General features: G+C 40.1%; 6 protein-coding genes across 15 annotated transcripts; 2 read left to right on the forward strand and 4 right to left on the reverse strand.

The window, feature by feature from the left end:
• Window positions 1-1425: 1425 nt before the first annotated feature.
• Window positions 1426-17160, reverse strand: LOC132399184 (carbonic anhydrase 13-like). Its single transcript, XM_059979292.1, has 7 exons — window positions 17028-17160; window positions 16251-16451; window positions 11541-11659; window positions 9843-9938; window positions 7227-7289; window positions 4018-4173; window positions 1426-2475 (listed from the first exon to the last, which is right to left on the reverse strand). The coding sequence occupies exons 1-7, from the start codon at window positions 17059-17061 to the stop codon at window positions 2365-2367; spliced, it is 780 nt and encodes a 259-aa protein (XP_059835275.1). The 5' UTR covers window positions 17062-17160; the 3' UTR covers window positions 1426-2364.
• Window positions 17056-89578, forward strand: LOC132399187 (ribosomal biogenesis factor-like). Of its 4 annotated transcripts, XM_059979317.1 has the most exons (5): window positions 31754-31798; window positions 68309-68386; window positions 75995-76124; window positions 86891-87001; window positions 88016-89578. In XM_059979317.1, the coding sequence occupies exons 3-5, from the start codon at window positions 76011-76013 to the stop codon at window positions 88082-88084; spliced, it is 294 nt and encodes a 97-aa protein (XP_059835300.1). In that variant the 5' UTR covers window positions 31754-31798; window positions 68309-68386; window positions 75995-76010; the 3' UTR covers window positions 88085-89578. The 4 variants fall into 4 exon arrangements, with proteins under 4 accessions (XP_059835310.1, XP_059835300.1, XP_059835315.1 ...); XM_059979327.1 differs by lacking the exons at window positions 31754-31798; window positions 68309-68386 and adding an exon at window positions 17056-17194; XM_059979332.1 differs by lacking the exon at window positions 68309-68386 and having other exon boundaries at window positions 31778-31798.
• Window positions 89579-101235: 11657 nt separating this feature from the next.
• Window positions 101236-118998, reverse strand: LOC132399177 (transcription factor E2F5-like). Of its 2 annotated transcripts, none has more exons than XM_059979280.1 (9): window positions 118801-118998; window positions 114759-114868; window positions 110158-110321; window positions 109332-109373; window positions 108158-108222; window positions 105675-105936; window positions 105286-105483; window positions 103760-103804; window positions 101236-102343 (listed from the first exon to the last, which is right to left on the reverse strand). In XM_059979280.1, the coding sequence occupies exons 1-9, from the start codon at window positions 118954-118956 to the stop codon at window positions 102261-102263; spliced, it is 1125 nt and encodes a 374-aa protein (XP_059835263.1). In that variant the 5' UTR covers window positions 118957-118998; the 3' UTR covers window positions 101236-102260. The 2 variants fall into 2 exon arrangements, with proteins under 2 accessions (XP_059835263.1, XP_059835255.1); XM_059979272.1 differs by having other exon boundaries at window positions 101236-102376; window positions 118801-118997.
• A 1453-nt stretch (window positions 118999-120451) lies between these two features.
• lrrcc1 (leucine rich repeat and coiled-coil centrosomal protein 1) lies at window positions 120452-258315 on the reverse strand. Of its 5 annotated transcripts, none has more exons than XM_059979248.1 (21): window positions 258240-258315; window positions 247667-247764; window positions 245630-245835; window positions 244165-244230; window positions 242253-242420; window positions 240799-240968; window positions 236942-237160; window positions 230290-230477; window positions 219914-220112; window positions 219071-219219; window positions 205068-205272; window positions 191330-191469; window positions 175563-175764; window positions 165968-166153; window positions 149042-149216; window positions 140915-141078; window positions 139083-139291; window positions 128757-128894; window positions 125522-125657; window positions 122196-122344; window positions 120452-121247 (listed from the first exon to the last, which is right to left on the reverse strand). In XM_059979248.1, the coding sequence occupies exons 2-20, from the start codon at window positions 247723-247725 to the stop codon at window positions 122222-122224; spliced, it is 3102 nt and encodes a 1033-aa protein (XP_059835231.1). In that variant the 5' UTR covers window positions 247726-247764; window positions 258240-258315; the 3' UTR covers window positions 120452-121247; window positions 122196-122221. The 5 variants fall into 5 exon arrangements, with proteins under 5 accessions (XP_059835231.1, XP_059835222.1, XP_059835206.1 ...); XM_059979239.1 differs by having other exon boundaries at window positions 257962-258298; XM_059979223.1 differs by having other exon boundaries at window positions 257957-258298.
• A 95904-nt stretch (window positions 258316-354219) lies between these two features.
• On the reverse strand, window positions 354220-843804 carry LOC132399201 (RNA-binding Raly-like protein). 2 transcript variants are annotated; one of them, XM_059979344.1, is made up of 7 exons: window positions 843549-843804; window positions 560932-561007; window positions 470127-470177; window positions 419091-419254; window positions 387331-387444; window positions 355827-356005; window positions 354220-355099 (listed from the first exon to the last, which is right to left on the reverse strand). In XM_059979344.1, exons 1-7 carry the CDS (start codon window positions 843802-843804, stop codon window positions 355064-355066), a joined length of 876 nt encoding a protein of 291 aa, XP_059835327.1. In that variant the 3' UTR covers window positions 354220-355063. The 2 variants fall into 2 exon arrangements, with proteins under 2 accessions (XP_059835327.1, XP_059835336.1); XM_059979353.1 differs by lacking the exon at window positions 843549-843804 and adding an exon at window positions 628275-628401.
• An 18576-nt stretch (window positions 843805-862380) lies between these two features.
• LOC132381006 (general transcription factor II-I repeat domain-containing protein 2-like) lies at window positions 862381-863377 on the forward strand. The gene is made up of 2 exons (XM_059950118.1): window positions 862381-863014; window positions 863100-863377. Exon 1 carries the CDS (start codon window positions 862408-862410, stop codon window positions 863008-863010), a length of 603 nt encoding a protein of 200 aa, XP_059806101.1. The 5' UTR covers window positions 862381-862407; the 3' UTR covers window positions 863011-863014; window positions 863100-863377.
• Window positions 863378-1153433: the final 290056 nt, after the last annotated feature.

The following is a 1153433-nucleotide window of genomic DNA, read 5'->3' on the forward strand; positions in this document are numbered from 1 at the left end:
CAAATCGACATAGGAACTTAGAGACAGAATACATCATCACAGGTTAAAATCCGTGACAGAATTTCTGACAATGTGTCAAGCTTCCCAAGGATTCAGTTTGCACTTTTGACTTATGCTTTGTAGATAGTGGTAAGTAAGGAGCAGTCACCGGAAAGCACTCAAATGGCTCATTTTCATGTTGTAAAACTCTTGAGTTGCCTCAGGAAACCCAGCCACTAGCTGTTCTTGCAGCTGCTGTTTTTATGTGACTGCTCATTGTTGACCCTCCCCAGACAGTGGGGCAACTCTGTGAAGGAAATGGCATTGACTGTCCAGCCTGGACATTGGGGTAACTCCATGAAGGAAATGGCATTGAATGTCTAGCCTGGACAGTGGGGTAACTCTGTGAAGGAGATGGCGTTGAATGTCCAGCCTGGATGGTGGGGTGACTGTCAAGGAAATGGCATTGAATATCTAGCCTGGGCAGTGGGAGTAACTCTGAAGGAAATAATGTTGAATGTCCAGCCTGGACATTGGGGTAACTCTGTGAAGGAGATGGCGTTGAATGTCCAGCCTGGATGGTGGGGTGACTCCGTGAAGGAGATGGCATTGAATGTCTAGCCCTGGACAGTCATTGCCTGGTGCTTATTATCTGAATATTGCTCATGCATGAAAAAGTCCAAGTTACTTTGAACGCAGCAAAAGGCTGCTAAACGTATTGAGGAGCACCAAATGGAAGTGCATTTCATGCAAAGACCAGTGAATATACCGACACTCAATGGTCACTTGCACCTAATAAAGTGCTCAATGAGTGTGCTCATGCTCTTCTGCTGCTGTAGCCCATTCACACTTTATGTATTCACAGATGCTCTTCTGCACACCCCCGTTGCAACATGCAGTTCTTTGAATTACCGTTGCCATCCTGTCACCTTGAACTTCTGACCCCTCTCATTAACAAGACACTTTCACCCCCAGAACTGCCATTCACTGGATGCTTTTCACACTATACTCTATACACTCTACAGACTGTTTTGCATGAAAATCCCAGATATCATCTGACCACCCTGTTCAGCACCAATAATTATTTCATAGTCAAAGTCACTTAGATCACATTTCTTCCCCTTCTAATGTTTGGTCTGCACACACCCAAACCTCATGTATTGAGTTGCTGCCACGTGATTTGCTGATTAGATATTTGCATTAACAGGTAGCTGTACTGGTGTAGCTAATAAGGTAGCCACTGAGAGTAGTTTTGACTTTACAATGAAAGGAAGGTTACTGATAAAGCAGTCACGCACTTGGCCCTCAGTTTTATCCTCAGAGATTGTTTGCACAAAACTTTGTCATGTGAATGTTAATAAATGTATGAGGATTCTTTACTGACAGCTCAAAATATATTACTCTAATGATTTGTGACATCCCATTAACAAAACAAAGAGCAGAACAGTTTCTCAAATTAATTTACTCTGTATACACCAAACTTACAATGACTCCACGACTGTTATGGATCAACTAATCAAAGACTTTGTTGATGGTATATGATAAGCAGAAGCTTGACTAAAAACTTATTCCACCAAATGTACAGAAACAGAGGGGAAGGATAGCAGAATCAAGTTTTTTTTAAATCACTTGGGAAGGTTAGAGGTCCTATTATTAACTAACTAAACATTTAAATGTTTTAAAGTTAAAGTCAGAAGTAAGAATAATAAGATATGAGTAATTAGTGAAAGCAGTAGCAGGGCAAATTTAAAACATCAAGAGGCTTGTTTTGGGAGTTGTTTTATGCAAAGATAGGCTTTGTCAAAATACTACTAAAGAGTCATTCACTGCCCCACCACAATCCCCATTGGTTGAAAAATATAAATAAAACTGCTTGGTATCAACAAGAGTCAAAAGTGGGAACTAAAGAATTAAGCACCAGTAATCTACTTTTACCACATGGTGATAATTTTGTTCAAAGATAACAGCACAATGAGATAGTGAAACATTAATTTACTTATTACAATGGCCTATAAGTTATTGCATTGGTCAAAATAATTCTATGAATAAGCTCTTCAAAAACATTCAATATAATTAGCATTGTAAATTATCTTGGAGTCAACTCAAAAATACCTTCATATAATCTTGAATATATTCAGTGCTATAGCTTAATCCTCCAATAGATTACTTTCAAGTCTTATTTGAGTACAACTGATTGCTTTACATATTGCTAGGTGGCAAGGTTACAGGAACTTTGTCATGGCAGCCAGTCTATGATGATCAAATTTATTCATTTGTGCTTGAGGAAGGCTGCCGATTCCATCTATAGTGCAAGGGAATAATCACTAGCTATTGCTTAGATTTGTACAGGAAAGCAAGCTGCTGACTGTCTGCAAATCCCAAATCTTATTGGAAATTTCTTTGGACCACCCTGTTGTTCAGAGGCTGGGGAGGTCTGAAGTTGTCCTGCATGAGATTATCTGGTCCCGTGAACTGCAGGGTGCGGAACTTTGCCATCTGGAAAATACGAAGATCAGATCAAGTTAAAGTCTGCCTCAGCCCAAACCTTTTCCATCAACATTCTTTCAATACAAAGCAACCAAAAGTTGCCACTATTACTTAACAATGTCAAAGTATATGCTCAGATTTACTTTCTGCCGTAATTAAACTTAAAAGCCACAGATTTAAGATGAATGCACGAGAAGTCAATACTGGAAGCCTGTGACTAGTGGTATGCCACAGCGATGAGCACCGAGTCCATTGTTATCATCTGTATCAATTATCTGGATGATAATGTGGTGAACTGGATCTGTAGATTTGTGGATGACATCAAAATTGGGGGCATTGTGAACAGTAAGCAAGGCCATCAAAACTTACTGCTTGATGTGGACCAGCAGAGAAAAAGGGCTGAGAAATGGCAGACTGAACTTAATGTAGACAAATGAGATATGTATGGTAGGACACTGAGGCGTACAGTAAACAAAGGGAACTGGGAATACAGATCTATAATTCCAAAAGTGGCATCATAAGTAGATAGAATTGTAAAGAGCTTTTGGCACTTTGGCCCTCAAATCAGGGCATTTAGCATTGTTCAAGCTGTTGGTGAGGCTAGACGTGCAGCTCAGCTCATCCATCTACAGGAAAGATACAAGTTGAAAGAATTCAGAGAAAATCTACCAGGGTGTCAATGGTTAAATGGCTTAGGACCTCCTTCCCTGGAGCACAGGTGAATATGGGGAGATCTTATTGACATACACAAAATTGTGTGGGGTACAGACAAGGTGAATGCGCGAGGGCTTTTTAATCCCCTGAAGGTGAGTGTGGACAGAACTAGAGGTTTTAGGGGAAAAGTGAAATATTTAAGATGAATATGAGGGGAAGCTTCTTCACTCAGAGGGTGGTGAGAATATGGAACAAGCTGCAATGCAGAAGTGGCAGATGGAGGTTCAACTGAAGCATTTAGAGAAGTTTGGATAAGTACATGGATGAAAGGTTTATGGTGGGCCATGGCCTGTGTGCAGGTGGATAGGACTAGGCCAAAAGGCCCACTTTTCAATAAATCTGAAATAAAAACATTAAATGCTGGAAATACAGGTAGCTTCTTAAATTTCTTTCCACGATGCAGTCCAACCAGCTGAGCTTTTCTGGCACTATGTTTAGTAGTTGAAACAAATCTCTTAAATGACAGTTAAATTACTGTGGCACTCTGGGGGCATGGCTGACAGCTCACCCCAGCATTCCTAGTGGCTAGCGCTACTTATTGTTCTTGTTTTAAAACTTTCTGGTGTGCGTGTTCAGTAGAATTATAGTGAGATGTTCAAGTTCATTTATTGTAGCTCGGGTTATACAGTTGTTTGTGTGCCACCCTGAATGTAAGCAGGGTGTGTAATCATCTCCTCCCTTGCCTGTATGGTTCTCACTGAGCGATGGCCCTCTGTTATTGAGATAAACAAGCTTTACTCGTCAGACATCATGGGCCAAATACTCACCACATTAGCTTGATTTTATTGTGTCCCCGAGTGGTAAGTTTTGCAGACATCATGTGTCTTTTATATTTACCTGTTCTTTGCTAATAGGAATAGGGTTCTTAAGTACAATCCAGATGACACTCTCATATAGAGGAGGAGTTGTCAAGGATCCCAGATAAGTCCAATAACTGAGACTTGATGGCAGCAGAGTACTAGGGTTGAAGTCTTTGAACTCAATTCTTGAACCCTAAAAATGGAAGTATATATAGCTGGAATAAATACCAAAGCAGCAATTTAGACAAATTAATAATGCAGTCATCAACAATGCCTTGTGCTTTTCAGGTATCATTTTTTCAAGGGTTACAAATAATCTCTGCATGAAGCCAGATGCTGAACGTGTAGTGACTGATCAGTTTTCCCCCCAAATGCCTCAGTACACGACTACATCTTCGACAGGAATGCTTGTCAGTAGCAGATATGGAAAGGCATGGCAATCCTGTTCAAAACAGTTCCTGCTCCTTCATTTGACTATTTGTACCACCCTCAATAGCAATTTTAATCAAAAAACTTAGAAAATTGAAGCTCTCTCTCTCTCCACCCCCCCCCCCCCCAACCACAGGCTCATTTTGCTTTGTTACATGCATCAAAGCTTGCAGAAAGGAAACCAGCAAGTTCAACTTGAATGATAAAGACAGGAAAGAATAGTCGAACAAACTCTGTAAAACGCAGAATAAATACAATCACTCTTGTTAATGTCTCATTAAGCAAAAATCTGTGATGTAAAAACTTCTCAATGGTGCCATTAATTAACTCTTGCTCGTCAATAAACTGTTCATGCTGCCGCCTTTCCATCTGGTCAGAACCATACCCCGTAACTGCATTGTTCCAAACCCATGGGGAAAAATGATTCAAATTCCAGAGAGAAGGTAAATGCAATTGCCTTTCCATTATGGTTATATTTGCATGAGCATCACATCAAGGAGCTCGTAGGACTGAATGCCACAGAAAGCAGATCACCTTCAAAGTAAAAATAAGGGATTTAGGAGGTCACCCTTCTCAAATTATGAATAGCACTGCATAAATTCCTTAGGATGGTGCCTTAAGCCCAACAGAAAAATAAGTAACCACTAAATAGAGAACGTGAAATGAAGAGTCCTCAAAAGGGAGTCCATAGGTTGTGGGAGGAGTTCAGTGATGGAGTGAGTAAAGTTATCTCCTCTGGTTCAAGAGCCAGGTGGTTGAGGGGTAATAACTGTTCCAGAACCTGGTGGTGTGATCCCAGGGCTCTTGCACCTTCCTGATGGTAATGAGAGGAGAACATGGGCTGTGTGGTGGGGGTTCCTTGATAATGGATGCTGCTTTGTGTTGATATGCCCAATGGTGAGGAATGCTTTACCTATAATGGATAGACCGTATCCACTCCTCTATGTAGAATTTTCTGTTCAAGGGGATTGGTATTTTCATACTGGACCATGATACAACCAATGAAAATACTCACAGACATCTATAGAAGTTTGTCAAAGTTTTAGATGTTATACTGAATCTTTGCAAGCTCCTAAAGTAGAGGCTCCACCAGGTTTTCTTTGCAAATGCACTTGCGTGTTGGGCCCAGGACAGACACTCCGAAATAATAACACCAAGGAACTGTACCTCTGGTTTCCTCCTGAAAGTCAATAATCAGGTCCTTGGACTTGCTTTCATTGAATGAGAGGTTGCTGTTGTGGCACCACTCAGCCAGATTTTCAATCTCCCTCCTATATGCTGAATATTCACCACATTTTATTTACCCTACAACAATGGAGTCATCAGCAAACTGAACTATGGAGTTGGAGCTGTGTTTAGCCTTACAATCGTAAGTATAAGCAATTAGAGCAGGGGGCTAAGCACTCAGACCTGTGCTGGTGATTGGAGGAGATATTGTTGCTAATCTGAACTGACTGGGGTCTGCAAGTGAGGAAGATGAGGATCCAATTGCACAAGAAGATTGAGGCGAAGGGTGTTAAAGATCTAATGAACATGGATGAAATGTATGTACACCACTGTCTACAAGTTCTGCTCACCCAACAATCGACCTTGGATAAAAGTCGGCATTCTTTTGCTGTGTTAAAATGCTCTCAAGAACCACTATCAAAATTGCACTTTGAAAATGTAGAACACCATCACTTCAGAAAAGTGAAAGAAGGATGGGAATAAATATCAGCTGTGGCATGATAGTAAAATTGGAGAATTTTTAAAATGCAAATGTTAAATCATTAGTTTCTACTCAATGTGGACACTAACTTAATGCAAATTTAAAGTCAAAATGCATGTAATTGCAATGAGGGAACTGTGGGCACTGGTTCACTTATTCCAGTCATTCTTAATTGGAGAGGGTTAAAAAGCAGGAAATGTTGAGTGGCAGCACAGTATGAAGCTCAGACATCAAACTATCATAAAGAGAAAGGAGAGATCTACGCAAAGTAACTTCCACACCCCCATATGCTATGTTAATAGTTATACAAGTGCAAGATATCCAAGACAAGGCTATTTTCTTTACAGAAAGACAGCTGGGTACCAAATGTCCCCAACATACAAACTAGCTCCAGACTTCAATTAAAGATTGTTGAAGATAATAAAAATTGGAAAATAACATTCAAAATTAGCAAATAACTGAAATAGAACTAATTTGAATGTGTTCCAATGGAGACCTCTGGTTCTTGGGGATATACTAAAAATGCTACACATGCTAGATTCAAAGTGCTATTATGTGATATGCAAATGTAGTGCATTTCCCCACTGATTTAACAAGGGTTGTTGTCCAAATATCTTAAAACTCATAAATACAAGGACATGTGGACAATCTGACAAATGTTAATTTTTTTTAATCTGAAGATAAAGCACAATAGGCTTTTCCGGCCCAATAAGCCTGTGGTGCCCAATTACACCCATGTGACCAATTAACCTACTGTTACATGGGAGGAAACCAGAGCATCTGGAAGAAACCCATGTGGTCACAAGTAGAACATGCAAACTCCTTATAGACAGTGGTGGCAATTAAACCCAATCGCAGTCACTGTAATAGTGTTACACTAACCACTATGCTCCTATGCTGCACAGTTAATTAGTTAATACACAAAGCATGATTTCAATTCTTAACCAACATTATGCCAGATTTCACCTTTGCATAGAATAAAGGCTTACCACAAAGGCAAGTCTTCACTTGGTCTGGAACAATTGCATTGTAATAACAGAATTAAGCAGGTACCAATTCACATTTCCATTAGTACATCTGAAAGTTGTACAAAATGGGATTCAATTTACCTTTACTTTGACACTCTCCAGCGAACTAATAATTCTTTGCAGGGCTGGATTTTCATCTGATACCTGAAATTCACAAAAGATATTTGATCAGGCAACTACCCATCATGATTCCTGCGGTGATTCAGTTCATACCCAGGAGAAGCTGCATCACCAAGAAAGGAACACCACTATCATTATGGCCATGTTTCATTACTCAGCTAGTTTAATTTACCCTCGCTTACAGCAGGTACTATATGCCTTTTTAAAAAAAGCTTTTAAGGTTATTCTTGGTACATAACCACTCTAAACAATTGTGTTGTTATGTCTGGTATTTCTGAGCTCAGATGGTTACTCACATGACAATGTACTAAGGAATGCTCACAAGTTGAATAAAAGTTTAATAAACTCCATGAAAGAAACAATTATGCTATGTAACTGAGGATACGGTAAATTTCAGGCAACTTTACTTACAATCAGTATAATATAATTACAAACAGGCCACTGAAAATCTACAAGTTTCAATATTTAGATTCAAAGCATTAATTAAAAAAAAATTGCAAGTGAAAAGAGTCACAAAGCCAGCATTCAGAGTGTCTGGTTATAGATTCCCATAAGCTGAATGTGGGTCTTCCCAAGTTTCTGTGGTGGTGATGGGGAACCAGGGAACACCAAGTTAGATGTAATTGCAATGAAAAATGACAATAGATGTGTTGTTCAGGCTGGTGGGTGTCCACAGCATCAAGGAGGTCAATTGTTTTTTTTAAAGCATTGAGCTTCCTAGCATCAAGAGAAACTGATTTATTAGAGTTACTGTAAAATAGTTCCTATACAGCATCCTAGCAATATACTACCATATATGTACAAATGATATATATAGCTGTATGATACAAGTGAACAAAATTCCTAAAGCATTATTACAAAACCGTCTTGTATCCTTGCTGAATCATTTTTTGGTAGAGTGGGCCAGATTCCAATGCCTCCAAGTAAAATAATGAAGTAGTTTTCAAGGTAAAAATCAAGGAACCACAGGGGAAGGAATATTTAAGTAAACGAAAGTTAGTCTGAAACATTCAAGTTCAGTAAGTGGATTCAAAAGCAGCATTTGTAACAACTAGGTAATCACAGCAGGAAAACATTGGGTTTTGAGGAAAGCAGGGCTAGTGGTGGTTTGTATTGCTCTACCAACTAACAGGTGCAAGCAATATTCTAAATGGCTGCCTGTGCTTGGGCATTCAATAAATTGAACCAATTACTGAAGTTGAAACTAATTAATCACCTCAGTTTATCTGAGAATGATTCACATTTGCTTTAATATTATAGGATAATGAGATGTATAAATGTTCTTTATTTCTGAGTGTTCAGTTTGGTCGGGCATTTATGAAGAAAGCATGGCAGCAGCTCTACTTCCTTTGAAATTGGCAAAGATTTGGCATGACATCTAAAACTTTGACAAACTTCTATAGATGTGTGGTGGAGCATGAATTGATTGGTTGCATCATGGCCTAGTATGGAAACACCAAAGCCCTTGAATGGGAAATCCTACAATAAATAGTAGAAATGGCCCAGTGTATCATGGATAAAGCCCTCCCCACCAATGAGCACATCTACAAGGAGCACCATCACAGGAGGCATTCGTCGTCAGCAAACCCCACCACCCAGGTCATGCACTTTTCCCCAATGCTGCTATCAAGGAAGTGGTACAGAAGCCTCAGGGCTTATACCACCAGGTTCAGGAACAGATATTACATCTCAGTCATCAGGCTCTTGAAGCATCAGGACAGCTTCACATGCCCCATCACTGAACTGTTCCCACTACTAATTGATTCACTTTCAAGGACCGATATTTATTGCTTACTTATTTATTTTCTTCAGTATTTGCAGTTTATCTTTTGCACATTGTCTTCCCTGTTGGGTACAGTCTTTCATTAATTCTATTATGGTTCTTGGATTTACTGAGTATGCCCAGAAGAAAACTAATCTGAGAGTTGTATACAGGGACATGCTGTACATTGAACTTTGAACCTGCGATGGTAAACTACTTCAATTGTCGGTGAGTACAAGGCAGGGTCAACTGGTACTGCACAACTCCACTTCAAAAATAAAATCAGAAAAATATCATGTGCTTTGTTAAATTCATAACATTTTCCAAGTTATTGGAATGGTTTTCCAATATGCAGTGGATGAATGTGATGACAATCTTGTTATGAAACACACGCTTATTGTCCGAGAACAATTTGCCTACTGTCTTTGCAAAACATCTAGTTTCTGTATCTGTATCCATTTCCTGTTTGTGGTCTTTTGTGGATCTGTCACAACTTCATACTACAGACTTAACCTTCGATGACCTTTGTTACTTCTGCATTGGTAGTTGATTATAGCAAAGCTAAGGCAGTATGTAGATAACAAGTGTGGAAAACTTGCAAATGAATGCAGCAGTCATCAAAACAACCACAATATTCAAACTATAGAAATACTGTATATTGAGCAGTTGTAACAAGTGACCGACAAACTTAACTTCCATAAAACCGATTTCACCCCATGTAGAATTCTACACAGTACAGAAATTCCTTGTAATTGGAAAAAAGTGTTGGCTTTTTTTATTTAATATAAATTAACATATTGAATATTCACTTTTACCTTTAGGAAGATACCAACTACAGCCAAGCCATCGGGTTCTTTAGCAGCCACTTCAAAACTGGGATATTTTTCTGCATTCCAGTGTACCAGGTGAAGCTGCAAATAGAACAGACTTAGTTGAAACTTGCTTCTGGCAAAGAAAGAATTCACACTTTTCAAACACAATCTAGCTCGAGCATGTTTCATGATGATACCTCAGCCAGGGCCGAGCTGTTGGCTGGTTGAGTGACTAAACCTTACTCAGATGTAATGACGCTGAAAATTCATCATCAGGGCCAATTTATGAAGACCCATGTTAAATCACATAATCACACTGTTCATTTATACTTTCATTTTGGTGGCTTATCAAATATAGCATTGCTGCAGAAATAAACATTTCAGATCTATGTCTTTTCATCACAAGTGGACTTTTGAGATGAAGACCAAAATAAATAGAAGCAAGGGAAAGAAAAAAAATAAGTGTGGTGAAAGGTCAAGATTAATTGGTTCAAGATAAAAAGACTAATGTGGCTCCATATGAAATGGTTACTGGGAGATAGCAGAAGGGAAAGGAAGCAACTCACCTTTCTTCTGCTATTTCCCTAGGCCATAAAGACAATTTCTTTGCTAGAGTTACTACATTTACTCATTCTCAACAATTAAATGCGACTTGTACACTCATCCCACCACTTTCTATTAACAAAATTGCCTGATCTGATTAGTGTTTCCAGCATGTTTTTTTAATATTAATCCAGACTTCCAATACCCAAAGCCTTTTGCCTTGACCTCCTCTTAGATTTGACGTGTTTGCAGTTCAAGTTAATCAAAATCTGGCACAAACTAGTCCCTTAGGTTACAGTATATCCTTAGTTGTTTTTTTTTCTTCTTGAGTACTGACTGTTATGGAGGAAATATAGATACACTGAGGATTATTTACTCAAAGAATGATTTAGTTGCTGTGAAATTCCAGGCTGAGCTTTTAATATATATGTTAGCAGCAAACACAAGAGGGATTTACTCAATTCATACAGTAACTGCACATTTTGTCAGTCACTATTAAGAGGGGAATTACACTGGATGCCTGTTTTTTTTGGAAAGATACCCTGATCCTGTAGAAAATCATTTTATGTTTCCAAAATTATCTTCCAAAAGGTTAATCCAAATATGAACAGCCAAGGTATGGCAGAAATATTCAATGTATACCTCAAAATATATTTATGTTGTCAAAAGGTTGTTTCTTAATCTCAGACACTGAACAGATAAAAACAAAAACATGAAAACTGAGCAGAAAGAAAATAGAAATTACAATAAACACGTTCCTTCTCTCTGATGTCTTCTTAACTACCATTTTTTATAAAATTTATCCATATTACATCTTCAATTTAATCAGCTTGTGTTGAACTATTATTATAAAGGTCAGAATATGGTTTTGCTTCCCCTAGAGTCAGTGTTCTAACGTAGTCCACCAGCAAAATTACCCCAAATACAACTAGGAACAAATATGATTTTGTCATATTAAAATATTCATGAAGGACTCCTGTAATTCTCAGCCACACAAAGATACCCTTTTTTTTTTTAAATTGATTAGTTTGGCAAATACTGTCTCACTTTAATATTTGTATTTTTAGCTAGCATTTTAGCAAAGCTCAACTTTTTCATTTCTTATACAAATCAGCGGCCCCATTTTACCTACAAGCACAAGCATTTAGGCATACTTACCTCTGCAGAATAAGATTTTCCATCTACTACATGTTCACTGCCGTGCTCATCACGGGCTCCCCAGTGCAAGTGGAACTGGCGTAGCCGATATTTACCGCTAATGGGGCCTCCCGACAGTACTGAAGTAACAGAGGAATAAGTATTAACAAGATAACCAAAAAACATTACAATATATCTGTAATTAATCATATTGAAGAACTTATCTTCTGAATAAAAGTATGATATATCCAAATTTAGTTTTTTTGAAAAAAAACATGAATCAATGGCTCCAGGTGCTTCATGGGAAACTTATCAAATAAAATTTGACACCAAGGACAACAATTTCAGTGGAGACTCAAACAAGAGAAGGAGGTCTGCAAAGAAGTTTTGATGAGGAACTCCAGAAGTGATGCATTTGGCATCCAATGACAACCTCCAATGGAGATAGGTTAGATTAAGGAATGTTTACAAGGCCAAGTGGAGGTGAATGGCTCACTCCGATATCTTAAAGATAAGAGGCATGATAACAGAAGGATATGAAAGCAAGGACAATTTAAATTACACTTGGTTGGTAGCCAAGTCACATGGAGCACAGAGGGGAAGATACATGGAACATGTAAAAAGTTAAAGCCGAAGCAGCAGTTTTGGATAACCTAGCGTCAGGGGCACAAAGTACAGAAAAAGGTAATTAGGACCATGTCAACCATCAAATACCCATCTGTACAATCCTGTTTATAGCCACTTAGTCCACTGACAGTTATGCCTTAGGAATTCAGGTACTTGCACAGATACTACTTAAATGTAGCAACTACCTGCCTCTACCGCCTTCTCAGGAGGATAGAATAGTACAGCACACAAACAGGCCCTTCAGCCAACAATATTGTGTTGATCAAATTAAAATCACTAATCAAATGGACAACCTAACTAATCTCCTCTGCCTGTACAATATTCATATGGTTCAGTTTTCCCTCATTCATGTACCTACCTAAATGTCTCCGAGAAACTTCTACCATCACTCCAGGCACCCACCCCTGAATTAAAAAACTTGTCCTTCACACCTCCTTTGAAATAACCCCCTCTCATCTTAAATACATGCCCTTTGGTATTAGGCATTTCAACCCTGATAAAAGGATGCTGTCTGTCTGGGGAACACAAAATTCTGGAGGAGCTCAGCAGCTCAGGCAGCACCTAGGAAAAGGAATAAACAGTTGATATTTCAGGCTGAGGCCCTGCCTGTCTACTGTCTATGCCTCTCAATCTTATAAGCCTCTATCAGATCTTTCCTCAAAATCTGCCACTCAGGACTAAACAACCGAAGTTTGTCCTACTTCTCGTTGTAGCACATGCCCTCTAATCCCAGTACCATGCTGGTAAAACTCTTCCACACACTCTCCAAAGCAGGGCAACCAGAACTGTATGCAATACTTCAGATACAGCGTAACTAGAGTTTTATAAAGATGCAATGTAACTTACCGACTTTCCAATTCAATGCTCCAACTAATAAAAGCAAACATGCCATATGCCTTCTTAACCACCCTATCAACCTGTGTAGCCACGTTCAGGGAACTATGAACTTGGACCCTATGATCCCACTCCTCATCCTCACCCTTAATAGTGTACTCTTTACATTTGACCTACCAAGGCGCATCACTTTACATTTGTCTGGGTTAAAATCCATTTGCAATTTCTCAGCCATATCTGCAACTGTGATCTATATTCTACAGTATATGACAGTCCTCTACTCCATCCACACCATCACCAATTTTCATATCATCTGCAAACTTACTAACCCAACCACCTACATTTTCATCGAGATCATGTATGTATGCAGAAGTCCTAGTACAGATTCTTGCAGACCACCACTAAACACAGATCTCCAGCTACAACAAGTTCCTTCCATAACTACCCTGTCTTCTACAGGCAAGCCAGTTCTGAATCCAAACAGCCAATCCACCATGGATCCCACACATCTTAATCTTCTGAATGAGTCTACCATGAGGGAGCTTATCAAACACCTTAGGGCAACATCCATGCAGAAAACATCCACAGCTCTGTCATCATCAATCACCCTGCCCAGCACAAAGCCATGCTGGCTCTTCTTAATTAGGCCATGATTCTCCAAAGGTTCACAAATCCCTTCCCTCCAGTAGCATCGACTAATGAGACTCAGTCTATAATTTCCATGATTATCCCTGGTTCCTTTCGTGAATAATGGAACAGCACAAGATACTCGCCAGTCCTCTGGGACCTCACCTGTGGCTGGAGAGGACACAGAGATATTGGGCAAGACCCCAGTATTCTCTCATGTCAGACATGGACTCTCCCCCCCCCCAAAGAACAGCTGTTCTCAATTAACTCTCCCTAGTTCCTGCCTGGTGTTTACATAATTTGTCCTGCCGTAGTTCAATACTCTCACATTGGTCCATACTTGCCCTCATCTATAACTATCTTAGAACTTAAGGAGTTGTGTTCAATGCTCCCCAACTCTTCATCCACTGAAGGGTTGGTCACCTGGCGAGGCTCATTACCCAACACCAGACCCAGTAGAGCCCCCTCCTGTTGGACTATCCACATATTGATTTAAGAAACCCTCCTGGATGCCCCTAACAAATTCTGTCCCATCTCAACCCCTTGTACTTACAATCAGAAGGTCCCAATTTACACAAGGAAAGTTGAAGTTCCCCATGACAATAGCCCTATTGTCTTTACACTTTTCCTTAATCTGCCTACATATCTGTTCTTCAACGTTGTGTGGCTATTAGATGGTCTGTAGCACAATACCATCTGAGTGATTACATCTTTCCCATTTGGGATCTACCCATACAGACTGAGTGGATAAGCCCTCCATTACGTCCCCTCTGAGTGCAGCTGATATTGTCCCCGATTAGTTATGCAACTCCCTCACCACCTTTTCTAGGAGATCGAAACCCTGGGACATTAAGGACCCATTCCTGTCCCCCTAACCTCCCAGGCTGACACTACTGCGTAATGGTTAGCACAATGATTAGCAACCCAGCAAGGCCCAAAGGGCCTGCTCCGTGCTGTACAGCAATTAATAACAACTGTTTTGTCTCCTATCACAATCACTCTACCTGACATTACCCTTTTCTGCTGAGTCTCAAAGTTGACCACAGCTCCACTGGCCTGGCTGCTGCATCAATAGGTCATCCCCCAGCAGTATCCAAAGGGCCATACTGGATGCAGAGGGGAACCCTGCACTAACTGCTTACTCCGCTTACCTCTCCTAGTGGTAGCCCATCAGTTATCTGAAGCCTACACGCTGGGTGTGACCAATTCAGTAGAAGTTTCATCTGTAAGTTTTCAGTCACTTGGGTACTTTCAGCTCCAGTTCCTTGACCTTGACAGTCAGGTGCACCTTTCGCAGATGTAGTCGTCATCCTGAAGTCTCACTCCTTACGGGAAGGGAATTCCGCTGCCCTAACTGCCTACACTGAATTGGGGACCAGGGACTACAGACTACAAAGATGCTCACCTGGTCTTAACTATGCCTGCCCCCCCCCCAAACCTGTCAGTTTCAACTCACCTAGGTCACTTACGCAGCCTCTTCCTGCTGAGCTTCTTATACCTTTAGCTCTAGCTTCTCAACCCTAAGTGCTACAATCAAAAATAAATGACAAGTTACTCAGAAGCACCTGTAGCCTCTGCCTGTTGCCAGCTCCAACAATAGCCCATTCTGCTTACACCTCCCTGCCATTTAGTGGCTCAAAGTAAAAAAAAGGTATTCCAGACTTTACCCACCATTTAGGCGAAAATAGCAGTTTGTCCGATCTCCTGCAAATCTCATTTTAAAATCGATGGCCTCTGGTCTTGGATACCTCTGCCATGGGATCATTTTACTTACTACCTACATTATCGATGCATTTTGTTTTGTATATTTTCAATTGGGTTCCCTAACCTCCCACCCCACCTTCAGCCTTGTCAATTCCAAAGGAACAAACACCCTTGCAATTACTCCTCAGAACGGAACCGGATGAAATTCTTCTCTACCAGTGTAACCACATCCTTCCACACTCTTGTTTTGCTGAAGTCCTCTATTCAAATCTCCCTCAGCATTAGTAGTGGTTGGGTTGGGAACGCAGACAGACTGGAACTCTTGTGACCAAGCAGCAGAGGGGGAGCAACGGGGAACTCTAAAGCAGGTGTTAAAATTTTGCAGGGCAGGCAAACTTTGTTTATAATGAGTGTATTTTTTTTATTGGTTGCAAACTGTTGAATTATGACTGGGACAAATCAATTACACACTCAACTTCAAACTCAATTATTTTTCCTCTTGGCAACTGCTACGATGATCCGAGTCGTTTTCTTTGTTCACCCAAAGCAACTCTGCAACCCCTCTAGGATTCTTTGCAGTCCAACAGAATTGCAGGTACACCCTATCAAAATCGGGCTTCATAATCACTATTCACGCCGTCTACCGCTCGCTACATTCCCGCCCTCAATCATTATGAATGAAGCAAAGATTGGTTTAGTGCTTCCACTGCCCGACTTTAAATACCGCAGCAGTTAGAAACTATCCGCCAACGTGCTCTTTATTGTGAAATGTACAGGAGCCGGGTTAGAGTTCCTGATGATTCAAACCCGTCCTGAAGGAGCGTTTCACGTCTTTCCTGAATCTAAGACGGCAACATGCAATCTGTCGCATTCTCGACAACAGTCATTTATAACAAGGTTCGGGAAGCATTCTTATCCAAGCACAACATCTTTACTAACCGGATTGTTCTTTGCTGTCGTCGAAATCCACCTGGACCGACATGCCGCTGTTAACGAGGCTCTTTGCGTTGGAGGGGTCATAGCTGGGGCTCAGCTGCTTCAGGCTCGGGTCGTACTTGGTTTCCGCATTCTTAATCTCGATGGGTGACTGCCGGCTGCCTTCCTTCGCCACGGGGAAATTCTCAGCCCAACGGGACGGACCTGCATCGTGAGATGAGAACCAAGGTCACCCACTGCTCCTTGATAGCTACAGCCCGAGTGAAGGAAGAGGGGGCGGAGAGTTTCGATTTTGTAACCGGAAAGCAGTTACGTTTTTTCTCGTGACTGTGAATCTGCCACCAAGTAGTTAATATAGTTAATTTATAGAGCGGAAGGCAAATTGCCTCAATGATTAATTCTGATCAGGCATTTGAATTTGACAACAAATATCAAAGTGCACTTTCCTATAATGTTAGTTAATCTTAAATCATTGAACCTTTTACCCCTGATAACAAGATTTCCTTGCAATAAATATATTCATGTTCTTTCTTGTTTAAACGGACATTAACTGTGGAAATTGGGATTTAAAGGCAGGGAGGAAAATCTCAAGAACAGCAGCTCGCCACTGGAAAGAGATCACAATTCGGCAGACAGAGCGTTTCTTAAAACCTTCCCGGAGCCGGGCCGCTTGGAGGACAGAGGCAGCGGACCGTGACAATCACTGGCCAGATTCGGGCAGCTGCCACCGCAGCCTTGTCCCCGCCGAGGCTGTGCGCTGTGGCGGTGAGCAATGCTAACCGTTGTCTGCTCCGTAGCCCCAGGTTGCCGACATGGTTGTAGCCGCCGAGTGCGCTGCTTAGCTTGCTCCCTCTGATCACACGGGCTGATATCTGGCGCGCGCCTTGGCTACGGACCAGCTTTTATAGGCTGCACGGTTGCTCGCCATTGGATCAGCGACGTCTGAGGTGCGTTATGTCACGGATGTAATTGGGGAAAAAGGAATCCAGTTGCGATCTTGACGGCTTTGGTGGGTGCGGGATGAGGCTGGGAAACGCGCACTTTTGCTTTGCATTAGGCTTTATCTCTGATCTGCGGCGGAGTGGAATTGTAAGAGTACTGGGTCTCCAAGTTAATCCTTGGCTTTCACTGTAGTTACGAGGGTTTGCCTGGCGCATGGTCAGGGACGGTGAAATGTGTGCCTGACCGACACGTATTAAGTTCATTTCCTTTTACAAACTCTCCCGACTCTGGTCCGATCCGGACTTTTACAGCAAATCTCTGCTGCAGGGACCTACTTGAAATGGTTGACAACAATTAGTAAAGGTGCGCTTCGCTAGAAATTGTCAATGCCAAATATAAATCCTAAGGTTCACATTTTCACGTTCAATCGCCAAATGCATCTTCTATCTTTCGAGTTACGTGTTCTGTGGGAAATAGCATTACTATATCTTGACCTAATATCGATTCGGCTATAGCGGGTACACAAGAGATGCTGGAATCTGGAGCAAAAAAAACGCTGGAAGAACTCACTGGGCCATTTTTGCGCTGGTTATATCGGAGGTAGGGTGGTTGTTTCGCGTCAGGTAACAGGTCACTGTCAACCCAAGTGTTCGTGATATAATCTTGTTCCCAGCTGTACTCTTGATTACCTTCAACTGATCTGAATGCCCAGTGTCAGACCTGTGTTCCAGTACATTTTGCATTTGAGCATTTTGGGGTCCGCTGGGCGAAAACGCAGTGAACTGCTCTGACTACGTGGCCGAGCTGACTTATGGCAGTGTTGCAACTATCGTTCCGGCAGCTTCGTCAAAATAATAATAGTGTCAGGCAGCACTGGCCAAAGTTGTGGGTTCTTAGTATTTCAAACGTTAAACTTCAAATAGAACAGTTTTTAAACTGGCTTTCTGACATGGAGCTTCTTAGTTTTGCTGGTAAGCCATCCATTGATCGTGACTGTTGTAATGTTTAAACTTATATATTCCATGTTTTCTCTATCAGGGCTGTTCATATTAGAAATTTATTGGATAGGATTGAGCAATATAGTATTGTTAGAGACTGAACGTTCTGCGGCTTAAACCCTTAGCATAACACGAAGAAGTTTCGGTGTTTAGCAAATACTGATCAGCTGGTTGGATACACCACGTCTCAAGAGCAATCACTCAAAAGTCTATAATGTGCAAAAATTGTTGAATTTGCAATCCATAAACAGCCATTACTTTACTGCCACCTAGAGGGAGATGACAATGCAAAAAAAAAAATCATAGGGCGCGAATGAGCAACTTGGCAACATATCTCGAGGGGGCTGCCCTGGAGCATTATCGAGGCATACCCCATGAAAAAAAGGCTTTTCAATTACCAAGCACCAATTTACACCAATCCCAGTTTTCACTCTCAGCATCTCCCTCCTCACCCTCAGTTCTACTTCACACCTTCACACTGGGGACAATGTACAATGCATGATTAACCAACAAATTGCGTGTTTTTTTGGATGCGAGAGGAAAACTAAGCACCCTGGAAAATTCATACGGTCACGGGGCATGCGTGCACACTCCGCATAGAGATCACTCAAGGCCAGGCCAGGGTGGACTTCGCTATGAGGCAGGAGCTCAGCCAGCAGTGCCACTGTGCTGACTTGATGTTGTCCATTCTATTCAACCTCAACTCGTATAAAAACATCCTAATAATTAAAATGATGAGTCTTTGATTAAATCTCTCTCAGGCATAGGAACTGGAATTAATACTTACTAATACAGATTTGGTCTCAGCAGATCTACTGTCAAGATGAAGCCACACTCAGGTTGGAGGAACATAATTTTATATTCTGTCTGGGTAGCCTCCAACCTGATGGCATGAACATTGATTTCTCTAACTTCTGTTAATACCCCTCCTCCCCTTCTTACCCCATCACTTATTTATTTATTTATCTCCCCCCCCTCTCTCTCTCTCTCTCTCTCTCTCCCTCCCCCCCCCTTTTTTCTCTCTCTGCCCCTCTCACAATCACTCCTTGCCTGCTCTCCATCTCCCTCTGGTGCTCCCCTCTCCCTTTCTTTCTTCTCAGGCCTCACGTCCCTTGATCCTTTCCCTTCTCCAGCTCTGTATCCCTTTTGCCAATCAACTTTCCAGCTCTTAGCTTCATCCCTCTCCTTCCTGTCATCTCCTATCATTTTGGATTTCCCTCTCCCCCTCCCACTTTAAAATCTCTTACTATCTCTTCTTTCAGTTAGTCCTGACGAAGGGTCTCGGCCTGAAATGTCGACTGTGCTTCTTCCTATAGATGCTGCCTGGCCTGCTGTGTTCCACCAGCATTTTGTGTATGTTGTTCATCAGATTTAGATTATTTATCATATGTACATTGGTAAGTACAGTGAAATGTGTTGTTTGCATTAACAACCAATAAACGGGGCCAGCACATAAGTGCAGTTCACAATCTAGTGCTAATATAGCATGCCAATAATGTTTATCAAAGAATTGAATTGACTTTATTTCTTACATCCTTCACATACACGAGGAGTAAAAATCTTTACGTTATGTCTCCGTCTGAATGTGCAATGTGCAATCATAGTAATTTATAATAAATAGAACAGTCAGTGTAATATAGAGTACACTCAAATCAGCAAGAGTTAATCAGTCTGATGGCCTGGTGGAAGAAGCTGTCCAAGAGCCTGTTGGTCCTGGCTTCTATGCTGCAGTACCATTTCCCGGATGGTAGCAGCTGGAATAGATTGTGGTTGGGATGGTTTGGGTTCCCAATGATCCTATGGGCCCTTTTTACACACCTGTCCTTGTAAATGTCCTGAATCATGGGAAGTTCACAACTACAGATGCACTGGGCTGTCTGCACCACTGTCTGCAGAGTCCTGCAATTAAGGGGGATACAGTTTCCATACCTGGCAGTGATGCAGCTAGTCAGGATGCTCTCAATTGTGCCCCTGTAGAAAATTTTTAGGATTTGGGGGCCCATACCAAATTTCCTCAACTTTCTGAGGTGAAAGAGGCACCACGTGAGGTCCTTGGTGATGTGGATGCTGAAGAACTTGACACTGTTTACCCTCTCATCTCCAGATCCATTGATGCCAGTAGGGGTTAGCACGTCTCCATTCCTCCTGTAATCCACAACCAGCTCCTTTGCTTTTGTGACATTGAGGGAGAGGTTGTTTTCCTGACATCACTGTGTCAGAGAGATGACTTCTTCCCTGTAGGCTACCTTGTTATTGTTTGAGATAAGGCCAATCAATGTAGTGTTGCCAGCAAATTTATTAGCAGATTGGAGCTGTGGGTACCGATACAATCATGGGTATACAGAGAGTAAAAGAGGAGACTCAGTACGCAGCCCTGAGGGACTCCTGTATTGAGAGTCAGAGGGTTGGATGTGAGGGAGCCCACTTTTACAACCAGCTGGCAATCTGACAGAAAGTCCAGGATCCAGCTACACAAGGCAGGTTGAAGGCCGGGGTCTCTGAGCTTCTTGTCAAGCCCGGATGGAACTATGGTGTTGAATGCTGAACTGTAGTCCAAGAACAGCATTCTCACATAAGCATCCTTCTTCTCCAGATGTGTAAGGACGGTTTGTAGAGCAGTGGTTATTGTATCATTATAATTGCTACAAATTTTCATCCTCTGTCGCTTGCATTGGATGTGCATGTTAACATCCTTCTCAAATGTTCTGAAAGCTAACACTATAAATGTATGTTTAGCACAAAATGATGGAGACAATTTGACACTGAACTGCACATGGAGATATTGAAGAAGATAGCCAAAAACCTGAGATAAAGAGGAAAGCTTTGAGGAATGTCACAAAGGAGCAGAGACTGCATCAAAGAATGCGGGTGATTGCCAGCTAAAGATACACTCACTAATGGTGAAGCAATTACCTCAGTCGCCAGAATGAAGGTGTACTAATGTATGAAAAGAAAGCTTTGTAAATAAATATTAAAATTGACAATGTTAAATAATTATCCAGATAAATATAGATACCAACATTCAGTGTTTTCCCAAGGCAGAATCAAAGAATAGGCTTGAAAGGCTGCAGGATTTTTCTTGTAAAAGTGTGTGTTGACTTAAAGCTCGACGTATGTAATCGACATGGAGTGGTAAAGTCAGTCATATGCTCAATGAAATGTGTATGTCATGCAGCCACAAAGCAACAAGTTTTAGTACCATCTGACAGTGATATTAAACCTAATTCTGATTCTGTTACAAAAGTAAAATAGCAAAGATGCAGGAAACTTGAAATAAACACAGAAAATCTGGAGATAAAAATCATTTTACTGCAGTCTATTTCCAATATTTTTGGTACAAATGAGTAAACGAGGAAGATTGTGCCCATGGATTTCAGCTTCTTATGGATTTATTTATCTTTACTTTGCGTTCTGGCAAAACTAGAATTGTACTGCAAAAATGAAAATGACAGATTGGTGCTTGTTCTGAGCATGGATTTGTCATAACATATGTAAAATATTTGCAATACTTCAAACAGAATGATAATTAATTAATTTGAAAGTTTTAAACAAAACAATCAACTTATATATCAGTTGTCTTATCAATAAGATTAGAAGAGTACAGAGACAATTTACAAACAATTTTGAGTATTGGGTACAGTTCTGGTCACGTACCTACAGGAAATATATCAATAAGATTGAGAGTGCACAGAAAATTTACAAGATGTTGCTGTGTCTTGAGGACTTAAGTTATAGGGAAAGGTGGAGTAGGTTAGTATATTATTCCCTGCAGTGTATGAGAAAAAGGGACAATTTGATAATGGTATAGAAAATTATGAGGGCTATTAACAGATTAAATGCAAAAGGGCTTTTTCCACAGAGGTTGGCTGAGACCAGAACCAGAGGTCATGGCTAAGGGTGAAAGGTAAAATGTTTAAGGGGAACATGAGGGGAGCTTCTTCACTCCGTGGATGTTGAGAATTTGGAATGAGCTGCTAGCAAAAGTGGTGGATGCAGATTCGATTTCAACATTTAAGAGAAGTTTGGATAAGCGCATGGATGTGAGGTGTGTGGAGAGCTGTGGTCCAGCTGCAAATTGATGCGAGTAGGCAGAGTAATAGTTTGGCATGGACTAGATGGAATGATGGGCCTGACTCTTTGCTGTAGTGCTTATGTTTAAAGCAGTAGAAATATGATAATTGATTCTGTTGTCGCTATTACAAGATTAGATTGCTTTCAAACTCTGGTAACACTTGGGCTGAATAATGGTACTGTCCTATTTTCATAGTGCTATTGTCAAACTAAATAAATGAAGCAAGAGACTTTGCATGGCAGAAGGGTATTTCCCAGTACATTATTCCTCAGCAGGCAATCCCTTAGGATCAAGACTGACTTTCTTTCACACTGAAGTGACTAATGGGATCAGTAAGGAAAACAGCAGATCCTTCAAAGGAGGGAGGATGAGGCGCCTGACAGGACGAGCAGTAAACCTATAAGCTAATGAATTCCTTTCTCTGCTCTTATATGGCTCTATGTACCCTTGAGGTTCTCAACACCATTACAAATGAACCTTCTCCACTTTAAGTGATCATGAGACAGAGGTTCCCAGTAGGCAGCAGGACGTTAAACTTCCTCAGGAATAACTTGCGTCTTTCTCTGCCTATGTGATAATCTTGATTATCATAATGTGTCTGCTTCTGAACAAGAAACAGAATGCTAGTGGAACTCCATAGGTCAATTATCTGTGGAGGTGTACAGTGATATTTTGTGTTTTGGGTCAAGACCCTGCATCAGTGCTGAGAGGGAAGAGGAAAGATTCCTCATATATAGCCATGGAGGGGGTTGGGGAAGGGGATTTGAGGCTAGTAGATGGGGGGGATGATGAGCAGGTGAAATCTGGTGGAGGGAGGGTGTACAAGAACAAATTAAGAAGAACAGGTGAGTGTACATTGGAGTAAAGCAGTGTGAATGTGAGTCATCTGAAATTGGAAAGTTCAATGTTCATATCATTGGGCTGTAAGCTACTCAAATGGAGTATGAAATGTTGTTCTTCCAATTTGTGTTTGTCTTCTGAGGCAAAAGGGAAGGCTAAGTATAGATAGGTCAGTGTGGGATTGGAAAGGAGAGTTTGAATGTAAGCTCAAGATGGCCAATGTGAAAGAAAAACCTCCAATAGATATTTCAGCATTTGGTGGGATTGGTGACCCATTGATGATCTGGTAAGTGAGGTTGCAAGAGTAAGGAATAGCATGTACTATGTCTAACATCTTTTTGATTCATTTGATAGATGGTCCCTGGTCTTGCAGGGAAGACAGCCTCTTATTATCATCTTATTTGTTCTGTTCTATATTGTCAAATCAGTTGATAAAAAGCAGAACAATTTTTCTTTTTTTTAGAAAGAGTAGCTTTGATTTGCAAGAGATGTAGGTTGCTTTTATTTGCAGTAAGTGGATGTAAGTGGATGATACGGGGCTGGCCTACCTCATGCAACCCAAGCTAAAAATAATTCATGAATGATATGAAGATTGCAAGATAATTGGAAAATTGAATAGCCTGGTAAGTATGTCATCACAATAGACAATTTTTGAAAATTTTGCAGGACCATATCGTCCAGTGAGTTCACAGGGCAGTCGTGGTAATGACACTAGTAAAGGAGAGTGCTTAACAAGTAACAGACTGCGCCAGCAGCAACAGGTGAGGTAACACACATACAATGCCGGAGAACTCAGCAAGCCAGGCAGCACCTATGAATGGCAGCACCAGTCATTAGTCCTGGTGAAGGGCCATGGCCCAAAATGTTGACTGTTTATTCATAGATACTATCTGAACTGCTTTGCTCCTCCAGCTTTTTGTGTGTGTTGCTCTAGATTTCCAGCATCAATTTGTAACAAGTAAGGATAGAAAGAGCGGATCTGAGGGCTTGTTTAGCATGTACCTTTCAGATATCAGTGATAAGGACAAAGGAGCAGGTAATGATTAACTGCAAACCTTTGAGGAGCAAGTACTTTAGCCTTTTTTATTGTGACTTTAATATATTTGCATGAAAACCCTTAAGTTCTCATATGGTAAAATAAGCACTCACTCACATCCCTTTCCATAAATGCCAGAAGGCCATGGGGCATTCCTAAAGATCAGATCTTTCCAAGGGATTCCCAGTGTCCGCTAGCAGTTAATCTTCCAAATATATTTTTGATTTTAATTTGTGAACTCTCTAAACTACCTCAGCCTCACCTTAAAATCTTACAGACCTACTTGAACATTTATGTCCCAAACCAAAGGAGGCCACACACTGCAAGCTAGGGGATTGAAGAAAAAGTGAGTGGTGATTGTGCAGCATCCTATCATTTGTAGAATTACTATTCAAAGTGAGGTTTTAAAGGAGTGAAGAATTTAAATTGACAGGTCAGAAATTGAGAGTAAAGGCCTGTCAGGGTGGAGACATCCATCCAGATAAGAGGCTGCACACAAATGCAAGTACTTAACAGATAAAGCATGAGTTTGAGGTGCAGACATACTGTAGTTTAAAGGCTATGATGAAGTCTGGTCAAAACTGATTGCCAGTTAAATTTTTCATGTTGTAGGATCTTTAAAAAGGACCATTTAGAAAGGGAGTGCAAAAGCAATATTGGTAAAAGGAAGTTACACCACATTGGAGAGAAGGGATTTCAATTAGGGTGATCAGGCTGTGATCAGAGCTAGTGACAACATTCCATTTTGTAGTAGTGATCGAATGAGGAATGTTCAGCTATATTGATTATAATTAGGGAGTTGGAGGGACAGAGGGGAAAGCACTGAATGCTAGAAATGTGAGTGAGATGATTCGAATGACTGATTGTTTAAGATAATTGAATTCATTGTAGATCTGGAAGAACTTGTTGAAAGATGAGGGTCTGTTCCAGAAATTTAATGGCCCTTCAACTTTCAAGAAAAGCACATTATGAACACAATAGACACTACTGGCATGGTCAGCCCTCAATCTGAGATAAATCCACCTCAATAAAGTAAGAACAACTAATAATAGCCTGACTTTGAATAAATCCTGAGTTTGAGGTGTATAATAATTGCATGATGCATTGAGGGCTCTGGTGGTCATGATCAACCTTTGATGTTGTGTCCTAGCTGTCTAGCTACAGAAGGCTGATCAGTATGATATGGAGAGCAAGCTGTTGCCCATGTAGCAAGCTCCCCCTCTCCATGCATCTGATGAACCTCATACAAACCGATACAGTTTGGTAGCAGCAGCGTCGCAGGAGTCGCCAGTCGGCATTGAACCGAATGTAGCACTGCCTTAGGGACTCCAGCTCTGGATTTTTCCCTTTGGAGTTTACTCCCAAAGCCTTCCCCGTGACTGGGTATAGCCACAAGGCAGCTGAGGTATGAGATCAGAATTTTCCTTCTCCTAGATGAGCTGCCAACCACGGCTGTCAAGACCCACCTGCCCGAAGCATCTGTTTTTAAGGAGTCATTAAACCCGCCTTTGCCCCTTCTCCTGTCAGTAGAAACAGTTTAATCAGGCTTAGTAGCTAAGCCACATGTGAAGGCCAGGAGCTGGACTTGGTTGTCAGAGGCTATTTGAGGCACACATAATTGGGAGCATTTAATAGGTAGTGGGAGCTTGTCCCATTGTGTAAGGGATCAGCATTATCCATGCAACTAGAAGACCATAGTTTCAGAATTTTGGTTGCTTCCTGTCCGGTTTGTGGACTTAGCAAGTTCTTTACGTGATTGTGTCAGTTTCCTCTGGGTACTCCAATTTCCTCCCACATCCCAAGGACGTGTGGGTTGATGGATTAATTGGTCACTGTAAATTGTCCCTAGTGTACAGGTAAGTTGTAGAATCTGAGTTGAGTGAAGTGAAATGGAATTGGATTTATGTAAATTGGTGCATGGTGTTTGTCACAGACTTGGTGGGCTTTTTTCATGCTCTGAGATATTCTGATCATGAAGAACTTGATGAACAATGCCATCTATAGGCTGGATGTAGTTGGAAAATAAGCTGTTCGCTATGTGAAATTCACATCCAAATGTAAAAAATAATGATAAAGAGTCAACTGACATCCAAGACTATAAAGAATCCTAACATATGCATAATATATTAACATTTAGTCAATATTTCTAAGTGAGTTTAGTTTGGATGTTTAATTAGCTGTGAAACTCATTATACATCCTGACATTGATTTGTTTACATCGATCCTCTGACATCAAACGTTAGCTAAGGTAACTCCTGCAGAATACTTCCTTCGCTAAGCTTTAGATTATCTTGTATCTGTTTGAAATGCTCTTTCCCTTTGAAGCACATACAACAAAATGTGAAGCCAGCATCTTCTCGTTGGTATTATCATTGAAGTGGGTTGGGAAAAGATCATTTTAGGGAGTTGGGGGGGAAATATGAAATCCGAAAGAGTGAGAAAATTTGAAGAAATATTTACAAACATGAATTGATAATATAGAACATCTTAAATAGAAGGTTGTTCCTCTGTAATATTCAGCTCTTTTAACCAGTCCATTTCTTTGAACAATAGTGTAGCATTGTCTTGCTCTACTTCTGCTGTTCAGCTCACAGTTGTACTTCAGTATTGGCACAACTGGCAACGTTTACACAGTCTTTGTACATCTCCCAAACCTTTCATGTTAAATCTTTTAATTATTACGTTTAAATTTATAATGCAAAGAAACTTATGTATGTTGTAGCTTCATAAATTTGTTCTAATTTTACCCAAATCTTTTTTCATAAACGTCTCAGGCTTCTGCCTTTACTCCATCGAATCTTATCAAAAATCATTGCACTCACTGTCTGTGATTGTGACAAAGACAATCCAAGTCTTACCATTTTTTAAACCTTTTTGATTCAATTGACCTAATCATTATCAACCAAGAGCCCCCAGCTGTTGCCACTAAAGGTGGGATCCGACTTGCCTAATTAATTCTTATCTCTCTCTTAATGACTTGCAAAACACCAGAGGCTTGTCTTTCTAAATCTGCCTTGTATCCCAAGAAATGGATCCTTAGCCCATCTTATTTCCTATCTGCATGTTATCACAGGTCAGTATTATCTCAACAAACAGCCTCAGTTCCCACATTTTTGCTGATAACTGCCTCCCTTCTAAATTTTGTGATTGCTTATTTGACACCAGTACTGGACGTGCAAAAGTTTCCTCCAACTAAATCTGAGAAAGGCAATGTCTGGAAGCATTGCCTGGTTCCATTGCACAGTCCAGACCCCAGCTGCTGACTCAACCCATTCTGTTCACAGTACAAATGTGAGCCACAGTCCTTAATCTTTGTCCAAGGTGAATGGTGACCTCTTGTATCAGCAATAAGCAATGTAATGCTATATAAGTGATAGAAAAAGGAGTAGGCCATTCTTTCCCTTGTGTAGACACAAGAGTCTGTAGATGCTGGAAGGGAGCAATACATAAAACAATTCAGAAACTCAACAGGTCAGACACCATCTATGGAGGGAAATGGACAGTCAATCTTTGGGTTTGAGATCCAGGATGTCAGCTATCACCTCCTCCACCATTCAACAGTTCAGGCTGACATTTTATTTCAAAACCACTTTCTTGCACTAACCACATATTCTTAAAACTTGATCAGCCTCAGTTTGAATATACCCAGCAACTGAAGCTTCAACAGAATGCCCATGTTGGAGAATCACAAATGTCACAAGCTTCTGGGATCAAGAAACTTAGACCATAAGTCATAGGATTAGGCCATGCACCCCATTATGTCTGCTCTGTCATTTAATCATGGTTGACATGGTTATCCCTGTCAACCCATTCTCCTGCCTTCTTTCCATAGCCATTGAAACACTTACTAATTAAGTACCTATCAGACTCCAATTTAAATATACTAATGACGTGGGTCTCCACAGCCATCTGTAGCAATGAATTCCATAAATTCACAACCCTCTGGCTAAACAACTCCCTCCTCATCTCTGTTCTAAAGGGACATTCTTCTATTCTCAGGCTGTGTCCTCTGGTCCTAAATTCTCTCATTATTGGAAATATCTTCTGCACATCCAGTCGATCTAGGTGTTTAAATATTCAATGAAATCTCCCCACATTCCTCCAAATTCCAATGAGCTCAGGCTCAGAGCCATCAAAGCTGCCCATGTGTTAATCTAATCACAAACAAGAGAAGTTCTGCAGATGCTAGATATCCGAGCAACACACACAAAATGCTGGAGGAACTCAGCAGGCCAGGCAGCATCTATAGAAAAGAGTACAGTCAACATTTCGGAGCAGGACTGGAGAAAAAACGCTGAGGAGTAGATTTTAAAAGTTGGGGGAGGGAAGAGGGAAACACAAGGTGATAGGTAAAACCGGGAGGGGGAGGGATGAAGTAAAGAGCTGAGAAGTTGATCAGTGAAAGGGATTCAGGACTGGAGAAGGGGGAGTTTGATAGGAGAGGACAGAAGGCCATGGAAGAAAGAAAAAGTGGGGGAGGACCACCAGAGAGAGGTGATGGGTGAGCAAGGACATAAGGTGAGAGAGGGAAAAGGGGGTGGGGAATGGTGAAAGGAGGTGGAGGGGCATTACCGGAAGTTTGAAAAATCAATGTTCATGCCATCAGGTTGGCTATCAAGACAGAATATAAGGTGTTGTTCCTCCAACCTGAGTGTGGCCTCATCATGACAGTGGAGGAAGCCGTGGATAGACATATAAGAATGGGAATGGGAAGTGGAATTAAACTGGCTGGTCACTGGGAAAACCCACTTTTTCTGGCAGATGGAGTGTGGATGCTCAGTGAAGCTGTCTCCCAATCTCATGTCGGTGAGACCCAGAAGAGATCCCAATGACCCAGAAATCTGAAACAACACAAAAAAATGCTGGTGGAATGCAGCAAGCCAGGCAGCATCTATAGGAGGAAGTACAGTCGACTTTTCGGGCTGAGACCCTTTGTCAGAAATCTGAAACCCTGCCCCCTGCACCAGCTCCTCAGTTACACATTAATCTGCTAAAACGCCCTATTCTTGCCCTCGCTGGCACGTGGAATAGGCAGCAGTCGAAAGGTTACTACCCTAGAGGTCCTGCTTTTCACCTAACTCCCTATATTATCTCTGGTTTCTCCTCCCACATGGTTGGTACCAATATGTACCATGACTTCAGGCTGCTCGCCTTCCCCTTTTACAATACTGTGGACACAATTCTGACATCTGGGAAGCAACATTCTATCCGGGCATCTCTTTCACATCCACAGAATTTCCTGTCTGGTCTTCTGACTATGGAATACCCTATCACTACTGGGCTCCTCTTCTTCCCCAACTCCCCTCCTTTCTGAGCCACAGAACCAGACTCAATGCAGAGACCCAATCGCTGTGGTCCCCCCCGCCCTGGTAGGTCTTCTCCCCAATGGTATCCAATTGTACTTATCCACACTGACTTCCTATAGTCTTTCCCTTTCCTTTATGCAGATACCTGCCTCCTTGTAGCTAATCTATCACCTCCTCATTCTCCTACATGAGCTGAAGGTCATCCAGCACAAAGTTCAAAGTAAATTTTATTATCAAAGTCACCATATACAATCCTGAGTTCATTTTCTTGTGGGGATACTGAGCAAATCTATAGAATAGTAACTATAGCAGGATCAATGAAAGATCAGCCAGAATGCAGGAGACCACAAACTGTGTAAATGCAAAAATAAATAAGTAGCAATAAGTAACAAGAATGTGAGATAAAGAGTCAAAGTGGGATCACAAAGAACATACCACTAACTCTGGACCCTTATTAAGCACACTAACTATGTACTAATAGACAACGAAGGGGAACCTGCCCTTCCACCTTTCTTTGTATCATCTGCAAACTTGGCCACAAAACAATCATTCAATCATCCAGTTCATTAATATATAACACGTAAGGAGCAACCACACACTGAGCCCTGTGAAACATCACTAGTCACCAGCAGCCAATCAGAAAAGGCCCTCTTTATTCCAGCTTTGTTGAGGAAGAGACGAAACAAACTGGTGAAGCTACAGCTGTGGATGTGATGTATATGAATTTTAGAAAGGCACGTGACAAGGTTCCCCTTGGTTGGCTCATTCGGAAATACCCACAGAATATCCAGCAGGCCACAGGATAACCACAATAAAAACTGACACAAAAATATTTAGTTTGTCCACCATTTCTTTGTCCCCCATTACTACTTTTTCAGCATCATTTTCCAGTGGTCTGATATTCAGTCCTTCCTCTGTTTGACTCTATATATCTACAAAATTTTTAGTATGCCCTTTTATATTATTGGCTGGCTTATCTTCATATTTTGTCCTTTCTCTCCTTAGCACTTTTTAGTAGCCTTCTGTTAATGTTTGAAAGCTTCCCAGCCCTCTAGCTTCCCACTGGTTTTTGCTATGCTGTATGCACTCTCTTTTGCCTTGATGTTGTCTTTGACATCCCTTGTCACCCATAGTTTCCTCATCTTCCCTTTAAGATACTTCTTCCTCTTCAGGATGATCCAATCCTGTGACTTCTGAATTGCTCCTAGAAACTCAAACTATTGCTGTTCCGCTGTTAACCCTGCTAATGTTCCCTTCCAATTAATTTTGACCAGTTCTTCTCTGCAGTCAATGTTACTCAACTGTAATAACAATTCATCTGATACTAGCTTTTTCTTCTCTAAATGCAGTGTGAATTTTATCATATTATGATCAATGCCTCCTAAAGGTTCCATGATGTCAGTCTAAACTAATATCATCTGCCTATACATGATCTATATTTCCCCCCCCCCCCAACCATTTCCTGCTGTTCATATACCTGTCTCATTTGGCCTAATATAGGGTCTCAATCTGGCGAAGTACTTAGGGCCATTTTCTCTTTTCAAGCAGATTTCCCTCACAGTCTTGCACAAACAGGCTCAGTGTTTTTTCTCTCTCCTCTTATTTAATGCTTGTACATTTAGTTAGTATTCCATAAAATACAACTTATTTCTTCCCTTCATGCAATACTATTCCAGGTGCTCGGAAACATTCCCAACAATATGACATTTTAATTTAAAATTCTCCCCCCCTATCCTGCAGTTTATCAAACAGAAGACAACTCCCAAACATCAGCCAGCATTGGGCTTGGCATGAGACATGGGAGAGGGTTGAGAGGAGACGTGAGCAAATAGCTGCTGGATGGTGAAGATACCGTTGCTTGTGTTTGCGTTGGAGGAAGCAGGGACACCAATATCACCCGCTTTCTTTATGCTACTCTCCGCTGATAACTGTGCTCGCCTGGGAATGGGGTGGAGGAACAGTTACACATAACAACCATCAGAATGTATGCACTTGCTTTATTCCTACCAATCACTGAATTTAATTACATTATTAAATTGAATGACATACTTAATACATAACTTAAATCATAAGAAATAAGAGCCTTTTAGTCCCTCATGATAGGTCTGCCATTCAGCAAAAATGTGGCTGATCTGATTTTGAACCTCATTCCACTTTCCTTCCTGTTCAACCTAACTCTTAATTACCACAGAAATTTCAGCCTTTTGTTAATGATTAATGTTAATGATTTCTGTTTAGTCACAAGACTCTTCTGTCTATAGTCAGTGGTTTGTTTACTTCTAAGTGTTTTCACCAACGTCTCTAATTGCTGGGGCAGAAAGCTCATCATTCATCGAGAATTCACCATTGTTGCTGATGTGAGTGACTTTTCTGGCACACATTCTTAAAATGAGATAGGAGAATTTTTAATGTTAATGATGATCTTTTTGATTGTTTTTCTTACATGAACTGACCCTGGAATACCACAAAGTCAATTACTTTATTCTCCAACATGAGACTGAGGCTGTAGCTGTCAATGATATTTAACTGATGCTTATTTAAATGTTACCTGGAGTCCTGTCAAAGAGAGAGTGGGTGAATGAGAAGTACTGGGCTGAGAAAGAGGAAGAAGCTTGAAAATTATAGTGCAGCCTTATCTAATTATTGTTCATTTGGAAGATAACATGACATTCTTCAAGACAAGTTCCTTCGGAAGAAAGCATTAAGTTTTACAGAAAAATACAACCCACCCATCCATCATAAAAAATAATGACTAATGGGTAGGTTGTGAAAGGATTAAAAAAATTCCTAAAGGGGTACACCAGGAGAAAAGTAAGGAGAACAGAATTGTAATCAAGATTTTAAAAGTTTTTTGAATCATATTTAGAAGAAAATGTGTGTGTGTGTGTGTGTGTGTGTGTGTGTGTGCGAGAGAGACAGACAGACAGAAGGGGAGAGAGAGAGAGAGAGAGAGAGAAAGAGAGAGAGGCTGGGGTTGTACCTGTAATAAAACAAAATTAAACATGAACTTATAAATGATATTGTGTCAACTTCAACATCCTCAGAAATATAGAGTTGTAACAGAAAAAGATTTCAGTAACCACTAAAGCTAAGATGACGCACTGGCCTTAGACCCATTTCTTTCTTGGATACTGCACGTCATCTAAACTTCTATTTGTACAAGATAGGTTATATACTACTTTTTTTTTAGAGTGATAATTACTTTGGACCCTAGAGTGTGTTTGTGATGTTTCCTAACAGAAGTTATTTGAAAACTACACTTCATAGTCATTCATGCCACTTTTGTAGGTGTCTTACTTTAATTGCTTCTTGGCAGTGTTACGTATCCCATAACTGGGTGTATTACCAGCACAGATAGAAGTGTCCATTGGAGTCTGGTACTATTTTCAACAGTGTTTATTAGTAAAATATACAAATCAATATCAATGCAAATATACAGATAATACACGTTAGCAATACTAAACCTAAAAGTGTGGGTATAATAATAACCGATAATAAACAAGCTCTATCGTTGTCTAGGGGATAATGAATTGTCATATGTGAGTATAAAGTTCAGTTCAGTTCATGCAGGCTGAGGTAGTTGTTGGCCGATGTGTTGTAATTGTTGGAGAGAGAGAGAGAGAGAGAGAGCGAGGGGGTGATCAAACAGTGACAGCTATTGTCTTGCAAACCTTCCTTTACGATCTTGATCCGTCGATGTGTTTTTGTGGCCATTCAGGTATGACCCCTCTGTCCTTTAGCTAGACCGTTCTTCTATGGTGGACTCATCACCCAGGCAAGGGTGGACACACACACAAGCCCCCACTGGCCTCACTATAAACACTGTGAGTTAAAATTGACCAATCCTTCGTTCCCCGATGCCCCACCCTTTCTCGTGGGTTTCTGATGCTCACTAGTGTGTCTCCTGGTGCGTCTGAGGGGTGTCACCCCAGACCTCACTTTTACCCCCACTCACGGGGTCTCCAGTGTCAATCAGGTTTGAATGACTTAACCCATCAAACCAGCCCACTCTGGCTGTCCACTGAGGAATTTTAATGAGCAGGATGGTACCACGTAAACAGCCCTCTCCGTAGTCATAAGTCTTTTGGGAGTCATAACATGGTGGATAAACATAACTCTCTCTTGGGCTGTTATCAGTAACAGATGTCCTTGCATGTTCTCTTTTGTCTCTCTTGCTCTCTTGTTAGCAGCATCGAAATAGTACCTGTTTGCGATTCTCCAAAAAGGGGGGGGGGCATGGGCAACTCTGCACCCTTCTGCCCATCAGAGTTGTTCATCCTTCGTAACACCCCCTCCTTCAAGGAATTTTCACCAAAGGGGAAAATTAACTAATACAGAGTCTTACAGAATTACAGAATCTAACAAAATACAGAAGGGTTTTTTTTTACTACAGAGCAATACAGATATACATTCAACTTAGCATCTAGATAAACAGTCAGCGATTACATTGTCACTTCCTTTAATATGTTGTATCTGAATATCAAACTCTTGTAGCATCAGACTCCAATTTAATAACTGCCTATCTTTTTTTCTTTTCGTCAGCAAAAAAAATCTAAAGCGTTGTGATTTTAGCTTATGTGTATATTACAAAATGTGAACCAATACATGTGTGATTATACTGTGGTACATTACAAAAGTTTGTGCAAATACTAATCTCTATTTTACTTTTAAACTTAACAGACAATCTTCCATGGTGTTGTCTTTATTATTTTACATGCTGTGTCAAATTCCCACAAAACCAGATCCTGTGGCATTTGTCAACCTTTGCCCCTTTTCCACTTAACTCTCACGTGGCTAACTTGGTCACCAGGGTGGAATAGGCGTTCACATACTCCTTTCATAGGAGTTATCTTATCACCAATGTTTTCCAAACTCAGCCTGTCTTCTGAACACTATTCTTTATTTTTAAGCAAGTCAGTAATTTTATCTTCAGGACCCTTCACTCTATTAGTTTTCAGTTTAACATCTGCAAGTGATCCCTCTTTGTCCAAACAACATTTTTGTTTCTGTCCCTCCAAATCACATCCTTGAATAACATCAGCAAATGGGGTACCTTTACATTCCAAATCAAACTGTAATTGATTCACAGGCACCTTGTTAACAAGCCATTGTTCCTTCAGCTTGGTTATTGCTTCTGAAACCAATCCAGACTTAAAATTTTCTTAACTCAATTTAGGAACTACACGTTTCCCTTCCCCTTCAATAATAATATTCACGTGACCAGCTTCCATCTCCTTACTAACTTTTAACACATCTTCTAACACAAACAACTGGGAATTCTCACTTCCCACTAGTACCAAGGTTAACTCTTTCTTCACAGAACCGAGTCCATCTGACCTAAAAGGACTGCATTCCTTTTCCACTAAATCAGATACCTCAGACCTGATACCTGAGTTTCATTACTAGGTTTAGTACCATGTGCAACCACATCTTGAACACACTCAGACGGGACATCTGCCTCTTCCAGGCTTTCAATACCCGTCCCCTTTTCAAATTCTAAGTTCCCCTGATCCTCCCTGTTACTTTCTGGGCAACTCCCTTCTGGAGTAAACTCAACCCTGAGGGTTAAAGCAATTTCATCTGCTAACCCAACAGACTCCTTCAAGGTAACGGCATCCTTTTCATCTAGGACTGCCCTTACATCATTATTGGGAACACATTTAAAATTTTCAACTTCTTCAAACTGCTCTGTCAAGCAAGACAGATCATTCATGTCCAACCCTGGACCTTCTAACAGCCTTATCTGTTTCTCATCTTTACTCTGTGCCTCTATAAAGTCCCTCCTGGCTAAGGGTATGTCTACCTCCTCTCCTTTACTCTCTTTCACCTCCCTATTCTCCATTTTACCATCCCCTAACCCCTCTTGGTACAGGGTCGGTAAAAATGTCTCAGCCAAGTCAACACTGGACTCATTTAAACTGTCCTCTTTCTCAGCTGCCTTTCTCGACATGCTGCGAGTGATCGCACATGCGGGATAGATCTTAGAATCCAGGGCGGGTCCTCAGCACTCACAGGCTGGCTCGTCAGCTTCATTGCTGACCACACCTCACCACCTGCTAAATTGTTACCAAGAAGGACGTTCTCGCCATCTCTCGGTAATTCTGACCGCACCCCTATTTCAACTGGTCCAGATACCAGGTCACAATTTATAATGATCCCATGCAAAGGTACAGCTTCTGTTCCTTTTCCTATACCTCTTAAAACTACCTCTCCAGTCTCAGGACCAAAATCTAGCACCTTACTTAGGATTAATGACTGATCAGCCCCAGTATCTCTCCAGATTCTCACTTGGAACTGGGGTCTCTCCCTCTTTTACAGACGCTGTCCCTTCTGAAATAAACTTCTCACGCCCCTCTCATATTTTATCTACCTTGGCCTTTCTCGTCGATTTGCTGATCGACTCAATACACCCTGTAGGGACTGCTGCTTTCCCTTTTCCTGTCTCCTTCTTCAGAGCAAAGCACTTAGATGCAATATGACCAACATTTCCACAATTATAACAGGTCAAGCCAGGAACCTTCCTGCCAGCCTGTTTGTCCTCCTCTTTACCTTTACCACTAGCTCCCAGCTTATTCTCTACCCCAGCCGGTGGATTTTCTTTACCATCCCTACTACCTTTCTGGTAACTCTTATTTGAGGAAAACTTTGTCTTGTGGGTTAGGGCATATTCATCTGCAAACCTGGCAAATTCCGGTATAGACTTATTCGGTTTCTCATTCAGATACATCGAGATATTATCCGAAACACAACCTTTAAATTCCTCAATCATAATTAACTCTCTGAAATGATGGAAATCCTCCTCCACCTTTTCTGCAGCACACCAACGATCCAAGAGCACACCCTTTTCATAGGCAAAATCTGCATACATCTGATTCCACACTTTCTTTAAATCTCTGAACTTTTCTCTATATGCCTCAGGTACCAACTCGTAGGCCCAAAGGATAGCCTCTTTTATTTCCTCATAATCCACAGACACGTCCACGGACAATGCCGCATATGCCCGTTGAGCCTTCCCTCCTAATGCACTTTGTAACAACGCCACCCACTGATCACTGGGCCACTTCTGATTCACTGCCACCTTTACAAAATGCAAGAAGTAACTGTCAACATCTGTCTCCTCGAATGGAGGTACTAACTTAAACTCCCTACTAACATTAAACTTCTCCTCTCGGTCTGTCCCTTGGACTCTTCCCTGTTGCTTTAACTTCTCCATGTCCAGCTCATGCTGCCTCTGTTTCTCCTTTTCCTCCCTGTTAGCCTGTTCCTTCTCCCTTTTCACCTCTAACTCCTTTAGCTGGAGTTCATACTCCCTTTTCTTCTGTTCCGCATCCAACCTTAACCTTTCCAACTCTAACTGAACCATCCCAACAACTGGTTTCTTTTCCGGGAACAGATCCAATACCCCAGCCGAAAACATATCCTTATCCATATAATACTGAGCTATGGCCCTTTGTATCTCCCACTTTTTCATTGACGACTTCACCTCTGTGAGATTTAATCCTTTCGCAATATTCACCAAGTCCATCTTTTTGGCATCCTCTAACGCCTTCAAAGTCGGATTTGCTAAAAATTTGTCTATATCCATCTTTTCTGGTTTCCCATCTGGTTACCCATGCAACCAGACCAAAGTCTGGACGTATAGCCCAATTCACTGGCCCCCTCCAATTTGGTATCAAATCCCTAACGAGCCCCCAATTTGTTACGTACCCTGTAACTGGGTGTCTTACCAGCAAACATAGAAGTATCCATTGGACCCTGGTGGTACTATTTTCAACAGTGTTTATTAGTAAAATATATAAATCAATATCAATGCAAATATACAGATAATACACGTTAGCAATACTAAACCTAAAAGTGTGGGTATAATAATAACCAATAATAAACAAGCTCTATCGTTGTCTAGGGGATAATGAATTGTCATATGTGAGTATAAAGTTCAGTTCAGTTCATGCAGGCTGAGTTAGTTGTTGGTCGATGTGTTGTAATTGTTGGAGAGAGAGAGAGAGAGAGAGAGAGAGAGCAAGAGAGAGAGGGGGTGATCAAACAGTGACAGCTATTGTCTTGTAAACCTTCCTTTACGATCTTGATCTGTCAATGCATTTTTGTGGCCATTCAAGTATGACCCCTCTGTCCTTTAGCTAGACCATTCTTCCGTGGTGGACTCATCACCCAGGCAAGGGTGGACACACACACAAGCCCCCAACGGCCTCACTATAAACACTGTGAGTTAAAATTGACTGATCCTTCATTCCCCGATGCCCCACCCTTCCTCGTGGGTTTCTGATGCTCACTAGTGTGTCTCCTGGTGCGTCTGAGGGGTGTCACCCCAGACCTCCCTTTTATCCCCACTCACGGGGTCTCCAGTGTCAATCAGGTTTGAATGACTTAACCCATCAAACCAGCCAACTCTGGCTGTCCACTGAGGAATTTTAATGAGCAGGATGGTACCACGTAAACAGCCCTCTCCGTAGTCATAAGTCTTTTGGGAGTCATAACATGGTGGATAAACATAACTCTCTCTCAGGCTGTTATCAGTAATAGATGTCCTTGCATGTTCTCTTTTGTCTCTCTTGCTCTCTTGTTAGCAGCATCGAAATAGTACCTGTTTGCGATTCTCCAAAAAGGGGGGTCATGGGCAACTCTGCACCCTTCTGCCCATCAGAGTTGTTCATCCTTCGTAACAGCAGATATTACAAAATTAAGTTTTCATCAGATTTTCTTGGTGTGAATCCCAGCTTCATGTAGATATGGTTTTCAAGCTTCACCTAATTGAATGAATCTGGGATTTAGTACATGAGCCTCAATGAAGTAATATTCTGTCTTTGTTTATGTGTAGGCAGCATCATGTTCATGTGTAGGCAGTATGAGTGACCTTAGGCAATAGAATTGGACACTGACAAGTCAATGCATTATTGTAATACATTTCATCAAAAACCACTGGAGAAACCAAAATTGACAGGAATGAATAGTGTCTGGCAGTTTTCAGTAAAAGAAGATTATTTGAAGCTTGTCACATTCAATTTGACATTGGGGCCTCCAGTTTAATGAAAGCGGAGGATGTTGACTAGTGAACAAGCAAATGGCTCTACTCATAGTAATCAAATGACTCATAAGAAGTTTGAGATGGAATCAATGTGTAAATCACCACATCAAGCCAGTAAAAATGAAAATTTTTAGGTCAATTAAGTGGCAAAAGTACAGATGTTTGGAGTTGATCTTGTTAACAAGTCATTAGCAAATCATATTACAGATTGTTAACAAGTTGGGTAATTAACAAGTTGTATTAAGGTTTGTGGAAACATTCATTTGCTTTGCTTAAGAACATAGCAGAGATTGAAAGCAATTTTTGTTTGGAAATGACAGGATATAGCAATTCTGAAATCAATATTAAACATATTTAATTTCTAGCTATTGGGCTATGGAATAACTAAACAATTTTTTTCTAAATCAAAGAAAGTTAGAAAGTGTAATTGATCAGAAGATTAGGTGGTAAATATCAAACACTATACTCACGATGTTTAGTTTGGCTTTGGTTAGAGCAATGCAATGTATCATAGTTTTCCTTCAATTTTGGAGACAAAAATGTACATTGCTAAGATCTAGAGTTCTTCTTTTCAAACTAGTACCTCATCATCGCTGGATTCATTTTCCAGAACTCCCTGCTTAAAATTACTGTGGGAGTGCTTTCAATTCACAGCACAACTCTACTCTTGAAGGCAGTTCAATGTTCAGAGTAAATTTATTATCAAAATATAAATACAACACCATATACAACCCTGAGATTTATTGAGGGCATACTCAGTAAATCCATGAAAATATGCATACATCAGGCAGGTGAATAATCAATGTGCAAAAGACAACATACTGGGTGAATACAAAAGAAAAAAGAATTTAAAATAGTAAATAAATAAGCAATACATATCGAGATCATGAGATGAGAGTCCTTGAAAGTGAGTCCATAGATTGTGGGTATAGTCCAGGGATGGGGCGAGTGAAGTTGAGTGAAATTATCCCCTCTGGTTCAAGAGACAAGAGGTCTTGAACCATTTCTGCACTGGTTCAAGAGTTAATAGACATGCAGTTATACTAAATGAGTAACAAAATTCTGGCTTTGCCTGTGGTGTCCACATCGGACTGAAAAAAATCAGTAAAAGCAATGTGTATTATCAAGCAGCTGTCCTAACTATAGAGCTTGTGTTGACAGCACATGAAAATACATTAGTAAGTAAGAGTTATATAGGACAGTCCATCATCATAAGAGATAACTGTAAGCTGCTTACAGCTGACTGGCATTTTTTAGAGGTTGTAGTCTCATATGACTTCACAGTCAGCCATTTGTCTTCTTGCTTGAAGCTTTGAGATTTAAATTTACTGTGCACTTGAACAATCTTCAAGATTGTCCTTAAAATGTTATCATTATTGGAGAACAATGTAATTAATAACTTATATCCAATCTTAAAATTATTACTGGCAAATGAACGCTGAGGAGCACATCAGTGATTTTGCTGTTTTATATAAGGAATATCAGCATTATTTTGCCTTCTCCAAATGAATCAATTGATAATATTTGTAAATAACTGCTTTAGTAATGCACATATAAGCCTCATCTTAAAGTATATTAAACATTATCACTTTTTTATTGAACTTTAGTGATTTAATTCACAAAATATTGATATTGAATTCTGAAGGTACCATTTGCTAATGGTAAATCAGATTTTTACATAGCCTTTTATAACATTGAATCCTTGAATCATTTGTTTCCAAATACCTGGGCAAAACTAATATCAATTTACATTAACAAGATCCTCATATATTTCTCTCTTGACCAAAAATTGTAAAGCCTTGCAGATTTTGGAAAGAGTACAGAGGGATTTACCAGGATGCTGTTTGGATTAGAGGGCCTGAACTTGTAAGGAGAGGTTGGGCAAACTTGGAATGTTTTCTCTGGAACATCAGAGGCTGAAGGAAGACTTTATAAAAGATTATTAAATTATAAGTGATATGGGTAGGGTAGACAGTCAGTGTCTTTTTCCCAGAGTAGAAATGTTAAATATTAAAGGGCCTGCATTTAAGGTGAGTGGGGAAAAGTTTAAAGGAGATGTGAAGGAAAGATTTTTACACAGAGAGCAGTCTGAAATGGATTGTCAGGGGTAGTGGTAGATGTAAATAATGATCTGGGATCAGCCATGATGAAAAGGCAGAGTGGACTTGATGGGCTGAATGGCTTGATTCTGCTCCGATGTCTTATGGTCTTTATGATAGTGACGTTTAAGAGGTTTTTAGATAGGCACATAAATATGCAGGAAATGGAGGGGAAAGGATCATGTGCTTGCAGAAGAGATTTAGTTTAATTTGGCATTGTACTCAGCACAAACATTGAGAACCAAAGGGCTTTTTCTTTTGCTGTACTGTTCTATGTCCTAAGCGATCCTGAAATGCTGGAACTACTCAGCAGGTGAGGCAGTAGCTGTAGAGCGAGAAACAGAGTTAACTTTTTAGATTAAAAACATTTCAGAGTACCATCAACCTGAAACATAGGCCTTATTGAAACATAGGCTACATCCACAATAGACCGGATAATTTTGAAAATGCCGGTTTCGTGTAAAAACAATAAGCGTCAACACTATGCATTTTTTAAAATATCTCTGTCCACATTGAAATGGATATTTTGGCGAATCTCCTCCTACTGAGCATGTGCTGGACACATCTACCAAAAACAAGCAACATATTTGGTGTCGAATCTTGCTGTGAAAGACGGTGCATGTTTGCTCAGTTACAGTCTAGAAAACCTTAAACAACGGACAGCTGTTGGCTCTCGCACAGGAGGATTTAAAAGTAAAAAAAATCAAATACTGAAGCGTATGGAGGCAACAGACAGGGAGTGGCAATGAACATTGAAAAACTGACTAACTCTGTTGCATTAATAAAGCACCATGTTATAAGAGTAAAACATGTCTGCATCAGTGTTATCTTGTATTTCCATACAATGTTACATTAGGCTGTTACACATCTATTGTCAGAGAAATACTTGCATAAATAGGTAAACCACCTTATACGAGCAAGGACAGAAAACGGCAAAGTGAGTACAGTATACTTATTTATTCAGTAAGTTATGGGTCTAAGTATTTGGTGAGTACATTTCTAACTTCTCTGGCTTCACTTTCGTTGCCGTCTGTTCTGAAATTGTTAGGTTGCGTTCAAGAAAACAATGAAATGGCGCGCTGCCGTCTGATAGCATTTTCAGATTTCTCCGGTTACCCCGTCCACACTGATCTGCCCAAGCAACGTTCTCAAAAATACACACCCTGGAAAGCGATTCTGAAAAGCTACGGTTTCGGCGGTCAAAAATGCCATTTTAGTGTGGATGGAGGGTAAAAACGAAGAGAAAAAGCTTTGGTTATGGATTTATCTAGTGTAGTGTGGACGTAGCCATAGTCAATACTTTTCAGACAAAGATTATCTCTCTTTAAATGGGTTTAGGAAACTGCTAATGTCACACACTGAGCTCACTGTGATGCAGGATCTGGATTTTAATCTTCTTTAAATAACATGGTAATTTTGAACTGGCAAAGAATGCTAAGAGTGACCAGGAATGATGTGCTCATGTGCTATGTATACAAAATCAAAACTAAATCTGATTTAATTAATTATCCTTTAACATTGGCAGATCATCTTTTCATGCAGCCGCATCTGAATCTGTGATTTTGACAAGCTACTTTGCTGGTCAAACTGCAATGTGCTATGGCAGTTACTGCAAGACAATTATTAGATAGCTGTGCAGTTTCATAGGGCAAAATACAACAGCAGTGAATACAGATTCATTCCTCCCCAGCAGTGAATCAACCGTTTCTGTGTGAAGAAGTGTCAGGCAGAGCCGCATTAAGCATGAGTCAGTTTTGTGGATTCTTTTAGCAGCTAATTCGGAGCCTGAGTGAAGCAGAGACACTGTGAACTCTCTTGCCTGTGATTGATGCATTACCTTCAGGAGAGAGTGAGTTCATCAGAAATTGCAATTTGCTTTGTTAATGATGTGGACAATGCTTCCACCTGACTTTCAAAACTCCCTTATTTAACTGTCTATCACCTAATTAATTAATTGGTCTAATTTTTCACAGCTATGGACTTCAAAATGTAGAACAAAAGATTACAATTAATGTTAACCTTTTATTTTACAATAGTACAATCTTCCAGAATTTTTAATTTTCAGATCAGAGGAATTGGATTTAATATCACTGGCTATTTTTGTGAAATCTGATGTTATGTGGCAGCATCACATTGCAATACATAATAATAACTGTAAATTACAGTAAATATATATATATTTTAAAAGGTCAATAAATAGTGCAATAAGAGAGAAAATAAAGTAGTGAGGTAGTGTTTGCGGGTTCAGTGTTCACTCAAATTGGATGGCAGATGGGAAGAAGTTGAGTATGTGTCATCAGGCTTCTTCCTGATTGTAACAATGAAAACAAGGCATGACCTGTGGATGGGGGTCCTTAATGGAGGATGCCGCCTTTTTGAGGTATTGCTTCGTGAAGATGACCTGGATATTGTGGAGCTGACCAGATTTACAACTCTCTGCAGCTTACTTCAATCCTGTGCGGTAGCCCCCCCCCCCCCCACCAATCAGTGATGTAGCCAGTTAGAATGGTCTTTTTTTGATATTAGTTTTTTTTATACATTTTACAGATTAAAAAACCCCAAATCACAATGAGGAACATTAATACAGTGCAAAATTAAGCATACAATGACAATATGATACAGAGAAAGAGAATTTAAAAAAAAAGCACCTAAATTGAAGACAGGTAAACTTAGTGTCCTCCCCCAACCCCACAACACAATAAAAAAACTCCAGACCAACCACAACACAATATAGAGAATATAAATCAGGACAATCAAACTCCCAGACTGTGAATACACTTAGTAACAGAGGATAATAATGCCTACTACCAGAAAAAAAAAGGAGCTGAAAGCAAGGGACCGAAAAGAAAAAAAAACCCTAGTCAAGAGGAAGGTTATGAAAGTACTCGATAAAAGGTCCCCAGACCTTATGGAACTTTAGTTCCGAATTAAGAACTGAATAATGAATTTTTTCGAGGTCCAAGCAGGCCATAATATCATTAAGCCATTGAGCATGAGTGGGCGGGGCAACATCTCTCCATCTAAGGAGGATCAAGCGTCTAGCCAGGAGAGAGGCAAAGGATAATATTCGGCATTTGGTTGGACTCAGACGTAAATCTGTCTTGCCCCAGAAACCGAACAAAGCAATTAAGGGGTTTGGTTCCAGGTGCTGATTCAGAATATACGATAACGTAGTGAAGACATCTTTCCAAAATTTCTCCAAACTAGGACAGAATCAGTACTTATGAATGAGAGAGGCCTCGTCCCTCTTGCATTTATCACAGAGTGGACTAATGTCAGGGTAGAATCGAGATAGTTTAGATTTAGACATATGGGCTCTATGAACAATCTTAAACTGTAAAAGGCAATGGCGAGCACAAAGAGAGGTTGAGTTAACCGATTTGAGAATCGTCCCAGCTCTCATCGGATAAGGAGGTATTTAAATCCTGCTCCCATGCCATTTTAATTTTATCCACAGGGGCCCGTCGTAAGGCTGCTAATTTATCTTGGATAATTGATATTAAACCTTTACCTAGTGGATTAATGGAAAGAAATAAGTCCATAGCATTTTTCGTAGGCATTTCAGGAAGGTTAGGAATTAAAGGAGCAATAAAGTGTCTAATTTGGAGATATCTAAAAAAATGAGCATTGGGCAGATTGAACTTAACAGAGAGCTGCTGAAAAGAAGCGAAGCGATTATCAATGAAGAGATCTTCAAAACGTCTAATGCCCTTCCTATACCAAACCTGGAATGCTGAATCATACGTGGTAGGTTAAAAAAGGTGATTATGTACGACAGGGCTGGAAACGGAAAAACCATGGAAACCATAGCATTTCCTAAACTGAGCCCATATACGCAAAGTGTGTCTAACAAGAGGATTTGCTATTAATCTGGACAGATTGCTAGGGAGTGCAGAGCCAAGAAGTGCAGAGATAGATAATTCTTTAGTGGAGCTCAACTCCATTGCCACCCAATTAGGGCACTTGGGTTGGCCATGGAAGAAAGACCAAAAGGTCGCACAACGTATATTGGCTGCCCAATAATATAAACAAAAGTTAGGTAAAGCCATGCCACCCTCTTTTTTAGATTTTTGGAGATGGATTTTATTAATTCTAGAGCGCTTATTCTTCCACAGATATGACAAAATAATAGAGTCTAAGGAATCAAAAAAAGATTTAGGAATAAAAATTGGGATAGATTGAAATAAGTATAAAAATTTGGGGAGAACATACATTTTAACAACATTAATATGACCTACCAAAGACATAGATAGAGGTGACCATTGTACCAGACTCTGTTTTATAGTATATGAAAGATTGGCAAAGTTTTCACGAAAGAGATCTTTAAACTTCCTTGTGACTGTAATTCCAAGATAAGTAAATTGATTATGGACTTCTTTAAAAGGGAGATCACGAAATGTTAATTCTTGTGCTTCTTTATTAATTGGGAAAAGTTCACTCTTATGTAAATTAAGTTTATAGCCAGAGATCTGGCTAAACTGGTCAAGAAGTGAAAACATTGGAGGTAATGATGTAGACGGATTTAAGAGAAAGAGTAATAAGTCATCAGCATAAAGAGAAACTTTATGCTCAACACCCCCTCTCCAAATCCTGGTCAATTCAGGACAATTTCGAAATGCTATCGCCAAAGGTTCTATAGCCAAATCAAAGAGAAAGGGACTTAAGGGGCATCCCTGATGGGTGCCACGTTTGAGATTAAATACCTGGGATTTCTGAAAATTAGTTAAAACAGAAGCAGTAGGACACAGGTACAGCAATTTGATCCAAGAGATGAAACTTTGACCGAGGTCAAATTTTTCTAAGACTGCAAAAAGGTAGTTCCACTCTATACGATCAAATGCTTTCTCCGCATCGAGGGAAATAACACATTCAGGAATCCCAGTTTGAGGTGAGAATAAGATATTAAATAAATGCCGAATGTTAAAAAAAGGGAGACGGTTTTTAATAAAACCTGATTGAGATAATGGAGGGTACAATGGTTTCTAATCTATGAGCCAAAACTTTAGCTAAGATCTTTACATCAACATTGAGCAAAGAAATCGGCCTATACGAGGAACACTCTGTTGGGTCTTTGCCCTTTTTTAATAGAAGAATAATAGATGCCTCATTGAAAGAGGGTGGCAATTTACCGTAATTAAACGAATCAGATAATACTGAAAGTAACCGAGGAGAAAGAAGTGAAGAGAATGATTTATAAAATTCTACAGGGAACCCATCAGGTCCAGGAGATTTCCCTGAGGACAGTGCAGAAATTGCAAAAGATATTTCTTCTGATGATATAGGCGCTTTAAGTTTGGCTTTAGAATCAGATGAAAGTGAAGGAATATTCAGATTCTTTAAAAATTGATCAGCAGAGATATTGTCATTTGAAGATTCAGAGGAATAAAGCCGAGAATAAATAGAATGGTCTTAATGGTACATCTGTAGAAATTTGTGCGTGCCTTTGGTAACATACATAATCTCCTCCATCTCCTAATGAACTGCTGTGTCTTCTTTATAATTGCATTGATATATTGGGCCCAGGATAGATCTTCAGAGATGTTGATACCCAGGAACTTGAAATTGCTCACCCTTTACACTTCTGTTCCCTCTATGAAGATTGGTGAATGGTCCTTCGTCTTATCTTTTCTGATGTACACAATCAATTCTTTGGTCTTACTGATGTAGAGTGCAAGGTTGTTGCTGCAACTGCACTCAACCAGTTCATCTATCTTGCTCCTGTCCGTCTTCTCATTACCATATGAAATTTTGCCACCAACAGTTGCGCTGTCAGTAAATGTATAGATGGCATTTGAATTGTGCCTGGCCGTATGGTCATGGGTGTAGAGAGAGTAGAGCATCATCCTTGAAGTGCTGATTATCAGTGAGGTGACGATGCTATTTCCAGTCTGCACAGACTGTGCTCTTCACCAAATGTCATAGATTTAGTTTAAAACTCAAAGAAAATTTATTATCAAAGTACATATACGTTTTCATGTACAACCCTGAGATAAATTTTTGCTTTGCTGATATTGTAAAAATAATACAGGAGCATTTAGAACCAAAACATTTGCTGATTGAAGAAAGCATTACATTTCATAAGTTGAGTCAAAAGGAAGGGGAGTTTCAGCTTATAAGGCTGAATTTAAGGAGTTGTCTGAGCATTGTCAGTTCAGAAATTTATTGATGCACTGAAAGATCGTTTAGTTTGTGGAATCTTACAAGAAAGCATTCTAACACTGCTCCACTGAGGGATGACTGACATTTAAAAGAGCAGTTGAAATAGCTGTATCAATGGAAACAGCAGGCACTAATGCAATTAATTTGCAGTCAGGAATGAAAGTGAGCATGGACAAAATTGCAACATCTAAACTGAAACCTGCCTGGCAGAACAAATTGTGTTACTGTTGTGGCAGGGATTCACATACACCACTCAGTGCAGGTTTAACATAAGAACATAAATAGGAGCAGGAGTAGGCCATCTGGCCTGCCAAGCCTGCTCCACCATTCAATAAAATCATGCTGATCTGACCATGGACCCATCTCCACCTACCTGCTCTTTCCCCGTAACCCTTAATTCCTCTCCTCTGCAAAAATCTACCCAATCTTACCTTGAATATATTTACTGAGGTAGCCTCCGCTGCTTCAAAGGTGAAACTCGTAGAAAATGCAACAAAGTAGGATATATACAAAGAGCATGCCAGGCAGACAAAAATAAATGGACTGCACAGAGAAGAGCAAAAGATAAAAGATCAAGTTGCAGTTTCGAAAAACGCATTAATCTGCATTCTGTTGATACAAAATCTTATAATGATGAGAGTGACACAGGGCTTACAATGGAAAAACTAACAATAGACAAGCAATATGGCTTACACCAGCAGTGAGTGGAAAATTAATTAATTGGACACTAGCTCGGCTGTTTCAGTCATTCCACAAAATGAATTTGAATGACATTTCAAAGATATTAAGCTGAAGCCTACAGGTATCCAATGAAGAACTTACACTGGAGACACGAAAACTCCTCTGGGAAGGGCATTCAAAGTGAAATACAACTAGCAAACTACACTAGGCTTGAATGTGGTAAATTAGGAGGAGCATCGTTGTGGGTTGTGATTACCTGAGACAAATACAACTAGATTAGAGATCCATCCACCATTTGCGTGCCACAGGCCCTGCAATACAGTCAAATGATTGAGAAAGGCACTGGATGAGACCACAAGGACAGCAATGGAAAGCTCAAACATATCGAGGGGACAATAGTGTTAAATGAAAATGCTGCATCCGTTTTACAAAGCCTCTATGGTCCCCTATTAAAAGCACAATTGGCTACCAAATTGGCAGATAATTAATACTGAGGAAGATAGCAACAATAATGTATATTTTCCTTTAATAAATATACAGAATGGACAGATAATCACAAGTGAAATTGAACACAGATAAATGAAGTAAGTTTGGTGGAGAGAATAAAGAGATTCCATCTCTTGCAAGCTGTGAGTTTAGTCGGGGTAGAAGCTCAAAGGGATCCTGTAGTATATACACAATCACCGAAATTTGCACTATAGCTTAGCAAGTCCATAACAAACCAACATAAATTTTGCTTTTTAATGTAATAAAGATGTAGAGGCACTGAAGACTTTCCAGAGATGAATTACAAGTATGATACTAGAAGTATCCACATATCAAGAAAGGATCAACAAACTCTTCCTACTTTAAAATAAAATGCCGAGTGATGAAAAGGTCTTTAATGAGAGACTTTGATGCAGTAAGAATTTTCACCTTTTGTGGGAAGTAAATGACAAGAGGTCCTGAATGTAAAATAGAGATAGAGAGTTCAAAATAGACTTCTTTACCCAAAGAGTGGAAAATGTGGAATTTAGAATATTGAATGAAAATGTGGAATTACCTATGACAGGAAGTGGTTGGATTGAATTGTACAGATGTAGTTAAGAAGAGGCTAGGGAGGTACGTGAAGGAAGCAGGTTGGAGGATTTCTCTTATAGATTTAATTGGTGAAATTTATGAGGAGGTTCAGGTGAAACATAATGTCAGGTTTAGTAGAGTTGAATGGTCTTCTGCTGTACCATAGGTCCTCCTGTATATGTCAGCCTGACAATCTTAAAATGTGAAATTATAAGAAAATACTGGAAGGATAGATTCTAAAGTTCCATTAAAAACTGAGGTCAATGAAATTCATTAAAAACATCAAGAACATAGTTTGATCACAGGTTTTTAAAACGGTTCTGTGCCTAAAGTGTCACTCACAGTTAATGTCATATTGCAGTTATATTAAAAGGAAACCAGATAATATCAATGAATGACTGAGCAACGGATACTACTTGGTTATATCAATCAGCAATTGTGGGAAATTGCTTCGATCATTTATGCAGTACTGAGCACAGAGCAAAATATCAATGTTTCATTTTTCCAATTCTAATGGCTTGAGTGTTGTTTGTTGGTTTGAAAATTTGCACAGGCACAAAACTAATGACTTGGTCGTGATTGATCACGTGATTTTAATATATTTGCAGATACATTTAAAAAATGTCACAATGAAACTATACAATGGCACATAGTGTGATTTGAAGCGGCTGGTGGTGTAGTGGCATCTGCACTGGACTTAGAAGTGAGTGGTTCCGGGTTTGAATCCAGCTGGCTTCCTGTAGTACGCTTTCCATCTGTGCTGGGTTGAGCACTGAGCTAGCAACTCAGCCTCGTAAAAAACAGAAACTTGCTAAAGAAACAGCAAGGTTGCTGCCCGATGCACCACAAGGCATGGAGACAAACAACAACACAACACAGTGTGAATAGTTTATTTGGTAATCTGAGGTTCTTCTCTGCTTCACAGCAAAGCTAACTCTTCTACATTAGCAATGAGAAAAATTTCAAAGTAGTAAATTAAACCTTTTTATTGCCTTATTTTGTGGGTTGTGTTATAAAATCAGGACAAATAACAGATCAGGAATGGAGGAGAGATGTATAATTTTATTAAGAGGAAATAGTTATATTTTATGGTTAGATATTTGGCAAATCATAAAAGAAGCCCACTTAGTAGCATTAAGAGAGTTGATTCACTTATGAATGAAACTTCTTCCATTTTTCACTTTGTTGCTATAGATGCATACAATGTGGCACCATAATGTTTAGCCTCAAACTTAAGGATAACTAGAGATATAGAGAAATTAATAAGCAGATCTCAATGATTTAAATATGTCTCAAACAACGTGGAATGAATCATCTAAATAAACAGGTATCTCCAGTGGCTATTTTTTTGGAAAGTGTAAATACTGACAGTGGACACTAAGCTGGAAATTGCCTGATAAGAGGCTTGTATATGGGTGAGGCTATGCTTTTGCCATCTATGTGAAGCACAGCCACGTTCAGTCACAACCAAAATGAAAAGGAAGATATCGCAGAAAACATGCTTTATATATCTCAGACCAGCAGATCTTCGAATATTTGGGGCCAATCCAATGGTTACTTGTTTTCATGTAGTCCCTTTGACACCAGAGAGCGTCGCCAGGTATCGTTGAGAGGAGAAATTAGTCTTGTTTTGAGGAGGCTTTTAAAATTAGATTGAAATCAAATAGAAAGGCTGATAGATATCGAGAAGTTCTAATAAGAAGAATTTAGGTGGCTGGAAGTTTTCTGATCGATGTTGGAACACAGTAAACATCTACAAGATGCAAGAGTCAGATAAATATGTAGCATTAGAGACAACATAAGGTTGGAGTAGATTATCATTTAAAAAAAACACGGTGGAAATCTTTGAAAGGTTCACAAATAAAACAAAAACTTAAAGCTTTAAACAGTCTGTTGAGGACTAGGGCATAAGAGTAATTCAAATTTAAATGACAATTGGGCATGTGGATGTTATTGTAGCTTAATGTTAAGTGATTGGATATTTTGGAACTTCAGCAGGTTACAATTGCTAAGAATATCATGAATAATTGGAACCTGGAAGTCCCAAAAGTGGAAATAAACATTCTGAGTAATGTAGGGATCGAGGGGAACCATTTTGTAGAAATGGAATTAAATAGAATTTATGTTCGACTTGAAATCGATCTGGTTCGGAAACTTTCTTTTCTAATCTCTTCACAAAGCTTGCAAAGTGATCTGGACTACCAGGGAAAATAGGCTGAAAAAATGGCAGATGGAATCTATTTATTTATTTATTTATTTATTTATTTATTTATTTAGAGATACAATGTGGAACAGGCCCTAATGGCCCAATGAACTGCTTGACCCAGCATCCCATCTATTTAACCCTAGCCTAATCACTGCATAATTTACAATGACCAATTAACCTATTAACTGGTACTTCTTTGGACTGTGGAAGGAAACCAGAGCGCCTGGAGGAAACCCATGCATTCATGGGTAGAACGTACATCCTTCTGGATGGTGCCAGAATTGAACTTGCACTCTTTCACCCCAAGCTGTAATAGTATGCTAACTGCTATGCTACCATGGTGCTCACAAGTGTGAAGTTTTGCACTTTGAGATGACAAACCAAGGTAAGAATTACTCAATGAATGAATGGATGGTAGGGCATGTCCAGGTAGGGCTTGGAGTCTGTGAATAAACAATGAGAATTAAATATACAGGTCCATAATTTATTGAAAGGGCATCACAGGTAGATGGGGTTAGAAAGAGAGCTTTTTGCACAATGACCTACATATATTAGGACTTTAAGTACAGGAGTTGGCATGTTATGTGGAAGTTGTTTAACACTTTGTTGAGGCCAAATATGGAATACTGTATGCAGTTCTGGTCACCTACCTACAGGAAAGATATCAATAAGCTTGAAAGAGTGCAGAGAAAATCTACAAGTATGTTGCCAGTCCTTGAGGACCCAAGATATAGGGTAAAATAGAATAGGTTAGGACTTTATTCACTGGAGCACAGGAGAATAAGGGGAAACCTTACAGAGGTATATGTAATCAGGAGGGTATAGAGAAGATGAATCATCCAGGTTTTTCTCCCCTCAGGCTGGGTGAGTCCAAGACCAGAGGTATAGATTTAGGGTGAAAGGCGAAATACTTAAGGTGAACTTGAAGGGGAACTTCTTCACACAAAGGGTGTTGCATGTGTGGAATGAGCTGCCCGAAGAAACGGTAGATGCAAGTTCAATTCTTACATTTAAGAGAAGTTGTTTTGGACAGGTACCGTACATGGATAGGTGAGGTATAGAGGGCTATGGTCCAGGTCAGGAGATGGGACCAGGCTGGCAGTGCTGTCTGACTGTATGACTCTAGGGTAGCAGGGGACATCTTGGTATCGTCAGGCCATTTTGATTCAGAACATTATATACTTTCCCATTGTTAGCGAGCTCTTGATTTCTTTCAAAAAGTAACAGATCAGTGGTCAAATACCCAGCGTAATTAGAAAGACAGATCAACAAAACCAGGTATGTTCTCACTAGCATTTCCATGAAGACCAGAGTAAAGTGCTTATCATGAACAGCAGTACATTTTACTGTACATAGCATCTGCCACATCTTAACTTACATCATCCACCCTTCAGAGACTGAAAGATGCGAACGAGCTTCTCCCTGGTTTGTCACACTCAGCACATTGTGCTGTCATATTTGAACAAGTTGCAACTGCCTATCCAGCTGGAGGAGATTCTCCTCCATAATATTGCTCTTCTTAATTTTTAAACCTCCCTAACTCATACTCGACATTCAGTACAATTAAATACAATGTACATAGCTTTCTCATTAATTATGAGACATGCAGTCCATTCAGTCTACACATCCTCTTTGTACGGCAATCCAATCAGTCCCTTACCCTGCTCTTTCTCTAGAGTTCTGCAAACATTTTCTCAAGAATCCGTTCAAATTCCTTTTGAAAGTCTTTATTGACACTATATCCATTAGCTATTCTCTCAGTAAATTCCAGATCCAACTTTATGCATGGAGATGGAATTTCTTTAACTTTCCATTATATTTTTTTGTCTGATAATTTAAGGCAGTACACACTAATCCTTATACCAACGGAAGCAACTTCTCTCTCCCTCGGTCCTGACACACTTCAATAAAGTCTAACAAGGTACTCCCTTTTGTACCACAGGCGGCACAGTAGCGTGGTGGGTTAGCGTAATGCTTTCCAACATTACAGACTTGGGTTCAATTCCCACCGCCACCTCTAAGAAGTTAGTACATTCTCCCCATGAATGTGTGGGTTTCCTCTGTGTGTTCCAGTTTCCTCCCACAGTCCAAAGACATATGGGCTAGTAGGTTAATTGGTCACATGGGTGGCGCAGGCTCATTGGCCAAGAAAGGCCTTTCTGTGCTGTATCTCCGGACAAAATAAACAAAAATACCTTAACTCTTGGAGTCCAGTTATCATTCTGATAAAGTTAACATTGCACTTACCATCCATCCTTCACACATAGATTCCTATTATCCTTGCTAAGGTATGGCATCCACAACTACTGATTGTACTCATTGATCACCTAGGCAATGTCACCTTTGCATAACCTTTACATCCTTGTATTCCAGTTCAGATACAAAAGCCTTTTTCTTTGTTCTCCATACCTGATTATTAATCCAACTGATGCACGTGGACCTCTCTGTTTGCCTGAACCTAAGCTGCTTTTAAATTTTCACCATTTATAATCTGCTCTTTGCTACAGCTCTAAAGTAGGTAGTCTCACATATCAAAGTTCAAAGCGAATTTATTATCAAAGTATGCATATGTCACCATATAGCACCTTGAAATTCATTTTCTATTGGGCATTCACAGTAGATACAAAGAACCACAATAGAATCAATGAAAAGCTACACCCAAAGGCCGACGAACAACCAATGTGCAAAAGAGGACAAACTGCGTAAAAACAAATAATAAACAAATAAATAAATAATAAAAAAAACATTGAGAACCTAAGTTGTAGGCTACTTGAAAGAGGTTCTGGCTGATTCTGTGTCTGATTAACCCAGGTACATTTTAAGTTTGTTTACCATAGTTTTGCCTCATTGTAAGTTCTACTCATGCTGCTTATTATGTCATGGCCTTTGTATCATAGCCAGTATGAACTCATTAGTCTTCAATGCCATTACTCATGTTTGTTTTAAATGTTGTGGCCCATTACCCATCATTGGTTCTGTGGGAGATTAATCACTCCCTGCCATTTTGAGTGCTGGTACCTTATTACTTTCCTGTCTCCTGTCATAAAGACAATTTCCTGGCCAGATCTCTACATTGCTTACATTTCCTTGAACTTTATTCCTGATGATAAATCTCTTATGTAATATTTTACCATCTGGAAATCGTGTTCTGGAATTACATATGAATAACAGCCATAAAATATCCCTTAATGACTAACTTATCCAAAAATAATTCATTTAGGCTTGTTGTGCAAGCCCTTTCTTTAAATCATATGGGTTTAAGAATTTAAGGAAACAGGGAATGGGGCTGAATAGATTACAATGCTGCGGGCTGGCATGGACTGGATGAAGTGTATAACTTGCTTTTGTGCCTTTGTGACTCCTAATGGCCCTTGTGGCTAAAGGGATCAGGGGTATGGAGAGAAAGCAGGTACAGGGTTCTGAGTTGGATGGTCAGCCATGATCATACTGAATGGCGGTGCAGGCTCGAAGGGTCAAATGGCCTACTCCTGCACCTATTTTCTATGTTTCTATGTTTCTAATGGCTTGTTATGTGAGGATTATTACTGAAGTCCTGTTCACTGCTGAACCATCCCTGTAGGTCTGCAGTTGGGTCAAGACTCTTCTACATTTCCTGCCGGAACGAGTAAGCCAATGATTGACCCAGTAGAATGTGCTTGCCTAAAGGAAGTTGCCTGTTGACAGGAGCACATGATCTGAAATTAGCAGGAAACTATTGACCGTCTGCGTGTCACTCTCAATACATCAATTCAGCAACAGTCAGCCTCCTCCCTCTGAGCTCTGGATTCGGGTGCTCAAACACTTCGACGGATCCCTCTCCCAGTGTCACAACTGCCTGTTCCAGTGCATCTTACATTTCGAGTTCCAGCCATCAATCTGTTATGGGCTGAGCCAACATTGCCTTCATCATCTTTCTCTTAACTAGGCGAGCTCTGACCTGGACCACCACTAACTGGGACAATAATGCCATCATTTGCAATAAACGCAAAGAATTCACCACTGAGATGTGCTGGGTTTTTGACCATTGGAAGTGGACATGGGGCAGCAGAGTGGATATGTTGGCTGGATGCTTGGTGTTGAATTTCACCATGGAATTCAGGACCCTCGTGGTGCAGTATGGCTGGGACTTAGAGATGCTCTTGGCCTGTTGCCATTGTGGCCTCTAGGAGCATTTGAAGGATGAGCTGTCTACCCAGGAGTTGTCCACTGACCTTGAAAGCCTCATCACTCTGGCCCTCTGATTGACATGTGTCTAATGGAATAATCCCCCCCCCCCCCCGCATCCCCAGATTATCAGCCAGAACAACAGTTCTGTTCCCAGAACCATTTCAGGCTGCAGGACCATTATCATCAATGTCTCCAGAACTCATGCAGTTGGGGAGAGCTGGATTAAACCCCCAAGAATGTGAGTGTCAGTGGTGATCACCCACACAGCAAATGCCCACTGTGTCTGAGAGAAAGGGACCACCAGATAGAGACGAATGGCCTTCTATCTCATAAGCTACTGTTCCTCTACCATGGCCTCTTGTTCCAGCACCATGGCCCGACTCTCTCTCTGTCCTCCTCTGCCCCCTGATGAGTCTATGCACACGGGAGGCCCTGCTGGATTTTGACATGGGTCTTTTTCTGGAACAGACTGTGTGTGCCTATCAAGCTTATCTCTCGCTCTTTCTGCATCACAGCCACTGACAGTTGTCCCTGGGGGTCTCTGATGGTTAGAGCGCTTGCCCGAGTATCAGAGCACCGCTAGTCCATCCAATTCTTCCCTATCGATTCACCCAACACTCCTCTCATCTTCGGTTAACTATGACTCTTCACTCACAACTCTCACTTTGCCTGGTTGTTTGATCCATAGCTGAGTTGGGGAACTACCTGACGGACCATCTGCCTGCAACCTCAGTTGTCTTCACCCCATAAATCTGTGGAGAATGAGGAAGCTCTCGACCTCACCAAACTGCCGTGGGACTATCATGACTTGGTCATCACCACCTTCAGTAAAATGGAAGCCAGCACTCTGCTGCCTCACAGACCCCATGACTACGTGGTTAACCTCTTCCTGGACATCGGCCCTCCCTGAGGTCATCTGTTCTCTCTCACTCCTCCTGTGACCCAAGCCATTAATGTTTCCATTGAAGCGTTACAGCAGTTTCATTCACCCATACCAGTCCCCAGCATGCAGGATTCCTCTTTGCCAAAGAAAAAAATGGGGTCTTTGTTCCTATAATGGACTCAACAAAATCACCATAAAGAATCGCCACCCTGTCTCCTTGATGGACAGCACATTTGAAATCCTCATTAGGGGCCATATCTTCACTACAGATCCACATCCTCCAGGGGGATGACTGGAAGATGCCGTTCATACCACCCACTGTCAATGAGTTGGCCCTAACCACGTTACCTCAAACTGCTTCTCTCACCTCCCTCACCAATCACCTACCTCATGGTAACTTGCTCTGCTGCCTTGGAACATGCTTTCAAGGAGCTTAAAAGATGCTTCACCACCACTTCCATCCTAACACCTCTGGACCTTTTGTGGTAGAGGTGGATACATCTGACATGGGCACCAAGGCCATCTTCTCCCAGTGAGGATTGGACAGGAAGACAGACCCTTGTCCTGCCTTCTCAACTCTACACAGTGTCTTTATGGAGTAGGTGACAGGGAACTACGTGCCATCAAATGGGTTTTTGAGGAATGAAGGCATTGGCAATTGGTAAACAACGAGTTCTTCCTGAACTGGACTGATGACCAGAACCTCATTCATACAACAGACCTGCCAACTCAACCCACATCAGGCTCCCTGCACCCTCTTCTTTGGAGCAATTCAACTTAATCTCCTACTGACCCATTTCCAAAAGCACTAAGCCAGTCACCCGATCACGTAGGACCTTGGAACCCAGATCCACCAGGCCCTCCAGCACGAGCCTGCTCTGGCCAACGCACCTGATAACAGCATGTATGTGCCGGCAGTTGTGTGCTCTGAGGCATTCCAGTAGGCTCACTGCTCTCCCTCTCTGGCCATCCAGGCACACGGTTAAATCGGGATTTTCTGCAATGCCATGATTGCAGATGTAAGTCAGTTTGTCGCTGCCTGCTGTCAATGTCACCAGTCCAATTCCTCTAACCAGCAGCCCTGCTGGACCCTCAAAGCTGTGGTCTCACATTGTCATGGATTTCATCATGGGGGCCATGGTAATCGTGACAGTAATGGATGGCTCTCCAAGGTGGGCCCACTTCATTGCTGTCCCAAACTTCTGTCTGCTATTAAGATGGTGGACCTGTTCTCCAACAGGTGGCTCACCTCCCTGGCTTCCACAGGACATTGTCTTGGACCAGGATCCACAACTGATACCTGCTTCTGGCGAGCCTTCTTTTCCCTACTCTGCACCTCAGTGTTAGAAACATACTCCTTCTATGGCAAGAATGTCTTTCCTCAGATTAGGGGACCAAAACTGCACACAATACTCTAGGTGTGGTCTCACCAAGGCCTTGTACAACTGCAGTAGAACCTCCCTGCTCCTGTACTCAAATCCTTTTGCTATGAGTGCCAACATACCATTTGCTTTTTTCACCGCCTGCTGTACCTGCATGCCCACCTTCAATGACTGGTGTACAATGACACCCAGGTCTCGTTGCATCTCCCCTTTTCCTAATCGGCCACCATTCAGATAATAATCTGTTTTCCTGTTCTTACAACCAAGTGGATAACCTCACATTTATCCACATTAAATTGCATCTGCCATGAATTTGCCCACTCACCTAACCTATCCCAGTCACCCTGCATCCTCTTAGCATCCTCCTCACAGCTAACACCGCCGCCCAGCTTCGTGTCATCCACAAACTTGAAGATGCTGCATTTAATTCCCTCGTCTAAATCATTAATATATATTGTAAACAACTGTGGTCCCAACACTGAGCCTTGCGGTACCCCACTAGTCACTGCCTGCCATTCTGAAAAGGTCCCGTTTACTCCCACTCTTTGCTTCCTGTCTGCCGACCAATTCTCTATCCACATCAATACCATACCCCCAATACCGTGTGTTTTACGTTTGCACAGTAATCTCCTGTGTGGGACCTTGTCAAAAGCCTTTTGAAAATCTAAATATACCACATCCACTGGCTCTCCTCTATCCACTCTAATAGTTACATCTTCAAAAAATTCTATAAGATTCATCAGACATGATTTTCCTTTCACAAATCCATGCTGACTTTGTCCGATGATTTCACCTCTTTCCAAATGCGCTATTACCACATCTTTGATAACCGACTTTAGCATTTTCCCCACCACAGATGTCAGACTAACCGGTCTATAATTCCCCGGTTTTTCTCTTCCTCCTTTCTTTAAAAAGTGGGGTTACATTAGCCACCCTCCAAACCTCAGGAACTAATCCAGAATCTAAGGAGTTTTGAAAAATTATCACTAATGCATCCACTATTTCTTGGGCTACTTCCTTAAGCACTCTGGGATGCAGACCAGCTGGCCCTGGGGATTTATCTGTCTTTAATCCCTTCAATTTACCTAACACCACTTCCCCACTAACATGTATTTCCCTCAGTTCCTCCATCTCACTAGACCCTCAGTCCCTTACTATTTCAGGCAGATTATTTATGTCCTCCTTAGTGAAGACAGAACCAAAGTAGTTATTCAATTGGTCTGCCATGTCTTTGTTCCCTATGATCAATTCACCTATTTCTGACTGTAAAGGACCTACATTTGTCTTGACCAATCTTTTTCTTTTCACGTATCTATAAAAGCTTTTACAGTCAGTTTTTATGTTCCCTGCCAGCTTTCTCTCATAATCTTTTTTCCCTTTCCTAATTAAGTCCTTTGTCCTCCTCTGCTGGACTCTGAATTTCTCCCAGTCCTCAGGTGTGCCGCTTTTTTTTGCTAATTTATATATTTCTTCTTTGGACTTGATACTATCCCTAATTTCCCTTGTCAGCCATGGGTGCACTACCTTCCCTGGTTTATTCTTTTGCCAAACTGGGATGAACAATTGTTGTAGTTCATCCATGTGGTCTTTAAATGCTTGCCATTGCATATCCATTGTCAACCCTTTAAGTATCATTTGCCAGTCTATCTTAGCTAGTTCACGTCTCATACCTTCAAAGTTACCCTTCTTTAAGTTCAGAACCTTTGTTTCTGAATTAACTATGTCACTTTCCATCTTAATGAAGAATTCCACCATATTATGGTCACTCTTACCTAATGGGCCTCGCATGACAAGATTGCTAACTAACCCTTTCTCATTGCTCAAAACCCAATCTAGAATGACCTGCTCTCTAGTTGGTTCCTCGACATGTTGGTTCAGAAAACCATCCCGCATACATTCCAAGAAATCCTCTTCCTCAGCACCCTTACCAATTTGGTTCACCCAATCTATATGTAGATTGAAGTCAACCATTATAACTACGTTCCTTTATTGCACACATTTCTATTTTCCTGTTTAATGCCATCCCCAACCTCACTATTACTGTTAGGTGGCCTGTACACAACTCCCACCTGTGTTTTTTGCCCCTTAGTGTTATGCAGCTCTACCCATATCGATTCCTCAACCTCCAGGCTGATGTCCTTCCTTTCTATTGCGTTAATCTCCTCTCTAACCAGCAATGCTACCCCACCTCCTTTTTTTTCCTGTCTATCCCTCCTGAATATTGAATATCCCTGGATGTTGAGCTCCCATCCTTGGTCACCCTGGAGCCATGTCTCTGTGATCCCAACTATATCATATTCATTAATAACTATTTGTACATTCAATTCATCCACCTTGTTACAAATGCTCCTCCCATTGACACACAAAGCCTTCAGGCTTGTTTTTACAACACTCTTAGCCATTATACAATTATTTTGAAAAGTGGCCCTTTTTGCTTTTTGCCCTGGATTTGCCTACCTGCCACTTTTACTTTTAAAGGCCTATTTAATTAATTTTGCATCTGCAAAGTTTGCATCTCGAGTTAAAAAATCATTTAGCCCAGTTGAAGTTGCCCTCACATCTGAGAAGTTCATTTCTTAAAATGTTGCAAATAGCCCTCTATGTGTCCTGTGAGTCTGATATCTTCATAGAAGCATTTGTTTTTACTTTGTCTGTAAACTTCTCATTGGAGAAGACTGAAGATTGATCAGACATAAGTTTTGTCTATGGTTTCAGAATTAGAGGCACCTGGCTTTACAGAAGAAAGTATTAACTTTTATCTTGAGAAATGTAATTCTAAATTACTAATGAAAAACCTGCATTTTGCACATTTGTCTAGGAGACTGGTATTTCTCAATCAACTTACTTTCTTGTGGTAAGGCTGATTTTAGCTCTTAACTTTTGGTGAACAGTTTCCTGTGATGTCAAAACATGTATAACAAAAGTATTATAATTTACTTTGAAAACATAAACTTGATTTCTCACCAAGAGTTCTATCTGTGTCACTGACTAACTGTTCAATTGAAATATTAAAGTGCCACATGCTACAAGGGAGCTATTTTTGCATGTGTCACCATTTTTCCATACAATGCGATCGGGAATAGAAACTGGCACCCAGGCATTGCCTTCAGTTCTGCTCAAAGACACCCTAGACGCCAGCTTTTACAATGGCCAATGGGGAAAAAGCTCATTGTCCATCTCTTGATAGCACTAGTGTATGTTGTCAGAGAAAACTATGCTGAAATTGAGTAAATACAGTGGATTTTGCTTAATTGGAGCAGCCGTTTAATTGGGACATTGTGCCTGTGAATTGGGACAGGAGACATGTTGAACAGTTTCTAACTAGTGTCAGTTGCATACATATCATGTGGCGATTAAACAGTACACTTTTTTAGAGCGAATAATTTTAAATAGCATGTCTTTGTGTGTACTTGTGTTCAAAAAGTGGTGAATTTTGTCACTGATGGTTGGCAAGTATTAAGCAGTAAGACAACACAGAACTGTTTTGCTCACTGGTTTCAAGCATTCAGGCTTGGTGGTGTCAGGAACAGCTGGGAGCGAAAATGAAATTATTTTGCTATATCACCAAATTAGGAACCATATATAACCATTTAACAATTACAGCACGGAAACAGGCCATCTCGACCCTTCTAGTCCGTGCAGAACGCTTACTCTCACCTAGTCCCACTGACCCACACTCAGCCCATAACCCTCCATTCCTTTCCTGTCCATATACCTATCCAATTTTACTTTAAATGACAATATCGAACCTGCCTCTACCACTTCTGCTGGAAGCTCATTCTACACAGCTACCACTCTCTGAGTAAAGAAATTCCCCCTCGTGTTACCCTTAAACTTTTGCCCCCTAACTCTCAACTCGTGTCCTCGTTTGAATCTCCCCTACTCTCAATGGAAAAAGCTTATCCACGTCAACTCTATCTATCCCCCTCATAATTTTAAATACCTCTATCATGTCCCCCGTTAACCTTCTACGCTCCAAAGAATAAATGTAGTATGTATTCTGGAATAAGTATTGGGAACTAATACATAGTTTTATGTATTAGAACTATTAGAAAAGTATTACAGTACTTTTGTAATGTTTAATGGCCATATGATGTGTATGCAACTGACACTAGTTAGGAACTGTTCGACATGTCTCCTGTCCCAATTAAGAGGCATAATGCAGAGTAGTACTTTTGGTAGTGTTCTAATTTATTTTTTATTTCATTTAAATACAGTGTATCATTTGTTACTCAGTTAAATGGTAGTTTGTTATACATTTTAACCATAATCCAGTGTATATGAATATTTTTTATCAATAATTTCCTCACAAATAAAAACATTCATTACAATCAATTCACATTTTTATACTAAGCTCACCGAGCAACCAGTTGAACGACCAACTCATACACTGAATAGGTACATATATATTTAAAACAAACAAATATACATTTTTATTAATTTTAACTAAAATATTGTGTGCTGGGGCAGTAGGCTGAGGGTAGCAGACACCAACAGAATCAACAAACTCATTCGTAAGGTCATTGATGTTGTGGGGGTGGAACTGGACTCTCTGACGGTGGTGTCTGAAAAGAGGATGCTGTCCAAGTTGCATGCCATCTTGGACAATGTCTCCCATCCACTCCATAATGTACTGGTTAGGCCAGAGACTCATTCCACCGAGATGTAACACTGAGCGTCATAGGAAGTCATTCCTACCTGTGGCCATCAAACTTTACAACTCCTCCCTTGGAGTGTCAGACACCCTGTGCCAATAGGTTGGTCCTGGACTTATTTCCACTTGGCATGATTAACTTATTATTTAATTATTTATGGTTTTATAGTGCTATATTTCTTCGCTATTCTTGGTTGGTGTGGCTGTAACGAAACCCAGTTTCCCTTGGGATCAATAAAGTATGTCTGTCTGTTTGTCTGTCTAAAATGGGAGGTTGGCTGCTGATTTGATTAGACAAAAAAAATCCCAATAAAGTTGTTACTAACAAAGTCCTACTCTAGATATTCTAGCACAGAATGTATGTTGACAACGTTTCCATTTTATTTTGGTTATTTCAAGTCAAGTCAACTTTTATTGTCATTTCAACCATAATTGCTGGTACAATGCATAGTAAAAATGAGACAACGTTTTTCAGGACCATTGTTTACAGGACACAGTACAAAAAACTAGACTGAACCACGTAATAAAAAAAAACAGAGAAAGCTACACTAGACTGCAGACCTACACTGGACTGCAATATTTGTAACAACAATGAGTTATAAGCAATAAATGCGTAAAATAATCAACAATTCCACTGCCTTAAATGTTGGCAGAATAAAATGAAGATAATTATGGAAATAAATCTTTGAGCTTTGCTATTTTAAGTTTGCCAAAGATGACTATCAGATTTTATTGCACCTAATCTAGAATCTTATTTCGTTCTATTCAATGTTTTGCATGTTTGCATGCTATACGATTATAAAATCTTTTAAGTTCCATAGTAAAATGTTGCACAATGCATCATTTTGATTTGTATGTTTCTATGGCACTCTGTTTTTCTGACCATTGTTGCTGCCTTATCTGATGAATATTTCTAGCATAGTGTTTATTATATTTTCAGTTTCCAAGCTCTGCACTATTTTATTTTTTGAAGGTTGCATCTCTTGTTCACAAGGAGAAATCATAAAATGGAAACAGTAACACATTTGAAAAGTTTTTTTAAAATTGGATTGAATTTATTTAAATCTTACATCAGTCTCACAATGTGAGGGAGTAAAAATCTTTGCATTATGACTGTCACAAAGTACAGACATGTGCTTTTATAAGTCTAATAGCTCATAGAAAGAAACTGTCCCATAGCCTGTTGGTTCTGGCTTTAATGTTGCAGTACTGTTTGCCAGACAGAAGCAGATGAAACAGTTTATGGTTGGGGTGACTGGTGTCCTCAGTGATCTTCCAAGCCTTTTCTACTCACCTGCTGCAAATGTCCTCAATGGAGGGAAGTTCACATCCATAAAGCGCTGGGCTGTCCATACCACTCTCAAGGTTGGTGCAGTTCCCATACCAGGCGGGGATACTGCCAGTCAGGATAGTCTCAGTGGTGCCCTGGTAGAAGATCTTGAGGATTGGGGGTTCATGCTAAATTTCTTCAGTACCCTGAGGTGGAAGAGGCGCTGTTTTGCTTTCTTTTTTGCTACATACCTGGTGTGTCAAGGTATTTTGATGACAAGAAGAATTTGGAGTTTTACAATACTGTATTTGCTGCAGAGCACTGAAAGTGGGTGCTAACAGCAAGAATTAACAATTTTTCATTCAGTGGATATTTCAAAATACTGCATAATGTGTGGCTCTGCATTGAAAAGATAAGGAATCGGTTGATTAATTAGACTATTAGACATCTACTTTAAGGGGATGTAATGATTTCAGCCATAGAATAGCAGAAGATTTTCCAAATATAGGTTTGGATAATAAAGACAGTCAGGAAGAAGAAGATTTACGCATATGCTGCCTTCTGCTACTTAGCCTGAACACTTATCCGCATCATATATTAGTTTTGCTAAATGCGTGATTGGAATTGACACAATATTTGAGTAATCTGGTCCTGAGGCTTTCTCTTTGCTGGTTTATGCAATAAATCATTGTGAAATTAAACAAACAAATTTGTTTATTAACTTATCTCAGTTGCAATATTGAAAGATAGGACAACCTACATCCAAAAGCCAATTCCATTTTATTCTTCCCTTCACCTGCTCCTTGACATCAAGAAGGGGGGCAATGTACAGGCTCCTGTTTATATCAATGGCGCTGAGGTCGAGAGGATTGAGAACTTAAAGTTCCCAGGAGCGAACATCACTAATAGACTGTTCTGGTTCGACCATGTAGATGCCTTGGCTAAGAAAGCTCACCAGCATCTCTACTTCCTCAGGAGGCTTAAGAAATTTGGTACATCTTCTATGACCCTTCCATAGAAAGCATCCTATCTGGATGCATCACAGCTTGGTATGACAGCTTCTCTGCTCATAACTGCAAGAGACTGTGAAGAGTTGTAAACACAGTTTAGCACATCACAGAAACCAGCCTCCCCTCAATGGACTCTCTCTATAATTCTCACTGCCTTGATAAAACAGCCAACATAATCAAAGACACCTGCCACACAGGATGGGCTTGGAGATACAAAAGCCTTAAAACATGCATCAACAGGCTCAAAGACAGCTTCTATCCTGCTGTACAATAAATATTGATGAGTCTACTATTATGAGCTGGACTCTTAACATAACAATCTACCTTGTTATTGACTTTGCACATTATAGTTTATCTGCACTGCACTTCCTCTGGACTTGTAACACTTTTTTTTACCTTGAACTACCTTAATGTACTATAGTAATGAAATGATCTGTATAGATGGTATACACATTTTCACTATACCTCAGTATCTGTGACAACAGTGCACCAATTTATGAAAAAACTATATTTACTGAACATGTTCTTTCCAGTCTGTGCAGTTACATTTCTACAAAGTGGACAATGTTACAAATGAAGTACTTTCTTGATTTAATTATTAGAACCAACACAAAATCCTTTACCTGAAAGTACCCTTGAATTTCAATGAAAAACACATGCGTTTACATACAAAATAATGTGGGAAGTCAGTAGCTGACTTGTTTTATTGTTAATATATATAATGGAAATAATATTGAAATTCTCTTAATCTATATCTGATAGATAGTAAAAATCTGGGAGATTATTAAAATCAGGCTGAAAAGTATTAATTAATTTCAAGAAATGGGACAATCAGTTACAAAAATAAACTATGAAGGTATTATTTATTACAGACTACACAGCTGCTATTAAAGTATCAGGATTTCCAATTAATTACAAATCAAGATCAGGGAAGTATGAAAATAGAATCATGCACTAACGTTAACAGTTCTAATTTAAATCCCAGTATTTAAAATGAATTCTTTGTGAGTAATCATGATATTAGAACTAAATAGCTCACATAAAACCACATGAATATTAAAATGGAATTGGCCTATTGTTACATATCAGAATCAGATTTAAAATCACTGGCCTATATTGTGAAATTTTTTAACTTAGCAGCAGTAGTACAATGCAATAGATGATAAAGAATATAAATAAGTCAATTACATTATGTATATATGTATATTAAATAGTTAGATTAAAAATAGTGCAAAACAGAGATAATATGAATAAAAAGTGAGGTAGTGTTCATGGGTTCAATGTCCATTTAGGAATTGGATGGCAGAGGGAAGGAAGCTGTTCCTGAATTGCTGAGTGTGGTAACAATGAGAAAAGGGCATGCCCTGCTTGATAGACATCTTTAATAATGGATGTTGCCTTACTGAGGCACTGCTCCTTGATGATGTCTTGGATACTATGGAGGCCAGTACCCAAGGTGGAGCGGACTAATTGAATGACTTTCTGTAACTTCTTTCGATCCGTGCAGTAGCACCTCCTCCCCTTTCTTCTTTCAATGATACACAGGCCATACCTGCCAATCTCTATTTGCACTAAAAGACCATCTACCTTATTCTGTATACTGTGTACATTCAAATATAAAACCCTCACTCCTTTATTCATCACCCTTTTAGATTTTCTCCCCATGTCACTCTTCAACTCATCCTACTGACTGCAATTTTGCCCAGTGAAGTGCCTGTCTTTCCCCATGGTCTCACTATATGCTTTATGTACTTGTATACCAACTGACCCATCATAGCCCTATATTCTTGTTCCCATCAACCTGCCAAATTAGTTTAAAGACTTCCCAACAGCTCTAACAAACCAGCTGGCAAGGATATTTGGTCTCCCTTGGCTTCAACTGTAATTTGTCCTTTTTGTACAGGTCAGACCTTCCCTAGAAGAGATTCCAATGATCCAGAAATCTGAAGCTCTGCCCCCTGCATCAGTTCCTCAGCCACACATTCACCTGCCAAATCATCTTATTCTTATCCTCACAGCAATCCAGAGATTACTGCCCTGGAGGAGGTCCTGCTTTTTAGCTTTCTATTCAACTCTCTACATGATCCAATAGGATGATTCTTTTCACCCTCCTGCTGAAGTTCCAACCATAATGGAGAGCATAGTTTGATTCATTTTCTCTGTAAATGCTATTTGCTGTAATGTCATGCTGGATTTGGAGCTAAATATTTCTGACCCAGAGACAGATGCCAAGCAGTTCCAGTACAGCTACAATACTGGCATCTATCCTGTATTGTAATTGCTTTGGCTACAAAATGCAAAGCAAATCTCAGATTAATTACCATCCCAGCAGCCAACTTTCCAGGGGTGACGAAAGGTGTTGTCAGTCAATTGCAACTTGCACAACTGATGCTCTGTTGGCCTGCTAAAATAATATAGTTCCACGCCTCATTAGGTTGTTAATCCAAATGGATAAGTGAGTTGAATTCTAAAGGTGGCGAAGCGAAACATAACGTCCCAATATACACCTTATTACATACCTCATACACCTAATAAAGTGACCACTGAGGGTACATTCATGGTCAGCTGCTGCTGTAGCTCATTCAAGGTTCTGATGTGTTATGCATTCAGAGACGCTCCTCTGCACACCACTGTTGTAATGTGTGGTTACTGTCACCTTACCATCAGCTTGAAATAGTCTAGTCATTCTACTCTGACCTCCCTCAATAACAGGGCACTTTTCCTCACAGAACTGCCACTCACTGGATTTTTTTTTTTGTTTTTGCAAATTCTAGAGACCGTTGTGCATGAAAATCCCAAGAGATTAGCAGTTTCTGAGATACTTAAACCACCTGGTCTGCACCAAGTTCAAGTTCAATTACCATTCAACCATACCAAAATACCCATAAATACAGCCAAACAGTGTTCCTCTAGAGCCAAGGTGCAAAACACCAATTAAAGTCTCTCAGATCTTGCTTCTACCCCATTCTGATGCTTGGTCTGAACAACTGAACCTCTTGACCACGTTTTATGCATTGAGTAGCTGTCACGATTGCCTGATAATATATTTGCATTAATGAGCAGGTGTACAGGTGGGTTGTACAGGAGGGATAATAAATCAGTTATGATGGAATGGCAGAGCAGACTCAATGGGCCAAAAGGCCTAATTCTACTATGTCACATGGTCTTATGGAACCTAATAGTGGCTACTGAATGTAAAGACAGATTTCAACTGATTATGAACCATGGTTAACTTGTAAAAGGAAAGAGGACAACAAACTTCTCAGAGATGAATCACTGTGGAGGAAGATACTTCTGCATGTTAGAAAGCAACAAGTGATTTATTAGTATAATATTCTAGCCCACTCCATATCTGTAGACATTTGTAAGAACTTTTGGTGACATACCAAATCTCCTCAAATGAAGTAGAGCTGTTGACATGCCTTCTTCATAAGTGCATCAGTTTGTGGGGCCCAAGATAGATCCTCTGAGATGAAACATAACATAAAGCTGCTCACCCAATCCACTGTGGACCCTTCAATGAGTGGTGCACATCTCCTGATCTCCACTCCCTAGGGCCCACAATCAATTCCTTGGTCTCGCTGACATAAGTGTGAGATTGTTAATGTGACACCACTCAACCAGCCGATCCATAGCACTTTTCTATTCCTCCTTTTCACCATCTGAGATTTACCAACAACAGCTCCTGCCACAGACTCAGTCTGGCAGCGATGTTCCGAAGGATTCAGTCAGTTGTGGTACGAATGAACCATTCTTGGTGAGGTAGACTGAAATTCTGTATCTAGAGTACACCTTTCAGCAGGAGTTAATGTTTGTCTCCAGGGAAGACCCAGAGCACACGGCTGTTTGTGATGAACTCTGATATGACATTGCCTCCTGCCGTCTGGGAAAAGGCTCCGAAGCACTTGGGTCCTCATGACCAGACTATGTAATGGTTTCTTCCCCCAAGCTATCAGACTCCTCAATACCTGAAGCCTGGACTGACACCTTGCCCTACTGTCCTGTTTATTATTTATTGTAATGCCTGCACTGTTTGTGTGCACTTTATGCAGTCCAATGTAGGTCTGTAGTCTAGTATAGCTTTCTCTGTGTTTTTTTTTTTATTACGTAGTTCAGCCTAGTTTTTTGTACTGTGTCATGTAACACCATGGTCCTGAAAAACATTGTCTCATTCTTACTATGCACTGTACCAGCAGTTATGGTCGAAATGACAATAAAAGTTGACTTGACTTGACTTGATCTCTGTGTTGACAGATGTAATTCCAGAAGATGCATAATGTGGTATTGTGACTCCAACTGTGCTTGAAGGATCCAATAAGATTTTATAGACTGGTAAGCATGGTGTTGTTCGTTTTAAAATTATGGTGATGAAGAGTTTTGCCATATTCAGGAGTCACCCAATAGGATTGGTATGTCCTTTTCTTACAAAACCCCAGGGACATCAAGTGTAGAACATTACCTGATTGATTTGTCTTTTTTTTGCAGAAACTTTTACTTATTTATTTTATAGCCTTGGGACAGTGATAGGAACAGATGGTATGGGAAAGTATTTAATTAGGGGAGGGTGAATCATGATGCTATAAAGCAGGAACTTGGGAGCGTAAATTGGAAGCTTATATACTCAGGGAGGTGCAGGATAAATATGTGGAGGTTGTTCAGGGAGCACTTGCATGGGATTCTGGATAGGTTTGTCCCACTGAGTCAGGAAAAGGTGAAGGTACCCTGGTTGACCATAGATGTGGAACATCACATCAAAAGGAAGAAAGAAACATTTAGGATGCAAGGATCAGAAAGGGCTCTAGAGAGTTAAAAGGCAGCCATAAAGGAGGTTTAAGAATAGACTTAGGAGAGCTAGAAGGGTAGATGAGAAGGCCTTGGCGAGTATGATAAAGGTAAACTCCAAGGCTTTCTGCATGGATGTGAAGGAGGATGATTAGAATGAGGATCAGGGTAAATAATGAAACATGTGCCTGGAGTCAGGGGTGATAGGGACAGTCCTTAATGAATACTTTACTTCAGTATTCACTGGCGAGTGGGACCTTGACAAATGTAAGGACAGTGTCAAATAGGTTGATACGCTGGAAAATGTCAACGTTAAGAAAGAGGATGTGCTGGAACCTTTGAAAAACATTAGGATTGATAAAAGTCCCCAGGGCTGGTGGGTTACCATGGGAGGTGAGGGAAGAGATTGCTACACCTTTGGCAATGATCTTTGCATCCTCACCGGCCACAGGAGTAATACCAGATGATTGTAGGGTGGCAAATGTTATTCTCCTGTACAAGAAAGGTGATAGGGATAATCCTGGGAATTATAGACCAATGGGTTATGAATTACCAATGAATTATACCTAATTGAAGAAGATTCTTAGAGACAGGATTTATGAGCATAAGTGTAGTCTGATTTGAAACAATCAGCATGATTTGTGAGGTCATGCTTCATGAACCTGACTGAATTCTGTGAGAAAGTGACAAAACAAGTTTGTGAAGGTAAAGGAGTGTATTTGGATTTTAGCAAAGTATTTGACAAAGATCCCTATGGTTGGTTCATTCAGGAAATCAGGAGGCATGGACTCCAGGGTAACTTGGCCGTGTGGATTCATAATTAGCTTGCCCACAGAAGGCAGTGGCTGGTAGTACATGGAGCATATTTTAACTGGAGATTGGTGACTACTTGAGTTCAGCAGGCATCTGTTCTGGGACCCTCACTCTTTGCGATTGCTACATATGACTTGGCTGAGGAAATGGAAAAGTGGATTAGTACATTGGTGATGTTGTGGATGGTGTAGAAGATTGCTGTAGGTTATAACAGGATGCAGAGATGGGCTGAGGAGTGGCAGATGCAGTTCAATCCAGAAAAGTGCTAAGTGAAAAACTTTAGAAGGTCAAACTTGGAGGCTGAATACAGGGTTAATAGCAGGATCCTTAGCAGTGTGGAGGAATAGCGGGGTCTTGGGGTCCATGTCCATAGATCCCTCAAAGTTGCTAGGGTACTTAAGGCGGCTTATGGTGTGTTGAGTTTAAGAGCTGTGAGATAATGTTGCAGCTCCATAAAGCTCTGGTTATACTATTGCAATATTGTGTTCAGTTCTGGTCACATCATAATAGGAAGGATTTAGAAACCTTAGAGAGGGTGCAAAGGTTATTTACCAGGATGCTGACTGAATTAGAGAAATTATCTTATGAAGATAGGTTGAGCGAGCTAGGGCTTTTCTACTTGGAGCAAAGGAGGATGAGAAATGACTTGACAGAGGTGTATAAGATAATAAGAGACAGAGTCATAGGGAAGTACAGCACAGAAACAGGCCCTTTGGCCCTTCCAGTCTGTGCTTAGCCATTTAAACTGCCTACTCCCATTGACCCATACCAGGACCACAGCCCTCCATACCCTTACCATCCATGTACCTATCCAAGCTTCTCTTAAATGTTGAAATCGAGCTCGCATGCAGCATTTGCGCTGACAGCTCATTCCACACTCTCACGACCATCAGAGTGAAGATGTTTCCCCTCTTCACCTTTCACCCTCAACCCATGACTTCTAGTTCCAGTCCCATCCAACAATGGAAAAAATCTGCTTACATTTACCATGTCTATACCACTCATAATTTTGTATACCTCTATTAAATCTCCCCTCAATCTTCTATGCTCCAAGAAATAAAATCCTAACCTGTCAATCTTTCTTTATAATTCAAGTTCTCCAGAACCGATGAAATCCTTGCAGATTTTCTCTGTACTCTTTCAACCTTAATCACATCTTTCCTGTAGGCAGGTGAACAAAACTGCACACAATGCTCCAAATTTGGTCTCACCATTGTCTTATACAACTTCCATATAACATCCCCTCTCCTGTACTCAATACTTTGATTTATGAAGGTCAATGTGCCAAAGCTTTCTGGACAGCCAGAGACTATTTCCCAGGGCAGAAATGGTTAATACAATCAGGCAAAATTTTAAGGTGACTGTTAGAAAATATAGGGGTATGTCAGAGATAGGTCAGTGTTAGGTGCATGGAATTGCCAGGGGTGGTGGCTGAGGCAGATACATTAGGGGCATTTAAGAAACTCTTAGATACTGTAAACACTTGAATGAAAGAAAACTGAAGGGCTATGTGGGAGGGAAGGGTTAGATTGATCTTAGATGAGGTTAAAAGGTCAGCATAACATCATTGGCTGAAGGGCCTGTATAGTACTGTTGTACGTTCTATTTACAAGACAAATATTATATGCTAAATGAATGAAATCTGAAATAAACCAGATAATACTCAAGAGGTCAAACAGTATCTGTGGAGAAAGAAACTTAATATTTCAATGAATGTTTCATGAGCTGATGTTGAGAAGTGCTTGCATTTTTACATTGTCTGCCATTTCATTCTCCGGAAAAGTTAATTCTGCTTCTCTCTCTGCACAGATGTTGCCTATCCTCATGATTATCAGGGTATTTTCTGTTTTTTTTTAACAGATTTACAGCATCACCACTTTATGCGTTTTGATCATCACTCGTTGCCCCGAAGAGCTAGCTGCTTATCTTGCTGCCTGACTTCTTGAGAATTTACAACAAATTTTATCACACATTGACTAGAGTGGTTAAAAATGGCAGATTTCCTGACATCAGTGGAGAGAGAAAAAATAGTGAACATATCTGGTCAAAGATTCTTCATCAGAACTCAACATGGAAATAGACCCACTGGGCCAAGTATTTACCCAAACACATTTTATTCTTCCCACAAACCCATCACCTCATCCCAAGTCCTTGCTTTCACCTACACTAGGGGCATTTTACAATGATCAGTTAACACCCCTACACATTTTTGATGTGAGAGGAAACTGTAGTATCTAGAGAAAATGTACCTGGCCATGGTTAGTGTCTGAACTCCACCCACAGTGATGGAGGTCACAACTGAATACAAATCAAACAAAACAAACAAACAAAAGAGATGGTTGTTGACTTCAGGAGGGCACAGAGCGACCACTCCCTGCTGAACAGCGACAGCTCCTCGGTAGAGGTCGTAAAGATCACCAAATTTCTTGGTGTTCACATGGCAGAGAATCTCACCTGGTCCGTCAACTCCAGCTCCATAGCAAAGAAAGCCCAGCGCGTCTCTACTTTCTGTGATGGCTGAGGAAAGTCCATCTCCCACCCCACCCCCCCACCCTCATCACATTCTACAGAGGTTGTATTGAGAGTATCCTGAGCAGCTGCATCACTGCCTGGTTCGGAAATTGCATCATCTTGAAACGCAAGACCCTGCAGCGGATAGTGAGGTCAACTGAGAAGATCATGGGGTCTCTCTTCCCGCCATCACTGACATTTACACTACATGCTGCATCCGCAAAGGAAACAGCATTATGAAGGACCCCATGCACCCCTCATACAATCTCTTCTCCCTCCTGTCATCTGGGAAAAGGCTCCGAAGCATTCGGGCTCTCACGACCAGACTATGTAACAGTTTCTTTCCCCAAGCTATCAGATTCCTCAATACCCAGAGCCTGGACCGACACCTTGCCCTACTGTCCTGTTTATTATCTATTGTAATGCCTGCACTGTTTTTGTGCACTTTATGCAGTCCTGTACAGGTCTGTTGTCTAGTGTAGCTTTCTCTGTGTTTTTTTAAAATGTAGTTCAGTCTAGTTTTTGTACTGTGTCGTGTAACACCATGGTCCTGAAAAACATTGTCTCATTTTTACTATGTACTGTACCAGCAGTTATGGTCGAAATGACAATAAAAGTGACGACTTGAGATCTCTGGAGATGTAAGATCACAAGCATGAACTGCAAGCCAGTACAACCTACACCTCACCTCACCGATCACCTTAGAACCCTTTCTCACCATCTCCCTTTTCCTCGTCCTTTTGCACCTTATTGTTCACCTGCACTGCACTTTCTCTGTACCAGTTACTTTATTCTGTGCTTTACCTCAACGCACTGTGGAATGATCTGATCTGTGTGAACAGCAAGCAAGACACACTTTTCACTGATCTGGATAATAAATCAAGTCCAATTCTATCTCGCCTCTCCACTCTCAGTCCTTTCCTTCCCACAGAGCCTGCTCGACCTGCCGAGTTCTTCCAGCAAGCTGTTTATTGCAAGTCAGTATTATCTGGTAGGGCTGAATGGCCCGTTTTCACACAATTACAAATAAGATGATACAATTTTTAAACTTAAAAGTATTATATCTTGTCACATTGTGTACAATTAACCGCCCTGGCTCCAGCTGTTGTGGCTCGTTTCCTGCCAATTGTTCTCCTCGGTGCTGGCAGTATTGCGGGCAGACCGAGGCTGGGGGCTTTTCTTTGGTGAGCGGCGCAGGTTGTGACGCGAGGAGTCGGCGGCCGGGTCTGGGACCAGGCGGTGCACCGGTCGGTCCGGTTCATCCTGCGAGGAGGAGTTGCGGTTGTAATCGTCCCGTCACGGTTTCACTCAGCGACTGGTAGGAGCCAGAGTCAGTAAACGTCGGGAAACCACAGGGACGTGGTGGCGTTACCCACAGAATCTACCAAGGGAAGCGGGGGTCTGTGCTGAAAGTGTTCCTTCAAGCCCGTTTAGATTGGGGTGCGATAGAAAATTGCTTTATATAAATGTGATTATCTGACCCCTTCCATCAACTCTTTTGCATTCTAACCATGTCCATTTTGTGTAACTTTAACTCTTGGATACGACTTTTTTTCGCATACTGCCAGGGTTGTGAACCTCAAACAGTTAAGTACGGAAGCAGACCCCCTCTGCCCAACTGGTCCGTGCCCATCAATCTAGCCCCATTTATCTGTGTTTAATAACGTTTCTGTATTAAATACCTATCCGATTGTCTTACAAAAATGGTTAATGCACACAAAATGCCGGAGGAACTGAGCATGCCAGACAGTATCTATGATGCCAGGCTTGCTGAATTCCTCTGGCGTTTTGTGTGTGTTACTTTCATTTACAGCAACTGCAGATTTTCTCTTGTGCGTGTTACAAAAATTGTTATTGAGCATACTTCACTCATTTCTTCTGACAGCTGATTCATTTCAGAATCCTTTCATAAATTAGAATTTAGCAAATCTTGATGCAGTTTGGAATCGTACATAAAAGCTTTAGCTTAATGGAAGTGCATGTTGAAAGATATCTTATTCTCATTTCATCTCATTGTATCAGGTTAACATTCCTTATGCAAAATGAGTGTCAAATTGAAGGGACTGTCTCTGAACACTTTAAAGAATACTTTCACCCCGCAGCCCATAAGAGAGCAGAATCTGGCCATTTAGCCCATCAAGGCTGTTGGACTACTCAGTCATGGCTGATTTATTTTTCAGTGTCAGTCTGATTCTCCTGTGTTCTCTCTGTAATCTTTGAGACCCTTACTAATCAAGAACCTATAAACAGCAGAAAGGAAATTATAGACCAGTTAGCCTGATCTCAGTGGTTGAGGGGATATTGAAGTCAATTGTTAAGTATGAAGTTATGGAATAGTTGGTGACACAGTACAAGATAGGACAAAGTCAGCATAGTTTCCTTAAGGGAAAACATTGCCTGACGAACCTGTTGGATTTCTTTGAGGAGATGACGTGTATGGTAGATAAAGCGGATGCAGTGGATATTGTATATTTGGATTTTCAGAAGGGCTTTGACAAAGTGCCACATCTGATGGGCTGCTTACCAGGTTAAGAGCCCATGGTATTACAGGAAAGTTACTAGCATGATTACAGCATGGTAGTAGGCAGTGAGTGGGAATAAAAGGATCCTTTTCTGGTTGGCTGCCAGTGACTAGTGGTGTTCCGCAGAGGTTGATGTTGGGACCACTTCTTTTTATGCTGTAAATAAATTATTTAGATGATGGCTTTGTTGCCAAGTTTGCAAATGATACGAAGATTGGCGGAGGGGCAGGTGGTGTTCAGGAAATGGGTTGGATGCAGAAAGACTTAGATTAGGAGAATGGACAAGAAAGTGGCAAATGAAATGAAAGTGGAAAAGGTATGGTTATGCACTTTGGTAGAAGAAATAAATGTGTGGACTATTTTCTAAATGGGGAGAAAATCCAAAAATCTGGATGGAAAGGGACTTGGAAGTCCTTGTGCAGAACACTTGCAGGTTGAGTTGGTGGTAAGGAAGGCAACTGTAACGTTAGCATTCATTTCAAGTGGTTTGTAATATAAATGCAGGTATGTGATGCTAAGATTTTATAAAACACTGGTGAGGTCTCACCTTGAGTATTGTGAACAGTTTTGGGCTCCTTACCTAAGAAAAGGTGTGCTGGCATTGGAGAGGGTTCTGGCGAGGTTCACAACGATGATTCCATGAATGAAAGGGTATGATATGAGGAATGTTTGATGGCCCTGAGCCCATACTTGCATGAGTAAGGGTGAATCTCATGGAAATCTTTCAAATGTCAAAAGGCCTAGACAGAGTAGATTTGAAAAGAATGTTTCCCATGGTGGGGGAGACTAGGATGTGAGGGCACAGCCTCAGGATAGAGGGGAGTCCCATTTAAAACATAGATGTGGTTAATTTGTTTAGCCAGACGGTGGTGAATTTGTGGAAATTGGTACCACATGCAGCTGTGGAGGCCAGGATGTTGGGTGTACTTAAGGTGTTGATTGATAGGTTCTTGATTGGCCATGACATCAAAAGTTGCGGGGAGAAGGCCAGGCAGTGGGGCTGGGAAATGATGAATAAGGAATGAATGGCGGAGCAGACTTGATGGGCCAAATAATCTAATTCTGCTCTTATGTCTTATGGTCTGTGATCTATTTAGACAAGTAGAATTTCTGTATGCTTTATATTTTGCAGTGGAGTATCGGAAAACTATTTCTGTCAGGCAACTAGCTAATGAAAAGAACAAATAAACTTAGCTGTTATTAACGAGGATTCTCTCATTTTCTCCATGGAGGCTGGGAAATTGTGTTTTTTTGTTTATTATTTATGGGTGAATATAAACAGCGATTGATTCTGTTAATGGTTATTTTCCAGAAAGTATTTGAAGAGGATGGCAAAGAACAAGTCAAAGGCACAGAAACACAAAGATGTTTTCAAAGTTGCCAACAGCAAAAATATAAAAGCCAAAAGCAAAACTAGACCTGTAACTACAAGTCTGAAGAAGGTCAGTCTGTACTTCAATGTATTGTCAAAGAAATAACTTGTAGCTCTTGCATTAGTAAATTGGTGCAGCAGAACAAATTGAAATGTTTCAGTTTTTCTGATTGATTTGCACGTTTTTGTCGCTGTCTGGATACTATTTAGGCTAGATTGTATTCTGTCCAATCCACTGCTGGAACGTTATCTAACCTTCTGTGACCACACAGCTGGCAACTTCAGGGGCTTTATTCTGTGACTATTGTGTGTTGCAGAGTGGGAGTTGGTGACGAGATTCTAGGTGTCACATGCTGAGATCTTGTCCCATTGAACATTGTCCTGACATCCGTTAAATGTTCCATGCTGTCAAAGATCTTCTTTCCAGTTTTTAAGTGTTTCTGATAGTTGGAGGGTTCCTGAAGTTTGTTATAGCCAGGAGTGGTAGTGAGGATAAGCTCTCACTACCTATTAAATGCTCTCTATTGTGTGCATCTCAACTATCCTCTGACAACCAAGTCCAGTTCCTGGCTTTCACTTGTGACTTAGCCACCAAGTCTGGTAGAACCATTTCTACTCACATCAGTCTCTACTCGTCAGCCATGGTTGGCAGCTCATCTGGGAGAAGGAAACTGTGATCTCAAACCTCCACTGCCTTGCGGTTATACCTACTCATGGGGAAGGTTTTGGGAAGAAATCCTGAGGAAAATCCAGAGCTGGAGTCCGTAAGGCATTCCTATATTGAGTTTTATGCTGACGGTCACTTCCTGATGGTCTCTGCCATTCCTTTGTATCTTATCAGCTGGGGGCTTGGTTGCTAAGCCACAGCTGAAGGCCAGGAGTTGGATTTGGTTGTCAGAGGCTATTTGAGGTGCTGCTATTGGGAGCAATTACTAGGTTGTGGGAGCTTGTCCCCACCACCACTCCCAGCTATAACAATTTTAAAGAACCAATTCACAATGAAGAGCATACGTTATCCCTGAAATCATAAGGATTGGCAGTGGAGATGATGCATTCTAAATGGTGTGGAGAATCGTAAGTCCATGTGTTTGGAAAATATAGAAGCTCTGTGTAAATGGGAGGAGCTCCTGTGCTCCTCCTCGTCACCATTTGAAATTCTGCCACCAGTAGTTGTGTTATCAGCAAATTTATAGATGGTATTGAAGCTGTGAGTAGAGCAGCAGGCCAAGCACGCATCATTGAGGTGATATTAACCAGCTTACTCGACACAATTATCCTTGCTACCCTGGATGTTCTAGCCTCTAGAAATGGAATTCATTTTGTATGAACATCACTTCCTGTACGTAAGCTTTTTTAAAAATATAATTTCCTGTACAGGTTAATTTGGATTTTAACTTGAGCATGTGGTGTTGAAAGACATCCATCTTCATCCCCTCCTTACTTGCCCTTGAACTAGCAATGTCTTTTTACAAGTAATTCTCATTGAAAACCCTGAAGAAAGCTTCCGACGGATAATTTGGTGAGGTGGTGTTTTGATGTCAATCAGATGGAGGATTGGGGTGCAAGGAAACAGCAAACACTATCTGCATCATGCATAAATAAGATATGTGGAATAGTCATCTGCAATTTTTAGGAGCAGTTCAGCAAGAATCTCTAGAATTTCAGTAAACAGGAAGAATCCCTTAAATCTTGGTGAACTTCGAATAGTCTAATACAAATTTTGTTTAAATAATATGAAATATTAGCTGCAATTTGCCTATTGCTACAGTAGGTGAACAGCAGATGAAATGACACTGGCTTTCCATTTGACCCTGGATCATCGAGACAATAGCGATACTACATCAGGCTGCTGTTTATTCATTATAGCTTTGCCTTCAATATTATCATTCCCTCTGTACTAGTTAACAACATCCAAAACCTGGACATCTGTACCTCCCATCTGCAGCTGGTCCTTGACTTCCTCAATGGGAGATTGGTCAGTGCAGATGGGAAATAGCATCTCCTCACCTCAATGATGCGTGCTTGGCCTGCTGCTCTACTCACAGCTTCAATACTATCTATAAATTTGCTGATAACACAACTACTGGTGGCAGAATTTCAGATGGTGACGAGGAGGTGCACAGGAGCAAGATCGATCAACTGGTTGAGTGGTGTTACAACAACAGCCTTGCACTCAGCATCAATAAGACCAATGAACTGATTGTGGACTTCAGGAAGAAGTCGTTAAGGGATAAGCAATGGAAAAGGTGCACAGTTTCAGGTCCCTGAGTGTCAACATCTCTGAAGACCTATCCTGGCCTCAACATATTGATACAATGACAAAGAAGGCAGGCCAACAGCTATATTTCATAGTTCATATATAGTTCACCCATAGTTCAGTCCCTCCTTAGCTACATCTGGGATACATCCTATGCCCTCCACTTCTTCAATAACTTTCAGTTCCCCAGTCCTGACCGCTTCATTTTCACTATGGATGTCCAATCCTTATACACTTCCATTCCCCATGAAGAAGGGCTCAAAGCCCTCCGCTACTTTCTGGACAATAGACCTCACCACTTAATAACTTTTCTTTTGGCTCTTCCTACTTTCTTCAGACCAAGGGTGTAGCTATGGGCACTCGCATGGGCCCTAGCTGTGCCTGCCTCTTTGTGGGTTATGTGGAACAGTCTATGCTCCAAGTCTCTATTGGTTCTGTTCCTCAACTTTTCCTTCGATACATTGCATCCATGCTGAGCTCGTCAATCTCATCGACTTGCCTCTAACTTTTACCCAGACCTCAAATTCACTTGGTCCATCTCAGACATTTCTCTCCCCTTTCTCGATCTCTCGGTCTCATAGAAACATAGAAAATAGGTGCAGGAGTAGGCCATTCAGCCCTTTGAGCCTGCACCGCCATTCAATATGATCATGGCTGATCATCCAACTCAGAACCCTGTACCTGCTTTCTCTCCATACCCCCGATCCCTTTAGCCACAAGGGCCATATCTAACTTCCTCTTAAATATAGCCAATGAACCGGCCTCAACTGTTTTCTGTGGCAGAGAATTCCACAGATTCACCACTCTCTGTGTGAAGAAGTTTTTCCTCACCTCGGTCCTAAAAGGCTTGCCCTTTATCCTTAAACTGTGAACCCTCGTTCTGGACCTCCCCAACATCGGAAACAATCTTCCTGCATCTAGTCTGTCCAATCCCTTTAGAATTTATACGTTTCAATAAGATCCCCCCTCAATCTTGTAAATTCCAGTGAGTATAAGCCTCGTCGATCCAGTCTTTCTTCATATGAAAGTTCTGCCATCCTGGAAATCAATCTGGTGAACCTTCTTTGTACTCCTTCTATGGCAAGAATGTCTTTCCTCAGATTAGGGGACCAAAACTGCACACAGTACTCTAGGTGTGATCTCACCAAGGCCTTGTACAACTGCAGTAGAACCTCCCTGCTCCTGTACTCAAATCCTTTTGCTATGAATGCCAACATACCATTTGCCTTTTTCACCGCCTGCTGTACCTGCAAGCCCACCTTTAATGACTGGTGTACAATGACACCTAGGTCTTGTTGCACCTCCCCTTTTCCTAATCGGCCACCGTTCAGATAATAATCTGTTTTCCTGTTCTTGCAACCAAAGTGGATAACCTCACATTTATCCACATTAAATTGCATCTGCCATGAATTTGCCCACTCACCTAACCTATCCAAGTTACCCTGCATCCTCCTCACAGCTAACATCGCCGCCCAGCTTCGTGTCATCCACATCTCTGGAGATAGACTGTCCACTGACATCTTCTATAAACCCACTGACTCCCATAACTACCTTGATTATACCTGTTCCCACCCTGCCAAATGCAAAAATTCTATTCCCTATTCCCAGTTCCTCCGTTTCCTCTGCATCTGCTCCAAGGATGAGGCTTTCTGTTCCAGGACATCCCAAATGACCTCTTTCTTTAAGAATCGTGGTTTCCCTTCTGTCATCATCAATGATGCCTTCACCCGCATCTCCTCCATTTCCCGCACTTCGGCCCTCACCCCATCCTCCCGTTACCACAACAGGGACCGTGACCCCTTGTCCTCACCTATCACCCCACCAGCCTCCGGGTCCAGTATATTATCCTCCGCAACATCAGCCACCTTCAACAGGACCCCACTGCTAAAGACATCTTTCCCTCTCTACCTCTCTGCTTTTCGCAGGGGTCGTTCCTTCCATGACTGCCTGGTCTATACATCCCTCCCCAGAGATCTCCCACCTGGCACTTATCCCTGCAAGCGTAAGTGCTACACCTGTCCCTACACCTCCTTTCTTACCATCATTCAGGGCCCCAAACAGTCCTTCCAGGTGAGGCAACACTTCATTTGTGAGTCTGTTGGGGTCATCTATTGCATCCAGTGCTCCCGGTGCGGCCTCCTCTACATCAGCGAGACCCGATGCAGATTGGGGGACCGCTTCGTCGAGCACTTACGCTTCGTCCGCCACGACAGACAGGATCTCCTGGTTGCCACCCACTTCAACTCTCCTTCACATTCCCATTCGGATATGTCCATACATGGCCTCCTCTACTGCCATGATGAGGCCAAACTTCGGTTGGAGGAACATCATCTCATATACCGTCTGGGTAGTCTCCAGCCCCTTGGTATGAATATTGAATTCTCCAACTTCCAGTAATTCCCTCCCTCTCCCTTCCCCCATCCCACCTTCACTCTGTCTCCTCTTTTAGCTGCCTATCACCTCTCATGACTTTGCCTTCTACTACCCATAGTGCTTTCCCCTTAGATTCCTTCTTCACCTCTCCTGCCTATCCCCTTCCCCACCCCTTGATCTTTCCTCTGATTGGTTTTGCACCCTCCCCCACCTTCTTTATTGGGCTCTTGCCCCCGCCTTCTTTAGTCCTGACGAAGGGTCTCGAACCGAAACGTTCACTGCTGCCCGACCTGCTGAGTTCATCCAGCTTTTTTGTACGTCTTGATTTGACCACGGCATCTGCAGTGTATTTTGTGTTAGCTATATTTCATTAGGAGTTTATGGGGACTTGGTATGACAGCAAAGACTCAAATTTCTACAGCTGTACCATGGAGAGCATTCTAACTGGTTGTGTCACCACCTGGTATGGAAGAGCCATTGCACAGGATCGGAAGAAGCTGCAGAAGTTTACAAACTCAGCCAGCTCCATCATGGGTACTAGCCTCCCTAGCATCAAGGACATCTTCAAAAGATGATGGCACAAAAAGGTGGTATCTGTCATTAAGGACCCTTTTTCACCCAGGACATGGTCTCTTCTGGTTGCCAGCAATGAGGAGGTGCAAGAGCTTGAAGAAATATAATGGCATGTTGGCCTTCATAACATGGGGAGTTGAGTATAGGAGCAAAGAGGTCCTTCTGCAGCTGTACAGGGCCCTGGTTAGACCATATCTGGGGTATTGAGCAGTTTTGGTCTTCAAATTTGAGGAAGGACATTCTTGCTATTGATGGAGTGCAACATAGGTTCACAAGGTTAATTCCTGGGATGGCGGAACTGTCATATGTTGAAAGATTGGAATGACTGGGCTTGTATACACTGGAATTTAGAAGGATGAGAGGGGATCGGATTTAAACATATAAGATTATTAAGGGATTGGACACGCTAGAGGCAGGAAGAATGTTCCTGATGTTGGGGAAGTCCAGAACCAGAGGCCACAGTTTAAGAATAAAGGGTAGGCCATTTAGAACGGAGTTGAGGAAAAACTTTCTCACCCAGAGAGTTGTGTACCTGTGGATTGCTCTGCCTCATAAGGCAGTGGAGGCCAATTCTCTGGATGCTTTCAAGAAATAGATAGAGCTCTTAAAGATAGCGGAGTCAAGGCATATGAGGAGAAGGCAGTAACGGGGTACTGATTGTGGATGATCAGCCACGATCACAGTGAATGGCGGTGCTGGCTTGAAGGGCCGAATGGCCTACTCCTGCTCCGATTGTCTATAAGACACGCTTAATGTTTTAGGAACATCATCTTCCGCACTGCCGTCAGATTTCTGAATGGATAATAAACCCAAGGACATTACCTATTTTTTAAATGTGTTTTCTTTTATTTCTTTTACATCTTATTGTAATTTATAGTTTTTTTTATTATAATGTATTGCAATATACTGTTGCAAAACAACATATTTCACAGCATGCACCAGTGATACTAAACCTGAATCTGATGATGAGGGGAGAATTAGATTTATGTTGTTTTAGCAAATTTAAAAAATAAATTGCCATTGCTTAGATGAAAGCTCTTAAGATAAGCTAGGGAGAAATAACTGGATTTCTAACTATTGTGCTTTAAATTTCAAAGCAAAAGAAAAATGTTGGCTTTACTCAGTAGGTCTGGTAACACTTCTTGGAAGTGAAAAAGTTTACATTTCAGAAAGTGAGAGATGTGTAGAGAATAAAGTTGTTGGAAAAATGAAATTAAAGAATGCTGGAAATATTTTGCTGATCAGGTAGCATAAATGGCAGGAAAAAAAATCTGACAATGCTCTGCATGGATGACTTTGATTCGGACCTTGTGCATTTTGACATGAACGTTGTTAAAGTTAGTTTTTGGAAATAGTTGAGTTTCAGGGGCTGAAATGTAAGGTCAGAAGATAAGTTGCTGTTCTTTTAGCTTGTTTTAAAATAGCAGAAAAGACCAAAGTCACAGAGAATAAATTAGGAGTAGGATCTGCATTGATTAATTTTCTGGTTACAAGGCATGAGTTAGGAGGATAGCTGGCTAGTGTTTAAAGCAAGAATAAAGGAGAGGGGAGTGTAGATACAGAGCAGTCAGCCTAGTATTCATAGAATTGTAGAGCATAGAAACAGGCCCTTTGATTCTCTGATGTTTAATGCTTGTACTAATCTTACTTGCCTGTATGTAGCCTAACCAGTTTTTATTCATCTGCAAAGCTTTGACTAATCTGTTAATTACTGTGAAAATGCTGGAATCCATAATAAAAGTTGTGACAGTAAGGTACCTTTTTTAAAAAAAAGGTGTATGTTTAATTAATTGTTTAAGGCCAGAATTAATTCAGTAAATTTTGACCAAACTATGAGAAATCATTGAAGAGGTATTTCATTCTTTAATTTTTGTTGCGGTATGGGCATTGCCGATAAGAAATATTTATTGCCCAAACCTAAATTCCCTCAGAAAGTTAGATGAGTTGCCATCTTGAAATTAATGCAGTCTTTCTGATGCAGGTTTACCTACATTGCCATGTGGTCCTACTAGTTAGACCAAGAAGCAAGATTGTCAATTATATTTCCAAATCAGTATGGCATGTAACTTGGTGGAAACCTGCAGATGGCAGTGATCATGCAAACCTTGTCCTTCATGGTGGTGGACATGCTGTCATAGCCAGAGTAAATAAGAGGGAACCAGTGAATGTAGTGCATTTGGATCTTCAGTGGGCTGGTTAACACACAGGAAACAGAGCAGGAATAAATCAGTCTTATTTGGCTTAATACTTGAGTCACATTTGTTCAAGACCTAAATCAAAAATTTGGCTGAGAGGTCTGACCAATTGTAATATTTCTTGTTTGACAGTATAAAACTAAATGGGAAGGTGCAAGGTTGGGGGTTTACAAGGAAGTTTCCAGAGGATATATCACAGGAGTTGAATGGACAACAACAACGTGGAAAGATGATAAGTACTGATGTTCAAAAGACCTGCCTGTCCTTATATAAATGCCCTTGAAAGCTAACAAGCAGTTGGAGTGTGTGTTTAGAAAGGCAGATGGTATATTGGTAATATTGATATAAGGTTTGAATATAAGTAAAGATATCTTACTGCATTTAAGAAGGGCCTTGTTAATATCACATCTGGAGTATTATGTACAATTTTGCTCTCCTTACTTAAAGTTATACTCGTTAATAAGTGTGAGTACCATGAAGATTTACCATACTGGTTCCTGGATTAACAGGTCTATGTAGCTTTGTGTTCTCTAGAGTTCAGAAGAATGAAAAGCAATCTCATTAACATGCAATTAATCATGAAGGGGCTTGACAGGTTTACTGCACAGAGGATATTTCCCCTGGTTGAGAGGTCACAGTGTTAAAATAGAAAGTACCCCATTTAGGATGATGAACCAAAGGTTGATGAATCTTTGGAATTCTCAATGCTGAAAAAACTGCAAAGATTGAAAGATTTCTGAATTTAAGGAGGAGTGTGAGCAGTGCACGAAAATAGTGCTAAGAGTAGAATATCAGATATTTCCAGTTGAATGGTGGAACAGGCTTGAGGGTCAAATGACCTTTTCTTATCTTTTATGTTCATGTGGCCAATTTAAATTTCACTCTTGCATGGTTTGCTCTGATCAATGAGCCTATTTAAGTTTTAGAGAGAGGGGGGCATTACTTTTCTTGCATTTCAGATTTGTCATTTTTTACACTGAAGTTAGTGCAGTGCTTGCTGTAAGATTGGAGATCGATTTCTGCTGCTGTCTGAAAGGAATTTGCACATTCTCCCCGAGGCTGTGTGGCTTTCCTCCAGGTGTTCCAGTTTCCTCCCATATTCCAAAGACATTAGGGTTAGTGAATTGTGGGCATGTTATGTTGGTGCTGGAAATATGGCAACATTTGTGGGTTGCTCAACACAATCCTCACTAATTTGATCTGACACAACACACTTCATTGTATGTTTCAATATACAGGTGACAAATAAAGCTAATCTTTCATCTTAATTGTGAACCGTTCCTTCCAATATAAAGTTTACTCCTTAACTATAAGAGAGAATATCAGGAGTGGCAGTATGGTATATTTAGTACAGCTGAACCTCACAAATTGAATGAGTTTTGTGTTTCTCAGCTTTTTCTGTAATTTCAAAGATTGTGGTTTGTGATATTATTCTGGTGGCTAGCTGACTAGTCCATTAAGAAATTACAGTTGTAGCAAGCAGTTTCCATTTAGTTTTGTCTTCTTGAAAGTGCTCTGAGTGAGCCTAGATGAAATTTGCCAATGATAAGTAACACTTATTTTTAATCAGAGTGTTGAAGAGTTGATGCTAATGGAATGGAACAATGAGTGGTGTTGTTTCAGTTACTGCCTGATTAAGCTATAAAGAAATGTCTTTCACTGCATGTGAAAGAATAGCAGGATGTATTTTCAAGATATTTTATGTTAATTATTTGGATGAACCCACTTCATGAGTCCTGATAAAGGGAATCGGCCCAAAACATCAACTGTGCTGTTTTCCATAGATGCTGCCTCCAGCATTTTGTGTGTGTTGTTTGGATTTCCAGCATCTGTAGATTTTCTCGTTTGTGACTAGTCCAGTTCATGAGTAGTTCTTTAGCAGGTTCTGATCTACTTCAGGAAGAAGAGATCATATCTGTCTAGTCTTTGAATATATTTTTCTTTGGTTGTATTATTGAATGATTTACTTAAGGATTTTTTTTTGGTATTATAGCAGAGAGTTTGAGATGGTAAAGTGTTAATATTTGACGTAGAGTAAGCATGCTAGGTACTAAAATACAAACCAAGCTTCATAACCTGGAAAATTTTTGGAATTTTATAATTTTTAAGGAGATTTTCTTTCAGTAGGTTGACATCTGTAATTAATTTCTTGCTTGTGTTTGAGTACAGTCTATACTGTTCAGATAAATACCTCTGGACTTGCCAAGTTGGTTTGATCTAATTTTGGAGGGTTTAGACATATGGCATTTACGCAGTCTACACAGTTACTCTCTTAACTTAATAGCTTTGTAACCCGTTTCTTAAAATTATAGTTATAGAGCACTGTAGCACAGAAACAGGCACATCAGACAATCTAGTCCATAGTGAACAATTATTTTGCCCAGTCCCACCAATCCCCTCCCATTCATACACTTACATGTTGAAATCAAACCACACATCCCCCCCCCCCCCCCCCACCTCTACTGGCAGCTCATTTCACACAGTGAGTGAAGAGATTCCCCCGTTCCCTTAAGCATTTCACCGTTAACCTATGACCTGTTGTTTCAGTCTCACCCAACCTCAATGGAAGAAGCCTGCTAGCATTTACCCTATCTATATTCTATATCATTCTGCACTCCCGGAAGTAAAGTCCTAACCTATATTCAACCTTTCCCTATAACTCAGGTACTTTGGTCCAAGCAACATTTTTGTAATTGACACCATTAATTGTAGCAAATAGTGTACAGGTGATTAGTGCCTATCTTTGAAAAGCTGAGCACTGTCATTGTAACAATATTTAAAATGCAATGGTTGGTATCTACTGTGAAATTCTATAAATTCATAATGAACACACCGTGACTGGCATAGTAATTTTGCAGGCTACATGTTGGCTGAGATTGGTACCAAAATCAAGGAAAGTATTGTTTTTTTTTCAGGCTGTATGTCAAAACATGTCTTAGAAGCCAGAGCTATGTTAGTAATTAGTTGCCATTACAAAGAAGATCTGGAACCCACAAGATATTAAAACCAGAATTTCAAAGGGCAAATGAGGTACAACAGGCAAGCATTGTGGGGTAATTAGGAGTTTGCTCTAGCTGAACTTTGAAGGTATGGTCACATGAAACTGTAGTGATATATTACACCTGGCTTCAGTTCATTTCATTGGAGATGTACAGGAGTGAACTGAAAAGAATACTCATCTTCCACATTGCCAGCTGGAGTTTCTCAGGCATTTCAGAAATCTTGCCAGCTTTAGCTAGATATAATGCTCCTATGGATTTTTTTTATGTTGGTGTTTGAATTAACAGAGGAGTTAATTGCCTTTTGTTCACACCTGAGTATCTCCACTGTAATATTTTCTGAATCTAGTACATGCATCTCCTTGTAAAAATGTTAGTAGTGTAAAATTAATGCTGCACTGTTTAACCAGAATTTTAAATGCTTATCTTTTCTGAACAGATCAACATTATGAATAGTGAAAGAGTTTCTAAAGTCAATAAAGCATTTACTGAAGTACAAAAAGAGATCAAGAACTTATCCAAAGACACAACTTTAAAGAAACCACTGCAGGTAATAATTTGTAAATGGCTTGGCAGTTTAAAAAAAAAACCCTGCTTTTCTGATCTTCACTACTAATATTTTTTATTAGTTTAACTTTCCTGATATGAAATTTTAATCCCTGCACAGTAAGCAAAGTACATTTATTTGAAATTTCCATTTCTACTTTCTTATACACCTACAATTCTGGTAAAGTACCATAACAACTTGCGATTTAAAAGTGTAAAAATACACACTATTAGTGGCTTCTTTACCCTCCACATCTTCTGAAAACATTGACTTATAGCTAGGATATAGTTCAGTGGGTGTTGGTATTGGAGTATAAAAGTTGCAACTTGCTATTTGCTATGCATGTACCCAATTTAGTAGGAGAATGAAATCTTAAGAATGTAGAAGTCAATGGGTAGAAACAATGGTGGCAGATGTACTTGTGATACGCAACTATAGACCGATTGGATATGTTAATGCAACTAAACCAGGAGATTGCTATAAAAAATGCTATGTCCAAGGATCGGTGGGCAATCAGCGACTAGCTCAATGACTGTCTCAGCTTTGATTTGCAAATTAAAGTTTAACCCTTCTTGAAGAATCTTCTGTGTCTCCTGGTTGTTTGTGGGGCATGAGAAACCACGACATTGGCTGCTCACTTTAACATATTTGGCCATGATCTTACTTTGTGTTGGAACAGGCTCAATATGTTAAATAGCCTACCATGAAATTCCTGAAGGGTTCACTGGAGAGCAAAAATCTTCCTTGAGCCATGGTTCGTGAGACTGTTGGGCCTCTGATATTAAGGTTGTCTAATTACAGGCTACTTTGGGCTTTGATTTTCCATATACTTATCTATTCATTTCATACATGTTTGGTAGACAAAGCAACAGAAGGGAATATTGTATCTATCCTATCAAGATCAACTTGAATTGATCTTTTATAGTTTTAAACTTCAAACAAATCAGGGATTGTAACAAAGTCCTACATACAAAATTGAACATTGAAAATTACTCTTAATTTTTGTTCTTGCTGCAGATTTCCAGACCTCCTGCGGCTGAGCTGCTGAACGTGGACGCTACAACTCAGTTGTTTTCTCAGTTATGAAATTCAAAAGTTGCTTTCAGTGGACATTAACCTAAGCAGTGTACAGTACACACAAGTACAAAATAATTTTAATGTTTTAGATTTTAAGCATCTATAGTTAGTTTTCTTTGGTATACAAATCAACTGGAAAACCTAATCAGCTGTACCCAAGGAAATGAACCAAATGCACTTGCCTTCAGAAAGTTCAAATTCAAGATTTGATCAAAATTTGTCATTAGATTACATTTGATAAATTCCACATGTTGTATATTTTTGTATTGTGTTGGAGAAAATAAGGTAAATTTGGAATGGTATTTAGAGCAATAAATATGAAAAAATAAATGTATTTGTTTTTATGCTTTCTATAGTGTCAGTCAGACATGTATGCTGCAGTCCTCTTGTTTTCAGCACCTATTTTATATTAATAAGATAGCAAGCTGAATGTGTTTAGTAAATTCCTTTAGTCAATCTCAAAGTTTGAACAATAAGGACGGTTTAAAGAAAGTGCAGTTCATCAGTAGCAATAGATGTAATCAGAAGCAAAAGGAATTTTTGTTTGGAAATGGCAGTGGGAAGAGAATTTTTCCCCATATTTCTTGAATGAGATAACTCAAAGGAGGAGTTTATTATGACTACTACTACCACCACATTTGTAGAGCAAATACTAATTGCTGGATGTAAGTAGCTCCAAGACTCTTTTTGGGTTTGATTGCAAGTAGTTTTGAAAGAAGCTGTCAGAGGTCTTTGTGATTTGTTGGTACTGCTGGAATTATCAATAGCTGCTAAAGATCATATACACAGTGGCAATTTTATGAGTTGCTGCTACACAATTGGCCAATTAGATATTGCTTAATGAGCAGGTGTACCTAATAAAGGAGCCACTGAATATAAATATACACTGATTAACATTTGATGTTTAATATCTCCAGAAATGCAAATTGTTACTTTAGCTCAATCAATCATCAGTTAAATAAAAACAAGCATCCGTGGAGGGAGGTGGACAGTCATTACTTTGGGCTGAGGCCCATTATTTGGACTGGATGAGAGAACCATTTACTGTCACCCATTCTATCATTTTTTTAAAACAATTGTCAGGAATTAGCGATTCCAAGGCATTGCTAACTTGACGTACAAAATTTTGTTCAGACTGATGGAAAATACCAACTTTATTTTTAAAGCATCAGTCCAAATTCTGGAACTATTTAGCCAATAGCACAATCCCTGATGTACCAAATGTACTGCAAAGTTTCAAGGTCTACAACCAAGTAGTATAGGTTGATAAATTCAGACCTTGCTCCTGTGGCCCCCATCGTGAAAATTGTTTTAAAATAAGTACATCCAAGTATTTCACATAATCAAGAAACGTGAATACAGCTGATTTCTGTTAATCTTTGAATGTAGATTTATTAAAATATTTTGCAATATTTAATTGATGTCAACAGCAAATTTTTCTATTTTCTAGCTTTTGACACATTGTAAAATAGGTTTATGAATAAAGTGAGAAAAATTTAGTGATTTGTGATGTTCCGATTGTTATTTTTCAAGAAGTTCTTATTTTGACTTGTTATTTATTGTAGAATAATGAGTTAAAGTACAACAACTGAAGAGGGAAATATTAATTCAGAAAGGAAAAATTTAAAAAATTACATCTTGTATGTATAATTTGATTCAAAAGCAGACAATTAAATTAGGAATTCATAAATCAAGACAAAAATGGGAATCTGATCTGAATGTTAAAATTGATGGAAAAAACTGGTCAAGATTATGTTCTGATAGTATGAGAAATACAATAAATGTTCGACTTAGATTAATACAATATAATTTTTTTCATCAATTATATATAATACCACAGAAAATAAATAGATTAAATTCAAATATGTCTGACCAATGTTTTCGATGTAATCAAGAAATTGGTACTTTTTTACATTCTACTTGGTCTTGTTTTAAAATTCAACCATTTTGGATAAATTTAAGACTTTTACTGGAACAAATTATTGGAGAACAACTCCCACATAGTCCACTATTATTTTTATTAGGAGATATTGAAGGGACAATAACGAAATTTAAATTGAATAAGTATCAGAAAAAATTTATAAAAACTGCATTGGCAGTAGCCAAAAAAGTTATCGCAGTTACTTGGAAATTTGATTTATATTTAACTATGGATCATTGGAATAATGAAATACATAGTTGTATTCCACTTGAAAAAATTACGTATAATCTAAGAAATGAATATGATATATTTTTGAAAATTTGGTTCCCATACTTATAAAAAATAGGATCAAATACATAGGTCCTTTGAAGATAAAATTATAGTAATTGGGGAAAGTAAAAATAAATATCAAAATTATTTTGAACTCCATGGAGCATGTGGGGATCCTCCGATATCCAGGTAATCTTTCTCTCCTTTTTTTTTCTTTCTTTGGATAAGGGTTAAGGGGAGGGGGAGGGTTAATATTTTTCTTACTATTTTATTACCACATTTAGTCTTTGTAATTTCGAAAATTTAATAAATAAATAATACTTTTTTAAAAAACAACCGAAGAGGAATTTCTTTAGTCAGAATGTGATGAATCTGGAATTGTGGACTGTGGAAGCCAAGACCTTGGGTGTTTAAGACAGAATTTGATTGGTAAGGGGGTTAATGGTTATGGAGAGAAGGTGGAATAATGGGGCTAAAAAAAAATCAACCATGAGCAGACTTGATGGGCCAAATGACCAAAGTTTGTTCCTATCTTTTATAGTACTTATGATTTAATTGGCTGTTGGATAGTTTTTGCAAGATGTTAAATATTACCCATGCAGCACTGCAGTGCTCTTGAATTAGGAAAAATTGTTTGAAGCTGCTTCTGTTTTGGTCGTGGTGATGACATATCTGATAAAAGTTAAAACATCAACAGTATCTGAAAAAAAGTTTACCAGATGCAGGTTAGTAATACTTGGGTAGAGGTCGTGATTTCATGTTTACCTCTAGTATTTGCTAATAAATCAAATCTGACGTGGTGGCGTAGACAGCAGAGCTGCTGCTTACAGTGTAGAGACCAGGGTTCAATCCTGACTCTGGGTGCTGTTTGTGTGGCGTTTATATCCTCCCTGTGATTGCATTAATCTCCTTTGGGTGTTCACACATTGCAAAGGTATCGGGGATGGTAGGGTAATTGACCAGTGTAATCACTGCTAGTGCATAGATGTGAGTTGTAGAATCTTGGCGACAGTTGTTGAGAATGTGTAGAGTAAAATAACACTAGAGAGGTGAAATTCACAGTGCATCCATGACTGTCAGGGTTATTTAATAACAAAGTAGGGAAGAAGCACAAATACATCTTGACTAACTTGTGTAACACACACAAAATTGGTAGGACCCATTAAAGATGGTGGAGGTTGCAGAGAATGATGGGCAAAGACCAGAAGAACTCTTCCTTTTAGGTGGGGACAAAGATGGGGTGAGGGTGAATGTCTGAAATGGAAGGGAAACTCTTTGAAGGAGCAGGACATCACTGATGTTCTGGAATGGAAAACTTCAGTCTGAGAACAGATGTAGTGGTAGACAGGAACTGAGAAAAGGGAAAGGCATTTTTACAAGCGACAAGGTGTGAAGTAAGTATAGTTAAGATAGCTGAGAGTCAGTACATTTATAGAGTCGTAGAACATTACAGCACAGAAACAGGCCTTTCGGTCTATGCTAAATTATTAATCTGCCTAGTCCCGTCAATTTACACCCAGCCGACAACTTTCCATACCCTTCCTATTCATGTACCTAATCCAAATTTCTCTTAAATGTTGAAATTGAACCTGCATCCACCACTTAAGCTAGCAGCTTATTCCACACTCTCCTCATGTTCCCTTAAACATTTCACCTTTCATCCTTAACTCATGACTTTTAGTTCTAGTCTCACCAAACCTCAGTAGAAAAAGCCTGCTTACATTTATCATCTTTACCCCTCATAATTTTGTATACCTCTATAAAATCTCTCCTCATGTTAGGGAATGAAGTCCTAACCTATTCAACCTTTCCCTATAACTCAGGTTCTCAAGTCCTGGCAACATCCTTGTAAATTTTATCTGTGCTCTTTCAATCTTATTTACAATCTTCCTGTAGGTATGTGACCAAAAACTTCACACAATACTCTAAATTAGGTCTCGCCAATGTCTTATACAACCTCAGTATAACAATCCAACTCCTGTATGGAGTGGTTTGATCTGATTTACCTATGATACCACTTTCAAGGAATTGTAGATCTCTATTTCCAGATCCCTCTGTTCTACCACACTCCTCGGTGCCCTACTGTTCACTGTAAAACCTACCCTGGTTTGTCAGAAACATAGAAAACCAACAGCACGATACAGGCCCTTCGGGCCACAACGTTGTGCCAAACATGTCCCTACCTTACAAATTACTAGGCTTACACATAGCCCTCTATTTTTCTAAGCTCCATGTATGTATCCAAAAGTCTCTTAAAAGACCCTACCGCATCCACTTCCACCACTGTTGCTGGCAGCCCATTCTACGCACTCACCACTCTCGGAGTAAAAAACTTACTGCTGACATCTCCTTTGTACCTACTCCCCAGCACCTTAAACCTGTGTCCTGTTGTGGTAACCATTTTAGACCTGGGAAAAAGCCTATGCCTATCCACACAATCAATGCCTCACATCATCTTATACATCTCTATCAGGTAACCTCTTATCCTCCTTTGCTCCAAGGAGAAAAGGCCGAGTTCACTCTATTCTCATAAGGCATACTCCCAATCCAGGCAACATCCTTGCAAATCTCTGCACCCTTTCTATGGCTTCCACATTCTTCCTGTAGTGAGATGACCAGAAATGAGCACAGTACTTCAAGTGGGGTCTGACCAGAGTCCTATATAGCTGCAACATTACCTCTCGGCTCCTAAATTCAATTCCACAATTGATGAAGGCCAATACACTGTATACTTTCTTAACCACAGAGTCAACCTGCGCAGCTGCTTTGAGTGTCCTACGAACTCGGACCCCAAGATCCCTCTGTTCCTCCACAATGCCAAGAGTCTTACCATTAATACTATATTCTGCCATCATATTTGATCTACCAAAATGAACCACTTCACTTATCTGGATTGAACTCCATCTGCCACTTATCAGCCCATTTTGCATCCTATTGATGTCCCGCTGTAACCTCTGACAACCCTCCACACTGTCCACAACACCTTCAACCTTTGTGTCATCAGCAAACTTATTAACACATCCCTCCACTTCCTCACCCAGGTCACTTATAAAAATCATGAAGAGAAGGGTCCCAGAATAGATCCCTGAGGTACACCAATGTTCACCAACCTCCGTGCAGAATATGACCCATCCACAATCACTCTTTGCCTTCTGTGGACAAGCCAGTTCTGGATCCACAAAGCAATGTCCCCTTGGATCCCATGCCCCCTTACTTCCTCAATAAGCCTTGCATGGGGTACCTTATCAAATGCCTTGCTGAAATCCATATACACTACATCTACTGCACTTCCTTCATTAATGTGTTTAGTCACATCCTCAAAAAATTCAATCAGGCTTGTAAGGCACGACCCACCCTTGACAAAGTCATGCCGACTATTCCTAATCATATTACACCTCTCCAAATGTTCATAACTCCTGCCTCTCAGGATCTTCTCCATCAACTTACCAACCACTGAAGTAAGACTCACTGGTCTATAATTTCCTGGGCTATCCCTACTCCCTTTCTTGAATATAGGAACAACATCTATAACCCTCCAATCCTCCGGAACCGCTCCCGTTCCTATTAGTGATGCAAAAATCATCGCCAGTGGCTCAGAAATCTCCTACCTCATCTCCCACAGTAGCCTGGGGTGTATCTCATCTGGTCCTGGCGACTTATCCAACTTGATGATTTCCAAAAGTTCCAGCACATCCTCTTTCTTAATATCTACATGCTCAAACTTTTCATTCTGCTACAAGTCAGCACTACAATCACCAAGATCCTTTTCCATAGTAAATACTGAAGTAAAGTATTCATTAAGTACCTCTGCTATTTCCTCTGGTTCCATACACACTTTCCCACTGTCACACTTGATAGGTCCTATTCTTTCACATCTTATCCTCTTGCTTTTCATGTACTTGTAGAATGCCTTGGGGTTTTCCTTAATCCTGCCCACCAAGGCCTTCTCATGGCCCCTTCTGGCTCTCCTAATTTCCTTCTTAAGCTCCTTCCTATTAGGCTTATAATCTTCTAGATCTCTAACATTACCTAGCTCTCTTAAGCTTTTCTCTTCTTGGCTAGATTTATTACAACCTCTGTATACCACAGTTCCAGTACCCTACCATAACTTCCGTCTCATTAGAAGATACCTATACAGAACTCCACACAAATATCCCCTAAACATTTGCCACATTTCTTCCATACTTTTCCCTGAGAACATCTGTTTCCAATTTAAGCTTCCAATTTCCTACATGATAGCCTCATAATTCCCCTTACTCCAATTAAATGCTTTTCTAACTTGTCTGTTCCTATCTTTCTCCAATGCTATTGTAAAGGATATAGAATTATGATCACCATCTCCAAAATGCTCTCACACTGAGAGATCGTGACACCTGACCAGGTTCATTTCCCAATACCAAATCAAGTACAGCCTCGCCTCTTGCAGGCTTATCTACATACTGAGTCAAGAAACCTTCCTGAATACACCTAACAAACTCCACCCCAGAATTTGGGAAATTAAAATCTCCCTCATGACAACTCTGTTATTATTATACCTTTGCATGATCTGTTTCCCTCTCTGCTCCTCGATATCCCTGTTACTATTGGGCAGCCTACAAAAAACACCCAGTAAAGTTGACCCCTTCGTATTCCTAACCTCCACCCACAGAGACTCCGTAGGTAATCCCACCATGACGTCCACCTTTTCTGCAGCCGTGACACTATCTCTGATCAACAGTGTCATGCCCCCACCTCTTTTGGCTCCCTCCCTGTCCTTTCTGAAACATCTAAAACCCAGTACTTTAAGTAACCAGTCCTGTCCCTGAACCATCCAAGTCTGTGTAATGGCCACCACATCATAGCTTCAAGTACTGATTCACGCTCTGAGCTCATCCGCTTTGTTCACAACACTCGACACATCTCAAACTGTCCGTCTGAGTGCGTCCCTTCTCTATCACCTGCCTATCCTCCCTCACACAATCTCCAAGCTTTCTCTATTTGTGAGCCAAATGCCTCTTCTCCAGTCTCTTCAGTTCGGTACCCACCCTCCAACAATTCCAGTTTAAACTCTCCCCTGTAGCCTTAGCAAACCTCCCCGCCAGGATATTGTTCCCCCTGGGATTCAAGTGCAACTGGTCCTTATTGTACAGGTCACACCTGCCCCAAAAGAGGTTCCAATGATCCAGAAACCCGAATCCCTGCCCTCGCTCCAATCCCTCAGCCACGTATTTGTCCTCCACCTCATTCTATTCCTATACTCACTGTCACGTGGCACAGGCAGTAATCCCGAGATTACTACCTTTGCGGTCCTGCTTCTCAACTTCCTTCCCAACTCCCTGTAGTTTTTTTTTCCCAGGACCTCTTTTCTTTTCCTACCTATGTCATTGATACCAATATGTACCACGACCTCTGGCTGTTCTCCCTCCCATTGCAGGATATCTTGGATGCGACCTGAAACATCCTGGACCCTGGCACCTGGGAGGCAAACTACCATCCGAGTTTCTTTCCTGCGTCCACAGAATCACCTGTCTGACCCCCTAACTATACAGTCCCCTATCACTACTGCCTTCCTTTTCCTTTCCCTTCCCTTCCCTTCTGTGCCAGAGGCACGGCCACTGTTGCTTCCCCAAGGTAGGCAGTACACCCCAACAATAATCAAACAGGAGTACTTATTGTTAAGGGGTACAGCCACAGGGGTACTCTCTGATACCTGACTCTTCCCCTTCCCTCTCCTGACTGTTACCCACTTGTCCTCTAAACGTGCCACATTAAATTCCATCTGCCATTTCTCAGCCCATTTTTCCAGCTGGTCCAGATCCTGCTCGAATTTTGATAGTCTTCTACATCCTGGTATAATCAGCAAATTTACTGTTCCACTTATCACATTATCATCCTGATCATTAATTTAGATGACAAACAACAATAGGTCCAGCACTGATCTCAGTGCCACAGCCCTCCAGTCAGAGAAAGAACCATCTACTACAACTACCACTGAAACCCCTTCCTCTTACTTTAAACCAATGCCCTCTTGATTTTGATGTCTCTACCATGGAAATAGTTCTTACTACCCTATTCTTTACCTCAGTGTTAATATACAGTACCTCTAGACCCAGAAAAGTAGAGTGGAAATGAGTCACATTTCACAGGCAACCTCAAGTTTGACTTGTCACAGACTGAGGTACACATAACTCGACATTGCTATTTCACAATTGATAGATTTCAAAAATATTAAGCAGTCAGCTGTATGAAAAAAATATCTATTGAGGGGTTATTTGCATATTTAGTACTCTTAAAAGTACAAATTAGATAATGCTATCATTTCTTTACACAGTTCACTGGAAGTGATATTAAAACCACACCCTTATAATGCAAGGTCAAATATTGTGCTTATTTATTCAATATTGATGTTATTAATTGTCTTTAACTTGTTTTAACACAATATGAAAAGAAATATCCTTAAGGGAAACTTCCACTACTTTAAAGTTAGGTGGTAATTTTTACAATATTCGTCAAATATTGATTTTATCAATCTACATTAAGTAGTGCTACTTAATGGTAGGGCTCAGAACAACACATCCTAATTGTTAATGTTTATTTAGCATTTCATAAATCAACTTCAAAGTAATATTTGTATAAACTAAATTGAAAACCAATTTTAAAAATCAGTTTAATGTAATATCTAATCCACAGAAGTAGCTTTTCATGGAACCTTTTACCATTTCTTACTGCAATTTATAATAAATTTCACAACATATGTCAGAGATAATAAACCGGATTCTGAACTTTACCCTGAGATAAATCCCCATTTTGCTACTTTGACTTATGATATTTATTACAATTTACTGTGCAGCTCACCTAGGTTTACTTTTTATAACATCTTTTTACATTGAGAGCAGTAGAGAAAGTTTAATGGGTGTTCTGCCTGTAATGGTTTTGAGTACTATGACTAAGATTATAGCGTGGTTATAAAATTTGTTTTATTGGCATTGTATAGTTGCTGAATTCTTCTGAAATTGACCGATGGAGCCTTGGAAGTTGCCTTGCAGTCTGAAGGTTAAACTGCATCCTTTTCGCTTCCTGATGGGAGGATTTTAAAAATGCCATAACTTGTGCTAGATATAGGTTTAGCATTTAAACAGTAATGTTGAACATGTATAAGATTATTGATATTAAATAGAGAGATTGATCTTGCCCCCACTTACATTGTACCATTTAGCTGACAGCTAGCTGGTTAAAATTCGGAGCTATTCCAAGAGAAGAACCAATGTTTCCAACTTCAGTTGCAGCAAAAAGGCAGGGAAGAGCAAAGTAGTGTTCGATGTCAAGGTTGAATGGTCAGAGAAAAGTACTTACCTGACCGAAGCAAATCTGCTCATTCAGAATTGACATCAATGAAGAAAATATTTTCTGCGCCATCAATGATAGAGATGAGGTAGCATGCACTATGTATGAAGCATTTTCTCAGGTTAAATATCGGAAGAAGTAAGGGAATATTTGCATCTGTCCAATGTGTGTAATTGAAAGTTCACATAAAATAGTGCTATCATTACACATTTTGTATGTTTTACATTTCAAGGGTGTGGTTTTTAAGTATTAAACCATGTAATTTGCTTACTTATCTGGCATGTTTGCATTTAGTTTTTTTTCCCAAAACAATTTAAGGAAATAAACGTTTAACTTGAGCCAATAATTTTTTGTTCTGTTTTACTTTTATACCGGTAAATATTTGTTGACTAATAAAACACCATTTTAACTGATATAATGGAATGCTTTACATTAATAAGTCCACCTAAAACTTGTAACAATGTTCTAAATTACCAATGAATTAAATCTTCCTTGTTCAAATTACTTGATGAATCTCAGTGCCAGGTAGCAGTTTATTTAGATATTTGCACCATCATAATTAGTCAACAAGTATTTAAAAATCTCCCTTTTAAATAGTTATATTAAAAATATTGACAAAATGCCAGTGGTGTTCATGTCACGTGAGTGAATAAAAGTAGATTCCCTTCAGAAACGTAATTTTTAAAGTCTATAGTGCCACCCAGTGGTTAAACACTGTACAATTCAATTTGAATTTTAAAATTAATCTTCCTAAAATAATTTCTACATCATGATATCAATTACATTTCAGTGGAAAATTATTCCAGTTTAGATACTCATCATCATTATACATTATTCTCAGCACTGTGGGTGACTCAAGCAGACAATTAACTCAAGCATACAAGCCCCTCTGAAAATGTTAGTGTGCTTTCTTACCTCTGGACTCAGTTATTCCAATACTCTCCTGTCCAGTTTGTCATCCTTGGAGCAGAATTGTGCAGACGAAATCTGAAACAAAAATGCTGGAAATACTCTGCACGTCAGACAGCATCTGTTATGAGAGAAATAAATTGTTTCAGTCATCACTTTTTAATGTTTCAGAAGTCACCTCTTGTTCCTATCTCCAAAGATGTCATCTGACCTGCTATTTCTGGTATCTTCTGTTATTTTTCATGCTGTAACTCCACTTAGTCTGGAACCCTTACGCCCATATGCTCATGAATATAATCTATAATACTGAATTGACATCTAATCTTTGTTCCTGACCTGAAACTCTTACATAACTTCTCTTCATCCCTCCCCTTCCCTGTGGCATCTATGGCTTCAGTCACCATAATTCTAATTTTGGTTCAACACATATTTATAAGTCTTAATTTAATGGGACACATTCCTGTCCCAATCTTACTATTCAGTTGCAAGTTGCTGATATTGCTGTACACCAGCTTCTGAATTTACAATTCAGTCTCCAGAATCAATGTGATGTTATTGTGCCTTGGTTCACGTAATTTCAAGATCAATTACTCTTTTGTGTAATATATCAAAGTCTATTCAAGGTTCTCCTTGGGAGTCTCTGTAAATTATTCTAAAATCTGAATCATACAGGGAGATATTACCTTTATAAATTGAGATGTTACAGAATGGCAAGTTTAAATACTACTACTTTTTACTAATAGCTGTAGATTTAGCAATAGGCCACAGATGACATTAGTTTCTCGTTTCCAATTGTCCAGGTTTTAAACTTCATGGTTCAGTGCCTCCATAATCATTCGCTTCCTCATACTGTTTTTAGATCCTTACAATTTTATGCCCAAATATTTTAGAACTTAAACCAAAGGTTTTGACTAATCAGATTATATAGAGGAGCTGTTTGCTGTCTTGAGGCAAAATAGATGATTAAATCACCAGGGCCTGACAAGATGTTTCTCTCAGACCCTGTGAGAGGCTAGTGTAGAAACTGCAGGCGTCCTAGCAGAGATATTTACAACATCCTTAGCAATGGGTGAGGTGCTGAAGGATTGAAGGATAGCTAATGTTGTTCTGTTGTTTATGGAAGGCTCTAAAAATAAGCTGGGAAATTATAGACTGGTAAGCCTGACACCAGTAGTGGGTAAGTTATTGGGAAGTATTCTAAGGAAGCAGATATATAAGTATTTGGATACACAGGGATCAATTAGTGATAGCATGACAGGTCGTGTCTAATCAAATCTTAAAGAGTTTTTTTCAGGAAATTACGAGGAAAGTTGATGAAGGCAGGGCAGAAGATGTTGCCTGCATGGATTTTAGCAAGGCTTTTGACACGGTCCTGCATGGGAGGTTGGTGAAGGTTCAGTCACTTAGCATTCAGGATGAGGTAGTAAATTAGATTAGATGTTGGCTTTGAGGTAAAAGCCAGAGTGGTAGGAGATGGCTGGCTCTCTGACTGGTGACCTGTGACAAGTGGAATACTGCAGGGTTTGTCCCTATCAACAACCTGGATGATAATGTATCATGAAGTTTGTGGATGGCACCAGGATTCGGGGGCATAACGGACAGCGAGAAAGGCTATCAAAGCTTGCAGTGAGGTCTGGACCAGTTGGAAAAATGGGCTGAAAAATGGCAAATGGAACTTAATGTAGATAAGTGTGAGGTGTTGGACTTTGGGAGAACAACCCAAGGTAGTACACATAGTGAGCAGTAAGACACTGGAAGAATATGGTAGAACAGTGGGATCTTGAAATACAGATCCATAATTCCTTGAAAGTGGTGTCAGAAGTAGATAACGTTGTTAAGAGAGCGTTTGGTACATTGTCCTTCATTGATCAAAGTACTGAGGAGTTGGAATGTTATGCTGAAGTTATACAAGGTGAGGCATAATTTGGAGTATTGTGTCCATTTCTGCTCACCTACCTAAAGGAAATGTATCAACAAAATTGAGAATGCACAGAAAATTTACAAGGATGTTGCCAGGACACGAGAATCTGAATTAAAGGAAGAGATTGAATAGGTTAGGACTTTGTTCCAGGGAGTTTAGAAGAGTAAGGGGAGATTTGATAAAGCTATACACAATTATGAGGAGTACAGATAGGGTAAATGTATGCAGACTTTTTCCACTGAGGTTGCCTGAGACTAGCACTAGAGGTCATGGTTTAAGGGTGAAAAGTTAAAGGGGAACTTCTTTACTCAGAGGGTAGCGAGAGTGTGGAAAAAGCTGCCAACAGAAGTGTTGGATTTGGCTTCGAGTTCAACGTTTTAAGAGAAACTCAACTAGGTACATGGATGGGAGTGGTATACAGGGCTATGGGACTAGGCAGACTAAATGATTAACACAGACTAGATAAATGGGCCCAATTCTGTGCTGTAGTGTACTATGACTAATATAGAAAACTGCAAGCAGAATATCACTGGACTATATTTGAGAGCTATTTTGATTTGACAGAGAATGAGACAGATGAACTATCCATCATTTTAAAAGGAACTTATGTGCATTATTATTGGACATTAGAAGCAAAATGAAAGTTATAACACTGTAAATATATCAGCTATGACAAATGATTTTAACTTATCTGGACCATAACATAGAACTGAAATACTAAACTTCTTGTCCACTGTGTGATACCAGTGACAATGGTAATCCTGTGCACCACTGTGATTCTTTCTAAAAATGGACTACGATTCCAAAAGCAGAGAATGAAAGTTTTATCTTTTATTTGAAAAAAGAACACAACTTTGGTCAATAAAATACTGAGTAATACAAAGAACTTCCCTGCTTGTAATTCTATGTTATAGGCACTGCAATGGACAACTTTATCCATGTACAAAATGCAAATGTAAACATTTTGCAAGATGTAGTTAAGCCCAAACAATCACTTTAGATCAACTAGTTATCAAAGTTATTTCACAAATCCAACCGAAAACTGGAGGAGATAGGCCAAATTTGAAGTTATGTGCATAATTAGCAATAAGCTACTAAAACACAAATCTATTTATTCCATATTTGTTATAATCCAATCACTGATTAATCATATTGACATGAATCCTACTCACCAGTAGAGTTTAGTGTAAGTTGTGGGAATGAAAAACATTCCAGATGGTTAGTGTTAGATCTCGTGGGCACATTCAGTTTTCAAATATCTTGCCCTAAAACATACTCCTCCTCTGATCTAAAAATGCGCTGGATTAATAAAAGTATAGTGAAATTGGTCTAAGGTCTTGAAGAGAAAACACAGCTTGTGGTCAACTAACAGCATATTAGGAGACTACCTATTTCAATTCTAAGATAACGCAGGTTTCCCTGTCCATTATTACAAAACAAAAATTGCTCCTAAAGTGCAAGAATCAAAAGGCACTTAAAGTGTGCAGTGTATGAAAAAAAATCACTTCTTTCTGCCACCCTATTTAAAAGGGTAGTAGAAAAGTCATTCGTGAAGCAAATACTTTTGTAATAACATAAAGGACACTATTCCTTGGCAGTATTACATTCAATTGTAAGAGATTCTATTGTGCGCCACCTGGCAGTGTTATAAGACAAACTGAACCACTGTATAAAAATGTCCACGTAAGACTTAAACATATAAAAGGACACAATTTCCGGAACCTTAAACTTTTTGTCTTGAAAATGCTATACAGAACTTCACAAGTTGGATAATGTAGTTTCTGAAGGATGACTGGTGGTCTAGAGGTAGATTTGACATCTTAGACTGTGTGTGACGTTGGTTAAAATCGACAATTCAAAATCTGCACATCAAAAAGATCACAGACACCTTCATTTTCATCCAGGTTGAAACTGTATTCATCAGCTGGTGGAGGAGAAAGTCGAAGGAGAGGAAACACTGTCAGAAAAACAGAGCTCATTATTGGGGGAAAACCAATGTTTAAAAGTCAATTCCAAACGTTAGTCACCTGTTGTAAATAACTCCAAAATATTAAGATTTTTTTTGCTTTATTTCTTTCAATCTGGGGCATTTCTGTTGCAGAATCCTAAAAGTTATTTGCCTGCATGGCCAATATTAATTTTTGAGTCTCATGGATATACACAGATTGGGCATTTCTGATGTATTTGAACTGGACCTCATAATTCCCAAATTCCATTACACTCACCTGGCTTAATTTGCTTAGATGCTACTACTCTCCCTTTGAAAGGAATGCAGGTTGTAAATACTAAATAGTGAAAAAAATTATTGAAGGTTGATTAGAGTATGGATTATACTGTGACTCCAATGCTATCTCTGCTCAGCATTGTTGTTTGCAGCCACTTAAGTAGGAGGATAATCCATGTCCCTGAGGATCTATCCCTAACAGTGATGGCTACTAAAAACGTATAGCATTTCCTAAGGGTGAAGGTCACAGTGATCCACTCATACAAGTCCATGAGCCTTGTCCATGAGCCTGTTTCACTATTAAATAAGATTACACCTGATCTACTTACACATTCTTGCGTCCCTACTTTTCATTCCTTTTACTAAGAACCAATCTACCATTCCCTTAAAAATTCTTCCAAAGATTCTGCTCCCACTACCCTTTCAGAAAGAGCCTTTGAAAAAAAAAATCCCATTTAATCTATGGTTTAAATGATTAAGCTCTTATTTTCTGAAAAGTGATCACTGGTTCTAGATTCTCCCACAAGAAAAACCATTATCTTCGCATTGCATCAAGACCCCTCAGAATGTTATACATTTCAAATGTATGGCGGCATAACTGGTACAACCTTTTCTCACAAGGCAAGTCAGTCAGCTCCAGCTCTTCTGAATACCAAACTAGTTAGTCACATTCCCCAGTTCTTTCCCTGTATTTGAGAATTGTTTGTATATCATGATCTGGACTATTTTGGTATGTAGAGGTTGAACAAATGAGGTCTTCACCGTAAGTTTGGATTTGAAAGGGAACAGAATAATTGTATACATCTGATAAATCCTCATGGTTTCCTTGAATGTAACAACTTGAAGTTGTCCCATGATTTGTGTTCTCATGCTTTTGTTCAATGAGTCTCATTCTGACTTCCCCTTGCCAAGTACACTGATTAAAAAATTACATCTTACTAACAACAGGGTGGAGTTCATTTAACTGTTACTATTAAAAATTACAGTTCTTTTTGGTGTATTATCTTGCTGAGTAATCAAAAATTGAATTGGGAGAATATTATTTGCTAAAGTTTATGATGACCTTTAAAACAGGAAAGCCAAGTTTCATGGCAGTAATCAATAAAATAAACTTACCATCTGATGATATAAATTCATCCATTATATCTCCATCAAGAGTAGCTAAAATAAAAATATAGCTTTTCAGGTATTGTGAAAAACGAAGTATAACAGCAGAGTAACTGTAAGTTTCCAATGGCAAAGAACTCTCACCACATTGTATTTTTACACCAAAGGATTCTTTCCCTCAACACTTAGCTCTCAGGGTTAGGACAAGTTTTGTCAAGAATGATTCTCTATCACAACAGTCAGCTGAAGTTGACAATGAAGCTGGCAAGATAGGCCAAAGTAATCTCTTACATTCATACTCTAAATCTCTTAAAGTAATTTGGCACTTGACAAATTTAAAAACTAAGAGGCAGAAAATAGAATAAAATTGAAAAAAAACTTTCACTTGGATGCCATGAGTTGCACACATTTCAATACTTTGAAAGAAAAAGGCTACCAAGAGTTGTAAAATTAGTCATCATTGGTACTAGCCTCTGTAGTATGCGATACATCTTCACGGAGTGGTGCCTCAGAAAGGAGGCGTCCATCACTAAGGACCTCAACCACCCATTACATGCCTTCTTCTCATTCTTACAATCAGGAAGGAGGTACAGAAGCCTGAAGGCACACACACAGTGAATCAGGAACAGCCCCCTGAAATCCAATTTCTAAATGGACGTTGAACCCATAAACACTACCTCACTACTTTTTTCATTACTGTTTTTGCTCTACATATTTTAATTACTTGACATAAACATACTTTAATTCTTTTTCACTATATTTATCATGGATTGCATTTTACTGCTGCCGCAAGGTTAACAAATTTCAAGACATACGTCAGTAATAGTAAATCTGATTCTGGTTCTGATTAAAAAAAAGATATTGTCCTGAATTTAAATGCACTTATCTGCAATATCACAGACCTTCACACTTACCTACAGGTAACAAATTAGAAAAATCTAATTTGCAATTTGTACAGTTTGCACTATGGAAGCTAATGTTAACTTTGACAATAGCACCCAGCTATCGCCATCAAGCCTGACTAGCATTGGGAGCAGCACTGTCATAAAAAGCCAATTTAATACTAATAATCAATACAATTTTTCTAGTATATTTACTGAACAATCTTGAGGATTGCAACTCCTACTGGGTATTTCACAGGTGCTGCCTATTCATCAATATTTTGCAGTTACTTCTAGTCAGAGCCAGTGAACAGCAGAAGATTCTGTGCCAGCTGACACATCCTCAGCCAGCAATCTCTATAAAGGCATTAAATAATTACCATCAGTGGTAATTCTTTCATTGTGGAGGAAAGTACATTTGTTCCTATTCTGTTTAGATTAATGCATGAAGTTCTTATGTTTTTTGCAGTCTAAGAACATGAACTGGTTACAACTTTTGCTAAACCTCTGAAGTGGAGCAAAGATGATGTTGAGACATTCCTGACAGTGAAAAATAAAAGCAGAAACAATCAAACAGCAGTAAGTTATAGGCACGATTTGTGCTTCACATATCTCATACTGTGAATGCCACAACACCTTATGTGTTTTTCTTACCATTTGACTCTATCTTTATTTGCTCACATGATGTTGAAGGATATTTGAGAACATCTATTGGAAGAAGTGACTGCAATCCATTTTGCTCCCGAATATTCTGTAGTGATTCAGTTGTCATCCCTCTGTAAACCTCTGGTGTACCTGGCAGGTTCAAGTATGGGGCTTCCGGTGCAATACTAGGTAACTGGATGCCACAATCTGATTTTAAAAGTTATAACATTTAAATCAACAAACAGAAAAAATACATAATTTTTCCTTAACACAATGAGGCAACTAATTCAGTTTTATACTGAAATACACAAGACATATCCAAATGAAAATTTTTATTTTTGAAGGTTTTTATTTTTGTACATACAACTAAAACATGGCACTAACAATCTACCACTTACCAGAAGAAGGCCGAGATAATGGAACCTGAGCAACGTTTGATTCCTTTAATGAGGCAACTTGGTTTGGAAGTGGGGTCCAAGGGAATTTTTGTGAGGTTGAGGGCATTCCAGGACCTTGCTGTTGCTGCATTAGATCATCTGGTGGAGGAACTGGAAACACAACAGGCTTCGAGCACTTAGACTCTTTATTAATGAGAACAACATGAATGGGTCCCGATTGACTCTTCAAATTAATCTGGTACTTCTTTTCTCCGTTTGGTCCCTTTTATTAGGAAAAGAACATAAATTTTTAAATTAAATTTAAAAATACATACCTTTTTCAATTTTATACACCAAGCACAAAAAAGAAGTGCTGGTTAAATCTTTTGTGCATCTGAAGACACCAAAGCAAGTTTGATGCTTACATCATCTTTGAATAAGCCCATCACTCTAATAATCTTAGATGATATATTTATCACATATCCAGTGAAAATGGGTCATGCATTAATCTAATCTGCAGAAGCAGAACAGTATTAAAAAATATTTGCACTGCTCTCCTATAAACAGACTGTTAGTTGAAGGACTCAAAGATACCAAAAGGCATTTTTGAAGCAAATGATAAAGGACTCTGTTGCATCTATTAAAAAAAATCTATATCAAACAAATTCGGGTATCATTTAACTTTGATATTGACATTAATTTCTTTTTAAGGTTGGACCTTAAATGATGGTGGCATCCGTCGGTCTTGAGAGACCATGGATCTGCACCCGGAGTTTCCAAGGAGCAAGCCTAGGCAGGGTTGTATGGGAGACCGACAGTTGCCCAAGCTGCAGGCCTTCCCCTCTCCACGCCACCGATGTTGTCCAAGGGAAGGGCACTAGGACCCATGCAGCTTGGTACCGGTGACATCGCAGAGCAATGTGTTGTTAAGTGCCTTACTCAAGGACACAAACTCGCTGCCTAAGCTGAGGCTTGAACCAGTGACCTTCAGGTTACTAGTCTGATGCCTTGCGCACTAGGCCACGCACCAACTTTAAATGATAATGCCCAACATATAAACACAAAATACTTTCTCCATGCTAATAATCTATCTTTATGAAGTTTCATGCTTCACCATCTATTACTCAGCATCCACATCACTGAGGACCTCACATCCTGTACACACCAGCTATGTGGTGAAAAAGGCACAACAGTGCCTCTTCCACCTCAGGCGGTTGAGGAAGTTTGGTATGGACCCCCGAATCCTAAGAACTTCCTACACGGGCACAACTGAGAGCATCCTGACTGGCTGCATCACTGCCTGGTATGGGAATTGTACCTCCCTTAATCGCAGGATTCCTGCAGAGAGTGGAGCGGACAGCCCAACACACCTGTAGTTATGAACTTCCATTAATTCAGGATATTTACAAGGACAGGTGTGTAAAAAGGGCCCGTAGGATCATTGAGGACCCAAGCCATCCTAACCACAATCTATTCCAGCTGCTACCGTCCAGGAAGTGGTACTGCAGCATAAAAGCCAGGACCAACAGCCTCTGGGACAGCTTCTTCCACCAGTCTGATGAACTCATGCTGATTTAAGTGTACTCTGTATTACATTGACCATTCTGTTTTATAAATTACTATGATTGTGCATTGCACATTTAGAAAGACGTAACGTAAAGGTTTTTACTCATGTATGTGAAGGATATAAGAAATAAAGTCAATTCAATTTGAAGCACTTTAAGAAACAATGTACATTTAAAAATATATTTATCAGCATTTGACTTCATTTCCAGAGTCTGACTACAACCAATACAGGAGTTGTGCTGATGCAATGTCAAAATGAAACTTAAAAACCAATATTCATTTTGTTCCTAATGTGCTTCTACATACACTTCCTTATTCATAAACTGAGCCAAACTGTGGTTCCCTCTTTAATAGTAAAACTGTCCCCACAAACTCATAATGCAGAACTTAGAGCAAGAGTTATGTCTCAGCATGCAAAAGGAATGGTGTGAAGGCCAGCAAATCATGCAAACAGTAATATGACAAACAGCAAGATAATGAGTTTAATGAGGCTGGACTAAGAAAACTCCTTCAAATAATCTCGTGGGAACTTAACATTCACTTGATCAGTTACAAAAACAAGAGATCAATAGCTCATTGGAAGAATAGTACATTTGAATTTATGATTTTCTGCCCCATAGACAAACAGGTTATTCAGGTTTATACAAATTAAATCTGTAACAGTATTTCACAAGGAAGCAGATGTTATAATTTGAGTTATATTAAAGAAAACATTGTGACTTATTAAAGTAGCCTGGTAATAATGAAGAGACAAATAAATCAGGAATAAACAAACAGGAAATTTAACTTCACATTGCCTATTATGAAGTGTGTCTTAAAATACTCCTCATAACATAAAAATGTAAAAACCAGAGTACATATTGTTGCCACACCACCTTAAAACTTTAATGCAAATGCCTACAATTAAAAGAGAAGCACTTGACTATGATGAAACATACCACTTCAGGAGTTGGAACTTCTAGTTGTGTACCAGAAGGGGCCTGGATGGCAAGAAGTGTATCACCTGTTATGAAACCATGAACGGATTAGTACTTTGTTTCTTATGAATTCAGTGTCTGAATCAAGCTTCTACTATACCTATATAAATACTGTAGATTAAAAAGTTATATTAAACATGGTAATTTAAAACTACTCTACAAAGGTTTGAGAACGTCCACTTAGACAACAAAAACTTTGTGAATGTCAACAGAAATTTTTAAATATTTAAAGGAATAAAATAAAATTGGAAGGAATACAGACTTCATCTATCAATTCTAAATTAATTAATTCTTAAATTTCCCAAAAGCAAAGTCACTCCTGTGAACTACAGGAGGATTCAAGCATTTCTCTGCAATATCTTTTCCTTTTTTTTTTACTTCAGATTCTTATGTGCCATCCAAAAAAAAACTTCTGCCTGTGTTTCAAGGAAACATAAAAATAATGAATGTTTCGATTCCTCCATTACCTCAAACTACTTAAATATGCACAGAAATTACATTTTAAATGCACTTCTGTATTTCATTGTACATTATTGTATTAGTACTATTAGACTTTTTAAACTGAAGATCTTGAAAATAAAGATCTAAAAGCCACAGAACTTGTTCTATTTGCCAGTGAACTTCATTGCTAACATAATTAAATTCTGTGGGATTGAAGAGTTTGGAAAAGATCTCTAAGTGCTTAATTATTGCCAAAACCTTAAACTTCAAGTATTGACAAGATTTAGACAAATTAGAGAAATAATCTATTTTTTGTTCCCATAGTTAAAACCTTTTTAGCCCACAAAGGTAAAACTCTTGAAGATCACTTGCTAATATAGTAAAAAACTGTAGCTGAAGGGATAAAAATTACCAATACAGATGGCAAAGTACGATAGCCATTCATTCTGTTAATATTCACATTGGTTTTGCAAAAGCACTGCTCACATAAAAATCCAACAGTACAGGGGTGATGCTCAGGGGAATACGTATCTCCTAAAAAGGCATGGAGGAAATGGGAAGTGGTCCCTGGATTATTACCACCATGGCACTGCTTGGGAACATGCTGACCAAATACAAGCAATGCTCAGCAGGAAATGGAGCAGGTGGATGGGGAAGAGATTGGGATTCTCAGGATAGCAGAAAATTAACGAACCTTGAAAGCAATTGCAGACATCTTCATGAGTTGTATATGCCAATGTAAAACAGATAAGGAAAAAGATAAATGATAATCACAGTCATAGAGCCATAGAGCATGGAAATAGTCCTTATGGCCTACCAAATCTGTTCCATCCAGTTATACTAATCCTACTTTATTATTTTATTTTACTTATTTTTATTTAGAGATACAGCATGGAATAGGCCCTACTGGCCTTTTGAGTCATGCCATCCAACACCTGACAACCCCCGTTTAACCCTTACCTAATCACAGGACAATTTACAATGACCAATTCACCTACCTGATATGTCTTTGGTCTGTGGGAAGAAACCAGAGCACCCAGAGAAAACCCAGCGCTCCACGGGGAAGGTGTACAGAGACTCCAGGGATTGAACTCCCAACAACCTAAACTGTAATAGTGTTGTACCAACGACTATGCCACTGTGGTGCTCATAGTATTCTCCCTACATTAACATCAACTGTCCCCAGATTCTACCACCAATCTACATTAGGCCAATTTACAGTGACTAAATAACCTACTAACCAGTTTGATTTTGAGATGTGCGATTACAGGAAGAACATGCAAACTCCACACAGGCAGCACTGGAGGTCAGGAATAACCCTGCGTTATGTCACTAAGACAGCAGCTTTACCCGCTGTGCCATCCTATCTTTAAGTAAGATACAGGTAGAAGTATCTTCCTGCTATACTACTAGTTTCCTAATCTGTTTCAGATCTCAGATTATCTGTATAATACATAATTTAAGATCTAATATTAGTCTCTATCATTACTAATTTAGAACTTATCTCAGAAAGAAAGGATATCTATTATTCTGTGTACTGTCAGTTATGTTCTCAATACTCTGCTGTAGCCACATTTTCTGTTGATCTAGTTCTTTCTCCTTTGATTCCAGTTCTTCAATTTCTGCCTTTAGGTATCTCAATCGATCAATGACTTCCTTAGTATTGCAACCAGGACCAACACCCCTATTAAAAGAGAAATAAAATATTTACCCGGACTGTAGCTGATCATTGATTTTATCACATCTGTGAAAGGTGTACTTTCATTCAACACAAAAATTTATAATTTCACTGTACTTGTATTAGAAAATGAACTTTTCAAATTAATGTCATCATTGACAATCTAAAAGACAAACAAATGTTAATTACACATATTTGTGTATTTAATCCTGCAACACATAATAGAAAATTTATAACAATTGTGCTCACTTATAAATATTGTTCAATAAATCAAATGAAAGATCATTAATCTGAATAAATAAGCAGTATACACGTTTCCAAAGTTACCAATTATACATGTTTTGAAACCAGTTTGCATTGGCAAGCTGGAGGAAATGGAGTAAATATATATTTGTTACATTTTAGGGTTTTCTGACTCAATAAAACTTCCGAGTTACATTCCATAATAACAAACTAAATTCACAGAACAGTTTGGTTGATGTTTATATGCTCAGGTGGAACATGTAAATGTCTGAATCAACATCCTAGATTGGTAGATTCTACTCCAAGGGACAGTCAGATTTGACTAAAAGTTAACACTGTAATCAGGTTTAAAAAAATAAAAGAATAGCTAGATGGCAGCCAGTCAGCAAGTGCCACAAGAAGGATTAAAGGCAGAATTGATAGGTGAGATGTTCTGCTTTAAGTGGCAGATGGAGTTCAACTCAAATAAGCATGAACTGGTTCATTTTGCTAGGTCAAATTTGAAGACAGAATATAATATTAATGGCTAGACTCTTGGCAGAGTGGAGGATCAGAGAGATCTTGGGATCCCTGTTCATATGACACTCAAACCTGCTGCACAAGTTGACAGTGCTGTTAGTGTGTGGCCTTCATCAACCATGGGGTTGATTTCAAGAGCCGTGAGGTAATGTTAAAGCTATACAATACCTTACTTAGACCCCACTTGGAGTACTGTATTCAGTTTTGATCACCTCACTACAGGAAGAGTGTGAATACTACACAAAAATGGCAGAGGGGATTTACAAGGATGTTGCCTGGATTGGACAGCGTGCCTTATAAGAGTAGGTTAAGTGAACTTGGCCTTTTCTCTTTGGAGCAACGGAGGATGAGAAGTGACCTGATTGAGATGTATAACATGAAGAGAGGCATTGATCATGTGGATAGTTAGAGCCTGTTTCCCAGTGCTGAAATGCTAACACGAGGGGGAATAGTTTTAAGGTGCTTGTTAGTAGGTACAAGGGGGTCGTCAGGGGGAAATTTTTCACATAGTGGTGGGTGCATTGAATGCACTACCAGTGATAAGAGGTGTGGGCGGATAAAACGGTGTTTTAAGAGATTCTTAGATAGGTACATGGAACTTAGAAAAAAGAGGGCTAAGCGGTAGGGAAATTCTAGGTAGGTTATATAGTTGGCACAACATTGTAGGCTGAAGTGCCTGTAGTGTGCTGTATATCTCTATATTCTGTTACTGTTGAAAATAATGTACACGTTACTCTGTTTAAATCTGAGATGCAAAGGGACTTGAGAGTCCTTGTGCAAACCTAAAGATTAACTTGCAGGTTGAGTCGGCAGTGAGGAAGGCAACTGCAACGTTAACATTCATTTCAAGAGGTATAGAATATAAAAGCAGGGATGTGATGCTGAGGCTTTATAAGGCACTGGTGAGGCCTTACCTCGAGTATTGTGCACAGTTTTGGGCTCCTTATCCAAGAAAAGATGTGTTGGCATTGGAAAGGGTTCAGAGGAGGTTCACAAGGTTGATTCTGGGAATGAAAGGATTTTCATATGAGGAATGTTTGACGGCTCTGGGTCTGTGCTCATTGTAACTTAGGATGATGGGGGAATCTCACTGAAACCTTTCAAATGTTAAAGGCCTAAACAGGGAACAGTGATTATTGTAATTCATTCATGCACTCTTCAAATATTGCCACTGGCTATCCACTGTATAAACTGTAACATTGCCAAATCTATCACAGCCAATTTGTAATCAAAAGCAAAATACTACAGATGCTGGATCTCCAAAATGAAGAGAAAATAGAGGCAAACCTCAGTAATTCTAGCAGCATCATTTCTTATTTGTCCAAGTCCTTGAAATTCTTGCTAAGCTGATAAACCACCTAATATCCTTGCTTTTTTACCACTACATTCCTTTCCCTTTTAAAGCCTTAACTTGTCTTATTATTCATACATTGGTTTAATTTTATCAGTTCACATTTTCAAGATCTGCACAAACTACAAACGATGCCCTCTGAATCCAAATCTAAACTATAGGGGTAACTCAATGGCATAATTAGTAAAGCTACTGACTCACAGGATCAGAGATCCAGCTTCAACCTTAGTTTTGGGCATTGGTTGTGTGGAGATTAAATGCTTCTGTTTCCTCCTATAGTTGCGTACGCTAATAGGTTTATAGGTCATTGGAAATTGCACCTGGTATGTCAGTGAGTGGTAGAATCTGGGAGACCATAACATATAGGAGCAGTATTAGGTCATTTGGCCCATCCTGTTTGCTGCACCATTTGATTATGCCTGGTTATTTTTCCCTCTCAATCTGAGACTCTCCCACTAATAGAAACATCCTTTCCACATCTCCACCACCTTGGACTTTAAATATCCAGTAAGTTTCAATGAGATCCTCCCTCATTCTTCTAAACTCCAAAGAGTACAGGCCAAGAGCCATCAAATGCTCCTCAGATATTAGCCCTATCAACCCAGAATCATTCTCATAAACCTTCTGTGAACTGTCTCCAATGCCAGCACATCTTTTCTTAGGTAAGGGGTCCAAAACTGCTCATAATACTCCAAATATGGTCTGACCAATGCCTTATAAAACTTCACCATTATTCTTTTATATTCTAGTCTCCTCGAAATGAGTGCTAAAATTGGGTTTGACTTCCTTATCACTGACTTAACCTGCACTAGAACTTCAAAGTCCCTTTGCACTTCCAATTTCTGAATTTGCCTTTGGTTTAGAAACTAGTCTATGCATTTATTCCTTCTATTGGAAGTGCACGCCATACATTTCCCTGCACTATGTTCCTTCTGCCATTTTGTTGCCCACTCTCCTAATCTGTTCAAGTACTTCTGCGGACTTTCTGATCCCTCAGCACTACTTGCCCCTCTACCTACCTTTGTATCATTTACAAACTCGACCATAAAGCTATCCATTCTAATGTACATATAAAGTGAAAAATTGTGGCCCCAATACTGACCCCTGCTAAACACCACTAGTCACTGGCTGTTTGATCATGTGCCTCAAAATACCCTGAACCTCAACCTTAATAATGCACTCCAACATATTACTGACCACCGAAGTCAGTCTGACTGGCTGATAATTTCCCTTTATTTTTGCCTCCTTCTTAAAAGAGTGACATATTTGCAACTTTTCAGTCTTCCAAAATCTTATGATTCTTGAAAAGATCATTACTAATGCATCCACAATTTCTTTACATACCTCATTCAAAACTTAAGAGTGCAGTATATCTGGTCCAGAAGACTTGCCCACTTTCAGCCCTTTTAGCTTCCCAAGGACCTTCTCTTTAGTAATAGTGACTACTCTCACTTCTATCCTGATACTTGAATTTTTGGCGAGCTGTTGCTATCTTCAACAGTGAAGACTGATGCAAAATACTTATTGAGTGATCCACCATTCTTCTGTTCCCCATTACTACCTCCCCAGCATAATTTTCCAGTGGTCTGTAGTTCACTTTTACCTCTCGACTCCCTATTTATCTGAAGGAAGAAAAAACTTTTGATATCCTCTTTTACATTAATGGTTAGCTTACTTTCATATTTTATCTTTTTTCTCCTTATTGCTTTTTAGGTTGCCTTCTGTTGGTTTTTAAAAGTGTCCTAATCCTCTCGCTTCCTACTAACTATTGCTATAACGTATGCCCTCTCTTTTGCTTTTATGCTGTCTTTGACTTCCCTCCTTAGTCACAGCCACCTTATTCTTTGGGTAAATCAATCCTGCATCTTCTGAATTATTCCCAGAAATTTAAGCTATTGCTGCTGTATCATCATCTCTGTTAGTGTTGCCTTCCAACTAAATTTGGCCACCTCCTCTCTCATGCCTCAGTAGTTTCCTTTACTCAACTGTAATATGAATACATCCAACTTTAGCTCCTTCCTCTCAAGCAACAGGGTGAATTCTATCCATTTTATGATCACTGCCTCCTAAGGGTACCTTTACCTTAAGCTTATTAATTACACTCCACTCAGTCCAGAATTGCCTGTCTCCTAGTGTATTCACAAGCTGCTCTAAAAAAGCCAGTTAAAGGGAACATGGGGATAATTTTAAAAATGGCTGTAATGTAGGATTCGTGTAGATGCATGGTTGATGATTGGAGTGGATTTGGTAGATTGAAGGGTTTGCTTCCATGCAATGTCTCGCTATGACATTACTTAAAATATAGAATATATTTTGTTACTTTAACCCACTTCCACTGGATGCTGTTTTTTGATTTCTTCTCAATTAAGCCAATTCCTTCTAATACATTGGTGATGTCATAGATTCTTCTTTTCTGCCTTACTGCAAGTATATCAGCAGCCTGTAAATAAATATTAAAAACATGGTTATCAAAAATACTTGGTGGTTCACTTTGCATCAAAATAAATTCAACAGGGAAATATTTATCAGTAAACAACATAATACACACTGAAACTTTAGAAACCCAAATATAAATCAAAGTGGAAAATAAATATATCAAAGATAAGCAAAAGGTAAGCACTGGGCTTATGAACTGGACTTTATTAGACTTAAAATTAAGATCCATACACACCTAAATTCCTACTTGAATTGCAAAATGATTTGGTATGAATTGTAGGTTAGTCAAATAATAAAAATATTAATAGAAAATCTGGAAATAGCTAGCCAATCAGGCAGCATATGTAAAGTATGTATATTATTTTCAAATCAGTAACAGTAAACTGTGTGAACTATATCAAAACATCCTTCATGCTAAGAGTTAATGCTTCAAGTTGTTAATACTTCACCCGTGGCAAAGATTAGTGATGCTAAAGTCTTTATGCAAGTAAAGAAGCAAGGGAGAGCAGTGGATGGGTGAAGAGGGGAGAACAAAATGCAAGATCTGTGATCATGTAGGAGTTGTATCTCAGAACTGTCCAGAGTAAAAGAGAATAAACTATCTGGAAAAGAATGCAAACAATGGTTGTGATCTGCAAAAAAATGAGTGGGTGGAATTATGTTTAACCTAGTCCATGTCTTGTGTTCGCCTCCTACAGGATTCCACAGCACCTAATCTCCTGGACGCGTTGCTGCTGCAGCCATTCTACAGAATGTCTGTGAATGGCACATAGGCTTCAGGCAGTCAAACAAAAATACATCCTAGGGCTGTCCTGATGACCTTTTGGCAGCTGATGCTAATGAAAGACTTTTTTCATCAAATAACTCTGTTACAGAATGTCAAGTGTCATGTGTCACCCATGTTCCTGCTGGCCATCAACTAACCATCTCGAGTAATCCCTTACTTGGTCAGCTGCCTTCTCTGTTCTGGCAATTCAAATACTCCTCAATATACTTAAAGGTTTTGAGTCTCTTCCTCCACCTGCCCCTCAGACAATGTGATCTAGATTCCAATCATCTTCTGGGTGAAAAAGTTCCTCCTCGGTATTTCTACCAAAACTCCTAATCCTTACCCTAAACCCATGCTTTGTAGATGGAGAAAAACCTCAGACTGGTTCAAGAACTTGATTGGCAGTGGGGAAGTAGTTACAGTTGAATCTTTGAGTATGGATCTTCAGGTCTCTGTGCCTTCTGCCTTGATGGTAGTATTGAAAGGAAGGCATGGCCTGGATGGTGTGTGTATGTTTGATGATGGATTTACCTACCTGAGACTTTGCCTCTTGTTGGTGGGGAGAGCTGTGTCCATGATGGAAACCAGCTGATTCCTGAATTATGAGTGAATGCTCTCAAGAACCATAAGACATAGGAGCAGAATTAGGCCATTTGGCCTATCAAGTCTCCTCTGCTATTCCATAATGGCTGATTTATTATCCCTCTCAACCCCATTCTCCTATCTTCCCCCCATAGCCTTTGATGCCGATTAATTAAGAACCTATCAACATTTGCCTTAAATACACCCAATGACATAGTCTGCACAGTCTGTGGCAATGAATTCTACAGATTCACCACCCTCTGGCTAAGGAAATTTTTCCTCATCTGTTCTAAATCAATGCCCCTATATTCTGAGGCTGTGCCCTTTGGAGTCTCCCACTACAGGAAACATCCACATTCACTCCATCTAAGCCTTTCAATAGTAGAGTTCTATTAGCGTAGAATATACCAAGTCTTGCTAACCAGATGCTCAGGAGATTTGCAGTGTGCTGAGGGCCAGAATGCAGTATAGAGACTGGTGATCCAGAATCCTACAAGAAGTCCAAGTATGGCCTATGGGAGGTCATCGTGAAAGTGAAAAAGGAATTTAAAGTGAAGCTTGAGACACAATCAGATGTACAGCAGGGCTTACATGCTTTCACTTTCGAGAAGGCAAAATCTAATTGTATAACTGTTAGTGATGCTTCAGTCCTTGACGAGCTCAATGTATTTTATGCATGCTTTGAAAGAGAGAATATTGGAAATCTGCACAGTACCCAGTGACCCTGTGATCTCCGTTTCAGAGACCAGAGCCACAACATCTTTTAAAAGATGAACTGTCACAAAGCATCGGACCTTGTTGGAGTACCTGGTCAGGTACTGATGCCATCACAAAGAAGGCACACCAGTGGCTCTACTTCACTAGGACGTTGAGGAGATTTGGTAGGTCACCAAGAGTGTAAAGAAGGGGTTCTAGCATACAGCCCTGAGTTGCAGCTGTGTTGAAGGTCAGAGAAGAAACGATGAGGTCTCCGATCTGCTCTAAACGTGGTTTCTGAGTAAGAAGTCAAATATTCAATTGCAGAGGGCCATATAGATAATACGTTCTGTATCTTGATCCCCAAGATCAGGATGATCTGAAAACACTGTTGAGTTTGGTGTGGTTCAGCCACACAGCACAAACGCAGGTAAGTCAACGCTAAGCACATTCTATGCTTCTGCCATTGCAGTGCATCAATGGAGATGTGAAGAATGTGCAGTTTTGGTATTGCAACCAGCTGGCACGGCAGCTTTATTTGAAGAGAATAAAGAAATGGAAGAACAACTGAAATTCTAGCTGACATAGCCTGTGTACAATGTGACCATCTGAAAGGGACTTATATTTCTTAGTAAGGAACAGATTGCTTTGTGTTGGAAAATACACAAAACCAATGCTCTTCAAAAGCGAGTCAGTCCTTTTAGTGTCACACATTGTAGATTCATAATAAACTTGATAGTTACAGTGGAGCATCTGGAGCATTTGGAACCCTGGACAGGGGAGGTAATGAAAGAGCCCATTTTGCAAATTCCATACTGGCTTGGGAAAAGTGTTGGGAGTAACTGGAGATGATGTGATAGAGTGAATAATTTTGAAAAGCAGAACATGTGTTCAGTGGTGTAATTGCACCGAAGGAGTAAGATTCAGCAGCCGCAGGAAGAGTGGGTTTTTATTGGTTTGCTCAACATCAACAATTATCTCTCCTGGAAGGGCACACTATTGACTGCATTCAAAACTGAGATCAACAGTGGAACCAAATGAATCAAAGGGTTTGAGGTAGAAGATCAACCAAGATCATAATAAATGACAGCACAAGTTTGACAGGACAAATGAAATATTGATTTTGTTATGTTTTGTGTCATCAATAGTTCTATCAAACTGCACTTACTCCAAAACTTGTTCAGCAAAAGTTTGTGTTTTGCCAGGTCCACTCACTCCAGACATCATTACAACGTGTACAGATTAACAAACTGAATTGAAGAGGTGAAAGTGTTGGGGAAATAAAACACTCCATCTCCTATCTACCTTCAATCCGTAACCAGCTATGGAGATTCTGCAATCTTAGAATTCCATTCTAGATTCTCCCAATTAAAGCACTACTCGTGCCCAAACTTTTTGGTCACCCATAATATCTAAGCTCTGTCATCCAGTGTGTTTAATCACACACTTTTCAAATGTTTTCTTTTATAATACTAAGTACTTTGCTACACAGATGTACAAGGTATAATGACGTACTTCAATGAATCTGGTTTTAAGAGGTCGCAATTTCTGGAAGCCGGAAAACAAAGGCTTACAACTCTTCACCATCTTCCATATTATGTATGCTTGCAATTCAATAATGCTGACCCTTCCCTGTTTACTTCTCACGAAGTGGCGTGACTCTCACTGTAACTATCACGTTTATTTCGAACCTACAACGTGTGACACTAAAAGGACTGACTCGCTTTTGAAGAGCCCTACAGTTAGCATCCCGTGCGCAGGTATGAAGCAACTGACGAATTTAACCCCTCAAGTGGCACAGGTGCGGCGAGCTTCTGGCCCAGGCCCCGCCCCCGCCCTGCCCAGGGGCCGGGCCGGGCCGGGCCGGACCTGACCTGACCTGACCTGACCTGCTTGAGGTCCAGCACCCCGTCCTTCGCCTCTTGCAGCAGCGACACGAAGCGCGTGGTGAGCAGCCCCAGGCTCTTCTCGTGCCGGCTCGAGCCCGAGCCCCTGCCGCCGCTGACGCCGTTCCAGAGTCTCGCGTCGCCGCCAGGCTCGGCCATCGTCGCGGACGGCTGTGACGTTGCAGCAGCTGCACGAGCAACCAATCAACGGCCCCTGGGCCCGCCGGGCTCAATTTAAAATGCAGGAAGTGACGTACATGGCAGTCCACGAGGGCGGGGTGTAGAGCAGCAGGTGGCTGAAATAACTGCAGAAGTTATCAAAAACTCGCAGGGACTCAGCCGGTCACTCCGCAAACTCCAGTAGTTTGTTAATTCCTCCAGAACACCGATATCTGATTCAATTCAGTGTAGATATTTTTGCTGAAATACCTTTCTGAAGTGACTCAGGCTATTTTACAATGTGCTTTAGGGATGTCTTAAACCTGTCCATCTGATATAAAATATTTGACACATAATAAAAATGTGTGTGGAATTTATGAAACCTTGCGTGGTAGTGTCATCTTTTCAAAGCAGTCCCTTGGGGTGAGGATGACTTGCTTCCATTCAGGCTTTGAGGGTTTTGGGACTCCCACTGAAACCAATATGGGCTAGTCTTCCACACAACAGATGAGTGGTGTACTGCGTTGTCTGAAATACCCAAAACCCGAAAACATTTTCTGTATGTAATTGTGACACAATGACAAAAGGGAGAGGGGTGGTGGGTGGGAGTCAGAATCAGATTTATCACTAATGTGATGTGAAATTTGTTGTGTTATGGCAGGAGTACAGAGCAAAGAGATAACATTTCCATACTGTTCATGGACCACTCAGAAATCTGATGTGGAAGGAGGAAAAGCTGTTAGAGAATCATTGAGTGTAATGACAGCTCTGGCTAAATGGGTCGGGCATATTGTGGGGGAGACATAGTTCTCCCACATTTGGGTGAATAGTCAGGGTAAATATGAATGCAAATGATATAGCGGATGCTTAAATGGAGAAGTGGAACTTAATTTCTTTTTTATGGATTCAAATAGTCTAGGAACAATGTGGTAGTTAATAACAAATGCAGCATAGAAAATGGTATAAACCAGGATTTTTTGTGTGAATAAGAGGATAATGTTATGTAGTTGTATACAAATTATATACAATATAGTTATGTCAGCTTTTCTTATCAAAACACAACAGAAGAAACAATTCAGAGATCTAGAGTGGTGTGAAACTTTGAGGAAATAAATTCTGGTGATAACTACATTGTTGGAGAGGCTATTATAGGATAGTATCAAGTAAAAAGTTGAATAAAATGTTCAAAATTGTTATGTAATTATTTTCGTGACTGATTTTGTAAAGTTAAGATTGTATACCTAAAGATGATCAGTCATTGAAGAAATACAAAAGTGAAAAACACTTCTCACTTCATGTAGCTTGAAACACATCTGTTTTGGGAATACAAGTTAAAAGTAATTGTTATCTGGAATTGCATTAAGAAAAACATAATTTAACAGCAGTTGCCTCACTAAGATGGCAAAATGTAATTTTGCAATAAAATGCTTAATCTGAAAAGCAGTCTAGTTCTCTAGCATTTCAAAATTACTTGTAAGGAAAGTAACTAAATTTCTTGAATGTAACTTTATTATAACTTACATTTAATTGAAAATTGTAAAAAATATTCTTGAACTCAATTTATATGTACAAATACATTTATGAACATTAAACCACCCCAGTGAAAATAAATTACGAGTACATTATTCCCCCAAACAACTTTACTAGAAATAGCAACTTAGCCTAATGTATTGAATTACACTTGATTTTTGTCCCTCCCTCAACTGAATACTTTTCTTCTTTGCAAGTGAAAACAAATCAATTATCTTTATCTTGGCCAGGAGTTCAAAATCTTTCATTTCTTTATAGCCTTGCATCTTATTGTAGGATAACATTGTCTTACAAGTAATCAAGTGGATGATTTAATCTCATTACACCAAAATTGAACAATATGTTGTTTAAATGGACATGTTTAAACAAGATTCCTTCCCACTGATCTCCATTCAAGCACTTATCCTTGCAAATGTGCTAAGCGTTACATCTTCTTCTGCACTTCCTCCCTCACCACCATTAAAGGCTCCAGCAGACCTTCCAGTTGAGGCAGCACTTCAAGGTGAATCTATCAAGTTATATATTGTATCTGGTATGGCCAATGCTATGTTAGTATGACCTGAAGCATATTGAGAATTGTTTCAATGAGCATCTTCGGTACATCCTTCAAAAGAGACAGGATCTTACGGTGGTCAGCTATTTTAATTCCACTTCAGCTTGCCACACTGACATGTCTGTCCACAGCCTCCTCTAATACCACATTGAGGCCAGAGGTAGCTTGGAGGAGCAACATCTCATATTCTGTTTTGGCAATCTCCAACCTGAGAATCAGAATCAGAATCAGATTTATTATCACTGGCATATTACGTGAAATTTGTTAACTGAGCAGCAGCAGTTCAATGCAATACAAAATCTAGAAGAGAAAAAAATAATAAATAAAATAATAATAATAAATAAACAAGTAAATCAATTATAGTATATGTATATTGAATAGGTTTTAAAAAGTGCAAAAACCAGAAATACTGTATATTAAAAAAAAGTGAGGGAGGCATCAACATCAATTTCTCTAACTTCTGGTAACCACCACCCTCCGTTTCCCACCCCTCTTTGTTTTCGTTTATCTTTCTGACCCCTTTACCTCTTTCTTCTTCTCCTCCCCCTACCCCCACAAGCTGCAGATCACCCACACCTTCCTCCCCTTTATTCCATTGTCTACTGTCCTTTCCTATCAGATTCTTCCTTCAAACCTTTGCCTTTTCCACCTATCAAATTCCCATCTTCTCATATCACTCCCTTTCCCCTCTCCCCCACCTTCCCATTTCACCTGGATTCACCTACCACTTGCCAGCTACTGCTCCTCCTCCTCTACAACCTTCAGCCTTTTTAATTCTAGTTTCTGTCCTCTCCTCATCTACTCCCAATGTCAGCAAAAAACAGTCAATTTTTCATTTCCCTCCATAGATCCTGCCTGAGCTGCTGAGTTCCTCCAGTGTTCTGAGTGGATGCTAATTCTCTGCCTGCTCTTGAAGTAGCGCAGAGATTTTGAAAGCAATATTTGTTTCCAAACTCCCTGATCAAAAATAACTAACTGAGAGCAAGTCAAGATTGTTTCCACTAACTTGGACCCACAGTAGGGTATAATCAGAATAAGAGTCACCCCATTTATTAAAGGGGTGTTTTCCAAACAGTAGGATTTAATAATTTTGATGCATTACTTAAAGAAATCAATTCAGTTTTCAGTCACTTAATAACTAGTGTAAATTACATACATATTGGGAAGTTGTCTGTGACAATCTCACAGTTCTTGCTTGATATCATTAAGAGCACTAGTGAGCTTGCGTATCTTTTCTTCCATGTTTTTCTTGCCATATGCTGTCTCTCGAAGAAGATGACGCATTTCTTCCTCTACTTGATAGACCTGAATTAATTAAAATACTACATATAATAGTGCAAAACAAAGCTATAAAAGATTTGAATGTATTGGTTATGTGCATGAAAAAAGACCACCTAAAATGAAAATAAAACACATCTTAAATTCAATTTATATTTAGGACAAATTTTGCAATGTGAATTAGTTCAATTGGCAAGTAAAATTATAGCTTATATTTTTATTAGTTTACAATATGAAAACAACTTGCATTTCAAAGATCTGGATTCATTTTAAAGTGCCCTGGATATTCATATTTTGTAACTAAACTTATCTTTTACACTCACTTGAGAAAATCTGCAGATGCTGGAAATTCAAGCAACATATACAAAATACTGGAAGGACTCAGCAGGCCAGGCAGCATCATTGGAATAGAGTAAACGTCAGCTGGAGTAACTCCAGCATTTTGTGTGTGTTGCTCGATCTTTACATTGGTATTTTAACATTCACAATCTAGACCTTTGTTGTTGTTTCACTCCTCATAACTGCAATATGATGCAACTTCACAACTCCAAATTCCAAAGTTTGAGCTTGATCTCAGTTTATAACAGAGTTGAGTATGTATGTCCTCTCCATAAAAAACATGGAATTCCTACAAGTATTCCAGATATTACCATTGATTCGTCAGAGGATCAAAGGTTACAGAGAGAATGTTGAGAGGAATAATAAATCAGCCATGGAATGGCAGAGCAGACTCGACATGTCAAATAGCCTATTTATTCCTAGGTCTTAATTTCTTATTAATTATGTCTGCTTCAATGGAAACTTATTAATAATGTTTTCTTGGCTTCAAAATTGGTAGATTTAATTCTAAGCCTTGAAGTGATATGAATAGGATCTATTATACTCAGCGATAACAGATGTTGGGTATAATTGAGAATTGTGAATCAAATATCTTTGAACCGTCAAGTTTTCTACCAATTAACCCAAATGAGCAAATGTCAAATTAACCAACGTTTACCAGGACGAGATTTTTACCAACTGGGCTTACTTCACTTCAAGGATGTAATATGGCTGTTAAGGAAAAAAAATGGGACAAACTCATCTGTTTTCAGTTCTAGGGAGCACGTGTCTGTATGTATGTGTATATATCACACACACACACACACACATAAAAATAAGTACTGTACTGTGACCTGGTGATGGGAGTCCTTAATGATGGATGCTGCCTTTATGAGGCATCACTCCTTGAGACGTCCTGGATGCTGGGGAGGTTAGTGCCCATGATGGAGCTGACAGAGTTTACACTTTTCTGCAGCTCATTTCAATCATGTGAAGTGCCCCCCACTTCATACCAGACGACGATGCAGCCATTTAGAATGCTCTCCATTGAAAATATAGAAATTTGCGAGTGTTTGTCATGACAAAGCAAATCTCCTAATGAAATGTAGCCTCTATCATGCCCTCTTTGAAACAGCATCAATATGTCGGACCTCTCAAAACACTTCATCGCCGTAGATTTGAGTGCAATTGGACAAAACTCATTAAGGCAGCTCTGCCAGCACTTCTTGGGCACTGATATGATTGTTGCCCTTTTAAAACAGGTAGGAAATTCCAAATGTAGCGATGAAAAATTGAAAATGTCTTTGAACACACCCTCCAACTGGTTGGCACAGGCTTTCAGAACTCAACCAGGTCACCAGAAGAAGCAGGTATCCTCATAGCTATAGTTTTATTCACCATTTCAAAGCGGCCTTAAAAGGCCTTGAGCTCATCTGGGAATGAAGCATCCCTGCCATTCATAATGTTAGGTTTCGGTTTGTAGGAAGTAATGACCTGTAAACTCTGTTAGAGTTCATGCGCATCTGATTTCACCTAAAACCACAATCAAAATTGTTCTTTTTGAGATAGCCCTCCGTAAGTTATACCTGGGTTTCCTGAATCCTAGATCACTGGACTTGAATGCCAGATCTAGTCCTCAGTAGACTATGAATCTCCTGGCTCATCCACAGATTTTGATTTGGGTTTGTATAGTACGTTCTTGTAGGTACACACTCATCCACACAGATTTTAATGAAGTCTGTGACAACTTGGCACAGCTATTCAGACTTGAAGATGAACCCCTGATTACTGTCCAGTCCACTGATTCAAAGCGCTCTTTTGCTTCCTTTGACAATACCTTCTTTGTCCTCTCTACTGGTGCTGTGGTCTTCAGTCTCTGCCTACATTCAGGGAGAAGTACAGCCAGGTGATCAGTCTTTCCAAAGTATGGGTGCGGGATGGGATGGGAAACGTTCCTGATGATAGAGTAACAGTGGTCCAGAGCTCCTCTAGTTTCACAAGTGATATGTTGGTGATAATTACTTAGAGACCTTTTCAAGCTGGCCTGGTTAAAATCCCTCAAAATGATGGGGAAGGCTGTTTCTGACAGTTGATTATGTTGCTGAGTTTGATAGAGGCCTAAAGTGGAATGCACACTGCCACCGAGGTGATGGCTAAAAGCTCCAAATGGATGACCCTCAACGTTCCAGGTAGGGTGAGCAGGACTGAGACAGAACTGCTGTATTTGTGCACCGAGGAGCTAATCATAAAGCATACTCCACCTCCTCTGCCTTTGAAAGACTCTGCAGACCTATCTTGGCCAGCGAGCTACATCGCAGACTCTGGAATGGTGGAGGAGACAAAGACTCTGTGAAACAAAAAACACAACAGTCTCCCATATCCCTCAGCCTTGCTCTGAGGTCTTTGATTTTATTTCCCAGTGATTGTATGTGTGCCAGCAGAATAGATGGCAGTGGAAGTCAGAACCCTCTTCTCCTTAAAAGAACTTTTAATCCAGCGCAGCATCCTCTCTTCCACCATCTTAAGGGAGAACTGCACTTGCACCCGGAGACTATTGTCCAAGATTCCTCAACTTTGAGTCGTGATAGCTTTTTTTAAAAAAATGCCTTAAAATGATGTTGCTTACTGTACTGTCCATGACTGTAGCTGTGGATTTCAGCTGCAGTAGTCTAAAATGGGAATATTTGAAGATTTCCATTGAAGCTGCTCGCATAAGTCGCTTTCTTAAAGGCACTACCGGTTATATTTGTAAGAGAGTGCTATGCATAAACAGATTGCCACATTTGCTTAAATAAGAACAGCACCAATGCTTAAATTGCATTGTTTGCAAGATATTTTGTGATGAAGTATTATGTAGATTATTGTGTACAAGGAAGAAAATGTTACCTTTTGTTTTGCTGTTTCAATTTCCTTTTCTTTTTCATTGGCTAACTGCAGAAGTTGGGTCTGGTGAGATACCTGTACAGCCTCAAGCTGGTGCCTGAACGCATCATCCATGGAATGAAGTTTTTCTGCTGCAGCCCTTGGCAATATTGGACAAACACACAGTAAAATATTTTAAATATATTTAACATTGCAAAAAATCTATTATTTGTACATGAAAAATAAAACTCGAGTAAACTTTAGTCATTTTCTGCAGATGAAAGTAATAAGAAACTATGAATTTATGCACAACTGGACGATTTATTAAAAAATGACAAAGCAGAAGTTATTCTGAGAATTAGCACATTAAAAAAGGAATTGTGATCATTTTAGATAGCTCCTCCTAGCCCCTCAGGATAAAGGATGACTTGCTTCCAGACCATTTCTATAGCTTTGAGATAAATGTGGGATTCACAAATCCTGCTACAGGTGGGGCAGGAGTGCTTGAAAGAGCAGACTATAAGATAGTTTAGAAGGTATCTTTCTTCTGTGGCTTATATTGGGATTCTGTGTGGTACTTCCAAATAGATTCAAAGTATTCAATGCCAAACTCCATTTTGAGTGGGATTGTTACTCTTATTCCAAGTGAAAACAAAATGTTATTTTACAATATGTTCTGTATAAATAATGGTGGAGATTAGATAAAGAGTACAGGATTTCAAAGAGAAAGCAATTTAATCAAGCTGCAAAATCAATGAGATTTGCGTAATTTGGCCAAGAAATTTGTAATTAAGAAAAAGAATAAACCTTAATTCTTGATATTTTTGAGCATAGTTTGCTTAAGAGGAATGTCATTTTCTTTAAATCATAGTAAAATATTGAACAGCATCTTACTTTCTTACAAATGTCTGAGAGGAATTCCTAATGGTAAAATTTTTACATTTCACTGTTAGTCTTTTTTGAGTCAACTTTTCAATTATAAATGACCATACCCATATTCAAAATTAAAACTAAAACTAATTAACTTGCCAGTGTCTAAATGCACATTAGGCCAGGTGGTGGCATTGTAATACTTTTTATCCCAATACAAGCAATTGTATTGAAATTGGATCTATTTGGACATGCTTTTTCTGGCATTTCCTGATTCAGTTTTAATAGAAAGTGAAATGTAATTGAAAATTGGGAATCGTGTACAAAGTCTGCAAGATTAACGTTGGGGTCCATTAGGCATTTGATGCATAGAAATGTTGACATTTTCATTTACACACGAGTAGCATGTGCCAGTTACACATCACTCAGGCCGAGGACTTTGAAATTTGCTGCCCTAGTGCCCTGACCTAAAGAACCAATCATACCTTCCGACTCAGTTATGAACTCCCTTTAACCCACCCCACCCTACTCCATTTACTATCCTTCACAGCCAACTTTCGTTCCAAGTCCTCTACATACCAATTCTGATCCAAACTATTTTATTTCCTTTGTTTAGAGATACTGTGTGAAACAAGCCGTTCCAGCTCAATGAGCTGCAAGCCCAGCAAACCACCTTTTAAATACTAGCCAAATCACAGGACCATTACAATGGCCAATTAACCTACTAACTAGTAGGTCTTCAGTCTGCAGGAGGAAACCTCAGCTCCTGGAGGAAACCTCTGCGTTTCATGGGGACAATGTGCAAAGTCTTTACAGATGGCACTAAAATTGAACACTTAACTCCAGAACATTCAGACCATTGCTCTGAAACTCTACTCTCCAGTCCCCCTGTTGGGCCTTGCTTCCTGTAATCCATCTCCACAACCAACAGGGTTTAAATAATTTCTTTATGGATGCAGAAGGCCTGTTCAGTAGAATAAGCTACCCTGGGCCTCACACACTAATGAATTTGAGTGGTGGATCCATAAGATGTTTGCCTAGCTAAGACAGACTGTTTAAATCACAAGACTTTTTTTTCAAGATTTGTGGCAATACAGGAATCACATTTTCCATGTTTTGACTAAGATTAAGCAAAATTTAAAAATAACATTGCATTTATCCATTGCATTTTATCTTACGTTTTTAATAAAAGTCATTTTCCTCAGATTGTGAAATGTTTCTCCAGGGATGATTTAATTTCTCGACTCTAATTCTGCGAAGCATGCCCAATTTCTCAATATAAAATGTAAATCAGTTAGACTGACAAATCATTTTAAGGTTCTTGCAGTTGAAATTGAAAAAAATCTAGAATCAAATTTTCAGCAGAGTTCATACTTAAGTTCAGTTGTTAATTTGGGCAAATATGAAAAAAATACATCCATTAGAACATGTTAAACAAATACTGATAAAGTGTATGGGATTGGGATAGCAATTGTGAAAGCAAACATAACATTGAGACAAACAAGAGAAAATCTGCAGATGCTGAAAATCCGAGCAACACACACAAAATTCTGTAGGAACTCAGCAGGCCAGGCAGCATCTATGGAAAAAAAAAAGTTGATGTTTCAGGCTGAAACTCTTTGCCGAGGACTGGAGAGAAAAAAAAGGTGAGGAGTAGATTTAAAACCTTGAGTGGGAGTGATGAAGTAAAGAGCTGGTGTATTGATTGGTGAAAGAGACAGAAGGCCATGGAAGAAAGAAAAAGTGAGAAGGAGTACCAGGGGGTGGTGATGGGTGGGAAGGGAGATGAGGTGAGAGAAGGAAAAAGGGGATGGGAAGTGGAGAAGGGGAGGGTTGGGGGAGCATTACCTGATGTTTGTGCCATCAGGTTGGAGATTACCCAAACAGAATAAAAGATGTTGTTCCTCCAACTTAAGTGTGGCCTCATCATGACAGTGGGGGAGACCATTGTTGGACATATTGGAATTAAAATGGGTGACCACGGGGAGATCCTGCTTGTTCTAGTGGTTGGAACATAGATACTTGGCAAAGCAATCTTCCGATCTACACCGGGTCTCACCGTTGTACAGGAGGCCACACTGGGAGCATTGAACACAGTGAATCAACCCAAAAGACTCACAGGTGAAGTATTGTCTCACCTGAAAGGACTGTTCAGGGCCCCAGATGGTGGTGAGGGATGAGATGTAGGGGCAGGTGTAGCACTTGCAAGGGTAAGTGCCAGGAGGGAAATCAATGGCGAGGGAAGAATGGACAAGGGAGTCGCGTAGCAGAAAGTTGGGGGGGAGTCGGGGGAAGAAAGGAAAAGATATGCTTGGTTGTGGGATATTATATTATTAGAACAAGTAGAGTAGCTAAAGTGACAATACTTTTTATTGCTGCCAAAACTTACTTTTGGGCTTCTAAAGCTTTGTCTCTTTCTTCAACAAGTTTTCTTTCTCTGGCATCAAAGGATTCTTTCATGTGTTTGACCTGTGTTTCCAATACAGTTAATATCTCTGCCTTATCCTGCCACTTCTTGTTTACAGCACTACAAATACAAAAGACAAAAACAAAACATAACAGATATTACAAAGGCAAAAATTGCTATAAATACTCAGCTTTGAAATGTGATTATCCTAAAACCCTATTTTTCTCTCTCTGCGTTTACAACCTGAACTGTCTAAGTATTTCTTACTATATTGCAAATTACTATATATTGCAAAAACAATTGCAAATGTTGTTCCACTCTTTAAGAAGGGAGGGAGGCAGACGAAAGGAAATTATAGACCAACTAGCCTGACTTCAGTGGTTAGAACGATAAAGTAAAATATTAAGGATGAGGTCTCAGGTAATTGGAGATGCTTGATTTCGTAGGTCAAAGTCAGTACAGTTTCCTTAAGAGGAAACCTTGCTTGACAAATCTGTTGTAATTCTTTGAAGAAATAACAGGCAGGATAGACAAAGGAGTGTCAGTGGATGCTGTTTACAGGTGTCCCCCATACGACACCTCACTGTGACGAAAGACCTACATTAGTTACCTGTTTTTGCTAACAGACAGTGTTTTCACTGTTATGAAAAAAGGCAGCATGTGCCCTGAGCAGCCAAGCTCTTTCCCCCAGAACTGCATTCTAGCCGCCATTGTTTAAACATGTGCCTGTGAGCATCTGTGCTTTATGTCTATTTATTTTGTGCATCCGTTAGCAAGATGAGTTCTAAGGTATCTGAAAAGCCTAAGAGTGCGTAAGGGTGTTACACTTAGCATAAAACTAGACACGATTAAGCATTTCGATCCTGGTGAACAAATTAAGGATATAGTGAGTTTGGCTATAAGGATATAGTAAATAAGGGTTTGTGAAAGTTGACGAAGATGATGTTGAAGAGGTTTTGTCATCCCATGACCAAGAATTGACAGATGAAGAGGAAAGGATAACAATTGAAAACTAACACAGAAGCAAATGGCCCGAAAGTGAAGTCGTCCAGGAACTGAACGTGAAGCAATTGCGTGCGATTTTCGCTGGGATTGACAATGCTGTAATGATTGCAGGAAAGTATGACTTTAATTTTGAAAGGGTCTGTAGGTTTAGGGCTTATTTGCAGGATGGTATGAGTGCTTGCAAAGAACTGTATGATAGAAAAATGCGCGAGGCTAAGCAGTCAAGTCTATTGTCATTTTTCAAGCCTTCCACATCAGCCACAGCAGGCGACGAAACTCGATCTTCAACATTGAGGCAGGCAGACATAGAAGGTGACCTGCCTGCCCTGATGGAGACAGATGATGGGATGACACCCCAACCTCCAACGACCTCAACCTCCAACTCGACCTGTCAGCCTAACATCAGTAGTGGGGAAGATGCTAGAGTCCATTATTAAAGATGAAATAGTGGCATATCTAGATAGCAGTGATAGGATTGGGCCGAGCCAGCATGGATTTACCAAGGGTAAGTCATGCTTGACTAATCTATTGGAGTTTTTCGAGGATGTAACCAGGAAGTTAGACAAGGGAGATCCAGTAGATTTAGTGTACCTTGATTTTCAGAAGGCATTTGATAAGGTCCCACATAGGAGGTTGGTGAGTAAAATTAAAGCTCATGGCATTGGGGAGAAGACAATGACATGGATAGAAAACTGGTTGGCAGATAGAAAGCAAAGGGTAGCGGTGAATGGGTGTTTCTCGGAATGGCAGGTGGTGTCTAGTGGGGTGCCACAGGGCTCGGTATTGGGACCACAGCTGTTTACAATTTACGTCAATGATTTAGATGAAGGCATTGAGAATAACATCAGCAAGTTTGCTGATGATACTAAGCTGGGTGGCAGTGTGACATGTGATGAGGATGTTAGGAGAATTCAGGGTGACTTGGATAGGCTGGGTGAGTGGGCAGATACTTGGCAGATGACGTTTAATGTGAATAAGTGTGAGGTTATCCACTTTAGGAGTAAGAACAGGAAGGCAGATTATTATCTGAACAGTGTAAAGTTAGGTAAGAGAGAAATACAAAGAGATTTAGGAGTCCTTGTTCATTAGTCACTGAAGGTGAATGAGCAAGTGCAGCAGGCAGTGAAGAAGGCTAATGGAATGTTGGCCTTTATTACAAAGGGAATTGAGTACAAGAGCAAGGAAATCCTCTTGCATTTGTACAGGGCCCTGGTGAGACCACACCTGGAGTATTGTGTACAGTTTTGGTCTCCAGGGTTAAGGAAGGACATCCTGGCTGTAGAGGAAGTGCAGTGTAGATTCACAAGGTTAATTCCTGGGATGTCAGGACTGTCTTACGCAGACAGGTTAGAGAGACTGGGCTTGTACACGCTGGAATTAAGGAGATTGAGAGGGGATTTGATTGCAACATATAAGATTATTAAGGGATTGGACAAGATAGAGGCAGGAAATATGTTCCAGATGCTGGGAGAGTCCAGTACCAGAGGGCATGGTTTGAGAATAAGGGGTAGGTCATTTAGGACAGAGTTAAGGAAAAACTTCTTCTCCCAGAGAGTTGTGGGGGTCTAGAATGCACTGCCTCGGAAGGCAGTGGAGGCCAATTCTCTGGATGCTTTCAAGAAGGAGCTGGATAGGTATCTTATAGATATGGGGAATCAAAGGATATGGGGACAAGGCAGGAACCGGGTATTTTTAGTAGATGATCAGCTATGATCTCAAAATGGTGGTGCAGGCTCGAAGGGCCGAATGGTCTACTTCTGCACCTATTGTCTATTGACTCAGCCTAACACACCATCATCAGTGTGCTCACTGTCTTCCTGATTCTGGTAAGTGAAACTCTACTGGACGTACATTATTTCTACTTTATATAGGCTATGTATTTTTATGAATTACTTGGTAGCTTCATAGCTTAAAGGTTACTAGGAAGAGTGTTTCTGCTGGGAACGCTCGTGCCGTGTGTTTCTGCCGCATGTGCTACCGAGAGCGCTTGCGTGAGATTTTCACTGCGGTGGACAGTGCTGCAATAATTGCAGAAAAGTATTCCTACATTATATAAGCTGTGTATTTATCAGATCATTCCTGCTTTTACTATGTGTTACTGTTATTTTAGGTTTTATGTGTTATTTGGCATGATTTGGTAGTTTTTTTTTGAGTGTTCTGCAAACACTCACAAATCTTTCCCATATAAATAAATGGTAATTGCTTCTTCACTTTACGACATTCCGGCTTACAAACCATTTCATAGGAATGCTCTACCTTCTAATAGCGGGGGGAGCCTGTATTTTCTAAATAGTGAGAAAATTCAAAAATCAAATATGCAAAGGGACTTAGAGGTCCTAGTTCAAAGTTCAAAGTAAATTTATTATCAAAATACACATGCTACCATATACAACCCTGAGATTCGTTTTCTTGCAGCATACTCAATAAATCTAAGAACCATAACAGACTCAATGACAGACCACACTCAACAGTACGGACAAACAACAAATGTGCAAAAGAAAACAAACTGTGCAAATATAAAAGAGAAAAAAAAACAATAAATATCGAGAACATGAGATGAAGGGTCTTTCAAAGTGAGTCCATAATTGGAGAACAGCTCGATGATGGGGCGAGTGAAGTTGAGTAAACTTATCCTCTTTGGTTCGAATGCCCGATGGTTGAGGGGTAATAACTATCCTGAACCTGGCAGTGCAAGTCCTCAGGCTCCTGTACCTACCTTCTTCCTGAGGAAGTAGAGGCATTGGTGTGCTTGCTTCATAATTGCAGTTGCGTGCTAGGCTCAGGACAGTTCCTCTGAAATGATAACTCAGAGGACTTTAAGACTGCTGAACCTCTCCACTGTTGATCCCAAGATGAGGAGCATCCTCTGTTGTCCTCCTCCTGAAGACAACAATCAACTCCTTGGTCTTGCAAGTATTGAGGAGAGGTTGTTGTTATGCACCATTCAGCCAGATTTTCAATCTCCCTGCGATAAGCAGATTCATCACTTGCTTTGATTCTGCTAACAGTGGTGTCACCAGGAAACTTTCCTATGGCATTGGAAATCTGCAGATGCTGGAAATCTGAGCAACACACTCAAAATGCTGAAGAACTCAGCAGACCAAGCAGCATCAGTGGAAAAGAGTACAGTCGACGTTTCAGCAGAAAATGTTGATTATGGCATTGGAGCTGTGCTTAGCCTCACAGTCATAAGTGTAAGGTGAGTAGATCAGGGGGCTAAGCACACAGCCTTGTGATGCACCTGTGCTGATGAAGTTTGTGGAGGAGATGCTGTTGCCAATCCAAACTGACTGACGAAGTCTAGGATCCAATTGTAGAAGCAGGTATTGAGGCTAAGGTCTTGAAGCTTTATGATTAGTTTTGAATGAATGATAGTATTGAATGTTGCGTGTCGTCAATAAAGAGCATCCTTATAAATTTCTCTGTTGTCCAGATGTTCTAAGGTTGAATGAAGAGCCAATGAAATGGCTTCTGCTGTGGATGTGTCGTGCCAGTAGGCAAACTGGAGTGGATCTAAGTCGATTCTCAAGCAGAAGTTGATGTGTTTCATCAACTCCTCTCAAAACAATTCATCACAATGGATGTAAATGTTACTGGACTATAGTCATGGAGGCAGATTACCATATTCTTCTTAGGCACTGATATGACTGAGGTCTAATTGAAGCAGGTGGGTATGTCAGACTGTTAAGGCATAAGGTTAAAGATATTAGTGAACAGTCCACCAACTGATCACCGCATTTGGGCTGGATGCTTTCCGTGGGTTCACCCTCAAGAAGGATGTTGTTGCAAAGACTGAAATCACAAAGTCATCAAGATCTGTGGTAGTTCATAAACGTTCCTCCATGTTTCGACAGTCAAAGCGAGCATAGAAGGCATTGAGCTCATCTGGAAGTGAAGCCCTTTTGTCGCATGTCTCTTGCTTTCATTTTATAAAGAGGTAATAGCATTCAAGCCCTGCCACAGTTGTCGAGCATTTTTCATTGATTCAAGTTTAGTCTGGAACCCTTGTTAAGGATTCCCTAAAATTAACTTTGAGGTTGAGTTGGTGGTAAGGAAGGCAAATGCAGTGTTAGTATTAATTTAGAGAGGACTAAAATATAACAGCAAGGATGTGATGCTGAGGCTTTATAAGGCATTGGTCACAGCACATTTGTAGTATTGTGAGCAGTTTTAAGAACCTTACCTAAGAAAGATGTGTGGGCATTGGAAAGAGTCCAAAGGATGATCATGAGAATGATTCAGGGAACAAAAGGGTTAACGTATGACAAGCATTTGCCGACTCTGTGCCTGTACTCGCTGGAAATTAGAAGAATTGGGGGTGGAGGGATCTCATTAAAACCTATCAAATATTGAAAGGCTTAAATAGAGTGGATGTGGAGAGGATGTTTCCTATAGTGGGTGACTCTAGCACCAGAATACACAGTCTCAGAATAGACAGATGTCCATTTAGAACAGAGCTGAGAAGGAATTTCTTCAGCCAGAGGGTGACAAATCTGTAGAATTCAGACAGCAGTTGAGGCAAAGTCTTTCGGTGTATTTAAAACAAAGGTTAGTCAAAGGTTATGGGGAGAAAACAGCAGAATGGTGTTGAGGGGGATAATAAATCAGCCATGATGGAAATATGGAGCAGACTCGATGGGCCAAGTCTTATTCTGCTCTTATGTCTTATGGTCTAATTTGAAGGAAGCTGAATAACTTCACTTGACATGATGCATCTGCTAGTTCATTAATAACCCTAATCAAATATGTATAGAGTAGCTTTGTAATTCTTGGATTTTAATTAATGTATTTCCCTATGGATTCACAGCAATTTTGTTAAACAGGCTGGATTACTTCTGATCAAGAGACTATACCTCCCAATAAGTAGAAGTGTGTATCTTGAGAATTAACGATTACGCTATTTTTAGTAATATGCTCATTGAATTAATGTTTTTTCCAACAAAGTTATTATAGTCACTTAAGCAGCCTGATTAAACAGACTAAAATTTATTGATTACAAAGGTAATTTTTTTTATAAAACTGTGATAGAAAGCTCAATTGACAAAGATTACAATTACAATATAGTATAAACTGAAATACAATGTTTAAACTAGAGTTCATTTCCTAGAAAAATACTTGCAAATTAAAAGAATTGTGTGAAAAGAATATTTAGTCTGTTCTTAACATTTAAACATATCTTGACCACCAGAGACAGTGCATTCCAGATACCCACCACTCTCTGCAAAACTTTGTTTTACATGTCATCCGTATGAAAGTAGAAGTACATCAAGGTAGTGCAAAGGAGAAGGCAAGGTCCTTTTATTCCCTCAGATGGACTTAAATTCTCCTATGACACTATTTGAGACAGAGTATGTTGTGCCCAATATACTTAAAACTTGCCCCTCACATCTCCTTTGAAATTAATCCCTCTCAGCTTAATTGCATGCCCTCTGGTATAAGACATTTCAACCCTGGGGAAAATAGTATTGTCTATCTACACTATTTATGCCTCTTATAATTCAAGATTCAGGATTGTTTAATGTCATTTCTTCTACACAAGTGTAAAGCAGAACAAAATAATTATTATTTCAGGATGTGATGTAGTACAAAAAACAAGATAAAGAATACAATAATAATAAAAATCCACAATAAACATTATAAGGTTGTTTATATACATAGGTTGATTGCATGTCCATAGAGTGATGATAGGCTGTACGCAATGACAGGAAATAATAAAGCAGTGGTGGAGTTAAAGGTGTTGATCAGCCTTCCTACTTGGAGAAAGTAACTGTTTTATAGTCTTGTAGTTCTGGCATGGATGCAATGCAGCCTTCTCCCTGATGAGAGTGGGTCAAACAGTCCTTGAGCAGGGTGGGAAGGCTTTCCCTCACCAACCCCCGATTCAATCATAACCTATTCACAGGACACCTTACAATGACCAATTCACCTATCTGGTACATCCTTGGACTATGGGAGAAAACTTAAGGACCCAGAGAAAACCCACACATGCACAGGGAGGATGTAAAGAAACTCCTTAAAGAGGACACCAAGTTTAACTCTGAACTCCGATGCCCAAGCTGTAAAAGAGTCATGCTGAACGCTAAACTACTGCCCATACTACATCCTCTCCAAATCCTCAACATCCTTCCTATAATGGGGCAATCAGTATTCTGTGCAATTCCCCAGATGTGGCCTAACCAGAGTTTTGTAATGCACAACATCACTTCTTGACTTTTGAACTCAATGCCTCGACTAACAAAGGCAAGTATTCCAATTGCCTTTTTAACTACCCCATGGTTAAGAAACAAACTTCCAGAGAGCTATGAATTTGGACCCCAAAATCCCACTGCTCAGCAAAATTATTAGGGGTCTTGCTCTTAACAGTGTGCTGTCTCATTACATTTACTTACCAAGGTGTAACAAGACACACTTGGCTGGCTTAAACTCCATTTACCATTTCTCTGCCCTGATATGTAACGGATCTATATCCTGCTGTGTTCTTTGTCAGTCTTCAAAATTATCCACACCAGCACCATTGGAAAATCGTGGCCTAATTATGAAAGCCAGCATGGCTTTCTGCGAGTTGTCATAATTTACTAATAGAACATAAAATAGTATAGCACAGGAATGGCACAAAATATTGTGCTGAACTAAATAAATTAAAATCAAGTGGCCAACTAGTCCCTCGCCCTACTTATACTCTTGCTCATGATCAATGTACAGAATGCCTTGGGATTCTCTTTAATCCTACTTGTCCAGGTCTTTTCATGGTCCCTCCTGGCTTTTCTAATTCCCTTCTTGAGTTCATTTCTGGCTTCTTTATAATCCTCAAGAGCTGTTTGATTCTTGCATCCTAAGCTTCACATGCTTCTTGCAAACATTTATTTAACAACCTGTATTTGTTACCTTCACATTATTATTATGTAATTTTCTGTGATTTCTTATAGTCAATACTGATTTCAGATGGAATCTTGGATATCAAAATGGAAAAGCTTCAATAGAAGTTGTTAATTTGGAAGCATTGCACATTGACCACAAAAAATAAGTAAAATAATATAATATTGTGTATTATATAAAATTATATAGAAACATAGAAAACCCACAGCACAATAAAGGCCCTTTGGCCCACAAAGTTGTGCCAAACATGTCCCTACCTTAGAAATTACTAGGCTTCCCCATAGCCCTCTATTTTCCTAAGCTCCATGTACCTATCCAAAAGTCTCTTAAAGGACCCTATTGTATCCGCCTCCGCCACCGTTGCTGGCAGCCCATTCCACACACTCACTACTCTGAGTAAAACACTTAGCCCTGACATCTTCTCTGTACCTACTCCCCAGCACTTTAAACCTGTGTCCTCTTGTGGCAACCATTTCAGCCTTGGGAAAAAGCCTCTGACTATCCACACTATTAATGCCTCTCATCATCTTATACACCTCTATCAGGTCACCTCTCATCCTCCGTCGCTCCAAGGAGAAAAGGCTGAGTTCACTCAACCTGTTTTCATAAGTTATCTCCCCAATCCAGGCATCATCCTTGTAAATCTCCTCTGCACCCTTTTTATGGCTTCATATCCTTCCTGTAGTGAGGTGACCACCTCCAAGCGGGGTCTGACTAAGGTCCAATATAGCTGCAACATTACCTCTTGGCTCCTAAATTCAATTCCACAATTGATGAAGGCCAATACACCGTACGTCTTCTTAATCATAGAGCTGCTTTGAGCGTTCTATGGACTTGGACGCCAAGATCTCTCTGATCCTCCACACTGCCAAGAGTCTTAACATTAATACTATATTCTGCCGTCATATTTGACCTACCAAAATGAACCACTTCACACTTACCTGGGTTGAACTCCATCTGCCACTTCTCATCCCAGTTTTGCATCCATTCAATGTCCCGCTCTAACTTATGACAGCCCTCCACACTATCCACAACACCTCCAACCTTTGTGTCATCAGCAAACTTACTAACCCATCCCTCCACTTCCTCATCCAGGTCATTTATAAAAATCACAAAAAGTAAGGGTCCCAGAACAGATCCCTGAGGCACACCACTGGTCACCAACTTCCATGCAGAATATGACCCATCTATAACAACTCTTTGCCTTCTGTGGGCAAGCCATTTCTGGATCCACAAAGCAATGTCCCCTTGGATCTCATGCCTCTTTACTTTTTCAATAAGCCTTGCATGGGGTACCTTATCAAATGCCTTGCTGAAATCCATATACACTACATCTACTGCTCTTCCTTCATCAATGTGTTTAGTCACATCCTCAAAAAATTCAATTAGGCTTGTAAGGCACGACCTGCCCTTGACAAAGCTATGCTAACTATTCCTAATCATATTATACTTCTCCAAATGTTCATAAATGTTGCCTCTCAGGATCTTCTCCGTCAACTTATCAACCACTGAGATAAGACTTACTGGTCTATAATTTCCTGGGCTATCTCTACTCTCTTTCTTGAATAAAGGAACAACATCTGCAACTTTCCAGTCCTCCGGAACCTCTTCTATCGCCCATTGATGATGCAAAGATCATCACCAGAGGCTCAGCAATCTCCTCCCTCACCTCCCACAGTAGCCATCTCATCTGGTCCCGGCGACTTATCCAACTTGATGCTTCCCAAAAGCTCCAGCACATCCTCTTTCTTGATATCTACATGCTCAAGCTTTTCAGTCTGCTGCAAAATATATTATAAAATAATATATAATAATGTTATAAAATAATATAACAGGCAGTATGTCAGGACGCAGGGAACAACACTATTCTTTTTTTAAAAGGCTAAATACTCCACTGGGCAAGTAGTGCAGCCTAGGTTATATACTGGTGTCTTTGCAATGGTACTACGAGCAAACTTCCAACTCAGCATTGACAGCTAGCCAGAGTCAACATACGAGGCAACAAAAAGGTACAGGTAAAGAACTAATTAGCTGGCTATGGAAAAGCTGCTAGAAAGGATTAAAGGAATCCATTCAAGTAAAACAAAACTTAATGACTGGAGCCAGAAGAACTTGGGAAAGATTAATGGGTGGAATTTTTCCAGCTTTTACATAGCCATTCAGATACGGCTCAAGCACATCACAATAATTTAATGCAAGAAATTAATGACAGCTAATATGAAAAGACAAATGGAAGTATAGTATAGTAGTATATTTTATAATAAATCAATTGCCAGCTGTCATGTAGGTGATTTGAAATTAAATGTAATTGGTCTATTGTTAATAAACCACTAAGAATAATTACTTTTCAAATCTAAAATGGACCAGTGCAGCCTCATGCAATTAAAAACATAATTTTTAATGTCAAAATAGTATATTGACATTTACCTGAATGCATTGTTTCTTTCCTCCAGCTCAGCTTTTTTTTCTTCAAGCTGCTGCTTTAGTTCACTTTTCCGATCTGAAAGCTTCTCAATTTTATCTTTCAGATCTTGTGATATTGCAACTTCATTCTCTAACTGATCCTGGAAGTTTCTTTGATCTTGTAGGTTTTTCTCCCGAATTTTCCTAATCTGTTCATCTCTTTCTTGTAAACCCTGTAAGGACAAACATTTTCAGTGTGGAATTATCAATTTTAATCCAGAGTGCATGTCATTTCTCATGTAAAAACTCTTAGAAATCATGCTTGGACACTCTAGGGAACAAATAAATTGTCTCAATTTCATCATCGTCATCGTCAGCATCCAAAGACAAAGGTGTGACACTTTCCTGATGGTTCTTGGGGTTATAAACTTGGGGCTATTTGCACTTTCTAGAGTGGCTATACAGTTCCATTCTAGAGTGACAGTCTCGTTCACAAAAGCAGCAGGTGAAGGAGGAAGGTGCTCTGGGAGATGCAGCTCTGGCTTTTCTTCTGGCTCACTTGATAAGCACGTTGGTCCTTGCTGTCTCAGCATGTTGTGCACTGCTTTTGACTGCGGCTCTCCACACTGTCTGGTCTTCAACTGTTTTCTCCCATGTGTTGAGGTCGATGCCTGCCAGCTTCATGTCACGCTTTCAGACATCCTTGCCGCAGAGATGTGGTCTTCCTTGTGGGCAGTAACCTTCACTCAGCTCACCAACGAGCATGTCTTAGGGTTTGCATCCATTTGACATGGCCTAACCCTCTGTGGCATCTGTGACTTTGTTGAACGTGGTTGTTGATGGTGTCAGCCCACTGCAGAACCTCTGTGTTGGTGATTTTGTCCTGTCAGGAGATGCGTAAGATGAGCAAGTAGGTGGAACGAGCTTAGCCTCTTCTCTTGGCTGATGTATGGCATCCAAGCCTCGCTTGTGTAGAGGAGTGTGCCGAGCACACACACACAGGTGTCAGCTGTCTGTTGTTCTACACTCTCATGTTCAGTCTGGCCATGACTGCTGAGGCTTTGGCAATCCTGCTGTTTACCTTTGCTTCAAGGGACAGACTGCTGGTGATAGCCAACCCAAGACAGGTGAAGGAGTTGACTACATCAAGTCAGCAACCAATTTAAACCTGAACTGTTAGGTTAGCTCATTTAGTTAGCTTTCATTGCTCTAATTCCACTGCACCATCCCCACTAACATCTTCTTTCATGTCATCCTCAATCCCTTCCTTGATGCTTATGTTTCTAACACTAATCTACCAAACGCAACATTCTTCAATCCGATCACCTGAAAATTCACCTCCTCACCAGATCAAAAATCAAAATTTAGACCAGGGTATTAGTTAATATTGCACATATTTTTGTGTGAATGTGCCCTTTAAACTGCCTGTATTAGAACATCCCCATTCAATGGAATGTTCAAAGAAAATCTGTACTCTTCTCGCTTTCTGTTGTTCTGTTGTCTTGAGCAATTCCAAACCAGTGGATACATTTTAGAAGTCAATGTCATAATGTTTAAAATTCTATCTCTATACTTCTCTGTCTGTCTTTTCCAAATGTGTCATAAAACCTACTCCTAAACAACTTTCAATCACTCAGTATAATAGCTACTGACGTTTTATTTGATAATTTTCTTGTCAATCACTAACTTAATTATTTTTGTTAAAATGACTATACTAAGCACTAAAGTTCAAATTTATTCATGCTTTCAAGTTAACTACTTTATTAAAGTATTACTTTTTCCTGAGAAAGTTGTATAACAGCAATAATTTGCTTCTTAATATGCAGATTGTATTTTTTAAACAATGAGAAACTCACTTCTTTAAGTTTTCTAATAGTATCAGTTTGATCATCCAAAATCTTTGTTTTGATCTTCAAGGCATTTATGTCTTGCTCATTTTGTCTTTTAAGGGATTCCAGCTCTGAAGTCAACATTTCAATCCTTGCCTCCAGTCTTCCTCTGTCTTGTGCCAAAGAAGACCCTGTGTAGTAGAAGCAGTATACTCATAACAGACACTCAGAGATGCAAAGTTATACAAGGTTAACAGTTATTTGAATTACAGTAAGTATGGAAGCCAATTTTGCACCACCAAGCCTAATTTATAGAACTCAAGACCAGTTTTAAATTTGTGGATATACATCATGTTTACCAATACATTTTGTGCATCCTTAAACTGAGCCTGTATTGATCTTTATGGTCATTACATGAATAAAATTTTAATATTCAAAACAGCTAGCGAAAATAATTTATTTTATTCGTTAGCATATAAATGCACTAATCCTTTAATACTGCCACTGATTTTCACCATCTTTAGTGTTCTTACCTTTCATTAAAATATTCTGAATCTCAATTTTAGTTCAGCTTATCTAGATTTTGAAAGCTAAATTCATATCCAAATTTTACTGAAAAATCCAGTGCTTTATACTTAATGTTTATAAAAAGTTCAAAATACATTCATTCTGATCAATTTATGAAGAATAATGCTCGTAATTATGAAGTTATAATGAAAAAAAGAATGAGGATGAAATATCACCTACAGAAAAATGAAAACCTTAAATGCAGTTTAAGAGGAAAAAATATCAAAGTACAAAGCAGCAGTTGTAATAAGTATGCGCCTGACCTGCAGAGTACTTCCAATATTTTCTCTATTTCTGGCAACTGCAATATTTTATTTTGGCAAGTTAATGTTTAGTGAGGTGTGCTCACAGGAGAGGCATATCTATCTGTGGGCAAACCATAAGGTGTATTTCTTTTTTAGGTAAGTATCTGTAAAAAGTACAGGTATTTATTGAGAAGGATAGCAAAAAAGGTCATTGTAAAAAAGTGAGCAGTACTACCATAGAAGTGGAAAATTGGCTAAGCCAATTTGATTTAAAAAATTGTAGGATTCAGAGGAGGAAGAATTTCAAAATGCTAGAAGTTATGTCTCGGAGCCCAGAGATGGCTGATTGTGTAAAAGGATTGGAGAATGGTGTAGTACCCCTTTTTGAAATGCAAGGCAGATATATTTTAATTATCACATAGCAAACTAAAAGTAACACAGTTTACTGTAACAAGCATAGGTTACAAAAATGGTATTCATGTGCACAACTCTCAGAATTATTTGAAGACAGGATGGGGAAGAATCACATAATGCAAGTACGATATTGTGGGAATAACTGAGACATGGCTTCAAGTGGACAGGACCTGGGAAATGAATATTTAAGGATATACATCTTATCAAAAGGACAGACTGACTGGCAGAGGGGGTGGGGTGGCTCTGTTGGTGAGGAATGATATTCAGTCCCTTGCAAGTGGTGGGGGCGGGGGGGGACATAGAATCTGGGGATATAGAGTCAGTATGGATAGAACTGAGAAATTCTAAGGATAGAAAGACCCTAATGGGAGTTATCTACAGGCCCCCAAACAGCAGTCTGGATGTAGGATGTAAGTTGAATGAAGAGTTAAAATTGGCATGTCGCAAAGGTAATGATACAGTTGTCATGGGGGATTTCAACATGCAGATAGACTGGAAGAATCAGAATGGTACTGGACCCCAAGAAAGGGAGTTTGTAGAGTGTCTCTGAGAGGGATTCTTAGAACAGCTTGTACTGGAGCCTGCCAGGGAGAAGGCAATTCTAGATTTAGTGTTGTGCAATGAACCGGATTTGATCAGAGACCTCAAGGTAAAGGAACCATTAAAAGGTAGTGACCATAATATAATGTTTTAACCTACAATTTGAGAAGGAGAAGGGAAAATCGGATGTGTCAGTACTACAGTTGAACAAAGGGAACTATGGAGCTATGAAGGAGGAGCTGGCCAAAGTTCAATGGAACAATACCCTAGCAGGGAAGACAGTGGAACAAAAATGGCAGGTATTTCTGGGAATAATGCAGAAGGTGCAGGATCGGTTCATTCCAAAGAGGAAGAAAGACCCTAAGGGGAGTAAGGGGCGGCCGTGGCTGACAAGGGAAGTAAAGGGCAGTATAAAAATAAAAGAGAATAACTTAGCAAAGATGAGCGGGAAACCAGAGGACTGGGAAGTTTTTAAAGAGCAACAGAAGATAACAAAAAATGAGGTACAGAGGTAAACTAGCCAAGAATATAAAGGAGGATAGTAAAAGCTTCTTTAGGTATGTGAATAGCAAGAAAATAGTTAAGACCAAAATTGGGCCATTGAAGACAGAAACTGGTGAATTTATTATGGGGAGCAAGGAAATGGCAGGTGAGTTGAACAGGTACTTTGGATCTGTCTTCACTAGGGAAGACACAATCAATCTCCCAGATGTAATAGTGGCCAAAGGAACTAGGGTAAAGGATGAACTGAAGGAAATTTATATTAGGCAAGAAACGGTGTTGGATAGACTGTTGAGTCTGAAGGCTGATAAGTCCCCAGGACCTGATTGTCTGCATCCCAGGGTACTTAAAGAGGTGGCTCTAGAAATCGTGGACGCATTGGTAATCATTTTCCAATGTTCTATAGATTCAGGAACAGTTCCTGCTGATTGGAGAGTGGCTAATGTTGTCCCACTTTTCAAGAAAGGAGGGAGAAAGAAAACAGGGAATTATAGACCGGTTAGCCTGATGTCAGTGGTGGGAAAGATACTGGAGTCAATTATAAAAGAGGAAATTACGACACATTTGGATAGCAGTAGGATCAGTCTGAGTCAGCATGAATTTATGAAGGAAAAATCATACTTGACTAATCTTCTGGAGTTTTTTGAGGATGTAACTATGAAAATGGACAAGGGAGAGCCAGTGGATGTAGTGTACCTGGACTTCCAGAAAGCTTTTGATAAAGTCCCACATAGGAGATTAGTGGGCAAAATTAGGGCACATGGTATTGGGGGCAGAGTACTGACATGGATTGAAAATTGGCTGGCTGACAGGAAACAAAGTAGTGATTAATGGGTCCCTTTCGGAATGGCGGGCTGTGACCAGTGGGGTACCGCAAGGTTCAGTGCTGGGACCGTAGCTGTTTACAATATACATTAATGATTTAGATGAAGGGATTAAAAGTAACATTAGCAAATTTGCTGATGACACAAAGCTGGGTGGCAATGTGAAATGTCAGGAAGATGTTATGAGAATGCAGGGTGACTTGGACAGGTTGGGTGAGTGGGAAAATGTATGGCAGATGCAATTTAATGTGGATAAATGTGAGGTTATCCACTTTGGTGGCAAGAACAGGAAGGCAGATTACTATCTAAATGGAGCCAAATTAGGAAAAGGGGAAGTACAACAAGATCTAGGTGTTCTTGTTCATCAGTCAATGAAAGTAAGCATGCAGGTACAGCAGGCAATGAAGAAAGCTAATGGCATGCTGGCTTTTATAACAAGAGGAATTGAGTATAGGAGTAAAGAGGTCCTTCTGCAGCTGTACAGGGCCCTGGTGAGACCCCACCTGGAGTATTGTGTGCAGTTTTGGTCTCCAAATTTGAGGAAGGACATTCTTGCTATTGAGGGAGTGCAGCGTAGGTTCACAAGGTTAATTCTTGGAATGGAGGGACTGTCATATGTTGAAAGATTGGAGCGACTGGGCTTGTATACACTGGAATTTAGAAGGATGAGAGGGGATCTGATTGAAACATATAAGATTATTAAGGGATTGGACATGCTGGAGGCAGGAAGCATGTTCCCGCTGATGGGTGAGTCCAGAACTAGAGGCCACAGTTTAAGAATAAGGGGTAGGCCATTTAGAACAGAAATGCGGAAAAACTTTTTCACCCAGAGAGTGGTGGATATGTGGAATGCTCTGCCCCAGAAGGCAGTGGAGGCCAAGTCTCTGGATGCATTCAGGAGAGAGTTAGATATAGCTCTTATAGATAGCGGGGTCAAGGAATATGGGGAGAGGGCAGGAACGGGGTACTATGTATGATCAGCCATGATCACAGTGAATGGTGGTGCTGGCTAGAAGGGCCGAATGGCTTACTCTTACACCTACTGTCTATTGTCTATAATGTTATATCATACAAGAATGAAGGAATCCACTAAGATGCAGAACTTCACAGGGGTAGATAATTGTGCAGGGGAAAAAGAGGTTGCAAATTGCTGGAGAAAAAAAATGAATTCAAGTTGAGGACAGTTTTGCAGAATGCTTCAAAGTGTCCTGCTAGGTTAATTCCACAATGGTGTACCCAATCATAATAATTCTAAAGTGCACACTGTGTACATTATTTATTTTGATAGAGTCTTAAAGAAGGTGGATTTGAAGTCCTATGTAAAATCAAACTTCCTACAAAAAATGAAGTTGACTACAGACTTCACTAAAATGAGGATATGGATTAAATGGCTGGTGAAATTACAAGTCAGTACGTTAAGTGGAAAACATAACAGCAGCAAGTTTTCCTTGACCAGATGTGCAAAGGTTCATTTTCTGTAAAGCCTCTAAAAATTAAAGTTGTTTATAAAACCACAAGATGGCAATACAATGTTAAACACACACACAAGCTTACTAACTGCAGAATAATCAAAAAGGCTCTTAAAATACATTGCAGTACATCAAATAGATTAACCATAGATATATAGCATATTCTACATTAAACTCAACTTGATTCTGCATAAATCTAATTACTTTTATTAATTATTTTATCACTGTTTTTCCTGCTTTCCTCATTGATACCCCTAGAAAATCAAAGTATTATTGAGTAACTAACAAGTTACTCTATTTTATGGTAAGTGATGCTCTATGTATTACAAATGTGTTAATAATGTCATTCAAACAACAGTGAGGAATTTGATGCAACCTTACTGATTATAATAGAAATGACAATAGTAAAATGTCCTTGATGCAAAATTCAATGGATGATGATTAAAAAAAACACATCAAGTACCACTGCCTTCAAGTTTCAAAATGGTACGCTAGATTTTTTTCTTAAATGACTTACTTTACTTAAATTCCTAGAGAATTAATTTTAGGTAGCTTGAATTAGATTAAAGAAAGCATTGATTATATTGATAAAAATAAGAGTACCACCATTATAGTTGTTTAACACCTTAAATTATTAAGACAATAAAGCACACATAGGATGGGTTGTCTAGCTTCAGTCAGTCTGAAATTGCCCACCTTATCCTCTTGGACAATCTGGTGAAATGGCACTGACAGGATTTCATTTTGCAAATCTGTTGGATAATTAGATTGCCCTTTCAGTGACAGGCAGAATGGAGCAGAAGGTGGAGCAAAGTTACAGGGTGGCCTGTTAATTCCAAGTGAGAACATTAGCAGAGCTGAATGTAGCTGCTTCTTCAACAGAATGACCTTCATTCTTTATAATGGATAATTATAAATAAATAGTATTAGCAGTATTTCAAGAGTCTTGGCATTATTTCAGTATAATGAGTTTAGCAGTATTAATGACCAATATTGCAATTCTGAAAGTGTTTATTCTAAATAATTGCATTGCAGCTGCAAAATCAAACCCTGTCATTTTTTTACTTCACAAGAAATGTTATTGTCTAATACAGGGTGAACTTATCTAGGTTTAAAGAATCCATTAGTAGAAGTTTCTCAATTTCATTTCAATCTTTCTAATGAATAATCCATTTATATGCAAATTATTGCAAATGACAAGTAAAGTAATTCTATTTACAGTGTAGTGGTTAGAATTACACATGTGAAGTTCACAGAAGAGCAGAAACTTCTTACATTATACAAAGTGTCTCACCTTGCATTGCTCAAACTACCCATTTCAGTGACCCCAATCATCCTTGAGAAATAAATCTATTTGCTCTAAAGTGAAGCAGCAAATTGCAAAAGACATACAGCCTCTTGATCATAGTTTATCAATGAGAAGCTGGTCCATCAGAACCAACAAAACTATTGGCAAATTGCATCCTTGACATCCAAATCATTGAGTTAACAACTGTCCGTGGGACATAGAACAGTATCAGGAACACTGTATATTAGAATATGCCTTAGCTATATAGGAGTAAGTGCTTTGTATGCTGCTAATAAAGATCACCAATTAAAAGTTTCTTTATCCATTGCTACCAGGGCAAGATGTAGTTTGATAATGGATCAAATGAACACAAACTAAACTTGATAATTCAAAGGCTGTTGGGGCCTTTGTTAAAATTACTCAGTTCTGGGAGGCTCTTCAAGAAATTTGAAAACAAATTAAACAACAAGTGCTGGAATATGAAAAACAAACAGACATGAAGGAAGAATTCAGTGGGTCAAGCAGCATCTGTGAGGGATCCTTTTGTTTTAGGGCAGGGATCCTTCCTCAAAACTGGGGAGTGCAGGTTCTACAGCTTTTAAGAGACAAGGTGGGAAAAGGTATAAGCACAATACAAAAGATTATATACGGACATTGGTTAAAACAAATCAGGTCGTCAGTGCCTTGTCTACTGATTGTTCATGAGGAGATACAGGGTGAAGCAGGGACATACGCATAACAGAAAATGATGACAAAGGAGTTCACCTAGTCAGAAAATTAATTGTGTTACTCCTGGGGTTGCAACTGCATTAAAATAAGATGACATTCTCCTACTTTATGTTGGCCTTACAATAGCAGGCTACAAACAGATAGGTCAGAAATGGAGTGGAATTGACAATTAACATGTAAGCTCAGGATCAGCCCAATCTGCATTTGGTTTCTCCAATTTTGGGGGACCACACTGTGAATCGTCAATGCCATGGACCAGATTATAAGTTCAAGTGCTTCACTGTTTCACCTGAAATGATTGACTATTTCCACCATCTTCGATTCTCTGCATTGTACATGGACCATTCAGTTCATGACTGCTTGAGCTATAGGTTTGCATCCATTTGTGGCTCTGTTGCAAGTATCAAAATACCTTCCACTCCCCATCTCACAGCACATTGCCATGCAACCAAGTCCAGCACATGTTCATTTACATCTTCCTTTCCCACCACCTCGGGACCTAGACCAATGTCTGCAGGGGAACTAGTAATTCACTCACTTCTTCCAGTCTAGTGCACTGCATTTAGCACAGGTTCAGTAAAGAGCCCAGTTCCATTCTGTAGAACCAGTGCACTCTGGTTGGATAAGAAGCAATCATCTATCTGTTTTTGCTTTAATTTGTGTTCCACATTTAAATCTTAGTTTGCTTATAAGAACAGGGTAAGAGTGAATTAAAATAATGATAGTTCAAATTTAGGTCTACATCCAACTGATGAATGAGGTCTATACTTTGCCAATTCCAAAGGTCCATCATAAAGTGGACCTTGACTACCACAGTAAAGCCACAAATGGCCACAAACACAATGGAAACCCTTAACGCCCTTTGTTCTTATATCTGATTAAATAACTAGTTATATAGTCAAGTATCAGAACAAAACCAATCATGTTCCTTAGACAAGGATAAAAAAGAAAGTTCATTAAGGGGTCAAGCTGCCTATAAAATGCCATGTGTAGGAGGTACAGTTTCATTAATATGACTCAATAAAACAAATATGAACAAGACAGTTCAGCAACACAACGGCTATCTGCCTGCCTAATGGTTGACTGATGAATTGGTTGAAAGCCTGAATAAAAAATCCTAGTATCCTAGTCAATCTCAGTTCCTGATAAACTTGTAAATCAATACACTACCAATGGTTCAAACTGGTCTAGCAGTGGGAACTCAATATTTTCTGCAACAACCTTGCCTTACCCTTACATAATCAAGTGATTCCAAATGCGTCAAAGACAACAAATTAAATTTGAATGTTCATTTTGGTTGATACAAACCCAAGTACTGTACATTCCACCAAATAATGTACAACTTATTTGCACAATTGTTTAATGCCTTTTACTTTTGGGAATTTTTATAATAAAAAACAGAGCTGTAAAAACTATTTTGTTTCTTGACAGCAATTAAAATAATGCTGCTCTCTTGCATTTTGCCTTCACAGTTATTTTAAATTGTTAGGTTAACAATTGAATTTAAAGTTAACATAAATGAGTGAATATTTATATACACATTTTTTCCAATTGATCTAGTTAAGTAAAACGTTCACCTTGTTGAGCTAACTCTTGTCCCCAGATCCTCTTTTCAGCTCGAAGTCCATCAATCACAGACTCCTGTGCAGTTAGTTGTGAAATCAGTCTAGATTTTTCTTGCTTAAGTAGCTCAATCTGAACTGTTTTTCTCTTATCTTCTTCAGCTGTATGTTCAAGTGCTCGGAACCGGCTCTAAACCAATATTAAAGAGAATTTCAATTATTAAACTGTTTACAGTAATCCTAATAAGACAATTTCTGCAGTTTTCTCATTCTATGTAACCTCAGCGGTAGGATCACAAATACTTTTCTTCTGCAGTTATTCTACTGAAATTACAGAAGTTGAAGTAGTTAGATCACCCTATGTGGAAGGTCACATCCCATGCCACTTCCTTTCTTTCATTCTTTTTCAATCTTTTTATTAATTTTTATAAAAAAAAACATAACATAGTATTAAATAGATTACGAATACATTAGACTTAGAATTAAATTAGTAACAAGATAACAATATCTTATTAAGTTATCAGCAAAAAAAAGATCGTGCAATAATCAATCTAATCTATATTGATTATATATGAAAAAGATTAAAAATAATCATCAAAAGAAAAATATATATAAAATACAAGAAAAAATGTATATTTAAAGAAATAAAAAAATAAACCTAAACTAACATGGGCAATAATAATAGTTTATATGTATATGATAGTGTCAAAAACTCCGGAACTCCATACCAGAACAAGAATAAAAAGAGTAAAGGTCTGGAAGAGGCCAAATTAATTCATATGAAAGTGTCGAATGAACGGTCCCCAAGTTTCTTCAAATTTAATTGATGAATCAAAAACAGTACTTCTAATTTTTTCTAAACTTAAACAAGAAATAGTTTGAGAGAACCACTGAATTGTGGTAGGAGGATTTACTTCTTTCCAATTTTGTAATATAGATCTCCTGGCCATTAATGTTACAAAGACGATCATTCGTCTAATTGAAGGGGAGAATCGACTATCATCTTCATTTGGTATACCAAAAATTGCAGTGATAAAATGAGGTTGTAAATCAATATTCCAAATTGAGGAAATGGTAGCAAATATGTCCTTCCAATAATTATGTAAGGTAGGACATGACCAAAACATGTGGGTCAATGAAGCCACATCTAAATGACATCTGTCACATTGAGGATTAACATGAGAATAAAACCGAGCAAGCTTATCTTTAGACATATGAGCTCTATGTACGACCTTCAATTGTATTAAAGCATGTTTAGCACATATAGAAGAAGAATTAACCATTTGTAGAATTTTTTCCCATTTTTCCATTGAAATATTGTATTGGAGTTCTTTTTCCCATTCCTGTTTAATTCTGCCCGATATCTCTGGTTGTATCTTCATAATCATATTATAAATAAGAGCCACTAATCCCTTCTGACAGGGATTTAAAGTAAAAATCATATCTGAAAAATCTATCAAAGTTGAATTAGGAAAGGATGGTAAAACTTTATACAAAAAATTTCTAATTTGTAAATATCTAAAAAAATTAGATTTAGGTAACTTAAATTTGTTAGAAAGTTGATCAAAAGACATCAAACTACCTTCAAAGAAAAGATCACGAAAACATATTATACCTTTCCTTTTCCATATGCTAAAAGCTTGATCTGTTAAAGGTTTAAAGAAAAAATTAAGCAAGATAGGGCTATCAAGAACGAAGTTTTTCAGAGTAAAAAACTTACAAAATTGAAACCAAATTTGTAATGTATGTTTGACAATAGGGTTAGATATCTGTTTATTGAGTTTAACTAAATCAACAGGGAGAGAGGAACCAAGAACAGAAAATAAAGAATATCCTTGTGCATCATTACATTCTAAATTTACCCACTGTGGGCACAATGGTAAATCTAAATCTAGTTTCCAATATATTAAATTTCGAATATTATTCGCCCAATAGTAAAATCTAAAATTAGGTAAAGCTAAACCACCATCTTTTTAAGATTTCTGTAACTGTCTTTTACTTAATCTGGGGTTTTTATTTTGCCACACAAATGAGGAAATTTTTGAATCAATGTTATCAAAAAAAGATTTAGGAATAAAAATTGGTAAGGCTTGAAATAAATATAAAAATTTCGGTAAAATCATCATTTTAACAGCATTTATCCAACCAACCAATGATAAGGATAAAGGAGACCATCTAGTAGTAAGTTGTTGAATTTGATGAAGCATAGGTAAAAAATTCAATCTGAATAAATCTTTATATTTCTTGGTAATTTTTATACCTAAATAAATAAAATTGTCAGTAACAACTTTAAATGGTATCCTATCATTCAGTAAAGTTTGTGCATTTAAAGGGAATAGTTCACTCTTATCCAAATTTAGTTTGTAACCAGAAAAACTACCAAATTGAACCAACAAGGATAGAATAGCGGGAATAGACCTATCAGGATCAGAAATATATAACAACAAGTCATCAGCATAGAGTGATAACTTGTATAATTTCTCATTACGGGTAATACCAAAAATATTAGGAGATTCACGAATAGCAATGGCTAAAGGTTCTAATGCAATATTAAATAATAAAGGACTTAAGGGACAACCTTGTCTCGTACCACGAGATAATTGGAAAAAAGAGGATCTATAATTATTCGTAAGAACAGAAGCTACAGGTTTATAATATATTAATTTAATCCATGATATAAAATTAGAACTAAAATTAAAATTTTTCAAGGCATTAAATAAGTATGCCCATTCAACTCTATCAAAAGCTTTTTCAGCATCTAATGAAATAACACATTCTGGGATTGTGGGTGAGGAAGTGTAAATTATATTAATCAATTTTCTAACATTAAAAAAGGAATACCGGTTCCTAATAAAACCAGTTTGGTCTTCTGAAATAATCTGCGATAGTACCTTTTCTAACCTAATAGCTAAAATTTTTGTAAGAATCTTAGAGTCTACATTTAATAGCTATAAAGGGCGATAAGATGCACATAAAGTAGGATCCTTATCTTTTTTAAGAATTAGAGAGATAGTAGCTTCATAAAAAGGCTGGGGTAATCTCTTCTTAGTAAATGCATCATTAAAGATTTCACATAACCAAGGGGAAAGCAAAGAAGAAAAAGTTTTAAAAAATTCTATAATATAACCATCAGGACCAGGAGCTTTCCCTGAGTTCATTGATGAGATAGCCTCCCCTACTTCGGCCATAGAAATAGGAGCATCGAACAAACTTCGATCTTCATCTGTCAGTTTGGGAATATTCAAATTGTTAAAAAATTATCCATCATAGACAGATCACCATCAAATTCTGATTGATATAAAGATTTATAAAAATCTTGGAAAGTATTATTGATTTCTTTATGATCAGTAGTCAGATTACCGTCTTGTTTACGAATTTTAATAATTTGGCGTTTAGTTGAAATAGCTTTTAATTGATTAGCTAACAATTTACCAGTTCAATCACTATGAATATAAAATTGAGCCCTGGTCTTAATTAATTGATTCTCAATTGAAGAAGATAATAATAAGCTATGTTCCATTTGAAGCTCAACTCTCTTCTTATAAAGTTCCTTGGTAGGAGTCACGGAATAAATCTTATCAATTTCTTTAATTTTATCCACCAATAAAGCTATATCTAAATATCTTTGTTTTCTTTTACCAGCAGAATATGAGATAATTTGTCCACGAATAAAAGCCTTAAAAGAGTCCCGAAGTATTCCTCTGTCAATCTCTTCGGTATAGTTTGTTGAAAAAAGTAAGTCAATTTGCTGTTTTATGAAGGTAATAAATTCTGGATCTTGAAGCAAAGTAGCGTTGAGTCTTCAAGATCTAGTATTAATGGAAGAGTCCGAAATCTTGATAGATAACTTCAAAGAGTCCGAAATAGCAATAGAATCATATTTACAATCAGTAACATCTGTTAATAAACGATGATCAAATGCCACTTCCAAGGAAACTATGAAAAGAATTCCACATTATTTTGCTAATGCACAATAGAACTTCTAAGAAAGTGAGCAGAAACTGAAATGCAAGATGATTACTATATACTTATCACCTTATACAAGTGATGACCACTGAATTACAAGAGCATGTGGTTCAGATATTACAAGACTAGATAATATCCACATGTGCACAGTGCTTAACACTAAGTTCTATTTTCCTATTTTCTTCACACACTTTGCATGAATTGACAGGCAGATAAACCCCATCCCCAATTACTACACTGAGAAAGATGTTCCAAGTTGACTTTCTTTAATGTAGCAACTGGCAGCAGGGTAAAAACTGACAGAAAGGGGAAAAAAAACAGTCAAAAAAATGTCCATATGGTAAGTACAAGTATTAAGTACACCATAATTGATACAAAATAATACAAAAGATACTGGATACAAATAAGTTCCAAATATATAAATAGATAGGCTACTGGTAAGCATGAATGTATCTTATGCACATTTTCTCCCTACAAGCTAGCCAGGTTTACACATTATCAGGATTCAACTTAATGGCTTGTTTTTCTGTAAAGTGATTTCATTCTCAAATGCAATACAGGTGCATGTTGTTACTGAAGCAGTCAAAACTTTGCAGGTTTTTATACAAGAATAGTACCTTTGCAGAATTTATGCTGTCATTCACCTTTTGAAAACATCCCTTTTTTCCCCACAACTGCTCACTTTATTTCAAGTTCAAGCCAAAATGGGGTATCCAGACCAACAATTGCCATAACATCCTGGAATCAAGGAAATGTAAGCCATGGCTGCCCAAAGCATATTGGGAAATCTGTTTTATATGTAGCTAAATATCTTAAACATTTAGTTTAAGCTCTTGGAACTTTCTACATTTGTGAATGATTAAATTTAATTTGTTCTCAGCTCTAATTAGCAGCTAATTAACAAAGTCCACATGCAAATATCTCACCATGAACCTTTATTTCTTAAAGCACCAATGCATTTTATGCCATTAGGATACTCATAATCAATTTACCCCCTAGCAAACATAATTACCTACTCTTACTGGAAGTGGTCAAAAAAGTTTCACAACAATACTTACATTGAAAACACCTATGAGATTTATTATTTAAAAAGGGGAATTTAACCCTTACAAATATCATCCCTTTCAACCTTGAATAATTAAATCAACTGCTGATTAGTGATGCCCATTACCTATATGGGTATCTTCAATCTCCTTGCTTACCCAGCATTCCATAAAACTTTAAAAGGCATTCCTAAAAACATAAAATATCAAACAATGGCAATGATACTGCCAAGAAAATAATGCCATTACCAAAGAGGCCTACAAAAATAATACTATTTAGAATTAAATGGCTCCTTGTCAGGTTATATTAAATCCCTTTTTTGTCTGTAGGAGCATATGGCCCACATGAAAACTCTATCTGTATTTTTATCTGCACACAAACTGTTCAAGTATCTCTGATTTGTGAAAATATGCATATACATCAATAAATGATAAACCCAAAGGTTACTTTTACATATTGACAATGACCTGAACATCAAGATAATGTCGGATGAAAAGGTATGAGTTTCCTTTAACATGGAGAACTGCTTAAATACCTACTGATGATGTCATCAACGAGAGACACAGATCACATAACCTAAATGACTGCTCTACAAAACCACCAGCAGAGGGTGCTAAATAACAAATAAAAAATAACTGACTACTGAGGCAGCACATCGATTATATCCATCTGTATTTCAATATAATAACCAGTTTTAATTGCTTAAAATAGAATACTTTATCAAACATGTTTGCTTTACAATTGTGATAAGACAGCACAGTGCACATTAGTTACACAGATCAAGCTTAAGACTCATGAACAACAGTGACTGAATATATGTCGTGAACTACAGAAGTTCATGACTTTTTATGTTACGCATTTGTATCCTTCACCCTTACTCAGAAACTAATAGGATTCTTGCTCACTAAAAGGGCAACCTAATGATAAGAAAAATGAAATTATTGTCAGATAGAGCCATTCATAATCAAACAATAAATGGTCTAAATTGTTGCAGATAACTTGCTTTCAAAATAAAACAAAATTAAAAACTGCAGACACTGAAAACCTGAAATAAAAACGGAAAATAAGTGTTGACACTCTCCGGAGCTAGCAGCATCTGAAGGAAAAAATGGAAATGTTAATTCTGTTTTTCTGTCCAGACGTGCATTTGGTTCAAAGTAATGTATTTGCATCTGTTCAATACACCGTCTTTACAATATGCTACCTATTACTCTGGGCTACTCATTTTTCATCATCTGTTCCTCCTCAGACCTATTTTATATATAAACCCCATTTCCAGAAAAGTTGGGATATTTTCCAAAATGCAATAAAAACAAAAATATGTGATATGTTAATTCACGTGAACCTTTGTTTTTAACTGACAAAAGTACAAAGAAAAGATTTTCAATAGTTTTATTGACTAACTAAATTGTATTTTGTAAATATACACAAAATTAGAATTTGATGGCTGCAACACACTCAACAAAAGTTGGGACAGAGAGATTGAAAAGTGCACAGAATATTCAAGTAACACCAGTTTGGAAGACTCCACATTAAGCAGGCTAATTGGTAGCAGGTGAGGTATCATGACTGGGTATAAAAGTAGCGTTCAGTCTTTGCAAGCAAGGATGGGTCGTGGCTCACCCCTTTGACAATAACCAACAGACAGTAGGTGCAGGAGTAGGCCATTCAGCCCTTCTAGTCAGCACCGCCATTCACTGTGATCATGGCTGATCATACACAATCAGTATCCTGTTCCTGCCCTCTCCTCATATCCCTTGACCCTGCTATCTATAAGAGCTCTATCTGACTCTCTCTTGAATGCATCCAGAGACTTGGCCTCCACTGTCTTCTGGGGCAGAGCATTCCACATATCCACCACTCTCTGGGTGAAAAAGTTTTTCCGCATCTCTGTTCTACCCCTTATTCTTAAACTGTGGCCTCTAGTTCTGGACTCACCCATCAGCGGGAACATGCTTCCTGCCTCCAGTGTGTCCAATCCCTTAATAATCTTATATGTTTCAATCAGATGTGCCAAAATTCGTGAGAGAATTGTTAGTCGGTTCAAAAGGAACATTTCCCAACGCAAGATAGCAGAGAATTTAGGTCTTTCAACATCTACAGTACATAATATTATGAAAAGATTCAGGGAATTCAGAGACATCTCAGTGCGTAAAGGGCAAGGTTTGAAACCACTGTTGAATGTGTGTGATCTTCGAGCCCTCAGTCGGCACTGCCTAAGAAACCGTCATGCTACTGTGACAATTATAGCCACCTGGGCTCGGAAGTACTTCGGAAAATCATTGTCACTTAACACAGTCTGTCGCTGCATCCAGAAATGCAACTTGAAACTGTATTACGCAAGGAGGCAGCCATACATCAACTCTATGCAGAAACACCAGTGAGTTCTCTGGGCCCGAGCTCATCTCAGATGGACCGTGGAACCGTGTGCTGTGGTCAGATGAGTCCACATTTCAGCTAGTTTTCGGAAAAAACAGGCGTTGAGTTCTCTGTGCCAAAGATGAAAACAACCATCCTGATTGTTGTCAGCGAAAGGTGCAAAAGTCAGCATCTGTGATGGTATGGGGGTGCATCAGTGCCCACGGCACGGGTGAGTTGCATGTATGTGAAGGCACCATTGACTCTTAAGGCATATATTAGGATTTTAGAGAGACATGTTGCCATCAAGGCGACATCTCTTCCTGGGACGTCCATGCTTATTTCAGCAGGACAATGCCAGAACACATTCTGCACGGGCTACAATAGCATGGCTTTGTAGACACAGAGTGCATGTGCTTGACTGGCCTGCTGCCAGTCCAGATCTATCTCCTGTTGAAAATGTACGGCGCATCATGAAGAGGAGAATCAGACAACGGAGACCACAGACTGTTGAACAGCTAAAGTCTTATATCAAACAAGAATGGACAAAATTTCCAATTGCAAATCTACTACAATTAGTATCCTCAGTTCCAAAATGACTAAAAAGAGTTATTAAAAGGAAAGGTGATATAACACAATGGTAAACATGCCTCTGTCCCAACTTTTGTTGAGTGTGTTGCAGCCATCAAATTCTAAATTTGTGTATATTTACAAAATACAATTTAGTCAGTAGAACTATTGAAAATCTTTTCTTTGTACTTTTGTTAGTTAAATAAAGGTTCACGTGAATTAACATATCACAGATTTTTGTTTTTATTGCATTTTGGAAAATATCCCACCTTTTCTGGAAATGGGGTTTGTAGAACTGTCTGTTGAAGGCAATTAATATTATGGATGTTCAGTTACAACCTGATACTTTAAACTACATTAGAAATTAGGATAGTGATTTTCACAATTTTAGGAAAGTTGGTTTAATCTCTTACTATCTTTCCATTCAGTTAGTCCTGACGAAGGGTCTCGGCCTGAAACGTCGACAGTGCTTCTCCCTATAGATTCTGCCTGGCCTGCTGTGTTCCACCAGTATTTTGTGTGTGTTGCTTGAATTTTCAGCATCTGCAGATTTCCTCATGTTTGTTTAACCAATACTTACTTCTAAAAGCTTAACTTTCTGACACATACAGTACAGGTCATTCTCATGGAATGAATGGGTTCCATTTTCAGACATTAATATATTGATCTTGTCCACAAGTCAGAACACAAAAAATTCTCAGTATAACAACCACATTTCCACAGAATTAGCATCAAAAGCACATACAGTAAGACTGCAAATATAAACATTTGCTAAAAAGGGACCTTTGAAATTAATTATATCATGGGAGCTCATTCATATGGAGGTAGTATCCATCAGTTGGACTTCATATCTGGTGACATCTTGAAAATACAGTCAGGACATGCCATTTTCCTTATTAAATCTGCCAAACATTTTAATTACATTATATTGTAAGGGAATGTATTAATGTTTCATCCTTAAACTTTGTACCAGAAGAATGGGGAGCTGTTACTCTCTCATAAACCAGTGATGGCAGGATCCTAAACTATGGTCCTTCCTCACAATGCCTTTCTGCTGGCTGCACAGCTCAACAGGTACTCCTGTACCTTGGAAACTGTTCATCATCAGCATTTAGCTGCAGATATCACCTGGTGTGCAAGGCCAACAAGTTTTGGGCAAACCAAAACACATCTTTCACTGACTTGACCTTCCCACAAAAGTAAATGTTTATCCCTGCATGAACCCCTCAGAAAAACCCATAGAGCATAGAGTCCAGTGTTATTTGCATTGAAGTTTGGCAAATACATTTGCAGATCTTCTTGGCAAGCAAAGACCATCTGTGCCATATTTCGTATAGCAAGATAGTTTGCCCATACAACCCAAAACTTAAAAGGAGCACAGGTAACAATACTTCCGTTTCACACCTACAACCTACCAAAGGGTAATAACCATTAGTGAATTAGCAGAACAGTGTGCCAAGCTACCTGTATATGCTACTGACTAAGGTTACATTTTACTGTAGTTGCTTAAAATGACAGCTTAGGTTTTTACAAAAACTATTACAGAGTATGGTGTGAAATTATGACAATTGCAATCCATACAGCTTGTAGGTTATGCTTAATTCACACAATGCTTATTTCATAGAATTTTGTCTTCTTGGAATTTTAAGATATTCTATGAAAAAAATGTGATCCATAATAACAAAAACACTATTTGTATCTTTCACATTAAAATGCCATAGGCGCTCATGTTTCTCATAAATTAATTTTTACTTTCCTGAAACAATTTTTGTATAATATAAGCAGAACATACTGGAAATACTCAGTAGGTTAGCTACAAAGTTCACATGCTTATCTACAGCGGTACCCTAATTTTTTCCCCATTTTTCCAGCATATTTTGTTTTTAGATTTCTAGCATCAGTAGATTTCTAAACAATATATAAATGTACATATATTCATCAAATTTTTTGAACTTTTGAACTCTGCAATTAAACAGGGCCTGGTGAGATGGAACATGGAATTGTGTACAGATCTCGTCTCCCACCCAGGAAAGTATATACTTGCAATGGAAGTTTCACTAGATTGATTACTGGAATGGAATGATTATTCCATGAATGTAGATTAAGCTGACTAAGTCCTTACCCTTGAGAGCTCAGAAGAATGAGAGATGATCTCATTAAACATTCCTTTCTGCAGAGGGGAGTGAATCATTGGAATACCTTCTCTAAGAGTGGTATGGAAGATCAGTGACTGAGCACAGAAAAATCAGTACATTTTCAGACATTAATGAAACTACACTAGATGGAAATAGAAGATAAGAGTGGCAGAGATCAAAGGTATCAATTTTTCCAAATGGCAAAGCAAATACTAGGAGTTGAAATGCCTACTTGTATGCCTTTACATTTTCCACATGCATTGTTGTGATATAGGTCCTAATTTTTTTTGTACTAAATTCTCAATTTGCTCTTTGAAATTTACAAATGACCCCTGCATTATGGCTATTTGGCTAATGGAATTCACAAACCACTTCTCAGAAATTTGAGATACAGAATAAAATTGTCTTGAGTGGAATTAAAAAGTAGATTAACATAGGCAGTTGATGAGTTGTAAGTATTTTTGCACTTTGATTTTACAGAACCTTGAATTGAACCATATAGAAATACAGGTGAACTTTGCAGGCACCATGGTAGCAAAGCAGTTAGTGTAACGCTCTTAGCGCTGGGCATTCTGGAGTTTGGAGTTCAATTCCGGTGCCATCTTCAAGGAGTTTGTACATTCCCCTCTTGAAAAGCATGGGCTTCCTTCCACAATCCAAAGATGTGCCAGTCAGTAGGTTAATTTGTCATTGTAGATTGTCCTGCGATTAAGCTTTTGTTAAATAGGTGGGTTGCTGGGCAGCGTGGTTCGTTGGGCTTTTTCCTAGCTATATATCTAATAAAATTTACTCCGGAGACACAAAAGGCTGCAGATACTGGAAACTTAACTGCCTGTCTGCCATCTAACACCCCTTCTCAGCTCACCAATCGCTGCAGAATCTTTTCATGCTACCCCTCTTCTCCTCTTCACACTGACCACCTTGCCTCTTGATTTCCAGCTCCTATGCAAGGTTCCAATCTGAAACGCTGAGAATTCCTTTCTGTCCACAGCTGCTGTATAACCCCTTAGTTGTTTCAGCAGACTGTTGCACAAAATTTATTTCATTCAACTTGTGTTTTCCAGGAATGCAATGACAGCCACCCCCCCACCCCCTACCACTTCGTGAAACAGAAGGTTCATCTGCATTTCTCTATGGCTCAATTTAAGTCACTGTATCATTAAAGTGCAAAAATATTTCTAACTCATCAACTGCCCATGTTAAGATTTTAGATATCTGACTCAACCTTGCATCAAAGCAAATACACGTAAAGCTATTTTTGCTCATTTTCACTGGATGATAGGGTCTTTGATGTACAGTTAAACATTGAACTGCAGTGTTATCATCAATGATTCCCTGTTCCTCCATATTCAACACTGTTTAACAATCACCCCCAGTGTAATCAATCTGTCAGTGAATTGACAACAATTTGAGGCAGTTCTCATTGTGAAATCCTGCAATATTGTAATGCTCGGTTGTGTGAACTAGGAACTTCCAAATTATACATTAGGTCATAAATACTAGTGTACCAAGAATAACTGAAGTTTATATAAACACAAGAGATTCTGCAGATGCTGGAAATCCACAGCAAGAAACACAAAATGCTGGAGGAACTCAGTGAGCCAGGAAGAATCTATGGAAATGAATCAACAGTCAGCGTTTCAGCTGAGACCCTCCATTGTGACTGGAAAGGAAGGGGAAAGATGCCAGAATAACGTGGGGGGAAGGGAGGGAGGACAAGCTACAAGGTGGTAGGTGAAGCCAGGTGGGTGGGTGGAGGAAGAAGTAAGAAACTGGGAAGTGTTTACTGTAAAAGGCAAATGAGCTGTAGAAGAAACAATCCGATTAGAGAGCAGAGTGAACCATGGGAGGAAGGGAAGGAGGAGGGGCACCGGGGGAAGGTACTTGGCAGGTGAGAGAAAAGGCAAGAGGCCAGAGTGGGGAATAAAAAGGAAAGGGGTTAAAAATTACCAGAAGGAGAAATCGATGTTTGTGTCATCAGGTTAGAGGCTACCCAGAGTGGCCTTATTGTGACAGAAGAGGTGGCTATGGACCGACATGTCAGAATGGGAAGGGGGTTAGGAATTAAAATGATTGGCTAGCAGAAAATTACACTTTTAGCAGATGGAATGGAGGTGCCCAACAAAGCAGTCCTTCAATTTAAATTGGGTCTCACCAATGTAGAGGAGGCCGGATACTGTGGATGACCCCAACAGATTTGCAGGTGAAGTGTTGCCTCACCTGGAAGGACTGCTTGGAGCCCTGAATGAGGTGAGGGAGGAGGTGAATGGTAGGTGTATTCGCTTGTACAATTGTGGAGAGAACGAACCCAGTGAAAAGTGTAGAATAGGGTGGGAAGGTGGTAGAGAGAAGTAAAGATGTGTTTGACAGCAGGGTCCCGTTGAAGATGCCGGAAGTTGCAGAGAATGATGTATTGGATGCTGAGGCTCATAGGGTGGTTTATATACCTGAATTACAAGCCCGTCAGAATTCAGCTTCTACCTTAGTCACATATATATTATAATCTTTATTTCACACAATATTTATATGATAGTGCAAGAATTTTTCAACTGCGACAGCTATCTTACAATGTTTTATGCTGAATGTCTGAGATCCACTTGAACTGATGCCTGGAAACAACCAATAAAAGTCAGCTTTCCCCAAGATCAGTACTGAATGACAGAACTTTGTTACCTACTACACAATCCAGACAATGGATATCTGTTCTAAAACTCAAGAGATTGTGATTAATAAAATACATGCACAGTGTATAGTTTAATCCAGACTTGTTGATCAATTTAAAATGCATGTAATTCAAATACAACAGATTGAGAAAGTCCGTATGTTTCCAAATATGCTTCAATTAAACAAAACTACAATCTTCAGAATTTTAGTAGAAGATGGGAAATATTTATAAATGTTTTATATATCCAATTTAGTGAAAAAACAATATTAGCTAATAGGTGAATCAGATAACAGAGAGAGATGTTGTCTTAAACTTCTGGTTTAAGATGGTGCCTGAAAATGTGCGACAGCTTACTGGTAGAACGTAAGGCAAGAGATTGGACTAAAACATTACCTGTGGTATCTTTTCTGAGGCTTTTCCAGCCGGGGTCGCAGATGGAGTTTGCACTGCTGCCGGATATGGAGTGAACGATTTGAAGAGTTTTGATGCCAGTCCACCTAACCTGGGTGTGAAGATGGATTGCTCCAAGCCAACTTGGTGAAATTGAGAATCACTTCGGGCTTGGCAGCTCATGCATATCATGGCACTGGGGTCAGGGTCCTAGAGTGAGGCACTACCCAGTGCTTGGACAACTTAAACAAACACCAGCGTGTGGGTCAGGAATGGAGGCGAGGGTTGGGCTGATATCGCTCACTCTCCCATGAATATTCATTTTCTCTCTGTGGCGCCAAGTCTGTGAACTGACGCCGCTGGTGTGATGAACTGGGATCAAGGTTTGGGGCTGCTCTGGGGACTCAGTCTGGTTTGGAATGCGTCTTTCTCTGCGCAGTGCTTTTTGGTCTTTTTTTTATAATTGGGTTATTCACATTTCTTGCTTTGTGGCTGCCTGTAAGCAGACAAATCTCAAGGTGTATAATTTATACATTCTTTGACAATAAATGTGCTTTGAATTTTTGTTAAAACAAAGTCAGGAACCAATAGGTAGAGCATGGTGCGACTGAGCAGCACATACTTCAATGCAAGAAGTATTGTAGAAAAGGCAGGTGAGCTCAGGGGATGGATCAACACATGGAATTATGTTATTCTAGCAATTAGATAGATACTTTATTGATCCCAAAGGAAATTACAGTGCCACGGTAGCATTAAAAATGCACAGATATATAAATATTAGAAGAGAAACAGGAAGAATAAAAAATAAGTTACCTCAAACAGTCTAACAGGAGGGAGTCATCACTTCCCCAGCTATAGGTTGAGTCATTATAGAGCCTAATGGCCGAGGGTAAGAATGACCTCACATACTGCTCTTTGGAGCAGCACAGTTATCTTAGTGAGATTTGATTGCAGGAGGGGCAGGAATGGCAGCTCAATAGTCAGGGGTTCCATTGTTTTGGACGCAGTGGAGCGGGAGGGATTAGAGGAGGAGGGGTGGCATTACCAGTCAGGGAAAATGTCACTGCAGTACTCAGTCAAGACAGACAGGAGAACTCGTCCAGTGAGGTTTTTACGGGTTGAACCAAGGAAGAAGCAAGATATGAGCAAGTTAATGGGGCTATAATTACAGATCACCCAACAGTCCGAGGGATCTAGAGGAACAACTTTGCAGAGAGATCGTAGACTGTTGCAAGAAACAAAAGGTTGTTATTATAGGTGATATTAACTTTCCATATATTGACTGGAACTCCAGTACTGTAAAAGGTCTAGATGGGATAGAGTCTGTCAAATGGGTTCAAGAAAATTTCCTTAATCAGTACACAGAAGTCCCAGTTAGAGAGTGTGCAATATTTGATCTGCTATTAGGGATTGAGACAGGGCAGGTGACAGAAGTTTGCGTAGGGGAACACTTTGCACTTAGTAATCAAAATGCCATTACTTTCAAAGTAAATATGCAAAAAGTTAGGTCTGGTCTGCAGGATAAGATTCTATATAGAAGAAAGACCAATTTTGATGGTATCAGAAAGGATCTGGAAAATGTGGATGGGACAGGCTGTTTTCTGGCAAAAGTGTACTTGGTGAGGCCTTCAAAAGTGAAACTTTGAGAGTGCAAAATTTATATGTGCCCATCAGAATAAAAGGTAAAGATAACAGGTTTAGAGAACCGTGGTTTTCAAGAGATATTGAGGCCCTGATTAAAAAAAAAGGTGTATAGCAGGTACAGGAAGATAGGAATAAAAGGGGTGCCTATGGAGTACAAGAAATGAAAGAGAACACGAAAGATACCAGGAAGGCCTAAAAGAAGGCATGAGGTTGCCTAGCAGACAAGGTGAAGAAGAATCCTGAGGGATTCTACAGATATGTTAAGAGCAAAAGTTTTGTAAGGGACAAAATTAGTCATCTGGAATATCAGAATGATAATCCATCTGTGGAGCCAAAAAAGATGGGGAAATGTGAAATGAACTACTTTCATCTGTATTCACTCACGAGCGGACAGAGTCTACAGAAGTGATGTAAGGTGGCATCAACTTCATGGACCCTAAACAGATTTCAGAGGTGTTTGCTGTCTTGAGGCAAATTAAGGTGGATAAATTTCCAGGGCCTGACAAGGTGTTTCTGTGTGAGACAAATACAGAAACTGCCAGGGCCCTAGCAAAGATATTAAAGTCATCCTGATGAATGGAGGACATCCAATATTGTTCTGCTGTTTTGAGAAAGGCTCTAAAAATAAATCAGGAAATTATAGGCCAGTGAGCCTGACATCAGGTTATTGGAAGGTATTCTAAGGAACCAGATGTACAAGTATTTGGATAGGCATGGACTGATTAAGGATAGTTAGCATGGCTTCGTGTGTGGTAGGTCATGTCTAACCAATCAGAGTTTTGAGGAAGTTACTAGAAAAGCTGATGAAGGAAAGGCAGTGGATTTTGTCCACATGGACTTTAGCAAGACACTTGACAAGGTTCCACCTGGCAGGTTGGTCAGGAAAGTTCAGTCACTTGGGATTCAAGATGAGATAGTAAATTGGGTTAGACATTGACTTTGTGGGAGAAGTCAGAGAGTGGTAGTAGAGGGTTGCCTCTCTGATTGGAGGTCTGTGACTGGTGGTGTGCTATGCGGACTGGTGTTGAATCTGTGCTGTTTTCATCCATATCAATGATCTGGATGATAATGTGGTTAATTGGATCTGCAAATTTGCAGTTGACACCAAGACTGGGGATGCAGTGGATAGCAAAGGTGGCTAATGTGGCTTACAGTGGGATCTAGATCAACTAGAAAAATGGGCTGAAAAATGGCAGATGGATTTTATTGCAGACTATTAGCAGGTGTTGCACTTTGGTAAGACCAACCAGGGTAGGTACAGTGAACAGTGGGGCACTGAGGAGTGTGGTAGAACAAAGGGATCTGCGAATAAATGTCCATACTTCATTGAAAATGGCAGTATAGGTAGATAGGGTCATAAAAAAAGCTTTTGGCACATTGCCCTTCATAAATCAAAGTACTGAGTACAGGAGATGGGATGTTATGTTGAGGTTGTACAAGACATTGGTGAAGCACAGTTTGAAGTATTGTATGCAGTTATGGTCACCTACCTACAGGAAAGATGTAAATGAGGTTGAAAGAGTACAGAGAAAATTTACAAAGAGATTGCTGTATCTGGAGAACCTGAATTATAAGAAAAGGTTGAGTAGGTTAGGACTGTATCCTTTACAACAAAGAAAATTGAGAGGGGATTTGATAAAGATATACAAAAATTATGAGGGATATAGATAGAGTAAATGCAAGCAAGCTTTTTCCACTGTTGGGTTCTACTTCAACAAGAGGTCATGGGTTAATGACGACAGGTGAAAAATTTAAGGGGAATATGGGGGAAACAACTTCACTCAGAGGGCTGTGAGAATGTGGAAAAAGCTACCAGCACAAGTGGTGCACATGAGATCAGTTTCAATGTTTAAGTGAAGTTTGGATAGGAACATGGATGGTAGAGGTACAGAGGGGTGTGGTCCCAGTGCTGGTCAATAGACGTAGGTAATTTAAATGGTTCAGTAAGGACTAGATGGTCTGAAAGGCCTGCTTCTGTGCTATTTCAAGAGCAATTGACCTATTCTGCAATATATTACAGAGGGTACATGAACGAAATTATTAAAAGCATTTTCGTTCACCATAGAAAAATGGAAGGGTGAGTACAAGATGCTAGCAATGCAAACACATCTCCATTCCATTATTTTCAATATCTGCTGACTACCTCAAACTATTCATAGTCTACTTTACCTTTAGTTCCAAAATTGCTTCATGTTTGGATTTTGCCAACTCTGCTATCTTTGCTTTCTGCTCTTTCACCATGGTGGTCAATTCCTGAACCAAAGTCCCCAGTTGTTTTTCCTTTTGCTGTGATTGAGCAAGTAATTGGTTATTGTTTGCTAGCTCTGCAGTCACATGATCAAATCCACTTTTTACCTGTATTTAAGAAAAGATTATACAGAAAAAGGTATTGTTAATTCCTCTTGCAGGTACCTCAAAGTTTTTGTTCAAAATAATTTACCCTTGAAGTCAAGGCAGAAATACTGACTATTTTTGCATTGCATACCATCATATTTTTCCAAGCAATCTGAAGCTCTGAGAACAGAATGTAGCTTGAATATTGAGATTTAAACTTCTATTGGTTGATATTAGCTGATATATTTTGGTACAATTTTACAATTATTATGTAACAGCCTCTTAAAATATAGATTCTTTAGATTAATATTAATTTTTTTTACATATTAACACAAAATTCTGGAATAGCATGGTTCTTTAGTGACAATTTGCTAAGCAAGCAGAGAGAATTAGGTTCAGTTGTATTAATAGTAGACATTTTTGATCCTAACTTTAAAAAAATGAATTACTATCCCTTTAGCCAGCACTGAATTTAATCTTGAGCAACAAAAAGGGATATAATATGCAAAAGATATGTGAAAAACTTTTAAGGAGGCTTTACCATGTAGATGCCAAGAACGTGCCTCCAATTGTAGAGTAGACAAGCAATTTATAAATTCAGCATTTAGAGAATTTCTTATTTCAGAAGATCTCTAACACAAACAATTGCAGAGGATAAGTCAAAGAATGTATTCAAAGCTGAGGTAAAGGTTTTTAAAATATAGGAAGTCAAAGATTAGAGGAAACTGGCAGGAGAGTGAAGTTAAGGAGTAGATGAGGTCAGCCGTCCTTACTGAATGGCAGAGAGCAGGCCTGAGGCACCACATAGCCAACGCCTGCTCCACCTACTAGTGTTTTTATTTTATAAAAATCAAAGTAAACAAAAGAATACAATTTTAAGTTACTAAAAGTAAAAGTTAAGAGTAATACCAGTAAGTTATCCATACAGAGGGATAGACACATAGTATGGTATCAAGACAAAACCCACAATAATTTAACAAAGAACAATTAAATCTTGGATGAGGGGACTGCAGGAAAATGGATCACAAAGCCTCCCTTTCATGACCCTGCAATATAAAAACATTCATGCATTTTAAATATCAGAATGTTTTGAATGCTTTGTTTACTTTGCTTAAATATTCAAGATGTTCACTTTCTAGAAGCATAGGAGCTTCATTAGCAAAGAGGTTCTATTCATCTTTTTTTAAACTTATAATTAGAAAAATACAACTCAAGCATGGCAAAAGAGGATGAGTGTTAAGAATTTAATCTAATACACAAGGTAATTCTTTTCTCAGGCAAAACTTTAATTAGCTCAGAAGTTCCAATTAGTGTCATATGCCTTTCCTTCTCCTTTAACCTCCAAATGGGCTTCTGTTTGAATTATTTATCCACTACCTTTTAATTGAGGTTATTATTAACTTTGCTTCTCTTTTATGTCTAATATCTGCATAAAATAACCCCCAACTTTTTCCTCTGACTTTAAAGTTCTCTCCTTAATTTACTAAATCCTCAAGAACAAAACTAACTGTTAAGGAGGCTTTACCATGTAGATGCCGAGAACGTGCCTCCAATTTTAGAGTAGACAAGCAATTTATAAATTCAGCAATTAGAGAATTTCTTATTTCAGAAGATCTCTAACACAAACAAAACTAACTGAACTCTTCTCAGACTTCAAACCAGGTACAGGTATCGATTATAACTGATGGTTTGATGACAAACTGCCATCTTCAGGGATGATGCCTGGGCCTGACTGACTTTGACGGCATATGGCTTTTGGGACACCTGGTAAAGGAAGCCATTGAAATAAAACTAGAAGAAAAGAATTTTAACAATAGTGAAGGTCTCACTCTAAGTAAGATCTGGAATTCAATTGTAAATAAGGTGGGAGAGGGGGAACCTGATGGAATGAGGACTAACAAACCAGGATGGACAGAATACAGGGGTACAAATACCACTAGACTAAACATGACCAGGCATTATCCTTGAAGGTGGTGGTAGAGTTCATCATTGAAACGTCAGTTATAATTGATACCTGTACCCGGCTTGAAGTACCAGAAGAGTTTATTCATCATATACACCAGGAAAGCACTAGATCCTTTTTCAGAAATAACTGTTCCTAATGAATCATTTCACAAAATTTTGGGTGGCTGAACTGCCACTGTCCCAGCATTACTGATCTTTTGTGCTGGACCATACCATTTCTTACAATGTGTTCCAGAGAACAGTTTCAATAGGACAATCAGAACATGGTACAGCTTTAATGGCAGATTTTCTACACAACTGGTCAGCTCACTTGAAAGGCTGACTGGTCATGAATGCAGTCACTACTATTGAACACTCTGGAATGCCTTTAATATTTCAAAAGCATGAAGACCTCTTAAAAATATAAGTTCTAAAACAAAACGGCCATAAGCACAAAAACATTTAAAGGAAATTAACTAAATGAAATCTGACTTTTAGCAGTTGATTTCTCCCGTTTGTTATGATGGGCATGGAGCAGTTTCACCTGTACTAGGAAACTGATACTGTGCTGTGTATAGCACAAGTGTCCCACAGCAAGTGTAAGATTATGCTGCAGCATCCCCTCTGGAATAGCTCGATATGAACTTATCCACCGGTGGATTCACATGGATATCAGCAGAGCAATGACGCCAGCAATTTTGAACATCTCACTGGCTTTTGCTTTAATCTTTTATAGAAGCCAGATGTGCTCAAATTGGCTGCTGCTTTCTGCATTACAAGTAAGTAAACTTTATTTGTAAAGGACCTTGAGAAAGTCTACAAAAATTTTAAATTGTGTTTTGATCACTTGGTTCTTCCCTCCTCGAACTAGTTTTAATGCTTCTGTACTTTAATACTTGTTCATACTCTAATTTTTGACAGTTCTCATCAGAGGTCATGAAGTTCAAACATTGCTTTTCTCTCTCTGTGTTTTACCTGAAAAGAGTACTAACAGGAGGATATGAGAATTTTCTGCTTCTGCATTACATCTATCACAAATAGGGCATATATTAGGAAAAATATGCGCCAATTTATCTTTGGACAGATGGACCCTATGTACTATCTTAAACTGAATTAAAATATGGCATGCGGAGATATATGAATTATTAACTAAATAATAAATTTTACTCCATTGGTTATCTGAGAGTGAATGTTGAAGTTCTACTTCCCCGGAGCATTGAACCCTAACATTAGGCGATGTGCGAGCATTCATTAACTGTTTATAAATGATAGGTATTAATCGTTTTTGAAAAGGTTTAAATTGAAAAATAACATAAGCCAAATTTGAAGAGCAGATCAAGGGGTAATTTGGTAAAAAATCACGTTAGAAATTCCTAACCTGTAAATACCTGAAAAAATGTGTATTGGAGATATCATATTTATCCATTAACTGTGAAAAAGTCATTAAACAGTCTTGTAAAAACAAATCTAAAAAAGTTTTTATTCCCTTAATTTTCCATGTTAGAAAAGCCTTATCCAAAGTTGATGGTTTAAAAAAATTAGAATAAATATTACTAGAAAGTAATATTTATATAAAACATATTTTTCCAAATATAAGCCCTATTTGTGATAGATGTAATGCAGAAGTGGCTACTCTAACCCATATGTTTTGGTCATGTGTAAGTTTAAATAATTTTTGGAGGGATGTGTTTGGAATATTATCTAAAGTTATAGATATGGATGTTCAACCTAATCCACTTACAACAATTTTTGGGATTTTCCCAGAGGAAGCAAGCAAAGTGTCTACCTCCACCCAACATGTGATAGCTTTTTCAACTTTACTGGCTAGGAGAGCTATTTTGCTACACTGGAAAGAATCTAACTCGCCCACTGTTTTCTACTGGCTCTCCTCCATCATGTCATGTCTAAGCCTGGAGAAAATTAGAAACCGGACATTTGATACATCTTTTGATTTTGAACAAGTCTGGCGACCCTTTATTCAATATTTTCACATGATTTAATTTATCTTTATTTATTTATTTTTCTTTATTCTCTTTGGAGAATATCCTTGTCCATGAAGGTTCGAAGATGACTGGAAGGATGTGTTTTTCTTCCTATCTCTTTCTTTTTTAAGTTTATCCTCATTTGGACTGCCCAATCTTTCTTTTTTTTTCTTTCTCTCTTTTTTGTTTTAGTTTAGTAAGTGGGATTTTTCTTTCTCTATCAATAAAATTTCCAATTTTTTTTTTTACGATTGCTATGAGGAGTTGTAATTTCTCTCTGACCATTGTATATATAACAGCATAATATATTACCTATTTGAGTTTGATATTATATGCTTTTTGTCTTTAATATTGCTGTTTATATGTCTTTTATATTATCTACTTGTTAAACTCCTCCTTCGATTTGTATTTGTATATTCTTTATTTGAAAATCAATAAAAAAAAGATTGAAAGGAGAATTTTCTGCTTTCATACCAGAAATTGCATAAAGTTCTGCATCATTTGTTCATTTTGCTAAAATCTAAATTTTAAAAAATGTTTTTAGAAGGCTCTTGTCCCACCAGTAATTCCCACCAACCCTGGTCTCTCAGGCTCCGCTCTACTCTTTGTTCTCCCTTCATTCCTGTGAGACCCCATCTTCCTCCCACCACACTTTCCCTGAATACTCCAATCCTCCCCTCTCCTCCGACCTCCTCTTACCCCAGCTCAAATCCCTGCTGTGTTTTCACCGCCCTCTTCTGGCCTTCCCCTCGAAGCAGAATGTTTTCTACTCAGCAAGGGCCTTAGGCTTTGCCCACCCGCACTCGCTATGATGTTGAGCTCTCCTTTCCTCTCCAAGCACACTTCGACTTGCCCACTCTGCACCAATGATGCCTTCTCCCATCTTCAATCTTTCTCTTTTATTTGGACACTCCACTCTGGCCTGCAGTCCGTTCCAGATATTTTCATCTCTTAATGTTTTGGCTTCAGTAGTCCCCGCTCCAATTTGAATCCCATGCTCTCTGAACGCACTGCCTTCTGCTCTCTCCACAGAAATCTGACCTCTATCTTGCTGAAGCCAGGTGGCAACTCTCCAACACCTCTTCTTATCGAGAAAAGGACTCTATAAGTAGCATCAGAATACTGTCTCCTGCACCACCACAAACCTCCATCACTCTGGAGATCTCTCATTCACTGCCACTAAACTCATTTCCAATACCCCGCACTGCTCATTTCCAGCTCCTTCCCGAGATACACAAACCTGACTGGCTGGGTAGAACTATTATTTCTGCCTGGTCCTGCTCCATTGTTTGCATACATCGACTCCATTTTGTTTTCCTTCCAATTCCACCTACATCCATGACACTTCTCGATCTCTTGAACTACTAAGTTCTCTTGCCCCAATGGTTTCATTTTTACTACAGGTGTCCAATTCCTATGCACTTCCATCCCCTATCAGGAATGCTATACCTATGTTGTCTGGTGGAAATTGCCCTCACCCTCAACAACTTGTACCAGTGGCATCAACAGAGCTTTACCAAGAGGGATTTCTCACAGATCAGCAACGGTTATTTAAAAAGGGAGCTTCGAGAGCATTTGTCCATTGTACGTGGCCTATCAGCGATGATAACCAGAGCACCAATCGTGAGTTAGGTACGCAGGGGATGTTCAGGCACAAAAGGGAGACGCTGCCTAGTAGAGTGGTCATCGACGGAGTGATCTGAGGCAGAGTGGTAGGGATTTGGCTCATTTGGGCTTCGGAGAGGTAAGTGGGTAAGTGGACTTCGTTTTTTTTTTCTTTCCTTTTTTTCCCCCAGAGGAATAAAGAGCACGTCTGTAGTGTTAGTATTTTGCTCTGGGTGTCAGATGTGGGAATCCTGTGAATCTTCTAGTCTCCCAGATGGCCACATCTGTGCCAGCTGCAGCTCCTGACAGACGGTGTTAGGGATCTGGAGCTGCCGCTTGGTGACCTAGAGCTTATTAGGGAGTGTGAGCAGGAGATAGATAAGAGCTACAAGGAGTTAGTCACTCCAAGGCTGCAAGAGTTAGAAAGGTGAGTGACTGTCAGGGAAGGGAAGGGAAGAGCTCAGATTGTAGAGGGCACCCCTGTGGCCATCTCCCTCAGTAATCATTATCTCGTTTTGGATGCTGTTGAGGCAGGTGACCTGACAGAGGACGACCACGGTGATCGGGTCTCTGGCACTGAACCTGGTTCCGTGGTGCAGGAGGGAGAGAAGAAGATGAGTAATGTGGTAGTCATAGGGGACTCCATAGCAGGTGGAACAGACAAGAGGCTCTGTCAGCCTGATAGAGACTCCCACATGGTGTGTTGCCTCCCAGGTGCCAGGGTACATGTTGTCTCAGATCGGGTGCACAGTATTCTGAAGGGAGAGGGTGAACAGCCAGAAGTCTTGGTACATGTTGGTACCAATGACATAGGTAGAAAAAGGAAGGAGGTCCTGAAGAGAGAATTTAGGGAGTTGTGTAGGAAGCTGAAAAGCAGGACCTCCAGGTAGTAATCTCAGAATTTCTGCCTGTGCCATGTGCTAACGTGAGCAAGAATAGCATGATCAGGCATATTAACGCGTGGCTGAGAGACTGGAGTAGGGGGCTGGGCTTCATGTTCCTGGATCATTGGGACATTTTCTGGGGGGGTACGACCTGTACAAAAAGGACGGGTTACACCTGAACCCAAAGGGGTGCAATATCCTCGCAGATATAGTGCTGTTACGGAGGGTTTAAATTAATTTGGCAGGGAGATGGGAACCGGAGTGATAGAGCTGGAGAAGGGGAAAACAGAGATAAATCAAAGATAGCGTGCAACAGAGATGAAAGAAAGGACAGGCAGGAGATGAGACATAATCACACCCAGTGGGATGAGTTACAGAGTTACAGGGCAATAGAGGTGTGGTGCAGTTAAAATAGAAAGCAACAAATACTGGACTGAAAGTGCTATATTTGAATGCATGCAGCATAGGAAATAAAATGGACGATTTTGAAATTCAGCTACAGATTGGCAGTACGACGTTGTGGCCATCTCTAAAACTTAGCTAAAGGATGGTTGTCATTGGGAGCTGAACGTCCAGGGATACATGGTGTATCAGAAAGATAGGTTAGTAGGCAGAGGGGGTGGTGTGGCTCTGTGTATAAGATATAATATTAAATCATTAGAAAGGGATGACATAGGGTTGAAAGGTGTAGAGTTTCTATGGATTGAGTTAAGAAATGGCAAGTGTAAAAGGACCCTAATGGCAATTGTATACAGGCCTCCAAACAGCAGCCGAATGTGGATTACAAATTACAGCAGAAAATAGAAAAGACGTGTCAGAACGGCAATGTCATGATAATCGTTGAGGATTTTAGCATGAAAGTAGATTGGGAAAACCAGGCCAGTACTGGACTTCAAGAGAAAGAATTTGTAGAATGTCTAAGGGTTGGCTTTTTAGAACAGCTTGTTGTTGAGCCCACAGGGGATCAGCTGTGATGGACTGGGTGTTGTGCAATGATCCAGAGGTGATAAGGGAGCTTAAGGTTATGGAACACTTAGGGAACAGTGATCACAATATGATCAAGTTCACTTTGAAATTTGAGAAGGAGACACCAAATTCCAATGTGTCGGTATTTCAGTGGAATAAAGACTGACAAGTGAAGTCAGAGCCAAAGTAAAAGCAAAACAGAGGGCATACAAGGAAGCCAAAGTCAATGGGAAGATAGATTGGGAAGCTTTTAAAAACTTGCTGAAGGAAACTAAGGTCATTAGGAAGGAAAAGATGAATTATGAAAGGAAGCTGACGACTAATATCAAATAAGATACTAAAAACTTTTTTTAAGTCTATAAAAGGTAAAAGAGAGTTGAGGGTAGATATAGCATCAATAGAAAATGACACTGGAGATATTGTAATGAGAGACACAGAGATGGCAGAGGTACTGAATGTGTATTTTGCATCAGTCTTCACAGTGGAAGACATCTGCAGTATACCGGACATTCAAAAGTGTCAAGGAAGTGAAGTTTGTTCAGTGAAATTTACAACTGAGAATATGCTCAGGAAGCTTAATGGTCTGAGGGTAGATAAATCTCCTGACCTGATGGAATGCACCCTTGGCTTCTGAAGGATCTAGTTGGAGAGATTGCGGAGGCATTATTAATGATCTTTCAAGACTCAATAGATGCTGGCATTGTACCGGATGAATGGAAAATTGCAAATGTTACTCTGCTATTTAAGAAGTGTGGGAGGTAGCAGAAAGGAAACTAAAGACCCGTTAGCCTGACATCAGTGGTTGGGAAGCTGTTGGAATCGATTGTTAGGGATGAGATTACGGAATACCTGGAGGCACATTACAAGATAGGACAAAGCCAGCATGGTTTCCTTAAAGGAAAATTCTGCCGGACAAACCTACTGCATTTTTTTTTGAGGAAATTACAAGCAGGGTAGACAAAGCAGATGCAGTAGATATGGTGTACTTGGATTTTCAGAAGGCCTTTGTCAAGGTGCCACACATGAGGCTGCTTAGCAAGATAAGAGCCCATGGAATTACAGGGGATTTACTAGCATGGGTGGAACATTAGCTGATCAGCAGAAAACAGAGTGGGAATAAAGCTATCCTATTCTGGCTGGCTGATGATTACCAGTGGACCAGTTCCACAGGGGTTGGTATTAGGACAACTGATTTTTACAACGTATGTCAATGATTTGGACTATGGGATTAATATGTGACTGAATTTGCCGATGATTAAAATATAGGTGGAGGAGCGGGTAGTGTTGAGGAAACAGAGATCCTGCAAAGAGACTTAGATAGGGGAATGGGCAAAGAAGTGGCAAATGAAGTATAATGTTACCCTCACCCCACCACCTTATTCCCGCATCTTTCCCCTTCCCTTCCAGTCCTGACAAAGGGGTCTTGGCCTAGGACACCGATTGTTTATTCCTCTCCATAGATGCTGCCTGATCTGCTGAGTTTCTCTGGCATTCCGCGTGTGTTGCTCTGGATTTCCAGCATCTGTATAACCTCTTATGTTTATGTTTTTAAGTAGTTGCTTTGTTTTCTCAAATTTGTTAATATTTGAATCCTTCAGTCTATTGTCTAACCATTTTAATATTTACTAAAATATACCTGCATTCAGGGGTTAAATCAGTTTTTGATTATTTAAAGGGAAATTGAATTTATGTATCCAGCAGTTATAAAAAGGCAAGCTATCAGTCCTTACCTCTCTATTTAGATTTGTTGGCTGAAATATGCTCTAACAACATTATTAACTGCCCTCAGTATGTGGACGACTGAAGGAATCTGGGAGAGGGGTGGAGGGAAGTTAATGACAAATTGAGGATACTGCAAATGAGTGGTTGATGTTTGGTGTAGACTTGATGGATCAAAGGACTGCTTTTCATGCTGTTATCTCTCTATAACTCTCTATGTTTTAACAATCTTTAAACGTGATGGTGGTGGGTGTCAGTGATTTAAATTGAACAAATTCTTATAAGCTCAAGATAAGTTTATGTAAAAATATAATCATGCTCGTTAGTTACCTCTTTAAATCGATTTGCTTCAATAGCTAGAGCCATCCGAAATTCATCCTCCAAAGAATTATACTGTTGCTTAGATAGATCAATTTTTTCTTGATATCCTTTCAAGTCCTGAGCATGCCTTTCTTCTACTTTTGCTACTTCTCGAGACACAGCATCTTGGAACTCCGGCCCATTTAAAGTAACTCTGGACTTTACTTCTTTTCTGTGGAATAAACGCATTGTCAATGCTAATAAAAACAGTATATTTTGAAACTACAAACAAGAGAAAATGTGCAGATGCTGGAAATGAAGGACTTGGCCCAAAACATCGATGGTACTCTTTTCTATAGATGCTGCCTGGCCTGAGTTCCTTCAGCATTTTGTGTGTGTTGTTTCGTTAATCTAAAATAAAACAAAATATGCTTACTTAAAATAAGATTGCAAGACAACTTAGGAGCAAGAAATGAATTTTATGGCCTAAGATTATCTTCAGAAAGGACAATAATAACGTTTCATGACATCAGCAAAGAAAAGAGCATCAACTGTAACTGATTTTTGTGTTGCTTCCCATGTCATGGGTCCATAAAGAAAACAATTGTATCCTCTATGGAAGCTGCAAAGTTATTGCACACAAAGCTTGCTTGTTTTAAACTAATTGTGTTTGAAGAAACCAGTGACATTCTCAAGAGTAGCAGAAAATCCAGGGAAACAATTGTAGGATATAGATATGGCCAAGTGAGAACTGGAACAACTGGCCAACTACCGTAACTTCTCAAACTTACTATCTTTCCTTATTCATGTTTCTTTGCCTTTTCATTTTGCTTCCTTCTTTATACCAGCTTATGGAGATCCCAATAAGGCTTGCTAAAGACAAAAGGTCCCTGGTATGATAAACAGGAAGAAAGGTTCATGGTGCCAGCTGTTACCATCTGTCTCAATATTGTTTGTTCCTGTTGTGTTAAAGTATAGTGCCATAGTCAGAGGGTATTTAGTTAATATAGGAATCATTGATATAAAATATAACTGCATAGTTGATGTGTTCTAGTCAGGCATGGATACCTAGTAAAAGCAATCCTTCTCATTAATACAATAAAGTTCTGAACTCTCCAACGCTTTTAAATCTAACATTGTGTTCAAACTGCCTTCTGTTTTCTCTACATTACAGAAGTTTCTTCCTAATTAAACACATTTGGAGTGTATATTATTTGATGCTATCCTGAGAAGGACATAAAATATTCTTTTAACTAGGACTCTTCCCTTTCAACATTGATAGTGTTCAGCAATGCATCAGTTTGTTTAAGGAGGTCACATTTTCACCTTGTTTTTTCAGTCACAATGTAGCTGTTTATATTACCATTGGGGATATTGGTACCAAGCAGCATGCAGACTAATCAGCTGAAATTTCAAATATCACTTAATGAATGGCAATGATCTTACTGAAGTTAAGCTAGCGGTAGTAATTGTTCATTTATTAGTTAGATAGTAAGGTAAGCTTCAACAACTCCTTGAAGGTTTAGAGAATTGGTTATACGTTGTGAATATCAAACAAGAAGCATATCTTAAATCCTTCCAATCATAAACATGTGAGAATTAGAAGTATTTAATTCCTTTGTGAATCAAAGTTGGAAAGAACCTGAATCAAAATCAGATATAATTAAGAACATACAGTAGGGCAATTAGCATTTCTAAGATGATAATGCAGGTCAGTATTGAAAGCTGGAAGATAAGCAAAGCAATAAAATTAGAATAAAATGTTCATTAAATGAAATAGTCTACTAGTTTCTAAAACAAAAATAATACATTGACTGGAGACCAGCCTACACATGCCCATTCTCTTCGATATAAAAGTGTTTGCATGTATGATCCTTGTTAAAAATGTTAAATCACAAATGACTAGATAGCATACAAAACAGAGCTTCTGAAAGTACCCAGCTAAAATAATCAATATTCAGCAATGTGCCTGCTTTTTGTCCAAATGTTCTCTCAACGGATGTTTCCCAATGAAGAGCACAAAGTCTATAGTGCCTCTTATTATTCTTTATTCTCTGAACAGCACCCAATTTTAGGTGGAGATAACACTGAAAAAATAGAATACACAAAGATCACGGGGACCACAAACATGAACTGGCCATTCAATCCTTTGATCCAGTTTTGGTAATACTAATTGAGAAATGAATTTTGGGCAGAATACTAAGGGAAGTTTATTAAGTGTCAGGAATAGCACCATGATTTTTTTTAAATAATCATTTTAACAAACAGTTTTTTAACTATTCACTCAAAGCAATGCGGCAGACCTTCACTATTGCACTCTCAATCTGAAATTTAACACATGTATCCTTGAGACTGAACCAGTTAACTTCTTTCTTTCTTTTTTTCTTTTTATTAAATTTCATATATAAAGAAAAACATAACATAATATTAAATAGGTTATAAATGCACTAGACTTGAGGTTAAATTAGTAATAAGATAACAGTATCTTATTAAAATATCAGCAAAAAAAATCATACAATAATCAATCAAACCTATATTGATTATACATGAAAAGAAGAAGAATAGTCACCAAAAGAAAAAAATATATAAAAATGCAAGAAAAAATGTATATGAAAAAAAAATAAACCTAAACTAACATGGGCAATAATAATAGTTTATATGTATATGATAGTGTCAAAAACTCCGGAACTCCATGCCAGAACAAGAATAAAAAGAGAAAAGGTCTGGAAGAGGCCAAATTAATTCATATGAAAGTGTCGAATGAACGGTCCCCAAGTTTCTTCAAATTTAATTGATGAATCAAAAATAGTACTTCTAATTTTTTCTAAGCTCAGACAAGAAATAGTTTGAGAGAACCACTGAAACGTGGTAGGAGGATTTACTTCTTTCCAATTTTGTAATATAGACCTTTTGGCCATTAATGTTGCAAAGGCGATCATTCGTCTAATTGAAGGGGAAAGTCGACTACCATCCTCATTTGGTATACCAAAAATTGCAGTGATAAAATGAGGTTGTAAATCAATATTCCAAATCGAGGAAATGGTAGCAAATATGTCCTTCCAATAGTTATGTAAGGTGGGACATGACCAAAACATGTGGGTCAATGAAGCCACATCTAAATGACATCTGTCACATTGAGGGTTAATATGAGAATAGAATCGAGCAAGCTTATCTTTAGACATATGAGCTCTATGTACGACCTTAAATTGTATTAAAGCATGTTTAGCACATATAGAAGAAGAATTAACCATTTGTAGAATTTTTTCCCATTTTTCTGTTGATATATTATATTGAAGTTCTTTTTCCCACTCTTGTTTAATTCTACCTGATATTTCTGGTTGTATCTTCATAATCATATTATAAATAAGAGCCACTAATCCCTTCTGACAATGATTCAAGGTAAAAATCATATCTGAAAAATCTATCAAAGTTGAATTGGGAAAGGATGGTAGAACTTTATATAAAAAATTTCTGATTTGTAAATATCTAAAAAAATTAGATTTAGGTAACTTAATTTTTTTGGAAAGTTGGTCAAAAGACATCAAACTACCTTCAGAAAAAAGATCAGGAAAACATATTATACCTTTTCTTTTCCATATGCTAAAAGCTTGATCTGTTAAAGAAGGTTTAAAAAAAAAGTTAAGTAAGATAGGGCTATCAAGAACAAAGTTTCTCCAGAGTAAAAAACTTATGAAATTGAAACCAAATTCGTAATGCGTGTTTGACAATAGGATTGGATATCTGTTTATTGAGTTTAACTAAATCAGCAGGAAGAGAAGAACCAAGAACGGAGAATAAAGAATATCCTTGTGCATCATTACATTCTAAATTTACCCACTGTGGGCACAATGGTGAATCCAAATCTAGTTTCCAATATATTAAGTTTCGAATATTATTCACCCAATAGTGAAATATAAGGTTAGGTAAAGCTAAACCACCATCTTTTTTAGATTTCTGTAACTGTCTTTTACTTAACCTAGGGTTTTTATTTTGCCACACAAATGAGGAAATTTTTGAATCAATGTTATCAAAAAAAGATTTAGGAATAAAAATTGGTAAGGCTTGAAATAAATATAAGAATTTCGGTAAAATCATCATTTTAATAGCATTAATCCGACCAACTAATGATAAGGATAAGGGAGACCATCTAGTAGTAAGTTGTTGAATTTGATGAAGCATGGGCAAAAAATTCAATCTGAATAAATCTTTATACTTCTTGGTAATTTTTATACCTAAATAAATAAAGTTATCAGTAACAACTTTAAATGGTGTCCTGTCATTCAATAAAGTTTGCGCATTTAAAGGGAATAATTCACTCTTATCTAAGTTTAGTTTATAACCAGAAAAACTACCAAATTGAACCAACAAGGATAGAATAGCGGGAATAGACCTGTCAGGATCAGAAATATATAACAACAAGACATCAGCATAAAGTGATAACTTGTATAACTTCTCATTACGGGTAATACCAAAAATATTAGGAGATTCACGAATAGCAATGGCTAAAGGTTCTAATGCGATATTAAATAATAAAGGACATAAGGGACAACCTTGTCTCGTACCACGAGATAATTGAAAAAAAGAGGATCTGTAATTATTTGTAAGAACAGAAGCAACAGGTTTATAATACATTAATTTAATCCATGATATAAAATTAGAACTAAAATTAAAATTTTTCAAGGCATTAAATAAGTATGTCCATTCAACTCTATCAAAAGCTTTTTCAGCATCTAATGAAATAACGCATTCTGAGGTCGTGGGTGAAGAAGTATAAATTATATTAATCAATTTTCTAACATTAAAAAAGGAATACCGGTTCCTAATAAAACCAGTTTGGTCTTCTGAAATAATCTGTGATAGTACCTTTTCTAACCTAATAGCTAAAATTTTTGTAAGAATCTTAGAGTCTACATTTAATAGCAATATAGGGCGATAAGATGCACATAAAGTAGGATCCTTATCTTTTTTAAGAATTAGAGAGATAGTAGCTTCATAAAAAGACTGGGGTAATCCCTTCTTAGTAAATGTATCATTAAAGATTTCACATAACCAAGGGGAAAGCAAAGAAGAAAAAAATTTTAAAAATTCTATAATATAACCATCAGGACCAGGAGCTTTCCCTGAGTTCATTGATGAGATAGCCTCCCCTACTTCGGCCATAGAAATAGGAGCATCGAACAAACTTCGATCTTCATCTGTCAGTTTGGGAATATTCAAATTGTTAAAAAAATTATCCATTATGGACAGATCGCCATCAAATTCTGATTGATATAAAGATTTATAAAAATCTTGAAAAGTGTTATTGATTTCTTTATGATCAGTAGTCAGATTACCGTCTTGTTTACGAATTTTAATAATTTGTCGCTTAGTCGAGATAGCTTTTAATTGGTTAGCTAACAATTTACCAGTTCGATCACTATGGATATAAAATTGAGCCCTAATCCTAATTAATTGATTCTCAATTGAAGAAGATAATAATAAGCTATGCTCCATTTGAAGCTCAACTCTCTTCTTATAAAGTTCTTTGGTAGGAGTCACGGAATAAATCTTATCAATTTCTTTAATTTTATCCACTAATAGAGCAATATCTAAATATCTTTGTTTTCTTTTACCAATGGAATATGAGATAATTTGTCCACGGATAAAAGCCTTAAAAGAGTCCCAAAGTATTCCTTTGTCAATCTCTTCAGTATAGTTTGTTGAGAAAAATAAGTCAATTTGCTGTTTTATGTAGGTGATGAATTCTGGATCTTGAAGCAAAGTAGTGTTGAGTCTCCAAGATCTAGTCTTATTGGAAAAGTCCGAAATCTTGATAGATAACTTCAAAGGTGCATGATCCGAAATAGCAATAGAATCATATTTACAATCAATAACATCTGTTAATAAACAATGATCAATAAGGAAATAATCAATTCTAGAATAACTGTGATATACATGTGAAAAAAACGAAAATTCTTTATCTTTAGGGTTCAAAAACCGCCATATTTCAGTAATTCCCGAATCAACCATAAAGGAATTAATAAGTAAGGCTGATCTATTCGGAAGAATTCGAATAGGTTTAGATCTATCCATCAAAGGATTCAAACAACAATTGAAATCTCCACCCATTATCAACATATATTCATTTAGATTAGGAAGGGAAGTAAATAAACATTTAAAAAATTCAGGGCAGTCAAAATTTGGAGCATAAATATTAACTAGAACCACTTTTCGATTAAAAAGTGAACCAGTTATCAACAAAAATCTGCCCTGTGGATCAGAAATAATTTCATGATGTGTAAACGAAATTGAGGGGTCTATAAAAATAGACACACCCCTAATTTTGGTGGTACAATTCGAGTGAAATTGTTGACCTTTCCAGAACCAAAAAAAGCGTTGATTATCCTCCCTCCTAATATGGGTCTCCTGTGCAAAAATAATATTAGCATTAAGTCTATGGAATACTTTAAATATTTTTTTACATTTAATCGGATGATTTAAACCATTAGTATTCCAGGAGATAAAGTTAATAGACTTATCCATCATGCCAATACTAGTTGTGCATATCATAAAAGGTTAAAAAGACACATAACCCATAATTCAGGAAGAAGGAAAAATGATTCAGGAGCAACCGGAGAACATGACACCTCAACAATATTAATAATTTAAAGTCGGCCCATAAACTAAAAGCAAAAAAATAAAAAGCAAAAGCGTGAAAAAAGATCCCTACCCCCTCCCCCAACCCCACGAAAAAAAGCCAAGCGGCAGGCGCACAAACTAACACTAATATTACCCCCATTTTCAAGATGGCGACTTCATGAAAAGAAAGAAATGAGAAACTATATAACCCCCACATATAAATACAGGGTTATAAACAGAAAAAATATATATCAATCAAAATGAAAAAATAATATAAAAAAGCAAAAAAATCATTAATAAAAAAAGGATAACCATTGAAATTTAAAATAGTGTAATATGCCTTTAAAAAAAATTCCATATTCAAATATAAGGAAATGACGTTTCAAAAACAGAGACTTATGGGAAGAAGAAACGACATTTTGAAAGGACCATATTACAAAATATAAATGTAAATTTACCAATCTTTTTTTTAAAAAAAAGGTTATCAAAATAAAATTTAAAAAGGGTTCAATAACCACTACAATATATATATATAAATAAAAGGTTCAAAAATTCAAATCCTTCGTCCCATTCTCAAATACAGGCAAATAAGCGCTTACGGAAAGCAAAGTCTTATGGGAAGAAGAAACAACATCTTAAAAAACAAATCATTTTTACAAGGTCTTAACATGTATATCTAATCCAGAGGAAAACAAATTAATTAAGAAAAAAGACATTATAGTAAAGTTAAAAGAGCATCTGTAAATCATGATATTAAAAAAAAACCAGGCCTACAGACCAAAATAAAAAGCTATACCGCAGCTTCATAAGTTAAAGCCTAAAATGGAATGGCGTCTTTCTCCAAAAGTTCATCCACATAACACATAGTTCAAGTTGTACTAGAAGAACGATATTCTTCAACGAATTTCTTCGCTTCTTCCAGAGTATTAAAGAAACGCTGACTGTTGTCGCTCAACGTAATTCTGAGATTCGCTGGGCATCTTAAAGCTTGTTTAAGTCCAATCGAATGAACCTCCGCCATCACCGGTTTAAAAGCGATTCTCGCCCTCATTACCTCGAATGAATAATCCTCAACAATACGAAACTTGTTGTTTCTGTGAGAAATCATACCTTTCTGACAAGCTAATCGAATTAAAAGCTCTTTCTCCCGAGGATAATGGAGACGGACAATCACAGCTCGTGGCTTGTCTTTCGCAGCCGAAAATCTCGAAACTCTGTGGGCACGATCAATAGTAGGTTTAACCCGCAAAGTGTCCTCGCCAAAAATTTCCCTAATAAATTAGAGAAGTATTCAGTTAAGTCACCAGACTCAACGTTTTCGGGAAATCCAATAATACGCAAATTCTGTCTGCGAGACCAGTTTTCATGATCGGTGATTTTAAACTTATACTGCTCCACTGTTCTAGCGGTCGACCATACCTTCTCCTCCAAAGTTTCGATTGTACGTATTTTTTCACAAATTATCTTGTCAACAGCCGCAAACTTTTCTTCATGCCGTTCAATATCTGCTGCCTGCGATTGAAGCTTGATATCAAATGATTTAACGACTTCTTCAAGCTCCGACATTTTCACAGTAAGTTTGTTTTCCAGACTTGCAAGTTTAGTATCCAGAAGACTGGAGATTGCATTGAGAGTTATAGGGTCTTTAGATGATTTCTTAGGTACAGACATTTTAAGTTTGAAAAAATTAAATCCAGTATTATTTTTAAAGAGAGAAATAAATCGTAAATATCAACCCATGTAATTAAGTACGGAAAGATTTGATTAAAGGGCGATTATAGCTTAAGAAATGAAGAGCGCCTAAAAGGCAGATGTCTACGTCGCCATCTTGAAACTCCACCCCCACCCCCATTTCAAGATGGCAACTCCATGAAAAGGTAAAAAAAGATTATAAAACACCGAGATTTAAATACAGGGTTGCAAAAAAAAGAATATATATCAATCAAAATGAAAAAAAGTAATATAATAAAACAAAAGATCATTAATAAAAAAGGATAAACATTAAAGTTTGAAATAGTGTAATATGCCTTTAAGAAAAAGATTCCATATTCAAATACAAAAAAAATGACGTTTCAAAAACAAAGACTTATGGGAAGAAGAAACGACATTTTGAAAAAACCATATTACAAAATATAAATGTAAATTCACCAATCTATTAAAAAAAATTTTAAAAAAAGGTAATCAAAATAGGATTAAAAAAAGGATTCAATAATCACTACAATATATAAAAAAAAGGTCCAAAAATCCAAAACATTCGTCCCATTTTCAAGTACAAGCAAACAAATGAATGCTTACGGAAAGCAAAGTCTTATGGGAAGAAGAAACGACATCTTAAAAAATAAATCATTATTACAAAATATAAACGTATATATCCAATTCCGAGAAAAAAAATTAAGAAAAAAGACATTATAGTAAAATTAAAAGAGCACCTATAAACCATGATAATAAAAAAAAACAGGTCTACAGACCAAAGTAAGAAGCTATAACGCAGCTTCATAAGTTAAAGCCCAAAACGAAATGGCATCTTCTCTCCAAAAATTCTTCAACATAACACATAGTTCAACTTATGCTAGAAGATCGATATTCTTCGACGAATTTCTTCGCATCTTCCGGAGTATTAAAGAAGCGCTGACTGTCGTCACTCAACGTAACTCTGAGATTCGCTGGGTATCTTAAAGCTTGTTTAAATCCAATCGAATGAATCTCTGCCATCACTGGTTTAAAAGCGATTCTTGCTTTCATCACTCCAAATGAATAATCTTCAACAATACGAAATTTATTGTTTCTGTGAGAAATCATACCTTTCTGACGAGCTAATCGGATTAAAAGTTCTTTCTCCCGAGGATAATGGAGGTGAACAATCACAGCTCGTGGCTTGTCTCTCGAGACCGAAAATCTCGAAACTCTGTGGGCACGATCAATAGTAGGTTTAGCCTGCAAAGCTTCAGCGCCAAAAACCTCCCATAATAAGTTAGAGAAAAATTCAGTTAAGTCACCAGACTCAACATTTTCGGGAAGCCCGATGATTCGCAAATTCTGTCTGCGAGATTGGTTTTCAAGATCGGTGATTTTAAACTTATAATGCTCTACTGTTTTAGCAGTCAACAGTACCTTCTTCTCCAATGTTTCAATTGTACGTATTTTTTCACAAATTAACTTATCAAGAGCTGCGAACTTTTCTTCATGCCATTCAATATCTGCTGCCTGCGATTGAAGCTTGGTATCAAGCGATCTAACGACTTCTTCAAGCACAGACATTTTCGCAGTAAGCTTATTTTCCAGACTTGTCATTTTACTTTCCAAAGTTGCAAGTTTAGTATCCAGTTTAGTATCCAGAAGATTAGAAATTGCCTCAAGAGATAGAGGCTCTTTAGACGATTTCTTAGGTGCAGACATTTTAAGTTTGAAAAGATTAAATCAAGTATTATTTTAGAAAAGAAATAAATCGTAAGTATCAACCCATGTAATTAAGTACAAAAAGATTTGATTAAGGGGTGATTATAGTTTAAAAAATGAAGAGCGCCTAAAAGGCAGATGTCTACGTCGCCATCTTGAAACTCCGCCCCCCCTAACTTCTGACAACATAAATAGATTGCTATCAATTAACCAAATAAAGCAGCATAATCCCAGATAATTTTGGGTATCAAATAGAATGTGATAGATACAGTATTTATGATTAATACATTACTAGAAATGGGCAACAGTAGAACATTAGTGACAAAAGACAGTGGTAAGGAAGCAGTAGAGATGAAGATGAGGTTTGTGTACAATGGATGGAGAGTTAGTTGCTGAGATCAGTGAGAATATGAAGTAGCATCTGGAGTCATCAATGATAATGGCAAAAGTTAGGAGTAGAAATTACTACGAGTGGAAATACCAAAAATGTGTCTGCATCCAGAACAGAAATTAAAATAAATTATTTTCATATAAACATTTACTGAAAATATTCTAAGCATTAAATAATGAATAAAATTCAAAGCAAAATTAAAAGAGGCAAAAATATAATTGTTTCAATATACAGTACTTCAATAATAGAACAAAAATCTTAGTGACTATTCTTTCCTTCTAAAATAAAGTTAATAAATAACATTAATCATTTATTTTGTGCGCAAAATGATGGATATATAGAAGTAATTATTTAAACTGCTATTCCTACTTACTCGAATAGTATTCATTTTCATGCATTGTAAAGTAAGCAGCTAAATGTAATCAGCTACTTGGCAACAAATATTCAGTGACCCATTTAAATCATTCTATCCAACTAAGAAACTGCAGCTGTTGATTAAAGATGCACTAAAATACCTCATACATGATGCAACCAAATTATAACTATGTTATTTAATATATTTGTCTAACTTTGAGTATAATGCAAGAATAAAATATGCAAGAGAAATAAATTAATGTTGCACAAATTATGTGCTACCTATTTAATTAGAAGCAAGTTGAATTACAAACAAAACATCAACGTTTGATCAACTCTGATTGTGATGAACTTGTGTCTTAGTGAAGCCAATTCCACTCAATGAAATGGCACGGGACATACTGACCCTAGGATTACTTACTCAGTAGCACCGTGAACCTTGTGGAACAATCTCATTTGCCACATCTGGGAGTGCTCTTACGAGATACTGTATTCGTGACCATTTTCAAGGAGGGCATCAAGTCTGATTATGGCAACTAGCAGATGGATCACCATGCTATCTGCCACAGGGCAAGTCAGTTTTAGGATACTCTTCAACCTCAACCTTCTGGTGACCAAATAGCAGCTCCCTGAATGGTAGTGCATATTCAGTCCAACTGGAAACACAGGGATATGATCTTCAACTCTGAGCAAGAGGTACTACACATGGTCTATTGACCTCACCAAAAGCCTTGACTGTAAGGAACTATGGAACACACAGAAATTTGTTACATTATGTTTGCTTCATAATGATATACAAACAATGATCTGGTCCAATGAGTTTAAACAGAGACAAGCTCAATGAAAACTGGTGTAAAATAAGCTTATTCAGAGGCCAGGAAACTTCTGTCTTTCTTGTCGCAATATTGTACCTTGTATCCAACAAACTGCTCATGGGAATGAAGCTGATCTTTTGAACTAATTAGAAATTAACCAACCTATGGTGACTACACTCCAAAACTAAAATTACCCACCTATCAGGAACTGAACTATGGTATGCAAACAGTACTTGTGTTTGTGTGCTCACAGGTTAAGCTCTAAGACAATTGATTTTTTCACTAAACCATACAAGGGTGGGGGGAAGCGGGAGTTGGCCCTTACTCTCAACCTTCACACAGAAGTCTTCTACCAACTTACTTACACTTGTGCAACACTGTACTCTAAGAATTAAAGTTAATGGAAAGACCTTGGAAAACATGGAAATGGTATTGGTGCCCTTAGGATGCCTGCTGCATGTAATCTGTGTACCTAAAGCACATTGGGGGTGAGGGCAGCAATCACTGATAAGTGGTGGAACAAGTTTTGTGCCACATCTGAGGTGCTGATTTTGAAACACCATTTTTATCAGATCTAATAAAGGTTAAGTTGCTTCTTTGAAAACAACAATGAAGTTTGTCATTGATATTTGATTTCACCAAAGGTATGGCAAATGGTCCATATTTCCAAGCTCTCACCATGGACTTTTATTATTGGAGGCAGTTTTATTCACAAGTTTTGCCTTGTGAATATTAAGTGCAAGGCCCATTCCCTAATACAGTTTAGTGAAGAAATAATGATATCTTGGAGCTCACACCCCACTCCGAGCAGATAAATAGAAGCAGTGTAACTATTGAGATTGGGGAAACTTTGGGTTAGGAGTATAACTGGAGCTCAGCTCCACTCCCTAAAGGTTGAGATAACAGGGAGTGTTAGACCTACAAGTTGTGAGAGAAAACTTTGAGCAAAACATTGTTTTCACACTAGTCTTTACTGAATTTGTCTCTGTTGTGGACCTATCAATTAGAAGCACGGCTTAAGAATTTCCTATGCACAGTTAAGATTGAGGCAGGCACCTCAATGATCAATGGGTCAAAGACTTCAGTGAGATTCAAAAAGGCCACATGTAGTATTACTCCCTGCACATTTTTAACAATAACATTCATGTAGTTAACATCGTGTTTTAACTTCACTGAAAGAATTAAAAAAACTAACATCAGCAGACTCTCCCAAGCTAACATCCCCACTACTGAGGTCCTAACCACAATGTTGACAATGTTCGTCAGGTCACATCATTTGCTTGACAGACATCAGACTTCTGAAAATGGGGTTATACTCCAACCTCTGTCAGAGGAAGAAAATTCTGTTATCAGAGAACAAGATTCAAGGAGCAAAGCATCCTTTAAAAAAATGTGCAATATTCCCACAGACTCTTGGGAATTCGTGGAGAAAGGGTAATTAGAATCCATGCATCTTGAGTAAATGACAGGAGTGCACTACTTTACAAAGTACTGACTTGTCTGCTCCTGCCCCATATGCTGCAGTTACCACAATGACATCACTCAGAAGCCACAGAAATGGAGTGGAAGTCACCACCTATCTCAAGAGACTGTCTAAGGAAGAAACAACCTTCACAACACAGACCACATTGGTTCAAGGCCATGGTCTTCTCAAGGGCAAATCAGGATATACAATAACAGATGGGTATGGTAACAAACAGTCATCGCCTATAAATGAAATATTCCTGCTATGCTTCCAGCTAAATACAACAATGAACCTTTCCAAAATTAATTCTAATGTAAAACTTATTTTTGTCATTAACAGGCAGATCATTCCAAGGAAGGAAATATTTGCAACCATAGTATTTTGCATAGCATGTTCAACTAAAGGAAAAGTTTGCTCTTTCCTTGCATTTTTATAGGCATCCTTCTGAAACTTAGATATGCATATCACTTTTCGTGAGCACAAAATAAATTATGACAAAAATCATTGTACAAGGTAAACAGAGGATGCATTGAAAACTAAATCAGATATCCAACTTTTATGCAAAGAGAACCACTAGTTTCCAATATGCTTTACCCGCACCGTGCATACACATGGTACGAAGAGCTGCAGGTATTAGGTGTCATGTTGAAAATATGCAGAACAAGCAGATTATAATAAGTGATTGTGGTGGAAGGAGTAAATGTTTAAGGTTGACAGGTGAGGTTAACAATCAAGTGGATTAACTGTTACTTGAATATTATCAGGCTTCTCCATTATTGTTGCAGTATCATCTATCTAGGTAAGTGGAGAATATTCCATCACACTGCTGACTTTTGCTTTATGGATAGTGAAAATACTTTGGAGAATTAGGTGATTCCCTTGCCATAGGAAATCTAAACTGATAGCCACACTAGCTTGTCTAGCTTACTTTCTATCGGACGGTGATTAGTGGCAGTGCTGCTGTGGTGAAGTGTGGTGGTGGCGGAGGAAGAGGCTTGAAGGGAATGTGATTAAACGGCAACAGGTGGTGACTAAGATCTTTCACGTGGGAGATCATGAGTCCATGCTCAAATGTTGCCCAGGTATTGCTACATGTAGTTGCTTCATTATATGATTTTCAAATTGAATTAGTAGTGAGCAAACACTAACAAACATCCCCTTTTTTGACTTTACGACTTATGTTTCGAGAGGTTTGTCATGAGGCACATCAAGACCCTGTTGCCCCCCTCACTGGACCCCCTGCAGTTTGCCTACCATCCCAAATACTCAACAGAGTATTTGGATGCCATTGCCATCACCCTCCACCTGGCCCTTACCCACCTGGACAAAAAAGACACTTACGTTCGAATGCTGTTCATAGACTTCAGTTCAGCATTCAACACAATCATTCCTCAGAAACTGATTGGAAATCTGAGCCTACTGGGCCTGAACACCTCCCTCTGCAAATGGATCCTAGACTTCCTGACTGGGAGACATCAGCCATGGGGGCCCCAGGGCTGTGTGCTCAGTCCACTGCTGTTCACTCTGCTGACCCATGACTGTGCTGCAACACACAGCTCGAACCACATCATCAAGTTCGCCGATGACATGATCATGGTGGGTCTCATCAGCAAGAACGATGAGTCAGCATACAGAGAGGAGGTGCAGTGGCTAACAGACTGGTGCAAAGCCAACAACCTGTCTCAGAACGCGAACAAAACAAAAGAGATGGTTGTTGACTTCAGGAGGGCATGGAGCGACCACTCCCTGCTGAACATCGCTGGCTCCTCGGTAGAGATCGTTAAGAGCACCAAATTTCTTGGTGTTCACCAGGCAGAGAATCTCACCTGGTCCCTCAACACCAGCTCCATAGCAAAGAAAGCCCAGCAGCATCTCTACTTTCTGCAAAGGCTGAGGAAAGTCCATCTCTCACCCCCCCCCCCCCCCCCAATCCTCATTACATTCTACAAGGGTTGTATTGAGAGCATCCTGAGCAGGTGCATCACTGCCTGGTTTGGAAATTGCACCATCTCGGATCGCAAGACTCTGCAGCAGATAATGAGGTCAGCTGAGAAGATCACCGGGGTCTCTCTTCCTGCCATTATGGACATTTACACTACATGCTGCATCCGCAAAGCAAACAGCATTATGAAGGACCCCACACACCCCTCATACAAACTCTTCTCCCTCCTGCCATCTGGGAAAAGGCACTGAAGCATTCGGGCTCTCACAACCAGACTATGTATCAGTTTCTTCGCCCAAGCTGTCAGTCTCCTCAATGCCCAGAGCCTGCACTGACACCAACTTACAGCCCTCTATTGTGCCTATTTTCTGCCTTATTATTTATTGTAATGCCTGCTCTGTTTTGTGCACATTATGCAGTCCTGGTAGGTCTGTAGTCTAGTGTAGGTTTTTCTGTGTAGTTTTCATGTGGTTCAGTGTAGTTTTTGTACTGTTTCGTGTAACACCGTGGCCCTGAAAAATTTTGTCTCATTTTTACTGTGTACTGTACCAGCAGTTATGGTCAAAATGACAATAAAAAGTGACTTGACTTGAAAGGCGAGTCAATGTTATAAACTATTTAACTGAAAGCACAAAGTTTAAAAATTCTTTAATTGGTGTTTCAGTTCTAAGTTCAATTTAAAATTAGATATAACTGACTGAATTACCAGTATCCATTTATTAGTATATGATAGCTTCAGGCATGGGCAGTTACCAAGAACAGTTTTATTCAATTATGTAAATGAGAATCAACCTTGTAGTCATAATTTCTCCATACCTGTGCTCTTGCTCTCTGCAAGTGAGAAGCTCCTGCAGTTGCTGCACTTTTTCTTTTTGTTGACGGAGGGAGACGTGTAGTAAGTCTACTTCTTTTTGGGCTGCTGAAGCTTTCAGCTCTGCTTCTTGAAGTCGTTTCATCTGCACACAATAATCATTATGTCCATTAAGGCTGAACAATGAATCAAAGTCAAATTGCATCAAATCCTAAAGGTTTATTAATAATTTCATTAGCCATCCACTACTGGCATCAGTAAAAATTAAGTGCCCTGCATATCATGCAGAGGTGGCAATGGCACCAGATACATTTCTCAGCTTGAGAACTATAGGACAAAATGGCTAAGGGCCTTTCTTTATAAAACATAACTAGAAGAACATTTGGTCTTTCAATAAGATCAGACAGCACCACCTCCCCGAACCAACTCAGTATCAGTTAATTCTCCAAATATCCAAAAATCTAATCTAATCTAATCTTGCTGATATACTCAGCAAGTGAGTTTCCACAACCTTATTGAGTGGAGAATTCCAAAGAATTCATCCTTTGGATGGAGAAATATTTATCTCAGAGCTGAAAGGCAAATCTCTTATTTTAAGCTGTAACCCATGGATTGGAACACTTCAACCAGGGAAATACAATTCCTGCCATTTACCCTGCATAATAATTCTTCAGAACTTGACTATAGATCCAATCTGCTTAATCATCCCTCATATATTAAACTTGCCATCCTTGTAATCCATCTCTTGCAAGAATGATGGAGATCAGATCAAGACATAATATTTTAGATCCATCCTCAGAGACCTACATAATTGCAGTGAGATATTTTAAAGTTCAAAGTAAATTTATTATCAAAGTATGTATTCTCACCATACCTTGAGATTCAATTTTGCGCAAGTATTCACAGTAGAACAAAAGTATACAAAGAGTCAATGGAAAACTACACACAAATAGGAATGAGAAACAACCAATGTGCAAAATAAAGCAAATTTAGCAAAGATAATAATTAATTAATCAAGTAAAATTGAAAACACAAGTTGTAAAATCCTTGAAAGTCAGTTCACCGGTGTGGATTCAGTTCAGAGTTGGGGAGAATGAAGTTATCCACACTGATTCAGTAGCCCGATGGTTGAAAGGTTAAATAACTGTTCCTGAACCTGGAGGCGAGAGACCCAAGGCTCCTGTACCTCTTTCTTGATAGCAGTCGCAAGAGGGAGCATGGCCTAGATGGTGGGGGCTCCTGATGATGGATGTTGCTCTCTTGTGGCAGCACTCCTTGTACATGTACTCAATGGTGGGGAGGGCTTTTCCTGTGTGGGACTGAGCTGTATCCACCACTTTCCATTCTTAGGTATTGATGTTTCCATACCAGGGTGTGATACAACCTGTTAGGATACTTTCCACTGTACAACTATTGAAATTTGTCAACATTTTAGTTGACAAGCCAAATCTGCACAAACTTCTAAGAAAGCAGAGGTGCTATTGTGCCTCCTTTGTGATAGCACTTACATGATGGTCCCAGGACAGATCCTCAGGTATTATAATACTTATAATAATACCTGAGGATCTATATATTATATATTATAATACCGATCTTCTCCACCTTTGATCCCCTAATGAGTATTCTTCCTCCTGGTTTTGATGACATTGAGTAAAAGGCTCTTGTTTTGTCACCACACAACCAGATTTTAAATCTCAGTCCTACATGATGATTTGCTACCACCTTTGATTCAGCAGCAACAGTGATATTGTCAGGCAAACATGAAGAAATCTGCAGATGCTGAAAATTCAAGCAACACACACAGCATTGTACTTAGCCACCAAGTTATAGATATAAAGGAAGTAGAGCAAGGGACTAAGCACATATCTTTGTGGTGCACCTGTGCTGATGATGAGTGTGGAGGAGATGTTATTGCCAATCTGTACTGACTGGGGTCTGCAAAGGAAACTAAGGATCCAGTTGCATGGGGAGGTATCGTGCCTTAGGTCTTGGAGCTTAGTGATTAGTCTCGAAGGGATGATAATCTTGAATGCTGAGCTGTAGTCAATGAAGAGTGTCCTAATATTTGCATTTTCATTGTCCAGACATTCCAGAGCTGAGTGCAGAACCAGTCAAATGGCATGTACTGTTGACTTGTTGTGACAGTTGACAAACTGGAGTAGATCCAAATCACTCCACAGGCAGGAGGTGATCAGCTTCATGGCCAACCTCTCAAAGCACTTCATCTAAGTGGATGCAAGTGCTACTGGACAATACTCATTGAGACAGGCTACCTCGTTCTTCTTGGACACTGGTTTGATTGAAGCCTGTTTGAAGCAGGTGAGTACCGCAGACTGCCAAAGTGAGAAGTTGAAGATGTCCTTGATACTAGCACTCAAGTCCTCTTCTATTAAGTCAACACACCGTGCAATTTCCTAATTGCTTGCAGTTTGTGCACGTAAACTTTCATTGATTTATGTACAAGGATATCAAGGTCCCTCTGAAAACCTGTCAGCCTCAACAGTTTAAAAACAGTCATGCTTTTCAATCCAAGGATGACCTCATATTTTTTTCCCCATATTACATTCTATCAGCCACACATCCAATTATTTGGACTGTAGGTCTCCTTGAACTTCCTCTGTTTCATCCTCTCAACTCATACTACATCTAGCTTTGTATCACTAGCAAGTCTGGTACAGCAGATAAAATGTGGCTGCTGTCAACAATACTTTAAAAATTGCTTCTGCATGCATGTAGGATGAGTGGACAGAGAGCCAACAACGGAAGGGAGTATCAGTTGGAGGATCACTGGCAGGGAGAATGGGGACCACAAGGTTGTGCTGGAGGGACTCACTCAGGAACCTTTTAAGTCTCACTGAAATCAGCCTAACATCTGTTGTGAAAGCCTGCTTCCAGATAAATGACTGATCTAGCCGACAAAATCCACAAATGTAACTGAATCTTGCAGGAAAAGCATCCAACTACATTTCACATCCAGTGGCACTAATATTTCTAGGAACCTCTGTGTAAAGGCACATCATTAATCGATATCCTGAGCAAATTGGTGTGGTTTACCCAAGGTGCAGAAAGCACTGCAAGAAGCTTTGTGATTGAATTCTACTATGTACTGACAAAACTGATGATCTATTGTTCAGCATTTCTAGCTCATTATTTTTTAAACAAGGCAATAAAGAGAGTAGTCAAAAATATTTCACAGCACTGGAGAAAAACCCAAAGTCTTTGCAGCATCCTGGTCAGTTTTTAATCTCTCGAGTAACTCCAATTAAACTCAGATGTCAATACCTTATTGTTCTTTCAATGAAGATTAATACATGTGCATCAGGTGTTGCATTAATTAACTTCCTACAGCACAGAAGGTCTACACTTGTCAGTTCCCATCAGTCCCACTTGCCTTCTCATTTTCAGCTCCCATGGTGAAAAGAACATGCAAACTCCACACAGGCAGCATCTGATAAAAACCAAACCCTTGTAGCTATGAGAAGAGGCAGTAGCTCTAACTGCCTCAAATGACCTACATTTAATTGGATAAGGTTTGGGACTTTTCCATAACCTCGAAAATACTGTTTAAAAGCATTCATTTCCTTCTTTCCAGGCTGCCAGTCAGCACCTTCACCCACACATCAACCTTCATCCCTTCTATTGGATTTCTGAAAAGTCAATGAACTGCTTTGTTAATCCTTTCTGTTTGTACTACTTTGTAATTTATAATAATTTTGGCTTTGCACTAAACTGCTGCAACAAATTTCATATAATCCAAGTAAGTGATAATAAATCTGATTTTAATTCTCCACGGAATACTGGAGGAACCTGAAGCTGAAATGCAAGCCCTGTCTTTCATGTTGGATCTATCCGAGCTACACAAGACATGCAAAATAGTACGGCTGAAGAGAACTTTCGATTGAAGCAGATCACAGCTGCCCAAGCATAAGGTGGATGTTATTGGCCACATCTGTTCCAAGGCAATAAATGAAATAGTTTATTCTTTGAACAACAGCTTGACAAAAATATTAAATACAGTGGACCGACTTAGGGTTAAAAAACATCACTTAGTAAAACAATACCTTGGTTAAGCAATTCTGTCCGCAAGCTTAAGAGATCATGCAGAGTAGCTGCAAGAAAATGGGGGAGAAAATGGACTAGAAGTCCTCCGTAAAATTTTCACGGAAAATCTAGCTTTCTTTAATACTACGATAGCTCTGCAAGAAGAGCCTATTTTTCCAATATTACATAGAATAGTAACTGAAAAATATTGTTCTCAACTATAAACCAGCTGTTGAACCCTGCCCCAACCTATTATGTCCACAGTCAAGCGTCTGCCACAAAATGTGAGGAATCTGCAATATTTTTTATTCAACAAGACTACTTCCATTAGGGAGAGTATAGCTACAGATACTGGTAATGTCTGCAGCCAGTCTCATAAAAAGATCTCACACCCATGTTAAAATTCACAAGTACAGTATTTCCAATTCAGAATTCTGCAAGATTGCAACGAAGAGTAAACTGTCTACTTGTCTCAACCTTGTCCCTACCATACTTCCAAGGACTCCTTTAATAGTGTTTTCAATTCTGTTAGAAAAATTATTAACACATTCTTTGAAACTGCAATTTTTCCCAGATGCCTTCAAAATTGTAGCTGTCAGACTCTACTTTAAAACCCAAACCTTGACAGAGGTATCACCTAATTTTATGCCTATATCATATCTTCCCTTCCTGGGTAAGAATCTTACCCAGGAAGGGAAGTCATTTTCAACCAACTTAACAACTTTCTGAATGACACCAATGTTCTAGAAAAGTTTCAGTTACACTTTAAAGCAAACCACAGTACAGCGATGACCCTTACCAAAGTTGACAGCTACCTTAGGCTCAACACTGATGCCAGCAGGGTCTCAGTTCTAACTCTCGTAGATTTAAGTGCTGACAATAAACCTCAAGTTTGGGTGTTATCCTCGAGCAAGATTTGAATTTTAATTCCCACATAAAAAAGTGACCAGAGCAGTATTTCCACACTTAAGAAACCCATAATTTCTTGAAAGTTGTGTCACAGGTAGATAGGAACATAAAGAGAGCTTTTGGCACATTGGCCTTCATTAATTAAAGTACAGGAGTTGGGATCTTATGTTGAAGCTGTATAAGACGTTGATAAAGCCTAATTTGGATTATTGCGTGCAGTTCTGAACTCCTACCTACTGGAAAGATGTCAATAAGATTGAAAGAGAGCAGATACAATTTATAAAGTTATTGTCAAGTCTTGAGGACCTGAGTTGTAGGTCAGGATTTAATTCCCTAGAGCATAGGAAAATGAGGGGAGATTTGATAGAGGTATACAAAATTATGACGGGTATAGACAGGGTAAAAGTAAGGAGTTTTTTTCCACTGAGGTTGGGTGAGACTTGAACTAGAGGTCATGGGTTAATGGCAATAGGTGAAATGTTTACGGGGAATATGAGGGGGAACTACTTCCCTCAGAGGGTGGTGAAAGTGTGGAAAGTGCTCTATAAATGTAATTAAGAAGTTTTACATAACCAGCTGCTCAATCATAGATCCCCAAGCACAATCAACAAATGTGAACAACTGAGACAGTCATTGCTGAAGGTGAGCAGGAAATCAGAAGTGGGCTCTCTCACTGCCCAAGCTCAATTATCACATACTTTTGGTCATCCTAAGCTGTTTCTCAAACAATGTGTGCAATTTTGGTCTCCTAATTGCAGGAAGCATATTAATAAGGTTGAAAGAGTGCAGAGAAGGTTTACAAGGATGTTGCCAGGACTTGAGAAACTGAGTTACAGAGAAAGGTTGAATGGGTTAGAACTTTATTCCCTGGAGCGTAGAAGAATGAGGAGAGACTTGATAGGGGTATATAAAATTATGGTGGGTATAGATAGTGAATGCAAGCAGGCTTTATTCATTGAGGCTAAGGGAGAAAAAAACCAGAGGACATGGGTTAAGGGTGAAGGGGGAAAAGTTTAAAGGGAACATTTGGGGGGGGGGGGGGCTTCTTCACACAAGAGAGTGGTGGGAGATGCCAGATGAAGTGGTAAATGCGGGGACACTTTTAACATTTAAGAAAAACTTGGACAGGTACATGGATGAGAGGTGTATGGAGGGATATGGGTCATGTGCAGGTCAGTGGGATTAGGCAGAAAAATGGTTCGGCACAGCCAAGAAGAGCCAAAAGGCCTGTTTCTGTGCTTTAATGTTCTATGGTTCTATGGTTCAATCACATGCTGATTTTTTTAATATTTGAAATTGCTTTTAAATGTGGAAATTGTAATGCTGATGGATTTTTGAGAATTGAACAATACTATTGAAGACATTTTCAGTTAAAGTGGGGCATTTACAGTTTAGGGAAAAAATAAATTGCATAAAAAGTTGTACCATTGAGAACTTTATAAATGACTCACATTTAGTTCCTAACCAACTTCATAGTTACATCTGTGAAGAGGAAAAAACAGAATACATTTCCAACATCCACAGATCTTTTACTGAAATTGCATCATGTTGTTACAACTGGAGCACTGCCATCCAGAATGGCTTCATTTGCTACAATTGAACCAGTTTATTTTTTGTTGCATCCTATTGACTAAAGGGTTTTTGAGTGGTTTGCTACTGAGAAGTTTATGCACCTATACTCTCATTGTTCCTTACGAAATGTGTTATCTTTCACTATCTTATTAAAAGAGATTTGTTTATTGCAATCAGGCCTGCAGTTTTTGGTGCTTGTAAAGAAAGCAAACCAGCATACTTGTTTGAAACTTTCTAAAGTAGTTCATTCAAATAGGAGATGATGGTGGGATGCTTCTGAAAATGAATTGGAGGCCAGTGATCCCAGTAACCAAACCGACAGTGATTCTCTATCACTCCATTCCAAATGGTCACCTCATTTTGGCCCAGGTACTGTATGAAAGAATCCCACCTCACTGTATCACTAAATACCAGATTGGTACTTGTTACAAAAATGTTCTATTTGTTAAAATACCTCATTTTAATTTGCACTAAAATGTGTTACTCATATATGCAAACTCACCTACCCACACAATTTTACATTTACAAGTCCAATCAATGTTCTCCTTTGGTGAGAGATGAGAGCCCATGGTATTACAGGAAAGATACTAACATGGATTGGAAGTTGACTGACTGGCAGGAAGCAAAGAGTGGGAAGAAAGGAGGCCTTTTCTGGTTGGCTGCCAGTAACTAAATGGTGAACCATAGAGGTTGGTGTTGCTATCAGTTCTTTTCAGACTATATGTCAACAATATGGATTTCCAAATTTGCAGATGATTGGTGGAGTGGCAAGGTGTTGAGAAAGCAGGGAGTCCGTGAAAGGACTTAAACAGGTTAAGAGAATGGGCATAGAAGTGGCAGATGGAATTTAGTGTAAGGAGGTGTACAGTCGTGCATTTTCAAAGAAGGAATAAGGACTATTTTCAAAATGGGGAGAAAATTCAGAAATCAAAGGTTCAAAGGGACATGGAAGTCCTTGTACAGGAGTCCCTAAAGGTTAACTTCCACGTTGAGTCATTGGTAAGAAAGACAAATGCAATGCTAGCATGCATTTCAAGAGGACAAGAATATAAAGTAAGGATGCGATGATGAAGTTTTATGAGGAATTGGTCAGACCACACTGGAGTATAGAAAGCAGTTTTGAGTCCCTTATCTAAGAAATGATATGCTGGCATTGGACAGAGTTCACAGAGATTTACGAGAATGATTCTGTGTTGATAGAGTTAACGGCTAAGAAGTGTTTGATGCTCTGAGCTTGTACTCTGTGGAATTTAGAAGAATGAAAGGGGGAATCTCGATGAAACTTATTGAATATTGAAAGGGCTAGACAATGTGGAGGAGGAAAGGACATTGCTATTAGTGGGAAAGTCTAGGACCAGATTGCATGACCTGAGAATTAAATACGTCCCTTTAGAACAACGATGAGGAGGAATTTCTTTAGCCAGAGGTTAATGAATTCAGCCATGATGGAATGTTGCAGATATGATGGGTTAAATACATAATTCTGCTCCTATGTCTTATGGTCTCCGACTTATCTCAAGTCTGATTAAAGGCCATGACTTGAAACAGTAACTCTTCCCTCTCTGCTGCCCCGACTGGTTGCATCTTGGTTTGGTATGGCTATTCAAAAGCGCAGCAACAGAAGAAGCTGCAAACAGTAGTAGACTCAGCCCAATACTTCATGGGTCTGCCTCTGCCCACTATCACTTGCATCAATAGTAGGAATGTTACAATAATGTAATATCTGTTATCAAAAATCCTCTCCATATTGTGTACGCCATCTTCTCACATCTACTGTTAGACAGAAGCCTGAAATTTCACAGCACCAGATTCAAAAACAGATACTTCCCTTCAACCATTTGGTTCCCCAACCAGCCAGCACAACCCTTATCACTACCTCAGCATAGCAAGACAAATGACCATTTTATACTACAGTGGATTTTATCTATTTTAGAGCTAAATAGGTTTTAATTTATATGCTGGTTAATTTATATTGTGAATAAAGCTGTTGAAAAAGATTCTTAGAGATTCTATGGGCATTTAGAGAATCATGGTCTGATCAGGGACAGTCAGCATGGCTTTGTGACAGGCAGATCATGTCTAACACGCCTGAAAGAGTTCTTTGAGGAGGTGACCAGGCATGTAGATGAGGGTAGTGCAGTGGATGTGATCTACATGGATTTTAGTAAGGCTTTTAACAAGGTTCCACACAGTAGGCTTATTCAGAAAGTCAGAAGGCATGGGATCCAGGGAAGTTTGGCCAGGTGGATTCAGAATTGGCTTTCCTGCAGAAAGCAGAGGGTCGTGGTTGAGGGAGTACATTCAGATTGGAGGGTTGTGACTAGTGGTGTCCCACAAGGATTGGTTCTGGGACCTCTACTTTTTGCGATTTTTATTAACTGCCTGGACGTAGGGGTATAAGGGTGGGTTGGCAAGTTTGAAGATGACACAAAGGTTGATGATGTTGTGGATAATTTAGAGGATTGTCGAAGATTGCAGAGAGACATTGACAGGATGCAGGAGTGGGCTGAGAAGTGGCAGGTGGAGTTCAACCCGGAGAAGTGTGAAGTGGTACACTTGGGAAGGACGAACTCCAAGGCAGACTACAAAGTAAATGGCAGGATACTTGGTAGTGTGGAGAAGCAGAGGGATCTGGGGGTACATGTCCACAGATCCCCGAAAATTGCCTCAAAGGTAGATAGGGTAGTTAAGAAAGCTTATGGGGTGTTAGCTTTCATAAGTCAAGGAATAGAGTTTAAGAGTCACGAGGTAATGATGCAGCTCTATAAAACCCTGGTTAGGCCACACTTGGAGTACTATGTCCAGTTCTGGTCGCCTCACTATTGGAAGCATGTAGAAACATTGGAAAGGGTACAGAGGAGATTTACCAGGATGCTGCCTGGTTTAGAGAGTATGCATTATGATCAGAGATTAAGGGAGCTAGGGCTTTACTCTTTGGAGAGAAGGAGGATTGAGAGGAGACATGATAGAGGTATAGGTACAGCGCCTCTTCCCCAGGGCACTACAGCTCAGTACAAGAAGACATGGCTTTAAGGTAAGGGGTGGGAAGTTCAAGGGAGATATTAGAGGAAGGTTTTTTACTCAGAGAGTGGTTGGTGCGTGGAACACACTGCCTGAGTCAGTGGTGGAGGCAGATACACTAGTGAAATTTAAGAGACTACTAGACAGGTATATGGAGGAATTTAAGGTGTGGGGGGGGGGGGGTTATATGGGAGGCAGGGTTTAAGGGTCGGCACAACATTGTGGGCTGAAGGGCCTGTATTGTGCTGTACTACTCTATGCTCTAATATTGTTCTAATATTGTGTATCTGATGCTGTATCCCAAGACACTTGGCAATATGTCACATTGGCTGAAACAAGGTAGAACGGAATCTACCTCCAAATATGAATCAGTGGCTGACGGTTTAATGAATGGGATGCTATAGAATAGGATTTCACTTTGTTTTGTCCTATTTCTGATATATAGGAATAACTCGGACTTAAATGTCAAAGCAACAATGAAAATAACCAATATTACAAAAATTGCACATGTGCTCCAGCGTAAGAAAGTAAGTTTTAATGTGAACTAAGATAATAGCAGACTGGCTGGGGGAGGAGGGGTGGGCAGAAAAGCAGCAAAATTGAATTGAAACACAAAAAGTGACATGCATTTGTGCAAAGCAAAAGGGCCAAGCTCCTTACATGTTAGGAGTTTGGGATGTCTAAAGCAGAAGGACTTTCAATTACATGTCCAAAGATCCTAGAAGGCAGGACAGATAGTTGAGATCAGTGGTCCCCAACCACCGGGCTGTAAAGCATGTGCTACCGAGCCGCGAGGAAACAATATGATTTGTTGATATGAAATGATATGAGTCAGCTGCAGCTTTCCTCATTCCCTGTTACGCCCACTGTTGAACTTGAACGCACGCGAGGTCATCAGTCGCTTAAATGCAGTGACACCCTCGCACCAGGGATCACTGGTTGGCGGCCGGCAAGAAATGTGATTGCTACTGGCCTGCAGCGCAGACAGATGGGCACCATCTCTAAACCTGTTTAGCACACTGAATGTTCGTGGGTAACTCAGAGCTAAAATATTCGCAGACGACCTAATTCGGGCTCAGGGTTTCATTAAGTAGCAGAGCAGCTACCTCGCTGCGATCTACTCAAGTCATCTCTCGAGCCAAACAATTGTCAGCCAATAGATCCTACCTACATACAAGGTGGGCAGGCAGGCAGGCACACGCCCTGTTGCACTCCTCCGGACTGCGACCGCTGCAGCGCCAGCGCAGGGACCTCCGACCCTTACCTTGTCCTCTCACTGGTGTGTTGCAAAGGTTTTATATGTTCATACGAGGGAAATATGCGCTGTGTGTTTAATATCCAAACATTACTTAAAATGTGATGATGCTATTGACTTATAAGTGTTATAACTGACTTATCACTATTTCATGTGTGGAAAATATGCGCTGTGTGTTTAATATTAAATTCATTAGATAAACCCTTTTAGAAACGAAATTGAGTGTATTAGCCATTTATAAGTGACTTATAGTTGACTTGTCACCTATATTCCGGTCATGATTAACACCTCCCCCCACTACATCCCCCCATCCCACCCACCCCCTGTTGGTCGGTCTGCAAGAGTATTGTCAATATTAAACCGGTCCATGGTGCAAAAAAGGTTGGTGACCCCTGGTTAAGATAGTTCAGAAGGAATCTGGGATATATTTCTTTATTTACTGGAACACAAAATATAAGAGCACTGAGTCACACAAGAAACACATTGTGACCCACATCTAATATATGACAACAGAGAGGGTTTGAAGAAGTGAAGATAGGGTCAAATTAGTTCCTGAGGATTGGAGGGTGGCTAATGTAACCCCACTTTTTAAAAAAGGAGGGAGAGAGAAACCGGGGAATTATAGACCGGTTAGCCTGACATCAATGGTGGGGAAAATGCTAGAGTCGGTTATCAAAGATGTGATAACAGCACATTTGGAAAAAGGTGAAATCATTGGACAAAGTCAGCAAGGATATGTGAAAGGAAAATCATGTCTGACAAATCTTATAGAATTGTTTGAGGATGTAACTAGTAGAGTAGATAGGGGAGAACCAGTGGATGTGGTATATTTGGATTTTCAAAAGGCTTTTGACAAGGTTCCACACAGGAGATTAGTGTGCAAACTTAAAGCACACGGTACTGGGGGTATGGTATTGATGTGGATAGAGAATTGGTTGGCAAACAGGAAGCAAAGACTGGGAATAAATGGGACCTTTTCAGAATGGCAGGCAGTGACTAGTGGGGTACCGCAAGGCTCAGTGCTGGGACCTCAGTTGTTTACAATGTATATTAATGATTTAGACGAGGGAATTAAATGCAGCATCTCCAAGTTTGCAGATGACACGAAGCTGGGCGGCGGTGTTAGCTGTGAGGAGGATGCTAAGAGGATGCAGAGTGACTTGAATAGGTTAGGTGAGTGGGCAAATTCATGGCAGCTGCAATTTAATGTGGATAAATGTGAGGTTATCCACTTTGGTTGCAAGAACAGGAAAACAGATTATTATCTGAATGGTGGCCAATTAGGAAAAGGGGAGGTGCTTCGAGACCTGGGTGTCATTGTACACCAGTCATTGAAAGTGGGCATGCAGGTACAGCAGGTGGTGAAAAAGGCAAATGGTATGTTGGCATTCATAGCAAGAGGATTCGAGTACAGCAGCAGGGAGGTTCTACTGAAGTTGTACAAGGCCTTGGTGAGACCACAGCTGGAGTATTGTGTGCAGTTTTAGTCCCCTAATCTGAGGAAAGACATTCTTGCCATAGAGGGAGTACAGAGAAGGTTCACCAGATTGATTCCTGGGATGGCAGGACTTTCATATGAAGAAAGACTGGATTGACTAGGCATATACTCGTTGGAATTTAGAAGATTGAGGGGGGGATCTTATGGAAACGTATAAAATTCTAAAGGGATTGGACAGGCTAGGTGCAGGAAGATTGTTTCCGATGTTGGGGGAATCCAGAATGAGGGGTCACAGTTTAAGGATAAAGGGGAAGCCTTTTAGGACCGAGATGAGGAAAAACTTCCTCACACAGAGAGTGGTGAATCTGTGGAATTCTCTGCCACAGGATACAGTTGAGGCTGGTTCATTGGCTATATTTAAGAGGGAGTTAGATATGGCCCTTGTGGCTAAAGGGATCAGGGGGTATGGAGAGAAAGCAAGTACAGGGTTTTGAGCTGGATGATCAGCCATGATCATACTCAATGGCGGTGCAGGCTCGAAGGGCCGAATGGCCTACTTCTGCACCTATTTTCTATGTTTCGATGTTTCTATGAATCTTAGTCGTGAAGATCGTTTAGATAGGGTTTGATATCTCTGCAACATAACAGAGGGACATAAAACAAAGAGAGACTGAATAGACTAATTAGGAAGAACCTATTTTCTTCATTTGAGGTCAAAAGGAATGTTAAAAGACTAAAAGTATCTGTTACATGGATTTCAGGGAAAGAGGATTTTTCCACTGCAACAGTAGGGGGAATGTGGAATTCACTACTAGAGGAGTGGTGGAAGAAAAAACCCTCATAACATTAGCACTTGAGGAAATGTTGTGATGTAATGCATAAAGTTGTGGGCAGTGAGCAGGAAAGCAAAAAGTTCTTTTTTCCAGCTATCAAAGACACACTATACAGCAGTTCCTTTCTGTGCCATACATTTTTCCAGGGCTTAGTGCTAGGACAGTATGTTTAAGTGCATTAATAATAAAGGATATGATTTCATAATGTATTGACAAAACATAATTAGGAAGCATATTAAACAATGAAAGATTTCTGGACACAAGATAGACTTTACAAGAGCTTCTATAATGAAAAAGTAGATGAAATTCCAGATTAAAATGTGTGAAATGATGCACTTTGCTACAAAGAATGACAAAAAGCACATTAAGCAAATTGGACAATTTAAAGAAAAGTTCACAACAGAGAGACCTTTGCACTATTGGAAAAAAAGCCACCAAGGAGGCACATTATTTCAGGATAAATGGTCAGTCATATAAAACGGAGATGCAGAGAAATTTGTTTTTGCAGGTGGTGGTGCATCTCTGGAGTTTTCCATGTCAATGGGTTGTGGAGGCTGGATCATTAGCAATAGTATAATTTTGTGATTCATTACATCATTGATGTTTCATGCAATTCTACAATGGTCACATAAATGAGACATTATTTTTAAAAAATAACATTATATAATCAATACCTCCATAGTCTGTTGTTGAAGCCTTTGTGTCTCAGTCTTCAAAAGCGTTTCTTCAAGAGATTTCAGGACTTTACGTTGATCCTCCTCAGTACACTTCATCTTCCTCAACTCCTCTGTAAGAGCTCCTACTTTCTTTTTTAACTCAGAAACATAAGCTTGTAAATGGCTTTTGGCTTCTTTCTCTTTCACAAGTAACTCTTTTAGTCTGGAATTGTAATTAAAATAGAACAGAAAATCAAAATGAATAACAGGTTTTCAACAACTCTGAACTAATTTTAGAACCACATTGTAAGCTATAATGCACCCAAAAATCAAAATATCAAAATATTATATTGAAGGAAATATACTTGTTAAATAAAATTCACCTCATTGACATGCAGTTAATGCATCACTTGAGTAATCAGTTCCAATACATTAAAAAGATGCAGCTTTCTCATTTTATAATACAATGTTTGAAAAAATAGAATTATCAATGTTATTTTCAAAAACAAAAATGGAACATAAAAAATGTTATAGGCATTTTCTTATATTGTATCCAAAACAAAAACCCCAACTGTATATTTTAATATGTGTGATTCAGCGATTGTGAATTATTTTTGTGAAACATTTATTATTATTCCGTATAGAATGTGTTCAAAATATTTTCTTTCAGTGCTCATTTGGTGAATAATTTTCAACAATGTCCTATTAGTGTAATGAGGTATATTCAAATAGCATCAATAATTAAACAATACTGTATTCTGTAGGCAGAATACTAGACAATATTAATGATTTTATCTCTGTAGAATTTTGGATATAAATATATGTGACTAAAGTAACAAAAGTTTTTTAAATTAACAAAAATGTGCAGAATTCTATTCTTTGGGGTATTTCAAAATATCATAATTTTTCCCAATTTATATATGCTTGCAACCATTTATTAGTACAAACAAAAAATATAAACCATAGTAAGTAGTTAAAATAAAATAAACATTTAACTGCTCATAATAACCCTGCTCCCAAATGCATTATACAACAGATTAACTCATTTATCAAGGCTCTGATGACAAGGCACTGTGCTATTACAAAAACACTGAAAGAAAATATTTTGAACACGTTCCATACTGAGCCACAACAAAACTCTATTAATAAAGTAATTGAAACACTGAATCATCTGTTTAAAAATATTTGGTTTTCAATGATACAAGGTCATAAAATATATTTTCTCCACTGATTGTATCTCCTTCAAACTGCACTTTCATGATAATCAAATATGTTACTGTTCTTAGTCATTACAGAAAAAAGGCAAAGTCAGATGTTAAAAATCAGCTACAGAAATGCAAAGGAAAATGTATCCAATAAACTGTTTCTCCAATTCAAAGCTAAGTGGATTAACAAAATAACATGCACTAAATCACAGTTAAGAACTGTTGTTTGTCCTGTGCCGATACGTAGGATACTACCAATATATCACATTATGCTGGTTTGCTTATCACACATTTAAAAGAAAATCCAAACACCTATTTGCCTTGACAGAAACAAAAACATATCATACTATCAGGAATTTGTTTTCTTCCGTTTGATTGTATATTATCCTGCAGTAAATTGTTGACTTAAAAAAAATGAAGATGCTGATGGGTGTGAACGATGTTTATTATTTAAGAGTATTAAAATGCATCTACCTTAGTATAACAATTGTAGATAATAGTTAATGAATCTTCTTAGTTTACTGAATTGATTAATAATATGCAAAGTACAAGATTTCAAAATTTAACAGCTACTTATTTTCTGTTCTTCCAGAAAATCACAGCAGAGTAAGAAATTGCCTACATATTGCTGGGTCAGCAAAAACAGGGGAAATCCAATCCAATGATGTCCATCTTTTCCCAAAAAGTCACAATATGATAAAAGATGTTGTTCACTATGCTGCCATGCAGTGTTTGTTCATTCATGCTATCTAATGCAAAGTCTGATTTATAGCAGAAGCACCTACTCAAATCTAACTGCAACTTTGGTCAATTGTGGACAACAGAAACAAATTTCAGATGATAGGTAGCAATGGCAGCTCTTTAACACCAACATTAACAGATGGTAATTGACATAATATTTTTCAGATAATGTTAACTGCTAAATCTAGTCAACATTCAGGTAATATCCACACCACAAAAATGGCAGCCAACAACCATCTCCAAACCTTCCTTTAACATTCAACCACTTTGTTGAATATTTTAACACCAATATCTTGGACAGACGCCACTGTCATATGGTCAAAGAGAGATACAGCACAGAAATTGGCCCTTCAGCCCACAGTTGCCACCAACTACCCATTTGTAATAATCCCACATTAAATCTATTCACCCCCTCCCCACATTACATCGAATCTACTACTCTCCTGCACACTAGAGATAATGTAGAGCGGCCAATTAACCTACCAAACAACACCGTTTTGGGCTATGGGAAGAAATTTGAGTACTTGGCAAAAAGTCATGTGGTTAACAGGAAGAACATGCAAACTCCACTCAGACAGCAACAGATTTTACCCAGGAGTTGGGTGGCAGTTCCTCTACCAGCTGCGTTACAGTACCACCCAAAGACTTAAATGGACTAGAAATGTAAACATGGCACCTAGCAGAGCAGATCACATCATATTTCCACATCTGTATGGATGGGATGTAAAACAAAGCTTCACATTGTACCTTGGCAGATGTGCAGTAATAAATTTCATGACATCAGTACACTCAAGTTAGGAAAATATAAAACAATAACAATGCAGAATAAATTGTCTTACAGAGAAAGAACAGTACAGGCAGACAATACAGTTCAAGGTCATGATGAGGTGGATTGAGGTCAAGAGTCCATCTTATCATATTTGGAAACTACTCAATAGATTTATAACAGCAGGATAGGCATTGTCCTTGAGCCTGCTGTTACATGCTTTCAGGCTTTTGCATCCAGGGCCTTTGCTTTATCAATGCAGCAAGAATGACACAACAGTCAAGAACAATGACGAGATGGGGTATAGAGAGGAAGTGGAGCGGCTGGTGGATTGGTGTGAAAGGAACAACCTAAGCCCGAACATGGAGAAGACAAAGGAAATCGTTGTGAATTCCAGGAAGGTGCAGACGAACTATCCCCCTGTGAATACATGGTACCTCCATAGACAGAGAGAGTTAAGTGCACAAAGTTCCTGAAAGTTCACGTCATGGATGACCTCACCTGGTCCCTTGATATCACCTCCCTGAACAAGAAGGCACAGCAGCACCTCCACTTCCTAAGATTGAGAAAAGCAAGGCTCCCCCACCACCCCCCTACCATCTTAGCAGCATTTTAAAGGAGCACCGTTGAGAGCATCCTGACAAGTTGCATCTCCATCTGGTGTGGGAGCAGTCAAGCAATGGACCAGAAGTCCCAACAAAGGACTGTGAGAACAGCTGAAGTGATCATAGGGACCTCCCTATCATCCACTGGGGACATCTTAAAATTGTAAAGTTTTTGTCAATAGGCCATTTAGCCTAACAAAACTTACCAAATTCCTATTCACGTAGATGGATTAATTTTGAAGTAACAGATGGCATCCACTTACTTATACACTTAATTATTTTGAACACTTCTATCACACCCTTCTTATTCTACTTAGGTTAAAAAAATTAATTCTTTCAATCTTTCTTCATAGCTCATACCCTGCAGACCTAGAATGAGTCTTGTTGCCCTTCTCTGAACGTCCTCCAGTGCTTTCACATCCCTCAGAAAAGATGGAGATCAAAATTATACACAGTATTCAAGGTGTGGTCTCACATGGGCATTATACAGCTTACAGAGAATGTCTGTAGACTTGAACTCCACTGAGTGCATTATATAACTCAACATTCTATTAGCCTTCCTAATTGCTTTTGCGCATTGTCTAGTTGTGGATAGGCAGTCTCCCTTATTATTGACCACCAGCACCCATGGCATGCTCTTTTCTCACTGTTACCATCACGTAGGAGGTACAGAAGTCCTAAGGCACACACTCAGTGATTCAGGAACAGCTTCTTCCCCTCTGCCATCCGAATCCTAAATGGACATTGAAGCTTTAGAACCTACCTCACTTTTTTTTAATATCCAGTTTTTGCACATTGTTAAAAATATATTTAATATATGTAGTTGATATACATGTTTATTTATTATGTTTTATTTAATTTATTTATTTTTTCTCTCTGCTAGATTATGTACTGCATTGAACTGCTGCTGCTAAGTTAACAAGTTTCATGTCACATGCCGGTGTTAATAAACCTGATTCTGATGAGTCTACCAACACCCAAGTCCTTCTCATACAGTACACTGTCTAACTCAAGGCTCTAATCTGCTTGTATCTAATATTTCTACTTCCTATTTGTAATATTTTACATTTACCAACAATGCCACATGCCAAAAGAATTGAATGCATTCATTTGAAATATTTAGTTTTTAACATATCATTATGTGAGCTTTGGGGTACAAAATGCCTGTGGCTTTTCCTATTGCAGTCATTAACTTAGAAATGATTAATTGGTTATTAAGTTTTTTTAAACCATCTGAAGATATGAAAAATACTTTGGATTTGCATGTCATTCTGCATAAATATTCTTATACTGAGTGAGCTCAGAGTATCAAGAGCCTACAAAAATTTTTTATTCTAAGAGAGTAAAGGAAGAAACTGTTCTTCACACAACTTCCATTTATACCGCAACGTGGTAACAAATTTACCTGGGTGCTTCATGTGAGCTTCATCACCACAATTTGAGACTAAATTATTTATTGGTAATAGGGCAAATAACCAAAAGCTGTGAAAAAAATTGACTTGCTATAAAGATGAATGGTAGACAAGAACTTTTGTATCTAGGCAAATGAACCAGGACCAGAGGTCCACAGCAGCTGCCATCTCATTGGCTCGTCACTCAAATCTGGACATCTGGACAGTAAAGAAGATCACATTTAATACCATCACACCTTCAGAACTAATCAATAAGCTTCAAGACCTTGGCCTCAATACCTCCATGTGCAATTGGATCCTCAATTTCTCACTTGCAAACCCCAGTCAGTTTGGATTGGCAACATCTCCTCCACAATCTCTGTCTGCACAGGTGCATCACGAGGCTGTGTGCTTAGCCCCCGATCTACTCACTTTACACTTAAGGCTTTGTGGCAAAGCACAGCCCTAATGCCATATTCATATTTACTGATGACACCATTGTTGCAAGCCAAATCAAAGGTGGTGGTGAATCAGCATATTGGAGGAGAGTGAAAATCTGGCTGACTGGTGCCACAACAACAATCAGAGGCTTCATGTGCCATTCCTAATCGGAGGATCAGAGGTGGAGACGGTCAGCAAATTTCAATTACTCGAATTTATCATTTCGGAGGACCTGTCGTGGGTCCGGCACATCAGTACAATCATGAAGAAAACACAGCAGTGCATCTACTTCTTTAGGAGTTTGCAAAAATTCAACATGACATCTTAACCCTTGAGAAATTTCTATAGATGTGTGATGGAGAGTATACTGAATGGTTCTACCACAGCCTGGTAGAGAAACACCAATGCCCTTGAACTAAAAAAACAGTGGATACCATCACTGGTAAAGCACTCCACACCACTGAGTACATCTGCACGAGTGTTGTTGCAGGAAAGCAGCATCAGGAACCCCATCACCCAGATCATGCTCTCTTCTTGTTGCTGCCACCAGGAAGAAAGTACAGGTGCCTCAGGACCCATACCACCAGGGTTAGTAACAGTTATTACCCCTCAACCATCAGGCTCTTGAACCAAAGGGGATAACTTCACTCAGTTTCACTTGCCCCATCATGGAAATGTTCCAACTTACTTTCACGAAATCTTCATTTCATGAAGAGTTTTTGATATATACTGCTTATTTATTTATTTAGTATTTATTTCTTTTTGTATTTGCACAGTTTGTCGTCTTTTGCACATTGGCTGAATGCCCAAGTTGGTGTGGTCTTTCATTACAACTATTATGGTCAATCTTTGATAATGGCTTGAGTATGCCTGCAAGAAAATGAATTTCAGGGTTGTATACGGTGACATATATGTATTTTGATAACAAATTTACATTGAACGTTGAGGCAATGAATTAATGTTGGAGAGTACAAACCCTTGGTTGTCTCCAACTCAACAGGAAAACTTCCATTTTTCTAACTTTTAGTAACTTCTATTCTCTGTCCCATTCCTTTGCTTTTCCTTATCCTTCTGGTCTCTTTATCCCTTCTCTTTCTCCTCCCCTGCTTTCATGATCTGCCCATCACCTACGCCTTCCTCTTTCTGATTCCCCATCTTCCTCCTTTTATGCTATGGTTGACTGTCCTTTATTATCAGATTCCATCTTCTTTACATCTTTGGCCTGCCGTCTGGTGGCATGATAATATCAGCACCGGACTCTGGAGCGAAGGCTCCCGAGTTCGAATCCAAGTCGGGCCACCCCTGAGCACACTTTCCATCAGTGCCGGGTTGAGTGTCGAGCTAGCCACTCGGCCTCATAAAAAAAAACAAGGGTCGAGACAGGAACATTCATATCGTGACCCGGTAAATCCAAAAGGAGACCAATCCTGACACCACGTGCCAGACAAGAATGGCTGACTGTCTGGTGCGACACCCTAAAAAAAAATCTTTGGCCTTTCATCATCTAGCTTCTCACATCATTCCCACTTCCTCCCTACCCACCTTCTCCCTCTCACTGAATTCACCTATCATCTGTCAGCTTGTCTTGCTTCGAAACCTCCCAAACCTCACAAACTTTTCTTCTGTCTTCTGCCCTCTATCTTTCCAGGACTGCTGAAAATTTCCAACCCAAGTTATCAACTGTTCATTTCCCTCTATTGATGCAGCCTGACCTGTTGAGTTGCTCCAGCATTTTGTGTGTGGAGGCCAAATTGTATTAAAGTTTATTCCTTTACCTGCAGATCAGTCAGGTCACACTCAGGGATGAGACCATGCCTTCCTGAGACCTAAATAAGCTCTCCAAGAATAACAAGCATCAATTTCTCCTGAGATGCTCCAAAGAGTGCTGAGGAATAACATCACCCATGTGGCTCTGATGTGGAAATAAACAATAATGTGTGACCCAAAGTGCCCAGTGAATTTACATAGTTGATGGGATTTGACTCAGAAATTGTAAATGCAATTTACTTTAGGTCCGTTCAGTTTTGAAATACATAACACTGAAACAGTACTGCAACTGAACTTCCAGTATTGCTGTTATAAAACATTAGTTAAAAAAAAATCCCAGTTCAATACTTTCTCAACTGACACGTTCAAATATACTGAATTAATGTTTGAAAGGGTGCAAAATTTTCATAGAAAATTTCCTTTGAGAGAAGAACACAGGCAGTTAGAGGAGCCATTCAAACACAACCGTTGCAATACCAATATCTCTAAAATGTGATCTAAATTAAAGAGAACGGTAGTTGATAATAAGACCATACGATATTGGAGCAAAATTAGGCCACAGCCCATCAACTTTGCTCCGCCATTTCATTATGGCTTATCCATTTTTCCTCTCAGCCCGTCTCCTGCTTTCTCCCTGCATCCCTTCATGCCCTGACCAATCAAGAATCTATCAAACTCTACCTTAAATATACATAAAGATTTTGCCTCCACAGCTTCCTGTGGCAATGAATTCCACAGATTCATCACTCTCTAGCTAATAGCTCTAACCAGTCTTGTGTTGTGATGGGCAGTGAAGAATAAAGTGCTGACCTTAAAAGTAAACACAAGTGATAGATAATTCTCATCTGTCAATTAGAAACATTACTGACATTCAAATAGAAGATGGGGATAAGAGTATGGAAGGAACACAGAGAGAGAGAGAGAGGGAAAGAAACACTGGGAGATGATGAAACAAAGTCAAAGGGACAAAGAAATTATTCTAGGACCATTGGACAATCATTAACCAGCTGCTCTCAAATTGTGGCTTCTGTGAAAGTCTGTCAAAAATTCATGATGTCTGCTGCAGCCGCAGTGGCAGTCTCGCACAGGGCAGCTGTACATCACAGCACCAAGTTATCAGTTTTGGCACTCTACCATGGAATGCAACTATCCAGATGAACTTAAGAGCTGAGCCAGAGCTTAATAGACCTGGTAGCCTGATTCCAACCAAACAGGCAGGAATGGGACAATTTATTCACCAGCTTTTGGGGAAGGTAGGGGCAAGAAGGCTGATATCCTTAACCAGTAGTCAAAACTTGTAGCTGTCCAGAGTTCCAAGGACCTTGCCTCCAGGCTCAAATAAATCTACCGAATAGCCAATTGTCATTTCAACCATAGGAAAGGTGACCGAATACCCAATTCTAATGAAAGGTCATCAACCCAAAATAAACCCTCTTTGCCCACAGATACTGCCTGACTTACTGTATTTTTCAGGAGGTTCTGATTTTAGTTATGATTTCTAGCTTCTGCAGAATTTTTCTTTCTGAGATTCACAATAATTTTAATAAATATTAAAATATTTTAGTATAATAAGTATTTTTCTCCAGTTCTATTTCAAAAAAATGTAATTCTAAAACGCAACAAGCTACCTACTTGTTTTAGTAGGGATTAATCCAGAATGATAATTTGAATATTATGTAGAATGATTATAGATATAGATAGTCAGATAAACATACACTAATACACATATACTTCCTACTTTTCATATCAATACCTGTGTTTATAGCAATTAAGCAGCATCAGCAGGTAATGGATATATAGCATAAAAACATTGAAAAGCTACAGATTAATTCAGGCCCTTCAGCCCACAATGCTGAAACAAACATGTACTTACTTTGATATAACCTAAGGTTACCCATAGCCTTCTATTTTTCTAAGCTCCACGTACCTATCTGGGAATCTCTTAAAAGATCCTATCATATCCGTCTCCATCACCGTCACTGGCAGTCCATTCCATGCACTCACCACTTTCTGCATAAAAAACTTACCCCTGACATCTCCTCTGTACTTACTTCCAAGCACCTTAAAACTGTGCCCTCTCGTGTTAGCCATTTCAGTCCTGGGAAAAAGCCTCTGACTATCCACATGATCAATGCCTCTCAGCATCTTCTACACCTCTATCAGGTCACCTCTCGTCCTGCACCACTCACAGGAGAAAAGGCCGAGTTCACTCAACCTATTCTCATAATGCATGCTCCCCAATCCAGGCAACATCATTGTAAATGTCCTCTTCACCCGTTCTATGGTTTCCACATCTTCCTGTAGTAAGGTGACCAGAAATGAGCACAGTACTCCAAGTGGGGCTTGATCAAGGTCCTATATAGCTGTAACATTACTTCTCAGTTCTTAAACTCAATCTCATGGTTGATGAAGGCCAATGCACCTGCACAGCAGCTTTGAGTGTCCAATGCACTCAGACCCCAATATCCCTCTGATCCTCCACACTGCCAAGAGTCTTACCATTAATACTACATTCCGCCATCATATTTGACCTACCAAAATGAACCATCTCATACTTATCTGGGGTGAACTCCATCTGTCACTTCTCAGCCCAGTTTTGCATGCTATCGATGTTCCGCTATAACCTCTGACAGCCCTTCACACAATCCATAGCACCCCCAACCTTTGTGTCATCAGCAAATTTACTAACCCATCCCTCCATTTCCTCATCCAGGTCATTTATAAAAATCATGAAGAGAAGGGGTTGCACAACAGAACCCTGAGGCACACCACTGGTTACTGACCTCCATGCAGAATATGAAACGTCTACAACCACTGTTTGCTTTCTGTGAGCAAGCCAATTCTGGATCCACAAAGCAAGGTCCCCTTGGATCCTATGCCTCCTTACTTTCTCACTAAGCCTTGCATGGGGTACCTTATAAAACTCCTTGCTGAAATCCACATACACTACATCTAATGCTCTTCCTCAATCAATGTGTTTAATCACACTCTCAAAAAATTCAATCAGGCTCGGAAGGCATGTCCTGCCTTCCATAAAGCCATGCTGACTATTCCTAATCATATTATGCCTCTCCAAATGTTCATAAAACCTGCCTCTCAGGATCTTCTCCATCAACTTACCAACCACTGAAGTAAGACTCACTGGTCTATAATTTCTTGGGCTATCTCTACTCCCTTTCTTAAATAAGGGACCCTGCAACCCTCCAATCCTCCAGAACCTCTTGCGTCCCCATTGATGATGCAAAGATCATTGCCAGAGGCTCAGCAATCTCCTCCTTCAACTCCCACAGTAGCCTGGGGTACATCTCATCCGGTCCTGGAGACTTATCCAACTTTATGCTTTCCAAAAGCTCCAGCACATTCTCTTCCTTAATGTCAATGCTCAAGCTTTTCAATCCGTTGCAGGTCATCCCTACAATCGCCAAGATCCTTTTCCATAGTGAATACTAAAGCAAAGTATTAAGTCTCCCTGCTATTTCCTCTGGATCCATACACACTGTTCCACTGTCACACTTGATTGGTCCTATTCTCTCACATCTTATCCTCTTGCTCTTCGCATACTTGTAGAATGACTTGGGGTTTTCCTTAATCCTGCTTGCCAAGGCTTTCTCATGGCCACTTCTGTCTCTCCAAATTTCACTCTGAAGCTCCTTGCTGCTAGCCTTATAATCTTCTAGATCTAATCCTATTAATCTTCGTTACCTAGTTTTTTGAACCTTTTGTAAGCTTTTCTTTTATTCTTGACTAGATTTTCAACAGCCTTTGTACACCATGGTTCTACCATCCTTTCCGTCTCATTGGAACGTACCTATGCAGAATGCCACGCAAATATCCCCTGAACATTTGCCACATTTCTCCGTACATTTCCCTGAGAATATCTGTTCCCAATTTATGCTTCCAAGTTCCTGCCTGATAGCTTCATTTCTCCTTACTCCAGTTAAATGCTTTCCTAACTTAACTGATCACCATCTCCAAAACGCTCTCCCACTGAGAGATCTGACGCCTGACCAGGTTCATTTCCCAATACCAGATCAAGTATAGCCTCTCCTCTTGAAAGCTTATCTACATATTGTGTTAGGAAACTTTCCTGGACACACCTAACAAACTCCACCCCATCTAAACCCCTTGTTCTAGGGAGATGCCAATCAATATTTGGGAAATTAAAATATCCTACCATGACAACCCTGTTATTATTACACCTTTCCAGAATCAGTCTCCCTATCTGCTCCTTGATGTCCATTACTATTGAGTGATGTATAAAAAGCACCCTGTCAAGTTATTGACACCTTTCCTGCTTCTAACTTCCACCCACAAAGACTCAGTAGACAATCCCTCCATGACTTCCTCCTTTTCTGCAGCCGTGACACTATCGCTGATCAGCAGTGCCACGCCCCCACCTCTTTTGCCTCCCTCCCTGCCCTTTCTGAAACATCTAAAGTTTGGCACTCTAAATAACCATTCCTGCCTCTGAGTTATCCAAGACTCTGTAATGGCCACAACATCATAGCTCTAAGTACTGATCCACGCTTTAAGCTCATCCGCTTTGTTCATAATGCTTCTTGCATTAAAATGGACACATCTCAAACATCTCGATCTAAATGCATCCCTTCTCTATCACGTGCCTATCCTCCCTCTCACACTGCCTCCAAGCTTTCTCAACTTGTGAGCCAACAGCCCCTTCCTCCATCTCTTCAGTCCGGTTGCCACCGCCCAGCAATTCTAGTTTAAACTCTCCCCAATAGCCCTCGCAAACCTTCCTGCCAGGTTATTGGTCCCCCTCAGATTCAAGTGCAACCCATCCTTTTTGTATAGGTCACGCCTGCCCCAAAAGAGGTCCCAATGATCCAGAAACCTCAATCCCTGCCCCTGCTCCAATCCCTTAACCACACATTTATCCTCCACCTCACTCTATTCTCGTACTCACTTTCGCACGGCACAGGCAGTAATCCTGAGATTACTACCTTTGAGGTCCTGCTTCTCAACTTCCTTCTTAACTCGCTGTAGTCTGTTTTCAGTTCCTCTTCCTTTTTCCTACCTATATCGTTGGTACCATGACCTTCCCACTTCAGGATATTGTGGACGCGATCAGAAACATCCCAGATCCTGGCACCTGCGAGGCAAACTATCACCTGCATTTCTTCCTGTGCCCACAGAATCGCCTGTCTGACCTCTAACTATAGAGTCCCCTATTACTCCTGCCCTCTTCCTTTCCCTACCGTTCTGAGCCACAGGGCTAGACTGTGCCAGAGGCGCGGCCACTGCTGCTTCCCCCAGCTAGGTCATCCCCCCACCACCCCCAACAGTACTCAAACAGGAGTACTGATTGTTAAGGGGAACAGCCACTGGGGTACTCTCTGGTATCTGCCTCTTTCTCTTCCCTCTCCTGATTGTTACTCACTCAACTGTTTCCTGAGGCCCTGGTGTGACTACTTGCCTATAGCTCCTCTCTATCACCTCCTCACTTTCCCTGAGCAGATGAAGGTCATTGAACTGCAGCTGCAGTTCCCTAACCCGGTCCCTAAAGAGCTGCAACTCTACATATTGAGCACAGATGTGGCCTTCCAGGAGGCTGGGAGTCTCCCGGACTTCCCACTTCTGACACCCAGATAAGAACACCTGCCTCACAGACTTACTTCCTGTTTCTATTCTTAACAAATAACCTACCTGGCTTCGACTCATTATCACTGACGCCCTGTTGAGCCAAAGCCTTCCTACTCTGTCCCCAAGCATCCATAGACTGATACTCAAGTGAACTATACTGGTTTCCTCTGTGTCTCTAAGATGTGTTGGTAGCTTAACTGTTATTGCTAACCTTAGTATAGGTAAGTGGCAAAAACAATCAAAGAGAAGAATTGAAATAGAAATAAAAAAGAGTTGATGGAATTCAATCAAAAGATTGTTGAAATTGCTATGCTGGGAGTCAGCATGGAACACGTCTCCTTCTGCAATACATAAAACAAATTTTACTGATTACTCATTACCCATTACTCAATTGATTTTAAATTCCATTTCTTCTTTCATATCCTTTATTTTCTATCCTTGTATTCTTTCATATAGTTCTACAACTTCCTCCAGTCTTTTTTACCTTCCAAAATATCTGTATTCCACTAATTCTGATTTCTTTCCTCTAATGGCTTCATCCCTTCACTGTCAGGACCCCAAGTTCTTGAATTCTCCTCTTAAACTTCCTTCTTAAAGTTATTCCATACAACTTCTGACCAGGAATTAAAGCAATTATTCTTTAAACTTCTTGCAGGGTTTGGTTGCAAATTTTATGTGATAATGTTCTTGTTAAGTGCCTTAGTTGCTTCATGTTAAAGGTACGATTTAAATACAAATTGATGGAACAGTGAAGGCTTGGAATTTGGATTTGTTATGCTTTATTACCAAAAAGCCATGCAAAACTGACTACACGGAATAATTTACTCAAGGATTTGAGCTGTAGTTTATTAATTGTATTTTCAGTCAGACAGTAAGAAACTAGCCCTTCAGTGCACCAAGTATTAATCAAATATTAAGCATCCATTTAAACACTAATCCGATTTTATTCTCCTCACACTCTCATCAATTCCCACACAGACATTAGGGGGTAACTTATAGTTGTTTGTTAACCAAGCAACCTGTGTATCTTTGTGATAGGGTAGGAAGGTCAAACACTTGAAACAGTTAAAGGGAGAACAAGAATTCCACGCAAACAGAAGATATGCGGTCATTGGAGATACGCAATGAGTATTTTTAAGAATTATAACAACTATAAGTTATGTAAACTGATCTATTTCAAAAGCAGTCATAAAACATTTATTATCTGACCATCTTGAACAGGAACCACTGTATTACAAAATCATTCCAATTGAAGGTGCCATCAGAACATCCTGAAAATGTTTTTCGGCTGAGCTGAAGTTAAACTATGTTCTGTAAGAAAGCAAGCTATATGCTAGAACATGTCAAACATCACTTCTTACCCAACTCTTTGTTCTCATCTGCTATTGTATCAGGTCATTGATTTGGTCATAAGTTACACACATAGCTACCTTTTATATTAATACGAAGTGTTTCAGCATACATTGCAAATTTGAGAGCAAGTATTTAATGATGATTCAGTTACCTGTCTGAAGTATGCACAGCCATGTCTTGAAAATTCTTTTTCTCATTAGCCTGGCTTTGTAAAGTTTTCATATGGTCCATTAGTCGTTTCACAGTTTGCTCTGCCTTCCATCTTGTCTCACGCTCTTGGTCCAACTCTTGAATAAGCACCTAAAAATAATTACACTGGATTTATATTGGAAAGGGTTAAATTTACATGATTTGGTTCTATAGAATAAATTTGCACTGATATTGCATTTTTCACATCTAAAAGCACCCAGAAAGTTATAAATTATTTTTATACAGTGTATTACTAGATCTTACAACTTCTTAGGATGACATATGGACAGTTAATGAATCTGTTTTGGTGGCATTTTGAAGATGTGGCATGGATATAATCTCAGGGAAACTACTTTTTTCTTTAAATAACAGCATTTCTTCTCTAATCAACTTCTGTGTGAGTGTTTTGTTGTGCAAGGAGAATGACCCTGATTTAATTTGTCACTTGAAAAGCATGTTTACAGAAATTGTGTAAAGTCCTTTAATTATGCCACAACCAAGATTACATTCCTGTACAGTGTAGCTTGAATCTACACTTTGAAACCAGAGATCCAAGTCCTACCATAGAGATATTTTAGAAGTATTGTATGGTTATCAGAGAGCATTTCTGTATAAATGTGGAATATAATTTTCACATAAATATTTAAAATTGATAACTCAAGGAATCTGAAAGAACCTACAATGAGATACTTTAATAGTACTGAATGTTGATATATTAACTATTGACTTAACATCAGTCAAGCTATTCAAGATAATGTACATTGAGAACATCTTGATTTAAAAACAAAATTAATATTTCTATTACCCTGTATGTGGACTCCTCGGTTCTATTTGGTTCCTCATTGTCTTGCAACTTGTGTTGAGATTTTTGCACTGAAGCATTCCTGAGTGTGTTTCCTACTATTTGAAGTTCACCAGATTCCACGGGTGAATTGCTGGAAAAATCTTCACTATTTGGTTGTTTGACAGAGGATTTTAATTTTTGCTTACAAAATTGTCCAACCCTGGGTCAAAAAGCAATTATTTGCATTACAATGTTGTAAAATGTTATAACAGTAGAACATAGAGCACATTATTTGCAATAGTTCATAGAAGCCCTTTGCATCCATATGACCTTTCACCAGATACTGTTAAAATATTCTTTATAAAACTGTAGGATTGCCTTTCCATCAGTCTGATGCTTTTATATCGATGTTAACTAATTTCTTATCATTAATGTTTTATCTGCAAATAAAAGTGTGAAGATAATTAAAAGAATACATAAAATATAACATCAGAAATTTTCATACCAGTGTTAACAAATTCATGAATAATTGGCTTACACATTAACCACAAGACTGACAATGTAAGTGATGGGAACCACTTCCCCTGTTCACCCATTTTCACCTCATACAATCCCTTACAATCAAGGAATTCTTCAAGATTCAAGATTATTTAATGTCATTTCCAGTACACGAGTATAAAGGAGAATGAAATAATTGTTACTCCGGACCCAATAAAACACAACAATAATAATAAAAAAAACACAAGATACATAAATACATAGATAGCTGAGATACGCAGATTGATTTTAGGTCCATAAAGAGATACTAGACACAGGACCATCTGTACAGACAAGGTAACTGACAGAAAATTATAAAGTAATGGTGGTTGGGAATGTGGAGGGGTAGGTTAGTGGGTGAAGGTGCTGATCAGCCTTGGTGCTGAGGGAAAGTAACTGTTTTTGAGTCTGGCAGTCCTGGTGTGGATGCTACGTACCTTCTCCCTGAGAGGGTGGGTGACATGATTCAGGATGTCATTGGCCCTTTTCTGGCACCTTTCTGTATATGTCCCTGCTGGCAGGTAGGCCAGTGCCGGGGATGCATTGGGCAGTTTTGACTAACCATTGTACGGCCTTCCTATTCGCTGCAGTCTGGTTTCTTTACCATGCAGTGATGCAGCTAACTAGGACGCTCTCTACTGCGCACCTGAAATATGGCTTTTGTGTTTTATATTTTCAGGTTTTGATTTTTTTTGTTTTTGTTGCTTTTTGTACTTTTTTTGTACATGGGGGGAGTGGAGGTGCACGATGTTTCTCTTTGAACAGGTTGCTTCCATGGTTTTTCTTTGTTTCATGGCTGTCTACTTGTGGGGAGGATGAGTTTCAGTGTTGTATACTGCATATGTACTTTGATAATAAATGTACTTTGAACTTCTGTTGGTATAGATGTGTATAGTCCAATTTCTTTCAGCCTCTTCAAAGTAGAGGCGTTGGTGAGCTTTTCTGATTGTGTGGAATGTGTTCGGGACTATGATTGTGCAATATATGCACTCCCAGGAGTTTGAAACTGTTCATGGTTTCCACTGCTGTGCCACCGATGTAAAGAGGGGTGTGAGTTGTACAAGTTTTCCTGAAGTCAATAACCATCTTCTTAATTGGGGAACTTTCTGCTGGCCAAACATTTTAATTCCCGTTCTGACATATTGGTCCATCTTCAGGGTGGAGGAACACCTTATGTTCTGTCCGGGTAGCCTCCAACCTGATGCATGAATGTTGATTTCTCCTTCCAGTAAATAAAAAATTCCCTTCCTCATCCCCTCTTCTTCTATTCTGCACACTGGCCTCTACCTCTTCTCATCTGCATATCACTTCCTCCTGGGTCCCCTTCTCCTTCCCTTTTTCCTATGGTCCATTCTCCTCTTCTATTAGATTCCTTCTTCTCCAGCCTTTTATCTTTCCTACCCACTTGGCTTCACCCATCACCTTTTAGCTATCCTCCTTCCCCTCCCTCAACCCTCCCCCATTATTCTGGCAGCTTCCCTCTTCCTTTCCAGTCCTGAAAGGCCTTCTGATTTCCTTCAGCATTTTGGATTTCCTACATCTGCAGGCCTTCTCGTGTTTAACCATCTCCTTTGTCTTGTTAACATTGAGGAAGAGGTTATTTATCTAGGACCAAACTTCAAGCTCTTCCACCTGCTCCCTGTAAGTCATCGCATCGCTGTTGGTGATGAGCCTCACTGCTGTCGTGTCATCAGCGAACTTGACAATGTGATTATTCAGGTGGTTGGCCATGCAGTCATATGAGCAGACTGTACAGCAATGGTCTCAGCACACAACCCGGGGAACACCTGTGTTGAGGATGACGGGGAGGGAGGAGCAGTTGTGCATCTGGACTAACTGAGGTCTATTGGTTAGGAAGTCCAACACCCAACTGCACACCAAGGAGTAGGAGTTTGTTCAAAGTCTGCGGAACAACAGTGCTGAATGCCGAACTGAAATCCAGAAACAGCATTCTGGCACAAGTATTCTTGTTTTCTAGATGCGTCAAGGTCAGGTATATGACAGTTTTGGTAGCAATTTTTTTTTTTAAAGATGTGGCATGGATATGATCTCAGGGAAACTTTTTTAATTAACAGCATTTATTTTCTAATCACCTGATGTGTGTTTTTTTTGTGCAGGGGACAGTGACTTTGATTTAATTTGTCCTTGATGCTGTGAGCCCTTGTCCTTGAGTGACCTTGATGCTGTGGCATCTGTCATGGAGTATTTTGTTGGTAAGCATATTGGTGAGTGTCCAATGTGGCAGGAATGGAGTTCTTAATATGTCCCGTTATCAGCTGTTCAAAGCACTTCATGATGATTGGTGCCAGTTTTGTTCTGAAGGTGTAGAGTTCTTTGGTACAGGGATGATAGTGCCTGATTTGAAGCCTGTGGGGACATCAGTTTGGCTGTTTGAAGTGTTAAAGGTGTCCGTGAAGATGTCAGTGAGCTAGTGTGCACACTCTGAGTACGTGGCCTGAGTTGTCTAGCCTAACTGCCTGACGGGGTTGAGACTCTGCAGAGTCTTATTTACATTTGCTGCTGTTTCAGACAGTGGCTGCTCACTTGGAAGGAGGGTAGCTTTTGTGGCCAGCATTGTGTTGCATGCCTCGAAGTGTACATAAAAGTTGTTTAAAGGCTAATATCTTAATGAAATTAAAAATACGTTTGCTTATTCAATCATATATGGGGTTCAAAATCAAACAGTGGAGGCAGTGAAATGAGAAAAAATGGAAATTAATGCAGTGGAACCAAAATGTTAATTCAAGCCTTTGGAATACAAACACTGGGAAAGTCAACTAACCATGCATCAGGTCATGTAGAAGTACTTAAAACAAAAGGCAATTATACCTCACCTTGGCACACAACTGTAATCACTACATTAGAGAAATGGAACAAAACAGGAGCACAATCATGTATTTAAATATTCAACCAGATTTGTTTAAAATAAAACTGAAGTACTACATTTTTGATCCTTTATGTACACATCCTTCACGTGTATTATCAGTAGAGAAACTACTATACTATCTTATAAAGTGTAACTGTTTTGCACATATTCAAAATGAAACTTCAAATGCAATAAATGCATACCAAAATAACATCGTCTAGTTCATTTTTCATCAAGGTGCTTTTTTTTAAAGTAAGTTCATAACTTTGCAGTTTAATAACATACATAATTAACTTTCAACATGCACAGGAATGAACAGAACAGGCTAAAGATGAAAGATTCTCTTACAATTCACATCCCATTCTCTAAATATTTCTTATGGGATTCATAAATTACACATTCAAAAGATATGCTGAAACTGCATATATTAAGAAATGGAAATGAGTATTAATTCTGAGATACAATCTTCCTTCAAAACCAGTACTGTATTGCATTAACTAATCCATTTGTAGCAATCTCAATGGAATGGCCTCTGATTAATAGGCAAGATTTATAGCTTCACCCAGGCATAAATCAATTGCAATTAATGTTCTAAAAAAATTAAATAATACCCAAAACCTTTTCCTCGGAAAGGATATCAGGATAGCAGTGTCAGTTGCAATCTATTAGAATTTCAGAAATTATTAAAGTTAATATCAGCATAATCAAATCTCTTCATGTTATTCTACAAGTAGGAATTTTCTGTCAGTAATACAAAAGCATAACTGGAAATAACTAGTTAACCTTTTGAAACGAGTCATACAGCCACAGAGCATTACAGCCCAGAAACAGACCCTTTGACCTATCTAATGTTCAGAAATACACAGTGAATACTTTTTCACCCCTTATGGGTGGTGGGTGGTGTTTATGTGAATTTTTCCTCTCAACCTCCGGTCCTCTACCAGAGGCCTGCGAGTTTGAGGGTTTGGTGCAGTATCCTTCTGTTCCTAGTACCGCACTCTTCTGGAACAAGATCTCAGATGTTGTTCTAGGGATGTGTTGGAGCCATTCTCCCAGTCTACGTTCACAGCTCCAAGTGCTCCTATCACTGGGATTATTCTGGTTTTAACCCTCCACATCCTTTCTAATTGGCCTTTCAAGCCCTGGTATTTCTTCAGGTTCTTTGTTCCTGGTGCTACTGTCATTTGGGATTACCGCATCTAATACTATTGCCTTCTTCTGTTCCTTGTCCAGTCTTGCTCTGTCTGGTTGATTGGTCAGCACCTGCTTATCAGTCAGCATTTGTAAGTTCCACAGGATCTTACTCTGTCATTCTCCACTACCTTCTCGGGTGCTTCCCTTAGACTTGGAGTGTCCAATCCATACTCAGTGCAGATGTTCCTGTACACAATTCATGCAACTTGGATGTGCCGTTCAGTGTATGCTGTCACTGCCTGCATCTTGCACCCTGCTAATATGTGCTGGATGGTTTCAGTGGATTCCTTGTGCAGTCTGCATCTTGGGGCTTGTCTGGTGTGACAGACCCCGCTTCTATTACTCTTGTGTTCAGTGTCTGTTCTTATGCAGCCATGAGCAGTGCCTCTGTGCTCTCCCTCAGCCCTGCCATTTCAATTGATTCTGCATTTGTACTGGATAAAATGTGTGCAATATCTCAAACAAATTCAAAGTTCTAACTGTCCTACATTACTGGAAATAGAACAAACCCAAGTCAGTGTCAGCTCTTTCAAAAACATTCCAAGTAGCGTTTTACTATGCAGCTGCAATTATTTTGTTTCTTCAAAGATAAACTAAAATAATCCAAGCACCATGAAGCAAGATATACTTTTCTAATATTCAGTCACATCTATGCAATTAGCTGACTTTGCAATTTACATGCATTCCCAATTAAGCTGCTTCCAGTCTTCTAAGAAAGCTAACTATTTAACACAACAATACAAAGTTATTAGCCTTCATCTACTGCACTTTGATTCATTTCATTCTGAAATGTGGTAAACCTGACAATGGATTTTTCTGGAGAAAATTTTTTTGTAGCCTGATTGTTTCCAATATTTCATTGGCAGATATTTTAGCAAAAATTGGATTCAATCCTGTTTCCTTTAATTTATGCCAAGGACTCCATCCTGGTTTACAGAGATGACCAAGATGAGGACAGAAAGAAACAGGCATACGGGTGAGAGAATACGCTATCCATAGAGTAAAAGTAAAAACCAAACAGGGCCAATGATTTTTTTCTGAATAATTCTTTTTGGTTGGTTAGTGTAAGATGAGCTAAATGGTCTGTCATAAACTTCCACGATTATTCAAGCAAACTTACGAAGGGAAAGAACACTTGCAAAGCAGAAGTTTAAAACTAGTTTTAATAGTTGTCATTATAATTTTCAGACAAACTAAATGGGTATTCAAAATTGAATTATAAAATCAATCACAGTGATTGTAACCTTAAAAGTAAGTTCATGACAATATCTGCAAGACTATATGTCATCAGATATTGCCCACCCTCAGTCTCAGAATATGCTATGAAGCAATGGCAAACCAATGATTATCTGACACATTGCAATTTATATCACAGAAATACTTCTGGGAATCAATATGCAATTTTGTCAAAGAAAGCTGAAAAGAAGAGGAAAGGGAAAAATCAAAGCTTTTCACGTGAAGAGTGAGCATTAAGATTTTGTGCAAAGGCATGATGCCAAGACCATTAAGTGTATTAAAACTGCACAAGCAGATGGAGTCATTTTATTTTCTGTCTATTAGTAAATATTACATTTGGAGTAATAAAAAAAATCCCATGGCACTTTTCTGGAAATAGTCAAACTAAAACTGACACTGACTCACAAAGTGGGGATATTGAGATAGAAGTTAAAAACTCAGAAAACACAAATATGAGAATTTTAAAGCAAATCAAAAACAGAACTGCTGCAATAACTCAGTTCAGCAACATCTGTGAAAAGAAATCAGTAAGTGACCTTCCTTGGAACTGAGGGAAGAGTAGAAGCTCTAGTTTTCAAAGCAAAGCCAAGGGAAGGGAATGAGGTGCAAACAAAATAAAATGGAGATAGGTTAAGGCAATCAGATGATAAGCAGCATTAACTACCGACAGATAGTTAACAAGGTACTTAAAAAGAAACAAGTTGGAAAGAAAGACAAATATGCCGATGGGAAACAATGAAAGAACAGTTCCCTTGAATAATAAAACTCAATGTTAATTTCAAAAGATAGAAATAGATAGGATGTTATTCTAGTTTGCAATACGCCTCACTCTCACTATAGAAGTGGAGGAGGCCAAAGATAGGATGGAATAGGAGTGAGAATGAGTATAACAGTGCTAAACAACAGGAAGGCCAGGATTGTAGAAAAACATAGAACATAGAAAACCTACAACACAATACAGTTCCTTTGGCCCACAATGCCGTGCTGAACATGTACTTACTTAAGAAATTACCTAGGGTTACCCACAGCTCTCTACTTTTCTAAGCTCCATGTACCTATCCAGGACTCTCTTAAAAGGCACTATTGTATCTGCCTCCACCACCGTTGTCGGCAGTCCATTCCATGCACTCACCACTCTCTGTGTAAAAAACTTACTCCAGACATCTCCTCTATACTTACTTCCAAGCACCTTAAAACTATGCTCTCTCATGCTAGCCATTTCAGCTCTGAGAAAAAAGCTTCAGACTATCCACATAATCAATGTCTCTTATCAACTTATACACCTCTAACAGGTCACCTCTCATCCTCTGTCGCTCCAAGGAGAAAAGGCCAAGCTCACTCAACCTATTCTCATAAGGCATGCTCCCCAGACCAGGCAACATCCTTGTAAGTTTCCTCTGCACCCTTTCTATAGTTTCCACATCCTTCCTGTAGTGAGGTGACCAAAACTGAGCACAGTACTCCAAGTGGGGTCTGACCAAGGTCCTATTACTTTCTCAATAAGCCTTGTGTGGGGTACCTTATCAAATACTTTGCTGAAATCCATATACTTCTCTACCTTGATCTACGTGTTTAGTCACATCCTCAAAAAATTCAATTAGGCTTATAAGGCATAACCTACCTTTGACAAAGCCATGCTGACTATTCCTAATCATATTATACCTCTCCAAATGTTCATAAATCCTGCCTCCCAGGATCTTTTCCATCAACTTACCAACCACTGAAGTAAGACTCACTGGTCTATAATTTCCTGGGCTAGCTCTACTCCCTTTCTTGAATAAGGGACAACATCTGTAAACCTCCAATCCTCTGGAACCTCTCCCATTCCCATTGATGATGCAAAGATCATTGCCAGTGGCTCAGCAATCTCCTCCCTTGCCTCCCACAGTAGCCTGGGGTACATCTCATCTGGTCCTGGAGACTTATCCAACTTTATGCTTTCCAAAAGCACCAGCACACTCTCTTTTGTAATGTCTATGCTCAAGCTTTTCAATCCGCTGTAAGTGATCCCTACAATTGCCAAGATCCTTTTCTGTAGTGAATACTGAAACAAAGTATTCATTAAGTCTCTCTGCTTTCTCCTATGGTTCTATACACACTTTTCCACTGTCACACTTGATTGGTGTATTCTCTCACGCCTTATCCTCTTTCTCTTCACATACTTGTAGAATGCTTTGGAGTTTTCTTTAATCCTGTTCGCCAAGGCTTTCTCATGGCTCCTTCTGGCTCTCCTAATTTCCTTCTTAAGCTCCTTCCTGCTAGCCTTATAATCTTCTACATCTCTATCATTACCTAGTTTTTTGAACCTTTCGTAAGCTTTTCTTTTCTTCTTGACTAGATTTTCAACAGCCTTTGTACACCATGGTTCCTGTACCCTACCATCCTTTCCCTGCCTCATTGGAACATACCAATGCAGAATATCCCCTGAACAGTTGCCACATTTCTTTCGTACATTTCCCTGAGAACATCTGTTCCCAATTAATGCTTCCAAGTTCCTGCCTGTTAGCTTCATATTTCTCATTACTCCAATTAAATGCTTTCCTATCTTATCTGTTCCTATTCCTCTCCAATGCTGTGGTAAAGGAGATAGAACTGTGATCACCATCTCCAAAATGCTCTCCCACTGAGAGACCTGACACCTTACCAGGTTCATTTCCCAATACCAGATCAAGTACAACCTCTCCTCTTGTAGGCTATCTACATATTGTGTCAGGAAACCTTCCTGAACACGCCTAACAAACTCCACCCCATCTAAGCCCCTTGCTCTAGAGTCTAGGTAGATGCCAAATCAATATTTGGGGAATTAAAAATATTACCATGAAAACCCTGTTATTACTACACCGTTCCAGAATCTGTCTCCCTATCTGTTCCTCAATATCCCTCTTACTATTGTGTCTATAAAAAACACCCAGTCATGTTATTGACCCCTTCCTGTTTCTAACTTCCACCCACAGAGACTCAGTAGAAATCCCTCCATGACTTCCTCCTTTTCTGCAGTCGTGACACTATCGCTGATCAGCAGTGCCAGGCCCCCACCTCTTTTGCCTCCCTCCCGTCCTTTCTGAAACATCTAAAGCCTGGCACTCTAAATAACCATTCCTGCCTCTGAGCCATCGAAGACTCTGTAATGGCCACAACATCATAGCTCCAAGTATTGATCCACGCTCTAAGCTCATCCGCTTTGTTCATGATGCTTCTTGCATTAAAATGGATGCATCTCAAACCATCGGTCTAAGCATATCCCTTCTCTATCACGTGCCTATCCTCCCTCTCACACTGCCTCCAAGCTTTCTCAACTTGTGAGCCAACAGCCCCTTCCTCCATCTCTTCAGTCCGGTTGCCACCGCCCAGCAATTTTAGTTTAAACTATCCCCAAAAGTCTTACCTCCCTGCCAGGATATTGGTCCCCCTCAGATTCAAGTGCAACCTGCCCCAAAAGAAGTCCCAGTGGTCTCGGTTATCATTGCAGATTGAGTGCAGGTGCTGAAGAAAGCAATCACCCTACTTGCATTTGATTTTTCCAATGTAGAGAATGCCTGGTGCAAATACAGAATGTAGCTGGCTAGATTGGAAGAGATGCATACAAATCACCTAGAATGATTGTTTGGGTCACTGATGGCTGCACAGATCTGGAGTGGTGATGCCATTAACAAATATGATACAAGAATACACTAAAATCCAATACCAGTTAAAAAGCATAACAGTGATGAATGCAGACTAGTAAACTAATAATAGGATTTTAGTTGAGTTGAACTAAAAAGAATGGACAATTTGAAAACAGACTCTGAAGAGTAATTGGTAATATTACGCATAGAGAAAAAAAATGAGGGTCCCAACAGCAGCTGAAGTCATTAGATATTATTATCGGGTACAATACAATTATACCAATGTTTCAATCCCCTTAATCCAATGATTAACTGTCACTTTCCTTGTGTGTTCCTCCAAGACAGTCAGACCAGCATTTTCTATTGCACATTAGACACAAAATTAACAGCTAACCAATTTATACCTAAACCACCTATCTTTCTCCCACTGGCCTCTGCCTTTCGTCCTTCACCCGTCATCTACCAGCTCCTGTCTCACCACTCCCCACTGCTCCTTATACTGCCTGTCGTCCCTTTTTACTCTCAATCCTGAAGCAGTACTTCGACCTGAAATTTTGACACTTTCTCTCCCCAAACATTTCCACTCCACAGACAACAAGCTGGAGGACCCTCCGTCAGGTCTCAGCCCAAAATGGATGCTGCCTGACCTGCTGAGTTCCTCCAGCTTGTTGTACGTGTTGATTTGACCACAGCATCTGCAGTGTACTTTGCGTTTCCCACTCCACAGGTACGGACTGCTCAACTTATTAAGTTCCTTTATGCTTTGCTTAAAACTATTATGCTGTTTAATTGGTGTATAAAATGCATCTGAATATTTTTCACACCTGATTAACTACAGAAGACCCTTCAAAACAAGGTGAAATTGGAAAATCCTCTATAAGTTGCACTTAAAATTTTAAGGAAATGAGTTCTCTGTTAAGAAGTCAATAAGTGAAATTCTCACACAAATAAAGAAATACCTCTCAGATTTTTTATTTTTCAACTGCTTGGCACTTCGCTGCTTAGAAGATTCAGTTACTTGTCGGTGGCTTGGAAGCTTTGTTCGTCTAGCACCCTTCCTGTGATTCTCTTTACAGCTCTCACTTTCACTCTCAGATGTATGATCAATATCTCGTTTTGCTTTTACTGTCGTTGAAGCAGTTGGAACCTTAAAAATTAAGAAATCCAGCATGAAATGCATTTCCTCTGTTCCACAAGTATTGATTGCAAAAAGCCAATTTAAGTGGAATTAGCCTTAATAACTATGCAACTCTTTACTGTAAAATATATTTAGGTCACAGCAAAATCAATAGGAACTCAATGATTTATAAGAGAGTTAAATCTGCAACCAGAATGTTAATTTTGGCAGAATCAACTTTTGTCCTGCACTCATCCTTATAAAATAGCGGTTTAGTCTGTTTTCCCGCAAACCTGTTTCAAAAATGCAAAATAATACTTGTGACTTCCACATGCAACAGCCAATATATATTTGCAATTCAGCATTAGGTTTAAAAATCCTCTCAGATAACTGTTATCAAAGTTAAATCAGGTAACTTCTCTACTTTTTTTTAAAAACTAGTAGAGTTCACCAGCCTGACTGTTTAAGCATAGAGTCAAAGAATTGCTATGAGACAGGGAGCAGGGAACTATTTTACAGGTGCTTAATAACTTCATTTTTTCTCAAAATTAAGTGAACAAGTCAATAGTGACTTTGAGCAGAGCCTCTAAATGTGTATGAATGTAAGCACTGGCTACACTGGATCAATGAGAAAGTTGCAGATAACTTTATTCTGGAGTGAAAATAACTGTTTTTCAACCACTTGCAACTTAATTTATGCTTTTTCAATGCAAGGTGCAATGCTGCTTTGAGAAAGATGGTGGGAAGATTGGTGTAATGACGAGGACATCTGATCCCAGCCTGCACTGGGATTAACCTATACTTATTAATATTGTATGAAATATTCAGTCTTTATTCTCTGTACTCAAAAAATAAATCCATTACTGCTGCAGGTGAGGGTAGCATCAATGGTGGAGAAAGGAAAACCCTGTTTTTTTGGAAGAGGGGAAGGCATCTTTGATGCCCTGGAAGGGAAAGCCTCATTCTGGGAGCAAATGTGGCAGAGACAAAGGAACTGAGGAAAGCAAATAACTGTTTTACAGGAGACAGGGTGGGAAGAGTATAGTCAAGATAACCATGGGAACTGCTATATCTATGAAAAATCTTGTTAGACAGTTTGTCTTCAGAGATGGAAACAGAGAGATCAGGAAAGTGTATGTAGGTCCCTTGGAGGACCAGAAGGAGGAATTGATATTGGGTAATGAGCAAATGGCAGAGGCTTTGAATTACTATTTTGTGTTAGTCTTCAGGGTGGAGGACACGATGGGAAGTGAGGACCTCGATACAATAGCTATCACTAAAGAGGCAGTGCTGAGCAAACTTGTGGACCTGAAGATAGACAAGTCCCTGGTCCTGATGAAATGCATCCCACGGTGATGAAAGAAGCAGCAGAAGTAATAGTAGAGGCTTTGGTAATAATTTACCAAAGTGCTCTGAACTCTGGGCAGGTCCCAGTGGATTGGAAGATTACGAATGTCACACCGCTGTTCAAAAGGATGTAGGCAAAAGGCAGTTAATTATAAGCCAGTTAGTTTAACATCTATAGTTGGGAAGATGCTTGAGGCTATCATTAAAAAATAAATAGCAGGGAATCTGGAAAGAAATAGATCCAGCAGGCAAATACAGCATAGATTCAGCAAAGGCAGGTTCTGTTTGACAAACTTACTGGAGTTCTTTGAGAATATAACGAGCGCAGTGAATAGAGGGGAACAGATGGATGTTATTTACTTGGATTTCTAGATGGTTATTTCATAAGGTGCTGCATAAAAGATTTATTCATAAGATAAGGATGCATAGAGTTGGGGGTGATATATTAGTATGGATAAAGAATTGGTTAACTAACAGAAAGCAGAGAGTTGTTACTCTGGTTGGCAATCAGTGGTGAGTGGTGTGCCACAGGGGTTGGTGCTGGGCCCGCAACTGTTCACGATATACATTAACAATCTAGAAGAGGGGACTGAGTGTAGTGTACTTTAAGTTTGCTGATGATACTAAATTCAGTGGAAAAGCAAATTGTGCAGAAGATACAGAGAGTCTGCAGAGAGATATAGATAGGTTTAGTGAGTGGGCAAGCATCTGGCAGATGGGAGTACAATGTTGGCAAATGTGGAGATCATCCACTTTGGAAGGAAAAATGAAAGAGTAGATTTAAATGATAAAAATTGCAGCATGCTGCTGTACTGAGCGACTTGGGAGTGTTTGTACATGAATTACAAAAGGTTGGTTTGCAGGTGCAGCAGGCTATCAAGAAGGCAAATGGAATGTTGGCCTTCATTGCTCGAGCAATTGATTTTTAGAACAGAGAAATTATGCTGTAACTGTACAGGGTACTGGTGAGGCCGCACCTGGAGTACTGCGTACAGTTTTGGTCTCCTTACTTGAGGAAGGATATACTGGCTTTGGAGGCATTGCAGAGGAAGTTCACCAGGTTGATTCCAGGGATGAAGGGGTTAGTCTATGAAGAGAGATTGAGTCACCTGGGACTGTACTCACTGGAATTCAGAAGAATGATAGGAGATCTTATAGAAACATATTAAATTATGAAAGGGATAGATAAGGTAGAAGAAGAAAAGTTGTTTCCACTGTTAGGTGAGACTAGAACTAGGGGACATAGCTTCAAGATTCAGGGGCGTAGATTTCGGATGGAAATGAAGAGAGTGGTGAATCTGGAAAATTCTCTGCCCAATAAAGCAGTGGAAGCTACCTCAGTAAATATATTTAAGACAAGGTTGGATAGATTTCTGTATAGTAGGGGAATTAAAGGTTATGGGGGAAATGGCAGGTAGGTGGAGATGAATTCATGGCCAGATCAGCCATGATCTTATTGAAAGGTGAAGCAGGTTTGACAAGCCAGATGGCCTACTCCTCATCCTATTTCTTATGTTCTTATAGAGGGAGGTTGTCAGAAATGGACCAAGTGAACTTGAGTGGAGGGTGGAAGTTGGAGGCAAGGTTGATGAAATTGACAAGCTCAATGCAGTCATCAATGAGCACAGGAAGAGTTGGAGAACATTACTGGTGAAGGCTTGGAACATAGACTGCTCTATATAGCCAACGAAAAAGCAAGCATAACTGGGGCTCATGTGGGTGTCCATTGCTACCCTTGAATCTGAAGAAAGTAGGAGGAGCTAAAAGAGAAATTGTTGAACTGTTTTGTTAGCAAAACCAATTACTTGAAGAAGGGGGTGGAGGCAGCGCACACTCTCCCGCCGACATCAACAGTACTGAGGTCAAGAGGGTTGAGGTTCTTAGGAATGAATGTCACCAATAGCCTGTCCTGGTCCAACCACATTGTGCACAGCCAAGAAGACTCGCCAGCATCTCTACTTCCTCAGGAGGCTAAAGAAACTTAGCCCATCCCCTTTGACCCTTACCAATTTTTATGGATGCAACATATGCATTACAGCTTGGTATGACAACTGCCCAGCCTGTAACCACAAGAAACACCACAGAACTGTGGACACAATTCAGTGGTTCATGGAAACTAGCCTCCCCTCCATGAAGTCAGTAAAGTAGCCAGCATAATGAAAGACTCCAGCCAAGATGGACATTCTCTTCTCCCCCTCCTATGGGCAGAAGATAGAAAAGCCTAAAAACATTGACCACTAGGCTCAAGAAGAGCCTCTATCTCATTGTTACAAGACTATTGAATGGTTCCCTAGTACAGGGGTCAGCAACCTTTACCACTGAAAGAGCCACTTGGACCCGTTTCCCACAGAAAAGAAAACACTGGGAGCCGCAAAACCCGTTTGACATTTAAAATGAAATAACACTGCATACAACGTTTTTTTTGCCTTTATACTATGTATAAACAAACTATAATGTGTTGCATTTATGAAATTGATGAACTCCTGCAGAGAAAACGAAATTACATTTCTGCATGCAACAAAAACATTTTGAACTCCGAAAAAAAGACGTTGGGTTGAAAGTTACTTTTAAGTAAAATATTCAATGTCTATTTGAGACCTTCTTGTATTTATGAAAAACGCCGAACTTAAATTTTCCACCAGCAGCAAACCAAAAATAACGTCAGCCAGCTGTCATCCTGAAAAATGAAAGGACTATTTCACTGAACAATGAAAAAATATGAATATAAGTAAAATAATAGGCAATTAAAATATTTATCATACTTGGTTAATGGGATTTCTGCTCCTGGACCTCAGCGCACAGCGTCTGCACATCAGGGCTGTATGATGTCACCTTCATCTTTACACAGGATCGCAAGCTGTCATCTGTGAGGTTTTCAATATCACTCCATTTGTGTTTCTGAGCAAGAACGGCCTTCTGACGGGCAACATCTTCAAGGTCTGCTGTCAAGCGTCTAAACTTGGACACCCATATGTCTTTGTCGGCTATGTCGGCCAGTTCCATCTCAAGATCAGGTTGACTCACACCTGCCAATGCAGTCGTATTCAGTAGGGAAGGATCGATGCTTAAGGGAGTGACCGGGAAGGATAATGTGTTTTTTTCCTCTCTGAACTCACAGAAGCGTTTCCCAAACGATGTTTGCATTGCGATGATTGCAGAATGTAAATACTCCGAAATTATCATGTCGTGACCTTGTTTGAACTCTCTCAAATTGGGGAAGTGAGACAAAGTGCCTTTCTGTAAATCTCTGGCAAGCACTGTCAACTTGCGCTCGAATGCCAAAACATCCTCCAACATGTGCAGGGCTGTACGTCCTTTCCCCTGAAGAGCTGTGTTCAGCGTGTTCAGGTGCGCTGTCATGTCTACCATGAAGTGTAGCTTTTCCAGCCACTCTGGCTGTTCCAGCTCAGGAAAGGTGAGCCCTTTGCTGCCCAGGAAAGTTTTCACTTCTTCCAGACACGCGACAAAGCATTTCAGCACCTTCCGTCTGGACAGCCAGCGATAAAAACACGTTGTAGCGGTGTCAGTAAACTGCAGTCAAAGATAGCTTTATTCGAACTAAACAGCCTTGCTTTTCAGCTTCCCTCAACCCAGCCCCCATGGACGCAGATGCTGCAAAAGACGCGTACTCACAAACCCCCGTAGGCTATCTCCCTTAGCCGGAATGCTGGCTAATTGTGAGCCGTTTTATGATGTGGCAGGAAATGTGTCGCTACACTTAGGTTGTACAAGATCACCACAATTACATTTCAAAAGCTAACAAACTAACATAAAATACATTTTAATTAAATACTGACCAATTATTTCCCAAAGCCACAGGGAGCCGCAGCACAGAGGTGAAAGAGCCACAAATGGCTCGGGAGCCGCAGGTTGCCGACCCCCGCCCTAGTACAATAACATGTAAACTTGACCTCACAATCTACCATGTTATGACCTTGTTATGATCTTGCACCTTATTACCTACCTGCACTATACTTTCTCTGTTACTGTAACACTATATTCTGCACTTTATTGGTTTACTTTGTACCAGCTCAATGCATTTTTGTAATGAACTGATCTGTATGAACAGCATGTAAAATTGCTTTTTCACTGTAGCTTGGTACACGCAACAGTAATAAACTGATTTACCAATTCTGTGTTCCCTCCTAGCCACTAAACTGTCTCCAGCAACCTCCTTCCCTCCACACTACCTAGCTCCATTTTCCTTTCACTGTCTGCCTTCACCTCTCCCAACTCCAGCTCCTCGCCCTCATTCTTTTAAATTCTATCAAGCATAGGCCCAAAGCCATCAAATGCTCCTCCTGTTCATTCCAGGAATCATTTTCATTAACCTCCTTTGAACCCTCTCCGAAGTCAGCACATCCTTTCTTAGATAAGGGCCTAAAACTGCTCACAGTACTCCAAGTGACACCTCACCATTACATACTTGTTTTTTTTTTTCTTCCAGTCCTTTTGAAACGACTTCCTCACCACTGACTCAACCTGCAAGTTAATCTTTTGAGAATCCTGCATGAGGACTCCTAAGTGCCTTTGCTCCTCGGATTTTTGAATTTTCTTCCCATTTAGGGAATAGTCAATGGTCTTATTCCTTCTACCAAAGTGCATGACAATATACTATCTGACACTATATTCCATCTGCCACCTCTTTGTCCATTCTCCCAATCTATCCAAGTCCTTCTGTTTCCTCAACACTACCTGCCCCTTCACCCATCTCATATTGTCTGCAAATATGGCCACAAAGCCATAAATTCCATCATCCAAATCATTGACATACAATGTGTTGCTTGAGATTCTATTATGTGCAGTCTTTTGTGTATGCACAAACAGGAGAATTTAACCCAAAAAAAGGCAAACCTTGTCTGTGTGCTATAGATGCAAATTGCAATACTTTGAGCAGTTACTTTTAACCAATAAGAATTTTGCCTAAAAAGTTCTGGTTTATACAGACTCGGAAGTCTCATAAGATACTGTTTAAATTACATGTTATACACATTACTATAAAAAGTTCAGCTTACAACACTATAATTGGTGCCTAAAATGTTAATTATGCGAGCTTTCAGGAATAAAAAACAAGTCAAGCCACATATTCAACATAAAAACCATGGCATTTTCTTTATTCCTTCATGTCAACCTATTTCAACCATCACCTGCTGTAGCAGCTGAGAAATCTGTCTTTCCAGGTTCTTTATTCTCATGTCATTGAGTATTTCAACAGTGCTTTGAGTCATCCTCTGCTGCGTTTCTGGTGAAGAACTACCTTCTGTGGCAGATGCGAGAGTAGCAGGATCAGAAACTGTAATACGACGGCGATAATTTGCAAGCACCTTGTCAATCTGTGGAGTGACCACAGGGAATCCATGCGAGGCCTATATTTATGACAGGGGTTGGAATGAACACAAAAATAAAACATAAAGCGTTGCCATCTAATGAATTAGCACCTCAAGTTAAAGATAAGCTTTTGCATGAAGTTAAAACAACTGGCTATGTTATATCATCCACAGTACACTCTATTTCATTTAAATTCAAGGATTTTTGCTAGACCTTTCAGCAGCAACCTTCCACATTAAATGTTTCATAAGATTTTCAAAAATTGGATTATATACATTAAACTTAAAGCATTTGTAAAATATAATTAAATAGCATCCAACCACACATTTTGTTAGTCACTCAGATAAATACATAAAGTGTTAAAAATGAAAATACACTATCCAGTTTCATCCAACATCTTAGAACTTTAAGGGTATTTAGCACTACTTCCATTCCAAGTGGTAGTACTTTATTGATGTGCTCAAGAGCATAGGATGGTGTAGCGCTTGACTGGCCATTTAGCCAACAATGTTATGCCAGCCTCGATACCAATTTATAATAAATGTCCTCTGCTGTGTATCAACCATATCCTTCCACTCCCGTGTCTTAAAAGCATGTTCTCAGGTGTTTGACATTTCTATGCTGAGAAAGAGATTTTAACTGTTTACCCTGTTTAGCTTTTCATAGCTTAAAAATAAACCTATATCACATCTCTCCTCAGCTTCTGGAGCTCTAGGGAGAACAATTCAAGTTTGTCCAGCTTTTCATTTCAGCTCACACTCGGGCAGAATACTGGTAAACCTCTTCTGCACCTTTCCAGATCTTTCGTTTGATGGTGCAATCAGAACTGCACCAAATACTCCTAAGGTATTCTTTGGGGTAAAGTTTTAAACTGCCTGCCTTCAAAAACAACAATGATACCTCATTACTCAAAGCAATCTGCACAGCAATTGTCAAAAATCCTATAATAACAGATGGCAGCTTTCTACATTGCAAATAGCAGATTTACAATTAGTCTTCATACACGATTTAGCTAGTAAATTGAAATACAAGGGTTAAACAAAAAATCATGACTTAAAGCAAATGTTTTCTCATGCTTATGTAAAAAAATCTGTTCACTCTTGATCTAAAATTTCAAATCACCAAGTCCTTGTCCATTCCCTGAAAAATGTGTAATCAAAGGATAAATTGGCGACACATTGACAATGATTTTTTGATAGTATACAAACTTTTCTTTCTCACCAAATGAGCATTTTTGGAGGAATTTAAGGTGGGGCGTTATATGGGAGGCAGGGTTTGAGGGTCAGCACAACATTGTGGGCTGACGGGCCTGTAATGTGCTGTACTGTTTTATGTTCTATTTCATAACGTTTAATAATGTTACTTCATTGTCTGTGTTACCTAATCTAGTTCGCATCCAAGCAAACATAATTAGCATTTAATATTCTCCTCACATTGTGGCACATGATACCAAACTGCCTTCTACTTTACCCCCCTCCCAAATTTTACTGCACTTTAAAAATACATTGTTATATACTAAATGTCAGAATTATTGAGGTCCATTGATCTGTTCTCATCTTGATTTTTTTTTAATAAGATACTCAAATGATCTGGGATGGCATTGAACATTGACATCAATTCACCAAATCTTCAACAGGTATGTCATTGTTCAAAAATAAATACAAGCTATTTGCTGAATTTCCCTCGAACTACAGTAAACAGGGAAAGTGGAAATGCAAATAGAAATGGTCATCTGAAGTACTGGACAAATTAAATTATTCTCTTATAACATCTTCCCATCCAGGACAAGACATGCAGTAACTACCCGCTTACACTATTGTCTCACAATCCAGGAACAAGATTGGTCTTCCAGGTAAGAAATTAATTGTACTATTTTCAATTTAGAGTATTGCACCTGACAATCATAATGTAGCCTTCCCTACAATCATAATGTAAGCCTTCCCTACAGCAGATAAACCAAATGCAAACTGAGTGACCATTTTGCAGAACACTTCCACTTCAAGGAAAATGTTAAGCTTCAAGTTGCCCGTCTCCTTAATTCCCTAAATAACTGTCATTCATTTTGTTGTCAGCTCCTATATTGCTCCAATGATGGTCAATGCAAACTGACCATTTGGCACCTCATTTTCTATCAAAATGTTTCAGCCCTCAGGACTCAATAAATTTGACAGTATCAAGTACCATTCTTTTCTGCTCCTCTCCAGTAATATGTCTGTGCTTTTCTGATTCAATTTATTTCTTTCTCTTCCATCTCCAACTGCTTTTAAAGAATAGAACAGTCAACATTTTGGAATGAGACCTATCATCAAGACTGGCTGTAGGATTAATATGGAGAGAGTGAATGGCACTCTACGTTCTGGGGCCGGTTGTGTGAAAGGGTTGAAACATGAGGGGAGTGGTAAAGTCAAGACGGTAATATCACATTGGCAGTTAGAGATGAAAGATCCAATGCAGGCAGGTGGCCAGAACGGGATGTCCAATGTGAGATGGTGGGGGTGTTGTTGGTGGGGTTTGGGAAATCTTTGGGGTTCGGGAAGGCCCAAAGGTGGAAACGACAGAAAAAGAGTTCAATGCCATTGCAAACACGCAACTCACTGAGGCTAGGGTGCAGGGGAACAAAGATAAAGGATAAAGTTCCTGCTGGGAATAGAACATTATAACACAGGGGGATGGTGAAGATATGGAAGGGGCTTGGAATTCAGGCAGGAGAGAAGCTGGTAGGAGGAGTCAGCATTAATGACATGGGGGAAGGATTAGAGCTCAGAAGGGGGTGATGAGGGGCAGAAGAGAACTTGAAAGACCAAGGGTGGGTAGGGAGTAGTGGTGGAATAAGAGCATTAGGTCCCAGCAGCAGTGGGAAAGGTATTGGCCTAGAGGTAGCAAGGCCAAAATTGGAGCTGGAAGTGGTGAGGACCGCAGCCTAGAGGCAGTCAGGGTCAAGGTCAGAACCAGTCCTGATGAAGAGTCTTGGGCCGAAACACTGACTAATCATTTGCCTCCTTTGATACTTACCTGCTGAGCTCCTTCAGCATTTTGTGTGTGTTCCTCAAAATTTCCACCATCTGCAAAATCTCATGTCTCCATTATTGGCATTAGGTCTATTCTTTCTAGCTTCCCATTCTCTGCAACTTAAAAGGAACCTTTGCGCATTTTTACAGTTTTGATGAAGGAACTTCGTTCCTATATGTTGACTGTTCTTTTTTTCCCTGTGATGTTTCTTTCATCCTTCTAGTGTTTCTAGCAATTTCTATTTTTGTTTCAGATTTCCAGCATTTGCACTTGATCAGATATGTCAATTTCCAGATCTTTCTCATACTGGTTGTTCAACCATAAGGAACGGAGCCATACCACACAATTATTTGGTCTTCACAGCATATGAAAACAAATATGAAATTAAAAAACATTTATATTTATGTGCATTTTTCACAAGCTGAAGAAATAGAGTTAAGGAGTTCTGCTTTAGGATTTTTCAAATAACATGACAGTACTAAAGGTAGATTATTTTTAAATTTGTTGATAGGCAAGTTCAGAATAAACAGACAAGCTAAAAGTTAAATACAATTATACAATAAAGTTACTTGGGTTTTATCATTTGGACTTTTACTACCCAAAAGAAAAAGCTGAGGTGATCCAGTTTGCAAGCTCCTGAACAAGAGTGGAAAAAGAAAGAACAAACCTTTTCTGCATTTAGACTTGAATCTGATGATACCAAATACTCCATGTAGTCTTCTAAACCAGGTATATCCAAGGGGGCTCCTTGACTTTCGTGAATAAACTCACCAGATCGCCTTATTCCATCTAATACGGTCAGCTGATTTAGAGACTGAAGTATTACTTCTCTGTATCCTGAAAATAGTTTCAAAACCATTTTCAAACATATTAACTCATGTTTTCAGTCAAGCCAGCTTATAATAAACTAAAAATTGAGACAAGTTGCTAAAAAGGTCTTTTTGTGTTTCTTTTTCAAATGTCAGATTTCTTCTAAATATATTTATCTATAGTAAACAGCTCATTTTAAAATGCTTGGAACCCACTCAGCATATGGCTTTATTTAAAAACAGGTCTGAAAATATCTTTGCTTTCTCTCTTAAAAGATCTCAAGTTGTTACATAGATTAAAGTATTGTTTTATTTGGCATTCAAGGAGAAAGTCCCTATATCACTGCTGGTAAAAATATCAGACGATTATTGCAATCTTCAACGCTACAGGATCTCAATGCAAAATTGGTTTTAAATACAGATATGAAAGCTGAGAAAATTATATACAACCAAAAATATTGCACAGTATGTATTTGGATGAGAAGATATGAACAATTTTCACCTCAGCCCTTACACTCCTTTAAGTGAAAGGCTTTGATTTTGAACATGTAGTTTGGAAATAATAATAATTACTAACTAATCAATATTGTTGATAATAAAAAGACAAGAACATTTTAACATTAAACCATTTGACATTATACATTTTAAACATTTAATACAAATGCCTTTCAAATTTACTTCAAAAATCTTAAGATCTTTAGAATATCACAATATTTGCTGAAGGAAGTTTGCCATAATACCAAATTAGCTTTTTATAAATCTGATTGCATACATAGCAAATCCTTTATTAGATTAGTAAAGGGTTATGTAATCTATTTTATACAACAGAATAGTTAGCTATTAAAATCATACCATTAAAACACCTTTAAATGCCAACAGGCCACATCCATATAATGTCAACAAGTTGTAACTGTCATCACATAAAGCAGTCTTGTATTGTTCTAACTGCTTCATCTATTTGCTTAGTCTTTCTATATAAACAAGTAGGTATGCCCTGAAATTTTGCTCAGATGTCTTTGAGTCCTTGTCACATTGAGTTATGATTTGACAGTCTGTTACACATTACATAAAATTGAGAACAAAGGTCATACAGGACATGCATTATTTTAATGCAGCCTCATGGCAAGACAGCATGAAATCAAAAGAGTAAGACTCAGGTGGAAAAGTTAGTTTAACTGATTAAGATATTTTCAGCAGTGAAGCATCCTCTGTGTTAATTATGATTATTAAAAATTAAAACCAAAATACATGTTTGATTCCATCTTCAAGAATGTATCTCTTGTATATTAGCAACATTATATGGATAAAGTACCTGCTGTTTGACATACTGGGTTGTCTCTTCCATCTTTTGTTAGAGTCAGATCCGTTAAGAAGCAGAGCCCCACCATACATTGCAGCAAATGTTTTAAGTTGCTGATACAATTACTATGAAGATCTACAAGACTTAATTTATGACCAATACCATGAAGGTGTGAGAAGCCTGTATCAAAGATAAGAAAGAAATAATAAACAGAGAATCATGAAATGCTACTATAAAGAAAATCCCTGTGGGCCTTCTGCTTAAGTGTTTTCTTTCCATGTTACTTAACCCTCTTTCATTCTGATTATCAATTTTTATTTCAATTTCAACTACATAAATCAGAGTACTGAGTACAGGAGTTGGAATGTTATGCTGAAGTTGGTGAGGTCTAACTTGGAGTATTGTGTGCAGATTGAAAGAGTGCAGAGAAAATTTACAAGGATGTTGCCTAGGCTTGAGAACCTGAGCTGTAGGTTAGGATTTTATTCCCTAGATCATAGAAGAATGAAGGGAGATTTGATACAGGTACACAAAATTATAAGGAGTATAGATAGGGTAAATGCAAGCAGGCTTTTTCCCACTGAGGTTGGGTGAGACTAGAACTACAGGTCATGGGTTAAGGGTGAAAGGTGAAATGCTTGAAGGAGAACTTCACACAGAGGGTAGTGTGAGTGTGGAAGAGTTTCCAGCAGAAGTGGGGGTTGCAGGTTTGATTTCAATATTTAAGAGAAATTTGAATGGGTACATGGATGGAAGAGATACGTAGGACTATGGTCCAGGTGCAGGTCGATGGTACTAGGCATATTAATAGGTCAGCATGGACTAGATGGGCCAAAGGGCCTGTTTCTGCACAGTGGTATCCTATATATTTCCTCATGTACTTGTAGCTAATTTATTATAATAGGATAATGAACTATTCTGTCAAGCCATGATGCAAAAGTATATAATTACTTTATAATCGATTTACATACTTGGATAGATTCCACTGGCAGTTTGTAAATTACCAACTACAGTATTATTTGGCAATAAACAAAATGCATCAAAAAATAAAAGTTAGCCCTACTTAATAGCTTCTTAGATGTCAGAGAGAACATTATCAGGAGAAACAAATGGAGAGAACAAAGTAAATTAAAAAGTAATGACTGTATAATAATAATAAGCTTGAATTGCAAAAAGCTGTAGGAACAACTGAAAAATTAACTTGAAAAACTAAAGGAAATGCCAATGCATTCTCTGCTACTCACTGTGGATATAATGCGCCATTGCATACGTTATCTACTGTTGTTATTATGCTATGATTTAAGAAGTGCCTTTGCAATTGATAATGATACATGGTCATCATCATTTGGTCTGATTTTGCAAGTAGTTAGATAAATAGGATAATGTGCTGGGGACTTTATAACTTTAAAACAGTTAGTATGTAGAGATATAATTATACAAAACTGAAAATGAATCTTTCATTAAGAAAAGCAATAATAGAGGGTTCACAAAGGAAAGGGGAAACATACCAACTTTAAGCAACAAAGTACGAAATGGATTGCATTTAAGAATAAGAGCTATACTATACAAACTTTTTTTTAATAAGTTAAATCCCTGTACAGAAATGAAATTTGCTCAAGATTTTCCTGTAAGCAGCAAACACAAAATTCTGGAGAAAATCCAAGTGTTTCAATTAGTCATCACAACTAACATTTTAAAATCCAAAAAAATAAAAACTAGTGAAGCGAAGAAACAAAATATTCATGGTTCATCCACAACACTTCTAACAGAGCATTTTTTTTTAAGATTAGAAAGCAAGCGATTTAAGGACAAATGAGAAAGCATGATAAACCACAATTCAATTGAACTTAAAATGAAATCCAAAGCAATATCTGTCAGTTAAGGTTATAATTGAGTTTGACTTTGCAAGAGAATCCTTACTTACCACTTAAGTCTGTAATGCGATTGTATGACAAATTTAATCGAGTTAAATTGATAAGTCCATTAAGTCCTAAACACAAAATATTTTTCCAATTAATTCAAAGTTTAATGCACTGTTCAGCACAAATATTATTTTCAGGGAACATTCATTTGAAATGTATTTTACATTTTATAAACCGGAATTCTTGGCTAAAAGTTCAAAACGTTCGAAGTTTAAAATAAAATTTATTATCAAAGTACATACATGTCACCACATACAATCATGGGATTCTTCTTCTGCAGGCATACTTAGCAAATCTATAGAACAGCAACTGTATACATCAGGAACTGTATAAACAAACTGTGCAATGCAGATAATAAATAACAAGCATGAAATAACAAGATAAAAGAATCCTTAAATGAGTGCAGTTATCCTCTTTTGTTCGAGTGCCTGATAGTTCAGGGGTAGTAACTGCTCTTGAACCTGTGAGTCCTGAGGCACCTGTACCTTCTACCTGAGGGCAACAGCGAGAAAAGAGCACAGAAACATATAGAAACATAGAAAGCCTACAACACAATACAGGCCCTTCAGCCCACAAAGCTGTGGCGAACATGTCCTTACTTTAGAAATTATTTAGGGCTACCCAAAGCCCTCTATTTTTCTAAGCTCCATGTACCTATCCAGGAGTCTCTTGAAAGACCCTATTGTATCCCTATGGGCTCCTCCACCGTCGTCGGCAGCCCATTCCATGCACTCACCACTCTCTATGTAAAAAACTTACCCCTGACATCCCCTCTGTAACTACTTCCAAGCATGTCCTTGTTGATGGATGCTTCTTTTCTACAGCAATGTTTCATGTAGGTTTGCTCAGTGGTTGGGAGTGTTCTACCCATGGCGTACTGGCCAAATGCACTACCCTTTGTAGCATTTTCCGCTCAAAGGTATTGGGGTTCCCATACCAGGCTGTAATGCAGCCAGTTGGTACACTTTCCACCATACAACTGGAGAAGTTTGCCAAGGCTTTTGATGACATGCAGAATCTCTGCAGATTCCTGAGGAAGTAGAGGCACTGCTGTGTTTTCTTCGCAATTGTATTTATATGACGGGTCCAGGACAAGTCCTCTTTAGATAATGACACCCAAGAACTTAAAGTTATTGACCCTCTCCACCTCTGATGATTACTGGCTCGTTGACCTCTGGTTTCCCTCTCCTGAAATTTACTATCTGTTCCCTAGTCTTATTGACATTGAGTGAGAGGTCGTTGTTATTTCTTAAAAAGTAATCCCTTCTCTGGCATTATCTCACACCCTTTTCTCCCCCAACCACCCCCCACCAAAAAAAACTCAATTCTGTAAAGAGGTGCTCAAAAAACTCGTTCAATTTTTTTGAGGTGTCCAAAAATTTCATTAAATAAGCAAACCAAATTAGTACATCTCAACAATATATTAACTGCCAAAAAAAAGTATTTCGGTGTAGCACATTTACAAACCTTCTACTTTGGTTATTAAGTTACAGGACAGATTTAGTGTACGTAAGGCTACAAGAGTCTCCAATCCTTCAATACGAGTAACCTGATTCGAGGAAAGATCAAGATGCTGCAACTGCCATAGATGTCCAAGGCCCTCAATTCTGGAGATCTGATTGCAGTGAACATTCAACGTTCGAATCTTTGGGCTTAAAGGTACAGCCAGCAAGCTATAGAAAAATGAAAAACAATTTCATTAAAAATATTTCCTTCACATAGCAAATGCTACAAACAGACAAACCTATCAGCATGTGACCAAACACTTTTTTTTTTAAGTCATCTGCCTTTTTCCCTACAAATTTTATACCATTTTATAGATGCATTCATTGGCACATAATAAAGCCAGATTTAAACATAATTACTGACTGTGACAAAGGTATGCTGTACTTCGTTCTTTTTCACATATCCCAAACTTATGACAGTTTATTACTCTTCTCCTTCAACAATGCCTTGTTGCTGTCACTTCACTGGACTTCACTCACATCATTGTGCTCTTATCCAATTGTTGCAAGTGAATGCTTCCACTAGCCTGATGATTAATTTGTCAGTGAACAACACAATAATTAAACACAATGTATTTGCTTCTGGCCCATGGACTCAATCTGACAGACCAGGAAGAACTTCAAAGAATCAGAGTTCATCTGGGAATTCAGAACACTGAAGTTGGATTTCAATTAGGTTGCAGAATATCATCTTTCGAAGAAGACAAAACGATGAAATGGGAGGTGTTAATTGAGCAGATACTAGAAGAAATAGCTCTAGTCAGACATACAGCGCAGAACAGACTCTTCAAGCCACACCAGCATGATTTAACCTTAGCCTAATCACGGGACAATTTACAATCATCAATTAACCTACCAACAGCTAGATCTTTGGACTGTGGGAGGAAACTGGAACACCTAGAGGATAAACACATTCCACAAGGAGGACATCCAAACTCCTCACAGAGGACACTGGGATGGTATTTTGATGCCCCAGGCTGTAATGTGTCATGCTAACCACTAAGCTACCATGGTGCCCTTGCAACGTTCATAACGAACATGAAAGATACTGATCAAACTTACAAAATCAAACTTACAAGATCAATATTATCAAGGACATATTTAAGCTCACAGGTTTCAGCAAGCCTGTATGGGAGCTCTTTGAGAGGGAGGTCAAAAGATTGACGATCTTGAAGGAAATAAAAAATAATTTTGAGATAATTATACCAAAGTAGTAAAAAGAAAGCAAAAAAGGAAAAATTGAAGCTGGCATTCACATATTGCAAAGCAAAATGTTTTGCAAGATACTTAACCTAATTTCAAGACTAAGAGTGTTAATGAGCTCAATATCATCTTGGGGAGGAGATACTGGCAGATGGGAAAATCTTATTAAAGGCTGCACGAAGATTACAGCTGATAGTCTAAAAAGTCTGACTAGAATTTAGTCTATCAAAATAATGGTAGGATGCACAGCTTGCTTTAAGCAAGAGAAACTGGAAGGTAAACTCTCATCTAATAGAGAAAGCAGTTCTAAAGACAGCAACACTTCCACAACCATTTATGAAGAAAGACCAAGACCACCAACATGCTCTGAAACTACATATTCACTGCATTAGTTTGATTTCCTGAAGCCACCTGAATGGTTTATAAATTTTATTTAGATTTTCTTCTTAAACTTGAAGTCAACCAAATGTGCATTCTGTAAAGCACATTACCTCAAAATCTGCATTGTCAACAATAATGTTTGTGTGTTTATGTTAATGTTTGTGGCTTAAATGTTGCATCAACTCAGAGAAAGCTAGTTTTCCTTTAAACAAATTGATTCAAATACATATTTGGCAGTGAGAGTACCTATCTTAGCTTACACAAATACATATCTTATCGTACACATGGACAAAAATTCAGTTCCACTGACCAGCAGCAAAGTTGCTTTAAAGTACTAGAAACTCAACTGAATTCACAGACTTGATTCCGTTACATCCAAGAATCTCTATATTCATTTAAGAGTTTAGTAATGTACCTGGTGATGGCTCTGTCAATTAGACACAGCTCGTGGGATGCTTGATCACCTTGTGCCATTTGCCTTCATTATTTGGCTCACACTCAGTAATTTGAGACCTAATCAGGAAAAGAGATAAAGTTCAGTTTAGCTGAATAGAGAAGTTTCATTTCATGGTAGTATTGGATGCCTCGAGTTTGATCCCCATGTTTGTTTTGCGTCATTAGGAGCATAAACCCATAGAGGTTGTGGGTTTTGGTAACTGATATATAATCAGGAGTTCAAGTTCACTGTCATTCAACTATATACACGTATACAGTACAGCTAAATGAAACAAAGTTCCTCTGGGATCAAGGTGCAAAATACAGTAAATATATCACATAAAGTAATACTACACATTAATATTAATAGATAAAAAATTCTATAGATGTACAAGTTCACATAAATGCATGCAAGACAGTTAAATAAACAACAACAAAATGCTGCTGCCACTGTCATAAATCATGTGTACTGGGTGGGAGCAGGGTGCTCAGGTTCTCACAGCCTGGGGAAAGCTGTTAACCAGCCTAACAGTCCTCGTTCTTACACTGTAGCACCTTCTGTTTGATGGTAAGGGGTTGAAGAGATTGTGGGACAAATGGAAGGGGCCCTTGAAAATATCGAGGGCTCTGAGAAATGCAGTACTTCTAGTATGTGTCCTGGAAGGGGGAGGGGTGGGGTGGGAGAAGAGAGACTCTGATGATTCTTTCAATGCTCCCAATCTACTGCAGGGTCTTACAGTTAAATACTGTACCTTGCAATTCCCCTATCAGTGGCAATATTGCTGGTCAGGACACTCAGGAATGCTCCCATAAAGTGTGGCTTCTAACACTAGATTTAAACTCCATAAGGTCTCATGATAAAAATGTGAACAGTCAAAGGTTCCAGTTGATTAAAGAAAAGGCATACAACAAAGCAAAAGTTAATGGTAAGCGGAGGATTGGGGAGCTTTTAAAAACCTACAGAGAGCAAATAAAAGAATCATTAGGATAAAATATTAAATATGACAGCAAGCCAGCAAACAATATCAAAGTGGATAGTAAAAGCTTTTTCAAGTATGTAAAAAATAAGACACGACAGTGGATATAAGACTGCTAGAAGAAATGATAACAGGGAACAAGGAGATGGCAGATGAGCTAAATGAATATTTCACTGCGGAAGACACCAGCAGTGTGCCAGATGTTGGAGGGTGTGAGTGCAGTTACTATTACAAGACAGAAGGTACTCAAAAGACAGATAGACATGAGGGTACATAAGTCATCCAGACCAGATGAACTGCTCCTTAGGGTTCTGAAGGAAATAATGGTAGAGATTGTGGGGGCATTATTAATGATCATTCAAAAATCATTAAGCTCTGACGTGGTGCCAGAGGTCTAGAGAATTGCAAATGTCACTCCACTCTTTAAGAAAGGAGAAAGACAGAAGGGAAATTATAGAACCGTTAGTTTAACCTCACTGTTTGGGAAGATGTTACAGTCAATTGTTAAGGATGAGGTTATGGCGTGCTTGGTGACACAGGACAAGATAGGACAACGTCAGCATGGTTTCTTTAAGGGAAAATATTGCCTAACGAACCTATTGAAATTCTTTGAGGAGATTACACGTATGATAGATAAAAGGGGTGCAGTGGATGTTGTAAATTTGGATTTTCAAAAGGCCTTTGACAAGGTGCCACACAAGAGGCTGCTTACCAAGTTAAGAGCCCGTGGTATACAGGAAAGTTACTGGCATGGTCAGAGCATTGGCTGATTGGTAGGAGGCTGCGAGTAGGAATAAAAGGATCCTTTTCTGGTTGGCTGCCAGTGACTAGTGGTGTTCCGCAGGGGTCAGTGTTGGGACCACTTCTTTATATGATTTAGATTTAGATGATGGAATAGATGGCTTTGTTGCTATCTTCACAGATGATATGAAGATTGGTGGAGGGGCAGGTAGCTTTGAGGACAAAGATAGGATGCAGAAGGACAGATTAGAAGAATGGGCAAGAAAGTAGCAAATTAAATATAATGTTGGAAAATGTTCATTTCAAGAGGTCAAGAAAGCAAGCACAGGGATGTGATGCTGAAGCTTTACAAGGCACTGGTGAGGCCTCACCTTGAGTATTGTGAACAGTATTTAAGGCAGAATTTGTTAGGTTCTTGATTGGACACAGCATCAAAGGTTATGGGGAGAAGACCGGGGAGTGGGACTGAGGTGGTGAAAGAAAAGATTAGCCATGATTTAATGGCAGAGCAGGCTTGATAGGCCTAATGGCCTAATTCTACTCCTGTGTCTTAAGGTCTTATGATTATAACCAACTCTCTCTGCCCCCACACCAAGATGGACCTTGGTGCTGCACATTGATCCTTCAGCCAAATATATCAAGCAGTACTACTTGATCAAAGTAGCTAAGATCCATCTTAGTGAGTGACGTAAGAATTGAGAAAAGTCACCTCCTTGTTCTTGCATTCTATACTTCAGTCAATGACAACAGAAATCATGGAATGCTGAAACACCTCACTTTCCTATTTTCAGGGAATCTGTGATTAAGAGTAGGCTTAAGAGGGAAATTCAAAGTACATTTATTATTAAAGTATGTATGCAGAATACAACCGAGATTCACCTTCCACACAGACAGCCATGGAACCCGTTCAAAGAAAAACATCAAATCCCATGTGTAAGAAAAATAAATCGAGCAAAAAGCACAATATAAAACACAATCGAAAGAGTCCAGGCATATTCAGTTCAGCTTAGTGAATTTCTGCAGGCCAGCCCGATTTAAAGTTGCAAGAAAATAGCAAAAACAAATCAATGTCCAGAAACTAGAAATGCATTATAACGTGAATATACAGAATCCAATCAATAAACTGCATCAATTAAACCTTGCCAAGAACTCCAGCACCATCTTCCAAAAGCATCAGGAGGAGAAAAGAGAGTATATGAGATGGGTTTGTCAGACAAGATTAAAGATAACCCCAAGAGATTCTTCAGTCATAGCATCAGTAAAAGACTGACTATGCCCTCTTAAAGACCGTCAAGGCTGCTTACGCATGGAGCCACAGGAGATGGGTGAAACTTTATTGTCTATTTCTCTTTTGTGTTTACTAAGCACATCATGGATTTCAAAGAAATGGCAACAATAGTGAGGTTTTTGGATCATATGCATATGAGGAAAGAGGCATTTGCAGCTTTGGAGCATATTAAAGTAGACAAATGCCCAGGGCTGGACCAAGAGCTCCTCTGGGCCTGGGAAGAAATCACAGAGGCCCTTGTGAAGATGTTTGTTTTACTGTTGCACTGAAGTTCAAAAAGGCTGAAGGAAGGCTAATGTTGTTCCATTATTCACGAAGTGTGATGGAACTATAGACACAAGTTGTAGGGAAGTTAGCGGGGTAAGATTTTCCATTACCTGGATACAGAAGGCCTGATCAGGAATAGTCAGCATGGTTCTATGAGAGGTCACATCTGATTAATTTTCAGTTCTTTTGAAGAGATAACCAAAGGGATAGATGAAGGTATGGCAATTAACGTGGTCAATATGGATTGAAGAAAAGCCTCTGACAAGGTCCTGCACGGCTGGGTGATCTGGAAGATTAGGTCATGTGGGACACCAGTCCAAGCTGAAGGAAACATCTCAAGCTTCATCAATGGTGGCCCCAAGGCTGTATGCTCAGCCTGCTGTTGTTCACGTTGCTGTCTCATGTGCACTGCCACATCCAACCCAAAATGCAACCAAGTTCACTGGCGATACAACAGTGGCTGGTCTCATCAGCAACAATGATGAATTAGCATACAGAGAGGAGGTAGAGAGGTTTGTCAAATGATGTGAGAACAACAACCTGAGTCTCAATATGGACAAGACAAAAGAGATGATTGTGGACTTCAGGACAGTGCAGGCTAACAAGTCAGCATCGCATGTTAATGATTCTGCTGTAGAGAGAGTGAAGAGCACAAAGTTCCTTGGTGTGCACATAATGGATGACCCAACCTGGAGCCACAACACCAGAAGGCACAGTAGTGTCTGCACTTTCTGTGGATATTGAGGCATGTAAGGCTCCCCACCCTCAATCGAACAACTTTCTATAAGAGAACCATCCAGTTGCCTGTCTGGCTGCATCATTGTGTAGTATAGAAGTTGGAAGATATCGGACCGCAAGACCCCACAGAGGACAGTAAAAACCGGAAAAAGAATCACTGGGGTCTTCCTCCCCTCCTATTTATGACATTTATTGGGGGTGTTGTATATGAAGGGCCCAAAACATTGTTGAGGATCCCTACCACCCATCCCACAATCTCTCTAACCCACTACGATCAGGAAGGAGGCACAGGAGCATCATGACTAGGACTGCCAGGCTAGATAACAGCTTCTTCCCTCAGGCTGTGAGACTATTCAATACCTTGCCAGCTCTGAGGTGTGTCACTAGGACAATGAGCTGTTTACCTGTGCAGTGTACTACATGCATTTTGAATTATATTTTAGTAACTTATTTGTATTTTGTTTTATGTGCTCTGTGTGATATATTGCATATATTGTGGGTGAATCGTGGTCCAGAGGAATGTTGTTTCATTTAGTTGTGTATATGTACAGTCAGATGACAATGAACTTGAATACACTCTTTTCCCCATGCATGTGGAGGCCAAAACCAGAGGCCAGATACAAGTGGGGAGTGATTTAAATGATAACTGATAGGTAATTTGTTTACAGAGGGTAGTGAACACCTGAAGTATTTGGATAAGACACTTACAATCACAGGAGAAAGTATAAATTCCACACAGACACCGTTGGAGGTCAGAGTTGAACCCAGATCACTGTGTCTATGAGGTAGGAGCTCTATTAATTGCATTATCAGGCCATAAAAGTCTGTCATAGATAAATACTATTCAGATCAAAGTACCTAGAACTGAGTCCTGGAGCATTCCACAGAAAATAGCTTCACAGGTCATTAAAATGCTGACCCTTTTCTCCATTACACACAGAAACAGAATTAGGCCATTCAGCCCATTGAATCTTCTTTACCATTCAATGATGGCTGTCAGGAAATTATTCTCCAGTCAAAAAAACTAATTCTGAATCTAGTTCCCCTCTTCATTTCCCACTTCTTCATTTCTTCATATCCATTTCCCCTCTGATTTTAGTGGTGTTTACTCTCAGTCTGCCATCTGTGACCTCCTCAAAGTGATTACTAAAGGCCAAGTAAACTTTATTAATTTCCACCCTCAGCAGCCGTCACCTTCAAACTGTTATGTAGACTTGACTTCCCTGACAAGAAATAGCAAGTTTATAGTTCTGCAGTCCACCTGCATCCAGCCAAAAGAAGAGGGTGCCATCATGCGTGATAACATAGCACAGAATGCAAGGTGCAAAAAGGATAAAAACTGAGGTCTCTGCAATCAGCACACCAAGTTCTACACTCTCACATGTATCACTTATTCCACACAAAAATCAAGAAAGGAATAGGCACACTGGAAACAAGAGCTATAGGATCCTTATTCAAGCTGACAGTGTAGGCCCAACACAAATATCTTCAGGACAAGGTGCAACATTGTCCAGGTATTCCTTCTACAGGAACAGAGGTGGAACATTGTCTAGGTCTTCCTTCTACAGGAACAGGGCATGCCCAATCTAGCCAATTGCTGCTAATTTCCACCAACCTTGCAATATTGCCACCATATCTCTGCCTACCATTTCCTCTGCACTTCTCAAACATGCTGCTTTCCTTTCAAATTCACTCACTTTCCCAGTTCTAGCAGTTTACCCTCGTAGCACTGTTCAAAGGCTCTGAAAGTCACAAATTGCACCTCTGCAAATATCAAAAAAGAATCAGTTTCCACACTTGCGTGCATAGGATCGAAAGAGGCTGCAAAAGGTTGTAAAATCAGTCAACTCTGTCATGGACATTAGCCTCCCCTACATAGAGGGCATCTTCAAAAGGTGATGCCTCATAAAGGTGGCATCCGTCATTAAGGACCACTATCACCCAGGACATGGCCTCTTCTCATTGCTACCATCAAGAAGGTGGTACAGGAGTCTGAAGACACATACTTATTGCTTTAGAAACAGCTTCTTCCTCTCTATCAGATTTCTGTATGGATATTGAACCCATGTACACTACCTCACCTTTTCTCTTTTCCACTATTATTTTTAATTTTATTGTAACTTATAGTGATTTTCATGTCTGGGCTGTACCGCTTGTATAAAGCAACAAATTTCAACATATGTCAGTGATAATAACATATTCTGATATGTCCATCCACTTTAGACTTTCAATCTGTTTGCCCAAAAACAAGATCAAGAAAGTATTCCCCAAAACTATTACCACGTTCCCGCCACAAGTAGAAACCCTTCTTTATCAATCAGTTTATTAGTTAAATAAAAAAGTAAATATATAAAAACAAGAGGAGAATTATCACAAATATCTATATCAATAACAGTTCAAGTAAAAGGAAAAATAAACATTATCAAGATTAAATATAATATTAATCTAATAGTATAGAATAAAGAGAAAGGTAATTGGTTCTCCTCTTATCCATGAAAAGAAAAAAAAGATAAAGAAACTTTTATAATTGAAATGTACAGGAAAAAACCCCAAAACACAAAAAAAAATGAAAAAAAGAAAAAAGAGCTAGGCAGCTCAAACTGAGAGTGAAAGCAAAAAAAAAAGGAAAAACTTTCTGATCAAATCCAAAACTTCAAAAAAGTAACTGGAAGGGCCATAAGTCAGAGCATATGAAAATATTGAATAAAAGGTTGCCAAGTTTCCTCAAATTTAAAGGATGTATCAAATGTCCGACTTCTTATTTTCTCTAAACTTAAACAGGACATAATGGAGGTAACCCAATAAATAACAGTAGGTGGATTAGAATCTTTCCATTTAAGCAAAATGGCTCTCCTAGCCAATAAAGTTGTAAAAGCTATCATCCATTGAGCGGAATATCTCCTGCTTCCGATGGAATGATCCCAGAAATTGCCACAAGTAAATTCAGTTGTAGATCCAAATTCAGAACCTTTGATAAAGCTTTAAAGGCTTCTTTCCAAAAATTATCTAACTTGATACAAGACCAGAACATATGTGTTAAAGTAGCCACCTCAATATCACATCTATCACAAATAGGATAAATATTAGAAAAAATACGGGCTAATTTGTCTTTTGACATATGCGCCCGATGTACTACCTTGAACTGTATCAAGGAGTGACGGGCACAAATAGAAGAGGTAATTACCAAATAAAAAATTTTATCCCATTGATTGAAAGCGACTTTCAAAACTCCAATTCCCACGCAGCTTTAATTTTATCATTAGGTGACATATGCAAATTCAGTAACTATTTATAAATTATAGCTATCAGCCCTTTTTGAAATGGCTTGACCTGAAAAAGAGTACAGTATCAATAATATTGGGTGAATAAGCCAAGGGAAAATCTGGCAGTAAATTACGTATAAAATTCCTAATTTGTAAATATCTAAAAAAGTGTACATTAGATAGGTCATATTTATCCACTAACTGGGTGAAAGACATTAGACAATTACCCATGAACAAATCTAAAGAAGTTACTATTCCAAAAGAAAACACGAGGAAATCTGCAGATGCTGGAAATTCAAGCAACACACACACAAAATGCTGCTGGAACACAGCAGGTCCGGCAGCATCTATAAAGAGAAGCACTGTTGATGTTTCAGGCTGAGACCCTTCGTCAGGACTAACTGAAAGGAAATATAGTAAGAGATTTGAAAGTAGCAGGGGAAGGGAAAATGCGAAATGATAGGACAAGACCGTAGGGGGTGGGGTGAAGCTGAGAGCCGGGAAGGTGATTGGCAAAAAGGATACAGAGCTGGAGAAGGGAAAGGATCATTGGACGGGAGGCCTTGAGAGAAAGAAAGGGGGAGGGGAGCACCAGAGGGAGATGGAGAACAGGCAGAGTGATGGGCAGAAAGAGAACAAAAAGGGTGAAAAAAACTAAATATGTCAGGGATGGGGTAAGAAGGGGAGGAGGGGCATTAGCAGAAGTTAGAGAAGTCAATGTTCACACCAGAAGGTTGGAGGCTACCCTTTCCCTTCTCCAGCTCTGTATCCCTTTTGCCAATCACCTTTCCAACTCTCAGCTTCACCCCACCCCCTCTGGTCTTCTCTTATCATTTCGCATTTTCCCCTCCCCCCTCCTACTTTCAAATCTCTTACTATCTTTCCTTTCAGTTAGTCCTGACGAAGGGTCTCGGCCAGAAATGTCGACAGTGCTTCTCCTTATAGATGCTGCCTGGCCTGCTGTGTTTCACCAGCATTTTGTGTGTGGAAGTTACTATTCCATTGGTTTTCCAAATTGAAAAGGTTTGATCAAAAATTGAAGGTTTAAAAAAATAATTAAGATGGATTTTACTAGAAAGAACAAAGTTATTAAAGTCAAAGGATCTACAAAATTGAAACCAAATTCTTAATGTATGCTTAATAATAGGTATAAAATCTTACTTTGGATTAATGTCAAAGTCTACCAGTGCGTGACTGACACATAAATTGTCTAAATAATTGCAGGGAAATGTGAACAAAATGTGCCAGAGAGAGAGCAAAAAAGGAAGAAGAGCTCCCAATAAAGAGGCCAAAGAATACCCCTTCACTGAGTTTTTCTCCAAATCCACCCATAAGGGACAATCATGTATATCTGAAAAATGAATCCAAAAAGCGATATAATGAATGTTAAGCCATACTACCATACTTTTTAGATTTCTGCAATAAAAGTTTACTCGATCTAGGATTTTTATTATTCCAAATAAAAGATAAAATTTTAGAGTTTATTCTTTCAAAAACAGTTTAGGAACAAAAGAGGGGATTGCTTGGAATACATATAAAAACTCTGGTAACACTATCATTTTAATTGCATTAAGACAGACAGGCAGACATACTTTATTGATCCTGAGGGAAATTGGGTTTTGTTACAGTCGCACCAACCAAGAATAGGTAGAAATATAGCAATATAATAACCATAAATAATTAAATAATAAGTAAATTATGCCAAGTGGAAATTAGTCTAAGATTAATATGGCCAATTAATGATAATATGATAGGAGACCATTTAGAAATTACTTGCTGCATATACTCAATTAATGGAAGAAAGTTGTATTTATACAGGTCATTAAAATTTTCGGGAGTTTTAATAACGAGTTAAGTAAAGTTATTTTTAGCAATACTAAAAGGAATTTGGTCATATTGATCAAAATAATTGTTAATAGGAAATAACTCACTTTTATGTAAATTCATATCCAGAAAAACTACTAAATTCAGAAAATATAGATAACAAAGTAGGAATCAATCTCTTAGGATCTGAAATACAAAGTAACGATCCATCTGCATACAACGAAACCTTATCTCCTCTCTCAATACCCAAAACCTCATTGGAGTCCCGAATAGCAAGAGGTTATCCAGCCAAATTAAATATCAACAGACTAAGACCTGCCTGGTACCTCTATAGTCAAGTCAAGTCGCTTTTTATTGTTATCTCGACCATAACTGTTATATACAGTACATAGTAAAAATGAGACAATGTTTTTCAGGACCATGGCGTTAAATGACACAGTACAAAAACTAGACTTGAACTACATAAAGAACACAGGGAGAAAAAAAAACAACTACCCTAGACTACAGACCTACCCAGGACTGCATAAAGTGCACAAAACAGTGCAGGCACTACAATAAATAAGAAACGGGACAATAGGGCAGTAAGGTGTCAGTCCAGGCTGAGGAGTCTGATGGCTTGGGGGAAGAAACTGCTACATAGTCTGGTCGTGAGAGCCCGAATACTTCGGAGCCTTTTCCCAGACGACAGGAGGGAGAAGAGTTTGTATGAGTTTATATAACCTAAAATAAGAATATTTTTTATTATTAGTTATAACTGCTGCCAAAGGGGCTTGATAAATAAATTTAATCACGTAGAAACCCTTGTTTAAGAACTTAGTTTTCCCTATCATTCACACTTACTTTCCCCAAGCCTTTCAATTTTGGTGTCATAGCCAATCCAAGAAAAACTTTAATTACATTCTAGTATCACTCTCTATTACAAACTGATACTAACTTATCCGTTGTTGAAATGCTAACGCCTGCCTTTGTTGCTTACAATTTACATTTCCTCAAACTACTTAGCAGACAATTAATTCTTAAATCTTACACAGAAACATCAGCACCAGAGAAGATCCTGCTGGTCAAACTATGAATTTGCAGAGCACATACAATATTGCATTTTAGCTGCTCTACAATTTACAGATCTGCAGTCGGTGGTAGCTCTCCAAACAGGATAGTTAACGAATATTTACTTAACGTGGACTCCTCCAAGTTCCTTCTGTTGATGCCAAACAGTGAAAAGGTGCCTTACTCCCGGATAACTCCAGACAGCTAATCCCAATATGTCAAAGGACGTGAAATAACCATTGACCACTTGTTGTTGACCCGACTAGAGATTAAATGACCGAACGGCCGATGTTGGCACTTTCGGTTTCACCCGCTTCCGCAGCATCTCCATCGCAACCGCAACGCGCAGCCGAACTCGGCCATCGCGTAGAGACAGACCGAAGGCCAAGGCCAAGGCCCAGGCCCTACCTTCCCGCTTCAAGTGTTCAAACTCGGCGCCTCAATTCCCTTCCCGTCCGCCTGCTCCAACCATCCTCCGATCCCCGCAACCGGTAATTAGGTTCCACCCAGACCACATCCTGGTTGCCTGTTGTTTGCGATAAGAAATCGCAGACGACTGAGGTCTGGAGAAGCTACTCAATATTAACATATTTAAAATATCGATTCCTTCTAAATTAGCTTTGCTTGAGCATAGGAGAAAACAGTACAGCATAATATGGACCTTCTGCCCACGGTGCTGTGCCAACCTATTTAAAGGTACTGCTCGATAGATCCTGCGCATCCCAAAATTCTTCGTTTTTCTTATATGTGCCTATTTCTTATATGTCCTTATTATATCAGCCTCTTTATTGGAATCCCCTGCCGTGCATTCTAGTCACCTACCTCTCTAAATTGCCTCAGTTCAAAGTAAATTTATTATCAAGGTACATCTGCAAGCTTAATAGTCCACCCCTCCATTTCCCTGTTCATTTATTATTTTTTAAATCACAAAGGGCAACGGTCCCAGAACAGATCCCTGCAGATCTCCAGGGAGAATGAGCTGCATTTACCACCACTTTATGCTTCCTGTGTGGTAGGCGAGTTCCTATGCAGGTGAGCTTATGGATGAGCCTTTCACAGAGAACTTTGTCAAACATCTTAGTAAAATCCATATACTGTCTGGAAATGTAGAGGAGGTGTGGTGAACTACATATACCTGTCTGGACGCGCCCCTCTGCTGACTGCTCCTGTGGCTCCTCCCACAGACCCCTGTATAAAGGTGATGGAGGTCTGAGCCCAGCCTCTCAGTCTCCAGCATGTAGTATAGTGGTCACTCACTGCTTGTTCCTTCATCCAGTCAATAAAAGCCAATACCTCGCTTTTACGTCTCAGAGTGAGTTATTGCTGGTGCATCAGGAGGGTTGATCTAAATGCAGAGCAGCAGAGGCAATTTAGCAGTGCGCAATAGTTTTAATAATTAACTATTAATAACAGAAAGCTCACCAGAAGTGAGGGATGAGTTTGAGGCCCTGGTCTGACACAATATCCTGAGGGAAACCATGGAGGCGAACTAAATGTTAGAGAATCCGATCCACTGTCTTTGCAGTTGACATTAACTTGGGGAGGGAAATGAAGTGGGCCGCCTGGGAGAACTGGTCCACCAATGTGATGATCACCATGGCCCCATCGAAAGGTGGCAAGCCTGTGATGAAATCTATGGCAAAGTGGGAACATGTGTCAAGGGATCAATAGGGGCTGCAAGAGCCCAGAGCTTGTTGGGGGAATTGAACTGGGCCCATTGAGGGCAGGCAGTGGTGAACTGACATACATCTGCAGTCATGGTGGGTCACCAGAACTGGTGTTGCAGAAATACAGAGTCTTGTGTGCACCTGTATGACCAGAGAGGGGTGAGGAGTGAATCCATTGCAGACTTTCTCATGTTTAGCAAACAAGCTATTCAGCAGAGCCACATCCACTCCAATCATAAGGGACTGGAGTCAGGATCGTGTGAATATGTTACTTTGTCAGCAGCTCCCAGGAGTGTCAGCTAGAAACAAGCAAAGACTATGGTCAGTTGAAGACAGACTCTCTTAAAATAAAGTAGGATCTGCATAAGCTCAATAATCAGTACCCCATAAAGCCGATGTACTGATGGCTGTCCATAGTACAGTGAAGGAATTAAAATACCAGGGGATACTAAAAGAGGCCTCGTTAAACACTAACTCACTTATATGACCAGTAAAGAAAGTGGATGGATAATATTGGTTGACAATAGACTATATCCTCCTCAATAAGACCATGGCAAGTGGTCCTGCCACAATCCTGAACAGCCTGTGCCCAGAAAATCTTCACAGTACTGGATTTTGTGGTCTGCCATTAGCACGAGTCCGACGAGTGATTTGCCATCACCCTAAGTAGGCAGCAGTATATATAGACCAGACTGCCCCAGGGACTCTACAATAGTGTAGCCATTTTTCATAAAGGCATGGCACAGATGTTGGGAAAGCTCAACCTGACCCTCTATTACATGACCATTCTACAGTTGTAGATGATTTACTATTTGCCTTAGAGGATAAGACAAGTCATTGCTGGACAATAACTCATATTTTATAAATCATATTTTTTTCATGAATTGTTTCAGTGAGTGAACTTTGAGTCCTCACTGGATTACTCAAAGACAAGTAGGGAGAATTGTAGAGGATTATTACAAAATTCCAACCTAAAATTCAGACCAATACATCTGTTTCCAACATGAACAACAGAATAGATATAATTGCTGAAAGTGCAACTTACACATTTTATGCATGTGGTAGTTTAACATCTTAATAAAGATATTGTATATGGATTTGCCCTTGGCACAAAGCATACTCTGTAATGCGGCAAGCAAGATAAACTCACTTAGGTCAAGTTTAGATGTTCAGAGCAAGAGACTTCATAAGAAATTTGCTGCAAATCCCAAAACTGCAAAGAGACATAAAGAGTGAAAATGTGCAGTTTTATTGAACTCTGCTTCCTTCTGAAAAAAAAATTAGCCCCATATGTATATTCAATCTTATATTTAGAATTTAAAGAAACCACAGATAAAAAAAGGGCATTTTCAAATGTGATTGAGATGCTAATGACCTTGTGAAGTGAGGAATCTTTCATAAATCATATGTTCTTTGTCATTACATTTGCTTGACAGTGAATGAAGCAGAAAATTTAAATTAGGAACATTCAAGAAAGTAGTTTAAATCACACAAGGTGATCAGCTTATTCCACATTGCTTCTTGTCCAAAACAAGCTAATTTTAACTCAATCAACCAGTAGATTCATTTTTAGTGTTTCTATGTTACTTTTGAGATATTCCATACACTATAATTTTAAGCCAATAATGATTCTAAGGTATTATTTAAGTGGGCAAGATTTTCTGGAACTTGCCATCTATGTCAAAGAAATCATCCCACAAACTACTGTTGGGCTAAATGCCATAATTTTGCTGAATTTCAAAGTCAGAGCATCCACATTAGCAATGTCATAAATTTATCTGTTGCAACTGGGCAAACTGATAATTTTTGTAACAAAAAGAGATATTATGGATGTGATGGGAGTTGAAGACCTTGATACAATAGTGATCACTAAAGAGGTAGTGCTGAGCAAACTTGTGGGCCTGGAAATAGCTAAGTCCCCTGGTCCTGATGGAATGCATTTCAGGGTACTGAAAGAAATGGCAGAAGTTACAGTAGAGGTTTTGTTGATGATATACCAACATTTTCAGGAAACTGAGTGGATTGATAGATGGTGAATGTCACACCACTGAGTGTAGTGTATCTAAGTTTGCCAATGATACTAAATTGAGTGGAAAAGCAAACTCTGCAGAAGAGATGGAGAGTCTACAGAGAGAAATAGATTAGGTTAAGTGAGTGGGCAAGGGTCTGGCAGATGGAGTACAATGTTGGTAAATACGAGGTCATCCACTTTGGAAGGAAAAATGTAAGAGCAGATTATTATTTAAATGGTAAAAATTTAAGCATGCTGCTGTGCAGAGGGACTTGGGAGTGTTTGTATATGAATTACAAAAGGTTGGTTTGCAGGTGCAGCATGGTATAAAGAAGGCAAATGGAACATTGGCCTTCATTGCTAGAGGCATTGAGTTTAAGAGCAGGGAGGTTTATGCTGCAACTGTACAGAGTGGTGGTGAGGCCGCACCTGGAGTACTGCATGCAGTTCTGGTCACGTTACTTGAGGAAGGATATACTGGATTTGGAGGTGGTGCAGAGGAGGTTCAACAGGTTAATTCCAGAAAGGAAGGGGTTAGACTATGAGGAGCCATTGAGTCGCCTGGGACTGTACTCAAAGGAATTCAGAAGAATGAGAGGAGATCTTATAGAAGCATATAAAATTATGAACTGATAGGTAATATAGAGGCAGGAAAGTTGTTTCCACTGGTAGGTGAAACTAGAACCAGGGAACATAGCCTCAAGATTCAGGGAAGTACATTTAGGATGGAGGTGAGGAGGAACTGCTTTTCCCAGAGAGTGGGTGAATCTGGAATTCTCTGCCCAATGAAGCAGTGGAAGTTCCCTTAGTAAATATACTAAGACACAGTTGGATAGCTTTTTGCTTAGTAGGGGAATAAGGGTTATGGGGAAAAGGCAGGCAGGTGGAGATGAGTCCGTGGCCAGATCAGCCTTGATCTTATTGAACGGTAGAGTGTACTTGATGGGCCAGATGGCCTACTCCTGCTCCTAGTTCTTATATTCTCATGTTCTTATGCAATATGTCTTTGGACTGGGGGAGGAAACTGGAGCACCCAGGGAAAACCCAAGTGTACCATGTGGAGGACGAACAAACTCCTTACAGAGGACGCTGGGATTGAACTCCAAACTCTGATGTTATGAAGCGTAATAGCATCATGCAAGCCATTACACTACCTTGGAACCTATAAACAGAGAATAAAATATTATTAGGACACAGAAATGAATTTAATGTAAATTAGTTTGCTTAAAAGGATCAGGAACTAAAACATCGAATACATGGAATTGTGAAATAATTATGCTAAAGATATTTGACATTAAATATTTTTAATCAAAGCTAGAGAGAGTATTCAATGGTAATTATGGTTTTGCATTCCAATTGAAACCAGAATTAATATTTATACCTCTCATTCAATGAGATATAAAGATTAATTCTGTTCAAAATGTCAATGGTGTCCACCCTGATCATTCTGTCTTTTCCCTTCTCCAGCCTGGCAGAAGATACAAAAGTTTATGAGTGTACCACCTGATAAAAGGGTAACTTCTAACCTGCTGTTATAAGATTCTTGAATGGATCTCTTAAACCTAAAATATAATCAACTAGATTGTTCATATGAAGAGCATTTGATACCTCTGAATCTGTACTTTCTGGAATTCAGAAAAATGAAGGATAATCTCATTGAAACTTATCAAATGTCAAAAGCCTCAATAGAGTTGATGTTTCCCATGTCTACGTCTAAGACCAGAGTACATTGCTCAGAATAGAAGGGCATCCATTTAGAACAGAGATGAGGAGGAATTCCTTTAGCCAAAGAGTGGTGAATGTAGAATTCGTTGCCGCAGGTGGCTATGGAGGCCAAGTTATTGGGTATATTTAAGGTGGAGATTGATAGAGTCTTAATTAGCCAGGTCATAAAGAGATACGGGTAGAAGACAGGAGATTGGGGCTGAGAGCAAAATGGATCAGGCATGATGAAATGGTGGAGCAGACTCAATGGCAAAATGGCCTAATTCTGCTCTTATATCTTATAGTCTCCCAATCAACATTGTTTTGGTGCTTGCACTTTAATGCCTTTAGTGAACAGCACCAAGGATAATTCCAAGGCATTTTATACTTGTATTAAGAAAAGGAGGATAACTGAGAAGAGGGTAGGTTCACTCAAGAATAAAGGAGGGAATTTGTGCTTGGAGTCAGAGCAAGTGGCTGAGATACTAAATGAGTGATTTGTTTAAGTATTGAGAAGAAGAAATCCAACAATTGTGAAAACAGTGCAAAAATACAAGTGTGCTGGAACATTTTGAGATTAAAGAGAAGGCAATACTGGGTCTTCTGAAAACCACTAACATGGAAAGGTATGCCTGGGCCCAACCATGATAGTGATAGAAGCAAATTAAGAGATTCCTGGGGTTTTGACAAAGATAATTTTGTCCTCATTAGTAACAGACAAGGTCCCAGAGGACTGGAATGAAGCAAATATTGTGTCTTTTTTTAAGAAGGGAAATAGGATATATTAGGTAATTACAGGTCAGTAATCCTCACATCAGTGGTAAGGAAGCTATTGAAGATGATACTTATGGATAGGATTTAACCATGTTTGAGAATCCCTTATTCGAAATTCCAAAAACCAGAAACCTCCAATATCTGAACATTTTTGAGTGCATCATAAGTGGAAAATTCAGTAAGGCACTGGGAAGGTTCCCAAATGATACATGGGTCTCTGTGCACCACAGTTAGTTCCGAGAAGTGACCTCACATCTGTAATGGACAGAAGTTAATGAAAAACAGAAAAACACTGCAGAAAGCAAAAAATGAAGATATCGATGCATATTGAAAGAGTGAATATTCTGCAGACTGGTTGCAAAAATTTTAAAAAGGCATGGCATTAAATTTTTAAAGATTTGTGATGATAAAACATCTGCTGACCAAGTAGTAGCAGAGAAATTAATTAATGAGTTTGCCATGATCATCTCTGATGAAAATCTAACACGCTGAATGACTGTATCAGTACATATGTGTGATGAACAAGAGTAAGGCAAAGACTGCTTATCGGTAGCATGTAAATTCAGAGTCAAAAATGATAGCGATCCTAAACTATCTCATTATATATTCCAAAATGTGAAATATTCTGAAATCTGTAACACTTCTAGCCCCAAGCATTATGGATAAGAGGTACTCATCCTGGATTAGGAAAAGCATAGCTTTATGCTGGGGGATCGTGGCTTATAAACTTGATAGAGATTTTGAGGGACTGACAAAGGAATTTGTTGAGGATAAGTCAGTAGACATTGTCTGTATAGATTTTTGTATGGCATTTGATAAGGTTCTTCAGGATAGTTTGATTCAAAAGATGAAGGTATATGGGCTCCAGGGTAAATTGCAAACTTAGATTTGGAACTGGCTTAGAGAGTAGGGGCAGAAAGCTCTTAACTCTTGCCGGATGTCAATGACCAGAGGTGTTTGCAAGGATTGGGGCTAGGACCTCTACTGTTTGTGATGTATATCAATGATTAGGATGAAATGTAAATGAGTGAATTAACAAGTTTGCAGATGTCACCAGAATTGTTGACAGTATAAACGACAGTCAAAGGATACAGTAGGATATACATAGATCAACTAAAAAGAAGTGACAGATGGAGTTTAATCAAGACAAGTATGAGGTGTTACACTTTGGGATATCAAATGAAAGCAGAAAAGTATGCAGTTGATGGTAGACCCCTCAATAGCATTGAAGTACAGAGGGATTTGTGGTCCAAGTTCATAGTTCACTGAAAATAGCCACACAAGCAGATATGGTGGTAAAGAGGATTATGACATGCTTGCTTTTATTGGTAGCAGTTTTGAGTATAACGGCAAAGAAGTCAAGCTGCAGCTACATAAAACTTTAGTCAGAATGCACTAGGAATATGTGTACAGCTCTGTTCACCCCATATAATAGGCAGGATGTGGGGACTGAAAAAGCATAGAAGAGTTTTAGCAGGATGTTGCTTAGATTAAAGGGTATGAGCCATAAGGAAAGGGTGGACAAACTTGGGTTGTTCCCCCTGGAGTTTTGGAGGCTGAGTGGAGACCCAACAGGAATCTTTACTATTATGAGAGGAATAGATAGGATAGATGAATCCTATAGATGATAGATGGATAAATCCTATCCATAAGTATCATCTCCAATAGATTCCTTACCACTGATGTTTAAAGGTAACGTCACCACCATACTCTAAAACAGTTACTTTCCTCAAGTGGTACAGCTGATCAATACTTCCACCCACTAACTCCACCACTACTTTATTATTTCCCATCAGTCAACTTATGTACAGCCTAGTGTCACTTTATACAAGTGTTGGGAACGCCAGCGCTTGGAAGTCCCTTTCCACTCACCAACCTGACTTGGAAACGTATCGCCATTCCTTCATTGTCACTGGGTCAAAATATTGGAATTCCCTCCCTAGCATCACTGTGGGTGTACCTACACCAGATGGACTGCAACAGTTCAAGAAGGCAGCTCATCACCACCTTCTCAGGGGTAACTAGGGATGGGCAATAAATGCTGGCTTAGCTGGCGAAGTCCACATCCCATAAATGAGTGAAAAAAACAATCTATGTATAGTATATTTATTGTGTTTTTTCTTACTATTATTGTATTCTTTATTTCCTGTGTTTTTTTCTCTGCATCAGATCTGGAGTAACAATTATTTCATTCTCCTTGCACCTGAGTACGGGAAATGACATTAAGTAATCTTGAATCTTGAATCTTGAAAGGCATTTTTTTTACACAGAGGGTGGTAGGTATCTGGAATGGGTTACTAGGTATAGTAGTGGAAGCAAGCGGTTTGATGGAGTTTGAGAGACTTTTATGGAGACACATGCACATGAAGTAATGGACTGATATGGATGAAATACAGGAAAAGCATATTTACTATAAATTGGCATCAAGATTGGCAAAACGTTTTGGGCCAAATGGCCTGCTGAATGCTCGACTGTTCTTTGTTCTATGTTCTATAACATTTGAAAACCCACAACAGAGCAAGTATCACTGTCAGAAGATTGTGTGAGGCAGATGGTATAATTACTGCAACTGCTGTCAGATTGACCTCAGTCACAGCTACAATATCTGTGCCTTTAGTTAGCAATAACTGCATCTTTTCAAAAGGGGCAATAGATGAATATTCTCAATCAAATTTAATATCACTGGCATATGTTAAGAAATTTCCTTTCTACCATTCTTTCTCTTTCCTGCTAATTCTATCTTCACTCCTTTTTCTCTTTTATGGTGTTTTCTCCTTTCTCCAAATTCTTTATTTGGACTCTTATTCTATTTTAACAAGTGAATCATACTTTCTTTCTAAGCTTAAGGAATAATATGCCTTCTCTTACAATCTCATGGTTTATACTTAATATTATCTATTATATTTCACAGGTAGGTTTTTGTTTAATTAAAAGTTTACTTAAATAACTGACATTATTATATTTTACATTTTAAAATTTACTGAGATATACTTTCAATTTCTAACATGTAACATCATGAGACATAGGTATCTCTTGTTTCAGATTCAGAGTACATTACTCTGTTAAATTATTTACGTACTGTGAAGTCAGCTATCAAATTATCTCTTTCATTGTTCTCTTAAAACCATTTTATTCCCAGTGAAATCCTTCCCATCTCACTTTGAGAGCTAGTAATTGTTTAGTAGAGGATTTTCATTGCAAATTATTTTATACATACTGTGTGGGAGCTAGCTACTGGTGATGGGCATAAACTAGAGTGGGAAGAGTGAGCGCTGGGGAATTTGTTACTTTCAGCCTCCTGCACACATAGTTATTGTTTATCTAACATCATTTCTCTGCATTTCTCAAGAAGTGGCTCTCGAGAGGGGTAGTCATATCAAAACCCAGGACAATAGGAAACTGTCTTCATATCGCAGATGCCACCTTTCATCAAAGGCAGACATTAATAATGAAATTTACTACTGCCTCCAGTTGGCAAAATGGTCAGAGTCTGAAGCAAATAATGTTCAGGACAACAAATTGTGATGGATATTCACTGCCCAGGGCCAGGGCTGGGTCTTTTTGACAAACTCAGCTTTCAAACACAGCTGCCATGAAATTCTGAAGGATAAAGAGTTGTTTTTGAATGAGTTAAACTTCCAATCAATACTCTTTGTTCAGCTTCTTGTCATAAGTGGGTGCCAGTCTTCAGCTATTAACAGAAGTGGCAAGCAACGTATCAGTCTGAAGTTAAAAGGACAGCTTTGCGAACAAGCAGCACTATTTATAGAACACAGGAGGCTGACCTACAGCACCTGGGTTGATTTCCCAAGAGATACAGTGTAAAACAATGTGATTAGGTTAATTGTCTTTTCTCAAACTGGCTAAGTTATTTAGTTCAAGGAAGTTTGCATACCTGATTGATGCAATCACATAGCACATGAAAAAGATGATCTGTTAATAAACAGAAATCTTGTGTACTCAGAGTCTCCATATCACAGCATTAATTGTGGGTATCTAGGAATCTCTGCCCCTGAAGCTTTCAGACCACCTGTGTAAAAAGGCATCTGAAAAAAAAATCACATGTGTGTAAAGACGAGGAAATCTGCAGATACTGGAAATTCAAGCAACACACACAAACTGATTGAAACGTTTAAGATAATTAAAGGATTTGATAGGATTGAGGCAGGACATATGTTCCAGATGTTGGGAGAGTCCAGTACCAGAGGGCATGGATTGAGAATAAGAGGTCAGTTATTTAAAACAGAGTTGAGGAAGAGCTTCTTCTCCCAGAGAGTTGTGGAGGTGTGGAATGCACTGCCTCGGAAGACGGTGGAGGCCAATTCTCTGGATGCTTTCAAGAAGGAGCTGGATAGCTATCAGATGGATAGGGGAATCAAGGGATATGGGGACAAGGCAGGGACTGGGTATTGATAGTGAATGATCAGCCATGATCTCAGAATGGCGGTGCAGACTCGAGGGTCTGAATGGTCTACTTCTGCACCTATTGTCTATTGTCTATTGTCTAAAATGCTGGTGGAATGCAGCTGGTCAGGCAGAAGCACTGTCGACGTCTTGGCCCGAAACGTCAACAGTGCTTCTCCCTATAGATGCTGCCTGGCCTGCTGCATTCCGCCATCATTCTGCACATGTGTGTAAAGTTATCCAGCTGGCAAGAAAGCAGTATAATTGTAAGAGAGCAGTCAGTCTTATTAGAAATAGTCCTGGAACATCAAGAGGAATGACAGAAAGACAGGGTGAACTGGAATCTATCCCTCTGACTTTGATTTCTGTGATGGAAGATTTGTTCATTTGAACTCATTAGTATGTCTTTTTAGTTTTAATGAATTGTCCCTGTGTTTTGGAAATCCTTTGTGCTTTAGAAATTGTTTGTAATTTGGAAATGCTTTATAAGATAGAAAACCTTTGTGAGTTTTAAGAATTTCAACATCACTAAAGATAAATGAACTGTGTTTTAACCACTGTTAGCTGGAAGTATTTCCTCCTTGGGAGGGAGGGGGAACCCACCACTCAAATAGTGGATACTGGCAGCTAAGCTCACTGTGCAGAATAAACAGGGAGAATTTAGACAACACACACAAAATGCTGGTGGAACACAGCAGGCCAGGCAGCATCTTTAAGGAGAAGCACTGTCGACGTTTCAGGCCGAGACCCTTCATTAGGGGAATTTAGTGTTTGAAGAATAGGTAGCTACAGTATAACCTCCATTTAATGAAGGTACCCATAGCTATCAATATCAAGTAGGGCTTAAAAACTTAGTCTGAATTTTGAAATTTGCAGCTAGCAAAGCCCAAATCATCACAATACCCTCTAGAGAGTTCAAGTTCAAGTTTAATTGTCATTTAACCATACCCATGAATAGAACCAAACAAAACAGTATTTTTCTGGGGCCAGGGTGCAAGGTAGAGTATCAACATCACACAGTACACAACATATAGCACATATAATTATGATAGTCACAAAAACAATAATATAGCCCCTGCCCATAGACCCAACCTGTACACAGATCGTGCATGAGATGTTCTGGTGTTGCTTGTCTTCCATCAAGCAAATGATGGAGAGCAGCACTGGTGGGAGGGGCCAGCCCCCAACCCAGTATGGATTCCAGCATGTCCACCGATTCCTCTGTTCTCCCCCACCCCGCCTCCGGTGTCCCCACTCCTGGACAGCTGCAACAGGCGACACTGTAGTATGAAGGCCTGATCTGCGCACCAACTGAGGCAACCCAGTTCCCCTGCCATCTGTCTCACCAATGAACCAGTGAACCCCATTTGCAAGAGTCTAGATTGCCAACGTCCAATGGGGTTTCATCATCACCACAAAAATGTACAAGGCAATTATTTGCATCATTTGTTGGAGAGCTTGTGTTGAAGAACCTGGATGGTTCTAAGGACTCAGACTACCTACAGCTGACACCTCAAAGGACTGGAGAAATAGTATCAATTCAGTTTTTACTAAATCATCTAAATTCAAAGATGATCCAATTTCAGCTTCTTCTTTCAGGCCAACTGCCTCCGCTTTAGGGCTCTAATTACACTCAGATAACTCTGATGGGCAGGCAGAATTGTTCACAGCTCAGCTCCAGATTCCTGGAACAGTCACTCTACTCTACCTTCCACTTTGGAAGGGATCTGACTGAAACTTCAAATGCCTCTTGAGAAACCATAACACCCCCAGCAGTTCAAGGAAGTCCCTGTACTACAATCACTCAAGATGGAGAAAGATCATCCCAGATGGCATAAAGAACTGCAAGCCTCTTCATTTGGCAGATATGCAAATCTTGAGCTGATTTGGTTGTTTAGCCTTCAGGACAAAGCATTGATGAAGGAGACGAAGCATGCACTAGGAACAGCTACCTAGAGGATCGTTACATAGCTAATTGTTATATAAATTGCTTGCTAGTCTACATTAATAAAATGGCATGACATTTTGTTTTTCTTTAAATCCTCTCTTTTTTACAAATTGGAAAGAAACAAATTTTTGCTGAACACACGCCTCAGTTGCTGCTGAAGTTTTGAAAGGCTTGTAAAGGAACTCTGCAACATTTACCAAAAACCCAGTTGAGGATTTCACTAAAATCAGAATCACTGGTACCAGAAATATCTGGAAAGTGTGGATTGGGACAGACTGTTTTCTGGCGAAGGTGTACTTTAAAAGTAGGAGGCCTTCAAAAACGAAACTTTGAGAATACAAAGCTTGTATGTGCCTGTCAGAATAAAAGGTAAAGATCACAAAAGTAGGGAACCTTGGTTTTAAGGATACATTGAGGCTTGGGTTAAAGGAAAAGAGGAGGTACATAGCAGGGAGAGGCAGGGAGAAACTAATGAAGAGCTTATGGAGTACTAGAAATGCAAAAGAAAACTTAAGAAAGACATCAGGAAGGCTAAAAGAAGGCTTGAAGTTGCTCTAGCAGACAAGGTGAAGGCAAATTTTAAGGGATTCTATGGGTATGTTAAGAGCAAAATGATTGCAAGGGACAAAATTAATCCTCTGGAAAATTGGAGCCAAAACAGATGAGAGAAGATCTTAAATACATTATTTTATCTGTATTTACTTGGGACACAGAGCCCATAGAAGTGAGCCAAAGCAGAATCAACTTCATGGACCCTGTACAGGTTACAGAGGAGGAGGTGTTTGCTACCCTGAGCAAATCAGGATGGATAAATCCTCAGGGTTTGACAATTTTAGGCCAGTCAGTCACTTTTTGTTTATCAATTTTGTTAAATTAGTAAATGCTCCCTATGCAAAAAGACTTAACTAATATATGAGGTATAGAACCAAAATTGAATGCAGAAAAGATTTTAAACAATTCAGGTGAATTTTTTTGACCTGAAATGTTAATCCTATCATTTCTTCCATGGCTACTTCCTGATTGCTTGGTGTTTGAAGGTGTCCTGTTTTTATTTCAAAACTCTTGCATCTGTAATTTTATTTTAAAATTCTGGTTGGTTCTGCCATAATAGTGAAGCATCCATCTAGGACCTGCTTTTATCTGTTTACCTTAATGAACCAACCTGAAACTCCATTATCTCTTCACCTATATTCCTTGAAATCATTAGATAGATCCCATTAGATCTTGGCACTTCAACCTCATTTAGTTTTACTCAGTTCTCCTGTTGTTTGGTCATGATGTTCCTTTTTCATGTCACCAATTCTTTTCCATTATGCAACTCTTTTACCACAAGACATTGGAGCAGAATTAGGCCATTTTGTCCATCGAGTCTGTTCCGCCATTCCATCATGGCTGATTTACGATTCTTCTCAAACCCGTTCTCTGGCCTTCTCCATTTAATCTTTGATACCCTGATTAATCAAGAACCTATCAACTTGCACCTTTAATGTGCCCAACAACTTGACCTGCATAGCTGTCTGTGGGAATGAATTCCACAGATACCTTCTGACTAAGGATATTTTTTCTCATCTCTGTTCTAAATGGATATCCCTCTAATCTAAGGCTGTGCTGTCTGGTCCTAGATACCCCCCACTCGAAGAAGCATCCTCTTCACAACCACTTTATATAGGCTTTAAATATTCAATAGGTTTCAACTTGCATGGGTTCCAATTATGCCTGAACTTTTGTCAGCTACGTGGAACAGTCCATGTTCCAAGCCTACTCTGGCATTGCTCTCCAACTCTTCCTACGCTATGACAACAACTGCATTGGTGCTACTTCCTGCACCCTTGCTGAGCTCATCGACTTCAGCAACTTTGCCTCCTACATCCACCCTGGCCTCAAATTTCCATAATCCATTTCTGACACCTCCCTCCCCTTTCTCCTCAATTTACCGCATCTGCTCTTGGGATGAGGCTTTTCGTTTTAGAACTACTGAGATACCCTTGTTCTTCAAAGGAAAGGGCTATCCTTCCTCCACCATCAATGCTGCCCTCACCCACATCTCTTGCATTTCGCGCATATCTGCCCTCATCCCATCATCCTGCCACCACACTAGTTATAGAGTTTCTCTTGTCCTCACCCACAACCCTATTAAACTCTGTGTCCAGCACATAAGTCTCCATAACTTTAGCTATCTCCAACAGGATCCCAGCACCAAGCACATCTTTCCCTCCCTCTCACTTTCTGCTTTCTTCAGGAATTGCTCCCTACACAACTCCCTTGTCCATTTGTCCCTCCCCACTGAAATCCCTCCTAGCACTTACCCTTGCAAGCAGAACAAGTACCACGCCTGCCCCTGCATCTCCTCCCCCACTACCATTCAGGGCTCAAACAGTCCTTCCAAATGAGGTGACCCTTCACCTGTGAGTCTATTGGTGTCATCTACTGTATCTGGTGCCTCAGGTGTGGCTTCCTGTGTGAGACCCAGCCCAGATTGGAACACTGTTTCACTGAACACCCACACTCTGTCTGCCAGATAAAGCAGGATATCCAAGTGGTCATCCATTTCAATTCTACTTCTTATTTCCATTTCAACATGTCAGTCCATGTCCTCCTCTACTGCCATGATGAGGCCACAGTCCCGTTGGAGGAGCAACACCCTATATTCTGCCTGGGAAGCCTCCAACCTGATGGCATGAGCATCGATTTCTCGAACTTCCAGTAATTCCCCCCCCCCACCCTCGTTCACCATTCCCCTCTCTCACCTTGTCTCTTTGCCTGCCCAACACCTCCCTCTGGTGCTCCTCCCCCTTCCCTTTCTTCCATGGTCTTCTGCCCTGTCCTGTGAGATTTCCCCTTCTTCGGGTCTTTATTTCTTTCACCAATCAATGCCTCATTTCCTTACTTCACCCCTTTCCGTCCCCCGGTGTCACCTATCACCTACCACCTTGTAGTTCTTCCTCCCCTCCTCCCACCTTCTTGGTCTCACTTCTCCACTTTCTTTCCAGTCCCGATGAACGGTCTCAGTCCGAAACGTTGACTTTTCCATAGATGCTGCCTGGTCTGCTGAGTTCCTGTAGCATTTTGTGTGTGTTGCTTTGGATTTCCGGCATCTGCACATTTTCTTGTGTTTGTGATATATCTTTTCTTAAATAAGGGGCTTAAAGCTACTCACAATGCTCCAAGTGTGGTCTGACCAATGCCTTAAAAAGCCTCCTTGCTTTTATATTCTAATCTTCTGGAAATGAATGCTAACATTGCATTTACCTTCCTTACCACCCTTTCAATCTGCCAGTTAACCTTTAGGGAATTCTGCATAAAGACTCCCAAGTCCCTTTGTAACTCAGATCTTTGAATTTTCTCCCATTTAGAAAATAATCTCAATCTTTATTGCTTCTACCAAAGGACATGAAGGTGCACTTCCCTATACTATATTCCATCACCCACTTCTCCCATCAGCCCACACCCTGCTTGCATAACACCATCTGCCCCTCAACCTATCTCTGTATCATCTGCAAACTTTGCCACAAAGCCAACAATTTCTTCATCCAAATTGTTGTCGTATACTATGAAAAGAAACAGTCCCAATACCAGTCCCCGTAGCACACCACTACTCACCAGTAGCTAACCAGAACAGGTGTCCTTTATTACAAGGTTTTGCCTCCTGCCAGCCAGTCAACCTTCAATCCACGCTAGTATTTTTCCTGTAATAGCTTGTTAAGCAGCCTTATGTGTGACCTATTATTCCCTCAAATAATTACAATAGATTTGTCTGACAAGATTTCCCTTTAAGGAAACCATGCTGACTTTGGCCTATTTTATCATGTGCATCTAAGTACCCTGAAACATCGTCCTTAATTATAGACTCCAACATCTTTCCAGCCATGAAGTCAGACTAACTGGCCTATAATTTCCTTTCCTCTGCTTCCCTCTCTTCTTCAACAGCGGAGTGACAATTGTAATTTTCCAGTCCACTGAAATCATTCGAGAATCAAGCGATTCTTGAAATATCATGACTGATGCCTCTACAATTTCTTCAGCTACTTCTTTCAGAATCCTGGGATGTAATCCATCTGGTCCAGGTGACTTATCTACTATCAGACCTTTCAGCTTCCCAACTGTCTTCTCCATACTAATAGCAATGACACTCACTTCTGCCCCCCAGACGCTCTTGCATTTCTGGCTTTTTTTGTGTGTCTTTGACAGTGAAGACTGATGCAAAATACCTTTTGCCATTTCTTTGTCCCACATTACTACCTCTCCAATGTCATTTTCCAGCAGTCCAAAATCCACTCTTATCTCTCTTAATATATTTGAAAAACTTTTTGTATCCACTTTTCTATTATTGGCTAGCTTACCTTCATATTTTATCTTTTCGTTCTTTATGGCTTTTTAGCTGCCTTCTGCTGATTTGTTGGTTTTTAAAAGCTTTCCAACCCTCTACCTTCCCACCAATTTTTGCAATAAATAAAGAAATGAAATGAAAGTCAATTGATTACTTTTTACTATCTTGACAATTGATAAATCTAATTTTATTTATTTATTGAATATATCAATTAATTAAATATCTTGATTTATTTTTTGTATTTCCTTGTTCATTATGCTTACTTTAATTTTTTTTTATTTTCTATTTTCTCACCATATCAAAAGGCTCTTTTATTTTTTATTTTTATTTTTTTTCCTGACTACTATACCATTGTATTTTGCAAAGTGAGCTAGTTTCCTTTTATTCTGAAGGGTATATGAGCATTCTGCAACATTTTTAATTTCCTTTCTTTACACATTTTATTGTTTATCCTGCCTGAAGATATTTCATTCTATTGCACCTCTGCTCTCCATCTTTCGTAATTTAGCTCAATATCAATCTGGTTCCTCCATTTTGTATTGAATATTTCCATTTCTTTTTGAGTCTTAAACCTCATAATATTGCATCTATTATTCCCAAGGTGCTTGTGTACATTTAACTCACCCTCTTGACCTTGTTCATTGTTCTGAACCCATGTCTGCTGTGAGACCTTGCTTTGGATAATATGGGGAGTCATTCTTGTACAGATTTAATAAATTCTGTGTTTCTTTTAATTCTTTGCAGGTAAAAAAAAACATAAGCAAAAAAAATCAAAGAACAATTGAAATATTTTAAATGTGCAAAAAAGTTTCAGAATTTTAAGAGGAAATTAAGTTATTAGTTCATAAGTGCATTCACTTTGCAAAGGACTACATGCAAAATGATGTGTGTGTCATGTTGTATGTGAGCCCTCAGCTGGCATATTATCCTGTGACTGACGTTTCAGTCTTTGTATGTAAGAATGCTACTCACTACTGGTTTTAGACTGTGAAATGGGGCTGTGGTTTTTAGTAGGATCAGATCTACACATGATAACGTGATGCAGCTAGTGGAACTGCTGCCTCACAGTGAGCAATGTTCAGTCCTGAGTTTGGCCACTGTAAATTGCCCCAAGTGTGTGTAAGTGGGATGTGAAAGTGGTTGAGTCAGGGGTTGCAAGATAGGTGGGGAAGAGGGGAGAGGGAAGATCTGATGGGAATGTGTATCAGGAGGATAGAAACAAAATGGGGTAGTGAAGGATTAAATGTTGGTTGTGCTTGGTGGTCAGCTTGAACTTGGTGTGCTTGTTTCCATGATTGATCTATTTTTCCATACTAGGTAGGTTTATATTCTACATCTGAGGTGTGGATACTGTTAGAAGGAATTGTGATTGATTGTTGATAAAAAGGGCCAGGGATGCGATGAAATCACGTTCCAGTGGTTCCAAGCTTGAGTGAAATTCTCAATCAGTGGTAATAGAGGAATGATAGATTTGAAGGGCAAGTTAAAATCTTAAATGAGACCTACTTGTAGGAAGATCTAAGTGTCAAACTCCATGGCCATGCATCAGACATGCCTTACCTCTTCTGAAACAATTGACCGTACTTGAGGCTTTGATGTTTATGCCTGGCAGATACGAGGTGTATCCTCAGCAATCTGACATTCTATGAGTCTTCCAGGTGAGGTGACATTGTGAGTCTGTTGGGGTCATATACTGTGTCCAGTGCTCCCGGCATGGCCTCCTATACATTGGTGAGACCCAACGTAGATTGGGAGACCGCTTTACTGAGCACCTGTGTTTCGTCCGCCAGAAAAAACAGTGGGTGTTCCCAGTGGCCACCCATTTTAATTCCACTCCCCATTCCCATTCCCATTCTGATATGTCTATGCATGGCCTCCTCCACTGTCATGATGAGGCCACACTTAGGTTGAAGGAATAACACCTTATATTACGCTTGGGTAGCCTCCAACCTGATGGCAGGAACACCGAATTCTCGAGCTTCTGGTAATGCCCTCCACCCTCCTCTCCTTCACCATTTCCCATCCCCTTTTCCCTCCCTCACCCTTATCTCCTTGCCTGCCTATCACCTTCCTTTAGTGCTCCTCTCCCCATTTCTTTCTTCCAGGACCTTCTGTCTCTTTCGTCAATTTAGTTCCCAGCTCTTTACTTCATCCCCACCTCCTAAAGGTTTCACCTTGTATTTTTCTCTCCTCTTCCCCCACCTTTTAAATCTACTTCTCAGCTTTTTCCTCCAGTTCTGCCAAAGAGTTTCGGTTTGAAACATCACTGTACTCTTTTCCTAGTTGCTGCCTGGCCTGTTGAGTTCCTCCAGCATTTTGTGTGGGTTGCTTGGATTTGCAGAATCTGCAGATTTTCTCGTTTGTGATTCAATGAGTCACAATTGTGTAGCAATTGGATTTTTTGTTAAATTGCTTTATGTATTCCATCAGTCCAATGTAATGAAAATTTGTTTAATGATTATTTGAAAATAATTGACTTCCTAAGATGTTAAAATTAAATTTCAGATCACCACCCAAGATCAGATTATAACAGTTGGGTTTGGTTTGATTCTGTTCATATTTGTTGTTCTTTAGGAAGACTATTTCTCAAAAGTACATTAGGGCATCAGAAAAATTAAGGGGCCTGTTACATACAATTAGATATTTAACATTAATGTAATGTGATAAAGAAACCTACCTGTTAAGATTGGTGTTATGCTACACAATTGAATCGTTATGTTTAAAATCGGAGAGGTTTTCTGACGAAGAATGATAATGGGTGGCCCATACATGTTCTGAATTCGGGAGTGAGCTGTTCTATTTCTGTAAAAGTACAAATAAAATGTTTATGCTCAGTGGAATTATTCAGTAACTTTAGCAAGCAAGTTGCTATTTATTTAATATTGAGACCTACAAATTCTTTGTCAGAGTAAGCTTCAAATCAGCTCAGCATTTGCATTGATGTCAGTCAGTGTTCAATCAACCTCACTGAGATTACCTGCATAAATTTCCACAGAAGCCCTGGATGTAGATTGCAGAAATAAATTTATGTCAGACAGATGAAGCTTGTTTCTCCTTTGCATGATAAAGGACTGGCTGCTAAAGGTAATGCAGCATTTCTCTGGATGAATTTTTCATCCTTACAGAAGATTCCTATTTGCACTTAACATTTTCTGCCACATTTCTGTTCACTTCCATTCTACCAAAAGCTTTGAATCTTTTGTACCTCTTTTCTATCCTCGATGTTCTTTTCCTACCTCCAGCTTATCAATTATTTTCCTGTCTTCTCCCCATGATATCGGAGTCAGGGTTAAGTTTTAGGAGCTTTCAACCAGTGCATCTTCCTGGTCAGGAAGTGCTTATTGATATTAATTCAATTTTTCCATCACTGGACTTGTAACATTTATATTACTTAGTTATTGTGAGAGTATCTCCAATACCCCCGTTGGATATACTAATGGGTGTAAAATAAATTATCCTCTGGTTGCTGCTGTATCTCCTACTCCTTACCTGTCTCCTTTTATTACAGGCACATCAACCAGGGGCAATGGTTTACACTATCTTCCTTTTCTAAGCACCTCATATTTTTGTGTACCCCAATTAACTGCTCTTTTAGCCTTCTCTACTCCAAAGAAAATAAACCCAGTGAAACATATTGTTCAGGATCAATTTCCATTTTCAGGATTTGTGACAAATCAAATGAATCAATATAGAATGGTGGATTTGGTGTATGTGGATTTTAGTAAGGCATTTGATAAGGTTTTCCATGGTAGCTTCATTCAAAATTTTAGGAGGCATGAGATCCAGGGAAATGTTGCTGAAATAATCTTCCTAAAGAGTATAAAACTCTGGTTAGACCTCAGTTTGAATATTGTGTTCAGTTCTGGTTATCTTAGTCCAGGAAGGATGTGGAAGCTTTAAAGAGGGTGCAGAGGAGACTTACCAGGATGATGCCTGTCTTATGAGGATACATTGAGCAAACTAGGACTTTTTTCTTTGGACTGAAGGAGTATAAGAGGTGACTTGATAGAGGTGTACAAAATGGCAAGAGGCATACATAGGGTGGCAACCAGAGATCTTTTCTCAGGGTGGAAATGGCTAATAATATGGGGCATAATTTTAAGATGATTGGAGGGAATTATGGAGGAATTGTCAGAGGTAGATTCTTTACACAGAGAGTGGTAGGTGCCTAGAATGCACTGTCGGGGATGGTGGTAGAGGTTTACAAAATAGGGAGATTTAAGATACTTAGATACATGGAGGCAAGAAAAATGGATGATTATGGGCTATGTAGGAGGTAAGGGTTAGATGGATTGTGAAGTAGGTTTACATAAGTTGGCACAACATCACAGACCGAAGGACCCATACTGTGCTGTCTTGTTCTATGTTCTTTGTTCTATAAAATCCAAATTACAGAATGAATAGAAAAAAAAAAATAAACTACAGACACAACAACAGGGTATCTGTGCTGACAAAATGGATGCAACAACATTTTGTGTTGAGGGGGTGCACCAGCACTGGGGGGAGTGGAGGTGAGGAAAAATGGTCAGTATATAGAAACACAGGGAAGGGCTGGGATGCATGAGCATAGATGCATAGACGGAACGAGAAGATGGTCTGTGATGTCTAGATTCAGCAGATGTGGAAGTGGCAGTGGTGGTGGGGAATGGTTGGTATAGGTGAACAAAGGGAGGGATGATCTAGGTGTGGGAAAGGAACACAGAGGGATTGGGTGATATGAAAATACTATAGGGAATTTAGTTTTCACACCGTTGGCTTCTAGGCTATCCTAAGTGGAATACGGGGTGTTGTTTTTCAAGTTTGGTGGTGGCAGTGAAGAAGGCTGACGATAGACAGCTGGGCATGGGAATGGGAAGGAACATTGAAATGACAGGCTACTGGATGCTTAAAATGACCATTATGGAACTAGCACAGACGCTTTGCAAAATGGTCAATAAGTCTATAATCTGTCCCGTCAATGTAGAGGATTCTACATCATTAGTATCAAATGTAATAGAGCAGTGTGGAAGAGATTCATGTGAAAGATTTAGAAATGGTGATGAAAGAGGCAGGACAGAGATACATTGCAGGAGAAAGTACCATTAGATGGGGAAGGGGGGGGTCACAAGTGGTTTTGCAGAGGGTGAAAATGTTAAATAACAGACTCAAAATGCTGGAGGAGTGGAGGGGGGAAAGTGATAAGATGAACAGCAAAGTACGGGGAGGGTGAACTCTGTGGTAAGAAGAAAGACGAGAAGAGGACAAAAAAGGGGGGTGGGTAGTGCCATTTGCAAATGGCAAAGGATAATATCCTGGATGTGGAGGCTAGTGAAATGACAGGTGAGGACTAAGAGCTCTACCTCATTTCTGTCTGGGAAGACCAGTGTGTGAGGTCAGAGGTATGGGAAATGGAGGGTTCCATCAACTAGGACAGAGGACAAGCCATGTTTCCCAAAGAAGAAAGGTATTTCTGGAGTCCTAATGTGGAAAGCCTCATGTTGAGAACAGATGTAGCAGAGAAGAAGAAACTGGGATAATGTGCTTATAGGAGATAGGGTGGGAGGAGGACAAGTCAAGATAGCTGTGGGAATCAATGCTTTCTGGTAGATATCAGTAGATAGTTTGGCTCCTGAGATGGAGACAGACAGATCCAGAAAATAAAGAGAAATGTCAGAAACGATGCAGGTGTGTTTGAGGGCTGGGTGGAAGTTGGTGGCTGGGGGCTAAAATCAATGAGTTTCCCATGAGTACAGGAAGCAACACCAATTCAGTTATGACATGATGGAGGTTCAAAGTTCAAAGTAAATGTTATTATCAAAGTACATACATGTCACCATATATGACTCTGAGATTCATTTTCCTGTGGGCACACTCAGCAAATCTACAGAATAGTAACCATAACAGGACCAATGAATGATCAACCAGAGTGCAGAAGACAACAAACTGTGCAAATGCAAATATAAATACATTGCAATAAATAATGAGAACATGATATAATGAAATAATGAGATAAAGAATCCTTAAAGTGAGGGGATTGATTGTAGGAACATTTCAATAATGGGGCAAGTGAGTGTAGTTATTCACTTCTATTCAAGAGCTTGCTGGTTGATTGGTAGTAACGGTTCTTGAACCTGGTGGTATGAGTCGTTGTACTTTCTATCTGATGTCAATAGTGCGAAGAGAGCATGACCTGGGTGATGGGGATCTCTGATGATGGATGCTGCTTTCCTATGACAGAGTTTCATGCCAGAAAAGGTTTGGAGCAAGCACTGTTCCATGTATTTAACAAAAAGAGAGGCATAGCTTGAATCCATATAAGAGCCCATGCCTACAGCTTTGTTTTGTAGAAAGTGGGAGGAATCACAAGAGAAATTGTTGAGGAAAGGAGCAAATTCTGCCTGGGAGGTGAGAGTAATAGTGGAGGAGAATGAGTTGGGTCTTTATTCCAGAACAAAGCAGAGGCCCCTAGGACTTTTCTATTAGAATGTCCATGGTAAAGAAGATGTTCTTGGGACCAGACAATTTATTCAATTTCTGGAGACTATTCTGGATATAAGTGGGAAGGAACTGGATTAGGGAAGACATGACAGAGCCATGGTATGAAGAGGTAAGATACAGCAGCCTAGCAGAACTTATTCTTATCTTCAACCATCTTTGCAATTCCTCCCAGTTTCTATAGATCAAACGCAAGGTTAACTGTGAAGTTTATGTGCAAAAATGCACACAAGCCTAAGATTTCCAGTTCTAACACACGTCACAGTTTGGTTACATGAATATGAGATAGTGATGAGGAGGAAAATAGATCATCTGGTTGAGTGGTGTTGCAGCAACAACCCTGTGCTCAACATCAGCAAGACCAAGAATCGATTGTGGACTTCAGAAGGGGCAAGATGAGGGAACACACACCAGTCCTGATAGAGTGATCAGAAGGGAAAGAGTGAGCAATTTCAAGTTCTTGGGTGTCATCGTCTCTGAGGGTCTATCCTGGACCCAACATATTGATGCAATTACAAGGAAGATGTGACAGCAGCTATACTTCCTTTGGATTTTCAGGAGAATTGGTATGTCACCAATGGCACCTGCAAATCTCTACAGAAGTACCATGATGAGTATTCTAAGTGTTTGCATATAGCAATGTACTGCTGCTGCAAAACCACAAATTTCATGATGTACAGCATTCTAGTGCTATTAAACCGGATTTTGATTCTATTAGAACATAAATTCTTCTTAGGCTTATTGTTGGTGTGGAATCCCAAAAGTAATCTCTGTAACTTGTAAAAGTGTAAAGGATTCCAGGTCTTTGAAGGGATCTATATTTAAGTTGTAGAGCTTTTCTGTGGATTTATCATTAAGCTCCTTTGAGCAATTGGTTTTATGAAATGTTATTCAATTTGTAACATGCAATTTCTACAGAAGTAGCCAAGACTTCAATATACAGATATAAAGTGAAAAATGAGTTTCTAACTTCAATGATAATCCTTGATTTGTTGTTTTCCTATAATATTTATTTATAACATACTGGCCTTATGAAAGCTATTGACAAGTGTTCTATCACCTTTGATTCCATGATATATATGATCAATCTTTCTAAGTCTTAACATAAACAATACAGTACTGCTTGGGGTGTCGCCAATGTCGCTGGCAATGACTCTGCTCACGTTTGTTCCATGGTGGTTATAGGTTACAGTTACCTACTCCAGTTTATGACATCAGGGAAGCAAATGTCATGATATTTGATGTATTCCCCATGTCAGAAAATAGACAATATTGTGAACAGCATAATTTCCCCTCTAGTGCAATTTCATTCTGAAATGGTGCAGTATGAACTATTCTGGGTAATGTCAAAATCACATACACAATTCCATAGTGTCGGAACCATATGATCCAATATTTCAGCTTTGGTGTGATAAAGGAAATGTAAAGTAACTTACCAACTATATTCAACAATGGGGAATGGAGAATCATGCCACATAAGATCTACCTTGAGAGAACTGAATTGCAAAATTATCATGCCTGAAGTCAGTATGAGAATGTAATTTGCCAGTTAGAGTTTAAACAGCTTTAAGATCATTTTTCATATTCTTTGATAGCAAAATCTATACATTTTATCCATATTTTCAAAATAGTTTATAACTTTCTGTCTTGTTTATTTATTTGCCATCATTATTAGATTTTATTCACTGCATTATGAAATGAAATAAAATATCCATGACAGTATATCTGAAGTATGGCAAGATACAAATTGAAATAGGCTAAAGATCTTTTGCTAATTTAAGCAAATTAAAACATGAATAAAGAGCAGTTGTGTCATAATAGAAAGCATTAAACAACATTAATTTATATTTTGCAGTGATCTGCAGATTTCCCAGTATCATGGAATGCAGGGAAATAGATGTTCTCTTATACAAGTTGATTATGAGAAAATTGTTCCAATTTGAATTTAAGAGCATCTTCTCAAAAATAGAAATGTGCACACACCACATTGTGTGTTCAATATCAAAAAATCACTCAAAACTCCAATTGTAATCATTACATCAGTTCATAAAGCAAAATAATGAAACTCACAAAAAGAACAGTAGTAAAATATTCAGCATAAGACACTCCACTTTAAAGCTTTCCTTAACAATAGCACTTCCCTTAAGCTAATTTAAATGGTTTACCTAGTTCACGATTAATTCCCTGCCAAATATCCAAGAAATCATCCTGTAAAACAGTAGAGTATTTTAAAGTAAATTCAGGGATACGTAATAAAATTCATTCTTAATGTAAATGAGAACATACTTGCACCAATAATTTATGCTGCAGTAAATTTGAATTATAGAAGCCATTTTTTAGATGTCACCAGTCAATCTGACAAGAGATAATATCATAAAACTGTTTTGGAAAATTAAAAGTTAATACTTAGACATTCCTTTGTCTGAACCTTAAACCATGCAGTTTTACATTCTGGCTATGTCTCCTGCTAAAGAGGTATTCCGATCTCATTAGCTTGCAAATCTTATTCAAATTAGGGGAATTATCTACTGCATCCAAAGAGAAATTACTTGCAGCAACTTTGCTGAATGCTTCTGAGTCATAAAATGAGCAGCTATGCTATTATTTCATTGAGACAGCAGCTGTCATGTTTTAAGTGGATTTGCTCAAAACCCAGCCAGAACAATTGGAAAGAAGAGCAAAGTTTCATCACCCTGATGCTTCATCAGTTTAGCAACCACTAATTTTTGCCTTCAGATTTTGTTCTGATGTTGATGGCCTGAAACTTTGCTGCTTATAATATATAACAGAATGATAATATATTAGTGCAATTTAACAGACTTGGGATCATTGCTGGAAGTTGCCGAATCATATACAGTATCATCTCATATGGATATCCAAAATCATAAAGATCTAAGCTGTTAATAGAAGAAATTTTACAGCAACATAAGTAGGAGCTCAGTGAAGCCATTTATAAGTGGAGAGGGGCTGAGGAACGAATTGCTCTTCTTTTCCAATGTTTAACTTACTATGATTGCTGGGGGACTGTAATTTTCTCTAATATGAATAATAATGGCATAGTGAGCTTCCCAATTACAATAAGCCTTTTTATACACATTTAAAAATTGAGAGAATGAATACCAGAATGCTTTCACATGATTCAGATTACTTCAGAGCTATCCTGAACCTATCGGATGGTACTCAAAAATTTGTCAAAGAGTCCATTGCTATGCACTTCCTGATTGAAATACAGGCTGTGATGAAGTTTTACTGCAAGTTCCAGGGGAAAAAAAAATTCTTTAAAGGCACAAGATTTCCAGGTAGGTAACAAGGTGACAAGCAACCTTAACTTTTATTCATTAGATATATTCCATGCTGCTGTACATCAGCAGGAGAAACCAATTATTTTATTTTCACAGGAGTAAAATCTAAATAATAAATGTGTTTGCTAGAAAACTCCTACCCTGCTGACAGCTAGAAATGAATGGATTAGACAGCTTTAAACAGTGGTGGAATTCCTTTAGACCCAATATGCACCATCGCACACAAAGGCACTCCTTTCATATCTCTAGTTTATATTGGCATGCTTCTCCCTTCCAACGACTCACTATAACATTTTACTCAAACCCTTTCCTCAGTCTCCATTTTATTTTCTGACAGTCTCCTCACCCATTTCTATAAATACCAACACTTTCCTTCCAGCCCATGCTGATGCTTCTAACAATTTCAGATCAAATTTTTGTATTTTTTCCTTTGGACAGGACAGAACGAATCCTCAGGTTAGTGCAAAACGTACAGAGATATTTACTGCTTTATAATTCCACTGTTCCTTATTAAGCAATTTTATTACTATGATTCTTTTGCATTTTAAACAATTTCTATATACAGTGAATTTCTTTTTTCTTTCTAAATCTTTTTATTAATATTAGTAATATGGACAGAATACAAATGATATATTGATAAAGAAATTACCAACATACAAATTCCATTACTTATGAAAAAAACATACATAATAGTTACAATATAAATGAGTTTACCAAGACATAAGCCATAAAATATATGTATGAACATAGTAAATCTAAATATTTCATAATGTATGATATAAAGAGAACAAAAAAAAGAAAAAAAAACAAAAAAAATTTATATAATGCAAAACTAGCTAACCTAATCTAATAACTATAACTAATAAGTAACATAGAAGAAAAAAGAAGCCAAAAAAAAGAGAGAGCGAAAAAAAAGGGGGCTGTTTATAATATCTCACAAAAATAAGTATTCATCAATGCCGTCACTTCCGGTCCTCTCAAAATACATAAGCTAAAAGCAGGGAAATCAAATGAACTTAGCACAGGGTCATATTACATCATATGAAAATGTTGAATAAATGGTCTCCATAACTTTTCAAATTTAATAGAAGTCTCAAAAGTACCACTTCTAATTTTTTCTAAATTTAAACATAACAAAGTTTGAGAGAACCAATTAAATACAGTGGGAGGATTAATTTCTTTCCAATTCAACAATATAGATCTTCTAGCCATCAGAGTTAGAAATGCAATCATTTCAAAACTTTATAATATAATTATGAAGATACGTTCAGAGCCTCTCTATAAGACTAAAAAGGATTGGGAAAGAGAGCTTAGTCTTAGTATTTCTAGTGAGAATTGGGATAGAATTCTTCAATTAGTTAATACATCATCGTTATGTGCCAAACATTCATTAATACAATTTAAGGTCGTACATAGGGCCCATATGTCCAAGGATAAATTAGCTCATTTTTACTCTCATATTAGTCCTATTTGTGATAGATGTCATTCTGAAATTGCGTCTTTAACTCATATGTTTTGGTCGTGTTCATTTTTGGAGAAATATTGGAAAGATATTTTTGATATTATTTCTGCGGTTTTGAATATCGATTTACAACCTCATCTATTACCGCAATTTTTGGTTTACCAATGTTAGACTCACTGCATTTATCTTCTTCTGCTCGTCGAATGATTGAATTTCTATACAGTGAATTTATATAGAACGTGATTCAAATTTAATTTTCACTTGTATCATTTTCTTATTCATAATACAGTGATTAAAATCTCATAAAATAATTTTTTTTGGAAAAACAGATTCACTGTAAGATTGTTTATCACAGAATATTTAAAATAATGATTAAAATGATGAGAATCATTTATTACCTGAAAGGTCAAAGAAATCTTTATATTTACCATCCATATAACCCTGGCTTTTGGCATTATGATAATCCATCAGTTCAATTCCCATAACATTTTTGCTCTGCACTAAAGTCAGGTTACATTATTAATGACACTTGATAGCTTTCTGGTGCATTTAGTACTTATTGTAGCCCAGGGATATATTTTTATATAGAAATTATGCTTTTGTCAGTGAGAATTTTTAAAGTGGTTAGTCTACAATATAATTGAATGCTTTCCAGCCTACAATAATTCATAAAAGGCTTCTTCAATCAATGACAATTATCACTCCATTGGAAAACTTCAGGAAGGTAAATAAAGGAATGCGTGAATACTCCAGGAACTGTGGAAGAACAAAGATTTTCGAGCACATGTCCACAGAACGGGTTAAGAAAGGATGTTAGTTAAGGATTGAGATCCAATTTTTCAGCAGTGGCATCAGCTCAGCTTTAAACTGCAATTGCCTTAATCATCTGCAAGCCTGTATACTTCCAGTACGTGTTATTTTCAAACATACTGATGACGTAACTAGTAATGTAGCCAATGTGACATGCTTCAAATGTACTGGATACATAGAGCCATGATGTTGGGCAGCAAATAAATGGGCTTTTCCAACTCATCATATCCAGGTTTTTTTGTTCCTCTGCTTTAACTGCATTTGCCCACACAATATGCATATCTTACTACACCTGCAGAAATATCTCTTGAACCTAATATTTGTATCTGATTCCACCAACTCCTCTGACAGTGTATTCCAGATATCAACCACTCCCTGTGTAAAAGATTTTCCTCTCTTGATCCCCTTTAAACTCTCATCTTATACTTAGGCCCTCTTCTTTTTTGGTTCCCCTAGCATGGGTAAAAGATTTTGATTATAGACCCATCTATACCTCTTATAATTATATGTACCTCTATCATGTCACAACTCAGACTCACTCACTACAAAGAAAACAATGCCAACCTCTTCAATCTCTCCCCATAATTAAAATCCTGAAATCCAGGCAACGCACTGGAAACAATGCTGGAGAGGTGGAAGTTCCAGTGTCTGGCTCATGAAGCATGTTAAGTACTATGACTAAGCAGAAGGTTCTTGGAAAACTGAAAGGTCTGAAGGTAGATAAGTCAACTGGCCCAGATGGTGTAAACCACAGGATTCTGAAAGAGGTGGCTGAAGAGATTGTGCAAGCATTAGTAATGATCTTTCAAGAGGCAGAAGAAAGGAAATTATAGGCCAGTTAGTCTGATTTCAGTAGTTGGGAAGATGGAGTCAATTGTTAAGGATCTGGTTTCGATGTACTTAGAGGCACATGATAAAATAGACCATAGTCAGCATGGTTTCCTCAAAGGAAATCTTTGAAGAAATAACAAGCAGGATAGACGAAGTAGAATTGGTTGATGTTGTGTACTTGGATTTTCAGAAGGCCTTTGCAAGTTACAAGGCCAGGGTATTATAGGAAAGATTCTAGCATGGATAAACCAGTGGCTGATTGGCAGGAGGCAAAGAGTGAGAATAAAGAGAGCTCTTTCTGGATGGCAGCTGGTGACTAGTGGTGCTCCACAGGGGTCAGTTGGGACCGATTCTTTTTACATTATATCTCAGTGATTTGGAGGATGGAATTGATGGCTTTGTTGCAAAATTTGAAGATGATACAAAGATAGGTGGAGGGGCAGGTAGTTTTGAGAAAGTAGAGAGGCTACCAAAGGATTTAGATAGATTAAGAGAATGGGCAAAGAAATGGCAGATGAAATACAATGTTGGGAAGTAGTGGTCACGTAGAAGAAACAAAAGGGTTACTATGTTCTAAATGGAGAGAAAATACAAAAATCTAAGCAGCAAAGGGACTTGGGAGTCCTCGTTCAGGATTCCCTAAAGGTTAATTTGTATGTTGAGTCTGGTGAGGCAGGCAAATCCAATGTTAGCATTCATTTCAACAGAAGTAGAATATAAAAGCAAAGACATAATGTTGAGATTTATAAAGCACTGGTGAGGCCTCACTTGGAATATTATGAGCAGATTTGGGCCCCTTATCTTAGAAACTATATGCTGAAATTGGAGAGCATTCAAAGGTTCATGAAAATGATTCCAGATTGAACAGCTTGTCAGCGTTTAATAGCTCTGAGCCTGTATTCACTGGAATTCAGAAACCTTATTGAAACCTATTGAATGGTGAAAGGTCTTGATAGAGTTGATGTGGCAAGGATGTTTCCTATGGTGGAAGTGTCTAAGACCGGAGGACACAGCCTCAAAATAGAGGGGTGTCCTTTTAAAATGGAGATGAGGAGGAATTTCTTTAGCCAGAGTGGTAATACTGTGGAATTTGCTGCTGCAGGCAGCTGTGGAAGTGAAGTATTTATGTATTTTTAAGGCAGACATTGATAGACTCTTGATTTCTCAGGGCATGTAGGGGGAAGGCAGGAAATTGGGACTGAGAGGAAAAATGGTGAATGAATTGGCAGTGTTCTTTGAATGCTGACATTGGGAGAAGAAGGCACATAGGTGTAGCTTCTAGTCTGAGATGGCTCATTGAGATAACACAACTCTAACTCCGATGTTTGAGGATTCAACCTCCACTACAAAAGTTTGGCCCGGATCGGGGAAACAAGTATAGGTGTTGTAATAAATCTGTTCTTGAGATCACAGAAAGCTGCTTCTGCCTCTGGAGTCCAACAGAATGGTCGAGTGGATTTTTTAGTGAGGTCGGCAAGTGGAACGAATGAAGCCCCAATAGAAACTTGAAACCCTAAAAAAGCATTAGAGCTGTTTGACTGACGTAGCTTAAGGCCAATTTGATATTACCTGGGACTTCTCATGGTCTTACTCTAACTGCTCAAGAGTGTATGAAGATGTTACCAAGGATTCGGGAAATGTCTGCAGAATGAATAAGATGGAAATGAATCATCTTCTTGTGCCCTTCAAATCAACTGAGAGTGGCAGAAAGATAAAAGATTTGCCCAGGTTCCAACAGTCTACCATCCTGGGCTGTCACAGAGACACACTGGTCGAGGCATACCTTAGGAACTTGGATTCTTTCTTAAAGTCCAATGTCCAAAAAATTCCTCACCAAACCAAATTCTATCAAGTCTCCCAACATAATAGGGATGTTAAAACCACTCCAGGACTTGTCAAAATTGGAGAGACTTAAAACCCTTACAGTTCTCCCCTCATTGGAAGGTCCTGGGAGTTTCCTGACAACTTAGATTACCTGTTACTCATATGTCTTTCTTGCTCCACTGAGGAGACTTGGGTTCTTCCAAGTTGCATGGGTTATTCTGGAGATTAATGTAGGAATCTGCTTTGGTTATCAGTTTGAGGAACTGCAATAGACATTGGGTAGATCTGAGAACTGGCCCTTTGGGTAAACTCGTCATATATCTCCTTCCTTTCAGAAATACAGTTGCTGATTCTTATGGCCATGTCCATAAGTTCCTCCAAATCTTCCACCTGGTCCCCGGCCTCAAGAATTTCTCAAGCTAGTTATTTAATCCTTGTCTAAACAGAGCAACCAAATCCTCATTGTTCCACCCACTCTCTGCTGCTAGGATATGGAAATCAATGGAACAGTTGTCCATGGATTGCACTCTGACTGCTGGAGGAATCTGCTGGCAGTCTCTGAGCCCCTGACAGGATGAAAGAATACCCTCCTCATAATTCTTAGAAATAAATTTATATCAGAACACATGGGAGTGTTCTTCTCCCATAGTTGTTGCCCATGAAAAGACCTTGACTGAGAGCAGAGAAATTATATTGGCCACCTTACTCTAGTCCAAGGGGAACTTTGCAGGTTGTAATTCAAAGACTAGGGAACATTGATTTAAGAACCTGTGGAAAGACTCATTGCACCTCTCTGGGACCGGCCAGTTAATTAATGGTGGTTCTGGGAACACATAGCAGGACACACAGTTGAATGCTCCAAACCACAGTCCACCCCTGAAGGACATACATCCTACCTACTGGTCTCAGAGTTCTGCAACAATGCAAGTATCTCCTGAAGAAACTGTTCATGCCACCCAACTGCTTATCCTTGGCAGGCCAATGCCTTGCAAAGTTGATCAATCACTGCTGGATCCACGATTGGCTGAGTCCTCCGGTAATAAATCTTCAGATGGGGACACCCAGGTATGGAGGAAACTCAGGATCAGTGATGAGCACTGGTCTAGAATAACCTTAAATAGAACATAAAACATAGGAAACCAAAGCAGGCTGAAATCAAAAACTAATCACTTAAGAATGAGAAGCATAAGTCAACCATATTCACATAATGAGCATCACCAAAACAGTATGAAGCTTAATGATAAAAAGTATTATTAAACAATCCTAATAACCTCAAATAAATGACGTTCAGGTGCAACAAGATCTACCGCTACCCGGCGCCACTTGCTGGTCTGAAGGGTTCACGGCACCTTGTTGTCACCTATCTCGCTTGTTTTCACTTTGTAGGAGGTGTTAGCATTCAAGCCCTGTCACAGTTATCAAGCATTCTTCAGTGAATCAAATTTGGTCCAGAATTCCCACTTTGCATGTGAGGTGGCTTTCCAGAGGTTGTACCTGGATACCTCTGCGTTTTATTTGGTTACCAGACCAGAACACCACTTATCTGGTCCTCAGAAGATTGCTGATATTATGATTCATACAGAGCTTCTGGTAGTGGAAGACCTCTGACTCTTGATTTTGAGAGGATGCACTTATTCACAACTGTTTTTATAAAGTCCGTGACAACCATGGCATATTCGTTCAGATCCACAGAAGTGTCTTGAACATGGCCCAGTCCATTGACTCAAACCAATCCTGTAGCCACTTCTCTGTCTCCCATGACCACCTTTTTATTGTCCTTACCTCTGTAGTATTTTTAATTAACCTCTGCTTGTATGCAGGTGGGAGGATAGCCAGATGGTCAGATTTCCCAAAATGCAGTCTAAAGATGGAACAGTAGGAATTCCTAGGTATAATAGTATTCGAGTGGTTTTGGACTCTTGTGCTGCAGGTGATAAGATGATGATAATTATGCAAAGATTTCTTCAAACAAGCCTGATTGAAGTCCCCGCCAATGACTGGAAAGGTGTTGGGGTAGGGCCTTTTCTTTCTTTGCTGATCATGGCACTCAATCTTTTGAATGCCTGGTTAACACCTTGTCTTTGTTGATGGGTACACTGTGGTCAGGATAAGAGAGGAGGACTCTCTCGGTCAGTAGAATGGTTGGCACTTTATTATTAGGTATGCCCGGTGTGGAGAACAAGATTGTGACAAACTTGCTATGTCCGAAGACCACGAAGAATTCATCATGAACCATAGACCCCCACCTTTTGACTTCTCTGAATCAGCAGTCCACTTCATCCAGTGTATCGAGAACAACTTACACAGGCATGTCACACTTTGAAACATTTCCATTTATGCAAGCAGAGGCAGAATAAGCAAAAATGTCTTTTTTATTATTTTATGAGCTCTGTTTCTGAGGTAGATTTGGAGTACCATCTGTCCACCTTAGGTTTGCTTATCTCAAAAAAACATGCTGAATCTTCAATTCATTATTGAATAGTAAGACAGAAAATTAATTTACATTAGGCTATATGACTGGTGGCCAACAGTGAAGCACCTTCTTTGTCTTCATTTTCAGGGTAGAAATTAGTCTTGGGCTGTTATGTTGATTAAATGGAGGCATTAACCTACTCATTTTAAGTGGGTTAATGACTTAATTACAATAATCAAGGAAGGATTTGGCTCGAGTGCAATAATTTCTGCAATAATATTTAACCCACTGATAATGTTTAACCCAACTTCATATATATTTTAATGATCTGCATTGCTTCAAGCACGGTTTTGAAAATTCTAATTTTCTTGATTTAATTTTCCACTCATTTTAAACATGTTTATTTCAATTTTTCACGCCATTTTTTTTCTTTTTCTGAACTTTTCAAAGATTTTTTCCTTTAAATGCAGAATATCATGAACAATTAAATTATTAGCAAAGGAGGCTGATGTTAAACTGAATTGTTGAATAAGGGATTGCCAATGAATGAAGTATCAAAGTGAAATATGTACATAAATTGGATATTGGCTGGTTTTGCATTCCTCAAAAATCTGTGTAAAATTAACAGAACTAATTTATCCAACAAGGGGAGTAAATGCACCTCTCATCAGCTTACTTGAGTAGTAGGACTGTCAAAGGATGCTCTCTCTTTTCAACAGTTTTTCATTTTCAATCTGTTGCTTAGTTCAAAAGGATCAATTTAATGTCAGAGAATGTATGCAGTATACAACCTGAAATCCTTACTCTTCACAGACACCCACAAAACAAGAAACCCAGTAGAACGAATGATAGAAACATCAGAACCCCAAAGCCCCCTCCCCTCCCACAGACAAGCATCAACCCGCCTCCTTCCCCTCCCCCCACTTGTGCCTGCAGAAGCATCAGCACTTCCACCCCTCCACATGCAAGCAATAGCAAAAGCCCTCCAAAGGGACCTTGATCTAGAGTCTGTTGCAAATACAGTCCATAACTCAGACAGACGATCTCTCTTTCTCTGTCTCTCGAGAATGAGAAAGAGAGAGAGAGAGAGAGAGTGATATGTTCCTATGTTACAATCTTTTGCCTGCTGTCCCAATGTTTCAGTCTACAGTGGCACTGCACTTGGCGAAAATAGTGAGGAACTGGGTCATCTACGGGGCCACTTTCCAAAGGTGCACGTCTTCTGGACCATCCCTGGAGATAGGGAAGTGTTAGGCTGCATGCCTGGTCCAAAAACGCACTGCTTGTGAAGAACCATAGTTTCAGCTGTAGATCACAAACTCTGACAGAACCCCGACCACCTTGAAAAGAAAAGAAAGATACAAGAGAAGAAAAATAGGCTGTTTCATGGATGAAGAAATTGCCTGGGTCTACAAAAACCACTGGTGCCACCTTTGATTAATTATTTTATAATTTTACTACATAGTCAGTTCCTTAAGGTTGTCATAGCTTGGATGGGGTGTGGGTAGTGGGGATGAGCTCTCACTACCTATTAAATGCTCCCGAGAGCATGTGCCTCAAATAGCCTCTGACAGCCAAGTCCAATTCTTGACTTTCACATGTGGTTTAGTTACTAACCCTTGCGGAACTGCTTCTACTGACCGAAGAAGGGGCGAAGATGGGTTACTGGCATCTTTAAACCAGTTGTTTCAGGCATATAGGACTCATCAACTGTGGTTGGCAGCTCATCTGGGAGAAGTAAAACTCTCATTTCAAACCTCCACTGTCTTGTGGCTAGACCCACTCATGGGGAAGGCTTTGGGAGCAAACTCAAATGAAAAATCTGTGGCTGGAGTCCCTAAGGCAGTCCTACGTTAAGTTCAAGCTGACTAGCAACTCCTGCAATATCGCTGGTGCCAGACTGTATCAGACTCTGCCGTTCCCTTGGATTCATCAGCTACTAGGAGATGGGGAGCCTGTCAAAGGCAGCAGCTTGTTCTCCATATAACATACGGAGTTAGGCCATTTGACCCATCGAGTCTGCTCCGCCATTTTATCATGGCTGATCTTCTTTTCCTCTCAGCCCCAATCTCCTGCCCTCTGCGTGTATTCCTTCATGTTCTGACCAATCAAGAACCTATCAACCTCTGCCTTAGATATATGTAACAACTTGGCTTCACCACCACCCGTGGCAACAAATTCCACAGATTCACCACGCTCTGCCAAAAGAAATTCCTTCTCATCTCCTTTCTAAAAGGACACCTTACTATTCTGAGGCTGTGTCCTCTGGTCCTAGATTCTCACACCTGAGGAAATATCCTCTCCACATCCACTCTATTGATGTGTTTCAACATTTGATCGGTTTAAGTTAGGTCACCCCTCATTCTTCTGAATTCCAGTCAATACAGGCACAGAGCCACCAAATTTTCTTCACATGTTCTATATACCCATGACTGTGTGGCTAGGTATAGCTCAAATACCATCTATAAATTTGCTGACAATACAACATTGTTGGTAGGATCGCAGATGGTGACGAGCGGGCGTACAGGAGTGAGATATGCCAACTAGTAGAATGGTGCTGCAGCAACAACCTGGCACTCAATGTCAGTAAGACAAAAGAGCTGATTGTGGACTTCAGGAAGGGTAAGACAAAGGAACACATACCAATCCTTATAGAGGGATCAGAAGTGGAGAGAGTGAGCAGCCTCAAGTTCCTGGGTGTCAAAATCTCTGAGGATCTAGACTGATCCCAACATATTGATGCAGATATTAAAAGAAGCAAGATAGTACCTATACTTCATTAGGAGTTTGAAGAGATTTGGTATGTCAACAAATATACTCAAAAACTTCTATAGATGTACCGTGGAGAGCATTCTGACAGGCTGTATCACTGTCTGGTATGGGGTAGCGGTGGGGGGGGGGGGGGGGGGTTGGTGATGGTGGTTGTGGGGGACTACTGCACAGGACTGAAAGAAGCTGCAGAAGGTTGTAAATCCAGTTGGCTCCATCTTGGGCACTAGCCGACAAAGTACCTAGGACATCTTCAAGGAGCGGTGCCTCAGAAAGGCAGTGTCCATTATTAAAGACCTCCAGTACCCCGGGCATGCCCTTTTCTCACTGTTACCATCAGGTAGGAGGTACAGAAGCTTGAAGGCACATACTCAGTGATTCAGGAACAGCTTCTTCCTCTCTGCCACCCAATTCCCAATTGGACATTGAACCCTTGGACAATACCTCACTTTTTTAATATACAGTATTTCTGCTATTTTGCATGATTTTTAATCTATTTAATATACATGTACTATAACTGATTGATTTTTTTTCTTCTATATTATGTATTGCATTGAACTGCTGCTGCTCAGTTAACAAATTTCGTGCCGGTGATAATAAACCTGATTCTGATTCATGTGACAAGCCATTCAATCCTGGAATCAATTTTGTGAACCACCTTTGTACCCTCTCCAAGTTCAGCACATCCTTTCTAAGATAAAGGGCCTAAAACTGCTTACAATACTCCAGGTGAGGCCTCGTCAGTGTTTTATAATGTCTCAACACTACATACTTACATTTATATTCTAGTCCTCTTGAAATGAATGCAAACATTGCATTTACCTTCCTCACTTCTGACTACCTGTAAATTACCCTTCAGGGAATCTTGCACAAGGACTCCCATGTCCCTTTGTGCCTCAGAGTTTTGAAGTTTCTCTCTATTTAGAAAATATTCTACCCTTTTATTTATTCTCAAAATCAAATCAAATCAAGTTTAATCATCATTCAAACCATACATAGACACAGCTGAACAAGATGGCGTTCTTCTGGGGCCAAGGTGCAAAACCTTCAAAATAGCATGCAAACATTCAAAAATAGTGAGTGACATTCAAAATAGCAAGCGCCATGATTCAAAATAGTGAACAAAGATGTATATTTACTTGAGAGAAAAAAATGCATATACAGTATAGTCCAAGACCCTGAGCGACAATGTCCGGCAAACGATGGTAATCTCCCGGCAGTGTGCAGATGAATGCAATCCATTGTTCAAACATGGGAGGGCAGCACCAGTACAAGGGACCAGGCCCCAGCTGAGCGTGGATGCCACACTGTAATGCTTCTGCGCCTTCTCACCTGATCTGTAGCAGCAGTCAAGCCCGAGGCTTGAGGCCTAGTTCTCGCTATAACTGAGGCTACACAACTGCCATGGCGTCTGTCCCATCACCAAACAAAGGTAACGGGCCTGTGGCAACTTACATTACCCTGTCCAACAGATTCTTAGGATCGCAAGTGAAATGTCTGAGACAATCTCACACGTTTACCCTACATCAACTTTAATGCTTCTGAGTAACAGGTAGCAACATGGCGTGCAGCCAAGTTAGCTTGTCTGTACCCAAGCCAGATCCTCCATCATCCTGGCTGGCTCCTCTGATATCCTGACCGCCTTCTCTCCCAACGTCCCGAACCATTCTTCCAACATCTCGGCCAGCTCCTCAGCCAACACCAATCCAACTACTCCGATCAACGAGCAGCTCACTGATGGAGTAGAATTGTCTTTGGATCATTTCAAAGGGGAAAGCACCTTTGGTTAGTCCCCAAGAGGTCGCTGCATTCCCACATGCCAATATCTTACTGTAAGTGTTTGATCATATACTTCCCGACACTGTATTCCATCTGCCACTTTGCCTATTCTCCTAATCTGTCTGAGTCTCTCTGTAGTCACTCTACTTCCTCAAAGCCACTTGCCTTCGAACTTATCTTGATATCGTCCTCAACCTTTGCTATCAATTCTATCATCCAAATCATTGACACATATTGTAAAAAGAAGCAGTCCCAACACAGAACCCTGTGGAACACCACTAGTCACCAGCAGGCAACCTGAAAAGTCTCGCTTTATTCCCACTCTTTGCCTGCTTCTAATCAGCTACTGCTTTATCCCTGCTAGTATCTTTCCTGTAATACCATAGGGTATTAACTTGTTCAACAACCTAATGTGTGGTGCTTTGTTAAAGGCCTTCTGAAAATTGAAGTACACAACATTCATTGATTTTCCTTTGTCTATCCTGCTTGTTATTTCTTCAAAGAATTCCAACATATACGTCAGGCAAGATTTTCCCTTGAAGAAACCATGCTGACTATGGCCTATTTTATCATGTGTTTCCAAGTACACTGAAACCTGCTTCTTAACAATTGACTCCAACATCTTCCCAACCACTGAGATCAGACTAACTGGTGTATAATTTCCTTTCTTCTGTCTCTCTCCCTTCTTGAAGAATGGAGTGACATTTGCAATTTTCTGGTTGTCTGGAACCATTCCAGAACCCAGAGAAACTTGAAAGATCATTATTAATGCTTCCACAATCTCTTCAGCCACCTCTTTCAGAACCCTGTGGTGTACACAATCTGGCCCAAGTGACTTATCTACCTACAAAGCTTTCAATTTCCCAAGATCCTTCTCCTTAGTAATGGCAACTTCACACTTCTGTATCTGAAGAAACTTTTCAGAACCTCTTTAATACAATTGACAAACTTACTTTCATATTTCATCTTTTCCTTCTTAATGTCTCTTTAGTTGCCTTCTGTTGGTTTTTAAAAGCTGCCCAATCATTTAACTTCCCATTAATTTTTGCTCTATTGTACACCATCTCTTTGACTTTTATGTTGGTTTTGACTTTTATTGTTAGCTACAGTTGTGTCAATAGACAATAGAGTATAGTCAATAGGTGCAGAAGTAGACCATTCAGCCCTCTGAGCCTGCACCGCCATTTTGAGATCATGGCTGATCATCTACTATCAATACCCGGTTCCTACCTTGTCCCCATATCCCTTGATTCCCCCATCCATAAGATACCTATTTAGCTCCTTCTTGAAAGCATCCAGAGAATTGGCCTCCACTACCTTCCAAGGCAGTGCATTCCAGACCCCCACAACTCTCTGGGAGAAGAAGTTTTTCCTTAACTCTGTCCTAAATGACCTACCCCTTATTCTCAAACCATGCCCTCTGGTACTGGACTCTCCCAGCATCTGGAACATATTTCCTGCCTCTATCTTATCCAATCCCTTAATAATCTTATATGTTGCAATCAGATCCCCTCTCAATCTCCTTAATTCCAGTGTGTACAAGCCCAGTCTCTCTAATCTCTCTGCATAAGACAGTCCTGACATCCCAGGAATTAACCTTGTGAATCTACGCTACACTTCCTCTACAGCCAGGATGTCCTTCCTTAAGCCTGGAGACCAAAACTGTACACAATACTCCAGGTGTGGTCTCACCAGGGCCCTGTACAAATGCAAGCGGATTTCCTTGCTCTTGTACTCAATTCCCTTTGTAATAAAGGCCAACATTCCATTAGCCTTCTTCACTGCCTGCTGCACTTGCTCATTCACCTTCAGTGACTGATGAACAAGGACTCCTAGATCTCTTTGTATTTCTCCCTTACCTAACTTTACACTGTTCAGATAATAATCTGCCTTCCTGTTCTTACTCCCAAAGTGGATAACCTCACACTTATTCACATTAAACGTCATCTGCCAAGTATCTGCCCACTCACCCAGCCTATCCAAGTCACCCTGAATTCTCTTAACATCATCATCACATGTCACACTGCCACCCAGCTTAGTATCATCAGCAAACTTGCTGATGTTATTCTCAATGCCTTCATCTAAATCATTGACGTAAATCGTAAACAGCTGTGGTCCCAATACTGAGCCCTGTGGCACCCCACTAGTCACCACCTGCCATTTCGAGAAACACCCATTCACCGCTACCCTTTCCTTTCTATCTGCCAACCAGTTTTCTATCCATGTCAATGTCTCCCCCCCAATGCCATGAGCTTTGATTTTACCCACCAATCTCCTATGTGGGACCTTATCAAATGCCTTCTGAAAATCGAGGTACACTACACCCACTGTTTCTCCCTTGTCTAACTGCCTGGTTACATCCTCGAAAAACTCCAAAAGATTAGTCAAGCATGATTTACCCTTGGTAAATCCATGCTGGCTCGGCCCAATCTTATCACTGCTATCTAGATATGCCACTATTTCATCTTTAATAATGGAATCTAGCATCTTCCCCACTACTGATGTTAGGCTGACAGGTCGATTGTTTTTTCCCTCCCTCCTTTCTTAAAAAGTGGGATAACATTAGCCATTCTCCAATCCTCAGGAACTGATCCTGAATCTAAGGAACATTGGAAAATGATTACCAATGCATCCGTAATTTCCAGGGCCACCTCCTTTAGTACCCTAGGGTGCATACTACCTGGACCTGGGGATTTGTCAGCCTTCAGTCCCCTCAGTCTACTCATCACCATTTCCTTCCTAATGTCAATCTGCTTCATTTCCTCTGTTACCCTATGTCCTTGGCCCATCCATACATCTGGGAGATTGCTTGTGTCTTCCTTAGTGAAGGCAGATCTAAAATACTTATTAAATTCTTCTGCCATTTCTCTGTTTCCCATAACAATTTCACCCAATTCATTCTTCAAGGGCCCAACATTGTTCTTAACTGTCTTCTTTCTCTTCACATACCTAAAAAAGCTTTTGCTATCCTCCTTTATATTCCTGGCTAGCTTGTGTTCATACCTCATTTTTTCTCCCCGTATTGCCTTTTTAGTTAAGTCCTGTTGTTCCTTAAAAATTTCCCAATCATCTGTCCTCCCACTCACCTTAGCTCTGTCATACTTCCTTTTTTTTAATGCTATGCAATCTCTGACTTCCTTTGTCAACCACTGTGGCCCCTTTCCCCCCTTTGAATCCTTCCTTCCTTCTTCGGGGGATGAACTGATTTTGCACCTAAAAAGGTTTTTAGATAATTGGGCTTTGTTCCAGGGAAGGTGGGATCTGTTCCGAAGGGACGGTTTACACCTGAACTGAAGCGGTACTAACATTCTTGCAGGGAAGTTTGCTAGTGCTTCTTGGGGGGGGGGGGGGGGGGGGTGGTTTAACATAAATTTGCAGGGGGCGGGGATCCAGAATGAGAGAGAGGATAGCGAGATAAAGAATAAAGGACAGGTGGGGACTACACAGTTCCGGAATATTAAGTGTGTAGTAGAGAAAGGAGAGGCGGAACAAGTGATAAGGTGGACACATGTACAGAGGGATGGTCTGACGGAACATGGAGTTAAATGTGCAGAAATAATTTGTAAATTTAGGAAGGACAATAAAATTCTAGGGGCATATAGCCTGATGGGAGTTCGGGGTGCTGGGTTAAGCACAATAGGCAGAGATTCAAACAGAGAGAGGAGATCTTTACTTCAAGATTGCTTATCAAATCCTATTCATTACATAACACTAAATCCAGAATAGTCTTGTCCCTGGTCGGCTCTCGTACAAGCTGTTCCAAGAATGCATCCCGTAGGCACTCTACAAACTCCCTATCCTGGGGTCCAGCACCAACCTGATTCTCCCAGTTCACCTGCATGTTGAAATCCCCCATAACTACTGTGACATCACCTTTGTCATTATGCCTTTTTCGAATACTTCTACCTCTTTGGGATGTATATATCCTGTGCCTTCCAAATTGTTTCCAGAAAGTTCAGCCATTGCTCCTCTGCTGTCATTCCTGCCAGTGTTTTCTTCCCATTAATTTCGTTCAATTCCTCTCTCAAGCCTCTGTAATTCCCTTAACTACACTGTAATGCTGATACATCTGACTTTAGCTTTTTCTTCTCAAATTTCATGGTGAATTCTATCATATTATGTTCACCTACCCTTCAGGGTTCTTTTACCTTAAGCTCTTTAATCAATTCCAGTTCATTGCACAACACCTAATCCAGAGAGGCTGATCTCCTAGTGGACTCAACCACTAATCGCTCTAATTAGGCAATATAGAAATTCTCCCACTTGGAATTCACACCAACTTAATTTTCTCAATATAGCTGCATATTGAAATCTCCCATGAATATTGTAACATTTCACTTTTAGCATGCATTTTCTATCTCCAGTTGTAACTTGTAGACTGCATCCTTACTACTGTTTGGGCATATGTATAGAACCCCCATCATGGTCTTATTACTCTTGCAGTTCCTTATCTCTAAACACAATGATCCAACACTTTCTGACCTGATGTCTCCTCTTTCTAACAATTTGATACTATATGATTCCTTGGACATTTCTCCCAGCTATATTCTTCCAGCCATGATACAGTGATGCCCACTACATCATACATACCAATATGTAAATGTGCTACAAGCTCATCTACCTTATTCCGTATACTACATGCATTCAAGTATAACACCTTCAGTCCTGTATTCACTCTTTTCAATTGTCCACCTTTTACATTGCAACTCATCTTGTTGACTGCAATTTTGCCCAATCATCAGCCTCTCATTGCTCGGAGTCTCACTACGCATTGCCTTTTTTTGTAAACCAACTTCCTCATCCTCAGCATTATCACACCACTTCCCATCTCTCTGCCAAATTAGTTCAAACCCTCCTGAACAACTCTAGCAAACCTGTCTGCAAGGATATTGACACCCCCCTCCCCCCGGGTTCAGGTGTAACCTGTCCCTTTTATACAGTTGCAACTTCCACAGAAGAAATCCCAATGATCCATAAATCTGATTCACTGCCACCTACATCACTTCCTCAACCTTGCATTCACCTGTCAAATCATCCTATTCTTACCCTCACTGGTGTGTGGCACAGGCAACAATCCGAAGAATACTACCCTGCTTTTCAGTTTTCTACCTAGCTCCCTCAAATCTCTCTTCAGGATCTCCTCACCTTGTCTACCTATGTCATTGGTGTCAATATGTACCAAGACTTCTAGCTGCTCACGCTCACCCTTGAGAATGCCATGGACACGATCTGAGACATCTCCGACCCTGGCACCTGAGAAGCAACATACCATCCAGGTGTCTCTATCGCACCCACAGAATCTCATTTCTGTTCCTCTGGCTCTCTGCTCTTCTGAGCCACAGCACTAGACTCAATGCCAGAGACCCAGTCATTGTAGTGCCCTCCTGGCAGGCCATGCTCCCTCAACAGTATCTAACCATGTATACTTATTATTGAGGGGAACAGCCACGGGGTACTCTGCACTAGCTGTACGTTTGCCCTCCTTCTCCTGAGAATCATCCAGTTACCTGACTCCTTCCACCTGGGGGTAACTACTTCCCTGTAGCTCTTATCTATCACCTCCTCATTCTCCCCTGTGAGCCAAAGGTCATTAGGGTGCAGCTCCTGTTTCTTAACATGTTCTCTTAGGAGCTGCAGTTCAGTGTACCTGCTTCAGAAGTATTTATCTGAGAGCCAGTGGTCTCCCAGATTTCCCCCATCTCACACACAGTACAAAACACTGCCCCGGAGTCGTTCTCTCTACACTACCATGCTCTAGCAGATGAGGAATGAACAATTAAGGACAAAAAGAGAAATTTACCAGATACTTTACCTTGCCCAATCCTGATCCCACTGAAGACTGATGAGCCCCAGCATACTCGAACGAATGACCGCTCCACTTGCACTTCCACTATTTTTATTTGTCCTTTAGAATGGATTCCGCACAGTGATTGGTCGCAGACAACTCCGAGAAACTGCTGCAAAGTTCTACCTTTTAAATCTTGATTGTGGACCTGATTGAAAAGGTAGCTCCTTTTACGTACTCCCGCTCAGTAACTGGTCACAGTCCAACTCCAATGTTGTTCTGCCCTGGCTTGCCTATCAAAGATGTAGACAGCTAGGACACAAGATCCACGGTCAACACCAAACAATGAAGGGCCTCAACTGCTCTGTCCAATTATCAAAACCTTATTTTAAATTGAAGTATGCATTATCAGTGCAGGAGTGATACTTTGTGGGAGTATTCAATAAGATGAACAGGGAGGGCAGTAAGATCAGGGAGCAGTATGCTCCCTGCATACTAGGGCATTTTGATATGAAGTCAGTAAAGGAAGATAACTCCAAGGAATGACAGTCATCGAGTTATATAGAACAAAAGATAACCATTCTTCTATCTGGACAGGACCAAAGGACTTCTACTTTACATTCAACGTTGATAGTCTCCAATGTACTATATAACTTAATGGAATGTCAGACCGGATAGTTGTGCACAACAGGCATTATATGTATGATTACTACATTATCAGCTCCAAGTTACCTAGTTTCTATTGTTATAGATACTTCATTTTTGAGGCTGTTTGAAATGTAATCCCATATGCAAAATGGTTTAATTTCTCTCTTTTGATCTTAGCTCCAGCACTTGCACTAACCTTAGAAAGGATTTCCTTCCATTTGAGCATTTGTATTGACAGCTCTTTATTGGCATGCTGCAACTTTCACATCAGATCAGTGCAAGAAATGTAGTTTAGCCATAGTTTGAAGTCTGATAAATAGATTTAAAGGCAATATATTTACCACAGGATGTTCTGAAGGCTAGTTGTTTAGTCCTTCCAAAGTTTTGTCATTCATGGAATTAAAGAGCTGTAAAGCATGGGAAAAGGTCCTTTAGCCTCCAACTGTCCATGTTGACCAGGGTGTAATTCAAGCTGATCCCATTTCCAAAAACCTGGTTCATATCCCTCTAAACTCTTGTCGTCCACATAATTGAAACTATGTAATGTACCTGCCTTAACCACCTAAGTAAAATGCTATGTAAGATTCATGCCCCTCAGGTTCTTATTAAAGCTTTCGCCTCTAGACTTCAAACTATGTCCTTACTATGAAAATATCTGGAATGAAGATGACATTGAAATCAAAGCTTTTTTTGAAATCGCCCACTGAAAGTTTGGGTTAACTATGGCTGGGAAAGCTAACAACTCAGAAATAAAAAACCTCAGAAACATATTTGCATCAGTAAAGAGGGTATGTTGGAAACAAGACCACAGGTGACTTCTGTATAAATGATTTTGGGTTAGTTTTGCTTGATTTACAGGCTCTAATTTCATTTGGTTTGAGAAAGTAACTATTTTTTATTAGTTTTTTAAAAATGTTCCTATAATTAGAAAAACAATCTGGTCAGTAATAACATGATTTGGAAGGTGATTAAGAAAAGGTATTAATGCAGTCAGATGTAAAGTAAGTTAGTATAGCAAGGTGAATTCCTATCCAGAATGATTACTGAGAATGCATTATTTATCCAATTTAAACATTATAATAGGCCAAAATTTGGTGGAGTATTACATCTTGTAATGAACATTGTGAATTGGGTTTTTTTTTCCATTATCTTCATGTTATTTTGCTTTCACACTGCAAATCGCTGGAAGTAAGAATTGGTAAGAATGTGCCAAGGTCAATGAGGTATCTAGGATTCTTTAAACAGTAGGTCCACTGAGATTTAGAAAAAAGACTACAGAGAAAGCCTGCTTCAGAGAACCTGAAACTGGAATTAATTCGTTACTGCTTCATAAGTTTAGACAAGCCCAGTGGCATGTTTTAATAACAAATTTGTTTTCAGTTTAGTGAAGCAACAGTAAAAGCATTTGAATTGGAAAAGCATTGGATCAGGAAATCTTAGAGTTCATTATTGCTATTACAGATTGCTTAACCTCCATTACATCAGCTAATAATGTTTACTTTCATAACCTCCAAGTGGAGATAAATTAATATTGTCCCATTCTTTAAAATTTATTGCTTGAAGTGGTCTGCAGATCCCAAACATTGAAAAGAAAGACAGAATTTCTGCCAGGGCAGAAATTTATTCTATTCACTCTTCTTCAAAATCATTTTCTTTAGACTTTGTGAATATATAGATACTTAGACATTAATTTCCATCTCCTGTAGTATACATAGAAATGCTGTATGGTCTGAATAGGCAGTTACTTATATTGTAGTAAGTACGTTTGTAGATCACTTACCTTTGTTTAATTTTTATTTTCAACTAAAGTCAATTCTGGTAAAAAGCAGCAAAAGCATTCACATTGCAATTGTACTCTTTTGAAACTGAATGCTGTTTCTTTTAGATATATTTAAAGAAATAGTACTGTCTTTTTCATTTACCATTCAAATCAAATATAAGTATCTTGAGAGTTAGGAGCCTAAATTGGATTGTATAACATCTGTTGTGCATGTGGCAGTTGCTTTCCTTGCTGGAATACCTTCCACCAATCTTGAAAACTTGTCCACTATTACCAGTACCTCTGAGTATCCTTGACAACTTGATAAAGAAATGTAGTCCACTTGGACAGTAAGTGTATAAGTAGACCAGGTGGGTCAGGAGCACTTAATTGTGGCAGCTTTTCTGCTGCTCCAGAATTAGTTTCCTGGCATGCCATGCATCTTTTAAACATTTGTCAAGCTTGTGTACTGAACTCTGGCTCCACCAATTTTGTTGAACATCTTTTTCACTCCAATATTACCTAGGGAGCGTACCTGCTCCGCCAGATAAGGAAGTAACATATTGGATCTACCAGTCTATAACAAGTGCCATATCTCCATACTCCATCACTGTCTAATGTCCCACCATTCTCCATCCTGAACCATATTTCCTGCCTAGAGCATTGAGCTTGCATCTCTTGAATATCTTGTATGTTTGTCTGTAATACAGGGTTCAACTTTATTTCCGTAATTCCATTCATGGGCTTCACTGCATGTGTTCGTAGTACTTCTTTTACTCTTTCTCATACTGTCCTTTTTGCAATTCCATCCATGAATGCATTTCCATGGCTTTCCATTGCAGTCAGTTTGGAGTGGCATTTATATTTTAATGCAGTAACTTCTGCTGGCAGTTGAATGATATCCATAATTTAAAGTACTAGTTGGTCATTCTTGATTGGGGTTCCTACAGCTGTAAGAAATCTTCTATATATATATAAGTTCCTAAAATCCATGAACAACTCCAAAAGCATATTGTGAGTCAGTGTAGACACTGGCTGATCTTCCTTATGCCAACCCAGAGGCTTCAAACAAAACTTTCAGTTCTGTCTGTTGCACAGAGGTACCAAGAACCATGCTTCCTGATGGCAGCATTTTAGTTTCAGAGACAATGGGCCAACCAGCCGTTTGAATTCCTCTCTCAATCATTGAGGAGTCGTCAGTGAACAGAATCAGATCTTTGACTTAGTAATAAACAACAAGATGCTGTTGGTCTCCATGTTCTTGAGTTAAGACTGCTGTCATGTGTTTCCCATTGACATACAGGATAAATTGCCTACCTGTATCAGGGATGCTTAATGTAAGTGTAGTACACAATGTCACCTTGAAAGTTCGAAAAGCTTTCTGATTTTCTTCATTAAGATTCATAGGATTGTCTTAATGCCTTCCAGCAGATGATGAGTAGTTGGGCAATAGTTGATTAATCTACCGCTAGCTTGTCAATACATTGATTAATAATGGCTTTATTTTCAGCCCTGTGTGTCTTCACTTAGTCTTTATTGGAACAAGTTGTGAAAGAGCTTTCAATCTTATTGTTCCATCAATGTCATACTCACTTGCGTCGCTAAGGGTTGCTGTAGAATCCATGTCATGTCTATCCTGTAGATGGTGGCACTATATTGGGAGTGTCCAATGTAGGCTGTAAGTCTTTGGAGTTTGAATAGTGGCATTGTCACAGGAGACTTTTTGATGCTCCAGGGTAGAGCTTCAGAGGTAACATCACTGGCATTACTAGAAGCTTCACTGTAAATGTCACTAGAAGTGTCACTAGCAAGGCTGCCCATTTGAGGTTCTGATTGCATTCCTCCAAACTGCTTTAGTTTGCTTCTGATCTCCATACAATGCACATTAATTTTATCATGTTGTTTCTTCGCACCTTTGGTTCATGCAAAGATTTGCTCTTTAGGCTTTTTTCATGCTGTTTTTGTAGTTTGTCACAAGTTTTGTATTTCTTTCCTAATTGATTAATAAAAGTCTTTACTCACCTTATTAACCTTCTAATTCATTTGTACATTCAATCAACTCAACCACAAGTCAATTGAGAGTTAATTTTACCTCTAAGTTAATAGCAGCCATTTCATTTCCCTCAGGCATTTTCTGAATCATAATTACTTAGCATTGTTGGTGTATTTCATCTGGACTTTTTCATTACTTTTATCAAACTGAGATGTTTTATTTAAATAAGAGCTTTTAGTAGGTTTCATAATATTGGACATTGTTCTGAGTCAGTCTTAATTTGTACATACCTTCTATTATATTGACCTCAATCTTGAAGTATTAATAGACTGCTACCAAAATTTTACGTTTTCTCTTAGCTTGCAGATAGTCTTCTCACACACTCTAATGGCTTGCACAAATTTAATTTTTTTATCCATGTTCTGCTGCTTGTGCAAACTAATTTTTTTCTCTCTCTACTGGCTTGTGTTTCTTTTTTACAGAACTGGTTTTTAAAAATAGTAACATACAGTTCCTTACTCCTAACTCCCATCTGATGAAGTTGAAGCCAGAACTAAGTTTTCTCTTAGACAAATTGGAACATGAGAGAACTTTCTTACCCCTTTGTTGCTTGCTAAAAATTTCACTATGTCTGTGATTGTTCCAAGTCCTTAAACCACCCTGCCAACTACACCAAAACATTTTGATGTTTTAATCCAAAGTTCTTTCTGAAATCAGGAAAGATGCAGGGAACTTGTTACTTTATGATTATTTTATTAAGCATTCATAGAACAAAGAGAAATTCAAATGAACAGTGATAAAGCTCTACTAAGTAAAGGGAGAGCCAAAAGAACTAAGATCGCACTGCATGTAGTTAGCTCTTTTAATACCCAAAGATAAGGAAATTCTATTTAAATTTGTAGATAGGAGTTAACCAATGAGATAGCTCTTATTCAAATAGTGCAGTACTGAGAGAAGCTTCCAAAATCATACTTTGTAGCCACCAGAGGACACATTGAACCCATTGTGACCACTAGGAAGCATAGTAAGCAGTTACTTGTATATAAGAACTACTTAAAATACAAACAGATCACTAATTGTTAAAATGCAAAGAAAATAACAATTAAGTAGTCTAATCTGAGAATTAGTCTGACCAACATTGTTATTGTGTAACATGCAGATCGCAGATGGAATAGAATATGAGATATATACTGATGGGAAGTGTATCTGATGCAAAGGGGTTTTCCTGTGTGAGTAATAATACACAGGCTCAGAAATCTGACGGCACAATCATTAATAACGACTAGTTCCAAATAGCTTCCCTGTGGAAGAGCAACTGGGCACTTTCTGGAGGGATTCACATTTGCATTCTTTCAAGTATTTGACTCATACCTAACAGTCTTGCAACAGAATTTTTCAGCATTATCAGATGAAATTCAGTCAAGTTATTCAAAAAGCTAAGAGATTGTTAAGATTTTTCTCATGCTGTTGGCTCTACTGCTGCATTATCTAAAAGGGAAAAATAATCATTTGGAATTTCCACTGTCTACTCTGTAGGCTAATTATTCACTGGAAAATCTTAAGTACTTTTTTTAAGTCACCACTCAGCCTCATTCTCTCCAAGGGAATCCAACCTAACTTATCCAACCTCCCCCATAACTGAAGTTCTTCAATCCAGGCAATGTAATGGTGAATGTACTCTCTTCAGTGCAATCACAACCTTCCTACAGAGCAGCAACCAGAACTGTATCAAAACTTACTTTGATACAGAATTCTTAACTTTACTACATCTTATAAAGGTACCTAGAACTAGATACATAAGTTTAGGGTAAGGCTTGCAAAGTTTAGAGAGAGGTCTGAATTGATGGTGGAAACAGAGGTCATTTATAAAGCTGAAAACTTGAATCACCTACGTTTATAAGGCTCTGGACTAAATGGTGCTAAATAGGATTCGAATTGTTGGGTAGTTAATGGTGAGAACAGACTTGGAGGGCTGAAGGGCCTCTTCCTGTATGGTATAATTCTATTAATATGACTATGACTAATTTCTTTCTATGCATATAGATATCTGTGTGTCTTTTCTATTGATGGATGGTGGAGGGGACATTGTCTGATTCCATAACAGCCTGGTTTGAAAACACCAATACTCTTGAAGGGAAAATCCTATAAAAAGTAATGGATACAACCAGGACCATTGCGAGTAAACCCCCTCCCACCTTTGAGCATATCTCCATGGAGTGCTGTCACAGGAAAGCAGCATCCATCATCAAGGACCCTCACCATCCAGGGCCATTCTGTCTTCTCACTGCTGCCATCAGGAAGAAGATGCAGGGAACTCAGTATCCACTTCATCAGGCTGAAGAACAGTTATTAACCCTCAACCATCAAGCTCTCAAACCAGAGAGAATAACTTCACTCAACTTTACTTGCCGCATCAATAAACTGTCCCCACAACCTCTGGACTCACTTTCAAGGACTCTACATTTTGTGTTCTTGATATTTATAGTTTGTTTGTTAATTTATTTATTTATTTATTATTATGTTTGTATTGGCACAGACTGTTGTCTCTTGCACATTGGTTGTTTATCTGTCCTATTGAATGCAGTCCTCCACTGATTCTATTGTGTTTCTTGGATTTACCGTGTATGTCTGCAAGAAAAGGAATCTCATGGTTGTGTACAGTGACGTACAAGTATTTTCATAATAAATTTACTTTGCCCTTTGCAGTTGCCAAACATTCTAACATGAAGTGGAAATGATGGAACTCTGCTCAGAATGTTAATTCCATCAGCGAAATGAGTGTTGGTAAGTGTCACAGAATCACAGTTACACAGCACTGCCCAACTTGTCCATTGCGACCACAAGGCCTTCCTGAATCAGCCATATTTGCCTGTCTTTGTCCCTTATCTCTCAAAATCTTTCCAACTGCCTATGTGTCTTTCAAATGTTGTCACTTCTCCCAGTGTCTCCAGCTGCTCAATCCATAAACCCACCACACTCTGTGTAAAGGGAATCCTCATTTCTCCTTTAAATTGTTCCAGGTATCCGCCCTCAACAACGGTAAGTGATTAGGCACAAAGAGTTTATTTTTAATTAAACTGAAAATAATTTTTATTGGCTCAGTTAAAAACAAACATACAAGTCATATAAAACTAAATATCTGTGTGGACACCCAGTGGGTTTCCCTAACCCTCCCTGAAGTGTGGAAGATGAACTGAATGTGTAAAAGTGCGGCGCATCCCTGTTTATCAAATTAGTTAAGTTACCAAACTGGTCTCTAAGCCCAGTGTGCTACCTTCACCAATACTGGGGATCTTTAAGAACATTATTGCTGCTAATGTGACTGTGATAGCATATAATACCAGTTAATAGCATTTTGATTAGAACTCTCATAGACAAATTTCACAAAATCATTGTTCTCTAAATTATTCATGACATGTTTTATATTGCAGCTTGACAAAATAAAATTTGTGTCTTAGTTTTTGTTTCTGTATTCACAAAGAAACAGAATGATTGCACAATGAAAGTAGAAGCACAAGACTCAGAACTTTGTTGATGCCAATGTCTTGATGGGTACCAATTTGACTGGGAACTTGAAGTTATCCAGCTATCCTAGCTGTCCTAGCTATCCAGCAGCTTTGGACACTGATAGAAATAAAAATCTTACATAGTCAATAAATCCTCAAAATAATTTAAAGTGCTTGTGGGAGTAGTGTGCCAGTCTCCCTCAGGGAATTGTTAATCTGGTACGCTGCAAGTTGGATTTGCTGATTTGTTGGATGTGAGCAGAGGCAGATGGAGGAGGACTTGGCGTAGTAAAGGCTAGGCTCGAAAACACAGTATTGCCTGTTTCCAGCCATCTGGAGTGAGGGGACAAAGCGATTGTGCTTCACCAGGGGCGATGTGGTGTGGTGTCTTGAATGGAGTTGGAGCTGCCCTCCCAGGCTTTTGCTCAGCAGAAGACAAGCTCTGTGGTGGCCAACTGCAGAGTTTTTAGCAGCACGCGATGGGCTCGGGCCTCAAGCTGCAGGGTTGCTTGCTTTTCAGCTGCCGGAGGAGGGGCGACCGAGCCAAATTGTGCTCCACCGGATATGACGTAGCACAGTTGTGCTGACTGAAGATTTAAAATAGACTGAGGGGTCTGGACTATATATAGTTGTCTGGTTGTGTTTTGTATATATGAGGAATGGGTCTCAAGATCACAGTATCGCCTAGCGGGAATGGGGGGTGGGGGTGTAGCTGAGAGATGATAGTGGGTTGGGAGGGGTCTGGACTATATATAAAGATATATATACAGGAATATTTGCACTGTTGCATTTGTACTGATATTCTATGTTTTTATTTAACCTGTATGCATCAAGTCGTGGCATCGCGGGGGGGTGTTGTTGATGGGTCTCGGGACTCTTATCAAGTGATTGTGATCTTGTGTGTGCTTACTGCATGGCTGAGTGTGACTGTTGGTTATGTGTCTTTGCACCTTGACCCCATAGTAATTCTGTCTCATTTGGCTGTATTCATGAATATTCATATATGGTTAAATGACAATTAAAATTGAATTGAAATCTTTTCACACTAATATTCCCATAATCTTTCAGATCACTTCCTCAAGGCACTCACTCTACTCTACATCCCAATCTGGAAACAGCAGGACAAAAATTGACCCTTTTATAAAATATAACCTTGCAGCAAATGAAAAATGTTAAATCGATTTGTATATCTTTATAAATTGACTTTGTTTCCTCTGTAGGACTGAATAAGGGTGGATTTATGTGTTGTACATAGTATGAAGAGTTATTACACATTCACTCTCTCTCACACACACACACACACACACACACACACACACACACACACACACACACACACACACACACACACACACACACACACACACACACACACACACAACATCAACTGTCCTATCATCACTAACAACAAATAAACTGCTGGAGGTACTCAGGGTTGAGTACCACCTCAATCCTTTCAAACAACATTCTCTTTCCCAACAAAAGCTACTTATCGAATTTCATTACACTTACCACACCATTTTCCAAGAATATTGCAACTTTTCAAAATAACTGATGAATGGCTGGATCTCTATTCCTCACCACTACTAGCTCACACTCCCCACCCCTGCTTCCATACCTTATTTGTAATTGCATTTCCTTCTGTTCGCATTTCTCTTTGCTCAAAAGGTGTCAATGAGTTCTGGATTTTGAGAGGAACCAAAATAAAATAAAATACCGGTAAGACATTTTAAGCATTTTAACCCTAATAAGTGTCTCCCGGTAGTAACCCTAATACACTAAATGTATCTTTTGTTTACTTTTAGGTTTTGTCTTTAATTTGTATGCAATAAATTTCAGTGAATGGTTAAAAAGTTACCTAAAAATACCATTTTGAATGATTTGTTGGAATCATGTACGCAGATGCTGGAATTCTAAAATCTAACCAGAAAACCCATTAGTTGCCCCAATTTTACCCTATCAAGAAGCACCTCTCCTCTACCATCCTTGCAGTTTAACACAGTACTTTTGCCCCCTTTCCAGCTCGGGAGATGGGCCTTCAACCTGAAATAGTAGTTGTTTCTCGAAACCATAGACACAGCTTGTCCTCATGAGTTACTTCCAACATTTTTCTTTCTATTACCATTCCATTGTCCTTTGCCTTCAGAACTTATTCCATTTTCAAATGTTTTCAACTCCCCTTTTAAAACTGATTAGTTAATTCAAGGGCAATTAAAGATGAGCAATCAATACGGTGTACACTAGAGATGTCCATATCCTAGCATTAAAAATTTTTGACATTCTTACTACGCTGTTAAATAAAGGAGAAAGGAGCATAAAAACTTTCAATGCCCACTTGGGCCAAATGACCTATTACTGTCCTATACATATTTTGACTGAGATTGCAGTTGAAAAATCACAAAAACATCATGACTCCACTGTTCTGAAACCAACCTGATGGCATCTGATTTTTTTTTAATTTTCAAGCAAATTGGATTCCAGCTGCACGACTTTTAAATAGAAAGAACTTGAGACCCATTGTTACAAGATGTTCTCAGTCATTTCTGCTTTGAACTGCTTCCTTTTATCTAGCTGTCTGCACCTTAATTGAAGTTCAGGCTGTTGGTTACTTTCAAACATCTGGCAATCGCGAAAAGAAGGAAGACATTTATTTATTCAGGAGAGTTAGAGGGGAGGAAGTGGGGGTATTGGTAGATGTACAAAACTTGCTGCCATGTGGACTGGCTGAAGGAAATGGAGCAGATGCATTAGTGTGAACCTAATCACATGAAAGAGAAAGGAATGGTGGAAGGATTCTTATTTGGAGCATACGCACTACCTAAATGGGCAACTCCTCTGCTGTAAATACTGTGAAACTTCACTGTAAGTAATATTCCTAAATTGTTCTTTCTCTGAAATTATAATGACATGATGTAAATAATTGCATAAACCCCTGAGTTCAATGTCACAACATTTCATAAGGATTTGCGAAACTGCGTAGAGTAAGGCACACTCAGGAATTATAGAAGTTACTATCATCTTGGAGACTAGGCTAACACTTTGATTTCCAGGAATTAGATTTAATAACTAAATCCTTCGTGACCTATGTGAAGTAGATTTATCAACTGAAGCTAATCTAATCTAAATTCACCATATGTTAGTTGAAGTATTTCTATATAACTCATATCTCTCAGGAAATTATTCTGGACTTCAGGAAGGTGCAGATAAACCAATCCCCTCTGTGAATACATGACTCCTCCATAGAGAGAGTTAAGTGCACCAAGTTCCTGGGAGTTCACATCATGGACGACCTCACCTGGTCTCTTAATATCACCTCCCTGAACAAGGAGGCACAGTAGTGCCTCCACTTCCCAAGGAGATGCAGGTAAGCAAGGCCCTCGCACCCACGCCCCCATCTTAAATGCATTTTTACAGGAGCAGCATTGAAACCATCCTGACGAGTTGCATCTCCATCTGGTATGAGAGCAGTTAAGTATTGGATTGGAAGTCCCTACAAACGACTGTGAGAACAGCTGAGAGGATCACAGGGGTCTCCCTACCATCCATTGGGGACATTTATCAGGAGCTGCACATGCAGAGCCATTGGTATTATTAAGGATTCCATCCATCCGTCCTACATCCTCTTTGACTTTCTACCATCAGGCAGGAGACTATGATGTATAAAAACAAGAGCGGTCAGGATGAGAAACAGTTTCTTCCCTCAGGCCATTAGTCTTCTGAATTCCCGGCTGCATCGCATTCAAAGTGTCACTGGTTAATCTGTTCTGGACTTTCCAATATTTAAAATCAATGCAATTTAACTTGTTATTTATGTGTGATTCACCTGTAGTTATGTGCTAATGTGTGCTAAGTGTACTGCTGTGCTTTACACTCTGGTTCGAAGAAATATTGTCTCATTTCTATATACGTTATATTAATGCATATAGTTGAATGACAGTAAACTTGACCTGTCTCGAAACTATTTGGTTTAATAGTACCTAGTCTGCAACACTGTGTTTGCTATCTGATGTAGATCTTTACATTATCCAAATAGATTTCTGCAATAATCTGGAATTCAAAGGTTGAGTGAGAGTTCTCTTTGACTGAGAAATGTTCTAGATTCCACACTTTGAATTTTATTGATAATGCTGAATAAGTCACCATGAGTTACATCAATTTTGAATGAGCAATTTACTTGAGTTTTTTTTTATGAAGCGCTGAATTCACTGGTGACAGGTAGAAAGAGGATAACATTCTGAAAGTTTCCCAAACTGTTGTTTCCACATGTCATAGATACAAATAATGACTATTTTCTACTTTTACTTGTAATTCATGGAGACAAGCAATTTCCACACAAATAAATACTGTAAACAATTTGAAAGGTGGATTTGTGTTTAAGTCTCCGTGGCACTATTGACATTGAGGTATAAACAAAAGATATGTAATTGATAAGCCTTTATTATACTTGTCAAAGCACGAAGCATACAGTGCAGTACCAATAAAGCATATCATAATCAGAAATTAGATTTTTGTTTCTGTATAATTAAATGTATTTTGATTATGAACATTTGTTTATTTAGTATGAGATCATGCCCAGCATTGCTTTAATTGTTTAATGGTTAGGATTATATTTTTAAAAAATCATTTAATGTAAATTTACTGAGATTTCTTAGTCTCACTTCAAAAGCTGGTAGCTTTATGTTTAAGGTATTCAGCTCACAGCTCAGGAGACTGTATGATGCATAACCCATGAGTGCACTTGTGATGGAGTTTATTCAGCCTTAGATAATAGTCCTGACATCACACTTGGAAGGCTAAATTCAATAACCCTGAAAATGGGCCTGGAGATTATGCTCAATGATTAACTTGTGCGCATCGAATACAATCCAGATGCCACACCAACTTTGTGCTGTCTCCTCAATTAATTGATGTCATCAACTAGTGTCCACTAATTGTGCCATTGATTCATTGGGTGCCTCAGCAAGTGCCAATATCGTGGATCACTTACTCTGTTGAAAGCTGGCTTGAACAGTTTCAAGCTGGTCTCTGCAGCCTAATGAGAAATGCATTGAGAATGGTGAAAATAATGCCAATGATTTTGCAGACCTAGAAATAGTGAACAATAGTAGGATGTTGGAAATGGAAAGCAATGAGATTTTTTATTGGCCATTGCAGGTCTTGCTGGGGATGGTGGGGGTGGTTTGGAAGGTAGAAGAGGTGTCCTGCGGCCCAAGGATAGACAAGGCTCTCCACATTTATAAATAATAATAGTTTGGAGGTCAAGGCTGAAGCCCTAGAACATAGAACAGTACAGCACCAGAATAGGCCCTTCAGCCAACAATGTTGTGCCAAACCAATTAAATTAGTAATCAAATGGCTAACTAAACAAATCACTTCTGACTGCATAATGTCCATCTCCTTCCATTTTCCTCACGTTCATGTGCTTACCTAAATGTCTCCTTCAAAGTCTCTAATGGTTCAGCCTGCACCACCACCACAGGTGCCCACTACTCTCTGTGTAAAAAATGTGAAATTACACCCTTCATGTTAAATGCATGTCCAATGGTATCAAACATTTCAACCCTTGGAAAAGGATACAGGCTATCTACTCTATATGTGCCTCCAATAATCTTATAAATGTCTACCAGATCTCCCTTCAGCCTCTGCTGTTCCAGAGAAAACAATCCAAGTTTGTCCAACCACTTGTTATCGCACATGTTCTCTATCCAGACAGCATCCTGGCAAACCTATTCTGCACCTTCTCCAAAGCCTTGACATCCTTCCTATAATGGGATGACCAGAACCGTACATAAAACTCCGACTTGCATGAAATTAATCAATGTGAATATGTCAGATCAGTGTCTTCGGAAAGAGAAGCAATGTTAAATTTTGCTTGCTTTTTTTTTACTTTTTCTCAGTTCTGATGAAGGGTCTCCAACCTGAAAAAGTAATTCAGTTTCTCTTTACTGATCTACTGAGAATTTCCATTTTTTTCTGTTTTAAATCAGATTTTCAGCATCTGCAATTTTTGATTTTCATGCAAATATCTGATCCTCACAAATATACTAGCTTAACCCTTTGCCCAGTTCTTCTCAACTGTCTCATACCTACCAACAATCTCTAATGAACTATACTCAGTATCTAACATTCACTTGTCCCAACTCCCCCTTGCACATTAAGTCTCATAGCACATTTTGCAGCTTGAGCAAGTTACCAGCCGTTCAACCAGGACAGTTATATCAGCTGAGATAACTGTGCAGCATGTGCTAACACATTTTCCTGCCTCCCGTAGCTCAAGATGGTGCAAATTTGTCAGCAGCACCTACTACCATACTGGTGGTTGTTACAAGATTGTGGCCAGTCACAAGCTGAAAGCCTGGAATCCTTATTCCTAAATTTCCTTTGTGCACCATGTTCCTCCTCATCCCATGATCTGTGCTGATATAGATGAAATAAGGACAGGCTTTAGAAAGAAAATGGAAGTTTTGCATCATGAAATGCTTTGGATAATGTTTACTGGACAGTACAGCCCATCATCAGCTCACAGGACTTTGTGCAGAGCTCTAGGTTTCATCTTTCCTTTGTGGAAATAAACAGTAAACCCACTTGCAAATACACTCTCTTGTACCTAATAAAGTGGACTCTGAGAAAATGTTCGTGGTCTTTTGCTTTTGTAGCTCATCTATTTCAAGGTTCGACATGTTGTGCATTCAGAGATGCTCGTCTGCATACTACTGATAACAACATAAGGTTATTTGTGTTACTGTCGTCTTTCTGTCAGCTTGAACCAGTCTGGACATTCTCCTCTGACCTCTCTCATTAACAAGATATTTTCACCCATGGAATTGCCGCTCACTGGATGTGTTTTGTTTCTCACACCATTCTCTGTAAAACTCTAGATACTATTATGCATGAAAATCACAGGAGATCAGCAGTTTCTGAGATATTCAAACAACCCCATCTGGCACCAACAGTCATTCCACAGTCAAAGTCACTTAGATCATGTTTCTTCTGTACTCTGATGTTTGGTGTGAGCAACAAATGAACCTCTTGATCATGTCTGCATGCTTTTATGCATTGAGTTGCTGCCGCATGATTAGCTGATTAAGTATCTGCATTAAAGAGCACGTGTACCTAATGAAGTGGTCACTGTGTATATGTACACCCAACTATGATGTAGTGCATTGTGGCCAGTGCAGTAATTCCCACTGCAGCACATACAGGATACCCTATATCTGAGTGAAAGTAGGCAAATCCAATCTGCTGCCATGGAAATCAAAAATAAACCAGAAGCCAGAAATCTGAAATGAAAACAGAAAAGGTTCAAATGCAAGATACTGGACCTAAAACATTAACTTGTAGATTAAGCAACACACACAAAATGCTGGTGGAATGCAGCAGGTCAGGCAGCATCTATCGGGAGAAGCACTGTCGATGCTTCGAGCCGAGACCCTTCGTCAGGACTAACTGAGACTGCCAAAATGATCTCCTTGGATTAACATAATTTCTTTTATTGATCTCCAGCAGTCATTCTAAAAGTACATGTTACAACATTGAATAAGAACTCATTACAGCAATGATTAAGAACGTATTACATTAACACAATAAAATATCAAAATGGTCAAAAACACAGCAGAGTTAGGAATTACACAAAATGAATTTTGCATGGATATAATACCTTATTTCATAAATTTTGATGTTAATGTTTAATGGTGTTTATTTATGCTTTGTCACTCAGCAGTGCTGTGATGTTCATTAACAGAAGAAAGGTAAAGAGTGAGAATAAGAAGTTTGCACTTAAAAGATTCACAATACAGCCTCAGTCCTTCTTGTTTCATCTGCTTTATCAGTTCATCACATAGCTGGGGGCAGGTGGTGTCCCCTTGTGATGGTGAGGTGCTTGCAGCTTGTAGAAGGTCATCGTAATTCAGGCATGCACTCCTCCGAGTATTACAAGGCTCATCCAGAATTTTCCAGACTGCAAAGGCACGACCAAGTCCATATTGTGCAACAGCATTCTGAACATTTTGTTCATAAGAACCAGGATAAGGAGTAGGCCATTCAGCCCCTCCCTCTCATGTGCAAATGCTGAAATTTCCAACCATCTGCCTTTTAGCATCCAGCCACCAGTCTTTGATATTTTGTAGTGGCATGGTTGCACGTAAGACTGTGTAATGTTTCAAAAGAGAGGCATCATAACCTCCAAGTCTTCTGGTATCTGAAAAGGCTCACTAAGCTGTCGGTGAGAGCAGACTTTGCATGAAGACCCACAAGTGCCCAAGGCCTAGCTCATTGTCGTAGCATTTTCCCTTGCCAAGGAGTATGTGAAAGAAACCAGGAAGGTTGTGAGTCTGGGTTACTTGTGAGAAGGGGGGGGGGGAGGACAGTTTTGATTCAGATGTTTGGGTTCCAAATCAGGGGTCACTGATGGGCTGATGGGGTTAACACAAGAAGATAAGTGGGGCATCAGGATTATGGGTGATGGGGTTGTGGCTGGAGAGTCATATGGCAAATGCAGAACTTGAGGGAGATGACAAATCAGTTATGGGGATCTGGTGACAGTTACATAGGACAGGATGAGGGTTTTGTACACGGCTACATCAGATGATCCGGAGAATGATTTATACTGCATGCAGAGAGATATATGGATTGCATTTCGGGCCAGGGACAGGATCCAGAGGGAGATCAGCTAAATCAGATAAAGAGGACCAACTCAAAGTGGATTTCTTACATCACACCCCAGAGTTAGAGAATTCCTCGTTCAGGTCACATGAACAAAGAACAAAGCAGGTTTCTCAGATGCTGTGATAAACACCACAAAGAGTGGTCCACATCCTCTATGATGTATGATGCTCTAAAGTAAGTGAGGAAGCATTTGGTCACTTATTGCGTGTAGTAACATCCCACACATCTTGGCCAAATGAACATGCCAGACTCATGAAAGGCTAGGGGCTGGGGAGAGGGTATGGACTCTGTGGAAGTCACTCAAGTTCACAACTTTCCTTTGCAATTGTCATTTTATTTAAATTGAATCACTCAGTGACCAAAACCCTGTACCACATAAGATCTGATTTTGAGCCTGATGGTTGCTGCCAGGATAAAGACTGGTAAATTGATTTATTATTGTCACAGTGAAAAATCTGTCTTGCATACTGTTGATACAGATCAATTCATTACAACATTGAGATAATATCAGGTAAAACAATACCAGATTACAGAATGAAGTGTTTCACCACAGAATAAGTATTGAGCAGGTAAGATGCAAACAAGGTGGATTGTGAGGTCAAGAGTAATAGGGAAGCAATTTAATAGTCTTATAACAGCAGGATAGAACGTTTTCTTGAGGCTGGTGGTACATGTTTTCAGTATTTTGCATCTTCTGTCCAATGGGAGGGGGCAGAATAGAGAATATCTGGTGTGGGTGGGATCTTTGATTATGCTGGCAGCTTGACTAAGTCCACAGAGCGGAGGCTGTGATGTGCAGAGCTGTGTCCCCAACTCTCCGTAGACTCGAGGTCACACACAAAGAGCAGTTACCACACCAAGCTGTGATGCTTCTGGGTATGATGTCGGAGCAGAATTTGGCCACATACCTGTGAATGTGTAGGGCTTGGAGAAGGGGCTGAGCATGCAGCAAAGCCAGGCACCAGTGTTGAGGATATTTTGTGGTGGAGATATTGCTGCATATCCTAACTGATGTGGTCTATTGGTCAGGAAACCAAGGATCCAGTTGCAAAGGGAGGTATTGAGTCCCAGGTTTGGGAGTTGGGATGAGCTTACTTGGAACTATAGGAACTATAGACAGAGTTGTAGTCAATAAACAATAGACTAACCCATGTGCCTATGCAGTACAGATGCACCAGAGATAAGTGTAGGGCCAGGGAGATGACAGCAACCTTGACCCACTGCAAATCATCTACAACCAAAACTTCTGTAGACCTGGCTTGACAGTAGGCAAATTGCAGTGGTTGCCTGGGAGGCTGAAATTAATGCATGCCATGACCAGCCTCTCAAAGCACTTAATGACTGATGGCCTTCCTGATTTGCTACCTCTGTTCGCTGAGACTGATATTTAGCATCTGCAACAGAACTTTGTACTTTGGAAGAGCTTCTCTCTACCTCTTCCTCTTCCTACCCTTCTCAAGAACTTTTCCAGTTTCCCATGCTCATTGTGCCGGTTCTGCTTTGCCCCTCTGGGAGTTCTGACTAGTACAAGAGCAGGGGAGTTGGCTTCAGCAGAAACCGTGAAGTCAGCCTAGGTCCTTCATCACTGGCCAAACAACTCTCAGCGGACTTACGTAACTTTAAATAGCTATAGAAGGCATCAAAGCTTTGCAGAATAACATGCTGTACAAAATCAATCAGCAACTTATCTCTAAACTTTCAGATTGGAGGGTTGTGACTAGTGGTGTCCCACAAGGATCTGTTCTGGGACCTCTACTTCTTGTGATTTTTATTAACGACCTGGATGTGAGGGTAGAAGGGTGGATTGGTAAGTTTGCAGACGACACAAAGGTTGGTGGTGTTGCAGATAGTGTAGAGGATTGTCGAAGATTGCAGAGAGACATTGATAGGATGCAGAAGTGGGCTGAGAAGTGGCAGATGGAGTTCAACCCAGAGAAGTGTGAGGTGGTACACTTTGGAAGGACAAACTCCAAGGCAGAGTACAAAGTAAGTGGCAGGATACTTGGTAGTGTGGAGGACCAGAGGGATCTGGGGATACATGTCCCACAGATCCCTGAAAGTTTCCTCGCAGGTAGATAGGGTAGTTAAGAAAGCTTATGGGGTGTTAGCTTTCGTAAGTCGAGGGATAGAGTTTAAGAGTGGTGATGTAATGATGCAGCTCTTTAAAACTCTAATTAGGCCACACTTGGAGTGCTGTGTCCAGTTCTGGTCGCCTCAGTATAGGAAGGATGTGGAAGCATTGGAAAGGGTACAGAGGAGATTTACCAGGATGCTGCCTGGTTTAGAGAGTATGGATTACGATCAGAGATTAAGGAAGCTAGGGCTTTACTCTTTGAAGAGAAGGAGGATGAGAGGAGACATGATAGAGGTGTACAAGATATTAAGAGGAATAGACAGAGTGGACAGCCAGCGCCTCTTCCCCAGGGCACCACTGTTCAGTACAAGAGGACATGGCTTTAAGGTAAGGCGAGGGAAGTTCAAGGGGGATATTAGAGAAAGGTTTTTCACTCAGAGAGTGGTTGGTGCATGGAATGCACTACCTGAGTCAGTGGTGGAGGCAGATACACTAGTGAAGTTCAAGAGACTACTAGACAGGTACATGGAGGAATTTAAGTTGGGGGGTTATATGGGAGGCAGGGTTTGAGGGTTGGCACAATATTGTGGGCTGAAGGGCCTGCAATGTGCTGTACTATTCTATGTTCTATGTTTTAAACTGGTGGATGATTCCTTTAAATGCTGCTGGTGATTACTCTTTTCATGTCAAGCAGTGCGAAGCTAGCTGGAGTGGAGATCGATGGAGTGAGTTTCTAAATGGCTGCACTGGCAGATTGTTATCTGGAGCTTTGACTGGAGGTTCTCAATGATATAGTGCTTGTGATTCATCCCAGAAATGCTCTCATGTACTGAGAACATCATCTCAAAGTCCTACTTAGTACTGATAAAATTTGCGAGAGCAAACCCAGTTTCTCACACTGAAAACGAGTGGCTGTGATAGCTCAGCTTTGATGTAGGTTTCTTAGGTAAAATTGTTCAATCCCTCACTCACATATACACTACTCCATTGATTGTTGGTTGGATAAATAGATTTGATTTTCTTCTCTCCAATCCAGGAAACCAAAATGTATTTTCCTAGCTTTATCTCTGGCTGAGATCAGCCACTTTAGCGCGGATTGGGAAATTAATCTACTACCTCCGATGTCGGCGTACTGAAGCTAATCAGTGGGTATTGGTACTATGTCACCATTCTCCAATCAGGTTAGAACAGCTGAGCTTATAATGGAAAGAAAGTGGCGAAAAATATTTCTCAAAATAAAAGGGTAACAAGTCAAAAGCCTTTGATCAAAACATTAAACAAGAGAAAATGAAACAAAAAATTCTAAAACCTCAGTGCTGATGCAAGGGCTGACTCAAAACATTGACTATCCATCTGTCTCCATGGATGCCGCTCAACTTGCTGAGTTCCTCCAGAGGTTTGTTCCTCTGCTCCAGATCACAGCACCTGTAGTCTATTATGTCTCCAGAAGAAAAGAGAGATAAACAAATCATATGATCGGCATCATAACAGGTTATATTCTCCAGTGAAACTTTGTTAGAATTGGGTGTCTTGGATTCCAATGAAAGAGACCCACCCACAGCATTAGCTGGCATTTCCTGCTCTGACTCTGTTTTGATTGTGCAGGTTTCATACATAATCGTCTCTGCCGAGGAGAAGAAATTTTTGAATCTTACTGTGACGAAACTTTAAATAAGTGTAAGATCATTGCAAATGCCTGCCAGATTTTCCAGCACCACTGATCATTAAACTACAGATCACTCATGGAATCCACACCTGAGTGGGGTGTACTGATTGTGGAAGATTCAGTGTGATACTAATTACTTTGTCAATCCCAATCCACAGTCATTTCCATTTTGAAATGGGATGCAGATTTTACCCTCTCTCTCCTCCACAAAGTTAAATTAATCCTTTATGGACTGATGCCATTAGATGTAGTTTTCCCTTTATCACATATTGCCGATACAAATGGGCTGCACAAAATAATCTCCCATAAACATCAACGACATTGCACTTGCTCAGTCATTAGTACTTGCTGCATTACTCACTGTCAGTTAAAGATTTGGCCACTGAATTATGTGCCTTTTTTATATGCAGACAACCGACTGACTGGAAGCAAATTCCACTAAAGAAACGTGACTGACTGATTGTACTGATATTAGTTTTCCATGAGGGGAAGAGGGTGAGAGATCAGCAAAGTGGCATTTAGCCAGAATTGGCTTCATGCTCCACGCCAGCCAATAAATTAAGCTGTCAGCAGTACAAGAAGCTCCATTACACCAGATCTACAGTCTGTTGGTAACTAGCTGGCTGCAAAAAATACTGGAAAGAACGGCTTGATATTTACTCAGGAGTTAGGGAAAAGCAGATGGTCTTCTGGATGGGAATCCTGCCATCAAGCCTTGCTACAAGCGTTAGATTTACTTGACGGCTTCTCTACCGGAAAGAAAGCTGACTGACAGGCAACAAAACAGTTTCATGAGCTGTTATTAGGAGATTGCTTTGGGAAGACTGTATCAGATATAAAGCTGAAAATGGAACGGAGGCAATATAACAAATGGGTGCGGCAGGTGGAGGTTGTGAGAGTGGCGAGAGGGAGGGGCAATCAGAAACCATGGTAAGTGGGTGTGTTATGAGGGGTCAAGAAGATGGGAAGCACTAGACCCCGTGGAGGTAGCTCGTTGCTGCTGACAAACATGTGGGTGGAGGGAGCTTGAAACTAGAACGGGGGATTTGTTTACCAAGATGTAGTGGCCTTGTAATTAGATTGTGCCACTGGGTGTCAATATTTAGTTTGTTCCTAGTCCACTGGAAGTGCTGCTAATGCATTATGTCTTGGATGCATCCTCCTTTTATCTGCCAGTCCCTGGGGGTTATAAATAAACAAAATGTAAAAACAAGGATGTACAGGATCTTTTAACACTTTCATTGAACTTCTGAGAACAAATTGATCGCCTGGTTTTAGACTTGCCTCCATGAACAGAGGGTGGGGAAGATGGAGGCGAGTTAGGATTAAAGTGGAGGTATTTTTTTTATCTCTTATTTAGAGATTATGTACTATTTTCCTTTTTCCACCACTAAATTGCTATGGAATACATTGTTTTATATATGAGAGTACAAAATTATCATGAAATATTTAACAGTTACAAATGCTTAGCTTTATCCTTGATCATTGATATGAAGACCAAATATGATCAACAAAAAGAGAAAGGGTAATGATCAATATCTTAGTTAAAGATCAACCAAATATGGTTAGCTCTAATGTCCTTGATTGCACATATTTTTCCTTCAGTATGAACGTGAAGAATTCATAGGAACCAAAGGGCAAGAAACCAAAATAATGTTTGCAGGGAAGGACAAGGTTGTTGGAAAATCTTTTGGTTAAAGATAGTAGGGCTTAAATAGCCCAGCTTTCAAAATCAGGCAAGGGGACTGCATTATACGATTAAAGCTTGGCCTTTCATTGGCATGCAGGCAGCATGTTAAATTTGCATGCACTGCTGTTTTAATGATTGCTAGCACTGGCTGTATTGCTCATTATCTACACACTTCAGCAAGGGACCTGAAATCGTGAGTGGTTATCCTACTTAAAATAAGCCCGAAACTCTTAAAGGGAAATGCACTGCACTGTAGTATTCTTTTTCAAAATGATTTTCAGTTGTGATTCTTTGAGGAGTGATTGAACATGTACAAAAATATACAGTGTGGTTTTATGAGTATGTACTGAATGTTTTGGTACAAGATGCAGAAAAAAGGAGAATTAATTGGGAAGAAGACACTCCAGATATATGCTTGAGAGGCAATAGGAGGAAATATTGGTTAAGCCCAGTGCAGAAATTCAGAACCCATTTAGAGTTATTAAAATTAGTAGATTATTCTCAATATGCCAGCCGGTGGTGTAATGGCCTCCACACTGGACTTTGAGGTGAGTGGTCCTGGGTTAGAATCTGCCTGGCTCCTTGCACACTTTCCATCCATGCTGGGCTGAATGTTAATCTGGCAACTTGGCCTTGTTAAAAAAAAACAGAGAAATGCTAAAAGAAATGGCAAGGTTGTTGCCTGATGTGTCACGAGGCGTGGAAAGGAACGACAACAATTCTTAATGTGGGTTATTTTATTAAAAACCCTCTTACTTTCTCACATCCTCACACTTCTTAACTCGCTACACTCCCATTGCTCTGTTGTCAGTCAACTCGGCCCTTCAAAGCACACACTGGTCCTTACCTTCACAGTGCAATGTAGCAGAGTGGTTAAATTACTTGAAAGATATAAGTGAACCAGCTGATTATTTACAATAATTTTGTAAAGAGCTGTTATATTTTCAGATTTACTTGTATTTAAATCCCCACCATTCCTGATGGTATTTGCATTTATATCTCTGGATTAATAGTTCAGAACTCTAATTAGTAACTTCATCACCAAGTTAGAGTAACAGTCTGAAGAACAAGGTGACAATCTGCAAGAAACGAGTAGCCAATGTCTTGGGCTGAGACCCTTCATCAGGGTCTATTCCTGATGAAGGGTCTGGGCCCGAAACGTTGGCTACTCTTTTCTCACGGATGCTGCCTGACCTGCTGAGTTCTTCCAGCGTTGTGTTTGTATTCTTTGATCCACAGCATCTGCAGTTGTATTTTGGTGTTAAGGTCACAATCTGTATTGAAGGTCTGAATTCTATAATGGAAAAAAAAGCTACTAAAACCAAATGATGTGAGTGCAGTTTCCAACTGAGCTATGTATCTGGGTCCTGATTTTCTATCCCAGGAAAGCTGGTTGGTATCTAAACAGGAAGTACTATGGAGTTCACTTTAGCAACTAGTTTCTGTTGAAGGTAATTTAGTTATTACTGTCCATGCATCACCAACTCCTTTGAACCATGTATCACATCAGAATTTAGATATCTTGCTTTCACTCAGAAGAAATAGTCAAATAAAAAGAAAATTAAAATCATTCAGAATTGTTTTCACCCAGTTTCAAAGATGGATAATTGTAATGTGTGGTTTATGGAAAGCAGCATACTCATTCATGGTTCTGCATGAATCTGCAGAACATGACTCCTGGAACATGAATACTGCCTATTGATGAGGAGAAGAATGTTATCCTGATTTTTCCATTCTTTAACTAAGGATCTATGTGGTCATTTATAGTGGACATTTTGCCAATCTGGTTGAGAGTAACTGAGCTAACACAAACCATACCGGTGTACATTCATTATCAGCCCTTGTGAAGCATTAATACACAAAGCCATCACAATCAGGTTTATCCTTCATTACCATCTCAAAAATTAGCAGCTGTTGTGCATTAGTCATGCAGTGAAGCATTAAAATTTTAATGGGCACTTGTACAGACCAATGTTGTCAGAAATTATGCCAAGGGTAATTAAATAAACTGGATCAGCACAATCTGGGGAAGAAAAAAAACTTTGTACAAGAAAGGCAGCTTACTGATAAAAAAATAAAACTGAGAAACCAACAAAAGAATATTTTGTATCTGAAATATCTATTGTATTATCAATGACTTTTACATGAAAAACATGAAAATCATACAGTGTGTTTGATCTGCTCTACTTCTGGAAATGACTAGATTTATCAGCAGGCACTTGAATGATGGGGAAATGAAACTCGACTTTTCTCAGAACTCTGAGATTGTCTACCCTACTTGTTGCACGAGCACAGCAGGATGTCCTTCAGCTGCAATTCTATTTTAAGAAATACCAATGACCTCAAGTGAGCTGCCTTCTGACCCTTACTGGAGAATACCTTGCAAAGAATAAATTAAGAAAACACGAGAAAATTCAATTCAATTCCAACCAATTCCACTTCATTTTGGGTAAAATAGTCAGATGTGAATTTCTCTGGTCATTATTGATCACAATATTTTACATGTTTCACTGAAAAATTGCCTCTGAAATCAAGGATTGGTTATTTTATATCTTTAGCATTTATTAAGGCATCTCAAAAAGCTTATCTTCAAAAACACAGATAACATATGGGGCAAATGGAGGCACAGAAACCCTTTTCTTCTGTAACTTAACCTCTTTTAAGTAACAATGAAATAAACATTTTAGTAAGCGCCCACAACTAAAGAACCAATTTATTGAGCAGATAGCAGTAAATATCCATTAACCAGACATTATTTTGCTTGCCTCTATACATATTCATTTGCCTAGTAATGAATTATTTCTAACAATATAAATGGCTGTTGTGGCCAAATTAACTTCAATGTGAGAGCTTGCCACTGGCATACAGAATATGTGATTTCTGGCAAAACATTTTCTATGTAGGCAATTAATGTCTTTTTCATGCCACTGTTTCACATCATGCACCATTAAAGTTACATTATATTGCACACTCTTCAAAGAAAGTTGTATTAACAAAGTGTGAAGACCTAATGGTTGTAAAGATCTTGGTTCTTAGTGAGAAAGTGAGATATTACAGAACTTGTACAAGAGCCCAATGCTACCTGCAAAAGTTGCTCTCGTATAGTTTGTTTTTATTAAATTAAGGATTGGGATATTGCTGTAAAGAATATTTTTGTTTTCTTTTAAATACATTGGCCCTCACACAATCCCCATGGCTACACTAACACCTCATAACCCAATTGTCCACGTAAGCTTGAGGCTTTGCTGTGTGCTGCCCTTTGATGCAAAGTGGTTCTTGAAAGGTATGTAAAGCTCAGGTGGCAGATCCCAACGCACCAGAGACACTATAATTTTTAAATATAATAAGGCCTCTTCAGCAATTTCTAAATTTGTTATTTAATATGGAAAATTAGAAAACCTATTGAAATAGATTCAAATAATAAAAGGAATAATTAAAACAGAATAAAATAATAATACATTTATGTACAAATACTCTTATTTATTTAAATTAAGTTCAAGTTTATGATTATTTGACTGTACATACATACAACCAAATGAAACAATCAATGAAACATAAATAAAGTACAATCGAATGTCTTGTGGGTGCAGCATGCTCTAGACCATGGTGCTCTCACAACATATATATCACACACAGCAAATAAAAATATTATCACAAACGAGTTAATAACATATGAAACAAAATGCATGTAAAGTGCACTGCACAAATAAACAGTAAACAGTGCAGTTAACTGTAAACTACTCACTGTCTTAGTGATGAAACTTCGGAGATCAAGTTCAAAGTGAATGTATTAGCAAAGCACAGATATGTCACCCTACATACTCCTGAGATTTTTTCCCTTGTGGGCATTCACAATAAATACAAGGAACACATAGAATCAATGAAAGACTGCCCAATTGGATGGACAAATCATCAATGTGAAAAAGACAACAAAATGTACAAATACAAATAAAAAAATAAGGAATAATAATAGTAATAATAATGATAATAAATAAATAAGCAATAAATATGGAGAACATGACATGAAGAGTCTAAAGGTTGTGGGAAAATTTCAGAGATGGGGCAGTGAAGTTGATTGAGGTTATCCCCTCTGGTTTAAGAATCTGATGGTTGAGGATTAATAACTGTCCCTGAACCAGATGGTATGGGTCTTTAAGCTCCTATACCTCGTTTCTGATGACAGGAATGAGAAGAGTGCATGGCCTCTTGCTGCTTTCTTGCGATGTATGTAGATGTGCTCAGTGGTGGGGAGGGTTTTACCCATGATAGACTGAGCCGAGCTGTACTTTTTGTAGGTGGATTTTGTTTCTAATCCGAGCTGACAGGAGCCTGCAAGTGAGGAATTCAAGGATCTAGTTGCACAAGGAGATATCAATGTCAGAGTTACGAAGTTTATTGACTAGATTTGAAGGGGTGATGGTATTGAATGTCGAGCCATAGTTAATGAAGAATACCCTGCTGTATGCATCTTCACTGTTCAGATGTTCCAGAGTTGAGTAAAAAACTAATGAAATGGCATCTGCTATTGACCTGTTGTCATGGCATTCAAATTGAAAGGGATCTACAGAGACCACGATGAATCATTAATTGATTTAAAAATACTACAATTAATTTTAGTTACTAATATTAATTAAAATAAAATAATTACTTCCTCAATCCAAATTAGAAGCCTCCTTAAATAAATGGAAGTACAATGTGCATGACCATAAACCTAAAGGAAGTCAATCCAGCTCTCCAGCTTAGCTCAGCTGAACTCCAATCTTGGATTCAGTATTAGGTCCAAGAGAAGAGTGGGAGATCAGATAAACTGGTATTTGACCTATAGATCAATCCTGACTTTCATGTTGTGTTCAGAAACAACAGCTTGGAACTTGCTGACCCACGAAGAGCTTTTCACTAGTGGCTCTCTTCCCAATCTTTGCATAGTTAAAATATTTTGTCTATTGTTAACTTGAGGTAATGTCTATGATTGGTTCATTTAAAGCCTGTCTTCCAATCATACAGCATCAGGCTGGGGAATGCAGCATAGCATGTTTAGCCATTGAGAATGAGATGACCGTGTAGTTAAAATAATTACCCAATAATGTATCCATCCATTTCCATTCAATTCCCATTGCCCTCATAAGAATGCCATTAACCTTTTGTCAGGCAATTCCATTGTTTATCTAATTTAAGTAGGTAAATCACTCAAGACAGAATCTTTCTTTAGGGTTTTTAATGAGTTCTCTTTTATGCAAAACTGCAGAGAAGTAAGAGAAATATGTATTAAATTTGTGATTCTTCTCACAACCAGTGTTAAGTGAGGCAGCATACATACACAACACTCCATAACTATGCAATGTAAAGAAGAGTAAACTCATGGTGCTAAAATAAACGTAAGCATAATACCTCCTTCAAAATATGCCTGATAAATATTTACCAATATTACCAAGAACTTAAGACTCACAGATATTGCTGTTTCAAGGTCAAATAAAGAGTGGATGGAGATGTATGTCCTTCTACCATGTATTTCAATTAGAATAAAGCTAATCTGTCCAAGAAATGATATAATAACAGCTTATCATAGGAAATGATGCTCATACAAAATGAATTATGACTCTAGAGGCCAGAAAACTCCCCACCTGGCATCCATAGGATGTCAAACTTAATGACTAAAATTGAAGATCAAATGATAACTTCACAAAGACTTTGGCAAAAGAAGGATATTCTCATTGATTGGTCTTGACAACAGCTTTACTTCACTGCCTTCAGCCATTCTCACTTAGAAAATTTGCCCTTGATGACAAAGCTGCTTGTGGTAATGTCAAATGAGCAAAGAGGTGACATGTTGCTTATCCAGAATAATGATTGGTTAGTTATCTCTGAAGTGAGTGTTGCCTTCTTAATATGTCTTCCAATTTGCAGTAGCCCCTCAGAGTCACAAAGGGGATAACACTTCCTAAGGTAATTTTATTTTGGGAGATGCACTGCATTTCCTTTGCATAAACCTGACTTTGAACAACAAGAGGGATTCAGTTGCTCTGCGCTGAGAGGCTGTTTACAAATGTATCAACTATTGCAAAAGCTGTCTTTGGCTATTTCTGTAAAAGAATAAGCAATATGTGAGAGCTGGGCAATTGCTCTGGTAAGCAACTCCCATCTTGAAAAGCATGCACTGCCATGTCGAAGTGGCGATGTAGGTCAACTTTTGAGGACATCTGCCTCGGGGTTTGCTGAGCTACAAGTTTCCTGCTGATGAGTTTGGAGCCCTCTCTTGGCTCCAGCTGGGTTCAGATCAGTAGGAACATAGTCCCACTGGCACATCTAGATTAATTGCCTGATACATTGGATCCTATTATGTACATAAGCATAGAACTTCCTTGTTTTATTGAATATTTAACTGAGATCAACTTTGCTGTCAATAAAGAACTTGCTATCATCTAGTTCTGAGTCCATCTCTTTGGTTGTCATTTCTGCCATCTCAACTGCTAGAACAGCAGCCCCAAGTTCAAGCCTTGGTATGGGGGAAGATCTGGTTTGCCTTGCCCAAGATGAATCCAACTTCACTATATCCAGTAGTGCCTGTGACCTTCAGGCATGCAACAGCAGAACTGGCTTTATTTGATGCATTTCGTTTTAGCTTGTTTTTGCTCGGTGTCAGATGTCCGACGTCTTGGAGTCTCCCAGCCTCCCAAACGGCCATATTTGTACCAGATGCGTCGAGCTGCAGCTCTGAAGGGACCATGTTAGGGAACTGGAGATGCAGCTCGATGACCTTCGTCTGGTCAGGGAGAGCGAGGAGGTGATAGAGAGGAGTTACAGGCAGGTGGTCACACTGGGGCCACGGGAGACAGACAAGTGGGTCACAGTTAGGAGGAGGAAGGGGAAGAGTCAGGTACTAGAGAGTACCCCTGTGGCTGTACCCCTTGATAATAAGTACTCTTGTTTGAGTAATGTTGGGGGGGGGGGGTAGCCTACCTGGGGGAAGTGGCAGTGGCCATGCATCTGGCACAGAGTCTGGCCCTGTGGCTCAGAAGGGTAGGGAAGGGAACAGGAAGACAGTGGTGATAGGGGACTCTATAGTTAGGGAGTCAGACAGGTGATTCTGTGGATGCAGGAAAGAAACCCAGATGGTAGCTTGCCTCCCAGGTGCCAGGGTCCAGGATGTTTCAGATCGCATCCAAGATATCCTGCAGTGGGAGGGAGAACAGCCAGAGTTCATGGTACATACTGGTACCAATGACATAGGTAGGAAAAGGGAAGAGGTCCTGAAAAAAGACTACAGGGAGTTAGGAAGGAAGTTGAGAAGCAGGACTGCAAAGGTAGTAATCTCAGGATTACTGCCTGTGCCACGTGACAGTGAGAATAGGAATAGAATGAGGTGGAGGATAAATGTGTGGCTGTGGGATTGGAGCGGGGGCAGGGATTCAGATTTCTGAATCATTGGGACCTCTTTTGGGGTAGATGTGACCTGTGCAAAAAGGACCAGTTGCACTTGAATCCCAGGGGGAACAATATCCTGGCGGGGAGGTTTGCTAAGGCTGCTGGGGAGAGTTTAAACTAGTATTGTTGGGGGGGGGGGGTGGGAACTGAACTGAAGAGACTGGGGAAGAGGAGGTTAGCTCACAAATAGAGAAACCTCAAAGCCAGTGCAAGAGGGAGGATAGGCAGGTGATAGAGTAGGGATGTGCTCAAACTGAAGGCTTGAAATTTGTCAATTTTAATGCAAGGAGTGTTGTGAACAAAGCGGATGAGCTTAGAGTGTGAATCAGTACTTGGATATATGATGTGGTGGCTATTACAGACATGGATGGCTCAGGGACAGGAATGGTTACTTCAAGTGCTGGGTGTTAGATGTTTCAGAAAAGGACAGGGAGGGAAACAAAAATATGATACTGTTGATCAGAGATAGAGTCACGGCTGCAGAAAAGGTGGATGCCATGGAAGGATTGTCTACGGAGTTTCTGTGGGTGGAGGTTATGAACAAGAAGGGGTCAATAACTTCACTGGGTGTTTTTTTTTATAGGGGGGTCCAATAGTAACAGGGATATTGAGGAGCAGATAGGGAAACAGATCCTGGAAAGATGTAATAATAACAGAGTTGTCATGATGGGAGATTTTAATTTCCCAAATATTGACTGGCATCTTCCTAGAATGAGGGGTTTAGATGGGGTGGAGTTTGTTAGGTGTGTTCAGCAAAGTTTCTTAACACGGTATGTAGATAAGCCTACAAGAAGAGAGGATGTACTTGATTTGGTATTGAGAAATGAACCTGATCAGGTGTCAGATCTCTCAGTGGGAGAGCATTTTGGAGATAGTGATCACAATTCTATCTCCTTTCCAGTATCATTGGAGAGAGATAGGAACAGACAAGTTAGAAAAGCGTTTTATTGGAGTAAGACGAATTATGAGGCTATCAGGCAGGAAATTGGAGGCTTAAATTAGAAACTGATGTTCTCAGGGAAAAGTATGGAAGAAATGTGGCAAATATTCAGGGGATATTTGTGTGGAGTTCTGCATAGGTACGTTCCAATGAGACAGGGAAGTTATGGTAGGGTACAGGAACCGTGGCATACAAAGGTTGTAATAAATCTAGTTAAGAAGAAAAGAAAAGCATACAAAAGTTTCAGAGAACTAGGTAATCTAGAAGATCTACTTAGATCTACGATCTAGAAGGTTATAAGGCTACTCGAAAGGAGCTTAAAAAGGAAATTAGGAGAGTCAGAAGGGGCCTTGAGGAGGCCTTGGTGGGCAGAATTAAGGAAAACCCCAAGGCATTCTACAAGTATGTGAAGAGCACGAGGATAAGATGTAAAAGAATAGGACCTATCAAGAGTGGTAGTGGGGAAATGTGTATGGAACCTGAGGAAATAGCAGAGGTACTTAATGAATACTTTACTTCAGTATTCACTATGGAAAAGGATCTTGGTAATTGTAGGGATGACTCATTGTGGACTAAAAAGCTATGCATGTAGATATTAAGAAAGAGGATGTGCTGGGGCTTTTGGAAAGCATCAAGTTGGATAAATCATTGTGACCAGATGAGATGTACCCCAGGCTACTATGGGAGGTGAAGGAGGAGATTGCTGAGCCTCTGGTGATGATCTTTGCATCGTCAATGGCAATGGGAGAGGTTCTGGAGAATTAGAAGATTATGGATGTTGTTCCGTTATTCAAGAAAGAGAGTAGAGATAGCCCAGGAAATAATAGACCAGTGAGTCTTACCTCAGTGGTTGGTAAGTTGATGGAGGAGCTTTTGAGATGCAGGATTTATGAACATTTGAAGAGGTATAATATGACTAGGAATAGTCAGCATGGCTTTGTCAAGGGCAGGTCGTGCCTTACGAGCCTGATTGAATTTTTTGAGGATGTGACTAAACACATTGACGAAGGAAGACCAGTAGATATAGTGTATATGGATTTCAGCAAGGCATTTGATAAGGTACCCCATGCAAGGCTTATTGAGAAAGTAAGGAGGCATGGGATCCAAGGGGACATTGCTTTGTGGATCCAGAACTGGCTTGCCTACAGAAGGCAAAGAGTGGTTGTGGATGGGTCATACTCTGCGTGGATGTCGGTCACCAGTGGAATGCCTCAGGGATCTGTTCTGGGACCTTACTCTTCGTGATTTTTATAAATGACCGTGATGAAGAAGTGAAGGGATGGTTTTGTATGTTTGCTGATGACACAAAGGTTAGAGGTGTTATGGATAGTGTGGAGGGCTGTCAGAGGTTACAGCCGGACATTGATAGGATGCAAAACTGGGCTGAGAAGTGGCAGATGGAGTTCAACTCAGATAAGTGTGAAGTGGTTCATTTTGGTGGGTCAAACATGATGGCAGAATATAGTATTAATGGTAAGACTCCTGGCAGTGTGGAGGATCAGAGGGATCTTGTGGTCTGAGTCCATAGGATGCTCAAAGCAGCTGCGCAGGTTGACTCTGTGGTTAAGAAGGCATATGGTGTACTGGCCTTCATTAATTGTAGATTTGAATTTAGGAGCCGAGAGGTAATGCTGCAGCTATATAGGACCCCACTTGGAGTACTGTGCTCAGTTCTGGTCGCCTCACTACAGGAAGGATATGGAAGCCATAGAAAGGGTGCAGAGGAGATTTACAAGGATGATGCCTCGATGGGGAGCATGCCTTATGAGAATAGATTGAGTGAACTCAGCCTTTTCTCCTTGGAGTGAAGGAGGATGAGAGGTGACCTGACAGAGGTGTATAAGATGCTGAGAGGTATTGATTGTGCGGATAGTCAGAGGCTTTTTCCCAGGGCTGAAATGGTTGCCACAAGAGGACAAAGGTTTAAGGTGCTGGGGAGTAGGTACAGAGGAGATGTCAGGGGTAAGTTTTTTACTCAGAGAGTGGTGAGTGCGTGGAATGGGCTGCCGGCAACGCTGGTGGAGGCAGATTTGATAGGGTCTTTTAAGGTATTTTTAGATAGGTACATGAAGTTTAGTAAAATAGAGGGCTATAGATAAGCTTAGTAATTTCTGAGGAAGGGACATATTCAGCACAGCTTTGTGGGCTGAAGGGCCTGTATTGTGCTGTAGGTTTTCTATGTTTCTATGTTTCTATCACAGAAGATGCAGACCTCTTTCTGTTGGACTGTAGATAGTGGAATTGATGTGCATGTTTTTTGGAATTTTCAAACCTTTCAGACCCTGAAGTAAAGAACATTAGTTCTGCCACTGGTCATGTTCCTCTTTAGGGAATGTGTCCTAGATCAGTTCTCATAACATCAAGCAGCCCTGGGTACTGACTGGAGCAGCAAATACAAGAGAGTCAAATGGGCAGTTGATAGTTGATAGCACACTGCAATGCATAAGTGGTCTTTTGGTATCAGATCTGAAAAGTAACAGTGTTGGAAATAGGGTGCCATCCAAGGCCCAGACTGCACTGCATCAGAAGGAGGTCCTGTCCGAGATCAAGATTCTGTTGACATTTGGCCAGATCTTCAGATGCATAATATTGCATGAACTGAACATCATTAGATGCAATCTTATGCAGTTTGACTGCACTGTTTTCAGCACACTGACTGCTTCTTCTGCACTAGGAAATGATTTAAGATCATCAACATAGAAATGACTCTCTGTATCTCTGTGATTCAGTCCCAAATTCGTTTCCTTCCTCAATAGCTGCCCTCTTAAGTGATATGTCTTTGATCTGTGCAAAAGACAATTTGTATTTGTGTAGGTTTCTGGGGGTGCTAAATGCAAATGTTGAGCAAGTATCAGGTTTCTTTCTTGGTATCTTGTAGAAAATGCATTAGAGTAGGACACATACAAAGAGTATGTCGGGCAGACAAAAATAAATGGACTATACAGAAAAGAGAAAAAGCCAAAACGTCAAGTTGCAGTTTCAAAAAGAGCACTGGTCTGCATGTTATCAATGAAAAATCTGATAATGATGAGAGTGACATAGGAGTCTGTAGCCTCAAGATTTAAATGTGAAAACTAACAATGGATGAGCAATGTGGCTTACACTAGAAGTGAATGGGAAATTAATTAAAATGGGATTAGACACTGGTTCAGCTGTTTCTGCCATTCAACAAAATTAGAAGAGAGGCATTTCAAAGATACTAAATTGAACCCTGCAGATATCCAACTAAACCTATACTGGAGAAAAGATAACTCCGGTGGCTGTGGGCTTTGTGGCTTTGTGGCTGTGGGCGCTCTTTCGTTAACTTCACCTCAGAATGTTAATTGCTTACTTTTATTGTCTGCACAATTTGATTTTTTCTTTTGCACACTGGGTGTTAACCTGTCTTTATTTTTAATGTGTTCCAGTGTTTTTCTTTGTTTTGTGGCTACCTGAAAGGAGATGAATCTCAAGTTGTATATAGTATAATTACCGAGATAATAAATGTACTTTGAACTTGGACATGGGTCGACTAAGGGTCTGCTCACTGTTGTTTGGTAGAAGCTGTCATGGACAGCAAAAAGGAAGGGCGCTACCCAACAGTTTGATAGCTTTTTGCTAAGCTCTTTGTTCATGATGTGAAGGAAGACCTTGTCTTCAATTGAAACTGCTGGTTTAAAATCATAGTTTGAGTGACAGACCAGATTGACAGTGTATTTCATGATATATGCCAGTGATATTAAACCTGATTCTGAACTCTTCAAATATAGCTACCAAATGCTATATGTACCAATATGAAGCAAAACTTAAGTTGTTTCAAGGGCAAATAGAGTGGATGGAGATTCATGTCTTTCCACTGTGCCATTCAAATAGAATAAAACACTGACCTGCCCAGGAAATGATATAACAAAATGCTGACATACAGTATAGGAAGTGATGTTCATACATAATGAACTACATCAGAATACCCAACTTCCACTAAAGATAACGTAGACTTAAATTGTATTCTGTTTTCTAAGAAACTATGTTAATGATCAAAATTTAAAAAAAAAATCACACTACCAGAGGTGAATGATAAGTTCATGCCCTAAGTTAGAAGGAAATGAGTTATTAACCAAACTTTCTGGATAATCACTCAAAGAGTGAACCTGCCTTTGCTTGTAAGGAGAGCTGTATAACTCATCGCCTTCTACCTTAGGCCACAAACTTATCAATCACCCATCAGTGGACACTTGCTGGAGGTCCAAGATCTGTAGGCTCCATGACCGCTGGACAAGTGTGTAAATGTAGAAGGGGACTATGTTGAAAAATAAATGTGCTAGGTTTTCTAAAATTGACTCCTTCTACCTTAGGCCACGAACTTGTCAATCACCCCTCGTAACACCAGAAGGCAGAGAGCCATCTGCAGTGGTTTGATCCCATTCATGCTAAATTTTACTCAGCAGGTTTTGATTTAGTACATTTTATAAGCTATAATAAGTTTGTTAACTGGATAATTAAATAACTCTTGAGAGGAAGGATTTTCATTTCAGTTCCACAATATTAAAACAAGTTATTGTTAGTAGTTATGAATGCAGGATACCTAGCATTCCTGTCTTTTTCCTGACGTAAATCACTTTGAATTTTAGTACACATCAGCTTTGATGAATCACCCCATTGTAGCTACAAAAGATAAGTAATTGCATGTTTGAAAAGTTCAGTAATTATAATAGAAAAAATGGTAATGCCAAAATAGTCTTCCTCTTGTTAATAGCTTTTTCTCACATAATTAAATAGAAATTAGAAACTATTTAAAAGTACATTAAAAGCTGTGCTACTTGAAAATGCCCGAACAATTGTGCACCACTATATTTTGAGAAATCTATCGTATTGTATTTACTGCTTGTTTTTTGAAGTCCAGTTTTCTTGCCAGCTTCTACTGAGATAAGCAGTGCTGAGATATGGTGTCTAATTAATGTCTGGATGTAATTGGGATGGAGAAGACCATTCTTCTTGGGAAAAAAACCCATGTTATAAACCTTATATACTCAAGCACTGGGACTAGCTTCATGTAGAGGCCCTTTAAGTGAGAACAATGCATGAAAATTGGCAGTTTTATCTCATGCTCCCACTTCCCCGATTATTGTGACCTACCTTCAACTCCACCAAATTTTCAGCTGCAGAAGCCAATAATAATCTGCTCCCCAGTGCTCCTGCCTACACTTAAAGACTCAATACTCACACACTCCCACAAAAGCTGCCTCAACCTCCAAGCTCAGGGCCTCTCTCCCTTGCACACCATCCTCATAATCTGAAAGTTACCTGAAGGAAAAAATGGAGACAGGAGCAGCAGTTAATAGAAATTAAAGAGTTTAGTGTTAATCCAGCCAGTTACAGTGCCTGTCTCTTTATTTCCTTTCTGGCCTTTTTTTCACTACCTTCTCCTGATCTTTCTGGCCCTTATCACCATCTCATTCTCCTCCCCCACCCTCACCATCTGCCCATCACATCCACAAACTCCTCCCACTTGCCCTGCTCACTTCCTCCCTTGATTCCTTGCTCCATCCTCCCCACCTATCAAATTCCACGATTTGCAGACCTAATCAAAGCCATTTCCTCTCTTTGCTTCAGGCTTGCCTTCAATTCACTGGAGTGGCAAATAGCATCGTTAGATTTAGAACTAGAAAACAAAATTATTTTTAAAAATATTTATGGATTTCTCCTGTACGTGTTAGCCCCCATTTTGTATTTCCTGACCTCATGCTCCTATAAAGTATTTCCATAGAATGTTCAGGTGGGAGTTCAGTCAAGGAAACTTCTATCACCTTAGCGCAACCTCGAGCAGTCTTGAGCATCTCATCCAGCTGGCTGCGCTGCACTAATGAGTAATTAGTGACGTTTAACTGATAACATGTCTAGTTAGTAATGTTTAACTGATAAAGGGTGTCATGTGGTTACAACCGTATTCACCTATTGGAGTGTTGCACTGTGTTTCTCGACCTCTGGTACAGCACAGACTGCCAAAATGCAGTAATACTCTTGAGGCCCTTTATAAAAGTATCCCCAAAATGCAAGACAGTAGCTGTCCATGACAACAGTATGAGCTATAATGGAGAAGGCCTCTGATCTTCCAGGGCAATGTTATCTGCAGCAGAAGCTGTCATGGATTCAATCTCATGCTAAATGATGCTATGATCTACTTTGGCGCTATTGGAAGGTATCAATTTGTACATGTTGGACCGACTAACCATATGGTAAATTTCTCTGCCCTGGAAGCTCTCTCAAAGTCTATGGTAGACATAGATTTACTGGTGGTAAGCCAGTAATTGGTAGACTGGGTTCTTGATATCTGTAGCGGACTCCCTTGCTGCAGATCTAATGTAGGAGCCTTTCTCCTTGCTCGTGTGAGTATGTGCCTGGTGAGTCATCATGTGCTGATAATTCCTCCAGCCTGGGCCATTATATCAACGTGAAAGTAATACATTGTAGAATCAGGTGGAAGCGTAGTGTGAGATAAAAATATTGGTCAAAATTGAGTCAAATATGCAAAGGTTCTCAATTGAGGGTGATAATAATCAACCTAGGAGACATTCTTCGATGGAAAACCTTTACATATTTGACTCAATTTTCTGTTAATTCAGATGAAATGGATCCTATGGTCGCCATCCAAAATCTGATGATAAATTTAATGTTCAGATTCAGGGAATATTTTAGTTTCAGGGCAGTGTGACAGATCGTCTGCAATCATTTTAAAATGCTGCAATCATTTTAAGATGCTGTGCTTCTTAAAACAAAATGTGTTCAATGTGTGACCATTGATTTGTGATATGGTTATATTCCCTCACCCGTCAGGGAAGCCATTTCACGACTCTTTCCTCATTTGAGCACCGGCAACAAGTGTCTGCTCTTTGCAACTGCTCACTTCAAACTGCCTGAAGATGTCTCAAAGCAGACACACCAAAGCTACTTTGCTGGTCAGTTTCTTTTGGAAAATACTCTCCTCTGTTCTGCAAACCTGCACAAAGTGCAGTGGTAAACTGCAGTGACTCACCTGTAATTGCTAGCACTTACGGATTTTTACTAGAAATTGAATCAGGTTAACAAAATAGACATTAACTTAACTCATTACTGAGTTGAAAGGAGGGAGCATTATTGTTGAAGAACCTGCTGTGACCACCTTGGGCTTTTTTTCATTGTGTTTAACAATTCAAGATCAAAATTACAGTTGATTCTCAAATGCTTCAAGCAAGAAAGAAAAATTCCACAATTTGTTCATTATTTAGACAACCTGAAGAGCAATTTCACTTTATTTTTCATTCCCTGGATATTCCACTGGAAAACAAGACTGCATTGAAAGAATCTGACATCCAAACATACCATTAAAACAGATATCCTAATCAGCACCTTGGTGATTAATTTTGCACAAAACAGTTTCAACATTTATTCTTGAGATATTCCAAAGGACAGTATTACTTGTTTATAAATTCCCCTCAATTTCCTCCCCTGGAGCAAAGGAAGCTGAGAGCTAGACTTAAAGAGATTCATAAAATTTGTGAGGATAGATGATAAGTGTATTTTTCCAGGGGAGGGAATTCTTAAGTTAGTGGAGATAAATCTAAGTTATGAGGGGAATGATTTAAAGAGGGACGAGTTCTTCACATAGAGGATAGTAGGAAAATATAACAAGCCTCCAGAAGTGGTGATATAGGGAGGTAAAATTACAACATTTAAAATTTATATGGGTATGTTGGTGGTTAGGAAAGGTTTAGACGGATATGGAGCAAATAAGAGCAAATGGGACAATCTCAGGTTGGAACCTTGGTCAGCACGGATGAGCTGGGCTGATGATTATTTCAATACTGAATAAATCCTATAATCTATGGCTCAGCTAATATATATACTTTTGAACTATCAGTGGTGTTTATTTGTCTAGGAAATCAAGCAGAACGGGATTGCTAATATCATCCAGAACAAAATTCCTTTCGCCATCATGGATCATTTAATATTTTTTAAACCTAGATTTGGAATCATTTCATTTCTGAGTGACAGATCTTTCTCCAAAGAATAGAACAACTGAGCCTACAATGTCTTGGTAAACTTCTGAGAAATGATGCTTTTTGGGCTTGAATCTATCCTCTGAGTTATATTGGTTGGTAATACAAGGTAGGATCTGGATTCAGACCACTAAACTGCATACTACAAAAATTGCTGTCCATGATTCTTTTTATAACTATGCCCAATATTTTTTTACTGTTCAGTGTATTCTGCAGATCCACTGGGATTCCACTGGCGTGAAGCAAGCTGAAAAATATATTACTTTTCTAAAACAGTAGTGACAACTACTAAATTCCACAAATCCTGCTATATTTCATAACACCAGTAGATAAAAATGTCAGAATGTAATGCTACAATTTATTGTAATTTTATAACATATTATCGACCTTTAATCATTTCATAGAATCAGCTGATTTATTTCTGTTTTATAAAAGATCAGGTAATATAAAATAAGGAAATTGCACACAGTAGTTTTTAATTAAACTGTAAGTTACATTGCAAGGATTCTATGACAAATTTGTATCCCTTGATATCTCTTGCTTGCATTCAAAGCTCTTTCAGCAAGGTATAGGTGACACAGAGATTAATAACATCAAACACTTCACTCTTCTACCAGCCCCTCATCACACAGTGTTTTGAATATTTTTTGACTAGGACAGCAATTTGGAGGAACACACCAGAGTGCCCCTGACAGAATGTCCTTGAGCGACGCTGAAGCAAAGTTGTTTTCCCTAAATAAGTTTCTGCAGAGTTAAGTTCATTTATAACTTACAAGATAGTTTTGTTCTGTAATATTCAATGAAATAAAATGAATAAAATATCATGATACAAAAATGCTTTTAACTTGTAGAATTTATTTTTTCACTAAACTATGCAATATGTTTTAGTTATATGCAAACTCATGAGATGTACTTAGTTGACAGTTTACTAGTATTTGTTAACTTCAAAAACTGGCCACCATATGGGCATGGTTCAAACATAGACTAAAGAACTTGATTTCAGAGTTGAGGAAGAAAGTCACATAGATTAAGTGTGACATAGTAGCACCACTTGACTGATCTCTCATGGAAACTTGTCACCGTTCCTTCAAAGTTACTGCTCAGAAATGCTGGAACTCTAGTCCTTATTGGCATTATGGAAGTAGCACCCCCATTAGGATGGTAATAGTTCATGAAGGCAGCTTACCATCACTTTCTCAAATGACACCCATTTGCCCTCAAAGGTCACTGGAGGGGTGGAATAATTTAAAAAAGGCCTAGACACAGGGGAGAGTTAGTTGATGATGTAGATGATAAGGGATATTTAATGTGAAAAGTATTTTTGAATCTGAATTTATTACTGGAATCATTGTCCTTCAAAAATCCACTTGATCCTCGAAAGTACAAATATTTAAAATCTATTCATATATTAATTAGAACTAGCAATGGCTACACATGGCATATAACAATTCTCCTTCCCTTTTTAACATAAAGGAGACAATTTCACAGAAATAAAATAATTTTACTGCAACAAGCACCTTTCCTTATTATGACCTTTAATGTCAGAGTCAAGAAGAATAGCAAGATTGTGAACAGTATGATTGAGAAAGTATGACTGAGACAGAGACTTCATATAGTCAATGCACTTGTCATCGTCAACTGGCCATTTAAATAATATGTGAAGCTTCATTACACCTATCATCACTCTATAATCAAAATGGGAAGAGTTTGAAAATGAAATGTAAAATAATACTTATAATACTGATTTTATTTCCATGATATTTACACATTTAATCGTGAAGGCATCACACATTTATACCTAAAACATATTCATGAAGGGAGTTTTATCAAATCATAAAACAATTTGGATAGATAAAGCCACATTATATCTTCAAAGTACACCAAGAGAAGCAGCAAAAGACATTGAAATAAATGATTAAATATTAATTCAGAAAACTGGAAAGGAACATTTGTTCAAGATGATGTCTTTATTATAATCTATTGGTTAAGATAATGGAGGTCAAAGCCTTGGAATAATTCCAAATACTACTGGATGCCATCTTAGAAATGTTAATGTAACCGAGAAAAGAGCTTCACTGTGCCAAATGCTTTTCACTACTTCAGACTCTTAAATAATTACTGAAACCACTTTCTTCCCTGAAAGTTTATTGATGCATAAGTCCAAACTCTTGAAAATTTATTTATAAACAGCAATGCATTAGTTAAAGCCCATAGTAACAATTCCAAACCTCACATAAAGGAAGTTCACCCTGCCTTGTATAATCTCTTTATCTAATTATCATTATGGGAGACAAATATCATAGAAAAAAGAGCTTTAATGTGCTAAGTAATTTTTCTACTTATAAAACATAAGTGATTAATGAATAATACACCAATATTTTGGTAGTAGTAAAATACAAAGCTATTCTACCATTTTATAGTAAGAAACAGCTGATTCCTTGAATTCTTTCAACTGGATAGCTGGCATATTTAGGCTTTTCTCAATGACACATCCCAAATACATGGGTAATAGCACAGTTTTATTAGTTATGGGAAGCTGATTGGACACAAATTAATTAGAGAAAGTGGAATTCAAAACATCTTTTATTGGTATTGGAGATGATAAAATACACAGATTGTTACAAAACCCACACCTGATAAACAGTACTGTGCAACGGTCTAAGGCAATGTATATAGTTAGGGTGTTTAAGACTTTTGCACAGTACTGTATTTGCCATCATGGAAAGGAGAACAAGTTTGTACATCTGTTGGGAGTAAAGGATGTTGGGAATGGCCAGGGTGGTGCGTTGCTGGAGTGAGGGGAGAGTTGACAGAGAAAGCATGCCAGGGTTGGGGAGCAAGTGCAGATACACTCAGCTCTGAGACACCAGGCAAGGTCACTGGATTCTAAGAAATTGGTTTATTGGTCATTACAGAATGTCTCTGGTGCTTCTTGATCCCTCTTCTTTCCCCTTCCCACTTTCCCAACCATAGCTCCCTCTCCCAGCTCCCATTCCCACTCTCAGACCACAAGAGAGACATATATCAGAATCAGGTTTATCATCACTCACATATGTCATGAAATTTGACTTTTTTTGTGACAGCAGTGCAGTACAATACATAAATTGACTATAGTACCATGCAAAAGTCTTCGGCATCCTAGCTATATATACACATGTGTCTAAGACTTTTGCAGAGTACTGTACTAATATCCTTCAGAGGAAGAAACCTGCCTTCTTAGTCTGTTCTATATCTGTTTCTAGGCTTGTCCGTATGTGATCACAGAGATGTGGTCAACTCTTACTTGCCTTCTGAAATAGCACAGGGACAATTAAGCATAAGTAATAAATGCTGATCTTGCGAGTACTGTATGAAAAATAATGGAACAGTGCTTCTCATTTCCATTGGCAGTGCCATTTCCTGCAATCTACTGGTCCTTGACATTTATCTTTAATAGAATTCTTGTGTGGCTCAACCACCAGTCTAACTAAACAGCGTGGAGAATTTCTCCAGAAATATTCTAAGACAGCAAAGAAAGTTTATTGACAGTGAGGAAACTGATGGGTTTAAATAAGCCATGTAAGTATTGACCAAATTATAGAAATGCAGGCACAATGTTTTTCAAATGGCTGCTTGAAAAGCAATCTCATTGTGAGTGATGGATTACCATTTTCTTGTAAGATATAATGAAGCGTTGTGAAATGTCATCAGAGGGAAGTGGTGTTTTCTTCTCAGATCAGATAAATGATAGAACTATCCTAAATCAAAAGTCAGTTTTTTCCATTTCCCCCCATTCTGTTAACTGTCTCCCTGAACACACATTAGTCTGTGACCCGTAAGTAGACTGCATTTTTTAAATGTCAAATCTCTTGCTGTTAATGACTGTTTCCACTTGCACATGTTTCCAATGGGTTACACTGATATTAATCATGTGAACATTACCATTTGCTGTTCCATTTACCTTCAAATATGTGAGGTTTTTTGGGTATTCACCTTCACACATTGCAACAAGCCAACCAACCTATCAGGCGCCACCTGTTCTCCTGTCACACACTGGTGCTGATGTCTTTGCATTCACACCGCAAGCCAGCAAAGCAATTTAAATTAAAAAAATGTTACTGAAATTTCCTACAAAGCAATATTTGTAATTAGAAAGATTTATGATTAAGGGCAAAGAACTTAAAACAATCATTTCTTATTAAAATCTCGGCTCATCACTGTCTAAGAGATATCATTTATATTAGATACAGCCTAAAGCTCTGTCACCCAATGATCTTGTTCATCCATTTTGAAATCATTATTACATTAAGAATAAACCCAATGACTAATTAAGTACCTATATTTTATCCTTTCAACCAATCAATCATACCACTAATACAGACCTACTGAACTGTCAGTGACTACTTGATCAGAAAAAAAACATATTTATTCTCTTATTAGAAATGAGCTGTTATTTCTTTTTCTCAAAATAAAATTTATCTCTGAACAGTGTTATTACATGGACATTGTTTCAGCATGCAAAGAGTAGTCAAAACTCTCTAAATGTTTCATTTGTAGCAGTCTTTAACTAAAATCATACATTAATAATGTAGATTACTGAGAGAGCTTTATAGTTCCTTGAAAATGGTGATCTTGTCGGATGAGGCAATGAAAAAGACCTTTAGCTTGTCAGCCTTCATTGGTAGGGGTATTGAGTTTAATATTTGTGGCACTATGTTGCAACTGTACAAGTTATTGATCAGGCCACATTTGGAATACTGTGTGCAGTTCTGGTCACCTAAAATAGGAGAGGGTGTGTGCTTTAGTTACAAGGGGAGATTGGAAAGTTTGGGACAGGTGCAAAAGCAGTTGAGGAGACTCTTTATAGAGGTTTATAAAATTATGAGGGACCTAGATTGTGTAGATGGCCTGTGGTCAGTGTGGTGTGTATATGGAACAAGTGGAACAGGTACAATGACAGCGTTTAAAAATGTTTAGAAAGGCAGATGGATAGGAAAGGAATAGAGGAATGTAGGTCAAATGCAGGAAAATGGAATTAGCATAAAAAGGCATCTCAATTGACATGGACGAACAGGGTCTATTGGCCTGTTTCCAGGCTGTATGATTCTACGGCTCTTTGCTCTCAAATTAACAATGTAAGTCACATCAACTAGATTTAAATCAAGACAAAAAGAAAATTATTGAATTTGTTCCCAGGCTAGTTTCAATAACATCCTACAGTGAAATAAACATATAAAACAGAAGTACAAATATAGACCATAGTTGAAGGTTAATTCATATAGCAGAAAAATGAACAGAAAATAAGTGTACTTGTGCAATGTGCTTTGAGTTTTTAGTTAATTTTCTTGAGGACCATTGGATTAATTATTCCATCTTCACAATATCTCAATAATAATGATGAAGAAAATAAAACTAATACTACATGTTTGGTGGGTAACACTCCATATGGAATCATAAGGTTAGTTAATATTACTTTCAATTTATTCCAATTATGAGGCAGCAACAAGTACCAAGAGGCTTTGCATATTTGTAATAGTTGTAGCACTCTTCAGGCTTAACTTTTCTTTGGTGCCTGGAGATAGGATATGCATTTGCACAGAAGTTCCTGGTTTTATTAAACTTGCAAACAGTGAATTATAACTATTTATCTTGCCGTCAACAAATCTTGAATCACAGCCTTCATGCTTTCACATAGGAGATATAGAAATGGGAAACTTTCAGAGAGCAGTTGAGTTTTAGAAGTTTCTCCATAGACCTTTTCCATTCACGGAGTCAAAGGCTTTGTGAAGTCAACAAATGGCCGTGAATTGTGGTTGATGCTGCTCTCAGCATTTTCAAATGTCATGCAGTGAAGGTCAAGGCCATTGTGTCTCTATCTGCTGTTCAGAGAGCACCTCTTTAGAAACTTGTCATTCCCTTTCCTTATGTTATCGATTGGAGTACTGCGCAATAGCTTTAAAACCCCGTCTCCATAAAAGAGAGGTACTTCTACTGGAGTGGTCATTGTGGGAGCTTTTGTTATCGGAGTAGTCTGTGTCAGAGTCGTAAGACTTTGGATCAACAGGGCTTCAGCGAGAGCAGGCAGCGGCAAGGTAAGTAGGTAAGTTCATAGAAACAAAGAAAACTTACAGCACAATACAGGCCCTTCGGCCCACACAGCTGTGCTGAACATGTCCTTATCTTAGAACTACAAATTCTTATTTCCTTTTTTTTACTGAATTAGCTGAGAATAGGGAGCATGTGCTCTGCTCTGGGTATCAGGTATGGGATTTCCAGGAGATAACAGCCTCCCCAATGGCCGCATATGTAGTAGGTTGCCTTAAGATCTAGCTCCTTAGAGACCATGTGAGGAAAAGTGTGGCAGTGATAGAGCCATAGGGAGGTAGTCACCCCAAGGCTTCGGGAGACAGATAAATGTGTGACAGTCAGGAGAGGGAAGGGAGAACATCAGACAGTGGAGAACACTCCTGTGGCCATCTCCATCAACAATAAGTACTTCATTTTGATTACTGTTGTGGGGGATGAAATACCTGGGGGAAGTAACAGTGGCTGTACCTCCAGCACTGAGTCTGGCCCTGTGGCTCAGAAAGTTAAGGAACTGAAGAGATTAGCAACAGTAATAGGAGACTATAGTTAGGGGGACAGATAGGCAATTCTGTGGATGTGAAAAAAAAAACATGGATGGTAGTTTGCCTCCTGGGTGCCAGGGTCCGTGATGTTTCTGAACGTGTTCATAATTTCCTAAAAAAGGAGGGTGAGCAGCCAGAAGTCGTGGTGCATATTGGTAGCAATGACATAGGTAGAAAAAGGAAGGACCTGCCTTTGCTGAATCCACGCTGTGTCTGCTTGATGACTCCATTTCTTTCCACATGCTTCACTATTTCTTCTTTAATGATAGTATCAAGCATTTTCTGAACTACAGATGTTAAACTAAAGGGCCTGTCTTTTGCCTGCATCCTTTTTTGAACAGTAGCCTTCTTCCAATCCACTGGGACCTGCCCAGAGTCCAGAGAATTCTAGCAAAATATCACCAAAGACTCTGCCATTTCTTTCAGTACCCTGGGTTTGCATTCCATCAGGACCAGGGGACTTATCTATCTTTAGACCTGTAAAATTGCTCAGCACAATCTCTTTAGTGATAGCTATTATATCGAGGTCCTCACCTCTCATTGCATCCATAACATCTCTCTTTGGCATGTTAGATGTGTCCTCCACTGTGAAGACCAATGTAAAATAGATATTCGAAGCCTCTGACATTTCCTCGTTACCCAAAATCAATTCCCCCTTCTCCTCCATGGAACCTAGTTTACTTTAGCCACCTTTTTTTGCTTTATATAATTATAACAAATTTTACTTTCGTTTTTAAATTTTGTGCTAGCTTACTTATTGCTAAAATGCTTTACTAAAGTCCATGTAGACAACATCTACTGCCTTACCTTCATTCACTATCCTGGTAAATTCCTTGAAAAACTCTATATATTTGGTTAGACATGACCTATCATGCATGAAGCCATGCTGAATACCTTTAATCAGTCCCTATCTATCCAAATACTTATATATCCGGTCCCTTAGAATCATTTCTAATAACTTTCCTATGACTGAAGTGAGACTGGTCTATAATTTCCTGGTTTATATTTAAATATATGTGTGCATTCCAGGCATGTCCTCTTTGCACATGTGAGAATGAAATTGTTAATTTATGCCAGAAGATTCTCTCCACTAAGTTTTAGAATTTCAGCTCCTGAGATATTGTTGTTTTATTTTGCGGACAGTTTCAACTTTTTGTTGGTTGACATGGAAACAGGCTGGGTCAGATAGATTGCAATGGGATTCAAGCAGCCTTGATAGTCATTTTCTCAAATTTAAGTTACTTGTCATTTTTAAACTTAAGTGTGAATGTTGTTCCAGTTTTAGAGGCAAAATTTGCTTCATAGCTGTGCTGTTCTGGGTCTGACTGAACACTGAGCAAGGTCCTTAATGATGCATTGACACATGATTGAGCTCCAAGCATCGCCCTGAAGAAATCCTGCAGCAACAACTTGTGGTTGTCATGATTAGCTTCCATGAACCACAGAGCCAGGGCTTTGTATGCCACAATCCACTGGGAGAATTTCCCATTCATTTCCATTAACTTAGTATCATTTGGGCTAGATGTTACTCTCTATATCAAATGCTGTCTTGCTAAGATCAGTCATCCTCACCTCTTCTGACTGCTTTTGGATTATGAATGTCTCAATAAGAAGAAATCCCAGAGCACTTTATAGACAATTAGCTAGTTCTGAAATAGGCTCACTATTGCAGTATTGGAAGTATTGTAACAGATGTGGGCACAGTAAGCTACCAGCAATGATAACATGGCAATAAACAAATAATCTGGTTTAGCCGTTGGTTGAGAGATAAATATTTGTAAAGATATCAACGTTAACTCTTCTTTAAAATAATGCTATGGTACTGTTTGCTTCCACCAGAGAGAGCAATTGGGACTTGGGTTAACAATTCATCTGAAAGAAGACACTGCTGCTCCCGAAATATTCTGTGAATGTCACAATATAGTATCAGTGTAGAGTTGGCTTTGAAGCCAAAATCCCTTTTTATCTAAAAGACAAGGATCCTAATCCTGGATTCTGGAGCCAAATCAATTAAATTAAGCACCAGTGTTTATTTTATGGATAAGTAAATGACATTCAGTATAACTTACATAATTTTGCTGATGATAGGGCAGCAAATAGCCTTTTGGATTTGTTCAGCTTTCTATTGGCAATCCATACCTGGATAATCTTCCACTCTGAGAGGCAGATGTATAGGTACAAGAAAATCAAGAGACTATAGGTAATGAAAATCTAAAATTAAAGCAGAGAATGCTGGGAACACTCAGTGGGCCAGGCAGCATGTGTGGTAAAAGTAACAATTGAAATTTCAGGTCCAAGACCTTTCATCATTATTGATGAAAGTTTGGCTACAAGTTAGTTGGTTTTTGAAGCATACTGTATCTTCAATACAATGTAGCTGGCATCAATATCTTTTATATTCTTTACGATATCCAGGACCTGTTTCTTCATATTACACCAGTTGACTGAAGACTGGCTTCATTAAAGATAACCTTTAAACTTTAGGTGGGGATCTCAAGAAGAACAATCCTCAATTCCAGCTGAGGATAGTTGCAAATGCTCACTTTGCCTTTTGTGCTCAATGAGAGGGCTCTGACATTTTTCGTGGAGGCATTCTTTTAGATTTTAACACAATTAACAGGCAGGTAAAGCAAAATTATGGTTGTGGATTGCCTCGATCTGTTCACGGGTGTACCCATCTGTTATTTAGCAAGCAGGTTCATACTGTATTGTAGGTTCACTAGTCTGGCACCTCATTTTTAGATTACAGTATCCTTCTACACTTCTTTTACTCTCCTCTTTGAACCATGGTTGATCTCTTGAGGCAATAGCTAGGAGAGTACGATTAGATCATACCAAAAACTGCTCTGCCATAGCTGATAGCTCAAATCATCTGAGAGATGTCCAGATTTGAATTGGTAAATTGGTTCCAAGTAGGGCTGTTTATCATGTTGTGTCAAATAATAGATTGACTTTCACATTTCAACCAGAAATGCTGAATAGATGATCAGCATTACACCAGAGATCCCCAGCATCACAGCAGCTAGACACAATGAAATACTTAATGTCATTCAATGTGATGTTAAGAAATGCCTAAGGGTACAGTATATAGCAAAGTGTTTGGTGGGGTGGTATTGTCTCGGATGAGAAGAGGGCAGGGGAGGAAAGCATTGAATACAGGAGATTCTATAGTTAGAGGAGTAGATAGGAGGGGCTGTGCATGCAGCGGATGTTATGCTACCTCACAGGTGCCAGGGTCAGGGATACATGTCCACAACAGTCTAAAGGGGTAAGGTGAGCAGCCAGACATCTTAGTAAACTTTGCTACTAATGATATAGAAAGGAAAAGAGAGGAGGTTCTACAGATAGAATTTAGAGAGCTGGGTAGAAAGCTGTAAAACAGAACCTCCAGGGTAACAATCTCTGGTTTGCTGCCTGTATCACACACCAGTGGGCACAAAAATAGGATAATTTGGCAGATGAATGCAAAGGAACTGGTACGGGAGGAAGGGTTTCAGATTTACGATCATTGGGATCTCTTCTGGGGAAGGAACCGGATGACCTGTACAAAAGGGATGGACTACCCCTGAACCTGAGGGGACCTATAACCTTGTGGGCAGGTTTGCTAGAGCTGTTGAGAGGATTTAAAATGTCTTGGCAGGGGAATGGGAACTGGAGGAATTGGGCTGAGAATAAGGATATTGGTTTGCAAGCAGAGTTAGTGTATAGGGAGAGTCAGGAAGGACAGACAGATGATAGTGCAAAATTGCAGTCAATAGGATGGGCTGCAGTGTAAAAGGGGGATTAAAAAGGGTGACAAATACTGTACAGGACTGAAGATGTAAAATTTGAATGCATACAGAAACCAAAATAAGCTAGCTGATCTTGTAGTGCAGTTAGAGATAGTCAGGTATTACGTTGTTGGTATCATGGAGTCATGGCTGAAAGATGATGGTAGTTTGGAGCTTAATATCCAAGGATATACAATCTTTTGAAAGAACAGGCAGGTAGACAGGTGGAGGAGTGGCTTTGCTGGTAAAAAATGACATCAAATATTTAGAAAGAGGTGACATGGGATTGGAAGATGTAGGATTTCTTGTGGGTAGAGTTAAGAAACTGCAAGTGTACGAAGACCCTGATGGGAGTTTTTTGCAGGCCTCCAAACAGTAGCCAGGATGTAGTCTACAAATTATAGAGGGAGATAGAAAAAGCATGTCCAAAAGGCAATGTTACAATAGTCATGGGGGATTTCAACATACAGAAAGATTGGGAAAATCAAATTGACGATGGATCCCAAGAGAGAGAATTTGTAGAACACCTTCAAGATAGCTTTTCAGAGAAGTTTGTAGTTGAGCTCACTAGGGGATCAGCAAATTTGAATTGTGTGTTGTGCAATGATGTGATATGATTAGGTAGGTTAAGATAAAGAAACCTTTAGGAAACAGTGATCACAATATGACAGAATTCACTCAGCAATTTGAGAGGAAAAGCTAATGTCAGATGTATCAGTATTATAGTGGAGTAAAGGACCATAAGCGGGGTGCTGGCCAAAGTTGATTGGAAGGGAACACTAGCAGGGATGACAGCAGAGCAGCAATGGTTGGAGTTTCTGGGAGCAAGTTGGAATGCCCAGGATAGGTACTGTAAATCCCAAAGAGAAAGTATTCTAAAGGCAGGATAACACAACCATAGCTGATAAGGGAAGTCAAATCCAACATAAAAGGCAAAACTTTAAAAATCAACAGAAGGCAATTAAAAAAAACATAAGGGGGAAAAAGATGAAATACAATGGTAAGCAAGGCAATAATATCAAGAAGGAATCCAAAAGTTTTTTTCCGATATATAAAGAGTAAAAGAGAGGTAAGAGTAGATAGTGGATCACTGGAAAAAGATGCTGGAGAGATAATAATGGAAACTGCAGATAAACTGAATAAGTATTTTGCATCATTCTTCACTTTGAAAGACATAACTAGTATGCTAGAAGCTTGAGAGTGCCAAGGGGCAGAGGTGAGTGCAGTTGTTATTAATAGGGAAATTGTGCTTGGGAAACTGGAAGGTTTGAAGATAGGTAAGTCACTTGAACCCGATGGACGACACCTGAGGGTTCTAAAAGAGGTAGCTGTTCTGGAGTATTGGAAAATTGCAAGTATCACTCCATCCTTCAAGAAGGTGGGGGGGGGGGGCAAGAGAAGAAAGGAAATTATAGGCCAGTTAATCTGACCTCTGTGGTTGCGATAATGTTGAAGTTGATTGTTAAAGTTTTGGTTTCAGGCTATTTGGAGTTACATGACAAAACAGTCCAAAATCACAATGGTTTTCCTTAAAGAGAAACCTTGCATGACAAATCTGTTGGAATTGTTTGAAGAAATAACAAGCACATGGACAAAGGAGAATTGGTGGATGTTGTGTACTTGGATTTTCAGAAGGCCCTTGACACATAAACCTGTTAAACAAGTGTATTACAGGAAAGATACTAGCATGGATAGAGCATTGACTGATTGGCACGGGGCAAAGAGTGGGAATAAATGGATCCTTTTCAATTTGCTGCCAGTGACTAATGGTGTTTCATAAGGGTAGGTGTTGGAACTGCTTCTTTTCATGTTGTACATGAAACTAATGACTTTGTTCTCAAATTTGCAAACAATACAAAGATAGTGGAGGGCCTGGTCGTGTTGAGGCAGCAGAGAGGCTGCAGAAGGACTTAGGCAGAATAGGAGAGTGGAAAAAGAGGAGGAAGATGGAATGTAGTGTTGGGAAGTGTATGGTCTTACGCTTTGGTAGAAGGAATAAAAGCATAGACTAAATAAAAAATAAAAACATAATAAAAAATAAAGAATAAAAAACATAGACTGGAAGATGTGGTAGTCAGAAGGGCCTGTTCTTATGCTGTATTATTTTATTTTCCAGCATCTACCTTATCCAATGTTAGCTGATAATCCTAATAATTCTCTCTTTCCAAGTTTGTTAAGTATCTCTGACTAAATACTATTTGTGTATTTCTGTTAGTCACAAATTACTACTTGAATATTTGTGGTTAAATACTCCCATTTCTCCTTATGTGGTGGAATGCCAAATACCATTTGTTAACATGGATAGAATGCATCAGACCCCTCACATATCTTTCAAGAGACATTGATAATGGACATAAAGAAACCACCACAGAATACGCCAAAGAATGTGGTAGCATATTGAAATACTATTTGTGTGTGGAGCCAGGAAGCGAATCCATGCTCTCCCTCACCTCAGAAATAATTTAGGCTGGGGCTAGTTCTCCTTCTCTGCTAACCTCTGTGTGGCTGAGCACCTCCTATAAATTAATGCTTCTTATTTGGTTTCTGGAGATCCACCTCCTCACCCTGCTCACAAATTTATGAGTTCCTGCCAGCATTCAGAAGATAGCAACTGCTTATTAATCTTATTATTTCATGTTTGTATTTTAAGTTGATAATGATTAGAGCTCTTGCTCCTAGCCTTGGGCAGGCAGCGTGAGTCCTCAGGCCTCTGTGGTATCCATGGAAATTTGTTTCATTGATGTTTTATACAAGCTGTAGATTGAAACATAATTTATAATGTTTTTTTTTGCTAATGTGAATTGTGAAAATTAAGCCATTGTGCTATGGTGAATGATGTAATTCTGCCTTTTTTTTCCAGTTAATGTGAGAGAAATCTGGATTTTACTGTTATAGGACCTATTATGAAAGATGATGTTAGGGAAATATTTAAGTTTGCAAGATTCTGAGTTAATAAAAAACTCAATTAACATGCATATGGCCTTTTTTGTGAAAAATATTTACATATCTTGGCAGTTGTGAAATGATTCTTAGTATAATTCATTTGCTGTATTATAACAAGACTTCAAAGATTGTTTCAGTAACATAACGGTTAAAAAATTTGAAAAATAACGAACAGCTGAAAGTACACTATTACAAAACTTCAAAATCTATTGATCACATTGACGGTATTTGTCTGATGCTTTCTTTAAGAAAATAATTTGTAGTTATAATAATCAAAACAACCCTATCAAGTGAAACAGTTACTGTGTATCCTCTATGACTGATAAATAATTCTTATTCTGAAGTTAACAAAATACTTCAACCGGAAATAAAGAAACCAGAGAAGGATTATCGGCAATAAGGACGGCCAATTTATTCAGTTTTCCATCAATGCCATTTTTTGGATCAATTACAAGTATAACAATTATTTTTGCAGATTTTTTTGTTATTTAAACAATCAATGCTGTTGAAATTACTAGAAGTAAGTCAGAGGTAAAATTAAAGCTGACAGAGAGAGATAGAGATGAATTAACATGCACAAGTGTAATGACAGGATTTTGAATAAAAGAGGATGGCTCTAGCTTTGAGGATCAAATTCCAACTGATTGATCGTGAAAGAGTCCAAGATTTTTCTTGTGTTAATGTTATTCACAAGTGACACAATGACATTTTCAAAATGCCAAGAACACAACCAACATTATCACAGTATGTGCTTATAAACAGGGAGAATCGTTTCTTGACAATTCTGCTGCATTATGACTGAATCTCTGCAGCTGTTTATATATCTCATCCTTCAGTGTACTGACAAATGCTATCTGCAGAAATTCTGTAGCACAAATGTTCATCTTAACTCTGGATTTGCAAGATGACATACAATATGTTACATATGTAAAAAAAATCCATTTTCATTCACTATAACATCATTAAGTAGCCATTACTCTTAATTAATCTTTAGAAATACATTGATCATCCTTAAATATATACAATTGTCAAACTCATGAATGATGTAGAATATTAAATAACATTAAGAATCCTGCACAGGTATGCAGAGTTCAGAGTAAACCCAGATAATTGGTTTAACATATTGTATAGCAACACTGTAACTCTTAATTTTACACCAACACTTTCTGAAAACTGGTGTGCAAAGATGTTGCAAATTGGAGGAAGTGGGAAATGGAGTCTGATTATGAAGATGCATATTCATGGAGCTCCAGTTATTGATCTTTGGATGCTGGTGGCATGTCCATTGTCTATTGAAGAAAACAAATAATGGGAATTGGAAAGGCAGTACACTAGATCGGCATTCTTTTAAACTTTAAATGTTAAGTTTAAAAAAGCTGTTTTAATGCAGTCTCATTAGTATTCTACTAGGTTGGTCATGCCTGAAACAAACTCATGATTTTCCTGAAAGTGTGGGAAGGTGTACCATATCAGACTTTAGGTGTCCATTTTCCTCTTTATTTCTCTTTTTATATCACAGTTCCCTGACTTCAGCTGGTCTCAGCCTCTGACACTTTACTGGGAAAATGGCTTGCCATTCCAAATCATTGTTAAAGAATATATATTTTCTTATCTAGTGTAAAGCCACCTGAAGAGCAATCTTGTCACAGTGTGGAATACAATGTGTTAACTTACCCTGGTTGAAAATACTGCAATTTCAGTGCATCTTTCAAAGGACCAAATTGCTGATGAAACCAGCGAAGTAGTCCATTTGAAATCTCCCCAAATAATGGAAACACCTCATTAAAAATGCTAATAAGATAGTAACGATCTGACCACATCAAAAATATTGTTCAATACATGTATCATAATGCAGATGCTGCACTCACACAATGACAATCACGTGTGCCTTCTGCTTCAACATATTCTTGCATGGCTCTTGACAATGGTATTTTAAGTTGACTATTTTTGGAACTAATTATGCAGTCTTGCAAGAAGAGTCACCTCCTACTATGTATCCGCTCATTCGGATCATACCATTTCATTGCTGCCAACGTCATCATAATCTTCTTCAATACCATCAGTCATCTCTTCCCCGTCTGCATCAATATCAGGGCCCCCTTCCACTTGTTCCTCTGTGGAGGTTTCTGCATTCTCTGATATGGATTCTTCATGTGCAGACTCTGAATTTTCTTCAAGCTGCTTCTTCTGTGACTCTATAGAGAAAACACAGGATCATCACCTTCGCTACTTCTGAGATTCACAGACGATACTAAAATAGAATAAAAACATAGAAGGTGTGTGCTTGGACATCATCTGAACTGATAATAAGTTCATAAAACAAACAATTAAGATTACTAAACAGTATAATAATGGCCTGACCTTTCTACACTTGTCACTACAGTCACATGTTGCCTTATGCTAGTTTGAATCCATTATGTCAACTGCCCAAGAATATGCTGAATTCAATGAGCATTGAACTTATCTGTTTTTTTTAGAGATATGGCACAGTAACAGCCCCTTTTGGCCCAAGGAGACACCCATGTACACCCACGTGACCAATCAACCTACTAGCCTGTATGGCTTTGAAATGTGAGAGGATACCAGGGCACCAGTGAAAATCCAGGTGGTCACAAGGAGGATGTACAAACTCTTTTCAGACAGCTGGGACTGTAATAGCTTTTCACTAGCACCAAGCTAACATACCACCCTCTAATAATTAAATACAGGTTGGTACGTTTTGTTAAAAGGAAAAAGAAGGCCACAAAGTCTTGGAAAGTACAAGAGTTGGGATGAGGCAGCAGGACTGGATCACAGAATATCAACTCTTGCCTGAGAAGTGACTTGGATCAATTCCAATTTGCCTACTGGAACAACAGCTAAACAGCAGGTACCATCTTATTGGCACTTAACTCACTTTCAATGACTCCATCTCAAGTTCATGATACTTATTGCACATTTATTTATTTATTATTATTTCTTTCTATTTGTATTTGCACAGTTTGTTGTCTTTTGCACACTGGCTGAATGCCTAAGTGCAGTGTTTTGTTGATTCTACATTTGGTTATTATTGTATTATGGAATTATTGAAAATGCCCATAGGAAAATGAATCTCATGGTTGTGTATGGTGACATGAATGTACTCTGATAATAAATTTACTTTGAACCTGCAATAACATAGTGTAGGGAGTGCTGCAGATTTATTGCTGTAGATTCGGTCAGTGATTGCCAGTTCTAACCAGGCTGCATGCTGCTTTAACATGCCGCCATAAATCAAATTAATTTTTACAGCCTAGGTTCAGGTCAAGCTAGTGCTGGTCAAAGTCCAATGCACCACATAAAAGGCAGGTAATTTAAGACTTAAACTAGTTGTAAAAATCATTCAGTAGGCTTGTTGGAAGCCATGGATGATTAGAAATGAGAAGGGCTCTCAGACGTTTTGCTGCTGTGTAATGGAGGATGGGGTGAAGGAAAGATCAATGACTGCAGGTGTCAGGAAGATCTTCAGATCAATTCCAAAGTAATACTTAGTGAAAACAGACATGGTCAATGTTAGGAATCGAAATCCAAGACGGTGGATGCAGTGCAGATAAAAATTCAATGGTCTCACAAATATGCTCAGGTTCAGTTAATATTTGGGCTAGTTGGAGAGAGTCCAAATAATGATCTCTTTGTCACTAGGTTTCTTCTGTTTCAAACCTTTTCTCTCTCCTCTTCTCTGCAACTGCCTCCAGCTACAGCAACCGTGAGAGTCATTGATCAATACTCTGGATTGATCTCAACTCACCCCTTTGGGTTACTTAGAGAGTTTAAACTCTAAATACATTTCTAATTAAAAATACCACAGGTTAACAAGAAAGAATCATATTCTGGAAGAATTAGAGAACTTTTATTTACAGAAATAAACAAACACATCTTAACCCTGCCACATGCTGAATCATTCTGGCAAACCCCACGCATGCTCAGTGCTCTCCAATCTGGAACTGGTACATCATTGCACGTGGTATCACCACATCTTCCCTTCCTTAAAATGAAAAACAATTTACAACATTAATCAAAACAAATACATAATTCAAAAAGTCTCTATCAGTCTCTCTGTGGGTTTACGAACATGAGTAGTCCTTCTAAGTAGTACACACAGATCTTGTGTTTCCTTGTTATTATTTATATAGTTTCTCTTGTCTGCATCTGTTAACGGAATCTCTGAAGAATCACATCTTTTCCTTAAAAACAAATAACAACATTAACTAATAAACAAATCTATAACAGATAACTGAAACTCTGAAGTTTGGTCTTCGCTATCTGAGGCATGACCCTTCCTGTCCTTCTTCATTTTCTTCTTCTTTTCTGCTTTAAGCTTTTCTTCATGTATCTCAACTAGACTTTTTGGTATACTCTCACATGTCTCCTGGTTAGAATCAGGAATTTCAGGTAAACAGTTCCCACTATCCTCTTCAGCAATCTGCTTCCCTGCTTCTGTTTGGACTGTATCTTTCCTAATTCCTTCCACTTTCATTTTTTAATGAAATACGAATCTTCTTTTCTTCATCTAGTTCATTCATTAACTGTGTAATCTCTTTTTTATACTGAGACTTCATCATTTCAATACAACTTCTCAATTCCATTACTTGTGCTTTCACTTCTTGCTTATACTGTGCCCACTGGCAGCGTTCTTGCTCTAGACGGTGATTAGACTGAATCTCGTATTCTCTCAGTGTCTCTTTTGTTATCGCTTGCATTGAAGCAACCTCTTCCTGACATTGCTTTTTCTCATCATCAATTGCCTCCTGTTTGGTCATCTCAGACACTGCAGCTACTGCTTTTATGTTCTCCATGTCAGCATTTTCATAAAGCGCATCGATATAAAATTCCTCATGTTCATCTTCAATCACTGCATTTACTTGTTTGATTTCATTTTCCTTCTTTCTACTTCTACAACAGTGTGAAAAATGATTAATCTTACCGCAACTGTAACAAAGCTTGCCATATGTGAAACACTGATTTGGACGGTGTTCCCATGCACAGCGATCACATGACTTTTTTTTCAAATGCCATCTTGCTCTCTGTCAGTTTTGTCGATGTATTATTATATTTCTTGATATATTTGTGTTTTTTTTTACAGCATTTACATTGTAATTTTCAACAAAAAGCTCTTCAGCCTGCGACATTACAGATTCCAAAACTTTGCAGAGCAGAAAATCTCTTTCAAAATTTAAATCTTGCTCATGCAAAGGCCTCTCTCTCAGAGCGTTATCTCGAATGTAACAAACCAGTCTATCTTTAATGGGAGAGACTGTGAGCAAACCAAACTCACACATTCTACTACGCTTTCTTAACTCCGTAACCTACTGATCAATTGTTTGAGCAACCTTCTACACACCCGTTAAATTTGACTGTTAAATTATGCTTAGGTATCCAAAATACTTCAAATCTGTCCATTATCGACTTTAAATTGAAATTATCTCCATTTTCAAAGATAAAATTATTGTACACCCCTACTGCATCATTTCTGATTCATGGAGCAGGATTGCCGCTTTGTTTTTGTCCAATTTTTCTTCATAATTGATCACTGATAAGTACAGTTCAAATTGTTGCTTGAATATCCACCAAGTCTCAGCTACATTGCCAGTCAGCTGCAGTTTTTGTGGGGTTTGTAAACCTTCCATTTCACCAATTACCGTTCGAACCTTTTTTCTTCTTTTTTCGATTATCTTCGATTCTCGATTCTTCTGTATTATTCTTCCAAAAGCACTTCTGACACCATGTTATGTTACTTCTATTTAAACATACCGTGGGTTAACGATAAAGAATCATATTCTGGAATAATTAGAAAACTTTTATTTATCGATATTAAACAAACACATCTTAACCCCGCCACACGTTGATATATTCTGGCAAACCCCGTGCATGCTCAGTGCTCTCCAATCAGTTACTGGCACGTCATTGCACATGATATCACCACAAATACAATTTGAAATGTAATTTCTTTTGACTTGTTCATGGCTCAGTGAAATATACTCCCAAATATCACCTACCAACAATCTCAATCAATCAGAATTGAGCCATAATGTTTCTATGCCTGCTTTCAATTCTCCTAATTACAACTATGGAAATGTCATTTTACAGATAATTATATCACATTCATTATTACAGTTGCCTCTCTAATTTCCAGAGAAGATATTAGGTGAGATTGGAAGAGTGGAAAATGAAAGAGAAAAAGGAAGGGAAGAGGGAAAGATAAATGGAAGTAAAAATAGATAAGGATAGAGATGATAAAGAGGAGATCAAAGTCAATGGTTGTAGACAGAAATTGGCAAGTCCAGAAGTCAAGGGCTGATGGTTGAAGCACTGGGTTAGCAGGTCTGAAGTGGGGGCCCAATGTCTGCAAGTCTGCAATCTGAGAGTCCCGGACCAAGGTATTCAGAGGCAGCCTATCCTGGGGTTGGAGGCCTGAATGTGTACGAGTGAGTGAGTGCAAACAACACACAGAAAAATGCTGGAGGAACTCAGCAGGCCACGCAGCATCTACAGAAAAAAGTACAGTTGATGTTTTGGAGCGAAACCCAAACTGTACTTTTTTTCCATAGATGCTGCCTGGCCTGCTGAGTTCCTCCAGCATAATGTGTGTGTTACTTGGATTTTCAGCATCTGCAGATTTTCTCTTGTTCGTGAGTGAGTGGGAGGCTTCTTTTTGCTGTTTTTGTTTTGTTTTTGACTCCTGTGTTGTTTTTGTTGTTGTGTGTGTTGTCCAGCTAAACAATATGGGCATGCTATGTTAGTGCTGTCCCCATCATATCCTCAGTCTGCTTTGGTTGCTAATGCAAACATCGCAATTCACTGTATGTTTTGATGCACATGTGTTGAATAATAAATGAATGAATGATATGAAATTAGGAGAAAGAGAACAAAGGAAAGGGAAAGTCAGAGAGAAAAAGGTAGTAGGAAAGAACGCGGGAAAGACAGATTAAAGGAGAAGGACTGTAAGAGAAAAAGACAGATAGAGAAAGATAGAGTGAATGAGGGGGGAACTGAGGAAGATAGAGAACGAGAGAATGACTAAGACAGTGAAGTGAGAGAGAAGGAGAGAAAGAAGAACGAAGCACAATGCCACCTAATCTAACCACTACAGCCATTGGGTTACCTTGCATAGATGACAATATCATGCAATGAAATGCTGAGGCTGATATAGCTTGCAACCTTAGTAGGATGAAGGATGGCTAAGATTAGCTTTTATAAGATGAAGCAGTCTTGGCTCTCTGCGGTAGATAATTCAGATGAGACAAAGACCTCCATTTCAGCACATGCAGACTGAACAATAATTCTTATTTCAACTTCCACTGCCACACAAGAAGCCATTTCACATCTGAATATGGAGGACGAAGCTCCATTAGTTGTCATCTGAGCTCAACCAGCTGGGTTGGGGAAAATCCTTTCAAAAATAGCTTTGAACATATCACTGTACTTCTGCAATCTCGACTCCTCCAGATTGCTGGAGATGTTAATGCACCACCCTAGGGATTTGGCATCGGATCCAAGAGGCACAAATTTGTTATCCAGATAGTTGTCCTTATCTGACAACTTGTTGTCGCAGCCTGAGTGGTTAGACTCAAGGGAAGAATATATAGTGCGAGCTGGGCATTGCTGCAACCTTTTCTTTGCAAATCACCCGCTTTCCATCAGAAAAACTGCAGCTAAGATAATCAAAGTCAAAGTAGAAAGAACAGTAGTAGTGTAATTACTATTTTTGATCATGGTAGTTCAAATCCAAATAGTGCTTCAGCAAGACTTGATGGGACCACAAGGGCCATTCATTCAGTATCTCCTATCCTTTATTTTGATTTGGTTTGATGTATAACTTGAATAAGAATGTTGATTTTTGTGTTGGCATTTATTATGCAAATGTAATGGTTACAGCAGAAGAAAAGCAAGCTACCTGAGTGGCAGTACATGTGTTAATGGAAGACAAAGGAGGATGGAAGCAGTAGGCCAACATCAACCTGCCTATGTGGAGCGTTGGGAGCAACTTCCAATTGCCTAAAATTCATTAAATGAAAGCTAAGGGTGATTTGTGAATATCATTACTTTTTATTGCATTTCTAAATGGGGGACTTGGGTTAGATTAAGAAAACTGAAAAAATAACAGCCATTATTTTATCATATTAAGGAATGAATAATTTACAACAGATTAAACTAAGCAGATCGAATTGTTTCTAAGGCTCCAAATTATCATTTACTTTAATTTTAAATAATTATGAAATGAATAACCACCTCATTGTAAAGAACAAGAGTTGACAGCAATGGCAGTAGCATTTTGAAGCTGAGGCAGGTGGGAGTTGGTAGAGAGCAGACACAAAACGGAACAGTTTGCCTCTTCAGGAAGTATTCAGATCTAGATGCTGCACTGGAGCTGGTCAGAATTGCATACTGAAAACAGAAAGAACTGGAGCATTTGATCCAGGAGGCAGTCACCTCCCTTAGCTTAGAAAGCAGTCTAGGGAATGGACAGTGGTCAGGAACTGGAGAATGTGACCACAGATCAGACTGGTATGAGCTATAAGAATACAATAGTGCCTTTGATATTTTTTGAACAGCTATGATGTACTTGCTACTTAAATAAACAGTAACAAAAACTGTTGGGCAGGGTTCCAGGGTACTAGAAACCATACAAAGTTGGGGATTTAGGGATAATATACTCTAGGCCAGACGGCATTGAGGACAAGTTTTCAAGTAATACAGGTGGAGGAACAGGTAGTATTGACGAGGCAGGGAAGTTGCAGAAGGATATGGTCAAGTTGGGAGATCTGGCAAAGAAGTGGCAACATAGGGAAGTGTCAGAAAACGAAGAAGCACAGGAAGGGTCATGGATCAGATAGCGAAGAGCCAACTTCAGAATTTCAGTTAGCTGTTATAGATTTGTTTATTGGTTATGGATCGACTAGGCTTATACTCACTGGAATTTAGAAGATTGAGGGGGGATCTTATTGAAACGTATAAAATTCTAAAGGGATTGGACAGGCTAGATGCAGGATGATTGCTTCCAATGTTGGGGAAGTCCAGAACGAGGGGTCACAGTTTAAGGATAAAGGGGAAGCATTTTAGGACCGAGATGAGGAAAAACTTCTTCACACAGAGAGTGGTGAATCTGTGGAATTCTCTGCCACAGGAAACAGTTGAGGCCGGTTCATTGGCTATACTTAAGAGGAAGTTAGATATGGCCCTTGGGGCTAAAGGGATCTGGGGGTGTGGAGAGAAAGCAGGTACAGGGTTTTGAGTTGGATGATCAGCCATGATCATACTGAATGGTGGTGCAGGCTCAAAGGGCCAAATAGCCTACTCATGCACCTATTTTCTATGTTTCTATGTTATGCACTTCGATAGGTAGAATAAAGTAGAGCAATGGGGCAGCCTAACTGGGCAGATATAAGGACTTAGAACATCTTAGGGCTTGACTAGCTTAAAATGAAATCAGAAGGCTAATAAGATTCCTTGATTCAAACTCTTCATGGAGTACAGAATAAAAGTACCTCTGGATAAATGTAAGAGTTTAACTAAAACGGTCATTTACTTTGGGATAAGGAATAAAGACAAAGATAATTTTTGAAATGGTAGGTGAGTTCAGGAATTGGAGATGCAAAAGAGCTTGGGAGTCCTCATGCAGGATTCGCTAAAGATTTACTTGCAAGTTGAGCCTGTAGTAGGGAAGGCAAATGCAATGTTACCATGCATTTTGAGAGGACTAGAATATGAAAGCAAGGATGTACCACTAAGACACAGACTTAGAATATTGTGAGCAATTTTGAGAGCCTGAGGAAGAATGTGGTGGCCCTACAGAGGTTCCAGAAGAGGTTTACAAGAATGTCTCCAGGAATGAAAGGGTTAACACATGCAAGTATTTAATGCCTGTACTTGATGGAATTCAGAAGGACGAGAGTGATCTCATTTAAACCTACTGGACCAATGAAAGGCCTGGAGAAAGTGAATGTGGAGAGGGTGTCTCCATTTGTAGGAGAGCCCCAAGATCTGAGTATATGGTCTCAGATTCAAGAACTGAGATGAGGAGGAATTTCTTCAGCCAGACTGTGGTGAATCTGTGAAATATGTTGCCTCCATCTGTGGAGGGCAAGTCATTGGATGTACTTAAGACAGAGATTGATAAGTACTTGATTGGGAAGAGAATTAAGGGATATGGGGAGAAGGTGGGAGAATGGGGTTCAAAAAATCAGAGATAATTGAATGACAGAACAGATTCAATGAACCAAATGACTTAATTCAGCTCCCATCTTATGGACTTATGATGGTGAGTTTTAAAGGCGATTAGCTGATGATAAAGGGTAACAAAAGCTTTTTGGGTCTGGAGAAGGACCTGTAGAGAGAGGTACAAAGATCCAATTGACACAGCCCAGATAGAACTAGCAATGTAGCTAGAACAAGAAATAAGGTTCTGCTGAGGGATTAAGAGAGTTTGAAGGACAATTAATTGCAGATTGTTAATGGAAGTTTGCACATTCTACTGTAAGATTAAGTAGATGTTAATGTTGAATGCCAGATTCAATGCTGAGAAGAGTGGAGGTGGAAATGTTTGAATTATATGACACTATTGATATCAATGGGGAAAAGAGGGAGCTATTCCAAAGTTACATACTCCAGACTTCATTTAAAGAAGCCAAATTTAATTATAAGAAACCAATGGTCCAACTTGGGAGAAAAATAAACTAATTGACATAACTAAAGCAGAGCTTCTGCAGAAATGCAGGTGAGTGGAAAATCCTCTAAGGTTCCAAGTTACAGTGATTCTGCATGTATTAGTAATCATCTAAAATCAACTGCATTTCAGAATAATCTCAGCAGAATGGAAAGCAGTAAATGTAAGACTACTATAGATATTGGGGCTGCCAAGGAGCCTGAGCAGCATTGCACTCGATGGACATCACAACAAACTGCAACGGCCCTTCAAATGCTTGGAGGAGGAATTCAAAGTTACAAGAGCCAGAGAAGCGGTACAGTACAGGGACTCAAGTGATCCGAAGGTGGCTCGAGCAGGGATCCAAGTGAGGACCGGCAGGAAGTGGAGGGCAGAGGAAGCGAAGGAAAGGCTGCGTCATAGGAAGCCGGTGGGAGTGATCACACGAGGCCGAGCTGGTCTAGGATCCTTTCCAACTCCCCAAATGGGCACCATCAGAGGGAAGGAAAGGGGCCGCCTAGTTCAGGAGGAGGTGAGATCAGCAGTGGAGGAGAGGAGAACCTGCATGGCGGTGGGAATGAAGCAACAGGGAGCTTGGACAAGATGGGAGAATGAAGTGGAGAGGAAAGTGAGCTGGGCTGAGCTTTGGAAAGCCGAACCACACCGCATCCAATTTCTCATCCAGACAGGGTATGATTTGCTTCCAAGCCCATCAAACCTGCACACATGGGGCAAAGCAGAGACATCAGCGTGCCCACTGTGTTCCAAGCGAGGAACCCTGGAGCACATCCTCAGCAGCTGCACAAGGGCACTTGGTGAGGGACGGTACCGATGGAGACATGATCAGGTCCTGAAGACCTTCGCTGAAGCCATCAGTGCAGAAGTTGAGTGGGCGAAGTGGTCCCGACCCTCCAAGCAGGCCATGCCTTTGTCAGAGCTGGGAAGCAGCCAATACCTGCCAAAAGAACATCTGCAGGTATCCTGACCTCTGCAAGGGACTGGCAGCTGTTGGTAGACCTCATCGGCAGCTGAAGTTCCCCAACCATATCGCAGCCACCACCCTGCAACCAAACATTGTCCTTGTGCCTGAGTCTACGAAGCAGGTGGTGATGCTGGAGCTGACAGTCCCATGGGAAGATCACTTGGAAGAGGCCTTTGAAAGGAAGCTCTCCAAGTACACAACTGCCAGCAGGCTGGATGGAGAGCGAGGTGTCTCCCAGTGGAAGTTGGTTGTAGGGGATTTGCAGCCCATTCCTTAGCCAGAGCCTTCAGCAATTTGGGCATCGAGGGAGAGAGGAAGAGGAGAGCCATCCGCAGTACCACCGATGCGGCAGAGAGGGCCTCAAGATGGCTGTGGCTCAAGAGGAGAGCCATGGAGTCATAAGTAGCTAGCCATCTGGACACAAGCTGGGGTCTGATCAGCCCCGGTTGGGTCAGCAGGAGGGTGTATGCTGTTGAAAGACCCGAAACACCCGATGATTCCAGGAACATCACTGAAGATGTGTCCAGGGGCATCAGTAGATGCATGTACACAGCAATACAGGAAGAGAAAATTAGTGTTTGGAATTATAAAACAATCTGTTAGCAGTTATTGGCAAAATGCTAGAATTTATGATTAGGAATGTGGTGGAAGGGCAATTAAAATGTTATAATATGATTGAGTAATTTTTACTGATCTAAGAAAAATCTAATACTGAAAATGTGGCTATCGGGCAGCTGAGGTACGGCAACAGTGAGATTGATGTAAAAGGAATTTCAAAAGGCTTTTGATAAAACATCACACAGAAAGGGCTCGTTGGATTACATATTAGCATGGATGGAATATCAGTTAAAGGCAGAAAATGGAATAGAAATGAATGGATCTTTCTCAAATTTGAGGTTGCTACTTCGTTTGTTCTGATGATATTAGAGCTGTGCCCTCAGATGTTTATGATTTATGCTAATGACTTAGTAACATAAAGTTCACTGATAATATTACCCTTAGTGAGTAAGTTAGTTGATTGGAAGACAGAAAATCTGTATTAGGACATACATAGGTTGAGCAAATATGAAATAAGGTGGCAGATGGTGTATAAACTCTGCAAGTGCAGGATTATTCATTTTTACAGGATTAGTGGAGAAACACCATACTTTATCAGTGAGAAACTAGTAAATGTTGATGTACAGAGGAGATGTTAGAGAATTGGTTCATGAAACACACAAACTCAGACAGCAATTAAAGAACATAAGCAAGAGAACTACCAGGAGATAATGCAGCTCTTCCTACTTTCCCCTCTAGCCAATGTGATCATGGCTGATCTTTTATCTTATCACTTTCCTCACCAGCCTCATAACCCTCCATTCTTTTCAATTCCAAAAATTTGCAGAGCTCAGTACTGAACACTCAGTATATCTGTTCTTCTTCAGGAATTAGAATGACTTAATTCTTCTAATGTTACAGTGAAGACTATGACTGTTTCCCTTTTTAATTGCTTGCTCTACTGGCTTATTAATATTCAACAATCCTTTTGGAAGGTCATACTTCCCAATCCCTACGCTACTTTTGACAAATTAGCATTTTCCACACTGTATTACATCTGCTATAATCTTTGACCATCACTTATCCTATTAACGCACAGAAAATGCTGGAGGAACTCAGAGGGGAAAGGGGATGGGAAATGGTGAAGTGGGGGGTGGGGGGGATATTACCGGAACTTCGAGAAATCGATGTTCATGCCATCAGGTTGGAGGCTACACAGATGGAATGTAAGGTGTTGTTCCTCCAACTTGAGAGTGGCCTCATCGCAACAGTAGGGGAGGACATGGTTTGACATATGGGAATGGGAACACTCAGATAATGTCTTCTGGCAATGCCCCCACTTCACCATTCCCCATCCCCTTTTCCCTCTCTCACCTTATCTCTTTGCCTGCCCATCATCTCTCTCTGGTGCGCCTCCCCCTTTTCTTTCTTCTATGGCCTTCTGTCCTCTCCTGTCGACTCCCCTTTCTCCAGCCCTGTATCCCTTTCACCAATCAATTTCCCAGCTCTTTGCTTCATTCCTCCTCCTCCCGGTTTCACCTATCACCTTGTGTTTCTCTCTCCCCTCCCCCCGCCTTTTAAATCTACTCCTCATCTTTTTTTTCTCCAGTCCTGCAGAAGGGTCTGGGCCTGAAAGATTGATTGTACATTTTTCCATAGACGCTGCCTGGCCTGCTGAGTTCCTCCAGCATCGTGTGTGTTGCTTGGATTTCTAGCATCTGCAGGTTTTCTCTTGTTTGTGACTTAGCCTATTAATACACCTCTCTGAATCCTTATAACTCAAAATGTCAGTCAGTTTTTGCATCATTGGTAGACTTGACTAGATCGCATTAGTATTACCTTCCAAATTATTAATATTGATTGTGAACAGCAGGGCCATCTAATGCATTCATTATCAGCAAAGCCATCTTTTTCAAAACACTGGGATGCAGATCATCTGATTCTGGGGATTTATCGGCCTTCTCTCCCATTAATTTTCCAACACAATATTTTGGTAAATGTTTAATTTCTTTATGCATTCATTCAGTCTAGGTTTGTTGCTCTTTACTATTTCAAAGATATTTTACATTATACAAGATAATTCATGAATTTCTCTGCCTTTTATTTATTTCTCAGATTATAATTTTGCCTGTCTCTGAGCAAGTATAATGTTGCCCTGCAGTGCGAATGAGTTGTAATACAAAAGGGTGACCGTTTGCTGGAAAAATATGTGTCTTTTGTGAGACCACAACTACATTCTGCTTGCATCTAGCAGCTTTGTGAAAAGAAATTCAGCAAGCAACATAGGCAAGCAGCAATTCCAAAGGATACGCAAAGATGAAGAAACTTGGGTGTACATGTACACCAATCTCTGCAGATAGGAAGGCTTACAAGTGAGCAGCTTTTAAAATGACTGGGATCTTAGGCTAGAGATATAGAATATAGAAACTGAAAGGTTATATATAAAGGACTGATTAGGTCACAATTGGAGAATTCTGGCCACGGCCCCAGAAAAGATGCAGAGCTGCTTCCTCATAACCTGGGTGTGTGGAGTTTGTCACATTCTGCATGGGTTTTACCTTTCTGGCCCAGCTTCCCCCACAGCCTAAAAATGGGCTGGTTGGTTTCTCAGTTGGCCTCTGTAAATTCCCCAGGCATGTTGGTAAATGCGGGGGAGTGGATAGGAATGCAGGGAGAATAAAAAGTTATTAATATAACTAGTTAGTGCAGACTCAGTGATGCTAAAGGCATCTGTGTCTAAGAACAAGTGGATCTCTCTGAAGTAAGGACATGTTGTTTGTCACCTATATCAATGACTTGGATGATAATATGGTAAACTGGATCAGCAATTTTATGGACATCCAAATTGGGTGTGCAGTGGACAGTGAGGAAGACTATCAAAACTTGCAATGAGATCTGGACCAGCTGACAAAAATGCATTGAAAGATGGCAGGTAAGCACACTGGCCTTCAAAATCAATGTATTGACTATAGGAGTTGGGATGTTATGTTGAAGTTGTATAAGACATTGTTGAGGCTTAAGTTGGAGTATTGTGTGCAGCTCTGGTCAGCTACCCACAGGATAGATATCAATAAGATTTAAAGAGTGCAGAGGAAATTTACAAGGGTGTTGCCAGGACTTGAGGATCAGAGTTATAGAGAAAGGTTAACTAAGTTAGGACTTCATTCCCTGGAGTGTAGAACAATGAGGGGACATTTGATGGAGGTAAACAAAATGAATTTATTTAGAGCTGCAGCATGGAACAGTCCCTTCTTCAAGCCTCACCACCTAGCAACCCATTGATTTAACCCTAGCTAATCCAATTAACCTATTAAGTGGTATATTTTTGTTCTGTGAGAGGAAACTGAAGCTTCAGGAAGAAACCCACAGGAAGGAATGTACAGAAGAGGCTGGAATTGAACTCCGAACTCTGAAACCCTGAACAGTATTAATGTCACATAAAAAGCTATTGTGGGTATAGATAGGGTAAATGCAAGCAGACTTTTTTTCCACTGAGGTTGGGTGAGACTAGAACGAGGGGTCATAACTCAAGGGAAAAAGATGAAACATTTAAGGGGAACATGGGGGAGAATTTTTTCACTCAGAGGACAGTGGGAGTGTGGAATGAGCTGCCAGCATAAGTGGTGGACGTTGGTTCAATGTCAACATTTATGGGAAATTTGGATAGGTACATGGATGGGAACAGCATGGAGGGATATGGTCCAGATGCAGGTAGAAGGGATCTGGCATGGACTAGATGGGCTGATGGGCCTGTTTCCTTACTGTAGTGTTCTATGACTCTATGTAAATATTATATCTGGTGCAGCACTCCCTATAGAATTCACATGCTGCAAGCACACATGGAAACACTATGTAGTACAGTAGTTTGATTGCATTAATCATTTGCAATCGATTGCAGCTGTAAACATCACAGGTGGAGTGATGTGGAGTAGAACTTAGCTGGTGTTAAGTGTGCATGGTACACATCACTTGTCTAACCAGAAATAAATTATCATCCAATATTGGGTGCTACACTGTCAGAATTTGGAGCTGCATTTCTTTATCTGCTGCTGTGATAATGTATGGGCTGTAGTGCAGATTTTTAATGATTTCATGAGCTTACATTTGCATAACACTGAATGCTTGTACAAGTTGAACTAGAAGCTGTCTAAACAAAATTTTACAAAAGTTCAGCTAGAATACTCATTGTATTCCTGGCCAATATGGTTAATATTGTCTGGAGCTCGGTGAAAGAGTATCCAAATTGCATAGAGGGCTCAGAAACGGGAATCCTTTTCTATTGTAAGACTCTGCAGTTATTTTGGAGTTTTGCTGTAAGATGATGGACTCCTTGGATTCTGGTTCTAAGCATTTGATATATGCTTGGCAGATGCAATGGGAGCAGCTTAGACACATACCCTGACAGACAGAATTGCACTTAAGCTCTTTCTGTCTTTATCTTGCCTTGGAGACTAAGTCATGATTGCAGAAATGTGCTTTGTCTTTGGTGATAGAACAGCATAAGCTGATGCATCAGGGGAAAACAAAGGCCATCTGCTGAGTCCTCATTAAGCTTATTTATTCGCAAATGCTCCAGCAACCTTCAACAATAAAAAATTACACAAGTGTGCATTGTTAACCCTTATTGTGTACAAAAAGGAAAAATCATTAAATTGCAGTTTCAGCAGAGAACCCAAAGTTGAATGCTAATTATAAAACATGTATCACACCAGTGGTTTAGAGGGCTTGATAGGAAAGCCCCTCACATGGTTTGTCGGCTTGTCATGCCGCAAGGGCTTGTGTGCATCACTGATGTTGGGAGCTGAGTCATTGGTAGCTCATCTATTGGCAGGGCAGGATCTCCCATGACAGACAGATCTCAGCTGAGGTATCAAAATAAGACAAACCACCCACCTCGGCAGCAGAGGAAAGGCCTGACAATCTACTCCTGTATCTTGCCATGAAAACGCAATAGGCAACTACAGTAAAACACATATTGACAATGAGATAGTGCTGGAAAATGAGACCCCCAGATGACCCTCCAGAGTAAGGCCAGGATGTATAATGCAGTCAGAGTAAAGCCTTTGGGACCTTCAATTGCTGATGTTCCAGTGTACAAAATGAGGATCAGACGCTGCAAAGATATGTTGATGTTAGGTACATGGAACATACACAGTATGAATCAAGCAAAGTTAGAAATGGTGAAAGAAGAAATGTAATGCTTGCAAATTAACCTACTTGGAATCCGCAAGCTGAAGTGGACTGATACGGGACAATTTCAATCCCATCAACACTGGATATGCTATGCCAGAAATGACAAGTACTGCAGGAGCTTGCTGAAGCTGTCTTGAAAATCAGTGCAGCCAGCAATTGCCTAATCTCAATTTGTCTACAATGAAGACCTATCAGCATAACCATTGTACAAATATATGCACCAACAACAGATGCAGAGGAAAATTAAATAGATCAGTTGTATGAGCAAGTGCAGGCTGAACTTGCTGGAACATGCAAACAGGATAAACTGATAGATATGAGAGATTGGAGTGCAAATGTTGGGAGTGGAAAGGACGGTCAAGAAGTCGGGAAATATGGACTGGGTACCAGAAATGATGCTGAACAATGTTTAATCAACTTCTGCAAAACCAACAATTTGTTCAACTCAAACACGTTTTTCCAATGACACAAATGCAGACTGTACACTTGGACCTCTCCCAATGGATTACACAGAAACCAAATGGATTTTATCTGCGGATGAAAAAGCTCGACGATGTCAACTAAAACAAAACCAGGAGCTGACCGTGGCTCAGGCCACCAACTAATATTCAAGCTCAAAGTAAAATTGAGGAAACACAAGCCTTTCACCAGAATACAAAAATATGATCTTCAAAATATTCCAGCGGATGGCCTGAACAATTGTTTCGCTGCTCTAAACACAACCGATTGAGGGGAAGTATTGAGAATGCTGTACATGAAGAGTTTGAAAAGACTTGGCAAGAGGCGAAAACACAGAAAATACTGGGTTGGATGAATGAAGAAACACTAAAAATCGTACAGAAAAAAAAGAAGCCAAAAATATAGATAGAGGTTAGGTTACAAAAACACAATGACATGAAATATTGCAGAGCAATTTAAAGACTTTCAAGTAGACTGTATGCATCTAACATATTTATACAAGTACAATTGTAACACTGGGAACCCAATTTAAACTGACCCTATTATATTTATACATAAGTTAATATTTGCATTAGTTTAGACTAAGTTGCTTGCAGATATAATTTGCTCAGGCACAATGTTCCGATGGGGTCACAGAGTTATACAGCATGCAGACAGGCTCTTCAGTGCAACAAGTCCACACTGACTAACAATACGTTCCCATGAACCTTCCCCAGATTCTCCCATTTACCCACACGCCAAGGGCCTTGTTGTTAACCTATTCACTTGCATATCTCTTGGATATGGGTGACAGGGGAACCTCTGGGGTCTCAATGAGGACATGCTAGCTTTCACATAGACAGCACTAGAGTCAGGGTTGAACAAGGTATCGCGCGAGCTGTAGTTTAATTGTTCTTGCCTCTTGTGTGATATTCGAAATAGAGGCTTGTCTGCTAACCCAGGAGAAATCAAGTGAACCCATGACTATTTGATAATAACCTGATAAGTTCTTCCTGAGGTGACTGTTAAGTGTCTCTCTCAATTAACACCAGTGGGCAAAATAGATCTTCTGGTCATTCATTTCCTCACAGTTTTTTTTATAGAGGTTTGCTGGATGCAGTTCCTATTCTTGGATTTAAAAAAAAGTAATTGAACCATTAGAAAGTTCTTTTTCAGATTGTAAAATTCTCTGGGTTATTCTTTGGCTTGTGCAGCTGGATCCTGGACTTCCTGTCAGATCACTGGCAGGTGGCAAGAGTGGGCTCCCTCACCTCCACCCCACTGACTCTCAACACAGGTACCCCTCAGGGCTGTGTACCAAGTCCCCTCCTTTACTCCCTGTATACCCAAGACTGTGTCACCACCCACAGCTCTAAACTGCTAATTAAATTTGCCGATGACACTACGTTGATTGGCCTTATCTCAAACAATAATGAAGTGGCCTATACGGAAGAAGCAATCTCTCTGACACAGTGGTGTCAGGAAAACAACCTCTCCCTCAATGTTGCAGAAACAAAGGAGCTGGCTGTGGATTACAGGAGGAATGGAGACGGGCTAGCCCCTATTGACGTCAATGGATCCGGGGTTGAGAGAGTAAACAGCTTTAAGTTCCTTGCCATCCACATCACCGAGGACCTCACGTGGTCTGCGCACCTGTAGTTTTGAACTTCCCATGATTCAGGACATGTACAGAGACGGGTTTGAGAAAAAGGCCCAAAGAATCATTGGGGACCTGAGTCACCCCAACTACAATCTATTCCAGCAGCTACCATCCCGGAAACTGTAGTGCAGCATAAAAGCCAGGACCAATAGGCTCCAGGGCAGCTTCTTTCACCAGGCCATAACTCACGCTGATCTGAGTGTATTTCTATGTTATATTGACTATTCTATTTATTATAAATTACTTTGATTGCACATTGCATATTTAGATGGAGACGTAACTTAAGATTTTTGCTCCTCATGTATGTGAAGGATATAAGAAATAAAGTCAATTCAATTCAGTTCAATCCAATTGATGGGAAATAACTATTCAGAAATGCAGGGGTTTTTTTTGTTGTGATTCTTTATGGAAAGCATTTTGAAATTGAGGGTCAAAATGTCCACACACGTCACCTGGTAAAAGGTTGGAGAAGAAGCTAAAGCACAAAGCTTCACACAATCATCTGTCAGTTTGCAAAAAGCTTGTCTTATATGGAATTCTATCCCATATAAAGAGTTCAGAGGGTATGCCCTTTGGTTATCAACGTTCCAAGGATTTGGGTCTCTCGCACATCTAAGTATCTCATTATTTAAGTACGATTAATAGAACACCTCTTCATTTTTGGTGTTCTTTTGAAATAAAAAAAGCTCCACTCTTTCCTCAGTGCTAGTCTCTGTCACTATTTTAATGAAGCTCTAACTGGCCTTAAAATCTTCGTTACAGTCAGATATCAAAAGAAATGGTCATGATATCCTATTTTGTGAATTGTATAAAGATATCCTCAAAGTGTAGGCAATTCAGTCTCCCAGGGTCAGCCTGGATTCTGCAGGAGCTGATGTGACCCTGCTCCAAGCAATCTGAAAAGAAGTGATGAAATGCTGAAATAAGTGTTTCCTTTTCATTTGCTTTGAAATATTGTGGTTATTATCTATAAAATAATGAAGACAGAAGACGATTTTGACAGACAGTCAAGCAAATACTAAGAAATCTACTTACAAATAAGAAGCATGGAATTGTGTTGTACGGTGAGGTGGGTGTTTTGAGGAAGAAAAGGCAGCATTGTGGGCATGCAACAATAGGAGGCAGGAATTAATATTCAATTTGAACTGACAACCTTATCATATATGTACACCTAATATGTGAACCTATTGAAATGGTGAAACCACATTAATTCCCGGGTGTGCTATGCCTCTGTATTTCAAGTTTTCAATTAAGATCTCTTAAAGTTTGTAACCTTTAGTTCATAAACACTGCAAGTTGCATCTTGAGTAAAATCAAGAGACTCTACGTTAAACACACACAAAATGCTGGAGGAACTCAGCAGGCCAGGCAGCATTTTTGAAAAAGAGTAAACAGTCGATGTTTCAGGCTGAGATCTTTCATCAGGTCCTGGCCCAAAACATCAGCTGTTTACTCTTTTCCATAGATGCTGCCTGGCCCGCTGAGTTCCTCCAGTGTTTTGTGTGTGTGTTGCTTGGATTCCCACATCTACAGACTTTCTCTTGTTTGTGATTAGACTCTACATTATCAGGTATTTCATAATGAAATCATTGTGTGAAATGCCTGGATGCTGGTACAGTCAGCTGCACACAGACTATTGCTAAAGCTGTGTGGGCTTGACGGAGGAGATACCTTACACAGTTGGATAGATTCATTTGGTTCCACTTCACATCCACAACAAGAACCCAACCATCTTCCATTTTAAGGATAGAACCAGAAATGCTTACTTCATTGGAAAGATTAATTTTTGGTTAAAGAACATTTTTGCTCTATTACCTACTCTGTTTTCAGTTGGAGGAAGGCTGTCAGGGAACGGCATCCCAGGAGTTGAGAATGACAAGTAGAATGGTTAAACCATGAATGGACAGAGCAGAAGAAAGACAGAAAGGTATGATATGCTCCTGAAACACATTATCATTGTCAGTGAATTAAAACCTCCTAATGCACTGACAATCTTTTGAAACTTGTGTTTCAGCAATTCAGGAGTTCATTAGTTCTGAGTGTACTAAGATCCTTGAAATCCAAAATAACAAGTCAATAAATAAAATAAAGTGACTTTTATAGAGATTCTTACTCTCAAGGTAATCTGACCTTTTAAGTTGTCTTTCACTGTAACTGGAACGCGTTAGACTATTTCCAATTACTTTACTGCCCGTGAACATACTGATTTGTATATTTATATTTATTGTGTTTTTTATTATTGTGTTTGTAGCACTTACCCAACAGGGTGGTATATGTCTAGGGGAAAAGGAGATCCAGCCACTCACCAATCCCATCTCCCGTACACGCAGGTGCTGTGAGAATCAAGTTTATGCCGTGCGTACACACACCTTCTCAAACTCACACCAGATACCGTTGTGGAATACACTTTAATAATTTTACTAAAACTAAAAGAATACTATGCAATACAATATATATGAAGGAAAAGAAAATAAAGTAAAAGGCGCCAACTTATCAAAGTTCAGTCAGTTTAGTGTACATCGTTGGAGCTCAACCATCGAACCATGCGACCCCTCGTCACTTTCCTCTGACCTCCACGTCCTCGCACCTGGGACCACCCGGGTGGTCGACCGAGCAGTGCGGCGCATGTCCACCTTCCTCGGCGGCTCCTTCCCGCCTCCCCTGAAAAGACCGCAAAAACCCCCAAGCTCCCAGACCCACAAGACAAAATAACATTCCCCATTGGTCAACAAATGAATACAATCCCGATATCAGCAAGTCCAAAGCTAAACAACTGCGAGAGAAAGCACATCATACAAAGAAGCATTCCTACTCTTAACAGAACAAAGAAGTCTTTTTGATTAGCATACACAGTACATTGTACATTCTCTCCCCACCAGCAAATGTCATGCCCTCATGACATTACCAGAGTTCCCCAAGGCTTCTTGCAACACACGACACCCAACCCAGGTGCAGAAAGCAGCGATATAACTACCCAGAGCAGTAGAAATCACACTCGGTTCTCCTGACACCACATATGTCAACTGTTCCAGGGGCAGCCTACTTCTCTGAGATCTTCATACCCCTTCTGCCGACCCTTCAGCATCAGACCCCGTGGGGGACATTCCTGTCGGACCCTCATCCTCCCCCTCACTGGGCTCCCTCTTCACCTGCGAACTCTCTGCCTCGGACACGCCAGGTCTACCTGTCAGACCCTCACTCCCTCTCTCACGGGGTTCCCCCCTCACCTGAGAACCCTCTGGCTCACGTTCAGGTTCCACCCTCTCTCCCCCCAATGCTGGCTGCCTCTCCATATGACCATCAACACCTTCCCTCCTCTCGCCCAACTCAGTATGGGAAGGGCCAGGAGCCTCCTCTTCTGGTACTGGAGAGCCAGCGAATGGGAACAGGGGCCACTCATCTGAGTCGTCATCTTCCAAATCAGTATCCATTCCCGGGTTAAGAAGCCGTCCCGGCTCTTCAGCAGCAGCCTCTTCTCTCGCTCCGCGCCCTCGCAGAGTCCTTGTACTAGGCACAGCCTCCCACTCTGGCTCCTTGTCCACCTGCATCGCTTGACCCAGTGGCAGCAGGAGATTCCGATGGAGTACCTTGATAGGCCCATTCTCATCCTCGGGTTTCACCCGGAAAACCGGTAGATTCGGCATCTGGCTCTCTACCATGTAGGGGGTGGCCGCCCATCGATCTGCCAACTTGTGCTTACCGGGGAGTCCCAAATTCCGTAAAAGGACCCGGTCACCCATCAATAATTGAGCAAACTTCACCTTTTGATCATATCTCCTCTTATTCCTCTGATTTTGTTTGGTAGCCGCCGCCTCGGCCAATTCGTACGCCCTCTGTAACTCCCTCTTCATATTGGACACATACTTTAGATAGGGCTTCCCGGGTAATTCACCCACTTCAGCCCCAAAACACAAGTCAATGGGCAACTTCGCTTCCCGCCCGAACATTAGATAATAGGGCATCATTTCGAGTACAATTGTATCAATGAACCAATTGTCCAATATGACGACTCCACTTATTTTTCTGCCCAGTCTCCAGCGTCCCGAGCACATCCAACAGGGTCCTGTTAAATCTCTCAGGTTGAGGATCACTCTGTGTGTGATAAGGGGTAGTCCTGGATTTCTCAATCCCAAACATAGTCAGTAAGTCAAGGATAAAGCGGCTCTCAAAGTCCTGCCCCTGATCACTATGGATCCGTCTGGGAAGGCCGTAATGAACAAAGTACTTCTCCCAAAACACCTTCGCCACTGTCGTCGCCTTCTGATCCTTAGTGGGAAATGCCTGAGCATAGCGAGTGTAATGATTAGTGATGACTAAGACATTCGCGGTGTTGCTGGTGTCAGGCTTAATCGACAGGAAATCCATACATACCAGGTCCAGAGGTCCCGCACTCTGCAAGTGCGACAGTGAAGCCGCCAACGCTGGCAGGGTCTTCCTCCGGATGCAACGACTGCATCCCCTACAGTATTCTTCGACTTCCCCCCTCATCTGGGGCCAGTAGAACCCATCTTTGAGTAATCCGTGGGTCTTTTCCACCCCCAAGTGTCTGGAATCATCATGCAAGGCCTGGAATACAGTCTGCCGATACTTCTCTGGCATGACCAGTTGCCAATGGCGGGGTTGGTCCGGAGGCGCCGTGACCCGGTACAAGACTTGGTTCTTTAATTTTAACCGAGACCACTCCTTCAATAACAGAGGCACTGAAGCGTGTTTCGCCTTCTCAGCCCACGCCCCATCCCCCTTCTCGACCGGTCTTCACACTGTGCCAATGCCCGGGTCATTTTGCTGAGCAGTTGCCACTTCCCTCGGACTCAGTTCCGGCAACTGTTTAGTCCGCAGTGCAGTCAGGTCACAGTAAGCTAGGGGTATGGCGTCGTCAAAAACCCCCAAATGGTCCACTGCTCGCTCCAGCCTTCCTCTTCCCTTGGCCTTCACGGTGATAGCAAACTGACACATAGCCTTCACTCCAGGGGCAGGGACACTCTCCCACTCCTCGTCCTTCTCCTGTTCCCCCGGCTCCCGACATGACAAAGCATCCGCATCGACATTCCTGCTTCCTGGGCTGTACTTCAGGCTGAAATCATATACCAACAAGGCCGCCAGCCACTGATGTCCTGTGGCATCCAGTTTAGCTGAAGTCAGAATATAAGTGAGAGGATTGTTATCCGTTCTCACCTCAAACTTGGCTCCGTACAGGTAATTGCTCAGCTTGTCCACCACCACCCACTTCAGCGCCAGGAACTCCAACTTGTAAGTGGGATAGTTTCTCTCAGATGGCGACAAGCTGACAAAGGCTACTGGTCTCAATGCTTTGCCATGCTCCTGGTAGAGAACAGCCCCGAGACCCTCTCGGCTGGCATCGGTGTGCAGCACATATGGCTTTTGGGGATCAGCAAAAGCCAACACCGGGGCCAGGGTCAGCACCCTTTTCAAAGATTGGAACGCCTCTTCACATCGATCATCCCATCTTGAGCCGAAAAGTTCCGCCGGGTTCCAGTATCCTCCAGCGTCTTGTCTCCGGTCCCCCTTCCTTTTCTTCCCCACAGGTGGATAGCCACACAACAGCTGAGTCAACCGGTGACACATTTTAGCGTATCCTTTCACAAATTGGCGATAATACCCACAGAACTGCAAAAATGAGCGCAGAGCGCTCACTTTCTGGGGTCTCGGCCAGGTGGTCATGGCCTCTATCTTGGTTAGATCAGTAGCCACTCCTTCTTGCGAAATGATATGGCCAACGTAGCTGACTGATGACTTGCAGAACTGGCATTTGTCCAGGGAAAGCTTCAGCCGTTCCTCCTTAAGCCGGCTTAATACCTTTAACAGCCGCTCTTCATGTTCCTCCAAAGTCGATCCAAACACTATCAAATTGTCCAGGTACACTAGCACCTCCAGCAGATTCATAGTTTTCTACATGAGCCTCTGGAAGGTGGCTGCGATATGCCTTGGGGCATTCGTTTGAACTGAAAGAACCCCAGTGGGCAGATAAAGGCCGTTTTCTCTTTATTACCCTCACTCATCAGGATCTGGTAACATTCACTACTCAAGTCCAGCACACTGAACCACTTCACTCCACTCAGGCAGGCCAGCGTGTCTTCGACCCTCGGGACAATATACTGGTCAGAGACAGTTTGCTGATTCAAAGTCCTATAGTCCAGACACATGCGCACCCTCTCATTCTTCTTCCGTGCCACCACTATTGGGGACGCATAGGGACTTCGGGACTCAGCTATGATTGCAGCTTCCTTTAACTTGCACAAGTGCTGCTGCACACCTTTAACATCTGCTGGGGCCAGCCACTGGGATCTCTCTCGGAACGGGGTGTCCTCCGTCACCCGGATGGTGTGGCGAGTGCTTTTGGAGCAGCCCACATCAAACTTGCCTGGAGAAAAAACAGCTTCCATCTTCAGCATCTTCTCCACCAGCCTGCATTTCCACTCCGGCGACACAGGAGAATCCCCGAAGTTAAAGGCTTCAGTGGTCAGTTCCCCTCGATGCTCCAACCCCTCCCTGTTAGGGGTCCTCACTGGTGCGCTAGACATTACCGTCCCCGGGAACAGATGTGCCAGCGGCATTCCCCTTTTAAAGGTGATTTCTCTTGCTGTAGTGTTCCTGACACTTATGGCTATATGCCTCGCATGTACCACCCCTGGTCTCTGCACTTCGGGCCTCACCAGCGCCCCCGCCAGAAATCGTGTTTCCCCTTCAAGATCGTCTGGGGCGTCTACCAACAGGGCTTCGCCCATCGGCACCCCGGGGAATCTGGGGGTCCCCATCACAAATGCTACCTCCCCTGGTCGGATCACCTTGGGCCTTGCCTGCGTACACCACACCGTCCCTTGTTTACACTCCGGGTCCAACCCTTGTGGGGCAACCCCTCCTTTGAATACCGCTGGAAACACTGGATGCACTGAGAGGGTCTCCAGAAAGTGTTCCTCGCCCCCTTCTCCTTACAAGCTCCCAGGAGCCGTCGCACAACGGGGGTTAGTCCCCACCAGGAGGGCAGCACCACCAGTTTCCACCGGGTCAGGACACACCAACACCAATATCTCAATAGCTTCGGACACTCCCACATCGCCCTCCGAGAACTCCAATCTCACCGATAGGTACCCATCGTACGGGTAATCACCCTTGCTCACACCCCAAATCTGTCAAATGGGGTTACGGGCAAATGCTTTAGATATTGGTTGTAGAATGACCGGTACAATAAGGTCACCTGCGATCCCGTATCAAGAATGGCTTTTGCGTAAACTCCCTCTATCCATAGACACACACTGGCATGGGGATCTACCAGCCCATCTGGAATAGAGGCGTGGGCACCCGGTGGTCCCCTGGCTGATCTCTGGGAACGTGTTCCTCCAGAGGGTCCAGTCCATTCCCTCACTGAGCCTCTCCTAAGTTTCCCGACACCTCTCCCTTCTTAGTCACCGGGGGGGGGCTTGCCCTCCTTGTCTCTCACAATCCCACCGAAAGTGTCCCTCCTCTCCACAGCTATAGCACACCCTCGGCCGTCCACAGTCCCGCCTGAAATGCCCCTTTTTCCCACAGTTAAAGCAAATGCTGCCCACCGTCCCTCCTCTCCCAGGATGGCCCCCACTCCCAACCCACTGCACGAGCCACCCCCGGGAGTGAGTACCTTCCCTGTTCTTCCCCTCCAGAGGGGGGTCCCTACTCCCCTGGGGATTGTCATTCCTCCACCCAGCCACCACTTCCTGTATCGCTGAGGATTGCTCCTGGTGGCCCGAGCCCCTTTTCCGCCCCAACGCTCTCTCTTCCTCCCGCACCTCTCTAATCAGTTGCCTGAATGATAGAGGGGGGCCCTTTCTATAAGCCTGCCGGATAGTCCATGCCACCTCGTCCTCCTCCAAAGAGCCACTGAATATCTGACTCATCCTCACGCCAGCCACGTCAGGCGCCTTCACTACCCCCCGGCGCCGCAGCCCCGAGAGCATCCCCTCCATCCGAAATATGTACTCGGAGAGCTTTTTCCCTCTCCATTGTTCCAGGCATTGAAACTCTGCTAAAAGCAGCCAGGGTTCAACCCAAACACTCCCTGAAAAACTTCTATGCATTCCTCCACTGAAGCCCCAGGCTTTTCATCTTTCAACTCCCAGACTGTTTTGGCTGTCGAACCCCTCAAACTTCCTACCAATCGCTGCCTCTTCTCCTCCTCCGAGCCTGGCTACTCCTCCAACATCAAAGACGTATGCTTGATCCAGGTCTCATAGTCCACCTCCCCGTCCGGAGTAGGCTTGGCTCCGGAGAACACCCCCAGCTTCAGCCGTGGCCTCTCGGCCACCCCCACCAGGGAGTTAAGTGCGGCAGCCAGCTCCAAGGCCTCCACCGTCCCTGGGGAGCAGGGCCTAGTCATGGCTCCCTCCTCCGGTGTCTCATCATCCTCATCCTCAGAGAGGGTGTGGAGCCCCCACAGCCCTGCCTCCCTCGAAACATTGACCATCGCTGGCCGTTCCAACGTCATGACGTCAGCACTCGTACGAACCAACACCCAACTAAACTCTACCTCTTTACCACACCGCCTAGCTACCAATTCGACCTGCCCAATACCTTTTACCGAACGTAACCCCCGCACTAACGCGTCTCCCGAAACTCAAAAATCCACCCCGCTCACTACACAGGCATACTGCACTGGTACACCTTCCAACTCACACCAGCTAACAATCTTATCTCTGTCCATCTCCACTCTGCTACCTGTGTGATTCCACAGCACCTGACAATCCAATCTCGGATGAGCCCCCACAAATGTAACACTTACCCAACAGGCTGGTATATGTTTAGGGGAAAAGGAGATCCAGCCACTCACCAACCCCATCTCCCATACATGCAGGTGCTGTGAGAATCAAGTTTATGCTGCGCGCGCACACACACCTTATCAAACTCACACCAGATACCGTTATGGAATACACTTTAAAGATTTTACTAAAACTAAAAGAGTACTATGCAATACAAGATACATGAAGGAAAAGAAAATAAAGTAAAAGGCGCCAACTTATCAAAGTTCAGTCAGTTTAGTGCACATCGTTGGAGCTCAACCATCGAACCATTTGACCCCTCGTCACTTTCCTCCGACCTCCACGTCCTCGCACCTGGGACCACCCGGGTGGTCGACCGAGCAGTGCGGCGCATGTCCACCTTCCTCGGCGTCTTCTTCCCGACTCCCCTGAAAAGACCGCAAAAACCCCCAAGCTCCCAGACCCACAAGACAAAATATCATTCCCCATTGGTCAACAAATGAATACAATCCTGATATCAGCAAGTCTAAAGCTAAACAACTGCGAGAGAAAGCACATCATACAAAGAAGCATTCCTACTCTTAACAGAACAAAGAAGCCCCATTTTGATTAACATACACTGTACATTGTACATGTTCTTTACCTTATTGTGTTTTTTTAATTAATGTGTTCTTTATTGTGTTCTTTTTTTGAGCTGAATCAGATCTGTTGTAACAATTTTTTCATTCCCCTTTGCCATTTAATACTGGAAATGACGTTAAACAATCTTGAATCTTGAATCATGAATGGTAACAAAACCTTTGCAGTAAAAATGACTAGTCACGAAGATAAAATCAGAAATAAACAATCTTCAGTAAGAGACCCAATCCCTATAGTGCTGTATATTACCTATTGAATGTTCTTGAAGAGACATCAGCAGCTTTATCAATTATTTGTTCTAAAACACTCATAAAATATTGAAAACTAAATTATAAAACCTGAAGGAATCAAAGCTGATATTTATTGGCTATATTGTAGAAGTGCCAATTTAAACTGCATTCTGGGGTTGAGTTAATATGGCAATCATGATGAAAAGATTACTTTAGTAGCATTAAAATTGTTGAGAATTATATCTTGACTTTTCTGGTTCAATGATTAGCAGCACTCTTAAACTAGCTAATCTGCACAGTTTTTAATTCCCTTGTAGTTCTCACCCACTTAAACTTCCCAGAGCCTTCCAGTGAGTAAAACAGGTGTATCTGCCAGAACCAGACAGATGGCTCATCATTAAATGCACACGGAATTTTTTTGGATTTGATAGAATGCCAATACATTTTTGAGGGAATATTGTTTATATTGTCAATCCAGCCGCACTTGAGGTAAACCAGAACTGGTCACTGTGACTTAACCCTGCATAAATACAGAAGTATCTTTTGAAGAAAGTGGGGTGAAAGGGATTCAGAATGTCACAGATCACAGTAATTGAGGGTACTTCCCAACTACCATCCAGCTTCCACAATCAGCTGCCATCTGTCTCGGAGCTGCCTCTTCCATAAGGAGCTTGTCAAGGTGTGCAACTTTATCAACAGAATAGTAATGTGCCAGGCCCTTGTACTCAACCAGTTGGCCCCATTGCTGGATTGGCCAGATGGTTGTCCACTGACCAACTATTCAATGCAATGAGTTATAATCGGCTCCGTTAGTCTTGAATTAGATAGTAGGAACAAGGTACGCAGAAGTGACAGAGCCATGAAAGCATGCATTCCCACTATCTAAACAAAATAAAGCAAAGAAAAATGTCAAAGATATTTTCAAAGCACAAGATGACACTCAGAGAAAAATGCTGAGAATGCAAATTTTAACAACATTGACTTCAAATTGCTCATACATTCCACACAGGACAACAAAAATAATTTAACTGTATCACTTTTTTTGACTAGGGGAATATGAAGATTGGGATTTCGTGCAGAATCTATTATTTGGTTTTATTCCACGATAACATAAAGGGCAGGAAAATTACTGGTTACACTATAAGTATAATAATCACAAAAAAGAAAACATCTGCAGATGCTGGAAATCCAAAAAATGCTGGAGGAACTCAGCAGGCCAGGAAACATCTATGGATAAAAGTAAACAGGGTATGTTTTGGGCTGAGACTCTTCATCAGGACTGGAGAAGAAAGATGCGGTCAGAGTAAGAAGGTCGGGGAGCGAGGAAGAAATACAAGGTAGTAGATGATAGTTGAAACCAGGAGGGGGGAAGGATGAAGGAAAGAGCAGGGAAGGTCCTGAAAACAGTCTACAGGGAGTTAGGAAAGAAGCTGAGAAGCAGGACCTCAAAGGTTGTAACCTTGGGATTACTTCCTGTGTCACACAGCAGAGAGTAAAGGAATAGAGTGAGATGAAGGATAAATGTGTGGTTGAGGGATTGGAGCGGGGGCAGGGATTCAGATTTCTGGATCACTGGGACCTCTTTTCGGGCAGGCATAACCTGTACAAAAAGGATGGGTTGCAATTGAATCCAAGTGGGACCAATATCCTGGCAGGGAGGTTCATTAAGGCTGAGGAAAAGGATCTTGGCGATTGTAGGGATGACTTATAGTGGACTGAAAAGCTTGAGCATATAGACATTAAGAAAGAGGATGTGCTTGAGCTTTTGGAAAGCACCAAGTTGGATATGTCACTAGGACTGGACAAGATATACCCTAGGCCACAGTGGGAGGCAAGGGAGGAGATTGCTGAACCTCTGGCAATGATCTTTGCATCATCAATGGGGACAGGAGAGGTTCAAGAGGAATGGAGGGTTGCAGATGTTGTTCCCTTATTCAAGAAAGGGAGTAGAGGTAGCCCAAGAAATTATAGACCAGTGAGTCTTACTGCAGCGGTTGGTAAGTTGATGGAGTAGATCGTGAGAGGTACGATTTATGAACATTTAGAGAGGCATAATATGATTAGGAATAGTCAGCATGGCTTTGTCAAAGGCAGGTCATGCCTTATGAGCCTGATTGAATTCTTTGAGGATGTGACTAAACACATTAATGAAGGTAGAGCAGTAGGTATAGTGTATATGGATTTCAGCAAGGCATTTGATAAGGTACCCCATGCAAGGTTTATTGAGAAAGTAAGGAGGCATGGGATCCAAGGGGACATTGCTTTGTGGACCTAGAACTGACTTGCACACAGAAGGCACAGAAGGTTGTAGATGGGTCATATTCTGCATGGAGGTTGGTGACCAGTGAAGTGCCTCAGGGACCTCTTCTGGGACTTCTTCTCTTTGTGATTTTTATAAATGACCTGGATGAAGAAGTGGAGGGATGGGTTAATAAATTTGCTGATGACACAAAGGCTGGTGGTGTTGTGGATAGTGTGGAGGGCTGTCAGATATTACAGCAGGACATCGATAGGATGCAAAACTGGGTTGAGAAGCAGTGGATGGGGTTCAACCCAGATAAGTGTGAGGTGGTTCATTTTGGTAGGTCAAATATGATGGCAGAATATAGTATTAAGGGTAAGACTCTTGGCAGTGTGGGTGATCAGAGGGATCTTGGGGTCCGAGTCCATAGGACACACAAAGCTGCTGCGCAGATTGACTGTGTGGTTAAGAAGACAAATGGAACACTGGCCTTCATCAATCGTGGGACTGACTTCAAGAGCTGAGAGGTAATGTTGCAGCTGTATAGGACCCTGGTCAGACCCCACTTGGAGTACTGTGCTCAGTTCTGATCACCTCACTTGAGGAAGGATGTGGGAACTATAAAAAGGGTGCAGAAGAGATTTACAAGGATGTTACCTGGATTGGTGAGCATGTCTTATTAGAATAGGTTGAGTGAACTCAGCCATTTCTCCTTGGAGCAGTGGAGGATGAGAGGTGACCAGATAGAGTTGTAAAAGATGATGAGAGGCATTGCTCGAGTGGATAGTCAGAGGCTTTTTCACAGGGCTGAACTGGTTGCACAACAGGACACAGGTTTAAGGTGCTGGGGAGTAGATACAGAGGAGATGTCAGGGGTAAGTTTTTTACTCAGAGAGTGGTGATTGTGTGGAATGGGCTGCCGGCAACGGTGGTGGAGGCGGACACAATAAGATCTTTTAAGAGGCTCCCGGATAGGTGCATGGAGCATAGAAATATAGAAGGCTATGGGTAACCTGAGATAATTTCTAAAGTAAGTACATGTTTGGCACAACGTTGTGGGCCGAAGAGCCTGTATTAAGCTGTAACTTTTCTATGTTCGATGTAAGTTGATTGGTAAAAGTGATAATTGGCTGGAGAAGGGGGAATCTATGGAAGAAAAGGAAGGGGGAGCACCAGGGGAAGGTGCTGGGCAGGTAAGGAGATAAGGTAAGAGAGGGACATGGGAATGGGAAAGGCTTGGGAGGGGAGAAATTACCAAAAGTTTGAGAAATCGAGGTTCATGCCATCTGTTTGGATTCTATCCAGATGGAATATAAGGTGTTGCTCCTCCAACCTGAATGTGGCCTCATTGTGGCAGTAGAGTTTATTTCTCATCACTTAAGTTTTATACATGAGAAAAAGTTATTTTTGTAACATATCATGGTTTTATACATATTCTTATGAAATAAAACAATCAAGTATAAGCATTGTGGTACCTGGAAGGGTACAATGTTCATTACACTAAAATATCTAATTTGGAGACTGAACCATAATGCAACAAGTTTCAGTATTATGAAATTAAGATGAAAATACAAATGTGTGGAAGGACTTGGATATCAAATGTCTTAGTATTTCAATCCCTGATGTATAGATTCACCACATGAATGTCCTAATCCTAGCTCCTTTCCCCTCCAATTACATTTCCAGGGATGCATGAAAAATATTCAGTAAGAGAAAGTTTAAGATTAAACACCATTGCTGTGGCTCTAATTTCATTCCCTGCCGGGTCTATGAAAACCAGTATCTCCATAGAGCAATTTATGTCATTTTTCCCGCTGGTGAAGTAATTTGTTTTTATTTAAATCAGAAACTAACCATTAAATATTCAAAAAGTGACATTTATGAATTTACCCAGAACCCTCTAGCTCAGATCACTTACAATTTAAATTACAATAATGTTCCCCTTATTCCCGTAAGTACTTTTAAAATAGAGCAAGACCGACAGTCTTCTCAGTTTTAGGCTTCATTTGTTGGAACAGTGTGATTTAAGGTAACTATTACGTTACAATAAAATTTTAAGAACTTGTTATATAAAGAAAATCACTTTGGGCCATGTATCTTTCCTGATATGTCAAAGTGACTGATGACTCTGTGGTGGCTTAATTTATCCCAGGATGACTTGTCTGTTACTGGTGCTTATTTCTACCCACCGGCATCTGCCTTTTGTTGTTTCTCAATCTTCTCCAGTCTTCCCAGCAAGAAGTCAATTTTGTTTTTGATTTGGGTCAGTTCCTTCTTGATTGTCTGCAGCTCATCTGATTTCACTGGGGACAGAGAAGCGTACAATCGAAATGCATGCCATTTCATCTTTTGTTCAAATAAGACAACAATCTTATAGTTTGTTTCCTCTGCTTGACAGAGTAGTTCAGAAACTCTGATTAATGCTGGGAGTTATGCATTTGCTAACTGTTTAAACATCTACATACACTGAAGAGACTAAAGTTGTTTTAATTGTTTAAGGTACAAATCTTTATAATTCATGCAAAAAACAAAATAAGATCATGTGAAAACTTGAGCAATAATATTGATAAACAATTTACTGTTAATATTCTAGGAATTGAATACCTGTAAACCATGGGTTATTATATTAGCTGGTAACACATTTAAATTATAGTTCAGATTTTATTTCTTCTATTTTTCAGGATAAAACTCACAGGATACACACTAAATATATTCAACACACTATTCTTTTTCATGAACATTATCACAGTGGGATTTAATCTCGTTTATGTAGATACATTTTAACCAGGGTAACATAAAAATTTGTTGCGTAATATACGCCAGCTATCAGTTTACTTTTATTGCAATAGACGTGACATTTAAGAAAACTTAAAATTGCCACAACATATTTACTCTGTTCAATCTCAGTTGCAAATCATTTTCCATGCTAACTTGGGAATTATAGCTGGATGAATGCATCCTGTTAATCTTATTGATATGTTATCACTTTAAAATGAATAAAGTAGTTTATATCCTATTACAAGAAAATTAAATATGTTTGTTGCATAAAATACATGAGAAGATAACAAATCTGTATTTTCCATTATGGTTCTCATAGGTACATATTGTGTTTATAATCACTTTCAATAACAGAAAAATCTTAAAGAAAAGAACATAAACATTGCATCTTACCAATTCTGTTCTTCAGATGTCAAGTATATTTACCAAGCACGATGAGATTTTGATGGTATTTAGATTATAAACTCAAATGGCATCTTTAATTCCAGTCTGAAGCAGTTTGATTGCAATGCTTATCTTTGATATATTCAGGTAGATATGGGATATATCTGATCCATTTACTGGGCTACCTATGACCTTAGATCTGAAGGTCAATAACATGCTTAATAAGCTTACATGACTGTGCCTGGTGCTGAATACAAAGAAGAGTTGGGATTTAATTAACTGAAGTAAATTAAATGGAACATCAAGCTTTGTTTGTCCCTTTTGTTCTCAGTTCATTAGCATTCTACTCTTCAGATTTATTGCAGCTAATATCCTCGACATGAAACTTACTGAGTTTTTTGTTGGATACAATGCTAACACCTGAAATGCATATCTGAACAATTGCGCTGCACTTTGAACATTCAGTGATGTCAGCCCACCTGTCTGGACCACAGTTGTGGGGTTAAGAAGAATTCTCCAAACACTTGCAATGCACATTTCACTTCTGAAGCTCCATACCAGTTTGCAGATGTCGTGGTCAAATTAAAAGAGACATCATTGATACTGCAGAGATCAACATTACCAGGGTCATGTGTCTGGCAAGAAGCTGCAAACAGCCTGGACATTATGTTCTCAGTCCCAAGGACAAACACAAATTCATCTACTATTGGCTAGTAAAAGTAAGTATAAGATGAATGATCAAGTTGTGGATGAAGATATGTGCAATAATGTAATGAGTGTCATTTCAGCCACACTAAGAACAATAATTATGAAAATATCAATTCATAAATACAGCACAAGTTTAAGTATAAACTCGAATAATATTGATTGGTTTGAGGCAGATGCAGTATTTTGGGATTTTGGATTTTTAATTTGTTTCTCTAGTAATGTGCACATATCACTGAAATGGCACTCACACCAGATAGTCAGGTAGTTAAATGATACGGGAAAATTATTAAAGTCTGTGAATATTTGGTTCCTAACAGCTCTGACATCCTGTGGGATTGGTAGTCCTTGCTTTTTGATTGTATTCTGACATCCTATACAGTTTTCTCCTGATAAGTTTCCAATGGTTAATCTTTTTGCACGGCAATTGACAGGGGATGTAATGTGGCAGACAATGAAGAGCGTGACAATTCCGCAAGGGGTGATCTTAGAATCTCTTTAGAAAGCTCTGGTTATGAAAGTAAGTACTCTGACCTTGGAGACCTATTGTGGGCTTAGGTCCCTGGTTTTAGACAAACTAATCCTCTTGGAGTCAAGCACTTCGGCTAGATCACTTCTGTAAGAGTAAACTGAAAACAGGTAAAGTCACCAGTTGTATGTACAGAATAAAAATGAAAGTTTGCACTCTGCTGACAACTATAAGCAGTGCTGTCCGTGTCTTAGTAGATAATGCAATAGATTGCATAGCTCATTGAGACTACCCTTCATGAAGCAGTGATGTAAAACATGGTGCTTTTCGGTCAGCTGGTGGTATCCTGAATCTACACATAGCTTAGGGATTCCTGTATCCTTTCCTTGCAGGGCTGCTTTACATCCCATCACCTTGTCTGTGCAATCACTCTTGTAGCAGTTCTTTGTGTTTTATGCCAAAGGGAAAGGAAGGGGGGGGGGGCACAGCAGAATAGAGTCATTGCATTCTAAGGCATGGAAACAGGCCATTGAGTTCAACACATTAATGCTAACAAAGATGTGTACCTGAGCTAGTCTGCTTTTGGGGCCTCCATCCCTCTAATCCTCCCTGTCTATTCATCTGTCTAAATTTCTTTGTGTGGTGAACTATGTGCCTGTCGGGACACGCCCCTGCTGACTGCTCCTGTGGCTCCTCCCACAGGCCCCTGTATAAAGGAGACCTGCGGCCTGACGCTCGGCCTCAGTCTCCAAGACATTGTATGATAGACACTCACTCCTGGTTCCTTCTTCCAGTCAATAAAAGCCGATATCTCGCCTTACGTCTCAATGTGAGTTATTGATGGTGCATCAAGGTGTTGTAATTGTACTCACCTTAACAGCTTCCTCTGGCAACTCTTTTCATATGTCATCCTTTGTCGTCTGGAAAGACTTGCCTCTTTTAAATCTTTACCTTCTCACCTTAAACTGACTTCCCTACCCCAGGAAAAAAATACTGGAACTATGCACCTGTTTTTAACTTCTCATGATCTGATATACCTCCTTGTCACTGCTCAGCTCCCCATGTTCCAGGACAAGGCTATTCCTTCGAACTCAAGCTGTCAGTCCTACCAACAATCACCCTGCCTCCTTCAAGGAACTTCATACTTGAATCCCTAAGTCTCTTTGTTCCTTTACATTCTCCAGGGCCCTACCATTTACTGATAAGTTTCTGCCTGGTTTAACTTACTAAAATATAGCACTCTGCAGATAGATTCCATCTGCTCTTCCCTGGACCACTTCCTCAGTCGATCTAGATCCTGTTGTAATAATCATAGTCAACCTACACCATCAATTTTGGTATCATCTGCAAAGTTGCTAAAGACGCCATCTGGATTTTCATCCAGATCATTAATATAGATGATAAATTTTTAACAATAGCCTAATTAGAGAGAGCCAGCATGATTTTATGCAAGGTAAATTGTGTCTTACTATCTTGATCGAGTTTTTTGACGAGATGATGAGGGTGATTGATGAAGGCAGAGCTATGGATGTTGTCTACATGGATTTAAGTATGTAATGCATTTGGCAAGATCACAATGGCAGGATTACCCAGAAGATTAAGATACATGGAATCCATGGTGTATTAGCTATTTTGTCTCTGAACTGACTTGCCCATTGAAGACAGAGGGTGGTTATTGAAGAGATTTATTCTACCTGGAGGTCTGTGATTAGTAGGTTCCACAGGGATTTGTGCTAGGACCTTTGCTGTTTGTGATGTATGCAAATGACTTGGATTAAAATGTAGGTGGATGGGTTAGAAAGTTTGTAGATGATATCAAGATTAGTAGTGTTGTGGATGGCTTAGAAGACTGGCAGTGAATACAACGGGATATAGATCAGTTGTAGATATGTTTGGAGAGATGGCAAATGGAGTTTAACCCAGCCAAGTGTGAAGTGTTGCACCTCGGTAGGTCAAATATAAAGAGACAGTACATTGTTAAGGGCAAGACCCTTAGCAGTGTTGATGAACAGAAGGATCTTGGGATCGAAGTTCATAGCTCCCTGAATGTGGCTACATGGGATGAATTGGTAGTTAAGAAGACATATGCTATGTTTGCCGTTATTGTGATTACTGTTGCGACAGTGACACTGTAATTTCCTTTGGGATCAATGAAGTATCTACATGTACAAAAGCTGGATGAACTCAGCAGGTCAGGCAGCATCTGTTGAAATGAGCAGTCAATGTTTCGGGCCAAGACCCTTCGTCAGGTCTGAAGAAGGAGGGGGCAGGGGCCCTATAAAGAAGGTGGGGGGAGGGTGGAAGGTGCCAGGTGAAAAACCAATCAGAGGAAAGATCAAGGGGTGGGGCAGGGGAAGCAGGGAGGGGATAGACAGGAGAGGTGAAGAAGGAATGGATGGAGAAAGCATTGTGGGTAGTAGAAGGCAGAATCATGAGAGAGGTGATAGGCAGCTAAAAGAGGAGACAGAGTGAAAGTGGGATGGGGGAAGGGAGAGGGAGGGAATTACCAGAAGTTGGAGAATTCGATGTTCATACCAATGGGCTGGAGACTACCCAGACAGTATATGAGATGTTGTTCCTCCAACCTAAGTTTGGCTTCATCATGGCAGTAGAGGAGGCCATGTAAGGACATATCCGAATGGGAATGTGATGAAGGGTCTCAGCCCGAAACGTTGACTGCTCATTTCAACAGATGCTGCCCGATCTGCTGAATTCGTCCAGCTTTTGTACGTGTTGATTTGATCACAGCATCTGCAGTGTATTTTGTGTTTATTTTTCATTACTCCGCTGCGTAGTCTCTTCGAGGTATGCCTACCCTGAAGAAGTTTAAATCTTCTCGATGAATGGTTTCCGCCCGAAATGTTGACTGCTCATTTCAGCGGATGCTGCCCGACCTGTTGAGTTCATCCAGCTTTTGTACATGTTGATTTGACCACAGCATCTGCAGTGTACTTTGTGTTTAATGAAGTATCTATCCATCTATCTATTAGTCGAGGCATTGAGTTCAAAAGTCAGAAAGTAACATTCCAGCTTTATAACATTCCAGTTAGGTTGCATTCAACTAAACATAGCTCAAACAACATCATTAAATTTGCTAATGATACAACCATTGTTGTTAGGTTCTCAGATGGAAATGAGAGAGCATACAGGAGCAAGATATACCATTTAGTTGAGTGGTGTTGGAGCAACAATCTTGCACTCCACATCATCGAGACCAAAGAGCTGATTGTGGACTTCAGGAAGGGTAAGACAAGGGAATGCAAACCAATCCTCATAGAGGGATCAGAAGTGGAGAGGGTGAGCAATTTCAAGTTTCTGGGTGACAATATCTCTGAGGACGTCATCTGAATGCAGCATATTGATGCAACTATAAAGATGGAAAGACAGCAGCTATATTTCATTAGGAGTTTATGGAGATTTGGTTGGTCAACTAAAACTCACCAAACTTCTACAAATGTACCATGGACGGGCCTCTGCACAGGATCAGAAAAAGCCATGATATGCCCTTTTCCAGGAAGTACAGGAGCCTGAGGACACACACTCAGTGTTTCAGGAACAGCTTCTTCTCCTCTATCATCAGATTTCTGAATGGACAATGAACCCATTAACACTACCTCACTGTTTTTCCTCTTGTTTTGCACTATTCATTTAACTTAATTTTTTTACATATGTTCTTATTTTAGTTTATTGTGTATTACCACAAAAATTACAAATTTCACAACATATGATATTGATATTAAACCTGATTCTGATTCTGTTTCTGACATATACCTCCTTTTTCTGGCCAGAGCTTCAATGTCCCTCATCAACCAGGGTTCCCTAACCTGGCCTGCATTGCCCTTCACTCTAACAGGAACACGTGGCCATGAATTCTCCCTATCTCACTTTTAAAAACTTCCTTCCAGTCAATGATCCCTTTACTTTAATAATCTTACCCAAACATGCTTTGCAAGTTTTCTGTCTAATGTCATCAAAATTAGCCTTGATGTAATTTAGGACTTCAACTAGTGAAACAGGTCTATCTACTTCCATAGCTATTTTAATAAAATTACAGAGCCACTGGTCCCAAAGTGCTCCCTCACTGCAACCTCAGATACTTGCCCTGTCTTATTTACCAACAACAGGTCAAATGTTAGTTTTCTCATCCCCACCTCCATCACAAATCCAGTAGGAGCATTTACATAATACTTGAGAAAAATTGCCAAGACAATCTTAACAAAATCCTGACCCATCCATACCCGAAACACAGTGTCTGTCCCAGTTGAATTTAGGGAAGTTAAAATCATGCATTACAAACCTATTTTTCCTACCCTTATATGTGATCTCTTTGCATGACTGCTCCTCTAATTCCTGCTGACTATCGAGAGTCCATAGTACAAGCCCAATTTATTTCTAAGTCTCATTGTATGATCCCACAGGGTTATCTTCCTTAAGTAACATCAAGATATTCTCCCTAATCAAAAATGCAACTACCCCCCTTCTCCTACATTTACCCCTATCACGCCTGTAGCATCTGTACCAGGATCATTGAGCTTTGAGGCTTCCCTGTTCCTCAACCATGTTTCTGTATGATATCCCAGTCCTATATGTTTACCATGGCCCAGCTTCATCAGCCTTATCTGCCATGCTTCATGCATGAAAGTAAATAAAATTTGGTCTTGAATCTTCCTGTCCTGCCTGCTGCAATCACTTGCTTCATCTTCCATATTTGCTCCTTTCTCATATGCCACACTGTCACTTTGTGTACCACACCCACTAGGAAGCTCACAATAAAACTGACAAGGTCAGCAAAGATGAGTCCAAACACAAATCGTTTCTTGCATCACATTGCATTATACATTGCAATAATACAAACAAAAATATGATAATGTCCTAACATCATAATTTTACATTTTCTTGAATTCTCATTTTTTGTATACAGTTAAATTTAATAAATAGTGCGTAACCCATTGAATATAGAGTTTATTATAATTAACAATGGAACATTGTCAATTCGTATTATGGATTTTTACAGTAATAAAGGAAGGTTGTTATACCCTTAACACACACAAAATGCTGGTGGAACACAGCAGGCCAGGCAGCATCTACAGGGAGAAGCGCTGTCGACGTTTCGGGCCGAGACCCTTCGTCAGGACTAACCAAAAGGAAAGATAGTAAGAGATTTGAAAGTAGTGCGGGGAGGGGGAAATGCGAAATGATAGGAGAAGACCAGAGGGGGTGGGATGAAGCTAGGAGCTGGAAAGGTGATTGGCGAAAGTGATACAGAGCTGGAGAAGTGGAGAAGGGAAAGGATCATGGGACGGGAGGCCTCAGGAGAAAGAAAGGCGGGAGGGGAGCACCAGAGGGAGATGGAGAACAGGCAAACAACTAAATATGTCGGGATGGGGTAAGAAGGGGAGGAGGGGCATTAACGGAAGTTAGAGAAGTCAATGTTCATACCATCAGGTTGGAGGCTACCCAGCCGGTATATAAGGTGTTGTTCCTCCAACCTGAGTTTGGATTCATTTGGACAATAGAGGAGGCCATGGATAGACATATCAGAATGGGAATGGGACGTGGAATTAAAATGTGTGGCCACTGGGAGATCCTGCTTTTTCTGGCCGACCGAGTGTAGGTGTTCACCGAAACGGTCTCCCAGTCTGCGTCGTGTCTCACCAATATATAAAAGGCCACACTGGGAGCACTGGACACATTATACCACACCAGCGGACTCACAGGTGAAGTGTCGCCTCACCTGGAAGGACTGTCTGGGGCCCTGAATGGTGGTGAGGGAGGAAGTGTAAGGGCAGGTGTAGCACTTGTTCTGCTTACAAGGATAAGTGCCAGCAGGGAGATCGGTGGGAAGGGATGGGGGGAACGAGTGGACAAGCGAGTCGTGTAGGGAGCGTTCCCTGCGAAAAGCAGAAAGGGGGGGAGGGAAAAATGTGTTTGGTAGTGGGATCCCGTTGGAGGTGGCGGAAGTTACGGAGAATTATATGTCGGACCTGGAGGCTGGTGGGGTGGTAGGTAAGGACAAGGGGAACCCTATCCCGAGTGGGGTGGCGGGTGGATGGAGTGAGGACAGATGTGCGGGAAATGGGAGAGATGCGTTTGAGAGCTGAGTTGATTGTGGACGAAGGGAAGCCCCTTTGTTTAAAAAAGGAAGACATCTCCTTCTTCCTGGAATGAAAAGCCTCATCCTGAGAGCAGATGCGGCGGAGACGGAGGAATTGTGAGAAGGGGATAGCCTTTTTGCAAGAGACAAGGTGGGAAGAGGAATAGTCCAGGTAGCTGTGAGAGTCTGTAGGCTTATAGTAACTATCAGTAGATAGGTCGTCTCCAGAGATGGAGACAGAAAGATCAAGAAAGGGGAGGGAGGTGTTGGAAATGGACGAGGTAAATTTGAGGGCAGGGTGAAAGTTAGAGGCAAAGTTAATGAAGGCGACAAGCTCAGCATGCATGCAAGAGGCAGCGCCAATTCAGTCATCGATGTAGTGAAGGAAAAGATGGGGATGGATACCGGTATAGACTTGGAACATGGACTGTTCCACAAAGCCAACAAAAAGGCAGGCATAACTGGGACCCATATGGGTGCCCATCCCTACACTCTTGGTTTGGAGTAAATGGGAGGAGCCAAAGGAGAAATTATTGAGAGTAAGAACTAATTCCGCTAGACGGAGGAGAGTTGTGGTAGAGGGAATTGGTTAGGTCTGGAATCCAGAAAAAAGCGAAGAGCTTCGAGACCATCTCGGTGGGGAATGGAGGTATATAGGGACTGGGCGTCCATGGTGAAAATAAGATGGTGGGGACCAGGGAACTTAAGATCATTGAAAAAATTCAAAGCATGAGAAGTGTCACGAACATAGGTGGGAAGAGATTGAACAAGGGGGGATAAGTCAGTGTCAAGGTATGCAGAAATGAGTTCAATGGGGCAGGAGCAAGCTGAGACAATAGGTCTACCTGGACAGGCAGGTTTGTGAATCTTGGGTAGGAGGTAGAAACGGGAAGTGCGGGGTGTGGGAACTATGAGGTCGGTGGCAGTGGATGGGAGATCCCCAGAGCTGATAAAATTGGTGATGGTATAGGAGACAATGGCCTGGTGCTCCTTAGTGGGGTCATGATCAAGGGGTAAATAAGAGGAGGTATCAGATAATTGTCGCTGTGCCTTGGCCAGGTAGAGGTCAGTACGCCAGACAACAACAGCTCCCCCCTTATCAGCAGGTTTTATAGTGAGGTTGGGATTGGTGTGGAGGGAGCGGAGAGCAGAGTGTTCAGAAGGAGTGAGGTTGGAATTGGAACAGGGTGTGGTGAAGTCAAGACGGTTGATGTCCCATCGGCAATTAGCAATAAAGAGATCCAGAGCAGGCAGAAGACCAGAGCGTGGTGTCCTTGAAGAGGAGGAGGGTTGAAGACGGGAGAAGGGGTCATTGGTGGGGGTGGGAGAGTCCTTGTCGAAGAAGTAGGCTGGAAGATGGAGCCGGTGGCGTCATGGCGTACGCGGAACTCACTGGGCGAAGGGGGACAAAGGTTTGGCCCTTAATGAGGACAGAGCGCTCTGTCTCAGAGAGTTGAAGGTCGGAGGGAATGGTAAAGACCCGGCATGGATGAGAGATGGGATCAGAGGGGGGGGGGGGGGAGGCTGGTAGTGTCAGTGGAGAGGGAAGGGTTGGGGTGAGAGGAAGATGGAGCCTCTGAGGGCCCAGGAGCTGACGATGGGATCTGAGGGAGAGGGGATTGCAGAGTGGTGGTGGGGGAAGGGGAGACAGGAGTCACAATCACAGCATGTGAAGACCCGGCCTGGAGTTCAAGGCTGAAGTCGCAGTTGGTGGTTGCACAATCGCTTTGAAGCTGTCCATGGTCATTGGAACCCGCGTTGATGGTGCTGGAGTCCAGGTTTTCAAAATGCCCTGGGTCGCTGGGGCATCCGAGATCGACAGCCGGGGCGAATCCGTGGCCGTTGGTACACGCGGTGATGGCGCTGGAGTCCAGTTTATACCCATGCCAGCTCTATAAAAAGGTTATCCACTTGATTCTATATTCTTGTCAATATGTCAGAAAAAAACACTGCTTCAGCTAAGGCTACTGTGCAGTGAACTTAATGATCTATTTCCAACTACAGTTTTATCTGTTGGATGGCAGACAGGAAATCCATTTCTACCTCTGCTAGCTTGGAGCTGACCCTTGGGAAAGCCCCTACGTGAAGCCTGTGGAGCAGCCGGTGCATAGCCAGGTTATGCGACCACTGACGTCAGGCAGACAGTCTCTGAAGAGTACTGATAATGACTGGGGTCACCCATCTGTAGAGCAGCCAGCATAATCCTATCAGAAGCCTTGCAAGGATTTAACCTCTAAATGATGTTCTGACATTCGCCTCCGAGTCAGAGATCACAGGGTAACCAGAAGCTGTAAGGATTTGCACAGGTGTAGTATTATTCTCCCTTTCCGAGTGTACATAAAAGCCATTGAGCTCATCTGGGAGTGAAGCATCATTATGCTTTTATGTTTCACCTTGGAGGAAGCAATGGCTGACAACCCTGCCATGGCCACTGCGCATCCAATTCACACTGAATTGTTTTTCTGCTCTCATGATGGCTTTCTGTAGGCCATACAAAGAGTTCTTGAAGGACTATGAATTCCAGTATGGAGTGCTACAGATCTAGAGCACTGTAGGCTGTATATCTTCTGGTTCATCCAAGGTTTCTGGTATTTGAAGATTTGGTTTGTTTCCGAAGGTATATACTCATTGACGCAGGTCTTGATGAACTCAGTGATGGCTAATATTCATTCAGATTCAGAATGAAAGGACTCAAGATAGCATGGAAGGTAAAAAGCAAAGATAATGTGCAGTCCAACTGTCAGGAAAGGCTGGCAGGTGATAGGTCAAAATAGCAGATCGAATGGTGAATATAAGTGCATTAGGGAGGCACCACAGTTTGAAGTGTCCTTGATGCTAGGGAGGATAACGCCAATGATGGAGCTGGCTGAGTTTGCAACTTTTCCAATCCTGTGCAGTGATCCCTCCATACCAGCTGATGATGCAACCAGTTAGCATGCTGTCCCCAGTATATCTACAGAAATTTGCGAACATACCAAGTCTTCTCAAATTCCTAATGAAATATAGCTATTGTCATGCTTTCTTTGTAATTGCATCAATATGTCAGGCCCAGGATAAATCTTCAGAGACGTTGACACCCAAGAACTTGAAACAGCTCACCCTTTCCACTGCTGATTTATTGATGAGGATTGGTTTGTGTTCCCTTGACTTACTGAAATCCACAATCAATTCCTTGATCTCTCTGATCTCTCTGATCTGCAATGCTGTTGTGACACCACTCAACCAGCTGACCTATCTCCTGTATGCCTCCTTGTCACCCTCTGAAATTTTGCCAACAATAGTCTGGTCATCAACAAATTTATAAATGATGTTTGAGCTGTACCTAGCCAGAGTCATAGAAGTAGAGAGAGTAAAGGAGTAGGCATGTATTCTTGAGCTGCAGTGTTGATTGTCAGCGAGGAGAAGATGTTATTTCTGATCTGCATAGACAGTGGTCTCCAAAAGAGGAAGTTGAGGATCCAGTTGCAGAGAGAGGTACAGAGGCCCAGGTTTCCATGTTCCATGCAAATTTATCATTACAGTACATATATGTCAACATATAAAACTCTGAGATTCATTTTCTTGAGGGCATACTCAATTCATTGATAATAGAATTAAAATCATAATACAATCAATGAAAGACCACACCAACTTGAGCATTCAACCAGTGTGCAAAAGACAACAAACTGTAAAGACAAAAAAAAGAAATAATAATAATAAATAAAAAAGCAATAAACATTGAGAACACGAGATGAAGAGCTCTGGAAAGTGAGTCCATAGATTGTGGGAACATTTCAGTAATGGGCAAGTGAAGTTGAGTGAAGTTATCCCCTTGGGTTCAAGAGCCCGATGGTTGAGGGCTAAAACTGTTCCTGAACAGTCCTGAGGATCCTGTACCTTCTTCCTGGTGCAGCAGCGTTAAGGGAACATGACCTATGTGGTGGGGGTCACCAATGATGGATGCTGCTTTCCTGCAACAACGTTCTGCGTAGATGTGCTCAGTGGTGGGAAGGGCTTTATCCATGATAGACTGAACTGTATCCATTACTTTTTGTGGGATTTTTCATTCAAGGGCTTAGGTGCAGCCTTTCCATCACACATCAATAGAAGTTTGTCAAAGTTTTAGATGTCATGCCGAATCTTCGCAAACTCCTAAGGAAGTACAGAAATTATAACACCAAGGAATTTAAAGTTGTTTTCCCTTTCCATTTCTGATCATCCAATGAGGATTGTCTCATGGACCTCTGGTTTTCTCCTCTTAAAGCTCCTTGGTCTTGTTGACTTTGAGTAAGAGGTTGTTGTTGTGGCACCACTGAGCCAGACTTTCAATCTCCCTCCTATACGCTGATTCGTCACCACCTTTGATTCGGCCAATGACAGTGGTATTATTAGCTGGCCTGAAAATGGCTTTGGAACTGTGCTTAGCCACACAGTCATAAGTGTAAAGGGAGCTGAGGACTAAGCATACAATCTTGTGGTCCACCTGTGCTAATGGAGATTGTGGAAGAGATGTTGTAGTCAATTTGAACTGACTGGAGTCTGCAAGTGAGGAAATCAATCATCCAATTGCAGAAGGAGGTATTGAGGCAATCTCATGAAGTTTTGTTAATTAGTTTTGATGGGATGATAGCATTGAATGCTGAACTGTAGCCAATAAAGAACATTCTGATATATGCACGTTTGTTGTCCAGCTGATCCAGGGTTGAGTGAAGACCAGTGAGATCTGCTGTGGACTTGTTGTGCTGGTAAGCAAATTAAAGTGGATCAAAGTCACTTCTCAGGCAGGAGTTGATATGTTTCATCACCAGCTTTGCAAAACACTTTATCACTGTAGATATAAGTGCTACTGGACAATAGATGTTGAGGCAGATTACCACGTTCATCTTAGACACAGGTATAAGTGAAGGCTGCATGTTAATTAGAATTGCTGGTATGATTGTGTTGAATGCTGAATTGGAATCAATAAACACCAGCCAGACGTAGATATTACTATTGTCCAGGTGATCTCAGACCGAGTGGAAAGTCACTGAGATTGCATCAACTGTAGACCTATTGTGGCGATAGGCAAATTGCAGCAGGTTCATGTCCCTGATTCGGCATTGAACTCTGCCCTTCCTATTATCCATTGCCCCCAGAAAAATTCCCGCCAGGCTGAAAACAAGCCCCTGAGGTACCCTTTGTGGAGATGAACTACTCAGCCCAAAGTGCCCACTTGCTACAATCACAGATGTACTCTCACTATTTATTTGCTCTACCTGCCCACTCAGTTTTGCAAATTATGGAAAGGGGTCTGAATCTCCTGGTGCTTCTCAGAGCTCTGCAAACTCTCACCATTTAGATCTAATATTTATTTTTGTGTGTCTTGCCAAAGTTTACAGTTGTACTTCTTCTCACATTATTCTTCATTTGGCAGATATGCCCATTCATTTACCCCAACAGAATCATCCTGTGGCCTCCTGATGTGCTCTTTCTTTACTTTCCAATCTTTGTGTCATCAGCCTTGCTAACTTCATACTTCACTGCATTACACTTCAATTTAAGAGATCACATTTTGATTTCAGACTGCTCTATTAATAGAGCATCATCCTCATTAAAATTTGTTGAAACGATTCTTAGGAAAATTCATGAATTTCAATTAAGTTTTACATTTAAGACCTACTGTGTTCTGATTATATGCTTGAGGCTAAAATATATTTACCATCTACTTTCTAAATTAAATCTTCTGTGAACATTTTTGGTCACCAACACAGTAATAGATGCACCTCCTCACTATATGAGGAGTTGTAACCTGATAATTTTCATTTCCTCCACACTGAATGTTTACTATTGTTTGATTACTAATAATGAAACATCTGTAGACATGTAGAGAAAGCTTTCTTTCCTTCTAGCCACACGATGCTCTAATGTGGTTGTGAAGCAGAGAGAGTAACATTAAAGAAAGAACCACTAATATGCTTATAGACTAGAATGGGCTTGAATTGTAACCAAAGGTTGGAAGGTTCATTTATTAACAAAGCATGTATCCATATACAACTCTGAAATTTTTTCTTCTCCAGATAGCCACGAAACAACAAAAGAACATGAAAGTTGTTTGGAGAGGGACATCAAACCCACCCCCCCTAAAAAAAAGAATGGCATCCTGATCATCAACCCACCCCGAAAACCACCCTCCCTTGCACAAAGCAGAACAGGAACATCGACCCCCAAAAACAACCCCCACACAAAAGACGAACTGAACGCGAACGGGACATCGACCTTCAAACATCCTCCTCTCGCACAACAAAATGCTAAAAGGGAAAGGCGATACAAAACCACAGAATATGAAACCCACAAGTCTGAAAAATTCCACAGTTCATAAATGCAATGGTCCAATCCATATACATGGAACCATGATACCATCCTATGATGTCGCCGACAGTCACTGAAAGAGAGGGACACACAACGTGCGCAGACTGTGGGGTAGCCCGCTTGCCACGGTGAGCCACACAGCGAAAGGCTGTTCACAGCTTCCTTCTCCAGCAGTGCTCAGAAGGCAGGCGGCTGGTGCTGAACTCTCTCTCACCTTCTGCATTCACCTCGATGTCTCAATTTTCCTCGATGCTTTAAATAATGAAATAGAGTCGAAAATCGGCTTGTGTCCTGTCTTGAAGTTTCTTTGCATTAAGGCCGTCTGAGTACGTGCTCGCTTTCTGGAATCTTCTCAGAAACAGCAAAGTGCTGGATCACTTAAACAATCTCCAAACTGCAAATTGCAGGCTCTAACACATTTAAGATGAAATACAGACATAAAAGAAATATTTTTGTTTGCTGTCTGGAAGATGTCGACCTAGGGAGCATTGTACATGGGCGCCATCTTGACTGGATGAGTTACCTTTTGTCATACCTTTTGTAAAAGTGTTACCTTTTGCTAATAGGTCTGTACACAACTACTTGTGATGTTCTCTTTGCAGCTCCAGTCATTTCTGATCTCTGTGTCTGTGCATTGCCACATAGAGGCCAGATACCAGTGGAGGCCACTTGCACGGGCTACTGATATATTGCTTTGCTACAGGGTTTATTGCCGAGTCCAGAGGTGGAGCACAGAAGTAATTGTATCATAGTCCCATTTATTTAAGGAGGACTGACTAAGCATGATTACGAAGTGCAGGTAAATAGTTGCTTTTTGTTTATTATCTTATCTATAGGTCTTGAAATAATCTCCAGTATTGTCAAAGATATGTAACATTTATACAAGGACTGACAGCAGCAAGCTGCCTAAAAGCAGAACTTGAGGATGTGCTGCCTGGGGCAGTTGCTTTGAGTCCTATTTCAAACAATAAAAGCCTGGAGCTCAATTGTCCGAGAGGTCCTAGAGAAAATATGTGGTCACAGGAAGGAAAGCTTGAGAGCAAATGTAAGCAGTGGGCTGGATCGAGTCTGATGTAATCCAATGGATTCTATCACCATAACAAATCTGGAACACCTGACATATCTGTTGATATCTTTGAAGATATAACAAACAGAATAGACAAAGAAAAATTGGTTGATGTTGTGTGCTTGGATTTGCAGAAGGCCTTTGACAAGGTAACAAGCTAAGAGCCCATGGTATTACAGGAAAGATTCTCCAGTGGCTGATTGGCAGGAGGCAAATATTGGGAATAAAGGGAACTTTTTCTGATTGGCTGCCAGTGATTAGTGGTGTTCTACAGAAATCTGTGTAGGGACCGATTCATTTTACGTTATACGTTGATGATTTGGATGATGGAATTGATGGCTTTTTGCAAAGTTTGCAGTTGATATGAAGATCGGTGGGGGAACAGGTAGTTTTCAGGAAGTAGACAGGCTACAGAAGGACAGACAGATTAGGACAATGGGTGAAGAAATAGCAAATGGAATAGAGTTTTGGGAACTGTAGGGCCATCCACTTTGGTAGGAGAAATAAAAAGGTTGACTATTTTCTAAGTGGAGAGAAAATACAAAAAAACTGCATTGCAAAGGGACTTGTGAGTCCTTGTGCAGGCTTTTCTAAAGGTTAATTGGCAGGTTGAGTCTGTGGTGAGGAAGGCAAATGAAATGTTAGCATTCATTTCAAGAGGACTTGAATATAAAAGCAAGGATGTAATGTTGAGACTTTATAAAGCACTGGTGAGGCCTCACTTGGAGTATTGTGAGCAGTTTAGTGTCCCTTATCTTAGAGAAGATGCATTGAAACTAAAGAGGGTTTAAAGGAGGATCACAAAAATGATTCCCAGATTGAATGGCTTGTCATATGAAGACTGTTTGATGGCTCTGGGCTTGTATTGCCTAGAATTCAGGAGAATGAGGAGTGACCTCATTGAAACCTATTGAATGGTGAAAGGCCCCAAGGCTGCTTCCTACGGTGGGAGAATCTAAGACCAAAAGACACAGCCTCAGAATAGAGGGCATTCTTTCAGAATAGAGATGAGGAGGAATTTCTTTAGCCAGAGAGTGTGGAATCTGTGGAGTTGTTTGCTACAGGCAGCTGTGGAGCCAGGTATTTATGTATATTAAAGGCAGAGGTTGATAGATTCTTGATTAGTCAGGGCATGAAAGGATATGGGGAGAAGGCAGGAGATCGGGACTGAGAGGAATATTGGATCAGCCATGATGAAATGGTGAAACAGACTTGATGGGCCAAATGACCTAATTCTGCTTCTATATCTTATGGTCTTTTGGTTTTATAACAGGATCTAATGGATGATATTAGACCAATCCACCCCTGCTACCCATGTTTTTAATTTCCGTAATAAGATAGCACAATTCTGTCATTATTTTCTAATGTTTTGGTCTTGGGGTCCGATTCCATAGGACACTCAAAGCAGCTGCGCAGGTTGACTCTGTGGTTAAGAAGGCATATGGTATATTGGCCTTCATCAGTCATGGAACTGAATTTAGGAGCTGAGAGGTAATGTTGCAGCTATGTAGGACCTTGGTGAGACCCCGCTTGGAGTACTGTGCTCAGTTCTGGTCACCTCACTACAGGAATGAGGTGGAAGTCATAGAAAAGGTGCAGAGGAGATTTACAAGGATGTTGCCTGGATTGGGGAGCATGCCTTATGAGAATAGGTTGAGTGAACTTGGCCTTTTCTCCTTGGAGTGACGGTAGATGATAGGTGACCTGATAGAGGCATATAAGATGATGAGGCATTGATCGTGTGGAAGGTCAGAGGCTTTTTCCCAGGGCTGAAATGGTTGCCACAACAGGATACAGGTTTAAGGTGCTGGGGAGTAGGTACAGAGGAGATGTCAGGGGTAAGTGTTTTACCCAGAGAGTGGTGAGTGTGTGGAATGGACTGCCAGCAACGGTTGTGGAGGCGGATATGATAGGGTCTTTTAAGAGACTTCTGGATAGGTACATGGAGCTTAGAAAAATAGAGGGCTATGGGTAAGCCTAGTAATTTCTGAGGAAGGGACAAGTTCAGCACAACTTTGTGGGCCGAAGGGCCTGTATTGTGGTGTAAGTTTTCAATGTTTCTATATAAATCTTTGCACTGGAAATGTTTGAATCAAGCAATCATCCAGGAGTTATTGAGGATGAAGTGCTTACTAGTTTATCAGACCTTTCATCTCAATATAGAAGTTGACATGAGCTGAAGGATAAATGAAATTGCAAATCACCTCCCATCCCTCTGCTGGAATCATTACCAAGTCTAATGGACAAGCATTGCCGCTTACTTAATTGTTTCTATTTATCTCTCTCTTCAAGTTTTAAATTATAAGGTTTCATTTAAAGTGTCTGTAATTAAATGTAATCATATTTATCTCATACATCTTTCGGAAGTCTTTAAATGTCTTCCATCAGAGACTCTTAATTAATGTCTAGTTTCTACCATTTCCTTCTTTTTTGAGTTACTACATTGTACCACCACTTAATGGCTTTGAATCCATAATTTACTCAGGGCTGTGAAAGAGACTAGTGTAAAGAATATTGGATTTCAAAGTTGTGACAACATCTGTCAGAGCCGTCTCTATTTCCTGAGGAGACTGAGGTCCTTTAAAGTCTGCTGGACGATGCGGAGGATGTTCTACGAGGCTGTGGTGGCCAGTGCTATCAGTTGTGTGCTGGGGCAGCAGGCTGAGGGTAGTAGACACCAACAGAATCAACAAACTCATTTGTAAGGCCAGTGATGTTGTGGGGGTGGAACTAGACTCTCTGACGGTGGTGTCTGAAAAGAGGATGCTGTCCAAGTTGCATGCCATCTTGGACAATGACTCCCATCCACTTCATAATGTACTGGTTAGGCCCAGGAGTACATTCAGCCAGAGACTCATTCCACCGAGATGTAACACTGAGCATCATAGGAAGTCATTCTTGCCTGTGGCCACAAACTTTACAACTCTCTTGTTGTGTCAGACAGCCTGAGCCAATAGGCTGGTCCTGGACTTATTTCCACTTGGCAAGATGAACTTATTATTATTTAATTATTTATGGTTTTCTATTGCTATATTTCTTCACTATTCTTGGTTGGCGGGGCTGTAATGAAACCCAGTTTCCCTCGGGATCAATAAAGTATGTCTGTCTGATTGCATTAACCTTGACGTCCATGCCTTTGGTATGGTTTTGTCCGTCTACTTTCTGACATTTTAGCTGATTTCTTCAATTCCACCATAGTGCAATCTCTCTAACAGCTTTATTCTCATCTCCCTGCTCTCAAAATATGAATGTATTAACATTTCCATCTGCTTGATTACCTGCTGAAAAAATTTTCCAAACCAGCTTATTTGGTCAGTTGCTAATTTTCTCATGAGTCTGTTAGTAACTCAACTATCCCTTCTGTCTTGAAAGTGTGCTTGCTGTAATTTTGGTTTAAGTTTAATTTCAAATGCTCTGTAAACTTCAGGTCAACATTCTCCTTGTATTTATCCCCTTACAAGCTCAGAATTTTCATGCTCCTTGGGCCCTTCAACACAATTTCAAGATCTTTACAGCTTTCAGCAGATTGTTCGATCGTAAGTCATTGCCTGTTCACGTGCATAGAAACAAACTTCATTCTGTTACTGATCTACTCAGTTCATTGGTTATCTTTTTCTCCATTATTTCCTCTTTCAACCACAATATTCTTTTATCTTGAGCTGTAAAGCAAAATACCTTTTTATAATCACAGTTTTTTATTTGCTGAGTAGACCTAGTTTTTCAAATATTTTTTGTCCCTTAAACCCAATCTTTAAATTTTCTTTTGCAACTAATATCCAGTTTATTTCTTGAGTTGTGCAATAGATTGGGATGCTTATTTCAATATAAAAGTATGATAGTCACTTAAGTTGTCAATTAATGATTATATAATAAGGAAATTAAAACTGGCCTTCATTTGAACTACTTATATAAATCTACACAATAGATGGAAATGTCAGTGGTGATGACTGGACTAGTAGGTTTGTATTATTTATGAGGAAAACATTAATAAATTCTGCATTCAACAATACCCTGCTTCTGTTTCCTTTGATCGTATTTGAAAGCATTCAGATCAGTCTTGAAGAAGACTGTTAATTAACTGCAAAAAGATAGGAAGAATTATTCTCCTACATCTAGGTCATTCTTACACAGTGAGATAAAATTTAAATAAAAACTGATGCACTCCAAGGACATTAGAAAAAGGAATATAAAGAGTAAAAGCAGTGGAAGTATTCTGGGTTATATACTGCACATAGTAATAGGATATTGTTGATGATTTTCAAAAGAAGATCTCGCTGCTGCAGCACACAGTCATGCATAAATTTATACTTATCTGAAGTAGAAAACATTTGACATTAACAAAAGTGAACGGAGACTGGAATGAAATAGAATAGGGTTGTTTTGATTGAGATAAACAGCACAACTGAGTCAGTCTGAAAATCAGGCTGAACGGTTATTTACAAATTGCCAGCAGGTAATCAATAAAAGAAACAGTACAAAGCCTGCAAGCTCAACAGCTCATAAAATGAGGCACTGCACTGACTCATGTCAATGATTTTGATAGTCCAGAGCACAACAGCAATAATGGCAAAAGTGGTACATAAATACAAGATACTTTTAAGATGCCCAAAGATGTTTCACAGAGTCTTAACACTGAAAGTTGACATTAGGCTACACATGAGGTATTAGAGGATTTGATACTTTAAAGGGTTCTATTCTTGGTGCTCATGATTTGACATGACAAGCATACAGAGAGAAATAATGAAACTCTTTATTGTGACTTCTGAACAGCTGGCCAGTGCAGCATGACAGTTAGCTGTTTATTCTAGAAGTGCAGACATCAAAGTTCAAAGTTAAATTATTTATCAAAATACATATATGTCACCATATACAACCCAGATATTCATTTTTTGTGGGCATTCTCTGGAAATACAAGATACACAATAGCATACAGTGAAACTCTGTGCCCCACAGAATGGATGAACAACCAATAAGGAAAAGGCAACAAACTGCGCAAATACATAAAAATATTAATGAACAATTAATATGGAGAACTTGAGATGAAACGTCCTTGAAAGTGAGTCCATAGGTTGTGAGAACAGTTCCATGATGGGGCAAGTGAAGTTGAGTGAAGTTATCACCTCCAGTTCAATAGCTTGACATTTTAGAAATAATAACTGTTCTGAACCTGGTGGTGTGGGTCCTCAGGCTCCTGAACCTTCTTCCTGATGGTAGTAGTTAGAAGAGAACATGACCTGGGTGGTGGAGGTCCTTGATAACGGGTGCTGCTTTCCTGTGACAGGGCTCCATGTAGATGTGCTCAATGCTGGGGAGAGTTTTACCTGTGATAGACTGGGCTTTACCCACTACTTTTTGTAGACTTTTCCATTTAAGGGCATTGGCATTTCCATACCAGACTATGATCCAACTAATCAACCATACATCAACAGATGTTTGTCAAAGCTTTAGATATCATGTAGAAGCTTTGCAAACTTCTAAGGAAGTCGAGGTGTTGCCATGCTTTCTTTGTAGTGGCACTTACATACTGGACCCAGGACTGCTCCTCTGAAATGATAACACTGAGGAATTTAAAGTTGCTGCCCCTCTCCACCTCTGATCCTCTGATGAAGACTGGCTCATGGACCTCTGGTTTCCTCTTCCTGAAGACAATAATCAGCTCCTTGGTCTTGCCGACATTGAGTACCAAAGACCTAGGTTCATTTCCCACCACCGTCTGTAAGGAGTTTCTATATTTTCCCTGTGACCACATGTGTTTCCTTCGAGTGCTCCCATTTGTTCTCACAGTCCAAAGATGTACTGGTCGTTAGCTTAATTGATCCTTGTAAGTTGTCCTGTAATTAGGCAAGGATTAAATTGTGGGAATGCTGGGTGGTGCAGTTTGACGTATTGGAAGAGCCTATTCCATGCTGTATCTCAATAATCAGCTGTCATGGGACGATGGAGCAAACTTGATAGGCCTAATGGCCTGTTCAGGTAGAGATTAACAATCAATTAGTACAACAGTCCTGAAATTAGATTATGTAGACCAATCTAGGTGTGGCGCTTGTGCGATCAATGGTGCTGTGTGCTGCTTGGTGCCAACACTATCTCTGACCCCATGTGCTATAGTGAATGGTATATTTGCTTTCTGATGGACTTGCTTTGCAACTGACTTTATTCCTGGTATGTGCTACACCTCAGGTTTATCATGGGCTTGGAACTCCGCACCTTCTATTGTTAGTTGACACAAGGGTTTGATCATGTGCTTACTTTGATAGCTACTGAAAAAAAAATAGTGTGCTATTAAAGCAGTTTCAGTCAGCTCATGTGCCTATATTGGAAACAAATGCTCCCAAATTCTATTACAAGTATAGATAGGGAAATGAGGTCTGTGGTTGCTTTATTTCCATTTCTAAGTTCACAGCATGATTATTAGTATTATGCTTTTCGATCCCCACTCTGTCTGGGAACCTGGTCATAAAGGCTCACTGCTGAGATAATGCTCAGTAATGCTTAATTGTATGTTTGCTAATTGCTAATAAAGGATCAGAATAAAGAATTTGACTCTGTGGAGCAGTCATTGGAGCTCTGACCATGTCACGCAAGTATAACAACACTATCTGGCGTCACAGGCTGGCAGCAATTGTTTTGTTTTGACCTTGGATTGATTTTGCCGCTACCAAAATTGAGGAGTTTGATGGCTCTGGGCCTATACTTGCTGGAGAAGAATAAAGGGTGATCTCATTGAAATGTATCAAATATTGAAGGGCCTAGATAGAGTGGATGTGAACCAGATGTTCTCTGTAGTAGGTGAGTCTAGAACCAGAGGGCACAGCCTCAGATTAGAAAGATGTCCCTTTAGAACAGAGATGAGGATTGTGAATCAATGAAATCTATTGCCATGAGCAGCTGCGGAGGCCAAGTCATTGAATGTATTTAAAATGGAGGTTAATAGTTTCTTGATTTGTCAGGGCATCAAAGGTTACAGGGAGAAGGTAGGAGAATGAGCTTGAGAGAGATAATAAATCAGCCACGATGGAATCGCGGAGCACATTCAATGGGCTGAATGTCCTATTTTTTTCTTATGTCTTATGGTCTTATAACCAAGCCTTAAAAAAGCAGAAGAACATCATTGAACTCACAATAAGTTGAACCAAGTGGATGAGCTATAGCAGTAGAAGACCATAAATGTACACTCAGTGGCCACTCTATTAGGTACAGGAGGCGCCTAATAAAACAGCAACTGAGTTTAAGTCACAAAATAAATAAATATACAGTGCAAAAGAGAAATAACAAGATTCTCCTCATTGACCATTATTAAAGTTGATGGTAGAATTAAAGATGGTGTTCCTAAAATGTTGAGTGTGGATCTTCAGGCTCTTGTCTCTCATCCACAATGATAACGATGAGAGGAAGAAATTGTCCAGTAAGTGAGGGTCCTTCACGATGGATTCTGCCTTCTTGAGGCACAGCCTCTTGAAGATGTCCTCGCTGGCTGGCAGGTTTATACCCTTGATGAAGCTGGCTGGGCCTACAAACCTCAGCTGCACCTCTTGATTCTGCAATTTGAACCTTTATATCAGACAATTAATGCAACCTGTTAGAATGCACTCCACAGCACATCTGTAGAATTTTGCAAGAATTTTTGGTGACCGACCAAATCTTTTCAAACTCCTAATGAAATAAATCCACTCGTGTGCATTCTTCATCTTTATAATAGATTCTCTGAGATGTTGTCATCCAGGCACTTGAAGCTGATCACCACCCTTCTCACCGTTAAAATATTTTTGAACACCTTTACCCTGGGGAAAAGTCTGCTTCCATGTACTATATCATGAATTTTAAACCTCTAGGAGGTCACACCTCATTCTCTTATGGTCTAAGGGAAAAGACCTTTCCTGGCCAATCTTTCCCTACAATTCTGGCTCTTTAGTACCAACAACATCCTCACAAGTTTATTCTGCACTCCTTCTAGTTTAACTATATCTTTCCTATAAAAAAAGGTGATCAAAATTGTACACAGTTCTCTGAATGTGACATCATCAGTGACTTATACAACTGCCACATAATATCCCAATTCTGATACTTAATGCCATGACTGATAAAATCAGTGGGCTAAACACTCTTTTCACTACCCTGTCTACCTGTGATTCTGCTTTCAATGCACTATGTTCTTGTACACTTAGATCCCTCTCTTCCATTGCAATCCCCAGCGCCCTGTTATTCATTGCACAATTCCTGTGCCATACCTAGCCTCATCATTATAATTCTGCATCATGGCTGGTACCACACAGAAATTGTAAAGGTAACGCGTTTAGATAGTGACTTTAACTACATTCTCAGACTTTTCCCCTCTGGTGTATTATTGGGATCGTGTGGCTTCAGGTTTGCACAGTTAGATTATTATGATATAGTGTCCATCTTCCAAAATTGCCTTCTCATTATGTTGATTTTGCCAGCTACAACAAATGAACTGCTTGTTGTACAATTGAATTGTTTTGTTTTAAAATTACAGTACAGAATCCCACTATCAAAACCAAAGGTACCTTTAAAGCTCTCTTTTTCTCCAGATCTAATTTGGTCATTATTAGATGACCAAGAGAGAGAATTTGTAGAATGTCTGAGGGATGGCTTTTTAGAACAGCTTGTTGTTGAGCCCACTAGGGGATCGGCTGTACTGGATTGCATGTTGTGCAATGATCTGGAGCTGATAAGTGAACTTAGGGTTAAGGAATCCTTAGGGAACAGTGATCACAAGATGAACAGGTTCACATTGAAATTTCAGGAGAAATTAAATTCCAATGTGTTGGTATTTCAGTGGAATAAAGGAAATTACAATAGCATGAGAGGGGAACTGACCAAGGTTGACTGGAAATGGACACTAGCAGGAAGGACAGCAGAGCAACAATGGCTGGAGCTTCTGCAAAAAATGAGAGAAACAAGACAGATATATTCCAAATCAGCAGAAATTTTTGAACATAAGAAGGACACTACTGAGGCTGACAAGTGAAGTCAGAGCCAAAGTAAAAGCAAAATTGAGGGCATACAAGGAAGCCAAAGCTAGTGGGAAGATTGAGGGTTGGGAAGCTTTTAAAAACTTGCAGAAGAAAATTAAGAAGGTCATTAGGAAGGAAAAGATGAATTATCAAGAGAAGCTGGCAGCTAATATCAAAGAAGATACTAAAAGCTTTTAAAGTATATAAATTAGTAAAAGAGAGCTGAGGGTAGATATAGGATCAATAGAAAATGACGCTGGAGATATTGTACAGGTAGTCCCCGAGTTATGAACGTCCGACTTACGGACAACTTGTACTTTTGAACCGAGGAAGGAGAATGCCGTCCACCATTTTAAGTTGTTGCTGTTGGCACTGTGTTGAGTGTTTAACTTTGTATTTGGCTTAAATGTTTCTTAGTAAGATTCACCCTGACACTGCCCCCCCCCCCCCATTCCGGTCGGCTGGTGGGGCAGTGAGATCAGCGCCAGGCTGGAGAACGTTGGTTCCCGAGTTTGATTTAGTGACAGATCGCTCCTGTGCTGGGTTGATGTCAATCCAGTGACTCCCGTACCATCCGTGCTAGGTTGATGTCGAGCTCACAACTTGACCTCATAAAAAAATAACACTGTCACCTCCAGTTTAAATTCCTACACGGAATATTGTGGAGGATCAAATACCCAAACCCAGCACAGCCCCCACTTGTCCCATTTAACCTGTCTCAGTGCTGTGCAATTTAGGATCTGGGGAATTCAGTGTGGTGGTCTTTAGGACCCAGCGGGGCTCAGAACCCGCCGCCCGCGGTGTTTCTGTTCCATTGACGGGAAGTGATCGCGATTGAAAATAAAGTGGAAATAATAAAGCGCTTGGAAAGAGGTGAAACACCATCGGTCATTGGAAGAGCGTTAGGCTACAGTCGGTCAATGGTCAGAACAATTTTAAAGGATAAAGTGAGAATAATGGAGCATGTGAAAGGCCCTGCCCCGATGAAAGCTACAATTATTACTAAGCAATGCAGTGGTTTAATTATTGGAAATCATATGTTTTTTTATGTTTTATATGCATAGAAAGGTAAAATGTATACTATATACTAAGACAAACGTTTGACTAAGTGACGCTAAATAATACTGGATGTACTTGTTCTGACTTACGTACAAATCTGACTTAAAGACGGACCCAGGAACAGAACTCGTACGTAACCTGGGGACTGCCTGTAATGAGAAGTGCAGAGATGGCAGAGGAACTGAACACGTATTTTGCATCAGTCTTCACAGAGGAAGACATCTGCAGTATATCAGACATTGAAGAGTGTCAGGGAAGAGAAGTATGTGCAGTGAAAATTACGACTGAGAAGGTGCTCAGGAAGCTTAATGGTCTGAGGGTGGATAAATCTCCTGGACCTGATAGAATGCAGCCTTGGGTTCTGAATAAGGTAGCTGGAGAGATTGCAGAGGCATTAAAAATGATATTTCAAGAATCAATAGATTCTGGCATTATACCGGATGACTGGAAAATTGCAAATGTTACTCTGCTATTTAAGAAGGGTAGGAGGCATTAGAAAGGAAACTATAGACCTGTTGGCCTGACATCAGTGGTTGGGAGGTCGTTGGAATCAATTGTTAGGGATAAGATTATGGAGTACCTGGAGGCACATGACAAGATAGGCCAAAGGCAGCATGGTTTTCTGAAAGGAAAATCCTGCCTGACTAACCTACTGCAATTCTTTGAGGAAATTACAAGCAGGGTAGACAAAGGAGATGCAGTAGATGTGGTGTATTTGGATTTTCGGAAGGCCTTTGGCAAGGTGCCGCATATGAAGCTGCTTAGCAAGATAAGAGCCCTTGGAATTAGATGGGATTTACTAGCATGGGTGGAGCATTGGCTGATCGGCATAAAACAGAGAGTGGAAATAAAGGGATCCTATTCTGGCTGGCTGCCAGTTACCAGTGGAGTCCCACAGGGGTCGATGTTGGGACCCCACTTTTTATGATGTATGTCAATGATTTGGACTATGGGATTAATGGATTTGTGGCTAAATTTGCTGATGATACTGATGCACCATCAATAACTCTCGGAGACGGGAGGTGAACGATAGGCTTTTATTAGCAGCAAAAGGGACATCTCGGAGACTGAGGGAGGAGCAGTGCCTCCAATAACCTTTATACAGGGGTCTGTGGGAGAAGCCACAGGAGCAGTCAGCAGAGGGGCATGTCCAGACAGGTATACATAGCTTACCACAGATACAAAGATAGGTGGACTAGTTGGTAAGATTGAGGAAATAGAGAATTAGATAGTTTAGGGGAATGGGCAAAGAAGTGGCAAATGAAATACAATGTTGGAAAATGTATGCTCATGCACTTGTTGGAAGAAATAAATGGGCAGACTATAACTTAGATGGGGAGAGACTTCAAAATTGAGGGATGCAAAGGGACTTGGGAGTTCTTGTGCAAGATACACTAAAGTTTAACCTCCAGGTTGAGTTGGTGGTGAAGAAGGTGAATGCAATGTTAGCATTCATTTCTACAGATATAGATTATAAGAGCAGGGATGTGATGTTGAGGCTTTATTAGGCACTCGTGAGACCACAATTGGAGTATTGTGTGCAGTTTTGGGCTCCTTATTTTAGAAAGGATATACTGACATTGGAGAGGGTTCAGAGAAGATATGATTCCAGGAATGAAAGGGTTACTGCATGAGGAACCTCTGGCAGCTCTTGGGCTATATTCCCTGGAGCTCAGGAGAACGGGGGTGGGGCGGGGGATCTCATAGAAACATTCTGAATGTTAATAGGCTTGAACAGATTAGATATGACAAAGTTATTTCCCATGGTAGGGGAGTCAAGGACAAGAGGGCATTTCTTCAGGATTGAAAGATGCCCATTTAGAAAAGAGATGTGGAGAAATTACTTTAGTCGGAGGGTGGTAAATTTGTGGAATTCATTGATATGAGTGGCTGTGAAGGCCACTGGCCACTTGATGCCCTGGCTAATCAAGAACCTATCTATCTCTGCCTTAAATGCACCCAAAGGATATGGGAAGAAGGCAGGGGAGTGGGGATTACCTGAAGAACTGGATCAGCCCATGATTGAATGGTGGAGCAGACTCAATGGGTTGAGTGGCCTACGTATGCTCCTATATCTTATGGTCTTATTATTACCCCAGTTCCTTTTACTCTTAAATCCTTAACTTTCCTTAAATTTTATTTTTCATGATTTGCAAAATCCTGAAACATGAACTACAGGAAATACCAACATTTATCAATTATCATTTGATCCTTTTGAACTGAATGGATTGTAAGGACATTCCAGAGGGATTGTAAGATAGAATCATGTTGATATCTCTCATGAACCCAAGAGAATCTGCGTATGGTGGAAATTTTGAGTTACAAACACCTCATTCTCTTAACCAGAATCTCAATAACTCTCAGCAGGATTTACAAAACATGTCAGCCTTGACCTTCATCCTAACAGGAACGTGCCAGTCCTGAACTCTTGACATTATTTGTTTAAAAACCTTCCTTTAAGCTGATACCCTTTTCCCGGCAAACAATCTCACTTTGATCAACCTCCGCAAGGTCACAACTAATAGCTCCAAAATTTTCTTTGTCCCATTTAAGGACCTTAAGCAGAGAACTGGTTGTATCCTTCTGTATAACTATTTAAAAACTAATAGAATAATGGTCTCTGGACCAAAAGTGTTCATCGATGGACACTTCTGCCACTTATTTCCCAGGTGGAAGTCTTTCAGGATCTAATTCTAATTCTGGTAGGTCCATCTACAGTATATATTGATGAAGGAAGCTTTCTTGGACACCTCTGGTTGGTCCAGTTAACATAAGGGAATTTAAAATGTAATCCAAATTGTTTCATATAACCATATAACAATCACAGCATGGAAACAGGCCATCTCTGCCCTCCTAGTCCGTGCCGAACTCTTAATCTCACCTAGTCCCACCTACCCGCACTCAGCCCATAACCCCCCACTCCTTTCCTGTCCATATACCTATCCAATTTTACCTTAAATGACACAACTGAACTGGCCTCTACTACTTCTACAGGAAGCTCATTCCACACAGCTATCACTCTCTGAGTAAAGAAATACCCCCTCGTGTTTCCCTTAAACTTCTGCCCCCTAACTCTCAAATCATGTCCTCTAGTTTGAATCTCCCCTACTGTCAATGGAAACAGCCTGTTCACGTCAACTCTATCTATCCCTCTCAAAATTTTAATACCTCGATCAAATCCCCCCTCAACCTTCTACGCTCCAATGAATAGAGACCTAACTTGTTCAACCTTTCTCTGTAACTTAAGTGCTGAAACCCAGGTAACATCCTAGTAAATCGTCTCTGCACTCTCTCTAATTTATTGATATCTTTCCTATAATTCGGTGACCAGAACTGTACACAATATTCCAAATTTGGCCTTACCAATGCCTTGTACAATTTTAACATTACATCCCAACTTCTGTACTCAATGCTCCGATTTATAAAGGCCAGCGTTCCAAACGCCTTCTTCACCACCCTATCTACATGAGACTCCACCTTCAGAGAACTATGCACTGTTATTCCTAGATCTCTCTGTTCCTCTGCATTCCTCAGTGCCCTACCATTTACCCTGTATGTTCTATTTGGATTATTCCTGCCAAAATGTAGAACCTCACACTTCTCAGCATTAAACTCCATCTGCCAACGTTCAGCCCATTCTTCTAACCGCCATAAATCTCCCTGCAAGCTTTGAAAACCCACCTCATTATCCACAACACCTCCTACCTTAGTATCATCAGCATACTTACTAATCCAATTTACCACCCCATCATCCAGATCATTTATGTATATTACAAACAACATTGGGCCCAAAACAGATACCTGAGGCACCCCGCTAGTCACCGGCCTCCATCCCGATAAACAATTATCCACCACTACTCTCTGGCATCTCCCATCTAGCCACTGTTGAATCCATTTTATTACTCCAGCATTAATATCTAACGACTGGACCTTCTTAACTAACCTTCCATGTGGAACTTTGTCAAAGGCTTTGCTGAAATCCATATAGACTACATCCACTGCCTTACCCTCGTCAACATTCCTCGTAACTTCTTCAAAAAATTCAATAAGGTTTGTCAAACATGACCTTCCACGCACAAATCCATGCTGGATTTTTCCATGTTTCCCTTTCCATAGATGCTCCCTGACCTGCTGATTCTTTTCTGCATTTTATTTTCTTATGCTCTGGATTGCCTGCTCAGTTACCTGTCCACCAACTCAACCAATGGTATTAATTACTTCATTAGTAATGAAACAAACACAAGAAAATCTGCAGATGCTGGAAATCCAAGCAACCCAGACAAAATGCTGGAAGAACTCAGCAGGTCAGGCAGCATCAATGGAAAAAGAGTAAACTGTTGACATTTCGGGCTGAGACCCTTCATCAGGACTGGAAAAAAAAAGATGAGAAGTCTGAGTAAGAAGGGGGACGGGAGGAATAAATACAAGGTGGTCATTGGTAGGTGCAACCGGGAAAGTGGGAGGGGTAAGAGCTGTCAAGTAAATTGGTGAAAGAGATAAAGGATTGGAGAAGAGGGAATCTGATAGGAGAGGGTAGAAGACCTTGGAAGAAAGGGAAGGAGGAGGAGCACCAGAGGGAGCTGATGAGCAGGCAAGGAGATAAGGTGAGAGAGGGAAACGGCAATGGGGGAACAGTGAGGAGGGCAGCAAATACCAGAAATTTGAGAAATCGAAGTTCATGCTGTCAGGCTGGAGGCTACCCAGACAGAATATAAGGTGTTGCTTCTCCAACCTGAGTTTGGCCTCACTGTGGTAGTAGAGGTTTGACAATGGGAATGGGAAGTAGAACTGAAATGGGTGGCCACTGGGAGATCCCCCAATAACATCTTCAGTCGGCATGGTGACCCAGTTTATAATGTTAATTGGCTATTTTAAATCAGAATCAGGATTATTATCACTGACACAGGTCATGAAATTTGTAGTATTGTAGCAGCAGAACAGTGTAGTACATACAGTTACTACAAATTGCAATGAAGATAAATAAGTAGAGCACCAGTTGAGCTGAATAGTGAGGTAGCGTTCATGAGTTCTGATGTCAGAGAGGAAGGACCTGTTACTAAGATGTTGTTTCTGTGTACCTCCTCTCTGATGGTAGTAATGAGAAGAGGGCATGCCATAAGGGGCCTTCAGGATGGTTGTTTCTTTCTTGAGGCATCACCTTTTTAAAATGTTCTCAATGATGTCTATAATGGAGCTGGCTGAGTTTCAAACCCTCCTTAACTTTGTCCGATCCCGTGCATTGGTTTCTCTGTACTAGATGCTGATGCAACCAGTCAGAATATTGACTGTAGAAATTTGCCAGCCTTGGGTGACACATCAAATCTCCTCAAACTCCTGTGAAATGTAGTTGTTGGTGTGCTTCCTTCATAATTGTATCAATATGTTGGACCCAGGGTAGATCTTCAGAGATGTTGATACTCAGGAACTTGAAACTGTTCACCCTTTCTACTGCTGACTCTCGATGAGAATTTTTGTGTGTGCTCCCAGAGTCCACAATCAATTCCTTGGTCTTACTGACATTAAGTGCAAAGTTCTTGTTGTGGCACCACTCAATCAGTTGATCTATCTCACTCCTGTATGCCTCTTCATCACCATCTGAGACTGTCAACCATCTGTGTCATCAGTGAAATCCTAGATGGCATTTAAGCTGTGCCTAGCCACAGGCTCATGGTTATAGAGAGTAAAGCTATTGGCTAAGCGCACATCCTTAAGTATCCATTAAGATATGGTAAAAAGAATCAAATGGGAGCTAATGGGCATTGTATGAGTGAGAATAAATTGCAGGGTTAGAGAGAGAAATGAGTGCAACAGATAGGATTACTCAAATGGGAGTTGCATGTACTCCATGAGCCAAATTACCTTCATTTGTTCTGAGAACAAAAGCTCTATCACATACCATTTTAACATCCACTCACAAATAATATGCTAACTATAAACTTTGCGCCTTAAAGTTGTCACATAAATTATTTCATGAACCAAGAGGGAGAGGTGAAATTTATTACTAATATGAATGAATACTTAAGCATGCTGTAATTAAAGACTTGACAAAAAATTTAAATTAGCTGAGGACTTTATCTATGTCAGTGCCTTACACTTTGGTCCTGTAGAAGCAGTCCCTGTGATTGTAGATCGTGGACCTCCTTTCATGGGGAAACCACCTTTGCCTCTGCGTGTGACGGGTATTGTGATACGCGGACGCTTTATTGGTATGACAGCACGAGGAGGTGGAGGGACACGGCCATGGTAGTCAAACATCCTGAAATGTAATCAAACATTCACATTTAGAATGCAAAATGCAAATACTGGTCTCCTTCAATATTAATGTGACAAGGTTAGCATCTTTATCAGAGCCTTGGGACACTAAAATTACTGTACTAAATGGCCACACCCATATTATGCCTCTTATTGATAGTATGCGAGGAGTGATTGATAAGTTTGTGGCCTAAGGCAGAAGGAGTCAATTTTAGAAATCCTAGCACATTTATTTTTCCTATATTTACACACTTAGTCCAGCGGTCAAGGAGCCAATGGATCCCTTCTTTGTAAAAGTCGGGATCTTGGACCTCCAGAAGTGGTCCACTGCAGGGGTGATTGATAAGTTCGTGGCCTCGGGTAGAAAGAGATGAATTATTAACTTCAAACTTTCTGCATTTTCACTCACCGAGTTGAACCGCACATGCATGTAACATGAGCTGTATAACTCATCTCCTTTTACATTAGGCCATGAACTTATCAATCACCCCTGCTGTGAACCACTTCTACAAAGAAGGGATCTGTATGCTCCACGACCGCTGGACTAAGTGTGTACATGTAGGAAGGAAATATGTTGAAAAATAAATATGCTACGTTTTCTAAAATTGACTCCTACCTTAGGCCACAAACTTATCAATCACCCCTCATATTTCTGCATAGGCAGGTAAGCATATCATATGCTGTTGCCTCTAAACTAGGAGGATCCAGAGCAATATCTATTGGTCTCTGTGGTCAGTCTTACATAACTATTGATAGCCTCTTCACCTGGTAATCTTAAAGCCACATATCAATACCAAATTCTGGTCCAGGCTCCCTACAGAAAACCTAGCCATATATTTTCATCCCTGACAGTTGCTGTTAAATTAACCTCTTGCTAAGGTGGGTGAAGAGTCCTTGAAAGTGAGTCCATAGGCTGAACTGTTTCCACAATCTATGACTCACTTTCAATGACTCTTCATCTCATGTTCTCTATATTTATTGCTTGCTTATTTATCTATCTTATTTATTTATGTATGTAGTATTTGCACAGTTTGTTGTCTTTCATATTGGCTGCTAGTCTGCCCTTTTGGGCATGGTCTTTCATTGATTCTATAATGTTTCTTGGATTTACTGAGTATGCCCGCAAGAAAACAAATTTCAGGGTTGTATATGATGACATATCTGTACTTTGATAGTAAATTTGCTTTGTACTTTCACAACTTTGCAACAGGACTTCAAACATCTTTGATGATCAGTTTTGCATGGAGTAATATTCTAATCTCTGTTCCATATATGTTTAAAGAACAGCTTTTATAGGTTTCTTTCCAGTTTTGGGGACAACAGCCTTCCAGACAGAAATGTGTACCTGACACCTTTCCACTAAAGTGAAGCCTTAGTAGTCTGATGAGTACTTGGGAGACATACTGTATATTTCATAGTTCAAAGCGTGGGCCATGACAGACTGCAGTGTCATTTTCCTGTATTACACTTTAATTTTATCTATTGTACAACTGTCACACAAAATTCAGATTTGATAAGGCATGTCTATAATGGATATTTTACATAAAATCTACAGTGCAGGAAAAAAATCTCACTTGGCACAACCAATCCATGTTTCAGTGACTTTCACTGTAGATTTTTAATAATACAGTAATTTCACACATTATCCTACTAGATCTTGAGGAGACAATGATGGTTTTATAACCTATTTGTATTAGTACCAAGAATCATTCATGCAAATGACTCATTATAAAGAATATTTTTAGCTAATACCATTATTGCAACCTTCAGTTATCAGAAGCACAGAATACCAAAAACTTGGTATGAACTGAAAGAACTCTCTTTGTATTGACATTTTATAAGAAAGAAGACAAAATGCATGATGACAAAAAACATCACTAGGATGGTGACAATAGCTTGGCCAGCATAACTGCAAGTTCTGAATTTGGTTCGTAGCCATTTTAACTTGGAATTTCGATGGAAATAGGTCTGAAGTATGATTTACAAATAAATAAACTGGATCATTCAGGAGGCTGAAGTGTGATAGGCAGGACATTTGGGGAGGTAGTTACATCCAAGGTGCAGGAAACAAGAAACTGGGTGGTAGTCAGGAAGGGGAAAGGGATTAAGGAGCCAGTGCAGAGTACCCCTGTGGCCGTCCCCCTCAACAACAGGTATATCACATTGGGTACTAACGGGGGGATGAGGAAAGATACAGCAGTCAGGTCTTTGACTGTTGGGTTCTGTGGCTCAGAATGGAAGAGGGAGAAGAGCTGAGATCCGGTGACAGGGACTTCATTACTTAGGAAAATGGACAGGAGGTTCTGTGGATGAGAATGAGATTCCCAGGTGATATGCTGCCTCCTGGGTGTCAGGGTATGGGACACCTCTGATCATGTGCTCGGTATTCAGGGACTTAACTGCTAATTTAAGAAACAGGACCCCCTGGAACCCCTGCAGTTTGCGTACTGTCCCAACCGTTCAACAGATGATGCCATTGCCATCACCCTCCACCTGGCCCTAACCCAGCTGGACAACAAAGGCATGTACGTTCGAATGCTGTTCATAGACTTCAGTTCAGCATTCAACACAATCATCCCTCAGAAACTGATTGGAAAGCTGAGCCTACTGGGTCTGAACACCTCCCTCTGCAACTGGATCCTAGACTTCCTGACTGGGAGACCTCAGTCAGTCCGGATCGGGAGCAGCATCTCCAACACCATCACACTGAGCAAGGGGGCTCCCCAGGGCTGTGTGCTCAGTCCACAGCTGTTCACTCTGCTGACCCACGACTGTGCTACAACACACAGCTTAAACCACATCAAGTTCATCGATGACACGACCGTGGTGGGCTCATCAGCAAGAACGACGAGTCAGCTTACAGAGAGGAGGTGCAGCGGCTAACGGACTGGTGCAGATCCAACAACCTGTCTCTGAATATGAACAAAACAAAAGAGATGGTTGTTGACTTCAGGAGGGAATGGAGCGATCACTCTCTGCTGAACATCGACGGCTCCTCGGTAGAGATCGTTAAGAGCACCAAATTTCTTGGTGTTCACCTGGCAGAGAATCTCACCTGGTCCCTCAATACCAGCTCCATAGCAAAGCATAGCATAGCATAGCAGCTTCTCTACTTTCTGCGGAGGCTGAGGGAAGTCCATCTCCCACCCCCCCCCCCATACTCATCACATTCTACAGAGGATGTATCGAGAGCATCCTGAGCAGCTGCATCACTGCCTCGTTCAGAAATTGCACCATCGCAGATCGCAAGACACTGCAGTGGATAGTGAGGTCAGCTGTGAAGATTATCCTCCTGTCATTACAAACATTTACACTACACGCTGCATCCACAAAGCAAAGAGCAATATGAAGGACCCCATGCACCCCTCATACAAACTCTTCTCCCTCCTGCCATCTGGGAAAAGGCACCGAAGCATTCGGGCTCTCACGGCCAGACTATGTAACAGTTTCTTCCCCCAAGCCATCAGACTCCTCAATACCCAGAGTCTGGACTAACACCAACTTACTGCCCTCTACTGTGCCTATTGTCTTGTTTATTATATATTCTAATGCCTGCACTGTTTTGCGCACTTTATGCAGTCCTGGGTAGGTCTGTAGCCTAGTGTTGTTTTTGTGTTGTTTTACGCAGCTCAGTGTAGTTTTTGTACTGTTTCATGTAGCACCATGGTCCTGAAAAACTTTGTTTTGTTTTTACTGTGTACTGCACCAGCAGTTATGGTTGAAATGACAATAAGACTTGACTTGAGGACTCCAGGGTTGTGATCTCAGGATTGCTACCTGTGCCACATACTAGTGAGACCAGAAATAGTTTCATCATACAATTTAATATATGACTAAGGAGTTAGTTAGGAGGGAGGGCTTCAGATTTTTATATCATTGGGCTCTCTTCCAGTGAGGCTGGGACCTGTACAGAAGAGATGGCTTGAACCTAAACTAGAGGTGGACTAATATCCTAGCGGGAATGTTTGCTGATACTGCATAGGGGCTGAGGAGGGTGGGTTAAACTAGCATTGCAGGGGGATGGGAACCAGAGTTCCAGAACAGTTAGTGGAAGATTGTGGAGACATATTCTTAAGACTTCAGACAAAGTCAGGAATCAAAAGGTTGAGCATGGTGTGACTGGTGTCCTGAGCTGTGTATATTTCAATGTAAGAGGAGTCGTAGGAAAGGCAGATGAGCTCAGGGCATGGATCAACACATGGAATTATGATATTGTAGCCATTAGTGAGACATGTCTGCAGGAGGGTCAGGAATGGCAGATCAATATTCAGGGAATCCATTGTTTTAGATGTGATAGAGCGAGAGGAAGTAAAGGGGGAGGGTGGCACTACTAGTCAGGGAAAATATCACAGCAGTACTCAATCAGGACAGACTGGAGAACACATCCAGTGAAGCTTTACGGGCTGAACCGAGGAATAAGAAAGGTATGGCCATCTTAATCGGGCTGTACCGTCTGGCAGATTGCAGGATTTAGAGATATAAATTTGTAGAGAGATTGCAGGCTATTGCAAGAAACATAAGGTTGTTATTGTAGGTGATTTTAACTTGACACATATTGAGTGGGAATCCCACATGGCAGATCGGATAGAGTATGTCCAAATGTGTTCCGGATAAATTTCCTTAATCAGTACATAGAACTCCCAACAAGAGAGTGTGCGATAATTGATCTATTAGGGAACAAGACAGTGCAGGTGACAGAAGTTTGTGTACAGGAACACTTTGCAGTTAGTGATCAAAATACCATCAGTTTCAAGGTAATAATGGAAAAGAATAGGTCTGGTCCTCAGGTTGAGATTCTAAATTTAAGAAAGGTCAGTTTTGATGGTATCAGCAAGGATCTGGCAATTATGGTTTGGAACAGACTGTTTTCCTGCAAAGGTGTAATTGGTAAGTGGAGACCATCAAAAGTGAAATTTTGAGAAGAGAAAGCTTGTAGGTGCTTGTCACAATAAAAGCAAGGATAACGGGTTTAGGGAACCTTGATTTTTGAGTGATATTGAGGACCTGGTTAAGAGAAAAAGGAGGTATGTACAGGCAGATAGGAATAAATGGTGTACTTGACGAGTATAAGAAATGCAAGAGAGCACTTAAGAAAGATATCAGATGGGCTAAAAGAAGGTTTGAGGTTGCTCTAGCAGACAAGATGAAAGAAAATCCTAAGGACTTCTATGGATATCTTAAGAGCAAGGGACAAAGTTGGTCCTCTGGTAGACCAGAATGGCAATCAATGCGTGGAGCGTGGGGGAGATCTTCAGTAAATGTTCCGCATCTGTATTTACTCAGGAGAGGGACACAGAGTCCACAGGAGTGAGGCAAAGCAGCAGGGAGGGCATGGACTTGATAAAGATTCCAGGAGGAGGTTTTTGCTGTATTGAAGCAAATCAGGGTGTCTAAATTTCCAGGGTTTTCCAAGGTGTTCCCTTGGACCCTGTGGGAAGCAAGGCAAGAATTTGCAGGGACCCTAGCAGAGATATTTAAATTATCCTTAGCAACAAGTGAAGTACCAGAGGATCGGACGATAGCTAATATTGTTCCGCTGTTCAAGAAGGACACTAATAATAAACCAGGAAATTACAGGCCAGTGAGCCTGACATCAGTAGTGGGAAAGTTATTGGAAGGTCTTCTAAGGACCTGGTTATATGAGTATTTTGACAGAAAAGGGCTGATTAGGGCTAGTCCACGTGGCACGTATTTGTTGGGTTTATTAGAGTTTTACCAATCTTATAGAGTCTTTCCAGTAAATTACCAGGAAAGTTGATGAAGACAAGGCAGTGGATATTGTACACACAGACTTCAGCAAGGTCTTTGACAAGGTTACAAAAGGAAGTCGGTCAAGAAGCTTCTGTGCCTTGGCTGTCAAGGTGAGGTAGTAAATTGGATTAAATATTGGCTTTGTGGGAGAAACCAGAGTGTGGCAGTAGACAGTTGCCTCTCTGACCAGAGGTCTGTGATAGTGGAGTGCCTCAGTGAGTGGTAGGGCACTGAGGAGTGCAGTAAAACAATAGATCTGGCAATACAGCTTCATAATTCATTGTAAGTGGTGTGACAGTGGATAAGGTCATAAAGAAGACTTTTGGCACATTGGCATTCACAGATCAAAGTACTGAGTGCAGAGGATGGAATGTTAGGTCGAAGTTGTATAAGGTGTTGCTGAGGCCTGATTTTAAGTATTGTCACATACCTTTACAAGAAGAACATCAGTAAAATTGAGACTGCACAGAAAATTGACAAGGATGTTGCCAAGACTGGAGAACTTGAGTTATAAAGAAAGATTGAATCGGTTAGAACTTTATTCCCTCAAACATAGAAGATTGAGGGTAGATTTGATGGAAGTATACAAAAGTATGAGGGTATAGAGAGGTTAAATGAAAACAGGCTTTTTCCACTGTGGTTGGGTAGGACTACAACCAAGGGTCATGGGTTAAGGGTGAAAGATGAAATGTTTAATGGTAAACATGAGGGGACATGTTTTCATTGGGAAGAGTGTGGAACAAGCTGTCAGCTCAAGTGCAGGTGATATATATATATAAATGATCCGATTGAAAATATAGATGGGTGGGTTATTAAGTTTTCAGTCAACAATAAGATTAGCTGTGTTTTGGATAGTGTAGAAGACTGCCAAGTGATATAATGGTATATAGACCAGTTATACATAGGGGTAGAGAAATGGAAGATGGAGTTTAATCCAGCCAAATGTGAAATGTTGCACTCTGGGTGATCAAACATAAAGGAACAGTACACCGCTAATGGTAGAACACTTAATGATGCAGATGTGCTTTGGGTCTTGGGGTCCAAGTCTTGGGCTCACAGTTTGGTTTTAAAAGAACCAAAAGAATAGGTCATATTTACAAACCCCATTTCCAGAAAAGTTGGAATATTTTCCAAAATGCAATAAAAACAAAAATCTGTGATATGTTAATTCACGTGAACCTTTATTTAACTGTCAAAAGTACAAAGAAAAGATTTTCAATAGTTTTACTGACCAACTTAATTGTATTTTGTAAATATACACAAATTTAGAATTTGATGGCTGCAACACACTCAACAAAAGTTGGGACAGAATTAAAATAAGATTGAAAAGTGCACAGAATATTCAAGTAACACCGGTTTGTAAGACTCCACATTAAGCAGGCTAATTGGTAGCAGGTGAGGTATCATGACTGGGTATAAAAGTAGCGTCCATCAAAGGCTCAGTCTTTGCAAGCAAGGATGGGTCGTGGCTCACTCCTTTGTGCCAAAATTCGTGAGAGAATTGTTAGTCAGTTCAAAAGGAACATTTCCCAATGCAAGATTGCAGAGAATTTAGGTCTTTCAACATCTACAGTACATAATGTGAAAAGATTCAGAGAATTGAGAGACATCTCAGTGCGTAAAGGGCATGGTCGGAAACCACTGTTGAATGTACGTGATCTTCGAGCCCTCAGGCGGCACTGCCTAAGAAACCGTCATGCTACTGTGACAATTATAGCCAGATGGGCTCGGGAGTATTTTGGAAAACCATTGTCATTTAACACTGTCCGTCGCTGCATCCAGAAATGGAGCTTGAAACTGTATTACGCAAAGGGGAAGCCATGCAGAAACGCCGGCAAGTTCTTTGGGCACGAGCTCAGCTCAGATGGACCGAAAGACTGTGGAACCATGTGCTGTGGTCAGATGAGTCCACATTTCAGCTAGTTTTCAGAAAAAACGGGTGTCGAGTTCTCCGTGCCAAAGATGAAAACGACCATCCTGATTGTTATCAGCGAAAAGTGCAAAAGCCAGCATCTCTGATGGTATGGGGGTGCATCAGTGCCCACGGCATGGGTGAGTTGCATGTATGTGAAGGTACCATTGACTCTGAGGTGTATATTAGGATTTTAGAGAGACATATGTTGCCATCAAGGCGACGTCTCTTCCCGGGACATCCATGCTTATTTCAGCAGGACAATGCCAGACCACATTCTGCACGGGCTACAACAGCATGGCTTTGTAGACACAGAGTGCATGTGCTTGACTGGCCTGCTGCCAGTCCAGATCTATCTCCTATTGAAAATGTATGGCGCATCATGAAGAGGAGAATCAGACAACGGAGACCACGGACTGTTGAGCAGCTGAAGTCTTATATCAAGCAAGAATGGACAAAATTTCCAATTGCAAATCTACTATAATTAGTATCCTCAGTTCCAAAATGATTAAAAAGTGTTATTAAAAGGAAAGTTGATGTAACACAATGGTAAACATGCCTCTGTCCCAACTTTTGTTCAGTGTGTTGCAGCCATCAAATTCTAAATTTGTGTATATTTACAAAATACAATAAGTTGGTCAGTAAAACTATTGAAAATCTTTTCTTTGTACTTTTATCAGTTAAGTAAAGGTTCACATGAATTAACATATCATAGATTTTTGTTTTTACTGCATTTTGGAAAATATCCCAACTTTTCTGGAAATGGGGTATGTAGTTAATACTGATTCGCTTGGTGCCTAACCAATTCTTGTTGCTGAGGGTGAACACTAGCAATGCTGCTAATATCTAAGGGACTAGTTTCAAAAAATATGGAAGAATTTGTAAGAATCACTATCATGAGGGAAAAGTCTGAAAACAATACAATGTAATTAAAGGGACACAATTGGCAGGTCCCAATGGCCTGGACCCTAGTGTTTTAAATAAAGGCGCTGCAGAAGTAGCAGTGCCATTTATTCAGGTTTTTCAAAAGTCACTGGCTCTGTGAAGGTATAGGCAGATTGGAAAAATGCTGTCCAATGGGACTGCTAGCAGAACATCTACAGTTAGAAAGCTGGAGTTTATAATCAAGGAAGAAACTACTGCTCTTAATGTAATCAAACAGAGTTGGCATGATTTTATGAAAGGTCAGTCATGTCTGGAAAACTGAGTCAATAGAGGGGAACCTGTATATGTAGTGTTTTTGGATATTCAGAAGAAATTTGACAAGATGCCATATAAAAGGCTGGGGCACAAGATAGACCAGCACTATTGGGGAAAGTGTGTTGGTATTGATTGAAGACTGGTTATTACATAGAAGAGAATTTAGAAAACGTATGCTTTGCAGGCTGGGAATATGTAACAAGTCGAGTGCCCCAAGGATCACCTCTTTGTCCTTCCTTATGAATCATATTTATCAAATGGAGGTGGGGGGGGGCGGAAAGTAAGGTATCAAATGTATCTGTTGTGAAGAGGACCCTGAAACAGGATATAGATAGGTTGAGGGAATTTTAATTCACATTTACTTATCACATGCACATCGAAAAATAAAGTGAAATGTACCTTTGCATTAACAACCACACAAAATGGGTGAAAATTTGGCAAATGGAGTTTAATGTTGGAAAGTATGAGTTCATGCTTTTTGGTAAGAGGAATCTTCAGGAATACTCTTATAAAGAAAGATTATAGAGGATGAGCAAGGTACCAAAGGAACTATACATTCCTGTGAATGAATCACAAAAGGTTAGCAGTCAGGTGTAGCAAGTGGTTGTGAAAGTAAATGGCTTATTGGTTTTTATTGCAAAAGGTCTGGCGTATAAAAAATATGTACATTTTGTTACAACTGCACAGATTACTGGCAAGGACACAGCGGGAGTGCTGTGCGTACATGCTATGTTATACACATCTGTATGTAGTCCCCTAGAATTGATCTACAGACATTGAAGGCAGTACAGCAAGGCTGATTCCGGGAAGGGAGGCTTGTTGAATCATGAGTAGCTGGAGAAATTAGATTTATATTTTTGGAATTTATCGGAATGAGGAGTGATCTTATTTGAACATCAGGGGGTTACAAGTTAAATGCGGAGATGCTTGCAACGATCTTGAACAAGGCGGCGTAGTTACAAGATTAGGAAGTGGTCGTCTAAAATTCAGTAAGGCTCGTGAATCTCTGCAATTCTCTCCCCAGAGGGTTGCGGAGGCCAGATCTTTGATGGTACTTAAAAACGAGACAGATACAGTTTTGAATTGGGAATTAAAACTATAGGAAAAAGATGAGACCTGAGACATATTAGCCGTAATCACACTGAAAGGCAAGGCAGGCATAAGGAGCCAAGCGGCCTCTACTTCCTCTATTTTCTTATTCTTCCAGTTGCCACTAAATTATGAGCATAATTTATGCTTTTGAGATTTTCTTTGTAAACATATTCAGGAGTATTAAGATGTAAATAAAAAATACAAAATGGAAACGGTAGAATACCAGGGACAACTGATCATTATATTTATTAGATTGTTTCTAATTGCATCTTATTTATGCACATTGACTGACACTCTATTAACTGTGCTAAACAATAATCTGAACACTGAGTAGGCTTTTAGTTCTAACAAATCTAATGACCAAATCATTTAAAAACAAATATGATTTCAAAGTAATTTTGTGCTGAAATATTTGCACAGAAGGGACTTTGATAAACTTTGTGACTGAAAATTAATTTGGCTGTTTCTTTTTATCTGCCTAATTATCCAAATTACAAAAGTATTTTCAGGAACTGAATGACAGATTAATAATGGTAATTGTTCAGTTAGTTGCGATGAATGCATTCATTGATACTTTCTGGAAAGTAAAAGAATGGTACAAAAAAATCACAGTGTGTGGAGTGAATTAGGTGGAATGCCAGAAAATGCGGAGAAAATACTTTCACTGTGATAGAATCTGCCTTTTCATAAGTAAAAACAAAATTTACAAACAGTAGTTTTATTTTTTGCTTTGCTTAGATTTAAGCAAAATTAAACACAATGTTGAATAAATAATATAGCTGAGGTATTTTAAGGGAAGTGATAACAGGGAATTTCAAATATTTGAAAGCAATTTGGATAAAATCAGTAAATATATAGTGGGGGAGGATTCTTACAATATATTCATGAGATATATTTTGATCAGCATTGGGGGAAACCAACAAGAAGAGGTTAATTTTAGAGTTCAGGAAAGAGCTTGCGCAGGTAGAAAGGTTATCAACAGGAGAGTAAAAGGATCTCGTGCTTTCCTGATATATGTAACAAATAAATTCTTCTTGGGCTTCCAGCCAGGTACAGGTATCGATTAAAGGGCTGTGGAAATACCAGGAAATCTAACAACGAAGAGGAGCCTGTCGCTACCGCCTGCCTTCCCTATATTTCCACAGTTTCTGGATGGATCACCAGGATCCTGAAGAAATGCTGGATTAATACCACCTGCAAAACCATAAAGAAGCTCAAATCCTAGCTTATGCGGGACAACAATGACCTGGGACTCAGGATGGGTGGCATTTACAGGATTCCCTGTGAATGTTGGGCTGTGTATCAGTGTATAACAGGGAGCACAGTGGAAACCTACATCAAGGAGCATAGATGGTGTATCCATTTGGGTTACCCGGAGAAATCAGCAATAGCAGAACACTGCATTCACAATGGCCATAGGATTGACTTTGACAGCACAAGACTACTGTGCTGTGCCAGTGGCTTTTGAGACCACCTGGTGAGGGAAGCAATTGAAATAAAACTTGAGAAAAAGAATTTTAACAAAGGTGAAGGTCTCACTCTAGTTAGAACAGGAATTCAAGTGTTAAAAAGGTGGGACAGCGGAAGCCTGATTGCTTGAGGACTGACCAATCAGGAGAGACAGATGATGGGGGTATATATAGCACCGGACTAAACCTGCCTAGGCATCATCCCTGGTGAAGATGGCAGAGCTTGCCATTGAAATGTCAGTTAAAATTGATATCTTTACCCAGCTGGAAGCCCGAGAATAATTTATTAATGGGATAGCATTTTAGAAAATCCACCTTGCTGTGAGATCACTTCTGTTTCAATGTGAGACTACACAAAACTTGTTCTCCCCTTATTGGTCCATGTTGTTCCAGAGTACAATCAATATCGATCACTAATGGGAAAACCATGTTTTCTCAGAGCAGAATGCTGCCTGACCCAGAATTCACCTAGACCCATTGTTACCTTCTGTTCTTCACAATTTCTGTCTCCACTCTGCAGGTGAAACCTCTGCTCCATCTATTTCTAGATCATCAATATGGCTTCACCCTTCTCAATCTCTGGATCCTTCAATGCCTCAGTGCATGGATCCTCATGAGGGTTGTCCCTTTAGAGGTTCTGACACTGTGATCTGCCCAGGGATATCCTATTGGAGTCTCTGCATATTGTCCCTCCTGAACCCAATCACAGTACTGATGGCTTACTTTCCTTTGCCTACTCTGCAGTATGTGAACATGGGACATAGAAATCTACAACACATTACAGGCCCTTCAGCCCACAATGTGCCAACCATGTAACCTACTCAAAACTGCCTAGAATTTCACTATGGCTCTGCCCTCTATTTTTTGAAGAGTCTCTTAAAAGACCCCTTCTATTTACCTTAACCACCATCACTGGCTGTCCACTCCACACACTCAGAACTCTCTGTGTGTAAAACCTACCTCTAACGTCCCCTCGGTACCTATTTCCAAGCACTTATAAAACTATGCCCCCTCGTGTTAGACATTTCAATCCTGGGAAAAAACCTCTGGCTATTCACATGATCAATACCTCTCATCATTTTATACACCTCCATCAGGTCACATCACATCCTCCATCGCTCCAAGGAAAAAAAGCCAATTTCACTCAACCTATTCTCATAAGGCAAACTCTCCAATCCAGGCAACATCTTTGTAAATCTCCTCTATAGAATCCATATCCTTCCTGCAGTGAGGTGATCAGAACTGAACACAACACTCCAAGTGGTGTCTGACCAAGGTCTTTTATAGCTGTAACATTACCTCACGGTTCTTGAACTCAATCCCACAGTTGATGAAGGCTAACACAGCATAGGCCTTCTTAAGAACATTGTTAACCTGCACAGTAGCTTTGAGCATTCTATATTCTGTATATTATACTATATTCTGTCTTAAAATTGGACCTACCAAAATGAACCACTTCACACTTATCTGGGTTTTACTCAAACTGCCACTTCTCAGCCCAGTTCTGCATCTTATCGATGTCCTGCTGTAACCTCTGACAACCCTCCAGATTAACCACAAAACCCCCAACTTTTGTGTCATCAGCAAACTTACTAATCTACCCTTCTACTTCCTCATCCAGTTATTTATAAAAATCCCAACAAGGAGGAGTCCCAGAACAGATCCTTGACAGAACACCACTGGTGTGAGGAAGAAGTACTGTATATTCTGATTCAAAACGTGTCTGAGAGCCTTGGATCCATGACTAAAACTGTAGTGGGCACCCCGTAAAAAGATTGAAGAGCTCGCCAATCACAGCACACACTGATATCTGGGCATAGTTCTTTTATGGACACAATGGGTTGAGCTGATTCCTTCTGTGGCTCACCTTTATGGTTCTGTAAAAATTAAAACTACTTCTTGCTTAAGATACGTTTTAATAGAATCAGGAAATGGCTGCACGACGGAACCTGGTCATTCTGCCCATGGTGTTCATGTTAGCTCTCTGTTTCACCCACAGGTCCTTTCTCTGTACCTTGGCAATTTTTTTCTCCCTTTATGTATTCATTTCTATGTTTGAAGGCCACAGTAGATCCTGCCTCCACCGTCTCCATCACAGAGTGGTGGGTGTGTGGAATGCACTGCCAGCAAAGGTGATAGAGGCAGATGCAATAGTCTTTTAAGAGACTCTTAGATACGTACATGGAGATGAGAAAAATAGAGGGCTATGCAGTAGAAAAATTCTAGGCAGCTTCCAGAGTCTGCACAACATTGTGGGCCGAAGGGCTTGTATGTTCTATCTGCAGGCAGTGCCTTCCATATTCTACATTCAAAAAGGTTTTCCAATGTCACTGTTAAATCTAATCTACTTTTTTTTTTACTTCTGATCCTCAAATCTTCTACTGAAAGGAATAGCCTCACACTATTCAGATCTTCATTATTTTACATATTTCAAATTTATCCTTATCCTCTCTCCTCCAAAGAAGTCAGTCTCAGTGCCTCTAATCTATCCTAGTCTCTCTTCATGGGAAATAATCTTATTAATCTTTTTTGAATCTTCCAGTACCTCACATCTTTGGTGATCATAATTGAACATAATATTCCAATTGAGGCTTGACTAGTGCTTTACAAAGGCTCGTTTAGATTCCATGATCCTATTGATAAAGCCCAGAATTGTGTATGTAATATTAGCCATTCCTCAATCTGCTCTGCTAATTTCAATGTCCTATGCATGCACATTCCCGCCATGCTTCTGATCCTGCATCCCTTTGGAACTGGAACTTTTATTCTATATTGTATCTTCTCATTTTTCCTATCAAAGTGCATCACCTTACGTTTCACGACATTATCTGTGACACGTCTGCTTATTTCACCAGCCTGTTTATATCTGGCTACAATCCATCACTATCGTTTTTGCAGTTCAAAGCACAGCTAGGTTCTGTGTCATCTTCAAATTTGGAAGCTGTGGTTTTTGACCAACAAGTCTAGGTCATTAATACAGACTGGGCTAATAAAGCAACTCTGATCGCTGTGGAATGCCACCATTCTCCCTCCTTCATTCTGAAAAATGTTCATTCACCTTAATCCTCTGTTGTTTGTTATTTTGCCAGCTTCGTGTCCACTCTGTCAATATCCCATACGATTCAAAATTACTCAAGAGTGGGTTATGAGGCACAACATTAAAATGTACTACCCTCATTATCTCATCAAACAATTCTATCAAAGTGATTATGCTCAATTTGCCCTCAATGAATCTGGCTGATTTGCCTTAATTAATCCATTTTCCTCTGGGTGTCTATTAACTCTGTTCTGGATCAATGTTTTTCAAACTGTTCTTACCACTGAGTTTACACAGAATGATCTGTAGTTACCGCACTATCTTTATTCTGTTTTTGATCATGGAAGCAAAATTTATTGCTCTCCCATCCTCTGGCAACACTCCTGCATCTAAGGAACATTGATAAATTATGATCAGTGCCCTTGTGGTCTTCTCCTGCACCTCCTTCGAAAGTACCTCAATGCACCCGGTCCTCTAAATTCAGCCATTTTTTCTAATGCCTCCTTACTATTTTTAACTTGCTGGTTGTTTTAACTAACCCCTCCCTCACACCTAATTTAAAAGCACATCTTTTCATGATGAAGACATAGGAAGTGTTAATTATGTACCTTGACAGAACAGTCAGTGTACACTTTTAAGTTCTCATCTTATTGCACCATCCTTTTACTATTTGCCAATCTATGCAGCACTGAGATTTTGTCTACATGGGCAACTGATTTTCTTCTCTAAAACTTTTTTTTCTTCAAAATTTTCATTTTCCCTTTGATGGTCAGCCTGGCTCTCATTGAAATTAATGATCCCAACACATTAGAAGCCTTCTTGTATTATGTTCTTCTGCATTTCATTCATCATTCAGGAAGCTCCATGTTCTTCCCTTGCTCCTTGTGGGAATGTGCCTCACGTATATCTTACTTGGTGGGCTGCAATCATCATAAGCAGTCGCTTGTTTGGTTGAGGCAGTGCAAGGTTTAAAAAGAGCTTGGAGCTTTAGAAATGAACCAGAGTTGATTAGAAAGCTTAAGGTGAAGGAACCCTTAAGAGACAATGATCATAATGTGATAGAATTCACTCTGCAATTTGAGAGGGGTAAGCTATAGTCAGGTGTATCAGTATTACAATGGCATAAAAAGAATTACTGAGGCACAAGAGATGAGCTATACCAAAGTTGATTGTAAGGGAACACTGACAGGGATGCCAGCAGAACAGCATCAATTGGAGTTTCTGGGTGCAATTCAGAAGGCACAGGGTAGTTATTTCCCAAAGATGAAGAAGTATTCTAAAGGGAGGATGATGCAACCATGGTTGTCTAGGGAAGAAAGACATTACAAAAGCAAAAGAAAGGCCATATAATATAACGTAAGGGAACTAAAAAGCCATATGGAGACAAAAGATGAAATATAAAGATAAGATAGCTAACGATTACAGTAAAGGAGGATACCAAAAGTTTTCTCAGATATATAAACAGTAAGAGAGAGGCAAGAGTGAATATTGGACCAATGGAAAATGACACTGGAGAGGTAGTAATGGTGGACAAACAAATGACGGAGCCACTTAATAAGTATTTTGTGTCAGGCTTCAATGTGGAAGACACTAGCAATATGCCAGAAATTGGAGAGTGTCAGGGGGCAGAAGTGAGTGTTGTTGCCATTAATAAGGAGAAGGTGCTTGGGAAACTTTAAAGGTCTGAAGGCAGATAAGCCATCTGGACTAGATTGACTATACCCCAGGGTTCTGAATGAGATAGGCAAAGAGATTGAGGAGGCATTAGTAATGACTGTTCAAGAATAACTACACTCTGGAATACTTCCAGAGGAGTAGAAAATTGCAAATGTCACTCCACTATTTAAGAAGATAAGGAGGCAGGAGAATGGAAATTGTAGGCCAGTTGGGCCTATAATTGATTGGGTAGATTTTGAAATCCACTATTAAGGATCAGCATGGTTTTCATAAGGGGAAATCTTGCCTGACAAATTTGTTGGAATTGTTTGAGAAAATAACAGGCAGGGTAGACAAAAGAGAATTAACAGGTGTTGTTTATGTGGATTTTCAGAAGACATTTGACCAAGTTGTCGCAGATAACGCTGCTTGACAAGATAAGAGCCCATGGTATTGCAGGAAAGAATTAGAATGAATAGAACTTTAGCTGACTGGCAGGAGGCAAAGAGTGGGGGAAAAAGTTATTTTGGGACCACTTCTTTTCACATTATATGTCACTGATTTGGATGATGGCTTTGTGATCTAATTTGCAGATGATATGAAGATAGGTGAAGGGGAAGGTAATATTGAGGAAGCAGGATGTCTGCAGAAGGACTTAGACAGATCGGGAGAATGGGCCAAGAAGTGGAAGATGGAATATAGTGTAGGGAAGTGAATGGTAATGTGCTTTGGAATAATGAATAATAGTGCAGACAATTTCCTAAACAGGGAGAAAATTCAAAAATCAAAGTGCAAAGGGCCTTGGGAGTCCTTGTGCAGAATTCCCTAAAGGTTAGCTTGCAGGCTGAGCTGGTGATAAGGAAAGCAAATGCGATGTTAGCATTTTGAGAGGATTAGAATATACTGTAAAAGCAAAGATGTAATGATGAGGCTTTATAAGCCATTGGCCAGACTACACTGAGTATTGTAAGCAGTTTTGGCCCCTTAACAAAGAAAAGCTGTGCTGGCATTGGAGATTGTCCAAAGGGTGTACATGAGAATTATTCTAGGAATTAAAGGGTTAATTCCTTTGATGCCTCTGGGCCTGTACTCACTGGAGATAAGTAAAATTAGGTGGGGATCTCATTGAAATCTATTGAATATTGAAAGCCTAGACAGAGTGCATGTGGGAAAGATGTTTTCTATTGTTGGGGGAGTCCAGGACCAGAGTGCAGAGCCTCAGAATACAAGGACTTCCCTTTAGAACAGAGATGAGAAGCAATTTCTTTAGCCAGAATGTGATGAATCTGCTAAACTCATTGCCACAGATGACTGTGGAGGCCAAATCATTGGGTATATATTTAAAATGGCAGTTGATAGGTTCTTGATTAGTCAGCGCGTCAATGGTTATGTGGAAAAGGCAGGAGAATGGGGTTCAGAGGGATAATAAATCAGCCTTGATGGAATGGTGGTGCAGTCTCAATGGTCCAAATGGCCTAATTCTTCTCCTGCATCTTATGGTTCAATCTATCCCCTTTCAAAAGGTAGCCCATTTTACTGCTAAGAGTTTGCCTGCTCACTTACGGTAAGATGTCTCCTCTCAGAGGCCAACCAAAGGTGCTTTTTTCATTTGTAAATATGTTTTTGAACATAGTAAGACTATCCTTGATTCCAATAACTATGTTTACAGCAGGTCTACTGCATCAGTGAGCTGCTCATTGTTTGGGAGAAACTGGCCAGAGTGGCATAAGAGCTGGCTGGTGGTTCAGAGAAGGCCATCGGGTCGAGGGATTTGAGCCGGGCTGTTGGGCTGAGGGATTTGAATTAGGTAGTCAGGCTGAGAGATTTAAGTCAGGCTGCTGGGCAGGACGAGGAGCCAGATTGCATTTGGAAGAGCTGACTTGGCTGCTGACCATGCTGCTGCTTGCTACTCAGAGGCACTGCAGTTAGTGACTTCAAGTTAGCAAGAAGGCAGCGTGTAGTGAAACCATGAGTGACTACCTTGCAGATTACCTTTGCGATCGCAAGATCACGTTGGTCATTGATTGCCGCAGTCCTGCTTCGCTTGTTTGGTGGAAAGAACAGGTAGTGATGCAGCAGAGTCACTTCAGCTGTAGCAAGGACTAGGCCTCAAGCCTCGGGCTTGTGTTGTAGCATGGTGTCCATGCTTGATTGACAGTGGCCTCTCTATTGGTGCTGCCCTCCAGTGTTGGATCAGTGAAATCACAGACTGGACTTCAGAGAACCATCAATTTGCAGGACTTGTCGCTCAGGGTCTTGGATTAAAAATGGGCTTTCTATGGTGACTATGTTCTTTATTTTCTTTCTTGCTCATTTGAATGTTTGTCCATATTTTGGCACCTTAAGGCCCCAGAGGAAAGCTGTATCGTGCAGTTGTATCCATGTATGGATTGAATGACCATTCAACGTGATTTGATTTGATTGATTTGGTAGTTCAAGTTTACCTAGCTCAGGTCCTTTCTAATTGCATTGAATAATTGGTCTATTCCAATTAATTATTTTTTACTTCTGATTTTTCCTTCTTTTTTAGATACAGCAAAGCTATATCTTATGCCATGTCCTTTGAAGAAGGAATATAACTCTTCAGAAAGAATATTAAGTATTCAGTATGCCAAGAGTATTTTAATTGTCATTTCTTCTGAGAAAACAGTAAGGTTTGAATAACATTGCAGTAATAGTCTGTAACAGATTCTAACTTAGTCATTATTATTTGTCCTGCATTTGAACAATTCCAATTCAGATGAAGACTGCTGAAGGTATTGCCCAAGGCGCAAGCATGGGGTTGTTTTGTTGGGTAGGAAATCAAAGTATAGAGGTTTAAGAAGAAAACTTCATAATAAGCAGAAATACTTGAGTTAATGCACCATAAGGCATAAACAGTATTATGGAATCATCACGCATGAATAGAAAACTGCAAAGGAAGAGGAAGAGCAAGGCTATGGATTGATTTAATAGCAACATGCAAATATATATATAAGTGGTCACATTGTCTAGAGTTTTGTCAAACTATGTTTCAACCAAGAGATACTTAAGTCCAAATTGTAATTATTATTCCTGCTAAAGATGGCAGACCACTTTATGACATGTAATGTAGCACAGCAAAACTTACAGCTAAATATTGCTGGAATATCTAATTGCATCAACTTGAATGAAACTCAAGAGCTTAGAGGGTCAGTGAAATCTAATATTTCTCATTTAAATTTTAGATTCTACGCAATCGTTTTTTGAAGCAACATTTGTTAAATTATTCAGGATCAAAATCAGATACTTATTGTGTAGATCTAAGTCAGTTTTGAGGAAATAGTCATATGTCATGTCACTTTTCTGAATTTTCAAAAATCCTTCCCAAAGGCAGGAGTTTTATGTCTAAGTTCATAAACTGTGTGGCGAGGCACATGTAGCAGGACACGTAGCAATATACAGTAGCAGCAACACTGAAAGCAGACATGGATTAAACTGAGGGGAAGAATAACAGAAACAATAGTAATAACAGGCTTTGCTTCACTCAGGATAATGTAGAATGCCTGATTTGCACCCCAGCTATCACTTCCTAACCAGCAGCACATGCTTTTTCAAGGGTGCTTCAAGTTCTCACAAGTGTCTACGACCCTCTATCACTTCCCAACCTACCAGCACATGGTTTCTCAAGGGTGCTTCATGTTCCCACAAATAACTCCTGTGATAGAACTTGTCAAATCCAGTCTTCACTAACTTGAAGAACAAGGGAAGCAGATTTATTGGGACTTCAATACGATATCTTCACAAATCAGAGTACTTGAAACCAAAAATGGTAATAGTTTATTTGCAGAGTAGAATATTTATTGTTTCTTCATATTCCTACTAAGGACTGAATGATCCATTCAATGTCACAGAGCAGGCATATCAAATGACTCTTCCATTCAAGGATGTAGTACATCCATACACTGAGACGGACATTGCCGCACATCTATGTACATGTATGTGCTACAAGAATCGAATTACTCACCAAACTGCACCATCTTTATTCAGAATACATAACAGTTCCATTACTATTGCCAAGACACTCCTTGCAAGAGCACTGATGCACCATCAATAACTCACACTGAGACGTAAGGCGAGATATCGGCTTTTATTGACTGGAAGAAGGAACCAGGAGTGAGTGTCTATCATACAATGTCTTGGAGACTGAGGCCGAGTGTCAGCCGCTGATCTCCTTTATACAGGGGCCTGTGGGAGGAGCCACAGGAGCAGTCAGCAGGGGCGTGTCCCGACAGGCACATAGTTCACCACAAGCACTAAGTGATTATACAACTATCAAGACTGCAGCATTACACTATTGAGGATCGCCACCACATTCTCACTGGCAATTAGACAATGGGCACTGAATTCTGTTCTTCTCTGCCAACCCCTAGATCCTGTTAATGAATGCAAATAATGCAGTCAAAAGCTATGAAAGATGTTAGATGTTTTGATTATTTTTAATGCGTGGACTATTTTTCCCTAATGTCCAAACTTTAATAAATATCTTCAGTGTTTAAGTTTGGAAAGTACTTACACATTTTTTGTGAATTAACTAGATTATTATTCAGTTAATCACCTGGATCAATTAATCTGGGAGTGTTGAAGGGTGCACAGGCGTTAGACACTCATATCATCCAAAGCTAAACTTAAAGAAAGACCCACTTTATTATGTATTGTTATTAAGAAACATAGAAATCCTACAGCTCAATACAGGCCCTTTGGCACACAAAGTTGTGCCGAACATGTCCCTACCTTAGAAATTACTAGGCTTACCCATAGCCCTCTATTTTACCAAGCTCCATGTACCTATCTAAAAGCCTCTTAAAAGAGCTATTGTATCCGCCTCCACCACTGTTGCCGGCAGCCCATTCCACACACCCACCAATCTCTGCATAAAAAAAAATACCCCTGACGTCTCCTCTGTACCTACTCCCCAGCACCTTAAACTTGTGCCCCCTCATGGCAGTCACTTCAGCCCTGGGAAAAAGCCTCTGACTATGCACATGATCAATGCCTCTCATCATCTTATATGCCACTGTCAGGTCACCTGTCATCCTCTGTTGCTCCAGGGAGAAAAGGCCGAGTTCACTCAACCTGTTCTCGTAAGGCATGCTCCCCAATCCAGGCAACATCCTTGTAAATCTCCTCTGCACCCTTTCTATAGTTTCCACATCCTTCCTGTGTGAGATGACCAGAACTGAGCACAGTACTCCAAGTGGGGTCTGACCATGGTCATATATAGCTGCAATATTACCTCTCGGCTCCTAAATTCAATTCCATGATTGATGAAGGTCAATATACCATATGCCTTCTTAACCACAGAGTCAACCTACGCAGCTGCTTTGAGCGTCCTATGGACTCAGACCCCAAGATCCCTCTGATCCTCCACACTGCCAAGAGTCTTACCATTAATACTATATTCTGCCATCATTTTTGACCTACCAGAATGAACCACTTCACACTTATCTGGGTTGAACTCCATCTGCTTGTGCTTTTATAACTATTGAAAATCAGTTGTCAGTATTATTCCAAATTATTGACGATGAGTGAGTTACTGAGCAATGAGAGCATTGTTTTATCTTTCAACCAATCCATTTTTTTAAATTCCTTGTAGACAGAAGCTATTATTTTTCTATCATATCTTTGTCTAGATATTCAGAACATTCTTCAATTTTTCTACATTTGACAGATCCCTCGCAGCTATAAAAACAGTGCAGGACAGCAGCAAATATCTCACAGTAGATTAGCTGGTTGAATAATTAATTGACTCATTTTAGGAAGTGTATTTGAAAGCCTTGCCCTTGAAGTGTTGAACAGCTCCCAGGCCAAATTAGTTCAGAAAATAAATTGCCATGAAAACATTTTATGATCTCATAATATATTAACAGTTTTTGGGCAAAATGCGATGGCTGCTTCTATGATATTCTTTAATTCTAATAACTCTGAATTCCATTTGTTGGCAGGATCTTGCTCTTGTTCCTTCTTAGAATCCGTTATGATTTCTTGTTCACTACCCATACTGATAACCCATCCCATAAATCTCTCTTCATTTAGTTTTGAAGAAATGATTCTTTCTGTATTTTCTATTGTTGCCATAATTTTAACTATTTACCTATGTTCTAGGATGATATGTGCAAATTCTCTCTATTCTCCTGCCAATATTTGTAGTGATGGTAAAACAAAATCACAGCTTTTCAAGTGAATTTGATTGGAGCTTGAATGAGAATAATTTGGAGAGCAATGGGGAAGGAACAGGAGGGTGGAAGAAATGAATTTTCTCAACCAGGTCTCTGCATGGACTCACTGAGTCAAATCATCTCCTCCTGCATTGTAACATTTGAATGATTGCATGGTTCTATTAAAAGAATTAGCCTTTTGAAATAAGGATCTCAAACAGTAGAATATCTATGAGGTGGACCTGCAAATTATTGTACATCTAAAACACATGCTAAAATGGTGCTGTGCAAAGGGACTTGCAGTTTTTTTACTTTTGCCACCAGAAATTCTTTTTCACTGATTTATGCCATATAAGAGTTGACGTGCATTGCGCTACACATTTGCTCTCGATAACCATAAGTAAAATAAAGTCCGAGGCAAACAGTTAATAAATAACATTATCAAAAGCCATTGTTGGGTTTCCTCATAATGCTGCTCAGTTCCACCTCCAGTGGGAAATCTTGGGATGGACTATTGTGAGTAGTGCTTAGCCAGTCAGAGGACTGAGTGTCTTGCTTCTCAGTCAATTGGAGGGTGGTGAGAGAGTGGAATAAGCTGCCAGCAGAAGTGATGGATGAGGGTTAGAATTAACATTTAGGAAAAGTTCGGATAAGCACATGGATGGGAGGGGTATGGAGGCTATAGTCTAGGTGCAGGTCGCTGGGCCGAGGCAGAATAATAGTTCTAATAATAATAGCAGGCCTATTTCTGTGCTGGGGTGTTCTGTGATTCTATTACTTGCAGAACTGTCTGTGGGTTATGTTTGTGTTGCTACAAGTACAATTAAGTGGTTAAAGATACTAAGTACAAATACTCTTTGTTCAAGGCGGCAACTCTCAACAGAACAGCAGTAAAGTATAGCAATGAATTTAGACCACATGACACAAATGAACTCTTAAAGCAGAACACTACTTCCTATTTTAAAAAATGAAATAAATCATATACAATTAATTAAATAACTTAAACAAATCCTGATGAAGGGCTTTGTCCTGATACGTCAACTATTTATTCATTTCCATAGATGCTGCCTGACCTGTTGAGTTCCTCCAGCATTTTGTGTGTTTTACACAAATGAAGTTATGCAATGAGCTAAACATTTACATTCAAGTGCACATAAATTTACTCATTCAATGGGTCCCATCATTCACAGAACACTTGACTACAAGCTGCATTTAATATCTCTAGATTGTCTATTCTAAACACAGTTCCAAAGGGGCAATTGTCAAGCAGTCCTCATACACATTCTCGTTTCAAATCCTGTTCTGCAATCATTGACTCAACATAATTCATGTCCTTGAATACATTATATTATGTCTATGCACTATAATCTTCTTGGTGTCACCAAAGTGCACTAAAACTTCACACAGAATCTAATAATTATATCAATAACAACAATAGTTGAGTTTAGGTATTACATTTGCTCCCATTGCTGGACAACATGAATTCATTTGCAAATTCTCTACTTGTTAAAACTCTCCACCTCTATGCCCCTGCTTTCACTCTGCATGTAGACACCAAGCACTTTCTCTATTTCCACTGCCAACTTGTCTGAAACAACTTGTCTGACTTTCTATTTTTGGAAAATTAACTCCTTTCAGTCTGTCCGACTTTAATCAGGCTGGCATCACTAAACACACAACTGTAAAATGCTGAAGAGGATCTTCAGCCTGCCTTCACTTTGCAATGCATCCAATTTGATCTGTTCTTGATTCAGACCATTCAGTAATTTTGTTAAAAGCAAGAGCCATTTAGATGTTGAAATTTCCCACAGAATTCTGTTTCTATTCACTGCTAGCTCACCCAGTGTCCTTTCTCTCTATGTTTTCCTCAGATTTTACAAAGTCTCAGTTGATATTGAGGTAATAACAATATTACCTGAGACCACAGCATATGTTCGATGCCATATGACTTGTCTTCAGTTTTCTTACCATATAACATATGCATATTTTAGGTGAACTGCTGTTTTGCATCCTTCCTCAAAGGTTCCTCATGCATACAGATGCCTAGCTTTCCTCTCAGCTCAAGGATCACAATCCACTCCAGATGTATTGTCATTAACTTTGCTCTATGTTGCCATGACAGTGTCTCAACACCATGTTTGCACTTGTTGGGTGAGCTGTTCCTATTCACTGCTGGCTCACTCAGTGTCCTTTCTCTCTATGTTCTCCTTGGATTTTACAAAGTCTCAGTTGATTCCTGCCAAATGTTATGTCTTAATGAGTTTCTCTTTGAAATAGCTATTCTCTGTTCTAAGGTAGTTGCACAGTAGTATTTAAAGTATCATTTTCTTTAGCTATTTTTCTTAAACTGCCGCTGTAACATTGGTCTGCAAGTGTCTCCTTATAATCTGGTTGGACTAAATCTGGTGAGAGGTTTCTGGATACTCTCTTTGCCAAAAATTATCCTCTGAACTTTTCAAAAACAGTGTTCCTGAATCTGACCATTTCTGAGGATTGATGCAGCTCACAGGCTTCAACTACAACGGCAACTGGACCCATTTGGTCCTGATCTGGGGACTCAATCCGAAACATCAGCCTCTGAGCTCCTCAGGCATGTTGCTTTTTGCACCAGATTACAGTTCCTTCCATCTCCCATTGACCCATTTGTCTCTAACAGAAATATAATAGTTCATCTCATAAACTTGAGAAATTCTGCAGATGCTGAAAGTAGTTTGGGAGGCTTCAAGCATAGTTTCCCAACACAGTTTTGTAGAAAATGGTGCAGGTATTTTGAATATGCATTTAAGTCTTTCCTGTTCATATACAGAAAGTGCTCATTTTGTTGGAATTATCTTCTCTAAAGAACTGCACCTGTGTATATCTATGCCTTTATCCTGTGACAGAGATAGCACCAGAACATATAAGTCATAGAAAAGCAGAACTGTAGGAGATGGTGTTGAGAACCCATAGAAAGCAACTGGAGACCGATTGGAAGACCATTTTATACAAAGTTACCTTAAGGGGAAGCAGGTGGCCATCATGGGGTCTGGCACTGTATATTCAGTGGCAGCTAGAGATTGGAGACAACAGAGGAGGACTTCATATTCCTATTTAATTGCCCTTACCACTTACTTCTCAACCCACAATCTCGCTGTTTTATGAGATTCACGTGGTTTAAACTGTATGCTCTTGTGCATTTCCCTTTCTTCTCCTAATTAGACCCAAATACCTTTTTACTGAGAGGTAATCAGTAAGAATCACTTGTGCAGGTCTCGGGTGCTATGACTCCATAACTGGAAGAAATTTAAGTTACCACAAAGTTGATGATGCTATTACAGTCAAAGCTAAGCACGTCATGCAATCACATTAATGGTTGGCATACACATCATGAATAACCAAGTCTGGAGTCATGTCATGGTGAAAGAATTGCTAGTATACCATCTTCATGGAAGCTTGAGGTTGTAGACTTATGCAGAAGCCACAGTTATTCGGTAGCGCTTGTTTGAGGGTAGTCCATCGCCCAAGAGAGATATACATTTGCTCTGATGTTTGGACATTATCATGTCCACAAGCAAGTCTGTGCAAGATGTCTATTGGCATGAGGGAATCCAGATCCAACTGTATAGATGGCTTTGCTCAAAGTTTGGAGCCCAATCTTTCCAAAGTGGTATTAGTGGCCAGCTCTGTGTGCAACATTTGATGACAGACATCTCAGCTTTTATCATGATAGAGGCAGAAGTGATGCAATGCTGCTGGTGTAGTGAAAGCTCAGTTTGCTGTCTTCTGGACTGTTGGCATCACGTATGATGTCTGAAGGACTTCTACAGACCATGAAGTTCCTGCACTGTGAATGGGAAAGTAAGTTGTGCAGAGAACATAAGGAGGTTTCTGGGGGGGGGGGGGGGGGGGAATGGGTAAAGTAAGTTGAAAGGGATCTGGGAAATAGTGTATAAAGAAGGAAGAATTTAAAGTGCCCATTATGGCAGGAAATATGAAAAGTAAACATATTACCTAAACGTGAGAAATTGCAGAGTTCTGTTAAGCAGAGGAATTTCAAAGGTCACATCATGATGTGCAAATGGTTAGAATGTAGTTGAATCAAATAATCAGGAAAGATAATAAAAGGTTTTTGTTTATTTGTGATAGAAATTAAATACAAAGCTAAGAAGATTATACTTCAGTTATATCTTCCTAGGGAGCCCTAAACTATCCTCAGGATTGTTAGCACTGCAGTTCTGTGTTCCAAGGTAATTGAGGAGAGTGATATAGGAAATGCAAAATCTTCCACAAGTGTGGCAGGAGATGCCTGGTGGGGTATAGTTTGTGAAGTGGTGCACTTAACTTGCTATTTATGCAGAGCTTCTGTGTGCTTCCGATGTACAAACATGTCGTTCTTAATACCAGTCCAAATGCGACTTCTCTACTTGTGTAGATGCTAACCAGTGATTCACTGGTGTCTGTAAGGAAGTTCCATTTATTTTCAAGGAGGTTTTGACAACATTTGTGAACTTTTTGCTCTCTTCAGATAATCTCTTCCTGTGATGGAGCTCAGAATGAATAGTGTGCATGTTTCAGGAGTTTGCTATTGTGTAGGCAGACAATGTGGCCTGTCCCGTGGTGCTGTTAGAGAGTAGTCAGGGCCTTAGTGATGTCTCGCTTCTCCATCCAAATGACTTGGATGACTTTGGGGATACACAATGATGGTAACCCTCAAGTGCAACCTGCTCAGTGTCTGCTGTAGGTAATTCAGATCTCAGAAGCAGATAAAAGTGCAGGAAGCAGAGCTGCCTGGTGGACCGTGAGTTTTGTACCATGTTTAAAGCCCTGATCTTCCAAGCATCTTTTTCACATGCAGGCCAAAGTGTAGCTGAATTTAAAGTAGTGTACTTCATCTAACTAATGCTTTGAAAGAAGTGCCCCAGATTTTAGGTCTATAAGCTTATGGGGCCTACAGTGCTAACAATGGCTAACAACCTTATGTAAACTCCTTAAAGCACGGAGATCCTGAAGCAGAGGATTTTCTGGTGCAGAACCTTAAGTACAGGGTATTGAACACATAGAAATTATTCCCTTCCCTGAAGAAAGGCAGAAGCTCAGTCCCTTCTTGTGTTTAATGATATTCAGCTGTAAGGTGGCAAGTCAGTGATCCAGATGTTTGAATAATACTGTATCTTGATAATACTGGGTGTCTTGAATGTAGAAATCAGTAAGGGGTGGAGAGACACATGTTTGAATATATTTGCTGTCCATCTGAAAGATGATGCTAAAGTGTGAAGGCACTTGTTACTTTTATAGGTTCCTACATAACCTCAGCCGTATGCCTCACCCTCAGTAAATAGTCAATATATGCAATTATTTGGGGTTTAATTGACTGGCAACCATTCTTATTAAAATATCAGCAGCAGACAGAAAACTAAAACTTATTAAAACAATTGTTAAAAATGTGCTTCAATTTATGCACTTGTTGCACTGTGAGGAGATTCCTATTCCAATCTAACGTTGTTGTTATCTGTGCTAAGAAAATAAAGGTTAGGATGAACTGCCAGCAATGAAAATGCATGCTGTAACTTTTAATAATTCGATTAGAATTCCGTTTTCCTTTGTAAGTAATGAGCAGCTAATAAAATCAGTAGAATATTGAGCTTTGAAGTAAAGCATTTATAATAATTCAACTTAACTCTACCATCATGAATTAAAGATGAAAAAATAGCTCCCTCAATGAAAATGAGGCCCTCTGTTGATCGGATGTTGTGTCCCAGCTGACTACATGATATGCAAGCCAGGGGAATATGACATGGAGAGCAAGCTGTTGTCCATTTTGTCCACACAGCTGAAGAATGCAGAGGGACAGCTGAGACAGATACAGTTTGGCACTACTGTGTCACAGGAGTTGCCAGTCAGTGTTGAACTCAACGTAGGACTTCCTTGGGGACTCCAGCTCCAGATTTTTCCTCAGGGTTTAAGTCTTCCCCGTGAGTGGGTACAGCCGCAAGGCAGTGGAAGCTTGAGATCAAAGCTTTCCTTCTCCTGTGTGAGCTGCTAACCATCTGCCCAAAGTGACTGGTTTTAAGGCAGTAATCCTCCTTTGCCTTGTTTCCTGTCAGTAGAAATGGTTCTGCTGGATTTAGTAGTTGAGCTACGTGAAGACCAGGAGCTGGACTTGGTTGTCAGAGGCTTTTTGAGACGCACGCTATTGAGAGCATTTAATAAGTAATGAGAGCTTATCCCAATTACCACCATTTCTAATAACTTTTGGCATTTTTATCATTGAATCATTGATAGAGGCTTTATTATAGGACAAGCGATATCTCAGTATCAGGGTCACAGAGCCCAAAATTGTCTAGCATAGAAACAGATCTCCAGCTGATGCCAATCCTTTTACACGTCTTCACTAATCCCAAATATCAATATCATCCTATGACCTCTGTCAGTCCAGATACAGGGTCATGTCTGAAATGTCAGCTGTTAATTTCCCTCCATAAATGTTGCCTGACCTACTGAATTCCTCAAGAGTTTAGTGTGTTGCCCCAGCTTCTGGTATCTGCAGCCTCTTGTAGCTCTTCCTATGCCTTGCATAGTTATGTGGCCATTTAAACATACTTTGAGCAAAGTAATTGTATCTGCATCACTTCTTCTGACAGCATGTTCCAGATACTAACCAATGTTTGTGTAAAACAATTTTCCCTCAAATCCCCTTTAAAACTACTTCCTTTCACAGTAAATCTATTCCCTCTTGTTACAGATATCCCTAAATATTTTGACTGTCCATTCTATGCATGTTTCTGATTTACTCTGCCAGGTCACCCCTCAATCTCCTTTGATCCAGGGAAAGAAAGCTCAGCCTTTGCAATCTCCCCTATAACTAAAGCCCTCTAAACCAGATAACATCCTGCTGAGTCTCCTGTGTACTCTGTCCTGCACAACCATACCTTCCAATCTCATGGCCTCCAAACTTGTACACAATTGTCCAGATGCCTTCAAGTTAGTGTCTGTAGAGTTATAGCATAACCTCCCAACTTAATGTCCCACTTCTATTTTCTGTGCACTGACCTATGATGAGCATGTCAACAACCTTTCCATCATCCTATCCACCTGTCTTCTCAGTTTTAGGGAACCATAGAGTTGAATCCCAAGGTCCCACTGTTCATCAACATATTTTAGCAGCCTACCATCTATTGTATATGTCCTGATTTTATTTCACTTCACAAAATGTACACTGCACATGTCAAGATTAAATTTCATCTGCCTGCTCTGCCCAAATTTCTATCTGATATTCGTATATCCTGCTTTAGCCTTAGGCGACTTTCAGTCTACACACAACACCATCAATTTTCATGTCATCCGCAAACTTATTAGTCAATTATATATATATATATATCACCACAGCAAAGGTCCCTGCATGGATACTTACTGTACACCACTGGACACCCATTTCTAATCAGAACAGCATTGCTCCACTATCACCCTCTGTCTCCTATCATCAGCCAGTTTTGGACATAATTTGCCTTCTATCCCATGTACTTTAAAATAAATAACTCTCGTTTTTTCACCATAAAATACAATGGAATATTCATTAGTTCTATTGAATTTTATCACAACTTTTCAAATGTCGTTATCATTTGTTCTTTTCTATAGAATCAATTTCTGAAACAGAATCTGTTTTTCTCAGTGAATGAAACATGATTTCCATAATTCAGCTTCAGCAGCCATGATCTAGAATCCATTTCTTCCCAGAGAATTCTCAAGAAAGTGCATTCATAATCATTATCTCAAATTACAAGCTTAGGACATGATAATTAGCAGTTTACATAAATAAACTAATAATTTATAATTGAATAATATTAATAATAAAACCTGCAAATGTTTGAAGTAGGCTATACTTCAATAATTTTCCATGCATTAGATATTGTGGGAGGAGACATGGCCAAAACTAGGGGTGAGTAGCTGCTAGGGTAAGTCACAAACATGGTAATTACTTGAGTTGGGACAAGGAGCCATTAGTGAGGAGGGAAGCCGAGGAAAACAATGAAATGGCCATCTATATTGTATAAATATAAACAGCCTTCTCAAGCCTATTCCCATACAATTTTTAACAGTTCTTCACTGAGCTGAACAACAGCTTTCCGCAACTTAAAACATCTTGAATCTCTAACATTTCCTAATTCAGATGAAATATTACTGAGCTGAAACATTAACCTTGCTTTTTTCTCTATGGATGCCACCTGACCTACTGAGTATTTCCAACATTTCTGATTCCCCATAATAACTTTGTAAATTCTAATTGTTCCAGCCATAATAGCTTTTTAGGAAAGTGAGTCATAACATGCTTCTTGATAGCAAGATTGAAAGACAGCTTTTCTAAAAAAGCTTGTTGTGAACTTTTCTTTCAGATGACTATGTTCAAAGGCATTTGAGGGTCAAACTTGTTTCTCACAAATACATTAGCATAAGATTAACAGTGATCAGCAAGAATGGAATCATAAGTATGTCAGATTGTGAAGTGGTAGTATTATAAGCCATGTGGACTTTGATGACTAAGTTTTTAGTTGCATTTTATGGAAATAATTATCAAATGGAAGGACAGTGTTTCTAAGTTGGGGAAGAAACACTGTGTGATGTTTCTCATGACCTTGCTGCCATGAGCAACACAGAAACCAGAATGGAGGAATTCTGATGATAAAAATATAATAAAATGTGTAATTTGTACCTGTATAGCAGCTAACAGATCAACATTAACTTCTCAGCTGTATTTGAGTTTTCTCAGGTATTGAGTTTGGCCTTTCAATCTAACAGAGACATTGATTGTTCCTGATATGGGACCGCTGCATGATTCTATAGGATGGGTGTGAAGGTATTGTGGGGTTGCAAAAACAAATAAAATTTAGTCAATGGTTTGTCAATCTCTAGCAACTAAGCATAGGATACAATATCAGCATTACACACATATCAAATGTATGCACAAAACATGGCAGTGGCCTTGCAAATCCAATACAATGAATCCACTATAGCGGGGTAGAGAATACAAGGTGGATCAGTTTCCGTTTCTTTAAGCAGCCAGGATCATATTTCATCTGGACTTAGAAATTTATTTACTTTCAAGAAGTAAATCACATTACAGCTTTCTTTTCCACTACACTTAACCTATCCAATATTCCACACCCAGTGTTTTTAACTACAATGTGAACGTCTTCAATGCCATTTTGAATATAAGTGCTCCAAAGTACTAATTCTGTTCTCTAATAGGCCTAACCATTTAATTGATTTTCTTTTGTTCTTTATGTACATCTAACATGTTTCATTTTTTTTTACTCGACTTGTTGTGTAAGCATCTGCCTCCACCACCACTTATGTCATCCATTCTAGACCTCAACCATCCTCCACGCCCTTTGGGTTAAAAAAATTCTCAGATCCCTTTAACCCTCATACTTCTCATTTTAACCCTATTTCTTCAGCCTTAGATTCTTCTGTCATGGGGAAAGATTTCCTACTATTTTACATGCTCTAATTTCATTCCCAACTTCTTAATATCTGCTTGCAGGAGCTCATGCACTTTTCTATCCATGTAATTGATATCACCGTTGGTCACAGATTCTGTTTCACCCTTCTGAATGCCACCACTCAATTACATCCTTGTCCCTGGCCTTTGGGTGACAATGCAACATCCTTAAAACAAGGTTGCAATGCAGAAATTCCATCTCTTTTACCCACTTCACTAAGTGTTCCTCTTTTGAGTTTCCTCTACCTTTCCAATGAAGTACAGCCACTGATGGTAGAGCTGCAACAATACTCTTCAAGGAACCACCTTCTCCCATTGGTACTCATAACCAAATACTGGTTAGACAGCGAGCTCCCATGACCTTTTTTTTCTTTCTCTGGTATCACCCAGTCCCTCTCTCACCCATGCTGAAATTTGCTGTCCATGACACACTCAGTCTCAAGTATGGGCTATCTAGGATTGGACGTAAATCCCACGGTAACCTATTCCCTCTACACTCACATTAACCCCCCAACCATATTCCAACTCTCACCTACACGCTAGGGGCAATTTACAGACATCAAATAATCTACCAGACACAGAAGAGAACCAGAGTACTCAGGAAAATAACTAGTACAGGGAGAACATGTAAGCAGCCAGAACTGGAAGTCAGAATTGACCCTATGCTCTGAGCCTTTGGCCATTCAACACATCTTTGATGCTTCTCTGTACCTCAAATCTCCTAAAGCTCTTTGACCCGCCAAACATTCTCTCTAGCTCTGCCTATAAGACCATAAGATATAGGAGCAGAAGTAGGCCATTCAGCCCATTGATTCTGCTCTGCCATTCAATCATGGGCTGATCCAATTCTTCCAGTCATGCCCACTTCCCTGCCTCCTCCCCATACCCTTTGATGCCCGGGCTAATCAAGAACCTTCCTATCTTTGCCTTAGATGCACCCAATGACTTGGCCTTGACAGCCACTCATGGCAACAAATTCCACAGATTTACCACTCTCTGACTAAAGCCTCATTTCTCATCTCAGATTTTATTTCCTTCATCTGCAGACGCTATCATTTATACCACTTTCTTTTTAAATTGCTGCCTTATAAATAACTCCATAGAACCATAGAACACTACAGCACAGTACAGGCCCTTCAGCCCTCCACATTGTGCCGACCCATATAATCCTTAAAAAAATACCAAACCCACACTACCCCATAACCTTACATTTTTCTTTCATCCATGTGCCTGTCCAAGAGGTTCTTAAATACCCCTGATGTTTTAGCCTCCACCACCATCCTTGGCAAGCCATTCCAGGCACTCACAACCCTCTGTATAAAAAAACTTACCCCGATGTCTCCCCTAAACTTCCCTCCCTTAATTTTGTACATATGCCCTCTTGTGTTTGCTATTGGTGCCCGGGGAAACAGGTACTGACTATCCACCCTATCTATGCCTCTCATAATCTTGTAGACCTCTATCAAGTCCCCTCTCATTCTTCAATGCTCCAAAGAGAAAAGTCCCAGCTCTGCTAACCTTGCTTCATATGACTTGTTCTCCAAACCAGGCAACATCCTGGTAAATCTCATCTGCACCCTCTCCATAGCTTCCACATCCTTCCTATAATGAGGTGACCAGAATTGAACACAATACTCTAAGTGCGGTCTCACCAGAGATTTGTGGAGTTGCAACATGACCTCTCTACTCTTGAACTCAATGACCTTATTAATGAAGCCTAGAATCCCATAGGCCTTCTTAACTACCCTATCAATCTGTGCAGCGACCTTGAGGGATGTATGGATTTGAACCCCAAGGTCCCTTTGTTTATCCACACTCTTAAGTAACTGACCATTAATCCTGTACTCAGTCTTCTGGTTTGTCCTTCCAAAATGCATCACCTCACACCTGTCCGGATTGAACTCCATCTGCCATTTTTCTGCTCAACTCTGCAGCCTGTCTATATCCTCTTGTAACCTTCGACAGCCTACAACTCCTCCAATCTTTGTGTCAACCGCAAACTTATTCACCCATCCTTCCACCTCTACATCCAGGTCATTTATAAAAATCACAAATAGCAGGGGTCCCAGGACAGATCCCTGTGGCACTCCACTAATCAGCGACCTCCAGGCAGAATACTTTACTTCCACAACTACCCTCTGCTTTCTTCCTTTAAGCCAATTTTTTATCCAAACAGCCAAGGTTTCACTTATCCCATGCCTCATGACTTTCTGGATGAGTCTCTCGTGAGGGACCATGTCAAATGCTTTGCCAAAGTCCATGTAGACCACATCCACTGCCCTACCCTCATCAATTTCTTTTGTTACCTGTTCAAAAAGCTCAATCAGGCTCGTGAGGCACAATCTTCCCTTCACAAAGCCATGTTGACTATCCATGAGTAGACTGTACTTCTCCAAATGCTCATAGATCCTATCCTTAAGAATCCTTTCCAATAGTTTGCAGACCACCGACGTAAGACTCACAGGTCTATAGTTCCCAGGTTTCTCCCTATTACCTTTTTTAAACAAGGGAACTACATTTGCCATTCTCCAGTCCTCCGGCACTTCCCCTGCAACCAAAGAGGATTCAAAGATCATAGCTAATGCTGCTGAGATCTCTTTTCTCAATTCCCACAACAACCTGGGATGTATCATATCCAGCCCTGGGGTTTATCAATCTTAATGTTTTTAAGAAGATCCAGGACTTCTTCTTCCTTAATCTCCACATTGTCCAGCGCACAGGTCTGCTCAACTTTGACCTCATCCTTTTCACTTGTGAATACTGAAGCAAAGTATTCATTTAGGACCTCCCCAACCTCCTGCGCCTCCAGGCACATGTTGCCCTCTTTATCCTTTAGCGGTCCCACCTTCATTCTCATCATCCTCCTATTCTTCACATATGCATAGAACGCCTTGGGGTTCTCCTTAATCCTACATGCCAAGGCCTTCTCATGCCCTGTTCGAGCTCTCCTAAGTCCTTTCTTTAGCTCCTTCCTGGCTGCCCTATATTTCTCATGAGCCCCTCCTACTTCCTGCTTCTTATATCTAACATATGCTTCCTTTTCCCTCTTGATGAATTGCCTCACGTATTCCATCAGCCACGGTTCCCTTTTCCTACCATTTTTTCCTTACCTCAGTGGGATAAACCTATCCTGAACCCAGCTCAAGTGGTCCCTAAATTTCTCCCATATTACTTCTGTGCTTTCCCCTTTGAACATCTGTTTCCAATTTACTCTTGCTAGTTCCTGCCTTATCCCTTCCCCAGTTAAACACTTTACCATTTCGTCTGATTTTATCCCTTTCCATAGCTATGCTGAAGCTAAGGGAGTTGTGGTCACTCTCACCAAAATGCTCCCCCACCAAGAGTCTGTCACCTGACCAGGTTCATTACCCAGAACTAGATCCAGTATGGCCTCTCCTCTCGTCGGCCAGTCCACGTACTGTGTCAGGAATCCTTCTTGAACACACCTGACAAATTCAGCCCCATTTATCCCCCTTGTACTCAGGAGGTGCTAGTCAATATGAGAGAAGTTGAAATCACCCATAGCTACTACCCTGTATTCCCTGCACCATTCTAAAATCTGCCTGCTTATCTGCTCCTCGGTGTCCCGAGGGCTACTTGGGGGCCTATAGACTACTCCCAGTACAGTGATTGATCCCTTCCTATTTCTGACTTCCACCCAGACTGACTCTGTGGACATTCCTTCTGCAGCATCCTCCCTTTCTATAGCCGTGATACTAACCCTGACCAGCAATGCCACTCCCCCCTCCTTTTCTACCTCCCATCCTATTCCTTTTAAAACACCCGAATCCCGGGACCTGCATCATCCAATCCTGCCCTTCCTCCAACCAAGTTTCAGTAACGGCCACAGCATCGTAGTTCCACGTACTAATCCATGCTCTAAGTTCATCCTCCTTATTCCTAATACTCCTAGCATTGAAATAGACACATTTCAACCCCTTTAACTGGCTACAATTATGTTCTGTCCCCTGGCTGTCCTTCCTCAGAACTCTTAGCATCATGCTCTTGTCCTTCTACCTTAATTCCCGCACTCACATTTTGATTCCCACCCCCTGCCAAACTAGTTTAAACCCTCCCCAACAGCTCTATCAAATCTGCCCGCCAGGATATTGGTCCCCCTGGGATTCAAGTGCAACCCGTCCTTTTTGTACAGGTCACAGCCACCCCAAAAGAGGTCCCAATGATCCAGAAATCTGAATCCCTACCCCCTGCTCCAATCCCACAGCCACACATTTATCCTCCATCTCATTCTATTCCTATTCTCACTGTTGCGTGGCACAGGCAGTAATCCAGGGATTACTACCTTTGAGGTCCTGCTTTTCAACTTCCTTCTTAACTCCCTGTAGTCTTCTTTCAGGACCTCTTCCCTTTTCCTCCCTATGTCATTGGTACCAATCTGTACCACAACCTCTGGCTGTTCTCCCTCCCACTGCAGGATATCTCGGACACGATCAGAAATATCCCGGACCCTGGCACCTGGGAGGCAAACTACCATCCGAGTTTCTTTCCTGCATCCACAGAGTCACCTGTCAGTCCCCCTGACTATAGAGTCCCCTATCACTACTGCCTTACTCTTCTTTTCCCTACCCTTCTGAGCCACAGGACCAGACTCTGTGCCAGAGGCACGGCCACTGTCGCTTCCTCCAGGTAGGCTGTCCCTCCCCACCAACAGTACTCAAACAGGAGTGCTTATTGTCAAGGGGTACAGCCACAGGGGTACTCTCTAGTACCTGACTCTTCCCCTTCCCTCTCCTGACTGTGACCCATTTCTCTGTCTCCCATGGCCCCGGAGTGACAACCTGTTTGTAACCTCTCTATCACCTCCTCACTCTCCCTGACCAGACGAAGGTTATTGAGCTGCAGCTCTAGTTTCCTAACATGGTGCCTTAGGAGTTGCATCTTGATGCACCGGGTGCAGATGTGGCTGTCCGGGATGCTGGGAGACTCCAGGACCGCCCACATCTGACACCGACCACAGAAAACTGGCCTCACACATATACTACTTGCTTTTGCAATTAACAACTGCCTCATCTCGTCCCGTTACCTTTGAAGCCCGTTGAGCCAACGCCCTTTCCCTCTGCTGCCTCTCACTCCACAGCCCACTCCAAACGCTGCCCGCTGGATATGGCTGCCTTCTTTTTAAACTGTTTGCGCTCAAATGGCTGACTCCATTGACCAAGCCTTAGTTTATCTGCCCAAATATTTCCTTATTGATTAGAGATGGAAAATTTAATTAGAAAAATGATCATCCATGGTGTTATAATATGTAGAATGGGGTTGAAGGGCTGAATGGTCCCTTCCTAGCCCTCTGTTCATATTTCATAGAATCACAGAAGGGTTACATCAAGGAAGGAGGCCATGCGGACCACTGAGTCCATATCAGTTCTTTGCAAGAATACTCCAACAAGTCCAACTCTGAAATCTGGGGAGAAAAAAAAAGAGGTCATGGGTGAAGGGGGAAAAGTTCTTCACGCAGAGAGTTCTTCACGCAGAAAGTGGTGGGAGTGTGGAATGAGCTGCCAGATGAAATGGTGAATGCCGGCTCACTTTTGACATTTAAGAAAAACTTGGACAGGTATATGGATGAGAGGGGTTTGGAGGGATATGGCCCAGATGCAAGTGAGTGGGAATAGGCAGAAAAGTGGTTTGGCATAGCCAAAAAGGGCCAAAACGCCTGTTTCTGTGCTGTAATGTTCTATGGTTCTGTAAAAAGATTAAAATAGGAATGTGGAAGACTAGGAGGAGCAGTAGACCATTTAGCCCTGCAGGTCCGATTCGTTATTTAATGTATTCAGGGCTGTATCACTATCTCAACACCATGCTCCACTCTGCTACATACCCCTTGATACCTTGAAGCCTGTAGAAACCTGTTTATCTCATTCTTAAATAATGTGTGAGGTCTAATAGAGGTGAAATTTATACAGCAAAAGGCAGGGCACTAAAGAATTTTAATGAACAGAGAGACTAAATGGTGTTAAGTCCATAGTTCATTGAAAGTAGCATCACAGGTAGGTAAGGTGGTAAAGAAGACAATGGGTCTGCAGGCCTTCATAGGTCAGGGCAGAGACTTTAGAGTTTAGAGTATTTTGTGCAGTTCTGGTCGCTGCACTATAAGAATGTAATTGTGCTGGAGGCAATTCAAAGAAAATTTACCAGCGTGTAGCCTGGATTGGACGACTTAACTTTTTGAGAATATTTTGATCGCCTGGGTTTCTTTTTTTCTGGAATGGTGATCTGAAACAAGTCTATGAGATCATGAGAGACATTGAATGGGTAGATAGTGAACGTCTCTTTCCTGTGGTAAGGATAACAAAAGGTTGAAATAGGATGTTGATTAAGATGAGAAGGAGTTGTTTTAAAGTGGATCTGAGAGGTAAGTTTTCTAAAAGCAGAGTGGTTGATACTCAGAAGTCACTACCAGAGGATATGGTAGAATCAGATGCAATACTACATTTAGGAGACAAAGAGAGAAGGCAAAACAGAGGGATAAGGTCCTAACACAGACAAATTAGATTTCAGAAAGTAGTCAAAATGTCAGCATTGAAATGTCAGGCAAAAGGGCTCAATTCTCTGTTGCGTGACTCTGTAGGCTGCTGTCTCTGCAGTGGCACACTTTGGGAATTTAAGGGAAGGCAGGATATACACAGTTAATGATAGCGTTTTAAAAGAGCTGTCAAACGGTAGTAGCTAAGACAATAAATACAATATTCCATGAGAATGACATCATTGGTAGTCAGGGTGATGAAAAGGGCACATGGCATGCTTGCTTTCATCATTCAGGGCATTGACCACAGGTGCTGGCATGTCATGTTACAGTTCTACGAGATGTTGGTGATGCTGCATTTGGAGGAGTGTGTGTAATTCTGGTTGCTATACTGCAAGGAGGTTGAGACAGTGCAGGAAAGGAAGTTACCAGGACTGGATAGCTTGAATTACGAAGAGAGATTGGATAGGTTGGGATTATTTTGTCTGGAGCAAAGAGGCTGAGGACAACATTATAGTGGCTTATAAAATCATGAGAGGAATTGATAGAGCATCCATTTTCCGGTGTAGGCAATTTCAAAACAGAAGGACAGAGATATAAGGTGAGACGAGAAACAGTTAAAGAAGATCTGAGTTTTTCCACATAGAAAATAGTAAGGACCTGGAAAGAAAACACAAGAGACTGCAGATGTTGGAAGCGAGTGTAAAAATCTGCTAGAGGAACTCAGCAGACGAGGCTGCATCAGTATATGGAGAGAATTGTTGATGTTCTGGGTTGAAACTCAGTATTAAGATTGAGGTGAAGTGGGATCAGAAGGAGACAGAGAAATGGGAGAACTAGAAATGGATTGAAAATGATGGGTGGTGGTGGTGGGGAGAACTGTTCAAACTATCTGGAATTAACTTCATGAGGAGGTGGCAGAGACGTATATATAATTGAAAAAGCATTAGACAGGTACCTGGATAGGAAAGGTTTTGACTGATATGGGACCAAAACAGTGAAACAGAACTCGCATAGGTGGGCACGTTGTTGACCTGGATGAGTTAAACTGAAGGGCCTGTTTCTATACTGTATAACTCTGTAACTCTAATGACTAAACTCAATATTTGCATTTCCTCCCAGAACACTGTTCCAAAGTCCTGGGCTCTCACAGTGCAGTGTTCAGACATTTAAGAATAACCCAAAACATTAAAGAGAAAGCATTAGTGATTATCGGTCTCTTTTGGCAATTTGTTCAATTGTTTCTATTTCATAATTATTTGAATTTTGATTTTTTCAAATACCCAAAATCTGGAATTCCAGATTTTTGAATTTTGTTTGTGTACACATTTGCATAACTCAATATACGCGAGAAAGCAGAATGTATGAGAATGTTCAAACGAGAGGACATGATTTGAGAGTTAGGGGGCAGAAGTTTAAGGGAAACACGAGGGGGTATTTCTTTACTCACAGAGTGATAGCTGTGTGGAATGAGCTTCCTGTAGAAGTAGTAGAGGCCAGTTCAGTTTATGTCATTTAAGGTAAAATTGGATAGGTATATGGACAGGAAAGGAGTGGAGGGTTATGGGCTGAGTGCGGGTAGGTAGGAATAGGTGAGATTAAGAGTTCGGCATGGACTAGGAGGGCCGAGATGGCCTGTTTCCGTGCTGTGATTGTTATATGGTTTATATGGTATGGTGGACAAATTTGAAGTACGTGGAGGAGAACAAGTTAAAGGGTGAATCACACATCACTGAAGTATATTCCACAAATAAATTTGCCTTTTTAGCTGACAGTGATGCTGTGGCATCACCTGCAGCTCATGCTGGTGGAAGGCTGCCCAGAATCAGTGCTGGTTCCATTCTAGAGTTAGATGTTAAATTGTATTTGAAGTTCCTTTACTAAATATCTTTTATATTCTGCTTCAACAGTTTTAAAATCATTTGTCGTTTGCAGTTTCAAAAGGGAATTTATCCATTTTACTGGTTTTCAGTTTACCTAGTAAAACATATGAATTTATGAAACAAGAGGATTTTGGGCATAGTGTAGAAGACCAGGTATATAGGTGGACAGAAAGCAGTTGCAGACGTGGGCAGAGAAATAGCAGGAAGAAATTAAACAGGCAAACTGTGAGGTGTTGCAAATGTAAAGAAATAGTACACTGTGAATGGCAAGACCTTTACCAGTAAAGAAACAGCGGGATCTTGGGGATCCATTTTCAAAATTCCTTTGAAATGGTGCACACGTTGGTAAGATGGGAAAGCAGATTTATGGCATGCTTGACTTTATTAGTGAAGACACTAAGCTGTTGAGAAGTTATATAAAACTATACAACAGCATTAGTACTGAGGGTGGAACTGGATCAGAAGGAGAAAGAGAAATGGGAAGACTGCAGATAGACTGGAAAGTGGGCGTGGTGCTGAGGAGAACTATTCAAATGTATCTGGAATGAACTGCCAGAGGAGATGGCAGAAACATATATAATTACAATGAAGGCCTTGGAGCTTTATAAAACTACAAAGCTTTAAACACCACATCTTTAGTATGGCATTTAATTCTGCTTGCCCCATTTTAGGAAGGAAGTGGAGGCCTTAGAGAGGTTCAGAAGAGGTTGCTGACTGGATTAGAGTCCATGTGGTATGAAGAGAGGTTGGACAATCTTGGATTGTTTTCTCTGAAGCTGTGGAGACTGAGGAGAAGCCTCATAGTAGGTTATAAGATTAAAATAGGTGTTGATATAGTAGATAGCTTGTTTCTTTACCCCAGGATTGGAATGTCTAATACTGGAGGGTACTTAAAGTGAGATGGGATAAGTTCAAACACAGATGTGCAGGGCAAGTTTTTTATTAGATGCCAAGATTGATGGATGCCTGTAATGTACTGTCGGGGTGATGTGGAAGTAGATATGATAGTGACATTCAAGAGACTCTTAGATAAACACATGAATGTGCAGAGAATAGAGGGATATGGACATCGTGTAGGCAAAAGCGATTAGTTGGGCAATTACCAGTTTACTGGTTCAGCACAGCATTGTGGGGCAAGGGGCTTGTTCCTGTGCTATCCTGTTCTAAGTTCATGACTTTTTTTCAAGGATAGAAATGTCAAATGCTAGAGCAGCAATGGCTGGAGTCTGCAAAAAATGAGGGAAGTGCAAAACAGCTATATTCCAAATAAGAAGAAATTTTGGAATGGAAGAAGGACACTACTGTGGCTGACAAGTGAAGTCAGAGCCAAAGTAAAAGCAAAAGAGAGGGCATACAAGGAAACCAAAGTTAGTGGGAAGAAAGAGGATTGGGAAGCTTTTAAAAACTTGCAGAAGGAAACTAAGAAAGTCATTAGGAAGGAAAAGATTAATTATGAAAGGAAGCTGGCAACTAATATCAAAGAAGATACTAAAAGCTTTGTTAAGTATATAAAGGGTAAAAGAGAGTTGAGGGTAAATATAGGACCAATAGAAAATGACACTGGAAGTATTGAAATGAGAGACGCAGAGATGGCAGAGGAACTGAATGCGTATTTTGCATCAGTCTTCATAGTGGAAGACATCATCGGTATACTGGACATTCAAGAGTGTCAGGGAACTGAAATATGTGCAGTGAAAATTACAACTGAGAAGGTGCTCAGGAAGCTTAATGTTCTGAGGGTGGATAAATCTCCTGGACCTGATGGAATGCACCCTTGGATCTAAAGGAAGCAGCTGGAGATATTGTAGAGGCATTAATGATGATCTTTCAAGAATCGATATATTATATTATGGGATTGTACTGGATGACTGGAAAATTGCAAATGTTACTCCGTTATTTAAGAAGGGCAGGAGGCAGCAGAAAGGAAACTATAGACCTGTTAGCCTGACATCTGTGGTTGGGAAGTTGTTGGAATCGATTGTTAGGTATCAGATTACGGAATATCTGGAGGCACATAACAAGATAGGCCAAAGCCAGCATGGTTTCCTGAAAGGAAGATCCTGCCTGACAAATCTACTGCAATTTTTTGAGGATTTTACAAGCAGGGTAGACAAAGGAGATACAGTAGACATGGCGTACTTGGATTTTCAGAAGGCCTTTGACAAAGTGCCACACATGAGGCTGTTTAGCAAGATAAAACTCATGGAATTACAGAGGAGTTACTAGAATTACTGTAATTACTAGAATGGGAAGAGCATTGACTTATCAGCAGAAAACAGAGAATGGGAATAAAGGAATCCTATTCTGGCTGGCTGCCAGTTACCAGTGGTGTTCCACCAGGCTCGTTGTTGGGACCGCTGCTTTCTATGATGTATGATCGGAGTTCTGAGAGGCGGGACTGCGCAGGCGCGTGAAGGAGGCCTGGGAAGGAGGGAAGATATAAAAAGGAGAGACTGAGTGAGGTAGTTCTCTTTTGGAAGAGGACAGCGAGGCTTTGAGAGGAAGTGCGGCGGCGGCCATTTTCAAATTGTCCAATTGCTTCTCAGATCGGAGTTCTGAGAGGCGGGACTGCGCAGGCACGTGAAGGAGGCCTGGGAAGGAGGGAAGATATAAAAAGGAAAGACTGAGTGAGGTAGTTCTCTTTTGGAAGAGGACAGCGAGGCTTTGAGAGGAAGTGCGGCGGCGGCCATTTTCAAATTGTCCAATTTCTTCTCAGATCAGAGTTCTGAGAGGCGGGACTGCGCAGGTGCGTGAAGGAGGCCCGGGAAGGAGGGAAGATATAAAAAGAATGCAGCCTTATGCAGCAGGCAGCTTCGGTTGTGGTCAGCGGAGTGAGCCGGGAGCAGAGTGTAGGGCTTAGGCTCAGAGGGCTTAGGCGGAAGAGGGCACAGTAGGCTTATCTTTTAGTTCTCCTTGAAATTTTCAGTTATTCGTGAAGTATGAGTATGAGGGCAGCTTGTTGTTCTCGGTGTCGGATGTGGGAGGTCCTGGAGTCTCCGAGCCTCTCGGACGTCCACATCTGCGCCAGGTGCGCCGAACTGCAGCTCCTGAGGGACCGAGTTAGGGAACTGGAGCTGCAGCTCGATGACCTTTGCCTGGTCAGGGAGAGTGAGGAGGTGATAGAGAGGAGTTACAGGCAGGTGGTCACTCCAGGGCCACGAGAGGCAGATAGGTGGGTCACGGTCAGGAAGGGGAAGAGGCAGGTACTAGAGAGTACCCCAGTGGCTGTACCCCTTGACAATAAGTACTCATGTTTGAGTACTGTTGGGGGGGACAGCCTACCTGGTGGGAGTGACAGTGGCCGAGCCTCCGGCACAGAGGACAACCCTGTAGCTCAGAAGGGTAGGGATAGAAGAAAGAGGACCATAGTAATAGGGGACTTGATAGTCAGAGGTTCAGACAGGCGGTTCTGTGGAGGTGATCGGGTGTCCCGGATGGTAATTTGCCTCCCTGGTGCCAGGGTTCGGGACGTTTCTGATCGCGTCCAAGATATCCTGAAGTGGGAGGGTGAGGAGCCAGAGGTCGTGGTACATGTAGGTACCAATGACATAGGTAGGAAAAGGGAAGATGTCCTGAAACGAGAGTATAGGGAGTTAGGAAGGCAGTTAAGAAGAAGGACCGCAAAGGTAGTAATCTCGGGATTACCGCCTGTGCCACGCGACAGTGAGAGCAGGAATGGAATTAGGTGGAGGATGAATGCGTGGCTGTGGGATTGGAGCGGGGGCAGGGATTCAAGTTTCTGGATCGTTGGGACCTCTTCTGGGGCAGGCGTGACCTGTTCAAGAAGGACGGGTTACACTTGAATCCTGGGGGGACCAATATCCTAGCGGGAAGGTTTGCTAGGGCTACAGGGCAGACTTTAAACTAGTAAGATGGGGGGGGGGGGTGGTGGGAATCAATTTGAGGAAACTATGGGAGGGGAGGTTAGTTCACCAGTAGAGCAAGTAAGTAGACAGTGTGTGAGGGAGGAAAGGCAGGTGATGGAGAAGGGATGCGCTCAGCCCGAAGATGTAGGGGAGAAGAAGGAAAAGGATAATAAATTTGAATGCATTGTTAGGGATGAAAAGAGAGGAGGAGGCAGAGATTATCTTAAATGTATCTATTTTAATGCTAGGAGCATTGTAAGAAAGGTGGATGAGCTTAAAGCGTGGATTGATACCTGGAATTATGATGTTGTAGCTATTAGTGAAACATGGTTGCAGGAAGGGTGTGATTGGCAACTAAATATTCCTGGATTTAGTTGCTTCAGGTGTGATAGAGTAGGAGGAGCCAGAGGAGGAGGTGTTGCATTGCTTGGCCGAGAAAATCTTATGGCGGTGCTTTGGAAGGATAGATTAGAGAGCTCCTCTAGGGAGACCATTTGGGTGGAATGGGAAAGGTGTAGTAACACTGATAGGAGTGTATTATAGGCCACCTAATGGGGAGCGTGAGTTGGAAGACTAAATGTGTAAGGAGATACCAGATATTTGTAGTAAACACAAGGTGGTGATTGTGGGAGATTTTAATTATCCACACGTAGACTGGGAAGCTCATTCTGTAAAAGGGCTGGATGGTTTAGAGTTTGTGAAATGTGTGCAGGATAGTTTTTTGCAACAATACATAGAAGTACCGACTAGAGATGGGGCAGTGTTGGATCTCCTGTTAGGGAATGCAATAGGTCAGCTGACAGATGTATGTGTTGGGGAGCACTTCAGGTCCAGTGATCACAATAGCATTAGCTTCAATATAATTATGGAGAAGAACAGGACTAGACCTAGAGTTGAGATTTTTGATTGGAGAAAGACTAACTTTGAGGAGATGCGAAGGAATTTAGAGAGAGTGGATTGGGTCAAGTTGTTTTATGGGAAGGATGTAATAGAGAAATGGAGGTCATTTAAGGGTGAAATTATGAGGGTACAGAATCTTTATGTTCCTGTTAGGTTGAAAAGACAGGTTAAAGGTTTGAAAGCACCATGGTTTTCAAGGGATATTAGAAACTTGGTTCGGAAAAAGAGGGATGTCTACAATAGATATAGGCAGCATGGAGTAAAGGAATTGCTCGAGGAATATAAAGAATGTAAAAGGAATCTTAAGAAAGAGTTTAGGAAAGCTAGAAGAAAATACGAGGTTGGTTTGGCAAATAAGGTGAAAGTAAATCCGAAAGGTTTCTACAGTTATATTAAAAGCAAGAGGATAGTGAGGGTTAAAATTGGTCCCTTAGAGAATCAGAGTGGTCAGCTATGTGTGGAGCCGAGGGAGATGGGAGAGATTTTGAACGATTTCTTCTCTTCGGTATTCACTAAGGAGAAGGATATTGAATTGTGTAAGGTGTGGGAAACAAGTAAGGAAGTTATGGAACCTATGACAATTAAAGAGGTGGAAGTACTGGCGCTTTTAAGAAATTTAAAAGTAGATAGATCTCCGGGTCCTGATAGGATATTCCCCAGGACCTTGAGGGAAGTTTGTGTAGAGATAGCAGGAGCTCTGACGGAGATCTTTAAGATGTCATTAGAAACGGGGATTGTGCCGGAGGAGTGGCGTATTGCTCATTGTTTAAAAAGGGTTCTAGAAGTAAGCCTAGCAATTATAGACCTGTCAGTTTGACATCAGTGGTGGGTAAATTAATGGAAAGTATTCTTAGAGATAGTATTAATAATTATCTGGATAGACAGGATCTGATTAGGAGTAGCCAGCATGGATTTGTGCGTGGAAGGTCATGTTTGACAAACCTTATTGAATTTTTTGAAGAAGTTACGAGGAATGTTGACGAGGGTAAGGCAGTGGATGTAGTCTATATGGGCTTCAGCAAGGCCTTTGACAAAATTCCACATGGAAGGTTAGTTAAGAAGGTTCAGTCGTTAGGTATTCATGCTGGAGTAATAAAATGGATTCAACAGTGGCTAGATGGGAGATGCCAGAGAGTAGTGGTGGATAATTGTTTATCGGGATGGAGGCCAGTGACTAGCGGGGTGCCTCAGGTATCTGTTTTGGGCCCAATGTTGTTTGTAATATACATAAATGATCTGGATGATGGGGTGGTAAATTGGATTAGTAAGTATGCCGATGATACTAAGGTAGGAGGTGTTGTGGATAATGAGGTGGGTTTTCAAAGCTTGCAGGGAGATTTATGCCGTTTAGAAGAATGGGCTGAACGTTGGCAGATGGAGTTTAATGCTGAGAAGTGTGAGGTTCTACATTTTGGCAGGAATAATCCAAATAGAACATACAGGGTAAATGGTAGGGCATTGAGGAATGCAGTGGAACAGAGAGATCTAGGAATAACAGTGCATAGTTCCCTGAAGGTGGAGTCTCATGTAGATAGGGTGGTGAAGAAGGCTTCTGGAACGCTGGCCTTTATAAATCGGAGCATTGAGTACAGAAGTTGGGATGTAATGTTAAAATTGTACAAGGCATTGGTAAGGCCAAATTTGGAATATTGTGTACAGTTCTGGTCACCGAATTATAGGAAAGATATCAATAAATTAGAGAGAGTGCAGAGACGATTTACTAGGATGTCACCTGGGTTTCAGCACTTAAGTTACAGAGAAAGGTTGAACAAGTTAAGTCTCTATTCATTGGAGCGTAGAGGGTTGAGGGGGGATTTGATTGAGGTATTTAAAATTTTGAGAGGGATAGATAGAGTTGACGTGAATAGGCTGTTTCCATTGAGAGTAGGAGAGATTCAAACGAGAGGACATGATTTGAGAGTTAGGGGGCAAAAGTTTAAGGGAAACACGAGGGGGTATTTCTTTACTCAGAGAGTGATAGCTGTGTGGAATGAGCTTCCTGTAGAAGTAGCAGAGGCCAGTTCAGTTGTGTCATTTAAGGTAAAATTGGATAGGTATATGGACAGGAAAGGAGTGGAGGGTTATGGGCTGAGTGCGGGTAGGTGGGACTAGGTGAGATTAGTTCAGCACCGACTAGGAGGGCCGAGATGGCCTGTTTCCGTGCTGTGATTGTTATATGGTTATATGGTTATATCAATGATTTGGACTATGGAATTAATGGATTTGTGGCTAAATTTGCCAATGATACGAAGAAAGGTGGAAGAGTGGGTAGTGTTGAGGAAACAGAGAGCCTGCCGAGAGACATTACGGGATAGTTTAGGAGCATGAGCAAAGAAGCGGCAAATGAAATACAATGTTGAAAATTGTATGGTCTTACACTTTGGTGGAAGAAATAAACAGGCAAACTATTATTTAGATGGAGAGAAAATTCAAAATGCAGAGATGCAAAGGGAGTCCTTGTGCAAGATATCCTGAAGGTTAACCTCCAGTTTGAGTCAGTGGTGAAGAAGGTGAATGCAATGTTGGCATTCATTTCTAGAGGTATTTAAAATAAGAGTAGGGATGTGATGTTGAGGCTCTAAAAAGCACTCGTGAGACCACACTTTGAGTATAGTGTGCAATTTTGGGTTCCTTATTTTAGAAAGGATATACAGACATTGGAGAGGGTTCAAAGAAGATTCACGAGAATGATTCCAGTAATGAAAGGGTTACTGCATGAGGAACGTCTGGCAGCTCTTAGTCCATATTCCCTGGAGTTCAGGAGAATGAGGGAGGATCTCATAGAAACATTTCAAATGGTTAAAGGCCTGAACAGATTAGGTATGGCAAAGTTAATTCCCATGGTAGGGGATTCTAGGACAAGAGGGCATGACTTTAGGATTGAAGGGCATCCATTTAGAACTGAGGTGCAGAGAAATTACTTTAGTCAGAGGGTAGTAAGTCTGTGGAATTTGTTGCCATGAGCGGCTGTAGAGGCCAAGTCATTGGGTGCATTTAAGGCAGAGATAGGTAGGTTCTTGATTAGCTAGGGCATCAAAGGGTATGGGGAGAAGGCAGGGGAGTGGGGATGACTAGAAGAATTGGATTGAATGGCGGAGCAGACTCGATGGGCGGAATAGTCTAGTTCTCCTCCTATATCTTATGGTCTTATATTAATCTTTGAGATTTATTTTGGGAAGTCCGAGTCTCCTAAAGCAGCAATAATGGATCAGTGCCACCATGAATGATAGAGCTGACTTGGGGTAAAAGTATATCAGTACTAGGTTGCCTGAGATGGTGTCACCACACTAAAGAAACAACCCAGCTCGCCAACCCATCCAGCTTATCCTCATCAATCAATCTGTCAATACAGCATTGTGATCCAATTTCAGCTCTTAGCAAGGAAGTCCTGTCTTTTCACCAAGGTTATTCTTTGTCATGTTCTGCAGCTTAAGAAACAACCAAGAGGTCCACCAGCATCAGCCGAACCATAATCCATCATGATCTAAGACTCAAGATATTTTCCTCACTCTGATTTAATGAAGCTTGTAGAAGAGCATGCTAGGATCAGCACTAGATAGGCACAAAATGAAGTACAAATGTAGTAAATGCCAATTGTTCTGTATTCATGTCATTTTCAGCAGTAGTTGTGAAGAGCAGATCGGAGATCTGCAGTTCCTATCACACTCATTTGCAGAGCCGGACATGTAAGCAGCTAACAGGAGGAAGGGGCTCCTGGAACATCTCTATTCACAACAAAGGTTAAGTATAGGCTTGGGGGAAAAAAGGCTTGGGGGGGTGGGGTTAATGGCACCTAACGGCGACTCCTTTGCTTGCATCTTCAGAGACAGCTCTATTTCCATCTTTAACCTCTATTTTTCCCTTTCAGGGTTCCTTTGCAGACCCTGACCTGGAGTTACATACTGACTATGGTTCTTTGCAGGAATGGGACCCACTCTCGGGGTTTCATCACTGGCCATTCGGCATGCCAAAGGTTCGGCCTAATAGTCCGGATCCAACTTGGAAGCCTAGGACCTCAGGGCTCTGGAGATGGGCGGATTAAGGGTTGGTGTCATGACAGAAGACCCGTGTGTTGTTGGGGGTGTCAGAATATCTGTTGTGTGCCTGGAGACTCGGGTCTTTTGCAATCTTCAGGCACAGAGCTCATAAAAAGCGATGTAATAGACTTTTAACATCATAAACCAGCGAGTTGTTTGTTATGTCTCCCTGCTCACTAGGAAAACGGAGACACCTCTTTCTCCCTTATTAGCGCGAGAGAGAACTTGTGGTATGTCAAATACCAGGTGAAATGCAGTCTTTGGGGTAACTGCAAGTCTGTGTCTTTGCTATTGCTTTACTCACGATTGAGTGCTCAGTGGCAGTGCCAATCCTTTTTGTTGGCGGTGGGGGGGAGAGGGAATGTTGCTTGCTGCCACTTACACACAGGAGGGAGGGGAGCTGGGGGTGACTTTGGGGTTCTAACATTTAACTGTCGTTCATTCATTTGGGCACTCCTCTGTTTTCATGGATGATTGTGAAGAAAAAGCATTTCAGGATGTATATTGTATACATTTTTCTGACATTAAATTGTACCTTTGAAAATAATAATTCTGAAACATTACCAACCACTTTTGGACTTGAGTGAGTGATCCATTTAGCTCCCCTTTGCAATCCGCACTATCTCAGAAGCTGGCCTTCCACTATTTTATTTCAACCTGCATTATTTCAAGAGTTGGTGAGTACACTGGATACAACAAAGCACATAAGCTTTCTCATTTGCAATGCTGAATTTTTGTTCTCCACTGCAAGCCATGCTTCTTGTTATGTTCGTCTAATAAAGCAATATACCAGCATCCTGACAATAAGGGATCTAATTTCGGTGGTATTTTCTATCCATAAATCCAATCAGAGCAATTACTTCCTCATCATTCTGCTCTTAATGATCAGCAAAGAACAGGAAGGTATTGCTGGTAATGCTGCCAAGACACCAGATTCCCCATTTATCTGTTTCAACTGGATAATGTGACTGGTAGAACAGGGCAGCACCTAGATCTGTGTTTGTGACACCCCAGAACCCTTCTACTGTAAGCATAATTTGGATGTTTGTTATAACATGCTATACTTGTCTGGATGAATGTTTCTTCAACAATATTCAAATATTTTAGAGTACCCCTGATATATCTAATCGGCAAGTTCAACATCTGTAATTGGGAAGGTGATGGTAAGCTACATTCTTAACCCATTGCAGTATTTTTCATGAAAGCCCGTTCATAGTGTTGGTGGGTGTGGAAATCTAGGATTTACATGCAGTAACAATGAAGGACATTTCCAAGTCAAAATGCTGTGCAACTTGGAGGAGAATCTGCAGGTGATGGTGTTCCAATAATCCTGAAACCTTCCTCTCCTATGTTGGTGGAGGGTGCTGTCTGAGTGGTCTAAACACTAGCAACTACTTATCATTTTGTGGATTACACACCCCTGCAGTCATTGTGTGTCAGTGCTAACAATAATAAATAGCTAAGTGGTGGGTAGGGTATCAGTCAATTGGCCTGTTGTATTTTGAATTTTTTCAAGCCTGATGAAGATGATATTCCTTCAGGCTTTATTTATGAGCAACTGAGAACTTTTATGACAAGATTTATATAAACCTATCCATACACCTGTTACAATTGAGCCAAAAATACCCCAAGAATGATAAAGTACATTTCTCCACAGGTTTTTTTTTACAGTTTTACTTAACTTTAATGGTTAGGCAAAACTATGAGTTGCTCCTCTTCAGGATAATTTTGACATAACACAGCATAATTTTGACATGTTTTTGAACTGACTTTGCTTTCTTATTTTCATTGATCTCTCAATCATCCTTGCAGGGCCTAATTGCACTTGAATTTGCAACGACAGCATAAGGTCATGTGCTAGTTATTGTTTATTTATAAATTTACACTGTACAATTTAACATATTTTGTGCCAAGTAAAAATGCAAAGAGCATACATACCTACTGTAGAAATCATCTCTATAATAATCATAGTCAAAGTCGTAACCACTGCTGAAAAAGGGAGAAAACAACTTTAATGAGATGCTGCAGAATAACAACCCATTTTCCAAGCTTAAAAAATAGAGTGGATTAATTCTGATAACATTGAATACAAAGCAGAAAATAACAGTACATAGAAAGGTAGGTGGCAAATTAACAGTTGTTACATGAAAGATACAGAGAAAGCAGGAAATGCTAGAAACACACCCTCGGACATCCTGTATTTTTTTCAATTTTTCAATTCAGATGAAAATATGTTAAACTTGCTGGAAGTTTGTTCTGTGCATTTCTATAGTGTTCTGATTTTCTTCTAAATATCCAGTAGTCATAATCTTTATTTAAGATGTGCTGACTTTTCAGACTTGCTCTTAAGGTCATCCTATCATCAAACAAATACATTTCTTTGTCTCCAGTGAAAGCATTCATTTAATTCAGGTTACCTGGAGAGTGAGCGAGAGCTTCTGTAAACTCAGATTAATGTAGAACTCCTGACCTGCAGACTTAGGGCAACTGCCAGATATCCCAAGTGTGTTTAGAGTTGTGATTGGTGTACATCAAAAGTCATGGAGAAAACATGAGCGAGTACCAATCTGAGTGTTATGGGGCTGAACTTGCCCTGAGGCACATTCGTCTGCCTAGTCCTACAGAGTCAAATTGAAAGACCTTTGAACGACACTGCCATTTCAGATTTACTCTTGATGGGCTTTCAAAGGGTGACAAGGTTACATCAACTTCCATTCTGGCCTAGGTTTTAAACTGCAGCTAGGGATCAATGAGATCATTGTAATTATGTGCAAATTTAAAGCAGTATCCTGTCAGCTTTGAGAAGGTCCATAGGAAGCAATTGTTCAATTTACTATGTCTGCACTGAGCCTTAAGTAAAAAAAAATTGTGTTAGTACCAAACTTATCTACATCACTGTATTTATCTGACTCTTTTTTGAAGGTTACAATGTCAATAAGAAAGTCATTCAGTCCAACTCTGTGACTTGTTCACCCTGCTCCCTCTGGATGCATGTAGTCATAACCCCTTTCTGCAGGAGTGACATACAGTAGCTGAAAATTCAACTGTTGGGAGTGTTTGTGAACAACTTACTTTACAACAGCCAGCCAGGACAGGAGAAAGTAAGCAACCAAAAGCCATTGTTCCAAGAAGACAAGCATAAATATATCAGAATTATATTTGGTTGTAATAACTTCAACATATCTGTATGAGATTGCACAGAAATAGCACTGATCTAAATCACCAATCCTCATAGAGGCATCAGAAGTGGAAGGGGTGAGCAATTTGAAGTTCCTGGGTGGCAACATCTCTGAGAATCTATCCTGGGCCCAACATGTTGATGCTGTTACAAAGAAGGCACAACAGTGGCTATACTTCATCAGAAGTTTGGCATGTTACCAAAGACACTCGCAAATTTCTACTGATGTATCAGGGAGAGCATTCTAATTGGCTACATCACCATCTAGTATTGGGAGCAGGAGCTGGGGAGCGGGGTGGAGCTGCACAGGATCAAAATAAGTTGCAAACTCAGCCCGCTCCATCATGGGCACTAGCCTCCCCGGCAATCAGGATGTTTTCAAGGAGTGATGCCTCAAAAAGGCAGCATCCAGGCAGAATCCATCATTAAGGACCCCCATCACCCAGGACATGTCCTCTTCTCATTGCTACTATCAGGGAAGAGACACACTCAACGATTCAGGAACAGCTTCTTTCCCTCTGCCATTAGATTTATGAATGGAGATTGAACCCATGAAAACGACCTTACTATTTGTTGTACTACTAATTAAGTTAACTTTATGTATATATTTTTACTGTAATTCCTAGTTTTATTATTATATATTTCTCAATATATATAGTGACTCAAGTGTGACAGTGGAAAAATGTGTATGGAACTGGAGGAGATAGCAGAGGTACCTAATGAGTACTTTGCTTCAGTATTCACTACAGAAAAGGTTTTTGGTGATTGCAAGAAGACTTCCAGTGGACTGAAAAGCTTGAGCATGTAGATATTAAGAAAGAGGATGTGCAGGAGGTTTTGGAAAGCATCAAGTTGGATAAGTCACCGGGACAGGATGAGATGTACCCCAGGCTACTGTAGGAGGCGAGGGAGGATATTGCTGAGCCTCTGACGATGAGCTTTGCATCATCAATGGGGACGGGAGAGGTTCCAGAGGATTGGAGGGTTGCGGATGTTGTTCCCTTATTCAAGAAAGGGAGTAGAGATAGCCCAGGAAATTATAGATCAGTGAGCCTTACTGCAGTGGTTCGTAAGTTGATGGAGAAGATCCTGAGAGGCAGAATTTATGAACATTTGGAGAGGCATAATATGATTAGGAATGGTCAGCATGGCTTTGTGAAAGGCAGGTCGTGCCTTACGAGGCTGACTGAATTTTTTGAGGATGTGACTAAACACATTGATGAATGTAGAGCGGTAGATATAGTGTACATGGATTTCAGCAAGGCATTTGATAAGGTACCCCATGCAAGGCTTATTGAGAAAGTAAAGAGGCATGGGATCCAAGGGGACATTGCTTTGTGGATCCAGAACTGGCTTGCCCACAGAAGGTAAAGAGTGGTTGTAGACAGGTTATATTTTGCATGGAGGTTGGTTACCAGTGGAGTGCCTCAGAGATCTGTTCTGGGATCTCTACTCTTTATGATTTTTATAAATGACCTGGATGAGGAAATGGAGGAAAGGGTTAGTAAATTTGCTGATGACACAAAGGTTGGTGGTGTTGTGGATAGTGTGGAGGGCTGTTAGAGGTTACAATGGGACATTGAAAGGATGTAAAACCGGGCTGAGAAGTGGCAGATGGAGTTCAACCCAGATAAATGTGAAGTGGTTCATTTTGGTAGGTCAAGTATGATGTCAGAATATAATATTAATGTTAAGACTTGGCAGTGTGGAGGATCAAAGGGGTCTTGGGGTCTGAGTCCATAGGACACTCAAAGCAGCTGTGCAGGTTGACTCTGTGGTTAAGAAAGCATACAGTGCATTGGCCTTCATCTATTGTGGGATTGAGTTTAAGAGCCGAGAGGTAATGTTGCAGTGATATAGAACCTGGTCAGACCCCACCTGGAGTACTGTGCTCAGTTCTGATTGCCACACTATAGGAAGGATGTGGAAACCATAGAAAAGGTGCAGGGAAGATTTACAGGGATGTTGCCTCAATTGGGGAGAATGCCCTATTAGAATAGGTTGAGTGAACTTGGCCTTTTCTCCTTGGAGCAATGTAGGATGAGAGGTGATCTGATAGAGGTGTATAGGATGATGAGAGATATTGATTGTGTGGATAGTCAGAGTCTTTTTCCCAGAACTGAAATGGCTAGAACAAGAGGACACAGTTTTAAGGTGCTGGGAAGTAGGTACAGAGGAGATGTCAGGGGTTAAGTTTTTAATGCAGAGTGGTGAGTGCGTGGAATGGGCTGCTGGCAACAGTGGTGGAGATGGATATGATAGGGTCTTTTAAGGGACTCCTGGGCAGGTATATGGAGCTCAGAAAAGGGCTATGCATAAACCCTAGGTAATTTCACAGGTAGGGATATGTTCAGCACAGCTTTCTGGGCTCTAGGGCCTATATTGTGCTGTAGGTTTTCTGCTTTCTCTGCTCTATATCGCAATGTTCTGCTACTGTGCAACAGATTTCATGACTCACAGTGTGCCAGTGATAACTAACCTGATTCTGATAAACATATAATGTATATCTGTGTATTCTTAAACACCTGGCTTTAAATGATGATCAGATCATAAAAGCAATGCAGATAAGAATTCATTATAAATATCTTAAGGATCCCATGAGTGTAAAAAGGTTGAACTTCACATAGCATCATTCATTCCATTTCTATGAAGTTGATGAAGGAACAGATTGTCATCAATTATCCTAAATCCTTGCTGTGATGCATCAAATACTCTTATTGGTCTCTAGAGTAACAGAGTTTCAATGTTCTTTCGTCACAATTTTGTATATTTCTCTATTTTCCAGTCCTATTCATTTATCTTCTTTACTTCCTGCTCTGGGTGATTTGTTTTTGAAGAGAAATGCTATAAATAGTCTATATAATTGACTATTAGGAATCATTCCATATCCTCTTGCACTGCCAAATCCTGCTGAGATATTTAAATGTTTACTTGAATTTATTCATGTTACCAATAATACAAACTCAGAGCCTTGAAATATACCTTTCACTATATTAGGTTTAAGCCATGTACAAATTTGGGGTAAAGACTTTCAAGCCTATGTTCCCCATTGGACAATACCTAATAAAAAAGACTTAGACGTAAGTCGAACTCCCAATACTTTTTTACTCACCTACAGTATATACTTTCAAAGAGCTTAGCCATTGTGTTCTGAATTCCAATGACATCACCATGACAGATGGTTTATAATTTTACAGATTCTTTCTCTCATCTTTTGCAAATAAGCAGTTAAGTGACAACCCAAATTATAGATTAAAAAGCTATTAAATTGGATGGAATGAAATTACATAGTTGATTGATGAAGAAAAAGTGAAGATGGTTATATACAATATAGTACAAATAGGGAAATAAAATCTTCCATTCAACAAAGCAGGGATGCGGTCATACAAATTTCCTTAAAACTTTTTAGAGACAAAAAGATGTTCAAAAAGATACAGTGTTTTAGATGAGAATGATGTAAGGATGCTAAGCATCTGAATGGCTACTTCATCCCTTCCACCAAACAAAGAAACTGACATGTCATTGAAAAGGACAATATTACAAATGAAATATCCACAAGCTCCAAATTTATAATAGAAATTTATAATGTGGATAATCTATGTCCTGAAATAGAATAATTGGGTTCATTATTTTCAAGTGATCATATTTCAATGAATTATTTGATGATATACTTCCAGAGCAGATATAATACTAGCTGAATCAATATGAATCAGTATACCCCATAAGCAGTATTGATTTTGCATAAGCTTGATCTTCTTTCATTCAGTTCCAACTGCCAGAAAAATGGCTTAAAAAAACTATGTATGTGAAAATTGCTTTAGGTTTGTGAGTATGATAGAACGTGATAATGTTGCTAGCAATCTAGAGGCCAGGCTGAATAACTAAAGGACAATTTTTTAAATCCAAGTAACTAGACAATTTAAATTGAGTTAAATAAATAATTCAGCAATAGTGATCTGGAAACAAAATTAGTAAATTGTTTTATTAATTGTTACATGTACCAAGATACAGTAAAAAATTATCTTGCAAATCATACATACAGATTAATTCATTACAATAGTGCATTGAGGTTCTATAAGGTAAAACCACAACAGATGGCAGAGTAAAGACTTAGTTACAGAGAAAGTGCAGAGCAAATAGACAATAAAGTGGAAGGACATAATGAGGTGGATTGTGAGGTCAATTGTTCCTGTTACTCAAGATTGCTTAATATAATTTCCAGCATAAAGATGTAAAGGACAACAAAATAATTGTTATTCCAGATGCAATGCAGCAGATAAAAAAACACTCAAGTAAAGAACACAATAATTGAAAAACACAATAAATATAAATACATAAGTTAGTTGATACACATAGTTTGATTATATGGACGTACATTGATGGTAGGAAATGGTTCAGTGGCAAGAAGAAGCTGACTCTGAATCTGGTGGTACACGCTTTAAGCTTTTGTATCGTCTGTCTCATGGGAGGGATGAGATAAGACAGTGCCCTGGTGGGTGGGGCCTGATAATGCTGTCAGCTTTACTAAGGCAGCAAGAAATGTAGGCAGAGTCCATGGAGGAGAAGGTGATTTCTGAGATGTGCTGAGCTGTGTTCACAACTGTGCAACTTCTTGCTGTCACAGAGAGAGCACTTGCCATAACCAAGCCAAGATAGGACGTTTCCCATGATGCATTGATAAAATTGGTAAGAGTTAAAGAGGACATGCCTCCTGAGGAATTAGAGACACTGATGAGCTTTCTTGGCTGTAGCATCAATACGGTTGAACCTGGACAGGCTATTATTGATGTTCTCAATGGCACTGATGTGAACAGCAACATGTACTGTACATGGCCCACTTCCTGAAATCGAAGATCAGCTCATGTGTTTTACTGACATGATTGTTTTCATGACATCATTCCACTAAGCTCTCTGTCTCCTTCCTGTATTCCAATTCATTCTTATTTCAAATACAACCAATTATGCTGGTATCACCAGCAAACTTGAAGATGGAGTTAGAGCAGAATCCATCCATGCATATGTGATTGTACAGGGAGTAAAGAAGGGGACTGAGGACACAGCCTAGCGGGGTGGCAGTGTGTGAATAATCGTGACAAAGATAATGCTACTTAGCCTTATTGATTGTGATCTGGTGGACAAGAATTTAAAGATCCAATTGCAAAAGGAGGTGTTGAATCCCAGATTTAGGAGTTTGCAAATGAGTTTGCTTGGAATTATTGTATTGAAGGCAGAGCTGTAGTCAATAATCGATAGTCTGATGTGTTGTCTTTATGGTCCAGATGTTTCAGAGATCAGTTGCAGTGCCAGGGAGATGGCATCTGTTGTAGACTTGTTTCAGCAGTAGACAAATTGCAACAGATTGAGGTTGTCTGGGAGGATAGAGTTAATCTGTGCCATGACCAGCCTCTCAAAGCACTTCATGGTGGTGGATGCCAAAGCCACTGGACAGATGTCATTAAGGCATGTTACATAGTTATTATTAAGTACTGGGATGATAAAGGTCTTCATAAAGCAGCTGGGAACATGAGATTGAAGCAGGGAGAGGTTAAAATGTCATCTCGTCTGCACAGATCTAAGGAGACAGACAAGAACACCATCCAGGCCAGATGCTTTCCTCATGTTCACTCTCTGGAAGACTGATCTTATCTCTGCAGCAGGTGGTGGTGACATTTCATTCCTCTTCTGTTCAAAATGAGCACAGAATGCATTAAGCTCATCAAGAAGAAATGTGCTACTGTTGGAGAGGCTGCCTCACTTTGTTTTGTTGCCCATTACAGCATGTTAACACAACTGATAACTGGTCTGGGACTGGATTTTGAACTGGGATCATGTCTTGGCATCTGTGGTAGCTTGACAGAGGTCACGTCTCGACTTCTTGTAAATGTCATGGTTAAGTGATTTGAACACTGAAGTCCTTATCCTTAGTAGTGAGTGGATCTCTTTGTTCATCCATGGTTTCCAGTTTGGTACACAGTCCTGTGATGGTGGTGACATCCTTAACTGGGTTGAGTCTTTGAACATGAACTAACAGGTGACTTTAGGAATCCATCTTTTCTACTAGTGTTCTTCACTGAAGGAAATACATTGTTATTATCTTCTTGAGCTTTTGTATGATTTCAAATTAACAACAAAGTACTTAGCTTTTAGCTAATATTTAACACAGTTAGCCTCACAGTTAATTCAAAGAAGTATGAAAAATGATATCAGAGCTAAACTTGGAAGGATCCAATAAAGTTCTGCTGTGCTACCATATCTAGTCATGAATGAGAGATTTATAGGAGATGCAAGGAAGATAGTTTTCATACAGAAGGTGGTTAGAGTTGGGATGCATTTCCTGAGAGCTTGATGAAGTAGAAACTATCACAAGGTTAACAACAGAATCAGGGTTATTATCACCGGCATGTGATGTGAAATTTGTTAACATAGCAGCAGCAGTTCAATGCAATACACAATATAGAAGAGAAAAAAATAAAATAATAATAATAATTAAAAAACAAGCAAAAATCAGAAATACTGTATATTAAAAAGGTTAGAAAGTGTCCAAGGGTTCAAGGTCCATTTAGGCAGAGGGGAAGAAGCTGTTTCTGAATCACTGAGTGTGTGCCTTCAGGCTTCTGTATCTCCTACCTGATGGTAACAGTGAGAAAAGGGCTTTCTAAGCTAATACCCAAGATGGAGCGACTAGATTTACAACCCATTGCAGCTTACTTTGGTCCTGTACAGTAGCCCCTCCATACCAGACAGTGATGCAGCCTGACAGAATGCTCTCCACAGTCCATCTATAGAAGCTTTGAGTGTATTTGTTGACATGCCAAATCTCTTCAAACTCCTAATGAAGTACAGCCACTATCTTGCTTTCTTTATAACCACATCTATATGTTGGAACCAGGTTTGATCCTCAGAGATCTTGACACCCAGGAACTTGAAACAGCTCACTCTCTCCACTTTTGATCCCTCTATGAGGATTGGTATGTGTTCCTTCATCTTACCCTTCCTGAAGTTCACAATCAGCTCTTTCATCTTACTGATGTTGAGTGCCAGGTTGTTGCTGCGACACCACTCCACCAGTTGGTATATCTCACTCCTTGTCGTGTATCTAGATGAGCACTTGAATCATTGAGACATAGAAGCCTTAGCCCAAGGGAAGGTAAATGGGATAAGAATAAATGAGTACTTAATAATGAGACAGCCTAAAAAGAAGTCATCACCCTGACACAGTGGTGTCAAGAAAACAACCTCTCCTTCAATGTCGGAAAAACAAAGGAGCTGATTGTGGACTACAGGAGAAATGGAGACAGGCTGACCTCTATCAACATCAATGGATCTGGGGTTGAGAGGGTGAACAGCTTTAAGTTCCTCAGCATACACATCACCAAGGATCTCATGTGGTCCATACTTATCAGCTGTGTCGTGTAAAAAGCACAAAAGCGCCTCTTTCACCTCAGACGATTGAAGAAGTTTGGCATGAGTCCCCAAATCCTAAGGACTTTCTACAGGGTCACAATTGAGAGCATCCTGACTGGCTGCATCACTGCCTGGTACGGAAAGTACTTCCCTCAGTCGCAGACTCTGCGAAGAGCAGTGCAGGCAGCCTAGCACATCTCATCTACATCTGTAGATGTGAACTTCCCGCTGTTTAGAACATTTACAAACACTGGTGTGTAAAAAGAACCCGAAGCATCTTTGGGGACCTGAGTCACCCCAACCACAAACTGTTCCAGCTGTTACCATCCGGGAAATGGTATCACAACATAAAAGCCAGGACCGACAGACTTTGGGACAGTTTCTTCCACCAGGCCGTCAGACTGATTACTTCACACTGATACAATTATACTTCTACGCTAAACCGACTGTCCTGTTGTACATACTATTGAATACAAATTACTGTAATTTGCACATTCTGGTGGAGACTTAATGTAAAGATTTTTACTCCTCATGTATGTGAAGGATGTTAAGTAATAAAGTCAATTCAAATTCAAATTGGTTGTCATAGACAGGTTGAGCCCAGATGACTGTTTCAGTGCTGCCTACTCTATGATTCTGAAACTGAAGAAATTTGTCATAGAGTTGTACGTTAAGGGTATAGAATAATACAGTATGGAAACAGACCCTTTGGCCCAACTTGTCCATGCTGACGAAAATACCCCCCTAGGATTGTAACTTTTGCCCATATTTGGCCCATATCGCTCCTATCCAGACACCTGTCCAAATGACTTTTATAGCTTGTTTTTGTATCTGCCTCAACCACTTCCTCTCTCAACTCATCCCATATATACCTTCGTGAAGAAATTGCCTTTCAGGTCAGTTCTAGTTACAGTAATTTCATTAAAATAATTAAATCTCAATGCATTCTGGCATTAAAATATGTTCTGCCTCAATTTTTGGTTGCCCTCATAAAGTTTGTGTTCATAGCACAGAAATATTAATTCCTTATGTCTCCATTTATGAGGATATGCTAAAATTGAGTTTCAGCGATTCAGTCAATGTTAAGAAAATCATGACTGAATGTACCAGAGAGCTATTACAGGCCCAATGGGAATCTTCATCACCAACCAATCATTTCCCAAAACACTCAATGTCCATTGGTTCATTTCCAGAATGCAGACACCAGGAAGAAATGAAAACATTAGAGACTAATCTCTCCATGGCAGGCATTATAGCATATTTTGAGAAATCTTCAGCAAATGCTTCCTTTATTTTGAAAATTGTGCAGCACATGCACACAATTACATGGAATCAAAGTATACATATTCTCTTCAGATCATAATCCTGATGAAAGGACAATGATTGAAGACTTTGAAGGGAACCTCTTCTGCACCCTTTCCAAAGTTTCCACATCCTTCTTACAATGAGGCAACCAAAGTTGCATATAATGCCTCAAGTCTGATCTGACTAACGTTTAACATATTCTCACACAGCTCATCCTCTTGCTCTTCACATACCCGTAGAATGCCTTGGGTTTTCCTTAATCCCACTCGCCAAGGCCTTCTCATGGCCCCTTCTCGCTCTCCTAATTTCATTCCTAAGCTCCTTCCTTGCAAACCTTGAAATTTTCTAGAACTCTAACAGTACCTAGTTTCTTGAACCTTTTGTAAGCTTTTATTTTCTTCTTAACTTGATTTTCCACATCCACGGTTCATTTATCCTACCATCCTTTCCCTGCGTTAATAGAACATATCTATGCAGGACTCCATGCAAATATTCCCTGAATGTGTGCCACATTTCTGTCGTGCATTTCCCTGAGAACATCTGCTCCCAATTTATGCTTTCATGTTTCTGCCTAATAGCATCCACCTACCCCAATTAAAGGTTTCTCAAATTGTCTACTCTTATCCCTCTCCAGGGCTGTGGTAAAATAGTTAGAGCTGTGACTAATGCTTCCAAAATGCTCTCCCACCGAGAGATCTTACCCATATACCACCCTGCCCTGACAGGAAGTACACTGCTGTTTCTTCATCATTGCTTGTATAACAACTAGTACCCACTGCAGCACTAAAGGAGAATGACACCACACCTAGATTTCTTTGCTTTCATCACCGGAAGCAAACTATTGACCTACATTTAATATAAAGCCACTGACTCCCACTGCTAACTTGATTACAACTCTTCCCATCTTGAATTGTAAAGGGATTCCATTCCTATTTTCCAGTTTCTCCATCTCTGCTGCATCAAGATGAAGCCTTCCATTCCAGGATATCCAAAATGTTCCTGAGAATGGGAAATATGGCTTCCCTTCAATAATGACCTCTCTCGATGTTCATTCATCTATTCCTTGAATTCCGCATTCTGGTTGTAATCACCTGCTCAAAAGTCTTATCTATCAATTGCTCTGCCTCCCGGATAATCTTTAGTTCATCCAATTCCATCTACAGCTCCTTAATGCAGTCTATCAGGAGATAGAGTTGGCTGCACTACCTGCAGGTGTCATTATCAGGGAGATCATGAGGTTCCATGAATTCCCATACCCTACAGGAGGAGCGTTACTTAACATTACCTGTCCTCCACCTACCTTTATATCATCTGCAAACTTGGCCACAAAGGCATCCATTCCATCATTCAGATAATTAACATATAAAGTGCAATATAGTTGTTTGTGTGGAAACACCACTATTCACTGTCATCCAATCAGAAATTTACTTACTTACTTACTTATTGCCCGCTATGCCTAGTGGCATATAGGGCAGCAATCAGAAAAGGCCTCCTTTATTCCCACTCTTTGCTTTCAGCCAGTCGCCAATGTACTGTTTATGATAGTTTACTTTCTCTAATACCATGGACTCGTATCTTGTTTAGCAGCCTCATTGACAGCACCTTGTCAAAGGATTTGTGAAAATCCAATTAAACAACATCCACTAACTCCTTTGTCTATCCTGCCTCTTATTTTTTAAGGAATTGCAACAGACATGGCAAGATATCTCCTTAAGGGGATATCCTAACTTTGGCCTTTTTATCATGTGCCTCCAAATACCCTGAAACACTGATGCACCATCAATAACTCACTCCGAGACGGAAGGCGAGATATCGGCTTTTATTGACTGGAAGAAGGAACAAACAGTGAGTGACCACCATACTACATCCTGGAGACTGAGAGGCCGGGCTCAGGCCTTGATCACTTTTATACAGGGGTCTGTGGGAGGAGCCACAGGAACAGTCAGCAGGGGGTGTGTCCAGACAGGTATATGTAGTTCACCATAAACACATCCTTAATAATGGACTCCAACACCTTACCAACCATTGAGGTTTGGCTATCTGGCTTATAATTTCATGTCTTTTGCCTCCCTCTTTTTCTTTTGTAATTCAATTGTTTTAAAGAGTAGAGTGATGTTTGTAATTTTCCAGTGCTCTCTAACCATTCCAGAATTTAGTGATTCTTGAAAGATCATGACTAACATCCTCATAGAGTTTTGTATTCTTTCTGATAATGACGTGACTAAAACTGTATGCAATACTTCATTTGTGGCCGCACCAATTTCTTGTAGAACTGTTCTAACTACATTCAATGTACTTTATGGACTTTTAAACTGATTACCACAATCATGACTGAACTATGGTACTGACCCATATACCATCCTGCCCTGACAAGAAGTACACAGCTGGTTCTTCACAAGTACTCACTGCTTAACAGCACTAAAGGAGAATGTCACCACACCTAGATTTCTTTGTTTCCATCTCAGGAAGCAAACTATTGACCTACATTTACTATAAAGCCACTGACTCCCACTGTTAACTTGATTACAACTCTTCCCATCTTGTATTGTACAGGAATTCCTTTCCTATTTTCCAGTTTCTCCATCTCTGCTGCATCAAGATGAAGCCTTCCATTCCAGGACATCCAAAATGTTCCTGAGAATGGGAAAAATGGCTTCCCTTCAACAACAATTGATGGAAGCCTCTCTCATATCTCTGCTCTCACCACACCTCCCTCCAGGCAGAACACAGACACAGTTCTTCCCATTCTCACATTTCCATCCTACTAGTCTTTGTCACTTATTCCAGATGCAACGAGATCTCCCCACCAGCCTGATCTTCTCACCCCAACAATTCCATCTTCCAGATGGACCACTCCTTAGCAATGCCATTGTCCTCCCTTATATGTCCACTCTTGCCACCATCTAGAGATATAAACAATGTTTCCAGGTGAGGCCAAAATTAACGTACATCTCCTCTATCTTTGTCTACTGCATTCATCCAATGTGGCCTTCTCTACATTGGCGAGAACAAAGATAGGCTGGGAAACCATTTTGCAGAGTACCTACGCTGTGTTTGCAAAGACCATCTTGAGCTCGCAGTTGCATGCCATTTCAGTTCTTCCTTCCATTCCAACAATGACCTGTCTGTTGTCAGCTTTCTCCACTGCCAGAATGAGACCCAACTAAGGAAGAATTCTTCATATTCCACCTGAGTAATACATCAATGCCATTAAAACTGACTTTTCCATTTTTAGGTAACTCTCCTCTCATGTATTTTCTCCTACCCCACCACATCCCCTTTCAAACCTCCCCCATCTGGTTCTGGTTCGATCTGCTATTCCCCTCTCCCATAATAGTTCCTGCTCTTGCCTCCCTTGCTTATTAGATTCCTGCACTGGTCGCCTTCATGTTCATACAGCTGACTCCATCTCTCCTAACTTTACTCCATCTCTCCTAACTTTGCCCCATCTGTCTGTTTTTTTTCCTGCTTCCAACTATGATCCACTTGCCTCTCTTTGCTCCCTTTTCAATTTTGATTGCTATACATCCTTCACCTGTGTTTAGTCTACCAATCACCCTGGGCTCCTACCTCACAGTCCCTCTTCTCTTTATACCGGCTATCTCCCCTCTCCACTCTGCTTGATGCAGGATTTCAACCTGAAATGTTGACAATTCCTTGCCTTCCCTCTCCCCCACCTGATGCTGCTCAACCTACTGAGTTCTTCCAGTAAAATCAGATTCAGAATCAGGTTTAAAATCGGAATGTTTGATATTTTGTGGTATAGATTGTGGTATCTGCAAAATCAGATACCAGATACCAGTTGTTGCATCAGCCCTGGCTCACTCAGCTGAAAAGATCACATCATCTATTGACTATTTCCAGATAGTTTTAATGATAACAGAATAGGCCATTATGCACTTAATCCTGTTACTTCATAGAAAATTTCACCTTTCTGTGTGTCATGGTGCACAAGTAGATTACTTTTGACTATCTGATAAAAAATGAACATTTTTCAAAGAGGCTTTATTTCTACAGATAACTTGTTGGATTATCTCAAGGTCACATATATGGTCAAACAATAAAATTATCTGTAAACAGCGGCTTCTATTACAGTTCCATTCCAGGACAACTACACTGAAAGTGAAATTGGCCTTCAGCAGTAGCACAATATGGGCTTTAGCAAACTGGCAGGCTATTTTACATACAGATCGTTTCACAGTCTGCCTTACTTTATTTTCGATTAAAGTTAACAGAAAAGAAAATCAGGTTGGGAATAAAATGGATTGTGCAACATTATCAACCATTTAGCACTACTGCTGCAAATTAAAGTCATCACTATTTATGTATGCATTGTAGACCTTATTTATTTCAATAGTCACTGATGAATGTATTTAATGGTGTAAGAATGTAGCTTGCTTGAACGTTCACTGCCTAACTGAATGACTGAAATAACACAATCATGTGTCCTTTAGCATAATTTATTTCTTTGGCAGATGCCATCCTATTTGTGGTTGACTTGATTGTCTCACTCACGCTTTTTCAATGCTCTGTTGTGATAGAAGAGGCCAATCAAATGACATGTGAATCACAATGATTTAACACTCACTTAACTTAATTAAAAGTACCTTTTGCCTGTGTTTTTAAAGAGAAATGTTCAGAATTCTATTTTTAGGATGTTGGCAATTTATTCTGCCTAGATGTTAATGGCACTCCTGCAAATTCCGCTACACACTTTTTTTTATTGTGGTTACAAACCTTTATTTCAAATAAATTAAGAATGCCAGTGTCTTTAATGACTATGGGCTGGACCAATTAAATTTACACAACATATCTTAATCTGTTAAATGGCTTGCAACATCTATGCTGAGTCCAGATATTTATGAATAATCTCTTTATCCATTCCAAAGCTGGCATAATTTTCCTGTGACTTGGTGCCCAGAATGGTATTCCAGATGGTGTTTGACCATGCTTTCATACATCTGAAGTGTAACTTTTTCACTTTTGCATTCCAATTCATTTGAGATAAAGACTAACATTCCATTAGTCATTTTAATTACTTTTTCTTTCATAGAAACATCAGAAAATAGTAGGGCAAAGGGTAATAAATAATTAACAAATAAATCTTAAAGAGAATGCAATTCAAGCATATATTGGCCATTTACAGTGTATTATAGATGATCCTAATATACACTCAATGGCCAGTTTATGACATACACCTGTACACCTGCTTGTTAATATAAATACCTAATCAGCCAATCATGTGGCAGCACACACAGTGCTTAAAAGCATGCACATATGGTCAAGAGGTTCAGTTGTTGTGCAGACCAAACATCAAAATGGGGAAGAAATGTGATGTAAGTGACTTTGACCATTGGTGCAAGATGGGGTGGCTTGAGTACCTCAGAAACTGATGATTTCCTGGGATTTTCATGCACAACAGTCTACAGGGAATAGTCTACAGTCTACAGAGTTTATAGGGAATAGTGATAAAAAGTTTTAAAAAAACATGTAGTGAGCAGCAGTTCTGTGTGTAAAAATGCATTGTTATTGAGGGAGGTCAGAGGAGAACGGCTATACTGGTTCAAACTGACAGGAAGATGACTAACTTAGATGACCCCATGTTACAACAGTGATGCGCAGAAAAGCATCTCTGAATGCACAACACGTCAAACTTTGAAGTGGTTGGGCTACAGCAGCAGAAGACCATGAAGATACACTCACTGGCTAGTTTAATAGCTGCAAGAGGTATCTAATAAATTGTCCACTGACAGTTTATATTATAAAGATATATGAAAATACTCTTCTGCCTTACACGTGTATGAAGAATCATTTAAACTTCATGTTCGTGAACAGTTTCATTGCTTGTAAGATGCTTTACACAAGCTATAAAGCAGTGGCTACTTGTTCCAATCACTTCAAAATGTTAACTTCTTTTGTACTAGTGGATTTTTAGGCACATGTCATTGTTCAAAATTCAAAGTAAATTTATTAGTAAGGAAGTATTTTAAATTGTTCTTATTAATACTTTAATATTCTGAACATGTATAATTATAAAAACAACTGATTAATGGGCATTCTAAGAATATGATAATTAATAACATTGATGCTTTCCTGCTTATCAAGCTATTGAGCCTCTTTACAAATTGGCTGTGATCTTGGGAGAAGCCACTATTCAAAAGATTATTAGAAGCTCAGAAGCCACAGATTCATTGATCTTAGCCTAACTCTTTGTGCAGTTCAAGATTTTGAACAGGCTTCAACAACGTACAGAGCAAGACAAGGTTAGTTGTGGATTTATCACCAGTCCAGTTATCAAACTAATTGAGTGTATCTTCATTGGAAAATAAAAGTTTTCTGACAACTGGACTTGAAGGGCCATTACTTGATTTGCTTTAGGGGCAATCATTTTACCATCTGCCAGGTTACTGAGTGCAACGTTGTCCCCTTGGTCCAGCGTTTAACTGTGTGATGGCTTCTGCTATACTCTGCAATCTTTGGGAAGCATTGTTGACTTAAAATAATTTGATCTTATGCATTTGGTTAGGTTTCTTCCACAGGCAAAGGCAGTCAAGTACAGAAGATAATTAATACAATATTTCACAAGTATCAAGATTTGATCCAGTGTGTTAGAACGTAATTAATTAACATCAATTACATTTTCTGCCCATCAGTCTGAAAATACTCCTTGTGTTTTTTTTAAATTTAAAGTCCGTTAAGTCTGTTTTGTTCCTCTGTTACCTTGACACTGTCATCAGGGTCTACTCCCAATGTTTCAGTGTCTACAGTTTAATTCAATCACTTCTCTTTAGATTGCTGAAGGCTTTGTGTGGTCCATACCTTACAGAAGATAATTGACCAAGAATTAGAAACAGAATAAACATCCAGGAATTCCCCAACCATTACCCATCTATAATTGCAAATACTGAAGAGAGGAGGGGCTTAGATAGAGGGAAGACAAAAAGCTCTTGAAAATATACATCACTTTTCAAGAGAAGCAGAGCACCAAACCGTAAACTGCATTTGTTATTGTTGCAATCGTGTGAGCAAAAATGTAGGTGCTTATTTTTCAAAGAAACAGTAGTGATGGGACTTACTTTATTTGGATCTTTTCTTTGAAATTTTTACCATTGTCTCACATGGAGTTTTGTGAATGTAACTTGTGTGAACCAACAATTCATAGGATGACCTGGAAGAAAGCTGTGCACAATAACCGAAAGATATGGCTTGGAGTTTCCTTTTATGGACATCAGGTGCTGTTTGGCATCACTTCAAATTGGTCTCAGTACCCAGCAGCTATGATGCCATTCAAGATGGCTGAGGACCTAACCACATTAAAAATTTTTAATGTACAGCAACCTAAGAAGGATAAAGAAACACCATCTTCAGCTTTAAGCATTCTATGTCATGGAAAATAAAGATTAAAATTCATACATGCATTAATCTGGAAGCTGAAATAAACTTTGTATAAACCTACTAAAATATTTGAGAAAATTACCATTATGGAACTAATTATTTGAAGACCAGAGAATTTATACCACTGTAATGATTCCTTAGCTTATTATTAACATTCAGCTAAACCTTGTAGAACAGAAGTCTAACATTTAAACACTTTAAATCTTTGTCATTTCAGTTAATCTTTCTTATGGAAGTGGAAAGGTCTGTAAAGCAGCATAGGGGGTTGAACAACCTACTGCAGCTATACAAAATTTGCATTAAATTATAAATATGGAAATCTGACTGTCACTTTCACAGAATAATGCCAGCAATTACAAATAGATTCATCATCATTGAACTGTAATTATAGCCATGTGCAAGAGATAGTTAACACATGAAATTGAAAAATGGGCTACATCTCTCAGTTTGAAGAACAATTCATTTTAATTGAGATGTCAGTTTTGTTACATGGAGAAACATTATTTAAACAATGCCATTGAATCTGCTCTGCTATTGTTGATGAAGTATAAACACATGCCTGCCTCTTTCTCTATTTGCTTGGAATGATAATTATCTAAACAATCTTAAGCAAATCAGTGTCTTTAGGCCTGAAGAAGGGTCTTGGCCCAAAACATCGACTGTTTACTCTTTTTCCATAGATGCTGACTGGCCTGCTGAGTTCCTCCAACATTTTGTGTTTGTTGCTTTCGAGTGTCTTCAATAATACTATATTTATTCATCACCATTTGGTTTGTGTTGTATTGTTGTTTCTCTTTCCGATCTATTAATGTTGAAAGTTTAATGTACTCAAGGAAGTTAGCTTTACAGCAGTAATTGTGAACTCTGAACACTAAATGGAGGACTGTGTCTCCAAGATGCATTGACCCTTTGTGTAAAAAGGTTAATCTGAGGAATTATGGTAGCTGATAGTATCTCCTCCTTGGTAGGGAGGAGAGACTCACTACTCGAATAATGCATCTTAGCAGCTGAGCTCGCCGTGGAGAATAAACAGAGAAATAAACTAGTCCTTGAAGATTGAGTTGTTACTCTATCATCTTCCTTTACAGGAGTACTCATGGCTATTTACATCTGACAGGGCTTTAGAATTTCATGATTTGCAAACCCTATAGTATCACAATTAGCACTATGTGTGGTCACGTTATGCCAAAAGTATTATTTTAGAATGAGTTATTATTTTGCGGCAGTCCAACTCAGAGTCCTTTTAACAATTTCTATGGCACCCCACCTATTACTAATAAAATGGTTGACATCCTGGTTTCCAGCAATTTTGCAGGCAAATGCTGGTTGATATTATGAATATGTTAATAATATATTAGAAATATGGGATACTCCATCTGCTCCTCAAAAGGAACTTGATGAATATTTTATTCTTCAATTCAGAGACTAGAATGATGAAGGGACAGAGCAGAGAATAGGATGCAGATTAGACAGCCAAATCCCCCGCTGTATGACCTGTTGGACTGACCATCATAATTTGTCCAAAATCTCAGCAATTTAGTAATAACTTGTGCCTGGAGACAACAAATCTGTGCCTTTTTTGGTAGAAACCAGCCACCTGGGTGGGGACCACTTGTTCATATGATGGAACCTGTGACCCATATCTTAAACCCCATGCACGGGGATTTTGTGCATTCCTTCTGGACTCACATGAGGTAGCATCCACACCAGTAAACCCTAGATGTGGTAATGAAGCTTGGAGAACAGATGCTTGGGAATATGCAATAGAATTACTAAAATGATTGAGTAAAGCCAGTAAAAGAAGAGTACAGGGAGTTACTGCAGCTTCCTCAGTACAAATTTCCCATCAAGCTTTTGGACGTTTGACTATTCAGAGTTTGCAGGCAGTATTCACACTTCTCCAACAGATGCTCAAGGAATTCTGGAATGCTTGCTTCAGAATGGTGTGAGGTTACAGGCTTTCTAGGCCTGTCATTCTCCCTAGCATACTCAGCAATCCTTTTATTTTTTTTCTCATAGCCTTGGTCCCACCTCCACACGAGTAAGGAAATCCATATCAGATATGCATGGATTTCTAAACATGGTTGAGGTATATGTGGGGGATATATTGAGTAAAATAGTCTAAAGCTGGGGTTTAATAATAGCCTATAAGGATAGAGAACAAATGGCAAGGGCAGATTGAGACCTTGTTCATTATAAATGTTATCCATTTATTGTAGTGCAAACCTTCGCACCACGTTCATATCAGCTCTTAACAAGTGATACATGAACAATTTCAGGTTGTTGAGGAGATCTTGCACACCCACATGATGGTAGCAGAATTAATGCTCATTCCCAAGGGCAACGAGGTGCCAGTACAGAGTCCTGCCCTTTTCCCTTTTAAGGACTTGTAGGATCAGTAACAAGTCAATAAACCAAGCTTATTCTTTGGGTCGATCACATTCATAGCATTCTCCTACACCAGCTCCTCAGCAGGGAAGGTGTAATCAACAAATCAAACTAATTCCCTGGAAGCTGCCTGCCTTAGGTAGAAATATTCTCCGTCAAGCTAGGTAGCTAGACACCAGCTATAGGCCATGATCTTTAGCAGGTATAGACAGGCAGGCAGGAACAAATGTGCTTATGGAGTATAAGAAATACAAGAGAGCTCTTAAGAAGGAAGTTAAGTGGGCTAAAAGAAGGCATGAGGTTCTCTAGCAGACAAGGTGAAGGAGAATCCCAAGGGTTTCTACAGATATATTAGAAGAAAAGGGATAGCAAGGGTCAAAATCGATCTCTGGAAGATCAGAGTGGGAATCTATGCATGGAGTCAAAAGAGATGGGAGAAATCTTTAATGGATTTTTGTTTGTATTTGTAATTACTTGGGAAACAAACGAAGATCTATAGATGTGAGGCAATGCAGAAGAAATGCCATGGACCCTATACAGATTTCACAGGAGGAACTGTTTGCTGTCTTGAGGCAAATTAGGGTGGAAATACTCAGAGCCTTACACAGTGTTCACTTGGACCCTGTGGGAGGCAATGCACAGACTGCAGGGGCCTTGGCAGAGATATTTAAAGCATCCTTACTCACGGGTAAGGTTCAAGAGGATTGGATGATAGCTTATGTTGTTCCATTGTTTAAGAAAGCCTCTAAGAATAAACCAGGAAATTATAGGCTGTTGAGATATACATCAGTAGTGGGAAAGTTATTGGGAGGTATTCTAAGGGACCAGATACATAAGAATTTGGATAGACTTGGACTGAGTCGGGTCAAACAGTATGGCTTTGTGCATGGTAAATCATGTCTAACCAATTTTATAGTATTTTTTCAAGGAAGTTACCAGGAAGGTTTATGAAGACAATGCAGTGGTAAAAGAGTTACAAGGTGGAGAAAGTTAACTAACCCTGAGGTAAGTTATATTTTTAGTAACATTTTTTCATCTGTTCTGCTATGCCTTCAGAAATGGAAATGTAATTCTAGGGCCTCCAATGTCTACATAGCACTATATTGTCACAAGGTACAGCTATTTGAAATGTGCTTCATTATTTGTCTATAAGTACTAAATCTATTTTGTATGTGGTATTACTACAAGACAACAAATAGGAATACTGCTATTTATGTTATATTTAATGCTACTAAAATAATTGGTAATTTGGTTGATAAAATCCCATGGTTTGATAGAACAGACTGCGTAATCTTGGCTCAGTTAAAGTTTTCTGGTAAAAGTTGGGAAGATATATCAATTCTTCCCATTCAGGTCCAAATCATAACAACGTAAAAATTATATAGAGCCCAGAGTCACTAAAATGGGAAGAAACTTATGCAGCTGGTATTGTTGGTATCAGAATGTTAAGTTACAGTATACCAATGGGTGTTTAGTCTCATGGGAGGGACTTAACCAGCTCTTATGTTCTGACATCTCTTTCTGGGACTCTAGAATTAAAAGTATTTTCAGAATTTTCAACAGAGGAATTGCACTCTTCCTTACTTATATAAATGGGGATTTTTTTCTGTATGTTATTATATTTTGAAATCATGTAGCTGATGGATATAATTTTCTGTAACTAAAGTATGAGATTATTAATCCTTAGGCAAAAGAGGACAGAAATACACAATCAATAACTTATTTACAAGACTTGTCTTTAGGAAACTCAAGTAAAGTCATGCATTGCATTGAAAGCAATGCAAACATTCCGGTGAAAGAGATGAACTTTCTTCGGCATATGGAGAGACATTGCCATTTGACCTGATGACCTGATGAACTAATGTTGACAGAGACAGTGACTCAAGTAAATGGCAAAAACTGTGAGGAAGTAGATTTTAAAGATGGACTAATATGGACATTGATATATGATTGTCATGTGCTTCTCAAGAATTATAATGGTGACATTCCTTTGAGTTTTGGGAAATGGGTGATTAAGCTGAGATGAAGGAATTGAATACTCTAACGAGAAAGTTATATAAAAACCTTAGCATTGCGAAGTACTAAATGAGATATTATTTCCATCTGCTCTTCCCAAGTTTCCACCACTTACCCACATTCTAGGGGCACGTTACAGTTATTAATGAACCTACCAACCTGCACAGGTTTGGAATGTGGTAGGAAGCCAGATCACTCATCGGGTCACAGGGAGAACATGCATATTCCATGTAGAGGTCAGGATTAAACCAGAATCACTGGAATTATGAGACTGCTGCAGATCAGTGATGAGCAGTCTGCTGTTGTTGAAACGCTCTGGTAATTGTCCACCTTGCTGCTTCCCTGATTTCCACAATCTGGAGTAACATGCTGAAAATATTGCTAGAAGTCTGGAACGTGATAGGTCCAGAGTGATGAAAAGAGGCATTATCTGACAGATCCAAATACTCAGCAAGTCATAGGTATTGCAATTCAAAACACTGCTGCAGATTCTCCATTAGGAAAGTGTTGTCATTGCTAACTGTCAAGCGTTACATATTTGCTCTAGTAAAAAAGTTGTGAATTAGTCTGTTTTGTGTTGAAAATTTTTGGTTCCAGTTATTATGTTGCTGATGATGAATCTATCTTGCAACAGAAGCTGGGTGCCATCTCAAGCTTTGGTTTGAAACCAACAGATTGGAATTTAATCACAACCACATCTCATCTGTTTCACGCATGTTTGCGATCACCCATCCTCCCACCAGCCTACCAGGGATCGGGTTCCTCTTGTCCTCACCTTCCACCCTTGTCCTCAGCCTCCGCATCTAGCACTTAATTCTCCGCAACTTCCGCCATCTCCAAAGGGATCCCACAACCAAGCACATCTTTCCCTCCTGCCCACTTTCTGCATTCCGCAGGGATTGCTCCCGATGTGACTCCCTTGTCCATTCGTCCCTCCCCATTGATCTCCCTCCTAGCACTTAACCTTGCAAGCAGAACAAGTGCTGCCCCTGCCCCTACACCTCCTCCTTCACTATCATTCAGGGCCCCAAACAGTCCTTCCAGATGAGGCAACTCTCCACCCGTGAGTCTGTTGAGGTCATACACTGCGTCCGGTGTCCCGATGTAGCCTCCTCTACATCGGTGAGACCTGATGCAGATTGGGAGACTGCTTCACCAAGCACCTATGCTCTGTCTGCCAGAAAAATAGGGATCTCCCAGCAGCTGCCCATTTTAATTCCATTTCCCATGCTGATATGTTTATCCGTGGCCTCCTCTACTGTCACAATGAGGCCAACTCTGGTTGGAGGAACAACACCTTATATTCCGTCTGGGTAGACTCCCACCTGATGCCAAGAACACTGATTTCTCAAACTTCTGCTAATTACCCCCCTCACCATTCCCCATCCACTTTTTTCTCTCTCCCCTTATCCCCTTGCTTGCCCATCGCACCACTCTGGTGGTGCTTCCTTCTTTTCTTTCTTCCATGGTCTTCTGTCCTCTCCTATCGTTCCCCTTTCTCCAGCCCTGTGTCTCTTTCACCAACTTCCCAGCTCTTTACTTCGCCCCCTCCCTCTCCCAGTTTCACTTATCACCTTGAGGTTCTCCCTCCCCTTCCCTCACCTTTTAACTCTACTTCTCATCTTTTTTACTCCATTCCTGCTGAAGGGTCTTGACCCAAAACATTGACTGTACTCTTTTCCATTGATGCCTGGCCTGTTGAGTTCCTCCAGCATTTTGTGTGTGTTACTTGGAACTTATGTAGATGAGTGCTATGGTAACAGAATGGTTGGTGTAATGTTACTACAGAGTCATCGACTCTGCTACAGGTCAATTCTGCTACTACCTATGAGGCGTTTGTACATTCCCCCCATGACTGTATGAGTTTCCTCTGGGTGCTCTAGTTTCCTGCCACATTTCAAAGATGTGCAATTTAGTAGATAGATAGAGATAGATATATACTTTATTCATCCCCAAGGGGAAATTCAACATTTTTCCAGTGTCCCATACACTTATTGTAGCAAAACTAATTACATACAGTATTTAACTCAGTATAAATATGATATGCATCTAAAATCACCCTCCAAAAAACATTAATAAATAGCTTTTAAAAAGTTCTTAAATAGTTTACTAAAGTGCATTGAGTGGTAACTTAAGCTCAGTCCTAACCCGGGCACTTAACATGTCTTGCCCCGGTGGTTGAATTGTAGAGCCGAATGGTGTTGGGGAGTAATGATCTCTTCATCCTGTCTGAGGAGCATTGCATTGACATCAGCCTGCCGCCGAAGCTGCTTCTCTGTCTCTGGATGGTGCTGTGCAGAGGATGTTCAGGGTTTTCCATGATTGACCGTAGCCTACTCAGCGCCCTCCGCTCTGCCACCGATGTCATACTCTCCAGTTCTGTGCCCACAACAGAGCCTGCCTTCCTTACCAGCTTATTAAGACGTGAGGCGTCCCTCTTCTTAATGCTGCCTCCCCAGCACGCCACCACAAAGAAGAGGGCGCTCTCCACAACTGACCGATAGAACATCTTCAGCATCTCACTACAAACATTGAATGACGCCAGCCTTCTGAGGAAGTACAGTCGACTCTGTGCTTTCCTGCACAGGGCATCTGTGTTGGCAGTTCAGTCTAGCTTCTCATCTAATTGCACTCCCAGATACTTGTAGGTCTTAACCTGCTCCACACATTCTCCATTAATGATCACTGGCTCCATATGAGGCCTAGATCTCCTAAAGTCTACCACCATCTCCTTGGTCTTGGTGATATTGAGACGCAGGTTGTTTGAGTTGCACCATATCACAAAGTTCTGTATCAGTTTCCTATACTCTTCTTCCTGACCATTCCTGACACACCCCACTATGGCTGTGTCATCAGCGAACTTCTGCACATGGCAGGACTCCGAGTTATATTGGAAGTCTGATGTATACAAGGTGAACAGGACCAGAGAGAGCATGGTCCCCTGCGGCGCTCCTGTGCTGCTGACCACCGTGTCAGACCTACAGTCTCCCAATCGCACATACTGAGGTCTGTCTGTCAAGTAGTCCATTATCCAAGCCACCATGTGTGAGTCCACTCCCATCTCCGTTAGTTTGTGCCTTAAGATCCTGGGCTGGATGGTGTTAAAGGCACTAGAGAAGTCCAGCAATGTAATCCTCACAGCACCACTGACCCTGTCCAGGTGAGAGAGGGATTTGTGCAGCAAGAACGTGATAGCATCCTCCACTCCCACCTTGTCCTGATACGCAAACTGAAGAGGTTCCCAGGCGTGCCTGGTTTGTGGCCTCAGATTCCGTATTATCAGCAGCTCCATGGTCTTCATCACGTGCGACGTCAAAGCAACAGGTCTGAAGTCATTCATCTCCCTTGGTTGTGGTTTCTTCGGTACCGGGACAATACAGGATGTTTTCCACTGTCTGGGTACCCTTCTCTGCTCCAGGCTCATGTTGAAGATGCGCTGAAGGGGTTCTCCCAGCTCAGATGCACAGGCCCTCAGTAATCGTGGGGATACTCCATCCGGTTCAGCCGCCTTGCTGGTACAGATCTTCCTCAGTTGAACTTTCACCTGTGCAGCCATAATCTTGGGCATGGGTAAGGTCTCCTGTGAGTGGCTATTTTCCTGTGAGGGAAGTGAGAGGGAGGACGAGTAGAGAGACAAGCCTGGTGTGGAGTTCTGTGGTGAGGATGAGATTGTGCTATCGAACCCACTGAAGAAGTTATTCAGCTGGTTCGCTTTCTCCACATCTCCACTTATGTTTGCCCCCCGCTTTGCACCGCATCCGGTGATGATCTTCATCCCGTCCCACACCTCCTTCATGCTTTTGTTCTGCAGCTTTTGTTCTAGCTTCCTCTTATACTGCTCCTTTGCCCCCCTGATCTGTACTCTGAGTTCCTTCTGAACTCTTTTAAGCTCCAACTGATCGCCATCTTTAAAGGCCCTCTTCTTCTGGTTTAGGAGGCCTTTGATGTGGCTAGTGATCCAGGGCTTATTATTGGGATAGCAGCGAACAGTTCTAACAGGAACAACGGCGTCCACGTAAGGTTAGTTAATCACAGTGGTGCCATTGGATGTTGGACCAGAAGGGAACTGTTACCATGCTGTGTCACTATATTCAATGGGAGCCATGTAATGAGTGTAATAAGACCATAGGACATAGGAGCAGGATTAGGCCATCTGGCCTATCGAATCTGCTCTGCCATTCAATCATGGCTGATCCTTTTTTTCATATCTCTTCCTGAACCCCAGTCCCGGCCTTCTCCCCGTAACTTTTCTTGACCAATCAAGAACCTATCAATCACTGCCTTAAGTACACCCAATAACCTGGCCTCCACAGCTGTATGTGGCAACGAATTCCACAAATTCATCACCCTTTGGCTAAAGAAATTTCTCCGCATCTCTGATTTGAAAGGGCGCCCCTCTATAAACATCAAGCAACCCCGTGCTTGTCGATACTACCTTTTAGTTGACCTGCCAAAACACTGAGGATTGTGATTAAGAAGAAACTTCACTGAACAGACCATATTAATGTAACTGCCAAAAGTGAGTTGGACTCAATCAGGTGTTGTAATTATTTGTACCTCACAGCTCCAGGATCTGGGTTTAATCCTGATCTCAGGTAATGGTCAGTTCAGAATTTGTATGATCGCTCAGCGATTGCCTGGGTTTCTGCTGGGGTGCTCTGAATTCATTCCACATTTCAATGGTGCACTGGTAGGTTAACTAGAAACTAGGTACTGAAAATTACTCTTTTGAGCAAATCAAAGGGGAGTTGATGAGCCAGAGTAACTTACAATGGTACCGGGAAAATGAGCAGGAGGAATAGAACAAATGAGATTTCTCTTCTGTGAGCCAACGTGAATGTGATTGGCTAAATACTCACTTTCTTTGTAAGAACTAAAATGGACAAGCAGTTCTTTGAAAGTGCACTATCCCCTACCTTACCTTGAAATACCTTGAGCTTCATATTTTCCCAATAGGAGCCACATTAAAAATCTGCAGTTGCTGTGTTGTTACCACACTGGTCACAGGAAAGTCATTTTAAAGGATCCACAGAGCAACAACACAAGTACTTGGTGCAACCCAAAAAAACCGAAAACATGCTGGAGGAACTCAACAGGTCAGTGAGCATCTGTAGAAAGAAATGGGCAGTCAGTGCTTCAGCTCAAGACCATTCATCTGGACTGAAGGAGGAGAGGAGACAGAGGCAGTATGAAGAGGCAGAGGCAGGAGTGTGGCAAGAGTTGGCAAGTTATAGGTCGATCTACCTATTCCTTGCTCCATTTTACCCCTCCCCTGCCCTCCTTCACCACTTTATACTGGCTATCTCCTCTCTGTTCTTCCAGTTCAGATGAAGGGCCTGGTCCCAAAGGGTTGACTGTAATTTCTCTCTGCAGATGCTGGCTAACGTGCTGAGTTTCTCAGGCAATTTGTTTTCTGGTCCAGATTCCAGCACCTGCAGCCTCTTGTGTCTCCGTGTGAGTGGCTAATTTGGAATGAATAGAAACTGCATGGGGGAGGGGCACGATGATGTTCTGCTGGCAGCAAGAAGTCTCGGTGTGACTGTCTGTCTTGACATTGTCCTATGTCTTATGCAACCGGGATGTGCAGTGTGAGGTACCTAATGAAAATCAGATCACAGGATAATACAATAAGGGGCCTACAATTTAAAAGGCCGCTATTAATGATATATTACCTAATGGCAAATTTGAAAAAATCTTAAAATATAGCAAGGTAAGTCTTCCAGGTAAAGTATGCAGCATGCAAATTTCGGAATAAAGACCCTTTAACTTCCATCTCCTTGGTGTTCTTGGGGGGCTGCTTATCTTGCTCTAAACCACAGTTGTTTGTTTAATCTGAGAGATTTGGTTTTGCATAGGGTGCGAAAAACATGGTGCCAAACCTGTTACTTAACTGAATAAAGGTCAGATTGACTAGTTTGAGCAGCAAGCAGAAGTGTCTGGTCCTGTTTTGCAAAGGTTGCTTGTTACTTGTTACAAACACCTGTTAGGATGCATTCTCCAGATACCGTAGCCTTCAGCCAGGAGCAGATGTCATCAGGTGGTTCGCAACCTTCACAGACTGTTTTGACCCTTAACCACGACACTCTCCAGTTGGTGGGCCGGCAGTGGTGGCCAAATCACTGCCGATCTGCTCCTGGCTTCCAGCTTCTCTCCTCTCACCTACTCCAAATCCAACAAGAGGCTCATTCTTCCTCTTCCCCCTCCTATGAGCTGCTTGTTTTTTGCTCCTTTCATCCAGGCCCAGAGCCGATAACAACCGCCATGTTGATTTGGCTGGGAAACCTCTGCAGCTGATTTCCATAGGGAACAACCATGCCTGCCATCCCTTGTCTTTGCACTTCTGCACTAAGGACTGGTACTTCAAGGCCTTTCTCTCGTGGGCCTCTTCCCAATCCTTCCTCCCACAGCACTGTCAGCTCAACCAGAATTATTTCCTGGTCTTCAGTTGACCACAATACAATGTCCGGGCGGAGGGTTGTGTGCATCAGCTCCGGGAACTGCAGCCTCATTCCCACATCGGCCCTCACTTCCCAGGACCTGGCAGTTAGCAGCAGATTTGGCTTTGGTTGTTGGGTTACTAAAGGCCTGGCTCCCTCTTTGAAGAAGGTGATGGCCTTCCTCAAATCTGTGCCAGCCGTCCTCTTCTTGCATCTCTCCCGCTTTCATGTGTCAGCAAGAGCCAGCAGCACCTTATCATGGCGCCACCTATACCATCCTTGAATTAGAGCTGTTTTACACCCAGACAGTATATGAGCCAGTGTCCCACAGAGCTTACAGTTCAGGTCCTCACTCATCCCCCATCTGTACAGATGTAATGGCGAAGGAAGGGTGTCATACACGGATTGCAGGAGGAAGGAAATACAGAAGGGCTCCAGTCTCCATAACTCTGCCCATGAGATCTTGCACTTGGGCAGATCCCATTTTGTCCAGGCACCCTAGGATTCTTGTTCCACTGCCTTTGACATCTGCTTCTCTTCCTCACAGATCCGTACTTCTGCCTGTACCATGTCACATCTGTTCCTTATGCTTGTGTTTCCTCACTGCAGGAAGTGAACGGAACTGAGGCCTTGCCGCCCAACGCGGGGGTGCCGATGATATCTCGCAGCTTCAGAGAACACACTGCCTGCTCTACTGCTGCGTTGGCTGCCCACTTGTGCTCAGATCTGGTTGTAACCCCTGCTTGATTTACCAGGTCGTCATTGGAATCTCTCAAGCTTAATTATCTCTGCATTTAGCCACCTTGAACTCCTCCACAACAGAGGACAGGGGAAGCTGCAGCTGCCTGGATCAAATATAGAGGCCCACTGAAGAGGAGCTTGGGGGAACACCTAACCATCTCTGCCGGTGCTGGTTGGTTTTCCTCTCGATGCCCTCTACGGCAGTCATGGGGAACTCATAAAGCGTGAAGAGCCAGAGAAGCCTGGGCAGAAGGCCGTATTGATACAGCCAGGTCTTGAATTTACCGGGAAGTCCGGATTTGTCGATCTTCTTCAGCCATTCGTCTGTCTGCTTCACAGCATTGGTGACATTGGCCCCATCTGTCAATGACGCATTAAACCACTTTCCCGAGCATGTTATCGGGTTATCTTCAATGGAAGGGATAACCTCACCCTGAACTTGGCTAAACTTGCTAGTTACTTTGCCCTTTCTGATCACCATACACCTGGACTCCTTGGCCTTGAAGGACATCCTCACCCAAGTAGCTACAATGTCCAGGGTTTCCAATACCTGTCTTGCTTGGACATGTGACACATTTGTTACAGTGATGTCGTCCATGAACCCTCGTAGAACCGGCTGGGCAATGCCCAACTCCAGCGTCGGGCCGTGGGTTATCCCTTCTGCTGCTGATATTAGGCCGTTCACTCCCACAATAAATAGGGTGGGGGAGATGGTGCACCCTGTTGGAATCCCCTTCTGGAGGTCCTGCCAACTAGTTGTGAAATGGGCTGATGTAAATCTGAGTTTGAATTCTCCTAGGTAGCTGGTGATCATGTCTCGAATAGCCACTGGGATGTAGTAGTGGTCAAGTCCTTCTAGGATGAGGTCATGTGGAATAGACCCATAGGCATTTGCGAGGTCTAACCAGACAACTGTTAAGTCGTTTTTTTTCTGCTTGGCCTCACGGGTCAAATGGCTAATCATTGAGGAGTGTTCCAGACACCTCGAAAAGCCTGGAATGCCTCCTTTCTGGATGGATGTGTTGATATAGCGGTTCTGCATCATGTAAGAAGTCAGCCTTCTTGCAAGCACAGAAAAGAAAATCTTACATTCCACATCCAGGAAAGAAATTGTCCTCAACTGGGCAACTGTGGAAGAATCCTTTTCTTTTGGAATAAAGCATCTCTCTGCCATTTTCCAACTTGATGGAATAGTACCTTTGGCCCAGATCTTTCTCATGACCTTCAACAGCCTTGGACGAAGTTTTGGGCATTTCTTATATACCTTATAAGGTATGCCACTTGTGCCTGGGGCAGCTGGTGCTTTAGCTTTCCGGATGATGTCCTAGATTTCCTGCCATGTAGGCTCCTTCACATTCAGCTCAATTGATGGTTTTTCTGGTCTACACACAGCCCCATTGGTTCCTAGTCCCTGACCCCTCCATGGGTCACTGTGTGCCTCCCACAGGAACTCCTCTACCTCTGGCTTCGATCTGGATAGTATATCAGATTTTTGTTGGTCGAGAAGAGCCCTGGTGAAGCTGAATGGATCTCTTGCAAACTGCACTTGCCTTTTCTCTTTCTTCCTTCTTTGCTGTTGAAGATGTTTCGCACTCTGAAGTTCACACGGCTGTTCCCGCAACATGATGGTTAAGTCGATACCTTTTTTTTCAGCCGGTGAGCTGGTTTTAAACCTCTTGTTAAGCATCTTCAATTTTCCTCTCAAGCGATGAACCTCCCTTTCCCTCCTAGTTGGTTGCCACGGTAACTGGGGCTGACCTCTCTGCTCTATTGGGCCAAATCGTTCCTTAGCTAGAATGTACGCCATGGCTGTGAGTGAGTCGATCTTTCTGTGTATTGGGCCTGCTAAAGCAGCTTCCAGGATGCCGTCAAGATCATCATCAAACTGTAGCCAGGCAATGTTGTCTGACGATCTAGGCCTTTTGATCCTGTCTTTCCTTGATGAATGGATTGGGGTAGCATAAGGGAAACTCACTTGGTCTGTTGTTTGGTGCTGAGGCGACTCAAGTGCGGAGTCTTCAGCTCTGTGGGGTGCTACCTGGCTGACATTCTCCTTTGTCTCACTGGATACTAAGTCAATGCGCTACACTTGGGTCACCATTTATCCACATCTAGACATGCTCTGGTGTGTCTTGAGCCCTCTGATGTTTTTGCAGACTTTCCCGCAATGATACCTTACCGTGAATTCCTCTCCGGTCAGTGTTGTTTGCTTTAGCTTCCTCGTAGTCGTGTTTCCTGTCTTGGCCATTGCCAGTACGTCTGTCCCGTTGAGCTTCTCATCCTTCACCCCCTCTCGGGAGAGGCTGGAGGTATTGCTCTTCGTGTTCAATCATAGCTTGAGTGGTGCAATTTCATCCAATAACTACTCTCTCCAGGTAAAATAAATTTTACATCCCACAGCACTGGAGAAAAAAAAATGTTGTCCAATCCGACTTTCAGATATAGAAACATGGAAAACCCACAGCACAATACAGGCCCTTCGGCCCACAAAGTTGTGCCAAACATGTCCCTACCTTACAAATTACTAGGCTTACCTATAGCCCTCTATTTTTCTAGCCTCCATATATGATGCACCATCAATAACTCACTCTGAGACGTAAAGTCGAGATATCGGCTTTTATTGACTGGAAGAAGGAACAAGCAGTGAGTGACAACCATACTACATCCTGGAGACTGAGAGGCTGGGCTCAGACCTCCATCACCTTTATACCGGGGTCTGTGGGAGGAGCCACAGGAGCAGTCAGCAGGGGGGGTGTCCAGACAGGTATGTGTAGTTCACCACAATATACCTATCCAAAAGTCTCTTAAAAGATCCCATCATATCCGCCTCCACCACTGTTGCCGGTAGCCCACTCCACGCACTCACCACTCTCTGAGTAAAATACTTACCCCTGACATCTCCTCTGTACCTACTCCCCAGCACCTTAAACCTGTGTCCTCTTGTGGCAACCATTTCAGCCCTGGGAAAAAGCCTCTGACTATCCACACGATCAATGCCTCTCATCATCTTATACAACTCTATCAGGTCACCTCTCATCCTCCGTCGCTCTAAGGAGAAAGGGTCGAGTTCACTCAACCTGTTTTCATAAGGCATGCTCCCTAATCCAGGCAACATCCTTGTAAATCTCCTCTACACCCTTTCTATGGCTTCCACATCCTTCCTGTAGTGAGGCAACCAGAACTGAGAACAGTACTCCAAGTGGGGTCTGACCAGGGTCCTATATAGCTGCAACATTACCTCTCGGCTCCTAAATTCAATTCCACAATTGATGAAGGACAATACACCGTATCCCTTCTTAACTGGAGCGTCAACCTGCGCAGCTGCTTTGAGCGTCCTATGGACTCAGACCCCAAGATCCCTCTGATCCTCCACACTGCTAAGATTCTTACGATTAATAATATATTCTGCCTATATACTTAATATTACAACCGTCCCTTGGCAAAGCCATGCTGACTATTCCTAATCATATTATACCTCTCCAAATGTTCATAAGTCCTGCCTCTCAGGATCTTCTCCATCAACTTACCCAACCACTGAAGTAAGACTCACTGGTCTATAATTTCCTGGGCTAGCTCTACTCCCTTTCTTGAATTAGGGAACAACATCCGCAACCCTCCAATCCTCTGGAACCTCTCCCGTCCCCATTGATGATGCAAAGATCATCGCCAGAGGCTCAGCAATCTCCTTCCTTGCCTCCCACATAGCCTGGAGTATATTTCATTTGGTCACAGCGACTTATTCAGTTGATGTTTTCCAAAAGCTCCAGAACATCCTCTTTCTTAATATCTACATGCTCAAGCTTTTCAGTCTGCTGCAAGTCATCACTACTATCATCAAGATCTTTTTCCATAGTGAATACTGAAGTAAAGTATTAATTAATTACCTCTGCTATTTCCTCCAGTTCCATGATACCTTCCCACTGTCACACTTGATAGGTCCTATTCTTTCATATCTTATCCTCTTACTCTTCACATACTTGTAGAATGTCTTGGGGTTTTCCTTAATCCTGCCCAGCAAGGCCTTCTCATGGCCTTTTCTGGCTTTCCTAATTTCCTTCTTTAAGTTCCTTCTGATTAGCCTTATAATCTTCTAGATCTCTAACATTACCTAGCTCTCTGAACCTTTTGTAAGCTTTTCTTCTCTTCTTGACTAGATTTATTACAGCTTTTGTACATCACGGTTCCTGTACCCTACCATAAATTCCCTGTCTCATTGGAACGTACCTTTGCAGAATTCCACACAAATATCCCCTGAACATTTGCCACATTTCTTCTGTACTTTTCCCTGAGAACATCTGTTTCCAATTTAAGCCTCCAATTTCCTGCCTGATAGCCTCATAATTCCCCTTACTCCAATTAAATGCTTTTCAGATTCAGATTCAGATTCAGTTTATTGTCATTTATAAACCGCAAATACAATGCAGTTAAAAATGAGACAATGTTCTCCGGAATGATTTCATGAAAAAGCAGAAAACAGACCACACAAGAAAAACCACATAACGTTTGGTAATCCCCAATCCAGAGTCCGGAGAGGCTGCTGTGTATCAATATAGCGCTACTGTCTTAGCACATTCCCTGGAAAGGAACTACAAACCCATCAGACAAAACTAAAGCTACAAGACATACACAAAACCATATAGTTACATATAGTCATAGTTAACATATAGTTTCAACAGTGCAGACAATACCATAATTGATAAAAGACTAACTGACAAAGACCACATAATGATAACACATAGTTTCAACAGTTCAAAGCAACACTGTAATCTGATAAAGAGCAGTCCATGGCACAGTTTAAAAGAAAGTCTCAAAGTCCCGACAGCCCATCATCTCATGCAGACAGTAGAAGGAAGAAAAACTCTTCTTGCCATGAACCTCCAGCGCCGCAGTTTGCCGATACAGCACTTTGAGAGACCCGACGACAGTCAACTCCGAGTCTGTCTGAAAACTTCGAGCCTCCGACCAGCCCTCCGACACCGAGCACCATCTCTGCCGAGTGCTTCGACCCCGGCACCAGCCGCCAAGCAACAGGCAAAGCCAAGGATTCGGGGCCTTCCTCCCGGAGGTTTCTCCGATCGCACAGTAGCAGCGGCAGCAAAACAGGCATTTCAAAAGTTCCACCAGATGTTCCTCCGTGCTTCACATGTCCCTCTCCATCAAATCAGGATTGTACACGGCCCCTACTTACAGATAACAGATATTCATTCCAAAGTGGCTGCTGCGCGCTGCGTCGCGCCACCGTGTTTTGGGCTTGTCTCTTCCTATCCCTCTCCAATACTATTGTAAAGGAGATAGAATTATGATTGCTATCTCCAAAATGCTCTCCCACTGAGAGATGTGACACATGACCAGATTCATTTTCCAATACCAAATCAAGTACAGCCTCTCCTCTTGTAGGCTTATCTACATATTATGTGCCTGTAAAACGCCTCCTGACGCAGGAAAAATACTTCGTCTTCTCACAAAATGGAGACTACACTTATATTGTGGTAGCATCAGCAAGATTTTCAACACTGTCCTGGACAGAGAAGTTTTTTGAATACCTTTTAATTTCAACTTCTGGAAAACCATGTCTGCACTAAGTATGATATACAGGCTGCACCAGTTCTAAGACCTCCACTGTCAAATATGATGAGAGTATCACAAGTATGGACACAATCACTTCCAACAAAGAAAATTAGGCCAAACATGAAAGTCTCTCAGTTTCCCATTGAAAGGGCAGGTTGCATTATCCCAATCTAAAACTTCATAATTTACAACCTTAGAAAGTAAACGCCAATGTTTATTGGTGTAAGAACAATTGAAATAATTGCAATGACCTTACAATGTTAGTCTGAAAGCATGGAGAAAGGTTCCAGGGTCAATTGCAAAAACTGTGCTGCATTTTTCAAATATAGGCCGAACATTGGAACTCAACATTGCACATACAAAATCCCCAACACAATGTACGAAAGCAAATCAATTGCAAACTTTGATTAAGATGCATTTTGCTGTTTGGTCAAATGGTTGCATTATGCTGGGTGTGGACATACAGGGGTGGGGGATTGATTGCTGTGAATTGATTCACTTCCAATACTGAATCAAATTACATGACAAAGAATATAGAATCAGTGGAACTATGAATGTAATTTAAGACATTGCATACATTAATGCTATATGCTCAATACTTTAATCTTTTGTATTTACAAACTCCTTTTCTACAGCTTATTTTATTTACCCCAGTATCATAATAGAAGGGTCCTGCCTTAGAACTACAGAGATAATATTTCATTTCCGTCAATGCAGGATGTTGAAGCAGCCATGATTAATCTGATAATTTGACATTTAATTTGCTGGACTGATGGGACCTCAAGTATCACACTCACCCTACTAGCTCTGTCAACCTGGAAATCTTCAGTTTTAATTACATTTGTGAACAGGATGATGATGAGTAATGAGGCATTTACTAGTCAATTCTGGCTTCTTTTGTAAAAGTCATTATGTCCTTTTGCTGACATGTTAAGCTGTTTAAATGAATATTTCCTCGATTATTGCTTTTCAGAGATTTGATGAGCTGTCAGCTAAATCTGTATCATCACTGTATATCTCACCAATCTCTAATTTAACTGAGTTTGACAATTACTCTGCATTGAATGTGGTGGTCATTGACAAGATGATGACAAAATGATTGAAAATTTTATGACATGGCAAGTTTTCAGATTAATATTAAAGTCATAGGCTTTGATTTGACAGAAGTTATACATGCAGAAACTGGAATATTGTTATGAAAATTATTTTGACTGCGTTCAACAGAAACACTAGTATTATTTGTTTTGGGTTGTCAATTTAGTTGCATAATTTAATACAATTTTTCTTTAAGGGTGGCTAGTTAGTTAATAATGAATGAGAAGGTATTTATGTTTTGAGACTTTTGCCAAAACACTGTTTATTTGAAAAGTCCCAAATGAATAGTACTCCTGTTTTAAAATTCTCAACTCACTTTCAAATTACTTCATGGTCTCACCCCTCCCTTACTCTGTCAATTCTACAATTCCCCAGGATTTCTGTGCTCTTTCAATTCTGGAAAATTGAGCAAGGGTGCTTGTAATTGCTCCACTCTCAGTGACTGTGCCTGCAGCAAATGACTTTCCAAACATTGGAATTCTATCCCTAAGCCTTCCAGGTTCTCTCTCCTCTTTTATATCATGTAATGAAACCTACCATCTGGAGATTTTTTGTGCTGTTGTGTGATATTTTATTTGATAAGGGTCATGTAAATTGCTTATGTTAATTTTACAACAAAAGGTGCCTCAATGCTTAGCTATAAGTTAAAATGGGTGTGTTCAATAAATGAACAGCTGCAACAATATTCACTTCCTCAAGTTCATTATTGTCCTCACTGAAACAAAATAATCAAGACTACTCTATTTTGGACAATTTTGAACATATTTCCAATCTGTCTTTTCTTAGTAAAATTTTATAAAAGGTGTTTTTTTTTTGATAATTAAGTGATTACTTGAATAAAAACTACAATTTTTGGTATGTCTCAGTCAGGTTTTAGATCAAATCATAGTGCAAAAACTACATTACTTAAAATAGTTAATGACTTATGGCTCAATGCTGATGCAGGTAACATATCAGTTCTTGTTCTCTTAGATTTCAATGTGATCACAGGAAACTCATAAACCACCTCCGTCAATGGGTAGGTCTTTCTGTTACTGCCTTAAGCTGGTTTCAATCTTATTTAACAGGAACAACATCCTTTATTAACTGTGGTGATTGTGCATCCAAAATCCATGATAATGTATTTGGTGTGCTGTAAGGATCAATCCTTGGTCTGTTTTTATTCTCACTCTACCTGCTCCCATCAGGTCCGATTATTTCAAAACACAAGGTGAATTACCACAGCTATGCAGATAACACATTAATATTTGTCTTTTAAGCCAGATGACCCTGAGACTTGAAACCCTCTGGTCCTGTGTCTTACTAGCATTACAGAATGGATGAGTTCAAATTTCCTTAAACTAAATAAGGAAACAAACAGAAATTTTCATCACTGGTAGCAATAAAAAAAAGTGTGAATCTTAGAAATAAACTTGATCAACAAACCAAGCTAGAAATAAAGAATTTTGGTATTATAATTGACTCTGAGTTAAATTTCAAATCACATAATCACTGCATTCTTTCATTTAAGGAGCATTTCGAAATGCAGAAAAATTGATGCACACTGTTCTTTTTAGCCGATTTGTCTACTGTAATGATCTTTTCAGCACTGCCTAAGAAAGATATAAATCAGTTGCAGCTTGTTCAAAATGTAGCAGCAAGAATGTTTACCAAATAAAGAAAATCTGAGCACATTTCACCAGTTTTGGCATCATTACAATAGATGTCTTATGTCCTTTGGGATGAATTTTAAAATTACTCTTAATTGTATATGGAGCTTTGAATAATCTAGCTCCTTTGTATATTTTGGAACGCCTAAACCCTTACATCCCTCATCGTAATCTTAGATTTGTGAATACTTGTTTGATTAGTGTTCCTAGAGCCAAGCATATAAGGACCAGTGATGTAGCTTTTTGTTCTTATGCACCCAAAATCTGGAATACTCTTTTGACTGAGATATGCCAGTCTAGTACTGTGAAACATTGCAAAACTCTTCTAAAAAATTAGTTTTTAAATTTGTCCTCCCTATAGAATTACTTAATGTCTGTAGATTTTGATTATATTTATATAATTTTATATATTCAATTACATTTTATTCTATATAATCTTTGTCTTTACATATGATTTTCAATTTTGTCTCATATCTTATGATGATATTGATATAACCTTACAATCTATGTAAACACTTTGAACCTGCGTCGTATGAAAGGTGCTATATAAATGTTATTTTTATTTATGGATTTTTAACAATATTTAGCTAAAATGTCCATAATTCAATTGTTATACAATTAAAATAAAAAATGTTTTTTTTTAGTTTAGTGTTCACAGTAATTGGCCTCCTGGACATCAATCATATTTTTGATGAATAACTTGGAATATTAAGAAATAGGTCAGAGATTGATTTTGGCATGCTCACAACAATCCAGTAAGCCATCAATGGCTGGGCAGCTGACTAACTAGAATGTGCTGTTAATTTTTAGCCAAAAACCTATGTCGCATTCATCACTAGGCATCCTCACCATCCAGGACATGCCCTCTTCTCGTTACTACCATCTGGGAAGAAGTATAAGAAGTCTCAGAACCGATACTCAGCAACTCAAGAAACAGCTTCTTTCCTTCCACTATCAGATTTCGGAATGGCCCATGGATAGTATCTTTCTTTGCACCATGTTTACAGTATTTTGTACTTTGTGGTAACTTTATGTCTTTGCACAAAACTATTTCATGTCATGTAAAACTGATAATAAATCTGATTCCGATGTTGTGTATCCTCTTTAGATGAATGGCTCATTTCCAGAGCTAAAGTACCGAGCAGATAAGTATTCATATACTGTAAAGCTAAAATATGTATAAATAAGGCAGAGTTTGATAGATTCTTGATTGGTCAGGGCACGGAGGGATATGGGAGAAGGCAGGAGATTGGAGCTGAGAGGAAAATTGGATCAGGCATGTACAGCAGACTCAATTGGCCAAATGGCCTAATTCTGCTCCTATATCTTATGGTCTAAATGAGAAATGGTGCTAGAATACATAATATAGCATATAAAATAAAGAACATGTTAATAGTAATTGTCAATTGAAGCTGGCGATGGAGAGGCAAAATAACATTGGGTTGCTATTGAAGCTTTTGACAAAGCCTATTGAATAAAAGTAGGATTTTTTTAATGTCACCTTGAAGATTTAAAAGATACTGGAGCAGGGTGACAGAAAAAATGCTGCTGCTTTTCAGCATCGAAAAGTTGAAGGTATGCAGTTGTTAAGTTTTAAGTTATGTTGGTGTAAGCGAACAAAGAAAGTGTGGACAATTTTGATGGCTTAGAAATTATATTGTACGTCACGTGTTCTGTAGAGTACTTAATGACTGAATGGAGGAGTAAAATCGATAGCAAAACGTGATCCACACTTCCTAGGATATATAATACAATTGAATCACAAGCTTCCATGCACAAAGAGGGCCAGGGCATGCAGCAATCAGATCAATCAACCTACTTTATCCATTGTGACAACTTATTAACTACAACAACACTGGAAGCAGGAAGTGCAACTTGGAAACTGCAGAGTCTAACAGAGATGCAGAACCAGTCGTGCAAAAGGGATAGACTTTACCTGCTCTCTAGCTGGGTGTCCAGCAGTTGACGATGATGTATTCAACTGCACAAAGACGCACCAGATTTCACATCACTTTACAAGAAAGACACTATTCTTACTTTCTTTGAGGAGGGTCAGCTGGTCAAACCTCAGGCATCTGCCTCTGCTGCCAAATATCAAATCCAGCATTAGGCAAGTGTGATGCTTGCTCCTATTTTTTATAATAAAGCACACAATGCCTCCTTGCTATTTCCAGCATTAGTTCCAGTTAAGGACTAATGCTTGGAGGAAAGTATAGTGGGGATGTCAGTGGTAAGATTTTTTTTACAGCAAGAGTGTTAAGTAATTGGAACATGCTGCCAAGAGTGGTGAAAGAGGTAGATACATTTGGGACATTTAACAAAATCTTAGGCACATGGATGAAAGTAGGCTAAGTTATAGAAGAGTAGGTTAAACTGTCGATATAACATCGTGGGCTGAAGGGCCTGTACTGTACTGTATTGTTTTATGTCTTATGTTAATTAGGGATGGGCCTTAAATGCTGGCTTTACTATAACAGCTGCATTTCAAAACAGAAGAAATAAAATTGAGCAATATTACTTGAATAGTGGCTGGCCGTGGCACCACAGTATTGCTTGCCAGATGGTGGCTACCATCTGATATCAGATGCTACATGTACCACAAGCCAGAGGAGAGTGTGCTAATATATGTCATGTGATGTGCTCAGTGACAACCCTTCACTGTGAGTTGCTAACAATGTACAGAAGTGATGAGTTTATGGGCCTGCCGCATGCACGAGTGTTATGTGGGAGAGACTGGCTGGAGGGTATAAATGATGCAAATTCTAATTGATAATTTTTTTCTTCTTTGCACCTCCTGCACAAAAGCCTTCAACCTGCACTCCTGCTGACTGTATGCATTACCTTCAGCACAATTTACTTTGTTTTAATAATTCACCCCACAGAATTCGACGGATACAATTTGCGGCAAGAGTATAGAGTGCTGATATGAGTAGCGTTTTCTTTCACTCTTTAAAGTGGGATGAACTTTCGGGGTAAGGCACATGCATCAGCTTCCGTGTCTTCCAATTAGCTGAGATTATTTGGTCCAAGTTTGCTCTGCAGTGCAGAATCATTTTAGAAACAACTATTTTGGACTTCAAAAGGTGATTGCAAGACAAATGGTAAGTAAGCAAAGAGATTTTGTACTGTATATATTTGGTGTTGGGATCGAGATATGTCTCTACCAAAGTAGGGGTAAAGTGCTCCTTCCTTCTGCTAGCCTGTAACACCTGCTTAGCTACCTGATCAAGGTCACATGAAGCCATGGCAGCAGGTAGCAGGTGGTAGATAGTCATATGCACAGCTGTTGCGTTTCTCAAGTCCTGCTTAAGCGACTACTTATGTCAGGAAGGCAATCTCTGAAGAGTACTGATAACGGTTGGGGGTCACCCATCTTGTAAAGACACCGCCCAGAAGAAGGCAATAGCAAGTGACTTAAGTAGAAAAATTTGCCAAAAACAATCAAGATCAAGGGACCATGATCTCCTACATCATAACAATGAATAAAACAACATTCATTAGATAAGTGATAGAATTCCTTTGAAATTCTACTCTTTAAATCTCCTTAATTAAATTTTGTTACATGTGAAATAAAAGGACTAGGTGACACCATAATGCCATTGGGGAATTTCTGGAATTGAATGATCTTATTTGTGGCCAATGCCTTTTGAGGTTGTGACAGTGAAGGAAAGAGTGTTGTCCTAATCGGCACACACAAGTGCAGTCCATTAAAAAAAGGAATCGGTAGCCAAGTTAAGGAGAAGGTTACTGTTAGCAATTTGCAATTGACCACACCAGCAGACCTGAGAAAAGATGATGTAATACCATCCAGGAGAGGCTTCTGCTAAGCATAAACCATGAAGAAAACTGACAGAGGAGGGAAACCAGTTATTCTTCAAACATTGAACGTGGGTCTTCAGGCTCCTGTACCTCCTCTGTAATGGTAGTAATGAGATGAGTGCATATCCCGGATGGTGAGGTCTTTAATGAAGGATGTTGCCTTCCTGATGCCCTGCACTTCAAAGATTTCTCTGTGTCCTTTATGGAGCTGGCTGAAAATACAAAGCTCTGCAGTCAGTTTCGATCCTGCACATTAGAAGGGGCAATACAACCAGTGGCAGAAAGCTTTTCCCTGTACATTTGAAGAAATTTCATAGCCTTTGATGATGTTCCAAATCTCCTCAAATCCTAATGAAGCATAGCTGCTGGCGTGCCTTTTTTGGGCATTTTTAACCATGGTCGCATGACATTTCTATAGAATGTGTATTATAATTGAAGGGGCCGTCAGCATAGTCATCCACAGCACAGACTGTAACATTCTCTTACTACAAAGTTCAATTTATTGTCCTTGTGGCCAGCTTCAAGCCAAGCACAGATCTGCAAACAAAGATAAAAACTTAAAATGAGATGTTCTTGCAGAGGAAGCAACGTTGGCCAGAATAGAAGTATGCTAGATGTACAGGGTTTGGTGAGGACTAGGATCTGGCCAGCAAAGTACTGAATATGCTTAGCCCTATAGAGCCATGGAATAATACACCACAGAAACTGTCCCTTTGCCAGGCACATGCACACAAGCCAACAACAATGTCTATCCATACTAATCCCACTTATCAGCACTTGGTCATTAGCCTACTATACTTTTATTGCTTGTTCAACTGCTTCTTAAATATTGTCGTAAGTACCTGCTTCAACCACCTTCTCAGGCTGTGCATTCCAAATTGTAACCAGTGTCGCAGCTGAGTGAGCAGTGACCCAGGTTCAAACCTGACCTCTGGTGACGTCTGTGTGGAATTTGCACGTTCTCCCTCTGACCACATTTTTTTCCTGGTCTCCTCCCATATGCCAAAGATGTTGCCACTGTAAGCTGTATCTCATGTAGCTGAGGAATGGAATGTGGGTGGAATGAATTGTTTTGAATCTGTGATGTTCTTTCTCTTGCTCTCTATCTATGTACCCACCTTCTGAATGGAAAACAATATTCAGATCCATGATACACATCTTACGCCTCTACCAAGGACTTGGATTTCTTACTATTTACATAACTTACGTCTCTAATAAACCTGCACATCTGTAAAAGGTGCTTGCCTCTTGCCCATCCCCATACCCATACCAACAGAAACACTCAATTCCAAGCAACATTCTGACAAATCTCCTCTGCATCTTTTCCCTTTCCAGCGCACAGGATGTTCCAGCAGTGGCCTAACCAATGCTTTATATAGTTGTACCAAGATCTCTCTTCTCTTGTAATCTATGCCTGCACTAATGAAGGGAAGAATCCCCAGTGCCTTCTTTCCCACCATTTTTTACCCATACTGCCTCCCTTCAGGGAACTTCAGACCTGTACTCCACGGTCCCATTGTTTCTCACAACCCAACCCCACCTTTCACAGCATTCCTTCTACCTTTATTACACCTCTCAAACTCTATCACCTCACAAGCATCAGGATTAAATTTCATCTGCCTTTGTCTGTCCAATTCACCAGTTGATTAATATTATTCTATGGCTTAAGACTATTTGCCTCACTCTCTACAAGACCATCAATTTTTGTGATAGGCTAAGGCAACACGGGATGAGGGTCTCAGAAACAGTTCAAGTTCATTGTCCTTCATCCATACTTGTGTATACAGCTAAACAAATCAATGTTCCTCTGGGTCCAAAGTGCACGACACAGTACATATATTATCTGCAGTACAACAGGTAAAATAATATTGACACGATAATATAAACAGATAAAAATATTCTGTAGATGTACAACTTGATATAAAGTGCATATTTGAAATATACAGCAGTATGATGCTGCTGGTGATGAGCTCTGCTAAAAGTTCCATCAGGTGGGAGAGGTAGGTTATAGGCACAGAACAGTAACATGGTCAGAAATTCAACTTGGGGTTAAATATGCTTTGCTATGAATGGTCTGGTCCAGCCTCAGTCGGATCCCAGGTAGAGACCTAGATTCAGAGGTTAGGCAAAATGTTGAAGGTAGGGACTGACAACAGGAAACCATCCCCCTGGAAAAATCCTTTTTCAGTTATCTGTGGACCACTTTGTCTTTTAACTGAATTTATTTGAAGGGAAAAAGGTAATGTAGATTTAAAACCAGTTATAGAATCTGACAGCAATCATCCAAGGAACAAACTAGAATTTAATAATGTCTCAAAATTAAAGAAGACTAGCATATGTTTGAATTAAATATGGATAACCAGATTCCCCCAAGAATAGGTTTTAGCATGCTGGGAAATTGCTTGTGAAGGAAATGCTCATCAACGCATGTTTAATTCATGCAACTACACTGTAATCCATTTGAAACTGCACAGGGTGGCAACCATGAAATTATTGGTTTTCTGAGCACTCTTGAATGAAATGACCACCTTCATTATGTAACGGAGAGCTTTGAGAGGGAAAAAGCTACTGCGAGACCCACTTCCACATCGAGCGTTCTGGAAACAGATAATGCTGATATCTGAAAAAAAAATCTATTAAGACAAATTCTCAATAAAAGTTCTGAAATTAAACATTCTTAGTATATCAAAATCGCTCAAAACACTTGCTAAATGAAGCCAGAGTCCTTCCAATGTTATGGTCTGTGCTAAATCACCACAACTGGCCGCAGGATTTGTTGGATGTTAAAAAGCAAATCCATAAATGCATTTATTACATTTTAGTTATACCTTAAACTCTTCAATATATGCTGCTGGGGAAAAAATGCTAACTAATGTCTTGCTTTACAAAACAAAGGAGAATTGCAGTTACAGGATGGATTCAATTCCTAAGTGTATTTTTCCTTTATTGCTGATTACATTCTCAATGAACATCATTCAACTTGTCTAATGTTTTTTATCTTGTATGTTTTTAAAAGAAATGCACAATTTACAAGCCACTGCCTGTGAATGTGCTGAATATATTAAATATTGCTGAGTTTCTAAGTGGAAATAAATCATAATCTGCAACCCAGATAAAATTCCATAAGAATGGAAAACAGGTTCCACAACTTGTTTGGCAGGGAGATGGGAACTAGAGCACCGAGTCAGAATGTGGGGGGGGAGGGGGGGATGAAGAGGAAGGTAGCTGTCAGGTCCAGTTAAAACAGGCAGGAGAAGAGTAAAAAATACAATGGATGGATAGCCTGAAGTGTGTGTATTTTAATGCCAGGGGTATTATAGATAAAGTCGATTCAATATTTCAAGATTCAAGATTGTTTAATGTCATTTCCAGTACAAAAGTGTAGAGAACAAAATAATCGATACTTTAGATCCAATGCAGCATAAAAAAAAGCACAATAAAATAAGGAAGACAATAATAATAAAAACAAGATAAATAAAAATATGTAAGATAGTTTATCTGCATAGATGGATCGTATGTCCATAAAGTGGCGCTAGGCACAGGAGTGTCTGTACTTCAGGTGACTGACTGGAAATGATGAAGTCGCGGTGGCTGGGGATGTGGAGGGGTGGGTTAGTGGGTGCAGGCGTTGATCAGTCTTACTACCTGGGAAAAGTAATTGTTTTTGTGTCTGGAGGTCCTGTCATGGATGCCATTTTGCCTCCTCCCTGCTGGGAATGGCCCAAATTGTCCATGAGTAGGGTAGATGGGATCCTTCATGATGTGTCTGGCATTTTTCGGCACTTTTCTCTATATATGTTTCTGATAGTGGATTGGCTGGTGCTGGTGATGAGTTGGGCAGTTTACACTACTTTGGCACTTAGAGCATGCATGAGTACATGGAACTATGATGATGTGACTATTTCAGAGATTTGGTTGAGAGAGGGACAGGAATGGGTTGCTAATGTCCCAGTGTTTTGATATTTTAGAAAAGATTGAACAGGAGGTAAAGGGTGGGGGTAATTGCACGACTAACCAAGGGCGATATCACAGCTGCACTCAGAGGGGACATAATGAAGAACTCATCCATTGAGTCAATTTGGGTAGAACTCAAAGACAGGAAGGGTGCAATCACTCTGATGGGCTTGTACTCCGGATCTCCCGACGTCCACTGGGACACTGAGGGATAGATATGCAGGCAGATTACAGAAAGGTGTAAAGCTAATATGGTAGTTGTCATGAAGGAACTCCAACTTCCTAATATAAACTTAGTACAAGATGTGTAGATGAAGCAGAATTTGCTAAGCTGCATCCAGGATAGTTTCTTAAATCAATAGGTAGATAGTCCAACCAGAGGAGGCTCTGTACTGGATTTAGTGTTGGGTATTGAGCCTAACCAAGTGACTGACCTTTCAGTTGATGAGCAGTCAGGGAACAGTAACAACAACTCCTTACATTTTAAGATAGCTATCACTAAGGATAAGTATGGAACTTGCAGGAGAGAATTCAATTGGAGCAGGGCAAATTATGAAAGCATTAGGCAGGAACTAGGGAGAAATAATTGTGAGCTGCTGTTTTTTTAGGACAAGTTCACATCCGACATGTGGAGTGTGTTTAAAGACTAACTGCACAGAGTACAAGACAGGTATGTTCCTGTCAGCTGGAAGGACAAGAATAGCAAGGTAAGAGAAACACTGGATGTCAAGAGAGGTGATGAATTTAGTCAAGAAGAAAAAGGAAAAGTATATAAAACACAGGAAGCTAGAATCAAGCAGAATCCTTAAGGTGGATAAGTCTCCAGAGCACAATGGGATGTACCCCAGGTTATTGAGGGAGGCAAGAGATAGTATTGCTAGGGCATTGACCAATATCTTCATGTCCTCTTTAGCCAGAGGCAAGGTTCTAGAGGACTGGCCAGTAGCTAATTTTGATCAATTAATCCAGAAAGGAACTAAGAATAATCCTACAAACTATAGACCAGTGAGTTTCATGTCAGTATGAGGGAATTTACTGGTGACAGTTCTTAGGGATAAGATTTATGAGCATTTAGAAACCAGATATTAATTATGGAGAGTCAGAATGGCTTTGTGTGGAGCAAGGTATGTCTTACTAACCTGATGGAATTTTTTTGATGAGGTGATGATGCTGATTGATGAAGGTAGAGCTGTGGTGTTGTCTCTTTGTTATTATGTGTACAGTATATAATAAAGAACTTTAGTTTCCTATGTGCAGTGTGGATGGTTCACCTGGAACTGGAACCGATGTTGGTAAACTAGGAGTGCATGCTAAAGTGCGGACCTAAAAGCCATGACTGGAGTCTCCTGTTAATAAATGTGTTAGCATTTAAACCCACGCAAAGTTTGTCTTTTATAAAGAACAGCATAATGGTGTCAGAAGTTGGCCTGAGGTCTAAACACGGACAGTAAATTAATACTGTGTGCGACTAAGAAAGAGGTGCTAGTTCCGACGGGAAAATAAGACTGTGCAAGAAGCAAGTGAGGTTGGTGGCCTGATTGTTCCAGAAGTTCACCAAGAGATTAAGGTGAGAGACACTGAAAATCCCTGAAATGGATAACCTATGTCCTCCAGCAGTATTGCAGTTTGCCAGCATTTAAACAGGTAATTGGAAAAACTTCAAAGAGTGACTCAACATATATTTAGCAGCGAGTAGAGCCAGAAGCACAGAGGAAAAATTGAAAGCATCAATCTTTCCATATATAATTGGCAAAGATGATTTGGACATTTTTAACAGCTTTCAAATTGATGAGACAGCCTTGACGTTGAACACTCTGATGACAAAATCTGAGGAGTATTTAGTCCAAAGTAAAAACATCACATTTGAGAAATATAATTTCTATTCCTGTGAACAGAAACAAGGTGTTCACTTTGACCAGTACTTAGCTGAGCTTCACACATTGTGTAAGTCCCATGAGTTTCGAGATTTGAGAGATACTCTAGTCAGACCAAATAGTTTGTGGAATCCCAGATAATGGGCTCAAATAAAGCTTGCTTCATGAAAAAGATTTCATGCTAGAGATGGCTGTGAATATTTGTTGGGCAGCAGAGGCCACACAAGTCCAAGCAAAGGAGCTGCACAAAACAGAAACAACAATGCATGTTGTGGAAACAGAGGGGCAGAGCACAAGGCATTTCCCAAAGCAACAGCACAGCCAAGGGGTAGGCTCAGACAGTAAATGCAGCAAATGTGGAGGTAGGCACATTCCCCAAAAACATGCCCTGTGTATAGAAAGTCCTGCAATCATTATGGGAAGAATCATTTTGCAAAGTGCTTCAAAACTGGGGCTGCCAAGAGTAAAATACATACTGCTGCTGAGGAAATGGCAGAAGTCTTTGTAAATTCTCTACAGGCTACTGGTGCTGCTAATCTAGAATGGATTGTTCCAGTAACTGTGAATGAGAGAATAATTCCTTTTCCACTTGACACCCAAAAGAGCACACAAGGTCAAATTGGCTAAAGTAAAAGGGAAAGAATAACAGAAGTAGTATCATGACAAGACTGCAAAATGCCTACCAGTCCTGAAGCCTGGAGGTCATGCAAATCTGAGATCACAATTCTGGCATATGGTCCCTGCAAGTGTATATGCAAGAGGAAGTTGATCCACATTCTTACCAGATCTGTTTGGAGTGAGGAACACTTCTAGGAAGGAACCGTGTGGATCTATGACCATAAGCTCCAGCCCATAGCTGTGACATGTCATCTATCAGTACACCAAAGGAGCCATCAGATGTAAAGAATAAATTTGTTGACCAGAATACCCAGAAATTAAACCACTACAGAGACTGACTGTGAGTTGATGAGAGAATAAGGGACTGCATTTGCTCATTACAATTAAAGTTAATGTAAATATCTTTGTTGGAAAACATTATTGTTTCTTGCAAGTTTATGAAGGCATATCATTATGTTTCTTTGCTTTAAAGGGGGAAGCTATGTTATTGTGATTGTATGCATAATAAAGAACTTCAGTTCGCCATGTACAATTCGGGCGGTTCACCCGAAACCGGAAGAGACATTGAACTGAGAGCACACTCTAAAGTATGGAGCTAGAATCCATGACTGGAGCCTCCTATTAATAAAAGCATTTAAACCCTTGAAAAGTTTATCAAGAACAAACATAACTGTCTACATGGATTTTAGTAAGGTGTTTAACAAGGTCCCTCATGGGGTACTCATGCAGAAGATTAAGATGCATAGGCTCCATAGTGAATTGGTCATTTGGATTCAGATCTATTTTGCCCATAGAAAACGAAGGGTAGAGATTGAAGGGACTTATTTAAGTTGGAGGTCTGTGATTGCTGGTGTTCTACAGGAATCGACAGTATTCTGGGACCTTGGCTGTTTGAGATGTATACAAAAGGCTATAGATGGATGGGTTAAAAATGTGTACATAATACAAAGATTGGTGGCCGATGGAAATGTACAGTCATGTGTTTTGATAGAAGGAATAAAGGCAGAGACTACTTTATAAATGGGAAGAAAAAATTAGAAATTAGAGGTGCAAAGGCATGTGGGAGCCCTCATTAAGGATTCAGTAAAGGCTTGAGTCAGTGGTAAGGAAGGCAAATGCAATGTTAGCATTCTTTTTTAGAGGACTGGAATATAAGAGCATGGAGGTTGATGCTAAGGCTTTATAAGGCATTGGTCAGACTACACTTGAAATATTGTGAGCATTTTCAGGCCCCTTATCTAAGAATATGTGCTGGCATTGGAGAGTGTACGGAGGACGTTCAGGAATGAAAGTGTTAAAGAGGTCACTGCAGAGTCCCCCTGTGGCCATTCCTCTCAGCAACAAGTATACCCTTTGGACACTGCTAAGGGCAGTGACCTATCTAGGTAAGGCAGGAGCACTGTGGTCGGCTCTGACCCTCAGAAGGGTAGGGTGAAGTCAGACTCAGTAGTTTGGGGGACAGATAAGAGAATGTGTGGCAGCAGAAGAAATGCCAGGACGGTGTGTTGCCTCCCGGGTGCCTGGGTCCAGGATGTCCCTAAGCATCTGCAGAATCTTCTTGAAGGGGAGGGTGAGCAGCCAGAGGTTGCAGTAAATGTTGGTACCAATGACACAGGCAAGAGAGGGGTAGAGATCCTGCGCAATAAGTTTATAGAATTAGGAAAGATGCTGAAGAACAGGACCTCCAAGGTGGTAATCTCGGGTGCCATGAGTTAGGGAAGGTCAGAACAAGAATATAGCACAGATGAATGAGTGGCTGCGGAGATGGTACAAGGGGCAGGGTTTCAAGTTCTTGGATCATTGGAATCTTTTCTGGGGAAGGGATGACCTGGACAAGTGGGATGGGTTGTACCTGAAACGGAGGGGATATGCTGGGAGGGAGGTTTGCTCATGATATTGGGGAGGGTTTCAACTAGATTGGTGGGCGGGAGGGTAGGAACCAAAGTAAAGATGCAGAGGATGGGGCGGTTGGCACATAAATAAAGACAGCTATGAGCAAGTTAGTGAGGAAGGATAAGCAGTGAAAAAGCAAAGATGCACTCAGCTAGATGGTTTATTATGTGTTTACTTCAATACAAGGAGTATCATAAACAAGGTGGATGAACTTAGAGCGTGGATCAATACGTGGAACTATGACGTTGTGGCCATTATAGAGACTTGGGCAGTCTCAGGGGCAGGAATGACTGCTGAGTGTGCCAGGCTTTAGATGCTTCAAAAAGGACAGGTAGGGAGGCAAAAGAGGTGGGGGCTTGCCATTGCTAATCAGGGATAGTATCATGGCTGCAGAAAAAGAGGAAGTCATGGAGGGTTTGTCTACTCAATCATTGTGGGTGGAAGTCAGAAGCAGGAAGGGGGTAATAACTCTACTGGTTGATTTTTTATAGACCCTCCAATAGTAAGAGACATCAAGGAGCAGATAGGCAGGTAGGTGGAATGGTGCAATCATAATAGGGTTGTTATAATGGGTGATATAAACTTTCCTAGTATTGACACGTCTCTCCTTAGATCAAGGGGCTTAGATGGGGTGGAGTTTGTTAGGTGTGTTCAGGAAGGTTTTCTGACGCAACATGTAGATAAGCCAACTAGAGAAGCGGCTGTACTTGATCTAGTATTAGGAAATGAACCTGGTCAGGTAACAGAACTCTTGGTGGGAGAGCATTTTGCAGGTAGTGATCACAATTTTATTTCCTTTACCTTAGCGCTGGACAGGGATAGGAGCATACAATTTGGGAAAATGTTTAACTGGGGTAGGGGGAGATATGATGCTATTAGGAAGGAACTTGGAAACATAATTTAGGAGCAGATTTCTCAGGGAAATGCACAGCAGAAATGTGGCAAATGTTCAGCGAACATTTGTATTGTATGGCGTTCTACAGAAGTATGTTCCATTGAGGCAGGGAAAGGATGGAAGGGTAAAAGAACCATGGAGTACAAAGGATGTAGAAAATCTAGTTAAGTAGAAAAGATAAGATCACAAAAAGTTCAAGAAACCAGCTCTAGAAAATTACAAGGATGCCAGGAAGGAGCTCAAGGATGAAATTAAGAGAAGTAGAAGGGGTCATGAGAAGACCTTGGTGAACAGGATTAAGAAAAACCCCAAGGCATTCTACTAGTATTTGAAGAGCAAGTGGATGAGCCATTTGAGAATAGGACCAATCAGGAGCAATAGTGGAAATAGGTGCATGGAGTTGGAGGAGGTAGTGGAGGTAGTTAATTAATACTTTGCTTCAGTATTCACCGTTGAAAAGGACTGTGGGATGCTTGAGTGCTGAAATGCTTGAGTGTATAGACATTAAGAAAGAGGATATAATGGAGCTTTGAAAGGTATTATGTTTCCGAGGCTGGGGAAGTCCAGAACAAGTGGTCACAGTTTAAGGATAAAGGGGAAGCCTTTTAGGACCGAGATGAGGAGAAACTTCTTCACACATAGAGTGGTGAATCTGTGGAATTCTCTGCCACAGGAAACAGTTGAGGCCGGTTCATTGGTTAAATTTAAGAGGAAGTTAGATATGGCCCTTGTGGCTAAAGGGATTGGGGGTATGGAGAGAAAGCAGGTGCAGGGTTATGAGTTGGATGATCAGCCATGATCATACTGAATGGTGGTGCAGGCTCAAAGGGCCGAATGGTCTACTCCTGCACCTATTTCCTATGTTTCTATACTAAGTCAGATAAGTCACTGGGACTGATCGAAATATACTCCAGGCTACTGTGAGAAGCAAGGGAGGAGATTGCTGAGCCTCTAGCCATGACCTTTGCACTATCAATATGGATGGGAGAAGTACCAGAGTATTGGAAGGTTGCAACTGTTGTTCCTTTGTTCAAGAAGGGGAATAGAGATAACCCAGGAAATTATAGACCAGTGAGTCTCACTTCAGTAGGGTTGGAGAAGATCCTGAGAGGCAGGTTTTATGAGCATTTGGAGAGACATATCTGATTAGGGATGGTCAGCATGGCCTTGTCAAGGGCAGGTTGTGTCTTACGCGCTTTAATGAACTCTTTGAGGATGTAATAAAATACATTGATGGAGTTAGAGGAGTAGGTGTAGTGTATATGGATTTCGGTAAGGCATTTGATAAGGTTCCCCCTACAAGTCTCATTCAGAAGGTAAGAAAGCATGGGATACAAGGAGACTTTACTTTCTGGATCCAGAATTGTCCTGTCTACAGAAGGCAAAGGGTGGTTGTAGAAAGTTCGCATTCTGCATGGAGTGACCAGCGGTGTTCTGTAGGGAACTGTTTTAGGACCCCTCCTCTTTGTGAAACTTATAAATGACCTGAATGAGGAAGTAGAAGGGTGGGTTAATAAGTTTGCTGATGATATAAAAGTTGAGGGTGTTGTGGATAGTCTGAAGGTTTATCAAAGGTTACAGCGGGACATCGATAGGATGCAAACTGTGCTGAGAAGTGGCAGATGGACTTCAACCCAGATAAGTGTGAAGTGGCTCATTTTGGTAGGTCAAATCTGAAGACAGAATATGATATTAATAGTAAGACTCTTGGCAGTTTGGAGGATCAGTGAGATCTTGAGGGCCCGTGTCCATGGGACACTCAAAGGTGCTGCGCAGTTTGACAGTGTTAAGATGGTGTATGCTGTGTTGGCCTTCATCAACCATGGGATTGTGTTCAAGAGCCGTGAGGTAATGTTACAGCTATATAAGAGCTTAGTTAGGCCTCACAGAGTAACGTGTTCAGTTCTGGTCACCTCACTAGAGGAAGGATGTGATGATGAGTTTTACAAGGATGTTGCCTGGATTGAGAGTGTGCCTTATGAGAAAAGGTTGAGTGAACTTTTCTCCTTGGAGAGACAGAGGATGAGAGGTGACCTGATAGAGGTGTATATGATGGTGAGAGGCATTGATCATGTGGATAGCCAGAGGCTTTTTCCCCAGGACTGAAATAGCTAACACGAGGGGTTATAGTTTTAAGGTGCTTGTCAGCAGCAAGTTTTTCCACACAGAGGGTGGTGGGTGCATGGAATGCATTGCCAGCGATGGTGGTAGATGCAGATACAACAGGGTCTCTTAAGAAACCTTTAGATAGGTATATGGAACTTAGAAAAATAGAGGGCTACATGGTAGGGAAATTCTTGGCAGTTTCTAGAGAAGGGTACATGGTCGGCACAACATTATGGGTGAGGGACCTGTAATGTGCTGTAGATTTCTATGTCCTATGTTTGAGGAGCATTTGATGGTTCTGGGCCTACACTCACTGGAGTTCAAAAGAATGACGAAGAAGGCATATGGTGCAGCTTTATAAACCTCTAGTCAGCCGACGGTTCTGGTGACATCATCACCGAGAATGGCAGCTTAAGTCACTAGCTCCTCCGGAAAAATGCATATCAAGCCCCATTAACCCATCAAATATAGTATTTTTCGAAATTATTTGAACTGATAAGAGGGGCAAGAACGGGGAAAAAGAATGGAAATAAAAAAAGCGACACTGCGGAGCCTGCGGCCGAGAGGAGTGCAGCGAGCAGCTCTCCTAGCCGACCGCGTGCTAGCGAGGCGGACGCTGGGCCTCGTTCAGGCGAAGCGGCAAATTTGATTGAAAGTTTGAAAGAGGTAAGGGAGTTCCAGAAAGATATAAAACAGCAGCTACATGATATTAAGTTAGAGCTCGCCAACGTCAATCAAAAAATAGCAGTGGCAGAGACTCAAATTGAGAAGGTGGAAGATCGTATTCAAAACATGGAACAGATACTAAGTAAGATGATAAAAATATTAAATCAACAAGAAGGTAAACTGCTTGACCTGGAGGGAAGATCATGACGGAAAAATATCAGAATATACAATGTTTCTGAAGGAGCTGAGGGCTTGTCTATGATGGAGTTTGTCGGAAAGTTGCTGCGGGACGCGTTGGATCTTCCCTTGACTATGGAGCTGGAAATTGAGCGTGCACATCGTGTGCTCATCCCGAAGCCTACCCGAGGTAGAGCAGATAAGCCACGCTCAATAATAATTAAATTCCTTTGATACAGTAGCAAGGCAGAGATTCTACGAAGGGCCTGGGGTAAGAAGAGGGTGTTTTTAGGTGATAAATTAATATATTTTGACCAAGATTCCCCCCCCCGCGGTCCTGCAGAAACATAAAGTGTACTTTGAAGTAAAGCGAATACTAAAGCAAGAAAGGATTAGATTTCAAACTCCGTACCCTGCTAAACTTCGAGTGTTTTATTAAGATGGGATCCAACTGTATCAGACAGTGGAAGAGGTGACTACAGACATGAAAGCCAGAGGGTTGCCCGTCAGCGTGATCAAACCAAGGGAAAGCCTGGCAGAGGAATTTTCCCGCTCCGCTTGGGAAATAGTGCGAGAATCGAGAAGGCAGGAGATGGGAGGAGGCCGAGAGAAGTATCTCAGGAAGAGACTGGGAGTTTTCCGAAGACAGCCCTCACCCCTTGTAGAAGAGCCATAAGATTTGGCTAAATTTAAAAATGTTGAGAAACTAAACGGAAGCAAAAGTAGATGGTGATGTACCTATCTCGAGAAATACTTATTATAATGTGGATTTTATATTACTTAGTTATTCTTCTTTATTCACTCACTTATTCCTTTTTCCCCACCAAAAAGAGAATATATATATATATATCTGTGCATACATGTGAATGTATGTAATATATATATATATACGTGTGTGTGTGTGTGTGTGTGTGTGTGTGTGTGTGTGTGTGTGTGTGTGTGCACATATATATATAATGTGTATGTGTCTATATATATAGGAGAAGTACACAAGGAAATCATTTCTGTGTAACGGATTTGTTCACTGACTTTTATGAATACTGCAAGGGGGGCCCTCAACTAACAAGTAGGAGGGGTTATCCCCCACAGCGAGACATTTCCTCTAGCTCAACGCAGGGTCATCTACCAGAGACCTCAGCCTTGGAATCACATATTTGTTGCCATTTTTGTTATTATTTGTGTTTCTTGGTTCTTATTTGTTCAGGGAGTAAATCGATTAAACTTTATTCTGCTAATTTCAGTGATACATTGACAGATAAATACAGATGGCTAAGGACAAGGTAAAATTCATTTCTTTTAATGTAAATGGGATATTAAATCCAATCAAATGTAATAGAATTTTATCCAAAATGAAAAAAAGATGAAGCCCATGTAGTATATTTACAGGAGACTCATTTAAGTGATAATGAGCATAGAAAACTAAAGAGAATGGGCTTCACTAATTTGTTTTTCTCCTCATATAAATCAGGACATAGGAGAGGAGTTGTTATTCTTATCTCAAGTAAGCTAAACTTTGAAAAAGTATTCAAAATGGGAGATAAAGAGGGCAGATATATTCTGGTAAGGGGGAATATAGATGCAAATTCAGTTACTCTATTGAATATATATGCACCCCCGGGAAGTGATAGTCGTTTCTTTCAGAAAATTACTGATATTATGGTAACGGAAACAGAAGGTCTCCTGATATGTGGGGGAGACTTAAATTTACAATTACAACCAAACTTAGACTCTTCCAGTAGAAAAAACTATGAAACAAAATCCTTACATAAGAAAGTTAATACACTTTTTGAGGATGTTGGTTTAATTGATATATGGAGGGAACCTTTCCCTGACAGAAGGGATTACACTCATTATTCCACACCCCATTCTGTATATACAAGAACAGACTATTTCATAACATCTGGAAAAGACAAAGATAAAATAAACACCTGTGGAATTGGGACAATAGATGTAAATGACCATGCACCTATATATTTATCTGTTGATTTTGACTTACAACCACAGAATACTATTTGGAAACTAAACTCAAGTCTACTCAATGATCTGTACTTTAAGGAACAAATTAAGAAAGAAATTGGTCTCTACTTAGAATTTAATGATAATGGAGAGGTTTCACCTCCCATTTTATGGGATACTGAAGGCTGTCTTACGACGGAAAATTATAGCGATATCTTCATATAAGAAAAAAATAAGGAACAAAACATTAAAGGAATTACAACACACACAAAATGCTGGTAGAACACAGCAGGCTAGGCAGCATCTATAGGGAGAAGCGATGTCGACGTTTCAGGCCGAGACCCTTCATCAGGACTAACGGAAAGGAAAGATAGTAAGAGATTTGAAAGTAGAGGGGAGAGGGGAAAATGTGAAATGATAGGAGAAGACTGGAGGGGGTGGGATGAAGCTAAGAGCTGGAAAGATGATTGGCGGAAGTGATACAGAGCTGGAGAAGGGAAAGGATCATGGGATGGGAGGCCTCTGGAGAAAGAAAGGGGGGGGAGCACCAGAGGGAGATGGAGAACAGGCAAACAACTAAATATGTCAGGGATGGGGTAAGAAGGGGAGGAGGGGCATTAACAGAAGTTAGAGAAGTCAATGTTCATGCCATCAGGTTGGAGGCTACCCAGCCGGTAAATAAGGTGTTGTTCCTCCAACCTGAGTTTGTATTCATTTTGACAATAGAGGAGGCCATGGATAGACATATCAGAATGGGAATGGGACGTGGAATTAAAATGTGTGGCCACTGGAAGATCCTGCTTTTTCTATACAATACAATTACAAAATAGGCTGAAGGAACTAGAGAAAGAGAGTAAGTGTTCGGCACGGACTAGAAGGGCTGAGATGGCCTTTTTCCATGCTGTAATTGTTATATGGTTATATGTTATATGGAAAGAACACAAATTGAATTTGGCACAGGATACATTTGGGGAAATTTTAAAAATTAGGAATGAAATTAATAGTTTGGCTACACAAGAAATCAGGAAAAATTTAATGTTTCTGAAACAGAGACATTATGAAAGTGGATCAAAGTCTATGAAAATGCCGGCGTGGAAACTGAAAAAGAAGATAGCAGAAAATACAATTCATAGAATTAGGGACCCAAGAATGAAAATGATAAAAAAAAACTAAGTGAAATTCAAGAAGCTTTTGAAGTGTTTTGCAAAACTCTATATTCCAAAGTTCCAGGGGGAAGCATAACCCAAATTGACACCTTCTTGAATTCTCTAGAGTTACCCACTTTAAGCGAAGAACAAAATAGAAGGATGACTGCTGACATAACTGAAGTTGAATTAAAAGCTACAATAAGTAGGCTTAAATTAAGCAAGTCCCCAGGATCAGATGGGTATACGGCAGAGTGGTACAAAGAATTTAAAAATAAGTTAATTCCTGTTTTACTCCCCACACTGAACTGGGCTCTAAAAAAGGCACAAATGCCACCCAGTTGGAAGGAAGCAATAATCTCAGCTATACCAAAAGAAGGCAAGGATAAAATGGAATGCACGTCATTTAGACCAATATCTGCTCTTAATGTAGATTATAGATTATTTACCTCCATCATGGCCAAACGATTAGAGGAGTTTCTACCCATACTGGTACATAACAATCAGACAGGTTTTATATGACAATGCCAAACACAAGACTATATATGAAGGACACTTCACATTACGGATCATATACAAAAAAAAATAAAATCAAAGCAATAGTGATAAGCGTGGATGCTGAAAAGGCATTTGATTCGGTTAATTGGAATTTTTTTTTTTACAGAGTTTTGCATAGATCTGGTTTCCAAGACAATTATTAAAACTATACAGACACTGTATGACAACCCTTCTGCTAGGATTAAAATCAATGGATATTTATCAAATAGTCTTACCCTAGAAAGGGGCACGAGACAGGGTTGTGCGTGGTCACCAGTACTCTTCGCGCTATATCTGGAACCATTAGCTCAACACACCAGACAAAATGAAGATATCAGGGGAATTACTATTAAATTTTACTATATAAAGGGCCTAAATTGGTTTGTTACGCGGATGACATTTTGATCTATCTAGGGCAACCAACATACTCTTTACCTAAATTGATGCAATCCTTTGAACAATATGGTTAATTATCAAGATACAAGATCAACATAGATAAAACCCAATTACCTTCATATTACTATAGCCCACCAAGAGAAATTGGAAGGAGATATCCCTGGGCATGGCAAACAGAGTCTTTCAAATATTTGGGCATCATTATGCCAAAAGATTTGGCAAAATTATCAGAATGTAATTATCAGCCTTTATATAAAAAAAGTTAAGGAAGATATGGCAAGATGGAACCTGATTCCTTTTTTCAGTTTCAGTTCAAGGATTGAGTCTATTAAAATGAATATACTGCCCAGAATGTTATATCTCTTTCAGACCCTACCAATAGAGATTAATCAAAATCAATTCAATGAATGGAACAAGATGCTATCAAGATATATTTGGCAGAGTATAAGGCCTAGAGTTCATCTCAAAACTTTGCAATTAGCAAAGGAAAAGGGGGGTGGGGCCTACTTCTCTTAGAGATTATTATTTTACAGCACAATTGAGAGCTGTGATATGTTGGTGCAACCCATTAATGACGCTCAATGGAAAAACATTGAGGAGCGGATACTTCCCATCCGCATACAAGCAATTTTGGCTGATAACAACCTGCAAAGGTACATAAATACTATTGATAACCCATGGGTGAAATTGACTCTTAAAATATGGAAAACTACTGTAAAAGAATATAATCTAGAGAGAGATATTGCAATTCTTAAATGGTGTGCATATGACTCAGATTTTACACCAAATAAATTGGATGCTAGATTTAAGGAATGGACAGCTAAAGGAATAACAGTTCTTTGCAACATAATGAAAGAAGGAACACTGTTCAGTTTTGAAATGCTTAAAGAGAAACACTTATTAGAAAAACAAGATTTTTATCAGTATTTACAGATGCAACAATATGTTAATGAGATGCTTGAAAATGTAACCAAGGCAAGTACATGCTTCATAGAGCTATTTAGAAAAGCATATAATTCAGATAACGGTAGTAGAATCATTTCAAGCATGTACAAGGCGTCAAATCTTACAACACATTCAACTTCATACATTAAAACAAAATGGGAGAAGGAAGGAGGGATAATCCTGAACATCCTCTGCACAGCACCATCCAGAGACAGAGAAGCAGCTTCAGCGGCAGGTTGCTGTCAATGCAATGCTCCTCAGACAGGATGAAGAGATCATTACTCCCCAACGCCATTCGGCTCTACAATTCAACCACCAGGGGCAAGACATGTTAAGTGCCGGGGTTAGGACTGAGCTTAAGTTACCACTCAATGCACTTTAGTAAACTATTTAAGAACTTTTTTAAAGCTATTTATTAATGCTTTTTGGGAGGGTGATTTTAGATGCATATCATACTTATACTGAGTTAAATACTGTATGTAATTAGTTTTGCTACAATAAGTGTATGGGACACTGGAAAACTGTTGAATTTCCCCTTGGGGATGAATAACGTATCTATCTATCTATCTATCTATCTATCTAATCATATCTGAGGAAGAATGGACAACAATATGGAGGTATCAATGGAAGTGTACCAGTTCACAGAAATGCAGGGAGTTTGGATTGAGAAACTTGATAAGATATTTTACTACACCCTGTCAGAAATCCCATTATGATAGTAACCTCCCTGTTTGCTGGAGAAATTGTTGAAATCAAAATGCAAATCATTATCATATATTTTGGGACTGCCCTGTTATCAAAGACTATTGGAGGGGGATATAAATACCCTTAGAGAGAAAGACCATATATTTTGGATATATACCTCAAGAATGGTTGAAAAGAGATAAATATTTAATGAATATACTGTTGGTGGCTGGTAAAAAGGCTCTTACTAGGAAATGGTTATCACAGGAGAGCACAACTTTAAATGCATGGATGGAAATTACAATGGACATTTACAAAATGGAGAAGATAACAGCAACTGTTAATCATAAGCTGGAACAATTTGATTCATGCTGGGAAAAATGGTTTAACTACATAATGCCTCATAGACCTGATTTTATTCTCACAAATCAATGAATATGTTGTAAAAAAAAGATCACTCCCTACTTGTACATAGTTTTTTTCCTTTTGCTTGTTTTTTCTTTCCTCTCTTTTCTGTAAGTGTATACATCAGATAAATATTATGTGGAGATTTGTGACATATATGATTATATGATATATATGTACAATGTCTGAAATACATCTTATGGAAATATTTGTTTGATGATGAACTTCAATAAAAAAAATTACAAAAAAAACCTCTAGTTAGGCCATGTCTGGAATATTGCATACAGTTCTGGCTCCCCATTATAGGAAGGATTTGGAAAGGATGCAGAAGAGGTTTATCAGGATACTGCCTGGATTAGAGAGCATGTGCTATTACAAGAGGTTGAACAGACTTGGGCTGTTTTTTGTGGAGTGATGGAGGCTGTTGGGAGATCTGATCGAGGTTTATAAGACTGTGAAAGGCAGAGATAGAGCAGGTGGACAGTATCTTTACCTCAGCATTGAAATGTCTAGTACCAAAAATGTGAGGGGGAAGTTTGTCTTCCCCCACAGTGTTGGATGCCTGGAATACACTGCCTGGAGCGATGGTAGAGACAGGTACATTTGGGACTTTTAAGAAAAGTTTCGATAGGCACATGAGTATGAGGGAAATGGAAGGATATGGAGATTGTGTAGGCTGAAGAGAATAGTTTAGTTGGCCACTTGAGTACTAATTTAATTGGTTTGGCACCACACTGGGGGTGAAAGGGCCTGTTTTTGTGCTGTACTGTTCTCTGTTCCATGTTCTAGGTGGGATGTTCTGTTTATGACTAGAACAAGTGTGCAAATAATATAAAACGTGTAGACAGATGAAACTTATGTTATCTAAGCTTTCAACACAGACAATAACAGTATCGCACTTTAAAGAGGAAATGATTCATTTTCTATATTTCTATCATACAGCCCTAACTAGGTTAGTGCAATGCTTAGGTTTAGTTTTTTTTCAAGGATTAAAATAGTAATGAAGGTGAGAGACAGATTTTACTGGGATACAATTGTGCGTCTGCTTGATTTTCAAATGATCCCATTAATGATTTTGATGTAAAAAGATATATTTATAATTTTTAATGTTTACTGCAACCATGCATCATTAACTGAAAGAAAAAAAATCATCAGCATATAATAATGAAAAAACTGAAATCTAATTATCAGTCATGATATTTGTCCTCCATCATCAGTTCAGCCCCCTTCCCATGGACGTAAAAACTGTTCAGACGCATAAGGGACAAACTTATATTTTTTGTTCTACTTCTGATACTTAAAGCTAAAACACTCATCATCTTTTGGAAGAGATATTGAACTGAAATTCAATGCCCTGTCACGCAAATGTAAAAGATCAGGCGATGTTTCCCATTCAATTCTCTGTTATATTGACTGTCCTGTTGTACATATGATTTATTACAAATTACTATAAATTACATATTGTACATTTAGATGGAGACATAACGTAAAGACTTTTACTCCTCATGTATATGAAGGATGTAAGTAATAAAGTCAATTCAATTCAATATCTCACTTCAATTGCGCTATTGTTAAATTTGTGTGTTTTTCCACTTATTTACCAGTTTAAAATAGTGGATAACCATTATAAATCCTCAATTTGAATGCCTTTACCTCATCAGATATTTAATTTCTCAGCTGTGATGAGATCTTGTTACCCAAATTCCCTTTCATAACTTCATCCCTCATATTTGGTAATGTATTTTTAAATTTAAGTATTTTAGAAACATAGAAACCCTACAGCACAATACAGACCCTTCGGCCCATAAAGCTGTGCTGAACATGTCCTTACCTTGGAAATTACCTAAGCTTACTATAGCCCGCTATTTTTCTAAGCTCCATATACCTATCCAGGAGTCTCTTAAAAGACCCTATCGTTTCCACCTCCACCATCGCCACTGGCAGCACTCACCACTCTCTGCATAAAAAACTTACCCCTGACATCTCCTCTGTACCTACTTCCAAGCACCTTACAACTGTGCACTCTTGTGCTACCCATTTCAGCCCTGGGAAAAAGCCTCTGACTTTTTCATTTCAGATTATGGTGAACTGAAGGGGCAGGACTTCATAGTGATCATAGGGGTGTCGTAACAAATTGCAAAATTGAGATTTTGGTCAAATGGAAAACACTTGCTGCTAAAGTAGCACGTTGAAAAATCTTAACCAATTTTATACACATTTAATTACAAAAACCTATACAGACAAGATTGTATGTCTGTACCGAAGAATTAGTGTGTATATTCAATAGTCCAAAATTGGACAAGCATAAAACAGCTCAACACATTTTCAGGGATCTAAATGTTAAAATATTTGTACTACACTGGTCTAGACTCTATGCTCTTGAAGGTCTTTCCTTCACACAATTTTCCATGCTGATGGCAATTTGCTGAGGAAGTTGAGAATGGATCAGTTGATACAAAAGTTAGGTTGGGATGACAAATTCAACTATTTGCAAGGCCAAGAGCTACGGCCAGTGGCCAACAGAGTATTGCCATGTAAGAAAGGTACTTACCTGAAAGACAGGCTCTTTGAGCTGAGATCCACTCAGGTAGTTCCTTCATAGTAATAATGAGAACTCTGTGCAATCTGCCTGTAAAAGCCACAAATCATGCAAGTGGCACCCACTGCACATCCTGGAACATTGTTACACATGTTTGGTCCTCTCCGTGCATTACTGCATTAGGAGAGCCAAGAAGCAGAATGGTAGAATTTGTAGTTCTCACAGTAAATCCACTATTTTCCTTTATAACTTTATAACATCGAAGTTAAATGGATTGTGGAGATTTGTGGATAGTACGGCTATGCAGAGCCAAAAGGACAGCAGTAAACATCTTGCCCCAGCTGAGCTGCTATAGAAGTTGCAAGTGCCCTGACACAAATGGAAAAGCCAGATTACTTACCAATATTGCTTTAGAGTATGGTGTCATTGCAGACAGATGGGACAAGGTAAAGCAAACTGTGTACAAAATAAGTGCATAAGTAGTGAGATGCAGAATGAGAAACAATGGAGACTGGCTTCTTCCAGCAGGTAAAATGTTACTGCTGTCTGAGAAGACAGGAATAATTACCTAACAAAGAGCCAAATATTGACCACAGTTGCCTAGAGGGTAAAGAAGAGAGAACCTAATATTATAAATGGGAAAATTCTACGGGTAAGGAGAATAGTAAATCACAAACTTATGTATTTGATATATTCCTTCCTAGCTTGCAAGGTTTTGGCGAAGAAGTTGCAGGATCTCATTGTTGTGACTAGCTGTAGATGAAACAATGCAAGAAGACTTGTTTGAATTGTAACAGGTGCTAGAAATTAAATAAATGGACTTTTTGGAACATTATTGCTGGACATCACCTGAAGCAAGTGCACATTAATGCAGGATATGCAAGTTCCAGAGGTGATCACATCTGGGAAAGTTGTGTTACATTTCATGAGGTATTGGCATTGGTTTGAGATAGGAAAGAATAATATATTGTTAAATTGAGTCAATCCTAAAGAAGTGGTAAATAGAACACCTTAAAAGTTCCTGAAAAATAATTAATAATTTTTGTATAACTACAAAATAAGTAAGAACATATAAATAAGACAACATTACAGAAAAGCTGAAATATACTGAATAGAAAAAAATTATGTTAGATCGAAAAGCAAATATTAACATTGCTAAGAGTTATTGAATATTTGGAGAGAGATATCAGGATTCTTTTCTGCAACACATTCTTCTAGCACCATCAACATGGCAGGCCATGATAGATTTAGGAATAAACCAGTTTTTGCTAACAACATATGAAGGTTCATCTAGAAATCATAATATAGTTAAGTCCAATTCAGTATTCAAAAGGATGAAAAACAGACAGAGTTTTAGAATATGGTAAGGTTGACATTATATAACTAGACAGAGACAGTGAAAGATGATAAATAGACAATGAACTTATAAAATGTGAACATTAAAAGGGATCTGCAAAGAGATCACCAAATAAAACATCCTACTAAAAGAATTACAAATGAACAGTGCCAGCAAAACTAAAAAGGCAGACATGTTGGATGGCTCCTCTGTAAAAGTATTTTGTGTAAAAAGAAAGATCCCAATCATTTGAGGAAGCAAATATTGGAGGAGAGACAGAGACCTGACAACATTTCATACAAGAACTTAACAGAAATGAAGACTGCCAAATCTCAAGTATCAGCTGGTTTTCTGCCCAGTGTTTTGTAAGTAAAATACATTGCAATGGCCCTAGATACAGTATAAGATTCCAAAGTTTCTTTGTTTGAAGAATGACTGTTAGTTTGGAAAATTACATACAAAGGAAAAAGAAGTGTGAAAGGAAAAGCGGAAATTCTAGACTTGTGGTCTATTATCGGTTGATGGGAAATTTGAGTCTGTAATTGAAAGGAACGAATATATGATTCTGAAACTAGGGCAGTATTCCCTGTGATTTAGAAGATTGAAAAGTGATTTGATCAAAGAATGAAGGTTAGTTCATGGAAATGATATGTTAATTCTCACTTACAATTTACTTAAAGTGAAACTGCTTCTGGCTGAAGTAAGGCACAGTCTTAAAAACTTAAAGCCATTAGAAATGTTGGTTAACTCAACATGCAGAGGATATTATCCATTTAGATGATGCTAAAAAGCTAAAATTCCTTTCAGCAAGCAACAATTGATGCTGTTAAAGGTTAATTTTACAGCAGAAATTGATATATATTTATTAACTCACAGTTTTAAGAGATGTGGAGAAATGGGGTTGGGTCACAAATCAGCCATGATCTCATTAAATAGTACAAGCTCAAAAGGCTAGAGCCTGCATCTATACCTATGTTCTTAACAACCTCCATCTCTGAAGCAGACAGGAAAGTTGTGAAGTGCCAGAGACACGAAATCGTGAAGAAAAGAATTTGAAAGATTTATTTGCTTGAAGGTATGCAAGTATCCAGGCAGGGTTGCCATTGCACTAGAGCTGCTGTGACATTTGCACAAAATGAAAATCTACCTCCTGGTCACAATGGTAGGTAACCTGGTGACCTGGTAAAAAAAGGCAGTTCTTTATTTTCATTTCTTTTAAAAATAGGTTATTCAGTTGGATGAGATGAGAAATTGTGCAATAAATAATCCAACCAGAATTGTCGACCATTAGCACAGAGCAAAATTTCAGTGACTATTTAGCCACCCAAAAACAAAGGAATAGAATAATCTTCTAGTCGCTTTACGAGCACTCTTTTCAATTGCTAACTGTGAATGTGCTTATCCTTTACATTAAAAAAAATCACCAAAGTAAAACATATTGTGATATGGTGAATATTGTTTAAATGGGTGATGAGGAAGGGAGAAGTAGTTTCATTTCCTTTAGATTCCCCAACTCCACACCTCTCAGCTTTATCAAATTGGTTACTGTCAGTGCAACTGATCCAAGTGATTACACTGCTCCATTTGACCAAATTGCTTTCCATCAGTGTCATTCACTTTTGTTATTATTCTTATTGCTCCCTCCAGAAATAGTTTAATTTAACAGAACCCATTATAATGAAATTTTTGGATGATGTAATGAAAGAATGAAAAAGATTTCTTTGAGTACTTCATTTGAGTCAGAGAGCAGCTTTACAAAAAATATCATAGCATGACGATATTACAAGATTCTATTTTCCCTTTGTGAATCAGTTATAAAATACAAACAAAAAATTCCTTTAATGTGGAAAAAAATTTTGTTTACTGCATTGTTGGATTGCATTGGGGTTCTGTATCAGATGGCCGAGAGCCAGTCAGAATGCGCTCCACGGTACATATGTAGAAATTTGCAAGAGCCTTTGGTGACAAACCAAATCTCATGAAAGTCCTGCTTAAGAACAGCCAATGGTATGCCTTCTTTTGTGATTGCAGCAGTATACTGGGCCCAGTATACTGAGAAGAGGACACCCAAGAATTTGAATTTGCTCTTCCTTTCCAATACTGACCTCTCAATGAAGAATCAATCAAGACTCAAAGCATTGACATTTTTTTCTTAAGTGCTACACTTTTTTATTGAAGTAATATTGTAATTGAATGACCTGAGAAGCAAAAAAAAAGGTAGTATGTACCAGTCATGATATTTGAATATTAAGAGTGAATATGTTGTTCGCTTCCTCATAGCCTGTTTCCAAGCTTAGCAGAGCTGCAAATCATGCGGCAAATGGGATGAAAATATTAAGTTGCAGATCTGAGCACATTTTTCTGGTTGGTTACATTTTGTAAATGGGCACACAAAGGGCATTTCAAAGATAAAGCCTGTCGCAATTAAAATATGTATCAGGCATCCTCTACCTTGTACGTGCTTGTTATATAGGGATATAAAAATATAATTCATCAGGTCAAATAGCTTGAATGCACTTTTCAACTACTTCTTTCATAGTGAATGTTGTACAATTAAAGCAGAGAACATTGTTTACTCATTTTAGTTATGTAGATTAAACAAAAACAGAAATAATTAACAGTATAAAAAGAGACAAATACGAATCACACACAAAAATATGTGATGCATCAAATGTTGCTGAATATTTCTGGAACAGAGACTGATTTAGTTTGAAAACCTGAAGTGAACTTTGACTTTGTAAATGTGTCTCTAGCACTTTCTGACTGAAGAACTAACATCAGCAGCTTGGAGTCATATAAACATTCAATGAAATAAAAAGCCTTAATCTATCAAACAATTTTACTTTTCTACATCAAAGAAAACATAATGAAAATTAAACACAAGAAATCCAAAGCAACACACTCAACAATGCTGGATGAATTCAGTAGGTCAGGCAGCATCCATGGAAATCAACAAACAGTCAAAGTTTTGTGTCGAGACCCTTCTTCAGGACTGGTAAGGAAGGTGGAAGGTACCAGAATAAAAAGGATAAGGGGGTGGGGGGAAAGAAAGATAACTAGAAGATGATAGGTCAAGTCAAGAGGGTGGGAAAGGTAAAGGGATGGAGATAAAGAAATTTGATAGGAGAGGAGACTGGACCATAGGAGAAAGGAAGGAGGAGGGGGAGGCGATAGTCAGGTGTGTAGAAGTAAGGGCCTGAGTGAGGAATAGGAGAAGAGGGGAGTGGGAGGAAAATTTTTCACTGGAAGCAGAAATTGATATTCATGCCATCAGGTTGGAGGCTAACAAGATTGAATATAAGGTGTCGCTCCTCCACCCTGAAGGTAGTTGTACTATGGCAGAAGAGGAGGACACGGACTGACATGCTGGGAATTGGAACTAAAATGTTGTGCCACCAAGAAGTTTTGCTTTTGGCAGATGGAATGGAGGAACTCAATCAAACTGACCCTCCTTTTTATGATGGGTCTCACCAATGTGAAGGAGGCTGCACTGGGAGCGTCGGACACAACAGATGACCCCAGCAGATTTGCAGCTGAAGTGTGGCTTCACTTGGGGCCTTGAGTGGAGGTGAGGGAGGAGTGCAGAGTACTACAGTAAATTACAAAATAAATAAATAGTACAAAAACTAAAGGAATAATGAGATAGTTTTCATGGACCACTCAGAAATTTGATTACAGAAGGGAAGAAACTGTTCCTAAATCATTTAGTGTGGGTCTTCAGGCTTCTGTCACTGGATGGGTTTTCTCCCACATTCCAAAGACGTACGGGTTAGTATTAGTAAGCTGTGAGCATGCTATGCTGGCGCTGGAATCGTGGCAACACAAGCGGGCAGCCCAGCACAATCCTTGATAACTTAATTTTATGCAAAAGACATGTGATGTTACCAGTCAGAATACTCTTCATCATACATCTAGAGAAATTTAAAGAATCTTTGGGAATATAGCAAATCTTCTCAAACTCACAATGAAGAAGAGCCACTGACATGCTTTCTTTGTGATTATATTAATGTGTTGGCTCCAGGGCAGATGTTTGAAGATACTGACACTCAGCTTCTCACCATTTCAGCTTCTCACCATTTCTGCCACTCATATCTCAACGAGGACTGTTGTGTACTCTCCTGATTTCCCCTTTCTGCAGCCCACAATCAATTCCTTGATCTCACTGACACTGTGTGCTAAGTTGTAGTTTTGACACTACTCAACCAGCTGAACTATCGCACTCCTTTAAGCTTCTTCAGTGTCATGAGATTTTACCATGACAGTGGTATCATTTATAAATGCTAAGCCACCAGTCATCAGCAGAGAGTAGAACAGTGAGGTAAGCAAATATCCTTGAGGTCATGGATGTCATTAGAATGTATACATTAAATTACATCCCATTCAATCCCTTACGAAGCTTCTTCCATTAATACCCTCTGCTCCTCAATGGTGTCACTCCAACATACCCACCGATCTCATCCCCCGGCACTCTGAGTGAACAAGGAACTGTCATCTTGAACAAGCATCTTCAGCATCCTGAGCTTCAACTACACAAAGACCCATTGCAGCATCCCAACGGAGAGTCCAATCCCAGACCACACTGACCACTGTCCTTCTTCCATCTGAAACACTCCACAAATGGCACTGATCTCCAGACAATTACCTGCCTCCAGGCCTGACCCTCTCTCACCTCCAAAATCAGATGGGATTCTGGTCTTGGTATAATATTCCTTTGTGCATTGTGTAACTGTTCTAGACCTTAAAGCAAAGACGGCTTAGACTGGAATTTAGAAACAAAATAATAATCAGAAAATGCCAAGTATCTCTAACATTTTCTACTTTTAACTCTGGGCCAGTTTTTGATCAGGTCGCTGTTACCCTTAAAACTGTATAATGCACTTTCCAAACCAAGAAGGTATATATGTAAAATAACTAAGTTAACATCTGCAAAAAAAGAGAAGATCTGCAGATGCTGGAAATCCAAGCAACACACACAAAATGCTGGAGGAACTCAGCAAGCCAGGAAGCATCCATGGAAAAAAGTATAGTCGATGTTTCAGGCTTCGTCGGGACTGGAGAAAAAAAAGAAGACGAGTCAGATTTCAGAGGTGGGGGAGGGGAAAAGAACGGTGAAACTGGGAGTTGGGTACAGAGCTGAAGTAAAGAGCTGGGAAGCTGTTTGGTGAAAGAATAACAGGGCTGGAGAAGGGGGAGTCTGATACGAGAGGAGAGAAGGCCATGGAAGAAAAACACCATCAGAGGGAGGTGATGGGCAAGTAGAGAGATAAGGTGAGAGGGAAATGGTGAAGGATGGGGAAAGAGGCATTACTGGAAGTTCAACAAATTGATGTTCATGCAATCAGGTTGAGGTTACCCAGACAGAACATGAGGTGTTGTTCCTCCGATCTGAGTTTGGCCTCATTGCAACACCATATATTCCGTCTGGGTATATATGCCAACCTAGTGGCCTGAACATTGATTTCTCAAAATTCCGGCTATGCCCCCTCCTTCATCCTTCACCATTCCCCATTCCACTCCTCTCTCTCACTTTATCTCCTTACCTGCCTATCATCTCCCTCTGGTGCTCCTCCCCACCTTTTCTTTTTTCCACGGTCTTCTGTCCTCTCCTATCACGTTCTCCCTTCTTCAGCCCTGTATCTCTTCCACCTATCAACTTCCCAGCTCTTTACTCCACCCATTCACACGCTCCCAGTTTCACCAATCACCTTGTCTCTTTGAAGGTTCTCAGTCATCCAGGTCATTATATATCAAGCAGTAGTAAGTCAAGGCAACTGGACTTGCCGTGTTGTCTAGAAAATGTCCAGAAGACACTCATCCGAGAGGCTTCTTCAGTTCAAATCCATGGTGGGTAGTTTTCTGGCTTATAAGCTCTGAGCTGTTTAGAAGTATAGCAATCACATGAGGGTTGTTAAGGGTCACAGAGGTAATGAGAGAGTCATTAGTCTTACCTTTGCATGAATGGAACTGTGAACTATTGTGGGGACATTCAGACAGCAACAAAGAGCAGCCGGGACATCAGCCCAACAGTCAGAGGTAAGGAGCAAAGCAGATGGGAAAACATAGTCATCCCATATGAAATTCAGGATTTTCAATAAACCCTAAATCCCTGTGTTTTTCAACTTACAAACACATTCAAACAGAAACTCGTCCACCCCAAGGATCCCACACCCCAACGTAAACAGAGCAATATTGCATAAGCTATCCAATCCAATGAGAACTGCACAGATCTGTGTATCGGCAAGACAAAACAACCACTTCACAATCAGATGGCCCAACAGAAGAGGGCTGAGTCCTCAGGTCAAGACTCAGCTGTATACCTACACCTAAAGAACAAGGGACACTCATTTGATGATAACAATATGCACATCTTGGACAGGGAGGAAAGGTGGTTTGAAATAGGAGTTGAAGAAGCCATCTTTGTCAAACTGGAAAACCCATCCCTGGACAGATAGGGTGGGGTTCGAAACCACCTATCGGCTTCTTAGACAATCTAGTCCTAACATCTCGACTCGGGCTTCTCCACAACAGTTCACACCTCCATACGTGCAAAGATAAGACTAATGACCCTCTCATTACCTCGACGACTCTTAATGACCCTCACATGATTGTTATACCTTGAACTGAATTGACTTTATTACTTACATCCTTCATATACATGAGTAAAAATCTTTACATTATGTCTCCATTCAAATGTGCAATTATAGTAATTAAAAATAAATATTATGTACAACAGAATAGTCAATATAACATAGAAATACTGTTGTGTCAGCATGAATTAATTAGTCTGATGGCCTGGTGGAAGAAGCTGTCCTGGAGCCTGTTGGTCCTGGCTTTTATGCTGTGGTACCGTTTCCCGGATGGTAGCAGCTGGAACAGTTTGTGGTTGGGGTGACTTGGGTCCCCAATGATCCTCTGGGTCCTTTTTACACACCCGTCTTTGTAAATGTCCTGAATAGTGGGAAATTCACATCTACAGATGCACTGGGATGTCCGAACCACTCTCTGCAGAGTCCTGTGATTGAGGGAAGTACAGTTTCCATACCAGGCAGTGATACAGCCAGTCAGGATGCTCTCAGTTGTGCCCCTATAGAAAGTTCTTAGAATTTGGGGGCCCATACCAAACTTCTTCGACCATCTGAGGTGAAAGAGGCAATGTTGTGCTTTTTTCACCACGTAGCCGGTATGTACAGACCATGTGAAATCCTCAGTGATATTTATCCCGAGGAACTTAAAGCTGTTCACCCTCTCAACCCCAGATCCATTGATGTCAATAGGGGTTATCCTGTCTCCATTCCTCCTGTTGTCCACAACCAGCTCCTCGTTGTGGACTACAATGTTGAGGGAGAGGTTGGTTTCTTGACACCACTGTGTCAGGGTGATGACTTCTTCTCTGTAGGCTGCCTCATTATTATCTGAGATTAGGCCAATCAGTACAGTGTCATCAGCAAATGTAATTAGCAGATTGGAGCTGTGGGTGGTGATGCAGTCATGGGTATAGAGAGAGTAAAGGAGGGAGCTTAGTATATAGCCCTGAGGGGCACCTGTGTTGAGGGGCAGAGGTGAGGGAGCCCACTCTTACCATCTGCTGGTGATCTGACAGGAAGTCCAGGATCCAGCTACACAAGGCAGGATGAAGGCCAAGGTCTCTGAGCTTCTTGTCGAGCCTGGAGGGAATTATAGTGTTGAATGCTGAACTGTAATCCATGAACAGCATCCTTCTTTTCCAGATGTGTAAGGCAGGTATGTAGAGCTGTGGCTATTGTATGGGTGGCGAATTGCAGGGGGTCCAGTATGGACAGATGTAGTCCTTGACCAGCCTCTCATAGCATTTGTTTATTATTGAGGTGAGTGCAACAGGAATCCAGTCATTCGGACATGTTACCTTGGTCTTTTTAGGTACAGGGACAATGGTGGATGTTGTGAAGCAGGAAGGGCACTCTACACTGGCAGAGGGAGAGATCAAAAATGTCTGCAAACACACTGGCCAGTTGTGCCATGCACATCCTGAGTATTCGCCCTGGGAAGCCATCACTGTCAACTCGTTGGAAGCACCTGCGTACTTTGGCCTCAGAGATGACCAAGCTGCCGGTCGCATAATCTGCAGGTCTCCTCATGGGCTCAGTATTGGCAGCATCAAATCGAGTGTAAAAAAACATTTAGCTCATCTGGGGGAGAGGCAGTGATGTAGAAACTGCACTGCGTTGGAGTCTGCGATGGTGTGCAGACCTTGCCATAAGCTGCGTGTGTTGTTGGTGGGAAGTTGAGTCTGAATCTTGTCTCTGCATTGTTGTTTCACTGCCTGATGACTTTGTGCAGATGCTATTGACATTTCTTGAGCTCTTGTTGATTACTGGCAACGTAAGCTCTATCTCGCGCCTTAAGTGCTGCTCGCACGGAACTGTTGATCCAGGGTTTCTGATTCGGGAAGACTCTAACCGATTTCAGCACTTCTGGACAAATCTCGTGACCCCATCCGTGAACTCAGAGACGTCCTCATCACAGAAGACATTCCAGTTGACGTCATCAAAGCAGTCCTGCACCACGGAGGCCGATTGGTTGGACCAACAGTGGATGGTTTTAACTATGGCCACCTCATGTTTCAACTTCTGCCTGTACTTTGGCACCAGAAAAATAGAGGAGTGATCTGATTTTCCAAATGGAGGATGAAGGAGCGCTTTGTAAGCATTGCAGAGGGAAGAGTAGCAGTGGCCGAGTATGTTACCTCCCCGTGAGCTCACCTGGATGCGTTGGCAAAACTTCGGAGAGACTTTAGTCAGCAACACTCTATTAAAGTCACCAGCGACGATGAAGGCAGCCTCTGGGTATTCAGTCTCCAGGGTGCTGTAAACAACTCAAAGTATTTACTACTAAATCAGAATCAGGTTTATTACCACTGGCACACAATGTGAAATTTGCTATCACCACGTGGTTCTTCCTCCCCGCTCCCTGGTTTCTTACACTTGACTCCTCATCATTTTTTCTGGTCCTGATGAAGGGTCTCAGCCCAAAACATCGACTGTGCTCTTTTCCATAGAGGTTGCCCGGTCTGCTGAGTTCCTCCAGCATTTTGCGTGTGTTGCTTTGTTTAATATCTGCATTTGTTTTCTCACGATTTGTTACTTATACTCGCTCTGTTCCATTCTAATTTTCTACCTCACAACTTACCTCAATTAGACCATAAGACAAAGGAGCAGAATTAGGCCATTCAGTCCATCGAGTCTGTTCCACCATTCTATACTGATAGATTTATTATAATCCTCAACTCCATTCTCCTGCCTTCTTCCCGTAATCGTTGATGCCCTGACTAATTAAGAACCTATCAACTGCCTGCTTTAAGTATACTCAGTGACTTGGCCTCCACATCATCTCTGGCAATGAAAACTATAGATTCACAAACCTTTGGCTAAATAAATTCTTCCTCGCCTATCTTCTACAGGGATGTCCAACTATTCTGAGGCTGTGTTCTCCGGTCATAGACTCACCCATTACAGGAAACATCCTTCATCTGGCCTTTTCAATATTTAATAGATTTCAATAAGATTCCCTCTCATTTTCCTAAGCTTCAGTGAGTACAGGCCCTGAGCCATCAAAAGCTCCTCATATGTTAGCCCTTTTATTCCCCAACTCATTCTTGTGAACCTCCTCTGGACCCTCCTGAATGCCAACACATCTTTTCTTAGATAAGGAGCCCAAAACTGCTCACAATACTCCAAGTGTAGTCTGACCAATGCTTTATAAAATCTTTAAAAATTAAGAATTGCAATCTGCTGCAGCTATAAAACAACATGCAGTGCTATAAAAAGTATTCACCCTCGCCCTCCCCAGGAGTAATCATGTTTTATTGTTTTACAACATTGAATCACACTAGATTTAATTTGGATTTTTTGACACTGATCAACAGAAAAATAATCTTATGTGTCAAAGTGAAAACAGATCTCTAAAAAGTGATCTAAATTAATTACAAAACACAAAGTAATTTATTGCATAAGTATTCCGTGGTGCAGCCAATTGATTTTAGAATTCACATAATTAGTTAAATGGAGATCTGCTTTTGGAGAGCTGTATGCAGTCAAAGTGTTTCAATTGATTGTAGTCAAAACATTTAAAAAAAATAAAAAATGTCCATCTGCTGGTGAATCAGTACCCTGGCAAAAACTACACCATGAAGACAAAAGGACACTTCAAGAAATTCTGCAAAAAGGTTACTGAAAAGCTCAAGTCAGGTGATGGATACAAGAAAATTTCCAAGTCACTGAATATCCCTTGGAGTACAGTTAAGTCAGTCATCAAGAAGTGGAAAGAATATGGCACAGCTGTAAAACTGAGTGACCGTGCAAGAAAGGGACGAGTGAGGGAGGCCACCAACAGATGTATGACAACTCTGAAGGAGTTACAAGCTTCGGTGGCTAAGATAAGACAGAAAGCATCCCAATTCTGAATACCATTTCCACTAGTTGGACTGTTTGAATCTCTCAATGTATAACATCGGGAAATGTGATATTCTACAGTGACGAGACCTAAATAACAAAGCAATAAGAACCATAAATGTTCACTAAAATGAAATGACAAGGGAATGACAGAGAGGGCAAAGGGAAATGAAGTGGAAAGGGAGGGAGATTATGAGGACATGAGGCACTTTGACAATTGAAACAATGGCTTCAATTTCATCTTGAGTGTAGCTCAGGCAGATGGCATTTATGCACAGATTGATGGGCTGGCCAGTTGACTCACTTCATGCTTGTTTTACACATGAAACTTACTCTTTGCTCACTTCAGGAGGAGGCTAAGGAAGCTGTAAGACTGGTCATTGATGCACCATCAATAACTCACTCTGAGACGTAAGGCGAGATATCGGCTTTTATTGATTGGAAGAAGGAACAATCAGTGAGTGACCACCATACTACATCCTGGAGACTGAGAGGCCGGGCTCAGGCCTTGATTGCCTTTATACAGGGGTCTGTGGGAGGAGCCACAGGAGCAGTCAGCAGGGGGCGTGTCCAGACAGGTATATGTAGTTCACCACAGTCATATCATATTGTTGTTGGTTCCTCTCCTGCTGAAAGCATAATTTTCTCCAAGCGTGAATAAAGAAATAACAGGAAGAGAAATTAGAGTGGCTAACAGCCGGTGAAAGCAACACCTGCCAGATCGCAGGTAGGTGAGAGGAAGAGAAGGCTCAAACACCTGCAGCTTTTGTTGTGGGATCCAAAGAATAAACCTTTACTTTATTAAAAAGGTCTCTTATGTCTTCAGACCAGCTCATTACCAACAGGAAGATGGTTGCAGACTCTCTGAGCCTCAACTTTTCAAAAATATATGCAATTATGTAATTATCTATGCATAAATATTTGGGTTTCCCACCTATCACCTTACAAACACCTCTCACCAATTAACACCAAAGTCTCAACTACCTGCAAAACTTTTAAAGTCCATATTAGAAATTTGGACACCCAGATGAATAAGTGATCTACTGGCCTTTAAATGACCAGTTGAAATCAATCTCAGATTATTTCACAAGAAGCCGAATCCAACAACAGCAAGGTACTAGAACCATACTGGGTGATTTTTCCTAACAACATTACATTGTACAACAGACTAAATTGAAAATAAGACATTAGCAAGGAAAGGCAAAAAGGAAAGGTTTGAAATAAATCAAAACAGGAAACGGTCTCGGAGAAAGCACGAGTGTAAATCAGGCTCACAAGTGCATTTAAAGAAATGGAGTTTTAAACTCCCTGTACTGACTACCTTGCCAGCGAACGTGCAGTCTCTGGTGAATAAAATAAAATCGATGATCCCAGAACCAGAGTGCTGAATCCGAGGGACATTAGGACGGTGTGTGTTCTTTGTTTCACGGAATCCTGGTTAACTTCTTCCATACTGAATATAGCGATCCAGATTGACGGGTTTACTATACACCATCAGGATAGATTTTCGAGTCTCTCAAAAGCAGAGGTGGAGGAGTGTGCCTCATGATCAACTCCTCTTGGTGAACAAATATATCAGTGCAGTCCCAATCCTGCTCACCAGACCTGGAATATCTAGCAGTTAAGTGCTGTCCTTTTTACCTACCATGGGAGGTCTCCGGGGTCATTTTGGTAGCAGTTTACATTCCACCTCAGGCCAATGTCAAGCAGGCTATAGTTCATCTGAATAATAGGATCAACATGCACGAAACAGCGCACCCTAATGCCTTCACCATCACTTTGGGAGATTTTCACCAGGCCAGTCTGAAAAAAGTCACTAAGCAACTACCATCAACAGATCACTTACAATGCCAGAGGAGGCAACACACTGGACCATTGCTACACCACCATCAAGAATGCCTACCCTGCTATTCCACACCCTGACTTCAGGAAGTCTGATCACCTGGCTGTACTTCTACTCTCTGAGTGTAGGCAGAGACTGAAGACTGCAGCACCAGTTGTCAGGATCAAGAAGGTATGGACAAAGGAAGTACAGGAGCACCTATAGGACTGCTTTGAATCGGTGGACTGGGTTGTATTCAGGGATTCATCGTTGGACCTGGATGAGTATGCTGCAGTTTTTACCGACTTCATTAAAATCTGTGTGGATGAGTGTGTGCCCACAAAGACTTACTGCACATTCCCAAATCAAAAGCCATGAATGAACCAGGAGGTACGTCTTCTGCTGAAGGCTAGATCTGTGGCAATCAAGTCTGGCGACCCAGGTCTGTACCAGAAAACCAACTATGATTCATGGAAGTCTACTTCAAGGGTGAGGAGACAATTTCGAATGAGGTTGAAGGCTATATCGGATGCATGGCAACTCTGGCAGGGTCTGCAAGACATTACTTCCTCCAAAGCAAAACCCAATAGCATGAATGACAGCGATGCTTCACTTCCAAATGAACTCAATGGCTTCTATGCCCGCTTTGAAAGGGAGAACACAACTACAGCTGTGAAGATCCCTGCTGCACCTGATGACCCTGTGATCTCTGTCTCAGAGGCCTATGTTAGGCTCGCAAGTTGAAAGTTCCTGATGGAGTACCTGGTAAGGTTCTGAAAACCTGTGCCAACCAACTAGCTGGAATATTCAAGGACATTTTCAACCTCTCACTACTACAGGCAGAAGTTCCCACTTGCTTCAATTATACTAGTGCCTAAGAAGAATAATGTGAGCTGTCTTAATGACTATCGCATGGTAGCACTCACATCAACAGTGATGAAATGCTTTGTGAGGTTGGTCAAGGACCTGGATCCATTGCATTTTGCCTAATGCCACAATAGGTCAATGGCAGACCCAATCATAATGGCTCTCCACATGGCTTTAGACCACCTGGACAACACAAACACCTACGTCAGGATGCTGTTCATTGACTATAGCTCAGCATTTATCCCATCATTCCCAAAATCATGATTGAGAAGTTGCAGAACCTGGGCATCTGTACTTTCCTCTGCAATTGGATCCTCAACTTCCTAACCAGAAGACCACAGTCTGTGCGGATTAGTGAGGACATATCCTTCTCGCTGACGATCAACACTATCGCACCTCAGGTATGTGCTTAGCCCACTGCTCTATTCTCTATGTACACATGACTGTATGGCTAGGCATAGCTCAAATATCATCTATAAATTTGCTGATGATACAACCATTGTTGATACAACCTCAGGTGGTGATGAGAGGATGTACAGGACTGAGATATGCCAACTAGTGAAGTGGTGCCGTAGCAACAACCTGGCACTCGACGTCAGTAAGACGAAAGAGCTGATTGTGGACTTCAGGAAGGGTAAGACAAAGGAACACATACCAATCCTCATAGAGGGATCAGAAGTGGAGAGAGTGAGCAGTTTCAAGTTCCTGGGTGTCAAGATCTCTGAGGATCTAACCTGGTTCCAACATATAGATGTGGTTATAAAGAAAGCAAGATAGTGGCTGTACTTCATTAGGAGTTTGAAGAGTTTTGGCATGTCAACAAATACACTCAAAAACTTCTATAGATGTACTGTGGAGAGCATGGTGACAGGCTGCATCACTGTCCGGTATGGAGGAGCTACTGCACAAGTCTGACAAAAGCTGCAGAAGGTTTTAAATCTAGTCAGCTCCTTCTTGGGCACTAGCCTACAAGGTGGACATCTTGCGGGAGTGGTGTCTCAGAAAGGCAGCGTCCATTATTAAGGACCTCCAGCACCCAGGGCATGCCCTTTTCTCACTGTTACCATCAGGTAGGAGGTACAGAAGCCTGAAGGCACACACTCAGTGATTCAGGAACAGCTTCATCCCCTCTGCCATCTGATTCCTAAATGGATATTGAATCTTTGGACACTACTTTTTTTTTTAATATAAAGTATTTCTGTTTTTGCACATTTTTAAAATCTATTCAATATACGTAATGGATTTACTTGTTTGTTTATTATTATTATTTTATTTATTTTTATTTTTACACTGCTAGGTTATGTATTGCATTGAACTGCTGCTGCTAAGTTAACAGATTTCACGTCACATGTCAGTGATAATAAACCTGATTCTGATTCTGATTCTCTGGGACTACAATTCCCCAAAATGTATTTCATATACTGACAAGAATTTTTGATGAATCACATTAAGATCGAATTAGTTTTGAAATTATATTTAATGTGTGCATTTTTGCTGTTAAGTTGTCATCCAGGGAAAACAATCTATCTATGTTAACTTTACCATAAAGCAATTTTCATGTGGCTCTTCTGAATCACACATCTCTGGTCAGGATTAATGATTGATAAGTGAGTGCAGCACATGCTCAAGTCTGCAAGTAGCTTTAAATACAGTATACTGTTAATCAGCTTGAGGGAGAAAAAAATCAGACCCCTCTTTCTATCTGTTGAAATTAATTTCTGTTATCAATCTATTTTTCTTATATAGGAAAATGCAGAGCACAAGCAGTGCTCTCATTTTTTGATGACCAAAAACAAAATAATTTCAGGAATACCGGGGAGCACAGTGACATACTGCAGAGCCATTTTCAGAAAAATAGAGCTCTGAGTTTCTGCACAAATTGATTTACATGTCTTTAAAGGAAGAATCTGTCAATACTCCGTAGCTTTAATATGGACAAATTTATTCTAATAAATCATTTTCATAAATATTCCTTTATTTATCTTTGCGCAGTTTTAACAATATAACTGAAAACAGATTTATTGCAGTTAAGTATTGTTGATCAGTGTCAATCTACCACCTGCAAGGAAGCCGATTTTAAAATATTGTAAAGGTTATTTAAAAATACATATAAAATAATTTATTTCAATTGAAATACATAATAAAGTAAAAATCACGATCAATATCAATTAATATTTGAACAAATATAATATTGGGTTAGGTTCTTGAGCCTCCACAAAGTCTAAATTAGCACAATTCAAATTTGTAATGACTTAACCCTACAGTATCAAGTTTTGTGGGTGGGGCAGCATAATTTTTTGCTTTATATATACACACCATTTTGTAAACAAATATTGTACCAAATTAAATAAGCATGTACAGCCTGCTAATTCATGCTCATTTTAGGTGAAAGGATCTGGATAAAAATCAAATCAGATGATTCACTTCTGAAAAGCTGCCACTTTGTGGTCTAGCCCTGCAGCAGTGCCATATTAACATGCTCAAAATTGTTAACAGGATGCTTCTGACGTTTGTTGAAAACGCAGCTTAGTATTTTCACGTTCTAATTTTTGTGATGGAGCGCACTCCTTACAGACGCTCATTCACTGGCACACAAACATTGCCTTGTCATTATGCTGTCGTTGCGGTGAGTGTATACACCTCTATGTCTTCCCTGGTATATTCTCATTACTGACCACTTGGTTTCCATCCACATTGCTGCACATTCAGAGTCAGGCACAAAGTTTAATTTTATTTCATTTTTTATTTGTACTTTATCGTAAGTGTTAAGCATTCTGCTGTTTCACACTGTTATTTCCCAACAGTCAATTGGCGTCTTTTGGGTCATAAAGCAAGCTGATGTGCTCTGGTTGGCTTTATGGTGCCTTTCCCGCCATACATGGCAGAATATTCCATTTCTTTAGTAATTGGGATGTGTAAACGTGTATATATGTTGTTTGCATACTCTATTTAAGGTAGGCGCTTCTGCTTATTTTGCAATATGATTGTAACTACGTTGTATGGTGCATCATATTCTAATTCATATGTAGTCTTAAGTTGGTGATAAAAGATGGTATGTCCTGGTGCCGAAACAAAAATGGAGCTCCTCGTTTTCAGTATGAGAGAGAGATACAGAGTGCCAGGAATTCTCACTGGACAAGAATTAATATGGAACTTTTATTGTGTTTTCTTGTAAAGATTATTTTGTAACTATTGACATATTTCTCTTCACTAATTTTCTGTAATTTTTGTAAGTTTGATTTTTGATGCACCTAGTAAACACATTTGCACTAAAATGTGAAGAGCTACACTTTTTATTGCCTCTCAAATTTTATATTTTTAAAGTTTGGTATTTTTTTAAACTGTTGAAATTCTAACAGATATGACTATTAATATTTTTCCAGACTTCATTATCTATGTCCTCTTTATTCTTTTTTCCATCTTATCAAAGGTTGAAACTTTCGATTGCACTCTGAACTGAAGTATTAATCTAACTTCTTCAATGGATATTTCAAATATGGAAATAGAGAATCAATCAGAATCAGGTTTATTATCAGTGGCATGTAACGTGAAATTTGTTAACTTAGTAGCAGCAGTTCAATGCAATACATAAACTAGAAGAAAATAAATAAATAAAATAAACGCAATAATAATAAATAATTAAATCAATTACAGTGTATGTAGATTAAATGCATTAAAAAAGTGCAAAAAAAGCAGAAATACTGTATATTAAAAAAGTGAGGTAGTGTACAAGGATTCAATGTCAATTTAGGAATCGGATGGCAGAGGGAAAGAAGCTGTTCCTGAGCCACTGAGTGTGTGCCTTCAGGCTTCTGTACCTCCTACCAGATGGTAACAGTGAGAAAAGGGCATGCCTCGGGTGCTGCAAGTCCTTAATAATGTCTGCACAGATTCACTATGTGGCTCACTGAACTTTTGCTCCTTAAGAATTTGCTCACTGAATGTGGCTCACTGAACTTTTGCTCCTTAAGAATTTGCCCTATCATGGAGTTGACCTGGTTCACATAAACATCCTCATCTATCAATCAAGTACAAATAATTATTGAAGGGAAAGCTCAATTAGAATCAGTCATGTTCTTATTATCCACACTAACTATTTTGTTAAAATCTTGAAAAGTATATACAAAATTTGTTCCAAGGTTGAGCTTGTGTTTCCAGAACTCACAGCTCTTGACTGCTGGGTTTTCATGAGGAATCACTGCCATTAGACTGTGGTTGGTTTGAAGATTGATTGCAGCAATCACTGAATCCAAGATAGTGTCATTATTCAGTTTTCCATTAAAGTAACTGCTGAAGTTAAATCCTACTATGAATATTTAACATGGATAGACTTGCAGAAATTTGCAGAAAAGGAGAAACATTCAGGAGACTCATTTTTTTAATATATGTAATATGGAATTAGCTCTTTATGAATACCTGTAACATTAATTTGAAACCTTTCACTAAGCAAATTCATTATCTATTACACAAACAATAAAAGCTGCAAAAATTGAATAAAAACAGAAAATGCTGGAAATAGCCAGGCAGAATCTGTAGAAAAAGAAGAGAGTTAATGTTTCTGATTAAAGACATTACATCAGAACTGAGAAAGAGGGGGAGAAAAGTGGCTACACGTTTCAATGCAATTTTCCTGAGGCCAAGATCAAGTGAGAGGAGCATCACCTCAATCTGACATCATGAACATCGATTTTTCTAACTTCCAGTAATTTCTTTTTCTTCCCCCTTCTCTCCTTATCTATTCTCCATTCTGGTCACACTCTCACCCCATCTGGTTCCCCTCCTCTTTCCCTTTCTACCATGGTCCACTGTCCTTCCTATTTGATTTCTTCCCTCTCACCTAGATCTTACTTACCACCTGCTAACTTGTACTCCTCCTCGTCCCCCAACACATCTTCTTATTCTGGCTTCTGCCCCTTTCGAGGTTTGCTGAAGGGACCTAGTCATAATCAAAGGGGACTCTTATTGCCCTCCATTGATGTCACCGGACTTGCTGAGTTTTGTGTATGTGTGTTGTGAGGGAAAACGCAAGCTGTTATTAAATTGTGGAGAAGGGTAGATAGGACAAAAATCAATAGCACTGAAACTAGGATTGCCACGAAGATAAGCTGTAAATGAAGCTATTCAGTTCATGGCAGCAGTGAGAGAGAATCTAAACAAAGCAACGTAAAGGCAAAGAAATTAAAAGAAAATCTAAACCTGACCTCTGCTTATCAGAAATATTCCCTTTGTCCTATTCTTCACTCCCCAACACACGTTACATCTTAAAACCCAGCTTCCACTCTCTCCTGTCCAATTTTTAAGAATCTTCTACCTGATACATTAACTCCATTTCTCTTTCCACAGATGCTGCATGACTTGTTCAGTATTTTCTGTATTACATGTTCTTCCCCCCTCAATTTACATTGATTTTTGCTATTACTGAAGCAAGTATCCCTTCTGAAAAAATACTATCAAATTCCATCAGTTCTGATATTATTTGTCCTCTTAGACAAATAGAGATTTTCTCCAAGGTTTTAATGGTGCCATATGGAACATGGCATACTCTTTATCGAGATTTAGTGTTTAATTGCCTTTTTAACTCCTTAAAATAATGCATACAAATTGTTTTATATTTGTTCCTTTTATTACATGTACTTGAATGCTGGTTGGTTACTACTTCTATACACATTGACTTTTATTTCCACTCAGATACAAACATAGCCTTTGGTCACAAAGTATTGAAGAATCCATGGGTCATTGCATCTGGTAAAGTATAAAAAGAAGCAAAAATCAACATTATTTAATACCTTGCTCTGGTTGTGCCTGAGGACTATGTAGAAATTCAAATGAGAATATTGAATTCAGATCTTAGAATTCAATTGGAATTACAGATATGAAGCAAGAATTGCATCACAAGAAAAAACCCTTCCTACCATAGAGCACAGCCACAAGAAAACAATATCCATCATGAAGGACCCCCATAAAGCAGGCCATTCTCCCTTCTCACTGCTGCAGCAGCCTCAGGTCCCACACCACCAACTTCAGCAGTTCTTACTCCTCAACCATCTGGTCCTGAACAAGTGTGGATAACTTCACTCACCTCAACACTGAACTGATTACTGAACAGAAACTATGGACTAATTCTCAACTCATGTTCTTAGATAGTTATTTTTGGTTTTTAATTTGCACAGTTTCTTTTGCACATTCGCTGTTTGTCAGTCTTTGTGTGCAGTTTCATTGATCCTATATCAGTTCCTTGTTCTACTTGAATGCCTGTGAGAAAATTAATCTGAGGGTAGTATATGGTGATACTTACAGTACATAACTTAATAAATTCACATTAATTTTTTGAACTTCGAGAATTACGCATCAATATGATAAACATAAATGAATCAACATGATCTCGATCAAAATCACAAAAATGGGCAATATCTCATCAGCAGCTTCTTATAACCCCTGACAGATTTTCTTTCTTGCTTTTGTGTTGCCAAATGGAATTCACTTTCACCTCCAAAGAACATTATACAGGGAGGCTGTTTTGCATTTCAAATGTGTTTGCATTCCTCAAGAATCACAGTTCCACCTGAAGTAAAGGAGAAGAATGATTTGCAATGAAGGAGCCACTTGAAAGATAAATCTGCAATGGGCACGTTGTCGTTTTTGATAAGAGAATGGATATGGTAAGTGCAGCAATATAGAACTAGGATCTCTAAGTTAGTTTTGCTTTAAAGCAGTCAATATTTTTATATTAAGAATGACTGTTACAGATTAGTTTTCACATAGTTGCTCAGAGAGCTGACAATTGCTGAATTTTCAGTTAATTCATGAAAGTACTAATGACTGATACATTTGCGGACAAAAACAGAAGCTTTCTTCTTCCTCCTCTACTGGATGTAAGATCTGTAACTCACTACCTAACAGTACTGCGGAAATACCTTCACAACAACATGGAGGGGATGGCTCATCAACACTTAACCTAGGCAGTAGATTTCAGTGATGCCCTCCTTTCACAAACTATCTCTAAGTTTACAAGTGAAAAGATGACACCTGAAAGAGGAGTTTAAATGAAAACAATCATTATGGGTGTCCACAAAGCAAGGAGAGTCAGTAGACATATGGATTAGTTTACTATTGTCACGTACTGAGGTTCTTTACTCGCATGCTTTCATACAGCTCATTGAAGCAGTGCAGTACAACGGAAAACAATAACAAGGAGGCAGAATAAGGGGTTACAGTTACTGAGAAAATGCACTGCAGGGAGACAATAAGGTACACAGCCATAACAAGATAGATTGTGAGGATAAGAGTCCAATTTGTCCTGTGAGGGGACCATTTAATAGTCAGAACAGCAGAACAGAAGCTGTCCTTGCCTGTTAGTGTGTGCTTTAGGGTATTTGTATCTTCTCCTCAATTGAAGGGGGAGAGAAAAGAGAATTAATTTGTAATGGCACATAGGAAGAGAGAAGATTGGATGTTAACTGTGGATCCATACTTTGAAGACCAACACTAGAGCAGTACAGGATGAAATAAGGCATGATATGAAGATTAGGAGGCAGAGATCCATCTCAAGGAATCTTCCATTGTGTAGATCCTAGTGCAGCAACAAATGTTTGGAATCTGCATTGCAGGCATTGGTTGAACATGTGGGAAGTTGCAGATCTTCACCATCTGCTGTGAGAATACTTTCAGCCAATTCAAACCATGGTGCTGTCTAGCCCAGGTCCTCTAATCTTACTTTGTATCTCAAGCATGAGAAAGTATGTGGATGTTTGAAATCCAAAGCAATATACACAAAACTCTGGAGGAACTCAGCAGGTCAGGCAGCTTCTATGGAAAAGAATAAACACTTTATGTTTTGGGCCTAGTCCTGAAGAACGGTCTTGGCCCAAAACATTGACAGTTTATACTTTTCCCTAGATGCTGAATGGCCTGTTCCTCCAGCATTTTGTGTGTATTATTTTGCATCTGCCTTTTTCCAAGGATTCATCTCCAATATGCACCAAAAAGGTGCATATATACCAAAAAGGTGATTAATGGCCAAGTCATCTTTAAACTGGACAGAATAGCTAAAAAACATCACATTACTACAGTTTAGCTTATAAACCTTAACTATTATTGTACTTTAAAAGAAAGCGCTTTCTTTAAACAGAGAACATAGAACAATACAGCACAGTACAGGCCCTTTGGCCCACAATGTTGTGCCGACCCTTTAAAAAATGAAATTATTCCTACACAGAAGCGCTATACCTGTGATGCACAGTTAACCTCTACTTGCTCAATCAATTGTAGGTTAGACATAATATTCAATGACTATAAAAATGAAACCATCTGAGGGTTTTGAGCTTGTGACATTGTTTTCTTGTTCCAAGTGCATTGATTCCACTAAATAATATTCAACATCACACACTTTCCTGACAGTCATCCTCTCTATACTTAAGTGTAAAGGACAATATTGTAGCAGAGAAAGATCATAGTGCCTGACACCATAAAGCACGTGGTCAGATGTTAGACTAGGTGTCTATGTTGGTGAGTACTGAACACACTGGTTATTGATGCAAGTTCTCACATGGAGACACAATTGTGATTGGCACAATCATCTGAGGGATTGGGAAACCCATGTCCAGTTCTCTCGAGAAGTCAACCACTAATTCTGCCACTTTTATGGAGAAAAAGTAGGAAAGAAACATGCAGGGGTAGACATTGATGTGACAGGTATCTTTGCAAATAGTAATAAAGTTGAGGCCTCCTTTTGATTCCATGCCTCAATGGATTTTCAGAATACTCCAAATAATACTTTCCCTGTTGTTGCTCAGTAGCAGCTTGTGATCTTGAAAAAGCCATGCAGAGCTGCTATCCATTTGGTATTGTTCTGAGGACATGAGCACATCTTGGTGCAGGTGATTTTCAGCAACTATTCTCAGGATCCTAGGAAAGGGATTAGAGATAGGACCTACTGGCAGATGGAAAAACAGATTAGGGATAGCTAGCATGACTTTGTGCAGGCGAAGTCATGTCTAATAAGCTTAATTTAGTTCTTTTGAGGAGGTAATGAAGATGACTTATGAGGGTGGCTTTCTCAATGTTGTTCCATGGACTTTAATAAAGCTTTGGCTAAGGTCCAGAAAATTATGGCACATGAGATCCATGAAGACTTGCTTGTTTGGATTCAAAGATTGATATCAGTCTTTCTCACCACTGGTTCTAGAACACTGCACATAATACTTACAGCACATGGCAAAGTATTCCAGTGTCCAAACCTTCTGCTAGTGATGCTGCAGCTGGCAGCGACATTCCCAGAGACCCTCAGAGCAGTCCTTCAATACAGTGTGAAAAGGAACAGCTTTCCTACAAGCCGGCTGCAGCCACAATTAGGGCTTTTTACTGAAAGTTGTCCACGTGAATTTGACAAAGAGTCAGATCAGTCTTATCCATTTTCAATGCTGAAGTTGTTGACAAGAGTACCAAATTGTGTCTGAAAAATGGTAACAGCTATAGAATTTTTGATAAAGAAATTCTGATCAAAACAATAATGATCAATAAGTAACTGTCACCCTATCAAAAGGTTGCAAAGAAGCAACTTCTAAATGCTGTGTGGAGAGTTCTCCTTTATCCTATTATATAGGATTCCCCTCCCCACAAAAACAAATTAGTAAAACTGCTTTAGAAGTGTATCTGGCACAGAAAAGTACAAATAAGAAAGACAGATGTTTGTATAAACTACAGCGTAGAAAGAAATAGAGCAGGCAGGGAACTAATGATTCATATATAGGAGAAAATATTTAATAGCCTTCTTATTACATATTTTGATGTGCCTGCAGTGGACATACATTGCAAGCTTCTTTTGCCATTGACATAATTCAACAAATACCTTAATAATAACTACAGTCAGGTTTCTTCAGACAATTCAATTAGCTGGCATGAATAATTTAGCAATGTGTGATGCCATCAGAATTTTATAAATAAGTTAATTGATGTTGGCAATATAATTCTTTTTCAATGCACATAAAGATTCAAAAACAGCTCTCCTGCAGGATTCTCAATTGAACATCACAGCAACAAAATGTGAGAACAAAAACTACAAGTGTACTAGGTTTCTACGTGACGAAACAAATGTTGCCAATGTTCAAAGTAGAATTTGTGCTATGTGTTAAATCAATTGATGCATATCTGGAATAATTTTCCCAATAGACTAGCAAGTTAAAGAATTATAGGCCACATGTGTTTGTCAAGTATATACATCAGTTAAACATGTTTGGACAATTGGAATAAATCACTTGTGCATTCTTATGAAAATGTTCAAATACTATACAGATGTGGGAGCAGTAACACGTTATGCCACAGAGTAGAAAGATTTGAATTATGCTTACAATTTCTCAGTTTGTAAGAGGTTTATTATCATGCTGATTCTTAATTCAATATAGACATGGCAAAATCATGTGCCAAGTATGTAATTAATGATAAATGCAAAAGAATGTCTTCAGAAGAAAATGAATGGACAGTTTCAGGTAATATTTCTAGCAGTAAATGGCAAGGGGTATACTTTTCCTGGAATGTAGGGAAGTGGAAGGTTAATAACTTGATTCTATACAACACTGGTTCCAGCTGACCCTCCTTGTGTATGGGTAGATCCACTGGTTTATCAGCGCTGTTCTTTAAGCTGCATGGATGCACAGTATTTGAAATGTTCCCGCGCATATAACCATTGGGGTTTGCACTGTCTCTAGCACGGCAGATACAATACTGTGGAGAGAGAAGGTTGTATGCTGGAGGAAGCATACCCAGGCTGACAGAGTGAAGTACAGAGCACAGGACTGAACCTGATAAACTACGTTCTCTCTGATTTTTTTTTACAGCTGTATGGACTAACCATTGCTCTGAGCATGGCCTGAAAACTGCGCAGCACTTACATTGTTTTTATTATTGTAACGTACATACAATGAATATTTAGAATGATAATTGAAATATGAGAAAAAGTTCACAAAGTGTTAAAGATTTTCTTTATTGAACTGTATTTTATTCTTCCAAGAGAACCTCAACCTTGTTGTAGGGTTTGGAGGCTTGCATGACCTAAAGAGCTATGTTTGCTGGAGTCAGGCCAGACCCATGTCAAAGGCCAGATTAAGATTTGGGAGTTCAGCTCAGGGCACTGGTCAAAAAAGCAAATGTTACAGAAACAGTAATGAAGAATACATTCAACATTAAATGTTCAGTGTTTTGCTCTCCCTTTTAAGAAAAAAAAAGATCTATTTGCATAAGTTTTGCCAACATGGTGCTGGTGAACCATGGCTACCTGTTACAGCAGCTTACAACAGTTCTAAACATACCTCTTCTGAATTACTCTCATTGCAATCTGCAGCCTGTAATTTCACTTTAAGCAACAAAGTTTTGAACTGTCTCAAGGAACGAGCAACTTCATGATCTTCTGAAGGTCTCGGCAGACTCAACTCTCAAACATGCAGGAGAGGAAGGAGGGGGGACTCCAAGCCAGATTCAAATGTCTAGTGATGAAAGTTCCTCTAATTGGCATCATGTTAACAAATGTACAGTCATTGGAGAACAAAATGGGGGACCTAAGGGCAAGATTGCTGTATCGGAAGGAAATGAAGAATTGCTATGTTCTGTCTTTCACAGAGATCTGGCTTACTCTGGACATACCAGATACCTTGGTAAAAGCTATAGGCTTCTTGATACATAGGATGGGCTGAATAGCTGAACTCCAGAAGAGAAAAGGTGGGGGCGGGGGGGGTTGTGTTTCATGATAATTTCTTTGTGGTGCTCGGATGTGGTGATTTTGTCACATATTTGTTCCCGTGATCTGGAACGTCAAACAATTAAATAATACTTACTCAAAGAGTTCTTCTCTGTGATCACAGTATACATACCACCAAAAGCCAATGTTAATCAGGCACTCAAGTTATTGTATGTTGCCATCAAACAAGAAACAGCCCACTCTGACGCACTTCAACTTGTAGTCAGGGATTTCAATCAGCTTGTTTCAAGAAATCTATGCCCAGTTATCATCAGCATATAACTTGCAGCACCGGGGGTCCTAACTGTTTTACTATGATTAGAAAAGCTTACCTTTCCGTGCCTAGGTGACATTTTGGGAAATCTGATCACTTGGCTGTCCTTTTCCTAACTGCATATAGGCAGAGGCTAATGAACAAGGCTCCAAAGATAAGGACAACAAAGAGGTGGTCACAGCATGCAAAGGAGCAGCTACAGGATTGCTTCGAGTCAGTGGACGGAGCTGTATTAAAGGACTCATCAGAGATGTCAACGAATGCACCATGGTTATCACAGATTTTATAAAAACACTCGTAGATGAGTATATCCCTACAAAGTCATTCAGCGTCTTCCCCAGATGAACCATGAGATCCGCAATTTACGAGAGCTTGATCAGTAGGCAACTAGGTAAGTTACAAGAGTTCTAGGTACAATCTCCAGAAGGGCACCTCATATATGAAGTGGCAATGCCTTCAAATGGAAAATCCTTCAAAAAGAATTGGATATGGCCCAGGACATCTTGGGTAAAGCCATCTCTACCATTTAGCACATCTACATGGAGCACTGTAGCAGGAAAGCAATATCCATCATCAATGATCTCTACCACCCAGGTCAGCCTCCCTTTTTGCTGCTGCCAGCAGGGAGGTGGTACAGGAGCCTCAAGACTCGCACCACCAGGTTCAGGAACAGTTATTACCCCTCAATCATCAGGCTCTTGAAGCAAATGGGATAACTTCACTTGGTCCATCATTGAACTATTCTCAGAACCTATGGGCTCATTTTCAAGAACTTTTCATCTCATGTTCCCAATATTTATTGTTTATTTATTTGCTATTATTGTTTTTTTCTCTTTTGTATTTACAATTTGTTGGCTTTTGCATTGGTTGTTTGTCCATCCTGTTGGCTGCGATCTCTCATTGACTCTATTATGTTTCTTGGATTTATTGTGTATGCCCACAAGAAAACAAATCTCAGAGTTGTACATGATGTCTATTAGACAGGAGTGGTGGCACTGGAATTATCACTTAGTCCTGCAGAAAACCATTACCTACCACAAATTTTGGGAAGAGCTTATTTGCTTCTTTTTTGTATGTCCCCTTCACAACTGATCCATCATTGAATGTTAGCATAACCAGTACCTGTGTAACCTAGGCATTTGTGGACATGAGAAGGGGGGAAAAATGCTGAAATTTTCAGCTTTCACAAGAAGCCATTTAATCTAAGAGTCTGGATGAGGGTTTTGAAGTTATATCACAGTGAAATTTCCAGCTAGTTGGAAGTCTCCCTGATGTTGTCTTAATGTGGTTGTGGTTGGAACATTAGGCTTTAAACCCACTCCAACTCTTTACCAAAATAAGGGCCAAAGGTCAGCTGGGTCTACCAGGATACACCTGGATTGGAGGGTAGACACTGCTAGGAGAGGTTAGACAAATTAGGTTTGTTTTCACTGGAGCAGCGCAGGCCAGAGGAGACCTGATATAATATTGAGAGGCACAGATACAGTAGACAGCTGGTATGTTTTTCCAAGGTCAGAATGTCTAATACTAGAGGGCATTTAAGATGAGAGGGGGAAAGTTCAAAAGGGATGTCGGGTGCAAGTTTTATTTTAATAAGCATAGAGTAGTGGGTGCCTTCAAAACATTGCCAGCTGTGGTAGTGGAGACAGAGCTGAGAGAGGTGTTTAAAAGGCTCTTAGGTAAGTACATAAATAGGTAGAGAATGGAGAGATATAGATCATGTGCAGACAGAAGGGATTAGTTCAATTAGTTTGGTCCAACATCATGGGATGAAGGGCCTCTTCTTCTACATACTGTTCTTTATTCTATGGGTTGCTCTCAGAATTAGACTTGCAATTGATTAGTTGGTCCATTTCCCACCCTTACAGACAGCTAGAATTTCAAGTGGTGGAGTGGAAGGGGATTGGGGGGAGGGAGCAGGGTGTATCTGGGGAGCTCTTTTACAGTTCTGTCTGGTCATTTACAAAATCAATAGGCAAGAAAATAGAAAGGCAGTCTTGGATGGCTACGTAAAGGAATGCTTATCCAAAGTAGTAACACATTATAAAAAAGTACATTCCTTAGACTTTGATCTTCAATATAGTTCTGGTTGAAGTATCTTATAAATTTTTCACAATATTAGAAAGTATAAACTCTTACGGTTTTAATATACATACTCCTCTGAAAGCAAAGCAGATTTTGAATAGCAAATGAATGGCATATTTCTGCATTTCACAAAAACCAAACAATATATTTAATTCCTGCAGCATTTTGGATGTGTTGCTTTGGATTTCCAGCATCTGTAGACTTGCTCATGTTTGTATTTCATTTGAGTAGCTTACAGTCACATTGATGGATTGACTGGGGAGAAACAATTTTTTTCATATTTCTCTCTCATACAAACTCCAGAAAGATCTAAACTTGTTTGATAACAATGCAAAGATTTATATTCCCCACCTAGCAAATAATATTTGTTCTCAGCATTATACATTGGTAAAGATACCACTAAACTGATAAGCACTTACCCATACAGAGCACACAGAGGGCGTTTGGTACCAGATTTGGGTCTGTAAGGCTTGGGCTCACCAGCCATATTGATATCTGAAAGAAAGGACACTAATGACAACACAATGACTTGAGAGGTTTACATTAAGTTTGTCACAAAATATTATGTTACATTTCTAATATACCATTAAGTTTAGGAATTTAAGTGCACAAATGTAGCACCAAATACCACAAATAATTATACTCATAAACTTGCATCAAAGCCATAGGACAGCTAATCTGTATTCCAAACAGTGAGACTCCAGCTGCACCTGTTTTTGGTTTTGTTGATTCACACTTACAAAGAAATTTCTAAGACAGACCACTTCCAACTTTATCTTTAGCAAGGTGGGTTAATATTTATTTTATTTATAGATACTCTGTGGAAGAGGACCTTCTGGCCCAATAAGCAGCAACCCCAGAAACCCACCTATTTAACAGCAGACTAATCACAGGCCAATTTACAATGACCAAATTAACCTACTAATTGGTACGCCTTTGGACTGTGGGAGGAAACCCATGCAGTCACAGGGATAACTCCTTATAGACAGCATGTAGTCTTTTTGACTTGGTGATTTATATTATTTTAGTGTTTTCATTCAACATATAGCTTTTGTGTCAATAATTATGATTTTGTCTGTGCACTGATAGTGATTCTTTCAACAGCATATGTTGTAAAAGATACACATTTACATATTTTGTGGTCTAGATTAACACATTTTGCATTAATCTTGTCATATTTCAGGTCCCAATCAACTTGCTGTTAACTACTTCAATCTATTCACACTTCCACAGTGCACAAAAATAAATCACTATTTGCTAATCAATTTATCACAATAAAACAGCATTATTAAAATTTGTGGAATTTACTACATTTCTTGCTTTGTTTTTGGTTGAAAGAGAAAATAAATCCTAGCCAAGACAATGCCTTCAATTTCATAAATTCTCTAATTCTGGCAATATCCTCTTAAAGTGCTTTTGCATCCTCTCTGGGGCCATCACAACCTTCCTAGAGTTTTGGAACCAGGACTGCACAAAACACACTAGTTGTCATCTACTGGATATTACACATGGCTCTAACATAACCTCTCAAACCTTACATCCTTTGTCTAAACCAAAATCATATACATTTCCTTATCTCCACCTGATCTACTCTGTCCACAAATCTCCAAAAATGCACAACAAGATCAATCTGTTCATTTGCCTATCATACCATTTCTTAGTCATTTGCTTGCTTTGTTTCTCTTGCTCAAAGGCATTGATTGAATTCTTTTCACTAACATTTTACTTTTCTAACCAGTCCACCAATATTTTTATCCTCACTAAATAATATTGCCAATGATGCCACAAAATGACGCACTTCTTATTTGTAGCTCTTACATTTAAATTCAAACTACTTACACAGATCATGAAAACCTAGGGACGAGTACAAACCTCTGCAGAATCTTACAGTTCTTCAGTCAGTAAAACCCTGTCCATTCCATTACTCCTCAATGTAATTTTGTATTTTGTAAAAGAGATCCTCTATTGGCCTTTTTAATTCCTTGATCAATTTGTCATGAAGTATGCGGACAGAGAAGGTTTTGGGTAGAAAGGAAATTCTGCTGATACATTTCCTTCCAGTAAGGATCTATACAAATTGGATAAATGAGGGTTCCACTCTTTACCAAATGAGTAGGCCCATTGGAACTTAGGCCAAACCACAATGCACTTCACACCTAGCAATCCTGTTTTTTAGGTCCATTCTTCAGCACATCAAATTAAGCATATCATGGCTCAAATAAACCTCAATTTACATTAACAGATGAATGTAAACTTACTAGCTTAATTCTTGAAGGAAGTGTATCATCCTGAGCATAGTTTGAATGAGATGAGAGTTTACAAGGATGAGAGATGATCTCACTGAGCCACACAATATTCAGAGATGGAAAACAAAATGCTGCTAAGAGTGCACTTCTTTTTGCTGCAGCAGTAAATAGGGAAATAATGAGAACAGTAACAGCGGGAATCCAAGCTATGAAACCCTTAACGTTTTCCAGAGATAACACTGAAAGCCTGGAAAAGTGCACAGATTTAATAGAATGACTCCAAAAGTTTCTGGTTTGGTATTGTGCCAGAATCGGCAGTTTTCTCTATTTTTCAATTTCCAAAGGATGAACATATTTTGCCTTGTTCTATCTTTAATTTGCTAGTGTTGAACATAAAATAAATGCAAATGTTGAAAATTTGTCTTTCACCCCAACATGGATCTTCTCGTGTTCAATAACTCCTTCCTTCCTTTTTCTATATCCTACGACTCTTTCTCTAGCTCTTCCCAATTCTCCTTCCACAAATGTTATTTGCTCTAAGTACTTCCAGCAAGTTTGTGTTAATTTCAGTGCAGAATACATGCAGATGGTAATTCATAAGCCATTTATTTTGTTTATGCTATATATTTAAAAATGTTCCATATAACATAATCTGCAACCCATTTCCAATGTCTCCTAATGGTTAATCTCATTCATTCATGCCATGTATACTGCGGTATTACATATATTGTTGTCATATGTGAACTGTGTGGCTAAGCTCCAATGTCTATCCAAGTGCGCTGACAACACCACTGTCAAAGACTGAATCAAAGGTGGTGATGAATCAGCATATAGGAGGGAGACTGAAAATCTGGTTGAGGGGTGCAATAACAGCAACCTCTTACTCAATATCACTAAGACGAAGTACATGGTTATTGACTTCAGGAGAAGGAAACCAGAGGTCCATGAGCCAGTCCTAATTAGAGGAACAGAGGTGGAGAGGGTCAATGACTTTAAATTCCTCTGTGTTGTATTTCAGAGGACCTGTCCTGGGCTCAGCATGCAAGTGCTATTATAAAGAAAAAATGGCAGTGCCTCTTCTTCCTTAGAAGTTGCAGAGATTTGGCATGACATCTAACACTTTGACAGGTTTCTATAGATGTGGTGTGTTGAGTATGCTGACTGGCTGCATCAAGGCTTGGTATGGAAGTACCAATGCCCTTGAATGGAAAGGCCAACAAAAAATAATGGGTAATGCCCTCCCAACAATTGAGGACATTTACATGAAATACAGTCACAGGAAAGCAACATCCATCATCAGGGACCCCAGCACACGGGCATGCTCTCTTCTCAATGCTGTCATCAGGAAGGAGGTTCAGGAGCTTCAGGACTCACACCATCAGGTTCAGGAACAATTACTACCCCTCAAACATCTGGGTCCTGAATCAAAGGGGATAACTTTACTCAACTTCACTTGCCGCATTATTGAAATGTTCCTACAACCAATGGACACACTTTCAAGGACACTTCTCTGATGTTCTCAATATTTATTGCACATTTATTTTTATATCATTTCTCTCATTTTTATTTGCACAGTTTGTTGTCTTTTGCACACCCATTGAACACCTAAGTAGGTACAGTTTTTCACTGATTCTGTTAGGGTTATTATTCTAAAGAGTTGTTAAGTATGAACACACGAGAATGAATCTCAGGGTTGTATATGGTGACATATATTTTGATAAGAAATTTACTTTGAACTTTCTTTGAATATGTTAATGGATTTTATTTCATGTGCTTGTCAAAGGTTAAAAAAAGTGAATTTAAAAATGAAAGAAATTGTTCCAGTACAATCCAAAAAAATCATAAAGTTAATAAAACTAAATGATTCTTAACAAAATTTCCCTGATACCTTTCAAATTTCCACATCAGCCAGCCTGTGTAATTACACAAAGTAGCAGTTATTTGTGTTATTTATGTTCTTTTCAAAAGGTTTGACATAAGTATAACATTTGAGATGTAGAAATATCATAAAAATAAGGATTAAAACACATTCTATCAAAAACAATGGAATTATTAGATATTAACTCAGGAAAAGTCATTAGCAGAATGATTTAGGAACAGTTTTCACAGATTTCGCTGTACAGTACTCAATTTTCCTGACAGTTTTGAGTAAGTGAAAGATGAAGTGGACCATTTCAAGCTCTCTGACAGTGAGCATGAAATTTCCAGAAAATAGTTGACAGTGTTTCATATTAGACTTAATTGGAGCAAGAAAGCATATTGACCAAGAACTGGGAACAAGAAATGCTGTTTGGGAGAACTCAGAAGAGTAGAAAGTTAGGCGGGAAGTCTCATCATTGTCCTTCTTTTAAGTCATATCAATATTTGAGAAAAGATTACAAAATTGTCAAATATGCAAGGAATACTGATCTAGGAGTTACAACAGAAGCCAGAGAAACTTTGACTTGCATTACATGTGTGAAAAAAACAGGGAATAGTGTTGAGATAACTTGAACAAGAATTTGTGTTAATTAACATGGTCAAAGAGTTCAGTATTATATGACTAAATAACCAAAGGGAATCTGAACTAGAGCCACACTAGTATCTGAGGGAAGACATAATGAGGCAATGCAGCATCATCTCTCCAGTGCCACATTTATTTCTAGGCACCAAGTGAGAAGGTAAATATTTAATCTTGGAGGTTGTGCATGGTGTGCATGATGAAGAAAAGTCCTGACGCATTTGGGTTTTTCATCTTGCAAAAGGCACAACACAAAATCTGAAAGACAAATTTAAATCAAAGCCTAAGAATGAGGATTAGAATTATGGGTTTAAACTATTAATGATGTTAAATGTGGGGATGATATGAAACTTCTTCCCTTACACATAGAATGATCAATATATGAAAGTCACAAAGTCATGTAAACATCAGTGTCATGTAATTAATAATTGGAGTGTCAGATAGGAGTTGGAATACTTTTGCTTTGATGGTCTTCCACTTAAATAAATTTTCAACTTGGGCAACATGTTTAACCAATCTATTAGAGTTTTTCGAGGAAGTTACCAGGAAAGTGGATGAAGGGAAGACAGTGGATATTGTCTACATGGACTTCAGTAAGGCCTTTGACAAGGTCCCACATGGGAGGTTAGTTAGGAAGATTCAGTCGCTAGGTATTCATGGTGAGGTAGTAAACTGGATTAGATATTGGCTCAATGGGAGGAGTCAGAGAGTGGTGGTAGAGGACTGCTTCTCTGAGTGGAGGACTGTGACTAGTGGTGTGCCACAGGGATCAGTGTTAGAACCATTGTTATTTGTCAATGATCTGGATGATAATGTGGTAAATTAGATCAGCAAATTTGCTGATGCTACTAAGATTGGAGGTGTGGTGGACGGTGAGGAAGGTTTTCAAAGCTTGCAGAGGGATTTGGACCAGATGGAAAAATGGGCTGCAAAATAGCAGATGGAGTTTAATGCAGACAAGTGTGAGGTATTGCACTTTGGATGGACTTGAATTTTTTTTTCTTGTGGGACTCTGCACTTTAAGTCTTATGAGGCTGTCATTAACCTGCTGACTTAGGAGTTTCGTATCAGCTTGGAGTTAAAATAAAGGCAGACTTTGAATCTACTTCAATAGAATGTTAAAGAATTCAACACAATTTGAAATCCCCGTTTTTTCCATTCTTACCATACTTTTGGTGTCAATATTTTTAAAAATCTTAAAACTTAATCCTGTTTTCATACATTTTAAAGCTTAAAATCTAAATAATGCAGTTTCTATTGAAACACAGCATATTATGCATAATTATTGAATGAGCTTTCTAAAATCTATGACTGTTCTAATCAGTATTCAATTCCAGTCTCACAAGAATCTTTTCCATTTTGAAAGACCCTCAACCACATCATTTTTCTCTCAATGAAGCAATTTGCACTTGAAATTTCAAGAGCCCTCAAAATGAAGCAAACACAAGGAGGCCTAAAATCTTTTGCTTTTTCCCTTTGTCTATTTGAGTAGTGATCAGAAATGCATTCAACATTCCCTTAAAACATCTCATTCATCAGATGATAATTTCTATGGTAACTCTGTCACACTTAACTCCTTTCAATTTTTAATCATGGCACCTTTGATAACTTGAAGAGATTCATGCAAAACCACTGCATATATTGAAGAATGGCAGAATTCAAACCACAAGTTTTAATTGAGGGATTTGCTATAGCAATGACAGTAAATGTAAAGTAAATTACACTTAACACAGTTGTCTCTAAAAGAAGCACAAGAACAGTCAATGCCAACACACCCCCAGAAATCAGAGAGAACCATTGTTCCTATTGATCAGTGATTCCCAACCTTTTTCATGCCATGGATCAATACTATTAAGCAAGGGGTCCGTGGACCCCAGGTTGGAAACCCCTGATTTAGAGGGTACAAAATGGGCCAACTCACAAAATGTCCAGTCAATTTGAGTTACAATTGGATGTTTCAGATTTATGAGATTTCACCCTCTGCAAGGAAGAGCAAATACCAATGTACTATAGTTTGGTCTAGAGGACAGCCAGGACCTTGGTAAACAATATGTTAATAATGGGATTAAGCAATAGACTGCAGATAAACCTAGGATGTGGATGAATTAGAAAGGGTGAAATCCATGCTGAAGCAGATGCAGGAAAGCAAATGAGTGAAAAAATGAAATAGAGAAAAACAGAAAAAGAAAATGTATGTAAAGGAATAGTGACATTTTAAAATTTGTGAACTATTATAACCTAAAGGAATGAGATACAACATCTGTATTTGATTACTTTCTTAGCACGAATGATGGGTTAAGCAGGAATTATCAACCATCCTGTTATTAAATAGGTACATGTGGAGATCGTTTTAAAACTGTGGCACATTTAATGGGTTATTAATGAGCTACTGCAGCAAATTCAAGAAAATCAAGAGAGGTTAACAACCAGATGTTGTTTTTACAAAGCTACTGGCAGAGAATCCTGAGGTGATTCACATTTCATGGAGTGTCTCTTCCCCACAGTAAGTTGTTGGACATCATTCACACCAATAATCATGCGTGATATTTTTGTGTTCAAAAAACCTGGGCTGGACATAAAGCTGTACCAGGATTATATTTAGAGCCAACAGCATGAATAAACTAGCAAATCATGTGTCAGAAACAACATTACAGTAGAATTTATGCTTTTGCCAGAACTGGCAATTCAGGGCCAAATTACCCACCTTTTAAAGTATCTTTTTTACCCAATGCTATGTTTTGCTCAACTTCATTTGCAACTATTATAATTATAAAAAAGAATGCAAACATTCCGGCAATATTGAGGGCAATAAGCAGCATGTAAAACATTTTAAAAACTTTAAAGGAGAACTGAACAAGAAATTATTCCTCAGCTTCTCAGGATGATTGTAGTATAGTTGCAGCAGCCTCCCCAGCTCCAATCAACATTGAAATTTCTCATCTCGGTAATTTTTACTATGATTGAAAAATACTGATGAAGAACGCTAAAATCTGCAAGTCTACCTTGCTAATAAACTCGAAAGTGAATGTGCTACACAGTTACAACCTATGTTAGCGTAGCAGTTAACATGACACTATTACAATTTGGGGTATTCAGGAGTTTGGAGTTCGGTTCTAGTGCCATCTGTAAGGAGTCTCTGTACGTCCTTTCATTGGAATGCACAGACTTTCTTCAGGTGCTCTGGCTTTCTCCTCCAGTCCAAAGACACACCAGGTAGGGTAATCAGTCATTGTACATTGTCCTGTGGTTAGGTTACGGTAAATCGGGTTTGCCAGGGGTTAATGGTGTAGGATAGCTTGAAGGGCCAGAAGGGTCTACTCCACACTGTATCGCTAACAAACAAAGGAACAAATAAATAAATAACAAGTGTAGCGGGCCCTCACACTGTGCCACAGCCTACTACTGCTACTCGTGAAAGCAGACGTCTAAAGTGGTGCGTGAGGTAACAAGGTCCGAAGTGGGATAAGCACACCGGTATCTGCACAAAACCTAAAGTGGATCTCTGCAGACTCCCAACAATTCTACTCACTAATCTCCAAACACTGGAAAGTAAGCTACATTACCAGCATCCATGTCTGAACCAGTGGGAGTTGAGGGACTGCTGCACACCCGTCTTGACATAAACATGGCTCCAGGACACCATACCAGACTTGGCCATTCAGCCCGAAGTTCTAATCTCCTTTTGGGCAGGCAGAAATGCTACACATTCTGGTAAGACCTGCAGAGGTCTGTGTGTCTATGACAGTAAGAACTGGTGTGTGAATACCATGGTAGTAATGGTCCACTGCTCATGGCAGATAGAGATTTTAAAGGTGAGGGCAATTCTACTTACTGAGGACGTTCAATACCATTGTGATTGTTGCTGTTTACATCCCCCCAGCTCCTCGCTTCTGTCTTACTGCTGGGGAAGAGCTGCAGGAGCTCCGTGGTGCCATTTGTGACCTCCAAGCCACTCACCTCAATGGTTTCTTTACTGTTGCTGCTGACTTCAATCAACACCAACATAAAAACACCCCTGCCAATGTTCTACCAGAATGTCAACTTCGCAATCAGAGGAGCGAACGTATTAGGAGTCTACAAGACTCCCACCATGACCCCACCTTGGATATTCAGACCACATATCCATTTTGCTAGTCCCTGCGTACAGACCACTGTATAAATGAGTCAAACCAGTTTAGAGGGAGATCAGAACCTGGCCAAAAGGTGCTACCTCAGCACCGCAGGACTGTTTTGAAAGCATGGGGACTGGAGTATAGTCAGGGAGGCATCTGCCTACGATCATCATGCCAACATTGATGAAAATGTGGAATCAGTGACTGGCTGCATAGCAAACCCACTGAGACCATTTCCATGATTAAACTCTACACAAGTATGGCTGACTGCAGAGGTTCGTGCACTGCTTAAGGACAGAATACTGCTTTCAAACTGGGGGATAAGATGACTTGAAGGTCAGCAAAAGCCGCAGTCTCGCATGCTGTCAGGAAGGCAAAGTGAGAGTACTCACAGAAAACTTCACAGGCAACTTTGTGACTCCAAGGACTTGCGGCAATGTATACAAATCATAACAGATTACAAGTCCACCCTGCTTGTCAACGACAGCAGCACCTCCCTTCCTGATAGGCTGCATGCCTTCCACGTACAGATTGACACACTGAGTGCAACAGAGGAAAGTCCCCTCTCCCCATGAGTAACAGGCATCCGGTGGTTTCATCGAGTTGAGGAAGATCTCAGCCAGGGTAAACCCACACAAAGCTGCAGGATCAGACAACATGCCTGGTAAGATACTGAGGAATTTTACTACCCAGCTAACAGAGGACTTAACGGGCATCTTTAACATCTCTTTTGCAAAAGTCCACTGTTCCTGCAGGCTTCAAGGCAACCACCATCATTCCAGTGCCCAAGAGATTGATGATAACTGGCTTAAACAGTTATCGACCAGCGGCACCGACCTCAGCAATCACGACTAGGACTGCCCCCCTGGTTAGCTGCTTCATCCCCCAGTGGCTGGTAATGGATCTACCAACTACGTTGGACCTTTTCTAGTTTGCCTACCCCTCAGACCAGTCCACTGATGATACCATAGCCTTGGACTTCCACTCTATCCGGTTGCAGCTGGAAAATGATGCCTCACATGCCAGGATGTTGTTCGTTGTCTTTGACTCTATGTTTAACATGATCATCCCTCAGAGGCTGGTGGGTAAACTGTCCTCGGGACTCCACACCCATCTCTGTAACGAGATCTTGGACTTCCTGATGGAAAGACCCCAGTCAGTCCAATATCTCAAGCTCCATCATGCTGAGCACTGGCAGCCCTCCAGGGTTGTGTGCTCAGCCTGCTGCTGTTCACACTGCTAACTCATAACTGCACTGCCAGATCCACCTCAAACTCCATCATCAGGTTCACTGATGTGGTGAACTACAAATACCTGTCTGGACACGCCCCCTGCTGACTGCTCCTGTGGCTCCTCCCACAGACCCCTGTATAAAGGCAATCAAGGCCTGAGCCCGGCCTCTCAGTCTCCAGGATGTAGTATGGTGGTCACTCACTGCTTGTTCCTTCGTCCAGTCAATAAAAGCCAATATCTCACCTTACATCTCAGAGTGAGTTATTGATGGTGCATCAGCTGATGATACATCAAGTGGTGTGAGACCAATAACCTGAATCTCAACGTGGAAAAAAACAAAAGAAATAATTGTGGATTTTACAAAGGCACCGGTTGATCACTTTCCATTGCACATCAATGGCTCTGCCGTGGAGTAAGTGAAGACCACGAAGTTCCTTGGTGTGAATAGAATGGATGATCTAACCTGGACCCACAACACCTCCTCATTAGTTAAGGAAACACACCAGAACCTACACTTTGTGTGGAGTTTGAGGCACCTAAGGCTCCCCGCTCCCATTCTAACAACTTTCTACAAGAGCACCATCAAGATTGTCCTGCCTAGCTGCAATATTGTGTGGTACAGAAACTGCAAGGCATTGGACCATAAGACCCTGTAGAGGATCCTAAAAAACTTTGTGACATTTACTCGGAGCATTGTTGAGGATCCCTACCATCAATCCCACAATCTCTTTGACCCACCACCATCAGGAAGGAGGTACAGGAGCATCAGGACTAGGACTACCAGACTGAATAGCAGCTTCTTTCCTCAGACCGTAAAACTTAAGAATACCCTGCCACCACTGCGGTCTCATCATTAGGACAATGAGCAGTTTAGTCTACTGTTTATTACTTGTGCTGCACACTTCACATGCATTTTGATTTATATTGTATTATATTTTATTACGGGTGCACAACGGTCAGGAGGAATGTTCTTTAGTTTGGTTATATGCAGTACGTGTACAGTGAGATGACAATAAACTTGAAACTTGGAGAATGAGAACTTGATGCATTTCAATCAATACAACCAAGAATAGGTTTAATCACAAAACTATAAACAATTTTTAAAGTGCTGACAATTGCTATTGCAGATAAACAGTTTTGAAATTACTGTAAATTAAATTATAGAGCCAGTTCCTGATTACATTATATTCAAAGGCTTTTAAATGTTCCTTTTAGTGCAAATGCCGAAAATGTGAAAATAGTAATATGAAAATTGACTCCTGGTTTTTCTGTCGGCCCTTTTAACAATGAGGAGCAACCCGTTGCTACCGCCCATCTTCCCAGATGGGATGCACAGTGGAAACCTGCATCACGGAGCACAGGATGTGCATCCATTTGAGTTTCCAGGAGAAATTCAGCAATAGCAGAACGCTGTATTCGCAATGGCCAAAGGATTGATTTCAACACCACAAAACTACTGTGCTGGATCAATTTCTTTTGGGACTGCCTGGTGAAGGAAGCCATTGAAATAAATCTAGAGGAAAAGAATTTTAACAAGGATGAAGGTCTCACTCTAAGAAAGAACTGAAATTTGATTGTCAACAAGATGGACAGAGGAAATCTGATTGGATCAGTACTAACCAATCAAAAGGGACAGATGACAAGGGCATAAATACCACCGGACAAGACATGCCCAGGCATCATTCCCGATGAAGATGGCAGAGTTTGTCATAGAAACATTGATTAAAATCGATACCTGTAGCTTGCTGGAAGCCTGAGATGAGTTTATTCATCATATACATAGGGGAAGTACTAGATCCTTTCTCAAATTAAGCTTCTATTTAACATTGCTTCCAGATTTTTTTTCTTCCTTTTCTACTAGGATGTAGATATTGCTGTTACAAATTGATATGCATGAATACCTCTCTCAGCAGCCTTCATCAATAAGTTGCAAATTTATAATGGACTCAGCATTGCTTATGATCAAATAATTTACAATGTGCAAAAAAAGCATAGCATATACTGTTAGTCACACCTTACATGCTTTTAATGGTTAGATCTGTGCTACAAAATTAACTAAAATTAGTGCAATGGGTAGTATCTACTGCTCGGTGAATGGAGAGCAAATATACAGTAAACTATTGCTCAGCTGCATTATTGCTCTTCATGGAGAAAATGATTGAAAAGGTTCAAAGTAAGATAGCTCAGGGGAAGTGGAGAAAATAAAGTCCTAAAAGGCCAGGATAACAGCATATACTTCCCTTCTGTTGAACATCTGAACTAATAGTATCATGTAAACAATCATTATATATAGTATTCTGTATGAACAGGCATGAGAATCTGGAATGTCATGTCCCTCGAAAATCAAGTTTTGTCAGCATCTTTTAATTTAGTAACGGAACTTGTCTTTATTACCTTTGGCACCCTTTTCTTTTAAAGACCAAAGGAAAACAGGAATTATTTGGTCCTTAATGGTGATAAGTATTATTTGAATCAGCTATATCCTGTCAAGTAGGAAAATATTAGAAATGCTTCACGAGTGAATCTGCAGATGCTGGACATAAATAAAAACACAAAATGCTGGCAGAACTCAACAGGCCAGACGGCATCTATGGGAGGAGGTAGTGACGATGTTTCAGGCCGAAACCCTTCATCAGGAGAGTAGTAACATGGGATAGTTGAGGGGGGATAAGAAGTGGGGGGAGGGATAAAGTAGAGAGCTAGGAAGTGATAGGCTGGAGGGAAATGGGCTAGGGGGAAGGTGGAGAATTATGGGATATAAAAGAGAAAGAAAGATAGGGCTGGGGGGAGATAATCGTGAGGGGGTAAAAAGAGAGAGAAAGAGAACCAGACTAAAATAATAGATAGGGATGGGGGTAAGGGAGGGCAGGGTTATCAACTGAAGTCTGTGAGTTGGATGTTCATGCCGGCAGGTAGGAGGCTAGGCGGGAGATAAGGTATTGCTCCATCGACCTGCGTGTGGCCTCATCTTGAGTCGTCACTCCCTCCTCCCATAGATGCTATCTGTCCTGCTGAGTTCTGCCAGCATTTTGTGTTTTTATTAGAAATGCTTACCAGGTTAGGTAGCATATGTGGAGATAAACACAGTCACTGTTTCAGGCCAATGTCCTTTCATTAAAACTTTGCTTTAGAATAACAATTTTATCACTGAAAATAAGTTTATCCCATTGCTACTTTACAAAAACTTTGTGATTCTTAATTTAAGTCCATTTAAAATATCCATTGAATTAATTGCTTCTAATATACAGTTTGGGTAGATGGAGCTTGTCAGCCTGAGAAGGCAGTCCATCTAAGAGAGGGACAACTCTGATTTCAAACCTCCGCTGCCTTGCGGCCATACCCACTCATGGGAAAGGCTTCGGGAGTAAACCCCGAGGATAAATCCGGAGCTGGAGTCCCTAAGGCAGTCCGACGTTGTCTTCAACCTCGCTCTGGCAACTCCTGCAACAACACTGGTGCCAAGCTGTATCGGTCCTTGTCTTTCTCTTGGACAACATCAGTGGTGTGGAGAGGGGAGTTTTGCTACATGGGCAACTGCCGGACGTCCATATAACCTTGCCCAGGCCTACGTCCTGGAGAGGGCACAGATCCATGGTCTCACGAGGCTAATGGATGCCACACAGCACACAGTAGAGTAGAAACTATTTGGCTTTGGTTCATGTCATGTGCAACTTAAGCATAATGATTTTTTCAAAAGTTTGATCACAGTTGTTCTTAAACCAATTTGGCTTCCATGTAAAACAAATTACTTTTCCCAACTATGGTGTTCCATCAGGTCACTTCATTGATTTCCAGTTCTCATATTCCCGAGCAAAATTGCTATGAGGTATTAGGTATAGAATGATAAGAGGTACAGAAGGTCATTCACTGAGTGACTGCACATATTCAGATGGTTAAACGATCTTATAGTATGTTTAATGCAGTCATTAAGATGCTGTTAAAATCTTCAGAATGAGGTTTGTTTAATACTATGCTAAATTACTTTAATTTTGTGGGACAAGGATTAGTTTCGTAACTAGTTTTGAGGGTGGGTTGTTATTATATTTCTCTTTTGTTTCCAAGTTACACTTAGAAGATTCAAGTCTGTAAGCTTAATAACACTTAATGTTACAATTCATCACTGCTGACATTCAAGAAGAATAGAAGGTGGCTAATATTATTCTACTGTTTAAAAAGGGTAGTGACGACTACCTTCCAAAGTTGGGAATCCAGGGAACTACTTGTCCTGTTAGCCTGACATCAATGATGGCGAAGTTGCTGGAGGAAATTCTGAGGGACAGGATTTACCAACAATCAGATAGACAGAGTCTGATGAAGAGTCAGCATGACTTTGTCCTAATCTAAATTTGTGCTCAGCACATCTCTTAGAGCTCTCTTAGAGAAGTAACCTAAAGGATAGATGAGGGTAGGGCAAGTTGATTTTGGAAAGTCAAAACAGTGGATGGCCTAAACTATGAATAGTAGGGTACTGGAGAGTGTAATGGAACAAGTGAGGGAGCAGCTTTATTGAAAGTAGCTTCAACAGATAAGACAGGGTGATGAGCGTGTTTAGCATGTTGGCCTACGTAAGTCAGGGCATTGAGAGTAAGATTGGGAAAGTATATTGCAGTATATGTCATTTGGAGTACCGTGTAAAGTTCTGGTTGTCATATTATAGAAAATATATGGTTAAACTAGAATGAGTGCAGAAAAGATTTGAGGAGCTTGCCAGGATTAGAGCACCTGAGTTAAGGGAGAGGTTGGACAGCATAGCTCTTTGTTCCTTGGAATGTAGGAAAATGATGAGCAACCTTACATAAATGTTTTAGAATTATGAGGGGGATAGATTTCATGAAGAAGGTGGTGAGTACATGGAATAGACTGCCAGATGTGGTTGAGGCAGATACAATAGCATCATATAAGTAGCACCTGGAAAGGTACATGGAAGGGTGAGGCCTAAAGGTTTATGGGCTTAATGCAGGATGTTAGGATGGACGTTTTGGGCCAAAGGCCTCTGTTCATGCTGTAAGGCCACATGCACTAAGAGATTAAACACATGATCTCTGCACAGTGTAAGGTAAAATAAGGACAGTTAATATAGCTGTGTCTATAACGTATCCCGTTTGATTCTTCCAATAATAATAATCTTCCTTTCTAAAATTTCAACACACATTTTCTCAAAATGTTTAACTGGAATATATTCCTGTTAATTAGGGCATTGGTTATTTGAGGCAACTCTTAAAGAGCAGAAGATATAGGAACAGAATTAGGCCATTTGGTCCATCAAGCCTGTTCCATCAGTTCATGATGGCTGATCCAATTTTCCTCTCAGCCCCAATCTCCTGCCTTCTCCCCTTCATACCCTGACCAATCAAGAATCTATCAACCTCTGTCTTAAATATACATAACGACTTGGCCTCCACAGCTACCTGTGGCAAAGAATTCCACAGATTCACCACTCTCTGGCTAGAGAACAGACACTAATCAAGAAATTAGCTGGGATTCTCTTCATTTATTTGGGGCACTATGCCACACAACTGGGACAGGAGACAGCTACTGAATCGATTCAGTCGTGTGCACTTGCATAACCATTAGGCACTATACTGTGCTTAGAATGAACAGTTTTAAATTAACGTTAGTGGTACGTGTTTATGTTTAAAAAGCAGTGATTTTTGTCACTGATAGATGATGAGTAATAAGCAGTAAGACAACTCAGAACTGCTTTGCTTATGATCAAAAGCATTGTATGAAGGCAAACTATTATCTGAGTTAGAAGTCTACATTGATTTTATTCATTTACACTCAATCAAAAGAACACAGTGCACAATGGATGAATTCCTCTGTCAATAACTATTTGGAACTAATACACCATTTGATAGTAGTGTAGTAGTATTGGTAGTGTTCTAATTTGTTCTGTAGTTCATTTAAATACATAGTTACTCAAATGGTAGTTCGTCCTTCTTTATACATTTTTGATTATTTCCATGAAACTTTGGCTAATTGGGGCAGCCATTTAATGTACTGTGTCCCGATTAACCAGAATCAACTATATTTTAAAACTCAAATGCATTCATTGCTTGCCAAACTATTTAAAAATTCATTCGCTATAATTGCTCAGGTGTAAGACACTTCATTTTCATTACTTAGTACTGTATCCTTTCTGCAATGAACCAGTGCATAGATGTAGACTCATTACTCCTACTACTGCAAAAGCTGCACTCAGTGCCAATTCTCTACCATTTTGTTCGATGCAAGCTGCAAGTAATTTTGTTCCATCTCATCCACTGACCATCTAGTTCTTAATGAGGACCTTGCAGCACTAACTTTAATTGATAACTTTAGCTGGGTTCCAGGTTTTCGTGACTGGATCTTGTGCGTGATCCTTGTCAGTAACACAGGAAATTAATTATCTTGCTTAATGTAGTGTTGGCTTCCTTTCACTTGCGTATCAGTTAGTTGTTGTCTTACTTCTTCAGGTCTTGCAGAGGATATGTTTTGCTTGGCAAAATCGTCTTGTACATTCTGCTATTTAGTTACTCAGATTCCGATTTCAGGTCAGTTTTAAAGGATGTAGCATAAAGTGACGATAACACACGGTTAAGGATTTCCTTTGTCTCTTGGTGAGGTCCTTTATACTGTTTGGACATGCCTCTCTATGAAACGAATTCCTCTTGGGTAGCATATGGATGAGGTCACAATGGTAAACCCTTACCACTCTTTAAATTCTCCAAATTCCCCAGAGGCTGGCCAATGGTCTCGGTAGTCTTTCTTTTCTTTTTAAATCTTTTTATTAGTTTTAAACAAACATAAATGAAACATGAATACAAAATGTTTGAGAGTACATAATTAATAGTTTAAATAGACATTCAGATATGTAATAATAAAATATATAACCTCTCAAATAATGAACAAAGAAGTAAAAAGAGAAAAAAAAAGAAAAACCCCAAAAAAAAGAGAGAGAAAAAAACCCAAAAAAAACACTAACCAACATGGGCCATTGAATAATATTAAGTACATATACAGTAGTGCCAATAACTCCGAACCTCCATCCAATTGATTAAGGATAATATAAGTAAGGTTTAGGAAAAGACAATTCAACTCATGTGAAAATGTTGAATAAAAGGTCTCCAAGTTTCTTCAAATTTAACTGAAGGTTCAAAAACCACACTTCTAATTTTTTCTAAACTCAAACAAGAAATAGTTTGAGAAAACCACTGAAATACAGTTGGAGGATTAATTTATTTCCAATTCAATAAAATAGATCTTCTAGCCATTAATGTAACAAATGCAATCATTAGTTGAGATGAAGCAGATAAACGATTATTATCCATCACTGGTAAACTGAAAATTGCAGTAAAAGGATGCGGTTGAAAATTAATATTTAAGACTTTTGAAATAATACTGAAGATATCTTTCCAATAATTTTGTAAACAAGGATAAGACCAGAACATATGAGTCAATGAAGCAACATCAGAATGACATATATCACAGGTTGAGTTAAGATGAGAATAAAATCGAGCCAGTTTATCCTTAGACATATGAACTCTATGTACAACCTTAAATTGTATTAGGGCATGTTTAGCACAAATAGAGGATGAATTTACCAATAATAAAATTTTTTCCCATTGCTCAGTAGATATAGGACAATGCAACTCTTCTTGCCATTCCTTCTTAATTTTTTCTGATACATCCAACTGTAAATTCATGATCATCTTATAAATGATGGCTACTAAACCCTTTTGATAAGGATTAAGAGCTAAAGTTCTATCTGTAATGTCCAATGGACATTCTTTCGAAAAGGACTGTAACTCATTATACAAAAAATTTCTAACTTGCAAATATCTAAAAAAATGGGTTTTAGGTAAATTATATTTATTAGATAGCTGTTCAAAGGACATAATGTTATCATCCAGAAACAGATCATGAAAACATGTTATACCTTTTATTTTCCATAAAAGAAAAGCTTGATCCATAGATGAAGGCCAAAAAAAATAATTAGATGTTATAGGACAAGATAAAATAAATTTATTCAAACCAAAAAATTTACGAAATTGAAACCAAATTCGTAATGTATATCTGACTATAGGATTAGTTATCTGTTTATTCAATTTGAATAAAGAAAAAGGAAGTGAAGATCCTAAGATTGAAATCAATGAAAAATCTTGCACAGATTTACATTTCAAACTTACCCATTGTGGGCAAGTAGCTATAGTCCATTCTTCTGTCCAGAATATTAAATATTAAATGCTATTGACTGCCCAATAGTAAAATCTTAAGTTTGGTAAAGATAAGCCACCCTCCTTCTTAGGCTTCTGTAAATATTTTTTACCCAATCTAGGATTTTTGTTCTGTCACAAATAAGAAGATATTTTAGTGTCAATAGTATCAAAAAAAGCTTTAGGAATAAAAATTGGTAATGCTTGAAATAAATATAAGAATTTAGGTAGTATCATCATCTTAATAGCATTAACTCTACCAACCAATGACAAAGATAGTGGAGACCACCTAATAGCAAATTGCTTAATTTGATCAATTAAAGGTAAAAAGTTAACCTTAAATAGATCTTTATGTTTTTTAGTAATTTTAATACCTAGGTAAGTAAAATAATCTGTAACAATTTTATATGGTAAATGTTTATAAATTGGAACTTGCATATTTAATGGAAATAGTTCACTCTTGTTAAAATTCAATTTATAACCAGAAAAATTACTAAATTGAGCAAGCAAAGACGAAATAGCAGGGAGGTCTCAGTAGTCATCATACTCTCCTTCAGGTATATTTCTAGATTTCTAAGATGAACAGCACATCAACAACATATACTTCACATCTTCAGAAATGTTTATCCAGAAGACGGCTAACCAGATCTCAGAGTACATTTTATTTCATCATTGTAACCTTCCTGCATCAACTGAAATAACTCTTGTACATTTTTGAGTGTTACAACTCTGGCTCCAGCCAGTTAAACACTGTCTTCCAGTAAGATGTCATCTTTGATTAATCCATAACATTTTATTGCTTCTTTTACTTTTTCTCACTTCTGGGCTAGCCTGAGTCATTCTTTGAAAAGTCATTATCAGATTCTTCTCAACTTACCAGCTTGTTGGTTTCACACTTACCAGGTGGTGTATCCTCATACCTGCATGTTGCTCCTATGATAACTGATGAGAGAAAGTCCATCTGCCAGCACCATTTTGTTTTTGTTTACACCGAGTAAAACCACAAATGTGAAATCTCCAACATAATCAATACAGTCTTGTTGGCACTCTATCCAAGTTCTTCTTGTAATTTGCTCTAGGGGTCTGAAAACATTTCTATTATGAAGCTCCTACCATGGAAATACTGTGAAATTTCTCACATCAATATATAACTGCTAACAGCTCTCTTCTCTTTGCTGCCAATGCCTGTACGTGTTATGCCTACTAAAGCTATTAGCCCGCACCTTGCAATCAGCTTTGAGTCAAGGCATTTACCATGAACTATTTTTCCTGTTCTGTAGAATAGGAAGCCTGTCCTAGTGCATTATACCTTTACAAATTTCTTAAAACTTGCTGCATCAGATTGTGACTATTGTTCTTCTACTTCTTTCAGATTCTGATGTGTCAAGAATGAAATAATTAATGTTTCATCTTCTATTAGAGGGTAGTGAATCACTTTTCTCTGTCCTTGAAAATGGTGGTGACAGATTGTTAGTCAAGAAAGATTCTAGGTTTTTCCTTGACTTCTGATGCTTTCATCTCAGCTGTATTTTTAATTTTTAGCTGATTCTGCTGAACTGCCATTACTCTTGGTCCTTCCAGATTCTCAAGATGATGGCCATCATGACTTTGTCATCTACCCCACAAATCTGGTGTCATCTACTGAAAAAATTGATTCTTTGCATCTCTGCAAGTCTGACCTACTGTCCGTGTAAATTTATCCTGGTTTATTTTTAAAGAGTGCTCACAGTTCCAGGGAATTTGTTTCTATCCCCAGACCTCAAGTTCTCTCTGTGTTTATACCTACTCTCTGTAAATGCATGCCTGCTTCACCCAGGTAACCTAGATTCTGCAACCTCCATCCCGCAGCCCAAAGATTTTCAGGTAGGAAAATTTACATTACCTAAGGGTGAGTGTATGGCAAAATAATCAAAGAGGGGCTGATGGGACAATGAGATGACCTGGGAGTGAGTGAATGAAAATAAGGAGATTGCATCAGGACCAGCATGGATCAAATAACCTCTTCTGACTGATAAATTAAGATTTTGCAGTTTATATTCTTCAAACAATCCTGTCAATAGTGAAAGTTCCTCATCAAGATCTACTTCCCATTTGCTGAAAATCTGGCCATCTGTCTAAACTGTCATAACATTTTATCCTGGTTTCTGCACCTTTCTTTTCTAGTCCTGGTGAAGGGGTTCAGCCTAAAATGTTGACTAGTCATTTTTCTCCATAGATGCTGCCTGACCTGTTGAATTCCTCCAGCATTTTGTGCATGATGATCTTTCGTCACTACAGGTTGGAGCTGGGCCATGGTCCTTCTTGATAGAATGATTTATCTTCCTCCTCCTCAAATATGTTATTGTTCACCACCTTCAGTGCCTCAATCCTTCAGAAAAGAAATTTCTAAGCATCTCAGTTTTAAATAACTAACCCCTTATTTTGTAGCTATATCCCCTTGATCTTGATTCTTGCACTGGCAAGAATATCTCAGCACCTACCTGTCAAGTGCCCTCAGGATGATTGAGTAAGTCCAGCACTCATCCTTCTAGGTTTCTCTCTCATTGCATTCAGTTGGTTTACTGAATTTTTCTCCATCTCTTGAAATTCTTTTTCAACTCACGTGGAATGTGGAAAGGTAGTTTCACTTGGAGGTCAAGTGATGCAAAGTTCCGTTGATGATTGGAGGGTGGTTTCTTGTACTTGTCCTGAACTAGATAATCGTATCAATTCTATTTCTCTGGGAAGTGCCACATTCACTCACTCCATGGCCAACATACTGTGTCCTCACACCTTGTCATGCTCCATGGTACATACAGTTTAATTTTGGCTCCTTTCCATTGGCCCTTCTGCTCACCCTTTGCTATTTTCCCTTCATATTTTCAAGGGGGAGAGCAGCCAGAGCTCATAGTGCACATTGGCATTGGAAAGGGGGGAGTGAGTATAAGGAGTTAGGATAGAGACCGAAGAGCAGGACCTCCAAGGTAGTAATCCCTGGATTACTCCCAATACTACGTGCTAGTCAGGGTGGGAGTTGGATGACAGTACAGATGAATGAGTGGCAAAATAAGGGGCTAGTTATCTAAAACAGAGATGCTTAGAAATTTATTTTCTGACGGAATAAGTGGTGCAGGGGCAGGGTTTCAGATTTCTGGATCAATAAAATCTCTTCTGGGGTAGGTATCACCTGTACAAAAAGTATGGGATACACCTGAACCAAGGTGGGCAGGTTTGCTCAAGCTGTTGGGGAAGGTTTAAATTAATTTGTAAGGGAGATGGGAACTGGAGTCATAGGACTAAAGATAGGGTGATTGGTATACAAGTCGATGTACTATGCAGTGAGACTGAGAAAATACAGGCAGACAATAGGGCAAAATTGGAGTCAACGAGGTAAGCTGCAATGTAAAAGGGGGATAAAATTGAAAAGGGTGCTGAATAAGGACTGAAGGTGTTATATTTCAATGCACTCAGTATATGAATAAGGTAAATGATCTTGCAGTACAGTTAGAGATCAGCAAATATGACATTGTGGGGCATCGTTGAGTCATGGCTAAAAGATCATAGTTAGGAACTTAACATCCAAGGATACACCTTGTATCAAAAGGACAGGCAGGTAGACAGAGGGGCTTGGGTGGCTCTGTTGGTAACAAATGAAATCAAATCCTTAGAAAGAGGTGACATAGGATTGGAAGATATAAAATCTTTGTGGGTATAGTTATGAAATTGCAAGGGTAAAAATCGCCTGATGGGATATATATTCAGGCTCCAAACAGTAGGATATAAATTGCAATGGTTGATGGAAAAAGCATGTAATAAGGGCAATGTTACAATAATCAGGGGTATTTCAATATGCTGGTAGATTGGGAAAATTAAGTTGGTGCTGGATCCGAAGAAAGGGAATTTGTAGAATGAATACCAGATGGCTTTTTAGAACAGCTTGTGTTTGAGCCCATGAGGGGAAGGCTATTCTGTATTGGGTGTTGTGAAATGAACCAGATTTGATTAGGGAGCTTAAGGTAAAGGAACACATAGGAGTTGAGTCAGAGATCATAATATGATAGAATTCATCCCAGTTTGAAAGGGATAAGTTAAAGACAGATGTGTCAGTATTACAGGGGAGTAAGTGGAATTACAGTTATGAGAGGGGAGCAGGTGAAAGTTAATTGGAAGGGAACACTAACAGGGATGCCAGCAGAACAGCAATGGCAGGGGTTTCTGGGGCATTTCAGTAGGCGCAGGATAGATACAGCCCAAAAAGGAAGGCAGGCAACTGTAGCTGACAAGGGAAGTCAAAGGTGGCATAAAAGCAAACGAGACATTATACAAAATAACAAAAATTAGTTGCAAGTGAGAGGATTGGGAAGCTTTTAAAAACCAATAGAAGGCAACTAAAAAAAACCATAAGGAGAGAAAAGATGAAATATTGAGGTAAGGCAGCCAGTATTTAAAAGAGGTTATCAGAAGTTTTTTCAGATGTATGAAGAGTAAAGAGAGGCAAGAGTGGATATTGGATCATAGAAAAATGACACTGAAGAGGTAGTAATGGGGGACAAAGAAATACCAGATGGACGTAATAAGAATCTTGCATCACCTTCACTGTGAAGACACCAGAAGCGGGCCAGAAATTCAAGAATGTAAGGGTGCAGAAGTGAGTGTAAATACTATTGCCCGGGGTGGGTGCTCAGGATGTACATGGCAACTGGCAGGTGCGTTTACAGGCATTTTTAATCTCGTCCTCTCCCAGTGTACAGTGTCCTCCTACTTCAAAACATCCACCATTGTCCCAGTACCTAAAAAGACCAAGGTAACATATCTGAATGACTGGCGTCCTGTCATACTCACCTCAATAATTAGCAAATGCTTTGAGAGGCTGGTCAAGAACTACATCTGCAGCGTACTAACACCCACAATAGACCTCCTACAACTTGCCTACTGAGACAACAATCGACAGATGATGCAATAGCCACAGCTCTACACACCTGCATCCTGGACTTATTGTCAGATCGCCAGCAGATGGTAAGAGTGGGCTCCCTCACCTCTGTCCCTCTACAAGGGTGCCCCTTAGGACTGTGTTCTAAACCCCCTCCTTTACACTCTGTGTACCCATGACTGTGTTGCCACCCACAGCTCCAAACTGTTAATTAAATTTGTTGATATCACTACACTGATTGGCCTAATCTCAAATAATAATGAGGTAGCCTTCAGAAAAGAAGTCATCACCCTAATACAGAGGTGTCAAAAAAACATCTCCCTCAATGTCACAAAAACAAAGGAGCTGGTAGTGGACTACAGGAGGAATGGAGACAGGCTGACCCCTATTGACATCAATGGATCTGGGGTTGTGAAGGTAAACAGCTTTAAATCTTCAGCATAAATTGATTAACTCACGTGGTCTATAGGTACCGGCTGTGTGGTGAAAATGGCACAGCAGCTCCTTTTTCACCTCAGACAGTTGAAAGAGTTTGGTAATGGGGCCCTAAATCCTCTAGAACATTCTACAGGGGCACAATTGAGAGCATCCTGACTGGCTGTATCACTGCCTGGTATGGGAACTGTACTTCCCTCAATCCCAGGACTCTGCAGAGAGTGGTTCGGACATCCCAGTGTATCTGTAGATGAGGATGAGAACGTCCCACTATTCAGGACATTTACATAGACAGGTGTGTAAAAAGGGCCAGCAGGATCATTGGGGACATGACTCACCCCAACCACAAACTGTTCCAGCTGCTACCTTCTGGGAAACGGTACCACAGCATAAAAGCCAGGACCAACAGGCTCCGGGACAGCTTCTTCCACCAGGCCGTCAGACTAATGAATTGACGCTGATATAATTGTATTTCTATGTTATATTGACTGTCTTATTGTACATACTATTTAATACAAATTAATATAAATTGCACATGCACATTTAGACGGATACATAATACAAAAATTTTTACTCCTCGGGTATGTGAAGGATGTAAGTAATAAAGTCAACTGAATTCAAGATGCTTGAGAATCTGACAGATCTGAAGGCAGGTAAGTCACCTGGACCAGATGAACTACACCCCAGGGATCTGAAAGAGGCAGCTGAAGAAATTATGAAGGCATTAGTAATGATTTATCCTGAATTACTAGATTCTGAAATTGTAAATGTCACTCTATTCAAGAAGGTACGGAGGTAGGAAAAAAAGGAAATTTTATGCCAGTTGTTTGGTTGGGAAGATGTTAGAGTATGTTTTTAAGAATGAGGCTCTGGGGTACATGGAAACGCATGATAAAGTAAGCCAAAGTCAGCAGGGTTTTCTTAAGGAGATATCTTGCCTGATAAGTCTATTAGAATTCTTTGAGGAACTAACAGGCATAATATACAAAGGAGAGTCAGTGGATGTTATTTAATTGGATTTTCAGAAGGACTTTGACAAGGTGCCACACATGAGGCTGCTTAACGTGACAGGAGCCCATAATATTATGGGGAAGTTTGGATTCAAGATTGGCTGACTGAAAGAAAGGATGAGTGAGAATAAAAGGGGCATTTACGGTTTGGCTGCCGGTATCTCGTAATGTTCTGCAGGGTTCGGTATTTGGACAAATTCTTTTCACATTATATGTCCACAATGTAGATGACAGATTTGATGGCTTTGTAGCCAATTATACAGACAAATCAAAGATAGGTGGACTGGCACATAGTGTTGACAAAGCAGGGAGTATGCAGAAGGACTTAGATTTGGAGAATGGGCAAAAAAGAGGCAGATGGAATATACTGCAGGGAAATGTATGGTCATGCACTTTGGCAGAAAAAATAAAGGGATAAATTATTTCCTATACAGGGAATAAACTCAAAAATTAGAGGTTCAATGGGACTTGGGAGTCCTTATGCAAGATTACTTAAAGGTTAGCTTGCAGGTTGAGATGGTGGTAAGGATAGCAAATACAATGTTAGCATTTATTTTGAGAGGACTAGAAAAGAAGTGCAAGGATGTATTGCTGAAGGCTTTATAAGGCATTGGTCAAACTGCACGGGAGTATTGTGAGGCAATTATGTGGGCAATTGTCTAAGAAAAAATGTGCTGGCATTGAAGAGGAGATTCATGATAATGATTCTGGGAACTCTGGATAGAGTGGATAAGCAGAGGAGAGGATGTTTCTAATAATGAGAAAGAGTCAAGGACCAAAGGGCACAGCCACAGTGTAGAAGGATGTCCCTTTAGAACAAAGGTGAGGAGGAATTTGTTTAGCCAGACCATGATGAACCTATAGCTCATCATGGCACAGATGGCCGTTGAGGCCCAAGTCATTGAGCATATTTAAATTGGAGGCTGATAGGTTCCTGATTAATCAGGGCATCAAAGCTTATGGGAAGAAAGCAGGAGGATGGGGTTTAGAGGAATAAGAAATCTGCCATGATAGAATGGTGGGGCAGACTCATTTGGCCAAGCGGTCTAATTCTGCTGCTATGTCTTATATTTTCATTCATGATTTGTACAATTTCTCTCAACAATTGACCTTGAAACGTTACCTGCTATTTGATCCCAATATTTTTGGCTATGATGTCAAATTGTCTTCTACGCCTCCTGCAGCATTTTCTGTCTGTGTTTCTGAAACTTCTAACATCTATGGATCTGATGATCGAATTTCAGCTTGAGGTCTTTGCTGAATTTGTCAGGACTTTTACTACCTGATTTGCTTGTTCTTCAGTTGTTGTGAAGATCCAGTCCTTTCTGTCCCGCACACAAGTGCGCACAGCTGGCCTCTTCTTCACCCAGTCCATTTGGAAAATCATTGATTGTTCATTCAGAGCTTCAGGTAAATTTGCCAAATGCCTCTACAATGTTATTGGCCTCAGAGGTTTGTTAGGTGTTGGAATTGCAGACACTCTAGATATCTTTCATGACATAGCATTGTCAAAGCTCATATCCATCCTTTCATGAGTCAAATCCTGCATTTCATTGCGCGGCATGGGATTTCATTCACCCGTTCTCAGCCAGCATGTTGTTTTCCTGGACTAGGGATAACATAAAGTTAACTGTATATTTTAAGGTAAAATATAATGTCAAAGTGTCTGCACCATGGGAACAGATCCTTCAGATCCATATTAACCGATATGCCTTCTTCAGCCAGACTAATTTGTCTCCTTTTGGTCCACACATCCCTCTAATCCTTTCCTATCCATCAATCTTCCCTGAAGGCTTTTAAACATCATAATTGCATCTTCCTCTAACAGTTCATATGAAGTACATTCCAAGTATACGCTACCTCTTGTGTGAAAAGCATTTCGCAGATTCCCTTCAAACCTTTCCCATTTCACCATTTGTCTTCCCTATCTTGTATGACAAAATATATTTCTGTTCCTTAAAATTTTGACTTAGTTTGCATAACTAAAGTAATTAAGGCAAACAAAAAAGACAGCCTATGAGATTGTTTGTTTAGAGATGTCCTCTCTTCTCCACTGGTCATGGGAATAGCAGTCTTGACATTAGTTTCATGACAATTAGGGGTCTGGATCAGCACATGAAAACATCAAGCAGGGCAACAGCGAGGGAAGAAAGGTTAATTGATCTGCTGTCTACAGGTAGGCAGGCAGTGGGATAGCTACAGCTGAAAAAGGGAGAATAGCTCTTGCCCAAGAGAAAGAGGCAAAACAGATGAATGGCAACTCTGAAAAAATAAAGGAACAGCAAGTTTGTTCCCAAGTTAATTAATCATGGGAATACATGGTTGGCTGTGTATTGATGACTTTAGGGGAACATGGCTACTGATGACAGGTCTGTTGAGTAAGCTGAATCAGCGGGAATATTTCTGTCAGGACCACAGGAGAGCTTTCAAGGCACATGCCAGTGAGAAATGACACAGTTGGGGTTTGGACTGGTTGCAAGCCACTATGCGTTGGCAGAATTATTGCACTTCATCTCCATCTCCAAAATGTAAAAATGCCATTCTGTGTACAGATAGGGAAAGTGCATAGAATGTGGTTAAAAAGATGATTGAGCCTCTCTCCATCCTGTAGTAGAAATTAATTTGATGAAGAATAATCTTCTGCTTGACCCACATATGGACTCTTGTGAGTGATTATTTTACTCTACAGCAATCTTGAAAGCCGTGCTTCTAAATTACACTTGAAGATTCAAACCTACAGCTGACATCATGTTTATTTTAAGTAAGAACAATTGCCATGCGCTACTGAAAGATGCAATGTGAGATGGGACACAATGCAGCAGGCTAGTTTGTATCGCAGTTCAACAAATAGTTTGCCTAGCAAAAGCATATGGATTTAACTCATTCTTGCAAATAATAATACCAGGATCCCTTCTGCAAGTGATTTAAGCTGTAGGTGTACAGCATTTCATTATGACTTAATAATTTTAACAGCATGTGGGATGTGTAATAATGCAGATGTTAATAAACTAAATACAATTCCAAATACAAAACTTCTGTAAACAAAATAAATTTCTTATTCAAAGCTCAGACACTAGGAATAGTTCTGCCCTTTGTCCATACTTTGTTTTCTTCAACATCAATACAAAATCTCAAGCAATAATTTATAAAGTAACTATATTTAAAAGGTCGGTTACATACAAAGGGAGAAATATTATTGCATTTATTTTGTGTTTTTTGCAAAATTAATACTATCAGATCAGATTATTAAGTACAATTTTGGAAAATCATTCCTTTAATGGTAGGAAGCATTTTTAAGCAGTTGTACCTTTTTGTCCTTAAGATTTTTCATGGGTTTTTGCCAAAAAGGATAAAATTTGTTATGATAAGTCTGGATCTACATTTCCTATTAAACTTCATAACCATTTCATGTAGAGCTCAAGTTTTAATGGGATTAATAGAGATCATCTAAGCAATAAGCCAGTACAGTGATAATTTAAATGGGATCCAAGCTGTAGATCTAGCCACACAACTTACTAAATTTTACTTGACAAACTGCTTAGCCTCAGTTCATAAACGTCAAGTCAAAATATTGACCTGAAAGAAACTGATTAATGGTCTGTCTTGATTGCTTCTCTGGCTGACTTCGGTCTTGCAGTCACCTCCTCGTCCTCTTGTCAGGTGCTTATATTTGCTGTTACTTTCTGATGATTAAAGCATTTATGTGCAGCATTGGTGATAAGCTAGAGTCTATTGGGAATAACTTGTTCTTGAGAGAACATAATATTTTGACCCACAATATTAAGGTGTGAAACTGATTAAAATGAATTAATTATCTCTGGATTGGCACCAGATAAACGATCATTAAAGCTATAAAGGAGGCATTAAAAATTCAAATAACTCACCAACTTCCTTTAAATTTAATATCCCTTCCAGGACTGGTTCATAAATTACATCAGTCAAGTATGTGATTGGCTTTTAATGGGCTCTGAAGTGACCTTGCAAGACAATGTGAAATAAACAGGGTAACTAAGAATGGATAATAAATGAATCTATAGTTGTGCCATCTATAAGCAAAGCAAAATTATTTGCCATAATTCTTGGGGCCTTTGCAGATGCTTTTCGGGACAGAAACTAGATGGTTTCTGGGCCTGAAAGATCTAGCAGAGGTTGCAGAAAACAAGACTAACTTATTTTCTAAACGGCTGTCATTCCCCATCAGTCACTACTGCAAGGATTACTGATTTTTGAGGTATCATAGATGAAAGCATCCCATTGATTAGGATGGAGGATGAAAAGCTGCAAAGACAATAAGTGACATTTGTATCTCATTTAAAGGACAACACTAGGCTTACATTACTGCTAGCTGGTATTGCAAAAAAGAGTAGTACTCCTTGATTTTGTGTTTTTATCTCCTTTACCTTGATCCTCTCCCCCCCCCCCCCCATGAATAGGTTATTTTTTTAGGAAAATAAATGTTGCTACTATTATATGGACAGTTGACTCATTTGTAAGACATTCCTTGCAGCCCAAATACAAATAATACTTTTAAAGAAGTTCATTCCTATGTTTAAAAGCCAACAAAATATTTTTATGTGGTAAATAAACTTTTATAGACAGAATGCTGGAGGAGGAAGATGTGAGAATCTGGGAGGTGATAGATGGAAGAGGTAAAGGGCTGAAGACGAAAGAATCTGAGAGGAGAGGACAGTGCAGCATTGGAGAAAGCGAAGGAGGAGAGGCACCAGAGGGAGGGGTAGGGCAGATGAGTTGAAGAGAAAGGGTAAGAGGGGAGCCAAAATGGACAATGAAAAATATAGAGAGGGGGAAATGGAAAAACTTAACAGAATTAGAGAGATCAATTAGAGAAATCACTTCATCTAGAACCTTTGCTCCATCTGCCACAATAGGTGCGGTTTCCCCAGTGGTCAGCCATTTCATTTTGACTTCCCATTCCCATTCGGACATGTCACTCTGTGGCCCCCTCTACTTTCATGATCAGATCACTCTCAGGTTGGAGGAGCAACACCTCGTATTCTATCAGGTTAGTCTTCAACCTGATAGCATGAACATTGACTTTGTTGACTATTTATTCCTCTCCATTCACGCTGCCTGATCTGTGGAGTTCCTCCAGCATTTTCTATGTGTTGCTGCGAGCTGCTTTGGATTTCCATAAGACATGAGAGTGGAATTAGGCCATTCAGCTCATTGAGTCTGCTCCACCATTCCATCATGGCTGATCCTGGATCCCACTCAACATTATACACCTGCCTTCTTGCCATATCCTTTGATGCCCTGACCAATCAGGAAACTATCAACTTCTACCTTAAATATACCTACAGACCTAGTCTCCACAGCAGCCTGTGGTTGAGCATTTCTCAGACTCACTACTCTCTGGATGAAAAAAATACTTCCTTACCTCTGTTCTAAAAGGCTATGCTCTCTAGTTCTCAATACCCCGACCACAGGAAACATCCTCTCCACATCCACCCTATTGAGTCCTTTCAACAGTCGGTAGGTTTCAATGCGGGTTCCCCTGCATTCTTCTAAATTCCAGTGAGTACAGGCCCAAAGCTGCCAAATGTTCCTCATATGTTAACCCCTTCATTCCTGGAATCATCCTCGTAAACCTCCTCTAGACTCTCCCCAATGACAATACATCATTTCTGAGATATGGGGCCCAAAACGGTTAACAATATTCCAAGTGTGGCCTGACTAGTATCTTATAAAGCATCAGCATTATGTTCTTGCTTTTATATTCTATTCCTCTTGAAATAAATGCCAACATTGCATTTGTCGTCTTTACCACAGACCCAACCTGTAAATTAACCTTCTGGGAGTCTTCAAGAGTACTGTACTGCTAAGTCCCTCTGCAACAACATTTCCAGCATCTGCAGAATTTCTTGTGTTTGAACTTTCATAGATTAACATTGCAAACAGCAAATTTCCCCATGAACATTTTCTTAGCAGAAACAAAGAATTGTCTAGATACACACAGACAAGGAACCTTTGTTTTCTTCTCACACTTCTAGAGGAGGTGTCACATACAGGATTTTTGTACTAAAACGTCTGGGTATAAGCTCGATTTCCAACCGACTTCTAAAATGTCATCCAACACAATATCAAGGACCAATGTCTGAGGCTCTCTGCTGAAAATCTGAAACTAGTTCATCTTTAATGGCAGCGTTCCCATTCTGCTTTTCCAAGCTACGATTTACATTTTACAGGATTCAACTATGATTGTCTATTCTTCTGTGTTTTCCGTTTCCCCCAATGACGTGCAAAACAGTTGATCTCTTTTAATTATTCTAATCAGAGTTAGTCCCTATAACCGTACTGAAAGAAATTCTTATTAATTGTATTCATTTCTTTCTAAAACAGACCACAATGAAAGAATGCAAGATTAAATTCAATTCTGTTGTATTTTAACTTTAGCAACTCACATTTTAAGAATCACATCAAATATTACAGCAGTTACCATGACACTCGCAAGGCACTGTTATGTACAGAAGTGGAGCTTAGAAAATCTCTTTAATCCTTGCTAAGTACTAACTTTGAAGTGTTTATTAAGAAATTTTAAGAACATTATCAAGCCGAACTACAAGTCCCTGAAGGGGTTAAATTTCTTTCTTTATTGTTGTGTCTGTTGCAGATGTGATAATTGACTCATGCAAAAAGTTTGCCACATTATGCCCCCTAAACACCAAAACAAATTTACCATAAGAGAGGTCTAATACCAGCTGCAGAGCTCCTGATATAATTGAGACTGGCTGTCACTGTGAACAAACAGAATAATTAAACCAATTAGGAGTACTTATAGCAAAGTAACAAACACTTTGGTAGTTATGTCCATTATAGCAAATGCTAATTTATTGGCTGTGCATGTCATCAAAAGATTTAACTATATTATATGCTTTGAGGGTACAGGTACTGACTAAGCACTGCATGTACCTGAAGACACAGACCAGCAAATAGATACTGAATGTAGGATTAACATCCAGGTACGTGGGGAGAAAAAAAATCTCCTCATTCTAGATAGATAGATAGATAGATAGATAGACAGATAGATACTTTATTCATCCCCAAGGGGAAATTCAACATTTTTCCAGTGTCCCATACACTTATTGTAGCAAAACTAATTACATACAGTATTTAACTCAGTATAAATATGATATGCATCTAAAATCACCCTCCCAAAAAGCATTAATAAATAGCTTTTAAAAAGTTCTTAAATAGTTTACTAAAGTGCATTGAGTGGTAACTTAAGCTCAGTCCTAACCCCGGCACTTAACATGTCTTGCCCCTGGTGGTTGAATTGTAGAGCCGAATGGCTTTGGGGAGTAATGATCTCTTCATCCTGTCTGAGGAGCATTGCATTGACAGCAACCTGCCGCCGAAGCTGCTTCTCCGTCTCTGGATGGTATTGTGCAGAGGATGTTCAGGGTTTTCCATGATTGACCGTAGCCTACTCAGCACCCTCCGCTCTGCCACCGATGTCATACTCTCCAGTTCTGTGCCCACAACAGAGCCTGCCTTCCTTACCAGCTTATTAAGACGTGAGGCGTCCCTCTCCTTAATGCTGCCTCCCCAGCACGCCACCACAAAGAGGGTGCTCTCCACAACTGACCGATAGAACATCTTCAGCATCTCAGTACAAACATTGAATGATGCCAGCCTTCTGAGGAAGTACAGTCGACTCTGTGCTTTCCTGCACAGGGCATCTGTGTTGGCAGTTCAGACTAGCTTCTCATCTAACTGCACTCCCAGATACTTGTAAGTCTTAACCTGCTCCACACATTCTCCATTAATGATCACTGACTCCATATGAGGCCTAGATCTCCTAAAGTCCACCACCATCTCCTTGGTCTTGGTGATATTGAGACGCAGGTAGTTTGAGTTGCACCATATCACAAAGTCCTGTATCAGTTTCCTATACTCTTCCTCCTGACCATTCCTGACACACCCCACTATGACCGTGTCATCAGCGAACTTCTGCACAGGGCAGGACTCCGAGTTATATTGGAAGTCTGATGTGTACAGGGTGAACAGGACTGGAGAGAGCACGGTCCCCTGCGGCGCTCCTGTGCTGCTGACCACCGTGTCAGACCTACCGTCTCCCAACCGCACATACTGAGGTCTGTCTGTCAAGTAGTCTGTTATCCAAGCCACCATGTGTGAGTCTACTCCCATCTCCGTCCATCTACCATCCATTTCTTCAGCAGTTCTACTCTGTGAAGGTTCCCCGCAAAAGCTCAGCAAACCAGCCTTGTCATCTGTTATATCTGCTTACATGATTTAGTCCAGGTTTTGATTGATAATACCCTTGAAGCACCTTGGGATGCTCTACTCCATTAATAGTTGAAATTAACTTGAGGTAAAATCCTGGAATCATTGAAGATAGAATTAGGGAATAGTTAACTTAGGGGTTAAACAAAATAACATATTCTTCCTAATGTGCATCAGCCAATGTTTAAAGCAGACTCTGATGTAATTTCTGTTGACCTTCATTTACTCACACTGCACTATCCATTTACGTAACAGCTATTTATTAAGTCACTCTGTACCACAATAATGGGCAAATTCCACTTGACTATTTAGATCAACAATGAAGGCATATGTCATATAAACTAGAATTGTGTTAAAGTTCTTAAAGGGAAAAGCTTTTTCACCCAGAGAGTGGTGGATATGTGGAATGCTCTGCTCCAGAAGGCAGTGGAGGCCAAGTCTCTGGATGCATTCAAGAGAGAGTTAGATAGAGCTCTTATAGATAGCGGGATCAAGGAATATGGGGAGAGGGCAGGAACGGGGTACTGATTGTGTATGATCAGCCATGATCACAGTGAATGGCGGTGCTGACTAGAAGGGCCGAATGGCCTACACCTGCACCTACTGTCTATTGTCTATTGATTCTCCCCCATGATATATTGCACACAATGAAAGTGTAAATCTTTATAGACTAAATTATTACACAAGTTATTTTTTTTTAAAAGCTTCCTTTTTGTTCAAAAAAAGTCCCTCAAACTGGTACAAGAAGGCTAGAGATTAGCTCACTGCAAACCACAGGTTAGCAATTCTTTCATATTGCAAAACAATTTTCTGTGCAATGTGATGGAATTTTATCTATAAAAAAATTGCACATGAGAAGTATAATCTCGAGCTCCTTGATGTATTCACTTCAAGAGGGATACTGCTGACTTGTGTACAATAATTTCAGTGCGCAACTTGTGGTGAAACATCAACTGTATACTGTAATTTCTTTCTGCTTGCATTCAGGAGCCCAAAATTGCACAGACTACTCACATCACAGCAACGCATAATTGAGCTGAAGTGAGCTCACTGCAGCTCAAAAACAGACTCCCGCTGATTACATTAAGGCAACTGCTGACCTATGGGTAGGATCCTGGTCAAACTCCCACTCTGGATTAGAGTCTGATCAATTGGTATTCCTCGTTACCATAGGATTCTTCCTGACCTTGTGATCACTTGGACACATCACTCACCATTCCACATCTCAGAATCAGAATCAGGTTTATTATCACTGGCATGTGACATGAAATTTGTTAACTTAGCAGCAGCAGTTCAATGCAATACATAATCTAGCAGAGAGAGACAGAAAAAATAATAATAAATGAAATAAAGCTTAATAATAAATAAATAAGTAAATCAATTACATATATTGAATAGATTACCAAAAAATGTGCAAAAAACAGAAATGCTGCATATTAAAATAAGTGAGGTAGTGTCCAAAGCTTCAAAGTCCATTCAGGAATCGGATGACAGAGGGGAAAATGCTGTTCCTGAATCACTGAGTGTGTGCCTTCAGGCTTCTGTATCTCCTACCTGATGGTAACAATGAGGAAAAGGCATTCCAAGTATCTCTACCTATTCCTCTTCATGTCTACCTATCTCGACCTGTCTCTTGCAAAAAGGCTATCCCCTTCTCACAATTCTTCCATCTCAGCCGCATCTGCTCTCAGGATGAGGCTTTTCATTCCAGGACGAAGGAGATGTCTTCCTTTTTTTAAACAAAGGGGCTTCCCTTCATCCACCATCAACTCTGCTCTCAAATGCATTTCGCCCATTTCCCGCACATCTGCCCTCACCCCACTTGGGATAGGGTTCCCCTTGTCCTCACCTACCACCTCACCAGCCTCCAGGTCCAACGTATAATTCTCCGTAACTTCTGCCACCTCCAACAGAATCCCACTGCCAAGCACATCTTTCCCTCCCCATTGCTGCTTTCCGTAGTGATCGCTCCCTACGCGACACCCTTGTCCACTTGTCCCCCCATCCCTTCCCACCGATTTCCCTCCTGGCACTTATCCTCGTAAACGGAACAAGTGCTACACCTGCCCTTACACTTCCTCCCTCACCACCATTCAGGGCCCCAGACAGTCCTTCCAGGTGAGGAGACACTTCACCTGTGAGTCGGCTGGTGTGGTATACTGTGTCTGGTGCTCCCAGTGGGGCCTTTTCTATATTGGTGAGACCCGACACAGACTGGGAGACCGTTTTGCTGAACACCTACGCGCGGTCCGCCAGAGAAAGCAGGATCTCCCAGTGGCCACATATTTTAATTCCACGTCCCATTCTCATTCTGATATGTCTATCCATGGCCTCCTCTACTGTCAAGATGAATCCACACTCAGGTTGGAGGAACGACACCTTATAGGTTGGAGGCTGGGTAGCCTCCAACCTGATGGCATGAACATTGACTTCTCTAACTTCTGTTAATGCCCCTCCTCCCCTTCTTACCCCATCCATGACATATTTAGTTGTTTGTTTTTTTTCTCTCTCTCTGCCCATCACCCTACCTGTTCTCTATCTCCCTCTGGTGCTCGCCCCCTCCCCCTTTCTTTCTCCCAAGTCCTCCTGCCCCATGATCCTTTCCCTTCTCCAGCTCGGTATCACTTTCACCAATCACCTTTCCAGCTCTTAGCTTCATCCCACCCCCTCCAGTCTTCTCCTATCATTTCGCATTTCCCGCTCTCCCTCCTACTTTCAAATCTCTTACTATCTTTCCTTTCAGTTAGTCCTGACAAAGGGTCTCGGCCCGAAACGTCGACAGTGCTTCTTCCTATAGATGCTGCCTGGCCTGCTGCGTTCCACCAGCATTTTGTGTGTGTTATTTGAATTTCCAGCATCTGTCGATTTCCTCGTGTTTGATCTCTACCAATACTTGGTCATTGATGCCTGCTTCAATCAATACTGCCTTGCATTGTACAGCATATTTAAAACCTCACAGATGATAAAGTGCACTGTTAATGTGGGGCTTACCAACCTCCTCTACTATTGCTTTATCACACTTCTCCTAGTGCACTTTCTCACCCAATATGCCGGTACTTGGCAGATTTAAATGTCACTGACTGGGATCATTTCCTGTACCTCCTGTGAGTCAGCAGAACTTTGCCATCTGCAGCAAGCAGCTGTAGACTAATTACAACATTCAAATGACAATGTCCTAAATTATTATACTTCAGGTTGGTGGCAAGGTTATTTACTAATCCATTCACAGGATATGAACATCGCTGGCAAGTTTATTATTTATTGCACATTATGATTGTTATTGAACTATACAGCTTGTTAGACTATTTTAGGCAACAATACAGAGCCAAGTGCATTGTTATTGGGGTGTACGGAGAAGGGGCTTGTCGTGTCCATTCTCACTCATCATTGGTCCCCGTTGGACACTCAGTTCTCACTTGTGGCTCCAAGGAGCTGTTTGTACTACCACACCCCAGTCCACCGCTTCGGCAGGTGGGTTAAACCAGGTAAGGGTAGCTGGTGGCCTCATGCTCAGGTGGGATAGGGATATGCCTGTCCTAGCATGTTTAGTCATCTCCGGTAGACTGGGTGGATGACACCTAGAGTGAGATGCAACGGCCAGGAATGTAGTTCTGCCATGCTTCATGGAGAGTGAAGGGCATGGCAAGGCATAGAAGACATTACGTTTATCCACAGCAACCAAGTAAGACTGCAATTTGTGACGGTTGCTTGTACCACTGGAACTGTACTTCGAGGTCGAAAGAGTGGAACTGCCCTAGTGCAACAGCTTTTCCACTTTAAAAACTCCTTCACACAGGTTTCCTGTCATCATCAAACACGATGGACCACCACCATTTTGCTAAGGATCAGAAGACACAAATTTGCCTTCCCAAAAGGACTTCTGTAAATTGAAAGGAATTCAATTGCTTCATGATCATCTATATACTACTAAAACTCTCGTGCTCTGTCTGTTTGTGACCTCCAATTAGCCCAAGTGGTGCATTACAGCAGCACTTTTTTTTGACTAAATCAAATTAAAATGCGCTAACTTACAGAACGCATGCAAAGTTCAGAGTTGTATATTCATATAAAATTGCTCACTTGTCAATCAACAGGCCTCACTTTCCACAACCCGAGCCGATTCCAGCTTTAATGGAAACTGTAAAGCGACACCACGACGCATGCATACGGCTGGCCTCAGCTGCGCCTCACGATGCTCGCAGCAGCGACACCAACCGCAGCAAAAGGGAAGGGCCATCATGTCCATTTAGGAGAGTGCCAACCACATCATCAAAAATCAGCATCCTGGACGCTTTGGTGTTACTGCTTTGTATCTTCTATCCAGGATTAGGGTAAAAAAATATGGACAGCACAATTATGCCACATGGAAAGAGAAGGGGGACATTATGGTCAAGAGATGATGCCAAATGTCATCGGGAAGTGGAAAGGAGAGGGAGAGAACTAGAATTGGATGAGGCCAGGATAAAAAAACAATTGAGAGAGAAGAGACAGAGCAGGAGAGGCATGCACATCTCCAAAATGACAACAATAGGCACAGAAGGAGGAGAGAACAAGAATCAGATCAGGCTCGGGCCACATGACTCCAGGATCAGACAGAAAGAACAAATGGTAGAAGAGATGAAGAGACGAAGGATGAAAGGGGTGCACATCTCCAGAATGACAAAAACATTGAGAAAAGGAGGAGCGAGGAAGAGACAGATGAGAAAAGGAAAGATCAACTCGAGAATATGCGGCAAAGAGTAACTATGGGGAGAGTTGCTGAAGACGACAATGGCTGCTTTCGACGAGAAAACCTCGACAGAAAAAGAGCAAAGCAAAATGCACGACTTGCATGGCGTAACATCTGCTGATGTTGGTACGATGACCAGAGTATGCCCTCACTGTCGTGCCTTCCTATTCACTGGAGAAACTGCAAATTTCTGCTGTATGAAGGGAAAAGTCAGGATAGGCAATTTGCGACCTCTACCCAATGAACTCCTCAATTTATACAGCAATGATGATCCTATTGCAAATGAGTTCAAGAAGAATATCAGGCAATACAAATGCCTCTTTCAAATGACATCCTTTGGTGCCAAAGAAGTCCTTCCAACCAAGAATGGATGGAATCCTTCTATGATTATTCAAGGCCAAATCCATCATTACACTGGATGTTTAATGCCAGCCCCAACTAGCAAGCCCGATTCCTTCAAATCCTTCATCCTTCATGGATCCTCAAGACAGCGTAGAACCTGAATTACCTGCAGAAATGATTCTGTCATAAAAACTATAGAAGAATGCATTGAGTTCATCTACCCGACATTCGACAATCCTGCAGAACTGTTTTCGAGGAATTCTATCTTGGTTCCTCTCAATGAAATAATGCAAAAAATAAACTACACATGCATTAGACGCTTCCCTGGAATCATGAAAGAATATTGTTCCTTCAATGTCGTAAGTGAAGGAGCTAACGCCACTCATTTTCCAACAGAATTCCTTGATTTGGTCGAACTCTCTGGATTGCCACCACATAAACTGGAATTGAGGAGGGGATCTCCCATCATTTCAATGAGGAACTTGGATCCACCAAGGCTTTGCAATTGAATGCAAATGATGGTGGAAGAACTGCACAACAGTCTCATTGTAGCAAAGATAAACAATGGTGTGCTCAAAAATGACATTGTCATGATCCCAAGAAATACTCTTAATTTATCAGAAGGGGAAGATGTCCCTCTTCAGCGAAGCCAGTTCCCGATATAGTCATGCTTTGCTATGACTATACGTAAGGTACATGGCCGAACCATGAAGAATGTGTTGATTTATTTGGAGAAACCGTATTCCAGCATGGTCAGCTGCATTGGCATTAAGCTGGGGAAAAAATAAATGAAAACGTCAGAGTATTCTTGAAGGGTGGCAGATCAACCAGAAATGATGTCATCAAAAGTGTCCTTCGTTAAACGAGGAGTTATATTTGTCTTGCTATCTTTCTTCTTTAATAAACTGAGTTTTTCTTCTTTAATTTCCAAAGCATATCACATCAGACTGCACTACCTTTCCCTCAAAGGGTTCCCAATGGGTCACCCAGTTGTCTAGTTGCTATTAAATTTAGCTATTTTTTCCCTCCAAACTTTTCTAAGTAACTTAATTCTAATTCCTTTACTGCCATGGCAGGATTTGGAAATGATCTATGAGAAATCAACTTGTTTTGGTTTATGGATGAATTAAATGCCTGGCGCATTATTCAGCATTGCATATTCAACTCCATTCGCACTGAATGACAGTGCATGTCTCCAAAATGCAAAACGCTGTTGTATCCTGACATGTTTCACAGTTGCAACATCACATGAAGCATGGTTTTCAGCATGTGAGAGCAAGTCACAACTGCAATTGAAGTAAAGTTAAGAATAGCCTACAGCAGAAGAACTGCGAAGCTGTGCAAAGGCCTAATAGTATTTGAAGCATTAAGTAGCATTGGGCAAATTTGTTTGCCAAGGTTACTTAACGAATGACATGTTCTGTGAAACATCCCAGATGCCCATGCATGTTTACAGCATGTATCTCACCATTCCACCTTCTGCTAGATGACACATTGTAGTCTTGTCAAAGAGTTATCAGCAGGTTTTCTACTTTTATCCCTATGCTTCTCTTTTACTAACAGAGCTTATAGCTTTTCTTGTTAGCCTACACAAGGTTATGGCTCAAGGAATGCCTCAATACAGTCAGATTACAATTTAGTGAAACTTGTTCTCAGAGGATATGGAAGCCTGAGATCAGGGAAAGCTCAAATTGGTGCCTAATTGGTGATAATCTTCTAAACAATTCCGTCATGTCCCATAGTAATTCTGAGCAGAGATCATCATTGACCAATGAATTAGAAACAATGATTATGGACTTTAAAGAAAAAGGATGAGCCCTGTTGCTGATTTATGTGTATTCTTTGCTTTATTATTAATAAATGAGTAACAGAAATATGAAATAAATGAAGCATTTTAGAAAACCTGTTCAAAAACTATTAATATTAATTTTTATAAAAATTGACAATATAATTTCTAAATAGTATTATTATTTTAAGTATTTACAATCTAAATACTGATACGTACACCAGATCTGCAAAGATGTCAAAACATTTCATCCAATGTCATGTGTTCTCACAAACATCTAACTTGTGCCAAGCTGGCATCAGATATTCCCTGCATAAACATCGCACTGCTCTTGGGTTGTAAAAAAAATAATTTGCTGTATCATTTGGCAGGAACGATAATTATCTTTTTATTATGGATAGGGTTTAAAGAATCAAGGGGCAGCACTGCATGCCATGTGCCACCAACTTTTTTTGCATGTGTCATCTTGGATACACATGCCATGACCTACCTCTGTCCCACATACTTACAGTACAAAATTTAGTAAACTACATGTGCCATTGACGAAGTTAAAAAGCCCTTTCGATTGCTTATTTGAGTATACATCCCTTAAAATTCATCAATTTCACTTGCACGTCTTCACATAATGAAGCAGTCCTTGGCGACAGTGGTAGCATCTAAACCACTCAGATATTAGATAGTAAGTGCAATTATCATTAGCAAATTATCATTAGCATGAAACAAGTGATGAGACATGGAAGAGCAAATTCAACCATCTCTCAATGACCTGATCTTTCATCATCTAATGCTGATGATCACACACTGATAAAAATTTTAACTAAACATGGAACTTTGTGAGTCAAAGAACAGGTCAGAGGCACATGACCCAACTTCTTTCTAGGAAAAACAAAGCACATATAGGTGTGTGATATATTTTATTTATTGATTTTTATTTTTTGCTAAGCTTTCTTTCTATCTAAATAGCAGCTGCTATTTGAAAGATCAAAAAGTAAACTTCCAACTAACAGATTGTTCAGTTTTTGGTTGTAAATGGAAGTCAGTCTTTAGTTCTTAAAATGTAAGTGGCTGTCAGTAATCAGCTTGAAGTGAAAGCACAGCTTTGCAAACAAACTCTATATTTTGCAGATGCTCTGTCTGAGAGAAAGCAGACGTTAATCACTGCACTTGCACTATTGCTACTCAAGAGGTTACTTGTTTCAAACATACAACACACACAAAATGCTGGTGGAACATAGCAGGCCAGGCTACTTTCAAATCTCTTACTATCCTTCCTTTCAGTTAGTCCTGACAAAGGGTCTCGGCCTGAAACATCGACAGCACTTCTCCTTATAGCCTGGCCTGCTGCGTTCCACCAGCATTTTGTGTGTTGTTTGAATTTCCAGCATCTGCAGAATTCCTCATGTTTGCTCTTCAAACATACAAGTTGACTTTGAGTTGCTTAGTTCAAGGAAGCTTGCCGAACAGATGGATAATATAAACTGACTTATCAATAACTGATGTTTATTGTTAGAAGAGGTTTATATACTCAGAACCAAACAGACTCGCTGAAGGAACTCGACCCAAAAGTCAACTGTACGTTTTTCCTTAGATGCTGCCTGGCCTGCTGAGTTCCTCCAATATTGGATGTACGTTGCTTATATACTCAGAAGTTAGCTTTATAATTAATGCACAGTTAACAACATTAATTGTGAACTGTGAACATTAAGTTGAGGTCTGTGTTTCCAAGAGTGCTTTTAGACCCTTTGTGTTTAAAGGATATCGGAGGAAATATCAGATGCATGTGAAGTCATCCAAGTGGTAGAAAGGGGCGTAAATGTAGAGAGCAGTTCTGGCTTCTTAAGAATGGGGTAAACATGATAGAAACATGGGGTGAACAGGAATCCATTCCTCCAGCTTCGGTTTCTGCGATGGACCATTTATTTTCTGTATTGTGGGTATATCTTTTCAGTTTCTTTAGGAACTGTACCTGTGTTTTGGAAGTCCTTTGTGTCTTGGAAATACTTTATGTTTAGGACCTCGACCCAGTGCAATTTGCCTATCGCCACAAAGGTCAATGGCAGAAGCAATCTCAATGGCTCTCCACACAGCTTTAGACCTGGACAATCCAAACACCTACTATGTCAGGATGCTGTTCATCGACTATAGCTCAGCATTTAACACCATCATTTCTACAATCCTGATTGAGAAGTTGCAGAACCTGGGCCTCTGTACCTCCCTCTGCAATTGGATCTTCAACTTCCTAACCAAAAGACCACAATCTGTGCAGATTGGTGATAACATATCCTCCTTGCTGACGATCAACACTGGCGCACCCCAGGGGTGTGTCCTTAGCCCACTGCTCTACTCTCTGTATACACGTGACTGTGTGGCTAAGCATAGGTCAAATACCATCTACAAATCTGCTGACAATACAGCCATTGTTGGTAGAATCTCAGGTGGTGACGAGAGGATGTACAGGAGTGAGATATGCCAACTAGTGGAATGGTGTCACAGCAAAAACCTGGCACTCAATGTCAGTAAGACAAAAGAGCTGATTGTGGACTTCAGGAAGGGTAAGACAAAGGAACACATACCAATCCTCAGAGGAATCAGAAGTGGAGAGAGTGAGCAGCTTCAAGTTCCTGGGTGTCAAGATCTCTGAGGATCTAACCTGGTCCCAACATATCAATGTAGTTATAAAGAAGGCAAAGCAGCGGCTAAACTTTATTAGGAGTTGGAAGAGATTTGGCATATCAACAAATACACTCAAAAACTTCTATAGATGTACTGTGGAGAGCATTCTGACAGGCTGCATCACTGTCTCGTATAGAGGGGCTACTGCACAGGACCAAAAGAAGCTGCAGAAGTTTGTAAACTTAGTCAGCTCCACCTTGGGTACTAGCCTACAAAGAACCCAGGATATCTTTAAGGAACGGTGTCTCAGAAAGGCAGTATCCATTATTAAGGACCTCCAGCACCTGAGGCATGCCCTTTTCTCACTTTTACCATCAGGTAGGAGGTACAGAAGCCTTAAGGCTCACACTCAGTGATTCAGGAACAGCTTCTTCTCCTCTGTCATCCAATTCCTATATGGATTTTGAAGCTTTGGACACTACCTGACCTTTTATTAAAATATACACTATTTCTGTTTTTGCACTTTTTAAAATCTATTCAATATATGGAATTGATTTACTTGTTTATTTATTATAATTATTTTTATTTTATTTATTTTTTTTATTATTATTATTTTCTCTCTGCTAGATTATGTATTGCATTGAACTGCTGCTGCTAAGTTAACAAATTTCATGTCACATGCCGGTGATAATAAACATGATTCTGAATACTTTGTATTTTGAAGAAAAGGTATCTAATTTAGAAATGTTTAAGATGGAAATCCTCTGAGTTTTAAATGGATTTTAAGGATGCTGTTTGAATTTAAACATATATCACTGAATAAATCAAAGTGTTTTAAATTACTTTGTTAGCTGGAAGCATCTTCTCCTTGAATAGTGAGCATTGGCGGCTAAATTCACTGTGGAGAATAAACAGGGAAGTGAACTAGTCTTGGAAGATTGGCCAGTACAGTATAATTTCCCTTTAGTGAGAGTACTAGTGGCTATGAATATAGGATAGGGCTTAAGGTCTTTGAGGTTAGAACTTAGCAGTCAGCAAACCCAATACCTTTAGAGGAGATTGATGGATTGATGAAAATTGTAACATCATTAAGGTAAAATGGGCTTATTCTACAGCATTGCTGTGACATTAAAGAGGTGCCATCAGTGTTTTATTTGCTTTCACCATCGAGGCCATTTGCAACATCAAATAGATCAGTGCAAAAGGATGGTGTGAAGGCTGGTGACTTTGTTATCACGACTCTTGCTTCCAATGAAGATAGAAGCTGTGAGGGTATGAGAGGGATTAAGCTTATTTCCATGTTTTCTGGAGCTTTATCTTCAGTTGAAATGCGTTAAGAGCTTATGAGTTTGTCATTCCACTTGGCTGGATTCATAATCAACAGAAGCACTAGAGAAAACTAAAACAAAATCATTGCTACTTTTTTTGAAATGGATAACCATAACAGCATCAAGAAACGAGATAAATGTTGTATTCAAGGGTCATTTAACAAGAATCTAACATACAGAAAACTGAAACTTATAATACCAAAGCAATGGTAGCAACTTATCTACAAAAATAGTGACAAAAGGCACAAGACAAACAGTCATGGTGAACAGTGATCTTTTTGAAATTTAGGTGGGATACCTCTAATATTAATGGCTAGAGACATTGTTATACATGTTGCATGCATGTAATCTGATGGTGGGCATAATTCTTTCAATTTTGCTTCCAAAATGCAGAGTGCATAATAGTAGAAGTCACAGCAACAGATTTTTGGTGATGGTATTGATGACAAAAAGAGTAGTGAAATGAGCAGAGACACATTTCATAGACAAACAGTTAATTTCAAGTGGTACTGTTCTTAAGATGCAGGATGACAAAAATGACCTTGGCACATGTTTTAACAAATATTTATAGATGCTTGGGTTAGTACTTAATAAGAATGATGTGCGGAGAAAGGCAACAATCTTGATAAAATTTGTGTGGAAGTACAGGATGCTGGTGGGTGTGTTAATGAAGTTATGATTCTTGCTCTCAAATGCAGAAGTTGCAAGGAGAGTGAGGTTATTGATTTAAGCTTGAGTTGTAGCACTCAATTTAAGGTTCTTTAAGGTTGTCATAGACTGGAGTGGTAGTGGGGACAAGCTCCCACTACCTATTAAATGCTTCCAAAGGGGACGACCTACACATGTGGCTTAGCTACTAAGACCAGCGGAACCATTTCTACTGTCAGGAGAAATGGCAAAGGTGGGCTACTGACATCTCCAAACCAGTTGTTCAGGCAAGCTCATCAACTGTGGTTGGCAGCCCATCTAGAAGAAAGGAAACTCAGATCTCAAACCCACTCACAAGGAAAGTTTCAGAAGTAAACCCAGAAGGAAAAATCCAGAGCTGGAGTCCCTGAGGCAGTCCTACATTGAGTTCAAAGCTGACTGACAACTCCTGTGATGTGGCTGCTACCAAACTGTATCGGTCTCTGCTGTTCCTTTGGATTCATCAGATACACGGGGCGTGAGAGCTTGCTACTTGGACAACAGCTTGCTCTCCATATTGTACTGCCCTGGCTTACATATCTAGTCAGCTAGGATGCACCATCCATGGTCAACCCTGACTAACGGAGGCCTCATATATGGCACTCTTCATCTGACAGACACAAGATGGACACATGAGGACAGGATGTTCTAAACATGATATATTAACTTTTAACGGTCTCCTCAATCATTCAGGGTATTTGATACTTCTGAATTCCTCTTTTGCAAAACTCCTGGAAGATTACAGTAAGTCAAGCAATACTATTCTAGTGACAGGTCATAACCTGAAACATATTTTTTATTTCTCTCTCCATGCATGCTACCTACATTGTTGAACATTTCAGCACTTTTTGTTTTTATTTCAAAATTCTAGCACCAGCTTTTTTTTAAATTATACTTTGAGTCTCACCACTACTGGTTATTATCCTAATCATAAATAAATCTGTTAATTTTAGACAGCTGTTAATAACAGTGTCATTTAGTATACAGTGTAATTTAACAAAATGTCACTGAATATTGGTACTACATTATTTATTAAATGGTAAATATTAATTGTGACATATTATCTTAATTGCTGCAAATATCAAAAATATATAGGACTTCATCCACTGGAATTAGTCATTTGTCATCACTAGTGTTCATAGCAGGTGGCTAAATTGTAACAATAAGCCATTCCAATCGGTGTAAAATGATACACAGTGCAACACTATCTTCACATCGTCTTTTATTGGCATTCAAGTCTCATAACCTAGGACTATACAAAAAGACCAGGTACAACTTACAGAAGGCTATCTCAAGAGCAAAAAAACTATTCTGAATGAGGTAGAATCGGATGTACATCTCTGGCAGGGTATGCAGGCCATTACTTCCTACGAAGTGAAACCTAACATCATGAATGGGAGTGATGCTTCACTCCATGATGAGCTCAATGCCTTTCATGCACGTTTTGAAAGGGAGAATAAAACTATAGCTATGAGAATCCCTGCCACATCCAGTGACCCAATGATCTCTATTTTGGAGGCCCACGTCCTTCAAGAGGGTGAACCCTCGCAAGGCAACAGGGGCAATGGTGTACCTGGTAGGGCTCTGAAAGCCTATGCTGAACTACTAGCGGGTGTGTTCAAAGACATGTTCAATCTCTCCTTACTACAGTTGGAAGTTCAAAAGGGTAACAATTATACCAAAAAAAATGAAGAGCAGAGTGAGCTGCCTTAACTATTATCATCCAGTAGCACTCACATCTAATGAAATGCTTTGAGAGTTTGATTATGGCTAATCAACTCATTTCAGTACGGACTTGGACCCACTGCAACTTGCTTATCACAACAATAAGTCCACAGTGGATGCAATCTCATTGGCTCTTCATGGGGTTATGGATCACCTAGATAATACTAATATTTATGTCAGGCTGCTGGTTATTGACTACAAATCAGCAAATAATACAATCATTCCTACAGGTCTGATCAACAAAACTGCAAATCCTGGGCCTCTATATCTCCCTCTGCAACCGGAACCTTGACTTCCTCACCAGAAGACCATAGTCTGTGCAGATCAAAAATAACATCTCCACCTCAATCAATGCTGGTGCACCTTGGCGAAATGCACTTAGCCTACTGCTCTGCTCTCTCTATATCCATCACTGTATGGCTAGGAACTGCTCAAATGCCATCTATAAATTTGCTGATGACACAACTATTGGTGGAAGAATTTCAGATGGTGACGAGAAGGCATACAGGAGCGAGATGTATCAGCTAGTTGAGTGGTGTTGCAACAACAACCTTACACTCAACATCACTAAGACCAAATAATTAATTGTGGACTTCAGAAAGGGTATGATGAGAGAACACACATCGGTCCTCATATAGGGATCAGATGCAGGAAGAGTTCGAATTTTCAAGTTCCTGGGTGTCAACATCTCTGAGAATCTATCCTGGGCCCAACATATTGATGCAGTTACAAAGAAGGTACGGCAGTGGCTATATTGATAGGATGCTAAACTGGGCTGAGAAGTGGCAGATGGAGTTCAATGCAGATAAGTATGAAGTGCTTCATTTTAGTAGGTCAAATGTGATGGCAGAATATAGTATTAATGGTAAGAATCATGGCACTGTGGAGGATCAGAGGGATCTTGGGGTCTGAGTCCATAGGACGCTCAAAGCAGCTGAGCAGGTTGACTCTGTGGTTAAGAAAGCATATAGTGTATTGGCCTTCGTTAATCATGGAATTGAATTTAGGAGCCAAGAGGTAATGTTGCAGCTATATAGGACCCTGGTCAGACCCCACTTGGAGTACTGTGCTTAGTTATAGTCGCCTCACTACAGGAAGGATGAGGAAGCCATAGAAAGGGTGCAGAGGAGATTTACAAGGATGTTGCCTGGACTGATAAGCATACCTTATGAGAATAGGTTGAGTGAACTCAGCCTTTTCTCCTTGGAGTGAAGGAGGATGAGCGGTGACCTGATAGAGGTGTACAAGATGATGAGAGGCATTGATTGTGTGCATATTCAGAGGCTTTTTCCCCAGGGCTGAAATGGTTGCCACAAGAGAACACAGGTTTAAGGTGTTGAGGAGTAGGCACAGAGGAGATGTCAGGGGTAAGTTTTTTTACTCAGAGAGTGGTAAGTGCATGGAATGGGCTGCTGGCAATGGTGGTGGAGGCGGATATGATATGGTCTTTTAAGAGGCTTTTAGATAGGTACATGGAGGTTAATAAAATAGAGGGCAATAGGTAAGTCTAGTAATTTCTGAGGTAGGGACATTTTCAGCACATTTTGTGCTGTAGGTTTTCTATGTTTCTATATTTCATTAGGAATTCGGAGGAGATTTGGCATGTCACTGCAGGCAGTTGCAAATTTCAGTTGCAAACTTGTAAACTCAATCAACTCCATGATGGCAACTGGCCTCCCCAGTATTCAGCAGATCTTCAAGGAGCAGTACCTCAAAAAGGCAGCATCCATCATTAAGATCCGCCATCACCCAGGACATGCCCTCTTATTGCTACCATCAGGAATAAGGTACTGGAGCCTGAAGGCACACACTCAATGATTCAAGAACAGCTTCTTCCCCTCTGCCATCAGATTTGATATATATTTCTTACTCCAAATCACAGTTTTTGTTATGCATTGAAATGTCAATGCTACTGCATAACAAAAAAATTTCATAACATATGCTGGTGATATTATACATGATTCTGAGTCTGAATCTGACATCAGTATTTTTTAAATATGATAACCCCACTGTTTTCCAGATTCTCCCAACACCCCATTTTATCACCTCTGCCATCTATCCATCCATGATTTTTCAGCTCTTGACGTTTCCACTAGCTATATTTTCCTGCAAGGCCCAATATTTATTATATAGCTTATCTTGTTGATGCATCTGTAATCAATAATTTTAAGATATCATTACTGCTTTTCCTAAGGTGCTAAGAATTAATGAGAATCCAAACCAGACTGGTCTCTTGAATTTAAATGAAGCTAATTGACTTCAGCTAAGCATTTCAAGGTTCTTCATTTTCACTACTCCATTTTATTCAGAAAAGATAAACAAACATAGCAAATGGATCAGAAGTATCATATTCGATATCTTATTTTCACCAACTCGTCAACAGAAAGCATTGACTGCTTCTGTGTGTGCTCGTCACTTTCTGATACTTCTACCATTTATCTGGTTTTCATGGTCTACCTTCGTCATAAGTAAGTGGAAATTTGTTATTAATATTCAGAAATCCAAGTTATATCCAATACTACACCCATCTAAAGTGCAACCGATTCGTCATAGATGGGAATTACTAGATACCAAGCTGACCTCACTCCCACTCACCCAATGGAAGTGAATAATTATAGCTAGCATTCTATGTCCTTAAAAAGGTTATAGACTGAAAAAAAAACACCTCAAGCTTAAACTCTTGGTTTTCTATACTTACTATTCAACAACAAAGATCTTAGAAACTCACTTAACTGTAGGAATATTTTGGAATTCTAATTCTTTCTAAAATTAACATGAAGTAAACAAATTATATCTTGTGCAAAACCAGACCAGGAGGCTACAGATATCGATACACACACTTTATTAATGTTGAAGCTAATTAACTACCGCAAAAAATTTGAAGATTATGAACAGTTGTGACATGCTGAAGCAGAGTAATACATATAAGTCACTGCATATGATTGAAATGCCAGTGATATTCTTATTGTAGCAAGCACATTTCTGGAGTCAGTGGAGCAACCACTATGTTAATGCATATCACTACATCCAGACAACAATCATACACATAGAACAAGTATTATGCATTCACAGTTAAGAACTTAATTTTCGGTAGTTAGTTGAAAGATGCAGGAATAAAATGCATCAATATATATTTAAATTCTACATTTTAAGAAACATTGCTTCAGAAAACAAATAACCGGTTTGTACACCATCTGTATTACACAGGCATTACTGCCAAGGTTAGCATTTACATTAAGTTGTGAAGGTAATGGCAAACCACATAATTCAATTCCCACCTTCAGGAAGTGTTTTTGAACACAGATATTCCAGGATTAAGGCCCAGTGATGAAAACTAAATAGAAATACATTCCCAAATCAGGATATTGTGTGACTTGTGCCAGTTAGAGATGGTAATCCTGCTGCCCTTGTCCTTGAGTGGCAGAGGTTTGTTAATGAAATCTGATTAAGTTACTGAGTACAAATGTTATTACAGTTGATTCTTCAGCATCAACACTCAATGCACATGCGATGGAAGGAATGCTTGTCAAATGAATCCCAATCAAGCAGGATGCTGTAACCTGGATGACATTGATCTTCTCAAACATTTTTGAAGCTGAACTTGTCCAAAGAAATCAAGACTATTCCAACATATTCTTGAAAATAGTTTATGGAATGGTTTAGTAGGTGACAGAAGCTACAGCGTTAGAGTGATGAGTCGAGTAAACATCCTGAGATGATAAGGCTGCAACATACCTGCTTATTCAAACACCTCTCCAGACTGCTGCATTCACAGTATTATTGCCAAGGGAGCAGTCATCCATTTGAATTGTACTACTTGAAATGATGGGAACCTTGGAACAACCACTTTTTCAAGCTAGTGCTATCCAATAGCAATGTCTATTGTTTGAGAATATCCAGTTTCTGCTTCCAAACATTGTGACTACCTGATGCCACACACTGTAAAATTGAATCCTACCAATACTGCACTAGCAGTCTTAAATCAACACACGACAATTACCTTTTACAACTAGTACTAGTTCTGACTTCACCTGGAGAATTCAGCATGTTGTTCCATGGTGACTGGTCCATGTTTATAATGATCTCTGGAGCCGTGTCCTTGACAGAAGCTAACCTGAGCAGTTAGTCAAAGTTCTAGAAAGTTGGTGTTGCTTGGAAATATGGTCAATGACATCTTCCATCAGTGAAGATGTTTATGAGTAGATTCTTAGAACAGTTATTGGCCAGTCTGGACCTTTTCCACATTTCCTGAGCAGGACACACCTGTCCAATTTCCCACATTGCATGTTAATAATGGAGGAACATCAGAACAGCCTACTTAGAGATGCTGCTAGTTCAGGAGCACAAGGCTTCAGCTCAGGATTTGGGAAGTTTCCAGGGCCCATAGTTTTTGATCAGTTAGGTCATAAACTTGGGATGAATCAAATTGAGTATAATGACAGGGACACCCAAACTGAAATAGATACATCATCCACATAGCACCACTAGTTAAAGAAAGTTCAAATAATTCAGCTTTGCTATGAGTATAATTTGAGATCTCTCTTCAGGTGTATACGTACAAATATCATTCATTAAAAAAAGTATTAAAAGGCAGTCATTTATCTTATTTCCCCTCACGCATTTGAACAAGTGATCATAAAAACACTGGCAAAATTTAAAGAACATTTCCAAATGATTTGTGGACATGCTCAACATAAATTGCGTTTTATTTCAGATTTTTGTTATTTCTCAGTGCTCTTTCACACGATGCTGAGATACTGCAGTGTGTTTGTGGGTGAGCTACTTTACAAGAGTTTCATAAAATAAAAGAGCTGGCGAATATTATAGGAAGTTCTGTGCTTAAAGTGTATGATTTATGAACGTTATTAATATAATTAGAAAAGAATCAATATTGAATTTATCCTTAAAATTTATGGGAAGTTTATGTATGTCTGACTTTTTGAATTATGAAGTAGAGTGATCCAGAGAAATATGAAAATGCCAGACATCTGACTAAGTATATATCCTATTTATGATCTTGGAAATACATTAACAAAGGCAATTTCATTTGCAGCTGAAGGAATATAATTTGGAAATTTTCCCCGATGTGCTTCTGTCTTCACTACCGTTGAACAATGGCAGATGAGTTTTTTTTTCAGTAACGATTTTTCCACATTGTCTAATCATAGTATTGAAAAACCAATGCACATCTGTTGCTATGGAAACCATCACATTGTTACCACTTTCAGACTACCATACAGATCTGCCCATCATTTTACATCCAACTGCTTGCCTGAGATTGACTAACGCACACTAATCAGAAATTCAAAATGTTTATTGCAGAAGGGGAGAAACATGATATCTCTGGAAGGAGAGCATGCTTAACAGAAGAATTGTTTTTTTTTTGCCAGTCCATCTTGGATTCTTTTTAAACAGAAAAAAAAAATTGCTTTTTCTCACTTAACAGAGGAGTGAAGGAGGTAGAAGAGTGACCTGATAGAAACATGCAAGATTATGAGAGCATAAAATATGGTAAATAGCCAAATTTTTCCCCTAGAGAGGGTTATCAAAAACAAGAGGGTTTATGTTTAAACATAAGTGGAGTGAGATGTTAAAGCGGACCTGAGAGGTAAGGTGTTTATTTTTACACAGATAATGGTTGACATTGAGAATATACTGACACAAGTGGTGGAATCAGAACCAATCACCACTGTTAAGAGGCATTTCTTCAGACACCTAAATAGGCAAGTCATGGCAGGATACAGTCCTACTGTGGATGAGCAATAAGGTCTGCATGAAGGTTATGGGAAAAGGCATATTTCTACAGTATGAATGACTCGCTAGGCTTTCTCTTCATTCCTTAAAGTAATTTAAAGCTCATTTACCATTGACACCCTTGACCTTGGTAGAGAACTATAATTCTAATATAGGTAAGCTTAAACATGGGAGAGATAAAAGTCAAGTTCACCAATCATTCAAATTTGTTTTCTTCAACACTGCTTAATGTCATTTTGGGCCAATTAGAGGAATTATTGCTTCCTCGTCTGAAAGTTACAGGTTGAAATCTCCCATGAGTATTTGAATACCTCAAAATATTACTTTAATTCAGCTCCAAAGAAAACCCTGCATTAGACCCATTGCCTGCTTCCATGTTATGTGTTAAAAAAGTGTCTGCTAGACTTGTTTACACAGTAAGACAAATCACTTCATCCACTGTACCTTAACTGCACTGTATGCTTTGTATCAAATATAAGGAAGCTCCAGTCCTACAAAAAATTTGTTTCTTTAAGCTTTTTTTTAGAAATGACTAATGACAAATTAAAATTGTTACTCTTTTCTGTAATTCAAAAACTCAAGAGTAAATACTTCAGGGAAAAGTTCAGCAATTCCATCACTACATCCACACAGTTAATTTAATTCTGCTCCTTCACCATTGACTAATCATCTCCCTGATAGAGACATTCCACACAGTGTGTGAAAAAGAATAATAGGAAGGTTTTAGATTACCTCTTCTAAAGCTACAGTATATTCATCACACAAACATCTTCAAAAAGTTCAGTTTTCGTTCATGTAGAAATTGTTTTGCAAATCCCCAGATGCACACAATACTAACATGTAGGTACATATTGCACATTTACTGTGAAAGAGATGACTATCAATTCTTAGGTTTGATTGCACACATTTAAACATTTTCCTCACCTGGTGGTGGCATCCGTTGGTCTCGAGAGACCATGGATCTGCGCCTGGAGTTTCTAGGGTGCAGGCCTGGGCAGGGTTGTATGGGAGACCGGCAGTTGCCCGAGCTGCAGGCCCCCGTGGCATGCCCTCTCCACGCCACCGATGTTGTCCATGAGAAGGGCACTAGGACCCATGCAGTTTGGCACTGGTGACGTCGCAGAGTAATGTGTTGTTAAGTGCCTTGCTCAAGACACAAACACGCTGCCTCAGCTGAGGCTCGAACCAGTGACCTTCAGGTTACTAGCCTGATGCCTTGCCCACTAGGCCACGTGCCAACACACCTACTGTCATTCTTTTCAACAAAGCAATATTTAGCTTTCAAAATGAAACACCCATGCATTCATAACACACCCATTCATATCCTTTCTGAGCAATTTTTTTTATCAGAGTACAGCTCCCTTCAATAGACAATAGACAATAGATGCAGGAGTAGGCCATTTGGCCCTTCTAGGCAGCACTGCCATTCACTGTGATCATGGCTGATCATACACAATCAGTACCCCGTTCCTGCCCTCTCCCCATATCCCTTGACCCCGCTATCTATAAGAGCTCTATCTAACTCTCTCTTGAATGCATCCAGAGAATTGGCCTCCACTGCCTTCTGGGGCAGAGCATTCCACATATCCACCACTCTCTGGGTGAAAAAGTTTTTCCGCATCTCTGTTCTAAATGGCCTACCCCTTATTCTTAAACTGTGGCCTCTAGTTCTGGACTCACCCGTCAGCGGGAACATGCTTTCTGCCTCCAGCGTGTCCAATCCCTTAATAATCTTATATGTTTCAATCAGGTCCCCTCTCATCCTTCTAAATTCCAGTGTATACAAGCCCAGTTGCTCCAATCTTTCAACATATGACTGTCCCGCCATTCTGGGAATTAACCTTGTGAACCTACGCTGCTCTCCCTCAATAGCAAGAATGTCCTTCCTGAAATTTGGAGACCAAAACTGCACAGAATACTGCAGGTGGGGTCTCACCAGGGCCCTGTACAGCTGCAGAAGGACCTCTTTACTCCTATACTCAATTCCTCTTGTTATAAAGGCCAGCATGCTATTAGCTTTCTTCACTGCCTGTTGTACCTGCATGGTTGCTTTCATTGACTGATGTACAAGAACACCTAGATCTCGTTGTACTTCCCCTTTTCCTAACTTGACTCCATTTAGATAGTAATCTGCCTTCCTGTTCAAGTTGGAGGGTATAGCTAGATGGCATTCAAGAAAATGAAAGCTACTGTTCTCTGCCAAGCTTCTTAGTCAAAATTTTTGTTAAAACATGTAAATTAGCATGACATAATTTAAAGAGGCTGTTCTGGAAACTGACATAATTGTTCTACTGAGTAACCTACAAAAATTTAGTGCCCATTCCACACCAAGCTCAGCTCTGTGAGCACATACTGGATTTTATTTTCTTTGGTCTTGAAGTGCTTGGTGAGAACTCAGTGAATAATCATGGCATGCCGATTCCATTCCAGGAATCACGAGAATGGTACCAGTCCCTAAAGAATCAATGACCTGTCATCTTTCTGCTGCGCACCCAATTCAAAAATCAGGCCCATCTTTTTGTTTAAATGAAGCTGTTAATTTCACCATTTTCAAAAAATGCTTCATGGACACCTTTCTACCTTGATACACAGTTTTTCGAAGGTTCTAATTATTCTTGACTAGGACCACACTATCCATAAACTTGCCACCAGATTCCTGAAATAAACCTTACTTTCCAAGCTCTCTATCTGAGCGAGAATGCTCAAGAATAGACATGTTTAAGGACATTCATAAAGATTCCTTCAAAAAAAAAATTGCAACACTTCACCAGCTCATGGAAGTCCCTGAAACATCGGTAATCAAAATGCAAAAGGACCATCCTTGAAGGAATATATAGCATTCGGAAACTTCCAGAATAACACATACAAAATGCTGGAGGAATTTAACAGGTCAGGCAGAAAGTCCAACGTTCACAGTTAATTTATTATATGGCACCATATACACTGAGATTCATTTTCTTGTGGTATACTCAAAAATTCATAATAAAATAATAACCATAATAGAATCAATGAAACACCACACCAACTTGTGTGTTCAATCAGTATGCAAAATACAACAAACTGTGCAAATACAAAAGGAAAGAGATAATAAATAAATAAATAAACAAACAAACAAACAAGCAAGCAATAATATCAAGAACATGAGATGAAGAGTCCTGGAAACTGAGTCCATTTGTTGTGGGAACATTTCAATGATGGGGCAAGTGAAATTGAGTGAAGTTATCCGCTCTGGTTCATGATCCTGATGGTTGAGGTGTAATAGCTGTTCCTGAACTTGGTGGTATACGACCTGAGGCTCCCATAGGTTTTTCCTGATGGTAGCAATGAGAAGAGAACATGGCCTGGGTAGTGGGGGCCCCTGATGGTGGATGCTGCTTTCCTGTGACATCGCTTTCTGTAGATGTGCTCAGTGGAGAGGAGTGCTTTTCCCATGATGGGCTGGGATGGAGCATGATAAATGAAGGAGTTGATGTTTCCATCTGAGTCTCTTCATCAGGTCTAGCAGAAGGAGCACAAAACAACCCACTTTTAACTCTCCGCTCTATCAAGCGCCAACACTCTGAAGTCTGCAGATCTCACAGGAACCCGTCAACACTTTCCAAATCCAAGGAGCTACCCAAGAACAAAAATCTCCTTGCACTGGAGTTTCAGAGTCAGACTCTGCTTTAGTATCACTGACATATACTGTAGGATTTGTTGTTTTGTGGTAGCAGTATAGTGCAGGACATATATAAAAATATACTGGAAGGTACAACAAAAGTAAATAATGCACAGGAGAATAGCAAGATTGTGTTCATGGGTTCATGGACAGTTCAGAAATCTGTTGGCAGAGGGGATGAACCTGCTCCTAAAACACTGAGTGTGGGCCTGAAGACTCCTGTACTTGCTCCCTGATGATAGTAATGAGCATGCCCAGATGGTGAGGGTCCTTAATGTTGATGGCACCTTCTCGAAGCACTGTGATTTGACGATGTCCTCAAAGAAAGACAGGCTTGTGCCCATGATGGAGCCAGCTGAATCTAAAATCCCCTGCAGCCTCTTGTGATTCTGTACATTGGAGCATCCATACCCAGCAGTAACAGAACCAGTCAGATGCTTTCCACAGTACATCTGTAGAAATTTACCAGAGTCTTTGGTGACTTACCAAATCTCCTCAGTCTCTTAATGAAATATAGCCACTGGTGTGCCTTCTCTGTGATTGTGCCCAGAATACAGCCTCTGAATATGAATGCCCAGCAACTTGACGCCAATCATTCCATTGCTGATCCCTCACTGAGGGCTTGTATATGTTCTCCTGACTTTCCCCTTCCTGTATAAAATGGCTGATCATTTTCTAATTGAAAATAATTATTTAATGAATTATTTCCTTATTTCAATAGAATTCTGTACCTATTTGTAAAAAAAAAACAATTAAAAAGCCTTCTCTTAAATGGGCCCGTCATTTAACCTGACATCTAATTTTCATATAAAAATATAAAGAAAAAGAGACATCTTACAGAAGCAAAAAAAGCCTCACTTGCTTTTCAATTAAATGTAGAATATATTTTCATGCCAATTATAAAGTGATAATTACTAATTTGGTGTGATGGGCCAAAAGGCATGCTCTTGCATTCATTCTAGAATTCTAACCCGTGGGCCTAACTCTCATTGATACTTGCCCATTTCAGAATTTTATTAATTTAAATAAAATGCATAATTGCTACAATTGAAAAAATCTCACTGAGAATGGTGAGAATGTAATAAATAACATAATTGAATGCAATGATTCTTTAATATTTATAAAAATTCAGTTCCTAATAATGCCACTGCTGCTATTTTTATAAAATTTTAAAATTCAGCATTATCCATACCTCCATAAAAGCTTGTGCTTAAAAAAAGGTAAAGAATCAAGTGTACTTCAAAAAATGAGACCTAATTTAACTGAATTATTTGGATCAGCATGTAATGAATTTTATCAAGTACTCTGGGCTGAAATGCAAAGTACATTTTATCCATCCTGGTCACATGCTAAACAAAAGAGGATCCTCACTTAAATTTACTCAGTACTGGCCAAACCCAGGTAATGAAAGGGTTCCAATTAAACAAACGTCCCTAAGTCAACTTTGTTCATAAGTTGGTAGAAAGGTAAAAATCACTTGATATGATAACCATACCATCAGAGTGTCATAATGAATAGTATCGCAAGTCGGGCACTCTTCACACAGCAACAGTCTAAAGTATATGGAACAAGTTGATTGTGTCATCTATCTGATATCAAAGGTAAAATTCTGTTAGTTACTTTTTGTGACATATTACATTGGCAAGGGGACTCGGGGATAGAAAAAAAAATCCTGTAAGGTATTGTGTTTTTTTTTTCCTTTTTTAAAAAAATATTCCTTGTAAGCCAGGTAGGAGAAATACCCTTCTGAACACTACATGGAAACCTTGGGCATACTATATCTGAGCTTCCCTCCTTGCTCTTTCAAATCCTAATACTTCCTCACTTTGCACAGCCTGGTGTCAAGCCTTCTGGATACATAGCAGCTTTCTGCTTACCTGCTATTTCAGTTGGGAAAACAGAGAAGGCCAAATTAGCAGAGTCAAACCATAAACATTGACTAAAAATTCCAAATGATTATTCTGCTGGGCTATTTTCCTAATCCCCTCCTACCAAAACTATATTTGAGCTCCACTATGCAAACATAAAACACATTGATTCCAGCAGTTGCACAAAGACCTATTTGGTGTTTTGGATCACAAAACTAACTCACTTTAATAATTACTAGCTCTTGAACTGCTCTTACCTAATTTTAGATCCATTCCATTCCAAGGCTACAGGAGACAGATAAATGGATGACTGTCAGGAGAAGGAAGGGAGAATTTCAGATAGTGGAGAATACCCCCAAGGCCATCCCCCTCAACAATAAATACTCCATTTTGATTAGTAGTCAGGGGATGATCTACCTGAGGGAAGCAAAAGGGGCTGTATCTCTGGCACTGACTCTGGCCCTGTAGCTCAAAAGGGTAGGGAACTAAAGAGAATGGCAATAGTAATAGGGGTCACTATACTTAGTGATGCCCACAATGTCATACCAACCAATCTGTAATTACACTCATTTCCATAAGACCATTAGATATAGGAGAAGAAGTAGGCCATTTGGCCCATCAAATCTGTCCACCATTCAATTATGGCCTGATCCAATTCTTCCAGTCATCCCCACTCCCCTCCCTTCTCCCCATACCCTTTGATATCCTGGCTATTCAAGAACTTACCTATCTCTGCCTTAAATGTGACTTGGCCTCCACAGCCACTTGTGGCAACAAATTCCACAGATTTACCACCCTCTGACTAAAGTATTTTCTCCACATCTCTGTTCCAAATGGACGTCCTTCAATCCTGAGTCATGCCCCTTTGTCCTAGACTCCCCTACCATGGGAAATAACTTTGCCATATCTAATCTGTTCAGGCCTTTTGACATTCAGAATGTTTAAAATTCGGAATTTCAAGACAACACCTTCTGTCCTGCATTCTTTACCCTTTTGAATTTTGCCTCTGTGGTACAATTTAACTCTTTGCTCTGTCTGCATTTGTACCCAATCATTGGCTTGTCCTTCCCAACAGAGATTGGTTGGTATGACATTGTGGGCATCACTAAGTCTTGACTAAAAAAGAAATCCACAGATTGGAACTTAACTTCAAAGGATAGACTTTGTATTGAAAGGACAGGCAGGAAGGCATAGCAATGGTGTGGCACTGTTGGTAAGAGATGGAATTACATCTTTAGAAAGAAGTGACATTGGGTCAGAGAATGTTGAATCTTTGTAGGTGGAGTTAAGAAACTGCAAGGGTAAAAAAACAAGATGGGAATCATATACAGGCCTTTAATAATGTGGGGTTGAGATTGCAAAAGGAGCTGGAAAAAACATGTAATAAGGGTAATGACAATTGTAATGGGGGAACCAATATGCAAAGCGATTGGGAAAATCAGGTTGGTGTCAGATCACAAGAGAGGGAACTTGTTGAATGCCTATGAGATGTTTTTTTTTAAAAAAGCAGCTTGTGCTTGAGCCTACTCAGGGAAAGGTTATCTTAGATTTGGTGCTGTGTAACAACCCACATCTTATTAGGGAGCTTAATGTAAAGGAACCCTTAAGAGGCAGTGATCAAAATATAATTATATTCATACTGCAACTTGAGAGGAAGAAGCACAAGTCACGTGTCAGTATTACAATGGAGTAAAGGGAATTACAGAGGCATGAGAAAGGAGCTTGCCAGGTGGATTGGAGTAGGATACTGAAGGGGATGTCAGTGATGCTGGTGAACGAGTCTATCTTCACTGTGGAAGAAACTAGACGTGTGCCAGAGTATCAGGGAGCAGGAGTGAGTGCCATTGCTATTACAAAGGAAAAGGTGCCAGGCAAACTGAAATGGAGTAAAGGGAATTACAGAGGCATGAGAAAGGAGCTTGCCAGGTGGAATGGAGGGATGATAGCAGAGCAAAGATGGCTGAAATTTCTGGGAATAGTTCACAAAGCACAGGATAGATATGCCCCACTGGATAAGTAGTTCTCAAGTGGCAGGGGTAGATAACCGTGGCTGACACGGGAAATTAAGGACTGCATAAAAGCCAAGGACACATAAGGTAGCAAAAGTGAGTGGGAAGCTTTTAAAATCCAACAAAAGGCAACTAAAGAAAACTCTGTGAAGGGCAAGATGAAACATGAGGGCAAACTAGCCAATAATATAAAGCAGGATACTAGAAGTTTTTCCAGTTATATAAAGAGTAAAAGGGAGGTGAGAGTTGATATTGGACCACTGGAAGATGATGGTGGTGAGGTGGTAATGGGAGACAAAGAAATGGCAGATGAACTTAATGGGTACTTAGCATCAGTTTTCACTGTGGAAGACAATAGCAGTGTGCTAGAGGTCTGTTAGTGTCACAGAGCAGGAGCGAATGTCATTGCTATTAGAAAGGAAAAATTGCTTAGGCAAGCTCAAAGGTCTTACGGTGGATGAGCCATGCGGACCAGATGGACTACATCCCAGAGTCCTGAGAGAGGTTGCCGAAGAGATAACAGGTGCATTAGTCATGATCTTTTAAGAATCACTTGATTCTGTCACAGTTCCAGAGGATTGGAAAATTGCAAATATCACTCCACTCTTTGTGAAGGGAAGAAGGCAGAAGAAAGGAAACCATAGGCCAGTTAGCCTAACCTCAGTGGTTGGGAAAGTTTTGGGCAAACAAGTGGCAGATGGAATAAAATTTTGGGAAATGTTTGATAATGCATTTTGGTAAAAGGAAAAATAGTGCAGAGTATTATCTAAATGGGGAGAAAATTCAAACATTAAAGGGGCTGAAGACTTAAGAGTTCTTGTGCAAGACTCCCAGAAGTTTAATTTATAGTTTGAGTCTGTAGTAAAGGCAACAAATGGAACATTGTCATTTATATTAGAATATAAAAGCAAGGAGATAATGCTGAGGCTTTACAAGACAGCACTTGGAGTATTGTCAACATTTTTGGCCCCCATATCACAGAAAGGAAGTGTTGTCATTGGAGAGAGTCCAGAGGAGGTTCACAAGGATGATTCTGGGAATGAAGGGGTTAACATATGAGGAGTATTTGGCAGGTTTAACACTGGAATTTAGAAGAATGTGGAGGGATGGTGGGGATCTCATTGAAACCTACTGGATGCTGAAAGAACTAGGTAGGGTGGATATGGGGAGGATGTTTCCTATGGTGGGGGTATCCAGAACTGGAAGACACAGCCTCAAAATTGAGGAGTGACATTTTAGAATAGGAGGTAAGGAGGTACTATTTTTAGCCAGAGAATAATGAATCTGTGGAATGCTCTGCCACAGACTGTGAGGAGGCCAAGTCCATGAGTATATTTGAGGTGGAAGTTGATAGTTTCCTGAGAAGATATTGGGAGATGGCTGGTGTATGGGGTTGAGTGGGATCCGGGAGCAGCCAAGACAGAATAATGGAGCAGACTCGATAGCTAAATAGACTAATTCAGCTCCTTTGTCTTATGGTGTTTTTCCACCAAGAAATAGTCAATGCACATTCCATGACCATTTTTGCAAAGTTGTACCTTATATTTTTTGAAGATCTATACAGTTTCTGCAGTGGGTATATGTGCTGCTACAACAGTAGAGATTCACAGGAGAAGGGAACATTCACTGAATATGCACCAAATGGGAACTGCTAAGCATTCTGCCTGTCCTCAAATAAGTAAGCCATGCAGCATGGTTCAAAACTCTTCTCTGAAGAGTTCATGTTTAAGACCACAGATGAACTACAAAACCTCTGATGATAGCAATAGGATCAACATTTTTGTGAATATTGTGTGCGGTTCTGGTCACCTAACTATGGGAAGGATATCAGCAAGATTTGAAAGAGTGCAGAGAAGATTTACTATGATGTTGCTGGGTCTTCAGGAGTTGAGTTACAAGGAAGGATTTAACAGGTTAGGACTTTATACCTTGGAGCGTAGAAGAATGAGGGGGGATTTGATAGAGGTTTACAAAATTGAGGGGTATAGTCTGAAAATGCGAACAGGCACTTTCCACTTCAATTAGGAGAGATAAGTACGAGAGGACATGGCTTTAGGGTGAAAGGGGAAATGTTTAGGAGGAACTTCTTCACTCAGAGAGTGGTGGGATTGTGGAACAAGCTGCCATCTGACATGGTAAATGTGGGTTCACTCTTAAGTTTTAAGAATAAATTGGATAGATACATGGATGGGAGAGGTCTGGAGGGTTATGGACTAGGTGCAGATCAATGGGACTAACAGAATAAAGTTTCGGCACAGACTAGAAGGGCCAAATGGCCTATTTTCTGTGCTATAGTGTTCTATGGTTCTAATATCTCTCAATAGTTTTAATAAAATTGCCATTTCTCTTTTCCAGAAACCAATTGTTATGTCAGCAATTGTGTTGATGCACACGAAGTATGACAAGTTACAAATCCATTGAATACCAGCAGCAATTACAGCTATTTTCTCTTGTTTAAAAAAATCCTTGGGTTATGATGATAAATTTTAGCTTTGTTGCAGATACTTATTATGTTGCTTAAGATTATTTAAAAATACACAAGTAGATATTACAAGTTGCTTAGATGGGGAAAAGAAGCGTAAAGCAATAGTGGGTAACTAAATTTGAAATACAAATCAGGTGTGATTTAATGGAAGCCAATATTGAAACACATACTAAAACATTTGATAAAAATGTCACAATGAAATAAAATTATATGGCCATGAAGCATAATCATTTGCAGTATTCACACATAGATTAAACACTATCTCACTGGTAAAAATACAAAATCCTGCTAAATACTCCAAAACTGCAAAAGAAGAGGCTGTTAACAATTAGCAGATCAAGTAGCTTTTATGGAGAACAAAATCAAGTCAAGTTTTCAAATTACTGCTGTTTCATTTGTGTATTTCTAGCATTTTCTTTTTTTTTCCATGGTGTTGGAAGAGCTTCAGCCCATTATAAATGTATTCATGTAGTTTTGGAAAGGCCCACATTAATCCAATTGCAAGAGAATTTTTTCACATTGTTACAATCTAAGACTTCTACAGTATTTCCTATTAATGCACATTTAGAACCTTGTCTTTAATAGAACTCTTAAAGTCCATATTTTTCATTTTAATTATAAACATATTTTATTCCTATCCCATACACAAATAGTTAAAACAATAAGGTGTAATGGCAAATGTTTAGAATTTGATGACATTTTGTTGAGAATAAATGAACAATCCATTTCTTCCTTCTCATCCCCAGAAGATAATTGTACTGCAATATTAATCTCTACTGTTATTCTCATATTCTGTTTACTCTTTCAACACACTCAGTTCAAAAATGACTAGATTCTCATCTGCTACATCTGTTATTAATCACATCTAATTTTGGATCTATAGCCCAAAGAATCATGCACACAACTATCAATACTTTTAACAAGATTATTTCATTATGGTTCCAGACACCATCATTCCATACATGCTTGCACTGTTAAAAAAATTTGGAACCTTTATTACTACCACTCTGTATCCTTAATGTTCTAAAGGTCATTAGGGGGATGAACTTCTGTGTGTCTGGCTCCAACCAGATGGGAAATATCTGCACTATTTCTCAATTTGGATAGCATGACAGACTGTTCATATTCAGATTGCAGCCAAGGGCAGGGATAACAGCTTGCTAAAGATTGAGGTCATGTTGAAATTCCCTGATGTTGAAAGTTGGGTGTAGGGGTCTCCGAGGTGCTGTATTCAACATAGAGTGAACTAATTTTTATTCCCTCATTACCAGCTAGTGGAGAGTACATAATTTTGCTGGTGATCCCCAATGGTATTAATATAACGGGGAATCACATGATGGGTAACACATCAATTCTTTGTAAACACAAAAACAATGCTTTACAATGTTCAGCTAGTACAGCAGGCATGCAGGCTGCAGTCACGATCCCTTCATTCCTTACCAACTGACTTTCAACAGAAACCAGATACTGGATACTAGATGAAATACTTGACAAATCTACTGGAATTTTTGTGGATGCCACTAACATTACATCCGAATGCTGTGCATTTGGATTCTCAGAAGACGTTTGGTATAGTCCCATAGGAGATTAGCTTGCTGGGGGTGGTTAAGGTACTGATGCAGACAGGAAGAATTGAAAATAACGGTCTCTTTCCGAGTGGCAGGCAGTGATTTATGGGCTACTACGGGATCAATGCTGGGATCTCGGCTACTTAATTTTCACATCTGATATGTCCAACTGTGCAAATGACAAAAAGTTGAGCAGATGTGAGGCAGATGTAGAGAAGGTCCAGGCTGAGTGGGCGAGTGGGCATATGCAGGATAGTATGAATGAATGCAAAATTATCCACTTTGGGTGGCAAACTATCTGAAAGGCAGAAGATTAAGAATGATGGAGATGTGACAGGTCTTCATGCCCTTGTATTACCAGTTGCTGAAAGCATGTGTAGCAGGTAGTGAAAATGTATGTTCCACTTCAAAGTGAAAAGATTTGAAACAAAGCAGGGGCTTCTGGCTGCAATTATACAAGGCCTAATGAGACTTACTGCAAGTATTGCATGTATTTCTGCAGTGTGATCCCAAGTGCTCCATGCAGTTCTGCTTTCTTCAGAGGCAGGATGTTCTTGCAATGAAGGCAGAGCAGCAAAGTTTTACTGGAATGATTCCTGGGATGGCAGAACTAACAAGAAATTAGGTCAGAAAGTCCTATATTCATTAGGTATTAGAAGAATGGGAACAGATTTTATATTAGGTGAATACTTCTAACAGATCAAAAGCAGGAAGGATGTTCTTGACCATAGGAAGGACTGTGGTCAGTGAATGTACAACCGCAGTCACGGTCTAAGAATAAAGGGCATGTCATCCAAGATTGAGCAGAAGAACAAAGTATTTTTTCAGAGAATGTAAATGCATTGAATTGTCTACTGCAAAAAGCAGATGAAGCCAAACACTTAAATATATTCAGAAAGAGTAAGATATAGTTTTATGGGCTAAAGTGAAAAGCATGTGGAGAAAGCAGGAACAGGCTTTTGAAATTGGATGTTCAGCTGTGGTTTCACATTTCTATGACTTAAAGTATTTAAAGCAGCCAGCATAATCAAAGGTCCCACTCAACCTGGACATTTTATCTTCTCCCCCCCCTCCTTTCAAGCAGAAGATACAATAAGCTGAAAGCATGTACCATGAGGCACAAGGACAGCTTCTATCCCATTGTTACAAGGCTGATTCCCTAGTATGATAAAATGGATATTTAATCTCACTAATCGACCAAGCTGTGACCTTACTGTCTACGTACACTGCATGATCTCTGTACTCTTTATTCTGCATTGTTATTATATTGGTACTACCTTAATGCACTCTGCTAATGAATTAATATGTTTGACCAAGGTATGTTTTTTCCTTCTATCTCAGTACCTGTGACAGTAGTAAACCAATTTAAATTATATTAGATGTAATGACTTTGCAGCACGACAATCATACCCACACTTGGGTCACTTACATACAATGGAAATATCATGAACTACAGTCACAATAGGAATAGTCTTGCTTACAGGACAGCATTCTGAACATCCAGATCAGCTGGCAAACTCTGTTTAATTGTTGGACGCATAGATTGCCCAATGATATTGGCTACCATTTTCAGAGGAAAGGAATGGGCCACAACCTCTGCATGTAGCTCTATACTCCTTGGTGTTAAAATTGTGCAAAGAATGTCATAATTCCTTGTTTTTGTTTGTCCAGTGCCACGCCTCAGGAGATCCTCTAGACTTAATATCCTTGTTCCCGTTCTGACTAAAGACCAACGTATGTTTATGTGCGTACATCCACCGGAATGCCACCCTCTAGTTATACATCAACTCAGTGCCTGAGATGGTGGCAGGGCCTAAAAGTGAGGGACAGGCTTTCTTCATTGTTCTTTCCTTCTCAATATTCACTCCATTCCTTGCCAGGCATTTTGGGTATCTTAAAGAAGGTCGTGGTTTTGGTGTGGATTACAAGGGGGTTGGAATCATGAGGGATATTCTTTATCTGTAGCCTGAATCCTGTAAATCAGAAAGCTTTGAAGTACGACACAAGGCACAAGTGTAACATAGTCTTTGATAGCTTTAACCACGTCATGGCAATTCCAACATTGATTAATATAGCACTGTCCATAGAGGTTAGGACATATAAAATGCCCATTCTATCTCCAGTTCATTCCTGCTGCCTGTGGCTTGACATCACTTCCCTTTTCAATGGAGGGAAAAGTGTGTCAGTGAATGCTGTGAATTTTGCATGGGTGATTTGGAAGCTTCCAACTGGTTTATGTAAAGACTGCAATGTGAATGAATATCAGGCCAACTGTATGGTTCTGTGGCAATGTGGGGCATGGGTCTCCATTGATTACTGATTGGTGCTGTGATGAATTGAGCAGTGGTGCTGTTGTTAGGGAATGCCACATTCCTTGACCACCGATGTGAGATAATTGAACTGGAGGTATTTCCTCCAAGTCCTTCAGTCATTGAGTTACACAGCTGTCTGGTCTCATTGTCAAGGAAGGCCTCATTGCACCATGCTGATCCAACGCTTTACTCATCCTCCTGACATTCAGCTAACGCAAATGTGGCTTAAATGCTGTTAGCGGCCTCAAAGTCTGAGAAGCAAATTACTGCTGCAGAGAAGTGTTGGACACGGACAGCTCACGACTCATACTGGTGGGCCAGATGAGAATGAACCACAGTTCACGTACAGCAGGCTGGTGTTACCTCTATTTAGCCACTGATGATATTGCCCCCCTGCTGAGGAGTCTGGATAATATCTTTAGAACATCCAAGCCATCCAATTGAACAAGCAGCATGAGGGTGCTTTCATTACCATCAATGGGGACAGATTAATTATCCATCTCGCTCTCTGAGGCTACTGGAGTTTTCCTCAAGCACAAGACTAGACTTCTGTACTTAAAAAAGGGATATGATTTAATTTTGTAGCCTCCCAAACCTCATCGTAATGGTTATCACTCATCATTTTAAAACAAAAATCAAAAATTCACATTTTAAAGCTCAAAAATAGTGTATGCATAATAAATGTAACTGAGTATTACAATTCTTTAGTCTCGATCTTTGAATAATCTCAGGTGTATAACAATATAGGCACTGTATGTATTAAAAGGTAAATAATTCAGCAACAAATGCCAATAGTTAACAGGAAATATATCTTCAAGAATCAGTTCACGACCAAAAGTGTTTTTGGCAGAATGATAATATGCTGTTTATAAGAACCCAATATATAATAAACAATAGATGTATATTATATTATATTATATTGATACACACAACGTTTGAAACCTTCAGGACATGTTTAGAGGCTATATTACAAGTACGTAATAAAAAGGCTTTTCATTCTGTATAAAATACAAAACATTTTTCTTGTTTGTAATCCATCAGAAACACCTGATACTGTGCATTCATTTTCTTTCCCACTGGCTAAAAGATTAGATGCCTGTCGACAAAAGTTGCCACACTAATGGATGAAATGTGCTCTAAATGCTGTCATCCTGCGGTCTCGTTCAATGGAATGATGACACTGCTGCTGTGTTTTTTTTTCAGGGCAATTTGTATCAAAGTGTGAAAACTGCCTAGTTTACCCAAGAGGTGCTACATTAACTTCTGTATTTATCTCAGCGGAAAACACTCCGTTGCAGATAGATTTCGCCTATTATGTTAAGCTGATTGAACTTCCACTCAGACGACTTCCATCCTCTGGAAGTAAAGGAAGTTTGGGGATGACTGTTGTCTCGATTCGAACAGAATCCCTCTATGAAACACCGTGCCCGTGTTCACGGATTCAGTTATTCTATGTCAAATTATCACCTTCCCTCCCTTTTCCTTCTCGACTTTCCTCTCGCGAGCTCTGGAAAGCTGAAGGGCATTTAATACATTTTCACGTTTCATTCATTTCAAAAAGACTTAGCTGTTGCAACGTTTACATTAAAAAAAAATCAACCCTACCTTCTTCCAACGTTTCGGTGGCAGCACGAAGCTGACAGTGAAACTCGCAAAGACGGATGTTACACCTATGTTATTCACGATGCCCAAGTTTTAATTCTGAACTTAATGAAAGCAAGTTTCCTGGCGACAAGTAATGAAAGTTCTGACAGATACTTCTGTATACTTACTCCGGCAATGAAGCGGGAAAAAAAATATTTCCTTTAGAAGTAGGAAACGCAACTCTTAACTACTATAAAAAAAAATCTAGTCTGATAATTACTTTATTTGCGCAGTTGGCTCATATCTTGATTTGTCCACATGTAATTTAAACAAACATTTGACTGCAGGCCAACTGCGTTCACTGATGTCTACGTGTATTTAATGGAATTGTTTCAGCGCCAATACTTACATCTCTGATTGCGGCGCTTGCCCTTTACCATACTCATTCTATGCGAGTCCAGGTTTCTTCAGTAATAATCACACTCTTGGACAATGAATGGAAACGCTTCTGCTTCTTTTCGGGGAGCCAGTAATTGCACTCACTGACAGAAAGTAGCCAGTCATCAAACAGCAGCAGCCTGGGTGATACCATTTATCTGGGGAGTAAGCGTTGTTGTTCTGCAGCCTTCCTCACCATTTATCCGAAAGACAGAATTCTGCCTGATTCTAGTTCGAAGCAACAAAAAAAGTTCCAAAGGAACAAATAAAACAGAAGACGAATCTGTGTCATTTTGTTTATGTTTTCACAAAAAACATAAACCCAAATGCTACACTGTCGCCCTGCCAAATGTTTCTTCTTGGAACAGCTTTTCGCACCATTCTAAGTGTGTTTCAAAAAGAGTTCATTACTTAATACAATTTATGAGCAATTTTACTGAGCACAGATCTGGCCGTGTCATCAACGGTTAATACATTCGGAATCAGATAATACATTCTATTCTACATGCAGGTTAACTCCGGAGCCAAGGTGAAGTGGACTGATTAATTCCAGGCTCATTTACAATTACCCAGGATTGATTCACTGATGGAGAAACAGCTGTTTTAATCCAGGAGCGAAAAGATGCTTGTGAACAGACTGTACAGCTGTTTGACGAAACAATCTAAGATGACGTTAATCTTATGTCGTGTTGCCATTTCTAGTTGGATGTATGTTGGAGATGTCTTCACTTGACTGCCTCCACTCCAGCCTCTCAACACAATTGTCCTCTGCTTTCTCAGATCACCTGTACATTACCCATTTGGATTACTCTTCTCTATCAGCCAGTTGACCCATCTCCTCCACACCTGCCACCACCAACAAATCATTAGAAACAATGAAGATCCCTGAGATCAATTAATGGAGCTCCCAAGTCAAACCAAGAGCAGTGGGAATCCTAAATGTTCACCCCTTACCTCTGTAAGGAGGTACCATCAATTTCCATCTCTTGCAGGAAGAGGTGCTTGTGCTGGAATTGATACGTACTTCCTTGAGATATCCAATTCTTTGCTCAGAACATTGGAATAAAGGCAACATAACTGTCTGAGAGAAGTAATTTCTCCTCATGATGTTAAATGAATAGCACCCTGTTCTTAAACTATGCCGCCTGGTTATAGATGACTGTTAAGTGGGATCATTTTCTCGGCATCCTCTTTGTCAATACCATCAGAATTCAATGTTTCAGTTGGATCACCTTTCTTTCATCCATAATCCAAAGAGTAAAACCAGCACATTGTTTCTTCATGCATCACCCACTTTATGCCACAAATTAAACCAGTTAAATTCCTCTGCACTGCATTCCATTACAACTAGCATATATCCTTGCGTAAATATGAAGTTCAATACTGTGTGAAATATCCGAGGTGTGCTCTCACTGGTGCTGGGAATGTTGCATCAAAGCCCCCCCCCCCAAATGTTATAGCCCATATCTCTTGCAATAAAGGTTGCTAATTCCATTAGCCTTTCTAACTAATTTTTGTGCTTCCTATGCCTAGTCTTGCAAGATTTTGTACTTTAATAATAATTAGCATTTTTTTCCTTCCAAGGTGGATAACCTCACAATTTACCACATTATATTCCACTTAACAACTTCATGGTCACTAACATAAGTGATGCAGGTGGATGCTTCCCTGGTGTCACAGATAATTGATTACCTGACTGGCAGACCACAGTACGTGCGCTTGCAACACTGTGTGTCAGACAGAGTGGTCAGCAGCACTGGGGCTCCACAGGGGACTGTCCTGTCTCCCTTTCTCTTCACCATCTACACCTCAGACTTCAACTACAACACAGAGTCTTGCCATCTTCAGAAGTTTTCTGATGACTCTGCCATAGTTGGATGCATCAGCAAGGGAGATGAGGCTGAGTACAGGGCTACGGTGGGAAACTTCGTCACACAGTGTGAGCAGAATCATCTGCAGCTTAATGTGAAAAAGACTAAGGAGCTGGTGGTGGACCTGAGGAGGGCTAAGGCACCAGTGACCCCTGTTTCCATCCAAGGGGTCAGTGTGGACATGGTGGAGGATTACAAATACCTGGGGATACAAATTGACAATAAACTGGACTGGTCAAAGAACACTGAGGCTGTCTACAAGAAGGGTCAGAGCTGTCTCTGTTTCCTGAGGAGACTGAGGTCCTTTAACATCTGCCGGATGATGCTGAGGATGTTCTATGAGTCTGTGGTGGCCAGTGCTATCATGTTTGCAGTTGTGTACTGGGGCAGCAGGCTGAGGGTAGCAGACACCAACAGAATCAACAAACTCATTCGTAAGGCCAGTGATGTTGTGAGGGTGGAACTGGACTCTCTGATGGTGGTGCCTGAAAGGAGGATGCTGTCCAAGTGGCATGCCATCTTGGACAATGACTTCCATCCACTCCATAATGTACTGGTTAGGCACAGGAGTACATTCAGCCAGAGACTCATTCCACCGAGATGTAACACTGAGTGTCATAGGAAGTCATTCCTGCCTGTGGCCATCAAACTTTACAACTCCTCCCTCGGAGTGTCAGACACCCTGAGCCAATTGGCTGGTCCTGGACTCATTTCCATTTGGCATGATTAACTTATTATTATTTAATTATTTACATTTATATTGCTATATTTCTTCACTATTCTTGGTTGGTGCGGCAGTAATGAAACCCAATTTCCCTCAGGATCAATAAAGTATGTCTGTCTGTCTGTCTGTCTGTCTTACTTGCTGTCTTTCTGTCCTTGAGGAAATCTCCCAACCCACCCATCTTTCTCTTTGTGTTCAAAGTCCAAAGCTCGAGGTACATTTATTATCAAAGTATGTATACATTATACAATCTTGAGATTCGTCTCCTTACTGGAAGCCAAGAAACAAAGAAACTGAAAAGAACCCATATTAAATAAACTGTCAAACACCCAATGTGCAGAGAGAAAAACACGTATCATGAAAGCAGTGATCGCAAACAAACATCATTGTGTGTCTGTGTGTGTGTGTGTGTGTGTGTGTGTGTGTGTGTGTGTGTGTGTGTGTGTGTGTAAAAATGTAGACACCGCGTTTGATTTCATTTGGGGGTAGGGTGGCAGAATGCAGTGGAGGCAGAGATCCGAATGTATTGTGTGCCAATGGTGATGAGATTACCATTTGGTAGTGCTAATTTTTGGCCACACAAGTTTGTCAGTTTTACATGCTGTAGCCAATATTCAAACACTATTTCTTATTACGGATTTCTTCTGGTACAGATGTTTAACCAATTACACAGAAGCAAATTCGGATAATCTGAAATGCCATCCTTCTATCTCACATTTCAAGCAGCTGTTTTTGTTTTTCTCTCCTGATATTTAAAAAATTCATTCCCATCTCCAATTTTGAACTCCTTCAGAGATACTATTTTAGCCAACACTGCCACCACTTGTGTCATTTTATATCTCCGGATCACCTCCAATCACAGGCCTTCTTTTTTTTTCTCTTTACCCTCTCCCCCAATTTAAAATGTATATAATCCCTAATACTTTCCCAGTTCTCATGAAAAGTCATCAAAATGAAATCATAACTCTGTATCTTGCTTCACAGATTCTTTCAGAACAACACTTGCCATGCTTTCAGGTTCTGTTCTGCAATCCCAGCATTTGTACAAAACGATTTAATCCATCTATAACAATAAACTGTTTACATATTAATAGTTCATATCAGTTTGGGAGGTGGTTTCAAACAATATAAGATGAGTGATTTTGCAAGTTTACATATCTTATCTGGATCAACAGCCTGACAGCGGTATACAGAAAGCATCAGGTCTCAGCTAAATCAATGGAAATAACATGTTGAGTAAAGGTGATTAGTTACCTCTAAAGGGAAAATAATCAAAAACTGGAGTGGCTAATCTGTTGTATTACTGCATGCTTGTGGGTAGCAGGCTAGAAAACAACATAATTAGCTGATGGGAAATAATTTTGCAATCCTTTTGTCTTCAATCAGAAATAGTTGGTTCCTCAGCTGCACACTAAATTAAGAAAACATAATTTCACAAATTTTAAATATTGATATGGTATCATTAGATGAAGTTGCACATTTTAATATTGAACAACACGGGGCAGGATACTATTAGCGTTGAAATTGGTTTATTATTGTCACATGTACCAAAATAGAATGAGAAGCTCGACTTGCATGCTGTTCATACAGATCACATCATTAAATAGTGCACTAAGTTAGAACAAGTTAAACAATAACAACATAGAGTAAAGTTGAACAACTGCAGAGGAAGTGCAGTACAGGTAAACAACAAGGTGGAAGATCATAATGAGGTAGATTGTGAGGTCAAGAGTACAATTTATTGTATTATCATCGGGGTCTCTCTTCTACCCGTCAGAGATATTTATCAGGAGTGCTGCATATGCAGGGTCCTTAGCATTGTCAATGATCCAACAATCTCTTTCTATGGTGCATTGATAAAAATTGGTGAGAGTCAATGGGATATGCTGAAGTTCTTTAGCCTTCTGAGGAAGTAGAGGCATTGGTGAGCTCTCTTAGCTGTGACATCTACATTGTTAGACCAGGATAGGCTATTAGTGATGTTCACTCCAAGAAACTCTTGCCTCAACACTATTAATATAGATAGGAGTGTGCGCACTGGTCCCTTTCCTGAAGTCAATGAGCTGCTCTTTTGTTTTGCTGACACTGAGGGAAAGATTGTACTTATGATATCATTCTACTAAGCTCTCTATTGCCTCCCTGTACTCTGAATCATCATTATTTAAGATACAGCCCACTACAGTGGTTTCATCTGAAAAATGCAGATGGAATGAGAACAGAATCTGCCCACACAGGTATGAGAGTACAGTGAGCAGAATGGGGGTTGATGCTGCAACCTTGTGGAGGACGAGTGTTTATCATAATCATTGCAGAGGTGTTGCCGCTTACTCTTACAGATGGTGCTCTGTTGGCTGGAAGATCAAAAATCCAGCTGCAGAGGGAAGGGTTGTCATCCAGGTCTCAGAGCTTGGTGACAAACTGGAGTTATCATACTGAAGGAGGAATTGTAGTCAGTCAACAACAATATGACTTGGGTGTTTTTTTTATTCTTAATTGAACTAATAAAGTGGCTCTTGAACTGATCATGCCTACTATAACATTCTGAAAAAGATAGTATTTCCATTCACCTTACATGCTTGAAAATTTCTCTCATTTACATTTGTATAAAATGATATAAATATCATCATTTCAGCCATTCAAGGATCTCACATTAGAGAGAACATTGAGCCCATAGCTCCTGTGCTGGTCCTTTAACAGAGGAATGAAACCAAGAAATACATTCTTGCATTTTGACTGTAACTCGTCATTCCTCATTCTCTTCAGGAAGTGCCTGCACTTCGATTCTTTTGATTGTTTAACTTTAATTGTAAATTGATTGTATACTATTCTTTCTAAGTGTATATTCAATTTTCACTTAGAACTTGGTGCAGTTCTCCTAATTTGTATTTAAATAGATGTTTCTCCATTACTGTTCATTTACAAGCAAATTATGAAAGCTACATTTTAACAATTCAGGGTAAAAGATTTGAATTCCCCAATGAGTTCAGGTTTTGCTGCAACTTTAAATCCACTCATGACAAACTAATCTTAATAGTCCAAATTGTTGAATATAGTAGGAACTGAATCAAAAGTATATTGATGTAATGAGTTAAATAATAATTAATCATTATCAATGTTAAGTGCCAGAAATTCTATAAATGATTTTAATGTAATCTTAATGGAGCCTGTGAGATGAAGCAGAGATACACAACACTAATTAGCAATTTTATAGTTTATTAGGTAATTTCTCTGTTTATTGCTCTATAGCACATAAAAAGAACTGGGAGGAGGAATAGAATTATCAAACATGCAACTGTAATGACTCTTTCAAATGTTCCTTATGATATCAGGTTGATTTGCACAAAAGACAGGACAATATGCTCTGAGAGTAACGGCACACTCTTGTGAAAAGAGTTTTATGATTAGCAAACTACAAATTAGCAAATAAGCTATGCAAATAAAAACGAAACATAGTTTTGTACCAAAACTAAACAATCTACATAAGTACAGTGGGAATATTTTTTTTGGATCTCTAATGGCAACACTATAATTTCTACAGAGGAAGCAGCACATAAACTATGCTTATGGCAATTATACCTGGTGCCTATGCCACATAGAAATTGTCACATTTTTCTTGACTAGTCACAGCTCAAAGTAATTATCACGGTAATTGAGCTGAAACTAAATGCTGACATGAGCTGTGACAATGCATAGATTATGATTTAGTTTGCAAAACGCTCAAGGGAATTTGAATGAAAAAAATTGAAAGCATGTTGCTAAATCTTAACAGTTTCTACTTGAAGGACTTGCAGCTTATGATGCTCATGCCTTCATTGAGGGAAAAAAACCTGTTTCTTTCACAGAAGTAAGTATCCCATTATTTAGCTCTTCATCTGACACATTAACCAGGGTAGGAACAGTAAAATCTTTCATAAACTACATTCCTTAGAAGAAATGTGTTATTACATTACATGGTGACAAGGGTGAGTATGAATAGAAATCATTTGCGTTCCATAATTTTGATCAAAGTAACCTTTGTTGTATATTACAATGATAATTAGACATGGTATCAACTGTAATTGTTGTTACTTCAACCTGAACTAAAAAGGTGCACCATGGCAACTTACTGCAAGGTTGCATAATGAAGACAAAGACGCCAGCAGTAATTAAAACCCTTCAAATAAATTGAATTGCTAAATTAAGCAAACATGGCCAACTGCAAAAGCTAGTGCAAATGGGAAAAAAAACCTGACATGACTCTACATTCCTTTCTTCAACTAGGTCTGTTGCTGTTGATCAATGAATGTTCTTCCAGTTGTTAAGACAAGGATTCATTGACTGTTTATGAATACCAAGCATGGAAATGACTTTTGAACTGTACCTTTATAGTGAGATGAAGCATTATTCCAGGAATGGATCTTTTTCTGACTGTACAGGACCAATGAAATGCATTAGTATACCTACTATATCTAAGACCCTGTACAAAAAGAACTTGAGGGACTTTGGCTCAGTGTTAATGAGGAGGCACCTGAGGTTGAGACACCGCTGCACATCAGGAAGAGTGGGAGTCACCTGGGCACTGTGCTTCAAGAGAGTCATAGTTACACTTATCCAAACCCCCTTGACTGCTCAGTTCCAGTCAAGTTGGTTTGGAAAAGTGTGACTCTAAGTGAGATGAGTATGAGGATCCATTAGGTAGCATTGGAGGAGCCTGAACTCTTGTAATTGTCCTAGGCATTGATAAAGAAAAGGAATATAGAAAAAGAGAAAGTGAAAAGTTATTGTGAGACAGGAGAAAATACTGTATATGAGAGAGAGACTAATGAGTGGTGTGGAAAAGCATCCATGCAGATTCACTATTTAAAAATGACGTGTAGAAGAACTATATGAAATTGGTGCAGTTGTAGACCATTCAGCCGCTGAGTTTCCTTTGCCATTCAACTGGTAGTGGGGACAATAGTTGTATGATATGGATTAGTTGGATATTGATCAATAAGTAAGTTAGAATTTTTATCCTGATGTGTATGAGGTGATGCATTTTGGGAAGAGAAATGGTTTACCCTACCCTGTGAATGGTAGGACCAAAGGGACTATTGAGGAATAGAAGGTCCTTAGTGGACAAATTCAAGGATCCTGAAGGTGCTAGTAGAGATAAATAGTGGTGAAGGAGCTTGTTGAGATGTTTGCCTTCATTGGCTGGGACATAGAATATAAGAACAGGAAGGCTATGATTCAAGTTTATTAAATATTAGCTTGGCCACAACTGGAATATTGTGTGTTGCTCCTGTCAACTACATGGTTGCACTAGAGTGGGTGTGGAGGAGATTCACTGGGTTGTTGCCTGGGTTGAGGAGAGAATGAATGGTCTGTTTATCTCAGAGCAGTGGGGGCCAAGTGGTTCTGATGTAGGTGCCCATAAGTATGGATAAATAGATAGATAGGTACTTTATTGATCCCAAAGGAAATTACAGTGTTACAGTAGCATTATAAGTGCACTGATATAAATATTAGAAGAGAAGTAGATAGAATAAAAATGTTACCACAAACAATCTAACAGGAGGGGGTCATCACTTACCCGGTTATAGGTTGAATCTTTACAGTGCCTAATGGTTGAGAGTAAGAATGACCTCATATAGCTGTCTTTGGAACTGCATAGTTGTCTTAGTCTATTACAAAAGTGCTCTTCTGTTCAGCCAAGGTGGCACACAGAGGGTGAGAAACATTGTCCAGAATTACCAAGATTTTCACAGGGTCCTTCCACAGCCTCCAGTGTGTCCATTTTGACTCCTTTCACAGAGCCTGCCTTTCTAATTAGTTTATTGAGCCAGTTTATGAGGGACAATAACAGGATAGATATAGGTGAAATGTATCCCCATAGAAGAGGGATGCAGAAACTAGAGAGCATAAAGGCTAAGCAATTCAGAGAAGATCACTGGATTTTTTTTTGTCCAGACAGTGGTTGGAATCTGAAATTGACCATTTCATAGTCCACTCAGGTATTCTCACAAGATTTGCCTGAGCACTTGCATCACCAATGTGTGGTAGACTACAGAGAGAGAGTGCTGGGGTAAGTGTTTGATGATTGCTGCAGGATGACTGGCGTTTCTGTGCATTGTCTGATTTCATGACTCTCACTCAGCTCTCATGTGTTTGTCCATTCTCTCCCCACATCTTGAAATTTAGCAGCCCCTCTCAAAAAAATATTGAACTACTTGATCTCTGCAATTGTTTTCAACAACAAATTACTCTAGTTTACAATCCTCTGAATGAAGGCATTTTAATTCAGCTTTGTCCTGAATCTTTTTACAGTAACGGAGACTCCATTCCTCACTCTCTAAATATCCCAACCAGCGGAAACATCCATTCCCTAATGCCAAATCTATCCAGCAATGACAACATTAAGTCCTCTTCACTTTTTCAAAACTCTACTGAATATATGAGTGGTTGACTTAATCCCTTCTCATTCAGCAGTCATGTCATCTCAGGAATCGGTGTGATTAAACTTAGCTGCATTCTTGGCAAGTACTTCCTTTCTTCAGCACAGAGATAAAAACTGCATATAGTGTGGTTTCACCAAGGCCCTGTAAATTGTTTGTGTGTAGTTTATCATTGATTCTGTTGTATTTATTTGTTCTGCTGTGAATATCTGCAAGGAAATGAGTCTCAGGGTGGTATATGGTGATATATATGTACTTAACAGCAAATTTACTTTGAATTGTAGCACGGCATCCTTGCTTCTGTCTCAGCTGCATGCTCATTTTCACTGGCTGGTGTACAAAAGCACCCAAATCTCTCTGTACAGTAATAGAAACATAGAAAACCCACAGCACAATACAGGCCCTTCGGCCCACAAAATTGTGCCAACCATGTCCCTACCTTAAAAATGACTAGACTTCCCCATAGCCCTCTATTTTTCTAAGCTCCATGTACCTATCTAAAAGTCTCTTAAAATAGCCTATCGTATCCACCTCCACCACTGTTGCTGGCAACCCATCCCACGCACTCACCACTCTCTGAGTAAAAACCTTACCCCTGACATCTCTTTACCTACTCCCCAGCACCTTAAACCTGTGTCCTCTTGTGGCAACCATTTCAGCCCTGGGAAAAAGCCTCTGACTATCCACATGATCAATGCCTTTCATCATCTTGTACTCCTCTATCAGGTCACCTCTCATCCTCCATTGCTCCAAGGAGAAAAGGTCGATTTCACTCAACCTATTCTTATAAGGCATGCTCCCCATCCAGGCAAGATCCTTATAAATCTCCTCTACACCCTTTCTATGGCTTCCACATCCTTCTTGTAGTGAGGCGACCAGAACTGAGCACAGTACTCCAAGTGGGGTCTGACCAGGGTCCTATATAGCGGCAACATTACCTCTCGACTCCTAAATTCAATCCCACGATTAATGAAGGCCAATACACTGTACGCCTTCTTAACCACAGAGCCAACCTGCGCAGCTGCTTTGAGCATCATATGGACTCGGACCCCAAGAACCCTCTGATCCTCCACACTGCGAAGAGTCTTGCCATTAATACTACATTCTGCCATCATATTTGAGCTACCCAAATGAACCACCTCACACTTATCTTGATTGAACTCCATCTGCCACTTATCAGCCCAGTTTTGCATCCTATCAATGTCTTGCTGTAACCTCTGACAACCCTCCACACTATCCACAACACCTCCAGTCTTTGTGTCATCAGCAAACTTACTAACCCATCCCTCCACTTCCTCATCCAGGTCATTTATAAAAATCATGAAAAGTAAGGATCCCAGAACAGATCCTTGAGGCACCCCACTGGTCACCGAACTTCATGCAGAATATGACCCGTCTACAAGCACACTTTGCCTTTTGTGGCAAGCTAATTCTGGATCCACAAAGCAAGGTCCCCTTGGATCTCATGCCTCCTTACTTTCTCAATAAGTCTTGCATGGGGTACCTTATCAAATGCCTTGATGAAATCCATATACACAACATCTACTGCACTTCCTTTATCAATGTGCTTAGTCACATCCTCAAAAAATTCAATCAGGCTCATAAAGCATGACCTGACCTTGAAAAAGCCATGCTGACTATTCCTAATCACATGATACCTCTTCAAATGTTCTTAAATCCTGCCCCTCAGGATCCTCCATCAACTTACCAACCACTAAAGTAAGACTCACTGGTCTATAATTTCCTGTGGTATCTCTACTCCCTTTCTTGAATAAAGGAGCAAGATCTGTAACCCTCCAATCCTGCAGAACCTCTCCCATTCCCATTGATGATACAATGATCATCACCAGAGGCTCAGCAATCTCTTCCCTCGCCTCCCACAGTAGCCAGGAGTACATTTCATCTGGTCCCAGCAACTTATCCAACTTGATGCTTTCCAAAAGCTCCAACACATCCCCTTTCTTAATAGCTACATGCTCAAGCTTTTCAGTCTGCTGCAAGTCATCACTTTAATCACCTTGTCCATAGTGAATACTGAAGTAAAGTATTCATTAAGTACCCCTGGTATTTCCATCGGTTCCATACACACTTTCCCACTGTCACACTTGATTGGTCCTATTCTTTCACGTCTTATTCTCTTGCTCTTCACATACTTGCAGGATGCCTTTGTATTTCCATTAATCATGCCTTCCAAGGCCTTCTCCTGGCCCCTTCTGGCTCTCCTAATTTCCTTTTTAACCTCCTTGCTGTCAGCCTTATAATCTTCTAGATCCCTAACATTACCTAACTCTCTGAGCCTTTTGTAAGCTTTTCTTCTTGACTAGATTTATTATAGCTTTTCTACATCACGGTTTCTATACCCAACCATAACATCCCTGTCTTATTGGAACATATCTATGCAGAACTCCACACAGATATCCCCTGAACATTTGCCACATTTCTTCTGTACTTTTCCCTGAGATCATCTGTTCCCAATTTAAGCCTCCAATTTTCTGCCTGATAGCCTCATAATTCCCCTTACTCCAATTAAACAGTTTTCTAACTTGTCTGTTCCTATCTCTCTCCATTACTATTGTAAAGGAGATAAAATTATGATCACTATCTCCAAAATGCTCTCCCACTGAGAGTTCTGACACCTGACCAGGTTCATTTCCCAATACCAAATCAAGTACAGTCTCTCCTCTTGTAGGCTTATCTACATACTGTGTCAAGAAACCTTCCTGAACACACCTAACGAACTCCACCCCATCTAAACCCCTTGCTCTAGGGAGATGCCAATCGATATTTGGGAAATAAAAATCTCCCATCACAATAACTCTGTTATTATTACACCTTTCCAGGATCTGTTTCCCTATCTGCTCCTCGATATCCCTGTTACTATTGGGCAGCCTATAAAAAACACCCAGTAAAGTTATTGACCCCTTCCTTTTCCTAACCTCCACCCACAGAGACTCTGTAGACAATCCCTCCATGACGTCCACCTTTTCTGCAGCCATGACACTATCTCTGATCAACAGTGCCATGCCCCCACCTCTTTTGCCTCCCTCCCTGTCCTTTCTGAAACATCTAAAACCCGGCACTCAAAGTAACCATTCCTGTTCCTGAGCCATCCAAGTCTCTGTAATGGCCACCACATCATATCTCCAAGTACTGATTCACGCTCTAAGCTCATCCGCTTTGTTCACAATACTCCTTGTATTAAAATAGACACATCTCAAACTGTCCGTCTGAGCACGTCCCTTCTCTATCACCTGCCCATCCTCCCTCACACATTGTCTCCTAGCTTTCTCTATTTGTGAGCCAACAGCCTCTTCCCCAGTCTCTTCAGTTCACTTCCCACCCCCCAACAATTCTAGTTTAAACTCTCCCCAGTAGCCTTAACAAACCTCCCCGCCAGGATATTGTTCCCCCGGGATTCAAGTGCAACCCATCCTTTTTGTACAGGTCATACCTGCCCCAAAAGAGGTCCGAATGATCCAGAAATCTGAGTCCCTGCCTCCTGCTCCAATCCCTCAGCCACATCTTTATCCTCCACCTCATCCTATTCCTATTCTCACTGTCACGTGGCACAGGCAGATTACTACCTTTGTGGTCCTGCTTCTCAACTCCTTTCTAACTCCCTGTAGTCTTTTTTCAGGACCTCTTCCCTTTTCCTACGTTTGTCATTGGTACCAATATGTACCACGACCTCTGGCTGTTCTCCCTCCCACCACAGGATACCGTGGACGTGATCTGAAAAATCCTGGACCCTGGCACCCGGCAGGCAAACTACCATCCGAGTTTCTTTCCTGTGTCCACAGAATCGCCTGTCAGACCCCCTGACTATAGAGTCCCCTATCATAACTGCCTTCCTCTTCTTTTCCCTACCCTTCTGAGCCACAGGCCAGACTCCATGCCAGAGGCACGGCCACTGTCGCTTCCTCCAGGTAGACTGTCCCCCCCCCAACAGTACTCAAACAGGAGTACTTATTATCAAGGGGTACAGCCACAGGGGTACTCACTAGTACCTGACTCTTCCCCTTCCCTCTCCTAACTGTTACCCAGTTGTCTGTCTCCCATGGCCCCAGAGTGACCACCAGCCTATAACTCCTTTCTATCACTTCCTCGCACTCGCTGACCAGGAGAAAGTCAGTTCCCAGTTCCCTGACATTGTCCCTTAAGAGCTGCAGCTTGATACACCGGGTGCAGATATGGCCGTCCAGGAGGCTGGGAGACTCCAGGACCCCACACTTCTGACAGCGAGCACAGAAAATCGGCCTCACACACATACTACCTCCTTTCTGCAAGTAACACAAGTGGACCTACCTTGCCTCATTACTGCCAAAGCCCTATCACTCTGCTACATCCCACTCCGCTGAATATAGCGGTCTTCTTTTTAAAGTTTTCCCACTCTAATGGCCTGCATCACGCTCCTGCACAGTCTTGCCTCTCTTTTACCCCAAGTAGTAAATCCTCAGCCTTCTTGCTCCAAATCAAAATTCCCAGTAAAAATTCCCAGTCCAGGCCTGCATTTGTTGCTTTCAGTTTATCCATGTTATGTAGCATCTATGATTCTTTGGCTCACTTATTAAATTAGGCTAAAGCGACAGGAGTTCAAAGATGACCCAAGTGCAGAAGTAGAGACACAGAATTTTTGTGTGTTGAATCCCTGAGTTGTCAACCGGTTGGGAAAAGTGACCACACTCCAGCTCTCTGGGTGCACAGTGACAGGGGCTAACAGCCAGCTGGGTCTGGCCTGGCTGTTGGGCAGCCTTCACCTCTGTCTCCACTCTGCAAATCACCAGAGCAGCTATGCATGTGTGGGGAAGGATGGACTCTGGATTGGCGTTGTCCTCAAACTGGCAGGTGGGAGCATCAACTTTGGTATTCTTGCTGTCAGGATTATAGGTGAAGGTGAAATGAAACTGGATGATGAAGAGAGCCCAGTGGGCTTGACCGGAGTTGAGCTTCACCTTATGAATGGTTCTCGTGATCGGTCCATACCTGAAAGTGATGCTCTGTTCCCTCCAACCAGTGTCGTCATGCCTCCTGGGCTTCCTTAACAGCCAGAAGTTCTCAATTCACAACATCGTAGTTACGCTCCGCAGGAGTCAAATGACAGATAAGAAAAGCAAAGGGGAGCAGCTGATTATCAGCTGAAAAGCGCTCCAATGCTGACACGACCAATGGACAAGGTAGCTCTCGATGTTGCATCACTGGGGCAGTGGTGGAGCATCACCTTAGCTCTGAGAAGGTTTGATTTGCTTCACTTGTCCATTGGAATTCTGCAGAAGTCTTCTTGGTGAGTGCATTTATGGGAGCAGCAACGAACTGAAGTTTCTGATGAAGTGGCAATAAAAATTTGCAAACCCCATGGAGCACCTCACCTGTTTGACCATAGATGGTTTGGGCCACTCTATAACTGCCTGAGCTATAGATGGGTCCATTTAGACAGTGGCAGGGATGAAGCAATTGCCCAAGAACGACACCCTGCTCTCACAGTTCTGTGGCTTGACGCAAAGTTTCTTCTCAAGGAGCCATTTGAGAATCTTTCTGACACGTTGGATGTGTTCTGGGAGAGAGTGGGAATAGTTAAGAATGTCATCCAAATAGACAAAAGTAGATTTGGTCAACATGTTGAAGGGTTCTGCTGCCAGGTCCTGGCCCAAAACGTCGACCGTTCCCCTTTCCATGGGTGCCACCTGGCCTGCTGTGTTCCACCAGCACTTTGTGTGTGTTGCTTGGATTTCCGGCATCTGCAGATTTTCTCTTGTTTGCAACATGTTCTGGAACACATTATTGGCCATGGCCTGAAAAAACAGCAGGGGAGCTGGTCAGACCAAATGCCTTTACAAGGTACTCATTGTGACCAGTGGAGGTGTTGAGTGCCATCTCTCATTCGTCCCCTTCTTAGATTCCATCCAAGCTGTTAGCATTGCGAGGTCTATCTTAGAGAGTACAGTTGCTCCCTGGAGATGTTTGAATGCAGAGACAAGCAGAGGAAGAGGGAAGCGGTTCTTCTCTGTGATGTCTTTGAGGGGCCAATAGTCAATGCAGGGGTGGAGCTTGCTATTCATCTTGCTCACAAAAATGAACACCCCCTCTGCTGGTGAGGTAGATAGACAGATAAGTCCGATGCCTATTTCCAATGCCACTTTTTCAGGACGAGAGAGGGAAAAGGGCCAACCCTGTGGAGAACTATAACCAGGTAAAAGGTCAATAGCATGATTGCATGGCCAGTGTGAAGGCAGGGAGGTGGCTCCCTTCTTACTGAAGACGTCAAGAAGGTCAGCATATTCAGCTGAAAAACTGCACTTTGCTCAGGAAGGGATATGCCGATGGGGGCTTGAACTGAATCATTACAGGTAGACAAGCATACCAGTCCCCACTCATGGATTGCCTTTAGGGACCAATTGATCCATAGGTTCTGTCAATAAGAACAAGCACCAGCAGCAGTTCAGATGAATCAATAAAATAGAAGGAAAGCTATTCCATATCGTTGCCCTCTAGCACAAGTTGGAGGGATACTGTGGAAAGATGGATCTTGCTGGTGCCCAGAGGTCAACAGTTCAACTTAATATCAAAGTTCAAAGTTGAAGGTATGTATTATCAAAGTACGTATACATCACCATACAGTATATAACCCTGAGATTCATTATCCAGTGGGCATACACAGTAAATCCAAGAAACATAATAGAATCAATGAAAGAATGCACCCAACAGGATGGACAAACAACCAATACACAAACGACAGCATACTGTACAAGTACAACATTAAAATTAAAATAATAGTAATAAGCCATAAATATTGAGATTATGAGATGAACAGTCCTTGAAAGTGTCCACAGGTTAGAGTCATAGACAGGTACAGCACAGAAACCGGCCCTTCACTCAGCTAGTCCGTACTGACACCATTTAAACTGCCTACTCACGTGGACTGCACCGGGACCATATCCCTCTGTACCCCTCCCATCCATGTACCTATTCAAACTTCTCATAAATGTTGAAATTGAGCTCACATGCACCACTAGTGCTGCCAGTTCATTCCACACTCTCATGACCCTCTGAGTGAAAGCGTTTCCCCTTGTGTTCCCCTTAAATTTCTTACCTTTCATTTTAACCCAAGACCTCTGATTGTAGTCCCACCCAACCTCAGTGGACCTCAGTGACCAGCCTCCCATGTGGGACCTCATCAAATGCTTTAATAAAGTCCATAATTAACAGTGGACAACATCCACTGCCATTCCTTCATCCACTTTCCTGGTAACTTCTTCAAAACACTCCAAGATTGGTTGGACAAGGCCTTTCACGTGTGAAGCCATGCTGATTATCCTTAATGAGTCAATATCTATCCAGATACTTATATTTCCAGTCCCTTAGAATACCTTTCAATAACTTTCCCACAACTGATGTCAGATTCACTGGCCTCTAATTTCCTGGTCTATGTTCACAGTCTTTTATAAACAGCTGAATCACATTGGCTATCCTCCAATCCCCTGGTACCACCTCTGTGGCAATGGATGATTTAAATATCTCTGCTAGGGCAGCAACAATTTCTGTAGTTGCCTCTTGTAGGGTCCAAGGGATCACCTTGTCAGGCCCTGGGGACTTACCCACCCTGATTTGCCTCATGGTAGCAAATTCCTCTGTAATCTGACAGGATCCATGAAGTTGATGCCTCTTTGCCTCACTTCTATATACTCTGTATCCACCTCTTGAATAAATACAGCTGCAAAGAATTCATTTAAGATCTCCCTATCTGTTTTGGCTCCATACATAGATTACCATTCTGGTCTTCCAGAGGACCAAGTTTGTCCCTTTCAATCCTTTTGCTCTTAACGTATCTGTAGAAACCCTTAGGATTCTCCTTTACCTTCCCTGCCAGAGCAACTTCCTGCCTTCTTTTAGCCTTCCTGATTTCTCACACGCATTCTCTCGCATTTCTTATACTACATAAATACCTCATTTGTTCCCACCTGCCTATACCTGCTAAGCACCTCCTTTTTTTCTTAACCAGGACCTCACTATGTCTTGAAAACCAGATTTCCCTACACTTGTTATCTTTACCTTTTATTCTGACAAGTACATTCAAGCTTTGTACTCTGAAAATGTCATTAGTGAAGGCTTCTCACTTACCAAGTACACTTTTGCGAGAAAACAGCCTGTCCCAGTCCACACTTGCCAGATCATTTCTGATAGCATCAAAATTGAACTTTCTCATATTTTGAATCTCACCCCACAGACCAGACCTATCTTTTTGCATATTTCCTTTGAAACTAATGGCATTGTGGTCACAGGATGCAAAGTGTTCCCCCACACAAACTTCTGACACCCGCCCTGTCTCACTGCCTAACAGCAGATTCAGTATCCTATGCTCTCTCATTGGGACTTCTACATACGGATGAAGGAAACTTTCCTGAACATATTTGATAAACTCTCTCATTTAGTCCTTTCACAGTATGGATTTCCCTGTCAATAAGTGGAAAGTTAAAATCATCTTCTGTAACAACCTTATGTGTCCAACAACACTCTGTGATATCTTTACAATTTTCCCCTCTAAATCCCTAGGACTGCTGCATGGTTTGTCATCTAGTCCTATTAATGGGGTCATACCTTTCTTATTTCACAGTTCCACCCATAATGTCTCTCTAGCTGATTTTTTCAGTCTATCCAGTTGGAGCACTGCCGCAAGATTTTCTGACTAGTAATGCCCCCCTCCTCCTTTAATACCTCCTGCACTGTCATGTCTAAAACAATGGAAACCCAGAATACTGAGCTGCCAGTCCTGCCCCTCCAGCAATCAAGCCTCACTGATGGCTACAATGACATGATTCCAATTGTTGATCCATGTCCTGAGCCAACCCTGTGATACTTCTTGCAATGAAATGTACACAGATCAGGACACTAGACACACCATACTCAAAATCTTTACTCCTCTTGGTCGTGTGAACAGTTCAGTGATGGAGCAAGTGAGACAGAGTTATGTCATCTAGTTCAAGGGCCTGATGGTTGAGGGGCAATAACTGTTCCTGAACCTGGTGGAATGGGTCCTGAACTTCCTGTATTTTTTTCCTGATAGCAGCAGTGAGAAGAGAGCGAGGCCTGGGTTGTGAAGGTCTTTGATGATGGATGCTGCTTTTCCTGTGACTGTGCTTCGTGTAGATGTGCTCAGTGGTGGGGAGGACATTACCCGTGAAGGACTGAGCCATATCCAATACTTTCTGTAGGATTTTCCATTTAAGGGCTTTGTTGTTTCCATACCAAGCTGCAATACAACCAGTCAATATACTCTTCACTACTCAACTATAGAAGTTAGTCAAAGTTTTAGATGTCATGCCAAATTGTCACAAACTTCTAAGGAAGTAGAGGTGCTGCTGTATTTTCTTCATAACAGTATTTAAGTGCTGGGCCCAGGACAGAACTTGTGAAATGATAACACTTAAAGTTGCTGACCCTCTCCACCTCAGATCCACCAATGAAGATTGGTTCATGGACCTCCAGTTTCTTATTCTGAAGTCAATAGTCAGCTCCTTGGACTTGCTGACATTGGGTGAGACATTGTTGTTGCATCACCTCTCAGTCAGATTTTCAATCTTGCTCCTAGATGCTGATCATATAGTCCCAAAGAATATCATTATTCTCTCTCAGTTGTTGAGTAGAACCTCCCCATTTCTGAGCCTAGAATTATCTATAAGGATCTTGGCTGCTCTGGAGTTAATAAATGCCAGAGCCTCAAGGGACTGGGACCCCCACAACGAGGAAGCTGAGAGCACTACTGGACTAAGGGAAGATGCTTGCAGGGGGAATTGACCAATCAGAATTTCCCTTTTTACTGAGTGTTCTTCTTCGTTGACGGGGTGCTTGGGACATGATGCCTGGAAGTGAGCTGGAGAGCCACAGTAGGGGCAGCAGCCTGTTCTCCTGCATCAATCTCATTCTTTCTGAGATAGGTGCAGCCCCCCCCCCCCACATGGGCTCCTCCGTGGACTTCGTACTGGGTGATGAAAGAAGAGTGAAGACAGACGGTAATCTGATGAGTAGAAGTCTCGGGGCATTCTCTCTCTCTTCATCGCTCTGTTGCCTGGTTACTTATTCGAATGGTCAAATTTATAAGGTCATCCAGGCTGTCTGTCCTGTTCATCACTCACTGCAATCTCTGTGCTCTGCCCACACTGGAAAGCAGCGATGAGTGATCTCTCGTTCCACCTTGTTTCAACCGCAAGAGTGTGGAACTTTACTGTGTAGCCTTCCACAGACCCTCTCTCTTGGTGCAAGCCCAGGAGTTGGTGGGCAGCCTTCTGATTCCATATTGGAAGGTCAAACACTCTCTTGAACTCAACTACAGATTGCTGGAAAGACAGGGTTGCAGGATAAAATTGTTTTCATAGAGCTTTGAACAGGCTGAGTGGGGGTCCATCGAAAGGATTCACCATGTGAGCTAGTTTACGTGCATTATCACTGAACCAACGTGCCTTGGCTTGGAAGGTCAGCTCACGCTGGGTAATAAGGTTCCTGCAGCTGTCAGGGTCACCAGAACATCTGCCTAGTTGAGGAATGCTTGACTCAGTAGCCAAGGGAGTCGGGGCATTAGTGGCTGAGGCTGATGAGACTGCAGCTGAGAGGGCAGGGGAGGAGCCAGAGCTGGACATGGAGTTGTACTGGCAGAGAGCTGCTGGAAAGCGGCAGCGAGAACAGCAAAGACTGCCGCCTGATTCCAGCTGTCTGGTGTGAGCTGCTGAAATGCCATTGCGAATGCCGGTGCCCGTTCTTCCAGCTTCAGCCCAGCTTGCTGCTCTTAGAGTAGTTGTTGCACCTGGGAGCCATAAGAATTGCATTGAATTGGCTTTATTACTTACATCCTTCATATACGTGAGGAGTAAAAATCTTTGTTATGTCTCTGTCTAAATGTGCAATTTATAGTAAATAGTATGTACAACAGGACAATCAATATAACACAGAAATACAGTTGCATCAGCGTGAGTTAATCAGTCTGATGTCCTGGTGGAAGAAATTGTCCCGGAGCCTGTTGGTCCTGGCTTTTATGCTGTGGTACCATTTCCTAGATGGTAGCAGCTGGAACAGTTTGTGGCTGGAGTGACTCAGGTCCCCAATGATCTTTCGGGCCATTTTTGCACGCCTGTCTTTGAAATTGTTCTGAATAGTGGGAAGTTCACATCTACAGTCTGCACTGCAAAGTCCTGCAATTGAGGGAAGTACAGTTCCCATACCAGGTAGTGATACAACCAGTCAGAATGCTCTCAATTGTGCCCCTGTAGAAGGTTCTTAGGATCTGGGAGCCCATACCAAACTTCTTCAAACGTCTGAGGTGAAAGAGGAGCTGCTGTGCCATTTTCACCACACAGCCAGTATGAACAGACCGTGTAAGATTCTTGGTTTATGCTGAGGAACTTAAAGCTGTTCACCCTCTCAACCACAAATCCACTAATGGCAATAGGGGTTAGCCTATCTCCATTCCTCTTGTAGTCCACAACCAGCTCGTTTGTTTTAGTGAATGTTGAGGGAGAGGTTGTTTTCTTGACACCATTATGTCAGGGTGATGACTTCTTCTCTGTAGGCTGCCTTATTATTATTTGAGATTAGGCCAATCAGTGTAGTGTCATCAGCAAACTTAATTAGCAGATTGGAGCTGTGGTTGGTAACACAGTCATGGATACACAGCGAGTAAAGGCTTAGTACATAGCCCTGCAGGCACCTGTGTTGAGGGTCAGAGGGACAGAGTTGAACGAGCCCACTCTTACCACCTGCCAGCGATCTGACAGGAAGTCCAGGATCCAGCTACACAAGGCATGGTCAAGGCCGAGGTCTTTGAGATTCTTGTTGAGCCTGGAGGGAATTATGGTGTTGAATGCTGAACTGTAGTCCAAGAACAGCATTCTCAAATAAACATCCTTCTTCTCCACATGTGCAAGGATGGTGTGTGGCTATCGCGTCATCTGTCAATCGGTTGTGTTGGTAGGCGAATTGTAGGGGGTCTATTGTGGGTGGTAGCAAGCTGCAGATGTAATCCTTGACCGGCCTCTGAGGTGAGTGCAACAGGACGCCAGTTGTTCAGACATGTAACCTTGGTCTTTTAGGTACCGGAACAATGGTGGATGTTGTGAAGCAGGAAGGGCACTTCACATTGGGAGAGGGAGAGATTAAAAATCTGTAAACACATCTGTCAGTTGTGCCACACACATCCTGAGTACCTGCCCTGGGATGCCATCCAGTCCTGCAGCCCTGCCACTGTCCACTGGTTGGAAACATCTTCATACTTTGGCCTCAGAGATGACCAAGCTGCCGGTTGCATAATCTGCAGGTTTCCTCAGGGACTCAGTATTGGCGGCATCGAATCGAGCATAAAAATACATTTAGCTCGTCTGGGAGAGAGGCAGTTTTGAAGTCTGCGATGGTGTGCAGACCTTGCCATAAGCTGCGTGGAAAGTTGTGTCTGATGCATTGTTTCACTGCCCTGATGACTTTGTGCAGATCGCAGCTGCATTTCTTGAGCTCCTGATTACTGACAATGTAAGCTGTGTCTCATGCAGCAAGTGCTGCTCACATGGAACTGTTGATCCCGAGTTTCTGGTTTGAATAGACCCTGACCAATTTCTATGGGGACAACATCCTTGATGTACTTCTGGATGAAACTTGTGACCCCCTCCGAGAACTTGGAAACATCTTCACAATAAGGCATATGAGCAGAATTAGGCCATTCAGCTCATCAAGTCTGCTCCTCCATTCCATCATGGCTGATCCTGGATCCCACTGAACCCCATACTTCTGCCTTCTCGCCGTATCCTTTGATGCCCTGACTGATTAGGAAACAATTAACTTCCAGCTTAATACAAAGTTTGTATATGCTCAGACTTGGCCTCCACCACAGTCTTTGGCAGAGCATTCCACAAATTTACTATTCTCTGGCTAATAAAATTCTTCCTTACCCACGTTCTAAAGGGTTGCCCCTTAATTTTGAAGCTGTGCCCTCTAGTTTTGGATATCCCCATCACAGGAAACATCCTCTCCACATCCACCCTATCTAGCCCTTTCAACATTCATTAGGTTTCAATGAGATTCCCCCCTGTATTCTTCTAAATTCCAGTAAGTATAGGCCCAAAGCTGCCAAACGCTCCTCATTCCCTGAATCATCCTCGTGAACCTCCTCTGGACCCTCTCCAACCACAACACACTATTTCTGCTGACTGGTTATTCCCCTCCATTGATCCTGTCTGACCTGCTGAGCTCCTTCAGCATTTTGTTTGCATGCTGCTCTAGATTTTCAGCATCTGCAGAATCTCTTGCATTTATTCCTAGTCTCTGCTTTCAAATTTTAATCCAGGTTGAAATATTGCCCCTAATATAGCACTAACTTAGCTTTCTGAAAGTCATTGTACAGGTGTTATCCAGAATACAGTAGGTCTCCATTCCTGTGGACTATTTGTAACCTGGGCAGTTCAACAAGTGGAAAACGTGACCACAGAGTGAATTCCCAGGTGACAGAAGTTGTCTGCAGCCCTGCAGTTGCTATAAACAAGTGAGCATTTGTATCCTGGGGAGGACATGTATACTCCATTTAGAGATCTTCCCATATTTATTTCACCAGTTACATCTTGCAGGATTGTTAAACACTATTTCACTTTCAGAAGTCTATGTTATGTTTTATACCATTTTTACCTTATCCTTTATCCTGAACTTTCCTTGGTACTGTTGTCAGAATAATTGGTCTGTGTTTCCCTGTTTGTCTTCCCATGTTTTGTTTAAGCCAGTAGGATAACATAGGCCACCATCCAATCTGTAGCAATTATTCATAATTTCTAAAATCCTGGAAAGTGTAAACAACCCATCCATTATTTCCATGGCTACTTCTGCTAGTATTCGTGGATACAAATGATCATGCCTTGGGGATTTATTGTTATTGTAATTCATTCAGTGTTATTTTCTTGCCAATTCTTGTTTCAATTTATTTTTACTTTTATTACATTCAAGCTCCCCTTACTTGCTTATTTGTTTGTTTGTTTGTTTATTTATGAATGTATCTATTTATTAATTTAATGTAATTTAATTGAGAGATACAGCGTTGTAACTGGCCCTTCTGGTGCAGTGAGCTTACACTGCACGTTTGCCCACATGGCCAAGTAACCTACTAACCTGTACATCTTTGGAATTCCTGAAAGATTGCATGCATCTTAGTAACCAAAATACATGTTTGATTGCTCTGTCATTTGCCCATTCCTATTACAAGATTCCTTCATTTCTGATTATAAGGAACCTGCACTTAACCTCAATCTTTTATTTTTCAAATATTTTACAGAAGCTTCTACATTTTACTTTTATGTTACTTGCAAGTTTACAATCAAACTATTTGTGTTGTATTAATTTTCTTTGTCTTCCTCTGCTGAAATCTAAACTACCAATATTCAGGTTTGCTACTTTTGCTGGCAATTTTATTTGGATCTATTGCAATCCTTAACTGCTTTGTTTAGTTTTAATTGTAATATTTTGCCGGTCTGGCAAAACAACGATATCGGATACTTACAATTATAACTGCATATGGTAGCAAAGGTTAAAATATTCCACAACAAAGCATTTAGATCAAAGCTCTTTCCCCTTTCCATAACTAGTCATAATTGTCGGCGGATAATCAAGAGGCAAAGAGAAGAAAACAATTTGAACAACAGTGCCAACAAAACAAGTAAAAGTTCAAAACACTGCAGATTCAGAAAATCTACATTAAAACAGAAAATGCTGACACTACACAGTCCATCAGGCTGTTTTTGTACAAAAGCAAGTCAGAGATCAGTGAATGAATTATCTTCTGCAATGTTTTGGGCTTTCCACAATGTACAAGTCAGTATTGAGATAGAAGACACATGATTAGTCTGAGTGAGTGCAGCTCTGATAACATTGAAGAAGCTAGAGCTTTTCAGGACAATACAAGCCATTAATTTAGCACTCAACTGCCACTGAAGCATTTATTCCCTTTAACATTAGTGCAATGTTTCTGCAGAGTGTACCATCTGAAAAGCGCACTGTCTGGCTTCTCTGATGCTTGACAAAAATCTCAAAAGAGATCAGAACAATCGACTAAAGAGACCACTTCACCCTGCAGGATCCTCTCCAAGACATCCTGACTTGAAATTTATAACTGTTCCTCCATCACAGTTGGGTCTAAATACTGGAGCTTGTATTTTCAGAGAGTACATTCACCTGAAAGACTGCTGCAGTTCATTTGTGGGAGTGGCTTCTTTAAGTCTAGCTTTCTGCAATTGCACATAGATTATTTGTTATTAGAAATTTTTAAATTAATGCATTTCTAATTGTTTAACTACTTACTAGCTTTCAGTACTCAATTAAGTCCTGCCGTTGCCCTTCAGTGTAAATACTGAATACTTATGATGCATGAAAACCTTTCGTTTGTAATTAATCTGACCGAATATTTCAAGGTAACTAATTCCAAAAAAAATGTAACCATTATTTTTCATAAAGAGCTTAACGCAATTTTACCACCCTATTTCTTGTAGAATTTGTATTGAAGGAACAATAATCAGAATCAGAATCAGGTTTATTATCACTGACATGTGACGTGAAACTTGTCAACTTAGCAGCAGCAGTTCAATACAATACATAATCTAGTAGAGAGAAAAAAAAGATAATAAAAATTAGTTAAATAAAACATAATAAATAAAGAAGTAAACCAATTACATATATTGAATAGATTTTTAAAAATGTACAAAACAGAAATACTGTATATTAAAACAGAAGTGAGGTAGTGTCTAAAGCTTCAATGTCCATTTAGGAATCAGATGGCAGAGGGAAAGAAGCTGTTCCTGAATCACTGAGTGTGTGCCTTCGGGCTTCTGTACCTCCTACCTAATGGTAGTATTGAGAAAAGGGCATGCCCTGGGTGCTGGAGGTCTTTAATAATGGACACTGCTCCCTAAAGATGTCCTGGGTACTTTGTAGGTTAGTGCCCAAGATGGAGCTGACTAGATTTACAACCTTCTGCAGTTTTTTTCAGTCCTGTGCAGTAGCCCCTCCATATCGGATAGTGACGCAGCCTGTCAGAATGCTTTCACAGTACAACTACAGAAGTTTTTGAGTGTATTTGTTACCAAGATATACCTGTATGTATTAAGTGAATACAGTGGTGACACAACATACAAAGGATATAAAATTAGAACATATACCCATCCAAATAGACATAAATAGCCAGTATGAAGAAACAATGCTTTATAAAGCTGTTACACTAGAACATTGAAAACACACTGAAGAAAGCACTCTCATCTATCTTAGCTGGGTTTTCTTTCCCTTTCATTTTCCTAATCCAATTCTCTGAGCTAAATTTTCAAACAGTGGTAATGGTGGGTGTGGTGGACCACATGATCCGGGACTTCCTGTCAGATCACCGGCAGGTGGTAAGAGTGGGCTCCCTCACCTCTGTCCCTCTGACCCTCGACACAGGAGCCCCTCAGGTCTGTGTACTAAGCCTCCTCCTTTACCCTTTGTATACAAATGACTGTATCACCACCCACACCTCCAATCTACTAATTAAATTTGCTGACACCACTACACTGATTGGCCTAATCCCAGATAATAATGAGACAGCCTACCCTGACACAGGGATGTCAAGAAAACAACCTCTACCTCAATGTCACAAAAACAAAGGAATTGGTTGTGGACTACAGGAGGAATGGAGACAGGCTAACACCTATTGACATCAATGGATCTGGGGTTGAGAAGGTAAACAGCTTTAAGTTCCTCAGCATAAACATTTCCAAGAATCTCATGTGGTCTGTACAACAGCACCTCTTTTACCTCAGATGGTTGAGGAAGTTTGGTATGGGTCCCCAAATCCTAAGAGCTTTCTTTAGGGGCACAATTGAGAGCATCCTGACAGGTTGCATCACTGCCTGGTATGGGAACTGTACTTTCCTCAATCACAGGGCTCTGCAGAGAGTGGTGAGGATAGCCCAGCACATCTGTAGATGTGAACTTTCCACTGTTCAGGAAATTTTCAAAGGCAGGTATGTAAAAATGGGCTGAAGGATCATTGGGAACTCGAGTCACTCCAACCACAGACTGTTCCAGCTGCTACCATCTAAGAAATGGTACCGCAGCATAAAAGTCAGGACCAACAGGTTCCGGGACAGATTCTTCCACAAGACCATCAGACTGATTAACTCACGCTGACACATCTGTATTTCTATGTTATATTAACTGTCCTGTTGTACATACTATTTATTATAAATTACTATAAATTGCACATCGCTCATTTAGATGGAGACGTAACATAATGAGTCTTACTCCTCACGTATATGAAGGATGTAAGTAATAAAGACAATTCAATTCAATTTGGCCCACAATGTTATGAAAAACCAATTAAATTAGTAGTCAAGTGGCTAACTAAACTCTTCTGCCTACAAAAGGTCCATATCCTTCCATTTTCCTCACATGCGTGTGTCTATCTAAATGCTTCTGCCTCCACCACTGCCCCAGGCAGTGTATTCCAGGGACCCATGCATTGGTTAGCTTGCCTTCATACTTCATCTTTTCTCCCTTTGTGGCTTTTTAGTTACCTACTGTTGGTTTTTAAAAGCTTCCCAATCCTCTAACCTCCCACTGATTTTTGCAATAGTATATACCCTCTCCTTTGTTTTTATGCTATCTTTGATTTCCCACGTTACCCACAGTTGCTTCATGCTCCCTTTAGAAGGCATGTGTATGGGACGGAGTTGGATCCAGGATCAGCCATGATGGAATGGCGGAGCAGACTCAAGGGGCTGAATGGCCTAATTCTGACCCTATGTCTTATGGTCTTATGGTTTATCTTTGGAACGTATCTATGCTACATCTTCTGAATTGACCCCAGAAACTCCAGCCATTGCCGCTCTGTTGTCATCACTACTAGTGACCCTTCAAATCAGCTTTGGACAGCTTCTTTCTCATGTCTCTGAAATTCCCTTCATTCCACTATAATACTGATACATCTGATTTTAACTTCACCCTTTCAAACTGCAGGGTGAATTCTATTATATTAATATCACTGGCTGCTAAGGGTTCTTTTACTTTAAGCTCCCAAACCAAATCTGTTTTATTACCATAAAACCCAATCTGGAGTTGTCATCATTCTCCAGTGAGTTCAACCACAAGCTGCTCTAAAAAACTATTTCACAGGCATTCCACATATTCTCTCTCTTGGAATCCAGCACTAAACTGACTTTTCCAATCTAACTGCATATTGAAATTCCCCGTGACTATCACAATGTTGTCCTTATTTCATGCCTTTTTTATCTTCTGTTGTAATTTGTACCCCAAATCCAGTCTACTGTTTGGAGGTCTGTATATAACTCCTTGCAGTTTGTTAACTATCCTCAAGGATTCGATATCTTCTGATGCTATGTCATCTCTTTCTAAGGATTAGATTTCATGTTTAACCAACAGAGCCTCCCTACACGCTCTGTCTGCTTGTCTGTCTTTTCGATACAATGTGTACCCTTGATTTTAAGCTCCCAACTATAATCTTCTTTCAGTCATGACTTAGTGATGCACGTAAGATCATACCTGCCAATCTCTAACTGTACAACAAATTTATCTACCTTTTTTCTTATACTGTGTGCATCCAAATATAACAGCTTCTGTCCTGTGCTCAGCACACTTACACACTTGTCTTTCATTGATTCTGTTATGGCTGTTACTCTATCATGGATTTATTAAGCATGGCTGCAAGAAGATGAATCCGTGGTGGCATATATGTACTTCAATAATAATAAATTCTTTGAAATTTTTAATTTTGCTCCCATGTTCCACTTCCACTCATCCCACTGATTGCATTTTTCCCAATCTTCTGCCTGCCCTTCCTCACAGTCTCACTACACACTGCATCTACTTGTATACCAACTGACCCATCTTCTCCCCTTTCACTCCAGTTTCCATCCTCCTTCCAAATTAGTTTAAATCCTTCCCAGCAACTCTAGCAAACCTGTCTACAAGGATATTGGTCCCCCTTGGTCTTATGATGAGAATGAGAAACTGAAAGAATTTGGTATTGGTAAAAATAAGTAATTGGGAAGTTATTGAGACTGATGTCCGGTAAACCCCAGGGATGTTACGATTCGAGGCGGCACAGTGGAATTACAGAAGTCTCAAAGTTTCAGCATTTTGGGTTTATTCATGACTTCCAGATCAGTATATGGAGTTTGCACTTGTTTGCTATAACTGTATGGATTTTCCTGGTGTGCACCTATTTCTTTCCACAGCCCAAAATACTGTATGTTTTCATAGATGCTCCTGGCCTGCTGAGTTCTTCCAGCATTGTGTGTATGTTCTAATTGTTAACTTAATTGCCATTGGTAAAATACCTCAGCTGATGTTGTTGAATAGAAAAATGAGGGAGCTATTAACGGGCATGTATCATATGATATACTTCAAGAGAAAACAAAGGAAATGCAATTGATGTAATAACTGGCACAGAATCTATGGGCCAAAGAGACTCTTTCTAAGTTGTAAGTAAACATAAAAACAGGAAAGAAAATGGGACTCTTTCAAATACAAGTGGATAATCTCATGTTTTCCAAATATGAAATCTATATCCCAAAGTTAGAAGCGATATGGCCAAAGAGATAACAGTTACATTGGCCATCATATTTAATAATTCAACACACTGCAGAATAATTCCTGCAGATTGAGGGAAGCAAATATGAACTCACTATTTAAGAACGAGGGAAGAGAGAAGATGGGAAACTACTGATCCATTAATAAAACATCAGGAATAGGTGAAATGCTGGAATCTAAAATGCAAGATGCAATAATAGAACTATTAGCAAAGGATAATAGAACTCTCCCAAGTCTAAATGGATTTATGAAAGAGAACCATCTTTGACTACTCTTTTACAATTCTTTGAGGATGTAACTAGTGGAATAGATGGGAGAGAGAATCAACAAATATGGTATATTTATATTTTAAGTAAGAGATCATGCACCTAATTTGGTCAATAAAATTACACTACATGGATAATATTTTGACATGAACTCAAGAATTGTTAACAGACAGAACTCACAATAGGAATAAACAAGTCTTTCTCAGGTTGGCTGGCTGTAATTGGTTGTGTGCTGCAGTAATCAGTGGTAGGTCCTAGCTATCCACATTATTAAATTGGCTGTTGGCCATATGTCATGTTTCAAACTTTATTAATGATACAAAAACTCAGTGGGAGTGTGTATAGAGAAGAAGATATAAAGAGGCTTCAAGGAGTTATTATCAAGTTAAATGAATGGGTACAAAGTTATCAGATTGAATATAATTGGAAAATGTGAGATCATCCACTTGTATTTGAAAGAGGAAAGCAGAGTTTTTTTTTAAATTGGCAGATAATTTCAGGTGAAGATTAATATTAATTTCCATGGAAGGAGTACAATGAGGTAACACTGAACATTTTTGTGACATGATGGATTTACTGTACGAAGTAAAATTTAGTAGTGTTGGCCTGTATTCACTAATATTTAGAAGAATGGGAGACGATCTCATTGAAACATACAGGGCTCCGCATGGTGAGTCCATGGAGGATGCTTTCTCCAGCAGAAGATTTTAAATCCTCATTCAATATCTTCCAGTTTAAGATGGCACTGGTGAAACCCAGTAACTACCTACTGGTGGCAAACAAAACAAAGAATACAACTAAATACTTCATTAATACCACTTTTTCTTGCAGAATTTATGGTAAGTGATCAGTGCAAACAATGGAGAGGTGAGTGAAGATGAGGCTGAGTCAAGAGTCAGAATATGCGGGTGTGAGGTGAAGTTGAGATGAGGATGAGTGAAGTGGAGTAAAGTCGGAGCAGAAGAGAGGCAGTTTTGAGGCCTGTCCACCTAAACTGAGAATGAAGTTTGACTGAACTAAGCACCAGGCTGATTTGGAAAGGTCGGGTAATGGCTGAAACGTGGCAGCAGGGCTCAGGCCCAGAGCGTATCGAAGCAACAGGGCCCAGGTCCCAGTGTGAACAATGATCCGATGTTCTGACGATTCACAGACCAGATGGATTGAAAAGGTCGGATGTTGGCACCATTTCTGCTCGCTGCTTCATGAATTTTACTTAGCTCTGTGCTGAACAGATGCTGAGGCTGGGCCTGCTTCGGGTTCTGTGTCTGAGGCCTCTGTGATGTTTATTTCGCTCTGCACTGAACTGAGTGTGGTGAACTACATATACCTGTCTGGACACGCCCCCTGCTGACTGCTCCTGTGGCTCCTCCCACAGACCCCGGTATAAAGGCGATTGAGGCCTGAGCCCGGCCTCTCTGTCTCCAGGATGTAGTATGGTGGTCAACCACTGCTTGTTCCTTCTTCCAGTCAATAAAAGCCGATATCGCGCCTTTACATCTCAGAGAGAGTTATTGATGGTGCATCACTGAGGCTAAGGTTGAGCTTGTGGTCTGCTTTGGACTTTATTTCTGAGGGCTAATTTTAGCAAAGGTTTAGCATCTGTCCTAAGGTATGTTGCCCAGAATGGCACACAGTACTCCCGTTATCTGAACCAGTATTTTATAAAGGCTCACTGTGACTCCCTCACTTTTATACTGAAAGCCTCACAAAAAAATTCAGGATTTTTAGGCCATTTTCTCAAACATACCCTCCTACTTTTAATGACTGTTTACATATACTCCCAATGATTGTTCTTGTAAACATTTTAGAATATCACTTTCTAGATCATATTACCTTTCCTTTCCTACAAATTAAATATTATTCAAGACCGAGTTTCATATGCCATCTATTTGCCCATTCCAGCGGCCTGGTTATATCTCCTTAGTCTATTTCTGTCCTCTTCAGGGTTCAGTATGCCTCACCCTTGCAAATTTGAGAATTACATACAGTACACACAGGGTCAAATAAATTAATATATACACAATAACCTTTTCCTTAGGCCTCCTGTTTGCTTCCTGTCAGCTTGAACCAGTCTGGCCATTCTCCTCTCACCTATCTCATTAACAATGCCTTTTCACCCACAGGACTGTTACTCACTGGATGTTTTCTTGTTTTTTGCACCATTCTCTGTAAACTCTAGAGACAGTTGTCAGTGAAAATCCCAGGAGATCAGCCTTTTCTGAGATATTCAAAGCACTATATCCGGCACCACAAACAATTCATGGCCCAAGCCACTTAAATCAGGTTTTGTCGCCATTCTGCTGTTCGGTCTGAATAATCCCACTTATTTTTATGCTTTTTACATGCTCATCAACTCCTCTCCCCATCCCCCCCCCCCACCACAAATAGCTCTTCTACAACTAGGAGGTATCCACAACTCATTCTTGAAACACGGGAGGGAACTGAAGCACGTGGAGGAATCCCATGCAGTCACAAAATGTGCAAATTCCATATGGGCAACACTGGCAGTCAGGATCAAACACATGTCTCTAATGATGTGGGGCTTTAGATTTAATAGCTATAACCACCTTGTTACAGACCCCTTCATTCCCTATGCTTCAGTCTTGTTGACAATTTATCAAAAGCATTTTGTAAATTTGTGTTCTGTTATTTCATGGAAAGGTATGATTCATCTTTAACAAAGAATTTCCCTAATCAATCAACTCTTGTTTATGTGATTTCTAATTATGGCCTTGATTATTGTTTTTAGATCTTTCTCTACAACTGAAGTTTTCAAACTAGATTGTAATTACCGGATTTAATCCTTCATCCTTTCTTTGAATTTTGTTCAAATGTACTTTGAACTATGAACCTTGAAATCAAGCATGTAAAATTTGCAATTTTCCAACACCACTGAGCTAACAGATGTCTGGAAAATTATGATTAAGCCTTTGCAATTTTTTTCCCTTCTCTCAGCAGCTAGGATTTATCCCATTAGGTTCAGTGATATATTTGCTTTAACTGCTTCAATAATACAACAAAATATGCCAGAAGCACTCAGCAAATCAGGCAACATCAGAGGGCAAAGAAACAGAGTGACCTTTCATATAACCAACCTGACCTTAGAACATTGAACATAGAAATCTGCAGCACATTACAGGCTGCTCGGCCCATGATGTTCTGCCAACCATGGAACTACTCTAGAAACTGCCTAGAATTTCCCTACTGCATAGTTCTCTATTTTCCTATTCCTTGTACTTCTCTGTTGCAGTTTTCAAATGTTAAGGGCAAAAAAGATAAGATTTGTAGCAGATGAAGCTGCTTCACTGTTCAGTAGGTTCATGGATGAACTTCTCTGTTATGTTCATCTTCTGTGTTGATTCACATACTGTATCACAAATCGGTGTCCAACAATCCATTGAAAATGGATTAAGCAATCATTCTCTAGTGTAGAAAATTCTAACAAATTCAAAGCCAACTTGGTAAAGTAATTTCTCGTCATCCCAGAACTAAATTGCCAACCACTCATCCTGAGGCAGCTTCACTTCATCACTAAGCTCCAATAGCTTGGAAGTCAATCCTGCTTATCACTCCCCAGAGAACAACAGCTTTATCTCAAGAAGCACTCTAGTAAATCATCTGCACACTGTCTATATGGCAACTATATGTACTTTAAATTCATATACCTGAAATGCATATAGTTCTTCCAGTATAAAGAGCAGTTAGAAACATAGAAACAGAAAACCTACAGCACACTACTGGCCCTTTGGCCCACAATGCTTTGCCGAACATGTACTTACCTAGCGTTACCCATAGCCCTCTATTTTTCTAAGCTCCAAGTATCTATCCAGGAGTCTCTTAAAAGACTCTATTGTATCCGCCTCCACCACTGTCACCGACAGCCCATTCCAAGCACTCACCACTTCCTGTATAAAAAACTTTACCCCTGACATCTCCTCTGTACCTACTTCCAAGCACCTTAAACTGTGCCCTCTCGTGTTAGCCATTTCAGCCCTGGGAAAAAGCCTCTGACTATCCACACAATCAATGCCTCTCATCATCTTATACACCTCTATCAGGTCACCTCTCATCCTCCATCGCTCCAAGGACTGTGACTGATCAACTATGATTACATTGAATGTTGGGGCAAGCTAGAGGGGTGAGATGGCTTACTCCTGCTCCTATTTCCTCATTCTATGATAAAAGCCTTAAGCAGCTGAATCAAGGCTCCCAAACCCCTGTATTTCTATATCTTTGCTGTACAGACTAAGAAACCATTCGCCTTCCTCAATGATTGCTGTATCTGCATGACAGCATTCTGTGGCTTCCATACATCAAAACATTGAGTGCATTTTAAAATGTACTTCATTGTCTATGAAGCCCTTTGGGCTTCAGTGAGATCATGAAAAGCATTACATAAGTGCATGTCTTTTACTTTCTGCAAGCTGTCAGGAGTAAATAGAATTTGATGTATTACCATCGTTCTCAAGCCATGAAGCATATCATCTGGCCATCAATAATCAATTCACTGTGTATTTCAAACAGAATATTTGTTAATTTGCTCATCAAAACATATCCATAATTCTTCACTGTACATTGTATCTCTTAATTATTAACTCTTTCTTACTATGAAACAAGGGCAGAACACAGTTGTCTTGGAATCTAGATCTCCATATATCTGGATCTCCATTTTATTTCAGTACCATGGACTTACAAATCTAGTGAAATTCTTTGGCTATGTATTAATTGGAATAGATTGAGGAGCACTTTTGAAAGAGTTTAAGAGGTGCCATGCAAAAGACTATGGTGCAAAATAGGAGTTCATGTTGCTGAGCATGATGTCTTAATATGGATAGTGTTTTTTTAACCAGCAGGAAACAGTGTGTCGAAACATGGCATCATTTTCAACCTGGAAACTTGTAAATTGTGGAGTGTTGCAGTGATCAGTGCTGGGACTGCAGGTGTTTCCAACAGATATTAATGATTTAGAGGATGGAAAGAATCACTTCAGCCAAAATTCTGGATAATACATAAACAGGTGGGAAGGCAAGCTGTGAGGTAGATTATGTTGGCAAATGGGGTGAAATGTGGAAAATGTGAATCTGTCCACTTTGGAGGGAGGAATGATAACACAGATTATTAGTTAAATGGGAAAAAAAAGCTGCAGAAAAGTGAAGGGTATCTTATATGAAATATAGAAAGCAAGCAGCAGATAATTGGGAAGCTGAATAAAATGCTGACTTTTACTGAAAAAGGAAATCAAAAAATAAAAGTAAGTAAGTCTACCATTGTACAAGGCATGATTAAGGCCACATCAAGAAAACTGTGAACAGTTTTGATTTGCTATACTTATTAAAAAAAATGTTATTATTGAGACAGTTCTGAGATGGTTCACATTGGGCAAACCTGGAGATTTCTCATGTGGAAAATTTGAAGCAAGTCCGTATATACTCATTGAAACTCAGGCAATTCTTAATACAACGTATGACTTTTTGGGTAACTACTGGAAGATGTTTCTGTTTATTCAAATGTCTAGGAGGAGACTACATACTCTCAGAATATGGGCATATTATTTTAAGGCTGCAATGTAGAACAATTTTAATTCTCAGAGGGTTATTAGTCTACTGAATCTCTTGCCCCAAAATCTACATTCAAAAATTGATATGGACTTTTAATCAATAAGGAAACCAGGGGAGAGAAGTGAAAAGCAGATTTGAGGAGATCTATACAAGCCAACGATCTTATTGAATAATCAACTAGAGTCCAGTGACTTCCTTTCACCTCCATTATGCTCTTGTCCCACTCAGTTCTTCTGGCAGTGTATTTTTTGCTTTGTCCCCAATGGGCTCTTCCTGGTCCTTCTTGATATGGCTCTAATGGAATATGGAGTGCCAATCATAGCTACTATGATGAAGTGCCCTTAGAGGTTGGTCATGGTTAGATCAACTTCTGCCTAAACAAGGACCTTCTGCAAGGTCTACAGTGGATGTAATTTTATTGGCTCTCCACTTGGCCTTGGTTTTCCAGGACAAAAGTAATACCTATGTCAGGCTGCTGTTTATTGACTACAGCTCACTGTTAAACACAATCATATCCTTAGTTCTAATTAATAAGTGCCAAAACCTGGGCCTCAGTTCCTTCCTCTGCAAATGGATCCTTGACGTCCTCACTACAAGACCACAGTCTGTGCAGATTGGAAAGAACATCTCCTCCTTGGTAACAATCAACACCGTACAAGTCAAGGATATGTGCTTAGCCCACTGCTCAAATGTCTACAGGAAATCTGATAATAAAGATTGAATCTTTAAACACTCAGTAGATTAGGATATACAGCACCTGTGGAAAGAGAGGTGTGCATTGCCTGGGAATGTCTGTCATAGGACATTTCATGACAATCAGGTTTTAATAACCTCATTCTGTTAAGTCTTATTACTTGTATCCTTTGAATTGATCCTAACCCACTTCAATAAAACAAACCCCTCCACTACCCATTAATTTCAGACCCTGACCCTGATTGCTTCAGACTCTGACTACCAACTTCTTAATCACTTTCACCTCTGAGCTTCCTACTTCTCCTAACATGAGGCTCTAATGTTCCGACTGGCTGCTGATCTACCACCGTTGAAGAGCCACCATTTCTCAGCCCCCATACCAGTATCTGACCAGTTATCACTGCCTGCCTTCCCAGTTACTGTTTGGGCTTCTAATGTCCAAACAGCCAACACCAACACCCCTACCTCTGATCCCAGTTTCAGTGTCCACATTTTCCTTATGCACTATTTTATGCCTATACTTGATACACTGTATTATATGAAGATTATTCTTTAAAATACAAATAAATTTACAAACCAGAACTCCAGTTTGAATCTTTTCTTGATACAACTATAAATTGCAAATTCAGATACATTTTTCAATAATTTCTGAAATAGTTTAGTCTTATGACAGGAAAGCGGAATTATATGCTGATTACATACATACGAGGGGTGATTGATAAGTTCATGGCCTAAGGTAGAAGTAGTCAATTTTACAAAACCTAGCACATTTATTTTTCAACATAGTCCCCTCCTACATTTACACACTGAGTCCAGCGGTCGTGGAGCATATGGATCTTGGACCTCCAGAAAGTGTCCACAGATTGATAAGTTTGTGGCCTAAGGTAGAAGGAGATGAGTTATACAGCTCTCGTTACATGCACATGCAGGTCAACTCTTTGAATGATTATGCAGAAAGTTTGAAGTTAATAACTCATCTCCTTCTTCAAATGTTTGTACCTTAGGCCATGAGCTTATCAATCACCCCTGCTGTGGATACTTTCTGGAGTTCCAAGATCCATATGCTACACGACCGCTGGACTAAGTATGTAAATCATCGTGGTTTCCATGCCATTAGAATCAGTTGGTTGACTTGTGAAATATCGTGTGCTTCTTGGAGTGCAACATCAAGTACATGTTAAACAAATACATGCACAGGCATCTTTGCTCTGTGGAAACGGAACAAAGTCCATCATCCTCGACCTTGAGGGCTAGCCACGACGACTAAGTATGTACATGTAGGAGGGGACTATGTTGAAAAATAAATCTGTTAGGTTTTCTTAAATTGACTCCTTCTACCTTAGGTCATGAACATATCAATCACCCCTTGTATTCTTCTGTTCTGTCCTTGTGTTTATATCCATAGAAATCATAAAATTCATAACTAAATTTATAACAATTTTACCATACAAAATTACTATAAGAATTCTTATTGGTTTGTCTACATAGATCTATTTCTACCTATCAAATTAAAGTATTTTTCACAAACATTGAGAATGAATGTCAGAAATTGAATAACTATGGACCTTTTCTGTAAAACATGTTTTAGTAGATTGGCAACCTGATAATGTAAATCTGCCTGCTATTCAGTGGTTCACCTCACTAATATTAATTTTAGCGGAGCAATTTTAAGTTTTGTTTGCTTCCTTTCTTATTTGCTCACCCCCACTTTAACTTTGTTTCTTTTAAAAACAAAGTTTATTTGTTTATTTCACTTGCTACTGAATCCTCAGCATTTTCTACACTGTTGATATTGGGCTAGATATTTGAACATGTGTAAAATGTGTGCTAAATAGAGCTGTGTCGGGGGCATGCCAATTTTAGGCTAGGCCCTGATTTTCTATTGGTGATGAAACCCAAGACATTGTGTAGGGTTGCAAGGGCCTCAAATACACAAAAGCTTCTTATCTGAATATTTAATTTTATAAGAGTTGAGAGAATGGAAGATACACTGGAATATGTATAGATTGAAGGTCCACTGAGGAGATGATTGGGGTGGGAATAGTCTAAATATGGGAAAAGGGTTGCGGAGATTGGGGAAAATTAGGAGGAATATTGTGGATGACAGTGAAAAGATCCCGGGGATAATTGGAAGCTTTGGTAAAGGGCAGGGGAGATAGGTTATCAGAGGCGGAATTTGGGGAAAAGATGTTAGTGCTAAAGTTAGATGAATAGATAGGAATTGGTTACAGGACTGGGGAGAGAAACAGGAAGACTTTTAGAGAAACACACACAAAATGCTGGAGGAACTCAGCAGGCCAGGCAGCGTCTATGGAAATAAAGTACTGTCAATGTTTTGGGCGAAACCCTTTGGCAGAACTGGAGAAAAAAAAAGCTGAGGATTAGATTTGAAAGGTGGAGCAGGAGAGAGAGAAACACCAGCTGATAGGTGAAACTTGAAGGGGGAGGTAGGAGCTAGGAAGTTGATTGGTGAAAGTAACAGAAGGCCATTGAAGAAAGCAAGAAAAGAGGTGGGGGGGCTCCAGAGGGAAACGATGGGTGGGCAAGGAGATAACATGAGAGAGGGACAAGTGATGGGACATGGTGAAGCAGGAGGAGACATTACTGTAAGTTTGAGAAATCAATGTTCATGCCATCAGGTTAGATGCTACCCAAATGGAATATAAGCTGTTGTTCCTCCAACCTAAGTGAGGCTTTATCCTGACTGTGGAGGAGGCCATGGATGGACATATCGGATTGGGAATGGGAAGTGGAATTAAAATGGGTGGCTACTGGGAGATCCTGCTTGTTCTGGTGAATGGAGGTAGATGCTTGGCAAATCGGTCTCCTATTCTATGTCGGGTCTCACTGATACACGAGAGGCCAGACCGGGAGCACTGAACACAGTATATGACACCAACCGACTCATAGGTGAACCGTTGCCTCACCTGGAAGGACTGTTTGGGACCCTGAATGGTAGTGAGGAAGGAGGTGTAGGGACAAGTGTAGCTCTTGTTCTGCTTGCAATGAGTGAGATCAGTGTGGAGGGACAAGTGGACAAGGGAGTCACATAGGGAGCAATCCCTGCGGAAAGTAGAAAGTTGGGGGGGGGGGAAGATGTGTTTGGTAGTGGGATCCAGTTGGAGGTGGTGGAAGTTACAGAGAATTATATGCTGGATGTGGAGGCCAGTGGGGCGGTAGGTGAAGATAAGAGGAACCCTATCCCTGGTAAGAGCAGATGTGAGTGAAATGGAAGAGATGCGGTTGAGGACAGTGTTGATGGTGGAGGAAGGGAAGCCACTTTCTTTGAAAAAGGAGGACATCTCCTTTGTTCTAGAATGAAAAAGCTCATCTTGAGAGCAGATATGGCGGGGACAGAGGAATTGAGAGAAGGGGATGGTGTTTTCACAAGTAGCAGGGTGGGATGAGGTACAGTCCAGGTAGCTGTGAGAGTTTGTTGGTTTATAATAGACATTGGTGGATAAGCTGTCTCTGGAGATAGAGACAGTGAGATTGAGAAAAGGAAGGGAAGTGTCAGAAATGGACCACAGGTGAATTTGAGGTTGGGGTGGAAGTTGGAGGCAAGGTGAATGAAATCAACAAAGTCAGCATGGGTGCAGAAAGCAGCACCAATGCAGTCATCGATGTAGCGCAGGAAAAGTGCGGGATGAAATTGATGAGTTCAGTGCATGTGCAGAAAGCAGCACCAATGCAGTCGTTGATGTAGCACAGGAAATGTGCAGTCAGAGAGGTAGTTTGGGGAATAGGGTTAGGAGATGGTATCAGGTAGATACTGTTGGGGACTGATGTAATTTGCTGTGAATAGAGGGGAATAATCATTGGAGGGATGAAGTAGGAACCTACCCAAAGGATAATCAATATCCCAGATTCCTTGTTATAAGTCTGGGTCCTTTAAGTAATGATACAGACCTGCTTAATGTTCATAGCCCATGGTGCTGGAATGTGTAGTGGGTTATAACAATCAAAAACTGTACATCTTCTGACCTCATTATCCATGCCAGACAGATTACATACATGTCCAAGAGATGGGAGAACTCAGAGTGAAATCTGAAAATGTGCTACAGTGTAATTGCTTTTTTGAGGGAACTGTCTCTCTCTCTCTCTCTCCCCCCCCCACCCCACACACACACAGAAAGATGTGGTGCTGTTTTATGAGTTTGTGTTTGTGGATTTTGCTTTCACTTGTGAGCTACTCAAGCTTATCATTTATTATTGATGAACTTATTTTCATTTTCTGAGACAAGACTTACGATTGAATTTCCATAATCCTGTTGCAGTAGAACACGTGTTTTTAATGATGATGATGGAACTTTTGCACTGCTGTGGACTAGTTAACAATAGTCTTTTTTTTCCACTAATAACTTGTTTTGCACAGCCTTTTCCTTACTGTGTGGTATAAGATAGGAAAGATACTAGCATGGATAGATTATTGGCTGATTGGCAGGAGACACTGGGAATAAATAGAAACACTTCTGACTGGCAGAATCAGCTGGGGGTTTGCAGAGTTCTGTATTGGGACTGCTTCTTTGTACATTACATGTCAATAACTGGGATGATGGAATTGGAGACTTTGTGGCCAGCTTATTGAATGATATGAAGATAGGTGGAAGGGCAGGTACTGTTGAGGAAGCAGGGATTCTACAGAAGGACTTAGACAGATTGGGTTGTAGGCTATCTGGTTGTAGTCTCACCCAACTTCAGCTGAAAAAAGCCTGCTTGCATTTAACCAACCTATATCCCTCATAATTTTGTAAATTTATGTCAAATCTCCTCTCAATTTCCTACATTCTAAAGATAACTGTCCTAATCTAGTCAATCTTTTCTTATAACGCAGGTATTCTAGACCCGGCAACTTCCTTGTAAATTTTCCCTGTACTCTTTCAATCTTGTTTACATCTTTCCTATAGGTAAGTGACCAAAACTGCACAAAATACTCCAAATTAGGCCTCATCCACACCCTATACAACTTCAACATGACATCCCATCTCCTATACTCAATACGTTTATTTATGAAGGCCAATGTGCCAAAAGCTTTCTTTACATCCCCATCTACCTGGGACACCACTTTCAATGAATTATGGGATCCCTTTGTTCTAACACACTCCTCAGTGCCCTACCATTTACTGTGTAAGACCTACCCTGCACTTGTCTAAATTAAATTCCATCTGCTATTTTTCAGCCCACTTTTTCTTGGTTGAGGCAGACCTCTCTGCAAGCCATAATAGGCTTCCTCACTATCCACACAACCCCAAACATGGTGTCATCCACAAATTTGCTGACCTAGTTAACCACATTATCACCCAGAACATTGATACAAATGACAAGCAGCAAAGGATTCAGCTCCGATCCCTGCGGCACCACACCAGTCACAGGCCAACAGTCAGTGAGGCAACCCTCTACTACCACTCTCTGGCTTCTCCTCCAAAGCCAATGTTTAATCCAATTTTTTACCTATTTCTGAATGCCAAGCAACTGCAGCTTCTTGACAAGCCTTTCATACAGGACCTTGTCAAGTGCTTTACTAAAATCCATGTAGACCACAGCCACTGCCTTGCCTTCATCCACTGTCCTGGTAACTTCTTTGAAAACTGACTTACCACACATGAAGCCATGCTATCATTAATCAGACCACATCTATCCAAATAGTTATATATCTGTTCCCTTAGAATACCTTCTACAACTCTCCCACAACTGATAACAGGCTCAGTTGTGTCCTGATTTATGTTTAGAGCCTTTTTTAAACAGTGAAACAACATTGGCTGTCCTCCAATCCTTTGGTATCTCCCCTGTCACTAAGGATGCTTTAAATATCTCTGCTAGGGCCCCTGTAATTTCAGTATTTGCCTCCCATAGGGGCTGAGGGAACACCTTGTCAGGCCCTGGGGATTTATCCACATGATTTGTTTCAGGATAGCAAACAGCTCCTCCTTTGTAATCTGTACAGGGTCCATGAAGTTGAAGCCGCTTTGCCTCACTTCTATAGCCTCTGTGTCAATCTCCTGAGTAAATACAGCTGCAAAGAATTCATTTAAGATCTCCCCATCTGTTTCAGCTCCACACATGGATTATATTTCTGGTCTTCCAGAGGACCAATTCTGTCCCTTGCAATCCTTTTGCTCTTAACGTATCTGTAGAATCCCTTAGGATTCTCCTTTACCTTGTCTGCTGGAGCAACTTCCTGCTTTATTATAGTCTTCTGCATTCCTTTTATAAGTGTTCTTTAGCATTTCCTATATTACATAAGCACCTCATTTGTTCCTACTTGCCTTCTTTTAGTCTTTCTGATTTCTTTCTTAAGGGCAAGTGGAAAGAAGTTGCCTTTATTTCGACCAGGAGTGGCTGCTGCGATCAAACATGCAGCCATCTTACTGGAAGACCACTGCATCACCACCTGCTTGCAAACAAAAAACTAAATTGCCTTTTCTCTATTCCAGTCCGAGCTAGATTTTTGCAGAGTCAGAGAATCTAGGCATACAAAAACTATTAAATCTGAAGTGTTGCACATTTGGAGATTATATTTGAAGAGACAATTTAGTGTTGATGGCAAGACCCTTGGGGTCAAAGCTCATAGCTCCTTGAATGTGGCTACACAGGTTGACAGGATAGTAAAGAAGACATATGTGGCATATTTACCTTATTCAACATTTTGTGATTTTATTAGTCCAGGAACTGAGTTCTTCAAGAATTGGTGATTTTTGATGCCGCTTTATAAAGCTCTGGCAGTCTGGCCACCTCATTGTAAGGAGTATGGTAAAAAATGCAAGAGGTCTACCAGGATGCTGCCTAGATTAGAAGGCATGTTCAAAAAGAAGAGGCTGGACAAATTTGGGTTGTTTTCTCTTCTGTGACAGAGGCTAAGGGGAAAATGATACAGGTTTATAAGATTACGAGTGGCATACATACAGTATTTTTTTTCCGAGGGCTGAAATGTCTAATACTAGAGGGCATGCATTTAAGGTGAAGGGGAGTAAGTGCAAAGGAGATAGGTGTGGTAAGTTTAACTTACACAGATAGTGGTGGGTGCCTGTAATGAGTTGCCTGGGTGATGGGGGCAAACGTGATTGGGGGTCTAAGAGGCTTTTAGATTGGCACATGAATGTGAGTGAAATGGAGGGATATGACATTGTGTAGGCAGAAGTGATAAGTTTAGTGGACATCCAAATACTAATTTAATTAGTCAAGCACAACATTGTGGGCCAAAGGGGCTATGCTGTACTGTTATATAGTATATTGTAAAAACAATCCCTTTAGCCCAACTGATCCATGTCAACCAATGCATCTACTTGAGCTGGTCTCATTTGGCTATGTTTGCCTCTCAAACTTTCCTATTCATATACCTATCCAAATACTTTTTAAACGTTGTAATTGTATCCTCATCTGGCCCCATAGCCATAAACTTCTACATGGAAACCCTGCCCCTTGTATCTTCTTTAAATGTTTGTCCTCTTACCCTAATCCCATGCCATCTAGTTTTAGACTCCCGTACCCTGGAGAAAGAGCCTTCAATCTACAATATTAACTTTACTTCTCTTTGCACATATGCTGCTTGGGTATTTTCAACACCTACTGTTTTTTATTTCATTATGTTCAGCCTTTATTTCATTATGCTCTTCATTTCCTATTTTTCTACTTGAAGAATAGACTTTACTACACTGTCCTCCTTATCTTTGATTTTTCTTTGTACTTATATTTAGTCTGTTTTCTTTTGCTGAGTGTATTATTGAAGCTCGGAATTTCTCCAGCAGCAGTTCTGTGGGTGAAAACACCTTGTTATTGAGAGACGTCAGAGGAGAATGGCCAGACTGGTTCAAGCTGACAGGAAGCTGAAATAATCACATGTTACAACAGTGGTGTGCAGAAGAGATCTTTGGATACACAACGCATTGAACCTTGAAGTGGATGGGCTACAGCCGCAGAAGTTCCTGGACATTAGCCTCTTTATTAGGGGTGAGTAGGGAAAAAAAATGATCAAATGGCAGAGCAAACTCAGTCTGTTAAATGGCCTAATTCTACTCCCATGTCTTATGGTCTAATAAAGTGGCCACTAAGTGTAGAATCAGAAAATGCTACGCCATTCAAAATAGAAAGGAAATGTAATTATAAATTTTGATCACAAACTGATTTTGCAAATTAAGGCGATCCTTAAGGTAGCTTTCCATTGAACATGTGGAGCATAAGTGCAATATTGTTGTAAGTAAATGCTCACAGCTCCACAGCCAAGTGATTTTCAGAAAATTAAAGATGGTAAATATATGTACAAAAGATAATAAAATAATTCATCATGTGTGAAAGATGCTGACATCCTTTATAATATTTGTTTTGGGATTTGCCAAAGCCTTTTAAATGGAATAAATTGGTACTTAAGAAAAAATACATACTGATATTGTGGTTTTCAGATTGTTCCAAAGCACCTTCCAGATAATGAACTGTTTTAGAGGTCCAGTCTCTGGGGCAATGTGAGAAAACAGGAAATTACTTTGGGTACAGCAACCTCCCAAACACCGATTTGAGGTAATATTCCAATAATCTGTTTTACTACTGCTGACTGAGGGATAAATGTTGGCAAAAACACAAAGATAACTTCTGTTGTCTCCTTTCAAATACTCCCCCTAGATCTTTTATGCTCGCCAGACAGGACATAAAATTGACTTAATGTCTCTGTTGAAAGATGGAAGGATTCCTTTGGTGTCAACTTAGTGAGTACATGCTCTTCTGAAATATGCTTAAAAATATCAACTTCATGAAAAATGTCCAACTATTTCACAGGTAAAACATTTTGTTAATGCAGGTTATTCTTTGCAAATACTTCTGTTATGGAAAATGACACCTATCATAACAGAAAATTATATTCTGGTAGCAGCATTCGGTAAACATTTAAAGAATTGGAAAAAAAAAGAAGTCTTAAGTAAAGAAAGGAAGCAATGTTTTCAGCAAGTAAGTTAGCATCTGGGAAAAGGAAAGAGATTATTAATGTATTGGATATAAACATTCATTGATCCCTTTTTTCTTCACAAATCTAGTCTGATCACCTCTGTAATTTTACTGCATTTTGTTTTGCTAAATCTAAAACAAATACATTAATGAAAATGTATTTTTAGAACCTTTTTAATTTTGCTTATCACTCTGTGAGGAGAGCAAAAAATATTATCTTACAAAATAAATTTACCAGCATGACCAATTTAGTTAACAGGAAATACATCTTCTTGACATAGGTAAATTAAGATATCATTAAATATTTGCTGAAATCACTTAAATTTAACACACAGACAAGTTGTAATCAGTCACTTTGCCTATATAAATGCACACATTCTATTTTCCTGGTGGCCATAAAAGGCAGAAGTTATAACTATGAAGACATTTTAATGAAGCTCAGCTTAATATTTTAATACGATTGTACATCAACTTCAAGATTGAACCTTGCTGGCACCAAAACAGTGACAGTTACATTTGGGAATGTCAAAGGCTCGATGAAACATTATTAAAGGAGCTGACAAAGCAAGTGACTGCAGGATGTTTGAAAAAACCATTGGAACAAACAAAATACAAATGAGACAAAAAGATAATTGATAAAAAGAGATAAGAAGCCCAAGAACACAGCCCCAAAAATTTATTAATAACATACTGAATGTGTCCTGTTTGCCACCCAAATTGCCATTCATCCAATCCTAACACCTTTAGATCCAGAAGGATGGCCTCGCAGGCGATACAGTCCTAGAACCAAACAGTGAAGTCTTGACATAACTTTCTTGTAAGTAGAAAATTATTCCCTCCAGTGAACTTCCTTCCATTTATAGGAGCGGGTGCAGAAAGAAGGACTGGAAGATCACTGGGGACACCAGTCACCCCAAACATAAACTGCTTCAGCTGCTTCTGTCTGGCAAACGCTACCGCAGCGTTAAAGCCAGGACCAGCAGGCTGCGGGACGGCTTCTTTCTACAAGCCATTAGACTTTTAAATTCACATATCTGTACATTGCAACGGAGTCATAATGCAAAAATGTTTACTCCCTTGCTTTGTGGGATGGATGTAAGATTTAAATAAATTCTAAATGAATATGCTGAAGCTCTGCCAATAAATCTCCCAGGAAATCTTTGACAGCTAATGCAGTTCTGCCCCTCTACCACAGTTTATTTTGAATGTGCATTAAGTATATTTCAAACTGAAATAATCAACTTATAACCTTCAAAGTAACAAAATAAAGTGTTAACCAAAACAATAACAACTAAAAACATCTTGGATAAAGTCCTCAGCATTCTAACGTGGGAGGGTGAGCAGCCAGAGGTCATGGTCCAAACAGGTACTAATGACATAGATAGGAAGAATAATGAGGTTCTGCAAAGTGAGTTCACGGAGTTGGGTGCTATGTTAAATGGCAGGCCCTCCACGGCTGTGATCTCAGGATGGTTACCCATGCCATGAACTAGTGAGGCCAAAACAAGGAAAGTTATACATTTTGACAGATGGCTAAGAATTTGGTGTAGGAGGGAGGGTGTCAGATTTTGGATTGTTGGGCTCTCTTCCAAGTAATGTAGGACTTGTACAGAAGAAAGAGTTTACTCCTGATCCGGAGGGGGACTAATATCCTAGCCGGAATGTTTACTAGTGCTGTATGAAGTGTGTGGAGGGGGGGTGGTGTTTAAAATAGAGTTACAGTGGGGTAGGAATCAGAGTGCTAGAACAAAGAGTTGACAGGTTGTGGAAACAGATGTTGCTAAGATCTCAGACAAAGTCAGTCAGAAATCATAAGGTTGAGCATGGTAGGACTAATGTCCTGAGCTAACGGTCAGTGAGGACAGATTGGAGAACGAGTCTCGTGAAGATTTATGGGTGGAACTGAGGATTAAGAAAGGTATGACCACATTAATGGGGCTTTATTATGCACTACCCAACAGTCCACACGATTTAAAGGAACAAATTTATAGAGAGATCGCTGACTGTTGCAAGAAATATAAGGTTGTTATAGAAAGTGACATATTGATAGGGACATCCATACTGTAAAAGGACTAGTTGGGATGGACTTTGTCAAATGTGATCAGGAAAGCTTTTTCTATCAGTATGTAAAAGTCCTAATGAGAAAGTGTGGCAAAAGTTTGTGTCGGGGAACTCTTTGTAACTACTGATATATTTCTATTTGTTTCCAAATAAATATGGAAAAAGATAGTTCTGATCCTCGGGTTGAGATTCTAAATTGGAGAAAGGGCATTCTGATTGTATCAGAAAGGATCTGGTAAGTGTGGATTGGGACAGGCTGATTTCTGGCAAAGATGTACTTGGTAAGTGGGAGGCCCTCAAAATTGAACTTTTGAGAGTACAAAGTTTGTATGTTCCTACCAGAATAAAAGGTAATGATAACAGGTTTACAGAACCTTATTGTTCAAGAGATAGTGAGGCCCTAGTTAGAAAAAAAAAGGAGGTGCATAGCAGGAGTAGGCAGGTAGGAACAAATGTGTTACTTATGGAGTACAAGAAATGCAAGAGAACACTTAAGAAAGCAATCAGGAGGCCTAAATGTATGCATGAGGTTGTCTGAAAAGACAAGGTAAAGGAATTCTATGGATATGTTAAGAGCAAAAGGATTGCAAGTGATAAAATTTGTTCTCTGGAAGATCAGGATGGTATCTTATCTGTGGAACTAAAAGAGATGGAGGAGGTCGTAAATGGATTTTTTGCATCTTTATTTACTCAGGGGACTGTCACAGAGTTTATAGAAGTGAGGTCATGGACCCTTACAGATTGCAGAGGAGGAGCCATTTGCTGTCTTGAGGCAAATTAGGGTGGATTAATCCCCCAGGCCTGGTAAGGTGTTCCCTGGGACCCTGTGGGAGGAAAGTGCCAAACTTACAGGGGCACCAATGGAGATATTCAAGTTATCCTTAACAGCAGATAAGGTATCGGAGAATTGGAGGATTGCTAATGTTGTTCTGTTGTTTAAGAAAGACTTTAAAATAAACCAGGAAATTACAGGCCGATGAGCTTGGCATTGGTAATGGGAGAGGTATTGGAATGTATTCTAAGGGACTGGATATAAAGATACTTGGATAGACACGGACTGATTAGGGATAGTCACCACGGCTTTGTATATCGTAGGTCATGTCTATCCAATCTTCTAGAATTTTTCAAGGAACTTACCAGGAATGTTGATGTAGACAAGGCAGTGAATGTTGCCTACATGGATTTTAGCAAGGCCTTTCAAAAGATCCCACATAGGAGATTGATCAAGACAGTTCAGTCTCTCAACATTCAAAATGAGGTAGTAAATTGGAATAGACTTTGGCTTTGTGGGAGAAGCCAGAGAGTGGTAGTAGGTAGTTGCTTCTATGAATGGAGGCCTGTGACTAGTGGAGTACCACAGGGATCAGTGCTGGGTCCGTTTTATGTATCTATAACAATGAACTAGGGGACATAACCTCAAGATTCGGGGGAGTAGATTTAGGGCAGAGATGAGGATGAACTGCTTTTTCCCAGAGAGTGGTGAATTTATGGAATTCTCTGCCCAAAGAAGCAGTGGAGGTTACCTTGGTAAATAAATTTAAGACAAGGTTGGATAGATTTTTGCATAGTAAGGAAATTAAGGTTTTAGGGGAAATTAGCAGGTAGGTGGAGATGAGTCCATGGCCAGATCAGCCATAATCTTATTGAAAGGCAGAGCAGGCTCAAAGGGCCAGATGTTCTACTCCTGCTCCTATTTCTTACATCGTTTTATTTCTTAAGTATCTGGATGATAACAAGGTTAACTGGAACAGCAAATTTGGAGATGACACCAACATTGGGAGTATAGTGGACAGTGAGGAAGACTATCAGAGCTTGCAGTGGGATATGGGCCAGATGGAAGAATGGATTGAAAAATGGCAGATGGAATTTGTTGCAGACAAGTGCGAGGTTTTGCACATCAGTAGGACCAACCAGGATACGTCTTACACAGTGAACAGTAGGGCACTGAGGAATGCGGTAGAACAAAGGGATCTGGCAGTTCAGGTCTATAACTCATTGAAAGTGGTGGCACAGGTAGGTAGGTTCATAAAGAAAGCTTTTGGCATACTGGCCTTTGTAAATCAAAGCATTGAGTACGGGAGATGGGATGTCATGTTGAAGTTATACAAGACATCGGTGAGATCTAATGTGGAGTTGTGTATGCAGCTTTGGTCACCTACCTACAAGAAAGATGCAGAAAAGACTAAAAGAGTAAAGAGAAAAGTTACAAGGATATTGCTGACTTAAGTTATAGGGAAAGATTGAATAGGTTAGGACTTTATTCAGTGGAACGTAGAAGATTGAGGGGAGTTTTAAGAGAGGTGTACAAAATTATGAGGGGCATAGATAGGGTAAATGGAAGCAGGCTTTTTCCACTGAGTTTCAGTGGGAGTACAACTAAAAGTCAAGGGTAAAGGGTGAAAGGCAAAAAGTTTAAGGGGAACATGAGAGGAAATTTCTTCACTCAGAGGGCTGTGAAAGTGTGGAATGAGCTCCCAGTGCAAGTGGTGAATGCAAGCTTGATTTCAATGCTTAAGGCAAGTTTGGATAGGTACATGGATGGTAGGGTATGGGTAACTATGGTTCAGGTGCATGTCAATGAGAGTCAGCAGTTTAAATATTCCGGCATAGATGAGATGGACCGAAGGTCCTGTTTCTTGGCTGAACTTTTCTATGACTTTAAAAGTAATAACGTTGACCTTGACTCAGCAGCAGTATCCCTGTTCAACTGAATGGAGCTGCACATTCTTCCCTGGGTTTAACCTGGTACAAGATTCCAGACCAGATTCCCTTGCAAAATTGATGGCAAAACCAAATTATACCAAAGTAAGTGATAACCAAAAACTACATTTTTCTAATTGGGATAGATGATATGCTATAATCATGATTTCCAAATACATTTGGGCTATAAATTTATTAGCCAATGAAAAGATGCACAGAAATTGCACTCCATGTGTCTAATGCCAGCTTGAAATGATTTTGTTAGTTCCGACATTCACATTCTGAACTTGTGCAAATACTTATGCACTTTGCAGGCATTGATAATGATGTTTTCTTATTGACTGCCTGGATATCTAAAAATCATTGGAACACAGAGATCACCTAATTTGCCATGTTGCATTCAGTGCCTGCAAAGTGGACTACTCAACTTTGGTGAAGCTACATGCCTATTGGATGACATGTTTTTAGAACACCTCCACTTAGTCTGGAAGGGTGATCTTGAGATGCAGTTACATTGACTTTAATTCCCCTCTGTAATCTCTACCTTTAGTCCTTATGTTATTCGATAAAGTCCAACATTAGCTTCAGAATAAAAGCATCTTAGTTCCCTCAGGGTGTAGGTTAAATTCAACAATATCAGTCTTACAACTTTGCTTCATAACTGGCTAAACCTGTGCTCTGTCTCCCATGGAGCTCTGATTGCCTGCCATTTTAATTCTTCACCTAATTCCCACACTGACAAGTCCATTGTGTCTTTCCCTGCCAGGATGTGGCTAAACACAGACCCAACAGAATTCTTCATCTTCTGATATACTCCTCTTCCTTATCCTTTCCTGTTCTGCTCAGTTCTTCCTTCACTCAGCCCAGTCCCATCTTTCTATTTCTTACCCCTTGGGATCTTCCAGCAAGATGGTGCTGGACTCAAACTCAGCGGCCTCTCGAGGGCCAACCAAAGGTGGGTTTGTCTTTTTAAAACATGTATTTTATGATCGCCAGACAATGCTGGACATTAAGTACTTCAGGTAATGCGGGTCTACTCCATCAGCAAGCTGTTCATTGGTGAAAGAGCAGGTCTTGGTATGATCTGTGCTACTGCCTGCTGCAGGAAGTCTTTGGAGTCGATGCATGAAGGTGGTGTTCAGTCTTAAATGCTTCTCTTGCCATCGCAGGACCAAGTTGGACATTAGTAACGTGGAATGCTGTAAATCCATTTCTCTTGTCTGTTGATGGAACAGTTTGTGGGGGAGCTCTGTGGTCCCAAGGACTAGGCTTCAAGCCACAGGCTTGACATTTCCAGCAGTTCAGGAAAGGAGATGCTGGAGGTGGTATAGAGTGGTGTCCCTGCTGCGTTGGGGGCTGGCTCCTCCCATCAACACGGCCCTCCAGTTTCAATCAGTAAGATGACAAGCTGGATTGCATGCACATGTACGTACATACGCTCATCTGCAGACTGCTGAGAACCGCTTGTTATTGCCAATAATACTCATGCACCATCAATTTACAAACATGTCATGGAGGAACTTGGGCTGAGGTATATATATAGTACAAATGTATGTTTACTTGCTATCTTATATGTGCTATACATATGTGCCTTGTGCTGACTATGACTATTGGTACTGTGTTTTCCACCTTTGTTCAGGAGGAACACTGTTTTGTTTGGCTGTATTCATGGGTATTCATGTATGGTTGAAAGATAATTAAACTTTAACATGAACTTGAAATTGACACAATCCATTTGCCCATAAATCACACAATCCTTTCACAGATGCCCCTCTTTACCTCTTCCACTTGCCCCCTCCATCTCCCACTTTCAATCCAATGTTCCACTTACTTGTCCTGTCAAATTCCATCATCAAATTTCATTTATCACCTGTGTTGGATTAGAGTCTAGATTTCTATTTATTTTGTTGCTTAATGTGCAACAGCTTACTGGCAGTTCAAAAGGCAAGAAATTTGACTAAAAACATTATTAATAACATCTTTTTTGATAAAAATTGTGGTAAATTATCACCATGAAGAATGAAGAGACATGTAAAGGCGAAGTGAATTTGAGGGATGAGCCATGCTGCTGTGTGATGGAGTAAGCGATTGCGAGAGGAGGAGTCGAGGCAGAGGGATTTCGATGTCTGTTGGTAAAATACAACTATGACTTCCTTCATTTGATTCTCTTTCTCTGTCCTCTGTATTTTCTCTTCCTTATAGTAGATGAATTGGTTACTGTTATGAACTCCTAACAAAAAAGCTTTAACCACAAGATTTATGCTTCATTCTTGACTTCTGATGGACCTTCTGGATCATAATAGCTCCAGATTCAACATCTTCAAGCCTCTGATTCTTTCACCTTCCTATTACCTCTCTTCACTTGGATCCATCTATGACCTGCTAGCTCTTGGTCCACCCCTTCCTTCCACCTTTTTATGCTCAATCTTTCAGTCCAGATGAAGGTTCTCAACCCAAAACATCAACTGTCCATTTCCATCCGTTGATGCTGCTTGGCATGTCTGGACTATTGCCTGTAAGGCAATGATGCATCTCTGTTGACACTAATCTTAGAAAATTTGAAATGCAATATTCCTTGCATAATGAAAACTGGAAATGTGGCCCCTGGAAGATTTCTTTTAGAATAAGCCTCCTTCCCATGCCTTTGGATTCCTCTAGCAAGTCAGCCCTGCCTTTGCCCTTCTTCCACAGGTAGTATTGGACCACAAGCAGTCTCACTATCAATGCAGCAACAAAAAGCTACTCTGAGCTCATCTCTCCCTGAAACACATCCCAATGCTTAAAATTAGAGTCTACATTCCTATAGTATCCAATGAGCTTATCTATTAATCATACCCCAACAAACCCTCAAGCCTTTCGATAGTGAACATATAGGACTTGTACATGCTGTTCAAAGTTGGGTTGTTATATATGATTCACTAAGGGTGTAAATTCATATTTTTAAGGGGACAGTATTGCATGTGGATTAACCTTACTTTTTCAACTCTATGTGTTTCACATGTAGGAATGGTTGGCACATGGTATTATGCAGTTCAGAAACTCCAAACATGTTTTGTGATCATGTACTGCATCATGTAACACCATGGTCCTGAAAAACATTGTCTCATTTTTACTATATACTGTACCAGCAGTTATGGTCAAAATGACAATAAAAGTGACTTGACTTGACTTCTCTGCTTCAATTGATATGCAAATCATGTAATATCAGTAGAATTTCCAGACCAATACATTTTAAAAAACTAAATGAAATAAATAATAAAACAGTAGAAATTCTCATTGCACCCTTAATATTGAGTATGAGTAAACAAGTTATATGTGGGGTTGGGACAGTATTATTGAAAAGTCATACAGATATGCAGAACAAGGAAATTTGATAAAAGTACATTCATATCGATTAAAAGGCTTCTCTTATATCTAGTATCTTCATGTTGCATAAGGTTCATTATTAACTTTGAACCAGAACATACTGCAAAGAACTGTTGTAACAATCTGCTGGAGGATCTTAGCATGTTAAGCAGCAGCTGTGAGGTCTGTGGGAGGAAAGGAATTGTCAATGTTTTGGGTCAAAACATTGCCAATTCCTTTCATCCCACATATGCTGCTTGACCCACTTAGTTCTTCATTTGTTGCTCCAGATTCCAGCATCTGTTCTCTCTTATGTTTTTGGAAAGACCTGCGTATTTTCTGGTTACATGTCGCTAATAATAAAAGGCCCTCATCCTGAATTATTAACTTGGTGTCTTTTCCACCTTTTGAGTGTTTTCACCATTTGGTAAACTGGTTTCTTATTGTCACCTGTACTGAGGTACAGTGAAAAATTTAGTTTTTGCATGCCGTCCATCCAAGTGATTTCATCACAACAGTGCATTGAGGTAAATGAAAACAATATTAGAATACAGAATAAAGTGTTACATTACAGAGAAAGTGCATTGCAGGCAGTTAATAAGATGTGAGGGCATAGTGAAGTGGATTGTGAGGTCAGCAGTCCATTTTATCATTCTTGATGATTGATCATGGCCTTAAAGCTGTGGGATAAAAGCAGTACTTGAGCCTGGTGGTTCTTGCTTTCAAGTTTTTTTCATCTTCTGCCGCATGGGAAGGGGGAGAAGAGACAATGTCTGGAGTGTGTGGATTTTCTGGTATTCTTTCAGGCTTCCAGCATCTGCAATTTGTGATTTTTATTACTGATTTTGAAGTGAAATACTAACAATTTTATAACGTTGGTAGAAATGCCTCATAAAATTAAAATTGATGACATGTAAGATGCTAATAGAAACAGCCTGTGGTACATTGTATTTGGAAAAGCCAATGAGTCAACCTCTCAGGTTACCTTTGCAAGCAATGTGATGCAAACATGGAAGTTGCTCAAGCTGAAATAAGATCTGTTTCACGAATATCAAAATTGCTAGGCTTAAGAGTTTATTTCACCAAAGCTCTTCAAGCAACTCCAGGAGACATCTGTCAAATCTGAGCACAGATGGATCAGAGTAATGTTAAGAATTACAGCCCATAAATTGTTTTGAGTTGCTCCATCTGCATTAATGAATATTATGGCAATACACACCATCTGTAAAAATACAATGGTCACAGAAATACTCTTTAATAGCTGATATCAGGAAGAGCTGTGAGCCACTATGATCATTGTAGAATAAGAAACAGTGTTCAAAAACTGATCACTAGCCTCCTCACAACTCCAGCACTTCAGTTACTTTGGCGCCAAGTGGTACTCAATGACAGTTTTATTGGTCACCAGAGACTTGAAACACAGAGAATGACCACAAGAGGATCCCAGTGAAACAGTACAAATATTGTTGTCAGCAGCTTCTGCTGGTTCTTCACTAGAAATTACAAGGAATCTACAGAAACCCTTGAATTTCTGACTTACTGATTTTCTCTTGTGAACCCCAGATTCAGAAGGGAAGTTACACGTAGGGGGAGAATGTGTTGTAGGAAGGATCAATATTTTGTAGCCTCAACACCCTGCCTGTGATCTTTCTGAGGGCAATTTCTTGCTGGAAGCACAACGTCTCAGAATTACCATACTCTACATTAATTGGTTGGATTTCCACATAATGCTACAACAATGAAAGGTAATATAGCTTCAAATACTGTAAAGATTAATCTAATTTGATATAACATGAACATTTTGACATACAGACTTTGAACAAGAAGATTTTTTTATTTTTCTACATAATTTATTATTTCTCTGAACACAAGAAGTTCTGAAGATGCTGGAAGTCCAGAGTGACACATACAAAATGCTGGAGGATCTCAGCAGGTCACGCAGCAGCAATGGAAAGGAATAAACAGTAGACATTTCGGCCAAGACCTGAAGGGTCTCTATTACTCTGTCATTTCCCTGTTTCGGTTTTTGCTTTGTATCAGTTAACTCAATTCCCATTTTACCTATAGTTTGAAAAGCTACCAAATATAGTTTCTCTACCCACCCTAAGTGCTAGCAAAAAGTATGTTGACAATTTAATGTAATACTGTACTATAAAAATGCTACATTTTTGGAGAAGACACCCTACAGATACTGTATATGTTTTCCCATTTACACATGAACAATCCCAAGTCAGTAGCTCAAAGAAGTATTCCCAGTGTTGTGACCAAAAGCAATTCCCCATAAGTGAAACAACATATCTTGTCATTGTTTCAATGCAGATGTGAACAGCTTTCCTGCTGTATTTGACTGCTGCAGTAACACACTTCAAAAGGGCTTCATTGGCTGCAAAACATCATGGGATATTCTGAGATCATACACATGTCCTATTAAATTTTGTAAGATATTGAATGAATATCTGAACAACTCAAAAGGAAAATTTACCTCTTTCTGAAACCTTGGCATGTGGGGTCTGCTTGTCTGGTTGAGTTATGTTTGCACACAAGGTAAATGCTGTCGGTCTTTTAATGTCTAGTGTTTACTGATAGCTGCTGGATTCTTTCTTCGACTCAGGCAGCATTAAAGTGTAAATGTCTGTCAAGCTGGCTTGATGGATTCTTTTCGGATGTTGGGCTTATCGCTTATGTGTAATATTAATGTTCTTTTTTAAGTGCAAGGAATATTATATGCTATGGGGAGCAACCATTGCAGTGCCTAATTATCTTATGAGAACTGTGTTAATGGATACAGGATGTGTTTGAAAAAAAGACTGACTGTGCTGAGACAAAAGATCAAAGAGCTTGTCTGTCTCTGTGTGTCTCTGCCTTGTGAAGCTTATATTTACTGGGGTGCCTTTCCTGGTTTCATTGGTCTTCAGCCGAAAGGCCCAGGGTTGGTTCAAGATTGAGTTAGAATTCAGAGTTCACCCAACAACAGCAACAATCAATTGGTGACTAAGAACTATGAGACCTGAAATCCTGATGGAAATCTTTGTGGCTTGCTATGTAGCATTTTATGTGACATTTGGGCTTACTATTCGATGATAATAAATTAGGCTTAAGTTACTCTGTTGTGCTTCTATTACCACATCTCCAGGATACACAAATTGTTTAGGTTTGATCAACCCAGTCTAACACAATAGGAACTGCCAATAAAAACATAAATCTTCCTTACCAAATTTCCTCCAAATTACTGTTACGCCACTATAGATGTTCTTCCTGAGTTACTACTGAGTGATTTCTGTCTAGGTTGTGCTGCAGTCATTAATCTTTCAATTGTTTTTCAAGTACTGTACCCGTGGCACATACCAAGTTTACGAACCCATTTACTTTTGGAATGCACCTCAGTCCAGTGACTCACATCCAACATACAAGGTTTGGCTCTATTCGTCACTTATCCTCATGGCAAAAAGGTGTGTTTATACATCAAATCATTGTCATTTTGTTTTTTTGAGTCTTGTTGAACTGATTTACTTGCATGAAAGATGTGGAGCAGAAACCCAATTAACATCATCATGAAAAGAAGTGTCATGTTATCCTTTGGCTGTAAAATTTGTGATAGTTCATTTTAATTCTTAAGAAATCTGGAATTAAAGTGACTGAGGTGGGTCTATGAGCATAAAATGTTTGAGAGCATTGGATGTAGTGGAGTACATGGGATCAGAAAACACAAGACCTGCAGTCTAAAACTAACTTTGCTTCTATCCAACCCGTTCCATATCTTTGCAAAAATGGCATCTATCCAGCAAGGTTGGACATTTCCTAGGAATCAGGAAGGGGAAGTTTGGAGAAACCACAGCATTCTTCATTGAGGGTCTTCAGTGGAAGGAGTGAGCAGCTTCAAATTCCTGGAAGTAAACATCTCAGAGGATCTATTGAAGGTGCAACATATTGACATCAAAAAGGAATCATGCCAAAAGCTATACTTCATCAAGAGTTTGAGGAAACTTTGTGTGTCACCAAAGACTATAGAAAATGTCTACAAATGTACAGTGGAGAGCATTCCAACTGGTTGCATTACGACCTGGAGGCATGGGATCAAAAGAGGCCTCAAAGCATTGTAGACTCAGCCAATTCCATCATGAGCACATGGCTCTGAGCAATCACGGCCACCTTCAAAACGCAGTGCCTCAGGAAAGCGGCCTCCATTATTAAGAATCCTGACCAGCTGCAACAAGTGCTACCATCTGGGAGATACAGGATTCTGAAGACATACACTCAACCTGTTAGTAACAGCTTCTTCCCCTTTGCCATAAGATTTATGAATCGTTAACCACCACTCTTTCACATTAGTTATTTATTTTTATTTCTTATAATAACTCAGAATAATTTTTTTATGTTTTGCAATGTACTCCTGTCACAAAATAACAAATTTCACAACATATCAAAATAATAAAACTGATTCTGATTTGTCAAAGTTGAACATTCCCCTTGATACACTAGTCAACAATTTTTTTTGAAACTGTTGCTTCCTCAGAAATCTTTACTTTTGTTTATGACTTGAAACTGAACAAAAATATAATTTCAGACTAGATGTGTCATGTAAGAAATTGAAAAAACAAGAAATTAACTTTTATTGAATATGTTTAATTGCATAACAGCGCTGATGCTTTGCAATAGTTCAATTAAGCTAAAATGTTTTGTTAATGATTGTTTCTGTGTCTGAGGCTTTTTGGTTAAGAGCTCAACAATAATCAGCCAGCCTTGATGGGTTCCAGTTGCCCTAACACCATTTCTCCATGACCGCAATGTCCTAGCAAAACCTTTCACCATGCTTATCATCGCCAAGATTTGCGAGGAAGAAGTCTAAATGGGAATGCAGAAAATGAATCTTTAGTAACATGTTGCACTTCATGTTTTTGTATTTTTGAAACATGTTGTCAACCAGCTGCACATAGTTTGATGCTCTGTAGTTGCCAAGGAAATTTTCAATAGCATCCTTGAATGCCTTCTATGTGATTTTCTCTGGTCCCACTAGAAGTTCTTCAAATTGCCTGTCATTGATTACCTATTTGATTTATGGACCGACAACAATCCCTTCATTAATTTTGGCATAATTTATTCTGGGAAACATCTGTCTCAAGTATTGAAATCCTTCATGGAGACTTTTTGTCCCTGGTGACAGCAGATTCCATCCTTGCAGTCTTGAACCCAGAAATTCTGCAATTTCCTTTGACAATCCCAAGTTTTTGAACAGATCATTTAACTAAGATTGAGTTATTAGATGAGACTCACTCAACATAAGGGGTTTAAACTCTGTATCAGAGTTTGTGTCATTTTCCATTCCTGGCTCATGCATCATGGCAACTTCATCTGCCTTCTGTAGACACTGTGCTGTTTTTCTAAAGCTGTGCTGCATCTGCCCTGCTCAGATATGCCTGGACAAGACAGAAAACTTTTCAGCTAACATTGTGTGCAACATTTTAATTATCAATTGAAATAACAATATAAGCAATTACAAAAACAATAGTGCATGATAGGGAAATTTCATGGTGATTTTCAAGATTAACAGCCAAAATCCAAAAGCTACACCCAAAAGTATTCAGAAAGCAAAATCTTTGTTGTCTATTGACATCAGTTGTTTCCAAACAATAGGGAAAATCTAATCCAGCGAAATAATGCCTAGGCTACCAATTTGCAATGCACCATCTGCAATGGCCATCCTGACCTCCCAGTTGTAAACCATTGCAACTCCCCTTTCCAGTCACTCATCAACCTGTCTGTCCTCCAATGGCAAGTGATGAGATCTATTGTGAGTTCAAAGTTGCATTAAATAACCACCCAAAATGTTACTTTGTCCATTGAATATTAAGATCTGAGGGTGACTTCAAGAAAGATCAGTATAGTTAATTTCCTGCCAGTGTACACAGTCAGTAGAACAAGTTCCTCAACAATATCCAGGAAGCGATTTGTAATTTGGTAGCATGACCAAAGGTTTTCCTTCTTTACCATCTGCCTGCATCCTTCTCCTCTGTACCTGACAGCTCTCACTGTTGGTGTGCTCAGAAACTCAACTTGAGGAAACTGATAACTAGCTTTCTGTGTATGTCATGATAATCGGAATCAGGTTGATTATCACCGGCATGTGCTGTTAATAGACGATAGACAATAGGTGCATGAGTTGGCCATTCAGCCCTTTGAACCAGCACTGCCATTCACTGTGATCATTGTTGATCATCCACAATCAGTACCCTGTTCCTGCCTTCTCCCCACATCCCTTGACTCCGCTATCTTTAAGAGCTCTATCTGACTCTTTCTTGAAAGCATCCAAGAATTGGCCTCCACTGCCTCCTGAGGCAGAGCATTCCACAGATCCACAACTCTCTGGGTGAAAAAATATTTCCTCAACTCCATTCTAAATGGCCTACCCCTTATTCTTAAACTGTGGCCTCTGGTTCTGGACTCCCCCAACATCGGGAACATGTTTCCTGCCTCTAGCATGTCCAATCCCTTAATAATCTTATATGTTTCAATCAGCTCCCCTCTCATCCTTCTAAATTCCAGTGTTTACAAGCCCATTTGCTCCAATCTTTCAACATATGACAGTCCTGCCATCTTGGGAATTCACCTCGTGAATCTACACTACACTCCCTCAATAGCAAAAATGCCCTTACTCAAATTTGGAGACCAAAACTGCACACAATACTGCAGGTGTAGTCTCACTAGGGCCCTATACAACTGCAGAAGGACCTCTTTGCTCCTATACTCAACTCCCCTTGTTACAAAAGCCAACATGCCATTAGCTTTCTTCACTGCCTGCTGTACCTGCATGCTTACTTTCAGTGACTGATGAACTGTTACGAACCCGTGACATGTGATAGTGGTGTACTTGTCATGTGACAGGTATTGAATCTATAGTGGACTTGAGGTAATGGTCTTGTGATGGTGGAGTGACATCATTTTCCCGCCAATAGAGGTAATGTGACAGGTTTTTTTTACAGGATATAAAAGGAGGACCCCTCCCTATGAGGAGGGGCAGTTCATGGCTGGATTTGCCATGTTGACTTCACCCCACTGCGTGATTTAATGTTATGATGCAGTTTAGTTGAAAGATGGAGTTTTATTTAATGCCTAAAGTTTAAAAGGTCATTGCCAGCAGTTTCTTTATAACACTGCTAGTTAAAAATCAGTGGAGAGTGAAGATCGGAGTTCGGGAGTTAAAAGATCGAGGGAAGTCGATTTCAACAGTGAAACAGGTTCAACCTTGTTTGATCCTCATTCGGAAGGAATTCGTTGACTGTGCTCGTGTTAATCCCTGTGAATAGCAGAAAGGATTGGGTACAGCTTTGTAAAGGAAAGGTCAGTGCCTTTAAGCCGTTTCATTTTTCATCTTCGTAAATTCTCCGTGGGAAAAGTATAGTTCGACTGGGAATCACAACAACACGACGTGAAAGAGAATTTAAATCGTTTTTAAAAGTCTCTCCTTAAATGGACTGTAAGCATTTTGAACTTTTGCAATATTACTTTGAAGAACTGTTTTTGCAACATCGTTTTAAAAACTGTTTAAGCTTCATTGCTTTAAGAACTGTTTAAGCTGCCGCACAGCAGCTGACTTCCGGTTACGTGAGTGGTTTGTTTACTTTTGGGGGTTTGTTTTTCAGTGTTTAATAAATATTTTATTTGTTATAAAAACCCCTGCCTCACTCATATTTATTGTTGCTGAATCCGTAACATGAACAAAGACACCTAGATCTCATTGTACTTCCCCTTTTCCTAACTTGACACCATTCAGATAGTAATCTGCCTTCCTGTTCTTGTCACCAAAGTAGATAACCTCACATTCATCCACATTAAACTGCATCTACCCACTCACCCAACCTGTCCAAGTCACCCTGTATTCTCATAACATCCTCCTGACATTTCACACTGCTGCCCAGCTTTGTGTCATCTGCAAATTTGCTAATGTTATTTTTAATCCCTTCATCTAAATCATTAATGCATATTGTAAATAGCTATGGTTCCAGCACCAAACCTTGAATGGAAATCCACCACTGAATATTATAATATTGCACTTTTAACATTCTATCTCCTGTTGTCATTTTTATCCCACATCCTGGCTACTGTTCGGTCACCTGTATATAATTCCTATTTTTACCTTTGCAGTTTTTTAAATTCTACCCACAAGTGTAACACGCTGTAAGGTTTCATTGCGAATGTAACAGCCTCTCTGTAATATTTCACTGCTAAGGCTAATGGTTTCTCTGTAGCAGCAATGTTTGAGTTATGACTAGAGATAATGGGTCTTGTTAGCCAATGAGCAGGACATTGTTCTTTCTTGCGTGTCTGGGAGCAGGGATTTCGCGGTCCTTGGTCAGGGAGCGATGAAGAGAGAGGACACGAATGAAAAAAGTTGGTAGACGGCCAGACGGAGTGGACTGAGATGCGAGGGTCCAAGGGTTGGCTATGCTCGGAGGAGGTTGAAGTGAACAAATGGACGACACTTTGAGCTCCAGCATTTGAGCAATAGACTGTTTCATAGAATGGTCTCTTGTTTCTTGTTTCTTTACTAACCATATAGTCAAATTAAGAATTATAAATCTCAATCGTTTATTTGCATATTGTGTATTGTTTGTTATTTTGTGGTACTGACTTGGGAAAGGGGACAGATCATGCCGCATCCACCTAAACGAGGTTTCTTATGTTTGGCCAGGCTGGGGGCTATCATCCCCTGGATTAAGCCGTTAGCCAAATAAAGGTTACACAAGGGTTCTGCATCTTCTAATCCTATGCCACCTCTTTCTAAGGATTTGATTTCAGTTTGTACCAACAGAGTCTTTCCACTTCCTTTGCCTTTCTGCCTGTCTTTGTAATACAAGGTGGCTCCTTGGATATAAAGCTCCCAACTATGATCTTCTTTCAGCCACAACTCAGTGATGCCCTCTTCAATTTTGCTCTCCTCTTACACTTACACTCATGCTGCTGACTGCAGTTTTGCAGTCCTTGATGAAAAATAAACACATATCAGATCAAACTAGCAATTCAGTTGCTTATGTTCAACTCAAAATGATTTCACCAGTAAATAGCAGTGTCTAAATTTTACACTGTCTGGTGCTTTAGATATTGTTAAGATATATAACCATGAACATTGACCTGAGGCTCTAATACAAGAATTTATGCACTGGGCCAGAGGATAGTTCTGTGAAGAATTACTGGTTATCTATCTTTGTCCTTTGGCTTGTCTTTGGTTTCCATGTGCACGTATTAAAATGCACAAGTCAGAGATAAGCTCAGGGTCAGACTCCAGAACTTCAACTCCCACTCTGCTGCTGGACTCACCACCCACATACTGAGTGATGGATGTATGGTGATCCCACTCATTTCAAATGGAGTCACTAACACAGAATGCAAAGCTAGTACAGTAACATGTGGACTTCATTTACTTTATCTTAATATTTTCATTAATTTCTATTACATTAAGGTGTTCATAAACTATTTAATTTTTTAATCTATTTGAATAGTTTAAAGATCTTTTAGACAATGTCTCATGATAATTAACCTAAGGTTTAGTTTCACTCACTAATTGCTCCACCATGCAGGATGATTAGGGCTCAGCTTGGCAAGCTCGCTGTATTCAGAAAGTTGTTTATGTGGATGGGTATTGTAGGCATTGACCAGGATCCATGCAGATCTAGTCTAACATGTTTGCTGCCAATAAACTCATCAGAAATCCTTGCTTTCCTTGGAAATACTGTATATCAAATTTTATTTTTGTGGAGGAATGCTGATTTATTCTGACTATGACGGATGAAAAAGCTGCAGTTCCACTCAAATGTATGAGTTACAATTTCAAATTAGCTAAATAGCTGGATGCATTTAAAATATGGGCAAGCTGTGCAGTACATGAAAACCAGAGGGTTAATTTGAAAGATCAATTTCGTAAAAATGCCTTGTAAGTTATTTCTTACAACAGTCATTATTGACCCTAGGTTCTGAATTAATTTAGCAAATTGAGGCACCCGTGCCACATATTGAATTTATGCTTCCATTTATTTATGAATTTTGGAATGCACCTCAGTCCAATGGCTCACTTCCAACATACAAGAAATAAGCTCCATTTATCACTTATCCTCATGGCAAAATATGTCTGTATTGTCTTGCATTTCAGTACATCGTTTAATTTTCATTTTGCCTCTTTGTGTTTGATTGAATAGTTTTACTTCCACAAAAGAGGTGGAACAGGAACCCAATTAATATCATAATGAAAAAAGGGCCCAATTGTGCTTTGGTTTTAAAATTTTTGATTGTTCATTCTCGTCCTTAAGAAAGCATCTGGAACTAAAGTGACTCTGGTGTGTTTCTCAGTATGAAATGCTTGAGAGCAAAGGCCATGAAATCAGAAAACACCTGAAAACTTGCACACTAGAATTAACTCTGCTTCTAACCAAACTGTTCCAGTATCTTTACAATGCTGTCATTTATCTGATAAGGTTGAACATTTACACTGAATTTTCCAACCTTCTGTGATTTCCCACTCTTCTCTCGCTCTTTCCCATCCACTCCAGTCTTCTCATTTTTTCCCCTTTCTTATGCACCCTGAACCCTTTATTACACATTTCTTGACCCCTCCCTCTGGGTTTTATTCACTTCTTACTTCAATGGTAAGAAATGATAATAAATCATTAGAAAAAGTTGACATAGGATCGGAAGGTACAGAATCTTTATGGGTTGAGCTAAGAAATTGCAGGGGCAAAAGGACCCTGATGGCAGTTATCTACAGGCCTCGAAACAGCTGCAGCGATGTGGACTACAAATTACAACAGGAAGTAGAAAAGGCTTACCAGAGGGGCAGTGTTATGATAAATGTAGGGGATTTTAACATGCGAGTGGATTGGGAAAATCAGGTTGGCTCTGGATCTCAAGAGAGAGAATTTGTAGAATGTCTACGAGATGGCTTTTTAGAACAGCTTGTTGTTGAGCCCACTAGGGGATCGGCTGTACTGGATTGGGTATTTGTACTGAACCAGAGGTGATTAGAGAGATGGAAGTGAAGGAACCCTTAGGAGGGAGTGATCACAACATGATTGAGTTCACTGTGAAATTTGAGAAAGAGAAGCTGAAATACGATGTGTCGGTATTTCAGTGGAGTAAAGGAAATTACAATGGTATGAGAGAGGAACTGGCCAAGGTTGACTGGAAAGGGACACTAACGGGAAGGATGGCAGAGCAGCAGTAGCTGGAGTTTATGTGAGAAGTGAGGAAGGTGCAAGACAGATATACTCCAAAGAAGAAGAAATTTTCGAATGGAAAAAGGATGCATCCGTGGCTGATAAGAGAAGTCAAAGCCAAAGTAAAAGTAAAGCAGAGGGCATACAAGGAAGCAAAAATTAGTGGGAAAACAGAGGATTTGGAAGTTTTTAAAAGCTTACAATAGGAAACTAAGAAGGTCATTCAGAGGGAAAAGATGAACTATGAAAGGAAGCTAGCAAATAATATCAAAGAGGATACTAAAAGCTTTTTCAAGTATATAAAGAGTAAATGACAGGTGAAAGTAGATATAGGATCAATAGAAAAAGATGCTAGAGAAATTTTAATGGGAGATAAGGAGATGGCAGAGGAACTGAATGAGTATTTTGCATCAGTCTTCACTGAGGAAGACATCAGCAATATACTGGACATTCAAGGTGTCAGGGAAGAGAAATATGCGCAGTCACAATTACGACAGAGAAAGTACTCAGGAAGCTGAATATGTCTAAGGGTAGATAAATCTCCTGAACCAGATGGAATGCACCCTCGTGTTTGAAGGAAGTAGCAGTGAAGTTTGCGGAGGCATTAGCAATGATCTTTCAAAAGTCGATAGATTCTGGCCTGGTTCCGGAGGACTGGAAGATTGTAAATGTCACTCCACGATTTAAGAAGGGAGCAAGGAAATTATAGACTTGTTAGCCTGACATTGGTGTTTGGGAAGTTGTTGGAGTCGATTGTCAAGGATGACAAGATAGGCAGAACTCAGCATGATTTCTTTAAAGGAAAATCCTGCCTGACAAACCTAGTGCAATTTTTTGAGGAAATTACAAGTTAGGCTAGACAAGGGACATGCAGTGGATGTTGTGTATTTGGATTTTCAGAAGGCCTTTGACAAGGTGCCGCACATGAGGCTGCTAAATAAGATAAGAGCCCATGGAATTACGGGGAAGTTACATACGTGGATAGAGTGTTGGCTGATTGGCAGGAAACAGAGAGTGGGACTAAAGGGATCCCATCATGGTTGGCTGCCGGTTACCAGTGGTGTTCCACAGGGGTCTGTGTTGGGGCCGCTTCTTTTTACATTGTATATCAATTATTTGGATTATGGAATAGATGGCTTTGTGGCTAAGTTTGCTGATGGTACAAAGATAGGTGGGGGGGCCAGTAGTGTTGAGGAAACAGAGAGTCTGCAGAGAGATTTGGGTAGATTGGGGGAATGGGCAAAGAAGTGGCAAATAAATTACAATGTCGGAAAGTGTACGGTCATGCACTTTGGTAGAAGAAATAAACGGGCAGACTATTATTTAAATGGGGAGAGAATTCAAAGTTCTGACGGTCCTTGTGTAGGATACCCTTAAGGTTAACCTCCAGGTTGAGTTGGTGGTGAAGAAGGCGAATGCAATGTTGGCATTCATTTCTAGAGGAATAGAGTAGAGGAGCAGGGATGTGATGTTGAAGCTCTGTAAGGCACTGGTAAGACCTCACTTGGAATACTGTGTGCAGTTTTGGGCACCTTATTTAAGAAAGGATGTGCTGACATTGGAAAGGGTTCAGAGAAGATTCACTAGAATGATTTCGGGAATGAGAGGGTTAACATATGAGGAATGTTTGACCGCTCTTGGACTGTACTCCTTGGAGTTTAGAAGAATGAGGGGGGACCTCATAGAAACATTTCAAATGTTGAAAGGCATGGACAGAGTGGATGTGGCAAAGTTGTTTCCCATGGTGGGGGAGTCTAGTATGAGAGGACATGACTTGAGGATTGCAGGGTGCCCATTCAGAACAGAGATGTGAAAACGTTTTTTTAGCCAGAGGATGGTGAATCTGTGGAATTTGTTGCCACGGGCGGCAGTGGAGGTCAGGTCATTGGGTGTATTTAAGGCAGAGATTGATAGGTATCTGAGTAGTCAGGGTATCAAAGGTGATGGTGAGAAGGTGGGGGAATGGGACTAAAGGGGAGATTGGATCAGCTCATGATGAAATGGCAGAGCAGACTCGATGGGCCGAATGGCCAACTTCTGATACTTTGTCTTATGGTCTTACTGACACATTTTATCCATAGGATCTCCACACCCACCTCTGGCTCCAGCCTCTTCTCAAATACTTCCCAGTTATCGAGTTCCGACACAGTAGCCTTTGTGTTCTTGTGTTTCACCTCATAGCTGTCTCTACCTTCACTCTCCCCTTCATCTGGCTCCATCTGTTCTTTCTCTTTCTGCCTCCATCTATTATCCATCTGCCTCTGTTTCCCAATTTCATTCCTCCATCTCTCATACCTGGCTCCATCTGCCCACCATGCTTCACCCCTTCTGGGTCCACCAATCGCCTCTAGTCCCTATCTCACTACTTCCTCTTTCCGCACTATACTGGCTGTTTTCCCTAGCCACTGATGCAGGATTTTGACCTGAACCATCAACAATTAATATCCCCTACAGATGTTGCTTGACCAGCTAAGTTCCCCATCATATTTTTTGTTGTGCAGCATTATTTGATGTTGGTACCCTTGAGTAAGATTTGCAGGCTTGGAAATTGTGACTGTTGTAACTGGCGAGATTGACCATTGTTTCAGTTATAGGGTGGCCAGATGGATGAACCAGAGATCTTGCAACTACTAACCACCAGTGAAACAGGTCTCTTGGCCCCTACAGTGGTTCACACTCTGCTAGGATTTTTATTGCGCCTGGACAACTGAATGAAAGGAGGTCTCTGATTAACTGAAACCCTAGAAAGACACGAGATCTCTTGTTCAGCCTGTTAATGTTCATTACAATTTGATTCAATTTCATTATAAATCTTAAAGATTTTAACTTGAATCTTTGGACTTCTGAATTCCATCTAGTCTGCACTAACCAGCTTAAGAAGGTTTATTCCTGAGTGGTAGCATAACAACAGCTTTGCACACAACATCAATAAGATCAAGGAATTGACTGTGGACTTCAGAAAGGCGAAGTCTGAAGAACACACACCAGCCCTCACTGAGGGGTCAACGGTGGAAAGAGTACGTAGTTTTGAGTTCCTGGGAGTCAACATCTCTGAAGATTTACCTGGACAAATATATCAAGGTAATTATGAAGAAAGAAAACCAGTGTCTATACTTCATTGAAAATTTTATATGTCACCAAAGACTAGAACTTTTCTACAGATATATGATGGGAACCAGTCTGGCTGGTATGGATGCTCCAATGCACAGATCAAAAGAGGGTGCAGGTTGAAGATTTAGCCAGCTCCATCATGGGCACTAGCCTCACTATTATTGAAGATGTCTTCAAAAGGCAGTGCTTCAAGAAGATAGTATACTTTATTAAGAAACCTCACCTCCAAGAAATGTCCTCTACTCATTACCACTATCAGGGAGGAGGTGCAAGAGCCTGAAGAAACACTCAACAGTTTAGGAACAGTTTCATTCCCTCACCATCAGATTTCTGAACAGTCTATGAACCCAATGAACTACCTCACTGCTTTGCTCTCTGATAATAAACCTGTCAGTGATAATAAAGCTGATTTTCATTCTGATTCTGGTTTATTATTAAGATACTTCAGAGTAACTTAATCCCAATTTGGTTCATTATTAAGACATCTTACCAGGCTCAATAAAATGGTCTATTTATATAATAACTCTCATCACTATCTATGGAGTGGGAGCAGCAGAGTTTTATTGGCAATACTCATTCTGGTGTCAACAATAAAACTGTGTTACTCTCTTTCCATGCCCTTGGTATCCCTGTAAGATAAGATAACAAACAAAACTCAAAATTGAATAATATATAGATCATTCAAAGTTCATTTAAAAACAGATGTATGCACTTTATTAGGTATATTCTTAATTCAAATGTCTATCCAGCCAATCATGTGACAGAAACTCAATAGACAATAGACAATAGGTGCAGAAGCAGACCATTCGGCCCTTTGAGCCTGCACCACCATTTTGAGATCATGGCTGATCATCTACTATCAATATCCGGTTCCTGCCTTGTCCCCATCTCCCTTGATTCCCCTATCCATAAGATACCAATGCATAAAACTCAATGCATAAATGCATGCAGACATGGTCAAGAGGTTAACTTATTGTTCAAACCAAACATCAGAATGGGGAAGGAATGGGATCTAAGTGGAATGACTGTTGGTGCCAGGCAGAGTGTCTTGAGTATCTCAGAAACTGCTGATCACCTGGGATTTTTACACACAGCAATCTCAATAGTTTACAGAGAATGGTGTGAAGAACAAAAAAAATCATCCAGTAAGCAGCATTTCTGTGGGCAAAAATGCCTCATTGGTAAGAGAGATCAGAGGAAAAGGGCCAGACTGTTTCAAGCTGACAGGAATTCAAGTAACCACATTACAACAGAGGAGTGCAGAAGAGCATCTCCGAATGCACAACCTGTTGAACATTGAAGTGGATGGGCTCCAGAAGCAGAAGACCACAGACATGCACTGGTGACCACGTTATTAGGTATAGAGGTATCTAATAAATTGGCCACTGAGTGTACTCATTCTTCTGTGACTAGAGAAAGAAAATTTAAATTCCTAAAATGAAGTCCTTATCCCAGAATTGATTAATTATTTTTAGTAGCATACCATATGCATCAGCAGCTAAATAACAACATAAATTAATGGAATGCATTGCTTAGCTATTATGATTTTTAGTTAACAACTCAAATTACACTAATTCCAAAAATGAAGAAATACTCAAATGGTAAATATTCTAAAAATGAATAATACTCAAATAGTAAAATGGTACAACTGTGACTGACATGGGAAGTCAAAGATATTGTAAAAGCAAATGAAAGGGCATACGACAAAGCAAAAATTAGTAGTGGGAAGATAAAGGATTGGGAAGTTTTAAAAACTTACAAAGAGCAACTAAAAAAATTAGAAGGGAAAAGATGAAATATGAAAGCAAGCTAGCAAATAATATCTAAGTGGATCATAAAAGTTTTCTCAAGTATGTTAAAAATAAAAGAGAACAGAGAGAATATAAGACTGCTAGAAAATGAGGGAGGAGAAATAATTACAGGGAACTCAGAGATAGCTGATGAACTAAATGAGTATTTTGCATCAGTCTTCACTGTAGAAGACACTAGCAGTATGCCTGATGTTGTAGTGTGTGAAGGAAGAGAAGTGGGTTCAGTTACTGTTACAAGAGAGAAGGTGCTTAAAAAGCTGTAAGACCAAAAGGTGTATAAGTCACCTGGACCAGAAGATTTGTACCCTAGGATTCTGAAAGAAGTAGTGTTAGAGATTATGGTGGTATTAGAAATAATCTTTTAAAAATTATTGGACTTTGGCATGGTGCCAGAAGACTGGAAATTTGCAAATGTTACTCCACTCTTTAAGAAAGGAGGAAGGCAGCAGAAAGGAAATTATAGACCAGTTAGCCCAACCTCAGTGGTTGGAAAGATATAAGAGTCAATTGTTAAGGATGAGGTGACACAGGACAAGATAGTACAAAGTCTGCATTGACAGTACAAAATTCTGCCTGACGAACCTGTTGGAATTCTTTGAGGAGATTACAAGTAGGATAGACAAAGGGGATGCAGTGGAAGTTGTATATTTGGACTTTCAGAAGGCCTTTGACAAGGTACCACATGGCTTTACAGGAAAGTTTCAAACATAGCTAGAGCATTGGCTGACTCGTAGGAGGCAGTGAGTTGGAATAAAAGGTTGCTTTTCTGTTTGGCTGCCAGTGACTAGTGGTGTTCTGCAGGGGATAGTGTTGGGAACACTTTTTTTATGCTGTATATAAATGATTTAGATGATGGAATAGATAGCTTTGTTGCCAAGTTTGCAGATGATACGAAAATTGGTGGAGAGGTAGGTAGTGTTGAGGAAATAGGTAGGATGCAGAAGGACTTAGACTGATTAGCAGAATGGGCAAGGAAGTGGCAAATGTAATACAATGTTGGAAAATGCATGGTCATGCACTTTGATAGTAGAAGTAAATGTGCAGACTATTTTCTAAATGAGGAGAAAATCTGAGATGCAGAGGGACTTGGGAGTCCTTGTACAGAACACCCTGAAGGTTAACTTGCAGGTAGAATCAGTGGTGAGGAAGGCAAATGCCATACTAGCATTCATTTCAAGAGGTCTAGAATACAAGAACAAAGATGTGATGCTGAGGCTTTACAAGGCACTGGTGAGGCCTCACCTTGAGTATTGTGAACAGTTTTGGGCCCCTCATCTCTAGAAAAGATGTGTTAACAATTGAAAGGGTCCAGAGGTGTTTCACAAGGATGATTCCAGGAATGAAAGGGTTATCATACGAGTAATGTTTGATGGCTCTGGGTCTGTACTTGCTGGAATTCAGAAAGATGAAGGGGGATCTCATTGAAACCTTTCGAATGTTGAAAGACCAAGACAGAGTAGATGTGGAAAGGATGTTTCCCATGGTGGGAGAGTGTAGGACAAGAGGGCATAGTCTCAGGATTGAGGGGTGCCCTTTCAAAACAGAGATGCAGAGAAATTTCTTTAGCCAAAGGGTGGTGAATTTGTGGAATTTGTTGCCACGTGCAGCTATGGAGGCCAGGTCGTTGGGTGTATTTAAGGCAGAGATTGGTAGGTTCTTGATTGGACATGGCATCAAAGGTTATGGGGAGAAGGCCAGGAACTGGGGTTGAGGAGGAGATAGAAAAAAAGATCTGCCATGATTGAATGGCGCAGCAGACTCGATGGGCCAGATGGCCTAATTCTGCTCCTATGTCTTATGGTCTTATGGGTTAAAAGGAAATTAAAGGATCTTGGTCTTGTGTACTTGGCAATTGTGTTAAATTAATATTTAGATCTTAAATAAAAATATAAAAATACTCTTATTCTATTAAAGCTATTATAATCTTTAATCTGATACACATTAGTTCAAAAATATTGTCTGTTTATTTCTGAACTGTGGCTAGCCACTTTTGTCGAAATTGGGAACACCGTGGTGTGTAACCTGAATAATCCTTTTGATCACTTCAGTCTGACTACAGGGTGACATTGAGAGATGCTGGGCAGCCTGGAAGCACACTGAACTGACTGCCCACAGGGACATAGTGCTGAGAAACCTGTTGAATATATGAAATCTAATATCAGAAACACGAGTTGATTCAACAAAGGCTTATGGGAAGAAGTTGGATAAATGACTACAAGATGTGTCAGCCCCTCTGAGAGTGCAAGCTTTTGATAAATCGGACTGGGCTTAATTCAAGCTTTGCAATTATATTTCACTTCTCCTGGTGAGCTGCAGTTGGAGCTTAGCAGCCATTACATACTGCTTGACTGTGTGTGCCACCTGCTTCCACAGTCGATTTTCAGAGAATGATCCCGGAGGACTGAAGTTATACCCACTGCTGGTTGTGCAACACTTTTCATCCTACTTCCTCTCACGAGCATGAAAACACTGACATACTTTGCATATGTGAAAGTAGCTGGGTAGGATCACCAGGTTCAAGAACAGCTTCCTTTCATTGTTATAGGAGCATTGAAAAGATTTTCTGCAATAATTGTTGATTTCACAATCTATCTTGCCATGGCCTTTGCACCGTATTGTCTGCCTATACAACTCTTAATCCAAAACAGTATTTTCTGCATTCTGTTATTGCTTTTCCCTTATACTACCTTGATGTACTTGTGTTTTGACATGATCTGTATGGATGGCATGCAAAAGAAATAACTATACAATTTTAAACCAATTGCCAATTAAAAACAAGTGAGGAAAGGCCATTTGGTTTTTTTGTACTTGCCCTGCCATTCATATGATCACGGCTGATTTTTTTTTTTGTTTCAGCACCATCTCCTATGATATCCTGGTATTTCAGCAGAGTCATCATCTTCTGAAGCATTGTTGCCACGGCAAATGACAGACGCAGCTTGGATCGTGGAAAGCAGAACACGAGGCATTTCACTGGGATGCAAGCGAACACAGCTGGTGAGGTGAAACTTTTACTGAGCATACTGAAATGATTAAATGACTGATTATGAGGGAAACCTCAAAGACTCCTTGCGATCAATCTTAAAAAGAATCTGTTACAAAGAAGAATTGGTGCTAGCTTAGAGTTGCAGAGCCAACTTATTTCCAACGCAACCATTCATCCTTAATTCAGCCTTTAGTTGAGTGCACTTATTACTGATGCATTTAAAAATACATAAAGTTAATTGCACATTCCATTTAATTTTCATCTTTCTTGTGTGAAAGAGTGTTAATTTTAAATATTATGGCAATTCATTAAAATACTTCAAACTAGAATATAAGCTGGACAATTAATCATTATATTATATACATATCATCAAATCAGGACAGAAATGAACTATGTTCAGCTCAATATTAATGATTTGATTTATGAGTGGTACATCTAAGGTAGACAGTGACCTTGCTTTTGCCATCATTCTATGTGTACTAAGGGATGATGGAGAATATTTCATCAAAATGTTGGATAATTTTATATTGTTTGTGCAATATTTTACCTTCTTGATTAAATTACACTAGTAAAGCAAAAGACTATGGTGGGTGTTGCAGCTACCTACCATCCTCATCATACTGAAACTTGGTTTAGTTTGCAGAGATTTAAGTTTCAGCCAGCCTTTGAAATCGAAAGCCAATAAGCCTACATTAACAGACAGAGCAAAACAGTCTCCTCTAATTTGACTGAGATAATTTACATTGTTCCCTGCTGTTAAAAATGATGTGCTTCCTTGCAATTGAATGCTCAAATGTGCTTTTATTAAAAATCCATTATTAATGAAGAAACTACACAATGCTTACCCCTTCCTTTCAATAAACCAGGCTTCATCCTGGTTAATCATATCCTGCCAGTGAAAACACAATGTCTAAACAGTTCTGTTAGTGGTTTGAAAAAAACAATCTGGATGTTATGTAAAATGTTTCAGAGACTGAGCCTGAACTGTAAATGTAAATCTATGGGGTACAGAATAGGCCTTGCACTTAGTAATATATTTGCTGGAAACTGGATGTAATTGTGCCAATCTCTTCACATTAAGAAATGTATAACAATTGCTTTGTGCATAATTCAATGTCTTTGCATCAGTGCATGTTAACGGGCATGTATATGGATTGAGTTGCCATAAAAGGTGGCACACTAACAACATTTCAAAGGCACTTCGAACTGGAACATGAATAGGATAGGTTTAGGAAGATACAGACCAAATGCAGGTCCGAAGGCAAATAGGACTAGCTTAAATGGGCATCTTGGTTGGGCCAAAGAGTTTGTTTCCATGCTGTATCTCTCTATGACCCTGACTCCATAGCCCAGACTATCAGAAAATTTGATTGGGTGTTATCTATTGTAATTCACCCTAATGTAATTTCTCTGGGGTATTTTACATATGACAATGCCATTAATTACTTAACCAACAGAAACTGGATGATAAGATTACAATTATTTAACACAGATCACCAAGGGGTAAATCATACTGCATGTAGTATAACTTACCTATCTTAAAGTGTCTTGCCTTTAATTTCATTTTTCAATTTCAGTAATTCTCTCCAATCATTTTAATAACTTAAAAAATCATTGCTGGCAGCACTGAGCACAGGTCAGGTCATGGAAGCCTTGATCTTTGGCCCTAATGCTGCTACTGATCTCTGTAGTTTGGGGCTACCCATAGTGTGGGGTAGGGCTGGCTGGCTCCATGTTTGGGAAGGAGAGCATCTCCACTTGTAGACTCATCTACAAACAGGACTATGACCCCAATGATGCCACAGCACAGGTGAGAGGCTCAACATTGTGATCAGACTGGGTGCCACAATGGATACAGAGAGCAACAATTTTATCCCAATCACTCACACACACTAAACCTGGTCCCTATAGCAATCAAAGTTGAACACCTGTCTGATTTCAATTTTAGAAGAAGTTGTTAAACCCAAATGTTAAACTCTGAAGCTAAACTATAATATCAGATATTTTCTACACCTGAGTTAGATCCTGAGAAGCCAAATCAATAGCACCTACAAGCAGTGCGGGAAGCAGTATATGATTTGTATTTTTCAAGATTTAGTAAATGCCACTTGGGATGTACGCATTTTAAATGGGACTGAATTGTTGGGCTCCATTGGTAGTCAGAGCTGGTAGCCTTGATAGTTAAAAAAGTATGATCACTAATGAAATTGGATAATTCACCCTCGAAAATTCAACAAAGGCTGTATGATTACTAGTTGATGGGGGGGGAGTTAGTTTTATTAATTCAGGTTTTAGGCATAGTATGTAGGCATACTGGTATGCCTACTACATACTGGTATACATACTATGCCTAGTATGCCTGGATATGTAGGCATAGTAATCATGGTTAATTTTGATTGTTGCAATTTGATTGTAGTGATTTTTTTGAGTTTAATACTCATGAGTTGCTAGAATGAGTAGCTGGGGGTAAAATCACTAATCAGAGATACAGTTGGTAGGTGGGGGTGACTGACATTTAGCAATATTCAAAAGGACTTCAATTATCTCTGAAATGAAATCAAGGCACCCACATACTCTGTCCTTAATTATAGACTCATGAAATTTTCTGACAATAGTTTTTAGTCTGACAAGAATATAATTTTCTGGTTTCCTCCCATGACCTTTATTAAATAGTAGAGTAACATCCACAATTTAAAGAATAGGATGTTTTTTATTCTTGAGTTTTCTGAAGATTAAAATAAAGGCAGCCACAGTACTTTCACCAATTTATTTTTAAAATCTTCTTAGCCCTTCAAGTTGTTTACTTCTTGTACCATTATTTTCTTCATTATCGTTAATTTGTTGAACCCATGACCCCAATTCAGAGTTAATATTCCTGTAAATTGATATGCCATTCTCTTTCTCTAAATGCAGAAGCAAAGCAATAATTGAATATTCCTGCTAATATTCTCATTTACAATATTGCAGTTCATAGTTTAAGGGGCTCACATTGCTTGTCACAGCCCTTATTTTCCTAAGATAATTGTAAAACATTGGTTGTTTTTGAAATTCTTTACTTGTTTCCTTTCAAACTTTTCTTGCTCTTAGTGTCTGCCTTGTCACATTTTATTTTTCCTTGAAACTCTCTAGTTGCATGTATTCATATTTTTGTGATTTTGTATGTCTTTTGATATTACTTATCTCCTTGGCTGGGTTTCTGGTTGATGTTTCTGACAAGTTGAGCTCTAGGTATAAAGTGTCTTTGCATCACTTTAATATTTTATGACCTCATCCACTAAGCTTCTAATGTTTTAGACATGAACATATTTTACCTGTCCTCTCCTGTAATATAGTAAATTCAGTCTTCACTAAATTTAGTATGCTGAGGGATTTCTGTGTTTCTTTCAACATTTCGTTTGTACTCGATCAACTATGTGTGAAATGTTCACAATTCTGGTTCAATGCTCATTCTCATACTGACTCTCAGGGGCTGAGAGGAAAAATAGATCAACCATGATGAAATGGTAGAGCAGACTCAATGGACCTAATTCTTCTCCTATGACTTATTGTCTAAACAATACTCAACAATCTTCAATGTTTATGAAAATTTATCTCACTTAATGTCAATGTTTAAATCTCCCAGTACAATTAACCTACTGTTGGTTCATACTTTTCTAATCTCTTCGTTACAGTATTCTGTCATTTCCCTACCTGAGAACCAGTGCACAATAATAAATCAGAAAATGCTAGAAAAGCCAGCAAGTCAGTTATCATCTGTGTAGAGAAAAATGATGAACTTTACAGGATGACCATGCTTGACCTGCTGAGTTTCTCTAGCATTATATTTTAGATTTCCAGATCTAACTTTTTTTAAGGACTTTTAGGGCCATTACACAGCTTCACTAACAAAGTCTTAAATCTATTTCAATTCTTTAAATCAACCAATAAAGTCTTCACTGATAACTCTCCTCTTGTTAGAACCTCTCAGTCATTAGTGTTACTCCTCTCGCTATACCAGATTACCAACTAGTCCTTAGCCTTCATAGTCTGATACATCCAGTCCCAAGTCTCAAACACTTTGAGGCTTCGCCTGTAATCTATTATTATATTCTCACTTTCACAGAGGAGGAAAAAAATTTCAGAGGCAGTGTACAATATTCAGATGCCACAGGAAAGCTGCAGCATCTATAAGGTAAATGGAAAATACACATTTTGATTGAGCCCCTTCCTCAGGTCTGAGTTCTTCTGGCATATTTTGTGTTGCTCTAGATTTCCAGTAACTGCAGTCTTTGGTGTATCTCTACAATAGTCAATTGGCATTATATTCTAATTTTTAGCATGTACATTTAGAGCTGAAGTTCTAACCCTTATTTAAATTGCATAGATTATTGCCCATGATTTACTATTAATATAATGTCTGATAATAGCACTCATTGTTATTTATAGATAAGTGCTATAGGTAACCCAGCAGATGCAGTAAGTTCCATGACAAAAGATGGGAATCCCAAAGATAGTTGTTCAGAATGCACCACTCTGCCATGAACTCCAAAAAAAAGCATCATTTTGTCTGCACATTTTGGCATAACCAAACACCACAAAGTTGTATTGCATGGTAGATGACAACTAAGTACATCACAGAACGTTAAATTGTGTTCAATTTATCTTTTGCAATAATACAAATTATGCTTCTCAGTTTCTCTGCACAGCCGACTTCACAATTGATATTTTCTTTAGAAGTCTCCCTATTGATCAGATCCCAAATGACTAAGATTTTCATTACAATATTATCAGCTCCTGCTTTCATCAAAATGAGTGTTGATGCAGGGTCCCAACCTGAAATATTGAACACGTCTTTGCCTCCAGAGATGCTGATTAACAACTTGTTTCTGTTTTGCTCCAGATTAGAGTACCTGAGTTCTCCTTTGTACACAGTTTTCATATTGCCATGCAAAAGAAAATTAAAAGCATGCAATGAAAATCCTAACAGATTTCAGATATCTTATCGCAGCAAAGTTTGCCAAAGTAACATAGCTATGAGCTTGCCTGCTAAACACTGATTTTGATGACAGGGTTAGAACATAGAAACCAAAAGCACATTACAGGCCCTTTGGCCCACAATGTTGTGCCGACAATGTAACCTACTCCAGAAACTGCCTAGAATTTCCCTACTGCATAGCCCTGTATTTTCCCAAGCTCTGTGTACATACCTAAGAGTCTCTTTGTATTCTATTGTAGGATACAATAGGACCCTATTGTATCCTCTTCTACCACAGTTGCTGGCAGTGCATTCCACGCACCCCCCACTCTCTGTGTGGAAAGACTTTCCCCTGACATCCCTTCTGTACCAGTTCTAAACACATTAAAACTATGCCCCCTCATGTTAATTATTTCAGCCCTGGGGAAAAAACACCTCTAGCTATCCCAGGGGTTAGCAACCTTTACCACTGAAAGAGCCACTTGGACCCGTTTCCCACAGAAAAGAAAACACTGGGAGCCGCAAAACCCGTTTGACATTTAAAATGAAATAACACTGCATACAACGTTTTTTTTGCCTTTATGCTATGTATAAACAAACTATAATGTGTTGCATTTATGAAATTGATGAACTCCTGCAGAGAAAACGAAATTACATTTCTGCATGCAACAAAAACATTTTGAACTCCGAAAAAAAGACGTTGGGTTGAAAGTTACTTTTAAGTAAAATACTCAATGTCTATTTGAGTCCTTCTTGTATTTATGAAAAACGCCGAACTTAAATTTTCCGCCAGCAGCAAACCAAAAATATCATCAGCCAGCTGTCAGCCTGAAAAATAAAAGGACTATTTCACTGAACAATGAAAAAATATGAATATACATAAAATAATAGGCAATTAAAATATTTATCATACTTGGTTAATGGGATTTCTGCTCCTGGACCTCAGCGCACAGCGTCTGCACATCAGGGCTGTATGACGTCACCTTCATCTTTACACAGGATCGCAAGCTGTCATCTGTGAAGCATGCGCGATGTTTGTTTTTAATAAAGTTCATGTTGGAGAACACCTGCTCACATACATATGTGGATCCAAAGATCGACAGGACTCCAAGCGCATACTTTTTCATGTTTACATAAATGTCGGGCACAGCATTCCATGTTTCAAACACAAGTTGGTCCGGATTTGGAAGGTTTTCAATATCACTCCATTTGTGATTCTGAGCAAGAACGGCCTTCTGACGGGCAACATCTTCAAGGTCTGCTGTCAAGCGTCTAAACTTGGACACCCATATGTCTTTGTCGGCTATGTCGGCCAGTTCCATCTCAAGATCAGGTTGACTCACACCTGCCAATGCAGTCGTATTCAGTAGGGAAGGATCGATGCTTAAGGGAGTGACCGGGAAGGATAATGTGTTTTTTTCCTCTCTGAACTCACAGAAGCGTTTCCCAAACGATGTTTGCATTGCGATGATTGCAGAATGTAAATACTCCGAAATTATCATGTCGTGACCTTGTTTGAACTCTCTCAAATTGGGGAAGTGAGACAAAGTGCCTTTCTGTAAATCTCTGGCAAGCACTGTCAACTTGCGCTCGAATGCCAAGACATCCTCCAACATGTGCAGGGCTGTGCGTCCTTTCCCCTGAAGAGCTGTGTTCAGCGTGTTCAGGTGCGCTGTCATGTCTACCATGAAGTGTAGCTTTTCCAGCCACTCTGGCTGTTCCAGCTCAGGAAAGTTGAGCCCTTTGCTGCCCAGGAAAGTTTTCACTTCTTCCAGACACGCGACAAAGCGTTTCAGCACCTCCCCTTTGGACAGCCACCGGACTTTGTTGTGCAGCAGGAGATCAGAATATGCGCTTTCCATCTCGTCCAGTAACAAACGGAATTGACGGTGATTTAAACTTTTTGCCATTATTTTATTGACAATCTGAATGACAACATCCATTACTTCTGTGCATTCCGGAGGAAATGTTTGAGCGCACAGTGCCTCTTGGTGCAAGATGCAGTGAAAAGTCAGCAGCTTTCTGTCCAGCGACTTCTGCAGTAAAGCCACAAATCCCTTGTGCGTTCCCGTCATATTCGGTGCCCCATCAGTAGCTACTGACACCAGATGGGTGGTCTTTATTCCTTTGGCTCTTAAACAATTCAAGACAGCCTCACAGATGTCCTCCCCCCGTGTTTGGTCTTTTAGAGGTATCAACTCAATCAGTTCTTCCTGTGGCCCGGCAGAGTTTACATACCGGCAGAACAACGCTATTTGTTCAATATCGCCTTTGTCTTTAGACTCGTCACAGGCAATCGAGTAGGCCACAGCTGAATTGATGTCTTTAATTTGCTGTCTTGTGATGTCTTCTGCCATTTTTATGGTTCTGTCTTTGACAGTCTTTGCAGAGAGGGGCATATCCCTGATTTTCTGCACAATTTCACTCTTGTTTTTAAAGTCCGTGAATAGATGTTCTGAAATCTTAATGAAAGATTCTTTTATATATTCACCATCTGTAAACTGCTTCCCGTGCCTGACTATTTCCTGAGCGGCAATATAACTGGCGTATGTCGTTGATTTTCCTGACTTCATCCATTTCTGGAAATGATTTTTGCTCAGATCAACCTTCCGCATCAGTTCCGAAACGGCTTTTTTTCTCTCATCTCCATCCGGATATTTTTGAGCAAAGGCTGCGTGTTTACTCTGGAAATGCCTTGCGACATTTGACTTTTTGTTGTTTGCTAGTTTCTCATTGCATATTAAGCATACCGGTAAACCAGTCTCGTCAACAGTGAAAGCAAATGAATCTGTCCACGTATCATTAAACGTTCTGTTTTCTTCAGTCACTTTTCTTTTTTTAGAATTCTCCATAGTTGGCTTACCTTGGATCGAAAAATTAAAGAAATCGCGCACTGGCGGGTGTCAGGTATTGGCAGTGGTGACGTATATTAATAGCGATAAAAACACGTTGCAGCGGTGTGTTCAGGCAGTCAGTAAACTGCAGTCGAATAACTTTATTCGAACTAAACAGCCTTGCTTCTAAGCCTCCCTCAACCCAGCCCCCATGGACGCAGATGCTGCAAAAGACACGTACTCACAAACCCCCGTAGGCAATCTCCCTTAGCCGGAATGCTGGCTAATTGAGAGCCGTTTCGGATGTGTCAGAAAATGTGTCGCCACACTTACATTGTACAAGATCACCATAATCTTCAAATTTAGAATTACATTTCAAAAGCTAACAAACTAACATAAAATACATTTTAATTAAATACTGACCAATTATTTCCCAAAGCCACAGGGAGCCGCAGCACAGAGGTGAAAGAGCCACAAATGGCTCGGGAGCCGCAGGTTGCCGACCCCCGAGCTATCCACATGATCAATGCCTCTCATCAATTTATACAGCTCTGTCAGGTCACTTCTCATCTTCTGTCACTGCAAGGAGAAAAGGCTGAGTTCTGATAAAGTATGCTCTCCAATCCAAGTAACATCTTTGTAAATCTCCTCTGCACTTTCTATATAGTATCTACATCCTTTTTGTAGTGAGGTGACCAGAACTGAACACAGGACTCAAAGTGGGGTCTGATCAAGATCTTATATAGCTGTAACATTACCTCATGGATCTTGAACACATTTCCATGGTTGATGAAGGCCAACACACCATGCACCTTCTTAACAACACTGTCAACCTGTGCAGCAGCTTTAAGTGTCTTGCGGACAGGGACCCAAGATCTCTCTGGTCTTCCACACTGCCAAGAGCCTTACTATTAATATTATATTCTGTCTTCAAATTTGACCGACCATAATGAACCACTTCACACTTATCTGGGTTGATCTCATTTTGCCACTTCTCATCCCAGTTCTGCATCCTATTGTTCTCCCGGTGTAACCTTTGATAACCTTCCAACCTTTGTGTCATCAGCAAATTCACTGCCCACCCCTTCTACTTCCTCATCCAGGTCATTTATAAAAATCACAAGGAGGAGGGGTCCCAGAACTGATCCGTGTGGAACACCATTAGTCACTAACCTCCATGCAGTATACAAACCATCTACAACTGCCCTTTGCTTTCTGTGGGCAAGGTCATTCTGGATCCACAAAGCAAGGTCTCCTTGGATCCCACGCCTCCTTACTTTCTGAATGAGCCTTACATGGGGAACCTTATCAAATGCCTTGCTGAAATCCATATACACTACGTCCACTGCTCTACCTTCATCAATGTGTTTTGTTACATCTTCAAAGAATACAATCAGGCTTGTAACGCACAGCCTTCGCTTTACAAAGCCATGCTAACTAACCCTAAACAAACTATGTCTCTCCAAATGCTCATAGATCCTGCCTCTCAGGATCTCCAACTACCTGTCCACTACTGAAGTAAGACTTACTGGTCTATAATTTCCTGGGTTATCCCTACTGCCTTTCTTGGACAAGGGAACAACATTTGCAACCATCCAGTCCTCCCGTACTTCTCCTATCCCTATTGATGACGCAAAGATCACCGCCAGAGGCTCAGCGATTTCCTCCCTCACTTTCCACAGTAGCCTTGGTTATATCTCGTCCAGTCCCAACGACTTATCTAACTTAGTGTTTTTCAAAAGCTCAAGTACATCCTCTTTCTTAATGTCTGTATGCTCAAGCATTTCAGTCCACTGTAAGTCATCCCCACAACTGCCAATGTCCTTTTGCCTGGTGAATACTGAAGCAAAGTATTCACTAAATATCTCAGCTACCTCATCCGACTCCATGGCACGTTTCCACTATCGCGCCTGATTGGTCCTATTCTCACACAGCTCATCTCTTACTCCTCACGTCATAGAATGCCTTGGGGTTTTCCTTAATCCTGCTCACCAAGGCCTTCTCATGACCCCTTCTGGCTCTCCTAATTCCATTCTTAAGCTCCTTCCTAGCAACCTTGTAATTTTCTGGAGCTGTAACAGTACCTAGTTTCTTAAACCTTTCGTAAGCTTTTCTTTTCTTCTTAACTAGATTTTCCACATCCTTTGTACTCCATGGTTCTTTTACCCTACCATCCTTTCCCTGCCTCAGTGGAACATACTTCTGTAGAACGCCATGCAATGCAAATGTTCCCAGAATAGTTGCCATATTTCTGCCCAGCATTTCCCCGAGAATATCTGCTTCGAATTTATGCTCCCAAATTCCTGCCTAACAGCATCATATTTCCCCCATCTCAATTAAATGTTTTCCTAATTTGTCTGCTCCTATCTCTCTCCAGCGCTAAGGTAAAAGGGGTAGAGCTATCATCACAGCTCTAAATAGGTAAAATATATACAAATCTGAAGGGAGTCTGGATTTATTCAATGTGAATTTATTTAAGATTGATATGGTTAACAGATTCTAGTTTCAGGGGTACTTTATTTGGCTATTTCAAAGAAAAACAGGATATGCAGTGATATGAGATTATATAGATAATATAAAACTGAATAAATAGTGAAAGATAAGCGGATAAAGAGACCCATAATCTAAAATGTTTTCAGAAAGCTAATTGCCCAGAATGAATAGATGATGGCTGAAAAGGTTGCAGTGAAAGTAAGTAACATTAGAGTTCATAGAATAATTCAAATGTGATGTTATCCTTTGAATGAATTATATATTTTAATCTGCTATGAATTGATTAGCTAATTTAAGGACTGGATGATGTGTGCTGGACGAGTGTGTTGTGAGACATGTTCATGTTCCACAAGTGGATCGATGAACTGAGGGTTTTGAATTGGCTCACAGCCTCCCTCTGCTGTACAATGCTGGGATTCAAAGTTCATGAGGCCTGTATTTCAAACAGTGATGTTGTTTAGCATCAACACTTTACTGCAACCATGAAGAGATCCATCTTCTGCAGAACTGAGCAACATAATCAGCAGGCACGAAACTGCGCGAAGGCACGATGCCTTCCCTAACAATGCAATAGAGTTCAATCAGGCAGCTTGCAGAAGTCTCTGAACAACCAGCACCGATATATCAGCTGCGGAATCAGGGTAGCTCGACCACTGCGATACCACCTCTAAGAACACTTACTGTGCCATCCCATGCCCATACTTTGGAAAGACCAATCACCTGGCTGTACTTCTACCCCCAGCGTACAAGCAGAGACTAGAGACCACAGCACCAATGGTGAGGACCAAGAAGGTATGGTCAAGGGGGTGGAGGGGCAGTTACAGGATTTCTTTGAGTCAGTAGACTAGACAATATTCAGGGATTCATCTTTGAATCTAAACAAATATGCTACAGTTGCCACCATCTTCATCAAGACCTGTGTGGATGAGTGTTTCCCTTCAAGAACATACCAGAAATACCCAAACCAAAAGCCGTGGATGAACCAGGAGGTTTGTAGTCCACTGAGGACTAGATGTGTGGCATTTACGACTAGTGATCCAGATATATACAAGAATTCCCAGGTATGACCTAAGCACAGAAGACCAATTCTAATTGAGATTGGGGATGGAATCGGGCACGATTTGCAGACCATTACTTCCTACAAAGCAAAGGTAACATGTCAGGTAGGGCTCTGAAACCCTGTGCCAACCAGCTGGTGGGAATGTTCAAGGACATCTTCAATCTCTTGCTAACAGCTTCAACTGCTTCAAAAGGGCAACAATCATACCAGGGCCCTAGAGGAGCAGGATGAACTGCCTTAATAACTATCGCACAGTCGCACTCACATCAACTGTGATGAAGTGGTTTGAGAGGTTGCTCATCACTAGAATCAACTCCTGTATAACCAAGGACTTGCACCCACCGTAATTTGCCTGTAACCACAATAGATCTATAATGGATGCAATCTCACTGGCTCTGGACTCAGCCTTGGATCATTTGGACTATAGCAATACCTACGTCAGGTTGCTGTTTATTGACAGTTCAGCATTCAACACAAATGAGATGGAACCTCATCTATGTAAAAATCAAAGTCAATGAATGGATACAAGATAAGCAAGAAGCATTACAAACTGGGGCAATTGTGTAGGCAGGAAGATAATCTTCCAGTTTCTCTGAAGAAAACTTCAGCTTATCATCTGATGAATTTGCAAGTTGATGACTATCTACAATATACTCATTCCTTTACTTCCATAATTTCTGTTACACTTAGTTAAAATTTATATATATAATCCCATGCCTGGTCAGAAATATGGCCCAACATGGTTGCAAATCATGCTCTGGAAGAACATGGCACCAGTGAACAATGTGATCAGGGGTGAGGTCCTTCAGATGGTTCACAAAACTACTTTTCTCAGTTCTTTTACATCTTCTTTTTCATTTCAAATGTGGTCCTGCTGCATTTGGAGCCCATGATTTACATGTTGGTGGTGTGTTTTTGGGCCTTTTGTGCAATCTGGCACTTTGCTGTCTCCAAGGGTCTTCCATGAGGCTTCGAGTGAAATGTGCAGCCTCGAGACCAAGAAGTGTGGAGGTGGGCTTTAAATCCATTTCCTACAGTGGGTGTGGCTTATTCTGTTTGAAAGCCGCTTCCATCGTGCTGATTAGTTCGTTCAAACTTTGCAGTACTGTTTTTCCCATTGGTTGGCTTTTGGGTTCAATGGAAACCATCTCTGGTTCTGGGCATACCCTGGAGCATAAAAGATGGCACATGCAGAGGGTTCACTCTCTTTCTTTTCTGCCACCCACTGGGCCTGAATTCAGGCTGAATTCACAACCAGGCCTGAAGGACCACTGAGAAAGAGAATTACAGACGTAGATGCCCCCCCCCCCATGTTTTGTTTAGTTAAGTGTCTCTTCGTAATACGCTTACTTCTTGGGTTTTATAAATTGGAGAGGTTTAGCAGAGTATCTTTTCATGTAAAGGGTAACTGAATGGATGGTGTAATGGTTTTAGATAGCTTACACAAATACTTGTTTAGCTCATTCCCCCAACTTAGTATTTCACTATTTGTAAATAAACACCTCTCACACCCTTTTATAAATCAGTGTCTCTTGTTTCATTCATTGGATCCTCGAACCTGGTCTCCCATGTTACATCTGGCATAGTCAGCAGGATTCAGTGTTTGGTACAGAAGATGAGAATTGTACATGGATGAGTTAACAAAGAAAACCACCTACATGAGAGATGTCAAGTACCTGGGTGGAGAGATAATTAGTTGATAGGGAATGGGAATGTCGGGCTAGAAAGTGACGATGGGGAAGAAGGGATAGAGTAAACAGGAACAAATGAGCTGCTTATGGAATATAAGAAATGCAAGAGAACACTTAAGAAAGAAATCAGGAGGGCTAAAAGAAGTCATGAAGTTGCTCTATCAGACCAAGGTGACGGAGAATCCTAAAGGATTCTACAGATATGTTATGACCAAAAGGATTGCAAGGAACAAAATTGGTCCTCTGGAAGACCAGAATGGTAATCCATGTGTGGAGCCAAAACAGATGGGATAAATCTTAAATGAATTCTTTGCATTTGTATTTACACAGGAGAGGGACACAGAGTCTATAGAAGTGAGGCAAAACAGGGTGGATAAGTCCCCAGGGCCTGGACCCTACAGGAGGCTAATGGAGAAATATTTAAATCATCCTTAGCAACAGGGGAAGTACCAGAGGATTGGAGGAGTTGAGGATTGAGGGATAGCCAATGTTCTTCTGATGTTTGAAAAAGGCTCTAAATAGAAACCAGGAAATTCTAGCCTGGTGAGTCTGAAAACAGTTGTGGGAAAGTTATTGAAAGGTATTCTAAGGGACCAGATATATAAGTATTTGGATAGTCATGGACTGATTAAGGATAGCCAGTGTGGCCTTGTGCATGGTAGGTGATGTCTAACCAATCTTACCGAGTTTTTCGAGGAAGTTAGTAGGAAAGTGGATGAAGATAAGATAGTGGATGTTGTCTACATGGACTTAAGTAAAGCATTTGACAAGATTCCACATGGGTGGCTCAACAAGATGGTTCAGTCCCTTGGCATTCAGGATGAGGTAGTAAATTGGATCAGACACTGACGTTACGGGGGAAGTCAGAGAGTGGTTATAGATTGTTGCCTCTCTGACTGGAGGCCTGTGATTAGTGGTGTGCCATAGGAATACGTGCTGGGTCCTTTGTTGATTGTCATCTATATCAATAATCTGGATGATAATGCCGTTAACTGGAAGCAGATGATATCTAGATTGGGTGTGTAGTGGACAGTGAGGAAGAGCACCATGGCTTAGAGTGGGATCTGCATGTACTGGAAAAATGGCAGATGGAACTTAATGCACAGAAGTGCACTAAGGAGCATGGCGGAACAAAGGGATCTGGGAATGCAGGTCCATAATTTGTTGGAAGTGACATCACAGGGGAAGCTTTTGACACATTGGTCTTCATAAATCAATGTATTGAGTACAGGAGGTGGGATGTAATGCTGAAGTTGTATAAAACATTAACGAGTCCTAATTTGGAGTATTTTGTGCAGCATTGGTCAGCTACCTACAGGAAAGATGTAAACATGGCTTAAAGAGTACAGAGAAAATTTACAAGGATGTTATCAGGTCTGGTGACCAGAGTTATAAGGAAAGATTGAATAGGTTAGGATGCTATTCTTTAGGACATAGGAGACTGAGAGAAGGTTTGTTAGAGGTATACAAAATTATGAGGGGTATAGATAGGGTAAATGCAAGCAGGATTTTTCCACTGAGGTTGAATGGGACAACAACCAGAGGTCATGAGTTAAGGGTAAAAGGTGAGAAGTTTAAGGGGAAAATGAAGCAAAACTTCTTCACTCAGAGGGTTGTGAGAGTGTGGAATGTGCTGCCAGTGCAAATGGTGCATGTAAGCTCAATTTCAATGCTTAAAATGCATTTGAATAGGTACATGGATGGTTGGGGTATGGAGGGCTATGGTTCCAGTACTGGTTGATGGGTGTAGGCAGTTCAAATGGTTTTGGCTTGGACTAGATGAGCTGAAGGGCCTGTTTCTGTGCTGTACTCTGTGACTCGATGAAATTCATTTTGGCTGTGTTTTAACCAGGACAAGGCAAATCTCCAGTCAGTTTTTTTTTCAATTGATACCAAGGAAGTGCAGAGTAGAGGTTGAATTTACTATTACTCAATTTGCATTACAGCCCAAGGCCAGTTTCAACTCCAGTTCATCTGTAATATTTGGTCATTGTTGTGAATGCTGAAGCATCTTTGCGTCCGAAGCACTATTTCTGTATATTAATTATCTGGACAGTATTTGATACACAATATGGAGTTTGGTGGAACAAAAAAAATGACAAAAGACATTATTTTCAGAAGGTTAAGCATTACTATATCAATAGACTTTAACTGCAGACTATTAAGCAGGAAAACGTGTTCTGGTTTTTCAGAGATGTGACGTTTTTGTCCTCTACTGATCAGACTGATTACTGCTGATAGAATGGAGAGCTGCAGAATGTCCTGGCTTATTGATCGTTTGTAAACTACAAACATCCAGCAAAATAAATGGTGAAGGGTGCTTCCATCTGGTTCAACACACTCAAAATGCTGGAAGATCTCAGCAGGTCAGGCAGCATCTATGGAAATGAATAAACAGTCGATGTCTCGGGCCGAGACTCTTCTTCGGGAGTGGAAAGAAACAGGGAGGACAAAGGAATGAAAAGGCATGGGGAGGGGAAGGAGGATAGCTAGAAGGTGATAAGTGAAATCAGGTGGGTCAGAAGGGTAAAAGGCTGGAGAAGAAGGACTCTGATAGGAAAGGAGAGTGGACCATTGGAGAAAGGGAAGAATGAGGGCCATCAGTGGGAGGTGATAAGCCAGTGAGGAGAAGAGGTGGGAGGTCAGAGTGGAAAATTGAAGAAGAGGGAAGGAGGAAGGATAAAAATACCTGAAGGAGAAATAGCTGTTCATGCCATCAGGCTGGAGGCTACCTAGACAGAGTATGAGGTGTTGCTCCTCCACCCTGAGAGTGGCCTCAGCAAGGCCAAAGAGGAGGCCATAGACCAACATGTCGGAACAGGAATGGGAATAGGGATGAAAATGGTTGGCCACTGGGAAATTACACTTTTGGCAAATGGAGCAGAGATGTTTGACAATGCTGCCGCACAATCTACATCAGGTCTCGTCGATGTAGAGGAGGCTGCACAGGGAACAGCAGATACAATAGACAACTCTAACAGATTCACAGCTGATGTGTTGCCTCACCTGAAAGGATAGTTTGGGCCATGAATGGAGGTAAGGGAGGAGGTGTAGGGGCAAGTGTAGCACTTCTGTCAGGAGGCAGATTAGAGGGAGGGACAAATGCAGAAGGTTATCACGAAGGGAGTGATCCCTGTAGAAAGTGGAGAGTTCCGGAGGGGTTGAGGTAAAGCTATGTTTGGTGGTAGTATCCTGTTGAAGATGATGGGAGTTGTGGAGACTGACATGTTGGATATGGAGACTAATGGGGTGGTAGGTAAGGACAAGAGGAACTCTATCACTGTTCAGGCAGTGGGAAGATGGAATGAGAGTGGATGTCCGGGAAAAGGAGTTGAGGGCGAGGGCAGCATCAATAGTGGAGGAAGGGAAACCCTTTACTTTGAAGAAGAAAGACATCTCTGATGTCCTGGAAAATAAGCCTCATCCTGGAAATGGATGTGGTGGAGACGAACGTACTGAGTAAAGGGAAATAGCATTTTTACAGGAGACAGGGTGTAAAGCGATATCGTCAAGAATGCCATGGGAATCGACAGGTTTATAAAAGATGTTGATAGATGGAGACAGGGAAAATGAGAAAGGGGAAAGAGATATCAGAATTGGACCAATTTAAGGGCAGGGTGGAAGTTGGAGACAAAGTTATCAATATAACACAGGAAGAGTTGGTAACAGTACTAGGTAAGGCTTGGAACATGGACTATGTAGCCAAAAAGGCAGGCATATCTAGGGTCCATGCAGGTGCCCATGGCTATCCATTGAATTTGGAGGAAGTGGGAGGAGCTGAAGGAGAGATTGTTGATGGTAAAGACCAGTTCTGACAGACAGGGGATGGTGGTAGTGGAGGGGAACTGGACGGGTCTATTGTTGAGAAAGAAACGGGGAGCTTCAAGGCCTTCTTGTCGGGGATCAGTGTATAGGGACTGGCCATCCTTGGTTAAAATGAGGCAGAAAAGGCCAGGGAATTGAAAATCATTAAGGAGATTGAGAACATGTGAAGAGAACATGAGACATGCCGATGCAAGATGAGGCATGTTCAAACAGAAGTGGTTGGAGTGAGGTTGTGATAGGGTCAAAATGGAGTCAGGGCATGAGAAGCTGAGGTAAGTCAGAGCTGAGGAGTTTTGGAGCCCATCCACCAAAATCAAGAGCGAAGTTTGATCGATATAAACGTTGGGCCAATTTGGAAAGTTTAGACAGTGGCCAGAACCTGTTTGCGGGATCCAGGCCCAGAGCGTATCAAAATGACAGTACCCATAACTTACAGCAAGAAACAACACAGTGCCTGGATGATAGAAACGCCGAACTGGACGGATTGAAAAGGCCGGGTGTCAGGGACCAGAGGTGAGCGTGAGCTGGTTCTGTTTGCAACTCTGCGATGTTTACTCTGCTCTCTGCGGACTGAGGCTGGGGCTGTGCCCTGCTTCGGATGCCTCAGGCACCATGTCTGCGAGCTTCACGATGATTCGCTTCACTCTATAGTGAACTGAGGTGGAGGCTGTGGGCCTGCTTCGGCCGCTCTATGAACCCCCTTTCATTCTAAGTGCTGCTGCATGCTATGCTTTTATTGTTTACACAATTTGTGTTTTTTTTTCACTTTCTGCACTTTGGGTGTTTGTAGGTCTTATTACTAATGGGTTCTTTTGGGGTTCTTCTTTTGTGGGAGACAAGTCTCGAGGTTGTACATTTGTACACACTTTGGCAATAAATGTTCTCTGAACTTTGTTGCAGGGATGTAGGTGGGAGGGATGGAACCAAGGGAGATAGAATGGAATTGGGTATGCGGACATGGGTTCAGTAGGAGAGGAGCGGGCAGAGATAATGAGCCTACCCAGACAGTCCGAGATCAGTGATGGCATGGGCCGGAATAGGGTCCTTTTCAAGGGGTGAATCAGAGATGTCTGAGAATTGCCGCCTGGCATCAGCAGGGTGGATGTTAGTCTGCTACACTACATCAGCACCCTCTTTGTCTGCAGGTTTGATGGCAAGGCTGAGGTTGGTCTGGAGAGAGTGAAGCGCGTGCGTTCAGAGGGGGTAAAGTTCGAGAAGAGGGATGAGAAGAGGGATGACATCGAGGTGGTTGAAGTCTCAACAGCAATTAGAGATGAAAAGGTCTAAAACAGGCAGAGAACAAGGCAGGTTATCCGAGAAGAGGAGGATGGATGGAGACAGGAGAAGGGGTCATTAGTGCATGGTGGGAATTCCTAAATCAGAAATGGGTTTGGAGATAGAGGCAATGGAAGAAGATGTCAGAGCGGTGGTGGGTGCAGACCTCATTAAGTTAAAGGCAAAGGGGAACAAAACTAAGGCTATCGCCGGGGACAGGCACTCAGCTTCAGTGAGGAGAAAGTCAGAGAGAATAGTGAAGGCAAGGCAGGAATCGCTATCTGTGTATATCATCATGATTTTATGGTTTCACATGTATCACACATTTGTACCAGAAGAACACTGTAGAGTGATGCCAATTCTTGCGCAATGCTGAACTGAACCTGCCAAATACACTAAGCACAAGAAAACGTATTTGAAGAGAACCACATTATTTTGTATGGCCCTCAATGACTTGAAGGTTTGCTGTTTTAAGAGCAGAGCAGTAAGTAATGAAGTGATTTGTGTTCTTGGCATACATGAAGGCTCCTTTTCATTCAAGTATTGAACATCAGTAATGGTGCCACTTGGCTTCAGCGTAACCAGCAGCAGGAGAGGTTTCAGGGGCAACAGTTCCTCAGACCTGTTCACCTTCTGGCAAACCAAGATACCCGAAGGCTAAGATGTATAAAAAAAAGTGGATACTGAAATCTGCCACATTCTGTAGGCACAGCTTTCTTTTCAGGACCCACTATTGGATTGCATAGCATAGAAAAGGCACTTCAACCCATCTAGTCCATGCTGAAGCTGCCAACACTTATCAAACTGCACCGGGACCATAGCCCTCCATACCCCTACTATCCATGTACCTATCCAAACTTCTCTTGAACTTTGCAATCGAACTCGCATGCACCACTTGTGCTGGCAGGTCATTCCACACTCTGACGACCCAGTGTTTCACCTCATGTTCCCCTTAAACTTCTCATCTTTCTCCCCTAACCCATGACATCTCATTGTTGTCCCACCCAATCTCAATGAAAAAAAGCTTGCTTGCATTTATCCTATCTATAACCCTCATACTCTTGTACACCTCTATCAAATCTCCTCTCAATCTTCTACATTCTAAAGAACACTGTCCTAACATATTCAATCTTTCCTTATAACTCAGGTCGTCCAGACTCAGCAACATCCTTGTCAATTTTCTCTGTACTGTTTCAATCTTGCTTAGATCTTTCAGTTAGTCCTGACGAAGGGTCTTGGCCCAAAGTGTCAACTGTATTTCTTCTAATAGATGCTGCCTGGCCTGCTGCGTTCCACCAGCATTTTATATGTATTGTTTCCTTGCGTTTAGATCTTTCCTGTAGGTAGGTGACCAAAACTGCACATAATAATCCAAATAAGTCCTCACCAGTGTTTTATACAACTTCAGAATAACATGCCATCTCTTGTACTCAATACATTGATTTATGAAGATCAATGTGCCAAAAGCTTTCTTTACGACCCTATCTACCTGTGATGCCACTTTCAACTAATATGGACTGACATTTCCAAATCCCTCTGTTGTACCAGATTCCTTAGTACCGTACTGTTCATTGTGTAAGACGTATCCTGTTTGGTCCTACCAAAGTGCAAAACCTTGCACTTGTTTGCAATAAAATCCATCTGCCATTTTCCAGCCCATTTTTCCAGCTGATGCAAATCCCTCTGTAAGCTATGATAGCCTTCGTTGCTGTCCACTACATCCCCAGTCTTGGTATCATTCTCAAATTTGCCGATTCAGTTAACCACATTATCATTCAGATTGTTGATATAGATGACAAACAACAAAGGACCAAGCCCTGTTCCTAGCACACCACTAGTCACGGGTATCCAGTCAAAGAGGCAACCTTCAACTACCACTCTCTGGCTTCTCCCACAAAGCCAATGTCTAATCCAATTTATCACCTCATCCTGAATACCAGCCTCCCATGCAGGACCTTGTCAAATGTTTTAGTAAAGACGATGAAAACAACGTCCACTGCCTTGCCTTCATCCAATTTCCTGGTAATTTCCTTGAAAAACTCTATAAGATTGTCTATACATAACCTACCAAGCAAGAAGACATGCTGACTATCCTTAATCAGTCCGTGACTATCCAAATACTTATGCATCTGGTCTCTTAGAATACCTTCCAATAACTTTCCCAGATTCACTGGCCTATAATTTCCTGGTTTACGTTTCAATCCTTTTCTTCAACAGCCAACAACATTGGCTATCCTCCAATCATTAGCTACCTCTCCTGTCATTAAAGATGTTTTAAATATCTCTGAGAGGGCAATGGCAAGTTCTGCACTTGCCTCCTGAAGGGTCTGAGGGAATACTTTGTCAGGTCCTGGGAAATTATCCACTCTGATTTGCCTCAGGGTAACAAACATTTCCTCCTCTGAAGTTGATGCCGCTTTGCCTCACTTCTATAGGTTCTGTGTCCTTCTCCCCTATCTGTTTTGGTTCCACACATTGATTACCATTTTGGTCTTCCAGATGAGCAGTTTTGCCCCATGCAATCCTTTTGATCTTAACATATCTGTAGAATTCCTTAGGATTCCCCTTCACCTTGTCCGCTGGAGCAACTTCCTGCCTTTTTTTAGCCTTCCTGATTTCTCTCTTGTTCTCTTGCGTTGCTTGCACTTTATACCCACATCATTTATTCCTACAGGTCTATATCTGCTACGTAGCTCTTTTTTCTCTTAAACCAGGGCCTCAATATCTCTTGAAAACCATAAGATCATACAATATAGGAGCAGAATTAGGCCATTTGGACCATCAACACACTCTGGCTAAAGAAAATCCACCTCATTTCCATTCTCTTCTGTCCATCCTCTGGTCTTTGACTCTCCCACCATAGGAAGCATGGAAACATCCTCTCCACATCCACACTGCAAGGCCTTTCACCATTTGATAGGTTTCAATGAGGTCACCCCTCATTCTTCTGATTTCCAGTGAATACCGGCCCAGAGCCATCAAACGCTCTTCATATGACAGGCCATTCAATCCTGGAATAATGCTTGTGAACTTCCTCTGAACCCTCTGACCTGTAAACATACTTGTAAGAAACTTTGCCCCGTGGGGACTCTCTTTTAAAACAAAGGCGCTTTTTAAATAAAAGTCTATCGTTCACTGCCTGTCTCCGAGAGTTTTTGATGGTGCATCAATTTTATTAGCAGCAAAAGGGACATCCTGGAGACTGAGGGAGGAGCAGTGCCCCAATCGCCTTTATACAGGGGTCTGTGGGAGGAGCCACAGGAGCAGTCAGCGGGGGGCGGGGGGGGGGGGTGTCCAGACAGGTATATGTAGTTCACCACACCCTCTCCAGCTTCAGGACACCTTTTTTAGGATAAGGGTCTCAAACCTGCTCACAATACTCCAAGTGAGGCTTCATCAATGCTTTAGAAAGTCTCAACGACATCATTGTTTTTATATTCTAGTCCTCTTGAAGTGAATATTAACATTACATTTGCCTTCCTCACCACACAGTCAAACTGCAAGTGATCCTTTAGGGAATTCTGCACAAAGACTTAGGTTTTTGTATTTTCTTTCCACTTAGAAAATAGTCAACCCTTGCATTTCCTTTACCAAAGTGCATCACTGTACATTTCCCGACAATATATTTCATCTGCCAGTTCTTTGCCCATTTTCCCCCTATTCTAAGTCCTTTTGTAACCTCTCTACTTCCTCAAAACCACCTGCCCCTCCACCTATCTTCATATTGTCTGCAAACTTTGTAACAAAGCCATCAATTACATCATCCAAATCATAGACATATTTTGTAAAAAGAATTGGTTCTAACACAGACTCCTGTGGAACACTACTAGTCACCGACAGCTAGCCAAAAATTGCTCCCTTCATTCCCACTCTTTGCCCTCTGCCAATCTGCCACTGCTCTGTCCATGCTAGAATCTTTCCTGTAATACCATGGGCTCATAGCTTGTTAAGCAGCCTCATGTATGGTACCTTGTCATAGGCCTTCTGAAAATCCAAGTACATCATGTCAACGTCATACAATTCTCCTTTGTCTATCCTGCTTGTTATTTTTTCAAAGAATTCCAACAGATCTGTCAGGCAAGATTGTCCCTTGAGGAAACCATGCTGATGACAGCCTATTTGATCATGTGCATTCAAGAACCCTGGAACCTCAAACTTAATAATCAACTCCAACATCTTCCCAAACACTGAGGTCAGACTAATTGGCCTATAGTTTCCTTTTTTCTGCCTCTCTCCTTTCTTAAAGAGTGGAGTGAAATTTGCGATTTTCCAGTCCTCCAGAACTATTCCAAAATCTACTCTTTCTTGAAAGATTATTACTAATGTCTCCACAATATTTTCAGCCACCTCTTTCAGAACTCTAGTGTGTACACCATCTGGTCCAGATGACTGACCTACCTTTAGATCTTTCAGCTTCCCAAGCACTTTCTGTCTAGTTATGGTAAGTTCACACACTTCATGCCACCTGACATCTGGAATTTCCACCACACTGCTAATGTCTTCCACAGTGAAGACTGATGCAAAATACTTATTCAGTTCATCCGTCATTTCATTGCCCTCCATTACTACCTCTCCAGCATCTGATATACACTCTCGCCCTTCTTTTACACTTTAGGGAAACCAAGGTTCCCTAAACTTGTTATCTTTACATTTTATTGCGACAGGTGCGTTCAGGCTTTGTACTCTCAAAATTGAAGGTATCCCACTTTTCAAGACACCTTTGCCAGAAAACCTATCCCAATCCATACTTGCCAGATCATTTCTGATACCATCAAAATTGGCCTTTCTACAATTTAGAATCTCAACCCATGGACCAGACCTATCTTTTTGCATATTTACTTTGAGACTCATGGCATTGTGGTCACTGGTTGCAAAGTGTTCCCCTACACAACTTCTGTCACCTGCCCTATCTCATTCCCTAATCGCAGATCCAGTATTACACACTCTCTTGTTAGGACTTTTCCAAACTGATAAACGAAGCTTTCCTGAACGCATTTGACAAACTCTATCCAATCTAGTCATTTTACAGTATGGGATTCCGACAACCTGAGCCTTCAGTTTCTGGATTACCAATATATGAAATATATATCATTGGTGCACTTGGGACTTCATAGAAATTCTCTGCTCACCAAGCCAACACACACCTTACCTATCATCTACTCAGCTCTCAACTCTGATCCCAACCTAGGTCCAAAGATAATTTCCCGGGCCATTAACTCCATCTGCTATTATCTAGTTACTTACCTTTCCATCCATCATTCAGCCCTGATCCATGAATCTGCCCCCATCTGAGCTTCTCTTTCCTTGTAACAACTAGCTTATTTATCTGTCATCTTGATAGTGCATTCTAAGGTAATGCACCCCACCAATTGATTTAGTATTAGCTATTCTACAATCAAGTGCTGTCTTTTCCATGGTGATCAGAGCCTTTATGTCCTTTTGTAACTGGATTTCAGGTTATTTATTCCCTGCAGTCACTTCGATTGAAAAATAACCATAAACAATGAAGATAACTGAAAAGCATTAAATTTCAATATGATTTACACATAATTGATTAAAGGAAATTAAAAGCTGTTTCTTTGACATCTTTAATTACAAACGTAAACCACTGATTAAAAATATCAAAGAAATAGAACTTTTATTTTCCTTTAATTGCAAACTTAAACTTCTATGTCATCTTGTGTTATCTTTAGTGTACACATTCTTCATAAGGCAGTCCACAACGAGAGTCAGCAACAGAAAACCTGTGTGATTTAGCTGCTAACTTTCAAAAAAACTATCCATTAATATCAACTTCTTCAGTTACTGAGATTTACCTTATCTTCCAAGATACCGTTGTTATGAGTTTCAAAATTTCACTTTGATTCTGCTTCTCAGAACATGCTAGTTGCATCATTGCTAAAAATGTTAGGGCAAAATGAAAAGTGGATGGTAAACTAAATTAAATAGAACATTATTAAAGCTTCCCCCCTTCTTCAAGATAATTATATTCAGGAAACTATCCATATATGATCTTAGTTTGTATTAGCAAAGTGACCCAAACCCAGTGGAATCACCAGGGAAATAAACTGCTTTTCCTGTTTGATGTCAATTTATCCACAAGCTTTACAAATGATTGGCATACTGGTCAAGGGTTGCTGACTGATCTTCTGACAACAAGAGATTTATAAATTAATCAAGCAAGTAAAGTGACATGCCAGACAGATCTAATTCAATTGAAATCCTATTTTTAGTTGAGTGACTGAAATGAATCAAAAAGTAAATAAGGATCGCCACCTTGTGGCCAGTGCAGATTTAATAGGTTTTCTTGAAACTTGAGCTGGCATTGACTCTCATTTGCTTTTCCTGGCATCTCACCCTGCCTATTTCACATAATGGTGCCTTTCATGAATCAGTCTCTCTGGCCGCTTTTTCAGAGACAGACTGGTGATGATCTCTACTTTGGTTATTATCAAATGAATCTGTTTCATTTGATGCATAGTTCAAACGTCTGTGCAATATAAGCTCTCTCGCAGCAGTACATTCAGATGTTTTTTAGCATTACATGGAGTGCTGAACATAGCATGGAAAGGCAAGGCACAATTATTAAAATAAAGTGACAAGCAAAAGTACACAGCAAATGAGGAGTCATTTTACAAATAGCCGATTCCTGCACCTGGACTTTACGAGCTGGTTCTCATTTGGGGAATTTGGGCCTGTACTATACCTCATTTTTAAAAAAAAAAATAAGAGCCTTAAGTGACAGTACTGTGCAAAGTTCTTAGGCACATATATAAGACCATAAGACATAGGAGCAGAATTATGCCATTCATCCCACAAAATCTGCTCCACCATTTGATCATGACTGACCCATTCTTCTGCCTTCTCCCCATAACCTTTCAAGCTCTGACTTATTAATAAGAATCTATCAAACTCTGTGTTAAATACACCCAATGACTTGGCCTCCACAGCCGCTCGTAGCAGCAAATTTCACAGATTCACCACCCTCTGGCTAAAGAAATTCCTCTGCATCTCCATTCTAAATGGACATCTCTCTATTCTGAGATTGTGCCCTCTAGTATATATAGGTAGGGTGCCTAAGACCTTTGCACAGTAATTTTATGTATTGCACTGCACTGCTGCTACAAAAAAAATGAATCTGTTTCATTTGATGCATAGTTCAAACGACATTTCATGACACATGCAAGAGAAAATCTGCAGATGCTGGAAACCCAAATAACACACACACAAAATGCTGGAGGAACTCAGCAGGCCAGGCAGCGTCTATGGAAAGGAGTGCAGTCAACGCTTTGCGCCCGAAACATCGACTGTACGCTTTTCCATAGATGCTGCCTAGCCCACTGAATTCCTCCAGCATTTTGTATGTGTTGCTTTTGTGACATATGTGAGTGATGATAAACCTGATTCTGATATAGGTCTCCATTGTGGACTGAGAGTGGGAACGGGGCAGGGAGAGGGGAAGAATGGCTGGTAAAAGTGAAGGGTGACGGGAGGGAACAGGAAGAACCAGAGAATCATTTTGTAATGATCAATAAACCAATTGTTTGGAATCAAATGATCTTGCCTGATGTCTCTGGGCTGGGTGTGTCTGCACCATGTCCCCACTAAGCAGCCCTTCTCTGCTCTGCTCCGCTCCACGCCCACTATTCCCAACACTGCAGACTCTGTACATGAAAGAGTCATGTTCAAATGGAAATAAAGAGGGAGCATGGTACAGAGCCCTGGGTGTAAAAGATCTCTTAACCAATGGTATCTATCAGGAAGATCCTTACTCTTCTGCTGCAAGAGGCCTGCTGTGTATACTGTGTAGACATTGATTGCTTTCTTTATGTCCATATATGCTCAGATTTTCTGAAAATATCCTTTAAAATTTTAACTTTTCTCATCCATACCAAACTTGATTTAATTGTTGGACATGGAGCACTTGTGTAGAACATATTTAATATCTGCAATATCTCCCCTGAATTTCTTAGCTATACACAGAATGGACCATTCTTTAGACAATTCTCAAGTAGTTAATATGAAATAATCCAAGGAATTTCTGAAAGGAGAGGTGAATTAGAGCTTTAAAGATTGTAGGAAACAGTCAACCAGGTACTTGGAAGATGTTGTAAGCACAGTCATTCAAGTCAGTCAGGAAGCAGTGAAGCGTAAGTCTTTGACAAAAGCTATGGCTGCTGAATTGTCAATCATACATCCGGCCAACATGGAAGCAGAGTTGCAAAATAAGCTAAATTTTGAAATGCGGCCAGTTCAATATCATATATAGGGTTGAAGTATTTTGCACAGGGGACTCCAGGAGATATTAAGTGCATTAGAACTCTAATCAGCTAATTGAAACCAGCATGGTAGAAATCAAGTATTAATTCTGTTTGGCAGTGATGACATGACAGCTCAGTTGGACCAGGGTATAAGACTGATCTTGGTCAACTGGAAGATCTGGAATGTATTGAGTAAGGCTGTAGGCATGTGAAATAAATGTAAATGGAAAATGAGCCTGCAAGGAATTACACTTGATCGCCAGTTTCAATGGATACAAAGACAGGTAAATCATTTAAAGGAGAATCTGACGTCTCCTTGAAGCAAGAAAATGTTTAGACTCATTAGAGTTTGGCTTGGACTTCAATTTAGTGGTTTTAATGTTGTCTTCGAGTCAAACATTGAATCAGACTGGTCTTGCAAGAAGATATTGTTGCTCCATCTCTGAATTATGGGTTGATATCTGGAAGTGGCATGTTTTATGTGTGACCTCCTCCCAGCTCCTCTGACTCAATGTCCCACTGATTTCATTACATTCTTATTATACGGACATCACAAAACGAAAAGCACATACAGCTTCCAAAATCTACTATCGTAGATATGAGTCTTGTGCAACCTTGCAATCGTCAATTAACCTGTGGTGTAGAAATAGTGATTCTCTTGTTACTTCAAATTTCCGCTTCTGGATTTTGTTTTAAATATACTTGGATCATTTAGATGACAATTTAAATATTGTCTAATCATTATGTGAAGTATGGCTTAATTTCAATCTGGTATGTGATTGATTTCCCTCATTTCATTGCTTTTTTACATTTTTTTTTCTATTTGATGTGGTTGTGGTAATGTTCTAGAAAGGTAAGATGGTAACATTTCTGAGTATGAAACTGTTGAATTGTTAACAAAGGAAATTCACCCACCACCCTCCCCCATTCCCCCCAAAAATAGGCAAAATAGAGTTATTAGCACCGTCTAAGTAGAGGTAATGAGGGAGAGAACAAGATATTTGTAGAGTGGGAGCTACTTAGTGGCAAGTCTTGTTTGATTCTCATTCCTGTTCCAACATGTCTGTCCATGGCCTTTTGTGCCAAGCTGCGGCTGCCCCTCAGATTGGAGGAGCACCACCTGATATTCCGTTTGGTTAGACTCCAACCTGATGGCATAAGTATCGATTTCTCCTTCCAATAATTTTTTCCCAACCCCCACACTGGCATTTTACCTCTTCTCACCTGCCTATCACTTCCCCTGGGTCCCCTCCTCCTTCCTTTTCTCCTATGACCCACTCTCCTCTCCTGTCAGTTTCCTTCTTCTCCAGCCCTTTACCTTTCCCACCCTCTTGGCTTCACCTATCACCTCCTAGCTCGTCTCCTTCCCCTTCCCCAACTATGTTATTCTGGCATCTTCCCCCTTCCACTTCAGTCCTGAAAAAAGTTCAAGCCTGAAATGCTGACTGCTTATTGATTTCCATAGGAGCTGCCTGACCTGCTGAGTTCCTCCAGCATTCTGTGGGTGTTGCTTTGCATTTCCAGCATCTGCAGACTTTCTTGTTTGTCTTGTTTGGAGTGAGTTTTACTTGAACCGTAAAAAGGAATGTTATAAAGGTGGAGCAGCCATTGTGGGCTTCTATTAGTACATAGGTAATGCAGTGAGAATGGGCCCAGGGTTGGTGATATTTTCTCTGAGTGAGATGTTGGGACTCTGGGAGATCTCCAGTCTTCCTAATAACTGCATCTGCAGCTCCTTACAAACCATGTGAGGGAACAGAACCTGAGACTGGATGAGCTTTGGATCTTATGGGAGAATAAGTGGAGCTATGGGGTGGCAATTGCCTCTAAGTTGCAGGAGGCAGGTAGCTGGCTGACTGTCAGGAAAGAAAAATCGGAATAGGCAGGTAGTGCAGAATACCCCGGTGTCCATTCCCCTCAATAACAAGTACATTGCTTTAAATACTGCTGGTGGGGTGGGGGGAGGGGGATATCAGTAAACCGGGGAAACTCGCAGCCACCAGGTTTCTGTCACTGAGTCTGTCTCTGTGGCTCGGGGTGGGGGGGCGGGGGAGCGGGAAGAAGAGTGCAGTGGTGATGGGGATTCCATAGTTAAAGCAGCAGAATGGAAATTTGGAGGACATGAGAGAGATATACAGATGGTATGTTGGTTCCCAGGTGCCAGAGTCAGGGACATCTCAGATCAGGTCCACAGCATTGCAAAGGGGGAGGGCAAGCAGCCAGAGGACTTGGTATGTATTGGTACCAACAACCTAGTTTGGAAAAAGGATGAGGTCCTGAAGAAGGAAGACAGGGAGTTAGGTAGAAAGCTGAGAAGCAGGACCTCCACGGTAGTAATCTCTGGATTGCTGTGAGGATAAGAATAAGATGAATTGGCAGATGAATGCATGGCTGAGGAACTAGTGCAGCGGGACAGGGTTTCAGATTTCTAGATCATTGGATCTATTTTGTATCACCTGTACAAAAAGGATGGATTACATTTGACTCGAGGTGGGGGATGGGCAATATCCTTGCAGGCTGGTTTGCCCGAGCTGTTGGGGAGAGTGTCAGGTGGATGGGAACCTGAGCGATAGGGGTGAGGATGAGGGAGTTGGTATACAAGTAACTGCAGTGTATAGCTTAGAAAAGGATAAGAATTTAACTTCCAGTATCATGGGGGGCAGAATGGAAAAGGGCGATGAATACAGGTTGGAAGTGTTAAATCTGAATGCAGACAGTACATGGGATAAGGCAGATGACCTTGTGGTGCAGTTAGAGATTGGCAGGTACGATGTTGTGGGCACCACTGAGTCGTGGCTGGAGGAAGATCATAGTTGGATGCTTAACATCCAAGAATACACATTGTATCAAAAGGAAGGCAGGTAGGTAGAGGGGGTGACTTTGTTAGTAAAAACAATGAAATCAAATCCTTAGAAAGAAGTGACAGAGGATTGGAAGATTTCAAATCCTTGCGAGTAGAGGCAAGAAACCGCAAGGGTAAAAAGACCCTTACGGGAGTTATTGTATTTACAGACCTCCGAACAGTAGCCAGATGTGAGGTACAAATTATAATGGGAGAGCTAAAGGACATGTAAAAAGGGCAATGTTATTATAGTCATTGGGAATTTCAATCTGCAGGTAGTTTGGGAAAACCAGGAGAAGGAATTTGTAAAATGTTTATGAGATTTTTCTTTAGATCAGCTGTGGTTGAGTCCAGAAGGTAAAAGGTAATTTTTGGTTTGGTATTGTGTAATGAACCAGACTTGATCAGGGAGCTTAATATTCAGGAACACTTACAAGGTAGCAACCATAATATGAAAGAATTCACCCTGCAGTTTTGAGACAGAGAAGATAAAGTCAGATGTATCAGTATTACAATGAAGTAAGGGAATTTACAGAGGCATGAGAGAGAAGCTGGCCAAATTTGATTGGAAGGGAACACTATCAGGGATGATGGCAGAACATCAATGGCTGGAGTTCCTGGGAGTCATTCCAAAGGTGCAGATACTTCCCAATGAAGAAGTATTCCAAAGAGAGGATGAAGTAACTGTAGCTGATAAGAAAAGTCAAAGACAGCATAAAAGCAAAAGAGAAGGTATACAATTTTGCAAAAATAAGTGGGAAGCTAGAGGATTGGAAAGCTTTTAAAAACCAACAGAAGACAACTATGAGAAGAGAAATAATGACAGAAAAGATCAAATATGATAGTAAGCTAGCTGATAATATAAAAGAGAATACCGACAAAAGTTTTTTTCAGATATATAAGGAGTATGGAAAATTCTACTGGAGAGGTAGTAATGGGGGACAAAGAAATGGAGTGTGAACTTAGTAAGTATTTTTCATTAGTCACACCTTAGAAGACAACAGCAGTAAGCCAGAAATTCAAAAATGTCAGGTCCCTTTAGTGAGTGTAGTTGCTATTACTAAGGAGAAGGTGCTTGGGAAGCTGTAAGGTCTGATAGTAGATAAGTCACCTGGACCAGATGGACTACGCTCCAGGGTTGTGAAAGAGGTTGCTGAAGAGATTGTGGAGGCATTAGTAGTGATCTTTCAAGAATCAATAGATTCTGGAATGGTTCTAGAGACCTGGAGAATCGATAGTTTCACTCCACTTTTTAAGAAGAGATGGAGGTAAAAGACAGGAAATTATAGGCCAATTAGACTAACTTCAGGCATTGGTAAGATGTTAGAGCCCATTATTAAGGATGAAGTTTCGGGGGACTTGGAGTCACATGATAAATTATGCCAAAGTCAGTTTAAGGCTAAATCTTGGCTGACAAATCTGTTGGAATTCTTCCAACAGATTCTTCCAGGCAGGATACACAAAGGCGAGTCAGTGGATGTTGTTCACTTGGATTTTTCAAAGGTCTTTGACAAGTTGCCACACACGAGGCTACTAAACAAGATAAGAACCCATGGTATTATAGAAAAGATACTAGAATTGATGGAAGTTTGTCAGATTGGCTGACTGGCTAGAGGCAAAGAGTGGCAATAAAGGGAGCCTTTTCTGATTGGCTACTGGTGACCAGTGGTTGGAGTGTATGTGTCTTGTAGTGGGGAGTCTTGGACGAGAGGGCACAACATCAGAACAGAAGGATGCCCTTTTCAGGCAGAGATGAAATGGCATTTTTGCCATTTCTGTAGCATTTGACTATTTTTTACAAGGGCAAGTTGCTAGCTCGATGCTCAACCCAGCATGGATGGAAAGCGTGCAAGAGAGTCAGCTGGATTTGAACCTGCCATCATTTGCCTCAAAGCCACTGACCAGCTACAGAGAGGTTGGTGAATCTTTGGAATTAGTACTGACAGACAGCTGTGGTGCCTGAGTCATTGAGTATATTCCAAACAGAGGTGTATAGATCCTTGATTAGTTAGGGTATCAAAGGTTATGGATAGAAGGTAGGGGAATGGGGTTGTGAGGGATAATAAATCAGCCATGATTGAATGGTAGTGTAAATTGGTGCGCTGAATGGCCTAATTCTGTTCCTATGACTCAAGGTCTTATGATCAGAAACAACAGTTTGTAATGCTTTTTGAGTCAAATTTTGCTATATAGAAAGATTAACACCTTCACCAAGGAGAGCGGTAAATTAACTATTTCATGCTTTCTCCTTACCTAGAACAAAGAAAGTGAAGTTGTGAATGGCTGTTCCAATTCTAACTCAGCAACTTATACTGAACAGTGAATGGTTGCTTTTTAAAAAATGGAACAAGCCAGAAATGCTAAACTGTTGAAAAACAGTTGTTTCAGTTTAGGTAAAAGGGAATTTTTGATGGGTAAGGTCACATTTTTGAGTTTATTTGTCTGATAGCTTAATGAGAGCAATTGGCAATAGAGAATGTAAACAAATCAGTAGAAAACTTGCAAATTTCAGGTCTATAGTTCACACCAGTCAAACTATGTAATTGGAAAGAGGAAAACTGAGCCGATATCACAGAGTCTGGCCTGTTCTGACACAGACAGGAGAAACAAATTTACCAGAAACTGTAGAATTCAAAATTGAGTCCGTAAGTTAGCAACATGTCCACATGGAAAATGAGTGGCTTTTCCTTAATCTGCTGTTGGGCCTTGGTATAAACAGTTCCTGAGACCACTGACTGAGTGGAGTGGGGAACGAGAGTGGCAGTCAACGGGGATCTCTCAGGTACACCCGGCACTGAAAGCTCATCAACAAGTGCACATTTGCTTTCCTTAGTGGAGAGGAGATCACATTGTGAATACACATGAGACTGGGAAAAGTGCAAGTATATCACCATTTCATCTGGATGGTGTGACGCGATTAGGGATGAGTGTGGCATCTCCCGAGGACACATGGAAAAGAGTTTTTAAGAGGCAGAGCAGTTGGTGAGGACCTGAGAGGAATAAAACTGAAGGATCCCTTTGAAATCCTGAAATAGAAGGGAAGGAGAAAATGCGTTTGGTGGTGTAACCTCGTTGAACTTGGTGTAAATTGTGAAAGACGATCTAATGAACATGAGGCTAATGGCGTGGAAGTTGAGGACCAAGGCAACTCTATGCTTTCTCTGTGCAGGAGGGTCTGAGAGCAGAGAACAGGAAAAGAGGAGGCATGCAGTCAAGGGTTCAGTCCACCATGGCAGTAGGGAAGCCGTGTTTCAGAAAGAAGACCACTCAGGGTACGTGTGTGGAACATCGCATTACTGGAAGAGATGTGATGGATGAGAAAGATCAGGGTAATACACGTTTGTAGACTGGCAGAGGACAGAATCAAATTGGGCTTAATTTTCTCCATGCTTAAAAATCTAACTAAAGCTGAAGACCAGTTTTCTACTCATACTGGTTATTAAAGGCCAGGGAGTAACCAGCAAACTTTTAGATTAAACTGAGAAGCAAGAGAAAAGCTGCAGATGCTGGAAATCTGAGAAACACACATAAAATGCTGGAGGAACTCAGCAGGGCAGGCAACATCTATGGAAGAGAGTGCAGTCGACATTTTGGGCTTAGACCCTTCATCAGGACTGGGGAAAAAAAGATGAGGAGTCAGGGTGTTAATCAATTGCTATGTACATACATAACCACCAGGTGGCAATATAAGTATTTAAGACCTGTATTTAAACCAAAAAATAATCCTGATTATCATTTTTATACTAAATCAGTCCCTAAAACATTATGTCACAGTTAATCTATCCCAGTTTATCACAGTCATTTCTCAGTCTATTGCTTGGTGTAAGTTGAAGAGTCTGTCAGAAAACAAATCGATAAAAATAAATTTTGAAATAAATGAAAAAGAAAACATTAAAAATTTCTTTGCTTGAAAAATGTGGATTTATGTATGTTTGCCTAGAAGTGTTAGTAATGAGCTTATATAACAACATAAATCGGAGCAGGAATAGATTATATACCCCCTGAATATCTAAGAATCTAATTGCAAGGCGCCTTTGCGTTATTCTGTTAAACATTCCAAGGTGCAAAGGGTAAAGAAATTCCCAACAGTAAGAGTAGACAGGCATCTTGAGGTGAGGAAAGTGAGCAGATGGAGAAGTGTGAGGAGAAAGTTGGTCACCTTGAAACCATTGCAAATTGTTGTCGTTGTATATAAGAATCAAAGAGCTTCAAGGCTTCAGATGTTCAATATAACTGAATGGGTATTGCAGAGGTAGAGAGGTTAAAGCCATGGTAAGGTCTAGAGAAATGGTTTAGGTATTTGATTTTGAAGTCAAGGAGAAATGGTGAATCAGTTGTGCCTGGCAAGGACCTGACTGATAAGCTGCAAAGTTCGCTGCAATGCAATGGATGGCAAAATTTGGATGTACTTTGAGTTGGTGTTATGAATAGTACAGGAGGCCAACAAAGAGAGAAAAGCTGAGACTAGAGATAATGAAGAAGCACATATGGAATATATCCTTCTTTGAAGGGGATTAGTACAACAGATGGATTTATAGGACAATCCAGCAGTTTCATGATCAACATTACTGATACCAGCTTTTACATTCCAGATTATTTTATTAATTTAATTTGAATATCCCAGATGCTGAGGTAGGATTTGAAGGTGGTTGGACAGGGAATACTGCACCCTTCCAGTGCAAAACAAATTGCTTCTGTAATCGGAAAAACTGAAAGAGAACTAGGGCGTTGTGACTTTGTATAAATTTCAATGACAAGCAGATGGCTTTTGACTAAGTACATCGTCTAACAGGTATTATGTTGAACAGAGAGCAGCTGTTAGCCAGTGCTTAATTGGTACAAGAAAGTTTTCCTTCATTAGCAAAAATACATTAGAAAAAGAGCCCCTTTCTTAGCTACTGTTCCAAATTATCCCAGTTGTCACTATTATTTTAGAAATCTTACACTCAGTCCCTCTGTGCTTATGTATCAGATTTCCATTTCATCTCTTTAGTCCTTATCACATCCAAACTCAATATTAATCTTTCTTGTGACTTTAAGTTTAATATCTGCAACTTAGATTTTTTCCTTAAATAAACTCAGTGGTATTCCCTTGCAGGTTTGGTGTAGTATCTCTCTTTGTCGACGACTCTTCCACAGCCTGCATTTCCATCAGTTCTATTTCATCTTTTCCCTGCCAAGCAATCCTGGTACTTGTCTAATGAAAATGGAAAGTAGGAAACTGGACAACTGAAGGAGAAAATAAGGAAGTAATTGGGTGTGTGACATTATATCGGTCTCTTCTCAACTGGGTGATCACCCAAAATGTTCAGGTTGTCTCTGCCATTGCAGAAAGATTTGGTAGAAATCTGGGATAATGAAGCTTTTCCAAACTCAACCAGTATCACATGTATCTAATCAGAAAACTAACACAGGGTATCTATACGGGACCATTGCTGGCAAAATGCATCTTGATAGTTTAAGTAATCACCGGACAAAAGGATAATTCCTAAAGATGAAAAAAAATCAATTTCCTTTGCTATATCTATTCCTCTTACCAAATATGATGCATAATCATCTCCATACAGGACTTCTTGTTTTGATAACTAATGATAACTAATTGCTTTCCCTACTTACCATTTGTGTGAATGCAGGAAGCATACATTTAGGTCAATTGTGGTTCTCAAATGCAGACATAAAGCATCTCTGATGATCTTCAGAGAAACTGCTGCAATATTTATTCTCAATGGGATGTCCAAAAGCCTACTCAGAAAATGAAATTAATATTCAGTAGAGCCACAGTTAGGATAATGTTCAATTATCTATGCATTATTTTAATTTAGAAATGACAAGAAAAACTAACGGAGGTTTTCAGAGGATATATTTCACTTTTCTCTAAAAAAAATTCAATTGATAAATTTGATGCCATTTTCATACTAAGCTGGAATGAATTACTTGACCTTTCTGCCTGGGTGTATTTGAAATAAGATCCTTATAAAATGATAAAGGATTATACATTTTCATTAAATTAAGTCATAGAAAAAATGTCAAAACATTTCAAATGCAAGTGGAACTACAGGAGAGTTACTCAAAGTCAGTTACTTAAAGGAGGAAAACTTGATTTAGAGTTATATAAGCAATCAGGAAAAGGGGTCAAGGATCCAGCTGAAAATGATATCCCCAGCTCACTGACGATCAACAGTGCCGTACCTCAAGGACGAGTGCTTAGCCTACTACTCTACTCCCTCTACACCCATGACTGCATGGCTGGGCACACCAAAGATGCCATCTATCTGCTGACGATTGTGGGCAGAATTTCAGATGGTGACAAGAGGGCATACAGGAATGAGATATATCAGCTCAATGAGTGGTGTCACAGTAACAACCGCAGTCAATGTCAGAAAGACCAAAGAACTAACTGTGGACGTCAGAAAGGGTAAGAAGAGGGAACACACATCAGTCCTCATAGAGGGATCAGAAGTGGAAAGAGTGAGCAATTTGAAGTTTCTGGGTGTCAATATCTCTGAGGATCTAATTGGACCCAACGTACTGATGCAGTTACAATGAAGGCATGACAGAAATTCTACATCATTAGGATTTTGAGGAGATTTAGTATGTTGCCAAAGACACTCACAAATTTCTACAGATGTACTGTGGTCAGCATTCTAACTGGCTGCACCACTGTCTGGTATGGTGAAGGTGGAGGTTGGGGGGGGGGGTGCTACTGCACAGGATTGAACTAAGCTGCAGAGATTTGTAAACCTACTCAGCTCCATCATGGGCATTAGCCTCCATAGTATCTAGGATACCTTCAAGGAGCAATGCCTCAAAAAGGCGGTATCCATCGTTGAGGACCCCCATCTCATTGCTACCATCAGGAAGGAGATACAGAAGTTTAAAGGCACACACTCAGAAACAGCTTCTTCCACTCTGCCATCTGATTTCTAAATGGACATTGAACCCATGAACACTACCTCACTGCTTTTTTTTTCTCTTTATTTTTGAACTTTTGCACCACTTATTTAATTTACACACACATATATAGTACTATATTATATATATATATATTACTGCAATTCAAATTTTTCTATTATTATGTACTGCATTGTACTGCTACCGCGAAGACAACAAATTTCACATGTACATATTTATACATTTGCTGATGATAAAACAATTGTAGGCAGAATCTCAGACTGTGGCGAGGGAGTGAGATATACCGCCAGTTGAGTGGTGTCACAGCAACAACCTTGTACTCAGTCCTTGCTAGACTGAAGAATTGATGTGGACTTCAGAAAAGGTAGGGTGAGGAAACATGAACCAATCATCAGAAGGATCAGAAGTGGAAAGAGTGAGCAATTTCAAATTCCCGGGTGTCAATATCTCGAGGATCTAACCTGGACCCAACATATTGATGCAGCTATAGAGAAGGCAAGACTGCAGCTATATTATCATTAGGAGTTTGAGGAGATTTGGTACGTCTCCAAAAACACTCGCAAGTTTCTACGGATGCATGTACGGTGGAGAGCACTCTAACTAGCTGATTTACCCATCTGGTATGGTGGGTGGGGTGCGACTGCACAGGATTGAAGTAAGCTACAGAGAGTTGACAAAATTAGTCAGCTCCATCATGGGTACCAGCCTCTGTAATATCCAGGACATCTTCAAAGGTGATGTTTCAGAAACGCCATCATTAAGGAGTCCTACCACTTTTCATTTTTACCATCAGGAAGGAGGTACGGAAGCCTGAATGGACCCACTCAGCGATTCAGGAACAGCTGCTTCCCTTTGTCCCTTTGTCATCCGATTTCTGAATGGACATTGAGCCCATGAACGATACCTCACTACTTTATTATTTCCTATTTTTTGCACTACTTAATTCAATTATTTTATGCCAGCGATATTATACCCAATTCTGATGTTGGGGTTCCAAGCTCATGCCATAAAAATACCGAGATTGAAGTTTTATCTTCACTGACCTCAGCAAATATAGGAACCCTGCTCTGCAGTGGGCTCCCATTAAATCCCTCAGCCAGTGAATCAGTACTTCTTTGCTTTGTAAGTAATCTGGAAGAAGCAACAATGCTACATACTCAGGCAGGGGATTTAGATGTCCATTACCAAGAACCAGGCAATGCACAGTAATCTTGACCAATTCCTGAAGAACACAGGCTGAACTCATCTACCCACCATGGATTCATCATGTCATCATGATCTCCGACAATGTTGAAACAAATAATTAACACAAGGTTCTTCTGGTGACTAAGTCCCATCATGGCTATTATGTGGACACCTTGCATTGTGTGATGCGTTACAATCATTACAAGAATAAATATAAATCCAGCAAATTAAAACTGGGTGTTTATGAGGCTTTGTTAGCAAAAGCCCATGTAAACTCATGGCCTTCCATCTCTCGCTCTACTATTATCATCAGAGTAACACTGCCTGAGGTTTCGAGAGGATAATGAGAAAATTCAGTGTCTAGTCACTATTTTAGTGTCTAGAGTGAAATTATAAGTTATAAGAAATTCTTCTACTCAGTTGCAAAATACCAGGAAGAGAATGTTACTGACAATTAGACTTAAGCAATCTCATGGCTAACTGAACAAAACATATCTCATAAATTCTGCCATACCATATCTGCATAGCAACAGATCTGAATGAGAAGTAGTAGTTCCAGGAATGTACTCCACCTTCAGCAATGGCAGTATCCAACATGTGAGCAGTAAAGACAAGGCAGTAGAATGCCAAGTGAATGATCTATTTTGGTTTCACCCAAGCTCTCCACCATCACAGAAACTAACCATCAGCCAACTTGATCCATGTGCTTGCAAGAAATAACTGAGTATTCTCAGAAAGGACCATAAACTGGGACCATCTTCCATTTGTAGAATCACGGATTTCTCATCCAAATTTCAAAGTCTCCGTAGCCAGGCTCTTCCAACATTGGCAGTTACCTGACCATGCAGAAAACTACTCAGACACAACCTGTCCACAAAAAGCTGAATGATTTTTATCATGACAGCCACTCGTGTCAGCAATCTTTATCATGATGACAACTGCTGATACCGTGACAGTGCCATTATGTGGAAGGAATGGAGAATATCAAGAGCATCTGATATAGATCGTGTTAGGGAACTGGAGCTGAAACTGGACAATCTAAGGATCATTTATGAGAATCTTTTTCATCATCATTGTGTGCTGTGTAGTATGATGTCGGCTGTTATGGTCTCATAACCATGATTTTTCTTGGCAAATTTTTCTACAGAAGTGGTTTACTATTGCCTTTTCCTTCTGGGCAGTGACTTACAAAACGGGTGACCTCAACCGTTACCAATATTCTTCTGAGATTGTCTGCCTGGCATCAGTGGTTGCATAACCAGGACTTATGATACACTCCAGCTGCTTGACCATCCACCAATTGCTCCCATGGCTTCAGATGTCCCTGATCGGGGAGCTAATACTTCCTTTGGTAGAGACATATCTCCATATTCAGGAGAATAAAGGGTTAATAAACCGAAGCAAAAGGGAGGCAGTCACAGTTAAGTTGCAGGAGGCAGAAAGCTGGGTGATTCTCGGGAGAGAGAAGGGAATCGACAGTACAGAGTACACCTGTGGCTTTCCCCTCAGTAACAAGTATATGACTTTGGATACTGAGGATGACCTTCCAGGGGAAAGTCACAGTGACTGGGCCTATGGTACTGAGTCTGATGCTGAGCTTCTGAAGGGAAGGGGGGGGGGGTAAAGATGAGTGGTGGTTACAGGGGATTCAATAGTCAGGGGAACAGACAGGAGATTCTGTTGATGTGAACAAGATTACCAGATGGTATGTTGTCTCCTGGGTGCCAGAGTCAGATCGAGCTGACATCGCTTTTAAGGGGAAGACTGAGCAGCCAGAAGTTGTGCTACATATTCATACCAGTGACTTAGGCAGGGAAAGGGAAGAGGTCCTGAAGAGCAGATATAGGGAGCTAGGTAGGAGCTGTTGGGGAGTGTTTAATTTAGGTTGGCAGGGGAATGGATATGCAGGGTGATAGGTCAAAAAATGGAGGAGTTGGTTTAAAGGTAGATGAAAAGTGTAGAGGGACTGTATAGAAGGATAGGCTATGAATAATTTCAGTCAGTTGGATGGGTTAAAATGTGTTTATTTTGATACAAGAAGTAACAGGAACATGGGTGATGAATTTAGAGCATGGATCTGTACATGGAACTATGACGGTGTTGTGGTCATTGCAGAGATTTGGCTGTCACGAGGTTAGAAATGGCTGCTGGATGTTCCAGGGTTTAGATTTTTCAAAAGGGATGGTGGAGGCTGTACAAGAGGTTGAGAAGTGGTATTGCTAGTCAGGGACAGTATCACAGCAGTAGAAAGGGAAGAGATTGTGGAGTGATTGTCCACTGAATCAGTGTGGATGTCAGAAGCAGGAAGGGAATAATCACTTTATTTGGGAGTATTGACTAGATCCCCCTCTCCCCCCACAAGTAGCAGCAGAGACATCGCGGTGCAGATGATACGAGGTTGGTAGTGTTGTGGATAGGGTAGAAAGTTGTTGTAGGTTTCAATGGGACATTGACAGGATGCAGAGCTGGGCTGAGAAGTGTCAGATGTAATTCAATCTGAAAAAGTGGAAAGTGATATACTGTACTTTGGACGTTGAATCAGAAGCAGAACTCATAGTTAATGGAAGGATCATTAGCAGTGTCAAGGAACTGAAGGATCTTGGGGTCCACATCCACAGATCCCTCAAAGTTGCTGTGCAAGTTGATAGCCAGTTAAAGAAGGTTAATATTGTATTGGCCTTCATTAGTCGGGGTGTGGGGAATTGTGTTCAGGAGCTGTGAGGTAATGTTGACCTCTGTGATACTGTGGTTGGGCGACACTTGGACAATTGTGTTCAGTTCTGCTCACCTCAACATAGGAAGGATGTGGAAGCTTTAGAGTAGGTGCAGAGATATGAGGATAGATTGAATGAGTTAGGGCTTTTCTCTTTGGAGTAAAGGAGGATGAGAGGAGAATTGAGAGAGGTATATAAGATGATAAGTGGTTTGGGTAGAGTGGACATCAAGTGACATTTTCCCAGGGTGGAAATGGCTAACAAGAGTGCATAATTAAGTTGTGATGGGAGGAAGGTACGGGGAGATGTCAGAGGTAGATGTTTATACACAGAGAGGGATGGGTGCATGGAATGCTCTGTCAGGGATAATGGTAAAGGCAAATACTATGGGGACATTTAAGAAACTCTTAGATAGGCATGTGGTTAAAAGAAAAATGAAGGGCTATGTGGGTGGGAAGGGTTAGGTAGAACTTGGAGTAGGAAAAAAGTTTGACCCAATATTGTGGGCTGATTGGCCTATAGAATACTGTACTGTTCTATGTTTTATAGCTCCAGGGAAGCCATTACAGTGATGTTGGTTGTTGAAAGCCATGGCTAGAAATAGAGCACAGATATAAAGCTATGCTCTAATTGTTGAGTTTTCCTTTAAATTTTAAAGCATGTCGAATAGCATGACAATAGTAGTGGCAAAGCTTTTCTAGAAAATCCAATGTATGCTGGATCCTGCAAAGTGCTTGATGTACCTTGACCAATTTATCTGATAGACCTGAGTGTTCAACGCATGAGAAAGATCAAAGAATAGCACAATAATTGGCATGGAATCCCAACTTCATAATCGATAGAAGGCACATTGCTGGTTGTAAAATACAGTAGATCCTATCATCTGCTAAAATCTTAAAGCAAAAAGGAAACAAAGATAATTCACGATGTCTATAGGTAGGCATTTCAAAGGATAGAGTCTAGGGCAGGGGTCGGCAACCCACGGCTCCGGAGCCACATGCGCCTCTTTCACCTCTGTGCTGCGGCTCCCTGTTGCTTTGGGAAATAATTGGTCAGTATTTAATTAAAATGTATTTTATGTTAGTTTGTTAGTTTTTGAAATGTAATTCTAAATTTGAAGATTATGGTGATCTTGTACAATCTAAATAAGACGTTGTGGCGACCCATTTCCTGGCACATTGGAACCGGCTCACAATTAGCCAGCGTTCAGGCTAAGGGAGATAGCCTACGGGGGTTTGTGAGTACGTGTCTTTTGCAGCATCCGCGCCCACGGGGGGCGGGTTGAGGGAGGCTTAAAAGCAAGGCTGTTTAGTTCGAATAAAGCTATCTTTGACTGCAGTTTACTGACTACGTGTAGCACACCGATACAACGTGTTTTTATCGCTGGCTGTCCAGAGGGGAGGTGCTGAAACGCTTTGTCGCGTGTCTGGAAGAAGTGAAAACTTTCCTGGGCAGCAAAGGGCTCACCTTTCCTGAGCTGGAACAGCCAGAGTGGCTGGAAAAGCTACACTTCATGGTAGACATGACAGCGCACCTGAACACGCTGAACACAGCTCTTCAGGGGAAAGGACGTACAGCCCTAAACATGCTGGAGGATGTTTTGGCATTCGAGCGCAAGTTGACAGTGCTTGCCAGAGATTTACAGAAAGGCACATTGTCTCATTTCCCCAATTTGAGAGAGTTCAAACAAGGTCACGATATGATAAATTCGGAGTATTTACATTCTGCAATCATCGCAATGCAAACATCGTTTGGGAAACGCTTCTATGAGTTGAGAGAGGAAAAAAACACATTATCCTTCCCGGCCACTCCCCTAAGCATCGATCCATCCCTACTGAATACGACTGCATTGTCAGGTGTGAGTCAACCTGACCAAGTATGATAAATATTTTAATTGCCTATTATTTTACGTATATTCATATTTTTTCATTGTTCAGTGAAATAGTCCTTTTATTTTTCAGGCTGACAGCTGGCTGACGTTATTTTTGGTTTGCTGCTGGCGGCAAATTTAAGTTTGGCGTTTTTCATAAATACAAGAAGGACTCAAATAGACATTGAGTATTTTACTTAAAAGTAACCTTCAACCCAACGTCTTTTTTTCGGAGTTCAAAATGTTTTTGTTGCATGCAGAAATGTAATTTCGTTTTCTCTGCAGGAGTTCATCAATTTCATAAATGCAACACATTATAGTTTGTTTATACATAGCATAAAGGCAAAAAAAACGTTGTATGCAGTGTTATTTCATTTTAAATGTCAAACGGGTTTTGCGGCTCCCAGTGTTTTCTTTTCTGTGGGAAACGGGTCCAAGTGGCTCTTTCAGTGGTAAAGGTTGCTGACCCCTGGTCTAGGGAATAAAGCTATTGAGCATAGGGCACAGGTGGACATCTGGAAATTTATTATAATTATATAATGTAAATGTAGCCTGAAGGATAGAAATTATATCTTAATATTCCTGACAGTGGGATGTTCTGATGTAAAACAAAGGGCCTAATCATGCACTGGAAATCAGCAAATCAGTTATAGAAGTAGTTACAGGTATGGAAAGATACCTTTGTACTCTTCATCTCATGTTGTGGATTTTATTTATTTATTTATTTATTTATTTATTGTTATTGTTTTTCCCTTTAGTATTTGTACAATTTGTCTTATGCACATTGGTTGTTTGTGCAGTCTTTCATTGATTCTATTATGGTTCTTGCCCACTAGAAAATGGGTCTCAAGGTTGTATGTGGTGACGTATATGTACTTTCTTAATAAATTTAGTTTGAACTTTGACCTTTAAATAAAAATGGTAGAAAGAAAAAAATTTAAGGCTAAACAAGAAATAAAAGGGTGCTATCACAGTGCTAGGAGTGAGTTATAGGTTCCAAACAGTGAAAGAGAGATGTAAGGATAAATATTTATGCATAATGCTGAGAAATGATCTCCTTTTTGCTCTCTTTTCGCACTATTTACTTATGTTTTATATTTCTTATTGCAACTTAATGTCGTACACTGCACTGCCGCTGCAAAATAACAAATTTCACTGCACGATAAATCTGATTCAGAAAAGTGTAAAAGTCAGCACTTGTTCAAAGAAATATCTGTACAGAGCAGAGTAAAATGTGACACAGCTTTGTCTTTTGTGAATATGAAGTATTCAGATCTGCAGTGGTTGATAATCAGGCTGTGAGAATTGACATAAAATTACTTCAAAGCTGATTAAAAAGTTTGCATTTCTTGTTCTGCATATTGGCCATTAAAATACAATATTTGACAGTAACATTCTTTTAGGGGTCCTGAAAAAGGAGTTGCAGTCTTACTGAGGATATTTTAAATTAGACACTGGAAAATCACACAAGGTGCAGGATCCAGCTGACTGGTTGAAAGATGTGTGACTGTATGCCTTAGTATATTTCTGAGAACATTAGGAAATTATAATTAAAAATATTGTTTACTCTTAGAAATGCTGGCTTTTTCCCTTTGCAGACTTCTCTTAAAAAGAATTGCATCTGATAACCTCGCCACCACCTGCTACAAACATCAAAGAGATAAGAAAAGCAATGATCTACAGGCTTACTCAGATCTTTCAGTGCAATCATCTAAAATCTGAAAGACGACTTGCATCAGGCAGATCATGTGGCTTGATAACGGGTTAAGGTAGACGCACAAAGCTGATTAGTTACATGTGACCTGCATGTGTTAACCTAACTGGAACTTGTACTGAAATTCTGGACTTGGGCATAGCTATTGAAAATAGCACAAAATGATACAGTGGTTAAAAATATAAAATACAATATGTAACCACGGTTTTATATTATCATGGCCCTGTCACACTCACTGTAGATAAACTAAACAGATTACTCCAACTAGGGAATTTAACAAATGTTGAAATGAAGGGGCAGAATTTAAATTAATAGCTGAGTATTAGGTAATCTCTGACTATAGGATCAATGCAATTAAAAATGGTTATTATAATTGGGATTATATATTAAAGAAGTTTTTTGTATGTTGCATTTTATCTCAGTCTGTATCAGCATTCAGCATTTCAAACTTATAGTAACCTTTTGGGTTAGTACCCCTCAGATAATCTCTGAAACTGCATTAGAATGACAGAGTAATAGAACAATACAAGATGTATCCAGGCACTTTGGCCTAATAACTCCATGGTATCCATTGTTAGTCCCAATTTCCTGTGCTTGGCCCATATTTCTCCATGTCCGTCCCTTCTATGTACCTGTTCTAGAGCTACTTAAATGATAACTACTTCTTCTGGCAGCTCCTTCCATAGTCTTTTGTCACCTCAGTATAAAATGGGTCTTGGGCACATACAGGTGACATAAGGTTTCCTTTTAACGTCCAAATCTGGACTGACCAGGTAAGAGTAGCTTTTACTGAAATTGGGTTTTGCAGCTATGTGTCAAGACCACTTGGGGGCAAGTTGTTGGTTGGATGGAAGTGTGACATGGTGCCAGATGATAGAATAATTATTAGTGCAACACTGTTGCTTAAGAAAGGGAAGGATAGACTGGGCAATTTACTGGTCAGTAAACCTGAAATCACTGATAGCCAAAATACTACAAAACATTCTGAGAGGCAGTAAAAGCTAACATTGAGTGAACATGAATATTTTAAAGGAAGGTTGTGTCAGACAAACTATTGTTTTTTTCTCAAGAAAGCCAGTGGGATAGCACATTTGATTCAAAAGGATAATGCGGGTAACACAACTGATGTGGGCTACATGGATTTTAGCAAGGCAAAGGGCTACATGAGAGACTGACCCAAAAGGAGAAACTCCATGGAATTCCAGAGGAAATCGCACACTTGGATACTGAATTAACTCAGTACAATCTCTCCACTAGCAGACGACCAGGATTAGCCGATCTTTTGAAGATGGTGGGAGACTTATGCAAAGTAAATTCATTGATCTTGATTTCCCCATTTCTGTCATTGCACTGCCCACCATATATCTTGTCAGCCATGCAACCCAGACTGCTGCTATGTATTGCAAACTTGTACACTCTGAAGCCAAACCTCTGAGACCTGCACTGCTTGGAGTCTTCCACCAATGTCATCTGCAGCCTCCTCAATTGCTAGTCAGTAGCCTTCATTCCAGCAACCATGTTATAGCCATTTTTAAAGCACGCCACAGGGGTCACTTAGCAAAGCTGCAAGAAGGTAGAAGTGATGATGTTTATACATTTCTTAACATGTTTGGATGTATAAAAACACTGGAATAATGGTTGACTATTATGGTCTTAACTGGAGACTGTGATGAGATCCAAAGTGGAACTTGTGAGGAAAGGAAGATGGGACTAGTTATTAAACAAAGATATGGAGATTCAGTCAGTGGAATTAAAGTGCCATCAGTTTTTAGCAGATGATTAGAAGATTATTCCAGACATTGTTTCTAATCTGCTGCTTCATCCGTCCCTGGAAATATATTTTTCAATGCACAAAAGAAAGCATCCTATGTGGATGCGTCACAGCTTGGTATGGCAATTGCTCTGCCTGTGACTGCAAGAAGCTCCAGAGTTGTGGACACAGATCAGATTATCATTGAAAGCAGCCTCCCCTCCATGGATTCTGTCTACACTTCTCATTGCATCAGTAAAGCAGAATCAGAGTCAGGTTTAATATCACTGGCATATGTCATAACATTTGCCAACATGATAAAACACTATCCACCCTGGACATTCTCTCTTCCTTCCTCTTCCATTGCATAGAAGATACAAGAGCTTGAAAGCGTGGACCACCAGGCTCAAGGACAACTCTTTTAGACTATTGAATGGTTCCCTGGTTTGATAATCTACCTAGTTATCATATTACACCTTACTTGTGCACCTCACTTTCTCTGTAGCTGTTGCAAGTTGTTTTGCATTTTGCTGTTGCATTACCATGTATTTAATGTATTGTGTTATGATTTGATCTGTGTGAACAGTCTGCAAGACAAGTTTTTTGCTGTACCTTGGTACATGTGACAATAATAAACCAATTCAATTTAATTATTCAGTTCAATTATCCCAGACCCATGACATCACTACTGGAGCACCTCAAGGATAGTGGAAGAAGTCTAACGATGTTCAGTTGCTTTTCAATTACTTTTGTTTCATCATGTTATAAAAATGCGATGTTCCCTGAAAACTGAACAATGATTGCTGAGATGTGTAACTTCTCAGAAAATGAAACCATCCAAACTTACACATAGCAAGACTTACACGGCACTTCAGCTTGGGTTGATAAATGGCGAGAAACATATCCACCAAAAAGGTGCAAGAACATGACCATCTGCAACAAGAGTCTAACCACCAATACCACTGCTGAGGCTCTCAACATCTCTATCCAATTGACCAGAAACCCAACTGTAGCGGTTAGCACAATGTTATTACAACCTGGAGCCTCAAAGTTTGGAGTTCAATTCCAGCATCATCTGTAAGGCATACATGAGAGGCATACATCCTCTCTGTGGAATGCATAGGTTTTTCTCTGGGTGCTCCAGTTTCGTCCCACAGTCCAAAGATGTATCTGTTAACGAGCCATTGTAAATGGCCCCGTGATTAGGCTAAAGTTAAAATCAGGAGTTGCTGGCTGGTGCAGGTCGAAGGGCCGAAAGGGCCTATTGTATCTCAATAAATAAATAGATAGATAGATAGATAGATAGATAGATAGACCAAAGGTTTTCCATCAAGTTGAAATAACGTCTAAGGTGTTTATAAATCACAGGTGCCAGAAGTATTAAATAAAAACAGAACATATTTTACATACTCAGTAGGTTATTTGGTTATTAGTCTGAAAATTTAACATTATTTCTCTTTCTACAGAATGTTGTGTGACCTGTTGAACCTTCCACCAATTATTGTCTTGCTTACAAGTTATGAATTCAGCCCAGTGAGCGACTCACAATCCAGTTGAGGGCAGCACAAAGCAGCCCCCTTGGCAGACATTTTTCTACCTCCTTAATCATTTATTCCCTCCATGTGCCACTATTGTGGCTGCATTGTGAACTGGAGTTACTCACCTAGGCTACCCCAACAGCACCTCATAAACATCCACCCACCTTCACCCAGATTGGGTAAGCAGGGAAACCACCACCTGAATGTTCCCCATCAAGCTGCTCACTAAATTGTTTTGGAAACTTCTGCCTTTTTTACATTGTAACTGTACCGGGAGCCTGCAACTTACCTTCACTGGAAAGAGTGCAGTAGTTTAAGGTAGAGCTCACAACTGCCTTCTCAGGGGCAATAAGGAATAGCAATCAGGTCAGATTCAGATTTATTTATTTATTACAAGTACATACATCAAAAGGCCAGCTGGTGGTGTAGTGGCATCAACACTAGACTTCAAGACAGGTGACCTGGGTTCAAACCCAGCCAGGTCCCAACCTGGGCAGCAGCAGTATCTGCATGGACAAAGGGTCTGGCAATCTGCTTGCGTATCTTGCCCTGAAAACCCAATGGACCCCATGGTCCATGAGGTCATTAAGAGTCGGACTCGACTTAATGACTGAACAAAAACGTATATCAAAACAGACAGTAGAGTGAAATGAGTAATTTATATTAACCAACAGCACACCACTGGGGCAGCCCGCAAATATTACCAGCAACATACAGTGCCCACAATGTTCTCTTAGTACCTGTGGAAAGAGAAACAAAGTCAGCATTCCGGGTCGAAGATTCTTCATCAGAAAACGATAGATAAGGCTCAGATGGATAGGATAGGGTAAGACCACAGCTGCTCTGAGGATAAGCTGTAAATGTGATCCTCCAGGTGATGGGGCAGGTTGAGAAAAAAAATGAAAAGATGAGGGCAGCTAGGGTGTGATAATCCAAGCAAAGGTTGTGAAACGTAATATTCCAGGAATGCTCATCAAGTCAGGATGTGGTAACGGAGAGAGGAAACCTAAGCTGATGAATGTCTTACACCAGAAATTGCCGGCTCTGCTAAAAACAGAGAATGTCAGTTATCTGAAGTTGAAGAATTTGATACTGGGTTTAGAAGGCAGCATGTTGCCAGTCAGAAGATCCTCAGGCTTACATTGCTGCAGTCCGCAGATGAATAGACATGTGAAAATTGAAGTGGTTTGGAGAATTATAGTAGCAGGCAACAGGGAACTCTGAGTACTCCTGAGTCAACACAGTTGCTCCACAAAGCAATCAGCAGATCTACATTTGGTTTCTCCCATGTTCAGGAGACCACATTGTGAACACTCTCCACTAAGTTGTAAGAAGTGCAGGTGAATTGCTGCTTCACCTGATGGTTCCTTGATGGTCAGCAGGGATGAGATGGGGCGACAGATCTTATATATCTTGCCTTTGTGTAATATTGGATCTTAAGAAGAGGAGCAATTGGTGAGCATGGACAGTCATAAAGGGAAGGGCCTCCTTGAACTGTCAGGAGAAGTAAGGAGATGATATGTCTGTTAATGGATATTCTGAAGAATAATCCATTAACTGTCAAAGCAGGAGCAACTTTGTTCTTGCTCATGAAAATCAAAAAAAACTTCAGCTGCTTGGAATTTGAAATAAAAGATGCTGGGAAAGACTTCTGAGAAAGGGCCCCAGACCTGAAACGTTATCTCTTTCTCTTTCCACAGGTGCTGGCAGACTACTGAGTGATATTTAGATTTTCTGTTCCTATTTTTTGTTAGTCCAGTGATATGAAGTCTAGGCCTTTGTCACCTGTTGTAAAGGGTACAGAACATAAAGGACAGGCGCCTGATATGCTGAAGTTTTTTTTTAACATTTTCTGTACTTTGTATTTACAGCATTTGCATTTTTGTCTTCATTTACTGATATTAAGTGCTGTCTTTACCAGCAGTGCCAAAATGTCAAGAAATGAATAAATGTAAAGCTACCAGCTCCCTTAACATTAACATTTAGTGGCATCATCATCACTGAATCCCCTCCTCTCAACATCCTGAGATTACCATTAATAAGAATCTGAAGTGGTTTAGCCATATAAACACCGTGGCTATCAAAGCAGGTGAAAGGCTAGTAATCCTGCAGTGTATAACTCACCTCTTGACTTCCCAAAGCCTGTCCGTCATCTAGAAGGCTCAGGTCAGGAGTGTAATGGACTACTCGCACTCACCTGGATGAGTGTAGCTCCACTAATACTTGAGAAGCTAGACACCAAATAGCACAAGGCAGCCCACTTGATTGCTACCTCTTCCACAAGCATCCAGTCCCATCACCATCGATGAACAGTTGCAGCATTGTGTACTATCTACAAGATGCACTTCAACAACACACCAAAGTTCCTAAAGCAGCACCTTCCAGACCCACGAACACTACCATCTAGAAGGATGAGAACAGCAGATACCTGGGAACACCACCACTTGGAAATCCTCCTCCAAGTCACTCACCATCCTGACTTGGAAACAAATCACCACTCTTTCATTGCTGCTGGGTCAAAATCATGGAATTCTCTCCCCAAGAGCACTGTGGGTGTGCCTACACCTCAGAGACTGCAGCCGTTCAGGAAGCAAGTTCATCACCATCAAAAGAAAGGTATCCAGTAGTGAAAAATTGTGAGCATTAGGGGTTAGTTACAAGCTAGCCACTTTCTTAAGGATGAAAGGCCTGTGTTTCAGAATACCTCAAGAATGGCACAGGGCATCATTAAGATTAGGTGGGTACAGTCAATAGTCCTTAGTGCTATGATGAAGCCAATAGTGCTGGCATACGCTCTTATTGTTTGGTGCCTTCTCACTGGGGAGAAAGATATGAGTTCTGTTAACTTGCATTAGTGAGTATCCAAAGCAATCTATTGCAAATATTCTCAATGTTGTTCATGCTATTAGATCCAACCTGTAAAGGTCAACATGCATAGAACAGGTGGCTCTGCTCAGCAACTGAGTGTGGGTGCTCTGTAAGTTTTTTCACCATTAGTACTGGTCTAAAGAAGCTGAGTCAACTGAAGCATTGAGATTTCTAATGGGGAAATGTCCATGAAGGACCTTTGCTGAAGAATGTATTTCACAGTGGTCTCTGCTCCCTCTCTAGACAGACTGTTCTGTTTGCAGTTTCCCTATTCTTCCTTTCTTGTTGCAAGCAGGGAGGAAAGGGCAGAAAAGCCACCATACCTGCGGTAAATAGTATTTCTGAATTCTGGAAGTTAGGATCCAATTCTTATCAAAACATCACTCTCCGCTACTTCTATAATCTGTGGTTGAAGTAATCAGTCTCTGGCAATACTTCTTGGCAAACACTCTGTCTATTTAATAGTTCAAAAACATGAGGTCTGAGCTACCTGCTGCTTTGAAATTGTTCCCTATACACAACAATGAATCTTGTAATGTGCTTTGGGGATCCACACTCCATACCTCCCTCCGTTCTAAGAAACAGCTGTTCACCATAAGATTATTTTCTGTCTCATAGCCAATTTTGTCTTAAATTGTGCTGTTGTTCCTTCAATCATAATATGAAAAAAATTAACACCATCTGTCTTGTCTGAATGTCAGGTATTTGGAGGGTATGTCTGCTATACATATCTTTTATTTTATTGTGATACATATCTGAGCAGATAGGCTAATTTTAAGGCTTTGTGGTGTGTATAATATTGGATGTGCCTGATATAAGGATGACAGCCTTAAAGCAACATTTAAGAATTGTCCCACATGGCAATCTGCTGCCTGGGTTGCTACACTTGTGGGTGGCCCGGCCCATTCTCTCAGATTTGATTTGATGCAAATGACATAATTCACTGTATGTTTTGACATATCTGTCATATCCACTCGAAACATCCATAAAGTTTGTAAAGGTACATCAAACTGCTGGCTTCTGATCAAGGTAGCTATTTCAATAAAAGATACCACAAAACTTGAATGGCTACTACTGAGTTATTAAAACAGGGCGGTGGCTTAAATTATTCACTCATCCACTGTTCTGGTAGACATGAAGCTCAATAGGAGTAAACTCTTACTTCTGCCTAGTTTTCTGAGGTCAGGCTCTTTATCAGCTTTTCAAAAATGCTCGGTGCCGGAACAAAATCGCTTTCTTAAAAGCATACTCAGGATTCTACCATCAATCACCCCATTGCTTATTGCCTCGACTTTCTGGATTGTTACATTTTGCACAGGATTATTACCTATGCTCCCCAGATTCAATTTTGCAGGGAGTTACAGTACTGTGCAAAAGTCTTAGGCACATGTAAAAAAAATTCTGTAAGATGAACATGCTTTCAAAAAATAATGAAATGAAAAGATCCTAAATATCAAAAAAATTACTGTCAAGAGCAGCAAAAAGTGAAAAAAGAAGAACAAATCAATATTTGGTGTGACCACCAAAGTGCACCAATTCTCTTAGGTATACTGGTGTGCAGTTTTATAAGAAAAGCAGCTGATAGGTTGTTTCAAGCTTTTTAGTGAACTTGCCACAGCTTTTTTTGATACTTTGGTTGTTTCATTTGCTTCTTCCTCTTCAGGAAACCCCAGACAGCCTCGATGATGTTGAGATCAGGGCTCTGTGGAGGTCAGACCACACAGTTGCAGAACTCCTGGTTGTTCTTTTCACTGGAGGTAGTTCTTCATGACCTTGGCCCTGTGCTTGGGGCTATTGTCTTGCTGCAGAATGAATTTGGGACCGATCAGACATCTCCCTGATGGCATTGCATGATGGATGAGAATCTACTTGTACTTCTCAGCATTGATTATTCCATTAATTCTGACCAGATCACCAACTGCAGAAATACAGAAATACAGCCCCAAATATGCTTCACTGTTGGCTGCAGGCACTCATCCATGTAGCACTCTCCACCTCTTCTACAGAGAAACCTCCTTCTGTTCAAGCCAAATATTTCAAATTTTGACTTGTCAGTCCAGAGCACATACTGCCATTGTTCAGCACTCCAGTTCTTGTGTTTTGTTTCTACTTAGGAGGAATGGCCCTTTGACAGCAACTCTGCTATAAAGACGATTTCTGACTAGACCTCTCCAGACCATAGAGGGGTGTACTTGGGGTCCAGTGGTTTCTGTGAATTCAGAGCTGATAGCGGTGCTGAACTTCTTCCAATGTAGTTTGATGAATATTTCATGTGCTGCACTCAGTTTCCATGGCTGACTACTGCAACCCAGCCCATTTCTTTGTGCATCTTCAGAAATACATCTTCAAACTCCTGCTTGCTGCAAAATTTCAGCTTGTGAGAGAGAGACCTTGCTGATGCAGGATGAACATCTTAAGTCTTGTTGCTATGCTCACCCTTGCTATATGTAAGAACTGATGATTTGAAGGTTAAACTGTCACATCTGCCACACCCTCATCTTTTAGTTTGGTTGTCCTTTGCCCAGTGTGATTCCTTCTGCACCAACTTCTGTTTCAAATTAATCAGTTTAGTTCATTCAACTCATTAGCACCTGTTTGTTATATTTGTTTAATCACTTGGCTGTAGACTGCATCTGCAAAGTAATCAGGTTTGTATCTGAAAAACGGCCTATTAATAAAATACAAAAATTCACTCATAAACGCGAAAAAGTCTGCAGAAGCTGGAAATCCAAGTCACACACATAAAATGCAGGAGGAACTCAGCAGACATCGATGGAAAGAGTAAAGTTGACATTTTGGGCCGAGACAGTTTAGCAAGACTCGAGAAAAAAAGCTGAGAAGTAGATTTAAAAGGGGTGGGGGTAGAGAGAACAACACAAGGTGACAGATGAAACCTGAAGGGGGAGGGGTGAAGCAAAGAGCTGGGAGGTTGATTGGTGAAAGAGCTACAGGGCCTGTGAAGGGAGAGTCTGACAGAAGAGGACAGAAGGCCATGGAAGAAAAGGGGGAAGGTGACAGAGGAAAAAGGGAAGGAGAAGGGGGAGAGGGAAGAGGGAAGAGGAGGGGTGGGGGGAGTCATTACCTGAAATTCGAGAAATCGATGTTCATGCCATCAGGTTGGAGGCTACTCAGACAGAATATAAGGTGTTGTTCCTCCAACCTGAGTGGCTTATCATGACAGTGGAGGAAGCCATGGATAAACATATTGGAATGGGAATGCAAAGTGGCATTAAAATGGGTGGCCACTGGGAGATCCCACCTTTCCTAGTGGACGGAGTGTAGGTGCTCGGTGAAGCAGTCTCCCAGTCCACATCAGGTCTCACCGCCATACAGGAGGCCACATTGGGAGCACCGGACGCAATATATGACCCCCCCCCCCCCACCCAACAGACTCACAGGTGAAGTGCTACCTCAGCTTTGGGGCCCTCAGCGTTTTTTCTTATTTCATTATTTCCAGCAGAATATACCTGAAATATCAGGGACAAAGAAAAAGCTGGCTGAATAGACTGAGAATTTTCCTGAAGACTTAAACTGGCTTCTGCATTACCTGATTATCATGCTGACAATGCTCACATATTCAGATCAACTTCAATTCCTATGTGTACAGTACCTCCTGCATTCTGCAGGAGTTAAGTAATGATGGGAATTGCAAAGGTCAAAAATACACTGCTAATAAGTTGCAATGAGAAAATCTGAAGCTTTATTTATTTCCATGACAAGCTGGACTTGCTGTTGTTGATTGATGCATTTCTTCAAATCCTTTAGTTTTATTTCTGCATTCTGTCTTCGATTCCATGATATTTCCCTCACATAAAACAACAAAAAATTTGCAAAAAGGAATCTCTCTTAACCTTCATTTTGCTTTGTGAGGGACATAACAAACTTACATTTAATCCCTTTTGACATATCATTTCATAAATATTCCATTCACTCTAGAAACTGCTACTGTCTCTTTTAATCAATCCATCTCTATTCCTGGATAGGACTTACAGTTTTGTTTCTGGATTTAATTGATCTTTCTACTTGAACATGCTTAACAATGATCTCATTTGTAAACAAGTGATAGCAAACTTTTGTCAACATCATTTTTCAGAGTAATGTAGAAAGCAGAAACATAAACATTTAGAATGTGACAAACTGAATCATATTTTTGTCTTATTTTGATGAAATTTTATCCTCAGGTGTTTTTTTTACATTTTTGTTTGTTGAATTAATTCGTGCTGGCATGACTACCATCCTTCACCATCCCCAGGTACCCTTGAGAAGGTGGTGAATTACCTCCTTGAATCATTCTGGTCTGTGTGGTGAGGTTGCTAGGTCAAACAATCAAGGATTTTGACACTTCAGTGATGCAGAAACAATATTATTTCAGATCTTGTTAACTTCTCTTTGTCACTGGATTGGCATCCAAGAAAACTCATACTCCATTGAGCCAGTCTCATACTCCATTGAGCCAGTTGGTGCAGCCATATGCCAAGCACAATGATGTTGTCATATTCTTCATTATTATTATTATTCCCCTTTTTGGGCTCCTTTGTGCTTCTCCTTTTCCAGCGTTCCTTCTTGCTCAGTCTTTTCCTCTTGCAGGGAGGAAGAATGACTTCAGTTAAAGGTAAGTGTACTTTTAAGCTGTAGTTGAAACACCTTACTGGCTGCTCAGTAAGTAACATTATTAGAGGGCATGCTTAGCCAAATACAGGTGGCATCTTGGACACCACTCTGCCTATTAATTACAGTAAGGCTTCCTTTTTGGTGATGAGATGCTATAATTGGGAGAGTTTGTCTCCTGAGTAGCTGGCCCACCCTCCTATTGCCTAAAAAAGAACTGAAGGGTATGGAATATATTTTTAACCCTTGCTCCTTTGGTAGATTCTGTTTACAGTGGTATTAAGAACAGAATATCAATGTAGTGTTATGACGATTGGCGTGCAGACAAATTAGCATCTTGTGACTGTGTGTGGTTGGTTAGCTGTGTATGTATGTGCATGCAATGTCGGCATAAATCAATAGTATTTACATGCGCGTAATGTTCGCTTTCATTTTGTGATACCATGATGTTCTTTTCCATCAGTACTTCATGGTTTCTGAAATCACACAATGGGAAACCAGTACATCAGCCTTTTGACAGGCTTCTCATTTTTCTTTATTCATTCAATTGTACATGGGCACAGCTGGCAATGCCAGTATATATTATCTATCCCTACGTGTCCTTTAACTCTCAATGTTCTTAAGAGCAACACATAATACAGTCTAAGGATGGCAAACTTCCTCCACTGATAGAGAAGAACAGAATTGGTCCATGGAGGAGAAAGAGATGAGGAAGATCTTAACTGGCTTTTTTGCATCTGTATTTACCATAAGATATAGGAGCAGAAGTAGGCCATTCGGTCCACTAAGACTGCTCCGCCTTTCAGTCATGGGCTGATCCAATTCTTCCAGTCATCCCCACTCCCCTGCCTAACAATTGAGAATTTGTGGAATTCTATGCCCTAGAAAGCAATAGAGGCAATCTCATCAGATATATTCAAGATACAATTAGCTGTTTTTATTTGCATAATAAGAGATTTAACATTTATGGGGAAAAGGCAGGGAGATGAAGCTGAAACCACAGCCAGATCAGCCAGAATCATATTAATCATGGCGGAGAAGGCTCAACTGGTCAGATTGATACTCTCGTTGCTATTTTATATATTCTTATTTACCATGAGACCTTTACTTGGGAGATGGACATAGAACTGAGACAAAACATGGATTCTGTAACTTCTGTATGGATTACAGAAGAGGAGGTGCATATGTTCTTGGAACAAATTAAGGTGGATAACTTCCCAGGGCCTTGTGGGAGTGCAGAAATTTCAGAGGCCCTGGCAGAGGTATTTAAAATATTCTTATGCACTTGTGAGTTTAACCATGGTTAAGGATAGCTAAGGTTGTTCTGTTGTTCAAGAAAGGCTCTGAGAGTAAGATGGGAAATTATAAGCCAGTGAGCCTGATGTCAGTAGTGGGTAAATTATTGGAAGGTGTTATAAGAGACAGAATATATAAGTATTTGAATAGACAAGACTTGAGTAGGGATAGACAACATGGCTATGTGTGCGGTAGGTTGTGTCTAGCCAACCTTTTAGAAATTTTCAAGGGGATTTCCTGGAATGTTAATGAAAGAAAGGCAGAGGATGTTGTCTAAATAGACTTTGACAAGGTCACACATGAAAGGCTAGTCAAGAAGGTTCAGTCTCTTGGCATTCAGGAAGAGGTAGTAAATTGGATTCACAGTTGACTTTACAGAAGAAGATAGAGAATGGTAGTAGATTATTGCCTCATTGACAGGTGGCCTGTGATTAATGGAGTGCCACATGGATCGGTGTTGGGTCCATTGTTATTTGTCACCTATATTATCAATCTGGATGACAATGTAGTAAACTGGATCAGCAAATGGGCAGATAAAACCAAGATTGAGGGCTTAGTGGAAGGTAAGGAAGGTGATCACTAGCTGAAAAAAGGACTGAAAAATATCAGGTAGAATTTAATGCAGGCAAGTATGAGGTGTTGTATTTTTGCAGGACAAACCAAGTAGGACTTACACAGTGAATGGTAGGAGAATGGGGAGAGCCATAGAACAGAGGGATCTAGGAATAGGATCCATAATTCCTTGAAAATGACATAATTGGCAGATTGGGATCCAAGCCAACACAAAGTAGTGAAGGGACTCAGCACGGTATCTATGGAAAACACAGATTTCTGTCTGCTATTTCAATAACAATGCCAGCAACTATTTTTGTTCCCTGGTCCCTGGACTCACTATCTCCAGACATTGAGCTGAGCTATTGGCATATCAGTGTTCCTTTCCATGAAACATAGCACCCTCATGAATGTTACCACTGTCTGGCTGCAATTGCTTCTCTGACTTTTGGGCTGACAATCTTCTTGAAGTGTAGAATAGGATAGTGTTTGTAGTTGTGCTAAACGGGGTAAGGTTTTTGAGAGAATAAATGAACTGCTGCAAAAACTTAGCAGGTCGAGTAGCATCTACGGGAGGAAAGGAGTTGAACAATATGGGTCGAACTCCTCCGTCAGGACTGCATCGGGTTTTTGGGAATGGTGCAAGTCCCATTTTCGTGCACAACAATGAGCGCAAACTTGACCTTCATTTTCTAGACACCAACAAGAGATCTGTGTGGCTACGTTTTCTAGAAGGCATTTTTGCTAGGTTCTGTAATGGAGTGTGAGTAGCCTGACTGAGGTTAAGTGCTAAAGCATATTGCTCAGTTAGTACTGCAAAAAGGGTGAAGTCCAATTAGAGGGCAGATATTTCTCAATATAACTAGTGGGCTGACATTTGGCTTTGCCCCAAGAAGAAACCTATGTGGGCATTATAGCTTATTCTTACTAGTTTATCTTGCTATGGTTAAAGCACACTGATTTCCATGTTAGAAAATACTTACAATTCTCATTTTCTCACATGATATGTAGCTGCCTGTGATAAATGGATATTAGCTACGTAATAACATTTCCTATTCAGTGATAGGCAATGTAATTCTTTGTTTATTTCACACCCTGCCAATCATGAACAGATATGTATGTTGTTGGAAAGGAAGCAACGTTTATTTTGCAACAAGATCCATACAAGTGTTATAATTGTTAGCAGAGCAGAACATACACGTTTAAAATAAATTACAACACACATACACACACTTAGGCTGAGTAACTTGGGTGATTATTTTGCAATAGGCAACATTTGGTTTCTCAGTTTTATCAATGGGCTGACCTTTGCCTTTGCCCCAAGAGAAACATACATAACATGTGGTATGGGGGAGTGGATTGGAGAAGCATTGCAATGTGGTGAGGGGAAAATGGTGAATGGTTAGTGAGGAGGAAAGATAGATAGATAGAGAGAGAGAGTGGGGAGGGGGTTGGGGACAGAAAGGACAGAGGTGCAGAGGTGGGGGAAAGAGAGTGTGAGGGGAGGTAACAGGAGAGAGAGGGGTTGGAGAAGAGAGGGTGGGAGAGTGAGCAAAGATTGTGGTGAAGGGCAATTGGAAGAGAGGGGGAAGGAAGGGGAAAGAGAAGGGAGTGTGACATAAGGGATAGAAGGGGATATGGAGAAAAGGGGGGAAGGAAAGAAAGGGTATAGGTGCCTGTGAGAGACAGGGAGCAGGAAGTGAAAAAGGTTGCTCAGAGCAGAGCAAGAGAAGGTGAATATAGGTAATGCAGAGAGACCTGCAAAGGAGAGAGTTGCAGGCCAGTCCAAGTTGAGCATTAATTGGATGCTTTCTCTGCCATAAGTAGCTGATTTTGCAGTCAGCAATTAACACTGCTGGCTAATGCTTGGAGTGAGAATTTCCAGAAACCATCAGAATTCTCTCAGTTAATGCAGAGACACCAAGTGGTTACAGAACAATGTTGGCAACATAGAGGAGAACGGGAGAGGGGAGAGATGGTGGGAGGTGGAGAGATGGTGGGAGGTGGAGAGAGGTGTACAGATTGGGAGGAGGGTGTGAAGGGAAGGAGAAGGCTTACATGATGTTGGAGTGGCCCATCACTACTCGACTGTAGCAGTCATCCCAACCACCTACTTCTTCTCCTAGAGATATCAATGGGTCACGTCCATTGGGATGTGAGAAACAACATCTCCAGGGAAGGGAGGTGATATGCAGATGGCTTCCTTTGTGAGTGGCTGCATCAAGCTGCCTGATGGCCCTGGGTATGATACCACCCAGGAGTCACTAAGTGATGAGTTTCTGCTTGCTGGTGTTGTGAAAGATAGAGCTGGCTATGCTGCTGAAGAATTTAGTTGGGCTGTGTCATATTCCCTGCCCTTCTTAGATTGGCTTTGCTATTGTACAGCTTTGACTCCAAGTTAGTCAGGCAGTGGTCTTCACAAGAAGTGCTTAAGGCCCTGTGCAAAAAGGTGTAGTAGATCCTTTTGAATGTCTCCCTGAGTCAATATCACTTAACAAAATGAAAACCTTTTCACCAAGATTGTAAACTCGCATCATAATCTTAGTTAGTTAGTGATGAGAAAGTATCTTCATGTAAGATCTGACACATGAAGCCAGAGACTCAGTATCACTGTGATGCCCATGAGATGGTAGACACAGGGATAAGAAGGTCATCTGTCACTTCTTAGGAAGAAACATTTTCCAAAGATATTTGAAATATGGTCTTTGCTGGGGTCCATCCTGAAGCTCTCTATAATACAGGATTCTGGTCTAGAGCTGCTCTCAGAACACGTATTGGGGCAAGTAACAGCTACAGATGGAAGATTATGAACTTGATGAAAAGGACTCTTCAGTCTGCCTGATATTCACTAATGTCCAGCTGCAAGAAACCACGTACAACTGGAAATTGCAGATTGGCACATTCAGTGATGTAGAATTGTGTTGGGAAATAATGCAAAGTTTGACACAGCCACCGTGGGGAAAGACAAGAGATTATGACCTTCCCATCATTTCACAAAGGGACTGGGAATTACATAAAGATTTGTCAGATATCTAGTTCATGAAATGATAAGGACAAGAGATTCTGCAGATGCTGGAAATCCAGAGTTAAGCTTGCAGTGTATGTAGCTCATAAAATGTGTGTGAAAGAAAGAACAGATGCCATGCTGATATAGTGTGAATCTTGTCAACAAATGGCTTGATATATCTTACACCTCAGATGCTGGTATACAAAACTCACTGTATTATGCATTTCAAATCTTACGAAACTGCTTGTGAAAAGAAATCTCCATTGTATAAGAATACCAACATAACAACTCACACTAAGTAAGGCTTGATGTATCAATTCACATAGATACCAACGTTATGTTAAATCACAAAGAATACAAGTGGACATAAGATCTACCTGGCAATATGGCAAATGAGCAGAGAGCAATGACATTAAGTTCTTTGGATCAAGTCATAAGAAAGAGAAAATGATATTCTTTTAAACAAAATAATTAGTCAAGCATACTGTACATTAGCTAAGGAATGCCTTGAGTGCTGTATCATAGAAAACCGTGGTGCTATGTTTGGAGATATCACTCCACTTAATTAACAACTAGACATCTGTTCTGCTTGTCACTGGTTGCTTCCTTGCTTGCAATCTGTAAGCTATAATGGTCAAGTAATTAATTTACCAAACAACTAGTCAGATTTTGTTTTATTCTCTTCAAATAAATGATATACATTTCTGCACAGCATCAATCACATTGTAATATCCAAGCAAATTGGCAATTTCACATTAGGGTTTTAAATACAAAACTGAAACTACTCAGTTACCTCTCCATTCAAACCTGACTTGACACTGAACTGGAACATTAGCAGTTGAATGATAAGTACATGTAAATTTCAGAAGTGAAGTTTAAGGCTGATCATCAAATTTCCGACTCATACAAAGGCAAGACGCCAAAATTAACCTTACATTAAAATAAACCAGATGTCTTCCAGATATCCCTACATTGCTACAATGCGGAAACCCAATTTACATATGGGATTTAATTTTTCATGTAATAAGTTCTGGTGCGCAGACAGCTTAAGATATTCTTATTATTTGAGGAGAACCACTTCAAAGCTACTTAGGCAAAGTATAAAGGAAGCATCCTGAAGACATGCTTACAGACTAAGGAAGTAAAAGTTCTTTCTTTTACTCTTTAGGCCACTTAAATAAATCATCCAAAAAATGGCTGATGGTCTATAGCTCAAATGGGAGAAAATCGCTTTGGTCTGATAATTGTCAATTCAAAGAATGAAGAACATTTTTATTCATAAAGCAGAAGGCAGCAATTTAAAGTAGATTTGTAAATGTTTGGTATTAGTTGCTAAATGACCATTCAAATTTAATACTGAGCGTTCCATTAACATTATCTTTTACATCACAGACAAGAAACTAAGAAGTAGAAGAAGGAGAAGTCCATTCAGCCCAAAGCACCTTCTCTGATATTCAGTAAGATCATAGCTGATTTCCTAATTCTGTACCAATTTCACAGAATAATCCCATTTCACATGATCCACTCAGTTTCTAAAATTCTACTGTTTTCAATCTTGAAGATACTCAGTCAGGTAAAGAATTCAAGAAATTCATTACTCTTTGGGTAAAGTAGTTACTTCTCATATTTATTCCTAATTTCCAAACGCTTATTTTGAGATCGTAGCCCATATTTTTTGATACAAAAGCAAAGGAAAAACACCATTTCTGCAGTTACTCTGCCAAACCCTTCTTCATGACTACATAAAGCCAATTTAAGCAATACTTAATAATATGACAAACTCAGCATCACAGGAATCAATCTGGGTAAACCACATCACAGAGAATCTCACCTAGACTACACATATCGGCTATGCCGTGGAAAAAAAGCACAACAGCACCTCTTTCACCTCAGATGGCTAAAGAATCTTGGCATGAGTCCCCAGATCCTCAGGATTTTCCTCAGGGGCACCACTGAGCCCTGCCTGGTAAGGGAACTGTATCACCCTCAGTCACAGAGAGTAGTTCAGGTGCATCTGTGGATGTGAACTATCCTCTATTCAGGATATTTACGGCAGCAGGCACATAACAAAGGCCTGGAGGGTCATCAGGGACTCCAGCCACCCAGAGAGAAACTTTTTCAGTTGCTTCTGTCGGCCAAATGGAACCACAGGACCAACAGGCTTCGGGACAGCTTCTTTCACTGGGCCATCAGATTGACCAATACACATTGATCTGATTGCATATCTGACTGTACTTACATGTACACAAAACAATTATGTATGCAATCTTAGTGTTTGTGCAATATCCTCCCACATTTTCCTTCTTTATTGCTTGTACATAGTGACGGAGCTACAATATAAAGATTTTTACTCCTTTGTGTTGTGAAATGGATGTAAGAGATAGAAGTCTAATTCTAATTCTAATTCTTAAAGTGTTGAATTTTAGGAACCTAAAGCAAGGTGAAAGTATTTTTAATTTATTTAGTACCTTATAGGCACCTCCAATGCCATCCTCAAATTTGCTAATGACACACTCTGTTGGATGAATCGCAGGTGGTGATGACTCAGCTTGCTAAAGTGAATTAGGTCACCCGGTTGAGTGGCGCTGCAACAAGAATCTCTCACTCAGTCTCAGCAAAACTAAACAGCTAGTTGTTGACTTCATGAAGCAGAAGGAAAGAGAACATGTGCCATTCTGCTTGGTTGATCAGTGCTGGAGAGAGAGAGAGAGAGACAGCTGCTTTAATTTCCCGGGTGTTAATATAGCAAAAGACCTGTACTTGGCTCAGCACATAGTTACAACTATAAGGAAAATGTGCCAGTGTCTTTACTTTCTTCAGAGAGTAAAGAGGCTCAATTTGTCACTGAACAACCTTCTACAGCAATTTTAATGCACAGGAATATAAGAAGCTGGAGAGAGTAATGGAATCTACCTAATACATCACAAGCACATAACTTCCCACCATTGGTACTATTTACAGAAGGCACTGCCTCACAAAGGAAACATCTATTACCAAAGAACTCCACCAACAAGATCATGTCATCCTTTTGCAGCTACCATTAGGCAGGAGGTACTGAAGCCTGAACCCCTACAGCACCTCTTTCAAGTACAGATACTTCCCCTTAAACATCTTTTTTTTCTTGAACCAACCAGATAAACCTTAACTATTACGGTTTAGCAACCCTATGCCCATATCACACTAAAATTGTTCTTTATTTTGTTCTAATTGTGTTTTCTTTTAAAAATTTTATATATTTTGTTTATTTTAAGTTTCTATTGTGAATGCTGCTTATATGACACCTACGATGCTGCTGTAAGTTTTTCATTGCACTGTGTATAAATGTAATTGTGCACTTGACAATAAACTTGAACCATAGAACATTACAATACAGAAATAGGCCTTTTGGCCCTTCTTGGCTGTGCCGAAACATTTTTCTGCCTAGTCTCACTGACCTGCACCTGGCCCATATCCCTCCATACACCTCTCATCCACGTACCTGTCCAAATTTTTCTTAAATGTTAAAAGTGAGCCCGCATTTACCACTTCATCTGGCAGCTCATTCCACACTCCCACTACTCTGTGTGAAGAAGCCCTCCTCCACCCACTGTTCCCTTTAAACTTTTCCCCTTCACCCTTAACCCATGTCCTCTGGATTTTTTTCTCCCCTAACCTCAGTGGAAAAAGCCTGCTTGCATTCACTTTATCTATACCCGTCATAATTTTACATACCTCTATCAAGTCTCCCCTCATTCTTCTACGCTCCAGGGAATAAAGTCCTAACCTATTCAACCTTTCTCTGTAACTCAGTTTCTCAAGTCCCAGCAACATTCGAGTAAACCTTCTCTGCACTCTTTCAACTTTATTAATATCCTTCCTGTAATTTGGTGACCAAAACTGCATATGATACTCCAAATTCAGCCTCACCAATGCCTTATACAACCTTACCATAACATTCCAATTCTTATACTCAATACTTTGATTTATAAAGGCCAATGTACCAAAAGCTCTCTTTACTACCCTATCTACCTGTGATGGCACTATTAAGGAATTTTGTACCTGTATTCCTAGATCCCTCTGTTCTACTGCACTCCTCAGTGCCCTACCATTTATCTTGTATGTTCTACCTTGGTTTTTCCTTCCAAAGTGCAATACCTCACAATTGTCTGTATTAAACTCCATCTGCCATTTTTCAGCCGAGTTTTCCAGCTGGTCCAGATCTCTCTGCAAGCTTTGAAAACCTTCCTTACTGTCCACTACACCTCCAATCTTTGTATCATCAGCAAATTTGCTGATCCAATTTACCACATTATCATCCAGATAATTGATATAGATGACAAATAACAATGGAACCAGCACTGATCCCTGTGGCACACCACTAGTCACAGGCCTCCACTCAGAGTAGCAATCCTCCACTACCACTCTCTGACTTCTCCCATTGATACCCAGTGATACCAATGATACCCAATGATACCTCTATCAAGTCTCCCCTCATTCTTCTGGGCCCCATTGATATGCTATCCCAGGATACCTTGATACACTTTACTGTCAAATAGTTCTATGCAAAGTGCAGCTATTAAGAGAAATTTGGATAGCTAGATGGATGTGAGGGATATGGAGGCCTATGGTCAGGGTGGAGCTATGCAGAATAATAGTGTGGCACAGACTAGATGGGCTGAAGGGCCTGTTCTGTGCTGTAGTGTTCTATGACTCTATGACTCTGTTGTTCTGTGATCGATTTTCCAGTAGGCTTTGCTGTAGATGGTGAATGACCTTGATACTTTGTGGAAATGCTTAGCTGAAAGAGTGAAGTTGATTTGAACATAGAGATATGTCCTTGTTCTTCTTTCTGTATCCTGAAGTTATTGATAAAGCAGTTAAAATAATCAATTGAGAATCAGATGTTGAAAATCAGAATTCTGCTGATGCTAAACATCTAAAAGAACAAAAAAAAGCTCTAAGTTCTCCAAAGAATAATAGAAAACGTTCTAAGTACCCCACAAATCAGGCTTTGCCTGTATAAAGAGAAACAGAGTTAATGTTTCTTCAGTAGATTTATGACTAGGAATGATATTGGCTAGGAAATCTTGCTCTTTGTTGGCCTTCAACTATTGTAGCTATCTTCAGTAGTGCATGGAAAGACCTTTGAAGATCAAACATATTCTCAGATTCCTTCAAAGTCCAGCAGACACAAGTCCAGCCTATCCAATCTTTCCATCATTGGAATCTGAATGTCTGGAATTATTCAGAACAGGAACATTTAGTGGCATATGCAGGTTTCTCTGCACACTTCATTTTTAGATGGGTAACATTGCTAAGCTGTTTTTTGTAATATATCTTTGACTTTTAATTTTGGATGTGATAAAAATGGGTCAGAATCCTACGAAAACATATTACAATATTTTATCACAACCCATAAATATGAAAGACTAGATTGCCTTTTGAGGCCATAGATCCTACATCATAACATGCAGTTTGCAATATATTTATGACTTTTATATATGACTATAGGCTGTGTAAATTAGGAAAAAATGTATATTCTTCTATTACCCTTTTTGTCATAAGGCCAGGATTGCTGAATTCCTACATTTCTAACACAGCCAAATTCATTCAAAATTCATACATCAATTACTAGGTAGAAGAGGCATCATTCATCCAGGAGGTCATAATATCCTTTAAGTTTAATAACTTTCAGGAGAACATCTATATTCAAATTTTAAAATATTGAAAGGAAAGAGCAAATGGAAACTTTGTCCTTACAACGCAGTTTGGAGAATTAGACTCTAGATTGAAGCCAGTCCACCTGAGTCCCAAATGAGTTTCCAACCACTTTGCCAGATCCTGTCAAAATTGCTGCATAAATTTGTCTCTATCATTTTGGTTAGCAGCTAAAATTTTCCAGGAAATACATCAAGAAACATATTCTCATAATACTGCAAATAGTCATTAATCCTGCCTGTGTATCTTTGCTGTTTTAAGGGAATATGCAATCTCCACCGGAAGTTAGGGTCCTCAACACTGGAACTATGTGTTAGCAATGAGCATCACTAAACACAAAGCTATAGTGCCACTGCCTGCAATACTGCAATGTTTAAGTCATCTTGGCTGTTCTGTGAATAACATTAACATTTCACCTGTGTTAGCTGTGCACTGAATTGACTGCATTGTAGCAATGTTCATGAACCTTTTGTTGTGTACTTTTATCAGTCTGAACTGCTGGGCTGCATGGGTATGACATCTTTCTGGTCCACCCCACTGAAATCCACATCACATATCTCCTCTTTTCACAGGTTCACCATCTCCAGAGAGCATCACTGGCAGGCTTCTGTGTAACTTCAGGCACAAAACCCCGAATGATGGTTTTTTCAAGGGAACATTATATGTCACTCCTGTGTCAAGCTGAAATGTCATTTATTGCCTTTGCACCAACATCTTCCTTCAGATACATCTAGTATGTGCTACATTCGCACAGAATTGGCAACAGATACACAGTGTTTTCCTGCAATTCTGAATCTGAATCTAGCTCTGTCACAACATGGTTTAGACTGTCTGCTCCCTGGAGTTTCAGCATCCACTGTATCAGACATTACATGTAGAAATTATTTCCCATTCCACAAATTGTTTCAATACCCTGGTCATTTCTTTTTCAACAATATTCGTAACATTAAAATCACCCAGACTGTAAGTTCTCTGTGTTCTGTCTGTTGCCTTGTGTTTCATCACCTTTTGTTGACATCCAACATCCTCTCTGGCTTTGGGTAGCTCCACAGATATGCATGCCTATTTGTAGCTTTCAGACTCATGAATTCCACAAAAAACCTGATCTCCTTTGATGGGCACCCTTTACCACTAAACATTTTCAGCATTACACAGGATGAAGGAGCAGTCATGTTTTTTCCTATTCTTATGCTATGCTTAATCCAGTATCAGGAGTCTCTGGTTGACAATGTGTGATGGTCAGTTATTATATATGGTGGATTACAGTATATTTCGGCCTTTTTATACAGTTGCCCCTACTTGCCAAAGTTTCACGTAAATAGTTTAAAAAAGACAAACTCCATTTAACTGAGTTGCAAATTATGCATTTAAATGAAATATGGAACAAATTCGGACACTACCAACATTACTGCAGTGTTATAAAACGATGCATTCATACCTAATAGTTAACAAAGGAGTAATTTTATGTGCTGCTCACTGCCGGGTTCTTTTGATTGACTGTAAATGAACAAAATCAGCGCAGCCACCTAGTGGAGATAAGGGACGGCCTTTGCTGTCTTCCTGCGTCAAAAATCACTGATTTTAATTCAGTGTCATCCAGCCCAAATGACCAACATAACACAAGTGTATGCAATGACACCATTTAAAAACTGCTCTCTCTAAGCATGGTGTAGTGTCTAATGGCCACATTAGTGCACATGACTAATGTTAGTTAGAAACTTGAGGAAATCTGCAGATGCTGGGAATTCAAGCAACACACAGAAAATGCTGGTGGAACACAGCAGGCCAGGCAGCATCTATAGGGAGAAGTACTGTCGATGTTTCGGGCCAAGACCCTTTGTCAGGACTAACTGAAAGAAAAGATAGTAAGAGATTTGAAAGTAGGGAAATACAAAATGATAGAAGACCGGAGAGGGTGGGATAGGGTTCCCCTTGTCCTCACCTACCACCCCACCAGCCCCCAGGTTCAACATATAATTCTCCGTAACTTCCACCACCTCCAACGGGATCCCACTACCAAGCACATCTTTCCCTCCCCCCCCCCCTTTCTGCTTTCTGCAGGGATTGTTCCCTACGCGACTCCCTTGTCCATTCATTCCCCCCCTCCCCCATCCCTTCCCACCAATCTCCCTCCTGGTACTTATCCTTGTAAGCGGAACAAGTGCTACACCTGCCCTTACACTTCCTCCCTCACCATCATTCAGTGCCAAAGACAGTCCTTCCAGGTGAGGTGAGTCGGCTGGTGTGATACACTGTGTCCGGTGCTCCCAGTATGGCCTTTTATATATTGGTGAGACCCAACGCAGACTGGGAGACTGTTTTGCTGAACACCTACGCTCTGTCCGCCAGAGAAAGCAGGATCTCCCAGTGGCCACACATTTTAATTCCACGTCCCATTCCCATTCTGATATGTCTATCCATGGCCTCTTCTACTGTCAAGATGAAGCCACACTCAGGTTGGAGAAACAAGACCTTATATACCGGCTGGGTAGCCTCCAACCTGATGGCATGAACATTAACTTCATTAACTTCTGTTAATGCCCCTCTTTCCCTTCTTACCCCATTCGTGATATATTCAGTTCCCCCCCTTTTTATCACTCTCTCTCTGCCCATCACTCTGCCTGTTCTCCATCTCCCTCTGGTGCTCCCCTCCCCCTTTCTTTCTTCTTAGGCCTCCTGTCCCATGATCCTTTCCCTTCTCCAGCTCTGTATCCCTTTTACCAATCACCTTTCCGGCTCTCAGCTTCACCCCACCCCCTCCGTTCTTCTTCTATCATTTCTCATTTTCGCCATCCCCCTCCTACTTTCAAATCTCTTACTATCTTTCCTTTCAGTTAATCCTGACGAAGGGTCTCGGCCCTAAACGTCGACAGTGCTTCTCCCTATAGATGCTGCCTGGCCTGCCGCGTTCCACCAACATTTTGTGTGTTAGTTAGAAACTGTTGCATCCTCCAAATTTTCATTTTTGTTGTAACATTCAAGATGATCATTAAGACCTTCAAAGTTTTCATAGTTCCTAACTTGCTGAAGTATGTAATCATTTCATTTTCACTCCTGGCCGTTTAAAACCACAGTTAGCAAAACTGCTTTTTGGTCACTAACTATCTGTGACAAAAGTCACTGCTTTTTGAACAGAAACACACGCAGCTGAGGCTACTTAAAACTGTTTGCTTTAAGCACAATATAGTGTCTAAAGGCGCCACAAGTACATGTAACTGATGCTATTTAGAAACTGTTTCCTCCCCTGCCCCAATTAAGTGGCATTGTGACCCAAATAAATGAAGGAAATCTCAGCTATTTTCACAACTAGCTTTTGTTCTTTAAGAGTTGTCCCAAATAAGTGGCTGACCCCATTAATTGATGGCCCAATTAACTGGAATCCACTGTATTTGCCAATTTTTAGACCCTAGCTCACAGATCTCAAAGTATATTTTATTATCGAAGTATGTATACATTGTACAACCTTGAGATTCTTCTCCTAACAGCAGCTGAGAAACAAAAAAAAACCCAAAATCAAACCCCATATATAAGAAACATAGACTGTCTAACACCCAATGTGCAGAGGATAAAAAACACACCATGCCCATAAAAAAGAAAGAATATTATAACCCATAAAAAGTGCATCAAGCACCCAATGTGCAATGAAAAAAAGGTCATACAAACAATAACCAGAAGCAAATTGTGTTTCAGAACTGAAGTTTGCAGGAGAGTCCCGTAGTTCAGAACAGTTGAGTGAATGTCATGGAGCAGCGATCTTAATCAGTCCGCCCCTCACCTTGGAACCCGAGACTCTGACCTTTCTGACATCTTGAACTTTTCAATCTGGTCTAGCTCCTTCTGAACACTCGGGTCTGCCACTTCCAGCAGTGAGCTGAACTGGTCCATACCTCATCTTGGGCCATGACACCCTGACCTGTTCAATCTGGCCCAGTGCTTAACTCTCTGTCTGAACGAGTTCTACAGTTTGGATACGACAGGCTTTGTTGCTTCCATTTGGTCTGTGACTGCAGATGGTGCTCCATCGCATCTAGCACCCGGACCTTGCAACTTTGATTCAGACTGTGCCTGATCTATCATGCTATTCCACGCTCTCGGCAACCGACCCGCCACCTTACCTATTTCTTCCACACAGTGTAAGTCCAAAATGATGGTAACCAATTCAGCCACATCGAATTGCCAAGGTTAAAGGGAAGTTACAGACTATTACTTGCGATGATCGTTTGCCAGAAAAAGTGTGGTTAACAGTGTATTAGTTGTTATCCTTGTTTCATTAGCTACCAGCCAGAAGTCACAGATATATCCCCTAATGTCCATTAACCCACAAGTCTTGCCATAATCCCCTAATTCTTAGCCCACCAATCCCTTGGCTTCTGATTTGCTAACTGGAAGGTAGCTATCCACAGTTGAACTTTTTACAGCTTTTTGGCAAAACAATCAACCCTCTCGTTCCCCTCAACACATCTATGTGCAGGGACCCAGAATAAAAAGATGTAAACCAATACTTGGAATATGAAATAAAATGGATAGGATTATTAATTTTGTTTCTTGGAATACTAATGGTTTAAATCATCCGATCAAACGGAAAAAAATATTCAAGGTATTCCATAGAATAAACACTAATGTTATTTTTGTGCAGGAGACTCATGTAAGGAAGGTGGATAGTCAACGTTTTTTTTAGGTTTTGGAAGGGCCAACAGTATCACGCAAATTCGCAAGCCAAAGTAAGAGGTGTTTCGATTTTTATAGACTCATCAACTTCTTTTATACATCATGAAACAATTTCAGATCCACAAGGTAGATTTTTGCTTATTACTGGTCTACTTTTCAATCAAAAAGTTGTTTTAGTTAACGTTTATGCTCCGAATACTGATTGTCCTGAATTTTTTAAATGCTTATTTACATCTTTTCCTAATCTGAATCAATATAGACTGATAATGGGTGGGGATTTTAACTGTTGTTTAAACCCTGCGATGGATAGATCCAAGCCTACCCAAACTCTTCCGAATAAATCGGCTTCTCTTATTAACTCTTTTATGATTGATTCAGCTATTTGTGAAATTTGGCGTTTTCTACACCCTAATGACAAAGAGTTTTCATACTTTTCCCATGTTTATCATAATTACTCATGAATTGATTACTTTTTCATTGATCACCATTTACTCATAGATGTTACTGATTGTAAATATGACTGTATTACCATATCTGATCATGCACCTCCGTTATCTATTAAAATAACGGATTCATATATCAATACTAAATTTTGGAGGTTTAATCCTATTTTATTGCAGGATTTAGACTTTGTTAACTTTATTAAACAACAAATTGATTTGTGTTTCACAACAAATTCTACAGTAGAGATCTCTAGTGGAATTTTGTGGGATACTTTTAAAGCATATATTCGTGGACAGATTATTTCATACTCTGCTGAAGTTAGGAAAGGAACTAATTCTAAAATATTAACATTAGTTGATAAAATCAAAGCAATTGATAAAATTTATTCAGTGACTCCTGGTAAAGAACTTTATAAAGAAAGAGTGGAACTTCAAATGGAACATAGATTATTATTATCCTCTTCGATTGAAAGTTGGTTAATTAAATCAAAAACTCAATTCTATATGCATGGAGATAAGTCTGGTAAATTATTGGCTAACCAATTGAAAATTGTTTCGGATAAATAACAGATTACTAGAATTCGTAAACAAGATGGTACTCTGATGATCGATCACAAAGAGATAATTAGAGCCTTTCAAGATTTTTATAACTCCTTATATCAATCAGAATTCACTAAGGACTCTTCTATAATAAATGAATTTTTAAGGAAATTGAATATTCCAAAAGTAACTGTTGAGGATAATGTAATTTTAGATACACCTATTACGGAATCTGAAATTCTGGTAAAGCTTCTGGTCCAGATGGTTTTCCTGTAGAATTTTTTAAATCTTTTTCTCCTATACTTTCTCCCTGGCTTTGTAAAATTTTTGAAGATGTATTAAGTGTAGGTAAACTACCACAATCTTTTTATGAAGCTTCTATTTCTTTAATTCTTAAAAAAGATAAAGACCCTACTGAATATGTATCCTATCGACCTATATCCTTATTAAATATGGATTTTAAGATTTTCAGTAAAATTTTGGCTATTAGATTAGAAAATATATTACCTCAAATTATTTCTGAAGATCAGACTGGATTTATTAAAAATCACTATTCATCTTTTAACATTAGAAAATTAATATTATCTATACTTCTTCATCTAAAATACCAGAATGTGTTATTTCTTTAGATGCTGAAAAAGCATTTGACAGAGTTGAATGGCCATATTTATTTACTACAATGCAACAATTTAATTTTAGTTCAAAATTTATATCATGGATTAAATTAATATACCATAAACCTTTAGCTTCGGTTTTTACCAATAATCAAGGATCCCCTTTTTTTCAGCTATTTCGTGGTACAAGGCAAGGTTGCCCTTTAAGTCCTTTACTATTTGACATTACTTTAGAACCGTTGGCTATAGCTATTCGTGAATCACCTAATATTCTGGGTATTACCCGTGGGAAGAGGACGTATAAAGTATCATTGTACGCTGACGATTTATTATTATATATATCTGACCCTGAAAAATCTAACCCTGCTATTTCGTCTTTGCTTGCTCAATTTAGTAATTTTTCTGGTTATAAATTGAATTTTAACAAGAGTGAACTATTTCCATTAAATATGCAAGTTCCAATTTATAAACATTTACCATATAAAATTGTTACAGATTATTTTACTTACCTAGGTATTAAAATTACTAAAAAAACATAAAGATCTATTTAAGGTTAACTTTTTACCTTTAATTGATCAAATTAAGCAATTTGCTATTAGGTGGTCTCCACTATCTTTGTCATGGGTTGGTAGAGTTAATGCTATTAAGATGATGATACTACCTAAATTCTTATATTTATTTCAAGCATTACCAATTTTTATTCCTAAAGCTTTTTTTGATACTATTGACTCTAAAATATCTTCTTATTTGTGGCAGAACAAAAATCCTAGATTGGGTAAAAAATATTTACAGAAGCCTAAGAAGGAGGGCGGCTTGGCTTTACCAAACTTAAGATTTTACTATTGGGCAGTCGATATACGGTATTTAATATTCTGGACACAAGAATGGACTATAGCTACTTGCCCACAATGGGTAAATTTGGAATGTAAATCTGTGCAAGATTTTTCATTGATTTCAATCTTAGGATCTTCACTTCTTTTTTCTTTACTCAAATTGAATAAACAGATAACTAATCCTATAGTCAGATATACATTATGAATTTGGTTTCAATTTTGTAAATTTTTTGGTTTGAATAAATTTATTTTATCATGTCCTATAATATCTAATTATTTTTTTCGGCCTTCATCTATGGATCAAGCTTTTCTTTTATGGAAAACAAAAGGTATAACATGTTTTCATGATCTGTTTCTGGATGATAACATTATGTCCTTTGAACAGCTATCTAATAAATATAATTTATCTAAAACCCATTTTTTTAGATATTTGCAAGTTAGAAATTTTTTGTATAATGAGTTACAGTCTTTTTCGAAAGAATGTCCATTGGACATTACAGATAGAATTTTAGCTCTTAATCCTTATCAAAAGGGTTTAGTAGCCATCATTTATAAGATGATCATGAATTTACAGTTGGATGTATCAGAAAAAATTAAGATGGAATGGCAAGAAGAGTTGCATTGTCCTATATCTACTGAGCAATGGGAAAAAATTTTATTATTGGTAAATTCGTCCTCTATTTGTGCTAAACATGCCCTAATACAATTTAAGGTTGTACATAGAGCTCATATGTCTAAGGATAAACTGGCTTGATTTTATTCTCATTTTAACTCGACCTGTGATAGATGTCATTCTGATGTTGCTTCATTGACTCATATGTTCTGATCTTGTCCTTGTTTACAAAATTATTGGAAAGATATCTTCAGTATTATTTCAAAAGTCTTAAATATTAATTTTCAACCGCATCCTCTTACTGCAATTTTCGGTTTACCAATGACGGATAATAATCGTTTATCTGCTTCATCTCAACGAATGATTGCATTTGTTACATTAATGGCTAGAAGATCTATTTTATTGAATTGGAAAGAAATTCATCCTCCAACTGTATTTCAGTGGTTTTCTCAAACTATTTCTTGTTTGAGTTTAGAAAAAATTAGAAGTGTGGATTTTGAACCTTCAGTTAAATTTGAAGAAACTTGGAGACCTTTTATTCAACATTTTCACATGAGTTGAATTGTGTTTTCCTAAACCTTACTTATATTATCCTCAATCGATTGGATGGAGGTTCAGAGTTATTGGCACTACTGTATATGTACGTAATATTATTCAATGGCCCATGTTGTTTAGTGTTTTTTTTTGCTTTTTTTTCTCTCTTTTTTTTAGGGTTTTTCTTTTTTTTCTCTCTTTTTACTTCTTTGTTCATTATTGTTCTGGGTTTGAGAGGTTATATATTTTATTATTACATATCTGAATGTCTATTTAAACTATTAATTATGTACTCTCAAACATTTTGTATTCATGTTTCATTTATGTTTGTTTAAAACTAATAAAAAGATTTAAAAAGAAAGAAAGAAAAAGAAAGGAATATGAAATAATGTTTGAAGAGCTTCCAGCAGTAAATATGTAGATAAGCCTACAAGAGGAGAGGCTGTACTTGATCTAGTATTGGAAAATGAACCTGGTCAGGTGTCAGGTCTCTCAGCATTTTGGAGATAGTGATCACAATTCTATCTCCGTTATCATAGCATTGGAGAGAGATAGGAACAGACAAATTAGGGAATTGGAGTAAGGGGAAATATGAGGCTATCAGGCAGGAACTTGGAAGCATAGATTGGAAACAGATGTTCTCAGGGAAATGTACGGAAAAAAATGTAGCAAATGTTCAGGGGATATTTGCATGGGGTTCTGCATAGATACATTCCAATGAGATGGAAAGGACGGTAGGGTACAGGAACTGTGGTGTACAAAGGCTGTTGTAAATCTAGTCAAGAAGAAAAGAAGAGCTTAGGAAAGGTTCAATAAACTAGGTAATGATAGAGATCTAGAAGATTATAAGGCTATTGGAAGGAGCTTAAGAAGGAAATTAGGAGAGCCAGAAAGGGCCATGAGAAGGCCTTGGCAGACAGGATTAAGGAAAACCCCAAGGCATTCTGGAAGTATGTGAAGAGCAAGAGGATAAGATGTGAGAGAATAGGACCAATCAAGTGTGACAGTGAAAAAGTGAGTATGGAACTGGAGGAGATGACAGAGATACTTAATGTATACTTTGCTTCAATATTCACTACGGAAAAGGATCTTGGCAATTGTAGCGATGCCTTGCAGCAGACTGAAAAGCTTAAGCATGTAGATATTAAGGAAAAGGATGTGCTGGAGCTTTTGGAATGCATCAAGTTCGAAAAGTCACCGAGATCGGGTGGGATGTACCCCAGGCTACTGTGGGAAGCAAGGGAGGAGATTGCTGAACCTCTGGCAATGATCATTGCATCATCAATGAGGACGGGAGAGGTTCCGGAGGAGTGGAGGGTTGTGGATGTTGTTCCTTTATTCATGAAAGGGAGTAGGGATGACCCAGGAAATTATAGACCAGTGAGTCTTATTTCAGTCGTTGCTAAGTTGATGGAGAAGATCCTGAGAGGCAAGATTTATGAATATTTGGAGAGGTATAATATGATTAGGAATAGTCAGCATGGCTTTGCCAAGGGCAAGTCATGCCTTACGAGCCTAATTGAATTTTAACAAGGCTTTTGATAAGGTGCCCCATGCAAGGCTTATTGAGAAAGTAAGGAGGCATGGGATCCAAGGGGACATTGCTTTGTGGATCCAGAACTGGCTTGACACAGAAGGCAAAGAGTGGTTGTAGACCGGTCATATTCTGCATGGAGGCCAGTGACCAATGGTGTGCCTCAGGGATCTGTTTTGGACCCCTACACTTCGTGATTTTTATAAATGACCTGGATGAGGAAGTGGAGGGATGGGTTAGTAAATTTGCTGATGATACAAAGGCTGGGGGTGTGGTGGATAGTGTGGAGGGCTGTCAGAGGTTACAGTGGGATATCATTAGGATGAAAAACTTGGCTGTGAAGTAGCAGATGGAGTTCAACCCAGATAAATGTGAAGTGGTTCATTTTGGTAGGTCAAATATGATGGCAGAATATAGCATTAATGGCAAGTCTCTTGGTGGTGTGGAGGATGAGAGGGATCTTGCGGACTGAGTCCATAGGACACTCAAGGCTGCTATGTAGGTTTGCTCTATGGTTAAGAAAGAATACGGAGCATTGGCCTTCATCAATCGTGGGATTGTTTTGAAGAGCCGGGAGGTAATGTTGCAGTTATATAGGACCCTGCTCAGACCCCACTTGGAGTACTGTGCCCAGCTCTGTTTGCTGCACTACAGGAAGGCCGTGGAAACCCTAGAAAGGGTGCAGAAGGGATTTACAAGGATGTTGCCTCGATTGGGGAGCATGCATTATGAGAATAGGTTGAGAGAACTCAGCCTTTTCTCCTTGGAGTGATGGAGGATGAGAGGTGACCTGATAGAGCTGTACAAGTTAATGAGAGGCATTGATCGTGTGGATAGTCAAAGGCTTTTTTCCAGGGCTGAATGGCTAGCATGAGAGGGCATAGTTTTAAGGTGCTTGGAAGTAGGTACAGAGGAGATGTCAGGGATAATTTTACGCAGAGAGTGGTGAGTTCATGGAATGGGCTGCCGGTGGCGGTGGTGGAGGTGGAAACGATGGGGTCTTTTAGGAGACTCCTGGATGGATACATGGAGCTTAGCAAAATAGAGGGCTACGGGTAAGCCGAGGTAGTTCTAAGGTAAGGACATGTTTGGCACAGCTTTGTGGGCAAAATTGCCTGTATTGTGGTGTAGGGTTTCTATGTTTCTATGTTCTATGTTTTAAATCTGACCTACTGCTAGAATGACCTGTTTTAAGACTAGTCAAAAGCAGAAGGGAATCTGAACAAATTACAACTTGGCAGGGATATATTTCTTCCACCCACTCTGAGTCCAAAATGATGGTAACCAATTCTGCTGTGTATACTGATAAATGGTTAGTAAGATGTTTCTTTATTGTTACCTGTAATTCAGGCACAAATACAGCCACACCAGCATTCCAAGTTAAATTATCTTTGATCCATCTTTAAAAATGGTTGACATATCACAATAATTTTCCTTAATACATTGATGAGCCAACAGACTCTTGGGCATATCAGAATCCTTGGACTTCATTCTTTTAGTTATCTGGAATAAGGTCTCAGTTTATCATCAATAAAGAAAAAAATAGATCCATCTTTTCAAATTACTATTCAGTTCATTTTCAATCTTTATAATGTTAACAACATAGAACAATGCTTATATCTGTGTAAAACAATGACCCATAACCTCGTGTCTGCATTATTCCATTTGATGACAAAATAACTTATTAACAGAGACACCATTTATCCTCTGAAGAATACTGAATAAAAACAGAAATTAAGTGAAATAATATGGAGGATGAGATTCTTGTTAATAACTGGTAAATGTCAGGATTCATTTTGGCAGTGGGATTGAAAATGGATGTAGAAATTACTGGTATTTAAAACAATCAGTTTCAACCAATTTAAGCTTGCAGTTTTGCAAGTAACAGTTGAATATCCTTTAATTACTGATCAGAACAAAGGTACTTGCAGAGTCAAGTGCAAGATTTTGGAGGGCAGTTTTATTTAATTTGATTGAAATCAACCAACTATTTACTTACATGTATATTTTTACATTTAACTGATTATTAAAACATGCATGTACTGAGTTCACTAAGGCTGACATGACAGCAATCATCAGGAGGGTGAACCCACAAAAGCATTTGCGCCAGGAGGGGTATCTGACTAAGTACTAAAGACCTGCAACACACACAAAATGAGCTGATCAACTGGCTGGAATATTCACCGAGATATTTAACCTCTTGCTTTGGCAGTCTGTGCTACCCATTTGCTTTTAGCAGGTTTCAATTATACTGGTGCCTAAAAAGTATACGGTAACCTGCCTCAATAACTGCCATCCAGTGGCACTTACACCCACTGTGATGAAGTGCTTTCAGAGGCTGATGATGAAACAGATCAACTTCTACCTGAGAAATGACTCGGATATGCTCTGATTTGCCTACCGGCACAGCAGGTCCAATGCAGATCCCATTTTTCACTCACCCCTGTGATATTTACCAGCCACTTTATTAAAGAAACATACTCAATTATTAATTTAGCATTTATAACGATGATCCACCTGGCTGTATTTCATGCAGAGGTATATATATTCAAAAGTTCAAAGTTCAAATTGCATTTATTATCAAAGTACATATATGTCAAAAAAATCAATAAATATAGAGAAAATGAGAGGAAGAGTCCTTGAAAGTGATTCAATATGTTGTGGGGATAGTCCAGTGATGAGGCAAGTGAAATTGAGTGGTTATCTCCTCTGGTTCAGGAGCCTGATGGCTGACGGATAATAACTGTTCCTGAACCTGGTGGTGTGAGTCCTGAAGCTCCTGTATCATCTTCCTGATGGCAGCAGCAAGAATAAAATGTGACCTGAGTGGTGGGGATCGCTGATGATGAACGTTGCTTTTTCCTGCAACAATGCTCCTTGTAGTTGTGCTCAGCGGTGAGGAAGGTTTTACCCATGAAACAATGGGCTTTTTGCGCTATTTTTATCAGGACTTTTAGTTCAAGGGTTTGGTGTTTCCATACTAGACTGTGATGCAGCTAGTCAATACACTCTCTATGACACATCTATAGAAATTAGTCCAAGTTTTAGATGTCATGCAAAATCTTCGCAAACTCTGAAGGAGGTGGAGGCACTTCAGTGCTTTCTTCATAATTGCACTTACGTGTTGGGCCCAGGGCAGGCCCTTGGGTTTTATTGATTATTTATTTATTTTTATTTCTGTTTTCTTTTCGTATTTGTGAAGCTTGGTGCCTTTTGCACACTGGTTGTCCTCCCTGCGGTGCGGTCTTCCATTGATTCCATTTTGCTTATTGGATTTATTGAGTATGCCCACCAGAAATGAATTTCAGGGTTGTATTTGATGACATTGATAATAAATTTACTTTGACTTTGAACTTTTGAACATATATATCTCTGCCTGTAAAACTGCCAGGTGGATCATAGTTATAAATGCTGAATTAATCATTGAGCTCTCTTTCTTTGATAAAGTGGCTAGTAAGCATCCCATAGATTCATTTAGGTCAAGATTTATCATTGATGTTACACTTACTGATTTGGCTAAGATTAATGGTGATGTTACAGTCAGATGGCAGACATAATGGAATCAAAAAATTAAAATAAAACAGAGAATGATGGAAATTATTCATCAGGTCAGGCTCCACCTCTGGAGAGAAATGTGGACTTATTGTTTCAGATTGATGACCTTTCATTAGAATCAGTTTATCAATTCTGCCGATAGGTCATTGACCTGAAATGTTAACTCCATTTCTCTGATCAGAAATGGCACCTGATCTGGTTTGCTTTGGATTTCCATCACTTGAAGGTTTTTGCTTCACAATCAATATACTTAGTGGAATTTTGGCCTGATAATGTTCCAGTGCAGAAGTGTAGGGTAGATGTGCACTCAGTTTCTAAATCACTCATATGCAACATGCATATCCAGCTATAACACTTCTGGGAATCATCTCACCACTGGTTGTACTGTATCTACAGGAGATACTGCATCAAAAAAGCAACATACTTCATCAAAAATCCTCACTATCTGGGCCATGTCATCTTCTTGCAGTTACTATCAGGCAGGAGGCGCAGAAGCCTGAAATCCCACATCACCAGTTTCAAGAACAGCTACTTGCCTTCAACCATTTGGTTCTTGAAACAATTGACACAGTCCTAATCACTGGAGTTTATCAATACTCTTGATCATTCTGCACTAAAATGGACTTTACTTTTGTTCTAATTGTGTTCTTTCTTGTAAAAATTCTGAATAATTTATGTTTTGCTTGTGAATGCTGCTTGTATGATGTGTTGGTGATGCCATTGTAAGTGGGTGTTTCATTGCACCTGGCATATACAGTATGTACTTGTGCATATGACAATAAACTCAACTTTAATTTTGACATATATGTCATTGCTTACCTCAGATCTTGGTTGACTAATGCATCTCCATAAACGCTGCTGACATTTAATATTTCCAGTTTTACTCCTTTTTGTTGTTGTTAACATTACTTGGGAGTTGGTACAATAACAGCAAAAATGTTCATTGCAGGAAGTTGAGAGTTAGACCAATGATTCCACACACAAGTGCACTAGATTCATATCCATGCCTAAGAGTGAAAACCGAAATGACTTGAATTCTCAGCAGATCCAACAGAACTTGTACAGCAGGAAGCTAAAGATGAGCTAGTGTTTTCAAGACACAAATCTTTAAAGATAACTACAAAATTAGTTCTTTCCATAGCTTGCCATTTAACCAGTTATATTAGCATTTAGTAAGGATGGAAGAAAAAAAATAAAACCTTCCAATTTCAATTCCCTGAGCTGCTGCTACAGCACAAGTGATCTCGAGTGATAGATGTACTGACGGTGCATAGTTTTCTGGTACTCAGTGTCAAGGTTCACAAGCATCTGGGCTAGATACTGAATTGATGTTTCTTCATAAGTGGTAGGAGACAGTGAACTTCATCTTTTTAAGGCAGGAGGAAAATACTTAGGAGAGAAAAATACTCTTAATGGAATGAAATTATCATGAATTTCACTGGATGTAAAGAAAAGCAGTTTTGGAAGTAAGAAATTGCAAGTTGGACTTGAAAAGGAACCACAGGAAATGGAGAATGTAAAATATATCAGTCCCACATCTTCTGTTTGTTATTTCAACAATGGCATTACTCTATTTTATAGTAAGCATTCAACTGGTAGATGACATAATTTAACAGTAATGTATTAAGTGCTTATTATGATGCAGCAATATCATTCGAGAGGGGGATTTCTAGGTTGAAGTTTTTGAAGTCTAAACTGAAAAAAGATATAATATCTAATTCACTAATGTTAAAATATTAATTTCTGTAGCACTTCAAATTCTCAAAGTGAGTATGTCAGGCCATCACTCATGATTACGACATCATGAGCATCTGATTTACAATAGGCTTCATGTCTATAGGGGAACGAGGCTGAGCTCATCTGAAAGAGTTTCACAATGGCCCCAATATTGCATCTATTTCGGGTTAATGACAACAACTTTCTCATTTTCCAACTTCTTTTTTGATTTAAGTCTTTGGCAGGTCTATGTTCTTTTGAACCAAAGTCAAGTAATTTTATTGCGTCTCAGTTTTAGACTGATATTACATTTCATTGGAGAATATAATTCACTTCAACCAGTAGAAGACAAGTTATTATTTGTTATAAATCTCTCTGCTATGTTACATCTAGATCATAAAGTACTGTATGTCAGATATAACCTATTATGTAAGATAATTATTAAAAAAGAAAATCAGATCAGAGAGTATGAAGAAAATTAACAGTGACCTTGTCATCGCTGCTTCTATGAAATACATGTCTATCAATCTGTGCCCTGGTCCTGGCTAAATGTAGGATTCAATGTTTCAGAATGATGCCAAAGACACAAAAGATATAAAAACGAGAAATTCTGCAGATGCTGAAAGCAATGCTCACAAAATGCTGGAGGAACGCAGAAGGTCAGGCAGCATCCATGGAAAAGAATAAACAGCCAATGTTTCGGGCCAAGGACCTTCTTCAGGACTGGAAAGGAAGGGGGAAGATGGCAGAATGCAAGATATTGTGGACGCTGGGATATCTGAACCAAAAATAAAAAGGTTGTAACCACTCAATGTGTTAATTGTGTACATCTGCTACATCTACAGAATACTTTTCTTATCTGTTAATATTATTTCATGTGCTCTCAATGATATATGTGCTGTGTTTTGCACCTTGGAACCCGAGAAATGTTTCTTTTAGCTGTATACATGTGTACAGATAAATGATAATAAACTTGAACGTCAATTTGAACCTATTCTGATGGAAGGTTATTGACTGTGAAGCTACCTGTGATGGGATCAACTTGTTAGAGTCAAAAATCATCAGAATTTTTCAAGGTGATGGTGAAAAACAAACATTTAGTTTTGAAACAAAATAAATAAATTATTTTTAGGGCTTAAATATTCAGATTTCAATTTTATAATACATAGAGCCAATGAACATATTTTTGCAAAATAATTCCTCACGTCAAGATATAAAACATGCCATAAATTAAATAGCAACCATGCACACCGGTCACATTAACATTGGCAGGGTGTACTAGCAGCACAATCATCCATGCTATTATTAAAGGCATTGAATATCAGCAAGATGAATGAGAGACTGCTTTTCTTTTCATGGGATATGATTTTGTTTTCTTTTCTACGATGAATGAATATCCAGAACATCTGTATGCCAGTTTAGTCACAATGATAAAATACGCAAGTGGTAGAAAAACAAGCTGGATTTTCTTTTGTACAAATAGCACTGGACAAGAAATTTTTTCAAAAGTGTTGCTTAGAATTTTTCTTTTGTTTTTGATAGACTGCTTGAAGATGAACACAAATATAATTTCAGACTACTTGTATCACATAGGAATTTGTAGAAACAACAAATTAACTTTTATTGAATATAATGTGTTTTATAATGGTGCTGATACTTTGCAATAGTTCAACTAAGTTAAAAATATTTTGTTAATGATTTTTATTTATACTCAGTGTCATGCTTGAAGCATGCTTTCAACCAGCTGCATGCAGTTTGGTGCTCCGTAATGCCGCGAAAATTTTCAATAACTTCCTTGAATGCCTTCCTTGTGATTTTTTTTCCAGTCCCACTAGAAATTCTTCAATTTGCCTGTCATTGATGACCTGTTTGATTTGTGGACCAACAAAAATGCTTTCCTTAATCTTGTCATTAGTTATTCTGGGAAGCATCTGTCTCAAATATCAAAATCCTTCATAGAAATTTTTGTGCCTGGTGATAGCAAATTCCATCCTTACAGTCCTGAACTCAATAATTATTACTAAGACCTGTCCTGCCATGCAGCAGTCGCGCCGCCTAAGCATGCCAAGCATGCCTGGACAAGATTGGAAAATTTCCAGCTTACATTGTAGGCAACATTTTAATTGATTTGAATTATGAATTGGAACAATAAACATAAGTTTATTTTAAAAAATGGTGCATGATGATTTTCATGATCATGGTGATTTCATGGTGATTTTCATGATCAGTAGCCCAAAATTCATAAGATACATCTAAAGGTATTCAGGAAGCAAAATCTTTGTTGCCCAGTGTAATAGTTATCATGTGTTATTGAAAGGACAACAATGCAGGAACTCTTAGATTCTCCCCCACCGTTGATCCTTCCTTCATTCTCTCTAACTTTACACTTAACCCCAATCCACCCCATGACTCTGCATTCAAAACTTACTAATACTGAACAGCTCTAAACGAAATTTACCAGCTAAACAAAATTAACCACTTCTCTCTTCATTGATGCTCCTAATCCATTGAGCATTTCCAGCCGATTTGATTATGGTTGCAGTTGGCCATCGACCTTTTAAGTATTTTACTGTGGAAATTTCCATGGTACAGCAATGGAATAAGAACATTGTGCTCAGGAGGCAGATTTTACATGTGAATAGCCAAGAAGCATACATCTATCATAATGAAACATGAAATGTCTGAATATTAAGTTCAATGGAACAGTAAATGGAAGAACAAAAGAGATAAATGATCCAAAGAACAAAAGTTAAGAAATGCACCCTGTTACAACTTAAATTTAATGTAAATGCATTAAACTCTGTGAATTATTTAAAACATAAATGAACAGTGAAATAATGAAAATTGAACAAAGAAAAAACTCAACCAAGCATACTTCTGGTTAAGATGGTGCTACCAAATGTATGCAACCATATATAACCATATTACCATATAACAATTACAGCACGGAAACAGGCCATCTCGGCCCTTCGAGTCCATGCCGAACACTTACTCTCACCTAGTTCCACTGACCTATACTCAGCCCATAACCCTTCATTCCTTTCCTGTCCATATACCTATCCAATTTTACTTTAAATGACAATATCAAACCTGCCTCTACCACTTTGTATCTTTTTTTAGCTTTTCTAATCTTTTTCTTAAGATTCTTTTTACATTCTTTATATCCCTCGAGCACCTCATTTACTCCATGCTGCCTATATTTATTGTAGATCTCTCTATCTTTTTCGGAACTAAGTTTCCAATATCCCTTGAAAACCATGGCTCTCTCAAACTTTTAATCTCTCCTTTCAACATAACAGGAACATAAAGATTCTGTACCCTCAAAATTTCACCTTTAAATGACCTCCATTTCTCTATTACATCCTTCCCATAAAACAAAGTGTCCCAATCCACTCCTTCTAAATCCTTTCGCATCTCCTCAAAATTAGCCTTTCTCCAATCAAAAGTCTCAACCCTGGGTCCAGTCCTATCCTTCTCCATAATTATATTGAAATTAATGGCATTGTGATCACTGGACCCGAAGTGCTCACCAACATATACCTCCGTCACCTGACCTATCTCATTCTCTAACAGGAGATCCAACACTGCCCCTTCTCTAGTTGGTAGATCTTTGTATTGCTGCAAAAAACTATCCTGCTAACATTTTACAAACTGCAAACCATCCAGCCCTTTTACAGAATGGGCTTCCCAGTCTATGTGTGGAAAATTAAAATCTACCACAATCACAACCCTGTGCTAAAGGTAAGCACAGCTTGCAACAACTCACTGGTAGTTAAAATGTTAAGCAGTCTGACTAAAAACATCACTATAAACACCTTTTCTGAGGTAAATTGTGTTAAACTATCGCTGCAAACAGTAAGGGGACAAGTGAAGGTGAGGTGAGTTTGGGGGATGAACTGAGAAGGTGTGCTGCAGAATCAATTTTGACGGAGTGAGCCATTCAGAGAGGAGTGGTCAGGGCAAAGGAGATTTGTTGCTCATACAACTGGCCCGAGGTGAAGCTGGCTCACTGGGGTTGGGGCAAAGGAATTCCAATGACTGAACAACTGGCCCAGGGGCAATGGGGATCACTCTGGGTGCTGAGCTGATCTGAAAACCTTGAGGACGGCTTTGAGCTGGGTGGCAAAATCTGGGCCTGAAGCGAGACACTGAGCAGCATGGTCTAGGCCCTGAGCCCTTTGCAGTAGCCGAGTCCTCATGTAAGGTATGATCTGCTGTTCAGACAATTTAAAGTCTGGCCCAGATCAGGGGCAGGAGCTGTTGTTTGGTCAATTTTAAATGCCAGCCCAGATAGACCGAATAGACAGGGCATTGGGATCTGAGGTGACAGCTGAGTTTGCTTGCTCTCCACAATGGTCACTCCTCTGTCCATGGTGCTGAGGCTAGGAAGACTGCCCCGGCTACAGTGCTCCATGCCCACTAAAATGATGAACAGATAAGCGAGACTTGGGGCCTACTCCAGGCTGCTCCAGGTTCATCTCTGAGGACTCAGTTAGGTTTGCAATGTTGGTGTTTGCTTCAATTGTTTGCATGATTTATATTTTTTTTTCTTTTTCCTTTGCATTGGGTGTTGGTCATTTATTTTTATTATTTTCCTTAATTGGGTTCTTTCGGGTTTCTTGCTTTGTGGCTACCTCAAGATTGTATAATTTAATGCATTCTTTGATAATAAAAGTGAACATAGAAACATAGAAGTCTACAGCACATTACAGGCCCTTTGGCCCACAATGTTGTGCCAACCACATAACCTACTCCAGAAACTGCCTAGAATTTCCCAACTGCATAACTCATTATTTTTCCAAGCTCCATGTATCTATCTCAGAGTCTCTTAAAAGACCTTAAATTTTGAATCTTTTTAATTGATGGTGAGAAATTCGTTGAAGTGAATGCTAATAAATCTAAATTTAATGGCATTGTTTTATTTTGAAAGTGTTTTTGAAAAATATTTATTTTTACTTAACAATTTATCAATTTTATTTATCAATGAGACCAAGAATGGGGCCTCATCAACTGTCAAGACAGTTCAGAGGCTTTGCTATCTATATGTTAGCCTTTACAACCAGCTAGGAACTACTGTGGTTTCTCATTGGGAAACTGCAACCGGGCACATGGTAAAGAGTAGCATGCTCCAAAGACACGTGACCCGAGAGTTCACATCACTTACCTATCCATCAGCAGAAGATTTCCTTTACTATCCGAAAATTAAATCAAATCCTATAGATGATGGAAAACTGAACTAAAAATAAAATTTACTGTGTTCTACAGATCCTGCCTGCTCTGCTAAGTGTTGCTAGCATTTTCTGTTTTAGTCCTTCAATGTCTACTCAGTTATATCTCAAAATAAGGTTTCAGGCTTCCCTCATCAACAAATCTCTTCATAATTGTACAAAGTCTGAACCAAATTATCCGACCTTGAACTTACAGCTGAATCCCTAAGTATACTCTGGATTAAGATGACCATCACATTCCGATACTTATACTGTAATTCGTTGTAATTAAATCTTACTTTAGCAAATTCTTGGCTGTTTTTGACAATATTCCTACTAATCAAACCTACTAATAGACACCTATGAAAACTATCATAAAAAACCTATAACTATTATTGCTGAATGGGTTGCAGCATATTTTAGAATGCTTAAAAATATTCTCCATGATGAAAACACATTTTAAAAAAGATTACATGTACTTAGTTAAGTTCACTGTGAAACACCATCTAATTGAATCGGAATCAGAATCAAGTTTATTATCATCAGCATGTGACGTGAAATTTGTTAACTTAGCAGCAGCAGTTCAATGAAATACATAGTCTAGCAGAGAGAAAAAAATAATAATAACTAAACAAGTAAATCAATTACAGTATATGTGTATTGAATAGATTAAAAAATTATGCAAAAACAGAAGAACTATATATTCAAAAAAAGTGAGGTAGTGTCCAAAGCTTTAATGTCCATTTAGGAATCTGATGGCAGAGCGGAAGAAGCTGTTCCTGAATCGCTGAGTGTGTGCCTTCAGGCTTCTGTACCTCCTACCTGATGGTAACAGTGAGAAAAGGTCATGCCCTGGGAGCTGGAGATCCTTAATAATGGACGCTGCCTTTCTGAGACACCGCTCCCTGAAGATGCCCTGGGTACTTTGTAGGCTAGTGCCCAAGATGGAGCTGAATAGATTTACAACCTTCTGCAGCTTCTTTCAGTCCTGCGCAGTAGCCCCTCCATACCAGACAGTGTTGCAGCCTGTCAGAATGCTCCCCACAGTACAACTATAGATGTTTTTGAGTGTATTTGTTGACATGCCAAATCTCTTCAAACTCCTAATGAAGTACAGCTGCCATCTTGCCTTCTTTATAACTACATCAATATGTTGGGACCAGGTTTGATCCTCAGAGATCTTGACACCCAGGAACTTGCAGCTGCTCACTCTCTTCACTTCTGATCCCTCTATGAGGATCTGTATGTGTTCCTTCATCTTACCCAACCTGAAGTCCACAATCAACTCTTTCATCTTACTGATGTTTTGTGCCAGGTTGTTGCTGCGGCACCACTCTACTAATAGGTATATCACATTCCTGTACACCCTCTTGTCACCATCTGAGATTCTGCCAACAATGGTTGTATCGTCAGCAAATTTGTAGATGGTATTTGAGCTATGCCTGGCCACACATATTGACAATAGCTAAAGCAATGGTCAGCAACTTATGTTAATGCTCTAAAGCTGTGCGTATTTATAGCCATTGTCCACTCAGCGTCACTAGCAAACTTTCAAAAGTTATTAATAAGTATGTTGTTCCAGTGAGGACAGGTTAAACCAAAACAGTTCGTTTATTTCATTTCCTGGTTTTAATAGCATCTCAGTCTCTCCTTAAGCAGAGCCATTCTATTTTATCTTAATGAAGGGTCTCCACCAGAAACATCAATTGTTTGCTCTTTTCCTTAGATGCAGCCTGGCCTGGAAATGGAGATGGAGATGGAGAGGGAGAGAGAGAGAGAGAGAGAGAAAGTGTGTGTGTGTGTGTGTGTGTGTGTGTGTGTGTGTGTGTGTGTGTTGGATTTCCAGGAAATGCAGATTTTCTTTTGTTTGGCATTCCATTTTCTGTGTACTTTTATACGTTTTGTGGCTGTAACCCAACTAGAACAAATCATATGCTGCAACTGCTTTGTGGCAAGGCAACACTGCCAGACAGCTGGCAACATTCTGCAGAGTTTGCAACATGCACCGCCCTGATGCAAACCTTGCAGAATGCTTAAAGCCTGGCAAATCAATCCTTACTCTTTAAGCTAATGTGTCTGAAAGTGTTTGTAAAGACATTGCAGTTATCGCCGTGAAGAGTGACAAAAGCTCTAATATTAAGTATTTAAAGTAATTATGGTTTGTTACATAAGTAGTCATTAAAAATAATGTTAGCAATAGCAATTGTTAACTTTAAAATAGTAATTGGGTCAGGGTATCTTACAGGAAAAATGCTGAATGACTGTTTAAAGGGATAGATTGCAGGGTGAGTTGGGGTGAGGTGGGGAGGGTGAAGAGGGCAGGAGCTCGTCTGAAGTTGCATGAATAAATTATTTTGTAATCAATCTAACTGACTTGTGACATTCAGGAGTATCTGGCCTCAGGGTCATTTCTCAAACCGTTCAATTCAACTGCTGACGAGTAAGTGTCTTGACAAATTGTTCTATTTACCCATATCATTTGACAGTTACCCTTCAACACGACATCCCAAATAGGAATTACGTAGCCTCAACTAAATTTTTTTTTTGTCAATTTGAGGCTCTCTACCTTCAGGCATTATTTTTTGCCTCTGGTAATAAGCATCCTGAATATTAACACAGAAGAAGAAAGCTTCTAATAGAATTGTAAGATGCACACAAAGGATGCTCCAGGGTACCTACCATCATATAAGCAGAAAGATCAATTTAACCTGACATCAATCACAGGCAGCATTGGAAATCTGTCATTGAGGTGATGCTTTAAGTATGATACAAAGGACAGAGCTTTTGCAGATTAATATGTTTGATCTATATGGCAATAGTTTGCATCTTTTTGAACGTTTGGATTTATGGCATCTTCAGAAAGATTGCAATACCTTAATAGTACCTGAGATTTTGTTATATGTTTACCTAGTGAATTCACAATCAAAGTTAGGCAAATAAAAATTCTATAACTATTAAAATAGTGGGATATGGCACAGAGAGTATAAAAGTCTTATATAAACATTATTCAATATTTTAAAATTATACATGGAATTGCCAATTGTGAATATGAGGAAAATAAACATCCAAGCAGAGAAGACAGTGTGCATGATGAAATATTATTACAACAGGCCTGCATCACTAATAAACAATAATTTTAATCAATAGGATTGACCAGAATTTTAACCACCATGCATGTTAAAGTATTAACATATCCATGCTATTCAAGAAACCGAAAGTTTCAAAATCCCCTGAGCATAACTAATAAATGTGTAGAACACCAGTGCAATGCTACCTTAATGGAAATCTGATAAACTTAGACCAGAGCTGCTGCTATTTCAACCTAACTTTAGTGACTGACTTTTTAAAATAAAATTCCCAATTAAAATCTCTTTTTAAGGCCACTTGTGTGAAATATGTTTATTTTTACCACACAGTCTGATATTGATAATTTAGTATTGAGTACAAAAAGGCACATACACAAGAATTTAGGGACAGTTTAGTTTCTATTCATAGAATTATTGAACAATAGTCTCCTTACTGAAGAAGCAGAGGATTACTACTAACCCTTTTATGTTGTTGATGGCATAAACTACTTATAATTATTTATAGCCTTTATTAGTCCTGGAAACTCCTTAGCACCTTGGTCATTAATTCTGTTCCATTCCATTTGATTTATCAATTAGTCATTAAAACAGTGCAAATGCCTCCCCTCCTTATCCACAACCATATATCACAAAGTCATACTTCCCATTACAGAATCATAGAATGAATGAAACAGGCCCACCATGATGCCTCTCTATATGAATACCAAATACCTGCATCAGGCCCATACGCATCTGCACTCTTCCTATCCAAGTACCTGTCAAAGTGGCTCTTATCTTGGCTCTGCATCTACCGGCCCCTTTTGAAAATGTTTGAACTCTTAGAAACAGGCTGAAAATTTACACTGGGCTCCCATCCCCAGTAATTACACCATTTTAAAAAAGATAATGCAACAAATCAAAGGAAGGACCCTCCTCTCCATATCCTATGGAAAATATCCAGGACAGTGAATAAAATTCTTCCCAGTCTTCAATATGCCACTCCAGTAACAGCTCTGGCAAGGTGCTAACTGACTAGCTATGAAATGATTTCTTTGCCAGGACAATGTTTTGAAGCACTGATTGAAAGAAAATTGAGTTTATTCTACTAAACTATGGCTCTTGATTCCTGGCGACCTCTTGGAGACAAGGGACAAGCATCATTGGAAGATGAAAAACTCAATTGCCTTGAATGATTCAGAATGGACAAACTGGTGTTTGGAAACTGGCGGCTGGCATATTTAATTAATTATAAGATGTGCCAAGTGGCTGTGTTGAAGACAACAGTCAAATTTAATGAAAGGATAATTGACCATCAGATGGTTTGCTTAGAGCATTGAAAGTTTGGCATTGACAAGGAACTAGCTGGACCTCCTGTATACTTACTGCTCCTTGCTGTTCTGGAGGGTAAATAGGCAGGCTAGAATGCACTGGATACAACCCATGGGATAAGTACTTAAACTAATGCTGGCCTAATAATTCCTGTCAGTGATAATTTGGGTATTGAGGAGTCTCATCACAGCAAAGAGTACTATAGATTGAATTGTACCTCAAGGACACAAGACTCTCAACTCACCAAATCTGACCAACCATCAAGCACTAATTCAATTTTATTTTCCCAACAATCCTATCAACTGTTGTCAGATTCTTCCACTCAAATATATACTCAGGGCAATTTTTAATGCCCAAATGTCAGAAGAACTCACATGTTGTTATGCTCTGGAAACCAGAGTCCCAGGTGGAAACTCAAGCAATCACAGAGTAAACTCCGCCCATATGGAAGCTATGATTGGACCCAAGTTGCCAGAGTTGTGAGATAGTAGCTCTAATAGCAGTCCCATTGTGGCACCCCCATCCTTTATAATCTTCATTTACCTAGTAGCCTATTATTAGCATCATTATGATTTTTATGAGTTTTCATTCCTAATGCTCAAGGAAAGGAATTTCAGCATTTACATTCCTGTTCAATGACAAATTCTTCCCATCCAGTTCGAATTGGAAAGTTAAATTGGGGAAAGAACTTTACTGCTTGCCAGAAAATCCTTATCCCAGAAAATCTGCCTATAAATAACCTGTAACTTCCCAGAAAAGCAAACACGTACATATACAGTAGCTGAAAAGTACACATCCATTTTCCTGGGCTTTTTGAGCCATAGAGTCATAGAATTGTGCAGCATAGAACAAACCTTCTGGTCTACCACAACCATGCCAAACTACATGCCTATCCATGCTTCTCCCAATTGCCACATCCCTCTGTATCTCATTTGTTCAACTAGCTGTCCAGGTCCCTCTTAAAATGGCATGACTGTTCCTGCTTCCACCACCTCCTTTTATTCACATCCTTTCAGATCATTTCTGTAGTCCAAGTGCAGCCTAAACAATAACTGCAACATAATGTATACTCAAAGTTCATAGTAAATTTAGTATCAAAGTACATACATGTCATCATATACAACCCTGAAATTCATTTTCTTGTGGACATACTCATTAAATTTAATAACCATTACAGGATTAAAGAAAGACCACATCAACCGGGTGTACAACCAATGTGTAAAAGAAAGCAAATTGTACAAACAAATACAAAAAGAAAGAAGAACCATTATTAATAATAATAAATTATATAAATATATATATATATATATATATATATATATATATATATATATATATATATATATATGTGTGTGTGTGTGTGTGTGTGTATAAGCAATAAATATTGAGAACAAGAGATGAACAGTCCTTGAAAGTGAGTCCACAGGTTGTGGGAACATTTCAGTGATGGGGTTAGTGAAGTTATCCCCTTTGGTTCCTCACCCTGAATGGTAGAAGGGTTATAACTGTTCCTGCACCTGATTTCATGAATTCTGAGGCTCCTGTACCTTCATCCTGATGGCAGCAGTGGGAAGAGGGCATGGTCTAGATGGTGGAGGTCCATGTAGATGTGCTCAAAGGTGGGGAGGCTTTACCCCTGATGGGCTGGCTCGTATCCACTACTTCTTGTAAGATTTTCTATTCAAGGACATTGGTGGTTTCCATACCAGTCTGTGATATAGCCATTCAATATACTTTCCACCAAACATCTCATGAAGTTTCTCAAAATTTTAGATGTAATGCCAAATCTTTGCAAACTCCAAAGGAGGTAGAGGTGCTGTTGTGCTTTCTTCATAATTGCACTTAAGTGCTGGGCCCAGGACAGGTCCCCTGAAATGAAAACACTGAGAAATTTAAAATAACTGACCTTTTCCCCTCAGTGCCATGCCAATGAAGGCAAGCATGCATCATGCCTTCCTCATCACCCAGTTTGCCTGCGTGACCGCTTTTAGAGGACAATATTCCTCTACTCGAAGTCTCTCTGTTCAACAAAACTTCCCTGAGTTCTGCCATTCACTGCTTATGTCCTGTCCTGGTTTATCTTCCCATAAAGCATCACTTCACACTTGCTTTAGTAAAGTTCTATTTATCACTTCCTCGCAGCTTTCCCAGCTCATCCATGTTCTATGAGAAAACCTGCTCCACCATAGCATCATTTTTGGTGACATCTGCAAGCTTACTAATCACACCACCTACATGCTCATCCAAATCATTGAAATGATAAACAACAGGGGACCCTGCAGTGATCCCTCCAGCACATTACTGCTTCCAATCTGAAAAGTTGTCTTGCACTACAACCCACTGAGCGCTTTCATCAAGCCTATTTTGTTGCAGATTTGCTAGCCTACTGTTAATCCCATGTATTTTAACATTCCACACCAGCATGCCATGCATATCACTGTCAATGCCCCCATTAAAATCCATGTTGACAATCTTTACAGCCCTGCTATTGTCAAGGCTTTTGTCACCATTGTCACCACTTCAAAAATCTTAGTCAAATCGGTGAGACATGATCTCCCTCATACAAAGCCACATTGATGGTCCTTAATCAGTCTTTAGCCTTATAAATGCAAATAAATGGTGTCTCTCAGAATCCTTCCCACTAACTTTCTCACCATTAATATAATGCTCACCAGCTCCAGCTCTCTAGTTTATCCCTCCTGCTGTTCTTAAATAAAGACACAACATTTAGTATTCTCCTGCCTTCCTGTACCTCACTTGCGGCTAACAAAGATGCAAGAATCTCTGCAAAGCACCAACAATCTCTTCACTCTTCGATGCAAATGTGTAATTTTTGTGGTCCACAAGAAATGTTTGTCCACTCACTTCTTATAGTGCTGTTAGGTTAAGTGAATAGTGGTGAGATCCTGATGATGGGGAATGTTTTGTACATCTTTGTGGTCTAAAGTAGATGTCTTTAGAGTTGCATATACTAAAATGTACACGCTGGGAAACTCAATACTTGACCAGAATATTTGTGTATTTCTCTTCAAATGTTTGAAAGCACCAAAAATTATCAGGAATATAAACCTGATCATATTTTCCTTCTTGAGTTAAACCGATTGAGAGAAATGATTCTTAAGGAGTCCATTTAGAATGTGCTGACACAGAAAGAACGTGCAAAGCAACTTGCAGGGCAACGTATAAACCAATTTGCAAAATCAGGATGAAACAATAGCTTGCTGATTAAAGAAGCGATACAGGTAACGGGAAGACATGCTTAACGGTTGAACAATAACGGTGTTAATGCGCTGAGGCTGATAAGTGGGCCAAAGGGTAGTCACATTTGTAATTTTGTAATGAGATTAAGGAAGAATGTCTGCACCTCACATGGGTGCAACTCACAAAGTCGTAAACAACTAGGGTATAAAAAAACTGTGCAAAGTGTAATTCGGCACTCAATCTAGCAGGAGCTGGTTGGGTCCGACTCTGCAGACTCGAAAAATAAAGTTTACCGTTCTGCAAATTGCTGAGACTCAGTGTGTTTCTGACAACGTGGGGGCTCGTCCGGGATCCACACTCCGGCCGCGGTGGACACGAGGAAGGACATCGGAGACGGTGCACCCCGCCGAGTTTGGCGGTCCCTGACTCCTTGCTCGTCGCTCCAACGCGGCTTGAGCGAGTGATATCCGGACAGCGCAGAGCGGTAAACGGGGAGAAGGGGACAGTACCTGGTACTGGAAGTCCCCAGGACGCACCGGGTAAGTGCCTACTATTATAGTAGAAAGGTGCGGGAATAAGTAAGGACGGAGAAGACCGGGATCGCTACCCGGGGGTCCTCCTGATTAAGTAAGAGCGGAATAAGATGGGAGGGGGTGGCTCTAAAAAGAAAGAGGAGACGGAGAAGACCGGGACCATACCCGGGGGTTCCTCCTGATAGCCCCCTCGGTAGAATGTTTGAGAATTGGGGATGTGGAAGACTAAAAGGGAAACAAAAGAAAAAAATGATACAGTACTGTTTAATTTGGTCGAAACGGCCGATAGAAAAACCTGCGGTCTGGTGGCCGCGGCTTGGGTCTGAGGAGGATTGGGTACGACAAACCTTAAACATTTACGTTAATTCAAAACCAAATGTAAAACCGGAAGAAATTGCTTATGCTTTTTGTTGGGCTCCCTGGCCAGGAGTAACAACAAAGAGTTTTAAATTGGGCATTAAAGGGGAGCGGAAGTGGGACCCACTCGATCATTTACCCCCTCCCTATGTCCAGCCTTCTGCGCCCCTTGCGGGAGCAGAGGGAGGACGTGAAGAAAGTGAAAAAACAGAAGAAATAGACCCGGAGAGGGAAGAGAGGGATGTTAGGGAAAAAGCAAAAGCAAGGAAGGCCACTTTAAGAGGGAGTGCCCAAGATATCGAAAAGAAGTCCGAGCTTATGCCCTCATGGAAGAAGAATAGGGGTGTCAGGGGTCCCAACCCTTGGGGACGAGATACAAGCAGGAACCCCTGGTAAATTTAAAATTAGGTCCTCAAGGGTCAGAAGTAACCTTCATGGTCGACTCAGGAGCTGAAAGAACTAGTATAATCCAAGCCCCTCCGGGAACCAAGATTGGGACCAAAACCATTGGGGTTTCCGGAATAGGAGGAAAAACTATGCAGGTCCCAATAATAGAAGATGTACAGATAAAATGCGACGACCGGGAAGGTATCCAGGATGTGTTATTACTTCCGTCAGCCGGATTCAACTTATTGGGAAGAGATTTGCAGGCACTGCTAGGGATCGGGACGGTGCCATATCAAGGTGAAATTCAGGTGAAACTGTTCGTAATGACTGAAAAGGATGATCAGGAAATAAAGGCCAGTGTCTGGTATCAAGAAGGTAATCGGGGCGGCCTGGACATCACCCCACTGAAAATCACCCTGTTGCCAAACAGCCGCCCGGTGAGAAGACGGCAATATCCCATTGCCATGGAAGGGAGGAGGGGATTACAACGATTACAACCTGTAATTGAGACATTAGTATCAGATGGACTCCTGGAAGAATGTATGTCACCCTTTAATACCCCCATCCTACCGGTCCGAAAGCCCGACGGCACGTATCGAATGGTTCAAGATCTGAGAGGCTTAAATGCGGTAGTCCAAACACGATACCCGGTAGTGCCTAACCCCTATACATTAATGAGCAAAATACCTCCTGAACATGAATGGTTCAGTGTGATAGATCTAAAAGATGCCTTTTGGAGTTGCCCGTTGGAGGAAGGTAGCCGAGATATGTTCGCATTTGAATGGGAAAATCCATTCACTGGGCGGAAGAAGCAACTCCGGTGGACCGTCTTGCCCCAAGGGTTCACGGAGTCCCCAAACCTATTCGAACAGGTACTGGAGCAAGTATTGGCTGGATTCCATTGTACCGAAAAGAACCAACTATTACAGTATGTCGATGACCTACTACTATCGGGACCAGCAGAGGAGGTAGTGCGAGACGATACTATAAGACTCCTGAATTACCTAGGAGAAAAAGGATTGCGGGTGTCCAAGAAGAAACTGCAATTTGTCGAGAAGGAAATAACATATCTCGGACACAGAGTCAGTAAAGGGCACCGCCAAATAACCCCAGAAAGAATAGCGGGAATAACTAAAATACCGCTTCCCAGAACAAAGAAGGAAATAAGACAATTTCTGGGCTTAGTGGGCTATTGCCGGATTTGGATAGAGAATTATACCTCCCTGGTGAAGTTTATGTACGACAAATTGGCAAAGGAAGACCGGGGAATAATCAGCTGGACCGAAGAAGAAGAACAGAAGTTCAGGAAAATAAAAGGGCAACTAATTCGGGCCCCGGTATTAACACTGCCAGCACTGGAAAAGCCCTTTCAGCTGTATGCAACAAACAATGAAGGAACTGCGTTAGGAGTACTAACCCAAGAAAAAGGAGGAAAGCGGCAACCTGTGGCCTTTTTATCAAAAATGTTAGACCCGGTATCCCGGGGATGGCCGACGTGCATACAAGCCGTAGCGGCAGCAGCCGTACTAGTAGAAGAAGCACGGAAATTAACCTTTGGGGGAAGAATGACGGTGTATACCCCGCACTCCGTTAGCACCCTCTTAGCCCAAAAAGCTCAGCGGTGGTTGACGGATTCTCGCATACTGAAATACGAAACCATTCTGATGGTCGGGGATGATGTAAGCTTTGAAAGGAACAATAGTTGTAACCCGGCACAGTTCTTATACGGGGAATCAATAGGGGAGCCCGACAAACATCAGAAGGCGAGTGGAAGACCCCCGACGGACGGCAAGTACTGAATAAGGAAGTAACTCGTCATATACTGCAACAACTACACCAACAAAGCCATTGGGGAGTGCAAGCTATGTGCGACACTATCCTAAGGGACTATGTTTGTAAAGCGATATTCACACTAGCTCAACAGGAGGTGTGGGGCTGTTACACCTGCCAAAAGGTAATCAAGAAAATGATGCGTGCCACCCATAAGGGGGGACAAACACTAGCCGTCCGACCGTTCCATCGGATCCAAATAGACTTTACGGAACTACCACAAGTTCAGAGATGGAAGTACCTGTTAGTAATTGTGGATCACTTCACTTGGTGGGTGGAAGCATTCCCAACCACTAAAGCGGACGCCCCTACAGTGGCACGGATCCTATTAGAAAATATAGTCCCAAGATATGGAATAATGGGGTCTATTGATTCAGATAGGGGAACACACTTTGCCTCAAAAACACTCCAGCTAATCTGTGACGCCTTAGGAATCCAGTGGAAGCTGCACACCCCCTGGCACCCTCAGAGCTCAGGAAGAGTTGAGAGGATGAACAGTACTTTGAAGACGCAATTGACAAAACTAATGATGGAAACCAAGCTACCCTGGACCAAGTGTCTACCCCTGGCCCTACTAAGAATCCGCACGGCTCCTTGAAAAGATACAGGAGTATCCCCTTATGAAATGTTGTTTGGCCTTCCATATTGGAACAAGGTGGAGGGCTATCCTTCCCTGCAAGGGGGAGATGTCTTTGTAAGGGACTATTTACAGGCACTATCTCGTTCTTTTGCAGAATTGCGCAGGAAGGGGTTACTCGCACAAACCCCACCTCTGGACTTCGCACTCCACCGAACTCAGCCCGGTGACTGGGTCCTGATTAAGACTTGGAAGCCAGAGAAGTTACAGCCGCAGTGGGAAGGCCCATTCCAGGTGCTACTGACCACCGAAGCCGCAGTAAGGACAAAAGAAAAAGGGTGGACCCACGCCGCGAGAATCAAGGGACCCGTAAAGCCCGAAGAAGGTGCAGAATGGACTTGCGTCCAGGGAGAAGACCCGATGGTGCTAAAGCTCAAAAGACGGACAGAATGAACTTTGGGACTGTAATGTATATACTGCTATTGTTGAGAAGCGCTGAAGGGGGATGTGATAAGTGCAGGACGATGGTAAGGGTGGGCATGACGGTTTTTCCAGGGTCCTTTGTATCACACTCTCATGTAAACGAGAAATGTTATGACTACAACAAAAAGGAGGAGTATGTGGAAAGTTTAATCTAACCAACTGCTGCTTAAAGATAGATGACAACGGAAAGGTGGTTCAAAAAATATCAGATAAAATAAGGAAACTGGCCCACGTGCCGGTACAGACCTGGAAGCCGCTGGGGTATTGGGACTGGCTGGACGGATGGTTGAAAGGAGGCTGGTGGCGAACCGCTTTAGGGGTTATAGGAGGGGGATTGATGGTCCTCCTTCTGCTACCATGTCTGATCCCCTGCTTGCGGGAGCTAGTAGCTCGGGTGGCAAGACAAGTCATGCAACCAGGGGCCCCAGCTGATCCTGTTCAGGTACTCCTACAAAGGGAAATAGAGCTAGAGGAAGAAGCCTATGTAAACCCGTGGCAAAAGCCCAACTGATAGCACATTCTAAAAAGAAAAAGGGTGGATTGAGAGAAATGATTCTTAAGGAGTCCATTTAGAATGTGCTGACACAGAAAGAACGTGCAAAGCAACTTGCAGGGCAACGTATAAACCAATTTGCAAAATCAGGATGAAACAATAGCTTGCTGATTAAAGAAGCGATACAGGTAACGGGAAGACATGCTTAACGGTTGAACAATAACGGTGTTAATGCGCTGAGGCTGATAAGTGGGCCAAAGGGTAGTCACATTTGTAATTTTGTAATGAGATTAAGGAAGAATGTCTGCACCTCACATGGGTGCAACTCACAAAGTCGTAAACAACTAGGGTATAAAAAAACTGTGCAAAGTGTAATTCGGCACTCAATCTAGCAGGAGCTGGTTGGGTCCGACTCTGCAGACTCGAAAAATAAAGTTTACCGTTCTGCAAATTGCTGAGACTCAGTGTGTTTCTGACACCGATCAAGTATTTCAATTCATTTTAGGTACCTATCAATAAAAGAATTGTACTCCCACCAGGAACAAATCTGTCAACTTCAAATTGACAAGGGATCATGCAGGATATGAAAAGAACTATCAATTGCACTGGGCTATTTTCAATACACTGTACACCCAGTAATATACTCACAGCAGAAGGGAAATAACAGGGTTCTAAATCCTTTTCTGTCAATCATCTTATTTTGTTGTTTATGGGTGCTGACAGTTAGTTGATCATGGGTTCATCATTATAACCATTTTGTTAGTTTATATAACCACCCTCCCGTTCTTGAAGAAACACATATTGGGGAAAACATTGATGCAAGAAGGCAGAAACCTGCAGGTGCATGAGCTGCATTTGTAATGATATGGCATTCAATAATTTCTTTGCATCATGACTGAAAGTAAAATACCACAAAATATTTAAAGGAATGCTTTTAAACCACTAACAATGTTTTTTTATATAAATTACAAGATAATCAATATTGCCCAATTATCTTATTCTGGATAATGTATTAGCAATTCACAGCAGGCAAAGATTATAGTTGATAAATCAAATGTGCACACTTGTGCTATAAATAGAAGCAGACGCTGGTGCATTGTGCATCAGCGATCACCTCTAAGTAGTTCAAGAATGATCAGTGCTTAGCAGGACAAGATTAGCATCATAATCAACTTAACCTGTAGCCTGAGGCTATGAACTTGTTAAACATTTAATACTGACGTTACCATTGATCAGTATATCTATATTCAAAATCGCCTGTATTATTGTTCAATAGTCTTTTTTCATACAAAATCTGTTAATTTTATATCAAACTGAAGACCAATTTGCAGAAAATGTCTTGGTTATTCAACTGACAACGCGAAGACAAGATCCTAAATGTACTCAATACCAAATGGTGTTTAGCTTCCTTAAAGAGAGAAGCAAAACACTCATTTTGTTTAATTTTTTCAACGCAAATTGAATGTGTACTAACATGCAGAAATTTTGTGTTAGAAATTACCACTTCAAATTTCAGGATGGCAGATTTCCCTGGAGCTGTCACAGCTGCTCTCAAACCAATGTGGCTCTTACCAAGTGAGGCATCAAACTCCTTTTTTCTAAAATCTGACTTGGTGCCTCTTCAGTATCAGTAACTCAAGGCAAAGAACATAATGCTGTGTTTGTGTTATAGTGAATTAAAACAAAATTTCAATTAAAGTACAAAAACAAAAAAAGTTGAACATTGGAGAACTGAAAGAAAAAGCAGAGAATTTTTGGCATTCCCAATAAGGCAAAACAGTGTAATGACATTTGCCATTCATGTAGTTCTTACAGTACATATAACTAGTAATGAATTACGCAAACAAAGAATGCTTAATCAAAAATATATTTACAATAGTACTCAGATATTACTAAAATAGTAAATACACCAGTTGGGCCTTGAGGACCTGAGTTATAGGGAAGGTTGAGTAGGTTATGAATGTAGAAGATTGAGGGGAGATTTGATAGAGATACAAAATTATGAGGGATTCAGCAGGCATTTTCCACTGAGGTTAGCTGATCTGACAACTAGATGTCAAGAGTTAAGGGTAAAAGGTGAAATGTTTAAGTGGGAACATGAAGGTGAACATCTTCACTCAAAAGGGTGGTGAGAGTGTGGAACTGGCGGCCAGTGCAAGTGATAGTTGCATGGTCAGTATCAATATTTAAGAGAAGTTTGGATAGATACCTAGATAAGAGGGCTATAGTCTGGGTGCAGGTCAATGGGACTAAACAGATTAATGGTTTGGCACAGCCTAGATGGGCCATAGGAGGGATACTCCCAATACAGGCACAGTGTAAATCATGAAATAAAAGATGCAAATGGAAAAAGTAATACAGCAATCAGGGAGGAACTTTATTCTGTATATAATGTGGGCAAACCCAATTAGTAGTTCTAGCCTGGTAGACTAATTCAGAGTTTCTAAATGATTATGTTGAGAAATCGATAAAGGAACATGTCCCTCTAGATCTAGCATTACAGAATGAGAGAAGGTTAATTGACAATGCACACAAAATGCTGGAGGAACTCAACAGGTCAGGCAGCATCAATGAAAAAGAGTAAACAGTTGACATTTCACGCTGAGACCCTCTTCAGGACTGATTAAGTGGTAGTCTGGTAGTTAAGGGCCTTTTAGGAAGAATAAATACAATACAATAGAATTTTATATAAAAAGTGAAGTAAATCCAAAAGCAGAGTCTTACCTCTGAATGAAGCAAACTATGCAGGCATGAAATTGGCTTTCATAGATTGAAAATCTACATTAAATGGTGTGATAATAAATAAATATTCACTAACTTTTAAAGTAATAACAAAAAGTTCACAAGGTATATATAATGCTATCAGGTAAAATACAGGGAATGTGGAGTAAAAGTGACAATGAACAGAAGATAAAAGTAGCATTCTATCAAAGGAAAACGTGTAAGTTGTTATCAAACAAAAAACCTGAGGACTGTAAATTCGACAAAGAATGAAAGGGAAGTTAGAACTACAGCTGGCTGCAATGAAGCAAATACTGCAAGAGCTTCTGTAGACATGTAAAGATTAACTGAACTTTATGTGGGTCCCTTATTGGGAATCAAGGATAGAAAAAATAGATATTTTCTGTCTCACTTCATGAAAGATGACAAGCATAGGATTCTGGAAATAGTCAAAAGCTACATATTTAGAATCAGCAAAGAAATTAACATTAGTGAAAATAAATAGCATGAATGAGTTAATCAGCTTGAAAAGCAATAAATCCCTAGCCACACTAGGGTTTTGAAGAGGTTAGCTATTTTTCAAGTTGTCAGGATCATTTCCTCAGCCAGAAGGTAGCAAATGCAACTCTAGAGGGAAGAAAGGGAGAACTATGGCCTGTGAACATGACATCAGTAGCAGGGGAAATAATGAAATCCATTGTGAAGAAAATGGTAAAAGGGCCCCTGGAATATAATAAAAGGATTGGGCTGAATCAGTGTGGATTATGAAATTGGGCTTAACAAACCCGCAGGAATCTTTTAAGTTGCGACTAATAGAATGGTAAAGGGTGAGCCAGCTGATGACTTATATCTTGACAAGGTACAACACAAGGTAATTCAACAGACTTCGAGTGCATTATATTGTGCCTGTTATGAAATACTCTTCAATAGAAAAGCCTTCAAAAAACCTGAGATATAGGCATAGCCAAGCATGCTCATTTCTCAATTGCGAGGAACTTTCAGACTATTCTCATGACGTTTAGTATTGTGGCTTTCTGAAGATTTACACAGATATTACTGTGTAACCCTAATTGTTTAATGCTATTGTGTAGTGACTTTGGGATGGTACCTGTTGTAGATATTACTATTGGGACAATGTCTACCTTGGTCATCTTCCAAAGTCTTTCAATTTCCTCTTTTAATTCAGTATGTTTCTGGTGTTTTTTACTTACTGAATTCTGTAAGTTATGTGTGTTTGAAATGGCTATACCTATTAAGTTGTTTTTGCTCATTTATCCTGTATCATTGTATCTAGGCAGTTATTATGGACTGTCCTATCTATAATAAAGAATCAGTCATAAAATAATTTGTGGGATTCTGACTCTAAAACAGGATCAGGCTTGTATTTTTCTAGTAAGGTGTAGTTTCTTTTCTGAGTTTGTATTTTAAAGCAAGATTTTGATGAGTGATGTTTGCCATCTGATTGTGCCTGTGTATGTAATCAGATTGAGTTAAACAGGTTATTATTATTATTATTATTATTATTATTATTTATCATCTCTTCTTTCCTTTTCATGTTTGCAGTTTGTTGTCTTTTGCTATTTGTCCATCCTGCTGGCTGCAGTCTTTCATTCATTATATTGCATTTCTTGTATTTACTGTGAATGCCCACAAGAAATTGAATCTCTGGATTGTATATGGTGACATATAAGTACTTTGGCAATAAATTTATTTTGAATTTTAATCTTTTAGAGTTAGTTTACATAAGGAAATCAGAAAGCAGGTATAGTTTTTTTGGCTTGAGAAGCTGTGACCAGTGAGCTGATGCCGGAATCCATTCGCAATCCATATCAGTGATTTCGATGATTACCTTAAACTGCTGTGATGTTTCTGCTGCTGAACCATTGAGTCATCAGCCGGGTCCATCTGCCTCCAGACGTTTCATCCCCTAACCCAGGATGGTGGGTCAGCAGAAGGTGATCAGTCTTCTACCCCCGATGGTCAGACATCCAGCTACTATCATCCCTTCGCAGCCAAAGCCAACTGGACGCTCTCTCTGCTGCTTGAGCCATGGTGTTAACGGCTCTCTTCCTGGTTCTCCCTTAGCTGCCGTCATCTTCCAGCATGACATGGTGGGAAATCTTCTTGCCCCCACTTCGACAGGAAAGTTCCACGTCTGCCAGCCTTGCCGTCTGCAGTCCGCCACCAGGTCTTCGTACCTCACAAGCTTCCTCTCGTGGGCCTCTTGGCATCGGGTCTCCCATGGTACTGTTAGCTCTATCACCACTAGCTTCTTTGCACTCTCTGACAATAGTAGAACGTCTGGTTGAAGTCTGGTCTCTACTACTGGTGGGAACACCAGCTTCTTTTCAAGATCAACCTTCGTCTCCCAGTCCTTTGCCATGCTCAGGACACCGTCTCTGTGCTTGGTTGTTGCTGCAGCATGTTCCCTGGTCCTGATGAAGTTTGGTTTGCTGTCCTTTTTGTGGTCCTTCTTCCTCTCTGTCTCCAAAGTGAGGGCAAATGCTCTCAGAACCTGGTCGTGTCCCCATCTGTACATGAAGAAAGAGGTTGGCTGGTTTCTGGCACAGATGGCACGCTGGATCTTCTGTTACTCCCCAGTTCCACAGGTTTGCTGGAGTTTGTAGTACATCATACACAGCCCTCAGTAAGAACTGGAGTTGGAAAGATGTATATTTCCAAATGTCATCCCATGTCAACACTCTCTGTTCTGTTTCCCACTTTGTCCAGGTCCCTTGACTCCCCATCTCCACTGCTCACACATATCTAGCCTCCTCCTCTTTCTTCTTATCTCCTGCTGGACCAAGTGCTGCCTGTCCTTAGGGTTGGCCTCCCTCCAACTGGTTGTTGACTCAAATCCCAGGCCTTGTCTGCCCTGACGCAGTATTCTGACAATGTCTCTGTGGTGAAGTCGGGACCCTGCTTCTTCTACCGCCTCTGCTGCCTTCCATTTTCTCCCTGTCTGTATCTTGACTCTTGCTCTATTGACCTTGTCGTCCTTGGAGTCTTAGAGGGTCATGATGAGGCGTGCTTCCCCTGCTTTAAATTCCTCTACAACTGAGGAGAGGGGCAACTGGAGCTTGGCTGACTTGCTCTGTAGCCCTGTTGAAGAGAAGCACTGTGGTACTCCTAGCCACCTTCTCAGACACCCGTTAATGTTCCAGCTTGTTTGTTGCTGCAGTGTGTTCCCCAGTCCTGATGAAGTTTGGTTGGCTGTCCTTTCTGTGGTCTTTCTTCCTCTCTATCTCCAAAGTGTGGGCGAGTGCTAATGATCAAAGACTGAGAGGCATGTTGGGGTACTAGAGGGCTGCAGAGATGCTTCAAGGACTTTTGAAAACCCTGTTTTGGTGGTGCCGAATCTTAAGGGACTAAGCTATTGGGAGTTGTTGGACAAGCTAGGACTTTATTCATTTGATTGTTGGAGAGTGGAACTGGAATTGGAATTAAGTGTATTATTGTCACATGTACCAAGATACAGTGAAAAGCTTGTCTTGCATACTGTTCATACAGATCAGATCATTATGAAGTGCATTGAGGTAGAACAAAGACAATTTATTTTATTTACATTTTAAAATTTAGTTTTTATTGTCATTATGTGTTGCAATGTACTGCTGCTACGAAGCAACAAGTGTGCCAGTGATATTAAACCTGATTCTGATTATTCCTTGATTCTTTGAATTCAAAGGTTGTTAATGTTTGTAGAATCACAGATATATGCTTAATTTACTCATAATTTATCAGTAATTGGGGTATCAGTAGTGGACAGAACCAGCAACTTTAAATCCTAGCATTAACATAGTAGATGACCTGTCCTGGACCCAGCACAAAAGCACAATCATAAGGAAAGCACACCAGCATTTGATCTTAAGGAAAGCGTGCCAGTTTATCACTGAACACTGCCATGTGCACTGCACTGTGGGGATTGTGGACCTGTATTTGTTAGTTTTTGTCTTAACCCCTTTTGCATTCTGTTTAATCTTGTCAATTTTATTTTGACTGGCATTGGTGTTCTGTGCACTGTACTTATTTAAAACAGACTCCCCATTAGCACTGATTGTGGGATTCTAGTGTGATTTGAGAAGGATTCATCTTGTGGAGTCACTGAGTCAAGCCACAAATGTTCAGTTGGAGTTCTGATGAATAAACTTTTGTTTCTGTCTCAACATGGGTGTCTGTTGTTCCTCACACCTGGGTTCAGTCATCTGTCAGTGCACACCGTGACAGAAGGACCTCGCACCATAAATGTACCCAACGGCAGTTCACAGCAGCTTGGACATCAGCTGGAGGCAAGGGTGCCTTCTATTCTCACTGTTTGTTCTGAGTTCCGAGTTTCTCCATTCCATGTTCTGAGTCCACGTTCCGAGCTTCTCTTGTCTATGTTCAAAGCCGTCAAGGTGTCCTGAGTCTCCCGTGGCCCTCCAGGGTTTCTGAGGACTAGTCCATTTTTTCCTAGTCCTTATTTCTGATGGCTATTCTTTGTTCCTGAATTTGATGCAATATTCCTGAGTTTGGTTCTATGTTTCTATGTTTCTATGCAATATTGCAGTTATATGCAATGTTCCCAAGTTTTCCAGGTGAGTCTCCAGAGCATCAGGCCTGTCCCAAAATAACCAGGTCTGTTTTGAATTTACTAGCCCTATCTTAAGGTCCCGAGGACTTCCTGGATGGTCAGGTGTTGGTCTCAGGGAGGGAGATACTGCCATATGCCCTTCGGGCCTGTTAATTGGTGTCTGATTTAGAGTTGCTAAGCCCTTGAGCTTTCTGCTGAATCTTGACAAATTTATTTTGACTGGCAGGGGTTTTCAGCATATTGCACTTATATAAAGTAGAGTCCCTAATAGCACTGATTGTGGAGCTCCTGTGTGCTTCAAGAAGGATTTATCTTGCAGTGTTGCTTGGTCTAGCCACCTCCCCACGATTGGCATCACTGCCTTGTGAAGGCAACACTTTTCATGGGAGATCCCCACCATCCACGTCATCCAGTTTCTCACAGCTTATGTCAGTGGAAAGTACGAAAGCTTAGAATCTCACAACACCAGTTAAAAAATAGCTGCTTCCTTTCAACTATTCAGTTCTTGAATCAACCGGTAAAAGCCTAATCAATACATTTTAGCAACACTTTGATCACTGTGCACTAAAATGGACTTAATCATACAACATAGAACATAGAATAGTACAGCACATTACAGGCCCTTCGGCCCACAATGCTGTGCTGACTCTTAAACCCTGCCTCCCATATTACCCCCCACCTTAAATTCCTCCATATACCTGTCTAGTAGTCTCTTAAACTACACTAGTGTATCTGCCTCCACCACTGACTCAGGCAGTGCATTCCACACACCAACCACTCTCTGAGTGAAAAACCTTCCTCTAATATCCCTCTTGAACTTCCCTCCCCTTATCTTAAAGCCATATCCTCTTGTACTGAGCAGTGGCACCCTGGGGAAGAGGCACTGGCTGTCCACTCTGTCTGTTCCTCCTAATATCTTGTACAATTATTTATTGTTCTAATGCTGTATTGCATGCAAGTCTTTGCATTTCACCTGTGCGTTCATGTATCTGTGCATGCGACAGAAACTCAAGTTGACTTTGACTTTGTAATTCCTGCTTGATATTGGATTGGGGGAGAAGTTTGGATATTTTCTCTTGACTTCATCTGAAATAAATTCTATTTAGAAAGTCTTGATCTAAGGCTGTCTGCACACACTCACTAAACTGGAATGTTCAAGGATATCTCTAACCTCTCACTCTCGTACTTAGGGGTTCCCACCTTCTTCAAAAAGGCAGCAATTGTAACAGTGCCCAAGAAGAGCAGTAAGAGCTGCCTTATTGAACATCACTGGTAGAACTGACACCTACTGTGATGAAATGCTTTGAGAAATTGGTGATAGCTAGAATTAACTCCTGCCTGAGCAAGGACATAGACTTGCCTACCATCTATGGCAGAAGCAATCTTACTGGCTCTGCACTGAGCTTTGGACTATCTGGGCATCAGCAATACTTACGTCAGGCTACTGCTTATCGTCCTTTGGCATTCAACATTATAGTACTAATCAACAATCACCAACTAATCAATGAGGATGTCATCCAAAGCTAGTGCCTGGTGGAGGTGGCATCCTCACCACCCAACCATATCCTGTTCTCATTACTACTATCAAGGAGGAGGTGTCGGATCCAGAGGACCCACACTCAATGCTTTAGAAACAACTTCATCCCCTCTGCCATCAGATTTCTGAATGGCCCATGAACACTATCTCATTTTGCTTTATTTATTTAATTGTTTGTTTGTTTGTTTATTGCATATGGTGTTATATCCGCTCTGTACTCCTACCACAAAACAACAAATTTTACAACTTCTGACAGTGACAATAAACCTAATTCTGATTCTGATCATAATTAGCTGAAAATTCAACTGAACTGCTAAGTTGTTGGTGTCAAGTCTACCCAGTGCTGAATAGTCTGGCAGGAGGGTGTTTGGTGAGGCTCATGCAGGCAATGAATTCTCTTATGATTTATTTTTAAATCTAATAACCACCACATCACTTTTCAAGTAATCTTTTCTAATGAAAGAACCTTAGGATGACCAACTGCAGTAAGATTATAGTAGGACTCTTTGATCTGAATGTGTTAGCACATATCTACATTTGTGCTTCAATAATACATTTTGATGAATGTAGGCTGTTTCACTCTCACAATCCAACTTTCAATTACTTGTATCCTTGAATGTTAGGTATTCAGGACTGATAGTTTTTGAGCTATGTTCCAGCTGGCACAACTGCAAATTTATTTGAATTGTAACCTACCAACCTTATAGATGAACAGGTAGGTAGATACTTTATTGATCCCAAAGGAAATTATAGTGCCACAGTAGCATTACAAGTGCACTGATATACAAATAATAGAAGAGAAGAAAGAAAGAATAAAAAATAAGTTACCTCAAACAGTCTGACAGGAGTGGTTCATCACTTGCCCGGATATAGGTGGACTCTTTATAGAGCTAATGGTCAAGGGTGAGAATGACCTCATATAGTGCTCTTTGGAGGAGCAGTTGACTTCATTTATTACTAAAAGTGCCAAGGTGGCATGGAGAAGGTGAGAAATATTGTCCAGAATTGCTAGGATTTCCACAGGGCTCTTTGTTCTACCACAGCCTCCAGTGTAGTGGTCACTAACATTTTTAAGCCCAAGATCCCCTACCTCGGCCTTAATGAAAGGCAAAATCAACCCTAGATCGATTAGTTACATGCTTACGCACCGAGACTGAAAAGACCGGAAGTAAAACCCCGCAACCCGGAAGTAGAAATAATACATAAACCCCACAGGTACCCACTCACTTTTGCACTGCGGACCCGTTTAATATTGACAATATTCTTGTGGACTGGCCAATGTGGTGGTGGGGGTGGGGGGAGGGTGTTAAACATGACCGGAATACAGCGATACTCGAAGCAAGTTCCTTACGTCCAGTCTATTCCACAATTTAGTTTTCGTGGCTCTCAGCACTTAGCTTCTGTCCCGCTTGCTCACGGTTTTTCCGCTGAAAAATCTCAGCCGGTTTGTCTTTAAGTGCAGGGTGCTTGGACTCAAGGTATCGAAGCAGTTTTGAGGGCTTCATTGCCTCATTAGACAGCCTCCGGCCTCCCCGCCCACTTGCCGCCAGACGCCTTGGCCAGGTGTGGGTGGGGTGAGAGGACAAGTTCAGGGCCGGAGATCCCCGTACTGGGGCCGCGGCAGTCGCAGTCTGGAGAGAGCGACCGACCGACCGAGCAAGGAGCGCAACAGGGTGCACGTCTGCCAACCTTGTAGGATCTATTGGCCGACAAAAGTTTGTTTCAGTAGATTGCAGCGAGGTAGCTGCTCTGATATTTACAAAATGCTGAGCCCGAATTAGGTCGTTTGCGAATATTTTAGCACCGGGTTCCCCACGAACAATCGGTGTGCTGAACAGGTTCAAAGGCGGCGCCCATCCGTCCGTGCTCCAGGTCGGTACCAACGGCACTTCCAGCTGGCCAGGCTCCGGGCCAGTAGCATTGGCGGTTCCCGCCGGCTGCTAGAGGCGAACACTGGCGCGAGGGTGTCACTGCGTTTAGGTGACTGATGACCTCGCATAGGTTCAAGTTCAACAGTGTGCATAACAGGGAATGAGGAAAGGTGCAACTAACTCATATCGTTTACTCACGGCCTGGTGGTTGGGGACCACTGAATTACACTGTGTAGTGCGGGGGAGCTACATGCATACGCACTGGGCAGAAAGAACAGAACTAAAACCCTACAACCCGGAAACAATCTCTCTACAGTATTTGTGTATTAATTTTTCTTTTTTTTTCGGGATCTACTGGGAAAGTCTCAAAGATCGACCAGTCGATCGCGATCGATGGGTTGGCGACCACTGTTCTAGTGTGTCCAGTTTGACTCCCATAACAAAGCCAGCCTTTCTAATCAGTACATTGAGCCTGTTGGTATCATCTGTACTGATGATATTACCCCAGCACACCACCACATAGAAGACTGTACCGGCAAAAACAGACTGGTAAAACGTACGAAGGAGAGGCCTGCAAACTCCAAAGGATCTCAACCTCTTCAGCAACTCTGGCCCTTCTTGAGCACAGCCTCTATTTTGGTGCTCCACTCAAACCTGTCATCCAAATGCACCCTCAGGTACTTGTAGGTCCTCACCATCAATAATAACAGGGAGCAGTGCAGGCTTAATCTTCCTGAAGTCCATCACCATCTCCTTTGTCTTATGATATTTTATTCACTACATTTTATAAATTTATCAAACCATGTACTCTGAACCCCAATTTAATTGCTACACCTTGTTCTCCATATGCCGTTCTTCAGCCTCCTTGAACCTTAGGCTCTTCTGGCATGTTACTATTCTTTAATATGCTATCTTCTTCTTATTTTTTTATTTGCTACTGTTTGTCACAACTTTCAACGGACATAAATCTCTCTGATCACGAGCATCAGACTCCAAGGCTTCTTCACATGTTGTTGTAATGGCAGGTGAATCACAGATGCTGTAAAGAGGAAAATACTGCAACTTGTGTTTTTTTTCTTCTGTACCTTGCTACCTTGTATCTAATATATCCAGTAATTTGAAAAGAAATGATCACATTTCAAAGTCATACATAAATCTGGCTGGTATGACATTTCATACCATCAAACAGACATTAAAAGCTGTAGCTGAGTGATATACAAGAGCACTGCTGCTTTGCTTCAGCACAGCAAATCTAAAAAGGAATGTTGTTTAGGATTCTGGATTGGATCAGGCCAACCTAAGAATTCAACCAAGCATTTTCAATTATGCTCTACCCCTTGATTTCTAGTCGGTTGCCTGTAATTACTATCTGAAAAATACATGGGATGAAATATTTTGGTATACCGTGGGAGAAATAAGACCAAGTTGGCTAGGGAGCAACTGATCTTTTGTAGAACATCCCACAACCCCAGCCCGAAGATGGCCTACCCTGCTTCAACAACAATAAAAATTCTCCCACTCCTGCCAACCATTTAGTCCATCTCAACTCAGGCATTGTCCAGCTGCTGCTGGCCCCGACTCTATTCCAATCCTGAATCATCTACTTCTAACCTCAAAAATATGCACAGCCCTTATGATCATGTGCACTAGTACAGTACGCCCGTGTTTCATTTGTTTGTTTTTTAAAACAAAGGATGCATAAAAGTATTTTGTTTTCAATTATAACTCCGCACAATGGAAATCACGTGTGTAATTTATCTGGACCGAATGAAAAATTCAATAAACTCCTGCTGCACTATGCTTTAGTTCCTCAAGTTTATTGGTCATATTAGAGGAACAGACTCTTAGGAACTCATCCAATTTTGCATGCTTAATTTACTTCATTAATGTGGTCAAATATGAGCTCAGTGTATTCCTGCATAAATAAACCAGTTATACTTAATTCAGTCATAATGTTGAATTTCAGCTTTGTAATAGTTAATGCATTGATTGTTTTGCAAAGTAACTGCTACATATAAGTATTAAATAAAGAGACAATACTGGAAAAAAGGTCTCTGTGGCAAGACAAACAGAGCTAACATTTGAATATGGAGGCCTCTCTTGATGAGTATTTCCAGATTTTTCTGTTTTAGTTTTAGACTTCCAGCATCTGCAGCTTTTTTGATTTTCACTTACCCTAAGAACTATGTATCTGTTATTTCCTTCAAAACATAGCTTCTATGGAAATAAGACATAGGAGCAGAATTAGGCTATCTGGCCCTTACAGTCTGCTCCACCATTCAATCACGGCTGATCCTTTTTTTTTAATCTCCTCCTTAACCCCAGTTCCCCGTAAGCTTTGATACCATGTCCAATCAAGAACCTATCAACAATCAATCTCTGCCTTAAATGCTGCCTCCTCAGCTGCATGTGGCAACAAATCCACAACTTCACCACCCTTTACCTAAAGAAATTGCTCCGCATCTCTGTTTTAAAAGGATGCCCCTCTATCCTGAGGCTGTGCCCTCTTGTCCTAGACTCTCCCACCATGGGACACATCTTTTCCACATCTACTCTGTTTAAGCCTTTCAACATTCGAAAGGTTTCAATGAGATCCCCCTTCATCCTTCAGAATTCCAGCAAGTACAGACCCAGAGCCATCAAACATTACTCGTATGATAGCCCTGTCATTCCTGGAAACATCCTCTGGACCCTTCCGAATTCCAGCACACCTTTTCTAAGATGTGGGGCCCAAATACTCAAGGTGAGGCTGTACCAGTGCCTTATAAAGCCTCAGCATCACATCCTTGCTCTTGTATTCTGAACCTCTACAAATGAATGCTAGTATGGCATTTGCCTTCCTCACCATTGACTCAACCTGCAAGTGAACCTTCAAGGTGTTCAGTACAAGGACTCCCAAGTCCCTCTACATCTCAGATTTCTGGATTTTCTCCCTGTTTATAAAATAGTCCGCACATTTATTTCTACTACCAAAGTGCATGACCATGCATTTTCCAATGTTGCATTTCACTTGCTACTTCCTTACCCATTCTCCTAATCTGTTCAAGTCCTTCTGCATCCTACCTGTTTCCTCAACACTACCTGCCCCTCCACCAGTTTTCATATCTGTGCTTTGTCAGATGAGGATTTAAGTTTTAAGTCATTGGGAATCCATTTGGATTTTATGATGAAGCAGTGGATATTGATAGTCAAGTCATCAAAAGGTACAGGGAGAAGAGGGGAGAGTGGGGCTGAGTGCGATAATTTAGCAGCTATGATGAAATAGGAAAGAAGATGATGGGCTGAATGGCCTAATTCTGCTCTTTTGCTTTATGATCTAAGAAGTTTCAATAAATAGCTCTATAACAGGGATTATTGCTTCTCAAGGTAATTACTATTCTGTAACTTTTTAAAATGTATTAATTTCATAAAACATGAATTTAGCTGATTGTGTGCAACTGAGAAACTCTGAAATGATTCTGGGAATTCAGTTTATTTGGACAGATGCTCAGATTATACATTCAGCTTTCCCAATTAATATTAAAAATGACTATTTACATAGAAAACATACTCTAATTCATATTCAACCTATTTAAGGATTTTAGACAAACTTGATTTGTAATCAATGGTTGATTTTGTACGGGAGATCTCTATAAATAAAGTTGTCAAAGTGGAATTTACTTTATCATGGTTTTTGATTTTCTGATGCCTAGGTATTCAACATTTTTGCCTTTATCAGCACTAAACACTCCGTCTACAGATTAATGAACCACAACTAGCATAGATGTAAGCTCCTTAGCAAGGAGAGGTCATTCCACACTGGACAGCATCTATTGATGTTCTATTTTCAGATAAGTGAAGCAGGTGGATAGATGATTTTCTAAAACATCAATAAATATTATTTATGCATTATCTCAAGCTGTATTCTTATGTAATATTTATGAAAATGTAACTACAACATCTTAATATCCTTTGATAAGCTCAAGAAATTGTTACATATTGTACTTTAAATGAAAAAATAATTTTGAATAGTTCACTCAAACGAATGCCAACTTGAGGAAAAATTTAACTGGTGATAGAATTTCTTAACTACCAAAGGGACACCATTAGTGCTTTTCCTTGGAATGTAATATGAATAGAATAACAGGATTCTGCTCAGTTCATGTTCCATAGGTGCACATTAAAGTGTTCTGGGCTTTCCCTAATTATGAAACAATAATAAGGTTCAGTCAAAATTCAGTACAACGATACAGAACATGACTCAGGACAGCCAATTAATATAACCATATTATCGTATTGTTATAAGAAATCACTCTGTAAAGAAAATAATAGTGGAGTCCTTGGTTATCAATTGATGTTATACTGCATGATAGAATAGTCAGCAAACTTTTGCCTTTATTAAGTCAACAACTGAAATTTAAACATTTTTAAATAATTTATTTCTACTTTAATGAAGTTCATATATAGCATTATGTTCAAGGTAATATTGACTCCTGACATAAAACATACCAGCCCTACAATTCAAATATGTCTCAAAGATTTAATGAGCTGAAAAAGTTTTTGATTTATAACCACAAAATAATTGGCTACAGCTCCACGTGACAAGACTCTATGTATGATATGATGAGATTCAAATGTAATTCATAGACACAACATATTAAATTATCTACCAGTATGTTTATGCACATGGTGCATAATTTCCTAACAAAGTATTATTCCAAGGTTGCATTTTAAACACTGGTCAGGAAGAAGTCACTGCATCTGAACAATTGTCCACCTGCAGACGTATTGTCTCTATCCATGCCTGTCATATTGTTGTATACTTCTGTTATGTCACCTCTCAGACTTCTTTGCTCCACAGAAAAACAAAAATCTTAACCCATTCAGTCTCTACTGATAACTCAAGTCATCCAATCAGGGCAACATCCAAGTGAGCATTTCCTGCATTTTCTATAAATTCCTATGGTGTGGTGACCAGAAATACATATGATATTATTTTAGTTTATTCGTCATATACAACTCCAAACTACTAAAATAACAGCTAAATTGCATATAGTTAGATATGCAGAAAATCTTAATTGTTCAGTGACAAAATTAATGCATAGACTTCAGGAGCAACCAGTTCCTATAAGGGTGAAAGCCAAAGATAAGTAGATGACAAGGGTGATCAATGGCTGGACAAAGAGAAAAGGAAGCTTATAGCATGTACGAAGGACTAAAGACAACGGATTCTCATTAACAGTATAAAGGTTGTGCTTTAAAATAAAATTAGGTAAGCAAAGAAGGGTGATAAATTGTCACTGGCAAAATGGATTACAATAAATCATAAGGTAATTTGTAAATATATTAAAGACAAAAGAATAACCGGGGACAGAATGTGGCCCATTAACGACAACAGGAGAAACCTGTGTACAGAGCCAAAAGGTATTGAGGTCCTAAATAAATACCTTTCATTGGATTTTTTTACAAGAGAAATGGCCTTTGTAGTTGGAGAACTTTACAAAGAGAAAGATGAAAGGCTCGTTTAAGTCTCCATAAATAAAGAGGGATGATTCCATTTCTTGGTGAACTTAAATGTGGATCAACCCCCACAGGAAAATGAGTCTTATCCCAGACTCTTGCAAGAGACTGCACACTGACGGAAAATTTTAAATCTTTGCCAACCACAAATGAGGCACCCGAGGGAAAATGTGATTCCCTTTATCAATTAGGGCAGTAGGAAAAAGCCTAGTAATTAGGGACCTTTCCACCTAACATTAATAATAGGGAAGTTAATGGAAAAAATCTGAGAGGCAAAAATTAATGATCACTTGGAAAAGTAGGGATTAGTCAGAGATTGTCAGTATGGCTTTGTCAAGGGCTGATCCAGTCTGAGCAACTTGACTGAGACAACAGAATGTACTGAGGATTGTGCGGTAAATGTGGTTTATAAGGACTTCATAAGCCTTTTGACAAACTCACATAGGACAATGGTCTAAAAGGCTTGGGATCCAGGGCATTTTGGCAAACTGGATCTGAAATTGGTGTGGCAATATGATTTTGATAATAAGTTTACATTAAACTTTGAACAGAAGGTGGTCATGGGGAAAGACGAGGAAATCTACAGATGCTGGAAAGTCAAGCAACACTGCACGGCGAAGGGCCTCGGCCGAAACGTCGACAGTGCTTCTCCCTATAGATGCTTCCTGACCTGATGCGTTCCACCAGCATTTTGTGTGTGTTGTTGTGGTCGTAGGGAGTTGTTTCTGTAATTGAATACCAATGGAATTCTGCAGGATCAGTGCCAGGTCCCTTGCTGTTTTCAATGTACATAAATGATTTGCATGTGAATGTAAAGAGCATGGTCATTACAGTGGAATGTTCTGTATGTTATTCATACTTACAAAACACATCACCTCATATCTATCAGGATTAAAGTCCATCTGTCATTTTTCAGCCAATTTCACCAAAAAGTCTCTAACTTTAGAGTACCTTCGCACTGTCAACAACTCCACTGTTTTGCGAGTATGAATCAGGCTAGACCAGGGGTCGGCAACCTTTACCACTGAAAGAACCATATGGTCCCATTTCCCACAGAAAAGAAAACACTGGGAGCCACAAAACCCATTTGACATTTAAAATGAAATAACACTGCATACAACGGTTTTTATTTTGCCTTTACGCTATGTATAAACAAACTATAATGTGTTGCATTTATGAAATTGATGAACTCCTGCAGAGAAAATGAAATTACATTTCTGCATGCAACAAAAACATTTTGAACTCGGAAAAAAAGACGTTGGGTTGAAGATTACTCCATAGTTAGCCTACCTTGGATCGAAAAATTAAAAGAAATCACGCACTGGGGTGTCAGGCATTGGCAGTGGTGACGAATATTAATAGAGATAAAAAACACGTTGTAGCGTTGTGCTACACGCAGCGCTAAAATAACGACACTGCAGTCAAAGATAACTTTATTCGAACTAAACAGCCTTGCTTTAAAGCCTCCCTCAACCCGCCCCCCCATGGGCGCAGATGCTCCAAAAGACACGTACTCACAAACCCCCGTAGGCTATCTCCCTTAGCCGGAACGGTGGCTAATTGTGAGCCGGTTCGGATGTGCCAGGAAATGGGGTCGCCACAACGTTTTATTTAGATTGTACAAGATCACCATAATCTTCAAATTTTGAATTACATTTCAAAAACTAACAAACCACGGGGAGCCGCAGCACAGAGATGAAAGAGACGCATGCGGCTCCGGAGCCGCGGGTTGCTGACCCCTGGGCTAGACATACACCCGAATGGTGGGATCCTAGGGATTATTGAAAAATAGAAGGATCCTTGATCCTTGAAGGCGGCAGCAGAAAGTAAATGGTATGGTTAAGAAGGCATATGGGATACGGGCCTTCGTGGGTTGGAAACCTGAATTCAAGAGCATGGAAGTTAAGTTCCAACTTTATAAAACACTGGCCAAACCTCGGCTGGAGTCTAAGAGACATAAAACACTACTGCTCAGAAACAAGCCAATCGGCCCTTCTAGACCATGACAATCTATTAAAGTGCCAATTCCCACCAACCTGCACTGCACCATAGCCCTCCCTTCCATGTACCTCTCCGAATTTCTCTTGAATGTTGAAATCAAACTCACATCTATCATTTCTGAGGGCAGCTTCTCACTCTCACCACACTCTTCCTCATGTTTCCCTTAAATATTTCACCTTTCACCCTTAATCCATGACCTTTAGTTCTAATCTCACCCAACTTCAATGTGAAAGGCCTGTTTGCATTTATCTTATCTCCATGCTCATAATTTTTTATACCCCTATCAAGTCTCCCCTCATTCTCCTTCACTGTTTGGAATGAAATCCTGACTTATTCTAGGTTTATGAAAAGAACTGCCCATGACCTGAGGCAACCTGAGCCCAGCATTTAACTGACCTGGCTAAACTAGTTTGAACTGGCTTGACTCAGGGAGAATAAAGAAAGTGAAACAGTGCACAGGTCTGGTGGAAAAGTGATAAAGTAATGCTGCTTATAGCCTTGGGCCAGATCCCAGAAGAAGTGACACAAGCTAGACAGATAAGCTCGAGCCAATGAAATTGAAAGACAGAAGTTCAATCTGATAAGAAAGATAATAAGGAGGATTTGTGGTGGTAAGAGGAGGATGGAATTCAGGTGATGGGAAACCAGCTCAGATGGGTTCTGGAGAATTGTGGGGTAAAGGTGTCTGGAAGTGATGAAGAAGATGGAAGGAGTGAATGGGAGGTGGTATTATGTGATGGGAGTTGTATGGAAGAAGGCAAATGGCAGGTCTCTGGGAAATGGAAAAATAAGTGCCAAACTGATCATTGTAGTGGCTTATTGATGAAGGCAGTAGACAGGATTTTAAAAATATTAGGAGATACTGTGTGCACAAGACCTTTAAGAGGTGAGGTTTTCTTAATGTTTTGTGAAGATAGTCAGCAATATGAGAAATTTAGGATTAAGGGTTCTGGGAGGAAGGAAAGTAACAGCAAAGTATTATAGTGAATGACAGTGGCTTTGAGGAATAATCACAGGAGTGTCTCTAGATGTAGCCATGGAGCAAGTTAAAATAATTTAGTCAGGGGTAAAGTTGTAGATCTTATATGGAAAATAAGAACAGGTTGCTTATCGGAGTTGATTAAATTTGATGGAAAAAGTTGCTGGATAGGGTTAGTTCAAGTTATATGAGTTATATCTTCTAAGTTACATGGTTTGAGTCCATATGCCAACCCCTCTGAGATGTTTTCAGTGCCAAGCCTTTGGTCATGTAGCAGCTGTGATAGGGGTAAAAGCAATGTGGTAGATGTGGTGGATGATTATTGTAGGCATTAGGCCAAAATGAAACAATTATGGAGGGGAATGCTGGGAGAACTGTACATAAGTTTTTCACCCAGGGTGTGGTGAGTACCTGGAAAGCACTGCGGGGAGAGTTGCTGACAGTATAGAACAAGTGTCCGGATGATCACATGAACACTTTGGCACTGGAAGTTACTGGCCAAGTGCTGCAGGAAAGCATTAATACAGATTGGTGACCACAGGTCAGCATGGATATAGTGGACCAAATGGCCTCTTTCCATGATATATGACATGATATATTGCTTTTATGAAAGGAAAATGATATTGATAAATACCAATTTTTACAACCTTGCAACATTTTTCCACATTAATTTGCTGTTAATAGTTAGAAAGTGTTTTCCTTTCCCTCACAGCTCATCTCTGTCTTCTACATTCCAATTAACTAATTCTAATACATTCTATAATTAATATACATGTGAATGTTGCTATTTAATTTTTATAAAACCTATAAAAATAGCCTTAAAATAAAATTTATGACACATGCAGTAATCAAAATCAGACTTAAATTATCTTGTTTCTAATAACTTCCCTCTCTTTTCAACAATACTGTATACTATTTCCCAAAAAAAGGTTAACTGAACATGTGATTCTCTAGGAATTGATTATTTATTATGTTAACTAATGTAGTTATTAAAATTATGTGATTGAACTTAATAATATTAAAGTAATACCTCAATATGCTGTGTAGGACATGCTTCCAATTATCTTGATCTCCAGTTGCTAATCTGACAACAGGTATGCTCCCTCCCAGGCAAGCTACAGGGCAAACTTTGATTAACTTTGTGCATCAGAACCAAGCAAGAATTCTTCAGTAGTGGAACTCCCAACCGCCATTGTATAACAATCAATCACCGTTTTTCCAGCATTCACAGGAATGGAAAAAACAAGCAGCTTGCTGAAGATTGCTTCTGCTTCCTTGTTAACACAATTCCTTGCTGTCTTCCATTGTCTCTGCAGTTCTGAACTATGTAAATGCATATGCTATGGGGGCTTTAAAACCTTCAACAAAAAGCAATTCAGAGTGTATAAAATTATACACATGAATCAGGGATGTATGGTTTAATTAAAGGCTCTATGTAGTTGCCTCTGGAGTTTTTCAGGCATCAATTAATATCATAGGTAGCAGTTAGTCAGATGACACAAGCCTTAATGTGTAACAGCCATAAAGCTGCGACTGCTTTCAGTTCTCAAAATAATTGTGAGATTCACCTCGAATCTTGCAGCCCTGGACACCAGAATCAATTGAATATTCAGAATTTTTCTTTTGTCTTCGCAGAATATTTATCAGAACTGTATACTACAGGTCCGTAATCCATTATGCGAAATCCTTGGGGCCAGTTGCATTTCAAAACTCAGAATTTTTCAGATTTCAGAATCCCTTCTTATTGGTTCTGGGACCAACCCGCGGATACCAAAAAACACGTATGCTCAAGTCCCTTACTTAACCTGTCTCACTGCGGTTGGACTTTAGGACCCAGTAGAGCTCCAAACCTACATACGTCCTCCCGTATACTTTAAATCATCTCTAGATTACTTTATAATACCTAATACAATGTAAATGCTATGTAAATAGATGTCGTACTGTATTGTTTAGGGAATGACAAGAAAAATATTTTATTTCCGACAAAAACATTCAATGAAACATAAAAATATTAAGCTGTCTCGTTTTTATTTGGATATATCTCCCTATTGTGATAGATGTAAAAATGGAGAAGCTTCACTAATCCATATGTTTTGGATTTATCCAAGTCTTGAAACATATTGGAAGGAAGTATTTCAAATTTTTTCAGTGCTTTTTAAAGTAAATTTTAAGCCTAATCCTTTGACTGCCTTACTTGGTATTGTTGGAGGAAATGATACTATTTTGGAGACATATGATTTGCATATTTTGGCCTTTATTTCTCTTATAGCGAGGAAGGCATTGTTACTTAAATAGAAGGATGCTATTCTGCCTACTCATACTCATTGGTTAAATGATGTTATGTCATGTTTAAATTTAGAGAAGATTCACTGTTCAATTTCTGAACCTAGACATAATTTTTTTAACATTGTGGCGACCCTTTTTGAATTACTTTCAAAATCTTTGACTTGCTTAATAGCACAGATGTTGGCTAATAGTATGTTTTACTATATGTTAAGGGCTTTTTACTTTCCTCTTTTTTTAACCAAACAACTGTTCTTTTTCTGGTACAAGTATCCCTCACTTCACAAATGTTCACTTTACGACACTTCGCTTTTACAAAAGACCTACATTAGTAACCTGTTTCCGCATTACAAAGAGGATTTTTGCATTTACGAAAATTTTCTGATATAAATTAATGGTTCTTCGCTTTACGCCATTTCCGCTTAAGAAAGGTTTCAGAGGAACGCCCAACCTTTGAAAAGGAGGGGGACACCTGTAGTGGGTTTAGATTTTTTATATAATAAAATTAATTATTTTCAATTTTATGTTTAAATTTAATTTATATGGATATGTGGTAATTACACCATCTATGATTTCAATATATTGTAATTGATATATATTATATATCTTACTGTACCCTGTGTGCTATTATGTAAGAAATTAATGAAAATATTAAAAAAGGAACATAAAAATATAGAGCTTCAAAGAAAACGAATCAAACACATGGTAAATAAGTTATTGGAATAAATGTAGAATGTCACTGTCACTATAAAACTTCAGTAACTTGTCTTTCTGTTTCTTTAAATCATATACAGTGGTAGTTCCAACACTATATTCTTCAGTAAGACACCACACAGGCACACCACGATCAAGCTTCTGCAATAACTCCACTTTCTGCGTTATTGATAATGATAGATGCTTCCTACTCTTTTTCTCATTGTTACCCATAGGGGTATCTGCACCCTTTTTGTCACTCTTTTTGACATTTTCACAGTGAAATTAAACACAAAGTCAATAGTGTACACAAAATAACAGCAAACAGCAAATACACTTGTAACCGGTACGAGCGCTGAGCCACAACTGACGTCTGATGGCCTCTGCTAGTGCTGCCATGTCACACCTGAGTGATGTCAGCTGTTGGTGAAAAAACTTTGGTTTTCAGAGCTTTTTGGATTTCAGAATTTTGGATAAGGGATTGTGGACCTGTACTAATATTTCCACAAAATAGCATCTTCCCATCTACAAGCTGACTGTCTTAGCACACAGACTCCATTATGTAAACTGAGACTTGTAATTTTGTGGCTATGTTATGATGCACAATCCAAACAGCTTTCTTTCCAATTGCATTCCCAATAAGCTAAGCAAGGCTCAGTAGATCCTTGAGTCTCCTACGTATAAACATTTCCTGTAATTGCATTGTTCAAGGCCAAGACCATATGATAGAGGAGCAGAATTAGGCCACTTGGCCAATCAAGTATGCTCTGCCATTTCATCATGGCTGATCCAATTTTCCTCCCAACCCTAATCTCCTGCCTTGACCAATCAAGAATCTATCAACCTCTGCCTTAAATATATATAAAGACTTGGCCTCCACAGCTGCCTGTGGCAAAGAATTCCACAGATTCACCACTCCCTGGCTAAAGAACATCTCTCTTTTAAGAGGACAACCATCTATTTAGAAGGTTATGATCTTATTGTCTTATGGTTGAGTCTTATGGTCATAGACTCTTCCACCGCAGGAAACATCCTCTCTATATCCACTCTCTCATATTCAATAGGCTTCAATGAGGTTACCCCTCATTCTTCTGAGTTCCAGTGAATACAGGCCTAGTGCCATCAAACACTCATCATATGACAAGGTATTCAATCCTGTAATCATTTTTGTGAACCTCCTTTAAACTCATTTCAAGTGTCAGCACATCCTTTCTCAGATAAGGGGCCCAATACTCCAAGTGAGGCCTCACCCGTGTTTTACAAAGCTTCAAAATGGCATCCTTGTTTTTATATTCTAGTCCTCTTGAAATGAATGCTAACATTGATGCACCATCAATAACTCACACTGAGACGTAAGGCGAGATATCGGCTTTTATTGACTGGAAGAAGGAACCAGGAGTGAGTGTCTATCATACAATATCCTGGAGACTGAGGCCGAGCGTCAGGCCTCAGACCTCCTTTATACAGGGGCCTGTGGGAGGAGCCACAGGAGCAGTCAGCAGGGGCGTGTCCAGACAGGCACATAGTTCACCACAAACATCACATTTGCCTTCCTCACCACTGACTCAAGCTGCAAATTAACCTTAAGGGAATCCTGTACCAGGACTCCCAAGTTCGTTTGCACCTCAGATTTTTGTATTTTCTCTCCACTTAGAAAATAGTCTATCCTTTTATTACTTCTACTGCAGTGCATGACCATGGACTTCCTGATACTAATCCTTTGCCCATGCTAGGATCTTTCCTGTAATGCCATAGGCTCTTAACTTGTTAAGCAGTCTCATGCGTGGCACTTTGCCAAATGTCTTCTGACAATCCAGAAATCCAAGAACACAAGATCAACCGATTCTCCTTTCTCTATCCTACTTGTTACTTATTCAAAGAATTCCAACAGATTTGTCAGGCAGGCAAAATTTTCCCTTGAGGAAACCATATTGACAAAGGCCTATTGTATCATGTGCCTCCAAGTACCTTCAATTCACATCCTTAACAATCGACCCCAATATTTTCCCAACCACTGAGGTCAGACTAACTGGCCAATAATGTCTTTTCTTCTGCCTTGCTCCTTTCTTGAAGAGTGGAGTGACATTGCAATGTCCCAGTCTCCCGGAACCATTCCAGATCTTAGTGATTCTTGAAATATCATTACAAATGCCTCAACGATCTCCTTAGCCATCTCATTCAGCATCCTGGGGTGTACACCATCTGATCCAGATGACTTATCTGCCTTCAGTCCTTTCAGTTCCACAGAACTTACTCTCTATTAATGGCAATTTCACACACCTCTGATACCTAAAAGTTTCGAACTTCCACCATACTGGTAGGATCTTCCACAGTGAAGACTGATGCAAAATACTTATTCAGTTCATCCGACATTTCATGGTCTCCCATTACTACCTCTCCAGCATCATTTTCCAGTGGTCTGATATCCACTCTCGCTTCTCTTTTACATTTTATGTACAGTGCCTACAAAAAAGTTCACCCCCTCTTGGAAGTTTTCATATTTTATTGTTTTATAACATTGAATCACAATGGACCTACTTTGGCTTTTTTGATAGCAATCCAGAAAAATTCTTTTCTGTCAAAGAGAAAACAGATCTCTACAAAGTGATCTAAATTAATTACATATATAAAACATCAAATACAGTAGTTGATTACATAAGTATTCTCCCCCTTTAAGTCAGTAATTAGTAAATGCAGCTTTGTCAGCAATTACAGCCTGGAATCTGTGTGGATAGGTCTCTATCAGCTTTGCACATCTGGACACAGCAATTTTTTCCCCATTCTTCTTTACTAACTGCTCAAGCTCCATCAGATTGCATGGGGATCATGAGGGAACAGCATTTTTCAGGTCAGCAACAAATTCTCAATTGGCTTGAGGTCTGGATTCTGACTTGGCCACTCCAGGACATTAACTTCGTTGTTTTTAAGCCATTCCTGTGTAGCTTTGGCTTTATGTTTGGGGTCATTGTCTTGCTGGAAAACAAACCTTCTCCCAAGTTTCAGTTCTCTTGCAGACGGCATCAAGTTTTCCTCCACAATTTCCCTGTTGTTTGCTGCATTCATTTTACCTTCTACATTCACAATCCTTCCAGGGCCTACTGCAACGAAACATCCCCACAGCATGATTCAGCCACCACCATGCTTCATGGTAGGAATGGTGTGTTTTTGATGAAGTGTTGCATTTTGCTTATGCCAAACATAGTGTTTAGTCTGATGGCCAAAAAGCTCAATTTTGGTTTCATCAGACCATAGAACCTTCTTCCAGCTGACTTCAGAGTCTCCCACATGCCTTCTGGCAAACTCTAGATGAAAATTCATGTGAGTTTTATCTACAGAAGCTTTCTCTTTGCCACTCTCCCATAAAGCTGTGACTGGTGAAGCACCTTGGCAACAGTTGTTGTATGCGCAGTCTCTCCCATCTCAGCCACTGAAGTCCTCCAGAACTGTCATAAGTCTCTTGGTGGCTTCGCTCACTAGTTCTCACCTTATTTTTTATACTACGCGCATTTAGGTACAACACCTTGAATACTGTATTTGCAGTCCTTTCTGATTTTGCATCCCTAATAATTTGTTACTCAGGTTGTTAGCTATAACTATGTCCCATTACCTGCCTGCCCTTCCTGACAGTCTGACTGCATGCTACCTTTACTTTTTTTACCATCTGTCCTATCCTGAGTCCCTTCATCCTGGTTTCCACACCCCTGCCAAATTAGTTCAAACCCTCCTCAACAGCTCTAACAAACCTGCCCGCGAGAATATTGGTTCCCCTTGGGTTCAGGTGTAACCCATCACTTTTGAACAGATCGTACCTCCCACAGAAGAGATCCCAACGATCAAAGAAGCTGAAGTCCTACCCGCTGCACCAACTTCTCAGCCACGCATTTATCTGCCAAATCATCCTGTTTCTACCCTCACTGGTGCGTGGCACAGGCAGCAATTCAGAAATTACTACAAGGGAGTCCTGCTTCTCAGCTTTCTACCTAGCTCTCTAAATTCTCTTTTGAGGACCTCATTACTTTTCCTTCCTACGTCATTGGTACCAATATCTACCAAGACATCTGGCTGCTGCCCCTCACTCTCCAAAATGTTGTGGACGTGATCTGAGACATCACTGACCTGGAAGACAACATACCATCCAGGTGCCTCATTCACATCCACAGAATCTCTTGTCTGTTCCCCTCACTATTGAGTCCCCTATTACCACCGCTCCCTTCTCTCTCTTTCCCTTCTGCACCACGGATCCATGCTCAGTGCCTGTAACCCGGTCACCGAGGATTCTTCCAAGAGGTCGTCCCCCACACAAGTATCTAAAGCATCAAACGAGTCTTCTTCTGTTGATCAGTGTCAAAAAAGCCAAATTAAATCCGCTGTGATTCAATGATGTAAAATAATAAAACATGAAAACTTCTGGGGGTGTGGGGGGAGGGGGGAGGTTGTTGAATACTTCTTATAGGCACTGTACCTAAGAAAACCTTTGGTATCTTCTCTAATACAATTGGCTAGCTTACTTTTATATTCCATCTATTCCTTTGTAATTACTGTCTTTAATTGTATTCTGTTGGTATTTAGAAGCTTTCCGATCCTCGAACTTTCCATTAATTTTTCAGGATCTGAATCAGGTTCATTATCATCAGCTGGTAACATGAAATTTGTTAACTTTGCACTGGCAGTTTAATGCAATACATAATCTAGCAGAGAAAAATAATAATAATAATAAAATAAAAATGATAATAAGTCAACAAGTAAATCAATTACCTATATTGAATAGATTTTTTTAAATGTGCAAAAACAGAAATACTGTATATTAAAAAAAGTGAGGTAGTGTCCAAAGATTCAATGTCCATTTAGGAATTGGATGGCAGAGGGGAAGAAGCTGTTCCTGAACCGCTGAGTGTGTGCCTTCAGGTTTCTGTATCTCCAATCTGATGGTAACAGTGAGAAAAGGGCATGCCCTGGGTGCTGGAGGTCCTTAATAATGGACGCTGCCTTTCTGAGACATCGCTCCTTAAAGATGTCCTGGGTACTTTGTAGGCTAGTGCCCAAGATGGAGCGACTAGATTTACAACCTTCTGCAGCTTATTTTGGTCCTGTGCAGTAGCCCCTCCATACCAAACAGTGATGCAGCCTGTCAGAATGCTCTCCACGGTACAACTATAGAAGCTTTTGAGTGTATTTGTTGACATTCCAAATCTCTTCAAACTCCTAATAAAGTATAGCCGCTGTCTTGCCTTCTTTATAACTACATCGATACATTGGGACCAGGTTAGGTCCTCTGAGATCTTGACACTGAGGAGTCTGAAGCAGCTTTTGCTCTATTCTATGTCTTCTGTTCAGCTTTGATGTTGATTTTGGCTTCTCTTGCTAGCCACAGTTGTGTCATTCTGTCATTCTGGCTTTAGAATACTTCTTCCTCTTTGGGATGTATATATCCTGTGCCTTCCAAATTGCTTCCAGAAATTCCAGCCATTGCTGCTCTGCTGTCATCCCTGCCAGTGTTCTTTTCCAGTCATTTCTGGCAAGCTCCTCTCTCATGCCTCTATAATTCCCTTTACGCCACTGTAAAACTGATACATCTGACATTAGCATTTCCTTCTCAAATTTCAGGGTGATTTCGATCATATTATGGTTAACTCTCCTTCAGGTTCTTTTACCTTAAGCTCTCAAATCAATTCTAGTTCATTGCACAACACCCAATCCAGAATTGCTGATCTCATGATGGGCTGTAGTGGGACAACCTCAAGATACTCTAAAAAGCCACCTCATAGGCATTCTACATTCCTCCTCTTGTGATCCAGCATCAACCTAATCTGTAGATTGAAATTCCCCATGACTGTTGTAACATTGCCCTTTTGGTATGCATTTTCTATCTCCCATTATAAGTTGTAGACCACAACTTTACTATATTTTGGAGGTCTGTACATACTATAACTCTTGTAGTCCTTTCAACTCTACGTCACCTCTTTCTAATGATCAGATTTCATTTTTTACCAACAGAGCCACACTACCCCTTCTGCTTACTTGCCTGTCTTTTCGATGCAATGTGTATCCTTAGACTTTAATTTCCCAGCTATATCTTCTTTTAGCTATGATTCAGTGATTCCTACATTATACATGCAAATCAGTAACTGTGCTGTAAGTTCATCTACCTTATTCTGTATAGAGTGCATTCATCTCCAGTCATGTATTCACTCTTTTCGATTTTGCCCACCTTTTACATTACAGCTCATCCTGTTGACTGCAATTTTTCCTGCTCATCAGCCTCTCCTGGTTTGGAGTCTCACTATATTGCCTTTGTTTATAAACCAATCACCTCATCCTCAGCACTCTGGTTCCCATCCCCCTCCCCAGCAACTTTAGCCAGCCTGGGAGATTAGACACCTCGGGTTGAGGTGTAACCCATATCTCCTCCAGAAGATATCCCAATTATCCTGCCCCTGCACCAGTTTCTCAGCCATACATTCACCTTCCATATCATCCTATTCTTACCCTCACTGGCACTTGGCACAGGCAGTGATCCTGAAATTACTACCCTAGAGGTCCTGTTTCTCAGCTTCTACCTAGCTTCCTAAAATCTCTCTTCAGGACCTCAACTTGTCTACTTATGTTATAGGTGCCAATATGTATCAAGACTTCTGACTGCTCACCCTTGCTCTTGAGAATGACCTGATCCAAGATATCCCTTACCCCGGCACCAGGGAGGCAACATACGATACGGGTGTCTCTATTACGCCCACAGAATCTGGTCTCTGTTCCTCTGACTATGGAATCTCCTATCAACAACATAGTCCTCTTTGTTAGGCTGTTTTTGGGGTTAGGACATCAAGCCAATATTCACTTCAGTGACTAAACTTCAGATCTGAATATGCATTGAAGATTAAATCTAAAATGCAGCTTTGAACAATGAGCAGACAATGGCGATTTAAATTTTGTTATTTGTGTTTATATTGTGTGTGTGTGTATATATATATATATATATAGTGTGTTGTATGGGTACAAAGGGGGAGGTGTGAAAGGGGTGTGTAGTTCAAAGGAAGCATTGCAAATATGGATTTGTTTGAATTGTCCTGAATTCACCTTTGATCTTTAGCACATAAAATGTGTCGGGCTGGGCCAAGACCATTCCACCAAAAGGGTCTCAATATGATGCCTGCTGTATGTTGTTTTGTCGAATGAAGCGACTGCTTCATATCTACCAGTACTTTTCTCTGGTGACTTCATTCACACAACAGCATTTGGTGTCAGGAGTGGGATATCTTCTTGTGTCCCATCATGTGACCAGCGACCTAAGTGGATGGACATCTTCAAAATTAACATTCACACTTGGACTTGTTCTGGTCGGTGGTACACGGGAATGCGAGGTACCACAAACACAGAGACCTGAACTGGTGGATATAAAAATAGCGTATGTGCATGCAAGTGTGTTTATATAAGAGACAATACTTGGTGTTTTAAGATGGTGAAATGGAGCCACCAGTTGATGACTGAAGGTTCTGGGGGGCTGCATTTTAGCATGAACGGTTTACGAGTACGATGCAAGGAAATCAGCAAGCATCATGAGATCAGGCACATGGAAACGACAGATTGTGAAGTATGAATACTTAAGTACGTACTGTTTAACTGCTACCCATCATTTATATTTGCAAGTTCTGGGAATTAGTATGGAGATAGTTCAGAGAAAGGTTTTACCCAGATATTTCTGTCAGGATGGCATCTATTGAGGTCAAGCAATGTCAAATTGAGAACCCTGATGATCCGAGCCATCCCTTGACCCTGATTATGACCACTTATAAGCCCTTTATCCCTTGGGAAGAAACAGAGCATTTTGTCAGGCTTGCCCATAATTAAAGTCACATATGGGAATTCAGAATTCTGGTGCAAGCTCGAAGACATGGTTGAAAATCACCAGATGCACCCTAAAGATATACATGTGTTGGTAAAAGTAAAGTGCCTAAGCAAAATGTGGTACAATATAGCCCTGGGGAGGTGGGATGGTGCATAGGCAACTTCTGGGAATGCCAGCAATGAAGAAAGATAACGCTCTTTTAAAGGGGAGGTGAGAATAACTGGAGAATGATAATGGCAGTGATTCACAGAGCTGATGAGATGGCCATGGATTATGCAGAACATAAATATCGAGCATGTGAGGAGTATTCAGGGTTGGATAATCTAGGGTAGGATGGCACAGCCTTCCTGAGAATGATAAAGGAAGGCCTGAGAGCCTACCGGGAAGCTTTAGATTTGGTCTGGTCGACCTGCTGTGCAATCAATAGTTTCTTGAGCCAGTAAAGTAGACTATAGTGGATGCAGCTGCTGTGATATCAAGGGAACTAAAACACCAGGGGAGACTAAGAGAGACTGCATCAACTACTCACTTCCCTATACGGACAGTACAGAAGCCCGATGGATCAGACTACAATAGACTATACAGCCTTTAATAAGACCAATACAAATGTTGATTCAAGGAGGGAAGCCCCCTCTGGGGGAAGTAAGTTGGGGGCCAGATGAAGAAAAGGCTTTTACAGATATCAAGGAAGCTCTGCTCTCTGCACCCACGCTAGGATTTACTAGATATGGCTCACCCCTTTCACCTATACTGCAGCAGTGAGGGAGGGTATTACAACAGAGTAGTGGTGGACTCAAGAAGACCAGTGGTATATTATTCAATGAAACAAACTCCCATTGCTGCTGGACTTCCTCGCTGCATAGCAGCTTTAGACTGTGCAACATGGCAGTGCAAGTAAGTGAACGAGTGGTAATGATGGGGCAACTCATACTACGCACACCCCATACTATTGTAGAGCTCCTGAATACAGAATCCTGAGAGCAGAAGGGCAGTTTGGGATGCAGTTCTCATCCCCAAAAGGCAAATCAGTAACAATAGTTAGGGACACTGGAACACCATCCTAACAGAGGGGGAGGCACACGAGTGCCAAATGGAAATAGAACTGGAAGAAGATATTGGTGTGAAGGAAACAACTCTGGAAGGGGGAGCCGAGTACATTGTTAGAGTTGGGTCTCAGAGGTACTGTACATAGATGGGCTGCCGAGGACTGGATGGGCCGTGGTAAAGGAAACAGGTGAAGAATTAGCTGCAGAAACACTTCTAAGGGGCTTGCTCAGCTCAGGTGTGGAACTGGTGGCTACAGTTAAGGTAGATGAGTAAGTATATTTACAGACAGCTGGTATGCCTTTGGGGTGGTGAATGATTATCTGTTGGCATGGGCACAACGAGGGTTTTTAACTTCAGCAGGGCAGTTTTTCAGCAAGGGCACCTAATACAAGAACTGCTGGAAGTAGTGAGCCTGCCAGCAGAGGGGGAAATTAAAGTTAAAGCTCACCAGAAAGGGCAAAGTAAGGAGCAGAAGGGAAATGAGTGGGCAGACACCAGTGTGGAGAAGCTATCAGAGGAACAAGAGGGAAATTGAAATTGCAAGTGTGTAGGAGGAAACAACTGAAGTAAGTTTAGTAAAATTATATTAAGAGGTGGGGGCAGAAGAGAAGGAGAAAGGAGCAAAGGAGGGACCTAGTGGAAGTTGGACCCACTGGGAGAAATGAGTCGAGGTGGCCTCACCTTGTATCAGGCAGATACTACTGAAGTTATATCAGAGGGTGAAGACAAGGAATGATTACGCTACAATCAGCCAGCAGGGAAAAAGAGCTTACAGGCATATAAATGAAGCTGGATTTCTGAAGACTGTTGTTCAGATTTCTGGAACCATCTCTCTGCTTGGCATTTTGTAGGTAGCCATTAGGAATGATAGGGTAGATGTAGATACACATAGAGGGTGCCGAAGCAGGCTGTTTATGCTGCCCTATTTGAGTAGATATTCCTTTAGGTTGACCTTTCCAGGTATAGTTTTATTTTGTTCAGGAAGGCCAAGAGGAGGGACTGTTAGGGGGTTTTTGGGGTTCGGACATACATTGAAGATTAAATTTAAAATGCAACTCTGAACAATAATTTATATTTGTTATTTGTGATTATTTGGGTGTTTCTAGTATGGATGGAAAGGAGGGAAGTGTGAAAGGGGTGTGTAGTTCAAAGGAAGCTTTGTAAGTATGGTTTGTTTGAATTGTCCTGAATTTGTTTTTGACCTTTAGCATATAAAATTTTTTGTAGGGCTGGGCCAAGAAGACCATTACACCAGACGGGTCTCAATATGATGCCTATTGTATATCAGTTTATCTATGAGGGGGGATCTCATAGAAACATTCCAGATGTTAAAAGGGCTGAACAAATTAGATATGGCAAAGTTATTTCCCATGGTAGGCAAGTTCAGCACAAGAGGGCACAACTTCTGGATTGAAGGACGTCCATTTAGAGCAGAGAGGTAGAGAAATTACTCTAGTCAGAAGGTGGTAAATCTGTGGAACTTGTTGCCACAGGTGGCTGTGAAAGCCAAGTCATTGGGTGCATTTAAGGCAGAGATAGATAGGTTCTTGATTAACCAGGGCATCAAAGGGTATGGGGAGAAGGCAGGAGAGTGGGGATGACTGGAAGAATTGGACCAGCCGATGATTGAATGGTGGAGCAGACTTGATGGGCCAATTGGCCTACTTCCGCTCCTATATCTTATGGTCTAAATAAAGAGACTGTTTCATATCTACCAGTACTTTGCTGTAGTGACTTCATTCATAAAATAACACTCTTCACCTCTCTGCTCTTCTGAGCCACAGCACCAGTCTCAGTGCCAAAAACCCAGCCACCGTGGTTTCCCCCGGTAGGTCGTCTCTCTCAACATATTTAAAGCTAGATATTTGTTATTAAGGTGAACGGCTGTGCAGTTCACTTCCTTCTCCTGACAGTCACTAATTATCTGTAGTCTGCAAGTTCAGTTTACTGTCATTCAGCTGTACACATGCAAACGGCCAAATGAAACAACATTTCTCTGGACCAGGGTATACAGCACAATACATATAACTCACACACACAATGCATAAAGTAACAATATCATCATTAAATTAACAAATAATAAGAAGCATTTACAACATAAATTACAAAGTAAACAGTACAATGTTACTGTCGCTTCATATGTGATGAGATCTGGGTGATGGCTAAGAGTTCTGTAGTCTTATGGCCTGGAGACAGAAGCCATTTTCCATCCCAACAGTTCTTGTTCTATGCTAAAATACCTCCTACCTGATGGTAGGGGGTCAAAGAGGTTGTTGGATAGATGGGTGGGATCATTGACAATGCTAATGGCCCTGCATACATAGGTGTCTGGTGAAATATTTCTGATGGGTGGAAGAGGGACCCTGATGATCTTCTCAGAAGTACCCATGATCATTTGTAAGGACCTGCAGTTAGATTCCTTGCAATTCCCATGCAAGATGGCGATGTGGTCAGTCATGACTCTCTGGATGGTGCTCCTGTAAAAGTTGATTAGAATGGGTGGGGGGGGGGGGTGTAGCCTCACTGACCTGTGTCTCCTCAGGAAGTGGAGGTGCTGCTGTATTATCTTGACCAAAGAGGTGGTGTTGAGGGAGCAGGTGAGATTGGACATTATATGCACTCCAAGAAACTTAGTACTCCTAGCTCTCTAGATATTGTTCCATAGCTAAGAGGCAATGCTGCATGTCACTTTCATATATGATCATTTGTTAACCCTCCATCATGTTCCAGTACTTCTTTTGCGCTTTCCGTATAAAACAAAGCCATACTTTATTCTTTTATTCTTCAGAAGTTGCTCAAATTTAAATATATTCCTTCCGCCATTATTTGTTATGACTTTTCCTAGAAGCCAACGTATGTGGAAAAGAAATCTTCATTGTGTGGGGTGGTATTTATGATTCCAAATACATTGCATAATTGTCAATTGACATAACTAATTTCTCCACAGTCGTTTTACAGTTATCTATATGGATCCACTGGAAATATCTTGCAGGGTACTTCTACACGTGGAATAGTGCATTAGAGGGCTATATTCCGCTATCCAGACATAGCATACTTCCACTGGCTATGTGCTCTGCATGGAGCTTTTCCATAAACTTGCTTTGCTTTTCTTTCAGTATTGGTACCTTATGCTGTCATTTGTCAATGCAGAGTTCATTCCATCCTGCAATGCAATTGTTTAATTCGGACCTGTGACTGAATTAGCCCACTATTCAAATGGTATTCATTCATTTGCCCTGAAGTCAGGGTTTTTTGCGCAGCTCCATGCATTTCCATACGGTGGTCTCAACAAAGCATTTTCTGCAGTATTTGGTTTAGATTCTCTGTACTCAGTCATATCTGTACTGAAATAATAGACTGGCTGACCACTGCAATCTGGAAGTCACATTCACAGGAAATCCAGAACTTAACCCAAAAAGGCCAACAAGTTCAGAAACCAGTTCGAATGTTGTTCACAGAAAGAGTGGTAAGGTACTATTGTTCCAAGTATAATCTCCTCTGGTATCTAAATATATGTACATGTTTTCACACAACATACACAAAATGCTGGTGGAATACAGCAGGCCAGGCAGCATCTATAGGAGAAGCACTGTCGACGTTTCGGGCTGAATCCCTTCGTCAGGACACATATTTTCACTTATGGTTTGTCTGATTGAGTCAAATACAATAGCAACTGTTCACAACATGATTAATCACTGTATCTATTTCATCATAGGATGCATTGTAGGTACATTTAAGCACACAGTTGGTTGCAGTTAAAGGAAAGGTTGAGGCCAAAACTTGAAACTCAAAAATGTTGCTGAGCAACAACTTAGTCATAATTTTCTCTTGCAAAGATCATACATCTTTCAATAATCATTTTCATACCACCATGTTTATCTTTCTTACTGGTTGAAAAAGTACTGTCGACACTGTGGTAAGGTCAGATAGGAAAGTAATGTCTGAACATCCCTAAAGATGATAGGAGCTCATTAGCTACAACCTGTTTTCATCTATTTGCAGAAAAATAAATTTCTTCTGAATGAAGGTGAATTTGTTTTTTTTTCATCTTAACATTATTTTATCTTACAAATGTTCTCAGCATTTCCCAAACATGATCTACTCCTTGGTTGCACAATGCCGGACTGCTGCAGCATCTGGGTGATTATTTTACTCTAAACAGCAGTTTATTATATGAGCACAAAGTCTAGTGGGTATTAACTGTGAAACAGACCTATTTTTCTCCAGCTCAACCTACAAGTTAACCTTCAGAGAATCATGCACAAGGACTCCCAAGTCCATTTGCACATCTGATTTTTGATCTTTCCTCCCATTTAGAAAATAGTCTATGCTTTAATTCTTTCTACTAAGGTGCACAACCATATAATTCCTAGTACTATATTCCATCTGATACTTCATTGTCCATTCTCCCAAAGTCCTTCTGCAGACTTAAATTTTCCCAAAGTCCTTCTGCAGAACCCTTGCTTCCTCAACACTCCCTCCACCTATCTTCATACCATCCATCTACTTGGCCACAAAGCTTTATATTCCATCATACAAATCATTGACATATAACATAAAAAGAAATGGCCCCAACACCTGTGGAATACCATTGGTCACCTGCCGCCAACCAGAAGATGCCCACTTTTTCCCACATTTTGTCTGCCACTCAGCCAATCTTCTATCCATGCTAGTGTCTTTCATGTTTTACCATAGGCTTTCATCTTGTACAGTAGCTTGTCAAAGACCTTTTGAAAGTCCAAGGGCACAACTTCAAATGATTCTCCTTTGTCTATCCCGCTTATTATTTCTTCAAAGAATTCCAATAGATTTGTTAGGCATGATTTTCCCTTGAGGAAACCTCATCCTAAATAATTGACACCAACATTTTCCTGACACACATCAGACTAACTGATCTATAATTTCCTTTCTTTGCCCCTCTTTCTTCTTGAAGAGTGGAGTGACACTTGCAATTTCCTAGTCCTCTGGAACCATGCCAGGATCTGGTGATTCTTGAAAGATCATTCCTTATGCTTCCACAATCTCTTCAGCTCTGTTTAGATGCCTTCAATTGGTATTTAAATTTTCCCAATGCTCTCACTTTCCACTAATTTTTATTCTATTATATGCCCTCTCTTTTGCTTTTGTGTTGGCTTTGATTCCCCTTGTCAGCCATGATTACATCATCCTGCCTTTAAAATACTTCTTTGGAATGCATTCATCTTGCACCTTCCAGATTGCTCCCAGAAACTCCAGCCATTGCTGCTCTGCTGTCATCCTGCTAGTGTCCCCTACTTATTAACTATGGTCAGTCCTTCCCTCATACCTCTCAAATTCTCTTTACTCCACTGTAATACTGAGACATCTGATTTTAACTCCTCTCTCTCAAACTGCCCTTTTGACATGCATTTTCAATCTCTCGTTGTAATTTGTAGTCCACATCCTGGCTATTGTTTGGAGGACTGTATATAACTCCCATCAGTGTCCTTTTACCTTTGCAGTTCCTTAACTCTATTCACAATGATTCTACATTTTCTGATCCTATGCTACCTCATTCTAAGGATTACCAACGGAGCCATGCCACCCATTCTGCCTGCCTGCCGGTCCCTTTGATACAATGTGTATCTTTGGATGTTAAGCTCCCAAATTAAATTTTTTAGCCATAACTCAGTGATGCCCATAAAAATAATGCCTGCCAATCTCTAAATGCACTACAAGACCCTCTACCTTATTTTGTATACTGTGTGCATTCAAATATAGCACCTTCAGTCCTGTAATTGACATCCTTTTCGATTTTGTTTCCCATTGCACTGCAACTCATTCCACAGACTGCAATTTCACCCTATCATCTGCCTGTCCTCCCTGACAGCCTCACTACACACTGCCTCTGCTTGTATACCACCTGCCCCATCCTCAGCCCTATCACTCAGCTTCCCATCCCAATGCCAAATTAGTTCAAACTCTCCCCAACAGCTCTAGCAAACCTCCCCACAAAAATATTGGTCCAGTCACAGCCACAGACTCTATTGCAGAATTTACACCCCCTGGTAAGTGGGCTGCTGAATCACACTCCTGAGTATGCACTTTCCGCAAATTATGTTTCATTTGGTTGTATTTATCTCCCATTCTCTTGTTTCAGTCTTGTCAAGTCTTGAACAAAGCACAGTGATGTCAATACTCCCTGCTTACCTTTGTCCTTGTTCCAGGAAGGGAAACTACTGTTTAAATTGATGCAGTAAAGGAGCGGTGTTTACTCAGTATTAAATGACTGCTTCTGAGCCACAGTTTTGGCGTTAGCTTTCAGTTTGAGACATTTAATTAATAGCCCTGTTGGCCTAGCGTTTATTGGTTTTCCTTTTGTTCTGCACAGTTCTTATTTAAATTCAGCAAACTGTTCATCTGCTTCAGCGTCTCTCCTTCTGCATTTCTGCCAAAACTGCACATTGGTATCAGCAAGACTTGACCGCATAAATGAACCCAGCGGAGAGAGAACAGCTGATATCAGCCCTGAATTTTATTGGGCAGGTAAGAGAGAAGCTAAAGTCAGCAGACGCTGGGTTGGCAGAAGTGGTTTGTACAGTGTGACAATTACTGTTCTCACAGAGCAGTAAGCCCCATCCAGACTGAAATTATTGGTCAAATAGAGGAGAAGTTGAAGTCAGTGGAGTTTGGGCTGGCAGAAATGGCTCGTGCAGTACCACACTTACTTTCAGAGTGGCAAGTTTCGTCCAAATAGGAAGAAGAGGTGTCAGCACTCGCAGTGACACTTCAGCAACTCTCTACAGACAGCCAGAATCAGATGGCAGACATTGCTGCTCTCACTGCCACAACTTAGCAGCAGCAGCCTTCAGCAGGACAGTCCCACTCCCAGCATCTCCCACATCTTCCTCTGTAACAGTCTCATCAGCCTCAGCCACTGATGCCCCCATTCCTGTAGCAGTTTCCAGATCAGAACTGAGTATCCTCTACTAGACAGACACTCTGGTGACCCCATGGCTGCAGGAATCTTACTAACCAGTGTGAGCTGACATTGCAAACCCAGCCAGGTTGGTTCACTGATGATGCGTGCAAACTGAATCTGTGAGACTCAGCCACTCAGCCTGTTCAATTCTCTATGAGAACAAGGTTCCCCTGCAGCCTAGCCCTTCCAATATTTGTAGCTGATCTTCCAGTATAAGAGGCTCCCCATCAACTCTTGGACCTACGCCAAGGGAAAGGGACAGTGAAAGACTGCACAGTAAAGTTCCATATGCTTGCAGTTGAGACGGGGTGGAACAATGGATCAATGCTTTTCAGCATGGGCTGGGTGCAAGTTTTTGGGATGAGATTGCAGTGCACGATGAGCAGGACAGCCTGATTGACCTGATAAAACCGGCCGTTCTAATTCACAACCGGGCAAATGAGGGCACAAAGAAAGATTGTCCTGAGCGTCCTACTCTTCAGATCACCATTGATCTTCACTGATCATCCAGCACACAATCCATGGAGGAGTCTGTGCACGAGGAACACGTGTACCTATATCATTGGGAATGAGATTGGTGCAGGAGAACAGGTTCCTGCCTCTACTACAGCAATACAGGACACTTCCGGGCATCCTGTCCCAAGCGCCCAGTAAAAGAGGATACTCCTCAGCAGGAAGGGCTATTCTGACAGGTCCATTCTCCCTGCAGGCTTCTTCCCCTAATCCTGTAATGGTCCCTGTGTGTGGTTTCAGACCCATGGGCTTCAGGCATTTGGGGCAGCCGGGAACCTCAAGGATATCTCTCTGGCTCAAAGATGGCCATTGAGAGAGAATATCGATGACAAGGTCCTGGATGGTCAGCCTCTGGGCACTGGCAAGATCCACCTTTCCACAGAACCCTTCCAATTGTGCTGGAAGACAACCATAGGGTACAACTCTCATTCTAGCTTCTTGACTTGCCTGAAATGCCACTCTTGCTTGGCCTTCCCAGTCATGATGTGGGCTGGAAATGGCTGAACCCAATTGTGGAGAAAGGCAGACTCCCCTGTGGAGATGGCAAGTAGGGATGATTTAGCCAAATGACACTGCAAAACATAACATTCTCAGAGCTAGCATCCTGTGATTAGCACTAATTGAGTGTCAGCTTTTGTAATCACAGGATGCGGTATACATATTATTAAAGGGATCGGCCATAAGGGTATGCTCACCAGCTGTCTATTGCCTTTCCCACTCTTGATGGTCACCCAGGTACTTTCCTTCTGCAACTTACTGTTCTTGTGGTCAAGCTTGATGTTCACAGAACCCAAATTCAAGGTTGGATCTCCTGTTATTGCCCTTGCCATTGATCTGTATGCAGCATTTGCATTAATATGTTCTGCCAGCTGAAGTTTCTTTGTATTTTAGGAGGCCTTCTCTCTAGATGCAGTTGTCTTGCCTGTTGGTTTAAATGTTAAGTTGAGCATGCCCATTGCCTCAGACAGGATGTGATCATTAGCTAGCTTACATTCAGAAGTTATATTGCAGTGTGTGATCCAAGTTATAGCTCTGTGAAAGATATTTCAGATCTATGTCATTTGCTAATGATCCATCCTGACTTCATTTTCCAAACGTATTACTCCACAGTCTCTGATGGCATGAGTTTAAATTGTTTTGCAGCATTTCTATTGCTTAAGTAAATGGGGACAATTATCATGAATAGTATCTGATCTATTCCTGATAGCTTAACCTCCTTGCATTCACATGTGACATAACAATTAACCTCACGTAAGAATATGAGAAATAGAAGCAGACCAGACCAATTAACATTTAATAGATTTCTGTTTTTTTTTCAACCAGTAAGATCATGGCTGATCTTTCACTCAGAGCTACTTTCCTGCACTCCTCCCTCACCCTTTAGTTCTCCTAATATGTAAAATACAATTTATCTTCCTTAATTATGAGTCTACACAGCCCACTTTGGTACTTGTGTAGAAAATTCTCAAGACTCACTTCCCACTGAATGATGTAATTTCTCCCGAATGACCAGCTTCTTATCTTGGAGGGTGAGCACTGGTTCCAATATGTCAGCCAGGGGAAAAACCAGCTCTACATCAACCTTCATGAGCCTATCAAGGCTTAGTATGTTAGAGATTCAGATTTACGTATCACATCCATATCGAAACACATCTTTTGCACAACAGCCAGCAGACTTAAGCATGTGCTGGGGGCAGCCCGCAAATGCCACCACACATTTTGGTGCCAACATAGCAATGCCTCCAATGTTCAGCAGAACAACAACAAAAGAACAGCAAAACAAATCCCTTTCCCACCCTTTCAGACACACAGGCAAGCCTCCAACCCCAGGAGAAACCATCACAGGACGTCTTGTTCTTGGTCTCGGACTGTCAGCCTTGCAGACATTGAGCCCCTGAACTCCAGCCAAACCGACCTCGGGGCTTCGACTTCTCTTCAGATGAGCAACTAATCATCCCAGGCATTAGTCTAGTGAACCTTCACTACACGTTCTCAATCACAAGCATAATCTTTTTGTTTGGTAGGGAGATAAAACCAATAAAAAATATTCCAGATACAGTTTCACCAGAGGTCTATATAGCTGGCATAAATGTCTATGTCCTTCTACCAAATCCTTTGGCAACAAAGACTAACAGATTGATTGCAATCCTAGTTGCCAAAGGTTCCTGTCCCCAGGATAAGCAACACCTTTCAGCCTTATTAAAAATTTTTCAACTGAATTTTATTCTTACTATCTATTTTGATGATGTTATTCAAACAACTTTTTTTTTCCCATTTCTTCAATATACAAATTAAAGGGTTCTTGATCATTGCCTTAAACACTAAGGTAACACTAATATCACTGACATCATTGGACTCTCTTACACTTTGATACATATTAAGCTTACCATTAATGTCCCAACAATCACTATTCCCACTTTTTCTCCCTCATTTTCATGGCTGTTCTGCAGGCTGGCTATGATTAATGCAGAGACTCCACTCAGACTCCATTAGCACAATTACTGAGTCAGTTGAGACTCTCAAAAACATTGTCATTGTTACAGGCTGTAATTCTAAGGTGCCTTGATGCTATAAGGATAAGTATGCTGCATGGCCTCTAAGTTTTCATGCTAAAGGTACAGCCCAATGCAGAATTTATGTATGAGTATTATGTGGTGTAGTCTTCTGTATTTCTCATTCACACTATTCTAACACAGACAAGTTAAATAATGACACAATGCTAAAAGGGCTGATAACCTTAAATCATTGAATATCCCTAATTACCAATACTACAAGGACATGGCACGTGGCCTAGTGGGCAAGGCATCAGACTAGTAACCTGAAGGTCACTGGTTCAAGCCTCAGCTGAGGCAGTGTGTGTGTGTTGCCTTGAGCAAGGCACTTAACAACACATTGCTCTGCGATGTCACTGGTGCCAAGCTGCATGGATCCTAGTGCCCTTCCCTTGGACAACAGTGGTGGCGTGGAGAGGGGAAGGCCTGCAGCTTGGGCAACTGCCGGTCTCCCATACAACCCTACCCAGGCCTGCGCCCTGGAAACTCCAGGTGCAGATCCATGGTTTTTCAAGACCGATGGATGCCACCACCACCACAAGGGCTTCACAAACTCCTCCTCACTGATGATAATCATAGACACACCTCAGGGAAATGTATTTATTCCACAGCTCTAGGCTATCCATACTCATGACTGTATAGCAAAGCACAGCTTAAGCACCATTTATAAATAATGCCAATGAGGAGATATATGGGAGTGAGATAGATCGGCTAGTTTAGTGGTGCTGCAACAACAACCTTGCACTCAATGTCAACAGTACTAAAGAAATTAACGTAGAGATCAAGAAGTAGAAATCTGGAGAACACACTACAGTCCCAATGAGGGGTCAGTGGTGGAAAAGACCAGAAGACCATAACACATAGGAGCAGAATTAGGCCATTTAGCTCATCGAGACCGCTCCGCCATTTTATGGCTGATCTTTTTTCCTCCTTCTCCCTGTAACCTTTGATGCCATGTCCAATCAAGCTCCACCTTAAGTAAACCAACGACCTGACCTCCACAGCTGCCTGTGGTAACAAATTCCCAAAATTCACCACGCTCTGACTGAAAAAATTTCTCTGATTGAAATGGACACCCCACTATCCTGACGCATCCTTTCCATATCTGCTCTGTCTAGGCCTTCCGACATTCAAAAGGTTTCAAAGAGATTCCCCCTCATCCTTCTAAATTCCAGTGAGTACATGCCCAGAGCCATCAAACGTTCCTCATATGATAGCCTTTTCATTCACAGAATCTTCCTTGTGAACCTCCTCTGAACCCTCTCTAGTGCCAGCAAATATTTTCTTAGATGAGGAGCTCAAAACTGTTCACAATACTCAAGGTGAGGCCTCACCAGTGCCTTATAAAGCCTCAGCATCACATCCTTGCTGTTATATTCTAGACCACTTGAAATGTATGCTATTATTGCTTTTGCCTTCCTCACCACTGACTCAACCTGCAAATTAATCTTCAGTGAGTTCTTCACAGGGACTCCCAAGTCTCCTTGCATCTCAGCTTTTTGGATTTAGAAAATAGTCTACATAAGTATTTCTTCTACCAAAGTGCATGATCGTGCATTTTCCAACATTGTATTTTATTTGCTACTTTTTGCCATTCTCCTAATCTGTCTACCGTAGATTCTGGACTACAGAGTGCACCTGATTAAAAGCCGCACGCTCTAATTTTAGAAAGAAAATTGTACAAGCCGCACCGGATTTTAAGCCGCAGGCGTCCCACGTTGTAATATGAGATATTTACACAGAAAGATATTACGTGAGGATTTTTTAACTTTTAATTAAATCCGTATGGTAACATAAACAAATATATATTGCAAATGCTTTTTTTCGAACAGTGCCTGTAACACAGCTACTTTTAAACATACATACGTATCGGTAACACACAAATTACGTTGCGTATACTTTTTTACTGAACAGTGCACGAACAACATTCCAATATCTCCTAACGACTGGTAAAAAATATATATACTGCAGCCTACCAGGAGAAGTTATTGATCGCCTTCTTCATCTTCCTCCTGCGCATTAAAACCATCAAAGTCCTTCAGTGTCCGAATTGAATAAAACCTCAGGATCTCGTCACTCACTTCAGTCTCTTCGTTGTCGCTCTCACTTGAGCGCACGCGGTCCTCTTCATCACGCAGCAGTCCAGCCTTTCGAAACCCGCTGGTGATGGTGGATGTTGTGACACGGCTCCACGCATTTAGGATCCACTGGCAGACTTGAGTTAAAGATGCTCTTCGCATGCATCCTGTTTTGGTAAAGGATTTCTCGCCGCTCGTCATCCAAGCCTCCCACTCAACGCGCAGCGCCACTTTAAATGCCCGGTTCACGCTGATGTCCAGTGGCTGCAAATACTTCGTGGTGCCCCCAGGAATCACAGCTGGAATTGAGTTTGTACTCTTGATGGCAGCTTTCACTGAACTTTCATTGTCAGCCGCTTAAAAAATCACCATCAGTGGAAGCTTTAGTCTGGATGCTGTGCAGCTCAGAACAAGTAAAATGCATTCTCTCATGGCCACTTGTTTTCAGTGTGATGGACGAGTCACCTTTTTTATTAACAGTCCGAGTGAGAGGCAGGTCAAATGTCAAAGGTACTTCATCCATATTTATGATATCATCTGGCCCGATGGAATTCTCCGCTATCTTTGTTTGAGTGAATGTGCGGAAGTTAGCAAGTTTTTCCTCGTGGTCGGGAGGGAGCTGCTGACACAGAATCGTGCATACCCTGACGGACAGGCTTTTTCGTCTCATAAATCTAAAACGCCACGATGGCCCACCTCTAAAATCTTCGATTTTCATTTTGGTGGCGATTGCTTTAGCCTTCAGTCTAATCTGCACGGTGGAAACACCGCAGCTGCCTGCTCTCTGTGTGTTAACCCAGTCTTCAAGAAAGTTTTCAAGTTCGGGCCATCTGCTATGATTACCTCTGAGAGCTTTTGTCGTCTTTTTGCATTGACTCAGTTCTTCACGCTGGCGTCTCCACCGTCTCCACATCGATTTATTTATGCCAAGATTATGTGCAGCAGCTCGATTTCCTTCTTCAACCGCCAGATTGATCGCCTTTAACTTAAAAGCTGCATCATATGCTTTTCTTCGATTGTTTTCCATGTTGATGAGGGTGAGTACAAATGACTGATTTACAATAATTTAATTGTGAAAGTGCGCTTGATTTATCGTACAATTTCATTGGACCTCTGTGAACTACTCATCAATTTTATTGGTCTACTGTTACGAGGCAAAATGTTTTTGGCGGCATGAAAAAAAAACATGCATTAGCCACACCGTAGTATAGGCCACAGTGTTGCCGCAGTGTTCAAAGCGTGGGAAAAAAGTAGCGGCTTATAGTCCGGAATTTACGGGTAAGTCTTTCTACAGCCTTCCTGTTTCCTCCACACTACTTGCCCTGGTTCACCAATCTTCGTAACACTTGCAGACTTGGCAACAAAGCCATCTATTCAATCATCCAAATCATTGACAAACAGCATAAAGAGAAGTGGTCCCTGTGGAATACCACTAGTCAGGCAGCCAACCAGAAAAGGATCCTTTTCTTCCAACTCGCTACCTTCTATCAATCAGCCAATGTTCTAACCATGTTAGTAACTTTCCTGTAGTACCATGGGCTCATAATTTGATAAGCATCCTCACGCATGACATTACTACCAACAGGGAAGAGATACAGAAAACCCAGGCTCAGTGTTAAGTACAGCTTCTTCTCCTCCATTATCAGTTGTCTGAATGGTCCATGAAACCTATCTTGCTATTCATCTTTTGCACTATTTGCACTGATTCAGATTCACTGCCTCTTTATAGAATTCACCTTATTTGTTTTTCACCATGGACTGGAATTGAGTGTTCTTTGTATCAAGCAGACAAACTACCAAGTCATTTTCATGTCCTGGAAGGAAGTCATTTGAGTAGACTGACTGATTTATGATTTCATCCCAGCTTCAGAAACATTAAACCTCTTAAGTAAACATGCTTTGACAATGAGACTAATACGACATGATAATTATGTAACCCATCAATGTGCACATTTAATTAAAAGATTAATCTGCTCAAAGATTAACTATTTCTTAAAAGGCAAGTGCATTTATAAAATCTGTTAATCTTTAATCAAGGGCTATAAGGTTAGTCTAGGAAAGCTGGGAATGCTCAGCAATGATCAAATTGACAGCATGAGGAGCAGAAAGGTTTATTCATGCTTCTATTTCTTATGTTCTTAATTAAACCTGTTAATTCTTCTTGTTAATATGTGAATAAAATCAGCTTTATTTGGCAATCTACAGAGATTACTGCTTGCTGTCGTGATGCTGATCAGAGCTTGAAGCTCAAATTTATTATTGTTGTTCCATCTGTGCTTAAGCAATATCGATCTATTGTTGACTCATCTTCAGGAGAAAAGATACACAAAGATGTTATAGCTACTCCTCCCGTTACATCATTTCATTTAAATTATAACCTTCAAATAAAATATATTCCTGAAAACTGGTCAGATCTGAACTTACTGCATGCACAAAATGTATACAAAAGTCTTTTTGTGAGGGTGTGCCATTTCTAGTGGGAACTTTGCCAACTGAAATATTGGACTGAGAATTCCAACTGTGATTCACCTTGGCATGAAATTATTTTGCTGGTGTCACTCAGATACGTGATGATTTTAAAAACACTGTCAATGCTTATTTCTACATTAATGACTGGATCTGGTACAAATATATGCAATACTCTGCCTACATTTTCACACTCTGTCAAAAAAACCTGCAGACCTTGCACCAAATTGCTAACCATTCATGAATTAAAGTGTTCCAGCTGGGACATTAACCTTTTGTTTTCATATGATACCTGTTTGATTACTGATATGCTTGTCCAGAAGGTCAGTTATGTGTAGTTCCCAGCAGACATTCATTGCAGAGGTCACTGTTCTGAACCCTTACTTGTATTATGACTACATGCTTTGCAGTGGCTTGAAGCTACTTAGCATATAGAAGCAATCCTGGGTGTAATCACAGGTGAGGTGATATCATTTGACACAGCAAAGAGGTGTTCCTGTTTCTTCAGTGTGTTCCCTTCACTTTGTGGAAGCCGGGTAGACAGTTCAATGGCTACCATGGAGAGTGTACCTTAGGGCTTGACTTACTTCCCATGATTCCTAGCAACGATAATGTGGCAGCTGTGATAATGCAGACAGCTGCCATTAGGAATTGTTTTCCACAACAAAATTGAGAATAAGCATCATAATGATTTTTCAAAGGCAAATTTCATTTATTTTATTATTTTTGAGCATTCCCCCTTAGGCACTGGGAAATGTAGACCACCCAGTATGCATGCCATTTATGGTGAAATTCAAATTCAAACCAGCATTGAACATGTTGTAAATATAAAGTCCTAAACAGTATTATTTTAACATTTCTTTGCATTGATTCTCACACAGATGAAGCACTACACAAAAATTCTTTAAGTAAAAAATAATGTAATCTTACCGAGGGGTTGTCCCGCAACTATTCTGGAATTTTCCCCCGCCACTGCAGCGCGTGCATTCCTTTCACTCAAGTACTGTACAAACGCATATCCTTTGTGCACAGAGCAGCCAACTATTTTTCCATATTTTGCAAAAATAGCTTCTATATCAGCTTTTTTCACAATGGCTGTGTTGAGGTTGCCAATGAAGACTCTGGAATTGATGGATCTGGGATCATTCTTATTGGTAACATTGCTGGTCTGTGATTTGCCAGTCATGGTAGATTATCTTCGCCTGAGAGAAGAAAACATAATTGAACATCTGAAAATAATAGCAATCACTCAGCAGCAGCAAAGGTAAATAAAGTCTCAAGGAATCAAAGACCCACTGGAGGAAATGCTTCAGGAGCCTGTTAATTCATCTGTTATCATCCAAACAAGTCGAATGTAATTTGCACTTTGCATATTCTATAATACTTGGATCAGCCAATATTTAAATGAAAGATCATTTGTGTGAGACATTTTTGTTAATAGACCCAGTCATGTGTCCATTAGCTCTAAAATGAGATGATTTAATACCACCCAAGATTTTCTCATAATTGTGCTGATATTTCACCCCAAAATTGCACTATTAATATGCTGAACAGTCTAACTTGAAGTTAGTCTGAAAACAAAAATAGCAGAAAATGTGAATGCAAATATCACTTAGATGTCTTTCCTCAACTGACAACAGCACACCTTATAATTCCTTTAATTCTTCTTGTTTACACATTTTTGAGATGCTTGTGTTGGGGCAAAGGCAGCATTTGTACCCATCGTAAACTGTTCTTGAACAGATGTTGCTGAGAAACCATCCTGAATGGATGTTGTCTCGGCAGAGCAAATCCTCTCAGAATATTTTGGTGTAGGGAGTTCCCATATTTTGAACCAAGGATATTATTCCACTGAAGAGAGTGCAGAGGAGATTCTTCAGGATATTACCAGATTGATAGGTATTAGTTATCAGATTAGCTGGAGCACAGGAAGCTGAAGGCTGACCTATCAGAAGTACATAAAATATGAGATCTGAGTCCTACTCTTTGACCTGTTTTTATAGCTTGAGTTTATGTCACTGCTGCTGTTAAATGCGGAATTACCCTCTTTGATATAAACGGTTAAAAAGAACAGTAAAACATTCACAGAACAGCATATGCATGGAAACTTAAAGAGCAAGAACCTTGAATTGCCAGAAGATTTCTGAACATTCCTTGAACCCATGAACATTGCCTCATTATTCCTTTTATTGAACTATTTATTTTGCAATTTATAGTAATTTTATGCTTTGCAATATGCCACTGCCACAGAACAACAAATTTCACATTATCAAAGTCAATGATAATAAATCTGATTCTGATTTTGATTATGCTACATCAAGGAACAACTGTGGATCTGTGAAGGGCACTACAGTGTGATCAGCAGGAGCATTAAACTGTTCAGAGGAATTTATAACCCAGGCTCATGTGGCAAGATAAACTGAAGCCACAAATACAGATGGCACATCTTGTAATTAAAATACTAGAAGACTGAAGCCTCAATAATTACTCAGAGGGATGAACATACATCAAAAGCAATGGACAATGAGGATGAAGAACAGCCAGCACCACTGCACTTCAAAGAGGAATCAACAGAGACAGTTCATTACATCAAGTAAGATCAGCTCAATTCAGGAATCTCTGTAAACAACTACTATTAACATCTTTTGGGATCTATGAGCTGATTGTAGTTTAGTTGATTTGTAAATAGAATAGTGATTTGTAATAGTGACAGATGTATTGATAGTATTTGTAATACATATGACAGACAATTAAAATAAAGCTAGTTTGTTGAAAACACAAGCCACGTGCTGTAGGGTGCAAAGCCAAACTCTAAAAGTGATTGGAAAAACTCCAGTTCCTGCAGCTTGGTAGCTTTTGCATTTCAAGACAAATAATGGTGGCTGGAAATGCTCTGATTTACTGAATCCACAATCCTAATGGCTGTTTGAACACTCTGCTCAGGAGATCAACGTAGAAGAGAGATGGGCATAGGATATATATTTTAAGGCAGAAGTGATCACCTAAAAGGCTTCTCAGTGGGTCAAAAACTCACAGAGGCGGCAGATCAATACCACTCAGTGTGACAGTGGTTAACTTGGAGGAGAGGATTGAAGAAAAGGAGGCATTTCTTACCTAAGCACTGAAAGAATTAAACAAGACATAAAAGAGAGAAAAGATAAAGGAAAATCGTTCAATATTTACATTATAGAATGACAACACTTAGTCATAAGTTCCAGGAACAGACTGTGAAGGATTTAGTGCAAAGGCAGAAAGTATAATAAAACTGGGTACAAGCAGTCCATTTGCTGAACTAAATAAAACGCGCCAGGAGAGCCTGTGGACATTTGTGGATCATTTATGAGGTCCATATATGAGAGAGCCCAGGATGATGCCCTTTAACTACAGGCTCCAAATCTGAGCTATCTGGAATATTGGGGATAGGGATAAGATTCATGTTTGGTTTGATCTCTAGAATGTGAACACTAGTCAAGTTATTGATGCAAAGGAAGATTAAACATGAAAATGTATGAGCATAGGCAATCTGGATGAAAGGTTGCCTAATGTTTACCTGGATATTCTTAATGTAGAAGTACATATCTGAAAAGTGTTAAATCTGGAATCTGAAATTCTGTTAACCTAATATATTCTTATCTATGCATATTGGGGTACTCTCTGGATCATGAGGTGCAGAAACTCCCATTTGATGAAATAACATTATGATGATAGGGTGAAAATTAATTTGATATTAAAATGCTTGCATTCCAAGAGAATGAGATATAAAGTACAATATTCTATTCAACAAAATAGTATACGAAACATACTATTATCTCATTATTAAATTAGATTGATTTTTTTCATGGTCAGCAGTCAAGAATTATGATTGTTACTAGCTTAGCAATTGATGCACCATCAATAACTCTCCGAGACGGGGAGGTGAGATATCGGCTTTTATTGACTGGAGGAAAGAACAAGCAGTAGTTGACCACCATGCTACATCCTGGAGACTGAGGGCCGGGCTCAGGCCTCAATTGCCTTTATACCAGGGTCTGTGGGAGGAGCCACAGGAGCAGTCAGTGTGGGGGGGGGGGGGTGTCCAGACAGGTATATGTAGTTCACCACAGCATTTGAGGTAGTAGCCATTTGAGGTAGTTGCTTCAAAATATGCACATTTTTTGACGATCATGTGTCACGTGCTGGGTTTCAAACAATATGATTAATTTTTGGACTCGTGACCTTGTAGTATGCTCCTTCAAAAATGGCTAGTGTTTGAGCTTCTAACCCATCACCTACAATATATAAAGGGGAATATTATTTTTTCTTAATTTGTTAATTCTTCTAAGTTTGTACCCACATTCTTGGAAGGAATTTTGAACTAAAACCAAACACTTCTTTTCAAATCTTTTCATGTTTGCTTTTAATCAACAGGTGTCTTGACAGCTGTGAGGAATTAAAGATAAATAGTCGCTTTGAAGATGAAATTGAAAATAACAGAGTCTGATTTTAAATCAATGAATCTTTTAAAGAAAATGTGTTTTAATTTGGCTTCAGTAAAGAAATTGCTCTTATTACAGGGAATGTGAATTAGGAAGAGCAGCATTAACAGTATTATTTTGCAGTGATTTGAACACACTTTATATGACTGTTTAATGAAATAACCGCAAGCTGTAAATTAGTTTTCAGACAAACTCCTCCCATAGCTGAAATATGTTAAATCTGGTTGACGAGTTACCAAAAATCCATATATCAATTTATTTTATACTGTATTTGTAAAACAAATCTCTGAATTTTTTCTCCCTTTGAACGAAAGTATTTAAACTATGTGAAGCTCCAATGATTTTTGTATTCTTCCATTAAAACATATGTTGGTTTAGTTAATATGATCATTAATTTTCTTCATTTCTCTTTAGGTTTTATCTTAATCACTGAAGAATCCATTGTCCTTAAAAAAGAACAGCTGCATGTAGTTTTCTAGTTTGTCTAAAAGTGTAGGCTTTCTTTATCTGTATTGACTTTCTTTTTGGTTTTATTTTATTGGCTAAGAAATATTGAGCTAAATTAATATTGGAAAGAATAAGGACCAAAAATCCAGAATAGACAAGTGTAAATTTGATGTTATGTAAGTGTATCAAACTATGCATATGCATTACCCACATATTTTTATTGACAAATATAAATTTTGGATCGGTACGTTAGGAAGTAGTTTTAAAGTGTTTGGTAGATATTTTCAAAGAGAACTTTTCTTAATAAGTGTTTTCTTTCATAAAGATAATGAAACACAGGAACAAGAAGAGCTTTTTTTTTACAACATTTTTCACTACAATAATAACCAACAGAATTGGTTTTCAACTTGGCTCACAACATCACAGAGACATCCTCATGTAGCATGAAGTGATTAAAATACTTCCACAATTTGGCTTCTCCCACCATCTCCAACTCCTTTTCTTCCAACTCTTTTTCTCACTTTATCTTAAATCAAGCCTTGAAAGTAAAAGCTCTGGAAATTACACAGTACATTTAATCCAGCAAAAAATGGCATGGAATAAGGAATTTGATGGTTAGATTGGCACAGAAGATACAGCATTCGAGCATACCCATGGTTTTGAAAGTTACTGATGGGTTTGACAGACTACAATGTATTTTGTTTTCAATTTCTCTGGTAAGATTACTTTATTATTTCTATTTATATGACAATCTTCTAAACATGGTCAGTCTTGAACTCATAGACCTTAAGAAATATAATTCATGTCCGTAATTTGACTTTGCTGCTAATGTGCATATACATAATAGATTGATTTATATCTTTAACTTGTTTGAAATCAAGTAGAATAAGACAGATCCAGTCTTGGATATTGCGGTTGCGTGCCAAGGTTCAACTTGTTTGACAATTTTCATGGTGAAAGCAACAGCATGCATTTGAGGAGGGAAAATTAAATATCTTTTTGTAAATATGTGGTTGAATAGATAAATAGAAGTTTTTTTGAGGGAAAGTATAGAAAAATTCAACTGTGGAAACTTAATAAGCAATAACCTTAATTATATGTGTGCAATTTGCTTTTAAGTCAAGAAGCAACTCCCACTAGTGAAAGAGAATAAATTAATAAATGGGATCTTCATGGGTTTATCAAGAACAGGACTGTTGATAAACCAGGTCTACATGACATTGTAGACATGATAGGCAATCTGTAGGTAATCATACAAATACCTCAGTATATAATGAGGATAAAGGGAGGGAAGTATTAGCAATCGGTGCTGCATTTGGGGGAGTCAATATAGTCAGATGACTTTGGAAAGTATAGTTGACCCACACTAGCTATCTGATAATATTCATGTGTTCTGCAACCACAAACAAATTTGGAAACTTCTGTATGCAATAGTGGTTTGGTTGATTTGCAAGCAGAATGACTTGTGGTGGCATGGTAGCATTGTGGATAGTGTATCACTATTATTTCAATTCCTGCCACAGTCTGTAAGGAGTTTGCATGTTCTTCCCGTGACCATATGGGTTTCTACCCACATTCTAAAGACACACAGTTTAGTAGGTTAATTATAGGTTATTTGGTCACATGGTACAAATGGACAGCACCGGCTCATTGTGCTGTGCTTTATCTCTCTAAATAAAATAATAATTTGTAATAATGTAAGCATAATTGTTGAGAGCATATACATAAACAAAATAGAGCTGTTTGATTAAAGTTGCCAATCTTTAATCAATAGAGAGGATAGAGAGGAGAAACTCTTTAAACTAGAATTATTTCCTTCTAAACCAAGGATACAGAGGTCAAATTTAATCAAGATGTTTAACATTGAGTCACCTCAGCTAGTTGAAGAGGAAAGACTTGTGTCACTGAGCAGAGATGTTTGTAACTATCAAAAGCAAATTTAATTAGTGATGGATCGAGAGTGAAAGTTGAAAGAGATTTTTCACTAGTTGAAAGCTCCTACATATTGCTTAATTCCAAATCTACTAAGCTACTACAGGCAAATGGAATGGAATGTGGTAAAATGTCATGTCACACAAAAAGCTGGTAGAACACAGCAGGCCAGGTAGTATCTATAGGAAGAAGCACTGTCGACATTTCAGGCCGAGACCCTTCGTCAGGACTAACTGAAAACAAAGGTAGTAAGAGATTTAAAGGTAGGAGGGGGATGGGGAAATGCAAAATGATAGGAGAAGACCGGAGGGGGTGGGGTAAAGCTGAGAGCTGGAAAGGTGATTGGTGAAAGGGATACAGAGCTGGAGAAGGGAAAGGATCATGGGAAATGTCATGTCATCTATTTTGATGAAACATATGGAAAGGAGTAGTGTAATTTCAGTGATGAGAAACTGAAAGGTGTTCCTGGATATGAATCAATCAAAATTCACATATGATACAACAATTAGGAAATAAAATATTATATTGACATTATTATATGAAGATTTGAGTATAAAAATGGAAAGCTCCATTCTGTTTTATAGAACCCTTGCAAGGCTATAACTGGTATATTGTTGATAGCTGTGTCCTCCATACCCAAGATCACCACTCGTGACCTTTAGCATTATCATGGAACAGGATAGAATCAGAGAGGATAGGAAAATTTTTAATTGGGGAAGGGCAAATTATGAGGCTATAAGTCTAGAACTTGCGGGTGTGAATTGGGATGATGTTTTTGCAGGGAAATGTACTATGGACATGTGGTCGATGTTTAAGGATCTCTTGCAGGATGTTAGGGATAAATTTGTCCTGGTGAGGAAGATAAAGAATGGTAGGGTGAAGGAACCATGGGTGACAAGTGAAGTGAAAAATCTAGTCGGGTGAAAGAAGACAGCATACATGAGGTTTAGGAGCAAGGATCAGGTGGGTCTATTGAGGAATATAGGGTAGCAAGAAAGGAGCTTAAGAAGGGGCTGAGAAGAGCAAGAAGGGGGCATGAGAAGGCCTTGGCGAGTAGGATAAAGGAAAACCCCAAGGCATTCTTCAATTATGTGAAGAACAAAAGGATGACAGGAGTGAAGGTAGGACCGATTAGAGATAAAAGTGGAAAGATGTGCCTGGAGGCTGTGGAAGTGAGCGAGGTCCTCAATGAATACTTCTCTTCGGTATTCACCACTGAGAGGGAACTTGATGCCGGTGAGGACAATATGAGTGAGGTTGATGTTCTGGAGCATGTTGATATTAAGGGAGAGGAGGTGTTGGAATTGTTAAAATACATTAGGACGGATAAGTCCCCGGGGCCTGATGGAATATTCCCCAAGCTGCTCCATGAGGCAAGGGAAGAGATTGCTGAGCCTCTGGCTAGGATCTTTATGTCCTCGTTGTCCACGGGAATGGTACCGGAGGACTGGAGGGAGGCGAATGTTGTCCCCTAGTTCAAAAAAGGTAGTAGGGATAGTCCTGGTAATTATAGACCAGTGAGCCTTACATCTGTGGTGGGAAAGCTGTTGGAAAAGATTCTTAAAGATAGGATCTATAGGCATTTAGAGAATCATGGTTTGATCCGGGACAGTCAGCATGGTTTTGTGAAGGGCAGATTGTGCCTAACAAGCCTGACAGAGTTCCTTGAGGAGGTGACCAGGCATATAGATGAGGGTAGTGCAGTGGATGTGATCTACATGGATTTTAGTAAGGCATTTGACAAGGTTCCACACGGTAGGCTTATTCAGAAAGTCAGAAGGCATGGGATCCAGGGAAGTTTGGCCAGGTGGATTCAGAACTGGCTTGCCTGCAGAAGGCAGAGTGTTGTGGTGGAGGGAGTACATTTGGATTGGAGAGTTGTGACGAGTGGTGTCCTACAAGGATCTGTTCTGGGACCTCTACTTTTTGTGATCTTTATTAACGACCTGGATGTTGGGGTAGAAGTGTGGGTTGGCAAGTTTGCAGACGACACAAAATTTGGTGGTGCTGTAGATCGTGTAGAGGATTGTAAAAGATTGCAGAGAGACATTGATAGGATGCAGAAGTGGGCTGAGAAGTGGGAGATGGAGTTCAACCCGGAGAAGAGTGAGGTGGTACACCTTGGAAGGACAAACTCCAAGGCAGAGTACAAAGTAAATGGCAGGATACGTGGTAGTGTGGAGGAGCAGAGGGATCTGGGGGTACATGTCCCACAGATCCCTGAAAGTTGCCTCACAGGTAGATAGGGTAGTTAAGAAAGCTTATGGGGTGTTAGCTTTCATAAGTCGAGGGATAGAGTTTAAGAGACGTGATGTAATGATGCAGCTCTATAAAACTCTAGTTAGACCATATTTGGAGTACTGTGTCCAGTTCAGGTCACCTCAGTATAGGAAGGATGTGGAAGCATTGGAAAGGGTACAGAGGAGATTTACCAGGATGCTGCCTGGCTTAGAGAGTATGGATTATGATCAGAGATTAAGGGAGCTAGTGCTTTACTCCTTGGAGAGAAGGAAGATGAGAGGAGACATGATAGAGGTGTACAAGATATTAATAGGAATAGACAGAGTGGACAGCCAGCGCCTCTTCCCCAGGGCACCACTGCTCAGTACAAGAGGACATGGCTTTAAGGTAAGGGGAGGGAATTTCAAGGGGGATATTAGAGGAAGGTTTTTTACTCAGAGAGTGGTTGGTGTGTGAAATGCACTGCCTGAGTCAGTGGTGGAGGCAGATACACTAGTGAAGTTTAAGAGACTACTAGACAGGTATATGGAGGAATTTAAGGTGGGGGGTTATATGGGAGGCAGGGTTTGAGGGTCGGCACAACATTGTGGGCCGAAGGGCCTGTAATGTGCTGTACTATTCTATGTTCTATGTTCTATATATTTGAAAAAGTAAAGCAAAGAAACCCCCAGATTGAATCGTTCAGATAGCAGCTTTATCATTTAGCAAGAAGTTATACCCATGACCTTAAATTTAAAAGAATGTGAGGTGATGTGATTGAAATTACTTAATTTCTACAGAGCTTTACAGGCTATAGATGTGGAGTTAAAGTTTCTCCTGGCTGGGGAGGTCGAGATCTGAGGATACCACTTTCAAGATAAGGAGTTGGCCATTTGGCACAGAATTGAGAAGCAACAGTGAATCTCTGGAATTCGCAGTCACTGAGTATATTCAAGAGCATCAAGAAAAACTGGGAAAGTGCTGCTGAGTTAAAAAGTAAGTCATAGTCTTCCTATTTATTGCATGTAGTTTTGTGTCTTTTTATCTGACATGCTGGTGGTGAGACAGGCTCTCACTGAATTTAAAAGTAATCTGGATGAGTGTTCAAAAGGCTAAAACACAAAAAGCTGGAAAATGGAAGTACAGTATCCTAAATAGCTGCCTTTACAGTCAGCATGGGTGCCATGATCTAAGTGACCTCCCATGCAGTAAATTTCTATAATTCAGTTGATGACTCATTCCATCACTTTACAGTTGATGAGGGGAGAGTAATGGGGAGGTAATTGGCCAGATTGGATTTATCTGCTCTTTCTGGACAAGAGATGTTTGGAAAAATTTTCACTTGATTGTTTAAATGTCAGCTGTACTGAAACAGCTGAGCTATAGTTGTGGCTGATTCTAGAGAGTATATTCTGCACCATTCTTAAAATGGTTTTAGGATCCTTAGTATTTGCTTTTTCTGGTGTATCCAGCCAACTATTTTTATCAGACTAGCTGAAGACTGCCAGGGTGATGATGCATGCCAGGGCCCAAGGACTAAATGGCTGATTACAAATGCTCAGTTTGTCTTTTGTGTGCAGTACTCTAATGCCCTTCACTTCCAGTTGTTTGAACATGGACTACTATTCGCAAGTGGCCACAGTAGAACTGCAGATGTTGAGATAATCTATTTTTTGTAGGATTACTAAGCTTTGACTGCAGCATGTTCCATTAACATTGACACTCCATACTTAAAAGCTGACAAGGTAGACAGAGAAAAATATTCCTGGATCCATAAAGAAATGGAACATCCCCAAGTCTTGGGAAATTCTGTCCCAAGTCTGTTCAAATTATAGAAGGTGTATTCAAGATGTCACAGGATAAATAGACCCTTTGTAAGAAGTGGAAGGTACAGAGGCCTCAGATCCTATCCCCATGCCTCATCTGTGATAGAGTCTGTGTGATGCACCATCAATAACTCTCTGAGACGTGAAGGCGAGATATCAGCTTTTATTGACTGGAAGAAAGAACAAGTAGTAGTTGACCACCATACTACATCCTGGAGACTAAGGGCCGGGCTCAGGCCTCAATCGCCTTTATACAGGGGTTTGTGGGAGGGGCCACGGTCAATGGGAGGGGCCACAGGAGCAGTCAGCAGGAGGCATGTCCAGACAGGTATATGTAGTTCACCACACTGTGTTCCCACATTGGTCTCATTTCTAAACACATAAAGCTAGTGGAAGTAGGCACTCTTTATTCCTGAGGGGCTGCTAAGGAGAGAAAGGAGAGATGACAAAGTTTGTCCCTGGAGTTTATGGGCACAACCTTCAGTCATACACATACTGTATCTAGGCCAATGTAACTTCTACAGTTGCTGTCTTTCTGCTGAAACATTCACAATGTCCTTCTGGTCTTTAAAGCGGAAAGAAATGACTGTTTAAAAAGGACTTTGCCGAGCAAGGCAATTATCCCAGTTGCCCTGGAAAGCCTTTAATGCCTGGTCACTAGCACGTTGGTAGATGAGGGTTCAAAATGGCTGTCACATTTCTTATGTCACATCATTACAGTCAAACACCTTGGGACATTCTGCATTAGGAGGAGCACTTTCTAAATGCAAATCTTTATTTACTTACACCAGTTTGGCCCCACATCATCAATCTGTCTACAGCATAGTGAAGACTTGTGTCAATCAAGGCTGCATTATTCCTACAGTGCTGTTTCTCAATCTTTCCTGCTGTAATCCCTACCTCCAAAAAACTTGCTACACAAAGAGAGATCTTTCAGAACTAATGGGAACTGTTTAATTTATGTTGCCTCTGCTCTAGAAGCAAGCTCATTTCCAACCTTAGCGGTCGAACTATAGAAAGCAGTGTTTGGCTATTGGTGTCTAATTAAAATTTCTAACAGCAATTGAGAGAAAACTCGCAAGTAGAATAAACCAAACAGTAAGAGTTTCTATGGAAATATAAATAGGGAAATGGTTGCTAAGGTACGTATGGGACCTGTAGGGAATGAAGTTGGTAAATTAATTCTGAAGAAAGAAAGAATGTGTAAAAATCCATTTTTTTGCATCGGTATTCTCCATGAGATCCTGTAAATATCTCTGATAACAGATGGATTAATTTAAAATAACAGTGAAAAAATTGTGCACATGGGATAAAGTGTTAATATAACTTAATTTTCATGAAACCACAACATGGTTTCATGAAAAGTAAATCATATTTGACCAACTTGCTTGAATTTTTTTGAAGGTATGACAGGGAGAGGTGAGAGGGAACCCTATAGATGCAGCTTATTTAGATTTCACAAAAGACATTTGACAAGGTGCTATATAAGAGACTAATGCATAAATTAAGAGTTTAAGGTACAAGAGGAAGTGCATAATCATGAATTAAGAATTGGTTGCTGCAAAGAAAACAAAGGATTTGAATAGAGGTTTTTGTTCAGGTTGGAGGGGTATAACTAGAAATGCACTGCAGGATTGGTTCTCAATGTTCGAAGTTAAAAGTAAACTTATTATCAAAGTGAATATACAACAATGACCATATCACCAAATACAACAATGAGATTCTTTTTCCAGCAGGCATACTCAAATAATCCATAATAGAATAATAACCATAATAGAAAAATGAAAGAGTGCACCAACTTGGGTGTTCAACCATTGTGCAAAAGAACAATAAACTGTGCCAATACAAAAAGAAATAAATCATGTTAATAACTAAATAAGCAATAAATATTGAGAACATGAAATGAAGAGTCCTTGAAATTGGGTCCACAGGCTGTGGGAACGTTTCAATGATGAGGCAAGAGAAGTTATTCCCTTTCGGCCGATGTCTGAGGGATAATAATTGTTCCTAATGGTGAGAGTTGTGAGGCTTGTGTACCTAATGGCAACAGTGGGAAGAGATCATGACCTGTGTGGTGGGGGCCTCTGAGGACGGATGCTGCTTTCCTGAGAAAACGCTTTGTGTAGATCTGGTGAGGAGGGCTTTACCCATGAAAGACTGGGCCGTATCCATTACCTTTTGTAGTATTTTCCATTCAGGGGCATTGGTGTCTCCATAACCGGTTGTGATGCAGCTGGTCAATATACTCTCCAATACACATATATGGAGGTTTGACAAAGTTTTGAATGTCATACCAAATCTTTGCAAACTCTTGGGGAATTTCACTTATGTGCTGGGCCCAGTACAGGTTGTCCGAAATGATAATATCGGGGAATTTAAAGTTGCTGACTCTCTCCACTTCTAATCTCCTAGGTCTTGCTGACATTGAGTAAGAGGTTGATGCCGTGGCACCACTTAGCCAGATTTTCAATCTCCCTCCTAGATGCTGATTCATCACCATCTTTGATTTGGCGCGTGGTAGTGGTGTCATCAGCAACCTTGAACATAGCATTAGAGCTGTGCTTAGCCACACAGCAGTAAGAGTGAAGCAGGAAGCTCTAATATTGATATTTATATTAATAACCTAGAGAAGGGAATGAAATGTAGGGTTTACAAGTTTGCCAATGACTCATAATGGTGTAAGAGCAAGTTGTGATGAGGACATTGTGATTCTGCAATAGGGTATAGCCAGATGAAGTGAGTGGGATTTATGAGGTATCCGGACAAGCAGTATTTGCCAAGGCATTGGAGGTGCGGGGCCAAGGGCTGGTAAATGGGAATCATACAATACATACAAAGTGCTGGAGGAACTCAGCAGGACAGGCAGCATCTATGAAAATGAATAAACAGTTGACATATTGGGTGGAGACGCTTCTTCAGGACTGCAAAGGAAGAGGGAAACTGCCAGAATAAAAATGTGGGAGAATTGGAAAGAGGACCAGCTAGAAGGTGATAGGTGAAGCCAGGTAGGTAGGAAAGGCTGGAGAAAGAGGAATCTGATGGGAGAGGAGAGTGGACCATAGGAGAAAGGGCAGAAGGAGGGCCACCAGGGGGAGGTGATAGGCAGGTGAGGAGAAGAGGTAAGAGGCCAGAGTGGGAAATAGAAGAGAAGGGAGGAGGGAAAAAATTACTGGAAGGAGAAATTATGTTCATGCCATCAGGTTGGAGACTATCCAAACGGAAACTAGGTGTTGTACCTCCAACTGGAGAGTAGATATGGCAAAAGAGGAGACCATGGACTGACATGTCAGAAGGGGAATGGGAATAGGAATTAAAATGATTGGCCAAGGGAAGTTCCATTTTTGGCAGATAAAGTAGAGATGCTTGACGAAGTGGTTCCCCAATTTACGTAAGGTCTTGTCAGTGCAGTAGAGGCCGCATTTGGAGCATCAGATACAATAGGCAACCTCAATATATTCACAGGTGAAATGTTGCCTCACCTGGAAGGACTGTTTAGGGCCTTGAATGGAAGTAAGGGAGGAAATGAACAGTCAGGTGTAGCATTTCTGTTGCTTGAAGTGATTTGTGTCGAGTGAGATTAGTGGTGAGGAATGAATGGACAAGGAATCATGGAGAGAATGATTCCTGTGGTAAGTGGAGAGTAGGAACGGGAGGTAAAGATGTGTTTGCTGGTAGGATCCCATATAAGATGGCAGAAGTTGGGGAGAATGATATGTTGGATGCAGAGGCTACCAAAACTTGGATGGTGAGGACCCAAAAGTGAGGATACCAAAACTTTCTTCAGATACATAAAGTATAAAAGAGAGGCGAGAGTGGGTATCAGATTGCTGGAAAGTGATGCTGAAGAGGTAGTAATGGGTGACAATAAAATGGCGGATGAAAGGAATAAGTATTTTGCATCAGTTTTCAGGGTGGAAGAAACTAGCAGCAAGGTGGAAGGTCCAGGTGTCAGGGCCATGAAGTGTGTGAAGTTGCCATAACTAGAGAGAAGGTTCGTGGGAAGTTGAAAGGTCTGAACGTAGATAAGTTACCTGGACCAGACGGTGTACACCCCAGAATGGGAATAAAAGGAGCCTTTTGTGGCTGGCTGCCAGTGACTAGTGGTGTTCCACAGGGGTCTGTGTTAGGACCAATTCTTTTTACATTATATATCAATGATTTGGTCGATGGAATTGATAGCTTTGTTGCAAAGTTTGCAGATGAAATGAAGATAGCTGGTGGGGCAGATAGTTTTAAGGAAGTAGAGAAGCTACAGAAGGACTTGGACAGATTAGAAGAAAGGGTGAGGAAATGGCAGATGGAGGATAATGTCATGAAGTATATGGTCATGCACTTTGATAGAAGAAATGGAAGGTTGACTATGTTTGAAATGGAGAAAATATACAAAAAACTGAGGTATAAAGGGACTTGGGAGCAGGTTTAATATGTAGTGAGGAGGCAAATGCAATGTTAGCATTCATTTCAAGAGGACTAGAATATAAAAACCTTATAGTAGTATTGAAACTTCATAAAGCCTTGATGAGGCTACACTTGTAGTATTGTGAGCAGGTTTGGGCCCCTTATCTTAGAAAGGATCTGCTGAAACGGGACAGGGTTCACAAGAGGTGCACAGAAATGATTCCAGGATTGAAAGGCTTGAATACGAAGATCATCTTATGGCTCCGGGCCAGTATTCTCTGGAATTCAGGAGAATGAGGGCTGACCTCATTGAATCCTATCAAACAGTGAAAGGCCTTCATAGAGTGGATGTGGAGAGGATGTTTCCCATGGTGGGAGAGTCTAATACCTGAAGATCTACAGAATAGAATGGAGATGAGGAGGAATTTCTTAAGCCAGAGGGTTGTGAATTTGTGGAAATATTTGCCATTCTTTGGAGGCCAAGTCTTATGGTCTTAAGGACAAGAGGGAAGTGGGGAGATGGGGTGAGTATGGATGTCCAGGAAATGGAGGAGATGCAGATAAGGGCATCATCAATGGCGGAGGAAGGGAACCCCCATTCTTTGAAGAAAGAGCACATCTCAGATATCCTGGAAAAGAAAGTCTCATCCTGGGAGCAGATGCAGTGGGGATGAAGAAACGGAGTAAAGGGAATAGCATTTTTAAAGGAGAAAGGATGAGAAGAGGTATAGTCAAGATAACTATGGAAATCAGCAGGTTTATTACATATGTCAGTAGACAGTTTATCTCCAAAGATGGAGACAGACAGATTGAGATAGGGGAGGGAAATGTCAGAAATGGGCCATGTGAATTTAAGGGCAGGTTGGAAGATGGAGATAAAGCTGATGAAATTGTTGAGCTCAGTGTGGGTGTAACATCTAATGGTGAAACAATCAAGATGTTTTAAGGTGAATTTGTCTTTAATTATCCAGCAATTCTTATTGTGCTATATATTCCTTCATTCTTCTATAAACTAAAGAGACAGTGATGATTATGCTAAAATGACAACATTTTAAGAGTTCTTGAGCAAGTTATCGTTGGCACTGAACCACTTCATTTTATAATGCTGTTCCACATTGGAAGAAGAAAACACTTTCCTGGTCAAAGGCAGTACAGTAATCTATTAGCATGGCACATGGAACTCGAATGCAATCAATTGTCCTTTCAAGTGTGGGATAGACAGCAGCTCCATAAACTGCATTGTACACTCACTGGGAAATATTGGCCTCTTTTTTTATGACCGAAAAAACCTGAATATAATCAGTGTGAGCATGAAAATAGCATAGTCTTGTTATGATAGTCAGAAACCTTTTTCCTGGGGTAGGGATATCAAAAGCAAGAGATCATAGGGTTAAGTTGAGAGGAAGAAAATTTAAACAGGATCCAAGGGAAAATTTTCTTCAGACATTGGTTGATTACTGAAGTTGTTGCCAGAGGAGATGGTAGAGATGATCACTATTTTTAAGAGGCATTTAAGCAGGAACGTAAATAAGAAAGACAGACAAGGTTATGGACAATTAGAGTAAATGGGATTTGTGTAGACAGACAAGAATGTTGCCAAAAAATTTGATATGTCAAAGTGCTTATTTCTGTGCTCTTCAGAAACATAGAAAACCACAAAGTTGTGCCGAACATGCCCTACCTTAGAAATTACTAGGCTTACCTATAGCCCTCTATTTTTCTAAGCTTTATGTACCTTTCCAAAGTTCCTTAAAAGACCCTATTGTATCAGCCTCCACCACCCTTGCTGGCAGCCCATTCCACTCACTCACCACTCTCTGAGTAAAAAACTTACCCCTGACATCTTCTCTGTACCTACTCCCCAGCACCTTAAACCATTTCAGCCCTGGGAAAAAGCCTCTGATTATCCACATGATCAATGCCTCACATCATCTTATACACCTCTATCAGGTCACCTCTCACTCTCCATCACTCCAAGGAGAAAAGGCCAAGTTCACTCAACCTATTCTCATAAGGCATGCTCCCCAATCCAGGCAACATCCTTGTAAATCTCATCTGCACCCTTTCTATGGCTTCCACATCCTTTCTGTAGAGAGGCGACCTGAACTGAGCACAGTACTCCAAGTGGGGTCTGACCAGGGTCCTATACAGCTGCAAATTTTACCTCTCAACTCCTAAATTCAATTCCACATAATACGCCATCTTAACCACAGAGTCAACTTGCACAGCTGCTTTGAGTGTCCTATGGACTTGGACCCCAAGATCACTCTGATCCTCCACACTGCCAAGAGCCTTACCATTAATACTATATTCTACCATCATACTTACCACTTCACACCTATCTGGTTTGAACTCCATCTGTTACTTCTCAGCCCGGTTTTGCATCCTATCAATGTCCCGCTGTAACCTCTGACAACCCTCCACACTATCCACAACATCTCCAACCTTTGTGTCATCAGCAAACTTACTAACCCATCCCTCCACTTCCTCATCCAGGTCACTTATAAAAATCATGAAGACTAAGGGTCTCAGAACTGATCCCTGAGGCACACCGCTGGTCACCGACTTCCATACAGAATATGACCCGTCTACAACCACTCTTTGCCTTCTGTGTACAAGCCACTTCTGGATCCACAAAGCAATGTCCCCTTGGATCCCATGCCTCCTTACTTTCTCAATAAGCCTTGCCCATGGGGTACCTTACCAAATGCCTTGCTGAAATCCATATACACTACATCTATGGCTCTACCTTCATCTATGCATTTAGTTACATCTTCAAAAACTTCAATCAGGCCTATAAGGTACGACCTGCCCTTGACAAAGCCATGCTGACTATTCCTAATCATATTACACCTCTGCAAATGTTCATAAATCCTGCCTCTCAGGATCTTCTCCATCAACTTACCAACCACTGAGGTAAGACTCACTGGTCTATAATTTCCTGGGCTATCTCTACTCCCTTTCTTGAATAACGGAACAACATCCGCAACCCTTCAATCCTCAGGAACCTCTCCCGTCTCCACTGATGATGTAAAGATCACTGCCAGAGGCTCAGTAATCTCCTCCCTCGCCTCCCACAGTAGCATGGGGTACATCTCATCCTGTCCCAGCAACTTATCCAACTTGATGCTTTCCAAAAGCTCCAGCACATCCTCTTTCTTAATACCTACATGCTCAAGCTTTTCAGTCCGCTGCAAGTCATCACTACAATCACTAATATACTTTTCCATAGTGAATACTGAAGTAAAATATTCATTAAGTACCTCTGCTATTTCCTCAGGTTCCATACACACTTTCCCACTGTCACACTTGAAAGGTCCTATTCTTTCATGTCTTATCCTCTTGCTCTTCACATACTTGTAGAATGTCTTGGGGTTTTCCTTAATCCTACCCACCAAGGCCTTCTCATGGCCCCTTCTGGCTCTCCTAATTTCCTTCTTAAGCTCCTTCCTATTAGCCTTATAATCTTCTAGATCTCTAACATTACCTAGCTCCCTGAACCTTTTGTAAGCTTTTCTTTTCTTCTTGACCAGATTTATTACAGCCTTTGTACGCCACGGTTCCTGTACCCTACCATAACTTCCCTGTCTCATTGGAACGTACCAATGCAGAACTCAACACAAATATCCCCTGAACATTTGCCACATTTCTTTCGTACTTTTCCCTGAGAACATCTGTTCCCAATTTAAGCCTCCAATTTCCTGCCCGATAGCCTCATAATTCTTCTTACTCCAATTAAATGCTTTTCTAACCTGTCTATTCCTATCTCTCTCCAATGCTATTGTAAAGGAGATTGAATTATGATCACTATCTCCAAAATGCTCTCCCACTGAGAGATCTGACACCTGAGCAGGTTCATTTCCCAATACCAAATCAAGTACAGCCTCTCCTCTTGTAGGCTTATCTACATATTGTGTCAAGAAACCTTCCACAACACACCTAACAAACTCCACCCCATCTAAACCCCTTGCTCTAGGGCGGGGGTCGGCAACCTACGGCTCCCGAGCCATTTGTGGCTCTTTCACCTCTGTGCTGCGGCTCCCTGTGGCTTTGGGAAATAATTGGTCAGTATTTAATTAAAATGTATTTTATGTTAGTTTGTTAGCTTTTGAAATGTAATTATGGTGATCTTGTACAACCTAAGTGTAGTGACACATTTCCTGCCACATCCGAAACGGCTCACAATTAGCCAGCATTCCGGCTAAGGGAGATAGCCTACGGGGGTTTGTGAGTACGCGTCTTTTGCAGCATCTGCGTCCATGGGGGCTGGGTTGAGGGAGGCTTAAAAGCAAGGCTGTTTAGTTCGAATAAAGCTATCTTTGACTGCAGTTTACTGACACCGCTACAACGTGTTTTTATCGCTGGCTGTCCAGACGGAAGGTGCTGAAATGCTTTGTCGCGTGTCTGGAAGAAGTGAAAACTTTCCTGGGCAGAAAAGGGCTCACCTTTCCTGAGCTGGAACAGCCAGAGTGGCTGGAAAAGCTACACTTCATGGTAGACATGACAGCGCACCTGAACACGCTGAACACAGCTCTTCAGGGGAAAGGACGTACAGCCCTGCACATGTTGGAGGATGTTTTGGCATTCGAGTGCAAGTTGACAGTGCTTGCCAGAGATTTACAGAAAGGCACTTTGTCTCACTTCCCCAATTTGAGAGAGTTCAAACAAGGTCACGACATGATAATTTCGGAGTATTTACATTCTGCAATCATCGCAATGCAAACATCGTTTGGGAAACGCTTCTGTGAGTTCAGAGAGGAAAAAAACACATTATCCTTCCCGGTCACTCCCTTAAGCATCGATCCTTCCCTACTGAATACGACTGCATTGGCAGGTGTGAGTCAACCTGATCTTGAGATGGAACTGGCCGACATAGCCGACAAAGACATATGGGTGTCCAAGTTTAGACGCTTGACAGCAGACCTTGAAGATGTTGCCCGTCAGAAGGCCGTTCTTGCTCAGAAACACAAATGGAGTGATATTGAAAACCTCACAGATGACAGCTTGCGATCCTGTGTAAAGATGAAGGTGACATCATACAGCCCTGATGTGCAGACGCTGTGCGCTGAGGTCCAGGAGCAGAAATCCCATTAACCAAGTATGATAAATATTTTAATTGCCTATTATTTTACTTATATTCATATTTTTTCATTGTTCAGTGAAATAGTCCTTTCATTTTTCAGGATGACAGCTGGCTGACGTTATTTTTGGTTTGCTGCTGGCGGAAAATTTAAGTTCGGCGTTTTTCATAAATACAAGAAGGACTCAAATAGACATTGAATATTTTACTTAAAAGTAACTTTCAACCCAACGTCTTTTTTTCGGAGTTCAAAATGTTTTTGTTGCATGCAGAAATGTAATTTCGTTTTCTCTGCAGGAGTTCATCAATTTCATAAATGCAACACATTATAGTTTGTTTATACATAGCATAAAGGCAAAAAAAACGTTGTATGCAGTGTTATTTCATTTTAAATGTCAAACGGGTTTTGCGGCTCCCAGTGTTTTCTTTTCTGTGGGAAACGGGTCCAAGTGGCTCTTTCAGTGGTAAAGGTTGCTGACCCCTGCTCTAGGGAGATGACAATCGATATTTGGGAAGTTAAAAATCTCCCATCATGCGAACTCTGTTAGTATTACATCTTTCCAGGATCTGTTTCCCTATCAGCTCCTCGATATCCCTGTTACTATTGGGTGGCCTATAAAAACACCCAGTAAAGTTATTGACCACTTCCTGTTCCTAACCTCCACCCACAGAGACTCCGTAGACAATCCCTCCATGGCATCCATCTTTTCTGCAGCCATGACTCTATCTCTAATCAACAGTGCCATGCCCCCACCTCTTTTGCCTCCCTCCCTGTCCTTTCTGAAATATTTAAACCCAGCACTGGAAGTAACCATTCCTGTCCCTGAGCCATTCAAGTCTCTGTAATGGCCACCACTTCATATCTCCAAGTACTGATCCACGCTCTAAGCACATCCGCTTTGTTCACAACATTCCTTGCGTTAAAATAAACACATCTTAAACCTTTGGTCTGAGAGCGTCCCTTCTCTATCACCTGCCTATCCTCTCTCTCGTACTGTCTACAAGCTTTCTCTATTTGTGAGCCAACCTCCTCTTCCCCAGTCTCTTCAGTTTGGTTCCCACCCTCTAACAATTCTAGTTTGAACTCTTCCCTAGTAATCTTAGCAAACCTTCCCACCAAGATATTGACCCCGCGGGATACAAGTGCAACCTGTCCTTTTTGTACAGGTCACACCAGCCCCAAAAAGAGGTCACAATGATCCAGAAATCTCAATTCCTGCCCCCGCTCCAATCCCTCAGCCACACATTTATCCTCCACCTCATTCTATTCCTATTCTCACTGTCACATGGCACAGACAGTAATCCCGAGATTACTACCTTTGCGGTCCTGCTTCGCAACTCCTTTCTAACTCCCTGTAGACTTTTTCAGGACCTCTTCCCTTTTCCTACGTATGTCATTGGTACCAATATGTACCACGACCTCTGGCTGTTCTCCCTCCCACTGCAGGATACCTTTATGATTCCATGACTTTGACAGGAGACATATGAATAATGTGGAAGATTTCCTGCAGGAGCCTCTTCAAATCACTCTATCTCTCGAAAGCATTACCTCCTTACATTAATCAAGTTGTTATTTCTACTGCAGGAGACTACTGTAAAAGTGGAAAAACTGGATTTGGAAGAGGATGATGTCTGTCAATGTCCTGACATTACAAGCAACTCTTTCTCCTCTGTTAAATTTAGTTCCAGAAAATGTAGTTCCCACAGGAACCAAAAATCTATTTTAAATCTACTTTCAAAGGAAGCAGAACTTTTATCTAAGTTCTGTTCTGACCAAATCATACTGTACTCTACTCCTGCAGCAATATGGGCCAAACTTAAGCTATGATTTTAAATAATGCATCATATGGAAAGTGCACCATTATCACTTGTTCAAAAACTAACCTAAGAACCTTAATTAACGTAAATAACTTTTCACTTAAAATGACACAAAAAAAGCACATGCCATATTTGTTACAGAGATTCATGAAGGATCCCACCCACCCTGCTCATGGACTGTTTATCCCACTCCCATCCGGGAGGAAGCTACATAGCTTCCACACCAGAACCACCAAACTCAAAGCAGTTACTTTCCCAAACCAATAAGGCTGATCAACACCTCCACCCACTAACTCCAACACTCCTTATTTTTTTTATTTCCAGTCAGTCACCTTATGTCTAACATAGTGTCATATTATGGACATCCATATGCTACGATCCCTATGTGACTCCCTTGTCCACTCCTCCCCCCCATCCCTTCCCACCGATCTCCCTCCTGGCACTTATCCTTGTAACCCTCTTTCTGCTTTTCACTGGGATCGCTCCCCACGCAACTCCCTTGTCCACTCCTCCCCCCCCATCCCTTCCCACCGATCTCCCTCCTAGCATTTATCCTTGTAAACGGAACAAGTGCTACACCTGCCCTTACACTTCCTCCCTCACCACCTTTCAGGGCCCCAGGCAGTCCTTCCAGGTGAGACGACACTTCACTTGTGAGTCGGCTGGTGTGGTATACTGCATCCGGTGCTCCCGGTGTGGCCTTTTATATATTGGTGAGACACGACGCAGACTGGGAGACCGTTTCACTGAACACCTACGCTCGGTCCGCCAGAAAAAGCAGGATCTCCCAGTGGCCACACATTTTAATCCCACGTCCCATTCCCATTCTAATATGTCTATCCATGGCCTCCTCTGTTGTCAAAATGAATCCAAACTCAGGTTGGAGGAACAACACCTTATATACTGGATGGGTAGCCTCCAACCTGATGGCATGAACATTGACTTCTCTAACTTCCGTTAATGCCCCTCCTCCCCTTCTTACCCCATCCCTGACATATGTAGTTGTTTGCCTGTTCTCCATCTCCCTCTGGTGCTCCCCCCACTCCCTTTCTTTCTCCTGAGGTCTCCTGCCCCATGATCCTTTCCCTTCTCCAGCTCAGTATCACTTTCGCCAATCACCTTTCCAGCTCTTAGCTCTTCATCCCACCCCCTCCGGTCTACTCCTTTCATTTCACATTTCCCCTCCCCCCACTACTTTCAAATCTCTTACTATCTTTCCTTTCGGTTAGTCCTGACGAAGGGTCTCGGCCTGAAACGTCGACAGCGCTTCTCCCTATAGATGCTGCCTGGCCTGCTGTGTTTTACCAGCATTTTGTGTGTGTTGTTGTCTATATGCTATGTTATTTATTTATATTTATTGTGTTAAAATACATTATAGTGTTCTCTTTCTTTTGTGGGTTTTTTTATGGTTATGGTTATGTTATTGGACAGGAACTCTCAGAGAAGAGTCATTAGTCCAGAGAACATTAAAGTTACATCTCACCAAGAGATTTTGAAAGTTGACTGCTACTTTAAGGATAAGAATAGAAGCAAGATCCTGGTTCTGTTAAAAGTGGCCCTGGAATTATTGTCTGCAACCAGCACCTAGTTGCTTTCTTTGGGAAAGGAAAACTTCCCCTCCTACCCAGTCTATGTCTCTAATTGCATGAGAACACCATCATCATCTGAAATAGTCTAACAAATCAATATGACCAGTTCTTGACGGCTCACCATATTTTTAAGACAAAGGATAGATAGAAAAACCTCTGCTTCCTGAGGTCAGATGGCAACTCTCAGACATATCCTCTTAATTACCCCTTGAAAATGATCCCATTCCAGACAATCAGAAAATTGTCTCCGACACCATCATTAACCTAATCAACTCTGGTGAACTCCCATCCACTGCCATCAAACTCATATCCAGCACTGCTCGTTTCTATCTTCTACACAAGGCCCACAGACCTGACTATCCAGGTATGCTCCTGCCCCACTGAACTCATGTCAGCATACCTCAATTCCATTCTATTCCCCTTTTTTCATTCTCTCCCCACCTACATCTGTAACACTTTACCTTTCCATCTTCTAGCTCATCCTCCTTCCCCTTCCCCCACCATTTTATTCTTGCTTCTCCCCACTTCCTTTGCAGTCCTGAAGAAAGGTCTTGGCCTGAAACACTGACTATTTATTAATTTCCATAGATGCTACCAGACCTGGTGAGCTCCTCCAAAATTTTGTGGCTGTTGGGTTGCATTGAAAAAGACTGGCCTCACCAATGCAAACACATTCAAAGAATTCATTTGAAAAAGCTTTGGCATCCCCAGGAAAACCCATATATTATGGTAATCCCCCTGAAAAGTTGGAATCACATAACATGACCTGATAGTTTTGTGTGCATTTTCAGGATCATACAAACATTAAAAGAAAACTTAAGACTATATTGAATAAGAGTCATCTGGATTTTTAAAATATCATTATAAATCTTCCCAGAAGTCTTAAATTCAACTGAAAGTATCTGTAGGGATAAGATAATTACATTACATACTTCATTCTTTAAAAAAGCCAGTATGGAGTTATCATTTTATTATGAAATTAGAATACTATTCTGTACAGTACTTCTCTCTAGGGCTAGGGAAAGAAAAAAAGTAAATCAGGATAAATTAGTTTGTTCATTATAAGAAGCCTGAAATGAAAGTATAAAAAATATTTCGGTAGAAGACAAGTCAATGATGTAGAACAGCTTTGAGATGCCAGAAAACAAGCCTAGAAATTATGGTAAGAGCAAACTGCAAATGTCTTAAATCAGATATGAAAACAGGGAATATCTGCAGAGGGGGAAATAAAATTTTCTTTCGAACTGACGTAATTTAATCAGAACTTTCTCAATGTAATTTTTGAAGTTGCCTGCCTGCCAAACCAATTGCATCTTTTTTTAATTGTATTTATTTAAGGCTGGAAATTGCATTTGGAGTGTGAATCAGATATTAGCTGTGGATGACTCACAATTCTGGTATTCAGTCTATTGGCAAATTGTCATTCACAGGAAGGCAGCCAATGAAATGAAAGAGGTACAAATTGTTTTAATCAGATGTGAATTGCAATTAGGAAGCAATTAAGCACCTATAATAATACAAGAAGACAAAGCCAAATGTTTATTCATCAGAACTGGAGATAATAGTAGGAGCAAAGACGACGAATTTGGATTTTGAGCTGGCCAGCAAACTGCCTAGTGTCAGTAATTGCTTGCTCTGGGACTATTGTTTATACCAGTGTGATTCCTGGTATGATCTTCCAATGGGCAGTTAGTTCCCAGCAAATGTGAGACCTTGCTGAATGCTCTGAAACTGGTATGTTTTGGCTCCTATGCTCAATGATTACTGGTGTCCCTGGTGCTCGCAATCTGAATGGCCCAGATGCATTGCATTGAGAGCGTGATCTACTTCATTGCTGTTCATTAATTAAGCAACAATATTAAATAAATACTATAGAAGAGTATAGTATAGGAACAGGCCCTTTGGATCACGGTGGCACATGATCTACATCCCTCCATTTGCTGCCTGTTCATGTCTAAATGCCTCGTTAATGTTGACCTATTATCTTCTTTCACCTCTTCCCCCAGAAATGCGTTCCAGACACCTACCACCCTCAGGCATCCTCTTTAAACTTGCCCTCTCTCACCTTAAACATAATTACCTCTAGTATTTGACATTTCTACACTGGAAAAGGTTCTGACTTCCGTCTCCTAAAAATATTTTTGTTGATATCCAAGCACTTTGATTAATTTTATCTTTCATAAATCACGATCCTGAAATAATTAGAGCAATAGTCACCAGAAAAAAAGGCCTGGTAGGTTTATGCAATGTCAAAGTGAGGAATTCTCAGAAGCACAAGAGACTACATATGCCGGAAACTGGAGCAAAAACAAACTGCAGGAGGAATTGAATAGGTCAAGTAGCATCTGAAAAGGCAGAGGAATAGTTGATGCTTTGAGTGAAGGTCCAGCTGCAGGAGCTTGACCTGAAACATTCCCTCTGACTCCTAAGATGCGCCTGACTGAGTTCCTCCAGCTGTTTGTATTTTGCTGAGGAATTTCTAGCCTGGAGTTCATTGTGCCAGTGTGTCCCAAAAGCAGCCATTAACAGCTTTGCTTCCAGAATTTTGTGAGTGAAACTGCAGTGTATGCTACAGGGAGTGCAGGCATGAGTGTGATGCTGTGACATTCCACAGGGTTCCACAGGGATTCTGTTCAAAGTCAAAGGCACTTATTAATGTTATTTTCTGTAAAATAACTTTTCAGTGGACGTCCTTGTGAGAACTGTTTACCTAAACCTAAACTTTGCAAAGATATTCCCCCATCTATATTGTTGTGCAAACACAGATGAGTGCAGTCAAAATTGAGGAGAGGTAGGAGAATGTGAAGGTAGCAAGTCTATTTCCTACTACTGGAAGTGCTCAGTGTCACAGTGCAGATGCTACCTCACTGGCATCCCTTGGAAGGTGCATGTCAAAGCTTCCAAGTCAAGAAAGCTAGTAAGTGCCAAAGTTATAGTTTGAAGTTAGAAGGAGCACCGTAATACTGGTCAGGAACTGACTCGTGAAGAAGGAGCATATAACATGTGTGGAAGAGTGCCACCTGCCTTATCAGATCACATTTTGTGCATGGAGGTAGGGGGTTGGCAAGCAGGTGAAAAGAGGCACAACCAGTCCACCACTTTGCAGAGCTGCAGGTGGCATCCTCGTAATGTAGTGAACATGGAGATTGCTGTCCACAGAAGAAAAGTTAAGTTAGGTAATGTACATCCAAAACAAAACAAAAAAGTAACTAAATAGTCTAAATAATTGAAGTGCATAACATTCACAAATTGCCTAAGAGAGAAATGGGATAATACTTGTTCGAGTTGGATAGGTCATAGTGTAATATGGCATGGAAAAAGGTCCTTCGTCCAAACTGGTCCATTCTGACCACAGCATCTTCCACGCTCATCCCAGTTGCAGTGACATTTGACCAAAAACACTCCAAGCCACAAACAAGAGAAAAGCTGCAGGTACTGAAAATCTGAGCAACACACACAAAATGCTGGAGGAACTCAGCAGGCCAGAATCTATGAAAAAAAGTACAGTCAACATTTTAGGCCGAATCCCTTTGGCAAGCCCTTCTCCTCCAAGTATCTATCCAAGTTGCTTGACCACTGCTTGTAGCTCATTCCAGGTACTCTCTCCCCTGTCAGTAGAGAAGTTACTTCTCATGTCTCTTTTAAAATCACTCCCCTCTTATTTTGTTCTTACTTTGTACTTGTGCCCTCTACTTTTGAGTTTCCAGCCCTGGGAAAAAGACGTTGACTGACCATCTTATTCACACCCCTCATGATTTTACAGGCTTCACTGCAGTGAGTAAAGATCCAGCATAGTCAACCTCTCTCTAGAATTCAGGCCCTTTAGTTCAAGCAGCTTCCTTGTAAGTCTGTTCTGCACCCTCTCCAGTGTGATAATATCTTTCTTATAATGAGGTGAGAAAAACATTACAGAATACTCTAAGTGTGGCTTCAGCAACAGCTTGTTTAACTGCAGCATAATGTCCCTACTCCTAATCTCAATGAAAGCTAACATATTAAATTGCTTCTTCACCACCCTGTCTACTGGTGCAGTGAAATGTGCATTTGTACTCCCAGCTTCCTCTATTTCTCAACACTTGTCAGTGCCCTGTCATTCACTGTTTAGGTCTTACCCTGATTTGAATGCCCAAAATACATCATTTCGCATTTATCTATTTGAAATCCAATTGCCAGTCCCCAGACCATCTCCCTCACTGATCAAGATCTCTTGGTGATTTATTGTAACATGCTTCACTATCAATAAGCTCCATAATGTAGTACCATCATCAAACTTGCTAACGGTGGTACGTACATTCCTATCCAAACTATTTGCATGAATAATAAATAGCAGAGGTCCCAAAACTCTCCCTGGAGCACTCCACTAGTCATAGATCTCCGGTCATAGAATCAACCTTCATCTATCATCTTCCTATCACTGATCCAATGCTGAATCCAACTCATTAGCTCCCTCAGATCCCAGATCCCATGCAACCTAACATTCCAGATCAACCTGCCACATGGGATCTCGCCAAAGGCCTCACCAAAGTCCATCTAGACAACAAATACTGCCTTATCTTCATCTATTCCCCTAGTTACCTCTTCAAAAATGCCAAAACATCTGTCAGACATGGTCTCTCATGCACAAAACCATGCTGACGCTTTTACCTTCAGTAATTTGTCTTGAGGGTTAATTTGCTATTATGTGCAGTATAAAAAATTATTGTAAAATCCGGATAAAAGTCTACAGTGAATAAGAAAGGATGTGCTAGCCCTGGAGAGAGTCTTGAGCAGCTTCATAAGAATGACTCCAAGAATGAAAGGCTTAACATATGAGAAATGATTGATATCTCTGGTCCTTTACTCGACTGAGTTCAGAAGAATGTTGGGGGACTTTGCTGCAATCTCCAAAATACTGAAAGATCTGGACAGAGTGGATGTGGAGATGATATTATCATTAGGAGTGTCTGACATCTGAGGGCACAGCTTCCACAAAAGGGACATCCCTTTAGAACTGAAATAGGAGGATGTTTTTCTTCTGATAGAGGGTATTTTATTATAACAGCCATATTATGGAATGACCAAAAACTAAATCACTTTGTAGTTATTCTTATTTTGCATACTGTTACAATTAGGACAACTTGGTGTGAAAATGATTCCAAAGTTACTGTATTATGACTATACAATGTAACACTGAATCTGAACTACCAATATGGCTAAGAATCAAGAGCTCAACACAATCCCAAGAATTTATCATTACATTATTCAATCCTTTCTTCACTCAAACGTTCAGAAACATCCAGCAAATTTCCATGTAATACAGTTTGCCCTTGGCTATTGCCTTTGTTAATGCTATGTTCACGTTTATCATTTTGTTTCTTTTTATACTCTTAACAGTTTTATATCGTGTTAGATCATTAGCATGCAGATTATCTGTGTTTCATCTATTTTTATATCAATTATTATCATAACAATTTTAATTCTTGCTTTGCTTATCTGGAACATTTTCCAAAAGTTGTCTTATCCTAAACAAAAAACACTCAGTTTAAGCACTCAGAACGAGACTCTCACATTTAATGAGATGTTTATGAATGACTTTCGAGATATAATCTTGTGTCTGAAATCCAAAGTGTGAAGACCAATATTGATACTAGATAACAGAAAATAACTATTCCTTCCAGGCAAAACACTAAATGTACCAAACACTAAAATAATTAGCAACAGTGATAAATGTAAGTAATCAAAAGAGCATCTGCTGCCCTGTATTTTAATCTTATTTTACAAAACCTCCCAGATTTTATATATTAAAACTATTTCCCCCCTTTTCATAGGACTGGGAGAAATGAAACCTGGGCTTTTCGGGGTCAGTCTGGATCTCTAGTGCTTTTATGTGGAGTTTGCACGTTCTCTCCTGTGGCATAGGGTTCTGACTTCCTGACACTTCTGAAAAACATGCTGATTGTTAAGGTATTAAACTACTGTAAATTCCCTCTAGAGCGGGGGGTCGGCAACCTGCGGCTCCCGAGCCATTTGTGGCTCTTTCACCTCTGTGCTGCGGCTCCCTGTGGCTTTGGGAAATAATTGGTCAGTATTTAATTAAAATGTATTTTATGTTAGTTTGTTAGCTTTTGAAATGTAATTATGGTGATCTTGTACAACCTAAGTGTAGCGACACATTTCCTGCCACATCCGAAACGGCTCACAATTAGCCAGCATTCCGGCTAAGGGAGATAGCCTACGGGGGTTTGTGAGTACGCGTCTTTTGCAGCATCTGCGTCCATGGGGGCTGGGTTGAGGGAGGCTTAAAAGCAAGGCTGTTTAGTTCGAATAAAGCTATCTTTGACTGCAGTTTACTGACACCGCTACAACGTGTTTTTATCGCTGGCTGTCCAGACGGAAGGTGCTGAAACGCTTTGTCACGTGTCTGGAAGAAGTGAAAACTTTCCTGGGCAGCAAAGGGCTCACCTTTCCTGAGCTGGAACAGCCAGAGTGGCTGGAAAAGCTACACTTCATGGTAGACATGACAGCGCACCTGAACACGCTGAACACAGCTCTTCAGGGGAAAGGACGCACAGCCCTGCACATGTTGGAGGATGTTTTGGCATTCGAGCGCAAGTTGACAGTGCTTGCCAGAGATTTACAGAAAGGCACTTTGTCTCACTTCCCCAATTTGAGAGAGTTCAAACAAGGTCACGACATGATAATTTCGGAGTATTTACATTCTGCAATCATCGCAATGCAAACATCGTTTGGGAAACGCTTCTGTGAGTTCAGAGAGGAAAAAAACACATTATCCTTCCCGGTCACTCCCTTAAGCATCGATCCTTCCCTACTGAATACGACTGCATTGGCAGGTGTGAGTCAACCTGATCTTGAGATGGAACTGGCCGACATAGCCGACAAAGACATATGGGTGTCCAAGTTTAGACGCTTGACAGCAGACCTTGAAGATGTTGCCCGTCAGAAGGCCGTTCTTGCTCAGAAACACAAATGGAGTGATATTGAAAACCTCACAGATGACAGCTTGCGATCCTGTGCAAAGATGAAGGTGACATCATACAGCCCTGATGTGCAGACGCTGTGCGCTGAGGTCCAGGAGCAGAAATCCCATTAACCAAGTATGATAAATATTTTAATTGCCTATTATTTTACTTATATTCATATTTTTTCATAGTTCAGTGAAATAGTCCTTTCATTTTTCAGGATGACAGCTGGCTGACGTTATTTTTGGTTTGCTGCTGGCGGAAAATTTAAGTTCGGCGTTTTTCATAAATACAAGAAGGACTCAAATAGACATTGAATATTTTACTTAAAAGTAACTTTCAACCCAACGTCTTTTTTTCGGAGTTCAAAATGTTTTTGTTGCATGCAGAAATGTAATTTCGTTTTCTCTGCAGGAGTTCATCAATTTCATAAATGCAACACATTATAGTTTGTTTATACATAGCATAAAGGCAAAAAAAACGTTGTATGCAGTGTTATTTCATTTTAAATGTCAAACGGGTTTTGCGGCTCCCAGTGTTTTCTTTTCTGTGGGAAACGGGTCCAAGTGGCTCTTTCAGTGGTAAAGGTTGCTGACCCCTGCTCTAGAGTAATAGCTGGTGAAAGAATCTCTGTTGTGTTGATGTTGTGTGAGACAAAATAAATGCATGCAGGAATGAGAGTGATAGGAATGCTCTGAGAGCTGGCATACACTCAATCGCCTCCTATGTCATAAGTAAATCTGAAATCTAAATTGAAGTAGGATTATTACATTGCACTTGAGGAAGGTATAATCAAGTTATAGTTTTTCTCAAGTTCTGTTTTTCAAAGTTCGAAGTAAATTTATTATCACTGTACATATATGTCACCATATACAATCCTGAAAGTCATTTTCATGTTTCATGTTACCTTACAATAAATTAGGAGTCTATTTTGGTTCATTGTCTATACTGATTCACAAAGCAATTATATTTTTCTACTAATTAGCTCTGTAACTGATAGTCCCCATATTCCCATCAACTTCCCCAACCCCTGCCCAGATTTTATCACCCACCCACACACTGGAACAATTTACACTGTCCAATCAACCTACCAACCCGCAAGTATTTATGACTTGGGAGGAAAACCACACGGACACAGGGAGAATATGCAAATTGCACTTGAACGCAATGTTGGGGATCCTGATAGAACCTGGCTCATTAAGGCTGTGGGACAATGCCTCCACTAGTTGTTCCATTCTGCTAACATCCTGGTTGGAAAGGAACAACAATCAAATATTCTCAAAATTCTGGTCAGGTACATATGATAATGAGTGATGGTAGGCTATTCAACTGTAATACATATTAATGATAACCTAATCCTGACTTCACTTTGAGGATTCCATTAATTCTGACCAGATCACTAACTCCATTTACAAATATGCAGCCTCAAACTTGTAAGGAACCACTGCTGTGCTTCATTATTGGCTGCACACATGCATTCATGTCACACTCTTCAGCTCTTCTACAGACAGCCTGAGCCACAAATTTGAAATTTTGATTTGTCAGTCCGGAGCACTTGCTGCCATTGTTCAGCACCCCAGTCCTTTGTTTTTTGTGCGTAGCTGAATCTCTTGGCTTTGTTTCCACTTCAGAGGAATAGCTTTTTGGCAGCTTCTCTTCTACGAAGACCACTTCTGACAAGACATCTCTAGACTGCAGCAGGTTGTACTTGGGTTCCAGTGGTTTCTGTGAGTTCAGAGCTGATAGCAGTGCTGGATGTCTGATTAGGAGAGAAGTCAGCTTGATGTATCTCTTGTCTGCTGCACTTAGTTTCCGTGGCCAACCATCATGTTTCTGGTCCTCAACCTTGCCCATTGTTTGTGCTTCTTTAGAATGGCTTGGACAACGCATCTTGAAATTCCTGTCTGTGGCAAAATTTTTGCTTGGGAGAAACCTTGCTGGTGCAGGATGACCTCTTTATGTCTTGTGGCTCTGGTCACACTTGCCATGGTGCATAAATTGATTAGTTGAAGGTTAAACTGTCACATCTGCCATAACCTCACCTTTTAGTTTAGTTTTCCTTTGCCCAGTTTGATTCCTTCTGCACCCATTTCTGTTTCAGTTAATCAGTTTAGATCATTAGCACCTGTTTCTTATCTTTGCTTAATCATGTATTGACTGTATACTTATGTTGCTGAGGTACAGCCTGGGATGCCCCGAGACACATCATCAGTGATGGAATCTGGGGTCATCGGGTTTCTGGTCTTTCAACATCAGTTGCTCTCACCAAGCAACCCAACCCTGGTTGATCATGTCCTGGCTTGGGGGCCTAGCTCTTGATCTACGGGTCTCATCTCTTGATCCATAGTCATCTGGAGGTTTGCTCAGCAGCCTCTGTGACAGCCCTGATGTCCCCTGTAATGTCAAGGAGAGAGTGAATTCTGCACAGTGAGCAGCCAGCAAGACCTCTACATCCCACCTCTATAGGTTCGTATTCCATCCCTCTCTGGCACTGCTCTACCAGCTCCTAGTAATTGGCTTTCTTATGGTCAAATGCCTTCTCAATTTGGGCTTCCCAAGGAACTGTCAGTTCTCCCACAATAATCAAGTTTTTATTTGAAAAACGGTCTGTTACTTAATATGTTACTTTCTTTAACAAAATACATACAATATCTTCGTAACTTTTAATTTTTTTGGATAATGAATGTTTTAAAATCTAACCTTTGCTTTTTTCTACTGACTAATGCAGAAATAAAGTTCAATAAAGACAAAAAAAATTCTAAAACAACATTTATATAACAAATCTGTAGTGCCTAAGACTTTTGCACAGTACTGTAGATGTTCATTTATTGGAGTGATTTATACGCATAATCCAATAAATAAAGCTTAGATATGCCTGTTTTGCTATTACTAATTTTATGTTGAATTTTAATAACACTAAAAAGAAAAAGTGCTACTTCTTATTCATTTCTTTATTTCCTGTTATAAACAGGGTTTAAAAATCAGGAAGACACTGGAATTCATGAATGCAAGTGACATTTAAAACATTTGGAACATTGAGAGGACTGCCACAATAGTTTATCAAATTTAAATAACAATCCACCGCTACTGAATTTTGCCAATATACAGGGGCAAAGACCAAGGAATTGTATTCTAAATGTCAAGCAAAATAGATAATAAATGTAAGTGTGAATTAACAGACATTACTAAACAACGTATAATGTCCTGGTTAAGATTTTTACTGATGATGCTGTAGGGTATTTCATTTAGTAGCCTGCTGCAGAAGCAGTGTCTCCTGCTGGTGGTATTTGGGTTTCAGTTAAAGATAAGGGGTTGTGATGTTCAACTTGGGAATGTTGTGTCAGTCAATCAAAAGCATTCTAGCATGGAAGCAGCTGAGCATCAGACCAAACTCCCTACAAGGGACTGTGAGAATGGCTGAGAGAATCATAGGTCTCCCCACCATCTATTGGAGACATTTACCAGGAGTGCTGCGTATGCAGGGCCCTTTGTGTTATTAAGGATCCCACCCACCCATCCATCTTCTTTAACTTTCTACCATCAAGCAGGAGTCTCTGATGCATTAAAAACGAGAATGGTCAGGATGGGAAACAACTTCTTCCTCCAGGTCATTAGGCTTCTGAACTCCCGGCCACATCACATTTGAAATGTCACCAATTAGTCTGTTCTGTACCTATCAATATTTAAGTTTTGCACTTTCCTTTGTTTATTTATGTGTAATTCATCTGTAGATTTTTATCCTGAATTTCAGAAGTTATATGTGTGTTATGTGTACCACTGTGTACTACTGTGTTTTACATCCTGGTCCGGAGAAACATTGTCTTGATTGACAGTATACATGTCTATAGTTAAGTGACCATAAACTTGACTTGACCAATGAATACAACCCAAGTTTAAAATATATTTTAATACTTCAACCTTAACTGGTCAGTTGGGAAATAATTGTCCATCATAAAGGAAGCAAACAAAAGGAAACACAATATATTAAACATCCTGAATGATTTCTTTAAACATTCACAACAAAATTTGTAGATTCATTATTGCACAGAATGAGTACAACCACATCCATGTAAGCACTGTGCAAAATAGATTGAAAATGTATTTTATTCCTTCTTTATGGATTGGATCAAATCCTAAAGTTCCTACCTAATGATGTCACGGTGGCACCCTCACTAAAAGCACTGCACTGACTCAGGAAGGTGGCTCAATACCATCTTCTCATGGGCAGCTAGGGATAGACATTAAATGGTGGCCATGTGAGTGTTGCTTGCATCCATAAAAATTAATAAAGAGCATTGGGATTAGTTCTTAATCCTGCTCTTAATCTTAAATTCTTAATCTTAATTCTTAATTTTTCCCTTAATCCTTAGTTTTATCTTAATCTTAAGGACCAAATCTGATTTTAGTCTGTTATTTCCAAACTTGTGTAAGATTAGTAACTCTTGATCGTATATTCAACATGAAATTCCTACGACAACTAAAAATAGATACATGATATACACTCAATGATATATACAGTTTAGCATGGACAGGCAGAAAAATGTTCATCAACTCAATCAGTATCCATGGACAGAGAAACAGTGTTGATTTTAGGAGACTGGTGGCAAGGGAGCATGTTGACAAATTCACACTGAAATGTGAACATCTTTCATTTTAAGTAACTAGAATTTCTGAATTCACAGTCAGTATGGAAGCACCAAGCATATGAGATGTTTTATAATGGGATTTTCTCATGTTTGACTCTTCACTGTGCTTAGCAGAGTGTATATGTCCAAATTCCACCAGTATATACTCTAAACATCTGCCACGTTAGATTTTTTTTTGCAGAAACAATTAACCCATTTATTTTAACATAGATTAAGGCTACTAGGGAGAAAGATTGTGTCTAAAAGCCTGTTAGTGTTCTTTGAGGAGATGACCAGGCATATAGATGAGGGTAGTGCAGTGGATGTGATCTACATGGATTTTAGTAAGGCATTTGACAAGGTTCCACACGGTAGGCTTATTCAGAATGTCAGAAGGCATGGGATCCAGGGAAGTTTGGCCAGGTGGATTCAGAATTGGCTTGCCTGCCGAAGGCAGAGGGTTGTGGTGGAGGGAGTACATTTGTATTGGAAGGTTGTGACTACTGGTGTCCCACAAGTTTCGGTTCTGGGACCCCTACTTTTCATGAGTTTTATTAACGACCTGGATGTGGGGGTAGAAGGGTGGATTGGCAAGTTTAAAGACGACACAAAGGTTGGTGATGTTGTCGATAGTGTAGAGGATTGTCAAAGATTGCAGAGAGACATTGATAGGATGTAGAATTGGGCTGAGAAGTGGCAGATGGAGTTCAACCCAGAGAAGTGTGAGGTGGTACACTTTGGAAGAACAAACTCCAAGGCAGAGTACAAAGTAAATGGCAGGATACTTGGTAGTGTGGAGAAGCAGAGGGATCTGGGGGTACATGTCCACAGATCCCTGAAAGTTGCCTCACAGGTAGATAGGGTAGTTAAGAAAGCTTATGGGGTGTTAGCTTTCATAAGTTGAGGGATAGAGTTTAAGAGTTGCGAGGTAATGATGCAGCTCTATTAAACTCTGGTTAGGCCACACTTGGAGTACTGTGTCCAGTTCTGGTCGCCTCACTATAGGAAGGATGTGGAAACATTGGAAAGGGAACAGAGGAGATTTACCAGGATGCTGCCTGGTTTAGAGAGAATGCATTATGATCAGAGATTAAGGGAGCTAGGGCTTTACTCTTTGGAGAGAAGGAGGATGAGAGGAGACATGATAGAGGTATACAAGATATTAAGAGGAATAGATAGAGTGGACAGCCAGCGCCTCTTCCCCAGGGCACAACTGCTCAAAACAAAAGGACATGGCTTTCAGGTAAGGGGTGGAAAGTTCAAGGGGGCTATTAGAAGAAGGTTTTTTACTCAGAGAGTGGTTGGTGCGTGAAATGCACTGCCTGAATTGGTAGTGGAGGCAGATACACTAGTGAAATTTAAGAGACTACTAAACAGGTATATGGAGGAATTTAAGGTGGGGGGTTATATGGAAGGCAGGGTTTAAGGGTTGGCACAACATTGTGGGCAGAAGGGCCTGTACTGTGCTGCACTATTCTATGTTCTATGTACTTGTTTGAGTAATTGAGTTTCAATAGTATTTGAATTCTTCTGAGAGTCTAGGACATTCGGTGTCCTTCATTATTGGTGATATTTTTGACAGCTTAATGATTTGGCTTGTGGTGAAGTTTCTTCTGGCCCACATCACAAAACACCTTGTCACCATTTGGCCTCACCAATTAGAATCTGAGTAACTAGACAACGGCAACATGAAAAGATAAAACTGTATTTACCTTGTAATAGCAAGTAAGTTGGTCTTTAAAATCCCTCAGTGGTACTGGGAAAAGGTAGAGTCATAACAGATTTCAATCACGCATGGAGGAAAGGGAATGAGGGAGTGCAGAAATAAAAAGAGGTCTTTTACAGGATTGATAGCAGGCTTGGTTAACTGGGGTGAGGGTACAAAGAAAGAAGGAATGGAAATGTTACCAGTAACAATACAAGAGATAAGGCGTGCCCCAGAGGGTGAAAATAGAATTGTACAAATGTTCCCAACAGCTGCTATACCAAAATTATAGCAGTAATGATTATGATCTGAAATTGTTGAACCCGGTGAGTCTTGAGAGCTGTAATATGTCTGACTGATTGCTGATGTGTTACTCCTGAAGCTTGCGTTGACTTTCATTGGCACAATGTACAAGGCAAAGGTGGAAAAGGCAGAGTAGGGTTAGCCGAATGGGTCACTTTGCGTACTGAATAAAGGTATCTTCCAAGGTGTTAATTCATTCCAGATTTAGTGACACAGATATTGAGGTGATTGCATTGTGATAACTCAATTTGGTATTCAACATCGAAAGCAGTATGTACTTTGTAAGTCGGCCAATGTACTTTTTCTACTTCCCCTCTGCCGAATTCTTGATTGTGTACTTTTTCTAGCTCCGAAAAGTTCTTGAGTAGAAATTTCTCCTCAGTCACTATGCTTAACAATATTGCACCAGCTGAAGATTATTGCAGTTGCCAACAAAATATAGATACATGGAGGTCAGTGATCAAATTTCCAGTTGAAGCATTTAGAATGAGCAGTTGAGCAGGATTTTCTACCCATTAAATGGCTCTATTCTGTTGCTGCTGTTTAACCTGCTAAATATTTCAAATGTTGCTTGTTTTTCTTGTAGATTTCCAATATCTGCAGTGTTAGGAGAAGCCACAAAGTACTGACATGAAACAGGCCAATAATTATAATGTAGGACACAGCAAACCTCTGATTCCTTCCTATTACTTCACTTTAATGTAAAACATGAGTATTATACTTCAGAACATCTATTCAATAAAATCCTAGTAAATGCCAGTCTGTAGTTTCAGAGGGAGCTCGTAGAATGTATTATTACTTATACTGTCATGACTGTTGCTTTGAAATCTCAACACCTATAAGCATTGATTAAATTCTTTTCCTCCTGCATGTGGGTTCAGAATAATTAGAGGCTGTGAGAAGCTGCATGTGGGCAAAATAATTAACACAAACTCTATGTAATTTCACTGAGATGTCACTCAGTGCAACTCTGAATAAAGCCAGTAAGAGGCAACTTTCAAGGACTAAAATAAGTGAAGCCAATTGATGGTATTTACGGTGATCTATTCAATTCTGCTGGTCTGATAAGAGAGTCATTAGGAACAAGTATAAAATACCATTTAATTTCTATCATATCAAAGAAATACTCTGCACATCCCAACTGTAAGTGAATTAACTTAAAAAATTCTTGACCCATTGAAGATCAAAAATACGTTTGTCATTTGAACACCTGCACCAATTCCTATATGTATATTGGGCGAAGCTACTTTCCACCCCTTCTGATGCTTTGACGTCAGAAATTCAATTGAGTTGCTAACTCTCCTAGGAAACTATTATTTCTTTAGTATAAAACCCGAGTTTGTTACACATACTGTCAATCGTGACAGATTGGTTTCCCGCAGCTGCTATTGAATGACGCAAAACAGGTTTTCTTTGAAAAAATATATTTGCTGTTGGAAGCACTTCATGCAAATATGATTTGATGTAGTGTCACAAGTACTATTCCTTCTCCTCATCACTAACAAACTAATTTATTCTCTTTAAGCAACTGGCAGATATTTCCTGCTCAGATAACAATTTTATGAGCTGCCAGGTATGGCTGTACGTTGCCCTTTAAATATCCAGAATTTTAATACAAAGGAATATGTGTGCCTTGCCATAAATAGGTCTAAACTAAATTTCAAGCCTGCTGAAGAATTAGACTGCATTCAGAGTTTAATTTATTTTACATCCTTAGAATTTTATTTTGCAGCTCTATTTGTGCCATTAAAAGTTGCTAAAGATGCTTAATTATTTGTTAATTCAGATAGATACATACTTTATTGATCCCAAAGATCATCACATCTCTAGCGATAGGTTGAATTATTATAGAGCCTCATGGCCGAGGCTAAGAATGACCTCATTTAGCGCTCCTTGGCACAGCGCAGTTCTCTTAGTCTCTTACTAAAAATGCTCCTCTGCTTCTCCAAGGTGGCATGACGGGGGTGTGAAACATTGTCCAGAATTGCCAGGATTTTCCGTAGGATACTTTGTTCTACCACAGCCTCCAGTGTGTCCAGTTTGACTCCTATAACAGAGCCAGCCTTTCTAATCAGTTTATTGAGCCTGTTGGCATCACCCGTGTTGATAACATTGCCCCAGTACATTGCTATATAGAAGATTGTCCTAATTGTAACAACAGACTGGTAGAAGATGTGAAGGACAGGCCAGCACACTCCGAAGGACCTCATTCTCCTCAGGAAGTAAAGGCACCTCTGGCCCTTCCTGTATACAGCCTCTGTGTTGGTGTTCCACTCAAATCTATCTTCCAGGTGCACCTCTAGGTACTTGTAGGTCCTCACCACATCCACGTCTTCACCGTCTATAGTGACAGGGAGCAGTGCAGGCTTAGTCTTCCTAAAGTCCATCACCATCTTCTTTGTCTTCCTGATGTTGAGCGGTAGAGGAATTACTTTTAGAATATACTTTTAAAGTACTTAAAGCTTTATCTGTAAATATTACATTTAGAAATGGTAAGAAGATTTTTATTATTTGGTTTACATTGCTAAATTTAGAGCTGCTGAACAAAGAAACAAAATTAAATATTAAATTGAGATTCAGACATGACCAAGATTTTTTGAGGCCACTCAGTTCTTCAAGCTTGTTATGCCCAAGGTCAGAAGATCAGGGTTGATTTGATTAACTTTTTCTCATTTCCAATACTCTTTGTAAAATATACACATGAGAATGTACAAAAAAATTATTGATACAGAAATAAAATCCTAATGACGCTCTCGTCTTTCAGCAGTATTGAATGGCATTTTTTTCCTTTTCGTAATAAAATAATATTAATTTAATGGCAATAACTAGATACCTTGCAGAGCAATTCCTTTGCAAAAGAACACCATTACAATGGAGATTACATTCATTATATTAATACAGAGAATTTTCCAAAGCATGTGTACAGAAAGGATTTGTTCCAAAGCTCAGCTAAAGCCATTAGACGTTACATCATGTCTTAACCATTATGTTATCTGTCAGCTTATCCACTTCCACTAAACCAAGTAAGAAACTGCCAGCAGTTCACATTCTGAATCCAAGCAAAGCAATTGAATGACTGCTCATAAATGATTCTGCCTCATGTCACCGAAGGTTTTACACATTGTGATATCCTTTTTCAACAAAGGAAAATAATTCTCTTATCTCATTGAATATACCCTAGTGAACAAAAGTAGTTCTCATAATTCTTTCCAAATCACATATAAGAAGTTCATTCGGCTCTCTACACCAGCTCTAAAAGATCAGTGGGATCATTTAAGCAGGCTGCTGTTGCCATTCCTAAGGCACAAATAGGAACAAATTGAATTGGTACACTCATGGCCCCTTAATGCTGGTATTCTGGTTGTTGCTATTCATAAATACACCTTCTTGTCAGCAACTCAAATATAAGGTATGATTTAAAACTGTAGTTATTGCTCTATTGTAAACATACTGTATGATTTGCATGCATGAGCCTGTATTGTACCTGCTCCCTTCATTCTTCCCCTTTTCCTATAGTTTTAAAGGGAGCACAGTAGCCTGATCCCCAAAACAGCCTCCAACCCATTTCTGAGTAGTTTTTGTGTAACAAAGTGAAACTGGAGTTTATTTATTTATTTAGAGATACAGAGCATAACAGGCTCCTCCAGCCCCCTCCAGCCCAGTGAGCCACACCACCTAGCAACCCACTTATCTGCTGTTAGCCTAAATACAGAGCATTTAACAATGGCTAATTAACCTATGAACTGGTACATTTTGAGTTTCTTCAAAAAGGTTGCAGCCCCAGAGTGCCCCTTCATTTTTTATGTGTATTATGGTAGTTCAAAGCCAGTGAGATGCAGGAGTCATGGAGTCATTTAGCACCAAAGCCAACCCTTCAGCCACCATGAACATTAATTATTTTTACTAATTCTTGTGCTGTAGACTTCTAGCAAGATGGTGCTGGAGTGTGGTGAACATTTGTGTATAAAGGAGTGATCTTGTATTTCCATTTAGAGCTACTGGAGCTGAAATCTATATCCAGACATTATGGTAAGCAACAATGTCTCAGGATATGTCGCGGCAATCCATGCACTTGTCCAGATGTGCATCAAACGATGTGAGGGGACCTGATTTCATCACCTCTTCAGATTGCAACCAACCATCAACTATAAACTGACAGATTGCATCCATTTTAAATTTAGGATCATATTGCTCAGCTAACTGGGCAGCAGTAACAAACCCATGGGCTGTGGGCTTCCCCTGGTTAATATTCATTCCAAGCATTCCAACGAAACACAACTGTCAGAATACACGGTAAGAAAACAGCAAGAGATAGATGATGGCCTTAACTCTACCAGTGGTTGTCTATCTCTAGCAATCCTAAAGGAAAATGCTGGAGGGCCTACTGAATGCAGCTGTCCAGTTTGTTAAAGTACTTCCAGAGTCTGTTCAGTCAGGAGTTCTGGGGGTTTTGTAAAACAATGATGATGGAGTGCTAGTATCTGTCCAAGTCAGAATGGGGTGTGAAACATGGAGGTGATGTTGCTCCCCATAGGCTGCCTTTTCCCTTTGTGAGGAGGAGTTCCTGGATTTAGGTGTAATCAAGATGTATCATGTCCCTGAGGAAAGTTATCCTGGTACAGTACTAGGTTTATGCATGCTGATTATTTGCTCCTTTAGAGATACTGACATGGATAGTGGAATGGCTGACAGGCAGGAGGCAGTGAGTGGGAATAAAGGGGCCTTTTCTGGTTGGCTGCCGGTGATTAATAGTGTTCATCAGGGGTCAGTATTGGGATCACTGCTTTTCACATTGTTAGTCAGTGATTTAGATAATGGAATTAATGGCTTTGTGGCAAAGTTAGCGGATGTTATGAAGATAGGCAGGGGGGTAGGTAGTGCTGAGGAAGTAATGTGATTGCAGCAGGACTTAGATAGATTGGAAGAATTGGCAAAAAGTGGCAGATGGAATACAGTGTTGGGAAATGTATGATGATGCATTTTGGTAAAATGGAACAATAGTACAGACTATCATCTAAATCGGTAAAAGGTTCAAACATCAGAGGTGCAGAGGGACTTAGGAGTCCTTGTACAAGACTCCCAGAAAGTTAATTTATAGGTTGAGTCTGTGGTAAAGAAGCCAAATGCAACATTGACATTTATGTCAAGGGGAATAGAATATAAAAGCAAGGAGATAATGTTGAGGTTTTATAAGACACTTGTCATGTCACACTTGGAGTATTGTCAACAGATTTGGGCTCCATATCTTAGAATGGAAGTGTTGTCATTGGAGAAAGTCTAGAGGAGGTTCACAAGGATTATTCCAGAAATGAAGGGGTTAACATATGAGGTACGTTTGGCAGTTGTGAGCCTGTACTCACTGGAATTTAGAAGAATGCGTGGTGATCTCATTGAAACCTACTGAATGTTGAAAGGAGTACATAGGGTGGATGTGGACAGGATGATTCCTATGGTGGGGGTATCTAGAACTAGCGGGTATAGTCTGAAAATTGAGGAGTGACCTTATAGCACAGAAGTAAAGAGAATTTTTTTTTAGTCAGAGAGTGTGAATCTGTGGAATGCTCTCCCACACACTGAGGTGGAGGCCAAGTCCTTGTGTATACTTAAGGCCGAAGTTGATGGTTTCCCGATCAGTTCGGGCATCAAAGCATATGGTGAGAAGGCAGGTGTATGGGTTTGAGTGGGCTCTGGGAGGGATCAGCCATGATGGAATGGCTGAGCAGACTCAATGGGCTGAATGGCCTAATTCTGCTCCTATGTCTTATGGTCTTATCTTGGACAGGCATCAAGTTTGTAGTTTGGTATTTTTTGCATCTGAACACATACAGGAAAATGAAGAGTATTCCATTACGTTCCCATAAAATATTTGTATTTTATGGATGGTGGAATGCCATTGGGAGTAAAAAGCTGAACTGCTGACCACAAGGGGACTCCCAGGTGAGGGTGAGCTGGCAGTGTCTGTAACAACAGAACCATGAAAAGGTCTCTGCAGAGAATCCCCCCCTAAAGCAGCCAGACCAGAATTCATCCCAGGCTGATTTCACCTACATCTTTAACTCTTCATCCAATCAGTCACCGTCATCCCCGTACCAAAGAACTCTATACCTTCAGAACTAAATGACTACTGCCCAGTGGCACTGATGCTAGTCATCGTAAAGTCCTTTGAATGGCTGACTATGGCACATATCAACAATCCCATTCCTGCCAAACTGGACACACCAATATGCTTACCAACAGAACATCTCTACAACTGATGCCATAGTATTTGTTAAGCACCTGGCCCTAACACAACTAGAAACAAGGATACTTACATCAGAATGCTGATTCTGGATTTCTTTTCAGTATTCAACACTATTGTTCCATAGACCCTGGTGAACAAACTCCTACTCAACACACACAAAAGGCTGGAGGAACTCAGCAGACCAGGCAGCATCTATGGAAAAAAGTACAGTCGACGTTTTGGGCCAAAACCTTTCGCCAAAACTCCTACTCCTTGGTCTAAATACAATACTGTCCAACTAGGTGTTGGAGTTCCTAACCAACAGACTTCAGGTAGTCAGGAGGCACAACTATTCCTCCCTTCCCATCTTCCTCAACACGGTGCCCCAAGAGTTTTTTCTGTACACTCTGCACATTACTGTATGGCCAAACACCCAACTAATCACATTGTCAAGTTTGCTGATGACGTAAGAGTGGTGGAGCTCATTACTAACAACACTGAGACCACTTACAGAGAAGAGGTAGAGAAAGAACTCAAGTCCTGGTGCCAGGCAAATAACCTCAGTCTCAATATCAACAAGACAAAGGAGATGTTACCCACTTCAGGAGAACCTGCACCACTTATACCTCTCAGTAAATTTGTGGCACAGCAGTGGAAACTGCAAACAGTTTCAAATGCCTGGGGTGCGCATCTTATACATTCATCATCCCAGAACACCTTGCACAATCAGGAAAGCTCACCAGCACCTCTGTTTTTTTGAGGAAGCTGAAGAGAGCTGGACTATGCACATTTATACTCACATCCTTCTACAGATACTCAATAGAGAGCATTCTACCAGGTTGCATTACTGCACAGTCTGGAAATGACCCTGAGGTGGACAGGAAGGCTCTAAAATGGGTTGTCAAAACTGCCCAATGCACAACCGCCACCAACTTGTCCACCATCAAGGATATATATAGAAAGTTACCAGTAAAGGGTCAGTAACATTATGCTGATGATATACTGTTTGATGCACTCCCATCAGGGAGGAGGCTATATAGCATCCACGTGAAGACCATAAAAATAAGCAAAAAGGCAGATTAATACCTCCATCACTAATCTACCCCTTCTTGCCCAAACCATCATGTCTTTATCATTTTCTGCCAGTACTTATGTAAAGACAGTCCTGTGCATAGTGTCACTTTATGGACATACTGTACAATCAATCTATAGAATGTATATAAACTATCTTGGGTATTTATATTTATTGTGCTTTTTATAGTTGTGTTCTTTATCATAGAATGTTTTTTGTGCTGTATCAGCTTCAGAGTAACAATTATTTCATTCTCCTTCACGCTTGTATACTGGAAATCAAATTAAAGAATCTAGAAGATAGCTAGCCTCAATGCTTCATCACATACATGTATCATAAGTTTTGGGGAAAAAATTGGGGAATAGATTCTATGCATTGTCTCCAGGTTAATTGGGTTTAAGAAAATCAGTACAGTAAATCTGCATGAATTTAGCACATTTATGACTTTGCCAGAGCAAGAATAGCAGATTTTCAAGATTATTGGATACTAATACTCCAACTGACTATTAATGTATTTTTTTCAGAATTTTACACTGTGGTATAATACATCTTCCAGGGAAAGTGATCAATTAAACAGAGTAAGGGATACAAAGCCCTGAAGTTTCAAGGCATTGTGAAAAACAGAACCAAGTGAGTGTCACCTGGGACTTGGGGTTCCAGTGGCAATGAGAATCCCTGTGAGTGTAAGAAAGTGTGGGAATCAGCATCCAGTGAGCTATCAGGATCTCCCAAAAATCAGAAAGTTGATTATTGGAATTACACTGTAAATGGAATTCATGTCTTGTAAAAAGAAATTATGTGCTGCACAGGCACCAATTTTATATAAGCACTCCCCTGTGTAAGTTTAACTTTAGGTTATTGTGTGAAACAGTCACCGGTCAGTCACTCCTGATACACACAAGTGTTTACTGGATGCCTGAGCTGATATCAAGTGTTTTACATCATTGCCAAAAGTCAACACTTCTTTTTGTAAAAAGAAGTTGGAAAATTACCAGTTTATTGCTGATATTGTGCTTTGAAGTTGAATTTTCACCTGTGTTTGCTGGACTAAATAGTAACAGTATCAAGCAATAATGCTCAATCAAATCACACAGAAGTTAGCCAAAATTAAGTTAGAAAGATTGGTGGTTTACAGTAAAGTTATCCCTGTAGGAAGACTTGTGCATTTACAGGTCAGACCCAGGCTCAAACGGATGCAACAGCCAACAATTTACTATACAGGCATCTGTGAGATGTATCAATTCTGTGTCCTGAATAAGTGAAGCTAGTCCTGCAAAGGAGATGAGAGGAATTATTACGCCTCATATGGGCACTCGTTTTTGCAAATCATGTTGGTGTTAGGATTGGAATGTGCAGATCTCCTTGTCTGAAGGGGGATTGATTCCTTAAGAAAACTATTTGCGTCAGGCTATCCTTAATTGCCTGTGTAATTAATGCCTCTTTCTTTGTCTCTGCTGGGAAGATGGTGCTGGGTGCGTTCTGGGTTTGCATACGGTTCTTCCTCTGGCTCTGGCTGCTGTTCTCGCACTGTTGTGCTGTGTAGCAGAAATCAATAGACAATAGACAATAGGTGCAGAAGTAGACCATTCGGCCCCTCGAGTCTGCACCGCCATTCTGAGATCATGGCTGATCATTCACTATCAATACCCAGTCCCTGCCTTGTCCCCATATCCCTTGATTCCCCTATCCATCAGATATCTATCCAGCTCCTTCTTGAAAGCATCCAGAGAATTGGCCTCCACCGTCTTCCGAGGCAGTGCATTCCACACCTCCACAACTCTCTGGGAGAAGAAGCTCTTCCTCAACTCTGTTTTAAATAACTGACCTCTTATTCTCAATCCATGCCCTCTGGTACTGGACTCTCCCAACATCTGGAACATATTTCCTGCCTCAATCCTATCAAATTCTTTAATTATCTTAAACGTTTCAATCAGATCCCCTCTCAATCTCCTCAATTCCAGCGTGTACAAGCCCAATCTCTCCAATCTCTCTGCGTAAGACAGCCCTGCCATCCCAGGAATCAACCTAGTGAATCTACGCTGCACTTCCTCAATTGCCAGAATGTCCTTCCATAATGAAGCAGGTGCCACAGTAGCGTAGTGGTTAGTATGATGCTATTACAGAGTTCAATTCCAGTGCAGAGTTCAGTCCATGTAAGGACTACCTGTACATGCTCCTGTAGAATGTACTGGCGTTCCCTGGGTGCTCCGGTTTTCTCCCACAGTCCGAAGTCATACCAGGTAGGGATATTGGTCATTGATATTGTCCTGTGATTAGTTTAGGGTTAATCACGGTTGTGGGGTTGCTGGGGTGGCATGGTCTGAAGGGCCAGAAGGACGTGATCTGTGAGGTATCACTAACTAAATAAAATGAAATCTCTGCGCTTACTTGGTATGAACTCCAGCACTCCCCTCCCCACACACCTTGATACCTACACTGGAAACCCATTTTCAGAAGACCAGAGGAATTTTTCATCATATTTCTGGTGACTGCATGACTCTTGTGGTAGGACTTTAAATTGGTGTGTGATGTCAAAGGTAACTTTATACCCTCAGATTCATAACTTCTTGATGTGCCAGTAAGGACAGACTCAGGTCTAATGCAATCCTGTGCAAGGTATCTGCAAGCTTAGGTTTTCCAAGGCTATGTAAAATGTTACTGGAAGATCTTCAGCCACACTTTTGTGCCTAGATTGCTCTCTCTATTGGAGATCATGATCAACTTGACTCTCAGTTTCTCCCAGCCAACATGTTCCTTCCAAATGGCTGCAGCGGATCTTTCCCATGTCTCTCAATTTCTTACACGTGACTGCTTCAGTGAAATCATCTTGGCATTGTTTTCATCAGAAGTGAACTCACTGAGTTTGTTTTCAATGAATATCAGATGGCATCTCAGGTACTGTCATTTGTGAGAACTCTTGTCTTCACAAGAATGCAGGGAGCTATTGACTGTACAATAGGGGTTCCCATTAGACCTTTTATCAACATATTTCTCTGAAAGAAGGTTTTCATCAACAAGACATTCTCATGACCCACATCCAACAGCAGAAGTGCAGCCAGTGGAGAAAAGACTTTTTTATATATTGAAGTATACAGGGTCTATTCTATGGTGCATGAAATCTAAGACGATTTATATCATAAAATTTGGCTGCAAAACTAGTCTAGGTCTGACACACAATGCTGCTGTAATGTGAGTTTTATGGTATAATTTCCAGTCTCAGTCCAAAATTGAGCAATGTAATAGTTAAAGAAAATTACTATTTGCTTAAGTTAATTCACAGAGACTGACAAAGATTTTGATCGAACTGCAATGTCATTTTAAGGGGGTGATGAAGAGAATCACCATTTTGGCAATGCAGAAAGACAAAATAATTAGAAAACAAAAATTAGTCCAGTAATTCAGAATAAACCAAAAATGACTTTTTTCATTTTATAAAGGATCTGGTCATTCTTCAAATATAATTATAACTTCAGTCCTTAAGTCAAGTCAAAAACTGGAGATGTAGTTCAATGTCACCTTCCTTTTTACTACATCATTTAAATCCTTTAATTTCTCTAATGTTTGTTGCTTTTAAAGCCAGAATCTCTTTTAACTAAGAATATGTGGGGAAAAATCCATATACAATTTTCTTGAACCATTAACTTGCAATCATATCTTAATTATAATTTAATTGACAGTGAGTTTATGCATCTCTTTGAAAATTTACTGAGCTACTCCCATAAGAATTAATTGAACGTATATTTTTATCTCAATAAAATACTCTAAAAGAATGCTTTTGTATGAATACATAGGAAGATTAAAAATAGAAGCAGGAATTGCCCATTCAGCCCTTTTGACCTGCTCTGTAAATTCAGCACAACCATAATTCATCTCCATTTCAATACCCTGTTTCCACTTTGTTCTCATACCCCTTGATCTCATTGTCAAAGGTATTTAATGACTTGACCTCCACTGTCTTCTGTGGCAGTGAATTCCAAATGTTCACCAGCTCTCAGGTGAAGGAATTTCTTCTGTTTGCAGTTCTAGAGGTCACAGCCAGATCAACAGATCTGATTATGGACTCTTCAGCAATTGGGAATATCCTCCCTATATCCAGTCTTAAGATATTCATTAGAGGAATTACATCTTACCCCTAGGCTCATTATTGACTATAATAACTCCCACTCCAAAGCATATGCTGTTTTGCTCCAGATCGATGACTGAGTACTGAATAAACTCATTCCAATATGTGTAAGTGAGAGGCACCAATCTCATTACCCTTGGAATTTCAATCTGAATTGCTTGGGGCAAATGAAAACAAACAACTCAACTTGCCAACACTGCCAAAAATTCAGACACATCTTTGGAACTAAAGTGACAACTGATGTAATGTTGGTTACCCAGAAGAACTACAAGCCTTAGATTTTTCCATCTTAACACAACCACATAGGTATTGATATATTTAAGGATTAATTTTACACCAGCTGGTTTGGTGCAACGCTGTATGACACAATAACTCAATGGGAGTATTTGGAATACCAGTTTAAGGATGAAATTGGCAGCTGATGAATAAAGAAAGCCACTGAAGAATTAAAGAGCAAGCTTATACCTTTCTTCGGCAATGCCTAATGTTCTGTTGCAGGAAGGAGTTGGAGAGAGAACTTCCTCCATCAACAGAAGGAAGAAATCCCTAGTTCCCACAGAGGAGATGTGGATGAATGTAACACAGAAGCTCATGAGCAGGAGCACTGCACAAGATTCCTGAGGTTAATGCAGGAAATGTAATACTCCAATCAAAAGAATGTTGAATATTGAAGGAGATGGGAAACTGGAGGGAGTTGGACTTTGTGCATTAGATATATGGTTGGGTTTTCACATAATTGGCTGACAAGTGTGCAAGAGCAAACAGTCTACACTGGAGGGTGCAGCCCAACTCAAATGAAAATCAATGCTGTGGTATGAGGGTATTGATGAAAAAGGAAATCTTTGCAGAAGAGCAGACAGTTTGGTGATAATTGGGCAGGATATTTTATGTGCATTGTCCTTGCTTCCTGAGAAAACAAAGAACGGTGTTAATGTTGCGAGGTTTTGAAAGTTATCTCTGCATGGGTAGAGCAGCCAACTTCACGTTAAGCCAGTGAAGATTATATCAAAGGCTAGACTTGAATATTTTTACAGGAATAGGCTAGGCCATTAGGACAAAGAGGCAGGATGAAAAAAATATATATAAAAGCAAAGAGATAATGATGAGCCTTTGTAAGAAACTAGTCAGTCCGAACTTGGTGTATTGGAGTATTATCAACAGTTTTGGGCCCCATATCTCAGCAAAGATGTGTTATCATTGGAGGTTCACAAGGATGATTCCAGGAATGAAGGGTTGAGGAGCGTTTAGCAGCCTTGGGCCTGCATTTACTGGAATTTAGAACAATGCAGGGGGATCACATTGAAACCTACCAGGTTTTGAAAGGACTAGATTGGGTGGATGTGGAGAGGATGTTTCCTGTGGTGGGGTATCCAGAACTAAGAGGGCACCGCCTCAAAATTGAGGGGTGACTCTTTAGAATAGAGGCAAGGAGGATTTTTTTAGCCAGAAAGTAGTGAATCTGTGGAATGTTCTGCCATAGACTGCAATGGAGGCCAAATCCATGCATATATTTAAGGCAGAAGTTGATTGTTTCCTGATCAGTCAGGGCATCAAAGGATAAAGTAAGAAGGCAGATGTATGGGATTGAGTGGGATTCGGGATCCACCATGATGGAATGGTTAGAACATAGAACAGTACAGCACAGTACAGGCCATTCGGCCCACAATGTTGTGCCGACCCTCAAACCCTGCCTTCCAATATAACCCCCCACCTTAAATTCCTCCATATACTTGTCTAGTAATCTCTTAAAATTCACTAGTGTATCTGACTCAGGCAATGCATTCCATGCACCAACCACTCTCTGAGTAATAAACCTTCCTCTAATATCCCCCTTGAACTTCCCACCTCTTACCTTGAAGCCATGTCCTCTTGTACTGACCAGTGGTGCCCTGGGGAAGAGGCGCTGGCTGTCCACTCTATCTATTCCTCTTAATATCTTGTATACCTCTATCATGTCTCCTCTCATTCTCCTTCTCTCCAAAGAGTAAAGCCCTAGCTCCCTTAATCTCTGATCATAATGCATACTCTCTAAACCAGGCAGTATCCTGGTAAATCTCCTCTGTACCCTTTCCAATGCTTCCACATCCTTCCTATAGTGATGTGACCAGAACTGGACACAGCACTCCAAGTGTGGCCTAACTAGAGTTTAATAGAGCTGCATCATTACCTCGCGACTCTTAAACTCCATCCCTCGACTTATGAAAGCTTGATGGGCTGTATGGCCTAATTCTGCTCTGATGTCTTATGGTCTTATAGTCTTAAAAACAAGCTCATTCACAGATTTAGCAGTACAGTAGTAAGCAAAAGAGGACACAGAAATTAGAATGCTAACAAAAGTACTTCCATTTTGTTTTCTTACCAATTGACGCCTTCTCTTTCTGCCTCAACCATTACTTGCTGCTTCCACTCCCAATGGACTTGACTGTTCCAGTACAAGGGATGGTGACATCATCATTGATAGATCTGTAACAGCTCCAATGTACAGTGTAATCTGGCCAAGGTCATCTCAGCAGTCATGGCAAGAGAGCTTGTACAGCCCGCCTGTACAACTAATAAGCCACATCAACTAGGAATAGTGGCTACAGAAAAACCAAGGACTTGCACAAGTGTTTGACAAACTGATTTTGTGGTTAAGTTTCTATTGATAAGTGAATCACATAATATGGATTGGCCTAAACTTTGCTGATTTTCTATGTATAATACTAACAATTCCCCACTCAAAATATGGGTTCAAGATCCCCTGGGAAAATGAAGGTCCCAAATTTGTTGACAGGTTCTCATTACTAATATCTGTACTGTACTGAATTTTGACATTTTGCTTCGTCACAGAGATCAGTGGTGAAGCCCGAACTTCCTGTTAAACCTGCACTCACCAAAACAGTTTCATCCATTGTAACATATTGCTAAAAGGACATGCATGTTTTTAATATGTATTGAAGACTTGCACAAAAATGTAAAATAAAAGAGATTCTGCAGATACTTCAAATCTTGAGCAACACACACAAAATGCTGGAGGAACTCAGCAAGACAGGCAATGTTTGGGGAGATGAATAAACATACTACTGATGAAAAGGTTTGGCCCAAAACATCAACTGTTTATTCACCTTCATAGCTGCAGCTTGACTTGCTGACTTCCTAAAACATTTTGTGTATGTTGCACAGAAAAACTTAAGTTGTTAGTCAGGCTGTATAGTTTGAGGGCCTGGCTTGACAAGCTATCAAAGTACTTGCATGGGATTTACAATTCAACAATATTGGGAATCTTATAGATCAGATTAGTTACACTTTACTTCTGTAAGATGCCATTCTGAGCTCTATTCCAGGTAGGTGCAGATCTTGCAGGGAGGCCTGCTCCCCAGGAATTTGTTGCACAGCTGCAGAAACATTTCTCTGTCACTGCACACCAGCTGCATATTGGCAGAATGGAATCCCTAATGTGCCAAGGCATTCTGACTAATTTCATTGCAGACAATGCTGACTTAATTAGCAGACCTGACAAGAAAAAAAATCCGCATCCAGTGACTGGGAGATGCTGGATTTGCCTCCAGTGAGAGGACCCAGAAGCAGCAAAATTGGGAGCAGCGCTCACTTCCAGTCATGGCCATTGAGCTCTGCAGCAGGCTTTCTTGCAGGAGGCTTTTGATGTTTGTACCAATTAGCATAGCAATGTCTGCCTTTAAAGAGGTTAAGCAAGCTGAGTCAACCTGTGCACCGTATAACGCAGGCCGTGCCTCCCACCATCTCACCCTACTGTTGCTCCTCTCAATGCCAATCAATGGCAAGTCTACCACAGACTATTTCTCCTCATCTGGATCAACATAAGGCAGCCACAATGTCACACATTCTGAGTACCAATAACTCTCAAAATGCAGAAATTAATCTCACATTACATATTCTCTCAAAGTCTTTATCAGTGGCAGACAAGAAGGCAGCTGTGAGTGCTGATTGGTATTATACGTCTAAATGTTAATGAACCCTATGAATTGCTGTTGTTTTCCCTTCTTGGTTTCAATGGCACGTTTACATGACAATTAAATAACACAGCAGTAATTTAAACATTCATATCAGTAACACGTCTCTCTAGAGGAGGTTATGCATAATCAGCCAGAACTACCCAACTTAAACCCAGAAGGCAACACTCTGCTGGTGGTGTCTGGACCCAATTCCATTTTCCTGAATTTCATTTCCTACTTCATCTCTATTATTTATACCTCAACCCATATTGATTTTCCAAATCAAAACTGCCCCCTTCCAGTCTGGACTGCTTTCGGAGTTAGATTAATTGGCTAAACTGTTCTCAAACAGCCTGTCACCTGAACTTGCTCTTTGTACTCTCATTTTGCCTGTCCTAATCTTGTACTGATGAATTGGTCCAATCAACCTAAAATTGTTCATCTGTAGATTGCAGAAAAGCCAGTTGGATTTGGACAAATGGAGAAAAATGATTCCAACAGTAAGAAACAAGCCTGTAATAGCTAAAAAAAAGAGGAATCACTGCTAGCAAATCACCTTTGGACACAAAGATGTGTCAACTGATCACTGGTCAAATTATAATGGAGCATAAGATCCAATATTACGTGTGACATAGCACACGATGGTTCATTTTATCTAATTTCACCCTCACTTTCTCTATGCTATTTACAATGAATGCTGTTAGCAACATTTGCTCCAAAATTCAAAAAAGACATTTCAACAGTAACACTACATATTAAAGAGAATATGATGTGGTTCAGTGGAAGTGGAATACACCTTTTGGAAATAACACCATTATTTTATTATTGTTTTAGATCTCAAAATGTGACAGACCTACACTATTCAGAATGATAGTCTCAATCAGAGAAAGGTTGTTAGTTAGACTGACTTATTTCCTCAGAGAAATCAATTTACCTATTATGCTGTGACCTTTTGGCAGCTCTGTTTCTTTCATGCTGAGCAGCCTTATTAAAGTTTAGTTACAGTCAGGAAAGCTCAATCCAGAACTTTGCTTTTTACCAAAAAAATAACTTTAACAGGTACTCTAGAGGGGGACTAAAGTTGGAAGTTGCCAGTTTTAAAGAGCACATAAATTTTAATAACAGCTCTATCCTACATGACCTTTAGCCAAATAGAGTATTATTTAACAGAAATAATCGGTTCTCCTTTGTAAACACACTTCTCTTTCCGACAGCTTGTTAAGCCAAGTACTGGAGCACACCATCATTTCAGAAGTAAATAATTACCTTCATATTGTGCCACAAATACAATTTTTCCTGTCTTCATGCAGTGCTTTTTAGCTATTACTTAAACGGATTATAGATTTAGCTAATTGTTGGAATAGGGGAAAGTACTCATGGAAAATCAGTCAGAGTGGAGGCGGAATGAAATGTGAACCACTTTGCATTGGAATACTCAATTATTACTTTTGAATATTAAAGATTGGCACCCTTTTCCATGGTTTCCACATGATTTCCACCAAATTTACAGTGAGTCCTTGTGGAAATTTAATTGCGAAGTCTTGGTACTGGAAAATAAAGATATTGCCAATAGTCAAATTCTAGGTACACTTCTTAGCCTTTTACAAATTTTCCTTCTTTTGTGCTTGTCTTGTTACAATTTACTGACTTGAGGATGCATTCCATTATTATTTACATTTCCCTTATTCTTGATAATTTTGTTATCCATTAACCTTATAAACCTAAACAAAGTACAAACTTTATTTTCAAATCCCACTTCATCCACGCTAAAAAAATCAATTGAATCTATATTGCAGCTTTACATTGTATTACAGTGTGTTCTTCATATAATTGTGTTCTAAAAATTTTTTAGCACTAATTCGGCATAAAGTAAGAATGGACAGACTCAGAGTATTGGCTAGGATTGGTTTCTCTGGAGTTCTGGAGGTTGTGGAGGACAGAAGTACAAGAGGCAAAGGGGCGACCTGGTAGTAGAGCGATTAGTGTGCTCAGAGTTAAGTTCTGGTGCTGTTCTGTAAGGAGCGTGTATGTCCTCCCCATGGAATGCATGGGTTTCCCCTAGGGGTTCCAGTGTCCGCCCACAGTCCAAAGACTAACCGTTTCAGTAGGAATTGTCCTGTGATTAGGTTAGGGTTAATCAGGTTTGTCAGGGGTTGTGTGGCATGGCTCAAGGGGCAAGGAGGTTCCGCTCTGTGCTGTATCGTTACTGTGAACGAATAAGTAAATAAAAGAGAGGGGAGACAGTCGGCGTCTCGTTCCAAAGGTAGAAATGTCAAACGCTAGAAGGCACAGGTTTAAGATAAGAGGAGGAAAGTTGAAGAGGGAGATGTGTGGGGTCAGCATCTCTGTAAACAATGAGTGGTAAGTGTTGGAATGTGCTGCTGGCTTGGAGGTGGACAGAGACGCAATAGCTGTGTTTATGATATATTTAGAGAGACACATGAATATAAAGACAATGGAGGGATATGCATCATGTGCAGGCAGATGGGATTAGATTCATTTTGCATCAAGGTCAGCGCAAAAGTCATGGGACAAAGGGACTGTTCCTGTGCTCTGTGGACTTTCATTTAAGCTCAAGTAAGGCCTGGTACAAGATCAAAGCTCTTGTTTCAGTGTTCTATTCCTCTAGGTACAACACCTGTTTTAAATTTCAGTGCTTTCTCTGTGACTTACACTTTCATTTAGAATCCTATTATTCTAATCTTTCATTTCTTCATGAAATTATTTAATGTGTGTTAGTGATAGAGTGGGAAGGCTTTGGCTTAACTGATATCGGCATGATCAGGTGGGGGCACAGATAAGAAGAGGTATGTCACTTCCGTTTTGGTACAGAGTAGCCAGGATGGAATGCTCCTCCTGTCATGTGTAGGAATTCAGGATACCTGATGGTTAAGTCTGTGGGGAGTACACCAAACTTCAGTACCTGGCTGACCAGGACAAGGAGTTGGAGCTGGAGTTGGATGTACTCAGGATTATTTAGGAGGCTGAAGATGCTATAGATGAGACTTCTGGAGAGGTGGTCACAACTAGTGCTCTGGCTTCATACAGTAGATGAGTGACTAGCAGGAGAAGAAAGGAGATTAGGAAGTTTGTGCATGGTTTCCCTGTGGCCATTCCCCTCAGTATGAAGTATACCTCTTTGGATACAGCTGTGGAGGAGGGCGGGTAACCCATCGGGGCTTGGCACTGTGGCCAGCTCTGAGGCTCACAGGGAAGGGTAAAATCAGGCAGTCAGGTAGTTATAGGGGTCTTGATAGTTAACAGGACAGAAAAGAGATTTTGTGGCTGCAAAAGTGATGCCAGAATGGCACGTTGCCTCCCGGGTACTAGAGTCCAGGGTGTATCGGGACGGCTGCAGAATCTCAAGGGGAGGGTGACCTGCCAGAGGTCATGGAGCATATTGGCACCAATGATATCAGCAGAAAAGGGGAAGAGATCCCACACAGTGCGTAAATAGAGTTAGGAAAGAGGCTGAAGTGAAGGACTGCTAGGGTAGTAATCTCCGGATTACTCCCAACGACACAGGCTTTGGGTAGGAATGGGATGATATCACAGATCAATAAGCGGGTGAGGAGGTACTACAGGGGACAGGGCTTCAAGTCCTTGGATCATTGGAACCGTTTATGGGGAAAGCTGACCTGTACAGGAGGGATGGTTTGCACCTGAACTGGAGGGTGACCAATCTCATAATGGTACCTGGGAGAGTTTAAATTAATTTTGCAGGGGACAAGGAACTGCAGCACAAGGTCAGGAAGGGAAGGACTGGACCAGAAGAAGGCAAGACAGTGACTATACTTCATTAGGAGCTTGAAGAGAAGTTTCAAAAACTTCTATAGAAGTACCGTGGAGAGCATTCTGACAGGCTACATCACTGTTTGGTATGGGAGCGGTGGGGGCTACTGCACAGGACTGGAAGAAACTGCAGAGGGTTGTAAATCTAGTCAGCTCCATCTTGGGTACTAGCCTACAAAGTATCCAGGGCATCTTCAAGGAGTGATGTCTCAGAAAGACAATGTCCATTATTAAGGTCCTCGAGCACCCAGGGCATGCCCTTTTCTCACTGTTACCATCAGGTAGGAGGTACAGAAGCCTGAAGGCACACACTCAGTGATTCAGGAGCAGCTTCTTCCCCTCTGCTATCTGATTCCTAAATGGACATTGAATTCTTGAACACTACCTCACTTTTTAAATATATATTATTTCTGGTCTTTGCACGATTTTTAATCTATTCAATATATTTATACTGTAATTGATTTACTTATTTATTTATAATTATGATTTTATTTTTTTCAATATTATATATTGCATTGAACTGCTGCTGCTCAGTTAACAAATTTCATGAATCATGCCGGTGATAATAAACCTGATTCTGATTCTCATTCTGAAGGTAGATGTCAGGGAAAGTATTGAAAGGCAAAATCAAGATAACAGGTATGATGGGTTGGATGGTGTAATGTGTGTATATTTTAATGCTAGGAGTATTATAGGGAAGTGTGATTTACTTAGAGCTTGGATCTGGTCATGGAACTACGATGTTATGGCCATTAAGGCCATTACTGAAGCTGGTTGAGAGAATGGCAGGAATGGGTGATTACTGTACCAGGTTTTCAAAGTTTTTAAAAAAGATAGAGAAAGAGATAAAGGTTGTGGGGTTGGGGGGGGGGGGAGTCACACTACTAATCAGGGATAATATCATAACTGCACTCAGGAGAAACATGCTGGAGACGTCAGGCTCTGAGTCCATTTGGATAGAACTCAGGAATAGGAAGGATGCAATCACACTTTTGGGATTGTACAACAAACCCCCACCATCCCTGCCCAATCACCACCAGGACATTAAGAAACAGATAGGTAATCAGATTAAGAAAATGCGTAAAAATAATTGGGTTGTCATCATGGGTGATTTCAGCTTCCCGAATATAAACTGGCACCTTCTTAGTGCAAGGGGTTTAGATGGGGTAGAATTTGTTAAGTGCATCATGGAAGGTTTCTAAAATCTATGTACAGATGGTCCAATGACCTAGCCAGGTGACTGACCTTTCAGTGGGTGAGTAGTTAGGGAACAGTGATCACAACTCCTTAATTTGCAGGATAGCCCTAGATAAGGATACTGACGGTCCTTGTGGGAGAGTTTTAAATTGGAGGAGATCAAATTACGAGGCCATTAGGGAGGACCTAAGAAGATTGAGAAGATTAAGATTAATTGAGAATGCCTTTTCTCTGGCATGTTTACATCAGACATGCAGGGGGTGTTTAAAGAACAATTGCACAGAGTTCAGGACAGGTATGTTCCTGTTAGAAAAAAAGTTTGGATAAGAGAACCTTGGATGTCCAGAGAGCTGATGAATTAAGTCAAGAAGGAAAAGTGAAAGTATGTAAAGCTTTGGAAATTAGTTTCAAATGAAGCAAATGAGGATATAAAAAAGCCAGAAATGAACTCAAGAAAGGAATGAGGAAAGCCAGGAGAATCTATGAGAAGTCCTTGGCAAGACAGATTAAGTGAATCCCAAAGCATTCTATACATACATCAAGGGCAAGAGGACCACTCAAGGATAAAGTGGGTAACATTTGCTTGGATGTGGAGAATGAGTGAGGTACTTAATGAGTACTTTGCTCCAGTATTTACCAGGGAAAAGGACTTGGAGGACCAGGAGGTCAGTGCTGTGTGTGTAAATATGTTAAGACATTTAGAGGTCGAGGAGGAGGAAGTGTTGGGCTTCCTAATGAGTATTAAGGTGGATGAGTCCCCAGGACCTGAAGGGATCTATCTCAGATTACTGAAAAAGGCAAGAGATGAGATTGATCATTATCTTCAGGCCCCTTCTAGCCATAGCTAAGGTCCCGCAGGACATGTTCTACCTCTATTTAAGAAGGGACAACAGAAAATCCTGGGAACTATAGACCGGTGAGTCTCACAGCAGTTGTAGGGAAATTGCTGGAGAAAATTCTTAGGGATAGGATATATGAGCATTTGGAAACCCATGACCTAATTAGGGAGAGTCAGCATGGCTTTGTGTGGGACAGGGCATGACTTAACAACTTGATTGAGTTTTTTGACGAAGTGACAAGAGAGATTATTGATGAGGTAGGGCAGTGGATGTTGTCTATATGGATTTTAGTAAGGTGTTTGACAAAGTCTCATGGGAGGCTAATCCAGAAGATTAAGATACATGGGGTCTAAGGCAAATTGTGTGTTTGGATTCTGAGCTGGCTTGCACATAGAAGACAATGGGTAGTGGGACTTATTTGAGTTGGAGATCTGTAATTAGTGGTGTTCCTCAGGGATCTGTGTTGGGACCCCTACCCTTTGTGATATATATAAATGACCTGGATGAAAATGTAGATGGTGGGTTCATAAATTTGCGGATGATACCGAGATTGGTGGAATTGTGGATAGTGTAGAAGACTGACAAAGAATACAGCATGATATACATCACTTGCAGATATGGACAGAGAAATGGCAGATGACTTTTAACCCTAATAAGTTTGATGTGTTGTACCTTGGTAGGGCAAAAGCAAGGAGACAGTACACAAAGGGGAAAATCCTTAACAGCACTGCTGAGCAGATAGATCTTGGAATCCAAGTTCACAGCTCCTTAAGAGGGGCTACATAGATCAATAAGGCAGTTAAGAAGACTAATGGAATGTATGCTTTTATTAGTTGGAGCATTGAGTTCAAAAGTCAAGAGGTGATGTTGCAACTTTATAAAACTCTGGTTAGGGTACATCTGCAGTATTACTTACATTTCCGGTTGCCCTGCTATTGGAAGGATGTTGAAGCTTAGGGGAGGGTGTGGAAGAGGTTCACCACGATGCTGAATGGTTTCAAAGGCATGTGCTACCATGTGAGGCTGGATAAACTTGTGTTGTTTTCTCTGGAGCGGGGGAGGCTGCAGATAGATCTGATAATGACTTATAAGATTATGAGAAGCATAGATAGAGTATCTGTTTCCCAGGGTTGAAATATCTAATACCGGATACTGTACCACATTCTACAGGGGTTGTATTGAGAGCATCCTGAGCAGCTGCATCACTGCCTGGTTTGGAAATTGCACCACCTCAGATTGCAAGACCCTGCAGCAGATAGTGAGGTCAGCTTAGAAGATCATCGGGGTCTCTCTTCCCGTCATTACGGAAATTTATACCACACGCTGCATCCACAAAGCAAACAGCATTATGAAGGACCCCACGCACCCCTCATACAAATTCTTCTCCCTCCTACCATCTGGGAAAAGGCACCGAAGCATTCGGGCTCTCACGATCAGACTATGTAACAGTTTCTTCCCCCAAACCATCAGGTTCCTGGATACCCAGAGTCTGCACTGACACCAACTTACTGCCCCCTACTGTGCCTATTGTCTTGTTTATTATTTGTTGTAATGCCTGCACTGTTTTGTGCACTTTATGCAGTCCAGGGTAGGTCTGTCATCTAGTGTAGTTTTTGTCAGTGTTGTTTTCACGTAGTTCAGTGTAGTTTTTGTACTGTTTCATGTAGTACCATGGTCTTGAAAAACGTTGTCTTGTTTTTACTGTGTACTGCACCAGCAGTTATAGTCGAAATGACAATAAAAAAGTGACTTGACTTGATTTGACTTGACATGCATTGAAGGTGAGAGGGGGTAGGTTGAAAGGGGATTTGAGGTGTCAGGTTGTTATTCAAAGAGGAATGGATGCCTGGAATGCAATGTCTGGTGTGGTGATAGAGGCAAATATATTAGGCTTTTAAGGGAATGTTAAGGTAGGCACATAGACATAAGGAAGATGGAGGGATTCTGGATATTATGTAATTAGGAAGGATTAGTGTTTGGGTGATTTTGATTTGCTTTTTTGCTGGTTCGGCACAAAATTGTGTGCCAAATAGTCTGTTTTTGTGCTGTATTGTTCTTTGTTCAATGTTCAGTTTGTATTTTGTTACATCACACTCACATTTCAATCTGTTTATCCCTCTACTGTTACCTTACAATAGCAACTCTGTTTTAACAGTATTTCATTGTCTATATTGCTTGGAAAAAGGCACTCTACACATGCAATTCATTCTTTCTCTTATTGATCTGAAACAATGGGGCTAATTTAGCTCTTTTTTTTCAAAACTGTTTGAATAGCTTTTAATGGAGTCTACTTTAACAATATTTTGTGGCAGGGAAATGAAAGTTCCAGATATCCATTTCTAAATACTCAGTTACAAATCTGCCAATGACTCAGTTAGTGAATGACTACAATGTCTGCTCACTGTACTGCAGGTTGGGTCTTAGCAAACTCCACACCACTTGTCAGTCATTGGAGAGGGTAGCAGGGAGGCCCTGTGTGCATAATGACATGTGATGCACCATCAATAACTCTTTCTGAGACGTAAAGGCCAGATATTGGCTTTTATTGACTGGAAGAAGGAACAAGCAGTAGTTGACCACCATACTACATCCTGGAGACTGAGAGGCCGGGCTCAGGCCTCAATCGCCTTTATACAGGGGTCTGTGGGAGGAGCCACAGGAGCAGTCAGCAGGGGGCATGTCCAGACAGGTATATGTAGTTCACCACAATATGTTTCCCAGGTGATTGACAGAGAAACCCTTGGAGGAATTTCTTAGCTGTGTTCTTTCTTGAACTGGAGCATGGCCTCATGGCCACCTGCATGAAAATGGAGCACTGTTAAGGATCACTTAGGTTTTCTGGGATAATAACACGGAAAGGAAAGGTATATTTTTAAAAAAATATATATGAAACTTCCAGCCTGCTTTCCCTCTGCTAGGGTACATCACTGAGTCCCTGATTAGGCTAGAAACATTTTTTCCTCTTGGTGTCCCCCACTGTGAGGCCTATTGCTGCTCTGTAGACCAGGTGCATGGAAAAATCTCAGTGCAGCCTGGAAAGAGAGGCCATTCGTGTTGTGTCTGTGCACAACTACCTATCAATCAAATGAAGGCACGCACGCTGGAAGATGGTTTTAACTGGTGTATTCATATTGGAATGAGAGAGGGAGAGAGAGAGAGAGAACAATGTGCATGTGTCGACAACAGCACATGCACAGACAGCAGATCAAAATGTAGTGCTAGCGGGGTGGGGGGGATTCACTGCTCTAAAAGAAATAGATCCATACATTCCAGTTTGAAGACTCCCAGGTGAGGTGATTAAGCTCCCAGAGGTACAAGGTGTGACCAGCAAGAAGTCTGATTAAATACCAACAGTAACTTCAGTAGCTACCAATATATTCACTCAGTTACCCTTTCCTCAGAAGCTGCCTTTTCCCATTCTGATGAGGGTCTTTGACCCAAAATACTAACATTGTTTCTCATGCTACAAATGCTGCCTGATCTGCTTAGAGTTTCCAGAATTTTGTAGAAATTCACATTATTATCTCTATTCTTCATCTCTCGATGCTCATCCATTGTTTTGATCATCTGTTCATCCACCATCACTCTTGTTGGACGACTTACAGGTGGTGATGAGTTATCATACAAGCACAAGTTAGGACACCTGGTTGAGAGATGTCAAACGGCAACCTCTTGCTCACTGTCATTAAAACTAAAGGGCTGCATGTTGACTTCAGGATGCAGAAGATGGGTGAGCATGTGTCAGTCCACATTTGAAGTCAGTTGGTTTAAATTTTTGGGATTGGATAATCTGTCCTGCACACAGATGCAACCACAAGGAAGGTACACCAGCATCCTTTACTTCTTTGGAAGTCAAGGAGGTGTGGCTTATCATTGAAAAGTAAAACAGACTTCTTCAGAAGCAGTGCAAACACTGGAGTCAAGTATGATGTTCTCCCAAGAGGTTATCTATTGGTGGGTTCTCAGGTGGCTGTAAGAGGATCCAAATATTCTGGTGCAGTGTGGGCAGGGATAAGTGGAGGCTGTGGGTGTTCAGTCTCGTCTTTCACAAATGCCACTTGTTCTCTGTGGCACAATGGAGGTTGCTTTCTTGTAGCGCAGCTTCCTATTGAACAATTTCTTCCAGGTGTATTTATTGTGTGTAATATCTTCGCAGTTTATAGAATTTCATCAGGATGATTGTGAGATTATCTTTGAAATATTTTTGTTGTTCACCAGGAGCTTGCTGACCTTCCTTCAAATGGGAGGAAAGGATTTGTTTGGGGAGACGTGAATTAGGCATCTGAATGACAAGACAGAGTTGGTGTTGCTTTATCATGGTGGAAATGCTGTTCATGCTGGTGCATTCCAGTTTGCTGGTGTTAGTGCATCTGTTCTTCCAGCTGATCCTCAATCGTTTGTAAGGTTCTTTGGTGGGATTGTTCCAGGGCTTTCAGATGCCTGATTCATGATTCTGTTCCATACAGTAATGTAGGAAGGACGACTGCTCAATAGGCCAAAAGTTTTGTTTAGAACTGTAGGTTGCAGTGTTTAAAGACTTCTTCTTAACCTTGCATTGACTCGCTAGCACTGCTTAGATGTGGATTGATCTCTGAATCTGTGTCTGTTTTTGAGGAGAGAATGCTGCCAAAGTAGTGAAAATGTTCTATATTTTCAAGGGTGATATCGTCAACTTTTATGGAGGGGTGGATAAATGGAAGGTTTGGCAGTGACTGATACAGGACCTATGTCCTTTCAAAATAAGACCCAGAGCATTATATGCTTTGGCAAAGGCATTCAGGATACAGTATATTGAAGGTCCCCTTTAGAGTTTGCAGTGAAGGTGTTGTCATCTGCATATGAAAGCTCCATGATTGTGGTGGTGCTGACCTTGTAATTGGCCTTGAACCAGTTGAAATTGGAAAGGCTGCTTTCCATTATTTCCATGGCATTTCTTTTGTACCTGCTTGTTGAATTTAGGCCCTACTACTTCAAAAAAATAATAGCATTTGTCTCAGGATAGCATGCAGTTATTCCAAATAACTATTATTTGTCACACATCCATCATAAGAAATGTTTTGACATTAAAGTCTGACATTACAAAATCAGTTTTTTTAATATTTTCATGATGGCATCACAATAAAATTTCTCGTTCTTTCCTGTGACCTTTCCTTCATGATAGAATGTTAAGTTGTTTCAATGTTGACAACCTCGATGAAAAGAACATTGAAAAACAATTTAGAATACCAAATAAATTGAAATGTTTTCAGATTATTGCTTCATTTTAGCATACAGCTTCCATTATTTCTCTGCACTGGTTATTGCAATAGGCTCAGATTTTACTCATCAGACTCAGATGAAGAAACGAGCTGCTTTCAGTCATTCACAATGCACAATTTAAGTAAGGAATCCTCCAGTGGTCTGACAAAAATGCTGAACTGTAAAAACAAGAATGAGCTTTTCCATGACATGATGCAAATTTGTTTCATTGTGCCTGCCATCAGTATTTTAGATTAATTTCTTTGCTTAATTGAGTCTCCACCTCCTTTTGCTGGTCTGCATACTATGCAGATTTTAAAAATCTTAGGACTTGAGTACTGTAGCTAGACATGAAGCATTCTTTGCTTCTGTGCTGTCAAATTTAGCGGTTGTTTAAAAATGCAGTATCAATCTATTAGATCTTGAGCAACATACACAAAATGCTGGAGAACTAAGCGGGTCAGGCTGCATCTATGGAAAAGAGTAAACAGTCGATCTTTCAGGCCAAGAATTTTCATCAGGACTGGAGAAAAAAAAATTAGATTTTGATTCAGATATATTTCTTTTCACTTTGATGAAAGATTCCATACATAATGTAGTCACTTAGACCTCTTTGAAATATAATACAATACATGCATATTGTAGTGTAAACAAGCTTTAACTTTTTTCACAACTTTTCAGCGTGAGGTCAATGGAAAGAAAAATTAAAAGCACTGTAGATGTTGGAAAACTGAAACAAAATAGAAAATTCTGGCAATATATCTGTGGGAAGATGTACAGAGTTAACAACACACAAACTGCTGGAGGAATTCAGCAGGCCAGGCAGCATCTATAGAAAAAAAGTACAGTTAACATTTCCGACTGAAGCATCGACTGTACTTTTTTCCATAAATGCTGCCTGGCTTGCTGAGTTCCTCCAGCATTTTGTGTGTGTTGCTCGGATTTCCAGCATCTGCAGATTTTCTCTTGTTACAGAGTTATCAAAGGGTCTTTGACATGAAATATTGACTCTGTTTCTCTTCCCACAGAAGTACCCTGACCTGATGAGTATTTCCAGCTTTTACATAAGAACATAAGAAATAGGAGCAGGAATAGGCTATCCGGCCCATCGAGCCTGCCCTGCCATTCAATTAGGTCATGGCCTATCTGTCCGTAAACTCAGCTCCATCTAACTGCTTTTTCCCCATAACACTTAATTCCCTTACTATGTACCTATCTAACTGTATCTTAAATATATTTAGTGAGGAAGCCTCAACTGCTTCCCTGGGCAGAGAATTCCACAGATTCACCACTCTCTGGGAAAAACAGTTTCTCCTTATCTCCGTCCTAAATCTTCTCCACTGAATCTTGAGGCAATGTTATCTAGTTCTATCTCACCTACCAATGGGAACAACTTTCCTACTACTTCTACCTTATCCATGCCTTTCAAAATTTTGTATGTTTCTATAAGATCCCCTCTCATTCTTCTGAACTCCAGAGAGTATAGTCCCAGTCGACTCAATCTCTCCTCATAAGTTAACCCCTCCATCCTGGGAATCAACCTGGTGAACCTCCTCTGCACTACCTCCAAAGCCAGCACATCCTTCCTTGAGTATAGAGACCAGAACTGCATGCAGTACTCCAGGTGCGGCCTCACCAGTACCCTGTATAGTTGCAGCATGACCTCCCTGCTCTTGAATTCAATCCCTCTAGCAATGAAGGCCAACATTCTGTATACGTTCTTAATAACCTGTTGCACCTGCAAGCCAACATTTTGCGATTCATGAACAAGCACTCCCAAGTCCTTCTGCATAACAGCATGCTACAATCCTTCACCATTTAAATAACAATCTGCTCTTCTATTATTCCTTCCAAAATGGATGATCTCACATTTACCAACGTTGTATTCCATCTGCCAAACCTTGGCCCACTCATTTAACCTATCTATATCCCACTGCAGACTCTCCACATTCTCTGTACAATTTGCTTTTCCACTCAGTTTAGTGTCATCAGCAAATGTTGCTACACCATACTCTGTCCCCTCTTCCAAATCATTAATGTAAATGGTAAACAGCTGCGGGCCCAGCACCGACCCCTGCGGCACCCCACTCACCACGGACTGCCAACCAGAGAAACACCCATTTATTCTGCTTCTATTGGTTAACCAATCCTCTATCCATGCCAATACACTTCCTCCAACTCCATGCATCTGTATCTTATTTATAAGTCTCTTATGCAGCACCTTATCAAACGCCTTCTGGAAATACAAGTATCTTTGTATATGATATCCATCTGTTACCCTCTATCCACTTCACTCATTATGTCCTCAAAGAACTCCAGTAAATTTGTCAAACAGGACCTGCCCTTTCTGAGTCCATGCTGCATCTGTCTAATGGAACCACTCCTTTCTAAATGTTTCGCTATTTCTTCCTTAATGACAGCTTCAAGCATTTTCCCAACTACAGATGTTAAGCTAGCTAGTTGCCCGTCTTTTGCCTAAATCCTTTTTTAAAAAGTGGCGTGACATTTGATGTCTTCCAATCCACCGGATCCTGCCCAGAGTCTAGAGATCTTTGATAAATGATTACCAACACGTCTACTATAACCTCCGCCAATTCCTTCAGCACCCTGGGATGCATCCCATCAGGACCAGGGGACTTTTCTACCTTCAGGCCCTCTAGTTTTCTCATCACTATCTCTTTGGTGACAGTGATTTTATCAAGGTCCTCACCTCCCAGTTCGTCCATAACATCCTTCTCTGGCATATTAGACATGTCCTCTACCAAGAAGACTGACAAAAAATAGTCGTTCAATGCCTCAGCCATTTCCTTATCATTCAATATCAATCTCCCCTTCTCGTCTTCCAAGGGACCTACATTGACTTCAGCCACCCTCTTTGGCTTTATATATGTATAAAAACTTTTGCTATCTGTTTTTATATTTGGTGCTAATTTACTTTCGTACTCTATCTTCCCTTTCCTTATTTCTTGTTTAGTTGTTCTCTGTTGTTTTTTAAAGTTCTCCCAATCCTCCAGTCCCCCACTACTCTTTGTGACTTTGTACACACAAGCTTTTAATTTGATACTATCTTTTATTTCCCTAGTTATCCAAGGCTGGCTCACCCCACACTTACTGTCCTTACTTTTGACTGGAATATACTTTTGTTGAGCACTGTGAAAAATCTTTTTGAAAGTAGTCCACTGTTCCTCAACTGTCCTACCAAGTAGCCTGTGCTCCCAATCCACATTAGCTAACTCCTCCCTCATCCTGTTGTAGTCTCCCTTGTTCAAACATAATGCACTAGTTTTAGATCTTACTATTTCATCCTCTATCAGAATGTGAAATTCAATCATACTATGATTATTCTTTCCAAGAGGATCCCTGACTACAAGATTGTTAATAACCTGTCTCATTGCACAGGACTAGATCTAAGATAGTATTTTCCCCTGTAGGTTCACCAACATGCTGCTCAAGAAAGCCATCACGGATGATTCTATGAAGTCCTCCTCAAGACTTCCTTGACCAACCAGATTCTCCCAATCTATGTGGAAGTTAAACTCCCCCATGACAACTGCTGTTCTGTTCTTACAAGCCTCAGTTATTTCTTGGTTAATCGCCTCTGCCACTGCAATATTTTTATTAGGTGGGCTATAGACAACACCCACCAGTGATTTTTTTCCCTTTACTATTCTTAATCTCTACCCAGATGGAGATTCTGCTCTGTAGATCTTATATCGTCTCTCACAATCACCCTGATCTCATCCCTAATCAAGAGCACCACCCACCCTTCCTGCCTATCTTTCCGTATTACCTGATACCCTTGGATATTTAATTCCCAGTCATCTCCACGTTGCAACCAAGTTTCTGTAATGCCACTAAATCATAAGCCTTGGTACTGATCTGTGCCACAAGTTCACTAACCTTGTTTCCAATACAAGGCATTTAGATTAAGTGCCCTTATACCCATTGTCCTTTTAGAATCTAGTGACCTGTGCAATTTTTGCCTTTTACTTTTACGCACTCTATTCTTACTTTTTTCTTCACTAACTCTAGCTTTGGTCTCTGCATCACTTCCCTTTTCTTTAATGTGTGGGTTCCCATCCCCCTGCCATATTTCTCTCTTTTTATTGTAGGACAATGAAAGTGTTTGGAAATTTGACTGTTCAAGGTTCTTTAAATAGCACATTTATAGTCAAGATCTCCAAAAATGCATAAAGTATCCTAACTTAAGCTGGAGTATTGAAGGAATAATGGAGTACTGTTTCAGTTTGGTAATCACTCCAAAGTTGTCAGGAAACATAGAGGAGGCTTGACCCAAATGCAAAGCAGTGGACACAATTTAGTGGTGAGTGATTATTTTAAAAATAAACTGCAAAATAACAAGTCCTGTGGGGGGGGGGCACAAAACAAGAGAGAAGAGGTGCCAAGTACCACAGACAACAAGGTAACTGAGGGCTAGGGGCAATGTGTTAAGGCTGGGTTTAAATAGGCTGCAGGTGTTGGGTTAGAAATGACTGGCAAGTGACTCCTGATAACTGGATGGAAACTGGGAGGATCTTGTGTGTGCAGCCCTGACAGGATCTACCACCCTGATAACTGGCCGTTATCAGGTCAGGATGATCCAGATGGGTCCACTGGATCTCCTGAATGAGTGATGGATCCAAGGTGTAACTGAACGGTAGCCAGGATCTCTCCTCCGGGACATACCCTTCCCAGTCAACCAGGTGCTGCACACCCTGTCCACAATCCACTAACTGGTGAACAGCGTACACTGGACAACCTTCCACCATCCTTGGTTTTGGAGGCGCAGGCTCAGATGGGTTGACTTGTCCATGGACAACAGGCCTGAGGCAGGACAATTGCAAGGTAGCTGAGATCCTGAAAGACAGTGGCAGCTGGAGATGTTGAATGACTGAGATGATGCAATGGGTAATCATGAAGGGACCAATGAACCAGGGTGTGAGCTTGTGGGAATCAATGTGTGGGGCAGATGATCTCAGGTGGACAGCCAGACATGGTCCCCAGGCCAGAGTAGTCTAGCTGGGCACTGACAGCGGTTCGCCTGGTGGCTGTTGGGTATGGTTGACAACAAGGACGACCTGCCATTCCCTCTCCCAAACATTCCGCTACTGGTGAAACAGGCCCACAGTGTGGGCTGGGGGTAGCCTTAAAGCAATTAAAGGGTGACATACCTGTGGCTGAGGATGAACGTAGATTGTTGAACAGCTCAACCCAGGGCAGATATTTTTCCCACATGAAAGGGTCAGAGGTGGCAAAGCATTGCAGAAATTTTGCTATTTGCTGATTGGTTCTTTCTGACTGTCTATTGGTCTGCAGGTGATAGCCAGAGAACAAAGTCACTGAGGTGCAAAGGAGGGAAAAGGTCTCACCGGAGATGGGAGATGAACTATAGCCCCAGTCTGACACAATGTCCTGGGGGAAATCAGGGAAGCAGACTACACGTTGGAGAACCAGGTCTGCCATCTCAGTGACTGACAGAAGTGTGGGGAGAGCAATGAAGTGGGTTGGCTTGGAATACCGGTCCACCACTATCAAGATCACCATGGCCTCATTGGAAGGCGGCAAATCTGTGATGAAATCCATAATGACGTGGGACCATGAGTGTTGAGAGACTGGCTGGGACTGTAGGAGCCTAGAGGGCTACTAGTTGGAGAGATTGAACTGGGCAAATTGAGGGCAGGCAGTGACGTACATCTGTGATTATGGTGGGTCACCAGAACCAGCATCGCAGAAAGTCTGTTGTGCAGTGGATGGCTGGAGAGGGATGAGGAGTGGTCCCAGGGGAACCCCTCAGAGTGCATCTGGGAGGGTGGAATGGGTGGTCTGTGTGTCAATTTCCACTGCGGCTGGATCGAACTGTCATGACAGAGAATCCCCTTCAGTGTTCCTGGAGCAGAGTTGTTAGGATATGGTGAAGTTGAATTCCTCAAAGAAGAGGGCCCAGTGAGCCTAATGTGGGCTGAGTTTGCAGGTTTGCAGTAGATAAAAGTTTCTGATGGTTAGTCCATATCAGGAAAGGCTTGGTGTTTCCCATCAGCCAATATATCCGTTCCCCCAAGGTCCATTTAATAGCGAGTGGCTCCCTGTCTCCTATTCCATAATGATGCTGAATAGAGTTGAACTTGCATAAGAAGAAGGCATAAGGAATGTGTCTTCCTGTCCAGTGCTCACTGGGAGAGAATGACGCCAGATCTCGTGTCAGATGTCTCCACTTCTATCACAAAAGGTCTGGAGGGGGTCAAATGGTAGAGAATAGGAGTGGATGAGAAGCTCCTTGAAACTCCTCGAAAGCATTGTCTACAGCAGCAGACTAGTTTATCCATGAGGTAAGTTACCCATGTTGAGCGAGGAAAGAGAAATGGCAATTTGGCTGTAGTTTCTGATGAAACAGCGGTAGAAATTACAGAACCAAAAAGTGCTGTGCTGTTTGAGGGAGTGTGATTGGGGCCATTCAATTGTGTCATTCCCTTTTTCTGTGTCCAGGGTTATACCTTGAGGTGAAAGGGCAATACCCAGGAATAAAATGATATGTATGAACCTGGCAGTTTTCTAACTTGCAGTACAGTTGGTTTTTGAGGAGATGCTGAAGCATTGAATGGAGATTACAGGCATGGTCATGGGTGTCCTTGGAAAGATGAAGATAGTTTTGAGGTAGATGAACACATACCTGTGTAACGTGTCTCATTATCAGATGGTGTACAATAGTAATAATCTTTCAAGAATAACTAAATTCTGGAATGGTTCTGGAAGAGTGGAAAATTGCAAACATCACTCAACTTTTCAAGAAAGGAAAAAAGTAAAAGAAAGAAAATTATAGGCCAGATAGTCTGATCTGTGCAGGGAAAATGTTGGAGTTAATTGTTGTAGTTTCTGGGTACTTGGAGGCACATGATAAAATAGGCCATAGTCAGCATCGTTTCCTCAAGGGAAAATCTTGCCTGACAAATCTGCTGGAATTCTTTGAAGAACTAGCAAGCAGGATAGACATAGAATAATTGGTTGATGTTGTGTACTTAGATATTCAGAAGGCCTTTGACAAGGTCCCACACATGAGGTTGCTTAACAAGCTATGAACCCATAGAATTACAGGAAAGGTTCTAGCATAGATAAAGCAGTGGCTGATTGGCAGGAGGCAAAGAGTGGGAATAAAGGGAGTCTTTTCTGTTTGGCAGCTGGTGACTAGTAGAGTTCCCTGCTCAAGGGTCTCAGCCTGAAATGTTGACTGCACTCTTTACCATAGGTGCTGCCTGGCCTGCTGAGTTCCTCCAGTATTTTGTGCATTGCTTGGATTTCCAACATCTGCAGATTTCTCTTGTTAGTGAGCCACAGGGGTCTGTGTTGGGACTGGGTTTTTAAAAAAATGTTATATATCAATGATTTGGGTGGCGGAATTGATGGCTTTGTTGCAAAGTTTCCAGATGATATGAAGATAGGTGGAGGAGTGGGTAGTTTTGATGAAGTAGAGGCTACAGATGGATTTAGATAGATCAGGAGAAAGGGCAAAGATGTTGCAGGTGGAATACGGTGTCAGGAAATGTGTCATGTACTTTGGTAAAAGAAATGAAAAGGTTGGCTATTTTCTAAATGAAGAGATAATACAAAAAGCAGAGGTGCAAAGAGACTTTGGAGTCCTTGTGCAGGATTCCCTAAAGGTTAATTTGCAGGTTGAGACAGTGGTGAGGAAGGCAAAAGTGATGTTAGTGTTCATTTCAAGAGGACTAGAAAATAAAAACAAAAATGTAATGTTCAGACTTTATAAAGGAGCAATGACTATTTATTGGTGAGAAATAACTTTAATAATAAATTGCAAAGTTACAAGCCACGAAGAGCCACAAAACAAAAGAGAAGAGGTACTAAACACCACAGGCAATGAGGTAAATGAAGGCTAGGTTAAGGCTGGCTGGTTCATATGTATTAACAAGGATTGTGGGTGAAAGCTGGGTTTAAATAGGGTGCAGGTGATTAGTTGGAAATGACTGACAGGTGCCTCTTGTTAGCTGAGTAGAGACTTGGAGGAGCTTGCATGTGCAGGCTTTACAGAAGTAGGCAGCAAGCTAGTCAATTTGCTCAAGTTAATAACATTTTACAAAAGAATGAAACTAATCAAACTGTGGAAATGTGAGATGAATTATGAAGATTCTCTTTGCTCTGCATGGTTCTTTATTGCTAATTACTGCATCAAATTTTAACAAGATATTTGAGATATTGAGCTATTTTTACTTACTCACAATTACTCATTTGTACAAATGTCTACATGCAAACAAAAACAATTCACTAACAAATTTGATTACAATAAATGTTCCATACTTTCACAACCATGACAAGTCAAAGACCAAAACATAGTTCTACAATAAAACTAAACTCTTCACCTTACTGTACTTCTATTCCTAATGTTACAATATGGTTCATATGCTTAGTCATGTACACCTACAATGAAGTATTTTATATATATACACTGGCATGGGTAGAGCATTGGTTGATCGGCAGAAAACAGAGAGTGGGAAAAAAGGGATCCTATTCTAACTGGCTGCTGGTTACCAGTGGAGTTCCACAGGGGTCGGTGTTGGGACTGCTGCTTTTACACTGTATGTCAATGATTTAGACTATGGGATTAATCAATCTGTGGCTAACTTTGCCGATTATACAAAGACAGGTGGAGGAGCAGGTAGTGTTGAGGAAACAGAGAATCTGCAGAGAGACTTAGATAGTTTAGAGGAATGGGCAAAGAAGTGGCAAATGAAATACAATGTTGAATAGTGTATGGTCATGCACTTTGGTGGAAGAAATAAATGGACAGACTTTTATTTAGATGGGGAGAGAATTGAAAATGCGGAGATGCAAAGGGACTCGGGAGTCCTCTTGTAGGATACCCTAAAGTTCAACCTCCAGGTTGAGTTGGTGGTGAACTCAATGTTGGCATTCATTCCTAGAGGTGTAGAATATAAGAGCATGATTGTCATGTGCAGGATCTATAAGACACTCATGGGACCACATTTGGAGTATTGTTTGCAGTTTTGGGCTCATTATTTTAGAAAGGATATACTAACATTGGAGAGGGTTCAGAGAAGATTCATGAGAATGATTCCAGGAGTGAAAGGGTTACAATATGAGGAGCATCTGGCAGCTCTTGGACTGTATTCCCTGGAGTTCAGGAGAATGAGGGGTGATCTCATAGAAACATTCCGAATGTTAAAATGCCTGAACAGATTAGATATGGCAAAATTATTTCCCGTGGTAAGGGAGCTTAGGACAAGAGGGCACAACTTCAAGATTGAAGGACGTCCATTTTGAATGGAGTTGTGGAGAATTTACTTTTGTCACAGGGTGGTAATACTGTGGAATTTGTTGCCACGAGCAGCTGTGGAGGCCAAGTCATTGGGTGCATTTAAGGCAGAGATAGGTAGGTTCTTGATTGGCCAGGGCATCAAAGGGTATGGGGAGGAGGCAGGGGAGGGGGGGATGACTGGAAGAATTGGATCAGCCATGATTGAATGGTGGAGCAGACTCATTGGGCCGAATGGCCTACTCCTGCTCCTATATCTTATGGTCTTATATTAAAATATCTTCAAAATTTTGAATCATCAAGCTTTCACACTGATAAAATCAATTGTCTTTATAATAAACATGCAGAACATTTAAGTTACTTGAAGTAAAGCAATCGGCATAATCAAAGACATGCCCCGCTCAACCCTGGACATTCTTGCTTTTCTCCTCTCTCATCGGGCAGAACTACAAATGGCTGAAAGCATGTACTACCAGGCTGAAGGACAGCTTTTATCCCGCTGTTACCAGACACTTGAACAGACCTCTTGTACAATAAAATGGACTCTTGATCTCACAATCTGCCTCATTATGATCCTACACTTTATCATTTACCTGCACAGTAATTGTTCAGCAGCTTTTACACGTTTTTCTGCATTGTTATTGTTCTACCTTATTCTAGCCCTATGCACTGTGTCATGACTTAATCTGTATAAACAGTGTGCAAAACAAGTTTTTCACTTTATCTTGATACATGTGACAATAATAAACCAATATAAGTACTCTTGAAGTATCTCAAAGAGTGAAGCATGGAGCAAAATCACGAAAGACAGCAACTTAGCAGATATATAATTGATGAAAATTAGTTTCTCTACACTATAATATCAATGTACAATAAAGTTGAAACATCTCTTAAACAATTAATATTCAAATTCATTTTTTAAAGAAGTAACTGGGAACTCCTTGTCCTGTACAGCTGTTCATTTACTGTCAAACTATGATTAAACTTAGAAACTATCATTGGCATTGCTTCACTGACAGTATTTTTTAGTTTCCTGGATTATAGAGCAGCTCAAAACCAATATCATGGTAGAAATGTTCCACATGTTGGATAGCTTCAATGGAGAAGCTGCCTTTCTGATTAAATATCCTAAAATGAGACATGACCTTTTCATTGCTTTACAAATGTTGCCTGATCTGTTGCATCTGACCTGAAAAATCTGATTTATTTCTAATTCTTCACATTTGTGAAATAATTTGGATGTTGCACTATTAAACACAATTGAATCTTGAATCCTAATTTGATCAAATCAAGCAAATCTTACTATATGACACTAATTGCTCAAAAGTACCTATTAATAATGAAGACCATAAGTTAAAATAATATAATATGTAAAGATTGATAATACAAAAAACAGTGCTGAATTCAAAGCCTTTTTGCTTGAGAAAAAAATCTATTGAATTGAGAAGTCTAATAATTAAATCTAGTTTGGATTTAATAATCTAAGGAACTACAAGTTATGTTGCATAAAGGGTTATCCTTGAAATATAGTTTCAAAATATCCTGGTATTTGTAAAATGAATGTCAAGGTAGTATATGGTGACATATAGCATACGTATTTTGATAGTAAATTTACATTGAACTTTCAAATGTAGGAAACTAGGCATATATTTCCTACTAATTGCCAAATGCTTTGATATTAGAGGATTGTGATAGAAGAGTGAAATAGGGGAAAGATTTAACATTCATATTCATAAGATTCAGAATCTTCCACTAGTTATAAATATATGCTGCTAAAAGCTCTTGTCTTTGAAAATTGCCTATGAAAAGAAAATGTTATCACGTCCACTGAAGTGGAAGGTTAATGAAAACAAAGAGGGAGTTCATGATTATCTGTGGTGTTGAATTTATGCTATAACACCATGGATAGATGAAGAAACTCTTCTTCAGATGATCATAGATTAAGGGAGCTAGGGCTTTACTCTCTGGAGAGAAGGAGGATGAGAGGAGACATAAGAGGTATACAAGACATTAAGAGGAATAGATAGAGTGGACAGCCAGTGCCTCTTCCCCAGGGCACCACTGCTCAAAACAAGAGGACATGGCTTTCAGGTAAGGGATGGAAAGTTCAAGGGGGAAATTAGAAGAAGGTTTTTTACTCAGAGAGTGGTTGGTGCATGGAATGCACTGCCTGAGTCAGTGGTGGAGGAGATACACTAGTGAAATTTAAAAGACTACTAGACAGGTGTATGGAGGAACTTAAGGTGGGGGGTTATATGGGAGGCAGGGTTTAAGGGTCGGCACAACATTGTGGGCCGAAGGGCCTGTACTGTGCTGTATTATTCTATGTTCTCAAGCTTCCAGCCGGGTATCATATATAGATTTAGAAACATTACAGGATATGGGTAATGGCCTTGACATCTTACTGCATAGGTAAAATCTAGCTGCATTGTTCTTGTACAGCATTGTAATACCATCTGGGTCATGAGTTTATCATTGTAACTGAGCCAACATTGTACCTGTTACTTTACAAGTAATGGTTGGGGTTAGAAACTGAGGCAAGATTCATTACTGGAAGAGTGAGGTTGGCGAAGAGTGATCGGGTCAGCATGTGAGGATTGAAACATGAGTTCAGCTATCAGAAACTGAAGTCAGGAGAGTTGTAAGTTGGGTTGGCCGTTGATCTGAGCTGCATTAGGTCAGGTTTGCCATCAAATGATGAGAGTATTGTGGCAGATGAAGGAGTTTGGATCTGTCTGGACCTCAGAGGATTAGACTCAGATTGGCAGGAAGAATCGTGTAATTGGCTATGGAAGGGTGGAGACCATCTGGAATTAGAAGATAGAAGCTTTAAAGGGTTAGAACACTGGGAATATAGAAGGAATGAGGAAGCCATTGGGAAATCAGAGGCTGGAGCCTGATATAAGTATGTGGTTTGCAAAGATGGGAGAAGATAATACTATAAAGTGGGAAGTATGTATCAGTTCTTAAACTTTGGAATATGTAGCGTAAAAGCAATGCTTTTAAAGGTCCGCTCCATTAGAAATGACATCAGTTAACATGTACCTGATATGGAAATCTTATCAAATGCACACCAGGCATATTTCTGCAATATAATCCAAAAATTATCATCAATTGGTTTCAGACTCCTTAGTGCTTTAACAAGAAACACCATATGGTTGAGCAGCTACTCCAAGATTCCTCTGAGCCTCAAAGAATGGATACAATGATATACTGTTTTGTAGCAATGTGATAATAAAAAGTGAACTAAAAGCTAATGTACCTGGCAATATTTGCCATCACTCATAGAGCAAACTACCCTAGGGAAGAGATATATTGAAAAAGAATCAGCTGGAAAGCTATGAAGGAGGTGCACCATCTGGTGCCACACACATCTCCGGAAACCAGAGTACTCCATTTCTTTGCCACAGGCACCTGCAGGGACATTGCCACTGTTGTGCATGGCAACAGTCCATTAACTGAACCGCAGTTTTATTTCTTCAAGCACAGAAACAAATAAATTTTAGCGATAATTGGTTGCAACAACAAATACAGTTGTGCCTGTTCACTTATTTCCCCATTCACTTTCTTCCTCAACAGTCTATAACACCATCCTATCTTCAATCTACCATAAAATTAACCTATTTCGACAGATCAGGCGATGCAGACTTAATAGATTTACTTTGGTCTACACAATGCACAACCAGTTTTAATGACATTGCCATTTTGTATGCTAAATATGCATCAGAGACACAGATGGAAATAACAGTAAGACTGCAGCTGATTGTTTTCTCTCCCACTCGCTCACACTGCAATTAACACCCCATCCATAAGCAGAGACATGATCCTCATGAAGGAAGCAAGAACATAAAAGCTGAAATTGAAATTTAAAGGAAATATACTATCAAAAGTATATTTTGACTCTTAGAAATTATCAAAGAATATTGAAAATTAATTTCAGTAGGAGGTTTATTATTGATAACAAGTTCTTGTATCTGTGGCACTCAAGTTTTGCTATCTTTTAACAAACCTAATTCTGATCACCATTTTCACAACTGTAAAGTTTTACCAACTGTTCTCTGTGCATGGCTGCAATGATTTGGGTTGACAATTCCATAAGATATCTGTCACTGTAGAGAAAGCTATTACAGTATCAGAAATGAAGCTTTGTACAATGTAACTTACAAATACTCGTGTTAGTTTAAAGTATTGCTATCTCCAGCATCTTAATGAGTGAACAAAATCGGATATTGAGACATATCTCTTGGTGGTGTTCTTCCTTCTTTTCCTCGTTGCCCACTTCCTTTTGACTTGGTGATGACAAAGACTGGTTCTTCAGGTCAGAAAAAATAAATCACAAAATCTAAAGCAGGATCAAGGATGCAGCAATCTTTCTGAATTGCACTGACATTGGAAGTTCTGTCTGAACATGTGATATATCTGCATTCTGCACAAACGTGGAACATGCATGGAACTGTGCTTGGGCTCCACATTGATCACAAGCTATTTCTTAAGCTCCAGCCAATTTCTTGAATTTGGTGCTAATCAGTGTAAAGGCAATGCAGAGGACTCGTGCAGGAAAAATTCATTTTCACTGCTTACAAGCTTAAAGTTATTTGCTGAACTGCTGGTAGCCACAGGAAAATGCATTATCAATTCATCACTCTCCACTGAAGAATGATGTATCAGTGATATTGCCAGTCTGTTGAAACGGAACATACAAGATGATGTGGGTTCTTGCAATGGAACTTGAAGGAGCTTACAATCATGGCTAATCATCTTGCATTCATATCCTGTTTTGTCTTGTCTGCTGGTAATATATTGTATGTACCTTCTTCCTGATGTAGACAGCCTTCTAGTTCCTCCTGGAGACAGTGATTTACAGAAAAACAACAAGGACTATTATTGGAGCATGTTTCTCACACAGTGTATGAGAATGAGGTATGAGAATGGCTTCCTGAACATGGTCGCATAATCTCGTGCACATTGCTTCCATCTCCTGCTCTTTCCCATCTTTTTATTTTTCCTGCATTCCATCTTGAGACGGGCCTAGGAGATCACTTATCACCGGAGTTGTTTCTTTCCTTTGTATTCAAGACCAGTCCAGTACAAACTCAAAGCTGTTATTTAATTTCATCATTTTCTTATGAAAGTCAAAAACAAAATAACATATTGAATCTGAGAAAACTAATCAGCATCTAAATTGAATGGAGGGAATGTGTACTTTAAATAACCGCTGCAGTGTTCCTGCCAAGCGTTGGCATTATAAAAGAGCTTATCATGTGTTGACCAATCAATGGATCAGATCCATGAAAGGGAATAAATGTTCTGTAAGGAGAAGACCATTATTCAAATATATTCTTGAAGCTTTGGGTGCATTGGATGTCTGCAATACAGTCGGCCCTCCTTATCCACGGGTTCCGCATGCACAGATTCAAACAACCGTGGATAAGGAAAACCCAGAAGTTCTCTCTCCAGCACTTGTAGTTTGAGCATGCACAGACTATTTTTTTTGTCATTTTTCCCTAAACAATAGAGTATAACAACTATTTACATAGTATTTACATTGTATTAGGTATTGTAAGTAATCTAGAGATGATTTAAAAGTACAGGCAGTCCCCGGGTTATGAACGAATACCATTCCTGAGACCATCTTTAAGTCAGATTTGAAGTCAGAACAGGTATGTCCGGTATTATGTAGCCTCAGTTAGTAAAACATTTGTCTTAGTATATAATATATATTTTACCTTTCTATGCATATGAGACACTTAAGAAACATATGTATTTCAATAACTATACCACTGTGTTGCTTAGTAATAATTGCAGCTTTCAAGGAGGCAGGGCCTTTCACATGCTCCATTAAAATTGTTCCAATCATTGACCGACTGCAGTCTAACGCTTTTGCAATGACCGATGGCGTTTCACCTTTTTCCGATTTCTTTATTACTTCTACTTTATTTGCAATTGTGATTGTGATTATTTTCAGGAACAGAAACCCTGTGGATTCAGAGCTGCGCCAGGTCCTAGACTCCACCGCACTGATACATGTTAAATAAGGTCCGGCGTTCCACTGGGTCCTAAAGACCACCACATTGAGCCAGGTTAAATAAGGGACTTGAGCATCAACGTTTTTTTGGTATCTGCAGGGGGTCCTTGGAACCAATTCCCCATGGATAAGGAGGGCCGACTGTACATCTAAAAAGCAGAATAACTCTGTACAGAGCTTCAAATCCAGCATGGCTCTCAAATATTTCTGCCGCAGGAAATGGCATGGAGACTGGATCTTTTGAAGCTGCCTGATACCTAAAGCAATCAATGTGTTTGGAACATAGTAATTGCATGTTTATAAATCATTTCTCTTTTGAACCTCTGTTTTTGAATAACCCTGCAGGATATCCATTAGCAATGTACCTGAACATATCATTTTAAAACAAAGATCCTTTCACAACAAATGCAAGTTCAGCATTTGCTTCATTCTTTCACTATTAATTTGAGCTTTAATTTTGCTCTGCCTTCAGATAATCAGGATTTCTGTAGCAAAACAAGATTGATTATGACCTTTCATTCACAAACTATATTAAGGCTCTTAAAAGTTTAAAGGTAAAATAATAAAAATCCAATGAGAAATTATAAATGGTTTGAAAATTAGTAAGAATTTTAATTCCTTCACTTTATCATCAGTTGTACAGTATTTTCCTCTTGTACAGACATTGTACATGAAAATGAATGGATCGTATTCACTCTCAAAAAATCAGCCTAATGTCTGTGTCCTTGAAAGTTAAGTCAGCAAATGACTTCATTCTTAACAAGGCCATTGAGCATTTAACTGAAGGAAAGGACCAGTGGCTACTGTACATGGATTATGAACCCATTTAACAAAGTTAAAAAGCAATATTTCTTTCACAAAGCATTTTAATGGTGTATCCTTGAATTTTGAATATGCAGCGTACTTGTTGAGGTGTGGAAACCATTGCTGTGCTAAGAACTTTAATTTCTGAACATGGCTATTATTTTGGAATGTTTTTCAGGATAAGATGTATTTTTAATTAACTCATTTGATATGGACATTATTGGGAAGGCCAATATATATAACACATTGTAATGTTAATTTCAATAGTTTCAATCTATTTCAAGAGAGCCATTAATAACTGTAAAGCATGATTCATCCTCTGCTGTGTTCAGACAGTATTCATTCAATCTTGACTTTTATTCTGCCTTCACATCTATGAAATAGGAAGATTTGATTCATATTATATGGAACATAATCATTGATTTTTTTTCTACATTTGCTATAAGCATGGGTGAGGGTAATGGATGCAAGAAGTCAGTCCCCAAAAAGATGCAGATCTAAGATAATTAACTAAAAGATAAAGGGCAGATGATTTTCAAAGCAAATTAAAATGCTGACCTGGAAATGGATGCTAATTCAAAAAAAGTTGCAAAAATAAATGTGATAAATATTTGAAAAGAACAAAAAATGGGGCTATGTGAAAAATTAGGAGAGTGGCACTAACTGGCTGGTTCTTTCAAAAAGTTTGCACAGTCACATTGGGTTGATTAGCTGACTTTGGTGCTGAATCATTCTAAATTGTTTCTTTTATAAGGGTTGCTCTTAATTATATCAAAATAATTTTTTAAACTGGATTGCTTTGCATAAATAGCACCACAGGTTCAATAACAATTTAGTTTCCTGGAAAGTGCAGCTTGCAGGCTGTGGGCAAGAAGGGACAGGGCCAATGCAGCATGGAAGCCAGCCAGCCTGAAACTAACGAAACCCAGTTTATGGTATCAGGTGCAGAAGAATAACATTGCTGAGATGCTACGCTTTGTTAGTTAGATTAATGGAACACAACAAACTGATCTTGTGTTCTCTATTACTTTTGATACTTCTTTTTAGTAAGCAGCTAACATTGTTATGTAGAACTAATGGTGTCAAGAAACAGATTTGCTAGGGTGCAGATGGATAGTTACTTCACACTTTCACAGAGCTATTAATGATTTTAAAAGTCCTTTAAAGGCTTTTCATGAAACCCATGAGAGATTTAAGTAATCAAGATGGAGATGGCTCTCCTTGATCATCTGTTTTGCATAAAGTGGGTATCCATTCTTTCCACACTGTGCTGCTTCAGAAAATTACTTAAAGTCTGTTGGGTTAGATTAATTTCACAGTAGAGAAACTCCATACGAAATGTGATTAAAAAAAACATATTGAAGAATTGCATTTTAAAAAAAGAGAAGTCCAGTATTTTCCAAAAGACAAGGGCATGCCATTAAATATATTAGTCTCTAAATCATCAGTACTGCTGTTGAATAACATATAAGTGGTAACAGTATTTAACAGTTAGCTGATGTGGTGAACGATGTTGAGAATCTGACATCAATTAGTCTCAACACCTAAGTTAAATAAAAATTGTGTTTTACTCCTTACATATCTTTGGATTGGATGTTCCTAGTGGATATGTCCTTGTTAGGCAGTCACTCTGGGTTGTGCATGATTAGTTTCTACTCCATTTCACTGAGCTGTAAGTTGGCTGAAGAATCCTGTGTTATATTTTCAAACTCTGACACATCAGGGGCGGGTGGTGCTTGAGAGGGTCAGATCTTGTGCTCCCTCTGTCATTTACATATAATATTTGTGTGGAATATCTATAGCTCTGAAGCATGGAGGAGTGTGAGGGTCACTCCTGCATGGCAGACCAGACAGCAAGCTTGGGGCTTGGGTTAAGGGTTCACTTGAACATCCTTTTCCTTAGCTGGTGAAGGTTAAACTGCAGTGGAGCTGGTAATGCAGTTCTTCATTAAATGTACCTTCAACCAAAAATGTCTCTTGAATTATGTAAAGTAATCCAGATTTTCAAGAGTCCTCCTGAATATTATGTTGGCTCCTGGGTGCTAGGGTCAGGGATGTCTCAGATCGAGTCCACAGCATTCTTAAGTGGGGTTGAGTAGCCAGAAGTTGTGCTCCACATTGGGACAAATCATATGAGTAAGAGGGGTGACGAGGTCCTGCAAAGTGAGTTCAGGGAGTTAGGTGCTAAGTTGAAGGACAGATCTCAGGATTACTACCTGTGCCATGTGTTGGCGAGGCCAGAAATTGGAAGATCATATTGTTTAACATGTGGCTAAGGAGTTGTTGCAGGAGGGATAGCTTCAGATTTTTGGATCATTGGCTCTCTTTCAGGGAAGGTGGGACCTGCACAGAAGAAATGGTTTGCACTTGAACTGGAGGGGGACTCATATCCTAGTGGAAAGGTTTGCTTGTTTTGCACTGGGGATTTAAACTGGAGCTGTAGAGGAATGGGAACCAGAGCACCAGAACAGATAGTGGAGTGATTGTGGAGAAAGATGTTGCTAAGCCTAAACACAAAGTCAGGAATCAAAAGGTCAAATGGTGACAGTAACATTTGGAGCTGCATATATTTCAATGCAGGAAAGGCAGATGAGCTTAGGGCACTTATCAGCATTGGAATTATGACATTGTAGCCATTAGTGAGACTCAGTTGTAAAAGGGGCAGGTCTGGCATCTCAATGTTCCTGGATTTCATTATCTTAGGCATGATAGAGTGGGAGGGATTAAAGAGGGAGGGTGATGTTACTAGTCAAGGAAAATGTCACGGAAGAGCTTTGTCAGGACAGAATGGACAGTTCGTCAGGCTAAAACTGAGGAATAAGAAACATATGACTAAATTGACTGGATTCTATTATAGACCACCCAATAGTCCATGGGTTTTAGAGGAATAAATTTGTAGAGATCGCAGACTGTTGCTGGAAACATAGAGTTGTGATAGTAGGTGATTTTAACCTTCCTCATATTCACTAGAACTTCTATACTGTAAAAGGGCTGCATGGAAAACAGTTTGTTAAATGCATTCAGGCAAGTTTCTTTAATCAGTACATTGAAGTCCCAACTAGAGAGAGTAAAGTGTGAAATCTATTAGGGAATTAGACAGGGTAGGTGACAGAAGATTGTGTAGGGTAAATCTTGGCATCTAGTTATCATAATGCCATTAGTTTCAAGGTAATTATAGAAAGCATAGGTATAGCACTTATGTTGAGATTCTAAATTGGGAAAAGCCAATTTTTATGGTATCAGAAAGGATTTGGCAAGTATGGTTTGGGACAGGTTGTTTTCTGGCAAAGGTGTACTTAGTAAGTGAAATTTTGAGATCTCTGTGCTCCTGTCAAAATAAAAGGCAAGGCTAGGGAATCATGGTTTTTGAGAGATATTGACATCCTGGTTTCAGAAGAAGAAGGAGGATCATAGTACATATAGCAAGTAGGAACAAATAAGGTACTTGTTGAGTGTAACAAATTCAGGAGAACATTTAAGAAGGAAATCAGGAGGGCTAAAAGAAGACATGAGGTTACTCTAGCAGACAAGGTGAAGGAGAATCCTGGCTTCTACAGGTATATTGAGAGCAAAAGGATAGCAAGGGTCAAAATTTGTCTTCTGGAAGATCAGAGTGGAGTGGTAATCTGTAAGGGAAGTCGAAAGCACTGGGGGAGATCATAAATTATTCTTTTGCATTTGAACTTAACTAAGCGAGGACAGAGTCTATAGATGAAAGACAAAGCAACAACGAGATCATGAACTTTATGCAGATAACAGAGGAAGATGTGTTTGCTGTCTTGAGGTAAATTAGGGTGGATAAATTCCACAGCTTCAGATAATGTGTTTCTTTGGATCCCCTGGAAAGCTAGTGCAGAAAATGCAGATGCCATAGCAAAGATACCTAAAGCATTCTTAGCCATGAGTAAGGTGACAGAGGTTTGGAGGATCACTTGTGTTGTTCCTCTGTTTAAGAAAAGATCTAAGAATAATAGGCAAGTGAGCCTGACATCAGTAGTTGGAAAGTTATTGGAAGATACTCTAAGGAACCAAATGTGTGAGTATTTCGAAAGACAGGGACTGATTAGGGTTAGTCAGCATGACTTTGTGCATGGTAGTTGTGATTTACCAATCTTATAGAGTTTCTTGAGGAAGTTATCAGGAACATTGATGAAGGCCATGCAGTACATGGACTTTAGCAAGGGCTTGACAAGGTCCTGCATGGGAGGTTTGTCAAGAAGGTTCAGTCACGTGGCATTCAAGATGAGTTAGTAAATTGGAGTAGCTATTGGCCTCGCGGAAGAAGCCAGAGAGTGGTAGTAGGTGGTTGCGTCTCTGACTGGAGGCCTGTGACTAGTGGAGTGCCAAAGAGATCAGTGCTGGATCCATTGTGTTTGTCATCTCCTGTATATCAATGATCTGGATGATAATGTGGTTAAATGGATCATCAAATTTGCAGATGACGGCAAGTATTAAGGTGTAGTGGACAGCAAGGAAGACTATAAAGATAACAGTGGGATCTGGACCAGCTGGTGAATTGGGCTGAAAAATGGCAGATGGAATTTAATGCAGATTAGTGCTAGGTGTTGCTTTTAGGTAGGACCAACCATGGTAGGACTTACACAGTGAATTGTAGGGCACTGAAGAGTGTGGTGGACCAGAAGGATCTGGGAATACAGATACATAATTCCTTGAAAATGGCATCACAAGTACAAACGTAGATAGAGTTGTAAAGAATGCTTTGGTCATTTTGGCCTTCAGAAATCAGTGTAGTGCGTATAGGACATGGAATGTTATATTGGAATTGTATAAGACATCGGAGAGGCTGTACTTGGAGTATTGTGTACAGTTTTGGTCACCTTCCTACAGGAAAGATGTAAGTAGCATTGAGAGAGTACAGAGAAAATTGACAAGATGTTGTCAGGGCTTGAGGAGCTGAGTTATAATGAAAGGTTGAATAAGTTAGGACTTTACTCCTAAGAAGACTGAGAGAAGATTAGTTAAAGATATGCAAAATCACGAGGGGTATAGATAAGGTAAATGCAGCCAGCTTTTTCCATTGAGGTTAGGTGAAACTACAACTAGAGGTCATGTGTTAGGGTGAAAGGTGAAATGTTTAAGGGGAACATGACAAGGAACTTCTTCACTTAAAAGATGGTGAGAGTGTGGAACAATTTGCCAACACAAGTAGTAGATGTGGGGTTAATTTCAACATTTGAGAAATCTGAATAGGTATATGGATGGGAGGGGTATGGCCGGCTATGGTCTGGGTGCTGGTTGATGGAACAGCACAGACTAGATGGGTCAAAGGGCCTGAAAAGGGTTGAGAGGGATAGAATGGCAGAGCAGACCTGATGGGCCGAATAGCCCAATTCTGCTTGTATGTCTTGTGTTCTTATGATTCTGTGACTCCATGATTTCTCATCTTCAAATTGATAAATGAACTGCTCAGAACCTTAGTCCCAGCGCTATAAATTTGATCAGGAAACCTGTTATTTTTCAGAAAATTCCTTTGTCCATTCATCAGAGCAAATTATATATCTGGCAATTTAAGGATTCAGTGATAACATGGTCTTGGTCCTTTCTTTCATACCATATTCTGAAGGTGATAAAAATGGCTCCTAAACCATTGTGGCATAATCAACTTCCCTCCCCATAATTTCTGTACTAAGTGTTACTTTCTCTGGATTACATTATTGTTCATCTTAGATACAGCAGTTCAGCATTTAAATTGAGAGAGAAACATTTTATTTCAACTCCAACACAAACCCAGCACCATAATTAGTAACTAGAATGTGGGAGGATACATTAATAAATAGAGGAGGAGAGGGACAGACAGTTTCTTATTAACAACTGTCATCAAAATTACCTTGAAGTAATAATCAAGTCTCAAATGTTCTACAGGATTGGAACTAAAAATATATTTTAGATAACAACAATGATGTAAGAAATAGAAATGAAACAGTTCATGATATTTTGGCCTCATGCTTATTTTGCCATTCCATAAAACCACAAGTGATCATTTATTTCAGTACCTCTTTCTTCACTAACCCCATTTCCCTTGGTATCCAAAAGCTTACACGTTTATGTCTTGAAAAGTCCACATTGTTTTTAACTTTTAATACAAATTTATAGAGATAGAGACTATTTCTGTTCTTTTCACAGGTTGAAAACAGATGTCCTTTCCTTATCAATTTCTGATACACCTTCTAGTTCTGGAAATAATGTTTCTACGTGTCCAGAGAGGAAAATTTGCATCTATATCATGTCCTACGCAATCTTTGGATGTTAAGACAAAGATTTTTCTTGAAGGCCAGCTATTCTTTGTAGTTGCTACCATAGTAACCAACAAGCAGCACACTAGTAAAATAAACTTGCCTGTCTTTGCCTACGCCTATTGGTTCAACCCCAATCTCCACTTCCTCTGATACTCACTACCTACAAGATTCTGTCTCATTTTCCTAATTTTTATTGGTCAGTAACCAGCTCCTTCATCTTCTGTTAGGAGGCCTAAGGTATAACATGGGAAACAGACTGGTTGGCAAAGAAGGACAACTGGATCAGAGGTTCCAGGTTATTGCAGTCCAGGTCACCAGGACGAGCTCTGAGCATTCTTCCATGACAGTGAGTTTCTATTCAAGTACAAAGTGGGATTACTTCTCCCTGAACAAACTGATGGTCGACTATTGTAGTGTTCACTCATTAGCAAAAATGATAAGTCAGCATACAGAGAGACGGGAGAGAGGCTTGTTGGATGGTATGAGTACAACAACCTGAGTCTCCACATAATCAAGAAAAAAATAGATGATTGCAGTCATCAAGAAGGCACAGGATGATCACTTGCACATCAATGGCTCTGCCATGGAGAGAGTGAAGAGCACAAAGTTTCTTGATTTGCACATAATATACGATATAACCTGGACCAACAACACCTCCTCACTAGTCAAGAAAGCACAGCAGCATTTTTACTTTCTGAGGAGAGTGAGGTGTACAAGGGTCCCTGCCCACATCCTAACAACTTTCTATTGGAGCACCATCGAGAGCATCCTGTCTGGCTGTGCCAGTGTGTGGTATGGAAGCTGCAAGGCATTGGATCACAAGACCCTAAAACGGACATTAAAAACTGCTAAGAGAATCTTTGGGGCCTTCCTTCCTCCTATTTGTTATATTTACTGGAAGTATTGCAGACGAAGGGCCTAAAGCAGGGGTCAGCAACCTTTACCACTGAAAGAGCCACTTGGACCCGTTTCCCACAGAAAAGAAAACACTGGGAGCCGCAAAACCCGTTTGACATTTAAAATGAAATAACACTGCATACAACGTTTTGTTTTGCCTTTATGCTATGTATAAATAAACTATAATGTGTTGCATTTATGAAATTGATGAACTCCTGCAGAGAAAACGAAATTACATTTCTGCATGCAACAAAAACATTTTGAACTCCGAAAAAAAGACGTTGGGTTGAAGGTTACTTTTAAGTAAAATACTCAACGTCTATTTGAGTCCTTCTTGTATTTATGAAAAACGCCAAACTTAAATTTGCCGCCAGCAGCAAACCAAAAATAACGTCAGCCAGCTGTCAACCTGAAAAATAAAAGGACTATTTCACTGAACAATGAAAACATATGAATATACGTAAAATAATACGCAATTAAAATATTTATCATACTTCTTCAGGTTGACTCACACCTGACAATGCAGTCGTATTCAGTAGGGATGGATCGATGCTTAGGGGAGTGACCGGGAAGGATAATGTGTTTTTTTCCTCTCTGAACTCACAGAAGCGTTTCCCAAACGATGTTTGCATTGCGATGATTGCAGAATGTAAATACTCCGAATTTATCATGTCGTGACATTGTTTGAACTCTCTCAAATTGGGCAAGTGAGACAATGTGCCTTTCTGTAAATCTCTGGCAAGCAACGTCAACTTGCGCTCGAATGCAAAACATCCTCCAACATGTGCAGGGCTGTACGTCCTTTCCCCTGAAGAGCTGTGTTCAGCGTGTTCAGGTGCGCTGTCATGTCTACCATGAAGTGTAGCTTTTCCAGCCACTCTGGCTGTTCCAGCTCAGGAAAGTTGAGCCCTTTGCTGCCCAGGAAAGTTTTCACTTCTTCCAGACGCGCGACAAAGCGTTTCAGCACCTCCCCTCTGGACAGCCAGCGATAAAAACACGTTGTAGCGGTTGCTACACGCAGTCAGTAAACTGCAGTCAAAGATAGCTTTATTCGAACTAAACAGCCTTGCTTTTAAGCCTCCCTCAACCCGCCCCCCATGGGCGCGGATGCTGCAAAAGACACGTACTCACAAACCCCCGTAGGCTATCTCCCTTAGCCTGAACGCTGGCTAATTGTGAGCCGGTTCGGATGTGTCAGGAAATGCGTCGCCACAACGTCTTATTTAGATTGTACAAGATCACCATAATCTTCAAATTTAGATTTACATTTCAAAAACTAACAAACTAACATAAAATACATATTAATTAAATACTGACCATGTAGCGGTGTGCTACACGCAGCGCTAAAATTACGACACGGAGTCGGTAACTGCAGTCGAAGGAAAAAAACTTTATTCGAAATCTTCAGCCTCACTTTTAAGCCTCCCTCAACCTGCCCCCCCCCCCCATGGCGCAGAGGCTCCAAAGCTCTGTGCTCGCAAACCCCCGTAGGCTATCTTATTGTGAGTCGGTTCGGATGTGCCAGGAAAAGGGTCGCCACAACCAATTATTTCCCAAAGCAACAGGGAGCCGCAGCACAGACGTAAAAGAGCCACATGTGGCTCCGGAGCCACATGTGGCTCCGGAGCCGCGGGTTGCCGACCCCCGGCCTAAAGCATTGTTGAGGAACCTGACCACCCTTCCCACAATCTCTTTGATCCACTAGGAGGTACAAAATCATCTGGTCTAGAACCGCCAGACTGGGTAACTGTTTATTACCTCAGGCCGTGAGACTAATAAATACCCTGCCGTCACTGAGGTCTCATCACTGTTTACTGTAAACATCAAGCTGTTTACTGTTCACCACTGCTGATCTTTACTACATGCATTTTGAATGATATTTTATTAACTTATTTATATAGTGTAATATTTTTAGTTTATGTGTTGTGTGTGATACATGATGTGTGGGTGTACTGTGGTCTGGAGGAACATTGTTTCATTTCGTTGTATATATACATACTGTATATACAAGTCAGATGACAATAAAATCGAACTTGAACAACTTAGTATAATCTTTTTGTAAATTACAATTAGAACAATCTGCCATTGGTTTATGTAGTGTAATATTACAGCTGTTGACCCCAGACACTTAAGTCAAACCCAACAAATTTAAATTTATAAGTTAGGTTTCAATTGTCCCTGTTCAGGATTGGACTGGATTTCAATTCTATACTTGAACAGACATCTACTCATTCTTATCTATCCCACTCTAAGCTTGCAATATGTTGCACAAGTACCAATCTAACATTGTCAAACCTACTGCTATTCTTTGACAAAGTGACCCATCTCACTGAGGCTAAGTGCCAACTTTCTGACTCCTTCTCATATTGCATTTTGGGTCACAACCTCGTCACCAAATATTTCCCTGATAGCAATTGACCTCATTTCTCTGGAGATCTTCGGTCAACAATCTAAGGCTCACAGTACTGGATCCACACATGAACGGATCTACATCCTCCCCAAGATCCACAATTCAGATTGTACTGGTATATGCTCCATTTCAGTTTGTTCTTTTTCCACAGACAGACTTAATCCTATTTTCACTCTTTTGCACCCCTTAGAACCATAGAACACTACAGCACAGTACAGGCCCTTCAGCCCTCCATGTTGTGCTGACCCATATAATCTTTAAAAGAAAAGTACTAAACCCACACTACCCCGTAACCCTCCATTTTTCTTTCATCCATGTGCCTGTCCAAGAGGCTCTTAAGTACCCTTAATGTTTTAGCCTCCACCACCACCCCTGGCAGGTCATTCCAGACACTCACAACCCTCTGTGTAAAAAACTTATCCCTGATGTCTCCCCTAAACTTCCCTCCCTTAATTTTTTTTACATATGCCCTCTGGTGTTTGCTATTGGTGCCCTGGGAAACAGATACTGACTATCCACCCTAATCTTGTAGACCTCTATCGAGTCCCCTCTCATTTTTCTACGCTCCAAAGAGAACAGTCCCAGCTCTGCTAACCTTGCTTCATATGACTTGTTCTCCAATTCAGGCAACATCCTGGTAAATCTCCTCTGCACCATCTCCATAGCTTCCACATCCTTGTGCTGTCTCTTCCTGTTTCCTTTCCATTATTTTGACAGTTTCCTTTCCCAGCTGACTCACTTACCCAAAGAATGACAAGATTCTTCAATTCTTCATCACTCAGTTAAATAGTCTGAGGACTTTTCACTTTCTGTTTGAACAGAGTTTTCACTCCACCACTATCCTTTGCTTCAATAATTAGCAACTCGTTTTTTTTTTAAATTCTGAATCAAAAGTACAGCTTAGGGATTTAACATGGGTCCACAGCATACTGGTTGCTGTGTAGTATTTTCAACAAACGTTATTTCAGTCTTAGACAGGACCTCTCACTCACTTCCATTCCCAATACAACTGAAGCAGCATCATTGCTGCTTGCTGCTTTCCTATCTAACTGAAATGTTTCATCACCCAGCTCTCAGAAGTCATCAATGAATTTGTTAATTTCAGATAACCAGCCTTTCCAATTTGTATCTGATAAAAAGTAATCAACTTCTCTTCATGGGTGGTAGCTGATCTGCTGACTACTGCCAGTAGTCTTACTTTTCAGATCCTAGCAGCTGCAGTGTTTCGTTCAGCATCGTTCTCTATCCCCCCCATTCATTGTTCCCATAGAATTCCATATCAGCCTTTGTCAACCAACAGCAGCACTATCACCACATGTATCCTTCAGCCTCTCCAATCTTTTATCTTATTCTCACTGCCTTGCCCCCTTCTCTGCAACTCTCCTAACTCCCATGAAAAGCTGACTGAAAATTTCACTCTGCCTCTCTAGATTCAGACAGATTTGCTAAGTATTTCCAATATAGTCTGTTTTAATTTCAGACCTCTTCACTATCTAATCCTCTATCACTACAGGTCCTAGACTATCTTGCTTGGTGCCAACTGGATGATCATTAATGGCTTAATGGATGTAAGAGGTCTCCAATTTTCTGTAGTGCAGGAGCACCTAGAACCTCATCCTATTTATTAATTTGAATGCATGCAGAGAAAAACAAAGATGAATTATTTTGAAGTTATTTTTAAACACTGACATTTGTTAAATAAGCTTGAGTGGGAATCAGGTTCGCTCCTACAGTATTTCTCATTCATTCTTCAAATGAGAATCTGTATTGGCTCAGAGGGGATCAGTCCCAATAACACAGCACTGATAAACTCCTTGCCTTATGAGAAGTAACCTATAATTATCATCCTACTTAGAGGCACGAGAGATTCTGCAGATGGTGTAAATCTTGAGCGACACGCACAAAATACTAGAGGAACTGCATTTATGGAGGGAACAAACCGCCAAATTCTGATGAAGTAATTCCAATGAAGGGCTTCACCTTGAGAAGTCACCTGCTTGTTCCTCTCCATTGATGTAGGAATTTGCTGAGTTCCCCCAGCATTCTGTGTGGGTTGCTTATCATTCTACCTACTTCTGAAACACAGTTAATTTTACAAACTTAAAAGAGGATACTGTTCAGGCATTTTCTTTTGTGATGTGCTGTCATGTTATATTCCATACATAACCACATGGAATAATGAGTAATTTTGCATTGACCACTTGCATAAAAACAAAGCTGGTAACAACTGCAGGGGATCTCTTAATGCATCAAGTAGTAGGACACATCTATGACTTTTTGAGATCAAACCAAGCCTTTAGCTGCTGACACTAATTGCTAAGTAAGCCATCAAAGCTACAAGTGATGCAAGTGAAGTTGGTCACACACCATGTATATCTGAATTTGCCTATTTATTGCATATGCAATGCAGGTCATTTGGGATAGAAATTCTACGCTTCATGCTTGGCAATTTCTTAATGCTTTCCAAATAGAAAACTGGACAAAGGCAGAACTTAAAAATTCATAAGAAATTTGATGTGAACACAGTACCATGAGTTTTCTGCCCTCCAGACTCTATCTTTAATCATTACATGCTATTTGTTTGATTAAACTAATTCCCTATCTCAGGTCAACGTGTAGACTACGCCAATGTGTATCAGCCCAATGAACAATAGTTTTGATGACAGTAAATGTAGGAGCCATTCTCCATCTTTGTTAAAACTATAAATCTTTTGTTTCTACGTGTTACTGAAATATTATAAGTAGTTAGTTTCTGATTTCCATTCTCCAGTCAGGGTTGTCTGTTGTGGACAAAGTCCCCAGTGCATTACAGACAAATGGAATTTGCTGCTCATACTCCACTGAGATCCTTCTAGATCTCCCGGGGAACTGAGATATAGTGAATTGTTTATGCTTTTCCTTGAGCATTTTGCCATCATTTTAAGTTAAAGAGTGTGTATTACAGTCGTACGCACTCTTTATTTTAACTATACAGTCAATATTGATTTGCTGTCTTTGGAAATCAAAAGAAACTTTTCTTTGTGATAATCAGAACATATGAAATTCTCCTGTAGGCTCTTTTTGAGTATGCTATTCAGTTTGTTAGAATACTGGCTGAAGGAATTTTATTAGTGTGACTCAGTCTTTATTCTTGATATTATATATTATGATGCTAGCTGTGACTTTCATTCAATGGATATTTTTATTAAATTTGATTTATGCCTTCATTGTAGATTCAAGTGCAGCTAGCAATCAGAATTAACATTTCCCAATTCAATGCCACTGAAGTCAATAATGTCCTGTTTAAGGATGGACTTGTACCTATAAAAGCATGTTAATGAGGATCGTGATGGACAATAAATTCCATGGCATCATACCGAAGAGTAGGCTTGATACAGCGCAATGCCATTCATTTGAACACATTAGCATTGCAGATGACACTGAGGTTATCAGTTACTTATTTTAACTTATATCCGATAAGGTGATTACCTATTTTCTAACTAGCTAGCCCTGGGTTTATTTAATCATTGTTCAATATATAATGTAGTTTCCTTTCAGATGTTTATGATGAAGGTTCAGTAATTACAGTAATATTGAAAGATAAATAACTATCTGTCTGAAAATTTTATGCCAATTGTCAAGCTAAAGTTGCATATTTTCTCAATTTTTGCTGGGAATGGATATCACCTATTTTCTTTCCAAAAATATCAATATTGTGGAGCATCATGGAACTGAACTGTCGATGGGTATGAAGTCTTTTTAGGGAATACTTCTCTAATTTCTCTGATTATCAAAATTCACTTTCTAATAGGAAAGCCCCTCTGGCCTCTTCCCATGCCCTTTTCAGAGGTCGTTATCAGTATGACATATAGGCACTTCAGTTTTGCTAATCCACCACATACTCTCATTTAGCTTTCTCTCAAACTGGAACACTCCATTTGCACTGATTCAACTCTGACATGTTCAGTAAACTTACTGACAAGAGAAGCATTTTGCATAATGGTTGAAGAAATTTCTATTTCATCGAAACTGAAAATCAACTGTTTTGACACTTCCTGCTAACCCCCACTGACCTATTATCTTCAAATTCACAATCACACAACACACTGAAGATCCACAAGCAGTACTCTGATTATTCTATCATTTCATCCCATTCCTTGCCCTTTGGGACGACCCACCCCATTACCTACTCATTTCTGACGTGTATCTGGATCTCTTTAGGGCTCTCTCACATTGTAGTATTTTTCAGTTTCCCAGTCTTTTTAGACAGGCCACCCAGTCTCTCAACATTAGCAAACTCAAGCCAATGAACTTCTACACCTTGCTGGATCTTAGCTTCAAACCTGAATGAATGTTCAACAGCCCTCCTCTATGACCACCCATCCCTGGCTGACTGATCTTGTTCTTACGATCAATATTGTTTCCTTTGACTCTGCTCACTGTCGTTAAAATAACCCATAAGATTCCTAGATTTCAGTATTAATTGCCTGTCTCACCTCAATTAGAAAGCATCAATTTTACCTCTATTTCTTTTCGACTTGTCTCTTGCCCTCACACAATTTATTTCCAAATTCTTCTTGGTTTTATTTAACCTCTGAACCTCTTTTCCTGAAGTCTAATCAATATTTATTAAAATATTATCTTCCCTGAAATGCCACTTTTCCTATTGCTTTGGACATGTGTTCCTTTCATTCTCAAACAGGATTTTCAATTCACATAGATCATTGGATATTCAAACATATCCATCTCATGTTTCTGCCCTGATTCCTTTCCAGCTCAGAAGAATAATAATGTTCCTCCTGTCCTCATCTTCCAGAACACCAACCTCCATATTGAATAGATCATTCTCTGCTGTTTGAGCTATGCTCAGCATGATATTCCTCAGTGAACATATCTTTTCATCCCCTCTGCTTACATTGCTCTAAATAGACTGATTGGACCAGGGTGTGACATAATACTCTTCCTTCAGCTCCAATACCCATTCTGCTTCCAGCAATTGCCCTTTAACTCACCATCACCCAGAAACCAAACAATTCTCCCTCATTTATGGAAAAATGGCTTACTTATACTTACTCCATTTTAGTATTTACAATGCAGTCTCCAGAGTTTGTTGAACATGTCCTTTTAGTGTGGAAAACAACTTCTTTTGACCTTTGAAACTTTCTTCTGATTTGATATCTCTCCATTTTTTGTACTTTATTCCAATGAAGCTAAAGGAAGCTAGAGGAACAGTGACGATTTCTGATCCAGTGCTCTGCAAGGTTCTTGACTCCATATAGGGTTCAATGATTTTAGACCATATCCATTATTGTTATTTCCTCTGACCTCAAGAGCTGGTTTTAAAGCTGCAATTTAGAATCATGTTTTGTGCCCTATGCCATTTCTACCTCCCTTTTATTTTTGCTGAAAGCTAACCACTTCCAGTCCAGTAGAGGTCTCTCTTGCTCAGTCACTTTCCCATACTCTACTTCATTCAAAACTAGTGCATTTTTACATTTATCCATTTCTGATTCATTTTATTTTTAACTGAAACATTGACTCTGTTTGTCTCTTCACAGTTGCTGTATTACCAGCTGAGCATTTCCAGCTGTTTGGTCAGTAACTGGAGATAATTGAATCCTTCTGGAAAAACTTTGAAGATTATCATCGTCTATCAAGTTACAGTTTACAGGAAAATTAAAATTCAGTGCTAATTAATTTGAATCCTGAACAAGTGTAGGTTTCAGTTCTTGGACGTGCTAGGGCATGTTGAGAGAACGATTGGTAACATACTGTAGGTCCTTAGGATTCAGAAAACAAAGGCATAAGAAACAAAAGGAGGGAATTTATGCTCATCCTATACAGAACACTGGTTCAGCTGTAGATGGGACACTACATCCAATTCTGGTTATCAAACTTTAGGAAGGAAGTTACGGTCCTGGAGAGGTTACTAATGGTACTGGGTTTGCTGTCCCCGAAATTCTGTACTCAAGCGAGTACAGAATCTTAAACCCTATGCAATATAGATGGCTACGGGAGCCCTCATTAAAGAGCGGTTATACTATAGTCATCTAGTCTTCAAAGGTTAGATCACTTCCCTGTTTGTCTTGCATGATGTCAATACTCACTATTTGAGTGGTGGGTCCCTCCTCCCTACCAAGGAGGCGGTACATCCAGAAAACAAGTAAGTTTAAACACATTTCGTTTAATTTCAGCTTTTTGCAAATTTAGATAACATTCTTAAAGCATATTTAAGACTCACAGAGTTTTATTTTTATCTTATAAGAGATTTGCAAGTTACAATTAGTTAAGCACAAAGGATTTTGAAAACACAAGTACAATTCCTTAAGCTAAAAAGACATACCGACAAGTTGCAAACTAATGAGCTACTTGCTGCAGAAATTGAAGGCAGAGGGATGTATCCTAGTCACACAGTTTTTTTTATCATATCTTTTGTCATTCCTTGACCATTCCTAACAAGCTTCACTGCCATCAAACATTTATGCTATTCTTTTTGTTACTTGGTGACTTTTCACACATGTGATTTGTTTCTGTTGCATTCACCAGGCTTGGTGAATGCATTGTTCAGTTAAACTGAAGTTGTTTTCTCTGGATTAAATAATGGACCAAACAAGGCCCCTTTTGTTTGTTTATGACAAGAGGCTGAGCAAAGAATATTACCTGGATGTTTAACTTAATCAAAAACAACTCTTTGGCGCCTGGAAGGATCAGCAGCTGTGCCAGAAAGCTAAACGTGACAAAGTGCCCCCCTCCCCCCGGCCCTGGACAGTGAATATCCATCACAGGGTACACGCAAGATTTGTTTGAATAGTTGAGTGATGAAACAGTTAGGCATACACATTCATCCCATCTTTCAAATGTTAGCTTTAGATATAGCCTGTACATACAAATTAGGATTTGGGAGAGCAGCTGTATAGATTTACTCACTACAATGGGAGTACAGAAATCTTCTGCCTCATGGGAAGTCATTTTCTGGTTACATTTCTGACTTAGGCACTGTCCGAATTTTGAACAATTCACCACAAATGGGGGATGACCTGTACAGTCAGATCTGGAAAGCTGGCATGGTATCTTTGACGCATAGAAGCTTGACAGGAATTTGATAGAAGTGCATAAATAGAGGGAATGGTTCCTATAGTTCTTTAGATATGTTAAGTGTAAAAGCGAGGCGAGAGTAGATATCAGACCACTGGAAAATTCTGCTAGAGAGGTAGTAATGAGGAACAAAGAAATGGCGCATGAACTGAATAAGTATTTTGCATTGGACTTCACTGTGGAAGACACTAGCAGTATACTGGAAGTTTGAGAATGTCAGGGGACAGAAGTATGTGAAGTTGCCATTACAATGGAGAAGGTTCTTGGGACACTGAAAGGTCTAAAAGTAGGTAGATATGTCACCTGGACCAGACGGACTACACCTCAGGGTTCTGAATGAGGTGGCTGAAGAGTTTGTGGAGGCATTATTAATGATTTTTCAAGAATCAATTGATTCTGGCATGGATCTGGAGGAATGGAGAACTGCAAATGGAACTGCACTCTTCAAGAAGGGACCGAGGCAGAAGGAAGGAAATTATTGGCCAGTTAGTCTGACCTCAGTGGTTGAGAAAATGTTGGAGCTGATTGTTAAGGATGTGGTTTCAGGGTATCTGGAGGAACATGATAAAATAGGCAGGAGTCAGCATCGTTTCCTCAAGGGAAAATCTATCTTGCCTGACAAATCTGCTGGAATTCTTTTAAGAAGTAACAAGCAGTGGTGAGTCAGTGGTGAGGAAGGCAAATGTAATATCAGCATTCATTTTCAGAGGACTAGAATATAAAAGCAAGGATGTAACGTTGAGATTTTATAAAGCACTGGTGAGGCCTCACTCGGAGTATTGTGAGCAATTTTGGGCCCCTTGTCTAAGAAAGAGTGTGCTGATGGTGGAGAGGCATCAAAGGATGATTCTGGGATTGAATGGGTTATCGCATGAGGAATGTTTGTTGGCTCTGAGCCTCTACTTACTGGTATTCAGAAGTATGAGGGATGACCTTAATGAAACCTATCGAATGTTGAAAGGCTTTGGTAGAATGGATGTGGAGAGGATGGTGGGGGAGTCTAAGACCAGAGGATGCAGCTTCAGAATAGAGATGAGGAGAAATTTCTTTAGTCAGAGAGTGGTGAATCTATGAAATTCATTGGCCCATGCAGCTGTATTCAAGACAGACTTTGATAGATTCTTGATTAGTCAGGGCATGAAGGGATACGGGGAGAAGGCATGAGATCGGGGCTGAGAGGGAAAACGGATCAGCCATGATGAAATGGTCTAGTGGACTCGATGGGCCAAATGGCCCAATTCTGCTCCTGTCTCTGATGGTCTTATTAACAGTTGATTCAAGAACCTGAGCATTCATTAAATTCTATGACAAAAGATTGAAGGATTGTAGGGGGCGGTCAGGACTTTCTGCAGAAAAGGTGGTCATGAAAGTAATTGCTTCTGTTGAATAAGCATCAGATTCAAAGAGCCAGAGATTGGTGGGCACCTGGAACTTGCTACCAGATGCAGATACGTTAAGGACTGAAGACAGGCACTCAACATTTCAGGATCAGCTTCTTCTCCTCCACCATTATATTTCTGAATGGACGATCAACCATGAACACTACATCAGTATCATTTTCCTCTCTTTTAGCATGATTAATTTAATTTTCTTTTTTTAATACGCACTACTTATTGTAATTTATAGTTCTTATTATTCTGTATTGCAATGTGCTGCCGCCTCAAAACAACACATTTCATAACATATGCCAGTAGTATTAAACCTGATTCTGATTCTTAAAAGAGCTTCAGATAGGCACGTGGAGGGAAGCATTGGATTGATCTTGGAGAAGATTAAAAGATTGGCTCAACACCGTGGACAAAAGCGTCCATAATGTGCACTAACGTTTTATCTTCTATGACCAGCTGAGAAAATAAAACAATTCATGCAGAGCAGATTTGATCTAGAAGTTATTACCTTGTAGAAACTGAATCAATAATTCAGTTTCTTAACAAGAATTGGATAGGCACTTGAGAGAGTGAATAATTTGCTAGGGTATGTGGAAAGAGAAAAGAATAAGGCTAGGGGCTGGCATGTATTCAATGGACCATACAGCTGCCAATGCAATCACAGCTATTCCATAATTCTATCAGGCTTGGAATGTTGAAGAAGCTATGTTTTGCTAATAATGGATATTAGTTGTTGTTGGAGGGCTTAACACTAAAATTCATTAGGAACGGATTTGCTGAATGCAATACAATTTTATTTTTGCTTTGCTGCAGTGGGACAAATTGTATCCCATGATGCATAAGGTCTGTGGCAGTTACTGTTGTCAGAATATATTCTCACTGGCTCCAATCGCATAGATATCGGAACACTACGGGTCACTTCTCATATACCACAGGCAAGTTTTCTCTAATATGTTGTTAAAAATCAAGAATCATTGTGCATTCAGACAATCTCACCAAGATGTAATGTGAAAACAATTTATTGAAGTATCAGTTTTACTACCCATATCAAGCCCCAGTATCTGATGAACCCCTTCCGATCCCAAAACAATATATAAAAAATTTAAAATCAGATGATATTCTTTTATTGTTTATTGACATGTAATGCTTGTAATTATTCTTTCTATGGAGAAGGCATAAAATGGCAGATGAAATTCAGGTAGAACTGCTTTTCTTTATTAAAAACAGCTCCAGTATGAGAGGGATGTTTTTTATGATGAATCATTTGCTATATCTCTGAAAACCTAAATTATTAAAAGGTCAATTTTTAAGGCTCAGTGGATGGTGAACTTTTAATAAAACAAGAAGATGGGACATAGTCTGAAAGTATCAGAGGAGGAAGCAAATTAACCCCAGGTGGTTTATGATGTCACAGACAGCATGGTAGCATAGAGATGAGCACAATTACTTTACCAAGCCAGCCATCGCCGATAAGGCTTTGATTTCCTCTGCTGTGGGTAACGGGTTTGATTGCACAGGTTTCCTCCAGGTGCTACATTCCAAAAATGTACGCATGGTGTCTGAAAAGAGGATGCTGTCCAAATTACATGCCATCTTGGACAATGACTCCCATTCACTCCATAATGTACTGGTTAGGCACAGGAGTACATTCAGCCAGGGACTCATTCCACCGAGATGCAAAACTGAGCGTCATAGGAAGTCATTCCTGCCAGTGGCCATCAAACTTTACAACTCCTCCCTCAGCGTGTCAGACACTCTGAGCCAATAGGCTGGTCCTGCACTTATTCCCACTTGGCATGATTAACTTATTATTATTTAATTATTTATGGTTTTATATTGCTATACTTCTACACTATTCTTGGTTGGTGCGACTGTAATGAAACTGATTTCCCTCGGGATCAATAAAGTATGTCTGTCTGTCTAGGGTTAGTGAGTTAATTAGTAAGCTGCTGGCATGCTATGTTGGCCCCAGGTACGTCATAGGTGTGTCACAGATTTGACACAAATGGTGCAATTTACTATAAGTTTTGATGTATATGTGACAAATAAAGCTAACCTTTAATCTGTGTTGTGGGTCAGTACATGTTTCACAGGAGATTCCTGCAGTGGAAAGAAGTGCAATACTAAAGCTCGGCAGGATTGGTTTCCTTGTAGAGCCCAGACAACCATTACCGTGCAAATCCTCAGGAGAGTCAATAGCCCCTAGGTATGGTGTGACATTATGCCAGGAGCAGACCTTCAGAAATTGACTTATTCTCAGAGTGAACATCATAAAACACAATCGTGGACTACCTGGTCAATGATTGAGAACCTACCTTTACTCATTCCATGTTATGCTTCCCACATTCACATAAACCTACCCCAGAATTACTTACTTAGAGACGAGGAGTAATTTGCCAATGAATCTCCTAGTTTTTGGGATGTGAGAGAATGCAAAGCACCCAGAGGAAACTCATGAGGCCACATGAGGAATGAGCAAAAGCCTCACATTTAGCTCCAATGTCTGGACTAATCCCAAGCCTGTGGTGTTAGGGAGTGTCTGTGGGTTGAGAGAGATTCAGTGAATGGGGGAAGTTTGTGATGGGAGAGAGTGGCTGTGTCCCAAAGCTGTAACACCGTAAGTGTCTTGGGCTAAGATTATTACAGCCTTCTCTCTTTGCTTTGCCTGAGTTAGGATAGTGGCGTGATTGGCAGAACGATACCAAGAACACAGTGCAAGCTGCTATCATTTTAAGCTGCTTCTTTGCTCTCTGCATTTTGGATTAAAAAATGTGTCAATTTGGACTAATAAAGAAGTTTAATTCTCACCATAAATAACAATTTCAAATTATTAAAGAAAAAAACACTGTTAACACTAAATAAGCCCCTAAAGCAGTTCTGGAATACAGGACACAGGATTGTGTTGGTTGACTGCCCTTTTCTCATTTAATACTACTTTTTGCTGCCTGATGTCTGTGTCCAGCGATTGCTAACGTCACTGTTCACTGACTGCTGGATTAGCTGTGGGGTGGGGGTTGAGTGGGGAGGGGTGTGGAATGTCAATATTTGATGATCTTATATAAAGATGATATGCACTGTTTAAAACCAATCTGAATCTTCCATTGTGATTCCAATATGATTGTAGAGGGATTAACATTATTTGGAATGGTGCAGTATAACTGATAGATAGGGAAAAGCCATCAACAGTTTGTGGTGCTACATGGTGAAGGAAATCAAAAGAACATTTGTTTTATTATGTATAAGGAAACAGAGAGTCGTATGGAATCATTATGGAATGACAATGGGATGACTAACAGCAGAGGTAAAGGTTAGGATTTCAAGCCAGGCTTAAACTGGGTGATAGCTGGGTGGTATGGTTTGAAGGGCCAGAAGGACCTATTCTACACACTCTATGTCAACTAAATAAAAAAAATGAACCCAACAATTATTTCAGTTCATCTAGATTTGTTCCTAACACTCCCTCTCAAACTGAACTATAATCTTCACACACACATCTCAATGAACACAATGAATAATTTCGCCCATAACGGCCCAATCTGCCAAACTCATTCCCCTATATATTCAGACATATTTACTACTGCAAACTGTGACACAAGAACTAATTGACTGGTGGTGCACCTGCACTGGAGGAAAGAGTTGCTGATGCTCAAATTTGACCTGGATATTGAGGGCACAGGAAGTAAAGGGAGATATTGGTGCCATATTGAAAGGTTCAGGAAGTTAAGGTAGCTGAGCAAAAGAATAGGTAGGATACTGTAGGGCACAAAGACAGAGTAGTCAGTGGGATGAGAATGGATAGGACATTGAAAGGTTTTAGAGGCGGGGGAAGAATCAGATCAGAGTAACTTGTGTTGAAGGCTACAGAGAGGGAGCAGAGAATGGAATTGCATGCTGGGATAGTAAAAGGTGCAGGGAGTGACAAGAGACTGGGTTTAGTTTGAACAGAATTGGAATTAAATTCAGGAAGCCCTTATTGAGGAAACAGAAGAACATATTATAGCCAGCAAACACTTTTGCATTTTCTGCTCTGAAGAATGGGAGTGAAAGTACGGAGGAGGGTGAAATAACTGACCTCTGGAGCTCAAATCTACAAATATTTTTGCTGGAAGTGAGTATATCACCTTTAGCTTAGTTCCTCTTTCAAAAAACTGTCCCGACTGCTGTAGTCAGTGCTAGAAGGAACTTTCTCACCATTCAGTCAGCCGTAACCTGACCATTGAGCACCAGCACCAGGAAGCTGGCCAACTTCAGCACTTGTTCCTGCACCATAAACCTGAGAGAAAAAGGCTCTGATTGTCAAAAATAAATTAATTACTAGAATTTATAATCCGGAGCTAAAACAGCCTGTTCACAGAGCCTCATAGTTGCTGGAACTTGTGGTTATGGAACATACAGCCCACCGATGAAACTCCCTTTATTAAAATGGTATGTGTCCAACCTTTACTATGTTGAAAGATTAGTTGCTCAATTTCAACTATAAAGTGGTTAAACAGTAGAGAGAGACAAAAGTAATGATACACAGAGACTTGATTTTACTCTCATAGTCGCCACATATAAATAAAAGATAATGTGCTCTCTAAGGGGAATTTGACCATGGTGCCTTCATTCTGCATTTCTGCAAGACGGGCAAGGACAGCACAAAGGTTTGGTTGCCAAAGGGCATGTGCTGTTATTCCACAGTTCTAATATGCAGACAGCTATTTGTTTCCTCGTTTTTTTTCTTCTAAAACACAATATTAGATATTTGGTGGAACACATTACAAAGCTCATTTATCATCATGTGTCTGGTTTATTTGGAAGAACAGCAAAGCCGCCTACAACAGCTCAGATCTTTTACAAAAACCAAGTATGTTTCTACTGAGGTATTTTTAAACAAAACTGTTTCAGATATAAAAGAAATTTAACTTCTTAGCCTTTCAACTGTAAAGTTACAAACCTATTTTTCTATTTGATATTTAGCAATATAAAGCTATATTATTAATTGCCATTTCCATGATCACATTGACTTCCATTTAAACGTAAGATCTTTAGGTCATTGGGATATAGAAAAATTATTTCTTGCTTCAGAAATTCCGATGATCCCTCATGAATCAGCTGGCATCACCATCTCAGCACACCATTTGATTTGCAAAAACTGAATATCAATACATAAGACTGAGAAAGCTGGATAAGGCCATTAAGGCTATGGAGAACACATGGTAGAACTTTAAGTTGTTTAGTTTTTTGACTGTCATGAAAATCAGTCGTGGGTAGACCATAGCCTCAATCTTGCAAAATGTTCAGTGCTGCGTTTCAAAAGTTTTTCATTGGTTCTAAACAATAAAGAAACATCTTGAGAGCGATGTGAAAGATGCTATGTAAGAACAGCGATTTATTTTCCCGAACTTCCAAGATGCCACCACAGCCATCAATTTTACAAGGCTTTTTCACACTGACTGGATCTTTCATTCCTTGCAGCACGGTATTTTAGGAATTCCTCAGGGCTGCGTTTGCTGTCAGTGGAACTTCACCATAAATGCAAAGAAAAACCAACTTATTTATGTAAGTGGCATTTCCTCTGCACCAGCCTACTTTAGTGGCATCCAGCAGCACAGTTGTATTTGCTTTATAGTGGACAGGAAGTTGCAGGAGGAAATAACACAAAGCAGGCACAAACATTAGTAACTACATGAGCAGTATTTTGACAGCAAGACCATTTTGAAACCTCTGTGCTGGCATCTCAGAATAAGATCTCACAAGTCTGCTTACTAATAAGCATCAGCCATCAGTCATTCAAAATATGTCAGAGCCCTTTACAGTGTAAGAATAATTTTCCAAGTCATTAACAATGTATAAGGTGCATAGCATGTTCAAACCTTTAAAAAATGTTGTAAGATTCCAAATTATTAATCCATTGGAGGTAATTTAATATGCTTTGAAAAGATATTAAGAAGCCTTTTCAAATCAAGAGGCACTGGAAAAACAAGAGATTGGAAATATTTTTCACTGCTTCAAACTCAACAATGAATTTCTAAATGACGAAGTTATTGGTAAAAAATATGTAAAATATGTGAGTGAACTGTTGAGAGATCAGAAAGCTCTGAGTTGGAGAGGAATCTTGGTGTCCTAATGTATAATTCATAAAAGGCTGATATGTAAGTACAGCCAGGAATTGTGAAAGATATCAAAATTTTACTTTTTATTGCTAGAGGAATTGAGTACATAGGCAGAGATGTTCCACTTAAGTTATATAGAACATTGGTGGGATCACAACTGGGATGTCATATACTGTATTGGTCCTGATATTTAAGCATGAATGTTAATTCAATAGAAACAGCTCAGAGAATTTCTGGCATAATACCCAGGTTGTCTCATGGGGAAAGAGAGAACAAACTGGGTTTGTATCTGTAGTAGTTTAGAAGAGCGAGAGGGTACTTGGATGAAAGATACAAGCTCCTGAGGGTAAATGACAGAAATGATGTGGAGAGAATATTTTCTCTTCTGGGTAGGTCTGAAGCTAGTTGTTTAAATCTAACACATTGTTCAATTAGGGTAGAAACAGAGGCTTTTTCTCTCAAAGGGCTATTGAACATTCTTAAAACAAAAGGAGATATATTTTTGATAAACTAAGGCCATTCACCCTTACCCTTTTTATCGTATTCTGGTGGCCTTCTTATGCTTTCTCTTCTCTTTCTCCAACCTCCCAACTTGCTCATCACTTTCCTCTGGTTCCCCACCTCCTTCCTTTTATTCCTCTGTCCTCTCCTATCTGATTCCTTCTTCTCAACCCTTTATTTCTTTCATACAGCTTCTCGCTTTATTCCCCTTCCCCACCAACCTACCTTCCCCTCACCTGATTTTACCTATCCCCTGGCATTTGAACTCCTCCCCTCCCTTCACCTTCTTATTCTAGCTTCTGCCCCTTCTTTTCCAGTCCTGATGAAGGGTCTCAGCCCGGAACACTGCCAATATGTCTCTATTGATGGTGTCTGACTACTAAGTTCCTGCAATGTTTTGTGTGTGTTGCTCAGGTTGGGAGATTCATCTGATACCAGTGTTTCTGATTTTCTGGTTATGACTGAGCACGTACAAACAGAACATCCTAAATGCTAAAGTGAAGAAAAGGCTATACTTAATAGATTCTACATTACAAATATCTGGTTTATATGCTGTTTTTCTGCCATTTTCGACATGTAAAACTTTATCAGAAACAAGGATTTCCCCATCTCTACCAAACAACTGTTTTGTGGTAAAATGTAGAGTGTAGACAGCTGGATAAGTTGCTTTTATTGCTTATTTCCAATTGCATTTGAGAAGGTGATAATGAATCTGCTTTACTGGCGACCTTTACTTCTTTGTAGAATGTAAAGAAACATTAACTTCTTCATAGTTGGCCAGTTGTTTCCTGTGGAAATGCAGTCACATGTAGGCAAAACCAGACGAAGTGCACCATGTCTCCTACCTGATAGATATTGAATAAGTCTGGTTTTAAAAGCAACTCATCCAAGGCAACCAAGTTTTCTACCAGAATTAGTCACATTTGCCAGCGTTTCATCTAAATTCTTTTATCATTTCCCATCTGTGTACCTGTCCAATGTCTTTTAAAAATTGAAATTCTACCCACCTCTGCCACTTCCTCTGGCAGCTCATTCCATATAACCCTGACCCTTTGTAGGAAAAACTTTCCCCTCTTGTCCCCTTGAAAACTTTCCACTTTTGCCTTGTTTCTGGATTGCATTGGATCACTTTACAATTGTTCACATTTATGATGTTAAGCCCATTATCAAGTGACCACACATTTTTATCCAATAGGCTTCAATAATAAAAAGATCATAAGACATAGGAGCAGAATTAGGTCATTTCGTTCATCGAGTCTGCTCTACCATTCAATCATGGCTGATTCTTCTTTTACCCCTTCTCAGCCTTACTTAACAGCTTTCTCCCCATTACCTTTGATGCCATGTCCAACCATGAACCGACTAAGCACTGCCTTAAATAAACAATCCAACAATGTGGCCTCCACAGCTGCCTGCGGTAATTCCACAAATTCACCACCCTCTGGCTAAAGAAATTTCTCCTCATCTCTGTTTTAAATGGATGCCCTTCTAATCTGAGACTATGCCCCCTTGTCCTAGATTCACCGAACACGGGAACCATTCTTTCAACATCTTCTCTGTCTAGGCCTTTCAACATTTGAAAGGTTTCAATGAGATTTTCTTTCATCCCTCAAAATTTCAATGAGTACAGACCCAGAGCCATCAAACATTCCTCGTATGATAACACTTTCATTCCTGGAATTATCTTTGTGAAACCCCTCGAACACTCTCCAGTGCCAGCAAATTTTTTTCTTGGATAAGGAGCCCAAAACTGTTCACAATACTCAAGGTGAGGCCTTAACAGTGCCTTATAAAGCCTCAGCATCGTATTCCACACCTGTATTTAAGACCTCTTGAAATGAATGCTAACATTGCATTTGCCATCCTCGCCACTGTCTCTGTCTGCAAGTTAACCTTTAGGGTGTTCTGCACAAAGACTCCCGAGTCCACATGCATCTCCGATTTTTGGATTTTCTCCCTGTTTAGAAAATAGTCTGCAGATTTATTTCTTCTACCAATGTGCATGATCATCAGCTTCCAGCATTGTATTTAAATTGCCACTTACTTGCCCATTCCCCTAATCTAAGTCCTTCTGCAGCCTACTTGTTTCCGTAAAATTACCTGCTCCTCCACCAATCTTCATATCATTTGCAAACTTGACAACAAAGTTGTCTATTCCATCATCTAAATCATTGAGATACAGCATAAAGTGAAGTGGTCCTGACAACAACCCCTGTGGAATACCATTAGTCACTGGCAGCCAACCAGTCAAGGATCCTTTTACTCGCTGCCTCCTACCAATCAACTGGGTTCTTATCGTGCTAAGCAGCCTCATGTATAGCACCTTGTCAAAGGCCTTCTGAAAGTCCAAATATACAAAATCCACTGCATCCCTTTTTTCTATCTTGCGTGTAATCTCCTCAGAGAATTCTAACAGTTTTGTCTGGCCAGATCTTCCCTTAAGTAAACCATGTTGACTTTGACCTGTCTTGTCCAATGTCACCAAATACTCCTTCGCCTCATCATTAACAATTGACTAACATCTTCCCAACAACTGAGGTCAGGCCATCTGGTCTATAATTTCCTTTCTGCTGCTTGCTCCTTTTTTAAAGAGTGGAGTGACATTTTGCAATTTTCCAGTCCTCTGGCACCATGCCAGAGCTTTCATTGTGTGCTGTGTCTGCGAGGCTGAGTCCGGCAGTGCTGTGGAAGTCCATAGGGTGGTATTCCCTTCTGCCACCTGCATGGGATGACGAGTGTATCGGGACCCTGAGGACTTGTGGAAACTGTGTGGAGGTTTCTTTCGAACTTATAGTCTTTTAACATCTTTGGACTATTTTTACTGTGCCCATGGTCTTTTTTTTTATCAGTTATGCTATTGTTTGCACTGTTGTAACTATATGGTTTTGTGCAGGTCTTGTAGCTTCAGTTTTTTGGTCTTGTTTTGTCTGGTAGATTTGGAGCTCCTTTCCGGGAACACGCTAAGATGGTAGCGCAATATTAATACGCAGCAGCCTCTCCAGACTCTGGATTGGGGATTGCCAAACATTATGTGGATTTTCTGGTGTAGTCTGTTTTGTCACGTGCTTTTGTGATATCATTCTGGAGGAACGGTGTCTCATTTTTTAACTGCATTGCCTTTGTGGTTTCTAAATGACAATAAACTGAAAATGAACTGAACTGAGAATCCAATGATTTATGAAAGATCATTACTAATGCCTCCACAGTCTTTGGAACCCTAGGGTGCACTTCATCTGGCCCAGGTGACTTGTGTACCTTTAGATCTTTTAGCTTTTTGAGCATGTTCTCCCTTGTAATAGTAACAACACTCTCTTCTCTTCTCTCACACCCTTCAACATCTGGCACACTGCTAGTGTCTTCCACAGTGAAGATTGATGCAAAATACTCATTTAGTTCATTTGCTATCTCCTTGTCCCCCATTATTATTTCTCTGGCCTCATTTTTTAGTGGTCTTATATCCACTCTCATTTCTCTTTTATTTTTTATATACTTGAAAAAGCTTTTACTATTCATTTTGATATTATTTGCTAAGTTGCTTTCATATTTTATCTTGTCCCCCTAATGATTCTTTTAGTTGCTTTCTGTAGGGCTTTTAAAGCTTTCCAATCCTCTGTCTTTCCACTAATTTTTGCTTTGTTGTATGCCCTCTCTTTTTCTTTTACGTTAGCTATGAGTTCCCTTGTCAGTAACTGTGACTATTTTGCCATTTGAGTATTTCTTTGTTTTTGGAATACATCCATCCTGCACCTTCCTGATATTTCCCAGAAACTCATGCCATTACTGATCTGCTGTCATTCCTGCCAGCATCTCCTTCCAATTTACTTTGGCTAACTCCTCTCTCATATCACTGTCATTGAAATACTGCTACATCAGACTTTACTTTCTCCTTAACAAATTTCCAGTTGAACCCAATCATATTGTGATCACTGCCTCCTAAATGTACTTTTATCATAAGCTCCCTAACCACCTCCGGTTCATTACATAACACCCAATCCAGTATAGCTGATCCCCTGGTAGGCTCAACAACAAACTGCTCTAAAAAGCCATCTCATAGGCATTCATCAAACTCACTCTCTTGGGATCCACTTCCAACCTGATTTTCTAAATCGACCTGCATGTTGAAGTATCCCATGACTATAATGGCTTAAATTGGGAACAGACTCTGGCAAATATACAGCTCGTTCTCTTAAATATAAAATCTAAAAATATTCCTTCCTTGCCTCTCCAAACAGGTCAAAGATATAATTTCAGCAAGTAGCTCTCAATTTTCAATAACTTTTGAAATGGAAACATGATTTGGGAAATGAATTTTAAAATCAGTTCAGGACATCCTACTCACTGGCTGGGAGTCAGCATAGAAATGTGATTGATTTAAAGGGTTAATGGAAGCAGGAAAGAAAAGAAGAATATTTTAAAATCAGATATCAAGAATCTGCAATGGAAACACTGCTCTGAACTGTAACTATAAATTTCTAAGCTAATTATCCAGCAGCAGACACAGCTGAATCATTCAGAGGGGTAATTAGCAATCAGAGATAATGAATAGTGCAGCCATTCATTGTCATACAGAATTGAGCATGGTGCTGCCTTAGGGAACCCAGTCATTTCCTATTCCTTTCTCCAGGCTTTGTTGGTACATTGAGTGCATCAGTCCATTTTATTACTCCCCACTGTTCAATCCATCTACGGGTTGCCACACACTTTTGATCCTGTCTGTCAAGCTCATGCAAAGCAGCAAGCCCATTTCTGGTTACATTACTGGTGTTTATTTCAGTAAAAAAAATCCCCCATATTTTTCATATTAATCTGAGTTGTTTAATTAAGTAAATAATCAGAAAAGGCCTATAATGTTGCAGCTGGTCAATTCAAAATTTATTTTGAAAATTCTGCTGAAATACAATGGAATAATCAACATAAAGATGTTCAAGATATTTTGTAAATGCAAGTGACAGTTTTGGTAGTCTCAGCATTTGTGACTGTACGGGTTCCCAATGAAAGTCCAACATCAGAGCATGCATTGATAATAGGGATAAAAGTACTTTGATTTTGGATCTTCTGTTAATCCAGGCATCTTTGTTAGATAAAATTGAAACCTTATATCCCACCAGGTTCAGGAACAGTTATTAATCCTTAACCATCAAGCTCTTGAACTAGAGGGATAACTTCACTCAACTTCACCTGTCCCATCACTGAACTGATCCCACAACCCAAGGACTCACTTTCAAAGATTCTTCATCTCTTGTTTTCGATATTATTGCTTATTTATTATTTTGCTTTTTTGTTTTGTATTTGCACATTTCTTTGTCTTTTCCACTTTGGTTTTACTTGCAGTCTTTCATTGAGTCTATTGTGTCTCTTTGTATTTAATGTGAATGCCTGCAAGAAAATGAATCTCTGGGTCATATATGGTGACATATATGTGCTTTGATGATAAATTAACTTTGAACTTTGAACTAATGCTGTGAAGCTCATCTACATCTTTGTAAACTCCAAACTCAAGATGTTATTGTTCTTGCTTTGCGGCTTGTTCTGTTGGCTCCAGCTCACTCCACACTCTGGAGCCAATGCTCTTTCACTGCCATCCTAATTCCTGCATCCTCAGCCAAGATTACCTTATAGTTGTGGGTTGAAGCATACTCATTAGCCAAGGGATGAGAACTCTGTTGCTCTTCTTCAAATAATGACATTGGCACTTTCACAGCCTCAGAGAAGATAGATGGAGCAGTTCCATTGCTGGCATCAAACCAACCAATCAAAATCAGGTCAGAAATTACAAAGTGTGTTATTTAATTATTTTTAAAGGCAGGTAGAATAAATCCAACATTAATGTGAACATAATAAATTGGAAAAAAAGGATAATGGGCAAGGTTAAAAAAAAAGAAAATATGGGCCAGGCAGATATTCAAACACTGGAAGATTCCAATACCTAGGAAGGCAAGGCAGTTCTTACATATTGGATTAGACATTGGCTTTGTGGAACAAGCCAGAGAGCGGCAGTCAAGGGTTGCCTCTCTGACGGGAGTGGTGTGCTGTAGGGATTGGTACTGGGTTTGTTGAGGTTTGTCATCTATATCAATGATCTGGATGATAATGTGGTTATCTGGATCAGCAAATTTGCAGATGACACCAAGATTGGGGGTGTGATGGACAGCAAGAAACACTACCCACCTGCAGTGGGATCTGGATCAGTTGGAAAAGTGGGCCGAAAAATGGCAGATGGAATTTAATGCAGACAAGTGTTTAATGAGAGGTGTTTCATTTCAGCAGGACCAACCAGGATAGTTCTAACACAACAAACGGTAGGACACTGAAGAGTGCCATAGAACAAAGGGATCTGGGAATACAGGTCCAGGATTCATATGTGGGGTTGGAAAAAGAGCTTTTGGCAGATTGGCCTTAAGAAATCAAAGCAGGAGATGGGATATTATATTGAAGTTGTGCACATTTGTTGGTAAAGCTTAATTTGGAGTATTGTGTACAGTTGTGGTCTTCTACCTACAAGAAAGATGCAAATAAGGTTGAAAGAGTACAGAGAAAATTTACAACGATGTTGCCAAAACCAGGAGGACCTGAGATATAAGGAAAGATTGAAGGAATAAGTTTGGACTTTATTCCTTGGAACATTTAAGATTGAGGGGAGATTTGGAATGCAAAATTATGGGATGTATAGAAAGGTTAAATGCAAACCTGCTTTTTCCACTGAGGATGTGTGTGACTACAACTATATGTCATGTGTCAAGGGTGAAAGATAAAATGTTTAAGGGGAATATGATGGGAAATATCTTCTCTCAGAAGCTCACAAGAGTGTGAAACAAGCTGCCTGTGCAAATTGTGTATGCACATTCAATTTCAATGTTTAACACAGAATGTTTGGATAGGTACATGGATGGGAAGGGTATGGAGGGTGCAGGTCGATGGCGTTAAATGGTTTGGCACAGACCAGATGGACCACAGGGCCTGCTTCTCTGCTGTACCTTCCTATGACTCTAAATCTCACTCTGTGATCTTAATATATCTGAATTTCTTTTCCTGCATCACAATGCTGTAGGAATTCTGAATACATTATGTCATGCTACTAAAAGACAAGTACATAAACTGTAACTAAGCATTTGGAAAATACAATGTATGATGGAAATCTAAAATGAAAACAGGTCAGGCGAGAGAGAAAACAAGTAATATTTTCGGGTGATGACCTTTCATCACTTCTGAATGAATATTTTCTGATGAGATTCCAAAAGTTTTGACTTTCAGACATGATTCCCATATCATATTAGGAAAAAAATATTCTGTGTTGAACAGAATATAAGTAAAGAAATGCAGATACAGAAAATGAACATAGGATAATTTGGAATAAAGAAGCAAGCACAAATGTCTTACACAGATATTCAAAACAATTTTCTTGATAACCAAATAGCAATTGTTAATTGGTCTCTATTTAAATTTGGGAACGCTGTATTGGAGCTTTGTGTTTGCAGACATTGGAGGCAGTTATTAACAGCAGGCATGACATTTACAAATATGCCATACTTAAAATAATAGGTCAATGCAAAACTAATGAATGTGGCCACTACATAATGAATGGTGAACTTAGTCAAAAAAAAACAAAATGTGAAAATAACACTTGTAATTATGCTAGGACTAATTCATGAAGCAAATGACTTCTAAAATCATAATTTTAATGATGACTGGAGTTTACGGGAGTAATTTGGAGAATGCAAGACTGGTTCATCTCTAAGATGAAGAAGCATTCTAAAGGGAGGATGAGGCAACCGTGGATGACAAAGGAAGTCAAAGACAGCATGAAAGCAAGAGGGGGCCGACAATACAGCAGAGATGAGTGAGAAGCTTTTAAAAACCAACAAAAGGTAACTATAAAAAAAAGGAGAGAAAAGATGAAATATAAGGATAAGCTAGCTAATAATATGAAAGAAGATACCAACAGTTTTTCAGATATATAAAGAGTAAAAGAATGATAAGAGTGGAAATTGGTCTGCTGGAACATGATGGTGGAGAAGTAGTAATCGGGAAAACAGATATGGCAAATGAACTGAACAAGTATTTGTGTCAGTCTTCACTGTGGAAGTTATCAACAGTACGCCCAAAATATAAAGGTATCAATCGGGAGGGAGGACAGCAATGGAGGAGTGAGTATGTTGCTATTATTAAGGAGAAAGTGCCTGGGAAGCCATAAGGCCAGAAGGTAGATAAGTCACCTGGACCAGATTGACACCAGCTTTCTGAAAGAGGCATCCAAGGAGATTGTGGAGGCATTTGTAGTGAATTTTCAAGAATCACTACATTCTGGAATGGTTCCGGATAACTTGAAAATTACAAATATCATTCCTCCTTTTAGGAAGGAAGGGAGGCAAAAATGGAAAATTATAGGCCAGTTAGCTTGAATTTAGTGGTTGACAAGATGCTAGAGCCCATTATTAAGAATGAGGTTTTGGGGTACCTGGAGGCACACGATAAAATAGGCCAGGAGTTGCATAGTTTCCTTAGGGGGAAATCCTGCTGACAAATCTGTTAGAATTAGCAAATAACAGGCAGGATAGACAATGGAGAGTCCGTGGATGTTGTTTACTCAGATTTTCAGAAGGTCTTTTGACAAACTGCCATACATGAGGTTGCTAAACAAGATAAGAGCCCATGGTATTACAGGAAAGAAACTAGCATGGATAGACGATGGGCCGCCTGACAGACAGAAGGCAAATAATAGGAATTAAGGTATCTTTTTCTGGTTGGATGCCGGCTATTAGTTCTGCAGGGATTGATGTTGAGGCCACTTCTTTTAATGTAATATGTCAACAACTTGGATAATGAAGGTTTATAAGAATAATCCCTGGAATGAAATAGTTAATGTATGCAGAGTGTTTGATGGCTCTAGTTCCTGTACACCCTGGAATTTAGAGGAATGGGGGAGGGAATAATTTCATTGAAACCTATTGAATATTGAAAGGCCTAGATTGAGTGGATGTGGAGAGAATGCTTCCAAAATGGAAAAGGCTAGGACCAGAAGGCACAGCCTCAGAAAAGAAGGACATCCCTTTAGAACAGAGATGAGGGAGAATTTCTAAAGTCAGTGGTTGAAGAATATTTGGAATTTGTTGTGGAAATTAATAGGTTCTTGATTAGTAAGGACAACAGAAATTACAAGGAGAAGGCAGGAGAATGGTGTTGAGAAGGAAAATAAATCAGCCATGATTAAGTGGTGCAGCAGATGTCATGGGCCAAATTGCCTAATTCTGCTCTTATAGCTTATGATCTAAAATTAAGTACTGCTGAGTATTTTGCAGACACATTTAAATGTTAATGTGGATCTTGGTAAAATATTCAGGATATCTAGGAGAAAATGTTATAGGAATTGCAACAGTGAGATGAATTTTTAATCATCAATCAACATTTCACAGCTTTGACATGTCCCATTATGTATTGTCCCTCCATTTGATTGGAAGACCTATGAGCAGAATTAGTCCATTCGGCCTATTGAGTCTACTCCGCCATTTCATCATGGTTGATTTATTTTCCCTCTCAACGCCATTCCGTTTCCTTCTCCTTGTTACCTTTGATGGCCTGATTAATCAAGAACTTATCAACTTCTTCCTTAAATATACCCAATGATTTGGCCTACACGGTCATCTATGCCTGTCATTTTCTCAAAGAATACAAACAAACTTGTTAGACAAGATTTTCCCTTTAGAAAACCACGTTGACTTAGGCGTTTTTTATTATATGTTTCCAAGTATCCTGAAACCTTATCTTTAATAATAGATTCCAACCTTTCTATCCACTGAAGTTAGGCTAACTGGTCTATAATTTCCTTTCTTCTGCCTCCCTCCCTTCCCAAAAAGTAGGTTGGCATTTGCAGTTTTCTAGTTCTCAGGAATCATTCCAGAATCTCGTGATTCTTGAAAGCTCTGTACTAATGCCTCCATGATCTCTCAGCTACTTCTTACAGAACCCTGTGGTGTGGTCCATCTGGTCCAGGTAACTTAGCTACCTTCAGAATTTTCAGCTTCCCAAGCATCTTCTCCTGAGTAGTAACAATGACACTCACTTCTGCCCGTCACTCTCGCATGTCTGCCATACTACTAGTGTCTTCCACAGTGAAGGAAGTTCAATGTTTTCCTTGTGACCACGTGTGTTTCCTCAGCTTTCTCTAATTTCCTCCCACATTCCAGAGACATAATGGTCAGAGTTAGTAAGTCGTGGGCAAGCTAGGCTGGTGGCGGAACGTGGGGACACTTGGAGATTGCCCCAGCACATGCTTGGACTGTGGTTCGGCCATTTTGGACTGTGTTGGTTGTGATGTAAATGATACATTTCGCTTGATGTTTCAGTATATCTATGTACAAATTACCAATAAAGTTTGCCAATACCATAACAGTGGTAGGGCTCATCACCAAAAAGAATGAGGCAGTCTATAGAGATTTGGTACCAGGAAAATAACCTCTTCCTCAATATCAACAAAACAAAGGAGATGGTTATTAACTTCAGGAGAACTCACAGCAAGCTCATCCTTCTTCACATTGGCAGCACAGCAGTGGAAACTGAGGAGTTTCAAACACCTGTGAGAGCACATCTCACACAACCTTTCATGGTTACATTCCATACAATCAGGAAAGTACACAATGCCTGAGGAGACTGAAGAGATTTGCACTACGCACACCTATACTCATGTCATTGTACAGTTCTGCAGTAGAGAGCATCCTAAATTCTGTATCAATATATGGTACAGAAACTGCACTACAGCAGACAGGAAGGTTTTACAATGGGTTATCAAAACTGAACAACGCATCAGTAGCACCAGCCTACCTGCCTTCAAGGGCATGTATAAAGAAAGGTACTGGAGAAAGGGCCACTAATATCATGAAGAATCCAAAGCACCCTGCTCATGTAATGTTTGTTCCACTCCCATCAGGGAAGAGTCCATGCCAGGTCAATCAGACTCAAAATGGTTACTTTTCCTAAACAGTAAAGCTGCTCAAGACCGCCAACACTAACCCATATCATTACAGCTCCTACCAGCACAACATTACCTTTTCCTATCCACTATATTTACAGACATTCCTGATCTATTATGGACATAAAATCAATCTATGTATATAAGCTATCTCACGTATTTATATTCTATGTGCTTTTTGTTATTGCGTTCCTTATTTTATTGTGTTTTTTTTGCGTTGTAGTAGATCCAGAGTAACAATTATTATGTTCTTCATTACACCTGTGTACTGGAAAAGACATTAAAAGATTGTGAATCTTGAATCTCTACACTGAAATCCTGATGTTATGTCTGTCTTGAAAAATTATGTAAGTGCATATACCTTCTTTATGGAAGTAAAATGCTGTCACTGAATTAAATTAAAATAAAAATGTAAATATTTCAAGGTGATGACCTTTCATCAGTTCTTTTGAAATGATCATTTGATATTACCCAGCAACTCGGGAATTCTATGCTGCACATCTACAGAGAAAGGACCATACATAAGGGAATTAGTGACTGAAGCGCTACAGTATAATGCAACTGATCTTGAGAATTAGACTTTTGACTTTGCCTTTAGGCTAGATTTTGAGGTTTAGGTTTGATATTAGTTCAAAGCTCACCAAAGGAGCCAAAGACAGGCTTCTTTGAAGTTTGGGTCCTCATTATAAGGTGGGCACCAAAATCTATCCACCAAGCATGGATAAGATTGCTGTCTTTCTTATCTTCAGATGCATTCAGAGCAGAAGCATACTGATGACCTTACAAGAATGGAAAGAATTTCAAAGTAAATTTATTATCAAAGTATGTATACACTCAGTAGTCATTTTAATAGGTACTTCCTGTAATTAATAAATTGACCACTGAGTGTATGTTCCCGGTTAACTGCTGTTGTAACAAAACTCTTCAAGTTTTGACGAGTGTTCAGAGATGCTCTTCTGCACATCACAACAGTGTGGTTATCTGAGTTACTGTTGCCTTCGTGTCAGCTGGGACTAGTCTGGCCATTCTCCTCTGACATCTCTCATTAACAAGGGACTTTTGCCCACAGAACTGCCACTCACTGCATGTTATTTTGTTTGTTGCCCTATTCTCTGTAAGCTCCAGAGACTGTTATGTGTGAAGATCCCAGGAGATCAGCCGTTTCTGAGATACTCAAACCAGCCCGTCTGGCACCAATCATTTTACAGTCAAAGTCACTTAGATCCCATTTCTTCCTCAGTCTGATGTTTGGTCTGAACAGCAAGTGAACCTCTTGACCATGTCAGCATGTTCTTATGCATTGAGTTGCTGCCAGGTGATTGGCTGATTAGATATTTACATTAACAGGCAGGCATACTGGTGTCCCTAAGAAAGTGACTGAGCCTTTGTCACAATATCTGCTCTGAGGTTCATTCTCTTTCAGGCATTCACAGTAGAATGGAGAAATACAATAGAATGAATGAAGAACTACACACAAATAAAAACATCCAATGTGCAAAAGAAGATAAACTGCAAAACTGCATAGCAGCGTTTGCACTTTCTGAGTAGAATGAGGTGTGCAAGGTTTCCTATCCTCATTCTAACAACCTTCTTCAGAAGCACCATCAGGAGTGTCCTATCTGGCTGCATCATTGTGTGGCACAGAAGCTGCAAGGCATTGAACCACAGTACCCCCAGGGGCCAATAAAAAATGCTGAGAGGATCATGGAATTCTCTCTCTCTCCCTCTGTTCATTGTAACATTTACTGGCAGTGTTGCAGAGGAAGTATTGTTGACGATCCCTACCACCCATCTCACAATATTTTTAAGTCACTACCATCAGAAAGGAGGTACAGAAGCCTGAGGACTAGAACTTCCGGACTGAATAACAGCTTCTTCTCTCAGGCTATGAAACTAATGAATCCACTGCCACTACTATGACAGCAAACTGTTTACTTTTTACCTGTACTATGCTTTACTATATGCATTTTGAATGATATTTAATATTTATAGTAATATATACAACCAAATGAAAAACAGAGCAATGTTCCTACAGACCACAGTGCAGCCAAATAGCATATATCTCACACACACACACACACGGAGGTGGTACGGGAGCTTTATGTCCCACACCACCAGGATTCAGGAACAGTTATTACCCTTCAAACATCAGGCTCCAGTTCACTCACCTCAACTTTGAACAGATTCCACAACCTACCTACTTACTTTCAAGAACTCTACAACTCATGTTCTCAGTATTATTATTTATTTAAAATGCTGGTGGAAGTCCTGACGAAGGGTCTTGGCCTGAAACGTCAACTGTACTGCTTCCTATAGATGCTGCCTAACCTGCTGCGTTCCACCAGCATTTTGTTGCTTAAATTTCCAGCATCTGCAGATTTCCTCGTGCTTGCATTTTTAAATTAACTACTGTGAAGCCTCTCCCAGTGATGCCTACACTGAAGAAGTTTAAATCTTCTCTTCGACAGGAGTTCAGTAAAACCCTCTCTCACAGTCCTGATGAAGGGTCTCGGCCGGAAACATCGACTGTACTTCTCCCTATAGATGCTGCCTGGCCTGCTGCGTTCCACCAGCATTTTGTGTGTGTTTCTTGAATTTCCAGCATCTGCAGATTTCCTCGTGTTTGCATTATTTATTTATCTACTTTACTTATTTATTATATAAATGCATACAGTCAGATAAACATGAACACGAATTACAAGAAGAAACAAATAATAATAATAAATAAGTAAAATAAGTAAATAAATAATACCGAGAACAAGTTGTAGAGTTCTTGAAGGTGCGTGGATGCGTAGGTTGTGGAATCAGATAGAGTCTGATGTTTGAAGGTAGTACTTGTTCCTGAACCTGGTGGTGAGGATACTCTTTCTTATGGTAGCAGCAAGAAGAGAGCATGGCCTAGTTGGAGGCCATCTAGAAAAAAAGCCGTAATATCAGAAAGCATAGTGATGAACCCACAACATAAGAAGATACACAAGAACGAAAAGTCCTTTGCCTCACACCCTACCAGGAATTCCCTGCTCTCCAACATCTTTTTCAGCCAGCCTACATTACTCTACTTCACATTCCCTTTGCAGACACACATCCATCTCTTCCTTGGTCTTTCCCATCAGCATCATTTATTCTTTCTAGCCTTTAAGCAATAATTATTTGCCTTCATACTTCTTTTCTCATTTTATTCTTCGCCTGTTTTTGATCCAACACATTCTGATTGTGTCTTACTTGACTCACATTTTGCATTTTTGCATTTATAGATTTAATCAAAGCCTCATACATCTCTTCAGCCCTCAATTAACATTTCCCCTTGACCTCTGAAAGACAAGGCAGCATACAAACAAAAGATACTGAAAGAGGATCACATGGGCCAATGGTACTGTTCAAGAAGGAACAAGTAGTGATTAGTGATCCTAATCATGATGAGATTTCTTAAGGCATACAGGTACTATGAAGGTGGTATCTGAATGTTATCTGTACATCATAATGAATCTCAGAGAAATACACAAATATGCAGTACTGTCACTAAAGTCATTTGGTGCTATTTAGCTTTTCATTTACATGATACTAAAATTATTTCTTGTTTGGTCATTACAGTCCTTATTAATGGACATTGAAAAATTTAATCCTTATGAGAAAACTGAAAAATTCACGTATTAATTAATTTAGTTTTATTGCAATGCAATGAAACACCCAGCTTTACTGCTCAACTGCAGCTAATAATGGCAGAGATAACTCAGCTACTTGTGGCAGGGATAGCTACCATCAAGTCGTGGGCCTGCAAATTCTCTCCAGGTTCAGATGAGGATTGCTCCTGAGCAATGGAAAAGGATCTGTTTTTCCACACATGCACCTTCAGCATCTGCTTTTAAACCTTGCCTTTTTAGAACTTAAGTGAAGCAAGGTACAGGAGTTTTATGACTATGACTGTAAGAATCTGCGACTGGGCTCTAGGTCAACTCTCACAGCATTAGCATTCTGCAGTCTATCCTGATGTGTCTAACACTCTCCAGGGACATAAGCTTCAAAACTACTATTGCTTTTATGGTAGCTCAAGTAGCTGACATGTACACTCTGGGCTTGAAACTGCATGGTGTAGGAGTGAATATCATTCTTGGATAGACTGAAGGAGTCAGTGCACAGAAGTTTTCACAAAAATCACTCATCTTCAGTAATAGAAGAAAGTGCCAGAAACACACAGCAGGTCAGACAGCATCTATGGAAAGAGAAACTGTACTAATAGTTCAGGTTGAGGACCCTTTTCACAGATGTGTGATTTGCTGACTGTTTCCAGCATTTAACTGTAAATATTTCAGATTTACAGCTCCTGCTGTTTTTATCTGCAGCCTGCTTTCCTACAAGTTAATGGAAATATGGAATGGCAGTTGTTCAGCAGGAATGTCACTTACTGCCTTTTCTTAGAATATCAGCAAGTCTGATTCCTCACCATCAACTAATATTAGATAGAGCTCTTATAGATAGTGGGGTCAAGGGATATGGGGAGAGGGCAGGAACGGGGTACAGATTGTGTATGATCAGCCATGATCACAGTGAATGGTGATGCTGGCTAGAAGGGCCGAATGGCCCACTCCTGCACCTACTGTCTATTGTCTATTGTCTATTATTATAAATGGTGTTAGCCAGTATTGTGTTAGAAATGATTATTAATACCATTATACACGCACTGCTTTGACCTGTGGTTGCTTCAGCTGAATCTCTTTATGTGCTTTGTCAGAATGAAAGTTACACTAACTGTTTCAAAGTTCTTCAATGCCTAATCAAGTACTAACACTGTTAGTACTCTTTCGGATAGGGACGATGCAGAGAAGGCAATAAGAATGCTGTTCTACCTTAATGTCAATTGTGCAGAATCCAACAACTAGCATGGTTATCATTGGCATGCTTATATTTGCTACATTGCTGTAAGCCCCTCAAGTAAGAAAAACACATAAAATGTTGCTTTGTGCTTCCCATAGCTTGCTTTACACATGTGTTGTTTAGATAGCGCCTATTATTCAAATTTGGAAAAGGTATCCCTTGTGTTCTAGTGGTCTTGCTCTGGACATTAGGAAAAATTTAAAAGACATGCTGATGGTCCCAGCATTGCAGTAACTCACATACCTTTGCCATGATTACACATCAGTGAAATAATGGTGACATGCAGGCTCTCAATGGTCATCTAAATCCAGGCTTCTTTTCTAGTGTCTTTAAAGCTATGTGTGTGTGTTTATCATGACATAAAGAATATTGCTCACTGTAGTAGACACCAATTCCTGATATTGGTGTCCATTGAAATCTTAATATGTTGATCATCTCTTGCAAGTAAAGTCAAGGACAGCCTGGAAGCAGCTTGCTGGCAAAAAAGAGAAACCAAAGCCAGTGGTCTCTTTGAGAACCACTGGTCCTTCTAAAGCAACAATAATATGCTACTGAAGACCTCTTCCATTAGATTTGTAAGAATACCAACAAAGGAAAATTTTGATCAGTGTTCTCTGTGGGCTGACTTACAGATAACTGTGAGTACTAACCCCCTCCAGCCTTAACATTTCTCTTTAATAACATTTCTCTTTAAACATGTCAAGATTATTTCTCCAGGTTATTGCTATAGATTTTTTCTTCATTCTATAATTCATATTGTGTTCAGTTCTGGTCACCTCATTATAGGAAGGATGTGGAAGCTATGGAGAGGGTGCAGAGGAGATTTACCAGGATGTTGCCTGGTTTGAAGAACAAGTCATATGAAGCAAGGTTAGCAGAGCTGGGACTTTTCTCTGTGGATCGTAGAAGAATGAGAGGGGACTTGATAGAGGTCTACAAGATTAGGAGAGGTATAGATAGGGTGGATAGTCATTACCTGTTTCCCAGGGCACCAATAGCAAACACCAGAGGGCATATGTACAAAATTAAGGGAGGGAAGTTTAGGGGAGACACCAGGGATGTTTTTTACACAGAGGATTTGAGTGCCTGGAATGATTTGCCAGGGATGGTGGTGGAGGCTAAAACATTAGGGGTATTTAAGATCCTCTTGGACAGGCACATGGCTGAAAGAAAAATAGAGGGTTATGGGGTAGAGTGGGTTTAGTACCTTTTTTTAGGACTGTATGGGTCAGCTCAACATGGAGGGCTGAAGGGCCTGTACTGTGCTGTGGTGTTCTATGGTTCTATGGTTCTATAGATCGTATCAGTACAAAGATCTGCATGGGATCCCAGTACCTGAGATTACCATATCTCATTTCTGTTCTTATTTGATTAATGTTTACAAATTCACAACGAAGTTAAAAAACATACAAAAAATTCAAAAATAAAACATGTGCCTGGCTCGGTCTCTCTTACAGACTACCTCATTGAAGGTAAGTGCATTGATTTATGTTTGGGAAGGTCTATCGTTTGTCCTGGTAAGGGAGCCGCAGCTATCCAAGGTCAAGGGGGATAGCTGTCGTAGTGCTTTTCCCTTGTTCTTTGTTTGTGTAACCGTACCCTGTCCCCACACTGCTTTCTGTATATTGTAGTTGCTTGTGTTGACCCGACTTCCCCTTGTAAATAAATTCCTTATTATTAAAACTGTGTGTGTCCAGGCCTCTACTGTTGAGACTCAAAGAACCAGTTATTTTCCATCACAACACCAATGCCACAAAGTTTTACATTAGTTCAGGCCATGAGTTTGATTTGTGATCCACTATGAAATCCCATTTCTTTTTATTTCACAATATCAGGACCTATGTGAATTTATTTACAAGATAATTGATAATTTCCAATAGATGGCAAACTAGAGATGTCTATCAAAGCATGTTGAAACGCTGCTTAATTGAGTACCATCACTCTGTCTGCATAGCAAGTGAGATTTCCCAATGGCCACACATTTTAATTCCACTTCCCATTCCCATATGTTGGTCCATATGGTCTCCTCTGCTGTCACGATGAGATCACTATCAGGTTGGAGAAGTAACACCTCATATTCTACCTAGGTGTCCTCCAACCTGATGGCATGAACAACAATTTCTCTAACTTCTGGTAATTTCTCATCACTTCCCCTTCTCTTTTTACCATTTCCCATTCTGGCTCCCCTCTTATCCCTCTTCTTCTCCTCACTTGCCTATCAACTCCCTAGTGCCCCTCCTACTTCTGCCTTTTCTCCCATGGTCTGCACTCCTCTCCTCTCTGATTCCTTCTTCTTCAGCCCTTTACCTTTTCCACCTCTCACCTCCCCATTTCGCACTTCATCTCCCCTCACCCATCCATCCACCTTCCCCCTTCACCTGGTTTTACCTGTTAACTATAAGCTTGTACTCCTTGCAGGCCTTTCTAGTCCTGATGAAAGCTTTGTCACCTTTCCTTTCAAGTCCTGACGAAGGGTCTCAGCTGAAGCATAAACTGTTTATTCCTCTCCACAGAGGTTGCCTGACCTTCTGAGTTACTCCAGCAATTTGCATGTGTTACCATCGAAACAAAATGGTAAACCTATTTTTCCATTTGTATCTTCTCATTCATCCTATTTATGTCATACACCTTGAGTTATAATTGAGATTCTAATGCCATACATATTCTTCCTGCAAAATTGCTTTCCAAACATTTTGTTTTTTATGTAAATGTTATAAGCAAAGCTTAACATATCTGTGGAACACCTTTTGTCATTCTCTTCTTAACAGCTGAAAAATTCTCTTATTCATGAGCAATTGGCCAAGAAGTTGGATTACATTTTTATGTTTGCTATTTAATACAATTTCAATAAGTTTGTACAGAGATATCAATGAATTTACTACATTTTCTAAGGTAAAGCAATTTTCTTGTGGATCCTCTATGCACTTTACACACTACCACATTGAAGGACCCAGTCATATGTAGATTTATAAAAGTGTGTAATATATGCCCAAATTATAGCGGCATTATTTTGCTTTATTCCTGCAGAAACAGGGCTTCAGATAGCTTGTGAGGCCTGCTTCATTACTATTGAATTACCAAGATCATGGAATTCAATGCTGGAATATCACTACTTTTAAACAAAATTTCTTCCCATCAAGATCTCTGCCCCTCATGCCCTCAGTTACCCTTCCTAGGATGTCCTAACTATATTGACGCAACTCCCACTCACTCAGCCCTCTCTGGAAACCCAATTCTAAACTCCACAAACAATTGCCTGGCCATCCTTTTCAACCAAGACACTATATCAATTGCTAGGCAATTACTACAGAACAGAATGAAGGTGTTTGATTTCCTATGCCTATAACCTTTATCTTGTAGTACATAAAACTTCTGGGTTGTGTTCTTAATAGAATTCAGCACCTTTGTTGGTTATTGGCCTACTGCGCTCTGATAATTACTACACTCTTTAGATACCATGCAAGTTCCACTGCTTTAGATTCAGCCCACTTGTGTGGTGAACATAAAGATCCACCATCAATCACAGACTCCTTGCTATTTCTACGATACCCAACTGACTCTATGGAAATTCAAATTAAATTGGTTAATGAGTGTTTAAATAGAAATTTGAAAGGATGTGAATTATAGTATCTTTGGTTGCTTGATACAACTTAAATTATAGTTCATGCAGTCAAATAACTGTCTACTTCAAGATAACAAATAGCACTGATCCAAGAAAAGGAGCAATCCTGGTGCACTGTCAGCTTGCATCCTTCATGAAATTTGTGCATCCTATTCAATTTTTTTCTCCTTTGAAAATCTGTGTAGTTGGCACTGCATTTTATACTTAAATGTTGACAAAAAATTTATCCTCATATTTTTCTCCACGTTCAAATTTTCACCAGATATGGTCCATAGGACAGTTGCAGTTCATCTCATTAAGATGAAAATAAGTGGTTACACACACTCCAATTAAGAGAAAAAAAACAATATGAGCGGTTAAAGAATCACTTACCCAGAGATTGTTTCTAAAGTTTTCCTCACTCCTAATCCATATATCTTCACCATCAGGCACCTACAAGATATAGGAAGCTATGACATCCACAAAGAAAAAGGACTCCAGTCAGATTAATAAAGGCACCCTTCCCTTATTTCCCCAAGCAGTTTGATGGAAAGACTAGAAATAAATTCGAGAATTCCAATATGTGAAAATAAGATCTGGTTTGAAGGCACAATAACAAAACAAATCAGACATTAAACGTGTTTAATTGAGGTTAAATACATTTAAGGTCTGGATATCATCAGGAAACAATAAGCCAAATGTGAACATCAAATTCTTCAGACTGATCTAGGTCAATGAACTAGAACCAAATGATTAAATAAAATAACTAAGTTGTCAATGTACAACTATAGCATGATGTGCAGGCTCTCAATGCATTACCCAAGATATTTAAAAGTAACAAACGGTTTTCAGTGAAAGAAATGACAAGCTGACAGAGGAAAGGAGTGTGAGATGTCATTCTATTTTCCATTTTTTTTCTCACAGGTAAATCAGTATTTATTTTTAATCCTTTTTCAAGAGGAATCTAATCCTTTTTTTCCCTTAGGGAACAGAAAACAAACCTACAATAAATGGTATTAAAGAACACCCAAATAAAACAACAACCAATAATGCTACCAGCTATTATAATTCATGCTTCAGCAGAAACCAGATGGTATTCCTACAGCTTTGAAAAAGTGGAGGCAGAAGATGTGTTTGCTACAGGCCATATATCTACTTAGAAAAGGTCCAACAACTTCACAGTGGGAAAAAATTCCTCCATCAATTGAATGATAGTTCAGAAATATGATGTTGAATTTTATGATACACACAAGAATTGCAAGAAACTTTGGCAATGGTGTGGAGTGGTGATAGTATATCACAATTTTTCCTTGAGGTTCTTAGCATCATAGAAGCTTCAAACTTGATGTATTTCAGATGACACCAAAAAGAAGCTGTTTGCAACTAAACTTTGGCAGCAACAACACCATTGTGCAGAAGAACTGTATTACAGCCTAACTGTACCCAAGCCATGCTGTTCTAGTACAATGGAAATTATGCAACAAAGGAAAACATGTTCTCCCATGTCCTGTGTACAAAAAAACAGGACAAATCTAATCTGGCCATTTCCAACCCATTCAGTCTAATCTCAAAGATCAACAGGATGGAAGGAAATTATTGTTTATTCTATTCAGCATTTACTTATCAGTCTTTCTGCTTCTGTTCAATTTGGATTCAGACTTTATTATATACTTGTATAGCCATCATCTAACAATGTATGAAGCACGGAAATGCAGAAAGGGGTGAAGGTAACGTCAATAGCACATCTGACAAGTAATTTGAAGAAGAAATCCCCACTATTGTAATTATCAGGTATATACTGGCTAGAAACAAGCTGCATGTTACTTCATTACTAAAGCAAGACACACAAAATAATGGAGGAACTAATACATCAGGCAGAATCTATGCAGGATAATGATCGGTTGATGTTTTGAGGTATATCCTAGTGTTGGTCAAAAACATTGACAGTTCATTTCCCTCGGTAGGTGGTGCCTGCCCTGTTGAGTTTTCCATTATTTTGTGTGTTTTACTCAAAATTTCCAGCATCTGTAGAATCCTCTGTGTCTCCACATTTGATAATTCATGGCACTTGACTCATCTCCTAATAAATCTTTTTCATCATCTTCATTTGACTGCAAGAATGAAACTCAAACAGTCCTCAAAAGTTTATATAATTTAGTACAAACAATCCTGCTTGATTGATATGTTATCCATCACATTGTATGGTTACTCCTTCTACTACTGATATATTATGGACACAGCAACTTTTCAAAACATTTGAGAGAAGGGCAAAGGACACTCTCAAATTCTCCTTCAAATCCTAGGACATCCTATGTAACAACAAACAAGCTAAGAATCTATAACACAGACTACAAAGGTTTATCATTTTCAGGGTGCTGAAATGTACTTTATGTGTAGTAACAATATGGCATTTTCATCTCTAACAAAATGCAACCTGTTTTATACCGGAGTGCTTTGCTAATAGTGTTTGTGCAACATTTTGCTGATGGAAACTGAGTCCTTGACAAACTGCAGAGCAGGATATGCATTACTGGAAGAATGCCAAATACACTGATTGAACAGAAGGACAGAGTATATCCTTGAACTGAAGCATGGGTCGTTGTACTTGTGCATAATGGAGTGGCTATATTGTCTTTTTTTTTTTGGAGGCCATCACTGGCGTTTGTACCGTGATGGTCTCCCCTTGCTGCAAGTAAAATAAATGCACTTATAATTGATGCACTCTGAGTTAATTGTTTTTTATGGGATGTGGTGAAATGGTGAAAAGGCAATTATGATTGAGCAATAATTGCTGGGCTTTCCAACATATTCTAAAAGAATAAAACTATTGCCCTCCAGATGTGTTATTGTGTTTGGACATCTGCTACAACCCATTTCATAGCTCAGATTGCTACATAGCCTCAAACCCATAAGAGAAATATCAAATTAGATATAAAGAAACAGTATGGGTCCAAAAAGTACAATGACCCTGAGGAGTGTAAGTATAATATTTACTCACTAATACTCTTCATTCAGCTATTTAGCTCTGGAATATTATGAAACCATAGACTAATAACTTAAACCATCCATATTTGAGATGACTATAAATCTTTAAGCCTTTCAGGTTTTGGGTGGGCCATGGTTGGGCGTAAGGAGGGATGGGGATAGGAAGATGGACAAACAGAAAAGTATGTGTCCGTTGCACAATATTTTTTTTCGGTTTGTTGCATGACATCCATGCAAAATAAAAATGGAGTAATGACTCCATTAAAAGTTTAAAAAAATGTAAACAGAAATGTTGCATCTTGTCCAAAGAGCATTGAAATGACATTGTGTGCATACTTCATCAGACTTCTCTAATGTTTTCTATTAGAACCACCATAGTTACCTATTAAATAAAAGGATTACAGTCTCTGCCTATCCTTTCTCTTCATTAGACAGGTATATGAATGGTATTTAGTGGAAGATAAATGTACTGTTCATTCTTGTGAGGGAGTTTGGAATAGACAGAAGCATAAAGTTAAATGACCTAATTTCCCAGTTCAGTAAATCAATCACATATACTGTCAAATATTATCAACAATTATACCAATGCAAATGCAGGCTAATGGAAGATGCATTTATTTTTTATTGGGAGTGAAACCACTGAACAAAAAGCCAAATTTCCACATGACTGTGCCTTAATGACTACTGCCCTGTGGCTCTGACATCCATCATAATGTAGTGCTTCAGGAGGCTGGTCATGACGCACATCATCTTCAGTCTCACAAACAACATCAACCCATTGCAATTCCCCTACTGCTGAAACTGGTTCATGGAAAAGCTACTTAATTACAGAATACAATTATTGTCATGCCCGAAATAAATCAATAATCGGAATTCATTTTCTGCCTTCTTGAATGCAGCCAAAACACCTGGCTAGATCTCATTGAATGGTAGTAATACATGGATGCAGATGAATTGTTAGAGAGCTGACAGGGCACTGTCAAAAATATTTTGTAATAATGAGAGAGAGCAAGAGTGAGAGAGGTATTCTCTCAAGATTTGGAAATATGATTTTTAGTTTCAGCTGACAAATGACAGAAATATTTCTCATTGATGAGGAAAGTCTGACCAAGACTTGGAGCTGCTTAAATTGCTCCGTGGCTGCAGAGCAGTTGGTAATGCATAAGGAAATGGAGGTCAGGCTCTAAGGTAATTTTCTTCAATACTTTTTCTGCATTGAAGAAAATCAGAAGAATAGTAGTTTTGTAGAATGTGCAGCCACATCCATTTTTGAAATAATCTTAAACTTACCTTTCTAGCATCTACAGAATCTCTTATGTTTATAAATTTATCTCTTCTAGGTAACATGTGAAGCATTGTACACAGCACAATATTTTGTCTTAATACATTATTCCTTCTACAGGTCTATATGCTGCTCACTATTGTCATTTGTCTTTTATATGAATTTCATAAATTATGACTGAATTATTAGTGTTTTTATTGTTAATCCAGACTCATTTCTGCCTAACAACTGAATCAGACAATCAGCAAAGAGAGATTTGTATTCTTTTTTCAATGTCCATATCCTGGTCTGTCTGTTCACCTTTATATCCTGAAAGTATCCATCCTGAACATAGATCAGACCCTTTTTAGCACAAAAACAACTTCTATTTATTATCACTCAACCAACTTTATCCATCCATCATATTTCTTTTTCCACCATTAGCATGCCAGATTTCCTTTCCATTGGTGTCTGAAATTGCAATGTGAACAATGCTCCTGACATAAGAAAGGCAAAATTTAACCTCCATCTATCAAAATGTAAGTTTACAGACTCAAATTAAATTTGCAGGAACAGGTCATTTACACTGTAACTGTAATTGGCCCACATTTCTTTGGTGCTTAAGCTGCTTTGTTAGTAGTAAAATGGCCTTGTTCCAAAAGCAAAACCTAGATTGGGAAAGGATCCTAGCAGAACTTAGTCACAGTGTGGAATAAAAAACTTTCTCAGTTAATAATTATACCTTCCTAAAGGCATGAAGTCCTAATAATGCCATTAATGTTAGTTCTCTGTATTTAAGAGTAATGAGAAGACTCCCTTCCCACTGTATATAATGGGATTATATTGGGTTCAGTGATGTTCTCAACATTCACATTGGATGTCCCCAACCAATTTTCAACCACAACCAAGAATTCCACCACCTCATACACAACAAAATAGAAAGATACCAGAAAATACTATACTTCTTGAGCCTTTCTTTTCTATTATTGCGTCTCACTTGCAACACTACTGAAAATATACGTCTGCAAAAGGAATACTCTACAGAGACATAAATGAACTATCTCATTCATACAATTAACCAGCTCTTATTCACCCACTCAATGACACTTCACTGGCTTTTCATTCACCACGTAAGACCTACTGCCATTGTGCTTTCAAGCCAACACAAATAAAGATGAGGGTCTTGAAGTTGTTCTTTGATCCATCAGACTGATTAAACTGTGATGTGTCGAGGGGAAAGGAGATGGGCCTACAAGATTGTGGATGCTCTGTGTATGCTATCCTGACACAGCAGTGTAAGGCGCAAGGTATAGCACATAACAAGCCATGATAGTGATCCCCACACTGGCACAAATGAACGATATGAAGCATATTCGTCCCTACTGTCCTTCAGCCCACGCTGTTGCAGGCTCAAGCAAGACCAAATGACCCATATTGGTCATTTTGGAGTTTATTGTCCTGAGTTTGTCTTCCAAAGCAGCAAGAGCAGTAAAATTATTTAATAGAAACTGTCCAAATTTGAACCAGAACTTAACAGTGCTTTGGAACCTGACAAAAATGGACAAAATAATTTCATCGAGTTTTATGAATTTAATCACATTGATTTGACAACTAAAACCTAATTTAAACAGTAGTCTAGAAAGTCTGCTTCTGAGAAAGAATTTGGGTCTGCCCTCACTAAATTATTCAGTGTGGGTTTGAGCTGATGAAAGTGGACAGCATTGTATGTGTTGTGCCAAATATCAAATAATATGAAAATTCAGCAAGAATTCTCTTAGGACATGGCTAGGAAGATCAATTAGGAGTACATTAGAATTTTTCCATAGATTTTATGAATACCCATTTTAAACACCTTCAATGTCATCTGTAAGATCCCAGATATATTTTTGTTTCAGCAATTTTATTTGAAGTTAAACTTATTTTACGTTCTTTATTATCATTTGCTGCCAGAGATCACAAAATTCAGAAATCTATACTGAGGCAGACCAATCACTTGGTTGGAAAGAGGCTGCTCATGGAAAAAACACAAAGAGATTCTGCGGAAGCTGGAAATCCAGAGTAATTTACACAAAATGCTGGAGGAACCCAGCAGGTCAGATAGCATCTACTGAAAGGAATAATCAGTCGACATTTCGGGATGAGACCCTTCATCAGGACTGGAAAGGACGGGGGGGAAGCCAGATGTCAAAGCCTCACTCATCAATTGGGCATCTGCCACACCAGAGAAGACAATGGAACAAACAACATGTTTCAACTTATTGCAGCGGGCACTCTTGGGCAGCTCATTCTCAATCATCTCTGATCTACTTCTGGCTACTCACTCTGTGTAATCCAAGTCCATAGTAGCCAGAACCCTCTCCTCCAATTGACTAAACCACTGGAAGATGGTTAGAATCCTCTGTTGCTGTTTCTAGTTCATGGCACCTTGCTCTGCACTCAGTGCAACCTCCTCCTTCATTCTCCATACATCACCAGTTTAATTAGTCTATTGGGTTAAAGAGTGATTTTCAGAGTCCTGCCCTTAATTATTTGTACTGATTTGAAAGAACCGTAGCTGTAGAATTGATCTTAATTAGTGAATAAAATGCTAATGAAGTGCCATGAAGTTATGAAAAGGAAGGAGCTGACTAATTATATGGATGAGATAGCTCATTATGTTTCTGCAGATTGTTTTTATTTTGTTGTAAATCTTATGCTTGAAGATATGGACGCATATCTGAGATTAACCTGTAAGTGAAGGTTGAGTATGGAAATATGGTGATGGAATTTAAGGCAGATGAGATCTGTTGCTGCTTTCAGCAATCTTAACCACAAGGATGAACTTCATAACTTTGTTGTTCTCCTGGTCCTAAACTCTCAGCGAGCTCTGTGATAATTTCCTCCCACTAACTTCAGTTCAGCTCTTGGTGGTTCTTGAGCCACCCAGCATGCAGGGTTCTTTCTACTACCCACCCCTCCCACCAGTACCTTGGTGAGACAGACTACCTCCCTCCACACCTGTCGTTATGGATATCACAGCTGCCTTAGATCCATTGCTTCCAGTAGACATCAGATTCTGTGGCCATGTTCCATTTCAGAGGCAAAGGCAGAATTTTCCTTTCCACATTTTTCTTTCTTAAGTAACATGAAATTTTCACACACATAATACAGTCATTCATGGAAAATATAGTATTAATCTCTAACAATAGTAAAATCTCACAAATTGCTCACACTAATTTCCATTTGCCAAATTTTCACTCACATACTAAATCTATCTACATCCTGTTGCAGAGTCACAACACCCTCATTGCAACATTGTGGTCAACTAGATTTTATGCCATCAGCGCACTAGAATACATTATTCTTTGCACCCTCCTCCTGGTCATTAATATTATTGGTCATTGTATTAATCGAGGGCCAAGAATTGATTCTTGGGCTACTGCCCAAGTTACATCCTACCAAAATAAAACAGACCCCATTGCTTAAACCTTCTCCTTTCTTGACCTTTCTGTCTCTATCCCTGGAGACAGCTTATCTACTGATGTCTACTATAAGCCTATGGACTCTCACAGCTACCTGCACTATTCCTCTTCCTACCCTGTCTCTTGCAAAAATGTTATCCCCTTCTCGCAATTTCTTCATCTCTGCCACATCTGCTCTCAGGATGAGGCTTTTCATTCCAGGACGAAGGGGGTGTCTTCCTTTTAAAGAAATAAACATCGAAACATAGAAAATAGGTGCAGGAGTAGGCCATTTGGCTCTTCAAGCCTGCACCGCCATTCAGTATCATCATGGCTGATCATCCAACTCAGAACCCTGTACCTGCTTTCTCTCCATACCCCCTGAACCCTTTAGCCCCAAGGGCCATATCTAACTTCCTCTTAAGTATAGCCAATGAATCGGCCTCAACTGTTTCCTGTGGCAGAGAATTCCACAAATTCACCACTCTCTGTGTGAAGAAGTTTTTCCTCAACTCTATCCTAAAAGGCTTCCCCTTTATACTTAAACTGTGACCCCTCGTTCTGGAGCTTCCCTTCCTCCACCATCAACTCTGCTCTCAAATGCATCTGTCCCATTTCATGCACATCTGCTCTCAGTTGTGCGTGAAACCCCATCCTCTTGCCATACCACTGGGGATAGGGTTTCTCTTGTCCTCACCTACCACCCTACCAGCTTCTGTGTCCAACATATTCTCTGTAACTTCCGCCACCTCCAACGGGATCCCACCACCAAGCATCTTTCCCACCCCGCCCACCCACTTTCTGCTTTCCACAAGCATTGCTCCCTATGCGATTCCCTTGTCCATTCGTCCTCCTCATCCCTTCCCACCAATCTCCCTTCTGGCATTTGTCCTTGTAAGCGGAACAAGTGCTACACCTGCCCTTACACCTCATCCCTCACCACCATTCAGGGCCCTAGACTGTCCTTCCAGGTGAGGTGACATTTCACCCGTGAGTCGGCTGGTGTGGTATACTGTGTCCGGTACCCCCGATGTGGCCTTTTATATATTGGTGAGACCTGACACAGACTGGGAGACCGTTTCACTGAACACCTATGCTCTGTCCACCAGAGGAAGCAGGATCTCCCAGTGGCCTCACATTTTAATTCCACGTCCCATTCCCATTCTGATATGTCTATCCATGGCCTCCTCTACTGTCAAGATGAAGCCACACTCAGGTTGGCGGAATAACACCTTATATACTGGCTGGGTAGCCTCCAATCTGATGGCATGAACACCGATTTCGCTAACTTCCCTTAATGCCCTTCCACCCCTTCTTACCCCATCGCTGATTTATTTATTTATTTATTTATTTGTTATTTTTTCCCTTTTTTTCTCTCTCTGCCCCTCTCACAATCACTCCTTGCCTGCTCTCCATCTTGCTCTTGTGCCCCCTTTCTTTCTCCCTAAGGCCTCCCGTCCCATGTTTCTCTCCCTTCTCCAGCTCTGTATCCCTTTTGCCAATCAACTTTCCAGCTCTTAGCTTCATCCCTCCCCCTCCTGCCTTCTCCTATCATTTTGGATCTCCCCTCCCCCTCCCACTTTCAATGCTTTTACTACCTCTTCTTTCTGTTAGACCTGATGAAGGGTCTCGGCCCGAAATGTCAACTATACTTCTTCCTATAGATGCTGCCTGGCCTGCTGTGTTCCACCAGCGTTTTATGTGTGTTGCTTGAATTTCCAGCATCTGCAGATTTCTTCGTCCTTGCTTAATGTTATTGGTCTGTTGCATAAAAAGAGATGGGAACCCCTGATTTAGACTCATTGTCAACTACGCCTTTGATCTACAGTAACACAACTCCTCGAGCTTTTTTCTTCTGCAACATATGCCTTCTGGAAATCCAAATATACTGCAGTTTACTGCAAATATCTACAGTTTCCCCTCTATTAACTCTATTCATTACATTTTTGATGAACCCTAATAAATTTGTCCAAATGATTTACCTTTCATAATAGCATGCTGACTTGTTCTGATTACATTAGGCTTCCCTATTATTTTGACTGATTACTCTAAGCTTTTCTATTGCTTTAAATCAGGATGGATCGTTCCATATTTTAGGCCTTTGGTTTTAAAATCAAAATCCCTGATGAATGGTGGAGACAACAGTATGATACTGACAATGGTTTCTGCTGCAGGTAAAACTGCAGCGATACTACTTTCCAATAAATAGCAAGGGTATCTTACATTGCAACAGTCCGTATTTGGTTTGAAGCCAGTTTGTACAAATGATGCCAAAGCACAACCAAGTCATCCTCTGTTGTTATAGAATATGTTAACCATACTTGTATTCTAGTTAACACAGCAGGATAAATTAAACATTGTGGGAAGCGCTGTCCAAATATCTGATGATGCAGTTCTTCTTTAATATGCATTATTTATTTGTGCTTTATGCTGTGGTACTGCTTCATTGAACCTTTCATTTTAAGTTTCTTCTCTGGTACTTTGTTCTAGGCCTTTATTCTTCCATACATTTCTTTTTCAGCTCAATAGGATTTATTTTGTGTTTTCCAACATTCATTATTCTTTGATAACTGCTGGTGTGAGGGATAATCTTCTTATGATTCAATTGATTAGGTTCTATTTCTACTGTGAATAGAGCACTTTACATACAGTTTTAGCAGCTGAGTATACTTATGATCCCTACAAGGTCTTTTAAGTTCATTATGCATTACTAATTGATAACGTTTGTGGAATGTTATATGTTAGATATTTTGATGCATTTCATTTTGTGGTATGATTTCAGCAAATGTTTATTTAGTGTTTCAGTAGTGTATTTAATATTGGCTGTAAAAGGGTGAGTGCTATTAAGCAGGCAATTGTCTGTAGAGGCTTGCTGAACTAGTCTGGAAAGACCCCTGCTATGCTGGCTGAGCTTGTAAATCTGTTCAGTTCATCAGCCACAAAGCTACATAAGGAGCCTATCACAATACAGGCAGTGAAGATGAACATCAGAAAGTGAGAGTGATCTGAGCTGGGAACCTCACAGGACTACAAAAAAAGAGGATGCCAAGGGTGGAATTTTAGTCACTCAAAGTGTGAGTCATGAAATCATGCAGAGCTCACAGAAGGGTGGTTGAAGGCTGAATAATTTTGATAAAATGATAACGTGGAATGAATAGAAAGGTTTCACTGTTCTAATAACATTGTATAAGTTTCAGAAGGGAGTGACAGTGAACTGATATTCAGAAGTGTAAGAAAGCTACCCTACTGATGGAATTAAGGTCAGGTATCTAGAAAAGTGCTAGTTAATTTATTAGTACCTCAGAGGCAATCAATGTCTCATTTAATGAAGCTGTTGAAATTCCTTCAATCTAGTGCCCTCGAAATTTTTGTTGGCTGTATATTCTGTAGTCTCAGTCAAAAGCTTTGAGAAATGATTGGTGGTTCTATTGTTAAGCTAAAGAATTTATTGCACAACTATAATTTTGAGTTGTTTTCATACCATGCATTAAGTGATTTTTTTGTGTGTCTGTGGACTTACAGTTGAAAGTAGTCAGGCTAAGCCCTTTAATACAACACTGTTCCATTTGAAAAAGCATGCACAATTGCTTGAGCTTCAGAAAAAGTGCAGACATTTAATTTCAAGGCCCAAGACTGTTTATTATCTTTTTCCATGAGTGTAAAGGAGAACAAAATAATTGTTACTCTGGATCCCATGCAGCATAAGGAAACACAATAACCATAAAGAAGACAATGATGTTCTCCTGGTCCTGGCATGGGTACTGTCTAGCTTCTTCCCTGTTGGGAGCGGGACAAATAAGCAGGATGATTGGGAGCATTCATGTTATTGCTGTTTCTTTCCCATTATCTTTCTGTAAATATGTTCTTGATGGTGGGTAGACTGGTGCCAATGAAGCACTGGACAGTTTTAACTATCCATTGTAGAGCTTTTGCTGTCCACTCCAGGGCAGTTTCTGTAGCACACAGTGATGCAACATGTTAGGATGCTCTCCACTGTACATCTGTAAAAGGCCATGAGTACTGGTGTACATAGACCAGCTCTCTTCAGCCTGCTCAGGAAGTAGAGGTGGTGCTGAGCTTTCTTGACTGTAGATGTGTATTCTGGGACGATGGGAGATTGCGTGAGATGTGCACTGCTTGGAGTTTGAAACTCCTCGCAGTTTCCATCAGTGAGTGGTACGGGTTTCCTGAAGTTGGTATTCATCTTTTTTGTCTTATTGACATTGAGGAAGAGGTTATTTGTCTAGTAATATTAAGATATATAAAGTTAAAAGTGATGTGTTAGCAAAAAGTATAGACATAGCTGTGGTGTATTCAACCACAGGTAGACATTTATATTCATTTATATTGCAAGGTTTAATAGCATTCCCTGCACTGGCAATTTCACAGTGTTATGCATGTACTCAAGTGAGACACTTAGATAGGGGGTGATAGGACATGAAATCAGAAGAATCACAAAATTACATTATTAACAATTGTGGCTGACTACCCACACAGATGCACGATGGCAGACAGAGTAACACACACAAAATGTTAGTGAAACTCAGCAGGTCAGGCAGTGTATACGAAAAAGGATAGAGAGTCAATATTTTGGGCCAGGACCTAATGAGAGATCTAAATGAGGGGCCTCTGCCCAAAACATTGATTCTTTACTCCTCTCCATAGATACTCCCTGACCTGCAGGTTCCTCCATCACTTTTTGTGTGTTACTCTGGTTTTCCAACATCTGCAAAATCCTTGTTTATGACAGACAGAGGTTGGCATGGGCACTCTGGCAGATCAGCAATTTTAGAGCAACATCTAGGTTTGGACATGCTTTGAATTTATTAAGCTGATCCATGCAAGGACATCTACAGTGAGAGGAACTGGGCTCACATTTGTATTTCCCGGGATGCAAAAGCTGTATACTGAAGAAGAAGATCTGTTCCTAACCTTCTTAATATTTAAAAAGAAAATGAGCTACAATGGTTTGAAAACCACAAGATGCTGGTGTAAATGCAATGGAGTCAGGAGACAACACCAAAGATCTTTAACTCTTTAACAGAGATGCTGCAATACTCTAATCTCCTGGTCTGACTCCCATTTAGTTAAATTTTGAAAGGGATAATTGACATGACTTTGGTCAAATCTGCCTTAACTCCACCAAAGTCTCCCTCATCTCATCTCTGGAGTTTAGCTTTTAGGATCATGTTTGAATTACATCCGTGATAAGTTTTTCTGAACTGAGTGGCCCTGGCATAGTAGACCAGATTACTGGTATGTGAACATCATTTAATAGCATGTGGATGATACTTTCCAATACTCTGAGAGTGGATATTTGGTAATAATGAACTAATTGGTCTATTCTAATTAGAATGCCAGTGGCAATCACATCTATATTGATGAGGTTGGCCATGGCTAGAATCATTTCCTGCCTAGGCAAGGACCAGAACCCACTGCAATTTAAACAATAGGTCTACAGTGCCTGCCGTCTCACTGGCTCTCCACTTGGCCTTGGATGACCTGGAAAATAGAAATAGCTACAGTATGTTAAGCTGCTGTTTATTGACTCCAGCTCAGCATTCAACACAATCATACCCCCAATTATAACCTAAGCTCCAAAACTTAGGCCTCTGCTCCTCTCTCTCCAACTAAATCCTTGACTTCCTCAGTCTGTGCAGATAGAAAATAACCCCTCATCCCCACTGACAGTCAACAATGGTGCACCTCAAGGTTGCGTACTTAGACCAGGGCCATATTCTCCCTGCACCCACGATGGGCACAGCTCAAATTCCATCTCTAAATTTGCTGATAACACCACTCTTGTTGGCAGAATTTTAGATAATGACAAGGAAGCATCCAGGAATCAAATAGAATACGTTGCATTCAATGTCAGTAAGACCAAGGAATTGAATGTGGACACCAGAAAGGAGAATTCAAGGAAACCTCGGACCTTATCAGAAGTGAAAAGGGTTTCAAGATTCAAATTCCTGGGTGTCATCATCTCTGAAAATCTATCCTGGGTCCAACATATTGATCCAATTACAAAGAAGACATAACAGTGGCTATACTTCATTAAGAGATTAAAAGAATTGGTATGACACTTGCAAGTTTCAATAGATGTAACACGGAGAGCATTCGAAATCACTGCCTGGTATGGAAGGGCTACTGCTCAGGATCAGGAAAAGCTGCTGAAAGTTATAAATGCAGCCACATCCATCAAGGGCACTAGTCTCCCCTGCATCCAGGACACATTCTAAAGGCAATGCCTCAAGAAGATGGCATCCATCATTAAGGGCTCCTATCACCCAGTTCATGCCTTCTCGTTGTTACTATTAAGGAGGAGGTACAGGAGCGTGAAGACACATACTCATCATTTCAAAAGCAGCTTCAGATTTCTAAATGGACAATGAACCCATGAGAGCCATCTTAATATTTTCCCACTGAAAGGATGCAGCTGGAAACATCAACTGTTTACTCTTTTCTATTGGTGCTGCCTGGCCAGCTGAGTCCCTCCAGCATTTTTCAATATTTTTCCCTCTCTTTTTGCACTATATATGTGTAGGCCTCTGTTAGTCTTGTGAGCCCATGGATTTGCACCTCGGAAAGTTTCCAGGGCACAAGTCTGTGCAAGGTTTTTTTTATGGAAGACCGACAGTTGCCCAAGCTGCAAGTCTCCCCTCTCCATGCCATCAATGTTGTCCAAGGGAAGGGCATTAGGACCCATGCTGTTTGGCACTGGTGTCGTCGCAGAGCAATGTTTTTTAATGCCTTGCTCAAGGACACACACGCAGCCTCAGCCAAGGCTGGAACTAGTGACTTTCAGATCACTAGCTGATCACCTTAACCACTTGGCCATTTATTGTAATTTATAGTCTATATTATTATGTATTGCAATGTACTGCTGCCACAAAACAGCAAATTTCGCAACATATGTCAATGATATCAAACCTGAATTTGATTCTCAAACGAGAGAAAATCTGCAGATGCTGGAAATCCAAGCAACACAAACAATGTGCTGGAGGAACTCAGCAGGCCAGACAACATCTATGGAAAAGAGTACAATCAACATTTCAGGCTGAGCCCCTTTTATCAGGACATGAGAGAGAAAGATGAGGATTCTGATTGGATTTGTCTTGCATTTATGAATATGACATACTTGGGAAATTTTCTACATGGAGAGTTGATGCCATGGTATATCTGCACTGAAACAGCTTGACAAAAAGCATGACCAGCCTTGAAGAGCCTTCAGTTGGAATGTTTATGGTCTCATAACTTGTTCAGAATATCATCCACATACAAAGAATCTAGTGCTCAAGTATACCAACCCAACATCATAACTACTATTACACAAGAATTATTCGAAGTCTACTCAAGATACAAGAGTTAGCAGTTATGCTAGTTTTCACTACAAAAGTAATTCCCCTTGTCCCTGGTGATATGACAAGGAATAGAAGTAGGAAAGTTGGATTGTAGTTGGAGTAAAAGTGGAATAAAAGTTTGAGAAGCCTGAATCCCAGAACAGCTTTACTAGGGCCACTCAGCATTCATAAGCCATCATCCCACAGTGGGATAGCTTTCTCGTGCTTTGCATCCACTCCTTTGGTGTCAGGAACTTGGAAATCCTAGTGCAGGGATTCCCTAAAGGTGACCTTGCATGTTGACTCATAGTAAGGAAGGCAAATGAATGTTAGAATATAAAAGCAAGGATGTAACACTGAGGCTTTATAAGGCACTGGTCAAACTGCACTTGGGATATGGTGAACAGTTTTTGGCCCCTTATCTAAGAAAGTGTCCAGAGGAGGCTTTTTGAGATGATCCCAGGAATGAAAGGATTAACATATTAGCAGCATTGAATTGCTCTGCATCTGTACTTAATGGATTTTAAAAGAATGAGTGGGGATCTCATTGAAACCTTTCAAATATTTAACATTCCATGTAGAGTGGACATGGAAAGGACATTTCCTCTTGTGGATGAGTCTAGAATCAGAGAGCACAGCTGCATAATAGAATGATGTACCCTTAGAACAAAGATGAGGTGGCATTTCTTTAGCCATAGGGTAGTAAATCAGAAGAATTAATTGTGACAATTTGATAGTTTCTTGATTAGGAAGGGTGTCTAAGGTTACATGGAAAAGACATGGGATTGAGAAGGATAATAATCAGCCGTAATTGAATGGTGGAATAAACTTAATGGGCAAATGTCCTAAATCTACTCCTCTGCCTTATGTCTTACCTGCGAGCCCTGGGCAGGATCAATTTTGACATTATCAATAGTGGGAAAAGCAAAATGGGACTTACACCAGGAGGTATGGCTCACTAATATCCAAAGTGCTTGAGTAAGTTTCATTAAGGTTCAAGAAACCCAAGATGTTGTTATCAATGGTCTTAATTTTGTAAATGTAGATGATCAGATATAACATGTAGAATTTATCAGCAATACGGCTAAAGTACTATTTCGCCTTCTTTTTGTGGATGTGCATGTTTACTTTTTATGAGAATATTTACTCAATTTGCTAATCCTGAGAATCCATTATTCATTTTTATTTTACCCCAATGCAATTTTCCCCTGCCAAGTTATCAAATGAACAACCAAGGATCTGCAAAAACAAAATATTGTAAGAGAATCTAGTCCATAAGACCTTTCTAAACTTTGGCTCATGGCAGGAATATCTTGTCTGCAGTCAACACAACAAACTATTCAATGCACTACACTTCGTAAAGCTTTACTATACCAGCGCATATCAAAATATGTAACTCACTAAGGCTGTTTGAATTCAACCATTGCTTGTGCTTCTCCACAGAGTCTTCTAATTTTAAAGTGTTCAATCTCATGTAAAATATATGTGCAACTGCATCAATCAGATTCAAGCAGTTGTGCAGCGGAGCAAAAAGGCAAAGGGCAAAAATTAGAAGTGGAGTAGACAATCAAACAGAAATAACAATCTTCATTAACATGTCCTCATATTTTCTGATAAAATTGAAAAATCAGATGGATTTGCATCCTGTTGGAGTTTTCAGAATTAACTGCTTCAACCTTAAATACAGTCTTGATTCCCAATTTTCAGCCTTTTACAACTTTGAATGTTACATCTGCGACAATAAAAATCTTTATGCATGCTAGATGAGAAGCCAGGAGTAAAACAGAATCTTGCAATACAAATTCACGTGAAAAATATAAGGCTATTGGGAATATGAGTAATTGCTGAGACAATAATTTAATATTCAGCAAATGGCTCCCAGATGGTTGATTCTTATGCACATTATGTTTTGGAGCAGTTTTTTGCAGGAGCATTGTTGTGTCCTGAGTATCCTTTACTCAGCTAGATACTCATCACCTGGAATATACTTGAACTGCCAGAATTACTCAAATAAACAAATTTAGTTTATTAAGGAAATAACTCACTTGCTATTTCTTACACACAAGAGTAAACTCAAACTGGAATTGCTGATCCATACGTACACCTTTTATCAAATTAGATATCACACATTCGCAACCACAACACAGAGTATATTATCCAAGTATAGAACTAAATAAATACTGTAAATACACCACCATCAGTGTTTGCAATAGAGCTGAAGATTATAAGTACAAAGTTGGTTATAATCAACCAACATATTTATATTTTAATAAATGCCCAGTACAGCCGGGAATATTCTTACAATGTAAAAACTCCTGCCAATGTGTCACTACCCAATAAATTTGGATGGTTTAGAAATTTGTCACCTCAGAAGGGTGATACTTTAAACATTTACAAGGAACATGCTACCTATGTGTTTTTTTTGTTGGGGAGTTCAGTAGTAACAGTTGCGCCATTGAGAGGCTCTTAGAGATTTTCCTTTGTGTGTGTGTGAGAGAGATCAAAAAGAAAAATAATAGGGAGATCTGAGGCAGCTTAAAATGAAAGGTAAAAGCAGAAAATGCCGAAATACTCAATAAGCCAGATTGCATTTTATTTCCATAGCTACTGTCTGACCTGTGAGTATTTCCAGCAGTTTCTATTTCTGTTTCAGATTTCTAGAACCAGCAGGTTTTTGTTTGATTACCAACAAGTTGAAAGTTTATAGGCACAAGAGGCACAGCAGATACTGGAAATCTGGAGCAATATACACACTGCATTGAAGGAGCTCAGCAGGTCCAGCAGCACCTGTGGATGGGAATAAACAGTCGACATTTCAGGCCAAGACCCTTCATCAGAAGGTCCTGTCTTTTAAATGAAATACTGTCTCAGCAGATGTAATTTCAAAAAAGCCAGTTTCCTTAGTACCATAACCTGCATTTAGGCATCACACCAACTCCATCATAGAACAGAATCATTACCATATTGTTGTTTTCGTGATTGATTGCCAAGCTTCTGTCAGTGCAATAGGATCCTCATTCTAAACTACTTTGAGGGGTATAACTATCTAGGAGTTTCCTAAGGTCATGAACAGTAGCATACACTGTAGAACTTTGCTTGGGGATACAAATGGGGCTTGATCTAGGATTTGCTAAACAAGGCCACTCTTGACCTTGTACTTGTTTTCAATCACAGCTTTCATAGTTACTCCTCGTATGTGACAATGCTGTGGCTCACCTTAAATTGACGGGGAAGTGGAATGTCAGGCACACAAGGTAAGGTCCTTCTGTGCTCAGTTTGGGCAGCCATGTCTAAACACAAACCTTTTTATACATTACTCGACAAAATAGTTCAACAAAAATCAGCCAATCTTAAAGTCTACAATTGCAAAACTAAAATGTTTATTTTCAAATCTAGCAATGGAAAAAAAAATTATTGTCATTTCATGACAAATGGAACTACAGTAACAATTCAGTTTAACTCTTTTTTAGTAAGACTTTGAAACATCTCAAAATAATTTATTAAAAAGAAATTTCACATTAAAATATAATTAACCATTACATCAAGAAAAACAGTTGTTTAAAATAATGGTTTTCTGAACCTTTAGTACGTGATATGTAATCTGGTCACCTTCTTCAATGCATTCCTCTCTGATGAAGAGAGGATGAAGAGTGGTATTACTTTGCAATGGCTCCAGTCCATTCTATTACTTGTGCAGAATGTAGCACACCACGTTTATTATAGATCTCCAAAAACTGAACGGTCTGAAATACCTGAGTGTACCTTGAGTCATTTATTTTTGTATATTAAGCTCCATGTAGAATATTTGTTATTTTCATACATTGTGTAATCACTAAATTCTATCACAAAGAAACTTGCTTGTAAATGTTGATGAAGGTATCACCAAGTTTCTAAGGCAGTGATTGAAATCAAGACTAATATAAATAGAGAATTTCAATTTGGTCGGCAAATTGGCTGAGGGGAACAAATTGTGATGTTTTCATTTGTAAGCTGAAGTGTGAATTAAAGAAAATATTCACACTCTGTAAACATAAAAACAAAACTCTTTGATCAAAAAATTCATATACTGCAGAATTAGTCCAATACATGTAGTTTATGTTAATGTGGATCATTATGAGAAAGCACTAAATTTAATCTTTAAAAATTAAAATTTAAATTTTATGCAAATTTAATGTCTTTCAATCAGTGGTGTGTAAAATGGTTAGCAAGTTATAAAATTGAAAGTGCTGATTAGAATATTAAACCTTGAAAATGGCTTTAGAGCTGCTTCTTTTGTTGCAATATCAGCAGATTTGTCAGAACAGCAAGATTTGTTGCGATTATACTAAATACATAAATGTCATAACACTGCACTATGTTCATGTATAACATGCCTATTAATCTATCTCTCTTAGCGGCCAAAAACAAAAGCAAAGAGGATCAAGTACTTCACATGCAGTTTTGATTTTCTTCATTAACATATTTTGAAGCTGATACTGCTGATGTATTTTCCCCACTCCCCTCCTAATGAAATTAATTTGTGTTGGAGTAGGTTTGCTCGGTTGCTGTCTGGCAATCAAGCTGAGATTTAGAAAGCATAATACAGTTCTTAGTTTGATTACCCAGATAACTCAGATCCTGGTCTTGCTGATGGATAATGGATCACTGGTTTGAAACAGTTTTGGAGTTTTGCCTCACCCTTTCCTCACATATGGAAAATAATTACAGCATCCCAGTTTTCCAGAAGGGAAAAAATAGTTATGCTAATCTAATCAGTCCCTTTCAAATAGTGAGTCCTGGAACGTACAGTATTTTTTGACCTTTTGAAAGAATATTCTCAAATAATTTTGTGCTATGTTACATGATTTTGCTCACTATTATGCAATTGAAGCAAGTTATTTAGTCCACTTAATGCATGCTGATGTTTGTGCTACCCAAAACTTTCTGTACTTAACCTCATCAAAGCATGATCAAGATCTTCTGCTGGCCTAGAACTGAAGATAGGCTTTTTGTTCCATTGTGGCCCCATCATCCACTGGATGTCTCCTACAATTTAGCACCACCCTGAGTCGCACAGTACCTCTCTCAGTGAAGATAGCTAAAGGCATTCACAGAGCTTAATCCCCAGGCTCACAGACTGACAGTGATATCCATATTAATGAGACTTAAACATTCAAAAATTTGGCTAATTTTGTTTTGCACTTATAGGCATCTGTTAGTCTTGAGAGAGCATGGATCTGCACTTTGGAAAGTTTCCAGGGCGCAGGCCTGGGCAAGGATGTATGGGAGACCACATGTTGCCCATTTTGCAAGTCTCCCTTTTCCACGCCACCGATGTTGTACAAGGGAAGGGCAAGGGCAGATATAGCTTGGCACCTTAACATTCTACAAAACAAATTCACATTCCACAAATCAATTAAGAACATTGAAAATAGAATCAATAAATAATAAAGGAAGACTATATACCTTTTTACTGGAGCCAAAGTCTCCCATTCAATTAAATAGAGTGTGCGGTGATTGATCTGGGGCTGGGGCAGTGAGATTACCATTTTGAGAACTGGGAAATCAGTGGATACCAAACCAAAAGCCGTGGATGGAGCAGGAGGAATGTCGTCTGCTGAAAGCCAGATCTGTAGCCTTCAAGTCTGGCGACCCAGGCCTGTACCAGTAAACCAGGTATGATTTGTGGAGGGCTATTTCAAGGGCGAAGAGACAATTTTGAATGAGGTTGGACGCGACATCAAATGCACAACAACTCTGGCAGGGTTCTCAAGACATTACTTCCTACAAAGCAAAATCCAATAGGATGATTGGCAGCAATGCTTCACTACCAGATGAACTCAACGTCTTCTATGCTCACTTTGAAAGGAAGAATATAACTGCAGCAGTGAAGATCCCTGCTGCACCTGGTGATCCTGTGATATCTTCTCAGAGACTGATTAGGCTGTCTTTAAAGAGAGTGAACCCTCACAAGGTGGGAGGTCCCAATGGAGTACCTGGTAAGGCTCTGAAAACCTGTGCTGATCAACTAGTAGGAGTATCCAAGGACATTTTCAACCTCTCACTGCTACGGGTGGAAGTTCTCACTTGCTTCAAAAAGGCAACAATTACACCAGTGCCTAGGAAGAATAATGTGAGCTGCCTTAATGACTTTTGCCTAGTAGCACTCACATCTACTAATGCTTTGAAATGCTTTGAGAGACTAGGCTGAACTCCTGCCTCATGGACATGGACCCATTGCAATTTGCCTATCATCACAATAGGTCAATGGTAGAGCATTCTCAATGGCTCTGCATATGGCTTTAGACCACCTAGACAACACAAACACCTATGTCAGGATGCAGTTAATCGACTATAGCTCATCATTCCCACAATCCTGATTGAGAAGTTGCAGAACCTGAGACTGTGTACCTCACTCTGCAATTGGATCCTTGACTTCCTAACCAGAAGACCACAATCTGTGTGGATTGGCGATAACATCTCCTACTTGTTGATGATCAACACTGGTGCTTTTCAAGGGTGTGTGCTTAGCCCACTGCTCTACTCACTATAAACACATGACCGTGTGGCTAGGCATAGCTCAAATACCATCTATAAACTTGCTGACGATACAACCATTCTTGGTAGAACCTCAGGTGGTGATGAGAGAGCATATAGGAGTGAGATTTGTGGATTAGTGGAGTGGTGTCGCAGCAACAAACTGGCACTTGATGTAGTAAGATGAAAGAGCTGATTGTGGACTTCAGGAAGGGTAAGACAAAGGAACACATACCAATCCTCATAGAGGGATCAAAAGTGGAGAGAGTGAGCAGTTTCAAATTCCTGGGCGTCAAGATCTCTGAGGATCTAACCTGGTGCCAGCATATCAATGTAGTTATAAAGAAGGCTAGACAGCAGCTGTACTTTATTAGGAATTTGAAGAGATTTGTCATGTCAACAAATACACTCAAAAACTTCTATAATTGTACCACGGAGACCACTCTGATAAATTGCATCACTGTCTGGTATGGAAGGGCTACTGCACGGGACCGAAAGAAGCTGCAGAAAGTTGTAAATCTAGTCAGCTCCATCTTGGGTACTAGCCTAAAAAGTACCAAGGACATCTTCAAGGAGCAGAGTCTCAGAAAGGTAGCATCCATTATTAAAGACTCCAGCACCCAGGGCATGCCCTTTTCTCACTGTTACCATCAAGTAAGAGGTACAGAAGCCTGAAGGCACACACTCAGCAATTCAAAAACAGCTTCTTCCCCTCTGCCATCTGATTTCTAAATGGGCATTGAACCCTTGGACACTACCTTAGTTTTTTAATATTCAGTATTTATGTTTTTTGTATGATTTTAATCTATTCATTATACGTATACTGTAATAGATTTACTTACTTATTTATTATTTTTATTTTTTCTTCTATATTATGTATTGCATTGAACTGTTGCTGCTAAGTTAACAGATTTCACATCACACCTCAGTGATAATAAACACGATTCTGATTCCCAGTATAGCTTACAGGTGCAGTGCAGGAACAGCTGGCAGGATAGACGGTAGCACACATAGTTTACATCTGTACACAGTGCTGGAAGCAGTAACATCCACAGAAAAGCACAACTAGTTCCTGGCATTATCACTAGTATGGATTCAGAACCTTCAGACCTCCTTGATATTTTCCATAAAACTTTATGTGAGCTGGGCTGGAACCGCTCATACACATGAACAAGTGAATGCCATTAAGTTATTGGGATCTTAAATACAAATTTAAAAAAAACTTCAGATAATAGGAATTGATTCTATTAGACAGCACCTGTGGAAAGATAGACTCTTTCCAGATGTGCTACCTGATGTGCCTCTAGAACTAAGACCTTAGTGCTGTCTTAAAGAGGAAGACAGTAAATCACCAAACATAAAGCCATGCCTGAAAATCTGAACAAACTTTACCCATATGGAGCCGAGACCAGTTTGAGAGTTCTTCAGAGTGTCTTAAAGAAATTGCTTGACTACCGACTCCCTCAGAATGCCAGGCTATGCACTTACAATTTTAATTTTTAAGATTCAGAGTGACACTTTTAATGAATCTTGTCTGCCAAAATTTGCCATCCTTCCATTTTTGATTCCACATGGATCACCCACTTTCTGCATTGCTTTCTTAACTGAGTAATTCAGCCTTGCACCATCCAACCTTCAAGCATGTATCCTTCAGTGAAATGAGATAAGCATCTGATAAAAATCAAACTGGCTAAACATATTAATATGCATTGACCCAAATGCTTTACAAACTCCTTTCACCATGGAAGTAGATTTCTAGTTACTGAAGTTACTTATAATTACTGGAGTAAAAGATTGTTAAATCTTTGCTGAAAATGAAGCAATTCCCCCCAGTTATTTAATTTGTTCCCAGTGCTGTTAATGCTTGCTTGCTTTTCTGATACTTCAGATATGACAAAGCCACTCTAGCAGCCTAGATATTTGTTGTGATTTATACCTTATGCCCAATTAAAGAATATAAATGTCAGCACAAAGAATACTTAATCAAATCCCCTGTTAAATGTTGCATTTATAATACATATTCAGAGATAAGCAGTGATGAACTGAGTTCACTTGTACATATTTTTGGCCATAGAATATTCCCAGAGTTCCAAAATTATGTGTACAATATGCCTCACAATTGAAGAGTGAATTGCACTGAATGATTTATTAGTAAGGGGATTAAAATATGTACAACAAATATATGGTAGAAGAATACAAAACAGATTACCAGCTCAATCAGTTTGCAATACTGATTTGATAATATTGAAACAGTTTTGAAGTTTAATAGACAACATGATCAGCAATAGAGGCATCTCATTAGTACTACTTAAATATATAATAAATAAATTACTGCTAATAGGCAATTAATTTCTTCTAGCCATTGTCATTATTTTATAGGCAATTGGAATTTGTTTTAGTTATTTCAAACTCTAGATGTGGTATGACACCAATAGGAAAAGGAAGTGGTGTTAGTGAAAGGGAACCTGAAATATTGAGAATCTTTTACTGCCTGAGTGAAGTTAGAATTAAATTCTGCTTCCATCATTGACCATCACAAATAAAAAAACCATCACAAAATAAACATTCATGGAAAATCAATTAATTAACGTTTTACATTCCTTTATCGCAAGGTGTGCTTCTGTTCATTTCTATTCAGTGGTTGATGAAAGGCTGCTGACTTGCAGTGGAGATGCTGTGGATTGAGAACAGCTTTCATTAGTTTCCAGATGAAGCAGTCAGTCCTGACTAAATGTGTGCACTGTATCAGCAAGGGGCTTCCAAGCAGAATATAAGGCTTTGAAGATGAATGCCGCTCTCCTGAAAAGGAATGCAGGTCAGATTTTATGGGGCCAGGTGAGATGCCTCAGCAAACTGGTAATTTACTAGTTAGAAGATTGCTGGATAGATTGATGAACAGCTGGAACAGCTTGAAAACCCCAATATATGTAATAATACAGACTCACGATCGAGCCTCCAGTGCAGCATTCAGATGTTGGGTGGTGCTGCTCAAATGGAAACTGCAACATTAATCCTCATTAGCTTAATGGAATTCAAAGCTACAAAAGGTGAAGTCCAAACTGTGCTAAATTGCTCCATATTCTTTGTTACATAACAAAAGTTTTAGATGACTTTGTAATGCACTGAACACATCAGTTATCAGCCTTCTACAGCTGCCCCACAATGTCCTAACTTAAATGCTCTCCAACAGAACTCATGTGGCTTCTAAGTAAGCTGACAAAGGTTGTATCCTTGATTTGTGTTCTGACTACAGACCACCTATATGGAGTCACATCTCCATGATAACCTGCTAATTATTTAACTGAGCTGGTGGTTTGAAGTGCATACTCCAATGAAAGCTGCATTTCATTATCATCACTATCTTCTTGCTGCCCCTCCCCCTCTTCTCTAGATCTTGATAACATATGATGATTTTAGACCTATACTTGGTGAAGTTTAGAAGAATGGGGGGGGTGGGTGAATCTCATTGAAACACATCAAATATGAAAGGCCTAGATAGTGGCGACATGGAGTGGATGTTTCCTATAGTGTGGGAGTCTAGGATCAGAGGGCACAGCCTCAGAATAGAAGGAGATCCCTTTAGAACAGAGATGAGGAGGAATTCTTTAGCCAAAGGGTGGTGAAGTTGTGGAATTCATTGCCAAAGACAGATGTGGAGAGCAAGTCATTGGGTATATTTAAAGTGGAATTTGATAGGCTCTTGATTAGTAAGGGCATTAGTGGTTACTAGGAAAAGTCAAGAGACTGGGAATGAGAGGGATAGTAAATCAGCTATGATCAAATAGTGTAGCAGTATCAATGGACTGAATGGCCTAATCCTGCTCATACGAGAATTTCTGCTCATATATCTTATGGTCATGATTCCCTGAAAAGGAAGAGGGACAAGGATGAAACGATGGTGTGAAAATGGGAGCCAACTAAGAGTGGGAACGGGGAAGAAGCCCTTATAAAGTTAAAAGCACGAGACATAGGAATTTAGCGGATGATGAAGTAAGAAAAGCAATATCTTTCATGATTTCAGCCTCAGCAAATGCAAAGAATGACCGATAAGATTTTCTCCATGTAGAATAGGACGTGCTGCATCCAGTTGTTCAAGATTTCCTTTTGTACGAGTGAGGAAAGTATGTCAATAATTGTTGGAAAGTGTTGTTGGGTGCTGTGACTATGGAAATTGTCCTGTATCCTGGGTGAAAGATATGTGCATGCTTTAAGATTTGGGCATGTGATTTTAAGCTGCTGATTTGTGGTACAGCATATGAACGTTGAATCCAATTCCAGACTGACAGAGATTATTGATAAACATATGATAATATTGTAATGAATTGAAGATTAACTGAGGTCGGAAGTGCAATTCGTAGGATCTGGCATTTCATTCATTGATTATGAACATTCCTATAAAATCATGCTTCTTGCATTGAGATCTTTGGGGTTTAGCTCTTTGAACTGATTACCAAGGGTGATTACTTCCATACCTTAGCATTGTGTGATTAAAGGAACTCGAGATTACCTCACTTGCCCTATTTAGTAGACTAATTTCCAATTCCTCTATCAGCATTTGGAACTGGAAATAGGTAAACAAAAAAGTAGAAAATTTTTTTTGCAGAATGGTGGGGATCCCAGAGGTTAGTCTAGAACCAAAACTTTCCTTTGTTTCTATAAAGATTTTGGATTTGTATGTTTATAGGGTATTATTTCCAAATATTCACATGAGAAAAATTTGGATGGCCACTGAAATATGGGAAGGCTAATAATTAATTTCAAGCTGATGCAGAACGCCTTGCATATTGGGTGTAGGATAGGAGCTAAAATTTGATGTTGAAAAATGTGAGATGTTACATTTTGGTAGGAAAAATGCAAAGAGGGTACAGTTCTACAATGGGTGCAAGAGCAGGAAGTATTGGGAATATAGGTACTTCACTTATGGATGGGATTAAAATATTTGGGCTACTGGCTTTTATAAATAAAGGTAAAATATATAGAAGCATTGAGTCTTTATAAAATATTGATTGATCTATAACCCAGGGGAGAGCTCCCACTCCTGGAAAAATGTGAAATCTTTGAAGGTGTGGAAATGATTTACCAACATGATTCTGGGAATAAGGGATGTCAATTTCTCTGGTAAGGTCAGTTTTTGTTGACTGCCCTTAATTGCATAATAAGTTGATAGTGAGGCTTGATTTTAATCTGTTGCAGTCATTGTTATGAAATTTATTCACCCATAATGATAGAGAGGAAACCCCAGGATTTCCACTACTGAACTTGCACATCCTAGAATGATGAAGATTGATAGGCATTGAAAATCACCTTAAGAAACTTGTACAGCAATGGCAGAGATGACTGGTCTGATAGCCATTTACTTTTAGTTTGATTCCATTCACTTGAGAGATTGCTGCCATTTCCCAGTGATTAATTTTTAATCAGAATTTTTGATGCCACACTTAATCAGATATTGCATTGGCATAAAGGATTATTTGTTTTAGATTGGACCAGGGTTGTAATGAGATCTAGAGTTGAACAGTCCTGTCATAACCTGAACCACACATCAGTGGGCATTTGACAATACTGTTAAACATGTTTACCACCACTTTGTCTGGTGCTATTTTTCTGGATTGAATTTGCTCAACTTTTTGTGTGAGAAATTCCTAGGGAGAATTAGGCTTCATAACTGTTATGGGTGTGGCAATTGCAATTGTCCACAAACAACTTGGTTAGAGACACAGTTAGTTCAGGAGTACAAAGCTTCAACTACAGAACTACATCTGGGATTCTGTCACACCCATTGCTTTTGTTGTTGCAATGGACTCATATCATTCAAATAACATACAATATGTATTTGAATAACTTGCTTCCATATTAGTAAAAATTTGAAGATGCATGGAATGCTGAGGCTTTATAAGGCACTGGTGAGGCCTCACTTGGAATATTGGGGGCAGCTTTGGGCCCCTTATCTTAGACACTGGAGAGGGTTCAAAGGAGGTTCCAGGATTGATCATTTCATTCACCAGAATTCAGAAGAATGAGGGAAGTCCTGATTGAAAGCTATTAAGTGGCGAAAGGCCTTGACAGATTGGATGTAGAGAAGATGTTTCCTATGGTGGGAGAGTTAATGCCAAAGGACACAGCCTTAGAATAGCAGGGCATCCTTTTAGAATAGAGATGTGGAGGAATTTCTTAAGACAGAGAGTGGTGAATCTGCAGAATTCAGTGCCACAGGCAGCCGTGGAGGCCAAGCCTTTATGTATGTTTAAGGCAGAGATTGATAGATTCTGAATTGGTCAAAGCATGAAGAGACACAGGGAGAAGGCAGGAGATTGGGGTTGAGAGGAAAAATGGATCAGTTATGATGAAATGGCAGAGGAGACTTTATGAGCCAAATGGCCTAATTCTGCTCATATAATTTATAGTCTTATCGATGAGGCCATGATGAATTATCCATCTACAACAATGGCTGCAAATGCTGTAGTCAGTGGCCTATCAGCAATTGGAAGCAAATGAGTATGTACTCACTCAGGCTGACAAAGTGTATACCACTCGGATACTGTAGAGGGGAATGATCTCGCAGAGGAAAGTCACAGCGGTCAGGTATCTAGCACTGAGTCTGGCTCTCTGAACCAGAAGTGAAGGGGGAAGAAGAGGCATGCTGTGGTGATAGGGGATTTGTTAGTTAGGGAAACAGAAAGGAGGCTCTGTGTACAAGAATGAGATTTCCAGATGGTGTGTTGCCTCCCAGGGACATCTTGGATCAAGTCCTCAGCTTTATTAAGGTGGATGGTCAGCAGACAGAGGTCATAGTCCATTTAACTAACGATAACATAAGCAGGAAGAGTGACGAGCTTCTGCAAACTGAGTCAAGGGAGTTAGGTGCCAAGTTAAAGGAAAGGACATTGAAGGTTGTGATCTCAGTACTGTTTGCCATGCCAGTGAGCTCAGAAGTAGGAAGATCATACAGTTTAACACATGGCTAAGAGATGGTGTAGAATAGAGGGTGTCTGAATTTTGGATCATTGGGCTCTCATCCCAGGAAGGTGGGACCTTCACAGAAGAGACTGTTTGCACCTGAACATGAGGGGGTATAATACCCTAGCTGGAAAGTTAGCTCCTGCTGCACAGCGGGGCAAGGGTGGGGTGGGGTGCAGTTGAACTAGAGTTGTAGATGTATGGTATCTAAGCCTTCAGAACAGATGGTTTAGAGGTTGCGAAGACAGATGTTGTTAAGAACTCAGACAAAATCAGAAATCAAAAGATTGAGCATGATGTGACTAATATCCTGAGCTGTGTATATTTCAGTGCAAGAAGCATTGTGAGAAAGGCAGATGGGTTCAGAACAAGGATCAGCACATGGAATTATGATATTGTAGCCATTAGTGAGACTTTGATACAGCAGAGGCAGGACTGGCAGCTTAATATTCCAGTGTTCCATAGTTTTTGATGAAACAGAACTTTAAGGATTAAAGAGGGTGGGGTGCTGTCACTACGCGGTGAAAATGTCAAGGCAGTGCTCAGTCAGGACAGACTGGAGAATTTGTCAACTGAGAAGTTATGGGTAGAACTAAGGAATAAGAAATGTATGACTACATTAATGGTGCTAAATTATAGATCACTCAACAGTTGGCAGGATTTAAAGAACAAGTCTGTGGAGAGATCACAGACTGTTGCAAGAAACACAAGGTTGTTATAGTAGGGTATTTTAACTTTCCACATAGTAATTGGGACAACCATACTGTAAAGGACTGGATATGATAGTGTTTATCATTTGTTTTCAGGAACATTCCCTTAATCAGTACATGGAAGTCCCAATGGAAGAGTGCTCGATACTTGATCTGTTATTAGGGAATGAGGCAGGGCAGGTGACAAAAGATTGCATAGGGGAATCTTTTGCATTTCCATTAGTTTCAAAGTAAATATGGAAAAAGATACGTCCAATCCACTGGTTGAGATTCTAAACTAAAGAAAAGTCATTTTTGATGTTATAAGAAAGGATCTGGTAAGTGTGGATTGGGACAGGCTGTTTTCTGGCAAAGGTGTACTTGGTAAGTGGGAGGTATTTAAAAGTGAACTTTTGAGAGTAAAAAGCTTGCATGTGCCTGTCATAATAAAAAGGCAAAGGGAACAGGTTTATGGAACCTTGGTCTTCAAAAGATATTGAGGGCCTAGTTAAGGGAAAAAGGAGGTGCCTAGCAGGTGTAGACAGATAGGAACAAATGTGGTACTTGTGGAATATAAGAACTGCAAGAAAGAAAGCAATCAGAAGGGCTAAATGTAAGAATTTAGGCCTCCTGATTGCCCGAGTTGACAAGGTGAAGAAGAATCCCAAGGGATTCTACAGATAATGTTTGGAGCAAAATGACTGCAAGGTATAAAATTTGGTTCTCTAGAAAATCAGAATGGTAGTCTATCCAGGGAGTTAAAAGAGATGGGGGAGACCTTAAAGGGATTTTTGCATCTGTATTTGCTCAGGAGACAGACATACGGTCTACAGAATTCAGGCAAAGCAGCAGTGAGGACATGGACTGTATACAGATTACAGAGGAGAAAGTGTTCACTGTCCTGAGGCAAGTTAGTGTGGATACATCCTCAGGGCCTGATAAGGTGTTCCTTGGTGTTCTGCTGTTTACAAAAGGTTCTAAAAATAAACCAGGAAATTATAGTCTGGTGACCTTGAAATTAGCAGTGTGAACATTATTGGAAGTTATTCTAAGGGATCAGATATGCGAGAATTTGGATAGACAGGCACTGATTAGGGATAGTTAGCATGGCTTTGTGTGTAGTAGGTCATGTCTAATAAATCTTATAGAATTTTTTGAGGAAGTTATCAGGAAAGTGTATGAAGGCAAGGCAGTGGATGTTGGCTACATGGATGTCAGCAAGGCATTTGACAAGGGCTCACATGGAAGGTTCAGTTGCTTGGCATTGAAGATGAGGTAGTAGATTAGATTAGAAACTGACTTCCTGAAAGAAGCCAGAGAAAAGTAGTGATGGTTGTCTCTCTGACTGGAGGACTGTGATTAGTGGAGGGCCGCAGGGATTGCTGTTGGGCTTGTTGTTATTTGTCATCTATATCAATGACCTGAATATAATGTGGTTAATTGGATCTGTAAATTTGCCGATGACACTACTAGACTGAACTCCTGCATCAGCAAGGACCTGGATCCATTGCAATTTACCTATCGCTACAATAGGTCAATGGCAGACACAATCTCAATGGCTCTCCACACGGTTTTAGACCACCTAGACAACAAAAACACATACGTCAGGATGCTATTCATTGACTATAGCTCAGCATTTAATACCATCATTCCCACAATCCTGATTGAGAAGTTGCAAAACCTGAGCTTCTGTACCTCCCTCTGCAATTGGATCCTTAACTTCCTAACCGGAAGATTAATAATAACACATCCTCCTTGCTGACGATCAACACTGGCGCACCTCAGGGATGTGTGCTTAGTCCACAGCTCTACTCTCTGTATACACGACTGTGTGGTTAGGCATAGCTCAAATACCATCTATAAATTTGCTGACGATACAACCATTGTTGATAGAATCTCAGGTCATGACAAGAGGGCATGCAGGAGTGAGATATGTCAGCGAGTAGAGTGGTGCCATAGCAACAACCTGGCACTCAACATCAGTAAGACGAAAGAGATGATTGTGGACTTCAGGAAGGGTAAGACGAAGGAACACATACCAATCCTCATAGAGGGATCAGAAGTGGAGAGAGTGAGCAGCTTCAAGTTCCTCAGTGTCAAGATCTCTGAGGATCTAACCTGGTCCCAGCATATCGATATAGAAGGCAAGACAGTGGCTATACTTGGTGAGGCATTTGAAGAGATTTGGCATGTCAACAAATGCACTCAAAAACTTCTATAGTTGTACTGTGGAGAGCATGCTGATAGGCTGCAACACTGTCTGGTATGGAGGGGCTACTGCACAAGACCGACAAAAGCTGCAGAAGGTTGTGAATCTAGTCAGCTCCTTCTTGGGCACTAGCCTACAAAGTGGACATCTTGCGGGAGCAGTGTCTGAGAAAGGCAGCGTCCATTATCCGATTCCTAAATGGACATTGAAGCTTTGGACACTACCTCACTTTTATTAAATATACAGTATTTCTGTTTTTGCACATTCTTTTAAATCTATAAGTAAATTTATACGTAATTGATTTACTTGTTTATTTTTTTTTCCTTCTCTGCTAGATTATGTATTGCATTGAACTGCTGCTGCTAAGTTAACAAATTTCACGTCACTTGTTGGTGATAATAAACCTGATTCTGATTCTGTCTCTGGCAATTGGGGATGTAGGGGACAGCAAGAAAGACTATTTGAGCTTGCAATGGGATCTGGACCAGCTGGGAAAATGAGCTGAAACATGGCAAATGGAATTTAATTCAAATAAGTGGGAGGTCTTGCCCTTTGATATGACCAGTCAGGGTAGGTCTTACATAGTGAACAGGAGGGCACTGAGGAGTATAGTAGAACAAAGGGATCTGGGAATAAAGGTCCATAACTCATTGAACATGGTAGCACAGGTAGATAGGGTTATAAAGAAAGCTTTTGGCCCATTGGCCTTCATAGATCAAAGTATTAAGTACAGGAGATAAGATGTTTTGTTGAAGTTATATAAGATGTTGGTGAGGCCTAATTTGGAATATTGTGTGCATTTTCGGTCTCCTACTTACAGGAAAGATATAGATAAGTTTGAAAGGGTACGGAGAAAATTTACAAAGATGGTGTTGGGTGATGTGGAAAGGTTGAATAGTTTAGGAAGAGGAACATGAGGGGAAACTTCTTCACTCAGAGAATCATGAGAGTGTGGAACAAGTGGTGTATGCAAGCTCAATTTCAGCATTGAAAAGAAGCTTGGATAGGTACATAGATGGCAGGGATATGGAGGATTATGGTATGGGTGCAGGTTGATGGGAGAAGGCACGCTTATTGGTTCAGCACAAACTAGAAGGGCCGAAGGACCTGTTTCTGTGCTGCACTTTTCTATGACCCGATGACTCATGCCTTTAACCTTCAGTTGTAAGTCATGTCTTGAGGCAATGTTCAAAGATCCACCACTCTCATTATTTCTTGTGTTGCCCAATTCAGGTCACAAATAGTGATTTGAGGGCTGCAGAGATTTGATCATTGTTGAATTGTTATGAGATTAGAGTGAAGGTTGGGAGGCTTGATAGAGTTTTGGATATTTGTGGGGCAAGGAGGGAAACATGAGATGGTCGATTTCAGGTCAGTTTTCCACGGTGGCAGATGGGATGTGAGATCAAAGAAAAGAAGAATAAACTATTTAACTAAGAGGTATCTCTGTCTGCCACTCTGCTGGGTAAGTTGTCCTGTAACATCTAATAGTGAGTGCTCCCTGCAGAGCCTGGTCCAAATTCCTTTTCCTGTATTTGCTCTGAAAGATTGTGCAGGGAATTATGGCCCAAAACTCATTTGCCTAGAAATGTCCATTCAAATTACTAGTGATGTGACATGACCCAGAAATGATTGTTATCGTATCTCACACCAGAAAAAAAATGATTTTCTATTGCATACCACTGGGGAGAAAGAAAGAGTTATGTAATTGAATTTTTAGATAATTATACCTTTGTATAGCTGCTAACCACCTATTACTTCAAATTTTAAAATAAGCCTGGTTGAGCAAGAAAAAAAAAACTTTTGCTGGAAATTATATATTTGTAGAGTACAGATGAATACTTAAACTCTGTCTGACACATGTACCCAACTGTTAGCACAGCAACCATCTTTGAATGCAACACTCCACTAATGTTCATATAATATCCATTGTCTTCAAACCTTTTCAGTAAAACACATTTCAGTCATAAAGATGTCATTAGAGATATAGTACAAGTTGATAATGTCTTTGCTGAAAAGGTTTCAAAGGTTCAATTAAACAAAAATAATTTAGGCGACCAACAAAATATAGAGCCCTTTTTTCTACTTTATCCAGAAGCATCTACTGCTCCTAAAGGCACTCATCTGAGATTTTTATTTTACTCACAGTGATGCTAATCGCATTTTGTATATCAGTCATTTTTCAGTTATATGTCTTGTTAGCGAATGTCATCTGTCACTTAAGTACAAAATGAACAGGCTGTTCCTGTCTATATCCAATACCAAGAGAAACATATTTCACACAGTGTGGCTACAATCATAGTCATTGGCTTGGTTGTACCCCCTCATTCCATGCCAATTACCATGTTCCTACTGGATTCCCTCTGAGATCAACTACTTCAACATAACAGTAAATAATTTTTGACAACATACTAAACTGATGCTCAGTTATTAGTTTTTTTAAAAAAAGTTCTGTCGCAAGTCAGAAAGAAATAAAGGCGGTGTTTCAGGAATGAAAAAGGATCATCTGTTTGCATTTTATATTTATGAATAGCTAACTAGTTAAAAGGTGGCTTCAGAAAAATATGCAGCACTTTGAACCAGCTGAAAACCCAGGTGTATTCGTATCTTGTGGATGTTACACATACATAGTGACAGTTCATTGTAATTGCACAGTTCAGTGGAACCGAGCTCAGCTCTTTTCGGTTTTTACTTCTTCAATGAGGAACATCCATTACATTGTAAAAGGCATGCATCTTTCAGTTGCTGTACGAAGATGGAAGGAAAACCAAATTTACTCCTAAAAGAAACTTTCCTTAGGCAAATACGAAATCAGTTTGTTCCCAAGCTAAGGCAGGCTTAGTTCAATATATACTATTTTCACCTCAGTGTCTGTGGGATCAAATGCCTCTCCAGAGACATGAGCTCAAAACTCAGGTTTAATTCTAGTGTCGCATAGTTATTGGCTGCAGAATTCAAGATTGTTTCCTGACAAGTAATACTAAACATTTATTTATTTGTTTTAGCTATGCAGTGTGGAGTGTGTCCTCCTGGACCTTTGAGCAGTGCCTTCCTAGCAACCCTTTAACCCGAACCTAATCACGGGATAGATCACAACAACCTGGTACATCTTTGGACTGTGGGAGGAAATCAGAGAACTCGGAGAAAATCCCTCCATTCCATAGGGAGGTTGTACAGGGACTCCTTACAGAACAATGCCTGAATTGAACTCCAAAATCCAGAATACCCTGAGCTGAAATAGTATTGCACTAACTGTTACGTTTCTATAGTGTCCTAGACTGGCAATAGTTGTGTCCTGAAATGTTCAATCCAAGGAACCCAATTAAATGAAACATTTACTTTTTACAATAATGATAGGAAATTAATTTCTGATACCTGCTAAACTAAGATTAAATCTAGGCTCTGTCTGTGTTCTCAGATGACTATTTTGGACAACAGGAAAAGTGTGCAATTGATAGATATAACAAATGTTTCTCACACAAGACTAAAAATAGATGATCTGGTCATTCATACAGAACTGCTTTTCACCACTTCTTTTCCTACTTGACCACATTTCAAAAGTATTTTATCGGCTTCAAGTTAATCCGGAATATCTTGAAATGGTTGTGAAAGATACAAAACTTTCTTTTGAGGTGCTGATGAAGAGAATGCTTGATTGGTGCATTGTGATCAGCTGTCTTTGGGACAACAAAGGGTTTATACTCCTGACTATGGTAATGCACCATCAATAACTCTTGGAGATGGGAGGCGAACGATAGGCTTTTATTAGCTGCAAGAGACCACAATTAGCAACAAGAGACCACCACACAACATCCTGGATACTGAGGGAGGAGCAGTGCCTCCAATTGCCTTTATACAGGGATCAGTGGGAGGAGCCACAGGAGCAGTCAGCAGAGGGGCATGTCCAGATTGGTATATGTAGTTCACTACATTCACCACCCATTTGTTTTAAAAGACAGTCCCCATGGGGCGAAGTTTCTTATAAGTATATTTGCAGGTTAAGTCTATTGGGCAGTTGAATCTGTCGCTACGATCTACGTAGCACCGGTGGTGATTGCACAGGTGCCGGTGGTTGTGCTGGCTCCGGCCTGACTTGAGGTGTCAGCCCATTAGGCGTCAGTAACCCCTCATGCATGTGCGAGGCGCCTGGTATAGGAGTGTTGTGAGGAGTCTGTGTAGGGCTTGGTGTACGCGGTGTCTAGTGGTTATACACCTCAGTGGGTACTTGGTTCATAGTCACCATGGAGTGTTCTGGGTAAGGGTTTGGTGCTCCTGTGGGCGCCAGGTTGCAGACGGAGACCGTGTCCTCCTGCCCATCAGGTAAGACCACGTAGGCATACTGGGGGTTTGCATGTAGTAGGTGAACCCTCTCGACCTGCAGGGAGTATTTCTTGCTCCTCGCATGTTTCTGGAGCAGCACTGGCCCTGGGGATGTCAGCCAAGCTGGTAGGGTGGTCCCAGTGACAGACTTCCTGGGAAAAGAAAAGAGTCGCTCATGAGGGGTGGCATTGGTGGACGTACATAACAGGGAGCGGATGGAGTGGAGTGCCTCGGGGAGGACCTCCTGCCAACGAGAGACCAGCAATCCCTTTGACCAAAGGGCTAAAAGTGAGGCCTTCCACACTGTGGCATTCTCCCTCTCCACCTGTCCATTTCCCCAGGGATTATAGCTCTTGGTCCTACTAGTAGCAATGCCCCTAGCTAGCAGGTACCAGTGCAGCTCGTCACTCATAAAGGAGGACCCTCTATCACCGTGGATATAGCAGGGATATCCGAACAGAGTGAAGAGCTGGCGCAGGGCTTTTATGACAGACGTGGCAGTGGTATCGGGGCAGGGGATGGCAAAGGGGAACCACGAGTACTCGTCGATTATGTTGAGAAAGTAGACATTGCGGTTGATGAAGGGAAGGGAGCCTTTAAAGTTGACACTCAGTTGCTCAAAGGGGAGGGTGGCCTTGATAAGTTATGCCTTGTCAGGACGGTAGAAGTGCAGTTTGCACTCAGCGCAGTCTTGGCAGTCCCTGGTCATCGTCCTGATGTCCTCAAGGGAGTAAGGCAGGTTCCGGGCTTTCAGGAAATGGTAAAATCAGGTGACCCCCGGGTGGCAAAGATCTGCATGGAGGGCATATAGCCGGTTGAGCTGCGCACTGGCACACGCTCCCTGGGATAGGGCATCGGGGGCTCATTGAGCTTTCCAGGTCGATACAGGATATCATAGTTGTAGGTGGAGTGTTCTATTCTCCACTGCAAAATTTTATCATTTTTCATTTTGCCCCACTGTTGGTTGCTAAACATGAATGCAACTGAGCGCTGGTCAGTCAGCAAGGTGAACCTTTTGCTGGCAACATAGTGCCTCCAGTGCCTATTAGCTTCCACTATGGCCTGGGCTTCTTTCTCCACTGCGGAGTGCCGAATTTCAGAGCCTTGAAGGGTACGAGAGAAGAATGCTACTGGCCTGCCTGCCTGATTGAGGGTAGCAGCAAGCGCGAAATCGGAGGCGTCCCTCTCTACTTGGAAGGGAATGGTCTCGTCAACTGCATGCATCGTTGCTTTGGCAATGTTCCCTTTAATGCAGCTAAAGGCCGCGCAGGCCTCGGCAGAGAGGGGAAATGCGGTGGACTTGACCGGGGGGGGCAGGCCTTGTCTGCGTAGTGAGGGACCCATTGGGCGTAATAGGAAAAGAAGTCCAGGCACCATTTGAGGGCTCTGAGCGTGGTGGGAAGAGGGAGTTCCAACAGGGGTCGCATACAGTTGGGGTCAGGGCCAATGACCCCGTTCTCCACGACATACCCAAGAATAGCAAGTCGGGTGGTTCCAAACACACACTTATAGGTAAGGTTAAGAGTTTTGGCTGCTTGGAAAAATCGTTGGAGGTTAGTGTCATGATCCTGCCAGTCGTGACCGCAGATGGTGATGTTATCCAGATATGGGAACGTGGCCTTCAGTTGGCATTGGTCCACCATCCGGTCCATTTCCCTCTGGAAGACAGAGACACCATTTGTGACACCAAATGGGACGCGCAGGAAGTGATAGAGCCTGCTGCCCACCTCGAAGGCGGTGTAGTGGCGGTCCTCCAGGCGGATGGGGAGCTGATGGTAAGAAGATTTTGGTCTATGGTCGAGTACACCTTGTACTGAGCTATCTGATTGACCATATCCGCGATGCGGGGTAGGGGGTACACGTCAAGCTGCGTGAACCTGTTGATGGTCTGGCTATAGTCCACGACCATCCTATTTTTCTGCCCGGTCCAAACAACAACCACCTGCGCCCTCCAAGGACTTGTGCTTGGCTCAATGATCCCCTCCCTGAGCAGCAGCTGCACCTCCAACTTAATTAAAGCCCTGTCCCCCACGCTGTACCTCCTGATTTTAGTTGCCACAGGTTTATAGTCAGGGGGTCAGTTTAGCGAACAGCGGTGGGGGAGGGGAATCTTGAGGGTGGAGAGGCTACAAGTGGTGTCAGTAGCACAGCTGTTGGCATGGTGCTGGGTGGGATGTGTGTGTGTGTGTGTGTGTGTGGTCAGTAGCAGGGTATATGACGAAGTCCCACAAAACTGAGGATTCCTGACAGTGAGTGGTGGGAGGGGCCCGTCATACTCCATTGTCACACTTTTCAGGTGGCTCTGGAAGTCCAGCCCCAATAGCACAGGGGCACACAGTTGAGGCATGACCAGTAACGCAAAGTCCCGATATTCTGTGCCCTGAACCACCAATGTCGCTACACAACCCCCCCCCCCCCCCCCCGGATGTCTGTGGAATGCAAACCAGGAGCCAAGGTGACCCTCTGGCTTACTGGCTGTGTCACAAGTCCGCAGCGTTGCACCGTGTCCGAGTGAATAAAACTCGCAGTGCTGCCCATGTCAAACAGGCAGCTAGTCCTGTGCCCCTCCACCAGGATGTCCATCATTGACCTTGCGAGCTGGTGTGGAGCGCTTTGGTCGAGGGTTACGGAGGCCAGAGTTGAATTGCCGTCTTGAATCGCCTTCTTGGTGCCTGGGAAGCACCCGTGGGTTGGAGGCGGGGCGAGGTGGCGCCAACAAAGATGGCAGATGGCGGCGACCAAGATTGCGACCCCCATGCCTCGCACGCGGCGCTGCTCGACCCGGCTCTTGGTTTAGACTTACTGACCTTGGCGAAGTGGCCCTTCTTTTCGTAGCTGGAGCAGGTAGTTTCTTGGGCTGGGCAGCATTTTCAGGGGTGCTTTTCGAGTCTGCAGAACTAACACTGCGCGGATTTGCAACTGGCAGGAGCCGTGGTCAATTGTGGGGACTTCATGGACTCAAGAGTGGCAGCAGCTGTGGTCGATTCGCTGGTGGGTGGCGGGGTCTGCAGCATCCATGGGACCGGTGGGAGATCACATGGCTGGATAGCGTCAGCATTGTGCAGAGCAGCATCCAGCATGTCAGCCAGCTCGATCGCTGACTATAAGATAAAATCGGCATTTTCCAGCAGCCGCTGGCACACATACACTGACCTGATCCCCGTAACGAAGGCGTCTCGTACCAGGAGCTCCGCATGCTGTTCCGCCGTCAGCCCACTGCAGTCGCAGGCCCGCACGAGTGTCTGTAGGGCCCGGAAAACTCAGCGCTCGACACTCTGGTCTGCTGCCACCACGTCGCTAAGCGATGTCTTGCGTAGACAGTGTTCACCAGCTGCAGGTACTGTCTTTTGAGGGCGTCCAGTGCCCCTTTGTAGGTCAGCAGGTCCCTGATTAGGCAGTATACCCACAGACTGACCCTGGAGAGGAGAACTCTGCATGGTAGCAGGCTCAGTCACGGAAATCTCTTGCAGGTACGATTGGAAGCATGCAAGCCAGAGTTCAAAGGCAATGGCTGCTTCTGGAGATTGAGGATCAATGTCCAATTTGTCTGGTCGTAAAATGCTCTCCATGTTTTAAAATTGCAGCGAATAAAATTGATGCACAATCAATAACTCTTGGAGATGGGAGACGAACAATAGGCTTTCATTAGCTGCAAGAGACCACAATTAGCAGCAAGAGACCACCACACAACATCCTGAAGACTGAGGGAGGAGCAGTGCCTCCAATTGCCTTTATACAGGGTCTGTGGGAGGAGCCACAAGAGCAGTCAGCAGAGGGGCGTGTCCAGACAGGTATATGTAGTTCACAACATATGGAAATCTTAAAATCATTCTCACAGTACTGGATAGACATAAAGTTAACCTGTAACATTTTAGAGCACCTTCTCTTCAACATGAACAACTTCATTGCAATGACATTAATTTAATTAAGCCTAATCAAAATAAAATTAATATGCTGCTCAACACTTTCAATTTGTATTCATGTTTCTTCATTTCTCACTGATATAGAAGTTTTCCTTTTTAACAGTTCCATAGCAGGTTTTATATGAAAGTGTTGACCCTTACTTGATTTTATGACCATTTTGGACATAAATATTTGAGCAAGGAATTACATTTACAGCACATTTTTAAAATAATCTATACACCCCTGGGTTTGAATAGGGAGAATGAGGGTCAGGACAACAACGTGCAACTGAATGTGAAATGATGTCTTGTCACACCACTCTACATATTGTAGACAGGTCAAGCAAGTTGTGTTTTGCATCTCATAAGAAAATATTTGGACTAGTTGAAAATGTAGGTTTTAAGGAGCATCTTCAAAGACAGCATTGATAAGAGCCTTTGGGAAATGATCCCAAAGCCCAGAGCCATGCAACTAAAGGCAGCATTACTAATAGTGCAGCAATTAAAATTGATGATGTGCTGGGTGCCAGAAATGTAGAAATGGCTTAGTTAATAGTCTGTCAGTTTTGCTGTTTAAAATGCAGAGTTTTCCCTGTGCCTAACTGCAGTTATTTATCTTCAAAGGAATACCTTTTGTTATTCATTACCCCTCTTTGTATAATGTTGATTGAACTACAGTCATTCTGATAGGTTCAGAAATGACTAAATATGCAGAGATACTGTGAAACATTTCCCAATTTCAATAATTTCAATAATTAGTTGATCAACAGTGTGTCTGTAATCACCTTATTTGGACTAAAATAAACCCCACAAATCTGTGAATGCTGATGTGATAATGGCCTTAAAATGCAGAGGGATGGACAAGAGAATTTAAATGCCAGCTTCTTTGTTCTGTTAGCAAACTTGATCAGCAGCATTTTAACTGGATAAAGGAAGGATTTCATGGTTTTCTGAGTTACTTTCTCAATTCATTACATGGCAGCATATGCTACAAAACAGAGCTGGATGAACTGTCAGCTTTCTGATTGCTGCATAAGAGTGGACATCTAATAATGTTTGGCAATGATTTGAAATTATATTTATAACCTGGAGAAATAATTACTGGCATTTCAACGTCCAGACTGACAGATAAAAGTAGGACAGTTTGATACAAAACCTAGCATAATGACAGATAATAAAATTGCAGTTAAATCTCTGAGCCAGAATGATGACAAAAGACAGATAGAGCTCAGACAGAATATGGATTCTTGCTATCCATATGCTTCTTCTAGTATAAGTGTGATTTCTATTCAGAAGCACCCAGTTGTGATTCTACCATGAAATGATTGTGATCATGTACCACTCCACAAAAAATCAATTTCCAAATGCATAGCAAAGAAAATAAAATTGCAACGCATTTGTATTGCTTGGTGTATGCACTTCAGTCAAACTGGTTCTAGATAACTGCATCATCAGTAACTTCCAGTTATGCACTAGAATTCAAATTATATGCCATGTCTTATACACTCTTTCTGTTTTCTCTTCATTCTCCTTTCCCCAATTATGTTTTCTGTATGACTTCATATGAACATATGTATACACAAATGGAATCAGAAGAATGTACCTCTCTTGTATTAGAAGAATTAAAAAATAAGCCAAACAGCTTTTGTTCAGTGAAAGCTTAGATTTTACTACTGTATCAGAAACGTCTGGGGAGTTATTAACTTGTTCTGCCTGGTTTCAGATCAGCAGTACAGCAGTTAAAACTCAGCTGGAGAAACTATGTTCCCAATTGAATCTTCAAGCTATGAGGGAAGAAAATCCCACACCTAAAACAGGCTGCATTGTGTATTTAACCTTTCAGCAATATTTGAGTAATACTGTAAATACATTGCATGATTAAGCATTCTTACCATATAACCATATAACAATCGCAGCACGGAAACAGGCCATCTCGGCCCTCCTAGTCCGTGCCGAACTCTTAATCTCACCTAGTCCCACCTACCCGCACTCAGCCTATAACCCTCCACTCCTTTCCTGTCCATATACCTATCCAATTTTACCTTAAATGACACAACTGAACTGGCCTCTACGACTTCTACAGGAAGCTCATTCCACACAGCTATCACTCTCTGAGTAAAGAAATACTCCCTCGTGTTTCCCTTAAGCTTCTGCCCCCAACTCTCAAATCATGTCCTCTCGTTTGAATCTCCCCTACTCTCAATGGAAACAGCCTATTCACGTCAACTCTATCTATCCCTCTCAAAATTTTAAATACCTTGATCAAATCCCCCCTCAACCTTCTACGCTCCAATGAATAGAGACCTAACTTGTTCAACCATTCTCTGTAACTTTAGTGCTGAAACCCAGGTGACATCCTAGTAAATCATCTCTGCACTCTCTCTAATTTATTGATATCTTTCCTATAATTCGGTGACCAGAACTGTACACAATATTCCAAATTTGGCCTTACCAATGCCTTATACAATTTTAACATTACATCCCAACTTCTGTACTCAATGCTTTGATTTATAAAGGCCAGCGTTCCAAAAGCCTTCTTCACCACCCTATCTACATGAGACTCCACCTTCAGGGAACTATGCACTGTTATTCCTAGATCTCTCTGTTCCTCTGCATTCCTCAATGCCCTACCATTTACCATGTATGTTCTATTTGGATTATTCCTGCCAAAATGTAGAACCTCACACTTCTCAGCATTAAACTCCATCTGCCAACATTCAGCCCATTCTTCTAACCGGCATAAATCTCCCTGCAAGCTTTGAAAACCCACCTCATTATCCACAACACCTCCTACCTTAGTATCATTGTTCTTGTTGTTTATGTAATTCATTATGGGTTATATGTACATGAATGGCATACATCTGCATGTCACCATATCATAAGTGCGAGTCTTGTTAAAAATAAAAATTGATACTAATTCCCTGGGCTCCCTGTGTTTTTTTAAAATTAATTTCTGAAGTTACAAAACATAAGAGTGGCAATGAGGAAGTTTTAAATGAACCCAAGACAATTACCTTCCCTTCTAAAAGACTGGAGTGAGCCCAGAGATTAACTTTGACTTTTAATGTTATTTATTTGGGCTCAGAAAGCATGAAAGGTGTTTGTTACAAATATTACTAGTAGCTAGGAAGAAAGTGATTACCAGGAAGTGGCTAAGCAAAGAGTTTCCTACAGTCCTGAAATGGATAGAAATAGTTCAAGAAATTTATATTATGGAATGATTCATTCTCTCTCTCTCTCTCTCTCTCTCTCTCTCTCTCTCTGAGACATGCCACTAAAAAATTTGAAAGATACTGGGAAAATTGGACATTTTATTTGAACCTGAAATGACTTCTTCACTGTACATTTATTTGGTTTAAAGAACTTTGTTTTATTTCTTTCTATGAGGGAACCTGCAGAATGGACTTTAAAGTCATGGATCTTAAGGTCCCCTAAGACTTTGAAGAACAATTATGGACATAAGAGTTTGGTTAACCTTGATACAGCAATGTAGCCCATTTCTCTATTCATTTTTTTCTATTATAAGATACGGATTTTACTTCACCTATGATAACCCTGTCTATCTGTTTTTATCCTGTTTGTTCTATTATTGGCAAAACAATAAAAATAAAGTAAAAAAAAAGACTGGAGTGGCATTTGCAATCTTCCAGTCCTCTGGGACCATGCCAGAATCAACTGATTCTTGAAAGATCATGCCTAATGCATCTGTTTTCTCTTTAGCAACCTCTCTTAGGACTCTGGATGTAGTCCATCTGGTCCAGGTGCCTTATCCATGTTAAGACCTCCGAGTTTGCCTAGCACTTTTTCCTTTGTAATAGTAATGACACTCACTCCTGCTCCCTCACACTCACAGGATCTGGCACACTGGTAGTGTCTTCCACAGTGAAGACAAATGCAAAGTACCCACTAAGTTCATCCGTCATTTCTTTGTCCTCCATTACTACCTCACCAGCATCGTTTTCCAGTGGTCTCATATCAGCACTCACTTCCCTTTTACATCTATTGTAGATGTCTATATAGTAGATTTATATATATATAAATTCACTAAAAGTAAAAATGAGACAATGACATGTTATTCCTGGCTCCGTGTTTTTCCTTTCAATCGGATTTTAGTCTCTGAAGAAAACTTAGATTAGGGACCTAATACAAACGGAACATGAGGAAGTGTAAGAGAATATGATGTAAATGGGCCTGAGGATCAGCATGCCTTTTCAATGAATTCTTCTCTTAAGGAACAAGAATTGACACCAAGTCTAATAGGAATTAAACACTGGAGACACAAGAAACTGCTGATGCTGGAATCTGGAGCAACGTACAAGGTCTGGAGAAACTCAATGGGTCAGGCAGCATCCGTGGAGGGAAATGACTGTTTTACGTTTCAGGTCAAGACCTTTTATCTGCAAGTGCATGCTTCTCTCTTCTAGGAACATCTAGACTGTATTTGCCAACTTTGTTGGGGAGCAGGCCTAATTTATAATGAAATATGATGTGATTGGTGTGGTTAATAATATAACTGATTTAATTGTTATTGTTACAAATTGATGCTGAATTGCAAGTATTTAGGAAAGCACAATTCGGAGATGTACTGGCTTGATTCAAAGGATGAAAGACTGTTTTATGAGGAATGACTGTGCAAGATGGATCTATGCCTTCGTAGTTCAGAACAAGATCTTATCGAAACATGTAGAATTCCTTTCTAAATTTGTGACTCCTTATCTTTGAACTATGGGGAATGTGGTTCAAAAATATTGAGTCACCTTTCTTTGAGGAATTTCTTCTATCAGAGGATAATGAATCATAAAATCCTTGATCCTGGAGATCTATGGAAGCTGAAACATTGTATGTATTTGAAGCTCAGGTCAGCAGATTCTGAGTCAGCAGTGGACACAGGAGTAAAGGGGAATATCCAGGAAAGTTAAGGTGAAAATAACCTTGGCTAAAGGCGACGTCCTTCAGACTGTTCACAAAATGACTTCTTTAGCTTTTTCTTCTTCTTTCAGATATGATTCTGCTACTATCAGAGCCTGTGATTTACATTTTGTTTGTGTGCTCTCGGGCCTACTGAGTGATCTGGTATTTTGCTGTCTCCAAGGGAGTTTGGTGAGTTTTCAAGCAGAGTGTATGGCCTGAAGTACAAGAAGCCTGGATAGGGGGTGCGAGCCCATGACCAACTCCATTTTTCTTCAATCTTGCCAATTTAAGCAGTGAACAAGATTGAAATCGAGGATGAGAGCAGAAGGTGAGTGGGTTTCCTGCACTGTCTACTTGTGTTTAAATGGTCTGTCTCTCTCTCTTGCTTGATGCTGTCAGAGAATAGTGCCCGAGACTTGGGTCTTAGGCAAGGTTTATTCGATGTGGTTTGTGGACAGGACTAGGTCGTTCATGGTTACTCCATTTCTTATTGCTACTTAGTGAGGTTTTGTTTGTGACAGTCTGGCTCTGCAGCCTGCGGTCAATGAATGCCACTGAGCTAAATTGACCTAAACTGAACATTCCTAGATTGTTTCTTTGACTCTATGACTGATGTTTTATATTCTGTGTTTTTTGCTTACTTTTGCCTTTTGCAAAATTATTTTTTTTTCTTGCACATTAGGTGTTTGATGTTTTCTTTGAACGGGTTCCGTAGTGTTTCTTTGTTTCATGGCGATCTGTGGGACGATGAACTTCAGGGTTGTATACTGCATGCACACTTGATGATAAGTGAACCTTGAACTTTGAAATCAGATCAGCCATCATGTTTTGTAGGTTTTTACAGTTTTAAAGTTTTGCATGGGCTTTTATCTTTCTACATTTTACATTTCATTCTTACAAAGTTCATTCATGTCAGAGATAACCTAATTTAAATTAAGACAACTTTTGCTGCAAAACAAGATTGTTTCAATGAAAAGCATATGATATTTAAGGCTAATGAAAGCTTCATTCTGGATTCCTCAACGATGATTTCTCTAAATCAGTAAAAATTGATTCCCTGAGACCCAACAATCAATCTATTGCTTGGAAGGAGGTTCTTCTAAACTCTTTGAGGACTTCTTATGCTTGCAGTTCTAAACAGGACTGTTTCATATGAATAATATTAAACTTAACCCAGTCACAGCCCAGCTCAGCCTTTTCTCCAAATTTTCACAGAAACAGAATTAACTCAGTATTTTGGTTATTCCAACTGAAAATGTTTATACAATGATATAATAATATTTAAATTTATAATTTGGAAATTGAATTAAATTGAACAATTGTATTAAAACTAATGGGATCTAATCTTTGGACAATTCTGCAATGAGAAAAGTTTCCAATTACCTAACACTCTATGTGCCTTATAATTGTATCTCCATTAAACACGTTCTCCCTCAGCCTCTTCCACTCTTAAGGAAAACAAATCCAGCTTATTTCATTCCACTCCATAAAGAAAACACTCCATCCCAGACAGCATCCCATGATTTTTTATCCTCATCTGTTTCAGTGTTATCACATGCTTTCTATTTGTGGAGATCAGAACTATAAATAATGATATAGTTGAAATCCCACAAGTGTTTTGTAAAGTTGTACATTAACCTCACTGTTCTTATATGACCCAGTTAATGAAAGCAAGTATCCTGTATACCTTCTTCGCCATCTTATTTTTCTGTGCTTCCACCTTTAGGGTTTCTTGGACTTGTTAATCAAGGTCCCTCTGCTACCAAATCAGTTTTGGACCCTATTTGCCAAATTGTTTTAGATTCCATTGGCTCTAATGTTCTGGACCAGTTTACCTTGTGAGACCTTGTAAAAGGGTTAACCCAAGTCAATGTGATCTACATCAACTACTCAGCCTTCATCAGTACATTCCATTACTGAGAAATTCAACTATCTCCAAAATACTCTCCCTCTGACACTCCAACCATGGTGCAGCAATATTTCCCAAGATTAAGTTCAGTTCTGCCCTTTCTTTAGTATATAAATACATTTTTGCATATTCCTTCACAATAAGAAGTTCTGTTTATGCAGAAGTGATAACATGCTGAACCAAAATTTGCTGCCACGACCTCATTGCACACATTTCTAATCTCCATCTATCCTGAATCTGCATTTACTATCTGAATGAGAGGGCCTGACCAGTATTTTGGACTCCACCAGTGAGCCCTAATTGATACATAGTTCCACCATGGTGTACTGGAGAAATTCTGTTCCCAAAATGTTTTCAGAAGTCTTTACTGGCTGCTAAACCCCTAACCTAGTTTTACAAGCTGCAAAAACTGAGAGGAATATTTAGTAATTTTGAAAAAATATTTCTGATATTCAGAGACATTTAAAAAGCTATAAAGCTTCTAAAATACAGACAATGAAAAGCATTAAACTCATCTGATTTTTCCCCCTTTTGCTTTATATCCATACTCACATTCATCTAGATGGCAGGAATAACTATTACTATCTTGATGCTGGGTATACAAGTGAGATTAAATCTACCTGAACTGGGTGTCAATCATCATTCTCACACATGCCTCTTTCAAAATGGGAATTGAGAGCAGCTGCATTATCAATTACTGACTGGCTAAGAGCAGCTAACTTTGTGTTGAGCAGTGTTCCTCATCACATTGACAACCTAAGCCATTAATACAGGGGATTTTAATTTAGGTCATTATCAGGAAAAGTAGGAATTGACATAGTGTTTTAAGTGCTCCTTATCTTAATAAGCTCCTTAAATCTTTTTAAGTCCCTGTCCTACACTGACATAATGTTAGCTTTCAAAATCACATGTGCCTTTTTAGGTCAATTTTATTCGGTGTTTATATAGAACTGGACTATATACTTCCAACATATAGCAGGTATATCATTCACTAATAATTTATGCATAATTTATGTCTATTTTAATAGCTTTGAATCAGCAAATGTTCCTAAAATTATATGTAAGATGAATCACCCAACAAAAATTCTGCCTTTTAGATACCATCTGAGTGTCAAGAAAAAGAAAATTACCCTTGAACAAAGTCATTTCTTTTTACAATTATGCAGTCACTCTGAATCACTCTGATAATATACAAATTTCATGTGCAACTAAAAATGTACATGACACAAATAAAAGTAATGGTGGTTGTTAACATTTGATTGATTAAATGTGACCTTTCCATTATCTCCAGAGCAGTGCAAACTTTGAATAGGAAAATTGTAAGTGCTTTATGAAATATGTATAGTGATCACTGATATTATTTTCACTATATTTCCTTTCTTCACGAGGTACTGTTCTGACATTTTTCAGGTACCATGTACCCTTCAGATTTGCAGTGAGTATATATTTTTCATGGTGAGCATGGTTATAGTCAATTGAACAACAGATGGGAGAAGCTAGAAGTAAAGACGAGTCTAAGCCAATGGCAAACCCCTCAGATAGAAGCATTAAGTGGCTGATCCATCTCAACTCTCTTTCAAGGCTTCCACTATCATAAGGTCCATTCTACCGCCAATTCAATTTACTCCATATGAAATTAAGAAAGAAGGAAACCACTTTTTATGGCAAAATAATGGTACTAGAAATATCTATGTAGTGTTTTAGATCTGTTCTCTTTATCTAACCACATCCCTAGTCAAATTATTCCAGCCTATCTGTGATACTGACATCCATGCGATGATGTAGAAAGCTGTCTAGATATGCCATCATCACAAAACACAGAGCAATTCAATTAAGCCGATCACTGCTCTAACTGCCAACCATCAATGAAGTGACAGGACCTGTGGCTGACAGTGCTATGTATATAAGCTATCTTATATATTTATATTTATTGTGATTTTTTTATTAATGTGATTTTTAAAAATATGGCGTTTTTATTTGTGCTGCTTCGGATCTGGAGTAACTATTATTTTGTTCTCCTTTGCACGTGTATACTAGAGATGACAAACAATCTTGATATTATCAAGCAGTAGTTAACTGACTCTTAACCTGTTCGATGATGCACAGTTTGAGCTTCATCAGCACCACTCAGATCCAGACCCTATTACAGCTTTGGTGCAAAGTTGGACAAAAGAATATAATTCCTAAAGTGATTGTCTCGAACAATATGGCAGCATTTGTTTATGAGTACCTAATTCACTGGGATTTGGAAGCCTCTCCATCCAAAAGTGTCAGCTCCTGAGCAAAGGAATGAATACTGGAGGACCATTATCTCTGTTGCAAGATATTTTAACCTGGATTCTTCAAGGTTGATGGGCAATCATCTTCAGCTGCTGGATCAATGCTCCTCCTTCCTTGATGGCTTCAGCATGGTCAAGTAACTGGAAAGATGTACCTACCATACAACTGCCAGGGACTGGCCAATTACATCAACAAAGTCTCTAACTATCTTTGACAGTTAATGCCACGACTAACACACTCGACACGCTCCAACACATCCTGCAGTTACTCAATTGCAACATAAAAAGCAGATTAATGATTCTTAAATTTTCCTTAAGAAATTAGGCATGGATAATATATGCTGATCTTTTCAGCAATGCCTACACACAGTAAATAAAGAAAATATCAAAAAAATGCAATGGTTTGGTATATTTTTAAATGCTGTCATCTAACAGTTCTGAAATTCTCATTTTTCAGCCTTTCAACCTGTTGAATTCTTAGAGATAGTTAGGACATGAAAAAGCTGAAAGAGGAGAGTGATTGATGTGATGTTTGGATGCTATTTAATTGTGAGAAATCATTCAATAGTAATATATGTCAGGACTTCCCTTTACACAAATATTTTATACAGTATTTGGTGAACAATGTTACAGAGAGTCTAGAAAAACAACCATTCATTTCCTCACAAGGTTAAATGTTTATCACATAAAACAGCATGGGATAACAGAAGAGTCCACTGGATGTTATAAACTGATTTTTAGGAGGTATTTTCATCACTGCATTGCAGTGTGGAGAAAACAAGTTTCAAGAATTCACATATCCCACATGCTGTGTTTAGCTAGCCATTCCAGCATGGATGTGATGAATGATGTAATGCAGTATTTGAAAGACCATTTGGAGTGCTTGATTTACTACTGCTTTCAAAAATAACCATGAATAGCAACTCAAGGAACCAATACAACATCCAATTTAATCTTTCTAGGGGATTTAAAGAACTGGATTTTTTACATTTATTCTCCAGCTGACTACTGATGCCCCATGTCCAGTGCTCATTATCAATGGAATAGCAGGAGTGCTTTCCAATGTGGCTGGATATCAGAATGTAGAAGTGTTTGGGCAATTCAAAGCCTTTTTCAGTGGTTTGCCTAGATTGTACTCTAGGGATTATGAGATAAAGCCAGATACTGCTGAATTCATTTCAGGACTTACTAACTCAAGAGTCTCTTCCAAGAGAGCTGATGTTCATGTCTTCAGGTAACACTTGGAAGAAGTGCCAGAATAAACAACAGAGGGAAAAAAAATGTTGTGAAGACACAAGCAGCCTGCCTGGGTAGGGAAATGAATAATGTTGTAAAAATAAATATCAGAGGGGATGCAGCTAGTGTAGGCTTGATGCTTGCTTAGATTTGAAGTAGTTGGGAAAAGCATTGTGTGGTTCTTGTGCTCTGGCATTATTTTTTAATGAAATCACTAGATGTAAGCGACAATAGCTGCACTTTGAAGAAACTTCACATCAGTTGAAACTACATGAGTTATTTGGGGTAAGACAACAAATAAGTATTTGTTTTCCAAAGACGCTGCCTGGCTGGCTGAGTTCCTCCAACATTGTGTATGTGTTGCAAATAAATATTTGTTTTGCCATTTATGGAGATATCCCAATCTCTCTCTGCAGTAACAGAACAGTCCCCTACAGCAAATCTTCAACATCTTCTGGGGTTTCCACCAATAGCCCTTTGATAGGGAGCACAATTCTGAGGCGAATACATGTTATTACAATGTGTGTCATGTACTCCATGTATATTGTAATCCAACTCTGCATCTTTATAATTCAGCAGTCCTGGTTTGAATCTACAACAGTCTTCAACACTCATCTACAGGGTCTACGCTGTGGCCTGCCAAACCATGAGATATGTTGTTGTTTCTTGTCATTTAGCAGTTAGCCTGCTACTTGACCTTGAAATAAACAAAAGGAAGCAAGTCTACAGAGTATAAATGTGCTCTGGCAGTTCCCAGCTTGACGTACATTAACAGAGATGAATTTGTCTCAATGATCACACAGTAACTGTAGCTCAGGGAGTGAAAGTTTATTTAACTCACATAATTATGGAGTTCACACTTGGGGCATGAATTTCCATGAGTGCTGTTGTCAACTCCAAAAGACTTGTTAATCCCAAGATGCCCTGGAAGTTTGTAGCCCACTCATTTGTCTGCTTGTAACCGGTGTCAAACTGAACGAGTATAGCCACCCTATCAAGGCACCATTTGTCATGTTTGACGTAAGTAAAGACAGTGTTTTTGATGCCTGATCAAAAATCTCCTCCAACATGACCTTGCGAGAGCTGCCCAGGCTGCCGGTAAAATAAAATCAATAAAGTTTGGGATGTTCGACCACCGTCAGATTAATCTAGCTGCAGTCAGGTAAGATTATTCATAGTTTAAGCTGCAAGGTTTGCTTTTAAATTGGGGTGAGAGAACCAAAACAAGTAGCGTACCTGAAAACACAAAGGAGGTGAGGGATCATCAATTTTAATGTACCATAACTTTTTCCTGCCCCTTGAGAATGAGGGTATATGTGCTGCAACAAGATTCTTTCTCAGTGCCAGTAAAACTAAGGAGCAGATTAACCTCAGGAAGGGTAAAAAGGGTGAATATCCAGCAGTTAGGCAGAAGATCTACAGTGGAGAAAGTCAGCTGTTTTAACTTCTAAGTTTTAACGCATCAGAAGATCAGTGCTGGGCTTAGCACAAGGAAGGTGTGCTGGCATCTTTACTTTCTTATAAGGTTAAGGAAGTTCAGCATGTCACCAAACACTCTACCAAACTTCTACAGATGTACTGCAGAAAATATCTACAGTATGGTCCGGTAGAGCAATTGAAATGCAAAAGAATGTTAAAAGCATTCGAGAGTAATGGATTCAGCCCAATGCATCATGTGCACATCCCTTCCAACCATCAGTCGTATCTACATGATGGTTTGCCTCAGAAAGGCAACTTCCATCAATAAACTTCCCCCATCCAGGTCATGCTATCTTCTCACAGCTACTATTGTGCAGAAGGTGTAGAAGCCTTAAGTCCCAAACCGTAGGTTCAAAAACAGCTGTTTCTCTTCAACCATTCGCTTCTTGAACCAACCTGCACAACTCTAATCATCACCCCAGTAAAGCAATACTTAGACCACTTGGACTATTTTGCACAAAAATTGACTTTTTTTGTTCTAATTATGTTCTTTCTTGAAAAGGTTGTGTATAATTTATATTTTTTTCCCTAGTGAAAACTGCTTATCTGATGCTATTCGCCCATTATGCTGCAGCAAATCAGTTTAGCGTACTTGTGCTTATGACAATAAACTCAACTTTGACTTTAAACACCAAAGCTAACTTGTCACAGTGTTACCAATGACATCATTAAATCACATATTTGGATTCTTATTGTCACTGCGTCAATATTCAGCAGGAGCCATGAACAATTTCAATGTTAGTAAAGATGTATGTGAGCCAATAAGGAGCAAGAGGTCTCAGACAAATTTAACCTTTCCCAATCATTGATCCTGAAAGATGGTAAGAGCATCTTAAGATTAATCTGACTGAATATATTCCAAAAATAAACAAGGAAAGTTCTTCAAAACGAATATTCAACTCACTCAGGCAACACACTCAAAATGCTGGAGGAACTGAGCATCTATGGAAAAGAGTAAACAGGTGAAATTTCAGGCATGGAACATCGACTGTTTACTCCTTTCCATAGATGCTGCCTGGCCTGCTGAGGTCCTCCAGCATTTTGTGTGTGTGTTGCTTCGATTTCCAGCATCTGCAGATTTTCTCTTGTTTGTGATTCAACTCACTCAACTAGCTTGAAGCTGAGACCTTCATCATAGAACTTTCAAACAGAATAATCTGGAAAGACTCAGCTGGTCAAACTGCATCTGTCAAAAGATGAACAGCTATCACTTCAGATTGATGAATTTACATCAGAACTGAAACGGTGAAACAGTTCTCATAAAAAAGGTAACTTGAAACTTTTGTTCTCCACGGATGCAGCCTCATCCATTGCATATTTCAAGCATTTTTATGTTTGTTTTGTTTAAGATCTCATGCATCTTCACTCTTTTACTTTCAAAAATTGTGTCCTGTGTTAGAATATTTATAATATTTGTATATTTGTAATTTGTATATGCTTTGCTGGTTGATCTTTGCAGTTTTGGCAAGTTTGTATATCACAAGGGATAGACAGCCAGTGACCTCTTCATTACGTATCTCCTGAGTGTACGTTCATGTTCTTCTGCAGCTGCTGCCCATCCACTTCAACGTTCAACATGTTTTTCATTCAGAGATGCTCTTCTACATACCACTGTTGTAACATGTGGTTATTTGAATTGCTGTCACCTTCCTTGCACCATTTTAGCCAATATCCTCTGCTCTGACCTCTCTCATTAATAAGAGATTTTCGCTCAGAGCACAGCTGCTGACTGGATTTGTTTTTATCTCGCACCATTCTCTGTAAACTCTATAGACTGTTGTGCATGAAAGTTCCGGTAGCTCAGCAGTTTTTGAGACACTCAAACCACCCTGTCTGGCACCAAAATTCATTCCATAGTCAAAGTCACTTAGATCCCATTTTTTCAGCATTCTGAAGTTTGGTTTGAACAATAACTGAACCTCCTGATGCACGTCTACATGCTTTTATGCATTTGTTGCTGCCACATGATTAACTAATTAGATATTTGCATTAACGAGCGGGTGTACAGGTGTACCTAATAATGTGACCATGGAAGATAAATAGAACTGTTGTCATGTAGTCATTAGCATTAACAAATGGTAATATATACTGTGCATTCTCTTTCCTGAACTGCTGACTTCAAAAGATACTTGCATTTAGAATGTCTAAAAGTCAAACTGATGAACATCTAGACATAACAGTAATAAATTATAACTCTTGAGGAAATTAAACTTGGCATCTTGGGAACTGAGAAGAATATCATTTGCAGATCACAGACTCAAATCAATTTAATATGTAACAGAACAAATAACCTATCCAAATGGACAGAACTCAGTTTTTCTGGGATAATTGATGATGGTTGTATTTTACAAAAAATCCACAAGTTGGTGCTTTCGTTTTATATAATTCCATCCAATGCTGGATCCATTCAAACAACCAGATCTAGAAATCTGATTGAATACGGCTGTTCTTCACAGAGCTACATGCATGATAGTAATTTTTTCACAGCGGAAACCATTACGTTGGTTTCTATGGTGATTCCCGCCACTGTGAAAATTTAATCAGGCTGTGGTCATGAATCGTGTTTGCACAGATGATGTGCTTTCCTTGTCGGATGTGCATGTAATGATGTTATTCCCCAGCTAATGCTTGTTTGGAGCTTGGCATGAATTTGCCACATGACCCTGAAGTGCACATTCAGCCCAACCAGGTTTTAATAGGTTGGTATTTCCATAATGGGTTAATTACAGGATTCACCAGCAGAGTTCTAATTCAGTGACATGAGTTTGAATTTCATCATGGCAATCAAGGCATTTAAATTCAAGTAATGAATCTGGAACTTAAAGAAAAAAATACTAATTTCAGGAGCAGTCATCACAAAACTACAGAATTGTTATAAGATCCCATCTGGTTAATAAATACCCTTAAAGGAAGAAAATCTGCCTGCTTTACCCAGTCTAGTCTATACTTGACTCTGGACTCTCCACCGTGGTTAATATTTAATTACCTTCTCATGTCAAGGGAAATTAGTGATGCACAATAAATTTAGGTATTGCCAATAATGTCCATGACCTATTTATGAATAAAGTAGTCTTTCAAATTGTTCATACTTTATTGTGACATAGAAAGAGTCCATTTCATCCTATTAGGTTATACCTGCTCATGAAGCAATCCCATTCTCCTGCTAATTTTCCCTGCAAACTAAATTCTTCACATTTCCATTAACTCTCTCAGATTCTCTCTCTCATCCGCACAGCAAGCACAACTTACAGTGACGAATTAGTCTGCCACTCACACATCATGGGGATGTGCGAGGAAACCTGACTGTCTCAGGAAAGCCCACATGGTCACTGGGGAATGTGCAAATTCCCCAGCAACAGCACTTAGGGTCAGGACTGAACCTGAAAAGCTGGAGCCACGAGACAGCAGCTCAAATTCTGCCACTCCGCCCTCCATTGCTTTATGCATAAATGTGTGGTTTTGATCCAAACTTCTGGAACTTGCTGAAACTTTTGCAAATTGTATGTTATGCAAGAACCTGAACACAGAATTATCTTCTCAAGAAGAACTTTTGGCATCACAAATTTTAAAGATTTCATACTTGATGATGTGATCCCAGATGGAATCAGTGAAAAAAATCAGTGACTGTGAAGAAAAATCATGATTGATACCAACATTGTTATTTAAGCCAGTTCATTGTTAGATTAACAATAGTTAAATGAATCAAATATGTAGAAGTAAAATAATTCCCAAATGCATCCTGGAATAAAAAAAAACACTTATTTTACATTAGATTATACTTTGAGTTATTAAATAACAATTCTCAGTTGATGGTTTCTCCCGTTATTATTAAGTCACTGTAGGGAACTTCTTTTCAGCGAAAAGGAATCATTAAGCCAATGTTAAGGCAACCTTGCCAATTTCTGAATTTGAAACACATAAGTCAGTCGGTACTCCTGTTTTGGTGGTCCTCACTGAAAAGCAAACAAATTAGGGAAATGTTCCCTGCCCAATGCTAGACTTACAAATACTTCAAAAAATCAGCAATACCAGCAGGACAAATAAAGCAAACAAAAGCAACCTTAATAATCATGAGATATAGGTACAGCAAGAGACCATCCAGTTGCTGACAATGACTCCATCTATTAACAAAAGATTATTTTTTCACTACAGATTTTCTGCATTAGCCCCATTTCACTCAATTTCTCTCACATCTAACAATCAAGAAAATAATTAGAAGAGAAAGGGAAAAAGAGAAAGATAGCAGTTCAATGATATAACATCTATGTCTTAGACATAGATAATAAAAATCTTGCCGCCATTGAAGACCAAATAAAATCATATAACTCTTTAGTAATAAGAGACTTTGTAGAGGCATGGAGATTCATATTAGCAAATCAAGGATATATCTACATGTCTTGTTCTATTGCATCAGTAAAATGTCTACTTTTTTTAACCTTGTGGCAGACACTGAATACTTCAGTAAATTTGTTGCCTACTGTGAACCACATTTAGACTGCAACAAAGCCACATAAACTGCTCTCCAGGTTTAGACTACTCATAATCAATGCCACAAGCAATCTATTTGAGTGTTGAAAAGGAACAAAAGAATTGGAGTTGATAGCTCCAGTTGCCTGCAGTGAATTATACACCAACAACTGTATTAAATACAAAATAATAAAAGAACATTTGACCCCTTAAGCAGATTCTTCTAAAGGTTAGGAGCCCATCACACACTTTTGATCTCTTAAGTGTCTGATATAAGTATTTTCAGTTTGTATTGATAATCTAATAAGTCATCACTTATAGTCACCAATTCCATTAGCTCTTCTGCACTTAATGTATTTCTTCTCTCCTTCCTGAAACTTTTAGTGCGGGTAGAGTTCTACCCTATAAATTAGTAAATCAGTTTATTATAAAGCCATAAGACCATAAGACATAGAATTAGAACTGTGGCATTTGGCCCATCGAGTCTGCTCCACCATTGCATCATGGCTGATTTATAATCCCCACAACCACATTCTCCTATTTTCATCATATAACCTTTGACACCATTAATAATCAAGAATCTATCAAGGTCTGCTTTAAGAATACATACTGGCTTGGCCTCCATTGCCATCCATGGCAATGAATTCCACAGATTAACCACCCTCTCTGGAACTAAGTTCTTCCTCATCTCTAATCTAAAGGAATGTCTTTGTATTCTGACACTATGCTTTCTGGTCCTAGACTCAAGGACTTGGTACTAGTTTGTAGTAAGAAATGTTTTCTGTTAGTACATTGCTAGTGCAGTGAGAATGGATTCAGAATTAGAGGTATGTTCTTTGTTTGAGATGTGGGAACTCTGGGAGACCTCCAGTCTCCCTGATAACTACATCTGTATGAAGTGAATCAAGCTCCAGTTCTTCACAGATCATGTTAAGGAACTGGAGCCGCATCTTGATAATATGGGAGAATGAGGAGGTGATAGATAGGAGCTACAAGGAGGTAGTTACCCCAAAGTTGTAGGAGGCATGTACCTTGGTGACTGGCAGGGGAGGGAAAGGGAGCAGGGAACCAGAGCAGAGTACGCATGTGGCCATTCACCTCAATATAGCACATTAGATACTGTTGGTGGGGGGGCTGCTATGGAGAAACATAGAAACATAAAAAACCTTTAGCACAATAAAGGCCCTTCAGCCCACAAAGTTGTGCAGAACATGTCCGTACCTTAAAAATTACTAGGCCTCTATTTTATTAATCTCCATGTACCTATCTAGAAGTCTCTTAAAAGAACCCATCGTATCTGCCTCCACCACCATTGCCGGCAGCCCATTCCACTCACTCATCACTCTCTAAGTAAAAAACATACCCCTGACATCTCCTCTATATCTACTCCCCAGCACCTTAAACCTGTGTCCTCTTGTAGTAACCATTTCAGCCCTGGGAAAAAGCCTCTGAATATGCACACAATCAATGCCAAGGAGAAAAGGCCGAGTTCACCCAACCTATTCTCATAAGCCATGTTCCCCAATCGGGGCAACATCCTTGTAAATCTCCTCTGCACCCTTCCTATGGCTCCCACATCCTTCCTGTACTGAGGTGACCAGAAATGAGTACAGTACTCCAAGTGGGGTCTGACCAGGGTCCTATAGAGCTGCAACATTACCTCTCGGCTCTTAAACACAAACCCACAGCTGATGAAGGCCAATGCACCGTACACCTTCTTAATTATGGAGTCAACCTCCGCAGCAGCTTTGACTGTTTATGGACCTGGACTCCAAGATCCTTCTGATCCTCCACTGCCAAGATTCTTACCGCTAATACTATATTCTGCCATCATATTTGACCTACCAAATTAAACCATCTCATGTTTATCTGGGTTGAACTCCATCTACCACTTCTCAGCCCAGTTTTGCATCCTATCAATGTCCCACTGTAACCTCTGACAGCCCTCCACTCTCTCCACAACATCTCCAACCTTTGCGTCATCAACAAACTTACTAATGCATCCCTCCACTTCCTCATCCAGATCATTTATAAAAATAACAAAGAGTAAGGGTCCCAGAACAGATCCCTGAGGCACCCCACTGGTGACTGACCTCTATGCAGAATATGACCCATCTACAACCACTCTTTGCCTTCTGTGGGCAAGTCAGTTCTGGATCCACAAAGCAAGGTCTCCTTGGATCCCATGTCTCCTTACTTTCTCAGTAAGCCTTGCGTGGGGTACCTTATCAAATGCCTTGCTGAAATCCATCTACACTACATCTACTGCTCTTCCTTCTTCATCAATGTGTTCAGGCACAGCAGAAACCACAGCAAGCAGGTTTCTGGCAATGAGTCCGGCTCTGTGGCTCAGAAGGGAAGGGGGAAAAGAGGCAGACTTATTGACAGGGGATTCAATTGGCTAGGGGAACAGAAAGGATGTTCTGTGGACAAGAACAAGATTCCTGGAGGGGTTGTTGCCTCGAGGATGCTAGGGTCAGGGACATCTTGGATCAAGTCTACAGCTTTCTTAAGTTGGAGTCTGAGCAGTCAGAGATCATGGTCCACGTTGGTACCAATGAAATGGGTAGGATGATTGATGAGGTGCTGTAAATTGCATCGATGGAGGTACTAAATTGAAGAACAGAACCTGCAGCGTTGAGATCTCAGGACTGATAGTTTAACAGATGGCTAAAGAATTAATGCAGGAAGGAGAGCTTCTGATTTTTGGATCTTTGGGCTCTTTTCCAGAAAGATGGGACCTGTACAGAAAGGAACGTTTGCACCGGAACTGTATGAGGATCAATATCCTTGCGGGAAGGCTTTCTAGTGCTGCACTAGTGTTTATACTACAGTTGTCATGAATGAGAACCAGAATGCCGGAACAGATAGTGGATTAGTTTTGGAGAAAGATCTTCAAAAGCCTACATGCAGTGTCAGTAATCAAAAGTTTGAATATGGTGGGACTTACGTTTTAAGCTGCGCATATTTAATTGCAATGAGTATTGTAGGAAAGACTGATGCGCTTAGGTTATAGATCAGCACATGTAATTATGACATTGCAGCCATTAGAGAGACTTAGTTGCAAGAGTACTGGCAACTCAATGTTCCAGAGTTCTGTTGTTTACACATGATAGAGCAGGAAGGATTAAAGGGGATGGGTGACATTACTAGCCAAGGAAAATGTCACAGCAGTGCTATGTCAGGAAAGATGGGAGAGCCCATCTAGTGAGGACTTATGGGTAGAACTGAAGAATAAGACAGGTATGACCATGTTAATGAGATTACATTATAGACCACACACAATCCGAGGAATTTAGAGAAAACATAATTGTAGATAGATCACAAGAAACATAAGGTTATTATAGTAAATGGTTTTAACCTTCCACATATTGACTGGGACTTCCCACACAGAAAAAGGGTTGGATGGGAAAGAATTTGTCAGTTGTATTCAGGAAAGTTTTCTTAATCCATCAAATCCAGCAAAATCCAACCAGCATATAGAAACCTACAGCACAATACAGGCCCTTCAGCCCTCAAAGCTGTGCCAAACATGTCCCTACCTTAGAACTACCTAGGCTTTACCCATAGCCCTCTATTTTTCTGAGCTCCATGTAGCCATCTAGGAGTCTCTTAAAAGACCCTAATGTTTCTGCCTCCACCACCACCGCTAGCAGTCTATTCTCTGCACTCACTACTCTCTGTATAAAAAACTTACCCCTGACATCTCCTCTGTACCTACTTCCAAACACCTTAAAACTATGCCCTCTCATGCTAGCCAACAAAAGGCAACTGAAACAGCTATAAGAAGGGAAAAGATGAAATATGAGGGCAGATTCACTAATAATATAAAGTGGGATGCCAGATGTTTTTTTCAGTTATAAAAAGAGAAAAAAGGAGGTGAGAGTTGATATTGGACCACTGGAAAATGATGCTGGTGATGTAGCAATGGGCCACAAAGAAATTGCAGATGAACTTAATGTGTACTTTGCATCTGTCTTCACTATGGAAGACACTACCAGTGTGCCAGAGGTCCATGAGTATCAGGAAGCGGGAGAGAGCATCATTGCTATTACAAGGGAAACAGTGCTTGGCAAACTCAGAGGTCTTAAGAGGGATAAATCACCTGGGCCAGAGTCCAGAGAGAGGTTACAGAAGAGTTAATGGATGTAAGGGTCTTGATCTTTCAAGAATCACTTGATTCTGGGATGATCCGGAGGACTGGAAGAATACAAATGTCACTCCACTTTTTAAGAAAGAAGGAAAACAAAAGGAAGGAAACTATAGCCCACTTAGCTTAACCTCAATGTTTGGGAAACTGTTGGAGTCTATCAAGGATGAGGTTTCAGGGTACTTGGAAACTAATAACAAAATAAGTCAAAGTCAGCAAACACGAGGAAATCTGCAGATGCTGGAAATTCAAACAACATCACACACAAAATGCTGGCAGAACACAGCAGGCCAGGCAGCATCTATAGGGAGAAGCGCTGTCGACGTTTCGGGCTGAGACCCTTTGTCAGGACTAACCAAAAGGAAAGATAGTAAGAGATTTGAAAGTAGTGGGGGGAGGGGGAAATGTGAAATGATAGGAGAAGACCGGAGGGGGTGGGATGAAGCTAAGAGCTGGAAAGGTGATTGGCAAAAGTGATACGGAGCTGGAGAAGGGAAAGGATCATGGGATGGGAGGCCTCTGGAGAAAGAAAGTGGGGGGGAGCACCAGAGGGAGATGGAGAACAGGCAAACAACTAAATATATCAGAGATGGGGTAAGAAGGGGAGGAGGGGCATTAACAGAAGTTAGAGAAATCGATGTTCATGCCATCAGGTTAGAGGCTACCCAGCCAGTATATAAGGTGTTGTTCCTCCAACCTGAGTTTGGATTCATTTTGACAATACGGGAGGCCATGGATAGACATATCAGAATGGGAATGGGATGTGGAATTAAAATGTGTGGCCACTGGGAGATCCTGCTTTTTCTGGCGGACTGAGCGTAGGTGTTCAGCGAAACAGTCTCCCAGTCTGTGTCAGTTGTCACCAATATATAAAAGGCCACACCGGGAGCACCGGACGCAGTATACCACACCAACCGACTCACAGGTGAAGTGTCGCCTCACCTGGAAGGACTGTCTGGGGCCCTGAATGGTGGTGAGGGAGGAAGTGTAAGGGCAGGTGTAGCACTTGTTCCGTTTACAAGGATAAGTGCCAGGAGAGAGATTGGTGGGAAGGGATGGGGGGGACGAGTGGACAAGGGAGTCGCGTAGGGAGCGATCCCTGTGAAAAGCAGAAAGAGGGATGGAGGGAAAAATGTGTTTGGTAGTGGGATCCCGTTGGAGGTGGCGGAAGTTACAGAGAATTATACGTTGGACCTGGAGGCTGGTGGGGTGGTAGGTAAGGACAAGGGGAACCCTATCCGGAGTGGGGTGGCAGGTGGATGGGGTGAGGGCAGATGTGCGGGAAATGGGAGAGATGCGTTTGAGAGCAGAGTTGATGGTGGAAGAAGGGAAGCCCCTTTGTTTAAAAAAGGAAGACATCTCCTTCGTCCTGGAATGAAAAGCCTCATCCTGAGAGCAGATGCAGCGGAGACAGAGGAATTGTGAGAAGGGGATAGCCTTTTTGCAAGAGACAGGGTGGGAAGAGGAATAGTCCAGGTAGCTGTGAGAGTCCCACCACAGGAGGTAGCTTATAGTAGATATCAGTAGATAGGCCGTCTCCAGAGATGGAGACAGAAAGATCAAGAAAGGGGAGGGAGGTGTCGGAAATGTCAGTAGATAGGCCATCTCTTTTCCAGCTCTTAGCTTCATCCCATCCCCTCCGGTCTTCTCCTATCATTTCGTATTTTCCCCTCCCCCTTCTACTTTCAAATCTCTTACTATCTTTCCTTTTGGTTAGTCCTGACGAAGGGTCTCAGCCCGAAACGTCGACTGTGCTTCTCCCTATCGATGCTACCTGGCCTGCTGTGTTCCACCAGCATTTTGTGTGTGTTGTTGTTTAAGTCAAAGTCAGTATAGTTTCTATGAAGGGAGCTCTTGCCTGACACAAATCTGTTAGAATTTCTCAATGAAATAACAACCAGAATGGATGTAGGAGAGGCATTGGATGCCATTTATTTGTATTTTCAGAAGGTGTTTGATAAGATGCCACACATGAGGCTGCTTACCAAGATAAAGTCCTACGGCATTACAGGAAAGATACTGGCTTGGAGAGCAGAATGAATGGCAGGCAGCATGCAGTGAACGGGTACAAAAGGGGCTTATTCTGTTTGCCTGCCAGTGACTAGTGGTGTTCCTTAGGGGTCAGTATTGGACCGCGGCTTTTCACATTGTTTGTCAATGATTTTTATAATGGAATTGACGGATTTGTGCAAAGTTTGTGGATGATACGGAGATAGGTGGAGACATAAGTAGTGCTGAGGAAGCAATGCAATTGCAACGGGATTTAGACAAATTGGACAAATGGGCAAAAAAGTGGCAGATGGAATACAGTGTTGCGAAATATATGATAATGCATTTTGGTAAAATGGAACAATAGTGTGAACTATTATCTAAATGGAGAGAAGGTTCAAACATCAGAGGGATAGGAGTCCTCGCTCAACACTCCCAAAAGTTTACTTTAGAGGCTGAACCTGTGATAAAGAAGGCAAATGAAATGTTGGCATTTATTTCAAGGGGAACAGAATATAAAACCAAGTACATAATTCGGAGCCTTTATAAGGCACTAGTCAGGCTGCATTTGAGTATTGTCAACAATTTTGTGCACTATATCTCAGAGAGGATGTGTTGTCATTGGAGAGAGTCCAGAGGATGTTCACCAGAAGGATTCTGGGAATGAAGGTGTTAACATATGAGAAGCATTTGGATGCTTTGGGCCTGTACTCACTGGAGTTTAGAAGAATGTGGGGAGGGGGCGGGATCTCATCTCATGTTCCGAATGTTGAAAGGACTTGATAGGGTGGATGTGGAGAGGATGTTTCCTGTGGTGGGGGTATCTAGAACTAGAGGGCTCAGGCTCAAAATTGAGTGGTGACCTTTTAGAACAGAAGTAAGGAGGAATTTTTTTTTCCAGAGAGTAGTAAGTCTGTGGAATGCTCTGCCACAACCTGTGGTGGAGGACTAGTCTGTGGGTATATTTAAGGTGGAATTTGATCGTTTTCTGATCAGTCAGGGCATCAAAGGAGATGGCAAGAAGTATGGGGTTGAATGGGATCCAGGATCTGCCATGATGGAATGGCGGAGCAGACATGATGGGCTGAATGGCCTAATTCTGCTCCTATGGTCTTTCGGTCTAATCAGTACGTAGAAAGCCTAACCAGATAGAAACATAGAAATCACAGAAAACTTACAGCACAATACAAGCCCTCTGGCCCACAATGTTGTGCCGAACATGTACTTACTTTAGAAATAACCTAGGGTTACCCATATACCTCTAGTTTTTCTAAGCTCCATGTACCTATCCAGGAGCCTCTTAAAAGACCCTATCATACCCGCCTCCACCACAGTTGCCGGCAGCCCATTCCACGCACTCACCACTCTCTGTGTAAAAAACTTACCCCTGACATTTCTTCTGTACCTACTTCCAAGGTATAAGTCTAGAGACTCTCACAGCTACCTGGACTATTCCTCTTCCCACCCTGTGTCTTGCAAAAAGGCTATCCCCTTCCCACAATTCCTCCGTCTCTGCCGCATCTGCTCTCAGGATGAGGCTTTTCTTTCCAGGACAAAGGAGATGTCTTCCTTTTTTAAACAAAGGGGCTTCCCTTCATCCACCATCAACTCTGCTCTCAAACACATCTCTCCCATTTCCCGCACATCTGCCCTCACCCCATCCACCTGCAACCGCACTCAGGATAGGGTTCCCCTTGTCCTTACCTACCACCCCACCAGCCTCCAGGTCCAACGTAAAATTCTCCATAACTTCTGCCACCTCCAATGGGATCACACTACCAAACACATTTTTCCCTCCCCTCCCACTTTCTGCTTTTCACAGGGATTGCTCCCTACACGACTCCCTTGTCCACTCGTCCCCCCCCATCCCCTCCCACCAATCTCCCTCCTAGCACTTATCCTTGTAAACGGAACAAGTGCTACACCTGCCCTTACACTTCCTCCCTCACCACCATTCAGGGCCCCAGACAGTCCTTCCAGGTGAGGCGACACTTCACCTGTGAGTTGGCTGGTGTGGTATACTGCGTCAGGTGCTCCTGATGTGGCCTTTTATATATTGGTGAGACCCGATGCAGACTGGGAGACTGTTTCGCTGAACACCTGCGCTCGGTCCGCCAGAAAAAACAGGATCTCCCAGTGGCAACACATTTTAATTCCACGTCCCATTCCCATTCTGATATGTCTATCCTCTATTGTCAAAATGAATCCAAACTGAGGTTGGAGGAACAACACCTTATATACCGGCTGGGTAGCCTCCAACCTGATGGCATGAACATTGACTTCTCTAACTTCTGTTAATGCCCCTCCTCCCCTTCTTACCCCATCCTTGACATATTTAGTTGTTTGCCTGTTCTCCATCCCCTCTGGTGCTCCCCCCCTTTCTTTCTCCCGAGGCCTCCCGTCCCATGATCCTTTCCCTTCTCCAGCTCTGTATTACTTCCGCCAATCATCTTTCCAGCTCTTAGCTTCATCCCACCCCCTCCGGTCTTCTCCTATCATTTTGCATTTTCCCCTCCCCCCACTACTTTCAAATCTCTTACTATCTTTCCTTTCGGTTAGTCCTGATGAAGTGTCTCGGCCCGAAATGTCGACAGCGCTTCTCCCTATAGATGCTGCCTGGCCTGCTGTGTTCCACCAGCATTTTGTGTGTGTAGCAAGTAGCAGAGCTTGTTCCCTGGAAGATCAGAGTGGTAATCTATACATGAAGCCAAAATAAATGAGGGTGTTCTTAAACAGATTTTTTGCATCTGTATTTACTTGGGAGATGAACACAGAGCCTATTGATGTGAAGATATTCAGTGGGGTATTCATGGACCTGATACAGATTTTGGAGGAGGAAGTGTTAACTGTTTTGAGGCAGGTAAGGGTGGATAAATCCACAGGGCCTGACAAAGTGTTTCCTAGAACTCTGTGGGAGGCAAGTGCAGAAATTGCAGGGACCTGAGCAGAGATATTTAAAACATCTTTAGTCATGGAGATGTTCTGGAGTATTGGACTACAGCTAATGTTGTTCTGATGTTTAAGAAAGGCTTTAAGAATAAGCCAGGAAATTATAAACTGATGAGCGTGATATTCTGAGTGGAAAAATTATTGGAAGGAATTCCAATTTAGAATCTAAGAGGTGGAATATACAGTATAAGTATTTGGATAGACAAAGACTGATTAGGGATAGTCAACTAACACTGTGCATGCTAAGTAGTGTCCAATCAATTTTATAGAGCTTTTTTAATGATGTTACCAGAAAAGATGATGAAGGCAAAGCAGTGGATGTGTTATCTGTATGGACTTGAGCAAGGTATTTGACAAGGTCCTGCAAGGAAGGTTCAGCCACTCAGCATTCAGGATGAGGTAGTGTATTGGATTAGACATTGGCTTTACAGGAAAAAACAGAGAGTGGTAGTAGGTGGTTTTCCCTCTGCCTGGAGGCCTGTGATTGCTGCAGGGATTAGTGCTGGGTCTGTTGTTGTTTGTTAGCTACTGTATATCAATGATCGAGATGATAATGTGGTGAACTGGATCAGCAAATTTGTGGATGGCACCAAGACTGGGGGTTAGGGGAGAGCGAGGAAAACTATAAAGCTTGTGGTACAATGTGGACCAGCTGTATGATGAAACATCATAGATGGAATTTAATGCAGAAAATTTTGAGGTGTGGCACTTTGGGAGGACTAACTAGGGTAAGTCTTGCACATTGAGTGCAGAAGAACAGAAGGATCTGGGAATACAGATCTATATTCATTGAAAGTGACATCACAGGTAAATAGGGTCATAAAGAAAGCTTTTGGCACATTGGTTTTCATAAATCAATGTACTGAGTACAGGAGTTGGGATATTATGTTGAAATTGGAGATGACCTGAGGTCTTTGTGATCTTCAGACACAGAGCTCGAGAAAAGCAATGAAACAGACTTTTAACATCGTAAACCAGTGGGTTGGTGTTATGTCTCCCGCTTGCTGTGAAAATGGGGGACACCTCCCTCTCCCTTGCCAGGTAGAGAGAGAGAACTTGTGGTTTGTCGAATTTTGGATGAAATACGAAGCCTTTGGGGTAACTTTGGTCTGTGTCTTTGCTATTGCTTAGCACACATTTGGGCTCGGTGATGGTACCGAAGCAAGTTTTTTTTTGCTGGTGGGGGGAGGGGGGATCGTTGCTTGCTGCTGCTTAAGCGTGGGAGGGGGGAGCTGGGGGGGGGACTTTGGGGCTGTCACGTTTAACTGTCGTTCATTCTTTGAGGCACTTCTGTTTTCATGGATGTTTGCGAAGAAAAACATTTCAGGAAGTACGTTGTATACATTTCTCTGACATTAAATTTGACCTTTCAACCTTTGAATTGTATAAGACATTGGTGAGGCTGAATTTAGAATATAGCGTGCAGTTTTGGTCATGTACCTATAGGAAAGATGTAAGTAAGATTGAAAAATTCAGAGAAAATTTACAAGGATGTTGCCAAGACTTGAAATCCATAGTTATACGGTAAGGTTGAATAGGTTAGGCCTTTATTTCCTAGAACATAGAAGAATGAGGGGAGAGGACAGAGATATACAAACCTATGAGGGGTATAAATACAGTAAGTGCAAACAGGTTATAAGCTATATCTAGAGGTCATGGGTTAAAGGTGAAAGGTTAAATTTTAAAGGAGAACACGAGGGAGAACTTCTTCACTCAGAGTATGATGACAGTGTGGAATGAGATGCTGCAACAAAGGATCCAGCACCAAACTCTGCGACACACTACTAGTTAGAGGAAATCTCGATTCAATTTCAGAGAGAAAAATAAAATCTCTCATCTTGACGTACTCTTTGTAAAACTCATTTAATTCACTGAACAGCTATTTTTCAGAAGAATATTGGCAAACAAATGAAAGCTTAGAGGGAAAGTAACAAGAATAAACCTAGGCCTGTACATTCAATTTTGAATATGTACTCACTGAACTGAATTTGTCCATGATAGAAAAAGGAAGACTGAGGAATGATTTAAAATGGGTTCACAAAATACTGAGAGATATATATAAGATAATCTAATTAATGTGGACTGGGAGCATAGAACTGGAAGCTACATATATAAATTTATTAAGTTTCATAGAAGATTAAGCATCAAAGGACAAAATTGTAGTTATATAAGGTTTTTTCATAATCTTTGGACATCCCAATGCATTTCACTCCCAGTTAATTAGTCATTAGTCAGAAGCCAATTTGCACATAACAAGGATGCACAGCAAAGAGCTAGCGCTGTATTGGTTGATGGGTAACGATCAAAGGCATCAAAATATTCTCTGACTCTTCTTTGGTCAATGCTATTGAAGTTTTTATATCCAACTGAGAGGGAAAATTGAGTCATAGTTAAACATTTCTTCTATAATATGATACTGCCAAGAGTGTAGCCAACTCTCAATACTGCATTGAAATATTAGTCTTGAAATTTGCTGAATTGGAACCCGAGAACTGAGTCAAAACTGCTGTTAGGCACAGAAAGGTAGGACATCCTTAAAGTTGACTCCCAGCAAAATTGTCAACGTTGAGTCAGCTGGTACATTTACAAACCTTGATAAATATTTTAATAGGGATGGGACTGAGGTTAGAAATGGAAGTACAGAAAGAAAATCAAATACATGAAGGATTGCAATGATTCTTGTGCAGCTGGAAAATAAGCAAATATTGACGTGGAACTTACAACTTGGATAGGTATCAAACAAGAGAGACTGAATTTTTTGCGCACTATCTCTAACTGTTAGAGAAGTTCAGGCTCTGCGACCCAACCACAGTCAAAAACTATGACCATTATGGCTCAAATACTACCTGGAATGTTCAGGAAGTATTTTGTTGAACTACACTTGAGGAGATTAACAAAGTGGAATATAGCTCATGTTAAAGCGGACCATACTGACAGAACGAAACAACTGAATGACCTATTTACTCTGTATACCTTTGCTTGTTTTCCTCTACCAAGTTATTTTCTTTATTAAATAAAATATTGTCATCTTATAAGTGATATATCTTATTATTAGATATGGATGATATATCAGACTTGTCTCAATTGTTAGCAGTATCAATAGAATTAGAAAATTGTGGAATTGATTCTTTCCTCTAGAAATTGAAGCACATAAATCTAGACTATAAGACTGGGGAAATATTGCATATCATCTTTCTGATGAGATGTTAAGCTTGCTTTTTCCTCATGTAGAGGATATCTTTATTGGTAAAGCTATGCCAATGTTGATTAGGTTTCCACAGTACTTTCCTGCATATAACACACTGGGACTCCCAGAAGAAAGGTACAATATAAATCTAAGATTTTTCTTCGTCCCTGGTTCAATTGATTTCCTTTTTTTTCATTGTGCATGGTGATTTTTGTTCATCTTTCACATAGTTTTGGCCCCATTTGTTCCATTACCGATTTTTGCTGAAATCAGTGATGCTGACGTACTGAACAGAAAATTGGTGCATCAGCTGATACCTTAGTAAATGTATCCATTTGACATTGGAGGATGTTTATTGATTGGATATGGTTCAATGTAACACAAGAAAGCATACTATCATTTTAGTAGATAAGAATAGAATATTCAAGGATGAGAAAAGTTAGTCACTTATCAATGTTCATCCCTTCTATTGTTGAATAGCAGATGAGGTCTCATGGACAACTGCATCCAAAAGCTACAACAAAGCCATTGCAAATGATCTGACTCTTGATTAAAATTTTAAGTATAGATTCCTAATATACTGAACACATCTATCAAGGAACATAAAGATACAAGGCATAAAAGCTGGAACAGGCTTGAGGGCATATCAAGCCTATTATAACTTTCAAAAGATTTGAACTACTGCATCATCTCTTTGTTGCCTTGTCCCCATATCTCCTGATTCCTAATAGGTTAAAAATCGATCATTGTCAGCACAGAATAAAGTCATTGACTGATCATGAACAATACTCAAAGGTAAATAAGTCAATATAAAACTTCCTACTCAATGAGTAAAGAAACCTGTCATGTCTGTCCTAATTGTATGGCCCCTTTAGTAAATCTGGAGCCCCTATAATAGAATATTACTCTCACAAAGAGACATGAATTTAGCTATTTTGGGTAATACTTATTTCATAAGAACCAAGAACAGAGATGGTAAAATGGTTATGTTTTTCAAGCTATGAAGTGGCTTCGGAGAGATATTAAACTAGCAAAAACCCACCTCTTTATTTAATGACTAGTGGTGGCAAATCTTTGGAAATCTCTGCCCTGGGGAAATACAGAAACCTAATCACTGGGTTAATTCAAAGCACAGATTGATAGATTTCCTGATATAATGGATCAAAGAGATATGAGGACTGTGGTGCACAATTACCTCATGTCCAATCTATGTTATGCAGGCAGCATGTCAAATTGTGTTGCCTGTTCACTATAAAAAATTCTGCAACTATTCAGTGTTAATCGGCTGTACAAATTAACCAACAGCCCATATTGCTGTATTTCAGCCCTAGTTCAAGCTATTGTTTAAACTAGTCTGCTTCAGGTAAAAGGTAATGCCCACGGAGGTTGCTGAAAACGTTGCTATGCAAGAAAGAACAATAACTAATTTTGAGTGAGAACATGGGCTAGAAAGCATGGAGGAGAAGATGAAAGGGCAGAGAGGTGAAATATATTGACATCAATAGAAAACACAATCTACATTTTAAGAAAGCAATAGGAAAGATGGTCATAGAGTTGATCTACTGGACTAAGTTAACCACTTCATTTGAGCAGTCAGGCTTAAGGCCTTATTGTACTAACCATCTCATCATCTCCTCAGTTCACCACACCCCATCATTAACATCAACAATTTCCGTTGATGTAGAGACTGCAGACACTGGAATCCAATACAACACGCAATGCTCTGAAGGAATTCAACTGCTCAGGCACCATCCATGGAAGGAAATGGACAGCTTGTGGCGACCCATTTCCTGGCACATCTGAACCGACTCACAATTAGATAGCCTACGGGGGTTTGCGAGCACAGAGCTTTGGAGCCTCTGCGCCATGGGGGGCAGGTTGAGGGAGGCTTAAAAGTGAGGCTGAAGATTTCGAATAAAGTTTTTCCTTCGACTGCAGTTACCGACTCCTTGTCGTAATTTTAGCGCTGCGTGTAGCACACCGCTACAATTGGTGACCCTGACGGTCCAAACGATTTTTGGACCAGAAATGACCGACGCCGCCTCTGTTCATGCGGTTTCGTTGAAACTGCCGGGTTTCTGGACACAGCGCCCGAACCTATGGTTCCAGCAAGCCGAAGCCCAATTCCACATTCGCCAGATCACCTCAGAAGACTCCCGCTACTACTACGTGGTGAGCTCCCTCGACCAGGACACAGCGGCCCAGGTCGCGGAGTTCGTACAGTCGCCCCCAGCAGACGGCAAGTACACAGAATTCAAAGCCCTGCTCCTCAGGACTTTCGGACTTTCACAGCACGGGCGGCACCCGACCTGCGTACCCAAAGACCTACAGAACTGTAAGTTTGTGTTTGTACGAAGGGGCGGGCATCGGCCACCGCTGCAGCGGCCATACGAGGGGCCGTTTATGGTGCTCTGGAACAACGGGTCCACGTTCGTGCTGGACGTTGGGGGGAAAGAGGAGGTTTTCACGGTGGACCGCCTCAAACCGGCCCATGTGGACCTGGCGCAATCGGCCGAGTTTCCGGCACCTCGGCGCAGAGGCCGACCTCCCAAGCAGGTTCTGGCGCAGAGGCCGACCTCCCAAGCATGTTCTGGCCCAGACTGTGGACATTGGGGGGTGTGTCGCCGGTTCTGGGGGGGGGTTATGTGGCGACCCATTTCCTGGCACATCCGAACCGACTCACAATTAGATAGCCTACGGGGGTTTGCGAGCACAGAGCTTTGGAGCCTCTGCGCCATGGGGGGCAGGTTGAGGGAGGCTTAAAAGTGAGGCTGAAGATTTCGAATAAAGTTTTTCCTTCGGCTGCAGTTACCGACTCCGTGTCGTAATTTTAGCGCTGTGTGTAGCACACCGCTACAAGCTAATGTTTTAGGCCAAGACCCTACATCTGGACCAAAAGATAGAGAGGACATTGCCAGCATAAGGAGGTGAGGGAAAGGAGTGGAGCAAAAGATGGCAAGTGTGTAAGCTAAGTAGTACCCAGCGAGGAGACGTGACTGGCAATGGAAGGGGCAAAAGTGGAAAAAGCAACACAGTCTGGGACAAAGGGCTGAACAAGATGAATATATCACCTGCAGCACTTGGGGTTTCAACACAGTTGATCACTGTTAGACCACCATTCCATCACTAGAACACATTTCAGGAAATCTGAGCATCTGGTTATGCTCCTCTAACACGCACACAGGCAGGCTGAAGTGTAAGGCTCCAGAGGTAAGAACAATGATGTAGTGGTTGTGAGAGGCAGAGGAGTGGCTGTGGGGCTGCATTTAGTTGATGGATTGTGCCACGTTCAAGGACTCATCAGAGGAGCTGGCCAACTAGGTCATGGTGGCCACGGAGTTTATGAACTCAGTCATGATGGGTGTGCCCCCACAAAATCAATTAGTCTTCCCCAATCAAAATCCTTGGATGAACCAAGAATCCTGCAGTCTGCTGAGGACCAGATCAGTGGCCATTATTGGAGTATTGGAGTATAAAAATATTATGATTGGAGTATTGGAATACTAAAATATTATGGAGTATAAAACTTGTATCATTTGCTGTGTAACCAAAACTATGTAGTCAGCTTGCTATGCATGTAACCAAGATGAAATCCTAGGAATGTAGAAGACAATGGTATGTTAATGACAGGTAGCTAAAGAGCTAAAGAAATGTAGATTAGAACATTGCTCAGTTCTGGTGAGTTTATTATTTGCTATACAGGTACCCAATTTGGTAGGAGACTGAAGTTTTAGGAATGTAGAAGACAATGGTATGTTAATGAGAAGGTAGCTAAAGAGATGTAGATTAGAACATGATTAAGCCAATTGATAGGAACAATAGGGACGTGTAGTACCTGTAATACGCAACTATAGATTGATTACATATGCTAATACAACTAGACAAATACTATAAAAAATGCTGTGTCCAGAGATCGGTGGGCAATCAGCGACTAGCTCAATGACTGTCTCAGCTTTGATTTGCAAATTAAAGTTTAACCCTTCTTGAAGAACCTTCTGTGTCTCTTGGTCATTTGCGAGGCACAAAAAACCACAACACCTTCAGGTCTGGCGACCAAGGAAAATACAAGACCTCCACAAAACCATCTCACTTCCGAACTGGCAGTTCCAGACTAAACCAGACTCATAGAAGGATGCTCAACAGCTGTGCCTGGGCTTGAATTCTATCACCTCCAACAAAGTAAAACCAAATGGCATACGTGACAACAAGGTTTTAATCCCAGTTGAGCTCAATGCCCTTTTTATGCTCACTTCAACAGACAAAACATAGAGGCAACTCACCAAATCCCACTGCCCTGACGACCTTGTGATTAAAGTCACTGAAGCCAATGTGACAGCATCCTTCAGGACTGTGAATCCACGGACAGTGTCTTACCAAGATGGATTACCTGACCAAGTACCGAAGACCTGTGCTGATCAACTGGCTGTAGTGTTCATAGAAACACAGAAAACCTACAGCACAACACAAGCACTTCAACCCACAATGCTCTGCTGAACATGTACTTACTTTAGAAAATACCTCGGGTTGCCCATAGCCTCTATTTTTCTAAGCTCCATTTACCTATCCAGGAGTTTCTTAAAAGACCCTATTGTTTCCACCCCCACCACTGTTGCTGGCAGCCCATTCCATACACTCACCACTTTCTGCATAAAAAACTTCTCCTGACATCTCTGTACCTACTTTCAAGCACCTTAAAACTGTGCCCTCTCACGTTAGCCATTTCAGCCCTGGGAAAAAGCCTCTGGCTATCCACACGCTTAATGCCTCTCATCATCTTATACACCTCTATCAGGTCATCTCTCATCCTCTGTCTCTCCAAGGAGAAAAGGCTGAGATTACTCAACCTGTTCCCATTAGGCATGCTCCTCAATCCGGGCAACATCCTTGTAAATCTCCTCTGCACCCTTTCTAGAGTTCCCACATCCTTCCTGTAGTGAGAAAATGAAAAATTTCCACAAGAAAATGAATCACGGGGTGGTGCAGTATATAGTGACATATATTCTTTGATAATAAATTTACTTTGAACCTTGAAGTCTGATAATAAAATCAAATAATGGTGCTGGGGTGAGCAGATTGGAACAATGGTGGAAGAGACCCAGTGGGAGGAGTGAGAGCTTGATTGACAGATGAAGTGTGTGGAGGAGGAAAAAGAAGAGGTAAGGAAAAGGGTGTTGGGAGGCTGAGGGCAGTTGCTGAACAAACTGGGTAGATCATAAGCAGAGGGAAAAAGAGCAGAATGGCAGCTGCTTTAACTGAAATTGGACAGGCACTTGTTAGATTATGTATCAAGCAAGAGACTGCAAGGACTGTAACAAAAGACTGTAATCACAGCTTGTAATTATCAACGACAAATGGACTGACCACTGTTTAATTTGCTCTATTATCCTCACAGTTTGACCACAAATTATACTAACAACAGAAATGTCACTCTGAACAAATCAAGGTGTCAAAGAACCAGCAAAGAAAATTTTCCAAGTTAACATCTCTCAGACGACCTAACAAAAAGAACTACAGTGTGTTCACATACTTGACTACTTTGAAGTTCACCATGATTGCTGATTGTGAAGATAATCTTGGGTTCTCAACCAGAGCACTTGAGATGGTTTTCACCACCAAATCTGTTTTGTTTATTGGAAAACATAACACACACAAAAAACAACTGCAGGTGAGAAGGGAAGAATACTTGTTTCATCTTCTATTGAGAGGGTGATATCAGCTGAAACGGAAAACTGGATATTGACTGACTACTGAATCTGTAGCTAACAGTAGGGTTGAATCTTTAAAGATTAGATATGTTTATTAGATATGTTTATTCTATCTTTCACTTTCCAACTTTTCTTCATCCTACCGTCTCTTTGACTGAGTAGCTGCAGATAATCTAAGCAGTTAACTTGTGCTTTATCTTTTTCTTTCACAATTTAACCTACATCACTTGTTGCTTACAAGGTCCGCAAGAGATCCTTTGTACTAGTTCAGATTCTGGCCCCATAATTTTTATTAGAGGAAATTATGCAGGTGTACAGATGACAGTTCACCGTTGGTAGGATCATATATGAATTCTATTCTAAAAGAACCAGTTTATGACTAACTGGGCTGGGCTGTGTTAAAAGTCTTTTCGACATAGACATTACAACCCTTGGTGAATAGAAAAACCTGCCAGGAAGCAGGCACTGTAGCCATTCCCCTGAATAATAAGTTTACTGTCCTGGATGCTGTTGGCGAGGATGACCGACCAGGTGTGATCCACGCTGGCAGGGCCTCTGGCACTGAGTCTAACCCTGTGGTGTAGAAGGATTGGAAGGAGAAGAGGAGAGCTGTCGACATTGGAGACTCTATAGTCAGGGGAGCAGACAGGAAATTTTGTGGACGTGAGAAGGAAACCCGCATGGTTTGTTGCCTCCCCGGTGCCAGGGTCTGGGATGTCTTTGACCAGGTGCATGACATCCTGGTATGAGAGGGAAAGCAACCAGAAGTCGTGATACATGTTGGGACCAACGACATAGGCAGGAAGAGGGATGAGATCCTGAAGTGTGAGTTTTGGGAACTCGGCAGAAGGCTGAAGAACAGGACCTCGCGGGTGGCGTTCTCAGGATTGCAGCCAGTACTATGTGATAGTGATGGTAAGAATTGGAGGAGATGGCAGTTGAATGCGTAGCTGAGGACAAGGTTTTAGATTTTTGGACCTTTGGGATCTCTTCTGGGGAAGGTGGGACCTGTACAGATTGCATGGGTTGCACCTGAACTCGAGGGGGAGCAATATCCTTGCTGGTAGGTTTGCTAGCTTGGTTCGGGAGGGTTTAAACTAATTTGCAAGGGGGATGGGACCCGGAGTGATAGAGCAGTGAAAGAAGTGCATGGAGTAAAGCCAGATCTAACATATAGAGAGGCTTTGAGGAAAGAGCAGCAGAATAAAGGGTGTAAAGGTAGTAAGGTAGAAGGGCTGAAGTGTGTGTACTTTAATGCAAGAAGCATCAGGAACAAAGGTGATGAACTGAGAGCTTGGATACATACATGGAATTATGAGGTACTGGCCATTATGGAGACTTGGCTGGCACCAGGGTAGGAATGGATTCTCAATATTCCTGGATTTCAGTGCTTTAAGAGGGATAGAGATGGGGGATAAAGGGGAGGAGGGGTGGCATTACTGGTCAGGGATACTATTACAGCTGCAGAAAGGGTGGGTAATGTAGCAGGATCCTCTTTTGAGTCAGTGTGGGTAGAAGTCATGAAGAGGAAGGGAGCAGTTTATCTACATGGATTTTAGTAAGGCATTTGACGAAGTTCCACATGGTAGGCTTATTCAGAAAGTCAGAAGGCATGGGATCCAGGGAAGTTTGGCCAGGTGGATTCAGAATTGGCTTGCCTGCAGAAGGCAGAGGGTCATGGTGGAGGGAGTACATTCAGATTGGAGGGTTGTGACTAGTGGTGTCCTACAAGGATCTGTTCTGGGACCTCTACTTTTTGTGATTTTTATTAACGACCTAGATGTGGGGGGTAGAAGGGTGGGTTGGTAAGTTTGCAGACAACTCAAAGGTTGGTGTGTTGTAGATAGTGTAGAGGATTGTCGAAGATGGCAGAGAGACATTGATAGGATGCAGAAGTGGGCTGAGAAGTGGCAGATGGAGTTCAACCATAGAAGTGTGAGGTGGTACACTTTGGAAGGACAAACTCCAAGGCAGAGTACAAAGTAAATGGCAGGATACTTGGTAGTGTGGAGGAGCAGAGGGATCTGGGGGTACATGTCCACAGATCTCTGAAAGTTGCCTCACAGGTAGATAGGGTAGTTAAGAAAGCTTATGGGGTGTTAGCTTTCATAAGTCGAGGGATAGAGTTTAAGAGACACAATGTAATGATGCAGCCCTATAAAACTCTAGTTAGGCCACACTTGGAGTACTGTGTCCAGTTCTAGTTGCTTCACTATAGGAAGGATGTGGAAGCATTGGAAAGGGTACAGAGGAGACTTACCAGGATGCTGCCTGGTTTAGAGAGTATGGATTATGATCAGAGATTAAGGGAGCTAGGGCTTCACTCTTTGGAGAGAAGGAGGATAAGAGGAGACATGATAGAGGTGTACAAGATATTAAGAGGAATAGACGGAGTGGACAGCCAGCGCCTCTTCCCCAGGGCACCACTGCTCAGTACAAGAGGACATGGTTTTAAGGAAAGGGGAGGGAAGTTCAAGGGGGATAGTAGAGGAATGTTTTTCACTCAGAGAGTGGTTGGTGCATGGAATGCACTGCCTGAGTCAGTGGTGGAGGCAGATACACTAGTGAAGTTTAAGAGACTACTAGACAGGTATATGGAGGAATTTAAGGTGGGGGGTTATATGGGAGTCAGGGTTTGAGGGTCGGCACAACATTGTGAGCCGAAGGGCCTGTACTGTGCTGTACTGTTCTATGTTCTATGTTCTCACAGAGTAGTAAGAAGCTTTGGAGAGGCCTGCAATCAAATCAAAAGCAGTTCTTTGCAAAAATCTTAAAACCACCTTCTCCAGCATGGAACTTGTGGACAACTTCATCAATAAATCTGTTGACCCAGTGATAATGTAGCAGCTGAGCGTTCATACCATCCAAGCCTGAAACAAACAGAACTCTGGATATGTCAGGCTTTTTGCTACCAGGCCTGCTGACTGATTCTCACGTTTCCTGTTTTTTTCTTTTTTTTCTTTTCAAGTTTCAGAAAGTAATTTTGCAGATTTATAAATCTCTGGTTAGGTCACATCTGCATTATTACTTTCCATTCTGGTTACTTCATAAAGGAATGATGCAGAGGCTTTGGAGAGGGTGCAGAAGAGGATTCCCAAGAAGCTACCTGGATTAGAGGGCATATACAATGTGGAAAGTGTAGACAAATGTGGGTCATTTTCTCTGGAGTAGTGGCGGCAGAGGGGAGACCAGTGAGAAGTTAGTGAGATTATTATGTGAGGTGTTGATAGAGTAGACAGCCAGAATCTTTTTCCCAGGCTCGAAATGTCTAATACTAGAGGGTGTACATTTAAGGTAAGAGGGGATATATTAAAAGGAGATATGTGTAGTAAGTATTTTTTTAGTACATGAAGCAGAACACTGGCAGGAGTAGTAGTGGAGATGTATATAATAGAGGCATTTAAGAGACTCTTAGATTGGCACATAACTGTGTAGAGAATGGAGGGATATGGACAATGTGTAGGCAGACAGGATTAGTTTAGTTAAGCATTTAATTATTAAGTTTAGTTAATTTGGCACATCATGAATGGAGAGACTATTCCTATTCTATGATCCAATGTTGTATGGGATCTCTTCTAAGAAAGTTATAACCTGTACAAATGGGATGGGTTACACCTGAACTTTGAGGGACCAATGTCCTTGCAGGAAGGTTTGCTAGAGCTGCTGAGGAGAGTTTATGCTACATTGGCAGGGGAAATGAAAAGCAGAATGTTAGATCAGATGATGTAGCTATTGGCGTAAAGATAGATACCATATCCTGAAAGACTGAGGAAGGATAGACAGTAAATAGAGCATAAATATAGTCAGTTTGATAGGTTGAAATACGTTTACCTTAATGTGAGAAGTATTAAGAATGAGGGTGATGCACTTAGACCAGTACATGGAATTACAATGCTGTGGCCGTAGTAGAGATTTGGTTGTTGCCAGGGCAAGATTGGCTGATTCATGTCCAGGATTCAGATGTTTCTTAAGGAACAGGGTGGGAGGTAAAAGAGGTGGGGGAGTGGAGTTGCTAATCAGGAATAGTATCACAGCTGAAGAAAGGGAGGATGACGTAGAGAGTGTCAAGTGAATCAGAGTGGATGGAAGTTAGATACAGAAAGGGAGCAATCCCTCCATTGGGAGTATCCTATAGAACCCCCTATAGCAACAGGAACACTGAGAAGCAGGTTAGGAGGCATATTTTAGAAAGGTGCAAAAATAACAGCGTTGTTCTCATAGCCGACTTCAACTCCCTAATATTGATTGGCATTGCCTTTGCGCAAAAAATTTAGATGGGGGAGAATTTGGTAGCTGTGACCAGGAAAGATTCCTTTCATAATACGTAGACATGCAGACTAGAAGAAAGGCCATACTGGATCTGCTACAAGGCAATGAACCTGGTCAGGTGACTGATATATTGAAGTGTACGATAGTGACCACAACTTCCTGACTTCTGGTATAACCATGGACAAGCTCTGTATCTCCAGGAAAAACAAACAACAACAAAAAACAAACATAGGAGCAGATAATATGGGAAAGTTTTTAATTGGAGGAGGCTTAAATACCTTGGTATTCTACAGGAATTTTGGAGTGTAAACTGGGAACAGATGTTCTCATGGGAATGAACAACAGATATGTGGAGCTTGATAGGGTTCTGGATAGGTTTTTCTCACTGAGTCAGGAAAAAATGGTAGGGTAAAGGAACCATATTTGACAAGGGAAATGGAACTCTTAGTCAAGAGGAAGGATGAAAAAGACTTAAGGTTGAGAACGCAAAAATCAGGCAAGGCTCTTGAGAGTTATAAGGTAGCCAGAAGGGAGCTAAGAAAGGTCTTTGAAGAGCTAAAAGGGGACTCAAGAAGGCCTTGGTGATTAGGATAAAGGAAAACCCCAATGAGTTCTACATGTATGTGAAGAACAGGAAGTCGACAAGAGTGACAGCATGGCACTCAGAGATAAAGGGGCAAACATGTGCCTGGAGACAGAGGAGATCCTTAATGAATACAGTACTTCGATTTAGTGTCACCTGAAGTGAGGGACTTTGACAAATGTGAGATTAGCATTGAACAGGTTGTTATGCTTTGCATGTTGAGGTTAAGAAAAAGATAGTGTTAATGCTTCTGAAAAACATTAGGAGAGATAAGAACCTGGGACCAGATTGGTTCTTATCTCTCTTCACCTTTTTTCTAAGGCACTAACTCTATTATTAGGTCACTATGGGAAGTGAGGAAAGAGGTTGCTGTGGTATTGATGACGATATTTGTGACCTCCCTGGTCACAGAAGTGGTACCGAAAGACTGAAGAATAGCAAGGATTGTTCCGTTCTTCAAGAAAGTTAACAAGGATAATCCTCGGAATTGTAAACCAATGAGTCTTACGTCAGTGGTGTGCAAACTATTGGGGAGGAATCTCAGTCTTAATTTGTATTCTGGTACTAAAGTCCTCTGGTCGTAAAGGCCAACATATTGTCTTCCTTCCTAATTACTCACTACAGCTGCAGGTTTGCTTTCAATAATGTGAACAAGGACATCCAGGTCTCATTGAACATCAATATTTTCAAATTGCTCACTATTTAACCAAGTACTCAGCACGTCAGTTTTTTTTCCATGATGTGCATAATCCTGTGGTTCCCATTGTATATTGGACTTCCTTCTATTATTTGTTTAAATCCTTTAAATCTCTCTGTATATTCCCCACTCCACACATTTCCACTTACCAACAAACTTGGAAATATTATATTAGGCCCTCTTTGCTTAAGTTGTGATATACTGTGTAGATGGTGACAAGAATAGATTAGCATCGATATTTCTGGTATCCTACCAATCACAGTATGCCAATCTATTGACTCTTTAATCCTACTCTGTGCTTTCTATCTTCTAGCTAACTCTTAATGTACACTAGTATATTACTCAGCAAGTTTAGCCTGAATCAGCAAAAGTCCAGTGAAGATCAAAGTGCATTTTATTAACTGGTTTATCTTCATTTCTTCATTCAGATATTGTACATCCTCAGAAAACTCAAAGATTTTTGTCAAAAATTATTCTATTATAAATCCACTTTGACACAGCTGAGTCATACTACAATTTTCTCAGTAGCTGGATATTACATCTTCTATTTCAGCATTTTCCCTATGATCGATGTCAGAGCCACAGAGAGATCCCTAATTTCTCTTTGCCTCTTTCCATAAGCAGGGGAGTGCAAGGTCACATTTTCTATTATGCAATCTAATGGAATCATTCCAGAATCTATGGAATTTTGGAAGGTGATAACCATACATAACACTGTCATCATAATTACCTCTTTCAGAATTTGAGATGTACATTAACACAGGCTTTTTTTGGTTTTCAAATTAAATTTCATTAATTGTTCCAGTTCTCTTATTCATACTAATTTTGTTTATTTCATCATTGTATTGTCAGTGTATCTGGGAGGGTTTTTGCAGCTGCTTCTGTGAAACTTGACACTAGCATTTGTTTAACTTCTCTCTCATATATTTGTGCCCCTAGTTCATCCACACTATTGAAAATGCAGCATGCATTTAAATGTAATACAACTACAGTTGGCCTTTCACCGTTTTCTGTAGTCCGATCTGATCAGCCATTTGGCTCTGCTGTCTAAGTATTTTGCTTACTCATTTCCGACTTCCAACTACAGCATTATTTTTTCTCTTTCTTGACTATCCCGTCAAATTCCCATCCTCTGGAATGTCTTGAAAAGAATGTAAAAGGAGCTATATATAAATGTAAGTAGCTCTTTCTTTCTAAGTCTTTTACCAAGGTGAAATGCAACATGTTTATTTCACTGGGGTGTGCACACATGCTGTAGTTACTGTTTTGAAACTAAAGGCCCAGTAACTGGCTGCAACCAAGCACAATTTCACTTCAGATCAAATAATGGTGCCTTTCACCAGATATGCCTGTGAAGTGTACCTGTTGTACAGATGACTCGAATCATAAGCACTATTGTTGGTATTCATATTAAATTATTGTGTGAGGCTGAAAAAAATTCATCTGCTTTTGCATTTTAATGCCAGACAGCTTTCTCCTTTCACATCTGCTGGGTGAATTACAATAGAAGCATCTGCTGTTATTGCTGCCATTCAAAAAATGTCAGTGCTCTCCACATAGTCATCATCCCTCAGCCTCTCAATTAATTCTGAGCATGCACCAATTACTCTGCACAACACAGTTCACTGACATTTACCATCCATAAGAAAGCCAGCAAGGTGTCATCAGTATAAGGTGGTTTCCCAGTAAATAGGATCTCCTGTTTTCATCACTTGTCTTTTGCTACGTAGTCCAAAAATTTAGCGTCTTTCATACACGCCAGAGGCATTTAAATAGTGGCATGATATGTGTCTGCTAGTCAATCATCAGTCACTGACTGATCTCTCACAATGTACTGGAGATTATTCACTAAGGCTATGAAACTACAGTGATCTCAATGAGCTTTTCCTTACGGCCTATTAACTGGTGCAAAGAAGTGTGGACGTTGGTAGTTTCATTAATGATCTTCAGCAATGCTTGAAGCACTGGGGACTGCACTGCAAAGACTCAAAGTGCATGCATAAATCACTGTATACAAGGCTAAATTGTCCCTTTTCAAACACCCATTCTTTGAAGTAAATAGTAAAAATAAAATTTTACTCATGTCCAGAAATAAATATTAGATTATCTTCAAATTATTTTTGCTCTATCATCTAAAAAGACCTAAAAATTTAAGCCTGTTTAATTTCAACTTTGATATAAATAGCATTTTTATGACCTAAAAACAACTGCCAAATCATGTCCTGTTAGTAGAATTTATCTGTGCTTATGAACCTGTGAAAGGGGTATCATGGTTTCAAAACACATTTAAAATGCTGCTGATAGGATAAAATCAAAATCAGGCTTATTATCACTGACATAGGTCATGAAATTTGATGTTCTGCGGCTGCAGTAAATTGCAATACTTAAAATTATGATAAATTACAAGAAGTACATACAGTATATGTCTGTATGTAGTGCAAAAACAGAGCAAAATTTTGAAGGGCTCTTCTGGATAAATGCTGCCTTCTTGAGGCATTGCCTTTTGAACATGTCCTCAATGGCATGGAGGCTAGTGCCCATGATGAAGCTAATTGAGTTTACAATTCACTGCAGCCTTTTCAGATCCTGTACATCAGCCATATCAGACAGTGATGCAACCAGTCAGAATACTCTCCACAGTACATCTGTAGAAATTTGCTAGAGTATCAAATCTCCACAAACTTCTAATGAAGTACAGCTGTTGGGGTACCTTTCTCATAATTGCATCATTATTCCATCAGTAACTTAAGGCTACTCAGCCTTTCCCCTGGCGACCCATCAGTGAGAATTGCTGTGTGTTTCCCCAGTTTCCCTTTTCTGAACTCTACGATCATTTGTGTAGTCTTACTGATGTTGAGTTCAAGGTTGTTGTTGAGATACACTCGACCAGCTGATCTACCTCACACCTGTAGACCTCTTCAGCACCATATGAGATTCTATTGACAACCGTTGTGTCATCGGCAGATTTATAGATGGCAGTGAACTCTGCGGTCATGAGTGTGGCAAGGGTAGAGCAGCAGGCTAAGTATGCTAAGGTGCACGTATGTTGATTGTCAGCAAGAAAGGCAAGTTATTTTCAATCTGCACTGAACAAGTAAGCATTTATTACAAGTAAAATGTAGTGGGCATTTTAACTGAGACGAAACACTTGTTTTACCCACTTCAATGCCTATGTGTTTGTATTCAAGAGAGGAACTTCTGCCGCTCCATAAACTAGGCTTCTGTGGCTGTTTGTGGGATTTTAGCTACTGTATGTTTAGCTAAGGCAAGACAGAACAGGGATTTAAACATTGTAACTTCATTGGAAGATCTGAAAATCAGATCATGATAACAAATGCACAAAGGTGGGCCTTGTTTGTCAAAGTACGGTAGAGCATTGAGATCCATATTGATGCAATTTGTGTTAACAGAATGGTGTCTATTTCAACATCATTCAGGAACCTGTAACCGATTCTCCTCATAGTTTACTTTCAAACATTTTATCTAATATATGAATATCTTCTTCAAATGCCGATCAATAATTGAAGGAAAGATTATGCTGCCAATCCGTAGAATTTGGCTGCCTCATGGTCTGGTATGGCAATACAAATACGCAGTAATATAAGAAACTGCATGGAGTAATGGACACTGGCCAATATATCAAAGGCACATCCCTCCCCAGCAATGGTAATATCTACATGAGGTAATATCTATAAGAAGCCAACATTATCATCAAATTTCCCTGCCATCCAAACTAATCAATCTTCTCTGAGGTACCATTGGGCAGCAGGTGCAGAAGCCTGATGTTCCACACCACCATGTTCAGAAACAGCTACTTCCCTTCAACCACACAGTTATTCAACCAGCTTGTACCATTTTGCCCTACAATGAACTTGTTTCTTTTTGACCTAATTGTGGTACTACTTGTAAAGATTGTATATAATCAGTGCTTTTGTCGTGAACAACATATACCTGTCTGGACACGCCCCCTGATGACTGCTCCTGTGGCTCCTCCCACAGACCCCTGTATAAAGGCGATCAAGGCCTGAGCCCGGCCTCTCTGTCTCCAGGATGTAGTATGGTGGTCAACCACTGCTTGTTCCTTCTTCCAGTCAGTAAAAGCCGATACCTTGCTTTTACATCTCAGAGTGAGTTATTGATGGTGCATCAGCTTTCTTAGGGAAGTGTTAAGGACCAATTTACTCTTTATTTTTTAAACACTAAAGGGGGGAGTGAGGGTGGTGAGAATGGCAGATAAACGTTCATTCTAACACAGACTGAAGGCTATAGCCCACCAGCTCTTTCTAAACGCATGGCTATTGCCTCCAGTTTTTGCCACATAGTGAAAGAGAAACAGAACGTAGTAAACTAATCAGTATGTCAGGCTTTATCTCAGAAAACATGACGTTCCTACTTTGTCCCTTAATTGACTGTAGATCAACTGTTTCAGTCATACCACACATTGCCGGCCTTATTTCTTGTCAGAATTTTACTGCCATAATTGACTTGAAATAGTTCTATGTCTGCAGGCACTCTAAAGAAACAAGGCTTTATTTCAGAACACCTACATGATCCTGATTCAGAATCACTCATATGACAGATAATTTTCATAACAATTTAAGCCTGAACAAGAATGCTTTCTCTTGCATTTGATCCCAATGTTTCATCTTCTTAAATCTGCACCTCAGTGTGGGCTCCATTCTGATAGTTTCCTTTGATTTCGGGAAGTTGATCATTTAAATGAGTAAAACTCCCTCAACAATGTGAGTGGGTTATTGAACAATAGCTGCCAAGGATATTGTTAAGGAAAATATAACTTGTTGATAATTTTATTCCATTTGGGATACTGACACCCAAAGCAACCATTATTGAATAAAAACATAATAGTTAAGAGCACACCATTAGTCTTTAATCTTAGGATGTATAATTTCATGTCACATTTACAACTCAGATACAAGTCATTCATCACAACAGATACATGTTGCTGTTTAGACTCCATCCATCTTCCCCTTACTCTTTTTCATCTAATCACTCCATCACTCTATTCTTTTCTACCTTATGAGTTTATCTATTATTCCCTTAAATCAATGCATGATGATATCTGCAGCTAATCAATCTCCTTCATTACACATTGGCAAGCTGAGTCATGTCCTTAGAACTTATGTCACAAGGCAGAGAATCTTCCATTATCAAATTACTCATATCCCCTAATTATCCATCCAGCTCCCTCACTCACTTGATCATTGTACAATTTTGTGTCTATCCTTGAAACCTATCCTCACAAAGTGCTCTGCATCTAATGAGAAAATTGATGCCCATTATCATCACCCACTGCTTCATCACCTTGTTACAGAAGCAGGTGAATGCCAAACAAGCTACTAGGAGGGATCTTATGGACAGGAGGAAGCACGAGTGTTTCAATCTACACATGACAGATATCCATAAGACACAGAAGCGGAATGAGATCATTCAGCCCATTGAGTCCAGTCTGTCACTTCTTCATGGCTACTTCCAGATCCCATTCAATCCATACACCTGCACTCTCACCATATACCTTGAAGTCCCGACCAATCAGCATTCTATCACAGATTCCACAGCATTCCATAGATTCACCACTCTTTGGCTAAAAAAAATTCCTCCTTACTTCTGTTTTAAATTGTCTCCTCTCAATTTTGAGGCTGTGTCCTCTAGTTCTGGATACCCCAATCATAGGAAACATCCTCTTCACATCCACCTTATCTGGTCCTGTTAACATTCAGTAGTTTCAATGAGATCACCAAACATTCTTCTAAATTCCAGAGAGTAGAGACCCAAAGCTGCCAAACGCACCTCATAAGTTAACGCCTTACTTCCTGGAATCAACCTCATGAATTTCCCCTGGACTCTCTCCAATGGCAATACATTCTCTCTGAGATATGTGGCCCAAAACTGTAGACAATACTCCCCTGACAAGTGTCTACTATAGCTTCAGCAATATCTCCTTGTTTTTATATTCTATTCCCCTTGATCTAAATGGCAACTTTGTGTTTGCCTTCTTTACCACAGACTCAACCAGTGAATTAAACTTCTGGGAGTCTTGCACGAGGACTCCTAAGTCCCTCTGCACCTCCAATGTTTGAACCTTCTCCCCATTCAGATAATGGTCCATATTATTGTTCCTTTTACCAAAATGCATTATCATACATGTCCCAACACCATCTTCCATCTGACTCATTTTTGCCCATTCGTCAAATTTGTGTAAGTCCTGCTGCAATTACATTGCTTCTCCAGCACTCCCTAGCCCTCCACCTATCTTCATCTCATCCACAGGCTTTGCCACAAAGCCATCAATTCCATTATTTAAATCATTGACAAACAATGTGAGAAGAAACAGTCCCAATACTGACCCCTGAGGAACACCACTAGTCACCAACAGCCAAACAGAAAAGGCCCCTTTATTCCCACTCACTGCTTTCTGCCTGTCAGCCATTCCTCTATCCATACCGGTATCTTTCCTGTAACACCATAGGATTTTATCTTGTTAAGCAACCTCATGTGAGGCACCTTATCAAATGCTTTCTGAAAATCTAAGTAAATTTCATCCACTGCCTCTCCTTTCTCCACTCTGCTTGTTAGTTCCTCAAAGAATTCTAACAGATCTGTCAGGGAAGATTAGCCTTGATAGAATCCATGCTGACTTTGAATTATTTTATCATTATTCTCCAAGTACCCTGAAATTGCATCCTAATAATGGACTGCAACACTTTTCCAACCTCTGAGGTGAGACTAACTGGCCTATAATTTCCCCTGAAACACACACAAAGAGCTGGAGAATTTCAGCAGTCCAGACTGCACCTATAGAAATCAGTCCTGATTTTAGATGGAAGTTCAGGGACCTGCAGAAAGGTCTTTGCCGGAACATTGATTATACTCTTTTCCACAGGTGCTGCCTGGCCACCTGAGTTCCTCCAGCATTTTGTGTGTGTTGCGTGGATTTCCAGCATCTGCAGATTTTCTCTTGTTTATAATTTTCTCTTTTGTGTTCCTCCTTTTTTAAAGAGAGAAGTGACATTTGCAGTTTTCCAGTCCACCAGGACCATGCCGGAATCAAATGATGTTTGAAAGATCGTAACCAATGCATCCATCATCTCTTCAGCAACCTCTCTCAGGACTCTGGGATGTAGTCCATCTGGCCTAGGTGACTTATTCATCTTAAGACCTTTCAGTTTGCCTAGCACTTTTTCCTTTGTAATAGCAATGGCACTCACTCCTGCTCCCTCTCACTCACGGACATTTGGCTTACAGCAAGTGTCTTCCACAGTAAGGATCAAAACAAAGTACTTAGGTTCATCTGCCAGTTCTTTTTCCCCCATTACTACCTCACCAGCATAATTTTCCAGTGGTCCAATTTCAACTCTAACCTCCCTTTTACTCTTTATATAACTGAAAAAACTTTGAATATCCTGCATTATATTATTGGCTAGTTTGCCTTCATATTTCACCTTTTCCCCTCTTATAGCTTTCTTAGTTTCCTTTTGTTGGATTTTAGAAGCTTTCCAAACGTCCAACTTCCCACTCACTTAAACAAACTTTCTCTTGGTTTTTATGCAGTCCTCAACTTCTTTTGCCAGCCACTGATCCCTAGTCCTGCCATTTGAGAGCATCTTCTTCTGTAGGACATATCTGTTCTGCACCTTGAGAACTACTCCCAGAAACTTCAGCCATTTCTGTTCTGCCGTCATCCCTGCCAGTGTCCTTCTCTAATCTAGCTGGGCAAGATCCTTGCTCATGCCTCTGTAATTCCTTTTATTCCATAATGATACTGATACATGTGACTTATGGTTCTCCCTCTCAAGTTGTAGTATGAATTCAAAAAATATTATGATCACTGCCTCCTGTAGATTGCTTTATATTAAGCTCCCTAATAAGATCTGGGTTATTACTCAACACCCAATCTAAGATAGCCTTTTCCCTATCCTTCTTTTCCAGTAAATCTGCAGAAAATGTGTTGACTTTGCTTTGTAATTCCCGTATCTTCTGTCCTGTAGACCTATTTTAATTGCTTGGCCAATAATACATTTGACTGTCACATAGCTCTCTTAGGTCTCTTTACAATTTAATCAAGCAATTTTGAAGAAGGTTTTGCAATTCTTTTCTTAGCCTGATCTGTCACTGAATAGAAGCAGAATGATAGGTTAAGCACACAGGAATAAATCTGTTTTTATGATTGCTCACCAGCATCTGATTGATGGGGGTTTAATATGATAGCTACATTTTGAAGCCATTCTTCTAATTTATAGAAGAAGTTGAATGTCCTCCTGGATACCTTGCTTTGTAAACATTGCTCTTATGAGATCAAACTTCAATTTGTCACCACAAAATCTAACACCTCTGAATACCTCAAGCTGAAGTTTCAGTTGCTGGTCATCAAACTCCTTGTCCAAGGTTTAACTGAAGGTAGCTTCTGTAACTTGAGACCTGGTCTAATGCATAAATATTTGAAAGGGTATAATATGTAGCACATCTTGCACAAGCTTTAGAAGAAGAATAAATCTGTTCCCAGTGAAATGTAAAAAAATATTCATTTCTCATTTTATATTTTCTATGGCAAACCTTATGGTTGGGTATGAAAATATTTTTTATCAATTCAAATCTAACCATTCATGACATTTTTCATTTTGGCTCAAGTTTGCAAAATAAAGCAAATGTATTATCACACAAACCAACTAAGTCTGATGAAATAAAGAACAAATGGTCTTTCGACGATGGGTAAAGCCTAGGTCGTTCTGAGGTAGGGACATGTTCGGCATAGTTTTGTGGGCCAAAGGGCCTGTATTGTGCTGTAGGTATGCTATGTTTCTAGGTTTCTACCTATCTTCAGAGGGGTAGACATGCAGTATATGTTACTTTATGATCTTTAACATTTTGAGAGATTTGGTGCAATATTCTAAAGACTTTCTAAGGGACGGTAATATTCTCAATATTCTTGAATTATTTAAAATATAAATGTACGTGGAAATTTAAATATTCAGTACTGTACATATTTTTGAAATAAGCTCCTTTTTCAACTATTAAAAATCTTCTATAACTATTCAGATTAAAAAGCAACCAATCCTATTACTAAATAAACCCTGACCTACTATCCTGTGTAATTAAATCCCAATAAGTGTATAGCTAGATAAGGTAAAATTGTTCATCTGGAATTAGAGTTAATATAGAGACTAATATTAGTTATAATTAATATATTTTATAGTATAGAATTAATGTATAATTTTTCATAAAACCTGATTTCCTGTTGTATCTCATGTTGTAAGGGAAGATATTTTCCTTCCGGGTATTTTTCTCAACAGTAATGAAGTGCACGGCAGTGGCTAGTTCACAGTGGGGAGGTGGGTCCCACATAGAGATTTGCTGCATTTGAAAACACACACAAAAGTAGATGCTTATTGCCTTATAGCCTTAAATTTGAATGGAGACAAATACTTTCAAACATATATCAAATATAAGTAAAGTAGTTCAATAATATCACTTACAACAAATAACAGTGGCCATTTAGGTTTACAACTTGCTGTTAAATTTTCTGTCCTTGCCTTTGGATGTCTTGAGGAACAATAACATGAAAAAAAAAACTGCTACAGATATACCTACCATGCTAAATAAAAGCAATGCTATCTGTGCATGCTTCAAGAAATACAAGCTCAAAAATGATCATAAAAGCAAATTTTATTCTATATCTTGGAATTTTAGGGTAGTTATTTTTGCATTCCTTATGGCATTTTCTATAACTCAAATGACCATAATAACTGTAACAAGGTGGAAACAGAATTATTCCCAAAATAGAGATACAAATTATCAGGTGGAGACACACATATTATGTGGAGATGTAGGCACGTTTTCAAAGCAGAATACAGAACTATCATATTTATGGCCATGTAGTATTTGGGTGACATTTGAAAGTGATATTTTCAAAGTTAGGAGCAAGCAATATGCAGTCAGTTATTAATTGGTCTCATGATGTGCAAATGTTTCTGTCACCCCTACACCTGAAGTGTAAAAAACATGAAAACCTGGACCACATTCCATCCTGTGCTTGGAAACACTGATCTGGCATACTGATCACTAACCCATCACTGCTATCCATTTCATTTTTGACTTTATCTGTGTATTATACTATAGCACACTGGAAAGGATACTTGATAAACCACTTGCTGAAGCTGAAAGAGACATGGTGTTTAGATCCTTTTTCTGTAAGTTTTAATGGAGGTGTAGTTCTGAGGCACAGCTATAACTTCTGGAAGCACATCGATTGTTATGTTACATTGAAGTGGCAATATCTCTTTGGAGATTTAATCACTACTAAGCTGCAATTGTTACACAGCTGCATATCTTACAAATATTTACAGTACTGTATACACCAATTAAGTTACTTTTTTTATAATTCAGAATTTAGAAAATATAGATCAGTGAGCAAATGAAACCTAGGTAAGAAATTAATCATTGGAGGCTGTGTAAACTAATCCATTAACAAACAGCAGCCTGTTTACAATCTGGCCAAATTTTTCTCTCCAGTGAGGGGGAACATGGAATACACTGCTAATTTATTTTTGCTCATCTTATGTTACAGCCCAAGGCAAATTTCACCTCCAGGTTTTCTAGGCAGCAGAGCAATTAATTCCACAAACAAACCAGCACAAAGTAATGGCTAGTTCCACTGTTTGGTAAACACTGAGGTCCTGACTCATTGACAGTTCTATGTCTATAAAAGTTACAGGCACATTGACTTTTTGTACCAGAGACTCGCTCAGAGAGATCAGTTGTTGCAGTTCCTGCTTCACTTACTTACTGGTATTTCCCTGCTGCTGCTCTTCCCTTGATCTACAGGGTCTCACTTTCCTGATTCATGCCTTGACATTGCTTCATCATTGTGGTAAGTTCAGAGGGCAGGTTGGAACTATTTTTCATCATAAAATCATTCAAAACACCACTGAGAGAAGTAAAACCTGAGCTCTCAGTCAGGGCTGGAGAGTCTCTTCTGTAGAGAGAACTCAACAGCTGTAGCAGAAACTTGACATTGTTGCCTCCACAAATACAATGTGACCCATTGAGTTCTTCCAGATTCTGTCTATTTTTCGCTGACTGTAATGACTCAAGAAGCTTCTATGAAGCAATCATGGTTGTATATGGTCCATCAAAACAAGGCACTCACCACGCCTGAGCAAGGACAGTACATCCATCTTCACTGAGAAATCAGAGCACATGAAGAGGTGGCAAGAACACCTCCACAAGCTGTTGAACAGACCAGGAACCATCACCAATGAAGCATAGGGCAGAGTATACCCTTGACCCATACTGTTCGAGCTAGATGCTCCCCCTACTCTTCACAAGGTCATCAAAGCCATCAAACAGCTATAACCCAACAAAGCACCAGGGCCTGACGGTATCTACCAGTATGGTGATAACACACTGATATCATGCCTGCTGTTCACAAAGTTGTGGGAGCTGCAGAACTACCACAAGACTTCAAAGATGCATCAATCATGACCATCTAGGAGAACAAGGGAGACAAGAGAGACTGCAACTATTACTGTGGCATCTCTCTTCTGTCAGTTGTGGGAAAATGCCTTGTGAAGATCGTCCTTGGACGCTTGGTGCCTAACATCAGTGACAACATCCTTCCAGAAACCCAGTGTGTTTTCAAACAGGCCGTAGTACAGTGGACATGAGCTTCTCACTGAGGCAGCCCCAAGAGAAATTTGTTGAGCAGCAGTGAAGTCTCTATGTCACATTTGTTGATCTAAACAAAGCGTTTGACACTATTGGTAGAGATGGCCTGTGGAAGCTCCTACCAAAATTCGGTTGCCCCCCACACCTGAACAACATTATCCGTCAATTCCACAAAGGCACGGAAGGCTGAATCAACATGTGTGGTGAGTTGTCAGACCCATTTCCCATCAGCAACGGTGTAAAACAGGGTTGTGCTTTGGTTCCTACTCTGTTCGGACTATTCTTCACTGCTTTTCTTCAGGATGCCGCATCAGACCTGAAGTCAGGGGTCTTCCTACAAATGAGGGTTGATAGTGGGCTCCTCAACCTCACAAGAGTCAGGGACATTGTGGCGCATGAGCTATGGTTTACTGATGACTGTGCACTGGTTGCCCACTCTCTGGAAGACTTACGGGAGATCACCAGTCGCTTCGCCAGTGCAGCCAAAAGCTTCAAACTGACAATCAGCCTGAAAAAGACGGACATTTTATATCAACCAGCTCCTGGCTCAAGCTATGATGACACCCGTCTCAATGCTAATAAACAAGTTTTGCTACCTGGGCAGCATAATAACATCCTCAGCTTCTCTGGATGTAGAGATTGAGTGAAGAACCGGAAAAGCCTGTTTTGCCTTTGGTCAGCTGAAAGATCGAGTCTGGTCACAGAACATCAGGTTGGCCACCAAGTGCAAGGTATAGAGGGCCATTCTCATATCAGCCTTGCTATATGGGTGTGAGACGTGGTGCCTATATCAGAGCCACTTACGCCAGCTTGACCAACTACAGCAGCATCACCTACGTTCTCTGATGAAGATCACCTGGCGAGACAAGGTCTCCAATACCGAGGTCCTCCCTCGAGCCGGAACGGAAGCAGTTTCAACCCTGGTGATGTCAGCCCAACTGCGCTGGGCAGGACATGTTGTCAGAATGCCTGATGGAAGACTGCCCAAGGACACCTTGCATGGCCAACTGTCCATTGGTACCCGAAAACAAGGCCAGCGACTGCGGTACAAGGATGTTGTGCACAGAAGCCTCAAGAAAGCTGACATTACCCCATCAACGTGGGAGGACCTGGCTCAAGATCGCTCACAGTGGAGGGACGCCATCAGGAAAGGTGTGGATGCTGTTGTGAACAAGCTCAAAGAAGCAACAGAGGAAAGGCACAGGAAGCGCCACAACAGAGCTTCTGCCCCTGCTGCCCCTCCAGGCCTCACCTGTCAAGAATATGGCAAGCACTGCCTGTCAAGGATCGGCCTATACAGCCACTCCAGGATGCACATATCAAATCCCACTAACTGACTGAAAGAAACCATCATCATCCTATGGGATGGATAGCCAGAGAGAGAGAGAGAGCGAGATTGTTCCAGATTCCAGCATCTGCAATATATTTTGTTCTCTACAGCATGGAGTAAGCTCTGTACAAGCACAAAAAGGTGGAGGAAGTCAGCGGTCATGCAGCACCTATGGAGGGAAAGTAGGCAGTCAACAGACAGTGCTGATATATCCAACAGCACTCCTATTTTGTACAGTCAGCATGGTGCAACATTACAGATGGTTTGGCACATTTACACTGAAGCTAGGACTGTCATGAAACATTCTACAAGGGCTAGAAGAATGCAGTTGGGAGCGCTTCTGCAGGAATTGTAAAAGGTTAGTTGGAAGTTGCAACAGGTAATCAAGAAGGCAGTTGGAATATTGGCTTTCATTGCCAGAAGAATTGAATTTAAGAGCAGGAAGTTTTTTTTCTGCAACTGTATAGAGTACTGGTGAGTCTGCACCTGGAGTACTGCATGCGTTCTAGTGTCCTTACTTGAGCAGACACTCTGGATTTGGGGATGATGCTGAGAAGGTTCACAAGGTTAATTCCACAGGGATGAGAGGGTTAACCTTTGAGGAGAGATTGGCTTGCCAGAGACTATTCTCGCTATTATTCATGAGAATCAGAGGGTATCTTACAGAAACATACAATTATAAAAGGGACAGATAAGATAGAGACAGGGAAGTTGGTTCCATGGTTGAATGAGGTAGATAGCTTCAAGATTTGGGGGAATAGATGTAGGATGGAGATAACAATAAACTTTTTTTTCCCAGAGGTTTGTGAATCTATGGAATTCTCTCCCCATTGAAGCAGTACTGCCTACCTCATTAAATATACTTAAGATACAGATATATATATATATATATATATATAGCAGGAGGAGTAAGGGTTATGTGGAAAATGCAGGTAGGTGAGCTGAGTCCATGGCCAGATCAGCCATAATCCTATTCGATGATGGATCAGGCTTGACAGACCAGATAGCCGACTCCTGCTCCTATGCTCTTCTGTTATAAATACTATGGTGCCCAAAGGAAGAAGTCACAGTAAGCCTTCTCATTCAGGCATCTCTGGTGTAACTCAATAGTAATATTCCCAAGTCGAGTTATAACAGGGTATATGTACCTTTCTTCAAAGCAGAGACTTAAACAGGTTTTCTGATCAACGTGGTCTGCAGATGGCATTTGCTGGTCCATCAATCATGCTATAACCAATTTGCATTATGGAGATATGAATTATTGCCAAACTACCTTGCATTTTCACTGTTGCACCCTTTGAAACAAAGACAATGAAAATTCCTCTGTTGTGGGATATGTGTACCCTGTACATTCCAAATGTATAAAATGTGCAGCCTCCATGAATACACACAAGAGAGAAGATGCTCAAACCAAGATGTGTCCATTTTATTCAAGAAGTTGTCACAGGCCACATCTCCTGAACTTTCTATTGACTTCATTGCAATTCAAACACCAGTTTGTCATGTAACACAAACTTTAAACAAGTAACTACCTTAAAGGAACAATATCTGTGCACGACCAATATTATCACTACCACATTTTTTTAAATAAAAGGCCACATTTAGGATAAATTAATATTTATGCATTATGATATTAGGCAGTTGGTAATTTACATGTTCTCTTTGAACTTCCCAAAAGTGTTGATGGCTGCTGCACAGAACATAGAGTTTGCTAGAAGATGGTCCAACCTTGCATTGCATGACACAATCTCATCCAGCTTTTCATCACTAATATTACAGGATCAGTCATAGTAGAAAGACCTTTAACCTCACAGTCTTCTTGTTATACTCCAGTGTACTGTATGCTAGAAGAGCTGGTCTACAGGTATGAATGAACCATAGAGGACTTAAACTTCAGTTCATACTGCAAAAATGCCAGGTCGCCAGGCAGTTCAAAAACTAAACTCTGAAATGGAAGTTACAGACTATTGAATGCAGTGATCATTTTTGAGAAAAAGTGTGAGTAATGAAGTAATAGTTGTGTTTTCTGCCAGCACGTTGTTGCTGTGTTTCACCAACATCATCTTAAACTACTATTACAGCTATATAGGACCTGGTCAGACCCCACTTGGAGTACTGTGCTCAGTTCTGGTTGTATCAGAAGGATGGGGAAGCCACAGGAAGATTTATAAGGATGTTGCCTGGATTGAGGAGCATGCTTTATGAGAATAGGTTGAGTGTACTTGGCCTTCTCTCCTTGAAACAATGGAGGATGAGATGTGACCTGATAGAGGTGTATAAGATGATGAGAGGAATTGATCGTGTGGATAGTCAGAGGCTTTTTCCCTGAGCTGAAATGGCTAACACAAGAGGGCACAGTTGTGAGGTGCTTGAAAGTAGGTACAGAGATGTCAGGGGTAAGTTTTCTACACAGAGAGTGGTGAGTGCATGGAATGGACTGCCGGTGATGGTGCTGGAGGTGGATACAATAGGGTCTTTTAAGAGACTCCTGGATGGGTACATGGAGCTTAGAAAAATAGAGGGCTATGGGTAACCCGAGGTAACTTCTGAAGTAAGTACATGTTTGGCACAGTATTATGGGCTGAAAGGCCTGTATTGTGCTATAGATTTTCTAAACCGGGTCGAATTGTAAAGGCCAGGTATGGGCAGGATCTGGGCAGTGGGTATTGGATCAGTGCTGGGCCAGATGAAATGGTCAGGTTTTTGGGGATGGAGATGAAACATGGGCTGGTGTTCAGCTCACTGCTCCACTAGGTTTACTCATCTTTGCACTACTGAACTGAGGCTGTGACCTACAACTAATGGGCTCCTGGAATGACCATGACTGGCTTTGAGGCTGTGAACTCACTTTTGTGAACTTCAGTTCTGAACGTTCTTTGCTTACTTTTATTGTTTGCACCATTTGTTATTTTTTTTTCTACACAACGGGTGTTTGATTGTCTTCTTTCACGAGTTCTATTGGGTTTCTGTTTGTGGCTGCCTGTAAGGAGACACATCTCAATGTCGTATATTGTATACATACTTCGATAATAAAAGTACTTTGAGCTTTGAACTAGACTTCTTCTCCTGACTATCCTGCCGACAAATGTAAAGTCTCTGGAAAATAAAACTGAAGTCCTCAGAGCAAGATTGCAGTACCAGAAGGACATCAGAGACTGCTGAGTACAGTGCTTCATGAAAACATTGCTATTCCCCACCATTCCAGATACAGTGTTGCAGCTCGATGGTGTCACCATTCTCAACAAAGACAGGACGGCTCAGTATTTTAAAGGCACATGAGGTGGTGTATGATTTATGATTAGCTCATCATGGTGTACGAATGTGATGGGTTCCGTCTCAGTCCGGCTCACCCGACCTGGAAATTCTAGTGGTCAAATTTTGTCTATTTCATCTACCGAAAGAATTCTCCACCGTCATTCTGGTAGCAGTGTACACTCCACCTCAGTGCAAAGCCAGGCAGGCACTGAAGGGGCTGAGCAACATTATCAGCAGGCACTAAATTGTACATGCTGATGCATTCAACTAGCTTTGGCTTCTTCAACCAGGTGAGCTTGAAGAGGTCTCTGGACAACCACCACAATCATATCACCTGTGGAATCAGGAGTCAACACGCTTGACCTGTTATACCATCATCATAAACAGTTATTGTGCCATCCCACACCCACACTTTGGAAAATCCAATCATCTGCTGTACTTCTATTCCCATCATACAAGCATAGTCTAAAAAGCACAGCACTGGTGGTGAGGAGTAGAGGAGCAATTACAGGACTGCTTTGAGTTGGTGGGCTGGATAACATTAAGGAATTCATCTTTGAGCCTGAATGAATGTAACACAGTTGTCACTGATTTAATCAAGATCTGTGTGGATGAGTGAGTGCCTTAGACGATATACTGGACATACCCAAACTAAAAGCTGGATGAACAAGAGATGGCTAGATCTGTGATATTCGAGACTGATAATCCAAAGCTATCTAAGACGTCCATGTCCAAGCACTGGAAGGCTATTTTAAGGGTGAGGAAACAGTTCTGATTGAGTCTAGAGATGGAATCAGATGCACATCTGCTCTGGAGGTGTTCGCAGACTATTACTTCCTACAAAGTGAAACTGAACATCATGAACCTCTGTGATAATTCACTCTCAGTTGAGCTCAATGCCTTTAATGCATGTTTTGAAAGAGTGTAAAAATAAAACTACACCAGTGACAAATCTCTGCAGCATCCAGTAACCTTGTGAACTCTGTCTTGAAGGCCAATATCAGAACATCTTTCAAGAGGATAAATCCTTCAATGGTCAGGCCCTGACGGTGTACCTGGTAGAGCTCTGAAAACCTATACCAATCAATTGGTATGAGTGTTCAAGGGCATCTTCAATCACTCACTGCTGCAGTCAGGAGTTTCCCACTGGTTTCAAAAGGGCGACAATCATACCAATGGCCAAGAAGAGCCGAGTGAGCTGTCTCAATGACTATCGCCCAGATGCAGTCACATCTATGGTGATGAAGTGATTTGTGCGGTTGGTCATGGCCAGAATCAACCTTTGCTTCAGCAAGGACCTGGACTCACTGCAATTTTCTTACCATTACAATAGATCTACAGCTGATGTAATCTCACCAGCTCTCCATGTGGCCTTAGATCACCTGGACAACAGTAATACCTATGTCAGACTGCTGTTTATTGTCTAGAGCTCAGTGCTCAACACAATCGTACCTTGTTCTAATCAACAAGCTCCAAAACCTGTGCCTCTGCACCTCCCCCTGCAACTGAACCCTTGGCTTCCTTACTGGGAGACCATAGTCTGCAAGATCGGAAATAACATCTGCTCCTCACTGACAGTCAACACTGGAGCACCTCAAGGATACATGCTTAGCTGATTTCTCTTCTCTCACAGCTCAAATGCCATCAATAACTTTTTTTGAAGGCTCAACTATTGTTGGCAGAATTTCAGATGGTGAGGAGGATACATACAGGAGTGAGATAGATCATCTGGTTGAGTGGCATTGCAACAACAACCTTGTACTCAATGTCAGTATAACCAAGGAATTGATGGTGCACTTTAGAAAGGAGGCCGAGGGAACACACATCAGTTCTCATTGAGTGAACAGTGGTGGCAAAGTTGAGCAGTTTCAGATTCCTGGGTTCAACATCTCTTAAGATTTATCCTGGGCTCAACATATTGATGCAATTACAAAGAAGGCATGACAGCGAGTATATTTCCTGAGGAGTCTGAAGAGACTTGGTATGTCACCAAAGACTACTAAATTCCTACAGGTGTACCATGAAGAGCATTCTAACTGGTTGCATTACAGTCAGGCATGGAGAGGCCATTGCACAGGATTGGACAAAGCTACAGAAAGTTGCAAACTCTGCCAGCTCTATCATGGACACTAGCCTCCCCATCATCAAGGACACCTTCAAAAGGCGATGCCTCAAAAACGTCGTGTCCATCATTAAAGATTTTCCTTGTGGCTTGTGTCATTATGGTTAATGCTTTCATTTCACCTTCACAATTTTCTCCTCCAAATCAGTTTGGAAGGGGCTCACACGAGGAAATCGGCAGATGCTGGAAATACAAACAACACACACAAAATGCTGGTGGAATGCAGCAGGTCAGGCAGCATCTATAGGGAGAAGCACTGTCAATGTTTCGGGCCTAGACCCTTCGTCAGGATTAACTGAAAGGAACAGTAATAAGAGATTTGAAAGTAGGAGGGGGAGGGGAAAATGCAAAATGATAGGAGAAGACCGGAGGGGGTGGGGTGAAGCTGAGAGCTGGAAAGGTGATTGGCGAAAGGGATACTGAGCTGGAGAAGAGAAAGGATCATGGGACTGGAGGCCTAGGGAGAAAGAAAGGTGGAGGGGAGCACCAGAGGGAGATGGAGAACAGGCAGAGTGATGGGCAGAAAGATAGAGAGAAAAAAAAGGAGGGGGGAAAACACTAAATATATCAGGGATGGGGTAAGAAGGGGAGGAGGGGCATTAACAGAATTTAAAGAAGTCAATGTTAATGCCATCAAGTTGAAGGCTACCCAGCCGGTATATAAGGTGTTGTTCCTCCAACCTGAGTGTGGCTTCATCTTAACAGTAGAGGAGGCCATGGATAGACATATCAGAATGGGAATGGGACGTGGAATTAAAATGTGTGGCCACTGGGAGATCCTGCTTTCTCTGGCAGACTGAGAGTAGGTGTTCAGTGAAATGGTCTCCCAGTCTGTGTCCGGTCTCACCAATATATAAAAGGCCACACCCGGAGCACCGGACACAGTATACCACACCAGCCGACTCACAGGTGAAGTGTTGCCTCACCTGGAAGGACTGTCTGGGGCCCTGAATGGTGGTGAGGGAGGAAGTGTAAGGGCAGGTGTAGCACTTGTTCTGTTTACAAGGATAAATGCCAGGAGGGAGATCAGTGGGAAGGGATGGGGGGGGGGGAACGAATGGACAGGGGAGTCGTGTAGGGAGTGATCCCTGCAGAAAGCAGAAAGGGGGGAAGGGAAGGATGTGCTTGGTGGTGGGATCCCATTGGAGGTGGCGGAAGTTATGGAGAATTATAGGTTGAACCCGGAGGCTGGTGGGGTGGTAGGTGAGGACAAGGGGAACTCTATCCCGAGTGGAGTGGTGAGCGGATGGGGTGAGGGAAGATGTGCGGGAAATGGGAGAGATGCGTTTGAGAAGGAGGTCAACTTTTTTTAAGTCTTTGATTCATCGGTTTTTCAGCAGGATTCTATCCTTCTCAGGATTGTGTTATGATCTAACAAGCTATGTTCCAGCAGAATAAATGCTGCAATGTTTCAAGCCTCAGCTTTGGAAATAGTGATTCTTGCTTTTATATTATGATATTTAATTAATGTTTTATTTTAATACTCTTAATAAATTGTTCAGTTAAAATCTGAACCATGGACTCTTGTTCAGTAAGACTTCATATTCACCACATGGGGGATAAAGATTATTGTGTAGACTCACGTCGATGCATTCAAGCCATTTTGAATGGTTGTTAATTAGTACCAAAAGGTGATCCACATATTTTTCATAATTGCAGATATAAATTCAGGGAAAAGCTCTTTTCCATCTGAAGTGGCACATTAGTGGGTTGTACTTATCAGCACTAACATAATCTGCATCTAGGCTCCTTTGTTTATGTCCATGACAAATCATCTGGCTACTGTCCTGAGATTGTGACAAGGTGTCACTGAGGCATTTTGTTTCAGTGTTCTATACTCAATATAATGGCCGTATTGAGAAAAGGAAATGGCCAACATTTATACCTTGTAGCAGTTATGTAAATTGCTTTGGAGAGAATATATCCTGGAATATTGTATGCTTCATTTTTTCTGTTTAATTAAAAAAGGAACCCTCACAACAGGTGTGCACAAAATGCTCCCTAGCAAGAACTGTTGAGGAGAGTTTGGGTAATTAGTTTGTATGTACAGTGATTAAGTGTGAAAGGTGATCTCATTGAAATATATAGGATTCTTACAGAGCTCAACACACTGAGATCACAGAAGTCACAGTCTCAAGGGGTATGACATTTAGGACAGACACAATTTTTCTTTTCATTCAGAGGATAGTAGCCTTGTAGTATTCTCTCCCACAAAAGCTTACAAAGGTCATGTTGCTGAATATACAAAGTGTTTGTATTTTAAAAAGTGATTGATAGATTTCTAGAGACAAAAGATAACCACGAGAAATGGAAATTACTGAGATAAAGTATGTGGTACATTGACCAAGTAAAAGCTGGTCTCCAATTGTCTTGGCAAAGACCTTGCTCCTTCATGACTATGTGGTAATACACAATTCCTCCACACAAAGAACAACCATGCAGATATCCTCTACTCTTCAAGACTGGAGCAGAACAATCATTACACACCCTGAAGATCTGCCTATGAAGATATTAATAACTCTCCAAGGGCATTAATTGTGAATACCTTCCTTTTTTTTAATCAACATCAAGCAGAGCATATAAATGAGAGAGCAAGTCTCTCTCTGTAAAAATATTTTTTTTCCTGCTGTTTTTTTGCAGAAACTCTGAGTTCTGGTGAATAAATCAATGTTGAGCATTATTTTGTCTAGTTGGAGCCCCAGAGCAGGCTTTGCCTCACTTGATGTGGACAAAAGTAACATAGAACAGTACAGCAGAGGATTAGGCCCTTTGGCCCACAATGTCCACACTGAACATGATACCAAATCAAATTCAATCTCTTTTGCCTGTACGTGATCCACACCCCTCCATTACTGCATATGCATTTGCCTGTCTCACAGTCACTTAAGCCACTATCTTATCTGCTTCCACCATTATCTCTGGCAGTCGTTCCAGCCACTGACCACCTTCTGTGTAAAGAATTTACCCTTTAAATTTCCTAAATCTTGTCTTAAATATATGTCCTCTAGTACTTGACATTACGAACCTAGGCAAAAGATTCTGACAGTCTACCCTATCTATGTCTTTCATAACTTTATCAACTTCTGTCAGTCTCCATCAGCCTCCGATGTCCCAGAGTAAACAGTCCATATTTGCTCAGCCTGAAAACTGAATACCTTTTAATCCAGGCAACATCCTGCTAAAGCACCTTTGCACTTTTTCCAAAGCCTCCACCAACTTCCTTCAATTGGACAACCAGAATTGGACACAGTACTCCAAAACGAAGGACCTCTTCTCACCAGCAAACTTCCCTTTTTGCTTCACTGTTTCCAACATGTCCCCTGGCCAGTCAACCTCCAAAGGCTCGACCATTGGGAGCTATCTCTCCCATATCTCCATGAGCATGCAGCGGGTTCATTGTGTCGAATGTCAACCGTCTGATCACTGTGGCCAATCCCCTGCAAATGGCAGTGAAAGCAAGCAAATAGGAGTCAGAACTCTCAAGATGCTCTTATTCCACCAGGCCATGCCTAAGATGCATCTGATTCATCAAAAATGAAAAGCATTAAGCTTTTCTCATGTCTACCATATGTTTCCAAACCTCGGCGTTGAAGATGAGTGTTCTATGGGCGAAGGCTTGGGAGACTCAGTTTATACTCTGTTGCCTGTTGGACCACACCCTCTTACTGAGCCTAGGCAAATAGCCATTGCTTTTGTGATGTACATACTTACTTGAACACCATGTGTTGGATTGTTGGTAACTGTACAGTCTTGTGAAACAGTCCGCAAATCCGGCAGCACATTATCAAATGGTTCAATATTAATTAATGGTGATATTGCAGACTTTGAACACTGATCTTTCTATTTTAGATGCTTATCATCAATCTGTAAGCATGAGAGAGGTTATCCATGAGCCTCTAAAGGTGAGCCTAAGTATGGGATGCTAGTATTTCACTGGTGCCGCAGGATTCCTCCCTAATGAAAGGCTGGCATACTTTATGTCTTGGCAGGCTGGCATGTGAGGCTGAACAGCTTTCCTTCTGTTCTGATGTGTAAATAGACACCCGCTGTCAATGAGCCAAAAACATGACAGCAGTCAGGAAAAGAAAATGCCAAAGAGTGTCATTTCCAGAAAGCAACAATATTTGACCTCATTGTGGATCTCAAAGGGTTCCAATATTACCCTGTCGTAGCTGACCTTATCCCTCATGAAAACAGCAGATCAGTCTGTGAAGCATTGGCAGTTAGCCAGTCTTCTTCAGTAGCTTGAGTAAACCACCTTTGGGATGTTGGGTAGAGGGGATTATTCATCATCTGCTACTCTATTAAAGCTCAATATGTAATGTATGATGAGTTGGATACTTTCCTCCAATCACTGTGATGGACATCGGCAACTTACTTTGTGCAACTTCCACCAATACTTTGCACAATTTACATAGCTTTTCTACTGCTGGAACTTTCCATGTATAGGGCATGGGCCAGGGTTTACAATAGATTGGTCTGCCATCTGGTTATAGATGTATATAGGCTTAATGCTTCTCTCTATCCAGATACTGTATTTGAATATATAAACTCATCTTCATATTGCCACAGATGGCTTTGCAAATCAACATAAAATAAATATTTCTCATCTACTCTCAGTTCCTTCAACCAATCTTATCCTAACAAAGTCAGTCTGTCAACATAATCACTATATTCAACAACCTTGCCTTCATTATAGAAACATAGAAAATAGGAGCAGGAGTAGGCCATTCAGCCCTTCGAGTCTGCACCACCATACAGAATGATCATGGCTGATCATCCAACTCTAAACCCTGTACCTGCTTTCTCTCCATACCCCCTGATCCCTTTAGCCACAAGGGCCATATCTAACTTCCTCTTCAATATAGCCAATGAACTGGCCTGAACTGTTTCCTGTGGCAAAGAATTCCACAGATTCACCACTCTCTGTGTGAAGAAGTTTTTCCTCATCTTGGTCCTAAAAGGCTTCCCCTTTATCCTTAAACTGTGACCCCTCGTTCTGGACTTCCCCAACATCGGAAACAATCTTCCTGCATCTAGCCTGTCCAATCCCTTTAGAATTTTATACGTTTCAATAAGCTCCCCCCTCAATCTTCTAAATTCCAGTGAGTATAAGCCTAGTTGATCCAATCTTTCTTCATATGAAAGTCCTGCCATCCCAGGAATCAATCTGCTGAACCTTCTCTGTACTCCCTCTATGGCAAGAATGTCTTTCCTCGGATTAGGGGACCAAAACTGCACACAATATTCTAGGTGCGGTCTCACCAAGGCCTTGTACAACTGCAGTAGAACCTCCCTGCTCCTGTACTCAAATCCTTTTGCTATGAATGCCAACATACCATTTGCCTTTTTCACTGCCTGCTGTACCTACATGCCCACCTTCAATGACTGGTGTATAATGACACCCAGGTCTTGTTGCATCTCCCCTTTTCCTAAACGGGCACCATTCAGATAATAATCTGTTTTCCTGTTCTTGCAACCAAAGTGGATAACCTCACATTTATCCACATTAAATTGCATCTGCCATGAATTTGCCCACTCACCTGACCTATCCAAGTCACCCTGCATCCACTTAGCATCCTCCTCACAGCTAACACCACCACCCAGCTTCGTGTCATCCGCAAACTTGGAGATGCTGCATTTACTTCCCTCATCTAAATCAGTAATATATACTGTAAACAACTGTGGTCCCAACACTGAGCCTTGCGGTACCCCACTAGTCACTGCCTGCCACTCTGAAAAGGTCCCGTTTACTCCCACTCTTTTCTTCCTGTCTGCCAACCAATTCTCTATCCACACCAATACCATACCCCCAATACTGTGTGCTTTAAGTTTGCACACTAATCTCCTGTGTGGGACCTTGTCAAAAGCCTTTTGAAAATCTAAGTATACCACATCCATTGGCTCTCCCCTATCCACTCTACTAGTTGCATCTTCAAAAAATTCTATAAGATTCGTCAGACATGATTTTCCTTTCACAAATCCATGCTGACTTTGTCCGATGATTTCACCTCTTTCCAAATATGCTGTTATCACATCTTTGATAACCGACTCTAGCATTTTCCCCACCATCGATGTCAGACTAACCGGTCTATAATTCCCTGGTTTCTCTCTCCCTCCTTTTTTAAAAAGTGGGTTTACATTAGCCACCCTCCAATCCTCAGGAACTAATCCAGAATCTAAGGAGTTTTGAAAAATTATCACTAATGCATCCACTATTTCTTGGGCTACTTCCTTAAGCACTCTAGCATGCAGACCATCTGGCCCTGGGGATTTATCTGCCTTTAAACCCTTCAATTTACCTAACACCACTTCTCTACTAACATGTATTTCCCTCAGTTCCTCCATCTCACAAACCCTCGGTCCCTTACTATTTCCGGAAGATTATTTATGTCCTCCTTAGTGAAGACAGAACCAAAGTAGTTATTCAATTGGTCTGCCATGTCTTTGTTCCCTATGATCAATTCATCTGTTTCTGACTGTAAAGGACCTACATTTGTCTTGACCAATCTTTTTCTTTTCACGTATCTATAAAAGCTTTTACAGTCAGTTTTTATGTTCCCTGCCAGCTTTCTCTCATAATCTTTTATCCCTTTCCTAATTAAGCCCTTTGTCTTCCTCTGCTGGTCTCTGAATTTCTCCCAGTCCTCAGGTGTGCCGCTTTTTTTTGCTAATTTATATGTTTCTTCTTTGGACTTGATACTATCCCTAATTTCTCTTGTCAGCCACAGGTGCACTACCTTCCCTGCTTTATTCTTTTGCCAAACTGGGTTGAACAATTGTTGTAGTTCATCCATGCGACCTTTAAATGCTTGCCATTGCATATCCAGTGTCAACCCTTTAAGTATCATTTGCCAGTCTATCTTAGGTAATTCACATCTCATACCTTCAAAGTTACCCTTCTTTAAGTTCAGAACCTTTGTTTCTGATTTAACTATATCACTCTCCATCTTAATGAAGAATTCCACCATATTATAGTCACTCTTACCCAAGGGGCCTCACACGACAAGATTGCTAACTAACTCTTCCTCATTGCTCAATACCCAATCTAGAATGGCCTGCTCTTCAGTTGGTTCCTCAACATGTTGGTTCAGAAAACCATCCCACATACATTCCAAGAAATCCTCTTCCTCAGCACCCTTACCAATTTGGTTCACCCATTCTATATGTAGATTGAAGTCACCCATTATAACTACTGTTCCTTTTTTGCATGCATTTCTAATTTCTTGTTTAATGCCATCCCCAACCTCACTACTACTGTTAGGTGGCCTGTACACAACTACCACCAGCGTTTTGTTAGTGTTATGCAGCTCTACCCATATCGATTCCACAACCCCCAGGCTAATGTCCTTCCTTTCTATTGCGTTAATCTCCTCTCTAACCAGCAGTGCTACCCAACCTCCTTTTTTTCCTGTCTATCCCTCCTGAATATTGAATATCCCTGGATGTTGAGCTCCCATCCTTGGTCACCCGGGAGCCATGTCTCTGTGATCCCAACTATATACTCATTAATAACTATCTGCACATTCAATTCATCCACCTTGCTACGAATGCTCCTTGCATTGACACACAAAGCCTTCAGGCTTGTTTTTACAACACTCTTAGCCCTTATACAATTATGTTGAAAAGTGGCCCTTTTTGCTTTTTGCCCTGGATTTGCCTGCCTGCCACTTTTACTTTTCACCTTACTACTTCTTGCTTCTACACTCATTTTACACCCCTCTGTCTCTCTGCACTTGTTCCCATCCCCCTGCCACATTAGCTTAAAGCCTCCTGAACAGCAGTAGCAAACGCTCCCCCTAGGGCATTGGTTCCAGTTCAGCCCAGGTGCAGACTGTCCAGTTTAGACCAGTTCCACCTCCCCCAGAACTGGTTCCAATGCCCCAGAAATTTGAATCCCCCCTCTTGCACTATTTTTCAAGCCACGTATTCATCTGAAATATCCTCCTATTTCTAGTCTGACTAGCATGTGGCACTGGTAATAATCCAGAGATTATTACCTTTGTGGTCCTACTTTTTAGATTATCTCCTAACTCCCTAAATTCACCTTGTAGGACCTCATCCCATTTTTTTACCTATATCATTGGTACCTATGTGCACCACGGCCACTGGCTGTTCACCTTCCCATTCCAGAATGTCCTACAGCCGCTGAGAGACATCCTTGACCCTTGCACGAGGGAGGCAACATACCATCCTGGAGTCTCTTTTGCTGCCGCAGAAATGACTATCTATTCCCTTTACAATCGAATCTGCTATCACTATAGCTCTCCCACTCCTTTTCCTTCCCTCCTGTGCTGCAGAGACAGTCATGGTGCAATCAACTCGGCTGCTGCTGCCTTCCCCTGATGAGACATCTCCCCCAACAGTATCCAAAACAGTATATCTGTTTAGGAGGGGGATGACCCTGGGGACTCCTGCACTACCTGCCTACTGCTACGCTGTCTAATGGCCACCCCTTCCCTTTCTGCCTGTGTAGCCTTTACCTGCAGTGTGGCCAACTCACTGAATGTGCTATTTACGACTTTCTCAGCAACGCGGATGCTCCAGTATGAATCCAATCACAGTTCCAGACGCTCAATGTGGTTTGCCAGAAGCTGCAGTTGGACACACTTGCTGCACACATAGTCATCAGGGACACTGAAAGTATCCCTGATTTCCCACATGCTGCAGGATGAACAAACCATGGGGCCGATCTCAGCTGCCATGACCCGCTCAATACTTGCCTCAACTTTTGAAACTTTCTCCTTTGAAAGGAACATACCTGGTGTTACAGACCCGTGACACGTGACAGTGGTGTACTTGTCACGTGACAGGTGTTGAAGCTATACTGGACTTGAGGTAATGGTCTTGTGATGGTGGAATGACGTCATTTTCCCGCCAGTAGAGGTCATGTGACAGGTTTTTTTTTACACTTTGTATAAAAGGAGGACCCCTCCCTGTGAGGAGGGGCAGTTCATGGCTGGATTTGCCACGTTGACTTCATCCCACTGTGTGATTTAATGTTATGACGCAGTTTAGTTGAAAGATGAAGTTTCATGTAATGCCTAAACTTTAAAAGGTCATTGCCAGCAGTTTTTTTTATAATACAGCTAGTTGGGAATCAGTGGAGAGTGAAGATCGGAGTTCGGGAGTTAAAAGATCGAGGAGAATCGTTTTCGACAGTGAAACAGGTTCAACCTTGTTTGATCCTCATTCGGAAGGAATTCGTTGACTGTGCTCGTGTTAATCCCTGTGAATAGCAGAAAGGATTGGGAACAATTTTGTAAAGGAAAGGTCAGTGCCTTTAAGCAGTTTCATTTGTCCATCTCCGTAAATTCTTTGTGGGAAAAATTCGATTTGGAATCAAAACAAAATGACGTGAAAGAGAATTTAAATCATCTTAAAAAGTCTCTCCCTTAAATGGACTGTAAGCATTTTGAACTTTTGCAATACTACTTTGAAGAACTGTTTAAGTTTCCTTGCTTTAAGACCTGTTTAAGCTGCCGCACAGCAGCTGATTTCTGGTTATGTTAGTGATTTGTTTACTTTTGGGGGGTTTGTTTTCGGTGTTTAATAAATGTGTTGTTTGTTATAAAAACCCCTGCCTAACTCATATATTTATTGTTGCTTGAATCCGTAACACCGGCCTTACCTCACTTGGAGTGAAGCTCGATCATCGGATGTCAGACCATCAGTCTATTTGTTCCAATTTTCTTGGGAATATTTTCCTAATTTTGAGGTACTCGTGGTATCTGACTAAACTTATGAATACAAGTGCCTCTGTTCTGGTAGAACAGACTACGATTGCCTCATTTATACATTGTCAAGAGTTGTAGGTAGTATCCAAACTATTTCTTGCCTTGCTCTTCTATCTTGTGTTGTGACCCCTTGCCTTTCATGATTTTCTGCTATTGTTCATCCTTTTCATTAGGACTTGTACTGCCTGTGTTCTGGTTCACTGTCAATCTTTGGACAGCCTATAACGTTTTCTATCTCTGCACCAAGAGTTGTGCATTTCCTATAGTAACAGCAGCAGTTTCCCACTATAATTATTTCTCATAACACTTTTGCTTACCTGGGCTGGATTTATATTGGAGCTTCTACTACTGTTCCTGTCATATATCCAAATATAGATTAACACTAACACGCAGTACTGGATGAACCTCCTTTGCATTTCTGGAGGTCACTCGGATATTAGATCTTGCATGTTGGATATGTTCAACCATAAATTCACACAGTCTGAAATCTTAAAATACATCAAGATTACAATGCTGCAACAGGTTCTTCAGAGCTACGGTATATGGCTGCTAATCATCTCACTTGACAGCTAATTGCAGGTCAGAGCTTAAAACTTCCCATGATTTTTTCATGGCATTGGGTTGGAATGGCTTTACAACTGACCTACTACATCATTAAATTCAAGTTTAATTGTCACTCATCCATACGTATGTATATAGCTAAACAAAACCATGTTCCTCTGGGGCCAAGGTGCAAAACACAGTTCATACAGTCACACGCAACTCACAACACGTACAGTCACAAAAAATACTATTAGCACAAGCCCCTGGGTGGCATGGCCTTAAGATTGATGTTGGATGGGATGTTGTCCTGGAGTTAAGTTTCTGCAAGAACAAGTATACAGCAGTTCTTCATCTTGCACTGGTTCATTTAGACAAAGATAAATGGGCTTCACTCGCGTTGAGTCAGCTGTAGGCAATCCAACTTGTCTGCTGGGAGCGAACATTGGATGGGCAAGCTCTCAACTCAGCATGCCCCCACACTCCTCTATTCTTTCCCGCACCACCTCCAGCAGCAACTCCCTGGATGGTTGTAACAGTTAATGCCATGGTGTGAAGCCTCAGGGCCTGATTTGCGTAACTATCAAGGCTACGCAATTCATCCACTGTCGGTCTTGCCAATGATCCAATGCACTGGACTTGCAGTACTTTATACTACCAATGTTCAACAGGGTCTTGTAATAATAAGATAAACATTTAAGACACACATTTGCAACATTTGTTGGAGCCCATAATGCATGTACCTTAGTTTAATTTTTATTTTAGTGAGATGCCACATATGATGTGGTGGTGTAATGGCGTGTGCCATTCATGTACTTTTACATATAACCCATAATGAATAACATAAAGAATGATAAATCAAATGTATTTGCAATATTACTGAAATATGAAATACAGTTCTCCCTGCTTAGCTATAAACTCCAACTCAATATAGAAAGCATCTTATGTACATATGAATATATGTATATGTATACTACTGTATATAATAGAACTGCTATATAGACATACATAGCATAGTAAATTTTAAATTGTCCCATTAAGGTCAAAAGATTTAATTGCTGTGCAGGATTTCCTACTGTTGTGCGATAACATCTTTCCTGAGGGTCACTGTGCTTGGCAGGTGAGACTTGTGGCAGTGAAACAATCTCAGGTTCTGTGCCTCCTCCATGGTGGTTGTAAGAGTTGACCCTGGGACTGAAGCAAGCGGTTCTGGCAGCTCTGGACAGGTTCCTTTCGGATGTGTTGGCATTCCAAACAGTACATTGCTGCATTCAAGCCAGTTCTGCATGACATTCATAAGATCAGCAAACTTCATTTCAGCTGGTTTGGTTGGAGCAGTCAAACATCTAAGCAAACTGAATGCTATCCACCTCATGCACTCAGCAAAACTGCTACTCACTGTTTATTGGCTATTTCATTTGCTTCAAAGTACTGCTGCTCAATTCACTCAGTATACAACATCCAGCTAGTTCTTGTGCAATTGAATGTGTCTAACTTTCCGATGTAGCCAGCCATTTCTGCTTTATTTTAATTAAGTTTGTTACTATTATCACTGTACTCACCATTAAGAAACCCGTGAATTAGTCCATTTTGTGCCTTTTTAAAAACTAGGTCATCTCCTTCTTTCTGAAGAACTTGGGCTGCATTTTGTTTTCAACTTGAACATCTCACTGCACTTCAATAGTAGATAATTGTCTTGGTCTCAATTAAAACTTCCTCATCACTACTGCTAAAATTTGTAACTCCAAAACATAAAACTAATGGAAAGAAAAACAAGGGTGTCTAGAATGTGTGCATGTTAATTTTGTTTTTCCTTTAGTGAAATGCTGACATATGATGTGGTGGCATAATGCCATATGCCATTCACATACTTTTACCTATATCCTGTAATGAATTACTTAAATAACAAATAAATACTTAATATCATATTATAATATAATATAGTATTTAAAATCTCACTTAGATATTACTGAAATATTAAATACACAACAGTAAAACGCTTGTACATTCTGTTCATGACCACAGCAGCTTCTTCCAGGTACTCCAGTTTGTTCCCACATCCCCAAGATGTATGGGTAAGTGGGTTAATTGCTCACATCATAAGTGCAGATGTAAATGTGTGGTGCAGGCTCACTGGGCCAGCAGGGCCTGTTACCATCCTGTAAGAATCTAAATCTAAAATCTAGATCAACCTTTATAAATCAAGTGCAATCTTTTCCATGGGCAGGCTTGATACTGGTTTAGTTTTTTAATAGATATCTTTGTAGTTGTTATTTATTTTGTAGCTATGATTATTTTTGTGTTCCCATATTTAGTAAAACCTTGATCTATACAATTCCTAATATAGCCATACTTACACATGTAAGAAGATGCACAGAGTGAATGTTGACAAAAATGCAAAGGCATTTATCATTATGAACAAAATACCTGCATTCTTTGTCATATGACAATCAATAACAGGATTGGTGAAATAAACGTTTATCTATTGACATACCTTGGTGTCTTTGGCTAAGCTAAATAATTTATTCATTACTTAGTACCCATTTTTAGGTTATCAATGAGCCAGACTTGATAAAAGGTGACATGTTCTATTATTGCTTGGAGAGTCTTTCTTTCAGAAAGAAATAATAAGAACACCGGTACTTGTTCACTAAATGAAGCTGTTTGGTGTCTCATCAATTTTAGAAGCTAAGCCAAGAGCACTTTAAAGACCTGCTGATACTAGAGATTCCATTCATTTACCTAAATGTGTGCACCATGTACTTTGCCATCGTAAGTATTAGAAAATACATGTATGAACTGTCCATTTGTGATTTGGCAAAATAAGTGTTGCGACCCCTCACTCACATATTGGAAAGTCCAATCATGGCTGTACTTCTATTCCTGGTGTGCAGGCAGAGATTAAAGACCACAACACCAGTGGTGAGGACCAAGAAGGTATGGTCAAGGGAGTTGGAGCAGCTTTGAGTGGACAATATTCAGGAACTCATTTGTGAATCTGAATGAATAAGCCACAGTTGTCACGAGCTTCATCAAGACCCTGTGTGGATGAACGTGTACCTTTGAGGAGTCTCTGTACATCCTTCCTGTGGAATGCGTGAGTTTTCCCCAGGAGCTCCAACGACCTCCCAAAATCCAAATATGAACTGTGTATGTAAACTGAACATTGTAAACTGTCCCGTGATTAGTTTAAAGTTAAGTTGGGGTGATCAGGGGTTTACTGGGTGGTGCAGCTTAAAGGGCCTGTTCCACACTGTATCTCGAAATAAAGCATACCAGACATCACCAAACCAAAAGCTGTAGGTGAACCAGCAGACTCAGGGTCTGCCAATGGCTAGAACTGTGACATTCAAGACTGGTGATTCAGAACTATACAACAAGTACAAGTACAACCTACAGAAGGCTACTCTGGCAGGGTTTCTGTAGTCCATTCCTTTCTACAAGATGAATCCTAATATTGTGAATGGCTGTGACACTTCATTCCCAGAGGAGCTTAACACCTTTTGTACATGCCTTGAAAGGAGAATAAAATGACACCTAGGTGAATCACTACAGCATCTGGTGACCCTGTGATCTTTGTCTTGGAGCCCGACACCTGTCAAGATAGTGGAACCTCACAAGGCATCAGGTCCTGATGGTGTACCTGGTAGGGCACTGAAAACCTGTGCCAACCAATTGCAAGAGTGTTCAAGGACATCTTCAATCTCTCACTACTGCTGTCAGAGGTTCCTACCTGGTTCAAAAGGGTGACAATTATACCTGTGCCGAAGAAGAGCCGGGGTGAGCTGTCTCAATGACTATCAGCCATTTGTACTCACATTTACTGTGAAGAAGTGCTTTGAGAGGTCAGTCATGGCCAGTATCATTCCCTAACTAAGCAAGGACCTGGATTCACTGCAATTTGCCTATCGCCACAGCAGATGCAATCTTACTACTTCCCCACTCAGCCTTGGATCACCAGGACAATAGCAATATCTACATCAGGCTGCTGTTTATTGATTACAGCTTAGCGTTCAACACAATCATGTGCTCAGTTCTAATCAACAAAACTGCTGTACCTCCCTCTGCAACAGGGTACATACGTTCCTCACCGGTGCAGATCTGAAATAACATCTCCTCACTGACAGTCAACACTAATCCACTTCAAGGATGTGTGCTTAGCCTACTGCTCTACTCTCTTTACACCATGACTGTGTGGCTAGGCACAGCTCAAATGCCATCAACAAATTTGCCGATGATACAGCTATTGTTATTAGAATCACAGAGGTGATGGGGAAGCATACTGGAGAAAGATAAATTAACTGGTTGAACAACAACCTTCTCTCAATGTCATTAAGACAAAGGAATTGATTGTGGACTTCATTAAACAGAATTCAAGGGAACACACACCAGTCCTCAGAGGGATCAGCAGTGGAAATGTGAGCTGATTCAAGTTGCTGGGTGTCAACAGCTCTGAAGATCTATTTTGGGCCCAGCATAATGATGTAATTACAAAGAAGACACAAATGTGGCTATATATTATTAGGATTTTGACGAGATGGTACGTCACCAAAGACTCTCAGAAATTTCTACAAGAATTCACCATCATACCTTCTTTGTAATGACATCACTGTCTAATATGGAGGGGCCATTGCACAAAATCGGGAAAAGCTGAAGGAAGTTGTAAACTTAGCCAACTCCATCATGGGCACTAGTCTCCCCAGCACTGAGGATGTTACGTTTTGCAATTCCAAAACATAAAACTAACTGAAAGAAAAACACGGGAGCCAGAGATAACTCATGTACATTTAATTTTACCTCCTATATATACTACTGTATATGATACAACTACTATATTGATATCCATATCCACAGCTCACTAAATTTTAAATTGTCTAATTAGGCCTAAAGATTTAATCGCTGTGGAGATGTGGTTACTCTTGTAGGATAACATCTTTCCTGATTGGGGGAGGTGAGTGGTCACTGTGCTTGGCAGGTGAGACTTGTGGCTGTGAAACAATCTCAGGTTCTGTGCCTCCTCTGTGGTGGTTGTAGGAGTTGACCCTGTGACTGAAGGAAGTGGTTCTGACATCTCTGAATACCTTTCATCTCTAACAATTGACCCTGCTCTCCTCAACAGATCAATGTGCCATCTCCAGATGACATCAGAAACAATCTTCACTGTGTAGGAGAGTGGTCTAGTTCTGTCCTTAATCTTTCCAAGTACCCACTTTTGGTCACCTCTGTAGTCTCTCACCAGGGCTGCTCGTCCACAAGTGAAACATCAAACCTCCTTGTTGAGGAGCTCTCAATTTGCCTCAGATATTTTTTGGGAATAATCCTTCTGTGATCGTGTTTGAGGAGATCCAAACAAGGGATGCCCCAGGAACAGCATAGCTGGACAGTTGTTCGTAGTTGAGCAATGCTGCAATATACGAGGAGGAACTTGGTGAGCTTCTGGTTCAGTGACAGTGTAGTATGCTCTACTGACACTGCTCACTGTGTGTTCTATAGATTTTGGACAAGCCTTTCAGCCAAAGCTATTTGTAGCTCAGTGGGAAGGTGCAGATGTAATATGTCTAACTATATTCATTTTCAGGAATGACTGAAACTGTTCTGCAACAAACTGTGGTCCACTGTCACTAAGTGTTCTGGAACAGCAGTCATTGCTTAGTGGCTTCTCATCACACCAACAGTGTGCAAGGCTGTAGTGAAACTATTGGCAACATTTCTAGCCACTTTGTAGCTACATCTACTACGACCAAGAAATTTATACCCATGAATGGTCTTGCAAAATCCACATGGATCCTCTGCCGTGAAAGTGAAGGCCATTGTCAAGGATATCACTCTTGCCATCTTCTGGACTAGATAGCATCCAGAACAGTATATGGCAAGCTGCTCGATCTGCTGATCTATCCCAGGCCTCTAGACAAAGCTTTCAGCCAATATTTTCATTTTGACCATGCCTAGATGACCAACATGTAGCTTCTCCAACAATTTATCCTTCATCCATCATCCATCTCAGCTTGGATGGTACAACAACTCTCAATCCCCATACAAGTCAATCCCCATCAATGGCAAATTCATCCCAGCACTGGTAAAACTGGGGGAACTGGAATTTCTGCTGCACTTTCCAGCCATTTTAGTTGGCCATGTAGACCTGAGACCTGAGCATGGGGTCTGCTGTGTGTTCATTATGTAAACAACACAAAATACTTAAGTGGTCGGTAAGTTGATGGAGACGATCCCGAGAGACAGGATGTATGAACAATTAAAGAGGCATTATATGAATAGGAATAGCCAGCATGGCTTTGTCAAAGGCAGGTCATGCCTTACGAGCCTGATCGAACTTTTTGAGGATGTGACTAAATGCATTGATGAAGGAAGAGCAGTAGATGTAGTGTATATGGATTTCAGCAAGGCATTTGATAAGGTGCCCCATGCAAGGCTTATTGAGAAAGTAAGGAGGCATGGGATCCATGGGGACCTTGCTTTATGGATCCAGAATTGGCTTGCCTACACAAGGCAAAGAGTGGTTGTAGACATGTCATATTCTACATGGAGATTAGTGACCAGTAGAGTGCCTCAGGGATCTGTTCTGGGACCCCTTCTTTTTGTGATTTTTATAAATGATCTAGATGAGGAAGTGGGGGGGGGATGCGTTAGAAAATTTGCTGACGACACAATGGTTGGGTGTGTTGTGGATAGTGTGGAGGCTGTCAGAGGTTACAGCAGGACATCGATAGGATGCAAAACTGGGCTGAGAAGTGGCAGATGTAGTTCAACACAAATAAGTGTAAGGTGGTTCATTTTGGTAGGTAAAATATGATGGCAGAATATAGTATTAATGGTAAGACTCTTGGCAGTGTGGAGGATCAGAGAGATCTTGGGGTTCAAGTCCATAGGACACTCAAAGCTGCTACACAGATTGACTATGTGGTTAAGAAGGCAATATGGTGCATTGACCTTCATCAAAAGTGGGATTGAGTTTAAAGGCTGAGAAGTAATGTTGCAGCTATATAGGATCCTAGTCAGACCGCACATGGAGTACTGTGCTCAGTTCTGGTCACCTCATTAAAGGAAGGATTTGGAAACTATAGAAAGGGTGCAGAGGAGACTTACAAAGATGTTACCTGGATTGGGGAGCATGCCTTATGAGAATAGGGCGAGTGAACTTGGCCTTTTCACCTTGGAGCGGTGGAGGTGAGAGGTGACCTGATAGAGGTGTATAAGATGATGAGAGGCATTGATCGTGTGGATACTCAGAGGCTTTTTCCCAGGGCTTAAATGGCTATCACAGGAGATGTCAGGGGTAAGTTTTTGAACGCAGAGAGCGGTGAGTGCATTGAATGGGCTGCCAGTGACGGTGGTGGAGGCGGAATCGATAAGGTCTTTTAAGAGACTCCTAGATAGGTACATGAAGCTTCGAAAAATAGAGGGCTATGAGTAACCCTAGGTAATTTCTAAAGCAAGTACATGTTCGGCACAGCTTTGTGGGCTGAAGGGTCTGTATTGTGCTGTAGGTTTTCTATGTTTCAAACAATATATTTACAATATTACTCAAATATTAAATACACAACAGAGGACACCTTCAAAAGGTGTAATCAACCAGGACATGCCCTCTTTTTGGGGGGGGGAGAGAGAGAAGGGAGAGAGAGAAGAGAGAGAGAGAAGAGAGAGAAGAGAGAGAGAGAGAGAGAGAGAGAGAGAGAGAGAGAGAGAGAGAGAGAGAGAGAGAGAGAGAGAGAGAGAGAGAGAGAGAATTTCTTATTGTAATTTACCGTTTAAAAATGATTAAGTATTGCAGTGTACTGCAACCATAAAAAAAATTTCACAACACATGCCATTGACATTAAACCTGATTCTTGTCTTGAGCTCCACAGCACAAGTGAAGATTGCATTAACAATTTATAAGCCTCTGAACATGTAAAGCATAAATAAGATAGCTGGTAGGAATTAGGAATTTACTTGCCCTGGGAATTCTGGTGTGTTTATGTACTGGAATACAGTGCTTTATATAGATCCAACCTGAAATGAAGCATTCATTTATCTGGCCTACTTGTGCATGTGGCTGTAATTCTGTAATGGGCATTAACATATGGTTAGCAGTCAATCAATCAATAGAGGATATGTGCATGTCACCAAACTAACAACATCACTAAACTTTACACAAGCTATGCAACTATTGAATGTACATTATACCCTGGTCTTGTTGTTCTGTTTTACCACCTTAGGAACATTCTGATCTGTCTTTGCAATACACTTCTAATAGCTATACAGCTGTAGTAGTTTTAGAGATGACAGAGTCATTAAGGTGCTGGCTAGTATAAAGATTTGCAATATGTAGAAGTTGCTTACGTATTGAACCATATTTTTATCATTTGTTCACATAATCTTTGCTTGTCGCTCCATATTATCTTTGAGTAGGTGTTGATGAGCCATCATTAAAAACTCCTATTAAAACTCATATTGGTAAAGGTATCTTCACAGTCAAGTTAATTGTGGAATTCCAGTATCCATTGTTACAGATACTAAGGGTAGTGCATGCCTCAAAGACAAACTTGTTAAGTAGTAGTACAGTACTTCCTCGTCCAAAAATTTATGTGGATATTTTAAAATTGATTTAATACACACTTATAGTATAATTTCAGTCACCCCAATGGTACAATCACTTGATATAATTACTTTTTCATGGTGGCTACAAAACATTCTGTAAAACAAGCATTAGACAGACACGTACATTCAGTCATTGGGAATGACCAGTGATGCATTCACTCGTAAATCATTCACTATGCTCAGCTTCAAAATTGAAAAGCTGGCCATACATTGCATTTGTTTGTTTTCCTTAACAGCTTTAAGACACAGTTTTTACTTAGATAGATTTATTGACATTACATTGCTTTGGTCCCAACAAATAGCCCTCTCTCAGTCTAGCGGTTGTTTTTATTTAAATTTAATTATCAGTTAAACTCTACTTCAGTATTTCAGTATTCTTTTTGGAATGGTTGAAATGGTTAATAATTCATATTTTTTCCTTAAATTTAGTAACAACGTCAATCAATATTGTAATAAATATAATCACTCAAACAGGAGAGCCAAAGTGCAGAGTAGAGTTCAGTTCCAGTAGTTTATATGTCTTTTCCACCATTTGAAAAGATCACTTTGCACTTGTCTGAGCTGTTGTTAGTATGCATCTGTGTAGTTGCATTCATTTTATTTGTCAGAATGGTTCAGATGGGAATTATGACATCTCTAATCAAGTGCGGAATCTGTAGTCTCATTGCAATGATGGAAATGATGCTACTTTTTTAGTACATTTATGTGATGTTGGCATTGCGGACCAGGCCAGTGTTTATTGCCCATCCATAATTGACTGCAGAAAGCTGGCTATGAACTGCTTGCTTGAATGACTACAGACTTTCTGCTTTTTCTATAGAGTTGTTAGAAGGAGAGTTCCAGTATTTAAATCCAGCAATGATGAAAATTCAGGGATATATTTCTAAGTCATTCAAGGGAATTCCAGATTCCTAAGTGCCTGCTGCACTAATTTTTCTTTTTGACAGAGATCAGAGATTTGGGAGGTACTGTTGCAACAGCATGCCAAGTACGTGGACCCAAGTTTGTATATGGCATACACTGGAGTTTCCAAGTCCACCAAAGTAGTACATAAATTTTTAGGATTGGGGTGACGATAAAGCGCAGTACCTTCACCAAAAGACTAGTGATTCAAGGCAGCAGCTCACTTTCATTTTCAGTGACAAAAGTGATGGGCAATAAATGTCGGCCTTGCCAACAGCTTCTGGATCCTAAATGTGAATTAAAAACATCACCTCAAGCAAAATCTTAAATGAAAATATAATTCAACTAAAATTACCATTTGTAATGTGGTTTTGATGAAATCCTTCTTTACAAACATAGTTCCTGTATGGATGCTTCTCTGGAGCTTTAGCTTTTTATATCGTGTGAATCTGTTAGCGTTTTGCCCATCTGGTGTTGCAGCTGTTTTAATTTTTGGCATGGTATAAGTGGTTGAAATAAATTTGACTTGGCTGTGATGGGATTTTATAAATATGTAAAGCAAGAATTTAGTGGAGATGAAAACCTAATTGAAAAATAATCTGCCTGTCTGAGAGCAAAGCTTTATTATCCCTGAAGAGATGATCTGTACAGGTTCAATTTAAAAAAAGGATAGGGTGTCATCATGAGTACAGAGCTGTGCCGTCACCTTAGGGACCTCAATTGAAATCAGCCAAAATAAGATTAGATGAAATATTCTCCTTTTGATAGCTGTTTCGGGCCCTCAATGGAATCCATTTGCAGCCTAATCCAGATCTTATTTTGCTAACAGGATCTCCTTTATATTTTGTTACCTTATTTATGGTGAAACCCAAACCCTTAATCCGGATCAACATTTAAATCGGTGTAGGCCAAATGAATGGAATTGCCTTCTTTGTGCAGTGATCTGTGCCAGAAATGAAATTTTCTTTTAGAATATATACACAGATAAGGTTTATTTTCTTGGCATTGAAATTGTGAGTGGAATAAACCAGTCTTCAGACAGAAGTTTGAATAAATAGTGTGGTGTATGGAGATTCATCTACAATTCCAAGCAATTTATATTCCATACATTAGGATGCCCACTAACAGGAGCCATATCGCTGAGGTGGTCATTTTTTATTGCTTTCACAGTAATGCCAATATAAAGCACATGTACTTACCAATTTGCTACATTGATTCTTGTTTTCAGAACAACAGCAAACAATTCAATAGGATACTACCTCGCAACAGAAGCAACATGGGGAAAGTCCTTTTGAAGTTAAAATTTGCTGGAGAAACACTTTGACATTAGGGGTAGAATCTCCATTGGCAGAATGCAATGAGAGCCAAAGAACAGGTAAAGTTCAACTGTACTCTACTCTTTGACCTTATTCTTGAAGAGTGTCACAGCAGCATCTGCTCCTCGACACGCACGACCATGGCATTTATTGATGAGCAGATCCTTTTGCCATCATAGATCTCACTTATTCTGAACAGTAAGTCTTTCTGAAGGGCATTAAATGTAGAACAAAAAGGAATTTGAATGTCACCAGGTCATCCAGTATTATGACCTGAGCTTCTCCACCTCCTTATGATCCACACTACAGAAAGTTCTACTGCAAGGCAGTAGTAAAGAATATCCCATTACATTCCTTTGGAACCAGTGCTCTCTCAAAGCAATGTTGAAATGAACTAACCCATCACTTCCCATGCAGATAAGAGAAGCTCCAGTTAAGTAATTGTTTTACCAAACTCCCTTTGCAGCAATTACTCCATAAGACCATGAGACATAGAAACTGAATTAGGCCATTCAGCTCATTGAGTCTGCTCCACCATCCAATCATGGCTGAACCATTATCTCTCTTTTGCCTTCTTTGCGTAACCTTTGATGCCATTACTAATCAAGAAATTATCAACCTCCCCTTTAAATATACCAAATGACTTGGTCCGCACAGCTGTCTGTGGCAATGAATTCAACAGATTTACCAGCCTCTGGCTAAAGAAATTCCTCCTCTTCTGTGTTCTAAAGGGATGTCTTTATACTCTGAGGCAGTGTACTCTAGTCCTAGACTCCCCCACTATTAGAAACATCCTCTCTATGTTCACTCTACCTGGGCATATCAATATTAAATAAGTTTCAATGAGATCCCCTTCATTTGTCTGAACTCCAGTGAGTTTAATCATTACTCACGTCGACATTACTAAACTTCTTTCTTAGTACTCCAATTTAATCAGTTTAGTAAAATTAAAATTAAGATCTTAACTTCTGTATTCTTGCCTTGTCTTATGAAAGGTAGCTCCTTCCTGATGGTAGCAACGAGAAGAGCGCATGTCCTAGGTGATGGGGGTCCTTAATGATGGTCGTTGCCTTTCTGAGGTACTGCTTCTTGAAGATGTCTTGAATACTATGTAGAATGATACCCAAGATGGAGCTGACTAAATTTTACAATGTTCTGTAGCATCCTTCAACACTGTCCAGTAGCCCCTCTCCCTATACCAGAGAGTGATGCAGCCTGTTAGAACGCTCCCCATGGCATATCTGCAGAAGATTTCAAGTGTATTAGGTGACAAACCAAATCTCCTCAAACTCCTAATGAAATATAGCTGCATCGATATTTTAGGACCACAATAGATACTCAGAGATCTTGACACCCAGGAATGTGAAATTGCTCTATCTCTCCACTTCTGATTCCTCTATGAGCATTAGTTTCCTCGTACTACCTTCTGTGAAGTCCACAATCACCTCTTTGTTCTTACTGACATTGAGTGCAAGATTGTTACTGTGACACCACTCAACTAGCTGGCATATCTTGCTCCTGTATGTCCTCTCTTCTCCATCTGAGACTCTGCCAACAATGGTTGTAGTATCAGCAAAATTTATAGATGGCATTTGTGCTATGCCTTGTCACACAGTCATGGGCATAGAGAAAGTAGAGCAGTAGGCTAAGCACACATCCCTGAGGTGTGTCAGTGTTGACCATCAGTTAGGAGGAGATATTAATACCAACCTACACAAATTGTGGTCTTCTGATTAGGAAGCTGAGGGTCTTTTTCCAGAGGGAGATGCAGAGACCAAGGTTTCAAAGCTTATCAGTCAGAACTGTGGGAATAATGGCGTTATCACTGAGCTATAGTCAACAAACAGCATCCTGACATACGTGTTTGTATTGTCCAGGTGATCCAAGGCTGTGTGAAGAGCCATTGAGATTGCATCTGCTGTAGACCTTTTGTGGAAATAGGCAAATTGCAGTGGGGCCAGGTCCTTGCCGAGGCAGGTGCTGATTCTGGCCATGACCAACCTCTCAAAGCATTTCGTCACCATAGATATGAGTGCTATTGGATGATATAAGACAACTCACTCTATTTTTTTCTGGCACTTGTATAATTGTTGCCTGTTTGAAGCAGGTGGTAATGTCCGACCATAGCAATGAGAGATTGAAAATGCTCTTATAAACACCTGCCAGTTGGTTGGCACAAGTTTTCAATGCCTTATCAGGTACTCCATCAGGGCTTGCCACTTTGTGAGGGTTCACCCCCTTGAAAGGCAGCCTGACGTTGGCCTCCAAGTTGGAGATCACAGGGTCACTGGGTGCAGCAGGGATCTTCATAGCTATAGTTAAATTCTCCCTTTCAAAGTGGGAATAAAATGCATTGAACTCATCTATTAGTGAAGCATCACAGTTATATAACCATATAACAATTACAGCATGGTAATAGGCCATGTCGGCCCTTCCAGTTCGTGTGGAACGCTTACTCTCACACCTAGTCCCACCGACCTGCACTCAGTCCATAACCCTCCATTCCTTTCCTGCCAAAATACCTATCCAATTTTTGTTTTTAAGTGACAAAATTGAACCTGACTCTACCACTTCTACTGGAAGCTCATTCCACACAGCTACCACTCTCTGAGTTTAAGAAGTTCCCCCTTGCATTACCCCTAAACATTTGCCCCTTAACTCTCAACCCATGTCCTCTTGTTTGAATCTCCCCTACTCTCAATGGAAAAAGTCTATCAACGTCAACTCTATCTATCTCCCTCATAATTTTAATAGCTCTATCAAGTCCCCCCTCAACCTTCTACGCTCCAAAGAATAAAGACCTAACTTGTTCAACCTTTCTCTGTAACTTAGGTGCTGAAATCCAGGTAACAGTCTAGTAAATCTCCTCTGTACTCTCTCTATTTTGTTGGCATCTTTCCTATAATTCGTTGACCAGAAATGTACTCAGCTATTCATGCTATTGGGTTTTGCTTTGTAGGGAGTTGCTTCCTGCAAACCCTGCCAGGGTTAACGTGCATCCGACATTGCCTCCAAACTTGCTTGGAATTGTATCTTCACTTTTGAAAGAGCCTTTCACAAGCCTTCCCTTTTTTGCTTGTACAGGCCTGGGTCACCAGAATTAATTGCCACAGATCTAGCCATCAGCAGATGATGGACCTCCTGGCACACGCTCATCCACACAAGCTTTAATGAAGTTGATAACCACTGCCTATCCCTATCTGACTTCCAAAATGCATCACCTCACTCTTGTTGGGATTGAATTTCATCGATCAAGAATATGCCCAACATTTTATCTGATCCATCTGTTGTAGCCTTAGACAACCTTCCTCATTATCCGCAAAACCACCAACTCTCATATCATCTGCTATTCATCAATGGGCTGACTGGAGGTACTACATATAACATTTCTATGGAGACACAAAGACTGCAGATACGAGATTGTGATTTCTATCTGCTGGCAACACAATATTCAGTAGGTATGTGAAGTGTCATGAGAATGCAGAGACTTCAAGTGGATGGAAATTGGGCAAGTAGATGGCAGATGGAGTACAATGTGAAAACATGTGAGTATCAGCATTGATAGAGAAAACAGAAATGCTGAGAGATTGATTGGAAAATGCTTATGTATAAAAGGACCAGGCTGTCCTCGTGCATAATGTTTGCATTGTGTGAGGCAGCAGCACATTACAGTAGTTTCATGTGTTTGTTTGTCTTAACATGATTTAGCTTGTTTCTTTTGTTTGTTTTTGTACTGGCTAGCAAGACTGTGAAAAAACAATGCACATTAATCTGTTTAAAAACACTTTCACCATCCTTCTGGCGTTGGGATGCTTTATTCCATTGAGTGCTGTGACTACAGTAGTGGAGGCAATACTGTATATATGAAGGAGCAGTTAACATTCTCTGGGAAGCAGGCTTTGTTTACCCAGCAGAAGCTCAATACTCTGGATGAGCTGAGTCAGAGGTACCAAGGCAGCAGATCGGGTAAAGAGTGGCGCAACATGAGATGGAGAGATAAACCATAACTCCCATCTATCATCATGGGGAATGTAAGATCATTGGCAAATAAAACAGAGGAGCTAGCAATACTTACGAGGATATAGAATGAATACTGGAATGCAGCGTTGTGTTTTACCAAGGCATGGCTACACAAGCAAATCCCAGATTCCAATGCTACTGTGAATGTGTTTTCAACAGTGCGAGCAGACAGGGTTATTCTAGAATGCAGGAAGAGGAAGAGAGGTGACCTTCCTTGCTGTGTTTGTGAACAACAGATGGTGCAAACCCAATCACATTTCTGTGAAAGAATGAATCTGCAGTCCGGACGTTCAACTGCTTGCTGTGAGCTTGCATCCGTATTATCTACTGCGCGTGTTTAGTCACACCTTTATTTTATCATTCCGCCTTCCCGCCACAGTCTTAGTGCTGCGTGTGATGTCATACACACTACCATGGCGAGACTCCAAACTCAACACCCCAATTTGTTCGTTGCAATATTCAACCAGTTTGTCAAGTGTCATACTAGGGAAAGTAAAACACCGGACCTTTTGTATGCCGATGTTAAAGATGCACAGAGCTCCACAGCTTTCCCCCCACTTGGAAGATTAGATCACAACCTGCATCACCTCATGCCCTTGTATAAGTTCAAAGTACAGAGAAAGCTAGCTACCACCAAAATGGTAAAAAAAAAGTCTCCAGAGGCTGTCAAGGCCTTGAAGGGCTGCTTTGAGGTTACTGACTGGAATGTGCTTTGTGAACCATATGAGGAGATATTAACAGATTTACTGATTGCATCACTGGCTACATCAGCTGCTGTATGGACACAGTGACACCTTCAAGGAATGTTCGCTGCTTCCCCAACAACAAACCTTGTGTCACTAATGATCTGAAGGCTCTTCTAAACCACATAAACAGCCATTAGATCGGGAGATGGAGGAATTAAAATGTGTAGAGGGAGCTAAAGGAGATCAAGGTGGCGAGTACAGGAGAAAACTAGAGAACAAAGTTAGGCAGAGTAGCATATGGGAGGTGTGGAGAGGCATGAAGACATCACTGGCTTCAATCAACCTAGCTGTAGAGCCTTGGAATGCAGCCATGTATGGGCTAATGAGTTACACCAATTCTTCCATAAGTTTGACCTCCTGTTCACACACCCCCCTCAACATCTCACCATAGGTGCTGATGCACCAAATGCTCTCTCAGCATCAAAGCTTCCCTTCCTCCCTCCTCCAGTTCAACATATGGATGAACAACACAGGCTACCATTGTCTACATCCCTTCCTTGCCCTGCACCTACCTTCCATACCTCCACATACCAACTGCTATTGTCTCAAACTTCACCTGTGTGGAAAACATCATGTGTGGTCCCAGAACCCCAGAAGGGCTGACCAAAAATCGAGAATGACTAGCATCCAGTTGCCATAACCTCACACATCATGAAGACTCGAGGGAGGTTGGTCCTGGCTCGCCTCCAACCCCTGGTCAGATCAGCCCTTGATCCCTTGCAGTTTGCCTACCAGAAACACATTAAGGTTGATGATGCTGTCATTTACCTGCTGAACTGAGCCTACTCTCATTTGGATGAGCAGGAGCATACTGTGAAGATCATGTCTTTTGATTTCTCAAGGTGTCTACAATAACATCCAGCCATCATTGCTGGATGAAAAGGTCCGCTCAATGCAGGTTGACACTTACGTTGTATCCTGGATAATGGACTACCTGACTGGCAGACCACAGTTTGTGCAGCTTCAGAGCTGTGACATAGACGGCCATAAGCAGCACTGGGACCCACAAGGGTTCGAACTGGGTACCTTCCTGTACACCTCAGACCTTAGATCCAACATTGTCATGTCATTGGCACAAAAATTCTCTGATGACTCAGCAATAAATGGTTGTATAAAGGGAGGACAAGAGGATGAATACAGGGCCCTGGTGGAGGATTTGTCAAGTGGTGCAAGCTGAATCATCTGCAGCTCAGCATCAGTAAAACAAAGGAGATGGCGATAGACCTTATGAAGACTAAGCTTGCAGTGCTCTCTGTTACTATTGATGGTGAGGACGTGGGTGTGGTGAGGACCTACAAATACCAGGAGGTGCTCCTGCATGATAGATTTGAGTGGAACACCAACACAGAGGTTGTATACAAGAAGGGCCAGAGTTGCTTCTATTTACTGAGGAGGCTGTGGTCCTTTGAAGTATGCAGACCTCTCCTTTGCATGTTCTACCAGCCAGTTATTGCCAGTACAATTTTCTACATGGTGGTGTATGGGCAATGTTATCAACACGGGTGATGCCAACAGGCTCAATAAACTGATTAGAAAGGCTGGCTCTGTTATAGGAGTCAAACTGGACATACTGGAGTCAGTGGTAAAACAAACGACCCTCCAGAAAATTCTCGCAATTCTGGACAATGTTTCTCACCCTCTGCATGCCATCTTGGCTGAACAGAGGAGCACTTCCAGCAGTAGACTATGACAACTGTACTGCTCCGAAGAGTGCAATATGAGGTTATTGTTACCTTTGGCCATTAGACGCTAAAATAAGTCAATCTATAGTTAGGGAAGTGACAAAACCCTCCTGTTAGACTGTCATTAACCTCTGTTTACCAGAGGTCTGTTTAAACTCTGTTAATCACACCCTGCTGTCGCAATACTACCATTACTTTTTATCTGGATGGTGTGAATATGCACCCATTACTGTATAATATTACAGTAATTCTTGCACTACCATCTTATCTGTGTGAACTTGTAAATCTTTTAATCTTTGACTTGTAAATCTTGTACATCTTATTTTTAAGATTACTTATTTATTCTTTCTTACTGCCCTTTTAATATTTGTATATCTGTGTACATGTAATGTTACTGTGACACTGTGATTTCCTTTGGGACCAATAAACTATCTATCTATCTATTAGTCACTGAAATCTAATGTGCAGTTGCTGCAGGCAGTTAGGAAGACTTTGATTCCTAGAGGATTTGAACAAATTAGTAAAAACTTTGAGGCCTGCTGTTGGTTGGGGTCAAACATAGATGTTGCCTCCCAGCACTGTAGATGATACGCAAGCCAGTATGCAAGCTACGGCTGTACGATATTGAGAGCAAGCTGTTGCCCATATACCAGCCTCCCCCTTTCTAAACAGATGATAAATCAAAATGGCAGACACCTATACAGTTTGGCACCAGCTGGAGAAGCCAGTCAACATTGAACTCAACGTAGGACTGCCTTAAAGACTTCAATTCTGGATTTTTTTAAAATAGGGGTTTACCCCTGAAGCCTTCCCTATGAGTGGGTATAGCTACTCATGTTTGCGATCAGGGTTTTCCTTCTCCTAGATGAGCTGCCAATGATGGCTGATGAGCCTCATCTGCCTGAAGCAACTGGGTTTAAGGCACCAGTAACCTTTCTCCTGTCAGTAGAAACAACTCCGCTGAGCTTACGAGCTAAGCCACACGTGAAAGCCAGGAGCTGGAAGTGGTTGTCATCGGCTATTTGAGATGCACGCCATTGGGAACGTTTAATAGATAGACGGGTCTTGTCCCCATTACCACAGCTGGCTATAACAACCTTAAAATATATTAGTATAATGAAATAAGACTTTCATGAGAGCACAGCCAGAGAATTCTACACAATTATGGTCTCTTCATCTAAAGAAGGTATTAGAATAGTGCTGTGAAGATTCACCGGGAAGATGGAAGTTCTATCATAGAAGGAGCAAATGAATAAATGAGATCTTTATTAAAATATAGACCACAGAATAGTAGAGATCTGGACAGGCTGTTTTGTCCATGATAATGTGTTGACCTTAATGCCAATTTATAGTAAATGTCCTCCTCCTGCTTACCATCTATATGCCCCCAATCCCTTCATATTCACGTGTCTATCAAAATCATAACACTTCACCAAACTGCCTGATTTCATTACCGCTGTGAGTGACCCGGTCCAGGTACCTAACACTCTCTGCATAGTAAAACTTACCCTCATGCTGCCTTTAAACATCACTAGTTCAGCCTTAAAAGTATGCTGCCTGTTATTTGACGTCTCTTTGGGGAAACTATTACAACAGACCACTCTATCCATGCCTTTCATAATTTAAAGCAATTTCTCTGCCATTTTCACAGTCTCCACATCCTTCCTATAATAGAGTGAACAGGGTTGCACAAAATGAAGTTTAATATACCTACAGGATGACTTCCTTACTCTTAGACTCAACACCCTACCAATGAAGGAATGCATTCCATATACCTTTTTTTAAAAACCTTCTTATCCACTTGCCCACCCACCTTCTGTGAACTATGGACTTGGACCCCAAGATCCCTCTATACTTCTGTGCTGTTAAGGGGCTTTTCATTAACTGTATATTTTTCTTTCTATTTGAACTCCCAAGGTGCAACACCCTACGCTTGCTGGAATTTAACTCCATCTACAACTTCTCTTCCCATATCTGTAAATTGTAATATATTGCAATATATTTGATAGTCCTTTACACTGTTCACATCTCTACTAACCTTGGTGTTATCCACAAACTTGCTAATCCACACATCTACATTTGCATCCAAATCACTGATATCTTTCACAAACAACAGAATATATATGGATATCTTAATGTATGGATACAGTAAGTGCCTTGGGATTATTCTTGAGCCTGCCCACCAAGGGCACTTCATGGCCTTTTTGTGCCTTCTTAATTGCCTGCTTGAGCGCTTTCCTGCTATCTTTATATTGCACATGGCTCCAGTCTAATTTTAGCTTCCTAAACCTAATGCTTCCTAAATAAGTTTAGGACCTCCCAGATCATCCAAGGTTTCCTTAGCTTACCCTCCTTGTCCTTACTCTTTGCTCGAACCATGCAGATTATGAACTCTGATCAGCTGATCTTTAAACTCCTGCATGTCAGACATGGAGTTGTCCGACAGCAGTTGCTTGCAATCAACACCATAAAGCTGCTGTCTCATCCTGTCATAATTTGCCCATCCTGTAAGATCCAACTATATCCTTATTCATAACTGCCTAAAAACATAATGACGCGAACACGAGGAAATCTGCAGATGCTGGAAATTCAAACAACACACACAAAATGCAGGTGGAATGCAGCAGGCCAGGCAGCAGCTATAGGAAGACGTACAGTCGATGTTTCAAAACATAATGAGTTGTGGTCACTATTCCCAAAATGCACAACCACTATCAGGTCTGTCATCTGAACGGGCTCATTTCCTAAAACCTGGCCAACATGTTCCAAATAATATGTCCGCCACCTGCAAGACTTGGGAATATCCATTGTATCTGGTGTTCCTGGTGCAGCCTCCTCTACATCAATGAGACTCAATGTAGATCAAGAGACCACTTTGTCAAGCACTTTTGCTCCATCCACAACTGGGAGGATTTTCCAGTGGAAAACCATACTAATTCCACTCCACATTCCCATTCTGACATGTTGGTCCTCTACTGCCATGATGTTGCCACTCATATTCCATCTGGGTAGCTTCCGAAGTGATAGCATGAACATCAATTTCTCCAACTTCTGGTAATTTCTCATCCTCCCCTTTCTGTCCTTTTCCATTCCCCATTCTGGCTCCATTCTTAACCCTATCCTTCTTGCCTGCCCAACAACTCCCTCTGGTGTTCCTCCTCCTTCCCTTGCTCTCATGTCCACTATCTTCTCCTATCAGATTCTTTATTCTTCAGCCCTTTACTTTTTACACCTATCACCATCCAGCTTCTTATTTCATCCTCTCCCATCCACCCACCTACCTTAGCTCTCACCTGGATTCACCTATCGCCATCCAACTTGCACCTTTCCCCATATTCTGAATTCTACCTCCCTCCTTTCCAGTCCTAATGAAGGTCTCAGCCCAGAACATTGACTCTTTACTCCTCTCCATACTTGCTGCCCTATCTTTTGAGTTCCTCCAGCATTTTTCATGTGTTACCAGATTTTTATCTGCTCATCACCTGTGCCTCCTCACTAAAGCCTCTTGAGCCAGATCCTTAGCTTTCCACTCCTAATACTGGCCCACTTTCAGAATGGCCATTCCATTTGATGAAATCTCTTTTTATTGGTAAAATCTCTAGATCATAGAAGAATGAGAAATTACCTTATTGACACATACTTAGAAGATCTGGCAGGGTAAATGCAGGATGAATGTGCTCCTAGCCAAGAAAACAACAAAGGTTCAAAATAAATTGTAAGCAATTTGTTAAAATGAAGACAAAATTCAATAATGATCATGAATTCTCTGATCCATGGAACTGTGGGAGATCAAGTCACTGATTGGTTTCAAAATATGGATGAATAGATGTTTAAATACAAGAGAATCAAGGGATGAATGGATAGTGCAGGAGTGTGCTATTTAGATGGAAGATTACCATGACACTGTAGAGTATGTATGTATACTTATGCACAACTTGCATAAGAGCCAAAAGCCTGTTGCTGGTACAAGAACCTTTGCTTTGCATTAAGGGAACCTACCAAAACTTCAAAAGTATTCATCGCTCCAAGTACAGACAAATCCTTTCTGTATATCATCTCTAAATGGTCCCCGCCATATCTCTTTTTTCACTCCCTTATTTTAGCATCATGGTGGAGGTCTTATGACCTTTCAATTGCCCATTTCCCTCCACTGGGCCGGAAAATCAGCAAGCAACAGCTTGAATGTTAGGCTATGGAAATCAGCTCAGCATTCCACTGTTAGCTTCAAATATGCTGACCCCTCACCATGATAATTTTTTTGTCTATGAATGAAAATTCCTCCAGTAGTTCTTCATCTTTTTCTCCAGAAATTGTTGTTTTCGTGAAAAGCTTTTGAGATTTTCTTTTGTTGATAGCTGACTCCATTCATTATGAAATATTTGTTACTTTGTCTGTGCTCTTGATTTCTTCAAATGGCATGAAATTGCAATGCTTTACTTATCTCTGAGTGCCTCTCACCACTCCTCACGACTTTCCGGCAATGCAAGTCAAGTACTAATAGCCTTGGACTTGTCAACTGCCCATAACTTCTTTTTTCCAATTACTGCCCTCCTTTCTACCCAATATTTGTCATTAGAGAAGGTACTTTAAGGCAAGTTCATTCCTTCTGTGTACTGAAAAATAGGCTTGCACAGACTTTTAAGAGGTATGAGTCAGGCAAGGTCTGTGAGGTCTCGTCTCCACTGGCAGTGAAAGGAATATGAAAGGAACATTGGTTTCTCTTATTTGCAACAACATTTTGCTGGATATGCAATCCATACCTCTTTCTCGGTATTGTTACTTCCATTTAGAAAGCAAAATAATAAAATGTACTACTCATAATTTTACATTTATTGTCGTCTGACTGTATATATACAGTATATATTGCACCTTTAAGAAGTATTCAACCCCCTTGATCATGTCTTATTGTTTTACAACATTGAATCACAGTGGATTTAATTAGATATTAATCAACAGAAAAAGACTCTTCTGTGTCAAAGTGAAAAAATGTCCCTACAAAGTGATCTAAGTTAATTACAAATACACGGCATGAAATAATTGATTGCACAAGTATTCACCCCTTCAGTATGACACAAAAATCATCACTGGTGCAGCCAATTGGTTTTAGAAGCCACATAATTAGTTAAATGGAGATGTGTTCTTGGAGACTTGTGTGCAGTCAAGGGATTGCAATTGTTGTAAAAATACACCTGAATCCAAAAGGTGCAACTACTGGTGAGTCAGTTGTTATGTACACACAACCCTGTGAAAGTATCAGCAACAACAGAACACAACTTGTGTCTGGTTTTGCTGTTAACAAAACACTATTTTATTAGTAACTACGTCATATAGTAACTTAAACCAGGTAAATTAAGAGTTAATGTTTATACATATATAGGTGTAAATATATAGATCCCCCAACTTCTTCAAGGTTAGGTGATAAGTGATACAGTCTTACGATGGTGCGTAAGAAAATTCAGTTCAAACACACAGGTTAATTAATGCGAGATGTTTGTAATCCAAAGGCGAATGTTGTGAGAAGGCAATTACGTCGATATTCCACAGATTCCACAATAACAATACAAAATAACAATAACAGTAAGCTTTATCTCCAAAGTTGTTCCACTCCACACATGAAGTATCACTGACAGTGATCTTCAAAAAAATGTTGTTTCAACAGAAGTGGTACCACACCCAAATTCAGCTATGGGACGTCACAAAGTGGTGGCCACAGGATACTCAAACAAAATCCACATATGGATTATCACCAACAGTAGCTTATCACAAATGGGACCCTCTTCAAGGGAACCACCACCCAGGCAAGGGTCGACACACCTCTCCTCTCCCCTCTTCTATACAAACTTGTTCTAGTTGCAGCACTTGTGAGAGTTATTTATCAATACTCAGGATCGATCTCAACCCACCCCTTTTGGGCTACTAAAAGTTTAAACCAGGAACCGACTCAATGGTGTCTTTCCCTGACTGAATCCATCTTGACTCTAGATCTGTGTGCCTCTGTGTCCTTGTATATTCAAAACAAGCTGCAGAGAAACCATAACATTGATTGTCCATCAAATAACTCCACCTCTCTCTCTCTGGAGCAGCTCAAACTGTGTCCACAAGTTAGTCTCATTCTCCCGGCATTTTAAAGTGACAGTCCACAGAAAAATATGAATCCCAGGGGTACATAACAGAGTATCCTGGCAAAAACTACACTATGAAGACAAAAGAACACTCCGAGCAAGTCCACGGAAAGGATCTTGAAAAGCACAAGTCAGGATATACAAGAAAATTTCTAAGTCACTGAATATCCCTTGTAGTACAGTTAGGTCAATCATCAAGAAATGGAAAAAAATATGTCCCAGCTGTAAATCTGTCTAGAACTAGCCATCCTCAAAAACTGAGCGACTGTGCAAGAAAAGGACTATTGAGGGAGGCCACTAAGGGACCTATGACAATTCTGGAGGAGACACAAGCTTCAGTGTTAGAGATGGGATAGATTGTGCATACAACTGTTACCTGGGTGCTTTATGGGAGAGCGACAAAGAGAAAGCCTCCGTTAAAAAAAAAAACTCCTATGAAATCTTGGCTAGAATTTACCAGAGGGCATGTGGGAGGTTCATGAGGATAATTCGGGAAAGAAGGGACATTTAGCAGTTTTGGGCCTGGATCCACTAGAAGTTATAAAAATGTGGGGGTGAGGAGAGGTATCTCCTTGAAACCTACTGAATGTTAAAAGGACCAGATAGGGTGGATGTGGAGAGGCTGTTTCTGATGGTGGGAATATGCAGAACTAGAGGGCACACCCTCAAAATTGAAGGGCAACCCTTTAGAACAGGCGGGTCAGGAGGAATTTTTTTAGCCAGAGAGTAATAAATCTGTGGAATGCTCTGCCAAAGACTGCAGTGGAGGCCAAGTCCGTGCATACTATTAAGGTAGAAGTTGATCGCTTCCTGATTGGCCAGGGCATCAAAGGATATGGTGAGATGGCAGGTGTATGAGGTTGAGTGGGATCTGGGATCAGACATGATGGAATGGTGTAGCAGACTCAATGGGATGAATGGCCTAATTCTGCTCCTGTGTCTGGCCCTATGGACTCTGAAGTCAGCTGCAAGATGGTTCTATAGCTTTATGAAACCAAAATCGAGCTTTTTGGCCAGCAGACTAAATGTTATGTTTGGCTAAAGCCAAACACTGCACGTCATCAAAAAAAAACATCCCTATCATGAAGCACAATGGTGCCTGCATCATGCTGTGGGGATATATCACTGTAGCAGACCCTGGAAGGCTTGTGAAGGTAGAGGGTAAAATGAATGCAACAAATACAGGGAAATCCTGGAGGAAAACCTGAAGCAGTCTGCAAGAAAACTGTGACTTGGGTGAAGATTTGTTTTCCAGCTGGACAATGATCCCTTACATAAAGCTACTCAGGGATGGCTTAATAACAACAAACCTTAATATCCTGGAGTGCCAAGTCAGAGTCTGGACCTCAATCCAACTGAGAATTGGTGCTCAACTTGAAAAGGGCTGTTCACTCACAATCCCCATACAATCTGACAGAGCTTGAGCTGTTTTGTAAAGAAGAATAGGGAAAAAAACTGCAGTGTCCAGATGTGCAAAGCTGATAGAGACCTATCCACACAGACACAAGGCTGTAATTGCTGCCTAAGATACATCTACTAAATACTGACTTGAAGGGGGTGAATAGTTATGCAATGAATTATTTGACGTTTAATGATTGTAATGAATTTAGACCAATTTGTAGAAATTTGTTTTCACACTGACACAAAAGAATTTTTTCTGTTGATCAGTGTCAAATAATTAAATCCACTGTGATTCAATGATTTAAAACAATAGACATGAAAACTTCAATGGGGGGTGTAAATGATTTTTATAGGCACTCTATATACATATATATGTGTGTGTTTGTGTATACATATACACACACATATTTTTACATATATCTACATATAATAAAAAAATTCTCACCCGTTATGGGTGGTGTGTATGTGTACTTTTTTCTCAATCTTGGGTCCTCTACCAGAGGCCTTAGAGATTGAAGGTCAGTGCAGTATCCTTTCTGTTCCTAGTAGCGTGCTCTTCTGGACCAAAATCTCAGATGTTGTTCCTGAGATTTGTTGAAGCCACTCTCCTAGTCCAGGTGTCCCAGCTTCAAGTGTCATTGTACATGGCCTATCAGTGGTGTCAACAGATCTTTACCAAAAGGGATTACTCACAGGTCAGTGGCAGTTACTAAAAAAGGGAGCTTCGAAAGCATTTGTCCACTGCACCTGGCCTATCAGTCACTATAACTGAAGCAGCAGTCATGAGTTAGATAGCAGGGAAGGTTCAGGCATAAAAGGGAGACCCTGCCTAGTGGAATGGTCATCGACGGAGTGATCTGAGGCAGAGTGGTAGGGCTTTGGCTCATTCAGGCTTCAGCGAGGTAAGTGGGTAAGTGGACTTTTTTTCTCTTTCCATTTTTTAAAAGAGGAATAAAGAACACGTCTGTCGGGTTACTACTTTGCCCCAGGGTTCGGATGGGAATCTTCCAGTCTCCCAGATGGCCACATCTGTGCCAGGTGCACCGAGATGCAGCTCCTGAGGTATGATGTTAGGGATCTAGAGCCGCAGCTTGATGATCTACAGCTTATTAGAGAAAGTGAGCAGGGTATAGATAGGCGCTACAAGGAGTTAGTCACTCCGAGGCTGCAGGAGTTAGATAAGTGGGTGATTGTCAGGGATGGGATGGGAAGAGCTCAGATTGTAGAGAGCACCCCTGTGGCCATTCCCCTCAGTAATTGTTATCTCGTTTTGGATGCTGTTGAGGGGGGTGACCTGACAGAGGACGACCACGGTGATCGGGTCTCTGGCACTGAGCCTGGTTCCATGGTGCAGAAGGGAAAGAGGAAGATGAGGAATGTGGGAGTCATAGGGGATTCCATAGTGAGGGAACAGACAGGAGGTTCTGTCAGCCTGATAGAGATACCCGCGTGGTGTGTTGTCTCCAAGGTGCCAGGGTATGGGATATCTTGGATCGGATGCAGAGTATTCTGAAGGGAGAGGGTGAACAGCCAGAAGTCTTGGTACACGTTGGTACCAATGACATAGGTAGAAATAGGGAGGAGGTCCTGAAGAGAGAATTCAGGGAGTTGGGTAGGAAGCTGAAAAGTAGGACCTTCAGGTTAGTAATCTCAGGATTTCCGCCTGTGCCATGTGCTCACAAGGGCAAAAATAGCATGATCAGGCATATTAATGCGTGGCTGAGAGACTGGAGTAGGGGGCAGGGCTTCGGGTTCCTGGATCACTGGGGGATCTTCTGGGGGAGGTACGACCCGTACAAAAAGGGCGGGTTACACATGAACCCAAAGGGGTTCAATATCCTAGCAGGCAGGTTTAAAAGAGCTATTAGAGATGTTTTAAATTAATTTGGTGGATGGGAACTGGAATGATAGGGCTGAGGAAGGGGAAAACAGAAATAAATCAAAGTTAGCATGCAACAGAGATGATAGAAAGGACAGGCAGGAGATGAGGTGTAATCACAGTCAGTGGGATGAGTTACAGGGCAATAGAGGCATGGTGCAGTTAAAAGAGAAAGCAACAAATACTGGACTGAAAGTGTAATATTTCAATGCACGCAGCGTAAGAAATACAATGGACGATTTTGAAATTCAGCTATAGATTAGCAAGTATGACGTTGTGGCCATCTCTGAAACTTGGCTAAAGGATGGCTGCCATTGGGAGTTGAATGCCCAAGGATATCCTTCCTATAGTGATGTGACCAGAACTGGACACAGTACTCCAAGTGTGGCCTAGCTAGAGTTTTATAGAGCTGCATCATTACATCGCGACTCTTAAACTCTATCCCTTCACTTATGAAAGATAACACCCCATAAGCTTTCTTAACTACCCTATCTACCTGTGAGGCAACTTTCAGGGATCTGTGGACATGTACCCCCAGATCCCTCTGCTCCTCCACACTTCCAACTATCCTGCCATTTACTTTGTACTCTGCCTTGGAGTTTGTCCTTCCAAAATGTACCACCTCACACTTCTCCGGGTTAAACTCCATCTGCCACTTCTCAGCCCACTTCTGCATCCTATCAATGTCTCTCTGCAATCTTCGACAATCCTCTACACCATCTACAACACCACCAACCTTTGTGTCGTCTGTGGCTTTACTCTTTGGACAGGAGGAGAATGAGAGGAGACATGATAGAGGTGTACAAGATATTAAAAGGAATGGACAGAGTGGACAGCCAGCAGCTCTTCCCCGGGGCACCAGTGCTCAGTACAAGAGGACATGGCTTTAAGGTAAGAGGATGAAAGTTCAAGGGGGATATTAGAGGAAGGTTTTTCACTCAGAGAGTGGTTGGAGCGTGGAATGCACTGCCTCAGTCAGTGGTGGAGGCAGATACACTAGTGAAGTTTAACAGACTACTAGACAGGTATATGGAGGAATTTAAGGTGGGGGGTTATATGGGAGGCAGGGTTTGAGAGTTGGCACAACATTGTGGGCTGAAGGGCCTGTAATGTGCTGTACTATTCTATGTTCTATGTTCTATGATATACAGTGTATCAGAAAGATAGGTTAGTAGGCAGAGGGGATGCTGTGACCCTGTGTTTAAAAAATAATATTAAATCATTAGAAAGGGATGACATAGGATCGGAAGGTGTAGCGTCTCGATGAGTTGAGTAAAGGGCTAGGGTAAAAGGACCCTAATGAAAGTTGTATACAACTGCCAGAATGTGGATTACAAATTACAGCAGGTGATAGAAAAGGCATGTCAGAAGGGCAATGCCATGATAATTGTTGGGGATTTTAACATGAAATTGGATTGGGAAAACTAGGCCAGTACTGGACATTAAGAGAGAAAAATTGTAGAATGTCTAAGAGATGACTTTTTAGAACAGTTTGTTGTTGAGCCCACGAGGGGATCTGCTGGATTGGGTGTCGTGTAATGATCTGGGGGTGATAAGGGAGCTTAAGGTTAAGGAACACTTTGGGAACAGTGATCACAATATGATCAAGTTCACTTTGAAATTTGAGAAAGAGAAACTAAATTCACATGTGTCAGTATTTCAGTGGAATAAAGGAAATTACAATGGCATGAGAGGGGAACTGGCCAAGGTTGACTGGAAAGGGACACTAGCAGGAAGGACAGCAGAGCAGCAATGGCTGGAGCTTCTGCGAAAAATGAGAGGAGTGTAAGAGAGATATATTCCAAATAAGAAAAAAAATTCAACTGGAAGAAGGACACTACCATGGCTGACAAGTGAAGTCAGAGCCAAAGTAAAAGCAAAAGAGAGGGCACACAAAGAAGCCAAAGCTAGTGGAAAGATAGAAGATTGGGAAGCTTTTAAAGACTTGCAGAAAGAAACTAAGAAGGTCATTAGGAAGGAAAGGATGAATTATGAAAGGAAGCTGGTGACTAATATTAAAGATGATACTAAAAGCTTTTTTTAAGAAAATAAAGGGTAAAAGAGGGTTGAGGGTAGATATAGGACTAATAGAAAATGACACCAGAGATTTTGTAATGAGAGACGCAGAAATGGCAGAGGAACTAAATGCATATTTTGCATCAGTCTCCACAATGGAAAACATCTGCAGTATACTGGACATTAAAGATTGTAAAGGATGTGCAGTATGTGCAGAGAAAATTATGACTGAGAAGGTGCTCGGGAAGCTTAATGGCCTGAGGGTGGATAAATCTCCTGGACCTGATAGAATCCACTCTTGGGTTCTGAAGGAAGTAGCTGGAGAGATTGTGGAGGCATTAAAAATTATCTTTCAAGAATCAATAGACTCTGGCATTGTACCGGATGACTGAAAAATTGCAATTGATACTCTGCTATTTAAGAAGGGTGGGAGGCAGCAGAAAGGAAACTATAGACCTGTTAGTCTGACATCAGTGGCTGGGAAGCTGTTGGAATCGATTGTTAGGGATGAGATCACCTAATACCTGGAGGCACAGGACAAGATCGGCCAAAACCAGCATGGTTTCCTGAAAAGAATATCCTGCCTGACTAATCTACTGCAATTTTTTGAGGAAATTACAAGCAGAGTAGACAAAGCAGATGCAGTAGATGTGGTGTAATAGGATTTTCACAAGGTGCCGCACATGAGGCTGCTTAGCAAGACAAGAGCCCATGGAATTACAGGGGATTTACTAGCATGGATGGAGCATTGGCTGATGAGCAGAATACAGAGTGGGAATAAAGGGTTCCTATTTGGGCTGGCTGCCGGTTGCCAGTGGAGTTCCACCAGGGTTGGTGTTGGGACCACTGCTTTTTACAATGTATGTCAATGATTTGGACTATGGAATTTATGGATTTGTGGCTAAATTTGCCAATGATACAAAGGAAGGTGGAGGATCTGGTAGTGTTGAGGAAACAGAGAGCCTGCAGAGAGACTTAGATAGTATAGGGAAATGGGCAAAGAAGTGGCAAATGAAATACAATGTTGGAAAGTGTATGGTCATTCACTATGGTGGCAAAAATAAATGGGCAGACTATTATTTAGATGGGAGAGAATTCAAAATGCAAAGATGCAGAGGGACTTGGGAGTCCTTGTGTAGGATACGCTAAAGGTTAACCTCCAGGTTGAGCCAGTTGTGAAGTGGAGGAATGCAATGTTTTAATGTTGGCATTCATTTCTAGAGGTATACGATATAAGAGCAGGGATGTGATGTTGAGGCTCTATAAGGCACTCGTGAGGCCACACTTGGAGTATTGTGTGCAGTTATGGGCTCCTCATTTTAGAAAGGATATACTGACATTGGAGAGGGTTCAGAGACGATTCACGAGAATGATTCCAGGAATGAAAGGGTTACCGTATGAGGAACGTCTGGCAGCTCTTGGGCTGTATTCCCCGGAGTTCAGGAGAATGAGGGGAGTTCTCAAAGAAACATTCCAAATGTTCAAAGGCCTGAACAGAATAGATATGGCAAAGTTATTTCCCATGGTTGGGGATTCTAGGACAGGAGGGCATGACGTCAGGATTGAAGGACGTCCATTTAGAACTGAGATGTGGAGTAATTACTTTAGTCAGTGGGTGGTAAGTCCGTTGGCGTTTTCCATTTGGACTTGGGAATGTCTACTCCATACCCAGTGCAGATGTTCCTGTACACAATTCCTGCAACTTGATTGTGCCGTTCAGTGTATGCTGTCCCTGTCTGCATCTTGCACCCTGCTACTATGTGCTGGAAGTTTTCAGTGAATTCCTTGCACAGTCTGCACCTTGGGTCTTGTCTGGTGTGATAGAGCCCTGCTTCTTTTGCTCTCAGCTCAGTGCCTGTTCTTGTGCAGCCATGAGCAGCACCCTCTGTGATATCCCTCAGCCCTGCTATTTACAGCCATTGGTAGAACTTTATGTCAGCCCCCTCAGAAATTGTGGGATTCGTGGTAGAGATCCTCAATTATGCTTTGGACCCTTCATTTGCAACACTCCAGTTAAATGTCACAACTAGAGGTGGACAGAGACCCTGAAGATCTTCTCAGTGCTTTTTTCTGTCCTCCATAAAGCCTTGCCGTTTGATACCTTGCTGCTCCATACTACACAAAGATGCATCACAATGATGCAGCCAGACAGGATACTCTCGATGGTACTCCTGTAGAAAATTGAGGGCAGGGAAGCTTGCACACCTCAATCTCCTCAGAAAGTGTAGACACTGCTGTGCCTTCCTGAATAGCAAGGTGGTGTTGTGGTTAGATCATCTGATACACATACTCTAAGAAACTTCGCACTCTTCACTGCCTCCAAGGCAGAGCAATTGATGTGCAATGCAGAGTGGTCAAGCTGTGTCTTCCTGAAGTCTACAATCATCTCTTTCATCTTGCCCACATTGAGTCCAGTTGTTGTTCTCACACCATTGGGCAAGCCTCTCTTTATGCCAACTCATTACTGTTGCTGATGAAGCCAACCATCATAGTATCATCAGCAAACATAACGATGTGGTCTGAGCTGAATCTGGCAGTGCAGTCATGAATCAGTAGCTCAACAGCAGTGGGGTTGAGTACACAGCCCTGGGGGGTGCTAGAGCTCAGCATGATGTAGCTTGAGATATTGCTGCCAACTTGGACTGATTGGGGTCTTTGCATCAAGAAGACTAAGATCCAGTTACAGAGAGGGGTGGTGAATCACAACAAGAACAGCTTACCCACCAGTCACTGAGGGATGATCATGATAAGTGCTAAGCTGAAGTCAATGAACAACATCCTGATGTATGAATCAGTATTTTCTAGGTTTCGCAGGGTGGAGTGGAGGGCCGAGATTAGGGCCTCATCAGTGGACTGGTTCAGCTTCAGCTGAACTGGAAAGGGTCCATAGCAACTGGAAGGTGGGATTCATTACAATCTATTACCAGCCACTCAAAGCACTTCATAATTGTTGGTCAGTTCCACTATGCGGTAATCATTTAGGCCAGTTACCATTGCTCTCTTCAGCACTGGAATGATGGTGACTGCCTTGAAGTCAGCTGGTAGATTTGTGTTACTTCATCACTTGACTAGGTGTGTTATCCTGTTCCACAACTTTGCATGGGTTTACCAAGGCTAGGATCCTCCTCACCTTGGCTGCAGCCAGTCAGGGTATCTGTTCCCTAGGTGGAGAGAGGGCTTTCCTCAATGTCATATCATCCAATGTGTCAAACGATGCATAGAATGTATTTCTACTCATCAGGAAGCGAGGCGCCACTGTCGTTGACATGCAAGGTAGACGCAACTCGTTATAACATGCCACAAGCTTTGTTTGTCCCTATTGTCACAAAGGTGTCTGTGCGTACTCACGTTTTGCCTTCCTCATGGTACGGGAGAGTGCGGCTCTTGCTGACCTTAGAGTCATCCCTAATCTGAAGGCAGCATCCCAATTCCTAAGCACTGCATGAACCCCTGTTGTCAGCTATAGTTCCTGGTTTGCTGTGGTATGTAGCATTTAATCACTGTAATGTCCTCAATGCACTTTACTATTACCCAGTTACTAATAATGCATATTCATCATAGTCGATGTGATGATCGTAGGTAGCTGCCTCGCTGAATATGCTCGAGTCTCCATGCTTTTGAAGAAGTCCTACTGTACTGAGGTGGCACCTTCTGGCCAGGTCCCGGTTTGACTTGTTTAAGCAGTGGTCTGCATGCAGGGATTAGCAAAATACAGTAAATATGCGGCCACAGTAGTTGGGAAGATCAGAGGATTCAGTATATTTATTATCAAATTATGTATGCAGTATACAACTGAGTTTCGTCTTCTCCACAGTCACGAAATGAAGAAAACCAAGAAACCCCTTCAAAGAAAGTCATCAACCCCCCTCCCCCATGCAAATAACAAACCACACAAACGGCAACAAGAAAGAGCAAGTGAAAACTCTGAATATAGAAACACAAAATCGAAAGAGTCCATACTCCGTGTAGCTGAGTGTTCGTTATCTGCAGGCCACCCCAGTTCAAAGTCGACTATAAGAGCAAAATAACAACAGAAAAAGGAGCGGCCAGGAATTACTATCCAATCCACAAACCACAGACCCAGAACTTGGAGTTGATTGTGAGAGATGTGGCTTCAGGGTGCTTGGAAGGCACATGGTAACAGGTTGAATTCAGCATGGTTTCCTTAGGGGAAAATCTTGCCTAACAATTCTGTTTGAATTTTTGAAGAAGTAACAAGCAGGATAGACAAAGTAGAATCAATCGATGTTGTGTACTTGGATTTTCAGAAGGCCTTTGACAAGGTGCCACACATGAGGCTGTTTAACAAGTTAAGAGTCCATGGTATTACAGGAGAGATACTAGCATGGATAGAGCATTGGCTGAATGATAGGAAAAAATTACAAGAATCAATTCAAGTAGTTAGTATAATTTAAAAGGGGTGTGAGAAAAGAGATTATCTGGGAGCATAAATGTCCACATCTTTGAAAATAATGGGACATACTATTAAAGCAGCCAATAATTGCTTTCTAAATAGAGGAAATAAGAAAAAGAAATCAGGAGTTTGGCCCATGCTGGAACTCCTGTGAAGTTCTGGCCTCCATATATTTTGATGAATATGAAGGTGTTGGAGTGAGTGTAGAGATGACCTATTAGAATGCTTGCAGGGAAGAAGGATTGAGGGAACAATTTTACACAGGGCTTGTTCTCCATAAGGCAGAGAAGACAATGCATTGATAATGGTGCTGAAAATCCTATAAGGAATTTAGATGACACAAATAAAGAAGTTGTTTTCAGTGACCGAAGGATTGATAGTCAGAGAATACATACTAAAGTGAATGGTAAATACACAAAGAGGATGTGTGGAAAATCTTTTACATAGCGAGTGGATTGGTTTAAAAAGCACTACCTGATGGGTTGATATCAATTGATAAATTGTAGCCTTCAAAAGGTAACTGCAGACATTCTTTAATCAAAGAATGCTGAAAGACATCGAGAAACGGCAAAATGATTTTTTTTAAGAGTTTCATGATAGTGACAGCTCGAATGGTGTTCTTTTGCTCTGTACTTACCTATATTACAATCCATGAAAAAAATTACCTTGCAGTAACCTCCTCTGCCTTCATTCCCCTCTCAACATTCTGGAAAACACCAGGCTAAATTGTTTCAGATCTTTGAATTCCTTCTATTTCTTTTAACAACCTTGGCTGCTACCTCTCCAATGCCTCTAACTCTGCCGACAAACTCTTTTAAATGTAGCAAGAAATCTGGTAAACAGAAATGATAGGAACCTATAGATAGATATCAAAGGGACTCCTTTGCATAGGAGAGAATCCTGAACTATAATTACGAACACAAATCTAAGGATTTAATCGTATACCTTTGGCTGTCTTCAACATTTATTTAAAACAACACTAAAATCTAAGTACACGGGCCAAGAAAGAATGGAGATAATGGGGATGTATTTAATGGTTGTTTGCCAATTCTTTCATTTTTTTTACTGTTTAGTGAACATTCCTGATACCACTGCGGACTTAGTGGCATTGATAAAGCAAACATAATTGTTGAAATATTTTTTGTGCAGCACTTTATTGGAAATGCTCTCACGTCAATCAGAGGTTTCTCCTGTTTGTCTGTAAATCTCTTGATGTTTTCTGGTGTGTATTGTGTGCTAAAAAATTGCTGCTGCTTTGAATGGCTGCTCACAGCATGAAAGCAACAACATCCTTCTTACTTGACCCTTTCTGTTCTAACCAGAAACCAAGGACATCAAAGCCCAATTATCTAATCAATGAGACGACAGCCAAAAATCAATATGAGCTCGTGATTGCGAGCACATGAGACGTATCTTTAAGCCACACTTAGCAGTAATTACTTCGTAGGTGCTTGTTGCATCTTATGCTATTAATTTCCACAGGAGCTCTTTCCATCTTCTGCAGTAATTTCAGTGGAAGATCCATTGTTAACCTGGAGAAATAATTACTGAGGTTTTTCAGGACCTTTTGGACCAAGGGAATTGAATTCTTCAGATGGTTATCAGAAATATATCCCTTCTCTTTAATATAAGCTCCGTGATGTGCTGAAGGTTGTTCTACCAAACAAAGCTAAAGCACCTGAAATGACCACTCCTGGGGAAGTTAGCTACTGCTGTGTCGACACTGTGTCTTATTTGCCCTTCAATTTTCAGGCAAACTATGGCTCCCAGAAAAGAAAATATGTTCAACCATCGTGACTCAACATGGCTGGAGTCCCAACTCTGCTTGGAGAACAAATGCATATCTATAATAACAGTAATCAACACCTTCATGCAATAAAACTAGCTACAAAGAAATACTCTAAAATATTTTCAAACACATTCCTTAAGATTAGGACAAACACAAGGAAATCTGCAGATGCTGGAAATTCAAGCCACACACACAAAATGTTGGTGGAACGCAGCAGACCAGGCAGCATCTATAGGAAGAAGCGCTGTCGACCTTCGTCAGGACTAACTGAAAGGGAAGATAATAAGAGATTTGAAAGAGGGGGAGGGGAAAATGCGAAATGATAGAACGGAGCTGAGAGCCGTTAAGGTGATTGGCAAAAGGGATACAGAGCTGGAGAAGGGAAAGGATCATGGGACGTGAGGCCTCGGGAGAAAGAAAGAGGGAGGGGAATTGCATCTCCCTCTGGTGCTCCCCTCCCCCTTTCTTTCTCCCTAGGCCTCCCGTCCCTTGGAGACGAAGAGAGGATAGAGACAGAGGCTGGTGGAGAACCCAGTGGAGATTTGAGCAAATACAACATGTTTCTAGTGATAGGATTAGAAACCAGCATGTATATGGAATTTAAAAGGGTTAAAAAATTTGAAGAAAAATTTCATAACCAGCATAAAAACATGAAATCTTTTGGAAAATAAATGGTAAAAACACTTTGTCCCGTTTGCAGAGAAAGGAGTAAAACATGGCAAGCAAAACAAAGGTACTGAGATACCTAAGAATAGCCCTGTGAGAACCCGTATCTATGGAGAAAATAATTAATAAAGTAATACACAATCACTATTGCATTTATTTTGTTACTAATACTTAAAGTACTTTTATAACTGTGTCATAACCAACAACCTGCATGCTCATTCTATCAGATGATAGAAGTGCGATGTCAAAACATTATGCAGTAGATGTTATTGCATTACTTATGCATAATTATATTGCTACATCCTTACACGTGCCTGCTTGTCACCCAGAAAAAAGATAATCAAAGGCACAGATCCAGCACTTCCGATCTCTGTCTCATTTTTTACACATAGTTCAGAAACTATTAGACATAGGACTAGTCCAACAGGACAACTAGGGCTTTCAACTGGCTGCAATCTGCAAAATGTCCAAAGAGCCTACTAAAAAAAAATGTTATCTAATTCAAAACCTAGTGAGTTTGAAACCCGGTATGAAATGTGTGCAATATAACTAAATTTGACAGTGCTGTGCTTAAAGCTGTGGGTACACGTGTTAATATCAGAATCAGCAATGTGAAGTTTGTTATCAAGTTCTCTTCGGGTTGCACAGAAGGTGTCAACCGTTGTATCTCAATTCTACTTTAGAAGTGACAAGAAGAATTATCACAATATACAAAAATCTTATGGAAAGAGACTTTAAGCAGCTCAACAAAGCACAAATGGGTAGTTATGTCTCTGACATCAAGGAAAACGGCAACTACACTCATGCTTCACAGCATAAAATGGCCTCTTTTTAGATGGTCTGCTATTTGAGATGGTAGGCATTTTGTAAATATGCAAATCAGAGTGTGTGTCAAACATTGAACCCCAAAAAAACATTTAGAGACAAGCCAACCTTAAAGCTTCATCTGGTGTAACTGGATAATTGGATAACAAGTAACAGGTTTAAAATTATATGCTGTCAAGAGGACCATCTTGATACTTTTCCTGCACTGCAGAAGTCAACCTAGCTGCTGCCAATTTTGGCTTAGGTCTGATATGGTTGCATCAGAGCAGTGTATCATTAACATGATGAAGACTATTAAGTTTACAGTTCAGTGATGCCAGAAACATTTATGTTCACCATCATTACACTGAGGAACTAACTGTAATTACAGGGATTTCGGAAATGTGTTGTGTAATGGACACATCACAAAGTTGATGATATGGTACAACTTTGCTTCTAATTTGTACACTTTTATGTTCTTAAAGTACGTCTGTGGAAGTTGCACAAAGAATGAGAAGTTCAACTGCTTTACTGAATGAAAGCTGTTAGTTTCAGTTCGGCATTCCCTAATGACTTGCTGTATATGGTCAATCAATCTTGAGCTATAATGCCCAATAAAGTACAAATACAAGAGATTCTCTAGACGCTGGAAACCCAAAGCAACACTCACAAATTCCTGGAGGAACTCACCGGGTGGAGAATAAACAGTCAACATTTTGGGGTTAGACCTTTCTCATCCCAAAACATTGACTGTATATTCCCTTCCATAGAGGCTGCCTGACCTCCTGAGTTCCTCCAGCATTTTGTGTATGATGCCCAGAAAAAGATTGGAGCCATTTGTAGATGATGAACTGATCTAGGAATAAGTCAGCTATTAAAGAAAGAAACAGACAGAATAGAAAATGAGATGCTGTTTTCATCGGTGAATTGCTGATAAACCAGATGATGCAGAATGAAGTTGTCAGCAGAAGAATCAAAAGTGATACGAGTTTTATACAGCAAGTTGTCAGGGTCTAGAATGCACAGCCAGATATAGTAGTGAAGGGAGGTGTTCCAAAGTGAACTGGATATGCCTCCGAAAGGAACACAACAAATGCAAGGTAGAGAGGGAGCACAAAAGAGAGGTTCTAACTGGATTGCCCTTACATAGAGCCTGAAAAGACCAGAAGGCTGAATATCATTTACTGTTCAGTGAGTACACTTGTGTATTAGGTTAATTGCAACTAATAGATGAACTTTACAAGAATTCAAAGCCATATGCATAAATCACTTCTATTTTACTCAACATCTGTTTTTGCTATTTTCCTTACAATAAAAGAAATGGCCTGAAGCTTAGATGATGCTGTCAAAGATGTTCTGAATAGTTGCTGTGCAGAAGGCCAACAAGCACTCTGCTTGTCAACCTGCCACCGGGAAGCTCGGTTCTGAATAGACGTGACACAAGAGACAGCCTTTCCGTCAAGGGCTCAGACAACAGAGGATATGCAAAAGAAATTAGTTAGACCCTGGGTTACATCCAGATGGATTTGTGGGAAGGCTCAGAAGTGGTGCCAGGTTATCGCAAGATTGTGCATTAAGCCAGTAAGTAGAACTTCCTGGCAGGTATCAAGTTTAAAAAAGACAAAGCAAAGCAGTGAAAGAATTCAAGTTCAGCACAAATTAATTTCCATACTTCACATTTCACTTACCCTTTAGAATAATCACAGCTGAAAATCTGATAAATTATAGTGCTCCACACTGCACATCTATGACCTTCCACAATGTTTGGCTAACATGTACTCGTTTTCCTATATCCCCCAACTTGACAGTGTAAAGTCAGGCTGCATCATTATGTTTACAACTTTGCTATGAATAAAAGCTAAATGAATTTCTCTCCCTAATCATTACAATCAGCTGTACAAAGGAAAACATTATGTCTATAGGCCTGTACTGGTTTTCAAAGAGCTACAAATTATACCTGCTCCTTTGAGTATCAGTTAATATGCATACAAAATGCTTTGGGATTCTCTTTATTTCCACCTGCCGAGGGAAATTCATGGCTCGTTTCAGCCCGCTTCATTCCATGCTCAAGTCCTCTTTGAACATTAAGTTTACCCTTCAAGTTTAAACCACCCTGAAAAGCACTAGCTATCCCTCTGCAAGTTCATTAGGGTCTGACCAGATTAGGTGCAACCTGTCCAGTACTGGTCCTACCAGGTCTTTAGCCACAGATTCAACTGCACTATTTTCCTACTTCTGCTCTCATTAGCATGTGACAATGGGAGTAATCTTGAAATTACAGCCCTAGAGGATCTGGCCTTTATCTTTCTGTCTAACTCCATAAATTCTCAATCTCTAATCTCTCTTTCAGTTTATCTGATTGGTAGTGATATGGCCAATGACTTCTGGCAGCTCACATCTCCTTTCAGAATGTCCTGAGACTGCTCAAAAATCTCCTTGTCTCTGACACCAGAACAGCAACACCCCGTCCCGGAGTTTCACACACAGTCACAGAAATGTCTTATCCCCTGACCATCAAATTCCTCATCACTGTTGCCCACTTAGAAAACGACCTGCTGTCATGTAAACAGGGCCTGTTGTGAGGCACTTGTTTGGGCTGCTGTTGCTTTCTCCTGAAGTCCATCCTGCCACAACAGAATTCGAAGCAGTAAACCGGCATGAGAGGGGAACAGCCAAAGGGGGCTTCCGCAGTACCTGCCTGGCTCTTCTGGAAGTCATCCATCTACTTGGGCGAACTTGCGCTGTGACCACTTCCGTGAAACTATTATCCATACTTTCTGCCTTCTGTATGCCCCTTTGTGACTCTTACTGATATTTCAACTGATCCATACAGTCTGCCAGGAGCTGCAGGTGGACACACTTCTTGCAATTATAGTGTCAAGAACACTTGACGTCTCCCCGATCTCCCATATTTCACACGAGCATACCAGTCCACCTGATCTATTCCTACCCCTCAAGTTACTACTGACTTAAAAGAAACAAAAGAAAATCCTTCACCTTGACTCACGTTGCCAACATTGAGCCTCCTCAACTAAGTTACAATTGGCTATGCATTGTAGAAACAGTTTAGTGCAGGGGTGGGCAAACTTTTTGACTTGAGGGCCACATAGGGTTCTAAAATTTGACAGGGGGGCCGGACCAGGAGCAGATGGACGGAGTGTTTTGGTAATACACCTCATAAGAGAAAATAAACTATCATGGGATATGTAGAAAACATGTGCTTTAATTTCAATTGAAAATGAACAAATGCATTACAACAAAATATCTGTCTTTGAAGTCCCATGGTACTTAGCTATTTATTGAAATGACTTTTAAAACACTGAAAATTAAATGAGTAAAATACAGCTTTTTTAAAATAGTAACAGTTATTATTTTAAAGCACTGAAAATTCTGTTATCCTTCAAGATATTATCATCATCACTCTCCTCCTGACTGTCTTTATTTCAAAAACGGTAGGAGATGCAGGTCTACTTGTCCTGCTCCTTCTTATTCAATTGTCCCCTGTGCCAAAACTCAACCCGCACAATGACAGAACAGTAAGAGCGCGCCAGTATGCGGAGCACGTTATTTGATCTGGAACGCATTTTTTTATTTTGAGAACGTACGTGCACCTGCGCACTACTCATGTCCATCACTTAACAGAAATGACATGTAACGTGTAAGGCTTATTGAAAAAAATATTTTCAAATGCATTTTTTACATAACACAATGAAGAAACTTATTTTTAATTTCAGTGGGAACAGTGTTGTTGGTCTCCCTTTTTAGCCAGCGCATCAAAGTCTGGATTTAGTTTTTTGTGGCGATTTTCAGGATGGATCTGAGGTGTTGGTCAGTTAACTTGGATCTGTGGCTGGCTTTGTTGATGTTCATGACGCTGAACGCCTGTTCACACAAATAGGTTGAGCCGAACAAAGAGTAAAGCGCAAATGTGGAGTGATACGCTGCACCTCAACAAAGGTCAATGTGTAGAACCTGCACCCTTCTCTACATCAATGGCACAGCACTGGAAACTGCGAACAGTTTCAAATTCCTGATTGTTTACATCCCGCACTACCACTCATGGTCCCAAGAACACATTCCACACAATCAGGAAAGCTCACCAATGCCACTTTTTACTGATGAGGCTGAAGAGAGCTGGGTAATGCACATCATTCTACAGATGCACAGTAGAGGGCATTCTAACAAGCTGCATCACTGCGTTCTACAGAAACTGCACTATGGCAGACTGAAATACTCTATAACGGGTTGTCAAAACTGTCCAAGACATCACCAATACCAGAGAACCTGCCATCAAGAACATATATACAGAAAGGTGACGGAAAAGCGCCAGAGACATCATGAACAGTCCCACTCACCCTGCTAATGGACTGATTGCCCTACTCCCATCAGGGAGGAAGCTAAGATGAGGAAATCCAAACAACACACTCAAAATGCTGGAGGAACTCAGCAGGCCAGGCAGCATCTATGGACAAGAGTAAACAGTCGACCTTTCAGGCCAAGACCCGCCATCAGGACTGGAAAAAATGATAAGAATTTAGAGCAAGAAGGTGGGAGGACAGGAGGAAGAAATACAAGTTGGAAGATGAGAGGTGAAACTGAGAGAGGGGCAGTGGTGAGATAAAGAGCAGGGAATTTGATTAGTGAAAGAGATAAAGGACTGGAGAAGGGAGAATCTGATAGGCAAGGGTAGAAGACCATGGAAAACAGGGAAGAGGGAGGTGATGAGCAATTAATGCGATAAGGTGAGAGAAGGAAACAGGAACGGGAGTGGTGAAAGAGTGGGGAGCAATTATTGGCGGACAAAGCATAACTAATCAGCAAAGCAGTCTCCAAATCTATGTTAGGTCTCACTGATTTACAGGTGGCCACACCGGGAGCACCAAATACTGCAGATGACCCCAACAGACTCACAGGTGATGTGTTGCCTCATTTGGAACAACTGTTTGGGACCCGGAATGGGAGTGAATGGAGAGGTGTAGGGGCAGGTGTGGCCCTGTTCTGCTTGCAAGGATAAGTATCAGGAGTGAGATCATTGGGGAGGGTTGAATGAAAAAGGGAGTTGTGTAAAGATCGATCTCTGTGGAAAGCAGAAATGGGGGTGGGGGGGAAAGAAGTTATGTTACTTTCACCAATTAGTCGGGATGATCAACATGTCCACCCACTAATCCACCCCTCCACATACCCTAGGACCATTCCTTTATCATTTCCTTTCAGCCACCTTACATACAGACATTTCTGTACCTAACATTAATTTATGGACATATAATCAATCTATGTACATAATTTAGATTTACATATTTAGATTTATTTATTGTCTTTTTTATTGTATTCTTTGTCTTTTTGTGCTTTTTTCTGTGCTACATTGGACCTAGAGTAACAATTTTTTTTCTCTTTTACACTTGCGCACTGAAAATAACATTAAACGATCTTGAATCTCTTGAATTTCCTCCTGAATACTTTTCAGAAAGTGCTTCTTTTTTGCCCTTTATTTGCATATTTAAGAACAGAGTTGCACAGTCATTCCCATTTGAAGGAGTTAAGGCTTCTATGAGCTTGCATGTCACTATGGTAAGTGCCACAGCTTCTCCTTACATTTTTCTTGAAGTTATCATGCAATGAAGTAACACTGACTGTTCTTCGAGATAGACCAAATCCACACTGCAATTTACAAAGCTGCACTTTGGCCACTGGGTATAGGCAGTGACTTGACATAGTCAAACAGAGAACTCTTTGGATTTGGCTGCCTTCTTGAAAACGGTCAAAATTATAGGACTACAGCATCTCTGAAATCTGTTGGCAAATCTTCCTCCTCCCAGACGTGGATAATTAGGCCGTGTATTTAGGAATTGGTTTTGGATTTCAACAAGGATGTAATCTGCCTTGGAGGTCTTGTTATTGTTGAGTTGAGATATGGCTATTTCACCTTCCTTTTAGTCAGAAATGGCAGCAAGGCTGGTCTGCCTACATTCCTATTGAATGGAGTCCAGAGAACTCAGGTTAAGGACAGAGTTGTAGTTAAAGAAGTTTTTTTTTGTGCATTGACCATTTTTCTTACCCTGAAGAGTGCACCTCAGTTCATGGCTCTCAGTGCGATGGTTGCATGTATGATAGAACATTTCATGTCTTTCAGTGTGATAAAGAACCTATTCATATCATGGGTGATAGAAAGGTCTTCTTGCACTTTCTCCATCCCTCATCTCTTCTTTCAGTCCCAGTTATTCTGTTGAACCGCTGCCATCAGGTGCATGTAAGCTATTCAGGACACCTTAAAATCTAGGTAATTTTACAAATGTATGAAAAAAAAATCACTAGTGGTAAAAAAAAATTGGGAAGTAACATCAACCAGGGATACATTTATCTGATTGTTGCCTATCATCGTCAGGATCCTGTTGCTTAACATTACTCATTAAATTAGGAGAGTCCTAAAGAAGGGATAAATAGGAAGAATACAATGGAAATGACATAGCTCATGAATGGAAATCAGTCAGGCATATGAGTGCCCTAGATCTGTGGCAGGGAAAGAGATCTGGAAACTGATTATAGGGTAGTGTTTAAGATAATTTGTGAATGTTTTGGCATGATATAACATAACTGAAATGTTAGTTAATTAGCTATTTGAACCAAACCTTTAGTGAATCTGTATCTGTGTATGTGTGTGCATATGGCATGTTGAAGAAAAGCTAATTTTCATGGCATTTTGCATATAATTTGGGTATCTATGTCTATGACAAACTTAAACTAATGCTTCATGGGAAAGTATTCAGCTCAGGTCAAGTGGGAAGAAACAAAACGAGGAACCGGAAAGAAAGATAAAAGCTGTGGTACAAGCGTGTTTCAATAATGCTCTCCATTTCTAATCAGTGTTTTATTATTCCTTACATTTGCTGACTTATAATCCTATGTTCTTTCATTGCCTTGAAAGTTTGCCTCTGGAGTTCTGCAGGGCAAAAACAAGTGCCTGAACAATACTTGATACTTCACTCCTAAATAACTCTTGATTCATCAGTGCCACTTGTGAGTGGAGTGTTAATTGAGGCAACCAATCTCAAAGCCACTTTAACTGTCCACTGAGAAGAAATTCGCCACATGGATCTGACCTGACAGAACTCAAAGCAAAGCAGCCAAAAGGACTATGCAAAGGTAATTGATCTGAAATATTGGCTCCATTTCCCTGGCCTTTGGTGCTGACCAGCCTAGAGAAACATTTTCTCTTTTAAGCTCCAATTTCAAACAGGTGTAGTACTTGTTTTCCAACATTTATACGTAAAACTGGCAGCTTTGCACTCGACTTCCTGACGAACAGATCACAATCAGTAAGCATAGGCAGCAACATCCCTGCCACGATTTTCCTCAACACGGCTGCTCCATAAAGCTGCATCTCAGTCCCCTATTCTACCTCCTCTACACTCATGACTACATGACCAGACTTTGCTCTAACTCCCTCCCTGCTTTTGCAGATGAGACCCCTGTAGAAGGCTATACCTAAATATTAATGAGTTGGACTGCAGGAAGGAAATAAGGAGCTTAGTAACATAATTGCAAGGAATTCTGCAGATGCTGGAAATCCAAAACAATGCACACAAAATATTGGAAGAACTCAGCAGGTCAGGCAGCCTCCATGGAAATGAACAAACAGTTGAGACCCTTCTTCAGGACTCATTGATTCTCTCAATGTCAGCAAAACAAAAGAGCTAGTCACTGAAAAGGGACAATGCACATGCTCCTGTCTACATCGATGGTGTTCAGGCTGAGAGGAATGAAAGCATCAAGTTGCTAGGAATGAACATTCCTAATAACTTGTCCTGTCCAACTACATAGACACCATGACCAAGGAAGCTCACTAATGCCTCTACTTCTTCAGGAAGCTAAAGAAGTTTGGTATGTTCCTGGTGACCCTTACCAATTTTTATTGATGTACCATAGAATTCATGCTATATGGATACATAACAGCTTGGTATGGTAACTGCTCTGCACATGACCACAAGAAACAGCAGAGTTATAGACACGGCTCAGCACACCACAGAAACAAGCCTTCCCTCCATGGATTCTGTCCATACTTCATGCTGCTTCAGTGAGGCAACCAGCATAATCAAAGATCCCACCCACCCAGTCTCTTCTTCCCTCTTCCATTGGACAGAAGCTACTAAAGTCTGAAAGCAGATACTACCATGTTTAAGGACAGCTTCTACCCTGCTGTTATAAGGATTTTGAATGTTCTCTAGTAAGATGAGATGGTTTGTTGACCCCACAATTTACCTCAGTATGATTTTGCACCTTGTTGTTTGCATGCACAGTGTTTTCTCTGTCACAGCTATATTTAATTGTGCATTCTGTTATTGTTTTACCTCAATGCACTATTTAATGATATGATATGTACGAACAGTATGGAAGACAAGCTTTTCATTGTACTCAAGTACACGTGACAATAATAAACCAATTCCAGTTCCCATTCCACTACTGCCCAGTTGAATTTCATCTTGATTTACTTGGCACAATGCTTATAACCAGATCAATATTTCAAATCCCTTTATTACACGGGAAAAACTCAGATAAAGCAGTAAAGGTCTAATTCAAATCTAAAACACTTTTTCCTCGAATGGCTAAGTATCGCTGATCTGCTGGACCTGTAGAAAACTTGGTATGATTTCCTATTCTACGTTAAGATGTAGTTTTTTTTTATTAGCAATGACTAAAGCTCTGAACTCATGAAGTGCCCTGCATCATAAGCAAAGGCTGCTAAGATCCCAAATGGGAAACAAAGGCCTGTTGAAAGCGACTTTGATCTTAGAGACAAATTAGTAATAGTAACATATCCTGCAGTAAAATAGAGATCCTTGCTGAAGTCTGACCTATTAAAGGCTTAGGTAACTTAAAATATTTAAAATATAACCCCATTAATGAACTGCTCCCTCAAACTATGGACGCACTTTCAAGGACTCTTCATCTCAGGTTCTCAATTTTTTTGCTTATTTATTAATTATTATTATTTCAATTTTTATTTTGTATTTTCATAGTTTATTGTCTTTTCCACACTGGTTGTCTGCACTGATGGGTTCAGTCTTTTGTTGATTCCATTATAGTTACTGGATTTATTGAGGATGCCCACAAGAAAACAAATCTTAGGTTTGTGTATGGTGACATACATGAACTTTGGTAAGTTAACTTTGAACTTCAAACTTTGCGCTTTGAGAAGTAATGATTATCTAGGAATAATTTACCCTCAAATTATTTTCTTTTATCTCTGTAGCTTTGGACAGAGCCTTCAGCTAATCGCATCAAAGATGTGATAAATTTGTGAAGCTGAACACTGAGCTCCAAGTAATTGACATTTTCTGGCTGCAGCTGTCTGCATAGTGAAATGTTTTCCTTCTCTGTTATTGGGAGCTCGATTGCTTTGCTACAGAATATTTTATTATTATAGCTCTATTGTTAGCAGAGAAAAATGTAACATATGCAGAGCTGTCAAGTTCCAGAAATAAATTTTACAGAGGTTATAAGGCATGGTAAAGCAAACACTAATGTTAGTCCTTAATGCATGTGCCTTTTGAATGCATTTTATCCCTTACAATCATCACTGCCATTAATTTTACTACAAAGATTTTCAGTCTGATGTGTACTGAGGAGATGACAGATGAAAAATTCTGCTACCTCAAAAATATGAAATGTATGTGCTAAAGTAGTTGATTACATGTTTTAGGAGTTTACTTTGTATGGTAAAATGCCAATTTTATATTTTTGTGTGTGATCCAATAATTAAAAAAACAATTCAATATATCAACGTGCATCTGTAGATGTGAACTTCCCATTATTCAGGACATTTACAAAGAAAGGGGTGAAAAGAGGGCCTGAAGGATCATTGGGGACCTAAGTCACCCCAATCACAATCTATTCCACTGTTACAATCTGGGAAATGGTACAGCGGCATAGAAGCCAGGACCAGCTGGTTCCAGGACAGCTTCTTCTACCTGGCCATCAGACTGATGAACTCATGCTGATTTGAGTGTATTTCTATGTTACATTGATTGTTCTATTTATTATAAATTATTCTAACTTAGTATGATTGTGAAGGGTGTAAGAATTCAATTCAAATTCTGTAATATATGAATTATTATAAATAATAATAGAATTCTACAATTATAAGAAACATCGGAAAAACAGACAAGTTAACAATTGAAACTCTTACAGTCCAGAGGAACTTAAGTTTTAATTCCATGGTTGAGCTAGTTGATTTGTAACTACTTACTGCTAGCCAACCTGTACATCAGATTTCAAGGCAATTAGAATGCAGAGGAAATTGTACTAGGCTCCAAGTGCCTATAATACCCTTCATTTAATCTGACATAATTATCACTTCCACTTCTACTAAAGTCATAGTGTGTGACAAATTAATAGCAAAATACAAGCATCTTGACACACTGGTTAAAAGAAATTTCAATTCAGCAAACACTGCCAAGTTTCCAAATCTAGAAGAACATTCCTTTCATCTCACCTTTAAATTTACTGAAGCTGAATATTTTGATTATTGGCTCTTGTCACATTCCCAAGTCATACTGTGGGATTGCTAACTTGTCAGAAATGTTATTTTTCCCTTATGATATTGTGGTGAACTACATATACCTGTCTGGACATGCGCCCTGCTGACTGCTCCTGTGGCTCCTCCCACAGACCCCTGTATAAAGGCGATTGAGGCCTGAGCCCGGCCCTCAGTCTCCAGGATGTAGTACGGTGGTCAACTACTGCTTGTTCCTTCTTCTAGTCAATAAAAGCCGATATCTGACCTTCATGTCTCAGGGAGAGTTATTGATGGTGCATCAGATATTGAACCAAAGTCCACTCACCCTCTCAAGTGCCGATAAAAGAATTGAGATGACGATTAAAAAAAAGAGTACAGAAATTCTACTAATTGAAAAGCGTAAATCTGCAGAGGCTGGAACTATCCAGCAGGTCAGGTAACATCTGTAGAAAGAAAATGTTTCATGGCAATGAGTTTTCAGCAAAAAAGCTTAGACTTAGCAAATGTTCAAAGGTCACTGGCGTGAAACATTTACTCTGCTTCTCTCTCAACAGATGCTGAGCGTTTCCACCATTTTATGTTTTCATTTTAGAATTCTGCAATATTAATCTGGAACCAGCATCATTGTATCATGACTGTGCACAGATTCTCAATATGTCTTCTTGCATTACAGCATTTATCATATGCTTTTCAAATGAACTGAATTACTTTTTTTTTCTTTTTACACTCTCAGGCCTTTTGGCCTTTTGTGCTGAGCATCAATGAACTATTTTTACACTAAAGGTTTAGTATTCCCATTTTATTCTCCCTACATTCCCATCAACTTTCCCCCACTTCCACCGTTTACTGACACACTTGAGGACAATTTATAATCGCCAATTAAGCTACCAACCCATGGAGGACCTGGAGGAAACCCACACTGTTATGGGGAGAATGTGCAAACTCCACATCAACAGCACCAGATGTCAATATTCATCTGAACAGCACCTCAACACTGTGCTGGTCGGATTCTATTGCTGTGTGTCATGAAACACACTACTTGGATGCAAGTTTGCTTTTTAACGTTAAATACAGGGCAGCCAATCAACCACTAAAACCTGAGACTCTTACCACCATGAAAATAGAAACATGGCTAAAGTTTGTCTGTTCCAGGCTGCAAAACTTGTGGCCTAGAGATCGTACATGCTGCTCCTGATGGCTTCATAATGATCTCACCTTTATTTCACTATGGTGACTGGCATGTTCTCCTCAATCAACTGTCAAATTGGAAAGCCAAGTCCTGCGCAATATCTAAGAGTGGTATCTGTATATTTAAAGAGATCTTTGCTGAAGTTCACCTTAAACAGCTACATAACAGAGGACTTTCAATCTATGAGCAATTCCCAGGGATGTACATTAAGACAACTGCTGGAAGTTTGTCAGCTTGATGAAGGACATAGCTTGATATTCCCAAAACTTGTTGGGACTTCCAATATAATAAGTTTGGCCACAGGCAAATGTTTTTGACTGCCACATTCCAAGGTGAAGGAGTACATGCTGAATGTTGCAGTGAAGATCAGTGCAATCATCTGAAAGCTCTGTGGAGGAATATCACAGTTCAGAGTCCTACTGGACCTAATGAGGAGTTGGGTTTTATGTAACATCACCTCAAACACTACAACTGCACATTGCTTCTGGAAACATGAATGGCATTAACACATTGCCAGATAATTCAATGAATGTAGAGATGGGGACAGCTTGTATTTACCGTGTATTTAACTGCTTGGAAAGTGCATCAGAAAACCATGTTTGAGCCTTTCTGTTTGCATAGGGAGTTTAGACCAACATATAAAAATATATTCACAAATTGGTCTGGCAAGGGATTTATCTAGAATCTTATTTTCGAAAAAGAAAAAGACATAATGTGGGCATAAGTTTACAAGGGGACAAAAAGCCTAAAGCTGATAATTCCAATGGTATTGGTGCAAGTTTTCAAATATATAGCAAGTGAGAATAGAAAAACTGTTACGCCCTCCTTCAGAGTGCTTGGAGCTGAACCATTCTGTCTGAAATCGGAAAGTCAGCAGATTACTTCTTAGAATAGATTAACAGTTTTTTAAAGAAAGGAATGTTTTGTATTGTCCATTGGAGATTTGTTAGCAGAAGCACTTGACAATAAGAAACAAAAATCATCCTTTTAGATAATTGTAATGAAAAACATCTGGATTATATGTAAAGGATTCCTCAACTACAGTGACAGACCAGTCTTGTTACTTCACCTTCCACAGATATTAGACTATTATTTTCCTGAAATTAAACTACATGTGCATTATAAACAAAAAAAATGAACAAGGAGTGGTAAGATATTTTTTCAGTATAATAAGAAACTGATTTTGCTATATTTTCTTCCTGATCCAATACATGATCTGGTCCCATTCTGTCTTATTTTCTGTTTAGTCATGAACAACTGCTCATTTTAATGACAAAGGCATCTGGACAGGAGTGTGCTTCATTTAATGCCTAAAACAAAACATTAGCCATGTTCGACTGGGCACAGTAGTGCTAGAAGATGCAATGGTATGATTCAACTGCTTTGTCTGATCTTCATAAATAAATAAAGTGAGAGAGTGAGGATTAGTACAGATGAGTACTTGATGGTTGGATGGATTAATTGGGTTTCTTCTGTGTTGTTTCATTTTATGACTCCATGACCAGACAACAGAAAGATTATTTTACAAAAGTAGCACATTACATCATCAAAATAGGATTATAATGTTGTTTGGTTTAAATTATACTTCTGTCAGACTGGAGCAAACAGTCTGAAAAGCTGCATGATTTATTTCAAAGATATAGTTTTTGATACAAGCTTCGCCCTGATTTGATTTCATATGCATAATTTATTTGCTGATTCTCAAAGAAGTTTCTAGAATTAAACATTTGCCAAACCAAATCCACCAAACAAAGGTGCTGTGGGAAAATAGTTGATTTCAGTCTGGCATCAATGAAGTCAATGCAGAACAGACAATAGGATTAACCTCAGCATCCCTATAAGAGGGGGGGTAAAGAAAATATTATACTTAATAAATACTCCGTTTTGTCCATTGGCTCATCAGATAATACCTTTCATATTTTGATTATGGGACTCCTCTTCAACACTCTTCATTGAATCAAGGATGTGAGGTGGTCTGAACCTAAAAGGTTCTGGCAGAATTCAAGTTAAGCATCAGTGAGGAAGTTATTGGTGAGTTAATACAGCCAACAAAACCTTGTATAAGTATTTTTCTCATGTTTCAAGAATTGTTAGTTGTATTGCATTGTCTTGAGCTTTTTGTAAAAGATAATAATGACTTTATTTATAGAGCACTTTTCATACAGATGATGCAGTTCAAAGTGTTTTACAATCAGATACAAGTACAGACATAAAAAGAAAAGACAAAAAGGTGTTAGTTAAAAGCAAGGTTAAATAGATATTCTAGCTGTTGAGTTGGTGTTTAGAAGTGTCAACTATGTCTCCATTTGTTACAGCTTTAGGTATTGAGTTCTACAGATTAGGAGCATAGTTCAAAAAAAAATCTGACCAGCCAATTATCTTTTGAGGGAGATTGTCTAAATTTAAGAGAGCAGTGGAAGAAGACCTGAGAGATCAAGTGGGGTTTTTAAAACCAAATGATGCTGTGATGTACTCCAGTCCCAGACCATTATGAGCTTTAAAAACAACCAAGGAAACTTTAAAATCCACTCTAAAAGATACTGGAAGCCAATGTAGAGTAGCTAGTATGGGAATGATATCTTTCCTAACCCTGGTTTTGTTTAAAAATCTTAAAAGATATACTTGGCAATTTCCACATTGACAGGTTTCTATAGTAGCTGTATGGGAATACCTGAATTAGAGTTGAGGCAGCACTGCAGCCACGATACTGCCGAGGCCCATCACTTGTGATGCATCAAGTGTTCTTGGCTGTTTCTTGATATGTGAAGTAATCAGCATAAATTACCCTCTGTGATGGTGAGGCCCTTCAGAAAGGGGGAAAAGTGAATCATCTACTTAGCATATCTGATTGAGAGGGACTGCAAATGCTTCATTTGTATTCACTTACCATGCACCAATCCCACTGAAGATTTACTGTAGCTACTCATGAAGTATTTTGCTTTTATCATTTGTTCAACTGTTCACCAAATTACATAGTTCCCATGGTTTTTATGTTGTAAGGGGCTACTTGGCCCATCAAGCCTATCCTAGCACCAGAGCAATCCCATTATACCATCTATTTTCCTCTTGCATATTCTCCCATCCACCGACAGTACCTACCAGTGGGTTTTTGGGAAGTTCGGGAAAACTAGAGCTCCCATGAAAAACCCATGTGATCAAAGGAAGAATGTTCAAATTCCACACAGGTAACAAAGGTGGTCAGGCTGAAACCCAGGTTGCTGGACCTAGGTGACAGCAGCACTACCAACTGTACCTCTGAGCACCACAGTTAGCAGCTGGATGTAGCAAGAATGCACAACTTTAATGAGATCCATTCCTTAGTTGTGTTTCTGCTGCTTTTCTGTTTATCATGCCTGTTGTCACACATTGTAGCTTCATCAGGTCATAAACAAAGTGATTAGGAACAGGAATAGGCTACTGAGCAGGGCGCTTCATTCAAAATGGCTGAAGATCCAAATTCAGCTCCAGATTTCTTCACACAGTAACTGGCAAGCCTGTTGAAGAAACATGCCAAGAATTTGAGCTCTCCCTTCTCTCAATTCCTCCATGACTGCTGCATCTGATCTCAGGATGAGTCTTTTCACTCTGGAACAAATGAGATGTCCTCCTTTTTCAAAGAAAGGGGCTTCCACTCTTCCACTGACAACACTGCCCTCAACCACATCTCTTCCAAATCACATATGTATGTTGGCTCTTACCCCATCCTCCCACCACTCTACCAGGGATAGGGTTCCTCTTGTGCTGGCCTCGCCCTACAGCGTCCATGTCCAGCACATAATTCTCCAAAACATCCACCATCTTTAATGGGATCCCAGCACCAAGCACATCTTTCCCTCCCCCCACTTTCTGCTTTCCACAGGGATTGCTCTCTACACAACTCCCTTGTCCATTCGTCCCTCCCCACTGATCTTCCTCATGGAAGCAGAACATGTGCAACACCTGCCCCTACACCTCTTCCCTCACTATCATTCAGGGTACTAAACAGTCCTTCCAGATGAGACAACACTTCACCTGTGGGTCTGTTGGGGTCATCTACAGTGTTTGGTACTCCCAGTGTAGCCTCCTGTATATCTGTGAGACCCGACGTAGATTGGGAGACTGCTTCACCAAGCATCTGCACTCCATTGGCCAGAACAAGTAGGATCTTTCAGAGGCTACCCATTTTAATTCCACCTCCCATTCCCATTACGATATGTCCATCCATGGCCTCCTCTACTGTCATGATGAAGCCACACTTAGGCTGGAGAACAACACCTTTTATTCCATTTGGGTGGCCTCCAACCTGATGGACATCGATTTCTCAAACTTCCAGTAATGCTCCCCCAACCCCTCCTCCTCCACCATTTCCCATTCCCTTCTCCTTCCCTCACCTTGTATCCTTGCCCACCCATCACCTCCTTCTGGTGCTCCTCCCCCCTTTTTCTTTCTTCCATGGCCTTTTGTCTCTTTTCACCAATCAACTTCCCAGCTCTTTACTTCATCCCTCCCCCTCCAGGTTTCACCTACCACCTGGTGTTTCTCTCTCCCCTCCCCAAACATTTAAATCCACTCCTCAGTTTTTTTTCTCTCTCCAGTCCTGCTGAAGGGTTTTGGCCTAAAATGTCAACTGTACTTTTTTCCATAGATACTCCCTGGCCTGCTGAGTTTCTCCGGCATTTTGTGTGTGTTGCTTGGATTTAAAGCATCTGCAGATTTTCTCGTTTGTAATTTGAGCTCTCCTGCTATTGTGTGATACAGCTTGTGTTGGCAGAGCAGACTTGATGGGCATAATTCTGCTCCTATGTCTCAAGGTTCATCAAAGCATGTCTTCACTCCTCACTCAACCAAATTTAGTGTTGGCTTAACTGCAGAAGGCACACCGTGGAGCCGGAGATTAAAGTTTGTGGTTGCTTACATTACTGTTGCTGCTGATGGCCAATACTGTCTCGTGAGTGACTAGTTTTTAGTTAGCAGATCAATTTTGAATGAATTTCAGTTCACATGATGCTCATGCGTTACAATATGATGGATCGCGCCTCTGTGTAAAAATAGTAGACAGCTTCTCCAAGAACTTCATGGTAGCCACCCCTACCAACACAGTCAGGGACGGATGGATTTATAATATGTAAGTGAGGATGAGGTTAAAATTTTATCATTACCACATGGTCTACCTGGTGATGGGCATTGAATCTGTCATCCTGAGAGCTGTCTACACCTTTGCTTCTTCCAAGTCTAGTTCACTCTGAGTAACATTAATACATCAGCTGTGGGAGGAGGATGTTACATGTTCATTAACAAGAGGTTTTTTGGCCTAAGTTCAGCCGATTCAGGAACAGCTTCTTCTCCTCTGCTCATCCGATTCCTAAATGGACTTTGAACCCATGAACAATACCTCACTTTTATTATTTCTGTATGTACACTATTTTTAATTTCTCTACTTAATATACACATATATATAATTACAATAATTGATTTACATTTTATTTCTGTTTATCATGTTTTGCAATGATGTGCTGTCGCTAAGTTAACAAACTTCACGACATACACCAGTGATATTAAATCGGATTTTGATTACATTTGTCTCGACTTGCAAGCCATTTAGTCCTGACTGCCTATGATTATGATGTCACCTCTGCCGGACTGTGTGATAGTTTGTGAAGCAAGAGTCTGAGACATATTATAGTTAGCCACACACACAAATGCTGGAGGTGATGCACCATCAATAACTCACACTGAGACGTAGGCGAGATATCGGCTTTTATTGACTGGAAGAAGGAACCAGGAGTGAGTGTCTATCATACAAGGTCTTGGAGACTGAGGCCGAGCGTCAGGCCGCAGGTCTCCTTTATACAGGGGCCTGTGGGAGGAGCCACAGGAGCAGTCAGCAGGGGCGTGTCCCGACAGGCACATAGTTCACCACAGGAGGAACTCAGTAGGCTAAGCAGCATCTATGGAAAACAAAGTATAGTTCATGCTTCGGGCTGGAACACTGGCAGGACTGGAGAAAAAAAGCTGAGGAGTAGATTTATCAGGTGGGGGGAGGGAGTGAGAAGCACCAGGTGACAGGTGAAACCTAGAGGGGGAGGGACGAAGTAAAGAGTTGGGAAGTTGATTAGTGAAAGAGACAGAAGGCCATGGAAGAAAGAAAAAAGGGGAGGAGCACCGAGAAAAGTAAATAAGGTGAGAGAGGGAAAAAGGGGATGAGGAATGGAAAGGGGAGGGGTTGGGGGTATTACCAGAAGCTTGAGATATCAATGTTCATGCCACCCAAACAGAATATAAGGTGTTGTTCCTAATTACAGTGGAATAGATAGAGGTTCCCAGCACATCTGGTTAGTGTCAGCTCCCAGTAGTGCAACCAAATTAGTCCGATTCCCCTTTCCTTATTTTCTTGTACACCTGCAACTTAACTTCTCAGACACTCTCATGAACAATTCTACTTGCCATTAAATGATACTTGTTCCTTAAGGTTGTTGTAGCCAGAGGTGGTAGTGGGGATAAGCTCCTACTATTTGTCAAATGCTCCTAATGGCATGTGTCACAAATAGCCTCTGATAAACATAACAATTATATAACAACCATATCCAGCTTCTGGTCTTCCCATGCAGCTTAGTTACTAAGCCCAGCGGAACAGTTTCGACTGACAGGAGAAGGGACAAAGGCACCTTAAGAACAGTTGTTTCGAGCAGAGGAAGGAACACTCTAATCTTAAACCTCCATTGCCTTGTGTCTATACTCACTTATACATCTGGAGAAGAAGGATGCTTATTTGAGAATTCTATTCTTGGATGACAGTTCAGCATTCAACACCAGAATTCCATCCAGGGTCAGCAGGAAGATCCTAGACCTCAGCCTTGACCCTGCCCTGCGCAGCTGAATCCTGGACTTTCTGTCAGATCGCCGGGAGTCCCTCACCTCCAACCCTCTGACAGTCAACACAGGAGACCCTCAAGGCTATATACTAAGTCTCCTCCTTTACTCCCTGTATACCCATGACTGTGTAGCCACCCACAGCTCTAATCTGCTGATTAAATTTGCCAACAACACTACATTGATTGGCCTAATCTCAAACAATAACAAGGTGGCCTACAGGGAAGAAATAATCTCTCTGACACAGTGGTATCAAGAAAACACCCTCTCCCTCAATGTCACAAAAACAAAGGAGCTGGTTGTGGATTATAGGAGGAATGGAGATGAGCTAACCTCTATTGACATCAATGGATCTGGGGTTGAGAGGGACCTCACATGGTCTGTACACACCAGCCGTGTGGTGAAAAAGGCACAATAACGCCTCTTTCACCTCAGACGGTTGATAAAGTTTGGTATAGGCCCCCAAATCTTAAGAACTTTTTACATTGGCACAATTGAGAGCATCTTGACACAATTGAGCATCACTGCTTGGTATGGGAACTGTACCTTCCTTAATTGCAAGATTCTGCAGTGAGTGGTGCAGACAGCCCAGCACATCTGTAGTTGTGAACTTCCCATGGTTCAGGACATTTACAAGGACAGATGTGAAAAAAGGGCCTGAAGGATCAGTGCAGACCGAGTCACCCCAACCACAATCAATTCCAGTGTATTTCTATGTTATATTGACTGTTCTATTTATTATGTTACTATAAATTACTATGATTGCATATTGCACATTTAGTCGGAAACGTAATGTAAAGATTTTTACACCTTATGTATATGAAGGATGTAAGAAATAAAATCAATTCAATTCAGTTCATGTGGAAGGCTTTGGGAGTAAACCCTAAGGAAAAATCTGGAGCTGGAGTCCTGAAAGCTGTCCCAGGTTGAGCTCGATGGTGACTGACAACTCCTGTGATGCTGCTGGTGCCAAACAGCAGCTGCATGGAGAGAGGGAGCCTGCTACCTGGGCAACGTCTGCATACCAACTGCCCTGATTTGCAAATAATATTACATCCGTGATCGATCACGACCAACGGAGGGTCTCAACAGATACTATTGCACAATTTACAACAGTTAACGTACTAGTGTGGCGACCCACTTCCTAGCGCACTCGAACTGGCTTACAAATAGCCAGCGCGCCGGCACAAAGGCCAGTCCCAAAAGGGCGCCAGGTCTGCTTCACCAACAAAGGGAAAAGCCTGCGGGGGATTGTGAGTACGTGCCCCCTACAGTATCCGCGCCCGGGGAGGGCAGGATCAGGGAGGCTTTAAAGCAAGGCTGTGAAGTTCGAATAGAATCTTTCTTTAACTGCAGTTTACCGACCCATGTCGTTATTTTAGTGTTGCGTGTAGCACACCGCTACACTAGCATGATTTTGGTATGTGGGAGGTCAGAGGAAGCTGCCACATTTACGAGAGGACTTAGAGATGCTACCTCGTCAGGATGAAACCTGGATCCAGTTTTGTGTAGCAGTGCTAACTACTGCATTGCAATGTCAGAAAGAAATAGTCTTTGAGTTACATGTACTGGAACCTCAGGCTCGTTTGCCAGCATTTGGGGTAGATACCACAATCTCAAAACTGGCCCACAGATATTCATTACAGCTGCAAAATTCTTGTGTTAGATATACAGAAAATCAACTATTTTCAAGTACTGATTTATACCTGCATAAAGGATTTAATTTTAAATTCCAAGATAGTGATGAAGTCTTTTTCCAATTGAATCTACAATAGTATTTTACCTGTCCCCAGAGTGGACGGTGAATACAGCATCTTCTGTTTTTAAATTACAAGATCAATTGGAACACAAAGCATTTGTTAAGTAATTTAAAGAAAGTCACTGGATAGCCACCGAACCATTACTAATTAGGCTGTGCAATTAATTACATGCAAACGATCTGCTCATTTCTCTCATTAGCTACAAGCACTTTCTAATTACAAAGGAATTTAAATGGTATAGCAATGCATTAATTCCACAAGACAGCAAATATGTGACAAATCCCTTTTTAACAATATTCCCTGGAAACACTTGTAATGACTAGGATCAAAATAAAGTCCCAATGCACAAGTTCTTTTTAACAATGACATGAGATTACAGTTTTCATAACTCACAATAATTAAATACAAGTTATTAGATGTTTTCAAATAACATTTTTGGAACTGTGCTGTGCAATAACTTCTGGACAAAATGAACTGAAAACTCTTAAAAAAGCAATAAAATATAAGCTCATTGTGAATGCAATTTTTTTATGTTTGTTAATGCAGAAAGTAAATTAGGTACTAAGTTTAAACATTAAAAAAATCACCCATAAGGTTATAATTTCCTTCTTGATAACTCACAGGGGATTTTACCATGGTTATAAAGAATGAGTCTCCATGATCCAGTAATGAACTGCCAGCTTCTTTCTGCAAGCATGGAGAAATGGGAATCTGATTTATGCCAAGTATAGTGAACACAAGACAGCTTCCATGGAACTCCTGCTGTACTCCACAACTGCTCTCCATCAAAAGATATATCAGGAAGACACAGAAAGTATGGGAGGAATGAAATGGCCTGAGGGAACAAGCATACCTTTCTCGTTTCACAGATGCTGACTCACAAATACAAATTCCCAGTAATTTTTTTGATCAGGAAATCTATATTTCACGGTCCAAATATGTTATTTTATCTGATTATGAAAATACGTCCAGGTGCATCTGATAAAATTAAGAATGAATGGGAAAGAGAACTTCAGGTATCTTTACCTATAGAGAAATGGGGAAAAATTCTCCGACTAGTTAACACTCTTCAATGTGTGCTAGATGCACTTTGATACAGTTTAAGGTGGTTCATAGAGCCCATATGTCTAAGGATAAGTTAGCTCATTTTTACTGCCATATAAATCCTGTCTGTGACAGATGGAAGTCTGCGATAGCTTCCTTGACACCTATGTTCTGGTCTTGCCCTCTTTTGGAAAAATACTGGAAATATTGGACATTTTGATATTATTTCAGCAGTTTTGCATATTGATTTACAACCTTATCCTATTACTGCAATTTTTGGATTACCAGTGATGGGCTCTAGTCAATTATCCCCTTCAGCTTTCCATTTGATTGCATTTGTTACATTAATAGCCAGAAGATCCATTTTATTTAAATAGAAAGATTCTAATCCCCCTATTACATTTCAATCGTTTTCCCAAACTATAACATGTTTAAACTTGGAAAAAAATTAGGAGTCGCACTATTGACCCTTCAGTTAAATTTGAAGAAATTTGGAGGCCATTTATTCAACATTTTCATACGATGTAAGCCGATCTTTTCCGAATCCTTCTCAATAACTTTTTGTTCGTGTATAGAGGAGCGGAGTTAATGACAAATAATGATTTTAATCGATGAAACATGGCGGCCCAGCTTCTGTTCTGTTTTGTTTTTATTTTGTTTTTTTTAGTTTGGGGGACTTTTTGGGAGGCTTAAATTACATACGTTACTCAGAGTCTGTGTCTGTATATGTTAACTATTATTAATGTAATCCCCACCTCTTTATATCATTATGTTTATCTACTCAAAACTCAATAAAAAAGACTGAGAAAGAAACAAATATGTTATTTTATGTTGGTAAACAACATTTTATAATTTACTTGTTATTGCTCATGTTATACATGGTTATCAAAGTAAATAAGAAGAATTCTTTGCATCCTCAAGCAGTTCTGAATGCTGATGTAGGAACACAAAAACTGGAAAAGGTAATTTTGCAGCATCCATCATTTAATGAGGTAAAAGTTGATGTCACCTAACTCCATGTATTCAAGCTTGCCTCTTTTTTCATTATATTGGTACTTAACATTTATCAGTCTTATATAAAATGGAGGAACCTAGGATCAGGTGACACTTGCAAAGGAATTTCAAGCTTCTACAATAATGACACTAATCTGTGTTAATATGAGACACAAAACAACCGCAGAGTGTTTTAAATCTGAAGTAAAACTAAAACCTGGTGGAAATGCTCAGCAATTCAGTGAGCATCTGCAGAGAGGGCAGTGTTAACCTTCAAGCATTATGGTTTTTCCAGCAGACCTTCCATACTCCACCTGAGAGCAGGAAGGAGCAAAACAGTTATTAGAGCACCAGAGTAGTAAGTGAGGAAGGCAGCCGGTGGGAGTGAAAGATGGATTGTTCTGCATATCCCATGCAGAGACAGGCATAGCATGAATTAATTAGCCTCAAAAGTGAACTCCATTTTTGCAATTTATGCACATTTTGCAATGCATAGAATTTGACACTGAGCTTTATGAAATTATTAGAAGAGATAGTTAAAACTGGATCAATCTCAGGACTCTGCAGAGAGTGGAGCAGACAGCCCAGCACATCTGATGGGGCCAAGGAATCATTGGGGACTCGAGTCACCCCAACCACAAGTTGTTCCAGCTGCTACCATCTGGAAAACTGTACCACAGCATAAAAGCCAGGACCAACAGCTTCTTCCACCAGGCCATCAGGCTGATTAATTCATGTTGATGCAATTGAATTTTTATGCTGTATTGACTGTCCTGTTGTGCATACTGTTTATCACAAATTACTATGAATTGCACATTGTACATTTAGATGGGGACATAACTTAAAGATTTTTACTCCTCGTGTCTGCGAAGGGTGTAAGAAATAAAGTCAATTCAAATTACACAGCTTTTATAAAGGACATATTAAAGAATTATGGATAGGTATAGAATCATAGATTCCAGATTTAGGCCCTCACTGCTGAAACAATGATTAGCCACAGGATTTGCATGTCAGGATGATTAAGATGCCAGAATGTTGGACCCTTCAAGCTTCAGCACTCAGCAATCCCTCAATTTAATCCCAGCCTAATCATGGGACAATTTACAATATCCAATTAACCCATCTACCAATGGGTCTTTGGACTATGGGAGGAAACAAGAGCACATGAGGAAACCCATGTGAGCACAGAGAGAATGGGAATTGAACCCGGGTCACTGATAATGTAAAGCATTGTGCTAACCACTTCACTACCTTGCCATCCCAAATATAAATACATAAAAACAGGTATAAGATTGCCTGATTGAAATGATGGCGATTGGATTTGCAAAATGACGTATTATTTTCACATTGCTAACCAACAATAAATTGTACTTAATATCTTTATCATATTAAAATAGTGCAAGTCACCTGAAAAGAGTTTTCTCAGGTAAAACTGTACATCAAAGAACAGAGAGGTAAAGCAGTTTGGTAAAGATCCCACATATCTTAAAGCACTAGGAACCAAAAGAAAGACTTCTACAGGTGAAGAATTATACACTAGGTAAGTCCAAGGGACTTAAAGTTGAGGAACGTAGATAACTTTTCCGTTTGTATAGCTAATGGAGGTTATTTGATATAGAGGGACAAAGCTACAATAAGTTTAGAACAAAAAACAGTAGCAAGATTAAGTGTCAGTCAGTCACACAGAGGTGCTAGGTGACCGGGACTTAATATGAGCAAGTACACACTCAGTAGCTTTGAGTAACCTCAACTTTATAGAAAATAAAATTTATAAGTTAGCTAGATATGTAATGGTATAGTTCAGTCTATATGTAAAATTTTAATAATAGGGATAGTTTGATAAAGAAGAGGCAAAACTAAAGAACATTTCTGAGATGGAAATAGACAGTCTTAATACCGGCATGGGACAGTGGTTTATAGTTCATCTCAGGGTCAGTCATAACGATGAAGTTGTAGACAGTTTAATCTGACCTCCAGTATTTGCCAGAAAGTGGAAAGAATCAGCTACCAGGTGACCAAGTCTGTTGAAGGGTCCAAATAAAAATGGCTTTAGACTTTCCAACATTTAGTTGGAGGAAACTGCAGTTCATTCAATTGGGATTGTCAAACACATTACAAATATGGAGGTATACAGCAAAGAGATGAAACACAGTAGAGTGTTGTGCATAAAGATAGAGATACAAAGGGGCAGTGTTGGATGGAAGACAGGAATGTCATGATAGCTGCTTGTGGGATATTAAATGTGAGGGAGGAGAAAGCAATCTTCTTCAAGTTGTGGTTGGATATGAAAAAATGGAAAAAGCTGACTAAGTGAAAGAGTGTCAAATATTGAGAATGAGAACAGTTCACCTTTGTCATAGTCACACAGAATACCATTTGTGACCTTCATAAGAGCCAACTTGATTCTAAGGCAGGAACAGAATTATTGGGAACCGAAGAAAGTGTTCCAGGAACGATCATGCTGAGATGAGATGATGGCATGCTCAAAAACTCTAAATAAGTCAGGAACGCTGGAAATTGAGCAGTAGTTTACAAGGAAGAAGAGACAAGATCTACATTTCTGTAGCTGTTGATCATGACAAGTTTCCAATAGAATGGTGGAGCCTGAGGAGGCAGAATTATTAACAATAAAGATCAGCTAAATTGGAATTTCTCTAAGCAGGTTTTGGCTGCATTTCCACATGTTCTTTTTAAATTTCAGAACATCAAAATCACTTATTTACTGAGCAAACTCCCATTGCAGGAAGAAATGCTGCAATGAAGTGCTTAATTTTCAGGTAACATAATATATAATCCAGAAGATTAAAGAAAATACTGCCTAATCCTTACTAATGCAGGAAAGTATCAGAAGTTTGCCACTCAGGCCGATTCTACTCATAAAATGTATACTTGATCATCGCAAACATTCTGCCACAATCACTACCACCTTAATCTTCAAAAGAAGTTAAAATGAACTCAAGCTAATGCACAAACTATGATTGTGCTCTATTTGAAGAACAGAAAAATTAAATATCTCATACAGAAGAGGCATTGCTCAGGAACGTTTCTTGTTCCACTGCTACAAAGGAGGTCTAATAATTATTTTCATATATTGTGTTCACACAATATCTGGTTTAATAGATTAAGTGCTCATTTGATTTTAAGTTAAATCTTAGAAAAAATTTAAAATGCTACAGTAATGAAAAGCAACTAATTTTGAAAATACATATATTGAAGATAAACAGATAACCAGCATCTAAAACAAAAATTCATCTCTATGTATAAGCCTTCAGAACATCTCAAGTCCTAGCCCCTTCTTCCCTCATGTGGACTGACTTATTGAGTACTTCCAACATTTGAAGCGTCTAGTTTTATGCCCCATCAATTAACTCATACATCAAATGATTTCTTGCTGAGCTTTGATGAGAATTTTGCACTACGAAGTACAATAATTATCATACTGCTTTCATGAGGAAAGACTACTGCAACCTCCCAACATCCTTTCCAACTGCTGCAGCATTGCAAATGTAAACAGCATCTCAGAATGGACAGAAATGCATCAAAGGGGTGGTTTTGTGCAATATAATGATTTTCTGAAATTAACCTGTTTTTTAAGCAGAGCAACAAGTTTAACAGCTTGCTTTACACATGCTTTGGAATAAAATAAAAACAAAATCTGATCAATGGTTTAAATGAGCAGGGAAGAAATTGGCAGATCGAGGAAAATGTGAGAAAAATGTGACTCCTGCTGAAGGGTCTTGGCCCAAAACGTCGACTGTACTCTTTCCCATAGATGCTGCTTGGCCTGCTGAGTTCCTCCAGCATTTTGTGTGCGCTGCTTGGATTTCCAACATCCACAGATTTCCTCATGTTTGTGATTGATTACTACACCGTGAAGTGTCTTCCAGGGATGCCTTCACTGAAGAAGTTAAGATCTTCCCTTTGATGGGATTTCAGTGAAACCTTCTCTCACTGCTCCCCCTCTGTGACCTCTGTGGCCACAAGCTTACCCAGACCCACTACCACAGCCATATATCCTTCCTGGGAACATGTCACTAATCAACTTCCCAGCTCTTTACTTCAACCTTCCCTTCCTGTTTTCACCCATCACCTTTGTTTCTCCCTCTTTACCCCCCCAACTTTTAAACCTACTCATTTTTTAATCTCCATCCCTGCTGAAGGGTCTTGGTCCAAAACGTCAACTGTATTCTTTTCCATAGATGCTGGCTAACCTGCCGAGTTCCTCCAGCATTTTGTGTGTATTGTGAGGTTATCCATGTTGGTAGTAAGAATGAAGAGGTAAATTTTTACTTACTGCAGAATGTTGCAGAGTTAGATTGGGTAAATCACATGATTGGCACATAGGTAGAGCAAATAATTTATAAGGCTATTGTAATTTGCTTTATTGAAAGAGTTATGTTTTATCAAGGTCATAAATTTTGATGTAACTTTAAAGGACACTGGTGGGACCACATCTGGAGCACTACACACAAATGTGGACTCCAAAGTTAGAGAAAGATGGCATTGGAAGCAGTGGGGAGACATTTTTTAAAAATTGATTCGCAGAATGAATGGGTTGATATATGAAGAAAATATGAGTAGGGTGGGCCAACACTCACAGGAGTGTAGAATGATGAGAAATTATCTTACTAAAGCATAAGATTCTAAGGAGGATGGATAATGAGGTGATGTTTCCCTTAATGGGGGGTATCTAGAACAGCATGGTTTTAGAACTAAGCGGTCATCCATATAAAAACAGAAAAGAATTATTTCTCTCATAAGATGATAGAACTCTGGAATTTGCTATCCCAAAGAACTGTGAGTTGGAATCATTGAATATACTCAAGGCAGAGACTGACAGATATTTGAATTACAAGGGAATCAAGGGGATGGAGAGAGAGAGAGTAGGAAGGTGATGCCCAAGGTCAAGATTTTATCAGCGAACATCTTATTGAATAGCACAGCAAGCTCAAGGGGCTGATCAGCTTAGTCCTGTTCCTGTGTCTTGTTTTTATAAGCCCATTTGAGAATTCTGCACAGACAGCACAAATTCCAAAGCACTTACATTTATTTTTTCAATATACTACAACTGAGCCTTCTGACTGGATGACCACAATGTTCTTTAATGATTATTGCTCCATCTTGAAGGATTTACACATGTATTCTGAAATACATTACTGCTCTCAATATTATTTCTGTTCATAATTTAAGATAGAAGACACAATGAATTCCTTCTACGATTTTCTCATAGTCTGAAACTACTATGCAGTATAATCATTTTTAATAACACTTTTGGTGCAGAGTGCAGGGTTGTTTATGCACTCTTTGTTGCCTTTTGGAACAGATGCAAAACAATTTTCATCTCTGTTTTTCAGGCAGATGTAAAAAAAATCATAGTGTTATTTTGATTAGGAACAGAGATGAATATTTATCCCTCAAACAGCATCATTAAAGTAGATTAACTGGCTATTATCACAGTTCGGTGAATTGGGTGCACAAATGGACTGCTGCATTTCCTACAATATTTCAAAAGGTTCTTCATTGGCCTGAAAACATTTTGAATGCTCTATGATCAGGGAAAGTTCAAAGTAAATGCCAGAACTTTTCGTATCTTAAGACCATAAGACATGGGAGCAGAGGTAGGCCACTTGAGTCTGTTCCACCAATCCATCATGGCTGATTTATTACCTGTCTCAACCCTCCTTTCCTGCTTTCTCCCCATAACCTTTGGCACCCTTAGTAATCAAGAACTTAACAACCTCTGCTTTAAATGTGCCCAATTAATTGGCCACAGCTGTCTGTGGCAAAGAATTCCACAGATTTATCACCATTTGGCTAAAGAAATTCCTCCACATCTCTGTTCTTATGAGAAATCCTTCTGTTCTGAGGCTATGCGCTCTGGTCATTGGCTCAACCACTAAAGGAAACATTCTCTTCACATCCACTCTATTTAGCCCTTTTAATAGTTGATTTGTATTAATCAGATTGCCCTCAATCTTCTAATATCCAGTGAGTACATACCCAGAGCCATCAAATGCTCTTCATAACTTAACCTTTTCATTCCTGGGATCCAGTGGCTGGATGGGAGATTCCAGAGAGTAGTAGCGGATAACTGTTTGTCAGGTTGGAAGCCGGTGACTAGTGGTGTGCCTCAGGGATCTGTACTGGGTCCAATGTTGTTTGTCATATACATTAATGATCTGGATGATGGGGTGGTAATTGGATTCATAAGTATGCAGATAATACTAAGATAGGTGGAATTGTGGATAATGAAGTAGGTTTGCAAAGCTTACAGAGAGATTTAGGCCAGTGAGAAGAGAGGGCTAAAAGATGGCAGATGGAGTTTAATGCTGATAAGTGTGAGGTGCTACATTTTGCTAGGAATAATCAAAATAGGATAAATGGTAAATGGTAGGGCATTGAGGAATGCAGTAGAACAGAGTGATCTAGGAATAAGGGTGCATAGTTCCCTGAAGGAGGAATCACATGTGGATAGGGTGGTAAAGAAAGCTTTTGGTATGCTGGCCTTTATAAATCAGAGCATTGAGTATAGGAGTTGGGAAGTAATGTAAAAATTGCACAAGGCATTGGTGAGGCCAAATTTGGAGTATTGTGTACAGTTCTGGTCACTGAATTATAGGAAAGATGTCAACAAAATAGAGAGAGAACAGAGGAGATTTACTAGAATGTTACCTGTGTTTCAGCACCTAAGTTACAGAGAAAGGTTGAACAAGTTAGGTCTTTATTCCTTGGAGCATAGAAGGCTGAGGGGGGACTTGATAGAGGTATTTAAAATTATGAGGGGGATAGATAGAGTTGATGTGGATAGGCTTTTTCCATTGTGAGTAGGGGAGATTCAAACAAGAGGACATGAGTTGAGAGTTAAGGGGCAAAAGTTTAGAGGTAACACGAGGGGGAACTTCTTTACTCAGCGAGTGGTAGCTGTTTGGAATGAGCTTCCAGTAGAAGTGGTAGAGGCAGGTTTGATATTGTCATTTAAAAAAAAAATTGGATAGGTATGTGGACGGCTATGGGTGGGACTAGGTGAGAGTAAGCATTCAGCATGGACTAGAAGGATATATAGTTATCATTCTCATGAACCTCCTCTAGACCCTCTCCAATGCCAGCCCATCTTTTCTTAAATAAGTGGTCTAAAACTGATCTTTAGCTATGTTCCCTCTAAGCTGTGCGTGTGTGCGCATGCACACTCATTTTTCAACCAGTGCACAAAGGAAATTAATGTGAACACAAAAGTTTAGTTATCTAAAATAAAGTAGTAATTAATAATTATACTTTTTGAAAATAATCTTTTAGCTGAATGTTTTGGTTAACTGGTTAGTCAGTTTTTCAAATACCACAATGCATGTCACTAATTTACATCACCTCACCTTTCCTGTTCCGGTTTGTACAGCTGCATCACGGTGGCAGCCATCTTTGGTGGACAGTGTCCATATCGTAAAATTTACAAAGATCTGTTTCAAATCCTGTAGATAGCTTACTAAGTTCTTATTGAAAAAATATTAATTCACTATGTCAAATTCAAAAGAAGTGAAGGGCATGAAGTGCAAAAGAACTGCACATTTGTTTAAAGTTGAATGGCTTAACAAAATAGTAAAAAATGCTGCACTGAAAGCTCATGAGGTTATAAACGTTCAGCTGTGAAAAATATTTATGTATAATTTGGAAACTGGAGTTATCTGTTTGTATTGTCTGAATGCGAAAGTTGCTGGAGAATTTGCTAGTGGAAAGCAGTGGGATGATATTTTGAAACGACTTTTTGAAGCGTCATTTGGCAAATGAATCGCAATTGGATGGTGTACAAAAGCTCAGGCAACAGAACTTGTCATTACCCATTACAGGAGTGCTGTGCATGTTATGGTGGAGTGCAGATAAGCAAGAGAGAAAACGATCAAACCCAGAGGAAATCAAAGTTATTATCAACAGTATGTTGTTAGCTGACTTCACATTTGGGGATGAACAAGTTATGCTGTATGTCCAAAATATCACAATTTTCCAGCTGAAATTACTGTAATGGTTAAGACAGTTTAATGATTTCAAATTTTCCATACAAGAAAAAATTAAATCCAAACTGATTCCAAACTTTACTCAAATGTTGGCATTTGTTCTTCAAAATGAACAGTTTTGCGACCTTGCACAGTTGATGGACATTGGGGGAACCTTTCTTGTGTCTAGTGTGGACTGTGAGTTTGGTTTTATCCTAATGAATCAACTCAAAAACAAGCTGAGAAACGGTTTAGGTGAATATCATTTGGATATGTTAATGAGAATCAAAAGCTATCAATTGGATGGAAGTTCTATTAGTCCAGATAGAGTTTACAAAGAATGGGTAAATTTCAAAGATAGGAAACAGAAAAAAAATAACTGAGTGACTTAAATATATATGTTCTTTTGTTGTTATTATGTGCAGTTTTATGTCAAATATGCTTTATGTTTTATGCTTTCAAGAAGGAGCTAGATAGGTATCTTATGGACAGGGGAATCAAGGGATATGGGGACAAGGCAGGAACTGGGTATTGATAGTAGATGATCAGCCATGATCGCAGAATGGCGGTGTAGGCTCAAAGGGCCGAATGGTCTACTTCCTCACCTATTATCTATTGTAAATATTTTGCAAACCTACATAAACTGTGCTACGTGTGCATTCAGCGCGCACATACTTTTGTCACAGGAAAAAATGTGTACAAGATTTCTGCACGCACTACTAAAAATTAGAGGAAACATTGCTCTTCAGTATACAAGTCATCAACTTACAACAAAAAATAGATGATTATTGTCATACAGAAGTGTTTTGGGTTGAAGTTGAAGTGTTTCAGAGATTTAGGTGGTTTTGGACATTTATTCCGCAGCTTTAAAATCATTGTGATGTGAACTGAAATTACCAAATATTCAGAATCAGGGCCTGGAAAGATGCTGGTATTTTAAAATGTCTTTAAATGTAATTCATCATGCCACAGTGATTCATGCAAATGTTGTGACATAACATTTGACATTCCACCAGAGGAGATATTAGGGCTGAAAAACAAATGCTTGAACCCATGAGGCTTTTGAGCAGGGTCCGAAAGGAGGAAGAAATGATAAGTAATTTTATAATTTAAGCCATAGCAGGTGAAAGCATAACCCTCAGTGGAATAAACAACTAAATTATGGAGTTCAGATATTTTGGACGGTTGTAGGAAAGGAAAAATGATCATGATGATGTTTGGCGAGACCAAGGAGGTGTTTGAAAATAGCACTTACTGATATGAGAGTATCTCATCCAATTCCCAACTTGTACTTTGTAAGTGATGGGAAATATTTAAGGTTGCTAGTTGAATATGTTAAATATGTTGCAAAAGTAGAACTAGATGAATCTTGGTAACAATGCAAATATGTGCACTAAGCTCACCTCAACTGAAGTTGAAAAGAGACGCTTCTTTTGTAGACTGAGGGCAAATTATTTGTTAGATTAAGACTCAGGGCTGAGAGAGACAAGAAATTATGGCAGTGGGCGAAGGAATTAAAAAAAAATGCATTTAATCTTTGGTTGGAGTTGAATTGAAATAACAGAAGGTGCAATGAGTTGGTGAAAGCATGAGATAGAGGAAAATCAAGCAAGGGACTCAAGTTAAGTCCAGCATAGGTGTAACACTGGACCACTTCAGCATCACGATCAAGTGAGAGGGTAGGAAGTCAGCAAACAGATCAGATTGGTTTAGCATTAAGTAACAAATTAGAGCATTAGTTCCTCACACTTGGAATAGATAAGGCAGGGTATTTAAGACAGGGATGAGCAAATTTTTTTCAGGAAGATTGTTTGCAGTAAGGCTGGAGATTATCTTTCCATTACAGCATGATCCTAGAATAATGAGCAGCTTTGGCTAATGAGAACGGAGACTAATTGTGCTCCATGAAAAGCTGAGAGATTTGCTGATGAACAGCTCATCCACTGCCCATTACACATCCATTGAAGGATTCTGCATTGACAGCAAAAATTGGGGTGTACTGTGAACTGTATGTAGGCATGCAGCAAGGGTAACTACAAACCAATTAACTTAATGTCTGTAGTTGGAAAACTGCCTGAAGCTATCATTAAGAAAGAAATAGTGGAACATCTAGTTAAAAGTGGTCCCATCAGGCAGAAACAGCATGGAATCAAGAGGACCATGCTTGACAATCTTACTGGATTTCTTTGAGGATATAATGACCACAGTGAATGGAGGAACAGGTAAATGTTTTGTATTGGAGTATCAGAAGATGTTCAATAAGGTGCCAAACTAAAGACTTATCCATAAGATAAGGGTACCTAAAGTTGGAGGTAATATACTAGCATGGAATTTGGATAAATAGATGTTTCTTTGGTTGCTGGTCAGTAGTAAGCACAGGGCCACAAGGGTTGGTGGTGGGCCCACAACTGTTCACAATATACTTTAACAATCTGGAAGAAGGAACTGAATGCACCATATCTACATCTGCTGATGTACACTAAATTGAATGGAAAAGCAAATTGTTCAGAGGATTTGGAAAATCTGCACAGGTTTGTCAGGCAAGATTTTCCCTTAAAGAGATCATGCTGACTTTGTCCTGAGTCACCAGGTACCCCATAACCTTATCCTTAAAAACTGACTCCAACTTCTTTCCAACCACTGAGGTCAGGCTAACTGGTCTGTTGCCTCCCCTCTTCCTTACAGAGTGAAGTGACATTATCAATTTTCCAGTCCTCTAGAACCATACCAGAGTCCAATGATTTTTGAAAGGGATAGATAAGGTGGAGGAAGGAAAGTATCTAATTTCACTGGTGAGTGAAATTAGAATTAGGACAAAGGACTCAAGATTCAGGGGAATTGATTTAGAATGGAGATGAGGAAAAACTGCCTGTCCTTGAGAGTAGTGAATCTGTGGAATATTTTTTGCCTAGGAAAGCAATAGATCTTACCTCATTAAATGCTTTTAAGAAACAGTTAAATTTTTGCATAGCAGGGGTATTAAGTGTTATGAGGAAAAAGACAGGGTGCTAAAGTTGAGTCCTCGGCTAGATCAACCATGATCTTATTAAATGGTGAGCACCTGCTTCTATTTCTTATGCTCTTATGAACTACCACAGTGAAAGAAGCCAGGTTTTAATGCAGAGTTATCATTCAAGAATAGGTGAGCATTTCAGCAAGTGGTTTTGTAGCTGAGATAAATATTACAGAGTCATAGATGCAAATGCAGTTGAAAGGGCATTTTGGCTCCATAAGTCTAGGCTAACCAGTAAGCAACCATCTACGCTAATCTCATTTTATTCTCCTCATATTTCAGCACTCACCTAACAGAGCAGAGGCAGCTCACTGTCACCTATTAACCTATCAACACCCACATCTTTAGAATATGGGGTGAGACCAGAGCACCTGAAAGAAATACATGTGTTAGCAGGGAAAATGTGAAAGCTCCACCTACACAGTACCATAGATCAAGGCTGAACTGAAGTCACTGAAGCAGTGAGAAAGCAGCTTTACTCACCGCCACTGTGGCACCTAAAGCCCACTTTCTGCTTCTATAAATTTAGTCAGGTGTGACTTTAAAAATGCAGTTGTAAGTTTTAGAAAAAAATATATCAAACTGAATTTAGAAAGTGTTCAGATAGACTCTTGGAACTCCTGGACATTTTCTAAAAGCATTTTAATTGTAGACAATCTGATTCTTGCTATTCAAGATGCTTAATTGCTGAAAAGGATTTTTTTTGCTTGTATACCTGCATGGTCAGATTCATATAGAACATCTATCACAATCTATGTTAACTGATGCTCATTCACTTCAATCTGTCAACATTTGTGCCATTTCAACATTGACATTGCTGCTGAATACTAATTACAGCAAAATAGATTAGAAACCACTGCAGAGTCCAATGTGCTACGTTCAGTAAAATTCCAGTAGATCTGGAAGGTCTGCAGAATATGGTTAAAATGTAATTAAGCAAGGCTGTAAACTTGCACAAGAAAATCTGCTGATGCTGGAAGTCTAAGGAACATACACAAAATGCCAGAGGAACTCAGCAGGCTAGGAAGCATCTATGGAACAGTGTAAACAGCCATCATTTCAGGCCGAAATCCTTCGACCCTGGTTTAATCCCAGGAGGAGTGAAAGTAACTTAAATTTATCACTAGTATATACTATACTTACATTACTGATTTAATCTGTTGACATTTATTGCGACAGCCACTTGTTGGATATATCTGCTTATCGTCATGGCTACCTACCAAAAGGGCTTTAATAACACCTTTATAATCAACAATTAATTTTCTAAATTTTAATGTTGATAATTGCTAACAATCTTTCTAATATTTAACTAAAGCTTTAGGCATCAAGTTTGTTCTATACAGTCCAGAAACTATTACCTAAAAACTGAAGAGAATTGGAAGCTTTTCCAAAGGTTGCAGCAACACTGAAGCCACAACGGCATCTCGGATGAAGGTGAACCTCAATCACTATAGACTGCCACCCAGAAAATCTGGACTGCAGTAAATAACCTATGTCATTAAATTTGCACAAACACAGCTGGAAATAGGACTCTTGTCCGATCAAGAATAAAAGCAGCAAAATAAGCTAGTTCTTTTTCTTTAAACCTACTTGAACAATACGAAGTACAACTATCAGTAAGCTCCATAATGATGGAGGATTTTCTGCATGGATGTTCCTCATGTGCTGTAATGTCATATGTAATGCAAGGATGGGGGTAGAAAGGCAAAAAATCATTTACATCATTTTCCTCGACCTTTGCATCTTTTCCCAAAGGTACAGCACTGGATGTACCTGTTCAAAGGATCATCTGGAATGGGTAAACCTAGTGACTCAGCAACCTTTTAAGCCAACAGATTCTTTTCATGGGATATCACAATTTTACCACAAAGCTAGTGCAGTAATGAAAAAGTTATGTATCAAATTTTTTTAAAAAAATAAAAGACTGTTTGACTTAGGACATAAAATTACTATGGTCAGGAGATATGGAATTGGCTACTTGTGTGGCAAAGTCTACTTCATTGTGACTGTATTTTATCTGTGCACTGTTTGCATTCAAATCCTAGGCTTGCAGACATGACTCTTTAAAGACATGGTTATAATTTGTTTGCAAATTTTCATTCCTCATTTGCAAAGGGTCCACGTATATAATTACAAATTAGTATCCCTCCCCATCTTTCTTTCAACAAATGTTATTTAGCAATGAATAAAAAGAAAAAAAATATGTGAGTCGAAGCATTGTAAATAGAATCAAGCATGATACAAAATTCAGGCAGGATCCACACATATGTTGCTGTATGGACCACTAAATATTGACCAGAAGAATTTGTTTTTCATTCTTCTTTCTTGGAACATTATATCCTCCCACTGTACTCCCAACATAATATAACCCATCTCAATGGACCAGAGATTAAGCCCTGGACCTTTCATGTTTTCTATTGCTCAGTACCACCACATTAGACATTTATCCACAGTGCTTTATGGACATCATGCATTCCTTTCCTATATTAGCTTTTTGTGGTTACATTGGAGAGTTGATGGAATACATTGTTAGATTATTGGAAAATAAATTGTAACAAAGCAGAATGTTTAATCTACTTGGTTTAAATGAAAGAGACAAACAATTCATGGATGGCAGCTTGAAGCACAGGCTGACCATTTCCTAATGCACATCATGCTCCTCTGTGGAGAGTCAGAAGCACCAAGTTTCTTGGAGTGCTCATCATGGATGATCTCACCTGGTCCCTCAACACCAGCTCTCTTCAGTCAAGAAAGCACAGCAGTGCCTCCACTTCCTGAGGAGACTAAGGGGAGCAAAGCTCCCTGACTCTATCCTAACCATATTCTATCGGAGCCCCATCAAGAGTTTTTTGATCAGCTGCATCCCTGACTGGTATGGGAATTGAAAGGCAACTGACCACCAGATCCTGCAACAGATTGTGAACAATAGACAATAGGTGCAGAAGTAAACCATTCGGCCCTTCGAGCCTGCACCACCATTCTGAGATCATGGCTGATCATCTACTATCAATACCTGGTTCCTGCCTTGTCCCCATATCCCTTGATTCCCCTATCCATAAGATACCTATCTAGCTCCTTCTTGAAAGCATCCAGAGAATTGGCCTCCACGACCTTCCGAGGCAGTGCATTCCAGACCCCCACAACTCTCTGGGAGAAGAAGTTTTTCCTTAACTCTGTCCTAAATGACCTACCCCTTATTCTCAAACCACACCCTCTGGTACTGGACTCTCCCAGCATCTGGAACGTATTTCCTGCCTCTATCTTGTCCAATCCCTTAATAATCTTATATGTTGCAATCAGATCTCCTCTCAATCTCCTTAATTCCAGCGTGTACAAGCCCAGTCTCTCTAACCTCTCTGTGTAAGACTGCTGTGAAGACTGCTGAGAAGATCATCAGGGTTTCTCTTCCCCACCACCCCTCCAATCCTCAATATATACCAGAAGTCCTGCATCCACAGAACCCCCTGCATTATCAGGGACAGCTCCTATCCACACCACAGTCTCTTTGACCTCCTACCATCAGGGACAAAGTACCACAGTATATTCACCAGGACTGTTAGGCTGATTAACAGCTTCTTCCCCCAGGCTGTGAGACTTTTCAACACTCTTCTACCGCTGAGTACACATTATTTATGACAGCACCAGAAGCATTGTACTGGTGTATATTTAGCAAGATGTCATGTATTCACTTTATGTCAACTTGTACATTCACAGATTTGTTTTCATTATCTGTTAACATTGTTGGGTTAATATTACTTCATGTGATATATGTACTGTGTTTTGCACCTTAGACCCAGAGCAAACTTGTTTCATTTAGCTCTATACAGGTACAGTTGAATGACAATAAACCTGAACTTGAAATTGAAAGCAAGTGAAAGACTGGATCGCACAGACACTGCCGATGTTGTAACCATCTGGCACACAATCCAAATGCACCCCCGTGTAGTATGTGTGATAAAACAATTACTAGGTCACTAATTAATCTACCAATGCTTGAAATCTTCTGGGAAGGATGGAATTTGGAGCTATTGCCAATGTTGCAAAAAGAAAAATACAAGAACATTTGCCTTCTGTTTGATTGTATCTTGTGATATTTTTATGATTATGTTCAGAGGAACTTGAACAATCACAGATACTTAGAGTTAGCCTTTCAACCCAGCTGGTCCAAGCTGAGCAAGATGCCCCATCCAAGCAAGTCCCATTTGACAGTGTTTGAACTATAAACCTCTCAACCTTTCCAATCTATGTACCTGGCCAACTGCCTTTTAACAGCTGCTTTTCTATTTGCCTCAACTACTTCCTCTGGCAGCTCATTCCACATACATATGATCATTTGTATAAAAGTGTTGCCCAACAAATTCCTGTGAAATTTTACCCCTCTCACCCCCTAGTTCTTGATTCTGTAATACTAGGAAAAATGCAGAGTGTATACATCCTATTATGCCATTCATGATTTTACATATTCAGCTCTATAAGACCATCTGTCAGTTTCCTACGCTGTAAGGAATGAAGTCCTTGCCGTTATACCTCTTCGTACAACTCAGTCTCTCAAGGCCTGACGGCACCATTGCAGATCTTTGCTGCACTTTTTCCAGTTGAAATTCACTTTCCTATAGCATAGCAAACAACAGTGTACACAATACTCCAATGGCAACCTCAACAATATCCTGTCCAACTGCAGCATGACCTCCCAACTTTATACTCAAGTCCCTGACTTACAATGGCCAGCCAGCATGCCAAAAGCCTTCTTCACCACCCTGACTACCTGTAACTTCACTTTTAGAGAAACATGCACTTGTACTTTAAGGTTCATCCATTCTACTTGAACATAGAACACAGAAATCTCCTGCACATTACAGGAGTCCCTTTGGCCTGCGATGTTGTGCCGACCCTGTAACCTACTCTAGAAACTGCCTAGAATTTCCCTACCGCATAGCCCTCTTTTTTCTCCTCAGCTCCATGTACCCATCTAAGGGTTTCTTAAAAAACCCTATTGTATCCACCTCTACCACCATCACTGGCAGTGCATTCTACATACCCACCTCTCTCTGTGTGAAAATCTTACCTCTGACATCCCCCCTGTACCTATTTCCAAGCACCTTAAAACTATGCCCTTTAGTGTTAGCCATTTTAGCTAAGGAGATGACAGTCAATATTAAGAAAGTTAGAATCACCCATCACAACAACCCTACTATTATTGCACCATTCCAGAATCTGCCTCCCTATCTACTCCTCAATGTCTCTGTTACTATTCTGGGGGGGGGGGTCTATAAAAGACACCCAGTAAGGTTCTTTCCCCCTTCCTGCTTCTGACTTCCAGCCATACTGACTCAATAGACAATCTCTCTATTCCTTCTTCCTTTTTTGCAGCCGTGATACTATCCCTGATTAGTAATATCACACCCCCACCTCTTTTGGCTCTCTCCCTTGCCCTTTTTGAAAATTCTGAAGCCTGACACTCTCAGCAACTGTTCCAGCCCCTGAGACATCCAAGCCTCTGTAATGACCATGATATAAAAGTTCCATGTACTGACCCACACTAAGTTCACCTGCCTTGTTTATGACACTCCTTGCATTAAAATAGACACACCTCAAACCATCAGGCTGAGTGCATCTTTTTGCTCAATCATTCATCTATCCTTCCTCACAATCTCCCTACAATCTGCCTTTATGTGTGCTCCAACCGCCTCTTCATTTCAGTTCCCACCCCTTGCAAATCTAATTTAAACCCTCCTAGGATATTGATCCCCCTCCAGTTCAGGAGCAACCCATGACACTTGTACAGGTCACCCCTTCCCCCAAAAAAGGTTCCAATGATCCAAGAACTTGAAACTCTTTCACATGCACCATCTCCTCTGCCACTCATTCATTTGCACTATCTACCTGTTCTGACCTTCTCTAGCTCGTGACACTTACGACACTTACCATTGCTTTGCCATTCACTGTGAAGGTCCTACCAGGCTTCAACTTTTCATAATGCAAAACCTCACTCTTATCCAATTTAAAATCCATTTGCCATTTCTTGTTCTTCTTACTCAGCTGATCGAGATCTACCTTCTTTAATTCATTTGCAAACTTATTAGATTAGATTTAGATCAGATTCAACTTTATTGTCATTGTGCTGAGTACAGATACAAAGCCAATGAAATGCAGTTAGCATCTAACCAGAAATGCAAAGAATAGTGTTATTTACAAGATAATTGCAAATAAAAAGTGTTACAGCATACAAATATAAAAGTACTGAGACTGTACAATTTGGGTGCAATACTGTTTAGCGCTGTGATGTGAGGTTCAGCAGGGTCACAGGTTAAGCATGTCCTGTATAACCTTATCCAAATTGTTGATGTAGATGGCAAACAACTTGTCTAACACTGATCCCCGAGGCACACTACTAGTCTCCAGTCCAAGAAACAACCTTCTGTTTTCTACCTTCAAGCTTACTGTGTATCCAATTAGCCAATGAGATTCCCATTTGATTTAACCCTCCAGAGCAGCTTATCTTGTGTAACCTTATCATGGATCTGACTGGTCCATAAACCACTTCTACAGCCCTACTCTCATCAAATGGGTGCCACAGTAGCACAGCAATAAGCACAATGCTATTACAGATCAGGCCATCCCAGATTGGATTTCAATGTCAGCGTTGTGTGTAAGGAGTTGGCATATCTTCCCTGTGAAGGAGGGGGTTTTTCCTCTGGGTGTGCCGGTTTCCCCCATCATTTCAAAGATATACCAGTTAGAAAGTTAAGTGGTCATTGTAAATTGTCCTGTGGTTAGGCCAAGTAGCTGAGCTGCTGGTCAGTGCAGTTCCTTGGACCCGAAGTCCCTGCTCTGTGTTGCATCTCTTAATAAATAAATAAAATTCCCTGGCTACATCATCAAAAACTTAGCCAAGTTTGTAAGACATGATCTTCCATGGACAAAGCTATAATTGACTACCTGTTATCAGCCTATTTTTCCAGATCTATGTGCATCTTATCCACCAAAATACCCTCCAGTACCTTACTTACAACAGATATTAGACTTACTTGACCATAGTTCCCAAGTTTTTCTTTGCAGAACATTCACTACCCTCAAGTCTACCAATACCTCACCCTTGACAAATGATGATGGAAATATCTCAGACAGTGCTCCCACGATTTCTTCTCTATCCTCCTACAGCATTCCAGGATATACCTGGTCAGGCCCTGGAGATTTGTCTACCTTCATATTTCTTAATTCATCTAGCATCTCCTCTCCATTAATGAATATCCTCAAGACCTTTCTGTCTACTTTCCTCTTTTTCTAATTCCATAACCTGATTTTCATGTTGTTTTCCTGCGGTTTCACACAAATATGTCCACTTTGGTTTTATCTCTTTGCTCTATTCTCTAGTTATTCTTTTCCCCTTAATATATTTAGAAAATCTTCTTTGGATTTTTCTTGATCTTCTCAGTCAAAGGCACCACGTTTCCTTTTTTTTCTCTCTCTCGATGTCTTTCTTTTGTACTGCCCTGCATTTACTACAGTATATGCACTTGATCCCAGCCACCTTGAGGTGACCTCTGCCACCTCCTTTCGACTTGGAAAGCCTCAAAACAATTTCTGAGCTCGAGCTCATCACAGGAATCTTGTTTTATGTAACCCATATGCTGAAGCAGTAACAAATAAGTTAACAGCTAAGGGAGAAAGGAAAATCAGATTAAATTAGTATGAGGGAAGTGCTTGACTTCAGGAGAACTTATGAAAGTAGTTGCTCTTTGAGACATTTTCTGCCATATCTTTTTTAAAATTAAATGCAATCATGAACAGTAGCCAGATCAGAAATGCTGATCAAGTCAACTAAGGCAGATAATCACATTTGCAGAAGATGTGTGCTTACTGCTGCAGCCAGTTTTCACATACAAGTTTGGTGTCACAGCTCTTTTCCATCAACAGCTGCAGATACAGTATGATTGCTGATGCAACAGAAAATCACTTGTTTTGTTATTGAACAAAATAACACATTGGCATTATTTTCCCCTCCATGGATACTCCCTGACCCACTGAATTTTTCAGGAACTTCTTTTGTATTTTCAATGTCCTACACCTGCATTATTTTATTTCTGCATCATAGGTGTACTCCTCCACTACTTTTTGGATGTAACATTGTAATCTGCCAACTGTTAGCTTGACATCTTGCATACACCAGCTTATATTCCAGGGAGCCTAATGAAATATACAGTAGTTCCTTACAAGTTGAACTTTGGTATCTGCAGAGATATATTATAGTAGCATATTTTATATACCCCTATAAGATCTTCCCTCATTCCTCTTATGCTCCAGGGTCTGAAGCAATTCACAATTGCTCTATCTCTCAAGTTCTGGCAATACCTTTGTAAATAACAGGAGAAGTAAGTAGATAGGTTTTGGATCTGAAAAATGTATATATGAGATCTGTGCATTGTTATTTTTATTGCACAAAACTCCAGGAAAATATACTGAAATGAAATGATATTATTCACAGGTCAGTTTATGAGTACTGTACAGTGTAGCTATTTTAGGCAAAATAAACTTGAGGACTTGCATGAGGAAATGTAATGAAAATAAAACCAAGAGCACTAAGAACTCTACAGGGAAAAAAGAACTGAAATATGGTGATATCTTACAAATTGGATAAAAAATACCTTAAGACAGCAAATAGTGATTCTGAAAGCAACACAAACAAAAATTATATTTATAGTGGTTGTTCGGGCTTCTTTTCATTAAAATGGTTGGACCAATTACTTGAATGATTGTGAACTATAGTGTGAGCTAACAAACTTTATGGAGCATGAGGAGGAGAGGGAGTTACATGGACAGTGGTCAGGGTCAGAATATGATTTTATTACTATGCAAGATATAGATAAACTATCAACATTGGAGGAAAGTGTAAGACTTAGGGTTAGAATCAACGGAAAGTTCAGCAGTTTGTTCAGTCTCTTGTGTCTGCCTTGCTGAAATTGAATGGTTTGTTAGTTAATTCACAGAGGCATTTAAATGTGAACTATGCTATCACAGATTTAGCTGCCCAAGGAAGGATGGT

Source organism: Hypanus sabinus, chromosome 1, assembly GCF_030144855.1.
Source record: "Hypanus sabinus isolate sHypSab1 chromosome 1, sHypSab1.hap1, whole genome shotgun sequence".
NCBI classification, from domain to species: domain Eukaryota; kingdom Metazoa; phylum Chordata; class Chondrichthyes; order Myliobatiformes; family Dasyatidae; genus Hypanus; species Hypanus sabinus.

Bases quoted from the DNA above. Each gene is read 5' to 3' on its own strand.
- LOC132399187 (XM_059979327.1), top strand. From the start codon at position 76,011: ATGGCAAAGAACAAGTCAAAGGCACAGAAACACAAAGATGTTTTCAAA. The intron at 76,125-86,890 runs GTCAGTCTGTAC...TTTTCTGAACAG, and splicing joins TAACTACAAGTCTGAAGAAG to ATCAACATTATGAATAGTGA. The intron at 87,002-88,015 runs GTAATAATTTGT...TTCTTGCTGCAG, and splicing joins CTTTAAAGAAACCACTGCAG to ATTTCCAGACCTCCTGCGGC.
- lrrcc1 (XM_059979248.1), bottom strand. From the start codon at position 247,725: ATGGCACAAGGTGATCAAGCATCCCACGAGCTGTGTCTAATTGACAGA. The intron at 219,220-219,913 runs GTAATAGAAATA...AATTATTTTTAG, and splicing joins CCGAGGAGTCCACATACAGG to GTGCTTATTCAAGAGTTGGA. The intron at 175,765-191,329 runs GTATGGAGAAAT...TTTATTCCACAG, and splicing joins TGCAGAGAGCAAGAGCACAG to AAAAGAAGTAAAGTCCAGAG.
- LOC132399201 (XM_059979344.1), bottom strand. From the start codon at position 843,804: ATGACTGGCAAATCACAGACCAGCAATGTTACCAATAAGAATGATCCC. The intron at 387,445-419,090 runs GTAAGGCACTGA...CTCTGTCCCCAG, and splicing joins TGCTTCTACAGGACCAAAGT to TGAAATCAGATGAGCTGCAG. The intron at 356,006-387,330 runs GTGGGTAGAAAT...TTTTCTCTATAG, and splicing joins ACAACAAAAGGCAGATGCCG to AGTCACAGAAGAAGCAGCTT.
- LOC132399177 (XM_059979272.1), bottom strand. From the start codon at position 118,956: ATGGCCGAGCCTGGCGGCGACGCGAGACTCTGGAACGGCGTCAGCGGC. The intron at 108,223-109,331 runs GTTCGTTAATTT...GTTTCATAACAG, and splicing joins TGTCTGCAATTGCTTTCAAG to GTGATACACTTCTTGCCATC. The intron at 105,937-108,157 runs GTATGTTTCATC...TCCTAATAAAAG, and splicing joins AAGTTCCAACTCCTGAAGTG to GGACCAAACGGAGAAAAGAA.
- LOC132399184 (XM_059979292.1), bottom strand. From the start codon at position 17,061: ATGTCGGCAACCTGGGGCTACGGAGCAGACAACG. The intron at 11,660-16,250 runs GTTAGTAAAGAT...CTGTTACTTCAG, and splicing joins CGACAGCAAAGAACAATCCG to TACTGTCGGGAGGCCCCATT. The intron at 2,476-4,017 runs GTAAATATAAAA...CGTATTTTCCAG, and splicing joins TTCCTATTAGCAAAGAACAG to ATGGCAAAGTTCCGCACCCT.
- LOC132381006 (XM_059950118.1), top strand. From the start codon at position 862,408: ATGGTAGACATGACAGCGCACCTGAACACGCTGAACACAGCTCTTCAG.